General features: G+C 35.6%; 2 protein-coding genes, 3 long non-coding RNA genes and 1 pseudogene across 14 annotated transcripts; 5 read left to right on the plus strand and 1 right to left on the minus strand.

Moving 5' to 3' along the window:
* Positions 1 to 2088: 2088 nt before the first annotated feature.
* On the minus strand, positions 2089 to 29772 carry LOC129060435 (uncharacterized). Of its 4 annotated transcripts, none has more exons than XR_008527150.2 (4): positions 29291 to 29772; positions 22377 to 22465; positions 19510 to 19616; positions 9223 to 9497 (listed from the first exon to the last, which is right to left on the minus strand). It is a non-coding gene; the product is annotated as an uncharacterized LOC129060435 (long non-coding RNA). The 4 variants fall into 4 exon arrangements; XR_008527153.2 differs by having other exon boundaries at positions 29142 to 29772; XR_008527151.2 differs by lacking the exons at positions 9223 to 9497; positions 19510 to 19616 and adding an exon at positions 2089 to 3022 and having other exon boundaries at positions 29142 to 29772.
* A 38-nt stretch (positions 29773 to 29810) lies between these two features.
* On the plus strand, positions 29811 to 142030 carry LOC129060436 (uncharacterized). The gene is made up of 3 exons (XR_010140893.1): positions 29811 to 29997; positions 136349 to 139064; positions 141573 to 142030. It is a non-coding gene; the product is annotated as an uncharacterized LOC129060436 (long non-coding RNA).
* Positions 94692 to 95697, plus strand: LOC100432136 (bifunctional methylenetetrahydrofolate dehydrogenase/cyclohydrolase, mitochondrial-like; annotated as a pseudogene).
* A 114137-nt stretch (positions 142031 to 256167) lies between the features above and the next one.
* Positions 256168 to 754939, plus strand: CACNA2D1 (calcium voltage-gated channel auxiliary subunit alpha2delta 1). Of its 4 annotated transcripts, none has more exons than XM_024249257.3 (39): positions 256168 to 256836; positions 351329 to 351410; positions 365702 to 365818; positions 528918 to 528977; positions 563118 to 563159; positions 582741 to 582870; positions 616005 to 616136; positions 634493 to 634562; positions 636653 to 636703; positions 640660 to 640759; positions 662854 to 663012; positions 668219 to 668323; positions 686636 to 686714; positions 687602 to 687651; positions 688863 to 688952; positions 693380 to 693457; positions 695295 to 695369; positions 695633 to 695707; positions 703903 to 703974; positions 706231 to 706302; positions 709912 to 709973; positions 716447 to 716523; positions 717834 to 717854; positions 718543 to 718603; positions 726764 to 726861; positions 729451 to 729538; positions 730578 to 730640; positions 731324 to 731427; positions 732341 to 732427; positions 733653 to 733720; positions 734119 to 734157; positions 735666 to 735737; positions 736972 to 737124; positions 737224 to 737276; positions 738857 to 738912; positions 739325 to 739454; positions 741472 to 741581; positions 741942 to 742024; positions 750861 to 754939. In XM_024249257.3, exons 1-39 carry the CDS (start codon positions 256742 to 256744, stop codon positions 750975 to 750977), a joined length of 3276 nt encoding a protein of 1091 aa, XP_024105025.1. In that variant the 5' UTR covers positions 256168 to 256741; the 3' UTR covers positions 750978 to 754939.
* Positions 754940 to 938915: 183976 nt separating this feature from the next.
* Positions 938916 to 1010319, plus strand: HGF (hepatocyte growth factor). Of its 4 annotated transcripts, none has more exons than XM_009243076.4 (18): positions 938916 to 939172; positions 946192 to 946357; positions 950223 to 950335; positions 951724 to 951838; positions 956771 to 956898; positions 963857 to 963977; positions 965504 to 965622; positions 979174 to 979348; positions 982936 to 983063; positions 988527 to 988629; positions 991993 to 992126; positions 997828 to 997866; positions 999103 to 999199; positions 1001974 to 1002048; positions 1002913 to 1003053; positions 1003575 to 1003681; positions 1003792 to 1003937; positions 1006577 to 1010319. In XM_009243076.4, the coding sequence occupies exons 1-18, from the start codon at positions 939085 to 939087 to the stop codon at positions 1006751 to 1006753; spliced, it is 2172 nt and encodes a 723-aa protein (XP_009241351.1). In that variant the 5' UTR covers positions 938916 to 939084; the 3' UTR covers positions 1006754 to 1010319. The 4 variants fall into 4 exon arrangements, with proteins under 4 accessions (XP_009241351.1, XP_002818342.1, XP_009241352.1 ...); XM_002818296.6 differs by having other exon boundaries at positions 938918 to 939172; positions 956756 to 956898; XM_009243077.3 differs by lacking the exons at positions 979174 to 979348; positions 982936 to 983063; positions 988527 to 988629; ... (6 more) ...; positions 1003792 to 1003937; positions 1006577 to 1010319 and adding an exon at positions 966027 to 966285 and having other exon boundaries at positions 938932 to 939172; positions 956756 to 956898.
* Positions 1010320 to 1083203: 72884 nt separating this feature from the next.
* LOC129060263 (uncharacterized) lies at positions 1083204 to 1133077 on the plus strand. The gene is made up of 9 exons (XR_008526842.1): positions 1083204 to 1083306; positions 1084200 to 1084274; positions 1101811 to 1101978; positions 1111622 to 1111792; positions 1114795 to 1114929; positions 1122477 to 1122513; positions 1125031 to 1125176; positions 1127582 to 1127764; positions 1129749 to 1133077. It is a non-coding gene; the product is annotated as an uncharacterized LOC129060263 (long non-coding RNA).
* Positions 1133078 to 1153433: the final 20356 nt, after the last annotated feature.

Here is a 1153433-nt window from a genome sequence, read left to right on the forward strand (position 1 = left end):
GCCTAAATATCACCTCTATGTCAAACTTTTTTTAACCCTTCCAGGTCCATATGTATTTCTTAATATTTTGTTAAAAAAAAAAAAGAAAAAAGAAAAAAAAAACCTCCACCAAAAAAATCACATTTTTTTGAATTTTTGGCATGTATGCATTTCTGTATCCTCTACTAGTAATTCAGCACTTCCAGGATAGAAGCTCATCTTTCTCTCACTCTTGGCATAATATTTAGTATTTAAAATATTCATTCAGTAGATAAAAAATTTGGAGAACCAAGAAATAGTCTATCAGTCAATCAAGCTATACTTTTTAAGGGAGATGCTTGATAATATATAATAAGAGCTAATATTTATTCAGTGCTTACAATGTGACATTCCGTGTCCCAAGCTCTTTACTTCTCATTCCATCTTCCTAACAACCCTGTGATATGGGGAAACTGAGAGTTAAATCAAGTATTTAACTCAAGTATTCAGCTAACAAGCAGTGAAGCTGTCACTGGAAGCCAGGAAGTTGACTACATAGCCGAGTGAGTAACCTAATGTCGTTTTTTCATTTTGTTGGTAATAAATATAAAAGTTATTAATGGATATGTAACAAACATCTACATAAAATCACAAGTATATACCTATGTATCTACGGCTTTGTGAATTACTTTCTCTTTTGTGTTATCTATTTATCCCTAGCATTATTTCCCTTAGGAACAGACTTATTTTGATGTACTAATAAAACACTGCCTAGTCTAAGTGTAATGATTACATTTTACTAATTTGCAGTGATTGATTGCTTGTGACAGCAAATTTACTTTTCTGTTTAGATACTCATTTTTTTTCCAATGGCTTTGTAAGGTCCCTGACTTCAAGATCCATGCTTTAAAAGAACAATGACGAGGCTTTACCTCACATTCACCTTCTTACCTCTATAGCATTCATTCACTCAATCATTTATTCATTCATTCAATATGACTGATTAAAATACTAGTTAGGTTTTTAAATGGTGATCTAAACATTAAAAACTCAAAAATCATTGACCAAAGTCTATTTTTTTGTAAAAGTATACATATGTAGTTAAGAATAACTGTTTATTCCTGAAGAAATGTAATATGAATATATTACATGGAAGTCATATTGTGAAGAAGTGTTCTCCTCTTAATAGATTCTAACCTAGACTTGGCACCTAATCTCGTGAACTGATATTGACTCAAAATTTTAGTTACGTTTGTTTGTAAATTTTTTGTATTTGGCAATATTTACAGTTCAGAATGATCCATGCAAACTCCTTATTTCTGTTTTCTCTTTTAAAAATCAGATCTGCCACACTGCGCTTATCTGTCTGCAAGGCACCAATTTGTTCCTCCTGAGTAGTACCAGGCCCTTTAGACCATGAATATAATCTCCTTTCCCTCCATCCTCCCCAACTCATTTTGTCCAATTTAGCCCATTTCACTTGTTACATAACCTGCCCCATTCCTGCAGACATTTAATTTTGCACCCCGTATTCCAAACTGACTTTATTTTACATAGGCACTACTAAATATCACTTATAATTTATCATTTATAATTATTAACCATAACTGTCATTATTTAAAACTCTTTCTTTGCTTTTCACTTCCTAAGCTTTAAAATAAGTGGCACAGAAGAGGCCAAAAGAGCTAAGCTGTTTTGACAAGCTCTGTAATATCTTTGGATTTTCATACCCAGGTCATAGTGCTTAATGAAAGTGACTAGTCATCCTTGACATGTTAAGAACCACAGAGGAATGCAAAGAAAAAATTACATGGCCTTCAGTTTGACAGCATCAATGTATCTTAAAGTTATAACTTTATAACTTCAATTTATATTTTCAGGTGCAACAAAGAACATGAAATCATGCATGAAAACTTTTAGGACAACAACAAAACTAGTTTTCTTCATCAAAGAAAATTTGGAAATGAGATACAACTATTAAAGAAAAATGTAGTCTTGGAAGATAATTTCTATTATTAAAAGATATTTTTAGCATACTGAGTTGAAGTCACATTTTCATTAATATTTTAAGCATAATGTTAAATAGCTCATAGAGGAAAAGATAGTTATTATGAAGTTGTCTTTGTGTAGCACATACCACTTACTTGTGAATGCATTCAGTTTATAAATATTGAATATCTACTATGTGTACTACTGCAGGAATATCATGCTCAGGTAGTTAACAGTCAAGTAGAAGAAATGGACACATCAACCAAAAAAATGTGATGAAAAGTAACAAGTAGTATTAGAAGGAAATTATATTGGTCGTTTATGTTGGTAAAGATCCAGTTGCAGAGAATCTGTTATAGTAACATTAAATCTCTATTTGTTTTATATTAATAGGATAATTTGGAAAGCTGAAGATGCAGGCTTTAGCTTGAACTTTTAGAAAGAATTCCCAAAGCTACAACACAAAACCAAGCCACTAAGGGAGCAATTGTCTCCCCAGTTGAACAGGGATGCTGCCGCCGTAGCAGCCACCTCCAGCACCATGACACTACAGCCAGGATTGAGAGGGATGAAATAATATTTTAAACAGCAATACTTGAAAGAACTGGGTAGGCATCTAAATATAACAAGCAAGGAAAAGAGAGGAGAAGTAGATTTGGAGAAGAAATGTTTAATTTTAAGGAGATCTGGAGAGAGAATGTTCATTTTTGAAGCAGATCTGGAGAGTCGGATTTGTTCAGTTTTGATTGTGTGAACTTTCAGGAACCTGTGAGGCCTCTGTACTGGACTGAACATTTCTATTCCCCCAAAATTAATATGTTGAATATGTTAAAATCTCATTCCCCGATGTCATGGTATTAGGAGATGGGACCTTTGGGAGGCCATTAGGATTAGATGAGGTTATAAGAATGAAGCCTTCATGAATGGGATTACTGTCCTTATAAGAGTCCCAAGCTTCCTCTCTCTGCTCTCTGCCATGTGAGAATATAAGAAGTCAGCAGTCTGCAACCCAGAAGAGCCGTCACAAGAACTCGGCCATGCTGATATCTTGATCTCAGATTTCCAGCCTCCAAAACTGTAAGAAATAAATTTCTGTTGTTTATAAGCCACCAAATCTATAGTATTTTGTTATAGTAAAGTACTAAGATAGCATCTAATAAGAATGAACTGACCAAGAGAGGATCTAACAAGAATGTCACTGAGGTAGTTGAATATATGAGCTCCAGAAATGAGAGAAGTTAGATTTCAAGATATAGGTTGGAAAAATGTGAGGTTAAATGTGGTAGCAGAGGTTGTGAAGCTAATTAAGTATGCTTAAGGAGAAAGGAAAGAAAAGGAAAGGAGACGAGAGCTCTAGCAAGGGCTACATTTATATAGTGGGTAGTAATGGAAAAGTCTAGTAATAAATGAAACTAGGATGCAGCAAGAGACTTAGCAACACAGGAAAAATGAAAAAAAAAATTTAAGTTGGGAAATATGAGAAAGGGGCAACATTTTTACTACTACAGAGAAGTCAATTAAAATATGAAAGAAGATTGTCGGTTGTTTTTTAATGTTGGCAAGTCATGAGTGCTTTGACTTGGGTGGTCTCTTGGGTATGATATAAAGGCAGAGAACAGATTGCAGTGGACTGAAAAGAGAGTGGTAGGTAATAAGTCAGAGTCAGGAAGCAAAAATACACTCATTCAAAATGCTTACCCCGTAACATAAGGAGTAATGTACTCTGATAGCCAGAAGTAAAGGAGATCGATGCAAGAGAGTGTCCTTTTCCTAAAAGAGGAGAAAATAAATATATGCAGAAAAGAGAAGGATCAAGAAGAAAGAGAAAAGTTTGAGAAAGAGGAGAATCATGGAATGCTTGATAAAACAATTTCTTCAATACTTATGGGTCGTGAGCCTTAGAAGGAGCCTTCCCCATAAAACCAGGAGAAAGAGTAAATAAGTGTCAGATTGAGGTATATTGTTTTAGGGAAAGAAGGCTGAGGAAGCTCACATGTTGAAGCCTCAGATCTTTTAGAAGGAGGATACTGAGAATCACTGAATGGCTCTGGCTTGCAGTCATTAGGGGAAGCATAGCAAAGGCTGGACCAGCCTACAGAATCCCATCTCACCACTCTCAAGGTGTGTATCAGCAACTTGGAGCAGAGAGTGCCATTTATCACACTGCCCTGAGCATGGGAGGCCAGTTTCACAAAAAAAGCTTAACTGGTTCAAATCTCTCTTCATCTCATAAGACCTTTCACAGTGTCTTTCATTTACCTCCTCACCCATCTTTGTAAGAACCAGCATTTGAAGATAAGAGCTGTGGGCCAACATCAGGAGAATCTAAATAAGTAAGCTATTTGTTTTTAATCTCAAGAACCCATCTGGTTGTGCTAATATAATCTTTGAACTCTTTCTATGGTTAAATACCCACTAGAAAAAAAAGGTCTAAATTGGCCTTCTGCAAAATTCTTACAATATAAACTCTCATTAAAAACCATAATTGTACTTCTTTTTTTTTTATTTTATTGTACTTCTTGAAGTTTAATATCCATGGGTAAAAAATAAACCAACACTAACTTGAATAAAGCCTACTAGCAACTACTGTACATTTGAAAAAAATCCTAACTTTATTCCCTTGTAGAAAAAAAGACAATAAAACTGATAGAGATAAATGGAATATAGGATGTTAGGTGATATGGTGAAGCACATTTGAGACATTCAATGTCAGACCCTGAGGTAAATCATCATATAGATTTCATCCAGCCTCCCCCCACCCCACCCCAGCTTTAAATTCTCTTGATGGAAACTTGCTCATATTTCAAGAAAAAAAAAGGAAAGTGTTAATATACAGGTTTTGAGAAGTAGAATGGCCATTTAGGAAAGCTGATATGGGAAATAAGAATAGATAGGTGTAGTAGCCAAGGTGCAGCATTGAGGAAAGGGCTGAGGAAAGGTGTGACTCTCCTATAATTTCTCCACCATCTTACAACATCACTACAACCTGGACAATTAGCCTTTTAAAATATTTGAAGGCAAGGTTGATTACATATATTAAGTGGAATTAGATTTACAATATACTACGAAGAATTATGTTTTGAAACTCTATTCCCAAAGTATCAATCAGGTTTTGAGTTAGCCAATAATCCATTGATTGTTTTGAAAATATTGGTTATTGGGACTGTGCACATTAACAAACAGGTTATTGTTACCTTTATAATTAGTGTATTGCCCATGTATACATTCAAAAAGAGCATGTAGATCTAGTGATTCCTCAATAATATACATTTAGAGGTTCACAAATATTTTAAGAAATAGTGGATGAGAGCAGAAAAACTGACGGAAACCAAGAAACCAAGATATATTTATCCACAAGCTGTTAGAGGATCATTTCCTTCGTTTTTAGCATTTTGTTCTCTCCATAGCTACCTTATGTTTAACACAATTTGGTACAAACCACATGATCTCACTTAAAACAATTCTTGGGAATGGTTTTACCTTTAAAAACATACTTGTATTGGTGTGTGTGTAAATTTATTTATATTTAAAATATTGATTTATTTATTTCTCAAAATAAAGAATAAAACATAAAATGGCCCCAATCTTACCTATCTCTGTAAGAACCAGTCAAGTAGGTGTACTCGACTACTGTGACAAATACTAATAATAATGTAAATCATTATATAATGTTAAAAAAGCATATAACCTAAAATACTGTAAAATACTCATCACCTCTTCCTTTCCATTTGTATATTAACCACTATATTAAAGCACCTACTGTTAACAGTTTCTTGTGATTCCTTTCCATCACCAAAATGTACATTGAGCCACAAATATGTAGCCAGTTTTACATTTATTTTCTCAAAAGAGATCTTAACATATTACCCTAAATCTTTTTTTCAATTAAAATAGATTTTAGAGATCTCATCATACTAGCACATATATTTACATTTCATTATTATTGTGATAGAATATACCTTCACATTAATACACGCTAATATATTAATATATGGTAATATATTAATCTATTCTCTTGGTGAACAACATTTTGGTTGTTTTCAGCATTTTGTTCTTACAAAAATTTCTATAGTGAATACCCTTGTATATAAATTTTGACAAACTTTTTATAAGTACATTGATAAACTGAACTTTTATCAGTGGGCAAAGGATAAAAGTATTTTAAATTTTGATAGATATTGCCAAATTGTCCTACAGAAAGGATGTAGCAATTTTTGCTCTCAACAACGATGTATGAGACAGCTCATTTACCCACATCCTGGACAACACTGGGAAAATCAAACTATTCTAATTTTTTGACAGTTTAATAGGAGAAAAATCCAATTTTTTTCTTTTATTTGCATTTCTTCAGTTGTTACTGAGATTGAACATAATTTCTTACAATTTATTGTCATTCCTAGTTTTTGGAGAATGCCTTCTTGCTCTTTTAAAAAATTGGTTAGTTCATCTTTTCTTATTGATTTATATAAACTTTTTGTAAATTAAAAATTACCATTTTGTTATATACATAAAGTTTTGTTTCAAATTGTTATTAATTTTTCAAATTTGTCTTTGGAATTTATTCATTGTCATCCAGAATTTTTGTTGTTAATTTTGTAGGTCAAAATTTTCAAGCTTTTAAATTAATGGCTAATTTAAAAGTCTTTCCATGTTCTAATATTATAAATATATTAATTCGCACTTAACTTGGTTTTATTTATGGCCTCATTTTAAAATATTTTTTACCATCGAGATATTTGGAACTTTTTTAAATTGTTTCTTTCAGTCAGTAGCAGTTTCCATACCACTTATTGAATAATACATTTATACCCCCAAATTTGATATGCCACAGTTATTATCAATCTAATTCCCCTAGGTCTACATAAAAATCTTTTTTTCTGGACCTGACAGGGTGGCTTGCACCTGTAATCCCAGCTACTTAGGAGGCTGAGGAGGGAGGATAGCTTGGGCCAGGAGTTTCAGACCAGCCTAGGTAATGTAGGAAGACCACATCTCTAAAAAAAATTTTAATTAGCTGGGCATAGTGGTTTTATTAGTCAGGGTTCTCCAGAGGGACAGAACTAATAGGATATATGCATATATGAAAGGAAGTTTATTAAGGAGAATTGACTCACACCATCACAAGGTGAAGTCCCACCATAGGCCGTCTGCAAGCTGAGTAGCAAGGAAGCCAGTAGCGGCTCAGTCCAAGTCTCAGAGCCTCGAAAGTAGAGAAACCGACAGTGTAGCCTTCAGTCTGCAGAAGGCCCGAGATCCCCAGCAAAGCACTGGTGTAAGTTCAAGATCCCAAGGCTGAGGAACCTGGAATCTGATGTTCAAGGGCAGGAAACACCCAGCATAGGAGAAAGATGAAAGCCGAAAGATTCAGCGAGTCAGCTCATTCCACCTTCTTCCACCTGCTTTGTCCGAGCCAGGTCGGCAGCCGATTGGATGGTGCCCACCCACATAGAGGGTGGGTCTTCCTCTCCCAGTCCACTGACTCTAGTGTTGATCTCCTCTGGCAACACCCTCACAGATACACCCAGAAACAATACTTTACCAGCTATCTAGGCATCCTTCAATCCAATCAAGTTAACACATAGTATTAACCATCACAGTGGTGCACGCCTGTAGTCTTAGCTACTCTGGAGGCTGAGGCAGGAGGATTGCTTGAGCCCAGGAGTTTGAGGCTTCAGTGAGCTATGACTGTGCCACTGTACTCCAGCCTGGATGACAGAAGGAAACTTCATCTCAAAAAAAAAAAGAAAAAGGGAGAGAGAGAGGAATGAAGGAGGGAAGGAAAGAAGGAAGGAAGGAGGGAAGGAAGGAAGGGAGGAAGGGAGGGAGGGAGGGAAAGAAAAAAATCTCTTTTCTGTTTCATTGCCCTTACTCTTTTCTTTGTTTCTATATTTTATTGCCTTAAGTGTTCTCAATAAAAATAGAAACATTTTACTGGGTGACTTTGACTTGAAACACTTTATTTACTTTTTTATTTATTTGGTTCATTTTATGATTATAACTCCCTAAAGGTGAGAAAAGTTGGGGAATACCTAACATTCACTGAAGCCCCTGCATATGCAATCTCACCAAATTAATTTATTCCTAATTATAATACTTCTATGCAGGCGTTCATTCGCTAATATTGCATATAAAACAATAAACTTCAAAGAGGTCAAGTATCTTGTGCAAAGTCATGTAACTAACAAATGGAAGCACTGAGATTCAAACCATTATATGTCTGACCCTAAAGCATATGCTTTTCCCACAACCCTGCAGTTTCAACATCCTATGTTAGATACAGGAAGCTACTTAACCTGGGTAAAAGACAAACCATGACAATGTCATTCTCTATTATTAAGCAGCACACGACTGAGCTGAAATTTAAAGTAGAATGCTACATATTATAAGGGTGACAGGGATAACAGCCATGGAACTCCTAAATCTCGTGTAGAGGACAGAGAATGGCTTATTTAGGTTAGTGTACGAGGTACATAAAGGAATGTAGGAGGAAAAAAATGCTGAGAATGGGGTCTGGGTCAGATGGCAGGGAGTTTTTATAACCCACTAGAGTTTGTGGAGTACTTAGGTCTCATTAGAGGGAAAGTTTTTTTCTTTCTGTGCAATTTTGATTACTCTTTTTATTTAATTAGGGCAAGGGTCAGCCAAGTACATACTTCCTGCAGGGCAAGTTCGACCAGCCCTAAATTTAATGGGAACACAGCCACCCCTATTTGTTCACATATGTCTGTGGCTGTTTTTGTGCTATCATAGAGTTGAGTGGTTGCATATGATTCTCAAAACCTAAAAATATGTCCTTTACAGGAAAAGCTTGACAGCGTTTGTACTATTTTCTCAAAACCTCACTATATTTAGCCTGCACAAACCGATCAATTCTGTTTATATAAACAAAGTGTCAGGCAAGGATTTCCAACACTGATTCAACATTGATTATTTGATTGTTCAAACTACGTCACCATCTAAAGCTGCTACAGGCAGGTTTATGTTAAAATTTGTACTTAATTTTGTTGTTATAAGACAATACCACTTAAATAATTTAATATGATTCAAAAAAGAAAATAAAAGAAAGATCGGAACATAAACTGATCAGTGAAATTGGCCAAAATATGTCATAAATTTTCTCTTAAATCTTTCAGTGAAATGAGACATTTTAGAAATAATCAAAGGGATATATCAAGGAAAAAACGTGTCTAACATAATAAAGAAATAGTCCTGCCTATACTATGCAAATTAAGCTAGTTTCGTTCAAGAAGAAGAGACAGAATGGCCATTAATGGTACTGATTATTTACTTGAATTTTCATTATTAAAACACTAGAGTCATTAGCTAATTAATATAAAGTGCATTTGCAGAGATGTGGGAGAGCAAAATGTTGCTAGAGTGCATCAAAAAGTGATTTGGTTCCAAGAGCCAACCGAGCTCTCAGCAGCTTCCGCCTCTTCTGCTCCGTGACTGGCGACCACATCCTGGGGTGCTCAAAGCCTCTCCTCCAAATGTCACCTCCCTGCTGAATGACATCATCCTTCTAAATCTGAATGAAGCTTGCACTGTATCTAAATAAACAGCGGATAATTTTTAGAAATATAGAAACACATCAAAAGTTTGGGGGTGTTTTAAATTGATATGAAGTAAAAATTAATGAGGTTTTAATCAGGGTAGAAAATGTCTTCCTATAATTATTTACTTAAAGAATAAAGTCTCATATTTAAAGGTGACCTAAATATTTTATCCCATTCCCCACCTCGGGGTTTTTCAACGGTGACACTATTGACGTTTTGGGCTAGATAAGTCTTGGTTGGGGGGGCTGTCCTGTGAATCCTAGGATGTTTTGCAGCATACCTGGCCTCTACCTGCTAGATGGCAGTAACAACCAACCTCCCACCACCACCCGCAAGTAGTGACAACCAGAAATGTCTCTATACATTGCCAAATGTCTCTTGCAGGGCAAAATTGGCCCTGATTGAAAACAACAGCCTTACACAAAGATTTGTGACAGATTGTGAGAGCATGTGTACTTTATCAGCTAGTTAGTAACCAAAACCATGGCTTCAACAGGCAGCCTGCTGTTATTAGTTCTACTCTTTTCCTTGGGAATTATATTTATTTAGTAAATCTTTAATGGCAAAGCAGTATGAAAACCCAAATGTTTAATCTTCAAATTAAACTGTCTCTATCACTAAGCTCTGCCATTTACTAGCTGTATGACTTGATAAATTACTGCCCTTTAGCAGTCTCAAGTGCCTTGTAATGGCAATAATTCCTGTGAAGTACTTAGCACTAGGCCTGTTACATAATAAGTGATTAATGAGTTTTGGGTTATTATGGATAATTATATTAAGTTGCATTGTGATTTAGAATATCTGCTGTTCTTCCCTATAGAAAGATTTTATATTTCTTTTTATCTTCTATGATTCACTTTGGCCAATAAATTGTAAGTAAAATTAGACACTTTCAAAAAGAAGCTTTAAGAACCTTTCTGTGGTTTGATGACGTCTCCCCTTGCTCTCTCTTGAGACAAGCAGTGTCTCATACAGGGACTGTTTCCTCCGCCTGGAACTTGGAATGATAATGACATGGGGCAGAACCACATCTGACCTGTGATAGGCATGTACCTTGAGCTAGAAATAAGCCTTGGTTGTTCAGAAACACAGAGTGCTAAGTTTTGTTTTTGTTTCAACTGCAGCCTAACTTGGTCTAAACTAACTGTTGAAGTAATTTATCAAACATTTTTTGAGCATGTATCACATCAGACATTACATTATTGATAACAAGAACAACAAAACCCTCCATGCTGATTTGGAACATAGATTCTAGTGACAGAGAAGGAAAAAACATAACTGTACATAATACAATCCGATGGAGGCCATCACTAAGCGGGAAAAGGATGTGCCTCTTTGAGTTGTAACCTGAAGCATTATTACTAGTTTGCTAGCACAAAAGGGCAGAAGAAGAATCAGGCTAAGAGTATAGCAGGGAAGTTTGGGAGCAGGGGCCATCTTCCTTGAATGGTGAAGAGTTAGGAGAGGGAAGGGCATGCCTTGGGTGGGCACTGGAAAGGAAGATGTCATGAACAGTTTAGGGTTCATGGTAAAGTCTATTATATCCACATTCTGCGAAGTAAGATTTATCTCTTTAGCCAAAGGAAAACCATCAGATATTTCTTTTTTTGACATCTGTAATTTATTTTCTTTTCAATTGACACATAATAATTGTACATATTTATGGGGTACAATGTGATGTTTTGATATATGTATCATTGTGTAATGATTATATTAGAGCAAGTAGCAAATCTGTAACCTCAAACATTTATCATTTCTTTGTGGTGAAAATGTTCAGAATCCTTTCTTCTAGCTATTTTGAAATATATAGTACATTATTTTATGGTGCAATAGATTCTCATTGATTCTCATAAGAATAGATTATGAGAATAGATTCTCATAAGAATAGATTATGAGAATAGATTCTCATAAGAATAGATTATGAGAATAGATTCTCTTAAGATTCTCACCAGAACTTATTCCTCCTATCTAACTATAACTTCATACCAACTTTTCTTTATCTTCTCCTCCCCCTCAAGTGTATTGTGAGCTTTGTGAATCAGCTTTGGAATCCCTTGGCAGCCCTGACAGACAAGGGAAACATAACTTTATATATATACTATATAAATTTTATTTCTTCCATGCCAAACCACACATTTTTCACATTCTCGCATTTCTGAAATCAGATTATATGTGCAGCTCTTTTCTTTACCCTCCAAAAAATCTTTAATAAAGCAAAAGTCCTTCTTACAGTTTGGACTCTGCTTCTCTTGCAAGCTTCTGGATGATACTAATCCTGCTGGTCTTCAAACCCCACACTGAGTACTAGAGGTCTGGAGGAAATGTAGTGTTTCTTGGGAAAGTCAGGAAATTATAAATTGAAGACCAACTGTAATATACTTTTTTTAAAAAAGATAAGGCTCAAAAATAACATTGGGCCAGGGGCAGTGGCTGATGCCAGTAATCCCAGCACTTTGGGAGGCCGAGGAAGGTGGATTACCTGAGGTCAGGAGTTCGAGACCAGCCTAGCCAATATGGTGAAAACTCATCTCTGCTAAAAATACAAAAATTAGCTGGGCATGGTGGCACACACCTGTAATCCCAGCTGGTTGGGAGGCTGAGGCATGAGAATCACTTGAACCTAGGAGGTGGAGCTTGCAGTGGGCCGAGATCATGCCTCTGCACTACAGCCTGGGTGACAGAGCAAGACTCCATCTCAAAATAAATAAATAAATAAATAAATAAATAAATAAATAAATAAAAATAACATTGGACCACTGTGATTTTAAAAACCTTTATAAAAGCATGGGCATTTTGATTTTATAAGTACCTACTACATGGTCCATAGTAGGGACTAATAAAATATTTAGTGAATAAATTAAAAAGAAAGAAAGCTATCTTGGGGAAAGATAAGTTCAAGGGGTGGGAGAAAGAGAGGCAGAGGGAGACGAGGGGGAAAGGAAGAAATCAAACCAAAAAATAAAAAGGAAGGAACAAACCTGAAATGACTGCCATAACTGTAAGTTATGATCCAATAAAATTGTTAAATGTGAACTATTTCTTAGGGAGAGGGAAAGTCTTGCACAATTTTGTAGTTTTCCTGTATCATTAAGGAATGTCTTCTATTACATAAACAAAAAAAATCAACTATCGTGGCTTCATTTCTCTAACTTAACAACAACAGATATAGTCAATCCAAGGCTGGCACAGTAACTCAGCAATGTCACCCAGCCCTGAGGCTCTTTCCACTCCACCATCGTAGAATATCTATTGCCATCCATATGTCTGTTGTCTCCTGGTCACAAGTCCTCCTGCCATCCTATCCACATGTGAGGTAAAAAGAAGATGAATTGATAACAGCAAACTCCCTCTTAAATCTCTGTGTCAGGATGCCTCTTGTCAACTCAGGGATATTCCCTGACCCCTTGTACATTCTCTTCTGCGTCATAGTGGAGAAGCCCACAGCTGTATCTCTCTGAATCTCTCCAATAGGATTCTGGCTTAGATTCTGCCACCGAGGGACACTGCAAGCTGGCAATGTGAAGAGCCGAGGTGGAGTAGCACTTATTCTCTGATGGTAGCTCTCAGTAGCAGCTGAGATAATTGGAGATAATTTCCCTTGACTCTGGGAGTTCACTAGAATCAACCCACTGCAGGGAGTCAGTGGGATCTTTAGCAAGCACTTCCTTGGCTTTTGCAATCTGAGATGTATCCAGCATGGTGTGCAGGCAGGGGATACATAGGTGATAGCTTCCCTGCCATCCTTTATGGATTTCCTGAAAGCTGTTTCTTGCTGCAGAACACACTCCTAACTGATAAATTATGACACTCAACCCTTCCAACAAGACAAATGTGTAGCCATTATATTATTCTTATTCTTTTATTCTTATTAAGTATTACTATTCTATCTCACGTGGTTCTGCTTCTGCGACCACACTCTGACAGATACAGTCTCATCAGTCGTAACCGTGAAACACAAAACGTGATCACTATTAATTGCAAAGGGATACTGAGAAAACGAGTTTTTAATTTTATGACCTCTATAGCCACTTTGTCCATTTTTGTAGCCATCAGCTACATGTGACTATTCATATGTAAATGTAAATTAGTTAAAATTAAAGCAAATTAAAATTTAGTTTCTTGGCTTCAATAGGCACATTTCAAGTGCTCAAAGCCACATGTGCCTAGGGGCTATCATATGGGACAGTGTAGCAGAAAAGGAACATTTCCATTATCACAGAACCTTCTGCTGGAAAGTGCTGCTCTATAATAAAGACACACAGGAAGGAAGAAGTTCTCCCAAACTTCCATAATGCCTTCGCAGTGTCTAACATAGGGAAGAGCCTGAATACTTTAAAAGAATGAATTCCATGTTCAAGGGTCCTTTTGAAAGGTTACTTATCTATTTTTTGGTAGCCCAAACACTTTAACTACTCATTGATTAACATATTTTTATATTTAGAATGGAAAAGATAAAAATGAATTAATTGAAAAATAGTGACATTACTTGAAATTTGTCTGAAATTCATTGAAACCACCTACAAATTTTGATTCTCTACTGCTACAACAAAAATTCAAGTAAAAGCATGAATAAACAAGACAGCAGTCTTTCAGAGATTTAATGCCACTTTCTATGCCAGCCATTCTATAAAATATTAATGAGGACATTTGTGGTAATGAATGTTAACACAGTCTCTTGATCATGTGAACACTGGCAAAGATTCTTTATCATGACATTCAGTAGCAGAAAGAGTTTATTAAAACAATATATTAATTCTCAAAAAGTTAAAAATAGTACTTAAGTTTATAACTGCAGTTTTTAATAGTTTTGGAAGGGGACAATATTTTGCAGTAGAAAGTGTTTTAAACCAGGAATGAAAATACTCATCCATAATGTAGCTGAATCTTGCAGCTTCTGTTCATGATAACATTGCTAGGGTCAGAAAAAATAACAAGCATCTTATGGGCCTTCCAAACATAACTGGGAAATGTTCTAATTCATCCCATGTTACTGTATAGACATTATTTGAAATATAGTGTCATTCAACACGTGGAATTAAGAGACAGTTCAAGAAAGTCTCTGATATACTAAAAGTCAACTCTGGTTTGCATGTATATAAAAAAAAATCCCCATTTGATAAATAATTGAATGGATATTCTCTTTTCCCTTCCCCTCATTTAGAAACTATTGCCTATGTTACTTATGTGATACTTGTTAGACCACAAACAAATGAGGGTATGATTTTGAAATTTATTTTTAACCAACCTGTGAATCATATAACTGCTAACATGTGTATAACAGTTATTATTTTTTCCAAATATCAATTAAATTTGCAAGGTCGACAATTTTTATTTGATACTTCTCTTTATGATAATATGAAGGTAAAATTATCTTTTTGGAAATTAGGCAGTAAAAGTAGAGAGAAATGCTACCTAGTAAACCAGAGTAACATTCAAAATTCCAAACCAGTGATTCCTGTAAAGTTGCAAAAGCATGACAAGCATGTTATTGTTAAGGCCTCTGCTTTATATAGTGCAACTCATTTATTCAGCAAATGTCTATGGAACATTTTCCTCATGCAAATCTTTGTACTACATACAAAGTCAAGGGGCCAAAGAAAAGTTAAAAACAAAAGAATAATCCAAAGGTTGGCTTGTAGCTGATAAGGTTCAGAACAAGCTATCCCAAAGTATTTAAGCCAAAGGAATTTGAGAACACCACACAAGCAGGCAGGTCAATCTCACCTCACCCTCCTTCTCCCATGAAGCAAGTCATAAAACCTAGGAAGAATTTTCTGACCATCCCCTGAAGTAGCCCATAAGACCTTCATTCAAGAGGTACACTCTCAATACCCAGAGAAAGGGAACACATCCTTGTTTCTAAAGATATGGGGACACAGAGAAGAACCTTAACAAACACACCTTGTTAAGATTTCTCTGTTTATTACCATTTGATCATACTCTTGTCTAATTCTGCTTCTCCACCACTGCCCACGCTTCACCAAACCTAGCATTAAAATACACAAGTTTAGCCATTTCTTTGGGTCTTCATTTCTTCTTGAAAGATTCCATATCATGTAAAACACATATTAAATAAATTTGTATCCTTGTCTTTTGTTAATCTGCCTTCTGCTGTAGTAGCCACAACCATGAACCTACGAAAAGGCATAGGAAAGGTATTTTTCCTTCCCTTGAAGCGTGGTTTCATTCCAGTAGCATGTTGAAATCACCTGAAAGCTGTTATGGACTTAATGTTTGTGTTTTCCCAAAATGAATACGTTGAAACCCTAACCCTCAGTGTGAAGACAGGGCCTTTGGGAGGTAATTAGGGTTGAATGAGGTCAGAAAAGTGGGATCCTCGTGGTGGGATTATTGCCCTTATAAGACGAGACACCAGAGAGCAAGCTTTGTCTCCCTGAACTCTCAAAGAAGAGATCATATGAGCACAGAGGGAGATGGTAGACACCTACAAGCCAAGGGACGAGACCTCACAATTAAACCTATCTTGCTGGCACCTTGACTTTGGACTTCCTAGCCTCTGGAACTGTGAGAAAATAAATTTGTGTTGTTTAAGTTACTTAGTCTATGACACTTGTTATGGCAGCCCAAGCTGACTAATACAGAAGCTAAAGAATAAAAATAAATAGAGCAAACAAAAACTCAAGCTCAATAACATTTCCAGATACTCTTATTTTTTGAAAACTCTTTGGATGATTCTACTCTGCAACCAGGTTTGAAAACTACAGTCCTAAAAGATAAATTCTCATTTTTCCCCCAACACATCCACTCCTAAAAATTAAAATCCTCTTAACAGAGTTACTCTATGTGAGGAGAGGTATGGGGTGCAGCTTGTGAAGCTTTAACAATTCTCTCTAAGCTAATGTGTCTTCTTCCTTCCCTACTCTCATCGAGAGTCACTATGTAAGACAAAGAGTTGTTAAGGCAGAAAATGAAGATTTTCTTCATTAGAAGATTTTTTTTGCGACAAGAATTGCAGCTTTGGTGTCACATGATTTAAAAAAAAAAAAAGTCACAGTGTTTAATGAGAGGACAACCTACATATTCTGGCTTCACTTCATCCCCTCTGCTAACTTCTAGCTGGAAGAGGGCTCTCTTTTCCCCACAGTTTTGACAAACCACAGGCTCACTCAAAAGAGCCTGACTTGAGTGATGTGCCTATCTTTGAGCCAGTCACTGTCGTCAGCAAATGAATGTGTATATTAGTTAGCCTAGATCTTATGACCATCTCTCCAATTCATATGTTCTACAACAAAAATATGAGAAGAGAATAAAAACAACAAATATTTACTATAATTGCCTGAAAGTCACCCAGTATCAGTGGCAGAGTGAGACCTCACGGTGAAATCTGTTTGACTTGGAAAACCATGGTCTTAAGCACTCTAAAATTCTACTTTTTGAAATTTCACTATGTACCCAGCAATGTGCTAGGTTCTAGGAATGTAAAGCTGTATCAGACATAGTCCTGCTCTGAGGAGCTCTATTTAATGTGATAACAGGTGTAAAGAGAAGATGACATGCAGTGATTAAGGTGCTCAGATAGAAGCAAGAGGGGCTCATTAATAGCAATTAGAAGTACTTTTTCTAGGATCACTAGTTCACACTTTGTAAGTCCAAGATCTTCACCCTTCTCTTTGCCAAGGGAATATATTAACACGAAAGATTTATTGCCTAGGAGAAGAAGAAATTGTCCTTAGTTATTCTAATTTGGCTAGAGAAAAAAAATCTATGTTGATGGTCTGTGTTAGAGAAGTTACTGCAGGGCTTGGTGTGGTGGCTCATGCCTATAAGCCCAGCACTTTGGGAAGCCAAGGTGCGAAGATCACATGAGGCCAGGAGTTTGAGACCAACTTGGGCAACATAGTGAGACCCTATCTCCACACACACACCCACACCCACAGACAAAGAAAATAGAGAAATTACTGTAATACATGACAAAAATAAGGAAAAAAGCAAATAAAATATAAGGAAATTAAACATGCTACATGGATGTGTTGGAATAGATATTCTCCAAATATGGTTATCTTGATCTTGAAGCTACACATATTTAAAAACTTTTTTTAATGCTTCAAAGAGAGCTTAAGTTCATTCACAAAGGATAAAAAAAGATCCATTTTTCTTTGGCACTGCAGGGTGAAATTGTTCATTTAAAGTAAAAATGACGCATTGGGCAAAACCAGCACCATCTGGATAAACTAGAGAGCTGACAGTGAAGCTACACTGAGCTCCAATCAGAGCTCTGCACTTGGCATTCAAATGCTCTGCTTGGCTTGCAAGGCACAATGACCAGACTATAGTAGACAAGACAGAATTTTCATTCATTTCAAGCAAATTTTGTGAATTTATAATGAAAAATAAACACAATATACATGGCACACAGCATTCCCTAGTTAAATTTATGAGATGAAGGGAAGAATGTAATTGTGATGCTACTAGTCTGCTTTGGAGTTAAATGAAGATTCTGGTACAAAGACAGAGATGAAAACTATTCTGGAATTTGTATGGACCTTTAGCTATTAGTGAGAGGTATGCTATAAACTCTGAGGCTGTTAGAGTTGTTAAACTGTTCATAGTGGACTGGTCTAGCTGCTATTCCGATCTGGCAATTCTTTAGGGAGAGCAGCACTCCTCTGCTCAATAGCATCCACCTATCAATGGTCTCATTTTACAAAATCTGTCGTGGACATCTGCTAAGGAAAACTTTTTACTGAAAAAAAAAGCATTCAGAACTCAGCTGATTATGTAAAGAAGAATGCAAGAAATAAAATGTGAAAAACCAATGCCATAAACTTGATCATAAACAGTACCAAGTGTACTTTTCATTTAGTATTGAGCTACAAACAGAGAGTAAGGCTTAGCATTTGACCAAATTGGCTGATGTATCTAATTAAGTGACTGATGTGGTTGGTTGTGTTCCCACCCAAATCTCATCTTGAATTGTAGTTCCCATAATCCCCATGTGTCATGGGAAGGACCTGGTGGGACATGATTAGATCATTGGGTCAGTTTCCCCCATGCTATTCTCATGATATCATGTGAGTGAGTTCTCACAAGATCTGATGGTTTTATAAGCATCTGGCATTTCCCCTGCTGGCATTCATTCTCTCTCCTGCCACCCTGTGAAGAGGAGGCCTCCCCAGCCATGAGGAACTGTGAGTCAATTAAATCTCTCTCTATTTTTTTTTTTATAAATTACCCAGTCTTGGGTATTTCTTCATAGCAACATGAGAACAAACTAATACAGTGGCTGATAATTTTTGTGGAATACTTGGCTTCACTATACTAACACCTTGGATGTAGATAGATGTTATGGGCTGAATGTTTGTGTCTGCCTGCAGCCCCCTCCCTTCCTGACAATGCCCAGATTCATAAGTTGAAAATCTAACTGCCAGTGTGGCTGTAGTTGAAGTAAGGAATTAAGGCTAAATGAAGTTTTAAAGTTGGAGCCCTAATCCAACAGGATTAGTGTCCATTTAAGAAAAAACACCAGAGAGCTTGCTTGATCTTGAACTTGCCAGCCTTCAGAAATGTGAGAAAATAAATCTGTTTAAACCATCATCTGTGGTATTTTCTTATGACAACCCAAGCTGACTAATACAATACAGAAGGCCATTCTGTGTGTATATATATGTAGTTCTTATACCTGCCTGTTTATATATTAATTGATATGATCTTATTAAATATTAATTACAGAAATGATTTATCAACAGTGATCTTTGTTTTTTCAAATTTCCATTTTGTTAGCCATCATCATAAAAATAAATGAGATTTACCTAGCTAAATTGTTCTCACTATTTCTACTTCAAGATTCTGCCATTCTCTATCCTGTTATAATATCTAGCAATGAACTACTTACAACTCTTAGCATGCATTGATTTTATATCTTCATATGGTTAAGCATAATATTCTCCATACTTAGAATACATCCTGCCTCTTGTAGAACTAGCAGACTTCTAATCTTTCAGTATTCAATTTATGTGTTATATTTACATTCTTTGTGAAGTCTCACCTTAATAGGCAGAATAATCCTCTTTCCTCTGAGCACCAGTGTATCTTGTACATAGTTTAATTAACGCATTTAGACAATATACATAAGATATATAAAAGGAGAGAGGGCTGGAAAAACAATATATTGTTAGAGTTAACACTAATATGCAATATTTGTGAGATATAATTACAAAGATATAATTAAGGAAGAAAGTGTTTATAAGATACAGAATTTCCGGGTGATGCCCATTCATACTGGAAATGAAATTGTATTTTAATGATTAATTGACCGACCTTCCTAGGCCAACTAGACTGTGAACTTCTTAGGGAAAGGAACATGGTCTTTTAAAATCTTGATATCTTTTTGAATCTTGATGCCTTATTCAGTATCTGTCATAGAGTAGACGCTTAGTAAAATATATAGAATAAATAAATATGCCAGCCTGTAAGTTATTACTCTAGAAATCATACATCTGCTTAAAAGGGGAGATGATCCAGTTGTGACTTCTTTTATTCTATTTATTTATCGCTAGAATTCTTTTAGCCTATCCATCTGGCCAGGCAGATGTCCTCCTTTACCCCCAGTTACTTATTTCATATACATAATTTCCAGAACTTTAAATCAATAGAAAAGCTGATAAGGGCAGAATATTATGAATGTTTATATTAAAATTAAATCTCATAATCACTCATTCGGAATTACCTATATATCAATTTCTATCAAAAATAATTATTTATGGTGCATTTTTCTTAGGAGACATTTAATAATTAGTTTTTAAATGAGCAGTAAAAAAGTATTTCAATATTCACAACTTTTGACTATAGTTCAGTATTTGAGCTATATTCAGTATTTGAGGTGTGGTTAAATTAAATGACAAAAAACTCAATTCCATTAAAGCACAGGTAATAAAAATATTATATAACAAATGGGTAATTTATACCTAATCGGTTAAATGGAGACCATCTTTCTTAAATCTATGATTCTATTAATTCATTTCATTTAATGAATTACCTATAAATAAGATAACTAAAATGCAAACTTCCATTAGGATTTACTCAGCCTTTTTTTGCTATGCTTAGTTTAATAAACTTCATAAACTAAAGGGGCATGCTTTCATTTTTTTTTTTCCTGCACAGATGAAGCTTTAAAATAAACTTTCCCACCTTCTGTGAAGCTTTCAGGAGGCATCTGTGCCTCTGTAACTAAGCAGCTAAGAGGCTAAGCCACATATTTTTCAGCTGCTAAGTCCAATATGGATTCCTTCACTGTCTCATTTCCTATGTGAGATTATGGCAGCCCTGGCAACTTTGCTCTGATGATGGAGGATAGTGAAAGAGAAGTTTGTAGACAAGTCTCAAATCTCAGTTGGTCTTGGGCCAGACTATTGTTGGCTGTTCATGCATTTCCTGTAATGTATGATTTTGTGAGATGTTGGCCTACCAACAACAGGGAAAATCGTTTTTCTCAGGAGGAAGTAACTAAAGAGAGGTTAGAGAATGAACACTGACATGCAAAATCACAAACGAAGTGCTGAGGATATCTCTACGGAATAGCATAGAATTCTTATATTGTCATTATGTGTTCCTAAGAATAAACACAATGTTATAGAGAAATCACTAAAAAATTTGATGAAATTGAATAGAAAAATGACCTATGGAATGATATTGATTAATTCAAAAACTGCTTCTTGGCTCAAGTATATCTTAACACAGGCAACAAAGGTTCAATTTAAGCAATTATTTCAACAACCATTTTTCAACAATTAATATTAAATGCATCAATTGAATTTGCTCTTTAAGAAATAACTACGGGAATTGCTTGTGAAAAGTCAATTATTTTGTGAGGCATATACTTGGATCCTCATTTATCTGAATAAAAATGTAGATTTTCACATCCAGCACTAAGGCTACTTCAAGTGATATCTAGAGACTATTTTGGCCACTTGATCCATTTAAACTGATATGAAGGCAAATACAGTATTTTTATGACATGACCACTTTCTTATCCATCTAGTCTTATAGCTGCTAACACTTGGAAAATAAATGAAGTGTATTTTATTCCCAGGGCAGACCTTTCAGCAATACCACTCCAGAACACCAAATTATAGCAATAAACTGAAGACAAAATAAATTGTCTAATCTGTGTCCATTTTGTGAGACATTTTTCTTCATAGCAAGTTTTGATTAATGCACCGACTCTTTTGAGGAGCCATATATATTGAAGAAGGTAAGATCTGAAAGTAAAACAAGGCCCAAGTTTCAGCCCCAGAAATGTCTCAATTTTTAAATAAGTTATGACTGATACCATAGTGTATGCTTTTGCTTTTTAACTATTTCATAATAAATATATTCATATTTTAGATGTGGTACTTACTGAGGGACCACACTTGTGTTGCATCATATTAAGGTACTGGAATTATGGAACCATCTTCTTAAATTATTTCAAGTATCTTCATTCATAAAGCTGAATTTGATTATTTTTATTTTTATTTAACATACAGACATTTGGGAATGCAATTTTCAAATGGCAAAAAAATTTAATTTGCACAGCTATATGTTACTTATTAAGAGGGTTGAAGTCACCTCAGTGACAGCATAATTCAGTTAACTGTCATAATTGTTGTGTGGTTGGCACATACTGTGCTTATTGTACTGTAATTGTGACAGCATTGGGGGATTATCATTTTGAGCCTGTTCTTGCTAAATTGCTATGAATAAGGTAGGGCCTTAAGGTTGAAAGCCTTTTATTCCCTATATGCTAGTTTAGTGATCTTTACTGCAAGTATTATATCATCAAACATCTGAAGTTGTATATAATTCATCAGGAAGATATTTTATTATTTTCATCAAATAGTACCCCAATTTTGTAATGAAAAGTATGGTGCTTACCTCACAAGGGTTCACTCTACAGGCAGCCAGATAAAGATGCCCATGGGTTTAGTTTTGGCCTCTGGAAAAATGAGGAGTACGACAACTACCTGATACAGGACAGACAAAAAATTAACTGTTTTAAGGCTGTATTACAAACTTTTGTGAATCCTCCAAATGTATGAATATACAACACAAATAACATAAAGGCTTGAAAATATTCTTAACCAAGGCCTCATGCCCAGAAGAAAAGGAACAGGTAGTTTCGTTTCTTCACATACACTTTTTTCTTTATTTCCTTTTATGGGTTTTATAAACTTTATTCAAAGCATAAATCTGAGGAAATGTTAGAGCTGGCATTCTTCTCTGTAATTTGTGCAAAACTTTGATTTGCCCAGTTGTGGCTTCTTAGATTTATTGTTTTCTATTACTGGGAATGGCTTGCACACACACACACAATTTGTATCTCATTATAAGGCTTATTAGGTAAACCTGATAAATTAGAAACTAACACATCAAAATCAAAATTAGAAATGTGCACTTGACTAGCCTCAATGTAATAAGTTAATTGACTCTAAATCAAATTTCAGCAAGATTATAAATTACTATATGCAATGAGTTTTCCAGATAACTCATATACTTGAAACTATAATTATTCCATTTTTGAATATCAAAGATCTACTGTCGTTGAAAAATAGACTACAAGAATGACTACTCTCAACCTGTATGCCCGAAAACATGAAAATCTATTTTACTTAAGGAAAAAAAATCCTTTGTATTAGCTAATGTTGAATAGTTTTGCTAACTTAAAACTTTGTAACTTGCAAAACTAAACATTTTAAAGGTAAATTGTGATATGTGTCTTTCTTTTTGTAGGCTCCTAATTTCCCTGACCAAATGCAACTAAAGTTATCTCAGACACAGTGTATGCCAATACCAACTGATATGTGAGTACAGGTATATTACATATATACACACATGCCCTTTATAGTTGTTTCTTTTTCCCTCATCCTAAGATCTCTAATTTCTGTAGTTTTAATACGTACATCCTCTTCTGTACCTTATTTTTTTTTTTAGATTTTTAAAAAATATATTTTGGAAATAATTTTATATTCATATTTTATTCTTTTCATCAGCCTCACTGTGTTTCATTGTACTGTCACATAGTTTTTTACACCAGTCCATATGTCATTAGGTATTGCTTTCTCTAGTCTTTCATTAATATAAAAATGCAGTAATGGGTATTTTTACTCATTTATTATAATGCACCTGACAGAGTAATTTTAATATAACTTCCTAAAAATTGAGTTGCAGTGTCAAAGAATGGGTACATTGTTATTATTGATCATTATTATCAAATTTCCTTCCAAAGAGTTTCCCACATCCCTCTTTGTTGAGCAAAGCAAGAATGTCAAAGTCACACACTCCTGCTACACTGGTTTCAAATATTATCCCTTTCAATCGTACAGGGGGAAAATGTCCCCATATTATTATCATTTTGATTTATACTTCCTTAATTATGAGTGAGGTTGAGCATCTTCTCATAGGCTTTTTCAGTGAATTGACTGTTCATATACTTTATTTTACATTGTTTGCCGGTAGTTTTATTGATTTTTCAAGAGCTTTTAATAGGTTACAGAACTCCATCATGCTCTTTATTAAATCTAATGCCTTTTGTAAAACATATGATAAATATGTCCTTTGCTTACAATATACATTATATACAGACATTAAAAAACTTAAGTGGTCAAATTTATTAATAATTCTGTAATATTTTCAAGGTTTGGAATAACACTTAGAACTTTGTACTCATAATTTTTTTTAATTAATCTTTTAAAAACATGTTTAAAGTTTTATATTTTTTACAGTTAAATCTTTGATTCTTCTGGAATTTACAAATGATAACATATATCTTCCTGTAATTTTTTTATTCTTAAGATTTATTAAACTTCTTGGATCTATAGATTTAAAATTTCCTTCAAAATCAGAAAATTTTGGCAATTATTTTTCCATTCTTTTTTTCTGTGTACTGTCTCCTCCCTCTTTTCCTAGTACGCCGATTGTATGATGTTAAACTGCCTGATATTTTGTCACAGGTCATAGATGTTCATTATTTTTCAGTCTTTTTTGTCTCTGTACTCTCAGGAGCTCAGCTGAGCTGAAAAAAAGAAAGCTGAGCTACCAGGTGCTATAGTGGGTGATTAAAGCAATAAGCCAAAAATAAAATAAAAATAAGATTTTAATCACTTACGCAGTGGTATAAGCAAAGGCCCAAAACTGGAGAAAGCACTGACCCCCTTCCCTGCCTCCCCGTTTCCCCCCAGGAACATAGAGAGTCTGCTGGGTCAGCATGTAGGTGGGGGTCATCCCACCATTGAGACAGCCACAGACAAAAGGCTGGGGCAGTTCTGTGGACTCTGGGTGGCTTCAGGAAGGTGGGGGACAGGGCCAGGAGTAGAAAGTAAAGTTCTGGGTACTGATTCAGAGAGGAGGAAAAGCATCTTCAAGATTTCTCCCTTCTTTGCCTAGCTTCTTTTCCCAGTAAGAGGGAAATTCTAAATTCTACTTGAGCCTTTTGAATAAGACCTTCCATTTCTCTCACCATATTTATGTTTTCTTCAACTTTCTTAAACACAGAAAACACAGAATAGCTACATAATGTGTAATAGCTGTTTAAATATCTGCCGGTCTATGTTTGACACTTCCATCATCTCTGTCCTTTCATGGTTGGCTTATCTTTTTTTTTTTTTTTTTTTTGGTGCCAATCTTTTTATTGTTCACTGAAAAATGCAGGTCTGCAAAGAGTCAATTGCATTGTATATTGAATGCAAGGTCTGATATTGCAAGCATATGTGTCATAGTATAACATATAAAATATTACATATTTTACATAGTGACAGTACCCACCTCTTCTAAACACTAAAATGTAATAGATTAAAGTAAAAAGCCTCCTATTAAATGAGAAACAAACATTGCAATCATAAACAAAATGCACTAAGCAAAGTACTTTAAAATTGTTTTGTGTGACGTCTATCTTGTCTACGTGGAGTTAGGAATGGTGGAGCCCAGAAAAAACTTAGCTAACAAAAACAGCCAACGCCCTTAAGGAACTCTTCCCAGGAAGCAGGCTGCTGATGCCCGCCACAGGCTGCCACCCTGTCTGGTGGCCCAGCCAGGCTTCAGGACTGCCCAAGGGCCCACACTGAATGCTAATGCCTATCTGGGGCTGCTTTGAGGTGAGTGGGAGGAGTACCAGGCAGGAAGAAGCTCCTGTCACAACTGCTTATTCTGCATCCACTCTATGGATATGAACACCTAGTGTTTTTCGTGTGAATCTGCCACTCTTTACAAACTGAAATGTGATTGAGAAGACAATGTTAACACTGTGAACAAAAGTCATTTTCTATGCAGTCTGCAGATATCATCATTAATTCCTTTCAGCCATGTTTTCATTAAGATGCTCTAAAAGAGGCTGCTGCTATTACACTGCCAGTTAGGCAGGCCAGGATAAAGGAAACAAAACTTCTCCAGTTATAACTACTAATTAAAATGAATTAAAAATAAATATAGCTTATACTAGAGAGCAACACAGTCTCTACTATTCACATGGTAATATATTCAGAAATTGCAACAATATTCACAATTCTCCAAGGTCAACTTTAACTATAACCACATTTCCCTCCAAACAGAAAATCCTGAATGGAAGTGAGTGTATAACATCAATACCTCCTGTTCATCTCAATATTATCAGGGCTCAGAGAGCTCATTATAGATAACAAATGCAAAAAATAAAAATAAAAAAAGCATTCCAATATACACTCAGCAACAGAGGAAGACTAGGCCCTCCCTTTGGGCTTCCTTGGCATAAGGCAAACCATGGCTATTTGCAACAACAGTGTCTAAGCTGACTCTGGAAAAGCTCATGTTTTAGGAGAAATCAGAATTACAAAGTTCCTTCATTCACAGGTAACAAAGGATTATTAAATAATTTCTTGAACTAAGACCACAGTCTCACCATCAAAGAAGATTTTCTCTTCATCTGAGTTTTTATAAATGAGATTTTACGATACCCAGCTTTTTTAGTTAATATGAAACTATCAGCATACAGATAACATCCTCAAAACTCAAGATGAGTAAAGCTAACATTCTCAGATTTTCCATACACTACAGATCAACAAATATTTTATCAGAATATCCATTTAACAGAGTTTTAAGTCCATAATAACCAACTATGTAATTTTCTTATTCAAAAAACACCATGTTAAGAATAATCCCAGTTTGATGAGTATCTTATTCCCCTTGATGGTGCACAGTAAATGTCACTGTTCAGTCTTTATATCTTTAACTCTTCCAGTCAAAGGAAAATCTTGTATAAAGCTGGAAAACTGCAAACTTCAGCGGAAGCTCTGGTGTTAGAGATGAAGTAAACTTTAGGGGAATAACCACAATTGCCTATCAGACTATGTACAGCATTGCTGGAAGCCCTACTCTTTTTTTATCTCTATTATCTCTATTTTATCTCTAAACATTCTAATATTTTAAACAGGGGGTTCACTGATATCGATAAAGGTCATGAGTAAGGTTCATGAGTAAGGTTTTGGTCTCTGGAATGACGTCTGGCTAGCCCAAAACATTGGCCATGTTTGTTTTAAACATGTTAGTTTTTCTTCCCACCACAATCTGTCAAACCCACCTATCTGTCCTGCCACTGTCACTCCTCTAGCCCCTCAGCATAGCTGTTCCTCTCTTTTGAATGTTCTGCTGCATGTATGGTATTCACTAAGACATCACTTTAATGTATAGATCATTTGCATTTCATGCTACCAGCTCCCCAAAAGACAACAACTGGGAACAATTTCTAATAGTAAAGGCATGACTTGCTGGTATTTTCCCTTTATAAAGGAAATCAAAGAGGTTGTCTGGAAGCTGAAAGAACACTGTGGGTATTCCTGTAAAGGGAATGCCATATCTGCTACCAAAACCCAGAAACATTGACTAGATCTAAAGATCATATGGATTGTACAGTAGTGTGAGATTTGGCAGTTTAAGATCTATTTCCAATTTTACATTAAACCATTTATGTTGTGGGAAGTCAGGGACCCCAAACGGAGGGACTGGCTGAAGCCATGGCAGAAGAACGTGGATTGTGAAAATTTCATGGACATTTATTAGTTCCCCAAATTAATGCTTTTATAATTTATTATGCCTGTCTTTACTGCAATCTCTAAACATAAATTGTGAAGATTTCATGGACACTTATCATTGCCCCAATCAATACCCTTGTGATTTCCTAGGCCTGTCTTTACTTTAATCTCTTAATCCTGTCATCTCGTAAACCGAGGAGGATGTATGTTGCCTCAGGACCATGTGATAATTGCGTTAACTACACAAATTGTAGAGCATGTGTGTCTGAACAATATGAAATCTGGGCACCTTGAAAAAAGAACAGGATAAGAGCAATTGTTCAGGGAATAAGAGAGAGAACCTTAAACTCTGACCGCCGGTGAGCTGGGCGGAACAGAGCCATATTTCTCTTCTTTCAAAAGAGAATGGGAGAAATACCGCTGAATTCTTTTTCTCAGCAAGGAACATCCCTGGGAAAGAGAATACACGCCTGGGGGTAGGTCTATAGATGGCCCCCCAGGTATGGCCATCTTTTATGGTCTGTATACTGCAGGGGTGAAATAGACCCCAGTCTCCCATAGTGCTCCCAGGCTTATTAGGAAGAAAAAATTCCCGCCTAATAAATTTTGGTCAGACTGGTTGCTCTCAAAACCCTGTCTCCTGATAAGGTGTTGTCAGTGACAATGGTGCCCGAAACTTCATTAGCAATTTTAATTTTGCCCCAGTCCTGTGGTCCTGTGATTTCACCCTGCCTCCATTTGCCTTGTGATATTCTATTACCTTGTGAAGTACTTGATGTCTGTGACCCACACCCTGTTTGTACACTCCCTCCCCTTTTGAAACTCCCTAATAAAAACTTGCTGGTTTTGCAGCTTGGGGGGCATCAAGGAACCTACCGACATGTGATGTCTCCCCTGGATGCCCAGCTTTAAAATTTCTCTCTCTTGAACTCTGTCCCTTTATTTCTCAAACCAGCCGACGCTTAGGGAAAATAGAAAAGAACCTACGTGACTATCAGGGCAGGTTCCCCGATACATTTAGGTGAAAGTGTTAATATCACAGGAGCAAATGAAAGTGTCAACAACACCCTTTTGGCTCATTTCCTCGTGCTTCTGTTTATATTTCCACCAGCTCCAGTGAAGCCTGTCCCAGGACACATCACTCAGCTCCCTGCGCAGCTGCTCAGAGATAAAACAATGCACTTCCCCTCAACTAGCCCAGTAACTGGCACTCAGGTGGTGAACGCTGCAGCCAATTGCCTTGGGGCAGAGCCCATGGAAGGCTTTAAACAGGGGAAAGACTTACAGACATTGCATAAAAATTCTTGATTTTAGAATACCTTCCCCAGGAAGTCGGAAAACAATCATTTTTAGTTAATAAAATGTAATCTATACTCAAAAACAATGTAATGGCTCAGAAAGCAAAACCTGGAATGGAAGAACTTCAGAAATATACGGCTTAACCAGTATCTTACTTTGGCTAAATTATCATAGTTGGTTAGTGTAATTTATGATTGCATTTAGAAGCCCAGCCTACCGTGTTCTAAGATGGTACTAGTGAAGTACACGAAAACAGTTAACAGAGGCCATAGCCCTTTAGCCTTTAGTGACTTCACAACTACAAAGAGAAAAGTTAACCACAATTTGACGTTCAGATACTTACTTGCTCAGCACAAATTGGATTAGGAGACAGTTAAACACCAGATTGTCATTCACTTATTGTGTTCGCAGGAAACTCCTAGTTGGATAACAAACCAGTGGTTCTCTGCCTGGCTGCATATCAGAATCACCTGGGAAGCTTTTAAAACTCACCATGTGCCCAGGCCAATTAACTCTGGAGGGGGGAGCCCAGAATCAGTAGGCTTTATATTGCCCCGGGTGATTCCCGTGCAGCCAGGACGCACACCACTGAGGCATCCCTTTCGGAGAGCGGTTGTGTGAAAGCCAAGTGAAAGGAACTCGTATCTGGATAGTTTTGTTTTTTTTCTCAATTCCACCTGAAAAAAAGGGATTTTTTTAGAAAGAGGCACAGTTGTGCTTCCTCTAAAGATGTAGTCTGCAGTTTGGGAAGTGCTGGTTCCCACAGGTTATCTGGAGCGCTGGTTGTAAAGAAGAAAGTCCTTGTCTTGGCAGATTAGGCAGAGTTTGAGGCTTCGGCAGCTGCCTCCAGCAACAAAGAATACCCAGATGCCCATGAGCACCAGGATTATAAATGCTGACACCAGGTTTATTCCATAATGAGGACTTACGAAGGTGTGGGCTGACACCAGCAGATGGGTCAGGAGAACTATAAGAAGGATGTACCACTTTTTCTTCTCACAGCCATCAAAAAAATATGATGTTCCAGAACACGTGCAGCAAGATGATGACCAGCGTGCAACGGCTCAGTGGTGATGGTGAAGACGTAGAGGGCGAGCGCAGGCCGGAAGGCAGTGAAGGCGCAGCAGAAGAACATGGCCACCGTCATGGAGACCGGAGAAGCCGACCGGGAGGCCCGTTAAGAGACGCCAGAAGCTCTGGTTGGTTTCCATTACTAATTTCTGTCTTAATTATGGAATATATTTTCTTGCTTCTTTGTCTACGTGGTGATTTTTTTATTGGATGTCAGATATTGTTATTTTTACATGGTTAATTGTTGGATTTTGTTGTATTTCTTAAGATAGTTTTGGGTTTTGTTTTGGTAGGCATTTAATTAAAATAGGTAAAAACATTTTGAGGCTTGGTTTAAATCTTCAGAGGGCAGGTCCAGAGCAGCCATTATTCTAGGGGTTAATTTGGCCCCACTCCTAACGCGATGCCAGGCTGAAGATTCTACCCAATGCCCATGTATTAGAAGGTCTTTCTACCATGGAGCACAAACTATGCCTAGGTCTGTGTGGGCAGATTAGTATTTAGCCAAATATTCAGAAAGACCTCTGCAAATATCCACAGCTCTGTCGCAATAATTTCCCGTCAGTACTGTACCCTGTAAAATCCAGCTCTCTTAGCCTCCCTGGACTCTGATGTGTGTCTCCTTAATTCAGGGAGACTGCAGCCACCTGTTTAAATTTTTTCTTCCCTGCACTGCAGCCTAGATACTGACTCTAGGCAGAAAGCTGGTAAAATTACAAGGCTCATTTTATTTCTCTTATTGTAGGAATCACATTCCTGTGTATCACTTGTTGTCCAGGCAGTTAAACTATTTCATATGTTTTGTCTGGTTTTCTACTTATTTGAAGTGTGTATTAGTTTCTATTCCTGTGCAGTAAGTTACCACAAAGTTAGTAGCTTAAAACAACACATACTTGTATTATCTCACAGTTTCCATGGGCCAAGAGTCCAAGTATGGCATAATAGGGTTCTGTGGTCAAGGTCTCACAAGCTTGAAGTCAAGGTGTTGGCAGAACCGGGTTCTCTTCTGGAACTGGGTGTCTTCCAAGCTCATGTGGTTGTTGATGGAATTCAATTCCTTGCAGCTGTAGGGCTGAGATTCCCATTTTCTTCCGTCTCTCATCCAATGGCTGCTCTCAGTTCCTACAAGTAACCTGTAGTTCCTTGCTGTGAGTTCCTCTTGCAACACTACTTGTCCGGCAACTTTATAAAGTCAAGCCCAGCCATGACAATCTCCTTTTTTGATTGACTCAGACTCAAATGGTTTGGAAGCTTAACTCTATCTGTAAAATCCCTTTATCTTTCCCATGTTCTAGTCACTTGAAGCAGATCACAGGTCCAGTACGGACTCAAGGGGAGGAAAATTATATGATTTATTGGGAGTAAACCTAGGGTGTATCCATCATAAGACAACAGAGTAAATCTGGTCTTTATTACTTCCTTTTAGTCAAAAGTAGAATCTTCCTTTCTAATTTTAGTTGTTTCATCTTTTCAAATTGTACCTGCAAGTACAGCCAGAAAAATATTAAATATTACACATTCTTCTCTTGTTGCCAATTGTAAGAAAAATGTTTCCAATATTTTAATCACTAAATATTTGCCATGATGTATTAAGAAATTATCTATAGATTTACATGTTATGAAGAATGCAAATCATGTTGAATGTTAGGAAAGTCCTTGCATATTATGAATTTTCTCTATTGGTCTATTAGTAAATTGAATTGTTACTATTGAACCACATTTGCATCTCAACAATTAACCTCGCTTGATTATATTACACGTGATTTTTTTTCTGTTATTTTAATTATCTTTGTTTTCGTTAACAGATAGAAATGAAATTACCCTAGTTTTTGTTTTATTCTATTTTTGTGATGTTTATATAAAATATATATATATTTCATTAAAATAATCTGGAAGTTTTTCTTCTTTTTATGCTTTGGGATGGTTTAAACAGCCTAGGAATTTTTTTTCCTTTAATATTTTATACAATTCATCATGCCTGGCATTTTGAGGGAAGTTACAATTATTTGATTATATTCTCAATTCCTTTTATAATAACTAGTTTGATTAGAATTTCTAACTATTCTGAAGTTAGTTTTAATATTTTGCTAGAAAATCATTCTACTTGTTTTCAAATATATATATATTTTTTATTACACTTTAGTTTTAGGGTACATGTGCACAACGTGCAGGTTTGTTACATATGTATACATGTGCCATGTTGGATGGCTGCACCCATGAACTCGTCATTTAGCATTAGGTATATCTCCTAATGCTATCCCTCCCCTCTCCCCCACCCCGAAACAGGCCCCGGTGTGTGATGTCCCCCTTCCTGTGTCCATGTGTTCTCATTGTTCAATTCCCACCTATGAGTGAGAACATGCAGTGTTTGGCTTTTTGTCCTTGCGATAGTTTACTGAGAATGATGGTTTCCAGCTTCACCCATGTCCCTACAAAGGACATGAACTCATCATTTTTTATTGCTGCATAGTATTCCATAGTGTATATGTGCCACATTTTCTTAATCCAGTCTATCATTGTTGGACATTTGGCTTGGTTCCAAGTCTTTGCTGTTGTGAATAGTGCCACAATAAACATACATGTGCATGTGTCTTTATAGCAGCATGATTTATAATCCTTTGGGTATATACCCAGTAATGGGATGGCTGGATCAAATGGTATTTCTAGTTCTAGATCTAGATCTAGTTCTAGATTGCCACACTGACTTCCACAATGGTTGAACTAGTTTACAGTCCCACCAACAATATACAAGTGTTTCTATTTCTCCACATCCTCTCCAGCACCTGATGTTTCCTGACTTTTTAATGATCGCCATTCTAACTGGTGTGAGATGGTATCTCATTGTGGTTTTGATCTGCATTTCTCTGGTGACCAGTGATGATGAGCATTTTTTCATGTGTCTTTTGGCTGCATAAATGTCTTCTTTTGAGAAGTATCTGTTCATATCCTTCGCCCACTTTTTGATAGGTTTGTTTGTTTTTTTCTTGTAAATTTGTTTGAGTTCATTGTAGATTCTGGATATTAGCCCTTTGTCACATGAGTAGATTGCAAAAATTTTCTCCCATTCTGTAGGTTGCCTGTTCACTCTGATGGTAGTTTCTTTTGCTGTGCAGAAGCTCTTTAGTTTAATTAGATCCCATTTGTCAATTTTGGCTTTTGTTGCCATTGCTTTTGGTGTTTTAGACATGAAGTCCTTGCCCATGCCTATGTCCTGAATGGTATTGCCTAGGTTTTCTTCTAGGGTTTTTATGGTTTCAGGTCTAACATTTAAGTCTTTAATCCATCTTGAATTAATTTTTGTATAAGGTGTAAGGAAGGGATTCAGTTTCAGCTTTCTCCATATGGCTAGCCAGTTTTCCCAGCACCATTTATTAAATAGGGAATCCTTTCCCCATTTCTTCTTTTTGTCAGGTTTGTCAAAGATCAGATAGTTGTAGATATGTGGCATTATTTCTGAAGACTCTATTCTGTTTCACTGGTCTATATCTGTGTTTCCGTACCAGTACCATGCTGTTTTGGTTACTGTAGCCTTGTAGCATAGTTTGAAGTCAGGTAGCGTGATGCCTCCAGCTTTGTTCTTTTGGCTTAGGATTGACTTGGCAATGCGGGCTCTTTTTTGGTTCCATATGAACTTTAAAGTAGTTTTTTCCAATTCTGTAAAGAAAGTCATTGGTAGCTTGATGGGGATGGCATTGAATCTATAAATTACCTTGGGCAGTATGGTCATTGTCACGATATTGATTTTTCCTACCATGAGCATCGAATGTTCTTCCATTTATTTGTATCCTCTTTTATTTCATTGAGCAGTGGTTTGTAGTTCTCTTTGAAGAGGTCCTTCACATCCCTTGTAAGTTGGATTCCTAGGTATTTTATTCTCTTTGAAGCAATTGTGAATGGGAATTCATTCATGATTTGGCTCTCTGTCTGTTATTTGTGTATAAGAATGCTTGTGATTTTTGCACACTGATTTTGTATCCTGAGACTTTGCTAAAGTTGCCTTTCAGCTTAAGGAGATTTTGGGCTGAGACGATGGAGATTTCTAGATATACAATCATGTCATCTGCAAACAGGGACAATTAGACTTCCTCTTTTCCTAATTGAATACCCTTTATTTCCTTCTCCTGCCTGATTTCCCTGGCCAGAACTTCCAACACTGTGTTGAATAGGAGTGGTGAGAGAGGGCATCTCTGTCTTGTGCCAGTTTTCAAAGGGAATGCTTCCAGTTTTTGCCCATTCAGTATGATATTGGCTGTGGGTTTGTCATAGATAGCTCTTATTATTTTGAGATACGTCCCATCAATACCTAGTTTATTGATAGTTTTTGGCATGAAGTGTTGTTTAATTTTGTCAAAGGCCTTTTCTGCATCTATTGAGATAATCATGTGGTTTTTGTCATTGGTTCTGTTTATATGCTGGATTACATTTACTGATTTGCGTATGTTGAACCAGCCTTGCATCCCAGGGATGAAGCCCACTTGATCATGGTGGATAAGCTTTTTGATGTGCTGCTGGATTCGGTTTGCCAGTATTTTATTGAGGATTTTTGCATCGATGTTCATCAGGGATATTGGTCTAAAATTCTCTTTTTTGGTTGTGTCACTGCCAGGCTTTGGTATCAGGATGATGCTGGCCTCATAAAATGAGTTAGGGAGGGTTCCCTCTTTTTCTATTGATTGGAATAGTTTCAGAAGGAATGGTACCAGTTTCTCCTTGTACCTCTGGTAGAATTTGGCTGTGAATCTGTGTGGTCCTGGACTCTTTTTGATTGGTAAGCTATTGATTATAGCCACAATTTCAGAGCCTGTTATTGGTCTATTCAGAGATTCAATTTCTTCCTGGTTTAGTCTTGGGAGAGTGTATGTGTTGAGGAATTTATCCATTTCTTCTAGATTTTCTAATTTATTTGCATAGAGGTGTTTATAGTATTCTCTGATGGTAGTTTGTATTTCTATGGGATCGGTGGTGATATCACCTTTATCATTTTTTATTGCGTCTATTTGATTCTTCTCTCTTTTCTTCTTTATTAGTCTTGCTAGCAGTCTATCAATTTTGTTGATATTTTCAAAAAACCAGCTCCTGGGTTCATTGATTTTTTTTGAAGGGTTTTTTTTGTGTCTCTATTTCCTTCAGTTCTGCTCTGATCTTAGTTATTTCTTGCCTTCTGCTAGCTTTTGAATGTGTTTGCTCTTGCTTCTCTAGTTCATTTAATTGTGATGTTAGGGTGTCAATTTTAGATCTTTCCTGCTTTCTCTTGTGGGCATTTAGTGCTATAAATTTCCCTCTACACACTGCTTTGAATGTGTCCCAGAGATTCTGGTATGTTGTGTCTTTGTTCTCATTGGTTTCCAAGAACATCTTCATTTCTGCCTTCATTTCATTATGTACCCAGTAGTCATTCAGGAGCAGGTTGTTCAGTTTTCATGTAGTTGAGCGGTTTTGAGTGAGTTTCTTAATCCTGAGTTCTAGTTTGATTGCACTGTGCTCTGAGAGATAGTTTGTTATAATTTCTGTTCTTTTACATTTGCTGAGGAGTGCTTTACTTCCAACTATGTGGTCAATTTTGGAATAGGTGTGGTGTGGTGCTGAAAAGAATGTATATTCTGTTGATTTGGGGCGGAGAGTTCTGTAGATGTCTATTAGGTTGGCTTGGTGCAGAGCTGAGTTGAATTCCTGGATATCCTTGTTGACTTTCTGTCTCGTTGATCTGTCTAATGTTGACAGTGGGGTGTTAAAGTCTCCCATTATTATTGTGTGGGAGTCTAAGTCTCTTTGTAGGTCACTCAGGACTTGCTTTATGAATCTGGGTGCTCCTGTATTGGGTGCATATATATTTAGGATAGTTAGCTCTTCTTGTTGAATTGATCCCTTTACCATTAGGTAATGGCCTTCTTTGTCTCTTTTGATCTTTGTTGGTTTAAAGTCTGTTTTATCAGAGACGAGGATTGCAACCCCTGCCTTTTTTTGTTTTCCATTTGCTTGGTGGATCTTCCTCCATCCTTTTATTTTGAGCCTATGTGTGTCTCTGCACATGAGATGGGTTTCCTGAATACAGCACACTGATGGGTCTTGACTCTTTATCCAATTTGTCAGTCTGTGTCTTTCACTTGGAGCATTTAACCCATTTACATGTAAGGTTAATATTGTTATGTGTGAATTTGATCCTGTCATTATGATGTTAGCTGGTTATTTTGCTCGTTACTTGATGCAGTTTCTTCCTAGCCTCGATGGTCTTTACAATTTAGCATGTTTTTGCAGTGGCTGGTGCCGGTTATTCCTTTCCATGTTTAGCGCTTCCTTCAGGAGCTCTTTTAGGGCAGGCCTGGTGGTGACAAAATCTCTCAGCATTTGCTTGTCTGTAAAGTATTTTATTTCTCCTTCAATTATGAAGCTTGGTTTGGCTGGATATGAAATTCTGGGTTGAAAATTCTTTTCTTTAAGAATGTTGAATATTGGCCCCCACTCTCTTCTGGCTTGTAGAGTTTCTGCCGAGAGATCCGCTGTTAGTCTGATGGGCTTCCCTTTGTGGGTAAACTGACCTTTCTCTCTGGTTGCCCTTAACATTTTTTCCTTCATTTCAACCTTGGTGAATCTGACAATTATGTGTCTTGGAGTTGCTCTTCTCGAGGAGTATTTTTGTGGCATTCTGTGTATTTCCTGAATTTGAATGTTGGCCTGCCTTGCTAGATTGGGGAAGTTCTCCTGGATAATATCCTGCAGAGTGTTTTCCAACTTGGTTCCATTCTCCCTGTCACTCTCAGGTACACCAATAAGACGTAGATTTGGTCTTTTCACATAGTCCCATATTTCTTGGAGGCTTTGTTCATTTCTTTTTATTCTTTTTTCTCTAAACTTCTCTTCTCACTTCATTTCATTCATTTGATCTTCCATCACTGATACACTTTCTTCCAGTTGATTGTATCGGCTACTGAGGCTTCTGCATTCATCACATAGTTCTCGTGCCGTGGTTTTCAGCTCCATCAGGTCCTTTAAGGACTTCTCTGCATTGGTTATTTTAGTTAGCCATTTGTCTAATCTTTTTTCAAGGTTTTTAACTTCTTTGCCATGGGTTCGAACTTCCTCCTTTAGCTCGGAGTAGTTTGATCGTCTGAAGCCTTCTTCTCTCAACTCGTCAAAGTCATTCTCCATCAGCTTTGTTCCGTTGCTGGTGAGGAGCTGCGTTCCTTTGGAGGAGGAGAGGTGCTCTGCTTTTTAGAGTTTCCAGTTTTTCTGCTCTGTTATTTCCCCCATGTTTGTGGTTTTATCTATTTTTGGTCTTTGATGATGGTGACATACAGATGGGGTTTTGGTGTGGATGTCCTATCTGTTGTTAGTTTTCCTTCTAACAGTCAGGACCCTCAGCTGCAGGTTTGTTGGAGTTTGCCAGAGGTCCACTCCACACCTTGTTTGCCTGGGTATCAGCAGCGGAGGCTGCAGAACAGTGGATATTGGTGAACAGCAAATGTTGCTGCCTGATCATTCCTCTGGAAGTTTTGTCTCAGAGGAGTACCCCGCCATGTGAGGTGTCAGTCTGCCCCTACTGGGGGGTGCCTCCCAGTTAGGCTACTCGGGGGTCAGGGACCCACTTGAGGAGGCAGTCTGTCCGTTGTCAGATATCCATCTGTGCTGGGAGAACCACTACTCTCTTCAAAGTTGTCAGACAGGGATATTTAAGTCTGCAGAGGTTTCTGCTGCATTTTGTTTGGCTATGCCCTGCCCCCTGAGGTGGAGTCTACAGAGGCAGGCAGGCATCCTTGAGCTGCGGTGGGCTCCACCCAGTTCCAGCTTCCCAGCCGCTTTGTTTACCTACTCAAGCCTCAGCAATGGCTAGCACCCCTCCCCCAGCCTCGCTGCTGCCTTGCAGTTTGAACTCAGACTACTGTGCTAGGACTCACTGAGGCTCCGTGGGCGTAGGACCCTCCGAGCCAGGTGCGGGATATAATCTCCCGGTGTGCCGTTTGCTAAGACTGTTGGAAAAGTGCAGTATTAGGGCGGGAGTGACCCAATTTTCCGGGTGCCGTCTGTCACCCCTTTCTTTGACTAGGAAAGAGAATTCCCTGACCCCTTGCACTTCCCAGGTGAGAGGATACCTTGTCCTGCTTCGGCTCACACTTGGTGTGCTGCACCCACTGTCCTGCACCCACTGTCCAACACTCCCCAGTGACATGAACCCAGTACCTCAGTTGGAATTGCAGAAGTCACCCGTCTTCTGCCTCGCTTACGCTGGTAGCTGTAGACTAGAGCTGTTCCTATTTGGCCATCTTGGCTCCACCCCCCCTCAAATATATTTTTATAGATTTTAGAAACCAAGCTTTTGTAGTTCAATTTCCACTGTACTGTTTATCTCCCATTTTTGTATCTTATTTTGTGTATTTGTATTCCTTTATTTTTACATAGATTTTCAAATAATTTCTTTTACTATTCATTCACAAAAAGAAACTTCTTTTGGTTTGTTTAATAGTTGGTTTCATGATCTAATTTTTTATCTTTACTGATTCCATCCTTTTCTTACTTTAAGCAACGTTCACTTTATTTTCTTTCTAGAGTTGAATATTTTCTTAATTCATCTAGTATTTTTTCATTAGTTGAGTGACATTTAGCCTATATCTTTTCTTCTATGCTCTACTTTTACTGTATCCCTATATCTCATAGTTTCATATATGCAGGGATTTTTTTTTCTAAAAAATTTGTGATTTCAAATGTTATTGCCTCTGACACAATATTATGGAGATAGTTATTAATATTAATATTTTCATGTTAAAAGGGCAGAAATTTTCTGTTTTTATATTTTCTTTTTTAAATTCCTTGTTTCATATCAAATGTGATAAAAGATGTTATCTTTACAATTTGTAGGTCTTCTAATAATATATTGATGTTCATATTATGGCCAAATACATGATCTATATATATATATAAATGTTCTATCAGCTCTTGCAAACAGAGACATTTTTATGCACGCAAAGTTCTTTCACTCAAGTGTAGTTTTTGAAAACTACAAATATGTTCAATGTGATGCATAGAAGTTTTTAAATATAGATTTTGATATATATAAGTTCAGGAAGTATGGTCCACTGTTCTTTCTTTAGACCTTGATGTAGCCTATATTATACACTCAAAAACAGCACAAGTTCACATTCCCTTATCCATAACATTAATATTCAAAGGAGGTCTGAAAATTGAAACTGTTTTCTTTATTCATCTAACTGCAAACCTTGACCAGAAAAAAAGAGAGAAAGACTGTTTAGTTTTTATTTATAATACTTATTTTAAGTCTTAACATTTCACTTAAGAAATGTTAACATGCTTTATTATGGAATGCTGCTCCAGGCCCCTTTGAGGTGTTAGGTAATACTAGGTATCATCAATATTCTATCTTTTCAAAATCCAAACTATATTATGTTCTAAAATACATCTGGCCTCCAGCATATTTGCTAAGAGATTGTGGATTGTCTTCACTTTTGTCCAGACATTTCTTCCTAGAAAAAAATGCATATGATATTTTGGCTTCTTATCTTTAATAGCAGTAAGACTAAGTTGTAATCTTATTTAGTCTTTTTTTTTATTATTCTTTAAGTTCTGGGATACATGTGCAGAACCTGCAGATTTGTTACATAGGTATACCCATGCCATGGTGGTTTGCTGCACCCATCAACTCATCATCTACATTAGGTATTTCTCCTAGTGCTATCCCTCCCCTAGCCCACCACCCCCTGGTAGGCCCCAGTGTGTGATGTTCCCCTCCCTGTGTCCATGTATTCTCATTGTTCAACTCCCACTTATGAGTGAGAACATGTAATGTTTGGTTTTCTATTCTTGTGTTAGTTTGCTGAGAATGGTGGTTTCCAGCATCATCCATGTCCCTGCAAAGGACATGAACTCATCCTTTTTTATAGCTGCATAGTATTCCATGGTGTATATGTGCCACATTTTCTTTATCCAGTCTATCATTGATGGGCATTTGGGTTGGTTCCAAGTCTTTGCTATTGTGAACAGTGCTGCAATAAACATACTTGTGCATGTGTCTTTATAGCAGCATGATTTATAATCCTTTGGGTATATACCCAGTAATTGGATGGCTGAGTCAAATGGTGTTTCTAGTTCTAGATCCTTGAGGAATCACCACACTGTCTTCCACAATGGGTGAACTAATTTACACTCCAATCAACAGTGTAAAAGCATTCTTATTTCTCCACACCCTATCCAGCGTCTGTTGTTTCCTGCACATTTTAACGATTGCGATTCTAACTGGCATGAGATGGTATCTCATTATTGTTTTGATTTGCATTTCACTAATGACCAATGATGATGAGCTTCTCTCCATATCTTTGTTGGCTGTATAAATGTCTTCTTTTGAGAAGTGTCTGTTCATATCCTTCACCCACTTTTTGATGGGGTTGTTTGTTTTTTTCTTGTAAATTTAAGTTCCTTGTAGAGTCTGGATGTTAGCCTTTTGTCAGATGGATAGATTGCAATAATTTTCTCCCATTCTGTAGGTTGCTGGTTCACTTTGATGATAGTTTCTTTTGCTGTGCAGAAGCTCTTTAGTTTAATTAGATACCGTTTGTCTATTTTGGCTTTTGTTGCCATTGCTTTTGGTGTTTTAGTCATGAAGTCTTTGCCCATGTCTGTGTCCTGAATGGTATTGCCTAGGTTTTCTTCTAGGATTTTTATGGTTTTAGTTCTTACATTTAAGTCTTTAATCCATCTTGAGTTAATTTTTGTATAAGATGTAAGGAAGGGATCCAGTTTCAGCTTTCTACATATGACTAGCCATATGTACATTCCCTACATAGGGAATCCTTGCCCCATTGCTTGTTTTTGTCAGATTTATCGAAGATCAGATGGTTGTAGATGTATGGCATTATTTCTGAGGCTTCTGTTCTGTTCCATTGGTTTATATATCTTTTTTGGTACCGGTACCATGCTGTATTTGTTACTGTAGCCTTGTAGTATAGTTTGAAGTCAGGTAGCATGATGCCTCCAGCTTTGTTCTTTTTGCTTAGGATTGTCTTGGCTATATGGGCTCTTTTTTGGTTCCATATGAAATTTAAAGTAGTTTTTTCTAACTCTGTGAAGAGAGTCAACAGTAGGTTGATGGTGATAGCATTGAATCTATAAATTACTCTGGGCACTATGTCGATTTTCATGGTATTGATTCTTCCTATCCATGAGCATGGAATGTTTTACCATTTGTGTCCTCTCTTATTTCCTTGAGCAGTGGTTTGTAGTTCTTCTTGAGGAGGTTCTTCACTTTCCTTGTAAGTTGTATTCCTAGGTATTTTATTCTCTTTGTAGCAATTGTGAATGGGAGTTCATTCATAATTTGGCTCTGTTTGTCCATTATTGGTGTATAGGAATGTTTGTGATTTTTGCACGTTGATTTTGTATTCTGAGACTTTGCTGAAGTTGCTTATCAGCTTAAGGAGATTTGGGGCTGACACGATAAGGTTTTCTAAATATACAATCATGTCATTTGCAAACAGAGACAATTTGACTCCCTCTTTTTCTATTTGAATATACTTTATTGCTTTCTCTTGCCTCATTGCCCTGACACGAACTTCTAATACTATGTTGAATAGGAGTGGTGAAAGAGGGCATCCCTGTCTTGTGCCAGTTTTCAAAGGGAATGCTTCCAGCTTTTGCCCATTCAGTATGATATTGTCTGTGGGTTTGTCATAAATAGCTCTTATTATTTTGAAATATTTTCCATCAATACCTAGTTTATTGAGAGTTTTTAGCATGAAGGTCTGTTGAATTTTGTCAAAGGCCTTGTCTGCATCTATTGAGATAATCATGATTTTTGTCATTGGTTCTGTTTATGTGATGGATTACATTTATTGATTTGCATATGTTGAACCAGTCTTGCATCCCTGGGATGAAGCAAACTTGATCGTAGTGGATAAGCTTTTTGATGTGCTGCTGGATTCAGTTTGTCAGTATTCTATTTAGGATTTTTGCATCAACGTTCATCAGGGATATTGGCCTGAAATTTTCTTTTTTTGTTGTGTCTGCAAGGTTTTGGTGTTGGGATGATGCTAGCCTCATAAAATGAGTTAGAGAGGACTCCCTCTTTTTCTGTTGTTTGGAATAGTTTCAGAAGGAATGGTGTGTCCAGAATTTGTTCCTTCCAGTGGGTTCTTGGTCTCGCTGACTTCAAGAATGAAGCCGCGGACCCTCACGGTGAGTGTTACAGTTCTTAAAGATGGTGTGTCCGGAGTTTGTTCCTTCAGATGTTCAGATGTGTCCAGAGTTTATTCCTTCTGGTGGGTTCGTGGTCTCACTTGACTTCGGGAGTGAAGCCGCAGACCTTCCAATGAGTGTTACAGCTCTTAAAGGTGGTGTGTCTGGAGTTGTTCCTCCCGGTGGGTTCGTGGTCTCACTGACTTCAGGAGTGAAGCCGCAGACCTTTGCAGTGAGTGTTCAGCTCATAAAGATAGTGCAGACTCAAAGAGTGAGCAGAGGCAAGATTTATTGTGAAGAGCAAAAGAACAAAGCTTCCACAGCATGGAAGGGGACCCGAGCGGGTTGCCACTGCTGGCTCGGGTGGCCAGCTTTTATTCCCTTATTTGGCCCCACTCACATTCTGCTGATTGGTCCATTTTAGAGAGTGCTGATTGCTCCATTTAACAGAGTGCTGATTGGTCCGTTTTTACAGAGTGCTGACTGGTGCATTTACAAACCTTTAGCTAGACACAGAGTGCTGATTGGTGCATTTTTACAGAGTGCTGATTGGTGCGTTTACAAATCTTTAGCTAGACAGAAAAGTTCTCCAAGTCCCCACTTGACCCTGGAAGTCCAACTGGCTTCACCTCTCAGTCTCCCCTCTAAATAGGACACCCCAACTGCTGTTGGGAATTGGGTGATGACAGCTCTAGTTACCTTCTGCTGGATAGGAGCGAAGAAGGGGCCCTGCAGTTGTAGTGTCCTCCAGAGGGGAATTCTTCAGGCCAGTGAAAGGGCCAGCAGGTCAGTCTGGGGGTCCTCGGTAGAAGTTGTTAGTTGAGCTCATTTGGGATTCCATTTGTTAAGACCATCTGTAGCTTGATGGCCTCAATTCAGAGGAAACAAATTTGACAAGGAGGTTAAAAATACAGGGCTCAAAGGTGAGTAATAGCAAGATGGCTGTCACGGGACCTAGAAAGGGGAGAAGCCATGTTGCCCAACTCCAGAGGTTGGTATAGAGTTTGAAAGGCATTGTCTGACTTCAGAAGCCTTTTCCTGTAAACTCCGGGCAGCATCTCATACTATCCCTGACTGGTTAGTGTAAAAACACTCTTCCCCTAAGAAGATGCAGAGTCGTCCTTTCTTAGCAGTGAGGAGGTCTAGGCCTTGGCGGTTTTGGAGGGTCACTGCTGCCAAAGAGTCTATATGGGATTGTAGAGGAAGGATAGATTTCATTATTTCTTGCAAACTGTCTGAGAAATCATTTGAGAGTGTGTGGTAGTAGGATAATGAAGTAGACAAACTAGATATTCTGGTTCCTGTAGCAGTAGCCATTCCTAACCCTATAAGTAGGGGTATTAGTTGTATGGCTCTGCACTGACGGACTTGAGCTTTGAGGGATACTGATATGGTCTGATTTCCTGGGGCAATGTTACTGTTGGGACTTAGAAAGACTAAGATTCAGGTGGCTGTCTAGTTCATGGGGAGGCAGATATAGATCGACATTCCACATAAGAAGAATATACCTTGGCTGGGTGGACAGAACTGGTTGTGTATGTTAAAATAGTGTGTGAGTTTGTTGTTTTCATTTTCCCACACTCCTAGAGTACTTGCCAAGGTAGCTCCAGTGAGTGGCTGGAAAGGGGTATTGGAAGCAAACTGAGTGGCTCCCTGTGTTCTATTTTCCCATTGGAGAAAAAACCGTTTTGTATCTACTAGGAACCATTCGAGAGAGTGATTGAAAGAGGGGATGAGAAGGTGTTCACTAGTGGTGGGGGCGCTACTGCAGGGGGTCCAGGGGTGAATGGTCATGCAGGGAGTATGTTTGCTGTTACAAAACCTGGACTGTTTGTTAAGCAGGGAGGAGGTGATGATTTTTGGAGGCCCTGAGAAGCGGACAAGCCATCTGAATGGAGCTGTTTGAATGACTGGGAAGTTACTATGATCAGTTGGGGCTTGAAGTTGTAGGGTGTAATTATACTGATGCGGTAGTAGGTGCCCCAGGGGCAGGCCTGATAACAGGTTGCATTAGATGCATTAAGGGGCTTGGAAAGTTAAGATAGTATTCGTAGTTACAGGGCCATGTATGGGCTTTTCATTGCTTGTGTAATAGGTGAGATTGGAAATGTAAGAACGTAAAAGTTGGATTGCACGTCCTGTTAGGGTGTTCTTGGTCCTATCAGAGATGGGGAAGTTGGCTAATGATTGAATATTTAGAAGTCCGGAAAGGGTCTTTTCCTTCTTAACAAGGGTGGTAGGTTAAGTTAGTAAAGACCCAGTTTTTTGTGGGAATGGGAGTGGCAACGTAAGCAGAAGTTGATAGAGAGATACAAAGCCAACAGTCATTTTCCAGGGAAGGATTGGACTGGCTTAACAGAGAGTGGGTTAAGTTGAGAGTCTTGTAGAGGTAATTAGGAGGTAGTGGAAGGGGAGGGGGAGGGGCAATTGTATGAGGTATCCAAGGAAGTAGGAGGGATAGATAGGCAAAGAGTAAATAGGAAGGTAAAGAGGGTGCTCTGGAAGACGAGATCATTTTATCCAGTCTGAGTTAAAGGTAGAAGTAAATTGCTGTCAGAAGGAAGGAAGATAAAAATAATGTTGATGTGATTAGGATTTTTGTCCCAGCAGGATCTACAGTATATAGTCCTATCTCAAAGAATATGGTTAGTATGATGCTTAGTAATATGATGAAATGTAAAAGGATTCCATTAAAGAGGCAAGGAGAGGTGTTAAAGATAAAGATTATGTAGGTTTTCACTTATCTTTTTTAAGAAGGAAGGGGTTTTTCTTCAGGATCAGTGGTAGGAGCCTTTTTAGTCTGGGATGTTTCCTTCCAAAATAGGAGATCAAGTCCTCCAATGGTTCACAGGTGTATCGAGGCTGGTCTAGCTGATCTTGGGGCTCCTGAACTGATGGTCCCACAGGTTCCTCAGGGGGTGTCCAAAATTTAACTTAGGTGTGGTGAATCCAAGATTCCACTCCTGCCACCTTAGCTGCAGTGAGGATAGAGAGGATTACCAAGTATGGTCCTTCCCACAAAGAGTTCACAGACGGGGAGGTAGAGGGGAGAAATTTGACCAACACTAGATCTCCTGGTTGAAACAACTCTGTTCCCTTTTCTCTGCGACATCCTTCAGGTAGGTTTTTAAGGCTTTTTTGATATTTTGCCAAAGAAGTTATCTCTTTGACCAAGTTCGCCATTTCCTGATTAAGTGGGAGGTCATTTGTAAGAAAAGGTCGTCCATACAGCATTTCATATGGACTGAGCCCCATTTTGTGAGGAGAATTTCGGATTCTCAACAAGGCCATAGGCAAAAAAGTAGGCCATGGAAGATGAGTTTCTTGTGTTAGTTTCCTTAAGTACCTCTTGAATGTTTCATTTGCCTTCTCAACCTTCCCTGAGGACTATGGCGTCCAGGTGCAGTGATATTGTATCCCTGGCGTGCTGGAAATTCCCTGAGTTATTGTGGCTTTAAAAGCTGGACCATTGTCACTCTGTAAGCTTTGGGGAAGCCCGAATCTAGGAGTTATTTCATGAATTAGGACTTTAATCACTTCCTGAGCCTTCTCTGTCTTGCAGGGGAAAGCTTCTATCCAATTTATAAAGGTATCAATGCAGACCAACAAGTATTGAAATCCCTTTGACTTAGGCATATGGGTGAAGTCTAACTGCCAGTCCCCTCCAGGATAGTGACCTATTCTTTGTTCCCCCAAAGGAGCCTTACAATGGACCAAGGGATTATTCCCTTGGCACACCTCACAGGCTTTAACTGCCTGTCGGATGGTCCAGAGGAGATTTGGCCCTGTACATAGGGATTTGGCCATTTGATGAGTGTTTTCAATACCCATATGAAAAGTTTGGTAGAGGATTTTAAGTATTCTCCACTGGCTGGCTTCAGGTATAAGTACCTTTCCTTCTTCTGTCATTAACCACCCTGAGGGGACAAAACTATGCCCCCGTGAAAGTCCCCATTCTGTTTCAGTTGGGGAATACTGGGGCTTAATCTCTTGGAGGGGTTGTTCCATACCAAGGGTCCTTCTGTAGGTATTTCTAATGGGAGGTTCAGCCTGGCAGCAATTTTGGCCTCAGCATCTGCCCAACGGTTTCCTTCTGCCTTTTCTCCTTCACCTTTCTGATGGCTTTAGCAGTGTAAGACTGCCACTTCCTTGGGTTTTTGCGCTGCATGCAATAACTCCATAATTTCCTTGTAGTATTTAATGGGGGTTCCCTCAGAGGTTAGGAACTCCCTTTCTTTCCATATTGCAGCATGGGCATGTAGGATTACATAAGCATGCTTACTATCTGTATACACATTTATTCTTTTTCCCTTTCCCAGTTCTAAGGCTCGGGTAAGTGCCACTAGTTCTTCTAACTGGGCGCTGGTCCCTGGGGGAAGAGGCTTACTTTCAAGTATGGTTACATCACTAACTATGGCATGACCTTCCCTTCATATCCCATTCTTCAGAAATGAACTTCCATCGGTGTATAGGTTAAGGTCAGGATTAGCTAAGGGGACTTCTAAGAGATCATCTTGGGTGGCATAAGTCTGGACTATAATTTGTTGGCAGTCATGCTCAATTGGTTCCCCATCCTCTGGGAGAAAAGTGGCATGGTTGAGGGTCGCACACATGCATATTTGAAGCACTGGTCCCTCAAGGAGTAGCACCTGCTATCTAAACAGGCAGTTGTATGATAGCCATAAACTTCCTTTGGCACCTAGTATGCCATTTACATCATGAGTAGTCCAGACAGTGAGATCCTTTCCTTGTATTATTTTGATAGCCTCTGACACTAAGACAGCCATCACCACAACTACCGATAAACAGTGAGACCAGCCTTTTGCTACTATATCAATTTCCTTACTTAGGTATGCCACTGGTTATGGGGTTGTTCCACAAGTCTGAGTAAGGACCCCGAGAGCTATTCCTGCTTTCTCTGTGATGTATAAAGAAAAGCTTCATCCTCTGGAAAGGCTTAAGGCTGGAGCTTGAGTTTGTTCCTTCCAATGCCCAGACTTCAGGGTTGATTCCCTCCTCAAGCAGTGGACAACAAATGGGTAACTTGTTTTCCATATTCATGTAGATAATAGTTCCAGCTTTGGCTAATATATCTCTCTCTGATAAGGGTATGGGACTTTCAGGCATAACAAGAAAGGCATGTGAAAAAAGCAAAGTCTCCCAATTACAACTGAGGAAGTGAGAGAAATACCTGGTTACAGGCTGTCCCAGGATTCCTTGGATGGTAATGGACCTTGAGGACAGTTGTCTGGGACAGGAGATTAACACTGAGAAGGCCGCACCAGTGTCCAGGAGGAAGTCAATTTCCTGGCCCTTAATGGTTAAATGTACCCGGGGCTCAGTGAAGGTGATGACATGAGCTGGTGCTTGCCCTGGACACCCTCATTCCTGTTGTTGGATCATCTGGTTGGGGGCTTCTGGACCAGAAAACCTTTGTCCTCTGGGGTAGTGCACCTTCCAGTGATTGCCTTGGCATAGTGGACATGGGTGAGGGGGCAGCTTGTTTCTCATTGGGCAATCATTTTTAAAGTGTCCTTGTAAACCACACTGGTAACAAGCCCACCAGGTGACTGGCCTGCTCCATTTTCTGTCCTCTTTGAACCACCAAAGTTTGTTTTTCTAAGGGCCATGACTAAGGCTGTGGCCTTTCTCTGATCCTGCTTTTCCTTTTCAGCCTGTTCCTCTTGGTCCCTATTATAGAACACTGAGGTTGCCAGGTTTAATAATGCCTCCAGATTTTGTTCAGGACCCAGGGCTCACTTTTGGAGCTTTCTCCTGATATCTGTGGTTGATTGGGTAATAAACTTATCTTTTAGGATCATTTGGCCCTCAAGTGAGTTGGTTGATGGGAGTATATTTTCTTAAGTCCTCCAGTAGCTGCTTGAGGAAGGCAAAATGATTTTCTTCCTTTCCCTGAGTTATGGTGGACATCATTGAATAATTCATAGACTTTTCCCTAATTCTCCTTAGTCCTTCTAGAACACAGGTCAACAGATGTTTGTGACTCCAGTCCCCATGATCTGAGTCAAGGTCCCAGTGGGGATCCATACTGGGGATGGCTTGCTGACTGGTAGGGAATTTTCCCTTTCTTTTGCTGTCATTCTATTATTTATTTGACTAAGATACCAGGTATCTCCAAACTCTAGGGCTGCAACTAAAGCCACATTCTTTTCTTTAAAGGCCAAGGTTAGATCTAACAATAGCATGACATCTCTCCAAGTGAGATTGAAGGTTTGCCCTAGACCCTGTAGGACATCTATGTACCTATCAGGACCATCTGAAAACTTCCCCAGGTCTGCATTGATCTGCTTTAAATCAGAGAGGGAGAAGGGGACATGTACCCAGGTTGGGCCAAATTCCCCTCCCCCTACAGCTTGAAGGGGACATAACCAATAGCCCAGGGGTTTTTGTAGTCCTTTGGAGATTTCTTTGCTTGTTTCCTTCTGGGTGGGGGAGATTATAAGAGGCTTATCATTAATAGAAGGGGAGTTAGGATATGGAGGTAAGCTGAGAGATCCTCCTGTGGGATGTAAATTGCAAGCTTTGCATAGTTATGTATTCTCCTTCAGTGAAAAGAAAGCTTGGACAGAAGGTATTTCACTCCATTTGCCTTCCCTCTTACAGAAAAGATCAAGCTGCAGGATAGTATTGTAATTTATACTTCCCTCAGGTGGCCATTTTTCCCCATCAGAGAGAGAATATTGGGTCCAAGCTGCAGTGCAGAAAAAAATTGAGCCTCCTCTTTTTCGGGATTTGCGGGTCAAATTGGTCCCAATGGCTTAGGATGCATTTCAAGGGTGAGCCTGTTGATGCCTGAGTGTTCCCCATCTGAAAGACAAACCGACCATGGTTTCGGTTTGTTTGTTTCTCTGCTTGCCCAAGAACCTGCAATGGTCCCTGGACCCTGGTGACTGGAATAGTTGTGCTCACTGACACAGCAGCAGAAACAACCCCTGCCCAAGAACCCTCAATGGTCCCTGGACCCTACTGATCAGAATAGTTGCACTCACTGATGCAGCCGCAGAAACACTAGTTTTCCTCCTAAACCACAAGGAGGACTAAGGAAAGTCAGATTTAGTGGCCCTTACCAACGCATTCTCAAAAACCCTCACCCTTGCGTGTCCTCCTAGACCACAAATAGGACTGAGAAAAATCGGATTTAGTGGCTCTTACTGACACATTCTCAAAAACCTGTTAGAGTCCTGAGCATTCTCCTATTAGTATTGGGACCTTACCCCTGTCCTATAAAGATGTTATGCCCCAAAAATGAAGTGGAGGGCCATACCCTGAGGGAGAGAAGGAATCTCCAGGGCTGGAAGAGTGATGCCTTTTGTCCTCACTTATATGAATAGGAAAGATGCCATTTATGAAGTTCCCCATATCCTAGCTTCAGGAATAGCTTTTGTTAGGCCTGCTAGTCTGAGGAGGGATCCTAAAATTTCAGATAGTCCCCCACCCCAATGGGGCTTTGGGCAAAAATTACATCTTTCTGATTGGTGAGCCCAGGTGCCTAAAGAAGGTAACAGAGTCCTGAAGTTTATACTAGAAATCATTCTTACAGTAGAAACTAGAAAAGCACCAGAGACAGGGAGTGGTTTTTAGAAGCAGGACTAGCCTCAGAGAAGAGAGGCAGGAGGAAGTTTGTCTGACTGACGTTAGGAACCAGGAGGCAAGGGTCAGGATAGATAAGATAAATGGGCGAGTCTCACTTAGGTGACATGACTGTAAGAGTTCCGCTCATGGCCGCAGGGTCAACCAGCTTGTTGTCGGGACCCCAGAGCTGAATGGCTTTCCTCTCTGTTGACCCTTGGCTCAGCCCAGAAGTACAGGAAAAGCAGAAGCTGGTTCCAGGCAAACCAATGCTGCCAACTCCGAAGAGTCAGGGGTTGTTAGCCCTTTCCTAGAAAGCCTGACACCCATGTCTTTAGTCCAGTGGCCATGCTAGTCACTTTCAACTGGCCAACAGGTACCCAGTATTTAGCCCCTGAACTCTAAGGAAAAATATGACAGAGTAGCAAGTGAAAGGGGTCTGATGGTACTCACAGCTTGGTGATAGTCCCTTCGTGGTCGCCAAAATGTGTCCGGAATTTGTTCCTTCTGGTGGGTTCTTGGTCTCACTGACTTCAAGAATGAAGCCGCGGACCCTCGCGGTGAGTGTTACAGTTCTTAAAGATGGTGTGTCCAGAGTTTGTTCCTTCAGATGTTCAGATGTGTCTAGAGTTTCTTCCTTCCGGTGGGTTCATGGTCTTGCTTGACTTCAGGAGTGAAGCTGCAGACCTTCACAGTGAGTGTTACAGCTCTTAAATGTGGCACATCTAGAGTTGTTTGTTCCTCCTGGTGGGTTCGTGGTCTCGTTGACTTCAGGAGTGAAGCCGCAGACCTTCACAGTGAGTGTTAACAGCTCATAAAGGTAGTGCAGACCCAAAGAGTGAGCAGCAGCAAGATTTATTGTTAAGAGCAAAAGAACAAAGCTTCCACAGCATGGAAGGGAACACAAGCAAGTTGCTGCTGCTGGCTCAGGTGGCCAGCTTTTATTGCCTTATTTGGCCCTCCCACACCCTGCTGATTGGTCCATTTTACAGAGTGCTGATTGGTCCACTTTACAGAGGGCTGATTGGTCCATTTTACAGAGTGCTGATTGGTCCATTTTACAGAGTGCTGATTAGTCCGTTTTTACAGGTGTTGATTGGTGAGTTTACAAACCTTTAGCTAAACACAGAGCACTAATTGGTGTGTTTTTACAGAGTGCTGATTGCTGCATTTATAAACCTTTAGCTAGACACAGAGTGCTGATTAGTACGTTTTTATGGAGTGCTGATTGGTGCATTTACAAACCTTTAGCTAGACAGAAAAGTTCTCCAAGTCCCCACTCGACCCAGGAAGTCCAGCTGGCTTCACCTCTCAATGGTACCAGCTTCTCTTTGTACCTGTGGTAGAATTCAGCTGTGAATCCATCTGGTTCTGGGTTTTTTTTTTGGTTGGTAGGCTATTAATTACTGCCTCAATTTCAGAACTTGTTATTGGCCTATTCAGGGATTCGACTTCTTCCTGGTTTAGTCTTGGGAGGGTGTATGTGTCCAGGAACTTATCCATTTCTTCTAGATTTTCTAGTTTATTTGCATAGAGGTGTTTATAGTATTCTCTGATGGTCATTTGTATTTCTGTGGGATCAGTGGTGATAACCCCTTTATCATTTTTATTGCAGCTATTTGATTCTTCTCTCTTTTCTTCTTTATTAGTCTGGCTAGCAGTCTATTTATTTTGTTGATCTTTTCAAAAAGCCAGCTTCTGGATTTTTTTTTTTTTTTTTGGAAGGGTTTTCTGTGTTTCTATCTCTTTCAGTTCTGCTCTGATCTTATTTCTTGCCTTTTGCTAGCTTTTGAATGTGTTTGCTCTTGCTTCTCTAGTTCTTTTAATTGTGATGTTAGGGTGTCAATTTTAGATCTTTCCTGCTTTCTGTTGTGGGCATTTAGTGCTGTAAATTTCCCTCTACACACTGCTTTCAATGTGTCCCAGAGATTCTGGTATGTTGGTTCCTTGTTCTCATTGTCTTTGTGTCACATCTTTATTTCTGCCTTCATTTCATTATTACCCAGTAGTCATCAGGAGCAGGTTGTTCAGTTTCCATGTAGCTATGTGGTTTTGAGTCAGTTTCTTAATCCAGGGTTCTAATTTGATTGAATTGTGGTTGAGAGTCTGTTTGTTATTTTTTAGTTCTTTTGCATTTGCTAAGGAGTGTTTTACTTCTAATTATGTGGTCAATTTTAGAATAAGTGTGATGTGGTGTTGAGAAGAATGTATATTCTGTTGATTTGGGGTGGAGAGTTCTGTAGATGTCTATTAGGTTCGCTTGGTCCAGAGTTGAGTTCAATCCTGTATATCCGTGTTCATTTTCTGTCTCATTGTTCTAATATTGACAGTGGGGTGTTAAAGTCTCCCACTATTATCGTGTGGGAGTCCAAGTCTCCTTGTAGTTCTCTAAGAACTAGCTTTATGAATCTGGGTGCTCCTGTATTGCATGCATATATATTTAGGATAGTTAGCTCTTCTTGTTGCATTGATCCCTTTACCTTTATGTAATGCCCTTCTTTGTCTCTTTTGATCTTTGTTGGTTTAAAGTTGTTTTATCAGGGGCTAGGATTGCAACACCTGCTTTTTTTTTTTTTTTTTTTTTTTTTTTTGCTTTCCTTTTGCTTGGTAAATATTCCTCCACTGCTTTATTTTGAGCCTATATGAGTCTTTGCACATGAGATGGGTCTCCTGAATACAGGACACCGATAAGTCTTGACTCTTTATCCAATTTGCCAGTCTGCATCTTTTAATTGTGGCATTTAGCCTGTTTACATTTAAGGTTAATATTATTATGTGTATTTGATCCTGTCATTATGATGCTAGCTGGTTATTTTGCCCATTAGTTGATGCAGTTTCTTCATAGTGTCCATGGTCTTTACAATTTGGCATGTTTTTGCAGTGGCTGGTACCAGTTGTTCCTTTCCATGTTTAGTGCTTCCTTCAGGAGCTCTTGTAAGGCAAGCCTGGTGGTGACAAAATCTCTCAGCATTTGCTTGTCTGTAAAGGGTTTTATTTCTCCTTCATTTATGAAGCTTAATTCGGCTGGATATGAAATTCTGGGTTGAAAATTCTTTTCTTTAAGAATGTTAAATATTGGCCCCCGCTCTCTTCTGGCTTGTAGAGTTTCTGCTGAGAGTCCACTGTTAGTCTGACCCTTTGTGAGTAAACTGACCTTTCTCTCTGGCTGCCCTTAATATTTTTTCCTTCATTTCAACCTTGGTGAATCCGATGATTATGTGTCTTGGGGTTGCTCTTCTCGAGGAGTATCTTTGTGGTGGTCTCTGTATTTCCTGAATTTGAATGTTGGCCTGCCTTGCTAGGTTGAGGAAGTTCTCCTCAATAATATCCTGAAGAGTGTTTTCCACCTTGGTTTCATTCTCCCTGTCACTTTCAGGTACACTAATCAAACATAGATTTGGTCTTTTCACATAGTCCCGTATTTCTTGGAGGCTTTGTTCATTTCTTTTCACTCTTTTTTCTCTAATTTTGTCTTCTCACTTTATTTCATTAAGTTGATTTTCAATCTCTGTTACCCTTTCTTCTGCTTGACTGATTTGGCTATTGATACTTGTGTATGCTTCATGAAGTTCTCTTGCTATGTTTTTCAGCTCCATCAGGTCATTTATGTTCTTCTCTAAACTGATTATTCTAGTTAAAAATTTGTCTAACCTTTTTTCAATGTTCTTAGCTTCCTTGCATTGGGTTAGAACATGCTCCTTTAGCTCAGAGGAGTTTGTTATTACCCACCTTCTGAAGCCTACTTCTGTCAATTCGTCAAAGACACTCTCCATCCAGTTTTGTTCCCTTGCTGGTGAGGAGATGTGATCCTTTGGAGGAGAAGAGACGTTCAGGCTTTTGGAATTTTCAGCCTGTTTATGCTGATTTCTCCCCATCTTTGTGGATTTATCTACCTTTGGTCTCTGAAGTTGGTGACCTTTGGCTGGGGTCTCTGAGTGAACATCCTTTTTGTTGATGTTGATACTATTCCTTTCTGTCTGCTAGTTTTCCTTCTAACAGTCAGGCCCCTCTGCTGCAGGTCTGCTGGAGTTTGCTGGAGGTCCACTCCAGTCCCTGTTTGCCTAGGTATCACTGGCAGATCCTGCAGAACTGCAAAGATTGCTGCCTGTTCCTTCCTCTGGAAGCTTCGTCCCAGAGGGGCACCTGCCATATGCCAACTAGAGCTCTTCTGTATGAGGCATCTGTCAACCCCTACTGGGAGGTGTCTCCCAGTCAGGATACACGGGGGTCAGGGACCCACTTGAGGAGGCAGTCTGTCCCTTAGAAGAGCTCGAATGCTGTGCTGTTAGATCTGCTGCTATCTTCATAGCTGCCAGGCAGGGATATTTAAGTCTGCTGAAACTGTTTCCACAACCACCCCTTCCCCCAGGTGCTCTGTCCCAGGGAGGTGGAGGTTTTATCTATAAGTCCCTGACTGAGGCTGCTGCCTTTTTTACAGAGATGGCCCTGGGAATCTAAGAGAGGCATTCTGGCAGCAGTGGCCTTGCTGAGTTGCAGTGGGCTTCACCCAGTTCAAACTTCCAGGTGGCTTTGTTTACACTGAGAGGGTAAAACCGCCTACTCAAGCCTCAGCAATGGTGGATGTCCCTCCTCTACCAAGCTCTAGCATCCCAGGTTGAGCTCAGACTGCTGTACTAGCAGCAAGAATTTCAAGCCTGTTGATTTTAGCCTGCTGGGCTCCATGGGGGTGGGACCCAAAGAGCCAGACCACTTGGCTCCCTGGCTTCAGCCCCCTTTCCAGGGAAGTGAATAGTTCTGTCTCGCTGGTGTTCCAGGTGCCACTGGGGTATGAAAAAACCTCCTGGGGCTAGCTCAGTGCGCAAATGGCCGTCTGGTTTTGTGCTGGAAACCCCGGGCCCTGGTGGCGCAGGCACCAGTGGGAATCTCCTGGTCTGCAGGTTGCAAAGACTGTGGGAAAAGCACAGTATCTGGGCCAGAGTGCACAGTACAGTCCCTAATGGCTTCCCTGGGCTGGGAGATGGAGTTCCCTGACCCCTTGCCCTTCCCAAGTGAGGCGACGCCCCACCCTGCTTCGGCTTGCCCTCCTTGGGCTGCACCCTCTTTCCAACCAGTCCCAGTGAGATGAACTGGGTACCTCAGTTGAAAATTCAGAAATCACCCACCTTCTGTGTTGATCTCACTGGGAGCTGCAGACCAGAGCTGTTTCTATTCGTCCATCTTGCCAGCAATATCTAGTCTATTTGTCTTACTAGTGTAATGTATGATGTATTTTCCAGAGTTTTACAAATCATCTTGTTCATCCAGCGTTGAAGTGAGCTGTTGTAAAATGTAACTACAGTAGAGATACTTATTTTTTATAAAAAATTAAAGAACTAAATTTTCTCTTACAGGGAGTTAAAGTGTTTTATATTTTTATCTTTGTACACAGTTTTTAAATTATGGAAAATGGTGTCAAAATGCCCTGGAGCTCAGGTTGATACAATGGCATTTCCTTATAAAATGAAAAGGATTTTATAATAATAAGATCTTTAGTATTTTCCAACAAATAGATTTTGTGAATGGGATCTGAAATAGGCTTATTATTGGCCCTCTGTAATTTTCTTTTTCTGTCCTGCCCAGGACTTGTACACTTAGCACTACAGATATTTCCAAAGAAACTGTCACCTCTATCCTAACATTCACTACTCAAAACGTGTGTAATTAGTTCAATTATTCACATGTGCTGTTAACAGTCCACAAATATTCCCCCAGGTGCTGAATTCCTGGCAAAAGGGAGAGAGGAACAGAAAACATATTGCAATATTACCACTTGTAGATGGCATAATGAGAGTTAGAACATGCTTTGAGAACACACAAATAAGAAATTAATTTGCCCAAAATATGAAGAAAGATGGAGACAAGAAAAATTTTGGAAAGATATAGATATGGAACTTGGAAATTGGTAGAAATGTTCTAGTCTATCATAGGAAAGATGTTAATTGAACAGCAAGTAGCAATGGTGAGGCACAGAGGTATTTAGGGAGAAAAAGCTGAAGATAGGCAGAAAGGAAGTTTACAAAAAGATTTTTGGAGATTGTATGTCTCGCTAGAGACTTTTGGCTGTCTTTCCATGACCATGTTTCTGAATGAGGAGTGACTCATCATCTCTCCCTCCCATGCCTTGCTGCAGATTCCAAGACATTTTTATACTGAATGTGTTTTGTAAATAATAAACAATAATACAAATGTTAAGTATTAGCACCAATGCATTCCAAGATAGATCTATAGACTTAAATATGTTACGTAATTATCCTAGCTTTTCAAATTGCAATGTCCTAAAAGTGATCATTGAATAAAATGAATAGAATGCTGATGGTAGTTATTTTAAATAGATGTGATAGTAGTGAAGCATTTTGGAAAGAAAGAAAATTGTGCAGAAAAAAATTATTTTAATCTAATGACACAAAAGACTTGGCAGTTTATAAAAGAGAAGAGATTATTAATCATTTGCAGTTTTAAATTGTATATAGCCATTTCGCATTTCATGTTTTACTAAATGGTTCATTTGACATTATCCATTAAAATCTAATTCTTTATATCTCAGCACCTTTATGCTCATTTAATCATTTCATTTTATCTTAACAGTATGTGCTTTATTTGCTTTGCAATAAAGCCTAAAAGGAAAAAGTTCTTGGATTATATTTTGTCAGATAATGGGAACTACTTAGTAACAATTTATTTATAGCAGGAAAAAGATGAATACCAGCAAATTATTTTTTGCCTCCTTTTGCTTTCCTATACCCAACAGATTGCAAACTGTTTGAAAGTAATGACTTTCTTCTCAACTTTAAATTCTTAGTGTCAAGCAGTATCTGGCAAAGAATAGGAATTCAATAAGTATTGTTGAATAAATCAACACATAAAAGAAGTTATAAAAGAGAAAATGTTGATGATTAATAAACAAATAGTTTAAACTCACAAATATAAAGGAAAAGCCAACTAACTCAATGAGTTAATGTATTCTTCCAGCACATTAACTAATAAAGATGAAACCAGAGGCACAGAGAAATTGGTATATTCAAACACTGCTTATGAAAATTGAATTGAACCAGACTTTGATAAAAACTTTCATCACTAAAAACTATATCTTTCTAAACTAACTTATTCTTCTGGGAATCGATCTTAAGGAAATAATGTGATCTTTTCAAAAAACAGCGCTCTCTGTTTTTACTCTACACTTGGAAGTTGACTGTATTAGCAGCTTAGCATGATGGAAGACACTTGAGTTAGAATCAAAAGACTAGTCTGTGAGTCTCTGCTCTACTGCTTCTCAAAATGAGACCCTGGATAAATCTCTTCAATTCTCTGTTTCAATTCCTTATTTGTTTATCAATGATAATATATATATTTTAAGATATATATAGAGAGAGATAAATAAGGAATTGAAACAGAATGTAAGATTTATCAATGGTAATATATATTTTCAGAGATATATGTAGAGAGAGACAAATCTCTTAAATTCTGTTTCAATTCCTTATTGATCAATGATAATAAATATACATTTTAAGATTTATATAGAAAGGGAGAGACAAATCTCTTAAACTCTGTTTCAATTCCTTATTAGTGGTAATAAGTATATATTTTAAGATATATATAGAGACAAATATCTTAAATTCTGTTTCGATTCCTTGTTTATCAATGATAATAATATATATGTATAAGATATGTATATATCTTATATATCTTATATCTCTTATATATAAGATATATATCTATATATTATATATATCTTAAAATACATGTATATACACGTATACACACATATGTATGTACACGTATGTGTGTATATGTATATATATATCGAGAGAGAGAGAGAGAGAGAGACAAATATGTCATCTGCAACCCTTCTAGCCTTTCCACATTATGCGTTCTGTCATTAATCAGGCTGCAGTGAAATAATAGAGTTAGTCTTTCATCTGTGATGGTGAAGGAAAAATTAGAAGGGGATTTCATAAACAACTTTTCCAAAAAATTAGAAAAAAGCGAGAGGGGAAATTTTTAAAAATAGAGTAATTTACATTTCCATAAAATTATGAAAATATACAAATTCCAAATACTTTAACTTTGATATGGTCTCCTGGTACATGATCCAGACTTGTAATACTACACCATCTTGGAATTTTTTCTAACCTTCACCTTTCTTTTCTCAGTCATCACAAATGTCTTGGATTATCTCATATGCTTCTTTCATTTAAAAGTGGTGCAATGTTATTAAAATGAAGACCATAATGAATCATCAGCAGTGCCTAAATGCCCTTTAATAAGCCATAAAACAGATACTCTACACTTGGAAATCGACTGTATTAGCAACTTAGTATGATGTAAGACTCCAGAATGAAAATCAAAAGATTAGTTAATGATTCAGTCTCTTCTCTACTGTTTCTCAAAATAAGAACCCGGATGAATCTCTAAAATTCTATTTTGATTCCTTACTTGTTTATCAATGATAATAAATATTATCTTTACTTATCTACCCCTCTATGTCATTAGTTTATTGTAAAGATCAAATAAGAAATGTAAATGAAAACATTTCTTCGTTAAAGTGATGTAGATATATTAATCATCAGAAGTAGTACTGCTGATAACATCAAGACACCATCTTACTTATGATCAAAATGTCTTCATCTGAAATAAAAGGCCAAAGAATATTTCAGCATTCTGTCTACTAAATTTCTTCTACCACCTCTAAAATTCTTAAACACTAGTTAAAGCAACTGTTGAAGAACTTCAACAGTTAAGAAGAATGACATATAAATTCGCTGTGCTGTAAACACGTTTAACTCACATAAGGAAAAAATATTTACATGTCATTCATTTTTACAACTGTGATCCTGATTGTATGATAAATTTTATACTTTTATGTTGGCAAATTTTATACTTTTATGTTGACAGTTTGTTATAAAAGGTGGAATAATTGGATGCTGATGGAGAAGTTGTCTAAAAATTATTCTTAATTTTCAAAAGTATTTCCAAATTTCATGAATGGTCTCTTGTGTCTTGAAAGCATCTTTACTATTTATAATTTTTTTCACTTAAAATTATTTTATTTTTTATTTAAACTAAATTAGTAATCATTGCTATTAAGTAGGGTTTCTAATTAAACAACTTTTAATTTTATTATATGAAAGAAAATTGAGCTTTCAAGAACGACAACTTTTCTTTTTGTGATGTCTACTAAAAGAACATAGCTCCTACGTAGACTGAGAAAGCACTAAGTGGTACAGCAATAGTTAATGACATTTATCTCTGCAGAAAGTCTGCATTTAGCATGGTGAGGGATTTGAATTTATCAGTGAATCTCTATGGGTAAAAAGCAATTTCTGTATGGCACATCTAATATTTATAGCATATGAGTTGGCATAAAATTTCTATGAAATCATCTTGAAAAATCTATTGATTGATTCATGCATCCCTGATATAAATTTTTTACTCCAGTAAACACACATCATTCTTCCCCTTTATAACTTTTAGATGGGAAGAAGACTAGAAGTCCAGTCATGTGTTTGTCTATATGTGTGTGTGTACATACATATATATATATTCATGTAACTAATGTCGCTTCTTACTTGATTACAGAAAGGGTATTTCAGGAGAAATGAAAATATATGGAAACAACAAGATCCCACCATTCTTCTGTACTGCTTTCCCGCTATCCTTTCCCTAAGACACACACACAGACACACACACACACACATGCACACACACGCACACATTTACCTTAATTTCATTTAATAAAAGAAGTTACTGAATGATTCCTGGCCCTTACCTAGTGATGGAGTTCAGGATATGTTACCCAAAAATGGCATTTGAGAAAACAGCAGAGGCAGGAAGTTCACTCTCACCTTCCCTTTTCCTTTCTCCTCTGAAGCATGTCATAAAACCTAAGAAGGATTTTTAAATTCTTTCCTGAAGCAACTCAAAAGACCCTCATATGAGAGGTGCCACCCTATACCCAGAGGAAAGGGATGTCCTTGTGTCTGAAGACATAGGGATACAAAAAGAATCTGAACAAATTGGCCTTGTTGTGTTTCCCCCAGTTTATTATCATTAGATCATACCCTTTTGCCCTCCACTCATGTTTCTCCATGACTATTTATTCTTCATCAAACCTACTATGAAATATATACAGTTTAACTGCTTCTTCAGGTCTTCCTTTCCTTATAAAGGCTGCCATGTGAAGTACAACTTACATTAAATAAATGTGTATGCTTTTCTCTTGTTAATCTGTCTTTTGTTGTTAGGCTTTCAGCCATGAGCCTAGGAGGGGAAAGGAAAATATTTTTCCTCCCTTTCACCCAGTCATATATAACCAATTTGCATTAAATATTTGTCAGTTGCTTTAATTTGTTTAGTCCTTAGAAATAATGAAAAATAGAACTCACAGAAGGGTTTGAAAAGAGTTTAGAACTAGTAAGTTTTAAAAATTTTTCCCAGCTAATTTAAACAGGTTTTTAACTCATTCAAAAAGCTCTGTTTATACCTCATTACTGTACAATGTTTATTTTTTAATATATATAATAGATTATATATGAAAAATTAAAATTATATATAATTTATATTATAGATTTGGGGCACACAAACCCAGTTTTGTTACATGGATATATATACATATATATATATATATATATATATATTTTTTTTTTTTTTTTTTTTTTTTTTTTTTTTTTTGAGACAGAGTCTCACTCTGTCAGCCAGGCTGGAGTGGAGTGGCATGATCTTGGCTCACTGCAACCTCTGCCTCCTGGGTTCAAGCGATTCTCCTGCCTCAGCTTCCTGAGTAGCTGGGATTACAAGCACGTGTCACCACGCCTGGCTAATTTTTGTATTTTTAGTAGAGATGGGGTTTCACCATGTTGGCCAGCCTGGTCTCAAACTCCTGACCTCAGGTAATCTGCTCACCTTGGCCTCCCAAAGTGCTGGGATTACAGGCTTGAGCCACCGCGCAGGGCATGTGGATATATTATCAAATGGTGAAGTCTGTGTTTTAGTGTAAACATCACCCAAATAGTGTACATTATACCCATTAGGTAATTTTTTCATCCGTCACCTCCCCCCATTCTCCCTTCATGATAACATTTTACTAATGGAACCCTTTTTGTAAGGTGGTATTATATAAATATTGTAAATATCAATAACCATGAAATAACATCTGAATCAGTTGTTCAATAAGCACCCACTAACATTCACAAATGCTTCATGTGACCTTTAGAGAAAAAAGCAGAGGCAAGCTAATTGCAAAATGATGAACACTTTCAATATTCAACACACTTTGAATGCAGACCGAGTGTGGCATATTTGATTTACAGGCTTCATACAAAACTACCCATATTAATAAAATATTGCCCACTGTGCAATGCAGACAGTACTTTTATCTGTGTACCTACAGTAAAAAGGTAGCACTGCCAGGCAGCTAGTTGTGTTGTTTCAGTTTCCAGATTAATAACCAATCTACTTGGAAGTTAATTCTTCATTTACACTGGGGTGCATGTATTGTCTATTTCTAGTGGAATGGGTTTTGCTCTGATCAATAAGTATATCAGCCTAGTTGTTCATCTTGTTGGAGAGGTCAAAGCAATGACAGAGGTACATCTGTTTTTATGTCAAATAATGTCTGAGGTAATGAATCCTCTCCAAGGAACTAAACAACATTCTTGCAATCGTCCTTCGGTCTCCCGCTAGGGGCTTGATCATGATTAATCTGAAGCACTTGGGGAATTCAAAGTGTTGGCACTTCCTAAAACATTTTTAATCTAAAATTTATATTCATCTACGTGGTATTTTCAGCTCTTGAATAGTGACCCCATTGCATAATATACATCTAAGATGAGGCTTATATAAATGCATTTGCATATGTGGGAAAATGTAGCAGAAATATTGTTCTAAAATGCAGCCAGTAAAAATTGCTTTCAGTTACCTATATAACAATAAAATATATTTGCAAGAGTAAATGTTATACTTATTGTGCTAATGATTAATAAAAATGCATAATGAATACAAAATACATGTAAATACATATTAACCTATATATTACATTAACACTTGGTGAATAAAATCCCAATATTTCCACTTAAGTGACAAAATGAGGGCCACCACAAGTTTATAGGAAAGTAAAACATGAAGAGATGTTTAGGCAAATACAAAAAGTTTCTAAAAGAAAGTTATTTTGAACGAAAAAATATGAAGGTGACATCTTGTTTGATGGATAGGGCAGGTTGTTTCTGGGTGGATTAAGTTATTGTATTTCATCAAGCCTATTTCCTGTAACAGAATTGGATGTGATAGATAGATTCAGCCACTCTGATTTGTAGGCACTTGCTGAATTGCTACCATTCGTGTTAGCTCCCACTTTGGCATTGATTGACCATGTAGTCCTGTCACTCAAAGCAAATAACTTAAGTCTTGTAGTCATCAGTGTCTAGATTGGTAAAATATGGAAAATAACTCCTCACCAAACAGCCGTCCTTGGGGATGGTGCACTCTTCAGGCTATGGGACGAAGTGCAGTCTTGCAAATGGACTTGGGACTCAATTAGCAGAATAATTAGCAACAAGTGCAAGTGGACCAGCCATCAGTGTCTGTGAGGACTATAATGAGCTAACTGCAATTATCCAGAACTGTCCTTCCCCCTTTCCATGACTTTGGGATTTTATGCTCTAGTAAAATCACAAAACTTTAGGCAAACATTATTTTCAACTTATTTTTCAACTAAAGACTTAAATATTAAACACTTAATACCAGCATTATTTCACAAAGTAAAGGGCATTTCAACCTCAAAAATGGGAAGGACATCACAACTAATATATATATATAATGTATATAATATAATAATAATATATAATATTATATATAATATAATAATAATATATAATATATATAATATATAATCTATATAATATAATAATAATATATAATATAATATATAATATATAATATAATATATTATACTTATATAACATGCATTATATATTATACTATATACAATAATATATACTAATATATATTATATATGCAAATATATTAAATATTATATGTTATATAATATATAAATATATAAAAATAATACATATATATTATAATAATATATATACTTACATATATAGCATTGGTGTATATACATATATGTATAACAATGATTTTTCACTATAGTTTTCTGAATTGTCTTATTACAGAAAACTTGATCATTTACTAGACCCAGAGGATAGATAGGCATTTGCAGGGCATCATTTCAAAACACTAGCAAGGCGCTGCAGTAGAGATTCTGGTGTTGGCCAGACTGCGGAGGTCCAGGGAAACAGGCCAGAATGCAGTGTCCAAGGCCCAAAGTAGGCAGCAGTGCCTTGGTTTCAAGCCTGGGGCTCGTAGACAGCCTCTGATCCTGAGAGAAGCACCCTGGCCTTAGAGAAAATGGGAGCTGGCCAGGTTACTGAGGTCAGCCTCAGATTTGAAGGACAATATATTGAAGCCAGTTCTGTAGGTCAAAGGTAAAAAGTCTTAGTAATAATAGTGTATCCCAGCTAATAAACTGGCATAAGAGGAGGAATAAAAGAGAAGCTTAACCCTGAGACACCTTGGTTTCTCTTAAAGTTTAGTAATATTCTTTAAATTACTGGAAATGGAAGGAGCCTTGATTTTCATCATGTGGCCAGAGCTGAAGCTTTATGTAGTAGTCATATTATTGCTAGCTAAGCAGATAGGGAGTTTTGCGGTTAGGGCTCCTTGCAGCTCATTGCATTGATGGGTGACATGGGTGATCCACATCATGGGAAGTCTTTCTATATTCTTTTTCTTCTTTGTCTAGAAAAATGTGATGAAATATTCACAAATAATTTTCTGTGTAATGGTTTTAGAACTGTTTGTGAATCATGAAAAGGAGTCAGAGAATCAGTAGCTCAGCTCTTAATCTTGAGGGAAAACTAGGTAGCATTATTATTATAATTCATCTTCAGACCAGTCCTCTTTCATTTGCCGACAATCACTTCTGACTTACTGGAGAGGTAATCAAGCATGAAGTTTATAAACAGTACAACAGATAGACCACAATTTTTCAGACATATCTATAGCTATAGTATTGGGTTTCATTACTGTTATATTTCTAAAATTAAAATTTTTCAACATCCTCAATCATTTTTAAAATGTCCAAATTTTGCTGAAGCAGCCTTTAACTCAGGCGGTGACAAACTACAGCCCACAGACCACATCTGGCTTACTGTCTCAGTTTGTATGACTCTCAAGCTAAGAATGTTTTTTATAAATGAACATATGCAACCAGTTTAATGATAGGGAACACTAACTTTGAATATTATTTATGGAAAATATCATGCCTCCAAAAACAAATTTAAGTCTTTTCATTAGTTGACCAATGTTACAAAAAATCATACTCAAATATTGTATTTTTAATTTTGTCCATAAAAATTGTGAAAATGTTTTCTTTCATCATATGAAAAACTATATAATATCCTTAAGTTTTCCTTTTGTCCACAAAGCCTGAAACCGTTGCCATCTGGATTTACAGAGAAACTTAACCCCTGTTATAAATCATCAAAGAAAGTTCACCTTCTGCTCATTATATATTGAGATACAGGATAATTTATTTTTACTCTTTAAAATAATATTTGGTATATATGGCAAATTTGATTAATCAATATTTCTATACATAAGAACATCAATGATAAAGGCACTTGAATTTGATGGATTCTGTCCCACTAAATAAGTAGAAGCACATCTACATTGATGGAAAAAATTTTATGTCAAAATCTAAAATAAATTAACATAAGAAAACTCAGCAAAATAAATTCTGGATACTGTGCTAAATATATTTGTAGGTATTTTAAATAATATAAAATGATTAAAAATGAGATTAATGCATAAAGATTACAGAGTGAGAAGATGAAATATATCACATCAAAATGAAAATAATATTTAAAAACAAAACATTTCTAAATGCTCTCAAAAGAATAAAAATAAATAAAAGCAATAAGATCCATAGAAAAGAAAAGCTTTTTGTCAAAATATGATGCATAATCTTTTTAATTTATCCACTAACAGGCACACTAATCCATTAATAGATATAAAGTGATGTAAAATGTTACAGAACAGCCAATAGATCAAAATTATTAAAGGTACCTTGCCAAGAATTAAAGATGAAAAAAATAATGCTTCTTGTCTTTTGTTATTAAGTACTATGTACCTATGCTGCATATCTCATTTCTAAAAAGAATTTAGTGACATGAAGAAAAATATTGAGTGACATGAAGATAATCATATTGAGAACCCAACGACTAAAACTAACTCTAGTAATTAAAATATATATACAAACATATATATACAAACACTCTTCCCAAAGGCAAGACCAAATCAGGACCACAAACCTATCTTTGAGCTAGAATTACAAAATTATATATCAAATAAAAGGACTGTGCCCTGTTATTTCTTTCTTTTAAATAAGTGGCTATATGCTCATTGCACATTATAAGTAAACTATTAAGATAGGAATATATAAATAAAATTTGATGTTCTTATTAATTAAAATTTTAAAGATGCCAAGATAGACAAATGTCACCTACTTTATATTATTCTGCCTAGTTATATTGATATTTCATTCCCCTGCCTGGTCTAAGAAACTGCAGGGATAAGATGGTTAAGTGCATTAAGATGGTTAAAGCCAATGACAGGCTCACTGCCAGTAAGTGGCAAAGCCTAGATTCTAATTTAGCCCTGCTTGAAATTGTAGGGCTAGAAGGTGAGCTATTCATCACCGTTCCTTATTTTAAAGTTGAAGAACCTAATATATAAGAAGCAGTAATTTTTCCCAGATTGCCTATATTATAATTTGGTCATGCTCTGATAAATAATCCTAAAATGTAGAAGTATACATATGTTGCACCTAGAAATTTTCATATTAAACTTTTATTCTAATGTGTATCTTCACATAATTTTTCTATGCCAGTATGATTAATTAGTGAGTCAATAACATTAATCTCATTTCAATAGAGAATAATATTTTAATGTCATAAGAAATTTATTTCAATATTGCTACTGGACCATTACCTGATAAGAGTTGTCCAAAACCAGACATAGAGTTCTCCTTCCTAAGCTTTTTCCTTCATATTTAACAATCCTTGTAAGCTTTTTAATCCATATCCAAAAATTCAACTATCAACTTTATAAAAGTTTGGTAACTTTAATATTTCTCCCTCACTCATTCCTGTCAATTCTCTACAGAGGTCAAACACGTATATATGCCTTTTTAATAAAAATGTCCTTTTGAATTCTTTAAAGGTAAAACAACATATCCTAAATGAAACCCATTTTTCAACCACTAATACCTGTACCCCAAACCTGTCTATCTGCCTGTAGCTACAACCACTGATTTAGGCTGTTTTCTGCTGTTATAAAAGACTACCTGAGACTGGAGTAATTTAGAGATTTATTTGGCACATGATTCTGGAGGCTGAGAAGTCTAAAAGCATGTTACTGACATCTGTCAATGAATGGCCTTCGTGCTGATTTACTCCCTGGCAGAAGGTCAAGAAAGCTTGTGTGAAGACAGCTTGCTTTTATAACAAACCACTCTGGCAATAGCTAACCCATTCTCACAAAAATTAATCCACTCCTGCCATAAGAGCATTAATCTATTAATGAAGGCACAGCTCTCATGATCTATCACCACTTAAAGGTCCCACTTGTTAATAGCATCACAATGGAAGTTAAAATTCCAGAGTTTTGGAGGGGACATGGAAACCAAAGCATTCCGTCCCTGGCCCCCTAAAACTCATGTCCTTCTCACACGCAACATACATTCATTCTATCCCAATAGCCTCCAAAGCCTTAATTTATTCCAGCATCAACTCAATAGTTCAAAGTCCAGTGTCTCATCTGAATCAGACATGGGTGAGACTCAAGGCACAATTCATCATGATGCAAACTCACTCCGACTGTGAGCATATGAACTCAAAACAAGTTATCTACCTCCAGAATACAATGGTGAGACAGATATAGGATAGACATTCCTATTCCAAAAGGGAAAAATGGGTAACAATAAAGGGGTTACTTTTCCCAAGTAAGTCCAAAATTCAACAGGGAAAAAACAGTAAGTCTTAAAATGCTAGAATAACCTCCTTTGACTCCATGTCTCACATCCTGGGCACACTGGTGTGGGGGTTGGACTCCCAAGGCCACAGACAGCCCCATCCCTATGGCTTTGCAAGGTGCAGGTCATGTGGCTGCTGTCATCGGTGGGAGGTGGGTGCCTGTAGCTTTCCAACGCTGGTAGATCTACAGTTCTGGGGTATCGATCATGATCCCACTTCCCATGCAATACCTCAATCACAGTCCCAGTTCTCATGCACTACCCTAGTAGGGACTCACTGCAGCGCCTCCACCCCTGCAACAAGTCTCTGCCTGGGTCCCCAGGCTGTTGGATACATTCCTTGAAATCTAGGTGGAGATCACTATGCCTCCAGAGTGCTTGCGTTCTGTAAGCCTGCAGAATTAGCACCATGTGGATGCTGTCAAGCTTAAGGCTTGTGCCTTCCATAGCAGTACCCCAAGCTACTCCGGGCCTGCTTGAGCCACATGGTCAGGGTGGCTGAGGAGCACTGCACCAGAATACAGGGAACAGAGTTCAGAGGCAGCTCTAGGCAGTAAGATTTTGGAAGGTGCTCCAGGTCCTTCCCCAGAAACCATTCTGCCTTCCTAGAGCTCTGGGCTTATGATGGGAGGAGCAGCCATGAAGATCTCAAATTTTAGATTTTTCCCCGTGTTCCTGATAAAGAGCATCTGGTTCTCTTCTATTGGTACTAATCTCTCCTGAAGATGCCTTTTCACTCTTTATATGACCAGGATGCAATGTTTTTAAATATTTTTGCTCTGCTTCCCTTTTAATTATAAATTTTATCTTTAAATCATTCCTTTCTCCTCTGATCTTACTGTAAGTAGCCAAAAATAGCCACATGACTCCCTCAATATTTTGTTCTGAAAACTCTTCTGCCAGATATCCTAGTTCATCACCCTTAAATTCCACCTTATATTAAGCCCCTGAGCATGGACACAATGCAACCAAGTTCTTTGCCACAATTTAACAAGGATAATCTTTACTCCAGTTTTCAATTTCTTGTTCTTCAATTCTGTCTGAGACCTCATCAGAATAGACTTTACTGCCAGTATTTCTATCAGTATTCTGATCGCTTCCTCTTAGATAATAACTAAGAAGCTCCAGACTTTCCTTACAGCTTTTTTCTTATGAGCTTTCACTAGAATTGCCCTTAATGCTGTTTATTGCAAGCTGTCCTTTCTCTAGCCTGCTCCTCAAAGTTCTTGCAGCCTGCACCCCTTATCTAGTTTTAAAGTCATTTTCATGTTTTCAGATAAATTTTTTTTTCTTTTCTTTTTTTTTTTTTTTTTTTTTTGAGAAGGAGTCTTGCTCTGTCACCAGGCTGGAGTGCAGTAGCGCGATCTTGGCTCACTGCAACCTCTGCCTCCCGGGTTCAAGCAATTCTCCTGCCTCAGCCTCCTGAGTAGCTGGGACTACAGGTACAAGCCACCACACCCAGCTAACTTTTGTATTTTTAGTAGAGACGGAGTTTCACCATGTTGGCCAGGATGGTCTCGATCTCTTGACCTCATGATCTGCCCCCTCGGCCTCCCAAAGTTCTGGGATTACAGGCATGAGCCACCGCGCCCAGCCAGATAATTGTTATAGCCACTACCACACTTCTTGGTATCAATTTTCTTAGTCGGTTTTCTGTTGCTGTAACAGAATACCTGAGATTAGGTATTTTAATTTTTATTTTTTAAAAGCGGTTTATTTGGTTTGTGATTCTATGGGGGTGGGAAGCCCAAGAGCATAGCACCATCATCTGGCAAGGGCCTCCTTGCTGCATCATTCCATGGAAGAAGGGCAAGAGTGCTCACTTTTATAACAACCCACTCAGGCAATAACTAATCCACTCCTGAGATAACAGCACTGGCGGAGGCTTCATAATCTAATCACCTTCTCAAACTCCCCATCTCTTAATATTGTCACAATGGCAATTAAATTTCAGCATGAGTTTTAGAGGGGGACATTCAAGCCATAGCAACCACCATCCCATTAGGTACCCAAATCTGAATCCAGTAGTCAGTTTAGATATTGACTTCTCCATCTTATTTCATCTTCATTCAATCATTGTACTTCTAAACTATTTTTCTTAATCATCCCAAGTCTTTATCCTCATGAAAATCATTTTATTTTACAGCTTCAACATGTTAAAAATCTGTTGCAATAGCCTCTTATCACCCTAATTTTGGACTCTTTACACTGGAATTTCTTCTCCATACCACTTTCAGAATAAACACACACACACACACATACATGTACACAATCTGACTTAGGACACTTGACACTTGCCTATTTAAAACTCTTTAATGTAGCTCAGTATCGGCAGAATAAAGTTTAGATTTCTAAGCATGGTAACAAGCTCTCCATGATCTGCCTTCCTTCCTCCTATAATCATTACCTTTTCCTTACCACATATTCTAATCTTTAGGTAGCTCGTTCTTTATACATGAATTTAGTTATGTTACCTTTTGCTACTGTCCCTTTTTAACTTAGAATTCCTTTATATCTCCTTCTCTCTTTACTTGTTCTTTACATTTAGATGTTCTCCATGAAGCATTTCTGGATCTGTCTGTCCCGTCTCCATATAAAGTTAATTACCTCTTCTTTTACACTTTCATAACACTTGATAGAATGTGCAGAGTGTTTTATTACAAATTTTGTCTTTCTGAATCCCTACTAAATCGATCTTTTTATTTTCAACACCTAAGACAAAGCTTGTTACTTAGTAGTAGCTCAAATATATTACAAAACCAATACAAAAGCATGAATAAGAATGGATGAAAACAATCTCACTTGTTTGCCAAAAAAAAAATCATGTCCTAACTTCTAATCATAGCATCAAATTCTTTCACCATATAACCTAAACCTACTTTAGAGAATTGTGCCCCTTTGACAAAATGCCCTATTAAACTCATGCTATGAACAAACCATGTAAACAATATATCTATATTGAGTGCAATATATGTCTCTAACTTCTGTTTAGAAACTTCAACAATGAATATGATATGTGTATTATGTAAGAAAGAATATTTTGCATTTGTAAACACTTCTACAATTATAGTACTCTTACATATAAATTAGTTTGATATGTTTTAAAAGCTTTATATTTGACAAAATATATATTATCTCTATCTTGTAAAAAATGAAACTGAGCTTCATTAAATTGCCAAAATAATTATTCAAGGTCACAAAGTAAGAGATGAACCGGGATATCACATATGAATTCTGTTTCCCAATGCAATCACACACAGAAAAACAAAAAGGGGAAAATACATAACAACGTGATCTGTATTTTGCCACCTCCTATTTATAAATGTATATGAAGAAATTTGAAAATAGATTCATTTCTAGTTGTGTGTTTAGCTACTGGAAAGTTCCAGCACTGAAAAGTTGAAGGAGATGACAAAGGTAATTACATTGCTTGCACACAGTCCTTTCATTTTAAATTCTTCTTGAACTTAGCACTACTGAGATTTTTCCATTGAGCAACCTCTTGTGACTGTTTACCCCCTTAGCTGTCAAGATTATATCCTAATATAAGGGAGAAATTTTGTATCTTAAAATAAATTTTCTCTAGGAATAAGCACAGTGAAATGCAGCCATCAAGTTCACTCTGTCCCGAGCAGTCCTCGATGAATATGTATCTCCCTGACATCCTAGCAGAGCAAGGGTTGAGGTCTTTTCTGGCAAACTGACAGTTGCTCAACTGAGGACAGGAAGGGGGAAAGGAGTAGCTGAATCTCTGATTGATATCTTTTAAGCAGACAGTGTTCTTCTACTGAGTTTAACCTCTTCAAGAGAAGATACTTCCTGAAGTAGCAGGGCCTTTCTTTCATAATATCTATGTGTTAAAGAAAATACCTAAAATGACAGGCATTTTTCTATTTTATTTAAAAGCCATGGCATTTGAATTTGCAGATGATGGCTAGAACATTTGTACTTTTCAATAAAAACAGTTTTAAAATATTCTAGCCAGCATAGAGTTTAGGTAGAACAGATATACAATTTTTTACCTAAACCTCAGTAACCTAGAAATGACTCCTACTCAATGATGGAAGAATCAAACCCATTCTCTTAGAATTTATCAATATTAATTCAATCCATTTATTTATTCTTGAAAGAAAATTATTCATCTTCTGTGTGTCAATCATTATAATAGGCACAAATATCATAACCAGGCCAAAATGAGTAATGAGATGGGTATGTGAGGGAGAACTTTCTGAAAGATCCAGTGTTTTTGCACATCTCTAAAAGAGAAGATAAAAAATTGGTTCAAGCAGAAGAACTAGTATGTGATTAGAACTAAAGGCAAGAGAATAATTTGTACCTGTGTAAATAACTGTAAAAAGTTTGGTAATACCAGAACTAAGTGACAATCAGCAGAGATGGAGAAAAGGAAGCTGATTGTAAAGAGGTAGAACCAATAGGATTCAGTGATTATGTGTTGGTAGTAAATCAGAGACATATGATGTTTAGCTTTCTGACTTGGGTGACTGGCTGAATAATGGTGCTATTTCGTGCATGGAAAAACACAGTGGGTGGAGGTTCAGGAGAAGGAGGAAACATGCCTGGGGAAGAAGGAACTAAGAACTATCTATGAAATATTGAATGGAGATATCAAAAAAAAGGCAGTAAGCATATATATTCAGAGAAATGTTGGGACACTGCCTAGTAGAGCAGTGAGAAGAGGGCCACCATCCTCCACTCTGGAGGATGGTGTCTGGAAAAGCCACAGGCACTCAACAACCAGCCTTTGAAAGCAGCTATGGGGGCTTGACCCTGCGGAGTCACGGGGCGGAGCTGCCCAAGGCCTTGGGAACCCACCGCTTGCATCAGAGTGGCCTGGATGTGAGACATGGAGTCAAAGGAGATTATTTAGGAGTTTTAAAATTTAATGACTGCCCTGCTGGATTTCAGACTTGCATAGGGCCTGAAGCCCCTTTGTTTTGGTGGATTTGTTCCTTTTGGAATGGGAGTATTTGGGCAATGCTTATACTGCCATTGTATCTTGGTGTAACTAATTTGTTTTTGATTTTTACAGGTTCATAGGTGGAAGGGACTTACCTTAGCTAGTATGAGACTTTGGACTTGGAATTCTGAGTTAATGCTGCAATGAGTTAAGACTTTGGAGGATTGTTGGGAAAGCATAATTGTGTTTTGAAATGCGAGAAGGACATGAGATTTGGGAGGGGCCAGGGGCGAAATGATACCGTTTGGCTGTGTGTCCCCATCCAAATCTCATCTCAAGTTGTGACCCTTAGTGTGGGAGGAGGGGCCCGGTAGGAGGTGATTAGCTCATGGGGATGGACTTCCCCTTCTCTTGATAGTGAGTGAGTTCTCATGAGATCTGGTGGTTTACAAGTGTGTGGCACTTCCCCTTTTGCTCTCTCTTCCTCCTGCTCCAGCAGTGAAGGACCTGCTGGCTTCCACCTTGTCTTCTGCCATGATTGTCAGTTTCCTGAGGGTCCCCCCACCAGCCATGTTTCCTGTACAGGCTGTGGAACTGTGAGCCAACTAAACCTCTTTTCTTTATGAATTACCCAGTTTCCAGTAATTTTCTTTGTAAATTTCCCTGTGTATTTATAGCAATGGAAGGACGGCCTAATACAAAATTCTGCTTTTCAATATATTTTTTACTTTGCTTTTTTTCAAACATTTGCTATAACTATATGTTCTTAGCTTTAAAAGTCTAAATTTTTATGCCAAACAGTAGTGTCCTGTCTCACCTCTACCTGTTTTCTGGTTTCATTCTCAGAAACAAATTCCTCTAACTCTGAAGCTTCTTCTCTTAGTCACGTCCATATCCTTAAGAGCACACTATAACCTTTTTTTTTTTTTTTTTTTGCTTTTTCCAGGTTTAGGTATTATTTACTTCCTATTATGGAAGGTGAGATTGACCTCTTTTGCATTTTCCCAGACCTTCTTCTAAATAGAGTTACATCACAATTTTAATTGGAAAAATAACCAGGGTTTTTATTACTGTAACTATGTAAATATTATTTACAGATAAGCCATATCATAGCTATGCTTGTATTTCCTTTCTTGTACAACTCTTTGATCTCTATGGAGTAAATTACTCCCAGACTTTTAATTTACTAAGTTTCCTATATATCTATCTCTAATTCCTCCTCAACTATCTGCCAGAAGAGTAAATATTTTCTCGATATTTTCACAATTCAGATAAATCTGAAAGTTTTTGTTTTTCTTGTTGCTATCACTGTGGGAATCCTTCATCTTCCTGCTTCAGCTCAGACTGCTGGTTCTCTGGCCTGCCTGCTGCAGCTGTCATCCTGGGAATTTCACTAAAGCTTCATTTCTGGGAATTATGCTTCTTTACTACCCCCTTTTCTTATATCCCTGTCATGGACTGAATAGTGCTCCTCCAAAATTCATATTTTGAAACCCTAATTGCCAGTACCTCAGAATGTGACCAAATTTAAAGAATGGGTCTTTAAAGAGGTAATTAAATTAAAATGAAATCATTAATATATGCCCAAATCCAACCTGACTAGGGTCCCTCTAAGAAGAGATTAAGACACACAGAGACACCAGGGGCAGGATGCAAAGAAGGGCCACCTCATGAAGAGATAGCAAGTGCGCAGCCATCTGTAACCCAAGGAGCAAGGTCTCAGAGGAAACCAACTCTGCCCACACCTTGACATTGGACTTCTAGATTCTAGCATATAAAAAATATATTCCTTACAAGTCGTTCTATTAAAAAGATATATGCATGCATATGTTCATTTTAGCACTATTCACAATAGCAAAGATATGGAATCAACCCAAATGCCATCAATGTTAGACTGGATAAAGAAAACATGGTACATACGCACCATGGAATACTATCCAGCCATAAAAAGGAATGAGATCATGTCCTTTGCAGGGACGTGGATGGAGCTCAAAGCCATTATCTTCAGCAAACTAACGCAGGAACAGAAAACCAAACACCGCGTTATCTCACTTGTAAGTGGTAGCTGAACGATGAGAACACATGGACACAGGGAGGGGAACACACAGACACACCGGGGCATGTAGGGGGGAAGTGGGGGAAAGGGGAGCATCAGGATACATAGTTAATGCATCCATGACTTAATACCTAGGTGATGGGTTGATAGGTGCAGCAAACCACCATGACACACGTTTACCCATGTAACAAACATGTATGTCCTGCACAGGTATTCCAGAACTTAAAAATTTAAAACTTTTCTCTTAAAAAGATAAAGACGAATTTGTAAAATTTAACAAAAAAGAAAAGAAAATATATTCCTGTAGTTTAAGCCACCCAATCTGTTGTAGATTGTTAGGGCAGCCCCAGAAAATGAATATGACTCCATTTATTGTTCTTAATTCCCTGCCTCCCCACTTCACCATTTTTTTGGCAGAACATATTCTCCAGATGTTTTCTGAAAAAGAGGAATTAAAGAATATTTGGGAGGGGTTGAATATCTGAAAATACCTTTATGAAAAATTGTCTGGATATAGAATTCTAGGGTGATTATTTCCTATCATCCTGCCTGTCCTCTCTCCTACTATGTTTTACACTGTATAGCCATTATTTCAGTGGTCACCCACAGACATAACTTACATTTGAGGATAGTCACTACCATTTCCCTTTCCATATGGTACTTTAACCACACTCCTTTTAAACTTATGTTATTGTCATCACATAATTTTATCCTCTTTTAATTCATTAGGACATTATTTTATTACTGTATACTGTCTATGTGTTCAAATCACCAGCATATTTCCTGTACCTTCTTTTTCATTTCTTCTTCCTTCCAAAACCTTTTATGAAATGGGGCCGTTTATCTTCTGCCTGTAGACAATGCTTGAGGCTTAAGATTCATTGACTCTGCAAATTTATATATTTTATGAAATGGGAGGAAATTTTGGTCATTATTTTTTCAATTTTTTTCCTACTTCATCTTCTTTCCCTTGTCCTCTGGGACTCCAGTCCCAGGTATTGTTCTGCAGGTCCTTGAGGTTCTGTTCTTTTAAAATATTTTTTCCTTGGCTACTCCTAATTTCTATTGATCTGTCTTCAAGTTAACTGATCCTTTACTTTGGTCATCTCCAGTCTGTCATTAACTTACCTGGTGAGTTTTAAATTTCAGATACTGTGTTTTCAATGCTAGAATTTCTTTTTGTTTGTTTTACAGAAATTATATATATGTTTTTTGTGTGTGTTTTTTGTATTTTTTTTGGGAAAGAGTCCCAAAAAAATCTGTCTGTCTGTCACCCAGGCTGTAGTACAGTAGCATGATCTGGGCTCACTGTACTCACTCCACCTCCTGGCTTCAAGTGATTCTTGTGCCTAAGCCTCTTGAGTAGCTGGGACTGCAGGTGCTCACCACCATGCCAGGCTAATTTTTTTTGTATTTTTGGTAGAGATGGGATTTCACCACGTTGGCCAGGCTGGTCTTGAACTCCTGACCTCAGGTAATCTGCCTGCCTCAGCCTCTCAAACTGTTAGGATTACAGGCGTGAGCCATCTCACCCAGCCTCATTATTATAATAGTGATATAGTAAATAAAATTTCTTTAAATCAAACAAAAAGAAATTCCAGTATGTATGTATATATATATATATATGTGTGTGTGTGTATATATATGTGTGTATATATATGTGTATATATATATGTGTGTGTATATATATGTGTATATATATATGTGTGCGTATATATATAGAAAACAAAAATTTAAGAGACAATTTAAATATTAGCAAATATATTAGTGCTAGAATGTTTTGGTTTAATTTGTAGTTTCTATTTCTCTGCTGAGATGTATTCATTTTTTATTAGTGTATGTCTGTTCTTGAGCATAGTTATAATAGCTACATTAAAATCCTTTTCCTAACTTCTAACATCTGTGTCATATTATGGTTGGTTTCCATTGATTGCCTTTTCTCTTGCATATGGATCATATTTTCTGTTTTACCATTTCTTTATGTAGCTAGTAATTTTAAATCATATCCTCAACACTGTAAATAATATATGATTCTGCCATGTTTGTTGTTTTAGCATGTAGTCAATTCGATTGGATGTAAACTCGAAACTGTCTTCTATGAAGTTGGTGGCAGTTGAATTCTTATTCTAGTTCTTCTATACCTAGCTAGATTTTTATAGTTTATGCCAGACATACATTTTTCACAGGTCAGTGGAGTTTGGGTGCAGATTTTATGGGCACGATTTTCTGATTTCAGAGCTATAGAAAGACTGCAGCTTTGCATTCACATTTCAGCTCAAGGATGGACTAGGCAAGGAGCCATTAATAAATGGGAACTTACCCAGTGTCATTTTCTTTTGTTAATGTATGCCTGTGTTTGGCCATTCTCTAGTTCTTTTAAATAATTAACTTTTAAATTTTGCCAGAATTCATAGAGCACTTTGGGTGCAGGTGGAGAAAGAGGGACAGAAGGTTTTATGATAAGGTCTAATATATCTTCATGGAAAGAGGAACCTCAAATTTTCTGTTTCCGTTAGCCTGAAAAAAAAAAAAAAAAAAAAAAGAAAAAATTTCATTCTTGTACTCAAAAATGATTTCCAATGGATTCTAGGCCTACAGGTATTTTGTTACATCATTTTGAAGAGGTAATATAACTATCCTCTAACTTCTATTTTTACAGTTAAGAAAATAGCTTTTAGTTTAGTTGCCATCAGAGAAGTTGTCTTATATTTCCTGGACACACACAGCTCCCCAATACCCTCCACTCAAAGCCAACCCCTCTTCTGGTTTCTATCAACTCAGCTTAGTTTTGCCTATTCTAGAACTTCATATGAATGGAATCATGCACTATGTGCTCTTTTTCTCTCCGGCTTCTTTGTGATTGAGATTTGTTTATATGTTCCATGTGTTAGCAGAGTATACTTTTCTTTTTATTACTGAGCAGTATTCCATTCTATGACTATACCACAAATTGTTTATTCATTTAGCTGTTGATAGACATTTTGAAAGTTGGAACAATTATAAATCAAACTGCTATGAAAATTCTTGTGTATTTTGTTTGATTTTTTTTTTTACATGTATTGTCATTTCTGTTGGGTAAATAGCTAGAGTACAATTGCTAACATTTAGGATAGATATATGCTGAAATTTGTAAGAAACTGCAGACATGATGGCTCACATTTGTAATCCCAACACTTTGGGAGGCTTGAGGCCAGGAGTTTGAGACCAGCCTAGGCAAAAGAGCCAGACCTTATCTCTAAAAAAATACAAAAATTAGCCGGGCATGGTGGCACTCTCCTGTAGTCCCAGATACTTGGGAGGCTGAGGCAGGAACATTGCTTGAGCCTAGAAGCTTGAGGCTGTAGTGAGCTATTAAAGCGCCATCCAGGAGAATGGCATGAACCCAGAAGGCAGAGCTTGCAGTGAGCCGAGATCACGCTACTGCACTCCAGCCTGGGCAACAGAGTGAGACTCCGTCTCAAAAAAAAAAAAAAAAAAAAAAAAAAAAAAAAAAAAAAAGTGCCATCATACTTCAGCCTGCGCGACAGAGTGAAATCCTATCTCTAAAAGAAAAAGAAAAAAAGACAGTGACAATTTTCCAAAGTGATTGTGCTATTTGACACTTCTACCAGCAATGTATGAGAGTTTCAATTATTATACATTCTTATCAAATCTTGGTCTTACCAATTTTTGTGATTTTAGCAATTCTCATGAAGTTTATTCCATTATTACTTCACTGGAGTGGTAGTTTTAGTGATAGGTGTACACATTCCTCAAAACATATTAAACAGTAGACTCGAAATCTGTTTTATTGCATGTAAATTATATGTCAGTAAAAGTAAATCTACAATATTAAAATTATTAGAAAATTTTACCTCTTATAGAAACGGCCGTATCTAGATTTCAGAGCTATAGAATGCCATTTTTATCTTGCACCTGTTTCAAAGAAAGCTGTGGTAATAATTAAATAATCATAATACTGAACGGTATGTGGTATATGGCAAGCCTTTAGTGATTATTTTTGGAATGAATGAATTAAGTTAGTGTTTTGTTTTTGTTGTTTTTGAGACAGAGTCTCGCTCTTGTTGCCCAGGCTGGAGTGCAATGGTGTGATCTTGGCTTGCTGCAACCTCCGCCTCCTGAATTCAAGCAACTCTCCTGCCTCAGCCTCTTGAGTAGCTGGGACTACAGGCATATGCACCACACCCGGCTAATTTTTGTATTTTTAGTAGAGATGGGGTTTTGCCATATTGGCCCGGCTGGTCTTGAACGCCTGACCTTAAGTGATCCACTCACCTCGGCCTCCCAAAGTGATGGGATTACAGGCGTGAGCCACCGCCGCTAGCTGAATAAATTACTGCCCAAAAGTAATAAAAAAGGATAAAATACAAAAGGAAAATAAGATAATTATGTATCTGCAAGTGCCGAAGCCAAAAGCGACTAAATAAAAACGTCTTCCAGTTACATATTTGTCCACAAGGAAGAAAAAAAAAAAAAACGTTGATTATACAATTGTATGACAGTGGTAATATTTCTGAATATTTATGCTCTTACTCTTAACATTGCAGATTCTCCTGATACTGGATATATCAGATTTAATCCAGGGCAGTTCAAAGTTAAGACAGATTTCTTAAAAGTTAATGGTATAATGGTTGATCATATTCATATTTGTTTAGCAAGGATTATTAGAATTTTATATTTCATAAGCTTTTTATGGACATAAAATGTATACTTCTGTTTAAATGAATACTAGGGAAATAAAAAAGAAATTTGTTCTTCAGGACATTCTGGGCAAAGTCAAACTGACATTTGTCATCTTTACCTTTTAGGCCATCTCAAAATTTAGTTCATCACATTCAAGAAAATATTTTAACAACCAACTACAACCTATTGCTACTAATAGAAAAAACAACTCAGTTTGTTATATTGGTGGTGAATTATTAATCAAGTCATGATTATGAATATATGGATTATCTTTTTAAAAAAAACTTTACAAAAGCTATAAATAATTCATAGTAATGGAATTTTTTAAAAATAGGTACATCTAAGAAGAGGAATGTATCTGTTATGATAGGCTATGTTATGCTACAGTAAAGAACCACGTCAAATCTCTATGGCTTAAAATTGCAAAGGTAGCCAGGCACGGTGGCTCACGCCTGGAATCTTAGCACTTTGGGAGGCAGAGGCAGGCAGATCACAAGGTCGAGATCAAGACCAACCTGGCCAACATGGTGAAACCTCATCTCTACTAATAAATACAGACAAAAAAAAAAAAATAGCTGGGCATGGTGGCGCATGCCTGTTATCCCAGCTACTTGGGAGGCTGAGGCAGGAGAATCGCTTCAACCCAGAACGCGGAGGTTGCAGTGAGCCGAGATCATGCCACTGCACTCCAGCCTGGCAATAAAGCGAGACTCTGTCTCAAAAACCTGCAAAGGTTTAAGTTCTCATTCATGCTCTATTTCAGCTACGGGTCATTTGGGGTCTCTACACTGCATTATTTTCCTCCTGGAAAGTAGCCTCCATCTGGAATACTCTTGTAATCATGAAAGAGGGAGAGAAAGGCAAATAATTGGCTTCAAAATTTTACCCCCCATGTAAAATGTATAGTTTCACTCGCATTTCATTGGCTAAAACAAGCTGCATAGCTACCGTGTAATTCACAGGAGGACAGTACAATTCTACCATGTGCTCAGGAAGAGAACTGGAAATACTTGGTGAACAGCGTTGATAAAAACTATAAGGAACAATATGAAGATTGCAAGAAAAATCAGAATAACAAGAACTTAGCGTTGAATTTGAGATAACTGATGAAAACATTTCCTCAGCTAAATAAGTTTCTAATAAACTGTTAACTGCAAAATATAGGAGCAATGACAAATTTCTACATTTTCTCCTTAATCTAGTTTTTTCATTACCATTCACAGTGAATCAAACTTTGATTTTTTTTTTAAATAAGAAAAGCACAATAGAATATTCTCAACCTAAAGCAGGACAGTGTGTATTTTGAATAAGAAACCAATTTAAAATGATGATGGCCTTACCTAGGGCAATCTAGGCCAGATTTGGACAACAAGGGCAACCTATTTTATCATAGTTTACCCACATTGCACAACAGTAACCTGAAAATATGGCATCAAGACCTAAATTGAATCTATTGTGCTCTCTGAATAGGAGATATCTAACAATATGGAAACAGCATAAGGATTATTAAAACTATCACAAAGGAGGCAGCGATGTAGAGGTTATTCTTAACACATATATTTTGGAGATTTCTATATTAGCATATTTTCTCACAGATCTTTGGAGGTTTATTCACATTCAAAGTACCAAAGACAAAGGTGAATATCAACGTAGCTGTAATAATCTATGTGTACGCTAAGGGGCGCCAGCACCTAATGTTTAACACCACATTTTTAGGAAGAAATTCTCAAACCTCAAGTACCCTTTATTGTGACACTAAATGGGAGCCATTATTGTTTAGTAAATATTTCCCCCAAACCAAGATTCGTAGCAGTTCTTGAGGGCCCAGCTGAACCATGCAAAAAAATTAATGTCTTTTATTAATATTGTTAAAGTGCTTTACGTAAATTAACTCACATAGCAACATCTTATTAAAAGTCAATAAATTTAGACAAGTAGCATCTTATTAAATGTCAATAAATTTATTTTATTTTATTTTTTTGAGACGGAGTCTCGCTCTGTCCCCCAGGCTGGAGTGCAGTGGCGCCATCTCGGCTCACTGCAAGCTCCAACTCCCGGGTTCACGCCATTCTCCTGCCTCAGCTTCCCGAGTAGCTGGGACTACAGGCGCCCGCCACTACACCCGGCTAATTTTTGTATGTTTAGTACAGACGGGGTTTCACCGTGTTAGCCAGGATGGTCTCGATCTCCTGACCTCATGATCTGCCTGCCTCGGCCTCCCAAAGTGCTGGGATTACAGGCATGAGCCACCTCGCCTGGCCGAACGTCAATAAATTTAGACAAGAAATTATTAATCTAAATTTTGAAAAGATCAAATGAGATAATGAAAATATTTTATTATTCTTATATGTTCAAGGCTCTATCTTGAACATATAAGCCATATATATTAGCCCAAATAATCCCATGTGTCTTTTCCACTCTGTTTAATATTTCCATAAATTAAAAGTCTGGTTCAAAGTCACATAAAGAGGCCCAGCATGGTGGCTCATGCATGAAATCCCAGCACTTTGGGAGGCCGAGGCGGGCGGATCACCCAAGGTCAGGAGTTCGCGACCAGCCTGGCCAGCATGGCAAAACCCCGTCTCAACTAAAAATACAAAAATTAGCGAGGCATGGTGGCGCATGCCTGTAATCCCGACTCCTCTGGAGGCTGAGGCAGGAGAATCGCTTGAACCCTGAAGGCATAGTTTGCAGTGAGCCGAGATTGCGCCATTGCACTCCAGCCCAGGCAACAAGAATGAAACTGTCTCAAAAAAACAAAACAAAACAAAATTCATCAAGAGATTTTCTGTAAGAGAGAGAGTAGCTATCACCTGAGATCTATCTGGAGCTCTCATAACCCTCTTCCACTACTACCACTTGTAGTCCCCGTAATAAGCTTCCAAAAATGCCAGATCTTGGGGACTATCACAGTTCACTACACTCGAGGGAAAAAATTTTACCTATAATGATACTGTTACTCTAAGCAGGGAAGAAGGACTTTATAGAATCATATAATACATTCATAAATAAAAAGTATTTAATAACTTCCATAGATGGCAAGTGCTAGCCTTGTTCACTGTCATTTTAAATGTTATTTCATGTAATCCTCACAATAAGTCTAAGAGGCAGATGTTGTTATTTCTGTTTTGAAAGTAAAGTTTACAAAGATTAGGTAAACTTGCCCTGAGTCATAGAGCCAGTAGGTGCTGAGCCAGAATTTTAATTAAAGTCTGTTTGATCTCAGTTTTCTACTTCTGATATGTAATTCACACATTATTTGTTGCCAAACTGGTATACTAAGAAAGATTTTTCTACATTTATGTCTATATTTATAGTGGTAATAATCTTACCAAATCAGTTTTTCTTTAGAAATGGTACAAAAGCACATTGCTGCAGAGGAAACCTTTTAAAAGTTAGATTTACTCTGAATTTATGTGAGATTTCTTTAAACTGATAACGATTAGATGCTATCGTATAATGACATTGTCTCTTTAAAACGCCTGTTGCCCAGGCTTAAAGTCAGTGGGGTTATCATAGGTTACAGTAGCCTCAAACTCCTGGGCTCAAGCAATCCTTCTGCCTGAACTTCCCAAGTAACTGGGACTATAGGCACATGCCACCATGCCCAGGTAATTTTTATTTTATTTTATTTTATTTTATTTTATTTTATTTTATTATTTATAGAGACAGGGTCTCGCCACATTGCCCCAACCAGTTTCAAATTTGATCATTAGAGCAATAAAATAATACTAATGATAATGTTGGTCATAATGAAGATGACAACTGGTACACATTGAGTCTACAAAAGGTATGGGCATAAAATATTCAAAAGAGAAGTTACAAAGTTTGTGGAAACAGAATGGTCAAACAAAACTAAGGTAAATAGGATATGACTAGTTTTTACATTCATTATAATATGTAGTTTAGTGGACCATTCATTTTTATGGGTATAGTGCTTTTATATGTCAGTTTTAGAAATACACATATAAATATGTTTCAATCTGTTTAATGCAAGCCTAAACATAAAGAACAATGAGTAAATCAAATAGTGCACGGGAAATAGTCACTACACCAAGAACAGGAAGAACTAATACTGGTGGTCACAAAAAATCACCAACTATAAGGAGAGTCAAGAAAATGATGATGGGTAGAAAGGTATTGTGTATTAATAAATAATGATCATTAGTAGTAATAAAGTTCTTACTAATACCATAATAGTAGCAAATTAGTATGTTCTCATGCTTTTGCATGCTAATGCATTCAGTCCTTCTAATAACTGTGTGAGTTAGATTTTGTTATTTTCCTGATTTCACAGATGAAAACTGAGACACAGAGGTTGTATAATGTGCTCATGATCACACAATTAACAGGATGCACAGCTGGGATTTAACTCTAGGTAGTTTGGCTCTAGGGACAGTGCACTTAACCACTATACTACCAAACATTCTACAGCAGCGGTCCCCAGCATTTTTGGCACCAGGGACTGGTTTCTGGGAAGATAATTTTTTCATGGAGCAGGGTTGGGGTGGGGGATACTTTCAGGATGATGCAAGTGCATTACATTTATTGTGTGCTTTATTTGTATTATTATTACATTATAATATACAATGAAATAATTATACAACTCACCATAATGCAGAATCAGTGGAAGCCCTGAGCTTGTTTTCCTGCAACTTGACAGTTCCATCTGGGGGTGATAGGAGACAAGACAGATCATCAGGCATTAGATTCTCATAAGGAGTGCACAACCCTGGATCCCTTGCATGCACAATTCACAATAGGGTTTGTGCTGCTATAAGAATCTAATGCTGCTGCTGATCTGAAGGGAGGTGGAGCTCAAGCAGTAATGCCAGTGATGAGGAGTAAATACTGATGAAGCTTCACTTGCTTGCCCCCTGCTCGCCTTCTACTGTGCACCCCCATTCCTAACAGGCCACAAAACGGTATGAGTTCATGGCCTGGAGGTTGGGGACCCCTGTTCTACAGGTATCTTCCTTTGAGCCTCTCTACTCAGATTCCTTCCTGATTTCCCAGAAGGTCAAACCTTTGATGATCCTATGAATTGAAATCCTCTAAGGAATTATAACTACATGCCATACACTGGCCAAATAAGACTTTCAAAAAATCATTTTGGTGGGAAAGATACCAGGCTCAAAATTATAAAACATATGAAAGGTGTGGACTTAAAAATCCATATTAACAGAACTAGCCAACATTTGGCTAGTAAAAGGAAGTTACATGATGATTAGTGCCTAGATTTTGAATCCCCTTGGGAGGTGCAACCAAGAATTGATTGGCTATTTTTTTCATAGTTCTATTGAGATGTAATTCACCAATTTAACGTATACATTTCAATGGTTTTCCGTATGTTCACAAAATTGTGCAATCATCACCACAAACTCATTCTTGTCACTCCAAAAGAATCTATTGATCTTATACTAGGTCTCTACAACCTCAGAGGGTCTGAGAAAGTATTATTTGTGTGATGGGGCTCTGCATGCATCACTGAAATCATCAGAAGAAATCAAGATGATGTCACTGAATCCCTAAGAGGTTTTCAAAATAAGAGTGGCAATGATACCAGAAAAATACAAAAACAGTACTGGAAAAAGTAAGAAATGTAATAAGCCCATTGTGCTGATTTTTAAAGAAGGGGCATATACATATACTTAATAAGTTTTACAAATCATTTTTGTTTATCTACTTCTAAGGGGTTTGAAGACTTATCATAGCAACTTATAATTGTTTAATGAATACAATCAAGTTTAAAATAAATGTTTAGATGCTCAAGAAAAAAATATTTTTTATAATTTTATTTCAGAGCAATAAATGTAGTATTAAAACTGTACAAATAACACTGTATACTCCTTTTTACAAACTCCCCCCAATACATTAAAATTTCTATGAACATTTGCAATCTCATGAGGAACATTGTCATGAAGGCATCATTTTATAAAGTGTATGTGAAGTGCCTATTTTCGGGTTCTCCTAATTCAGGCCCCTGTCTATAACATTACGTAAAAGAAATTGCTCTTGAATGTTTAGTTATCCAAAAGGAATTTACTAAAAGTGACTGAAGGGCTCTATAAGATGAAAAACACTTAATCATTTAAGCAGTTAACATAAGCAGTGTGTGTGTGTGTTTATGTGTGTAAATACAGATGAAGCAAACCAGAAATATATCATAGTATGGTTACAGTATTAATTTATGAAAGGTTTGTACTGAGGGTTCAGTGAAAATACATAGCCCTTCACGATATTCCTACTCAGATTTCAACTTTCTTTCATCCTTTAACTCTGCACCACCTACTGGCCTCTTCTAAGTCCCAGGAGGATCATCTTCTGCTCTGTCTGCATAAGAATACTTGCTTTTTATGCCATGGCATTTACTGTCAGTTGGAGAGACAATTGCTTGCAGTCTGGACTGCGTATACAGAATTTTTGTCTGTTTTATCTCTAGCTATGCATAGGTCTCTGCACTGCCAGAATTTATGTAAGTTTGCATTCCTTCAATAAGGACCATAAGCTTTCTAGAGCTGTTTATTATCAAGGAAACTGTATATATTCTGTACGTAGTTTTTTTTTTTAGCCCTGCAAACACTTACTTCTGCTTTGTCCTCTATGGAATTAAAGAGTGTTTTATGCAATACCAGGGTTTTAGTAGAAAAACGGCAGCTCCTGGGAATACATTGATTTGTATTTATATAGTATGTAATGTGTTTCAGGCACTGTTCTAAGTGCATTGCAAACATTGATTCATTTTATCTTTCTAACAGCCCAATAAGGAAAGCATTATCATTATCTCCATTTTATAAGTTAGAGAGCTGGGGGATGTAGAGAAATTAAAGAAATGAAAGTCTGCACTGGAGCTAGATTTTCACAGAAGTTATTAAGATTTAATTGGTGAGAAAAATCTCCTGAGTGGAGATGCATAATCAGATCAATCCTAAGGAGTCACATTTACAAGGACTTTATCCACTATGACAGCATCTCTAGTGTAACAATGGATCTTTTGTGACTTGCCCAAAGTCATATAGCCAGTAAATGACAGAAATGGCATTTGAGCCCAGCAGTCTCTCTCCAAAGCCCACGCACTTAGTATAACATGGAGAGAGTGCCTCTTTTCCCAGGAATCACTGAACTTTATGATCCTTATTACCTAGAACAATTAGTCCCCTAGGCTCACTGCCCAGGTTCCCAAATGCCCATTATACTTGTAGCCTATTCCATGCCTGTGTCTGTGTATGCTTTACTATCCCCCTCATTTGCAGTTACGTGAGTTTAAACTCAATAAATACTTGATGATGGAGATAGGGATTAATATTGCACTAGAGGGGATAAACGTTGTTGTAATTAAAATCTGCAGAAAATATGTGGTGAGTCTACTTTCTACATCAATACTCTGCCCAGTTACATAGTACTAGAGTTTGTGCAAATCTAGGAAACAAAACCAGTCAGTAAAAGACACCTGTTCCGGGCCAGGCGCTCTGGCTCATGCCTGTAATCCTAGCACTTTGGGAGGCCGAGGTGGGCTGATCATGAGGTCAGGAGATTGAGACCATCCTGGCTAACATGGTGAAACCCCGTCTTTACTAAAAATACAAAAACACTAGTCGGACGCGGTGGCGGGCGCCTGTAGTCCCAGCTACTCGGGAGGCTGAGGCAGGAGAATGGCGTGAACTCGGGAGTCAGAGCTTGCAGTGAGCCGAGATCGTGCCACAGCACTCCAGTCTGGGTGACAGAGCCAGAGTCCGTCTCAAAAAATAAATAAATAAAATAAATAAAGACACCTGTTCCCTTTGTAGCAAGTTATACTTGCTGGGGTTTGGCAAAATATTTTGGATCAAAGTTTTTAAAAAGCAATTGTTGTAATAAGCATTTCTCTCTAGAATACTTAATAGATGATGACTCATTTTAAACTATTGCATTCTGACTGACCTTTGGTGGCGCTGAAACAAGATTCTCACATAGGTTATTGGGATTTAAGTGGTGAAACAATTTCCTGAGTAGAAATGTCACAATCAGAGCAAGCCTAAGGAGTCACATTTAAGAGGATATTATTCAGCAGGAACATTTCTCTAGTTTGTCAGGATTAATATTATGTAAAGAATAAATTGATGTATTTTTACTTCCTTCATTAAAAAAAGGTTCTATTTGTGGTCTCCCATCTCTAAAGTCAGGCTGAAGGACTGTCACTCAAGAGCAAAGGGGCTGGAGAAATGGGTAAAAATGTGTCTTCTGGCCAGGGCATGGTAGCTCACGCCTGTAATCCTAGCACTTTGGGAGGCTGAGGCGGGTGGATCGCTTGAGGTCAGGAGTTCAAGACCAGCCTGGCCAACATGACGAAACCTCGTCTGTACAAAATATACAAAAATTAGTGGGCGCCTGTAATCCCAGCTACTAGAGAGACTGAGGCAAGAGAATCGCTTGAACCCGGGAGGCGGAGGTTGCAGTGAGCTGACATCGCGCCTCTGCATTCCAGCCTGGGTACAGAGCGAGACTCTGTCTCAAAAAAAAAAAAAATTCTTCTTTTCCAAGACAGTAGTCTGCCTGGTTTTTTAATAAGGTGGTTTACTAAATAAATCAGAAGATCCAGCACCGAGGATTCCTCCACAGTCCTCTCCCAATACCTCAGGCACACAGCCGACTGCTCCCTGTTACAGGAGATTCTTTCAGGGAAGGGTAATAATGTCTGTCTCTTCCGCTTCTGGGCTTCTGGGGAATCGTGGGAGGAGGAAGGAAACAGCAAGGTAAAGGAGGAAGTTCAGGTATGTTTTCACCTCCCCTTACATAGATTCCAACTGTGAACAGGTGCTCCAGATAAAGTGAGGGAAACCCAAAGTGCAATGGGAGTTCCTGCGTATAACTTCTATCCAAAAAGCCTGAACAGACCGCAAAGAGTCCATGCTGCGGAGGCGAAATGACCATCCTCTCAAAGATCAAGACTTTGCTGAAGAAGCCGCAGCTCCCCATCAGGATCCCACAGATCACTGTCATTGCTTAAAAACTAACAAGTTGCATTAGTATAGCACGTACAGGTCAGAGGGCTTTTCTGACCTCCCTATTTAAAAGCTCCCCTCATCCACTGCTCATTCCACTTCCAACAATGGTGGGCATCACATGGCAACTCACTCCACGAGTGGTAGCTGGGATGCTGTGCCACTGTGTAGAACTCTTGGCTGCCCCACAGAGCTGGGGAGGAAAAATTGGAGTTCAAGACTTGAGACTTTTTTTTCCAGAACCTGAAAGCGCTCCTAGTCTTTCAGTAGTAGTGGAATGAAAACAGACTAGCCGTCACTGGATTACAATCAGAGCCTCAAATTATTTAAACAACTCCTCATATGTAATCTGGCATTCAATCCAAAATAATCCTGCATTTAAGAAGGTAGAACTTGACAGAAAACATAAGGAAAAAAATGGACACTAGAAGCAACTTCCCCCACCACATACAAAAGCTCACTTTCTATCACCTTTATCTACTTTATTTCTATTATCACCTTTCAATTACATATTTATGTATTTGCTTTATGATCTGTCTCACTCATTACAATGAAAGTTTCATTAAGAAATAAGAAATAGGTTTTCTTTTTCTTTCTTCTTCTTCTTTTTTTTTTTTTTTTTTTGAGACAGAGTCTGACTCTGTCACCCAAGCTGGAGTGCAGTGGTGCGATCTCAGTTCGCTGCAACCTCCACCTCCTGGATTCGACCAATTCTTCTCCCTCAGCCTCCCAAGCAGCTGGGACAGCAGGTGTGCACCACCATGCCTGGCTAATTTTTGCATTTTTAGTAGAGATAGAGTTTCACCATGTTTACCAGGCTGGTCTTGAACTCCTGACCTCAAGTGATACACCTGCCTCGGCCTCCCAAAGTGCTGCGATTACGGGGCGTGAGCCACTGCACCTGGCTCAAGACATGGATATGTTTCTATTTATTCACTGTTGTATTTGCAGTATTTAGAAAAGTTTCTGACACATAAGTGCTCAAGAAATCTTGTTTAATCAAAGAATGATTAAATTAACTTACCAAATAGTTGCTATGACAGTTTAGATATGGAGCTATTTCTTCAGGTTGATGACATAAAAACTTCATGGATGATATTGAGGGAAGGAAAGACTATCTTAGATGAAAACATGAGAAGAAAAAGAGCAGAAAGTCATGGAGAAGAAGGAGCATATATATATAGAATTTAGGACACAAGCACAGTAAATCCATTTGTCTTCAATGTTTCTTAGTGTTGCAAAATGAAAAATACATGTTACAGATTAGGAAAAATGGAAAAGAGAATAGGGAGTAGAGGGTTGTGAATTCCAAGTAAATATTACAACATTTTATCTAGTCGCATGACTGTTATCTATATTAATACATTTGAGAAATAAACAGAACAATATAAGAAAAACCAAACAATGTAATGATAATAAATAACACATAAGAATTTTCATATATTTTGATGAGCTAACTGAATCTAAGTCAGTAATATTACACGTACAGTTTTTCAATGACATGAAAGTGGAAAAGTTTGTGAAATAAGGATGAAATGAATTATAGAACATTTCATATTCAAACTGATTGAACCCTTAATGAAACTGATTTCAGTTTCTTACCTAAGAAAGAATTTGAAACCTTAAATGTGTTGCAAAAGTCAAAAGATAATTTGAAAAATGAGACTCAACAAAAAGACTTTTTAAAAAAGTTTTTTTGGGGGAAGGAAACTTTTTAAAAATATATAGAATATGTTAGCTGCAACTACAATTATTCTTAATGTACAAATGATAAAAATTTATTAAGATTACTGAGGAAAGTCATAGAATCATCCTTTGTATTTTAGAACAAGAATCATAAGTGGGTTTTATATCTCCATTTTCTAATTATTTGATTTCACTATTTATACAATCATTTATTTATATGCTGTTCGTATTAGTCTGTTCTCACACTGCTATAAAGAAATACCTGAGACTGGGTAATTTATAAAGGAAATAGGTTTAATTGACTCACAGCTCTGCATGACTGGGGAGGCCTCAGGAAACTCACAATCATGCTGAAGGGGAAGCAGACAACTTCTTCACAAGGCGGCAGGAAAGACAGAGAGAAGAGTGAAGGAGGAACTTGCCAAACACTTATAAAACCATCAGATCTTGTGAGAACTCACTATCACAAGAATAGCATGGGGGAAACCGCCCCCATAATCCAATCACCTCCCATCAGGTTCCTCCCTCAACTCCTGGGGATTACAATTCAAGATAAGATTTGGGTGGAGACACAAAGCCAAACTATGTCACTGTTTCCTAGTTAAAAAAAAAAAAAAAAAAAAAAATTCCTAGAATGTATCCATCAAATAAAAATTTTAAATTTTATAAAAGCCGACAGTAACTACATTTTTACAATCTAATGTATCACAGGTGCTAAGTGGTTACTGAGTCATAGTAAAATAATAAAATCCAAACTGTTTAAGCTACAATACAAGTTTCCTGAGGTACTGAACTGATGAAAAAGAGATTTGAACAAGGAAAGTATATTAGGGATTATACTTAGATAACTAACTGAGTTTTTAATGACAAATCTCACACGAATATAGACAACCTTGACATTGCAAGGAAAATAGAATATGTAACAATTCACATTTTACAAATCACAAGTTGTATTCTAGGAAGATTTTGACAGTACTCAATGACCATAGAAAATTGACAGGGACTCTAATTAATTATTCATCTGGAAAAAAACCCTGGGATAAATCAACAGGAATCAAATTTCAGACACATAGAAGAATATGGTCTAAGGCCAAAGATAATCTAGGCTTAGGCTGTCAGAACTGTCTGACTTCCTCTTAGGAGAAAAAATTAAATCTGATAGATATGAGGCTTACAACCCACTATAATATCTTGGCTTTTTTTTTTTTTTTTGGTGGGGTTGGGGGTCATTGTTTTCTAAATTTGTCCTCTTTATTTTTCTGCATACAAAACTACTCCAGAAGATTTATTCTATTTTAAAGTAAAATGCATAAAACTATATTTAAAGTAAATTAAATGTAGGAGGAGTTGTACATAATTGCCTCTATTTACTGGGCATTCAGTGGCTGAATCTGAAATCTTCCCACAGTCCTACCCTTCAGTCTGTTTTGTTGCTCACCTGGAACCCTTGCTCTTAAGACCTAAAAATAACCTGACTTGTTTAGCAAGAAGAGTGATCCTGAAGGAATTGTTATAAGTGAAGTCCCCCAAGGCTGTCCTGATATTGAAAGCTTTGTGCAAGAGGGATCCAGTGGAGTTGATGAAACAAAAACCAGGCGACTTTCTATACATTCAGTTTTCACAGAGAACAGAAAAGCACGGCAGAGATCTTCACACATTGTTGGTTCTCCTCTCTTGCTTCTGAGCAGGGATTTTTTTTCCTTTCACTTTGCTTTGAGCACTGTTGTTTCAGGCAGTCAATATATACCCTATAGCTAACTTCCTGAAGGAAAAAATACTCCGTCAGCTTTTAAATGTGGGCACTCTCTGCTAGCCATGTAAGAGCACTACAGAGATGGAAGGATTTAAATTAGTTCTGTTTCTCAAAATTCATTAGCAGCACCTCCATATTAGGTGTCACCTTCTATTGTTTAATATCTAAAATAACTCAGCCATCCAGCTCAAATCTGGAGATATTGTGTCAGATTAAATCTTCCTGTGTACTTTTCTCTATTTACCCAGCTAGCTTCATTTTGTTAAGCATTCCTTAAAAAAAAACCCTCTGTATGTTAAAAATAAACTACCACAAAAAAACTGGTTCAAATGTCCACAATGGCACAAGAGACTACTAGGGTTATTGTCTGTACATTTAAACACACACCAATGTGTGCAGACACACATACACACACACAGAGGCATATACACACAGGCTTATAATTTGGAACATGGCCATTCTATTTTTTGGAAAACATATCTTTTAAATAAATGGATCACTTGATATCTGATTTATTCAGCACTAGTTTTCCCTCTTCTGGAGCTTACAAATTAGTGAAAAACAAAAACAAAAACAAAGTAAACCAAAAAGCTCTAATGATATAGTTTTCATCGTGTACACACATACGTGAACCTAGGCATTAAGCTGGGATTTCACTCTGGTCTACGAGTAGTCATTAGTCACTGCAACACCTGAAGGTTCCATATGCTCGTGACAATCTTTCAAGATAAATGTGCTCTATTATTTAAGATTTATGGTTCTGCCCATGAATCATCACTATATATAATTCAAAAACTGGCATTTGCCCTTGTGCTATTACATTTTATTTTCCCATTCTATCAATGTCTACATCTTATTTTTAGAAGCTAAAATTAGTCTTAATAAAATAATGATATATGTTAATGGGCCCAATGTTTTTGAATTACTTAGAATTTTGTTTATTAGGAGAAATATTGATTATCTCACAGAAATAATTATTTTATAAATATTAAATATGTACTATTACAATATAATTATTAAATAATTTAATTTTTTTAATTATTTGAGTAGATGTGTGGATAAATAGAAAAGATTTGGTTTCTAGAGGCTAAAAAATTTTGAACTTGGAAGTTAAACTGGAGAAGAAAGTTTATTGGTTTGAATGACTGAATGGCCTTTAGATTAACGAAAGTTCTGTTCCACATGAATAGTCTGCTTCTAAGAATTAAGACAAAAAGTTGTGGAACAAATTATTGGTATCTGAACTGAAGCAAGTTCATGTTTAACACACAACACAAAGTAGGTGGGTGGCTCTATAAAATGATTAAAAACATGGAAGATGCATCCTTATCTTGTAAACAGATATAACAGGGCTAAGATTACCCATCAGAGAGTCACTTCACAACTTTATTTTTTCCCTATGGCTCTCTAGTGCTTAAAGGATGGAATTTCTATTTCATCCTGTCATAAATTATCTCTCAGAATCCATCTTGACCTTCTTCCCAAATTTGGTCTCTCTTCTCCCATACAGCAAATTTTTAATTGACTCCCAGGAAACATCTATGACTTGATAAAATTCTATTTTCTCAGAACTTTATTCCCATTTCTCTCTTAAGATAAAGCAAAATAAAACCAACAAAAAGTAATCTTAGATGTCCTTCAGGGCTGGAGAGAAATACACCACTCATCCTTAGGTTTCCTCTATTTTTCCAGGCAGAGCAATTGACCCCTCCTCTGTTACCCGGGGACTTTCAGTATGTGTCTGCTTGAGTTCTTATCACAGCATACAATAAGTGTATGTTTACAGGTATTTATTGCCCCCAGACTTTAGAAGAATTTAAAGTCTATGCAGACCCCACAAATTTGAATACATGCAACAGGGCAGACAGGTAATGGAATTGGGCTTTTGGAAAACCACAACACAAGTTGTGACAACAAATGGCAGCCCACCCAGAGAGGTGATGGAGAGTTGGGAGTGGTGGATATTGTGAATAACTGCAAAATGCATGCTGCATCTGAGGGAGGTTAGCTGCTTCTCTACTTTGGCCATCTGTGGTTCAGTTAGAATACCACATCAATATGGTCATAGCTTCTGGTTTTCAAGAGAAGCTAGGAACGTGCAATTTTATGTGTAATCTCCCATTATATAAATGCTACCAGCCAATTCCTCCAAGAACATTTCTTTTATGGGCCAAATAAAACATATGCATTTATGCTGAAATTTGTTCATTTAATATTGGAGTTAATCAAGGGTAGCTCCTGGGCCTCCTTCTCATTGTATTTTTTTTTCCCTTAATCAATCTCATTTAACACATGAAGATTCATTTTCTTCTGTATGCACATAACTCAGAAATTTTATTTCTAATTCAAGACAAATCTAACTGCCTACTTGCCATCTCCTCTTGGATTGCTGATAACACTTACGTACATTTATATATTCAAAACCAAACTTATGACAATCATATCCCCCCTTTTTAGTGTAACATGTTTTAACATGCGTAACTGTCCATCTAAGTAGCAGTTATCTTTGACCGTTTTTTTCCCTCACCACCCTTTCCAATTCACCAACAAAGTCAATTTTTCCCTACTAATACTAACCTCTTAATTCCAGTCATTTCTTTTTTTCTCCACCGTAATAACCCTGGTCGAAAATACGATCACCTCTCCCATGAGCTACTTCTCCCATAAACTCTTCAGTGTCTCTCCAGTATTCCCAAAAGTGCAGCTAAGTGATCTCCTCAAAATACAAGTCAAGCAATGTTTCTACATTGCCTACTGCTTCAATGTTTTTCCATTATTATATGGGATCAAGAGGAAAACAGTTGGACAAAAACCTTGAAAAACAATGTAGCTAGTAAGGCCCTGTCTGATTTGAAGTCTCCCAACCTTTTTATCCTCATTGTCTGCCGCACGTCTTGTGCTGTTTCAGCCTTGCTGTGCTCATACCTCTAACCTTTCTTTTTACATGCTTGTCTTTTATCTTTCCCTTACTAACCTCCATTCATCTCAGTCCTACTTCAGATTCCTCAACCAAACCACCAAACACCTCTTACCATTAATGACAATATAACATGGGTTATGATTAAGCGATAATCACAACATCTGTCTCCCTATATAGATTCTAAGTTCCATGAAGACAGGGATTCTCTGTTGCTCCTTATTGTATCACCAGAAATAAGCATAGTATCAGGCAGGAGAAAATAAATATTTGTTAAATAAATGAATTCATGAATAAATAATACTAAAAATATTATTAAATTAAAAATTTAAAGTAGATGGATGAATGGAGATGGGGAAGTCCTGAAAGTCCTATTTTTCAAGTTTCACTATAAAAGAACGGATCTGGGAAAAAGGAGACAAAACTATTTAAGATCTTATTACACACTTAAATTATGCATTGAATCAATATTCCAATAGCAAGGAACTATTAAATAAAGTAACTTATCTGTATATTATATGTGCCTATGTTTACTAATGTAGATATACATAATTTGATTTGAAAAACATAGCAAGTAGTTTAGAAAGTTCTTTTTCAACTTCGTTAGTGATGGAGAATAGATAGCTTAGAGTGAAAACATAACCTTTAGCTCTCAGAGAGGCACCTCTGTTTCTACTGCCAGATATTTTTCTGCTAAGGTTCGACTACATCGTTCTATTATAGACTGATCTTTCCCCTTTTGTGCTTAACTCTGGAAAAAAAAAATGAGATTTCACCAAGTAAGATTTTAACCTGAAAATGCAAAAATCCACATATAAGAATAAACATTTCCACCACAATATAGGGAATAAAAATCAGTAATGACCAAGAAAATATTTGTAACTACTAAAATACAAGAAAGAGAAAAAAATACTTTGAAGGTCTGATAGAAAATTACACAATAGTCCTCCTGGCGAGGTCACCGCCCGGGCTATGGCTGCCGCTTCCTCATGTCAGCGCTGCTCCCTCCGCCCTCACCCCTTCCACCTCCGGGCAGTTCGAAATGAAGCTGTTGTCATTTCTGGAAGGAAACTGGCCCAGCAGATCAAGTAGGAAGTGCGGCAGGAGGTGGAAGAGTGGGTGGCCTCAGGTAACAAATGGCCACAACTGAGCATGATCCTGGTCAGTGAGAATCCTGCAAGTAACTCACGTCCTAACAAAACCAGGGCAGCTGCAGATGTGGGAATCAACGGTGAGACGATTATGAAACCAGCTTCAATTTCAAAGGAAGAATTGTTGAATTTAATCAATAAACTGAATAATAATGTAGATGGCCTTATTCAGCTGCCTCTTCCAGAGCATATTGATGATAGACAGACATGTAATGCCTTTCTCCAGACAAGGATGTCGATGACTTTATGTAATTAATGTAGGGCGAATGTGTTTGGACCAGTATGCCACGTTACCGGCTACCCCATGGGGTGTGTGGGAAATAATTAAGCGAACTGGCATTCACACCCTAGAGAAGAATGTGGTTGTGACCGGAAGGTCAAAAAATGTCAAAATGCCAATTGCAATGTTACTGCACACAGATGGGGCGCATGAAGGTCCCAGAGGTGATGCTACTGTTACAATATTTCATGGATACACTCCCAAAGAGCAGCTGAAGAAATATACCATTCTTGCAGATATTGTAATATCTGCTGCAGGCATTCCAAATCTCATCACAGCAGATATGATCAAGGAAGGAGCAGCCATCATTAATGTGGGAATAAATAGAGTTCAAGATCCCATAACTGCAAACCCAAGTTAGTTGGAGATGTGGATTTTGAAGGAGTCAGACAAAAAGCTGGTTATATCACTCCAGTTCCTGGAGGTGTTGGCCCCATAACAGTGGTGATGCTAGTGAAGAATACCATTATTACTGCAAAAAAAAGTGCTGAGGCATGAAGAACGAGAAGTGTTGAAGTCTAAAGAGCTTGGAGTTGCCACTAATTAACTATTGTGTCTTCTGTGTCACAAACAGCACTCCAAGCTAGCTCAAGAAGCAAAGCAGACTAATAGAAATGCATTATTTTTAATTTATTCTACTGCAATGGTTGAAAACGATGCTTTCTATTTATTGAAAGCTTAAATGAGTAGGTGTTTGTGCACATAGCTCTGCGGTACCTCACCAGGGAGCATTACAGTATTATGCAGGGTCATGTAATCTAGCCAAGAGCAGCCATTAATCTAGTGACTAACATGGGAGACATTGTCATGTTGAGAATGGATGCTTAACTTTATGACAAGCACCTCGGTTAAACATTTGCGTTTTCTAGAATGGCATTTCCCAAGTGCCATTCCAATAAGAGTTGATACTCATTTTAGGTACTAAACCTTTTGAGTTCAACTCATCAAACCAAAGGAAAAGTGTTACTAGAGAAAATTAGGGAAAAGGTGAAAAAGAAAAAAATGGTAGTAATTGAGTAGAAAAAAAATAATTTATATATGTCTTGATTGGTAGCCAGATTTATCTAAGTAGAACTGAATTGGCTAGGAAAAAAGGAAAACTACATGTTAATTGTTTTCTAAGCTGTCTTTTGAAGCTTAGTCAGTCATTGGGAAAAATGTTTAGAATTTTTCCTTGCTATTAGGCGTTATTTTATGTATGTTACCCTTCAGTAAGTTCTTCCCATTTTAGTTTTCTAGGATTTAAAGGCTTATTTTAAACATTATTTATGTGTATTGTCATATTGTTAACTTTTTGTATTGTATAGTTTCTTTGATATATCTTACAACCTATTTTTGAAAAACAAACTTGGCTTGATAATCATTTGGGCAGCTTGGGTAAGTATGCAACTTACTTTTCCACCAAAGAATTGTCAGCAGCTGCCTGCTTTTCTGTGATGTACCCTTTTGACTTTTCCAGAAAATTTTTAAGAGTTTGAGTTAATATTGAATTTAATCAGACTTTCTTATTAAACGTTATTATTTTGTTTCTTTTTTAATAAAACACATTTGTCTGGTATGGTTAAAAAAAATTACAGAATAAAAGAGTCTCATTGCTTTCAGCACTTAAGTTTGAAAACTTTTTTTTCCTCAGCAAAATCTTTAAATGATACTAATTGAAATCCTTTTGGCAGAAATAAGTTTAGCTAAATAACACATCTTAGATTTTGTTTATTTTGAAATATGTATATTGATAACTACGTGAGGTAATGCATGTTAGCCAAATGTAGTAATTCCACAATGTATATATACTTCAGAACATCATGTTGTATATGGTAAATATATATAATTTTATCTGTAGATGTAAAAAATAAAATAAATTCCCATGATATCAAAACCAGACAAGCACATAACAAAAATAGCAAACTACAGGACAATATCCCTGATGAACATCAACAAACTACTAACAAAGTGAATTCAACAGCACATCAAAAAGATCACCCATTAGGTTAAACAGGAATTTATCCTAGGGATGCAAAGATGGCTCAACATATGCAAATCAATAAACATTGATTTGCATTACATTACATTAATAGAATGAAGTACAAAAATTATCATCTCCATAGACACAGGAAAAGCATTCAATAAAATTCAACTTGACTTCATGGTAAAAATCCTCAACAAATTATATGTAGAAGGAACGTATCTCAACACAATAAAGGCCATATGTGACAAACCCAGAGTTAACATAACACTGAACAGGGAAACGTTAAAAGCTATTTCTCTAAAATTGGGAAGAAGACAAGGTTGCCTACTTTTACCACTTCTTTTTAATATAGAACTGGAACTTGTAGACAGAGCAGTTAGGCAAGAAAAGGAAATAAAGGGCATCCAAATTGAAAAGGAGCAAGTAAAAGTGTTCCTGTTTGCAGATGACATTATCTTCTGTATAGAAAACCCTACGGACTCCACCAAGAGACTGTTAGAACTAATGAACAAATTCAGTATGGTTGCAGAATACAAAATCATACAAAAATCAGTAGTATTTCTATATACAACAGTAAAATATATGAAAAAGAAATCCCATTTACAATAGCTACAACAAAATAAAATACCCAGGAATAAATTTAACCAAAGAAATGAAGTATCTCTATAATGAAAACTATAAAACATTGATAAAGGAAATTGAAGAAGATATTAATAAATGGAAAGATATCCTGTGCTCATGGATTAGAAGAATTAATATTGTTAAAATGTCTACACTACCCAAGCAATCTGCAAATACAATACAATCCCTATCAAAATCCCAATGACATTCTTCACAGAAAAGCAATCCTAAACTTTGGGGGGAAAAAAAGACATTTTGAGTACTAGATTATTCAGATTATTCAGAAATAGAAATAAGGCAAATATATTATATCTGGTGTATTGTGTAGGTTGGTCTATTTTTCTGAAATTTCATTAATGAGTGTCATCTGTGAAGTTTGACATTAACATATCATGTATTAAAATTATTTTAAAATGTATTCCTTATCTTGTGTATATGTATATATTACTTTTACATGTTTGCTTTTGATTGTAAGACAAATTTATTTTTCGTCAGTCATACAAATTAGTAGATGACAAAATAATCTCAAAAACAAACAATATTATTATCAATGAACCTTTTAACATTACCTAAGAATAAGTACCAATTTTGTGCTATGAAGATGACTATCCATCAGATTATTCTATGTTATCTCTACTATGACTGAGACTTCAATAATTACACCTTCTGAAAATTAGATTTGCGGGGGAATGTAACAGGTTTCAGGATTTTTTATTTAACATTTAATCTTAAACTGAACATTTAACCTTAAGAAAAATTAGATCTCAGAACTTTATCTCACTTGAAATCACCTCAAATAAAAAGATACAAGAATAAAGGAAAAAAGCAAAAATGAGCTGCTGATACAGGGAAAATTTTGCTGCCAGGAAATCAGTTCCACGGGATCAATCTGCCTGAGGCTCATCTTGACTTCATTCATAACAAAGGTGTGTAAATCAATGCTTATTTTAATGCTTTATTAGTCTATACATTATTTTTTTATTTAATAGAGAATGATGAATGCTTTTCTTATAATTATGAATGAATATAGTGTCTTAGATTTGTTTAGTGTTGATAAGTATGTCGCTATGTTGCATCAGCATTTCTTAACCTTTTAGGGGAACCATTCCAGAAACTTAGAGCAATGAACTCTTTCTCCCAGTAAAACACATGTACACAAATTAACACAAATTTTGCATAGGGTTTAGAGGTGTTACTAACACCCTTATGCTCCTTTAGGGAAATCCTTTTTTAGAATTCAGTGCAGGACCTGTTTAAAACCATGCTGCTTCTACATTTTTCGCATAATGACAGGAATCTGTAAGAGTGTGGCAAGATTATTTTTCTACAACGCACATCTATAACAGAAATGCTGTTCATTATGCTGATGTTCTTGTCAGCAAAATGATGTTGGTGATATTTACTCATTCATTCTTGATTAATATATATATTTACATATATATATTCTTTTTTACTATAGTTCAGATTTTTACTATAGTTCAGTTCATTCTTACCATTCCAAATTAATGGAAGTTAGTAATTCTGTAATTATCCAAAATAATACATTATCCACAAAGCACACATTCTTAATCATATTTTAATTATTTTTAATATTCCATAATATGCATTTATCAGCATCTATTACCCTGAAAAGACAAAAACCCAGAAATGTGTTGAGTGATGGCAAAAATGTCTCATACATAATAGAATGATGAGTGCAAATTTTTTGTTACCCAGAATTAGTGATTAGAACTCAAAGCTGTGAACAAAGAGCTTCTAAGCACCCACTTTCTAAAGAGATACCCCAAAAATGGAGGTCAGAAGCCTCCCTGCGAGATTTATTAAGCAGGGTCATAATCAGTCCTAGAAAGCAACAGAGTGGTTGATAGCACAAGTACTGTATTGAATCAGCCTAGTTCAAATGCTGTTCTGGCCAGTAGCTATGTAACCATGAACAAATCACTTCATCTCCCTGTCCCTCAGTAAAATGAGAATAATAACTATAAAAAGTGTATATAACCGTTATATTAATCCATGGTGAATGTTCAATGGAGCTTATATCAGGATTTTGTAAGTCTTGGTATTTTCTGTGCTTTTTTTCTTTTTTTTTTTAAATATGCTCCATAGGGTGATTGTGTAGATTAAATGCCAACATAGATGTAAATAAATAGAAATGTGCCTGGGCCCTGGTATGTATTCAATAAATGTATTATATTTCATTGTTATTTTGCTCATAGTTAATCCAATCATCCTCTCAAATCTGTGTGTGTGTATGTGTGTGTACAGAAAACTGCGGACTAGAAGAGACACACTCAAAGGGATGGGTGTGGTGAGCCCCTCTGGAAAGGAAAGTGTGTTCTTTGATGAGGGTAATTCCCTATTCCCAAGGGTAATTCCCTATTCCCAAGGTGCTTCCTCCATCTCCTACGTAAAGTGAGGGGGAAACTCCATTAGAATCTGTCAGCTACTAATGCTCCCTGTAAGAAGGAGCAGGGGCTCCATTCCCTTACTAGTTGCCAGTTTGGCAACAGACATACTGACACACCATGTCACCAGTATTCCTCCCCATCACATTTGGTGTCAGTTCATCCTTTAGATATCACCTCAAGTGTCACTTCTACAGCTAGCTTTTCTTAACCCTCAAACCAGATACATTCTCCTGTAACAGCATAACACATGCTTCTCTTTATCAAACTGATCAGTTGAGATTTTTATAGTTATTTAGGGTTGATTTGTTTAATGATTACTTAAATCCTACTAAGATATAAGGTTCATTAAGACAAAGATTGTGTTTTTATACCTCACTCCAGTGCCTAGCACAATGATTGGCCCATGGTTCAGTACTCACTATATATTCTGAGTACTGACATATCATTGGGTTCAGTACTCAGTGATGCAAATTGAGGGAGAGAGTCATCAATGTTGAGTTGAAATTGAATAGTGTTGAAGAGGTTCACATGATACTACAGAAAGAGAAATGCTAGATTAGTTTAAGTGAGAAAGAGATCAATTCTTGTTGGATAATCATAGGAGGTTTATCATTTTAGAGGAGAATAAGAATGAGAATTTGAAGGAAGATAAATTTTAATAAACAAGTTAGGAGAGAAATGTAAGAAAACGTATGTGTGCTGCTAAATATACTGGATTAAGGGTAAATGAATTTGAGGAAACCTGAATGAGTTTATGGAAAAATAAAAGATGCGTCTATAATTGTAAGGTATTTATTGTTACATAGATCCATTAATATCATGCTAATTATTTGGATACTTTCCACAAAGAGTGGATAAGGATTGAAGTTTTTAAGTAGAGAAGGACATGAGATACACATCAGACAAGGTTTAGTACAGAAAACTAAAACTCTAGGTATTTTGGCCAGAAAGTGATTTACAACATTAGATAATTTTAAAAATGGTTGCAACAAGGAAGCTAAGAACCTTAATAAAAGTTTACAGGAACTGCTAACCAGAACAACCAGCTTAGAGAAGAACACAAGGACTATGTGAAAATACCAAAACTACAATTGATTGGTGTACCTGAAAGTGACAGGGACAATGGAACCAAACTGGAAAACACACTTCAGGATATTATCTTGGAGAACTTACCCAACCTAGCAAGACAGGCCAACATTCAAATTTAGGAAATACAGAGAACACCACTAAGATGCTTCTCAAGAAGAGCAACCCCAAGACACATAATCATCAGATTCACCAAGGTTGAAACGAAGGAAAAAAATGTTAAGGGCAGCCAGAGAGAAAAGTCAGGTTACCTATAAAGGGAAGCCCATCAGACTAACAATGGATCTCTCTGTAGAAACCCTACATTCCAGAAGAGTGGGGGCCAATATGCAGTATTCTTAAGAATTTTCAACCGAGAATTTCATATCCAGCCAAACTATGCTTCATAAGCAAAGGAGAAATAAAATCCTTTACAGACAAGCAAATGCTGAGGGATTTTTGTCGCCACCAGGCCTGCCTTACAAGAGCTCCTGAAGGAAACACTAAATATGGAAAGGAAAAACTGATACCAGCCACTGCAAAAACATACCAAAATATAAAGACCAATGACACTATGAAGAAACTGCATTCAACTAATGTGCAAAATAACCAGCTAGCATCATGATGACAGGATCAAATTCACACATAAGAATATCAACCTTAAATGTAAATGGGCTAAATGCCCCAATTAAAAGACACAGACTGGCAAATTGGATAAAGAGTCAAGACCCATCAGTGTGCTGTATTCAGGAGATCCATGTCACGTGCAAAGACACACATAGGCTCAAAATAAAGGGATGGAGGGATATTTACCAAGCAAATGGAAAGCAAAAAAAAAAAAAAAAAACCAGGGGTTGCAATCCTAGTCTCTGATAAAACAGACTTTAAACCAACAAAGATCAAAAAAGACAAAGAAGGGCATTACATAATGGTAAAGGGATCAATGCAACAAGAAGAGCTAACTATCCTAAATGTATATGCACTCAATACAGGAGCATGCAGATTCATAAAGCAAGTTCCTAGAGACCTACAAAGAGACTTAGGCTCCCACACAATAATAGTGGGAGACTTCAGCACCCAATTGTCAATATTAGATCAACAAGACAGAAAATTAACAAGGTTATTCAGGACTTGAACTCAGTGCTGAATGAAGCATACCTAACAGACATCTACAGAACTCTGCACCCCAGATCAACAGAATATACATTCTTCTCAGTACTGCATAGCACTTATTCTAAAATTGACCACATAATTAGAAGTAAAGCATTCCTCAGTAAACGTAAAAGAACAGAAATCATAAAAAGAGTCTCTCAGACCACAGTGCAATCAAATTAGAACTCAGGATTAAGAAACTCACTCAAAACCAAACTACATGGAAACTGAACAACCTGCTCCTGAATGACTACTGGGTAAATAATAAAATTAAGGCATAGATAATTTCTTCAAAACTAATGAGAAAAAAGACAACATACTAGAATCTCTGGGACAGATTTAAAGCAATGTGTAGAGGGAAACTTATAGCACTAAATGCCCACAGGAGAAACCAGGAAAGATCTAAAATCGACTCCCTAATGTCACAATTAAGAGAACTAGAGAAGCAAGTAAACTAGGTATTGATGGAATATATCTCAGTAAGAGCTATTTATGACAAACCCACAGCCAATATCATACTGAATGGGCAAAAGCTGGAAGCATTCCCTTTGAAAACCAGCATACAATGAGAACACATGGACACAGGAAGGGGAACATCACACTTCAGGGACTGTTGTGGGTTGGGGGGAGGGGGGAGGGATAACATTGGGAGATATACCTAATGCTAGATGACGAGTTGGTGGGTGCAGTGCACCAGCATGGCACATGTATACATATGTAACTTACCTGCACATTGGGCACATGTACCATAAAACCTAAAGTATAATAATAATAATAATAATAATTACAATAAAAGAAAAAAAAAAAAAAAAAAAGAAAACCAGCATAAGACAGGGATGCCCACTCTTACTACTCCTATTCTACATAGTGTTGGAAGTTCTGGCCAGGGCAATCAGGCAAGAGAAAGAAATAAAAAGTATTCAAATGGGACGACAGGAAGTCAGATTGTCTCTGGTTGCAGATGACATGATTATACATTTAGAAAACCCCATTGTCTCAATCCAAAAACTCCTTAAGCTGATAAGCAACTTCAGCAAAGTCTCAGGATACAAAATCAATGTGCAAAAATCACAAGCATTCCTATACACCAATAATAGAGATCCAAATCATGACTGAACTCCCATTCACAATTACTTCAAAGAGAATAAAATACCTAGGAATCCAACTTACAAGGGATGTGAAGGACCTCTTCAAGGAGAACTACAAACCACTGCTCAACAAAATAAAAGAGGACAAACAAATGGAAAGACATTCCATGCTCATGGATAGGAAGAATCAATATCTTGAAAATGGCCATACTGCCCAGAGTAATATATAGATTTAATGCTATTCCCATCAAGCGACCATTGACTTTCTTCACAGAATTGGAAAAAACTACTTTAAATTTCATATGGAACCAAAAAAGAGCCCACATTGCCAAGACAATCCTAAGCCAAAAGAACGAAGCTGGAGGCATCACGCTACCTGACTTCAAACTATACTACAAGGCTACAGTAACCAAAACAGCATGCTACTGGTACCAAAACAGATATATAATAGACCAGTGGAGCAGAACAGAGGCCTCAGGAATAACACCAGACATCTACACCATCTGATCTTTGACAAACCTGAAAAAAACAAGCAATGGGGAAAGGATGCCCTATTTAATAAATGGTGTTGGGAAAACTGGCTAGCCATATGCAGAAAACTGAAACTGGACACCTTCCTTACACCTTATACATAAATTAACTCAAGATGGATTAAAGACTTAAATGTAAGACCTAAAACCATAAAAACTCTAGAAGAAATCCTAGGCAATACCATTCGGGATATAGGCATGGGCAAAAACTTCCTGACTAAAACACCAAAAGCAATGGCAACAAAAGCCAAAAGGGATCTGATTAAAGAGCTTCTGCACAGTAAAAGAAACTATCATCAGAGTGAACCAGCAACCTACAGAATGGAAGAAAATGTTTGCAATCTATCCATCTGACAAAGGGCTAATATCCAGAATCTACAAAGAACTTAAACAAATTTACAAGATAAAAACCCCATCAAAAAGTGGGCAAAGTATATGAACAGACACTTCTCAAAAGAAGACATTTATGCAGCCAACAGACACATGCAAAAAAGCTCATCATCATTGGTCATTAGAGAAATGCAGATCAAAACCACAATGAGATACCATCTAACTCCAGTTAGAATGGCGATCATTAAAAAGTCAGGAAACAACAGATGCTGGAGAGGATGTGGAGAAATAGGAACACTTTTACACTGTTGGTGGGACTGTAAACTCGTTCAATCATTGTGGAAGACAGTGTGGTGATTCCTCAAGGATCTAGAACCAGAAATACCATTTGACCCAGCAATCCCGTTACTGGGTATCTACCCAAACTATTATAAATCATTCTATAAAAACACATGCACATGCATGTTTATTGCAGCACTATTCACAATAGCAAAGACTTGGAACCAACCCAAATGTCCATCAAGGATAGGCTGGATAAAGAAAATGTGGCACATATACATATGGAATACTGTGTAGCCATAAAAAAGAATGAGCTCATGTCCTTTGCAGGAACATGGATGAAGCTGGAAACCATCATGCTCAGCAAACTAACACAGGAACAGAAAACCAAACACCGCATATTCTCACTCATAAGTGAGAGTTGATCAGCGAGAACTCATGGACACAGGGAGGGGAACATCACACACTGGGGCCTGTTGACGGGTAGGGGGCAAGGCGAGGGATAGCATTAGGAGAAATACCTAATGTAGATGACGGGTTGATGGGTGCAGCAAACCACCATGGCACATGTATACCTATGTAACAAACCTGCACGTTCTACACATGTATCCCAGAACTTAAAGTAAAATAAATAAATAAATAAATAGTTGCAACAGTTGGAGAAATGAGCTCCAGGCTGGGCCTGAGTTGTAGCTATAAAATGCTTCTCAAAACCAAAGAAGCTAGAAAATAGACACTGCAACTCCGCTACAGATAAACCTCTCATCAATATGACTTTATCACAAACAACAAATTTATATCAAACATACAAAATGTCTCCATATTACTTGTGCCTTTCAAATATCACTTTGTGCATTGCATATCATTGGAAAAACCTGATTTGTATCAAGAAATTCAGCAGCAAAGAAATCTAAGAAATGTAGTCTCAGTCTCTCTCTGTTTCTCTCAACTCTGTAGCACATAAATGCACCACACTATAGGGAGGAGGATGTGGAGTTTGATAGGCTCAATTCATAGCATTCTTCACAAGGAGTTTATTGTTGTTGTTGTTTTCATTAATTCGGTAACAATGTGCTAGTTGGCTTGGAGTTAGAGATTCACTGAATAAAGTTGGCAAGAGAGAAAAATTCACCACCAATTCCCTCTGGCTCACATGTCTGAATGCATGTGGTGCGTTCCAATTTAGCAGTCCTAACAAATGACTTTTTCTTTTCAGGGTTAGTATGTAATCATTTATTTCCTTTATAATATATATTTAAATGTTTAAAAAAAATTCTTTAGCAGCCAAACTTATACTGTGGCAACATTTCAATTCTTCTTTGGTGGAGAGACCAAAAGCTCAGTATGCCTTTGAATTATTTTCCATCAAAAGAAAGGAGAAGAAGAGAAAATGGGCAAAAAAAAAAAAAAAAAGCCACAAAACCACAACTTTTGAAAGCATACAATGATAGGGCTTAGCTTTTCAAAGAAAACCAAAATATTTGATGTCATCACTAAAATTTCATAAATTTTTGAATATCATTAAGGAAATATTGCCTATGAGTATTACATTAACAAGAATAGCATACACATTTGGTTAATCATCAATAATCCATTCATCCAGTTTATGTATAGCCATAGCCAGTCTACTGCCCACATCCCAGCCTACATTTTGCTTTTTACAGTCCTTCCATTTGGAAATGAAAGTCAGGATCCTTGCCAATAACAACCACCTCCAATGTTTTCAATATCGCTACCATCACCCTGGCAACACAGAAGACAGGACATAAATAGTTGCTCTGCCAAACATATCTATTGCCTTGTTATTCTTGTGGGAGTTAGTGTTGTCAAGGGAAGTTTATACCAAAGTTAAAAGTAAATTTTGACTTATCAATGGCAAGATTTTCTAAAAATTGCATTCATGCTTTATTTATTTAGACAATTAAGTGGAAGTGTAAATAAAACATAAACTCCATGAGGGCTGAGAAAATACTTGTCTTATTCCTCAGCACTGAGCTCCAGTAGGTGCTCAGTAAATATTTATTAAATGGGTGAATTTCTTCAATGCAAGTATGGGTTTCTCAAGTTAAAGCATTAAATTTGACATTGTTTATATCAGCACATTGGTAGCACTTCAAATTTTTTTTTTAAATCATAGTCCAGAATAATTTTTAAATGGTAGAATCGCTAATGGGTGCAGAGATTACATAATCTAGTTTCAGTTGCTATCTGGTATACCTACCAGATTGAATGTATAGCCAGATGTAAGAAGAAAAAACAACTGTTTTTATTTTCCCTCAACTCTCACACAGTCACTCAATACAACACTTCTAACTCCAGATGTGGGTTTTTCCCCACAAACCAAGCAATTTTCCAGCAGACAACAGCTTAGTGTCCTCTAAGTCAATTCTGACATTATCTACCTGGAGATAGCATCAGATTCCACAGATTGAGGGCTCAATCTCACAACACTGTGCCCACTTCACATGCAAATTGCAAGTCTCAGATTGTGACCTGTACTTCTGACTGGCTATAATTTGGGGTTTCCATGATCCCGTCCTTGGTTTCAATTAGTTTGCTCAAGTGGCTCATACAACTCAGGGAAACACTTTACTAACATCTACCCATTTATCATAGAGGATATTACAAAGGACACAGATGAGCAGCCAGGTGGAAGAGATGCATAGGGTGAGGTATGACAGAAGAGACGCAGAGCTTCCAGGCCCTCTCTGAGTGCACCATCCTCAGGAACCTCCACACGTTCAGCTATCCTGAAGCTCCCCATACCTAGTCTTTTAGAGGTTTTATGGAAGCCTCATAATGTAGGCACAACTGATTAAATCATTGGCCATTGTTGACCAGTTTAATCTTCAGTCCTCCTCCCTACCTCAGTGGGCAGGGGACGGAACCTAAAGTTCCAACCTTCTAATCACATGGTTGGTTCCCCTGGCAGCCAACCCCATCCAGAGGCCATCCAGGAGCCCACTGGGAGTCACTTCATTAGAACAAAAGATGTTCCTGTCACCCAAAAATTCCAGGGGATTTAGGAACTGTGTCAGTTGTTCCTATCATTAAAGAAATTATAAAGGTCTTAGGAACTCTGTCAGCAGCTGGGGTCAAAACCCAAATATCAGAACAAAAGATTCTTCCAGAGCCCCTATCTATGAGAGTTTTGTGCAAGGAACCAGGGAGCAGACACCAAATATATTTCTTATATCACAGTATCACACCAGACATGTTATTAGATATTATCAACACTGTTGACATTGAATTTGGTGCTTTTTATACATTTATGGCATTTTAACCTCCCCCTTGCCACATGTAGTAGGTATTTTGTAAATCAGAAAACCTAGATTCTAAGAGGTCAGCAAAGTTGAGCATGTTTACTCAGCTTGTCAGAGGAGAGGGAGCAGGGTGTGAACCCAGGTTCATCTGGCTTCAAAGCCAGTGCCCATTCTGGTCACAAAACTGCCTCTTTTGGTGTCTCTCTTCAATCTCTAGAGCTCTTTGGGCTTTTCTGGAGTTAGAAAGCTAATCTGGAAGTCATATCACAGTGCCAACCCAGTCTCACTTCCTTTGAATCCCTGCCATCCCCTCTTTGTGGTGGTGATCTTGGCACCTTTTCCCTAATTTGGAAACTCCTCACTTTCGATAGAGAAGGACTGTGTTAAGTACAGCAGTAGCGATTTCCCACATGTTTATTGGAAGTCTCTTTTTGAAAGTAGAATTGGCTTTTGTTTTTGGAAATGGCTTAAGGTAAACCATGTGTAGACTGGGCATGGTTGCTCACTCCTGTAATCCTAGCACATTGGGAGGCTGAAGCAGGAGGATTACTTGAGGTCAGGACTTGGAGACCAGCCTGGGCAACATAGTGAGACCCCATATCTACTGAAAATAAAAATAAATTAGCCGGGCATGGTGGCACAAGCCTATAGTCCCAGCTACTCAAGAGGGAGACTGAGGCAGGAGGATCATTTGAGCCCAGGAGATTTGAGGCTGCAGTAAGCTATGATTGCACCCCTGCACTCCAGCCTGGGTGATAGAGGGAGACCCTGTCTCTAAAAAAACAACAATAACAATAAAGATAAACCACATATACAATACATTTTGCATCATTTTATAAAAAGAACAGTCTGGCATTTAAAAAGTCATTAAATGATAGACTAATAGGGAAAAAAATAGATATATCCCTCATCTCCCACATAAGAAAACACTGTGGCATGGTAGGAAGAACATGAAATTTAGAATCAGAGATCTTAAGTTTTAATCTTAGCTCCACCACATACCAAATTTTCTCCCTTGTACAAATTACTTAAAGCTTATTTCTCTTATTTCTAAAATGATTAATTACAATCTTTGGCTTTCAAGGATATTGAGTTTAATTGCTAACATACAGAAGTCTTTTGTAAATAGTAAAATGCTACGCAAATATAAGTTACTGGTGATAATGATATTGCTATTATTGTGTTAATTCTAGGACAGAACACAATTTAATCCAATATTCCAATTCTACAAATGAGAAAACTGAAGTATAGAAAAATGGGGTGAAATAAAGATTCCCAATAAAGGTGAAATAAAAAGAAATTTGAAAATAGACAAAAACCAGTGTCACTTAGGATCAGTATATTGCAGTATATTAAATGTGACTATACTATGTGCTGTACAAAAATGTCAGTCCTTGCTTTCTATATTCATGATAAATCTAAAGTTTCTTAAAAACTGGAGAAAAAGAAAATTAATGATTGCAAGTGCTGTTGTTCTGACTAGAAAGATAAGTCCAATTTGTAAGATAATAAATATTTGCAGAAGAGTTTGTAGTGTTTTCATAGAGTGGGGTCAAAAGAGGGTGATTACAACCATCATTTTCATTAAAGTAATGGTGGAGGTAGGAAGAGCTTTTCCAAATAGTGAAAACAGGAATTATTTGAAGAAGAAATAAAAAAGTTGGAGACATGAAGAACATACGATGTAGGCCAACACTTTAGAAATCTGAGAAAGCATAGAGTGGATATTAGTAAGCTACACCAATGCCATAGACTGGGTGGCTTGAACAGCAAACATTTGTTTCTCACGGTTCTGAAGGCTAGCAATATGGTTTGGCTGTGTCCCCACCCAAAATCTCATCTTGAATTGTAATCTCCACATGTCAAGGGTGGGACCAGGTGGAGGTAATTGGATCATAGGAGCGGTTTCCCCCATGCTGTTCTTGTGATAATGAGGGAGTCTCACGAGATCTGATGGTTTTATAAGCATCTGGCATTTCCCCCGGTTGCACTTATTCTCTCTGCCGACACCCTGTGAAGGATGTCTACCACCATGATTGTAAGTTTCCTGAGGCCTCCCCAGCCATGGGAAACTGTGAGTCAACTAAACCTCTTTTCTTTATAAGTTACCCAGTCTCGGGCAGTTCTTTATGGCAACATGAGAACAGGCTAATACAGTATATTAATACTGGGTAGTGGGTTGCTGCTGTAAAGATACGTGAAAATGTGGAAGCAACTTGGGAACTGAGTAACAGGCAGAGATTGGAATAGTTTGGAGGGCTCAAAAAAAAGACAGTAAGATGTGGGAAAGTTTGAAACTTCCTAGAGACTTGTTGAATGGCTTTGACCAAAATGCTGATAGTAATATGGACAATCAGTCCAGGCTGAGGTGGTCTCAGACAGAGATGAGGAACTTGTGGGGAACTGGAATAAAGGTGACTCTTGCTATGTTTTATCAAAGAGACTGGCAACATTTTGCCCCTGCCCTAGAGATCTGTGGAACTTGGAACTTCAGTGAGATGATTTAGGGTATCTAGTGGAAGAAATTTCTAAGCAGCGAAGCAGTCAAGATGTGACTTGGGTGCTATTAAAAGCATTCAGTTTTATGTATTCACAAAGATAAAACATGGAATTGAAACTTACATTTAAAAGGGAAGCAGAACATAAAAGTTTGGAAAATTTGAAAAATCCATTTTGAATTTAGACTTGCATGGGACCTGTAGCCCTTTTGTTTTGGCCAATTTCTCCCAAAGGGTGTATTTACCCAATGCCTGTATCCCCATTGTGACTAGGAAGTAACCAATTTGCTTTTGATTTTACAGGTTCATAGGCAGAAGGGACTTGCCTTGTCTCAGATGAGACTTCGGACTTGAACTTTGGGGTTAATGCTGGAATGAGCTAAGACTCTGAGGGACATTGGAAAGGCATTATTGTGTTTTGAAATGTGAGGACATGAGATTTGGGAGGGGTCAGGGGTGGGATGATATGGTTTGGCTGTGTCCCCACCCAAAATCTCATCTTAAGTTGAAGTCCCCATGTGTCAAGGGCAGAACTAGGTGGACATAATTGGATCATGGGGGCAGTTTCCCCCATGCTGTTCTCATGATAATGAGTGAGTCTCATGAGATCTGATGGTTTTATAAGCATCTGGCATTTCCCCTGCTTGCAAGCATTCTCTCTCCTGCCATCTTGGGAAGAAGTTGCCTGTTTCTCCTTTGCCTTTTGCCATGATTGTAAGTTTCCTGAGGCCTTCCTAGCCATGCAGAATGGTGAGTCAATTAAACTTCTTATCTTTATAAATAGCAGTGTGAGAAAGGACTAATATAGGTAGGAAGCCCAAGAGCAGGGTGCCAGCATCCACCTGGCTTCAAAGCATGCTCAGGTGCTGGTGAGGGCCCTCTTCTGGCCTGGGAGATGGCTGCCTTCTCACAGTGTCCTCACATTCGGTCCATAACTGAGAAATGCCGTTATTGGTTGTTTAAACAGAAGGAGTTGCATACATTCACCTATTAAAGAGGGAACAAACAGCTGGGGGCCGTGGCTCACCCCTGTAATCCCAGCACTTTGAAAGGCCAAGGCAGGTGGATCGCTTGAGGTCAGGAGTTCGAGACCAGCCTGACCAACATGGTGAAACCCCATCTCTACTAAAAATACAAAAATTAGCCTGGCATGGTGGTGTGCGCCTGTAGTCCCAGCTACTCAGGAGGCTGAGGCAGAAGAATCACTTAAACCCAGGAGTTGGAGGTTGCAGTGAGCCAAGATCGTGCCACTGCACTCCAGCCTGGGTGACAGAGACTCCATCTCAAATAAATAAAAAATAAATAAATAAATAAAAATAAGGGAACAAACTCCCTAACAAGGTGACTGCCTAAGCAAATATATTTACCTCTCTTCCTTCTCCAAATCTCTTTGAAAAGATCACAGAAATGTACAAATAAAACTAAATTCAATTTACCAGTAGAAAGCTATAAAATATACAAACTCTATAAATAATAAAACAAAATCCAAACCACCACTCCACCCGCAGCCAAAAGCAGTGAAGAGATTCTGGAAGTTCTGAAGCAAACACTGCTGTGTATAATGAAGAAATACTAAGCTGAGGAACTTGCAGCGATTACAGACAAAAAAGAATAAACCATAAAAAGGGCTGGGTACCCAGTAGAACCTTAAATAAAAGCCCCAGACAGAGACAATGGAAATTGGAAGACTGGTCAGCTAGGAAATTAATCAAGGGAAGAAAACATCTATCTGCCTCTGCAAGAGTAGATAACTCCAGCATTGGCCTCCAGCCTTAATTCAGGTTAAGAGTCAACCAATACTTTATGGATGGGCATACATTCAGTAAAATGCTGTGATAACACCAATTTGGATATAATGTGAATGGGAATTGGCTGCTGCACTCCTCCCATATTCCATCTGAAAAAGTGGGAGAAATAGTGGATCCCTTCAACTCCAATATTCTCCTGGGTCAGACTCTCCTGCTGGAGAGTCTGGGGAGGTGAAACAATTGTAAACTAACTAGGAAGTTTCAAAATCGCTAACGCTATCCTGGAAGTCCTTGGCATGCAGACACAGGAACCAAAATCAACTGCTTGCTTTTTAAACCAGAGCCTAACTTCCACCAGATGGCGCCAAACCACAGCAGGGACTGAAAGGAATGGGGTTAGATGCTGCAGTGAAACCGCCGGAAACGGGTCCTACTGCAGCAGGACACAGAAATCTGAATGAAAGAAACCCCTTATTTTATGCGATTGTATTTTTAGGGCGCACTTCTCGGGTTATGGAAAGGTTTTTCTATAGTTAGAATGAATGGTTCTTCCTCACTGCTTCTGTACAGATATTTTCTTGTTAGAGAATAGGCACCTGTGAAATTTAAAGGTCGGTTGAAGCTTCCTGACTTTTCCGCTGAGGCTTCCAAATATCCCTTTTCAACTTGCGCGATTCAAACACCATGATTGACCATGAGACTGTATAAAGTTTATTTCTCATTCTATTCGTTTTTCCAATTTTAAAACTACAAAAAATTAGAGAAAATTTTATTTATTCCCAGAATTGAACATGTGTCAACTCAGAGTACAACAGTGCTAATCATTATCTACATTTAACTTAATGTTGATTAGCCAAGCAGTACCCATGTTCCCAGTGTTCATTATGTTCAAAGTTCTCCAAAGAATGATAGACTTTAATTAACATTGCAAGAAGCTCTGAACGTTCAACCTTCCCTCTACAGCTATTAGGAGTCTACTTCTTAGGGCTTTGTCTGCGTAAGGCAAACACTCCCCAAAGCAAATCACTGTTCTCTTCTGGCCTCATTTCAACAGAAAAAGCAGGGGCCATGAAAGTCCTAGTGGCCTGCTCTTGTTTAAGCAATATCTGTTGAAAATAATGGCAGATCTTATCTTAGAACTTAAATACCTCTGTGATGGTCTTCACTACCACCCCACTAACATGATAGAAATCCAAAATGTATTTATAAAACCTCTTTATATTTTTAATATTTTATTGTAAAATTGATTCCTGAGACTCCAGCTGGAATAAAATATTACTGGTGTATAATTATACATTTGAAGCAAACATTTATAAAATATTTTTTAACTGCTGCACTGGAAGTTTTCTTAGAAAAAATAAATCAAAAACACTAATTCTTTTATTTTTTATTTTATTTATTTATTTTTTTCCTTGAGATAAGAGTTTTGCTCTGTTGCCCAGGCTGGAGTGCAATGGTGCAATCTCAGTTCACTGCAACCTCCATCTCCTGGGTCGAAGCAATTCTCCTGCCCCAACCTCCCGAGTAGCAGGTGCCCGCCACCACACCTGGCTAATTTTTGTATTTTTAGCAGAGACAGGGTTTCTCCACGTTGACCAGGCTAGTCTGGAACTCCTGACCTCAGGTGATCGGCCTGCTTCAGCCTCCCAAAGTACTGGGATTACAGGCGTGAGCCACAGCACCCAGCCAAAAACACTAATTTTAAAACTGAGAAATCTGTTATATAGAAAGAAGTTGTTGAAAAATTGTACCAAATTAGTGAAAGAGGAAAAATTAGAAGTTAATGTTTGTGCTTATCTCCTTATGCCTGTGTCTTATACCAGCAATTTAACAGCTTTTTTTTTTTTTTCACTTGTGGTAATTGTCTTTTATTTTTTATTTTTTTTTATTATTATTATACTTTAGGTTTTATGGTACATGTGTGCAATGTGCAGGTTAGTTACATATGTATACATGTGCCATGCTGGTGCGCTGCACCCACTAACTCATCATCTAGCATTAGGTATATCTCCCAATGCTATCCCTCCCCCCTACCCCCACCCCACAACAGTCCCCGAAGTGTGATGTTCCCCTTCCTGTGTCCATGTGTTCTCATTGTTCAATTCCTACCTATGAGTGAGAATATGCGGTGTTTGGTTTTTTGTTCTTGCGATAGTTTACTGAGAATGATGATTTCCAGTTTCATCCATGTCCCTACAAAGGACATGAACTCATCATTTTTCATGGCTGCATGGTATTCCATGGTGTATATGTGCCACATTTTCTTAATCCAGTCTATCATTGTTGGACATTTGGGTTGGTTCCAAGTCTTTGCTATTGTGAATAATGCCGCAATAAACATACGTGTACATGTGTCTTTATAGCAGCATGATTTACAGTCCTTTGGGTATATACCCAGTAATGGGATGGCTGGGTCAAATGGAATTTCTAGTTCTAGATCCTTGAGGAATCGCCACACTGACTTCCACAATGGTGGAACTAGTTTACAGTCCCACCAACAGTGTAAAAGTGTTCCTATTTCTCCACATCCTCTCCAGCACCTGTTGTTTCCTGACTTTTTAATGATTGCCATTCTAACTGGTGTGAGATGTTATCTCATTGTGGTTTTGATTTGCATTTCTCTGATGGCCAGTGATGGTGAGCATTTTTTCATGTGTTTTTCGACTGCATAAATGTCTTCTTTTGAGAAGTGTCTGTTCATGTCCTTCGCCCACTTTTTGATGGGGTTGTTTGTTTTTTTCTTGTAAATTTGTTGGAGTTCATTGTAAATTCTGGATATTAGCCCTTTGTCAGATGAGTAGGTTGTGAAAATTTTCTCCCATTTTGTAGGTTGCCTGTTCACTCTGATGGTAGTTTCTTTTGCTGTGCAGAAGCTCTTTAGTTTAATTAGATCCCATTTGTCAATTTTGGCTTTTGTTGCCATTGCTTTTGGTGTTTTAGACATGAAGTCCTTGCCCATGCCTGTGTCCTGGATGGTAATGCCTAGATTTTCTTCTAGGGTTTTTATGGTTTTAGGTCTAACGTTTAAGTCTTTAATCCATCTTGAATTGATTTTTGTATAAGGTGTAAGGAAGGGATCCAGTTTTAGCTTTCTCCATATGGCTAGCCAGTTCTCCCAGCACCATTTATTAAATAGGGAATCCTTTCCCCATTTCTTGTTTTTCTCAGGTTTGTCAAAGATCAGATAGTTGTAGATATGTGGTGTTATTTCTGATGACTCTGTTCTGTTCCATTGATCTATATCTCTGTTTTGGTACCAGTACCATGCTGTTTTGGTTACTATAGCCTTGTAGTATAGTTTGAAGTCAGGTAGCGTGATGCCTCCAGCTTTGTTCTTTTGGCTTAGGATTGACTTGGCGATGCGGGCTCTTTTTTGGTTCCATATGAACTTTAAAGTAGTTTTTACCAATTCTGTGAAGAAAGTCATTGGTAGCTTGATGGGGATGGCATTGAATCTACAAATTACCTTGGGCAGTATGGCCATTTTCACGATATTGATTCTTCCAACCCATGAGCATGGAATGTTCTTCCATTTGTTTGTATCCTCTTTTATTTCCTTGAGCAGTGGTTTGTAGTTCTCCTTGAAGAGGTCCTTCACGTCCCTTGTAAGTTGGATTCCTAGGTATTTTATTCTCTTTGAAGCAATTGTGAATGGGAGTTCACTCATGATTTGGCTCTCTGTTTGTCTGTTATTGGTGTATAAGAATGCTTGTGATTTTTGTACATTGATTTTGTATCCTGAGACTTTGCTGAAGTTGCTTATCAACTTAAGGAGATTTTGGGCTGAGACGACGGGGTTTTCTAGATATACAATCATGTTATCTGCAAACAGAGACAATTAGACTTCCTCTTTTCCTAATTGAATACCCTTTATTTCCCTCTCCTGCCTGATTGCCCTGGCCAGAACTTCCAACACTATGTTGAATAGAAGTGGTGAGAGAGGGCATCCCTGTCTTGTGCCAGTTTTCAAAGGGAATGCTTCCAGTTTTTGCCCATTCAGTATGATATTGGCTGTGGGTTTGTCATAGATAGCTCTTATTATTTTGAGATACATCCCATCAATACGTAATTTATTGAGAGTTTTTAGCATGAAGGGTTGTTGAATTTTGTCAAAGGCCTTTTCTGCATCTATTGAGATAATCATGTGGTTTTTGTCTTTGGTTCTGTTTATATGCTGGATTACATTTATTGATTTGCATATATTGAACCAGCCTTGCATCCCAGGGATGAAGCCCACTTGATCATGGTGGATAAGCTTTTTGATGTGCTGCTGGATTCGGTTTGCCAGTATTTTATTGAGGATTTTTGCATCAATGTTTATCAAGCATATTGGTCTAAAATTCTCTTTTTTGGTTGTGTCTCTGCCCGGCTTTGGTATCAGGATGATGCTGGCCTCATAAAATGAGTTAGGGAGGATTCCCTCTCTTTCTATTGATTGGAATAGTTTCAGGAGGAATGGTACCAGCTCCTCCTTGTACCTCTGGTAGAATTCGGCTGTGAACCCATCTGGTCCTGGACTTTTTTTGGTTGGTAAGCTATTGATTATTGCCACAATTTCAGCTCCTGTTATTTGTCTATTCAGAGATTCAACTTCTTCCTGGTTTAGTCTTGGGAGGTTGTATGTGTCGAGGAATTTATCCATTTCTTCTAGATTTTCTAGTTTATTTGCGTAGAGGTGTTTGTAGTATTCTCTGATGGTAGTTTGTATTTCTGTGGGATCGGTGGTGATATCCCCTTTATCATTTTTTATTGCATCTATTTGATTCTTCTCTCTTTTTTTCTTTATTAATCTTGCTAGCGGTCTATCAATTTTGTTGATCCTTTCAAAAAACCAGCTCCTGGATTCATTAATTTTTTGAAGGGTTTTTTGTGTCTCTATTTCCTTCAGTTCTGCTCTGATTTTAGTTATTTCTTGCCTTCTGCTAGCTTTTGAATGTGTTTGCTCTTGCTTTTCTAATTCTTTTAATTGTGATGTTAGGGTGTTAATTTTGGATCTTTCCTGCTTTCTCTTGTGGGCATTTAGTGCTATAAATTTCCCTCTACACACTGCTTTGAATGCATCCCAGAGATTCTGGTATGTTGTGTCTTGGTTCTCGTTGGTTTCAAAGAACATCTTTATTTCTGCCTTCATTTCGTTATGTACCCAGTAGTCATTCAGGAGCAGGTTGTTCAGTTTCCATGTAGTTGAGCGGTTTTGAGTGAGATTCTTAATCCTGAGTTCTAGCTTGATTGCACTGTGATCTGAGAGATAGTTTGTTATATTTTCTGTTCTTTTACATTTACTGAGGAGGGCTTTACTTCCAAGTATGTGGTCAATTTTGGAATAGGTGTGGTGTGGTGCTGAAAAAAAATGTATATTCTGTTGATTTGGGGTGGAGAGTTCTGTAGATGTCTATTAGGTTTGCTTGGTGCAGAGCTGAGTTCAATTCCTGGGTATCCTTGTTGACTTTCTGTCTCGTTGATCTGTCTAATGTTGACAGTGGGGTGTTAAAGTCTCCCACTGTTAATGTGTGGGAGTCTAAGTCTCTTTGTAGGTCACTCAGGACTTGCTTTATGAATCTGGGTGCTCCTGTATTGGGTGCATATATATTTAGGATAGTTGGCTCTTCTTGTTGAATTAATCCCTTTACCATTATGTAATGGCCTTCTTTGTCTCTTTTGATCTTTGTTGGTTTAAAGTCTGTTTTATCAGAGACTAGGATTGCAACCCCTGCCTTTTTTTTTTTTTTTTCCATTTGCTTGGTAGATATTCCTCTATCCTTTTATTTTGAGCCTATGTGTGTCTCTGCACGTGAGATGGGTTTCCTGAATACAGCACACTGATGGGTCTTGAGTCTTTATCCAATTTGCCAGTCTGTGTCTTTTAATTGGAGCATTTAGTCCATTTACATTTAAAGTTAATATTGTTATGTGTGAATTTGATCCTGTCATTTTGATGTTAGCTGGTTATTTTGCTCGTTAGTTGATGCAGTCTCTTCCTAGTCTCGATGGTCTTTATATTTTGGCATGATTTTGCAGTGGCTGGTACTGGTTGTGCCTTTCCATGTTTAGCGCTTCCTTCAGGAGCTCTTTTAGGGCAGGCCTGGTGGTGACAAAATCTCTCAGCATTTGCTTATCTCTAAAGGATTTTATTTCTCCTTCACTTATGAAGCTTAGTTTGGCTGGATATGAAATTCTGGGTTGAAAATTCTTTTCTTTAAGAATGTTGAATATTGGCCCCTCTCTCTTCTGGCTTGTACAGTTTCTGCCGAGAGATCCGCTGTTAGTCTGATGGGCTTCCCTTTGAGGGTAACCCGACCTTTCTCTCTGGCTGCCCTTAACATTTTTTCCTTCATTTCAACTTTGGTGAATCTGACAATTATGTGTCTTGGAGTTGCTCTTCTCGAGGAGTATCTTTGTGGCGTTCTCTGAATTTCCTGAATTTGAATGTTGGCCTGCCTTGCTAGATTGGGGAAGTTCTCCTGGATAATATCCTGCAGAGTGTTTTCCAACTTGTTTCCATTCTCCCCGTCACTTTCAGGTACACCAATCAGACGTAGATTTGGTCTTTTCACATAGTCCCACATTTCTTGGAGGCTTTGCTCATTTCTTTTTATTCTTTTTTCTCTAAACTTCCCTTCTCGCTTCATTTCATTCATTTCATCTTCCATGGCTGATACCCTTTCTTCCATTTGATCGCACCAGCTCCTGAGGCTTCTGCACTCTTCACGTAGTTCTCGAGCTTTGGTTTTCAGCTCCATCAGCTCCTTTAAGCACTTCTCTGTATTGGTTATTCTAGTTTTACATTCGTCTAAATTTTTTTCAAAGTTTTCAACTTCTTTGCCTTTGGTTTGAATATCCTCCCGTAGCTCGGAGTAATTTGATCGTCTGAAGCCTTCTTCTCTCAGCTCGTCAAAGTCATTCTCCGTCCAGCTTTCTTCCGTTGCTGGTGAGGAACTGCGTTCCTTTGGATGAGGAGAGGCACTCTGCTTTTTAGAGTTTCCAGTTTTTCTGCTCTGTTTTTTCCCCATCTTTGTGGTTTTATCTACTTTTGGTCTTTGATGATGGTGATGTACAGATGGGTTTTTAGTGTGGATGTCCTTTCTGTTAGTTTTCCTTCTAACAGACAGGACCCTCAGCTGCAGGTCTGTTGGAGTACCCGGCCGGCCATGTGGGGTGTCAGTCTGCCCCTGCTGGGGGGTGCCTCCCAGTTAGGCTGCTCGGGGGTCAGGGGTCAGGGACCCACTTGAGGAGGCAGTCTGCCTGTTCTCAGATCTCCAGCTGTGTGCTGGGAGAACCACTGCTCTCCTCAAAGCTGTCAGACAGGGACATTTAAGTCTGCAGAGGTTACTGCTGTCTTTTTGTTTGTCTGTGTCCTGCCCCCAGAGGTGGAGCCTACAGAGACAGGCAGGCCTCCTTGAGCTGTGGTGGGCTCCACCCAGTTCAAGCTTCCTGGCTGCTTTGTTTACCTAAGCGAGCCTGGACAATGGCAGGCGCCCCTCCGCCAGCCTCGCTGCCGCCTTGCTGTTTGATCTCAGACTGCTGTGCTAGCAATCAGCGAGACTCCGTGGGCGTAGGACCCTCTGAGCCAGGTGCGGGCTATAATCTCCTGGTGCACCGTTTCCTAAGCCCGTCAGAAAAGCATAGTATTCAGATGGGAGTGGCCCGATTTTCCAGGTGCCATCTGTCACCCCTGGAAAGGGAACTCCCTGACCCCTTGCGCTTCCCGAGTGAGGCAATGCCTCGCCCCTGCTTCGGCTGGCACACGGTGCGCTCACCCAGTAACCTGCGCCCACTGTCTGGCACTCCCTAGTGAGATGAACACAGTACCTCAGATGGAAATGCAGAAATCACCCGTCTTCTGCGTCACTCACGCTGGGAGCTGTAGACTGGAGCTGTTCCTATTCGGCCATCTTGGCTCCTCCTACCAACAATTTAACAGCTTAACAGGAGACCTTAGGGAGAGTGAGGAGTTATCTAGTGCCAGGTGGAAAAAATCCCTCTGATAAGTTTCATCATTGCCTGAATCTGGGTTTATATTAATCTGATTGCCATCTTGTGGAGGCTATTATCAGAGAGATGACCGTTTTGTTGGTAGAAAAGTAAAGTGGCCAATATCACAGCCACTGAAACCAGACAAATCTCACTTTGGATTCAAGCTCCCTGATTTACTTGGGTAATCTTAGACAAATTATTTAATCTCTTATCTGTTTCTCAGTTTCCTTATCTTTAAAAGGGTGAAGCAATAGTATCTCTTTCATGAGACTAGTCTGAGTATTGTATATGTTTATGGTAGAGTCTGATGCATAGGAAATCTACAATAGTGTGTGTTACTGTCACCGTCATCATTGCTATACTAATCATCCCTGTGATGTTCATTCTAGTGTAAGTAATTCCAAATGCACTTATAATTGTTTATCAGTAGAAGGTGAATACAAAATCTTCAAATGCAGTTGAAGATCTCAAGTATTAGCCTTCTAAACCCTCACTAAAGTATATCAAACAAAACTAATGGAGAAGAAAAGATGAGCGTGATGAAGATATCACATATAACATTTACTATAGACTAATCATATCAATGAGGAAGAGTGAATAGCAAGTTTATAAGTCATGGCACTATTTAACTCCATTGAAGAAAGCATTTTTTGAAGCGTGGTAGAACTTTATTATTGTTACGTTCATTAGAACTAAGAAACTAAGAAACTGTTTATGTATTAAAATGGAAACTTCAAAAAATCACCTTAAATTCCATTCTCTAAAGAGAGCCAAATTAAGTATGTATGTGTGTGTATTCTATAAACTTTAATGATAAGATATTGATATATAATCTTTCATACTATTTTCTATACATCTATAAAGACTTGAAGAGAACAAGGGAATAGGCCTTATGGCTAACACAGGAAACAGTGTTCAAAGCAGAGAAAATAGTAAGTACAAAAGTCCTAAACTGGCAACATGCCTAGTGTATTCTAGGAACTTGAGGTGGGGACTGTAGCTGAAGTCGATGGAGGAAAAGAAAGAGTAGACTGATAAAGGGTAACTAGTTAGAAGTCTAAAGGTGAAGGTAGCTTAGTTCAGAGTGGTAGCTGCAGTGGAATTGGGGGAATGTGATTTGATCTGGATATATTTTTAATTATAGCCAAAAAGATACATTGGTGAACTGGAAATGCGGTTTGCTGAAAAGGAGTCATCAAGAGTGACTCCAAGTTCTGTGTATGGATAATCAGAAGATTGGAGCTGTCATGTACTAAATTTGGTAAGAACAAAGGAGGGTCAGATCTGTAGGGAGTGGGGAGTCTCAGGGGTTCTATTTTGTACATAATTAAGTTTGAGATGTATGGTACAATTCCAAGGGGAGACATGAAGTGGGCAGTTGTGTATATTAATCTGGAATTCGTAGAGAAATCTGGGCTGGAGGTATAAATTCGAGAGCCATCAGCACATACATGATTTTTGTTGTTGTTGTTGTTTGTTTTTTGTTGAGACGGAGTCTCGCTCTGTCGCCCAGGCTGGAGTGCAGTGGCAAGATCTCGGCTCACTGCAAGCTCCGCCTCCCGGGTTCACGCCATTCTCCTGCCTCAGCCTCCCGAGTAGCTGGGACTACAGGCGCCCGCCACCACGCCCGGCTAATTTTTTGTATTTTTAGTAGAGACGGGGCTTCACCGCGTTAGCCAGGATGGTCTCAGTCTCCTGACCTCATGATCCGCCCACCTCGGCCTCCCAAAGTGCTGGGATTATAGGCGTGAGCCACCGCGCCTGGCCGCACATACATGATTTTTAAAGTCATAAATATTGGTAGGATCATCTAGGGAGTGTAGGTTGAAAGAGTTTCAGATTTCCAGCTAGGGGGCACTTCAACTTACGGAGTTTGGGGAGATGCTACAAAACCAGCAAAAGAGGCTGAGAAGGTCAAAAAATAGGAAAAAAAAAAAAAAAGTATGTGAAGAAAGTATTCTAAAAAGGAGAGCGTAAAGAACTGTCAAATGCTATGTCTATCATTTGAATTTCCAGAGAAATGGCCAGTGGATTTAGCAATGTGGAAGTCATTCGCTGCTCTCCCACTCTTATTAGAAACTTTTTTTTCTTACTTTCATATTTCTTACTTAATATTTCTTTCTTTACTTTCATATTTCATACTTTCATATTTTAAATTTCAAGCACCTCCTTATTCTCAGTAATGACCTGCTACTTATTTCAATGTGAAAACAAAAACAATCAGAGGAGGAATTACATGATCCCACCTGTGTCTCTGCCCTTAGTGTAGCCTCTTTCCTACAAGGAGAAACTCTCTGTACTCTTAACCAAGGCAATTCCGTCCATCTGTGCGAGATCCTGTTTCCTCTTGACTTCTCATGAACATCACTTCAGCAGTACTTCCTTCCATTATAATTGTTTTCTCCATATTTGAGTATTCTCATCAGCATACAAATTTCTAGAAGATTTATTGGACAGATGAGCATGCCCTTCTTAAGAATTTTCACAGAATTGTTTTTTACCTGAGTTATTCAATAACAATTATTGGTCTTCATTTCTTTCATAAAAATCTCTGGTCTCCAATTATTCTTTTATTCAGTATCACAGCCCATCTAGGTTGAGATTTAACTTTCTTTTAAATGTGGCAAAAGGTACTGTCTTAACTCTGAGTTAAGTAAAAGTTTACACCCAAGTATAAGTATAGGGCCTTGGTTTCTAAGTCTGCACCACTACCTGGTGATTAACAAAGATTCTGATTCCATATTCCTGGACTGGAAGTGCCATGGTTTTTTGTTTTGGGGAACAGCTGCTTTATAGCATTAGATCTAATTCCAGGATCTCATGGGCCTGGAATGGCCCTGGTGCTCTCTGTTATGTGTCTACTTCAGGCAAAACATCTTGGATATGCTCTATCAATCAGGAGTAGAGTTTATTTTCAGTTTTAGGCATTGGACTTCATAGTAGTTAAAACGGTGGATACTATCCAGTTTCTTTCCCCAATAATTTAAATTCTGGTCAAAATACCAACATGCAAACAACTCATTACAGTGCAGGATGATTTTTTTTTTAAGTAAGGTATTATGGGGACATATAGAAGGGACATGTAGCCCACCTAGAAGAATAAGGAAATTTGATCTAAAGAGCACTTACATGGAAGGAGTGAGGAAGACAGAGAAAGAGACAGCAGAAAGGACTTGGGGGAAAACCAGAGGATTCTCATGTCATGGAAACAAAGGCACATTAATGTAATTCTGGGCAGCAGAGTGAAGAAACAGAAGCAGAAGTTAGAAATGGGAGGATTAAATCGACAGGTCAGATTTATGGAAAAAACACAAACCAAATTTCACAACGGAAATCTGACAAATTCACCACAGAGGTCACAGAGAAGCTAATTTTTAAAAAGCACCTTATTACTCTGCATGGAGCACTGATGTATAGCGGTTGCTCAGTACACATTTGTTAAATAGAAGTAAATGAAATTGAAGGGGGGCAAGCCAAATAAAAACAGAGGCACACACAGCACCCTAAAAAAGCGTATCTGGAAAAGGAAGTAAAATCAGAGTCTTCTAGTGGTCCAGTTTCCAAGATAAAAGTGTCCAAGTCTTAAGGTCACAGTGCCATTTCTGGCAGTTGCTGGAGCTAAAACTGGCTTGTCTGCATGATGTCCCAGCAACATCTTTAAATGTGAAAGAAATTAGCCAATAACCACAATATTTAATCCTCATAATGTCAAACAATCAAGGCTTTCACTGAATCGAAGGACGGTTTTGGCACCCACAATCCATCCCATCTATAACCACCCAAAGAATTGATTTTGAATCAAAGTACTTTAGGCAGATTATGAAATTGGGAGTTACACTGAGCTGTCTAAGATGCCAGGATGTGACTTCCCGAGAAGCCGATGCTTTAGAGCTCTCACAGGGGCCCCAGCCTTGGCAGCTGTGATCAGTGGGCTGTGTGCCCAGTGCTTCACCTCTCTGTGCCCATTTATTTGTTCTTGGCTTCTTTTACCTCTTGTCCCATCAAAACTTTTTTTTTCCCCAGAGAGGATCTCATGTCAACCAATTATATCTTAATTTGAGTCTAGAGAAGTATCTTCTCTTGTCCAGAGTAATTTGCATTTTAAGTCTTAACATAAATGTTAGTCCACTCTTAAAAGAATTTCAGAAATAACAGGCAGGCAGCTTTGTGCAATGAGAGAAGATCCTTTCAGGGCCTCTGAATGTGCCATCTCACAGATTTCAAATCTAGTTGAACACAGGCTCTCACTAAAGGAGTCTCAAAGAGGCATAGAATGATTATCCTTTAACCATGGTGACATCTGTTGTTGTTAGCCTGCTCCACATCCGTTTTCCCTTTCCTGATAACAAGCACCCTGCTTTTTCTTTCAGGGATTACTAATCCCCCACTCTATCTGTGTGGTTTGTGCAAGGTTAATTCCAACTTCTCAAAATGAGCATATGAATTAGGTCTAATTAATTTGAGCCTCAAATTTCCCTGCCCTCAGTGATGACTTCTTCGGTGAGAAAACTGGAAGACTGTGATATCAGGGCAGCAAAGGCAATTAACGCCCTTCTGGACAGGGCAAGCCAGAGACAAGAAAACTCAATCTTGGGACTCTGCATGGATCTACAGAGGGAAGAATGGTTTCTCTTTCCTTGAATTACCAAACAGAATGCACATAAGATGGAACTACTTGCTGTGAAAAGGAAGAGTATATCTGAGGTTGAAGCCTAGAAAGAAAAGCAGAGTTAAGAAAGAGGAGAAAGTGGCTGGGCACAGTGGCTCATACCTGTAATCCCAGCATTTTGGGAGGCCAAGGCAGGTGGATTACTTGAGATCAGCAGTTCAAGACCAGCCTGGGCAACATGGCAAAAGCCCGTCTCTACTAAAAATACAAAAACTAGCCAAGTGTGGTGGTATGCGCCTGTAATTCCAGCTACTTGGGAGGCTGAGGCACAGGAATTGCTTGAACCCAGGAGGCAGAGGTTGCAGTAAACTGAGATCCTGCCACTTCACTCCAGCCTGGGTGACAGAGTGAGACTCTGTCTCAAAAAAAAAAAAAAAAAAAAAAAAAAGAGGAGAAAGTGTCTTCAAACCATAAGGCCTCATTTGAGCCACTGGTCTTTTCAGTTGTGTGCATCAACAATTTTTAGTCAGTTTTGTTTCGGTCATTCACAACTAAATAAATCATCAAATATTGCAACAATTTCTATTTGATTGGACTTTTTGATCAAGCCCAAGCTAAACCATTAATAATGTTCTGACTGTTGTGAGAGCTCTCAGGACTTCAGACTACTAAACCTACTCCCTTACCATCCTAAAATGGGTTTCCCCTTTACTCCAAGGCCTGATTTGTTTTTTACATTTATTTAACAGACATTTACACAGTTATTACTATTGTTTGAATTATTCTACAAATATTAACTCATGTTATTAATTTAGCAATCCCCTGAGAGAGTTACTAGTTTCATCCTCATTTAATAAAGGAGGAAAGTTGGCCAAATCACACAGCTAGTATGAGAGAGAGAGAGAAAGGAAGGGGGAAGCTGAGTTTCCACCACTGAGAGGTTTAATCCTTATTAAAACATTTACATCAATGTTTCTCAACCCTGGCTTGAAATAAGCATCTGAGGAGTTGAAAATTACTGTATCTGGGGTCCCAGTCCTAGAGGAGATGTTTAATTGATCTGGATTGGAGTCTGGACATCAGTATTTTTCAAAAGTTTTATATGTGATGCCAGTATGTAATTCATACTGAAGAAAATACCTGTTTATGTAAAAGGTCAACAATTATCTTCTCCTAGGTCTGGGCATCCCTGGAGCAACTCACTCCAAAAGTCTCATTGGCTTCTATATAAGGTTCACTAGAAAGCAATTAAGACTTTTAAAATATTTATTAAGACAATCCATTTTGATATATATTTAAGTTATAAATGATACTTGCTGAAACTAGAGTGGACACCATGGCACACAAAACTGTGAATATTCATCATGTGAGAAATGGAGGGCAGCATTAGCAAAGTTATTTAAATTTAAATAACTAAAAATGACCCCATTTTAGCTTCTTATTCTTGCTAAACTAAGAATAAAATTGGATCTTTTTCCATACATAACTTGTACCTGGCCCAGATAAACTTAATAGTAGTAGAATGCTATTCATTTACATATTGTTTGTCTCCAAGGAATAGAAACTGTTTCAAGATTGGTTCTCTCCTTTGTGTCTAGACTCTAAAATGAAGAAAGAAATTATGTCTACCTTTTCATTCTGCCTCCTGCTCTCTTATTCTCATGTCTAATCCCTGAACTTTTGTCCAGTTCTTGGGGGTCCTAGATCTGTTATGCTTTTAGAGAAATATATGGGTAAAAATGTAGGAGTTAAGTTGTGAAGACATCTTAAACATTATAAAGAAAATATTTTGTTTTTAAAAAATCTCCAGTTGCATTGTTTCTGATGAATTAAATCTCCTTTATATTTTGGACGGCTTATGTAGCATAATTAATACCCTCTAGTCCTCCTCCCATTCCTACCTCCAGAATGTCTTTAAATGTTATTATTCCAGTTAAATATAAATTCAGAGATTTGCATGCTCAAGGTTGAGAGAATAAATACTTAAGCCTGCTTGATTTCTAATTTCTCTTTTCTTAGGGGAAATAAAAAGACATTTTCCTGAAATATCAAAATTTAAGTTTTGTTAAAAAATAAGAACTAATCTATGATCAGTAATTATATTCATATTTTGATAAATATAATCCTAATGCCTAAATGTTTCCATTTATTTTATTTTTTTTCCTGTGGTTTTGTTACTGTGTTTTTTTCATTGAGTGTTTTTAAATAAGAGCTTTTTCCTAAATAAAATCAGCAAATACTTATGAAAGTTTCGCTAAGCTCACGTCAGCCTAATGACACCCTGCCATCACTACTCCTTCCTCAGGCCCTTCAAAAATTATTTTCTCTTTTACATAAATACATTGCAATCCTTAGAAGAACATTGATTTATTAATTAAAATGGAAGACATAGCAAATAAAATCTTTCCACATTCTCATTGTTTAAAGTTAGCAAGAATACTTGTTTTATTAATTATACCCTAATTTGAGAAATTGTCACTGATTTGATAATCAGAAAAGGTAAAGTGACATTCACTCCTTTAAATTAGCAATATGTAAATATAGAATTAATGCTTAAAGTTTATAACCTGTCAAGGGGAATGAACCGAGTTGTCTCCACATAGCTGAAAGCAATTCAAAGCTTTGTTGGTATTTTTGACTTGTGAAAGACAGCAGGTATATATCAATATGTGGTTTTGATTGAAAGAAAAACTTAGAAAAACTATATTCTTACTTACTGAAAGATAATGCAATGTAACAAATAGCATTTAGCAATCTTTCTGACATAGCACCAGATTCTGAATGAACTGTTTGATTGATTGTTGAGGCATTTGTTGTTTGCGTGTGATGAAAGAGAATTTGTGAACTAGTGGTATCCAATGATTTTCTGATTTACACCTCCAGGGGCATAGTCAACAATTAGATTGCCCTCTACAAAGTAGTTCTCAATTCAATAATGACTCATTGTTTATGCTTTCTCTAAAGAAGTAAAGATATTCAATTTTCTTTTCTTTTTTCAACCACAGAAATTCCTAACATTGCTATCGAACATCTCAGCAGCCCATTCATTTCTTTCTGTGACCTCTTCTCCTGAGTTGACAATCTCTTCTGGCTCTTGAATTTGTATCATATATGTGATTATAAATACCAAGGATGTTAATAGTTTCGAAAATACAACAATAAGGTGGGAAATCTGCCCAAACTTTATCTACTGAGTGGACTGGCTAGTCCCACATTGAACTGATGAAATAGGCCATTTGTCCCCATATGAAGCTGACCTCTTCACCAGACTCCTATGTAGTTCAATAAACATGTATTGACTTTTTATTATATGCAAGGCACTGTGCTAAGTGGTTAAAGCTCAAAGACGGATGAGTCACTGTTATTACAGAGTCTGTTCTTCTGTAAGCCCAGATAGTTCTTCTCTAAATAGGGTCTCTAAATTCAGTGACTATACTCCCCAGTTTTCTCTGAACAGTCCCCATTTACTTGTGTTGTACCAATATTTATAAGTCCACATTTTACTCTCAGAGAATCTGATTTGATCTATATGTATATGTTTTCCTTTTGCCCTTTGTACTTAGTGACATCAGACACCATCACAAAGAAAATGATGTTAATATTAATAAAAGCCTAGAATGTGGCTCTTAGTAGTTGTTTGCTTGTTTGTTGTTGTTGTTTTAAGAGACAAGGTATCACTCTGTTGCTCAAGCTGGAGTGCAGAAGCGTGATCATAGCTCACTGGCCTTGAACTGCTGGGCTCAAGCAGTCTTTCTGCTTAAGCCTCCCAAGTAGCTGGGACTACAGGCATAAGCCACCATGTCCAGCTAACTTTGCTTTTATTTTTTGTAGAGACAATGTCTCAATATGTTGCCCCGGCAGGTCTCGAACTTCTGGCCTCAAGCAATCCTCCTGCCTTAGCCTCCTAAAGGGCTGGGATTACAGGTGTGAGCCACTGCACCTGGCTCTTAGTAGATATCGACTTACATTCAACAATGGCTTGATGCTGAAAAATAAATTTTAATTTTTTAAGTTTTTATTTTGAAATTATTCAGACATATTAAAAAATTACAAAAATAGTTCAAAAAAGTCCTATTTCCACCTGCAACCACACTCCTCAAATGTTAACATTTTATATAACCACAGTAAAATGATAGAAACCAGAAGGCTAATATTGATACAATAATTTCTAATCTGTAGATTATACTTAAATTTTGCAAACTGTTTCACTGATGTCCTTTTCCTGGTCGAGGATCCAAAAAGGATTGAAATGTGTTTACTCATAAATTCTTCAGTCTCCGTTAGTCCAGAAAAGCTCCTCAAACTTTCTTTTCTTTCAAGATATTGACACTTGAAGAGTACTGACAAGTTATTTTGTAGAATATTTCTCAGTTTCAGATTGTCTGATATTTTTAATGATTTCATTGGATTGTGTATTTTTAGCAATAATATCATAAAAGAGATATAGTATGCTCACTGCATCGTATCAGGATATGTTAATAGAACTCCTTAAATTATACCACTAAGGCAAATTTTTACTTTCTATTTTCTAGTGACATATGTACACGTATTATTTTTTAAAGTTTGTGTAATAAAACTATGACACTGCTCTTATTTTTGTTAGTTTTATAAATCAAAGATTCATACTTCCCTTCTAGGAGGAGTTGACTTTGAGGACAGCTAATCCACTTACAAATTAAATATACCTGCATAAACTAAAGTGGTGAGCTCTGATGTTAGAAATCTCTTTGCAAGGACTGTTTTATCTAAAAATTTGCCTGAACAAATATCCAGAGAAGTACTTCCTACACTTGCTCTCAATACATACATGACACTGATGAGTTAATGAAGTAAAGCAGTTTTGGAATATTAGTCAAAAATTTATTTAGCATTTAAATCTGTGTTAAGGATAAATAAGAATGGAGGCTTTTTCCTAGAGTCCAATAATATGCCTAATCGATAAACATTGCCCTCTTAAAAAAAAAAAAAAAAAAAAGGTTTTTTTTCTTTCCTTAGGGATTTATTCTTGAAAGTCAACTTTTTGGAATATTCAATTCTTCATGTGTATAAATGACTCATTTATTAGACTAGTTTACATCCTTAAAAAGATTATGAAAGAAACACTGTCTAGAATGTCTGCAACTTTTTGTTGACCCAATAAGAATAATTTAATATACCACTCAACATTAAATTAACTCAATGCTATAGCACAAAATAAGTTATATATTCAATTGTTGGGATGGAAGTATTTTTATCTTCTCAAAGACCTGTAACACTTCATTCAAAAAAATGTGATAACTTATAAAATGTTATTTAGGTAACAAGTTTTTAAAGCTGTAAAGGGAAAATGAATAAATACTTTTCATCTATAGATTCATAGAAAATATTATGACTACTGAAAAATGTTTGTGGAGATTTTATTTAACCATGGTTTTAAAAGAAAATATACTTTTTTTACTAAAAAATAATCAAATGATAAAACTCTACTTCATGTATTTTTATAGCAAGCTGCTTTAATATTACTGAGTTTCCATTTATTGTAAATTAAGGGAAAAGCTGGGCACATAGTTAGCAAAGCATGGGCATATGTGCAGTTGTGAGAGAGGAGATGGATTAATCTGTGTGATTATATAGTCTCCCTTTGTACTTTGGTTCTCATACCCCATGTGTGCATAGGATGATGAACTGGAGAAAAAAAATCTTGTATACACACTGCCTTAAAAAAACTGTTAAAGCTTCTGTAAAATACAAATATTACAAATTTTAAAATAAACATTAAAGCAATTTTTATTTTACCAAAACACAAATAGATAATTCTAATGACTTTATTCAACTTAATTTGTACCAAAAGAAACATTAAAATTGGGGCCATATGTTCATGGCATGGGATAATCAGTTAAGAATAAAGTAGTAGGAGGTTCTGATTTGTCACAACTTAATTATACGTTCTTGTAACTACAGAGATTCAGAATTTCCAGTCCTGCTTTTTTTGATATTTTTAAATTAACAACAACAGACCAAATTACTCAAACTTTTGGTTATATTAAATTCAAGCATGATCCTATAGAAACAGCATAAGGAGCATAGTTTTATACTGACATGGCTACCAGTTGCTAGTAGTAACAGTTATTACATTACACATATTCTTTTTTGTAATATGTTAAACACTCCATCTTTGATTTCTACCTAAATTTGCATACTAAATTAATAGTGAAAACTATATTTATAATTGTAAATGATTTAAATTCTCTGAAACTCAGTGTCTCATCTTCTAAAGTAGACATAGAAATACTTAGAAATTTATTTGAAAAATTAAATAAAATAATGTAAAACTACCTCTCACTTTGTGTCATATATAATAGAAGTGTCTTTGCTTTTTTCTTTTTTTAGTTACAGTGTGTCAGTAATATTTCATCTTCATTGTCTTTTTCTGATAATTTCACTGGGTCCAAATTCATATTCATTATAACAGTCTGGAATATCTTTGACCTTTATCATTCAGGCTATTTTATTTCTGTTTATTAGAGAGCTCTACAAACTATTATTCACAAATCATTATTTCTGACACCATTCTCTGAGGTGTGAGCATCTGCTAGCTGCTAACAGAGGGTGCAGCTGTTGTTCAGAGACCGTCTGTGTTGTGTTGCCAAGCAACTGCTGCAAACCAAATCCCGGGGCAGGTTGCTTGCCCGGGCGCACCTGCCTGCCGACCCAGCTATTTATTTAATTAAAAATCTGTTCCTGCACAACAGCTTGGACGGAAAGGCAACAGCAGCAATCGATTACAACTATATTAAATGACCTACCCATATTGTTTCATTGACTATTCATTGCAAACCAAAGGTGTCTCTGACCACCCTGACTTATTCTTAATGACTTTGCCAAAAGTGTGTAAGAGCAAAGAATAGATGGATTCTATTTGCATGTCAGAGAAACTGAAAGCAATCTGTCAGGAGCATTGTTTCATGTAATAAAGTGTGCCAAAAAAAATGTTTCAGCAACAAACAAGCTTCTAACAAGAGGACACTGCATTTTTTATGTACAACAGAGAAAAGAGTTTAAAATATGTATTTACTATTAATTGGGAATTTGAAATATCAGCGTTTTATAGTATAAGTTGCTTTCTTTTCCTTCTTTTAATTAAGAAAAACAGATTACCACGTCAGGTGCATCAGAGTTCACTCATGATATTACACTGGTTTTCTATTCCCATTCTGTTCTGCCCATTTTAAAAACTGACAGAGGCTCTTTTATGTCAACCAGATGATATTAGAAATAAAACTGTCAAGAATTAATACCAGTCACTGAAATTTCTTTTAAAAGCCAGGGGGAGACTATACAATGCTTATATACATGTCAACAGTGTTCTGTCCTTTGAAACTCATTTCAGCTTCTTTTCCCTCTTACAAACAACCAGATCTAATAACAATTTCAAGGAAAAAAAAATAAAAATTCTTGGTCGTGATTACATGACAGTTTTATTTTTAATATCTTGAGGTAAAGACTTTAAAGTCGGACTCCAATAACAGAAGTATTTCCATTTTTTATAACTATTAGATTTAATAAATGTTTGTTATATCACCAAGAACAGCACAAATTATTATTTAAAAGCCTAGAATTAATTTTGTTTGCATGATGTATCAAATTGCCCATACAAAAGTGTCTTGTTCGCAGAAATGGTACTAAATAAAATACAAACATGATACTAAGGGGAGCTCACATTTTAAAAATATAATAGAATGTTTTTTAACATTATGTATGCCTGTCTATGTGTATGATTTTAAACTGAGAATGTTTTAAAGTTAAAATTGGGTTAAAAAATTCTGCCAGAATATCAGTGTTCTTCCTGCTTTAATGCATTTTTTATTTCACTCACTTACACAACTCACAGGCTTCTGTTTTCAGAAAGAAAACATGCGGCGGGGCGCGGTGGCTCACGCCTATAATCCCAGCACTTTGGGAGGCCGAGGAGGGCGGATCACGAGGTCAGGAAATCGAGATCATCCTGGCTAACATGGTGAAACCCCGTCTCTACTAAAAATACAAAAAAATTATCCGGGCGTGGTGGCAAGCGCCTGTAGTCCCAGCTACTCGGGAGGCTGAGGCAGGAGAATGGCGTGAACCCAGGAGGCGGAGCTTGCAGTGAGCCGAGATGGCGCCACTGTACTCCAGGCTGGGTGACAGAGCAAGACTCCATTTCAAAAAAAGAAAAATAAAACATGCTGCTTGCCCATGCCATATTATATTAATATTTTCATTGTTGAGATAAATATATCTATTGATTATAGACAATGCTTAATCTTAATAGGTATCTCATCACGATAAGGCATTGAAATTTCACAATATCTACTTCAAATGAAAATTTCAAAGGAAGATTTGCTACAAACCTGCATGGTTTAATCTTCATTTATTTCTACAAATTGTTGTACTAGTCAGTGATCTATTTTTGTGGATGCTAACATCAACCAGTTATAAACAGTCCTCTATATTATGCCTAATTATAGTATTTCTTTCTTTTTTCTCTGCATTCCTTTTCCTTATAATGAAACAACACGTACTGTTCTCTTGGGATCTTTTGTATTTCTGTGGGATCATTGTCATATCACCTTTGTTGTTTCTGATTGTGCTTATTTGGATCTTTTCTCTTTTTCTTTTTTTCCTATTTTTTTTTTGAATCCATCTTGTTCATCCTTCCAAAAAACCAACTTTTGGTTTGATGATTCTTTGTATGGATTTTGGGGTCTCAATTTCATTCACTTATGCTCAGATTTCATTTATATCTTGTCTTTTTTTTTTTTTTTGAGATGGAGTCTCGCTCTGTTGCCCAGGCTGGAGTGCGGTGGCACAATCTCGGCTCACTGCAAGCTCTGCCTCCCGGGTTCACGCCATTCTCCTGCCTCAGCCTCCCGAGTAGCTGGGACCACAGGTGCCCACCACCACGACCCGCTAATTTTTTGTATTTTTAGTAGACAGGGTTTCACTGTGTTAACCAGGATGGTCTCGATCTCCTGACCTCGTGATCCGCCCATCTCTTCCTCCCAAAGTGCTGGGATTACAGGCATGAGCCACCGCGCCAGCCTCATTTATGTCTTTTCTATTGCAAATGTTGGGGTTAGTTCTTGTTTTTCTCCTTCCTCTAGGTGTTACAGTAGATTGTTAATTTGAAAACTTTCTAACTTCTTGAGCTAGGTGTTCAGTGCTATAAAATTTCCTCTTAATAGTACTTTTGTTGCCTGCCAGAGATTTTGGTACGTTGTGTCTCTGTTTTCTTTTCTCTCTTTTTTTTAACATTTATTTTAGGTTCCAGGGTACATGTGCAGGTTTGTTATATAGGTAAACTTGTGTCACGGAGTTTTGTTGTACAGATGATTTCATCACCTAAGTATTAAGCCTAATACCCATTAGTTATTTTTCCTGATCATCTCCCTTCTCTCACCTTCCAATAGTCCTTAGTGTCTGTTGTTCCCCTTTATGTGTCCATGTGTTCTCATCATTTAGCTCTCACTTACAAGTGAGAACATGTAATATTTGGTTTTCTGTTCCTGTGTTAGTATGCTAAGGATAATGGTCTCCAGTTCCATCCATGTTTTTGAAAAGGACATGATCTTGTTCTTTTTTGTGGCTGCATAGTATTCCATAGTGTCTGTGTACAACATTTTCTTTATCCAGTCTACCATTGATGGGCATTTAAGCTTATTCCATGTCTTTGCTATTGTGAATAGTGCTGCAATGAACATACATGTGCATGTATCTTTATGATGGAACAATGTATATTCCTTTGAGCATATAGCCAGTAATGGGATTGCTGGGTTGAATGGTAGTTCTGTTTTTAGATATTTGGGGAATCTCCACACTGTTTTCCACAATAATTGAGCTAATTTACACTCCAGCCAACAGTGTATAAGCATTCATTTTTCTCTGCAACACCTGTTTTTTGTTGTTGTTGTTGCTGTTTCTGTTTTCATTTATTTTAAAAAACTTCTTTATTTCTGCTTTTATTTCCTTGTTTACCCAAAAGTCATTCAGGAGCAAATTGTTTAATTTCCATGTAATTGTGGATTTTGAGAGATATTTTTGGTATTAATTTCTACTGCTTTTTCACTGTGGTCTGAGACTATGGTTGGTAAGATTTCAATTTTTTTTTTTTTTAGCTTATTTAGACTTGCTTTGTGGCCAAGCCTTAGTTGATCTCAGCGTATGTTCCAATGGCAGATGAGAAGAAATTACATTCTGTGGTTGACAGGTGGAATATTGTATAGATGTCTACTAGGTCCAATTGGTCAAGTGTCAAATTTAAGTCCAGAATTTTTGTCAGTTTTCTGCTTAGATGATCTGTCTAACACTATTAGTGGGGTGTTGAACTCTCCCCATATTATTGTGTGGCTGTCTAAGTCTTTTTATAGGTCTAGAAGAACTTGTTTTATGAATCTGGGTGCTCCAATGTTGAACGCATATGTATTTATGATAGTTAAGTCTTCTTGTTGAATTGAATCCTTTATTATTGTATAATATCCTTATTTGGACTTTTTCACTGTTGTTGGTTTAAAGTCTATTTTATCTGATTTAAGAATAGTGACCCCTGCTCATTTTTTATTTCCATTTTTGTGACAGATCTTTCTCCAACCCTTTATTTTGAGTCTACGGATGTTGTTACTTGTGAAATGGGTCTCTTGAAGACAATAGAAGGATAGGTCTTGTTGTTTTATCCAACTTGCTACTCTGTGTCTTTTGTTTTTTGGTTTTCTTTTTTGTTTTTTTGAAACAGGGTGTCAATGTCACCCAGGCTAAAGTGCAGTGGTACAATCATAGCTCACTGTAGTCTCAATCTCATGGGCAAAAGCAATCCTTCTGCTTCAGTCTTCCAAGTAGCTGTGATAACAGGTATGTGCCCCCATGCCTGGCTCTTTTTTAAACTTTTGGTACAGATGATGAGGATTCATTATTTTGCTCAGGCTGGTCTTGAACTCCTGAGCTCAAGTGATCCTCCCACCTCAGCCTCCCAAAGTGTTGAGTTTGCAGGCATGAGCCAACACAGCTAGCCTCTGTGTCTTTTGGAGCGGAGGTGGGGGCATTTATACCATTTATGTTCAAGATGAATATTGATATGTGAGGTTTTGATCCTATTGTCAAGTTACTAGAGGGTTGCTTTGCAGTTCCTATTGTGGGGTTGCTTTATGGAATCTGTGGGATATGTACTTATATGTGTTTTTGTGATAGCAGGTATCATTCTGTTATTTCCATGTTTAGAACTCCCTTAAGGATCTCTTATAAGGCTGGTCTAGTGGTAACAAATTCCCTTAGCACTTGCTTGTCTGGAAAAGTTTGCATTTCTCCTTCACTCATGAAGCTTAAATTGGCAGAATGTAAAATTTGTGGTTGGACTTTCCTTTCTTTAATAATGCTGAAAACAGGTCCAACCTCTCCTGGCTTGTAAGATTTCTACTGAGAAATCCACTGTTACCCTGATAGAGTTCTCTTTGTACATGATCTAACCTTTTTCCCATAGCTGCCTTTAAGATTTTTTTTTGTTATCATTGACCTTGGACAGTCTGGTGACTATATGTCATGGTGATATTCATTTTGTATAGTATCTTGCAGGTGTTCTCTGATTTCTTGTATCTGGATGTCTACTCCTGCAGCAAAATTAGGGAAATTTTCTTGAATGATTCTCTCAAATATGTTTTCCAGGTTGTTTACTTCTCTGCACAAAAACTAGAAAATCTAGAGGGAATGGAAAACTCCTGGGAACACACAACCTACAAAGATTAAAATAGGAAGAAATTGCAACCCAAAAGAGACCAATATCCAGTTCCAAACTTGAATCAGAAAAAAACAACCAACCAAAAAAAGGCCCTGGGCCAAATGGATTCACAGCCAAATTCTACTGGGCATACAAAGAAGAGCTAGTACCAATTATAATGAAGCTATTCCAAAAATTCTAGGAAGAAGGACTTCTCCCTAATTCATCCTATGAATCCAGCATCACCGTGATACTAAAACCTGGTAATGACACAAGGGAAAAAGAAAACGACATGCCAATATCTCTGATTAAAATAAACACAAAAATCCCCAACAAAATACTAGGAAACCAAATTCAGCAGCACATCAAAGAGTTGATTCATCATGAACAAATAGGCTTTATTCTTAGGACATAAGGTTGCTTCAACATATGCAAATCAATAAATGTGATTCACCACATAAACAGAGTTAAAAACAAAAACTATATGATTATCTCAATAGATATGGAAAAGTTTTTGAAAAAATATTATGTATCCTTTCATGATAGAAACCCTGAAGAAACTAGGCATCAAAGGAACATACCTCAACAAAATAAGAGCTATCTGTAAAAAGCCCACAGCCAACATTATACTGAACAGGCAAATGCTGAAAATATTCCATTTAAGAATAGGAACAAGGCCAGGTGCAGTGGCTCATGCCTGTAATCCCAGTACTTCGGGAGGCCGAGGGAGGTGGATCACAAGATCAGGAGATAGAGACCATCCTGGCTAACATGGTGAAACCCCCTCTCTACTAAAAAAAAAAAAAAAAAAAAAAAAAAAAAAAAAAAAAATTAGCCGGGCATGGCGGCGTGTGCCTGTAATCCCAGCTACTCAGGAGGCTGAGGCAGGAGGATGGCATGAACCCAGGAGGCACAGCTTACAGTGAGCCAAGATCGTGCCACTGCACTCCAGCCTGGGCGACAGAATGAGATCCTGTCTCAAAAAAAAAAAAAAAAAAAAAAGGAACAAGACAAGAATTCCCATTCTCACCACTCTTATTTATTCAACATAGTACTAAAAGTCTTAGCCAGAGAAATCAGGCAATAGAAAGAAATAAAAGGCATCTAAATAGGAAAAGAAGAAGTCAAATCTCTCTTCATGGACAATATGATTCTATACCTAGAAAACCCTAAAGATGCCACCAAATGGCTTGTAGAACTGATAGACAACTTCAGTAAAGTTTCAGGATACCAAATCAATGTGCAAAACTCAGTAGCATTTCTATACACCAATAACGTTCAAGATGAGAGCCACATCAAGAACACAATCTCATTTACAATAGCCACAATAAAATAATACAATAATATACCTAGGAAGACATCTAACTAAGGAAGTGAAAGATCTCTACAAGAACTATAAAACACTACTGAAAGAAATAATAGATGACACACAAAAAAATGGAAAAACATCCCATGCTATGGACTGGAAGAATCAGTAATGTTAAAATGGCCATACTGCCCAAAGGAATCTACAGATTCAGCACTATTCCTATCAAACTATCAATGTCATTTCTCACAGAATTAGAAAGAGACTATTCTAAAGTTCCTATGGAACCAAAGAAGAGCCTAAATAGTCAAAGCAATCCTAAGAAAGAAGAACAACACTAGAGGCATCACTTTGTTTGACTTCAAATTATACTATAAGGCTATGGTAACCAAAACAGCATGGTACAGGTACAAAAACAGACATATAGACCAATAAAACAGAATAGAGAACCCGGAAATAAAGCCACACACCTACAGTCATCTGATCTTTGATGAAGTGAACAAAAAAATCGATGGAGAAAGGACTCCCTATTCAATAAATGGGATCGCTGGCTAGCCACATGAGAGAGAATGAAACTGGACTCCAACCTTTCGCCATATGCAAAAATTAACTCAAGAGGAATTAAAGATTTAAACGTAAGACCTCAAAGTGTGAGAATCCTAGAAGAACACCTAGGAAACACCATACTGGACATCAGCTTTGGCAAAGAATTTTTGACTAGAAATTGACAAGTGAGGCCCCATTAAACTAAAGAGCTTCTGCAAAGCAAAAGAAACTATTAACAGAATACACAGACAAACTACAGAATGGAAGAAAATATTTGCAAACTATGCATCTGACAAAGGTTTAATATACAGAATCTACAAAGAATTTAAGCAACTCAACAAGCAAAAACCAAATAACCCCGTTTAAAAATGGGCAAAAGACATGAACAGATACTTCTCTAAAGAAAACATATAAGCAGCCAACAAACATGTGAAAAAATATTCAACATCACTAATTATCGAGAAATGAAAATCAAAGCTACAATGAGATACCATCCCACATCAGTCAGACTGGCTATTATTAAAAAGTCAAAAAACAGCAGATGCTGGTGAGGCTGCAGAGAAAAGCGAATGCTTATACTCTGTTGATGGAAACGTAAATGGGTGAAGCCCCTTTGGAGATTTCTTGAAGAGCTTACATTAGAACTACCATTCAACCCAGCAATCTCTTACTGGTGACATACCCAAAGGAAAATAAATTGTTCTACCAAAAAGACACATGGACTCATATGTTCATTGTAGCACTATTCACAATAGTAAAGGCATGGAATCAACTTAGGTGTACAGCAACTGTGATTGGACAAAGAAAATGAGGTACGTATACACCATGGAATGCTATGCAGTCATAAGAAAATAAAATCACGTCCTTTGCAGCAACATCAGTGCAGCTGGAGGCCGTTATCCTAAGCAAATTACTGCAGGAACAGAAAGCCAAATACTACCTGTTCTCACTTATAAGTGGGAGCTCAATATTGGGTACACATGGACATAAAGATGGCAACAGTAGACACTGGGGACTACTAGAAGGAGGAAGCAGGGAGGGGGCCAAGGGTTGCAAAACTACCTATTGGGTACTATGATCAGTATCTAGGTGACAGGATCAATTGTTCCCCAAACCTCAGCATCATACAGTATACCCATGTAACAAACTGGCACGTGTATCCCTGAATCTAAAATACAAGTTGGAATTATTTAAAAACAAACACACACATACCATGAATCTTCTATTGAATGTAATTTGGGGCCCAGAAGTAATTTTAAATCTATAGCAGTTACATTTTCCTTTAATCCAGATTGGTGATTCTTAATCGTACAAAGAAATAATATTTGATCAGATTTTTTTTCCTTTTTAACATGAACAGACCAGTGATAGAACTGTAATATTCATGTAAAATTTTTGTTCTCATGTCATTTCCAAGCTTTAATATCTTTTTTCTGCTTCAGTATGCCTATTTCAGAACCAACTTATTGTTCAAAGCCCAACTAAATATTATCTCATTTGTCAAATCATAACTTCTCTTGTATGTTGTGATTGTCCCCCTCCATCTAGTATTTAATGTTTATATTCATATATCTTGATTCCTTGAAAGTATTGATTAATTATTGATTAAAAATTATACCACAGAGTCATACGTTCAACCAGGATAACTATAAGCCAGGATTGTGTTGAAAATAAAATGGTAGATTTCTTTGTAACATCAAATATTTTAAAACTATAACAGGAATTATTTGTTAATTTGGGATAGGGAGAGAAAAAATATTAATAGTAGAAATTACAAAAAATAAGGAGGTCACATTTTGTGTCTGGAAGTATTACTGTGCTACTAATTATATTTCTAAAATCTATATGTCTTCTGGACAAATTATCCTGGGTGATTTAGAAGTCCTTAAAACTTAACAAACCTGAATGTGAAATCTGTCTCCAAACCTACTCCTCTATGGTCAGCCTCAAGTTTAGCACCCTACACCTAGATACTTATTCCAGAATATCTGGAAATTATTTGTATCACTTTTATTTTATCCTACAGATTGTATTTATGTATATAAAAAAGTTACTGCCCCTCATTAACACCTGCTGTCCATCTTTATTATCAAATAATTATAATTGCCTCCTAGCAGTCTCCCTGTTTACAGTCTTGACCATCTCCACTGACTGTACTGTTGCTAGACAGATGTCTCTAAAACACACACCTGGTCAAGTTACTTGCCTGCCTGCACTTCAATGGCTTTTTTTTTTTTTTTTTAAGCGGAGTTTCACTCTTATTGCCCAGACTGGAGTGCAACGGCAGGATCTCAGCTCACCACAACCTCCGCCTCCTGGGTTCAAGTGATTCTCCTGCCTCAGCATCCCGATTAGCTGGGATTACAGACATGCACCACCACGCTCAGCTAGTTTTGTATTTGTAGTAGAGACTGGGTTTCTCCATGTTGGTCAGGCTGGTCTCAAACTCCCGACCTCAGGTGATCCGCCCACCTCGACCTCCCAAAGTGCTGTGATTACAGGCATGAGCCACCGTGCCCAGGCTTCCAATGGCTTCTTATTCCCTACATATGAAGTGGAAAGGGCTTATCATGTAAAGGATTAATATTTTATAAGAATGTGGAATTTACTTTCTTATCTCCTACTTCCACCTCCCACATTCTGGAGCCTGACATACACAAACACTAATATAAAAGGCAGCCTTGTGTAAGACCTTGGCTAGCTATGGGCAACCTTTTCACATAATTTACAAAACATATATTAACAGGAGATTAATCTTCCCAGTGTGAATAGTATGATTTTATTTTTTTATATGTCATCTAGGTCCTTAACAACCATAGAGGTTTCTGTTCCTTCAGACCTCATCCTGAGGAACCAAAACCCCATGGGCATCACTCCCTTGTCATTCTTCCCAGGGAACTGAATCAAGTAGTGATTTATTGCCAACCCAGGCTGAAGGCAGAGTATTAGATTTATAGGGTGAGGAAGAGGCAAGAAAGAAAGCGGTTGGAGTATGGAACTCTCTGCCTTTTGCAGATTCTCTTTCCAGCAGGGATCAGTTTGATATCATAGCAAAAGCTGCTCTCAAATCTCCAACATTTTGGATTCAATAAGGTTTGAATTACATTTTTTGCACCTAAAGTTAAAAAGGAAAATAATTTTTTTAAACCCCTGATTTTTGCATTCTTCAGTATTTTTATTATGTGCTTATTGAGTTAACAATAAGATGTTTTCTTTATAAAGTGTGCCAGCTATTTCTTACACAGTAGGGTTGTAGTGTCAGAGAGATATATAATGATGGAGTGTGCTTGTAAGTATATATCATAATCTCTTTTCTACAGCTAAATTCTGTGATAGACTGCAGGGTCAAAGACTTACAACACCTGATCGCCACTCTCAAGGAATTCACAGCCTGAGAGATGTTATTTTAGAAAACAAACAATTACAATGCCCTGTGATAATTGTTATGGTGGAGACTGGAGGTACACAGAAGGCTGATGTTTGATCTGAGACTTCAGTGAAAGGATGTGCAGGAGTTTTTCTGATGGAAGAAAATGTTAAGGCCATTTCTACCAATGGAAGTTGAGTTCAAGAAGACATGGAGGTGTTAAATAATGTGGTTTATGAGAAGCGAGTAGGAGGCATTATCTATGGCACTGAGTGTGAGAATATAGGCTTGAGATCACGTAGAGATTGGACTCCTTGCTTCTGTTACCTATGGTGACTCTGAAAACTTCACTTTTTCTTTCTACGCTTCTGTTTTCTCTGCAGCAAAATAAAGATTAAATAATAATATCTCTTTCATGGAGTTGTGTGAATTTTCTTATTATGTATGTAAAGTTCTTAGCACAGTACCTAGCAGCGTTTATCAACGTACCATTTACTAAATAATAATAGTAGTTCAGTATCATTGAATGACAGGAAATATAGAAATAAGTGATGGAATATGTCTGAATTTTACATGGCTAGATCAAAAGTGGCCCTATGCTGTGCCTAAAAGTAACTACTGGGTTCTTAAATCATACTAAAATATTTTTGTACTTTTGTCTTACAATGGAATATCATGGATTTTGAGAATTTCCCCTGATATCTAAAAGAAACAAATACCTGAAAGAAAATAAGCCTCAAAGAAAAACCTGAAAAAAGACATCTTTTATACAATGTAGTAAAGCATATTTATACAAATGACTCAGAGAAATGTATTTGTAAGGAAAGTCTGTACTATAAAGAGACCTTAGGGTAAGTAAACAAGAAAATGATAATATAACAATTCCCCTTTCACCATATGTTATTCTGTGCCTAACATAAAAATCAATAAGAAAGGAACACATGCAACTTTATAGCCTTCATGTGATATGCTATTGATGTTGATTTTAAAATTCAGAGCAACACATGAATGGAGAGTGTCACTTACTTATATGTCATTACTACTATCCATCAGGACAGAAAATACACTAGTCTCTGTCATTTCAATATGTGACCCTCTATTTCATGTGACATACAATTCACTTTCAAATTTCAAACATTGGACCTTTTGTTACATTTACATGAGGATTTTTCTGTCCTTCCACTTTCTGTTGCTTTTATTTGTATTTAATCTATTCTCCCTGGCCCCCACCTCAAGATGCATGAATATTATTAACAAACTTAAATAAATTTAGCAGATTACATCTTTTTCTTCAGAAATATATATGAGAATTGCCACTTGTTTGGAGATTCTTGAAGTGTACTACTATAGGAAATGAATGATTTTTATTTCCAGTTTGGCCATTAAATGACATTAAGCAACCATTTAGGCCATATTGGTTTCAGTTTCCACTTCAAGAAAATAGTCAGTTAAATAATCCATCCCAGAGCTAAGGGTTTTTGCATGTCATGATTTTATTCATAAGGAGGCAAATATGTTCTGGTAAAGCACAGGGTGTAACTTAACACCATTGAAAAACCAACAGAAGTATCAGTATTCTTTGAAAGAGATATATCAGTTATATCCCTTTTATATCAGAATTATTTCATTAATTCTAAGTAAACTTAGAACTTCTGTACAATTCCTAAGCAATTTTAGAATTAATGGAATACACAAAAAATTGTACAGAAACTTCTTTGAGGGATGCATCATGATATTATTTTGGTTACTCTGAATGACACTAAAAGGCAAGCTCTTGCTTAGCCAGAAGTTTGTAAATCCTAATATTTCAAGACAAGTGAAGAGCTCGAATGATTCAGAACAACTCTGGAATGAACATTTAAAGTTTTTCAGCCTCTCATTACAAGTTTCCCGTCTTTAGTAAACATATCCTAATTTTTATCTGGGAAACACCCTGTTCTCTACACTCAGTCCAAATGTTTCTCAAAGGAGTGATCTCTAATCTTCTGTCAAAACACCACCATATTCCACTGGTCCTTGGGATTAATTCAGGTTGGTATCCGACCTACACAATCAAATCAGAGTAAATTCAGGACCTTTATTAAAACAATGGAAAAAAAAGCCACTACTTGTCCATAGGAGAGGGGCATTGAATAACAAGGAGCAGAAACTGCCAAAGACACCCACCCTGTGTCTGAGAATGGCGCTCACTCAGAGGAAACAGAACCCAAGACAGAGCGCAAATGTGAGCTCTTCAACCCCACATGAAGCTTTACCTATGAACATTTCAGTCATGTAAGCCAATTTTCCTTTTTTCCTTAAGTCAGTTTGAACTGGGGCTTCTGTCACTTTCTTTTTTTTTTTTTGAGACGGAGTCTAGCTCTGTCGCCCAGACTGGAGTGCAGTGGCAGGATCTTGGCTCACTGCAAGCTCCGCCTCCCGGGTTCACGCCATTCTCCTGCCTCAGCCTCCCCAGTAGCTGGTACTACAGGCGCCCGCCACCACGCCCGGCTAATTTTTTGTATTTTTAGTAGAGATGGGGTTTCACCATGTTAGCCAGGATGGTCTAGATCTCCTGACCTAGTGATCCACCGGCTTTGGCCTCCCAAAGTGCTGGAATTACAGGTGTGAGCCACCGCGCCGGCTTCTGTCACTTTCAAGCAAAAAATACGTAATTATCACAAACTCAGAACATACGTCAACTACTTAGTGTTCAGTTTTAGTTGGAAGAGCTACCATTATGGTACATTCGGTAACTTCGGCCAATATAAGGTTTGCTAAGAGTGTACTACTGATATTTGCATTCATTCAGATGAGTAGTTTAATAAGCTTTCTTACATATTCTGAGAGAATAAAGTACCATCAAAGGAAATAACTTAGGAATTTCTTTTACCTCTTTACAAAGTGAGTATGTAATAAAGGAGTCCAGAATCACTAACTGATCTGTCAAAAAGTTCCTCAGTTCTATAAGAAAATTGAAAAACAAATACATGGTAAATGTAATTTATTTATTTCCTTATTTACACATTGTATCCATTTTACATTTTTAAATATCCACAGAATTTTATGTTGCAATCAATTCAATACAAGATGCCATTATTTACACCAGCACTGTCCAGTACAGTAGCACATATGGCTATTGAAATTTAAATTGATTTCCATCAATTTAAATAAAATCAATTTAAAAATTAAAAATTTACTTCTTCAGTCTCACTAGCCACATTTCAAAGGCTCAATGGCCACATATGGCTAGTATTTACCATATAGACAGTACATACCAAAGAAATGTTCATTGTGTGCCACTAGCCTAAACAACAGAGTTCAGTGAAAAGCTAAACAAAATTATTCTTTTTTCCCAAGAAAGGTATATGGAGTAGGCTATTCACTAATGGATTTGCAATTATAATAGAGGATAATAAATTACAGGAAGTAGACAGCATGAGAACATAATCTGAATTGTCAAAAATGGCTTTCCTAAGGAAAGGGTATGATATACAAGTTGAAAGATACAAAAGGACTATCTAGAAGAAGAATCTATTTTAATGTGTTAGATGTATTATTATATTTTAAGGAAGTTGAGAGTAAAATGGAGAGAAAAAACATCAAGAAAAATATATGGGTTGATTGCTTTTCCATTTTTTTAACTTTTGTAATGGAATATTTGAAAGATAATAAAAATGTGACAAATGGACAACATAAAATATAAGAAGAAAACAAAACACTCATGTGTAAAAACACAGACAAAATGTAATTTGAATATTATCAAGAATCACCAAATTTCAATCTCCAGCTTTCCCACAAAAGATACCACTTTTAAAAATTTTTTAAGATTCCTTTGTTTTGCATTATAGATTTACTAAGAATGTAAGTATTTCTTTAAAAATTTTTTAAATTTATAGTTTATCTCCTGCGATTTTGTATTCAAAATGTTCTAAAATTCATTTATATTGAGATATATAGTTATAGTTTATTCATTGTCACTGTTTTAGACTCCCTGTATAAACATACCCAATTTTATTAATCTTTTTTTTTTAGTAAACGTTTGTATTCTTTTCGGGTTTTTTGTTGTTACAAACAATGCTTCTGTGAACATTTTTACACCTGCACCTGCATTCCTCTATGGTGCATACTTCTGAGTGAAGTTCATAGGCTATAGACATGTTCAATTAATAAGATAATAACAAATTATTTTGCAAAGTTGTTTCACCAGTTTACTCTTCCATCAGCAGTGTATGAGATGTCCTGTTGTTTTGAATTTTTGCCAGTCTAGCATGGTATAAATAATACATCACTGTCTAATTACTGAGATTGTCCATTAATCAACCTGTCTTTGGTAGTTCTTGTTTTCTCTTCTAGAAAATGTCTGTAAACTTCTTTTGCCAATTTCCTATTGGGTTATATTTTTCTTTATAGATTTGTAGGCATTTTATTCATTCTGAATATTAACTTTTTTTTATTGTCTTATCATTATTTTTATTAGTTATAATTGTCATGTAAAATAGCTACAATTATACAAATCAGTATTTTTTTTTGAAATGTGATGATTTTAAGCAATTCTAAGGGCCACATTTTCTTTTTTTTTTTCTTTTTTTTATTATTATTATTATACTTTAGGCTCTATGGTACATGTGCGCAACATGCAGGTAAGTTGCATATGTATACATGTGCCATGCTGGTGCGCTGCACCCACCAACTCGTCATCTAGCATTAGGTATATCTCCCAATGCTATCCCTCCCCCCTCCCCCCACCCCACAACAGTCCCCGAAGTGTGATGTTCCCCTTCCTGTGTCCATGTGTTCTCATTGTTCAATTCCCACCTATGAGTGAGAATATGCGGTGTTTGGTTTTTTGTTCTTGCGATAGTTTACTGAGAATGATGATTTCCAGTTTCATCCATGTCCCTACAAAGGACATGAACTCATCATTTTTTATGGCCGCATAGTATTCCATGGTGTATATGTGCCACATTTTCTTAATCCAGTCTATCATTGTTGGACATTTGGGTTGGTTCCAAGTCTTTGCTATTGTGAGTAATGCCGCAATAAACATACGTGTACATGTGTCTTTATAGCAGCATGATTTATAGTCCTTTGGGTATATACCCAGTAATGGGATGGCTGGGTCAAATGGAATTTCTAGTTCTAGATCCCTGAGGAATCGCCACACTGACTTCCACAAGGGTTGAACTAGTTTACAGTCCCACCAACAGTGTAAAAGTGTTCCTATTTCTCCACATCCTCTCCAGCACCTGTTGTTTCCTGACTTTTTAATGATTGCCATTCTAACTGGTGTGAGATGGTATCTCATTGTGGTTTTGATTTGCATTTCTCTGATGGCCAGTGATGGTGAGCATTTTTTCATGTGTTTTTTGGCTGCATAAATGTCTTCTTTTGAGAAGTGTCTGTTCATATCCTTCGCCCACTTTTTGATGGGGTTGTTTGTTTTTTTCTTGTAAATTTGTTGGAGTTCATTGTAGATTCTGGATATTAGCCCTTTGTCAGATGAGTAGGTTGCGAAAATTCTGAATATTAACTTTTATCAGTTTTTGCATAGAAAATATATTCTATATTTTGGCTTATAATTTCATTCTTTTTACATTGTTATATACTATATGTCAACTTTATTGCATAGTTTACATACAATAACTGGCATCTATTTTTTAAGTGGTTTTGATTCTCAACACACTCTTGTTGTCAGTATCACAATCAAGATATGGGATATTACATCACCCCCAAAGTTTTCCTTGCACAGTTTTGAAGTCAATCCTTTACACCTAGCCCCAACTAACTAATGTGATGTTTTCTGTTCTATAGGTTGGTTTTGTCTTTTCCAGAATTTCATATAATGGAATCATATGGAATATAGTCTTCTGTGTCTGTCTTTTTTTCAATTATCATAATGGTATTCAGATGCATTTATGTTGTTGTGTGCAACAGTAGTTTATGCTTTTTTATCACCAAGTAGTATTTTATTGCTTGGATGTACCACAGTTTATCCATTCACATACTGAGGGATGTTTGCATTCTTTCCAGTTTGCAGCTTTTATGAATAAGGTGATATGAATAGTTCTGTAAAAGTATTTGTGTGAACATATGTTTTTGTTTCTCTAGTAGAATTGCTGGATTGTATGTTAAATTCATGCTTCATGTATACAAAAAATCCTAAATTGTTTTTCAAATTGGTCACCATTTTGCATTCCCAGCAACAGTGTTTGAAAGATGCATTCCAACCAACAATGTATGAGATTTCCAGTCTCTATATATTCTTGCCATCTCTTAGTATTTTCAGTCATTTTAACTTTAGCTGTTTTTGTGGGTGTGCACTGGTATGTCTTCATTGTTTTAATTTGTTTTCTCTGATTATTGATATTAAATATCTTTTCATGTGCCTATTTAGCGATTTTTGTGTCTTCTCTTTTGAAATGTCTTTATATCTCCTGTCTAATGATTTTTTTATTGTTTGCCTTCTTAATAATGAACTGTAAGAGTTCTTTGTATATTCTATATCTTCTAATTACCAATCTTTCACCAGATACATATACTATAAATATTTCCTTCCAATCTGTGGCTTACATTTTACCATGCTTTTTTCTTTTTCTTCCAGAGACAGCTTCCCATTATGTTGTCCAGGCTGGAAAGCACTAGCTGTTCACAGGCATGATCATCGTGCAGTACAGCCTTGAACTCCTGGACTCAAGTGATCTTCCTGCCTCAGCCTCAGAGAAATCACAAGGTATTTTTATTGAAAAGTTTTACTCAATATGAATTTTTAATTAATTAATGACTTTCTTTGGCTACAAAATGTTTTACTTACAAATGAGCAATAAGAATCAGGCTGCTCTAATGTATATAATAGAATTATGAGAATGTAGCTAATTATTTTAATATAAAAGTGGCTTGTCCAACAGGAGCTATCTAGCCCTGGTATTCATTTTTCTAATTCATTCTTAATTCATTCCATGGTGCTCAAGTATTTAGAAAACAATATTGCCTTATCAACTGCATAAACATTTCTTAGATATAGTGGTCAAAAATTCTATTTCCATACGCTATTCACTGTCTTAATTAACTGGCTTTTAAGGACAGAAAATCTAAGATCTTGTCTGCCCAGAGTAAAATAAAAGAATATAGTTCTTTTAAATACAGTGACTCTCTTCCTAAGCAGTTAACTATCTGATTAAAACCCTCTGTATGAAGAAAGTGGACATTAGGAATTAGTCTGAGTATTTATAGCAAAAGTTGAAATTATAAAAGATAGAGGCAGAACAAGTCTTGGATCTATGACCATACTACTTTCAAAAGTATTCATTTAGAGATCCTCATATAGTAATTATGGCACTCCAACAGAAGTGGCAAATGGTAAAATCATGCATTTTGGGGTAGCTCCTATATAGCTGAGAGTGCTGGGTTTTGTTTGTTTTATTGTTTTGGGGTATGCCAAGATTATCTTATCTTCTAACAAAACAGAGAAACTTTACAAGAAAAGAAGAGTCATAAGTCTGTCAAATACTTACAGCCAATAAACCGAGGTAAGAACTGAAAAGTGCTCATTTGATTTACCGATGTGGAAATTGCTGATTTCCTTGGCAACTGTAATTTCAATGGAATTGTTGGTGGGACGAAGCCAGATTGCAACGGGGTTGAGAAGTGAGTAGGAGGTAAGAAAGAATTCATGATGAGTGTAGAAAACTTCTTCAAAGTGTTTTGCTATGAATCAGAATGAAAGAGATAGCTGGAGAAGGTTGAGGAACTAAAAGGGAGTTCTTTGATCATTTTTTAAATGAGAGCATGTTAAAATGCTAATGAGGTAAAAGCAGAAAAAAAAAAATAGGTTGACCTAGAGGAGAGAAATCAATGAAGTAATTCCCCTGAGAAGGGACAGATGAGTCTTATATAGGAAAAACTACTCTTATAATTTTAACAAAAGCACAGGTGTTTATGGGGGCAGATTTATTAACTGACTGGTAGGATGTTGAGGAATTTTTGTCAATCGGTTTTCATTTTGAAGTAGCACAGAAGTTATCTGTTGAACATGAAAAAATAAATGAGGTAGAGTGTTACTGTTAGAGCCTCAAAAAATAAATTTTTAAAGTGGAAAACTGGGGGTAAAATGAAGATTTTTTTATAGAGCTTTTGGGCAATGTTACTGACAAGCCAATATTGGCATTTCAGCCCAAAAGAAAGTCAAATATTAATCTAATTAAGTCACTAGATCTAACTGTCAGCTCTCAGGAGATATGGGGGATAGAAAGACGTATTAAATGACACAAAGAAGATGCAATAATCAGCCAAATTCCATGGGAGACATGATTCAGTTGCTTCAACAAATAAGTGGCATTTTAAAAGGGTAATGGAACTGTGTACTTTTCTTGTTTATATAAATGTGAGGGGTATGGGTGTAATTTTGTTTTTTTTGAGAAAAAGTCTTGCTATGTCACCCAGGCTGGAGTGCAGTGGCATGATCTCAGCTCACTGCAACCTCTGCCTCCTAGGTTCAAGTGATTCTTCTGCCTCAGCCTCCTGAGTAGCTGGGATTACAGGCGTGCACCACCACGCCCAGCTAATTTTTGTATTTTTAGTAGAGATGGGGTTTCACCATTTTGGTCAGGCTGGTCTCAAACTCCTGACCTCATGATCTGCCCACCTTGGCCTCCCAAAGTGCTGGGATAACAGGTGTGAGCCACCACGCCCAGCCAAGTGTAATTTTTTTTACATGCGTAGATTGTGTAGTGGTGAGGACAGGTCTCTTAGGGTCTCCATCACCCAAATAACGTACATCAGAACACTATATTTTTAAGACAATTAAGAAATACTGAATTAATTGCATATTAGCTCATTCAGGATCACTGTTATTTTGGTGTGATAATAATATTGTAGTTATTTGTAAATGGCTTTACTGGGGGGATACATATGAAGTATTTATGAACAAACAGATATGATGTCTGATGTCTGTTTTGAAACATCTCTGAAGAAAAAGTGAGTCAGAATTAAGAGAAGTAAAAACAGCAAAATGCAAATAATAAATGTTGTGGAGTTAGGCACAGTGGCTCATGCCTGTAATTCTAGCACTTTAAAAGGCCCAGACGGACAGATAACTTGAGCCCACGAGTTGGAGACCAGCCTGGGCAACATGGCAAAACCCCATCTCTACAAAAAAATATAAAAATTAGCTGGGCATGGTGATGTATGCACCTGTAGTTCCAGCCACTCAGGAGGCCGACATGGGAGGATCATGTGAGCCCTGGAGGAGGAGGTTGCAGTGAGCCGTGATGATGCCGCTGCACTCCAGCCTGGGCGATGGAGCGAGACCCTGTCTCAAAATAAATGAATAAATAAATTAATTAATTAAATTACGTTAAATAATTTTTTAAAAATGATGTGGAGACAGTAACCATAGGAAGATGTTTTGTTACGAAGAGGAGTAAAGGTGAGGCAGTTGGAGAGGATGAGCCTCATAGGGGTTTACTTGTTTTAAGTGATACTAAAACACGTTTGTATGCTGAGAGAAATAGCACAATGGATAGGAAGAAACTGATGACGGCAGGAAGATAGTAATTATAGAAACAAAGTTGCTGAGGTGGTAAGAGGGGATGGGTTCCAGAACTAAAGCAGGGCAGTTAAAGTCAGCCTTTGATAAAAGCAGAGTGACAATCCATAATACTGGAGAAGGCAGGGTGCTTATGTACAGATGTAGATATGTTCTTACTTAGGAAGGGAGGAATTCAGAGTTCCTAAATGACTGTTTCCCATTGGAAAAGTCAAATATAATGCAAGATAATAAATAAGATTAAGGAAACAGTAAGGGCCTGAAAGAAGTTTGAAAAGAAAAGAGAAATAGGAAATAGTGCTTGGAACATAGAAAATGCTTTACAGTGGGATCGTCTAACAGGCTCTTTAAAGCATCTGTTGATATACAAGTGAAGCTGTCATGTGGTCGTAGGACAATGACTACATGTTTCTTAGATTATTTTTCCTATGAAATCATTTTAATTCATTCTGACTTTTAATAGAATATGAGTATTGGACAATTCTCAGTAATAGACTCTAATAAAACCACTTGCAGGTAATGAAATGAAGACACGGTGTGCTTTTGCCTCTCAATTCAGTCTTCAAAACTGCATCAGCTGTTCAAACAGTGCAATTCCACCTGGGTTTATACAGAGAACACTACTTGAGATTTAATGTCTTTCTTTACTTCCTTTGAAGATGTATGCTTTTATAATCACTGCCAAAGAAGGAGAGGAATGCAATTAAAGGGAATACATGGATGGCACAATGAACTTCGTTAGCAGATCTGAAACCAGGCTGTGTTTGCTGAGTGCCACATAGCACATATCATGTGAAATAATAATAGACTAACACACCATCCTGGTGGAAGTGGGAGTTTGAAGGCCAATTAGACAGAACCATTTTTTTCTAATGTGTCAAAATAATGAAAGTGGCTTTGCTAAATAAATTCATGCAGACGTACTGCTGTGCAAATTGAATGGTTAATACTCTACAGTGTTGCTTCTGCTTAGTTTAAAACACAGTAGACTAATGATTAAATATCCACAACAATATATTTCTATACGGATGTTACAAATTCCTTTTTAATTACCTGCTTTCTTTTGTGTCATATATATCCCCAGATTATGCTTTTGTTCATTCTGCAATTTCACATCAAACCTCGGCTGTAAATTTGAAATGAGGTAAGCTTTAAAATTATAACTTAACATACCTTTCCTGTATGGAAATGGTTACTGATAAATTCAGCATTCCTGAAATACACATGAAAGTTTGGACCAAAATAATGTAGAATCTTATATTTCTTTGTTTGTACTTGTAGTGCTTGCTCCATAATGACTGAAATAAATGGAATTCTAAGAAGAAAAAAAGAATGAAAAATACTGTATTCATGTCAAAAAGGATAGTGTTTTATCATGGCTATTTATGGCTTGAAGTTGCTGTAAAAAAAAAATAAAGGAATTGTTACTTGGGTTTTTCTGTTAATTTTATAGTGATTATAGTGATTTCTGTTAATTTTTTAGTGATTATAGTGATTTCTGTTAATTTTTTAGTGATTATATAGAGAAATATGTATGCTGAAATTTTTTACAGTGAGTTCGTTAACATATTAACTTTTTTCTCTTTGAGGGTTCAAGGAAATTATGAAGGAAAAGAAGAATAAATATTACCTCTTCAGTTACCTCACCAATTATCTGCCTCATCTAGACACATTTAGTTTTCTTTGAGCAGATTTTCTCAATATGAAATATAAGTTGATTTTTTTAAATTGTGGCTGAAGTTTTATAAAGTGTTCTATCTTATATCTTTTGAATTGAGTATGTGTATATAATTCAATGTTATTTTTATCATCCATTCATTACAAGAAAATAATGTGAAATAAGACTACAAACAAAGCTAGACAGTCGTCTTTGCTAATCTCCCTGCTATGGTTTGAATGTGTTTCCCCAAAAGCATGTAATAGAAACAATCTTCAATGCAACAATCTTCAATGCAACAAACTTCAATTAGGTGCTAGGGGGTGGCACCTAATAAGAGGTGGTGATTAGGTCATGAGGGCTCCACCCTCATGAATTGATCAATGTCATTATCTTGAGAGAGAATACTTGTTACCTCAAGAGTGGATTTTTTTCTTTTTTTTTTTTTCTTTTCTTTTGAGACGGAGTTTTGCTCTTGTTGCCCAGGCTGGAGTGCTATGGCGCAATCTCAGCTCACTGCAACCTCTGCCTCCTGGGTTCAAGTGATTCTCCTACCTCAGCCTCCCAAGTAGCTGGGATTACAGGCATGCAACACCATGCCCGACTAATTTTGTATTTTTAGTAGAGATGGGGTTTCTCCATGTTGGTCAGGCTGGTCTCGAACTCCCGACCTCAGGTGATCCACCCGCCTCAGCCTCCCAAAGTGCTGAGATTACAGGTGTGAGCCACCGCGCCGGGCCATAAGAGTGGGTTCTTTATAAAAGGACAAGTTTGCCACCCTCTACTTTCTTTTTTCCTCTCCCTCTCTCTCTCTCTCTCTCTCTCCCTCTCTCCCTCTCTCCCTCTCCCTCTCCCTCACCCTCTTCCCCTCTGTCTTCTGCCATGGAATGACCCAACAAAAAGGCCCTTGCCAGATGCCAGTGCCTTGATCATGGACTTCTCAGCCTCCAAAATCATGAGCTGATAAATTTCTATTAATTATAAATCAACCAGTCTCATGTATTCTATTATAGCAGCACGAAACAGACTATGACACTCCTGTAGGTGGGCAATCTGCAGTGAACCAGCATGTGGATTAATAGTCTCATTTTTAAATTATTATGTAAAACTAGAGTTTTTAAATGACAAATAAATATTATGCAAACTGAAGATAATGGCATTTTATTTAGCATTTTTAACAAAATTACATAATGAACTAGACATTGTAGTTACTAGAATTGTAAAGCCCCTGGAGCCAAGACAAGTTCACTCCGAACATTGCAAGATAGGAATACTGTCAATTGTATACCGACATAAGATATCTCTTATCCAAAATTGAGTATCCCTCATCCAAAATTCTGGGGACTAGAAGGGTTTCAGGTTTCACATTATTTTCAGATTTTGGATTATTTGCATTGTATTTACCGGATGAGCATCCTCAATCTGAAAATCCAAAATTCAAAATGCAAATTTCCTTTGAGCATCCTATCAGTGCTCAAAAAGTTTCATATTTTGGTGCATTTTAGATTTCAGATTTTCAGATTTGGGATGCTCAGCTTGTATCCTTCTTCCTTTCATAATTTTAAATTGCAAAATCTTTATACTATACACCAAACAGGTATGCATAAAAATCCAAACATTTCAAGATCTCCTATGGCACATTGTTTTTATTTAGAAATTCTCCCATAAGCTGGATCCTTCAATAAGAGCAATCAATTTAGAGCTCTGTTCCTATGAAAACACATAATCTACAGGGACAAATTTTGTAATTTACCAAAATTTGCGTATCAACAAGTTAACCACTTAATTTCTTCATATTTTTTAATTTTAGGTTTTCTTCCCTATAATTTGATTATATAATAGCATTTTAGAAGATGATGGCTATTATCACAGCCACAGCAAAAACAAACAAACAAAAGGCATACAAAAGACAAGTGAATAACAATATGGTGAATGTGGGACAGACCCATAGAAGCAATCCATTCAACTCAGTAATTTAGTCCTTTTAACAATTAACACAAATCTATATATTTAATTAAGTAGTATTGATTAGTATTGAGCAAAAATTCTGAAAAAAATGCATGTTTATTTCTAGTCTCTTTTGGCTGCTATATTAGTCCTTTTCACACCACTATAAAGAATACCTGAGGCCAGGTGTGGTGGCTCACACCTGTAATCCCAGCACTTTGGGAGGCCGAGGCGGGCAGATCAGGAAGTCAAGAGATTGAGACCATCCTAGCCAACATGGTGAAACCCCATCTCTACTAAAAATACAAACTTTAGCTGGGTGTGGTGGCTCATGCCTGTAATCCCAGCTACTTGGGAGGCTGAGGCAGGAGAATCGCTTAAATCCAGGAGGTGGAGGTTGCAGTGAGCCAAGATTATGCCACTGCACTCCATCCTGGCAATGGAGCGATACTCTGTCTCAAAAAAAAAAAAAAAAAAAAAACAAAAAAAAACCTGAGACTGGGTAATTTATAAAGAAAAAAATGTAATTGACTCACAGTTCTGAGTCAATTGTGGGGAGGCCTCAGAAAACTTATAATCATGGCTGAAGGCAAAGGGGAAGCAAAGCATGTTTTCTCATGGCAGCAGGAAAGAGTATACATGCAGGGGAAGTGCCAGACACTTATCAAACAACCAGATCTCATGAGAACTCACTCCCCTAAGACTGGGTAATTTATAAAGAAAAGAGGTTTAACTGACTCACAGTTCCCCATGGCTGGGGAGGCCTCATGAAACTTACAATCATGGCAGAAGGGAAAGAGGCATGTCTTACATGGTGGCAGGTGAGAGAGAGCCAACAAAAGAAGAGGGAAGAGCCCTTGTAAAACTATCAGATCTTGTGAGAACTCACTGTCATAAGAACAGCATGGGGGAAACCAAACCTATGATCCAATCACCTCCCGCCAGATCTCTCCCTCTACATGGGGAGATTACAATTCGAGATGAGATTTGGATGGGGACACAGAGCCAAACCATATCGATTGCCATATATATTTTGTGTTAGCTTAATTACTCTAGGTATATTTCAAGGAAGCTAAAAATAGGGCATTTTTCTGAGTAAAGACATTAGGAATTCTTATTCTTATTGCTATATATGATGAAACCATTTCTCAAATCAACTTGAAATGCATTCTAGCTTCATAGTTAGAATTTATAGTACTTTCCTAAATACTATTCTGAAGATTTTAGTTTCTGAAAAAATTAAAGTCTAAATATATAATTTTTTATATGATATACTCAAAATCAGGATAGTATTAAAGTAAGACTTTTGTGTTTACTAAAGTTTTTTGAAGATAGGAGACAATTTTATACTAGTAGTTGTAATAGTGGTAATGTAATGCATTCATGTTATATATTATTAGAAGCAGATTGATAATCCTACTGATCTTCCACGTAATTCTACTCTTAAGTCAAAAGGGTCAAAAACATACAGTTTTTTTACGGAATGTTTATTAAGCTCTAGTTAATATGGCAAAGAAATATTTTGGCCTGGTAAATTGGCGATAGAACTACCAGATATTAGACATTTAAAGGAGATTATGAATTAATTATTTTCCCCTCTCCATCAGAGATTAGTTAATAATGTAGATTCAACCATTTAGAGATAGCGTCAGGTCTAAGATGCTAACCATGTGACTCTCTCGGTGAAACTTATGTTACTTTTTTCTTTTTATCAATTATCTACAATTTTTATTAAAAATAATTTCTATGTAATTTTTTGTTTTTTGAGACAGAGTCTCGCTCTGTCGCCCAGGCTGGAGTGCAGTGGTGCAATCTCGGCTCACTGCAAGCTCCGTCTCCTGAGTTCACCCATTCTCCTGCCTCAGCCTCCCGAGTAGCTGGGACTACAGGTGCCCGCCACTACGCCCGGCTAATTTTTTGTATTTTTAGTAGAGATGGGGTTTCACAGTGTTAGCCAGGATGGTCTCGATCTCCTGACCTCGTGATCCGCCCACCTCGGCCTCTCAAAGTGCTGGGATTACAGGTGTGAGTCACTGTGCCAGGCTGTAAATTTTTATTATACAAAATGTGTGACATTCACAAAAATATTAATAAGACTATGAAAATCACCTGCAATGTCAGCCTCCTTAGATAAATACTTAATGGTTTGTTATATTTTTTTCCAATCTTTTTACCATACAAATATAAATATATATATACATGTATATGTATTTAATGAGATTATACTAGATAAAAAGTTGCATAACCAGTTTCATTTACTTACTGTTTGTATTCTACTAAGTATGTTAGTTCTCTATTGTTGTTTAATAAGTTAACACAAAATTAGCAGCTTAAAACAACATACATTTCATTGATTCCATGGATCAAGAGACAAGGCATGACAAAACTGGATCCTCTGCTCAGTCTCATAAGGTTGCAATGAGTCAGCCAGGCTACATTTTCATCTGGAGGCTTGACATGGAAAAAATATGATTGCCAGCTTATTCAGGCTTTTGGCAGAATTCATTTCCTTGTAGCTATAAGACTGAAGGCCACAGCTTTATCACCAGCTGTCTGTCTGTGCAGGATGCCCTCAGGTGCTATAGGCCACATGCATTTCCTAGAAGTTACTTACAGTTCCTAGAAGCTGCCCTGCAGTTCCTTGCCATGTGATCTTCTCCAGCATGGCCACTTCCTTCATCATGTCACCTCAGGGAGGGCCTTATCCTTCTTTTTTTTTTTTTTTTTTTTTTTTTTCCCGAGACAGAGTTTTGCTCTTGCCCAGGCTGGAGTGCAATGGCGTAATCTCAGCTCACTGCAACCTCTGCTTGCTGGGTTCAAGCGATTCACCTGTCTCAGCCTCCCGAGTAGCTGGGATTACAGGTGCCCACCACCCTGCCCAGCTAATTTTTGTATTTTTAGTAGAAACGGGGTTTCACCATGTTGGCCAGGCTGGTCTTGAACTCCTGACCTCAGGTGATCTGCCCACCTCAACCTGCCAAAGTGCTGGGATTACAGGTGTGAGCCACCACAGCAGCCAGGCCTTGTCCTTCTTTTAAAAGTCTTCACCTAATTAAGTCAGGCCCACTCAAATGATCTTCTTTTTGATTAACTGAAAACAAGTGATTTAGGACCTTAGCTACATCTACAACGTGTCTTCATGGTTGCCACATTCTATGGGTTAGTAGCAAGTTATAGGTCCCACCCACACTCAAGGGGAGGGGATTCTATAGGGTGAAGCACAAGCTACAAGAATCATGGGGCCACGTTAAGGTCCATCCAGCCTATGCCAAATCATTTAATTTCTTAAAAGATGTAATTCTCAAGGCAAGTATTTGTACAATTTTGCATGCTTTTAGTTGTCATGTCAAGAAACTATTATCAGATTAGTTTATAATATGAACAAATAGGTTTGCAGGGGAAGAAAAGAAAACCAACTACTAAAGATTGAAGGAATGATAGAGCTTAAAAAAACCACTGTTTTCCAACTGTATTACAATCATTGATACAAAGAGAATTCTCAATGAATTATTAAACCATTGAGCAAAAGGTTTGGGAAAATACATTATTTAGAACATTTCAAAAGTGTAACTTCAGAGATTCTTTTTTTTTTTTTTTTTTTTTGAGACAGAGTCTTGCTCTGTCACCCTGGCTGGAGTGCAGTAGTATGATCTCGACTCACTACAACCTCCAACTCCAGGGTTCAAGAAATTCTTGTGCCTCAGCCTCCGAGTAGCTAGAACTACAGGCGTGTGCCAACATGCCTGGCTGATTTTTTTTTTTTTTTTTTTTTTTTTGTATTTTTAGTAGAGACAGGGTTTCACCATGTTGGCCAGGCTGGTCTGAAACTCCTGACCTCAAGCGATCCACCCACTTCGGCCTCCCAAAGTGCTGGGATTACAGGTGTGAGTCACCATGTCCAGCCAACTTCAGAGATTATTAATTACAAAGTAAGATAGCAAATTTTCAATGGAAAACTCTAGTAGATATTAACATTAACCAATTATTAAATTTAATAAAACCACTAATAATGAAAGTGCTATTGTATGGCTGTATAACTTGCTGGTATAGTTAGGCTGTATCACCTATTTATTATGTTGAATCATAAGAATTTGTTTTTGTAGGTCAAAAGTGACCAAATAACAGCAATTTATATAGTCTGGGGAAATTCGGAGAGGAAAGTGACATTCCAAAAAACAATTGGCCTGGACTTTTTCAAAATGATAATATTATGAAAGACAAAAAGAAAGGTGAGAAATTATTATTAATTAAAGTAGACCAAAGTAACATAAATCTTTGAAATGTGAAATTCTTAATTGAGTTCCAGATTTTAAAAAATTCTAAATGGGAAATGGGAAATTTGAAGATGTATCAAGTTAAAGTTTTTGAATCAAGTAATTGTACTGTGATAATGAAAGAAAACAACCGAATTCTTGGATCACATTTGCCAAAGTACTGAAGGATGATTTTTTATGCAGTATCATTAGTATCTTGATGTCCAAAAATAAGTCTTACCATATATATATATATATATATATATATATGTCTGTGTATGTGTATGTGTATTTGTGTGTGTGTAAATATATATATACAACTGGGCATGTATGTATGTGTGGAGAGAGAGAGAGAGAAAGACTGTTGTATCAAAACATCAAACGTGGCGTTGACTTTGAAACTGAGTGGTAGGCAGAAGTTGGAAGAACCTTGAGCAGACAGTTGGTAAAGGTTTGAAAATGTGAGTATAAGATGGAGGGAAGGGGATTCTTGTGGCAGAATAAGAAAAGTTTGGCAGTACTGGTACCTGCAATAAAAAGAAAATAGAAAGGGTACCTAGTAAGCTTGCCAATCTAGCTGGGAAGATTTCCAGGAGGAATTTTAAAGGCAGAAACTGGCTTCTTCTAGTTTGCTTGTTTTAGGTTGAATTGTGTCCCCTAAGAAAATAATGTTGAAGTCTTAGCCCTCAGGTAACTGTAAATTTAACCTTATTTGGAAAAAAAAAAAAAGTGTCTGTCCAAATGTAATAAAGTTAAGATGAGATCATTAAGATGAGCCATAGTCCTATATGATTTGTGTCCTTATAAGGAAGAGAAGAGACATCAACACATGGAAAGACAGAGGAAGAATGCCATATTACAATAGAGGCAAAGATTGCAGAGATGTGTCTAATAACCAAGGAACACACCACGGATTTTTGGCAACACCAGAATCTAAGAGAATAGAAGAGGTTCTCCCCTAGAATCTCCAGAGAGGGGATGGCCCTACCAACACTTGATTTTGGACTTCCAGCCTCCGGAACTGTGAGAGAACAAATTTCTGTTGTTTTAAACCAATCAGTTTGTGGCAGCTTGTTATGGTAGCACTTGAAAACTAATATACTCTCTATGATAAAATACCACGAAGGAAAAAAACTATTTCCAGCCTTTCCCAGAAAAAACAAACAAACAAACAAATAAACAAACACAAAACAAGACATGAATTTGGGTCAGAGATCAATCTTGGGTACTTCTGTAGAACCCTTTGTTTCTATAAGACAGAAAGATCTAATTGACTATTTCAGTTAAACAAAAAACTTTCTAAGGAACTGGAGAATGTTCTTTGTAGTCCCTCTGTATTAAACAGCAGGCTTCGAGGAACCCTTAGGGCACTGTCCCACAGAAGCTTCACACTGAGCTCAAGATAGAGGAGAGTCTGTCTGAAGAGATCTGTGGGTCTGGTGTTTAGATAATGGAGAGAACCCCAATATGATTCATAGAAAACTATGGGGCAGAGGCAGCACAACATAAAAATAGGCCTGTGGTTCCCCAACCTTCTAAGGGCAGGGAGAAAGCTGAGAAATCTATTCAGTTGCACATATAGAAAATTTCTTACCCAAAAGGGAGGATGACTCAGCCAACAGAATTAAGAGTCTGGATGATAGAGTCAGGAACCTCAAAGAATTATTCCCAGTGAATAGGAATAGGCCCTAATTAACAGCGAGAGGCTCTCAGCTAGATTTCAGAATTGCTATAAACCAGTGACTATTATATGACTCCATTTCCCATTCTCTCCTCCCCATCCAAGGGAATATCTATTTTGATTATTCAATCTCAGCTTCACTATTGTGTGTTGGGTCTGTGAACAGCAAATAACATCTCTTTAGTGTCAAGGTCTTCAGATGGAAAGCAGTTATACTCAATAAACAACATCCAAGGATGTTCACTGCACCTAGACCCAAGGAATCATGTTCAAGTAACTTCATCTGCATCTGGACCTGAATTCAGTGACAAACTCCTAGACTGATGCTTTAATAGTTATGAGATATTGGGATCTTAGAAATGAGAAGAGGTTGAATAAATTTCACATATAGGAGCCATGGAAATCATTTGTGGACTTAAGATAGACTATGACAGACTAAGGATGGCCACAAATTCTTTGACATTTATTCCAATAAAAGGTGGGGTCCATGTACCCTGCCCTTTAATGGCACAGGCTCTGTGACTGCTCTGACCAATAGAAGTGGTAGATGTGTGCTGTGCCAGTTTCTGGGCCCAAGCATTAAGAGATTGGAAGCTTCTATGTCCTATAGACATTCACCATACTGTGAGAAGGCTAAGCCACATAGAAAGTTGTTTTTAAATGTGGGTTTTATTATTACTTAGGTATAGTGAGGCTGACAGATCAAGAGATGACTACCATTCAAAGTAGTTTGTCACTCACAGATCCCAAGAGGAGAGGCATGCACGCAGGGAATCACCAGGGTCATTCAGGAGAGACAAGTGGGGAGGAGGAAACATGGGCAGGAGACTTTCTTGTGGTTTTCATGAGAAAGGCAAGGCAGGATAAGCAGGCTGAGGATTGACTAGTTTGAATAACTTCAGCAGGCTCTGTGGTCTAGGGCTTATCACTGCTTGCCTGGTTACTGGCTTTAAGATGATTAGGAAATAGGAATATTGTCTACTGGGACGTAAGAGCCAGCTAGAGGAAGTAGTTCAGAGTATGGGTTCTGAATTGCTTAATTCGCATATTAAGGCACCCTGCTGGCCACGTTGTTTGCTATCTCTAATAATTGGCTAGCCTACGAGGGGCATTATCTCCCCAGGCGGCAAAACACCAGATTCCAGAGCATCAAAAATAAAGAAAACATGAAAATACAGTTAATACAGGAGGCCACTCTGGTCAACAGATGATAGCAGTGTGAGTGGAACATCTTAGGTGTTCAGTTAACTGAAACAAATAGCCAACCTTAGCGACAGCCACTACTAAATATATATTACATGAGAGACCCCAAGCAAAAACCACCTACCTAATCCCAATCAGCCCAGAAAAGCATGAAAGGCAATAATAAATTGCATTTTAAGCCACTAGGTGTGAGGGTGTACAAATTCCAGCAATAGATAACTAAAACAAAATTTGTGTCTATGTTTGTGTATGTATCCACACAGAGGAGAGTAGGAAGATAGATAGAGCAAATGTGGCAAAATATTATTAACAATGGGCTCAATCTGGGTCAAGTATTTATGGGTGTTCTTTGCAATATTCTTTCAACATTCTGTAGATCTGAATTTTTAATTAGAAGTTTGAGGAGGGAAAAAAATGCAGAAATACAGAAAAACAATCTTATGTGTAAAATGGACATGAATTCAAGCTGTACTCTGTAAGCCAGAAGACATAGCTAAGCCTTTTTGTTAGGTTGATGATTATATGGGGAGAAAACTATTCCCATTGTGGGTAAAGCCTGGATAATTAGAGGCCTTCTTCTCTAAACTATAAGAAGGGAGAGAAGAAACTCTGTAAATAAAAGAAATGTGAAAATATCGCCAAGACTAAAAATATTCTCACATTAGGCTCCTTCCAGAGATCTGGGAATTACTGTTATTTTCTCCCAGCAAAATTTTGAAAAAAAAAAAAGGTATTCTTACATTTTTATATTTGCGAAATAAAAATTCCTCTAGCTTTCAGAAAAATAATGGCTCTTTATTGGCTCATATAACTGAGAAGTCCAGAGACAGGTGAGGCTTCATATAAAGCCAACCATAGTTTCTCAATATATCAACAAGGACCAATTTTCTTTTTTTTTTTTCCACTGCCTTTCTCAATGCCAGATTTATCCTAAGCCTAATCTCAGTATGGCAGCGAATGGACCCTAAGGCTACCTTGTATTCTCATTCTTTCAGGAAAGAGCAAATGTCTTTAAAAAACCTGAGAGTTTCTGAGACCAAACTATGCTTGCAAGTTCCCCAGGCCATAGCTATGTCCTGAAGATGGAATGTGGTCACCAACTGTGCTTTGGTTATGTGGTTTCCTCCACAAGTCAGGAATGATATCAGCATCTCTGATATCACCAAAAGGAAATATAGATATGCTGGGAATTTTGAAAGATAAAACAGATACTGCATGGGCAACCAACTAAAAGCCACTTCTGTGTACATTCTCCCTCCAGTTCTCATCTATTTCTTTTTGTACATTGCTTCTTTTTTCTCTTAAGCTGCGAAGTGACCACTAGCCAATTCTGAGTTTAAAACACTTTCTTTCAAGAAAATAGCAAGACTTATATTTGAAACTCCTTGTCCCAAGGCAAATTTATACAAAAGCGAGACTGCTTGGCCTAGTCTGAGTCATGTGACCAAAAAATGTGATCATGACCTTGAGTCAGTTTCTATAAGCAGCAGGTATCTGGTGCACCCATTTGGTTTGTGGTGAGTGGATGTCACTAAAATAGGGGGTTTTGTGGGGATAGTAACGTAGTGAACCAACAGTTGTCCATTCCAAGTTTCAGCTTAGATGAGGCAGTGGCTATTGGTTTAAGATAGTGTGATAGCCAGGCTCCAAGACGACCCCCAGTGATCCATAATTCTTCTTATTCATCCCCTTGCATAATACCATTCCACACTGAAACAGGTCTGGTCTATGTGAGTACTGTGGAAGTGATGGAATGACATCCTAGGCTAATGCAACAAATGGCACTGTAGACTCTGCCTTGCTCTCTTGGATTGCTCATTCTATGGGAAGCCAGGTACCATGACATTCAAACAGCCCTTAACAAGCTCACATGGAGGGAAAACTGAGGACTTCCTCCCAACAGCTAGTTTCATCTTACTATTCATGAGGTTTAGCAGCATTGGAAATAGAACCTTGAGCCCCAGTTTAGCCTTTAGATGACTACAACCTCAACCAACACGTATTTTGTTATGTAGCAACATATGACTTATACAGATTGATATTCTCTAATTTGTTAAAGATTAAATCACTTTAGTGCTAGTTATGTGTGTATGTATATTGCGTGAATTCTGAAACCATCCCTGTAAACTTTATAAAATAATCAGAGAAGAAGCGGGGCAGGGGGTGAGAAATGAAAATAAGCCAAGCTTGCAACACAGTCAGCATTAATCATTAGGTCAGCTTGCTCTCTGACCTGCTTCCTCATAGTTTGGTGCCTACTGCCCTGGAATCATGTAGACCCTGTTACAAGATTATAGTTCCCCTTAACTGCTCTATAGATAATGACTTGAACAGAAAACATTAAGTTTTCCCTTTGAGATATTTCCTCAGATCCTGCATATCAGTGAAACTACCAGCATCAGCTGGTCTGAAGGACCCCACAAGAAGCTGACTCACCAAAGAATTCAGTTTCCATGTCCCAAGGATTTCATTCCCCTTACCCCAACCAATCAGCAACTCCAATTTTCCAGCCCCTCACTCTCCATAATCCCCTTAAAAAAACTCCAGCCCAGAACTCTTAGAGGAGATTAATTTGAGGATATCCTTCCATTTCCTTGCTCAGCATCATTTGACCATTAAATGCTTTCTCTGCTGCATCCTTGCTGTCTCGATGTATTGGTCTGTTACTGCATAGCCGGCATATAAACCTATTGGTCCTATAACCATTCTGTCCTGGATTAGGTATTATAATTTATGAAGTTCTCTTCTAGAATCAAAGGAGGCTACTCTAATTTTTGATTAGGTAAATAGATAATTACTGATGAATCTTCTACTTTTAGTAATAATTAGCACCTATATATATGTATATTTCAATTATTTCCTCCACCTATATGAAGTAGGTTAATAAGAAAGAAACTGAAGCTTAATGAGATCAGAGAGCTTATCTAAGTTCTCCCAGCTAGTGACAGCTTAAGGATTCAAGATCACATGTATTTTACCTCAGATCCCATGGTTTTAATCATTACATTTTAAATAGATTTATTTCTGGTCTTGACCCTAATTGCTCATGATTTACTAGGAAATTAAGAATGATGGTATTTTATTTAGGATATATTATAGTCACAGAAGTGATTACTTTCTATATCACATATACAAATTTTGGCATTTGGTGTCAGAATGATAATAACTTCATATACCACGTTGAAATGGTATTCCTCTTTGTCTAGATTCTAAGGCAGTTTATGAAGATAATATTTTTCTTTTTTTTTCTCTGAGACGGAGTCTCGCTCTGTCGCCCAGGTTGGAGTGCACTGCCACGATCTCAGCTCACTGCAAGCTCCGCCTCCCAGGTTCACGCCGTTCTCCTGCCTCAGCCTCCCGAGTAGCTGGGACTACAGGCGCCTGCCACCACGCCCGGCTAATTTTTTGTATTTTTAGTGGAGACGGGGTTTCACCGTGTTAGCCGGGATGGTCTCGATCTCTTGACCTCGTGATCCGCCAGCCTCGGCCTCCCAAAGTGCTGGGATTACAAGCGTGAGCCACCGTGCCAGGTCTAAAGCTAATATTTTTCTATAAAATAAGTGATAATTTATTTCAAAAGTGTAAAATCAAACTACCTGGTTTCAGAATTATTTTGAGATATTTTGTCAATATAAATTTTGGGGGTTTTTATTTTTTATCTTGAAATAACCAAAAATTTACAGAAAAGAAAGATCTTTTAAATGAATTATTTGAAAGCTGATTTGCCAAATAGATAACCCATTCCGTTCAAATACTAAAGTTTATTGTGTAGTTCCCATAAACAAGGACTTTCCTTCTATGTAACCACAATACACCTATCAAAATTAGAAAAGTAACATTGATACATTTTTCCATCTTATTCTCAGAATCCATTCATGTATTGCTACTTGTTTTAAAAATGTCTTTTCTGCAAAATGATTTCATTTATAATCACATTAACCAACATCATCAGTTTATAATTACATCAAGCAACATTATGACTAAAATATAATTTATATAGCAGTATGTGGCTCATACAGATTTATATTTTCTATTTTGTTAAAGAAAAAAAGACTGGATGAGGTGGCTCATACCTGTAATCTCAGCAGTTTTGGAGGCTGAGGTGGACGGATTGCTTGAGCCTAGGTATTCGAGACCAACTGGGCAACATGGTGAAAACATGTCTCTACAAAAAATACAAAAATTAGCTGGGTGTGGAGGCACACACCTGTAGTCCCAGCTCCTCGAGAGGCTAAGGTGGGAAAATCACCTGAGCCTGGGAGGTCGAGGCTACGGTGAACTGTGATGCACTCCAGCCTGGGTGACAGAGTGAGACTCTGTATCCAAAAAAAAAAAAAAAAAAAGGAAAAGAAAAACTTTCATATTTGTTTATTCTCCTTTAGTATGGAAGAGTTCCTTAGTCTTCCCTTGATTTTCATGAGCTTTGCATTGCTGTACTTGGTAATAATTTTGTAGAATGACTCTTAGTTTGTGCATGTCTGATGTTTCCTCATGATTAGATTCAGATTATGTAGCTTTGGTAGGAATATGACAGCAGTGACTGTATCCTCCTCTTTGCATCCTTTCAGGTGACACATGATTTCAGCTTTTTCCATCATTAATGATGGCTCACTTTGACCACTTGATTAAGATGATGTCTACTCAGATTGCCTACTGTAAAGTTACTCTTTTGTGTGTGTGTGGAAATTAGTAAATATTTTGTGTAAAAAGACTTCAAAGCCATGTAATATCCTATTCCTTATTACAGTTTCAATTTATTAATTTATTTATTTTGGTATAGATTCATGGTTCCCACTTGATTCAATAAGCTATAATCCATTACTATCATTATTATCTTGTTCATGTGTTTCTTAGTTGACCAATGGGACCCATTTTAAGCTGGCTTTTGTGTTCTTTTGATATATCCCCTTTATTCTTTAAGCATTTCTTTGTTTCTGGCACAAGATAGTCTAGGTTCATCTCATAATTTTCTTGCTCCAGACATGCTATTATCATTTCTACCAGGAGCCCTGATTACTTTTAGTGGAAATGGTTTTGAGAAGCCAAGTTTTGAACTCTAAGTTTGCTCGTGTTATTGAGATGTTACTGATCCGATCCCAGATAATGAACAGACCTAGGGAATGTGTGTGTGTACACATGCAACATAACACAATATACATCTGTATTTACTGCCTTATGTGTTGGTCTGTTGGAAACCTTTAGTTCACACTTACCCATCCAGCTCCCATTCAGCGCCACAGGATTCAGTTTAGTTTCTTCCCTTTCATATTTCTGTCTCCCTTCTATGATATCGAGGAATCTGGCTGTCATGATGATTAACATATTTACTTCTTTTGTCAATCCCCTTTATGTTACCAATCCCCAATTTTCTCTATAGATGCATTTTCCTTTTCATGTAGATGCATTCCTCTTCCTTCTTGGATCTGACTCCTCACAATGGCTGAAGTAGGAGAATCGCTTCAACCCAGGAAGTAGACATTGCAGTAAGCTGAGATCATGCCACTGCACTTCAGCCTGGGTGGCAGTGAGTGGGTCTCCGTCTCAAAAAAAAAGTATTTGATGAGGGCAGCCATCTAGGGAAGCCCATAGTCACTCAATGACTAACTGATAGAGAATATGAAAGTCCAACCCCCTCATCTCAAGGTAAAAGAAATTACAGGTGCAGTTACGTTCTTAGCATCTCCTTCCCCATCATGCAATGTGGAACTGGCTCAGCCCCTTCCTCATACCTATCCGAATGCCCTTACTCCCTACCTTCCTTAGGTTTCTTCCCTCTGAAAAGTACTCCCTCAGTAAATGACAGGCATCCAAATTTCTGTCTCATGCTCTGCTTCTAGAGATCCCAAACTAAGATAACATTTTATAATGAGTTTATACATGCTTCATGGATACTTTAACAAGAATGTATATATAATTTGTACATATGTGCCTATGTATTTATACACACATATTATATTGATCATATTTTGAAATAGTAACACATGTTCCCTTTCCCCAGTATATGCTTGTTTTCATTTCTTACCTTAGTTTAGACAGGAACAATAGCTTTCTATATTCTCTGCTACAGGGAAAAGACTAATACAGCTTAGAATTAGGAGTCAAATTATGGTTGTGCTTTTCCAAATGAGCTCCTGAAACTCATAGCAGAGGAAATAATCTTGATAGCAAAGGTGTTCACTGCTAAGAACCACCCTATTTTTTCCTCATCTCAATAAATGCCGGCACCATTTACCCAGTTGTTAAAATGAAAATCTTGAAGTTATGCTTGATCGATCCTGCTCTTTCTTTCGCATTGAACATCTGGTTCTCTAGCAAATTCTATCGGCTCTACATTCAAAATATAACCCAAATCAAATATTTTCTCAACACTTTCACTCCTATATCTCCTATATCTATTCTTTCTCTCTCTCTTTTTTTTTTTTTTTTTTTTTTACAAACCACACAAGACTATAATAAACAATCAGAAGATGCTGTGCTTGATGTCTGGAGGTTCCCTATATTAACATTTTTTAATTTTCGTGGGCATATAATAGGTGTATACATTTATGGAGTGCATGAGATATTTTGATAGAGGCATGCAATATGTAATAACTACATCATACTCTATTCTCACCTGGATGACTATCATTAAATCCTAATTTATCTTGTTTCCCCTCTTGAGTCCACCCTCACAATCTTCTTCCCACAACAGGCCAAACCTTTTAAAATGTAAATCAGATCCCCTTGTTCCTCTCCAGAACTCTCTATGAACTTCCCATCCCACTTAGAATAAAGTACAATATCTACGTAATCTGGCACCCAACTCTTCTTCCAACTTCTCTTTCACATTGCCTCTCACTCACTCTTGCTTCCTTCATACTAATGTAGAGTACTGACTCAAGAAAATTTACACTTTCTAGAACAACTTTTAAAATATGTATCTCCATATGTAACTTACCTGCACGTTGCGCACATGTACCATAGAGCCTAAAGTATAATAATAATAATTATAATAATAATAATAAAAAAAAAGAAAAAAAGAAAAAAAAAAAAATAAATAAAATAAAATAAAATAAAATATGTATCTCATATCTCAGTAACTCTCTCCCTACTTAATTCATATCTCTGCTTAAAGGTCATTTCCTCAAGGAACACTTTCTCAATCTCTTAATTTTTTTTATTTTTTTATTTCTTTATTTTATTTATTATTATTATTATTTTTTTGAGACAAGGTCTTGCTCTTTCACCCATGCTGGAGTGCTGGAGTACAGTGGTGCTATCACAGCTCACTGCTGCCTTGACCTACCAGGCTTAGGTGAGTATCCTTCCTCAACTTCCCAAGTAGCTCAGACTACAGAAGTGTACCACCATGCCTGGCTGATTTTTGTCTTTTTATTTTTATTTTTTTAATATAATTTTTTTTTTGAGGCAGAGTCTCGCTCTGTCACCCAGGCTGCGGTGCAGTGGCATAATCTCAGCTCACTGCAACCTTCGCCTCCTGGGTTCAGGAGATTCTCCTGCCTCAGCCTCCTGAACAGCTGGGATTACAGGCATGTGCCACCACGCCTGGCTAATTTTTGTATTCTTAGTAGAGATGGGGTTTCACCATGTTGGCCAGGCTGGTCTCGAACTCCTAACCTCAAGTGATACCCCCGCCTCTACCTCCAAAGTGCTGGGATTACAGTTGTGCACCACCACACATGGTCTCAAGCATCATTTTTAAAAATGTTCTTCACTACTCTCTGTTTTCTGACTGTATTGTGTTTACTGCAATGTACTTTTACCTACACTATATTTATATCTCTTGTTTACCATCCACTTTCTTCATGTAATGAAAGCTTATAAAAGACTTATCTATTTTGTCTACTATTATTTCTTCCACATATCTAATACTGTCTGATACATAATAGCAGTTCATTGTTATACAAATGGATGAATTGAGAACGGTTACATGAATGAACGACTCAAACTAATGCCAGGCGTTGGTTAGTTTTATCCAGCTAAAACTATTTACTTCGTTAGATCATGCATATTTTATACAGTTTGGTAGTTAGTTTGCTGAAGTTTATGACATCCCTTTTTTCTCTCATTTTGTGTAAAAGCTATGTTTGCTTACCTCACATTATCTTCAGTATCTTTAATATGAATCATGCCATTTAGTCCTTAATTTTAATCTTAGTTTCATTCCTTAATTTTATTCTTCTTGAACCCCACAGACTTTTGGCTCTAATTTGGACTTATGTCTGTACAAACCACACATTTTCTTGCACAGATATTTCATTGACCCTTAAATTTCTGAGGGCCTTTCTTATTCCCTTGGGTGGTTAAAATGAAAATCTTGGACTTGTACTTGACCTTGCTCTTTTGTTCACATCAACCATCCAATCTTCTAGCAAATCTGATCAGTTTTGACTTCAAAATCTAACTCAAATCCAATATTTTCTCAAGTCCTCCACTATCATGCTTATTTCTCAGCTGGCTTACTGCCATCACCTTTTTCATATCCTCAATTTATTCCAACTTGGCAACCACACTGTCTTTGTTTTGAACTTTATTTCCCCCTAGAAATACCTTCCAGGAACCTTCCATCTTTCTGCTCTGATTTGGACAGATTGCTCTCCAGGCCTGCTTTAGAACTGTCACGTTGGGACTTCTCTTTATTTCTATTTTGGTTTAAATTCAACTTTTACTGGATCCAATGTCTTAATCATTCTTAGTTAATCCATCATTTTGCCAAAGTATATCGTCAAATCAATCTGTCTCACTGACATGCTCTCACGTGTATGTACACCAATCTCAATTTCTAAAATCTTCTCTTTATCCTTAGATCTTTTTAAATTCATCTGCATCAGCCCTCCATGGGAATTCTCAATCTGAACACTTGTTTGTCCCTCTCCTATTTTTTTTTTTTTTTTTTTTTTTTTTTGAGACAGAACCTGGCTCTGTCACCCAGGCTGGAGTGCAGTGGGCCAATCTCAGCTCACTGCAACCTCCGTCTCCCAGGTTCAAGCAATTCTCCTGCCTCAGCCTCCCTAGTAGCTGGGACTACAGGCGCGTGCCACCATGCCTGGCTAATTTTTGTATTTTTAGTAGAGACACGGTTTCACCATGTTGGCCAGGCTGGTCTCTTGACCTCGGGTGATCCACCTGCCTTAGCCTCCCAAGGTGCTGGGAGTACAGGCGTGAGCCACTGCGCCCGGCCTATTTTTTCTTTGATAATTCCCCCTATATTCACCCCTTCCATTTTCTGCAATTTAGTCTCTGTTTGAACTCCACTGAGTCATATTAGGACCCTTAGATTAATCATTTATATCTAAGACTTTTTCTTTTTTTTTTTACTCTATATTATTTTGTTTTATATTCCAGGATATTTTATTTACTCTTCCGAAGTTCATATGCAATTTATGTTTGTTAATTATACATTTTCATTTTCAGTAGCTTTTTTTATTTTTTATTGCTACTTTTACATAGCATGTAATTATTTTTCATAGATGCAATATCTTAGTGAATGTCTATAAAGACAGTAAACAATTTCTTGAATGTTATCTTTGTTCTGCAAATTGCCTTGATTTCCTCTTGGTACTATCTTTTTATTTTTTATATTTGTCTTCTACTTTCAAACACTTTAATTATCAATCCATAATGATAATATGAGTAATATCTTGGGTTACTGGTTAATACATAATAGGAAAAAAAGTGCTCTTTGTACATGAACAGAGTATGTTGACTGATTCTTAAGGGTAATGCATCAGACACCTGTCTTTTATTTCAGATATGCCTTATATTCTAGAATTAAAGGATATTTAAACTGGGATGCCAACATCCAAATTCGCTTCTTTACTTCTTACCAGAGGGCTCTATTGAGTCATTTAGAGAACCGTACTCTGTTGGAGGTTTCACTGGGTACATGCCGGCAGCAGGCTGTTCTGCATGTGGAGGTTTGAGGAGGGGGTGTCAAGTGCCTGGTGCTCAGTAACATATGACATTTCCATGTTCAAATTTGGACTCCCTCCTCTTCATTTCCTCTGTGGGGATTATACAATGGATTCCCACAGCCTACTCTATCTGTTGGCATTCTTCAATCCACTTTCTGTCTTCCAGACATTTGATAAAACCTCTTGCCTGCTGATACCACACCTTTTTGTTCTCTTTGTGGATGTACTAGTTTTAAAAAATTCTATCAACATCACTGGAGAGAAAGAGAAGAGAAGCTTGAGTTTCCAGTCTACCCTCCAGACTCACAACCATTAATGGACTATTGCTGCCTTTTAAAAAAAGGCACATAACCAAATATTTGATTGAAGTGTTTTTCTCCCTCTAATAAGAAACAAAAGTCCATTGTAAGATCTGTCTTATTGTCGTTTCTGACCCTCACAGGAGATCTTGTCCACTGAATATTTGTGGCCCTCAAACTACATATCAGTAAAATTGAGAGATTTCTAAATGGCTTTCACCTCTAAAATTACAGCTCTAAATCTATGGCAAAACATTTATTAATATGTTTACAAATATTATTCTGGTTATCATAGGATGCTCACTGATGTATGTTCTAGAATGACAAAGCAAGAATTAGAAGGCTTAGAGTTATTGAACAAGAAAAAAATTATTCTCCAAAAAGAGAATTATTTTTCCATTATAAGTTATATTCTGAGGGGGAAAACCCAGCTGGCATTAAAACAGTAATGTTTTATTTATAGGAAAAAAAAGAATGACAGCTCAATTCACTTTAAAGACAAGTCACACCAAAATCTCATAAGAAAAGATTCTTTCCTTTGCAAATGTTTGTATTGCTTCCTGAATCTTTTTTCCATTATGAGAACCAGAGAGCACGTAGTATACAGTGATGTATTCGCTTTTGTTCACAGCATGTTCACAACAATCCCATGGATTTTGGGTCAAGGGTCTGCAAATGAGATCTTAGATTTCGACTTGTAAAAGATTGTGGATTTTGTGTGTGTGTGTGTGTGTGTGTTTGTGTGTGCAGGTGAGATACAGGGACACAAAAAGGCAGCTGTAATTTTTTTTTTTTTTTTTTTGAGAGAGAGAGTCTCGCTCTGTGGCCCAGGCTGGAGTGCAGTGGCAGGATCTCGGCTCACTGCAAGCTCTGCCTCTTGGGTTCACGCCATTCTCTGGCCTCAGCCTCCTGAGTAGCTGGGACTACAGGTGCCCGCCACCACGCCCGGCTAATTTTTTTGTATTTTTAGTAGAGATGGGGTTTCACCATGTTAGCCATGATGGTCTTGATCTCCTGACCTCGTGATCCACCTGCCTCGGCCTCTCAAAGTTCTGGGATTACAGGCGTGAGCCACCGCGCCCGGCCTAATTTTTTTTAAAGAATAAAATTGTATCATCAACTGAAAATATTTACCTTTATTGGTTCTTACCTTGAAGAGTCTGGCTCAATCTGAGTCAGCAGCCTGCTCCTTAACATGTCTGTAAATTTAACGTTATTTGAAAAGCTAATGAAGCACATTTTAGTTTCCACTTCCTTTTTGGGTGTACAGTTCTGTTGATGGATGAAGCAATATTTGGAATACATATTAGTAAATTCTGACACATACATGTGCAGAGTTTTATGTATGCATGTATAAGAATTGCAAGGGTCGTGAATGCATCACAAAACATAATTGGCTCTGTTATAATTGGACCCTGGAGAAAAACTGTCCTGCTGCAGCTTGAGGCTTTTCTTCTGGGAATTCAAAACAAAACAAACAAACAAAAAAAATCGCTTTTTTCTTACCAGTTTCATTTCTATACATCTTTAGCATCAATTTAAACTGCAGAAATAATAGTACTAAAATATTTATTAGAAAAAAAGTTAAACCTCATGGAAAGAGTATCTTCATAAATCAGATTCTATTTCATGAAGTTGTGTATTTTTTTTGCAAACTTGTTTTCATTTTATCGAGTCACTCAATTCATTTTTAAATTATTTTTAAATATTTCTAAAGCAATTTTAGGCCTGTGGTAAGAGAAATAAGATGATTTTCAATTATAAAATATTAATCCGAGATTATTTACAAGAGTAGGTAAATTAAGATGGAATCACCAGATTCAAGGAATCTATATCTTTCGAAAAGAAGTTGTTGCTTTATTTTGGGTGACAGGATGTCCTTAGTTTTACGTTATCCCTAACGGGAATGTTCAGAAACTTGTTTTAAGTATCAATTCTCATATTCATTATATGAATAGTAAACAAGCTTGTGTCGGAGTTTTGTTTTAATAATCTTTGTCTATAATTTAGTCTCTTTTTAATTGCTCAGTCTTCTGTAGTCCCAAATCCCTTTGCTCCTCAGCTTCACATGGGGCTCATCACATTTGCCTTTTTTCTGTTTTGTGCATGTGGCATGTTTTTTTTTTCCATCCTGTGAGATTCCTAATGACGGAGATCATATTCTATTAGTTTTTGTTGCTCCACAGCCTAGGTTGGTATTTGCTAAGGGTTAGACAGAGTGTTGTTAAATTTGTTATTGAACTATCTATGCTTTTAAAAATGCCATTTCTTTTTAGCCATTTTCTCTCTCCTCTAAATTCATAGAGGAATGTAAAAATAATAAGAGAATATTACACTTTAACCAAGCTGCTGAAAAGTAGGAAACAGAATGAAATAATGAGTAACTTTTTACAAATAAGTCAAATGAACCTAGATTTTGACAAATCTAGGCAATAACGAAGACTTTGTTTTTTTACGAGAGGGCTTATGAACAACAAATTATCATTGCAAAGCACTTTAAACACAAAGGTGTCTAAAGATTCTAGATAAATGTACTAAAGCTTACAAGCTGGATTATTAAGTGTTTCAATAATCTCCAAAAGCCTGAAGTACGGGGACCACCCTGTGTCCTAATGAACACACTCATCATTTCCTTAAATAATTCCCTTACTTTTATAATGTATAATTTCACTCCCACTTTCTTCAAATTTGTTGTGGGGCAACTTCCATAAAGGACACAGTCTCTGAGATGCAACCATTTGAAACCAATAATTATCAGGTCATGATTACAGAAAAGAAATTATTTAGTTAATGAATTATTTTAAAAACAGCTAAACACTGGTCTGCTCACACTTCCTCCTACCTTCCTCCACCTTCCTCTCTTTGTCCATAATCTGGTTTCTGTTAAAGAGCCTATTCTTATACTGTTTGAACCTCATCTTTCACCCACATACATCCTGCTGCTTTGCAGGTAACCATGACGATATTTCACACTACTGAGGTTAGGTGCCATATGAAATGCAGCCATGCTTTCTTAAATTTATTAGCAAGCACACCTTTCCCACAATACACACACACACACACACACACACACACAAAAAATATCATATTAAAACTGCATGACATTTGGGAACTCTTAAAAGACTGAGTGTGCAATCAAATGATTTAATGAGTCGGGGGAGATCATGATTCTTTTGCTGGGAACAAATAAAAGCATATGAATCCTTGCTAATACAAAAACAGTATCTTAATTTTTTCTACATTATTATCCCAAGTACTTTCACTTCTTCAGTATCTGCCTCCTTAAGATTTATATTAATTAGAAACATTTGCTAACTAATAATCACAACAAAGTTGAAGGTAGATATATTTTCTGGCTTGTAGCTTAAAAGAAAAATATTGTTAATAATTATTAGTCATTTAGTATTTCTAATCAGACAACTGTGGTATAACATGAACACACTGGTCAAGGAGTAAGAAGTCTGAGATTCAGATTCTGGGCAATGATAGCAATTGCTGGATCATCCAGAGTTTTTCCCACATGGACTATATCCTAAAGTTTTGTTTATTCATGTTTACTAATTGAATTATCATCTCTTTACTGGCAATTCAAGTATCTCGGATTCTTCCCTCTCTACAGAGCTTTAGCTCATTATGGAGTTGAAATAAAAGCATAAAACCCATCCAAAATAAATCTTTTTTTGAGCATTAGTGGAAACACTCTCCTAGACACTGAGGCTCAAAGAAAGATACTAGATATTATCCCAGAACTTGGAGACATAAGTCACATCTTATTTAGCCTTTTCTCTAAATGGTTTCTTTCCTTGTAAACTAGTATATAGTTCATAACATAATCAATACTGTCACACTGTCTCTTAGGTGTGCCCCAAAAATGAGTGATACAGAGGCCCAGCCCTCAGGAAGTTCATACTCTATCCATCCCATTATTTCTTCTTCCACTATATTTCTTTTTTTTTTTTTTTTTTTTTTTTTTTTTTTTTTTTTTGAGATGGAGTCTCGCTCTGTCGCCCAGGCTGGAGTGCAGTGGCGTGATCTCGGCTCACTGCAAGCTCCGCCTCCCAGGTTCACGCCATTCCCCTGCCTCAGCCTCCCAAGTAGCTGGGACTACAGGCAGCCGCCACCACACCCGGCTAATTTTTTGTATTTTTTAGTAGAGACGGGGTTTCACCATGTTAGCCAAGATGGTGTTGATCTCCTGACCTCGTGATTTGCCCCCCTTGGCCTCCCAAAGTGCTGGGATTACAGGCACGAGCCACCACGCCTAGCCTTCTTCCACTATATTTCTTTAATTCTTGCTCTTATCTCAGTACTAGAGTCAGGGTCTTTTTCTTGAGCTTTACCCCCTGTCAATTACCCATCAGATTAAATTCTTGAAAACGAAGCTTCTAACATATCACTAACTCTAAGGGTTTCCAATTGCATAAAGTTTGTCATTGAAGGATCTCCAAAACCCGCTTCTCAGCAAACCTTGTGTTATTCCATTACCATATTTTTGCCAACATTTTTCCTTCCACCAGGCACTTCCCATTGTTTTTAGTTTATCAATATTTCAAGACCAAATTAGACTATAACTGCTCTTTGCAGCCTTCTCAGACATTCAAAATGATATCATTAATAATAAATAAAAACAGCAACAATAATAATACCTAGTAGTTGGAGACTAGGTCTATGTTCCAGTTATGCACCATGGTAATCGCCTTACATGCATTATCTCAATCTCTGCATTAATTTTCTACTGCTGCTGTAACAAATTAATACAAACTTACTGACTTAAAACACAAATTGGTTCTGAAGGTTAAAAGTCAAATAAATTCCATTGCCTAAAATCACAGTGCTGGCAGGGCTGTGTTTCCTTCTAAAGGATAAAGGGAGAATCCATCTCCTTGCTTTTCCAGCTTCTAGAGGGCATTTGCATTCCTTGGCCTTGAACCTCTTCCTTCATCATCAAAGCCAGCAACATTGGACTGAGTTCTCGTGTTTCTCTACTTCTCTGACATCTGGCTCTTGAATCTGGCTCCCCACTTCCTTTTTTAAGGATCCTTGTGATTACAGTGGGCCACCCGGATAATTCAGAATGATCACTTCATCTCAAGGTCTTTAACTTAATCACATCTGCAAATTCTTTTTTGTCATGTAAGATATCATATTTATTATCTCCTATAATAAACACTTATTTTTTCACAGGAAAATCTTTCTGGTGAGACGAGGACTATATATCATATGGGCAACTTATGTATTTTCCTCCATGGGAAGTAACAGAGAACTGAGAGAGTGTGGAGCCATTATATCACCTCAGCTGTCATAGAGTGGGGAGGGGGTAGGATATAGGAGACTAGTGGTTAAAAACATGATCTCTGTATTCAGAAAGTCTGGATTGGAATAACCTAACACCTCTATTCACATTGTGTGACCTTGAGAAGTTGCCTTTAAAAACTTTGTGCTTTAGTTTCCTCTTCTTCAAAACAAGGACAATAATGATCCCTATCTCATGGGGCCATTTTGAGGATTAAATGAGTTAATCTATGTAAGTACTTCCAAAAGCTATTGGGATGTAAAAGTGTTCAAGAAATGTCAGCACTTACTGTTATTATTATCATTATTGGACAAAGCTGTAGAGATACCTATGCTATCACTATCAGTCAGAAAGTGGGCAGCATGACTCTGGTGAATTAAAGAGCATAGCAGCATATGGATGAGAGATTGCTATTAATAAGAAAAAGCAAAAGACATTTTTATTTTTTTTGAGATGGAATCTCGCTCTTTCGCCCAGGCCAGAGTGCAGTGGTGCTATCTCGGCTCACTGCAAGCTCCGCCTCCCGGGTTCACGCCATTCTCCTACCTCAACCTCCTGAGTAGCTGGGACTACAGGCGCCCGCCACCGCACCCGGCTAATTTTTTTTGTATTTTTAGTAGAGACGGGGTTTCACCGTGTTAGCCAGGATGGTCTTGATCTCCTGACCTCGTGATCCGCCCTCCTCGGCCTCCCAAAGTGCTGGGATTACAGGCGTGAGCCACCGCGCCTGGCCACAAAAGACATTTTTAATACCTTGCAAGACTATGGATAATTGGAGATTAGAAATAATATCCATAAAATATGTTTTTAGAATGTTTCTATGTGGTGAATGAAACAGAGCCTGTAATGATAATGATAATGACCAAATGATACATTTGGTCCAGAGCCTGTAAAAATAAACTTCTCCGATGATGTTTATTTGTCTTCAAAGCTACTAGGATTTATTTCTGTATTTCCTTTTGTCATAGGTTGGGCTTCCTGGAAATTAATCCCGAGATTAGGAATCTTGTTCAAGTGATTTCTTAGAGAAAGGGAAGCAGTAGGAGCAGAACAGGTCAGAGAGGTGGTTTCAGAGGCTAGTTTCATCCTGAGACCACGGTGGGGTACTCTGAGTGAAAATTAGACAAATAAGTTAGTTCCATGTTGGGCAAAGGACCCAGCCAGTCAGCACAGGTCTGAGTGAGAAATAGCCTTCTAGGTGAGACAGCTTCAGTTTTGCAAGTCTTGGGAGAAGGGGGTGGTTGTGAGTTGATATCAGCTGATGCACATAGCGACTGGTACATGGGTGCACTAGGCAGTAAAAGGGATCTGAGAAGGACACCAATACCATCCACTGTATGTATTTGAGTTCTTCTCTGTGTATTAGGGTCTTCTTACTCAGATTGCCCTCTTTCTCTCCAGACTGTACACATGAACCCAAAGGAGAAAAAGCCCTCTGCTGCTATACTAGGCTTCTTCTGCTATGTATTAAGGTCATACTTATACATAATACTATGTATTCTGATGTTCTCTCTGGTTCCACTAATCTGAAGGATACAAAAAGGAAACAATGGCATTAACAACAACAACAAAAAACTCCCTTGCTCAACTCCACCAGCAGAGTGTCTATAAAACTTGTTCCCAGCCCCTCCTTCCTGGGTCTAGGGTACCTCATGCTGAGGAAGCATAACTTCTCTCTTCTTCTGCCTTGATGTGCCCAACATTTCTTCCTATGCTATTTCTGTTTTCCTATTGGCAGCCTGACTCAGGTCGTTTCTACCAGTTCTTTCTGATCTTACTGTGGCTGTTACTATATTTACCTGTTTCTCTTAACAGGCATTATACCAAACTAGGTGGAAATGTCTCCTTCTGTGCATACATTCTATAAAAGATTTTATTCATACAATTGTCATGATGAAATGCTGCCCTGTGTCATCAGTCTCCCTGAAAGACTGTATGGGAATGAGCAGCTAACATTTATTGAGCTCTTACTAAGTGCAAGGCATGGAGTTACCACTTTTAAGGATAATCTCATTTATTTCTCACAAGAACCCAATAAGACAAGCACTCTCATAACATTCATTGTCTAGCTGAGGAAATGAAAAGATCATAGAGAGAGAGAGGGAGAGAGAATTAATTAAGACAAAATAGCTTGGAAGTATAAAAGCTGAGATTCAAACTTTACGATTGTCTGTCTCAGAATCCACACCTTAAAAGAATCTAAAAAATATACACTGCCTCTTTTTTTCTTTTTCTTTTCTTTTCTTTTTTTCCCTTTTATTACAGGCTTTTCCTCCTCTGTGCTCATGCGTAAATTGTAGAGGGTAGAAAGCAATCTGAATGGAATAATTGTACTCAAAACACAACATGCCAATCTAAAAGACTATCATTGGACCAACTCCCCTTATGGTTCAAAGTCAATTTCTTCCCAATTTTAAGCTTCACCTAAAAGTTTTAAAGTTGACTCTTATTATTGGATTGTTAAAGAGTCTTAAACTTGCAAGCCAGTTGTCAGCCTGAAGAAATAAGAAGCTCTCTTATAAACAGGACCTTGTCTGACCTTCCTTCCAATTCTTCAAATTTAATACTTCCCAACTCACTTGTCTTCTGTATCCCTGCTGTATTTCATATTATTATTATATATTTTTTGAGACGGAGTCTTGCTTGTTGGCCAGGCTAGAGTGCAGTGGCACAATCTCAGCTCACTGCAACCTCCTTCTCCCGGGCTCAAGCAATTCTCTTGCCTCAGCCTCCGGAGTAGCTGAGATTACAGGCGTGTGCCACCACGCCGAGCTAATTTTTGTATTTTTAGTAGAGATGGGGTTTCACCATGTTGCCCAGGCTGGTCTCAAACTCCTGACCTCAGGTAATCCGCTTGCCTCGGCCTCCCAACGTGCTGGGATTATAGGCGTGAGCCACTGTGCCCAGCCCATATTCATTTCTTAACATGTACTCTTATGTCAGTAATTGTGTCAGTAATTATTTCAAAGATATGCTATAAGGATCTGCTCATAGAAAAATGATCCAACAAGGCAGCACAGAGATATAGCAGAAGTGAAAAACAATAAAAAGACTACATAATAAACATAAATCTGCATAAACATTGACTTTATAAAACAATATAAACAATGTTTTATGGAGTTAAAAATACTTTTTAATAATAACACAAAAAGCAGGAATGGTATAAATCATGTTAATATGTTCCAATGTGTTTGCATTGTCTAAGAAATGCTGAGTATTAGTTTTTATTAGACTTTAATAAGTCAGCAATGTAACCATTAGAGTAACCACTAAAAGAATAAAAGAATAATATATAATTATCAGTCTAACAAGGCAGAGAATATAAATAATAAGAAAATAATCTGAGAGAAGGCAAGAAAAGAAAAAAGGAGCACAACAGAGGTGGATAAATAGAATGCAGAGAGTAATGTGGCAGATTTCAACTCAAATATAATGGTACTTACAGTAAATATAAATAGACCAAAAACTCTAACAAAGATTTTCAGACTGGATTTTTAAAAAAATTTAAAAACCTATGCTGCTTACAAAAGACTTTTCTTAAGTTGAAATAAAAGACCAAAAGTAAAAGGATGAAAAAAAATAGTATTCAAAAACTAAAAGAAAGCTCATATAGTTATACTGATAGTGGCAAGAAGCATTACTAACAATAAAGAGGAATATTTCATAATTAAAGCTTTGATTCACTAGAATGATATGGCAATTCTAGACTTTTATGTACCTACTAACATTGTCTTTCTCTATGTAAAACAAAAACACATAAAACACAAATTCACAGCCATAATTGGAGATTTTAACACATATCTCTTTGTAACTAATAAAACAGATTAAAAATCAATAAAGATATAGAAGATTTGAACATTACTAACAAAGTTGATCTAACTAACGGATTAATAAACTTACATCTAAATTGTAGAATTCACATTCTTTACAAGTTCACATAGAATGTTTAACACAATTGATCATATGCTGGGCCAGGCAAGTCTTCACATTCTTCAAAGTACTAAAATAATGTAACACCAGAAAATCCTGACAGATTTGGAAATTAAGTAATAATCTTCTTTAAAAAACTTATATCTCAAAGAAGAAATCACAGTAGCAATTTAGAAAATATTTTAAAGTGAGTGTAATGAAATACTTTATTTCAAAACTTTGGGGATGTAGCCAACCCCGCACTTACAAGAAAATTGATAGAGAAGGAAAAAGACTGAAAAATCAATAACCTAATTGCATCAATAACTCATTGTATCTCAAGAAGAATGAATGCATATGGTACTCAGATCTTGGTTTCTAAATTCCATTCGTCGTTAAAAGGAACCAGAACTCCCTCTTCTTTTTTTTTTGTTTTTTGTTTTTTGTTTTTGTTTTGTTTTGTTTTGAGACGGAGTCTTGCTCTGTCACCCAGGCTGGAGTGCAGTAGCACAATCTCAGCTCACTGCAAGCTCCACCTCCCGGGTTCAGCCATTCTCCTGCCTCAGCCTCCCGAGAAGCTGGGACTACAGGTGCCCACCACCTCGCCCGGCTAATTTTTAGTAGAGACAGGGTTTCACCATGTTAGCCAGGACGGTCCTGATCTCCTGACCTCTTGATCCGCCCGCCTCAGCCTCCCAAAGTGCTGGGATTACAGGCATGAGCCACCACGTCCGGCCTCAGACCTCCCTCTTCTTATAAAAGTGCTTGATTGCAGGTTTGGGGCAGGACAAGGTGAATCTGGGATATTCTATTATGTCTGAAAGCAAATAAATTCTCTAAAACTAGTGGAATTCAAAAGAGCAGTGTTGTTCTTGAAGAGGCTTATGGGTTATAAACAGTCATAAAAATGTCCTAAGTAATCTGATTGAGAGAGCGAGAGAGAGAGAGAGAGAGAGAAGCAAAAACAAGGAAATAGAAAAGCTTATACAGTTGGCCCTCCATATCTGTGGGTTCCACATTTGTAGATTCAACTAACTACAGATCAAAAATTTTCCCAAAGTTCCAAAAGGCAAAACTTGATTTTACTATGAAGTAAATTCACAAATAAAGTGATGTGATGTATTGGGAATTCTAAGTAATCTAGTGATAATTTAAAGTATGTGGGATGATGTGCATAGATTATATGCAAATACTATATCATTTTACATAAGGGACTTGAGCATCCTCTGATTGGTTCCTAGAACCAATCCCCCATGTATACCATGGGGATGATTGTGTTTACAAAATATACTGCTTCATAAATATAGAAAAAATCACAGAATGAGAAAAATAACGTATCTTTCAATTGCAATGTAATAACTAATGCAGGCAAGAATCATCAATCAATGGTAAAGCCATTAGGTGAAAAGTTGTTGGAGAACAAGATATTTGAAACTCTCAAAATATTAGTCTACAGATGACATCAATTACAAAGCCATATCTTTTACAATAAAATAATCACAGTCATCTTCTAAAACAAGTGATCAAATTTAGACTCACCAAAAGTTGGACAACCTGATAAGAGCCTCAAGCTTTGAAGCAATAAAAAGTGCACATCATTGCCTATGACGAATCCTTGCCAAGAAATTAGATCTAAATTGAATCTAATCATGTGAAAAGCACTCAGACAAATCCAAAATAAGGGACATTCTATAAGACAGCCAGCCTGAACTCTTAAATAGAACAGTCAATGTCAGGACAAACAAAGGGAAGGCTACTGTTCTAGATTAAAAGAGACTAAAGAGACCAAAAACCAAATGTAATGGGTAAACTTCACTGGATCCTAAATTTGGGGGAAAAATCTATAAAAGACTTTTTTAGAGACAATTAGAAGAGATTTTATATGGATTGTATATTGATTATATAGAATTAACAGTTAATTTTCTTACAGATAAAAATAGTTGTATTTGTTTTCTATTGGTGCTATTACAGATCGCCCCAAACTTGGTTTAAAACAACACAAATTTATTTTATAGTTCTGTGGGTTGGAAATTTGACATGGGTCACACTGAGCTAATACGAAAGTATTGACAGGGCTGTCTTACTTTCTAAGGGCTCACAGGGAGAATTAATCTCCTTGCCTCTTTGAGCTTTCAAATGCCACCAACATTACGGCTTTGGGGCTCTCTTTATCCGTCTTCTTAGTTAGCAATGTTGCATCTCTCTAATCATTCTTCCATAGTCACATCTCCCTCTGGCCACATCAGAGAGAAGTCTTCTAAGTTAAAGAAACCGTGTAATTAGATTGGGTCCACCTGGTTTCAGGATGTCAAGGGTTGCTTTTTTCTTGCCCAACCGCTTTTTTCCCCCATCTCAAGGTACTTAATTTAGTTACAAATGCAAAGTTCCTTTTACCATATAGGGTAACTATTAAGAAGCTCTGGGTATTAGATTGTAAAATCTTTGAGGGAGAAGACAAACTACAAAGGTATTGTGGTTATTTAGAAAATTGTTTTTATTTATAGAACATGCATGTTTAATGATTTAGGGGTAAATCTGCAACTTAAATTTGTATGTGTGTGCATGTATATGTGTTATATATGTTAAACACACACATATACACATACAGATAACCCAATGTAGCAAAATCCTAACAACAGTTGAATCTAGAAAGAGGGTTTATGGTTGTTTTTGTTCTGTTCTTTCAACTTTTCTGTGGGTTTAACATTTTTCTAAAGAGGAAAGGAGGTATGTTGTTGAACTTCTTTAGTTCCCAGACAATACAGGAAACATAGGCTCTCAAGTGTGCATTAATAGCAGCAGTGGCCCATCTAGAGGGGCCACTGCCAAGACACCGACTGCAACGGGGAGGCGCTGCCAGGGCACTCCATGGAGCCGGCAGAAGTCCGGCCACCCACCCCCAATTCCATGGAGCAGGCAGGAGCCCCTCCCTCCCTGGGTGCCGCTGGAGCCACTCTGCCACGGCTCTGGACTCTGGCGTCTCTGTGCTCTTGGGGGCCCAGGAAGGCCCCCTTCCCCCCTGCAGGCTCAGAAGTGCCTGCTCCCGCTGCCTGGCTTCTTCTCGCTGTTGCCGCCCACACCGATCTCAGAGGTGAGGCTGGGACTGCACACTCCACGGAACCACCTGGAGCAGGGGACAAGCAGGAGCCCCGCCCCTTCCGAGCTGGTAGGGCAGGACCTTCCCAGGTGCAGCTGCAGCCGCCCTCTTAGGCACAGGACTCGGGCATCTCTGTAGTCTGCTCCTTTGGGGGCCCAGGAAGGACCCCTGTCCCCGCAGGCTCGGGGGTATCCGTTCCCTCTGCCTGACCTCTTCCTGCTTAGGACACCTGCTCCCATCTCAGAGTGGGGCGGAGTCTGGACACTGTCACAGTCCCGCCAGGTGTGCCCACGCTTAGGGCAATGCTGACACCCCAGCCCCCTGTCACCTTCTCCCCCTCCAGACCTTGGGCACTCGCAAGCGTGAAAGGGGAAGCCTAGAGGAAGCTGAGGGTGGTTCCGGAACTGGCCTACAGGTGCCCCTTGGTGCCAGCAGCCCGGGTACCATGAATAGCCGCAGGAGGCAGTCTCCTGGGTGGAAGAGGGCGGGTCCCTGGTGATGCCCCACCTTCAGGCAAGGGAGGGCCTGAAGGCTGGGGCCATGCTGTCAGTCCTGCAGACAGGAATGAGAGCTTGTGGTACATTTTCCAGGCCCACCCATGGCACCCCATGAACCAATCAGCACGCGCTTCCTCCCCTTCTGAGGCCCATAAAAGTTCCAATCTCAGCCAGAGCAAAGAGGACACAGAGATGCTGGAATGACCAGGTGCACACAGGAGCTACCCTCCCTACTAAAAGCTGCAGACGACCTGCCTGCCGAGTGGAGCCACCCACTCTAGTGCCTGCTCTCTGCTGAGAGCTGCAGACAACAAGATGACCAGCAACAGAGAGGAGCTGCCTTCTCTGCTGGTAGCTGAACACTTGTGGGAACGACCTGCCTACAGAGAGGAGCTACCCTTTCTGGCAGGAGCTTAATATTCGTTGGTACACCCTGGCTGCGGAGACAAGCTGCCCCCAGCAGGTCTTCTCTGAGCTGTTCTATTGCTCAATAAATCTCCTGTTTGTCTTGCTCACCCTCCACTTTCTTCCTGGTCGCAAGACAATAACTCAGGACCCATTGAATGGTGAGGCTAAAAGAGCTGCTGTAACACAAACAGGGCCGAAACGTGTCCCTTGCTTACCAAGGGATGAAGAGAAGGAAAGAAGAGCTACGGCCCTCCGGTGAGCCCAGACCTGGGAGCTCCCTGAGACAGGGCTGTGACTCCTTTTGGGGCCCTGCAGTTCTTGGCCTCTCCAAATTTACAGGCGCCACCCCATTCCTGGTGCCAGCCAGGGAAGCTGCTTGCCGTGCACCTGGTTCAGCCACAGCCTCACAGAGAGCTGGCGCCCATGCCGGCACCTGGAGCTGCCCACCCCATGGCAGCAACCAGCATGTCTGCGCAATGCCCGGACCCCACACTCGCTCACACACCCCTCTCACTGCTTCACGCCTGACTCATCCCTTGGAGGCGTGGGATCCAGGCCAGTACCACGAGCTAAGCGCAGCCTGCCAGGCCGAGTGGGTGGAACGAGCCCAGCTGGCCCGAGCAAAACTCGGGCAAAGGCGCCACCAGCCACAGGTTTCCAGCCAGAAAAGTGACACCCCAAAGATCCCCATAACAGTATCTCAATAAATTTTAGAGAAATAGAGAAAGCAACTAGAATGAGAATAAAGCTGTAATTGATTTCTTAAAAAGCAGTCATTTGTATTTGCTTATATTTACTGGGAAATTGAGGTGCTTGGTAGTTTGTGGGTGACACAGTGACCTTTTTGTCTGTTTAGATAAAATTGTGAAGAGGCCTTGTTTTGCCACACTTTATCATGGTCTCAGAGTATACTTCTTTGATGTTGATAATCTGAGAATGTTTACATTCAACAGAACAGCAGCACAGCCTAGCTGTGAGCACCAGGTCAGCTTCTGACAAGAGTTCTTGTGGTGAGCGGCACGCTGGTTTCAGGACGTCAAGGGTTGCTTTTTGCTTTCCCAATTGTGTGTGTTTTTTTAAATCAAGACTCAAAATATAGTAATCAGTGAGTTATTTTTAAATTCAATAGTAAATGTTAAAGCAGAATATAGTCCTGAAAAATGGTAGCTGAGTCTGGGACAAATATTTTAAGGAAAATAAACATCATTCACACTCATGCATTCATTTGACAAATATATTGAATGTGTAGTAAATATAGAGTTCTATAAGTAGCCCTGAGGGAAATATAGAGATGAGTAAAGGATAGTGATTGTCTTTAAAAAACATACACTTTGGTCATACATATGATAGATATTTCCAACTTCCACCATTTATTATAAATAAAGAATGACTATCAGCATATTTATTAACTAATTCTTTGTTTAAAGCTGAATTCTAGGGCTAAGCACAGTGGCCCATGCCTAATCTCAGCTCTTTGGGAGGCCGAGGCAGGCAGATCACTTGAGTCCGGGAGTTCAAGACCAGCCTGGGCAACATGGTGAAACCCCATCTCTACAAAAATTTAGCTAGGTATGGTGGTGTGTGCCTGTCGTCCCAGCTATCCAGGAGGCTGAGATGGGAGGATCACCTAAGCCCAGGAGGTCAAGACTGCAGTGAGCTATGAGCCCACCTCTGTACTCCAACCTGGGCAACGGAGTGAGACCCTGTCAAAATAAAAAAATGCTGAATTATAAATAACCACATGTGGTAACCTAACCTTGAGAACATTGTCAGAGAAGATTTGAGGAATTTTTTAGCTTCGTATATACATATTGTGAAATTCAAATACTTATTTCCTATAGACTCTTAAGGCTGCTATACAGAGTTGCCAGTAGAAATAAATATATGGCTGAATCTAACCGAAGAAATCAGGGTTAAATAAAACATTACTAATAGCTACTCCCCATAAGTATTACCCAGCCATGTAGGCGTTAGCAATGGTGTGCATTTACATTGATGGATGGATGGTATAAAACAAGAATTGTGCCATGCAATCTTGGAAATTCATGTATAAAATAAATATGTCTTGGTAAATTTTTCCCCATTAAGTCATATCAAGATGTGATGGTTGGAACCACTGTTCTTTTTGCTATTGTCATCAGCCTTTTATATTCAATAAATACAATCTTCCTCTGAAAGGAAATCATTCCCAGGAAAACCACACCATTTAAATGAATTGTTAACAGAAGTAATTGTTATGCAGAAAAATAGCCATTTGCATCACAAGCACATTCTCCTTATTAGTTGCTCCATGGAGGTGCAGTTCACTCAGTAAATTTTCTATAAGCTCGAAAAATTCCAATTAACTTGAATAAGTTAAAGAGTTCTTTCTGGTTTATGGTCATTCTGTTTCCAATAGTCAAGGCATTAAACTTCCTGAAGTTTACCTTAATTTAGCCTTCATGCCTTTTGTTCATTTTCAAATTGTTTTGTTTTGTTTATACTGTTGAATCTTCAGAGTTTGATATTATTCTAGGTACCTATACTAGTTTCAGTCATCATATTGTTGAGTACTTTCACAGTCCTGCCCTCTTTGTACACTCCTTCCTGGAGAGTGATGATAGGAATGTTAGCTTTTATTATTGCCCCACAGGTCCCTGCAGTCTTGTCAATTTTTTGAAAATCTATTTTCTCTCTGTTGTTTCCATTCTGCTGTTGAATATACTCACTGAGTTTTTATTGCAGTTATTGCATGCTTGAGTTCCGGAATTTCCCTTTGGTTCGTTTTTTTCCTTGTATTTTGTTGCCGTCATATTCTATTTCTTTTCTGAGACTTTCTGTTTTCATTTGGTTCAAGCATATTTGTAATGCTTGTTAAAACATGTTTTAAATTTCTGCTTTAAAATATTGGTCAGATATTCCTAACATGTTTGTCATCTCAATGTTTGTATGTATTGATTTTTCCTTTTTATTCAAATTGTGGTTTTCCTTTTTCTTGGAATGATAACATAATATTTTTAAATAAAACCTGGATATTTTGTGGGTCACATTATGAGACTCCGAATTTTATGTAAATCTCTCATAGCTGGCTTTCTCTGACACTGCTGCAGCAGAGGAAGAGAGGGGTGCCACCTTGTTACTGCCAGGTAGGGGTGGAAGTCCAAGTTCTCTCTCAGCCGTCATTGAGATTAAAGAAGACACATTTTTTTTTGCTCTGCCAGGTATGGGTGGAATTCTGGCTCCCTTCTACTGACACCATGATGCATGATCCCTCTGCTGATACCACAGTGACTGGGAGGAGTAGGAGTGCTTTCTTACTGCTGGTCAGGGTAGGAGTTCTGCCCACCACTGACAGCAGAGCAGGAGTGGCCTCATTATCTCTGGTGTCAGGGAATGTCCTGATTCTTCATTAGTCCTCCTCTGACCTCACCCTGGTGAAGAGGGGAAAGGCCACCTAGTCACTGCATGACGTGGAAGACCGTGCACCCCATTTGGTTTCCACTGACACTGTGAGAATGGGCACTTCTTATTGCCCAGTGGGGAAGAACATCCCAGCTCCCTACTTGGCCTTCTCTGACACTGTCCAGGAAGGTGGGTAAGGAACGGCATAATTCTAGGCTTCCCACTTAGCCTTTGCTGTCAAGGAGGGCAGGATTGGGGCCACAGTTATTTCTCTGGTGTTTAGCCAGAGTAGAGCAGTTATTTATTGTGTAAAATGTTTCCTTCTTGCTAAACCTTCATTTCCTGATCAATTGGCTACAGAGGACAGGCTTTCATTGGGTTTATTTTTGTCTGCCCCTATTTATATTTCCAGTTTGTCACTTTTCCAGCATTTTGTCTGGGATACATGAGGTCAAAAGAAAACTCAGGGAATTTACTATCATGTTTTTTCTCCGGTTTCAGCACCTCTAAGTTGTCTGCCTTTTTTTCTCTACGTTTCAGAGTCTTATTATTTATTTTATATATAATGTCTAGAATTTTTAGCTGTAATTAGTGGAAGAAATATATTTTTAAAATATATTCCATTTTACTAGAAGCAGAAGTCCAAAAACAAATCTATTTTATGTGTTCTAATGTGTAACTTGTATTTACTATAAAATTGTATCCATGAGGACAGTGAGAGTCTTTGATGAGAAGATGGAAGTCTCCTTGAAACCAACTCAATAATCCCATAGACAGTTTTTTTTTTGGATAAACATAGAAATTGACCTTTCTGGTTTTAAAGCTTGAAACTTACATTTGTGTTATCTGAGTTTCTTCCTCAGGAAATGACCTTCAGAGTTCTCAAAATGTATCAAAGAACTGCAAGGCACCAGACTGCTACATCTAGACAATGAGATGCCAGACCCCTCATTAGTCGTGATTGCTTTCTTACTCTTCCCTAATTCCTGCTTTCCTAACTGACCACCCGCTTTGTGTTAACCAACTCCTCTTCCTTACCCTTCCTAGCTCCAGTTCTCCCACACATAATTATATTTTTTTCCCTGCTATAGAAACCCCCAATTTTAGTTGGTCAGGGAGATGGATTCAAGGTGATCTCATTAAAGCCTTTTACCCTGACAATACTTGTTGTGTTAGTTATTGGCTTTCTGTGCAGTGAACAGCAGGACCTGGGTCGAACCCCTGGTGTTTTGGTAACAATATAACCTTTAGCATCCAATTTGTTTTAGTAGTTTTTTCAGCATTGCATTGGGAAAATTCTGCTTGACATAAATAACAAGTTACTACCATATCCTTTTTTATTGGCCTATCACCCATAAGCCAGATTCTACCTGCTGCTTATTTTGGTAAACAAAGTTGTATTGAATTATAATCACACCTGTTTATTTACATGTTGCTTATGGCTACTTTTCCAGTGCAGTGACATAGTTGAATAGTTGTGACAGAGAATTTATGGCTCATAAAGCTGAAAGTACTGTCTACTCTTTTTCAAAAAAAAAGTTTTAAATGTTTCACCTTATCATCTCATGACACTATTGTGATAATTCAATCCAGCAGTTGAAATAAGAAATATTTTATCTCAAAGATAAATTACTGTTTTAATAATGTGTTATTTTAGTCAATAATTGGGTCCATGGCCATTTATATGTTCATTAATTGGTGAAAAAATATTTCAGACTGTTTCTTCTTAATCTGACACATTTAATACTGTCAATTAAGGAAAACAATAGATGTCTAACTCCAATTTCAGGGATGACTCATTCTTGCTGATTTAAACTATCTAGGGACCTACCATTAAACTACCATTAAACTTTTAGAGGAAGGGAGGGCTGAAGGTTGAATTCAATCATGTGGTCAACAATTCAATTATCCATGCCTATTGTGAAACCCCAGTCAAAACTCTGGACACCAAAACTCAGGTGAGTTTCCCTGGTTGACAATATTGTGTACATATTTTTACCCATTGATGTGCTAGGAAGGTGACATGTACTGACTCACAGGGAGAAGACATAGGAAGCTTTAATCTGGGATCCTCCCAGATCTTACCCTATCTGTCTTTTCTTTTGGCTGGTCCAATTTATATTATTTTTGTCATCATAACACTGCAATTGGAAGTACAGTCCTTTCCTGAATATGTTCCAGTAAATTATGAAGCCTGAAAAGGTAGTGTAGGAACCCTCAAATGTGTTGCTAGTTGGTGAGAAGTGAGGGTGAACCTAAGAACCTCTGAGCGTGTGGCTGGTGTCTGAAATAAGAAAAGTCTTGTGGAGAACTCGGCCCTGAGCCTGTAAAGTTTGGCCTAACTGCAGGTCATGTCAGGAGCCACTGCAGGTGCTAGCAGTAGAGAGCATGTTAAGGAGCAAATTCCAGAAATATTTTTTAGCTACAGATGAATAATTTACTGAGGAGTAGGCTTAGCAATGTGAAATAAATAGAGACATGAAGAATAATTCCAATGTTTTTAAACTACTTAATTTTGCTCAATAAAACATACAAAGATTTTATTCATATTTTTTACAATGAAATACAAAGTGTATATATTTCTATAGCTATATGGCTTTCTCTATATATTTTATATGTACATATGTGTCCGGAATTGGTGGGTTCTTGGTCTCACTGACTTCAAGAATGAAGCCGCGGACCCTTGCGGTGAGTCTTACAGCTCTTAAAGGCAGCGTGTCCGGAGTTTGTTCCTTCTGATGTTCGGATGTGTTCAGAGTTTCTTCCTTCTGGTGGGTTCGTGGTCTCGCTGGCTCAGGAGTGAAGCTGCAGACCTTCGTGGTGAGTGTTACAGCTCTTAAGGCGCCCCATCTGGAGTTGTTCGTTTCTCCCGGTGGGTTCGTGGTCTCGCTGGCTTCAGGAGTGAAGCTGCAAGACTTTCGTGGTGAGAGTTATAGTGCATAAAGGCAGTGTGGACCCAAAGAGTGAGCAGCAGCAAGATTTACTGCAAAGAGTGAAAAAACAAAGCTTCCAGAGTGTGGAAAGGGACCGAAGCCTGTTGCCACTGCTGGCTCAGGCAGCCTGCTTTTATTCTCTTATCTGGACCCACCCACATCCTGCTGATTGGTCCATTTTACAGAGACCCGATTGGTCTGTTTTACAGAGAGCTGATTGGTCCGTTTTGACAGGATGCTGATTGGTGCATTTACAAACCCTGAGCTAGACACAGAGTGCTGATTGGTGCATTTACAAACCTTGAGCTAGATACAGAGTGCCGATTGGTGCATTCATGATCCCTTAGCTAGACATAAAGATTCGCCAAGTCTCCACCAAATTAACTAGATACAGAGTGCCGATTGGTGCATTCACAAACCCTGAGCTAGACACAGAGTGCTGATTGGTGTGTTTACAAACCTTGACCTAGATACAGAGGGCTAATTGGTGTATTTACAAGCCATTAGCTAGACATAAAGGTTCTCCAAGTCCCCACTAGACTCAGGAGCCCAGCTGGCTTCGCCCAGTGGATCCTGCACAGGGCACACAGGGGGAGCTGCCTGCCAGTCCCGTGCGCCGTGCACACACACTCCTCAGCCCTTGGGCGGTCAATGGGACTGGGCACCGTGGAGCAGGGGGTGGTGCTCCTCAGGGAAACTCGGGCTGCGCAGGAGGGGAGAGGCTCAGGCATGGCAGGCTGCAGGTCCCGAACCCTGCCCTGCAGGGAGGCAGCTAAGGCCCTGTGAGAAATTGAGCACAGCAGCTGCTGGCCCAGGCGCTAAGCCCCTCACTGCCCGGCGCTTGCGGGCTGGCCGGCCACTCCGAATGCAGGGCCTGCCGAGCCCACACCCACCCCGAACTGACGCTGGCCTGCAAGCCCCGCACACAGCCCCAGTTCCTACCCGCGCCTCTCCCTCCACACCTGCCCACAAGCTGAGGGAGCCGACTCTGGCCTTGGCCAGCCCAGAAAGGGGTTCCCACAGTGCAGAGGTGGGCTGAAGGGCTCCTCAAGCGGGCCAGAGTGGGCGCCAAGGCTGAGGAGGCGCCAAGAGCGAGCGAGGGCTGCCAGCACGCTGTCACCACTCATATACATATATAATTATAACAATTATATAATTTACTGTATTACTTGTATAATATAAATATAATATAAATTTGTATAACATCAATATAATTAACAAATACAAATTTATATCACATATGCCTATGAAAATATTTTATAATTTGTATATATTTGTGTATATAATTATATATAATTTTTCTAACATAAAAGGAAAATGCCCATACCAAATTATAACCATTTTGATTTCTTCTTTTTGAATTACCTTACATAAATGCTTTTTTTTCTGTTAATCACAAATCATAAATTTCATATATTGCTTTCATTATGTTCAATAACTACTTGAAGGTTGAGATAACATAGTATAATATGACTTAGCTTGAGGTTAATATTTAACTGTACACATTGTTGTATTTTCTGCATTTTTCTTTCTTTTTTTTTTTTTTTTTGAGACGGACTCTCACTCTGTCTCCCAGGCTGCAGTACAGTGGTGCCATCTTGGCTCACTGCAACCTCCACCTCCTGGGTTCAAGCAATTCTGCCTCAGCCTCCTGAGTAGCTGGAACTGCAGGAGCGTGCCACCACATCCAGCTAATTTTTTGTATTTTTAGTAGAGACGGGGTTTTGCCATGTTGGTCAGACTGGTCTTGAACTCCTGGCCTCAGGTGATACACCAGCCTTGGCTTCCCGAAGTGCTGGGATTACAGGCATGAGCCACAGCGCCCAGCCTGTGTTTTTCTATTCTTAATATAGAACGTGTTTTTATAGGTAATTTTTTCAACATCACCAAAAAGCATGAATAGAAAAAAGAGAAGAACTCTCTTTATAGCAAACAATAGGCAAGTTCTTTCCGCCTTATAAAAAATATGGCATAGTTTAAATTGGGGCAATTCCTATTTCCTATTTGAGGTAAAGAACCCCTTTGGGCATTAAAGCCAAGATCCACCAAGCGTATGTTTGGGAAGGAATGAACAAAGTAAAGAGGGAACTACTCCTCTGCCAAGAAAGTAAGAGAAATTGTTTAATTATAACTCAAGGGACTGAGGGTGTCCAGCTGAGAATATTTGAAATAGAGTCAGGGGAGTACAGCTATGAGGAGAAAAGAGACAAAAGCCCCAGGCACACAGCAGAAGGCTGTGGGTACACAGAGGTCCAAGACCAATAACAAATTACATAGAAAGAACTGATTAAGTATCCAAAAATAATGAAGTCTAGCATTGCATTTGAAGTTTTGGCTTTTTTGTGTTTGTGTTCCAAGCAGGCTTCTGATTGCCAATCTATATCAGCAAGACTTTAGTAAAATTATTTACAAGAAAATTTTTTTAAGTAGTGCTTTGGAGAAATAAAGAACTGAAGTAGTATTCAGCCTGGGGCAAAGTGGGTAGAGCAAGATAAGAGACCCAAAAAATGGTGGAGCAGGTGAAGTGAAGCCCAAAGTTAAGATATAAAATAAAAGTAACCTAATTCCTATCCATTCTCCCCTGAAATACTGGGATGCTAGTCATAATATGAGAGATGGGACTCATTCTGCTATTCTATAAGTATTAAAATTAATGCTGATCCCAGAAAGCAGAAGGATTTGGGATTTGTCCAATCAGAAGAAAATATGAGTATACATGTCATATGAGATTCCCTCCAAATGACAGTTAACACTGAAAATAACCAAAGTATCAAATCATGAAGATATTCACTTATTAAATGCAGTCAAAATTGTCTGTAGTACTTTCATGAGAATAAACCTTGGGCAAATGTACCCACAACTTGCCTGGCGTGGATGGTGCCTCCTTATGTGATTTTACACAAGTAAAAATGCACAGTGTCTGAACTATTTTTAAAAAACCATGCAAAGGAGCTGGGCATGGTTGCTCATACCTGTAATCCCAGCAACCCTAGGAGGCTGAGGCAGAAGGGTAGCTTGAGGGCAGGAGATCAAGACTAGCCCAGGCAACATACCAGGACCCTGTCTCTACAAAAAAAAAAAAAAAAAAAAAAAAAAAAATAGCCATGTGTGATGATGGCACCTGCCTGTAATCCTAACTGCTTGGGAGGCTGAGGCGGCAGGATCACTTGAGCCCAGCAGCATCCTTTATATATGTGATTGGCTTCCACTGTTGTTCCAATTGGACCTGTTTTTAGTTTTATTTTATAACTGTAATGCATTTGTGTGAAAGTTTAAATATATTCAAAGTGAAATATACATCAAGAATTTGTGAATCATAGAGCATTCCACAAAACAGTTTGGAAACCCCTATGCTAGGTGATGCCTCCCTGGAGCACCCCTATGCTAAAGAATAAAAGGATCTACTGGTAAAAAGTTGATGAAGCAAGTATGGATGGGTGACAAATTCCAGTTATATGGGAAAACTTATTTTCTTTTACATGCCATAAACTTTGCATCATCTTCAGACATGGTGTAGTGGAAATTTTCACACATGGTTGTGATGATTTCAAAATGACTTGCCTTTGCTTTCTTGCCCACTGTTCTTGCTTAGTGACACAGTGTATTATGGACTGAATTGTTCCCCTACTACCCCAAATTTTTATATGTTGAAGCCCTCATTCCCAGTACCTCAAAATATGACTAGATTTGGAAATAATCCCTTTAAAGAGGTAAAGATTAAGTGAGTTCATTGAGGTGAGTCCTAATCTAACATTACTGAGGCTTCAGGTAAATCCAAACCTGCCAACACATTGATCTTGAAATTCCAGCCTCCAGTACTGTGAGAAAATAAATTTCTGGCCAGGTGTAGTGGCTCACACCTGTAATCCCAGCACTTTGGGAGGCCGAGGCGGGTGGATCAGGAGGTCAGGAGATTGAGACCATCCTGGCTAACATGGTGAAACCCCCTCTCTACTAAAAAATACAAAAAATTAGCCGGGCGTGGTGGTGGGCACCTGTAGTCCCAGCTACTCGGGAGGCTGAGGCAGGAAAATGACGTGAACCCAGGAGGCGGAGCTTGCAGTGAGCCGAGATCTTGCCACTGCACTCCAGCCTGGGTGACAGAGTGAGACTCCGTCTCAAAAAAAATAAATAAATAAATATAAATAAGTAAATAAATAAATAAATAAATTTCTTCGGTTTAAGCCACCCACTCTGTGGCACTTTGTTATTACAGTCCTACCAACTAATACAATATGTAAAGATCAAGTCCACTTAGAAGTGTGTTTGTTGGTTTGCAACTGAACAAAACTGTCTGGTACATACTTATCAAATCCATGATTTACTGTTATTACTGTAATGTCATAACCAATTATACTGTCATAGAGATGTGTGCAGAAAGATGTCATGAAAGGAGTACAAAGGCCACTTGGACAAACTTCAGGAGATTTAGCAAGGATACTGTCATGTTTAGAGAGTGCTATGGTTTAAATATCCCCTCCAAAACTCATGTTGAAATGTAGTTCCCACTGTGACAATATTTAGAAGTGGATCATTCAGAGGCAGTTAGCCTCATGAATAGATCAATTTTGTTATACCAGGAGTGGGTCCCTGATAAAAATGAGTTCTGAGGCCTCTTCTCTTGATGTCTTTTGTGCTCTCTCACCCTCTTTCCCTCCACCATAGGTTGATACAGCAAGAAGGCCCTCACCAGATGCTAGAACTTTAATAGTGGACTTCTCAGCCTTCAGAACTAAGAGAAATAACTGTATTTGCTTTATAAATTATCTAGTCTGTAGTATTCTCTTATAGCAACACAAAATGAACCAAGACAGAGAGTTATATTTATTTTTGATATTATAACGCTTTTTTCCCTTAAAACAAGACATTATATTTGAGAGGTTGTTGACCATGAAAAAAAAAAAAACACAAGATTTTTTTTAACATGTTTGTGGATATAGAAACTTTCTACAATGTATTAATATTTACACTTGATAAATACTGGGGTAGTTACAGTGTGATCCTGGCCACATCTCTGGGCATTATGGTACCTTGGACTTTTAAAGCATATTTGTTTGCTTTTATAGAAGACTAAATGAACATTATGCTTTCAATAACTACATCATCACTTAAATTCAGAGAATTGGGTGCAGTCCTGACCTGACAATGCCACAGCTTGGAACAGTTTCATGTGTATATGTCAACTTACAAAGAGCTATGCTTATATGAAGTGATTGGTTAGACTAGATGTTCAAATAAGTGCATACGGCTTCAAAAAATCTATAGATCTTAATTTAGACGGAAAAATTATAAACTTCAACTGAAAAATTCTTGAAGGGATGGGAATGGCATGTGTAAACAAACACTAGTCACTAGTGATAAAACCTTAAAGAATTTTTAATGTCATTTTAAAGTTACTACTGTAAAGATTTGGACTTACCAATTAAGAGCAAAAGAGAAGTGGTGACCTATATGTATTTTTAAAGCCAGCTTAGTTAAATCCTTTAACAGTGTGTGTTTAATAGGTTTTCCAGCACAAAACAACTCCATTACAGGTGACAGAAAGAAATCAGTAATTATAAAACTATAATACCATCTTTTAGCAAAAATCGTAGAACATGAGGCTAACATGGCAGTAATTATATGAGTAAATTTGGGAGAGCAACAGATGTTTTTAGTAAAGGAATTGTATGTTGCTGTTGAATTTTTTTCAAACTCTTTCAAAAATTTATACATAACCAGCCAAAAGCTTGACGATGTGTCAGCAAGTCTATATTGTATGAAAATCAGGACCAGTATATAGAGTTTAATATAAAGGAACTAAAGGAATGTGTTATTTTGTATTATGTTTAATGTAAACATTGAAATTAATTGAATGATATCAATGTATGAATTTTCAAGATTTGTAATTGTTTAAATTCTATCACTCTAGGCCAGGCACGGTGGCTCACGCCTGTAATCCTAGCACTTTGGGAGGCCAAGGTGGGTGGATCACGAGGTCAGGAGATCGAGACCATCCCGGCTAACACAGTCAAACCCCATCTCTACTAAAAATACAAAAAATTAGCCAGGCGTGGTGGCGGGCGCCTGTAGTCCCAGCTACTCGGGAGGCTGAGGCAGGAGAATGGCGTGAACCCGGGAGGCGGAGCTTGCAGCGAGCGAGATCGTGCCACTGCACTCCAGCCTGGGTGACAGAGCAAGACTCCATCTCAAAAAAAAAAAAAAAAATTACCATCACTCTGGTTTTCAGGTCATAAAAGGACATTTCAGGTCATAAAAGGACATTTCAGGTCATAAAAGGACATTTAATTACATTAACTAGAGTAATGCAAGAAGAGTACACTCATTTTGAATCTATAAATGGATATGAGCTAATTGGTTTAACTGGCTAAGAACCCAATGCTATTTAAAGGTGTGGAAACTTTCTTGAATAAACATATTGAAGATAGTAAGAAAGTTATTTTAACATTTTTTTAAAGCAGAGGGCATAGCAATTATTTGGGTTTATCTGTAGAAGTTGGTCATTGCTACTTAAAACTTACACTCATATTCAATTAACAAATCTCAAGGCACACTGCTATGGATATAAAAAATTATGATAAATAATTTCTGCTTCTTAAGAAGTGTATGATGTTGTTGGAAGTATAAGACATATTCACATGAAATACAATTTATGCAAAACAGTGAAATTGCCAGGAAGAGTTACAACATAAGATAGATATTTCTGACCTATGAAAGCAAGATAAATTTGTTCACTGTAAGTATAAGATGAGCTGGTCCTTGAAGGATATGTCACAATTGAATATGATAAGGAGAAGGTGGTTTTGACAAAGGCAGAGGATCAAGAAATCACTGTGGGGCCAGACGCGGTGGCTCATGCTTGTAATTCCAGCACTTTGGGAGGCTGACGCAGGTGGATCACGAAAACATTGTGGATGTTTGGAATTGATGAGTAGATATATTTCCCAGGATATCTGAGTAGGTGTGATAGAGCTGGAAAAATAGGATTGGGTTTAGTTGTGAAGAATATTAAATGCCAGACTGAGAAATATGGATCTCAAACATTGTTTTAATATTTTTTTGTGTTTCCTCAGTTACTACATCTATAAATCCAAACAGAAACAAGATGTGGAGGAGTTAAAAGTGGATGAACTTGTTTACCTGCAAAGAGCAGTTGTTCATCATATGCCTCTTTACTTTTACCTGAGGATTTTGTGAAAGTAAGTTGAGTAGAAATTTTAAACAATTGGTTAAAATGATAATATAAAAGTCTTCCTATGTCTTCAGAATGAACTCAAGTCTCTAAAAGAGGATTTCTCAACTGTACTGCATCATACACGTCAGTTGAAACCTCCCCTGAGATAAATCCTCAATATTACCTGACAGTAGGTGGTGAAACTTTGTGGTTTTCCTGCCCAGCAACCTTTCCTTCTACCTCAATTCTGTTTCACTTTTCCCATTGTATATCATTTGGCAGAATTGCCAATTAAAGTGCTTGACCTTCCCTATCGTTAAGAGGAACACTTGGCCAGGTGTGGTGGCTCAAACCTGTAATCCCAGCACTTTAGGAGGCTGAGGTGGGTGGATCACGAGGTCAGGAGTTCTAGACCAGCCTGGCCAACATGGTGAAACCCCGTCTCTACTAAAAATAAAAAAATTAGCTGGGCATAATGGCAGGTGCCTGTAATCCCGGCTACTCGGGAGGCTGAGACAGGAGGATCATTTGAACCCAGGAGGTGGAGGTTGCAGTGAGCCGAGATCACACGCCACTGCACTCCAGCCTGGGTGACAGGGTGAGACTCCATCTGAAAAAAAAAGAAAAAAAAAAAAGAATACTGGCAAGATGGCTGAACAGGAACAGCTCTAGTCTCTGTAGCTCACAGCAAGATTGACGCAGTAGATGAGTGATTTCTGCATTTCCAACTGAGGTACCTGGTTAATCTCATAGGGACTGGTTTGGACAGTGAGTGCAGCCCATGGAGGGTGAGCCGAAGCAGGGTGGCGCATTGCCTCACCTGGGAAGTGCAAGTGGTCAGGGATTTCATTCCCCCAGCCAAGGGAAGCCTTGAGAAACTGCACCAGGAGAAAGGGTGAACTCCGACCCAGATACTGTGCTTTTCCCACAGTCTTCATAACGGATAGACCAGAAGATTCCCTCTGGTGCCTACACCACCAGGGCCATGGGTTTCAAGTACAAAACTGGGTGGCCATTTGGGCTGTTTTTCCAAATCCCAGTGGCACCTGGAACGCCAGCAAAACAGAACCCTTCACTCCCCGGGAAAGGAGGCTGAAGCCAGGGAGACAAGTGGTTGGGCTTGATGGGTCGCACCCCCACAGAACCGAGCAAACTAAGATCCACTGGGTTGAAATTCTCACTGCCAGCACAGCAGCAGTCTGAGATCGACCTGGGACCCTCGACCTTGGTTGAGGGAGGGGTGTCCGCCATTGCTGAGGTTTGAGTAGGCGGTTTTATCCTCTCAGTGTAAACAAAGTCACCAGAAATTTCTAACTGGGCGGAGCCCACCGCAGCTCAGCATGGCCACTGTGGCCAGACTGCCAGATTTCTCCTCTCTGGGCAGGACATCTCTGAAAAACAGGCAGCAGCCCCAGTAAGGTACTTACAGATAAAACCCCCATCTCCCTGGGACTGAGCACTTAGGGGAAGGGGCAGCTGTGGGTGCAGCTTCAGCAGAATTAAATGACCCGCCTGATGGTTCTTAAAAGTGCAGTGGACCTCCCAGATCAGCGTTCGAGCTCTGCTAAGGGTCAGATTAGCTCCTCAAGTTGGTCCCTGACCCCTGTGCATCCTAATTGGGAGGCACCTCCCAGTAGGGGCTGACAGACACCTCATACAGGAGAGTTCTGGTTGGCATTGGGCAGGTTCCCCTCTGGGACAAAGCTTCCAGAGGAAGGAACAGGCAGCAATCTTTGCTGTTCTGCAGCCTCCGCTGGTGATACCCAGGCCAACAGGGTCTAGAGTGGGCCTCCAGCAAACTCCAGCAGACCTGCAGCAGAGGGGCCTGACCGCTAGAAGGAAAACTAACAAACAGAAAGGAATAGCACGTCCACTCAGAGACCCCATCCAAAGGTCACCAGGATCAAATACCAAAGGTAGATAAATCCACAAAGATGGGGAGAAACCAGCGCAAAAAGTCTGAAAATTCGGAAAACCACCATGCCTCTTCCCCTCCAAAGGATCATAACTCCTCGCCAGCAAGGGAACAAAACTGGATGGAGAATGAGTTTGACGAATTGACAGAAGTAGGCTTCAGAAGGTGGGTAATAACAAAGCTGAAGGAGCAAGTTCTAACCCAATGCAGGGAAGCTAACAACCTTGAAAAAAGTTTAGATGAATTGTTAACTACAATAACCAGTTTAGAGAAGAACATAAATGACCTGATGGAGCTGAAAAACAGCACAAGAACTTCATGAAACATACACAAGTATCAATAGCTGAATAGATCAAGTGGAAGAAAGGGTATCAGAGATTGAAAATCAACTTAATGAAATAAAGCAAGAAGACAAGATTAGAGAAAAAAAAATAAAAAGGAATGAAAAAAGCCACCAAGAAATATGGGACTTTGTGAAAAGACCAAATATACTTTTGATTGGTGTACCTGAAAGTGACAGGGAGAATGGAACCAAGTCGGAAAACACTCTTCAGGATATTATTCAGGAGAACTTCCCCAACCTAGCAAGACAGGCCAACATTCAAATTCAGGAAATACAGAGAACACCACAAAGATACTCCTCAAGAAGAGCAACCCCAAGACGCATAATCGTCAGATTCACCAAGGTTGAAATGAAGGAAAAAATTTTAAGGGCAGCCAGAGAGAAAGATCGGGTTACCCACAAAGGGAAGCCCATTAGACTAACAGCGGATCTCTCAGCAGAAACCCTACAAGCCAGAAGAGAATGGGGGCCAATATTCAACATTCTTGAAGAAAAGAATTTTCAACCCAGAATTTCATATCCAGCCAAACTAAGCTTCATAAGTGAAGGAGAAATAAAATACTTTAGAGACAAGGAAATGCTGAGAAATTTTGTCATGACCAGGCTTGCCTTACAAGAGCTCCTGAAGCAAACACTAAACATGGAAAGGAACAACCGGTACCAGCCACTGCAAAAACATATGAAATTGTAAAGACCATCAACACTATGAAGAAACTGCATGAAATAACGGGCAAAATAATCAGCTAGCATCATAATGAAAAGATCAAATTCACACATAACAATATTAACCTTAAATGTAAATGGGCTAAATGCCCCAATTAAAAGACACAGACTGGCAAATTGGATAAAGAGTCAAGACCCATCAGTGTGCTGTATTCAGGAGACCCATCTCACATGCAAAGACACATGTAGGCTCAAAATAAAGCAATGGAGGAATATTTACCAAGCACATGGAAAGTAAAAAAGAGCAGGAGTTACAATCCTAATTTCTGATAAAGCAGACTTTAAACTAATAAAGATCAAAAGAGACAAAGAAGGGCATTATATAATGGTAAAGGGATAAATGCATCAAGAAGAGCTAACTATCCTAAATATATAGGCACCCAATACAGGAGCACCCAGATTCATAAAGCAAGTTCTTAGAGAATTACAAAGAGACTTAGACTCCCACACAATAATAGTGAAAACTTTAACACCCCACTGTCAATATTAGACAGATCAACAAGACAAAAAATTAACAGGGATATTCAGGACTTGAACTCTGCTCTGGACCAAGTGGACCTAAAAGACATCTACAGAACTCTTCACCCTAAACCAACAAAATATACATTCTTCAAGTCACCTCATCTCACTTATTCTAAAATTGACTACATAATTGGAAGTATTGGAAGTAAAACACTCCTCAGCAAATGCAAAAGAACAGAAATTGTAACACTCTCTCAGGCTACAGTGCAATCAAATTAGAACTCAAGATTAAGAAACTTACTCAAAACTGCACAACTACATGGAAACTGAACAACCTGCTCCTGAATGACTACTGGGTAAATAAAATGAAGGCAGAAATAAAGATGTTATTTGAAACCAATGAGAACAAAGACACAATGTACCAGAATCTCTGGGACAAATTTAAAACAGTGTGTAGAGGGAAATTTATGGCACTAAATGCCCACAAGAGAAAGTAGGAAAGATCTAAAATTGACACCCTAACATCAAAATTAAAAGAACTAGAGAAGCAAGAACAAACAAATTCAAAAGCTAGCAGAAGGCAAGAAATAACTAAGATCAGAGCAGAATTGAAGGAGATAGAAACACGAAAAACCCTTCAAAAAATCAGTGAACCCAGGAGCTGGTTTTTTGAAAAGATCAACAAAATAGGTAGACTGTTAGCCAGAATAAAAAAAAAGAAAAAAGGAAAGAATCAAATAGACGCAATAAAAAAGATATAGGGGATATCACCACTGATCCCACAGAAATACAAACTACCATCAGAGAATACTATAAACACCTCTACGCAAATAAACTAGAAAATCTAGAAGAAATGGATAAATTCCCGGACACATACAGCCTCCTAAGTCTAAAGCACAAAGAGGTCAAATCCCTGAATAGACAAATAACAAGTTCTGAAATTGAGGCAGTAATTAATAACTACCAGCCAAAAAAAGTCCAGAACCAGACGGATTCACAATCAAATTCTACCAGTGGCACAAAGAGGAGCTGGTACCATTCCTTCTGAAACTATTCCAAACAATAGAAAAAGAGAGAATCCTCTCTAACTCATTTAATGAGGCCAGCATCATCCTGATACCAAAACCTGGCAGAGAGACAACAACAAAAAATTTGTAGACCAATATCTCTGATGAACGTCAATGCAAAAATCCTCAATAAAATACTGGCAAACCAAATCCAGCAGCACATCAGAAAGCTTATCCACCATGATCAAGTTGACGACATCCCTGAGATGCAAGGCTCGTTCAACATATGCAAATAAATAAACATAATCCATCACATAAACAGAACCAATGACAAAAACCACATGATTATCTCAATAGATGCAGGAAAGCCCTTTGACAAAATTCAACAGCCCTTCATGCTAAAAACTTTAAATAAACTAGGTATTGATGGACTGTATCTCAAAATAATAAGAACTATTTGACAAACCCACAGCCAATATCATACTGAATGGGCAAAAACTGGAAGCATTCCCTTTGAAAACCAGCACAATAGCCGGGCACAGTGGCTCATGCCTGTAATCCCAGCACTTTGGGAGGCCAAGGTGGGCAGATCACAAGGTCAGGAGATTGAGACCATCCTGGAAAAAAAAAAAAAAAAAAAATTGGCTAAGGGAGAATTTCTTGACATGAGGACTCTTTCCCATGGTAGCAAACTCTTGATGAGGACCTGTGAGATAGTGCTAACCTGCTGTCATGTTAGCCTTGGAAGCTTGAAAAGTGATGACCTACTTTTGTTGAAGTAGAAATGCAGAATGAACTTTTTGTTTAACTAGAAATATCCTTTTCCAACCTAACTGACAAAGTCCTACTCATCCTTTAAGATCAAGATCCAAATGTGTTCCATTACTCATTCTACCAAATAAAATTAATCACTCCATTACAATCTTACGGCACTATTATGGGAATTCCTTACATTCTTCTCTCTACCTGTATATGATAAAATAATAAAAAGTATAAAAAACGGCTTAAAAAAAACCCATCTCTACTAAAAATACAAAAAATTAGCCAGGCATGGTGGCGGGCGCCTGTAGTCCCAGCTACTTGAGGAGGCAGGAGAATGGCATGAACCTGGGAGGCAGAGCTTGCAGTGAGCTGAGATCACAGCACTGCACTCCAGCCTGGGCAACAGAGCGAGACTCCGTCTCAAAAAAAAAAAAAGAAAACTGGCAGAAGACAAGGATGCCCTCTCTCACCACTCCTATTCAACATGGTATTGGAGGTTTCTGGCCAGGGCAATCAGGCAAGAGAAAGAAATAAAGGCTATTCAAAAAGGAAAAGAGAAAGTCAAATTGTCTCTGTTTGCAGATGACATGATTGTATATTTAGAAGACCCCATAGTCTCAGCCCAAAATCTCCTTAAGCTGATAAGCAACTTCAGCAGTCTCAGGATACAAAATCAATGTGCAAAATCACAAGCATTTCTATACACCAATAACAGACAGAGAGCCAAATTATGAGGAACTCCCATTCACAACTGCTATAAAGAGAGTAAAATACCTAGGAATACAACTTACAAGGAATGTGAAGGACCTCTTCAAAGAGAACTACAAACCACTGCTCAAGGAAATAAGAGAGGACACAAACAAATGGAAAAACATTCCATGCTCGTGGATAGGAAGAATCAATATCTTGAAAATGGCCATACTGCCCAGGGTAATATATAAATTTAATGCTCTTCCCATCAATCTACCATTGACTTTCTTCCCAGAATTGGAAAAAACTACTTTAAACTTCATATGGAACCAAGAAAGAGCCTGTATAGCCAAGACAATCCTAAGCAAAAAGAACAAAGCTGGAGGCATCATGCTACCAGACCTGAAACTGTACTACAAAGCACAGTAACCAAAACAGCATGGTCCTGGTACCAAAACAGATATATAGACCAATGGAACAGAACAGAGGCCTCAGAAATAACACCACACATCTACAACCATCTGATCTTTGACAAATATGACAAAAACAAGCAATGGGCAAAGGACTCCCTATTTAATAAATGGCTCTGGGAAAACTGGCTAGCCATAAGCAGAAAACTGAAACTGGGCCCCTTCCTTACACCTTATACAAAAATTAGCTCAAGATGGATTAAAGACTTACACATAAGACCTAAAACCATAAAAAGCCTAGAAGAAAACCTAGGCAGTACCATTCAGGACACAGACATGGGCAAAGACTTCATGTCTAAAAACACCAAAAGCAACAGCAACAAAAGCCAAAATTGACAAATGGGATCTAATTAAACTAAAGAGCTTCTGCACAGCAAAAGAAACTATCATCAGAGTGAACAGACAACCTACAGAATGAGAGAAAATTTTTGCAATCTACCCATCTGACTAAGGGGTAATATCCAAAATCTAGAAAGAACTTAAACAAATTTACAAGAAAAAAATAAACAACTCCATCAAAAAGTGGACAAAGGATATGAACAGACACTTCTCAAAAGAAGACATTTATGCAGCCAACAGATACATGAAAAAAAAAGCTCATCATCACTGGTCATTAGAGAAATACAAATCAAAACCACAATGAGATACCATCTCACACCAGTTAGAATGGCGATCATTAAAAAGTCAGGAAACAACAGATGCTGGAGAGGATGTGTGGAAATAGGAATGCTTTTACACTGTTGTTGGGAGTGTAAATTAGTTCAACCATTGTGGAAGATAGTGTGGCAATTCCTCAAGGATCTAGAGGTAGAAATACCATTTGACCAAGCAATTCCATTACTGTGTATATACCCAAAGGATTATAACTCATTCTACTATAAAGACACATGCACACGTATATTTATTGTGGCACTATTCACAATAGCAAAGACTTGGAACCAGCCCAAATGTCCATCAATGATAGACTGGATTAAGAAAATGTGGCACATACACACCATGGAATACTATGCAGCCATAAAAAAGGATGAGTTCATGTCCTTTGCAGGGAGATGGATGAAGCTGGAAACTATCATTCTCAGCCAACTAACACAAGAGCAGAAAACCAAACACCGCATGTTCTCACTCATAAGTGGGAGTTGAACAATGAGAACACATGGATACAGGGAGTGGAAGAGCATACTCCAAGGCCTGTTTGGGGTGTGGGGGTAGGGGAGGGATAGCATTAAGAGAAATACCTAATGCAGGTGATGGTTTGATGGGTTCAGCGAACCACCTTGGCACATGTATAACTATGTAACAAAACTGCATGTTCTGCATATGTACCCCAGAACTTAAAGTATAATAAAATAAATAAATAAGAAAAAATAAAGGAACACTTGACCCAAGACCAATCAGATGCCCTGTCTTTAAATTTGAAACCTTAGCAGAATGTCACAAACAATGAAACTCTGAAGCAAAATGCCTCAATTCGTGGCACCCTAAAAAGGCCGTTCAACAGTTTCTCTTAGCTCGTCTCCAGGAGTTGTTCTAGTTTTGGTGCACAGGGACACTAGTTCTTCAGTTTTCTCTTCATACAGCGAGTTGTCCCATATGCCTCCAAGAAATTCATTTTTTGCTTAAATTTTCCACAAAGAGTTTCCAAGTCTTGCAACTAAGAATTCTGTCTGGTACTGGTCAAATTCTAATAGTGGTTAGGTGGTTTCAGTATGACATGCTATTGTTAATAGATTATACTGAAGATCTAATAGGCAAAATGACAATATAATTTATTGTCTTAAACTGGAACACTTTTGAAAGTCAAAGTGAAAATCATTAAAAATTAAGCTATGACAATAGGTGTAAAATAAGACCAGGACATAGGTTTTACCCTTACTCATAGTATATCTTGTATAAAGGATCAGATAAACAGGCTCTTGTTTATATTTTGATCCCTTTATTTTTAAGAGGTGAGAAGGAATGGGCTGGTCACTCAGCAATCATCTGCTTCTAAAAAATTTTGAGGATGCCACTCCTAAGATTCCAGGATGGTGGTTTGCCATCTTGGGAATTTACCTGGCTTTATAGTTCAAGTCTTACAGGGAAGTGTTAAAAAATAATAGCTGAGGTTGTTACTTTAGCCAGATGTATTAGTCAGGGTTCTCTAGAGGGACAGAACTAATAGGATAGATGTGTATATAAAGGGGAGTTTATTAAAGAGTACTATCTCACACAATCACAAGTTCTCACAATAGGCTGTCTGCAAGCTGAGGAGCAAGGAAGCCAGTCCATGTCCCAAAGCTGAAGAACTTGGAGTCCAGTGTTAGAGGGCAGGAAGCATCCAGTATGGGAGAAAGATTTAGGCTGGGAGACTAAGCCAGTCTAGTATTTTCACGTTCTTCTGCCTCCTTTTATTCTGGTTGCACCTGCAGCTGATTAGATGGTACCAACCCAGATTAAGGGTGGGTCTGCCTTTCCCAGTCCACTGACTCAAATGTTAATCTCCTTTGGCAACACCCTCACAGACACACCCAGGAACAATACTTTGCATCTTTCAATCCCATCATATTGACACTCAATATTAACCATCACACCAGGTAATAAAGATATAGGCATTTCTTTATATTTTTACTGAATCATTAATGTCCTATACTTTAATAGTGAACAGAGGGGAAAAAAATAAACAAAACCGAACAAAAAGAAAAATTCCAGATTAATGCTCTGGACAATCTAGAGCACAATCTAGGCTCAGAGGGCAACTCATCCCTATAATCCCAGTCCTTTGGAGGACAAAGCAGGAACGTCACTACTCGAAGCGAAGCGTTTGAGATCAGCCTGAGCAATGTGATGAGATTCCCGTCTCTACCAAGAATTTAAAATTTACCTGGGAGTAGTGAAACATGCCCAGAGTCCTAGCTACTGGGAAGCCTGAGGTGGGAGTATTGCTTGAGCCCAAGAGTTCAAGGTTACAGTGAACTATGATTGTGCCATTGCATTTGACCCTGAGTGACAGAGCGAGACCCTGTCAAAAAAAAAAAAACAAAACAAAATAAACAAAAAAAAAAACACCCTACTATCTACAAGATGTTGCCTTGGCCAGCATGGTGGTTCACATCTGTAATCCCAGCACTTTAGGAGGCCGAGGCAGGCAGATCCCTTGAGCCCAGAAGTTGGAGACCAGCCTGGGCAACATGGTGAAACCCCATCTCTACAAAAAATACAGAAATTAACCAGCCATGGTGTCACACACCTATAGTCCCAGCTACTTGAGAGGCTGAGGTGGGAGGATAGATTGAGCCCAGGAGTTCAAGGTGGCAGTAAGCCATGGTTTCAACAGAAGCCTACTGCTGAGATCCTTTTTAATGTTATTATTTGCAAAATAGGTCAATACCACTCATTCTTTTTCTAAGGAATAAAAAAATTGTTGAAATCATTCTTAGAGTACTTAGCCATGCCTATTCCATATATATGTATATATACATAGATGTGTGCTGATCTTAATTTTCATTTACTGAGATACCCAATTAACACAGATATTTATTATGAATACATTATTTGATAATAACAAGTTTTTCCGTAGACCAAAAAATGCCCAAAGGAAAATAACCAGAATATAAGTATAGTTTTGTAGTATACAAAATTATAGTAAATGCTACTTGGTAATTCACTTTTTAGCTGTTTTCTACCTTAGAATTTTTAAGCATACAGTTCTGCTGCCTGGGAAGCTTGTTCCCAACTTTCCATATGGCTAACTCTGAATTATCTTTCAGGTTTCAGCTTAAATATTATTTCCTCAGCAAAGTCTTCCCTGCATGCCAAAATCTAAATCACATACTCCTGTTCTGATCTTCATTATATTCTTATTTTTTCCTCACTAAAGATATTTGTAGTCATATATTTATGTGTATTATTATTTATTTTATATCTTTCTAGAAGACTAGAAGGAAGATTCCTGGGGGTTAAGGTCTTATCTGTTTTAACTCTTAAATATACATCCAGGCCAGGTACGGTGGCTCAGGCCTGTAATCCCAGCACTTTGAGAGGCCGAGGCAGGTGGATCACGAGGTCAAGAGATGGAGATCATTCTGGCCAACATGGTGAAACCCCGTCTCTACTAAAAGTACAAAAATTAGCTGGGCGTGGTCACGCTCACCTGTAGTCCCAGCTACTCAGGAGGCTGAGGCAGGAGAATTGCTTGAACCCGGAAGGCAGAGGTTGCAGTGAGCCAAGATCGCACCACTGCACTACAACCTGGCGACAGACCGAGACTCCGTCTCAAAAAATAAGCAGGCGGGAGCCAAGATGGCTGAATAGGAACAGCTCTGGTCTACAGCTCCCAGCATGAGCGATGCAGAAGAGGAGTGATTTCTGCATTTCCATCTGAGGTACCAGGTTCATCTCACTAGAGAGTGCCAGACAGTGGGCGCAGGACTGTGGGTGCAGCGCACTGTGCGCAAGCCGGAGCAAGGTGAGGCATTGCCTCACTGGGGAAGTGCAAGGGGTCAGGGAGTTCCCTTTCCTAGTCAAAGAAAGGGGTGACAGACGGCACCTGGAAAATTGGGTCACTCCCACCCTAATACTGCGCTTTTCCAACGGGCTTAAAAAATGGCACACCGGGAGATTATATCCTGCACCTGGCTGGGAGGGTCCTACGCCCATGGAGTCTCGCTGATTGCTAGCACAGCAATCTGAGATCAAACTGCAAGGCAGCAGCGAGGCTGGGGGAGGGGTGCCCGCCATTGCCCAGGCTTCCTTAGGAAAACAAAGCAGCCCGGAAGCTCGAACTGGGTGGAGCCCACCACAGCTCAAGGAGGACTGCCTGCCTCTTTAGGCTCCACCTCTGGGGGCAGGGCACAGACAAACAAAAAGACAGCAGTAACCTCTGCAGACTTAAATGTCCCTGTCTGACAGCTTTGAAGAGAGCAGTGGTTCTCCCAGAATGCAGCTGGAGATCTGAGAACGGGCAGACTGCCTCCTCAAGTGGGTCCCTGACATCTGACCCCTGAGCAGCCTAACTGGGAGGCACCCCCCAGTAGGGGCAGACTGACACCTCATACGGCCAGGTACTCCTCTGAGACAAAACTTCCAGAGGAACGATCAGACAGCAGCATTCGCAGTTCATGAAAATCCATTGTACTGCAGCCACCACTGCTGGTATCCAGGCAAACAGGGTCTGGAGTGGACCTCTAGCAAACTCCAACAGACCTGCAGCTGAGGGTCCTGTCTGTTAGAAGGAAAACTAACAAACAGAAAGGACATCCACACCAAAAACCCATCTGTACATCACCATCATCAAAGATCAAAAGTAGATAAAACCACAAAGATGGGGAAAAAAACAGCAGAAAAACTGGAAACTCTAAAAAGCAGAGCACCTCTCCTCCTCCAAAGGAACACAGCTCCTCACCAGCAACGGAACAAAGCTGGACGGAGAATGACTTTGACGAGTCAAGAGAAGAAGGCTTCAGACGATCAAACTACTCCAAGCTACAAGAGGAAATTCAAACCAAAGGCAAAGAAGTTGAAAACTTTGAAAAAAATTTAGACGAACGTATAACTAGAATAACCAATACAGAGAAGAGCTTAAAGGAGCTGATGGAGCTGAAAGCCAAGACTCAAGAACTACGTGAAGAATGCAGAAGCCTCAGGAGCCGATGCGATCAACTGGAAGAAAGGGTATCAGTGATGGAAGATGAAATGAATGAAATGAAGCGAGAAGGGAAGTTTAGAGAAAAAAGAATAAAAAGAAATGAACAAAGCCTCCAGGAAATATGGGACTATGTGAAAAGACCAAATCTACGTCTGATTGTTGTACCTGAAAGTGACGGGGAGAATGGAACCAAGTTGGAAAACACTCTGCAGGATATTATCCAGAACTTCCCCAATCTAGCAAGGCAGGCCAAATTCAGATTCAGGAAATACAGAGAATGCCACAAAGATACTCCTCGAGAAGAGCAACCACATAATTGTCAGATTCACCAAAGTTGAAATGAAGGAAAAAATGTTAAGGGCAGCCAGAGAGAAAGGTCGGGTTACCCTCAAAGGGAAGCCCATCAGACTAACAGCGGATCTCTCGGCAGAAACTGTACAAGCCAGAAGAGAGTGGGGGCCAATATTCAACAATCTTAAAGAAAAGAATTTTCAACCCAGAATTTCATATCCAGCCAAACTAAGCTTCATAAGTGAAGGAGAAATAAAATCCTTTAGAGATAAGCAAATGCTGAGATATTTTGTCACCACCAGGCCTGTCCTAAAAGAGCTCCTGAAGGAAGCACTAAACATGGAAAGGAACAACCGGTACCAGCCACTGCAAAATCATGCCAAATTGTAAAGACCATCGAGGCTAGGAAGAAACTGCATCAACTAACGAGCAAAATAACCAGCAAAATGACAGGATAAAATTCACACATAACAATATTAACTTTAAATGTAAATGGACTAAATGTTCCAATTAAAAGACACAGATTGGCAAATTGGATAAAGAGTCAAGACCCAACAGTGTGCTGTATTCAGGAAACCCATCTCACGTGCAGAGACACATATAGGCTCAAAATAAAAGGATGGAGGAAGATCTACTAAGCAAATGGAAAACAAAAAAAGGCAGGGGTTGCAATCCTAGTCTCTGATAAAACAGACTTTAAACCAACAAAGACCAAAAGAGACAAAGAAGGCCATTACATAATGGTAAAGGGATCAATTCAACAAGAAGAGCTAACTATCCTAAATATATATGCACCCAATATAGGAGAACTCAGATTCATAAAGCAAGTCCTGAGTGACCTACAAAGAGACTTAGACTCCCACACAATAATAACGGGAGACTTTAACACCCCACTGTCAACATTAGACAGATCAATGAGACAGAAAGTCAACAAGGATACCCAGGAATTGAACTCAGCTCTGCACCAAGCGGACCTAACAGACATCTACAGAACTCTCCACCCCAAATCAACAGAATTTACATTTTTTTCAGCACCACACCACACCTATTCCAAAATTGACCACATAGTTGGAAGTAAAGCTCTCCACAGCAAAAGTAAAAGATCAGAAATTATAACAAACTGTCTCTCAGATGACAGTGCAATCAAACTAGAACTCAGGATTAAGAATCTCATTCAAAACCGCTCAACTACATGGAAACTGAACAACCTGCTCCTGAATGACTACTGGGTACATAATGAAATAAAGGCAGAAATAAAGATGTTCTTTGAAACCAATGAGAACAAAGACACAACATACCAGAATCTCTTGGACACATTCAAAGCAGTGTGTAGAGGGAAATTTATAGCATTAAAGGCCCACAAGAGAAAGCAGGAAAGATCCAAAATTGACACCCTAACATCACAATTAAAAGAACTAGAAAAGCAAGAGCAAACACATTCAAAAGCTAGCAGAAGGCAAGAAATAACTAAAATCAGAGCAGAACTGAAGGAAATGGAGACACAGAAAACCCTTCAAAAAATTGATGAATCCAGGAGCTGGTTTTTTGAAAGGATCAACAAAATTGATAGACCGCTAGCAAGACTAATAAAGAAAAAAAGAGAGAAGAATCAAATGGACGCAATAAAAAATGATAAAGGGGATATCACCACTGATCCCACAGAAATACAAACTACCATCAGAGAATACTACAAACACCTCTGTGCAAATAAACTAGAAAATCTAGAAGAAATGGATAAATTCCTCGACACATACACTCTCCCAAGACTAAACCAGGAAGAAGTTGAATCCCTGAATAGACCAATAACAGGCTCTGAAATTGTGGCAATAATCAATAGCTTACCAACCAAAAAGAGTCCCGGACCAGACGGATTCACAGCCGAATTCTACCAGAGGTACAAGGAGGAGCTGGTACCATTCTTTCTGAAACTATTCCAATCAATAGAAAAAGAGGGAATCCTCCCTAACTCATTTTATGAGGCCAGCATCATCCTGATACCAAAGCTGGGCAGAGACACAACCAAAAAAGAGAATTTTAGACCAATATCCTTGATGAACATTCATGCAAAAATCCTCAATAAAATACTGGCAAACCGAATCCAGCAGCACATCAAAAAGCTTATCCACCATGATCAAGTGGGCTTCATCCCTGGGATGCAAGGCTGGTTCAACATACACAAATCAATAAATGTAATCCAGCATATAAACAGAACCAAAGACAAAAACCACATGATTATCTCAATAGATGCAGAAAAGTTCAACAACGCTTCATGCTAAAAACTCTCAATAAATTAGGTATTGATGGGACGTTATCTCAAAATAATAAGAGCTATCTATGACAAACCCACAGCCAATATCATACTGAATGGGCAAAAACTGGAAGCATTCCCTTTGAAAACTGGCACAAGACAGGGATGCCCTCTCTCACCACTCCTATTCAACATAGTTTTGGAAGTTCTGGCCAGGGCAATTAAGCAGAAGAAGGAAATAAAGGGTATTCAATTAGGAAAAGAGGAAGTCAAATTGTCTCTGTTTGCAGATAACATGATTGTATATCTAGAAAACCCCATCGTCTCAGCCCAAAATCTCCTTAAGTTGATAAGCAACTTCAGCAAAGTCTCAGGATACAAAATCAATGTACAAAAATCACAAGCATTCTTATACACCAATAATAGACAAACAGAGAGCCAAATCATGAGTGAACTCCCATTCACAATTGCTTCAAAGAGAATAAAATACCTAGGAATCCAACTTACAAGGGATGTGAAGGACCTCTTCAAGGAGAACTACACACCACTGCTCAATGAAATAAAAGAGGATACAAACAAATGGAAGAACATTCCATGCTCATGGGTAGGAAGAATCAATATCATGAAAATGGCCATACTGCCCAAGGTATTTTATAGATTCAATGCCATCCCCATCAAGCTACCAATGACTTTCTTCACAGAATTGGAAAAAACTACTTTAAAATTCATATGAACCAAAAAAGAGCCCTCATCACCAAGTCAATCCTACGCCGAAAGAACAAAGCTAGAGGCATCACGCTACCTGACTTCAAACTATACGACATTGCTACAGTAACCAAAACAGCATGGTACTGGTACCAGAACAGAGATATAGATCAATGGAACAGAACAGAGCCCTCAGAAATAACGCCACATATCTACAACTATCTGATCTTTGACAAACCTGAGAAAAACAAGCAATGGGGAAAGCATTCCCTATTTAATAAATGGTGCTGGGAAAATTGGCTAGCCATATGTAGAAAGCTGAAACTGGATCCCTTCCTTACACTTTATACAAAAATTAATTCGAGATGGATTAAAGACTTAAAGGTTAGACCTAAAACCATAAAAACCCTAGAAGAAAACCTAGGCATTACCATTCAGGACATAGACATGGGCAAGAACTTCATGTCTAAAACACCAAAAACAATGGCAACAAAAGCCAAAATTGACAAATGGGATCTAATTAAACTAAAGAGCTTCTGCACAGCAAAAGAAACTACCATCAGAATGAACAGGCAACCTACAAAATCGGAGAATATTTTCGCAACCTACTCATCTGACAAAGGGCTAATATCCAGAATCTACAATGAACTCAAACAAATTTACAAGAAAAAAACAAACAACCCCATCAAAAAGTGGGCAAAGGACACGAACAGACACTTCTCAAAAGAAGACTTTTATGCAGCCAAAAGACACATGAAAAAATGCTCACCATCACTGGCCATCAGAGAAATGCAAATCAAAACCACAATGAGACACCATCTCACACCAGTTAGAATGGCAATCATTAAAAAGTCAGGAAACAACAGGTGCTGGAGAGGATGTGGAGAAATAGGAACACTTTTACACTGTTGGTGGGACTGTAAACTAGTTCAACCCTTTTGGAAGTCAGTGTGGCGATTCCTCAAGGATCTAGAACTAGAAATACCATTTGACCCAGCCATCCCATTACTGGGTATATACCCAAAGGACTATAAATCATGCTGCTATAAAGACACATGCACACGTATATTTATTGTGGCACTATTCACAATAGCAAAGACTTGGAACCAAGCCACATGTCCAACAATGATAGACTGGATTAAGAAAATGTGGCACATATACACCACGGAATACCATGCAGCCATCAAAAATGATGAGTTCATGTCCTTTGTAGGGACATGGATGAAATTGGAAATCATCATTCTCTGTAAACTATCGCAAGAACAAAAAACCAAACACCGCATATTCTTACTCATAGGTGGGAATTGAACAATGAGACACATGGATACAGGAAGGGGAACATCACACTCTGGGGACTGTTATGGGGTGGGTGGGGGAGGGACAGCTTTAGGAGATATACCTAATGCTAAATGACAGTGACGAGTTAATGGGTGCAGCACACCAGCATGGCACATGTATACATATGTAACTAACCTGTACATTGTGCACATGTACCCTAAAACTTAAAGTATAATAATAATATGAAATAATAAAAAATAAAAAATAAAAATAAATAAAAATAAATAAACATCTAAATGAATGAAAAATCCAACTAATTTCAAAAATTGTATATTTTTTTTTGGCCATATGTTAATTCTGTGGCACATAAACAAACATGGAATAATACATATAGTTTCTATGTGATTAAATTTGCTTCGAAAATACGTGTAGTTTCCAAGTATTATCATTGTGCAGTAACTGTACAATCTGTAGGCAATATTTAATTTTCCTTCAATCAGAATAGCAAACACATCATGAGAAAACCAAGAAAACCTCAAACGTATCACTTATCATCTGATAACTGAAGACGGGGCAAACTTTAGTCTTACTGGGAAAATAACAAATATGTGTATGCACGATAGAAGATAAAGTGACCCAAAAGTGTAGTTATCAATGATGCTACCAAATAGTAAATGTGACCAGGTGCAGTGGCTCATGCCTGTAATCCGAGCACTTTGGGAGGCTGAGGCAGAGGAATCACTTAAACCCAGGTGTTCAAGGCTACAGTGAGCTATGATGGTGACACTGCACTCCAACCTGGGTGACAGAGCAAGACCCTGTCTCTAAAATAAATAAATAACAAATAGTAAATGCTTAAATTCAGACTTCCCAAAATATTGTTGGGGAAAAAAGTGTTACTTGCAAAATAAAAAATTTTCTTACAGACTGATATTCTCCTTAAAGGGTCTTAGTGAAAAGTTACTTGTGTAGTTTTTTGCAAACCTTTACAAGTATTCATTGCTGTTGTCAGTGATCCGTGTAATTCAGGTAAGACTATTTATTGTTTGCTTACCTCACATTTTGGTGAAAAATATGCAGTATCGTATTAACACATATGATTGAGCTTTAGAACAAAATTTTTTAAAAAACAAAAATAGCATGTTTTTTCTCTTTCACCATCTTGTGGAAATCTGATGTATATCTCAAGCTTCCAGATAGGATTTGTAAAATGTGTAAGTTTATCTTTCTTTTGTCAGGTCCATAATCTTTTACCACTTTATTATGATATTTAAATTGGTTTGCAGATGAGGGAAGAGTGTAAATCAATGAGATTCTGAAGACTGTCAATTACTTTTTCCCTCTATGAGGATTTTTAGATCGTATTTTGGAGATATCAAACATTTAACCAAAGTACCTTAATAGAAAAGAGTAAGTAGATGACAGGATGTGTGACTGGAGTCTATTAACATCCTGAAAACAATAAAATAAATCCATTATTCTCTGTTATTTTAAGAGCAGTATTTTAGCACAGACTCAACAACAGCAATGCATTAATATAGAGATGTGATTAAGTCATTTAGCATTGAGCTGTAAAACAAGTGTTAACCAAATAAAGTAGAACCAAGTATGAAATGACGAAAAAGGGAAAATGCAGTATTGTCATAAGACCACTAGAGGGTGAAATGAGAAACACAGCCACAATTTCATGTGAAAATATTTCTGCAAAAGACTTCATTCAATCAATATATGAAAATTTATTACATTTAAAACCATTATTTATCTTCACAGAATTTTACTATAAGAAAAATATCCATACTTATACTTGAGACAATTTATAAACAGAGATGAGTTGATGATTTGATTTCAGCCAACTAACCAGAAATCACAGCTCTTCTACATCTTTAATGTGGCAACCATTTTGCTACCTACTTTTAAAGCAAGTTATTTGAAAATAACCCAAAAGCTAAGACTATATTATGTTTCAGTTAATGTGATTATTTATTATTACTTAGATAAATCTAATAGATTTAATTTAAAAAATACTTATTTTAAATGTATGATGTCTGTTAATTTCAGCATAACCAGGACCAGGTGCGGTGTCTCATGCCTGTAATCCCAGCACTTTGGGAGGCCGAGGAGGGTGATCACCTTAGGTCAGGAGTTCGAGACCAGTCTGGCCAACATGGTGAAACCCCATCTCTACAAAAAAATAAAAAATACAAAAATTAGCCAGGTGTGGTGGCACCTACCTGTAATCCCAGCTACTCGGGAGGCTGAGGCAGGGAGAACTGCTTGAACTCAGGAGGTGGAGGTTGCAGTGAGCCAAGATTGCACCACTGCACTCTTCCTGGGTGACAGAGCAAAACTCCATCTCAAAAAAATTTTTAAGCAGAACCACACACTTGGTGACAGAATAGAAATTTTCTGGCAATTCACTTACGAAGAATGTTTAAGTTGATTATAATTCGTAATAAATCCCAAGTTCACTGTTGTAAGTGTCACAAATGCTCATTGACTTCTTTGGTGTTTCCATTTTAGCCTTATGGCTAATTTATATCAGATTTACTTAAACCGACTTAATTAAACTGATGCAGCTAGATATCCCTTGGCTCTTTTACTTTTAACCTGAAACTGCTGTTGGAAAATGTATACTCTTCCATGAATATGCTTCCTTTCTAAATTTTACAAGTATTTACTTCATAGGCTCTTTATTATTGTTTTCGATGATGAACATATTGATGATGATGATGGTGATGGCTAACATTACTGAACCAGGTACTGGTGTGTCCAGAACTATTTTGAGTGTATAACATGAATAAAATCATCCAATCCTCAAAACAATTCTATGAAGTAAGTTCTATGAAGTAAGTTCTATTATTATCTTAATTCTATAGATAAGGAAACTGAGGAATAGAAAGGTTTAGTAACTTGCTCAAGATCTCATGCCATAAGTGGTGCAGGCAGGATTTCAAGTCTTGCAGTATAGACACAATCATCCCTTGGTATCTGCAGGGGATTAGTTCCAGGACCCCCGCAGAGTTCAAAATCCACAGATACTCCAGTTTCTCATATAAAATTGCCTAGTGGACTCATTCCTCCATATCCACGGATATGGACACTCCCGCTACAGAGGGTCTGCTATACTGGAAGACTTTTTACTTCAATTATTTAGAAGTAGTTTAATTCTGCTACCTGGAAACAAGAGATAGTTTAACATTATCAAGCTCTCATCTACTAAGATGCAATCTTGGGGCCGGGCACGGTTGCTCAAGCCTGTAATCCCAGCGCTCTGGAGTTGGAGACCAGCCTGGGCGACATAGTGAGACTCCATCTCTATAAAAAAAGTATATAAAAATTAGTGGGGTGTGGTGGCATGCACCTGTATTCTCAGCTTCTTGAGAGGCCGAGGTGGGAGGATTGTTTGAGCCCAGGAGGTAGAGGCTGCAGTGAACTGTGATTATTCCATTATGCTCCAGGCTGGGTGACAAAGCAAGACCCTGTCTCAAAAAAAAAAAAAAAAAAAAAATGCAATCTTGCAATTTATACCCATTTTTGGTTACTATTATTCATTTCTAGATGCTATCTTAGATTCATACAATCTTAAAATTCTCTAATGATATGACATGTATGAATATCCTTTTTCCTAAACTATTACAACATATCACAATATTTTCAATTTTTTATCATGTCTAAATGGTATATATAATATTGTCCCAGATACCAAAAGAATTGACTCATATATTTTATCTCAGTTTTCATATTTGCTTTTTCTATTTTGTAAAAGTTATATTAATATAGTTATTGTATAATTATTATTTAATGATTTAATAATATTTAATATTTATATAATAACTAGCATTATAGTTTTATTGTTTGCTTTTCTTTTCTTTTTATGTAATAACAATATTGATGTTGCTGAATGATAACATGATATTGAAGCAGCTTGGTAATATGAAAAAAACCAAAGCCACTGGAAACCAAACCCAATGGACTAAATATCAGAAGATGGAGATTCTATTTCTGACTTTGCCACTTACGTCATATCAAGTAAGTGACAACTTTCTGAGCTCAGAAATCAAAATTTCTCAGTAATCAAAAAATATGTACCAAATTAAAAAGGACTGTGTGATACCTTATAAGTCCATAACATCGTCAAAAAATTTAAAAGTTACTATGAAATAAGATGAATTATAATTAAAATAGTTAAATATATTTTTGTCTAAAAAAAATAAATATCATACAATTTAATTCTGCTAAGTGTTACAATCCATGAACACATATAGAGAGGGATAAGTTTTGCAAAGAAGGTTGTATCCAGAATGTGAAGTGTTCTGAATACCTGTTTATCCTTGGTCTAAAGGAAAATTGGGGCCCACTGAATGTTTTGCAATAGAATAATGATATAAGACCTGCAATTTAAGAAAATTCTTTTTACAGCTCTGTTGAAGACAGACTATTAAGTGAGAATTGAAGAGAAGAAGGCCATTTGTAACAGGATAGGTAACATAAATAGAATGTCTGCATGCAAATTATAGATTGTAATGATAAATTGCTTTACATTTGAAAAGAAATTCATATTGGTGAGTAAATTCAAATAAAATAGGTAAATGTGATTTTTGTCTATAGTTTATTGCAAATAATTTAAGCTATGTTTATAAAGCAAGTTGTTGAGGACAGTTATCTATTAAAAGGTCCTGCTAAATTACAAACGGGTTTACTAAGATAACTTCACAACCCCCACTTTAGTGAATTCCTTTGATCATTTAATTTTGAAAAAGCACTTACATAAATTTCCATAAGTGAATAATGATGTTTTGATTAAGTGCTATATATTTATCTATTTATTAACATTTTAGTAATATGATTAGCCATAATTTAACAATCCAATACCCTTCTTGACTTGACTTCAATATAACAACAGCAAGTAATATCAAGAAATATAAAAATATAAATACAAATACACAACATCACTTAGTGATAATGCTGTCACAATTTTTTTATTGGTACTATAATGGCATAAAGCCAACATGAGTGAACTACAACAGTTAAGAGGGGAGTAAGGATATAAAAACTGAAGCAGTGAGTCAAAATTTCCCTAAATAAAATCAGAAGAACAATATTATGGCATTTTCACTTATATTCAGTAACAAAGAAATGACAAACAGGCAAGACTACATTGGAGAGAGGCACCAAAATACGATCATAAAAGCAGGAGACATTACAAGACCAATAATAGAATGAACAAGCCTTTGAATTAAGCTCACAGTGGTCACAAAACAGAACACTGTACTTTTTGTCACAGCTTTTAAGATATAAAGATAATGTAAAGTAACCTTACAGAGATTCATTTTAATGGACTACCTCTTCATAAGAAGTCCATTTTGGCATGTTTGTCTCCTCATAAATACGTGGGATTTAGTTTCATGGCACAGCTATATTTAGCTAAACATAGCTGTGCCATGAAACTGAATCCCACATATTAAATAATAACTGGCATCTATTGGCATATTTAGGAAAAAGCATGTTAATATGCTCAGTTTCAGTTACAGGCAACGTGGCAATTTTTTCTGCATATTTTTAAAAGATAAACTGTTTATACAAATGAGGATGAGTTTAAGTATACGTTGGTTTCAATAAAAAAGTTTTTTTTGTTTGCCAATGATTTCTTAACTACACAAATTTAAGTCCATGTAAAAGTTTTATAACCCTCCAGAACACCAGAAGTGGCTTAACCAGCACTAGGACATAATGCTGAGGCAAATTTAAGGGAAAAAAATGTCTCTGTCTTAACAGCGGTTAACTGCTGTGCTCAGACTCGCCACGCTGTTGCTTCTCATTTAACCATAGAAATGATTGATGTAGTAAAAATAATTCTCACCACTTAGATGGCAGTGAATAAACTTCCCAGTTACCAGCTAAATATCAAGAACTTGTTAGATATAAATCCTGTTGCTGATTAGACAGTGCAGCTTTATAGCCCTTAAGTAAGAGGAAAATCAGAAGCTCATTGGAGTTGATTTAAACGAAATTCTCAAGGTTGGTTGGAGATAGGAATCAATCATTCTTAAAATCAAATGGGCTCAACAAACATAGAGTTGTAAACAAGATTACACATAAAAGGAAAAAATGAAATGGAGGTTTGTTCACTTTTTAATAGGTTCAAAAGAAGAAATATAATCAATCTTAGACCATTAAATAAACAAATAAGATTGTTACTCTGTATAAGATATAAATTTTAAATTTGTACCTTCTCTGCAGGGAAAATTAAACATAGACAAACTGGATGAAATCTAAAATTGATTTATAATCTGTTAAAAAGTATTGCTGTATGTCTAGTTGCAGAAGGATTCTTGTTCTATGTATGTAATGCCCAAAAATACGTTGCAAAGGAAAAAACTATGTATATATATAAATAATCAAACTCCTGAGCTTTTGTCCTACTTAATGACAAATGACTCGTGATTTATTCTTTCAGTTGACCTGCCTGGGGAATTAATTAAAGGAACAAATGGATGTTGAAATTGTGTCTGGCATTGCTAATTTGTTGATGAGTTGCTCGTAACAATTTCTCTGAATTTCTAGTCAATGGGATTTTTTTTAAGTGATCAGATTTAGAAATTCCAGTTTGGGTTGTTCATTTGTTTTTAGTAGAATTTGCTGGTAATAGCTGGCCATTGGTGACTGAGGAGCCTCAGCTATAAACTTGACCCTTTTTGTCTCATTTATCTGCCACATTATTTCTCTTGCCACTATGCATTGTTTTTCAGAACATTCCTCCTTCTTCGCACTAAGGGATTAGCAGAGGACAGAGGTCAGAGGGAATAGGTATATAAAACACCGTGACAGGAAAAATTCACTGACAATCAGAAGTCTAAATTCAATCCTGGTAAGATAACTAACTAAGCAACTAATGCTTCAGTTTTCCTTTCTTCATATGTAAAAGTAGGCATTAGAGATCATGCTCTCTGAGATTCTTCTAGCTCTGTAATTTATTATTCTGAGTGTGTGAAGAAGGAGAAAATAAACTATCATGTATTACAGAAGCAATATTTGTTACAACACAATGGCAGTACTTATTTTTTCTTTTTTACAGAAACTAGTGTATCAATTTCAAAACATCATAATTCCATTTCTATTTCTCGTTACAAAAAAGTAGAATATGAGCTGTAAAGTTTGATAGAAACTGTGGAGATCTTTAGATATATTATTATAATATTCACTCTATGTCTGTTCAAGATACCTCTTTATACCAAATGTCCACAAGGAACAGTTCCTTTCCTAGTGGAAATAGCAGCCAAAGTCATATAGGTAAGGCTTGAAAGTGTACAGTGTTTTAAGTTGTCATAGGGCAAAAAAAAAAAAAAAAAAAGCACAAAAAAAACTATGTAATGGAATAATTATGGAGACTAAATATTATAAACTGAAAATAAATAATTGTTTTCATTAGCTTAGATCACTGAGATACATTTATGTGTCAAGTACTGCCAAGGATGGGAAATTTTATTGTACTTGCAAGCTACCATGTTGGCTTGCCACAGTTTTTGGTTGCTAACGAAGACATGAGACTCCTAGGTCCAAAAAAAAATAGCTTTATTACTCATTGTGTTAGCTGATACCAGAGTATTAGCATTTTAGACCTATACGCCAATTCCCACAGGCAGATTAGAAAAGAGACAGATGAGCTGGGCGCCAGTGGTTCACGCCTGTAATCCCAGCACTTTGGGAGGCCGAGGTGGGCAGATCATGAGCTCAAGAGATCGAGACCATCCTGGCCAACATTGTGAAACCGCGTCTCTATTAAAAATACAAAAATTAGCTGGGCGTGGTGGTGCGCACCTGTAATCTCAGCTACTCGAGAGGCTGAGGCAGGAGAATCGCTTGAACCCGGGAGGCAGAGGTTGCAGTGAGCCGAGATGGTGCCAATGCACTCCAGCCTGGGCAACAGTGCAAGACTCTGTCTCAAAAAAATAAAAAAAAAAAAGAAAAGAGATAGTAGATGCTATCCATACATGTAGTGGGTTACATTATTGGAGAGGAATTCTGAGCTTAGGAAACAGATCCTTTCTGATGGACAATAAGCATGACTGGCCTTTCCCCATACATAGAATACATCATATGTATTTATACACAACAATAAACAAACATGTTTTTGCTCCAGAAGAAGACACCATCTTCATCCTTCAGGGTTGTTCCCTATACGAACATTTTTAGGAAGCGTTCAGAACAAAGGCTGTAAATTCCTCCACTAGCAAGATGTACAGAAATCTAAGAGACCTTTGGAGAATTATGCCCAACAATATGTTAAATCAAGTCTTTTTAAGAATGGCTAATCATCAAGGCCATATTAAAGCAAAATATGTATTATGCTGTATTAAAAATGTTTATATTTTAGATATTTATCATAATTGGAATTTGGGACAGTGGTGAGATAAAAAAATAAGACAGACCAGAATAGCATTTTAACTCAACAACTATTTACACAGAGTTCACTAAGTTAAAGGCTATTATCTAAGTCTTCAACAACTTCCATTTTCCAAAGCCTATGTCTTTCTCTCACTCTATCACTCAGCAGCACTGACCAGTTGACTACCTCTCAATCGTACAACACTTCCTTCTCTTGATTTCCAAGATGCTCCAGTATCCTGGCTTTTCTCTTACCTTATTGGTAGTTCCTCTTTAGGAGCCTTTGCTAATCTTGATTCATAGGACAAAACTGTAAATTTTAGTATGTCCTCAGATGAAATTCTTCTCCATCTCCCTTTTTCTAGACGATCTCATCTAGTCCCACAAATTAAAATCTAATCCATATTATAATTACCCAAATTATCTCTGGCTGAAAACCCTGTCCAGATTGCTGGCCAATTCTGTATTCATATTTCTCCTAGGATGTAATCGGAATGTCAAACTTAACATGTCCAAAACAGAATTATTGATTTTCTTCAGCCCAACAAAATCAGTTTCTCCTCAAGAACTTTCCATTTCAGTTAATGATGCAAATATCAACTCAATTGCTCAGGCTCTAAACCCAAAAGTTATGTTTTATTTCTGTCTCTTTTCATATCCTGGACAAACAAACCATTGGTAGGTCATGTCAGCAATACCCCAAAATATAACTGGCATCTCCTTGCCATCTTTAATACAGTGTTTTTGTACTAGCTATAATGATTTTTTGCCTGTTCTGCTACATTTGTTTCTTAAATGTTTTTACTTTTGCTCACTGTGGCTCAATCCTGCATGGCAGCCAAAGTGACTGTTTTTAAATGGCTTAACATTTTTTCAGGCTTGGATGGGCATGGTGGCTCATGCCTGTAATACCAGCCATTTGAGAGGCTGAAACAGGTGGATTGCTTGAGCCCAGGAGTTCAAGGCTGCAGTGAGCTATGATTTCATTACTGCACTTCAGTCTGGGTAACAGTGAGATTGTGTTTCAAAAAAGAAGATCTCCAGCTTAAAAATTTTCCAATGACTTCTAAGTTTCAACAGAATAAATCTCAGCGTCCTACAGTGGCTCACAAGACTGTATAGGTTGAGCTAGTACTTGCTTCTGGGTCCTTTTTTTTTTTTTAATTCCACTTTCCCAAATATTCTCTGAACTTCATCCACACTGTCTCTTCTATTTCCTCAAGCACATCAAACTTTTCCCCATCTTGGATCCATTTCATTTGCTCTTCACTTTGCCTGGAATATTCTTCCCCCAGATTGCTGTATGGCTGTGTCTTTCTCATCAGTTAGATCTTGGTTCAATTTTATCTCAGAGAGATTTCTCAGATCTCCCACTCCTTCCAATTCAACCACTCACTGTAGCAAAGACTTTTTGTTGCTTATTCTACAGCCACTCTTTGATGATAGGACCTTGATATTATTCACATCCCCTAGAAGACCAAGATCTTCAAGGGAGACTGGACCCTTTCTAACACCAAAGCAAGACGCTTGATAGTTTTTGTTTGTTTTTGTTGTTGTTGTTGTTGTTTTAGACTGAGTCTTTCTCTGTCACCAAGTTGGAGTACAGTGGCGTGATTTTAGCTCACTGCAACCCCCCGCTTCCTGGGTTCAAGCGATTCTCCTGCTTCTGCCTCCTGAGTAGCTGGGACTAGAAACAAGTGCTACCATGACCAGCTAATTTTCCTATTTTTAGTAGAGATGGGGTTTCATCATGTTGGCCAGGCTGGTCTCCAACTCCCAACCTCAAGTGACTCGCCTGCTTCGGCCACCCAAAGTGCTGGGACTACAGTCATGAGCCACCCACGCCCGGCCAAGATACTTGATTATTTTAAGGCATTCATCATTGTCTCAGACTATTAACAATTGATTGGTTTAGGGATAAACACGTTATATAATACAGAGGATGTTTTGAGTGGGGGCCAGGGCATTGCACTTCTAGAAAAATTTATCTCACTGCTTAAAAAGAATGCTGCCTTTCCTATCACCAGGATATCATTGTCTGAAAATGACCCTTGAGACTCTGCTATTTTGGAGTCCTCAGGATATGCAGGCAAAAAGGATTGGCCAACATGTTGGAAATGGCAAAGCATAAAGAATTCCTGTAAATGATGAAGTAAATGAGTTCTTGAATTACTTATCCTGGAACTCTTCTAACCCCTAACTTTATGTTGTATGAGATAATCAATATCCTTATTGACTAAAATTTTTGGTTTTTTTTTTCTATAACTTGAGAAAGGAAGCATCCTTACTGCTCTATTCAATATCCCATTGTCTTATTTTTTCTTCTTAGCACTTTTCTCATTGAGGCCAGGGACCTTATCTGTCTTGTCTATCACTATATATACAGCACTTAGAATATAGCACTTGAGCCTCGTAGGCACTCAGTAGATATTTTTATTTTTATTTATTTATTTATTTTTCTTTGGGATGGAGTTTCACTCTTGTCACCCAGGCTAGAGTACAGTGGCATGATCTCAGTTCACTGAAACCTCTGCCTCCTGGGTTCAAGCAATTCTCCTGCCTCAGCCTCCTGAGTACTTGGTATTATAGGCACCCATGACCATGCCCAGCTAATTTTTTTGTTTTGTTTTGTTTTTGTTTTTTGTATTTTTTGTAGAGATGGTCTCGAACTCCTGAACTCTGGCGATCCGCCTGCCTCAGCCTCTGAAAGTGCTGGGATCACATGCATGAGCCACCGCACCTGGCCTGTAGATATTTTTTAATCAATTAATAAATGAGACAAAAATCAATGTTCAAAGAAGCCTAGAGTGTATTTAAAAGAATTTAATTTTTTCACACATCCTTGCACATGCAATAGGTAAAATAATCCTTTAAACTATGTTAATATACTTTTCTCTTTCATCTTTCTTGGCTGTATAATCTTCTCCCAATCAACTATTTTCTTTGTAGGGGCTTAGGGTTGTTAAAGAAAGAGAAAGAAGTACCTGCTCAGAAGTGTCCTACAGAACAGAAGCAGGATATTTTTTAGTGTCTTGTGAGACAATTGTCTAAACTCCAGGTAATTTTGAAAAAGAAAAGACTTTTCTAAATTCTTTAAACTGTCATTAGCATACTAAGATCCCAGCCTTCCCACCTGGAGTGCTCAGATCTGCAGCAAGGTAAAGAAAGGGTTTACCTTTAACAGGAGAACTTGAAAGTTGATCAGATCCAAGCAATAGGTTGCAAACATGATGAGACGCTATCATAGGTGTCCAGCTCCCAGGGTACTGGATTCTATTGTCAAAAGGCAGGTTTCCCTAGGAATTGAAAAAGCAAGATGACAGTGAGAAAAAGCAAGAAGACAGTGAGTAAAAACAAGATGACAGTCCTAGAAGTACCAGGGTACCACGGCAAGAATATGATAATGACTCTCCAATGCAGAGAGAAGGCTCTGCTGCACCAGCCTGATCACAGCATTGCTTTACTCTTCAACAGGAACTCGTCATCTATGACATAAAGTTCATATGATTCTGGCAAAGAAGACCCTTCGTGATTTGGCCCCAGTGTTTCTCTTTTGTTTCATTTCCTACCACTACCACAAATATTCTCATCTTCATCCTAAAGGAGCGATCTCAAATTTTCCATGTTGCCTTGCTCATTTATAACTTTAAGCTTTATTTGGGAAACCCTCTCTCCTTCCCAATCCTATTAATCCTTTTCACAAACTCCCATTCATTCTTCAAGTACTGGTTAAACTTTTTACCTTCTTTCCTAACCCCAACTTCCTTGATTCTCCATATTCCCATTGCATCTTGAACGTCAATCCATTATATATAATTCGTTGCTATATCTATTGCACATGTCTTCCTATATTGGACTTATTTCAGCGCCTTAAAGTGGCATATATTGTTTGCTTGGTCTGGAAAACTGCCTTTTTCTCTCTGGTGCTTCTTTATTGTGCAAATATAACTCCTATTTCTCAATCAATCTTTGGCCTAAAATTCTTCTGAAAAACTTTTCTGGTCTCGTAAGATTAACTAGTGTCCCTGTAAACAGCCCCTCATCACACTTTGATTGAGTACTTATTTGCATGCCATTTGCCTCGCTCCGAAAGAGTGAATGAATATCATCTATCTGCTAGACCTGTGCTGTCCAATGCAGCAGTCACTAACCACATGTGGGTAATGAGCACTTGCAAGGAACACATCCAAACTGAGATGTGCTGTAACTGTAAAATATGAAAAGGATTTCCAAAACAGTGCCAGAAAGAAAGAACATAAAGCATCACAATAATAATTTTTATATTGGTTTCATGTTGAAATGATAGAATCTTGGATATATTGAGATAAAGTACAGTCATTCTTCTATGTTCATGGGTTCTGCATCCATGGATTTAATGAACTGTGAATCTAAAATATCTGTACTGAACACATCCAAACCTTTTTTCCTTAACATTATTATTTAAACAACACAGTATAGCAACTATTTACATAGCATTTACATTGTGTTAGGTAATATAAGTAACTAGAGATAATTTAAAGTGTATAGGAGGAGGCTGGGCATAATGGCTCAGGCCTGTAATCTCAGCACTTTGAGAGGTGAAGGCGGGCAAATCACTTGAGGCCAAGAGTTCAAGACCAGCCTGACGAACATGGCGAAATCCCGTCTCTATTAAAAATACAAAAATTAGCTAGATGTGGTGGTACATGCCTGTAATCCCAGCTACTCCGGTGGCTGAGGCAGGACAATCACTTGAGCCCCGGTGGTAGAGGTTGCAGTGAGCTGAAATCGCACCACTGCACTCTAGCCTGGATGACAGAGCAAGACTCTGTCAAGCAGACAAAACAAACAAACAACCAAAAAAGCAAATAAATAAAGTATATAGGAGGATATGCATAGGTTATATGCAAATACTTCGGGACTTGAGCATCTGTGGATTTTGGTGTCTGTGGGAAGTCCTGGAATTAAACTCCCATGGATACTGAGGGACAACTAACTGTATATTAGTAAAATTAATTTTACTGTTTCCTGTTTACTCTTTTTTTTTTTTATTGTAATTATTATTATTATTATTATTATTATACTTTAGGTTTTATGGTACATGTGCCCAATGTGCAGTAAGTTACATATGTATACATGTGCCATGCTGGTGCACTGCACCCACCAACTCGTCATCTAGCATTAGGTATATCTCCCAATGTTATCCCTCCCCCCTCCCCCCAACCCACAACAGTCCCTGAAGTGTGATGTTCCCCTTCCTGTGTCCATGTGTTCTCATTGTTCAATTCCCACCTATGAGTGAGAATATGCGGTGTTTGGTTTTTTGTTCTTGCGATAGTTTACTGAGAATGATGATTTCCAATTTCATCCATGTCCCTACAAAGGACATGAACTCATCATTTCTTATGGCTGCATAGTATTCCATGGTGTAGATGTGCCACATTTTCTTAATCCAGTCTATCATTGTTGGACATTTGGGTTGGTTCCAAGTCTTTGCTATTGTGAATAATGCGGCAATAAACATACGTGTGCATGTGTCTTTATAGCAGCATGATTTATAGTCCTTTGGGTATATACCCAGTAATGGGATGGCTGGGTCGAATGGAATTTCTAGTTCTAGATCCCTGAGGAATCGCCACACTGACTTCCACAAGGGTTGAACTAGTTTACAGTCCCACCAACAGTGTAAAAGTGTTCCTATTTCTCCACATCCTCTCCAGCACCTGTTGTTTCCTGACTTTTTAATGATCGCCATTCTAACTGGTGTGAGATGGTATCTCATTGTGGTTTTGATTTGCATTTCTCTGATGGCCAGTGATGGTGAGCATTTTTTCATGTGTCTTTTGGCTGCATAAATGTCTTCTTTTGAGAAGTGTCTGTTCATGTCCTTCGCCCACTTTTTGATGGGGTTGTTTGTTTTTTTCTTGTAAATTTGTTGGAGTTCATTGTAGATTCTGGATATTAGCCCTTTGTCAGATGAGTAGGTTGCGAAAATTTTCTCCCATTTTGTAGGTTGCCTGTTCACTCTGATGGTAGTTTCCTTTGCTGTGCAGAAGCTCTTGAGTTTAATTAGATCCCATTTGTCAATTTTGGCTTTTGTTGCCATTGCTTTTGGTGTTTTAGACATGAAGTCCTTGCCCATGCCTATGTCCTGAACCAAAAACAGCATGGTACTGGTACCAAAACAGAGATATAGATCAATGGAACAGAACAGAGCCGTCAGAAATAATGCCACATATCTACAACCATCTGATCTTTGACAAACCTGAGAAAAACAAGAAATGGGGAAAGGATTCCCTATTTAATAAATGGTGCTGGGAAAACTGGCTAGCCATATGTAGAAAGCTGAAACTGGATCCCTTCCTTACACCTTATACAAAAATCAATTCAAGATGGATTAAAGACTTAAATGTTAGACCTAAAACCATAAAAACCCTAGAAGAAAACCTAGGCAATACCTGTTTACTCTTTTTAACCTGACATTAGAAAATTAAATGTTTCATATGTGCCACACATCATATTTTTATTAGACAGCTCTGCACTAGGTCATGGTCTTCAGGAGTAGTGCGAACATATTTTATTGATTTTCTAACTAACACTTTATGGTCTCAAAAATGTGTACTAGATGAATAAATTAATAAATGGCAAGTAATCAGTAGAAAAATAGCTACATCATTTAATTAGCAACAAGTGAAGAAATTTACAGAGGTTGTATGTTACTAATTTATCAAAGCGATTTTAGATCTGTCATAAAAATATCCTCTATTTGTATGCTTATAACGTAGAAGAAATCAGGAAAAAATAAACCAGACTGAAAACCTTATAATTGTAAAGCTTTGACTCTAAAAACATATATATATTCTGACTCTGCTTTAATAAATCTTTTGGATTTTCATTTGAATCTGTTTGGGGGGCAATTCTGAATGTGCCTGTCATAGGCAGATGCTTCTGTTCTCTAAGACTAGAGACATAGGATTCAGTAGGTGGTGGTGCAGATGGCAAAGAGAGGGTGGGGTGACATTTCAAACTGTGGGCGGGACTAATGCAAATTTGGCAGCCCAAATGGAATTTCTGTGGGCCCGACAATTTTTGCAAGACTTCTTGCTTCCCAAGCAATCTACATCTATCCACCCCCCACATTTATATATATATATTTATTTATATGTGTGTGTGTATATATAGGTATATACACACTTATATATGTATATATACATATATACACTTACATATGTGTATATATATACTTATACTAGCATACGTATACTTATATATAATACTTATATATAAGTATACGTATGCTAGTGTATATATAAGTATATATACACTAGTATATATATACTTGTGTGTACATATATAAATATATATAATATATATAAAATATGTATATATAGAAAGAGAGAAAAGAGAGAGAGAAAGACATTAACCCTCTCCATTGGGAATTTTGTATATTGCAATTATCAAAGACCAAAAGAGTCTCTCTCAAAATTTTGCTTATGGAATCAAACTATATTTCTAACATAGAAAACTAAAAGAATTTCTGTCAAAAGTGATCTTAAATATAGTGAAATACATTTGTTTTTCATTGTGCATTTAATTATTAGAAACATATAAGTATGTACATATAGTTTTTAAAAAAAGAAAGTGCAAATTATTTAATCTGATTTTTTTTTAGCTCTTGCCATTGGAATTGCACAGCCATAGAACACGAACTGCCTGAGACAAGTCAGCCTCCACACCAAGCTCTGCCAGCATGACTCAATACCATTCCCAAGATATCAAGGTGGAGGAATTTAATCTCGTATTCTTGGTCTCTAACCTTCTCGAAGAGAATCTCTTTCAGCTTGTCAACATCTTCACAGAGTAATCAGGTCAACAGAGATGATATGTTTTCAATCATTTAGCTATAATAGCCCACTGTGTTATAACTTTTTTTTTTTAAGGTGTTCAGCATGTAAGGGCCAATTATGTTGCTGGAACTTTTTTCAAATTATTACTTTCAATATTCTCACCTACTAAAGTTGTAATAAGATTGGAAGCTTTAAAGAAGAAACTGTTCACTGACTCTGATAAAAAAACAGAACAAACAAAACCCAAAAATAAATGTTTTCAGGACCAGCAAAATGTTATAGGCCCTTATGTCCTGAACTCCAAGTAGATTTCATTTTAAGTTTTGGCTAGGCAGAAAAAAAAAGAGAGTTACTATTTAGTGCAAATGAGTCTCTGGAGTAACCAAATTCATATACATTGCTAGTTGGGATGTAGAGCATGATAGTTACCATAGAAAATAGTCTAATGGTATTAATATTTAGTAAAGCTGAGAATGCTCAACTATCCAACAATTCATTCATAGGATTGTATCCTAAGGAAAATCTCAAACATGGAAACGAACAAATAGGCATAAGAATGTTCACAGAAATACTGTTGATGACAGCATAGAATTAGGGACTACACAAAGACCTGTTAGCAATGAAATTGATAAAAAGAATTGTGGTGAATTTATATGTTGGAATCCTAGTAAGCAATAAAAATGAATGAGCTACAGCTAAAATTGGCATGGATCTACCTTGGAATCACAAGATAGAGGTGAAAATGCGACATGGAAGACTATAAACAAGAAAAATTTTACGTACATAAAGTTTTAAGATATGTAACATTGAACAATCGATTGATTAAGAATACAGACATAGGAGATAAAAATGGTTATATATTTTAAAAATACTGATAATGAGAAAGTTCAAGATATTAGTGAATTTATGGGAAATGAAGGGAGATGATGGAACCAGGACAAGGCAAGCAGGGGCTTCCAAGTTGTGCTGGTGATGCTTTATTTCCTCATCTGTGTGGTAGATATGGGAGTGGTTGATTTATGACTATTTATTATACTTTATAATCTGTTATAAGTATTATTTTATATGTATCAAATATTACACTTAAAATAATTAAAAACAGAGTTATAAAGAACAGAAAGGAAGGAAGGGAGGGAGAAAGAAAGGAAAAACATGGAAAAATAAAAAGGGAAAATAATGACTAAGAAAGACAAAATGAAATAGTTAAGTGGTCTGAGCAAAATGGGCATCTCAAAGACAAAGTTGCAGAAAACAGAGAAGTGTTGATCATAAAGATACATTAACCATAACATTAAAATGATGATGATGATGGTGGCAGTGGTGGTGGTGGTGGTGATGTCACAGTACCTAACAATTATGGAGTGGTTGTTGTTTTCCAGATAATATTTTTAGTTTACATCTATTAACTCATTTAAACATTACATTAACTTCATGGGATAGGTTTCACCACTATTTTTATTTTTTATGTTACTAAACTGAAGCATATAAAATTCCAACAAACTTGAAAATGTTACACATTTGGTAGGTAGCAGAGCAGAAATATTAATTCCATTCCAGGCAGGCTGATTGCTTAACACCATGCTATCTGAAGTATCCAAGAATCACGGTCCCCAGATAATGAATGGTTGATTTTTCTGACCCTATCTCTCAAAGCCTCCATGAACCACCCTCAGTCTTTCCTAGAGTACAACTACATTGTGTATGGGGATTTTGCTGTTGTTTCAGGAGCTATATAATTAAAAGTCTATCTGATTCTCTACTTTTACTTTTTAAGAAATTCTGCAGTTTTCTGCTTCTTCTCAAGAGTAGTGATCCTTTATGAGATACTGAGCTTGGAACCTGTAGCAGAGGTATTGGATCACTTTTATTAAATGCGTTTTCACGCACTACTGTTCTTCAGTTCCTTCATATTCTTTCCAAAGAAACAATAAGTCTTATGTGATGCACAGGATTTTCCATGAATCATGTAATATTTCATTAAAGAATAAAATTGGGTAATACCATGTTCCATATTTTTCAGCTCAGTCTTAATTGAAAACTGATGGGGGGCAGTGCCAAAGTTAGATGTTTGTACACAGAGACAATTACATACTTACAAAGAAAAATTTTAAGAAACTACACATTTCTCCAAAATGTCATTATATATTGTAACTATCTCTTTTTTCTCATATCATTGTGATGATCTTATTCTATGGAATTGTATATGCTTATTAATATTTTATTGTTCTAGTTAATAGAAGTCATCATAAAACAAAGTTATATATGACTCACCAAGTTGGGAAAAAAAAGATCAGAATAATCATCGAAACTGAGTTGCCTTCCTTTTATTACTCTGCCCCTTGATCCCACTTCCTGGGACAGTACTGGTTACTTCCTTTCCTGCTCAACTTTTTGTAGAACTGAAATCCTTACCTGAAAGTGTGAGTGATGATGTAAAAACATCTAAAGGGTTTTGCAGAGCAAGGCTATAGTGGAAGCATCACTTCAAAGTCAGCCTTCCTAAACAAGTTTCTTAACTACTCTTTCACTCTCATCAAATTACTTAAATTTAGCTTCAATTTTCTCACTTGTATAAAGGGAATAAGACTGCTTTACAAGGTCATTGTGACAATTCAATGAGATGAAATATATAAAACACACAATACAGTGCCTGACACTAGTAAGTGCTTGGCAAATCTTAGTTTCCTTCTCTTTCATGACCGCAGTTAGAATTTTTATCCCTATTATGACTATATGCAGCATCAACATCTCTAAAAGTATCTGGATAAAAACACAACAAAGGACAAAATATTGTTTCAGTGTATATGAGCAGTATCAAATTCCCAGGTCCTCACCTTGGCAAACCTTAGGTATCCACAGATTTGATAACTGAAGGCTGGGTGTGGTGGCTCATACCTGTAATGCCAGCACTTTGGAAGGTCAAGGTGGGAGAATCACTTGAGCCGATGAGTTCCAGACCAGCCTAGGCAATATAGCAAGACCTGATCTCTACAATCAAAAAACTAGCCGGGTGAGGTGGTGCATGCCTACAGTCCCAGCTACTCAGGAGGCCGTGGCAGGAGAATCACTTTAGCCCAGGAGTTCAAGGCTGCACTGAGCTATAATTGTGCCAGTGCATTCCAGCCTGGGCAGTAGAGTGGAGACTCTAGATTTGACCACCGATCATTGGACCCTGTCCAGTAATTTCAGTCTTGTCTATATTCCAACAATCATTGGTTGGAGGTATCATATTTTACAAGGTCTCACTCAACACGTAGAGACCAAGTATCAAACCAGCCTTGCTTGTGGTTGTTCTCTAAACTTGAGTCATAGTTATGCCAAATGTTCTTCCGTTTGTTTTATTACCTTTTACTCCCAGTTATGGTGACCAGATTCCTGGTCTCCCACTCTTTTTCTTCCCCCATCCCCGTCCATTCTCCTCAGAACAGCAGAGGTAAGCTTTTAATTATGCATATATGATCATGTATTTCCCCTATTAAGTCTTCCAAAGGTTTTCACTACCTGAAGATAAAATCTAAAATCCTAAATATGGTCTCCAAGATTCTGAATAACTTTGCCTATTTCTTCCTTTTGCAGCTTGGTTTTGAATCATTCCTCTTATTATTATAATTATCATTTTTTAAATTAACTAAAGTCTAAGAACACTGATTTTTAAATATGTTTTTCTGGAATTTGACAAATTCTTACTTGTCTGGCTCTTTTTTTTTTTCATGGGACTGTTTTCAAAATTGTCTCATTGTCTCTGGTATTTAGCAGTTAATTATAATGGGCTTAATTTGATCATGTCATTATGGTTTACTTTTTATTTATACTGAATTTTACTGTACTTCCCAAATTTCTGACCTGGCCTCTTTCATCAGTTTTAGAAATTCTCAACCGTTCTCTCCACTGCTGTGCCATTCTCTCTCATCTCCTTTCAAGACACCAATTACACATATGTTAGAGCTTTTCATTCTTTCCAACAGGTTTATCACATACTTTTCTGTAATTTTCTTTTTTTCTCTCTTTAGTATAGTATGTTTTCCATAGACCTATATTCAAATTCCCTACTCTTTCGCAAGGAAAATCTGCTGTTAAATATAGCATTTCTTTAGCCCTAAAAGTTCTATTAGATTTTTAAAAATAGTTTTCAACTCTCTGGCTAAATTTTCCACCTTTTTAATTTTTTTGTCCATATTTTTATCTCTTTTCTTGAACATCTTAATTATAATTATTTTGGTGTCCTTATCTGCTATTTCCACTAATTGGATTTCTGTAAGTCCATTTTTGATTTCTTATGTTTTCTAAATGTTTGATCATATAATTCTGTTTTTTGGCATGTTTAGAATATGTGACTAACTGGTAGACATTAGGCATAAAAATCAATAGAAGTTTCAAATTATATTATCCTCCCCTTTCTTTCTCAAGGAAGATATACTGAGGCTTGTGTCCTTAATATGATCAGTGACTTCTAGGTTAAGGTTTTGATAAGGTTAGTCTACTTCTGGATTTCTTTTTTGCTGAGGGCATACAGAAGAATGAAATCTGGGAGCAGGGAACCTAAGGCCGATTCATTCTGACTTCCTAGAACTAAATCAAAAGGAAAACCCCAACTTTCCACATCCAAGGAACAAAAGAACAGAGGGTACTCCCTTTGCAGCCCTCTCCTTTCTGCATGGCAGATGAGAAATGGAAAGCACCTCTCACTGGTCCCCTCCCACAACCAATCAGTCTGGTCAGGGGCCTAGTGTTTATTTGCATAGGGGTGTAACTTTGTAACTTCACTTTAGCCTCTGATTGGATGCCTTCCACAACCAATCAGACTGGTTTTGGGGCCACTCCTTCATTTACATAGGGTGTAAACCAAGTAACCAATGGGAAACCTCTAGAGCATATTTAAGCCCCAGAAAATTCTGTAACCAGTGCTCTTGAGCCTCTTGCTCAAGCTGACTCCTACTCTGTGGAGTGTTCTTTTGTTTAAATAAATCTGTACTTTCATTGTTTTATTCTGTCATTGCTTTGTTTGTGCATTTTGTCCAATTCTTTGTTCAAAATGCCAAGAACCTGGACAACTCCTAGTAAGACCCCCACCCCACCCCCACTGGTAACACTAGGGCCTTTTTTTTTTTTTTTTCTTTTTGAGACAGAGTCTGGCTCTGTCACCCAGGCTGGAGTGCAGTGGCGTGATCTTGGCTCATGGCAAGCTCCACCTCCTGGGTTCAGTCCATTCTCCTGCCTCAGCCTCTGGAGTAGCTGGGATTGTAGGCACCCGCCACCATGCCTGGCTAATTTTTTTTGTGTTTTTAGTAAAGACCTGGTTTCACCGTGTTAGCCAGGGTGGTCTCGATTTCCTAACCTTGTGATCCTCCCACCTTGGCCTCCCAAAGTGCTGGGATTACAGGTGTGAGCCACTGCGCCAGGCCAACAGTAGGGCTTTTAAAAGTATGTCTTAGCCCTTTTCATGAAAGGTCTAGAACTTTAATCCTTGTACACCCCAGCATGGTGAAACTCTTGAAAACTTTGCTATGCTTTTCAGAAACTTTCTTCATAACCTGTTAAACTGACCATGTGTCTGGTACAATTCTCCAAGTCTCTCTTCTCTCAGGATCTTTGTCCCACAGTTTCTTTATTTTGTTTTTTTCTTTTACTTCAGCCTTGCAAGACCACTGAAATCTCTCCAGCTATCTCTTTCCTCCAGCAGTGATCTTTTTGCCTAGGCAAAGCCATATTCTCAGACCTTTGCTTAGGAATGTTGGTGCACTTCTTTATAGTTCTTTCTCCAAACCTCTGGACCCTTTACCCTGATTGATTTAACAGAACTTTGATGCCTTTTAATATTTTATGTAACTTTTCTAGTTGTTCTCAAAATAAACTTTGGTCTGCTGCAAGCTAACTCATTCGATCATAATAAAAAATCTGCTTCAGCTTCACATTTTTCTTTCATCCTTTTTTCTTTTTCTTTTTTTTTCTCTTTTTTTCTTTTTCTTTTTTTTTTTTTTTTGAGACGGAATCTCACTCTGTCACCCAGCCTGGAGTGCAGTGGCGCGATTTTGGCCACTGCAAGCTCTGCCTCCAGGTTTCACGCTATGCTCCTGCCTCAGCCTCCTGAGTAGCTGGGACTACAGGCACCCGCCACCACACCTGGATAATTTTTTTTTTGTATTTTTAGTAGAGACGGGGTTTCACCATGTTAGCCAGGATGGTCTCGATCTCCTGACCTCGTGATCCACCCACCTCAGCCTCCCAAAGTGCTGGGATTACAGGCATGAGCCACAATGCCCACCTGATTTTTCTTTTATTGGCATGTTTTTTACCGCACTCTTCACCTTGCTGTTATTCCTCTTCTGGATATCTTCATTCAAGAAACTATTTACTAATTCTTCAATCAATATGAACTTTTGCTGTTTAACTGTTTCCTAGTACCTTATACTTTTCATCTATAGCACTTCTCAATTTCTGTACTTAATTGGGTTATTTGCTTAATCCTTTTCCTCAACCAAATCTTAAAGTCCTAGAAGATAGGAAACATTGTACTAGGTGTACATGTGCGTGTGCATGTGTGTGCTTGTGTGTGTGTCTGTGTGCGTGTGCTATTTCCTAGAGTCTGTTGCAGATCTTGGTAAATGGTAGGTTTGTGATCCTGACCTTTATCTTGGTCACGTATTCAAGCACTCAGTTCTCTAACTAATCAACATTTTGTGCTTGATACTCCACCTGCCAGGATGTGGCGTCTTACCTCAAAAGCACTGGTTTCCTATCTTGGTTGAGGATATAGTTCTAGTGAGCAAATCCTTTATAAGTAAGAAAAATTTAAAAACATTCTTTCCCACATATGATAAGTATGTATTAGCAGCAAAGACAGCTAACTGTTGAACAACAGAAGTGTAGATCTCTTCCCATAGTATAGAATTGACTTTGGCAAACCCATGCAAACAGACAGCACCATGTGATTAGTTCCTCCATTGAAATGTGAGCAAAAATTCTGTGAGTTGCTTTTATACAAAGTCACTTACAAAGAAGGCATTTCTTCTCTTCTCTGCCCTCTTCCGCAGATCACTCTGAGATTCAGGGAGCTTAGGGCCACAGGATTGATGGAATCTTTTTTCCATGAGCAGTGACTTCTGGGTTAAGGTTTTGATAATATTTTGTCTATTTCTGGATTTCCCCTTTGCTGAGGGCATACACTATAGGGCTTTTATTTTATTTTATTTTTTGAGACAGTCTCATGATATTGTCTGTGTTTCAGTGCAGTAGCACGATCTCGGCTCACTGCAATCTGTGCCTCCTGGGTTCATGTGATTCTTGTGCCTCAGTCTCCCAAGTAGCTGGGACTACAGGCGCATGCCACCAAGCTTGGCTAATCTTCGTATTTTTAGAAAAGACAGTGTTCTGCCATGTTGGCCAAACTGGTCTTGAACTCCTGGTCTCAAGTGATCCACCCTCCTCAGTCTCTCAAATTGCTGGGATTACAGGCGTGAGCCACTACAGTCGGCCACTCTAGGGCTCTTAAATGTATGTCTTTCATGAAAGTTCCAGAACTCTACTCCTTGTCCCTGTAGCATGGAGAAACTATTGAAAACTTTGCTATGCTTTTAGCATAACAAACATCTGGATGAATCTCCACATCGTACTATTAATAGAGTGAGAAGTAAATGCCCATTTTGTTGAGCCATTGAAACACATTGGTTTATTTGTAACAACAGTTAACATTCTCAAACTAATACAGAAATTAATTCTTTGAACTGAGTGCTACCAGAACATAAACCTAAAGTATGTGGTACTGGTTCAATGGTTAGGAGACTGTCTGCAAATAAATTGATGTAACAGACTAGAAAGTTAGAGACGCATGTTATGGAGTGTCAAAACATTTGGTCAAATTGTCACCAGCAGAACTTAATAAGCCAACTACATCACTACCAAACCTATAACTCTGTCTAAAGAAAGAGATATTTAAAAAAATCTATAATGAAGATACTGTGAGTTGCTTCATTCTTGTTTGACTTAATGAAGTGTTACAAGAGAAGGGCTCATGTAAGAATGGGATGAAAAGTTCAGCCCTATAATAAACATTAGTTTAAGAGGGTTTCATTCCCAAATAAGCTTATACTTTCAGATGGTTCTAAAGCAGCTAATATTAAAGAGAGAGAGAGAGAGACAGAGGATCGTAAGAAAAAAAATCCTGAAGCCAAGTTGAGTATTATGTCTAGGAAAGAACTTTTGAGTATAGTTATTGTAAGTTGGTACTGACAAAAGTAATTAGAAGCCTCTAAATCAAGCTTGTTCAACCTATGGCCCGTGGGCTGCGTGTGGCTCAGGATAGCTTTGAATGCAGCCTAACACAAATGAATAAACTTTTTAAAAACATTATGAAGTTTTTTGTGATTTTTTGTTTTAGCTCATCAGCTATTGTTACTGTTAGTGTATTTTTTCTGTGGCCCAAGAAGACAATTCTTCTTCTTCCAATGTGGCCCAGGGAAGCCAAAAGATTGGACATCTCTGCTTTAAATTTTAAGATAATCCTATTGTTAAGAACTAAGCAAAACATGAGCCTGGCCTTAAAAAAAAGACTACAACTATTTTATACACACACACACACACACACACACACACACACACACGTCTCTATCCCCACAAATTTGCAATAATAGAGATTATAATCCAAAAATCTGTGTAGCTTCCAAGGAGGTTGCATTAGTTTCCTACTGCTGCTGCTATTATAAATCACTGAAAATATAGTGACTTAAAACAACTTAAATGTATTATCTTTTAGTTCCAGAGGTCAGAAATCCAAAATAGGTCTCACTGAGCTAAAATCAAAATGTCAGCAGGGCTGCATACCTTCTAGAGGCTCTAGGAGAGAATCTGTTTCCTTGCTTTTCACAGCATCTAGACAACATTGCATTTCTTAGCTTGTGACCTTTTCATCTTAGAAGCCAGAGATGGAGGTCCAGTCTTTTTCAAGATGCATCATTCTACACTGACTTTCCTGCCTCTCTTTTCCACCTTCTGATTATATCAGCCCCCCACCCTAGCCAGATAATCCAGAATAATATTCCCATCTCAAGGTCCGATAGCAACCTTAATTCCATCTACAATCCTAATTTTCCCTTGCTATATAATGATACATTCACCGGTACTAAGGATTCGGATGTAAACTTTTATGAGGGGACTACTGTTCTGCCCACTAGAGTGGGAATATTCTTCACTGTCCACTTTAGAAGCAGTCACGGAGGATAATAGACAAAGACAAACCTCCCATAAGTTGGAACCAGAGGCCATCAAAAGTAATAGATAAGAAAGTTAATCTCAGAGAGATAAGTCAAGGTTTTGTAGAACTTCTTCAAAGTTAAGTTTTTGTCATCACATCTGAACAGCAAAATTTTGTCATTGCAGAGAAACAGTAAATTTTGTATTTATATACCATTGGTTCTTTTGCAAATGAGAATTGTGGCAGCAATCCTTACACTGTCCAAATTTTATACTGCAGGTGTGTAGTAAGGGGATAGGCAGGAAACTTGTTCTTTAGATATCACAGGATCATGTGAGGCCCTATGTGGATGAAGTACAAAGAACTGTGCATTGTGTAGAGATCCTGGACGTGGAGCTGGATAAAATGATGGTGATATGGTTTGGCTCTATGTCCCTACTCAACTTGAATTATAAATCATGTCGAATTATAATTACCATTGTTGGGGGAGGGGCTTAGTGGGAGGTGATTGGATCATGGGGGTAGATTTCCCCCTTGCTGTTCTTGAGATAGTGAATGAGTTCTCACAAGATCTATTTTGTTTTGTTTTTTTGAGATGGAGTGAGTCTCACTCCGTCACCCAGGCTGGAGTGCAGTGGCGCGATCTTGGCTCACTGCAACCCCCGCCTCCTGGATTCAAGCAATTCTTCTGCCTCAAGCCTCCCAAGTAGCTGGGACTACAGGTGCACAACACCATGTCCCGCTAATTTTTTGTATGTTAGTAGAGACAGGGTTTCACCGTGCTGCCCAGGCTGGTCTTGAACTCCTAAGCTCAGACAATCCTCCTGCCTCAGCCTCCCAAAGTGCTGGGATTGTATAGCACTTTGGTAAGATGTGCTTGCTTCCCCTTCACCTTCCACCATGATTATAAGTTTCATGAGCCTTCTCAGCCATGCTTCCTGTATACCCTGTGGAACTGCAAGTCAATTAGACCTTTTTTCTTTATAAATTACCCTGTCTCGGGTAGTTCTTTATAGAAATGTGAGAATGGACTAACATAATACAGATGGGATAGGAATTTAGCTTAGAAGGAAGAAGAATGTTCTGTATGTGGGAAGAAAGAAGCATCAACATTTGGTTGTCAGAGGATAGTCTGTGGCAGAGTCATCAAATTTATGGGAAGTTACTGCCTAGGCAGGAACTTCATTTGTCAACCTCTATTTGCATCTACGTGAGGCTATATGACTGAGTAGTTCACCTCTAGAGAATGAGAGTAGAAGTGATAGGTTTCAAGCCATTAAGAAGTTAGGGATGGCACTGGGAGATGTACCTAGTGTGGATGACGAGTTGATGGGTGCAGCGCACCAGTGTGGCACACGTATACATATGTAGGAAGCCTGCACGTTGTGCACATGTACCCTAAAACTTAAGGTATAATAATAATTTTTAAAAAGTGGGTATTCCTTGTCCAGTCCCCCATTCTCCTTTTATCTGGATGCAAAGAACGCTAAGGCCCTAGAGACAGAGGAGCCAGAAGGAGGAAAGAGCCTGGGTCCTTGAATTACCACGAGGAGAAATCTGCCTGCTGTCAAGCAAGCCTGCATTGGACTACATTACAGTAAGCAAAACCTATTTTTTTTTTCTGTGTTAAACCATTCATGTTTAAGGGTTTATTTGTCAAATAAATCAATGCTAACCTAATAAAGAATTACTTATATAATCAGAAAAAAATCTCAATCTTAAAAAAAAATTTTAATCCTTTAGAATGTGTTCATTTTTCCCCTATTAAGATAACAAAATTTACAAAAGCCATAGCGTGAATGCATATAATTCATTCTGAGACTATATTAATCAGTGCTAAAATTTGTAGTTATTTAGGTACAGAAACATTATTTGCCTATTTTTCTCAGCAGTTTGTTGAATATTCCTTTAAAGGTAAGTACTAGGTAAAATACATTGTTAGATATAATTTAGCATGATCCTCAATCCATTTTTATTTTTAAGGATCTCAGTTACATTAAGGCATGTGTGAATTTAATCTTGTCAAATTACCTCCAAGAATAGAACTATTTTTGTATTAATGAGAAAAAATGTAAAAACATATGACTGTTTGCAACAGTTTTATATAAGAGTGGTATAATTAGAACCAAATTCTATGGGTGATAACACTTGAAAATATTGAGCATATGATGACAAGAATTAACCTACTTTGTTTTATAAATTATTACTAAAGTAGGTATGTCACTTCAGAGGCTTGATTTCCTTAACAGTATCAAGGTAGTTTAATAATGTTGATTATACTTTAATTTAAACCCAATAATTGGCTTGCCAGTTCACATAATCTGATTCTGAAAGTTAACACAGAATTATCTAATATTTACAGTCATGATGCAATGTTTCTTGTAAAGTAAAATATTGCATATATGTGGCTTTGGAAATTGTTTTCTTGAACTTCCTACCTCAGGTGATCCGCCCGCCTCAGCCTCCCAAAGGGCTGGGATTACAGGCGTGAGCCACCGCGCCCGGTCGGAAATTGTTTTCAAAAGTCTTTACATTTACAAGATTCTAATTGGAAATCACAAATGTTACAGTAACCCAATTCATGTATTTACCAGTGGCAGTCTTTGCACTAGTGCTCCTATCAGTTTATGCATATTAGTTGACATAACAGAAATAAAGAATTAAAGCATCTGTCTCCAGACGATACAGATTTTCTTGGGAAATTTAGAGAGTTAAAAGAAGAAGGGCTAAGCGCAGTGGCTCATGCCTGTAATCCCAGCACTCTGGGAGGCTGAGGCTGGTGGATCTCTTGAGCTAAGGAGTTTGAGACCAGCCTGAACAAAATGGTGAAATGCTGCCTCTACCAAAAAAATACCCTAAAATTAGCCAGGCATGGTGCTGTGCACTTGTAGTCCCAGCTACTTGAGGGGCTGAGGCCGGAGGATCCCTTGAGCACAGGAGGTTGAGGCTGCAATGAACTGTGTTTGTGACACTGCACTCCGATCTGGGCAACACAGGGAGACCCCATGGCAAAAAAATAAAATAAAATAAATAAATAAAGTAAAAAATAAAAAGAAGAGGAAGACTGAATTACAATTCTACACTTTCTGTATTGAATTAGTTTTCTTTCCATACCACGTTTTCTTTGGAGTACCCAGATTACTTTTCTGCCCAAAAAGCCCTAAAACCATTTCCTATTTTTAACTAAAATAGTTTTGCTTATTTTTTGCTTTTGTTCCCGGAGAGGATTCTGCAACCCATATGAAGCTCAGTCTTACTGGAAATCATCAAAATGGATGAAATTGTCTTTTAACGTCACAAAAAGTAGACTTGGAAACATCTAAGACTGTTTTTAAAGTACTCATAATATTTTCTTGCTGATTATTTTTCTCTCTAAATGATTTGCACGGTAAGTTAAATAAAATATCTTAATCATTCCATTTTAGAGTGAAATATTTGCATTAAATCGAATCTATACTGATTTTCTTACCCAAACCAAAATAACTTTTGGCTTAATAGAGCCTGGAAATCTCCTTCCCAGGTGATAAACTGATACTTGATAATGGCAAATGGATATTTGTATTTATGGGAAAGATGCTTCTGCCCAGATGGCTTGTGCATTTGAATGCACCCAATAAAATAATGTTGATAATAGAGTAACATAATATTCAATATAATAAGATTACCAACCCAAAATAATAACATTGATAATAGAGTTTTAAACCAAGTGGGGAAGAAGATGGCCTTGACGGTACATGTCTTGGGAAAAATGTGGTCTTTGACACCCTGATTCTAACACTGAAGAGTGGACTTCCAACTTGGCTTCCCATGTTGCTGGAGCTATTTTTGGCATATGGCAGCATCAGTGGCCTTTATACATGAAAGTGAGCAGCAGACCTGTCGGGATTTAACTCAGAAAGTGGTGTTAACAGGAACACCTGATGCTAAAGCTCACTTCACTGAATCCCCATTCTCACCATGTGCCAAGATGATCTGCAGTGTCAGAAGTTTTGCTCTGAGTTTGTTTATTGAATTACAAATTTGTTTTCAGTGTATTATTTCCTTTTATATATTTTTCTCCTTTTTTCTAGCTCACCTCCCATCATATCCCATTCGTAAACATTTATGTTATTAATAACATACATATATGCAAGTGGTTCTTAAAGTGTAGTCCGTTTACGAGCAGAATCAGTATCACTTTCAAATATATCAGACATGTAAATTCTTGGGCCCCACCCAGACCTACTGAAGCAGGGCTTCAGGGTTCGGGCACTAGTCATCTGTGTTTTCACAGGTCTTCCAGGTGTTTATGGTGCATGTTCAAGCTGGAGAACCACTAATATGTATGAGTGGTACTGTAGCTTCAAAGTTACAACTAAAGCCTTTTCCTGTCATCCTCTACCAGCAGCACTCAGTCCAGCCTCTGTCTCATTTTCCTGGTGCTGAATATGTCCTTTGAAACTGCGTAGAAGACAAGCCCCCATCTCTACAAATCTACCCCTCCCAGGAATCAATCTTGGCTCTTAGGAGGATAATTAGAATTCATTTCAGTTATATTGAGTTTACTTTAAACAGATCCAATACCAAATTTTGGTTAGTTTTTCTTGCGTGTAATGCTTCTGGCTTGTTTACTTATCTTTTTTCTTTCATTATATATTTATTGTGTGCCTACTGTGGCCCAGGTACTTGAATAAAGGCAACATCGTCTAGATTTGCAGTCTAGTAATTGCACTATGCATTTAAAGTGTATGATCCAATGGCTTTTAGTATATTTACAAAGTTATGCAACCATCACCACTATCAATCTTAGAACATATTATTACTCCCAAAAGAAACCTCATACCTATTAGCAGTTACTTCCCATTTCCCCTAACACCTTACTCCCATCCTACGCAAACACTCATTGACTTTCTTCTCTATGGATTTGCCTCATTTGGATACTTCATATAAATAGAATTATACAATATATGATCTTTCATGAGTGGCTTCTTTCACTTGACATGTTTCGAAGGTTTATTCATGTCGTAGCATGTATCAGTAACTTATTCATTTTTATTGACAAATAATATTCCATTGAATGAATACACCAATTTTATTTATCTGCTCATCAGTTGATGAACATTTGGCCTGTTTCTACTATTATGAATATTGCCACTATTAACATTTCATGTACATGTTTTTGTGTAAACCCGTGTTTTTCTCTTTCCTGGGTCAGTATCGAGGAGTTGAGTTGCTGAGTCAAATGATAACTCTACATTTAAGCTATTCCAAAGCAGCTATCCCATTTTATATTCTCTCAAGCAATGTAACTTAACAAGGGTTCTTGACTTGGAATTCTGGACACAAGTTTCAAGTTTAAAATATTTTTTTAAATAGCAAAGGGCATCACATCCTAAGACTGGAAAATAAGTTGTCTCATATAAACATTTATATATAACATACAAACACACACATGTAACCCGATTTGTGGGTAGCAAGTACAAACATTTATATATAACATACAAACACACACATGTAACCCGATTTGTGGGTAGCAAGTTATATATATATAACTTTATGAAGCACATGATTCCTATCATAATGTCTGGCTCTTAGTAAGTTAGCAACAAATGACTATATAATTAATCCAAAGTGAATAGGTGGCTGACTGAAAGAGTAAATGTATAAATGAATGAATAAAGATATACAACGAAGGCCCAGCATGGTGGCTCACGCCTATAATCCTAGCACTTTGGGATACCAAGATGGGTGGATCACTTGAGGCCAGGAGTTCAAGACCAGCCTGGCCAATATGGCAGAACCCTGTTTCTACTAAAAATACAAAAATTAGCTGAGTGTGGTGGCAGGTAACTGTAAAACCAGCTACTTGGGAGGCTGAGGTGGGAGAACTGCTTGAATCCGCGGGAGGCAGAGGTTGCACTGAGCCAAAATCATGCCACAGCACTCCAACCTGGGCAATAGAGCAAAATTCTGTCTCAAAAAAAAAAAAAAAAAAAAAGAAGATACACAACTAAATTTCTAGTTTGCATCAGGCAATATGATGAGTTCTTTAGGTTTCCACTATGCATTTACAAATGTGCTACATGTGTGAAACAGAGACTTTGGCTTTTTTTTCTTAGTGAAATACTGTAAATCACCCTTATGCTATTAATGAAAATAAATGACCGTCAGCCCACGTCAATCAAGTGATATTTCCAAGGTTATTAATTTACATATTATTTAAAGTCCACTAGACACCATGACTACATGTGGTGATTCTAGAACCAGTGACTGAAACTAAGTAGAAATTTAAATGCATGCTCAGGTTCCTAATTAAAATCTACATGAGAAAATACATCCTATGTTTCAAAACACAGATATAAAAATAGTCATTTGAAACAGATCTTATAAGTTGCTGATTGCCTGTGGATTACTCTCACTATTGTAGTTTTTAAAATTTATTTTACTTAAATTTTAAAGAATTCTCTTAAGAGAAAGCACAAAAATCAGGTAGTTGTTTTAATAGCTCATTGAGAAATAAAAAGACACATGCTTCACCTATCTGTACATGTGAGGATCTAATAGAAAATGCCACAATGAAATGTATTTAGTTATAGATTTTATTGATTTGATTTTCCTGGTATTTCCATATTTAGATTTTTAAAGCTTATTTACTTGATCAAGGCGACAATATTTTATTTCTATAAAATGTTTCTGTTTTTCTGATCTACATTGAAAGGGAAAAAGAGTCAGTAGATGAAGGTGTCCTACTGAGGTACTGTTGTTTATGGAAGAACAGTACACGAAGCAATAAATAGCTCTAGCCAGTGATTAAATCTAGAAACACAGTCGATGTATCTTATGAATGCAAATGCCATTTACAGCTTCACATACTTCAATGTCATAAATACTATTTTCATTGTACAAGTAAAAAGATGACAACATAAAATAAACTCCATATATATACATAAATGATACAAATGGCACAAATAAAAACATAGGTACATGTGCCAATCTAAATTATAATTTTAAGTTTATATGAATCTATCATCTGAGATCTAATGATTAGTATTTTTCCATGTAAGTTTAAATACAAGTTTTTTAATAGTGATTACATGCTCAAGATGGACAATGTGGAGAAGAGAGACTAAGGTTTTATATATGGAAAAACTCTGTCATTAGGAATTAGTAAGACTTAAGGGTCAAAGTCATTAAAGTTTGTCTAACATTAATGTTAAATTGAATTTCTATTTGGCACATGTCTACATAGCCAATACATGTAGGTCTCATCAAATCCAATCCAGTTCAAATATTTAATGGTTGATCTTTTTAAATAGGAGTGAAAATCTTTCTATAATACTAAAAGGCATTAGAATGTACACTTTAAATGGGTGAATTGACATATAATATATTAATTATATATAAAAAACAATAAAGCGGTTAAAAAGAACAAACTGAAAAAAACTGTATCACAGCATTATTCCCATTTAAAAAAAATTAAAAACTGAGGCTCAGGAAGGCTGAGTAACTCTGCCTAAATGTCTGAACCACTAAATATTCAGAGCAGAAAGACCATATGGCACAGAGGTTAACAGTCAGGCCACCCAAGGAAGTGTGCCTGGGCTCACATCCTAGGTCTGCTCTTTGATAAATACCATAGCTAGGAGATATGCCTGTGTCTAACACACCACTGTATATTAACATAGTTATCCTTAGTTATGGAGGAGTTTGTGTAATGATTTTAAGAGCCAAGAGAAAATCTGAGATCAGTAATTTAAGTATTTGACACAAGTCTAATACATGAATAAGTTCAAGTTTTCTTATTAAGAACAAACTGATATAAGACATGGGAAGGAGCCCAAGACAGATGACACAGTCCGGAGATCCTGAACATTTTTTAAATGTGAACAGTTTTTCAGGTGAGAACAAAATCATTGAAGCAGCTAAGTCACTGCTGCCCTTTCCTGTAATCCCATTTACACTTTCCTATTGTTTGTGAATTTTTCTGAAAAAGGTATAGGGAGAAAAAAGTGATTCTGAAAGTTGAAAATTTTAAAAATGTAGGTTAAAGTTCACGAGTAATTTACTAAAAAAAAATTGTTATATACAAATCAGCACTTGATATGTAATAGAGTATGATGTTTTTCCTAGTTCATATAAATATTCTACATGTCAAGTGATTAGATTTGCAACTATTTGCAACTAACATTGAATGCATAGGGAATTTGCAAACTTATGTTACAGTAGTTGGATCTATGTAATGCTTTAAATATCATTTACTTTTTTACTTAAAAAAGTGCTTAAAGGCCAGGCATAGTGGCTAACACCTGTAATCCTAGCACTTTGGGAGACCAAGGCAGGTGGATCACTTGAAGCCTGGAGTTCGAGACCAGCCTGGTCAGCATGGCAAAACCCAGTCTCTACAAAACAAACCAAAAATTAGCTGGGCATGGTGGTGTGTGCCTGTAGTCTCAGCTACTCGAGAGGTTGAGGCGAGGGGGTCGCTTGAGCACAGGAGGTCAAGGCTGCAGTGAGCCTACATCACGCCACTGCACTCCAGATGGGGGCGAAAGAGTGAGACCCTGTCTCTCTCTCTCTCTCTCTCTCTCTCTCTCACACACACACACACACACACACACACACACACACAAAGGGGGGCAGTGTTAAATATTAACATCATGTAACCTGTTTTACTTTTAAATTAGAACGAAAACCTTGAATGATTATTTATATTTCTTGTAAAATCATGAGATTTGAAGATTATGTATTTGTTTAGCAATAAAAATTTCAGTTCATTGAATATTGAAGTAAATCGAGTTGCCCTACTCTTTCGTCTCATTTATGCTTCCAGTTTCTCTCAAGCAATTTTGGCCTTGACATTTCCATCTCTGGTTTCTTTCTTCTTTGCATTGTGTTTGTCTGTGTTATATGAACAAAGTCATCTTTTGTTTCATATTGTTCCCTCCTTCATGCTCCCATTTTTCTCTCCTCTAGATATTTTCTCTTTGCTTTCCCTACTTTTCTACTTCCTTTTCTCTTTACTACTTAAAAAAAAAAAAAAAAAAAGAAGTGTCTTCTATGGTAATATGTTAAAGACAATCAACTATTGCCTGTTGAAGAAGAAAAAGATCAAAAGAAGGGGTGGAGAAGGGGCGGAGTGAGTTGGCTGGTTAACTCGGAAGAAAAGGAGGAACAGCAGAACTGGGTTCTGTTCCTGAACATTGATGTCAAGGCTTGAATTGAGGTGTGGATATGGTGTTGTATCTAGGTTTACCGTGACAGCTCATTTTTGATAAGTATTGTTGTTGCTGAAAGGGGAAAGTTTTATATATTTTGAGAAATATAAATGAAATTTAAAGGAAATGTATATTTAATCCAAAACATACAAAATCTGAAAGTACTCAAGTCATTTGGAAAGCACTAGGTCTTGAATATGAGGAATTTTCTGAAACTAACAGAGAAAAACACAAAGGTGACTGAATAAACACACAGTCTTCCCAACCAAAACATGCTTGCTATTGTTACAAATAATGACTGCTAATCATATGTGAAATGATACAATTAAAGTTAAGATCATTATTAATGACAGCTAAATGATTAAATGTTATTCAATATAATAAATATCCTCTCTTTGGAGTTAGGTGATATTTTAAAGTTATGCATTTGGTTGTTTGGTTTAAACTAACTGAATATTAATCTGCCAGTATCTTGATAGTATAAAATATATCCACAAAAATGAACATCTTGGCAAAGGACAGATTAATCTCTGTGTAACAGAAAGGCTTATAGCAACACCCACATAATAAAAACACTCCACTTGAAACTCAAGACCCAGTTTACTGTTTTTGTTTGGACCATCTTTACCCAGGTTGGCAAATTTATTAAATCAATTCTTTTTTTCTAGATAGCTATGGACATTCTCAGAGAACCATATTATTAAAGAATGGGTCACCCTAGAGTAAAATTTCAAGAATTGTGGATAAGAAAAAGAAAATCAATATATATGAATTCCAACTATACAACACAAGCTATCCTTGGGACAAAATGGTTTAAAATCCCTGTCCTTAGTTTTAAAGGCATGAAATGTTGAAATATTATTAATTTGATTATAAAAATGTGATAAAGCATTAGATAGATAACAACAATATTCTTCAGCTGATTAGGTATCACAGTATTTTTTTTTCCTAAATTACCAGGAATCCTTAGGAATTATACTCCACTACCTTCTACATCTTGAAGAAAATACTATGACTGGATAATACTTACTCTATGTTGATTGTGAAATATTCCCAAATGCAAAACTTAAAAAGTTTATATCTCCCATGTGTGATAGACAACATGATCTCTATTTTATTCATCTATCAAGAGAATATAGTATTTTAATTGTAAGTTCACTAGTGTGTCCATCCAGATAGTCACGTATTCTTTGTGATAATGGTAGGCATTTAAATTCTATCAATCCAAAATATGTGGCTACAAAAATAAAATGCTGTCTTTTTTTTTTTTTTTTTTTTTTTTTGAGACGGAGTCTTGCTTTGTTGCCCAGGCTGGAGTGCAGTGGCGTGATCTCAGGTCACTGCAAGCTCCGCCTCCCGGGTTCACGCCATTCTCCTGCCTCAGCCTCCCGAGTACTGGGACTACAGGCGCCCGCCACCACGCCCAGCTAATTTTTTGTATTTTTAGTAGAGACAGGGTTTCACCGTGGTCTCGATCTCCTGACCTCGTGATCCGCCCACCTCGGTCTCCCAAAGTGCTGGGATTACAGGGGTGAGCCACCGCACCCGGCCCACTGCTGTCTTATTTTCTCTCCCAGAGACAGAAACCCCTAGCAACATCATATTGTGGTGCTTCTATGGACACCCATCTAACAGACTATGTTATCTGTAGCCTACTATAATGAGTTATATTATTCAGGAAGTCAGTTTGATCCAAAACATATCCAAATTTTATAGAAAAATGCTAGCTTACAAAGGTGTTTTACTGTGTTTAAAGAATATAAAAAACCTAGTATTGGCTGGGTGCGGTGTCTCACGCCTGTAATCCCAGCACTTTGGGAGGCTGAGGTGGGAGGATCACTTGAAGTCAGGAGTTTGAGACCAGCCTGATCAACATGGTGAAACCCCGTCTCTACTAAAAATACAAAAAAAAAAAAAAAAATTAGCCGAGTGTTATGACAGGCACCTGTAATCCCAGCTACTTGGGAGGTTGAGGCATGAGAATCACTTGAACCCGGAAGGCAGAGGTTGCAGTGAGCAGAGATCATGCCATTGCACTCTAGCCTGGGTGACAGAGTGAGACCCTGTCTAAAAACAAAACAAAACAAACAAAACAAAATAAAAACCCTAGTATCAGAAGAATAATATAAATAGATCTTTCTCTTCCCCTCTCATGGCAGGCTGCATCCATAAAATAAAATAAAAAAAAACTGTAAAGGGTTATTAGTTTTTCCTATTTCAGTTTTTACCATCTTCTGCTTATTAATTACTTCCCATTGTATTTTCATTGTTAGTGAATATTTGGATAAATAACTGAATTCTCTACTTCCCTTAGTCTATGTAGGCCTACATAAATGGATTCCATATACTTTCGTGCTGTCACTGTCAAAAAATAACAACAAAAAAACACGACTCCAACTCTATGGAGTGAAGAAAGATCTTGCTATGAAATTCAGATTTTAGAGATGAATACAGTTTTGTTTTGTTTAAATAGGAAGTCATGTTGTAGGCCCTGATTTTTTCTGAATGTGTTTGTTTAATGGAGGAAACGGGAGAGAAAGAGTAAAATAAAACAAGAAAAAGAAATTGAATGAAAAATTCTATGATTAGAGATTCAAAATAAAATAATATTGAAGTTATTGCTTGAAGACATGATGGCATTTTAAAATATAATAGCTACTTTTTTCTAAATACTTAAACTAGCATAAGTTTGTCAATATGGGGACTCTGATGGACAAATAATAAACTTCCAATAAATACTTGTTTAATGTTACTTTGCGTCTCTTTAGAAAGGGTATTTCTTTCATCAGAAATTCAATGCCCTATCATTCAATAGCTGTATTACTTGGGTCAAGGAAAATTTTTTTCTAAATAGTTGTCTTGTTTGTAGAAAATATTTGACCTTGTTTCTTACTTTAGGATAGTTCGTTTTCTATGCTTCATTTTTTATTTTTTATGAAGGCTTCAATGTGCCACTTTACTTTAAAAATGCCCAATATAAACTCTTGACTTAAAAATCACTACACACTCTTTTAACCATTCTCCTGGGCATTGATACTTCTGAACTGCTTTCTTTCTTATTCCTGTCTCTTGAAAGTATTCCCCAAAGAGGTTAAGATTGTTGAAGCTTTCTGTCCATTTGTCTTTAATTTTCACTTTCTCTGGCACATATCTTTGTGTGCATGGAAGCATAGTACCATCTCAAATCACAAGTTTTTCTGGTTATGACTCTTAACAGTATGTCTATCTCAGATATAAGTCATATACACCTATATGCATACAAGCAAATAAGGCCCTTTGTCAAGGTTTTCACCTTAGTTTTCCTAAGATGTGGAAAATAATATGAAAGTTAATTATTTCCTTTAAAATTTTTTTGGCTAAGGATAATTATTTTCCTTTTCAGTGTTTGGGTTTGCCTGTTTGTACATGAGAACAAAAAAGAGAGAGAAAGATTAAATAAATTCAATTAGGTTACTCTGTCTCAATTTTTCGGGCAAAATGTTGAAGAAATTAGATTTGATTTACTGAAAAAAAATCACAAAAGTGTTTGTACATACATACACTCATATAAAAACTACAATAAAAACATGTTTATGCTGCCAATATTCATAGTATCACCTAAAAAAAGGAAGAATAAACATTTCATGGCAATCAAGTTTTTATTGTTGTTTATTTACTTCTAGTTACTAAAAAATGAAATGTATATGAACAAATTAAACACATGAATTAACAACAGAGATTTAGCCAAAAGGTGCCAATCGCAAGTTTGTTGTAGGTAAAGGTCAGTGATTTGCATGAATTAAATCTCTTTAAACTTGATTCTAGAAACGATTAAATGCAAAAATCTCCTGCAATACTTCACTAACTTACTTTCTAATTAAAATATTTCTTCTTAAATGAATAGTAGACACTGATTTGCGACTTCTTGCTCATTTATAACCTGTAATATATTTACTGTATTTACTGCACATTTACATCATTTACTATAACAGCTTAACAACAATCCTTATGATTTGTCAACATGTTATGTTGAATAGCAAATTTATCGTGATTAAGCAAAATTTTATTAAGATTAATGGGATATAATCTGATTTTAAGGGGATTTTCCAAAATAACAGAACTGAGCTGAAAAAATGCATTGTTATGGGTATAGTTAATCCAACAGAAACGTAATGCTATGTTATGGAAATGGTCTTCTTTTAGCTGTCATACATTTAATAAAAACACATTTTGAACATCCTCAATAAGAAGGTTTAGATTGCTAAAAAGCAATTAATAGCAAACCTCGAAACACAGTATTAAACAATGATTTAGGCTCACAGTTGATAACCAACCCTTTCAGTAAGAATTGTAGAAGCAATATCTTTCCTCAACAGCTTCACATATTGGAGAACACAGTGCTTCATCAGAGTGATCCAAAGAAATTGAGATTTGGCTCAAAGGCCAACAAAGTTAATAATAAAGGCTGACTTACCTTCTCTACAAGCTTATTACATTCTTTTATTCTTTAAGCCCTTTCTCCTAAAGACATAAAATTGGAAACTGTACCATAGTGGGAAGTCTGGAGTTGATGTTGAAATAATTGACAGAATATATAATAATGGTATTTTTAGGTAGTGAGGCTATTATGATACCAACATATCACATAGACAATAATGGGCATCTAATTCTGCTCTTCTTAATCCTCATGCTGAGGAAGAAACTCTGCTTTTGAATTATTAAAAATGGAAGAAATGATAGACTTGACTATTTACTTTTCTAATTTTGGAGTGGAATGCTATCTTCAGTTATATAATATATCCCTCCTGAGCTGTAGTTCTCAGTCCCATTACATCCCACTTCATCCCTCATTTGCGCAGCTCCTGCTGCCACAGTATCCATGCCTAGCATAAAACAAACTAAGTTAAGTCACGGTGGGGTGCCTTTTGTGAGGCCACTCAGAGTAGAAAGAAAGAAACAAAGAGCAAGACAGAGATGCAGAGAACATAAAGAAAACAAATAAAGCATAAAAAAAGGAAGGAAAAAAAAATTCACCAGGCTAAGCATCATAAAACCACACACGCTCTTATAATTTGGCCAGTAATTAATAGTATTATTATTATTATTATTAGTCTTTGTTTTGGGAGATTGCCTTCAGAGAGCTGGAAAATCCATTTCGAATTAATAAGGGTCTTTTTCTTTCAGAAGCTTCTCCTAAAAATAAGAACGGGCTAATTAAAAATCTGACAGCCACCCCGATACTTACAGAATTTTTGCATATGCAGGATACTCATCACAAATTGTATTCTCCGCACGTCATGTCAAAAGTATTCTCATACACTACTAGAGGGAGCTTAAGAATTTAAGGTGTGCAAGAATATATTTCTATCTTTGGCCCACCAGGGCCCTCTTGATAGGAGGCCTGTGTTGGGTGGGAGAGGCCTAGTCGCAGACCCTGTTTTTTCAAGGAGAAAGCCCGTCACTGCTTCTTCTGAGTCTGGAGGTAAAACCAGTCCGGTATTGCTACTCCCTAGCTCTCTCCCACTCCCTTAATTCCTCCTCTACATTTCAGGCGCATTTCGCAGAGTGCCACCTGTTCCTGCTGCTTACCCTTTTCATGCCTTCGCATTGACAAAAGCGAGCTCACCCTGCGGTAACCTTGTCAGGCAGGGCAGGCCAGTGGCCAGAGCAGGGCGTTAGGACCCTTTTGGAGGCAGTCCCAACTGGGATGCTGCAAACCGCTTCTCTTACTACTGTCCTCCCTAGATGCAGAATTCGTCCCTCCACCCCTCTGTCCAATGGAACCACAGGGCTGGGAAGATTTTACAGCGTCAGTACTTCTCTGTCCGTCCACAGCCCCGTCCCCGAGGCTCTGTCCTCGCCAGGTGAGCCGAGCAGTACCTGGGCGTGGGACCGCTGGCACAAAGGGCACCCAGCCCCGCCAGAGGCTCTAACCTATGGCACACGCGGGCATATAGTGCCACCTGGTAGAGAGTCAACAGTGGTGCTTTAAAATGCAATACAAACCCCTCCTACATTTGTTGTCAAATCACTTCACGATTCCTAGGCATGCAGTGGATTCTGCGCCTGGGAGTAGGGCTGGGGGGGAACGCTGCCTGCATGTGCAAAAATAACCCCCGAAGACGCGAGCCAAGTCCTGGGCTGGAGCCTCTGCAGCCTGTGGATGCCCGCTGGGAGGCTGGCCGTCCCCGGGGAGCCCCGCGGGGCTGGTCCGCTCCCCCTGCGCACGCCGGGCGGCGGGAGCGAGCCGGCGCCGACTTTGGGAGTTCCTGGCTGCCTTGTATGGAGGGCCGCTCCCGGCCCGTCTCCGCCCGACTGCTCTGACGCCCAGCCCTCCCGCTGCCCACCCCCAGCCGCCTCCCTCTGACTTGCCTAAGAAGCCAGACGGAGCCTCTCGCTTCCACAAGTCTCTCTGCCTGCCATTCCCTCATTCCTGCAGCCACCCCCACCCTCCAGCGCCGTCACCCCTCCTCCGCCCCCGCCCCCGCCTCCGCCTTCGCCTCGGCAATCGGGGGAATAAATCAGGGAGGAAACCGAGAGGGAGAGCGAGAGCGCGCCAGCGCCGGCGGGCTCGCCGAGGTCTGTTTCCAAAGTCGCCCTTGATGGCGGCGGAGGCGAGGCGGCCGCGGTGCGGAGCAGCCGACGCACGCTAGTGGGTCCGCCCGCCACCGCCCCTTCCCCGGCGCCCGCTCCCGCCCTCGCCGTCCCCCGCGCGGCTCCGCGCCTCGGGCCCCGGGCGCAGCCGGCCCTCCAGACGCCCGCGGTCCCGGCGGCGTGTGCTGCTCTTCCTCCGCCCGCGGTTTCCAGCGCCGCTCCTTCCCCCGCTTGGGCAGGGAGGGGGCATTGATCTTCGATCGTGAAGATGGCTGCTGGCTGCCTGCTGGCCTTGACTCTGACACTTTTCCAATCTTTGCTCATCGGCCCCTCGTCGGAGGAGCCGTTCCCTTCGGCCGTCACGTAAGTCGGCGGGCCGGGCAGGGAGCGCCGGCCGAGGGGCGCCGCGGGAGTTGGGGGTGGGGGTCGGTTCCCGAGTCGCGGGGCTTTTCTGCCCGTGGGGGTGGGGAGCGAGCGGCCGGGGAGCCAGGCTCGGATGCGGAGACGCCGGGCAGGCGGTGCGCGCCGCTCGCCGCTGGAATGCGCCCCGAACCGGCGTCTCGGGCGCCTCCGCGGGGCCGGGCACGGGGGGCCGGCTGCCCCGGGAAGCGCCCGCCGACGACTCGCGGCGTCTCATCCCGTCTCTAACGGGATTCTCTAGACTTCAGAGTGCAGCCGTACTGGGGAAAAAAGTTTCCAGCCAGCTCACCCGCTCTGATTCAACCCAGTTCAATAAAAAGTTATGTTTTGGTTGGGTAATTGACAAATAGGTAATTTCAGGCTTGCCGAGGTAGCGTGGACTTCTCCCGCACTTGGCCTCCGAGATGCTCTTTAATTGCTGTAGTGCCCAAACTCCTTTTATCCCACATTACTGGATGCACTTGACAGGCTTCCGATTAGACGCGTGCTGGCTCCCCGCGGCCGAGCGTGCTGTCCACGCAGGGGGCTCGCATGTACTGGGACCACGCGATCCAACCTCCCCAACCCATTATTTGAAACATCTAAGTGTCGACAGACACGCGGTCCCTGTTCTTCAAATGAATAGAGCCTATTCTTTGAAGGAGGGACTATTTCCAGTCTCCTACAATTTTCTTTTATTTTTACCATTTCTAAAATAACTTTTAAAAACCTCGCTGCTGTTCTGGAAATAGAGGGCATAGGTAGCTATAGTCACACACCACAGGAAGGGAATGAAAAATAATAATTCTCTCCTCTCTTAGCAAAATAGAATCAAACTCAATGGCACATATAAATATATACATATTTTTTAATGCACCGAATAGCCTATCCGGCATTCTGGGAAAGCATTTATTTTGCTTCTTGAAGCTTCTTTAAAGCTTCTAAGGGTAGGTAATCTTAAGTGGATGAGTCACTTTAATGCATTTTACATAACAAAAACAAAGCCCAAGGTAGCTTTCCCGGTATTTATGCTGCTGGGAATTATTTGCTGTCCTTTGTTGGCTGAGTGCTGAATACAGGAGTTTTTGGTGGAAAGTAACAGTGAATCTTCAGCGGTTGAAACCCTGCGGCTATTATTTAAGATTCGGTTTTAAGTATTTATTATGTTAGGTGTCAGTGCAAGAATCTGGAGGATGCACATTCTATCCCGGAGAAGGGGAGTGTCTAATTTTTGTTGTCATTGATTTACAGTAATGTTCCTCTTTAGATAATCTTCCATAAAACTGATTGCAGATCCTTTTTGTTATGAAGCAAAAGGGTAAATGCCATCTGGAGATCTTCGTTTAATTGGCAGGATGCTCCAGTCAGATATTTTTAAACATAAAAAGAGTAAGAATCACCCTAAGGATGCTTCAGAATTATTTACTCTTATTAAGGCATCACACTTCCATTTAATTTTTTAAGTCTTTTTGTTGCTTGGCCTGTAAAGTGAGAACTCAAGTGAGTCGCTTGCATTCTGTGTCAAATAAATAAGTGGCTCTTTAAAAAACAATCACTTTCTAAATGTGTTCCGATTACTCATTTTTACAGTGTTGTTTTTAACTGACAATTTATCAATATTTTTATCATGGGAGGGGATACATCATCATACCATTGGGGAAAAGTACAACAAAATACAAACTTTTATTCCTCAACATACTATGGTAAAATATTAATGTAAAAATCCTTATTGTAAGAAGACCATCTGCAATAATGCTTTCCCAAAATTATAAGCAAATCAGTTTTCATGGTCAGAAATTTACTAGACACAAGAAAGAGTATAAATAGTGGGTTAAAATGGGAAGTAGGACACCACAATTTCTTTTCTTTGAAAGGATCTGAAATTTTTTTTAACAATGAAAATTCAAGATATTTTCAAATTATATAAGACATTGATTATTTCATGAATGAAATACTTAATAAAAGGTTTTGTGGGGCGAAGTCAATCTCCTGTAGGTAATCTTAACAGTATTTTTGGAAGCCTTCTGCATCTTCAGTTTTTCATTTGAAAAGTTAGTAACACTGTCTTCTGAGGAAAGAACTGATGGTTGACATTTGTACTTCATGTTATATTTCTGAATAAACTTTATGAAATTAAAAAATGCAATATTTTTCATAAAGATGTGGTGCCATTTGCTTTTCTTTCGAGAAAAGAATTCATATGCACTGTTTAATCACAACAAATCTCAAATCTTTGCGGAAATTTCAAATTTATAAAAACTGAGTACAAAAATTGTAGTGTCACTAAAGGCAAATTATTATGCTTCTGTATATAAATTTCTCTAGGAATCATTAGTAAATATCTTTGGTTTTTTTTTGCCAATTCCATTTTTCAGAGAAAAAGTAATATAAGAAGTTTTTATCATCTGAAGAGGAAGAGCATGCCATCACACACTATAAAATTAATTATGCACTAATTGGAGTTGGACTTCAATTAGAATTAGTAATTCAAAGTTGTTTTTTTAAAATATAGGGTGTTTACATTTGTATGAAGGGCTTAAATTCTATTATGGTAAAACAAATGATGTGTCAGTTAAGTATCTTCTTTCATTTTTTGCTCTCCGGTTTAACATACATTCTAATATAAATTTTTTTTGGATTAAAGTGGTAGTTAACCTGTTCTAAGAGTTAACACTAAAATAGATGTTTTTCAGACAAGGGAATTTTGATACAATTATTTCTCCGGGTTAGGCGTTTCTTTTGGAAATGTTTGTCTCCCTAAGGTGTGAAACATAAATACGTGATACGGTAGCAGCTACATAATGTGTATTGGTTGATATATAAATGGAAAATATATCATTTTTATGCTATAGTATGCACATGTTGTATTGGTATTTTTAAAATGTAGCTTTCAAAAAGGGTAGTTGTCTCTTTTTCTAGAAATAATTTCTTGCCACATGTTAAAAGACTTCTATTTTAAAATTTAGGATTACATGTGTGATAGCCAGTATTATAATGTTAATTTAAATTTGTCCTTAATTTTAGAATCTATTTACAAATGCAATTAAAAAATATATAGTTATAACTATTAATATCAAACTTTTATTTCAGTCACATCAAAATGCCAGTCAGTCTACAATAATTGGCTGAGCCTATTGGTTGGTATATGGGGATTTTAATATAAAGTGTACAATGGTATAAATATAAAACTAAGAATTGTGGATATCCACAGGAAATAAACATAAACTCTCATAGAAGTATAGTACTTTTGGCTTTAATTACTTAGGATATAATTTTTTTCCTGTTATTAGACAAATTTGTATTTAAGGCTATAAAGGAGAAATTTTGTATGTCAGGATATTGTAATGGATATCTGTTCCATGCATTAGAAGTGACATAATTATTCTCACTCCAGGTCAGCGTTTCTGTTTACATTTTACATACACAAGGAAATGTGCCATATGATCAATTATGAGATAAAATATTAAATGTAAAATAAAACCTGAAACAGTGAATATTAATAAACTTTTCTCAGGTCTTTAATTTTGTTCTCATCGGCTTAACCACATAACATTTATTATTCCACAGATGTATGTTTTAAAATATGCAACAATAGATATATTTTTCCACGTAAGTAGTAATATTATGTTAAATTTATTAATGTTACACACAGCTATATGTGTAGCTATTTGGATTGGCATTTGAATGAAAATTAAGCAGACTGAAATGGATATAATTTTTGAAAAAATGTAAGAAAATACAAGAATCTAAGCATATTATGGTTTATTAAAGGGAAATGTGCCTTTATTATCTTTCCCCCCATGGCTTTCATTAATTTAATTTAATAAATATACATAAAATTTGAATATAAAGTAGGTGGTTTATTTTGACAATAGATAAGAGCTTCACAGTTGTTTTCTTCACAGCAACCTGACTGTGTAGACATCTTTCTGTTATTACTCCAACATTGATAAAACTAACAATAAAATACTCTTCTTTCTAGGGTTTATACATAGTAAATTTTTACAAAAACATAACATATAGAAATTATTATTGTGTTAAAATTTAGTATATATATTTAGGAGTATATATTCATAATAATGCATTGAGAAATTTTACAAATAATTTTTACAATAGTGCTCATAACAAACCATATAATTTACATATTCTCTGGAGTATCATAATATAAAGCACCTCTTAAGATTTCTCTTGATTTCCCTATTTCTCAATATAGATGCAAGTTTCCAAGAATTTCCTAGCACATGTCTTCAAGCTATTTATAACTTTAAATTGGAGATTTAAATGGGTAAAATGAAACATATCTTAGGCAAATCATGCGATTCGTTGATCTCATTTAGTGTCTTATATGTATGGACATAAGCATTTCTAACATAAGTATACATAGCATTTTGGGGAAAAAATCAGAATTTCAGTATTTCAGAAAAGTAACATTTTATTGTTATTAAAATGACAACGTTCCATTATTTCTATTAAAAGAGCTGTCTGTGTTAGTGTTTCAAAAAGCAGGTCAGCTGCTTTCCATGGGGAACAAACTTTGTTCTATTATATCGCCTCCACATTTACTTAAGGCTTACAGTGTGCATCAAGCACTGTGTCACTAAGTGTGTCAACCAGTCTTTCTTTTCATGAACTATCTGTGAGCAGTACCATGACTGTTCCCAAGGCTTTCATACAGTTGCTTTCCAGTAAACTGGGAATGGACTGTGATGGCCAACCATGTAGCTTACACATGATTCATTTTTTGTGTGTGTGCACTGAAACATGTCAACGATTGCATCGTGGTGTTTACAGAGTTGAAAGGAAAAGGCAATTGACCTCAATGTCAATTAAGTAAAAGTGGCAGCACTTTGTGAAAAAATACTATGTTACTACCTTTTCCTTGAGAGTCCAAAATATTAACATCGTATAATTAGATAACTTTCCTAGTTTGTGTCACTATATTCTATGTAATAGATAGTATTTTATGTGTATGCAAATACACATATATACGTGTGTATGTCCACACATATTTTTAAAACTTTAAGTGGATTGACAGAGTAGAAGAACCTCAGTAAGGTAAGTTTGTTACCAAGTGTGCGTGCCTTAGGTCTTCTGTCAGTCCACAGCTGTTTTCAGGGATTAAATCTACCTTAACATCAGCGTTTAAGAATAATTTGCCAAGACAATTAAATAAGATAGTGCATACACAAGCAGCCTGAAAATGCTCAAGTCCTATAGAGATGGGTTACTAACATAATTGACAAGTAATTAAAAAAGTGATTCTAAAGACAGTTTTGCTGTCTTTTAAACAAGTGTGAGAAAGAAACTATACCATTTGAAATGTTGGCACCTATTAAAAGTTCTTTACATACTAAGCAGTTTTATTTCTTTCATTTAGATAAGATATGCTTTGAAATTTAGAATTAAACATATTTGGTGGTGTGATATTTTAGGAATGAAGGCAAATGTGCACAGGTTTAAAATTTTTATTTGTAAAATATAAGCTCTTAAATATCCCTTCTTTGTAGGCTTTGCATCTTTTGTAGTAATTCAGTACATAGAATCAGCTACTCTTAGCAGTTTTTAAAAATGGGTAAAGAAAGCGGTCATTGCTCCTTTATATTTTGCCACTTGTTTGTACAGGTTATGAACGAGGAAAAGATTGACTTTGTGGCCTCAACAAACTGGCACACTTTTTATAGTTAATTTCAATAATTCAGAATTAGGCTGTTATATATAAAGCAATATTTGAAGTTCTCTTTGAATATGAATGTGGGATATTTCTGGCTAAATGTTATTTTAACATTTGCTTCTGCTGATTTTTTTTTAACCATATGCTCTGTGGATTTAAAAAATTAGGATACATTTAAAATTCTATATCATAAATGGAAGAACAACTTAAACTAGAACTGGTGGCAGTAGAAAATAATGGTGTTGGCCATTTTAAATGCTTCAGATTTGGGGATAATCCTACTGTCTATTTGAAGCTCTTTTTTTCTGAGTAATTAAAAATATGCTATTGTGGTCTCCTGGCAAATGATGAAAAGTAATTCCAATGTTATTTTATTCAAATGATAAATTCTGGTTTCTCTCTCTTTCATATACACACACATGCATATAATTACTATTAACCATAACATAATTATTTGTATATAACATCAAATCAAATGAAAAATTTTAAAATGTGTTTCTCTTAAGTTACCTGTGATCAGACCTCAATTTCAGGTCCTTTTCACTTAAATCTGTGCTCCCTGTTTCAGATTTCCTGTTATCACCAGACATTTCTCTCTAAGAGAAATTGTTGAGGGATTTTGATATACAGATAAACCTGTAATGTGTAATCAACACATACCAAAAGTGTCAAACAAGTTTAAAGAATTGTTTCTTTTGATATTTGCCCAATACTTTAGGGATAATTAGGGAAAAGAGGGGAAAGAACTAATAAAATTTTTCTAAGGTGCATACTGTCAAACTATGTGAAGGGATGGTTAAATATTAATAATGCCATATTTTGAGAGTTACAAGAGGGATGGTGCAATGAAATAAATGGGCTCAGGCAGACTGCAAAAATCTCTTGTTTTCAAAAAGTGATCAACAGGCATTGTGGTGAAAATACTCTGAGGAATGATGGATGTGTAAGTGGGGCAGAGAGAAGAGCCCTCAGATTTATGAGGTGCAAAATTACATTAAAGGTACTAAAGGTAGCCGTTGGTTATTTTTCTTAATTCTTCTGTTTTCTTCATTTCCCATATGAGCTTGGTTATATTGGAAATGCTGCTTCCTATACATAATAATCATTTTTAGAGATTTAAATATTCATGTTTGGAAATTCACCTTAGAGACCAAAGACAATAAAATTATCTAGATCTCAGAACGTAAGTACTTAAAAATTCTTAGTTTTTATGAAATTCTGGGAAATGGTTTATTGGATAAGAAACACTAGTATAACATTTAATTAAGAGCTTAAGTGCTCATCAACAAGAAAGAAATTCCGTTAGAAAATTTTTTTTCATTAGATTACAAGAAAGAAATAACTTGTAGGTAAGCAGCCTTCTAGGTAGTATACTTAAAACTAGATTTCTAAATAAATAGTACATTTTATTTTTGAAGTTGTTTTAATTTATACTGCCTTTTTAACTATTTCTTGTTTCAAATATTTTTTAATACCAAATATCATTTAATTCAACAATTAATGTGATTATTATTATTCAGTGCAAATCACGTACTGCGCTGAGCTACGTGTTGAGAATACGAACTGAGGGACGAGAGTCCCTAAGGAAGACATTAGCAACTCCAAGCTGACTAAGGAACACTGAGATACATCAGAGCATGACCAGGGAAAAAGTACATTGCATACTGAAGGGTCATGGTCTAAAGAAATGTGGTCTGTTCTTTGTTAGGCGTTGGACTTGTCAATGGGAAGTGATGTTGGTAGCTATTGGCTTAAGTCTGGTTATGAATTTCTTGCATCCTGACCCAAGGAGGGGATGAGCAGTGCTCATATTACATCGACATTTGCAATAGGCCTGTTTTGTGTACCAACACAAATTTGGTCTTCCATCCTGTGTTGCTGTTGAGATTTTTAAATTAAAAAAAAAAAGTAATAGGTTTGAATCATAATATGTAGAAGACGGATTAAGGAGGGCCAGTATATGAGGCAGAGGCAATGAGACTAGTTAGTATACCATTGCAGCTTTCACTGAACCAGAGACGATGCCCGAGGTTTCAAAAAGATTAGTGGCAGTGAGAAGGTGAAGCAGGTATGAAGTAGAAGTACAATTTCAGGACTTGGTGGTTGTGAGATTTGGGGAATCAGGAAGGGAAGAAGAATTGGAGATGACTTTTAGATCTCTAACATGTAGATCGTGTCTCATTAAATTTTGTAGGCTAGAGAACACAGGAGGAATGCAGGTTGATGTGAGAGTGGGAGTGGGTTGATTGTTGGACATTTGGAGTTTGCAGTGTCTTGTAGATGTCTGTTAGGCCCTTAGAAATATGTATCTGGGCCAGGCACAGTGGCTCACACCTGTAATCCCAGCACTTTGGGAGGCCAAGGTGGGCGGATCATGAGGTTAGGAGAGATCGAGACAATCCTGGTTAACACGGTGAAACCCCATCTCTACTAAAAATACAAAAATTTAGCCGGGTGTGATGGCATGCGCCTGTAGTCCCAGCTACTGAGGAGGCTGAGGCAGGGGAATCGCTTGAACCTGGGAGGCGGATGTTGCAGTGAGCCAAGATTGTGCCACTGCACTCCAGCCTGGGTGACAGAGTGAGACTCCGTCTCAAAAAAAAAAAAAAAAAAAAGGATCTGAAGAGAGTTTGGAGACAGATTCAGAGAGCAATATCTTTGAAGGCAGAAGAAGGATTTTTTTCATTTATTTAACTCATATTTATCTATAATCTACTAAGATAGACACTGAGTTTCAAAAGAAGGGCCTTGATTTACAGTTTCATTTTGCGGAGAGGTCAAACTAGATGACCCGTTTAAGGAAGTCATCAGGCCACTGATGAAAGAGAGAAGTCTCAGTAGTGCATCAGGGACAGAAGCATGGTTTCAGTGGCTTGAGGAGTTGGTCAAGTTGAGAATATGGAGACAAGTGCAGATTGTTCCTTCCAGGAATTTGGTGACATGAGGAAAGTGAGAGATAATAGAGTAAATTCAGAGGAAGACATTATCCTTAGCAAACTAACACAGGAACAGAAAACCAAATACTGCATGTTCTCACTTATAAAGTGGAGCAACATAATGAGAACACATGGACACATAGAGGGGATCAACACACACTGGGACCTTTCAGAGGGTGGAGAGTGGGAGGAGGGAGAAAATCAGAAAAAATAACTAATGAGTACTAGGCTTAATGCCTGGCTGATGAAATCATCTGTACAACAAACCCCTATGACACAAGTTTACCTATGTTACATACCTCCACTTGTACCCCTCAACTTAAAAATAAAAGTTAAGAAAAAATAATAAATAACAAGTTAATATTAGGCCATTTGGGATTGTAAATTGTACAAAACCGTAGGACTATCTTAAACCAAAAGGAGAAATATTTTTAAATGGTAGTGGAGCTGGATGATCCATCATGGGAGTTCAGGTCAAGGATGTTTCAACAACTGCAGAAAAAGGTGAGACTGCTATCATGATAATCTCTCAAGTCATTTTCCGCTTTTCTTTGTGTCACTTCTTTCTTCTCTTTCTCTATAAATTGGCATTATCTGCCTCCAGTGCTCATGGTGTTGAATGGTTGCGAGGGATTATGTTTTCTCCTTTGAAGCCTTGAACCAGCTTGAGTGTAGAATTCTAGTCCTAAAGATAACCTCCCAAAGAAGATGTGTTGACAGTCTGAATGTGGGCCAGATGGCCACTTACAGCCCATTTAATTGTGACCAGGAGATGGGATTTGGAAGAGACTCTGGTTGCCTGAGCTTGGGTTAGTTCACCATATCTGGTCCAGTCTTCTTAGGAGGTATTACATTGTAAAAGGCCAGTTGCTATTACTATGGACAGGGGAAGAGCCGATTCTCAGAAAAAGGCTCTGGTGGGAAGGGTGGGGAAGGTGGGGAAGGCTGTACAGACAACTAAATAGTGTTACTAGAAGGGAGATTCCAGTATCTCAGAGGGAGAAGACCAAATGTCAGAGAGATGAAAGCAATGAGATGCCATGATTGATGGATGAATGTTCTGATAGAGGCAGGTGAGGAAGGGATCAAGACTAAACACAATGTCTTACAAAGTAACTTTTGAAATATGAAACAGCCTTGAGAATTAAAGCAGATGGTTGGAATACAGGATAGATATAATTTTAATTTACTGGAGATGTTTTTAGAGGAATGATTTAAGTTACATATTCCATTCTCGAGAAGGAATGACATAATTCAGAAATGTAATACATACACATTAGTAATATTCAAATTTTGAGCGGAATGGACTAGAGTTTTTCTTTCAGTGGTAGTAACAAGACTCCAGTTTGCCACTATATTACCTTTGGACACAGCAACATTTGGTTCTCACTTGTCTTTATTTTTCATTTACTTCTTTCCTAGGAGAGATTATCATCTTAAAGATTCATGTAGTTTTATAACATGTCATTAGAATTTTATTTTATTTTATTTTATTTTTTTTGAGATGGAGTCTCACTGTGTCACTCAGGCTGGAGTGCAGTGGTGTGATCTCAGTTCACTGCAATCTCTGCCTCCTGGCTTCAAGTGATTCTCCTGTCTCAGCCTCCTGAGTAGCTGGGACTGCAGGCGCATGCCACCACGCCCAGCTAATTTTTGTATTTTTAGTAGAGATGGGATTTCACCATATTGGTCAGGCTGTTCACGAACTCCTGACCTCAAGCGATCCACCTGCCTTGGCCTCCCAAAGTGCTGGGATTACAGGCGTGAGCCACGACACCCAGTTGATGTCATTAGATTTTGAAAGTGTGTGGTGCTTGTGGTAGAAAGATCTTCCAGTAATATCATTGAAAAAGAAACAGATAAAAGAACAAATAGTTGTTTCCTTTGGCAATTGAGCATTACTTATTCATTAATTTTGAGCAGATAGTAGTGGTTTACTGCCCCACTCTATTGGTGCTTCCTACCCCCAGTAGAAAGGAGAAGTTTTGGTTGAAATAGATCCTTTTCAAGAAAAGAAAATAGTAAACTCTAGAAGATAAAAAAACCACTGGAAGTTGGGTGAGGGCTTGCTTGTAGGCTCAGCTATTGGGGAGGCTGAGGCAGGAAGATTGCTTGAGCCCAGGAGTTCACATCTTGCCTGGGCAACATAGGGAGGCTCGTCTCTAAACAAATAAATAAACAAAAAACTGACAGAATATCCCTGCAAAACATATCCTTGGTTAACCCTCACTGAGGCATCTCAGGTCTCCTGAAGGTCTGGAAATTACTGGCAGTTGCCATCACAGCAGTTCCCTGAGTTTCCAAGATGAATGAATGAATGGTTAGGATTGCAAATGCCAGTGGATCTGAGAATCAATCTTCATCTCATTGGTACCGTTGCAGTGTGGAAAAACCACGCTTGCGGTTTGTGGCAAAAGATGAGAAGAGTTAGGGTGGGCTATTTATTTCCCTTTTGTGACTTTGCTCTTTTTTCTCTCCCATAGATATTCACGGTTTGAACTAATTTTGGTGTCTCTACCTGCAGTGTCTGAACAGTAATAATTACTTACAATCATCCTTCAATTACAATAATATTGTTTTCTGACATTTTTGAGCTCCTTCTGTATGCCAGGCACTATTAATTAGTACTCTCCAATTTTTTGTTATTTGCTTTTTTTTTAGACAGAGTCTTGCTCTGTCGCCCAGGCTGGAGTGGAGTGGCGTGATCTTGGCTCACTGCAACCTCCATCTCCTGGGTTCAAGTGATTCTCCTGCCTCAGCCTCCCTAGTAGCTGGGATTACAGGTGCGTGCCACCATGGCTGGCTAATTTTTGTATTTTTAGTAGAGATAGGGTTTCACCATGTTGGCCAAGCTGGTCTCCAACACCTGACCTCAGTAATCCACCCACCTCAACCTCCCAAAGTACTGGGATTACAGGCGTGAGCCACCGCGCCTGGCCTCATGTTTTTTAATCCATCTAACCTTCAAGGCAATCCTCGGAGATAAGTATTATTATCTTTGTTTTGTAAATGTGGGAACAAGTTTAAGTTATGAAGAACTTTTTTGAATTTCCTTAGGAGTTCAGATTTGATCTCAAGCAGCTCAATTCTAGATTCCTACACTTACCTACTGAACTTTGCTGCGCTTTGCAGGAGCTTTGAGGTCTTAGCATCTATTATCTCACCTGGCTGCATATTCCAGCAATAAGATTGAGGGAGAGGAGTCATGTAAAGTAGAGCATAACTAACTCTCAGCCTTGATTTCTCCATCTGTAGAACAAAGATAGTATTTTTGCTTCCTGCGTCCAATGTTATCGTGAGGATTAAATGAAAGAACGCGTGGGGAACTTTGGAGGACTGTTTAGTAACCGGGCTTCATTATGTGTGCCTTGTGTGGTTTTTCTGCCTTTAAGAGATCATGAATTGATGACTATGGATTAGTGAGCTAGATTATTGTGCTAATATATAACCACTTGGCCCATGAGAAAAACTTAAAATGAATGGAAAGAGGGATGCTTAGCAGGTCTTAAAAATGTCTCTTCCTAAAACCTGTGGAGCCTTTCATCATAAAAGGGAAAGGGAAAGAGATGCAGTGGAGTGTAAGTGGAATAGGGTGGGTGAACTGTTCCATCCCTAGGTTAAGGACAAAACCAGTGTCCTAAAAGAGACCACGAAGAAAGCAGGACCACAAAGCATTTGATGTGCTTTGTTGTGACATTTCAGCCAGCACCTGTTGTAGAAGAACTGTGCCACAGAGAGTGATTCTATTTTTAAAAGTCATAGCTTTACCACCAATATCCTCTCATGGTCAAAGATGAGTTTGTAGCCTCAAAACAGAATATCTGAAAGTTAATAATGCAATCTATCCAGGATGTTTATAGAAATGATTCCAGACTACCCGGCAAATTGAGTGAGTGCAGGATAGTAAAATCAAGACCAGTTGCATTTTTCGCAACCAATACAGAAGTTGGCAAAAATCTGCCAAGAGCTTACTGAAAAAGGCCAGCTTTTACTTGACTCATCCAGCTGATGGTTAGTTACACTCATCTAACTCCAGCCCTTCACTTTGCAATATAAGTGGAGTTGAGCCTCTCATAAACACTGTTCTCTTGTTGGTAGAAATCAAACACTGAAATAAAATTTCTGGTGCAAATTTGGAGTTGATTTATGGATGAAAGAGATGTTTTAGATTAACCAATACATTAATACCATGACTAATGATTAATGATTACAACTTGATGATAACCATTGAAGCAGCAAGTTTTCAATGCCAGGAATCTGGTTGGTTTTTTTTTTTTTTTTTTTTTTTTTTTTGAGATGGAGTCTGTCTCTATCACCCAGGCTGGAGTGCAACTGCCTGATCTCAGCTCACTGCAACCTCCGCCTCCTGGGTTCAAGCAGTTCTCCTGCCTCAGCCTCCTGAGTAGCTGGGATTACAGGTGCCAACCACCATGCCTGGCTAATTTTTTAATATTCTTTATTTTATTTTATTTTATTATTATTATACTTTAAGTTTTAGGGTACATGTGCACAATGTGCAGGTTAGTTACATATGTATACATGTGCAATTTTTTAATATTCTGAGTAGAGATGGGGTTCACCATATTGGCCAGGCTGGTCTTGGACTCCTGACCTCAGGTGATCTGCCTGCCTCGGCTTCCCAAAGCGTTAGGATTACAGGTGTGAGCCACTGCGCCCAGCCAACATGGCCATTATAGCAGTCATTTTGACATTTGCCGTAGAAAAGAATGTGTAAAATTTTTATGAAGTTTGTCACTTTAAAAATACCACCCTGTCTTTGTCATGACATTTTATTAGAATTGACTTAAATTTACATCTGCAAAAATGTCGGGGGACTTAAACAAATGGGCCGTATGAAGCCTCAGGAAGATGGGCACAATGGAGGCTGTGCAGACTGCTCTAAATTAAACATATTAGCTGCTTGGCTGTCAGTCCAAACACCTGATTTTCCTGTTGATATAAGTGTAGAAATTGGCATTAATTTTTATGAGGCAAAATTTTATTGTGCATCGGTAGCTTAGTTCCCAGAGGATTGATACATGGCTGTCAAGGTCTACTGGTGAGTAATTGTTTAAAATTTATATTTGTCCTCGATGGTAATGAATAAACATAGGGGAATGGTAACTCATCACAGACCAAACCATGCGTGATAATTATATGAGGTCATTCATCTCCTTAAATTATCAGATGTGACACAACCTGTCTGTGTGGCATCTAAAGGCCAGCTGAGTCCTGGCTGTACATGACTATGACAGAGGAGCCATTTGAAGGTTGCAAGTCTTGGATTTGGTCCTACCCCTTTTGGGTTTTTCCACATGTGAAGTAAATTGGCTCCTGGATTCTATTCTTGTAATATGCACAGGGAGCCAAAACCTGGGGTCAGCAGGCTACTCAGAATCGATTTTTTTTCCTTCTTCCTTCTGTTGCCTCTATATATCTACCCTAATTGCAGAGAAACACACACATCAGTCACATACACAGATATGTACATATTTATATGATGTGTGTGTACATATAATAAATATTACACAATATATAAACATCAAATATATATTATAATGATTTATATCAAGTGAAAGTTATAAGATATGAAGAAAATATACATGCAGATTCAGATATGCTACATGTATGTAGAGTATATACATTTAGAAAACATTATAAAACCTGAAAATGCTTTGTAATATCCAGAAATGCCATCATCCATGGGAAAGATTGTAAATTTATTAGGAGTAACTGAAACATCAAAGTGGATGTGTTATATAACTGCTGATTATTGTTTTACTTTTTTGTCCAGTCTGAATCCTGTGATCCTACTCTTTCACATCTTCAAACCCACAGTGGTTCTGCGTTGCTCTACTAACTCCCAAAAGTTGCTAAGTTGATAGATACTTAAGTAAAGCCAGAACCATATGAGTCTATGCTATGGTAGTTCAGAGGACTCAAGGTGGGCAATCTGGTATGGTGGTAATATTCAGGATTTTGAGTCAGAGAATCCCAAGGTTGAACCCTGCTTCTGGTATAGCCTGTGTGATCTTGGAAAGTTAATTTTCTTTCAGTTTCATTTCATATTCTGTAAAAGAGTATCACATACCATACCTTTTAGGGGAAATTGTAAGGCTTAAATGAGAGGCCATCAAGTACTTGTCTATGTATATTCCACTGAATTTATTGAGCAAAGAGTGAAAAGTGTTAGTTCTTTCATCTTTTCTTATTCTAATGTGGAGCCATTAGAACTAGACATTTTTCTTGATTTTCTAATCTACTCCTGGAGGCATCTACGGAGATTAGTAAAGATTACTATTTTCTCTTATGCTTTTCACATTTATCTGATTAGAACCCTAGGGGAAAATCTCTGGAATGGGAGTGGGAAAGGGAGGTCCAAGTCAAAAAATAAATAAATAAAATTCAACAAATCGTTCCTTGCTTATCGTCCTGAGGTTATGTTTAAGATTTTTTATGCTATATGTCATGGCTTTTGTCTGAAGCTGAAGATGGCAGTTTGCTCCATATCCTTTCTGTTTACTAAATCAGTACAGATTCCTGCCAAGTTACACAGGTCTCCTATAATTTAAATGGATTTAGATGTTGGATCTATGCTGAGTATCATTAAAGCTTCATTCTTGTATGTGACTATCAAGTAATTACAATTCTAAAAAGTGATCATATGTGGTGTGGTTGCTGCCTTTCTGTTTTTTGTTTGTTTGGTTGGTTTTTTTTTTTTTTTTTTTTTTTTTTAAGACAAGATCTTGCTCTGTTGTCCATGCCTAGCTAGTTTTAAAAAAAATATTTTGGAGAGACGGAGTCTTGCTATTTCACTATGTTGCCCAGGCTCGTCTCAAACTCTTGACCTCAGGTGATCCTCCTGCTTCAGCCTCCCAAAGTGCTGGGATTACAGGCGTGAGCCATTGCATCTGGCCTTGGGTTGCTGCCTTTATGATCAGGTTTCCTCATCTAAAACAGAGGACAGATATTCATTTGAGTGACTTTTTAATTCTCTTCAAAATGATTCATAACTAGTACTATATTAATGGCATAGAAGAGAAGTCATTGCATTAAAAAATTGATGCTTTTGAACATTAGAGTTTAATTATTTCATGGAACTTGCATGGTTGGTTAAAAGTGCAGATTCAAAGCTCAGCTCTACAATTAGCTGGGTAACTTGAGCAAGTCAACCTTCCCATTGATAAAACTTCATAGGGTTCTTGTAAGGATTAAAAATATTCATGTAAAACACTGCATTTAGAAAGCACTGAACAAATATACTCTGATTAGAATCAGGATAACAGTCTAATCAGGTGACATGGGTTCCTGTTTGCTTCCACCATTAACTAGATGTAAGACCTACCTTGGTAACATCTTGTAAGGAAGAATTTCTGGCTTTAGCACTGTCTAACACATAATTGCTCACCTCCTATTTCTTAAAAACTTGGTTTTAGTTGTTACATAATTGTCATTCATGTATCTATTGACCATAAATTAGATCTTGGTACTTGAGCACTCCCATGCCTGTGGTTATGCTCCTGAAAAGTTTATTTTCCCACTGTTTTAAGTTTCTTCTTTCTGAAAGCAAAATGATGAAGTTTGATGTTTTCCTCTCTTTTAAACATTTTGCTACCATTCAAATTGTGCTAAAGCATAGTACGGTACCAAGCTTCTTTTTGTATCTGATTGAAGGACTTATCAAGTACAGATAAGTTCCCCCTTATCTGCTAGGGACACATTTCCAGACCACCAGTGGATGCCTGAAACTGCATATATTACTGATTAAAAATATATACTATGTTTTTGCCTGTGTATATATTACCCATGATAAAGTTTATAAATTAGGCACAGAAAGGAGATTAAAACAACTAATAAAATGGAACAGTTATAACAATACACTGTAATAAAAGTTGTGTGGAGGTGGTCTGTCTCCCTCTCTGTCTAATTCTGTAACACTTTTGGACTTTGGTTGACTGCGGGTAACTGAAACCCCAGAAAGAGAGAGAGCAAAACCTTGAATAAGGGTAGGGGGGTATATTGTAGTATATAATGAAGTCATTGACCTTTCAGAAAAATTGACCTCGTGTGCAGAAAAATAATTTTAGTGGCCCATTGTCCCTGATGATTTTAGTTCTGTGAAAGAGGCCCTAGGTGTTCTCCCTTGATAATATTAGTTCTAGTAATCTTTGCAAACGGAAAATTGTAATGTTAAAGATACATAAGCAATAATTACCATACTACCTGTAATATAGAATGGCACTTTTTTTTTTCTGCTAAGATGAGCAACACACATATCATCATGGTTTACCTTGAGTAATAAATATATATTATGAAATATTTTCAGAAAAGAGTAAAAATCAGTTACATTATGCTGTTTAAAGTATCAATTCTAATTTTTCAAGAATTTGTGTCCGAACTCATAAGGCATTTTAAAGTATAGAAGAGGGGTGTGTGCAGTCGTTTATGTGCGGCCCTTTATTGTGCCAGTTGATGAGTTTTCCTCCTAGTGTAGAGGCATGAATAAATGAGAAGAGTTAGAAATACATGTTAGATCCTCAACATGTATACAAAAAAGATGTGAATCAGATTATACAGAGGAAATCGAAGACTGATGACTAATTTAAGGTTCAGTGAATCTAAACAAACCAAATAGAATTTATTTATTTATTTATTTATTTATTTATTTATTTACTTATTTATTTATTTTTGAGGCAGAGTCTCGCTCTGTCACCCAGGCTGTAGTGCAGTGGTGCAATCTTGGTCATTGCAACCTCCGCCTCCCGGGTTGAGTGGATTCTTGTGCCTCAGCCTCCCTACTAGCTGGGATTACAGGCATGTGCCACCATGCCCGGCTAATTTTTGTATTTTTAGTAAGAGACGGGGTTTCGCCATCTTGGCTAGGCTGGTTTTGAACTCCCAACCTCAGGTGATCCACCTGCCTCGGCCTCCCAAATTGCGGGGATTACAGGAGTGAGCCACCACGCCCAGCCCCAAATAGAATCTTCATAAAGGCATTTTATGCAAAGATAAAATGAATCCTGGGCTGGGTGCGGTGGCTCACACTTGTAATCCCAGCAATTTGGGAGGCTGAGGCAGGAGGATCAGTTGAGCCCAGAAGTTTGAGACCAGCCTGGGAACGCAGCAAGACCTCACTTTACTGAAAATTAAATAATTGTCTGGGTGTGGTGGCATGCACCTATTAGTCCCAGCTATGCGGATGAGAGGATCACTTGAGCCTGAACGTCGGGCCTGCAGTGAGCTATGATCAAGCAGCTGCACTCCAGCCTCCGCAACACAGCAAGACTCTGTCTCTTAAAAAAAAAAAAAATTGAATCTCATGTTTAAAATTTGGTAATGTAAATGTATTTATTTTGGTTTGGTATTTTTCTATTCTGTGTAGCATACTACCACAAACTGAATGGTTTAAAACAATATACATTTGTTATCTCACAGTTTCAATGCTGAGGAGTCGTGGTGGCCCTTTGTTCAGTCTCACAAGGCTGCAGTAAGGTGTTGCCTGGACTGCATTCCCGTATGGAGCTACTTCCTGCTCCTCTTTCAAAATCGTGTGGTTGTTGAGGCCCTATTAAAGGTCCTCTCACAACATGGCAGTTTATTTCTTGTAGACTAGAGGGAAACTCTCTTCATTCAGAAAGGGGGCTCAGTCCCCCTTTGAAGGGCATTCAGCTGATTAAGTTAGATCTTCCATTATACTCCCTTTTTTGGTTCATTCAAAATCAAATGATGTGAGATCTGAATTCCATCTGCAGAATCGTGTCACCTTTACCACATAACATCACATAATTAAGGGATTGACATCCCTTCATATCACGGGCCCCACTCCCACTCAAGGAGAATGGGTTCTGCAGGAGTGGGAATTATGAGAATCATCTCAGAATCCTGCCTACCACAAGTGTTATATTAGACAGCAATCACAAATACACCAAAAACTAAAAGATGTGAATGCTCATTTCTTCCCTACTTTACGTGCTCACAGATTTGGGAAATGCTGTGAAGCATCAGATAGGCAAACTGTGTTGGGTCACATTAGTTCTGATCCATCCTGTAAGGAAAGTAAACTCCAGTAGCTCATTAACTAGTCATTAAGAGTGCTGTCATCATTAGTTAGCTGAACTTTTCACTTTCTGCAAAGAAGAATTCTCTTTGCTATGGTTTAAGCCAATTTATACCATTATTGTCAATAAATAGGTAGAACAATTATGAAACAATTCTTTTGAAATGTAAAGGATTATGATCCTTCCACATTAAGGTTTATACTTGGGTCTCTCTTGAAAAATATCCATTTATTTGCCTGCATAAACTAGCCAATACTTTACAATCCTAAACAGCATCTGATTTTTCATTTGAATCAGTATGTAATGGTAATATCCTCTAATGCCCCAGTTATAAAGTATTAATGATTTCTTCATTTCAGTGAGTAGATTTAGGTGAATAGCTATGAGTTCTGTTTTTCAAAGAAAAAAATAATGATGACATGGTTTTTAATACTGCTTATGTACTGGGTGCTCAGTAAATTTCCTTTAAAAAGTAGGTCCTTCATATACTCCATACAGGTGCTTCCCTGCTCAGCCTGTGCATGTCCTCAGTCATTTTATTTTCAGAGTGCTGCTGGTTGTCTGATTTGTTCAGGATTTTTCTTGTTATAACGCTAGCAATAATTAATTTGCTAGCACCAGGGAACACTGGTCAGAGTAATTGTCTAATTCAGTGCTTTTCACACTAACCGTGCTAAAGGGATAGGGCTGATTTATTTATTTTGTAAATTTTATATCCATTGCAAAGGTATATTTTTGTGAAATGGAATGAAAATCAATTAATAGAAAAATGAAATTTAAAAAGATATACATATTATAAACCTTCTTTTACTTAAATTCCACAGCCATGAAATTACTTTTTCCAAACTGTTTTAAAAGTGTGTAAACACTCCCAATTTGTGCACTTTTCTTGTGGACTGGTAGACACAGTTCCCAGATTAGCAGCCTCAGAGTAGCATAATCTGAATAGCTCTAGTTTACTTTATTTGAGTATTTAGGACATAACTAAATTACCGTTTTCAGTTTGAAACTGGCGTTACAAAAACTACAATAGAAGATTTTCACATTAAATGATTTTACATGAAAGTGATAGGCTCTACTTTAACACTTACTTTCTATTTTAGCTATGGATCGCAATGGGCTTTTCCTCAAAGTAATCGTAATGCTTTGGTTTGAAGGAAGCCTGCTATTTGACAGGGAACTACAAGCTGTAGTTCCTTGCCAGAATTTTGTTGCTCATAAGCAAATTTGGCTTTTGATATGTTCTCTTTAGAACATTTACTATTTGCCATGAATTCAAACACTTGCTGTCAGCAAACCAACTATTTTGATACTGCTGTGAAAAGAAGGACTGCATACTCTTTGTTCATAGTTTCAGTAAATCAGCTAATCTGAAGGTAGCTATTCCCTTTCGATGTCTTCTGAGATTATTTGTATATAGTCAAGAAGCAGATGTATGCAAAATTGTTAATCCACAAAGATTTTATTTCCAAGAATGAAGATAAAAACGTTAATGCATGCCTGGGGCAGGCTGAGTTCTCTCTACATTAAAGAAAGTGTATATATATGTATATATATATCTGTTTAAAATATATTTGGCCTATGGGGCTGAGGCTATATAAAAGTCTCCATTGATAACTCAGATCTCAGAGTGTCTGCGAAAGTATAGAAGTATAAATAATTCTCCCTGTATTGAAACACATCCAGAATTAAACCATATATTCTTGCAAAAGGCAATTAAAAGTTTTCAAGGAATGGAATGTGTCATTTAAATTTGGTTCAGATGTTCAGTTAGCAAATAGTGAGAATTGCAGAGCTTTTTCATTTTGTGGACCTCAGTTTCTTTCCAGGCATCTGTGCACACTGGAATTAAAATGCATAGACATTTTTTTTTTTTTGACAAAGCATCTTTTGCTTATTTTCTGTTCTACTGGAGATTTTTCTGACAGCCTGTTGCCAATGATGTTCTGTGTTGCACGTAGGATTTTACCTAATGAAACCAAGGCATAAATTTTATCAAAAGACTAGTACAAGGTTATCTATTTTTTTTTAAATGTCTTTCCATGCAGTCCTTACTACATTATATCTGTCACTATACACTTCTTACTGAACAGCTGTCTCAAGAACTTTTATGGAGTTTTTCCAGACTGTTGAGATAAACTAGTTTCCTAGAAAATAAGAGTTATGTGTTTTAAGACTCTCTCGAGGGGTCCTTATTCTGCTTTCCAGTAGGTCACTTAAAACGAATTGAATTAAACTAGATCTTTTTACAAACATGCTGCATCTCCCAGATAATAGTTACAATGTCAGGTCAAGAAGAATACCGATATAAATAGTGCTAGACATACTCTCGCTAAACTTCCTAGAGTAGCTTTTCCCTTTTAAGTGATTTTCTGGATAAAGCTCACAACAAATACGTTATTGATAAATTTCCTTATAAATAACATCATGGAGGTTATTCATCAAGGATGAAAATCTTCAAGAAAGAGAATTCAGAGGCCATGATTCTAAGAGATAGCTGCTGAAATCTTACCAATAGAAATTGTCCAACACCTTGGTGACCATTATAGTTAATTATTGCAGTAAAATATTAATTATTATTAAATTTTATGTGCACATCATTTAAAGTATCTTGGCAAGATGGCCCTTAAACATGAATATTTTAATTACTTTATTTGCAATTTGGCTAAAAATATGGGATGGGCATTTAAAGCCAGATGTTGCCTCATGAACCTCACATCTAAAAATTAAGTATTCTCTTCTTTGTGAACAGCTTCACTTAGGGGATGATTAGGCCTTTTCTCAAGGATCCATGGAATAAAAGACAAAGTATGTTTAAGAAATATAAATGGATGAAGCCACCAAAACATTTATTGCATCATGGGAAATTTTTGGAGACCAGAATTGTTGATTCCAAATTGTCTGTAAGATCATTCTGTAGACTTCAGATATTCCTGAAATAAGATTCTTTGTGTTTTTCTTTATCTTCCCTGACCATCCTCATTTGCAATGAGATGGTGAATTAAGGCACATATATGCATCTGTGGTCTGATGAGTTCTGAGCAAGCCCTGTATGGAGGTAAGCACCTTGAAAGGGATATAAGCATTCTTAGTATTGCAGGAGGCAATCGTCAACTGTGATGAAATTTGGCTTTGTGTTCATCTGCCTCTCTTTCCCTGCCCTTCTCCCATGATATTTATTCTTTTTTGGAGTATCAGTGCCCAAACGCTCTTCCTTGATTGATCAAATTCAAATTTTTGTTTTTATCGTTTCACCCATGATTTGAGCCCTCTCCCTTCTAAAATTCAAAGGAACCCTTCTGCCTTAAACCATTGAATAAACAGAATCTTCCTAGTGATGTCATTTTAAAGAGAGTTTATTAGCACAGATAAATCTCTGCTGTGTAGACTATTTAAATGCAGACCGTATTTTTTAAGAGGAAATTATTTCGTAGTTCTGTTCTGACTTGTGATTGCTACTGTCAAACACTGTTTCAGAAGAGGAGCTTCTGGGATATCTGCTTCTGAAAGTTTGCTTACCAATGTCTTGGCATAAAGTCATGGAGCAGGTTTTGAAAGAATGCTTCCTGAGGTTTTCCCCTTTCTAACATCAGATACTGTCTCCTTAGAACATTAGATTCTGTTCTAAAACAAAGTCATCATTTTAAATAGAGATCAGTGGTGCATAATAAAGTAGTTCTGATAAGCTGAGCATGGCCAGGAAAAAACTGCCATGTATGTTGTATTTTGTAATGATAAAGCACAAGGGCTTTTTAATAAAATTATAGATACCTGAATACCCGTGTGTTAGATTGAGGGATGGAACATTAGGATAAGAAGAATAAAGATGTTTTGAAGGATATGGACTTGAAGAAATGTAAAAGATAGTTACGTGTTATCCATGAAGGACTAAATGATAACCAACATTAGAGAAAAGTGTGGCCTTATTTTTTTTTTTCCTGCTCACTATGATTTTTCTATTTTTTGTCATTCTGAATTGAAGGTCAAAAATTTGATCCACATAAAACATAATACAAGTTTATCACAGGCAAGTACTCTGCAAAGTTGTTGTTTATAAATAATGCAGCAAGTACTTCAAAACATTTAAAGCAATTATTCCTTTTAAAGTATATCACAGAGAAGATTTCTAGCATTTTATAAGAGACAGAACTGGATTTCCACCTTATGTCTAGTTAAGTACATTTGTGAATACTTTTATCATGCTTTTATCTGACAATGAGAGTGATTCTGTTTCTGACCTTGGTAATGTGGTAGGTTAAAAGCAGTGCAAGTTTCATATTTAAGGGTGGAAAAAAAAATCATGAGTTGGTAATGCATGAAAACTGGAAATTAAGAGGTCTTTGGAATCCTCAATTAACATTACATGTAATTTAGTTTTGCATTTTGTAGATGCCAGGAAAATATCAGGAATGCTGGTCATTTATATTTCTGACCAGTCCTTCATCTCTCCTAAATTCAGACACAACATGATGAATGTTAGACTATTTTATTTTAATTTTATAGAACTTGTTTGTACTTCATTATGTAGTATTTGGTGACAATTCATAATTTTGACAAGGTAGGAGAATCGTATCAGAGAAACCTGACTGAATATAACTATTAATGTCTATTAAAATGCATCTATGGAACATAGTATTAACACACAATTAATGCAAAACCACTAATTTTTCTCACATAACCTAAGGCAGAATTTCTCAACCTCAGGACTGTTGACATTTTGGATCAGACAGTTCTTTGAAGTGGGAGGGCGGGGGGCGCTGTCCTGTTCAATGTAGGATTTTAGCAGCATCCTTGGCCTCTACATAGTAAATGCCAGTAAGCAATCCCTCCTCAAGTCATGACAATAAAAAATGTCTCCAGATATCATCAGATGTCTCCTGAGGGGCAAAATCACCCTGGGTTGAAAACCACTGATCTAAGGTTTTACTTTAATGCAGATATCTAGTTGAATCTGCATAGTAAATTGACCCATGATACATGTTTCTGTGGCCAGTGGTGTCCAATTCTGGCTGACTCTCATAATCCTGATGTGATGTTTGCATTTTGCTAAAGTTTTGTCATATCAGTGAGTTTTATTCATTAATTCCCGATAACGACTATGCTGTTAAAACAGGTAAATTGGGTAGTTCAAATTATTTTCTAAATTAAGCTGTTAAATTTAGTGCTTGGTAAAGCAGGAAGTGTAATTATGTAATGTACAGTCAAATGTCCAGGGGTAAATTTCCCTTGTTCCTGGAGATCTATGAATTTCCTGAAGGAAAATTTTGCAGTGAAACATGTCTTTAGCAGAAAGGTACTAGTGTCTGTTCTTTCCTGCTGGGTCTGGAGCGGAAATTAGGCAATCTGTCCTGCCCATGTGCATACTGCATAAAATGCTTTGTAGATATCAGGAAGGCTGGACAGTTGCCAGGGTGGCCTGTGGGCAAGCTGTAATTAACATGGACACACACTCTTGCTAAGGGTATTTGTTTCACCTGGGAAAGCTGCATAGTAAACTAATGAAGATTTTTTTTTCTTGGCTGAAAGTGCTTGGCTTTTTTCAGAGAGGTACAATTACAGAGACCCCCAAAACAATAAAAGCACTTTGGGGACAGGCTCATGACAGTGTGACGCTTTACTTGTAGGCATGTAATGTTTAGTCTTTTTTTTTTTTTTTTTTGAGACGGAGTCTTGCTCTGTCGCCCAGGCTGGAGTGCAGTGGCGCAATCTTGGCTCACTGCAAGCTCCACCTCCTGGGTTCACGCCATTCTCCTGCCTCAGCCTCCCAAGTAGCTGGGACTACAGGTGCCCGCCACCACGCCCGGCTAATTTTTTTTGTATTTTTAGTAGAGACGGGGTTTCACCGTGGTCTCGATCTCCTGACCTCGTGATCTGCCCTCCTCGGCCTCCCAAAGTACTGGGATTACAGGCGTGAGCCACTGCGCCTGGCCTAATGTTTAGTCTTATATGTGGTTCTGAAATTTTATAGGGCTGGCCTGAACTCTGATACACCAAAAATATCTTGGTGAGTATGAAAAGAATACCAGGTGTTTCTGTTCTTCTACTTTTTCTGTAAATGGATAATGCTTGTTGTCTTATAGGACAGTGTACTTACAAGAATGATACCACAACGTCGTGTATTATAGAAACAGAAATCCCAGTGATCACTGTCTACATTGGTGAGGAGGGAATGCTATTACATGAGGGAATATGGAAGCCCAGAATCTCTGTTGCTTTATTAATTTTTTTTTTTGCTTTATTCTATCAAAAAGTAATATCTTTTGCTTTATTCTATCAAACAGTAATATCTCTGCTTCTTTTTCTTCGTTCTACAAAGAAGAAATAATACAATATTTCACTTCTTTAGTTGATTGGCATTAATGGGGCTCTTAAATATTTCAGATGCGTTCTACTCTTATTGTCTAATATAGTTTGGCTGTGTCCCCACCCAAATCTCATCTTGAATTGTAGTTCCCATAATCCCCATGTGTCGTGGTAGGGGGGGACCAGGTGGAGATAACTGAATCAGGGGGCTGGTTTCTCACATCCTGTTCTCATGATACTGAGTTCGTTCTCACAAGATTTGATGGTTTTATAAGGGACTTCCTCCTTTGCTGGGCACTCATTTCTCTCTCCTGCTGCCATGTGAAGAAGGATGTGTTTGATTCCATTTCCACCATGATTGTAAGTTTTCTGAGGCCTCCCGGCCCTGTGGAACTGTGAGTTAATTAAACCTCTTTCCTTTATAAATTAGCCAGTCTCGGGCAGTTCTTTATAGCACCTTGAGAACAGTCTAATACATTGTCTTAGGAAAGACTAGAAAGACCCATGTTGATGTGGTTAGTGTCTCCTTTTAATATTGTCCTCTCCATAATACTTTTTTTGTATGTCATTTTATTTACAAAACATAAATATGTTACATTCTCACTATATGCAAAATCTAATGCATTTTTCACACATTGATCTCCCTCTTTTTTTGGTACTCAATATTTATAAATGAGCAGAAGGATCACTGCCTTTACCTTTCCTACTACAGACAAATTTGGTAAACGTGTGTTCTATACCTACTATCATTTTATTTGAATTCGGCTCTTCCCCTTTGTTTACTGTCATGTTGGATGTGAGGGGCAAAATCACCCCGGGTTGAAAACTACTGATCTAAGGTTTTACTTTAATGCAGATATCTAGTTGAATCTGCATAGTAAATTGACCCATGATACATGTTTCTGTGGCCAGTGGTGTCCAATTCTGGCTGACTCTCATAATCCTGATGTGGTGTTTGCATTTTGCTAAAGTTTTGTCACATCAGTGAGTTTTAGTCATTAATTCCTGATAACGACTATGCTATTAAAACAGGTAAATTGGGTAGTTCAAATTATTTTCTAAATTAAGCTGTTAAATTTAGTGCTTGGTAGAGCAGGAAGTGTAATTATGTAATGTACAGTCAAATGTCCAGGGGTAAATTTCCCTTGTTCCTGGAGATCTGTGACTCCTCTGGTTTTTGCCTGTAGTCTAGCCTAATTGTTAATAGTGCCCTTTCACTCTCAAAAGTGTTCAGGTCAGACAACAGATTTTATGGTGGCCCTATGCTGAGGCTATCTCACTAATACATCTGCCATATGGTGTGATCTTTAGGAAATTTGGATTATATATTACTAATGTGTATATGTAACATGTAGTGAAACTATATATTTATCAACTTCTATACATATATGTAGATTGTAGATATATTAACTTGAATAAACCACAATGACTGAGAAATACTTCTTGCCTCTTCATATGCTGGATCACTCTTTCCTTTACATGCATTAAGAAATAGGATAATTACCATGTATTATATTCCACAATAGCAGTTTAAGAGCTTTAAACGCTGTAAGTAGCCAAGTTATGCAAACCATTAATATCAAGAACAGTCATAATTTAGGCATTACATATGAGACTGCTGTCGAGTACCCACGTGGGTTGACTTGTGCTCCCCCAAAATTCCTGTGTTGAATTTCTAACCCCCGATACTTCAGAATGCGACCTTATTTTGAAATTGGGTCTTTGCAGATGTAACTAGTTAGGATCAGATCATATTAGAGTAGGGTGGGCCCTTAAGTCAATATGATGCATGTCCTTATAAAAAGGAAGAATTTGGACACAGACGTGTACACAGGATCAGTGCTATAAATGGAGAGTGCGTGTGAAGGCTGGAGTTATGCTGCCATACACCAAAGAACTACTAGTAGCAAGGGGAGAGAACTTGAGCAGATCTTCCCTGAGAGCTCTCAGAGGGAGCATGACCCTGCCGACACCTTAATTTCAGACTTCTAGTGTCCTGAACCCTGAGACAATACATTTATGTTGTTTTAAGCCACCCAGTTGACAATATTTTATTATGGTAGCCTGAGCAAACTAATCCAGACATCATTACCTTCTTTTTGCTGCTCTATTGGGATGCTGACAACATCACTATTCAGTCATTTAAGGACTGGTAGATCATACTGTCATATACCACAATTATTACAATGATTACATTTTAAATGAGATTTTTAAATTCTTTATTAATTTTTTTTTTTTTTTTTTTTTGAGATGGAGTCTCACGGTGTTATCCAGGTTGGAGTGCAGTGGCGCGATCTCAGCTAACTGCAACCTCTGCCTCCCAGGTTGAAGTGATTCTCCTACCTCACCCTCCCGAGTAGCTGGGATTACAGGCGCCTGCCATCACGCCCAGCTAATTTTTGTATTTTTAGTAGAGACGAGGTTTCACCATGTTGGTCAGGCTGGTCTTGAATTCCTGACCTCAAGCAATCCACCCATCTTGGCCTCCCAAAGAGCTGGGATTACAGGTGTGAGCCACCTCACACCTGTAATTCTAAAGGAATTCTAAAATAATTCCTTTAGAATATTTAGTATTCAATCTTTCCTGTGTTTGGATTCCAAAGTATGATCTTTTACTGGCTCTGTGTACACATACTGATCTACACACACTGATTCATCCATCTTGCTTTTCTTCTGGGCATTTCTTTCTCTTATAAGAAAATGTACATTAATTAAATTTAGATTAATCTAAATCTAAAGCAGTAAGCCTGATTAAAGAAAAAAAAGATACAGTGCATTAAGCTAAAGACAAAATTCAAAGTCTTATGTGGCACACAGCCTATGACTGGGTAAGAGTCATACATAACCTACCTGACCAGAGTGAGAATACATGCAATGTTGCGTGTTTATTAGGTCCTACAGACCAAAATTTTAGGGTTTTTTTTTTTTTTTTTGAGACGGAGTTTCACTCTTGTCGCCCAGGCTAGAGTGCAATGGCGTGATCTCAGCTCATTGCAATGCCTCCTGGGTTCAAGTGATTCTCCTGCCCCAGCCTCCCGAGTAGCAGGGATTACAGGCGCCCACCACCATGCCCAGCTAATTTTTGTGTTTTTAGTAGAGATGGGGGTTTCATCATGTTGGCCAGGTTGGTCTGGAACTCCTGACCTCAGGTGATCCGCCCATCTCGGCCTCCCAAAGTGCTGGGATAACAGATGTGAGCCACCATGCCGGGCCGATTTCAGGTATTTTTATGCAACTTGCAGACTTCATGCCTAGGGATTTTTTTCTAGCATTCTTGGACAAAGAGATTTGTATCTGATGTGTCTTCCTGTACTCTTCTATGGTGCAACCACAGGGGATCTGCTCCAGGTTTGGAAAATGTGTGATGGGTGAATAGGATGATTCTTGCCTGACAGATTTCCCAAGAAATAAAGAGAAACGTTAGGCTTTTAAAGACTTGTTTACTAAAAAAGGGAGCTAATTTAGAAAGTTGTTTTTCTTCTTCCTGTAAATAAGGTAATGTGAGAATAGTACCTTCTATTTTGGGACATTTTAAGTTAAGATAATATGAATTTGTTAATATGTGCATTGTCAGAATGACAATGACGTGATTATAAATATGAATGAGTAGCTATAACCAGTGCACTAAACAGTTAGTTTTACAGAGGTGTCCACTTCTAGGGTGTATGGACATGTAGAATCAAAGTCCAGGCTCACTTTGAGCTGTTAGTGCTGGCTGTTGAGTGTTAAGTTCAACTTCTTGAAGAAGATATTTTTACAATAAACATTCTGGACACATACACCTCCTTCGAATAGATCAGAATCACTTGTAGCCTGAATGAATATGATGTGTCTTCTCTTTCAGGACTTGACACTATGTTTACCCTGGCCTCCCTGGATGGAATGCTTTATACATGCTTTTGATACTCATTGCTGCTCTTGCTTCCCACAAATTAGTATGCAATAGATTATTGTCCATAGTTACGTTTAGTAGGTCTTCCCACTATTTATTTCTTTTGCCATGTTTGTTTCATGTTTCCTTAACCAGTTCTGTAATATGTCTGTGGGGTCAGATGTGATTGTGGCATTTCATACTAGCCAGGGGTCCTTGGGTACCGCAATAAACATCTCTGAGTCTCCATTCCTCATCAGTAAAATGCATTCAAATTCACTCTGTTCTCTAGCACCATGTGTTGTTGTGACTTTCAAATGAGGCAGTGTATATGTGAATACTTTGAAGACTGTAGAGCACAATGTTTACATATGATATCAGGCTATTCATCTTTTTCAGTAAGCCATCATGTTGGATTTTTATACCATTAATCTTGCCTTTAGGTTGGTGAATGGGCTGCTTGAGGACTGCTTTTTCTGAGCTCATCTTGTAGTTGAAATGAAGTTTGGACATCATTAGAAGTGATGAAGTGCAGACACCAGTAATTGCATGCTGTGATTTTGCTCCGTAAATAGCCTCCAGGTTTATTTGTTGACAAACTAAATAAAATTTTGACTGTATTATTATTACATCTCAGATTATTATTCTAGTACTTCATTAGTTAAACGTTTATTCAGGATAGTATATCATTAATAAAATAATTCAAGGTATATTTTCATTTTATATATATATTATATTCTGTATTAGTGAGTATATATATGTGTGTGTATATATATTAATCAAATAATTTAATAAGCATTTCCCATCATAGTTCAAGCAGTGTTTAGTCTCTGAAGAAACAAAGCCAAAAGAACAAGATTGTTTCTTAGATCACTTATAGGCTCATTTTAACAATAATTAACACATTAAGTATTTACATCTACCACCTTAAAAGCTTTATATTTTTCCTAAATTACTTTGTCTTTACAAAGGATTTGACTGCAATTAAGACTCATTGTTTATAATGGAGCCGTTTGGGAAAGAATGGTAATATCTCGACAAATGTTTTTCTGCCAAGTATGAATAATAGAACAAGTCCATTTATTTTCCTAAGGAATGATGGGGCTTGAGAGCCAAACCCAATGTCAGCCATTGTCCTGGGGCTCCCCAGGGAGATGTGGGTCATGAGGGTGAAGCTCTGCAGCCAGGCAGAGGTGGGAAGACTCTGAAGAGGCCCTTCACAGCCCTGGCCTGAAAATGCAGACACAACAATTCTTTGGCAGAGAAACCAGGGCATGAGTAGAAATAAACTTGCTGATGACCCATTTTCCTTGGGTAAATGTTAAATATTAGAGATGAAAAATTAATAAATTAATACAAAGTTTCTTTTGCACAGATATAAAAATTGTTCCTCAGACAAAATATAAAAGATTAAAAGCGATTGACCAAGAAATGTTCAATTACGAACTACTTGGAGATGTTATGTAAGAAATACTGAGGTAGTCTATCAAAATCTGTTAGACATGAAAACATAGAAATAATATATAGATATGGGACTAATTCAAATAATAGTACTTCTCTAATTTTTAAGATTAAGTTATAGTTAAGAGAAAATAGCAAACTAAATACTTTTAACACTGTTAATGCTTATTTGAATGGCTTATAAACACTTTAGAGCTTTCTCCTTTTGTCATTTGAGAAAAATAACGGGAAATGTTTCTGTTATTAATACTGAATTAATTCTGAATTTAACACAATGTTTTGATAATTTCAAGGGAGATGTATAGTGTTTACTCTAAATAGACTTTTTGAATATCAAGTACTTTTTAACATAGATTTCTGCATAATTTTCCCCACTTACACCAAGAATTGGTGATTTTCTGATCAGATCGTGATATTTTCTGATTGGAAAATAATCAATTCTTGGTATATCTTTCAGAAATAAACTGAGTAACAAATGATTTCCACGTTCTTTGAGAACCAAATCAGAGAAAATGGTTTACATTGTTACAAGCACTAGGCCAGGCACAGTGGCTCACACCTGTAATCCCAGAAATTTGGGAGGCTGAGGCGCGCAGATTACTTGAGGTCAGGAGTTCGAGACCAGCCTGGCCAACATGGTGAAACCGCATCTCTACTAAAGATACAAAAAATTAGACGGGCTAGTGGCCCTTGCCTGTAATCTCAGTTACTCGGGAGGCTGAAGGAGGAGAATCGCTTGAACCCTGGAGGTGAAGGTTGCAGTGAGCTGAGGTTGTGTCTTTGCACTCCAGCCTGGGTGACAAAGCAAGGCTGTGTCTCAAAAAAAAAAAAAAAAAAAAAAAAAAGTTACAAGCACTGATAGCTTTGAACACAGTTAGAAATATGTAAGTGAAGCCCTGAACAGTTTCTGGAAGACTGATCAAGTGAATAGATACAAATACCTGTGAGATATGGCCTGTTTTGTTTTTTGTGTTTTTAATGCACAGATAACATTGTATATATTTATTATGTACATGATGTTTTGAAGTATATATACAGGCCTGGTGTCCTGATCAAAGTTTATATTTAAAAACGACTTGTCATGTATTTGGTGACACCTATGTGGATGGCAGCTCAGCAGCACCAGCAGCACCATTTGAGATTTAGGTAAAGTGGTAATGATTAACTATGAAAGAGGGTTTTTTGGGGATTTGCAAATCCAGATAATGGGGAGTGTGTGTGTGTGTGTGTGTGTGTTTGTGTGTGTGTGTGTGTGTGATTTAGTTTTCGTTTGGCTTGAGGTAAGGAGTTTAACATCTTGAGGTACTCTGAATTGCTGTGAAATGTTTTTTACTTCTCAGCAAATTTAGATGTGTCCTGTGCATGCCTGTTGTGAGAAATGCATTAAAATGCAGAAGTGTCTCCAATGAAGACTGCTGCTCAGGAAAAAGTCCCCAAGGTACTTTCTACTTCTAGCTCTTCTGCTCCATATACCAGAAAGAATGGGAAGAGGCAAAGTGTCCGCATACCTGTATGGAGAATAGGCTTTGAGGTTTTAGATTCTTGGATGTACATATAGGTGCTTATTTTAAAATGTCAGCAACATATTTTAAATAATATTACTTCTTTATCTTTTGAACCATCAGCTGTTTATTTGGTTAAAAATTTGTTGTTAGCAATAATAATAATTGGTGGCATCTATTGAGTACTAGATACCAAGCAGTATGATAGTGTTTTGCTTATATTATTTAATTCTGGTCTCAATTCTATAAAACAGGGAAAGACATTATTTTCTTTTTTATAAATGAAGACACTGAAGTATTGAGCAGTTAAATCACTTGTTCTGGACTATATAGACAGTAATAGTGGGGCAGGGCTATAACTCAGGTCTATCTGATTTCAAACTTTCTCTCAACCACTACATTGCATTCCCTTCTCATGCAGAGCTGCTCAGGCACCAGATTATTTAAAATAATATTTATAATAAATATGGCCTTACTTGGAGGGCCATTAAAAGATGTTGCCAACAAGTTCATACTTTCACTTTCTCTAGACTAGTGATTGTTACCTGGAAGACACTCTCTAGGTAAAGGAATGGCTTTTAAAACTCTTGCTTCTCTCAAAGAATATATAAAGTATTAAAGGAGTAAACATTTTGTTTTCCAGAATAATACATGTGAAAAAATACCTTCAAAGTGAAATAGGCAAATGAATATCAAAGAAGCTTATTTTAGAATGTAATCCTATGAGAGAGAGGGCAGTCTCGAAAGATTAAAAAAGATTCTTTTTATGATTATGAATTTGAAACAGCTGGAATGAATGCAGTCATGAGGATCATTTCTGAAAGTGAGGGATATAGAAAGTTAAAAGACTCATCGCTTGGTACTGAGATCACCTGCTTCGTAACAGACAGAAATAGAAGAGTACAAGTGTTAAGAATTCATTCTGCCTTCCCCGTGCTTTTGTCGCTTTATTTTTAGAGCTCTGCTAGCAGCAGTTGGGAGCAGGGTTTGCCCTTACGCGCCTGCTCAGTCAGACTCGCCTTCTCTCTTGCAGTCTGTCTCCCTTGACAGGTGTGAGGGACTTCCTAAGTGTCGCAAGCCAGCCACCTGGCATCAGCCACCCCTGATGTAGCGTGCACCTTCAGATCACTGAGCTCATGAAAGAGGTAATTTTTCTACTGCCTGTTAACATGCGTTAGTTTTTTCTTAAGGCTAAGCCAATCAGAATGAAAGATGTTGGATAGATAGCAGTACAGAAGTGATAAACAATATTTAATAAAAATGGATTAGGTAAACCGCTATGATGGATTGATTCATAAGGAAAGGATGTAAAGGTATATTTTAGGGCCTCCCTTACACAATCTAAGCAGGTATCATAAAAGTCTCAAATCACACAAACATACCTTTTCTTGTAATAAAGTAGAGCATCTTTTATTCTACTAAAATTGTGCATGTGTGTTTATGTTTCTGAAGAAACTAGAGGAACTATTACTTAGAGATTTATCTAAAGCATGCTACTCAGGAGAAAAGTAAGTGTAATAGTTTAAGAGGTAAAGAATCACAGTTTCAAATACATGCACCATATAATGACATTTTGTTCAATGATGGACCCCATATATGGCAGTGGTCCCATGAGATTATAATACTATATTTTTCTGTAGCTTTCTATGTTGACATATGTTTAAATATACAGGCACTTATCATTGTGTTACAGTTGCCTACAGTATTCAGTACCGTAGCATGTTGTTTGTAGCCTAGGAGCAATAGGTTATACCATACAACTTAGATGTGTAGTAGGCTATACTATCTAGGTTTGTATAAGTACACTCTATGATGTTTGCACAATGACAAAATCGCCTAACAATGCATATCTCAGAATGTATCCCTATCATTAACTGTTGCATGACTGTACTTAAAACCCAGAAAACGATAGTGTGCAGAAGATACCTTAGGCAATGATTTTCTCAGGAACTCTTAGCAATCACATTGTACGTTGGAATTATGAGAGGTACAGTGGCTTTATACCACAGATACACATTTGAATCGCCTGGGGAATTTAAAAAAGTTACCAGCGCCTTGGCCCTACCCTAGAGATTAGGATAATTGGCCTGGCATTGGTACTTTTAAGAATTTACCCAGATGATTTTAGTGTGTAGCCAAAGTTGAGAACCACTGAATAGGAGAACCTAACAGTAACCAGTTTCTGCTTTTGCCAGTACTTGCATCATGTTGGGTACCACACTTTATTTCTTCATATTTCAGTTTCCTGTATTAAGAGGCTACCAGAAGAAATAGACCTTTAAAAAACTGGAGAACTCTGTAAGGTGCATTCAGAATTATTTACATCCACATATATTTGGCTTGCATGACTTGCAGAAAACAACATTTTAAAATGTACTAACATAATTGAAAAAAAGTCACAAGACTTTCAGTATCTCATAATCTACAAGTAATAGTCACTCAAATGTTTGTTGAATACCTACTATGTAGAAGGCACTGATGGAGAGACTATGAATTTTGGCTTTTTATTTGTTCTCAAGTAATTACAAGCTGGGGAACTAATAGATATAGCCAAAGAAATAATTAATATTTCAAAGCTGTGTGTGCCTCACAGCTAGGTACAATCGTTCAATAATGAATGCAAAAACAGAGTAACAACTCTGGGCTCATGAGGTCACAGAGCCTTCACAGAAGCTATGACATTTATGAAGTTAACCATGTTGTTGGTTTGCCATCCTCCCCATCACATCTTTTCTCTTAAAGCTTTAGTATCTTTGAAGCTTTGTTGGTAGCTTAAAAGTGCCTTAAATTGTCTTCTCTGTGTACATAAAATTTCTTGGGACCATCTGTAACTAGTTGACTACGCTGTGTTTACAACTGCCTGGTACTTGAATATGGTGCTTATGTAAAATGGTAGCTTTCGATTTGACTTACAGAATGGAATAGGATTTAGGTCCAAGTACAATAGGGTGGATTTTCCAGTCCGAGGTTAGAAGGAAGAAAACACTAAACAAAAGTAGAAAGTATACAGCTTGATTGAAAAAAGAGAGAAAGTTATCTCAACAGTATCAGAGTACATGCCCAGGATCTGTTCTGTGCCGTATGTGCTAAGTGCATCTTTATTATTATGTTTACAACTTCCCCCAGGTATTCATTACCTTTATTTAGTAAAAAGAGAGGTTCAAAGAGTTTCATATATTCAAATGTCATACAAAGTATCATACATTAGTAAGTCAGGTTTCGTGTACTGTCCCAGCAGCCATTCTGGTCTCAAAAGCGTTGTTCTTCTCACTCTGCTGTGCTGCCTTGTGTAAAGGGATATGAGAAGAGATAAAAAGAAAGTAAAAGGAAAGGCCAGGCGCTGAGTCACACACCTGTAATCCCAGCAGTTTGGGAGGCCGAAATGGCAGACCACTTGAGGTCAGGAGTTCGAGACCAACCTGGCGAACATGGTGAAACCCCGCCTCTACTAAAAATTAAAAAAATTAGCTGGGCATGGTGGCGGGCGCCTGTAATCCCAGCTACTCAGAAGGCTGAGGCACAAGAATCACTTGAACTTGGGAGGCGGAGGTTGCAGTGAGCCAATATCGTGCCACTGCACTCCAGCCTGGGCAACAAAGTGAGACTCAGTCAACAAGCTGGGTTGTGGAGTCCTTTTAATGTGAAGAATATATTTTATTCTGATGGAAGTTGGGAGCCATTGAAGATTATTGAAGGAGGAATATCTTCTAGGTATTTTAGAAGGCTAATCTATCAGGGATAGATGGGCTATATCCATTCAATAGAAATGATTATTTGTTCAAAAATGATTTATTGAACAAATACTGTGTTCTACAGTATCTAGTCCCCAAGAATAGAGTTGCATTAATTAACACTTATCTAGAGAACTCTTATTTAATACACTGTAATATGTAAAGTGCAGATGCTGTGTCTTATTTATCTTTCTCCCACCTAAATTGTCTTATAATAATTTTTGCAATTTTCCAACTGTATGTCAATGCTGTTGTTACTAATAAATTGTATTTGGAAATCTTCATGAATTTATAATAGCATAAATCAGTATCATTGTTAAAAGGAATCTTCATTCAAAAATTTTAGCAAGCATTGCTCTTGCTAGACATTTTTGTGACCAATGTGCAGACCATCAAGAAAAAAAATCATAAAATAAATAACAGTAGTAGTCTTTCAATATTTGAGAGATAGAGGATTACATTTTATAGAAGTAAAGAAATATTATGAGTCATTTGGTGTACTCATATCTTACTTTGCTTATTTAGTGATATGAGAAGCTCTAACCCAAGGAAAGATATTCAAATATGGTTGCCAAATTCATTTTCTACTTCCTCTTTGGATTTCAAATGCATTTTCATAGTCTAGCAAAGTGAGCTCACACACCTTATATGTGTGCTCTCTGGTAAGCAGATGTCACAGAATTCACTTGGGCAGAGTTGAAGACACCTGTCAGGCAGTTGTTAATTTCAGCCGTGCTGCAACTCTTTGTCTATATCGATCACATTCTTTGGTGGGACAGAAAACTATCATTAACAGATCTGCCAGTAAGGCCTCTTTATCATATTTATAGAGGGGTAGTAAGTAGGGTAATTAATTATTATGAGTGTTTATATATGTGGACCTATCATATGAAATTACTAAAACATACATTGATTCATTATAGTTACTGAATATTTATTTTTTGGGAGGAATTATCTGGATAAAGTTGAAAAGAAAGTGGAAAGCATAAAATTAACAAATTAATGAGACAAAAAAAATTGTAAGATTGAAACAGATAAAGACTTGCCCCCAAAACTAATATCCAGAATCTACAAAGAACTTAAACAAGAAAAAATGACAAGAAAAAATCAACCCCATCAAAAAGTGGGTGAAGAATATGAACAGACACTTCTCAGAAGAAGACATTTATGCAGCCAAAAGACACATGAAAAAATGCTCATCATCACTGGCCATTAGAGAAATGCAAATCAAAACCACAATGAGATACCATCTCACACCAGTTAGAATGGCTATCATTAAAAAGTCAGCAAACAACAGGTACTGGAGAGGATGTGGAGAAATAGGAACACTTTTACACTGTTGGTGGGACTGTAAACTAGTTCAACCATTGTGGAAGACAGTGTGGCGATTCCTCAGGGATCTAGAACTAGAAATACCATTTGACCCAGCCATCCCATTACTGGGTATATACCCAAAGGACTATAAATCATGCTGCTATAAAGACACATGCACATGTATGTTTATTGTGGCACTGTTCACAATAGCAAAGTCTTGGAACCAAGCCAAATGTCCATCAGTGATAGACTGGATTAAGAAAATGTGGCACATATACACCATGGAATACTATGCAGCCATAAAAAAGGATGAGTTCATGTCCTTTGTAGGGACATGGATGAAGCTGGAAACCATCACTCTGAGCAAACTGTTGCAAGGACAGAAAACCAAACACTGCATGTTCTGACTCATAGGTGGAAGTTGAACAGTGAGAACACTTGGACACAGGGTGGGGAACACCACACACCAGGGTCTGTTATAGGGTAGGGGGAGAGGGGAGGGATAGCATTAGGAGATATACCTAATGTTAAATGACGAGTTAATGGGTGCAGCACATCAACATGGCACATGTATACATATGTAACAAACCTGCATGTTGTGTACATGTACCCTAGAACTTAAACTATAAAAAAAAAGACTTGCCCCCCAAAAGCAGTAAAATGAGCACCAAGGCTATGATTTCTGAGACAGGGCTTCTCAAAAATACCTTCTTTTCTTTTTATATGTAGCACAGGCATCTAAACTATAAACCCAAAGGTGGAAAGAGTGAGGATGTGACACACTTTGATGATGGGTTGGAGAATGTATTCCAGCAGACACCACTCAAACTATAATCCCCACACTTGAAAAGTAGTTCCAATTGTACAGTCATGATAATTTGCATTTTGTAATATGTAAGTACATATATTACGTATACTTGTCATTCCTCGGAATCTCCTTCTAACTTTCACAGATGCATTTCTGTTAATTATTCAGCCACAGTATGATTTCCTAGACTTTGTCATTCATTTTCCTACTCAGTAGCCTCCTATAAGATCAATGTTAATTTTTCCCAGGGATGTTGCAATGTCTTTACTTAGAAGTAAAGTAATTTCTCCCAGATTTGTAAATGTGATCCCATTTGTATAAATTTAGCTCATTTTCATGCCTTAATTTAGTTAGATATCTACATTTTTAAACCTTAATTTTATGTCCTTTTATTAGTAAAAGACCATTCTAAGGCTATTAATAGATTTGATACATACATTTAAAAAGAAAGTGTGTTAACCATCTATTATTTTTATGTTACTACTATTGTCTAATTAGGCATACATCTTCACTTGTAAATTGAGAGCATTTATTGTCCTTCATCACTGACCATGTTTTATGTCCAGAAATCCCAAGAACAGTGACTTCTAAATGACTAATTAGATAATTTAAAAAATGATAAAGAGAATATCAGTATTATTTGCTAACTCATTTTACCTCAACAAAAATTATCATAGTACCAAAAAAAAGTTGTATTTAACAATTTTTGAAACATTCTAGCTCAATGAGAATAACTCCCAAAATCAGCTAAATCAGGAAAGTGTCTTATATGCCTTAGATTCTGCTATTCAAACTCTACGCACTGCCCCAAGTAAATATAAATTTAGTACTTGAATGACAGCAACAAATGCTGAAACCTAACCCTAAATTCTTAGTACTCTAACGGGCCATATTTGGCAAATCACTTCTCTCTCTCTACTCACTGATCCAGCAAATATCTTTTTTGTTGACTACAGAGTGACACTGCATGAGACACAGGGTGCAGTTTTACATTTTTCTTTTCTGCAGTTGTAAAATTAATAGTATTGACTGGGGTCTGAAATAATGAGTTAGTTTTAAAAAGTTACCAAATGGTGCCAAGTGTGGAATTAGAGTTTTGCTTTAAACAAAATTCTTTAATGCATTACAAAAACAAGTGTGCAAGAAATAGAACTAAATTTATTCCCCCACAATTGAGCTTCATTTCAACCTTGTCCCCTTCTTAACCATCTTAGAAGCAAACTTAAGCTAGTTAACAATTCACCTAAACTCATTTAAGGATTCTTCCCTAACTCATTTGAACCAGGGATGTCAATTAAGATCTGGGGAAGGCCTAAGCAGTTCTAGGCTTTGGAAAGGAAGAGTTCATCTAGCATCCTTTGAAACGAACCTAATCTGTTCTGACCTTTGTCCCTACTACAGATCCTTTGCTCTCCATGTTCCTGCCGTGCCCTCTTAGAGGCACATGTCACTCTGTGTCCTCATTGCAACCACAAGTTTCCTTCAGGTGACAGGCCTTTATCGGCTCTTTCCCTGTCTCTCTTTTGGCTCCAGAGTTTCCAGAAATTATTTAGAACTCCCATCCAAGATTTCGACTCTTTGGTCTGTGTTCCTGGGTGTCGTCCTTTGGCTACTGAGTTGCTGTAGAGATTGGGGTGCGAGGCAGATAGAGGAAGAGGAAAGTGAATTCTTAGTTAACACTGCTAGATTTTCTTAGTTCACATTTATGAAAACTATTCAGTACTTACATTTTAAATATAGTTTCTCATATAGCCTGAATATTTACTTTGTCATTACCTCTGGTAAGGAAGTGTAGTTGGATTTGGATGATATTGGAAGCTCAATCCTAAAAAGTTGGTCCATCTTAGAAAAATACTTTTTTCTTTCAGATGTGACTTCATAAAAACTTCGTCCTGCTAGGTAGTGGAACAATTAGCCACTGTCAGCCTTGGAAGGAGATTGAGGAGGACACTGGGATTGCTTCCCCAGCATTAATTCCGGTCTTCCCCAGTGATGTAGTATCCATATAGTTTGGGGTAGGGGTGCTGATTCCATGTTAATCAGTGAAATCTCTTCAACCTTGACAGTGGTGGGTGTGACACCCAAGTTCTTCTAGAAAGATGCCTAGCACTATTTTTCAGTAAGTAGCAAAGAGAATATTTCTTTTCTGGGTTTTGTGGGCTGCAGATATAAAATTGGGGATTGCTACATGATTTTGCTACCCTAAGTGAAACCATGATGACATGATACAAGGAAGAAGACAGGTTGAGAACAATTGGAGAGAAAGAGAACTGGACTCCTAACTAAACTACACTTGAAAGTCCACCTTACTTTTAGAGACTTTACAACCGGTCAAAAAGAGTTTACATTACTTGTATAAGCAATTTGAGTTTTTTGTCTTTTGCCACCAAAAAAATTCTAACTAATACAAAGATATACTTGCTAACAATTCTCAAATGTATTAACTCCAAAATCTTTCTCTAATCAGTCTGGTCATCATTTCAGGCCCACCGGGTATCTTGACTTCAGTATCACCAAGATGTATTTAAGAAGTTCAAACTTAGACCCCTTTTTGTCTCCGTCCTCTCTTCTCCCAATCTTCTCCCCTTACCTTTCTTTTCTTTGCTAATAGTGTCACCCTCTAGATGTTCTAAGTTAGAATATTTAGAATTCGCTGAATACTACCCTTTTTATGCCCTTCCATTCCCCTTCCACCCAAATTTAGTTGGCTACTGGGTTTTTCTTATCCTGCTTTTAATTTTTCCACTGTTATTGGCTAAGGTCAAGCCTTTGCCACATTTTAACTAAATTATAGCCTTTCGTTATTATAAATAATAATCTATTATCATTCTGCCTCCCAACCCCAATGATCTGTTCTCCACACTGCAGTCTACAATTTAAAAAAAAACGTAACTTCTGATCATGTCCCCTCTTTATTTTAAAACATTCAGTTGACTTGTTTAAAGGATAATATTCAAACTCTTTAACCTCAACCTATTTTTCTTCTTCTTCTTCTTTTTTTTTTTTTTTTTTGAGACAGATTCTTGCTCTGTTGCCCTGGCTGAAGTGCAGTGATCTGGGCTCACTGCAACCTCCGCCTCCTGGGTTCAAGTGATTCTCCTGCCTCAGCCTCCCGAATAGCTGGGACTACAGGTGCCCGCCATCACGTCTGGCTAATTTTTGTATTTTTAGTAGAGATGGGGTTTCACCATGTTAGCCAGGGTGGTCTCGATCTCCTGATCTTGTGATTCACCTGCCTTGGCCTCCCAAAGTGCTGGGATTACAGGCTACTGTGCCTGGCCCACTTCAACCGATTTTTTAAGTCTCTCCTATCTTCATTCTGGTCTTGCTCTTATTTTAAAAATAGGAATACTATTAATAAACCCACAGATTTATCGTGAGGGTTAATAAAGATGATGTGTGAAAGTATCTGGAACATGGTACGTTCTGAATTCAATGGTAATTGCTACTATCTGCTGATAAATAGCAATTGTTTGCCAAATGCTGCCTCTCTGACTTCGCATATGCTGTTCCTTTGCCTATTCTTTCCCAGCCTCCTTGTGAATGTCATCTTCTCTTTCAGAATTCAGATGATTTCTTCCCTCTGATTTCTCCAGCAATCAATAGCTCTTTCTATCATGTAATCTTCACATTTTGTCAATCAGTTAGTAGCATTTATCACATCGTATTGCCATAGTTTTTAGGAAAAGATTGCCTTTCTTTACTGAGTTCTGTGAAAAAAGAAACTAAATCCTGTTTACCTCTCTAAAATTACAACTCTGCTTTCGCACTTTCTATCCCATTTCCCAATTTTATTTTTCTCTTATGCATGTAAATACTTAAACACTATATGGTTTACCTATTTGTCACATTTTCTGTCTTCCCATTAAAATGGGTGTTTTACTAGGATGGAAACTTTTGCCTTTTTATTCACTGATGTAGTTCCACTCTCTAGAAGTCAGCGTTTTGAGGGAATAAATGAATGTCTTATTTATCTTTTTATTTCTAATGCCTAATGGAGTAGCTTGCCTATGGTAGGTGCTAAACAAATTTGGCTGAATAAATGAATGTGTGATGCTACCAACCTGGAAATCTGGAAGAATTTAAATTAGCAACTTAAATGTAGAAGATTTCCTGTTATAGTTTAGGCGCCTTTAATGTAGTGAAGGTAGGGGTCAGTTGCAGCGATGTCTCCCAAGTGCCTCATTTTGAACTGTTTAGTTTTTTTTCTGGGATGGAAGGTATAAAATTGAAAGAACGAAGGTGTGTGTATGGGGTGTGGGTGGGGGCCGGGGGGACGGGGAGTGGGAGGGAGATGGAATCTTCTAATTAGTTTTTATCTGTTTATAAAAAGGAAGTGATTTAAAACTGTAAATACAAGATTCACCAGTTTCCCTGTCTGCTTGTTTATAAATGGGAAATGTAAACAATGTTTTACCATTGTTTTATCATTGTTAAGAACTTTTTTTCTAAACACTATTTTACTATCTTGTGAAAATAGTTGAATTTCTACATAGCTATTTAAAACAGAGTTTGTTTTTTTTTTTTTTTTGATATGGAGTCTTGCTCTGTTGCCCAGGCTGGAGTGCAGTGGAGCGATCTCGGCTCACTGCAGCCTCCGCCTCCTGGGTTCAAGTGATTCTCCTGCCTGAGCCTCTCAAGTAGCTGGGATTACAGTCACCCCCCACCGTGCCTGGCTAATTTTTGTATTTTTTGTAGAGACAGGGTTTTGTCATGTGGACCAGGCTGGTCTTGAACTCTTGATCTCAGGTGATGTGCCCACCTTGGCCTCCCAATAAAACAGAGTTTTTGTTAAGTTACAATACAGAAATAGAATTGAGTGGAAACAAGAGTTCCTTTTAATGCTGATTCTGATTTTTATGAGACTTTAAACTTCATTTCATACTAATCACAAACCAGCCAGATTTTGGTGAGTGTGTTGATCTACTTTGAATTGGTGATTCAAATGTAGAAGGTTCTCTGTTCCATTATAAAAATCACCTCAGCTTATAATTAAAAGAAAGAATGAAAGAGTAAAAGGAATATCAAAAGGAAAGAAGGATGGAAGGAAGGAAAGAAGGGTAGAAGGAAGGAAAAAAAAAAAGGGAGAATGGGGCCAGGTGTGGTGGCTCATGCCTGTAATCCTAGCACATTAGGAGGGTGAGGCAGGAGAATCTCTTGAGGTCAGGAATTTGACACCAGCCTAGGCAACATGTTGAGACCTCCATCTCTACAAAAAATTTTAAAAAATAGCCAGCGTGGTGGTGCACGCCTGTAGTCCCAGCTACTCAGGAGGCTGAAGCGGGAGGGCCCCTTTAGCAAAGGGGTTTGAGGCTGCAGTGAGCTATGATTATGCTATTGCACTTCAGCTTGGACAACTGAGCAAGACCCTATCTGAAAAAAAAAAAAAGAAGGAGAAAGAAAAGAAACTGAAGTGGTAGTGTAGTGAGACCTCACTCAGAAATGAACAAAGCATCTGTAAAGTGATACTTATTTTTAGTTGTGTGTAACAACAGCATTTCAATTTTGTGGATATGTTAGTGTGAGTATACACATACACACATATATGTTTACTCACCACATAATTAAGAATTTCAAAGATAAAACTCATTCTTTTTTCTGACTTGAGAATTCTATTGCTACACATTCCTGAATGGAATGATGTTTGTCTTCACCGTGGCAAAGACTGTTAAATTATAGAGAGTAGTAAATTTGTTGATTTGCTGCAATAAAAATCATGAAGAAATAGAGATCTTTCTTTTCCAGCTGTGTTCTTTCTTCCTTACTTTTTTAGTCTCTCCCCTAAATGTTAGGACTGGGGCTCTAAGGCTATTGATCCCTTCCTTCTTTAATAGTTATAGTTTAATCTTAGCATCATACAGTCTAAATGTTTAAGGAATGAGTTCATCTTTAGATATTCAGGTGAAAGAGTAGTTGGACACAGCCTGCCTATGAAGCCTCATTCTTAGCCACTCTCTTCATCTATCTAATCCTATCCCACTGGTATCTCTCACCAGGTTCTTGATATACTCATGACTGTTGGCTGTTGGCCATTCTGTTCCAGCACCCGGTTTGCCCTTTTCCCCTTTAATCACTTAATAAAAGCCATTTAGTCTTTCAGAGTTTTATCTAATATGTCTTGTCTAATAAGCATTGTGAATGTTGGCTCTGGTACGGTGTTAGCTCTGTTTATTGGCCTCTTTGTGTCTCATCATTATAACAGTGCCTATCACAGAGCATGGTAATGATGATTAAATGGGTCATATGTGCTTAGCACATTCGTTAGTGTGGCAATATATGCTCAATACGTTTGGCTGTCAGAAGGAATCAGTTACTACCTTCTATACTAATATTGCTCCTTGTGCAGATACCTCATGAAAATCCTTATTGCATTATATTTTAATCACTGATTTGCCTTTGTATTTCTTCAGTCTTTTGTGTGCTCGGTCAGCATAGACTTCTGTATTTTTAAATGCTCAATTCTAGGCAAAATGAATATTGTTAAGCATAATCACTTGCAATATAAAAATACTTTCATAAACACAAATATACAAGTTAGATAAGTATATTCAAGGAAAAAAAATGAAGGACCAAAAGAATGTCAAAAGAATAAAGAGCTAAGAGAAGACTGAAATATACCAAGTATAGGTATATTAAAATCAAAATATGTTTTTAGATTCATATAAGAATATTCAATTTTTTTATTTTAAGTACAAATACAATGATACGGGTTATACATGTGAGGGCAGGGAGCTTGTTGGTTGTAGAGAGACCAAGTGCTGATGATAAACAAAAGCCAAAATCCTTTTGGGGAAAGTGAGTTATTGATGAAAGCCTCCTCTATCTGGATTTTGGTTCCAAGATCAAATGATTTTGGTTGGTACTCAGTGTGGAATGGAGGTGGGGTGGAGAGGACCATGCAACTTTTATGAAAAACCTAGAAACAGGTGAAAGACATGAAGAAATCAATGCGTAAGTTCAAAAAGAAACACATTTCAATTCACAGTGTCAGAAATTGGTTGGAAAGATATGACTGGACTTTAATCTCTAGTTTGGAATTCTGTTAGACTTTTGTTTTCAGTTAAGGAATATGAATGGAAAGGAACCTTAGTTCTTTTCAATGAGGAGGTAGCAAACTTTTGTTGTCTACATATACTTGATTTCTTCCATGCTTATTATGTTGCCAATGTGGGTCCAGACACTTTAATATTTTGAGTAGTAATTTAGGCCTTGGTTTCATTATAGTTAGATTTCCTTCATTATTTGGATATAGGAAGTAGCAGGACTACTGCCAGGAAAGCCAAGCTTCAAGATAATAATGAGCTTCATGTAAAAGGGTACAGACAGTGAATAGAAGTGAGGGGCACTATTGAGCAATAGCTATTAGATGTAAAGAAGTAGCTAGTACAAGGAGTCCCCAGGGCAGACATGTATTGTGTAGCCACAGAGTGGTGAATTAACCTTGACAAATGCTAGTATTAAGAAACCTTAGGTGATTTAAGACTATCCAAATATTCTCCTTCATTTTTAAAGAGCCAGATTATGGAACTATATGATTATACCTGGAATTCCACATTGCTTGAAATTACACAAAACCTGGATTTGGAAAGAGAAATCTTATTTATGTATTTTTTAATTTTTTATTTCTTATAGAGATGGGGTCTCGCTGTGTTGCCCAGGCTAGTCTCAAACTCCTGGGCTCAGGCGATCCTCCTGCCTCAGCTTCGCAAAGTGCTGGGATTACAGGTGTGAACTACTGCACCCAGCCTGGAAATAGAAAGCTTAGAGAATAAAAGGCCCCTATGACAGCTGAAAAGGTAATTTCAACTCAGAAAAAAGTGGCTACTAAACCTTGAGGTTGGTTTAAGGAGTTAAGGGCAAATTATTTTTATCTTCAGTTACACATAGGAACATTTTAATTGATAATTACTAAAAGTAATAAAATATATTAGAAAGTCCAAACAATTCTGTAATGCTGAAAAGGGAAAATTATAAAGGACTCTGCATTCTGTAGTCTGCGTAGGATTTTCACATGTATCATCTCCCTTAAGCCTATCAAACAAATGTTGGGAATGTGTCTTATGCCCATTTTATTTTTTTTATACCAATGATTGGGACTCAAAGTAGTTAAATGAGCTGTCTGCTTGATTCCAATTATTGTGTTCTTTGTGCTAGAAAATATTTCTAGCATATAGGCTGAGAAAATACTTACTTACTATAATAGTAAACATTGACCATGGTCTGAAATGTTGCATTATAAATGCAGATAGGCATGCCTGTTAGTCCAACTTCCTTCAGACTATTAATTGTACCCAAATAGACTATTAATTGTGCTCAGTTATTGTTCATATCCAGGAACAGCATAATATTCAATTCAGTTCCTCAGTCACTTTTAGAATACACATTTTATCAATGAATTTAAATGAAATAATTATAGTAATTGAAGTGCCTTACATGCTTATATGAGACATGCTCTTAGAGGGTTTTTAAATATGTAACTACATTACATTGAATTACTACTAATATAATATGAAGTGTTAAAATTAAAATCTGAAAAGCAGAATGCCATGGATAACTCCTGGCAAGTATGCATTAGCTTCCATAGCAGCAAACCACATGGTGTAAGGGAAGCCGTCCTGGAATCAGACTGCTTGACACTGACCTTGTCACTTACTTGGTGTGCAATACCAGGAAAATATCTTTTACTTCTCTCTAGCTCAGTTTACTCCATCGTATCATACATTCCATCAGAGTTGGAGTTTTTTTGTGTTTTTTTATTTGATGTTGTGTTTTTAGTGTCTAAAATAGTACTCAACATGTAACAGGCATTCGATACATTTTTTTGAACAGATCTGCAAAGTGGAATGACTATATTATCTACCCATAGGATGCTTCAAAAGTATACTGCTTACCAGAATTCTTAGCAAATATGGGAGATAGTAGCAACTAACGAATATGGGAAATGCTAATTTTTACTATTGAAATTGTCATTAGGTTTTATTATTATGGCTGATGGTGAAAGAAGTATAAAAAGATAATGAAGCTGGTGTTTTAGAGAAAGGCCCTCCATCTGGGGCAGCACATTTATATCCAAGAGTAGGTTCACTTTAGTCAAACCCAGAGGGGAGAGCTATGACTTTATGTACATTCTCACTAATAAAAGTTTGAAGTTGCCTTGAACCTCTGTTTCTTCTTCTGTTCTCCTTCACCTCTCTTTGTCTCACAGAAAATCAGTTGATTCTTTTACTTCTAATGGTGGAGTTCATCCTGAATTTGATAAATCTTTATGAAACAAGATTCTGGGAAAACACACAAGCAAACAAACAAAACCAAAAAAGCCCCTAAAAGCTCGCCCGAAATAAACCACCTGCTTATTGCTGCTTCAGGAATGATTCATTTTTCTGTGTCTCAAATACAAGGTACAACTCTCAAAAAATGTCTTTGAAGCAAACTGGTAATGCTCTTGGCTGTTGATAACCTGGCTATATCTATCCATCTCCATCTGTCTGTCTGTCTAGGTAGCTATCATCTATAATGATAGATTTCATTTAATACAGAGAAAATTTGTTTTTATTTTTCCTTCCTTTCTCCCTTGTTTCTTTTCTTCCTATTTTTCCTTTGTTTCCTCTTTTCTTTCTCCCACTTTCCATTCTTCCCTCCCTTTATCTAGATCTCTCTCTTTTTCTTCTTTTTCCTTTGTGTCATTTTTCTTCTAAGCTCTCTAAGATTTATAAAGAAGAATGAGAAATAAGATAAAAATCATTGGATTGTGATTTAAAATGCAGGTAGACGTATCAAGAAATGTGTCTTTTGGAGCCCTCCTTGACCCCTCCCCCTCCATTTTCAACCTAGAGTTAATAAAACCCCCCTTTGAGTCCCGTTCTACCTTTTACTTGCCTCTATTGGTGAACTTAATATGCTTTATTTATTTGCATTGCATATTCCCAGCACAGTCTCAATAAAGTTTTGTTTATTTCTCAACTTGACCTTTGGCAAATTTTTTTTTGCCTCTTCTCACTCCACCTTTCTGTTGCTCCCTAATTCTCATTTCAACAAAGGGTTGTTGCTGCTAGTTTCTCACTGATGCTACACTAGAAGTCTGTGAGGTGTCTATCTGTAAATAAAACAATGTCTGCAAATTATATATATCAGTAACTCAAATATTATTTTACACATTTATTTGATGATTTTAAATTTTAGAATATTAGGAATAATTTTTTTTACAATGTTTTACAAGTTTTATCCTGTCTTCTTTATATCATAAAGATGAAAATGAAAGCTTTAGTATAAATACAGTGCAGCATTTAGTAGCCATACCTGAGAGCTTAGTCACTGGTAGGGACAGATATTTGTATAGGTGGATTTTAATTGTTGGAAGCATATTTTCGATTCTCAATGTTTGTTATATTAAAATATAAGAATGCAGAGAAACTGCATCTTTTATATCTGCTATTACATTGAAATAAAACAGCCAAGGGCTTAAATTTTATTTTTAATCCCATTTTCTAATTTCAATATATATCTCATTAGCTCTTATTTTTGTTTATATTTTTGTTAACATGGATACAGTAGTGGTATTTGAGCTGTTGCATAACTTGCACAGACCTCTGTAGCCTCCAGCATGGATCATATATTCATTACATTCAAGAGCATGGTTACTGCTGTTCTTTGTGTAAGAGGTCAGCGTTTCCCTATTGCAAGATGAAATTCATTTCTGTTACTTCATTAAACTCCTACATGTTTGTATATAGCTACAATTTTATATGCAAGTGCTGTTTCAAAGCAATTAAAGTGTTATTGCCCCTCCCTTCCTGCCTCCCTCCCTCCCTGCCTCACTCCCTCCCTGCCTCCCTTCCTTCCTTCCTTCCTTCCTTCCTTCCTTCCTTCCTCTCTCTCTGTTCTTTATTATTGTATTTGAATTTTTTAGGACTGAGTTAGAAGACTGATTACCTATAACCTGTGTGCAAAATTAAATTTAGAATATTAGATAGGAAAGGGATAACTATCTTTCAAGGTTAGGGCTAATAAATTTATTTCTTGTCTCTGTTTTTTCCCAATGCCTTATAGAGGCACTCAAACATTTAAATCCAAAGCAACATATTTCTAATTGGAATTGTTGTATTGATATGGGAAAAGACCCAATGATTTTCTTTTCCCCAAGGTACCTACTAGGTACTAGTGTATACTAGTACGTATTCTCCAATATACTATCTATTCTCCAATCATGTTAATACATTCATTCATTCTAAACTGTTAATGATTGAACATGTTGATGCAGGATTTTTCATGGCCACTTTGCCAGTCGGGGACTTCTGTGGCCAGCAATGCCCCCGCCTAGGCCTTGCTTGGCCCCAGGCCTGCCACAGGAGGTGTTACACTCACTCAGCCCACTGGGCCATGCCTGGCTTGCGTACCAGCTCAGCCCATGGCTGGGCTGAGTGTGTCCCAGCCCCCCTGCATTATGGCTTGTACCCATGTTGTATGGTTCTCGAGTTCTTGTCCTGAATCTGAGAAAAATGAGGTTACGCTGACAACTGAAGGCTGAGTGTGGCAGAGAAGAATTTTACTGAGCAACAGAACAGCTATCAAGCAGAGAGGGGACATGAGGGTGGGCCCCCCACCTGAAGTTGGGTGGTCTATCTCTCTCAGTGTGGCTGGGTCTGGGCCTTTTATGAGCTCAGAATGGGGGAGCACATGCTGATTGGTTTGTGAGTATGCAAGAGGCTAAAACAAAGGCATCATTCAAAGGTTGGCAGGACAGCATGAAAAACCAATTAGGGAAGGGTAGGTTTATGTAAAATAGGTGAAGGGTGAGGATCAATCAGAGGAAAGAGTGCCGCATGGGAAGAGAGGGTTTTAATCCAGTCCATGGATTTAACTTGTAGCTTGGCTTTTAGGCTTTAAAGTGTCTTTGGCTTGAAGGTCTGGTTTCACCAGGGACCTGCCCCTGTCTGCCTAGGGATTAGTCTGCTTCTCGCCACTATCAGTGTCACTCTTCACAGGAATATTTTCAAATGAAGGAATATTTAATGAAATAGGAACTTTTATGTCAAACTGAGAAAGACTAAAGTTGGGAAGGATCTCTGGAACCATACCCGTCCACAGTAATGGTTCAATAAACCACTTTTCTGGAAGAAGCATTTTGCATTCTTGCTAGTAATTTTGCATTAGCTTCCTTGCTAATTGACTTTTCTGGTTGATGTTTTAGTTCTTAAGATCTCCCTTAAGGAATCCCCTTTCCAGTCCCCTTTAAATTCCATCACATGGGACTATCAATTGTACCTCTGAAAACAACTCCTGCTTTCTGCTTCCTCTGAATCTGTGCAAAGAAACAAAACATAAAATACAAAAAAAAATGTATTGTTGGAAACATTTAAGGTATTTATTAATAAAACCAGTGTAACATTTTTGGGCTATATCCTATCTAAGTGTGCCACAACATCAGTATCCTTTTATAACATGAATAATTAAAATTCACTGATTTGAATTTAAGCAGCTTAATCTGGTAATCTGAGCTTCTGATTTAGATGAGTGGGCAAAAAGTCAGGTGAATCAGAGGGAGAAGTGGAGACGGCACTGCATGGTTTGCCAGTCATAATCAATCTACTGTTAGAAATTATGAGGAATTTCCTTTGACACATAAAGCATGCAAAGTACATAACTTGTTTCCATCTAATTATATACTTGTGTGGTGAATGTGTTGTCAGATTCTAAAACCATCTTTGAATTTGCTTTTTTTTCCCACCTTGGTACTCTGTGCTTTCTGAGATTTTATATGGTCACATGAACTGTGAGTGATGCTCAATATTGACAAGTACAGTGCAAACAGCAGATGGTAAGATATTGATGGAGACATTTGTTAATGGGCCAGTTGTCTTGCTTAGATGTACAGCTTTTTGGCAGAGTTTTGGCCTTTTTTTCTGCCTTTCCACACTGTCTACCTTAGAAGGAGGAAAAAACCCAAATCTCTTTTATGTTTTTCATGGGAAAAAAAGGAGGTGAATGTCGAGATAGCATGAGCCTCAAATAAAACTACCGTTAGTAAATGGAGCTACTATATCATGAAAAAAAATTCTCTAAAAATAATATAATTTCTTTGAAAATATTAAAAAAAATTTTTTTCATTTTTATAACCCTGTTAGTCTCTTCAGTAATTCATGTTTTCTATATTGGATACACAGCTTTGTACATTTTTATGTGTGTGAGGGTGGTGCTGTTCCATAACCAATGGTAAACAGCGCAAGGAAAAAATACATCACATGAGTCGTTTGAATAGGTGGTATGGGGGCTGGGCTTCCTAGGATCTCTGGAACCATACACATCCACAGTAATGGCTCCATACTTTTCTAGAAGCAGCATTTTACATTCTTGCTACTTATTTTGCATTAGCTTCTTCGATAATCGACTTTTCTTGTTGATGTTTTAGTTTTTAAGATCTGCTTTAAGGAATCCCTAAAGAGTTTCTCAAGCTTCAACCCTATTTCAACTCCAGGTTTGCTCAATTATCTGAGAGCAGGGAGAATACCAGCTTTCCCAAGAGACTTTTCTCTCTTTTTTTAAAATTTTTAAATAGATATGTAATAATTATACATATTGTTTGGGTACATATGATATTTTGATACATGTACACAGTGTATATGATCATGTCAAAGGTTTTTCTTTTTACTCCAAAGAAATACAAAGGTTTGAACACAGATACATGTTACTGACTCCACTTTCTGCTAGAGGAAGGTTATAAGACCTTAGAAAGGAATTGCTGTCTCCAAACTTACTCCTACAGCTAGTTTCACTGACTTTGAGTAGAGTGTTCTACTGATTGTCATTCAAATGAGCCACACCTGCATTGCCCTTTCTGTAAACCTTTGCAGATTTCTGGAATATGAGCTCATCTTTATTTTGCTTCTTCTGTCCTATTCCCTGAAGACCACAGAGAAACTTCCGCAGACTCAAAGTGTGTTCTCCCCTGAGCTCCTGTTACATATGCAATTTTAAAAACTTAAGTAACAACACAAAGAACACGTGAGATGTATTTAACTTATCAATAAATTATAACATATGGAGACTTTAAACAAACACATCAGAATTTTAACTTCAAAACAATTACATCTATTTATGTGAATGTTTATTGTGTATAAGGCACTGTGCTCAGTTATTTTAAGTTTATTAAGGATATATACCTTAGTTCATATTATTCTCCCCATAACCCAGGAAATTAAATACAGTTAACTGTGTTTTAAAGATGGGGAAACAGAGACTGGGGGTTTCTAATAGAGACTGGGAATTTCTATGGTCATACATCAAGTAAGAATGAGGCATCGAATCTGTATATCAGCTAAGTGGGCCAGCTTCCTGATTAGAAAGGTCAGGGGGCAGGGAGACTAGGAGTTAAGTTCAGTAGAGATAACACCTCATACTATTTAGCATTCTGTACTTCTAAATGCTGTGTTATTAACAGAATATATATTTAAGAACGGAAGTGAAGAACTCAGGACATCTTTATGAAAAATCAGAGCATGAGTAATATATAAATGAATATTGGGATCAAAGTGTTTGTTAAATACTACCAACATGTAAGGAAGGGATCCAGTTTCAGCTTTCTACATATGGCTAGCCAGTTTTCCCAGCACCATTTATTAAATAGGGAATGCTTTCCCCATTGCTTGTTTTTCTCAGGTTTGTCAAAGATCAGATAGTTGTAGATATGTGGCGTTATTTCTGAGGGCTCTGTTTTGTTCCATTGATCTATATCTCTGTTCTGGTACCAGTACCATGCTGTTTTGGTTACTGTAGCCTTGTAGTACAGTTTGAATGTCAGGTAGCGTGATGCCTCCAGCTTTGTTCTTTCGGCGTAGGATTGACTTGGTGATGAGGGCTCTTTTTTGGTTCCATATGAACTTTAAAGTAGTTTTTTCCAATTCTGTGAAGAAAGTCATCAGTAGCTTGATGGGGATGGCATTGAATCTATAAATTACCTTGGGCAGTATGGCCATTTTCATGATATTGATTCTTCCTACCCATGAGCATGGAGTGTTCTTCCATTTGTTTGTATCCTCTTTTATTTCATTGAGCAGTGGTTTGTAGTTCTCCTTGAAGAGGTCCTTCACGTGCCTTGTAAGTTGGATTCCTAGGTATTTTATTCTCTTTGAAGCAATTGTGAATGGGAGTTCACTCATGATTTGGCTCTCTGTTTGTCTGTTATTGGTGTATAAGAATGCTTGTGATTTTTGTACATTGATTTTGTATCCTGAGACTTTGCTGAAGTTGCTTATCAGCTTAAGGAGATTTTGGGCTGAGACGATGGGGTTTTCTAGATATACAATCATGTCATCTGCAAACCGGGACAATTTGACTTCCTCTTTTCCTAATTGAATACCCTTTATTTCCTTTTCCTGCCTAATTGCCCTGGCCAGAACTTCCAAAACTATGTTGAATAGGAGTGGTGAGAGAGGACATCCCTGTCTTGTGCCAGTTTTCAAAGGGAATGCTTCCAGTTTTTGCCCATTCAGTATGATATTGGCTGTGGGTTTGTCATAGATAGCTCTTATTATTTTGAGATACGTCCCATCAATACCTAATTTATTGAGAGTTTTTAGCATGAAGGGTTGTTGAATTTTGTCAAAGGCCTTTTCTGCATCTATTGAGATAATCATGTGGTTTTTGTCTTTGGTTCTGTTTATATGCTGGATTACATTTATTGATTTGCGTATATTGAACCAGCCTTGCATCCCAGGGATGAAGCCCACTTGATCATGGTGGATAAGCTTTTTGATGTGCTGCTGGATTCTGTTTGCCAGTATTTTATTGAGGATTTTTGCATCAATGTTCATCAAGGATATTGGTCTAAAATTCTCTTTTTTGGTTGTGTCTCTGCCCGGCTTTGGTATCAGGATGATGCTGGCCTTGTAAAAGGAGTTAGGGAGGATTCCTTCTTTTTCTATTGATTGGAATAGTTTCAGAAGGAATGGTACCAGTTCCTCCTTGTACCTCTGGTAGAATTTGACTGTGAGTCCATCTGGTCCTGGACTCTTTTTGATTGGTAAGCTATTGATTATTGCCACAATTTCAGAGCCTGTTATTGGTCTATTCAGAGAGTCAGCTTCTTCCTGGTTTAGTCTTGGGAGGGTGTATGTGTTGAGGAATTTATCCCTTTCGTCTAGATTTTCTAGTTTATTTGCATAGAGGTGTTTGTAGTATTCTCTGATGGTAGTTTATGTTTCTGTGGGATCGGTGGTGATATCCCCTTTATCATTTTTTATTGCGTCTATTTGATTTTTCTCCCTTTTCTTCTTTATTAGTCTTGCTAGCAGTCTATCAGTTTTGTTGATCCTTTCAAAAAACCAGCTCCTGGATTCATTAATTTTTTGAAGGGTTTTTTTGTGTCTCTATTTCCTTCAGTTTTGCTCTGATTTTAGTTCTTTCTTGCCTTCTGCTAGCTTTTGAATGTGTTTGCTCTTGCTTTTCTAGTTCTTTTAATTGTGATGTTAGGGTGTCAATTTTGGACCTTTCCTGCTTTCTCTTGTGGGCATTTAGTGCTATAAATTTCCCTCTACACACTGCTTTGAGTGTGTCCCAGAGATTCTGGTATGTTGTGTCTTTGTTTTCGTTGGTTTCAAAGAACATCTTTATTTCTGCCTTCATTTCGTTATGTAGCCAGTAGTCATTCAGGAGCAGGTTGTTCAGTTTCCATGTAGTTGAGCGGTTTTGAGTGAGTTTCTTAATCCTGAATTCTAGTTTGATTGCAGTGTGGTCTGAGAGACAGTTTGTTATAATTTCTGATCTTTTACATTTGCTGAGGAGAGCTTTACTTCCAATGATGTGGTCAATTTTGGAATAGGTGTGGTGTGGTGCTGAAAAAAATGTATATTCTGTAAAGACTTAAACGTTAGACCTAAAACCATAAAAACCCTAGAAGAAAACCTAGGCATTACCATTCAGGACATAGACATGGGCAAGGACTTCATGTCTAAAACACCAAAAGCAATGGCAACAAAAGCCAAAATTGACAAATGGGATCTAATTAAACTAAAGAGCTTCTGCACAGCAAAAGAAACTACCATCAGAGTGAACAGGCAACCTAGAAAATGGGAGAACATTTTCTCAACCTACTCATCTGACAAAGGGCTAATATCCAGAATCTACAATGAACTCAAACAAATTTACAAGAAAAAAGCAAACAACACCATCAAAAAGTGGGAGAAGGACATGAACAGACACTTCTCAAAAGAAGACATTTATGCAGCCAAAAAACACATGAAAAAATGCTCACCATCACTGGCCATCAGAGAAATGCAAATCAAAACCACAATGAGATACCATCTCACACCGGTTAGAATGGCAATCATTAAAAAGTCAGGAAACAACAGGTGCTGGAGAGGATGTGGAGAAATAGGAACACTTTTACACTGTTGGTGGGACTGTAAACTAGTTCAACCATTGTGGAAGTCAGTGTGGCGATTCCTCAGGGATCTAGAACTAGAAATACCATTTGACCCAGCCATCCCATTACCGGGTATATACCCAAAGGACTATAAATCATGCTGCTGTAAAGACATATGCACAGGTATGTTTATTGCGGCACTATTCACAATAGCAAAGACTTGGAACCAAGCCACATGTCCAACAATGATAGACTGGATTAAGAAAATGTGGCACATATACACCATGGAATACTATGCAGCCATCAAAAATGATGAGTTCATGTCCTTTGTAGGGACATGGAAATCATCGTTCTCGGTAAACTATCGCAAGAACAAAAAACCAAACACCACATATTCTCACTCATAGGTGGGAATTGAACAATGAGAACACATGGACACAGGAAGGGGAACATCACACTTTGGGGACTGTTGTGGGGTGGGGAGAGGGGGGAGGGATAGCATTAGGAGATATACCTAATGCTAAATGACGAATTAATGGGTGCAGCACACCAGCATGACACATGTATACATATGTAACTAACCTGCACATTGTGCACATGTACCCTAAAACTTAAAGTATAAAAAAAAACCAAACAGGTAAAATGAGGATATTTACTCACATCAAAACCTGATTCTTTTCTGTACAATATAATTCAAAGCTCTCATTCATGCATGTCAAATAAAATTAGATTAAAAAAAAATACTACCAACATGAGCATTCGAAGTTTGTTAATCTTGCGCATGCATTAAGATGTTTGCAGGGTGGCAGAGATAACAGTCAAAATAATAACTTTCTATAAAAGAAAATTGTCTATTAAGAAACTTCTAAGAAACAAAAGGGAGTAAAAAATCTCCCATCCTTGTTTTCTTGTTTACCTTTACATACATACATATACCTTTACATATATACACATACGTGTGTGTGTGTGTGTGTGTGTGTGTGTATATATATGAATTATTATTATTATTTTGAGATGGAGTCTCATGCTGTTGCCCAGGCTGGAGTGCAGTGGTGGGATCCCAGCTCACTGCAACCTCCACCTCCCAGGTTAAAGGGATTCTCCTGCCTCAGCCTCTTGAATAGCTGGGATTACAGGTGTGTGCCACCATGCCCAGCTAATTTTTGTATTTTTAGTAGAAACAGGGTTTTGCCATGTTGGCTAGGCTGGTCCCAAACTCCCTGCCTCCAGTCATCCGCCAGCCTCGGCCTCCCAAAATGCTGGGATTACAGGCGTGAGCCACTGTGCCCGGCCTACCTTAATATATATGTTTTAATTGCAGGGTTTCTTTTCATTTGGTTCTGGAAATAAAAGTTTAGAGGATAAAATCTTAAGGAGAGATCTTAAACATACTGCTGTTACAGTAAACTTAAGCATTCTCTTCTCGTCTACAGAAGGTGCACACTGTACAGGACCTCATATTAACTTTAAGCAAACTTTTTTTCCTCTCACATGAAATCAAAATCCCACTCTGGGGAAGCAAGTGGAACCGCGAGTTTGTTGCTCCTTGTTGCACCTGGGTTGCACTTTGCCCCCTTGATTATATTCTCCTGCCACTTTCATGTACCCTAAAGCTGCTAACAGCAGAGATACTTATGACCTTCCTGGATCTTATCTGAAATGGAAAATAAGGTGAAAAACGAAAAGTCAACCTGAATTTATTTTCACAATTTTGTGAGTTTTGCTCTCAGAAAAGAGCATTGGTGGTGAAAACATCTGGGTTTTATTTTCTTATCCATCTGTTCTGTAGTTTGTCACATGTCCATTTAGCTGCTAGTAAAATAACCAAACCAAACAAAAATAAACCATGACCTCCTTTGATTGTGAAATATAATAAAATTTCTAGAATATTTACTAATTTGTAGCATTCAAGTGAATTTGTAAATAGAAAGTCAGTACTTCTTTCCTGTTTTTGTATAAGAAGAAGCCAACCCTGCCAGTAGGAAGATCTGGAGATGGAGAGATTAGGTCAGACATCATTTTTTTTTTTTTTTTTTTTTGAGACAGGGTCTCACTTTGTCACCCAGGCTGGAGTGCAATAGCTCGAACCTCATGGGCTTAAGTGATATTCCCTTCTCAGCTCCCCCAAATAGCTGGGACTACAGGCCCATGCCACCATGACCAGCTAATTTTTAAATTTTTTGTAGAGATGGGGTTTCACCATGTTTGCCTAGGCTGATCTCGAACTCCTAAACTCAAGAAATCTGCCTACCTCTGCCTCCCAAAGTGCTGGGATTACAGGCATGAGCTAGTGCACCCGGCCTTCAGATTTAAATTTGAACAGGCACAACTTCACTATGAATCTGAACACTTAACGCTATTCTAATGTACTTTAATTTCCTCTGCCACTTTTACTTGCATTTAGCTAAGAAAATAAGCAACTATTACTATTGTGCTCTTGGTCATTTTGAGTGTCTCAGAATTACGATTCTAAATGAATCATAAAATCGGGTGTTTTCATGGTACTGTTCATTGTTAGAACATCATATAAATATATTATAACTTCATAAATAAAATTTATTACCCTTGGCACTTCCCAGCATGATTAAACATTTGTGAATTTAAAGACACATTAAATTTGGCAGTGCAAAAGTAGCTAAGAATATTGCTAAACATATATGTTTTTGTTTTTGACTCATATGTGATCTTCTCTGATCCAGCATTAATCTTAACTTTCACGTAAAGGACAATATTCAAGAAAATGGCTTTCTTTTTTTAAAGGGGGAGGAATTGGAATAACAACTAAGAAGGCTTTAAATTTTGAAGAGTAACAGAGCCACACTTATTTATTTCCAAGAGATACATCACAACATATTTCTACGTTGTAGTACTATTTTCTATGGTTACTTATTTTTTTTAAATGCTTGGGAAAGGACTGGCAATATGTATTAATTTACCAGCCATCATAGTGAGGGCATTTAATGACTTATAAAAGACATATGACCATTTGAAATGATCTAATTGTTTTCAAAGAACTGTCTTAAGTATAATAATTAATAATTAAACAGTCAACAATTCTTTAACCATGTTATAGGTAATATATTTGATTTGCCACCACTTTATACTATATACATTAAGAATGTGTGTAGAGGGTGCTAATCTTATTGCTTAGATGTAATTATTTTTACTTGATTGTTAAAAGCTAAATTACTATAGTATATTTTTACAATAAAACAAGGAATTTGATACTTTTGCATATAGAGTCTTTAAATGGATGTGGGGCTGTATTTTATTTCACTATTTATATTTGCACTGTGTTTTTGCTAAGCGTTAGTTCATTTATTTATTTATTTATTTATTTATTTATTTATTTATTTATTTATTTTTAAGATGGAGTTTCGCTCTTATTGCCCAGGCTGGAGTGCAGTGGCGCAATCTTGGCTCACGACAACCTCCGCCTCCCAGGTTCAAGTGATTCTCCTGCCTCAGCCTCGCAAGTAGCTGGGACTACAGGCATGTGCCATCACACCTGGCTAATTTTTGTATTTTTAGTAGAGATGGGGTTTCTCCATGTTGGTCAGGCTGGTCTTGAACTCCTGACCTCTGATGATCTCCCAAAGTGCTGGGATTAAAGGCATGAGCCACAGTGCCCGGCCAGTGTTAGTTCTTAATAGGCACTTCTTTGGCTCTAGAAGGCTGTGATAAGTATGTTAAAATGTAATTTTGAAACAAAAACTGATTTTTCCCCTCAATCTTAAGTGTAAATGTATTCCAAAGTATATTTTGACCTTTGTAATGATGTTTGGTTGTATTTTATGTAAAAGTGTCCATAGGAGAATGCAGCCCAAAGTAAGAATTGAGAATCTGGCTGATTAAAAGGGAAGAATATGCAGTACTGTAGTATTTTTTTCCCGTTGCTGAATGCACTTATTGCAGTGGCTATTGTCATTTCAACAGGCAAAATTGCTGCTTACTTAATGGTAGCTGGTGGTCTCCAGGGTACTTTGCAGATTCCAAGAATGCATAGTCATTCTAAGAACCAAAACTGTTTTGAAATTACCTGAAAAAAATTCTAGTTCAGTCATTTCTAATGCGTTTACAACTCTAAACCTAAATATTAATGCTAGAATGTAGCTCATATTATATAATAAAAATAGGCTAGGCACGGTGGCTCACGCCTGTAATCCTATCAATTTGAGAGGCCGAGGCAGGTGGATCACTTGAGGTCAGGAGTTGGAGACCAGCCTGGCCAACATGGTGAAACCCCATCTCTACTAAAAATACAAAAATTAGTTGGGCATGGTGGCAGGTTCCTGTAATCCCAGTTATTCGGGAGGCTGAGGCAGGAGAATTGTTTGAACCTGGGAGATGGATGTCCCAGTGAGCCGAGATTGCACCACTATACTCCAGCCTGGGCGACAGAGAGAGATTCTGTCTCAAAAACAAAACAAAACAAAACAAAAAAAAAACAAAAACAAGAAACAACAAAACAAAACAAAACAACCAAAAGACCCCTTAAATATAATGTCTGAAAGTGTACTAGTGTAAGTGGTGTCTGGCTGTAGTGTTCCAAAAATATATTTGCAAAAAATGTTTTGGAAAACAGACAATATGTTAGCATTAAAACAACAGGTTCCCACACCAGTTTGTAGAGCTAATTTAACCCACATTGTACCACATAGGGTTACAATGGACTATTTCAACTATATTTTATCACCAGACTTTTGTGTTCATTTATCGTCATGAGCATCAGTGGAAGACATTTATAAGCATCAGGGAAAGAGGATAGAGGTGGAGATGTGGGGGAAAAAGTATGTATGAGAAAGTCTTTTTCTCTAAATAACTAATAATTCCTTCTGTAGTAAGTTATGATCCATTTCAATTTGAGATTCTGAACTTTCTTATTCCAGCAGTGGGAGTGAAGATTCTAGCCTCTTTGGATGGCCAGTAGCAGAGACAGAAAGGGACAGACGAGCAAAGCATAAGCTGAGCAACATACAATCGTGCTCCTCCAGTAGCTTGCAATCCAGTGGGAAGGCTGGAGTTTAGGTTCATTGTCTTGTGCAGTGGTGAAGTTTCATAAAAGATGTTGGAACAAGGAAGGGGAGGGAGTCGTTAATGCCTACAGAGGAGAAAGCTTTTATATTGGGCCTGTGTTTCAGTAGGGGCTAAAGCGTACAAGAGCATTGCAATACATTAATGGGATTTATGCTCCATTTATGTGCATTAATTGATTCTTACATCGTGCCCCAAAGTTTTCCCTTGTGTCTTGCGTCAACATTCAGTAAAAAAGAACTCCATCTCTGCCGCTTTTGGCAGTGAGATATATTTTTTGTTGATTTCTGTCCTAACGTCTACTGATCTCAAATTACATGAAAAGTGCCGTTTTTTCATTTATATACAAGAAAAACAAGATTTACATTTCTTTTATCCTTAGCATTTAACAAAATGTTTATTTCACATTATAAACCAAGTTCTTTCCAGACAAGTTTTTTCTTTTTTTCCTCCATCTTCTTCACTTTTCCTCCCTCTTCTTCTTCTTCACTTCTCCTCCCTCTTCTTCTTCTTCACTTCTCCTTTATCAGTGATTTTTTTTTAATTTCAAAATATTTTACAACTCTGCTGAGGCTGCTATAACAAAAACCATAGACTGGGTGGCTTAAATGAAAGACATTTATTTTTCACAGTTCTGGAGGCTGGAAGTCGAAGAATAAGGTGCCGACTCATTCAAGTTTTGGTGAGAGCTGTCTTTCTGGCTTGCAGATAACTACCTCCATGCTGTGTTCTCACATGCTGGAGAAGGTACAGTCTTTCTCTCCCTCTTCTTATAAAGCTGCTAAATGCATTATGATGGCCTCATACTCATGATCTCATCTAACCCTAATTGCCTTGCAAAGGCCCCTTGTCCAAATACGGACACACTGGAGTTTAGGGCTTCAACATACACATTTTTTGGGGGGACACAATTCAGTCTACAGCATTCAAACCAAAACCAAAATAGCCCTGGTGACCTCTTCAGTTGTCACCTTAATTCTCTTGGTTTTAGTCAAATGAAATGTGATAAATGAGAGGTTTCAGTATATACTATAACTGAAAAGCGGGTAGTTTTTCTGTATCTCTCACAATTTCTTATTTTCAACAGCCTCTTGACTATACATGGTGGAAATGTACCTCATAGAGACTCGCGTATTTTTGCAGCAGCTGCTTTGACTTGTTTATTCTAAATAATTATTTGTTTTTTTTCAAAGATGTAAAATTTTGATAATCTACATGTGTTAGTGTGAAGAGGTGCTTTATAAATGTTTGCTCTTGTCCATATTGGAAATCTTAATTTATATGGAAAGAACTTTGAACAAAATAGTCACCTAGCACGTGCATATTAGTAAATAAACATTGGTATCAAATATACTTAATTCATAATAGGAGAATGTAGGCAAAGTGATAAAAGTTTCTGTGGAGGTGGGTGCCTGATAGAATGCAGGTGATAAATCAAAAGCATTAAAAATACTGTGCTTGTTCCTACTCTGGGAGGATCAGGTAATTCAGCATTTCACTGAACTGTGTACCTTTTTGAGCGTATTTGCCACTATTTCATTTTGTATGTATGAAGACCAAGGATACTGTCCATTTTTATTGGAATTCCTGAGTCTGTTCTATCACCTATTTTAAATAACATCATGCTTCTGTGATTCCCTTTTCCCATGTAACTATTACAAATCTTCTTCCTACTTCCTATGTCTACATTTTTGCTGCTCTATTTCTCTTTAGTGCTTTCTCTCCCTTAGAAGGGCTGAATATGAATAATTGAATGGCAAGTAGTTTTTAGTTCAGAGTGGCAGTGGTACCGCTGGAAGTCTTGCCTACAAGCATCCTTGGGATGGAAAAGTTGAGCCTCAGGGCCGGTTTTTTCTCTTTTGGAACAGATTAGTGGCCCAAAAATCACAATAAAAGAAACTGAAGAACAATTTCTGTAAACTTGTCTAGTGGAGACAAATACCTAGCATGAGTTATGATCTGTTTTTCTTGTTCAAGGCTGTGTTCTAAACGGCAAATGTATAAATATACCTAGTGGGTTTATTTCAAAATTTCTGCTGACTTTTAGGTTACCAGATAAAATATAAATGTGAGTCCTTCTTTTACAACTGTGGAGCTGAAGATTTAGAAGAAATCACAATACCATTTCAACAGAAGTATTGAATGGCTGAATCTCAAAACTTAGTAAGAAACTTACTAAGTGTTCTGTAAATCCCTTGTTACCATGATATATTTCAGGCAGAAATGTCTCCAAATACATTTACATTCTTGTTTTTGGAACAAACAGTAAATGTTTTTGAACACCAGTTATATAATAGATTCTATGCCCTGTCTAGATATCTAAACATGTCACTTAATTAGTTTTAAATACCAATAATTCGTCTAATCTTTTCAGAAGCACCATTTTAGGCCATGTAACATTTACCGTTTCACAAAGCGCATTATGGAGGAGGTGGTCCCCTTACACTTACTTAGACAACTAATAACAAATAAAAGGTCATTCTCTGATTTAAGGGGTCACTTTCCTTTTTTCTCTGGAGGACTGCCATCCCGCCCACTCCCCTCCCCTAGCAGTTCTCTGAATAGTCTCTGTGAATGGGCCAGCATGCTTCTGTTTAGGCCTCAGCTACTCTTGGTGCAATACTTGAAAAGAGCAGGTGCAGGTCAGAAGTGAATGGGACAGCCCAAGATCACTGCTGGGAAACATGCTCAAGCAAGTCACAAACTAATCTGGGAATGACTTCAGACAAAGAAAACAAAAGAATGCTTTACAGTCAAAATCACCCACTTGACAGAGAACTCCAGGATGAGAAGCCTTGGGAAGGACTGGTTGCTTCTGTCTCACTTTCATTTTAGTTCTAGTAAATTTTAGAGGTAAAGGACAAAACTCTGGCCATCAGAAAATCAGGAAATTTCCTTAAATTGAAAAGAATTCATATATGCAGTTATTTATCATAATCCTTTCTCACTGGAACTCTGTACATTATGTAACCCTGCTTCAATTTGAACTTTATTTCTCTTACTTTGGGGTTCACAATATCTTTGTTGAGGATGCTTCCTTCAAGTCACGAAGATTCACGTCCTTCCTGATATGTTTTTTTTTTCTTAATAGTCTCATATGTCAGTGGGCAAAATAGGTCTATAAGGAAATATGGAGTATCTATAAATATTTTTGTATTTATTTATACACGTCTATGAATATAAAACTATGGAAAATAAAATCTGTACAAAAGTAAAGACTGGAAAAAGGCAAATGCAAATAAGAGGCCGGGGTTGTTTGAATGCAAATATGTAGACCATGGATGTTACATAGCTATTGAAAATTGACCTGAGAATTTTATTCTTGAGTTTTCTACCAGCCGAAGTAAGAAGGGAATAAATCTGATGTACAATTTATATATGGAAATAGTGTACTAATTGCATAAGGGAGCTCAAGTATTTTTTCCTGGTGCTTAAGATGAGAAAGAAAGCCTTGCCATACATTTTCGATACATGAGTTATTGAAGATTAATAACTGCAGGATTGAATTTTGTAAACTTCTTCCCATAAGAGTGAAGGGTAAAATAATAAAGCCAAACTTAGTAAAAGTAATTTTGCAGGGTTTTGAGACATTGTGGTCGAAGAACATGGCTTTGATCTGTATATAATGTATAGACAACAGAGGAATGTCTTTTAAACTGCCTTTCATAAATATCCTTTCTTTTCACCAAGCTAATGATAAAGGTAGTCACAAATAATTTGAGAATATATTCTCTATAGGACCATGGAATCTAGATAGCTTTGTTGCTGTCAAGGACCTATTTTTTTTTTTTTTTTTTTTTTTTTTTGAGACGGAGTCTCGCTCTGTCACCCAGGCTGGAGTGCAGTGGCGCGATCTCGGCTCACTGCAAACTCTGCCTCCCAGGTTCACGCCATTCTGCTGCCTCAGCCTCCCAAGTAGCTGGGACTACAGGCGCCCGCCACTACGCCCGGCTAATTTTTTTTGCATTTTTAGTAGAGACGGGATTTCACTATGTTAGCCAGGATGGTCTCAATCTCCTGACTTTGTGATCCGCCGGCCTAGGCCTCCCAAAGTGCTGGGATTACAGGCATGAGCCACCGCGCCCGGCCGTCAAGGACATGTTTATACACATTAATAATAAATGTGGCCGGGCGCGGTGGCTCATGCCTGTAATCCCAGCACTTTGGGAGGCCGAGACAGGCAGATCACTTGAGACCAAAAGTTCAAGATCAGCCTGGCCAACATGGTGTAACCTCCTCTTGACTAAAAATACAAAAATTAGCCGGGTGTGGTGGCATGCACCTGTGGTCCCAGCTACTCAGTAGGCTGAGGCATGAAAATCGCTTGAACCTCGAAGGCGGAGGTTGCAGTGAGCCGAGATCATGCCACCGCACACCAGTGTGGGCGACAGAGCAAGACTCTGTCTCAAAGCAAACACATCAGACATACATACACAATAAATGAGTAGTTGGGAGGTTATAAAGTTTTGTGAAAATTGAATTACATAATCAAAATGCTTATTGAATGGCGGCCCTTCCCTCTCACTTGTCACTTGTCTCTATAAAAATATGTTCTAGCAGAATGTCTAGAGTTAGAGCAGACTTTTTATTGTATAATAATTTGGAATCACTCACATGAAAAATTGAATGATTAATTCTCCAAACATATAAAATGTAATCATAGCATATTTTTACCTATCAATCATAGAATTTTTTTCCTCTGTGTCTAGACTCTGGTATAAAGGAAGTATTGACATAAAGTTGATATTACGAATTACATGAAAGCACAGGCTTGAGTTGTTGTACATGTTTTGGTTGTTTTCTACCTTTCCAATCGGTCACAAAACTAATTTTCCTACTTTAATTTTATCATCTTCTTTGGAGGTGAGAAAATTTGAGATTTGAAATGAATCATGCTTTAATGCCAAAACTTTCTACTTCATGGATACTGTGATAGGAGACAATTATAGTTAGAGAATAGAATGTAAATGTAATAAACTTGAAAATTTAAAAGTAATGCTATAGTGGAGAAAAGCTGGTTATGGGATGATGAAGGGATGTGGCAAGGCACTAATTTATTTTACTTTTCATACTTAGGGAGTAAAAAATATTGCCTAAAGCCTATGGATAGTCCAATAGATTCTTAAGATGTTACTTATTTTTAATGGAAAATAGTGTAAAAATTAAAAATAAATTATAACAAAGATTGGAGGAAGGGTAAGAGAAAGAAAGATGGATATATGTAGGAAGAGAAGACAGTAGTACACATGAGATAATTACCATAGATTTCATAGAAGGAATGAGTTGGCACTCTTTACAGTGAAAGAGTCAAGAAACAGAGTTGAAAACAAATTATTTCCAGTTCTTACCATAGTTAAAACAAAAAATATCAACAGAACTTTGTGTTTTTAAAAAGTTAGTGAGTGGTTCAACATATATATTAATTTTGAAATTTTAGACAGTTGTCTGAGTAGTCAGTAATCTTTGAATGCATCCCAGGACAACAAGTATAGACACACAGACCACGTTTTCCTAAATGTCCTTTTCAGAGAAGTTCAGATAAGTTTGTTAGATAAACATAGTCATTTTTTCTAAAAAAAAACGTGCATAAATTGTTACAAGTGATAATGAAGAAATATGTTTGTATTTGTTAAAGTATTTCTCAAATTTTAAATGGTAAAAAATAATTAGATGCTTCTATGATTAATCAAGATTGTCTTTGAAACATTCTTCTAGGGAGAAGTGTTTAAAAACTTTAGGTGAAAAAAAATTATGAATTATGTTTCCATGGATTCTTGTGATCTATGCTTTGCAATTCGTCAGTCAGTAGACATGGAGTTGCATCAATCCATAATTTTTAAAGCTTACAAATGAACTATAATGCTAATGGTTGGGGAAACATTTGAGAAACTGAATTAAGGAACTACTACAGGCCACACACATGAAAAGGCACCACTTCTTCTCCCAGTCCCCTCCCCAACCCCTGTTTAAAAAACACAATTTAACAGAGACAGATATAATTTTACATTAAATTTAAAATGTGTAATACAGAGTTGAGGAGAACTGGCTTAGATGCAGCTCCCGAGTGTAACACACATACACACATACATATACACACATGAGTCAACCCCTGCACACATACGTTAGCAACAGCAGCAGCAGAAAGAACGATATAACTTAAAACCTAGGAAGTGAAATTGAATATGAATATGAAATTGCCATCCTGACAAATACAGAACTTCATTCTGGCCAGAGGACATCTTCAACGGTGGCTTCAGGTCTCAGAGTCAAATTCTATTTAACAAGTTCATTGGCAAATTAGGTTATTTTTAAGGAGATAACTAGGATGCTAATGTATTAAGAAATCACAGTCTAGGAAGAGTAACTAATAATTTGGTGTTTTTAACAAGTCTGGAGAATTCATGACAAAATTAGGCATATAATAAAAGCATCAGAAATGTAGAGATAGCTGTAATGCACAAAAATTATAGGGAGACAGAGTATGGTTCAAAAGAAATTCTATCATTAAAAAACAATAACAAAATATAATTTTTAAGAAACTGAGCTCGTAATCACTCATAATGTTTAATATAGTTATAATAACTGCTATTGAGCACTTCTATAGTAAATATTTTTAAAATTTATTTGTTTATTTATTTTCAGAGATAGGGTCTTGCTCTGCCACCCAGGCTGAAGTGCAGCGGCACTAACACGGTTCACTGCAATCTGGACTTCCTGGGCTCCAGTGATCCTCCTGCCTCAGCCTTCTTAGTAGCTGGGACTACAGGCACATGCCACCACCCCCAGCTAATTAAAAAAATTTTTTTTGTAGAGACAGGTCTCACAATGTTGCCCAGGATGGTCTTGAACTCCTGGGCTCAAGCAATCCTCTTGCCTTACCCTCCCAAAGTGCTGGGATTACAAGCATACACCACCACACCCAGCCTTAATATTCTTAAACCCATTTAATCCATTATTTTATTTACTTCTCACAGCATTCCTAAGAGAAAGGTAATGCTAAGTAGCTATATTTTACAGGAAAGAAAATACAAATTTAAGGAGACAAAGCGTCCTGCCAAGGATCATACAGGCCATACATGATAGGAATCCCAATTCTCACTCTGGAGACTTGAACTCCCAAGTGAGAAGATAAAGCCAAAATGTAGTATATTTAGACTACATCCTTTGGATGAAGGTTTGAGTTAGATGACCTTTAGGAATTTGTTTTGTTTTTAACATCAACCATAGAAAGAAAAAGCTAGGTTCACAAGGGAACTTGGGCTTTCCTCTCTATGCAAATTCTTTGGACGAGGAAGAGAAAGAGATTGGGAACGTTTCAGTCGAGGCCTTATGATCATGTGGCAAGGGGCAGAAAGTGCAAGAAAAAGATCTGTCTTTTAAAGGGTTCCTAACCTCTAACCACAGTGACTCTTGATTATTAGTATTCATGGGCCAATCAATATTTCAAGTGTCAAGGAGTAAGATGATCAAATCCTTCCATTGTGCAGGGGAAGGTGAGGGAGTATACCTTGACCCAGAAAGAAGGGGGCAAATATTTCAATTTAGGGAGAAAAAGCCAAAATAATTCCTCTCATAATTTTTATTGGATTTTTCTGCCTGCATTCTTGATAGAATTACTAAGAGTTATAGTGGCTATACTAGCTCTGAAAATAAAATAGGGGACAAGACATGCCAGCATGGAGAGATGAATCCTACAGATGGTTACAATTGCATTGATCCAATATAACAATTCTGATCTAAATAGAAAAGAAAATCTAATACCTTCCAAAGCAACTCTGAAGCTTTAATCAATAACTGGAATGTTAGGTTTTTTGGCAAAAGAAGAGATGTTAGATTTTAAAAGCTGACTGTATGACCCCAATAAAAATGAATCAATTTTTATTAGGAATGGAACCTGGCAGTTTTACACAATTCATCCAGATTTTCTTGACAAAATTTGAATAATGGATTAGCTCTAGTGGAAATTAGGTAATTTTTTGGGCCTTTAACATGATGCACAAGAAGCTTCCATCAATAATCCTTGCATTAGAGAACAGTTTTGAAGTAGGCAAACAGCATGTATTATACAGTGTCATGTGTATATAATTATCTCAGCATGCTGAAGGGTGGAAAACAATCTTCAAGTGGCAGAGAATTAATAACCCTCCATTTCATTGTTCAGCATTTTATTCTAAAGTAGTGTTGGTTTTGTTTCTGTTTTCCTCCATCGCCTAAAAGATTTTCTTAAAAGTATAAAGCCGACATTGCTCAGTACAGCTCACTTTCATCAACGGTGAGCTGAAATGCTGTTCGCAGCCAAATATTTTATTTGCTAGTCTCTGAGAAGGCTAGTAGCAAGGGAAAATTTAATCAAGCTTGGTACTATATGGAAATTCTATACATACACAGATCCAGGCTTCTAACCCACATGAATTTTTGTAAGTTATATACAGAGATGTATATTCGGAAAAGAAGTGTGAAACTGTTCTTTTCAGATGAGAAGAGTTTAACCATTGCTGACCTTACTGAATTAATAAGATGCCTGCTGTTTTGGAATATCTATTGTTTACTTACTGTGAGAGAAATACACAGTTCATATTCAAAGGTTATATTTTATCTCATGGTTGTTTCCCATTAAAGAGAATATTAGCCTCCTATTTGAGAAGTAAAGCAAGGACAATATCTAAAATCATGAGTGTTAGGTTGTCATTGTCAGGTTCCCAGCCGTTTTGTAATTTTGATAACAATAGAGTGAAATGTATGATTGGTGCTATGTGCATTAAAGCTTGTTTCATTTCTAGTGTGTGAGTGACAGGTATTTGTTGATCTGCTTAGTCATGTAGCAAGATGGATAAATATCCATTAAAAGCTCCTAGTAATGTAAAAATTTGTTTTTAAAGGATTTAGCCATGTTTGGGATCTAACTACATTTCTTACCCATCTCCCAGGCTGATGAATTGGACAACACCAGGCAGATATTTTTTGTGTATGTTTTTGAGAAAAGAAGCACAGATTTCTCATATTTCACAAGAGGTAGGGGGCTTAAGGCCCTGAAGATGCCCTTTGTAACACCTATTTTCTGTCCCCCAGCTTTAGCTAACACAGAAACACAGTGACACGTGGTCTTGTTTTACTGATGGACAGCCAATGTGTTTTCAGTCATTAAGCTTCCTCCTGGAGTCAGGAGAGCCCGAGGCAATCACCAGTAACTGATTTTCACTCCAGAGACCTCAAAGACATGCTGTTTGGGGCTGTCGGCAATTAAGACAGTCTACAATGAAATCAATAATATTTGGGGGGCATTGAATATATTTACTAAGCACTGTGCTAAATACAAAGAAATACAGGTCATGCCTTGCCCTCAAAAATCTCCTTCTTTATGGAGGAGAAAATACACACAGAAAGCTCATTAACTTTGTAATAAAAAAAATACAGAATTGTAAGAAGTGTTGAAAGCAGTGCCTGATTAAGTGGTCCAATGAGTGGTGTAGATAATATATACTCCGAGAAAAGAGGAGAAAAGAGGCGCCATGGGGCTGGGGCAACCAACTGGGAACATTTTGTATGAGAAAAGGTTAGAACTGGACACACGCTCCCCATTTCTACACCCCCATACTCTTGTGATCAGGGTGGCTGGAAATTTGATCTTGGCACCTGCAGTTCTAACAGGAGGGATTTGATGATGTGGCTGGGAAATCTATGGCACTGAAAAAGCCCAGGAATAAGCCAAGACAATGTCATCTCTAAAACCTGAAATGCAAGCAGCCACCAGTGACTGCATTCTCCACTGGCCTGAGGGTGATGGAGTAAGACAGATAGAAAAGTGATAGACCTCAGTGTTTCAGTGTGTGTGCATGCGTGTGTATGTTGGTTGGGGCATGTGAGGGTGGGACATTCAGTTTGAAAGTTGTGTTTCTGTATTGTTTCTGCTCATCATTTTTTCTTCTATCTCTCTGACTCCAGGAAGGAATGCCAATTTTTCATTTGAAATTCAGATCCAATATGATATTTTTGGGAGTAAATCTCTTATATTCCTTCACAGTAGTGCCCTTAGCTTGTTGGGGATTAGAAAACTGGAGTCTGTTTTCTGAATTCTAAATCCAGCTACATACTTAATCCTTTAGAGAGATCCCTTATTTTCTACTTTCAAAATGATTTTATTGAGATAGGTTTTAATAAGGGAAAACTGAGCCACATAGTCAGCAGATACAATCTACATATCCAAGAGGGGTGTTGCCAGGGGAAAGAATTCTTTTGTAGTTTTTTTTTTTTTTTTTTTTTTGGCATTTTTGTTTGTTTAGTGTGCTCTTTTTTAAAATTTTCAAAGCAGTTATGTGCTTTGTTTTTACTAACAAAATTTAAGCAACTACATTGTGCAAAGCACTGCTGTATAAAAAGCTTTTATTATTAAGGTGTTGCTAAATCTGAATGCTGGTACCTTTCATTCAGCTTTATTTATTTTTCCATTTATTTAATTGATCTTCTAGTACTGATTGTGGCCACCATAAAATCTCATTTGCAAAGATGGATGTAACAGTGACAAAAGCATGGATCAAAGCTTAGGAGGAGCGCATGTGTTTGTCTGTGGGGTGTGTGCGTGTGGATATGTGAGATGTCTTGATCCATTTGTACATTTCTCTGGGGAATTCTCAGGCAATTAAGTCAACCTATTACAAATAGAGCCCTGTCTGTACACTCTGATTTGATAGGAGAATGGGTGATTCCTGTTAATGACTAGTACATCTGTTCAATTATATTGTTTTGTATTGATGCTTAATTAGGTGTCAAGTTGGAGGGTGGGAGATGGTGAAAGCATGACTCCCTTTTAAATGTCAGAGACTCTTCCTAAATTACCTGTCTTTTTAACATACATGAAACACTTTGACAGGCATTGTGTTCTTCTGACCTTAAAACATTTACACTGTCTTGGAGAGGAAGTGTAATGTTCCCTGGCAAGTAAGCTATATTGGAACTGGTTTGCCTTGAGTGTTGCTCATGTCTGGTTTCGTGCGGACTGACCCTTGTCAACCTTTAGCTGGCAACAGAAGGAAGCTTTCCCATGGGTGACACAACTTTTGTTAAATAGCCTTCCATTCTCAGGATGGTTTTCTTTAGAAAATACTGCCCTGATTGTATTGTTCGAAACTATAATTTACTTTTCTCGTACATGTGTTTAGATAGAAGCAAGTGAAACACCAATTGCATATTTTTGTTTTAAAATGTATGATCACACTGAACTTATTTGGAGATACACTAATGTATAGATTTATTCTGTGAATATTTATACATTCAACCCTTGAAAACACAATAGGAAAATATTTGTAACAGAATGGAGAGTGTCTAAGGAGCTCAGTGTTCTGTACATTAGCTAGGGAGTTACTGGTGCCCCCGTCTAAAAGCCCTTTTAGCCAGATTGTAGGCATAATTTTTATTTTTTATTGAAGTCAATGGGTGGGTGGAGGTCAAAGATTATTACATTTTACTTGACAACTTATACTATGTCACAAGGCAGTACGATGTGTTTTAATACAATTATGCATTATGTATGAGATCCTGTAACAATTAAAAAGGGGGAATTGACAGCACAGAAAATTAAGTTCTTAAAAACGAATTATAAAGGTTGAGTCTTGCTTGAGGAACAGACGGGAGCTAGTTTAATCAGCTAGTCTATAAGTGTGTGGAGTGTTTTTGTGGACCGTGTGGTTTTTCTTAAAGGATGAGAAACATATTACTATGTTATTAAAAAAAGAATAAAGAATTGTTGATTTTAGTAACCTCAGTTGGAAGCTTCTTTCCAACACTAAATGAGTTAAATGGATAAAGGCAGTCTAGGTAGAACCTGATAATTCTAAAATGTGTTCAATACTCATTTTTTTTTTTTTTTTTTTGAGACAGTGTCTCACTCTGTCACCCTGGCTGGAGTGCAGTGGCATGATCTTGGTTCACTGCAACCTTTGCCCCGGGTTCAAGCGATTCTTGTGCCTCAGCCTCCTGAATAGCTGGGACTACAGGCATGTGCCACTATGCCCAGGTAATTTTGTATTTTTAGTAGAGATGGGGTTTCACCATGTTGGCCAGGCTGGTCTCGAACTCCTGACGTCCAGTGATCCACCTGCCTTGGCTTCCCAAAGTGCTGGGATTACAGGCATGAACCACCACACCTGGCCTGATATTGTGTTTATTCATATTATTAATCATTTTAACCTTAAGATAGTAAAATATAAGACTATTTAGAGGAAACTATAAGCCATTCTCTTGATTCTACACATAGTAATACTTAATCATCCATTGTTGTAGATCCTTTGCGAGTCCTTCAAAAAACAGGATATCATATATTTTGAAAATTGAAGATTTTATAAGCAATTATCAAGATTTTTCTCTGCAAACCCTATTCTAAATTTGAATAAAATTATTCTGTTTTATGTGTTAGGTAAGATTAGAAAATAAAAATCTGCTTCATAACAATATATTGCAAAATTTTATACAATATTAGATTTTGCCTCATTGAATTTATTTCTGCTTTCTTTGTACTACTTAATTTTGTAAGTGACTTATTCGAGAACTAATTCATTCATATCTTAAATGCAATGAGGAATCTCATACTGATTTCCAGAGGATTAAACAGATTTTTGGAGGAATATTTATGTTAAAATTACCTGGTAATTTTGGAAATGCTACAGTAAAGCTGCACAATATTTTAAAGTTTATAGCTTATTTTTGAGCTAATATTTTTGTTTGCTATATTTTTAATTTGGGGGATGTTGCCTTGGAACAGAATTTATATGTAAGTTAAGCATGTAGTTGAGCATGCTTTTTGTATTATACAAAAATACATATCAAAGATAATATCCAAATCCAATAATCTACAGTTTTTAAGCTTCAAATTGTATTAGTTTGTTCAGTATATGAAATTGAAGTTTAGTTCATTTCATTTTCTTTTTCTAATAACAGAATGTCTATTAAATATAGAAAAAATACTGAAGGGAATTAAAAGCATGAAAATGACAAACAGTTGTACAACATACCAGGCCTATAGTCTTTTAAAGAAATTGCACGTTAAACATTTCATAGAATTTCATTAAAGTGAAAAGTTTTTTTAAAGTCTTATCTAGAACAAATGATTTTTTGGTAGAGTTTTATATCAAGAGCACAGCTGTTCTAATGGAAATAATTATTGGTTCTTGAAAGAATTAAGGCTGGCTGGGCACGGTGGCTCACGCCTGTAATCCCAGCAGTTTGCAGGCAGATCACCTGAGGTCAGAAGTTTGAGACCAGCCTCATCAACATGGTGAAACCCCATCTCTACTAAAAATACAAAAAATAGCTGGGGGTGGTGGTGTGCGCCTATAGTCCCAGCTACTTGGGAGTCTGAGGCAGGGGAATCTCTTGAGCCCGAGAGGTTACAGTGAGCCAAGATTGTGCCATTGCACTCTGGCCTGGGCAACAAGAGAGAAGCTCTGTCGCCAAAAAAAAAAAAAAAAAAAAAAAAAAAAGATTTAGGGCTGTAGATTAGCAATACTTTTATTTGTCAGCCTTAAGCTTGAACTCTTAGCATTTTAGACTTTGTAGTGCAACCACAGAAACTTAGTAAATATTTATTATGTACCATACATTGCTTTAAACATTTTCTGTATAAGATCTTTTTTAATCCTTACAAAAACCTTGTGAATTACGTGCCATTACTAGCCTAATTTTTTAAATGATGATGTAACTGTCTCACATCATCTCATAAACAGCCACACCAGAATTAAAACCGAAGTCTAGCCCAGAGCACATGAACTTTACCCATCACTTTGCTATAACCTTACTAAATGAGAAATACTCTAAATCATGTTAATTAGTACACTCTTTCTTTCTGTGACTAGGTGTGAATTACCCTTTAACATTTCTATTTTCATTACATTACTATGCATCATTTTGCAAAAGATGCAAGCAGCTAATAAGTTATATACAAAATAAACTAGAGAGGACACCCCTTATAACCCATTCCCTGCTTACACTACCTGTTTCATTATTAACAATTCGGATGTGTCTTTTCAGTAGTGTTCACTGCTTACAGTGCTCCTTGTGTGACTGCATATAGAATCAAATACTTATTTTTTTACATATACATTTGGATAAGTCTGTTATTATGACTTGCTTTTTCACTAAAGTTCTTGAGATCTTTTCATTAATTATTTTTAAATCCTTTATTTTTAATTCAGTATTTGAACTACTGCATATTTCATGCAATTGATGTACCATAAACTGTTTAAGGAGTTCCCTTAGATGGTAATATTTGGGTTTCTTCCATTTGTTTTCTATTACAAATAATGTTTCAGTGAACACTCTTGAGCTTTTTCTTGTGATAGAAACCTAGAGATGAATTGAGAATAGGTATTTTTCACTTTGAAAATATTTGAATAATATTTCCTGATTTGCTTTCAAAGAGTATGTATATCTACTTATATCTATTTCTGTATCTATATCTGTATATCTCTATTTCTATCTGTCCATCCATCCATCCATCCATCCATCCACATTCTTCCATCCATCCATCCCTCCATTTACCTCTCTCTTCCAGTTTTGTCAATATTTTAAAATTTTTGTTTATCTGATTTGTAATAAAATGTTTTTGTGTATTTTAATTGTTTAATTGGTTATTAATGAGGCTGAGTTTCTTATCACTAATTTCAGTTATTTTTTTCCAGATAATTTCTAGTTTTCTGTATACTGCTCCACTTATTTCTTTACAGTTCTCATATTGATTTTCCAAAATTTCATACTTAACCATGGGTTGATTTAGTAATTCATCAGTTTTATTTAGATTATTATATAGACAGTCATATTGCTACATAATAAAAGTTTTTTTTCTTTTCTTCCCCAAAGCTTATACCTTGTATTTCTTTTCTTGTCCTAGTACATGAACTATGAGTTCCGTAACAGCATTATTGGACTAATGAGAGTGAACATTCTTCCTTTTGTCTTTAAGTGGAATATTTTAAAGATTTTAACATTAAGTATTTTTTTCACATATCTCTATGGTAGATAATGTGTAAGTTAAAGAACTTTCTTTTTCTAACACCCTGATTTTTTAGCAAGAATAAAAATGGAATATTAATAAAAAGATTTTGGGGGACATTTATTGAAATGATTAGGCCATTTTTGCCATCATCTGTTAATTTACAGGATTACATTACAAGTTGAAAAAAATAAAATATTAATCATAGTTGTTTATTTAGTATCTTCCAGGCATTGCTCTGAATGGTTTTCTTTTTGTTTTAATTGATTTCAGTTTCTCAAACCTATAAAAGCAGACTCAGAGAAGTTATTTAAATTGTTGATGTTCACACTTAATTTATGGAGGAACTGGGCTATTCTAAGGTGAAATATCTATATCTTCCTAAAACAACTATTCCTTGGTCATGTTATACTATTTTTGAAAATGTCTGTCTGATTTGACTTATCAATATTTTATATAGGATTTTGCTTATGGTCATAGGTGAAATCAGCTTATTTTCTGTCTTTTTTCTTGGCCTGTTTTAGTAGTTGAATAACTTTTTACTATTTCTTGTGATGTAATGAATATACACATTAATTTTACATTCAGAAAAGTAATGTTGATGCTACTGCAAACTATCATCCATTAATATTTACTCTGAAAAAAGAGCTGTTGAAGTACTGGAAGCAGAGGTAGCCAGAATCAGATTGACCAGTTAGCTGGAAACTGCAGTAGTCCATATACTAGATGAAAAAGTCCCTACAAGCAGTGGCAGTGTAAAATGAAAGGAGAAAGGGGTGGCAAAGACAGTTATTCATGTAATAGAATTAACATTAATTCATTAAACACTTAATGAATTCCTACTATGTATTAAGCATTAGTCACTGTCACTGTCTGCATGAAGCTTTAAGTTTAATGGAGAGTTTGACAAATAAATAATTACTATGAAATGCAAAACTCTTTTTGATAATTTTATGTAAATTTTATAGCATCCTAAAGGGATTTACAGAGAAGAAACTATTAAATTTAACCTTAAAAGATGACTGGAAATTTTCTAGAAAGGAGATTTCAAGGAAGAGACATTCCCAGCAGAAACAAATAGGAAGTGTCTGTAAACTGGAAAAATGGAAAGTGTATGATTAGTAACATTCTCTACTTAAAATATTTCAATCTTCTTCATTTTATACGGAATGATCTAAGATGAACTTAGGTTATTCTGGAATGAGAATGATACGAGTCATTGTTAAGAGCCTTGTATCAAAAGAAAAAATATTGATAGAAGAAAACATTGGAAGTATAGGAAGATTAGTTTATGGAGGCTCCTTATGGAATAGTTGAAATGTAAATAACTATGACTGTGATGTATCTGGAAATTTCTGAAAAAGGAGGAATATGATAGGCTGTAGGTATTACAAATAACAAGTTCCTATGGCTTTAATTTATTTAAATTTACTTTTATTTTTTGTTCAATAATAGAATTCTAGTCTCTTAGCAATCTGGGAAATTGAGATTAGATTAAAACATACATAAAAGATGTGAGATAATACATTTCTTGGAACTAATAGTCTGAAAAATTTAAAGTAAAATAAAATAGTACATGGATTTGTTTAAAGTCTAAAAATGCAGATACTCTATTTTCCTTTCCATTTAGGAATCTACTTATGACTTTGAATGAGAGATCAGCTATGGTGTCATTACTTTCCTGCTTCACGGAACTTAATGAGCTTTTAAAAGTAATTTTAGCAATTGGCAAAGCCATATAATGTTAAATAGTACCCTCTGTATATTTCCACACAATTTGTTTGGCTGCTTTTCTCTGAAGAATCTAAACATTTATTCTAGTGCCAATACTTGAATTTCATAGGGAAATACTTCTACAATCCTTTGGGTTGAAGTTTCTGCTTGCTACGAGGAGCATTCCCCTAACCAAAGCAGATGCTGGCAGTTGAAGATGTAGGTAGCTGAGCAAACTGGCAGTGGTGGCAGTGCCTCTTTTAAGTATGTTGCTGGATCAAAGCCAGTGTCGGGGGACAGAGCCCAGAATCATTACTCTTGATTACATTGAGGTTGCTAATGCGATGGCTTCACCCTTCTTGAATTTTGAAATTTTATGAGGAAACAGTGATCCTTTTATTTTTTTTCCTCACTCCGTATGAAACAGTTTTGTGGACGTTTTATATACAAATTCATATGTTGCAAATAGAAAATTTTTTGCATATGATTTTAAAAGAAACTTTATAGTCTCTGTGTCAGCTAAGATTATTTTCACCCATATCCTCTCCATTCTACTAGTTAAGAAAAAAAGAGAAATTATTGTATTAAAACGTCCATTCTTTTCCAGTAGAAACCTTGTTCATCACACCTTGCTAATATACCAATTTGACTACTCTGCTTGCTTCCCTCAAAGAGTCATCTATTTTTTATTCATTTAATATTTATCTGGGCAACTATTTTATCTCAGTGCAAAGATAAGTGCTTTTGACTTCTGGTGAAAAACACTTTCTCTTGGGCTGTTTACATTCTGGAGAAAAGAGGCTGAAAACAAGTAAACAGACAAATATAATTTGTCTATTGCATGGTTGTGAGTGTCTGAAGAAACAATGGGAACCTGATGTGAAGGACAGAAAGCAGGGAAAAGTGATGAATTTATGTAGTATGGTTAAGAATTCCTCTGTGAGGTGGTGACATTTGACCTGGTGCTGAAAGGAATGAGAAAAGATACAAAGGCATGGAGAGAAAGCATGGTAGGGAGAGACAATAGCAGACACTGTTAGGAACAGCTTTTCTAGCCACCAAGCATACAAAAAAAAAGCTCTACATCACTAATCATCAGAGAAATGCAAATCAAAACCACAATGAGATACCATCTCACAGCGGTCAGAATGGATATTTAAAAAGTCAAAAATCAACCAGGCATGGTGGCTCATGCCTGTAATCCTACCGCTTTGGGAGGCTAAGGTGGAAAGATTGCTTGAGCCCAGGAGTTTCAGACGAGCCTGAGCAACATGGTGAGGCCCTGTCACTACAAAAAAAAAAAGAAAAAGTTTAAAACCAGTGGATGCTGGCAGGGCTGTGGAGGAAAGGGGCCACTTATACATTATTGGTGGGAATGGTAATTAGTTCCATAATTGCCCTTGTGGAAAGCAGTTTGGAGATTTCTCAAAGAACTTAAAACAGAACTACCATTCAACCCAGCCATCCCATTACTGGATATATATACCCAAAGGAAAATAAATCATTCTGCCAAAGAGACAAATACACTTGTATGTTCGTTGCAGTGCTATTCACAATAGCAAAGACGTGGCATCAACCTAGTTGCCCATCAACAGTGGATTGGATAGAGAAATGTGATACACACCTGCCATGAAATACTTCACAGCCATATAAAAGAACACATAATTGTCTTTTGCAGCAACATGGATGCAACTAGAGGTCAGTATCCTAGGAGAATTAATGCAGGAACAGAAGTCCAAATACCACATCCTCTCATTGATATAAGTGGGAGGTGAACATTGGGTGCACATGGTTATAAAGATTGAAATAATAGACAAAGATTACTAGAGTTGAGATAGAGAGGTGGTCAAGGACTGAAAAACCACCTATTGGGTATTATGTTCACTACCTGGGTGATGGAATGATTTGTACCCTAGACTGCAGCATTACACAATATACCCATTTAACAAACCTGCATATATACTCCCCAAATCTAGAACAAAAGTTGACGTTATATTAGAATAAAAGGAACTGCTTTTCAGCATTACACAATATACCCATTTAACAAACCTGCATATATACTCCCCAAATCTAGAACAAAAGTTGACATTATATTAGAATAAAAGGAACTGCTTTTCAATGACAGTGTCAAATACTACGGACGACACAAGTTCAAGATCAAAATTTCATTCTGCTCCCCAAAGTGAAAGTGAGTATATGGGCCTATCTATCTGTCTAGGAGGAGAGTTGGCTTTGGTATTATTTGCCATTTGGTTCCTCTTCCCTTTTGAGGCTCTCAGTGCTAACGTTTCCCCATTCACTGGCTAAGAGAGTAGGGAGTAAAGAGGCCCCCTGTCAGAATGATAGAGAACATCATGAGGGAGAATTGGTCAATCAGGAATGTGTTATTTCCGCTGGGTTTCCTAGCTTTATGCCCTCCCTGAATGTCTCTACTGAAGAGGAAAGACATTGTGATGAACACAACAGAGTCTCTTGCATTAATCCTATTGTCTGCCCATTCATTCCATAAACTTTCCCTTCTGTCCCATCAGAAAACTGAACACAGGGAACAAGACCAGCTTGGATGGCAATTAGAAACCTTTTCCCACAGTCCTGACAGAGATGTTTTCTTTAGGTGGAAAGTATATACACTATGCTTGAATTTATCCAAGGTGATTTCCATGTGCTTTTTGAAAAATCTAGCAGGAGGAATCTGATTGGGAGGGTCAAGAATAAGATTCTAATTCTAGCCCTGGCATTAACATAAAAGAAGTATATTATGCACTTCTTAGATAGCAGTTTTATTACAGAAATAAGAAAAACCAAATTAATTTCTCATTTTAGCGGCATTTAGCGTGGTGCAGTTTGGTATCCCAGAGCAAGAAACTATATACAGAGTGGAGGTCTTTAAACAAAACTTTTTGACCATTTATCTTAACCAGTCAGGGCTTTTACCTTTATATCCGCAGGTGGACAACAATGCAGGGACTCTATAAATAGGTCCTTAATCATGCTATGAACTTCTTGAGCTAGATCCATAGTTCTGAATTGATTTGCCCTATCTTTGACATTTGCTATGTTCTCGTCTCCTGCTGCAGTGCCCTAGCCAGAGCCCTGCAATCTTTCTGCCAAACTTTTTTTTCCTTTTGACACAGGTCTCTATCACGCAGGCTGGAGTGCAATGACGTGATCTCTGCTCACTGCAGCCTCTGCCTCCTGGGTTCAAGTGATTCTTGTGTCCCAGCCTCCTGAGTAGCTGGCATGAGCCACCATGCCCAGCTATTTTTTTTTTTCTTCATAGAGACAGGGTTTTGCCATGTTGGCCAGGCTGGTCTTGAACTCCTGGCCTCAAGCAATCTGTTCACCTCGGCCTCCCAAAGTGCTGGGATTACAGGCGTGAGCCTCAGGGCCCTGCCTTCCCCCAACTTTTTTGAATCATTATTCCTTTGGGCTACTTGTTTGGTTCTTGGCTTCAGCTTTGTTCTTAGACACTGGCTATTGATCCTCCTTAGATCTATAGTCTGAAGAACCCGGCTGGAGAATCAGACCCAGTCCATCCATTAACTCCAAGCCTAGGTCCTAGAATTTAGTATGTCTAGTGCTGCCTGACCACCACCTGGTCAGAAAGTATTTATCCAAAACATAGGTAAGATGTTTATTAATCATTACTACTTATTTTGCCCTTAGTTGCTGATTTGCTTTTCTTTTAATAGGGTCAAGATAAAAAATCTCACCTTGCCCTTTACAGTACATGTACTTTTGTTCACTCCTTTCATTCTAGTTAAATCTAAGGATAAAGACAGACAGCGGGGCGTGGTGGCTCACGCCTGTAATCCCAGCACTTTGGGAGGCCAAGGTGGGTGGATCACAAGGTCAGGAGATCGAGACCATCCTGGCTAACACAGTGAAACCCCATTTCTACTAAAAACTACAAAAAATTAGCCGGAAGTGGTGGCAGGTGTCTGTAGTCCCAGCTACTGGGGAGGCTGAGGCAGGAGAATAGCATGAACCTGGGAGGCGGAGCTTGCAGTGAGCAGAGATGGCGCCACTGCACTCCAGCTGGGCAACAGAGCGAGACTCCGTCTCAAAAAAAAAAAAAAATAAAATAAAAAAGACAAACAAAACTATGGTAGTCAGATGACCATATATAACTAAGTCAGCTGCATAAATTATAAAAGAGACTATTTTATGTGTTCTTTTGGTAGGCATTAGAAATTGGATGCCTGTGGACACTTAATTTCTTTTCTGAAATTTTTATAACTTAGACATTTCAAAGTGATAATAATCATTGAAAAATTAGCAATGTAGAAGTATATGTAAAGAGTAAGTCTTATTTTAGGGGGTTGCCTGACAATTCATATGACAATTATACCAGTATTTCTTTTGCACCTAGCAGAACTTTCTGACAGTTTTGTGCCTAAATAAAAAGGTTTTTAGTAGGGTAATGAATGCCTATTGCAGGAAGTATTTGAGAGAATTACCATGATAATTTTTCATGTGTAATGTATAAAGGGGGCTTCCATTTATTAAGAACTGGACTAAAAGACCATGATGTTTTCTTCTGCAGTTTCTGGAAGTATTTGAAAATATTATTTATTACTTGCATTAATTGGAGAAATAATCTCAGTTCAAGGTTCACTTACAAGATGTCCAAAGGTGATATAAATGCCTATGAGGCCACTATTTCCCTGATATGATCAAGAGACATGAGAGGATAAACCAGAGCTTTGGGAAAATACATGTAGGGTAGTTGAAAAGACAGTTCTGCAGACAGCAGGAGATGCACTGAAGGGCCTTTTTTCCTCCATTACTGCAGGTAACCTAAAACAGGTAATGTGAATTCTAATGGATTGCATGTGCTCAAGTCCTTTTGTATTTCCTGAATAGTGATAAAGGAGTCCATTCAGCCTCTCTTCTACAGAAGGAACATTTTGAGAGAGAATATAAGGGTTGTCAGGCCTGTGGGAGGCTGCTGAATCACATATGATTCACAGATCTAGCCTCAGAAATCTTTAGACTTTAACGTTACAATACAGGGTGGTCCATTTTAAAACTGCTTGTTGAAATCTACATTGGGATGTGCTCTAAATGGAGCACTAGGAACAGTGACAGAATGACTAATAATGAAAAAAAATTGGGAGACCGCAACAATTCATTTGGAATGTTGATGTTTAATTCATGTTACTGGCTGCTTCATGATTCTTTTATATTTCATAAAGATGGTGAGTTACATGGGCGTGCCGTCTTACAGCAGGGCCTTCAAGCTAAAATACCATTCTCTTTTCACCGGGGCTTGTTAAATGCTTCCTACCTGTATCTAAGATGATTGAATATGATTCAGTTTTCAAGTCTTTGCTTCTAATTATGGAATAATTATTTGAAATATGAAAGATATAAACATCAACACAAATTAGGCTTTTTATGAGATCAACTTTTGTGTTTTAAAGTGTTTATTTCACATTTTATGTTAATAATTTAAATTCCAGTAACCATCTTGACATTTGCTACCCCATAAGAGAAAATATAGCTAACACTATGATTTTTTTCTTTTGTTAGTATTAGCAAATTATATATTAAATATTTAACTAGAAAAATAATGTTTAAAAAAGCCTTCTCCAATAACTGTACATACATTAATCATGTCTTAAAGCATGTTTTTAATCTACTGAGAGTATGATATGCAAGCTTCTATTGGATTTAGTTATACAAAGTGCTTTTTCTCCCTAATATTTTAATATTTAAAAAAATTTAATTGCCTAGATTTTGACCTGCTTTTCAACATATAATACATAAAAGATCATAATTATATAATATTTTGTTAAACATTAGCAAATGTTTCATAATTTGAAACATTTAACAATTCAAATTAAAAAATAGTTGGAAGCATGACCAAGAAATTAAAAATGATTTCTTTTTCTGTATTACTTGGACATTTATATAAACTTTGCACTAATGGTTCACAGTTTTTGAAAGGGGTTATTGGATAGTGCTAAAAATTGTAACTTTTTTGCCATTTGATAAACATTATTTTTAAACACAATTCTCATTGCTATTTTTACTGCATTAATGGGGAAAAACAGTTTGATAAAAAATGTAGTTTAGGTTTTCATTTATATTGAGCAGGTTAGGAAAGGGAGCTAGCTCTAATTCCTACCTAAGAAACAATCTTGTGTTTAGAATGTTTATTGTGCTCAGACCAGCAGAGGGGAACATAAGGGCAATGTATATGCTGCTCAGGCAAAAAGAGTCAAAGAGAACCATGTTCTGTGAAGACAAAAAGGTTGAAAGCAATTAAATTGCAATATATTTTCTGAGCTAGAAAGATGTTTACCATCTCATATTTGAAGGCTTCATTCCTGTTTCTCTAGAATCATTTACTTAATGTTAAAAAAATAAAAAAGTTGAAGATGGACTAACTTGGCAATATTCTTTTCTGATGGTTTTCAGAAAGAGAGTTATTGTCTTTCTAATTTGCAAGTTAATATATTTGCTTTGACAGCTTTTTGATTGTTAAATAAACCCTGTCTTAGAAGAGCTGTCAGCAAATTACACTATGGGCTATATTTAAAAGAAGTGCCACATGAGTCAATTTGGGTCCTGGTTTTATATTCATACGTTTGTTTGTATATCTGAACCTGCATCATAAAAACAATGAAGGCCAGCTGAAATAGTCATATTTTCTATGCATATTGAAGGACTTAATGTTCCTTTTAGAATATTTTATGTTTATAAACATATCAGGGCTGTCTCTACACCTAACCTGCTATTGTATGTCAAGTCTGTTTGCATGTTATGAATAATATCAGAATCAGTTGCTGTGGACCTAATGCATAACACTGAGGATGTCTTGTTATGTTAATGAAAGTAGTACAACTTCTAGTTGTAAGTAAAATAAATGGTACTTGTTTAATTTGAAAATACTGATGAAAACTTAAAAATTTAATGTGAGGAAAAATTATAGCGTTTAAGTAATTATTAATATGCATGTATTTCCACTGAGATGTCTTAAGGAAGAACCTACTTAGGTATTCTTGTTTTTAAATCTTTATTTTCTAACTGTAACAGCCTTTTTTCTTGCCATGTAAAGAAAGACTTCTGCAAATGTTATTTTCTTTCTATCAATGAAACAGACTTTGAAGCTAGGGCTATGACAGTCTATAAACTAGAAAAAAAGAGGTATCTCCAAGTTCTGATGAGAGGAGAGTTGAGGGCTACTATCTGGTGGTTTAACAATGAAAACCAAGCCATGAATCAGATCATGGCACCAGTTAGCATTTATTAATGGAGTTATACGTTATTGGCTTCTCAGGGCAAACTGCTGTGCCAGTTACTAATTTTGTGTCCTTCAGTAAGTAACTTAACTGCTCTATGCCTCAGTCTCCTCATCTGTAAAGTAGGACTAATAACGATATCTACCTCAATAGATTTTTGTGAGAATTAAAGAGTATGTTCACATAACATGTTTAGAACAGTTCCTGACATATAGGTGCTCAATAGATATTACCTGTTGTCTTTTAAGTAGCCACTGTATGCTCAGAACTGTGCTAGATAGTTTCAGAACATGATAAGCTATGGCCCATCCATTCAAGGAAATTAAATATTGTTGGAGAAATAACACTGATATAAAACAGTATGTCTGTATGTGTAACATTTTGTAGGACAGGCTGTACATATTTTAGATATTTAGAAAAAAGAAAAAATTATGAGTGTTTGAGGACTTGAATTGGCCAGAAGAGGGACCTGAAGCCCAGACTTGGGTGATTTTCAGGAGCTGAAGATGATTAGAGAGGTGATTTCAGTTTAGTAGAAAGAAAACATATTTAAAGAGCATGACAAAACTGACATATTTGTAAAAACAGTTCAACGGGCTAGACTGGAGATACTGATCTATATGGGGAAGTGGATTCGCCATTTAGGTTAGAATCCAAAATGTAATAAGCATTGGAGGATTTTATAGTATTGGAAATATTATGAATGATCAGCTAATAATTCATAGAAATAAAATAAGGAAATTTTTACCATGACATTAAGTAATGTCATGGTAATTAAATAATAATTAAATACATGCTTGAATTAGGCTAAAGTAAATTTTGCGAACAATTTGCAATGACTGAGAAAAATCACAGATAAACAATAAAGGGAAAGATCTTCAATAAAATGAATGGAGATTTTGTAATGAGCAATTAGAATTTTAGCTCATTTGGTTCATAGAAACACCAGCAGCAGATTGTGTGGCCATGTGGGACACCTCAGCTGGCATCAGGCTACCCGGGACTATGCTAGAGGACGTAACTAATTGTGATGTGGAAGGATAAAAAACAAAGCCCTCAAGGCTTCAGGGAACAAATCTCATGTATGAGAACCCTCCCCCCAGCTAATCCATGGAACTACATTACTATCAACCCCAAAGTATAATTTTTATTTGTTGTCTTGGAAGCTGGAAGCAAATTGCTGCAGCTGAGGAAGAAAATAAAGAAAAGATGAAAAAAAATACTTGGATAAAACAAAAATCAGTCCAAGATAGTGGAAAAGAAGATCTCATGAAAATAAATTTAGATCTCATGAAAAGAAGATCTTATGAACAAAAGTAGATCTCATGGCCTTTGAGATCTATGAATATGAAATTTGTAATGTGGATTAACTACACACTCACACAGATGCGCGCACACACACACGAGCAGAAAAAAAAAAAAACAAAACAGAAAATGAAGGCAGAGAAACATGAACAGCTTAGGAATCAGAGTTTAGTGATAGTCTTTTTTCCTACTCTCAAGTACTTTACCTTTCCACTGATTAGCATGAGCACATCCTTTTCTGCATTTCTTACAGGATTACTCTAGTCAAAAATGGAATACTAAAGCATTTCACAAGTTGAAACAGCTTTCTAAAAACAGAGCAGCAGTGTTATTGAAAATGGTTGAAATTGAGAATAATTTCAGGAACTAACTAACATTCCTGGCATGACACCCATCTCACAAACAATCCTATGATTTAATGTAGATAACAAGCACTCCCTTTATACCAAAAAAATTAATTGTATATTTGTCCATGTTATAAGAAATGCATATTTAGCGAAATTTCATGTCTAGGTTATCTGAATCTTTGGCTTACTTATGTTATTTTTACCCAACTACAGGAACACTGTGGGTGGTTTATTATATAACAAAAATAGGAACAGTTTGGCATTGGTAGAGTATTTATAGCAAGTGGAACACTAGACTTTTGAAATATATGAACTTATTACTTCAGATTTATGATAAGCTATTTATGCATCAACACAATTGAAGCGGTCAGTTTGTTAGATCTTTTGATATTTAAATTTTTCCCCAGCTCCACAGGGCATAACTATGTCTCTTATTTGCGTAGGTTAAAAATAAACGATTTCTTAAAAACAGTGGCAAAAAGCAGAGAACTGCCTTAGGATAGGGCTCCGAGTGGTACAGACATCTCACTTTCCCACTACCTCTCCTATAAATCCCTTACTGTAACAAGCCTTCTTTTTTTTTTTATTATTTAAGTTTTAGGGTACCTGTGCACAATGTGCAGGTTTGTTACATATGTATACATGTGCCATGTTGGTGTGCTGCACCCATTAACTGGTCATTTAGCCTTAGGTATATCTCCTAATTATCCCTCCCCGCTCCCCCCACCCCACAACAAGCCCTCTTCCTTTCCATTTTCTCTGTGGTATAGTTCCCATTCCCTCTTTGTCTCTGTGACAATTGCTAGTGGAATAAATTGGGAAGGGCATGAAAGAAAAGGTCTGTTTCGACATTCTTTCCTTACAAATCTGTTTACACACATTATTGTTTTTTCCAGAGGACTTATCCACATCAAATATAGGAAGGAAAGACAGTTTAATCTTGGATAGGACCTGTTATAACAATTCTTGGCTATCATTTTGGCTGCATTGTTCCAACCAGGCAAATTCTCTCTTTAGCTTAGGATTTAAAACAATTAAATAGATAACTATGCACACTTGACACTTTGTACTCAACTGTTATACTTTTACAGTAGACTACACAAAGTGTAATTTGTGCTTTTCTGAATTTGTTGTTTTGCACATGCACACAAAATGAAATGGATCACCTTATTTTTTTCGTTTTGGAAATAAAGAGTTTACTGAACTATGCACTGCACTACTCTTTTGAAAGCCACATTACAGACAAATCCAACCTCAAAAGGAACAATATTAATTGAATGGCAAGTTTTTTCTCTCATGCTTAATGAAAATCTGCATATTCTATATGTTTGCTTTTAGAATTTGGGCTGTTTCTGTACAATACAGTGAAGTAGAGGATATAAAAGATTTTTTTCAATTATTCAATAAAATATTTGCCTCAATTTTAAGAGATATTTTAGTGACTGCTTCAAATTTTATTGAATTTGTAGACACCAAACATTTAGAAACCTTGTACTGCTAGTCAACTCTGTAATGAGTTATTGTAGGGACAGAGAAGGATTGTAAGACATTTTTTTCTATGACAATTAATACACATAAAATATTTGGAATTTTAAGGCATGTACTCTAGAGGTTTAATCATTTCTTTAAAGTATTAAGTCTAAATTTTGATAATCTGCTACTTGTTGAAAAGTGGATGCTATTTACAGATGCATGGGTCCAGCAGTTCATTTTTTTTTTCTGATGTGGATTACAGAGAGAAGATATGCATTCAAGCATTAAATAAAGATACCTATTTTTTTTTTAAAATGGTAGTGCAATTGCATTTCATTTCAATTTACTTTTCTATTCAATAAATACTTATGTGTCTACTATATTCAAAGCACTGTCATAAAAACTTTGGAAATGCATTGATAAACGAGAATAAATGTATGTTCATCTAATTATGAAAGTATAAGGAAATAAGCGCACAGCACAATTAAAGGACTTTTGAAGTTTAGTGGAGAGACAAGAATATTTTTAGTTTGGGAAGTTGTGAAAGGTGATATTAGAATATTAGTGTGATTTGTCCATTCACGATGGAAGTGTGAGATTAATTCCAGGTAGAGGTTATATACAGAGCAAAGGCAGAATGTGGAAAAGGACAGTCAACATGCATGGAAATATGTGAGGTTGGTTGGATTAAAAGGTCTTTGAAAGGAAAAAGCTAGCAGGGCTGTGTTGTTTACCTTTTCTAAATTTTCTTCATCTCTTAGTTTTTCTCATCAGTGAAAGATGAACACTAGTTTTTATGATGACTAAATGAGAGAATGCATATTAAATACTTTAGGATAGAGATGGTATAAAATAAGGTCTCAATGCATTTGGCTATTAGCTCTGTGTTGGAAAAATGCTGAGATACTATTATGAAACAAAGGACTGGAGGGGGAATAAGATGAAGAAATTGATGGTATCGACCCTGATGACTGGGGAGATGATTTTCCAACAACGAGAAGGGACATAGAGGGTTTATAGTATGGGCAGGGGGGAAGATACTGAGTTCAATTTTATGCATATTTGAAAGGAATGGTAGGACATCTAGATGAGATGATCAAATGGTAGTTAAGGTAGAACTGGAGCTCAGATTTAGAGATTATATATGGAGATTTTGAAGGAGTAGAAAAAAAGAGAAGTAAGGAAGGAGAATGGCAGGTAAAATCAAAGACAGATGCTGAGAAATGACTATATTTGGCTTTGGGAAAATGAAAAGGAGTCAGATAATAATAATATAAAAGAAGAGAGACCAGGGAATACGGTTATAGGAGCCATAGGAACACGGGTTTCAAGAGGGCAGTGGAGCAGTGGTGAACACTGGGTAGGAAAAGGATAAGAAATAGTCCTGTTGCATATGTACCTTGACTGCATACGGAAACTCTGGAGCTTCTCATTGTTTTCTTTCACAAGTACCATCCATTGTTCTTACTCTTCTGACTAGCTATTATGTTCAAGTCCTGTCTTTATAACACTGAAACTTCTGTTACTATCCGAGACTTGAAGCCAGGGAATATACATTTCTAACAAGCAGTGTTAAGTGTGTTCTTGCCACTGCATATTTGAAAAATTCCGTGTATTTTCTCATGGAACCAATGTACCTATTAGTCAAGGTCTATTATACCTGTACAACCAGATATACATGAGTTGCCATGCACTTTCTTGAGCTGGCCAAAGATAATATATGTATTTATTTCCAAGAGAAAGATTTTCAAACTATTAAACTTTCTTAGAGCAATTTGATTTCACAATGATTTTAGGACTTTGTTCTTTTAAAAATGCATGTGTCAGGTGATTTAAAGTGCAATGTGTATACTCAGCCCTCCTCATTTAGTCTCTGCAGCATATTCATAAGTTATCAGGCAAAAAATGCAAAAAATAAAAATTTGAAATCTGGTAATAGGGTATTTTCACAGTTTCTTATAAATATTATGATAAAATTCTTGGTTCCATAGAAAAAGGGTTAAAGAGATAAGCCTTGTTTATGAATACAGTATAATGACATTTTAACAAATATTTTAGTAGTCCTTGTTAATTTAGAATGTGTGGAGATCTTGAAATTGTCAGGACCTTCAACTTGCCTTTCCTTGTTTTTCTTTCTCACCTGCTGGTATCTGCCCTACATTCATCTGAATGTCTTTTTCCTCTGAACCTGCTCTCTTCAGACTAGTACTAGTAAGAATTTCACACAGCCATACTGACTAGTACCAATGGAAACTGATGACCTCTGGTATAGTGCCAAGTCCTTAAATACTCTCCAGCTATTCTTTTTAAGCCTCCAATTTTTCTTTTCAACTACCTGCCTTAATACCTACTTCTTGTCCCTTAACAGATAACTGGTCCTCCTTCATTACAAAGGAAATAGAGAGCAGTAAGTAAAATGGTCTCAACTTTTGTTCTAGTTATTCCAGTTATTTCTATTTACCTCAAATCTACATTCTCTTTCCATTCTCCAGAGAAGAAGTATCCTCTCTTCTAGCCATGGATTAGATTTCTGTTTGGTTCTACTTACTTCTTAATTCATCCCCCACTTCCACATTCTCATGTTGGAATAGAGGGGTAAACTAGAAAAAATATCTGGAGCCTTTTAAAGGACAGTTGTAGGGGAGAAAAGATTTCTTACCTATTGCAAGATTCACAGCTGAGATTTCCTGTAAAATGAAAGACAGATAACAAGAGAAAAGCATATTAATTAAGTTTTATGTGACACAGGAGCCTTCAGAAAATGACCCAAAGACCTATGGAAAACTATATGTTTTTATAGACAGTATTGCAGAAGTATGACTGGAAGATGAAGGGGTATGATCTACTAATAAAGTAGGGGAACTCAGCAAGACTTGTTTATTCAGTACTTCTTGGAGTCTCTGTGTGATGTTCCTTCCCTTTGTTATAGGGCAGGACACTCGCCACATGAGAGTCTTCAGTGGAGAAGGGAGAGAGAAGGTCAGACAGTGACCTTCCTAGGCTTTATTGTCTGCTTGGTGGGAGAAGGTCAGAAAGACCTTCCTGCTTTTGCTGTTTTCTTAAATGCCAAGGTGCCCTATTTGGGGGTGGCATTTCCTGTACCCCATCATTGTCAATAAATTACATGTTCTCTCCTGAATCTTTGATATTTCCTTCTCTACTTGCCTTTCTCTTTTTGCATAGAAATAGGCTCACTTCTATTGAAAACCAAAAGGAGCACTGATTACTCATTCTCCATGTTTCATTCTCCTCAAAGATAAGGTGGATAAATTTTTCACCTTATTTGATGACTGTATACTTCTTTATTCTCTTTGGAAACTTCTCCCTTCTTTGGCTCTTGTGATACCACTGTTCTTGGATTCCTTTTTGTAGTTACTACTCAGGTTCCTCTATTTGTTCTTTAAATGTACCTTTCCAGAGTTGTCACTACTGTTTATTTCCTTCCTTTCGCTGTACACTCTCCTTTGGGAGTTATACATTGATCTTTAATTTCTATGAAGATTTCTCTTTCAAGAGCTCTAAGTCCATGCCATTCAATTGCCTAGTGTATATTTATGCTTGAGTCTCCCCCAAACACCTCTAGTTGAACCGATAAAAGTGAACCTGTCAATGTCCCTTTAAACTGTTATTTCTCCTATACTTTCTATACCACAATTTCCCATCATCCTCTACCTGAGAAACTCTCTGATCATCCCATATTCTTCCTCTCATTCACTTTCTGTATCCAACAGTGAATGAAATCTTACTGTCCCTCCTTCAGAATTTCTGTTGAGCTAGTTGCTTCTACTTGGCCTCCCCTTCTTTTCCCTTTATCCCTTTCACCACCACTGAATTAGTCTGAGTCCATCTCATTTCTTAACTCTTAACTAGCCTTTCTCTTTGTGATTTCTGTTCTCCCTCTAAGCTACCATCCACTCAGTGTCAGGGAAATTATTTAATCATGTTTATATACATTTACATGATATTTTTACTCTCTGACTTCTCATTTTCTAATATCTCTCCATTATTTTGAGAATATAACCTAAATGTTTCAGAATCGTATTTAAGACCCTTGGCCTGGCCCATCACTCTTCCCTATCACTCCTGCCCTCATTCCATACCTTTTGCTGAACCAAGCTTGGACTCAGTCATTTGAATCTCTTGAAGTTACTGAGCATGTCATGTTTTACATTCTCTTTGCCTTCATTGTTACTTCCTTCCATGTTCAATTTTGTCAGGTTCCACTTGTCTTTCAAATATGACTTCAAGTAGCTACTACTCCAGAAAACCTCTTCTATCAACCTCCTCATACCACTACTTACTAAGCATTGGCTCTCTTCTGCTTTCTCAAACATTTCCTATCATATTCTTGTTGTTTTCTCTCTTCCTCCCAGACCCAGTTTTAAACCCAGCCTGCATCTCCTTCTTTTAGTATCTTTTCCAGCAGTTACTAGTACTTGTTGAATGGATTAACAAAGAACAACAATGAATTCTTCCTAATGGAGTGCTATGTTAGTTTCTTACTACGTGAAAAAGCTGTATCCTCTGTAATTTCCCCCAAATTTTATAGTGTCTTCTGGATAAATTTAATAAAACAGTGCTTAGTGATTACATATTTGTGCTTGACAATTTATCAAGAAAGAGAAAGATTGATAAAAAATTTTTGCTCATATGAGTGTTTTCCCTTGAGTAATTTTTACTTTCATAATGAAAGGGACCTTTCCATATTTTCTATTTTTTATAACCTTTTAATTCCAGGTTGAAAGGCAGAGTGCCTTAGTATTTCAGAAAACCAGGTTATCACCTCATATTTATAAAAAATAATCCTTGCTCCTATAAAGTGTTCCTAACAGCTTGTCAGTGGGATAGGGAAGACTGGATGGTTCTGAATTGCTTTTCAGCCAAAACAGGTTCACCTAAATGAACATTGGAAGTGACAGTGCACTTGTGTCAAGTTAGAATACATGTTTTGGGTCAGTTTAGTGTAAATCAGAATTCAGGGATGAGTTAAGTTCACTTCTTTACATATGTATTCTTTGCCTCTCAGTTTCGAGCTAAAGAGATGTATAACATGTCTTATTATTTGTCAGTGTTGGAAATTATATTTGAGAAGAGATGACTCATTTTCTCTAGGTTCTAGGGCTTGTTCAGCACCTGCTTAGAGAAATGAGATAGTCTCATCTAAATTAGGAAATTACTGTATCAATGGTTTTTGCTCCTACCTGTACCCTACTGTAATTTTTTGTATTTAATATAAAAATGGGGCACAACTATATTTACTAAGAATATTTACTTATAATATTTTTCAAATATAGGCACCAGCTAATAAGTAGCACTAGTTAAAATATTATTATAACAATTTTTCTCTATTTTAACCTTATTCCCTTTTATTTGTTTTTTGTTTCTTGATATTCATTTACCTCTTCCTATCCTGTTCATACAGCGTGGTTCAATAAGTATTCTTCCTTATTTTCATATGTGCTAAAGTATTCCTAGTTTTAATGTATTTCATTTAGTAACTAGTTTGTTTCATATGTAAGTCAAGCCTCTGTGTTTTCCTCTAAGGCATTTCATCCTTTTTTATAACTGGCTTTCCATTTTTTTCTTTCTGTTATCAGCTCATCATTCTTTTAAATGCTCTCTTACATGTCATTTAAATCTCTTTTCCATGTTATATTTTTATTCCTATTTATTTTGTTATATTTAAATTTATCTGAAAAAATATATATTTATACTACTTACATTTATATTTAAAAAAATTTATACTACTGGAATTCTTCCCTAAGGAAGAGAAGACATACACAGTTAAATCTCCATTACTGAAATTATATATAGATATGTAGAGAAAAGTTCAAATTCAAATATAAATCATCTAACATTCTTACTAGCTTACTAATGTTTCTTTACATTTACCTTGGCAAAAAGGAATACACACTTTAGGTCTACAACCTGAGGAAGAATAAGTGAAATATATGGAGGAATACAAGTTAAATGATTTTAATATGAATGGGGAAGTTTGTGTGGTTCTATTTGGTAATATCTCTCATACCAGGAAAAAGTGAGATAGAACATGGATTTAGGGTCTTCTAAAATATCCTGACATCCATAGCTCATATTTTAAGATGTCCATTGCATACCTGAAAAAGATTTGAACTTCAATCCTTCAATCATAATTGTAATGATCAAAACTATTGCTTTAAAATTTGGATCCAGTAATTCCAGCAATTATTTGGATCTAGTAATTCCAAATCCATTAATTCCAAATCTAATTGGATCTAGTAATTCCAAATCTAAGAGTCTAGCTAAGGAAATAATTTTTGTTGTTGTTGTTTTGTTTTTTGTTTTTTCGAGATGGAGTCTCTGTCTGTCACCCAGGCTGGAGTGCAGTGGCACCATCTCAGCTCACTGCAAGCTCCACCTGTTGGGTTCACGCCATTCTCCTGCCTCAGCCTCCTGAGTAGCTGGGACTACAGGCGCCCGCCACCACGCCTGGCTAATTTTTTGTATTTTTAGTAGAGACGGGGTTTCACCGTGTTAGCCAGGATGGTCTCAATCTCCTGACCTCATGATCCACCTGCCTCAGCCTCCCAAAGTGCTGGGATTACAGGCGTGAGCCACCGTGTCTGGCCCGGAAATAAAATATTCTTAAGCTTCATGCTCTAAGATATTTGTGGTACTGTAGTATGTAGTGGTTAAAAGCTGATGATATCTTAAATTTCTCTTTAAAAAGGAGGGTGGTCAAGTATATTATGGAATATACAGATAAAGGAATATTAAGTGGCCATTAAAAATAAAATGTTTACAAAATGTAATGTCATGGGAAAGTACGTGTCATATGATATAAAGCTAAAAGATATATACATTTTATATAACATACTTTCAACTATGTGAACGAATTTTAAAAGACTAGAAGGGAATGCATCAAATTGTTGAATGTTCCACCTGGCTGGTGGAATTATTCTTGCATTTTACAAATGGTCTGCATTTAGTATGATCTGATCTTACTGATATATTCAGAAGACTTGTAAGCTGAAAGATAAAAGTTTGTAGTTTAGAATGTTTAATAGCTATTTGATGGAATTTTAATTCAAAATAAGCAAATTGTTTACTCTCATTGGACAAGACATCAATGTCATTTTTCTCTTTTGATTTGGAGGCATTTCAGCATCCTGAAAGCCTGCACACTAAGGATTCAGTGCTTTTGCAATTTAAAGCTGGAGTGGAAGGGTGGACATAGTCGGTGCTAGGAGGGAGAGGTTTAAGGGCATTTTAATGAATTATCTGTAGCATGGATATAAAATATCAGCATGTGACTTTTATTTGCCAGAGATCTGATAGAACATAATCTTTTCTGATTTCTGCAGTATCAAATCTTGGGTGGATAAGATGCAAGAAGACCTTGTCACACTGGCAAAAACAGCAAGTGGAGTCAATCAGCTTGTTGATGTGAGTAAAATCCACCAAAGAGATTTCTTAATCTTTTCATTAATTCGAATGCAGTTCTATCTTCTAGGAAACTGTGCCTCTATATTACAAATGGGATATGATTTCTCATGTGGATCTGGTGGTGAAATTCTGATGGAAACCATTGGTACTGCTAGTTACTGTGAACAAGAAATGCCATCCTTAAAAATTAAGGAAACTTTCTCAGCACACTTTGCAGTTGATATGTAGGTCTCATTTAAGTGAGTCTGCGTGTTATGTATACTCTCCGTAAATTTAAATAGGGAAGTCATGTACTTACTATTATAATGTTTCCATTCTTCAGAATATATTTAATAATCCCTCATACAGTGGTGACTTGAACTCCTGTGATGGATTCTTTTGAATATCCTCAGTGAAAACATATATTCATTCTTTGAGGGTAAAAATTATTTGAAAAGTGTTTACAGGCATGTCTAGAGATTAGAGATAGTCATTGAGATCAGTAATAACGGTTCTGGTGCAAGATAAAGAGACTCTATACAAGATGATTTTTCTTGTGACTTACGAATTAGCTATGAAAGTCACTCTAAAATGATTTTTGAGTGACAGCAATATAAATGTTTATATGGCATCTTAACTAGATTATTTTCTGTAGGTAAGAGCATTTACATGTATAGGTTCTGTAAGATTTATTAAAAATTAAATGTCACTTTTTAAGCGCCCCACTACTGTCATTTCAATGTAAATAATACATTTGAAAATATTCTCATTTTGTGTTGTTAGTGATGCAATGAGGACTTTTATTTTCCAAAAATGTGATGAGTCAATGAGATAATGTGCTGTAAAAGCAGCTTCATGGATAGTATGACTTTTTATCATACAAATATATATGAGAAACTGGAATGTGTGGTTACTTTATGCATTAATAGAAATTCTTAAGGAAACCAAATACATATATACTTCAAAAAATTATACCAGAATCTCTTTATAAAACAACTGTAGAGTGTGTTGAACAAACCTAAGTGTCTGTGAGATAAGGAATACGTTTGGAAATGAAAGGTGTTCCCTGCGAATAACAATGATCAGATTTAATTCTAGTCAGTGTATTATGCTGAGCACGTAATATGTCCCAGACACTGTGCAGGCTGCCAAGGATAAACAAAGAAACAATATTCCTCTCCTCAGAGAACTGACACTCTGTTGATAAAAAAAAAAATCTCAATTACTGATAGTGCAAAGAAACTTGAAAGTTATTGTGTGCCGATGCTTGGGATCTGCAATGATTCACTGTGGGAAACTATATTAGAATATGAAAGTGTGTAGGTAGTAAGTGAGCCTCTATGAAAGTCATGGAGTTTATGGAAGTACCACCAAACCTTCTTTGTTAATTTTCATTTAGACACTATTTAAATTGAGAGCAAAGATTTTATTTCATCATAATGAGAAAAATGAAAAAGAAAGTACAGGTTCTGGTGAGAAGTTATATGACTGTCTTTATCAACAGATGGAGATTAAAAATAAGCTGCTCTTGAGAGCATCTCCCTTACTCTGTGAGTGCTTCCCCAGCCTTAAAAAACAACTTGCTTGGCTGGCCTCATTGTTCCTTTTGGTGTTAATATGTGAAACTTTTCTTTCTGAATCTGCTTTTTTGCAATGAATCATTAACCAAAAAGAAGTCTCACCTGGTTTCTATTATGCTTTATGAAGGATAGATTACTAAGAAGAGTATGGATATTGATGAATTAATCAATGACTCTGTCTGAATTAACATAACAAAATAGAATGGAAAAGATGAAAGAAAATCTTTAATTTTCTGTTCATGGGATACATACCTCATTACGGTGACAGAAAAATTCCAAATTAATGAATAATGTGTTAGGTAACTGGGGTGGTGGGAGGAGTATTAGAGCAGAATTCATTATTGGAAAAAGGATTTAAGTACTAGGGCACACAAAGAGTGTCATCTTACACAGACAAATGATTCCGTATTGCCTCATTCCTTTTGCTGAAGGATGTCAGAGTTTTGAGTGAACTTTGAGCTGAGATTGGGGGTGTTGGATACATGGTGAGGACCAGAAGTTGAATAAATACAGGAGCTTAGCAGGGCTTCAGTTAGAAATTTATTATTGTGGAAATGAAGGTTCTTCAAATTACAAATTACATTCATTTTTATTGGATTCAGAGGGTACAATTAGCTTTTTACATGAAGGCCAAGAACCAACACACACAGGCACCACAGCTAAAGTAATATATTTTTGGTGATCATGCCACTGCACTCCAGCCTGGGCTTCAGAGTGAGACCCTGTCTCAAAAATAAAATAAAATAGTAATATATTTTTGCAATTTTGTGAAAATTGCTTTATTATATCCTAAAATATTAGCCCATGGAAAGTTGCTAATATTATTGAATACATTCAGTGCTTCAACTTTACAAATTTGAGATTTTTCCCGGGTTACCTGCCTGTCTTCTGTTAAAGATCAAGAGTGAATAGGTTTGCTTAGGACTATTGTCCCTGATGCATTAGACTTTTAAGATGTCTCTTATTGGATTATTCCATTACTGAACCATTTGGAGAATATATGTTCATCAGTTGTATATACTCATCCACAAGGTGGGTAAAATAATTGAGAGAAGGTTAAAATTTTGTTCTAAGTTACACAACTATTAAATTGGATGCAACTCTGAAATTTGAAACACCTTCTTGTATGCTTTAGAACATATGTTAATAGCATTTTTTATCCTTATTTGTACCTTGAGAACATAAGCAAATCCCCACATACACAAGGTGAGTATATCAGATTATGCTAATGCTCTTTTTATAAAAGATATAATTTAGAAGAAGCCAAAGCTCTGCCAGCAGCAATGATCTACTCATGAATATTTCCATTTGATTCTTTTTTTTAAAAAGAAAAGAGTGGAAGGAAATTTCAACATATAATATACATGCATAATTTAAAACCTCCCATTTCTGTTGATAGCACAGAAATGGTTTGTTTGTATTTCCATTGAAATAATTGCTAACAATGGTACAGAAAGTAAATTTTCACTTTTTTTCTTCATGGTCTTCTAACTGAAGAAAACCCATAATACTTTAAATGGAGTATTATAGCATATCCCTCTGAAAAATCCCTAAGGCTATTATACCTTGGTTCTGCCAATTGCCAGCTTTAGGATCTGGCCAAGTTATTTAATCTCATGGAGTTGTTGGGATTAATGATACAATCCATATAAAATATTTATTGACATATAGTGAGAGCTCAACAAATGTCATTCATTTGTCATATTACTTGGTGACATTGTATAAGTTGGGGTACAGGCTGGGCCAGTATGACAAAGATACAAGCTAAACATGTATTTTTCTGCCACATAGCAGTTGAGAGGTAAGCCATCTAGGGCTGGCAGGGTGACTGCCATCCTTAGCATGTGGCTTCCATGCCTGGGTACAAAATGATTCTTCCAGTTGCTTTTCTTTCCCAGCTGTCATGTAAAGGGAAAGAGATTTGGAGAGAAGATATCCAGTCATTTAAGAGTAAGACATTTTGCTCACATACCAGTGGTTAGAACTTAGTCACATCTAACTCAAAAGGTGTCAAAGAAGTGGAGGCTTTTTCTGAGCAGCCATGTGCCCCACTAAAATGCTGTCACAATGGAAGGGGACAGAACCAATAGTGGAGGACAAGAGCAGTTTTCACTTGTATGTATTATTATCTGAATATATAAAAATATATTAAAGCTATATTAACAGAGATGGAAGCTGTATTTACACATTTAAAACATTATAGACAGAAAAATAGGAAAACAGTCCCCAAATTTAGAAAAATATATATGTATTTTTAATAATCTGAATTATAGAATATTTTGAAATATATTTTATTATTTCTAAACACACACACACACACACACACACACACACACACACACACTCCTTTAGCTACTGCACTGGCAAATGGCAAGGCTGATCATCACATATTTATGAATAGATAACATTTTTAAAAATTAAATAGTCTTAATATTCCTGTAAACAATGTTTTAAAGTTAATGAAATGTTTACCATTGCCATTTGAAATGGTGCATGTCAAATTGTTGTTATGAAGCTTTCTTCTTAAAGGTAAACTGTCTGAATTTCTAAAATTTTAGGATAGCATCTGCAAATATATTTAGAATAATATGTGGATTAAATTTTTCCTGGAAGCTTATTTTTGAAGATAGGCCCATTCTACAGTGGCATTGCCGTAGAACTTCCTGGCTTTTGATTCATTGTTAATGATTTATTAAGTGAAAGTTTCAAAACCAATATCTTTACATTTCAATATGCTACTCAAAGATATAAATATGAAATGTGTATAAATACTGAGCATTCAACACTCTCAATTAAAGTAATATTTACATAAGCGTTCTGAGTGAAGAATTTCTTTTCATTGGTAATTCAGACTAATGCTTACTCTTTGACATTGTGGCCATGTCATCTCATGTAAGTAGAATATTCTTTTTCTAGGTGGCGGAGAGTTTAATATATTTACAAAGGGAGATACTCAAAAACAGAGCACAATTAATAATTGGTGATCCTGACTAGGAAATCAGCAAGACATGCAGGCAACAAGAAAGATTTCTGGGAGTGCTGAAAAAAGCCATATTAGAATATCAGATATTAGAATTCTCTTTACACAATTGTTTTGAGGGTAAAAGGCAATATAAAATTTTAAAGAAGTTATGTGCTTTTTCACTTTAAATAAACAAATACAGCTATTTATTATTAATTCCATATGTTTTGCTTTTATTCAGAGTTGCCTTACTTCCCTCAACAATTAAGTGCTGTAACTAAATCAGCACCATAATGATGTAGGCAATTTAAAATTATCTTGTACTCCTGGATTTGCTCTTTTTGTCCTAAGTAGAAAGAAATCTATTTTGACTGCAGAATATAGCACTATAAAGAATGCAGAGAGTATGGATTCCCTTCACCATCATCCTCCCCCTGCCTCCCTGCGCTGGAGATTTTTAAGTAAGAAGCTATTTTTGTTTAAACAGTGGTTAATTACATTCATTTTCAAAGACACAGAATAAACTCAGGGGATTTCTAATTTTAGGGTGACTTTCAATATTTTCTCAACAGATATTAAAACGTTTTTTCTTTCACCTTACCATTCTCTTCCGGACATTAATTAACATTTTCTGAAGTTATGCTAGTACTTGAGGGATATGCTATTATTTATTGTTTCTCTAAACATATATTTAGTGCAATGGTTCTCAGCCAGGGGCTGTTTTGTGCCCTGGCATACATTTGGCAATCTTTGGAAATACTTGTGATTACCATAACTCAGGGCATGGGGTGGTATGGAAATACTTGTGATTATCATAACTCAGGGCATGGGATGGTATGGAAATACTTGTGATTATCATAACTGGGGGCATGGGGTGGTTGTTACCTGCATACTGTTGGCATAGAGGCCAATGAGGCTTTTAAACATCCTACAATGCATGAGACATCCCCTTCACAACAGAGAATTATCTGTAAAATGTCAGTTGTACTAAGGTTGAAAAACTGCTCAAGAAGAACTGAAGAATCTGAGTGTATGAAATTCTTTAAATGAATATAAATTTGTAGAATGGTATATCAGTATTGGTATGTATCAGTTTTGCTTTAGAAAAGCCATTTGTTGATAAGATATGACAGTTATGGGCAAATTAAACCAGGCTGCTTTTAAAAATTGTTTTATTGGCAGTGAAATACATTTAGGTCATTTGGGGTTAGAGACATTAAACAGGCAGCTCACTCAGCCTATGGTTAATTATTTTTAAATTTAGTTTTAATGAATTTAGTATGATCTTTTTCACTTTTAATTGCATATGAATTTTCTGGCCAAAATATATATTCAAATTTATATATAGCTTCAGATATGGAAAAAGAGAGGCTAGGTTAATAAATTATCTCTGGAATTAAACAACAACAACAAAAAACAGGTATAGCGTTTCTGTTATTTATGTATGTTAATGTTTTCCTTGTTTTGAATCTAAGTATTCTTAAACATGAACTTCAGATTTATTTTTTGTGTCAAATGCCTTTATCCTAAAAACTGAAAAATTCTTTAGTCTTTGTCATAGTTTAGTTTTTCTGTTCTAGGGACAACCTGCATTTCTGGTTAAATATAATCACCCGTTCCTATGTATAATATGGAGAAAATTAAGTGGCCTGTTTGCGATTGTCACTTGTTCTTTTCTTTCTTCCATCTTTAATATATTGCTCGGAAGCGTCACCATCATGTTCTTGTTAATAGGAGCTAGGGCAAGTAGCAGTGTGTGCTGCAGAACGCTCACCAATTGTGACTTCATTCTTCCTGAATATCCTTCTAAAGACGATGCTCCATTTGAAATGTTATAGTCCTGGCTAAGAAGCTGTATCACAGCAAAAAGAAAGAATAGAGTGGCTAGGGAGACTCCTGAGTTTGGTATTAGAATGCCAGTTTGATATAGTTATCATTGGAAAATTATGCACTATAAATTTGAGGATATGACCAAATTATGTATTTATATGTGTGTGTATATGTATGTGGTATGTATATAATTGCATGTGTGTGTATATATATGTTTGGATTGTGTTTGTAGTAAACAAATTTATAATTCAGATTCTTCCTATGCACTAATTGCTGTGATAGCCACTAGAAGTTCTGAGCTAGGTAGTTTACTAGTAGTGTAAAATATGTTGGGTAGGCTAGAGAATAAGATATAAACCAATATCCTTTTACCATCCTTCATAATTATGTCTCAATTTGCCTTTCACTCTTTATTTTCCCATAACTCCTTGTATTACACCCATTCTGATCTCTTTCATCCCTTACTGAATCACGTTTCCTCCAAAACGTGGCTGTAGTTTCATTTATGTGAATATTGCAGCCTATGTGATCTTAATTTCCTCTGAATTCTGACAGCATACATTTCTATATCTCTTCATTGGAACACACATATTCTTCCTCACACTGATCATTACCTTATTTTGTGTATTTATTCTATTGTTGGAATTTAATTATTGTATTGGTGTTGTATTTGTAGTCTATTATGTAACTGCATAACATCTTACTTAGCCATGATTTTTTTAGGTTTAAAATAAATACTGATTTTAAAATACAGGGAAGAAGTTGTTGTAAATCATTATTCACATTCCCAGCAAAGCCTGACAGAGAATCAGTATCCATTCACTAATTCATGCAATTGGTATTGATTGTGCCAGGCACTGTGCTATGCACTGGTTACGTACCAGTGAACAAAACAGACAAAAATCTTTGTCGTCTTGAAATTTACCTTGTGGTGAAGGGGAATAGAAAATACACAATAAACATCACATGTATATAAATTATATATGTTTGATGTTTGCACATGCTTAAAAGCAGCAAAATAGAAATATCAAGTCATAAAAAATTTCAAAGGTAGTGTCCCAATTCAAAAAGCTAGGTTATAGGGAAAAGAAAAAAAGGCCATAATTTACTTAGAGTGAAGATGCAGAGAATCAAATGTGATTTTTTAATTTTTTTTTTTTTGAGACGGAGTCTCGCTCTGTAGCCCAGGCTGGAGCACAGTGGCGCGATCTCGGCTCACTGCAAGCTCCGCCTCCCAGGTTCACGCCATTCTCCTGCCTCAGCCTCCCAAGTAGCTGGGACTACAGGTGCCTGCCACCATGCCTGGCTAATTTGTTTTGTATTTTTAGTAGAGATGGGGTTTCACCGTGTTAGCCAGGATGGTCTGGATCTCCTGACCTCGTGATCCGCCCGCCTCAGCCTCCCAAAGTGCTAGGATTACAGGCGTGAGCCACCGCGCTCAAATGTGATTTTTAAAAATTACATTAATACAATGTCATGCATCTTGTAAAATGGTTACCTATAGTTTCATAAATGCACACACTAAGTTGAATTAATATATTTTAGCAGTTGTTATTTGCATTAGTTCTTTACCCAGCAGCCCTAAACACAATTGACAATATGCTAAAGAGTAAGACATTTTAAAAGCTTGAGTTTTATTTAGTAGATTACATCATTTATTATTTTAATCAGAGGGAAGGAAGAGGTTGAAGAGATCAGGGACTAATTAGAAATGATTACATAATTTTTATGGCAAAATTCATTTTGTTAAAACTCAGCTAATTTTCATAGGGGAAATGGAGGTTTTGTTTGTATTGTCTTTGTTGTTGTTAAAGTATATTCTAACATCAGTTCAGATCTACGGTCACTAGTTACTCTTTACCTTAGGTGAAGGAATCTTCACATTTCTCAACATTTCTGTGTGATGACCAGCTTAGGTGATGAGGAGACTTATGATAAAGAAAAAAGAGACTTAATGATATATAAAAATACTACATTAGTATTTGTTTAGTTAAGGGAACTTTGATCCTTGAAAGTGACCAAGAAAGTACATTATATCATTCTTTTGTGTTAATACACCTTTTAGAAAGAAGACATTCTTAGTTGCTAGGGAACAAGTAGTTCAAAAGCCCAAGGAATACTTAATAAAGGAAAAAAAAATGTATAACCCAAAGACAAACCATCCCACGTTGCAAAATTCAACTAAAATTAAGTGAAATTGATTTTGTGGGTATCTGAAGCAGCAGAGGTGACATTGAATCCCTTTTCTTGCCTTCATTAGTATTGAAGATATTGAATTTACTCCTGTTACCCAATAGAGAGTGGAATTAGGATGATGGTGGGAAATATAATGTAACACTTTCTTTTAATCCCACTTCTCATTATTTTGAGGTAGGATGATATTTATTTATCTCGTTTGTCTAGTTTTATACGATGTATGTATGTATGTTCATTTTGATATTTTTAGCTTTTCTGTCATCTTTCTTCTCAGAACCTCACACAATTGTGAAGGTAATAATGGGTATCCTTAAACTAATTTCATTATTTCCTGATGCCTAATGGAAATTGTATATTGCTCACAATGGAGCTCATCTTTCATATTCGTCAGAATCTAATGATAAATGAAATGAAAATGCAAACTTAAATAAATAATGTTAATCACAACTTCAGACATGGGGTTCTGTTAGAATTATTCATTATTAGGAACAGTGAATCACTCAGGAAGTTTATTATTGATCTGCTTATTAAAAAAAAAATAGACTGGGTGCCATGGTTCATGCCTATAATCCCAGTGCTTTAGGAGGCTGAGGAAGGAGAATTGCTTGAGCCCGAGAGTTCAAGACCAGCCTGGACAACATAGTGAGATCCTATTTAAAAAAAAAACCTAGCAAAATTAAGTGAACTCAGGAGGAGCCTGGCTTTCAGCAAGAACTCAAGTTATTTAAAAAATAGTTTGGTCAGAGGAAGGGCAGTTCAGAGGGAAGGCAGCCTTAGAAGCTATTATTGTTGACTGCTGGGAGATCTTCACAGCTAACTCATTATGTTAGTCTTCTATTGCTATGGTGACAGATGACTAAAAACTTATTGGTTTAAAACAATGCAGATTCATTATCTTACAATTCTGGAGATGAGAAGTCCTTTCTGTGGCTCATTTCTCCTTCCCTTGGTCTTCAAAGCCAGCAGTGTTGGCCTGATTTCTTCTCATGCTGCCATTTCTCTGGTTTACTCTTCCTTAGTCACATCTTCCTCTTCCATTTTTAAGGACCTTTGTGATTCCATTGGCTAACTCTGACTATCTAGGGTAATCTTCTTTTAAGTCCAGCTGATTGGTAAATTTAATTCCATCTGCAAACTTAATTCCCTTTTGCTATGTAACAACATATTTACAGGTTCTGGGGATTAGGATATGGATGTTTAGGAAGCCATTATTCTGTCTATCATAACCACCACTTCTATTGCTCAGTAGATCTGAATACTGTTTTCCTCCCACTGGTCTCTTCAGTTCCACTTCTACTTAAACCTTTGATCCATGCTATTTCATCCGACTGTCATCTTGTGGTGAGAGCATCTGATTGGCTCAGTGCGTTATCTTTATTTATACAGGTCTTTTATATCTGGCTCGTTACATGCCATTGACTCAGAAGTTAACTTCTTGCAGGTCTAATATAAGTCCTGATACAATTGGTTAGAAGTCAAAGACAAGGCCATACATTAGAATATTTCTAGCCGTGTGTAAGGGAGCTCCTATTTCATCAGGGACTGTCAAAGGGAAAGTGTCCCTCAGAAAGATGGCTGTGGATATGGCAGAAATCTTGATTGCTTGTCCAAGACAATTTCCATGGAAGGAAAGTACAGGTGCAAGTATTGGGAGATGGGGTTGTCAAAATTTACATACCTAAGATTTAATACGCAGAAATTTGACTGTTTCTCTTTAGGGAACTTAACTTGCTTATGAGCTGCTATTCCCTTTCCTAGGAGAGGGAAAAATTAATCTCATCACTTGAAGGTTAGCCTTTTTCAGATCAAAACAGCCTTTTGTGGTCAACTAAGGATTTAGTAAGTTCTAACTCTTTTTCGATATTCTCTAATCTTCTTTACTTTGTTTCTCCGTGCCTGGGCGCAGGGAGAAACTTATGTGACAAGATACCTGGTGTATTTGCTTGCTTTTGTTCTCTTGGTATAGATAGTGAACTTGACTGCTACTTAGAACTTGGCCAACCTTCTCAACCTGCTTAGGGCCCCTCAGCTGTAGGTGGTTCTTTACCATTATCCTTCAGCTGGGTGTCTGCTTCCCACTTTCCATCTCTCAGCCTCTGCATTAGAATTTCTTTGATTCTGCACGGAGCCTATCTCCTAGCAGACATACTGACCCTTGTTCCTTTCTTGCTCATTTCAAAGGGCTTTCTTAAATTTCCATGTCCTGCTGAAGCCAAGGAAGATTTAGGGTATAGAATGGCATTGAAGATTCACTTTGCCTAAATATGCCACATTACCTTTCACCTTCGGCTGCTCTAGACATTGGTTTGCTCTTTTATGACGAAGTGTGATTCAGACTCCCTCCAGATATTCTAAAGCCTGAATCCCATTGTTCTCACTAATACAATGGTTAATTAAATGTATATTATAGATTTCTTAAAGTGAATAAATAATATAATGTATGTGAAACACCTAAAAGTGATATAGAGTAGCTGCCTACATTGATTGCTAATAATGATCTAGCTGGGTGCAGTGGCAGGCACCTGTAGTTCCAACTACTTGGAAGGTTGACATGGGAGGATCACCTGAGGCCAGGAGTGCTAGGATTGCCTCTGTGAATAGCCATTGCACCCCAGCCTGGGCAATAAAGTGAGACCTGTCTCTAAAAAACTTATTTTTTTTTTAAATAAAAAATTTAAAACATTTTTAGGTCATCTAAAAGCTTGGAAGCATATTTAGTTTTGAGTAAATATTTCTGGGGCATCTGTATTATGATTTCCAAGAGGTTTCTTTAGGAATTTTGTTAAGCAATTATATCATTGAGTAATATCATTTTTTAGATATTACATTTGAAGTTATTTTAAAATGTATAATTGTGATGATTATCTTGGAACTGTGGACTTAATTAGAGCAAAGTGACTTAGAACATACATTATGTTAACATAGCTGATTAGCATAATTAACATATGTTATGTTAATTAGAACAAAGATATTTAGAACATAGATTATGGTTTTTCTGGCTATCTCACAAACCATAATCTAGGTTGTCATCACAGAGAAACTTGGTCTTTGAATGTTACAATGAAAGTACATTAAAGCCAGTTGGTTAAGATTGTAGGAAAGAAAGAATGTACAGGTGACAAGTATTCTTTTTGTTAAGACTTATGTCAGGGTGGCAGCAGGAGAACTTCAACTGTAGGGAAACTAAAGCATATGAGTGTATCAGGAGGAAAAGCATCCTGTTTTGAAGTCTGTCTATATGCTACATTCTTTCTAGTAGAGAAAAAATGAAGGCCAGTATTGCATAGCATGTGAAGAGTTGGCAGGGTTGAAATGTAACTCTGTCTGGTGCCAAAAACTCATATTATTTCCACCATGCTGTTTTTCCTTAGAGAAAGAAATTGGATAAAATGGCAAAGCAGATAATTATTTACAAAACAGTAAACTGAAGAAGAGGAAAAGATACCTCAAGATATGTTTGAAATATTAATATATGAAATATTGTAGAAACATGTCTTAGTGATGGAAAGAGTCAGAAATATACACATATTATGAAAATATATTGCGTGATCATAAAAATCCATATGAAACCTTCTATTCTGAAAATTATTTACTAAACATATATCAGGAGAGCTTTGCAATAGCTGTCATGACAACAAAGACGATTGTAGTCTTTGGAACCAGAAGCAAGAGCTAGTTTTTTTGGTGGACAGTTATATAATTTTAATTTATTTTTATTACCAAAGAAAACAATTCAATTGTGGTTTTATATATAAAATAATACAGCCAGATATTTACACTAGGGGTTCTAGACTTAAACTTCTTGACTTAATTTATTTCACATTTATTTGTGAGTTACATCTTGTTTTTGTTAAGTATTTAAAAATTATCCTAAAAGGAAAATTTGAGAGAATATAAATTTATATATTTGAGAAGATACTTATATACTTGAAATAAATAGTTTCTGCTGATTTATAATCTATTGATTCCTTAAAGCACCAAGTAATTAATATGTCCGGCGCATGTATGTAGAGACTTAATAAATGATATTACCTGAAGTATAGATTGCACATCTGAACTAATCTCCACCAACTATGAAGCATATTGTATTCCCTATACCACAGGAAGGAGGTTAGACTGCATAGAGAAATGAACAAGGTATTAATGGTACAATGCACACTACATTTCACACCAATTAGCTCTATTGGTTTTACTGCAAAGAACTACATATCCTGGATCAATTAAAGTGATGTTGAGGTTTATCTGTTTGTACCTCAAATCAATTAATCAATGTTCCTAAATTGTATCTTAGTCTGAAATGAAAGAGAAAGCTTTGCATTGAATGAAGTTCTTCATGGATGATATGGGTCTTTAAAAAACAGAATTCAATAATCTGCCTCTTAGCAGAAAGCATAAGCAATCCAGTAAAATGCAGGACTCCTGGATGAATCCAAATATGGAGATTTTATCACTAAATTAATGTGCCTTGAGTACTATGAGTGAAAACCTGCAAGTTCAAAGTTCACATGAGTAAGGAAAAACCTCACAATGTGAATAAGTCACTTTTAGGAGTAAAAATTGATTTAAATCTTTACAAAACATCAATTTTAATTTCAAATACATTTTAATTTCAAATAAAAAATTATAAGTCCATGTAAAACTAATATGCTCTGTGGTCAATAAATGTTAGTATGTATCTGTGTCCATTTGAAGCCAGTATTCACCAGTGTTATCAGTGCACAGCTGGGATCATACTGTAGAACCTGTTGGTAGTAAAGCAGAATGCTGGAGTTGTGCCAGAAAAAAGCAGGGTTGAACTGATTCCTGTATGTGCCTGGATTCACTTCTCATAAGACAGTAAAAACCTGCCAGGTCCTGGCTTTCAAAGATGGTTTAGTCATGCATGTGCACCCCATCTGTTGGATGCGTGAGGGATTTCCTTCTCATCTCAGCCCTCCAGCCACAAACACTGTGACTGCTTCCCCTCCAACCCCCCTTTCTTTAATTCTTCCTCTCCTGCTGAGAATGTACAGGCTGTGTAAGACAGGTGCAGCTTATGCCACTCTGGGGAAATCCTTCCATAGACACTAAGGTGAGCCAGAAAGGTAGTCAAATTTTTCTTTTGGCACCTAGTTTAAATTCAGTATACTTTAATTCAGTGATTAAAAACTAACAGCAACATTTACTTTGATAAAAAAAAAAAGAAATACACCATTACAGTTCTAACCAAAACCTTAGTGACCTTCATCTCTTCTATATGTGAACTGTCTCTAAAGCTCCTCTTTAGATGAATATTGGCAGGGGCTATATATGTATTCTCTCTCTGTCTCCATTCTGTAGCACATAACCCTTCCTCCTACCTTTGTTTTCCACACTCCTCCAGGTTTGACCTCCCATGCTCCACTTTGCCTTCTGTTGTCTAGGATGGCTACCCTTTCTCTTACGATGATGATGACAAATAATACCCAGTTTCGAGATTGGAGAGTGCAGCATCAAGCCTCAAAATTGCATGTAGAAACCATTGTGGTACAAGATGTTTTCCAGCCTGTTAACATAACCTATATTTTGGCAAGCTGGTGGTCCTAGAGCAAATTTATATTTACATATTTTTTCCTGACATACTCAGACTCCAAAAAGATCGAGATAAAGAAAGAACGGGGTGGTGTTTCTAATCAGTTGTTTATAGTTTTAAATACATTCCAATGGGAACTTGTAAGCCAAATAAGTAACTATTGTTCTTACTAGTTTTTTTTTCTTTCACACAGATTTATGAGAAATATCAAGATTTGTATACTGTGGAACCAAATAATGCACGCCAGCTGGTAGAAATTGCAGCCAGGGATATTGAGAAACTTCTGAGCAACAGATCTAAAGCCCTGGTGGTGAGTTTAAATTGGATCTGCTCATTTTATTATTTTCCTTACTTATCTATTATTTAATTTTCATGCTCTATCGAGGGGTTTTGTTTGGTATGCGTTCTTCTTCTTAGTAACTGTGTTCATTGGATATGTTCATAAAAAATGAGATATCATGGTTTAAATGCAAACCCCAAAATATTTCTAATTATGTTTATTTTCTATTACTATTATGTTTTAATAATGTATGTTTAATTGATTATATGTATATGTATCCATATGTACATCATGATACATAATAATAAATTGAACATGTTTAAATCCATATGTACATCATGATACAGAATAATAATTGAACATGTTTACACAACATAAAACCTAGAATATTATCATCCTCTTTAGTTGTATAGTCTCTTATTCCATCACCCTTCCTCTCTGCTAGAGGTGACCAAAATGCTAGATATTCAAGTTACCATTTTTTTCTTTTTAAAAATAGTTTTCCCCCACAAAAATTCTTTGCTAAACAAGTTATTCTTTAGTTTGCTTACTTTTTAGCATTATCAAATTCATATTGCACTGTATGTAATCTTCAGCTACTTGGTTTTCTTCATCAACGTTATGTTTGTATGATTTATATGTATGTTTGCACTTAGATTTAATTCATTTTATTCAGTTAAATATTATTTTATGAGGATGTATCTCAATTTCTTCATTTAGTCTCGTAGGCGGGTAAATTATTATTTGGATTATTCCAGATGGATACTATTATGAATAGTGCTGCTGAATTTTCTTGAACAAGTCTCCTAGTACTTATGTGCAAGAATATCTGTAGGGTCAATACAGGAGCGTAGAATTGCTAGATTGTAGGGTATTCACAGAATCAGCTTTATAAAATATGACAAATGTTTTCCAAAATAATCGTATCAATTCAGACCTTCACTAGTTATATATGAGCCCACATTGATACATATTCTGGCTGACATGTGGAAGTGTTACACTTCTTAATTATAGGCAATCAAATGGGTGTAAATGGTACCTCTGCTTGTCACTAATGAGGGAGGCATCTTGCTGTATATTCATTTACCTTTCTTGTTTCCTCTTCAGTGAAATTTTTTTGTACATTTAAAAAATTGATTTGTAGGTTATGTATTCCTGATGCTAAATCATTTTAGTTATATATGATGTAAACATCTTAATTTTAACGCAAAGTCAACTTTTCTTTTAATTATTAGTATTGTAGAGTGTTTTCTTTAAGAAATCCTTGCCTAACCTGAGGTTATACACATAATTTATTTCATTCTCCATGATTCTAAGCTTTGTCTTTTGCATTTATGTGTTTAGTCCACGTGCAAGTTATATGAGTATATAATTTTAGTCTGCATTTCAAATTATTTTTACCAAGGAATTTTTCTAGGGCATTTATAAAATAGTTTGCCTTCCCCTAGTAAACTCCAGTTGTCCAGCTCAATATCTAGTAGGCTGATGTGGTTTGGCTGTGTCCCCACCCAAATCTCATCTTGAATTGTAGCTCCCATAATTCCCACGTGTTGTGGGAGGGATGTGGTGGGAGGTAATTGAATCATGGGGGCGGGTCTTTCCCATGCTGTTCCCGGGATAGTAAGTCTCATGAGATCTGATGGTTTTATAAAGGGGAATTCCCTTACACATGTTCTCTTGCCTGTTGCCATGTAAAATGTGACTTTGCTCCTCCTTTGTCTTCCGCCATGATTGTGAGGCCTTCCCAGCCATGTGGAAGTGTGAGTCAATTAAACATCCTTCCTTTATAAATTACCCAGTCTGGAGTATGTCTTCATTAGCCATGTGAGAACAGACTAAATACATAGGCTAAGTCCCTCACTATATTCTTCTTCAGAATAATCTTGAGTATTCTTAAACTTTTACCTTTTATCTAAATTTTAGATTTGGCATATAATTATCCAAGAAAATGTCTACTGGGATTTTGATTTGTATTATATTGACTCAGACCAAATTGAGAAGAATTGATATCTTTATTATATTTTGTCTTTCTATTTATAAATAGTATCTCTTATTTAGCAGTATTTTATACCATTTGATAAACTTTAAAAAATTTTTTCATAAACTTCTTATACATCTTTTGTTAGATATAATGCTGGAGCTTCAGTTTAGCTCCTCTTATTCTTTGTTTGTTTGTTTTTGAGACAGCGTCTCACTTCATTGCCTAGCTGGAGTGCAGTGGCACAATCACTGCTTACTGCAGCCTGGACCTGCTGGGCTCAAGCAGCCCTCCCACCTCAGCCTTCCAAGTAGCTGGGACTACAGGCATGTACCACCACACCCGGCTATTTTTTAATTTTTTGTAGAGATGAGGTCTCCCTATGTTGCCCAGGCAAGGCTTTAAGTACTGGGCTCAAGTGATCCCACTGCCTTGGCCTCCCAAAGTGCTGGGATTACAGGCATGAGCCACTGCACCCCGCCTGGCTCCTCTTACTGTGTAGATTTCAGCACATTTATGGATATTTATCTCAATACAACTCGGAATTTCCTGTTTGCTTAATACTCATTGTTCAGATTTTTTTGTTTACTATGTTTTATAAATATCTTGACCCTCAAAAATTTTCTGTTCTTTCTTTCTTTATATTTCTTTTTTATTTCTATGCTTTCTTTCTTTCTTTATATTATGCTTCTTCAAATATCCAAGATATTGTTGTAGTGTAGCAGGTATGTTGGTTGGAATTTTTGTTATACCATGTTGCTAGAGGTTGAAACATTTAATTAAAAATAATAACTGAGGTCAGATGCAGTGGCTCATGCCAGTAATCTCAGCACTTTGGGAGGCCGAGGTGGGAGCTGAGGTCAGGAGTTGAAGATCAGCCTGGCCAACATGGTGAAACCCCGTGTCTACTAAAAATACAAAAATTAGCTGGATGTGGTGACAGGTGCCTGTAATCCCAGCTACTCCAGAGGCTGAGGCAGGGAGAATTGCTTGAACTCGGGAGGCAGAGGTTGCAGTGAGATGAGACCATGCCACTGCACTCCAGCCTAAGTGAAAGAGCAAGACTGTGTCTCAAAAAAATAAAAATAAGTAAATAAATAAATAAAAATAATAATTGAGTAATTCATAGGAAGATAAACTTTCATTACTGGAAAATTCAAAGCATTATTATCTTCAATTTTGGAGAGAGAATACCCTTTTTTTATTTATGTAAATGTTTGTAATAAAAACTTATCTATTAAAAATAAGGTGCTATCTACTGAAGTGATTAATATTCAGGTGACAGTGGAAAATGATTCGATTTATATTGATTTTATCCATCTACATTTTTCCTCTGGATGTAGGAAGCAGGTAATTTGGACATCATAGTCCCTTAAAAAAGGTTGTGGAATGAAATAGTGTGTGTCTTACCTTAATTGGATTAAAATAGAATTCTGTTGAGACTTTCTTTCTTATTTCTCATTTGGAATGGAAGCTCAAGACACCTGGTGCATTATTTGAGTCTTGTGAGGGATCAGTAGAATATCTTAAGCACATGATGACAGAATACTGAAGACACAATGGCTAATTAAGTGTAGAACAGTTCAATTTTATTTCAGGGAGACAGATTCATGTTTGTTTTCAAACTAAATTCTTTGCTTAACTTCCTTGATTCCACAAAAATATAAAACATTATTTCAAAGAGAAATATTTTGAGGCTAATGAAAAAACATATGCTACATTGTATTGTAAACGAATGCAAGATGGCATTGTTAATTTGCTTCTATTTTAGTTGTAGGCTTATACTCAGGGAGACATCTGGATTAAAGGAGCTTTATTTCTTCTGGGTGGGACACTAATGTAATTTTATAGGTAAATATAGTGGAAAACATCATGAATATACAAATCTAAGGTAGATGATAAAATTTAATACCAGTTAGGCTTTATTGAGTAGTTACTAAGTAGCATCATCTAATTATTTCCCATAATAATACTATGGTAGAGACACCATTATTAGTCTCATTTTTCAATGAAGAAACTGGGACTTTGAGAGTTCCTGAAACTTGCCCAAGGAAATATATCTAATAAGTAATGTTTGCCAGTGCTTCTTAAACTTTAATATGCATGCAGATCACCCTTGGCTCTTGTTAAAATGCAGATTTTTATTCAGTAGATCAGAACAGAGATAGTACATTTCTTATAAGCCACCAAGCATAAGGTAATGCTTATGCTTCTGGTACAAAGACTATACTTTGAGCAGCAAGAATGTGAAATTTGAATGTGAATTTGAATGTGAAATTCAAATTCAGATGTGTCTGGCTTCGGTGTATAATCATAACAAGGAAGAAATGAGGCTAAGTAGTATTTTGTGAACTTCTATTCATCCATGTTGAATAAGCATTCGATGATCTAGATAATAGAATATTCTGGAAGGCTATTAATTTTTCAGTGAATCGTGTATCAATTAACCATTTTCGAAAGAATGATTTAGTGAAATAAAATATATGGTATTTAAACAATTTTCATTTTTATTTGAGTTTGGAAAATTTTAAAACCTTTATTAATCTTCAGTAAACATAAGATATCTTTGAAAATATAAATGTAAACACTGTGAAAGAAAAAATGTAGCTGTTTTCTTATATGCCTACTAGTAGGCATATAAGTTGTTTTCTTATATGCCTACTAAAGAAATTACTTAACAGTCTTTGATAATTCAGGTTTTTGAAAAAAGGAAGTTAAAAACTGGAGGGTTTTTTGGTGAAATTATTGCTTTTTAGTATCTGCAATAATTGTTATTGTGCATACATGAACATAGATTCTATGTATTTGAAGATTAAATTGTTAATCCTATCTTTTATAATCTTTTTGATTAAAAAGTCAATTTAACTTATTGCCTTATGTGCTAGCTTGTTTTTGTTTGTATGTTTGACTCTAAACTACTTATTGCAACTTTATTTTACACTCATTTGTGCTTTTGTCTTTTGATCAGCTCCATCTACCAGCCTTAGGAAGAGCTGAAAGATAAAATGATATCAAAACATTTTAGTTGCTATCTCTTTGATAGCAATTTTGCTTTTTTTTGTGGGGGGTGGGGGCTTGTTACTATATAAAATCATGTTATGATTCTGATGACTCATATGTATTAGGCCCTTAAAGAGACTCTGTGAAGTAGACACATTAAATATTTATACATTCTTATTTTGTAAATGAGGAAATTCAGAAGACCAGTGTTCTTATCCAAGACTGTGCAGATAGCATGAGGCAGTGGTAGAATTCAACTTTATGACTTCTGTCTAAAATCCAGCTTTTTTCCCCTCTAAACCCACATTCATAATTTGAACCATTTTATTTCCAAGATGTGTCTGCTAAATGACTTTTTTTTTCTGACATTTGCTACGTCTATATCTCAGGAACTGGCTCCCTGCAATGATTATATGACTAATATCATTGGATTATTCTTAAGCAATCTCAAATCAAACAATGTTTTGAAGCAAAAAAGATATAATCATTTAACATTATTATGAACATACATTTCAGCTTGAACTAGGCTGAAATATCTGCAAGTTTTAATGAACAATTTACAGGAGAAAGCTTTTCAACAAAGCAATCCAACCTCCAATGTGGCCTTCTGAGAGATGGAGGTAAATGAAATCAGTGGTCTCATTGTTCACCAACCAGCCCAGCCAAGGGGGATCTGCTCAGTAAATGAAGGTCTCTAGGCATTTTGCTCAAAGAAAATAGGATCAAGTTTATAATAAACAAATTTTTCTGGTGACACTTTCCAATTATGGCATATTCTGTCTCCCTCTGGTTGTCCTGGTAACTTTAATTAAAGCTGCTCCAATCTATTTTGAAGCTTTAAATACTGTAATATACTCCAACTCTTAATTCAACCTTGGTATTGAGCTTATGATTAGATAACAAAAAAAGGAACATGACAAATGTTTTCAAGTGATTTTTAAAGTAGGTTTTGTTTTTGTATTCCTGGAAGTACTAGATTATTGTTATTTAACCAAATAGTTTTTTTTTTTTCTTTAACTCTTAGGGCAGTCATTCTATATCATTTCTATTTGTCAGCAGTGCCAGTAACATTTTAGAAAAATGCAGCTTTCTGGTCTTTTCTCTAGGGATTTTAACTAAAAAATATGGAAAGAAACTCCAGAAAAATTAGATACAAAGAAGTGAGAAGGGGATCCAGGAAGGAATTCTGAAATTCTTTAGAGACTCAAAGAAGAATACAAAATTCATTGTGTTTGGCTATTAGGGGTCATTGGTTTACTTTTGTGAGAATAGATTCAACAGAATATACTGGAACAGAATAAAGACTGTAGTGTTAAGGAATGATTGGAAAGTGAGACATTGGCAAGAAATTTGTCTGGATTTTCATGAAGTTTGGTAGGACAGTGAAGGGAAATGTGGAGTACTACTGAAGAATGTATTTCTTTCATGTCTATTTTTGAGACTGGAGGACATACAAGCATGCTTATAGCTAGAAAAACAGAAATCTCTGAAATTTGAAAATAAGAAAAAATAGTCTGAATGTTGAAGGATGGTTCCAGAAAAAGCAGACAGAGAGAGAAGATCAAGGTCATACAATTTTCTTTGAAAAGATGGTGGAATCTTTCACTTGGGACAGAAGGAATATTATTAGATATAAATAAAGACAGTTAGTTTTGCAGGTAGAGAGAATTTAAAAGTCACAATGGATGACCACTTTTCTCTTGGCCAAGTAGAAGGGGATATTATATGTAAAGATTGAAGGGGCTGTGGGAGTCTTGGGGACTTGTTGAAGATTTGGGAGAGCAAAGTAAGAAAAGGTGAAAGGAGTCTATTATGGGTAAGTAAATGACTCAGGAATAAAATCTAGGGCCTTCCTAACACTGAGAAGAATCAGAAGATATAAAACACCCTCATGTTCTAAAAATGAGGCCCAAGCTACATATGCATTTCAAAGAGCTTTCTGAAAACTCTGTGTGTTTATGTGGATGTGCATATTTTGACCATTAATCCAGAATCTATCTGGAGGGTATAAATTATCCAGGTTAAAGAGAACAGGAGAAAAATTCCTTTGAAAGAGGTATAAAATATTGTGCCATTTGCTTTCTCCCAGGAGAAAAGTATGCTTACCCTTCTCTGTAATCCTAGCGTAAATGTCTTTGAGAAGATTACTTAGAGAGCTAATACGTTTCCCTTTGAGTCTAAGTGGTGAAGGAATTAGCTAATCCACTAATTGTTTTGCAAAATTGAGATTACTTTTATTTATTTGGATTTGATACATGCCTGTGGATGTGAAAAGGGAAGTGCTGAGGCTCGACATGTTTACCCAGTGACAGGGCAATGAGACACGGCATCAAGGGGCACAAACTTACATACAAAACAAGGCAGTGAGATGGAGCTGGTCTCAGATAGGACCCAACAGGGCTTCCTGCCAGGAACAAAACTAGTTTAGCAGAAAGAGGCTAGAAATATACTGTCAAATGGGAGATGAGGGGCTGGGGTTTAAATGACCCTCAGAAGCATGACATTGCAATTGAATGTCCTAGGTACCTCCAAACAACTAGGAAAGTATCTCAATAAGGGAACAAGTCAGTATTGAACATCTATCAGCCCCAGAGAGTAACAACACATAATTATAGTCAAGAAAAGCCATCCATTGCCAACTTTCTCATAGTGCCATTGCTGAAATCACCGTGTTTGTGCCTGTCAGAAGTGTCAAGATGAAATCAGGAGGAAAAACTCAGAGAGTGGACATAGACCTCTACCACATTCTCCATCTGAAGTTTCTTGGTCTGAAGCAGTACTAACCTGGTAATGGGATTTTAAATGAATTTTACATTAAGCTTAGACATTTGATTTTTATTCCAGACTAGATATTTTAATTGATTAACTGAGACTACTTTTAGCAATAACACTTTTATATACAATGGTGAATGGAAAAATTAGGGAACCTGAAAGGCATAATGTTGTGTTCAAATGTGATTAATAGACAAGCCAACAAAAGGGTGATTTAAACAGAGTGTGCATTTATTTTTCCTCCTGTAGTAAGATATATGTAGGTAGGTAACTCAAGAGATTTGCAGAAATCCCACTCTGTTACTTCTGTGTCTATCTCACTGGGCAACCTTTGGCTGCAAGGGGTATAAGAAATGTAGTTTTAGCTAGGCCATTGCTTCTCTGAACAAAATTGGGTGAACTCTCAATTACAATATATATTCCACAGTTGATGTCTATGTTAAGACTTTTTCAGGATTTAATATGAGTTTTATGGAAGATGGTCTAGAGAAAATTCATTTTAAAGAAGCAGAGGAGAGGAAAGGAAACATTGTTTTCTGTTGGCATTTTTTATATGGAGCCCCACCTTTCAATGTAACAGTTATATTCATATCAAATCAGCTTTCTCTAATACGGCTTGGCGTAATACGAAGAGTAGAAAACTGCAATTACTTTTGCACAAACTTAATAGAATGAAGACTGTTGAATCCATCTAGGATTGAGGATCAGCAAAGTAAACTTTGTAAACATCAAGGATATTTGAGAATAGTCAATGGTAGTTGAAGTATTTGAAACCAGGAATCATGTTAGATAGGATCTGATAATGGTCAAGAAATAAGACTTCAAGTAAGTAGACATTTTTATGTGGATAAAGTGTAAGTTTATAAGGAACAGTGGAGAAACAAGAAGTTGTGGTAAAGGACAGAAATTTAAGAAGTTAAGTGTTCTGGGTAAAAACAAGGTAGAGGCATGAGTGAATGAGCTGGTTACTTAGATGGAGAAGAGTGAAAGTTTTTGGAGTTTTATAGTAAGGGGCAAATTAATCACTAGCATTTATTGACTGTCTGCTGTGGTCCAGGTACTTTGCTAGGCACTTTCCATATATTTCTAACACTATATCTGTTCTGCAAAGTACATATAGTTGTTTTCACTGTACACATGGGAGAATGAAAGCCTGGAGAAGTTCAATAATTTGCCCAAGCTTACACAGCTGACAAAGAATTCAAACCCAGTTGTGTATACAGTAAGTTCTCACTTAACATCATTGATGGGTTTTTGGAAACTGCGACTTTAAATGACACGCTATATAACAAACCCAATTTTCCCACTGACTAATTGATATAAGCAAATGTGAAGTGTCTATGGCATATTCCTGGTCACAAAAATATCACTAAGCTTTTACATAAACACCAAAAACTTATGTTATTAAACACTGAAATGTGAGCCATACATACATTTAAGAAAGATTAATATGAACAAGTAAGATAATTATTTACTTAATTATCCCAGTTTAGAGTGCTGGGTGGCCGAAACCTCTCCCAGAAGCTCAGGGTGCAAGATGGGAACCTACCCTGGACAGGACATCATCACATCACTGAGTGCACTCATGCCCACACCCACACCTACTTGTCATGGGGCAATTGAGACATGCCAGTTTACTTAATGTACATATCTTTGGGATGCTGGAGGAAGCTGGAGTGCCCAGAGGAAATCTATCCAGACATGGGAAGAACATGCTAACTCCACACAGACAGTGCTCTGGCCGGGAATTGATTTTCATTTTTTCTTATCAGTATTATAACAAAACAATATCGAACAAAATGACATTATTCGAGGACCTGCTGTATCTACAAAAATACTTGGTGTTCCCTTGTGTGTCCTGTCACTTGTTTAAAAGCTTACAACATTAACTCATCTAATCTTTACAGTGCATAGCTGAAACTAAGAAAGATTAAATAACTTCACCAAATCTTACATAGAGTGAGAGATTTGGGCTGGAATTCTTGTGTTTATGTTATCTAACTTTTATGTGGCTGCATCATGTTTCTCAGCTCCATGGCATCTCAATAATCTTAGCCAAAATTTGTTTGTCTGTCATTTGTCCAGTTAAATCAAAGCAGTCTGTCCAGTTGACATGTACTTATTATTACTAAAAAAGCCATATTAATGCTCTACTGGGCTCTCATAGTACCATTATATTTAAGTCTTTTAAAGTCGGCAACGTCATTTATTTTGCTTGCCCTACAGCTTGTAACACCTACCTAGAGTGTAGTTTAGCTAGTTTAGCTACCGAATAAAATTCAGACATAACCTGCAGAATATCTTTGCAGTGAATGGTTGCCTAGTGGAATGCCTCTTGATTTTTGAAATCCAATCTGCACAGACTAGACTGAGCTCTCACTAAGATGTTTTTGTTTCTTGTTTTGCTTTTTGCTGATGCTTATAAGGCACCTACTTACATTTACATCTTCCAATCTCAATGTTTTTAACAAAACAACGTGATTTACATTATAGTTAGTAGAACATCAGAATCATGTGGAGATGCCTTGAAATGTAGTCCAGGTGCCAACTAAGGAGATGTGCATGTTTTCTGCTGACAGCGAAAGGCCAAGTAGGGCCTACGACACTGTCTGTTAACATCTTATTCATTGTATGAGCAGGAAGTGATGCTTGTAGCCCTTTACACCTTAATATATGGTTTATAACATTTGTCCACGCACCTTGGCGTTTGGTGAGTGTCTATTTTACTGTTTTCTTTAGGTGGTTAAAAGCTGGTTGTGAGGGGTTTGGGTTGATATAAAAACGCTCTATTTTTTTCCACTTAATAAATAATAGGCTATGAGAATTTTCACTCAGAACATCAGGTTTTTCTGAAGCAGATTACTGCTTAAGTGGGAGATACCTGTCTTGCTTGATATCATTTGTTAATGTGGTAAATGGAAAGCCCCAGATACACCATCACATTTCCTCTTACGTTACACACTGGAGCAGCATCTTTATAGATTTTTAAGTCTAATGGTAGGAATTTGGGGCCAAACAGAAGAGATGGTGAAACACTAAGTGCTGTGTTTACGACCTCTTGAATTACACTAAGGAGACAGATCCATATACCTGTAACTGTGCTGATACTCTCTTAACACACTCAGCATTTTAATTTTTATAACATTTTGTTCTGATTAATGTATTATTTAAAGGTTAGCCGTGAAGTTATTTTAAAACAACTCCTTCCTTCGTTCCTTCTCTCTCTCTTTTTTTTTTTTTTTTTTTGGAGTTTTGCTCTTGTTGCCCAGGCTGGAGTGTAATGGCGTGATCTTGGCTCACTGCAAACTCCACCTCCCGGGTTCAAAGAATTCCCCTGCCTCAGCCTCCCGAGTAGCTGGGATTACAGGCACCCACCACAACACCCAGCTAATTTTTGTATTTTTAGTAGAGATGCGAGTTTCACCATGTTAGCCAGGCTGGTCTCAAACTCCTGACCTCATGTGATCCGCCCACCTCAGCCTCCCAAAGTGCTGGGATTACAGGCGTGAGCCACCACGCCCAGCCAACCACACTTTCTGTTTTAAATCTCTCAGTACTAGAGAGTGCGTTTTCCTCGCACATTCCATGGAGTAGTGTCAGCACTAAATGGGTATTTGAACAAAGGTACTTTTGAAAAAAATGTAGTAGTCAAATATACCTTTAAGATAGAAAGCACAATTAATGGTGTAGGGCACCTAATTATTTAATGGAAGGTTCAGACAAGGAAAGGGTTGGGGCAACAGTGAAAGGCTCTGTCTTCTAAATGAAATCTCTTGGAAATGAGATTCTTAGAGTTGGCTTTAGGATCAGAAGGCACTATCTAATGTAAAATTTATGTTCTGGTAATGCAGCATGGGGGAAAGGGAGTGTTGGGTTTGTAATTACTTTGAGCAAAATCAGAATTAGCTCAAGTGGCAGGCAAAAACTACACAATTTGTAGAGCCTAGTACAAAATGTAAATGTGAGGCTCTTGTTAAGAAATTATTAGAATTTCAAAATGGCAGCATCAGAGAATGAAACGAAACATGGGGTCCTTCTGAGTGGAGTCCTCACCAAGTCAGTCAGCCTGGTCTGACTGCACAGGTCTCACACCTACCAAAGCTGGCTGGTCCTGCGCATAGGTCGTTAGTAGTAGAGCTGGAACCAGGACTTGGGATTCTCAGCTACTTGTACAGTGTTCTTTCTATGATGATAGTCATCAAACTTTACTTGGGGACTTGAGAGTCTGTGAAATCCTTGATGATTGTTGAAAGATAATCCCAAAGTGAGGCAAAAAAAGAAAAAAAATCCATATGTCATTTCACCTCTTTTTTTTTTTTTTTTTTTTTTTTTTTTTTTTTTTACAAAATAGCAAGCTCACCTCAACAGAAATGCTCTGATCTGAATGTGGTAGTTAATAGTGTTTTGGATGAAAGTAAATATAGAGAAACAGTGCTGATCCAAGGCCAACCGCTTTAATTCACATAATGGAATCTTTAAAGAGAACTTTATGGTATCCCATACATTCAAAGACAGTCTGATCAAGTAATGTTTGCTAACATTAAACAACATTTAGCCGTTTATAGAATTGGACTAAAAGTGGTGTTCTGATTCCGAAATGTTAACTTTATTTTTTAATCTGTTGATATTTAGTTTTCCCGTTTCCTTGTTAACCCCTTATTATCTCCCCACAGAATGAAATAAACTCTAAACCTTCCGCTGTAAATTCATTTGCTAACTTTTACTGAATAACATGAAGGTAGAAGCCCGTTGTGAGATGCCCAAACCTATCCTGGCTTTTTTATATACACAAGTGTTCTTTGGATCTGTTCTTCATAATCGTTTAAAGCTTCTAAAGTCAAAAACTGCATTTGCAAGATTAGATTTCTATGATTCTTTTAAAAATCTCCTGATACAATTTATCATTAGAATGATGAAATGCTCTGTGACTTTAATTGAAGTATCATGGATCATAAATCTTTTTAAAATTTATTTTTATTATTTTTTTGAGACAGGGTCTCACTCTGTCACCTAGGCTGGAGGGCAGTGGTGCTGTTATGGATCACTGCAACTTTGACCTCCTGGGCTCAAGCAGTCTTCCTGCCTTGGCCTCTGGAGTAGCGAGGACTACAGACGTATGCTACCATGTCTGGCTAATTTTAATTTTTTTTTTTTGTTAAAGCCAGGATCTTCCAGTTTTGCCTAGGCTGGTCTCAAACTCTTGACTTCAGGGGATCCTCCCACTTCAGACTGCCAAAGTACTGGGCTTATAGGCATGAGCCACCATGCCTGGCCCAAAGTCATAAATCTTGATGGAATTTTGGAATTTCAGTTTTCTGGTCTTCTCATCTCGCGCAGTTGAATGTCTAAGCCACCAAGGCAAGGGAGTTGGCAGTTCTTTTCTCAAATATTTTTAGTGATTAAGCTTCTACAATTGTAAAACCCCATTATTGTTGCTTAGCTTGTTTTTTAAGAAATGATTCCTAATATCTGTGTCCTTGTCTAATTGAAACCTGTTTTCTTTTCTCTCTCCTGTGTACACTAAAACTTGATTGGCATTCTTTTTAGAAGAATATCTCATTTTGTATGTATGTGCATGGGGGGTGTTGGGGATGGTAGGAGCTATCATCAGTTCCTCACAACTTAGTGTTTTTGGCGCATAATGATGGCTTCCAGTTGCTGAGCCATCATTATTGCCAGACATTGTGGGAAGTGCTTTATACACAGTATCAAATTTCATCTTCAGAATAACCTTATGAGGAAGATATGTTATTGTGTTTGAAGATAAGATACAGTCTTCTTACATTCTGTAATCTGTTACATTTTGAGGTGAAAGCCATCTCACTTTTTTTTGAGGAGGGGGGTAAGACTCTTTTATTTTATTATTTTATTTCTTTTTCGAGACAGAATCTTGCTCTATCACCCAGGCTGGAGTGAAATGGTGCCCCTTGTATTCTAGGGGAGCTGACGCTGTCAACGCCCAGTTAAGAGCAAAAACCAAGTTGTGTCTTGACAGCCGAGACATTAGTTACAAAAGACTGTCTACTACTTCTCTGGTTAATTTATTCATTTAGTCTCAGGACTCATTACTCCCCAATTACAGCTACTGCTATCAATGTTGGTCTGTTGTGAACCAGTCACCCCTGATTGTTTACACTGTCTTTTCTGAGAAATTCTAGGTCCGTCAACTTAAAGGTCTAATAATAAATAATAATGACTCATTTTCTACAAGAGGATTTAGAGAGAATTTATTGCCCTATATCTTACTGCCTGTGCCATTTTTTTTCTAGCACAACAACATAATGTGGTTCTTAAACAAAAAAATAACTAAATAAATTATCAAGTGTTATATTTATGTGCTCAGAACATTTCTTTAAAATGTGGATTTTCAAATAGCCATTTTTGCTTGTCGTTGATAGTAACAAGTTTGACTCTTGCAGAAATGTTCATTTTCATTAAATGACTGCACATATCAACTTCTACCTCTCAAATGGGTATTTTTTAGTTTAGATAAAAACAGATGAATACAACGTATAATTTTTGATGTCTTTAACAACTATTTTGATTCAAATATTGTGTCCATTGAAATGAAATTAATCCTCATGATTTCTCAGTAGAGAGTAATTGTTTTTAGTTTAAATATTAAAATGTTCTAAAAATATCAAATATCTTATATGAGACCTTAAAATAGGTCTTAATTTTTTATGTGCTTCTGATATACTAGACACTGTACTAAGGACTTTTTTGTATTTACTCATTTAATCTTTTCAACATACTTCTATAGTTGGTATTGACAGTCTCAATTTTATAGAGATATTTTGCCCATGTATTTGTATCCAGATCCATTTAATTCCCAAGCTTTCTGGCAGCATATCTCCTCACTCTGCCTTGCACTTATCATGTGTCAGGCACTCCGCCTAGTGTTTTACACAGATTTTTCCATTTAATTCTCTTTTCTCTGACTTCTCCTCTTCCTACTCTTTCTCTTCTTCCTCTCCCTCTTCCTCTGTCCCTTCCTCTTCCTCTTTCTATTGCTTTTCCTATTTGTCTTCTCATTATTATGATTATCTCATTATCATGATATGATAAGGCAAAGAAGTATAGAATGAAAAAGTTTTAAGTATATTATCTGAGGTCATGTAGTTCTAGGCTGGCATTTTTGTTTCAAAATGAGATTATGTATTACTGTTTTATTTTACAGCAGATGTGGTATAGAAAAGTGATAATGGTAGCTTATTTTAATTGTTACAATTTATGTAAAAGGAGAGAAGGATTGAAAGAGAAGAAAGAAGGCATGGAGAGAACAAAGGAGAAAGGATCTAGCCTTTTTATTCTCTAGACTTACTTGCATTAAGTATTTACATAAAATGTGTGGTAAATTTGGTAATGGAGATGGAGATTGTAACATCCATGAGTTTTTATTAATCTCACTGTAATTACTTAGTTTTTTATATGTGAAAAACAAGAATTTTAGAGTATCTACAAGCCACATAGTGTGCTGGGTCTTTTATACTCATAAGTGAATATACTTTAGGAGTGTTTTGGGGAAACTCTGGTCTAGATATTACAGCATATATAATTGCATAAAGATCAAAATTAATTAGAATAGTTTTTATTTCTGAACTTGAGCTTAGATACCATGCAGACATTCACATTTTTAATTAGCAATGAGACTAGCAACCTTTCAAAAAAATTATGCTGGCTGTTGGTATTTCAAGAAGTGATTTTTGCTAGCTTCTAAAGCATAGGTTGTAGGCAATTGAAAAGTGAAGTATATCATTTGAAGTTCTAAGCGTAAGGCATGCTTAATTAACCAACTTTTAATTACAACTAGTGAGAAATGGAGGGTAAGTATATAGTTAAAAGACAAGACTTCTTACACAATTAAAGGAGAAAGGAGAGAGGCATCATATGAGAGGGCAAAGTAAACCATGGAGGTCAGTTGAGTTTATGTAGTATAGTACAAAGAGCTTGGGAAAACTCTCTTCGGATTTTCCTTCTTCACTAAATTTACAGATGTTTAATGTATTCACCATCATTCTTTTTCCTCAAATAACTGTTTATTGGAGCTTTATAATTTTGCAAATGAAGCTATCTTTTGGAGATTGCTCTTTCTTTAATTTAAATGACGCCAAATGTCTGCTAGTCATCTGGTGAGGAAAATCAGGGCTGCTTGGTGTTGCTATGCTGCCATGATCAAATTTCTCTTCTAAATAGTAGTCTCCAGTCCTTAGCTGACATTTCACACCAATTGCCCTGTCACTGTTGGAGGCTAAATCAGCATATTAAGAAGCAGCAAGTGGTACCTAATGCCTGTCCTGAGAAAAGTTACTAGGTTTTAGTTACCGCAAAGATTCTCAGCTGCTCCTTCTTAAGTATTTTAGACATGCTCACTGATTTGAAACAACATTTTTCAGCTGCATAGAAGGCATACTGAATAAGTACTGGAAGGAGGACAGTTTAAAGACTTAAAAGCAGTCTCTGTCAAGGCAGGCCATACTTTTCCTCTCAGCCGTACACACACAGGGGAATTATCCCTATGATCTGCCTGTGTTTTAAATTGCTGCGTAAGTAGGCATCCATTACAGAGGAAGCTGGCAGTGTACATTTTTGTTGTGTTTGTGTGACAGTAGTAATTTCCTGCTTCTCAATTTAGTGACAGCATTTTAAGAAGAAAATAATGTATGCATTTTAAGAAGCAGTGAGCCCCAAAAGACTTCTAGGTACTCTTGGTAGCTTATATATAAATGCAGAATCACATGTATGGTACAGTTAATGTTTACTCATTTGGTAATATTCAACTAACATTAACCAGTGAAAGACTGGGGTCTGCCTAACATGGCTTTGATGACATTTGTACATCCTTTTCTGATTTACTTTGTAGTGTTAAGAGTGTATTACTGAATCAGATTGATATGGTTTGGCTGTGTCCCCGCCCAAATCTCACCTTGAATTGTTATAATCTCCATATGTCAAGGGTGAGGCCAGGTGGAAATAATTGAATCATGGGGGCGGTTTCCCCCAAACTGTTCTTGTGGTAGTGACTAAGTCTCACAAGATCTGATGGTTTTATAAATGGGAGTTCTCCTGCACAATCTGTCTTGCCTGCCACCATGTAAGGCATGCCTTTGCTTCTCCTGTGCCTTCCACCGTGATTGTGAGGCATCCCCAGTCAGGTGGAACTGTGAGTCCATTAAACCTCTTTTCTTTATAAATTACCCAGTCTTGGGTATGTCTTTATTAGGAGCATGAGAACAGACTAATACACAGATATTTTGATTTATATGTTAGCTACTCATTGAACAGCTTTAGTTTTCTTTTCTTTCAGATAGAACATCCTTCTATTATATTTGGTTCTCATCAGAGAGGGAAAAATCTTATAAGCATGTCTCATTTTAAGGAACTGGATTGTTCTCTTTGTGAGAATTTGGGAGTGGTGAGAGAAAGGAGAATTAGAACTGGCAAGGGTAAAAATATTTGATTTTTAAAAAAATTTCAGTCAGAGAAGAAATAATTTTATTAATGTTTATAAAGGCAATAAGTAATGAAAGGAAATAATCGAGTTATCAAGGACATACCCCCAAGTACAAACAAGCAATGCTATTCAGTGAGAGACTTTAGGAACACTTCTGTCCTGTCAGTTATTAGAACAATGTTGGATACTGTTAAAGCAGTTATTTTAAATTCTTAAGTAGTTAATATATAAAATAATTAAAACTACCTTATTTATTATCTGTGTCTTTTAGGAATTCTTAGTGATTGTATTTAAAATTTATAATTATAGGTTTTAAAACATAAGCAAACTTATCATTTGTCAAGTAAAATATATATTAGATTTTTTATTTTTGAGGGTTTTTTTGTTGAATTTTTTGGTACCTAGAATTCCCATACTTTAAAGCAAATAATATTTTTAAAAAACCACCTGGTGACATTGATCTAAGGAATTAATTTTAATTTTTACCCAGACCCAGTATTTGCAAAATGTAAGCAGTGATTAACTAAAACTTCTTAAGAAAAAAGTATCAAGTTAAATTGTGATTAATTCTACTGTTAGCGGGCATTAGTTGATCTATACTGTGTGTAGAATTAGTTGTGTGGTGAAATACAAGACTGTTTGTCTTATCTATTATTCAGGATTTATTTTTCTAGAATTCTAATTTCCTCCCCTTCTTCATGTTATCAGTGGAGGGTGACATTTTTAATTTGCATGTAGCAGGTTAATTTTTGAAAACCACCTTGTCTTTTAGTGTTATCTTACCTGATTTTTTTTCTGGCATACCTTTCTTTTTATTTGCAACATTTTCAACTTTCTTTTAATGGTGTTCCTTTCAAGCAGTATATAGCTTTTAATTTTTGATGCAATATGGTAATTTCTGTCTCAATGAGAAAATTCAATCCATTGATGTTTAGTTGAATGACTGAAAAACTTGTTTTTATTTCTTCCAACTTAGTGTTTATTGTTTTACAAAATTGCTGCTGTTGCTTTTTTTCTTATTGTATTTCTTTCCATCTTTGTACATGATCATTTGAAAGTTGTGCTTTTTGAATTCATCATGGTTTCTATTTTCCTTAGTCTTTCAATAACCCTACTGTTTAAATATGGTACCAGCTATTTTGCAAATTAAGATGCACTGTATCTCTACACTGATGCTCGTTTCTCCCTACTTCACTTGCCCTCCTCAATCCAATTGATACAACTTTAAGAGACACGACACGTTATTATTATTATTATTTTTTGATTGAGACTCTGTTGCCCAGGCTGGAGTGCAGTGGCACAATCTTGGTTCACTGCAACTTCTGCTTCCCAGGTTTCAAGCAATTCTCCTGCCTCAGCCTCCCGAGTAGCTGGGAGACAGAGTGAGACTCTGTCTCAAAAAAAAAAAAAAAAAAAAAAAAAAAAAAAGATAATATGCTTAACATTTAGAGCAGGAGAGAAAAAGTTCTTTGTCCCTGTTTCTTTAACATTGGAATATGATATGATATGGGGTGGTAAAACACAGGTTGCTGAAGCCACTGTTAACAGCAGTCATATCTGCTTTGAATTATCACATTTTCATTGGCATAGTGATGGATAGGTTTATCTCAGGCATTTCTGTATGATATTAAAATATCATTATTACTGCTGCTACAGTGACGGGGTCTTTTTTTAGTCTGGAGAGAAGAGCTGCTGTTGAAAATCACAAATTAAAATTGGTAAATATTTTTTATCCAAATATGAACAATGTAAATTAAATAAGATTTTATTTTATTATTTTTTAAACAGAAAAGGTGGCATGCAAACGTTTGAGTGAAATAATTCTCTCAAGAGCTGTAAGATTACTAATAGTTAGCACACCTCACTAATGTTATACTTTCTTGCAATTCTTCCCACATATTGTTGATATTTACCACATTTGTTTGCTGTGCTGACTATAGGAACAAATAAGAATACTGTTTTTGCCAGAAGTTTCATTATCCTGGTGTTTGGAAGAATGGAATGAAAACAGTATTCTCTGGCTCTCTCACATTCGTTAATGACCAACACATACAGCTGACTGGAAGAATAAATGCTTTCAGCATTGTGAACACAAGTGGAGTTCCTTTAGTGTCTATAAAAAATTAATGAAGACAAATATAACTTTATGTTTTCCTTCAACTTTCAACTGAGCTAAGATGGCCAGTATAGCAAATACAGAAAAAAATTAAATCAAGCAAACCAAAGTATTTACCTGTCTACCCTAGCAACCTTTGATCCTTTGAGATTCAGATATAAAAGAAACCCAAACATTATTGTGATTGAAAAAGTAAATGGCTTAAGCATTATTTATTCATGTGATTCTTTTAGAAAGGTGTATATTCTCCCATAGAAGAATATGTAAAATGTAAAAATATATGTAAAAATGTACAAAATGTACAAAAAAATGTACAAAATATGGAAAAAAGTAAAATATGTAAAAATGTACAAACGTACAAAAAGTATATATATGTAAAAATGTACAAAAAAAAGTGTACTACAGTAGTTTGCATTAAAAAAGATTGATTTAAATCATTGACATGATATGCGATATAATTTTATTTTTCAGTACTGATATTGGAGTAATATATTTTAAATTACAAAATATACATGTTCAATGCAGGAAATATGAGAATGAGAAATACTTGAAATGCTATTACCCATAAATAACCGTGTGTATTTTTGGTGTATATTGAAAGAGCCCAGGGAAAGTTTCCACTTTGTCCTCTAAAGGTATGCTGAAAATTAACCAACAAAAGGTACATTGAAAGGAGAAAAGGCATACACATTTTATTAACATGCACACATGTGCAAAGAAATCATACAGAATATGAAAACTCAAAGGGCCAGTTGGTTGGTGCTTTTATACCATGCTGAGGTTACGGAAGGAGTAGGGGCTTGGAGCATGGCAAGACTGGTTCTAGGAGAGAATGGAAGGCATGGGACAAAGGTGGTCTCGTTAGGCAGATGAAACTTCACTGATAATATCTCTGAGACAGAATGGATAGCATAGCTTGTGGTTGAGTTAATTTCTGAGATCTGCAGGTAAGTAGGGCCTCTGAGAAAGCCTGGTTGTTTACTTCACTGATATAGATTTTTCTCAACTGATACAAATCTTAACAAAAGGCAGCTTTTTAGGGCTATTGCTGTCTGCAGGCCCTCTGAATAGCCATCTCAAAATAGGTCAAAGAAATATATTTGAGGGTAAAATCTTTTTGGTTTCCTTTAGTCTCCCATTTGAAACTTTATCTTCACAAAGTTTCACATATTAATCAAAGATTGGTAGCTATGGGGAAATTTGGGTTGGAGATTGTGAGATAGATTGACAAAGAAGAAGAAAAAATTGGTAGATTGGAAAACCTAGCTCATATCCTCTTGAATCAGTCTGTTAGTCCTAAGGATAGGTCAGTTCAATTAAAAGCTATTTCTTATTCTAGGATGTTGCATTGCAGATGGACTCTTAAACCAGGACTGTACATATGATGCACTTAAATAGATCGTTAATAACAGGCATTTCTGTGGAAACAAGAAAAACAAAGGCTAATGTCTGGACTCATCTGTAAATTAGTATTTTTAGAATTTGAAGCATCTTCGGTTTAAATGGGCACAGTGGGAATCCACAGTCTTGGATTGTATTTCAAATCAAGAGTTTCAAGGCCAGGCACAGTGGCTTATGCCTGTAATCCTAGTACTTTGGGAGGCCGAAGCTGGTGGATCACTTGAGTTAAGGAGTTCGAGACCAGTCTGGCCAACATGGCGAAACCCTATCTGTACTAAAAATACAAAAAATACAAAAAAAAAAAAAAAATTAGCTGGGCATGGTAGGGCACACCTGTAATCTTAGCTACTCGAGAGGCTGAGGTAGGAGGATTGTTTGAACCTGGGAGGCAGAGGTTGCAGTTAGCTGAGATCGTGCCACTGCACACTCCAGCCTGGGTGACAGAGTAAGACTCTGTCTCAAAAAAAAAAAAAAAAAAAAGTTTCAGTTAACTTTCCGAGTCTACTTCAATAGTCATGAAGACTGTTTATATATAAGTGGCTACAGTGGTTTCTCCCAAAGTTTATGACAGATTGTCCAGCTTCAGTTTGTAGGGCTTTAAGAAAAGCACAATTTTAATTTCTAGTGATTTTTAAGTCAGAATGGTGGATGAAAAATTGGAAACAGTAGATTGGAGAATCACAGGGGACTAAAAATTTAAGATTCAGTCCAGATTGCAGGTAATAATAAAATCTCAAAAACAAACAAGAAAAACTTCAGTGAGCTGGAAACTAGTAACAGGTATGCTATAGTAAGACCAATTTATTTATAAAATATGTTTTAGTCTTGTTAACCTTGGCCTGATTATTTGTGTAAAGTGCAACAAGGATAGTGATTAGTCATATAGGCCATAAGTTGACTTTGCTGTAACTTTTTCATATGAAATTTCATATTATACTTCTGAAAATCTCTTAAGGTTTAGAGCCAAGCCAAAGACTGTGTCTATAATACCAGTCTGAATTGAGTAAATTTCTTTCTTCTCAAGATCCCTAAAATATGTTGAGGTTCTTGGGGGCCTGTCAGAAACTGACATAATTTACGTATCACAACAAAGTCAGGAATTTTTTAAGGGAACTGTGTAGGCAAGGTACCTAGGCCAGCCTTTTTCCAAGTCTGTTGGTGTTATAAAGTCAATCCCAGTGCTTCAAAGCAGAGTGGTCACATTTTAAAATATGTCTTTCTAGTCAAAGCCTGGGTAAAATAACCAGTGTCTTCAATTGTGTCCTGTTACAAAATAAAACAGATTGTTATTGAACTTACAGAAATAACCATATTGCTATAAAATAAGAATATTTATAAATGGCTTCCAAATTCTGGAGAGAGCAGTAGAGAGAAAGGTAAATGTTTAAATTGTGCTCACAAAAGTTTATTCTACCCAGTTGTTACAAGCTGTAAGTAACTTGAAAGAAAAAAGATTTTTTTTTGACTCTGGAAAAGAACTGTAAAAAGTAAACAGCATCAACAATGTTTCAGTCAAAAACAGTGATAAAAAATTAGTTTAGTCCTCCATCAGTTCAGCTAAATGTAATTCTTGTTCTGCTTGATACTAGGTTAGCAATTTTATGAGTCTAGTTTTTTTTTTTTTTTTTTTGTATTGGAGTTTTAGAAATTCTTACCTAGTGCATTTGTATGATCTAAAAAGTTGTCAGAAATGTGTATTTAAGAATACTTGTAGTCTTTTCCATGAACCTCCTTGAAGACATACCATTTTAAGATTTGCAAAAAGCTTTTATGGACAAAAAGCATCGGAATAAGCAATTTATTATGGCAACAAGACTTAAAATGACCATGGTTAAAGATGGAACTAACAAGGACTTTTGTTATTTTCTGTGGCATACAGAAATTTAACACGTCAGATGTTTAGGAATCTCATCAAATTTTGGACACATATTAATTTATACACATATAACTCAAAGAAGATTAAACATCATTTCTTATTTGACAATGTGGTCTGTACAATTTAATAAATCAAATAAGCCGTATTGTCTCTCTTTTGGATGCTTTAGGGGTCCTCTGTAACATCCCAAAGCTAATTTGTGGTCAGAACACTTAATTTACAACTTAAAATTTTATTCTGTGAAGCCTATTAAACATGTCAAAGGTTTAAAGCATTTTATCAAAAATAGGATCACAGGTCATTGTGAAATAATAGTCATTGATTTAGCCAAAGTAATAATTAAAAGATTTCAAAAACCAAAAACCTTTACTGTTTGATAGAGAGGAGACTCAAGCTTTCCAAATATTTAAAAGACCTAGTAAAGACAACAGGAGTCACACAGAATTTGTTTCTCTCTCCCTTCCCCTTTTTTTGAAGTTTTCCTAAAAGGTAAACCCAAGTCTTTTATTATTTCTTATTAATACTATATGAAAATCTTATTCAAAAGAAAAAACCAAATTATAGCTTTGCATTAATATGTGTTTTTGATATGAAGGCTCAATTTAAAAACCGTATTAATAAATTTATTTAACTTTATCCTTTTAACCGCACAAAATTTGAAATTCTCCTTTTCCCTTAACTTTCTATGCCCATTTAGTTTTGTCTGCATCATTTTTCCCTTCATTTTGAAGCAACCTTTAAATAACCTCTAAACTAGAAAAAATTATTTTCCCAACAAATACACATACATCCTCATACTTTTTATAACTTTTCTTACCAAAAAATGTATCTGCTTTTCTTGTACACATTGCATATAGAATTATTTAATAGATTTAATTATATTAATTTAAATATTAACTCTTAGTAACCTTAATTTCTAGTGAAAACCTAGGAAGTAATTTTGAACTGTTTCATATCAGTATTTGTAGATGAAAACCATTTCATAATTTGTAAGAAAGATATGTTTTCCTAGTTTTTAATTAACAGATCTAAATATATTTAGCTTTTCTATACCATATAAAAATAAGATGTTAAAGCATATAAATTTAGAGTTATATTTAATAATTAATGTTATAGTGTTTTTAACTTAGAAATGATAGAGACATTTTTATGACTATTACTTAATTTCACATAACAAGACAAAGACTTTACTGAAAAGTATTTTGAAACTATGGCACAGGTACCCTTGCGAACGTCTTCTCCAGTTGTCCTGGGTTCTGAGTACTCACATGGCATTCAGGACAGGTATGAAAAACAGGGACTATCTGTGTCCTGGATCCATATACCAGGTTTACAACCCAGGACAGAGGACAGAGTTGTGAACATGGCAGTTGGTGGGCCATGTGCCATGGACACACATATGTTTCCAGGTCTTACTATGGCCACCTCTCCAGACTCCAGCATCCAGAGGCTCAAAACCAAAGATAGAAGCTCACATAAAGATATTTACAGGGATTTGGAAGAATCAAGCAGCCAGCGTTTACAGCTTTAGATTACAGAGAAATTAAAGAAGCATAAAAAATATTACAGAAGCAGCAGTTTCATGACCTTAAAAATTGTAGCACAGACAGCATAAACCTGTCTAACCAGTAAACCCAGGCAAAAATATCTGAATTATATTTAGTATAGTTCTAAAGACTTTCTATTTTATCAACAATTTTTTTTTTTTTTTTTTTGAGATGTAGTTTCACTCTTGTCACCTAGGCTGGAGTGCAATGGCGTGATCTTGGCTCACTGCAACCACCACCTCCCAGGTTCAAGCAATTCTCCTGCCTCAGCCTCCTGAGTAGCTGGGATTACAGGCACCCACCACTATGCCCAGCTAATTTTTATATTTTTAGTAGAGACAGGATTTCGTCATGTTGGCCAGGCTGATCTCGAACTCCTGACCTCAGGTGATCCACCTGCCTCGGTCTCCCAAAATGCTGATATTACAGGCATGAGCCACTGCGCCTGGCCTTTATCAACAATTTTAAAACTAGCTTTGTTTACCAAAGATTATGTTGGTTCACTTAGAAATATCACATATACATAACAGATATAGATATATAACATAAAGAGACACAGAATCAAATCTTATAGCTTTCATTGAAATTCTCATTTGCCAACTTCCAAATAGCCCTTCCCCACCCCATTTAGACCATCAATCTTCAGATCACCTGTTTCATTGCCCTATGCAACTGTTAGCTAGGCAACCTTAAACTTGCACTTCTAAAGGGATGGCCCTAGATGAATTAAGAGAGAAAATTTCTGTCTCAAAGATAGAGAACTTGGATGTGAACTTCATTATTTGCCAAGACAAAGAAGGGCATAGGTAAAGGCCCGTTTAAGACACATAGCCAGGAAAAATACCTTAAACAAAAGTTTGTTATGGAAACTTTTAAGGGAATGCCTTTCCCATGGTATAGGTTTCCAGTGGTTTTGGTGTAGAGAGGGAGATTCCCTTACAAATGGAGAATTTTCTTATAGATGTAAATTTTTTTTACAAGAAGTTTAAAAATGGGCAGCAAAATATTGGAAAGTTGTATTTGGAAGATCCATTTAGTTGAACAGGTGGCTTTTTAAGTTTCTGTGTCTTAAATTAACTAGATTACTGAATTCTGGGTGGAGCCCATGAATGAATTAGGGCTGAACCTTCTTGTGACTGTTGGGGGTGTATGAGGAAGATAGGTTACCCAAAAAGGGGACAGTGGCACCTTCGCTGTGTTTTGAAGGTGAAGTGTTCCTAGAAGTCCCTTTCCGATCACTTTATGTGACAACCGTAACTCTCATGTTTCCTTTCAGTACATTTTTATCCATTGATCGACCAAATGGAAGAAATATGGGTTTGAAGGGGGAACAATCAGTGATGAAAGGGAACTGGGTAGAAGACTGAAGGTGGCAAAAGGAGGGGAAGAATCAAATGGAGCATTGAGTCCAAGAGGAGCCAGTGTGGATACATCTTAAGCTTCGCAAAAGGCCAATGAAGTTTTAGTTTTTTCTTTAAGCAAAAATCTTGCCAATAAGAAAGGAAGTCAACAGAGGGACTGAACATACAATTAAGATGGCGTTTCAGTTCACTGAAAAAGATTCCTGTGGGAGAAACAGGATCCAAAAGAGAACAGAGAAATTTAAAAAATACATAGTTTGAATGTCAGCTTTTAATTAAGCTGATGACCATAGAGCTCTTGTAAAATCTTTTCAAATCTCTCATCATCAGGTTTTTGCTGGGACAAACTGCCAGTATTCCAGCTTTTGAATATTTTTTTATCCCTCTTTGCATTTAAACAGAAGGTATCTACCAAGTGACTCAGAATCAAAACCAGTAAGTCTTTTATGACTAAGCAAGGAGGCAAGAGATATCTCAAAAGAGATGCAAAGAAGCAGTCCTAACAAGATCCAGAGCCACCCCCCAAAGACAGCTAGAAGAAAGAGACATAGATATGAACAGGAGAGCAATAGCCCTCCACGGAGGGGAAAATGATCTATAAGAAATGGGTACCCCAAAATGTCAAAAGTTACAAAAATTTAAACTAATTCTTATATAATTCTTTATAAGAATTATAAATTTATAAATTATATAATTATTTATAAGAATTACATAATTCTTGTCAGGCATGGTGGCTTACTCCTGTAATCCCACCACTTTGGGAGGCGGAGGTGGGAGGATCACTTGAGGTCAGGAGTTCAAGACCAGCCTGGCCAACATGGTAAAACTCTGTGTCTACTAAAAATACGAAAAAATTAGCCGGGTGTGGTGGCGCATGCCTGTACATTCCAGCTCTTGGGAGGCCAAGGCAGGAGAAGTCCTTGAACTCAGGAGGCAGTGGTTGTAGTGAGCGAGATGGTGCCATTGCACTCCAGCCTGGGCGACAGAGCAAGGCTCCATTCCCCCACCTAAAAAAAGAATTATATAATTCTTATAAATGTTTATTTTTTCTCCTAAGTTAAGGAATTTACATCCACATCTCTCTGAGTGTCTAATGAGATTCAAACCTTGGCTGCATCTGTGGGAGCTTAGAAACCTAGCCACTAGACCACAGGCTGGAGTGCTTTTTTTGCAGATCACGTGGAGAAACCAAAGCAGGCTGTTGAGAACACAAAGGATATTAATTTTATTTTAAATCAGATGTCTGCCTTTTTGTTGTTTTTGCCAAGAGAGGTTTTAAGGCAATTTTTTTTTTTTGTATTTTTTCGTAGATACCAGTAAGAGAGCTGGTGAAGAGAAACGCTCACTAAAAGGTTTTCTTTTAAATGTAGCCAATTTTATTTATTCTATTAACGACTCAAGCTAATAAGCCTTTTACTTGGAAAGTCCCAGAGATAACTTTCCAGGTTTAGCACACCGTGGATATAAGTGGCATTTTAAAAACGAAGATGCAGACCCCATGATCCCCCAGAAAATTCACTCCCAGAAATAGATTAGGATAGCAGAAGACTCTTTTTGCCACAGGTTAAGGATGGTATTTCTGCATACAATGTCTCCAGTCTCTCAGAAATTTCTGGGAAGCTGCCATTCACTAATCCATTAATCTGTGACAATGGATAGTCCATGTGCGATTGGACTTTCCCAGATCTAACCATGTAGTAAAAGTTGAAACTGCAAAATCTCCTTCTTTTTCTTTAGAGGATGGAACTTCTTCTTAAGGCACAATTTCTTCTTGAGACAGCAAAATCCCCTTCTTCTTCTTAAGGGGATGGAACTTCTTCTTAAGACATATTCACCTGAGAGGTTGACAAATTCAGAACAAAGAGTGGGCTGCTTAAAATCTTACTTTTCTTAGGGTTCTCACTTCTTTCACACTGGCTACCAGACATGACCCCAAAATCATGCCATCTGGATGGCTGAGACCAAAAAATAGTGATTCCATTTGATGACAAGGTAGGCTCTCAGGGACATAAAACAAGACCAAAGGGACTTTATGACAACACAAAAAACAAAGATGAAGGAAAACACATGACTATTTCTGGGAGGAAAAGGATCAGACAATATGAATATTCCAAAATATATACCAGAGTCGCTGAACCTAAGACTAGTGTGTATAAATGCTTTTCTCTTATTAATCTTAAATTTGGAAAAGGAGAAACAGTGGCTTTCACTATCTGCTCAATTGGATTCCACAGATAGACACCTGGGTATCTGACTAGTAAGAAATTTTTATCCTTCTGCCAGCCTGACAGATTCTGAGTTCCCTGGACTGCAGCTTCAAAAGAACTTCAGAAGAGCTTTTGGTTACGTTGCTCATAGTGCCAAAAGTGTAGGGAAACCTTCCCTTTGCCCTCTATAGATTTGATGAAAATCAACTGACGAAAAGCAAATTAATAGGAGAAAATCAAATGAATTTATTATTTGTGCATACATGTGCATGAGCATCATAGAAAATATGAAAACTCAAGGAATAGGCCAGATGGCCAGATGGTTGTTGTTTTTATACCATCTTGTGTCATAAAAAGTATAGGGACTTGGAGCATGGCAAGACAGGTTATAGGAGAGAAAGGGGCAAAGGTAGTCTTGTTATGTAGATGAAACCTCACAGGTAGCAGTTCTGAGAAAGAATGGATGGTAGGCTGTGGTTGAGTTAATTTCCTAGATCTGCAGGTAAGGTGTAGTTGTTTATTTCAGTAATAAGATTCTGATTACTTGATTGTTTATTTTGATTGTTTTGAGAACACAATCTTGTTTGTTTATTTCAGTAATAAGATTCTTTTTAAACAGATGCAAATCTCCTTGAGAAAAGACAGCTTTCAGGACTATTGTTAATTTGTAGACCCTCTGAATAGCCATATCAAAATATGTCAAAGAAGTATATTTTGGAGTGAAATATTTTTGATTCCCTTTATTATCATCCTATTATTTCTATATATTTACTTTAAAAATCATAGTTATGCCAAAATGCTTTGTATGCATGTAAATGTGTACATGAGACTCTTACAAAATACAGTGTCTTAATTCAAATGAATTTCATAAGTTATTCTTCACAATTATCATTTTAGAGAGAAGTTATCTGAAATTCAGATAAATAAATTACCCAAGACTGCAACATTAATTAGTGGTAGAGTTAGGACTATTTGAGACTAATAGCAATTCTTTTTTAAAAAATTAACATTAAAATTTTTTGAATCATTACATAATATGTGTACATACTTATGGTGTATGCATGATATTTTGTTACATGCATAGAATGTGTAACAATCAAGTCAGGGTATTTAGGGTGTCTGTCACCTCGATATTTTCCATTTCTGTGTTGAGAACTGATCAAGTCCTCTCTTCTAGCTATTTTGAGATATACAATACATTGTTATTAACTATTGTCCCCTACTGTGTTATCAATCATTAGAACTCATTCCTTCTCTTTCATTGTATGTTTGTGCCCATTAACCAACCTGTCTTTATGTCCCTCTCTATACAGCCCTCCCCTAAAATATTCCCAGCCTCTGGTTATCTATCATTATACTTTTTACCTCCATAAAATAAACTTTTTTAGCTTCCACATGTGAATGAGAACATGTGATATTTGTCTTTCTGCTTCTGGCTTATTTCACCTAATGTAATGATCTCCGGTTCCATTCATGTTGCTGCTAATGACAGAATTTCATTCTTTTTTTGTGGCCCATTAGTATTCCATCAAGTCTATATGCTACCACATTTTCTTTATCTATTCATCTGCTGATGGACACTTAACTGATAACATATCTTTGCTATTGTGGTATAGTGCTGCAACGTACTTGGGAGTGCAGGTATCCTTTTAATATGCTGATTTTCTTTTTTTTTTTGGATTAATAACCACTAGTGGGATTGTTGGATAATATGGTAGTTCAATTTTTAGTTTTGTGAGAAAACTCCATACTGTTTTCTGTAGTGGCTATAGTAATTTACATTACTACCAAAAGTATATAAGAGTTCTCTTCTCTACATTCTCACCAGCATCTATTACATTTTGTCCTTTTATTAATAGTCCTTCTAACTGGAATAAGATGATAACACATTGTGGTTTTGATTTGCATTTCCTTGATGATTAGTGATTTTGAACTTTTTTTAAATATACCTGTTGGCCGTTTGTATGTCTCCTTTTGAGAAATGTCTATTCATGTCCTCTGCCAATTTTTTAACTGTTGAATTGTTTTGAGTTCCGTATATATCCTTGATATTAGTCCCTTGTCAGATGAATAGTTTGCAAATATTTTCTCCCCTTCAATCAGTTATCTTTTTACTCTGTTGTTTTCTTTGCTGTGCAGAAGCTTTTGTTTAATATAGTCCCATTTGTCTAATTTTGTTATTGTTGCCTGTGTTTTTAAGGTCCTAGCCTTAAGATTTTTGCCTAGACAAATGTACTGAAGTGTCTCCCCTATCTTCTCTTGTAGTAATTTTATAGTAGTAATTTTATAGTTTCGGGTCTTACATTTACGTCTTTAATCCCTCTTTAGTTGATTTTTGTATATGGTGAAAGATAGGGGCCCAGTTTCAACTTAGCGCTTTTGTAAAAAATCAATTGGCTATAAATAGGTGGATTTATTCCTGAGTTCCCTGTTCTGTTCCATTGGTCTATGTGTCTATTTTTATACCAATGCCATACTATTTTGGTTACTATTGCCTTGTAATATATTTTGAAGTCAGGTACTGATGCCTCCGGTTTTGTTCTTTTAGCTCAGGATTGCTTTGGCTACTTGAGTTTTTTTTTTTTTTTTTTTTTAGTTACATACACAGTTTAGAATTTTTTTTTCTATTTCTGTGAAAAATAACATTGGAATTTTGATAGATATTGCAATGGATCTGTACATTGCTTTGAGTAATATAGTTGTCTTGATAATAATTATTTTGGTCTTAAAGACCAAATGTTGGCCGGGCACGGTGGCTCATGCCTGTAATCCCAGCACTTTGTATTTTTAGTAGAGGCCGAGGTGGGCAGATCACAAGGTCAGGAGATAGAGACCATCCTGGCTAACACAGTGGAACCCCGTCTCTACTAAAAATACAAAAACAAAATTAGCTGGCCATGGTGGCGGGCGCCTGTAGTCCCAGCTACTCAGGAGGCTGAGGCGGGAGAATGGCATGAACCCAGGAGGTGGAGCTTGCAGTGAGCCGAGATCGCACCACTGCACTCCAGCCTGGGTGACAGAGGGAGACTCTGTCTCAAAAACCAAAAAAAACCAAAAAAAAAAAACCACCAAATGTTGTATCATTTCTCCAACATATAATCATGCCTCCTATGTTAACTCTTCTTTTGTGACATGGTTTTTAATGGTTGTATAAACTATCTTTTAGACATTCTAGGATTTACTTAACTATTCCCCTTTAGTACACAATTATATTTAGCTTATATTTGTCTACATATATAATTATTGTTGGGATGCATGACTTGTACATAGTCATTTCTGAAATTCGGGATTATTGCTTGAATAAATTTTAAGAATTAGAAATCCTGTAGGCTGGGCACAGTGGCTCACGCCTGTAATTCCAGCACTTAGGGAAGCTGAGGCAGATGGTTCACATGAGGTCGGTCGGGAGTTCAAGACCAGCCTGACAAACATGGAGAAACCCTGTCTCTACTAAAAATACAAAATTAGCCAGGTGTGGTGGTGCATGCCTGTTTCCCAGCTACTTGGGAGGCTGAGGCAGAAGAATCCCTTGAGCCCGGGAGGCAGAGTTTGCCGTGAACCGAGATCGCACCATTGCACTCCAGCCTGGGCAACAAGAGCAAAACTCTGTCTCAAAAAAAAAAAAAAAGAATTAGAAATCATGGAGATGAGGATTTGTGTATTTCAAGGCGTTTTATTACACATCATCAAATTGGGCCGTGAAAGTATGGTCTAATGTTTGGATGTACTCGTTCTCTCACACTTTGCCTACATTAGGGGTTACCATTTAGAAATTTATGTGTCAATTACATAAATGGAAATTTTATTAATACATGAAACATTCTTTATATGAAAAATCAACAAAAACCCCCGAAATCTAGGGCTCTAATAAGGGGTACAGTTATATGCAGATTTTGTTATTTCAATAGAGTTTATAGGTTCATGGAACATTATTTAGGAAAGAAAATTTAAATATATTCTGTCTATAAAATATAAAAGCGTAGGCCAGGCGGTGGCTCATGCCTGTAATTCCAGCACTTTGGGAGGCTGAGGTGGGTGGATTACCTGAGGTCAGGAGTTTGAGACCAGCCTGGCCAACATGGCGAAACCCCATCTCTACTAAAAAATACAAAAAATTAGCCAGGCATGGTGGCAGGCAGCCGTAATTCCAGCTACTCGGGAGGCTGAGGCAGGAGAATTGCTTGAACCCAGAAGGTAGAGGTTGCAGTCAGCTGAGATTGCACAACTGCACTCCGGCCTGGGTTACAGAGCCAGACTCTGTCTCTCTCTCTCTCTATATATGTGTGTGTGTGTGTGTGTGTGTGTGTGTGTATTATTTACCAAAATTAATACACAATTTAATGCAAACATCCCTTATTTATGTAAGAAAATTTATTTAAAAAAGAATTCATATTTGAAATACTTGAAAATTAGATAGCAGATTTTCTACCATCTATGTTGGTGGGAATAAAAAGGATCATTATCAAGCTACTCTTAACAACTCTTTTTTCATTATGTATGGTTAGGGCAACATTTACATTTTGCACTATGTATATATTTATATTTTGATTCATCAAATTTATAAGAGAAAAATGATCACCTAAGACATTGGGTTACTCTCTTAAGATAGCAAACCTGGCTGGGCACGGTGGCTCACACCTATAATCCCAGCACTTTGGGAGGCTGAGGTGGGTGGATCACCTGAGGCTGGAGTTCAAGACCAGCCTGACCAACATGGAGAAACCCTGTCTCTACTAAAAATACAAAATTAACCGGGTGTGGTGGCGCATGCCTGTAATCCCAGCTACTTGGGAGGCTGAGGTTGGAGAATTGCTTGAACCCAGGAGGCAGAGTTTGCGGTGAGCTGAGGTCGTTCCTTTGCACTCCAGCCTGGGCAACAAGAGCGAAACTCCATCCCCCAACCCGCCACCAAAAAGAAAAATAAATTAAAAAAAGATAGCAAACCTTTCTTTAGTCATTCACATTCTTACCATCTCAACTTTTATGCAAATTCAATGAAACTGTAATATGTAAATTAAATTGCAATGTCTACATTTGGATGTTATTTATCAACCTAACAAATCTTCCTTTGTGAAATTTAAATTTGGAAGTTATCAACTGCTTCATTATAATCACTAACACCAGTAATACAGGTCCTAGTTTTTCCTTATATTAAAGTATTCAGACTGTTTTGAAAAATGAGACTATATCAGTTTCATGCATATTTTAATTTTAGAAAGTAAATACTAAATGTAGATTATTATATTTATAATATTTTAGTTTTACATTATTTATTTTTATTATAGACAGATTTGTGGATTAGATTTGAATTCTCAGTATTCTGAATTGCTGTAACCTCACTATTCTAAGTATTGTAATTTAAGAAGCCTTCTTCCTTTGGTTGACTATCATTTAATAATGTCCTTAAGTTGGGAAACATTGTTGAAGTGTTTAAACTTCAGGAGTTAGAAATAATTACTATGAAAACATGGTCTTTCCTGCATACTTACAGTAGCAAATATAGCAAATTACTGAGGCTTTTCATATATATTCTGATAACCTTTAGTTTTATATGAATGACTCATGGCTTTTAATTTTGTTTTATGTGGACAACATGGTTTGTATATTACATGATGAAAGAGCTTTTCAAATTTTCATTCTTTTATGTATAAAATATTATTCATTTAAAATGGTATCTGTAATCCTATTAAGGGCTATGAGTCCTTCTATGATCTAGTTTGTCCTTTCCTTTCTGATTTAATTCCTCTTTACCCATTACAATGCTTCAGTCCACAGGCCTTCTTTATCTTTATTCCTGCCTAAGAGTATTTGCACATTCTGTTCCCTTTACTTAAAAATATATTCCCTAACTTCGTGCTTTATTTACTTTTTCTTTCTTCACCTTAGGTCTCAGTGTGAAGATCAAAATAGCCTGCTTGACGATGTTGTTTAAATCAGACACCCACCCCTATTGTTATTCTGAATGAGAGACACCTACCTGTATTATCTTCAGAGCAATGATCACAGATTGGTCATGATTCAAGTTTTTGTTTGTTTCACTGTCTCCTAATTGGTAAAATCCATACGCGCCCATTTCAGTTCATATTTATCTTCATACCTGTTGGGCCTAACATCGTTCCTGATATATAGTGGGTGTTCTATAAATATTTACTGAATGAATAAGTTGGTTAATGAGTAAAATATAGGTTTTTTCCCTTTATGAGCTCTCTAATGTTTTCTGATTTTCTATAATCCTATTAATTTAGGCTGTAGAGATCAATTATGTTTATCTGATTGCTACTCATATAATAAAACTGAAGTTTGAAAGATGTGATAGTGAAGTGAAGACATTTTGAAATTATGCATTCATACTCTTATCTAACTTTTTTTTTTTTTTTTTTTTGAGGTAGAGTCTTGCTCTGTTGCCCAGGCTGCAGTGCAGTGACATGATCTCAGCTCACTGTAACCTCCACCTCCCAGGTTCAAGTGATTCTTGTGCCTCAGCCTCCCCAGTAGCTGGGACTACAGGTGCCTACCACCATGCCTGGCTAATTTTTGTATTTTTAGTAGAGACGGGGTTTCATCATGTTGGCCAGGCTGGTCTCGAACTCCTGACCTCAAGTGATCTGCCCACTCCTGCCTCCCAAAGTGCTGGGATTACAGGCGTGAGCCACCGCAGCCAGCCATTCTCATCTAACTTTTTAAGTAAAACTATCTTCACTGTTCTTTCTGAGAAAATGCTGATTGCAAAATACCCGAAACAATAATGAGAAAGTAAAAGTTTCCACTTTAACCTACTTTCTCCCTAAAACCCCCCAAAACAAACAAAAAAACCTACTGACAATAATTTGGTATATGATCAACTTTCATTTTATACATAGTATGTCTTTAATGTTAACAACATGTTTGTATGATAAGTAGAGAAAATTTTTTTTCCAATTAACCAGGTGAGTAAAAAATGACTTGGTATTTACTATTATTTTTACTTTTTCTTTTTTTGACAGAGTCTGGCTCTTTTCGCCCAGGCTGGGTGCAGTGGCGCGATCTCGGCTCACTGCAGCCTCCGCCTCCTGGGTTCAAAGGATTCTCCTGCCTCAGTCTCCTGAGTAGCTGGGATTACATGCACCCGCCACCACGTCCGGCCAATTTGTGTACTTTTAGTAGAGACAGCATTTCACCATGTTGGCCAGGCTGGTCTTGAACTCCTGACCTCAGGTGATCTGCCCACCTCGGCCTCCCAAAGTGCTGGGATTACAGGCGTGAGCCACTGTGCCTGGCCTATTTTTACTTATTAATTGAATTATATGTACTTAAATTTGCCTCATTAGACATTTGGAGCTGGGTGTGGTAGCATGCGCCTGTTGCCCCAGCTACTCAGAACACTCAAGCCTAGGAGTTAGAGGCTGAAGTGTGCCCGTGAAAAACCATTGCTTTCCAGCATGGGCAACATAGTGAGACCCTTGTCTCTTAAAAAAAAAAAAAGACATCTGGACTCTTTTTAAAAATAAATTTCATAGTATGATTGAACTATAAATATGAAATTTAAAGTAAAGAAAGGAAACTTATTCATAAGTTTTGGTCACCAATTTTAAGTAAAGGGAGTATAAATACTGTCATTCAGATGTTAACAATATTATAGAAAAGAATGGAAAACCTGGATTACGTTTCTGAAATATATAAGCTTAGAAGAAGAAAGAAGACAGTGGAATCTCAGATGACTTCATAATGCCACTCTGTAATGTTATCTTTTAGTGGCAATTACAGTTACAGTAGTACACTCAGAAATCAAATAACTGGGTAGTAGATGGGAATGTCTGCATTGCCCTGGGATTCCCTGTTGGTGGAAAACATTTACATGATACTAGTTTTTAGAGTCATTATTTGCTACTGGAGCATTTTTAAAATTCATACTAAATATTACTCAATAATTACCAATTGGTATGTATAATTCTACAATAGCTGCAAACATTTTTGTATTGAAGAGTTTTTGAATAACATTTTCTAGTTAGTGATGTATTTCATAATAATTTTGTTTTAATATATTTAATGAGGAAAGGTTTTTTAAAAATTATTAAAATTTCAATTTTACTCTACTTGATTCTAATTAAAACCACCCCTTGGCAATAAATTCTGCTTCTTATATATCCCTATTATAAGAGAATAATTGAGGAAACTTAAGGTTGTTTCTTGTTTATGAAGGTAGATGAATACATAATTATTTATTAAGATTGCTTATTAGTCATTTTGTTTTATAGTAAAATCTTTTTTACCGGCTTCCAGCATCTGAAATATAATACATTCCCAAGAAAATGTGCTATATAGAATAAGCTGGCCAATGTTATAAGGCACAGATATTGGTAAAGACTACAACTACATTAAAAAGGTTAAAGGTGATCTCAGGAATAAAAACGTAGCCACTGTATTCTAGAATTATGTTTGTTCATTTAATATAAACCCTTTTTATTCTATAATTACAATGACATTTTTTACAAAATTATTTGTTTTGAAAAGGAATGTTGACTCTGCTAGTCTGCAAATTGTATACATTCTTTCTATTGTGCAACAGCATTGGTAATATTAGAAGAAACACACTTCTAATTATGTGAAGTTACCAATTGAAAACAAGTGATAGCTTGCCATTCAACATCTCCCCCCACAAAGGAAATATTAACAGGTGTGGTATCTTAGTATTAGCTGCCAGGAGACATTTATGTTACAGATCAATCATCAAGATTGTTGTTATACTATTAAATAGGGTAATTCATTTTAATGTGAGTTTTTTCTATTTGTTTATTTATTTATTTTTTGAGACAGGGTGTCTCTTTGTTGCTCAGGCTGGAGTGCAGTGGCACGACCTTGCTCACTGCAGCCTCAGCCTCCTGGGCTCAAGGGATTCACCTGCCTCAGCCACCTGATTAGCTAGGACTATAGATGTGTGCCACCACTCGTGGCTAATTTTTTTTTTTTTTTTTGGTAGAGACAGAGCCTCACTATTTTTCCCTGGCTGGTCTTGAACTCCTGGACTTAAGCGATCTTCCCACCTCCGCCTCCCATAATGCTGAGATTACAGGCATAAGCCACCACTCCCCGCCAATATGAGTTTTTACTAATGAGAAATAATAGTATCCTAAACCCTGACATTTAAAATGATTTTTACAGATACATAGGCAGTCACCAACTACATGCATAAATCCTTTTAATTTTAAATCTCATAGATTCTTATTTATTGAATGCTAACTATTTGCTCGGCTCCTACAGGTTGGAGTGGCAAAAATTCATATTCACCTACATATGCAATTTATCAGAATACTATATAACAAACGAAATCATAAAGAATGTCCAGATACAGTGGTAATACATAGGAGAGAATGATTAACTCCATTTTGTTGTGGGATGGCATGGGGTCAGGGAATGCTATAGCTGCATTTTAAATCAGTCCATATTGAAGTGAATAGGAGTTTAACAGATAGCTTTAAAAGGAGGCATACAACTTGTTTAAATAAAATGTGCAATTAAGCATCTTGGGTCTAAATTTCTCTAAAATCCTTCCTGCTATTCTAAGAGGTTTCTAGTGAGGTGTCTTTCTGCTAATTAATTGCAGTAGCATAAAGCTTCACTTACTTGTAACAACTATAGTACCCAAGGCTGCAAAATTTTAGCTTGACACATTGAGCTAACTGATTCGGATGTCAGAAATGCTCTGAGATGTTAACCCCATTTTAAAGGGGTCACTTACAGAAATAGTTTTTCCTCTTCAGAATCTACATGTTAACCCAGTATCCTCACACTTTTTTTTTTTTTTTGTCACAAACTGGCCCTGTGTTATAGCAATAGTGACTCGTTTATGTTTATACTCTATAAATCACTAAACTGTCTGTCCTGCTGAAATTTGAAACTATCTCCCCAAGAACAATGTCTAAGTCAGAGCAGTTGAGAAATAATTTGTTTTTTTTTTCTGGATACGTTTGGGAATAGGTGGCTCAGGTATTTTTTTAGTTTTTGTTTTTTCTGCTTATAATGTTATTTTTTAGATTTTTAAGTTGACAAATAAAAATGTGTATATTTATGGTGTGCATGATGTTTTGAAATATGTGTATGTTGTAGAATGGCTAAACTAAGCTGTTGTGTATTACTTCATATACTTACATGTGTTTATGGTGAGAATACTTAAAATCTACTTTTGGCCAGGAGTGGTGGCTCATACCTGTAATCTCAACACTTTGTGAGGCTGAGATGGGAGGATCGCTTGAGTTCAGGAGTTCGAGACTAGCCTAAGCAACATGGTGAAACCCCATTTCTTAAAAAAAAAAAGAAAGAAAGAAAGAAAGAAAGAAATTAGCGAGGTATAGTGTATAGTGGTGTACAGCTGTAATCCCAGCCACTGGGGAGGCTGAGGCAGGAGGATCGCTGGAGCCTGGGGGGTCAAGGCTGCAGTGAGCAGTGATTGTGCCACTGTACTCCAGCTTGGGCGACAGAGTGAGACCCTGTCTCAAAAAAAAAAAAAAAAAAATACAACCTACTTTCTTAGACATTTTCAAGTATACAATAAATTGTTATTAATTATACTCACCTTGTGTCTCTTGAACTTATTCCACCTGTCTAACTGAAATTTTATACCTTTTGATCAGTATCTCCCCACTTTATTTTTTATTTTACTGTAACAAGAAACCTTTTACATTAACATTTATGTTTAAGGTTCTTTTTCCTCTATAGAATATTTGAGGAAATGGGCAAAATGAAGTATTGGAAATATAGGTTTCTCCAAAAATGATGTCTCAAATTTCACTTCCTTTCCTGAAAGATTTTTGTGTAATTAATAATTAGATGGCAAGTCTTTTGTCTCTTTCCTTTTTAACTTAGCAAGTAAAATATTGACAAATTATAACTATGAGCCCTGTATTAGTTATCTGCAGTTGATGTGTCTTGGACTGATTTAACTTTCTATTTTTGTCATTTAGATGTTTATAAATTGGATATATCATGTAAAAGTAAAACATTTTAACAACATAAAACGTAGCTAGAAAAATATAAATTAAAAAATTAACTCAAATTTATTAGTGTAATTCCTTTACAAAGTTTCAGAATGATAAGATTGATACTTACTTTGTAGGCTGTTGGTTTAAATTTTCTTCTACATGGTTGGGCTTCAGATATATAACTGCTTTAAGTCTGGTTTATCATCTGTTTTGTTGCAGGGATTCCTCTGTAATTATTTTAGCATACTAGATTTCATGACTCATGACATGTTTTTAACATTAGGAGATAATTAATGGCATGACTTATCATTAACCATTAGTCAATCTGCTTTTTATTGTGAAATTTATTTTTCCTTCCAGAATAAAATAGCTCATCTCAGAGTACAAAAAGTCATATTTCTATTGCAGCAGAAAACTTAATTATAGTAAAAATAAATGATGAGTCATGTCACCATATAGAAATTGCAAGTGTGAATAACCGAATTCCTAGATTCAAGAGAAGACCTGTGATAAAGGAGCCTAATATCAAGTTAAAATTTCCATCCTGCTTCTATGTTACAGCTGACTTCTACATCAAACCAAAAATATTTGAATTTTATCTAATAAAGGCCAAGTTATTTTTTACTGTCAATTTTAAGTACTTTCTAGTAGTAAGAAATAAGAATATCTTGACTAGATATTTAGCCATATTAAAATATGGCTCATACAATTTATGTTACGTTAAAGTAGTTAAGTTTACTAGAGTTTTGATTAAGCATGGTGGCTTGAACAAGCATATCTATCTTTATTTTCTTTCAAATCCCCCATTGAAATAAAATAAAGGAAAAATAAAGACTTAAATCTGTGAGGATAAAGATGATAAAAGAGAAGATAGTGTCAGATAATAAATGCTGACAAAATTGTAGAGCCAGAAGAGAGATCATTATCTTCTAAGAGCAGAAAGAGCAAAAAGCTAAGGGCCTCTGCTGGGATAATATATAATAAATATTTCTGTTGGGAAATAATCACATTTGCACCTCGTATCTCTGGAAGATTTTAGAAACGGGAGCCACATGCTGCCTTTAAAAAGCTGGGTGCAAATTACGGCTGAAAACATAAAGATTGATTGAAAGTGTTTAAAAGAAATTATATTCCCAGATCCTTCCCATACTGAACTCAGCCCTGGGTTGAACCCAAGAAGCTCTGGACTCAAACACAGCTGGAGCTAAGAGGTGTATGAGGCATCATTCTAAAACAGGAAACTGTTTTAGAATTAAATGAAGCCTCTTCTTTGAGCTGTGAGATACTCAGGCTCCTCCCTTCTTGAATCCTAGAATTAGAAAGGAGTTTGTAAACGTAATTTCTGGAGCTATTGGCCCAAGAGAGGAGATCTTCAGAGACTGACATTTTGGGATTTGCAAACAAAATGGCCGGGTCACCAACTGAACACCCTACTTACCTGTTAGCAAACCTGCCCATGCAGAATGGGCTTTCAACTAGCTTTTCAAAGTCTTACTCTTAAATATTGATAAACAAAGATTATGTATGATTGAAGAAAGCTTTGAACTTAATGAGAAAGACAAAATGACAAACAGGATAAAAAGAAAAAAAAAGACAAAAGCAAAAAACAGAGGCAACCAAGACAATGCAGGAAACTGAGGAAAACTTCAAAAAATGATATACATCCTTAGATAAGAGATCTTTCATGTGTAAAACAAGATTAGAGTGCTATATAAAAGGACCATTGAGATAATTTATAAAAATTCATAACTGCAACATTAAGTAGAAGTGAAGAAAGGTAAAGTTAAGGAGACTCTCCTAGAAAAAAGGCAAAGAAATAAAAAATAGAAGGCAAAGTCATAGGAAGTTAGATCAGTCTGTGAAGTATAAAATAAGGTTTCTGAAAAGAAAGAAAAAAAATCAACAGGAAGAAATTATTTTTTAATGTGTATTTGTGTGTGTGTGTGTATGTGTGTATATACACACATATACGTATATGCATACATATGTATTTGTGATTCTCATATATTTGTATATAGTAAGAATGCTTACTCATATATTCATATAAAATTTGTTTATTTAAATTATATATACCCATGTGTAATTTCCCATAACTAATGGACTCGGAAGCCAGATTGAAAGACATCATAAGTAGGAAGTGAAATAATGAACAGGACGTTGACAAGAGGTTTGGGAACATTGAAGAAATTATATTACAGCTCCAGAGAGAAAGATAAATGACAGTACATTGGAATAATAGTCAAAAAGGCAGTAGGCTTTTTAATAACACTGGAAGCTAAAAACAATGTGAAATACCTTAAAAATTCTGAGAAATGATAATTTCCAAACTAGAATTGTATATCCAAATTATCAGTCAAGTGTAAGGTAGAGCACGTAAATTTTCAAAAAATTGTTTTCCCGATGCACCTTTTCTCAGGAAGCTACTGGAGGAAGTACTCCAACAAAACGAGGAAACAAACAGTAAAAGGAATACATGAGTTGTTTTGAAGAAACAGGAAACTGGAAACGAAGAAGCAAGGCAATTACTGGATGTCAGCAGAGCAGCAAGCAAGGAGTTTAATCCCATCAAATAGGTGCCGGGTGATGGAGGTATCCAGGACTTATGTCTCCAAGGAAAACATGAAGCAGATGGATTGCTGAATATATCTCATCCTGTTGAAATGACTGAGTTTTCCTTTAGAGAACCTGAGAATGTATGACTCCAGGGAAATCAATAAGTTGTAAAATGAAGGAAATGTCACAGCACACTACATTGCTTAGCTATGAGTAATATTTTCATTATCATAATTATGTCAGCACTGAATATAGAACTACCTAAAAGTTACCACTAGCTAAATTGGAAAAATTGAGGAAGAAAAAAATGTGTGTGTGTGTGTGTGTGTGTGTGTGTGTATGTGTTTGTTTGTAGTGGGGAAGGGAAAGTAACAAAAGAAAAATAAATACGTATTTTGATAAAACAATTTTGTGGATATTATCTAAATTTTAAAAATGTATAGCAGCTTTAGCATGTTATATTTAAAAATGGAAGTATATAACAAAAATAGCTAACATAACTGAAAACATTTAGCTCTGGGCTGGGTGCAGTGGCTCACGCCTGTAATCTCAGCACTTTGGGAGGTTGAGGAGGAAGGATTACCAGAGCCCAGGAATTTGAGATCAGCCTGGGCAACATAGTGAGACCACGTCTCTACAAACACACACACACACACACACACACACACACATATATATGCACACACACACATAGATAGATATAAAGATATAGATTTTATATATATTATATTTTTATATGTAATATATATATCTAGTGTAGATGTAGATATAGATATATATTTATATATTATATATACTATATATAAACGAATTATATATACTATATTCTATATAGTATATATATTATATATAGAATATATTAAATATATATTTTATAGAATTTTATAGATATAGAATTATATGTACAAGTGGCCTGCACTTGTAGTCCCAGATAGTAGGGGATGGGGTTTGGAGGATGAGGTGGGAGGATCCATTAAGCCCAGGAGTTTGAGGCTGCAGTGAGGTGTGATTGCACCACTGTACTCCATCCTGGGCAACAGAGCCAGACCCTGTCTCAAAGGAAAAAAAAAAAGAAAAGAAAGTAGAAAATGACTGGCTTAGAAGTGAATTAAGAGTGGGAAAGGTGGCAGGATTTTTAAAAATAATGCTTTCACTGGGCGTGGTGGCTCAAGTCTGAAATCCCAGCACTTTGGGAGGCCGAGGTGAGTGGATCACCTGATGTCGGGAGTTTGAGACCAGCCTGACCAACATGGAGAAACCCCATCTCTACTAAAAATACAAAATTAGCCCGGCCTGGTGGTGCATGCCTGTAATCCCAGCTGCTCGGGAGGCTGAGGCGTGAGAATCGCTTAAACCTAGGAGGCAGAGGTTGTGGTGAGCCAAGATCGTGCCATTGCACCCCAGCCGGGGCAACAAGAGCAAAACTCCCTCTCAAAAAAAAAAAATCATGGCTTTTTTTTTTTATATACGACCTGTAGTACTCATTGACTTTTAAATTGAACACCTATATTATATGGGGAAAATATGATTTAATAAAAAATAAAATGAAACTGTTTGCAATTAGAAATGAATTTATATTGCTTTCTTATATAAAACAATGTGTTACCCTCAAAGTTTAGCTTGGACTCTTACTTGTCTAGGTTTGTGCTTATTTCAACTTAGTATATTACTGCTGAAAGATGTACCTGTTTCCTTGTTGAATTGTCTATTTTTGCCATAACCTAAAATTAAATAACAACAATTAATGCCTCCTCCTCCTATACCTCTTCATGAAAATATTTGAGGCATCCTTTTGATTTTTCCTGTATTATGCTTGTCTCTGTCCTTTAGTCTTCCTTTCGCTTAGTTCAGAACTTCATTAACTCTTACCTGGAATATATTAGGTTGGTGCAAACATAACTGTGGTTTTTGCTATTAAAAGTAATGGCAAAAACCGCAGTTACTTTTGCACCAACCTAATAGGAACAACTTCTGAAATGATATTTCAACTTCTAGCCTCTCTCTGCTTTAATTTGTTCTAAAGAGCCTTCAACTTGAACTTCAGAAATCATAACAGTAATGTAGGTTCTACTTTAAGTGAACAACAGCAACAAAAAAGTTAAGGGTAAGATGAGGCAGTCTTTTCAGTGGAAAATACTTGTCCTGGGGACAGTATGTCATGTCCCTATACCTGGTGCCATTGATAAGGTTATTCATTCAACAATATTTACTGATCACTGACATATGCCAAGCACTCTGCTAACTACTAGGGATATAAACATTAGAAAGACAAGTTCCTCCCTTTTAAGTCACGTTTAAAAAGGCCGTAAGTATTAGAGTTTTCTCAAAGATGAGTGAGGTTTCAGAGCCAAGTATTTGTTGATAGAGATTCAAGATAAATGAACTGTGTTTGAGCTCTGTTAGGTTAAATGGTGTTTTTTCCCTCTATGCCTTAAGTCAGTGAGAGTCATATTTAATTTTTTAATCAAAGACCTTTATCATACCTTGAAGTTAGAAATTAATTATGTAGTTGGTTAAATTATTTGGAATGGTTAGCGCCTTTTTACTGTGTTCAATTCTAGTCCCATTTTTACCTACCTTTTTATTCTAGGCCTCTGCAAACTTACGCCCACAAACAATTCCAATTTGCAAATGAATAATTCATCTTGTTCATTGTATTGTGAATTGGCATGTCTGAGAGCAGATACAATAGTGTGTGTTTGTACAAGAAGCCTTTTGTTCTTTTGCAAAAGAAAAAAATGTGAGGTGTCAAAAGATGTTTGTACTAAATTATGTATATGTTGGACACTTGATTCTTAAAGTCATGCTGGGGGGTATACTTAAATGTGGAGGTATATGACTAGGTTTTATTGTACTTTTTTGCATTTGATAAATTCAAATAATATTTTGACTTTCAATTCACCATAAACAAATAGCATTCATTTTCTGTCTTATAAAGGACAAATAGATAACTATTTTATTTGGATCCCATCGAGATATATAACTGTGTGGAACTAAATATTTGCACTGTGTGGTCATGGTGACTTTCTGATAGGTAGTGGCTGTTGCAGACTAGATACATGACTGTGATTTATTATTTAACTATGCGCTGTGTTCATTACAGCAGGGAGCCTCGCTCCCTGTAGCTCCTTTGAGATCTATGACTGTCACAACACTTTTGCACAGTGGCATGGACATCATTCTCAGTTGCAGGTTTCCTCTGAACTCCTCCAAAAGGCTTGATTTTCACAACCTCGATGGAACACACAGAGAATTCATGCCTAAACTTATTGACTCTGATATCCAGCATGCTCATAGGAGCATAAAACCATAGGCAGCTGTTCTTTTGGGTCCCAGTTGTCAGGTGGGAAATTACGAAGAGCTTCATGCTGTTCTAAATAATTAAAATTAATACTAGAAGAAACCCTGCTCAATAGCATCAGATTCCTTACAGATATGGAATATTAAATCAGTGTCTTCAGAGACAAGTATGCATTGTGAGATACAAATATTTTAGCAGGAATAATTTTTAGTCTGCCTAGATGACTCAACAGAATGTATCAATTCAATAACTCTTTGTTAAAAGAAGCTGAGCATTCAAATATGTGTGTGTGTGTGTGTGTGTGTGTGTGTGTGTGTAGAGGCAAAATAATACATCTTTTAATGTGAGTGCTCCTTCTATAGTCCCTTCAGTTACCTTAACTGCCCCAAACAATCTTCTCTTCCCGTAATTTTATTAAAATTATTCATAATATAACTTTTAGAGGACAAGGTTAGGATAAAAGGGAGTCACAAATAATAACATCTTTTAAGAAATATTGAAAAACAAAACAAGTTTTAATACTGGAATGGATGCTAAGAAGAGAATTGCAGGAAAGTTTACTCTATGGCACTTGAAGACCTTTATATAAAAAACTTGGGGCCGGGCGCGGTGGCTCAAGCCTCTAATCCCAGCACTTTGGGAGGCCGAGGAGGGCAGATCACGAGGTCAGGAGATTGAGACCATCCCGGCTAACACGGTGAAACCCCATCTCTACTAAAAATACAAAAAAAAAAAAAAAAAAAAAAAATTAGCCGGGCGTGGTGGTGGGCTCCTGTAGTGCCAGCTACTCGGGAGGCTGAGGCAGGAGAATGGCGTGAACCCGGGAGGCGGAGCTTGCAGTGAGCCGAGATCACGCCACTGCACTCCAGCCTGGGCGACAGAGCGAGACTCTGTCTCAAAAAAAAAAAAAAAAAAAAAAAAAAGTAAGGAGATAAACAAGCTCTATTCTTAGCCCTTGTAACTCTCAGAGCTTTATACTTTTATGTTTGTTGTTAGATGGTTGATAATTTGTTCTCTCATTATTTTAATTGTCTGCACCATTTTTAAAAGGGTTGTCAGAGAGAGCTTGCCAAAATACATGACATTTAAATCATTAAGGAATCATGCTATGATATCCCAGATCTGAAAGTAGAAAGTGCATCATAATGCTATCATTTGAGAATTTGGGTCACCTCTCCTGGGAGCTCTGAATTTGATATTCATTTCCTTTCTCAGCTGCATTTTCTTCACTAAAAAACAGTGCAGTGAAGCATATAGGACAGATGTTGTGTATGAGAAAGAAAATGGAAAACAAACACAACTGTGCATTGGGGTGCATGTGGGAGGAGATATAATAGAATTCAATTTGGTTATTTCTCCAGAACATCCCAGCCAAGGATAACATCCATCCTTGAGGCCAGTGACCTTATTGCTAAAACTGCCTGCCTAAATATAATTTAAGTTACTAAGAAATTTGTTTTTGGAAATAAACAAGGGACTCTAGTGTACTAAAAAAAAAAAAAAAAAAAGAAAGAAAGAAAAGAAGAAGCCAAAAGTCTAGGCTAGATTTACCACATGCTAATATATTTGTATGTCAGGGACTGTGCAATTATACTTGAAGTTACTTTCTGGAATTCTACAGAAAAAGAAAAAATAATACATTGGCGCTAATCGTCATTACCCTTGGTTGGAGACATACATGATTAAAAAGAATGTGAGGACACTGATAATAAATAATAAATGAACTATAAATTAGATCAGCTGATTGAGAAGAGAAGAAATTACTCTTTAAATCTGTGTGTGCTTGTTAAATGGTGCAGGATGCAAAGAGCACCTGCCTGCCTTTTTCATGCCCTGGACCTGCTGTGCTTTTGAAACCTATAGATAAGTTAAATGTGTTCCAAGCAGCCCGTGGAGTCTATTTCATCTTTGTAAATGGGGGGAAAAATCTCCACACACTTAAATAGGCGTGGGGACAGAGTAACTTGGCTAAAGAAGCAAAAACCAATTGGTGATTAAAAAAAATAAAATAAACCTTTTTCTTTTTGCTTTCTTTCTTTTTCTGTGTGAGGATAAACTAAAGCTTTTTAAGACCAGATGAGGTATCGAGACATGATCTAATCTGCCTTCTCCCACCAGACTTTGCTACGTCAATAATCAGTGTCTGGCTCAGAATATGAAAGTAGGGAAACTTAGGACAATGAACAAAGCTAGAAACAGGACTTCAGAAAATCACTTTGGAAAGATTGTACAACTTTGTATTTTGCTTAGATTATAAAAAGCTATAAGATACTTGTATATCTGTTTTTGCCTGGATAAAACCTTGTGTCCGTTTCAATGAGTTTTAAAATTCTTTGAGTAGGTAGTTTTGGGGTGTGTGTGTGTTTTAGTAAATATGTGAGAATCAAAGTTTCCTGCGAGTGATTATAAATCTGTTTCTTCTTCAGCAAGAAAAAGAGCGAGTATGAGGTTAAGAGAACAGAGGACCAGCATGAACAGGGGCAGTGATAAAGACAGGAAAAACAGAGACTTCCCAGAGAAGGGATGTTTCTCAATCGCTTGGGACCCTTTCTTCCAAAACAACTTTATGTTGCTGTCTAGGTGATTAAAGCCCCTAGATAGCAAGTAATATCTATAAAAGCTACTGGCAGACACACAAATGATAAATAAGTAGATATGGGAGAGAAGGAAAAAAAGGAGAAAAAGTACGAAACAGTGGTGTATTCCAAGGGGGCATGGCAGAGCAGAGACAGAGAGGAAGAAGAGACAAGGGAAAAGGAGAACAACAAATATTGCCATTGGATAGCCCAAGAAAATGCTTTCAGTTCCTCAGGAGTAATTCACTGGAATCCATCTGTGGCTTTCTAATAATTGATCTACAAATAATAGAATGATTCATTTATGTGCATACCCCCAACTGTATTTTATCAGCTATGCCAGTGTTGTGTACTTTAACCTAGGACATCACCAAGTAGGAAAGAGTCTTCATAACCTGTATTTTTCATAGAGGGTCCCATGGCCTCTAGTATCAAGTTTTTAAATATGTCATTGTCAAAATAATTAGGGTAACCATATGTTCCAGTTTACCAGGAAAAGTCCTGTCCCATGCTTTCATATATGCTACTCACGTTTACTCTTCAAAGGGTTCAAGTTTAAAATGTTACATATAGTCCACTAATCATAGTGGATCCAGCCAATGTGCTGCAACCCAAAGCTACCATAATATATGGATAGTACTGCCTTGACACCTTCTTATCACCCCCTGCTCAGCATTTGATTTTTCTTATAACAGTTATGTACTTCATTTAAGAGCTGAAGAATTTTAAAGTTACTTATATGTTATAAGTAAATAAGGGAATAACTATTTCAAGAGTACCTACTGCATATCATGATACTTTTCAGTCTGGGAAAGGTACCTTGGCTAGGACTGCAGGATTGCACAGGGTTGGGCTGTGTAGGGGGTTCAAAGGATTTGGGGCCTGATTGAGGAAAAAGATATGACCATGAGAGGCATTACCACGAAACAGGTTTTATTGGGCAGCCCTTGAACAGGAATGCAAGAGCGAGGAAGTCTCTCGCAGCATGAAGCCATCTGGAAGCTTATGGCCATGACCACCATTGAGAAGAGGAGGAAGGCAAGGGGAGCTCCTGGGAAGAGGGGAATCAGAGAGGAGGCTTACATGTCTGTGTGCAGTCATTAAGCAGCACTGGGTAAGGGGTGGTTGTGGATCAAAGAGCTCTGCATGGCAGCAGGGCCTTGGGATTTTCATCGCCCAGTGCTTATTTGATCTATTGCTAGTAGATGTGGGTGGAGTTTTAAGGAATACACAAAGGAGGCAGTCTCCTGTGTGGCTAAAAATCTGTTTGTTGGGGCTATTAAAAAAAAAATGGATTCGTAAAAATTTGAGTTTTGTTAACTTCTGAAGGGCTGGACCTCTCAGGGTCTTATGTACATTACAAAGACAACCCAAGCCACATATATACTGTTGCTATGGCCTGAATGTTGATGTTTCTCCACAACTGCTATGTTGGAACTTAACCCTCAAGGTGATGGTATTATGAGGTGAGGCCTCTCACAGGTAACAAGGTCATGAGGGCTCTGCTCTCCTGGATGCCATTAGTGCTGTATAGAAGGGCTTGAAGGAGAGAGTTTACCTTCCTTGCTCTTCAGCTCCTCCTGCCATGTGAGGACTCAGTAACTAGGTGCCATCTTTGAAGCAGAGATCAAGCCCTCATCAGACACTGAGTGTACTGGTGCCTTGGTCTTGAACCTCCCAGCCTTCAGAACTGAGAAATAAATTTCTTTGTTTATAATGACTCAGTCTAGGGTCTTTTATTACAGCAGCCTGAATGGATTAAGACAACTGTATTAACCCTCACAACAAGAGGGAAAATAGTAAATACCTCGGCAAACTCCAGTGGCTTTTTAATGTATCAGTTAAACCTCTAAGCCAGTTTCTATGTTAACGTGCATGGTCTCGCCCTTGGAGATACAAGATACGTGATGCTCATATTTCAGTTTGCTTTTGTCTTTTATTTTTAAATTTGTGTAGATTTACCTTTTTCTTTACAGTTTTTTTTTCCTTTTTCTTTTTTTTCTTTTTTTTTTGGAGAGGGCTCTTATGTTGCCCAGGCTGGCATACAGTGTTTATCATAGCACAGTAGAGCCTCCACCTCCTGCCTCAAGTGATCTTCCTGCCTCAGCCTCTCTAGTGTCTGGGACTACAGGTGCACGCCACCACACCCAGTTCTTTGTAGTTTCTATATTTGAAGTTTTGCTTAAACAGACCATCTCTAGCTTGAACTGTTTCCTTTTCTTTTAATTTGTGCTTTCATTGTTTTCTAATTTATTTCCCCTCGTGTTTAACCTCTTAATCTATATGAATGGGCTTACATGCTGCAAGGTGGGCATCTTTTAATTTTTCTTTCCAAATAATTAAGTGATCATTCTAGAATCATGTTCTCATTTATTTAAAAAATTATATATCTGCTAATTTGTTTTTAGATGTTCAGCTCTGTTTCATTAGTTTTTACATTATTGTACTAGTTACATGCATTAATGCTATTTTTCCCTTATTATGCAATTTAACGTCCCAAAGTCCATATGTGACCGTATGTTATTAAAAAAATAGAGATTCTTTATGGTGATTGTTAGTATATAAGAATCTTCTTCCTATCATCTTCCTCCAGGACCATATCATTTTTACTCCTAATTCCTTAAAAGCTTGCTCTCCATTTTCACAGATACTGTTCACTTAAAAGTCTCCATTAATATTTTAATCTCCATATGAAATTGCTTGTTAGGAACTCTATCAACATTTATGCTATTTGATTGTATATTTTAATACTTGAATAAATATCCTTTTTTGTAAATTTTAAAGTTCTATAAAATCATAAGCTATTTAGATGCTGGATCCTTCCTGGCTTATCTTTTTGTTGTTCACCTGCCCAGCCTTGCATATAGTAAGCATTGAGTTGTCTTCTAATATTAGAAGGAAACTTTGTGGAAGACAGCTTTGTTAAGTGTCTCATAAAACAACAATCTGAGAAAGCTCAGGTTGAATTCTGGAACACAGAATGGAAAAGATAGGTACACTGTTTTCTGAAATGAAATTTTTTTAACTTCAATTTTTTTTTTAATAGCCGCAATTAGATTGGTATTCTTCAGGGAAGGTCTAATATGGTCAAAATACAATTGTAATAGCAGGTGCTTATAATACATTGTAAGGAGTGTGGGAAACAAAATCTGTCTCTCGATTCAGATGTTTAAATGAAGGTTCTATTATAAAGTTAAAAATATCTGAAAAATTCTGAATGCATAGTCACCATTGCCATGGCATTACCAGTTTTATTTAATTTGATTCTTATATTAGGGGAATTGCAGCGTTTAAATTTGTAATGTATTGTAGGAATGTGCATGGTGTACCTGAGATGCCCCTTCCCACACCCTCCCTGCCACATGCACATAAAATAAATTTGAACTAAAGGAAAAAAAATCAGAAATATCCTCAAAGATGTCTTCTTACTTAGGAACCAATTTTATTGTTTTGGATATTTTTATAGACAACCCTCTGTGATTTCCCCTCCATTTTACAATTTTATTTACACAACACTTTGTTTAATAAAATGGAATTATGAAAACATCATTTTATTTGTTGGCAGTATATGAACTAGTTATAAATATAAGAAAATAGGATAATTACTTAGGTTAAGTATACTGGGAAATCAGACACGCCCTCCTTCTGCTAAGAGTTTTTCTCACAAATCCTGCTAACCTTCCTGCCCACAGCTCTTACCTGTCTCACAGGGGTCAACCCATGGATCAGGATGCATCAGTTACAACTTTCACACAGATTTTTCTCCCTGGAACTTGTTGGGAGCATACTGGGTATTTTCAATTCAGATATTCCCCAACTTCCCTAGATCGCTCGGTGGATCCGAACATAACTGCAACAACAGATTAGATTTATTTTTATTTTATTTTATATTTTAGAGACAGAGTCTGGCTGTGTCCCCCAGGCTGGAGTGCAGTGGTGCAATCTCTGCTTACTGCAGCCTCCACCTCCTGGATTCAAGGGATTCTCCTACCTCAGCCTCCGAAGTAGCTGGGACTACAGGCGGGGGTCACCACACCCAGCTAACTTTTTGTATTTTTAGTAGAGAAGGGGTTTCACCATGTTGACAAGGTTGGTCTTGAACTTCTGACCTCAAGTGTTCCACCCACCTCGGCCTCCCAAAGTGCTGGGATTACAGGCATGAGCCACTGTGCCTGGCCAACAGATTAGATTTAGCTTTGGCACATGGAGTTTTCTTTCTTTTTTCTTTTTTCTTTTTTTCGCTTTGTTTTCTTGATATTTACAATATTATGAAAGATTTTCGAAATTGCTATGATGAAAAACATCTTAAGTTATTGCAGGATGTATGACATTACATTTATAAGGGGAATTGCCAATTTTAGAATGGAATCGGAGAGTTTTAAATAAACATAATATTTTAAATTTATAAATTATTTTAACTATTAAATGAAAGTTCATAATGACATGTACATTTGATATTTATATTCATTCTTACATTTAACATTGATAAAAATTCTATAAAAATAGCATCTTTATCATATCCCGCTATATGCTTACAGTGTTTTGAACTATTTTTTAAATAGAAATATTTGTGCAGATAAAATAAAAGGCAAGGCATAGCTCTGAATTATAAATATTATAGAGGACAGAAATTTTTTTGGTATAATGTTGCTTTTTAATCTATGTGAAACTCCATGTAATTGAGAATATTCACTTTCTAAGGAATGGCAGTTAGTTGGTAAGAATTTAGGTGAAAAAATTATATCTCCACAGTCTCGTGTAGTGGACATGGTGGCTCTCTCTTGAACAGTGAGTCCACCCCTCTCCTTTGTGTAGCATCCATCTGGTTTGGATGACACTGACCAGTTACTGACATGGGACTGTGTCTCTCGACACAATGACTGGTTCTTATAAAAACCCACGATTCAGTTGGTTAACACATGGTCTTCTGTTGTCTAGAAAAACTGGTTCAAGGGCAGTCTTATCAGTGCAAACTCAAGTCTCTTCAGTAGTGGTGTGAGGAAGAAAAATCTCTCTTTTCCACTGGCCCCAAACCAGAGTCTCCTGAGAACAAGAGGAGCCTTTAAATTATAGAGGACTCGATTAGTTGATGCTGATGTGGAGGTGGTCAGTCAACTAACACTGAATCATACTTTACATCTGGACTTCCTTGGTTCTCCAGTTTAGTAAATTCCTTAATAATCAGACCAATTTGAGTTGGATTTTCAGTTACTTGCAGCTAAAGGAAACCCAAATGATATACCTGCTGCTGTGGAAATACACTAAAATGGATTCCAAATCAGGAGCCTAAATTTGTGTCTTGGCTCTTCATTTACTTGCAGTTTGACCTCAGACAAATAAATAATTTCCAGGAGGGCATTGGTGCACGTGCCTGTAGTCCCAGCTACACAGGAGGCTGAGGTGGGAGGATCACTGGAGCCCAAGAGTTCAAGGCTGCAGTGAGCTATGATCATACCACTGCATTCCAGCCTGGGCAACAAAGCAAAACTCTGTCTCTAAAAAATAAAATTAAATTAAAATAATTAATAAGTAAGTTTTCTATGTAAAAGGGGTAGATGAGATTACATAAAAAGCTTCTAACGCTAAAATTCTAGAATCTGTGATCCTAAATTGGTTTCTAAATTTAAAAAATGTAAATTTCATGTAATGGTGAAGATCATTAGCTTCTTCCAGAGCTGGACTAGAGCTTGGGAGTGGGAAGACAGGCCTGTGTTCTCTTCAGGATATATTAAGATGGCACACATCAAAGTTTCATTTGGGAAGATATAAGCATAAACAAAAAATGCCACAGAACACTTTTATTAATTACTTGAGCCTCGTGTTGTGTCCTTATGAGCTCTTTTGTCCTGGAATTCTGAAAATTATAATTTGTCAGTACTTTTGTCACTCAGATTTTCCTTTGTCATATGTAATATATATGTACATGTACATGAGCATGCACACATACTATTTTTATATGTTAAATGTCTTGAAATGGAAACTAGCCAAATCTAACAATAACAAATATCATACAAGTAACATGTATTTTCACTTATGATTCAAAATAGAATACATTGTTCATTTGAAAATTAATATATTTTTAGTGCTTCTTCTTTTTGATTCACAACATTTACTTTAAATAAATCAATACCAAGTTTTTAAAAAGTGTTTTGTTTGTGTAATCACTATGCCTTTTTTTCATGTCACTTAGGAGACATAGAAAATAGCATGCAATTATATCATTTTTGTATTGTTACAGATATTTAGGTCCAATTACTTTTGATCAATTAAGCTGTGAACAGAGAGACCAGATTGTGTGAAAATTACCTGGACCAAGTTTAGTCTGGTCATAAGACACAATCTAATTTCATTTTAGGTTAAAAAAATAACTCTAAAGCTACAGAGTACAAATAATAAGCGGTATATATACTGATTATGATTTTATTCAGGGAGACCTAATTTTTTCAAATCTTAACAACAGATCAGTTATTAAAAGGAACTATTAAAGGAGCAGTAGGTTATGGGAACCCTGCAGTCTAAGGAGAGAGCAATTATGAAAAGTTAGGTTAGAAGAGGAGACTGGATATTATTTAAGGAATCTGTTTAGTTTATTTAAGGAATCTGTTTAGTTTATTTAAGGAATCTGTTTAGATTTATCTGCATTGAGATGAATATAAACTTGGGGAAGAGGTCTTTGTCACTGAGATTTAGAAGTATTAATAGTCGATGATGAAGAGATGCCCTAGAGAAAATATTATTAGCCAGTCATTTTGGATTAGAACAACTACAGACTGGTTGATAATCAGATTCTATAGATGGCCTCTGAATTTGCAAAATGTGTCTTTCCCTAAAATTTGAATTGCCAACTTTTCAGAAGTGGGCTATACCACTTGTAAAACTTCAGAAAAATAAATAAATAAATAAATAAATTCCAGTTATTAATGGAAATGGATGCACTGCAGCCTGAAATAGAGGAGGGGCAGAAAGAACCCTCTATCCACATACTTCTGCAGAACATATTCATTTCAGTTTATTGCCCCTCTGAACCTATTAGTCATAATGGAATTACCTTAACAAGAAAATTCTATTCTTTCTCCAAATACTGACCATGTAGTTGGCCTGCAAAATACAGTGAAATTTTCATGGAAGAGAAAACCTTGGCACTGACTTTTCTGCACAGCTTCCCTGGATGACATGCTGAGATGGGTGGCTGAGGGAAGGTTGGAAGCTTTAAGGGAGCCAGAAGCTAAAAGAGAAGTCACATGGTTTTGCTTAGGTTCCTAGAAGCCTTTGAAACTACTGAGAACCAATTCATGTGTTCTGTTGACATTTCAACAGGAGTGTCTGTGCTGAACAAGTAGACCCTTACATATGCTTGCATTTTAAGTCTTACCCCTCTGTATCTGCTTTGATGCCATTAAGGTTTAATTTACATTTTGGATCCTCTATTCTAATAAAACTAATAGAACTAAAAATGTGGGGATTCAATTACAATCTTGTAGGTTATTATTAATTTCTGTTTGAATTGTTGTATTTCTTACTCCAAAGAAATAAAAGGGTTCATGAGTTTTATAACAAACTTGGTAACCATTTTTGGAACTTATCATCTCCACTCAAGATTGGAAGTTTCTTTTTGTCAGGAAGATGTGTAATTTTGTTTGTTGCTATAAGTATATTAGGTAATCAATGATGTTTCAAATAAATAAATTGCCTTCCATCTTTTGAATAAATTGTATTGACATAAGAAGTTGATAGATATAGACAATCTCCTATTTTTGTATGGGAGTCATACCAAAAATTGAATAAATGAAGGTTAACATACATGTTAAAGGAGAGAGGAGCGTTGCTGTCAGAGAACTAAAAAATATTTGTTAAAAATTCAGTTATAGGCTGGGTGTGGTGACTCACACCTGTACTCCTAGCACTTTGGGAGGCTAAGGTGGGCAGATCACTTGAGGTCAGGAGTTAGAGGACCAACCTGGCCAGCATGGTGAAACCCTGTCTGTACTAAAAATACAAAAATTAGCCTGGTGTGGTGGCGTGTGCCTGTGGTCCCAGCTACTTGGGAGGCTAAGGCAGGAGAATTGCTTGAACCCGGGAGGTGGAGGTTGCTGTGAGCGGAGATCGCACCACTGCACTCCATCCTGAGTGACAGGGCGAGACTCCATCTCAAAAAAATAAAAATAAAAGTAAAAAATAAAAAAATCAAATATGCATTTTTTAATGACAATCTTCAATTATATGTTCTCAACATATTTTTGTGTATGTGTGTATGTATCCTCACACAACCAGTTGAGGTTGAAGATAGACTGTTTTTTTTTAGGTCAAATTTCTATCATTGTCACAACTCTACTAAGGCAATCACATTTATGGTTTTATCCCAAGTACCAGCAATTTTACTTTTCCAATCTATAGCCATTGTTGTATAAGATAAAAAAGGGGGCCGGGCGCAGTGGCTCATGCCCGTAATCCCAATACTTTGGGAGGCTGAGGTGGGCAGATCACAGGGTCAGGAGTTCGAGACCAGTCTGGTCAATATGGTGAAACCCCATCTCTACTGAAAATTCAAAAATTATCTGGGCGTGGTGGTGGGCACCTGTAGTCACAGCTACTTGGGGGCTGAGGCAGGAGAATCACTTGAATTTGGGAGGCGGAGGTTGCAATGAGCCGAGATTGTGCCACTGCACTACAGCCTGGGTGACACAGCGAGACTCCATCCCCCCCAAAAAAAAGGCAAAATGCAATTAAATATTCAAATACAGAGTTAGACTGACACTACTACACAGATAAATGTGAAAAGCCTGTCCAACAAAACCATTGTGTTTTAGCTGCTAGCATTTTGAACGATCTCTAAATGGCCAAACATAAACTGATGTTAAAAAAGGAGAAATGGAGGCTGGGCAGGGTGGCTCCCACCTGTAATCCAGCACTTTGGGAGGCTGAGGCGGGCGGATCATGAGGTCAAGAGATCCAGACCATCTTGGCCAACATGGTGAACCCTGTCTCTACTAAAAATACAAAAATTAGCTGGTTGTGGTGGTGGTTACCTGTAGCCCCAGCTACTTGGGAGGCTGAGGCAGGAGAATCGCTTGAACCCAGGAGGCAGAGGTTGCAGTGAGCTGAGATTGCACCACTGCACTAAAGCCTGGCGACAGAATGAGACTCTGTCTCAAAAAAAAAAAAAAAAAAAAAAAGGGAGAGATGGATGTCAATGTATGCATCAAAGTACCCACTACTGGAAAGCTGTCCCAGTAAGTGTTTATGGTTTCAAATAATAGAGTGACAAGCTGACTTAAACGGCAGACATATTTATTGAAAGAATATATTGGCTAATTCACAGAATTAAGAACTAAACTTAAAATCACATTAAGAGCCAGGCTGGGGAGGACACTCTTGCCACCATCCCTGAACAGAAACATCATAGTTTACATTGCTACCTGGAGCTACTATTTCTGCCCCTAAAACAAACTGGCTATTGCTGCCCTGATGTTGCTGCCGTGGCCAAGGTGGGTCTGTCACTATCCTTCCTTCTCTACATCATTAGTTTAGGATTAAAAATCCAAGGCAGGTCCATCTGATTGGCTGAATGAAACTGTTTGGCCAAGTCCCAGGTGCGAAGGAGGCAGGGAAAACAAGCTTTTGATTTCTCTACTTGGATGTGAACATTGAATTTCAGCATAGTTTATATCTTGGGAAATTCCCCAAACATAGAAAGATGTTTTAATGTACAACAACAAATAAATAAAACTGTGACACATGTCCACTATGAAGTTTATCTAACTGCAATTAAGTACTTCTTGATGCCGTCTCCACTCTTCTGCAGAAACCTGATTGCTCTAATCAGCCAAAGTAAGTAGATTCAACTCAGTTAAAGAATATGATAAAGGAAAAGTACCTGCCTATCGGTTTGCCTGTCAAGAAATGATAATAGTTAAGTAATTAACTTATTTGGTGTAGATGTATATTAGATGGTGAGAGTGAAGACTCTGGAATGATATGTCCATTATGGTGGAGTATTTTAAATAAACGGCAGTTCAGAAGTCCATTTTGATCTTCCCTATTCACTCTTCAAGAGACTATTATGTTTCATGAGAAAATCATTAACTATATTATCTGTCAAAGAGCAAATGTAATATCTAAAAACAATTATTTAGTGCTTACTGTATGCATGCCATTGCAGTGTTGCTTATAAGATAAACGTTTTGATATCTGAGCACTGCTACTCTTTGCCTTCCTGTGCGTATTGCCTTTAATCAGCTTGGCAGGATGAAGTGTTGCTTGTGGAAAGTAATTACAGGTTTTCAGTAGAAATGACAGTGTAAAGCGAGATAGATGGTGTTTGTCATGCTGGAGAGTATACTAAAAGCATACACAAACTCTGGGCTCTCTGCAGAAAGACTCCTTCCAGAGATAATGATAGATCTGCTTTTGGGACTGATAGAATCAGAGAGCAATCTGATAGGGGGTTTCACATTCACCTTGGGTGAACAGCTGTGGTATCTATTCAAGAAGATCAGAGAAGTTAAAAAGAAAGTGTTAAATAATGGGCAAACACTGCTGGGCACATGCTCTGAGATGGATCTGAATTTTAAAAAGGAGTTATAAACAGGGGAGTGGTATTGAAATTCTGATTACTTGGGAGAACAGTTCAAATGTGGTATTGTTTCCAGTTCTTTTTTAGGGAACTACATGATAGAGGCAAGGATCTTGCTGTAGGTTCTAAGTAAATTTTGATCTTTAATTGAAGTGATAAATTTATGCTGTGATTTAATTGGCGTCACCAGATAGCTGGCTGCTTGATGGAAAAAACTGTGCATTGTAAAGCAGTCTATATATTTCATATCAAATTTGCTTAGCGCTTGCATATGAGATTGGTTCATGAGCAAATGATTTTCACTCAGTATACTTTTGGTGCTACAGGCTTTAGGTCATACTGTGTGACCTTGCAGATAATAAAATTTGACTTGTTTTATTTTATTCCTTTAAGTTATGTCATTTTTATGAATACATAGAACAAAATATATTGACCATTATTTATTCATTCATTCATAAATACCTGTATTGAACACATATTTATCTATTGGGTGCTTAATGTATGTCAGGCACTGATTTAGGAGCTAGAACCAACAAAAAAGAACTGCCTCCCCTCATAGAGTTTGTAATCTAGTGTTCTTTTGAGTGTGGAAGTGTATTGTATTCATATGAGCCTCTGTACGTTATTCAATATAGATATGGTGCTCCCCACATTGCTTTCCCCTTTTTGCACTTAAATAAGGATAACCTAACAGTGATTGACTCAGTGAATGAGAAAGCAGTACTGATTAGAAATGTTGGAAGAAAAATTAGAGTGTGCGGTGTCTATAACCCAAGAGTGAAGGCAGTAAAGAATATGTGATGGTCAACAACTTAAATGAAGCATTCACTCTAGGACTCTCTTATTAAGAAAATGTTTCATGAATTTTTGCCATTTCTAGGAACTAGGAATACAGTAGTAACCAAGACAGGCAAGTTTCCAGATGGTAATTTTATGTTTACAAATTAAAGTAAATATGCAATAAAGAAAATAATAGACTTTTTATAGTATAAAAGTACTGTGAAGATTGGAAATCTGGGGAACATAGTTTTTAATGTATTGCCAAGGCAGGCTGCTTTGAATTTGGTGGTCAAAAGATACTCAGTGGAGAGGAAGATACAGTGGTGAGAGGAGCCATGAGCAGATGTGACAATGGCATTCTAGGAAGAAGGAGGGGTTAGTGCGCAGGCTCTGTGACAGATGAAGCTGTTTGAGTTCCAAGATCAGGAGGGTCACTGTGGTTGGAGCTTAACGAGCAAGTGCAAGAGTATATCAGGAGAGTTCAGAGGGGAAGCCAGGGGCCAAATGACATATGGTCTTCTAGAAGAGCAGTCACAGTGTATTACAATGACTGGGGATTATTTTCTTCAGTAGAAAAATTACATTCTCATTGTTAAGAAACTGATAATATGGGTAAATACAAAGTAGAAAATAAAGCATATTCTTAATTCTACACCCAGGTATAAATATTATTAACATCGAGAAGCTTTTATTTTCATTCCTCTTTCTATTCTTACATAATCATGTGCACCTGTATGCAGGCGCAAATACATCTGCACACTTAGGCATGCATACGCACACAACTTTTATTAAATTGGAATTACACCCTTCATTTGCAATTAATATATTCAGAATGTTTTCCTATTTCATCAAATATAAAAATGAAATAAAATAATCCAGGCATGGTAGGGCGCTCCTGTGGTCAAAGCTACTTGGGTGGCTGAAGAAGGAGGATCACTTGAGGCCAGGAGTTCAAGGCCTCAGCATGCTATGATCACGTCTGCGAATAGCTAAAGCCCAGGCAACATAGCAAGATCCTGTTTCTAAAAATAATAATAAAATAGAAAATATTATATTATAGATAAGATATACAATAATACATAATAAATAATATATAAAATAGAATCATAATGGCAACATCATATGTATATGCCAGTACCTATGACTAATTTAGAAGAACTCGTTTTTAATACCACAAATATCAATCCTGTAAACATTTTTATATAGAAATAGATGTATAAATTTCTTATTTCCTTAGCATAAATTGTCAAAGTTGAACTATATCAAAAGATATGTTATCATTATTTAAAAACTGTGAATAGAGCTTGCCAGATTATCCATCTGGAATTGTTTAGCAGTTTATGATAGTGTGTTTCTATCTCCTCTTCAACACTGGATATTGTTTTTTAGACAACGAAGTTGGTAGATAACAAATGGCATCTCACTTTTATTTTATTTATTTAACTTTATTTTGTGACTTTATTTAGAACATAATATCAAAGTTGTTTATTAGTTAGTAGTATTACTTCTTTATTGGTACATTTCCTTATTGCTACATATAATGAATTACCTCAAAACAAAGTGGCTTAAAATAACAAATATTTCTCATCTTATAGTTTGCATGGGTCAGGAAATCAGGAGTGGCTTACCTGGGTGAGTCTTTCTCTGGCTTTCTTAGGTGATGCTTCTCTGATGGCTTGCCTGGTGCTGCAAGATCTACTTTTTAAATTTGCATTGTGCACATTATTTTTGAAATGAAGAAAACAATGTTATTTATAATAGCAACAAACAGAAACATTCAGAAATAAGTTTACCAAAAGAAGCACTAGGATATTATGCTGATTTTTTTTTCTTAGTAGTACCTTTATTCTTTTGTTTTCAGAAGATCCACTTCTAAGGTGGTTTGTATACATGGCTATTGGCAGGAGACCTCAGTTCCTTGCCACTTGGGCTTCTTTCCACACCACCTAACCATGGTAGCTAACTTCCCCAGCAGTGAGCAATTCAAGAAAGCACAAGGAGGGATTCACATTACCTTTTACAACCTAGTTTCTTACGTTGCGTGCTATCCTTTCTACTTTATGCTATTTGTGAGAAGTGAGTTGCTATATCCAGCCGACCACTTGAAGGAAGATGTACCAAATTTGTAGACATATTTTTAAGCCACTACAGTAATTTTTTCCAACTTCTCACTGGCATATTAGAGGGTGTTGAACACATGACTACAACTATTATTACTATTGGATGGCTGATGCCACCACTGGACTACCTATAGTACAAAAGTTCCTCAATAAGGGCTATTTTATATTTTTGTCATATATTCCAATATCTTGCTGTCAAAATTCTTTCTTTCTAAAAGCTGGAATGCTATAATTTAGATTCTATTTATGTTTTATAGAATATCTGTCTTTTAGAGATTATGTTGAGAGAAAAAAATCTGTCAGAAATTTTCTCTCATAAATTACTCATTTTGGGTTTCTGCTTCATTGAGCTTTGACTTCTGTAAATTTATTTTTCCTTTTTTTAGTAATATTTGGATTGCTAGTCCATTATCTACTGTCTAGGATTATAAATATTGTTTATTTTGAAAAAGTTGAAATAGATTCAGGAAAGAAGAAAGTGATTATTAGAGTTTTCCATTGTAATTAGCTGCTTTCCTGGTCTAGCTATTTATCCATCATCTACTGTCTATGATTATAAATATTATCTATTTTGAAAAAGTTGAAATCGATTCAGGAAAGAGGAAAATGATTATTGGAGTTTTCCATTGTAATTAGCTGCTTTGCTGGTCTAGCCATTTACCTTACTCTTGATGCCTGTTTATCTCCTTGGCTCTAATTAATAACTGTGCATCTAAAGCTTATTTTTTCTCAACTTCCAAATAGAAATAATAAAATAACGTACTATTTTTCACGCATAAAAGGGAGAATATATTTATTCAAAAATATGGCATGATGATGTGCTTTGTTAATGGTGGTGGTATTGATGATGGTCTGAGAACCACAATCAATAAATTAGAAATTAGCAAGCGTGTGTGAAATTTGACCAGTGATAATGGGTTAATTTGTGGAAGGTAGAAAATGAATACAATTATAATTAAAAATGTTCTATTTTAATGAAATAACTATATATTTAGATGATAAAGGAAATAAAATTTGATAAAGAATCAAGAGAATTTATTCATTTACTGCATGTAGGGGAGAAATAAGAGTAAAAATGAATGACTCAGGTCTTCAGATTGAATGACTGTATACATCATGGTATTTGGATTAGAGGGGATCTAGTTGCTAGAGAAAGTGGTACTTTTCTTTTCTACATGATGAATTTGAGGTGATGGTAGACTCTATTGCAGTAGCTGTTGAACAGCAAATGGAATTAGAAGATTGACACTTCTGAGAGAGAGGATGGTAGTGGATATGTACTTTCATTTAGGTGACAGTTGACATGAAAAAAGCAAGAGCAGAGGCCTGAATCTGGGGTTAAAACACTGTATTTATAGAGTGGAACAATGAAATAGAGCCAGAGTCTCACGGGAATTATGACATTCATTTGTCATCTGATGCAGCACAGGAATGAGTTTGGATAAAGAAGTAGTTTGTAGTTAAATAAGGAATACAGTTCAAGAAAGATGGTTATGGAGAAAATACAGTTAGTTTGAAATGGGACATAAGAGTAGTTAGACAAAGGACATAATGAAATAAGTTAAACAATGAGTGAAATCCAAAGAAGTGATTAATAGGAGTTTAGTAATGAGGACTTTGAAAGAGTCTGTGTAGAAATTCACTAGAATGACCACAACTTAAAAAACAAGATTTAAAATTTGGATAGAAGAGAGGAGCTAGCATATGGAGAAACTGGAACTTAAATACATTAGATGTGTGGATATCCATTTCACAGAAACCACTTTGGAAAATTCTTTGGCAGTACCTACCCTACAATCCAGCAATTTCTAGGATATTTCCAACAGAAATGAGTACATGTCTCCCAACAGATACACATTTTTATTCACAATAGTCCTTAACTGGAAACAACCCAAATGTCCTTTAACGAAAGATTGGATAAATAAACCGAGGGATATACATACACAGAAAACTGCACAGCAATAAAAAGAACAAAATACTTCTGGACGTAGCAACAATTATATATCTCACAACTATAGTGATGAGCCAAAGAGCCCAGATGGAGAAGACTACGTGTTATATGATTCAATATATATGAAGTAAAGGAGTAAGTAAATTAGCCAAAACTAATTTATAGTAATAGAGGTCACAACAATAGCTACCTTTTGGGTTTGGGGAATAGCCAATGACTCAAGAGCATGAAGATGTGTGGATAAATACTAAAAAAGCAAAAAACAAAAACAAAGATTAACAGTGCATGTCAGAGATAGCTGAGGAGATAACAGCTGCAGAATTTAGTTAGACAGAAAGCCAAGTTATGGGCCTATAAAGCTGGAATTCAAGATATGGAAACCAGAAGGGCAGAACAATGATGCAGAACTGTATAACAAAATAAGGCATTGGAGTCTTTCTTGTTTTCTCTTTGTGTCTTAGATGCCTCAGCCTCCAATGCTGCTTGCTGTTACAACATAGAAAAACATTGGAGTGATTTTAGAGATGATTTTTTTGTGAATATGTCAGTAAAGTTTGTGCTGACTGTTGGTAACATTGTTCATCTACTGAAGCACTCTAATAATAAGAAAAGTGAATTGGAGCTTGAAAAAATTGCTGTGACATTGGAAGAGGAGAGAATGTAAATGAAGGGATTAATTCTTGTCTGCCACTTTCTTCCTGGTGTTGCTGATGCCTCAATCATTCGCTCAGAAAATGTTTACTGAGTACCTCTTATGTTTTGGACATTAAGCTAGGTACAAAGGATGTAGAGCTGAAAGACAGTGTCTGCCTTAAGGACCTCACAGTCCAGTGGGGAAAATTGTCAAATAAACAAGTAATTCTTGTAGATGCACAAGTACCATGGAAGCATATAGATGAGTTCTCTGACTCTTTAGGTAAAGAGAATATTCTAGAGAATTTCGGGTGGTACACAATGCAAAGTTATGAAGCATGAAGAAAATGGTGAGACGTGAGGCTGGAAAAGTAGGAAGAGGTCAGTAATGAAGGGTCTTGTATACCGTCTGCCCTTGGAGTCCTTTACACTTAAGAGTGGGCACATCTGGATTTGAATTCTATGGCTTGTCTGTAAAATGTATGAAAAAAGGAGAATAATATTGGTATTTTTGTAAATTTACATTGGCAGCTGTAAGGGGTGTATGAGTCAGAGGGGTTCAAAATCAGATGCAGGAAGCTACCAAGGAGACTATTAAAGAAATTCAGGATGGTGAAGACAGCTTAAAGGGAAACAGTTCTGCAAATAGAGGCGATGGGAGATATAGGAAAGAGGGAGTATGTGTAGGTCTTGTTGCGTCGCTGAAGGTGAGCATTGATAGAAAAGAAGACATCTAGGTTTCAGGTTTGCATAACCAAGAAAGAGTATACAAGAGAGGCATCAACTTTCTTTTTAAAACTGTTTGCACTTCCTATCAATTTTTCTATGCCATTTCATCATCTGCTCCTGCTCTGGCCAGAACCACTGTCTTTTCAATTTCCTGTTGCCAGCCTCTCTTGTACATCGGGAGCTCTGGATTAAAGCTTCCCAGTCACCCTTTGCTTCCTTATCTTTTTCCTGTCTTATGCTATTTAGCAGGCTTTTTGGATTTACTGTCTTGGAAAGGCTTCTTGTCATTGTATTCTATTCAACATTCTTAATCGTGTCTTTTTTTTTTTTTTTTTTTTTTTTGGTCTCAGGTGTCTCTGAAATTCTTTCCATTCCCACTTTCTCTAGAGCCCAATATAGCTTTTCATGAAAGACAGCTTGCTCCACATAGCCCAAATAATTTCTCAACATTTTTCCCAACCATGGCCCACACATCCCCAATAATTAACTCTTCTGTTTGGGTATTTCTGGTTTTGGTTGAATAAGAAGAAGCGAAGAGAAGAAAAAAAAGGACTGTGTGTAGTTAGAGGGAGAGTGAATGACTTGGTTGACCCCAATAAATTTTTGTAATTAAATAAACATTAAACAGTATGTTTCAGGTTCTCTCCATAATACCTTTGCTGGCTGTTTTATTTATTTTTGTAAAAGAACCTTTAAAGGTTAATATCATCTCTGTGATATATTATGCTCAGTTAAGTATTTACTGAGTATTTAATATTGAAACATTATCTTAGACATTTACCATGGAACTTCCTTTAAAAAAGACAAATTTTAACTTTGATGCAATTATTGCACTGTGTTCTTTGAACAATTTTAATCTTTCTAAACTCCACTTATATTTCACAAATACTTTTGTGTAAAAGGATAAAAACAACTTTATGCCAAACATAGATTTTTCTTCTACCTATGTAAAATATTTAAGTAACTTAATTTACCAAAAGTAGCAAAATAATTGTTAATTCTTTATTTATTACCTATGTAAAATATTTAAGTAACTTAACTTACCAAAAGTTGCAAAATAATTGTTAATTCTTTATTTATTTTTTGTTGCCTAAATAGGCAGCTTGTAGAGTCTGTAGGTTTTTTTGTTTTGTTTTGTTTTGTTTTTGAGATGGAGTCTCAAAAACAGGCTGGAGTGCAGTGGCGCGATCTTGGCTCACTGCAAGCTCTGCCTCCTGTGTTCACACCATTCTCCTACCTCAGCCTCCCGAGTAGCTGAGACTACAGGCACCCGCCACCATGCCCGGCTAATTTTTTTTGTATTTTTAGTAGAGACAGGGTTTCAGCATGGTAGCCAGGATGGTCTCGATCTCCTGACCTCGTGATCTGCCTGCCTCGGCCTCCCAAAGTGCTGGAATTACAGGCGTGAGCCACCGCACCCAGCCGAGTCTGTAGGTTTAAGGGCTTTCAAAAGCTTTCGTTTCTTCAATTCAGTAAGATAATCATGTTTGCTGTTGTAAATGAGGAAAAGTATGAGGTGATAGTTATAAAAAGAAGGATTCTATTTAGAACCCTGTTAGAACTTCCAGGCTAATGGGAGAAATAGATGAGTACTCAATAATGCTATACAGTAATACCATATTATACAATTAGGTACTATAATTGAAAGTCTTCAGATGAATCGTTAGCAAACAAATTATTCTGAGCTGTTTTCCTGATTTGAATTTCTTTTCATTTGGTTCTGGGGCATAAATAATTGTGACACTTATGAACTGTAAGGTTGTATTTACATCAGAAAGGCAGACCTACAGATCAATAAGCAAAAGATTAGCAATCTGAAGAAAAATGGGCAAAGTGTAAGTAAAGGGATTTTATACATGCACACTCACACAAATGCACATATAAAAAGTGTTTATCCTTTAAATCAAAACATTAGTATAGCCTTTTTCACAAATGTATTTTTCACTGAAAAATAAATGCTATTTTTATAAAGAGTCATTTTAGGATTGCGATATTTGTCTTGAATCTATTTGAATCTAAATTGATTTGCCAGTTTTAAGAAGGCTATATTCTGTTGAATTCATTGAAAACTTCTAGGCAAGTGTTTGAAGAATGATATAATTTTAAGATAGATTAATCTTTGAGACTTTTGCATAGAGTCCAATAGATTTTTTGATGGATAAAAATTTTTCAGAAGTAGTTTGTCCTGTGATTGAAATGGATATGACAAGCAAATCAAATACTTTTTAGATTCGGCTTTCTTTAAGATAATACAGTTCTTCTTACAATTTAGCTGAGCATAGGAAAAGGTCAAACACATTTTTGTTAAGGATTAGTTGAGGCTGGGCGTGGTGGCTCACCCCTGTAATCCCAGCACTTTGGGAGGCAGAGGCGGGCGGATCACCTGAGGTCAGGAGTTCAAGACCAGCCTGGCCAAAATTGTGAAACCTCATCTCTACTAAAAATACGAACACTAGCCAGGCGTGCTGATAGGTGCCTGTAATCCCGCCTACTCGGGAGGCTGAGGCAGGAGAATAGCTTGAAACCAGGAGGCGGAGGTTGCAGTGAGCCGAGATCACACCATTGCACTCCAGGCTGAGAGACAAGAGCAAAAATCCATCTCAAAAAAAAAAAAAAAAATGTTGAAAACCTTTCTTGCCAGTAGACTTCTGATAGGAAGCACTGACCTACTGCATTTAGCATTTCATAAAATACTTCTTATGAGTTGATTTCTACACTGTTATATTTCTACATGTAAATTTACAACCATTTTCATGAAATTTTCTGCGAAACTAACTCACTAGTACTTAGAGAAGCATATTCTTATCTAAATTGGTTGAAACATAAGTATATTAGAACAGCAGTGACCTACAAAGTAGCCTGTCCACTGATAACAAATAGCATCCTGCACTTGTCAATCTTAAATCAAAACCTAGATTTCACATAGGCAAAGAAGATACACCTAATTATTATCTAAAAGCCAGACAGTTTCTCTTTCATCTTCCAAATTGGTTTATTGAATAAAAATGCTTTTGTGGCTTTTTTCAAGGTAATTGAATGGCTCCTGTAAGACTGTCTCAATATAATTTTATAAGAAATGGTGCATTATAAAGATGCATATACACAAATAAATTTGCCATCTTGTAGATCAAATAGACAGTTTAATGAGCTAGAATGTATTTCCATCTAACTGTTTTATCATCATATAGACAGAGTTGGAGCAATAAGTTGCCAAAAATGTAGGTTCTTTATTGAGATTAGGCCAATAAAATAAGTTACCAAAAATATAGATTCTAACAGATTCTTTATTGCCTCTCAGTTCTCCAAATTAAACCCTCGATAAGGGGGAAGGAAAATAAAGAGGGAAATGATTGAAAAGTCAAAATTTTAGGGTATAAGCAAACAGAAAATGGGCTGCAAATAATGGCAAGTGGTTGAAGAATGATATAATTTTATGATAAATTCATCTTTGAGACAGCTAAATAATACTTTTGTATAAAATCCAATAGATTTTCCAAATCTTTCAGAAGGGCTTGCTGTAAAAGGTAGTTATTCAGAAATAAAAAGGAACTCAGAGCAGATTAAATCAACTTCTGGATATATATATCTGTGAGTCCTCCAAATAAACCAAAAGGACCTATTGTAAATGGGATGTGGGGATTTCTTGAATGAAATCCAAATGTGTTCTTTGTTAAATAAATAGAAGGACAAAAATTATACTGACACCCAAAAAAAAAAGAAAGGAAAAATTGTTAATATGCATAGATTAGATTTGGCCACAGAGATCTTACATCAAATATGACTGGGTTTGCTTGCTTTAGGAAAATTGTAAGGTAATATTTAGAAGAAAATTATACAGTGAGATTCAGCATTTCAATTTGAGAAATAGTGCTTTGGTTCTAATGAGCAGATGCTCAACTGTGGATTGAGAGACCTGATGCAATTAAAAGATGTTTTTAGGTGGGAAGAGATCATTCAGCCATGTATCGCCTGTCAGATCTACCTTGGCCAGCTTTCTGTGTGACAGATGCAGTTAGATTTTCCTAAATCTATTCAGCCAGCCATTCATTTGGCAGCAGTTCCTCCAACAATAACTTATAAGACCTGGGTTTGGACGAAGACTTATGTGTTCTTTTTTAATATAACAGAAACCTGATGTGTCGTTGCAGTGATATGAACATGCATGATATTATGATGAACCTCAGTGACTTTTTAGGAGACAGAACAGAGCCTGAAATGGGAAACAATGGGGAGATATCTGATTAGGGGACTCTATTATAATCTAGGTATATATTTTCATCTATAAGTGTGTATTTGTAAATATGATAGATATAGAGAAAGTAAATAATCATAAATGGTGTATCCTAGATGACATTAATATTATTTTTAAAAATCACAAATGAGGAAGCAGGTGCATCTTGAGTAGGAAAGTGCAGCTGTGAGACACAAAGTCATTTACTGTAGGCACAATTTGATTCAACTGATATGCTTTCCCTGGCCCATTCCTTTTCTTTCTTCATTTCTCTTCAGGTCAGAGGCTGGCAGCATAATTAAAATTTGAATTATTTATGAAGAGCCATTAAAGTGGGTGGCTTGCAGATTAGTCGGAGACAGCAGAGCTGACACTAAGCTGCATTTCTTTTACTCTGTCACAATAAACGATACCTTGACTATATGCCTTGAAAATAAGCATATGAAGTTTAAGCTTTTAAAAGAAAAATATATAAAACATTGTGACCATTTACATTTATAAGCAAACATAAATGAGTATCTATAGTCATCGTAATGTAAAAAAACAGGACTTTTGTGTGTAGATATATACATAAAAAGTGACTTTCTGGAATAATTCGTTAATATTGAATAGGACTATAATTACCAAGGGGAACGGTCTTTTGTAGATATATAAAGATAAGACTAGAAATATAAATATACACACATGGGTATCATTAAGTGTGCATTTTCTATTTAGACAGGGACATTGAAGCAGTTCAGAAACATCTGTCACCAGCATGATGTGTTGAGAAGCAAAGGAAATGGAAATGGGTGTCTGTTTTCTCAAAAGCATTAGGATCTGTAAACATAAACATCCTTTTTAAAGATCTGCCAATTTAGAATGAGTTTATGGGCTTAATGCAATTTTTAAAAACGATGGCAGCCTACATAATCATGTTAAACTAGAATATTTTCCAAATTTTCAGAGGAAAAAAAAACTTATATGTGTTTATTTATAGGCTTAACTCAGTCTTGGAGGAAAAAACATATTGTAGCATGTTTCATTTTGCAGAGATTGGGGTAATCTTCTCTCTAATTTGTTTGCCATACCCATGTAGATTTTGTTCATATCATTTAGAGGAAAATCAAACATACCTTTGCTTTTGCTGCCTTTTTCTTCCTCACCATGAAAAATGGCCAATAATGATGGATAATAATTCAGATGGTACCAAAACAAAACAAAACAAAAGTATATCTATACCTTTATTTTCATTTTAGTGTCTCTTATAAGTTATTTCTAAGTGGAATATGTTACTAGTCTGTTGGAATAATCACTTTTATTTCATTTTTTAAAAGTCGTTCATTTGTAATTTCAGAGTTAGTTCTGTGGATAGGGTTATAGGGGCAGAGGGATGTGATACCTTTCCTCACTCATCACCAGGGTTATAGCCCACACTTCTATAGCAAGACAGGTTAATAAGAGAAAAGTATAACAAATTTATTCAGTAAAGGTTTTAGCCGGGTGTGGTGGCTCATGCCTGTAATCCCAGCTCTTTGGGATGCTGAGGCAGGCAGATCACTTCAGGTCAGGAGTTTGAGACCAGCCGGGCCAACATGGTGAAACCCCATCTCTACTAAAAATCCAAAAAAATCAGCCAGGCCTGGTGGTGTGCACCTGTAATCCCAGCTACTTGGGAGGCTGAGGCTGGAGAACTGCTTGAACCTGGGAGGCAGAGGTTGCAGTGAGCTGAGATTGCACCACTGTACCCCATCCAGCCTGGGTGACAGAGCCAAACTCTGTCTCAAAAAAAAAAAAAAAAAAAAAAAAAAGTGGTTTTATGTGACATTAGGAGCCTTCATAAATGAAGCCTCAAAGACCCAGGAAACTTGTCTATTTTTATGCTTAGGTTCAGTGAAGAATGGACAGCCATGAAGAAATACGATTGGACAAAAAGGCATGATCTAATGGTGAGAGCCCAAGGAGGGAACCCAGCACGCCCGTTTGCTCAGATTCTTCTTGGCCTGTTTGTGTAGCATTCCTTCCTCCTGGGTGTGGAGCAGGACCCCTTTTGAATGAAGGTGTTCAAAGGGAGAAGGGAGGAAGGAGAGAGTGTGACTCTTACAGGTTTCATGATTGCTTTGGGCGAGAAAAATTTTAGTTTCAATAACTGCCTTGGGGAAGAGGAATTCTGGTTTTTATGGCTTGTTTCATGAGAGAAATATGAGTAGGAGACAGGAGGATGGGTGAAGGTCAGAAAAACATGGTACTGAGACCTTCCCAATTTCCATTAGTTCAAAATACTCAGCATGCCAAGGCATCATACTTTGGGGTATCATTTTCTGAGTCCTGACAGGGTCAATCTCATGTATTTTTTTTAAAAGGAAAAATACAAAGGTGAATTTTTTTTAGTTGGCGGCAATGCTCTAGAAATAACACCATTCACGTTTAATTTTTCAAGTGTAGGCTAAAGTTTTCTCTATTTATCTGGAGCCAGTGACCAAAGCACTTTTCTCAGCATGGTGCTATACATATGTAAAAGGATAACATATATCTTTTTCTTTTTGTGTTTGATCGATGGATGGATTGATTGATTTTTGAGACAGAGTCTCGCTCTGTCGCCCAGGCTGGAGTGCAGTGGCACCATCTCGGCTCACTGCAAGTTCCACCTCCTGGGTTCACGCCATTCTCCTGCCTCAGCCTCCCGAGTAGTTGGGACTACAGGTGCCCACCACCACGCCTGGCTAATTTTTTGTATTTTTAGTAGAGATGGGGTTTCACCATGTTAGCCAGGATGGTCTTGATCTCCTGACCTCGTGATCCGCCCGCCTCGGCCTCCCAAACTGCTGGGATTACAGGCATGAGCCACCACACCCGGCCTTGTGTTTTATTTTTTATATGAAACTTCCAGAGGTTACATATAAGTCAGTGAGTCTTACATGATAAAATAATAATAAAAAATAATAGCAACAACAACAATAATTAACATTCACTAATTCCTGGTATTTGTCAGTATGGAAACATCACATGCTTTATAGTCTTCAGAAGAAAGGACAGGCTTGTCAGCTCCCACATTAACATTTGAAATTGGTGTTACATCCAAAGAAGTCAGTCAGGAAAGAAAGATGAACCCATTTTAACACTTGGAATGCCAAAGTCATTGAAAGTAAAGTAGCAGTAGGATACCAGACTTTACCAACACTGAAAAAAAAAAAAAATTCCAAATTTTTTCACTTAGAATGAAAATTTTTTATCTATTTCAGATTTCCATTTCACCCTATATGTTGGTTATAATCTTTGCGATATGATTGCTTATCCTAGATTAGAAATGCATAAGTAGAATACTATCCTTATATCTAGGTGAAGTGACTGCCTTTATGATGTGGTATTAGGAATCCTTAAAAAGACAATGTGTCTTCTCATTAATACTTATCTCATTGAATAGTACCTGAAAACAGACTTTACTAAGGAAAGCTTATTAAAATGCAAATACCATGGCAAAGGGCTACATGTTAGATTCACCTCAGTCACACCTGGCTCTGAGAAAAAAAGAGAGTAGGATGGGAAGTTTGGAGATAAGATCTTACAGTCATGTGAACGTGCTACTTAGGAGAGGAAAGGCTATAACAAAATGCAGGGTTTGCCAAAGTGTCTTCTATAGCATCCAGGTTCTGGGAGACACTATAAAAGGTGATCCAGGCCGGGTGCGGTGGCTCATGCCTATAATCCCAGCACTGTGGGAGGCCGAGGCGGGCAGATCACTTGAGGTCGGGAGTTCAAGACCAGCTTGGCCAACATGGTAAAACCCTGTCTCTACTAAAAATACAAAATTTAGCCGGGCGTGCTGGTGGGCACCTGTAATCCCAGCTACTTGGGAGGCAGAGGCACGAGAATCACTTGAACCCGGGCGGCGGAGGTTGCAGTAAGCCGAGATTGCGCTACTGCACTCCACCCTGGGCAATAGAGTGAGACTCAGTCTCAAGAAGAAAAAAAAAAGGTGGTCCAATGTATTTTGGACATATTTTATTTTATATATATATATATATATATCTCCTCATAGAGTCATTAAACCATTGGATATATAAAAGATATGGCAAAATCCTACATTTAGAAACCCATTTAAGTTTGTTGAGTCTAGTTCATTATAATACCTTTTGGAACTAATATTCCCCTTAAGATATTTTTGATGTCACTGTTAAAAACAGGCTTTGCTATTGAAGCCCTTAAGACAAAATCTGTTTCTATTAAACTGAGCAACCTTGGGCAAGTTATGTAACCTTTCTAAGGCCATTTTTTTCAGCTGTAGACTAGTGGAAATAACTTCTACTCACATGATTTGTATAAAGGGTGGGATGCCATATGTAAAACTCTTACTGAAATTTTACCATATAGTCATTTGATACTAGAGAGGCTGATGTCTTTAAAGTCACATTTCAAAAGTTTGCTTAGGGTTAACCATGTGTAATTGAGTCTTGCTTGAATTACATGCTCATTATGACCTGGTTATAGCATTACTTACTCCTCAAGGAAATCTTTAGTTCCCTATAGTAAACAACTTGTTTTTGCCTTCTTGGTATTTCTTTTCACCTCTTATGGCAAAAGTACTTGTATTCCATATGATCCTGGTGAGATTATCAATAATGATGTTGATGATCATATTGTTAATAATAACTATACATGACACTTGCCAATTGCCAGGCATTGTTCTAAGTGTTTTATTTATTTATTTATTTGAGATGGAGTTTCACTCATGTTACCCAGGCTGGAGTGCAATGGCATGATCTTGGCTCACTGAAACCTCCGCCTCCTGGGTTCAAACGATTCTCCTGCCTCAGCCTCCCAAGAAGCTGGGATTACAGGCACCCACCACCGTGCAAAGCTAATTTTTGTATTTTTAGTAGAGATGGGCCTCACCATGTTGGCCAGGCTGGTCTTGAACTCCTGACCTCAGGTGGTCCACTCGCCTCAGCCTCCCAAAGTGTTGGGATTATAGGCGTGAGCCACCGTGTCCAGCCCTAAGTGTTTTAATTCACATAATTCTTATGTCAACCCTACAACATACCTGCTATAATTATATCAATTTTAGAGACAAAGATCCTCAAAAACAAAACAGAGAGGTTAAGTAACTTGTCCAAGGTTATAAAACAACTGATAAGTGTTAGTCAGTAGTCAAACCAAACCTAACCAATAGGGCTCTAGTCTGAGCTCTTAACCACTGCAGTTTATGCAGTGAAGGGCCCCTGTTCCTGTCTCCCCACCTATGTCAGTGTGAGCATGTGACCCAAGCCAAGCCTAATTTTTCAGAGCTTTATCATTCCAATATTTGTGTTCCTGGATGTTTATAATTATGTCTTTCTGCTTTCTTTCATCACTCTGTAGTATTTAGGACTGAAAGTAGTATATAGTTAATATCACATTCAAATTCAGGCTTATAGCCCTAATAACTCAAATGTGTTACCATAGAAATATTTCAGAGAGATTCACATGAAAGCTTTAGACTGCTCATTAGTATTCCAAATAACAAATGTGACACGAATGTTGTATACTTATATACAGAAGGACACTAAAATATTTATAATTTAAAATAAAATTTAAAAACTAAATTTTACATTTTAACCCTATCACAAGCTAAACAATTTGGGTTGAGACCATACATAATGGTTCTTCCTTGGATACAAGCTGACAATCCATAAAAGGCCTGCCTATATATCTGTCTGTCTGTCTGTCTGTCTATTTATCTCTCATCTGTCTATTATCATCTATCTATCTATCTCATTGTTTATTCAGGAATCAGATATAGGACTTTATTTTTTAAGAAATTACAACTTTCTGTCCATGTGTGGTGGCTCACGCCTGTAATTCCAGCACTTTGGGAGGCCAAGGTGGGTGGATCACTTGAGGTCAGGATTTCAAGACCAGCCTGGCCAACATGGCGAAACTTTGTCTTTACTAAAAATACAAAAATTAGTCAGGTGTGGGTGGCATGTACCTGTAACCCCAGCTACTGTAGAGGCTGAGGCAGGAGAATCACTTGAACCTGGGAGGCGGAGGTTGCAGTGAGCCGAGACTGGGCCATTGTGCCACTTCATTCCAGCCTGTGCAACAGAGCGAAACTGTCTCAAAAAAAAAAAAAAAGAAGAAAAAAAAGAAAGAAAGAAAGAAAAAGAAATTTTAACCTTCTTCTAATAAGCAGAAAACACATTTTCAAAAGTATTGGCTTATGTATTCTTTTGGTTGGTCAGATAAGTGATTATTGACCAGAAAGGGAGAACATCATCTTTTGAAGACAGAGGCATGATTAATATTTAAATACTTTGAAAAGAGCTTTCTTGGTGATGTATTTCATCTTGCCATGCACCTGTTTAGAGTGATGCTCCAGGTTTTAAACTAGGAAGTTCTTGGTTTGTCAGAGTACTAGTGGTTATGAACTGGGAGCTTTAGTTCTATATACTGTCTGACTCAATAAAGTTTATGTAAGGCTGGAGGGCTCAGATGATGGACCTGCCAGGAATACTCAAGAATTGAAGCTCTCTTTAAGGACAACAATGTGTACAGTTCTTTTCCATTGAACTGGACAGCCTTACATGTTTTCAGACTGGCCAAGGAACTATTTATTTGGCTGAGGTCACTAAAACTCTTTTTTTTTTTTTTTTCTGCCTTCTGTCTGAGGAGAAAGGAGTAAGTGAAAAAGAGAACTGTAATCTATAAAGGAAATGGGAAGGAATAAAAGGCATTGTGAGCACATACTGTTTAGAATGGATAGTATTTGATTTACTTTAGGCATAAGAGTGGAGTGCTGGATTCCTTCCTCTTTGAACTCCTGTATCTTCAAATTTTATCTGTATCCACCTGTAGCTGTTTTCCCTCCAGTCCCAGAAAAAGCATCCTTTCTTCTGTAGAAGCAAATGGCTTCACCTGCTTTCAGAAGCATTTGCCTCCCATCTCTTCCGACATTGGGGTCTCCCTCCACCAGCAATCACTGCTTCTATTTTATTTCTATTCTCTTCCACGTTACTGACTCCTGCCTCAAAGTTTATGCATTTATTAATTCTCTAATCTCCCCCATCTTTATAAGATAAATCTACAAACAAAATAAATATGATTAAAGCCTGTAGTCTTTTTTAGCTAATATGTTTCTTCTCTCTTTTACTTTACAGCCAAGCTTTAATCAGAGCTCCTAGATTTTCAGATTTCATACACCAGTATTTTTTTAAATGTGAGAACCAGTCCAGATTTCTAACAATTGTTATATCTCACCAACTTAATGTCATAAAAGAGAGGATATTATAACACCACAAAAGGAGGAGAGACATTTATGTTGATTCCATTTTGACAATGTTTTATGGTTTACATAGTGTTGGAGTATAGAATTCTTACTCTCATTAACTCCTGTATCTCTTTATTGTGATCTCATTGTTGCAACCCAGTGCCTGTAATTCACACTTTAGGCATTACCACATTGGCTTTGAATCAAAACGAGTACAATTTGATTCAGTGGATTGAATTGCCAGTTGTAAATGGAAATTATCCCAAGATGCGTATGCATTTTTCCCTGAAAATAGATGATTGGCACAGAATGTGTGTTTTCAGTGTCAAGACAGGGGTAATGTATATGATTAGTGGTAAAAATATAGACTGCCGTGGGCTTGGGGCCAAAATCCTGTCTTGTATTCTGTGCCAGTCCCTTTGAGGAGAAGAGCCGACTAGAGCTGGTTTGCTTAGCTGAAATGCCTTATGTAAGCTATCACACTGAGTCTCATAAAAGGAGAGGAATATGAACTATTTTCTTGACTGAAACTCACAGAAACTTTATTTTTCTCTATGATGAAAAGTGTTAAAACTTGACACAAATACAAAAAATGAAGCCAGTGTAGTAAAACCTGGATAGTACTGGGAGCAAAACAAACCACTTCCAAATTGTAATAATTCAGGTTAGTTTTGTTCCTGCCATCCTCACCATTGATACCGTCTCTAATGAAATCTCAGCACATAGCTTAGGTGAAGTAGTTACATTTTTGAAACTCACAATAGTATGTATTATTTCCAATGACAATAGTATATTCACAGAAAGTACCAAGTATTAATAAGTCAAACATTCTTTTGTGAAATGTATCTTACCTAAAATTTTTTTGCTTCATATTTTAAATGCCTTAGAGATTCATATTATTTTAGTTATTCATGCTTTCCTTTTGTCAGAATATGATAGCATCTTCTAATGGATGGTTCCATTAAGGGTCTTCATCCTTAAGCTTTAATTTGTAAGTCAAATATTTTCTAAATAAGACAATAAAGTCATTAGTAAAGATTCAAGTATACTTTAAAAACAATTTTCATAATTCTATATTACCATTCTTTATTCTCTCTTTGCTATATACACTATACATGTAAAATATCAGTGTGTGCCTGTATTTTCCTACACCCATGTAGGCATGCATTGATTACATGCTCTTCATAACCAGTATTTCTCTATGGCCAACCTTAGTGTGATTTTTAGAAAAAAAATTAGATAATACTCACAATGAATTGTACAATGTAAGAATAAATGTAAACATTTATATATTCTTAGTACCTGGCAGCTTGAATTGAATCATTCCACAAGAACTTGGAGAGAAGATCAAACTCTGATAGTCAAACTTTATTTATTTACTTTTATTTGATTTTTTTGAGATGGAGTTTTACTCTGTCACCCAGGCTGGAATACAGTAGTACAATCTCGGCTCACTGCAACCTCCGCCTCCAAGGTTCAAGCAGTTCTCCCACCTCAGCCTCCCGCCACGCCCCACCGCCATGCCCGGCTATTATATAGGCACCCACCACCACACCTGGCTATTTGTTTTTTTTTTTTTTTAAGAGATGGGATTTCACCATGTTGGCCAGGCTAGTCTCGAACTCCTGACCTCAAGTGATCCGTCTGCCTTGGCCTCTCAAAGTGCTGGGATTACAGGTGTGAGCCACTGCACCCAGCCTGATAGTCAAACTTTAGTTCATGGCTTCCATCACCCAGTGTGTGTACTTGCACAGGCACAGGCACATACACACACTGGAAGGTGGAAGCATGATCCTAATTAACCCAGAATGACTATTTCAGTAACTTGACTGAATGTATTAACTTACTTAGGGCATGAAAGTACTAAGCTGTAGGGCAGTTGGTCAGTAATTCAAACAAGGAAAGAAGGGACATCATAGAAGATTGCCAGTGAGCAATCAAGCATTACCTCTAGAGAAAGTATTTAGTTATCAGTCTTTGACTTTTAGGTTCCCGGATGTATCAGTATATTCTGATTGTTCCCATTAATTCTTATATCAATCTAAGGCCTCTTGTTCCAATTCCAGTCTCAAAAACAATTTTCTTTTTATCTTAGGGCTTTTAAAGAAGTTCTGCCTGCAGGCAGATAATGTATAGAGTATGCCATCTATGAAAATTAAGGGAATGAATTTTCTTGTAAATAATTGACAGTTTCCGTTATACCAAAATCTTGTGAACTGATTTAATTCTTTCTCACATGAAATATTTATAAAGTGCTCACCTTTGGAGCTAGTTTTATTATGTACTCTGGGGATCCATACGTCAAAGAACAGACAGACAAGTTGCTTGTCCTCAAAAAGCCTGTATTCTAGAGTAATGAGATAGACAAGATGCACTCACATTGGGAAAAACACAGTGGAGGAAATGAACATAGTGATAAGATGCAGAGAACTAGTGGAAGAAGGAAGGAGCAGTTTAGTGTGGGTGGCCGGGAGGTGACATTTGAGCTAGATATGAAAGGCTTGGAACTTTTGTTTAGCAAGTGAGGGGAATACAGTTTTTCAAGCATAGAAATCCAAATGGTCAGAACAGGTTAGGATTTGAATACTTAAAGGACACCAGCATAAGATGAAGCCGAATAGCTGGGGAAAGATCAGACTGACTAGAACCTTGCAGATCTGTGAGTTTGGATTTTTTTCTAAAGGCAATAAATGAATACATTTTATATCTACATCTGGGAGATGTCCACTCCAAGAGTACTGATGAAACCAGAATCTAAGTTTGTAAAGGTGAAAGACTGACTCTGGAATGTGGGTAATTAAACAAGATAATGAACTGTACCCTATGAGGTCTTTTGAAGCCAGTTTCTCTCACAACCTGTGCCTTTAGACTTTCCCTACCTATGTTAGAGCAAAAAGATGAATGATAGCAGAAGATTATATGTATCAACAATGCTGCATAAAATGTCATACTTTTGATGATTATTGCTTCAAAACATATAACTGATACCATATTGCTAACTCAGAAAATGATATGCTTATTTAGGCAAAGAAAGGCCAGACAACCTGAAGGGATATAAATGCTTTTATTCCTTCCTCCTACCACTAGGAGTTTCCACCAAAACGGCGCTTAAGAATTAGGAACAGAAATAATAGGGTGACCCTTAAAAGCTGCTAATAGTAACCATAGGTGATGATGGATGTATTAATTAAAGTGTCATAATCATTACATAATATATATGTATATTAAATCATAATATACACCTTGAATATGTACAGTTTTTACTTACCAGTTATACATCAGTAAAGCTGGAAGAAAAAATAATAGAGCAAAACAAAGAAAGCTTTAAAGCAAAGTGAACCAATAAAAGGTATATGAAAACAAGTAACTTTTTTTTATGGTTCCTTCTCCCCACAATTACAAAAGTATGGTAGTATACTTTTTTTTTCCTACTAAGCACATTCGGGAAAACACAGGATTTATGCTGAATGTTAAGTTGTTTTGTTTGTTTGTTTTATATTTATTTTTGAAAGGACAGAAAAAGAATTAACCAAATTGCGGAGATGGAATGGGGTAAGAGATGATGTGATCTTTTAAAACTTTTAATGATGCATAATTCGATGGCACCCTATTTAGTATGTAGTGAAGCAAAAATATGTTTACTATTTATTTTCGGTAAATTAGAATAGAGATTAGATGAACAATCTATTGGTAGCATCAACTTTTAATGCTTTGTTTTTAAGTTGAAATAGAAACACTCCTGAAGCACAGAATCTAGGGGAGGGTAAGGCTGTTCATCAAATAGTGTTGTCAAGAAAACAAAAGAGTTTATTTCTTTCCAAAAAAAATCTGCCACATAAAAAATATTTTGACCTCATGTTTCTTAGCCATGTGGGAACATACTAAATTCAAAGTTCAGTAGCTTCAGGTAATCTGCTCTGAAACCTTGCAAGTTTCTGGAGAATAAAGACAATATATACATTATTTCTAGTGTAAAAATCATGTAATATCATAAAAACACATTATATAGGACCATGACATTTATTAAACAAAAAGTTATAGAAGAATTTAACATGAAAGATCATTAACATTAATATTCATTTATTTTGTATGCCAATATCTTAAGACGTCTCAGATTCTTTTAGTTTATCTTACTTTTGTGTATTAAAATATTTATCAATATCTTTTAGATTTCCTTGTAACTTGAAACCATGTTCCAGAGCCAGTTTTTCTCATCATGCCCTTGATGAAAGTTCTTGAACATTGTGTGATACATTCAGTATGACAATACCTTAATTACAAAGTTCCTTTCTCTCTTCATGGATCTCCTTTTCAGTAAAATGTTGAAGTCTGGCCATGGCCCTATGCCTGCCTCACATGATGCGCTTATCATTTCTAGTCTGTGTTTCTGTCTTCTTGCTTTAGATTCTCACAGCCCTGTGATTTGATTCATTTTCCATACTACTGCCAATCATCTTTTTCAGATTCAAAACTTATCTTTTTTTCTATCCCAAATTCTGTAATGGTTTCTCATTCTCTTTGTTATGAAATCCAAATTATTTTGAAAGTATCCAGTATAAGCCCTTCTTCTCCAGCCATTCCTCTCTGTAATCCACTCACACTTCCATTTCCCTGAATGTTCACTTTGTGCCCTGACCTTTGAACACCCTTAATTTTATTCCTCAGCTGGTTAACTTCTCATTCTTTGAAATTGGGCTTTCTCCACAGAACCTTCATACTTTTTAGCCTCTCTTATGTCTCCCTCAGTCCACTCTGCCAGCTACCACAATTTGTGTCTGGGTTAAGTGTGTTTTTTTTTTTTTTTTTCCTGATGAATTCTCACGCTGTCACCCAGGCTGGAGTGCACTGGTTTGATCTTGGCTCACTGCAACCTCCACCTCCCAGGTTCAAGCAATTCTCCTGCCTCAGCCTCCTGAGTAGCTGGGACTACAGACACACACCACCACGCCCAGCTAATTTTTGTATTTTTAGTAGAGACAGGGTTTCACCATGTTGGCCGAGATGGTCTCGATCTCTTGAACTCATGATCTGCCCGCCTCGGCCTCCCAAAGTGCTGGGATTACAGGCGTGAGCCACCACGCCCGGCCAAATGTTTCTTCCTTTTGCTTAAATAGCATAGTTCTTATCAAATGGCAGTGACATTTTCTAGTGGTGTAACACCTACTATTTTTGTAACTCTTTGAGGTCAGGAACTCTAAGTCTCCATTGATGAGTGCAGTGGACATTCAATAAATGTATGCTTAATAAATGAACCAATGCATGTTTAATTAAGAGAGAGTATGGATGGTATAGTTGTGATAAGGCCAGACAGGCCTGCCAGTTTTCAAATATTGGCTCCACTACTCATTAGCTGTTACTGAAAGGCAAGTAACTTCACCTCTCTTTACTTTGGAAAAATGAGTGCTATAAGCATAACTACCTCAGAGCATAGTTGTAAGGATTACATCAAGCAGTTTGCAAAATGCTTGGCCTATCATCAACACTCAAATAAATGTTTATTATTATTATTGTTGCAAAGGGAAGAAGCTTACTGAAATTTAGTTTCTATTTTGCCCCTTGCAAAGCATACTTGCATTCCCATTTTAAAACAAGAAGAATAGGATAGGATGTTTTTGGAAAACAGTCATTGTTATATTGTCTAATAAATACAATATAGTAAATGGCATAAAAATTGAAATCTCTTATATTTTGAAAGACACAGATTTGGGTATTGCAAAGTACCTATATCATAGAGAAATAAAGTGATAATCACTATGCTTTTTATCTTGCATGTCCCTTGTAGTTCTGCGACTGATAACTGTTTATGGACAAAAAATGTTAAAGTTTGCCCATGGGAAGCTTAAGGATGTGTCATCAGATAGGTCCAGGTTCGCATCCTTTATGGACAAAAAATGTTAAAGTTTGCCCATGGGAAGCTTAAAGATGTGTCATCAGATAGGTCCAGATTCGCATCCTATCTCCCGCTCCTTCCAAGCTATGTAACCACTAATGGACTACTTGATATTTTCTAATTGGGAGTTATTCTAATGAATCTAACGTATGGCATACACAAAGCTGGAAAAATATTTTCAATGTATGGCTCTGAAAATGAAAAGAACAGAGGGCATAATAACATCAAATCACTTACATACCTAGAAAAGCAATGGAAAAAAGCATTACAGCTTAATCCTTTCACAGCCATATTGTCCTTGGGCAGATAACCAATGAAGTAATTGCTTTACAAGGATCTAGTTGTCACAGCACAATGATAATACATTGTACTCTTAAATTATTTTATATATGTGTGTTTGTAAATATTTCCTTTGAGGTACCATGAATGTACAATGAAATGCACAAATCTTAAGTGTGAAATTCAATGAGTTTCGACAGATGCCTACAGCAACGTATAACAAATTCCTATCAAGATATAGATAATTTCCAGTACCCAAAACATAGTTTTGTGTCTCTTTTTGTGATTGTTCTTAGTACAGGATTTAAAATCTCTGTTTTCAGATGTCACAGCAGCAACCTATTTTAGGTGCTAGTGAATTGATCATTATACAGGCTTTTTAAAAATGTGGAAATTATACAAGTGGCAGAAGCAGGTGATTTCTGGCTTTAATACTGTTCAGTAACTTCTTATTACATCATGGCATTGAGAGATGGGAGATACAGGAGAGTATGAGAACAGCATTCATTATTATGTCCCCTTGCTTAAAGAAGATTTTTGAATACAGATACAGATATCTGATTTGTTATGTGTCATATGACTGCTTCTTATAGTTTTTGGCTTTATTTATTCAAATAAATAGATAAATATGTATAACAGACTCTCTTAATTTTTGAAAATATATGGGAAAAGGTTATTAAAAATGATACAAATCAAGTCCTGAGATATTCTTGTGGTAAACCGTAAGTGATTTTTGATTGCTGATAGTCTGGGAAAAATGCTAGTGATAGAAAGCAATTATTTCATGTGACAGGTATTTGAAATTACCGGTAAACCAGAACTCTTGTGAAATCTTTTCAAGAAAAGAAGAACAGACAAAAGGGCTATTATTTAATTTCTTGGAAGAATGCTATGTACTAAAAGCAAAATGCTAAGTAAGAAATTAAATTAAATTAAAAGTTACTATATTATGATGTTAGAAGTTGGTATTTGTTAAAATTTGAGATCTAACACATAAAATTATTGCTTAAGCAATAACAATAGAAGCTTAGACTCCTACTAGAATAGTGAATCTCCTCAGAGAAAAGATAATTAAAGCCACTAGGTGCAGATCCCTAAGAATTGCCTGTATGTACCTAGTTATGTGATGAAGTTAAAAGGATATTTCAGGATATATCCACAGGAAATTATATAAGATTTTATATGTTATTTAAGAAACAAAAATGCTTTCCTACAATGGGAATTTATTTTTATAGGATCCCCTCTGCCTTTTGCTTTTCTCTCTCCACGTAGTATTATAAAGCTTCCTTAAAATGCAGGAGAATTGCAGAAGAGCAGTAGAGACAGTTTTGCCCATTACTTACCACTGTGGTTTGAATGTATTCCCCAAAAGTTCTTATGTTTGAAACTTAATTCCCAATGTAGCACTGTTGGGAGGTGGAGCCTAATAAGAGGTGATTGGGCAATGAGGGTGGAGACCTTATGAATGGATTAATGTCAATGTCTCAGGAATGGGTTAGTTATCATGGGAGTGGGTTATTACAAATCCTGCCACTGGTGCCTCTCTCTGTTTACTTGCTTGCTTCTGCCTTCACCACGGGAAGACCCTCGCTGGTGCTAGCACCATGCTCTGGGACTTCACAGTCTCCAAAACTGTGTGCCAGATAAACTTCTGTTCTTTATAAATTACCCAGTCCATGGTTTTCTAATATAGCAGCAGAAAATGGACTAAGACACCTACTCACCAATCATTTTCCTATTTTCCCCCTTCTCAAAACTCTCATATTGTAACTGTCATAAAATGTAGATAGGATTATGTAGGATTGATCCTAGGCCCAGCTTCAGGGATAGGTTCTGATTGGTTCAGGATTGAGATAAAATCTGTCTAAGCCAATCAGCACAATATGTGTGCATGATTATAGAGATCACATCAAGGGTATTTTAATAGGTGGGTTCAGTATTATTGTTTGATGGTTGTGAGAATATGACCCTTATTCTCCCACTGGATGGATGAAAAGGATGATTTCAGGTCTATTTCCAACCATTTTGTAACTATGAGGTTAGCAATGCTGAATATGATGTGTTAAAGATAATGCTAACATATGAAGAAGTTAAGAACCAAGGAAATGCCTTTCTTTAGCCAGTCAAAATGATCTTTCATGATTTGTTTCTTGCACACCTTTTCAGCCTCATTTTGTTTGTTCCCTACATTTGCTTTTTAACCAAGCCAAATGATCCTGCAAAGAATTCCATTCCCAGATTATTGTATGCTTTTTATTTTATCCTAATTCTTTTCTTCTACAAGTCCATGTACCTGGAATCCTTTGAATAATTATATTCCTTGAATGCCTAGCCAACATTTATTCTTTAAGACTCAACTCTAGAGTAACTGTCTCTTTGAAGTATTTCCTAGTGTCTTTTACCCCGGTTACATCTACTGAGTACGGTGCTCCTCCTTTGTGCTCCCATGACACCTTGGGAAAACATCTATGTTGAATTTTAAGAGGGCATTTTTAAATTTTTATTTATTTATTTTTTGAGACAGAGTGTAGCTCTGTCACCCAGGCTGGAGTGCAGTGGTGCAATCTTGGCTCACTGCAAGCTCCGCTTTCTGGGTTCACACCATTCTCCTGCCTCAGCCTCCTGAGTAGCTGGGACTACAGATGCCTGCCACCACACTCGGCTAATTTTTTGTATTTTTAGTAGAGACGGGGTTTCACCGTATTAGCCAGGATAGTCTCGATCTCCTGACCTCATGATCCGCCCGCCTCGGCCTCCCAAAGTGCTGGGATTACATGCGTGAGTCACTGCGCCCAGCCACAAGAGGGCATTTTTTTTTTTTTTTTTTTTTTTGGCCTTTCTCTCATTAGAGCATGTTTAGGTTAGGTGTTTGTTCATCACTGTGTCCAAAGAACCATCTGTTCTTCCCCAGTGGTACTATAGCAGGATTTTGGTCTACTGCATCAATGCTCTGTTTTATAATTTGAGATGCAGCTGCATTCTGTATTGTGCTCAAAGTATGGAAAAATTATTCTTCAATTGGCAATAGGTGCAAGAAAAATATTACTCGGGTTTGCAAGGTTACCTTCAGTTGTCTGAAAATAAATCACCTTGTTATTCAAAGTATTAGCCTATGAATAAGAAAACTCTTGGATTTTAATATTCTCTTTCATATTTTCATGATTATTAAAATCCTCTTTTAAATGACTATGAAACAATGTGCTTGGGAAAATCAACAGCACAATTCAAATGGGGTCACCCCTGGGTGTAGTTTCTGTGTGGGTTAAAGAGCTGTCCTATCTTCTCAGGTCAGCAGAAGGGCCTTCATCTCCAATGATCAGTCTTCCAAAAAGAGGGCCTAGGGAAAAGAACTGTCACAGAGACACGAATGGATCTATGGAAATCTTCCAACAATTTAGAAAAAACAGTCAAAGTGAATGCCTGATTGCTGAATGGGCATCATTAACCTTATGCATGAAGTACTTTATTATTATCATTTTATTATGGTTATTATTGTTATTATTTATACACATAGTTGTGACCTATGGCAACTTAAAATCTCTACAGTAGAGTTACCACTGGAGCCTGTGTAATATATGCAGATGTTCTGTGCTTGGCATGCCCAGTGTTTTAAAGGTGGTAGATTGGTGGCAGTATAACTGGCTGTTTAATGCCTATTGCTTAGTCCTGGCATTTGTGTTATTTCCTGGTTTCATTTCCCTAAAATAGGGATAACTTGGCTTGTTCTAATCAGATATTAAAGTTTATGTAAGGAAGGCTAAGGGACTTCCCCTGTCCCCCGCCCGGATTTCAGTATTTCGTGGAATTCATATTGTTTGTGGTACAGTATTTTTTTTTCCAAATTTTGGGTTTACTGAATAGTGAATTTATAATGTTAAAACATTGCCAGTTTAATTTGTTTTAAGGAAAATTTAAAAACTGGATAAAAATTATTATGGCGGCTCTTTCCTTATAGTTAAAATATTTAAAAAATGACTTTGTCAACCTGGTGTTATCAAATCAAAACAAGCCTGTGTTTTCAGGATAAAGCACTAACTGATTCAGCAATGCATGCTTGGATTTACTTTGGACAGACCTCAGTGGGTCTTGTGAGAAGGATTGGGCCTTTTGATTTTCTTTCGTTTTTTTTTTTTTCTTTATTGAGACAGGGTCTGGCTCTGTTGCTGGAGTCCAGGGGTACGATGTCGGCTCACTGCAGCCCCCATCTCCTGGGTTTAAGCCATCATCCTACCTCGGCCTCCCAAGTAGCTGGGGCTACAGATGCACATCACCACCCCTGGCTAATTTTTGTATTTCTTGTAGAGACAGGGTTTTGCCATGTTGCCCAGGCTGGTTTTAAGCTTCTGGCCTCAAGTGATCTGCCCGCCTCAGCCTCCCAAAGTGCTGGGATTATGGGTGTGAGCCACTGTGCCTAGCCTGGGTCTTTCTATTTTCACTTCCAGAGCCATACATCCAAATATGGCTAGAAAGAATATTGGTAAAGCTTACTGTCAAATAAATTACTTACTATAATTGTATTTCCCCACTTCATAATCAAAATTTCTATTTTAAAATCCCCAAAAGACCTAGAAAAGTAGAAAGCTAGCTAATATGGCTGACAGTCCGAAGACTTCTACTTGGACTCTGTCCAGCACATTTTGACCTCCCTTCTTCTCAAAGCTGGAGATTGGTGGATAAGCAATGGACCTGGAGAAGTAGAAGAAGACCCTAGATATGGGATGTCTTCTTTAAGTGTGTATTTGTGGGGTGATGGTGGGGAGAGAGCTAAGAATGAGTAATATGTTGATATACAATACTGACAGAATTTAACCAAAAGGACTCCTAAATTCCATCTCACTCACACCCGTGCCTATGTCTATATCATCAGCCAAATATGGTTTTTTATTTTCATAAAGTTCAAAATGATCTGAATATTCCTGCTTTTAAGTGTAAAACACTTTTACAGAACAACTAGCTAATGGATGAACTCGTATAGGTATCTCAACCATTTGTGAGCTGATCAAAGAATAAAGTTTCTTCTTAGCCCCCTACCCTTCAACATTCTCCCCACTCTGCAGACAAACACATACACCTATACTCATACACTCACAGATCAGACAGGGCTTAAAGAACAAGCTTTGTCCCATTTATACTCATAAAGTATTTATTAAAATTAAATGCTTCTCATGCACTTCCAAAAATATTCTTTGATGTTTCTTAGATGTTCAGTTCTCAAATAATAGTAGATTGGTTAATGAAATATGATCTATGTTTATGGTACCAGATATTTATTGAGATGAACTACGTTCACTTTCTGCTATCATATGAGCAAGAACAGGTGCACAAGTATATTTTTAATGTGATATGTATAAATTAAATGTATATATTAATAGCTCTACATATGCATAAATATAGAAAGATATATATACATATATAGATATATACATATCTATATATGCAAAGACAGTACTTAAGATATTAACTGAGCGGGCTGTAGAGTATTTGCTTATTTTGCTTATCAGTATTTTCTAGTTTTTTTTCCTACAATAAACATGAGGCATTTATAAAATAAATGAATATTCTTTGGTGTCTTTTAAAAAACCTAGCAATTTATTAGGCTACTTGGACACAGAGGTTTAGGTCTGTGAAGGGATTATTATGACAGAATACAAATGATCCCTATACTATACATAGACAATAGAATGTCAGACCTTTAATGAGGTGAGGTCACTGATAACTACGAAGTCATATAGAAAAAATTTAAGTTAAATGCTTACAATAAACTACAAACTATCATCGAAAGAATGTTTAAATATAAATCAATAGTTTATGTTACGCCAGAAGGTGAAGATACCAGGACTTTTATAAGAAACCATAACATACATGTGTCTTATACTTTAATGTTACCAGTTTCTCCTAGATCAAAATGGAGACTTGACAATCTTCCCTTTAAAGTGAATTTTACAAAACTAACCAGTTTTCTAAATTCTGTGTGTGTGTGAGTGTGTGTGTGTGTGTGTGTGTGTGTGTGTGAGAGAGAGAGAGAGAAAGAGAGACATTTTGTGTGTATCTGGACAATCAATTTACAACATTTTAAATTACTGAATATTTACGAAAGTCTTCTAGGAAAATTTGGGGTTGTATTTTTTTATTCATAAAACAGATAATCTCACCAATTTTATCATATGCTGTGTTTAGTTACTCCATTATTAGAGTTTTCTTGCATCTTTGGAAACACCAAACCGAGGAGTTCTGTCCTCTTGGAAACCATTAAAGGCGAATTTCAATTGTGTAGGGGAGACTTCTGCAAGAATAAAGAATTATCCAGGGATGTATTCAAGACCAAAGCAAATTATGCATCAGTGCAGGGCAGAGTAAGCTGTAAGCCCAAGGAGATTCAGAGACTTTTGTCTCACCTGTAATGACAGTGATGTGAGGAAGACAGTAGACACTGACATTATGAAACCTTAATATTCCATGGCTGGCATAGTGTTTGCCACAGAACTGCTGTGCAGGCAAGACATTGTATTTCTTGTTTGGTGTCAGTGCTGCTCCATACATGGTGGAGGAAGCTTTATGCTTTGTTAGAAAATCGGCTCTGAGCTGTTGCTACATCTATTTTATTCTACTTTTCCCAAGTGTGAGAGGCAGTAATGATCAAAGATTTTTTCCTATGTATAATTCATGTGATTTTGATGGAAAGCACATTGCAATTGTCTGCAGCAGTGGAATATGGTTAAAATTATGCATTTTAAAATAATACTAGTAGTTGTGTTTATATAAGTATGTTAAAGTTGGAAAGTTGGGACTGTTAGGGAAAGATTGTGGAAACAGATTTTTAAATGGCCTTAGTGACATCACATGAAGGATGTGATGATACTTAAAAAAAGTTAAGCACTACTGTCCATGGAGAAAATTTTAAAGAGGACACTGTATCAAGGATTCCTAAGTAATGAGGCTTATTCTTATTGAGAATAATTTTCCTTCATGTGACCTGTTTTTGTGTGGTGATTATTTTTGTAATCATAACCATTCTGTGCTTTTTTTGGTTTTTTGCTTGCTTTTTTTTCCCTTGCTTAATTTTATTTTCCTTTTATTTTAACTGATGTTAAGACATCAGATCATGATATTATTTCAGTTCCACTTGTTTTCCAGCATACCTCTTAGAAGTTATTAGTTGATTCAGTTTAACACAGGTTAGCACTGTTTGGTCTACTGTAGAAAACCAAAACTAAGCCTAAACATCCAATTTATACCTAAAAAAGAGACTGCAAAGAACATTTTAAAATGCAATATGATTAATAGTTTAGATTTCTTGCTTCTTCGTGGTCACTTTCTTCCTTTTGTTTTATGGGATTATAGAAACGCCCTTGATAAATAAAATGATTTCTGGGTAGGTTTGGAAAGCTCATCCTTTAGTGTCGTAAAGGATTTGAACTTAAAAGCTGATTAAAATCCTAATAAATGAATCTACATAGGAAGTATTATTTATCGAGATTAAAATGAAAATTTTAATAACAAGAATGCATGTTGTTTCCATGAAATGTTTTCCCTTGAGAAGTTTAATGTCTTTGAAGAAATAATAAAACCCACAAATTATCTCATTAATGTGCACATTAACTAATGAATGAAAACTCCCCTCTCACTTAAAGATACAAATCAAGGTGAAGTTTGAAAGAGTTTCTACATCTAAATTAATCTGTTAAAGAAAGAGTGAGCTCAGCCCAGAAAATCTTTAAGTCTTTGGTCCCTGTTTTCTTTATGAAGGCAGTATGAGATTTCTGGTCACCTTGGAAAATGGAAATTTTGACCTTTAAGTAAAAGAACCACTAACCATTTTTAAAAATTCAAACTTAGAGCTAAATGTAAATAGTTCTGTAATTTCACTATTTTAGGATATATAGAATAAAGAAGAAGAGTTTGGGATTCGCTACATGGAGTAAGAAAACTACACGTGTTTTCTTTTGTCTGCACCCATGTAGCATGGGGGGAGTATAGGTAAGCCACATGGCTTCCCTATACTTCAGCCTGTTCACCTCTGAAGGGGGATCGCGACAATACCTTGTTCATGGGTTTGTTGTGGGGAATAAAAGAGATAATATATGTAAAAACCAAAACAAGAACACGTTTGCTTGTCAAATAACAAGGATTTAGTCATTGTTGGTTACTTTTATAACAAATTGATAATATTAACTACTCACAATAGCAAGTAAATATTTGGATAGTTACTCGGGTATAATTGAGAATTTTGTTTCTTTATTGTAGAAAAATATAAGAGCCAATCATATGTCAACCATCTTTAAAAAATATTTATCAGGCATAAACCCTACTGCAGAATTGAATTTTAAAGGATCTATAGCTAAAATCAGCCAGGATTCTTTTCTTGTTTAGAAATTTGTATGAAAATAAAAATTGTTTCTTAATGGTGCCTCTGAAGGGTGGGATAGTGGAGCATGCAGTAGCAGGATGGGGAGAACTTGAAACAAAACAGAGGTAAAAGTTAAAGAAGAGTTTAGCTTTATACACCATCTTTAAAGGCTTGGTTTCGTTATAAAACAAAATATCAGAACAATTCAGTTTAAAATGTTTTTTATACAGAATTTAAACAGATATTTGGAATACAAATATCTGTTTAACATATGCTAAAATATTTTGATATCATAAACTGTCCAGAGTTGAAAGTACAGTTTTTGAATACTTTAAAAAGTTTCTGGACAGCCAGATTTATGGTTTTAAAACAAGATAAACTTTCATGGTACAATGATTATTTCCTAACCATTACACTAAATATGATGCTAAGGCATACCCTTCATTTTAATAAAATGTAAACAAAATACATTTTTTCTTGCTCTTACAAAGTATTTAATTTTTCTGCAATAAATTCAGTATGAGTCTGACTCATAAAATTGATTTGGAATGTGTAGGTGTGTGTAACAGACAACAAACAAATCAAGAAAAAAATCAATGTGGTGACTCTATTTGGAGAAGGAAAATTTTCTATATCATATAATGAAAATTTCTTCTGTGTTATTCGATTTCCTGAATAAGATCTCTTGCATTTGACCGAAGTATGTTCTTTCAGTGATTACTGCTATAAAGGACTGAATGCCGGTTAGCATATGAGCAAGAAAAAGTTGACTGTATTTGAAAATATGCAGCCAGAAAATCTTACTGGTCGAAATGAGTATAGATTACTTAAGATTCACAGATGGAATTCTTTGTTAGACTGAAAGGTAAAATAGCTGTAGTGAAGTTGAATATGAGACTTTAACATGTTTATTCTCACATTTTGAGAATTGCTGTGGCTGCTCCGTATAGTTAGCTTTGTGTTAATTTCTTTTTCAGTTTTACATCTTAGATTACTATCTTCTGAATATGTCTTAGGCTAGAGAATTGATTAAAATATATTGTATTAAAAATTATTTTAGTATGATGTATTATACACTCCCTTATACTGTTCTCATACGCTCCCTTATACTGTTCTTACTCTTGGCGATAAAATGCATTCACTGTTACTTTAATGATATTCAGATTTACATAATGTCAACTAATGCCTAACCTAAGTCATGTACGCCATTAGGCATTTTCACTTTTTTCCCCCTCTTATCAAGCCTCATAGCATTCTTTTGAGGATGGATTTTATCCTTCTTATGCGAGTGAAACAATTTAGGAAGTTTGTTGGAGAAAGATTTTAGAAGCTTAGTATTTAAATGGCTAAATAGACTTCAAGAGGTGCCATCATCAGTCGGCTCTTATAGCCCAGAAAGTAATATTTTCTCTGTGTTAAGGTTTTCAATAGGACCATACTGTGAAAAATGACACAAATGTACCCCATAGGAATTAAAAATAGTAGCATATATTTCTGCTCTTATCTTGCCATTATATTAAATTAATACTGTTGATACAGTCGTATTTGTACTAAACATAGAAATTAATTACACATATGTGACTGGGCCCAGAATTAACCCTTCTGACCTAATTCCCCCCTCCCTGCCTCCCGTGCATCCGTAAACATATACATGCTGTCTTTCTCTTCCTCCCCCCTCGCCTCTTTCTCCGTCAAGTACTCTAGAATAATTAGGAGATTGGGATCTGAAATGTGAGATGGTGATGGTATAAGTAGATCTCTTGGGACTCCTTTTGTCATTAATCCCCAAATTGATCCCACAGATTTGAAGTGAGTATTCCCAGGATGTTTGAGATTTCATTGTGGGGTATTGGCTTTTCCTCAGCTGTCTGACCTTACGCAGGTCTGAAAAAGCAATTCAGTGTGGCTCCAAAAGTCCCTGAATTAATGCAAAATATAGTCCAGATTAGCACTATTCTCTCTGCAGTTACCTTGTGGTGTAGAGAATAAAATATAGAAAAGTAAAAAGTATTCAGGTCAAATATTGAAATATGAGGACATGGCTTTATTTTTAATAAGTGATAATCTGTTAATGTAAACTATTAGTAAACCTTACAAAGGTATCTGATTCATAATCAGGGTCATAACTACTGAGGAAATCTTGAAAATTATTTTTAATACACATGAGTTATATCAGTCCTACATACAACTGGTAGAATTTTAACACTGAGAATTCGATCCAACTTCAAAGATGATTTAAGGACTGAGTTAGATCCCTAGGTTTGTGTACTCTCCATTCAGTTAAAATTGTAAAATATTTCCATAACTATACTTTATGACACCTTTAAAGTAAGACCTTAAAGTTGCTTTTTTTTTTTTTTTTTTTTTTTGAGATAGAGTCTTGCTCTGTCGCCCAGGCTGGAGTGCAGTGGCACGATCTCGGCTCACTGCAACCTCCACCTCCCGGGTTCAAGTGATTCTCCTGCCTCAGCCTCACGAGTAGCTGGAGCTACAGGCGTGCACTACCACACCCAGCTAATTTTTGTATTTTTAGTAGAGACGGAGTTTCACCATGTTGGTCAGGATAGTCTCGATCTCTTGACCTCGTGATCCGCCCGCCTCATCCTCCCAAAGTGCTGAGATTGGGATTACAGGCATGAGCCACCGTGCCTGGCCTAAAGTTACCTTTTAAGTAAAACATAAGTGGTGTGTTTTAAGAATTTAGTAAAACAAATTAATTGATGAATTATTGGTACATAAAGCAATATAAAAGATACGGTTTGTGAGAATTCTTTGATGTATTTTTACTGCCAAGTCAGTAATACACTTGTATTTGCCTCTAAACTTTGAGATTTTAGAACTCAATGTATGATTCATGTCCTTATGAAAGGAGGCTAATAGTTTTTTAAACTCACATAATAGATTTAGATCCAAAATATAAAATGAGATTATTAGATCAGGGTTGAAATTCAATTCCTGCTGGAGCTTATCTATGATGGCAGAATGGAGAAGACGAAGGGATGTAACATAGATTGAGATCCTTTTCCTTTGTTTGAGAGATATTATTTTACTTAATAACCAAAATAAACTTATGAGGTCAGTGGTGTTATTTTTACTGAGGAGGAAACCAAGGCTCATAGACATTAATTTGGCACAGTGATGCAACTGGTATGCCTGAGTGCCAGGGATGGGGTTTAAACGTGGGTGTGTATGACTCCAAAGTCAAGGATCCTTTTCTTATTCCATAGATGCCCTAAAGTGAGTCTAAAATTGTAGTTCATAACTGTTCTTTGGCACAATAATCTTACTGCTATATTCATTTCTAATATGTCAATTCTTAGCTAAGCAAATAACATTTACATTATTTGTTGCTTCTTTATACTTAATGTCCTAATCTTTTTACCACAGACCATCGAAAGAGCACTCTTATAAGCTGAGATCTCATAAATGTGTAGAAAACCTGAAAACGAGTCCCATTGTTGGGGTGGTAATGTGTGTATATACACATCAGAAGCACAGCGTCAAATTCCAGTAGACCCTGCAGATAGGCTAATGACCTCCAATGGGGCCTTCCAGTCTTTTACAAAGTAATTTACTAGTCAGGAAAATGCAGTTGACTCCTAATCTAATGAAAAAAAGAGACATTTAGGCTATATGACAATTTAGGCTTCAGTATTATTTCTGTGGAAAACTCTTCCACTACCTTTAATGATAGGGGCTTTGATATTTTTACGATGGATATTGATAATATTATTCCTTGTCTCTTTCTAGTGAAAACCTTTGAAGCGCAAAGTGCTTCTTAAAGAGAACAATAAATTTACTGCAATAAATGCATTTAAATAGCACAATTATTTTTACCTACTATTGTTATCATTACTAATGAGAAACTTTAAGGAAACGTGGGAGCATTACTATAGCGGTGGGATTTTTTCAGGGACGTGGGGTCTACTGAGTATTTAAAAAGTATTGTCAAATCATGATTTTGTGGAGCTAAAATTCTGATTTCCTTATGGTGCCTTCATAGAGGCTTGATTTTTTTTTTTTTTTGGAAGAGTACACCAGCAAATTTATCGTATTGGTTCCATACATAGCTTTATTTGAATAAGTTTTTGCCATTTGGGGGCAATAAGATCTAGCCATTTACCAATGAGCATACTGAGTCATATTCTTATTTTCTTGGCATAGTAGTATTTCTAAAATAATATTCTGTTTTTCTTAAAGATAGTAGAGAAAAGGGGAGAAATTAATTTCACTAAAATTCATTGTAAAGATAAGCACAGTCGTTACTAGAGTTTCTATTGGTTGCTATTTTCTTTTCATCAGTTGACTATATTACTTACCTCAAAATGTCCATATCCCGATATACCATTCATCTACTCAGTGATTATATTTTCATTAAATAAAGATTGTTGCATATCTATCTTGGGTCAGATATTGTGGTTAGTTTTGAGAATAATAAAATGAAGGAATCCAATTGCCTTGTTTATTCCCAAGCAACATCTAGTCTATTTGCAAGGACAGATCCATCAGAGCCAACTCTAGGTGTAGCGTTATATGATGACAGTTTTCATTTCAATAAACATTTAAGAGTGACTTCTGTGTAACAGATACACAGATAACACTGAAGATGTAAAGGTGTCTAAGTCAAGATCCAAGATTCCTCTTCTCAAAAAAACTCATAGATTCTTCTTGCAAATAGATCAGTTACTACTGAATGTGGCTGAACCAATTTACACTTCCACCAACAGTGCATAAGCCTTTCTTTTTTTTCTGCAACCTTGCCAGCATCTGTTATTGTTTGACTTTTAATAATAGCCATTCTGATGGTATCTCATTGTAGTTTTGGTTTGCATTTCCCTAATGATTAGTGATTTTGGGCTTTTTTTCATATGATTGTTGGCCGTATATATGTCTTCTTTTGAAAAGTGTCTGTTCATGTCCTTTGTTCACTTTTTAATAGGACCATTTTTAATGTGACTTATTAGTAGCTTCATTATGTGTTTGCGAATGTCTACTTGTGTGATATAATTTTGCCTCTCCCCTATGTTGTAGATGATTGGTTCACAAATTGAGGCATCAAAAATAAGAACACATTCAAAACGTTAGCATAAATCCCCTCGCTAGTGATAGCATGAGTAAGTGTGGGTATGTTACATGTGAGGTAGTGGTGGGACACTACTAGAAGACGGATAACTTAAATCTTATTCCCCTCTTATATGAATTTATTGTGTGATTTTCTGTGTGGCAAAGTTTCAGGACCTCTATCTTTTCATTTCCTCATTCACAATAGAAGATAGTATCTATTTTATTTAACATATAAGATGTTGAGGGGATGAAATTGGATTGTAATATATATGAGATAGTGTGTGGAAAAAGTATTGTGTAACTATAAGCAACTATGAGTAACAGTAATGAGTAGTAATGTTTATATCATTTAACTGTACTTTATATTTATTTTTTAATTGACATCTTTAGATTTTAGGTAAGCTACTAATTGCACACATATAACTTGTGCTAATGTGTTTTATGGTTTGATGCCTTTGTATCTGGTTCTTTTTAATGTATAACAAAGCAACCTACATAGTGACCAACACATAGTGAAGTACTGAATATATATGTGAATACACTGTGTAAGTTACTTATAGGTTATAGCATATTGAAATTAAGCTCTTTCAAGACTCTCTGTCCTATCTTTGCAAATGCTTATATTTAATGTGTGTTTCAGCTTGCAATCTGTACTTTGCTTTCAGAAAATAATCCAATTAGATCAAAATGTTAATGTGAGATTATAAATTGCCCATAATTTGATTATAAAATAAGAAGTACTTAAATGAATAAGGTTTGAGACAACCTAGTCACACCTGATGTATAGCCCAATAGAATAAAATCACAGAAGATTGGAGGTAGGAAAAAAAGACAATCTAGAAGACATGATATAAGTATATATCTGTGTGTATGTCTGTATGTTTTGCCAATAACACATCACTCTGATGTCTTATGTTCAGTAAAAATTTGCTGATCTAGCTTTAGAAGTTTTAGTTATTAGATTGTCTTTTTATTTCCTGACTTTATTCAAATTGAAAATGTCAGAGGGAATATGATTATCATTAGTTTAGTATTTTAAAATGTATTAAGAGTGGGAGACTTGTAAAATTTGTTTTTAGGATTTAGAACATATTTTTTTCTGGTCTTTACTTTTTACATAATTTATATAAGGGTTGGGTAAATACCCAGCTATTTAAAAAAGACACTTTAAATAAGTACCAGGCTATAGAATTACTGTGGTAATTTTTAATTTTACAAGTGCTGGTTTATGATTTAAGTGGATCCATTAAAGGACATTTTTATTTACAATTGGATTAAAATACTGAGTTAGAAATGTAAATAGATTTAACCATGGTTGAAGAAGGAGAGTCTCTTTAGTAAGTTCTTAGTAATTGGATTATTTATTATTTTATTTCACTCTTCATACAATTTTACAATTTAGAGTTAACATCACCTAAAGTAGGTGGTAAATTAGTTTTATGGCATGAAAATCTGCCGTTAAGTGAGGAAATATTAAGAACATGGTGAAATAGAGCTTAAAAATACTGTTTTTTCTTCTACTTTTGTTATATCAAGTTATAGCCTTTTATAAAAAGCTCAATGTAAGAAACACTACTGATAAGAAAGGGACAAAAGCTTTTAAAAGCTTTGGTTGAATTCCCCATTCTAATATTAATCAGTGAAGAAAATGCTTACTCTAAGTCAATTTTTCTGATATACAATTGGTTAGTGAAGAGATTAAATTATGAATGTCACATTTAATTTAAAACTAAAGAGAGAAATAGCACTATCAGGGAATGTGCTCTTTTGTGAATGTCAAGTGCAACGTGTTGAAGGTCTTTTGAAAAATGTGTAGGAAAGATGTTGTTGTGCATTAGTTATGCATGTCTAGAGTACCTATAAGTTTGGAATACAGATGCCATATTATACTATTGACTACCACTGTTTTTAATATAGGTTGGACCCTGGAATCCCCCTCTGTTTTCCATTGGAATGGACTGAGCCTATGCCACACTAAAACAGAGTGGATCCAAAGGCTCTTAAAATTTGTGCAGAAAATAGCATTTGGCCTAGGAAGTTGGGTTTCACATTCTGTAATTCGCTATTTATTGGTAACTTGTTAGGAGTTTCTAGAGAGGATTTTTGTCTTCTCCGTGGTTGCTTTTTCTTTTCAAATATTGGTTTCCCTCGACACAGAAGTGCTGTATAACTGAGAATTTTGCCAAATGTTAGCCTACTCATTTCTGTTCACTCCTTGGCTTTTCACATAAGAATATGGGGAGGGTTAATAGGCTTAATTTATGTATACCTCTTCCACAGTTCATGGGCACATAGTCATCCGCATATAGAGCAGGTGATGAGTACATTTCCATTAGATGGATGAGGGGAATGAGTCATGGAAATATCCATTTCCTTAGTACAGAGACATTATTGGGGCTCATACACTGTAACATTTTAGGACTACATCCAGGCCATTCTTGTCCTCTTCTCTATTGTCCAGTTGGCTTGTCATAATGTTATCTCAAAGCCTAAATATCCTCCAACCACCGGAGTAGTTAGACAGTGGTGCTTGGCATTTGAGGAAAAATCTTTAAAAAATGAAGGAAATCCAGATATTATAAAAACATGAGAAAGAATATGAAAGATGTGGCATGAAATTTTAAAATTAGAAGAGTCTAAGAACTTGTATCAATATTGTTAAAAGGATGAATATTTCTGTTATTCCAGCATTTATTATTACTGTTATCAACATTTTGCTTCCTTTGTATAACACAACTTAAAGTGATAATGTGAAGATGGCATGAGTGACTGGAAATTTAAAAGGATCATTGGATATAGTGTGAATTCATAATGTGGCCAGTGCTTTAGAAGCAGCCTGCCCCTCCCATTGGGGAAAGTTCATTTGCCTTTGGTGAGGTTTCTGGATAACATCTTTGAAGGCACTAAAGTATTAACATAAGGCCACAGGTGGAATACCTGGTTTAGTTCTACTTTATACTAGCACTTGTGTGGAATATTTCTTTCAGAAGACAAATGTTATATTTTTATCTGCAGAGAGGAGTTTATTTTGCCAAATGTACCAGAGAGAATACTTGAACAAAACGTTTATTGCTTTGTATAGTTTACCATTCCATCTGTTTGGTAATTTTAATTTAAAAAAAAAAGAACATAACTTAAGCATACCATTGTTAGATGTTATTTTCATTTTTTAGTGTGCTCGCTTAGCCAGGGGAGCATATTTTGGTAGTTTTACTCATTCTCAAATTTCACCTCAGGTCATCAGGTTAGCACAGACTGGAGGTGCATTTATTATTTCCCAAGTGATAAATCACAGCACTTGAACAATAGTGGCTTTATTAATAATTCTCACAAACGATCATACTTAATACTAATTCTCTTTAAGGTAAAAGTCTGTTGTGAGTTCAGAAGGTACAGAGATATGCCTGTTTTGGAGACAGAAGTAGGCAAAAGTAGCTTACTTCAAATGTGTAACATGTATGGGAAAAACCCATGTGTTTCATATTCATTTTACTTTCGAAAATCAGGTTTGTATGTTCCTAATTGTTTTCTTATGTTTACTTAATTTTTGAGAATGGATTGATTTTATTTTCAATGTTGTCTGCTTCCTGGCATGCTTAAACAATTCAAAGAAGATAGCTACGGCCCCCTTGTGGTTAAATCATATAAAGTTGTCAAGATGGAAGAATAGCTATTTTGTTTCTAAAGTGATATTCTTGAAAATTCTAAGGCTGTGGCTTAAAAATCCTAAAATTGTCACAGAGGCAGTAAAGACATCAGTTGATTATTTAATCAACATAAAGTCAAACATCCAATTTTTTATGTAAATAGGTAACTGTTCAGGCTTATTTGAATAACATCTGAATAATTACTTTCGTTGCCCTACCCTCTGTGACATTTTAGTTTAGATGTATGGGTAAAGTAGTAAAAAATATATTTTTTATGTTGTTGAATCTTAATTATAAATAATCTAATACTTAAAACCTGTTAATATAGGAAGATGTGACACAGCATATATTATGTATGTGCTTTTGATAGTTAAATCCTAACATTTTCATTACAATAATTATCTAGTTCCACACATAATTCATTTTATTCTCCATTAGGGGAAGCATCTTGAACCATTTCAGAGAAATGTAAATTTCAGAGAAAAGTAAATTATTGAAGATTTTTCTCCTTTGTTTAGTGTTTTATGTTCTACATAAGGATTAAAGAAGTTGCTATCAGGAAGTATATATTTGAATGCATACTTCAATTAATAATTTATCATAAATGGGATAAGTAATTGCTCTTTTCACAGTTGTGATAAGACTTTAAATTATTTAATCAAAAAAATGTTGAGTTTGAGGGTTTGTATCCTACCTATGGAAACAACTTTATATACTTAGAAAAAATAATCAGGATTTGGGCCAATTGCCTTCTAAAATAGCATGTGAAAAGCTATATAAGATTGTTTAATGTATAAATCTTTTGACTTAAAATATGAAAACAGATGGTAGTGAACTAAGCAGGAATAAATCCTGTTATGCAAATATAACTACTCTCTGTGAGTTGTTTTAGTGAAACATAATCTTTTTAGTTTTGATGTGGTTGTAAGAGTGGGGAAAAAAAAGGTCCTGTATAGTATGCGCCAACTGATAGGTATTCAAAGGTTGTCCCTACTAGTGCCAATTTGATATTACTATTTTCATCTGGTCTACTTTACTTGATCTCATGGGATAAACTTCTATCTTCAGGGAAGGAATGGAAGAGGTAGCAGAAATTAAATGAATACTTCAATAAAGGTCACAGAATTTATCAGAGCTTTGCTAGATTAAAAAAAATCTGTGAAGGCAAAACTAATCTCTGGTGTTAGAAGCATGATTTCTCGGATAATGGTAATTTCTGTTTTTTGATGTGAATGCATCATGTGAATATTTTTAGCTTGTTAAAATTTATACACTTTTCTGTATGTATACTGTTTTTCAGCAATAAACTGACAAAAAAGAAAAAAATAATATTTGTGAACACTGGTGGAACATTGTAGAAATGTTCATGTTGTGAAAATAGTAATATGTCAAGAATAAAATGTTTGAAATATAGTTTTATGTAGCCATCACTATATAATGCTTTATAATTAATTCTTTCACCTGAAATAAGCTTTATGAAGTGATTCTTCTTTATAATTAACCCAAAGTCAGAAAAAGTACAATATCTCCCAAATAATCAGTTAATTACTTCCCCGTTATAAGAAATTTGCTAGCTGATTTTCAACGTTTGGACACGTCTGCTTGAAAGCAATCCTGAAATATCTGTGTAATTAGTTTATTAATTTTTTATGTATTTAGAATGCTGTAGTAGAAACAACCTGATCTGTGTTTTACCCTGAATCTATGTGACCTTAAGCAAGTCTTTTTTTTTTTTTTTTGGAGACATCTCGCTCTGTTGCCCAGGCTGGAGTGCAATGGTGCGATCTCAGCTCACTGCAACCTCTGCCTCCTGGATTCAAGCGATTCTCCTGCCTCAGCCTCCTGAGTAGCTGGGACTACAGGCACCTGCCACCATTCCCGGCTAATTTTTGTATTTTAAGTAGAGACGGGGTTTCACAGTGTTAGCCAGGATGGTCTCGATCTCCTGACCTCGTGATCTGCCCGCCTCGGCCTCCCAAAGTGCTTGGATTACAGGCGTGAGCCACTGCACCCAGCCAACCAAGTCTTAATATTAGAATCTCAATTTGTAAAAATGGAGGCAATTATTATTTGCTTTGCAGCATCAAATTAGATGACACTGAGAAAGCCCATAGTACAAACTATGGCATATGATCTATTTTCAACTAAGATTAGCTTTTTACTCTTTTTCTCTATGGAAATCTTACCTCAATCTACTGTTGAAAATGGATGATTTTTCTGACTTGCCAGCAGTACAAAAGGCGAACATTTGTTACTTTAAAATCTGCATCGTTTAACGAAAGCATTATCCAGACAAATCTTTATAGACGGTGGTTAGCAATGTGATGGGTATAAGCCAAATTAGAATGGTTTCCTAATTTGGGGTGCTATTTTTTCACATTTTAGTATTCTGACTATTAAAATTTGTAAACGGGCAAAACTTATTTTGTAAAGTAAATTTATTTTAAAAACAATAAATATACACATACTATTTGGCTCGTATTCATATTGCTGAGTATTTATTCTCAGAAAATAATTTTAAAAGTAGGAAAAATACTAAAAAGCCACAAAGATAGAATAGTAAAAAACTTTCTGTGGTCAAAATGTCACACAGTAATAAAATAGAATGACAGTTTATTGTGGGTAGGGTATTACATAATTTAAAAACTAATATTATGAAGACTTGGTTATAATATGGTCAGAGTTCCTTGGGGAAGAGTAAAATGTAAAATGTCTATGACATAACATGACTTCAAATCAATGGTAATATCATGATTACCATTATTTTTCTAATTGTGCATCTGAACAGACTTTACAAGAATTAGGAAAAAATGTAAACATTTCTTGGGCTACAGTGGTGGAATTTGGGGTGATACTGTTTCTTTAATGTTTTTATGATTTTGTTCTTTCCATATGGGATGGGTGAGGTGAAGAGGGAAAGTGCATAATAAATGTAAGGGCAGTTTTTTAAAAAATCTGATCTAGTACATTTTTCCTCTGAGGCTGATTTCTACTTACTATACAATGTGATTTTTTTTAATGGCAATTTATGAAAAATCTACAAAATTGAGGTAGCTTACCATGGTGCTATGTGTTTGGTCCCCTCAAAACATACCTTTGAAATTCGATCTAAATAGCTCTTTGAAAATGTGAATGTGAATGTCAGCTACTAAACAAGCACAGTTAATGCAGCTGCAAATGTGAATGTTCTGAGGCCTCTGGAAGCTGCCAGATTCGGTGACTCAACTGTGTTTCCTATTGCTTCTTCTTACGCCTTATTGTAGCAACATTCATAATACAACAGGATCTCGCTCCATCCCACCTTGGGGTTGGAGGGCACTTATTTGAATGCTGAGGTGAGCAGTCTGTGTTCCCAGAGCAGGTAAAATGTAAACATTTGCTTTCTTTTCTCTTTTGGTTCAAGCCCTTTCCAGCCTGCCCTGGAAGGGGAGGACGTGAGGGCAGGTTCCCAGTGCTGAGCTCTGAAGCACAAACAACAAAAGGAAGGGCTAGAAAGGCTGATTTAATGAATTTTATCAAGTGTCATACCAGCTCGTTAAAAGAACATTTCAAGAGGAACATTTGCTGACATGGCTTTTTGAGGATTCATTTATTCCACAAACATTGAGCCAAATCCTTCATGTATCAGAGGTGCAGATGTGAGACTATAAAGATGAATATGACTTGGCCCCTGCCTCAAGCAGCTTATATAAGGGAGAAGTTTGTCCTGCTTAGTTCAAGCCTTCCTAAAATCCAAGCTTCTTTCTCTTTTTATACTACACAAAAAGAAAGCCAAGGATGCTTTTCTTATACTGGTATTCTCAGAGATATATATATTTCCAGTAGATGTAAATTACCTTTTACATAAGATAGTCCGTGTATTTCTAGAAGAAATGAAAATGGCATAATATCTGCAATGTTGGTTTTTTGTAGGATAAACATTTTTAATGCAATCTTTTAAAATAGCATTACCATGAAAGAAAATACAGGATTGAGGTTGCACCCATTTGGCTACCAAATTCCTTCTTCAGTTTTAGTTGAGGACCAATACATGATTCTTGCGCTTTTTTAAAAATTAAAGAATAATTTTCATATTTATCAAAGTGAAACATATGCAGTCTTAGATACATTTCCAGCAGAAATGTGCAGATTGGCAAAAGACATGTACTAGAATGTTCACTGCATCACAATTTTTCATAGCTCCAAACTAGAAACAACCCAATATAAATTGTGAAGCATTCATTACACTGGAGTGTCACATTGCAAGGAAAACATGCAAAAGTAAGGACAAAACTGAAACATAACATTGAATGAAAGAAACTAGACGCCAAATGTGGATACTATTCTCTGATTCCATTTCAATAAAATATAAAGCAGGCCAATCTACTCTGTGATGTTAGAAGTCAGCATAGTGGTCACCTGTTTTGGGGAGGCTGTGGTGCTTGGAAGGGAGCACAAAGGAGGGCCTCTAGTTACAACCTGTTCCTTCACCTGGTGCTAATTACACAGGTGTTTCAGTTTGTGAAAATTCACCAAGTTTTATACTTAATATGCACTTTTCTGGATATTATACTCCAACACAAAGTTTAAACATTCACAGTTAAATTACATGAATAGATAAAAATTGTAACAGGAATTGGAGTTGTGCTTATAAGAACATGCTCTTCCTTCACCTACATTTTTGTGGCAATTATAAATAAAACCACACAAATTAGAGCAGTTTATTCAGAGCTTTCCATAGTAGCCGTCATCACATGCATTTGGTAGAGACTCAAAGTAAAGCAGGAGGCTGGGCATGGTGGCTCATGCCTGTAATCCCAGCACTTTGGGAGGGCAGGAGGGGAGAAATACTTGAGCCCAGGAATTTGAAAGCAGCCTGGGCAACAAAGTGAGACCCTGTCAATATTAAAATAAAATAAAAATAAAAAAGTAAAACAGAAGTGTGGGAAAGGCAGAGAAAGAAGGCTCTAGGTGTACTCTGATTGGGATTGTTGGGATGAGAATATGAACTAGTTCACCTAGGAGTTCAACCAGGTATGTGATTAGTTTGAGCAGCATATTAGATTTTCTGGTTGGTTCTGAGTTGGAAGCAGAGACCAAAAAAATAAATAATAAAATTGGGAGTTGGCAGTCTCTGATCAAGCTCTGACTATTCTGTGTAAATTGTCTTTCTAGGTTGGTTGCTTCATAGATTGTGGGTCAGAGTTCTACTGCTATTTATAGTTTGACCAGTGTGCATTCAATATTCAGTCTCATTATAGTAGAAATCAAGTGGAGTCATTGGAAAGTGATGTGCTCTGAAAAGCCCTTGCGTTTGGTGCATTTGGGATACAAGGTTTGGTGTCTTTTGTTTTGGGAGTCAGGCCTGTGATTTGTCAGTTCTCCAAAAGGAGTTACACTATAAGAAGCTACCTAGTAAACCCATATCTACTAAACTAATCTAATAGGGATATATAATGGAAAGAATTCATTATGTAAAGTGGAGGGCAAAGCTTGTTTAAAAATTGAATATTCCCTTTCTTGATGGTGAGTTATTCAGAAATACCCATTAAATGCTACCAAATTTTTTAAAAAGCCAAGATTTTCTGTGACATAGTTGGAATAGTCATTCTCAAGCTAACATTAGAGTCATCTTAGAGTCTTAGAGAACATTAGAGTCATCTTAGGAGCTTTTAAAACTGCAGTGGTACTGGTCTCACAACCAGAGATCCCAGTATGATTGATACGGAGTAGGGCCCAGGCACTGCTATTTCTTAAAGCTGTCCTGGTGATTTTAACATGTAGCTATAATGTTGAGATCACTGGTTTAGAGCAAAGGGTAGAAAATAATAATAATAATAATAAAACGTTTGCAGTGGGATGGTGGTTTCATGTTTTATATCAAGTATCTTATATACACTATTTTATTCAGTTCTCACCACCACCCTATGAGGTAGGTGTTGTTACTGCCTCTCTTTCAAAGATAAGAAAACTAAAGCTCATAGCAATTAAATACTTTATCAAGTCATACAACCACAGGCATACAATTCCTTATTCACAGTTTCAAAATTCAGAAATCTCTAAGAACTAAAATGTTTTTGTAACTAATTGTTAACAAAAGGTGATCTAACCGTGGATTGGATTTCCATGCATTTCCATGATGTATAACCAAGTACCACAAGCTTGTCAGCTTAAAGCAATGGCCATTTATTACCTCACAGTTTCCATAGGTCAGGAATTGGGTATGACCTGACAGGATCTTCGGCTCAAGGTCTCACCAGGCAGCCTCTTATCACCTTATTTGAGGTTTGGGATCCTCTTCCAAGTTTATGGGTTGTTGGCAAAACTTACTTTTTGGCAGCTGTAAAACTCATGGTGGCTTGCTTCTGTAAAGTCAGTAGGAGAAAGCCTATTTTCCTTATAGTCTCTGACGACTAGATCCTCATTTAAAGCATTCATAAGATTAGGACAGGTCCACCCGAGATAATCTCCTTTTTTATTAACTCAAGATCAACTGATTAGAGACCTTAATTACATCTGCAAAAATCCTTTCGCCTTTGCCATATAATGTAACGTGAATGATATCCATCATATTCACTGGCCCTATGCACACTCTAGGGTAGGGGATTGTTATAAAGGACATGCACAGCCGGGGGTACATGTACACTTGGGGTTCATTTTAGAATTCTACCCTCCACAGACTTGAGCTATTTTAGAGGCAAACAATCTGACCTAAATTGAGGTGAGGATATATAAAACCTTTATTTATTATACTTAGTATGAATAGTCACTGTGGAAATAATGTGTTTGAGTATTGGATACTGAGAATGTTAATAAAATATACAGACTATTCACCGTAGTTTCTTTCTAAAGTTAAAAAACATCCAAATTGCAAAATCTCTGGCTTTAAGCTTTCAAACAATGGTTTACGAACCTGGAATAAGTAGCAGAGCAGAAGTCAGTTTAATCAAGTCTAGAGTAACTCTCTTAACTACTCGGCTGTACTGCTATCAAGCAATTATTAAGCTATGTTAGTGTAAGGAATTTCCCTTCTACATTCTAGGGACATGTTTATCCAGAGAATCCAAACTAGTCACTATTATTCATAAGTCCATATTTTCAGAGTTGGAAGAAATTTTAATAGCTCGCTAAACTAATCACTATTCTGATACATGACTCTGTTTTATCTTCTCAGGGCCCAAAGTGTAGAGCCGGGCCCAAAGTGTAGAGCCTTGCCCAAAATCATTACCAAGTTGTCAACTTTGTCATTTATACAATTTATTTTCTATTTCTTTCAGATCAGTTGCACTTGTGTGTCTCGGCTCTTAAAGCCTCTTTCCTGCTCTCTGTGAATCATTTGAGACCATAGTAATAGTTTCAGCAGATTTGTTTTCAAGTTTTCCCAGCCTGTGTCATGTCCTTTCAGGCTGAAATTCCTGAACTCATTGAGAATGGATTAATTTGATCTCACTCACATAGTGGGGAATGGATACCGTTTTATTGTTTTATTGTTTTTTTTTTTCAACTTTGTATATTCTAGGCTCTATATTGATCTCTATAATGACACCTTTCAGTTGTACTAATCTGTATCCAAGATTTTAAAACATATTTTAAATTACCAACATGACTTCGGATAAGTAATAAGTGGCAAGGTAATATAAAATCGTTGTTTGTCCTTGTGCAAATAGGAATTCTAATATTTTTCTGTATTTTATATAAGGCAAAGGGAAGGCCTTCTACCCCAGCTTTTATAGTACAAGTTAAACTGGGCACAGTGCCTGATTCACCTGATTCTTCTTTTAGAAGGAAATGTTGAAAATATCTAGTGATAATAAAGTATAGAAATATAAAATATAGCCTTTAATTGAAGGATGCAAGAAAAACAGTCGCTAAGATACTTTCTAGGTCTAATATTATAGGATCAAGCTCTTCTAATCTCATAGTATTTATTTCTTCTTCCTTTAGGATATTAATTGCTTTTTCATCTATGGATCAGTTCTATTTTCTAATATAATGCATGATTGAATGAGCTCCCTCCTCTTCTGTACTCAGGAGGCCTACACCAATGGTTCTGTGGCTCAATTGCTTTTTAATCGATCCCTCTGAAGAGCCAGTCTGTTAGCAGAATGACAAAATATCTCAGAGGCTGCACACCTGTCTAAAAAGTTAAATCAGTTCTCCCCTTTCTCTGGAAGGGATGGGTAATAGGAAAAGTGCTCATCCCAGGAAGGAAGTCTAGGTCATAATTGCTTACCTCATCTAAAATGCAGCTCCAGTTCAATATTTTTCTTGAAGGGTTGCTGTGAGGACAAATGAGAAAACAGATGTGAAATGCCCAGCAGAGTTGAGTCAGCCCTCAATAAACGGTGGCTATAGAGCAGCAGAGGTGGCCGTGGTGATGTTGGGGGTACATTCTAAGCTGTTAGTACTTTTATGAATCAATGAAAGTCAATGAGTCTTTGGTTTACGACAGTTACTTTGCCATAAATAAGATGGTTATTCACCTGTGCTTTCCAAAAGAGGTCAAAGAAGGGCTGACAACTTAATAAGCAAACTTGACAACTACCTAGGACATTTGTTTTAAATGATTTCCTATTTGATACATTTCAAAAAAAATAATTAAACTACAATTATGTTAGGTTTCCTAACATGGACTTTACATTTTGGAATTGGTTTTATTTTGAGTAATGAATAGATGACTATTATCCTTTTAGCTTTTAGTTTCTCTACAGGCCTTAATTCTAATAAAGTTTTTCATTTCCATTGAAAAACATGATTAATATGCATTGATATTCAATTAAATGGGTTATTGACATCCATTTTAGAAATTCTGTTATTTTAAAAGAGAATAGGGATCAGAAGCAATACCTCTCTTCCTTCAAAAAATTACTGAAACCAGCAACTTTAAGACTGCCATCTAATAGAGGATGGATAGACAGTCCTCTAGGTAGTAGGATGGCTTCGTCCCAAAAAGAAAAATCTTGGTCTTATGTCTTACAAAATTTGTCTTCCATATAAACTTGTATGTGTAAAATATATAAATATCAATGATTCATGCCAATTATATTGAATAGGCTTTTTCTAAATTTGTATTGGGTCATAGAGTGCCTTGAAAAATTCATATAAGATGTGCAACTTTTCCCAGTAAAATGAATATTAAATGTCTGCACAAAATTTTGGATATTTTTTTCTAGAGATTGTTGGAATTCTTGAATCCTATTCTGGTAGGTAGTAGGTAGAATTTCAGATTTAACACCACAATTCAATGAACTTGAGTTGGAAGGATAATCTACATGGTGAGATTAATTTTATAATAAGTCTTTTGAAGTACAGAGAATTAAAGTTATTCAGCTACCTTTGTCAGGGCAGTCAACCTAGTTCTTTATTTCTGCTCTTATCAATTTCTCTCTTTATTTCCTTGCTGCATCCAGAGTGATTTAATTTCATAATTGGCAAAGCCTGTACCATGTTATCTTTGTTAAACACTTCTGTTCATAATTCTTATTGTTTCTTAATTTTCCCAATATTTCTGTCATTTTAGTTTATTTTCTGCATTTGACCCTTTTTCTCAACAAAGTAGTAAGATCACTTGGACAAAAAATAATGTTTAAATGGGAAAACCCTTATAAAAAGTTGGGAGAGAAAGTGAATGATTGTTTATATAATTCCAGGTGTTACCTTTATGTCATGATCATTAAATAGTTGATGTATTTTTTTTTTTGGTCAATTGGATAAACTAGACATAAAATTTATGCCTCATTAATGATTTAAGTTTGTTTTCCAACAATGGGGCATTCCAACTTAGGTTTGAATTTCACATCCAAATAAAAGCAGAAATTTCATCTGTCATTGAACATTTTGTCTTTGCTGAGGGGAAGACCCAAATGCTATGTGGAGAGACAAGTGGCCTGGGGACGAGTAAACAGCCACTACATGATTGATGAACAGGAGCAGTTCACACAGTTTCTGTTAAGACAAACAGCTACATCTCCTCAGACCATTATGACCTATCAAGTGTGGGCAGACTGAGAAATAGATTCCGTCTTATTTATTTTTTCTTCTTTTTTTTTTTTTTTCCAAGTCAGAGTCTCGCTTTGTTGCCAGGCTAGATTGCAGTGGTGCGATCTTGGCTCACTGCAAACCCTGCCTCCTGGGTTCAAGCAATTCTCCTGCCTCAGCCTCCTGAGTAGCTGGGATTACAGGCGTGTGCCACCACGCCCAGCTAATTTTTGTATTTTTAGTAGAGACGAAGTTTCACCATGTTGGCCAGGATGGTCTCGATCCCTTGACCTCGTGATCTGCCCGCCTCGGCCTCCCAAAGTGCTGGGATTACAGGCGTGAGCCACTGCGCCCCGCCAGTTCTGTCTTATTTCTTACCCTTCCTTCCCAACATGACAGGAAAAAAATGCTCTTTGAATCGTAACAAATAATTTGATGTATTGTAACAGTAGATCAAAATGATTTTATGAACCCTATGAGAAAATGAATGTTGTGAGGATACTAGAGTATTTTAGTTGTGAAGTTACTTTTAGAAATTATTGTATTGACTCAGATAGAATCTGGAACCAGAATGTCTGAGTTCAATACCAGACTCTATCATTTCCTAACTGTGTTGGGGTTAATTACCTAACTTCGCTGAATCTCAGCTTTTTTAAACTGCCAGGTGGGCACAATGATTATCATGTAAGTTTTGTATGAGGTCCAAATTAGTTACTTCCTGTTTGTACAGCAAGTAAGCATTTGATAAATATTAGCTATTCTTAAGTTTGTGATAAAGAAAAATGTTTTCCCATGATTTTACAGTTCTCCTGCATGCTAACTAGGATTTTAAGGAATTATTATCAATAATATATTTATTCAGCAAATACTTTTGAAGGCTCACAGTGTATCAGGCACTGCTGTCGATCTTGGGCAAATAGTAGTGAATAAAACATAGTGACTGGAATGAGTCTGAGAGGATAGAGAAGTATGTGAGCAGAGGCCTAAAGTAATGGAAGTGAAGAGAAGCACGTTCCAGGCAAGGGATCTTTAGATGTAGCAAGGGCCCAAGCTGGATCGTGCCTGGCATGTTTAAAGCACCACAAGGAGGCTGGTAATGTAGTAGTAGGAATGTCACATCAGGAGATGAAATTGGAGTGGGGTGGAGTCTTCATGTCAGCCCTAACAGGCAGGACCAAGGGAAGCCATTGGATGGGGTTAAGCAGGAGCGTGGCATATCTGATTTACATTTTCAGAGGCATCATTATAGCTACTGTGTGGAGACTGGGGTGACAAGTGTGAAATCACGAAGGCCAATTAGAAGCTATTGCAGCGGTTTAAGTGAGACATGATGCTGTCTTGGACTAGCCAGGAAATGTAAAAAACAACACAAAAGGCCTGATAGTATTCTGAACATGAGCCGGATGCCTGACATGAATTTACTGTAATCCATACAACAGCCTGAAACAGGATGTATTATTACCATTTTGAAGTATGATTTACCGAATGTCATTGCATCAAAAGTGCAAGGATGCCCTGATACTCTCTGTCTTTCCTGCTTTCTACAGCCAAAAGTAAAAGAGAAAAGAAAATTACCTGTATGCCAATCGCTTTGCCAGGATAAGTAAACTTATGACTTTTAAAATAATATATAGTATGATTAATTTCAACCCTAGTGGATACCTTGGGGAAACAAATTTTAAGACTGGCAGATTGAGAAGAATGGAAAATTGTATAGCACGTTTTGGAGGTTTTATGTTTTGGAATCCAATGCATTGAAAGTACAAAACTTCCTTTAGAACAAGATTAAAGTAATTTAGCATTTTAAGATAAAACATTAGAAGCAAAGTACTGGCTGAGTGTGGTGGCTCATGCCTGTAATCCCAGCACTTTGGGAGGCTAAGGTGGGTGAATCACTTGAGATCAGGAGTTCGAGACCAGCCTGGCCAACATGTTGAAACCCTGTCTCTACTAAAAATGCAAAAAAATTAGCTGGGTGTGGTGACAGGTGCCTGTAATCCCAGTTACTTGAGAGGCTGAGGGAGGAGAATCCCTTGAACCCAGGAGGCAGAGGTTACAGTGAGCCAAGATCATGCCACTGCACTCCAGCCTGGGCAACAGAGTGAAACTACATCTCAAACAAACAAACAAACAAACAAAAAAAAGGAAAACTAACAACATAATATTCTGAAAAAAACACTAATTTTGATTTTATTTGGATATTCATTCATTCAAGAAACAATTATTATAATTATTTAGTACCTAGTATGTGGTAGGTACTATATTAGATGCTTGGGATAAAAAAATGAATAAGAAAAGAAAAGATTCCTGCCCTCAGGAGCTCAGCTTTATAATAAACGATAATAGCCTATGTTAAAGGGGAAAAAAAAGTGTTCTATTAGAAAGTCAAAAGCAGTAGGCAGTTATGTGTCTTGAGGATGGCAGGGAAGTCTTCGGAGAGGAGAAAGCATTCGTGATAGGTCACCTCTTCTCTTACAATTAGGAAGTTCATTTGATCCATGGAGTAAAACAACCTTCATTCATTTGCTCCCAATACTCCTGGTCTTAAGAAGGCTTTCCTGTGGCTCAAGCTAGAAACAGGACAAGCTAGTTTTGTCCTGAGTCTCCTTGTATTCTAATAGCATAGAGTATAGAAAACCATGTGACTACAGTTACAGGTAAGTATGCAATATAGCTATAGTCTTGTATAGTTCTCTCTGGCCGCCCCGGTCTCCACTGACTGTGGATCAGATCAGCTTCTGGGCATTTTATCCTAGAAATTACTTCTCAGAAGTCTCATTTCTGGCTGAACATCATCTAAATCCCTGCCATACAGTAGTAACTCTCCTTGGGGCTTCCACTTTCTACTGTCTTCACTTTGAACAGCATGTTTGGGCTGTTTATTTGGATTCTGTGAGCAACAGATGTATTCCCTTTGCCTCCTACAGAAACCCCATTTTGCTTATTTTTTTCTTTTAACAATATTCTGCTGTCACCTAAAAGAATGTGACCTACTTTTAATTAGGGCTAGTGTTTCTTACAAACTGGTAAAAACCTTTGGTATTATATAGATTAAAAGGAAGCTCTTTTTTTTTCATTTTTATTTAAGCGGATGGACTACTCACCGAAGCTGCTCGGTTTTCAGACTGAGTTTTTTTCTTCATGTCAAAATCATCATTATTTACCCAAAAAGAAATATTATAAAAAATATTTTATCACTTATCTTGAAATCATTTTAATATGCCATCTGAATTTGTAGTGATTTTTTTTTTGTAACAGTGAACTGATTTAACAACAGGTTAACAACAGGGTGAAGTTGCTTCACCCTGAGGGTGGAAATTTTTTTTTTTTCTTCTTTAAGATGGAGTCTCACTCTGTTGCCCAGGCTGGAGTGCAGTAGTGGGATCTTGGCTCACTGCAACCTCCATCTCCCTGGTTCAAGCGATTATCCTGCCTCAGCCTCCGAGTAGCTGGGATTATAGGCACCTGCTACCACGCCAGCTATTTTTTTGTATTTTTAATAGAGATGGGATTTCACCATGTTGGTCAGGCTGGTCTCAAATTCCTAACCTTAAGTGATCCACCCACCTCGGTCTCCCTAAGTGCCAGAATTACCGGCCTGAGCCGCCGCCCCCGGCTGAGGTTGGAAATCTAAAGCCAGGTCATAGCTCAATATGAATTAGAGAATCTATTGTAGAAAATGTGTTTGGAGTGAGTCTTATGTGTAATATCCAGTCCCGAGTCATCATATTTATTTGATATGTGTATAATGCAAGAGCGTTTAAAATTTTTTCTCTATTAAAACATTGTAACACAGTTCTCAAAAGTGTGGTCCAAGGACATTGCGGAGTCCCCAAAACCCTTTCAGTGGATCGGCAGAGTACAAATCATGCATGTGTGTAGAATATACACTCCATGTGTAAGATAGACCACTGTGCTTTAATGTAACAAAGAATGAAAAAGTTTATTGATCGGATTTAAGATTCCACGTTGCACAAAACCTTAAAAACTTTAAGAAACTTTTCTGGGCTGGGCGCAGTGCCTCATGCCTGTAATCTCAGCAGTTTGGGAACCAAGGTGGGCAGATCATGCGAGGTCGGGAGTTTGAGGTCAGTCTGCCCAACATGGTGAAACCCTGTCTCTACTAAAAATACTCTACTAAAAATACAAATATTAGCTGGGCATGGTGGTATGCGCCTATAGTCCCAGCTACTCGGGAGGCTGAGGCACGAGAATCACTTTAACCTGTGAGGTGGAGGTTGCAGTGAGCCGAGATCTTGCCACTGCGCTGCAGCCTGGGTGACAGAGTGAGATTCCATCTCAAAAAAAAAAAAAAAAAAAAAAGAAAGAAAGAAAGAAAGAAACTTTTCTGTTTCTCGATTTTATTGTAGTATCACAAAAGATTTTCCAGCATTATCTACAATGGCTATTAAAATATTTATTTGTTTTCAAACTATAGCTCTCTGCCACTCATCTCATTTTAAAACTCTAGTTATTTTTCATTAAAATATATTATTACTCATGAGTGGGTTATTTTTATTAAATTAATTATAAATAGTAAATTCAAAATTTCTCAGTTTAATTTCTAATATAGTAAATAATAGTAGCTATAAGTCACATACACAAAAGCTTTTTGGGTCCTCAGTAATTTTTGAGAATGTAAAAGAGTCATGAGACCAAAACATTTGAGAAATGCTGGTGGAACAAAATTGTCATCTATAACATGAAGATGTGCTTTGACTTCAACCAAACACAATAAAGATCCACCTAAACCCAAGCAGCGAATTTCTTAAAGTAGATTTACATTGATATTTGAATATAACCCCTGCATCTTGTGGATTTAAAAAAAATAATTACCATCAATCTATTGATTTCTATCAGACCTACATAATTAAGTTCTCAAAAGTATCTTATTTTCAGATTATTTTTTGTATTGATTGACAACAATGCCTGAACATTTTCCTAGATGTTAACAGATATTGACATGTTTGAAGATTTGCTGTGTGCCCTCTGTTTTGAAGTGGAAACCAAGTATCACTATTTCTAATTTTATGCGGGTTTTTATTAATGCCTGTGACTTCTGCTGTTGTCAAAAGCCATACTTTCTCTTTTTAATGAAAAAAACAGCATATCTACAATAATCTTTATATCATGAAAAAGGGAAATAATAATTTTATAATGCTTCTAAGTATAAAATCCGTTGAAAACCTGTAGGTGTTTTTCTAACTCTCAAATATTTTTCATGAATGTGCTGTTCTTTGGTAGGTACCTATAACTATTGATATTTAAATGTTGTTCTCATCAGAATAAGATAAAACTAAATCATAAGGCATAGATGAGAAATGTGCATAGATATTTCATAATTAAATGTAATTGAAATTTAAGAGTCAAGCTTGTAATTTTTATTTAAGCATGTATAAATTTAAAGTTATTTTAACTATTATGACAGTTTTCTAGTTTTATTAAAGTTTTCAGAAAGCTGAGACTAGGTCTTTGCTATTCAAAGAAAATGACATTCCTTTGAAAATCTTTCTAAAATGGTTAAAACACACCTTAATGTCACCTAGAATTAGGCTACAATTCTTTGTTTATAAATAAATACAATAGATAATGGATAGCCTTTTAATTCTTATATAGTAAATGTCACATAAACAGCAAAAATTCTTAAGTTAATGATTTTTTTGTTAATATTGGAAACAGAAATGTAGATATGGAATGGATAATGATGTCTTCATTTAAGTGATACAGAAATTGAAAAAAAATTATATGTAGGACCAATTATGCTTATTTCCAAGTTTAGAAAATATGTAAAATAATTTTATGAAGTATGCTATATTGTTATGTGATTGTCAATAATACAGACTATCAAATTATTTCCTACTAAATAACAGAGATTTGACCTGTGCCACTTTTTTCGGCATGAATTCAGACTGTATAGGTCTCAAGGCATTGCGATCCCAAAGACTTTTAATGCATTTTAGACAAGTATTTATTAGGTAGCTACCTCAGACCATTGTAAATTCCTTAGGCTGTACCATTGTACAAGTGAGTTAATTTTAATAACATCTTTTTGATAAATTTTTATAATTTACAATTAATATTTGCATCACAGAATAGAGAAAAGAAGCTGCCTTTTAAATGGGGGATCCCATGAAGACCATTTAGGCAAAAGTTAGCCACATACGCTCATTTCTCTTAAATATAGGCTAATATTTTTATTTTTATAATATAGAAATATTTAAAAATCAATCCAAATACATAACTATTTGAGATTTTAATTAATGCATGAGTAGATAGATCAGTGTGTTTTAATGTAATAAAGGAATAAAGTTTATTGATAGAGTTTAAGATTCCACATTGCACTAAACTTTAAAAGCTTTAAGAAACTTCTATTTCTTGAGTTTTAGTATAGTATCACAACACACAACATATGTTGTGGCTATTCCTCAGCTGCCACAGAGAAAATAAATGTTTAGTCAATATTAGAAGTTAGATCACTCATCTTGGTTGTTCTCTACTTCCTTCCTGGTAATTAATCAATTTATAACTTAAAAAATCTATAAATATGTGGTGTAGACAAGTTCTACACTCCTATTTTATAGTAAGGTGCCATTATTTTTACCAGGACATACTATCAAATAGAAAACAATCTGGAATAAAGTCTGCAAATTACTTTGCTGTTTCCTAAGAGAAGCCGTGTTTTCAGGCTTACTACTTCTTGGTCTGGAGGGAAACTGTCTTCATTGATTCTAGGCTCACTGTTTACCAGTTGTCTGAACTTGAATAAGAGAGCGAGCATCTTTATGGACCTGTTTTCCTACATCTTAAGTGAGAATAAAAATAGTGTCTGCCTGAAAGGTTTTTCCTGAGAGTTAAATAATAAATAATGTAGTCGGCCGGACATGGTGGCTCACGCCTGTAATCCCAGCACTTTGGGAGGCCGAGGCGGGCGGATCACGAGGTCAGGAGATCGAGACCATCCTGGCTATCACGGTGAAACCCCCTCTCTACTAAAAACACAAAAAAGTAGCCAGGCGTGGTGGCGGGCGCCTGTAGTCCCAGCTACTCAGGAGGCTGAGGCAGGAAAATGGCGTGAACCCGGGAGGCGGAGCTTGCAGTGAGCGGAGATCGCACCACCGCACTCCAGCCTGAGCGACAGGGCGAGACTCCGTCTCAAAAAAATAAAAATAAAAATAAAAATATAAATAAATAAATAAATAAATGAATGAATAATGTAGTCTGGGTGAAGCCCTACATAGTGCCTTCCACATTAAAAAAAAATTTCAGTACATGTAGGTAGGTCAGTGATGATGATGGTGACAAATAAAATGATGAAAAACTAGCTGAAAAGTAGTTTTCAAAATGGAGTATTAGTGGTATATTTTACCCCTGAAACTATTCTGAATTTTAATAACTTTAAATTCATTTTTGTTTTTATTTTAAATTAAGTTAGATCTATACCAATTATGATGATAAAGATTTTTGTGTATGTGTGTGTGTGTGAAACCGTACCATGAATGTTGATAGATCTTCAGTTTTTGGCAACAGTATAACGACTGCTGTATAACTGCTGAAATTATAGTTCTACTTGACATTTTCTATCTCTGTTTCATTAAAAAAAAAACTTTTTAGTTGACTTTGGAAATGGATTGAATTTATTTGGACATAGCCATGAAATTTCTTTATATCCTAAAGACATACTCAGTCGTTTTCCTGATATGTGTGTGTGTGTGTGTGTGTGTGTGTGTCTGTGTATATATATATAATTTTTTTTTAAAAGGCAGGATGTAACAGACATCAATGTAACATGAAGTAAAACATCTTATTTTCTGTTTATCTTTATTAGTTGATTGTCCTGTTTTAAATCTTACAGCTTCAGGATACTGTCACCTTGTGTGTATGACTTCTTGCAATTAATTCAAAGTATATTGTTTTAAGGGTCCAGGAAAAAGGTGCTTGAGAGAAACAAATTAAAAATTTACTCACAAGCTTGGTCAGTCAGAAAGATGATACTAATAAAAAGATTCTGAGCTTCTGTCATTAATGGAGTTGGTCAAAGACATTATGAAAATAAAGGAAATAGCACCTTATAAATTTGGCAACTATACATTAATTCTCCACTGGTTTGACATAAAAAGAATGTCATATAATGTAATTAAAAACATCTTCAACACTGTATCTGTAGAAAATATAATTATTGGAGGATTAACCAGCTTTATTTTTCTTTCTTTTTTTTTTGGACTTAGGCTTACAGCAATTTGAAGATCAAGAAGTTTAGAACGTATAGCTATTTTTTTTGACAGATATATTTACTTTTTTTAAAAAAATTATTTATGGATGTTTCTTTGCTATCTAGGACATTTTGTTCTTTCCTCTTGGATTCATTGTGCTTTAGCTACTTGATTTTGCTGGGAGTCTGGTCTTTGGCTAGCTGAAATGCTTGACAAAATGGAACCCTTCTTAGGAGCAAACTGTCTCATTATGGTGATGCTTTAAGCTTCAGAATGCTTCAGAAAAAAAAATAAATCAGCAGTTTGATTTTTGAAAAAAGGAAAGTTTGGAGTAGTTACAAGAAAATATCTCATGAATATGTAGCAAACCAAATTGATTTTGATAAACTGCTTCATATTCTATTGTTATTACTCTGTCCAGAAAGATTTGCTTTGTGTGGTGAGAAAGTTAAACAATATAATGAATATTTGAAAACAAAAAGAGAAGTGAATGTCAGGTGAATAAAAAAAATTTCCAGAACAGAATTTTAATGCAACAGTGCTTTGCAAAGTCATGCCTTTGTTCTATACAAGAAAATAGTTTGCTAATCTTTGTTTTGGTGGGCTGTAATTTCTAGTTTCTTATGACCTCTCCATTGGATTGTTTTAGGCTTGGGAACTTCTCAAAATGATCCTGAACTGACATACCACTTGTGAAAAATTATTTCTACCACAGGCTTCATTTAAGATGCATTTTTTCCATTGATTTGACTATTTAAAAGTCTCTGTATAAAGAAACAAGAGCCATGGTTTTGTAATTAGACAATATGGCCAAGAAATCTGTGATAAAGTGACAAAGTAAACTGAGCAGAAAGATCTCAGTTAGAGGCAAAATGATTTTTGACTAGTTAAGATTATTTTCTGAGGCACAATTAAGATTTATTTTGTGTCTTTTTTTCATGTCAAATTGAATTGGATTCTGGGAAATATTTTTCTTGCATAGAGTTTTCTATGGCATATCGGAAGAAATGCATCTCAGTATAAAAACAAGATGCAAAAATACTGGTAGAACTAATTTGAAAAACATTCTTTTGGGTAAAGCAAATTCTGAATTTTAGTGCTTTAAGAAAATAATTCCTGTCAAGGAGATTTTGGCATAAAAGAAGAAATCATGGTCAATAAGAAATATGAAACAATTAAAAGACTATGGCATTGAATTTTAAAGAATATTAAAATTATTTTAAATGCTTAATATATTAGAACATTATAAATAAAGTGTAATAGGAAAAATTTAAAAAATAGTTATAAAAGAACTCATACATGAACTACATCAGAGCTTAATTATATTATATATTAGGTAATATTTATTGCTAAATCATATTTCAAGTTTCTAAGAAATCATATTTATTTTCATGGAATGTGAAATGCAAATGTAGAGACTCCAATTCTTGATTTATTTGGAGTGAAATGACAAGATTTCTTGCTTGCTATTATGGTTCTGATACTGTTACTGAAACACCCTGTGGTTCGGTCTACGTCCTGCTGTTCACTGCACAGAAAGCCAATGACTGAGACAACAAGTATTGCCAAGGAAGAAGGCTTTAATCTGATGCTGCAGCCAAGGGGATGGGAGCTCAGCTTCAAATCCATCTCCCTGACTAATAAAACTAGGGTTTTGTATAGCAGGGAAGAAATGAACCAGTATGTAAGAAAACAGGAATAATGGAGGGCCAAGGAAGAAATTATGATGAATGAGCGGTCTGGCTTGTCTGGGTGTGGTGTCTGGTGAGTTTCATTTCTTTCATCCTTTTTTTGGAGAGGCCTGAAGTTCCTTTCCTGAGGAAGAAACTCATGAAAGACAAATGTAAATTTCAAGCTTTAAGACCAGGAGGGTCAATTTCTGTGTTTAGCCAAAAACTCTCTATGGGACTATTGGGTTGGTTTCAACATATGGCTAAATGCTTTCATTAAACTTTATTTGAATTAATTGTTCTTTGAGATGCTGACTTAAATGATATTTCTTTTTGTTAATGTCTCACCAAAAGGAAGAGACTGTTAATAAAGCTGAAATGATAAATTATATTATTTAGATTACTTCATAATAGTTTAACTTTTTGGAGGTTTTAAAATTATTTTTGGTCACAAGACTGTTATCAGGAAATGAAGAGTTAATTGGTTTTCTTGACATTTAACTTGCTACAAGTAATAATTTTGATATATTGTAAACAGAATCCATTGTATGTATGGATTGGCTGCAGTCATTTACAATGCTTTTTATTTTAAATGGATGTGTTAACTATGCCCATTATTATAAGTTATAGAGTATTTTTTCTGATTTCTGATGATATAGTTTTATTCCAGACTTCCATAACTTCCAAGTTGGATATTATGTGCTATGTTGCTCACTCAGAACCTTCTTTAAGGATTGAGGTCCTTACTTTCCCAGCTGCTGGGATTTTTGACAGTTGATGGTCTTAAGCCAAAAAGGGAAAAAAAAAAAAAAAAAAAAGCCACCTTGCACAAGGGCTTGCTCCTTCCCCGAGGGAAACTTGCACCAAATGACTGGTTAATGAGAGGGTACAATACAGCATGAAATAGGCATCTTAACTACTGAATTGTATCATACATAGAAGAGCACTATTTCACCAATTGAGGAAGGGTTGTAATAGATTAAGAAAGGCTTTCTCAGAAGAGGTAGGTAAGTTTACTTTTCAAATGTGAGTAGGAATTTTTCCAGTGTTGCAATGGACTGAATTCTTACGCACCTGAAAAATTCACATGTTGAAATCCTAATCCCCAAGGTGATGGTATTAAAGAGTGGGGCCTTTGGGAGTAGATTAGGTCATGAGGGTAGAGTCCTGGCTACTGGAATTAGTAACCTTATAAAAGAAACCCCAGAAAGCTGTCTAGTTTGTCTAGTCCCTTCAACCATGTGGGGACACAGCAGGAAGTCACCATCTATGAACCAGAAAGCATGCCCTCTCCAGACACTGAATCTCTTGGTGCATTGATCTTGGACTTCCCAGCCTCCAGAACTGTGAGAAATAAATTTCTGTTGCTTAAAAGCTACCCAGTTTGTGATATTTTGTTATAGTAGCCTGAGTAGATGAAGACAGGTGGAAAAGGGGTAAGCAGGGAATTCCAGGTACACAGAACAGTGTAGGATATTTTGAGGCTAAAGAAAAGCCTGAGTCTGTACACAGCTGCCAGAATTTCAGCGTGACAAGTCAACCAAGTGCCAGCAGAGATTGACAAAAGATGAGGACAGAAGAGTAAACAATGGTCAGAAAGTTAAAATTCTTACATTCAACGTAGAGAAAGTGTACTTTGCCTGTAAGCAGGAGAGTGGCATGATCAAATTTGTATTTTAGGTGTGTATTATTCTATTATTTAACTGAAAGCAGGTTTTGTTTTAGTTTTTGGTTTTTAGTGAGCTTGCATTTCAAATCTAGTGGGTGTTTTGTAGCAAGAAAAAGTACAGCCTTATAGAAGTACAAACAGGTGAGGAAGGAGAGCTGAGTTTCTTCTGTTTTACTTGGAAGTGTTATGACCTTGTCTGACCTTAGATACATCAGCCTTAAGAATATACCCAAGGGATCCTGTACTCTGCCAGCCTCAACAAGACTAACTCCTCAAGGGGATCTCTCCTTTTGTTTGTGTGTTTAAATATTTTTTAAAGACTTACTTGCAGTTTATCATGTTATATAGTTGTCTTTTTGAAAAACAGTCTGGAATATTACTTAAGAACTAAGATATTGGGCCGGATGCAGTGGCTCATGCCTGTAATCCCAGCACTTTGGGAGGCCAAGGTGGGTGGATCACTGGAGATCAGGAATTGGAGACCAGCCTGGTCAACATAGTGAAACCCCATCTCTACTAAAAATATAAAAAATTAGCAGGGCATGGTGGTGGGCACCAGTAATTCCAGCTACCGAGGAGGCTGAGACAGGAGAATTGCGTGAACGTGGGAGGCAGAGATTGCAGTGAGCTGAGATCGCACCATTGCACTCCAGCCTAGGTGACAGAGTGAGACTCCATCTCAGAAAAAAAAAAAAAAGAACTAGGATATTGTACCTAGACTTCTTGTCTTCCCAAATCCACCACATACTTGCTCTGAAACCTTAAATCTATCAAGGCAATACTTGTTTCATCATTTATGAGGATAATAATGGCATATTATACCAGCATATTTCAGTCCCATGTGACATAAATAAAAATTATGTTTCAATAAAAAATGTATTGTAACATAAACTTTGAATTGTGCCAGTTCAGACAAAGTCTAAAGGGCAAATGGCTTCAGCCATGACTGCATCCATATCTGCTCAAATGACATAAAATACATCCATATCTGCTCACATGAACCTTGACTCTGCTATTCTCCGTGAAAGTTTTATTCCCAGGCTGAATTTCCCCAGGTTGAATAAAAGATAGCATGTAGTAACTATAGGCTTATGTTCTACAGACTTATCTACTGCAAGGAAAAAATGAAATACTTCTTGTCAATGAATGAGTATAAGTCTTGGATTGAGTCTTAACATTGCCCCTTGTAGGATTGCCAGGTAAAATTCAATGCATCAATTATATTTGAATTTCAGATAAACAATGATTCATTTTTTTAAAAAAGTGTGACCTAAACATTGCATGGAATACACTTAACCTAAAAAATGATTCATTGTGTGTCTGAAATTCAAATTGAATTAGGTATCCCATATTTTTAATTGCTAGATCTGGCAACCTTTATTGGGCCCCTTGATTATTCTTATATCCATCATTTGGATCAAGATGATGGAGTGTTGATTAGTCCTGGTAATATGCCTTCTGGCTAAATTCTCCTGCCCTGATCTAATATTCAGAATCTATAAGGGACTTAGTAAGCAAAAAGCAAATAAGCCTATTAAAAAATGGGCAAAGGGCATGAACAGACACTTCCCAAAAGAAGATGTACACGTGGTCAACAAGCATATAGCAATGCTCAGCATCACTAATAATCAGAAATGCAAACCAAAACCACGATGAGGTACCCTCTCATACCAGTCAGAATGGATAATATTAAAAATTAAACAAAACAAAACAAAACAAAAAACAGGTATTTGGTGAGGTTGCAGAGAAAGGGAACATTTATGTACTGCCAGTGGGAATGTAAATTAGTTCAGCCATTGTGGAAAGTAGTTTGGAGATTTCTCAAGGAAATTAAAACAAAACTACCATTCGACCAAGCAGTCTCATTACTGGGTATACAACCAAAGGAAAATCATTCTGGCCAAAAAACACGCGCACTTGTATGTTTATTGTGGTGCTATTCACAATTGCAAAGACATGGAATCAACCTAGGTGCACATCAACAGTAGATTAGATAGAGAAAATGTGGTAAATCTACACCATGAAATACTTCACAGCCATAAAAAAGAACAACGTCATGTCCTTGGCAGCAACACGGATGCAGCTGGCAGCCATTATCCTAAGCGAATTAATGCAGGAACAGAAAACCAAATGCTGCATGTTCTCATTTATAAGTGGGAGCTGAACATTGTGTACACATGGACACAAAGCGGGGATAATAGACATGGGACTACTTAAGGGTGGAGGGTGGGGGAAGGGTGAGGGTCAAAAAGCTACCAATTGGGTAGTGTGCTCACTACCTGGTAGACAAAATCATTTGTACACCAAACCCCCGCAACATGTAATTTACCCATGTAACAAACCTGCACATGTGCCCCTGGACCTAAAATAATATTTGAAAAAGAAAAAAAGAACTTTTATTAAAAAGAATCCCCCTGTCCCAAGGCAAATGGATTGAGAGTGTTCTAGAAGGAGCCTCACCATAAAAATTGAGGTGCTATTATCAAAGAAGAGATACTGTGCAGATAGAAAATGAAAACATATAAACAATAATGTTTTATATAAATAGGGTCTACCTTATAGCACGTCTGTGAAGATTACATCGTATGGGAAAATCCTTTTAAAGCTCTTAACACAGTGCCTAGCACATAAAAAACCTCAGGTATTTTTTTCTACTGCATATATTATTACTGTTCTAATCCTAACATGTTAAGCACTTAACCCATTCATTAAACAAACATGAGTTGAACATTTCTGTATTATTTCATAAGTTTCTTGTTTTCAAATTTAATAGAAAAAAAGGAAACAACAGGAGAATGGTGAGGTAATTCTTTGTTGAACATCTTTGTGCATTAGACATTTCCCCTTACCTAACTGGAGTCGTTCCTAGGAACAGAGAGAAATTACTAGCTCAGAAGGCATGAATGTTTTGAAATCCCTTGATACTTACGCTGAACTAACAGACACTTCTGCAAAAATCCATGTTCCAAGTGAAGGAATCTGGTTGTCTCCCTTTTACCCCAGACACAGTGCAATTTCCAGTAACCTCTGAAGAGCCTGCACACACCCATCCAATAATCTAAAAGTATATCTCTAAGTCCCAGCTCATATGACCCCTAACTGCTGAAGTCACAGATCAAGGTTAACGATTACTGGTTATAGTTCTCTGGCATGGGAGACTGTCTCAACTCCCACCCCCTATCTGAGATCCAATCCAACAGACCTGAAGAGTCAATATTGTTACTGTTTTTCCAGAGATGTTTATTCCTTCTAAAGTGACATTTTCCAATACATTCATAACATATCAGACCAATAAATAGAGTAAATGAGGCATACTTCAAATAAGATTAGAATTAAAGTTTCAAACTATTACAAATTCAGCATAATTTTAAAAAGAACTGTTTTGAACTAATCTTAATAAAACAATGAACCTATTATTAATTACCCTCTTAATTCATTTATTCAACAAATACTTCTACAGTGCAAGCCATTTGCCAGGCACTAATGTTGGGGACCATAATTTTATCAATAATAGCCTCTGTGAAAAATATTGCTTTTATATTTAAGTTGAGAAAATTTGACTAACTTGACTACTGACCTCCACAAAGAATTCTGTTACATAGTGATATTTGCTTTATTGTTAGCAGTTCTTTTGAATTTTTTAAATCTAAGTTTAACATGATGATTTAAGTTTCACACTTAGATTGGGGATGGTTTTAGGTTGTGTTATAAATGTGGGTCTGAAAGTACCAAAAATATACTTCAGTTTGTTAATTTTTAGAAACAAAGAGGCAAGATTTATTTGATTCACACAGCGCAAAAATGTGGCACTGGCTATGTAAGGGAACGATCTGGCAAAAATAAAATATTTCACAACCTCCATTATTTCAGAAAAATGTGTGTTTTTGTTTCTTTGGTTATAAGAAAAAATTAGAGATAGAACTTTCCTGGCATATATACAAAAACAAGCTCATTAGTGTTGGAATCTATCTTCTTATAACTGTTGGGAACAAGGAAAGAAAAACCAATCTGTTTGTTCCCTATTTTATATTCATGGGGCTGCTTATGAGGCGGTTTGATTGACACCGTTGGTATATGTTGTCTGCTTTCTTTAGATCAAGCTGGGAGCTTCGGTTCACCTATCACTCACTTCCACTTTGCTACCAAGGTCTATTGTGGCTCTCTTTTCACTCTCTAAATTGTGTTGTGATGAATTGCACACTTGGGAATTTTTAGGACATCTTAATCCCAGTCTGACAGAAATCCCTTCAATAAATAATCTACCAACCCCTATGCCAAATGCAAGTGGATCAGTGGACATAGATGTATGACGGCTTTCACAGAATGAATAAGTAGAAGCGAAGAGTTTGCTACTGCACTGAGACTCCATGAATGGTCTCCATTTCCCAGTTTAATTTCACCCAGACATACTTGGTTGAAATGTACTCTGCAGGTTTTCTTTTAAAAAGCTCTCTGTGTGTGTGTGTTTGCGTGAGATGCTGTGAGTGTACATGTGTATGAATTGGAATGTGTATGAATCTGGAATTGCTTCATTGATGTAAAATATGGGAAATTATATTTGTAAGGCAATCACTGGAAATCATTTTTATATATAAGCTGAGCTTTTCTTTTTAAAATCAATTAACTTCAATTGACAAATAAAAATTGTATATATCTGTTATGTACCTATTATTTAGAAATATGTAAACATTGTAGAATGGCTAAATCAAGCTAGTTAACATATGTATTACCTCATATATCATTCATTTATGGTGAGAACACAAAATGTACTCTCTTAGCAGTTTTCAAAAATACAGTACATTGTTAACTATAGTCACCATGTTGTACAATGCAACTCTTGAACTTATTCCTCCATACTAAAATGTTGTGTACTGGGGCTTTTCTTGGATAAATATAAACTGATAAAATTTGATAATGATAATGAATGGTTATAAATCTGATAAAGTAAAGATATTTTAAAAACCATTTTCAGTACTTTTTAACAAGAGTTACAGAAGCAAATTTAAGGGGAATTATATGAATAGTAGATTTAGAATATGAATAATGTCACTCATCTTAAGTGATTTATTTTTGTTTAAAAACATTGGGAAGTTACCTGTGTAGTTGTTAATCTAATTATAATTTTATATTTGATTTCAGGCTATTTGAATATAGCCTCTGTGATGCAGAAATAGCAAAAAACAAATTTGGTAAATTGAACAATCAGCCTGGATATTTTTTGATGTAAATTCTATAGCTTTCTGACAAACTGTTAATGATATCAAGTCGTTAATGCTATGAAGTAAGAGTTTGTCAAAAATAGAACCTAAGTAGTATCGTTAATGTATATTATTTACATACATATATTTATACATACACTTATATAATGCATATTTATTAAACATTTAAAAGGTAAAAACCAATTTTAAGGATCAAATCTAAATTTGAGGCATTTTCAGTAATTCTTGCAATATCATGCATTACACTGTGAATTCTGTCACTATATTATAGAAGCACCATTCTTTATATAAAGTGACAGCCACCTTTTCTCACCCTTAAGGTATATGGCACAAGTTCACAGCACGTCAGAATGTGATATGTTGCTATTTGCCATTAAAAGTTAGACAGCTTTATAAGCCTCTTAGGAGAGCAAGCAATGATCTTTCAACTTCAGTAATGAAGAAATGGGAGGGTTTTGTATACCCTCTACAGCAATATACTGTGCATGTTTTTGAATATATATGTGTTTAGAAATATTGAAAACAAATCTATGGAATGGGAAAATCTGTAATTTCCTAAATCCATAGAATTAAATTAAAATGGGCATACTGTTGTTGCTTCCACTTAAACAAGACTGAATTTTTTGGAACAAAACCTAAAGAGGTTATTAAATTCCTACTAAGTATCAGCTTCTTTTTCTTCACCTCTGGAGCTACCAGCAGGTGACTGTGTGGCCTCATTAAGGCTGTAGCACAGGGTCAAAGATTAAAATTGCCTCTGTCTCGATAACTGAAAAAACTGCAGCCTCCAAATTAGTATACTTGTGTCCAAATTAAACAGTAATGCATACTTTTTTTTTTAACCTCAAATCTTCTCTAATCAAACATGAAAAGTACAGCATAGGATAATTGTTAAATGAAACAAAATGTTATAATTTTTGGATGGCATTTGGTACTTTACAAAGCTATTTTATTGTCAATGTCTCATTTGTCCCATACAATGATTCTGGGGAGGTTTGCAAACAATTGCTAAGAAAAAGACATATTACAGAAGCATGAACTGAGGCACAGAGAGGGAATTTTTCTAAGAGCACAGAGCTACTATGGTAGGACTATGTTTACTGAATTCAGCCTGCTGCATTCTGAGAGCTTGGATCGATCATGTGCTCAGCCAGGGGCTGATATAACACCCTCTCACACCTCCCAGCTCCCCACCCCAAGTTTTTGAAAATGTGTGAGGGTGTTTTGATTGTCACAGTGAAACCTGGTGGCATTTAGTGGGTGGGGCCAGGGATACTCCCATAGAAGAGGACTTGTTCTGCCTAAAAATCTTGTAATGCTCCTGTTGAGAACATTTACAATCACCTGGCCTACCAGGAAAGGGATTTTTTGCAATTTTATAAGTATGTTTAAATTCCATTCAATAAATGTATTCCTTGTTTTTGTTTGTCTTTATAAATGAGTCTAATGTTATATGGTTAAAAAAAGATGTTTATTCTCTAAAGAATATTATATATAGGATGGTTAAAATAATACATAATTTTTCATTATTGTTTTGGTTTTTAGTTGTAACACATACACATATAAACATATCTATATCTCTCACTGTATATCCTGTTAGTTGTTATTCTTCCAAGTTAGTAATGTCACTGTTGGAAAAATAGTATTTATCCTGTTTTAAATTTGGGATCCTGCTATTATATTTTACTACCAAAAGCATTGGTTACCTCTTGCCATTTTGAGACCTAGAAAAAAGATAATAAGCCTCAGGCATTGCCCGAAGAAATGGAACAGAAACTGTTCTTGCAATTAAATTTGCATCTTTTATGGCATATTTTTAATATTTTATTTGAGTGCAGCTAATTATTTTATTTCCTAAGTATCTAGTTTGGTTTACTGAATGTTTTAGCAGTGGTAGTATTGGTACCATTTGATGAATTAGGAAGTAAAATATACATGGTTGTTACTTGTTAAGAGTTATTACAATTAGTGTATAATAAATGTTTGATTTCATGATTATTATGTACTTAGCTCTTTTACCTTTCTCATTCATGAAAGATAATTTTAAAAACTGGTAGATTTTTAAACAGTCATTCTATGCAAAAATATAGCCTTTAAACAACAACGACAAATGTGTATATATATATTTATTTGCCAACAACTAAGAAGTATGATCTAAGTGCAGTTAATTGATTCACACTGAGCTTGTAAATTTGATTTCAGAAATAATAGTTCAGGATTTAATTCAAAAAATTGAAAAAAGAAACTTGAAACATTTACATTCAAGTCATATTTTGTTAAGTACATATTTTAAAGTCATGATTAATAGAAGTATCATATACTTCAGAAACAAATTGTCCTTTAGACATTAATGGGAAACCTCCAGATAAAAGCACATTCTTGTGTTTTTTTCTTTAACTTTTAATTAACTAGTTAACAAAACGTTTTTAACAAAAATTTTTTAAGTTATATACCTATCAAAATGAAAAGGATTAGAAAAGGTGTATATAATAAAAATTATTGGAGCAAATCAGTTGAACTTAGTTCAGTCTTTTTAATGGGAATCATTTCAGAGTGTATCATTGCTCTGTGGTTAAGCTTTTTAATACTTCAAATGGTCAGCAATTATGCATTTCATGAGTTGAATTTATATTTGTGTAATCTTGGAAAATGTAAATAGCAAAATCTACTCTTCAAAATGACTTTACTATAGAAATAATTGGGGCTACAGTATCTGCATTCTTCTAGGATATTCTAATAACTTAGACTATTTGGATTGTAACCATTTTTGACAGGAAAATATAGCAAATATGTGTGTGTGTATGTATTCTAATTTTTTTTAAAAAAAGGTGATTTCTTTATTTTATCTGTGTCCTCTGTCAACAATAGAAAGATAACATATGTTGTCCTACTTGTTGAAACTTAAAAGACAGGGAAAGAGTTATCAGTTGGGAATAATACTTGGCTGGAAGGGAGTAACATTCAGTAGGTACTGCCCCCATTACTACTCTAATAGGAGCAGACTTAATGAGCAAAAGATTCTCCCAAGCCTTCAAAATATTCATTACATATGCATATATTAAAAAAACACATTGCAAATATATAATTTTTAATAATTATATGTTACATATATAAATCTATATTCTTTAAATCATTATATAAATTTTGGGGCATGTCACACCAAATATCAGATTCCAGCCCAAGCTAAGGACCGAGGGGAGTGGGTGGACAAGTGGCAGGTAGCTGAAAGAACACTCAGGGAATCATAGAGAGTTTTGACATGGCTTTACTCTTTCTCTGGATGCAAGTGAGCCTGGGCATGAACTTGGGTGCAAGCCAACCTGGGCATAAGCTGCATGTACAGTGTCAGCAGGGTAGTTATGCCTTTTACAGACAACAGTGACTCCGATCCAAGCATGAGCTCACTTGGGTGATTACCTAATGCACCTCACGTGGCATGGTTACATAATGAGTGGAGTTGTGCACCAGCGCTCTAAACTCGCTGAGTCATGCTGGACTGGATGTCTGTCTTGGCCTATTCTTGACCGCAGCATATCCATTTTCCTTACACTCCAGCCCCTATGCCAAGGCAGACATAGGCCTTGGACACACAGGTCTGACACAGAGGCCTTATACATAGGTTCTGGGCACACAGGCCCTGGACACACAGGTCCAACACGTAAGGCTTATGCATAGGCTCTGGGCACATAGGTCCCAGAAACACAGGTTTAACACATAGGCCTTACATTCCACTCCCTAGGCTGAGGGAGTTTTCCTAGTGAGGAGATGTGCCCACAGAGTGGAACCCTGGACCCAGAGTTCACAGCAGTAATACAGGGAACAACAACTGCAGGTTATGGCAGGCAACCACCCCATGGTGACATTACCCTAATGTTGCTTTATACATTAAGCCAGGTTTTTATTTCCTTACCTTTAAGGGTGTTGGGGCAGGCAACAACAGGTTACCGTTCGTCTGCATACCTGGTTGGAGAAGGTCATCCTTCCTCCCCTAGGTCTTGCCACATGGCCTGGCCGCATATGGGCTGGTGACCAACTAGTCACTTTTGTAACTTCTGGGTAGTTAACCACAAGGCTAAGACTCGATAAGCTCCCCAGCTGTCAGTGCAGATTATCATAGTTGTCACCTCCTTGGTGATCACCATTCACATTGCTCTAGGTTCAGCCCATTGACTACTTTGTCCACACCTGGTATCAAACCATATGGTGTCAATACTAGGTTGGAGTGCAACAGCAGTCCAGGCAGCAGTAGCACCTTGGCTAGACCCATCTGTGTACTATGCCCCATAGGGAATGGAGGATGCCCTTCCTTAAACGGTGAAGGCTTGGGGTCTAGGGGTGCCTCAGGCCCCATGGCCTTATCTTGCATTAGGACTACAGGTCCCAAGATCTCTTGCAACTCTGCTGCTAAGGGACTTGTACTCAGCATACTTGGCTGCTCCAAGTAGGTGCCCCACTTTGCTAAAGTGGATATCCGTGCATCCCAGTTTGGGGGGTCATTATCCATGAATGCATCCATCTGCTATTAGGTAAGTTGTCCGCACGATGACTGCAGCCCATCCTGCCATGCTGTCATGAGCCTGAAGGGCAGCATATGCAGTTACTAACTGCTTTTCTGTCAATGAATAATGGAGCTCAGCTCCTTTCCATAGCTGAGACCAAAAGCCTACTGGTGTTCTCAAGCACTCTATGCGCTGCTATAGACTCCAGCCAAAACCATCTGTGGTCACATGCATGTGCAGCTCAAATGGGTGCCCTGGATCAACTACCCGTAGGGCTTGTGCCTGCTGAATAGCCTGTTTGGCTGCCTGGAAGGTGGTCTCAGCCGCACCATCATAATTCTAGGCAAGGGGAGCCTTGCCACTTCTAAATCTGCAAGAGAATCAGAGGTTAGCATAGTATCATTAACAAGACCATGACGTATGGTGGGGCTATGCTATAACCCTGCGGCAACACTGTGAAAGTTCATTGTCGCCCTCCCATGAAGGCAAGCTGTTCCTGGCTCTCTGGAAGAGAAGGCATTGGCCAAGTCCACTACACAGTGGTACTGTCCTAGTACTGTCAAGTGGTCCATCAAGTCCACGATAGACGGCACAGCTACCAAGCTGTGTAAAATATTTACTTCCAGAATGTATCTGTGCTGGTGTTTACCAGCACCAGCACTCTCTGTATGTTGGTGGGGTACAAGTGGATTGTCAGCTCCACATGTGGCCTCTGGTTGTCACATATCCCTGCAAGCCGGGCACTTCAGCCAGGTCCCTCATCAAACAGCAAAGGCTTTATACTCCCTGCATGGCTGCAGCACGTAGTCTTTGAGTTGAAGCACCTGGGCGGGACCAGGTTGCACAGCAATGTCCTTCTCCTGCTTGGGCATTTTCTGGAATTGCTGCTCTGGGGACAACTGTCTCCACAAAGTTAAGAGTACTTCACTGGGCTGCTTATTTATGTTCTCTCTGTCAACCTGGCCAAAATCAAATCTATCCACATCTGTCAGCGTGTCACTCATTGGGGTCACTTTTCTCCTGTGGGGGCACCCCTGAGAGTGGTGCATTTTCCCCTTCTTTACAGCACAGACCCCTTGGTTCTGCTGACAGCCTCCTCTCTATCAGACCTAATGGGGTCTCTGGCTGAGACAGTGGACCCAGGCCTGCATTCACAGCAACCTCTAATACCTTTTTCAAGTTCTGTAGCCAGGCCTCCAGGTGCCCCACCAGCACCTGGAGTTCCCTTACCTCTGCTGCATCCCTCAGGGGCTGAGTGTATACTTCTTGTAACGTGGTCAAAAATGCACATCCAACTCTGCCAGCAAAGGCTCATTCCTTCTTGGTGCTCTGTACTTCAGCTGTTTCAGCGCCTTCTCCATCATCACAAGGGACCCATCTACTGCCGCCCAGGTTTCCACTGGATCCCATCCGAGCAGTAAGCTGCCACCGGGCACCACAACCAATGTTTCAGCTGCATGGCCGACCCGGAGTCAGCGGGGACCAAAGGCTCACTCTCCTCAGTATCCTGCTGGCTATACCAAGTGTCAGGTTCCAGCCCAAGCTGAGGACCGAGGGGAGTGGGTGGACGAGTGGTGGGCAGCTGAAAGAACACTTGAGGAATCATAGGGAATTTCAACATGGCTTTACTCTTTCTCTGGGCGCCAGCAAGTCATGGGCACATGCCTGGGTGCAAGCCATATGTACAGTGTCAGCAGGGTAGTTATACCTTGTACATACAATAGTGGCTCTAAGCCAAGCACGAACTCACATGGGTGATCACCTAATGCACCTCACCTGGCTTGGTTATATAATGAGTGGAATTGTGTGCCTGCACTCCAAACTTGCTGTGTCTTGCTGGATCAGATGTCTGCCTCAGCCTGTTCTTGACCATGGCACATCCATTTTCCTTACAGGACAGTATCATTGTCTTAGTCCAGGCCTCCTAGAAGCAGAGCCTGAAATTGAATTTCTTGTTTGTTCAGAGGGTATTCAGGAAGAACAGGTAAGGGAATGTGGGAAGCCAGAGAAAGAGCTAAGCAAGGACAAGCTTTCAGCCAGAACACTCCTTTCAGCCTGATCCCATGAGGAATGGTTAGCATGAACTGCACTACAAGATCAGTCTCACATCAGTGATGGTTAGGGGTTAGCCTTTTGTATTCCTGCTTGAATCCGTCATTGGCTGTAGGCCCCAGGGAGAAGAAGTGGGGACTAGCGAAGGGTAGCAAGACTTCTGAGGAGCCTCTGTTTAGCTGAGGGTCATTCTTTAGAGAAGGGGCAGCTGTAAACTGTTTGCAGCTAACATTGCACCTGGGGGAAGAGTGCACCTGGGCATGTAAAGGGGACCTGAATAATCAACATTGTGCAGTCACCAACATTGTCCAACACTCAGTGTCATTTTTGATAATCCAGTATATTTGCTAAGTGGTCTTTGTGAGCCCATGATGCTGGCCAAATTATCCAGACACCTAATGTATTGTTTGAAGTATTTTTGTAAGTGTTACTAGGTACACATTCTAAAGTGATTAAAAAAAATGTGACTAGATGCATGAGAACCAAAAGCAGATTATATGTGATACATCCTTACTGAAATTCTGAGATTTCAGCGTCACTAGTGAGCACTTCTCTTTCCTCAAATCATTAACCTTCCTTTTCTAACACCCTCAACTTCTCCTTGGTTGTGCTTAGCACACAGGTTTGCTTGCTATGTCTTTTCCTTAGTGCAAATAAGATCTGTCGAGCTACTGCTGTCACAAACACCTCTTCCAATACCCTACCTGGTATCTAGTGGTCTCACATCTATTATTTGTTGAGTAAATGAACAAGAGGTACTAGAAATGAATAGAGTCACCTAGTAGTAGATATACTTGAATAATCAGTAAACATATACACTTTGAGATTCTTTTAAAACTCTGTTTTATTAGGAACCCTTTATAAAGTGCACAGTTCTGTTACCCATGCATAACATGTATGCACACGCATGCCTTATCATTCTCCAGTCATAAGATTGCTTGTCTCAAAAGCTGCATATCTCATTGCCTTTCTTGTGTAATTGGCTTCAGTTAGATACGTTAAACAGCTTCACATTTCTAAATCACTCTGGTTTCTCACATATCATTTCTCCTGGAATGTGCTTTTTGCATATTTGGTGTTTAGAATCTTTTTTAGGCCTGAGTTCTGTCCAGAATCATAGAAGAGCTTGTAAATAGGGTGTGTTCACAAAATAGCAACTTGACAAAAAGAGTAAAATATTGAAGGATCAAAGTAAAGGATTATAAAAAATTTCAAGAAATAAATGAACAGAAAACAAAAAAAATAGAATACCATGGTATAAATTCAAAAACATACAACTAATTTACAGAATTCATGTTCCTTCTTCATTAGAGAGAAGAAAGTAGTTAATAAGGCTAAATTCAATTGCTGTATTTATTCTTTTTCAAGATAGAAATATCCTTTTTCAGAAAAAATATATGCTTATTACTGAAAAGACAATGGAGAATGCTTTAAAACCCAAAATGAAAAGATCTCATTATTTTATTCACAGGTATATTTCAATTAATATTATGATGCATGAGTAGACATTTTATAAATATGTATGTGAATGTTATATATTTATATATGTGATATATTTACACTAAAAATTCTGTTGGATAACCTTGCTTTTTTGCTAAACAATATATTCTACTTGAGTCACTAGGATATTAAACAGATATCAATAATTTCTATACCATATTTTGCTGCAGGCTTTGTTATACAGATGTATATGTGTGTTTGCACACATATTTAGAGATTTTTGTGTATCAAGGGAAAAATTATAGTTTATCTCCAACCCAGGAAAATGCTATTCCAATTTCTGTCCTATAGGCGTGTTTTTCCTATTCTTGTCCTTCATAAAATGGAACCATGCAGTATGTATTCTTTTTGTGTCTGTCTTCTTTCACAAAGCATCATACTTTTGAGATTCATTTGTGTGTTTTGTGTGTGGCAATAATTTCTTCTTTTTTTATTGATGAGTAGTAGTCCATTATATGAATATACTACAATTTATCCATTCTCGTAGTGATGTACATTCATGTTTCTCATTTTTTTGGTATTATAAATAGCAGTGAAACTTCTCCTGTATGTCTCTTTTTATGGACATATGCTTTTACTTTGCTGGAATGAAGGGGTTATATATCTATGAGTAGAATTGTTAGATTATAAAATGAGAATATGTATAACTTCATAAGAAACTGCCAAAGAAGAAAACTCAATTTGAAGATATTTTTTGGCTGAAAAAAGTTAATCAATTTCTAATTTCTCTCTACTAATGTAAATAGGGTTAAAGATGAAGTGTTCAGAAGCAATTAGAATCTTTGTTTCTGTATACTGAAATAACTCATATAAAGTTCTCCCACAAAGCCAGCATAGTTTATTACAGAATAAAAGCTTTTAAGATGAATTACTTCAAAATATTTTTTACATGTTTTGGAGCCCCCAAATCTATGTTTATTTATGATGAAACAAATTGAATTACTATAATAGTTAACATTAGTTGTAATAAAATCCACCAAGGCATTTTCTTTTCATTAATATTTCTAAAATATATCTTTTTCTGCTCTTATTGTGAGCCTTTGTAACACGACAAATATTAAGATTATGCTCACAAACTGAACACACATAGAATCATCAATATGTAATTAACCCAGTAATGCAAATAAATTAATATGTAAATACAGGCCAGTGAAAGCAAAGTAAATATGTGAAAATAAAAGTATGTAAATAAAACTTTACTCTTTGAAGAAGTTGATATTACAAGACACACAATGCCTGTGATTATTACAGCTATAAACTAGAATCATAAGTGTCTGGGAGGAAAGGTATCAGCATCTTGGCTATTCCATAAAGACAGAGGCAGGGGAAATCCAAATTCTTCCTTGTAAATGTGAGAAAATGAGAATACACAATTATAACCCCAATATGGAGCATTAAGTGAAACTCTTCACAAAGCCAAAATGTCTTAACGATGGGGTGTATATACTTATGGGTAATTCAAACCTGCAAAGACTCTGTCGCATTAGTTTTTAATAAAAAGGAAGGTCACAAACTCTCGCTTTAACTGGAGCAGCATCGTATTAATGGAGTAGAGGATTAAGGTGTTATTAGGTTTCCTCTCCATAAGCCCTTTGCTTTCTTTGATGGGAATTCCAGAAAGCAAGGGTATCCACTTAAAAAAAAAAAAAAAAAGTTCCAGATATCTCTTTGTGTTTGAATGTAAAATAGTAGGGGCCCACTTGTTTTCCTATTCTTAAACCAAGTTAAATAGCAACCTAGGTCCATTAAAAGTGCTGCATAAAAACTGGTGCCTGACTTCTACCCTCAGACATTCTAATTTAAGTGATGTGGGATCCCTGCGTGGTGTCACGATGTTAATATTTGGAAGCTCAATTAGTCTTTTTAACGTGCAGCAAAGAAATCCTGCCTTTGAGCCCTGTAGCTCACAAGGCTCCATGAGTCCATTTTGCAGGTGGTAAATAATGAGACTCAGAGAAAGAGGAAAGAATTTGCCCAGACTCAGCACAGATTAATTCTAGCCGAGCCAAAATAGGAGCATAGTACTTCGTGCTCCAGTAACTTATTCCTCCCATCCTGCTGCTTCTCTAGGTTTTTAACTTAACTAAGTTTCCTCATTTGTAAAATGTGGGCCTTAATGGCACCTACTGATAGGATTGTTGTGCTGATCAAATATTATGTCTGTAGAGTGCTCAGCACAGTGCCTGGTTTACAGCAAATAACATCTATTTATCGTTGTTTTTGTTTTATACTGGGGGTATAGAAATGAATGGCATTCTCATGGGACCATGAGCTCATTCAAGTCAGGGACTGGGATTCCTCTCTCTGTCCCTGGAATTCAGGAAAGATACTGACATTTAATACAAGTATTTTTCAATGTGGAAAATGTGTTGCATATATTTTGCCTTTATTCCAGGTAGACGTGTGTGTGTGTGTATAATGTCATATATATGCAAATTCCTATAAATATAACTGATGGGATAGCAAGATAAGATATAATTAAAACACATGGTAGTGTGTGTGTGTGTATATGTGTGTGTGTATATATATATATAGTTTAAAAAAGATATTAGAAGGAGAAAATATATGCTTAATTTTCTTATTGGAAATGTTATTTTCATGCATATTATGTTAAAAGTAATTGTAGCTGAATGTTTAATTCTTCCGAAAACTGGTAACTTGTCTGTGTCATCCCTGAGGCACATGCCACATAACAACCAAATTTATGAAGAATGACCAGGATTATCGAAGCCTTGTTATTTCTTTAGTGCTTGTGACACATCACTCTGCATTAAAAGTGATTTCAACCATACAATAAAAAGACCATTTGTAATTCATTTCTCAGCCCCATACACTAGAAAATTATATGCCTGTCAATTCTAGTCTTTGTTGTATAATGCCTTACATTTATGTTGTGATTTATAGTTACAAAGTTGTAGCACATACTTGATTTTAAACATTTCTAATAATCTTGAATTAGAAAAATCAGTTTATTTTGGAAATGTATTCTGGAGTGCTTAAAACATCAGATATATTATTCAGAGAGCCGCGCATAGGGTGAAATTTAAAATTTCCTGTTCCTATTCATCTCATAAATTTTCCTTAAACCTTAGGTTTTGTTTTTGAATACTCTTATTTAGTATATTCTGTCACAATAACAATGTTCCTAATTGAGTAATCTTTAGTAAAGATTAATTTTTCTATAAATTTTCATATCCAATGATGTAACCTTGGAGACAGATTTTCTTCTCTGTGTTAAAATAATTAAGGCATTTATTTGATAGCAACATGCTTAAACTAGCCATAATTTTTCACTGATTCTTATTATTCAGTACTTTGACTTTAAAAAAATTACATGAGAAAAGGATACATTTCCTCAGAAAATTCAAGAGTGTAAAATCTATTTATTCTTAGATAATTCCCTCACTCAATTCCCCAAAGAAGTGTATTATTTCAAATTTGTATTACTTTTCTCCCATTCTACCATATCCTCTTTCATTTTAAGGCAACCATTCTCTATTCACATATTAAAAAAAAAAATGTACCAGATGAGAACTACCTGTTTCTTTGCCCAGACTATTCTCATCCTGAATTGTCTTTATCTGTCTCTCTTATTTCTGACAAATGTAAATCGGAGTCTATTTTGTTCAAGTCTAACAATCTTCTCTTGTTATTTCAGTCTTTTTCCTAACTCTTTAATGACTTTGCTCCCCTCCATCAACTGTTCCTGTTTTCTCTTGTGCTTCCTCTAAGGCAAACAAATCTAGAAACAGACCAAGTAATGAACCATAAAACAACAAGTTCCAAGCCTAAATCATCTCAATTCTCCTTCCTTAGTATTTCTTGACTCTTTTCCCACAACACCATTCCTAATGGCACTAGTTAGATCTGTGATCCTGTCGTTTTCTCCCTACTGTAGCAATGCAGTAGCTATCCAACAGGAATCCCCACCTCAGGTGTGTCCAGCTAGTCTGCCTTTTCAAGCATCCCCCATAGAATTCTTCTAGCATTGTCTTTATGATAAAATCCAAACCTCATAGTGTAGTAAACTGGTTGTTAACATGGCACTCTTCCTGTCTGGAAATTTTGGCTAGGCCCCAAAGCTAGTGGTTATGAATGCCAAACATCCTTACTTTAAAGAGAGTTATTAGACCATGTATATGGACTTGCAGAATGGTTCCAAAATCTAGTTCTAGCCTTAGCTAATCTTCTACTTTGAAGCTATGTAATAAAAAGCAAAAAGGATAGTTGGTTGGCTGTGAGCAGGGGGATCAAGATGTCTCCAACCAAAAGAGGCTGGTTGTAAATTAGCAGAATCCAGATTTTATGTACAGGCTCACTGAGTAGCTGGGGAAGGAATCACAATTGCTCAGTGACTACATTTAGATAACCCCAAAGTGGGAATTTCTGCAGAACTGCAAAAGCTTTCCAGGAGACAGTCAGCACTAGAATTTCTCTACACCCACCCGCTGCAAAGTGTAACTCTCTGCAGCTGAGTTAAGACCCTTTCTGCCATTATCTATCCTCCCTCCTCTGATCCAGTCATTAAGAGTTGCAAAAGTGTGGGATGTTAGTCACAGAGCTATGACTCTGTGGTGCAAATTATTCTGTGAACTTCTCAGGGTGAGCCAGGCCAAGCTGTGAAAGGGTTGAAAGGTTTCAATTTGGTAGAGATTTTGTTAGGCCAGAGGGGTTTTTTTTTTAATACATGAAACTGATTAGGAAATTATAGACTCTGGGAGAGATAACATGTTGGGTTAGAGACAGGAGATTTCACCTGGCAAAGAAGAAAGGCAGTTTATTTGTCCCTACAATATTCTACAGACCTAAAAGCAAAAATCCAGTTCTAATAGTAAGCACGATCTTTAAATAGAATATTTGTTTCCTATTTAACTACCCTTATCTTTCACCACTATCCCTCCAATCTCCAATCTGTGCTGTATCAATATACTTTGGACCTCCTTCCTTCATCACCAAAGGTGATTCCTGAATCTTTATTTGGAATCGCCTTTTCAGTGGAACCTTCCCTAATACCATATCCCACCCCATTTTACATGAAGTGTTACTTTATGTGGTCTACGGCACACCACTCACTTCCATCCCATCGCTCATCAACCCAGATAGTGATGGTCTCATCTATTTCCCTTACGAGATTGTTCTATAATCTAGGGACTGTCTTTTAAATCTGTATCCCTGGTACTAATTGCAGTGTCTTTAACAGAGTATAGGTTAAATAATTTTGTAAACAAAAATTAATTGGTAATGGAATCATTGAATTGAGATAAAATATAAATCTGAAAAGATAATTTAAGTATATGTCACTAAAAATAGAAACAATTGCACATGAAACATTTTCTGTAAAAGATAAAAGAGTGCAATTTAAAGTGCTGTCTGTGCCTATTACAATTATCTTCATATGACTACTTGGAATCTCAGTCTCTGTCTCTATGTCCCCCACCCCCCATTCTTGTGCTGGATAGATGTGAAAGTACAATACTGCTTACCTTTCATTATCAAGTATTTTCACAGACTCTTACTTCATTCTAGAATACACTTGAGAGTTATTTCTTGTCGTAGGTTTTCCAGTTCTTCCTCACAGATAATTTTACTGTTATCTCTTCTCCCTGATCTGACCTTTGCCAGACGTTGTTGTTACTGCTGCCCTTTCCCCAAATCTGAAGATGTTTTCAGAACAAATTTTTCATTAAAATATATCATAATATATATAAATATCAAATGAAAACATGATAGAGTATTGTCTGCCCTCTCTTCTCATTAAAACTTAGAATGTTTCAGCTTGGACTTTAGCTTAATAGCTATTATTCATTAAAAAAAGTGAAGATATAAAGAAAAGTGGATGTGAGATCCTCTATGTAACTACTTCAACTCTTGCTTGGTATTTACATATGCATACTTCAGCATACACACAAATCATTAAGAGAAGAAATTTTTTTGTTTTGTTTTTTGCCATTCCAGCATAAGAGATAAGGACATATTTTGCTATCCCTGCATGAACATGCAGGAGTTTGTCATTTTTGGCACAAAGCAAAATGAGGTTTGTTATCTTCAAGGGCGGGGTTGAGACAGTCACCGGAGCTCTTGAGCCATAGCTTGACTACCAACTGGAGGTTGCTTATGATAATTGATAACCCAGCCCTACGGAGCAGCTGATGGAAGAATGATTCACACTCTGTCACTGGCTCATGCCAACTCATGTAGAAATACACACAGCTTTTAGCAGCTACTTTGAAATCTTACTCTAATAAAGTCAGTCAGCTTTAGAAATTTAATTCAACACAAACTACTTCCTTTAAGAAGATTCGTTACCAGAACAACAATGTAGCCTTATAATTTTGATGCCAAAATTATTATAGTGGGATTCCAGTGCACCATGAAAGCAATTATACAGATATGATGCTTTTAAAAATATGACATAAAGTTGATAAAATATGCATAAGAGATAAAGGGAATATTTTGAAAGTCATTATTTGTAAGTAAATATGTTCTTTGATTTTATTCAGCACCACAAAATGAATTTTCAGGCTGTAAAGCAGCTAATCAAGATAAAGACAAAACATATCAAGTATATAACTGGCTAGTATGTTAAACAAATTTGTTTTCAATAATGCCTACTCTTCAAATACTGAATTTCGCTTGTTGGGGGGAAGATAAATTTCAACAAACCTGCGAAAACATTGTAAAAGTGATTCAGAAAATCTAACCATAAAATGCAATGCATTAACTTTTTTGTACTCACTTCAATATAGTATGCATCCATAGACTATGGTGTGCTCAAATGTAATAAATGTTTCATTTAGTTATTTTTAAATCTACTTAAAAAATGAGACATTTCATTTTGGTTCACGCTAAATCTTTTTAGACTTAAATATATTTCCACAAACCCACGCATCTCAAAAGATTTGGCAAACTACAATGATACCAATTATGCTTAATTCCAAAAACTGCTAAAATATCCCAGATATTTGTCAGTTTGCCCGGGACTATTTTGGACACACATGATAGAAGCTATTAATTTTTTATTGTGATGTCGCCATTAGTAATTTAAAAAAGTAGATAATCTATAAATGTGCATTTTTCAAAGTAACTTCAGAAAAATTTCAAACTGTGTCTAACATTAATAGTATTTAATTGTTTATTGTACCTGTTTGGCCTTATTTACTTGAATTATGAGGGGTTGAAGCCCGGGTAAAGTGCAATTCTCATTCCAAAGCTAACTATAAAGCTTCGGCTAAATCCTTGTATGACCCCTTGAGAACAGCACATCACTTACCAATGTATTTTAGCAGAAGAAGCATCAGACAAAGGGGACTGGGAATTAGAACAAATGGGATCTAGTTCCAGTTTAACTGATGCTTTCAAGATGACCTTCATAAAATAACTGTTTTTGTTTTAAAGAAATTATGACGAAAATATCATTAACCATCTAATATTTTCTGTACAAGTCAAGGTAGATGCTACTATGCAAGAGAATAATATATTCTGGAGCAATCTCAAAGTACGGAGATCAAATGTATGGTGTTTGTGTGTGTGTGTGTGTGTTTAGTTAGAGTTACAGAAAAAGAGTTAGATGTTTCAGGAAAAAAAAAAAAAAAAAGGAACAGCTGCTCAAGTTAATAGCATTTGCAAATCTACATAGAATCAACAGAGAGTATTGTATAGAAGACATAGGATTATATGCCAGGCAGTTGGCTCAGTCAGAGAGTTCATTTAATACTTACACATCTTGAATTCTTAATTTCTGTTTTCTTCACTGATTCTGTTGATCTTTCTACTTTACACACAGATATTTCTCAAGGATTGACCCTTGATTCTTTTTACCTGTCTCTATATTCACACACACACACACACACACACACAAACACACACATACACACACAGACATATATATATTTATTTATTTCTCCTGTTTTTTGTTAACTAGATAACTTGGGGCCTGTTCTGAATGAGTTTCTAAGCATTTACTGTGGTGATAGTAATACCTATTAATAGAGTTATTGTGAAATTACCTAATACAATGCTTGGCACTCAGCACTAAATGATTTTATGTCATATCCACCTTGTTTTCTTGTTTGGAATCTTACTGAATATGAAATGACTTTTGGACACAAAGTCATTCTATTTAGGTTTTTTTTTTTCATTTTCTGTTTCTTTACATTAAATTTGAAAGTTCTTGAGGTCAGGAACTGTATCTTCGTGCCTAAAGTTATGTATCTGATAGTACAGAGTAAAGTAAAGAGGGATAGAGAAGAGTCAAACTTTTTTTAGATGCATGAATTTGTGAAAATACAACTTTAAGAAGTTTTCCACAGTATGTGGTGAGATTTCTTTGCATGATAGAGTGCTTACACTCACAATAAATGATAATAATCATTCTTTGTATTTCTAAGATGACTATGAATCCTCATTGAGAGAAAAGCGTATCTCATTAAGCTTGTATGTTACAGCCTATTTCTTTGAAATATATTCATTAATAAAATAATTCAGTTTTTCTCTTTTTTTGATTTACTTTATTCATTTTTTTGATTTGCTGCTTTCAAACGTCTGTTTGTACTTGCAGTTGATTATATGAACACATACACACGTATGCCTCTAACAAGAGAGGAAGGAAATTATTTATTCATGTTATAACTTTGATTTTTTTCTTTAACTTTTCCTTTGATTTAAAAATATATAAAACATTTGTAAAGTCAAAGTTCTTCCTGATAGAAGGTAGGAATGAGTAGAAGGAAAAACCAAAGGTTTTACGCAGGATAATTGTCAAAGCAACTTGCCTGTGTTCTTTGAGTTATAAGGTGGTGATTAGGTTTTCAGGTTTAGAGAAGTGTGAGACAACCTAATTAAACACCTTTGTGCTGAAAAGCAGCTCGATAAATTTAGATTGCTTTGGAAGTTCTCAAAGCTTTTATCAGAAAGCTAATACTACAAAAATCTTTTAAACTAATCGCTTTTGAAAAATTATTTCCCAGACTGGAAATAAATTATATTTAAATAAATATGCCAGCTAGAATTATTATATTGAATACATGCAAAGATGTAACTTAAGGTTAAAAAAGTACAATCAATAAATCTATAGTAAGCACATGTTTTCCAATAATGAATAAGGCAAATTACTAATTTTGTGATCCCTTACCTCTTAGATTTCTCTTTATAAATCCTTTATAAATAATTATGTAATAAGGGGATTGTGAGTTTGGGATGAGAGAAAAGCCTGTCTTTACAGATTATAGATGTTCTTGAGTTGTACATAAGACCTTCATCTTCTTTATCAGCGTAGTGTTTATTATTGCTCCCATTAACAGTATACCTATTAAATGTTAATTGTTTACCTATACATATACAATGGAACATATTTTGTAATTTTGTAGTGTCATTCAATGGCATTCTCTCCCTTATAAGAAAAATGTTTTTTGATGGCTCTTGTTGACTTTTCAAGGCTCAAAGAGAAAGTTTCTTTAAGTAATCTAGTTTGTCATTCTGTAAAATGATAGGGATAGATCCAATGACTCCTAAGATCCCTTCCAGTCTCTAACAATATATGATTCTATGAATTTATTTTTTTCATAATATCAAGAGGAAATGGTGATGGATTTAAGGATATTGGGAGGATTTCATTATTTTATTGAAAATGGCCCAAAGCTCTATAAAAAAAATTTGGTATGAAAGTATTACAGTTTGAAAAGGACTTGGAATTGCAGTTGGATGATGAGTAAGGGCGGTATAAACAAATCCACACACTACTGGGTTGATTAAATTTATCTTTCTGGGAATTGAATATATGGTGATGTTTCATATTATTACAAATGAGATTTGAGGAAAGTTAATGAAGCTGAATCCTCATTAGGTAGCCATGCTATTCTGCATCTTTGATTGATAGCAAAGAATTGCTATTGTCTTTTAGTAATTAATCTCCTTTGTGCCACGAGCAGTTTTTTTTCTTAAAACAATTTATTCATAGTTAATACAATTATGGATATGAAGCAATTAAACATTGGCTCACATTCAGGATAAAGAAAAACTAATTGATAAACTAAATTCCTCATGCATAGAACAAGAGTAATGCAGTCTTGCTGTTGAGATGATTCTTTCTGTGGAGGTGAATAACAATATCATTTTAGTGTCTAAGATTGTTTACTTTCAATTATAAAACTTTGCTTCTCTGACTCTTAACACCCCTTCACTAAAGAGGCCAAAAATGACAGTTTCTCATCATTGAATACTACACAGTTCTGTTGCAAACTTCATAACAGAATTGTTTCAAGGCAAAGTAGGGTTACCTAATTATTTGAAATGAAAAACTAATTCTAAATCACTTATCTTTGAAATATATGCATAATAAAATTTGTGGCTCCTATCATTTCCTTTATCTAATGTAAACCTTTTATTAATAACTTTTAAATTAGTTTAATTTTTTTCTAAAGCAAAATCATGAGTAATCTTAATGCAGCTGCTGTGCATTTTTTATCTATTTCCAGTGCTAGCCTTGTAAAAAAGTCAGTAACCACGAATGAAAGTGAAATTTTTCTTACAGAAATTTTTTTGTCCATATTCTTCTCCTTTACGTATTCTTTTCTGTGTCAAGCTCTTTTATACTCTTCCATTATTCCACAGTATTCACCCCTCTGAGTCTTTACTCAGACTTGCCGTATTCAGTTCGTATCTCTTATTTTAAAATAATTATTCTCCTTTGCTTTTAACCTTTGCCAAAATTTTTCATTTTCTAGTATCTTGTTTATCTTCAATCTATGAAAGATATAATAAATCAATTCATGGTAAATTTAGTGCCAAGAAAATTCTCATCGTGATTATTTCCATAGATACTTGTATTTAAGAACAATTTTGGAATAGGTAACGCATATTTGGGCCAAATGAGTGAATCTTAGATAGAGAAACTTAGAGCACTATCAGCTAAACAGGGAAAAATTTAGGCACAACTGCAGCCTGCTGAGTCTTTCTAGATTCCCACACATGAGTCTCTATTACTGCTTACCCACTAAGTAATCTCATTTATACTGTGCTTATACATTGAAGAAGAATGGAATACTACAGCCCAAATACCATTTTCATCATAGTGTTGACATTGGTTGCTTCTTTAAAGCCTAATTATTTTTAACTTTTGTTTTAGGTTCAAGGGTACATGTGCAGGTTTGTTATATAGATAAATTGCGTATCATGGGAGTTTGGTGTACAGATTATTTTGCCACCCAAGTAATAAGCATAGCACCCAATAGGTACTTTTTCTATCCTCACCCTCCTCCCGCCCTCTACTCTCAAGTAGGTCCCGGTGTCTACTGTTTTCTTCTTCATGTCCATGTGTACTCAGTGTTTAGCTCTCACTTGTAAGTGAGAACATGTGGTATTTGGTTTTCTGTTCTTGTGTTAATTCATTTAGGATAGTGGCCTCCAGCTCCATCCAAGTCACTGCAAAGGACATGATCTCATTCTTTTTTGTAGCTGCGTAGTATTCTGTGATATATATGTACCACATTTTCTTTATTCAGTCTCCTGTTGATGGACATCTAAGTTGATTCCATGTCTTTGCTATTATGAATAGTGCTGTGAAGAACAGATGCATGCATGTGTCTATGGTAGGATGATTTCTATTCCTTTGGGTATATACCCAAAAATCAGATTACTGGGTGTAATGGTAGTTCTTTGTTCTGTTTTAGGTTCTTTGTGAAAACTCCAAACTGCTTTCCATAGTGGCTGATATAATTTACATTCCCATCAGCAGTGTATAAGCATAAAACTTAACTTTCTTCACTGGCTATTTAGTAGATAGACATTGTACCAAGTTCCCATGATGATACTTTTTAATATTACATTACCAATTTATTTAGACAGATTCTTGCTACATCAATTTAGTCAACATTCAATCAGCCAAAAAAGTAAAATATGCCTTAAATATGACTACTATATTATTTTGCTTAAATTGTCTCACCTACCAGATATTACTTTCTCCCTGACTGCTAAATTCCTTTTTTGCTTCCTACCTTCTTTACAAATCTTTAGTATACCATAGTCTATTTTATATTTCTCTTTGTGATATTTTTCTCTGATTAAATCATGCTAGAGGTTGAATGTTTATGTCCCCCGAAATTCCTATGATGAAACCTGATCCCCAAGGCAATGATACTAGAAAGTGGGGAATTTGGAAGGTGATTAGTTTATGAGGGCAGAGCCTTCACAAATGTGATTAGTGCTCTTGTAAAGAGACCCCAGAGAGCTCCCTCACCAATTCTGTCATCTGAGGATTCTATTTTATAGAAGGAGAAAATATGGTATAGAGATTAGGTATAATAAGTGGAAGAGCCACAGTTAGAATTCAGATCTGTCTCTAAGTCCACAACATCTCTTTCTTGGATATATCTTACTATCATATATATGTATGCCTATGAACCAGAAAGCAGACCCTCACCAGACACTACCTCTGCCAATGCCTTGATCTTGGACTTCCCAGTCTCCAGAGCTGTGAGAAATAAATGCTTGTTGTTTAAGTTGCCCAGTCTATGGCATTTCTGTTACAGTAGCCCAAATTTAGCTCTCAATTATCAAAGCAATCTACACAGCTCCTAAAATCAAGCTCTACATATAGAAAGTAGGTGATCAATAAACCTTCATTGACTGATTTAATTGATTAAACCAAATTGACTGATTTAATTAATTAAATCAATTCTAATTCATTAATGGCTATCAGCTGTTTCCTCAGAAATCTTGACTATTAATATCTTTTTTTGGCAATGTTTATCCATGTATGTGATTATTTTTGACCTTCTGTGATCTTGTAATTGAAAATGCTAACAAATCTCATCTACAGATGTTGCTGGAGTAATAAATACTATCGTACATTGTCCTTATTTCTGTTGTTAACTTTTTGGTGAATTTAAATCAGCCTACATTTTTTCCATGCCTACTCTATAGGTTAGATTGTTTTTAGGCTTGTGATTCTGTGTTGCTTGAAAGGATTCCAATTTAAAATTTTTCTGTACAGTTTTAAATTACAAATGAGTAATAAATGTATTTATTATATGGATTATTGTGGTACTTACCTTCAACCTTTGGGATTGACTGAAGGTAGAGACACAGATTTCATAAATATTCAGCTGAAAATAGCGTTTGTTTGTTTCTTTTAGTATTTGCCAATTCAAATGCCAGATTTTATATGACTGATATTTGTTAAAAAGCCAGATATTTGTGAGGTTTAGATACATGGATCTTAAAAAATCATTTATTATCATTTGCAGCCTTAAAAATGGATCAAGTGTTGTGGAAGGAAAAAAGAAGTTTAGAGATCTAGAGTCACTGAATACTAATGAGTCTTATGGTTCATCAGATGGTTTATGTTTGTTGTGACATTAAAGCTTCACCATAAACTTGTGACAATATTTTACATTGTTATCATTATCTTTTAGAAGAAGGTATGGCTTAGAGATTATATGTAATGAGTGGAAAGCCACATTCAGGATTCAAATCTGTGTGTAAATCCACAGTGCCTCTTTCTTGGACATATCATACTATCATATATTATAGATCTATACATATTTGCTATTATAATTGCTACTAGATTGCTTTTGCAGAAATCCTCCATTCTATATCTTTTGTCCTAACATGTTCCATCTATGTTACCTAGCTACGTGATAAAATAGTGTATAATAAACTTTTAAAAGCTGTTTACCTAAAAATATTTCTTTGAGACTATCTCTATACATGGTAATGCCCTCGTACCTCAGTCAGGTCTGGGGTGTTTCTGAGCCTTCTATGGATGGTTTGTGCCCCCATAATGCCAATGGCAGGAAGTAAATACCCTGCAACCTTCACTTTGCTCTGTAACATACATCAGAGTATCATTTCCTTGTGATTTTAGTCCTTTACAAAGATTTTGGTGAAATAACTTCTACTGTTTTCTTTCAAGAGTCCTTGAGGACTGGGATAAAGACATTCAGGGGGCATATTTAAGAGGTTTCACTCAGAATTAACCTTGTTCACCTTCCCCAAATCTGGCCTACCTTTCTCTTTCTCTTCTTTTCTCCTTTTCTTTTCCTTTTCCTTTCCCTTCCCTTCCCTTCCCTTCCCTTCCCTTCCCTTCCCTTCCCTTCCCTTCCCTTCCCTTCCCTTCCCTTCCCTTCCCTTCCCTTCCCTCCCCTCCCCTCCCCTCCCCTCCCCTCCCCTCTCTTTCTTTCCCTTCCTCCCTTCCTTCCTTCCTTGTCTCTCTCTCTCTCTTTTTTTTTTTTTGACAGAGTTTCGCTCTTGTCACCTAGGCTGGAGTGCAATGGTGCGAACTCGGCCCACTGCAAACTCCACCTCCCGGGTTCAAGCAATTCTCCTGCCTCAGCCTCCCAAGTAGCTGGGATTACAGGTGTGTACCACCACACCCAGCAAATTTTTGTATTATTAGTAGAGATGGCGTTTCACCATGTTGGTCAGGCTGGTCTTGAACTCCTGACCTCAGGTGATCCACCTGCCTCGACCTCCCAAAGTGCTGGGACTACAGTTGTGAGCCACCATGCCCTCTGTGGCCCATTTCTTTAAATCAAATGTGTTTGCCTGTATTTTCCCTTTCTTTAGTATAAATTAGTTTCTTGAATGCATGGAGATACCCTGGATAAATATTAATAAATCTCTTAAAAGAACATCTCATCTGCTCTTCCAAACTTTCCCATGGTGAATACAGTCTATATGTTCAAAGACTGTAACATTTAGACTGGGTAAGCACCGTCCTTGCCCTTCACTTGCCTTTTTAATAATAGATATCATGAAATTCTGCAGAAGAACTAACAGTTAGTTGAGTTTCTGAGGAGGAATTCCTACCCTTACACTGCAATTTTGGTTTCCTCCTCCTCCTCCTCCTCCTCCTCTGCCTCCGCCTCCGCCTCCGCCTCCTCCTCCTCTCTTCTTCTTCTCCCTTCTTCTCCCTTCTTCCCTTCATTCCATTGTTGATATTTATTATTTTTATTGATAGTAACATTGCTCCTTTTGATTTGTCAGGGTGGGTAATGTTTATATAGCTTTCTGCTACACAGCCCTACCTCCATTTGGCCTAATGTCCCAACCTGTGAATGCTGCAGCCAAGTGGTGGAATGCAGTGGGGTAGGGAGGAAAAAAATACCAGATGTAAAAGGATGCTACTTATTTAGAAAATGAATACAAATTAAAAAAAGGCTGAGGGAGACTTTTTTCAAATGCTTAATTGGTTATTTGACACATATCCATAGGTATGCTCTACTGTATGTAGAATGAGAAGAAATTACTCCTATTCATAGTTTGTCTCCTACTTACGTGATGTTGAGAGCAAGTTGTATAACTTCTTTCATTAGGTAGGGTAGAGACAAGGACTCTGGAATAGGTAGCCTCTATTTAAATTCCAGCTGGTCCACCATTTAGCTGGTGACTTAAGGGAGCTCAAGCTCGATAACATCTGTTTACTCCTCTGTAAAATGGAACTAATGGGAGTATGTACTAAGTTTGTAGGAAATATAGATAATTTCTGTAAAGTGCTTGGTAAAGAGTAAGTAGTGAAAAGATATCAGCCCTTCTTTATTTCTCATTATGATGTTCAACTGAGATACCATATGTAAAAGAAATTTCATAAACTTGTAAAACATACACATTTTAACCATCATTTTCTTAGTAACATGATGTATACTGTATAATGAATATAATTTTAATTTTTCTTAAAAAGGAAAAGAAGAAGCCTTCTTGAACTTTTTTACTTGAGACCCGAGAACTTAAAATTTGTCACTGCTTAGAAGTTTTATATCTGAAAACTGTGAGTGTAAAATTACAGGATAATAGTATAAGAATTATTAAAAGAACCTTTGATAATGTCAGTTACTGGAGCTTATACCAAAATCGTTAAAACTCACTTAAGAACAAGAGAAATAATAATAGTATTACTCAAATTAAAATAAAAACTAAAGAGCTACTGAATATTTTACAGCATTAAAAAAATCATGTTCTCTGGAAAAAGGGGAAAACAGAGGTGGCATTTTTTTTTTCAGATTATTAGTGGATGATGTTTCTGCCATTTAAGAAACCTAGTAAATTTATATTTTACGAATTTGATTGATTGATTTACACATCATAGTAATTTTTCAAGTCCTAGGAGAAAAGATTATAAAGTGAGAGGGGCATATAGTACACACTTTGCCACAGAATGTGATACATCCACCCCCCTCCATGTATTAACAAAAAAAAAAAAAAAAAGAGGAAAGCGATGTTGCCATAGCAACGTTAGCAAAACAGAAAATTTGCCTACCGTCTAAGATCACACTTTTCTTTCTTTCTTTTTTTTTTTTAAACCATCCTACTCACTGAATTGGCAGCCTGTACAAGTTAATTAAACTCAAAGGTAAATTATTTAAAGGTAAATTATTTAAAGGTAAAAGGAAATTAATATAACAAGTCAGGAATGATAAATAGTTTACCACCAGTCAAAGAATAGCCTGAGATAACTGGAAATGAATCCCCCTTGATATAAGAAGAGTCAGAGTGTGGGTGGTGGGAGGAGCAGAGCTGGAGATGACAAATCATTATTGTAAAATTAAAAGGACTGGAGGTGGTTCAGCAGATAGAATCTGACACAATCTTGGGAGCGGAATGTACGTTGACCACAGTCATGCATACATATTTGATTAGACCTTCCATAAAATAAAAGAACCCTGTCCTCCTTTTCCTCCTTCTTCATTCATAATAGCTAATCATGAATAAGATGTCACTACTCTGTTTTGCAAAAATCTTTTTTTTGCAATGTTTTTCTCAATTTTTTATAAAAATTCCTAAAAAATTCTGTGAAATGAGTATTTGTCTCCATTTTATGGAAGAAGAACCAGAAGTTCAGAGAAATTTTAAAAACTCTTCTCTGCCCATATTTTCAAAGTCAGTATGTGTTTTATGGTTTCTTGTATTCTTAATTGTACAAAATTTTAACTAAAAATAAAAACCAACTTGAGAATTATATTCAGAATAACTGAAGTGAACACTTGATATTTTTAGTTACCATGTATTATTGGGACATTACTGCATTTTCTAGTTCTTTAAATTTATGTGTGGCGTCTGCCCATCTTAAATACCTATTTAAGAGCAGTTTGGGGGCAATGTAAGATAATGGATATCTCTCTGTCAGCTGATTTGGAAAGTTAATCATTCAGGCTGTTTTAAAACTCTTGGATTATGACAAGGTCAATATAATGATAAACACTTTAGGGATTATAAAATGTTGAAAAATATATGAGAAAAGTGATGGTCCTTACTGATAAAATAAACCTTTTAAGTTAGTTTTCACTATGGAGATCAAAATAAGTTTTGTTGATTTTATCTACCCTTCCTGTGCATCACTTTTTTTTTTTTTTTTTTTTTTTTTTTTTTTTTTTTTTTTTTTTTTTAAGATGGAGTCTCACACTGTTGCCCGGGCTGGAGTGCAATGGTGCAATCTCCGCTCACTGCATCCTCCGCCTCCCAGGTTCACGTGATTCTCCTGCCTCAGCCTTCTGAGTAGCTGGGATTACAGGAGCACACCACCACACCCGGCTAATTTTTTGTATTTTTAGTAGAGACGGGGTTTCATTATGTTGGCCAGACGGGTCTCGAACTCCTGAATTTGTGATCCGCCCTCCTCATCCTCCCAAAGTGCTGGGATTACAGGTGGGACCCACTGTGCCTGGGCAATCAATTTTTATTCATCTCATTTCATATATGCATATGCAAGCTTATGCATGTATATATGAATGAAAAGATTTGTAAAATGTGTTCTTTTGTCAGATGTATATTAAATTTTTGTATTCTTATCTCCAATTAAATTATTTGAAGAGAGTTGATTTTTAGATTTACCTTTTATTCCTTCTTAAAATTAAAAAAAAACGCAGAAAAAAGTACCAAAAATAATTTTCAAAGGTACTTCTTACCCTATTATACTACATTTTACAGTTTTTTGTTCATTATGTCAATTTAGATCATGTCCAGTTACATTTTGTTTTTGTTATTTTGGTAGAATAATGAGACCCACATGAACTTTGATATGTTTCTAGACTTTTGTAAAGACAGAACCTTATATGCAACAATCTAATAGTGAGATGGGGCCTTTCCATATCTTTTTCCTTTTTAAAGTAGTTGTGTAGTTTAATTCTTTTACTTAATTCCTACAGAGATTTGATCATTTTCTTATGAGTATAGCAGTTTTCTTCCTTCTACCTTTTATAAACTTTAATGCATTTGGCAACCAGAATGCTAAAATAAAATGAAATCCTGAAGCCTACACAGATTCCTGCAAATTGTGAGTAATGGGCTCACAAGGACAAGCAAGTTTGAGCATCCTACATCCAAGAAAGAAAGGAAAGAAGGAAGGGAAAGGAGAATTATAAAGACTATACACAGTACATTTCAAAGAAAAAAATTAGAAAAGATAATTTTAGACAATTACAAAATGAAATTTTGTTAATGCAAATTAATAAATTTTAGGACATTTTATTGAGGATTTAATAACATTTCCAATATACATTTGATTGTAATAATATATTACGCTGTCACTTTACATATTTTGTCTAAAAAGCAAATATCATTTTTCCTTTTTATTTTACTGTTTTCACATTAAAGTTAATTGGCTCAGAGACAAAGTTCATCAAATTACAATAATCACTAAAAGAGTAAGTTACAATTAAATTTCTGAATTGGTATCATTCCAGTGACGTCTGTTTCATTTACAAGGTTTATTTTTTCAAAAGAGCTTTAGAACACGTAAGTTGTAGTTGTTGTTTTATTTCCCTCAGATATGAGAGCTTGCTTTTTTAAGATAATTTAAAACTTATCCTTGAACGATGCTGTGAAGTTTTCTTTTAGAGCAGTGCTTCTCAAACTTCAGTGCACATTCGAATAACCTGGATGTTTGTTAACCCATAGATTCACAGGGCCCACTCCAGTAGTTTCTCATTTAGTAGACCTAGGGAGAGATTTGAGAATTTGCATGTCTAATAAGATGCAGGTGATGCTGCCCCAGCAGGTCTGGGCACACTTTGAGAAGTACTGTTCTAAAGACATCGTGACTCTTAAGGTCCAAAATGCAGAGTCACTAAAGAACTGCTGAAGACAAAATAAAGATGACACTAGTTAAATGATAGTGAGAGTCTGAAGCCAGAGAGATAGATCAGTGAACATTTTGACAAGCTGGCTCAGCCAGACATGGTGTGTCATAAATTTGTTTAACATAGTGACTGCCTTGACATCCATTTCTAGTCCTCACATAAGTTCTTTCAAACCCAGTAATACCCCATTACTTTCGGCCTGGTTAAAACTTCTCCCCTCGTAGCTGTTTTTGATATGACCTTCTTGTTTCTCATCTCACTAATGCAAAAATCCGACATGCCCCACAGCTGCTGACCATGATAAACCTAATGGTCAACACCAGAGTTACATAAATAAGTTCCCCCTTCTGGCATGTTTTCTTCAAACTAGCCAATCTGCAACACCTGCGAGAAAGGCTGAGCACCTTAAGAAAGGCATAGTCCCAGAGATCCTCCCCACTTTCTCTGCCTGTCTCTGTTTTTATTTCTCTCTGTCTCTCTTCCCCCCACCTGCCACCTGCTGGCTGAGCTCCTTGTAACCTCTAGATTTCCCATTGGCCTCCTGTTGACACCCGCAACCTCTCTGGGATCTGTAAGTAATGCATTTCTTCTGTTTTATGCATTTTAGTTTCACCTCCACATTGTGTCTTACCGTCCCATAGGACTAATTCCTCCTCACAACGCAGCCCCTCATCAGGGCTCTCCTAGAGCGTGGCTTTCTTGCTTTCTGGCCACTTTCAAGAGAGTTCTCAAGACCAAGTTAGAAAGAAACTGTAACAACAAAAATCACAATATGGGTGTCAAGAAATGTAAAGGGTCTGAGATTTTGCCCTAATTGCAAGCTAACAAGCTAACCAACCACAATTTCATAGATGCAGGAGACTCCCTGATTCAGACACAGTGGACCTTATGCCTCATGGCACAGTAGGCAGCATGAGCTTTGTGTTCCCATCAGTATGTCTGGACTCTCAAACCCATTGAGGTTGCTGCTGAGTGGACCAAGGGTCTATGGTGTATGCAATGGTATGTGTTACAGCTGATGAACCCTGAGCTTGGGAAACCCCAGTCATTTAAACGGGTCTTCCAGGACACTGCACTTGCCCCAGAGGATCACCTTTATTTTTCTGGGCAACAAACAAATCTGCCCCCTCGCTCTCGAGGGAGACACTGTCTCTATATTCCAAGGCTGTTTGCTATGGATTCTTGAAAAACTAGTCTCCCTTTGCCTCTGTTCATGTGACATGCAGAAATGTGAGGGACCCAAGGAGAAATTTCTCTCAACATGGTGATTGAAATTGGGACTAATTCAGAGGACTAATATAGTCAAAACAATTCTGAAGTTTCTAGTCTCAGCGAAGGTATGCCCTTTGCAATAACTTTATTATGGAAAGAATTTAAGATGGGTTTTTTTCCTCTCAGGTGTATGTAATATTTTTTGGTGATAATAATTTTAAGAATTCAGTTTATTGACTTTATGATGAGTCTAACTTCTCTACCTTAGTTTTTAATATATAATAGCTTCTATTTATTGAATACTAAGCACATATTATATTTACCCCTTATAATACAAAATGATATATGCAGTACTAAAATTCTCATTTTATAATTGAGAAATTGTGGTAAAAGTTATTAATTTAATATGCTGCTGGTCATAAGTGGCAGAGCTGTTTTTTTACTATATTATGCTTCCTTAGTTATTCATGGTAGTAAAAAATAATTGCTAGATACGTAAAGGAGCGGTCACATGGGACATAAAACAACCAATTTAGGGAAACTTAGGTTGGTGTTTATTTGTAGGCAATTTGGTTGTTATGCAAAGTGATTGAAGGCCTTTGGAATTAGTGTGACATACCAGAATGCAGTTCTTAAGCTGAAGAGATATTTGCATTCTCTGAGTGGATGATCTCCTAATGTAAATAGTTTGATGTTGCGACTTAATTTTGTGGGATTTTCGACTAGATTATCAGCAGGACTATAGTATTAGGAATGGTCCTCTTTTTTGTTTGTTTTTTTCCTCTCCACAGTCCATTTTCTCTCCCTTCTCCACACTGATTCCTTCCTGGGTTTTTGAATCTGCAGCAGTCAACATGTAGAGAATAAGGTAACTGACAGAATCTAAAATTCTAAGACCCCAGAGTGGAATTACATGGATTAGTGTGCATCCTTGCCACTTCCCTAGCCATATTCTACTACTTCTTAAATGACAGGTGGTGTCGAGTTAATCTAGCAATTTTTAAGAATTCGGTGGTGATGTATGCTTGTCATGTAGGAGGACAGCTTTTGTGGCCAGAAATTCACAGAATGTCTAAGTATTATAATACTGAATGATGACTTGGTGAACCTAGTTATAAATGTTGTTACAACCTTGAAAATGCTTGGAAATGATTGTTTCCACATTTCCATACACACTTACTGAGTGCCTACACTCTGCTGCACATTGTGTAAGATACTGGAGGTGCACAGATGTGAAAGAACTGCTTCCTGCACTGAATGAACGCACATTTAGTGATTTAGAGGGAGAGCGAATTGAGTATGGCCTGATGGGCCATGATAGCATAAGGTTATGGAACTAGTGAAGGGCATGGACTATTTTGTTGTCCTAGGATAATTATATTGCTATTTAGAACAGTGCTTCTTAGAAAGTAACTCAATGCATATGTCTAATAGCTCTAAAACATTACCCTCTAGAAGAGTGTTTTCAAGGTTTAGCTGCGGAAAAGGTGTAATATATTAAACATGTAGATTTTCAGGAATGACACCAGCTATAGAATCAGAATCTTTGGATGATGGTGGGATTGGAGGGGTTTTCATGAGGTCCAGGTTTGTTCAACAAGTTCAACACGTAATTCATTGCAGGTGGCAAAACATAGCGCTGCAAATTATATTCACTTGGACAACCTTTTATTTTGCTCTGTAGACCCAAAAGAGGGTATGATAATCGTTGTGTATTATTTATTTTCATACTGCTAAAAGGAGTTTTGTTCTCACCAGATGATATCTCCCTTACCCTGCCTTCTGTATTTCAAGGGTCTGCCAATTTATTTGGAACTAATTACATCTCTGAAGATTAGATTTGAAGCTTTGTGGTTAATTTTGAAGTATTTCATGAATATGGCAGATCAGGTTGAAATCTGTAGGACACACTCCAGAAGCTATGAGGTGAAAGTTTTATTTTTCACTTGGCCACAGATCGAAAAATAAATGATGACTGACTTGATTTCAGCAAGTTTTATTTATATATTTTGCATATATTACACTCCCTTAAAGCTTAGGCTAGAAAGAGAAATCGTATTATGAGATTTTTATTTCCCATAATCTGGCATGAAATCAATTGTAAGAAAATGATAGCTATCAAAAAGTTAATCTGTATCCTTACATTATACCTTGTACATTATAAGATTTATCTGTAATGTGGCTGCAAAAATTTTTTAGGCAAGCATAGGTAAAACATAAAAACAGTGTTTAGTCATCTTTATAAGGGTGGGCTTGCTAACCTATAGCACAGTAGTGAGAGGGGATCAACATGTCTTCGGTTAAGTTGCCTTGCTTAAATGATGATTTAGAATCTTTCAAATTGCATCATGAGTGCCTGTGAAGAAAGATTGATGGTCTCTTGATGGAGTGAAGGAATAGTTAGGTTTGTATTAAGAAATAATACCTATTCTATATTCTGTTAGTAAATATGCAATTGATGTATAAAATTTTGATGCTGAAAAAAATCGTAGAAATGGCTCCAGCTTAGTTTCCCTGAGGGGTTTTGTCCTCCTCCAGATATTATCTTAACTTTCCAAAACCTTCAGCAAATAATTTCTCATACACCATTGATTGTAATTTGTTTGTTCAATCCAAACCTTGAAAGGGTGATGGGTTTCTTCTTAGATAAATCATTCCTCATGAAACTTGTGGAATTTCTCTTTGCATGTAGCCTATTAGCAAGGAGAATCAACAATATCAATATCAGATGATATTTACATAGTTTTTAAAAATACACTTCCAACCAACGCCTAAGGTTATAGATCAGTTTATTATGGTGATTGCTCTGTGCAGGGAAATTGGTCAGAAGAGGTGAATAAGGTGAACTTCAAGGTGATTTGTAATACTTTTTTTTCTTACATAAACAGTTATAAAGCAAATATAAAGATCAAGGTGAATTCTGGGGTGGTAGGTTCAATACTGTTTGTTTCTGTGCTTTTCAGTATTTTTAGCCTCTCCGATACCCTCCACCACCGCCCCCCGCCAGGCCAAAAAAAAAAAAAAAAAAAAAAAAAGAGACCTGTAGCTACATCTTGTCATTGGCTAATGATACTATTTTTAGAATCCTTCCTGTTCTTTGAGATATTTGCATCATGATAGAAGCAGTACTTTAAAATTGTATTCTCCATGTGGCAGAGGCCACTGAAATAAAGTAAAACGAATAAAGCATGTATAGTTTAACTATTGAGAAAGCATCTGTAAAACGCTGACCACATGATATTATGTGTGAGTGCATATGATGTGTATGGTATATGAATATAAGGTCCCTTTAGAAGCATAGTTGATAAAACTTTGTCTTATATTTTTTATTCTGTAAACTTGCATATAATGAGCCTTAGTAAATGTTTATTGAATAGAAGTAAACACACTAGGCTTCTTGTCCTAGAAATAACTTTTCCTCGTAGTCAGGGTATTTATCTAGTTGCTACAATTATCAAGTGTTGAAATGTGCCAAAGTTAACTCATCTTGGTTAGTCTGTTTACATTTTATAACTTTTAATCCTCAAATCCCAGTTTCCAGCCTGGCTTCTTTAGCTAACAGAACCTTTTCAAAGCACTAATAATATTTCTTTATAGAAACATTTTTTACAATCTGTAAGTATGGCACATGTGGTTTAAACATACAGAGCAATTTCTCTACACATTAAGATTTTCATAGTAAAATCCTTGTTCACTAGGATATAATAAATTGTTTAGAAGCCTTTGGTAGAATTCTGCTGAACATACATGTTTATATGAATTTAAACTGCATTGTTTCCCATTATCTGGTTAAGGTTATTGGAAAAAGAACATTTTACCTTTGTGATGGACTATTATACTAAATATTCATGGAAGTATTATGCTCTTATGTCTGTTGAGGTCTTCAAGACTTCCTATCAGCATAAGAAATGCTGAAGAAATGTCACACCTTGCCTATACTATACCCTTCCCCGCCCTTCAGAAAAAATAAGGTGTCATAGGCAGAACACAATGATCTTCTCTGCTTTCTTATTCTATTTGTGGTAAAAATAAAATAAAATTGAACTTATTTTACTGAACTGAACTGTTGTATTCCCTGAATTGCATATGCTTTTGGTTACCCTATGGTTTTATAGACCAGAGCTTTCCTGCAGGGTAAAATGCAGTGAAAACTTAAGGACTACTAAGATTTTTTTCATTTATTTCGCTCATATTTACGTGTTGAAGAGGTCATTGGTGATTATAGTTCTGACATAGCCTATTCTGTGGGTTCATGTTTGTCAGGTTCTGAGTTTGTATTATGCTAGATATATAGAATGCCAAGTAGAAAATGTAAGGTTAAAAAAATCCTAGATGCAAAATTGTTAGCTTTATTACCTAAAATTTTCTTGTTAGTGAAAAGCAGCACCAGAATTGGAAACCAGATCTGTCTGATTTACAAGTGCATGTTCATTATACCATAGATCCAAAGTAATTGATTGTATCTGTAGGCTTTTCTTTCAAACACTGAAGTCTGTTCATTCACCTAAAGTCTGCTGTTTTCAGTAGGTATTGTTAGAAAATTCAAATGATTATCCTGATCCTTTTGATATGCTAAGAACCTTTTGATGAAAATAGTAGGTGAAGCTCCTAGAATGCTAATTGAATTGTCAACATAGGTATAATACAAGAATTTGCTAATCTTTATTGGGTGTTAACTGTTTGAAGAGTAATCATATAATACATGCATATTTTATTTGGATTAGCTGTTGTAGGTCTCTATTACCTTTTATTAAAAAGGAAAATCTTGACTTACATTAGCTGAAGAAATTGTTTTGAAATTTAGTGATATTTGTTTAAATGGTGTCTGTAAGTCAAATCTTTGTATATAAACAAGAGTACCAACATTATGGGAGTGTAACTGAACTGTTATATGATCCCTGATGGTTTCTTTTTAAAGCTATCAAAAGAAAATTTCTCATAATTTCAGAAAGCAAGTTTTATCTTTAACTTGCAATAAATTTGCAATCTAGGAAGCAAGTTACTTACATGTTTGGAAAATAGTCTATTTTTTTGGAAAAATATATGTGGATATTGATTAGGATAGTAGAATTATATCTTTATATACTGTATAATACTGCTTTTATAGAAGTTTATATCCCCTGACAGAATTCAACACTAATGGAAAAGATGAAGATATGACAGAAAGTAAAGGTTGAGAATGAATAGACCTTCAAGGGAGCTGATCTTTCTCTGATCTGATAAAACCTCTTCATTCTCTATCCTTCTCCCTGCAGACCACTGCATAGCAAAAGCGTTCTTACTGATTAGCAATAATCTCCCAGGATTTGAGGACAAGACCTGTAAAGATGGTTCCCAACTAAAATGTGATTTTTGTTGTTGCTGCTGGCTTTGTTTTTCATTTTTTAGTAATTTCTAAAACTTTGCTGGGGATTTTTTTATTAACCTGAAATTGAATTCTACTAGTGTTTTGATTTTGATACTACTCTGTCTTCATATATACTGTGATGAGTTTTATGGGAATCTAAAGAATGGTCTTGTGGAAGGAGCATAAGCTTTGGAGTCAGAAAGTCTGGGGTCAAGTCTATTTTGTTATAGTTGTAAGTCCTTAAAATCTTTACAGTGATTTTCTATTTTAAATGTTCAAACCAATAGGTAGGTAGGGATGTATACATTCTTAACACATCTATTACTTTGCATAAATACTTATTTGATATCCAAAGGATTTTCATATATACATGTGGTATCTCATTTACAATAAAGCCATTTAATAAACCTTGCTGAATATCTTAATATTAGCAGAATTAATCTTCAAATTTTTCTCATAGGTATTCATTGTAATCCAGGATTTTTATTTCTGTGTGGTGCTTAGTCTGGTTTTAAGGTCTTATACTATATTATGCTGTGCCATAAATCAGAAAAATGTTCTTTTTTTTTTCTGAAGTAAGTTATTGTTACAGGATATACTTATATAGCCAACTATGGAAACAGGGATGTTCTACTGAGCAGAGATACTCACATTTTTTATTGGGTATTTTGTGTCTCTTTTTAATTTTTTTTTTTTTTTTTTTTGAGACAGGGTCTTGCACTATAGCTCAGGCTGCAGTGGAGTGGTACCATCATAGATCACTGTAACTTTGAACTCCTGGATCCAAGTGACCCTCCTGCCTCAGCCCCCTGAGTAGCTGGGATGATAGGCACATGCCACCATGCCTGGCTAATTGTGTTATTTTTTTAGAGACAGGATCTCACTATGCTGCCCAGGCTGGTCTTGAACTCCTGGCCTCAAGAGATTTACCCGCCTCCCCTTCCCAAAGTATTGGGATTACAGGCATGAACCATGCGCCTGGCCTTTGACAGCCTTAACACAATTCACCGGTGCCATTTAATGGTAGCTCATTAGCTTTAAAAATAAAATGTCACTTGACCAAAACAGAAGTGAATTAAAGGCTTAAAGTGTCTAGAAGACATGTCAGTTTTCTATAAGTAATGACTGGCTGGTTTTTTGCTGCAAGAAATAGCACCACCCAGTGACTGTTGACTCTAGTCCCAGATAGACTAAGTATCTAAAGTTTAGTATGATATGCTTTGTCATGAAATTTGCTAGGTAAAAATATTTATTAATTTCTTCATGAACAAAGAAATTAACAGGAGTAGAGTTTTCATGATTATGTATTTCTAAAATTCCAACCTGGGGATATGAAATTTAGCAACTTTCAAGCTTCACAGCAGCCTTTTAAAATATATAACTTCTTTGCTATACATAACTTCATGCCTTTATTTTTCTAAAAACTTTTTCAGAGTCTTGCAATACGGGGCATTTACTTTATAAAATAAAATTAGTGTTCAAAATACATATAAATAAAGCTGATTTGGACTCTCTTCCTCCTAGGGAATTGTGTTATAGTTTGTTGCCACTGTTATTCTGTTTCTCTGGAAATAGTTAACTGTGATGATTACTGTCACTATAACTTACTAAATATGGATTATGTTCATGTCATAAGCCACGTGATTCTGGGTCAGATCAGTTGAATTGCACTTTCTTATGCACTCCGAAGGAGGAAAGATCTGGTAGAGTTATAGCTGGTACCTTGGAAACTCCATAGCCCTGTGGGTGAATGCTCACTGGTGTGTTTTGTTTGCTGAAACAGCATCCTCCTGTGTATTCTGAAGAAAAATCTTAATATTCTTCTTTAAGACACAAAGACATTTTAGAGTTCTAATGTTTCTTAATCTAAAAAAGTTTAGTATTTTATGCAGAATTTTAAGTTCCAGAATTTTTTTTTTTTGCCCATACATGTAAAAGTTTGGTTATTATTATTACACTACTTTTTTTTTAAATGGGGGAAGATTTACATTGCAAATTTTGTCAAGGGCATGTCTTTGGCCAGGCAGGATGGCTTATGCCTGTAATACCAGCACTTTGGGAGGCTGAGATAGGAGGATAATTTGAGGCTAGGAGTTTGAGACCCCATCTTTACCAAAAAAAAAAAAAAAAAAAAAAAAAAAAAGCCGGGTTTCTTGATGCACACCTGTAGTCCCAGCTTCTTAGGAGGCTGAAGTGGGAGGATCACTTGAGCCCAGGAGGTCAAGGCTGCAGGGCTGCAGTGAGCTATGATTGCACCACTGTACTCCAGCCTGGGAGACAGAGTGAAACCCTATATCAAAACAAAGAAAAAAAGAAAAAGCCTTCATGCTTATTTTGTCATTCTGTCTTCTCTTTCCTTATCTTCCCATACTGAAGTGTTTCTATAAAAGAGTTGCTTCCATTTCCATTCCTTTTGCCATTTTATTCATGTTTTGCTTCATTTTTCATTTGAAGTTGAGTTTCTAAAAGTATTATGATGCAGTGTTCCTGAAATGTATATGCTTGTCTTTTGGCTTTGCTGTTTAGTTTTTTGTTTTCGTAGGGAGAGGGAGCCGCCTTTTGGTTACTCTATGTGGTACAATTTCTAACATTTCCTAGCTTCTTATATACTCCATTTCTGCCTAGTAGTGAAAAACAAAACCATTGTCCTTTTGGCACAGTATGATAGATTTTCACGTAAATTTAGCTTTGAGACTCTTAAATTGAGATCTCCCGCTAGGCAATATTACAGAGTCACTGATAAAACCTATGCAACAGCTTAGAAAAATGAATAGATTATAATAAATCACAGGGATAGAAGCCAATACATTAATATAAAAACTGGTCTAGAAGGATGTTTATCCAGTGTAGACTGGACCTCCACAGGAAGAACTTATGCTGAGGAATAGTTCATAGATCACAAACAGCATGAATCAATAAATGACTCTGAGATTTGTAATTTTTTAAACCTAACCTGATAATTTCTATACCTTAGTAAGTGAGTTTAGTATATTTATTATATTTACTTTTCTGTTTGCTCAGTTTTATCACTATCTTCTAGCTGCATAAGGCAAACCACAAATAAACTCAACACTGCACTATTTTCTCAAGGGGATCCAGGGAGAAAACAGAACGATTACTCTTTGAAGTTGATAGCTGAAATATATATTGTTTACTCTGTGCCAGGCACTGTTCTAAGCACTTTGTAATTCATTTAGTCCTTCCAATAAGCCATGAGGCAGGCTTTCACATTATTCACATGAGAGAATGGGAGAAGAGTCTTAACCTTTCCCAAGGTTGCACAGCTAGTAGTTTGCAAGGGCTGGTATTCAAATCTGGGCAGTCGGGTCCCCAACTCTGTGTTCCTAACCATTAAATGTCACTGTCTTATGAAAGCCTATCACATGGAGAACATCCTAGTGAAGTTGAAAAATACAAAGAGAAAAGTCTAAAAGCTACTGGAGTAGGGGAAAAAAAGTTTATAAAAAGTGATTGGCAGGCTGACACTAGCAGTGTCATCTCCCACTGAACTTAATGGAATAGCATTTCGAAAGTGCTATAGGAAAAAAATTGGCTTATAATTCTTAACTACTTTAGCATACACGATTGAAGGTGAAATAAAGCAATTTTCAGATGCACAAATCCTCTATCAAAGATTATCACTGAAAGAACTACTAAAGATGTACTTCATCAAAGGCGAAGTTATTTCAGCTTTTGTGGCTTTTGGTAAAAACTCAATATGCATTTAAGAAGGTGCCTAGTAGAATGTTTAGTGCATATTAATCTCTCAATGTCATTTTTTAAGAGAAATGTATGCTCCAAAGGTATTTACTAAAAATAAGATTCTATGAAAATTAATATACTCAGGTTTTTTTTCTAAAAACTGAAGTATTAGTCATTGAAAGAGAGCACTCATAGAGGACACTATAGCTGATGATGGCAGAGGTAACAAACTTAATGGTATTCAAGAATAGTATATTTATATTGCTGAAGAGTAAGTATACATACATCAACTTTAGTAGGTTAGATTACTAAATGATTTAGAATTTATGAATCATAAATAAGGATCATCTTCTGCTTTTTATGTCCTCAGAATTGATTAGAAAGCCCATGCATTTTATATAACAATTCCATATTATGTGGTCATTAGAATTCTAAGATTTATTGTTTGTTTTTCAGCGCCTGGCATTGGAAGCGGAGAAAGTTCAAGCAGCTCACCAGTGGAGGGAAGATTTTGCAGTAAGAACCCCTTTTAACTACTTGATTTAAGTAGCTTGACATATTGTGTATGGATAATTATGTTCATATTAAAATATATTTTAATGATGGAATCTTATGATGTTGTGGGATTAGAAATAACCATACTTGTTGCTTTTTAAAGAAATTGCTTTTGGATAATCAGGGCCAATTAAGTTAGCCAAAATGTACTTTCTTATGTTCCATATTACCAAAAACAACAACAACAACAAAAACCTTTAAAACCCTTGAAATGTTCTCCCATAATTAAAGGTACATTATTTATAAAATACATTAAAAATAGCATTAAATTTTAATATCTGAATATTTTTTGTTGATATTATGAATATACAAGTTGGAAAAAGTTGCTTTTAACTACTTTGAGTTTGTAAGAAGCAGTATACATATTATAATCACCTTGATGGTGGGCAATATGATGAAAGTGAGAATGAGTATATTCAACTTCTTAAAATTTAATTTGCTTCACTTTAGCTAGAAGTAATCTCTCTTCTACTCTGGCTTACTTTGAGAAATGTCAGCTGACATTAGCAGTTGCTTGTTTTTTTTTTTTTTCTTAATAAACTTGTTTTATGAACTAAGAGTTACTAGTTTATAGAAATAGCAGAAATTCTCCTTGTGATAAGGTCTGCATATCCTCTTATAGCCAAGGGGCACAGTAAAAAAAAAAAAAATATTTCCTTAATAATCAGAAAGTACTTCTGTTACATACTTGAGTGATTATAGTTGTAGTGAAAGAAAATCTTTATAGTTTCTGATCACAGAAAACTTACAGACAACTCATTTTGGGGATATAACGAACTGCCCTCTACCTTCCCAAATTTAAAATAGATTTAGAATGTGAGCAACAGCTTAATTGTACTCTTTGCAAAGCAGAAGTCTCAAATTTGAAGGTATGTAGTTGTGCTTCAGTAGACACTAAACTGAGGTTTAGGAATTAGCACTTCTTTGTGTCTGTATGTTGAATATCAAAGGAAAATGCACTAAATGATATTTAGTTCACTTATTAGTGAATTTTTAATTCACTTATATAATAGTCTTCCATTCTTGATACTTGTGATATTATCTTTACTGTTTATCACTAATTTATATATTTTAAACAGTCTACTAATGAGAGACTCTATTTGACAACTGCCAGTTTGTTTGATTCTCTACTAAACTGATCATATCACTTAACTTGATTGGTATTCATATTATGTAGGTATTGGCTTTGTCTACAACCTTTATCATACACAGGTTAATAAAGATCAATTTGCCATCCATGATATATTAAGGAAAAAAATCAATGATTAAGCTAAAAACATAAGCTCCTAGAGCATCGAGCAAACTGTAAGCTCATCTAGTGAATGAAGAGGCTTACAATATACTTAGTTGCTTTTAGATAAAAACGATTTTTTTTTGTTTTTGCAAATAGGCAAAAAGCAGCAAAACAAATCTAGCTAAATATATGTTTGATTAACAACATTAAGTATAAATTACTCTTCCCTTATCTCCCACAACATAAAGCGTGCATGGTAAAAGCAGCGTAAAGTCATAATAGATGTATGGCTAGATCATGTATTCTGCCTAGCATAGATATAATACCCTTGGTGCTGTTTAATTTGAATCTTCAGTAATTCGGAGAACTCAAAACGGACACACAAAATCAGCCTCTGAAATATATAGATTATACATTCCCTGTTCAAAACACCCTTTTTCTTTGCATTAAAGTCATTTGGTAGTATTTTAAGTAGTCATTTATTAGTTGTATGTTGTTTTCACTTTTCTAAGGAGCAATAATGTGGAAAAAAAAAACTTGGCAAGTAGGGTTGTAGTAATGCCTATATCATTGTTGTTTGATTTAACTGTTATTTATTAATTTCTAGACATAAGGTTTCATTTCCTAGATATATTGTGAACTCTTTAATATTGGGCTCATTAACGCTAACGTTTGGCAATGATTTTGTTTTCCATATTGAGGTAATGGGTGACCACAACACAAACATAACACAAAAACCCTCAGTTCAAGTTCGCTATTACCATATTTTATTGAATGTAAATCATCAATTGTAAGGCACTCAGTCATTCTATTTATTTTACTTATTTCTAAGAAAAAGCCACTTGGCCAGGCATGGTGGCTGACACCTGTAATCCCAGCACTTTGGGAGGCTAAGGTGGGTGGATTACTTGAGGCCAGAAGTTCGAAACTAGCCTTGTCAACATGGAGAAACCCTATCTTCACTAAAAGTACAAAAATTAGCTGTGCGTGGTGGTGCGTGCCTGTAATCCCAGCTACTTGGTAGGCTGAGGCAGGAGAATCACTTGAACCTGGGGGGTGGAGGGTGCAGTGAGCCAAGATCATGCCACTGCACCACTCCAGCCCGGGCAACAGAGAGAGACCCCATCGCCCCCCAGCCCCCACCAAAAAAGCCACTTAAATTATGATGCATCCGCAATTGTATGCTATATTCTTAGAGATGTCAAAAAGTGAAAAAAATTATCTTGAAATGTAACCCCTATTTTCTACTTTTTCAGTGCCTATATCCGAGTAGCAGTACTGCTAAAGAACATTGTGTGAGAGGACAAATCAGTCCCACAATAATATAAAAGCCATGACTAAATCTTCTGTGGTGAAATAGAAAATGAATTGTTTGCCCAGTAAGTATTAGGAATTCTTAGCAAATAGTGGTCACCATGTGGGAGAACTCTTGAACAAATTCTGTTCCTAATTTCCCCCTTGGTTACCTCACAATTTATTTAGGGCCTATCAATATACTGATTGACATCAAAAGAGATTGTTAAAGGGAAAACAAGCTAGACCACTTAGAGTCCTGTCAACTCATTTCCTGAGCATCCTTCCTGAAGGACCGTGAATGATGTTGACAGGACACACGTCTGTCACAGTTTGCACATTGAGAATTGCTATTTCCCATATCTTACCTTGGCAGCCATACATAGGTTTTATGATAGCCCTTCCCTTTGAAATGCCACAGAGTGATAGAAGGTTTAGATAGTGGTCATTTTTGTGCTTGGAGAATAGAACCTCGATGAAGACTATCTAATCTTAAGACTCAAATAAGTAAAAAGTACAAAAATAATACATTCCTCTCAGCTTTTTTTTTGTTCCTAATAAACTAGATGGTGCTTTAGTGCACAGATACAGCAAGGTTAAATAAATCCTTCAAGACCAGAGCAGAATACAGTTCAAATTCATGGTTGGAACTTAGAAATCATTAACATTAAATCTCTTGTTTTGTGAAAGCACACAAAACAATTGTAAATTTTCTCAATATTTTAACCAAACATTTAAAAATGGTTAATTTGAAGATAAATTTTATCATCTTTCAAAAGGTCCTTCTTTTAAACTTTATAATTCTTTTATCTTTTAAGGTATTTAACAATGTGCATCGGTGCAATATTTCTTTAATGCCATCCTTTAATAATTTAACACTAAGATGATTTAGAAGGCAGACATAATTTCCTAAAAGGTACATTAACATTTCAAAGAGCAATGTAATATTCTGATTCTTCCCTCAAGTGTAAGTAGGCAAGTTTCATTAATATTACTTAGGCAAAATGTTGATTAACATTCCCTGCTGTGTAATGTAGAGACATCTCATGAACAACAAGAACAAAAGGCAAAGCACTAATATGCTGGCAACAACAAAGGGCTCATGCAACTCACACTCTCTCTCAGCTCCATTCAATTCCCAACTGGATATGCAATTGAGGGAACAAAGGGCGTACACTCTAAATGGATTAAGATTTATGTGGTCATGCATTTACAAGTTCAAACTAATATTTGTAAATAAGCTATGTATACCAGCTGCCTTCTAGGTCTCCATACAACTTACGGGTGTTAAAGGTGACATTTCATGTCACTTATGATGGACAAATTATTCTATTAAGAGCAGGTGGGAGAAGCAAAAAAGAGCTTGGAAAGCTAATTGTTCCGCATGAAATAATTGCTATTTCTACCAAACAGATCTTTTCCAATTGCATTTCAAATCTCATTTGATTGCATTGCAATGGTTGGTTAACTAAAGCAATTTTGTTTCCAAGGAAGCTTGCAATATTAATTGTACTTACACATGTATAAACATAAGGGGTGTCTAATTTGTATTTTAATAAGTAGGATCTTTATGTATGGCTTATTAGCACCAGCTTGTTACTGTGCAGGCAGAGTACAGACGTCTAGAAATTGGCCGGTAAATAAAACATTTGAAGAGTCCCTTTTAGCTTCAGCTTCACAAAGTAAATTAGAAGGTGAAAATGTTTCTAGTGAAGTTGTATGTTAGTGAGTGTCCGTCAGGCTAATTTAGTTCTCCAGTTATAGCTTTAATTTTATAATATTAAAATTACTTTGCCAAATCATATTTTGAAATGTTGATATTTTAAATTTTGTGTTTATGCGAGTTAAACTAATAGGCACCGGCATTATGTATTTAATCATTTCATCTATCCTTATTCATTTCATGAAACTGCATCGTTTTTATTGATTGTAGCAGAAACACTTTTGAATATGTGGAATGGGAAAACACACTGTATTTGTTTTACTTAGAATCGAAGACACACAGTCACTTGGTATGAGGTCTTGGATATTGAAAGAACTGACTTTTAGGGATAAAAAGTGAGGGCGTAGCATTGTCTTAATGAATAAATAAGTGAATTTTAATAGATCACCAAAATGATTTTAGACTCTGGCTTTATTTAGTCTTTCTTAGTTTCCACCTTTGGTTGAAACACTCTTGAAATCAAGAGCCTGCATATTTTAATGTTTTTGCAACATTTCTGCTATGTAGGGAAACAATTTTTTGTTACGGCTTTTTAAGTCTTGAGACTTTATCTTCATCATAAAGATAGATTAAAAGCCATAATGCAAAACTCATTTACCCCCAAATTCTGGAAAACCAATGTAATGTAAAGGAGTCAGGCGTATTTGTGTGCCTTACTGTTTTTGTTCATGCATACATATAAATGCCATGGTAAGAGTATTACAACACCAGCGTAAAAAATATTAACCATGGGCTTTAAATTGTTAGGTTATCACCCAGCATAACTATCTCTTTTTTTTTATATTGAAAAGAAGCAAAATATTTAATCATTAATTACCTAGGCAAAAACACTGGTTTCACAGTTAACAATTTTTAATATTTTCTAATGATTTTACTGACCTCACTTTCCATTTCTATTAAAGCCAAAATGACAATAGTACGTGGTAGTACAGTGGAAGCCCCTGCAGTCAAGCATCATGATGATATGTCCTGTGATAATGCACATGTACATGTAAATGAGGCTGGGTAAATTTCCTTCTTTCTCTTCCTTCCCTCTCCTCTCAGGGAAGGAGGGAAAAATTAAAAGAGGACAAACACCCTTGGCTTAGGAAATGGGGAGGTAGAAGGTGGTTCTCTATATTTTCAGGACCAATCCGCTGCTTCAGTATCCTGGGATTGAGATGATGAAAATAGTGCTAAATTATTGGGAGATTCCTGGGATTGCTGCCAATGTTCTAAAAATTTCAGCCATGCAGAGCTGAATCATCCTCATTGATTGATGTTTAGACTGGAGTAGATTACTGCCACCAGCTGGTACCAAATTGCAGCTGTCAAAAGAGGGTTTTTGAACTTCGATTTCATTAGCCTCTCTGTAACTTGAGCTACATTTTATTAAAATTGTTGTATACTGCTTATTTGCACTAAAATGGGAGTGTACTGTATTTCTGAACTGCAAAATAAAAAAATAAGAAAAAAAAGCATTACAAATTACTGCAATTTTCATTTAATGCATAATCTAAGAAGATTTACTCCATATACGTATTTCCATCCATTTCGTATCCTTGTTCAAAAATCTTCAGTGACTCTCCATTTATTAATAGTGTATATTTAGGGTATACTAAGCCCTTTATGACCTGGCCCCATCTAGCCTTTCCTAAATTTTGTATTGCATAATCTCTCCAGCAGCTATTACTCCTGTCCTGAAATTCTAAGCTCAAAGCAGAGTAAATTACTGGACATTTCCCTAGAACAATATTCTTTTCTTCACTTTCAGACCTTTTGATAATCTCTGCCTAGAAATCTCTTCTTTCTCCAATTTCTTCATATTTTTGATCAACCAATGTTAGATTTCTTGTCTAACAATGTTCTTTCTGTTTTATATGCTCCCCAATGCCCAATATATGTTTAATTCAAGTATAGCTCACTGTATAGTTTTCCTTTCTTCACTTTTAACTGCTAAAATATAAACTTCTTGGGGATAAAACTGTGGCTAATGTATTACTAAGAAAACCATGGTCTAGTCCAATATATGCCAGAGTAGCCTATATACGATTTTTTTATTCAAAAATAATTACTTGTAGTATTAGGATATCTGTTTTTGCTTGTAAGCATTATTGTCAATATTACTGTGGAGATAATGAAAATTTGAACTGCACTTTTACATGTCTGAATATATTTGTACGCAGCTTTGGTATAGTCATGGCGCCTCAGTCTTGGAGTTGTGCAAATCTACTTCAGATTTTAGCTCTGCCAACAACTTGCTGTGCACTTTTATCAAAATAGCCTATTTGAATATTAATTTTTTTAATCTAAAAACACTTGGCTCTGTGATCTCCAGCAGCATAATTATTACTGCAAGATGCTTGATAATTGTCTTTCTCTGCTTCTGTGAGTACTATCTCTCTTCCAAGGAAGATATTTCTAGAAACCCCAGGGTTTGTCTCAGGTTTTCACAAGCAAGTTGGCACAGTCTCTTGATGGATATTTGCCTAGTCTAGTGAGCATCTGCCAGCTCCTATTACTGTTGTGCTATGTTTGCCATTGCAACATCCAAAACTGTGAAGTCTTTGAGCTGGATTCAATGTGCTGTATGCAAAAATGGGGTGAATGCCCCTATTTCCAACCCAAAAGCTTTTTAATAAGAGACCTGAAGCTCTTTCTCATACTACCTGTGTCACAAAGTTCTGAAGAAAACGGCTCATTCAGCATTTATTTAATCATTCTCTCTCTAAAGGCAGAAACACCTTTCTTTGTGTGTCTTTATTTCTTACTTTACCCTCATCTTCTCAATGTCCCTATGCATTCTTGTCCATATATTTCTCCTTCTTTAGGAAACAATAATCAGATGACCTCCAGGAACTGAATGCATGAAAAGAGATTCCTGATAACTTGCCATCTCCAAACATATATTGTTATCATTCAGGTTTATCCTAGAGGGGACCTATTGCTATATACTTTCATGTCTCCAAAAAGTTGTGTTTAAATTAAATGAGATAATTTATATAAATATGCCTAAAATTTTGGCAAGTCTTTAAAAATGATAATTTTAATATATAGGACTATCTCCTTTCAGCTGTATTTCTTCAAAGAAGTTGGAAAATGTGGAGACTAATATATATTTCCATTTATTGTCAATCCTTCAGAACAGAACCCTAGGGAAATCACTGTATTCCCAGAGATAATTTTTGTATGAAGAATAACATCAGATGCTGGAATAATTTCAATTTAGTGGCGTTATAGATATATTAATGGCTTTGTTAATATTACTGTGGGAAAGAGAAAATGTTCCTTCAGGACTTGAAGGCCTGGCCTGAGAGTTTTCTTTCTAAAGGATTGACACTACAGTGAAAATTGAAGCTTTAAAATAAGGAAGCAAAGTATAAGGCACAGATGATTAACATAGGCATGGGGTGCAGTCACTAGTGGAATACGTTTTGACATTGGGAGCTACCCAGGAAAGCTGACCCCGGGGACTGAGGGCTTAGTAGACTGGTTTCAATGGAGAGATAATATTTGTCCAGAGTACTGAAAAGCGTCTGGATTGGGGTTGAGAGAGTGGATATTGCAACCAGAAGCTTAGTCAGAAAAGATGTCTCTAAGTAGAAAGAAGATGCTTTTGAGAGGTCTGTTATTTAAATTTAAAGTCTCTCAAAAAAGAAAAAATCCTAAAGAATATTCATCTACATTTTTCTTCAAGTTCTTAAGAAGTTTGTAGCTGGATGTTAGTACTGGATTTGTTTACATATTAAAGAAATGCTATAGGAATTGAAAGGAATGACCAGCTTTCCCCTGCTGTGCAAAATGACCTCCTCCTTTAAAGCTCATGCCTTCTGTGGATAGTCTCATCAACTTCCAACCTTCCAAACCAGCCTAGCCGTGGATTTCTTTCTTATGCTATCTTCTCTTTCTTTAATCAAAAAGTTTTTTCACTTCATCTTTTCATCCACATACATACTAGCTCTAGTATCTTCCAGCGTTAAAAAGAAAAAAAAAATCTATTACCCCTTCTAGCTCTGCCACATTTCTTTGTTGTTTTATACTGCAAACCTCCAAAAGTTATATGGACCTCTGCAGTTTTCACATTTTCACCTTTACTCACTGGCCAGCCCACTCCAATCTGACTTTAAATTTCATCTATGGTGAAGCTCTTCTTTGTAGTTAACAACTACCTCTGTGTCATCAAATTGAATGAGCATGTTCTATTTATCTTCACACTTCAAGTTTTTTCATCATTTTAGTGCACCACTTACTATATTTCCTTTCTTCAAACACTTCTCGTAGTTATCAGGAAACCCCACTTTCCCTGATTTCCTACTTTTCACTACCCATTCCTTTTCAGTCTTTATTGGTACCTTTTCCTTTGCAGTACCTCTGTGTCTTTAATATTGTCTAAATTTAGGGCACAATCTTTGCCCTCTCATCTTTAATGCCCATATTCCTCCAAGGACACTTGATCCATATTGGTGGATTTACGTACAATTACACCCAAACCTCTTTTCTGAGCTCTAGGCTCATTTATCCAATGACATGCTTGCTGTTTTCATTTACCTGTCTCACTGGCATGTCAAGACTAACATTCGCAAGTGAACTATAATTTCTATTACTTTTCTCCATCAGTATCCTGATCTTCTGTTAAGTTTTGCATCTCAAAGGATCACTTTCTCCTCCAGTTAATATCACTCAAATTCAGGAGTAATCTTAATTCCTCTCTCTGCCATAACTCCACATGTAGTTCATCTGCAAATTTTGTCAATTCCAGCTCTAAAATTTATCAAGCAAGAATTCATTTCTCTTCATCTCCACTAACACCATTTTTTCCCCAAAAACATTCATATCCTGCAGGCAGAATGATCTTGAGATTATTAATCGAATTATGAATCAGAATCCACTCCACTATTCTTTGGTATCCATAAAATTGTTTTATAGAATTCTAATAATGAGGTTCAGTACATGCTACCCCAAAATATTTTAAGCAGAAGGAATCGAAGAAAACCATGGGGGCAGAGAGGTCTCTTTGACCTTCCCTCACATCTTTCTTTCCTGAAGCAGCTGCTATAAAGAGACATGCACACGTATGTTTATTGAGGCACTATTCACAATAGCAAAGACTTGTAAGCAACCCAAATGTCCAACAATGATAGTCTAGATTAAGAAAATGTGGCACATATACACCATGGAATACTATGCAGCCATAAAAAATGATGAGTTCATGTCCTTTGTAGGGACATGGATGAAGCTGGAAACCATCATTCTCAGCAAACTATTGCAAGGACAAAAAACCAAACACCGAATGTTCTCACTCATAGGTGGGAATTGAACAACGAGAACACATGGACACAGGAAGGGGAACATCACACACCAGGGCCTGTTGTGGGGCGGGGGGAGGGGGAGGGGGGAGGGATAGCATTAGGAGATATACCTAATGCTAAATGACGAGTTAAATGGTGCAGCACACCAACATGGCACATGTATACATATGTAACAAACCTGTATGTTGTGCACACGTACCCTAAAACTTAAAGTATAATAATAATTTTTTTAAAAACCCCAGAGAAAGGAAGGAAAGGAACATCCTCATCTCTGAAGATACAGGGATACAAAGAAAAATCTCAACAAACAGGTCTTGCTGAGTTTCCCCCAGCTCATCTCCATTAGATCAAGCTTTTTGAATCCAATCAGACTTTTCCACAACTATCCACTTACCCATCAAACCTAGCATAAAAAATACATAAGGTGCCCTGTTTCTTTGGGTCTTCATTTCCTTATGAAGGCTCTCCTGTCACATAAAACCTATATTAAGTAAATGTATAGCTTTTCTGTTGTTAAACTCTTATTATAGGAGTCTCAGCTATGGAACCTAAAATGGGATGAAAATATATTTTTTCCCTACAATAGTGACCCAGCATACACATAGGCAAATAAGATTTTTAGTCAGTTAAATAGAAGAGAATGATGAGATTTTTTTCTTGGAATTAAGAAACAATTTTATAAAATAGTAGAAAAGGCCAGGTATGGTGGCTCCTGCCCATAATCCCAGCACTCGGGAGGCCAAGGCATGAGGATCACTTGAGCCCAGGAATTCAAGATTAGCCTGGGCCACATAAGGAGACCTTGTCTCTACAACAAATTAACAAATTAGCTGGACACGGTGGCACACACCTGTAGTCCCAGCTACTTGGGAGGCATGAGCAGTGATTGTGCTACAGCACTCCACCCTGGGTAATGGAGCATTTCTTCTCACCTTCCAAGTATCTCCCAAATCTTATTAAATTATTACTTTTCCATTAAGGTTTGTCTTATGTTCTATAATAATAAAAATTCTGATAGTATTTGATACTGATCCTATATTTTGATGGATTAAATTTTGTCAGCAACACTTTTATGGTAGCTCCTCCATTACTTTATTTCTTTGTTGATGTTTTTCTTTTTAATTTCATAATTTGATTGGATTTCGTTAAGTATGTTGACCATGGAGGGCGGTAGAATGCTCTAACCGGAGTTGTTGTATGATTGAGAATATCTGGCCTTTTCCTTTTGGACTTGAAGGTTGCCCTGGCTAATTATGTATTATTTTCCTCAACATTTTGCAACATTGCTTCACTGTCTTTTGTCATTCATAGTGTAGTAGGAAGTCTGAAATCAGTCTGTTTCCGGTTCGTAGACTCCTCCTAAATTGAACTGATTTTTTTCTCACTGGTTTCCGAATGATACGTTCTTCATTCTTGAGATTGAAGTAGGAATAATACATCTTATACATCTTATTTTTGATTGATTGGTGTCGTTATATTAAAGTTTTAATTTTATTTCAGAGATATAATCTTTCTGCATATTTTGAGTGTGTGTGTGTGTGTTCTCTCTTCATCAGGAGCATCACGTTAATTGAGCTACATTTTCTGTTTTCCATAACTGGTATTTTCTCTTTATTACAGTCTTTTTTTTTAACATTTCATTTTGCATGATTTCCTAAAGCCTGTCACTAATAAAGTCCTTTTCATATGCATCTGTGCTTTGGCTGTGTACATGTCTTTCTTCTTCATTCTTATTTTCACCTGATTTTTTTCTCTGTATTCTGGCAACTTCCTTGTCAACTTATATCGGTTCGTAACATGAGATTCTGAACCCCTTTATCTTTTATTTTCTTTCACTTTTTGGGGCCATCTCTCATCAGCATTTTGAAGAACAGATCTGTAATTTATCTGAGACTGAAGAATAATGGGTATTATTCCTTTTATTTTAGGATCTCATGTGTTTGGTTAGTTTTTCTTTCTTCTTTCACCTTTTGAAAAATATGGATATGGATGGATTCCTGAATCTGTGAATAAGCTAGTGATTTGGTGGAATATAGGGAAGATTAAAAGGAGAAGATGCTGAGGTAGCTTGGAAACTTGGTGAATAGTCTCAAATATCTTACAAAGCGTGCTTCCTTTCAAACATTCCAGTCAGTTTTTTAGCATTCAAGCAGTTGATAAGACTTAGGGTAAAAAGGATTAAATCATGGTTTTTCTTGCAATTTGATGATTACCATTTTTGCTTTCTTACTGGGATTTATTGTTTTATATTTTTCAGCTAGAATTTATTAGGAAAAAGTAGAAAGCTGCAGGTAGTACAATTAGCTTGTACTTCAAAGCCAAAATAGTCAATGTCAACATAAGTGTTCCTGAAAATATATGCAGCATCTAATTATCCCCTAGATACCTGCTAGCTATTCTAAATTCTGGTTTTAAATTATTAGAAAACATGAAGAAAAGAAAATATGTAAACCAGTACAGCAATACAGAGAGCAGAAAATACTCTGATATTTAAACAGATACCCTAAAGTTACCATTTGCACATGAGATACGTTGATTACACAACATAGAATTTACTGTGCATCTGACTCTATTAAATAGGATATTTGCTGTTTAACATAAAGTCTTATTTTTTGAGCCATGAAGTATCAAAACTATTATGTTTAGAAGTAACATATTCTAATAAGTAGGACCTCCAGCCAAGATGACAGAAATTTAGTCATTTTTCCATCGTGTAACTTTCAGCCAATTATTTAACCTCTAAGCCACAGTTTCCTCATCAATAAAATAGGACTAATATTGTTACCAATAGCACAAGTTATTTTGATACTTAATTGAAATTATTCACCTAAGACTTGGTGAGTAGACTCAGGCTTAAATAAAGGAAAATGAATAATGTCACATTGTTTACAAACTGATATTCCCATGTGGGCTAAACAAACATAACTGAACTTTTATTGGCAATCAAATTTACTTTGTTTTTTAAACTTGGTTTCCATTTCTCCTGTTTGCTTTGTAGTGGAATCTGCAAGGTATATAGCAACCTGTCATTATCAAACACATTTCACATACACATTACCAATACATTTCATTGAGACTGATTATGTTAGCAAAAGTGCTAATTCCCTATTGGAACACATTTTTAAAGCTTTGCAAAGTGAATACATGTGAACTATTAAGTAAGGAGGGCAGTACAGAATAAAAATATCCATTTTGATAAATTGTATTCTTGCTTTATACAAATATATGGAAACATATATTATAAACAAATTATATATATAGTTTACATGTTTGTACAAAGCAAGAATATAATTTCTCAAATGAATATCCAATTTATTCATTTTGATAAATATCCAGTTTATCAAAATAGATGTTTACATATATATTCAGCATGCTGAAAACATGTTTTCATATGTAAACATTTGTATGTGTATATATATTCAGCTATGCTGAATATATATGTATGTAAACATATATGGTTTATTCAGCATGACTTTTAAGCTCTAGAAATGTCCTGAGATCATTACTGCAATCTTAGTGTTTCTATAAATGTTGGAGTTTGTTACCTTAGAACTCAACAATTGGTGAAATCTAATACATTTTATCTTTTCATACTTTTATTTGAGAATCTGAGGTATTTATGTTCTGAGCATTTTGGGTTTTGAAACAAAGAGCATTAGTTACACTCAGGAGAGAGTAGATTACAGAATGAAAGTTGTAATAACTTTAAACTATCTGTTTGGCCCTATTGCTAAATTCTTTTTTCAAAATCCTATGCTGAAAATGACTAGATCATATATTCAAGATAACTTAAGCCTACTTCTTTGGCTAGGAGGGAAATGAAATGATCTGACAAAGAGTATTGGTGTTTGTTATTTATTGATCCTGAGGCTTCCCAGAATTGTCTCTATTTTTACAAGGTTTTCTCTGAAGTTCTGATTCATAAATTTAATAACCTGGATTTTAATCCTCGAAGTTTCTTCTTTCTCACAAGTCTTTGTTTGTGGTGCCAATGGGAAATGGTGAAATACATGGATATGGTAGAAAAAGACATGAATAATTTTGATCCACAAATCAATAAAATCACATTATAAGCCATTTTCATCAAACTGCCCACAGGATAAGCATGAAGAGAATGTTGTAGAAATTTAGATCATGGGATTCTCTGGTGTGGGGGCTTTATATGGCCTTCTTGATTTTGTTTCTTTTCACAGTATTCTGAAAATGTCAAGGATATCTCATTGATGATTATAAATTGTCTTGAGCCATGCTCTGTGATTCACAGTAAAAACAGCAATGACAAGAAAAGCCAAGGTCTAGCTACAAAAGCATTACTTGGCCATGTTGCAAGCTTTGTGAATTTAGAAAGATAGGCAATTGTACCATAGTTCGTAGCTATGGCTGGGGGAGCCATGGAGCCGTATCCTCCAACAGCTTTACATTCCTTTAGAAGATGTAAGATTCAAGGCTACTTGTTGAGCAAATTAAATTTATGAAAATATTTTTATTTCAAAGAATATAAAACATTTATTGTGTGGTTTGATAGGAAATTTACTTAATTATGTTGATGCTAGTCAGTTTGGTAATGTGGAAACTAAAACATTTAAGCAACTTTCATGACGGATTAATAATGCATTTATAAACAGGGGCCTTTGAGAAAAAGTTCAACCACATTTAACTCAAGAAAAAGATAAATCTACTCAGCTTGTCATTTCAATTTACCTGTTCACAAAGAAAAAGATTTAAAAAAAGTGTTTAACAGCTTGATTATACTTGATATTATGCACATTGATCTCTCCTTTAGTAAAAGAAAATAAATTTATTTACTATTATACTAAAATTGTAGTTCTTATTTATATACTTTTAAAGATATACAGTCAAAATGGGGAAGATATATAATTTCCTTTTTTAAAAATAAGTGGACTAACAATATATTACTTGAGAATGTAGAGCAAAAGTTGATTACACAGAGAGAACTATTTGAGTTGCTTCAAGATTGATTTATCAGTTTCTCCCTTGGAAAAGACCGATCTATAGCAGTAGTTTAACTGTAACTGCTTTCAGGCTCCCTTGGAGCCGTATTTGTGGCCCACAGTTGGGTTATAAAGGGCTTCCTGCTGGGATAACTGATACCAAAAGTAAATAGAAACCTAGAGTAAAGAGAAGTCAACAAAACAAGTAAATAGCCATGATGACACTGATTGTTACTAAATTTAAAAGCAAGATTTTCTGAATTAAAGTAAAAGCATGGAAAATTAAGTTAATTACATGGTATACCAACATATTTCATTTAAAATTATTTTTTAAAATTATGCCATTAAGTATTATGTAATTATATTTCATGTACAAATATTTTAGACCTTATATGCTAACACCAAATCTTATGATGATATAAAAATTCATTTGTAATTCTAAACCCACTTTTTAATTTTTAGTAAATCGAGTGTTACAAGAATTAGATGAGAGGGTAAGTAAAAATATCAATGTATGACTATTAAAAGTATCAAAGTGAATACATTGACTACTATGCAGGATGTGTTTCTTAGTATTATTTTACTGATTGCTTGACTGTGTTTTTCCTCAGCTTGTAGTTGTCTGTTTCAGCTGCTCTTTGCGAAATACACAGTAATTAAGACAGTAATTTTTATACTCTTTCTTCATGCTGATGACATCTTATATTCTGCACCTTTTCACTCTTTGTCATTTTTTTAAAATGTCACCAGCATTATGCTTTGGCTGGCTAGTAGTAGGGAGATTTGTGGAAGCAGAGACCACTTTAGAGTCAAATCTAGCTTTGATGAACCAATTTTCTGTTTGCTAATAGCAAAAAATACCACCTGGGAAGCTCCAGGAGGGAACCTTTTTATATGGAAGTTGAGAGACTTAGGATTTATTATTCTTATAGTTAGATGTGCTTGTTTATAAATATATTTATTTACACAAAAAATGTATGGTATGTTTGTAGTGTTATATTAGTAAATGAAAATGTAAATTTGCTCTAGAGGAAGTAACCTGAGCATTTGTGGTTGATAGACCTGGATTCAGATTTCTTTTTTGGTACATACTTACTTTGAGACATTGGCTTACCTCCCTGAACATCAGTTTCCTCATCTGCAAATTGTGATAGTGTATATCTTTTTAATATTTGTGGTGAGTACTGTATGAAATGGTGTATTAGTTGGTTCTTGCATTGCTATAAAGAAATACCTGATGCTGGATAATTTAAAAAGAAAATAGGTTTAACTGGCTTATGGTTCCATAGGCTGTACAGCAAGCATAATGCTGACATCGGCTTGGTTTCTAGGGAGACCTCTGGAAACTTACTATCACGGCAGAAGGCAAGGGGAAGCAAGGCAACTCCTGTGGTGGGAGCAGGAGCAAGACAGAAAGGGGAGGAGGGAGGTACCACACACTTTACACTACCAGTTCTTCTGAGAACTCACTCCCATGGGTACAGCACCAAGGAGATGGTGCTGAACCATTCATAAGAAACTGCCCCATGATCCAGTCACCTTTCACCAGGCGCCATCTCCAACGCTGAGGATTACAATTTGACATGAGACTTGGATGGGGACATAGATCCAAACCATATCAGATAGTTTTCATACTAAATCAATAAATGGATAGATACCACATTATCATTATTGCTTATACCTTGTTTTGCTAGAAATGACTCTACAAAGACCAACTAGTGTTCATTTTTTTATAAAAGGCATAGATTTATACAATCTGAAGAGAAAACAGAATATGGTATTCAGTTTCTGAATCAAATTTTATACCTCTTTAATTTCAACGCAATACTCTTTTTCAATATTTATGTGAGCATGTATTTATTTTTTATGTGCATACCATATCTTTTTTTTTAAATTTAAGCTCAGGGATACATGTATAGAATATGTAGGTTTTTTACATAGGTATACATGTGTCATAGTGGTTTGCTGCCCCTGTTGACCAGTCCTCTAAGTTCCTTCCCCTTGTCCCCCACCACACAACAGGCCCTGGTGTGTGTTGTTCCCCTCCCTGTGTCCATGTGTTCAACTCTCACTTAGGAGTGAGAACAGTGCATACCATACCTTTCTACTAATGGAAGGAAAATTGAGTGCCAGTTATCTCAGGTTCTTTGTTCTCTGTACATGTACAAAACTCACATACTTCTTGAAGCATTTGAGTGTTCTGACAAATATTTAAAAAATTAAAGGTGATATTAGACTATTGTCTGCTTTTTATACAAATATATATAATCATTACATATGCAGACATATGGGGCAGAGTGAGACACACAGATGTTATGTGAAGAATCTTTTTCTGTTTGTTGAGAACTACACCCATTATGTTTTTCATGGTCCTACAGGCTTTGGTTATAAGAAGAAGCTTATTGCTCACGGCAAAAATCTCATTTATCCTTTTCATCACATACAGAGAATCATGCTAGTGATCATGATTTCCTTTTCTCCCAGTCTGTCAAGAAGCTTAACACAAGATTTAATGCTTAATTACAGGATTACAAGCTCTGCAACAGTTATGTTTTTTCTTCCTCCTAAGTGTTTTTCTTTAAAACTATTATCATTGAAATATTTATTTTTAACTGTGCTGTTCAATGGGTGTTTTTTTTTTATAGTTTGCTCTAAGAGTAGAATTATATATCTTAGAACAATGATGCTTGGTAAGGTTTGGTTGATGGAGGGAGGAATTTGACAACTTTTCATCACAGCTTTTCAAAACAATTTTCTTTATCCCTATACATAATCCAGTTATAAATCAATGACTGGTCAATTAAACATCAAGAAGTAGTTATAGGAAGCTATAGTTAAAAGCTTGAAGGCATTAGAATTTGTAGTCATGATGATTGTCACAAATAAATTTATATTATATAGTTAGAGATTCTATCACATAATTCGTCAATTTTAGGTACCACTTAAGATCCAAGAGTCTTAAATGAAGACTCCAGAAAAATGGTTCCATGAGCAACTTTAGATTGTGCAATTGAGCATTTGCCTTCTATTTAATGGAAATTTGAATTTGAGTTTGTAATGATTAAACTTATTAGAAATAAAATCTAAAAAATATTTTATTAATCATATATAATCTGCCACCTAGCTCTTTCAAATTTCCTGTTTTGTTTATATATAACTAGTTTGCTTTTAGTGTCCAGATTTTTTATCTCAGTTTTAATTCTTCATTAATTCCTGAGAGAGCTAGGCTCCTGGTCATCTCAACAGAGTAACTGGTGGCAAGAAAACTTCAAAAAGGAACACAATTATTTAAGGATCACTTAAAATGCTGAGTTTGCAGGTTTTGCCAAGGTCTCAGCCTTTCATATACCTTTGACATTAAGAATAGTGCCTGTCTGAAAGTAAATTCATTTGATCTAGTGTGCAAGTTTAGAAGGATTGCACAGTATACTTTGAGTGTAACTGCCTGGCTGATCAGGTTACAGAAATCAGCCTAGGTGATCAGTGGGATGGCAGATATTATAGCCATGTTTCCCTCTTATGAATGTTCCCGAAAGTTAATAAATTACTAAATTACCAATGCAACCATTTTGATATTGCCTTAGTATGTTTCAAAATGAGAAATTAAATGAACAGTGCCCGATAATTCTTCTATATGTAAAATTGGAGGTACCATCGAAGCATATAATGCATTTAACTAAAGAGTTAACTCCAGTTTTGAAAAACAGAAATACACCTTGACCTTTCTGGGTAATTACGTTTTCTAAGGACTGAGGCTGTTTGCAATTTTGATGTCATTCCTTTCAGATCATGTTCCTGACTTAATTTCAAAGCTAGTGTTTAGTGATGTAGCATTCTCCCCCTCCCCAATTTCTGCAACAATATTGAATTTTAAAATTTATCAGAAATAATGTAAAATCCGTATAAATGGTATAATACTATCTCATAAATGAAGGTTGCCAGACTTAGTACAGAAAAACACAGGATTCCCAGTTACATTTGAATTTCAAGTAACTATACCTTTTGTAGAAGTTTGGAACATACTTTTACTAGAAAGAATTCATCATCTAATCAAATTTAATGGGATGTCCTGTGTTTTTCCTGATAAACCTATTAGTATTAATATTTTCTCAAGGTTTTACCTTTTCTCAAGTATTAACCTTTTCTCAAGGTTTTAAGAAAATTCTTAGCCTGAGCTCAACTTCGTATATTAAGATCTAATTTTTTTGGGGGGGTGGGGGGGCAATCTGTAAACAATTTCTAGATAATAGGAGAATTATATTAATATAAATGTGGTTTTCGTATCATTTACATGATGGTAAATGGAAGGCATATTATTATATTAATACTTATAAGCATTGATTAACCATTTTTAGGTTTAGCTTGTCCTCTGTAAATATATAGCTTGATACATTTAACTTTGGAATATAAAGCTTAGATATAATCTCACTTGTTCTGCTTTCAGTTCACTTGTTCTTCTTATGTGTTTCTAGATCTGCTATGTTTTTACTAAACAGTCCATGAAAGTGGACAAAAATATACAACATGTTGGAGGAAAAAATACCTCCTTCTAGTTTTGTAGAGAGGGAATTTTGTCTGTAAAGGTTAATTAGGTGCTAATACATTCTCTTTATTCTTCTCACCTGGATATTAACTTTGAAATTGCTTGATTCTTTAAATGTAAAATATTTTTCATACTGAGTTTCTTACATGCTAGAAAGAAGTTAATATGATCAAAAGATGAGTATGTTGATGTGTTCCTTTGTTCAATAACACATCTGGAATCACAGTTTAAAATGTAGACAACTCTGTAATTGGCTCAGCTTCTCTGCAGTATTTTTGCTCTCCGCCGAAGTGACACCAGCCTCTTATGACTCAAGTAATTTTATTTAGTTCTTTAGCTATTCAGTTTATCTTCCTTTTACCTCAATTTCTTATTTAAAAACCATCCAAATTTCTTCATTTATACTGCTCTGAATTTGGAATTCTTTGCCTAATTGATAAATGAGAAGCCAAAACAACTTAGGATAGATTGATTTGTTAGCAACCACGGACTAAGAATTGCACCAAGGAAAAGAATGTAGATTTTTGAATTTGTCACTCAGTGTATCTGTATTGCCATGATTCAGCCTTTCCTTGGTACAACTTTGTCTGTAATTTTTTGGAAAAGTATACAGATCTTCATTTACTACTCAAAAGGAAAGATGGCATTTACTAAACAATTATGCATTTTGAAATTAACTCCTATGAAAATATGCCTGAGGAATGAAGCATGGTCCACAGAATTCCCTTTCCTTGCCTCTCCTTTACTTTTTTCTTTTAAATTTGGACAAGAGATGAAATAAAGAATACAATTTAACTAGGGCTATGTTGAGAGTCTTTTGAATTTGTTGAGAATCTTTTGGATTGTTGCTTTCAGAAATTAACATTTTAACAATTATGCATGTTTTAACTAAAGACAGGTTATCTCTGAATCAGTAAATAGTTTGAATTTATAAAGCTATTTGAAATATAACTTAAATACAGTTACTAAAACTAGGGTAATGAAATATAAGCTATTAGAAATTTTTGTTTCCAAGCAATTATATATTATTCAAATGTGCTTCTTTAATGTGTGAAGCCATTTCATTTTTTTTTCCTTCTGCAACAGCGTTCCTCTCTTTGTACTGTTAACAAAATTTTTTTTACAAAGAAGCAATACAGATTTAAACTGTAATCTATGCCCTATAACAACACTGATTTCTACTTTAGTTAAATACAAATGAATGTCATTTAATTATATTAATGAAAGAGAGCAGCAATTGATCTATAGCAGGTAATTTATATCATAATGGGGAAATTGCCAGCTTGTATTTGGTAGGTGAAAAGGGGTTGATTTAGGTTAGTTTGTGGATGTTTCTATTGCAAACATCTATCCTTGGAACATAGTCATTACTTTTCAGGAATAAATGAATATACCTTAACTTGACCTTTCAAGATTGAAAAAAAAAATAATGCAAAGGTTTTTCTTTTTTACGGTTTTACATGCTTCTACAAAAATATGTACTGGAGGTTTCATTTTTTTTTTAAGGGAAAGCTTTGCTTTGTTTTCAGAATAAGAGAGATGCCTCTTTAAGTTCTGTTGGGTGCTCACATGAGAAACAAAATAATCAATGGCTTACTGGGGGAAAAAAAGTAGATGAACCCAGCTACTAGGGTTTTTTGTTTGTTTGTTTGTTTGTTTGTTTTTATGTGATCCAAAGCAAAGCAGTTAGTGGAAACACCAAACCTTAAAGGTGGAAGGATTCCAGAGACCGTCAACTGAATCTTTATGTCACAGGGGAGGAACCAAAGCCTCGGGAAGCCACATTACTAACTAGTCAATGCTTAAAGTCATTTAAGCATTTAGCCATGTGCTCAGTAAGCATTTTAAAACACTCACTGTGTGCCTATAGTAGATGCTGTTGGTTCCCTGCCCACATTTCCTCAGCGCATGCACACACACGCACACACACACACGCACATGTACACATGCAGAGACATGCACATACTCTTGCGCTGTAGCCCAGGCTGGAGTGCAGTGGTGCGATCTTGGCTGACTGCAAGCTTCGCCTCCTGGGTTCACGCCATTCTCCTGCCTCAGCCTCCAGAGTAGCTGGGACTACAGGCGCCCGCCACCACACCCAGCTATTTTTTTTTTTTTTGTATTTTTAGTAGAGACAGGGTTTCACCGTATTAGCCAGGGTGGTCTCGATCTCCTGACCTTGTGATCTGCCCGCCTTGGCCTCCCAAAGTGCTGGGATTACAGGCGTGAGCACCCGGCCAAGCACATACTCTTACAGCTTCCTACTCTAAGCATCTGCACATCTTGGCCTTGAGGGCTTTCTCAGGTGGCCAGAATGAGCAGGAGTGAACACTCCCAGTGGCAGTTGGTATGGGTGGATACTACCTGAGCCTCCTCATTCTTTGGATGTGACCGTTTTGAGTGAAATTCTATATAGCCTCCCCAAGGTTCCTAGGGAAACAGCCCCAGTTGTCTACCTGCTCTTGACCACAGCTTGTGTGCCTTGGTGTCTCACTTCTCTACTCTCCTATTGGTGTCTCCTGGGATCACCTCCCAAATATGCTCAAATCCTAGTCTTAGTGTCTATTTCTAGGTAACCAAACCTAGGACAGTGTTAAAAACCAGTCAGTGAACATCTTGTGTGTGGAATATTAAGATAATTCATCAGATGATTCAACACCTTTATGAGGGAAGCTGGCTTGTTTAGTAGTTAATGACATCTAAGCTGTGATGGGCCAGGCATTGAGCTCAAACATGGCTGAGCTGTACTCTCTCACAGGGCTCAGGCAGGTGATCACACTATGTTGTGCTGAGTACACAGACTGAGGCAGGGAATGCAGCCGATCCTTGACTCAGATACTTGCCCATTTCATCAATACAACAAACCAGTGATGTGTAGTGACTCTTCTCTCTGATTTTTAGAGTGGGGAAATACAAGAAGGTTCTATGAGAGGCACTAAGAAGGGTGTCCAGCCGGGTGTAGTGGCTCATGCCTGTAATCCCAACATTTTGGGAGGCTGAGGTGAGTGGATCCCCTGAGGTCAGGAGTTTGAGACCAGCTTGGCCAACATGGTGAAACCCTGTCTCTTTTAAAAATAAAAAATTCGCTGGGCATGGTGGCAGGCGCCTGCAATCCCAGCTACTCGGGAGGCTGAGGCAGGAGAATCACTTGAACCTGGGAGGCAGAGGTTGCAGTGAGCCGAGATTGTGCCACTGCACTCCAGCTGGTCGACAATAGCAAAACTCCATCTCCAAAAAAAACAAAAAAACAAGGTTGTCCAATTTTGACATGAAGCAGGGAAGCTGGGGAGTTTTCTCCAGCAAAGAAAGCTTCCTGGATGCACCTTTATTTTACTTAATAATGAAAAGTCTTTATTCCAGACTCCCAGTAGAAAATGTGGCAAATTTCTCCCAAACACACCTCCTTCGCTCTCCCACTGTTTCCTACCTATAACTGGAGCCAGTCCATATACATGTCACTTGTAGCTCTCTCCTTCAGCTTTTCTTTTGCTCTTTCAACTCAGGAAATTCCCAATATTCCTTTTTCTAATAGGGAGGAACATCCCTTGACTTTTTTTTTTTTTTTTGTAACATGCCTCATCATTTAGACTCCTTAGTTTTGTCTTATATGTAAAATCATCTATTTTTGAAACTTATAAATCTCCTTTCTACTTTAACAAGCCTTGCTTTTAAGACTATTGCCTTATAGGAACATAATGCACTATCCAAGCTGAACAGTGATATATTTGTTTTAGCTATTACCACTTTCACAGAATAGTGATGCCAGCATAAAGTTAATTATTCTATTTGATTATTGTTGTTAATCTCTTACTGTGCCTAATATATAAATTAAACCTTATAAGTTTGTATACATAGGAATATTATCTATGTCTGCAGTGTCAGGCCTTTACTGGGGCATCTTGGAAGTTTCTCCTGGAGATGAGCAAGGATTACTGTATATATGTGAATGTTTATTTCATAATAGACACATAATAAATGTCCCTGTACTACCTTTCTTTCCTATCCTACATATCCCTATAAGCCCGATGATAGATAAATGAAATTGATATAGTGATAACCAACCTAATGTTCTTTGAGGCTCTAATTTTGAACAGATTATTTTAAACTAAGTTATTCACTGACCATAATGTTAATCCTCATATTTTGTTTTAGTGGGATAATAATCTGGAGTTGATAATGATTAATCTAGAAAGGAAGGGCTAATATTACCATTGGACAAATTAATAGCTCTCTTGCTAAGACATCATATATTATGATCAAGTGCTGTTGACCTTGATCATGAGTCAAGAAGATCCGTGGCGTGTCTGAGTCAATAGGAAGAAACATAAGAAATGAAATACTTTGGAGGATTAAATTTTAATGCTTTAGATGATTATATCTAAAGCTTCATTGGAGTTACAGATTAAAGGAGATTAAAGCAAGTTCCACAGCATTATGAATGTGTTTGTTCAGTTCTGTAATGAGGTTTCTGGGAGATTTGGTGCCTGAGGAAAATAACATATTTATCTTCTCATATTCTACCTTTGCTCTTCTCATAGAGTTTAAATCATATATTTATTGATATCATTTGGAACACCAAAATAGCTCACAGGCGGATTCCTATTAAAGTTTATCAGATGAAGAAATAAATTGATATAGCTCTTAATGTTTAATAGGAATTGATCTCCTTTGAAGTTCAAGAACCAACGAACTCTGAAATCAGTCTACTTGGAATTTCTACTTGATTTCCTATGAGAGTGAAAGTAGCCTACCTTTTAACTTATTTGAGCTTTTGTAAAGCTCTCTATTTTTTTTTTTTGACTGTTATGTATTATGTGTATGTGTGCAGGGGTGTGTGTGTGTGTGTACTTGTTATTTTATTAGAATTTCTAATAGCTTTTTTTTTTTTTTTTTTTTTTTTGAGATGGGAGTCTTGCTGTCATGCAGGCTGGAGAGCAGTGGCGCTGTCTTGGCTCACTGCAACCTCTGCCCCTGGGATCAAGTGATTCTCCTGCCTCAGCCTCCCAAGTAGTTGGGATTACAGGTGTGTGCCACCACGGCCAACTAATTTTTGTATTTTTAGTAGAGGCAGGGTTTCACCATGATGGCTAGGCTGGTCTTGAACTCCTGACCTCAGGTGATCTGCCCCCCCTCGGCCTCCCAGAGTGCTGGGATTACAGGCCTGAGTCACGGCACCTGGCCGAATTTCTAATAGTTGCTCATAGGCCTATCGTATTCATGTAATCATTTATCAGCCCTTTCAATAGCACTTCATACAGCATTCCAGACACCACTAGCATTGAGTATATGCACAATAGAACATTGTCTGCTCAAATTGTAGTAGCTTAATCTTCTTACCTTTAAAATATATATGTGTGTATATATATTATATATATATATATATATATATATATATAATATATATATACACACACACACACACACGTAGAAGAAATTCCTTTTAGTGAATGTCCTGAATGTTTCTTTCCTCTAGGGAGATATTTCCATTTGTGTCACCAGCATGATAGTACAGCTCTGGGCTGTAGTACATGACTATCTTTGCAGTTAGGTTATTAAACATAGTAAAGACACATGGATCTATTATCCTTCAATGTGACCAGTCCTCTTAGATGGCTTTGGCTTGTAGATTGGTTAATATGCTGGACAACTTATGAAGTGATACTTTAATTTATAGGCACCATAATGACAACTTAAAAAATAAGCAGACTAAAATATTACAATTATGCAATGGAAAATACCTGATGAAGAAATGTAACGTGATATGTGGCAAAAGTAACAGAAGCAAGCTTACAAAAGGCCAAAATTATTTTCTAGTTTTGTTGTTCTTCCAGTAAGCGAAATAAATTAATAATAATTTTAAATTTATATTTTAATGTAGATTATAAGACAAAGTTAAAGGAATGGATGAAGTGAATGAATGTGTCTCAAAGATTAACTATTTTATTATGTAAACTATTTAGAGAGTGTACATATAGGTATATATATGTATGTATATATATAAAATTGTGTGTATAATATGTATACAGAATGTGTGCATATGTATGTATGTGTGTATGTATAAAATTTTTACATATAAAATTTATATAATATGTAATTTTATAATATATATAAATTAAATTACATATTATATAAATTTTATATGTAAAAATTTTATATATACACGCACATACATATATACACACACATTCTGTATATATACAGAATATATATACATACATACACACACATTCTGTATCTATACAGTGAATTTTATATATATAAAAAATATAAATCATATATATAAATTATAATATGTAACTTTTATATAATTTACATAATATATAATATGTAATATATAATATATAATATGTAATATGTAATATATAATATGTAATATGTAATATATATTACATATATACAATTTATATATAATTTATATTTTATATAATTTATATATTTTTATTTTATTTTATTTTATATAATTTATATATTTATATAATTTATATTTTATATGTATTTAAAATTCACTTTCTCTAAGATGTAGGTCATGTCTGCATTCATAATAGCAGTACACAGGAGGTATAAGTATGTGATTGAGGATAAGAAGACTCAGTTTAACTGTTGCTAGTCTTAGCTTTTCAATACATAAAATGACATTGAGAATATTTAACTCACTGGGTCATCTTTAGTAATCAAGGTGTCAGAAAACACATGTGTTTAGGTTTCTAACCTAAATCAGGCTGAGCTTGTGTACAAAGCTCAATGCTTATTTATTCTTATGAAAGAATGCTGAGAATTCAAAGAAGGAACAGATTATGTGATTTCATTATAATCCATACATTATTGAACCATGCTAGCAAAATCATTTTACTTTAATCTTTTTAAATAAAACTCTGATATTCAAGCATACAATCAAAATGTAGAGTTATTTGATTTTTTATTATGCAACTAAATTTAAAGGCTAGTGAACAGTTGATGTAAAAAAATTGATCCATCATTTTAAAAATGGTAATGATTACTGATATACCACTTATAAAATATTAAGTTGGCAGTAGGTGATTTTTGACCTTTAGTTCATTAGATAAATGTTAGAAAAATATTAAAATGCTTTGTCTTTATATAGGAGCTAAGGAAACATTGAACTTGGCTTCTTTGATATATTTTTTTAAACTTCTGCTAGAATTTTAAATTTTAGATGAAAAAATATTTCTTGTCAGAACACATCTGAGTTTTTATTCTACAAATTATTAGTTGCATTTTGCAAATTACCTGAATGTGATTAAATAAAAGATGGATACACAGGGGAGTAAAAGGGGATGATGAAGAAATGGAATTCTTAATGAATCAGCAGGAGCTAGCATCTACGACACAGATTTAGGAGTTAGTTCTAGAACACTGAAATTCTTGTAAAGCTACAAATAAAAATTAAACTTCAAGCAAATAATACTATTAGTAATAGAAAATTAGATTAGAAGAAAACATTGTAGAACGTATGGTATTAGTACCAGTACTATTGATTGTGTTAGAAACCAAATTCTTACTAGCTTAAGAAAAAAAATGATTTTTCCTATCACCAAGAAGCCAACAGATGAAGGAAGCCTCAAGGATTCAGGCTGTAACCAGCTCAGCTTTTATGACCCTAACTACTCCTAGACCTATTACACCCAAAGAAATAGAGAGATGGAATACAATTTTTGAATATGTTTAGGTACTTGTTAATTTCTGTCATCAGTTAAGTGGGGTGATGTGATTTACTAGCCAGACAGAATCACATTATTAGATTGGGTGAATAAACAGTTTCTGAAAAGCTGTAGGATTTCTGAATAGAAAAACATTTTACCAAACAACCCTACATGTTTGTTACAGTTTTTAAAACATAGAAACTCCTGATTTACTGGTGTGTAATTTTCTCCAGCAAGATTGGGCAGTTTGGATGTTGGGTTGGACAAGCAAACTTTTAGGTTAATACAAGGTGAAAGTTTTTGTAGGCAGTAATGTATGATGATTGATATTTGGAGGTGTACATGTAGAGACGGGAGAATATGGAATCACACAGGTCAGGAGCAAGCAACACATTTGGTGGACAGGATGCATATAAGCCCCTTCCACTCCAATTAATTACCATTTGCATTAGGCTTTCTTATAAATCATCTCATTTGGTTTATCAGATTAAAAGCATAACAACAACTAGTAATTTTATTTCTTCTCCACTCTGCTATGTGGAATCTTTGAAGATAGTACTTTAAATAGACACATTGCATCCTAACTGATCTAAGAAAATAAAATTATAATTTACATTACTTCATGTATAATTAGGTATTAACTAAAGTTAATAGATAAATTCTATGGATGTATATTCCTTATATTTTTCATATATAAAAAGTAGTTAACAATTATGGGGCGTATATTGTGTGCCATGCACTGTACTTAACACTTTATATCAATTATCTTATTGTTTCTTGTCACATAATATGAATGCAGGTTTATCACGTCTTCAGTTCAGTTATATGGTAACACTTACCTCTAGATGGACCTGTGCCCATCTTTATTTTTTCTTTTCACCTTCTAAATTACATACTTTCTCAATATGTTCATGTTTTCCAAACTTCAAACAAATATAATGACAGGAAAAAAATACTTTTTTTCTTGGACACTGTCTTGAAAATGATTCACTCACATTCATATCCCCCCGCACCACTGGCACGCACACACAGCCACACATATATACATGTTCCTAAGTTCTTTTATTCACACAGTGTTACAGTGCTGTTGGTTGAACTCATCCCAGGTACAACAGTTGATATGGACAAAATAGCAGCGGTTGCTAAGTCAAATTGCTACAAATGTATTTCCAGAAAATTTGAGTTATAAATGATTTTAGCTAATTTTTAATGAAGAGTATCTACAATGTTTAACCAATTGACTTTGTATTTGGAACTCAGGAGTCATAAAAATGACAATAAGATTGCAATTTTTTGTAAAAGTGACTTTATCAGACAGTACAGTTGCCCAAAATTTGTCAGGCTGTGAATCATGTGCAGAGCTGAGTATAGCCAAGAAAGAAAATTAGTAAATTGGGCAGGAAGTTAGTCTCTATTTGAATTTCGAATGTGTCATATATTTTAATTGTTGACTATAAAATCTTAATTTTCAGTTGCAATATTTAAGCCTTATTCCTGGTAACATCTTAGTTCCATGGGGAAGCTTTGCATGTCTGCCTCAGATTTTTAGCATCAACTATTCATCAGAGGCCCACATTTGTGGGCAAGTGGCATGCAAGGGGCTGTCACTCACAATATACATTTTTAAGATGGAAAGGTCTATTTTGCTCAGATTTAATTTTTGACTCCCAAGAGACAATGTGGGACTAAAGTAATTTATCTCTCAACTTGCTAGGGGATGTTTGAAATTTCAGTAAGCAGCAGTATTATATTAGCATGGACCACTTGGGCAAATTTGTTTCAAGGAGATAATAAATAACTAAACTGCATGGTTAAAAATCAGAAACAAAACAATTTGTTCTTGTCATCTGGTGGTGCTTAAATTATGAAAAATAGCTCTCCAAAGGTTTAATCCCTGAATCTAGTTTGAGGCTGTTGCTGACTTCATTCTATCATACTGCACATAATGCCTTGAAATCCACTGAAAACCTGTGTGTTTGAGTGTGAAACCTTCCAAGATGTTGTTGTTTAATAATTTGCATAAAGACATTTAGGCTGAAGGATAATAGAGAAACAAGATTACTCTATTCTATCATTTGTTCCTATGGTAATTAGTTTATATGCCATAGTTTTAATTAAAGTATTAAATGATACTGGTATAACTGTACTTTCTAGAGAAGGGACTGAGGGAATTTTTAGTGATAAGACAGGGAAATGATTAAGAAAGAAACTCACACACATGCTCAAACTGATCAAGAGAGGGGCAATGTCTTGACTATCTTAAATTCTTAATTCTCAACTGTTTTGAAAACTGAGAAAGCTTTAGTTTATGTGGTCATGTCATCCAACTATAATGAGATATTTTTCATATATAGGAGGTCAGCTCCTTGCCACAGATGAGTTGGAGGGTGAACACTTGCTCCCTGTGGCCAGGGTGTAGATATTATTCATCTTCGTTTCTCCAATACGTAGCACAGAGAAGGTGGCCACAATAATTGTTGAATGAGTGGTGTGGCTCCCCCGATTGTTGCTGAAACCCCAAAATCTCCCTGTACAAAGTCTAAGTGGGATGGGAACAGGAGACTGGGTTAAGGGAGAACGAATTCAGCTGAGACATTTTCCTCTTCTCCTTTGATTTTACCCACTTAAGGCATTTAACTTCATTTTTTTTTTTTGAATTTCCTCCCCTAATTTTCTGTTAGCACAGAATTCATTTTAAGTAAAACTCATATCTATAAAAGCAGCAGAACAGAATTTAGTTGATTGGATGTGAATCTTCTTTTATTCCTAAGAATTGTCCTTTATCCCAATCCTGTTAAGATTGGTTCTGGATATATTGTGGTGACTCAGTGATTTGAATAACTCCTAGTGAAAGACTGATTTAGTTAACATAGCTGCACATATCTTGATATATATTTCTAAATAGCAAAAAGATAGCTTTAAATGAATTGATATGAAAAAGAATGACTGCTTCCCCAAAATATGATTTTTCTCAAAATTATAGTTGAAATTGTTTCTGAGCCAAATAATTCTGAAAGCGTTCAAACAAAAATCACAAACGAATAATTGCAATTTTTTTTTTTTTTTTTTGAGACGAGTCTCGCTCTGTCACCTTGGCTGGAGTGCAGTGGCATGATCTCAGCTCATGCAAGCTCTACCTCCCAGGTTCACGCCATTCTCCTGTCTCAGCCTCCTGAGTAGCTGGGACCACGGGTGCCTGCCACCACACCCTGCCAAATTTTTGTATTTTTAGTAGAGACGGGATTTCACTGTGTTAGCCAGGATGGTCTCGATCTCCAGACCTTGTAATCCACCCGCCTAGGCCTCCCAAAGTGCTGGGACTACAGGTGTGAGCCACTGCGCCCAGCCAATTGCAATTTTTTTTAAATAAGAAAATACGATGAACTGAGACTTGGAAAATATTTTTATGTGGTGATATAAATTAAGTGCTCTTTGAATATTTTGTGTTTATTTTAAGGTCATATTCCATAGAGGTGGATTTGGTTGACAGAGCAGATTCAGAGTTAGTTTCTCCAACTCCTGATGCCCTATATAAATTTATTCTTATTAAAATTGATCAAGTGAGCTTTTCTGTTTCATGAAATAAAGGAATAATGAAATGTATATGCTATGAATGAAAATTTGGGGTTTGAGAAAGAAAAGCATATTTATCATATGAGGTTTGTAAAAATGTTCCTCAGCCAAAAGTAATATCCCATTTGTTGGTGAAGAAGAAATTTAGTTTTATGGTGTGGGACATAATTGGTTGCAAATTCCACTAAGGTCTATGTTCTCTTCTTAAAATGTGACAGCCTGTCTAAGCATGCATATTTGAGTAAGTGCTTTCTCATTTTGTTGTTTTTTATGAAAAGTCAGTTTTGTTTTTTTTCCATTGATATTTTGACCATATAAATGAATGATATATTGAGAAAGAACTCCTTTAGAATGGAAATATCAAGGCCAGGCACGTTGGCTCACACCTGTAATCCCAACACTTTGGGATGCTGAGACAGGCAGATCACTTGAGGTCAGGAGTTCGAAACCAGCCTGACCAACATGATGAAACACCGTCAATACTACTACTACTACTACTACTACTACTACTACTAATAATAATAATAATAGCCAGGTGTGTTGGCAAATGCCTGTAATTCCTAATTCCAGCTATTTGGAAGGCTGAGGCAGGAAAATTGCTTGAGCCCAGGAGGCAGAATTTGCAGTGAGCTGAGATCATGCCATTACACTCCAGCCTGGGCGATAGAGCGAGACTCCATCTCAATAAAGAAAAAAAAAAAAAGGAAATGTCAAATACTTAGTTACAAGATATAAAGAAAGGAGTATGGATGAGTATGGATGTTTGACCTGCAATATAATTTTATAACTAGTATAGATTTGTTTCTTCAGTTTACTTAAAAACTCAGCGTTTGGAATTATATGCAATCCAGAATCCAGAAAGCCTTGGACAAATTCGTAACACTTAAGTAAACTTTGAAATGCACCTTTTCAATGACAGTTTTAAAAGCAACATAGAGTTTCAGAGTTTAGAGTGCTCATCATTGTACTATGGACCCTCATTCTGAAAGAAGAGATAAGTAACAGGTTTTGTAGAATGTAGTACACAAAAAAGGGAAAAAAATCTTTGGGAAATTCTCAAATAAATTTAGATCTTTTTAATTCTTAATTTTACTTAATTTTAGTTTCATGCATAGCTCTTAACAGGATCAAAATACTTAGTTTATAGCAATACTGGCACTTAAAAAATCATACTTGTAACCCTTCTGACACTAGGTGAAATACTCTTAATCTTAGCCTTAATAAATAATGATTATTTATTTGTATTTTATTACTAGGAAATACATTGACTAATCATTAATTCTAGTACCATGGACCAAGTGTAATCCTACATACGTATGTTGTTTTATGCAACTGATTTGTATCCATTATTTTACCAAAAGAGTAGGAGTTGATAGGTTTGACTTATTTTTTGCCTTTCTTGGCACAACAGTGTGTGCATATAGATATTAGTGAGTATCTGTTGAAAATGACGGTGTTGAACTGCTTGAAATTCAATGCAGCCTCACCTTGTTTTCTACGTGTTCCCATTCTGTTAATATAAGCAAGCAGATGGCAGAAAATAAAGTCTAAAATGAAGATGAACTTATTCAGTGCTTTAACTTTTCATAGAATCCACATTTTAAATTGAAAATTGTCTCATAAGTATAAACTGCAGAGGTACAAGCAGGATCAATAAACTAGTAATTAGGTTTGGGTCTCAGGTGGATTCAGAAGGTTGTCTTGCTTTGCACATGTGATGAGCTCTGCTTTTTTATTTTAACTGTTATAAAAATAATGCTATAAGGCGGGGCGTGGTGGCTCATGCCTGTAATCCCAGCACTTTGGGAGGCCGAGGCGGGCGGATCACAAGGTCAGGAGATCGAGACCATCCTGGCTAACACAGTGAAACCTCGTCTCTACTAAAAATACAAAAAATTAGCGGGGCATGGTGGCGGGCACCTGTAGTCCCACCTGCTTGGGAGGCTGAGGCAGGAGAATGGCATGAACCCGGGAGGCGGAGTTTGCAGTGAGCAGAGATCGCGCCACTGCACTCCAGCCTGGGTGACAGAGCGAGACTCCATCTCAAAAAGAAAAAAAAAACAAAAAAAAACTAATGCTATAAGAAATGATTCAGGAATTAGAATTTTTATGCATGTTAAAATTTTTTAAGCTACTGAATAATTCTTTTGAAAATCAATTAAATAATGTAAAACTTTAGTGATTCTAAATGAAATTCAAATTCATGGGTTTCAGTCTCTATTATTAATCATATGTTGTGATATTTATATCATTTTTGGTTTGTTTGGTCTTCATGGAGACCTATATGTTATAGAATTTCAGTCTCGTGGTATGTTTCTTAAAAACAGGCAGATTTCTGTGGTAAATAAACTGAGAAAACACAATTTATTTTCCTCTTGGAGATTTATAATATACAGTCATACATTGTCTCTGTGAAGTTCTGTTGAAAAGAGACAATTTTAACTTTATTATTTTCTAAAGTCATATGATCATGGAATGCTTTTGCCCACATGGCATCCATTAATATCTTGAAGAAGTAGTGATTTTGGGGGGGAGGGGGAAAGGGAATACACTTTGAGAAGCACTAATTTAGTGAACTTTTCCCAAGTAAGTTCTGTTTTAAAAATTGTGTATTATATGTTTGCTTTTAATAAATTTTTTTTTTTGAGGTGGAGTCTCTCTCTGTCGCGCGATCTCGGTTCACTGCAAGCTCCGCCTCCCGGGTTCACGCCATTCTCCTGCCTCAGCCTCCGAGTAGCTGGGACTACAGGCAGCCGCCACCAGGCCTGGCTAATTTTTTTTTTTTTTTTTCTTTTTAAGTGGAGATGGGGTTTCACTGTGTTAGCCAGGATGGTCTCGATCTCCTGACCTCATGATCCACCCACCTCGGCCTCCCGAAGTGCTGGGATTACAGGCGTGAGCCACCGCGTCGGCCTAAAATTTTACAGCATCTATGTTTTTGGATGTTTAAGAGGCAGAGAAAAATATGTGTTCACATCGTAGTGAGTTTACTACTTGAAGACATATGGAAGATGAACTATATCTTCAATCAGTTTGGAATAAGACAGAGAAGCCAGTCTAAGTGGATTATTTTTACACTACATAGAACTAGCCTCAGAGACACAAAGAATAGGAGTTTTAAATTCCTGACAGTCATTTTATTAATCCATTTCCATTTTTCCTCTGTGACATAGTTTATAGCCCTAATTTATAATTATGGTATTTTTCAGGAACACTGATGGCTAGCAGAGTCATCCATATATATTTACTCTTGCTAGAAAACCAATGCTAATTCACCACTTTGCTAGAATATGAGAGTATTAGTGTGAGATGATCTGATATTTTTTACTATCTGAATTCCCTGGTGCTCATCATTTCTTTTCTGACTCCATTAATAAATTTCTGCCAATATTGTATAGATGCACATTTCCTCCAGAATCATTTCAACTCTCTGCGTGTGTATGTATATAAAAATCATGACTTCAATAAAGTATTAAGACACGTATCTTACATGCTTCTTGAATTATCCTGTTCATTGTGTATTAATATATCAGTGTATATATGTGTTTGTGTATAATTTATTTTACTTATCAATTTTTCACTATTTTTTCTTGACAAATGGGTCTCAGACTTACACTGGGATCTTTTTCCCAATGCAAGATGTAATATCACTGATAAACGGTTTTAATATGTTCCTGGAAGAATAGTGGCTAATCCTTATGGATCATTGTGGAATATATTGTGAAAGAAAGATTACGAGGAGTTTATTTTATACCATGCATAAAATGTATTCAGTATTTGATACAGTATTGTTCTTATTAAAATCAATAAAGCATTCTTTTTTTTTTTTTGTAGAGCAATGAAGTTGTCTACTACAATGCAAAGGATGATCTCGATGTGAGTATTAAATGTTTTCCATTAAATTCCAAGAAAATTATAGTAAAATGATTGGCCTTATATAGAATAAATTGAGCTAGGAGTTTTAGTTTTTAAGACAATGTTAGATTGCATGAGCAAAATACTAGTTAGATACGAGATAATGAAGAACTTTTGTGATTTTTAACAACTTATTCTTGGCATCTTCCTAAGTAAAAATTTCGTGTGTTTCTCTGGATCTGAACCCTCACTGCACTTTTTCCAGACCACAGTCCTGTGTACCAACTGTGATTCTCTGGACTCCATTAGCAATATTGAAAATAGCTATCAACTCCCATCTACCTCTGTATCCTGGCTCCTGTCACCAGGGTCACCATGCCTATCTGCTTTGACTTGAACTTTGCACACCAGGGAGAACCATTTACTTCAACTACAATATGAATGACACCCCAGAAGCTGTGCAACAACCTGCCCTGCTTGTACAGTCTTTGAAACAAAGTAGTTGCTCCATATGACTTTTTAAATAAATGACTCTAATGTACACATTTAAATGACTTGAAAACATGGATTATTTTAGTGCTAATCAGTTACTTCTAATATTGCTACATTTGGATAGACATTGAGGACACATTTTATTACTTAGTTATGGTGAATACAGTTGCGAAGTTATCTAATAAAGGTTACACTTAATTTTTTAAAATTCTTGTATTTGACTCTTAGATCAAAAAATGCCTACATATACTTATTTCTTAAGACAAAAGTATTTGTTAAGGTCATCCTATATTTTAGTTATTTTAAGAGCTTGGGGTATTTCAGTAAACATAGCGAACAAATATAATAAAAGTATTACATGTCTTTCACACATTTCTCATCTGAATCAAAATAATTGTATTTATATACTATTATATGGAATTTTCTTCCAGCTATTTAAAAGAAGAAAATGAAAAAATACATAAAACAAGTCTATCTGGTCTTCAAAAAATGAGAAAACACATAATGGCTTGATAATGTCACAGTTTCCCAAATTATAACAAATTATACCACCACCATCCCAAACCATATTACTAACCACTTTACACAACTTATTTTACTTAGTTCCTACAATACTGTGAATGAAGAAGGTTTTATTTTCTCCAATTTATAGTTGAAGAGCTAAGGGTGTTTTGAAAAGTATTTTTTTTCCTCTAGACATAGGTGGTGTTCCCGTGACATCTTTCCTCTTATCATGATTGTATATATTATTTTAATGATGTAAGAGGCTTATTAAGTACAAACTGTCAACTAAAACAAAATGTTTTAATGGCTTATTGATATCAAAGTAAGTACCATTTTTGAAGAGATGTTTAGTTTCACCATTATAATTAGCACTTGATATTTTTAAACTTATTTAAAAATATATACAAAATCTTCATCAACCTTCCCGGTACATAAATTGTAACATTTATTTAATATTTAATTTGTAAAGCAATGACAAAGACTTATAATAAAGTCAATGGCATTGACATGCAATCCTCCAATTAAGGATTGCATAAAGATAATGAAACCAATACTGCAAATAAGTATTTTTTCTCTGAACTAATTAAAGAAGTTACATTTATATGTGAAACAGTTTTATTTCGGTTTGCTCATTATTTAGAAAGCAATTTTTATTTTACATTGAAATTGGTGATTTTCCTTTGTTCAAGATTTTAACAATTATATGTAAAATGTCAATATGACCTTTTAGTAACTATCACCCCAGTTTCAATCAATGCTTCAAAGTTGCCCATTTGAGCATATATGTCCACTATAAGTGGAAAAGTGCATGTGTTACTATTTGTAATACTTGAGTTGTTCTAATATTGTTACATAGTTTGTCTTCACTGATGTTCATTCAGATGTTTAAATCAAACTCTTGAGAGAGAAAAAAATGTGTAAGTGAACTTTTTTTTTATTATTATACTTTAAGTTTTAGGGTACATGTGCGCAACATGCAGGTTAGTTACATATGTATACATGTGCCATGCTAAAACTTGCCTTGTTTTTCCCATTTTCTCATCTAAAAAAATAGTATCTAATACTACTGTGGGTTATATATTTATGCTTATGAAAAGGATTCCTTCTGTGTTTTCTGCCATGAGGTGAAATTTAGCAAATTAAATCAAAGCCTTATAAATAGTAAAATCTCCACATTTAAATTTAAAATTTAAAAAAATGATGGTCAGCATTTGGAGAAAACTCAATTGCTTTATATACAAACAATAACGTTATCAGAATAATTCGCAAAGAGTGTTGTTTCGTGCAAACTGAACTAGAATAGGAATCAGAATAATTCATGCCCTAATCCAGCCCTAAAATTATAGTCATCCTAGGGCTTTAACACCTATTAAAATTTGAACCATTATTCTCTCATCTAAGACATGATACAGATGAATAGGTGATCCATAACGTTCATTTCAGTTCTGGATATTCTTAGATTCTAATGAAACTATATACTTATACATAAAGAATATACTTAAATGGATAAAGAATATGACCACACTATAGAATTTAATAGTCAAAAGGAAGGAAGAAGATGGCATTAATTACTCTTACCCTACTATAAGCATGTTGGTTTTTTGTTACATTTTTAAGATTTTCTCATGAACATATATGTTTACTTATTTGCATGATTCTTTTTTTTTTTTTTTTTTCCAAGACAGAGTCTCGCTCTGTCGCCCAGGCTGGAGTGCGGTGGTGCGATCTCGGCTCACTGCAAGCTCCACCTCCTGGGTTCACGACATTCTCCTGCCTCAGCCTCCTGAGTAGCTGGGACTACAGGCGCCCGCCACCATGCCTGGCTAATTTTTTGTATTTTTTAGTAGAGAAGAGGTTTCACCGTGTTAGCCAGGATGTGCTCGATCTCCTGACCTCGTGATCCACCCGCTTCGGCCTCCCAGAGTGCTGGGATTACAGGCGTGAGCCACCGCGCCCGGCGCTGCATGGTTCTTTAAGTACACAAGTTATTAAGTGGCATAATCATTTTTTATCTTGTGAAATAGTTGTTGGATCATTCTTTTGAGTTGATATAACACGATTCAATTAACTCCACTTCTACCTTGGAGTTTAATTTTCCTTTGTGAGTATTCACATAAATACCAATACATCTTTACACATAAATATTCTTCTTCAAAGTTTTAAACTTATTTTTAGGATAGATTCCCAAAAGTGGGAATTTTTGACATTTTAATGAATTTTGATACATAGTGCGATATCACTTACAAAAAGGACCAGGCCAAGTTCTACCATCATTAATGTACAGAGACATTATTTCCTCATAGGCTGCTCAGCATTATATTAAAAGATAATCTAACACATTCGAATAGTTTTTCACTGTTTTGATTACTTGTCTTCCAGTATTCGGATTTTGCCTTCAACATGGGAAGCCCATGTTTTTTCAGGCTCATTGACTTGTGAAAGTTTCTGAGCTAAAGTGAGGTTGTTTACATATCTGTGAAATCTGTATATTAATATGCATTTCTTAATACTGGGTAAAATATTATTTTGTACACACAAATCCGAATATTGCTGATATATGTAAGCAGCATGTAAATATTTATTGCATTTGGCCATATTTAAGGCTGTAATTGCTCAAGTAAAGCAAGAATGTAATTTGTTAAGAGAAAAAATGGGAGGAATTACATGAGGAAATATAATTCTACTTCTAGTATGCTTTATAAAATAAAAAAACAATAAATTATCATGTCAAATCAACCTGAGTGTAAAATACAAAGTTAATCTTTGTGACATCATTCAGTTTTCTGTATTTGGAATATTTCATGTGAATTTTTCTGAGCATTTGTAAAGAACTATATGATAATTTATTGTATACTAAAAATTTTTCGTTGGGCAAGCTCAAAGTGCTTTAGAATATAATGCTAATGCTCTTATAAGATCTTAAACCTTGAATCAAAACAAATTATGTTGTATTTATTAGTATATCAGTTTGTCTGTTAGAGAGATACCGAAAGTAAAAGTGGCCAAAATTTGACAGAAGTTGATTCCTCTCTATAGAGGAACATTCTGGATACACTGGCTAATACGGCGACTCCCTGTCTTTCCAGGCCTCAAGGTTCTTCTCCCCATTCTCTGCTTTCCTCAGTGTAGCTCTTCCATGTTGTGCTCCAAGATCCGTGTTCCAATATCCACGATTCTTTTTGCGTTCTAGATTAGAGGAGAGAGGCAAGTGACAATGGGAGACATGCCCTTTGCCTTTAGGGGCATGTCTCAGAGTTTGCATACATCACTTCTGTCTGTGCCCATTGTCCACAACTTAGTGACCAGCCTTGCCTTGTTGCAAGAGGATATGGAGTACTTTTCCCCCCAACTCTTGACCCATGTGTACATACCCAACTAACATGTAGAGTTATATTACTAAAGAGAGAAGGGAAAGGATAATAATTGAGAGATCATTAATTAGCAGTTTCTGCACATATGTTCAGTTTGTTCTTCTTGACATATTAAAGTTAGTGCAAACACTCCACTCATTCATCTGAGTGACTGTTATCTTTTAAATATAATCAAACCCTTTGGGGGAGATAATTTTTCTATAGTAAAATGAATATAAAATTAGGTGCTGTACTGAGTTTTTTCTAATATCTCCTAATGCATTTTGATAACTAATGATCAAATTGCTTTCTGCAATAGAAATATTTACTGTCTTACAGTGAAAGTTAAGAACTGTAAATACATGTTGTACTTTGATATTCTAGTTAACAATTTTCAGTACTTACATTTTTTTAAAAAAAAGATTGTTACTTATCTCATGAAGTTAGACTCCTGTGGATGATGAAATTTACTCCCCCTCACCAAAAGTTTTGCAATACAGGGTAGATTTAATTGGATCTTTTGCTTACAACTTTATATATGCGTTGGCTGGTATTTTATATACCAGGTGTTCACAAATCATAATATCATCACATTGTTTTTGTTTGAATTTGGCTACTATCACTGTTCTTTGCTCTCACTTTTCCACATGCTAGGTTAGCTACGTATTTTTATTGTTCACATTCTACAATGTCATATTCCTCATTAAAAATTTGTCATTTGAGATTATAAAATGTAACTTTACAATCTCATACGTCTACATCAACTATCTAATAAAGCAGTGGGGCTAATTGGCGTACTAACTGCTGAGATAACATTATTAATAAATTTAGTCCTCAGTGTGTTTCAATGGGGATTAATATCCAAGGGCTGTTGAAAAAAATTATGGATAAATTAAATTTACCTGAGTTTATTTGTATAAAGAATGATTCATGAATCAGGCAATACTCAAAACTAGGACAGAGCCCCACCCAGCAACATGGCCAGGCAGTATTTGTAGACAGACGAAGGAAGTGATGTATAGAAACAGCTTGATTGGTTATAGCTGGACATTTACCTTACTTGGGCATGGTGATAGCTGGGCATTTACCTTACTTGGGCATGATGTAGCATTTGCCTTCTGTGGACATAATCTGATCAGTGGGCAGCCTGTGATTGGCTGAAACTCAGCTGCTGTGATTAGCTGAGACTCAGTTATTAGTTACTAGAATATACTTTTAAAGTAGGTTGCAGTTTGTTAACATACTAAGTTAGGTTGCAGTTTACTGTAAAGAAATTCAAAATACAAAGGTAACCTTAGGACAAATTTAATTTAAAAGAGCTGGCCAGGTGCGGTGGCTCACGCCTGTAATCCCAGCACTTTGGGAGGCCGAGGCAGGCAGATCACGATGCCTGGATGGTCAAGAGATTGAGACCATCCTAGCTAACATGGTGAAACCCTGTCTCTACTAAAAAAATATTTTTTTAAAATTTAGCCAGGCATGGTGGCCGGCACCTGTAGTCTCAGCTACTTGGGAGGCTGAGGCAGGAGAATAGCGTGAACCCAGGAGGCAGAGCTTGCAGTGAGCGGAGATCCTGCCACTGTACTCCAGCCTGGGCAACAGAGCGAGACTCTGTCTCAAAAAAAAAAAAAAAAGACAAAAATGAAAAAAAAAACAAGCACTAAATAAAGTTTCTATTTTAAATATTATACCTCCTGGGTATAACTGAAAGATTATAAATCCTGAGGTGCTGATTATTTTAACTTTTTCACCAGTTCTGCTGGAGATGATTTGTTTTCCAACTCCTAAGACTAGTAGATTAGTGATCATTTCCAGGATTTCCTGGTACTCATATCAGTCATTTCCTTTCACTGCTCTAATACAATAATCTAAGTTTAGACATTGGTCTCAAATATGTTCTTAAGAGCTATTGAAATTATCTCATTTTATGATTATAAATTTTAAATACATGTAATTATGATACATTATTATATGAATTTATAAACATATTCATATATCAGTTTCCATTGTCAAGATCTTTGTCACTTATTACTGACTCTTTTTTTTTTGATATTTAATACCCTGCAGAAACTTTACCAGTAACTTTCCTAAGCGGAACATATAATGTTTGGCAGTGAAATGAAAGTTTCTCCTTCTTGAAGGCACAGCCAGTCTTTATGAATTATTATCTTAGGATCCCTCCTTAAGAGTATAAGTTCCCAGAGAGCAGCTCTTATGCGCTTATAGCAGCTGACATAACTCTTGCAATATCGAATACACATTGTAATCACTCAAACTTTCTTTCCCAATAAATCTAAGTTCATATTAAAGCTTCATTTCACACAACTGTAAAAGGAATGTTCTGAAGTATAGTTTAAGAACACGTCATGATTATATTCCAGACTTACTTCCCCATTTTTGTTCCCCATACTTTCATTTTTAGAGAGACCCTTTCCCTACTATCCCAACCTTAGTCCAGACTTGTGTAGGTCTCTATAACCTAGAGGATTGGCAATGAAATACATACCTTGAAGAAAACACTTGCCCTATTGTTGACCAGTGGCAGGACCAAATGTTTTATATCATTATCACTTCTGTAGTTACAAATATGACAGCACCAAGGACAAATACTTGGGGAAAAAAATCTATACCATCAGACTACTTCCCAGTCTTGAGACTAGATAGGTCTTCATTTAAGACTAATAAATCTAGTCAATGGAGAAATCCATGGGATATTCAGTAACAGTAAAGTAAGTATTAAAGACACAGAGGAAAATTTTTCTCTAAGATAGTATTACTTCAGATACGTCAGGCAGAAAAACAACGTTGAATGTATGCTTACTGTCCCCAAAGAAAGAGCCAGTCAATCGTCTATAAAAAGTAGGCTAAAACCATCAAAACAAAAACCACTGAAACAAAATTCTCATTGGAGAAACTAACAAATTTGACAAATACTAACAAATTTGACAAATGTGAACTGTTTATCAATAATCCTCAGAATAAGTTTGAGAAATACCCTTCAAATGCCAGAAAAGTAAAAAATGTGGGAACAAAGTTAATAAATATGAAGGTCAGAATTCATAGGTGTATTCATAAGTCCTGTCTTCCCAGAGATCAAGTCAAAGCACATGTATCAGATATAATCATCAAGGATTTAATGGAAGAAAACATTCAGGTCCGCCAAGAAATCTGTATATAATTGTAGATTTGGAAGACCTGCAGTGTTTCAGACAAAGATTTTTAAAAGTCAAGGACATTTATACCAAAAACTTGCTCAAGGATATTCAAGAGGAGATTTCTAGTAGGCAGCTAAGTATTTAGTTTGGTTGCTTAGGAGAGTGGCCTAGAATAGAGTTTTATGTTTAGCTTATGAGGGGAATTTGAAAACAAGTGGCTGAAATTTCCCGAGCAAGTGTGAAGTTACATATATAGCAAGGCCAGATTCATCTACAGATAAATTTTGGCATGCTTACACAAAGCTAAAAACAAAATGAATTTGAATACCTTTGGATATAACATATTCTCCAGCCTGCTGTAATACCACTACTCCTTATTGTCTACTTTCAGCCTGCTTCACACATCTACACAACATTAAAAAAAAAATACCTTAAGACAGTACAAGATAGACTCCTCAGAACACCAGCATTTAGGGGAACGAGGGGGCAGGGGACAGGAGTATGCGATATGAGGAGAGATGAAGTAGTAGCCGCCTCATAATAGAAGTAAATCATACAAAGAAGGTCATGAGATTAGTACATGTTGGCATCAGGACAAAATTTGGAATTTCCTGATTTCTACTGTTCTTTCGTGTTTATTAGGCTGGTGTAGCACCAGGGTCATGTTTGTATAGAAAGAAGGATACATTTGAGTGTAATCTATTGATTTTGTTCATTATAATGATGCATGGCCTCCAAGGTAAAACAAGTATATAAAGTTGATCAATGCTTCCTTTAGAGTGAAAGCTTTCTATTAGCTGCATCCGAATTAGTCAGTTTGTGGGGAAGTTTATGCTCTTCAAGGACTCTAGTATAAGACAATTCCTCAAGGGCATTTTATAGTTATCTACGTTCCTCTACTTATATCAATGCTATTTATATTCACCTTGTGGCTATGAAATAAATACAGACAGATTTAGGTAAAGCAGTGGCTGAAATTAAGTATAGAATTAATGTCTCCTCATGATTGTATAATATAAAAATTATGGCTTTAGTCATTTAAACAGATTTTCCTCTTGAAACTTAACACAGGTAGCGGCCAGGTGTTGTGGTGCACACCTGTAATCCCAGCACTTTAGGAGGCTGAGGCAGGCAGAACACTTGAGCCCAGGAGTTTAAGACCAGCCTGGGCAATATGGTGAAACCCTGTCTATAAAAAAATACTAAAATTAGCCAGGCATGGTGGGGTGCACCTGTAGTCCCAGCTACTTGGGAGGCTGAGGTGGGAGGATTGCTTGAGCCCAGGAGGTCGGGGCTGCAGTGAGCTGATATTGTGCCACTGCACTCCAGCCAGGGTGATAGTGAGACCCTGTCTCAAAAACAAACAAAAAAAACCTCAGAAAACAAAGCAAACTATGCAGGTATAACTGGGATAAATTATTGGATGAGCCGTGATTCTCATGGAAGGATATAAGGCACATATGGCCTTACTGGATATGTAAGAAAATCTTTGCTGTGTCCAGTTAACTTATCCTAGATAATGTTAACATGACTAATCATGCTAATGACCTGATCATGATACCATACAATTCCTCCAATCGAATGATTTACTTAAAAACCCAATTTAAATAATAACTCTCTCTTTAAGCATTCCTTGTTTTTTTGTAGGTAGCAAATGGTAGTCCTTCCTATGAGCATTCTAAGCAACTTGTAATGCGTTTTTGGCTTTAATGGTATAATACCTTATACAATAGAATATGTGTACAGGGTTTGATCTTCTCTACTAAATTTTTAGCAATTTGAGGTAGAAATAATAGTTTATTTTATAGTACACAGTAATTGCTGAGATAATGCTTGTTAAATTTCTATACCCATATTATTTTCATAGTGTTTGTGAAGATGCGTTCACCTTTTAAAATGGTGCTGTATTGTAAGCATGGTGGAAATGAAAATGTTAATTTTGCTTCAAGGTTAGTGGAAGCAAAATGAAGACAGGAAATAATAAAGCTAGCTTTTACTATGGATGATATTTGAATTAATGTTTAAGATAGACATTTGCTTCCTTAATTTCATCTAATGGGATTGGATGCAGATGAGAGTGGCAGTGGACAGTGTTGTCTCATCTTCTCTGTTTTGTCCCTGGGGACAGCCATCAGGACTAAGAGGAGAGTTAAAACAGACAATGTAGTTTCCCTAGGTCCAAAATTAATTGAAATTGGAGAATAAGCAGTGGAGTTAGAATATTTGTCTGTAATTACTACAAGTGATGTGTAAGTATCAAGATATTTGGTTCCAAGTGTGAATATTTGTGAAACATGAACTCAGGCTTATTATATTCTTCCATCAGAACTAAGTTCTGTTAACAAAACACCAGGGGTTCAGTCTATGTCCCATTGCTTGATGCACAGAAAGCCAGTCCCTGAGACAAAGAATATTGCCAGGGAAGAAAGCTTTATTTGGGTGTTGCAGCTGAGGAGATGGGAGTAAGTCTCAAATCTGTCTACTCAACTGACTAAAATTGGAGGTTTATATAGCATGAAAGAAATGTAGCTATATGTAGGAAAAACAGGAATTAGTAGGGGGTCTGGTGTCTCATTGGCTGGATGTGGTGATTTGGTGAGTTTCAGTTCCTTGGGAGGCCTGATGGTTGGTTTCCTGAGAAAGGAATTCAGAGAAGATAAATACAAGTTTCAAGCTTTAAGACCAGCTGGGTCAATTTTTGTGTTTATTCAAAAACACTGCAGACATTAATTCTTTGAGGAAATTGGGCGGATTTCACTTTCTTATTCTATGTATAGTATTAATTAAAAAAAAGTTGAGTTTTATTTCCAAAGAGCCTACATCATTCAAATGAGCACAATGTTTCAATGTAAGATTATTTTTATTAGGAAAAAGATTTTAAATATACAGAAGAGAGACATAGTATAATGAGTCATGTCATCTGTTGCTTAAGTCTTTTAAGATAGAGACAACGTTTTATTTCCAAATACTTCCACATGAAACTCTATTTTTGTTTCTTCTAAATAACAAGGCATACATGTACAATTGCTGTATACCTTGTTATACAGTAGAGGCAATAGAGTGTGATAATTGAGATATACTGGAGTGCTAGCTAGATTCAAATCTTAGCTCTGCCATTTCTGGGTGATATTGGCAAGATCACATAATCTCTCAGCTTTTTACTTATTTGGTCTATAAAATGGAGGTGATAGTAATAGTAACCTCAGTTATTATAAAGATTAAATTAACACATACAAAACATACAGACCATTTCCTGGATCATATAGAGCAGTCTAGAAATGTTAATGAATGTAATTCTGAAAAACATTAATTATTAATATCATTACAATTTAAGTGGAAGTGATCTTAGTGTCAAATGGAGCGTGTTTGTGTAACTGAATGTGTTAATAATGAAAGGGCATTATATTGAGATATTTTTCATTTTATTATGATGAATTTAATCTTTGTATGAAAACCTTAAGATAATGCATGCACAAAATACAAAGCAAAGTTAAATGCCCAAAACACATTTTAAAAATGCAAACACAAACGGGGAAGATTGTTTTGATATCGTTGTAGGTTTTATATGTTCAATTTTATTTTTTAATTTTAGAGACAGGGTCTCACTATGTTGTTCAGACTGGCCTCAAACTCCTGCCTCAAGGTATCCTCCCACCTCGGCCTCCTGAGTAACTGGCACTACGGGCACTTGCCATCATTTCTGGCTCTGTTTATTCAGATTTTAAAGAAAAATTAGATGTTAAAATAAACTGAGGGGGAAAAAAAAGCTAGCAATGTAACAATTATCTATGAAAACCCAAATTCAAGTTCTCATTAGTTTTGAAATTTATTTGGATTCCTAGTTTAGGTTTCAAAAGACATCTGACCCAATAAGTCATTAAATTCCCTGAAGATTAGTGAAGCAAATTCCTCAGAAGACTTGAGTTGTGCCAGCAAACTGTGCTATTTTCTTAATTCCCAGAGTAAGCAAAAAGAAAGCAGATCATTACAAAGCCTTATTAACCTAATTCCAAGATCTGTCTAAAATTCAAATGAAGTAAGTTCAACCTAGAATTCCCATGTCATTAAATTGAGTTGATTTATTTGCTACTTTTTATTTTATTGATCATGTTCAAAATTTCTCCTGTCTGGGACATTTGGCTAGTCTGCTGAATTCCCTTGCATATTTATGTTGCTATTTATTTTCCTGTTAGCAGAGTCTTGTCTACATTAAAATTAATTCCAACATAATCTCTTATCTAAATGTCTTTTTCAATGCCCAATCTTTAATGATTATATTTTACTTTATAGCAATAAATAAACCTGGTTCTAGAATAAGCTAGTAGGGATATGCATCAAACGGCAATGAAATCTAATTATTAAAGGAAAAGGAAAAATCTGGGTTTCTTTTCTAGCATTTTTTTTAAAAAAGCTGTCTTATAGTATGTAACCTTTATTTTACACTTTTAGGTATCAAACAGTGATGAAATCTAATTATTGAAGAAAGAATCAGAGTCTAGGTGTTACCGGTGGAGGGTGTCCAGGTCCTTGGCATTTTGAAGAAAGAACTGGATAAAATGCAGAAAGCAATGAAAGAAAAAACACAGATTTATTGAAACGAAAGTACACTCCACAGAGTAGGAGTGGGCTTGAGCAAGTGGATCAAGAGCTCCAGTTATAGAATTTTCTGGAGATTAAATACACTCTAGAGGTTTCATGTTGCTTACTTGGTTTACACTCTGTGTAAATGAAGTAGTGGCCCACAACCATTCTGATTGGTTGCAGAAAGTGACCAATCAGAGGCTGAAGATGAAGTTACACAAGAAGAATTGGCCTGCAGTCAGTCTGATTGGCTGCTGGAGGGGACCAATTAGATGCTGAAGTGAAGTTACAAAGTTATACCCCTATGCAAATAAAGACTGTGACCAGTCTGATTGGTTGTGGGAGGGGACCAATCAGAGGTACTTTCCATTTTGCCTCTGCCCTGGGAAGAGGGTGGAGGGTTTTGCAAAGGAAGTAGTCTCTAATCCTTTTGTTACTTGGGTGTGGAAAGTTGAGTTTTCCTTTTGATTTAGTTCTAGAAAGTCAGTATGAATTGGCCTTAGGTTCCCTGCCTCTAAACCCTATTCTCCTGCCTCATAGGTTTCTTTTCTAACATTTAAAAAATTATCTTACAGTTTGCAATCTTTGTTTCAATTTTTGATGTTGGCCAATATTGAATCCTTGAATAGGATGGCATACAGGTAGAATATTAATTGCTTTGTATCCATAATTGCTTTGGTTCTTTTTGCTTCTAAAATAAATGGTTTAAATATTTTTGATGTGATACATTTGAATTGGGTAATAATAGCTAGCATATTTTATATATATATATATATATACTGATTGTGTGATATATGCTTATATACATATGCTTATTCTATACTAAGTGGTAGCATTTAAATCATACTACCTAGTATATTTACTACCTAGTATAGAATAAATATGTATAATATATACTAGCTATTACTATAACTTTATGTATCATTTACAATTCATGAGAACCCTTTGTGGCACATATATTATTTTATTTTTCAGGTAAAACAAGTAAAATTTAATGAGCTTAAGCTACTTGTCCAGTGCCACACATTTTGTATTAGAGTAGGGAAGTGAATGCAGTGCAGTCTGTATGATCCAGAGCTGGAACACTGTGTCACTGTGCTGTACTGCCTGGGCAGTGGGCACCTATGAGGAAGAAGAGGGCCTGTGAAGGAGCTGCTGTAAATTGAGACTTAAGGGTAAAATTTTGGAGACAGTTTTGATTTAAAATTTGAATGTATTACATCTATCCATTATTCTCTTCGTATTTAATTTTGATGCATTTGGCTTATATTTCATCCAACTAGTTTTATCATTGACAGTTGTGAGGTTACAGTGTTCTTGCAGTAGGTAAAATAAAACGTGGGTGATGTATAAGCTTGTTAAACTTTGAGTCCCAAGTTTCTGCTGATCTGATCCACTATTCCCAGTGATGTTTACCATGAATATCTTAAAATTAATGTGTGCATCTGTGTATGGAATGTAGCCATCTCAGGAATCACTTGGGGGAGAAACTATAAAACCAATAAAAAGGTAGACTAGACTCAGTGTCTTCTAAGAATTCTGCCTTATGTTTTTGGGGCTGCTTTCCAAAATTTTTCAAGCCTGTCCTGATATATTTTTAATGCTTTACACACTTGGGCACATGCTCCTTTTGCAAAGATGGTTTAAACATGGGTTCCCAGTCGTCCTGGATTAGTGGCATTTATCGTGGGATCCTGGAGTCCTACTGTCTGATCTCTTAAATTAGATCTTAGTTGTATGACTTTAGCCAGTCTTTGCCTCAGGTATCAAGACAATATCATTGATCTTCGTACCTTTCAAGGTGGTAGGGGTTGTTTTAAACCTCATTTGCCTTGGCAATATTTTGAAAAGTGTATTTATGTATCATAATATAAAAAGATTCTTTTAATTTTTTAGAAGTAGAATGGCTTCATTTAAAACATTTCCTTTTATAATATAATGCATGCTACTACATGGTTTCCATGGGGAGTGCTATGTTGAACTTTCAGACTCTGTAAAAATCACATAGTGCATTTTACAATCCTTGAGCAGAAGATAAATATCACTCTCTTCCCAAAAGATAGGTTACATATTTAGACATAATGTGTAGATATGGGTATACTTTTGTAGCACTATATTACATCCCTTTCTGATGCTGGATATTTGAAAACTTCATACTACATATGGAATGTAAATCAGCCCCCAACTCTTTTCCATCATACTCAACTCTATTGTATTGCTAATGGCTCTCCTTACTCCCTGCTAGGTCCTGTGATAGGCAATTCATGGGCATTCATGCGAACTAAATTTATTCATCATGCAAACTAAAATTACATCAATTTTATTTCAAGGATGTCCTCAGGTTCTGTATTTCAAATCTTTTGAATGCATCATTATAATCCTCATCAGTGACTTTAATACATCTTATTTGAAGAATGTCAATTTTGTCTTTTAAATTTAATAAACAAGTTATTGCAGGGATCAGTATTGCCTTTTAACTTAATTTAGTTCCAATTTATCTTTCACTGTCATTTGGAAAATTTATATATTCTTTGTTTTAATATTCCCTACAGTGTTTTCTAACTTTCTTTTTGTTACTGCTCAATTTCAGCTGCTTCGTGGTTTCACTTTTCCCCAAAATCTACATATCTCAGACTGTTTTTTCTCTTTTATACTTCATAATTATTAGTAGAATAATACATGAAGACTTTACACTGAATCTAATCTTTAAAAACTAGAATGGTTTCTTCACCTTTCTTTTCGCCACTGATGTTATAAATTTACTTTTCCTGTTAATTTTAAAACTTTCTTTTCTTAGTATGTTAAATAAATTGCTTCTGAAGAATCAATGCTATGGTTTTTCTGGAGTAAACCTAAGGAGTTACAATATTTTTATTACCTGAAGAACTGGCATAATCTTCTGAATTCATAAAATAATTTGTTCTTCATCAAATATATTAGCTAAGCTCATATGTTTTTGCAAGAACAATATTTCTATTCATTAAATACATAATTTCAAAACTTTATTTTTTGTTATGATTCAGTAAAACAAAAGTACAAATATTATACATAAGTCCTTAAGTGCATATTCAGTGTCATCCAACTCATACTCTTTCTAAATCTATTCATCTACCAAATACTTCTCTAAGTCATAGGACAAAATAGCAGCTTAAATCAATGAAATCAGAAGGCTCAGTTATGTTCTTATTGTTATTGTACTAGATTCATCATTTAATATTCAACCTGGCCTTCCAACTTGACTTAGAACAACTCTGACTGGATGAAAGTTCCACACCTCTTTCTATTCATTCTTTATTTGGGCATCATCACCTGCAATTCCATTGAGTCTTCATTCTCATTGATCCAAGAGATTTACCAGAAATGAAGCTTTTCAAGCTGGGTGTGGTGGCTCACACCTGTAATCTCAGCAACTCAGGAGGCTGAGGCAGGAGGATTATTTGAGGCCGGGAGTTTGAGACCAGCCTGGACAGCATAGCAAGACACTGGCTCTAAACAATAGAAATTAAAAAACCTAGCTGGGTATGATGGAATGCACCTGTAGTCCCAGCAGCTCTGGAGGCTGAGGTAGGAGGTTGGCAACTCAAGGGTATAGTGAGCCATGATTGTGCCACTGTACTCCAGGCTGGGGAAGAGAGCAAGACCCTGATTCAAAACAAAACAAACAAAAAATCACAAGGCTTTTCCTCTGTGTGAGTCAGACCTGGTAACAATCTTTAATTAGCAGAGCAGCACAGTATGCTTAAATTCCAATGCTGAACTAGCCATAACAGAGTAATGTAATACTGTATATTAAAAAGTAATGTTTAAACATTCTTTTTTTTTTTTTTTTTTTTTTTGAGACGGAGTCTCGCTCTGTCACCCAGACTGAAGTGCAGTGGTGCAATCTTGGTTCACTGCAACCTCTGCCTCCCAGGTTCAAGTGATTCTCCTGCCTCAGCCTCCCAAGTAGCTGGGACTACAGGCATGTGCCACCACACCCGGCTAATTTTTGTATTATTAGTAGAGACAGGGTTTTACCATGTTGGCCAGGCTGGTCTCAAACTCCTGACCTCGTGATCCACCTGCCTTGGCCTCCCAAAGTGCCGGAATTACAGGTGTGAGCCACCACGCCTGGCCTAAACTTTACTTTTTAATCCATAGTATTGATCCAGTACCCAGTATACCAGAATATTCAGACTTGATGCCTGTATGAAAGTCCATTTTGAATATAACACATCCTATCTTTGATAATGCTTTATATTGGACTATGATGCCATGCCTTAAGGCATATTACATATCCAAAATTGATATTGAGAATAATAATTGAGACTTTAAAAAATTCTAAAATCAGTAATATCTATGTTTTAAAAGTTGCAGGCCCTAATGTAAATAACAACTGTAAAAAAACTACAAAAAAGCAGGATGTATTTAGAGATTGAAATTTGAAAATATACATACATGCATATTGGAGAATTGCATGCAAGGCTTGTTTCATCACAGAGGAACCTACACACTCACACAGACACACGTGTGTGCGCACACGGTCTCATTCTGTCACCCAGGCTAGAGTGGAGTAGTGTAATCATAGCTCATTGCAGCCTCAAACTCCTGGTGGGCAAGGCCCTCATGCCTCAGCCTCCTGAATAGCTGGAAATATAGGAGCATACCATCATACCAGGCTCATTTTTTAATTTTTTGTAGAGATGAGGCCATCACTATGTTGTCCAGGATGTTCTTGAACTCCTGGCCTCAAGTGATTGTCCAGCCTAGGCCTCCCAAAGTGCTGGGATTACAGGCATGAGCCACTGGGCCTAGCGAAGACTGTTGATCTAACACCTTTACTAGTGAGATAGAAATACAAATTGTGATACTTCCATAGAGAGTTTTAGTGAGCCATTTTATTCTATATCAACTAATTATTTTACAACTTCGTGGCACACGAAAATAATACAGAACTGGGGACATAAATATAGCCATAGTATGATTGCAAGCAAAGTTTATCAGTTTGCAAATCTGAATTGTGCAAAATAGTTAAGTAAATTTCCGTTGCAATTTAGGTAAAATATATAGACTTTAATTTTTGAATATTGTGCTATAAGTAGGAATATTTTTTAAGTTAATAACATGAAAAAACAAAATATTAAAAATCAATGCTTTTTATAAATATCAGTTCTAAGGGTGAGATAAATATGTTAAATTTGCAAGAGCTTTTTGTACCTGTCAAAGAATTATCATTGTGACTTTCCAAATTAAATTTGCTAATATGCACTGGTTGTAAAATTGAATGACCTCCTCATCCAACATTAGCTTGTATCTCTGTCTCTGAGTGATCTCATCTATTATTTAATAGCTGAAATTATATTGAGAAGAATAGTCTGAGAATTATGCATTTCATGTGTCAGTTATGTTTTACCAAATGCATTTGAATATATTTCAGAATCCACTTGCTCATTTTCTCTGTACACATTTGTATATGGTGGTCTGTAGACTTCAGAAGATATATTTTGAAAAAAAAAAAACACTGAAAAGAGACATAGATGTTCTTTCTTGTATGTGATCTGAAGAACTGGAATTCTTTGTTTCAGAGGGAGAATTTATTTGAAATAGTTAATTACTACATGAGACATTCTGTGTTAAGTAGCTTTTTTCATAAAAGTCAGCTCCTTTGTGTGTAATATTTACTGTATTTCAATTAAATATATACTGCCATAATATATAAAGATAAGTAAAGACATGGAGTATGATGGTATAAAGAACAGTAGTTTCCAGTAGCTTAAAGATAATAAATGAGTTCAATTTAGAAATTCTCATCTTTTTATGAAGTTATTTTAATTTATATAAACTACAAAAGGAGAACCATGGAAATAGCACTATTATTCTTTTTTAAAATATGTTTAGCAATTGTACCTTAAGGAGTCTTGATACATGATTTTACAAGTTGAGAAGTACGTTATTATTTTAAAGTTATTTCTAAAAGCCATTTATATGGTTATTTAAAAGAGCAAGAGCCTCCATAAGATGTATTTAAAACTGCTAATTGTTAAGTGTGAGAGGATTCAGAGGAAACAGAAGTAATTTTTATGTAAGACAAGCTTTATAATATTAATAGAAAAGACTTAAACCTTAATAGTTTTATTCTTATCAAAAATATAATACATTCTCATTGTATTATTGGAAAAACCAGAAAGCACAAGTTATTTCTTAAAATTGCAAAGCCAGGAGTAATACTGGTAACACTTGCTAGGTATACATCCATTCATTTCTCCCTCTGCCTGTTTCCACCCAAAACAAATAGGGTTTTTTATCTTTTCACTTTTGCTTAGCTCATAATTTTTAAACTTCATATCATTTAAAAACAAATACAGTTATGGTAGAGTTAAAACCTATTTTGATTGAACAAAAAAGTTTAACACAAATATCAAAAAATGTTATAGATGCATTTTGGATAAATGAATGAAATTCTTAGTTTGTTACCAGGGGAAGGCAACAAGGTAATTCAGTATGAAAAGTATAGTTCCAATAGATAGAAAATTAATATTTGACTTGAGACTCCTGAGGGGTTTTCTTGAATCATTATTGATTGGATCTTCATTCCTGCCTCAAGAGTCGAATTGGTTGAAATTAGGATTTAATTGTATTTAAAGTTAGAATAGATCACTTCTTTCCTAGTATACTTTCTTTTTTAAAACAAAAATTGATATACCTGAAAAACACGCAAAAAGCAAGGGGATGAGATTTAAAATAATCCTTCATTGCCATATTATTTCTGTCACGTGTACCATTATTTGTCAAAGAATCATTTTCAACTGCACAATATAAATTTAGTTAAATAAATTGTGAAATTTATTTCAAGTGGATAATATAAGGTTGTATTTAAAGGCACCTCTCCAGTTTCTTATTATTTTATTTATTTGTCTGTCTGTTTATTTATTTGAGACAGAGTCTTACTTTGTTGCCCAGGCTAGAGTGTGGTGATGTGATCATGGCTCACTGCAGCCTTAACCTCCCATGCACAAGCGATCGTTCCACCTAAAGCCTCCTGTGACTACAGGCCTGTGCTGCCATGTCCAGCTAATTTTCTGTTATTTTTCATAGAGACAAGGGTTTGCCATGTTGCCTGGGCTGGTCTAGACCTCCTGGGCTCAAGTGATCTGCCCACCTCTTCCTCCTAAAGTGCTGAGATTACAGGCATGAGCCACTGGGCCTGGCCTATCCAATTCTTTAAGTTTACATCTTAATAAGTATTAAATGTGTGGAAGTCTGGTCTCCCTTGTCCCCCAAAGATGATCCTGAATGACTCCAACATTGAGAAAATCAGGAGAGCGGTTAGTTATAATGTGAATAATACAATAAAGATACACTGTGAATGCTAATACCTGAATGGAAATTTGTGTATCCGATGCTATCAAGGTACTATATTTTAACAATTCTTGTAGATTTATTTTTTGAAAAATATGCATTTGGCAAGTAAAGAAGTGCATGTGAAAATATTTATGTTAGCAAAAATTGTAATATTCTGTTTATTCTATTTTTCTATATAGCCTGAGAAAAATGACAGTGAGCCAGGCAGCCAGAGGATAAAACCTGTTTTCATTGAAGATGCTAATTTTGGACGACAAATATCTTATCAGCATGCAGCAGTCCATATTCCTACTGACATCTATGAGGGCTGTAAGTAAAAGAATGTTAACATCTGTTGGAATACCATGCTCTCGCGTGTCTTATGTTTCCCATGTTTGAGGTGGAAAAAAAGAGCAAATGTACATTGTTTTGTTTGTCATATGAGAGTCTGTGGTAAACCCTGATTTATCTGAAAGAATCAATCTGATTTTCTTTTTTTTTTTCTTTTTATTATTATTATTATTATTATTATTATTATTATTATACTTTAGGCTCTATGGTACATGTGCGCAACGTGCAGGTGAGTTACATATGTATACATGTGCCATGCTGGTGCACTGCACCCACCAACTCGTCATCTAGCATTAGGTATATCTCCCAATGCTATCCCTCCCCCCTCCCCGCACCCCACAACAGTCCCCGAAGTGTGATGTTCCCCTTCCTGTGTCCATGTGTTCTCATTGTTCAATTCCCACCTATGAGTGAGAATATGCGGTGTTTGGTTTTTTGTTCTTGCGATAGTTTACTGAGAATGATGATTTCCAATTTCATCCATGTCCCTACAAAGGACGTGAACTCATCATTTTTTATGATTTTCATGAACAGTTTATGTCAATATAGCCTCACTAAACGAATATTTATAGGACAGCCTGCATCCATGGAGTGGTCCTTCCAACTTAATGTTTGGTAAATAATTCTGCTTTCCCAGTTGCCACTCATAACTTACAAAGTATATAGATATATTTGTCAAAAGCCAAAACTGTGCAGCTATATTATACACACATGCAAAAATATTCTTGCATAAACGGGTAAAGGGAGAAAATTGTATGTTTTAGATTCTTTCCAGTTCTTATGACTTCTCATGTCTGTCAGTCTCTCTCTTTTTCCCTCCCCCTCTGTGTATGTTTCTCTGCCTTACCCTAGGATATAGGTAAAGAGAACCTTCCTCTCAATGTATTGTGGGCTTCCAGCCAAAAGAAGTGCCTGGGTTAAAGGAAGAGACCTTAAAAACCAGAAAAGCAGTGACTGGAAATATTGGTTGGAGAAGGCTTCCCTGTGAAAAGGGGATGGGGGAAAAAAAGTGTTTGGGAAAACAGTGGCGGAAGCTTGCGCAGGTGTTGTTTTTTAGAGACACGCTTTGCATTAATCAGAGCAGAGCCTGAGAATTCTAACTAGGAATTTTCCAAAGGACAGCTCTATCATGTCTGAGAATGAACTGTGACCAGAAACAGGGTATTTGTTCAGTCATATCCCTGGTCTTCCATATTATTTATTCTTTAACCCATCCCTCTACCCCATCCTGCACCTCGTTCCCTGCCTTCTCACATAGTAAAGGGTAAGGGGAAAGAACTGCTTGCGATTGTAAAGAACGTGTTTCTTGTATTCCTCTTAATTGAGACGTGGTAGAGCGTATTTGGAATCCAGATTATCCAGATGGCCTGGGTTCTGGAACCAGACTACCTGTGTTCAAATTTAAATTTTAGCAGTATTATTTCCTCTGGCAAATCCTTCAAATTTCTGAGTAGGCATTTTCTCATCTGTAAAATGGAGATAAGATTAGTATCCTGAAATATCCTTTGAGGATAAAGCAAGTTTAATGTATTTAAATTCTCATAATAGTTCCAGGCTCATAGTAAGTGCTATATAAGTGTTTGTTGTTGTTGTTATTTACAGTTAAAGTTTATTTAGACTCACAAGATTAAGTAAAGGGACTCACATTGTAAATGAGCTTTTTTTTTATTCACTTTGAGATTATTGGTTTTAAAAACAAATTTTAATGCATGTATGATTCTTTTTATTACAAATTTTATCTTTGATCAAATTATTTTATTTTGTTTCTCCTTTTAAGTGTTTTAAAAGTACCACTGTTTTCATCCTATCAATTCTTTGATGATTTTAAACCTATAATTACATATAATAGAAACGTTGTATGTGTATATGTGTGTGTGTGTGTGTGTGTGTGTGTGTGTAGTTTCTTTTTACATGAGCCTTAAACATAATTTAACTTCTTTACAATACAACTGAGACTATTAATTCCAAGCCCTTATTAAAATCACTTGGGATTTGGATTCACATATTAATATTTTTTCTTTGACCATTGTATTATTTTTCTATAGTTACTTTTGATATTTGTAATTGTTTTTGTCATTATTCTAACTGTTCAGACAATGCTAAGCTATATGGTTATGTTTCTCAATTTTTGAATAATATATTTTCCACTTTAGTTTCAGATCTATCACCTGTTGTTTGTTGGATATGTCAACAAAATAATAATCTTTCTGTATCTTTCCATTGAATTCCAATTGGAAGAAAAACTGGCTGGGTATAGAAGCTTTGAGTCAAAATATTTTTTGTCAGTACTCTGTACATTATGGCACTGCTTTTCAACCTGCGTTACTGTGTTGAAGAAAACTGAAGCCAACTGGAATGTTGTTCATTTATTAGAGATCTTTTATGATTGGGTTTTGTGTTGTCGATATCTGGGAGGCTTTTCTTTTTCTAAATTTAGTAATTTATAAATGTCCACAAGATATTTTAAGTGAGTGATTTTCTAATAGCTTTACTCTATGAACATTTTGTTTACAATATGTATTTACATAGAAGACTGATGTGTAAAAGAAGTTAAAGCCAAAACCACTGTGCTTGAAATAAATGTGGTGTGGCCAGAACACTAGCTGCTTTCTCTTTACTTCGTTTTTTTCTTTTTCTTTTTTTTTTTTCCTGGGACGGAGTCTCACTGCCTCGCCCAGGCTGGAGTGCAGTGGTGCGATCTCAGCTCACTGCAACCTCTGCCTCCCGGGTTCAAGCAATTATCCTGCTTCAGCCTCCTGAGTAGCTAGGATTACAGGCATGCACCACCATGCCCGGCTAATTTTTTTTGTTTGTTCTTTTGTATTTAGTAGAGACAGGGTTTCACCATGTTGGCCAGGCTGATCTCAAACTCCTGACCTCGTGATCCACCCGCCTCGGTCTCCCAAAGTGCTGGGATTAAAGGCGTGAGCCCCCACGCCGGCCCTCTTTACTTTAATGTCCTCTGTCTAGTATTGGTAGTCAAGACAGATTGTCTGGACAAGTTTATAGATTATTGTTTGAATATTTGTAAGCCAGAATTGTCCACAGGGGGCAGTAAGATACTTTGCATTAGAATCTGCATTCTCTTACTCTTTTGCTTCCTTTACTTAGTTGAAATCACTTTATAACTTAAGCATCCATCTGTTGTATGCTAGAACAAATATGAAATCTGACTCACAAATTTGAACGTAAATTTTTTTAAGAATTTTTAAAAATGTTTACATAGGCATACATATATCTTAGTATGCTACAATTTACATATACAAATTAATTGGTATAAACAATGTTTTTCTTTCCAATTTAAAATAAACTATTTGTAAATAGCTACAGATAATTTTAATAGTCTCAGAGAATACAACTTAACATTTTGAGAATCAGTAAAATATTTAATATGTTTTCAGAAGTCATAGGCATTCTTTGGGATATGTCATAACTAAAAGAAAAAGAAGCTCTGTCTTTGGATTATTTATTTAGTCCCATTCATCTTAATATTGGCATCTTCCTCTTTGCTGAAATCTCATCAGTAAGACTCTAACCTTTCCTGGCCTGTACTCCTTTAAAATTCATATCCAATGTTATAAGCTGCATGAATAAATGACAGGAATAAAATCAGAAATGTCCACAAGATCTGGAAAATTTAATAATTACCAGTATTCTTCATGTGGTATGTGGGAACATATCCGATTTAGAGGATTGTTCTAGGCTTCTGAGTTTAATGAATATGAAAGTGCACTTTAATTGAAGGCTTAACTGAAGGAAACAGCCTTTTTCATTTTAAGACAGTTGTGTAGCTACACTCTCATAAGAAACCTCGTGTTCTAATTTCACAAAGGTGATTACTTTTTAAAGTCCCTTGAATTGAAATGTGATTATTTCTGCTCAATGATATATTTAAAGTTTTAAAATACTGTATTTAATTAGAGCCCCATCTCAAAATCTCCATTTTTGAGAATTTCACTGGTTGCTCCTTTTCTTTTAGAGGACACCCAAACCATACTTAATTTTCAGATCTAATTTATCTGCTTAGAAATATAGAAGACAAGCATATAACTTAGTAAAAACAAGGGCTGAATATTCTGACTTAATTTGTTTTTAATCACAGAACTTTATTAATTTTTGAATCACTTTAGACTCAATGTAGGGCTGTCTTCATAGAATATTCTATAATTATTTTAAGTGGAAATTTGTATTGATAGTTCTTTATATATTTCTATAAGAATAACATTAATAAGGGAAAATAATAGGAAGGAACTCCAACTTGCATAAAGCTTTCAGGGACCAGATACTTTTTTCCTTATACTTACCCTATAATTTAAGTAAGGCAATTATTATTTACATTTTAGAAGTAAAAATACCTAACATACTTTTATCATGAAGATATCTTCATTTTGATAAAAGAAGACAATTTTCATGAGTTGTATTCTCTTTTGATGTCTCATATGCTTTACTAAAAGTACTTGATTTTTGTAATTTAAGCTAATAATCACTGACATTATCCTTGTAACTTATCTTGATATTCAATTGTGTTATCTTAAAAGATATAGCCGCTGTATCTTAGATGACGTCAGTGTCAAAATTGCAGAGGAAAAAGGTGCTTGCAGTCTTTGCCGACAATTGCATAATCTCCTGTAAATTTTAGTAACTAATCTGCTCCAACATAGGTCCACCACTTGCTAATAGTTTACATTTAGCTGTTGTAAACAGTCCATTTTGTTGTTACTCCAACAAATACCAGTGTGGGTAGTATACCTTTAACAGAGTAAAAAAGTTAGTATTCAAGTTGACTGTCATGCTCTACATAAATCAGGCTAAATCCATAGATCTGATAGTTGTATAAAAGGCAGAAGAAAACAATGCTTCCTTAACGTGTTTGGTGTTCTCGGGCAAAAGGCTTGATTCAGATGGAATAGTTGTGCTCTAAAGTCTGTATCTGCATATTTTTGAGAAAATTATAGTCTCAGTGAAAATATTTCAGTGGAGTGATACTAGCTTATCATACTGCTTCATCAAATATATTTTGTAAGAGGGGAAACTTGTTCATGGTTTTGGTAGACTATTCAGTTCTGGTGTATAATGTTATTCTTTGTAATTAGCTTTGAAATAATGAGAAGATGTGAGAGCAACTTTAAAATACTGAAATTAAAGAGTGAAATTATTCTTTGGATAACAGATGATTTAAAGGAAATGCAATCCACGAGAGATACATGATTATTTGATGTTACTTACAATGATTAATATGTGTAGGGTAGATTACTTAGGATGTAATTTGTTTATAACCAAAGTGGATTTTTAAAAAGTTAATGAAAAATGATATTAGGCAGAAACCATAGAGTTAATATTTATTTTTTCTTATAATGTTTTTGTTTCTGAAATATTATCTTCTTTCAAACTATATTGATTATAGTAGTTGATATACATTAGTTAACTTGGAAGTGTACAATATTTTGACCTGTATTTGGCATATTTTATTTAACAAATATTTTGATTTATTGATGGATTAGTTTAAAAAACAATATGTTAGAAAGTAAATCACATTTGTTCTGTGATTTCAATAACAAAATAATATGGATTATATTTATATGTGTTAAAAAATATGTATTTTGTAATTATAGCTTAATAAAAAATGTTACTGACTATCTTTTATTGGAATAGAAAGCTCCTCCTGATGTGGTGACTCATGCCGTAATCCCAGCACTTTGGGAGACCAAAGTGGGTGGATTGATTGAGCCCAGGAGTTAGGGACTGGCCTGGGCAACACAGTGAAACTCTGTCTCTCTAAACAAATTTTAAAAATAGTCTTGGGTAGTGGCATGCGCCTATAGTCCCAGCTCCTTGGAAGGCAGAGGTTGGAGGCTCACTTGAGCCCAGGAGGCAGAGGTTTCAGTGAGTTATGGTCGTGCCACTGTACTCCAGTCTGGGTGACAGAGTGAGACCCTGTCTCCAAAAAAAAAATATATATCTATATATATATATCTGTCAAGGAAAAGTTCATCATAACTAGGAAAATAGCTTTTTTAGACATGGTATTATCATTTAATTACCTCAGAAGCAGTCAATCATCAAGTGAAATTTTACTAATTAAAACAAACTAACTTCAAATATATATGTATGTTAAAATATATATCATAGGAATGAAAAATATTAAATGTTCTCTTTATTTTGCCTTTAACACATTTCTTCATTTAGCAAATACTTATTAAGGACCTAGCATGTCATGTACTTTTCCAGATAATGGGAATATAGCACTGACTAAATGGTCAAAAATCTCTGTACTCATGGAGCCTGCATTCTATTGGAGGGGAGTGGAGTGTAAAACAAACAATTAAAATAATAGTGTATATCATAATGAGTGCTCTCAATAAAAATAGAGAATAGGTTAAAGATAGTGCCTGGGTTAAGAGAGAAGAGTGAAATTTTATAATGGGTAGATAGAGACGGCCTTGTGCCTAAGGCAATATTGTAATTGAAGTCTGTGGTTTGTGAGCACGTGAGCCATAAAAATCACCTGTGTAAGAAGGCTGTGGCCATGGAAACAGAAAACTCAAAGATCTTCAGGCAGGAGCATGGTGGGCTCATAATCAGCAGGGAGACCAGTGTGGCCAGAGCAGAGTTAGCAAGGGAATGGGGAGCAGGGGTAGCAGCAGACACCATGTCAGCCATAGCCCTATGGATGATTGCAAAGACTCTGATATTTACTTTGAGATTGTCTTAATTATCTCAGACAGATAGGCTAAAATAACAGACGTGTATTTCTTACAGTTTTGGAGGCTAGGAAGTCCAAGATCAAGGTGCAGGTTGGTGCCCAGTAAGAATTTTCTTCCTGGGTCTTCTCAGTGTGTCCTCACATGACCTCTTCTGCACTAGCAGAGAGAGAGAGCAAGCTCTGTTTTCTCATGAGGCCACTAATCCTATTGTAGGTGCTCCACCCTCATGACCTCATGGAAATTACCTCCCAAAGGCCCCATCTCCTGATGGTATCACATTGGTGGTTAGGGCTTCAACATATGAATTTTGGGTGTATACAAACATCCCATCCATAACATAAACGGAAAGCTGTGGAATGTTTTCTGGAGGAAGAATTATGTAATCTTTTCCATCTTTATCAAAAAGTTGTGGACATTGGATACTATGTTGATGAGAATAGGCATAAAAGGTGTAAGAACCGGAGGTATGATGGACAGGTAGGCTGAAATAACACATTTATATTAAAAAATCTGAGCCTCCAAACGCTAGAATTTTAAACATGTACAATCCTGGGGTAAAAAACAACGTCATTCACTTCATCAAGTTTCAGCTATGGATCATGGACAAGAATACAGGACCTAACAGAAGTGGATGCAAATCCTGGCTTTATCGCTGAATTACATATTCAACTTCTTTACAATCAAAGGAGGTGAATATACCTTGTTAGGGTGCAGTGAGGATTGCATGCAGTAACTAATGTAAGGAATCTATCTAATAGGAAATGCTTCCGTCTTCCTATTTTTAAATCCCCAAATAGCAAAGTTAAGATGAATAAAACGGAAAAATTTTTCTCACTAATTCAAAATATTACCATGTTCCTCAAATCTAAACCATACCAAACTTGTTTCATGAACAACAATCAAATAATTCCAAAAAATATTTTTTATTTGATAGTTTCATTATTACCATGGTAGAAATCAAAACAGGCTTTCAAACAATTGTTCTAAGTTTTACAGGATGGTGACTCATTCTTGTTAAAATTGCTGGTTAGTCTAACAGGACATGATTTACATGAGCTGCCGTATATGAATATTCTCACCGTGACAAATTTCCTAACATATCTAGTGCTCAGATGAAGAGCTGAAAAATCCACTACACTTCCAACCCACTGGTATTTTTCAGGGTAATTGTTTTCTATGCTTGGTATTTGTCACAAGTGTGAATCTGGATCACAATAGAATCATAAAAGAGTTTTCATCAGTAGGGCATTCTTAAGTTTTGTGTTTATTGATTTTTTAAAACCAGATAATTTACGGAAAAAAGGGTTCTTTAATTCTGGAAAGTACATCATTATATATAGTATATAGAGTTGTATGTTAAATGATTAAAAAAGTGAATGTTTTTAAAGAACTTTCAGTAAAATGTCATGGTTCTGGTATTAGCAGAGTAGCTTTTCCTTTTTTCTTTTAAAGTGCTACTTAAATTATAAAGTCTTGATTCTGACTCATGCAACCAGAAATCTGATTAAGTGCTAAGAAAGGGCACTTTTTAAAAAGTACAATTGATTCTGTAACAAAGTGATCGTCTATTGTAATAAAGTGATTAGCTTACATAATTAACATTGTTTCTCATTAGGAGAGAGCAGGGAAATGGTAAGAACATCATAAGACATTGAGGACAAGCCTGAGTTAGAGAATATAAATTTTAAGCTAGAGTAATTTGACCATAATTAATACGTTTGGCACAAAGAGAAACAATTCTACTTCTGAGGTAAAGTTGGCCTTTACTTTCACTATCTTTTTTAAACTAAGATTTATGTAATACATGCATATTTATAAAGAACAATATACTATTGACTTTCTGATAAGAGAATATTGACTACTTATCAACCCAAATGCCAAAGATACAGTATTCTTATGATCATATAGATAGTGGTTTTTTAATTCATTTCAGATTACAGAACAACAGACCAATTAGTAATAGCTTTATAGATACTGTAAATTGCTTTAGACTGAATTGTGTTCCCTCCATCCCCAATTTATACGTTGAAGCTCTAACCTCCAATGTGATGTGATACTTGGAGGTAGGGACTTTAAGAAGTAATTAGGATTAAATGAGGTCACAAAAGCGGGCCTCAATCTGAAAGGGTTGGTGGCCTTCTGCGACGAAGAGGAATCCTCTTTCGTTGAGTACATGCAGATATGAGGATATCTGTAAGTAGCTATATATATAGCTACTTTTTTGGGGGTTCATAGTACACATTAACCCTTAAAAGGTCAAAGAAATTCTGCTAGGAATAAACAAAATTTGTTTTACCCAATATTTTTCATATATGTATGTGACTATGTAACATTTACCTCTCACAAGTATGTTTCAGTTAATTCACATAATCACTTTTTCAGATAGCTGTATATTAAGAAATGGGCATATTCTAAATTTGATACCATTTATAACTCACTTTGCTTTCTGCATGAATCACTTTGTACAAATGTGACATGTGGTTTGTTGTGAAAATCCAACTTTATTTTGATAGCCTATTAAAGCTTTTCAATGAGTGACCCTGGATAAGGATGACTTCCCTGGAGATTCAAAATAACAAAATGATCTAGATTACCTTTAGACATAAAAACAATCTCAATAAAAATGTCTCAATTAAGAAATTCCGGCTGGGTGCGGACGCTAATGCCTATAATCCCAGTACTTTGGGAGGCAGAGGCAGGCGGATCATCTGAGGTCAGGAGTTCGAAACCAGCCTGGCCAACATGGTGAAACCCTGCCTCTACTAAAAATACAAAACTTAGCCAGGTGTGGTGATGTGTGTTTATAATCCCAGCTACTCGGGAGGCTGAGGCAGGAGAATGGCTTGAACCTGGGAGGTGGAGGTTGCGGTGAGCTGAGATCGTGCCACTGCATTCCAGCCTGGGTGACAGAGTGAGACTTTGTCTCAAAAAAAAAAAAAAAAAAAAAAAAAAAAAATTAAAAGTTTATTTTCATTGTAATAGTGAAATTTCCAAATTCGAGTTAGTGTTAACTCCTCTTCCCTACCTTAGTGAAGAACTAATGGAAGCCTTCAGTGGAGCCTGAGCTTTCATAGCTGCTGTTTGAATTTTACCTAAACTAGGGAGAAGCGGAGAGAGGAAGGGAAGAACAAGGATGGTTGGTTGTTACCTGTCTGGATAACTCAGGGCAGGGCTGGGTAGATGGCGGGCCTTGTAGCTAGTTTATGCTGACTCTTTGTTTTGGATTCCTGTTTTTCTCTGGTTCCCTTGACCCAGGCAACACACATCTCTGTTGTATGTGAAAACTTCCTGCCCGTTCCTTCCATGACCCTGGGAGCATTTTGGATTTGCTCCCCAGAACTACCTGGGATACTACAGGAGAATGATTGAATCTTACATGCTTCGTGCCAGCCTTAGCAGACGCTACTAAGTCTGCCAAAATCAGGGCATAAAATGTTGGATAGTTTTTAATGTTTTACTCTGTATGTCTTGTACTATATTTCATTACAAATTTATCTCATGTTATATATTTGGCTAAATATATAAGAAACAGCCAAAGGAAATTCTGCTGTTCTTAGGAAAGCCTTATGGAAGACATTCAGTGAGTTAAGAGTACTTGAAGTTTTCAAGAATCTGTGTCAGCATATATGGTTAATCTTGGTATTGAACCCATGTTTTCTATCTAATTAGGAGAACAATGCCCACATGTAGAACACATAAATCCTAGCACACTGTCTAGTGTGTGCGTATAAGTCAGAAAGGAATATCATATCATAAATTTTTCCACAAGTACTTCTCGGAGCTGATATTTCTCAGTGCCTTTTCTTAAGAAGGAGCTCAAGTATTTTACAATACTAGATTTTCTTCATTTCCATTTGGTTTTCACACTTACCTAGGCACAATGTATAAAGAAAATATTGTGACTTTTTTTAGTCTATTATGGAATAAGAATATTCAGGGATTTGTAAAAAATCCAGTTATTGCTTTTTCTTACTGTTTAGTAAGGAATACAAATAAAAATTTACTGTTTAAAAAAAAATTAAAAGGAAACCCAGAGGGAAGACATGAAAAAGAATGTGTGCAAAATTCAGTGCCTCTATAAATTGACAGCTGGAAATCAGAAGTGCACTTGGCTAGCTTTTATGATGGGTATGACAAATGACAGGCCATTCAAAGGTTGAAGAAGAGAGATAATCTTAAATTAAAATAGCTTCCAAAACAGGCTGACAGTATTGTTCACAGCAAATTAAAAAGGGATTGACAACTGGAAAAAAAAATGGGGGTCTGGAATTAGAGATGAGGATTTTTTAATCATTTGGCATTTGACTTCATGGATAAAATCTTACTCGATTTCTCCCTAGAGGTAGAAAGGCATTTAAAAGATATTTCTCAGTAAACTATCGCAAGGACAAAAAACTAAACACTGCATGTTCTCACTCATAGATGGGAATTGAACAATGAGAACACATGGACGCAGGAAGGGGAACATCACACTCTGGGGATTGTTGTGGGGTGGGGGGAGGGGGGAGGGATAGCATTAGGAGATATACCTAATGCTAAATGGCGAGTTAATGGGTGCAGCACACCAGCATGGCACATGTATACATATGGAACTAACCTGCACATTGTGCACATGTACCCTACAACTTAAAGTATAATAATAATAATAAAAACTTAAAAAAAAGATATTTCTAAAATTTTATTAAAACAAAGATTTTTAAATGGACTATAAAGATTTCTTGTTTATTTTGTCTCAAAATTCAAAGATCAGACTTTAAAAACACTGGGTTATGAGATACGCAAACATTCAGGTTGGATTTAGTCAACATTTGCCATTAGATCAAATAAAGTTATATGTAAATTTTAGTTTAATGAATAATGTTATTTTAAAAAAATACTACCTGAGTTATAGAGTATCATAAAATAGTACTAAAAGCCTTGCTAATATTGTTTTCAGTCTTCCAAAAAGGTGGTTCTGTTTTTGCTTGCTTCTTTCAAATGACAGTCACTGGAACATGTGTGGATGTTCATGTAGGCGTCATGGACACTGGGGCCAGTTATTATCTTGTATTCATCTAGATTGCCATGTGATTGAAGAAGTGTGCCATTACTACACTTCCAAGTCTGTGAAGATCAGTTGTTGTTTCTATATTTTCTTAGTAATCACCATCCCTCATATGGAAATACATTGGCAGTGACTAAGCCACTTTGAGTATAGAGCAGAAGTCCCCAGATGAGTCATACAGGCAGTTGGTGGAAGGCTTCATATTTGAAAGAAACAAATTTTGTATGGAGATAGTATTATTTATACTCAAAATGGCTCCTCTATTTAATCTACACCTTTTATAAGTCAGAGGAATTTTTTGACCTGGAGGAGAAAATCTTAATTCCAGAAAAATTTAATTTGTGACTGTCATGAATTTTCAGCTCCACCTCAAAGCTAAAAAAAAAAACAAAAAACAAACAAACAAAAAAACTGGTTTGATTAATTTTCTAGGATATATAACCAACATTTTCTCATTTGTAATAGAAGGGTAAATGGATGAAATTGATTATCCTCTGTATTTGTCATTCATTATTAACAGTTTGTGTATTCTCAAATTAACCAAGTTTTAAATTATATAAAATCATTTTCTCTTAGTATTTTAAATGAGAATAAGATTGACACAATAATTTTGCATATATGCTATTTCTGGTATTTTAACCTTACAATTCTCCTTTGAAATTACCTTCAGTATCAGTTTTTTAGTCTAGGGAAAATAATAATTACCATATTTTAAAAAGAATAAGACAGTGTTTTTCATCGGACTTAATTCTAGAGGAGTTATAGCTGTTTGAAAGATAAGATAATTCCTGAAGGGTCCAAAATATTTGTCATCAATTTCAAGTATAATTCAAAATAAGGATTTCCAAGAATATTTTGAGAAATAGAATCTTCCCTCTAATGTCCAGATGGTATAATTGAAAGGCAGTCATCTATAATTTTAAAAGACCATGCAAGTGTTATATGTAATCATTTTAATGAAGAATACTAGTGATATATTGTAGTCGTATCACTTCAATGACAACATGTGTTCTTAAATCATATCATACTGTTAAAATTTTCCCATAGGAGTTCACATTTACTCTATTAGTTGATTGTCTCATACTTATTTTTTAAAGGATGTTGTGGGTTGCTTTTGAAGATTCCTCAAAGGCTTTTAAGAGTGGAAAAGTTAGGGAAGAAGTAATATAGTGCGAATTGGATAGCCTTTTTAAACATAAGTGAAATAGTTCCAAAAATAAGGGGTAAGAAATGAAATTTTTAAACTATAAAAGGAAAACGGTGATATTCAGTGAACATTCAAATAAACAGTCCTTAAGCAAAAATAGTATGACAAAGTTGTCTTTCATAAGAATATAATATTTATAATAATACCTCAAAGGACTGTAATGAGGATTAAAAGAAAACATGTATGAGGTGACTAGATCACTCTTAGATGATGGTTAAACCAAAATCAATCTAATTTTATTTATCAGTATGCTGCATTTTCATAAGAAAACAAGTATAAATTATTTTGTTTCATCTGTCTAATGAGAATGTTGTCATCTACTATTAATACAAGTTCTTGAACATGGAATTGTGTACATATAAACATCCTCATTTCATTCATTTGTTCATTAAATTAAAAAAGTCAGTATTAAAATAACTGAAAACGTGATGAATTATACAATTAATTAAATTTGCTCAAATGCAAATTAATTTAATTATATTAATTAGATTCTTTTCATGGTTCTTTTAGCACAAATATTACAGTATTCTAAGTAGCTTGTGAATATAAATTTTAGTAGCTGATTTTGAGATGGTTTATATTTTAATGAATAGACTGAATCTGAAAATTTGAATATGAAATTATCCACTTTGATGGCCTTTACGTTATTAATATGCAGCCTCCCTCTGTGTGTAATAAAATATATTTTTTGTTTATAATATTTTAAATATTTAAAGTTCAGTTAAGTTTATGAAAATACAATAATAAAAACTATCATTTTGCCACAATAAAGCCAGTTCTTATGGATCAGTGGAATTAACTATACATATTCGGGTTGGGGAGTTAAATATATTTTACTCATAGGGCATTAAATATACTGTTTTTAGTTTTCTCAGAAAGGATGTGCTAAGATTAAAATTGACTTCTATTTTTATGCATTCTATCAAAATCTGAATATATATGTATGTATATACACACACACAAACATTTATTTGGCAAGCATCTAATTTGATAACTGGCATTAACTTATATGAATAATAAAAAAATTAACATAAAATGTAAATTTGAGTAACTGGTATTCATGTGTCTTATCGAGTATTATAGTACTTCGGTAAAACTCGACATTAAGAATTATGTACAAAAGTAGCCATTAGGACTCTATGTAAAAAAATGCCATAACCACAGTGTTATAATATTCCTTTCTCTGCCTTTCAAGACTTTCAACACATAATCTTTTCTCCTCTCTTAATTAAAATAGACCTTTTGCTTCATTTAGAACAACATGGGTAATTCTAAACACATTCCAGACTTTCTGTTTTTTGTTAGATTATTCCTTATTTTTTGAAACGGAGTCTGGTTCTGTCACCCAGGCTGGAGTGCAGTAGCTCACTGCAACCTCCACCTCCTGGTTCACGCGATTCTCTTCCCTCGGCCTCCTGAGTAGCTGGGATTACAGGCACCTGCCACCACGCCCAGCTAATTTTTGCATTTTTAGTAGAGATGGGGTTTCACCATGTTGGCCAGGCTTGTCTCGAACTGGTGCCCTCAAGTGATCCGCCCGCCTTAGCCTCCCAAAGTGCTGGGATTACAAGCATGAGCCCAAGCGCCTGGCCAAGTTGTTCCTCTTTTGTTCATCCACATAAATAATTATTAAAAGTCATGGATTTTCTAGTATATAAGTTATGTCTGTAATGAAGTTAAAAATAATCATTTCATGAATACATCTTAGTGTTTTGTGCTGTGACAAGGCTTAGTAGACACTTCATTGCTCAAAAGAATCTGAATCTCTCCTTTAGACACATAGGATTATGCGCCTTTCTAACCTGCCGCAGGGTGGTAATGTGTGGTTGGCGTTTTTCCATTGGTTATAGTTGGAAGTGACGTGTATGACTTGCCAGCACAGGGCCCTCTGGAACTCTCTTTCTGCCCCACGACCATGTAGATGCAATCTCCATCAGTCTAAGTTCCTTTGTTGAATGAAAACATACTGCAGAGACTGCCCCATTTTCCACACCTGAATTCCACCAGCAACAAACAGTTGGGTTGTAGGATGAGTGAAAAACAGCAACAAACCAACTACTTTGATGTTTTTACCTACATAAATTATATATGTGTGTGTGCGTGTGTGTGTGTGTGTATATATGTATATATGCATATGTATATATGTATCTCAAATACACACAACAAATATATTATGGTATTTCAACTTAAATCTTCCTGAAATATTACTCATTTACTTATCTTTGTATCATCCTTCTATTTATAAGATTACTAATGAATTGATTTAAATCTGGCTTCCTCTGCTTCTCAGGATTTTTTTCCCCAAGATGTTTAAAAATCAAAATTTTTATCTAAAAGTTTTATCTCTAAAATAAATTTTAAAGCTTAATTTTTTCAAGTCTTAAAACCTTTCTCAATCAGATTTTCAGGAGCTGCACAATATAACTGTTACTTCCCTTCTCTTATTTTCAGTCTTCGATCCTTTTTCTCTTTAATCCGGATTTTAAAACAGTGACAGGTTAGGGAAAACAAAAACCCACAGCTTACTCTCTTAGGAGGTTGGAGGAGAAATTGATTTTAGGCTCTTGATAGTTTAAATCTACATTTTTGTTCCTTTCCATGTCCACAGATCAACATATTACATGAATACATAAATCTTATACGCTGAAATAATATCTCTGATTTATTTTATAAAACTCAAAATCTATGACCCACAGTATGTGATGTTAACCTTTCCTACTGGAACAATTACACCACTTAATTTACGACAAAAATAATTGAACTAACATATACTCTATAATCATAGGTTAGAGGCCAAAATCAAATTAAGAGATTGAATTTAACCTGAATTGGTAGGTTGTGGTGAAAAAAGGCAAGAAGCATCTTTAAACTATCAATAAAATAAGACATAAGACATTTTTGCATTATGGGCAACTATGTATCATATTCTAATACCATTACTGCAACTATAGCATTGCTATACTCACCTTAATTGAAATATTTTTCATTAAGATCACAAAAGATAAACTTAAATGGAAACTGAAAATAAATTAGAGGTTATCAATGGACTACGTATGGCTATTTTGTGCCTTGCTGATTTTCAATTTATCAATAAAGTATACTTTAAAATATATTGGAAATTTTACTTTGGAACTTTTAGATTTTCATTTGTCTTATTACTTCCATCTGTCGTGTAACATTTTACTGGCATTCATTTTTTGAAATTTTAGGTAAATAATGTAGAAGGCATTTGTCACCCATCATCACCTGTGTGCTCTCCTAAGACTTTGGCCATGCCAAATGTAGACCCGCTATATTGTAATATTAATGATAATATTGGAGACTTTGGCACAGGAATGTTGAGAAGTCTGTTCTAACCAATACCCACTTGGTTCCAAACTTCACATTCTGTTGGTAATATACAGTTGGTACACGTGCAGAGTTGTTTTCTTCTTTAGATTTTCATTTTATGTTAGTGTATGGTGACTACAAATTTAATCTACTTATATAATATCTTATTTATATAAGAATCCTCCAGGATAAAAGTCTATAAAGGAATATGACATTTACACATTTGGCAGATCTGTATCTATATTTGTGTTTGGTATAAATAGTAAGTTCTAGATTTCAGCATGAAATATTGCCAAATATTCTAATTCCATTATATTTCAAAGAGTTTATCCACAAAATTATGGTCTTACTATGATTTGTACATTTCAAAAGTTTGTACAATTAAACATTTCTAAGTTCTACTTAGAAAATAGCATTAAAGTATTTGCCAGAAAAAAGAAAAAGTTAAAAAGTTCAGGAAATCAATCTTGGTCTAAAAGAAAATATACCTTTGTGGGTAACATTCTCAAAATTGAAATATTTAGAATACCATTTCAAATCTTCTACTAAATCTCTGTTTTACTTGGCATAAATACACATGTGTATACACTTCATATATGTATATCTTTCATGCATAGAAATCTTTCCAGCAAGCTGGGCATTGATTCAAATTCCAGATAAAAGTTTCTTAAGCTAGAAAATAAGTGCACTTTGATAGTCTATATTTTGATGTCGATAGCATTTATTTCAACTTATTCTGAACAAATTGAAAGAAGGAAGTTGTTTAGAAATGGACATAACAAATAACATCCAGGGGTTTCAGGAAAGTTTTCATTTTAATGAACACATCTTTATGCTCTAAAAACACTAATAATACCTGTGAATGATTTATTATATTTTAATAAAGGATGTGAATTTTAGATAACAAAGTTGATTTTTGATTTAAAATAAACTTTATATGAAATAATAAGACATTTCAAGAAGTAGAAAAGATCACAGGGCATACCCTTGGAATCAAGAAAATAAATCTGCATTAAGGAAAAGCCCCTTTGAGACTAACACAAACAGTAAATTCAGTCTCATTGCATTTGGAATCTCTAAAAGCCTGAAAAACTCACTTTTTTCTGTCCTCACACACACAAAAAATTATATAAGGTTTTTGCAGTGTGTAGATGTATCAGAACTAAATTTTTTTTTCCTTTGAAATATATTTTTCTTATTTTTAAATTCCAGGGTACATGTGCAGATTTGTTACATAGGTAAACATGCAACCCATCACCTTGGTATTAAGCCCACCATGCATTACCTATTATTCCCAATGCTCTCCCTCCCCCTACCCCTAACCCCCAACAGGCCTCAGTGTGTGTTGTTCCCCTCCCTGTGTCCATGTAGAACTACTTTTTAAATGACGTAAATGTCATTAATTATACATGTAGTAAGTATGTATCAGTTTACATAGAGAACAGAATAATATGATCTGGTTCCTACAGTGATTCACACACACTCCTACCTTCCTGTTTAAGAAGATATTGCTACCTGTTTTAGAGTATGTAATTTTAAAAATAGAAAAATTTACAAAAGAATATATTAAACAGTAATAAAATGTACAGGCTTTTGATTTTAACTACAAATTGTTAGAAGTGTCACGACTAGGAATAGTGAATGGAACGGAAAAATTGAAGACTGATGCCTCAGTAGAATGAATATAAAAGATTTTTAACTGGATCAGACAAATGAAAAGGCTTTGCTACAGATATATTTGGAAAGGTCAGTGAAACTGACAAATAATGTGAAAGATCTTGGCTTCCGTCAGTTTGATACAGAATGCAAACTGACAAGAAGGTAAAGGATTCTTTTAAAAACATGAGTAAGATCAATATGAAGGCAAATGCGTTTTGGGAAGAATGGTAAAATTCGCTTCAGTATAACATCAATGTTTACATCAGAATAACTACTGGTTTAAAATTAAATTGAGTTTATTCTTAACATGTCTAATTTTGTTTTGAGAAATATGCCTTTTGGTATTAGATCTTACTGAAAAGTCATTTATAGTTTTATTGTTGAGGATTAAAAATCTGATATGTTTCTAAGTAATTAAATCTTGTCAGACCTGCCTTCTGATGATGATGGTTGGCATGCATGCATTGAGTTCTGATGCAGTTTTAAATCATTTCAGAAAGCCAGAGGTGCAAGTGAATTGCAGAAGAGTCACGCATTGATGGTGAGGAGACTATGTTCAGCAATTTGAAGTGTCTTTATAATACATATACGACTCCTGTGGTAGAACTTTATGGCCTTATAAGACCATGTAATCATCAAGCCTCAGTCTCTTGAGGCTTGTTGTAAGTGTAAAGGCACAGTAGATTACCTCATCATTCTAACGGAGGCAGCAGGGAAATTGCTTATTCTCTAAGTGCACAGCAAGCATTAGTCAAAGTGCTGTACATACAAGATATGCAGGCATTCTATCCCTGGGTACATGATTTACATCAATAACGATTTTGAAAAAGGCAAATAAAAAAATGCATTAGAAAATAATGGGTTTTTATTGGTTTCAACATCCTTCATATTATCTCTTCTTGATAGAGTGAGTTTTATATAGATACATGGAATTTATAATCAGTACATTTATTTTAATGCAAAAGGCACATTTTGCCATTATAGTTAAATGAAAACAATGTTAAAGTGTACCAGTCACTGATCACTTTTTAATGGGAAATTATGTTTTTGCTTGTGAGAGTTGGGTCTACATTGCTTCCTCTTAGCAACTTCTATCTGATACCTATTTCTTGCTTCTTTATTTTTTTATTTTTTTATTTTTTAGACAAAGTCTTGCTCTGTCACCCAGGCTGGAGAGCAGTTGCGCAATCTCGGCTCATTGCAACCTCGGCTCACTGCAACCTCAGCTCACTGCAACCACTGCCTCGTGGGTTCAAGTCATTCTCCTGCCTCAGCCTCCCAAGTAGCTGGGACTATAGGCGCATGCCACCATGCCCGAGTCATTTTTGTATTTTTAGTAGAGACAGGGTTTCACCATGTTGGCCAGGCTGGTCTTGAACTCCTGACCTCAAGTGATCTGTCTGCCTCGGCCTCCCAAAGTGTTGGGATTACCTGCATGAGCCACTGGACCCGGCCTTGCTTGCCTCTTTAACCTGAGGATTCATAGACATTATTGGTGTCATTTTAGTGATAATTTTAGTCAAGCAATATTCTGAGTTGTCACTGAAACACGATTCCAAAATCTGATTCTTCCATATACATTTCATGGCTAAGATGCAGATTGACTACTCTAATTGCCTTTTTTAAACAACGCGGTTTAATGGATATCTCAGAAGCACCTCACGTTATGTTCAAAATTGAATGTATCACTGTTGTCCCCAAGTGTACCTCTCTTCCAATGTTCATATCTTTGTTAATAACACTAAGAACCCAAGCCAGAAAACCATGCTTCCTGTTTTCTCCTTTCCCACGTTTGTTACCGTGGCCTGTAGATTTTTTCTCAACATCTTTTTAATCTCTTTCCACTCTCTATATCCACCACCGCTGTTTTAGTTCAGAATGGTATTACTCCTCACCAGTCTGACTGTACCTGCTTTCTCTCTTCTCTATTCACATCTGGCTGGCTTTTGCAGATATGGTGATTTCATACTTCAGCTTACTATGGCCTTCTGTAAATCTCAGAATAATTATTTTAACTTTAGTATTCCTAGATTATTATAATCATGTCTATCTAATAACATCCCTGCAATTGCCCCACATTCCTCATCCGTTCAGCCATTTTGAATAATGTTCAACTCCCAGAATGCCCTATGTCTATTTCTGCCTTTGTGCCTGTACAGCAGGTTCACTGGATCAGGCATGCGGTCCTTCTGCTACCTCTCTGCCCTTTCTTTAAAACTGCTTATCACCTCTTTCAGAAAATCTTTTGTGACCACTCCTTCTCCCCTGCCCGTCAAAACATTTGCTTCGTTTCTGATAGGCAGGTGTCACTCATAGGGTCTGTTATGCAAAGCAAAATTTGATTTAGATGCTTTATCTATGTGTCTTCTCAGACTCAAAGTATCTTCAAAAATAGTGATCACTGTTGTTGTTACTCACAGACTAGAACTTAACAGAACAATTCTAGGACAGAAGTTAAGATCTGATTATTTACTTTGTTTATTGTCTATATGCCTTTTTTAAAAAATGAACTTGTTATGCAAAATAAAAAAAAATCACACCTTACTTGAAATTGAATTTTAAGAGCCTAATGAAGAATTATTAAATAATGATTTTTAAAAAACGATTAAATATGCTGGAGTTAGACCTTTTTCTTTCTAGGATATATCAATTACAGTAAAAAATTGAAACTGTGATCTGTCACAATACTCTTTTGTGCCATCTGTATCTGTTTGGATGTTTTGTTATTGCAGGATATTTTGATATGGAGAGTTTGTCCTTGCAGTATCATACTAGATCGTAATACCATCATGTTGATATCTAGGTATTTCCTATTGGTCAATATCATTGTGTCTACTGGTTTATTAAAATGCTTTATATTAATATTTCCATGGCTAGTTGTCTTTAAAATCCCAGTTTAAAATACAGTTCTTCAGAGAGGATATTCCTGACAACTTGATCTATGGTAGCCACCTAGTCAATCTCTATGGCATCTCCAGATTTAATTCTTTAAAGAGCGCTCATGATGTTCTTACTTATGTGTTTATTGTGTTTCTCTTCCAGTAGAGTGTTAGAAGTCCTGTCTGTCTTGATAGGCCCTGGAGCTCGGGTATAGGAGTCTGCAAACTATGGCCCACTGTCTGTTTTTATAAATACAGTTTTACGGGAACACAGCCACACCCATTTGTTTATGTGTTGTCTAAGGAAGTTTTTGTGCTACTGCTGTAAAGGGAGTTGTGACAGACACCATGTGGACCATAGACCTAAAATATTTACCATCTGGTTCTTTAAGAAAAAGTGTGCCTATTCTCGCGCTCAAGAACTTAGGAAGGTGCCAGACACATAATAGGTATTTAGTAAATATTTGTTGGATGAATGTATGATAGAAATGAGATGATTAGAAAATGAAGTGCATACATTGGGAAATACTTAACAAGAAGCTTCATAGTCATATTCACTGACTTAAAGGCCTTATCTAAAAATTGGGCCAGTATTTACACCAGGCTTGTCAGAACATCTCCATTAAAAGGGGTGATTTTATCACAGAACTTGAAGTGAAACTAAAAACAGGATTAAATGGACATATGAATGGATGAAATCTCTCCGATTCAGATGATACCCATCCACCACCTATCATTGTTGGTTGAAGAAAAGAAAGGAAATGTTCTACCATTTGTGCTTGGTCAGATATGATGAAAATTATTTCCAACTTAAAATATCCAACAGAGAGGTACAGTTCATATATTCATGTACTCTTTCATTCATTAACAAATAGATATTGTTAGTATGTACCAAAACATACTGGTTATTACTGTTTATGGCATGCCTGTTATACATTAAGTATAGCATATTTTAATTTTCACAACCCTAGCTATTGTACATAATGTTTTCTCCACCTCATTCCTGAAAAACTAAAAGCCTGTACAATTGTATAGTTTACTCAAGGTTGTACAACTGTGCATTAAACACAGGTTTGTCACATCCCATTGCCTCTTTCACTATATTCTAGGCATCAGGGAAAATAACGTGGTGCCTACCCTACCCAGTATAATAGAAGGCACACACATAAAGATAGTGAAACATAGGAAGTCTTTTAATAGAAGAATATAGAAAAAAATAAGGAGTGGGGAGGGAGTTGATACTCTGCTGGGTGAGGGGAGATGGTGTGGGGAAAATCGAGGAACACCCTGTAGAGAAGGTGATGCTGAACTGTAATAAAAAAGAAGGGAGAAGTTTAACAAGTAGGCATAGGAAAGGCTCAGTTCAGTCAGAGAAGACAGCATACAGAATGACATTTGAGGCAGGAGTAAATTTTGCATCCTCTGAGAATGGCAAAAGTCTTGTTATGGCTTGGGCTTGTTGTGTTTGAAAGAGCAGTAGGAGAGGATGCCAGAAGGATGGATGGAAGCCAGTCATAAAAGACGAGCTTTTATGGAGAACCAACAAATACTTTTAATTAGGGAAGACATTTGCCAAGTAGAATATTGTGGCAGCAGTAGGAGGAATGGATGGAAGTGAGCTGGAATTAGAGGCAGGGAGGATATTTAAAGGTTACCCAAAAGACCCAAGAGTATGGCTAGGAGCAGAAACGAGGATAGCTACACTGGCATTAGAACTGACATGACTTGGTTTTTTACCATCCTCTATTATCTTTTGTCAGATTGGAAAACTTTTAAGTCATTTAAAAAGTTGCAGGGTACAACTTTTTAAATGTACCCAGTCTTATGGGTACATGTTTTGATCAGATGTTGAATTATTTTTAATATTTAAAATCGTGTCAGAATAATTTGAGCTTTTAAAATCTATTTGAAAAATCTAAGGTTTTGTGGGATATTGAGCTATGAATGAAAGTTAAAAATACGTGATTTATTAGAAGAGAAAAAGATTCCTGTCTGTATTAAGATCTGCTGAGTAATACACGAGCAAGGACTTGTAAATTTAATGTGTCAACTCTAATGAGTACATTAAAATCTAAACAAGTCATGCTCACTATGTTGTAGGCATCCTGAATACTGACAATATTGATTTTTTTGTATACAGATGTCCATATCTCTGTGTACATAAAATATGTAATGTTCTGCATGTATGTATGCATACATGCATATGTGGACAATCTATACATATGCAACTAGAGATACAAGGATATTAACCTCATGTTGTCTTAGAAATAGTGCTTGGGCTCATTCATACCTTTATATATTATGATTCGGTAAGTATTAATCTGTAGTTCAATTCCTGAGATGTGTATAGTTGTTTTTTTTTTTTTTTTTCTTTTCACTCTGAAGCAGTACATGTTTAAACCAATGGGTCACTGTTCTTGATTATAGCTGACTTCTATGTACTGTGTTTCAATGGATCTGATCTTTCCATCTTAAAATCACCAGGCAACTCTTTGTTCTAAAACTGGTTGACACAAACCCTTGAGTACCAAGCTGTGTGTGCCTCATTGACAATATCACCCTTGTCCCCAGGAGCCTTGTTATCCTTCTTCAACCGTATCTTATTAGTCAGTTCTAATACTTTTGATCCTTCTTTGTGAATTCAGCAGTCCAGATTTATATGGAGACACTAAATTTCTTATGCAGTTGGGCAGTCTCACAGCAAAGCCAAGAGATTTCCCTTATCTAATTTGGTCTGTATTTCTTAGCCAGAGTTTCTTCTCAGCATTAGCAGGAGCTTGTATGTGCATAATTTTGTGTGTGTGTGCCTGTGTATGTGTGGGTGGTGTCTGTTATGCCTATTAGATCTTATATAATTTCATTTCTTTTACTAGAATTTTAGTGTGACTATTCTGTATTCAATGCAGCATTCATCATTGTGGTTTGCTTTCTGAAACACTTGGAATATGACACTGTAAAAATTATTTTCTCACCAAATTATATAATATATTAAAAATCTTTCTTCAGTTTGCTATTGTCTTATAGCAATTGAAATGGAAAGGTTAATAGACTATTTTCTTCATGAGATTCATAGCAAGAAAATTAAGTAGTATTGTTGGACATTGCTGGGGTTGGGGTAAGAAGGACAAAAGTTCCTTGAGGAAAAAGAAAATACTAGGTTTTAGTCACTCATACTTGCATTTTAGGAGTCAGATCAGAATTTATCAAGATAAATTAAAAATATATTTTAAATGCTGAGTATTAGGAGACAGAGAAAATAATGATGATTAATGATGAGAGCAGGTAACATTTATTGTGCAGTTACTAAATGACAAGTAGTATTCTAAGTATGTATAATCTTCAAAAATAGCCCTGTGATGCAGGTGCTATTATTATCCCCACTGTGCGGGTGAGGAAACTGAGGTTTAGAGAGGGTAAAACACTTTCCCAAGGTCAAGTGGTTATTTCTGACAGAAAGACGTGCAGTCTGTGAGAGGGTGGATAATGGGTGAGAATAGTCTTTGCACACATTACATACATTCACATGCTCATTTTAAAAATACCACTTAGAAAAAGGCCTCACCAGCAAGAAAATCTATAGTATGCATGAAAAAAAAAACACACACACACACACACTTTAATTTGGAGTCCTTTAAATTTGGTCTTAATTGCATATTCATTCTTCTGTGGCTTCTAGCTTCATTTCTCTGCTCTCAGAGTTTCGGATGTTTTTTTAAACACACACATTTTATTTCCATTTTTAAGGTCTAAATGAAAGACCTTTAGGGTATTTCTTGTTGTTTTCATTTACCCAGAATTTAGCAGGCTATGTATTTACTGAAATATTACTCTAAAATATAGAATAGAAATTTAACAATTTATTTATGCATTTAATTACAAATACTAAAATTTCTCATAAAAATGACTGTGAAGTGGCCCGGCGCCGTGGCTCACACCTATAATCCCAGCACTTTGGGAGGCCAAGGCGGGCGGATCGCGAGGTGAGGAGATCGAGACCATCCCAGCTAACATGGTGAAAACCCTGTCTCTACTAAAAATACAAAAAAAAAAAAAAAAAAAAAAAAAAAAAGCTGGGCGTGGTGGTGGGTGCCCGTAGTCCCAATTACTCGGGAGGCTGAGGCAGGAGAATGGCATGAACCCGGGAGGCAGAGCTTGGCAATGAGCCTAGATCGTGCCACCGCACTCCGGCCTGGGCGACAGAGTGAGACTCTGTCTCCAGAAAAAAAAAAAAAAATGACTGTGAAGTACTATCAATAGAAGATATTGTATTTTCTTCAGATAATTATGCTAAAGTTTCTAGTTTATTTTACAAATTACATAATGTTCCTAAATTTGAAATGAAAATTTTCAACTAGCTGATTCTAATGAAGAATATCTTATGATGTGAGAGCGTTTAAATAAATTAGGAGATTAAGCAGAAGGAATATTGCTTTACACAACATAAACAGATTTACATTCTAATTGCTGTATGTAAAAGAAATGTGTTTTTGTTCAAGGAAGAGGAAATTACTGACCAGACTAAAACAATATGCCGACATGTCAAAAGTTGTTGTCTGTGTAAGACACTTAAGGAGATGTGCAACTTACAGTATTTTAATCTAGCTGAGGAAAGAACTGGAATAAAAATATGCTTGCTAATTCAGTTCTCATTCATAAATTTATTTGACCTTCACACCAACCCTATAGGCTGTCTAGGATCTTTAGTATAGCTATATTCATTTTTTTAGACGAATAGAACAGAAGCACAAGAAGTTAAATGATTTGTTTTAAGTAGCATGTTGTGCCAGTGATTGTGGTTCTAGGCTATCAAAGTCATTAATAATTTATTTGGTTTTGATAATACTAAGAAGAGAAAAACTTAGAATACTTAAAGGATAAAACAATATTTTGACCTTGGGGCTCCTGTATTTCTGAGGTTTCTTATACAAAATACAGCCCTTCTGCCTCCTCAAATCTTACAATTATCATTTTATTTCAAGTGACATTAAATCCTTCAATTAGTAGACATGATATTAGATCCTAGTGTCTTCTATTCCCCTTGCATTACCCTTATTTTCTTTAATAATTAAGTGGATTTCTTCTGAGCTCCTCCTCTGTGCTCCACAGTGTGCAGATTTCATTAAAGCAGAACAGCTGTGTTCTGGGCATTGGCCAGGTGCTCAATCTGCAGGAAACTAAAGCGATAGGCGGCAAGGCCAGAAATCTCAGTAATACAGGGGCTAGACAACTGACAAGGACAAGGGCCTTTTCATATTTGTACCAAATTAACTGTAGGAATAAGGCTTGTCTCCTCATCAAGGTCCTTGTGTGCCTTGGAGCCTTCTGCTCTCCCATCCTCAGTGGGAGGTGGATTCTGGTGCCCCAGACATGATTAGAAAGATTAGATTTGGTCTTCCCATCTCCCTGTACCTTATTAATCTTTCATTTACACTGGGATTAGATGAGATTCCATTAGCCAAATCCACTGAAAAGATTCATTCATTTTAATATTTATGCACACTGTCTACTCCTTAAAGTGGATTCTTTTTTTCCCTGTGCACTTAATTAGATCAGTAGGTTTCTTCTTATTAACATCTTTCTTTTCAGAGATTAGGGTTGGTGAATAAAATTAGTGACGTCTGGCTCAGCTTATCTCATAATGCAGCTCTTTTCATGACTACCTTATTTATATGTTGTGAAATGAACATTTGTCACAAAAGATATCTTTTGCTTAGAATCATACTTAAAGTAAGTGTTGAATCTAAAACTAAACAAACTTTCCGATATTCTATGATTGTCCAAAAATGAAAGATGTAGAGGAGGTAACATTTAAGGGCATTAAAAACTAGATTTGAAACCCTTGCTTGCTTGTTTAAGGAATAGTATGTTTCCAAAACTAAAATGAAAATTTGCCCAACCCAAAGAGTGCCAAAATGTAGAATGAAATATAGACAAATTTTACTGTCACAAAGAAATATTTTTAAATATATAGACTTTTATTTTACAGAAGTTTACGGTATTTTGTTATTGACACTATTCATTGGTTACACTGCTTTTTTCCTCCCAAAGTTGATCCAAGTGTATTTGTAATTATACTTGAACAGGGTTTCTCAACTTAGGCACTACTGACTTTTTAGGATTGATATTTCTGTGGGGTTTATCTTGTGCATTGTAAGATGTTTAAAGCATCTCTGGCCTCTACTCACTGGATGCCAATAGCATCCAACTAGTCATGACCATGAAAAATGTCCTAGACATCACCAAGTGTTTTCTAGGGTGAAACATAGGTCTTAATTAGGAACCGTTGTGCTGCAAAGGTATAGGCAATCTTGTTTTTTTGGATTTAAAATTCTAGATAATCAGAGCTACACAAAAAGTTTTGAAAGCCTAGAAATAAATAGCTCATAGGGAGGAATTTTGGAATCTAGTATACTTGTTTGAGTGCCATCTCTACAGCTTGCACTGTGTGATTTTTGTATAACCTTTTGAGATTTCATTTTTGTTATCTAAAAGGGAAGATAATACTAATATTCCACTTAAAGTGTCATTTTAAAAGTTAAGTGAAATGATGCATAGGAAATCATTAATACTTGGCATGAAGTAAGTGCTTAATAAATATTACTAAGTTAATATTAGTAACAATAGTTTAAATAATATGCTAATTTTTATCTCAATGCAAGGCTGTAATAGAATAGTATTATAAATTACATGAAATGGTAAACATTTTTGCCTGTTCTCTTTACTTATTTAACTGTATGATATTTGGTATTGTTTTAGTATCTAGTCCCTTACATATCTTTAATAGCTACTTCTCTTAAAGACTTATTAAAGTTATTTTATATTTTCAGTAAGTCCTAACAAATGTTTTTCTCTTTTTTTCTTGCATAAATCTGCTTTATTAGAAAGCTGTAGGTAAGGGTACAAAGATTCAGTTTTAAAAGATGAGTAATTTCTGGAGATCTAATATACAGCATGGTGAGGATAGTTAACACTATTGTATTGTAATTTTCTAGGAGGATAGATCTTAAATTAATTCCCGCAACTTCCACCCTAATGGTAGTTATGTAAAGGTGATGGATAAGTTAATTAACTTGATTTTGATGATTACTTGACAACATACAGGTGTATCAAAACGTCACATTTCATACTTTATACTATTTTATATGTCAGTGACATCTCAAAGCTGTTACAAAAGCTGTAGTTGACATTATAAATAACAGTAAGATTTTTCAAATAGTCATATGGTGCCATCAGTGTATGGTGAGGTCTTGGACCCTGAATAAATACAGAAAATGTATTCAAACTTAATACAAACTTAATTCATACTTAAGAGGGAGCAATAGTGCAACATTTTTTTGGTTGAAGTTTGCGGAAGAATGTTAGATTCAGAGCTCATCAAATATTCTGTATTCCTTGTCATAAACAAGATATAGATAGAAGAGTCGTGTCTTTTAGAAGAATTAGCAGCAAATGTAAGGGGTTTCTTTTGTGCTGTTACAAATTAGATTTTTCTTTCTTCCCTTGAGAATCCAGACTGAACAATAGAATACTCTAAAAGGGAGAATTGCTGACACCAAGGCCATGTTTTTGAAAACTAAGTAAACAAAGAATAGAGATGTATGCTTGGCATTCTGAATCGATTATCGGTGAAATCCTATTATGCCATTCAGAATAAAGGCCTCAAAGTCAAGGTTTGATTTCCAAGCATTCACTCCTTTTAGTAGGCTTGGCCTTGGACATCTAAAAAAGACTTAAGTTTTACAAAATCGAATTTTCTAACAGGGATAAAGATCTTCATTTCTTAAAAGTTGACAGAAAATGATAACTAATTTAACCCCTAATCTAAGACAATTAGCTAAATTTGTCAGCAACTGGTACTAGGTTCAAGGCTAGATTGTCATTGAGCAGTCTTCTATAGTGAAAAAATATTGACCACTCATGTACTTCTAATCTCATCTGAAGCAAGAAACTGGAAGTGTATGTGAATGTAAAACATTACTATTTGTCAGGGATAGGGAAGAAAAAGAGGGCAACTGTCAAAATAATATATAATAAATAATATAATATCATATAGAACAAAGGTCCCCAACCCCTGGGCCATGGACACGGTCTGGGTCCCTGACCTGTTAGGAACTGGGCCACGCAGCAGGAGAGCATTACTTCCTGAGCTCTGCCTTCTGTCAGGTGAGCAGCAGCATTAGATTCTCATAGGAGCATGAAGCCTGTTGTGAACGGCACATGTGCGTAATCTAGGTTCCACACTCCTTATGAGATATGTAATAATGCCTGATGATCTGAGGTGGAACAGAGTTATCCCGAAACCATGTCCCATCTCCATCTGTGGAAAAATTGTCTTTAACGAAACCAGTCCCTGTGCCAAAAAGATCATAGAATATGTAATTGAGAATATAAAATACAATATAATTTTAAATAATACCAATTTATAGAATACCATTCACCTGTTATACATATTATTAAATATATCTTGCCAAATAAAAGGATTTTTATGGTCAAAAATATTTTAAGTTTTTTCGTAAAGAAAATTTATTCTGGAATTTTTATATTAAACATTATTTGGCTACTAATTTACATTGATATTTCCACAATTAAGTAAAATCTTTGAATTTTTTTTGCTCTGGACATTCAAATAAAGATTATGACATAGAATAATAATTGCATTTTAAAGTCTTTGTGATATGCAATGACAAATGAAACTTTTTGTTGAATTTTGTTGAAATTTATTGAACTTTAGTGAATCAGAGTTCCACAATTATTTTTTGATATTATGTTTTTATATGAATGAAAAATAGTTTCATAATCTAGAGTAATATTTGCTGAAAATAATTTTCCAAGGAATTTGGCCTTGTTTTATTTTTCCTGTTATGAAAAAATCACATTTTATACCTTTTATTTTTTAAGAACTACAGTGTCAGGAAAACAGGAGAGACTAAAGATACTTTCGAAGAATAGAGAAAGTCACCAGCATAACCACATAAACTCTTTATAATATAAAACAAAAGATCTGCTGAAAAACAACTTTTAACTTTAAAAAGCACTTGACTTACCCGGTTGTAACCAGAATAGTTAAAAAACAAAAAACCAAAAAAAAAAAAAAAAAAAAAAAAAAACTTCCTAAATAAACTCTACCTGCATATTTAGAGAGACAGACAGAAACAGAAATGGGGGTTAAGGGGCGTCCTGGGGAGAGATAGAGAAAGAGAGATAATGTGTGTGTAAATACAATGGAAATGACAGAGCACAATTCATATCCAGGAAATGACATAAACTTGTTTTAGCATGGCCGGTATTGTGCATTTAGTGTTATATTATCCATCATCTACAGATTACCCTCTTATTTCAGCATTATTTATCCTGAGTGTGCTAATAGCATAAAGATGGAGAAATGTTGGGCACTTTAGTAATCCTGGATGAGCTATTTAATTTTATAAGGTTAAGAAGAAAAAAAGTCTGGTCTTTTCAAGGTACCAGAGTAATATAGGTTTATTAGTCAAATATAATTCATAATGTGGATCAGAAAAATATAGTCAGATAACCCAAGGTCTAAAATAGTATTCATTCTTCCTTGTTTGCTTTGATGCTTTATATATTTTCTTTTCCATTTTTTTTAGCTGCTTTCAATATTATTTGAGAAAAAACTTTCCTAGGGAAGCAATTTAATCCTACTTTCTAGTTTTGGTATTTTAAGGAATTTGAATGGTATAATTGAATGAATGATTCCTGCTCCATAATACTCTGATGAAGAACTGGAGACACACATTGTCTCGTAGTATAAATCTCTTGAAGAACATTGTTCAGTGAACACCATGTGCGTGTTGCTAGGTAGATCCAGTCAAACTGCTCTCTACAAAGGCTGTAGTCATTTTGCATTCCTATGGCAGATCCTCTTTGAATTTTGATTTCTAGACATCCATTAAAAGACTGTGACTAATAGGATAATGGTTGCATTAAAAAGTCCCTACAACTATATACTAACACATGGAAGTGTCTGTATTCTTACATCTTACTACACATTGAGTATTATCAAATTTATAAACCATACTGATGTGATAGGTGTGCAATACCAATACTTTCATTCTGAGTCAAATTTAAAATCAGTTCTAGTGCCTAGTCTGGGAATTCTTTATATGATTTGCTCATTTGTAGATGAACACATTTTGAGAAAAATATTTTGAAATCTACCTTAGTAATGGCTTGTCTGAAAAAGAAAAATTTCAAAGCATCAACTGGAAATTTTAAAACATATTGCCAGGATAATAGGAATACTTTAGAGCTTGATTTTTCCCTCAGTATATGAAAGTATAATTCATAATCAGTGTGTCAGTGCCCAATACTTAGTAGCTGTTGAGTTATCAAACAAAACTAAGAAAAAGTTAGCAGCCTTAAAACAAATAAAACTTTATTAAAAATAACTAGATGTTATTGCCTCATATGAATGAAAGAATCAAGGAAATTAAAGAGATAGAATAGATTGGGGATTAATGAAGTCTATCTGGATCATAAATAAACATTTGTTTAGTAGAATGTTACTATAAAAGTCATGAATGTTTAAGAGAAAACACAATGTTCCTCTTTCTATGCTATTTTGTATATTGATATAAATATTCATGAATAGTGGGTATCAGTTCAGGTTATCTGTGTGAATATAAATTCTCATATAACTGGCCGCTTAGTGTTCATTGGATCATGCTTTTGAATATGAATTCTCTAGTATCTCAGATGCTCGATGGATCTGACACAGCTCATGAATATTCACACACACACAACTGATCTTTTTGAAAGTAATTGCATCCATAAAGATGAAAATCTTGTTAGTTTTCAATAATGAGGACTGCTTTAGCATGCTGGTCCCAGAAGAGTTTCACAATCACCTTGTTTTTGTTGATTTCTTTTTTGGTAAATGATACAAACTTTAAAATATAAACACACAGGCTGTGCATCTTGTTTCACAGGCGCTCTTTTTAATTTTACCTTTAAAAAGGCTTGTGCATGATTTAACCATGATGGCATTCATTTCTTTTATTTGCTGTCATCACAGAAAAAAGTAGAAGAATGTTAAGCTGTGTCTCCAGTCTTTATCCTAAGCATATTTCCACTGTTCAGGCTTGGTCAGAGATTGTCAAATGCAAAGTGACCCAGTCTGCTAATCTCTGGGGGCATGGCGTATATTTTACATAGAAAATTATCTATGTCATGTTTTTGTGTAAAGGGAAAATTATATTAGGCCAGTTAAATTTTTAGTATGCTAGACTTGAGAAGTTATGATCATGAAGGCTCGTAGTTATAAATTATGCACTATTTTAACCCATATTATATCCTACATTTAACCCATATTATATCCTACATTGTAATTGCTTCTGTTTCATTGTAATGAATGGTATATGTTTGTAACACCTATCCAAGATCAGTTTCTAGTTATAAATACGTATCAAAATCAACCACCTGGCCCTTATTGGCACCATGCTCTAATTATTAATAGAAATAACCAGGAGAAAAAAACAACTATTGTTTATGTTTATGAAGGTAGTGATGAAGTGTCAGCTAGTTTGTTTCTAACACTGATATTGTCAAGCCTCAGAGTAAATTTTCCCATTACTAAAATATGTACATTTTTGTTTTATAAACATAGTTAATAAGCTATGCTCAATGACATCTTTTTTTTTTTTTTTTTTTTTAGGTGGCAGGCTAATTTATGTTGCTCTGCCGCAGAGAGTCATCAATAGTTGATTACTGTGGTCTTAAAACTCTGTCCTAAGGTGTCCCATAGGTTTCCTCAGAACTACCTCTGAGGATAAAAAGGAATACCACTCATCTCTCCTCATATTCTATGTGTCACAGTAGTTCTCAAGCAGGAGTGATTTTGCCCTCAGTGGCCATCTGACAGTCTGGAGACATTTTCGTTTGTCACAACTTGGGGGTGGGGAGGTACTAGTATCTAGTGGGTAGAGGCCAGAGATGCTGCTAAACATATTCACAGGATTAGACCTCACAACAAAGAATAACCCAGGCCAAAATGTCAGTAGGGACACTGTCATATAAAGTTTTGTTTTCAGAAATTCTCTCCAGAGTATAAACCTCTTGAAAAACATCTTTCAATGAATGCTATGTACATGTTGGTAGTAGATCCAGTCAGACTGTCCTCTAAAATGTCAAAAACTTGTTGATAATCACTGGATTAGTTATTTTATAGGTAGAACAATGAACATATTTAATATTATTTTGTAAATAAATGAAGACATTCAGTTTTTAATTACAAATTTGAATTAAGTAATTGTTTCTCTCTTTTTCATTAGCAACAATTGTGTTAAATGAACTCAACTGGACAAGTGCCTTAGATGAAGTTTTCAAAAAAAATCGCGAGGAAGACCCTTCATTGTTGTGGCAGGTTTTTGGCAGTGCCACTGGCCTGGCTCGATATTATCCAGGTAGGTGCTTAGTGATTCAATCATTGTCAAGTTCCAGCCTCAATGTTTCTGGAGAATACTCTGTTATCTTCCCTGATATTGTAAGAAAAAGATGACTATATCACACTACTTTTTTTTTTTTAATTTTTTTTTCTTTTATTATTATTATTATTATTATTATTATTATTATACTTTAGGTTTTATGGTACATATCACACTACTTTTATAAGGAAAGAATATTCCTCTTTACATGGCTTTAGATTGGCCACAGTCACTTTAAACTGAAATACCTAAGGAGCAATTGGAGCTATTGGTACCTGGAATCAGGCCATGCTGCTGTGAGACCATGAGCAGGTATCCTTAGGTATATACCTGGAACAGGAAATTACCATCAATCTTAAAACAGCTCTGAGATAAAGGCCCAGCTGCTCAGCATGCACCAAGCTGTGAGTCACATTAGAGAATTGAATTGAATTTTTATAAATTAATTGAAATATTTATCTTCAGTTTTAGGTCTGTGATTGAAATTTGTAACAAAAGTTTAATGTGTTTCTTTAATCAGTAGATGTGGATCTGTTAAAATGAGGAGGACAAGAAATAAAATGAAATCACAAAGAAAATAGAGTTTTTTCTTATGTGTCAGGTTATATTACTTCTGAGTGCATCTCAGTCAGTGATCATACATACTCAATGAAGATGAATATATTTTATGTTAAAGTGAAAAAATCTTCTTATAAATATGTATTATACAAAAGAGTAAGGAGAAATAGTAATTTCTATAACAAAATGAAAAATTAATTCCTAGGACAACCTGAAAACCTATTGAAAACGCTTTAAGTGAAATGTCTATTGGTGTTTTTACCTTCTCCACTTTTTAGAGCAAGCTGAAAAACATAAAATGCATTTTCTTTATCAAACATGATCTGAGTTATGGGATACGTGCTAGGTAATTTGACTTTAAATGGCTACAGTATGACCTTAAACAGCATAATTCTTCTTGAGACTTGGGTGTCCTAAACATGTTTAACAAATTGAGTTATTCATATAAAAAATCACAGCAGTAAATAACGGTGAAATAAAAATTAGAAAATACGTAAGTTTGGATTGTAATATTCTAGCAATGAATGAAAGTATCTGGATATCAATGCACCAAATGGTACTCAAATTAGGTAAAAACCATATAACTTCTGCAGGGTTGCAGATGCCAGATGGTAAAATCAGTAATAATTTTTTTCCGCATAAGTCCAACACACTAGGAAAAGCCAAGTTTGATTTAAATATTGAAAAAATGAGTTATAATTAAATATTTGTATTATTATCTGATGGGAATATATTACATAGTTTATCATTATAATAGTGGAATTTTCCCTTTATGGAATATTGTTCACTTTAGTAGAACCCTTCTAAACATAATCTTGTTAGTTTATTAACATGTTAAATACTATTATCAGAAGACTTAAAATTTGAGTATTAAATAATACTTATATAAGACAACATAAAGGAAAAAGACAACACTGTTCATGCGCATAATAAACCTGATGTAATAAACCTTAAAATTATATCAGGTCTTATACAACATTTATAAATTATAAGACCTGATATAATTTAAAATATAGGAAATAGACATCTGATGTCCTATCCTATAATATACAAATATAAGAATATATTTGTCAGTAACTTACAGCATTATGTAGCTTTCAAGTCTTTTCATATATCCTTTATCATAACAATATTCCATATATAAGTAAGGGAAAGAAGGAAATGATAATTAAAAGAAAATTAGGATGATAATGAGCAATCAAGAGCCCAGTATCAGAGAGAAAATGATGTAGAGGAAGAGAGAAAAGGGTTACAAGAGAAAAACAAGAAGAGGAGAGGAAGGAAAGAATGCACGCAAAATGGGAGAGAAAACATGGGGATCAAGAGGTGGATGGAAAGATAAGTTGTATTATGAACCCTTTTCAAAAATGACTCTTTTAACAAATAGCAGTTAACTTTAAAAATTACTAATAAAACATATTCTGTAATTCTTTAATTTCAAATGCTAATTGAGGGATGATGGCTTTAATTTTTTAACGCTAATCATGTATTTTCAAATGTGTTGACATTTGTTCACTTCATTTTGGAAAACATATTTAGATATTTAGCAGAATTCATGTGGTCTTGATAGAGGCAGGAGACAGACAAAAATCTATGAAGATTGGATGGGTTTCCAGTGAAACACTACCTTCAAGCTGATGACAGTTTAAAGCCTAGCTATAAGTCCCGGGTAAATTCTTGGACCAGATTGAGAACCTCCCTTCTTGTTTGATGTGCTTTCCTCTGATTGATCCCACCCTTCACCTATTTTACATATACGTACCCTTTCCTAATTGGTTTTTTACACTGTCATGCCCACCTTTGAGATGTGCCTTTGTTTTAGCCTTTTTGCATGCTTACAAACCAATCAACATGAACTCCCCATTCTGAGTCCATAAAAGCCCCAGACTCAACCACACTGAGCAAGATACCACCTGACATTAAGTAGAGGGATGACCCATACATTCTTTCTCCTCTAAGAGCTTTCTCATTGCTCAATAAGATTCTTCTCTGCCCTCCCCACCCTTCAGTTGTCCTCATAACCTCATTCTTCTTGGATGTGTGACAAGAACCCACGAAATGCGGGTACAAAGAAAGTTGTAACACTATGGTCCTCTGCCCTCTGCTGGTGGAGGACAGCTGCCCCACAAATCAGGAAGCAGTGTCAGGGCTGAGCCAGCCCCAGAGCCATGGGCCAGAGAGGAGCAAGGGACTGACAGAGTTGTTAACCTGCCACCGTCCATTAGGCTGCAGATGGTGGGACTTAAAGAACTAATTAGCATGCTGTAACACATGCTTCGGGGTCAGGGCACCCCTGCCTGGGCGCCACCACGTTTCCTCATTCGAGGTGCCAGAGCCCACCATGAGAGTCACTTATGACATGCCTGGTCTAGCCGCAAGCCCCGCACAGAGCCCACTTCTGTGCCAGCACTTGGAATGGTGGACCAGAGCCTGCACTCACTTGCTCACACACCCCCTCCCACCAGAGGCTGGGTGCACAGTTGCAGTGGCTGTGGGATCCACGCTGGAGTGCAGGCCATGTGCTGACCAGCAGGCACAGTAGATGGGGTGTCTCCTGCGGTGAACCCGGACCCAAGCAAGGCCTGGGCAGGGGCATCACTGGCTGGAGGTCTCTGGCTGGCAAAGTGACTGAGAAAAGTCCTGCATTAATCTTTCCAAAACATTAGCTGTGGAAGCAACCATGTGCCCACTCACAATACCTAGGTTTTAAGTAAGAGTTTGGCAAGCAAAATGACTCACCAAATAACAGGCTGAATTCATTTACCTGTTACAGGAAGGTCATTAAAATAGCCCACTTGACTGCTAGGGAATACACTTGAATGGATTTTAGTTTAGTGAATCTGTTACTGAGTTGCTCTTTATGACAATAATGATATAATAGAACCAAGTATTTAGTAAAGACATTGAGACAGTGTCATAATTTTAAAAGTGGGTGATTGTGTTTCTGTTTTTGTAAGACTGTTTTTAACACAAAAACACAGCTTTGTTGAAATGACATGATTAAAAAATTTTTTGGGAGACTATATATACTTCTCTGATCATATCATTTTGATAGAAGCAAAATAATGTAGAAGGACTCACCTCTGTTTACTGTATGTTAAACCAGAGGTCAAAAATACTCTTTCAGTATTTTAATTATCTTAACAATAAATGGCAACAGCACATACGTTACTTCTACTTAATTGAACTTTTACATGAAAAGACTTGACCCTCAGGCTAGGCTCTCCCTACTAGCTGTGAGAACCTAGGTAGGTCTCCTAAACTTTCTGAGAGACCTAATCATTAAATTTGAAAAAGTGGAACATTAATAACTCCTCATTTTATCCCCGGGGGTTATTGTGATCAATGAGATAATATGATGAAAAGTACTTTGAAAATAGGAAACAGTAGGCATTTCTACAATAGTGCATGTCAACTAGAATAATTTTGCCTAAATGCAGCTTTCTCTTTATCTCGGACATTAAAGAACATAATTGAAGCTTACAGTGAGTTGACAAGGAAACTGAAATAGAACTCTGGAAGGAATCTAAACATGACTGAGCCATAAAGTCAGGCAATAACACCACATAGTGAAACTGGTCAGAAGAGATGGATTATAGCTGATGGCCTTAGGTCACTTTTCTGTAGGGCTGCCAGATATGATAAAAAGATGTCCAATTAAATGTAAATTTCAAATAAGCAATGAATAACTTGTTAGTGTAAGTATGCTTCATGCAATATTTGTGATATACTTTTACTAAGAAGGTATTTATTTTTTATTGAAATTCAAAGTTAACTGATTGTCTAGTATTTCTTTTTGCTAAATTCATCAGCCTTCTCTTTCAGGCTTTCAGTTTCTATATTTGTAATATGGGAAAGTCAGCTTCTCCATTACTTCACAGTATTGTAAAGATCAAGCAAAGCCTATTCATCCAGATATATAGAATTTTATAATTTTCATTTTTAAATTCTGTAAGCTACCTATTTTTATTTTTGTAAGCGAATACTTGCCACAGAGCTATTGAAAATAAAATGTTTTGCAGGAACTAGAACCTTCTGATTTACAATAGAAGCTAAAAAATATTCTTGTTGATTATTAATATGCTACTTAAAGCAGAGTCACATACCATGAGGCAGGTGAGCAATTTATTATGTGTATATATACACACACATATATACATATATACACATATATACGTGTATATATACACGTGTATATATACACATATATATATTTTAACCCCATCAGTACTTGTACCCATAATAATTAAAAATAAAACAATTAAAAATTTAATTGAAAGATAATACGTATAAGTTTTGACACACACACACACACACACACACGCACGCACGCACGCATTGTAGAATGGTTAAATCTAGCTAATTAACAAAGCCTCACCTAACATAGTTATTATTATGGTCTATAGATAATCATTAACTAAAGTCACCATTTATATAATCTCTTGAATTTATTCCTCCTCTCTAACTGTAATTATGCATCCTTTGACCAACATCTCCCCATCTCTTCCTCCCTTGTAACCACCCCAGTCTTTGGTAACCACCGTTATAGACTCTGTATTCTATGACGTCAACTTTTTTTTTTTTTTTTTTTTTTTTTAAAGACAGAGTCTCACTTTGTCGCCTAGGCTGGAGTGCAGTGGTGTAATCTCGGCTCACTGCAACCTCTGCCCCCTGGGTTCAAGCGATTCTCCTGCCTCAGCCTCCGGAGTAGCAGGGATTACAGATGCACGCCACCATGCGTGGCTAATTTTTGTATTATTAGTAGAGACGGGGTTTCGCCATGTTGGCCAGGCTGGTCTCGAACTCCTGACCTCAGATGATCCACCTGCCTCAGCCTCCCAAAGTGCTGGGATTACAGGTGTGAGCCACCACACCCAGCCAAGATCGACTTTTTTAGATTCCACAGTAATTATATTCTTGAACCAGATAGCCGGAATGTAAACCCCACTTCCACCAGTATACTTTGTATGATGATGACCTTTGGAAAATCCTCATTGACCTCAGCTGTGAAACAAGGAGGATAACAATGCTTAGATGGTAGAATTGTTAAGAGAATAAGAAGCATTAAATCTGTTTGGAGCATATTGCCCAGATGTAGGGGAAAGTTAGAGTACTCTCATGATTTTTATTTATCAGATTATTTAAAATACATAGAAACACTGACTTCCAGTGAGATCTCTAGGGCTAGCATAATATAAAGGTACCTATGCAGTGCTGACTCAAAACAGTAGTTTCGTAATTAATGGAGATTTAAACTCTTAATGTCTGTCCTTGGACTGAACATGAACCTGCTTTATAATTTCATTGATGTATATGGAAATAAGCTATGAAAATCATTGGTGTCTGTCCTTTTTCTTCTCACTTCTTTTTTCTTTTTTTCCTCTTTCTCCACCCTCTTTCTTCTTCCTCTTTCTCCTCTCCTTGGAAGATAGGTAGACTATGAGGAGTTCTAGGTTCATATAAAAACTGTCATCACCGTCACTTTGTACTTTAAGTCATGTTATATTTCTGTATGTATTTCTTCATCAGTAACTTGGGATGATTGAACAAAATGATTTCTAAAGCAAGCACTAATTTTATCTGCTTATAGCCTGCTGTAGCATTTGCTACATCCACAGTCTTTGTTTTGCAAGATAGGTAGAGTGACTAGCCCTAGTCAGACAGCTAGCTCATGACATAGATATGATTAGGAACTCATATTTAATGATGTCTTCCTTGAATATGTGCTCACCGGAAAATCAGTTTATCTTGCAAGTTCTTTCCTTTAGAAGCTCTTAACTTATTTATATAAATTAACTTTAAAGCTATTAAAAACTGCTTTCAATAGCTATCAACTTTGTGAATTCTTTTGCATCATAAAAACCATAGGTACAAACTGGTCGTTTCACCTGTTAATATCTCCTGAAATTGTACCAATTGTTGCAGTAATTGGAATTGTTATTAGGAATCAGTGGCTCATTGAAATGCCAATGTAGCCAGCACTTACTCTTTGTTTTAGACAATTAGTCGTATTTATTAAAAAAGAGAGAAAACTAAAAATCTACTTCATCTCTGTATGATGTTTACTTAATGTCTTATTTGTTCTTTCTCTGCCCTACCTCATTTGTTAATTTCAAAACTATGAGTTTATAATAAAGGAACCTAGTGTGTATTAAGTTAATGTAAACTAGACCTCTGAGAGACATCTTCTTGTTGCTATTTCTGCTAGGATTTTGCTGGAATAAAATGCAAAATAATCTCTTACAAAGTATATGGAGTGACTTTTTTTTCCATACAGGTAGCCAATAGCTCTTAAATTGTGTACCACTTTTTGAACAATAATTTAGGAATATTTTAAGCATCAAATAGCAGATGACAAGGTAGTCCAAAGAATACTTTTTAAAGTTTAGTCATAAACGAAGCGTTCCATCTATTTTTAGCCAACTAGAAGAAAATGGGATAGCAGTGGAGCCTTAATATTTATAGTATTTATAGAAATACTGCTTTTAGTTTTCTCTAAAAATGCCTGATTTTTTTTTTTTTACTTTAACGTTTGTTTATGGACACATAGTTCAACTATAAATGTATATATTTGTTGATCATTATATAAACTTTAAATTGAAGTGTTTATTACATTTTATGCTAATAATTATTAAAGTCCAGTGTATTAGTTAGGACTTTTACTGGCTACCAGTTGAAGAAAATCCAAAATAATAGTGATTTTTAACACTATGGAAGTTTGGTTTTTACTCATGTCAATGAGAGTTAACATAGACTGGGGCAGGTAGGGAAACTACACAAATAAGGGGTCTGCACCCAGATCTCATTACTCTGTCATTCTCTGAGCATGGGCTCTGCCTTAGAGTCTATCTTTGTTACTTGTGCTCTTTATTAGGAGCAAAGAATGGTATTCTTGTGTGCCCCCATTTTAAGGGAACTTCCCAGAAATCACATAAAGCATTTTCTTTCATTTGTTTCTGGCCAGAATTTAGTGGTCTCTTGGTCATAGTTACCTTCAAAACAGCCATATATCCAGCTAAATGGCAGGGGGGCTGTACTAAGTAAGAAAAGGAAAACAGATATTGGGGAACAAAAAGCATCTCTGCTATGGTTACTATGTGGACATTTGTGTTTTAAAACAACAAGTTGTTTCTGCCTTTTAGAAAATTTAAATCTAATTAGGTAGTCAAAACTTATACATCTAAATTAAATACATCTTAAATTTAGATTGCAATACAAATTATTAAATGATTAAATGCCAAGTCACTTAAATAGACTAGCAATAGATTTGCTATAGAAATTTTGAAAAAGAAGAGGTAATTGTGGATTAGAGTCGTATAGAGGTTTATGAACTTTGGATTGAAAACCAAGTCAATGAGGAAGAAAAGGCAAAATGTTTCTGGAGGGAAGAATGGTATAAAATAAAAATATAAGGAGATGAACAACCACTGTTGGAGACTAGTGAGGTCAGTTAATCCAATAGTTTGTTACAGAAAAAGTAGTATTGAATCAAAAGGTTTATTAATGGTAGACTATGTGGCCTTGAATGCCAGAATGGTTTGGGATTTAATGTGTAGGCAAAGTACCAGAAACATTTTGGGCACTGTAATGCAATGATTAAAGCACTTAATATTATGATTAGAAGGAGAAAGACTTGGGGAAGCTTGACCAGAAGATAGGCTATTTTAATGGTCAGATGTGGAATTTTAAAGATCTGAACAAGGGATCAAAGAGGAATTAAGAATTCTTAAATAGAAATGATGATATCAGACTTTATTTTTTAAAAACATAAATTTAATGACTGATGTAGAGTGTCAGTTGAGTATCATTTTTTAGTTGAATGGATAAGAATATCAAAGCTGTTTACTAAAATTAAAAATCAAAAGTTTTTATTTTGGGAGTAAAGTGATGAGTTTAACTTAGAACAGTAAAGTTTGAGGTGTTGACAAGAGGGTACAAATAGCTCTGTTTACGCTCAAGCACTGGTTTCGTATTACGTGGTTTTCTTTGCTATATACTACCCACCAGTTGTGTTGTGTGGGGATGCATGTTACACATACACAAAAGGATGACATACTGTTTTAAAATTCTGATTTCATCCTGATTATGAAGGCAATTCTGTAGCATTTTTGTTGCATTTTGTATAACCTTATCTCTTACCTGATTCTGTCTTATTTTTCACAGATAAGGGTTGTAATAATTGTTCACCTTATGGTCAACCAAGGATTCAGTCATACCTAAACTGATTAAATGATTGATTTTATTTCTCACAGATTAGAGTAGGTAAATAGGATGGTAATATGAAAATGAGAGCCACTTGTAATTTGAATGGGGATAACACTATATGCAAAATATGTAAATAAGTTGCTAAAAAACTTTAGCTGTTTTCAACTTCTAAGATATATCTCTCAATCTGTTTCTTTTTTCTTTATGTGTTATTTCTGTACTTACGCCATTCATTTTTAGATGCATAGAACATCTTTGCTGTGTAATTCATTTATGTTCAGTGTACTTGATTATGAAAAATTAAAGATTTTTTCTCAAAAAATCACATTTCAAGCACTTTCTCAGATATGCTAAATATAAACTTTTAAAGAAATCTATCACTATCACCATCATCTAAGACTTTCACTTACCGAACTAGGAAACTTGTTCCCATAGAATCAGTTTGTTTTATGTTTTTAGCGATGTCATTATTGTCATCTAATTGAATTTATTTGCTTACAAAAATAAGAAGCATGTTTCTCTGTCAGACTTCATGTTTTTGTCTATGTAGCACATATCTAACATTATTTCTCAGTAAATCCTCCCCAACATTTGCCTCATAGAACTTACTGTGCTCACGCTTATTTCCAAGTCACTTAATGACTGCATTATGGGACATCTAAAGGATTAAATGTTTGTGTACCATTTACTTTATTGAGTATTTCATTTAACTCCCTGACTTTTCCTTGTTGACTGCTACTCCTGCTGACAGACAGATATCCCTTTAAGTAAAAATGTTTTAAGTGTGTTATCTGGCATCTTCAGTATTACCAGTAATCCACTTTGTAATTAGGGCTTTTTTTTTTTTTTTAAATTATGGTGATTTATCCTCGGCTGTAATACCATGTATCTGTGTATGGGTTTCTGTCCATTGTTTATAAGAAGTTCGAGAAAACTTCTGGAAATAGAGAAAACCAAACACCGCATGTTCTCACTCATAAGTGGGAGTTGAACAATGAGAACACATGGACACAGGGAGGGGAACATCACACACTGGGGTCTGTCAGGGAATGGAGGACTAGGGGAGGGATAGCATGAGGAAAAATACCTAATGTAGATGACGGGTTGATGGGTGTAGCAAACCAACATGGCACATGTGTACCTATGTAACAAACCTGCACATTGTGCATAAGTACCCCAGAACTTAAAGTATAATTAAAAAAAAAAAAAACTTCTGGAAATATTACAGTGGAAATATCAAAGTCACTCTCCAACCAATATAGTGATATCATCTGAATATCCTAAATACTGAGACTCACTGCCCAGAAACAAAATTAAAATTCAAAATTATTTGATTAAATCAGTGTAATTAAGTCTGGACAAAGGAAGAAAGACTGATAACAACAAGGCAGAACTCCTGTTTCTGAAGAAACTGAGATATCCTGAGGATTCTAATATCAGTAAGAGAAGATTTTTCTCTGGAGTTCACAGGTGGATGAAAAGGAAAACTTGTAAACACATTAAAATATAATGCAAACAAAGTGCTAGTAAAATTATTTCAAAATGATGTGGAGGGCCAGGCACAGTGGCTCATGCCTGTAATCCCAGCAGTTTGGGAGGCCGAGGAGGGAGGATCATCTGAGGTCAGGAGTTCAAGACCAGCCTGGCCAACATAGTGAAACCTCATCTCTACTAAAAATACAAAAATTAGCCAGGCATGGTGGCGGGCACCTGTAATCCCAGCAACTCAGGAGGCTGAGGCAGAAGAATTGCTTGAACCTGGGAAGAAAAGGTTGCAGTGAGCCTAGATCGCACCACTGCACTCAAGCCTGGGCAACAGACTGAGACTCCATCTCAAAAAATAAAAAAGTAATAAAAATGATGTGGGGTAGAGTTAGATTATCAGCTCTCTGGTGAATTATACAAGCTGGCATTGTCTAGTTAATGGCATCTGGCTCTCTTACCACGACATTCAGACCATCTAAAGATTCTAACTCAGTCTACGTCTCCAGTTTTATCTCTTAATGTTCAGTTCAAACTTCATTGTTTACCCCTATATTACATTTTCTCCGCTTTTAATTTTTTTGTTTTATTTTCTATTCTACAAATCTGCCTTTTTGTTTTTGTGTCTCTATGTGCCTAGTTCCTAGAGCCCATCTCTGGTCGTATGCATCTTATCATTCATTCAAAATAAAATGCAGGCTGAGAGTGAGGGCTCACTCCTGTAATCAAAGCATTTTGGGAGGCCAAGGCAGGCGGATCACCTGAGGTCAGGAGTTTGAGATCCGCCTGGTCAACATGATGAAACCCGTATCTAATAAAAATACAAAAATTAGCCGGGTGTGGTTGTGGGCATCTGCAATCCCAGCTATTCGGTAGGCTGAGGCAGGAGAATCACTTGAACCCAGGAGGCAGAGGTTAAAATGAGCCGAGGTTGCACCATTGCACTCACACCTGGGCAACAACAGTGAAACTCCATCTCAAAAAAATTAAAATAAATAAAATACCAACATATGAAGACTTGCCCCAAAGCAATCTTTCTTTATTTTGTTCTCTCAGATAATTTTGTTTTTGTGTATATTACAATAGATAGCGAATTTTACCTTCTTCCAGAATTTATTTTGCATATGCCATTTTAAAAACCATTTCAATCTATGCAGTGAGAGATAGTTAATTACATATATGTATGCCTCGTGTCACCTAACACAGTTCCCTGCATATAGTGTATAATAGGTATTTTTTAAGCTGGATAAACAAGTCAAGATCATAAGTACTAGAACTGAAAGAGAGTTTTAGAGTAGAATTGTAGAGGATCAGTTTCTAAATAAAAATGAAACAAGGAGAACAAGCAGTTGGAGAATGTTAAGGAACATAGAGTTACTGTGTTCTAGGTCCCTGTCTGTACATCTTGCCCATCCTGTCCTCTCATCTATGTCAGTATTCTCCATGAGGTTTCTGAGGGTAATATCATGAAGTCAGTTTTTAGATTCCTAGAAAGTTTTATGGACTGTGTAACACCAGCCTGCATCAGGGAGATGGAATGGGATGGGGAAATAGTATCATGTTCAAGCCCCAGTCACAGGAACATGTTTTTAAGTGGTTAACATCTAAGCATATCTTATAAAAATCTATTTTTAAATATCTATAATCTATAAGTAGTTCCAGTGACTCAGTGATACTGTTTCAGGTATCTGTAAATGGAGTGCTTATTTTGTGCCAACTGTGCTTCTAAGTGTTTATGTGTAAAATTCATTAAGTCTTAGCTATAATCCTAGTAAGTGGCATTATTAGTCCCATTTTACTGAAAAAAGGTCAATTTATCCAAATTCATGCACCCAGTGAAAAATCCAGGTAGGCTGGTTCCCAAATTCATGGTTTTAATTTCTACACTAGGCTAGGTCCAACCAGGGTAGACAATTTCAAAATGACAAGAGAATGGACTCTTCATATTACCATTTACTCACCTGGAATGCTTGCTTTCCTGTCTTATCTTCTGCTTGTGAATCTCCTTGATGGTTCTAAGCCATAAAGCTTTAGACATTCAGCATTTGAAAATTTCATCTGGGAATGATTGTTATTTTTCAAAAGTGACTGATTACTTGGGACCGCTTATTTGGGACTCACTAGAAGTCTTATATAGCAATAAGCAGTTTCCTGGGGACAAAATAATACTCTCCTGAAAATACATGGGAGTGAGAGCAATACAGTGAAGCAGATTTTTTTTCAAAGTTTTTTATTTTTATTTTTAATTTTTATGGGCACATAGCAGGTATATAATTTTGATACAAGCATATAATGCGTAATAATCACATCAGGTTTAGTGGGGTATTCATCACCTCAAGGATTCATCATCTCTTTGTGTTACGAACATTCCAATTGTATTCCATCAGTTATTCAAAACACCACATGAAGATTTTGCCTCCTGTGCATTCTCATAGCTGTAATACTTGACCCATGTTGGCATGATTGAGAAAAGTCCTGACCTGTATCAAGGTGCTGATTCAATTACTTAATAATATATAACAAAAGAAACACTTAAAAAATACTCTCAGGAAAAATTCCTACCGAATAGGTAAACCAGTGCTTAGGGTAACCCTGGTCCATGATGTTGTCCAGCAACTGAGGTTTCAGCTATCTGCCATTCCTTAGGTTGTTGTCCTCATCTGTCTGATTAAAATGGGCTCAATACCACCATAAAACTTTTGAGGCCAAAAGAAGATGGGAAAATTAGTAGAAGGCAACAAGAGTGATTGAAGAGTCATGCCTATATCACTTTTGCTCACATCCTGTCTACTAGAATTTGATCACATGGCTACATCATGACAGGAGGAACTGAAAAGTATAGTTTCTGGCAGGGCAGTCCTGAGGACTGTTACTAGAAGGAAGGAGGAGGAAATGCATATTGAAGCCCTGTTACAGTCCATTCTTCTGGCATTTCAATTATCTGTGCATACCATTTTTTCCCACGTGTAGAACATATTCAGCTCCTCCCCATAGATGATTCAAAGTCTCAACAAATGAATAAAATCCAGGATCTCTGGGTCACGTGCAGTTCTCTCCATCAGGTAGGATGTTTCCTCATTTGACTACCTATAATACAGCATTATGCCAGTTATTTTCTCTACCCTATTCCCATTGCTGCCCAAATATATAATATTCATTGGTCATGTCTGCTGGGTACCTGATGAAAACTCCCATCTGTAAAATGAGCGTGAGAAATACAGAACAATCCCTGACCCATTCACCCTATCTCATTCTATCAGGCAAGAAATACAAAGATATCCTACTTTTACATAAAGCTACATTTCTTGGTAAGCTCATCTCACTGTTTCTGGTAGCGTTCTCTAGGAGTAACTATCTTGTCTAAAACACTTTGTGACACATCTGAAGGGGTGTGCTTGAGGCTAAACAGCTTTTATCGCTTGCTGTTACTGGTGCAGGTTTAGAGCCCAAAAGTTGCTTTAGGGTTCAACTACAACATTTCTGCAGATCAGGTTGGTGGTTTCGTTAGTAACATAATATCAACAACAGTGCCCAGATGACTTCTAGTTGTTGTTCTTTTCACCAACAAATTTCTTGTGCAAGCCACCTCAGTCCTAAAATTTAGTCTAGAAATAATTCTTAATACTGGTATGTTTTATTTATTAGATTCTAAATTTAGCTTATCCTCATCTCCATCATCTCCATCATCTCCATGGTGGATTACTTGAAGACATTGCTGAGTACAGAAAATTTGATGTTCTAATAGGTTCTGGATATTACTCATTTTTAAATTGTCCATTTGTACCTGTGACAAAGGTTGCTAGCTGTCCACCAAAGTTCTGTCTTCCCATTCCATTGCGAAATTTTCTTTTAAAAAAGACTCCGTAGCCAGGAACTACATTTCTCCCACCTTTTTGTCTCTGTAGGACCATATGACAAGTTCATACCAATAGAAAATGAGTGAAAGTAATATGTGTTACTTCCAGCCTAAGACTGTTAGGACTTGAGTGTGCTTTTTCCACACTTCCTCCCTCCATCTAGCAGCTGCAAGCCCAATGTCCTGGATTTCCTTGGAATCCAAGTGCTGAAGGAGGCAAAAGCTCTGCCAGCTTTAAGACTGCATAACTGCCTGGAGCAGAATCTATCCATGCACTATCACTCTCCACACCCTGCACAACTTAGCCTGTTATTTGAGTTAGAAGTACTTTACTATACTAAGATACCAAAGATTTCAGATTTTTCGTTGAGGCATTTGTGCCACCATGGCTCACATAGAATCTTGTTCCTGTATGTCAAGTATTTCCCAGGTTAAAAGTTTTATTCAGGAGCAGATAACTCAAAATCTGAAAAGGCCAGCTATTTGCTTTCCTAGATTTTTTGGCACTTTGGTGTGGGTATAATCCACATTCTTCTAATGACAGTCATCTACCCTGAACTTGGTTATTGGAGCCATGGTGCAAATTAGGGACTGTGGAGGATCCATTCTGGGATGATAGTAATTGAGCAACGCTGAAATTTATGGAAATTTTGTGAGCTATGCAGTACACATTTAGTGAAATAATTTGGACTTGAAAATAGTCCCAATTGATTATCTTGGCTTGCAGTTCAGAGCCATGACTAATACTCTATAGGAGATGATTGAGACAAACCGAAAATAATGGTCCACCAATTAGATCTAGGCAAAGGACCAGGAGTGACTTTTAAAGGCATTGTTGAGTATATAAAATTTACTTTTTAAAATTATCACGAGACTAAGACTGTGAAGTTTTTAGAATTAGAAAAAATACATTTGAACTTTTTAATTGGGAAATGCAATTAGCTGTCATTTGATGTTTCTACCAAGAGAATCAGTCCTCAATGCATCATTATTTGCTTTATTCTTTCCTAGCAGCTGAAATAATAAAAAAAGGATACTTTGTTATTATTTTTAGACCATGTTAACCAGAAAATGTTAACGCAATAAAATCTGCGTACTTTCTCAAGAATATTTTCCTGTTACATATATCAGTATTCTGAGTTAATGTACAAGTAAATACCTGCTTAAATCAACAATTTGATAACACCCGTAACACATCCTATGTATCAGGTGAAGTAAATGGTAGACCAGTAGATTTAGTAAAGGACACACTAACAGTTCATTTTTGATGGGGGGAAAACATTCCTGTAAATCAGTTATCACCTTTAATGATGACATTCAAAAAGGAGACGTCTACATTGTGAACTGTCATTTTCAGTTCTCTCTTCTACCATCCCCAAATCTTCCTGGAACACTAAGAAGTCATCTAAACTGAGCAACATTTCACTTTTTACAGGAATTTTGGAAGTTCACTTTCCCTCTCTAAACATGCAGCTTTCACTGTGCATGGTTATGAAACTGATTATTTCAGGGAATTAACTTGTATGGTTATTAGCCTTTTTACTCTTTGATCTTTCATCATTCTGAGCCTATATAAGGAATGAACTATTTAAATGACATGATGGGATTTTACAACAAGGGAGTTAGTAATATCACAGAAGAAATTATGTTGTTCAATTTTACCATAACATTAATATCTTAATTTGGTTTAATCAAGGGATATTACCTAAGAGTAAATATCTCAGAAAACCTGTAAGAGAAGATTATTAGTATTTTAAAATATAAACCACCTAAGGTTATAAACAATATTAAAATGTAATAGTCTGGCTCATACTGTAAATTATAGCCTTTTAACTTTTTTCTTTCCTTAAAGAAAGATAAACATTTTATTGAACATAGTAATATATATCACAGTTAATTTCAATTAGCAATGGTAGTGACAACAGAAATCCTAGATGAATGTGATTGGTAAACAATTCGAAAATCTAACTGAAACGTAACTTTCAAATTCCAATTTCTTTAAGTTGTTTATCAGATTCGTTGCAGACCACTTTTAACTCAGGATTGCTGCTGTCATATTGGCAGTGGTAACTAATCACTTCTCTCATCTACCCCATATGTTTGTGTCAGTCTGGGTTCAATCAGAAGAGAGAAAAAATACAGCATTTTGAACAGGGAAAGTTTATTTTTCAATAAAAAATTATCTACAATAGGGATTGGAGTAATGAGGGATTGGCTAGAAGCACAGAGAACTCTAAAGGTTTTATGAATATTAGATATGATAGTATATAATCTAATATGTAATAACAACTGCCTCTAGGGTTGAGATAGAGTGCCCAAGGCAGAGCTCCTAATCCTCGTTTCCCTGGGCTGAGGTTCACATCTTGTAGAGGCCATGGTCATGGCCCACCAAGGAGGAGAAGTCACTGTGATGCCACACTGATAGGATTTGCTGGAAATTTACCCTCTGAGGTTCCAGGTCTTTCCTTGTAAGCTCTCCTCTACAAAAATACCTGGGGCAGGGGGCAGGGCTGGAGGGGTACAGGTGACAGAATTAGAGCCTAAGCCTGGTGAAGCTGGACATGTTGCTGGAGTGGGCAATCTGGGGAAACTGCAACACTGTGGGAGCTGAGCTCTGGAGAACCTACAGACAGTGCAGGAGACAGACACCAGACAGCAGCACATGCCGCAAGAGCCTGTGAGCAAACAAACCAGAACAAGGATGCAAAATCCTTTTTCTCATTCAGTGTCTGTCTTGCATCATTTGCAGGCAAACCTTGAAACTGTGCCATCTGATAAAGGAAAAGTATTGAAAGGGCCCAGACCCATTTTCACAGGGCAAGGTAGAAGGGTGCATTTGGAGTTGAGCAGCAGGAAATGTATTATCAGCATAGCATGGTACTGAAAGTAGGATACAATTTCTATAAAATTTTAGGTATTACTCCCTATCTTGGAGAGTCAGATATAGAGGGATAATGAAAGTGAACTGATGTGTGTATCAGCATGCTTGTTACTTAATTCTAGTGCTACCACACACATACACACAAAAAGGATTATTTTACATCGCAGACTCTCACTTTCTGCAAGTGCAAATTGAACAAATTGGAGTAAACTCACCATTTCAGTTACATTGATTGTGTCAATAATGGTTGGAAGAGTGCTATATTTAAACTTACTATTCTTTGTAAATATGATTAGTCATTTAGAACAAATAAATCATTTTTTAATATAGCTCCTAATAAGAAAAAAATTTCACAGTCAAGGAAGAGTTTCATTGTATATAGTTTTTGACATATCCTAATTGGCCAAATTATCTTAGTTGGCTAATAAACCTGACTCTCAGTAAAGTTCTTCATAATTTCCACAGTTTCTCAGAAAAGCAAAATTGATTGGGGAACATAAGTCATATGAATTAGGCATTTACTCAGGAATCATATGTTTAAACATGTTCAAGTACGGGGACTTCTTCAGCATGAAATTACCGTCCAATTCATCAGCATTTATTTTTTTCGTTAGGTCTAAGGTGTGCATGCATGTAAAGCTTTGTAAAGCATTTTAATTAAAGTAAGTATCGATTTAATTAGAATTTAAATTAATTGCATTTAAAAACCAATACAATTAGATGAAGTTATTTCTGATTATTGCAAAATGATAAAGGCTGTGAAAATCATACAAGACTGTTGAATCTGCGCTTGAATTACTTCACATCATTACAATAAATTTAAAGAAAACAGCTTTCTATGGAGTTATTTTAATTATAGCTGCCCTTTTAATTATTTTAACATGGACTGAGTAAAATTATGCTATTACTTAAAAACCCAAGAAAAACAGCTGTCTTATATAGACCAAGAGAATATGGCATTGAACGAAAATATAAGGAGGAAATAATTGAAAGCACAATTTTCATTAGTGGCACATAAATTTTCTGTTAGGAAAAAAATTATAACCTCTGGACACCTACTAAAACATATTAAGTTAGCACCCAGAAAAACTGTATGTGTAAATTTATTTCTGAAATAACACGTAAAAAGAGATTTGACCATCATTGATTTCCTTTCTGTACTGCTGTGTTGTTTTCCATGTTAAAGCAATATATTATGAGGGCTTAAAAATGATATCTCTCATTTGAACATTGAAGTACGTAAGTGAAATTGTGTATCTATTGCTTTTTGTGATTTTTTAAAGGTCTCATTATTTTTAGAGCATATCTAATATTTTGATTTAATATCTCTTTTCTTTTTTTTTTTTTTTTTAGCTTCACCATGGGTTGATAATAGTAGAACTCCAAATAAGATTGACCTTTATGATGTGCGCAGAAGACCATGGTAAGAATTTTTAGCTAGCCCTGAAAAGATAAAATATGCAAGAAGATATATATTTGCTAAAAAGTCAGAATTTTTTATTATTAGGATGAGTATTAACTACTTATTGAAAGTGATCTGATTTTTAAAAATAAGTAAATATAGGTAAAGGTAAATGAAAATGATGAGTTCAAGTGGGTAATGCTAATAAATATAGGTGAACCCATTAATCACATTCATTTCGAATGGACTACTTTAAGTTTTATATTTAATCTCAGTCCTCCACCTCTTAGCTGGTACGGATTTCTATGGCAGGGATCCAGTTTGCTTGGAGTAGAGCTCCAACAGAGAGATGAGATAGAGTAGGAGATAATTTGCCTCTGGCAGTGAACTAATGAGAACTGGCCCCAAGGTAAAAGCTGCCCCTAGTTATATTCATGTAGCTTAGGTTTTATTTTTTTTCCAAAATGAAGATTTATTTGTTCCTCACTACTGAAGCAACTTGTTCTCCTAACATAAAACTGGACAAATACCAATAATTTGTAATTGGACTTACTGGAAAACTATTTTTGGGTTTTCTAAAACTATTAATTGTATTTATTTGCTTTTTAAAAATGTATTTAATGTATGAATTTTAAGAAATGAGTTCACATATACAGTATAAGTGCTTTGTATCCCACACTTTTCATATCAATAACTTTTGAGTACACATTCATGAGAAAAGACACATACCATCATTTGAATGAAGACTATATGGCAACTTCTTTACGAAATCCCCTATTATTGGATGTTTAGGTTATTTCTAACTTTTTTCTAGGGTTCAGACAAATTGCAAGACCATAATGTTTGATTCCAAAGACTTGTATTTAGAGGCTTTTAGATGCCTTTTTAAATATCCCAGTAGCAATTTATGTCAACACCAACCACGTTTAATAGTGACAATTATTACTAATTTACATATTCTTCCTGTGGAGCCATGGGGCTGTTGAGTGGAGCTAAAAACTAATATATCGTCTTGTTTTAATTCAGGAATTGGTTGTTTTGGAGGAGACATAGAAGCTGGGTGCCAATCAGTAGAGGCAGACATGTCCTGTCTTATCTTCCCATTGAGTGGCATACCTGGACCAGCATTAAGATACTAGGCATCAGCCAGGTTTGCTGTCCATGAAAATTCACCTGCAACTCTGCCACTTTACCTTCTTATCAAGCAAGGGTGCAGGTTACAAACTCCAACTGCTTCCTCAACACATAGAACTAATTGTGCTGTATGTTGTCTGAAAACTAACTGGAAAGTTAACTGGCAGCCTCCTGAGAAGTTACATTTACAGTGATGGCTTCAGAAATAAGTAAAAAATTGAGGTCAGGTGCAGCCCTTCCTGTCGGAGAAGTCAGGCCCCATTCCAGTCGGTGGCCAGGCAACGTGAGTGAGCTTTTGGGTCAGTCATACACAATCAAGATGATCTCTCTCCACAACCACTGAACCATCTGCATAAATCTCTTCTAGAGTCTCTTTAAAATGCAGAGATTCTGATTCCACGGGATTGAATTTGGAAATTAATATTCTGAACTGATTTCCCCAGGTGATTCTTAAACACTGTAAAGTTTGAGAGCCATTGAAATTCTTGGTAATAACATCACACGTTGCTTAATTTTAATCTCTTTATTGGCCAGTTATATTTCTTTTTTGTTGATATTGCTTTTTGATGTTCCTAAGCAACTTACCTATTTTTTGTGCTTATTTTTTACATTTAAAAATATGACAATCTATTTTTCATTAAAGTGACTTTTAAACCTGTGGTAAACAATTGGAGTTTAGATAATTGTTTTTCCAGGAAAAATGTTCTCAAAGTTAAAATATGTTTCTTCATCTTCTGTTATAAATATCAAAAAATGTTAAATATTATGCTTCTGACATCTCTATTGTTATGCTGGATATTGCTTTTATCAAACTGACATTGAAGAATATGAATAGAAAACCATCGTCTACTTAGATAGAAGTGGGTCTTTGCTTGGGGAAAAAAACCTTGTCTCAGAGATCAGTAAATATCAATTCAACAAATATCAGTGTTCGATATTTTGGAAGAGAAAAGCATTTATTACAATATTTGTTTCAGGTACATCCAAGGAGCTGCATCTCCTAAAGACATGCTTATTCTGGTGGATGTGTGAGTAGTTAAATACTACATATTTATATATTGAGAATATGGGAGGATTTGTAGATAACAGTAGTATGTTGGGACTAAGAAAGGTTTGATAGGTTAAAAAGGAAACGAAAAATTATGATGACTTTTATATTCAGGCAATGAAGCCATATCAAGACAATAACAAAACAAATTATTTAATTAAAAATGAAGATAATCTATATGGGTATTCATATATTAATATTACATATCATATAATGTTGAATATGAAATATATTAAATAAGTTAATATTGGAACTTGTTCGGGCATGGTAGCTTCACACCTGTAGTTCCAGCTACTTGGGAGGCTAAGGTGGGAGGATTGCTTGAGCCCAGGAGATCAAGGTTGCAGTGAACCATGTTCCTGCCACTGTATTCCAGCCTGGGTGAAGAGACGATGTCTCAGAAAAGGAAAAAAAAAAAAAAAAAAAAAATCTGGGACTTTCAAAAGTGAAATGGTGATATACAAAAAATAATTCCTTGAGTTTTTATATTGGTCTGTTTATTTGTTATAGTGCTTCAATTCAAGATATATGTGTATGTTTGCATGTGTACACGTTTTCTAATAAGGTTGAAGCTGTAGAAATTGAAAAGATTATATCCTGCTATGGAGATTTACTTTTTTAAAGAGCAATAATCAAGGAATTAAAATAAACATGAAGTGTAAAATGCTTAGGTTACCCATGTTTTTCCCCAAGAGAAGAAATGCTCATGTTTTTCCCTGAGGAAAAAAAAAAAAAAAAAAAAATCTTTGTCTCATTGGAAGAAACAAAATCTAGTAATTTGGGGACAGCTGAATCCCACAGGGAAGTATTAACATTTGAATTTTCCCCATTTTAAGCTCAAGTAAACCAATTTAATTTAGTTGTCCAAACCCTTATAACCCAGTCTGAGAAAGAGAAGATAACTGAATTCAACAAATGTAATTTAAATGTTAATTCTTACTTTATTTCTTAAGATGCATTTAAGCCTCATGTTACTTTAATTAGATTATGGATCTTATATGCTAATCCTTGATCTTCTTCTTAAGTATAAATCAATATATTAATGCAATATATTATAATCCTGTTGGATGTATAATAATATCCAGAAATAATGTCATTTCAAAATCTATAGAAGCCAAATTTATATCCCAAACTTGAAAATGTATATGAAATTGAAATACTATTTTCAAAAATTCTTTCAACAGAAATGTATTGAGGTCTTCCTACACACAGTGTAGTAACATAGAAACAAAGATGATTAAGACATAGTTCCTGAGACCAGATGTGGTTACTCACGCCTGTGATCCCATCACTTGGGTGGCTAAGGCAGGTGGATGGCTTAAGCCCAGGAGTTTGAGACCAGCCTGAGCAACAAAGCAATATCTCATTTCTACAACAAATACAAAAGAAAAACCAGCTGGGCATGGTGGCACACACCTGTAATTCCAGCTACATTTTGGAGGCTGAGGTGGGAGGATGCCTGAGGCCAGGAGATGGGGGCTACAGTGAGTTGTGTTCATACCCTGCACTCCAGCCTGGGCAACAGAGCAAGAGCTTGTCTTAAAAAAAAAAAAAAAAAAAAAAAGGAGATATGCCTAATGTAAATGACAAGTTACTGGGTGCAACAAACCAACATGGTACATGTATACGTATGTAACAAACCTGCACGTTGTGCACATGTACCCTAAAACTTAAAGTATATTAAAAAAAAGACATAGTACCTGATCTCAAAGATAATTCAAATGTATTAGGTAAACTAGACCTTAACAAATAACAAAAATAATTGTAGAAATTAATAGATATAAAGTATGACATAGCACTAAAGGAATACATAAGAGATAGCAACTTGATTTAATGTATCAGGAAAGCATTAAGGAGATAAAATTGGGATTGAATCCTCATGGCTCATATTTTCAAAGGCAAGCATGGGAGGGGTGAGGAAAGAGAGTGGAATTTCAGGTGGAAGAATTGCCAGAAGTGAAGCTGCACAGGTAAGTCTGGGGACATTTATGGAGGAGGTAGAGGATTGAAAATGCCTTTGCAAAATTATGACAGTGAGACAAATCTGACATGGTTGACTCTATCTTGTTTCTAGCTTCACAGGCTGATTGGCTGCTCATTCCTGGGTGTGGGCCAAGATAACTTTGGGAGAAATTTAGTTTATAGTTTAAATGATAATAGCCCTTCCCTGAAACGAAACTGCGCTTATAAAACTAATGAAAGGCTACCAAATTAGAGGATAAGAGAAACTTGAATTCTACTGAGATGTAGATGTAGTTAAATGATTACTAGCCATTATTCTGGAGGTCACAAGATTTGCAACTTCCCCTATCATTCCTGTAAATAATATCACTATTCTAGAACGTCAGATGGGGCTTTTGAGATATCTTTTCAGGCTTTTGCATTTCTAGCAGATGGTCCCACGGGGACCTGTGCCTCGACCAATCCTGTGCCCCCACCCAAAAGTGGGCTCAGCATAAGAGGGCCATTTTCCACACCCCTGTGATTTCATCTTCCACCAATGAGCAGCACTCATATCCTAGCCCCCTGCCCACCAAACTGTCTTTGAAAAATCCCTAATCTCCCTCCGAGCCTTTGATGAGATTGATTTGAGTAATAACACCATCTCCTGTGTGGCATGGCTGGCCCGGCATCAGTTAAACTCTTTCTTTCCTGCAATGCCATGGTCTTTGTTAGTGCAGCAGGCAGGAAGAAACTGTTGGGTGGTTACAGGAAGGAGAGAGAGAAAATGCCAAAATGAAAGGATTGGAATACAGGGCTGTTGAGATTTCTGGCTATTTAGTCGGTATCTATGAGCTGTTAAAAATATTAGGTCAGGATGTGTTTCTAGAACTTTCACTTGTTAGCATGTGAAGGAGACTAATTGCTGGGTTGACTGGCTATTACTGTAGCTCAGCATCTTTGTAAAATGAAGACTGAGCCAGAGAGGAGTGAGGATGGAGAGGAGACCATAGCCTTGGAACACTGTGAAGTGGAATGAATAAGGGAGTTTGCCTGAATGCACAGGAAGGTTGAGAGGGAATAACAAATTGGATGACTGAGACATAGACTCTTTGGTACCAAGAACATAAATAGGAACGAAAAATATGTTTGGAAGTAGTTTGTCATTTTGGACATTCAGTCGTAGTGATTCAGCAGGCAGCTTGAAGGATAAAACCAGGAAAGTGTTGGGAGCTAGAGATGTGGAAGTGGGGGTTAGTCGCCTAGAATTGAGCCAGCCCTGCACATAGGTGAAGTCACCAAGTATTGTAGAATTTGTAGAGGAAAGAAAAATGAAGAATAAATTCTAGAGGATATTTACTTTAGGACGCAGAACAAGGCATTTTCTTGCAAATCTGTTATCATAATTGTTATGTGGATTTATAATTATTGTTTTAATCAAGTCAAACAATGGGCTCCCTGGAGCAATGACTATGTCTATTAATCTCTCTACTCCTCTCTTCTAACTAGGCTAACAGAACTGAATGAGTGACTATACCATCAGTATCCATATTTTTTTTAAATTGTCACTTAACATGTAATTTTGATAATTTCAGTTAGAAATGTACACATACTGATATTGGGAGGAAAGGCATGATTTCTTATAAGTCCCACTTCTCTCAAAAAAATGTGACTTTTTAAACCGATTTTCTTTTTTTTTTTTTTTTTTTTTTTTTTTTTTTTTTTTTTTTGAACACCATGATGAACATCTTTATGATCAAATGATGTCTGCATTCCCAATTATTGCATATTCCAATTTTGCAAATTTCTGTCCAATCCCAGAGGATTTAAATAATATATAATAATTTTGCCTTTTAAACCGATTTTCAAGGGCAAAATTATTATTTAAATAATATATAAAAGATCTAGGGTCAGTGCATACATTATCTTTCCTTATGATGTTCTTGATTAAATAAATGATGAGTAACATGTATGGACCCATTTGTCTATTTCTAGGAGTGGAAGTGTTAGTGGATTGACACTTAAACTGATCCGAACATCTGTCTCCGAAATGTTAGAAACCCTCTCAGATGATGATTTCGTGAATGTAGCTTCAGTAAGTATAAGATGACTGCATTTTCCTGAATTAAATTTGCAGTTTCTATCTTCTCCTGACTTTAGGTACTTTATACTTTTATCTTATAGAGGCTGAGACATTTTTGATATATTGCAAGACTATCTTACTGACCTGTCCTATCTTAGTGACTGATCTTCTTATAATTCTTTTTTTAAGGTTTATATATATATATATATATATATATATATATATATATATATTTTATTATTATACTTTAAGTTTTAGGGTACATGTGCACAACGTGCAGGTTTGTTACATATGTATACATGTGCCATGTTGATGTGCTGCACCCATTAACTCGTCATTTAGCATTAGGTATATCTCCTAATGCTATCCCTCTCCCCTCCCTCCACCCCACAACAGTCCCCGGTGTGTGATGTTCCCCTTCCTGTGTCCATGTGTTCTCATTGTTCAGTTCCCACCTATGAGTGAGAACATGCGGTGTTTGGTTTTTTGTCCTTGCGATAGTTTGCTGAGAATGATGGTTTCCAGCTTCATTCCATGTCCCTACAAAGGACATGAACTCATCATTTTTTATGGCTGCATAGTATTCCATGGTGTATATGTGCCACATTTTCTTAATCCAGTCTATCATTGTTGGACATCTGGGTTGGTTCCAAGTCTTTGCTATTGTGAATAGTGTCGTGTGGATCTTATAATTCTATGCTGGGATCCTTTTTGAGTTTCTAAGAATTTACCCCTGGTTAAAGTAATTGAAGTAATGACTATAAACAAAAAGCATTCCACATATCCTTCTTCACTCAGAGGAGCTTAAAAAAGTAATATGAGCCCTTTTACTCACGGATACCATTGAAACTCCTAGAAAATATCAACTTGGCAGTGTGATTATATGGCAGTTTTCTGTTCCTTATCATCCTCATTTCATCTTGGACACATATCTATAATGTATTATGTTTTTATAGTATGTTTTTCTTGTTAACATAAAAACCAATAGATATTTGAATGTGCTCTTATTAAAGTCTTCTCAGAACCATCATAGACCCTCCTACTCATAGCTAGAAAGTACTGAACTATGAAGCAAATGAAATAAGACAAACAAATGTTACCATGTCTCATTTTAATTCATAGAATTTAGGCAAAATGTTTCATGGCCATTTTCTGGAAGATATATTTACACTTGAGGTAGATATATTCATAGAGATGTGAAGAGGAGGAATTTGTGGTAAGGTTATTTTGTATTGAAAAATGTATCTGTCTCTGAAATGACTTGGGAGGAAGAAGTTAAAGCAGCTGGTCTGAAATTGATTTACTCACCAAGGGAGACGAGAGAGAAGAAGGCAGGAGACTTTGTTTAATCCCTTCTCACCTGAAGCTCCAGGTAACTAGATTATTGATATTTACTAGGAGGAAGAGAATTTATCCCTGAAATGTTTTTAGTGGTATATCGCGGCCTAAGAGAAGGTATAGTAAAACACGATACCTATAAGGCAAGGTTCCTGGCAAAACTCTCTCACAGGTGATATAATTCTCTGGGGAATAAACTGGAAGTATTTTATAGTTTACAAGGAGCCCTGTGAAACTTTTTGTGATTTCCCTTCATGTGGGCAAGAAGAATGTGTTCAGCACAGGAAGGAGGAGCTGGGAAGCCCTCCTCCGTGTGAGGCCTCTATCTACTTCATCTGAACCTTCAGAAGTCCTTTAGCTTGTCTGTATTCGCAACATTATTTATTAAAACTTGATACTGCATAAGATCTCTGATTCATGTAAGTCTGATTTTACAATCTATCTGAACCTGTATGTCAGCTCACTACATATTTCAACAGAATGCAAACAAGTAGAATGTAATACTTGAGCTCCCAAATAAGATCATCAGGAAAGATACTTATTTGGCTTTATTTGTATATAAACATATAGTTCATAACAAACCATTGAGATAGTTCTTTAAAAATACCATCTATGGCATAGCAAAAGAGAAAGTCTTAAATCCAGTGCAGATTTGACATATCTAGGTGAAATTTATATAAAACTAGCAGATATTCAGTGTGGTGAATGTCTTATTCTGATTTCTTCGAGAAGCTGAACCTCACTTGTAGATTCAGATATAAATAGTGTATTTGGGAGGTGATCACAGGAAACACTACTACTTAAAGAAGTCAGGCAGTGGATGGAAGGAAACAATGATAGAATCTTACTTTAATTTAAAGGAACTTAATTTTCTGAGGAATTCTGGAAGCCATACGTAATATTCACTTCAGAGTTAACCTGCCCCAAATCCAAAGGAGCTGAGGTTTTAGGTAGCAGCCTTCGCTATGTGTGGGAAAAACAGACTGGCCACAAGAGGGAGTACTGAAACAAAAAGTTGTAGGTGCTGGTAGTTAGAAGCCTGGCCCAGGATCCAGTCTATCCAGTCAATGATTCTTAAAGCTGGAGACTGGTCACAATATTTAAACAAAGAAACGTGGAACATCAGGATGGTGGGCTTCTAGAGTTAGAACCAAGGACGTAATTCATATTCATCTTTTCTTTCCTCTAATACCTTTCCTAATTTCCCTGCAGCCTTGGCCAACTCCTGTGCTGGTGGCTTGCCTGATAGGACGAACCAGACTCTTACCCCGGGGGCCTATGAATCCATGGTTTCTGTGCCCATTCAAATGGTGGTTTCTGCAGTTGTCCATTCCCAGTTATCTCCAACCACAGACATGCTTGAACGAATCACAGGTTCCCTCTTACTATTATGTAGCAGCAACACCCATGATATTCCTTTTGTCAACTGGAACCCTGCCAGTAGCATCACTTATGTTTTTTTTTCTTGTGGGTCTACTGGCATGAGAATTGAAGTATATTCAGATAGTAGCTATAGACTTAGGTTTAGTTAAATTCTTCCCGGGACCCTGATAGGAGCACTGCATTACCTGCCCCTTTCCCCTAACACATACACACTTGGAAAGCAGAACATTTATTTCAGTGGAGCCTGAAGTTTCAATGACAAGAAGTACACCTTTCCCAAGTGGATCACTTTTAATTATAGTAAGAAGGGACTTTCCTACTTTACCCCCTTGGTTTTCATATTCATACATTCTGCCTTTCAGGGGCAAAGCCAGGGGGTGGAGGAGAAAATTGATACGTAGCATTTGCCAATTTTCATGATGCAAATATTCCTACTATGACAAATTTTAAGCTACCAATGTGAGGTTAACTGGCTTTTAAGTTTCATGAAAATTTCAACCATTTTTAGAAAATTATTATTAGCAGTTACAAGCTGGCCTCAGCACATAGCACCATTGTTCAAAATACATATCGCATCTTGAAGACAACATCCCAGATCAGATTGTCATCTGTAAGCTGGAGCCTTAGTTGTACCTTTAGAGGAGACTGTCCCAATGTTATCAGGCTGGCAGCCTCTAGTGATGCAACATATGGTAGACCCTGTGAGCCCTGTGGTCATGTGCTTATTATTGGACTCCCTTTACTATAACATGTGTTGCTTAGTTTGAGATGTTATTCAGTATCCCATGATAAATCAGGCAGTATTTGTGAACCTGAAGATTGGTGATACTTGATGACACCTCATCTGTGAACAAGAAAGGAGAACCCATAACTGGAATTTGTATCCATAACAGGAAAAACAAATTTGACCCCTTCTCCAAGGGGGTAAAATGCAATATAATAATTTTTTACATCGAGTTGCTGGTTGCTTTCTTTGAGAAGTGGTACTATAATGAGGACTCAGCATCACACTATTCCCATGGGTTGGTTAGTTACCAGTGGCAGTAGTTGCCTCAAACTGGATGAGCTTTTAGGCCCATGTATACCCTCTCTCTCTACTATCCAGCTCCTCCATTCACGGGCCTATTTTGCAAGCAATATAGTTGTCACATACAGAGCTGGATGATCTCCAGTGGACAGATCATCTTATCTACCCAATTGTTTAGTGCTTTTTCTGTGACGAATGTTCTCTAGCAAACATTGATGCAAAACAAAGACATCTTTATGCTTCATGCCTACTTCCATAAGTCCATCCTCATGTTGCTTCTCCAAAACTACGTATGAGGAACATCTTCTAATCTTGATCCTTTTAGGACTTTGGACAACCAGCCATGCCATTTATAACTGTATAGGTGTCCATGAGTTTTCTAATTGTAGGTGACTTATTTTCCACAACATATTGATGGCCAGTTGTGTTTTGCCTCAATATCCCTAAACATCCATTCCCTGGCATATTATCTCAGCATCTTCTGGTTTATATTAGGCAGATCCTGCAACTGTTTTGTTAAATATCCTTTTTTTTTGTTTTGTTTTCCTGGAGTAGAGACTGTACTTTTCAAGGTGGGCCGTGTTGATATTTGGCCTTTTTTTTTTTTTTTTTTTTTTTTTAAACTTTTGAGTAGGTTTATTGTCATGTAACCTTTTGGGATTCTTTCCTTTTCTTTTTTTTTATTATATATATATTTATCATACTTTAAGTTCTAGGGTACATGGGCACAACGTGCAGGTTTGTTACATATGTATACATGTGCCATGTTGGTGTGCTGCACCCATTAACTTGTCATTTAGCATTAGGTATATCTCCTAATGCTATCCCTCCCCTCTCCCCCCACCCCACAACCGGCCCCGGTGTGTGATGTTTCCCTTCCTGTGTCCATGTGTTCTCATTGTTCATCTCCCACCTATGAGTGAGAACATGCAGTGGTTGGTTTTTTGTCCTTGCAATAGTTTGCTGAGAATGATGGTTTCCAGCTTCATTGATGTCCCTACAGAGGACATGAACTCATCATTTTTTATGGCTGCATAGTATTCCATGGTGTATATGTGCCACATTTTCTTAATCCAGTCTATCATTGTTTGACATTTTGGTTGGTTCCAAGTCTTTGCTGTTGTGAGTAGTGCCGCAGTAAACATACATGTGCATGTGTCTTTATAGCAGCATGATTTATATTCCTTTGGGTATTTACCCAGTAATGGGATGGCTGGGTCAAATGGCAATTGGCCTTTTTGTTGTCTAAAGCCATTATATGAGATAGGATCAGATCATGAGGAAAGTATGCATCATCTTTTGTGGTCTCTAGGAAGTTAGAGAGCTACTGCCCTCTAACTAAGGGTCACAGGTTACTTTTGCCTGTCCAGAGGGCATAGGGGAATCCAGAATTTTATATTCTGAAGTCCACTTAGATGTCCTCATCATAGTACAAAGGGTGCCTCTCCTTGCCTATTGATGTTCTGACTTTTGCATAGAAAGCTGCCAAGGTTGTGAATGGAGCATACTTTATAATTCTGAGATTCTCAAAAGAAAATTCTGAGCCAAATTTCTAGCACATGCTGACCTTCCCAAAATGGGAAATGAGAATCTTTTAATTAGTTGCCACACAGGTTTTCTGGCTTTCTTACTTTGTCCTTAGTTGATAGTTGGCTGACATAAGGCTATAATTTTCTTCAGTGAAATTCAACAACCAGCCAACTCATAGTTTTATGATTACTGTTGTCCCCATATCTCTCAAAGGCTAGGTGTATCCCCATTAAACAGTATTTTATTCTGATCACTGCAGATGAAAATCTTAGCAATTGTGTTACCACAGCATCTGAGGAGTTTTTTGACTCCAGTGATGACTATACACCCAGGTACCAAATAGGGTCTTTGTTGCCATATGTAATTTAGGAAATGATTCAATTCTGGAATCCCATTCTGAAGGTCTGCTTACTAAGAACACTGGTGGTATCTGCTTAGATTGAGTTTCCCCGGAAGAGTCACTGAGACAAGGATTCAAGCTTAAATGGTTTATTTGGAAAGTAACTCTAGGAAAGACTGTTAGAGAAATGTGGGAATTAAAACAAGGCAGAGAATTAATAAATGATTCATCTTCAAACAAGTTTCCACTGTGAGTGAGTGCAGCTTATTTCTCTGGGAATAAGTATAGATTTCATGAATTAGAGTTATCCCTTCCAAGGGGAAAAATGTGCTGGAGTGTATAAAGTTGATGACTACTCCCAAGTAATGTTAATTCTCTGGCATTCCCAGACAACCAGGTGCAACAGCAGAGGGTTCCCTGCAATCTCAGCAGTTAAAAGTCGGGTTGATATGAATGGAAAAATGGATGGGGCATCAATATCATCTAGCTCAATTAGAAACTGAATAATGCTGTCAATAAAATGCTTTAAAATAATTTCTGATTAAGCAAGCTTTGAATGAATTTTATACTGTCAACGTTTAGTCAGCAACTAACATTTGTTTCCTAAAGAACTTAGAATGGGCATTGGGATTCTTAATGCCTGCCAATTTTAAAGGCCATTGATTTTCCTAAAAAATTATGTTGTTAAATGTGTATTTATTTGAAGAAAATTGTTAACTGATTTCTTAAGAAACACAATTGCAGGATATCTCCTTGTGGTTTCTGTGAACCAGGTTAATACAGAGTTTACTGATGCACTGACCACTCTTTGTGAATACTAAGCTGGGTGTACTCATTTGGTGTGGCTTGAATGTGTGAGCTAAAATCATATGGGAAAACAGAATATATTACTCATAGGAAAAACTGGGAATACATTTCACCTGGAAGTATGCACCTCAGTACCTCAAGTTAAAAGTTATTAAAATACCTCCATTAATATGTCATAAATAGGGCAGAAAAGTAATATTGAAACATGCACAACTCATGGAACTTAAAAGATAAATAATTACGAAGACATTTGAAAGATGAGGTCATAGTGACTTTCCACTCTGCTTCTGGAGATACTTATTACTGGTTTCGGCTCCTGATATTACTGGTCCCAGCTCCTAGTTCCTCCTTAGGCTTAATTAGTTTTGGTTACTTATTTACTCGTTTATGGCTCTTATTTACTATAAAAATATCATTTTTTTGTCAACTACACTCTGAAGTTTTGTTAACTGTACACTTTTGTTTAATTTTATTATTTCAAAATAATGATTAATATATTTTTATGATTGAAAACTCACTAAATAATTTTAAGTGATTGTATTGAGACATAGATTTGCTCCTCAGAAAATCGGTACCAATAAGATCCAAAGTAAACATGTGTTCATTATTTTTCTTATTTGTGCATTAACCTTCTATTTAATCATAATTGATAGGTAATTATTAAATTTTTTTTTTTTTTTGAGACGGAGTCTTGCTGTGTCGCCCACGCTGGAGTGCAGTGGCGCCATCTCGGCTCACTGCAAGCTCCGCCTCCCAGGTTCACGCCATTCTCCTGCCTCAGCCTCCTGAGTAGCTGGGACTACAGGTGCCCGCCACCACGCCCGGCTACCTTTTTGTATTTTTAGTAGAGACGGAGTTTCACCCTTTTAGCCAGGATGGTCTCAATCTCCTGATATTGTGATCCGCCCACCTCTGCCTCCCAAAGTGCTGGGATTACAGGCCATTTAATTTTTTTGAAGCAATGTTCATGTGGCAGAAACTGTTCTAAGTGTTTTTCATGGTAATTTGTTTAGTCTTTACAGCAACCCTGTGAGGTTGATAATACTACTATTCTTAATATTGCGGATAAGAAAACAGGTAGAAAAAGTCTTAGCAATTTTTCTAAGAAAAGAGAAAGAACTGGAGCGTAGCCATCTTCATTCATGATTCTAGATTTAACCAAAAAGTTATGAGGCTAAATCTTCAGGAATATTTATTTACTTTCTTTACTGTGTATCTCTTGCTCTTATCAAACTTCATATATTCTTATTTTTATTTGTAATCTTTAGTGTCAACCACATTATATATAATCTTTAGTGTCAACCACGTTAAATTCATAATTTTAAAGAAATTTTTCAGTCTTAATGAGTTACCGTGCTTTGTTTTGAGTATATACTGTCTGAAATTGAAACATGTAAAGAGAATTGATTCTTATGCAACATTCTGGTAAGAAAAAAGTAAAATTACATTTTTGTCTTTAACATATAGGCCCTTCTCATTAAATACAGATTTAACAATTTAATGATATGGAAATTCTCAGGAAAAAACCTTCAAAATGTATTTGTAATGTTAAATTGTATGTGTGCGTGCACGTGTGCATGTGTATTTTATTTTCTCTCTAAAGCTGTTTGAAAGTCCAGGAAAGCAACAATATACCTTTAGCTTTTGTAACTTCAGGAATCCATAGTAATAAGGCACTGAGGAAGGAGGGAGTGGTTCTATAGTTAACTTTGACAGTAATTTTTCCTTAGAGACCTCATGCATTTCTCTTTATCTTCATACCCAAAAGAATGTGGGTCATCCAAAGACTTAGGATGCAATCTATATTAACACTTTCCCAAAGTTGCCCAGAAGCCACCAGACAGAAAAATCAAGTAGCCTCTCATTTTTAGGGTTATTTGTCTAAGTTTCTTTCATTCTTTTTAAAAATAACAGTAATTTTTCATGCTTACATCATGTATAAGATGTCAGAACTAATGCTGCCTCATTTCTGAGTGTTTCTGCTATCTCCAGGGTTGTTCTTTGTTGCAGAAAGGAAGCCTGCTGTTAGCAAAGCTGAAATGCAAGCATAATGTAGCTGTTTTCCCACTAATCCAGTTATATGCTTTGATAGGAGTCAGTGGTAGATGATAGGAGCAGCAATTCAATCACAGCGTGTTCTGATTTGCAGGCAAAATTTCAAATGTTGACACAGGGATTTGAATTTGTTTATGAATGTAAGGGAGTTTGACATTTTAGGAGTAAAATACTGCAAGCCAGTGGAGGATGATGGGAAAATGTATATGGATTGCAGACAATATGCTAAAAGTTAACAACCAAAGAAGATCTTCATGTCTTTTAATAAAACCGCACATTTCTTACTAAAGAATTAGATGCACATGTTATGATTATGTTAAGGATCTTTGAGTCAGTTTTCTTCGTGGAAATTCACAGTCATTATAAAATACAGTCTTTGATTTTTTACCAGAAAAAAAAATAATCAAAATATAATTCCTTATATCTTTGCTCTTGCTTGTAGGAGATAACTTTTTAAAAAATTAGTTGTACCTTTTGTCCAGATTGTAGTCGCTAAGCAACAGTCCTAGAAGTGACAGTTTATAAATGTAAGTACAAAGTCAAAAGTGAAGAACCATAGCTAAACAGGAGGCTGGAAAGGAAGGTGAGCCCTATTCCAGCTGGAAGCTTTTCCCTAAATGCAACTGCTAAAAAAGCCGCAGATTTCCTGGGTCCAGACCTCTGTGTGAGACAGGTCTGTGCTTATTATTTGTCTATATAAACAAACAATAATTCTGAATATGGTATTCTAAAGATTGTAAAAGTCTTTGCTTTCCACAGTATGTGGTTCAAGGAGCCAATATATGTTGGTTTATATCAAGTAAAGAGCAACACGATGGAATGATCCTGCCAACACTTTATACCTGCATGGACAGTGTTAGTAAGGTCACATCTGGTTTGACTCATTCTTCACAGGCAACCCTGTCTCTTAGATGGACTGGTAGAATTGCATAGGGATAATGTGCAGCTTTGGAAACTACTAGTTTTATGACCTTACACAAGTAACCTAGGGCTTCTGTCAGTTTCCTTATCTTAAAAATGGACAGGATAATTTAACTTGCTAAAATGTTGTTGAGTACCAAGTGAAATGTCACATGTAAAGTGCTTATATATTGTAATCATGTATTATGATGATGATTATTGTTATTTAGTGTCATCTTCCAACATTTTTCCACCAACTGTTGGGAGACATTTCTTTATGAATCTTTCACATTTAAGTCTAAGCATTAACAGCCAATTTACTCAGATTTATTTGCATTCCAGGATAGTAAAGAGATTTCTTCTTCTCCCGAAGAGATTTTCATTGCAGAGTAATTAAACTATTGTGTCTCTCTGGAGGGGAGGATGAGTGTGGGCTGTCAGAAGCCCCACTATAAGATCAGGGACTTCCTCATCTTGGGACTCCTGGCTGGAAACCCATCTCACTACCTATGCAGATGACCCCTGGCTGTCCTCCTGTCATCTTGTGGGAATTGAGGTTTGGGCAGCTTGTGCAAACAAAGATGTTACTCTGCTCCTCTGTTGCTATGATTAATAAACTCTTTGTCTCTGACTCAGAGGGCTTGTATTTTTTCTGCCTTTTACCTATGACACCGTAGGAGGCTAACTTGTTAGCTTACAACTGCTGTAAAATCTCAGACATTTCAGTTCCTGACTTGATTGTTTAACACCAACTAATATCAGAGCAGGGGGTTGTTTAAATATGGAGTTGCACTGTGTAGGCAAGTAAGAGATGATTTCAGTTGTTCCATTTCCTATGTGCTTTAAATGTCAGATTTCCTTCTAAAATATGCCTAATGTATTCCTAGACAAGGACATGTTTTGTTGGTTTTTTAGATAAGGAACTTCGCTACTCAGCGTATGAAAATGAGTACAATTGTAAATTGCTGCACAATTTGAACTTAAAAGCAATTTCTATCCCCCAATGCTAAAAGTTTCTTACAAAACAGACCCTCTTTTTGCCAGAGCTCAAATAAGATAAAAGATATTTGCCGTGCCAATACAGTTTTGTGACAAATTTAACAGAGTAATTTCTTGTCTTATCAAAAGCCATCCATCTAGAGTTCAGGAAAACTTTATGTTGATCTGTTGCTCATTTATGTCAACAAGAAGACTGCAGTTTATTCTCTTGCCATCGAAGTGGGGCCTATAGCCAAGCAGCCTGAGCCTTGCCTGGGAGCTCTGTTAAGCAATGGGTAGAAATGCAGCATCTCAAACTGCACTCCAGAGCTAAGGAGAACATCTGCGTTTGGAAAGTCCCCCGAGTGATTCCTGTGCAGGGGTTTTTATCACATTACTGTTAACTGTGTGTACAACTGGCGGGCTTCGCGTCATTATAGAAGAGGAAATCAGTATACTAAAGAGGTACGTTTAGCAAATTCAGCAGATGATTAACTGGGGCTTGTTGTAAATAATCATGTTTTTCACTGACTCAGATTTTAAGAGCTTGGTAATTTATAGAATTCTTAATGCTATGGATGTTTGGATATTTTTATTTTGTAGACATTTGTTTCTTTGGGGATGGAGGGAGGTCTTAAAACAGGAAGAAATGGAATTAAGAGAATTTGTTAAAAGAATAATTCTATCTTATGCACTTTTTTTTTTAGGTAAAGATGGGAGCTTTATAAAAGTATTTTCATTTAAAAGACACATAAAGAAATTATGGACAGTAAGAAAAGATTTAAAAAAAGACAAATTTAGTTGTTATAATAGCAGGGCAAAGCCATCAAGGTTATTTAGGTTTTTTCTTTTTTTTTTATGAGATGCCAGAAGATAACTTAATTGCTTTGGAAATATAAAGAGAGTTTATAAGAAGGTGTTGACAAGTAAGATAAGTATTTTTTTCCCATTAATTACATGGTACACTAAGTTTTTGGCACTTAGAAATTCGTCGTATATGTAAAAAGGAAATAGCAAAGTAATATTCAGGGTGAGGCAAAGGGAATACTTTTATTCTAAACTGAACTATTGTTTTTAAAATTATAAAAGTTATTAACTTATTTGATGGGGCTTGAAGGACGAGGAAAAGATGTCATGTGTGTCAGTACTTATTAGATGAAAATTTTTAAATTATAGTTTCATTTAATTTTGAGTGTAGGTAAAGAGAGTGACTTGGGCTGGCCTGAGCAATATATGTAGGAGAATTGTTCAGAGTTCTTTAAATTAAGTTAAACTATCATATTTGTTCTTAATTATTTAGTAGGCTTAAAATTCAAAAGAAATTCAAATGTGAATTGACACTATGAGAACTTGTTAGTAAAATGCATACACTGCAATCTTAATTGTTGAATAAAAATCTATTTCATCAAATTCCTAGAGGAATAAAAAAAGCATTTTGAGAATTTTGATGTATATATTATAGCTTGAAAACTAATGTGCTAAGACATGAAAATATTTTTACCTTATGTTAATGTATAAGAGATTTTTCATAAAGTGACAATTTGTATAAGTTATCTTATAAACTTCAAATAAAAATATTGGCAATTACTTTTTTCTACAACTAATTCACCTTTGTAATGTTTTGTTCAGTAATCCATGTTTATTGCACACTTTAAAATACATTTTAAAATATGTTATGAAATCTCTCCTGCTATGTGGTTTGATTGGTATCTTCTTTACGTATCTTTTTGTCATTAATTTATATCATAATCATGTTCTAAGTTTTCCAGATGTATATAATTTGTCTCAGTGGAACTGAGTTAAATTGAATATAATTCCTTCAACCCTAGTTGATAACTGTCATCAGCTGTTTCTGCATCCCAGATACAATTTAATGTTTAAAAGAATTCATTGGTGATGTGAATAAACTTTCTTAAAAGGCAGATGTATCCTTTCTATCTCGTGAATGTCTTATAGATATGTACAGATGAGAAATTACTTCTGCTTACCATTACATGAATCTGGATGCTTCCAGTTCTAGATAGCTGCCTGATCATCCCCCAGATCTTCCCCCAGCTCAGGTCTTTGCTCAAATACTGCCTGAGAGAGAGGCCTTCCCTGACTACTGTCTCTCAGACAGCATTCCAATTTTAGTTATTCAACCACTTTGTTTATTTAATATTTCACATTACTTCATTTTTTCTATCATTTCTCTTCACCTGATATTTTACATATGTTTGTTATTTTCTGTATCTCTGTATTCCCTCCTCTCCAAGAATGTACGCTTCTTTGAGTATAGAGAGAGTCTTTTTTGTACTAATGTTACTGTACATAGAATAGTTCAAGGCACATAGTGGTGGTTCTTGAATTGACTCTACCTTTTTGTCAATCAGAACAGTGCCGAACAAAAAATGTACTAGATGGATGTCAGAATTTTATAAACAGTTTCAGTCAGTGATAAGTTAACTTTGTATTCTTATGTGGCCAGTCATCCTCACTCATATGATCAGTATTGTGGTATCTCTGCTCTACAAACACATCAGTTACGTATGCCATTCTTTTTTTTCTTCAAGCAAACTGAGCCATCTGTTTTATTTTATTTTTTCAACTAGGGAATTTTCCAAGTACTCAGCTTCAGGTATCATGAAAATACTGTACGTATTGGTCATGTCTGCATCACAGTGTTGGTAAAGGGGACCAGATCAGAGAGTATGTGATTGTTTCATCATTTCATTAAGGTTTTGTCTTCAGGAGCTGGCATTCAAATTTCTAGAGGGCTATGCAAAAAACACTTGTAATGGAAATAATACTGGTAAGATTATTGTACCTGGAGAATGATGGGGTGGGAAAGAAAGCTGCCCATTCTTCCAGTTGGAAAAGTGCTGTGGACTCAGGAGTGCACAGTGGTTGGTTAAAAGATGGTTGAGAAGACAGAAATGTCAGGTGGAGATGCAGGGGGATGCTAAATTCAGTTTACATTTCAAGTAAAAGAATGGCATACTTTCAATGGCTTCAAATTTTTTAAATGAATATGATTAGAGAATTATAAAACTTTCTCTATCAAAATATAAACAGAATATATTAAAAATGATAATTGGGACTTATTCAGAAATCCATCCAAGATTTCAACAAGGTAAACAGACTAAATATAGGTTACATCATGATTCAAGTTGTTTGGAATATTTGTTTAAAAATGAAAATATTTATTGAAATGTTTGATGAATGATGATTTACATTTATAGGCAAACACAATTCGTGTCTTTATAATAGGGAATTGTATTCCATTTTCTCTACTGGTGCCATTTTTTAGACATATACAGAATTTATTCCATATTTATATTTTTGTCTTGATTATTAAATTATCTGATGTAAATTATATAATTTTAGAATTTGAGGGGCTTTCCACTTAACCTAGAAAAACCCTTTATTTCAGAAAGGAGCAATCTGCAGCTTAGGGGAGATAATTGAATCAGTTTTGGCTGCAATGCTTATTAGAGGCAAGGCCTGGACTAGACTTGGTTTTCCTAAATTGATTAAAGAAGAGATAATTCATTCTCAATATGTTTCAGTTTTTACACAATGGAACAAGGAAACCGCAAACCAGCAGCCACTGTTGGGGACAGCACCGTCAACTTGAAGAGTGGAGTGGAGTGGCCAACTCCACGAGTGTCATTAGTGAAGATATTTATGTCTCTGACTGTGAGAGGGTGACCACACCTTCTAGTTTTCCCTGGACAGGGATTAATGACAGAAATTAAAATCACATTCACAACATTAGCAAAAATCATGAATTAACTAGCAGTACTTTTAGTAATATATTTAGGACCTATATTAAAGATAGAGAAAAGAATGTGAGAGATAAATTTAAAAGATTTGAAATTTGGAATTAATGAATAATTTTTCCTGGAATGAAAAGGATACCCATGTGAAGATGGCAGTTTTCCTAATTTACTCGTAAAAGCAATTTTAATTTGACAAAAATTTCTAAAGTTACTGCAATAGGAAGACACTTGTGAAAAATATCACATGACGGGATGTGGTAGCTTTCTCCTCTGTTATTAAACTGTAATTGAAAATGATCAAAGACCTTAGAGAAAAGTGCGTCAGGGAGTTTGCACTTGGGGTTGAGTTCTGAATCTTGGTTGCTGTTTGACTCTGAACACTTTGTTTAATGTTATACACCTCATTTCCTCAACTATATAATGGGAAGCCTATTAAAACTAAAACTGTAGCTTGTTGAAAGTTAAACAACTTAATGGATATCAAGTGTTTAGCCTGGCACGCAGGTGATTCTCAATACATGTTAGCTAATAGTTTTTAAAATTATTCATATTAAAAAGTAAGCTCATGAAATAATGTAGGGACAAAGGACTAAAAATTACAGAAATGTATTCAAAATCTTAATTTGTTATAAGGAATGTATCATGAATGGATTTGTTCATAAAAGGGAAAGTTCGCTATTTGTAAAAACAAATTGCCTAATTTTGTTATCACCTCATAGTGTTGGGGAAAGTAAATTCCACCATGACTATATACCAAAACCCATGAAACATAAGTAAGGTTACAGATGAATAATTACCTGACTGATAGATGATTGATTTTCTAAGTACAAAACTCTTAAGAAATAATAAAGGAATAGGCTCATAGGTTCAGATTAAATAGTAAGCAACAATCTGGAAAAACAGAACTATACAAAAATTAATATATGAGAAAAAGGGTCATTTTGCTAGCAATCAAATTCAAATAGTTAAAATATTGAAATAGTTTTATTCACAATTTAGCAAATAAAAAATGGGAAGTGTTTATGAGGCTACAGTGAAACTAACACACATATACTTTAAATTGGCACGAAGTTTTTGGAAAGTAATTTGGTAACAGATAACCTAGAAAGCATTTTTTTCTATACATCTGGACTTTTCTATTCATTTATTGACTTCTGAAATTCAGACACACTAAACATACAAAAATGCAGCTAAGTCACAGTAGCAAATGAACCAAAGTCCTGACTGCAGTTATAACATTTCACCCAGACATTGAATTCTAAACAGCCACTTTATAAATCTCATTTCTCATCAGTTTTCCAGAAATAACTCCTAAGTGGGAATGTATCCACATCTGTAACGATAAATGTTATCAGCTATTTTATCCGGATTTTAGAATAATCATTTTCATATAATCTCTTATAGTCCAAATCTACTATGAAAAATATGAAAATCAAAATAAATTTTGAAAGTTTTTTAAAAATAGGAATAAGTACATAAAATAAGCATAGCCAAAATTTTGGAGCGCACAGCCTCTGGTCATTTTCCTTTTATTTTCCTGCATCGCCATCTGGTGGCCAAAATGTGCATAGTGTCTGATACCATAATTTGTGTTTGTACTTACTGATATGCAAAATTTTATTAAGTTTCTTATTTAAATTATTTAGTCTTATAAAATATAAATTTGTTGTATATGTTATCCATCATAGTTAACTTGTGTAAATAAATGTACTAATATTATTTTAATTTAAAAAATCCTTTCCCAAAGCAGTCAGGTCTGGATTTGAATTATTATTTTTGCTGATCATTACATGGCTTGAGCCAACAATTTTGCACCATTGTTTATTTTACATGCCAAAAATATAGAAAATAAAACATTAAGACATGTTAAGTAATAAATATTGAACAATTTTTTCAAAAACTATAGTTATGTCCTATTTTTGCTTATTAAAAATGCTGTAGGACTAAACAATGTACAAAGTACTCTAAAGAAAGCCTATCTTTAAACATTTAGAATCCATGCATAGGAGAACGGTCTTTCTGAGGGGAAGGGATGCAAATTAATAGACATGTTGAGAGCTGGGTACAGTGGCTCATGCCTGTTAATTCCAGCTGCTTGGGAGGCCAAGGTGGGAGGATCACTTGAGGCCAGGAATTCGAAACCAGTCTGGGCAACATAGTAAGACCCTGTCTCATATTTTAAAACTAAAAATAATTTTTAAAAGGTTGAGTGGGCAAAGAATAAATGAGCTACTTGTCTTTCACTGAAGTTTCAAGTAGAAGATATGGCCTTAAGAATGTCTTTTGTCGTTAATTCTTAATGTTTCCAGTGCAGAACTACATGACTGCACTAAACCATTCAAAGGAAAACTTGGTACTCCAAGAAGATGTGTTCCAGTTGCCATTTCCAGACAAAGGGCAGTTCCCGTAACTTTCTGCTTCTTTGACTTGTAGTGTGTATTAAGGCAACAGGAATATTTCATTGTTTGTATCCTGACATAATGTGATGACGAGCAGAGTCCCTCTTCTCAGAAATATTTCATGGAGTGATTTCATATTCAGCAGAGGAAATTAGAGCAAAAATAGAGACTGCCTTTACAAAACCAAAAGCTTGGCTTATTTCATTTGAGATACTGATACTTTGTTTTGACTGGAAAGCATCTTTCAATTTGTGTACTTGACTGTGATATTTAATAAGAAGTTTCTTGGGAAGTATTGAAATGCATTGATCATAGTTTTATCAGAAACTGTTTCAAACACTAAACTAATATTTGCGGGACACTTGTATCATCCTGTTAGTGAACTTTATTTCAAGCTCACTATAGCTGAGGCAGTTCATCTGAATCTTACGAATTAGGAATGTGTTCTAATTTTAGTACTGAGTATCCTACTGCTTTTTACTAAAATAATTTTTAAAACAATAGAGTTGCCATTTAACATCTACTGTGTGTCAGACTCTATGTATGTCTTTATTTGACTATTTTAATGTCTATTTGGACAGAGTATTTGTACTTTTGAATGTACAAGTTTAACAACATATTGCAGAGCTAAGATGCAATTCATCTACTTATAAATCTATAGCTTGATTATTGATTAACATTTTACACCAACTTCTAATTTCCATAGCTTGATTATTGATCAACATTTTACGCTGGCTTCTAATTTTCTTAAAGTCCACATCCAAGGAGTTTAAACATTTATCCATTATCCATTTATTCAGTAAATATTTATAGCATGTCTATTACATGCCAAGTACAGAAAATGCAGTGGTGGTGTGGACATATTCTCTGGCCATGTGGGCTAATAATCCAATAGAGGGGTCTATTTATTAAGCTAGGATACAGAGAAATATGAGATTATAACTGGTGCTCTGTAAAAAAGAGATAGGTTTAAGAGAGCTTAGTATTGGGTGATTTAATCTAGCCAGGGAAGATCATGAAAACTTTCATGAGGACTGAGTGAAGAAGGGAGAAAAAGTATTGTAGGCAGAGGAACAGTATATATAGTGGGAAAAAGTGTTTTTGGCAGAAGGAACAAGAGATGTGGAAGGGCGAAGGAAAGAATGCCCCAATGCTGGAGTAGAAATACAAACCCTCCATGATTTTTACCCCAGATGCCCACATTAACACACGTGCCTTCCTATCTAAACAGGCTAACAGAAATTGTTCTCAGCAGTTCTAATGAGTGATCTACTTAGTTGAATTTTCTGGGATTGGAAAAGGAATCAATGTGATGTTAGTTTGGATTTCTGACTCTGTCATGTGAAATACACAATTCTACAAGAAGTATTTTCTTAATTGATGACAAAATCAGAGCTCCTTCAATCTGTTTTCACTCGCCATATACCATTTCAAAGTTTTGTTATATATTTACTATTACACTTTTGCTCTAAGGTTTTTAATATGTGGTTTTAAATTAGTATGTAGGCACATGTTATCAAAGACTGCCACTTCAGCCCGTGAAAATTAACCTATTTTTAAAATATACATAATATGATATAAGCTGATGAGTCTAAGATATCTGTGAAATATAGTCTTATCTGATTGTAAACTTTCAAATTTCTCATCACTTTCCTAGGAGAGTAAGATTTGCTATAGGGAGTTATACTTTGTAAGTTATTCCTTTCTATACATTATTTATGAGTTTTATTATGAGTGCAATTGTAGTAATTGTTATACACTACTGAATATGTATTTAATGAATTGAATTTACATTTAGTCAGTTTGTGTTAAAGTGACTTAATGAGATGCTTCACTTTTCTGTGTTAAAAGCAGGTCAAGGCCAACTGAAAGACTCTGAGCAATACATTATTCAGTGCTCAATTTCTGCATAACTTGTACCTTTATGGTGATTCATGGTTTAAATAAGTCAGTTAATAACATTTCCTGTAACCATTTCTAATAATTCTCAAAGGTCACTTTACTATTAATATATTGGCAAAGTGTATTTTCACTTACCAATACAGGGGAATTCTAACATTTATTTGTTTTGAAAATGGAACACGTAGAATAAGCTTGCATCCAATAACCAAAGAATAGAAGAGTAATAAAAGAGGCAGTGGGACTGGTCATTTGGACCTGAAGATACTTAGTTTTCAATATTTGAATTTATAGAAAACAGTAAATAAATATACTGAAACTTTATTCTCACACTGGTGATATTCATGAAAGTCGTATTCAAAATAAACATGAAAAAGGACTCACTATCTGTGCAGGACATTTTACCTCTTGTTTTCTGTTTCTTCTCTCTAAGCCTTCCTTCTCCTGTCATTATCCTGATCATCTTGCCTCATTGTTAAAGGAGACAAATGCCACAGACAGTAACTATCATCATCCAAATCCACATACCACCTGCCTCGGTCAGCTTCCACTCTTCTTTCCTAGAATAATGAAGTTGATGTGCATTTTCCTAAAGGGCCATTCCTCTGTGTGTCACGTGGATCCGTCTGTCCCTACCTTTCCATGAACTTTATTTTTTACCTCTCTTCTATTTCCTGCATCTTTTTCTTCCTTCTCTCTTTAATACCAGTCTTCTTATGCTCGAGTGACCCCTAGCTTTAAAGCAGACTTTTCTTGACCCCCAGTCTACCCGACAGACGCCACCCTGTTTTCCTGCTCTGCATCCAGCCAAGGCACTTTGAAGATTTGCCTGCATTCGGATGCTCCTGCTGTCCATTCGTTCTGCCGTCCCCACCCCCCAACCCAAGGCTGCCTACATAATATGGATTAGTTCACTGGGCATTTTTTGTTTGTTTTGTTTTGGTTTGTTTTTCTGAGATGGAGTTTCGCTCTTGTTGCCCAGGCTGGAGTGCAATGGCATGATCTTGGCTCACCATAACCTCCGCCTCCCGGGTTCAAGTGATTCTCCTGCCTCAGCCTCACGAGTAGCTGGCATTACAGGCATGCATCACCACGCCCAGCTAATTTTGTATTTTTTAGTAGAGACGGGGTTTCTCCATGTTGGTCAGGCTGGTCTCAAACTCCCGACCTCAGGTGACCCACCCGCCTTGGCCTCCCAAAATGCTGGGATTACTGGTGTGAGCCACTGTGCCCGGCCCTACTGGGCAGTTTTAAGTCTGCATCTTCTCTGTCTCCACACAGTATCTTCCTTTTGCCACATTTTTCTCTTATTCAGAGCAGTCCAATCTCCTGATTTCTCTCCTGTCTCCATGGAAACTTGCTCTTACTTCGTTTTCTCAGGTACACCTATTCTACTCTACTTTTTTTTTGTTTTGTTTTCATATGGCTTTAAACCAATTTTTTTTTTTCCTGAAGCCTTCTGTTTTTTTTTTTTTAATAAATTATTTAGCCAAGACTTGTTTTGACCCTCATGCTTTGTATGTTATCATTTCTTGACATGTACACTTGCATATCTCACATCTATTGAAACCTCACCCTAAATTGAACTCTGTGCTTCTCTTCTCTATTCCTCAATTATCCCTGAACAAGTCATCCCTCCAGTCCTCTATCCTTCCAGATGCCCGTGTCAGAAACCTGGCAGTTATTCAAGATACCGCTCTGTTATGCATCCTCCTGCTAAATCCACCACCAAGTCCTATTTGATTCTTTCTCAGAAATACCTCCTGAATTCTTCCCTTTCTAACCATCTCCACAAATAACAAAACCACTATGTATTTTCAGCTAGGTTACTGCAAAGCCTTCTAATTACTCTCCGTCCTTTATATTGTGCTCATCTCAAGTCCATTTTCCACACAGCAGCTAGGATGCACTCTTAAAATTCTAGATTCAATTATTTTACATTTGGCTTAAGATCTTCCAGTGACTTTCCATTTCACAGAAAATAAAATCATCTTCAGAATTTCCATTAGACTCCACATGATCTAGCCCTTGCCTCCCTCTCTGAACTCATTTTATGTCTTTTGTCCTCCTATGAGACCGAGCTAAACTCACTCTCTTTATGTTTTCTTAAAAAGGCTTCTTTTGTCTCCATGTGAGGGCCTTTGCACATGTTGTTCTGTTTGCTTGGAATGTTCTTCCTTTGTGCTCTTCACTGGGACATTTCTCTGGAATCACAGGAAATGCCGTTTCTTAGGAGAATTTTCTTTCAAATGTTTGCAGTCCAAATTAGAAATGCCTCTCCTGATATTGTCTTCTAGAGCATAATATTATATTGCTTTATAGAATGAATCATAATTTATTATACTATATTGAGAGGCAATGCAGGATGAGTTTTTTTCACAGATAAAATGGGGATAATGATAATGTTTATCTTGCAGAGCATTTGCAAAGATGAAATGATTTACATTTGTAGAATCTGTAGTAAATGCAGCACATAGTAGACACTATATAACTTTATATATTTATGGTATTTTTGTGTGTGCAAATAATTATGTCTGAAGGCATAAAACTACTACCTGTCATGATTCTTGGCATATAATAGGCTGCTAGTAAATATTTGCTTAATAAACTGATGAATTGTGCAATGTACCTTATAATTACATTCAGTGATCTTCAGAGAAAAAAATGATGAATTATATTTGCAAGAATATGTAATAACTTGTGACCCGCTCATTAAAATAAGTATATGTTTTTGATATGAAAATATCTTTAACATTTTATCTGGCCAGTCCCTTTTTTCTGGCAAATATGCTTTTTTTTATTATTCCCATTTTGCAGGTGTGACAGTTTAGGTGCCAAGGGCCTGAATAACTTTCACAAATTACAGAGTTAATAAATGACTGGATGACTCCACTCATCCTATTATCCTGGATTTTGTTGCAGCACTCCTATTGTTCTTTCTTTTTGGAAATATCCAGGGAACGATGTGAATATATTTTATGGGGTTGACGAAGTTACTTTGATGATCGTTCTTAGATTTTCCATTTTGGGCAGTTATCGTTGGAGTTGATGTTTTCTCTCCCACAGCCTCTCTGCTGTTCAGGTCTCCATCACCTTGCCTCCATGGTTCCCCTTGCACTCTTTAGTAACCTCTAAAGTGATATTTCTAAAAGGCTACCAGTTGTTCTTGATTCAGATTGCTTTCCTCTGTTAGCCTGCATAGTAAGACAGTACCATCAAATTTCGAAATGACTAAACATTGATTCATGTTATTCAGTGTGTTACTTTTCCAACCAGTCTTTCCTAATAAGAGGCAATGAAAATATTTAACATGTCCCCACAACCGGGGTAGGCATCCCATATCACTTCTGGATTCTGCATATATTTCATTGCTTTGGATTATTTTTTCTACGTGTTCATTAAATTTGAGAACTAGAAGGGATGTCATATAATTTAATTCTCAAATTTATAAGCAGGGAAACCAGGCTTCAGGAATGTAAGTAGCGGACTCAGCGTTCCAGTATGGGTTGGTAGCTCAGATGAAAATTGCCATTTGTTTCTTAATGCAGCTTTGTTACCAGCCTACTCACTTTTCCATTTGAAAGAGTAAGCAATGCAATACCGTTTAGGAGTATCAAACACAAATTCTATGAAAACTATATGGTTGATTTTAATGTTCATTTATATATTTACTTTTTAATCTTTTGCAGTTTAACAGCAATGCTCAGGACGTAAGCTGTTTTCAGCACCTTGTACAAGCAAATGTAAGAAATAAGAAAGTGTTGAAAGATGCGGTGAATAATATCACAGCCAAAGGAATTACAGATTATAAGAAGGGCTTTAGTTTTGCTTTTGAACAGCTGCTTAATGTAAGTATCATGCTATGTCTTTCTTTGTTGTTGTTCAATTGTAGTATCTGAATTTCAATATTCTGATAGTTACTACTCTCTGGGGTTAGATAGTGCTGTTTTTCATTTATTTAAAATACAGATATGTGCAGGCAGAAGAAACCTTTGAACTATTTTTATCTTTGAATTTAAAATTCAAAATGTATCTAAAATGTAGATTTTTAAGTTTTTGATCTTTTATTTTTTTCAATCTATGTTTTAAAAGAACTGTATAAGGAAATAGTTTAATTTTGAATAAGCACTTGAAACTTAATTGGCCTGTATAGAATATCATTACTTTTTCTTATCTCAATCACTACAATATTTATCTGTAACCTTGCACTTTCAATCTTCAGATGGTTACTGAGAACATTTTAGTTTTAAACATCTAGTTTGGGTCTTTAAGTTGTTCCTGAAATGTACAGAAAGTTCCAAATGGTAGACATTAAGATGAACAGAAATGCAATTCCTGGAGCAGGAATTCTTTCTGAATGAGGACTCCCCACAATCACTCATCAGTGTCTAGACTGTCAGATACTGGCGTGCTTATTGCCCCATGTTATAGCATGTGTCTTTTTTTTTTTGAAATGGAGTTTCACTCTTGTTACCCAGGCTGGAGTGCAGTGGCACCATCTCGGCTCACTGCAACTTCCGCCTCCTGGGTGCAAGCGATTTTCCTGCCTCAGCCTCCCAAGTAGCTGGGATTACAGGCACCCGCCACCATGCCCAGCTAATTTTTGTATTTTTAGTAGAGATGGGGTTTCACCATGTTGGCCAAGCTGGTGTTGAACTTCTGACCCCAGGTGATCCACCTGCCTTGGCCTCCCAAAGTGCTGGGATTACAGGCATGAGCTACCGCTTCCGGCCTTATAGTGTGTGTCTTATACTGTGGACTAGTGTTTTTAAATTGCCTTGCCCTCTATTTCACTTTGAGTTACTTAAAAGCAGGGACCATTGTTCAATTATTTTATTTCTTGCTAGGCAATATTATTATATTTGAGAGTAGGAACCTTACTTCCCTGCACCTTGGTTTCCACTTGTATGCATTAGAGGTCACTGTAACATGTACCTCAGAGAATTGTGCATAAGATTGTCCATGGAACCTGGCATGTAGCAAACCACACACAGGTGTAGGTTGCTGGGTGGTATTGGAGTCATGGTCATTATTGCTGTAATTACTAGCCCACATCTGGTAAAAAGTTAGATCATAATGTCTGTTAATATTTGCTGAATCACTGCATGAACTCTTATATTTGGTCTTTATGCAAATATGAGTTTGTTGTTCCTGAGTGAATATTCTAAATAGTTTTTGAGATATCCAATTGGGTGATTCATTTATTCATTCAGCCAATATTTATTGAATGCATCACCATTTCCTGTCATAGTGCTGGTGCTGGAATTATAGAAGTAAACGGGACCAGCTGCTCTCAGAAGGCCTGGCATAATGTGCTAAATCATCATCCACAGAACAGTGTGCAAGTGCCATTACAGGGTGTTTAGCGTGTTCCCTGGGACAGCACAGAGGATGGGCCCAGCTCCTCAAAGGAGGTCAGGAAAGTGTGGCATTTCCGTGAAAATGAGATTTTGAAGAATGATTAGAACTTAGGTAGGCAGAGGAAGGGAAAATTATTTCAGAAAAAGGAGCACATTGTAGACAAACACAGAAGTGTGACAAACACAACATAGCACAGTAAAAAATTGCAGATGGCTGGCATAGTTAGGACATAAGCAATATAGGAACTTGATGGAAATGGAAAGGCCATGAGGTATCAGTTAAGGAAGTGTTTAGGGGCAAAGGAGAACCTTATAGTATGGCCTTGGAGTGTTCTAAGTTAAGGAAGGTATTGTAGAGATGCTGGTGTGGGAATAGAAGTGAGGAGCTATTAAGGAGCATGGCATGGGAACTGATTAAGTGGTGTGGGCTGGGTTGCAGAGTGAGAGGGGCTTAGGTGACTCTACATTCTCTGAACTGAACTAGTAGGTAGATGATTGCACAGGAAAACACATAGAGGAAATGTGGGGGGTAGAAATAGCTCAGTTTCAGATATGTTGAATTTGAGGTCATGTTATTTAATAGACACCGTTAGATTAAGAAGACAGAAAATCAGAGATGTGCAGCCCTGCTATTTTCAAGGGAAATAATGTGTGGTGAAATGCATATGTTTGTTAAATGTTGTATGTTCATTAATAAAAATTAAAAGCTCAAAACTATGAAATTGTAATGTAATTAACCATTAGATTAAGATGTATTCTTCCTCTAGTAAAGGAATATGGTTGTTTTTGATAAAAACTATTTTTTGCTTAAGTCAATAATTGAGTTTCCTTGATCTTGGCATTTTAATTATTCTTCTTAGTATTTTTTTCCCTCACTTCATTGCCTCCTGTTTAGGTTTCAGTTGTGAAATGATCGGGAGTTTCAAGTGTAAAGTACAATTTCAGAGGCAGCCTCACTAGAGAGGCCACATTAACTTCCAGATTTATTACTAGTTGCTGATAAAATATGATTTAACTCCTATTGGCCTCTCCTGCTGCCTTTATAACTGCTACAATTGTAATGATTTTTAAAATATGGTCCCAGTTGTTCCCTAAGTAAGTCTAATATGTTTTGCTTTCCATACATCCCATATATATATTGAAATTCTTTATGTTAAAATAATTTGAAGCATATTCCGTTTTCTTTCAAACACTTCCAGTCATCTTATTGCTCAAATGCCATTCTGGTGTTTTTTTGTCCTTGCAACATTTACCTTTAAGATCACTGAAGCAAGTATTAAATAGAATTAGACATATCAGTCCCAAAGTAAAACTTACATTTAGATTTGAATTAATCTTCAGGTACCATTTCATAAAATATTACCATATATATGCATTTTTCAAAACAATTTATATAGAGTGTATATATGATAGATGCTGTGCTATATATACTGGCACACAGAAATACAGCAAAGTACCATATTAAAGTAAGTTACCAACTCTACTAATTGTAATTTTATTGAAATAATCTTGTTTTTTGGCTTAATTTGTTCAAAGCCAGTTAATTGTTGTCGCTGTGTGATTCTTTAGATAATTGCAAATGCATGGAAAATTTGCTGTTATGTACTTGGCTCCACCACAAGTCCTGAGAGGCTACTCCTAGGAAAAATCATGTTGAAGGCAAAACAGTTTCTTTATTTTCCCCATATTCCTTCTTTTGTATATGTCCTAACATCTGTCTCTCTTGGGACATGTTGTTATAATTTTATTTACATAAATATACAAATGATCAGCAAGACCTAATGTGTTGATTTACATTGATATTTGCATCCAATAATAGTACTTTCAGTACTTCAAAAACAAAACTATGTCCTATGGTTTTGTTTAACATTTTTACAGGATAATTCTTTAGGTACATATTATTTTGACTATTTTACACATGCAGATAAAAAAGACAAATCACCAGAGAAACTAATTTTAGTTAAGGGATTTGAGGCACGTTTCACAAAAGTATTTTGATGATAAAATATGCAACTTTTTGTGTAGTCAGATTTTCAGATAGGTTACCTTCAAAGATAAGAGCCATGCTTGAAAGTGACAAATTATATTAGTTAATACTTGTGCTTTCACAGTGCTTGATTAAAAGCTTTTACTGCCAGTGTTCTAATGGCTGAGTCAATGGAATGAGATGACCTAAAACAGGATCTTTTCATTAATAAAGAAAAACGTTGTATTTATTAATTTTCACAACAGAAAATGGGTTTTATGTTCTTCGAAAAAATAAGGTAGAGCATGGACCTTCAATGACTTAGAACACTAAAGAAAAATTAATTTTAAAGAAATATTAGTTATTTAAAAGCCAGGGCTGTGCCATGCTGTACAATATGGTAACAACAATCACCAGTGGTTAGTGAGCACTTGAAAGGTGGCTGATCTGAAATGATATGTTGTGTAAGTATAAAATGCATACTGAAGTTTGAAGACTTATGGAAGAAAAAGCTGTATAACATCTCAATATTGATTGATATCCAATATTCATATTGATTAATATTTTGGATGACTAGGTTAAAGAAAATATATTATTAGGATTAATGTCAGATATTTCTTATTACTCCCCTTAAAGTAGTTATTAGAAAATTTAAAGTTCCATATTAGGCTCATGTTACATTTCTTTTGGACAGCACTGAACCTAGGGTTGACATTTTCAAAGAAGCTGAGCATTCATAAATTAGTGTGATCTTTTATTGTTAGCATTTAAAGCAAACACATTTCACAACAGTAGAAAAGTTAAGATAATAATTTCAGACCTCGGAGAAGTCCAGCTTTCTAAATTAATTGTTCATTTTAATGGCCCTTTGGTGCTAATCCATCATTCTCCCATATCTAACTCTTTTGGAGACCTTAAAGTATAAGAAGATTTACCATGGACTTGAGTCTTTCAGGATTAGAATATGTGTGGTTGGTTGAGAGAGGAGAAGAGGACATCCTGGGAATAGGTATCAGCATTTACAAAGGAACAAAAGAGCATTGCATTTTAGGTGATCAGTGTTAGGATCTGTGATTTCAAACATGTAAAGTGAATAAAGTAGAATGAATAAAGAGGGAAGAAAACACTTATTTGGAAGTGGATTGAAGATACACATTTTAAATTAATGTTATTTTTTGTTTATACTATAAAATCATATGCGCATAAAATTGACGTAAGCATTTATTAAAAGCTCATTTTTTAATAAACTACTGAGATTTTATTATGTGCCAGGCAGTCTTCTAGGGAGGGACAAAGAAGTCTTTTAGCAAAAAAGAGAAAACTTCCTTCCCTTATGCAGCTTACATTCTGTTGGGGGATACCAACCATAAACAAACAAGAAAATAAAATATGTATATAAAAGAAAGTAAAATGCTATGAAGAAACATGCTATCTGGGAGGGAGACTGCAATTTAAAACATAGTTGTGAGGAATCGCCTCATGATAAAGTGGCGTATGATCAAAGACTGAAGGAAGTGAAATAGACCTGTGGTTATCTGGGTGGTGAGGGGAAGGCCTGGTGAAGGGGGTGGGCCTGAACTGATCCAGGAACCAGTTCTTAGAATACATTTTGTGAGCAGATATTTCATTAATTACTTGCAACCTGCTCATGCTCTTTCCATATGGCTTTATTTTCTCTTTTATTGTGAATGATATGCATGTTGTTTTGTTTGGTTTTGTTTTTAACAGTATAATGTTTCCAGAGCAAACTGCAATAAGATTATTATGCTATTCACGGATGGAGGAGAAGAGAGAGCCCAGGAGATATTTACCAAATACAATAAAGATAAAAAAGTGAGTGTAATTTTGTAATATTTAAATTTTAATAATGATCTAGGTGGTTTTTAAAGAGATAGTGTGTAGTGGTAGTGAGGGGAGAATTTTTTATTTAAAACCTGAGTGTGCCAATTATAAAGCCATATGAATCATAGATTATAAACTAATAGGTGAATTAGAAAGCTGTTAAATATAATATTTATATCATATTCACAAGCAACTCATGCCTAATATGTTAATAAAATATATGTATGGGTCCTATTTTATTCTTATGCATAGATTGTAAATAAAATGTTATTAAAATAGAGAAATCAAAGCAATGGTAAAACAGGAAAAATTTTAAACTTTAAGGTTTATTGGATAAAATTTATTATATTATTTAATTATTAAAGATTGCGGTAATACTCAAATTTCCTAAATACTCAAAAGATGTCTAAGTTATTGTTTTGTAAATTTACAAAAAGGCAGTTTACAACAGCAAAAACTACATCCTCATTTGAAAACATTCAAGAAAAGATGAAGACAAATCCTTTTATAGGTATAATGTATTAAAAGAAGGCATTTCATAAGCAAATGAAGACTGTGAAGATTAGTGTTTGTAGTTGGAATATATTTGAATGTATGTTTTACTATAAAGGAAGAGTATTACAGAGAGGGACCTCGTTGAACCTGATACTGTGGAGGAATATCAGCTTCAGTCAAAACTCTACCTTCTCTAGCAGTCCTATTATCAGCTTATTTCAATTTTCTGACCAACACTCCACATTTTGTAAGAGTACTGTGATTCTCAACCTGGTTTCCTAAAATGCTGATGATTCATTTAAAAAGTAAAGAGAAATTATAAACTCTTTCTGGTGTTTCAAAAATTTCTACAAAAATTATACATTTATATATAAGACGACTCTGCAGGGTAAAATGCCCATTCACTTTGTTTCTGATTGGAGTTTTCACCATTTTGAAAGGTGTGGTTATTACTAGCTCTAATGGATTGTTTTATATGTGCTTGAGGAACACACATGGATTGGGTGTTGAAAAGCGAGACACGAATATGTTCAGATGGTTTGGTGACAAAATATTGTGAATAATGGGGAACAGTTTGATGAAAATTTTTGGAACACTTTAAGATACTCTAGGTGCTAAAATTTTCGGCCTATGAGTATTTGGAAATGATCAAAAGACTGAAATAATACACATATAATTTCAAATTAATTAAACTCTTTGCTTACTGCATGTACTACTGTGTCACACAGTTTAATGTAAGGTTTAAGGGTACATCTTTTGGTTTTTGTTTAGCATCTGGTGATTTTAATAGTATAGAGGAACCAACCACTTTTGAAAAATTGATAAATGAACTGAGCTGTTAATAGATTGTGAATATTTTCAAGTGATAACTAGATTCTACGAATATTTGTTTCAAAGAAATCATCAGAAATGAAATGAATGGGAATATGCAGATGCATTAACTAATATATTATATGCATATCTTTATTTAATAACTCTTACTCCTTAATCAAAATTCAGGGTAATCCTTACCACCTGGAAGATGTCCCTGAACCTCCTTGCCACTGTAGGCTCCTTTAGATGCTTGGCCTCTGATCCCATAGCACACTGTGCAAAGCCATATACATATCCCTCATTTTATACTCTACCCATGGCATCTCTCCTCTGTTCGTCTCTCGATTTAAAAAAAAAAAAAAAAAAAAAAAAAAACTACAATATTGGAGCTGTGTACTGTTTAACTGTGAAATTTAAGCATGCAGCCCAGAGCACAGATCCAATGATAGTTCCTAATACATCACAACAAATAAATTGAGAATACGTAACAGAGGTCGGAAGCATGAGTGCTGTTACAGGATAGATTTATAATTATAAAATATAACTGGGGGCAAAGAATATGCTGCTTTCACATATTTTAAATAATCTAGCATTTCCTTATTTTGAAGAACTCAAATATAACAAAAGTTTAACACAAAATTCAACTCTGTTAATATAAAATATACTGTCTCAAAAATTTACAAATTAATCTTACTCTGATAATTGGAAGAGACTTTTTAGCATCTTATAATTTGTCATAATTTTAAGTATATTATTTTGTGATAGAGGTATATAAGTGCAAGCCACTACTTATATCATTTTAATAGGTATTAAGTGTGAATAAATCATTTTTTTCCTTTCATTATGAAATCATCCAAAGCAACCACTAGGAATCGTGTTCACCTCTACATACCTTATTTCAAAAAGGAAAAGTTTTTGACTCAAAGATGGCAATGAATTTTACATTCTGTATTCAAATTTGTGCATAAGATGTATCTGATTGTAAAAGAGTATAAAGGTTTTTTCAGGTAGATTTAAGTAAAAGAATATAAATAAAAACAAGTTGCTTTCATGTAAACTCTAGAAATGTGGGTTGTTTTTTTTTTCCTGTTTCAGAATTCTCTATACATCCAGGATTAACACATAGTGTCTTGGAGGCATATCATTAATTTGATCTTTTTCTTTTTTTAAAACACACAAGGTTTTATGTTATAAGGAAAGCAAATGTATTCCATCCACTATTTTCACAAATTGTTCAGTTGGTTGAATTAGTGAAGAATTTACGGGTTTAAAGCTTCTTTTCTATGTATGGATCCTAAAAATGTCCAGTCTAAATAGCATTATCTTGAAATACGGCTTCTCATTCCAGTCACCTTTTACAGGAGCTCAACTTTTTAAACAAAGGTTGCGTTTCATGACAGGATAAACCACGTGATAAAAGATTCATATCACATGTACTTTTATAAAACTAATAAATCAAGTTATATCCAACTTCAACAGTCCTGCTCTTTGCTAACATATTGATGCTGTGTTTTAAGGACACACACATTTTTCCTAAGAACATATAACCTTTATTAATGCCAAGGCAATTTTGAAAATTAAGTAGTTAACATTCAGTTGTGGTGATGTTTCATTTAATTTTGTCTCTATCTAACATAAAAATTAAAATGTTCTTGGAACTGCATATTATATTGTTTGTTTTTCTAACTTCAGAAGCTATAACAAAGTTCTGTGATACACAGTAATACATATATAAAAGCCTGCATACATACATACATATATATGTATGTGTGTGTGTGTGTGTGTATATATATATCTCCACACTTATTTATATCTATTTCAAATGGATATCCCCTCCAGGAACAAGGAACCATGTATATAACTTTGGCATGACCTCTCTTCCATAAAGTGATATGAGTAAAAGCCAACAGATGGTTGAGAAGTAAATGAGGAATGAGGAAGTAGGAATATAAATATAAGCTGTTTTTCTTTTTTAAATCATGGCAAATTTGCTAAGAAATAAAAGAGAAGAATAAGACAGTTAACTCAGGGTCAAGTTGTGCACACACACACAAGCATACCTCAAAGATGCTGAGGGTTTGGTTCCAGATCACCACAACCACAATAGAGTGAAAATTGCAATTAAGTGAGTCACACAAATTTTTTGTTTTCCCATTGTGTATAAAAGTTATGTTTGCTATATACTGTAGTCTCTTAATTGTGTGATAGCACTTTGTCTAAAAAAAATACATACCTTAATTAAAGAATACTCTATTCTTTAATTCACAAAATGTATAACAAACACTAATGCTCATCTAAGCCTTCAGCAAGTCTTTGTATTTTTGCTGGTGGAGGGTCTTGCCTTAATGTTGATGGCTGCTGACTGATCAAAGTGGTGGTTGCTGAGGGTTGGATGGCTGTGGCAATTTCTTAAAATAGGACAACAATGAAGTTGGCTGCACTGACTGACTCTTCCATTCACAAAAGATTTCTCTGTAGTATGCAGTGCTATTTGATAGCATTTTACCCACACAGAACTTTTAAAACTTGAGATCAGTTCTCTCAAACCCTGGCACTGCTTTATCAAATAAGTTCATCTAATGTTCTATATCCTTTGGGTCACTTGAACAATGTTCACAACATCTTCACCAGGAGTAGATTCCATCTCAAGAAACCACTTTCTTTGCTCATCCATAAGAAGCAACTCCTCATTTGTTCAAGTTTTATCATGAGATTGTAGGAATTCAGTCCCATCTTCAGTGTCCACTTCTAGTTCTCTTGCTGTTTCCACCACATCCACATCTGCTGTTACATCCTCCACCGAATGCTAGAACCCCTCAAAGCCATCCACAAGGGTTGAAATCAACTTCTTCCAAATTCCTGGTAATGTTGATATTTTTGTCTTTTCCCATGAATCACGAATGTTTGTTATGGTATATAGAATTGTGGCTCTTTCTAGAAGGTTTTCAGTTCAGTTTTCCCAGATCAGTAAGAGGAATCACAATTTATAGCAGCTATTGTCTTACCAAATGTGTTTCTTAAATAATTAATAAGACTCGAAAGTCACAGTTAGTTCTTGATCCGTGTGCCACAAAATGCAAGTTGTGTTAACAGGCATGACAACACATTAATCTCCTTGTAAATCTCCATCAGCGCTCTTGGGCGACTGCATACATTGTCAGTGAGCAATAATATTTTTTTCTAACATAAGTTTCAATAGTGGGCTCAAAATATTCAGTAAACCATGCTGTAAGCAGATGTGCTGTCATCCAGGCTTTGTTCATTTACAGAGCATAAGCAGAGTAGATTTAGCATAATTCTTATGGACCCTAAGATTTCTGGAATGGTAAAAGAGCACTGGCTTCCACTTAAAGTCACCAAGTGCATTAGCTACTAACAAGAAAGTCAGCCTGTCTTTGAAGCTTTGAAGCAGGCAGTAACTTCTCCTCTTTAGCTGTGAAAGTCTTAGATAACATCGTCTTCAAATACAAGGCTGTTTTCTCTATATTGAAAATCTGTTGTTTATTATAGCTGCCTTCACTAGTGATCTTAGCTACATCTTCTGGATAACTTGCTGCGCTTCTACATCAGCACTTGCTGCTTCACCTTGCACTTTTATGTTATAGAGATGCCTTTTTTCCTTACACCTCATGAGCCAACCTCTGCCAGCTTCAGGGACCACTGATTATAACAGTATAATATCACTATATTCACTGTATCAGATATAATGATTACTATAACAGATGTAATAATAATGAAAAAGATTAAACTATTCTAAGAATTACTAAACTGTGACAGAGACATGAAGTTAGCATGTGCTGTTGGAAAAATGGCACCAGTGGACTTACTTGATACAGGGTTGCCACAAACTTCAAATCTGTAAAAAATGCAACAAAGAACTATGATAAAATGAGGTATACCTGTACACACATGTGATTATATGCATATTATTTTACAATAGAAGACCTTATACATTATTATAGGCTAAAGATGGATGAAAGGATATTCAGACAAGGAAAGCTTATAGATACAAAACTGAGAAAGGCTAATTGATAGAGATCTTGAAAAGAGGAGGGATTGAGAGAGAGAGATGGAACACGTTTCTGAATTTGACAAGTAGGTATTAATTTCTGGAAACATTGCTGTCCCACATTTCATATGCACTCTGAAGTTAAATGGCATCACACATTTTCTAATGTGAGAAGACCATGTTAAATGAATAAAACGTTCATCTTGGAATTTGAGATATTTGGGTACAGGCATGCAATCACATTACATCATGGAAAATTGAGTATCCATCCCCTTAAGCATTTATCCTTTGCATTACAAAGAACCCAATTATACATTTTCATTATTTTTAAATGATGTACCATTATTATTTACTATATTCTTCTTGTGTTATCAAGAACTAGGTCTTTTTCATTCTATTTTTTTGTACCCATTAATCATCTCCACCTCCCTACAAACCCCCAGCATACCCTTCCCAGCCTCTCATAACCACTACTCTCCTCTCTGTCTCCTGGAGTTCAATTATTTTTATCTTTACATCCCACAAATAAATGAGAACAAGTATTTGCATGTTCTGTATCCACTAATAATGAATATAAATGATAACAGAGAACCAGCTTTAATTCAGTTATACTTTTGAGTATATCTGTATTTTATTAAAACAAGAGCATTCGTGTAGTAATTGTTTATGCCAAGGACATATGTGTATGTGTAGAGTGCTTATATACATAAAATAGTGTACATATGTACATTATATATTTTTCACCATCTTCAATTATGGCTTCAAATGTGTGTGGATGAATTGAGGAACACGTTCTAACTTTATTGCCTGCTGTACGCACACCCACCCTGTGTGAGTGATCTGCAGCCCACAGATATTAATAACAAAGATAATTGTTTATTGTTATCTAAAGTTATGCATGCAGTACTAATTCCAGAGCCACAAAATTAATGTTACATAGTAAGTTTATCAACTCAGCATTTCACTTTCCACAAAAATACTATCTTTCAAATGGCCAATGTGTAAAAATGAAATTTGATAGATTTAGTAAAATATAAATGCTCAGTACTCTTAAAAATTCTATGTTTGAATGCAACTTTTTAAAAAAGCTTTTTTTAAATAAGTTCATGTGTAACTTTAAAATATCAAAATGACAAACATAAAGGAAGAGAGAAAATACAAAAGAAAAATAAGACTAACAGAACATAACAAAATGACAATAATAAGTTTTGTCTTATCAATAATAATTTTAAATGTAAATGAATTAAACTCCCCAATCAAAAGACACAGAGTGGCTGAATGGATAAAAAACAAAACCCCACTATATGCTGCCTATCAGAAATTCACTTTAGACTTAAGGACACACATAGGCTGAAAGTGAAGGGATGAAAAAAGTTATTCCATGCAAATGATAACCAAAAGAGAATATGGATAGCTACACTTATATCAGACAAAACAGGCTTTAAGTAAAAAAAACTGACACGAGACAAAGAAGGATGTTATGTAATAAAAGCACCAATCCAGCAAGAATATATAACACAGATGTATGCACCCAACATCAGAGCATCTAACTATATAAAGCAAACATGGACAGCACTGAAGGGGCAAATAGGCAGCAATACAATAATACTAGAAAGCTTGAATACCTCACTTTCAGTGATGGATAGAACATCCAGACAGATGATCAATCTGGAAACAGAGGACTTGAACAACACTATAACCAAATAGACTTAAACAGATAAAGAACATTTGACCCAATAGAAATAATACACATTTTTCTGAAGTTCACATGGAACGTTGTTCAGGATAGATCATATGTTAGGTCACAACAAATTCTTAACAAATTAAGATTGAAATCATACCCAGTCTCCTTACTGACCACAGTGGAGTGAAACTAGAAATTAGCAGCAGAAATAAATAGTCTCCTTTTGCAGATGACATGATCTAAATATAGAAGACACTAAAGGACTTCAAAAAGCTCATTAGAATAAATAAACAAAATTCAGTAACATTGCAGGATACAACATCAACATTTGAAAAATCAGTTGTGTTTCTATACACTAACAACTAACCACCTGAAAGGAAAATGAGGAAAACAATCTCTTTTACAATAGACCCAAAAAGAATACTATAGTTAGGAATAAACTTAACAAAGGAGGCGAACTTAACAAAGGAGTTTTATATACTGAAGACTGTAACATGTTAATAGATTGGAAGACCTGATATTGTTAAAATTTCCGTAGTACCCAAAGTGATCTACAGTTTCACTGCAACCTCCATCAAAATCCCAATGGCATTTTTAATAAAAATAGAAAAAAATTCTAAAATACATATAAAACTACAAAAGACCATGAAATAGCCAAAGAAATCTTGAACAAAACAAGACCAAAGCTGGAGGCATCACACTTCCTAATATCAAAATGTATTACAGAGCTTCCGGTAATCAAAACAGTAGGGCACTAGCATAAAGACAGACATTTAGACCTTTGGAACAGAATAGAGATTCCAGAAATAATTCCATGGATATATGGCCAACTGATCCTCTATAAGGGTGCAAAGAATACACAATGGTTTCCCCATTGTGCAACAAATGGTGTTGGAAAACTGAATATTGACCTGCAAATAAAGATGAAATTGGATCCTTACCTGACACCATACACAAAGAACAACTCAAAATGGATTAAAATCTAAAATTTAAGACCTAAAATGTTAAAACTCCTGAAAGAAAACAGGGAGAAAGCTTCATGGCGTTCATTTATTTTGGTAATGATTTCATGGATACAACACTAAAAACATAGGTTATAAATCCAAAAATAAGTGAGACTACATCAAGCTAAAACTCTTGTCCACAGAAAAGGAAACAATCAACAGAGTTATAAAGACAACTTTTGGAACTGGGGAAATATTTACAAGCCATATATTTGATAATGGGTTAGTATACAAAACATGAAAACTCCTGCAACTCAGTAGCAAAACGCCCCTAATAACCCAATTGAAAAATGAGCTAAGTACTTGATGTTTTTGGATAAAAGACATAGAGGTAGCCAATAGCTACATGAAAAAAATGTACATTACTGGTCATCAGGGAAATATAAATCAAAACCAAAATGAGATATCATCTCTTACCTGTCAGGATTGCTGTTATCAAGAAACAAAAGACAAATGTTGGGGAGGATGTGGAGAAGGTGGAATCCTTGCACAACGTTGATGGGAAGGCAAAATTGTGCAGCACCCACGGAAAATAATATGGAGGTCCCTCAAATAATTAAAAATATAACTACTATAGCATCCAGAAATCCTACTTCTGGATATTTATCCAAAAAAAAAAAAAACTGAAGTTAGAATCTTGAAGAGCACTTCTATATTCATTACAGCACTGTTCAGAATAGCCCAGATGTGGAGACAACCTTAATGTTCCTTGACAGATGAATGGATAAAGAAAATGTGGTATATACATACAATGCAATACTACTCAGCATAAAAAAGAAGGAAATTCTCAATATGTGCAAACCTGGATGAACCTTGAAGACATTGTACCAAGTGAAATAAACCAATCAAAAAATATTGCATGATTCCACTTACATGAGATATCAAAAATGGTCAATATCATAGATTCGAAGAGTAAAATAGTGGTTGCTGGAAGTGGGGAGAAGGGAGAAATGGGGAGTTACTAATCAGTGGACATAAAGTTTCAGTTAAGCAAGATGAATAAGCTCCAGAAATCTGCTGTAAACATTGTACTGAGAGTTAGCAGTAATACATTGTACTTTTAAATGTGCGTTAGGATGGTAGATCTCATGTTGTGTTCTTACCATAATATAATAAAATTTAGAAATACAGAAAAATTACAACATCTTGAAAGAAAGTTTGGTGAGCTTAAAAAAAAAAAACCTAACTTTTTGTTTTCCCCCAAGCCTCTTGTTTAATACTAGTATGGCTGCAGAATGCTTCATTTACATTCATATTTCATCTAAATGAATCAGAAATATTTCGGAGCAATCCAGGTAGGCCTGATGAGGTACAATTGGAGAGCTGATGAATGAGGCTACAGGAGATACATAGCACAATTTAATGAGGCCAAAAGGTTTGAGAATTAGAACAAAATGTTTGAGTTCTTCTGTGAAATGTACTACTCTTGGGAATTAATCTACCTGATTATAGATAGGTATAGCTTTAAAACAGAATCCATGTTAATCTCACACAGCTGTTCCAAATTAAAATACATTTGCTTTATAATCTTTACCTGCAGCATTGCCATTCCTTAGGGCTCACCCATGTACATGAGACCTCCTTAAAATTAGTGCCAAAACTAAAATGAACTCTATCACATAGTCCAAACAAATGAATAAAGGAAAGTAAAACCAGACACAGAGTTGAAAGATAATTCCCAGGGCTAGCAAAATTAAAAATATTTTATTTGCCATAGAATAGCCAAGGGACTGCTTAGCAATACATACTTAAGATTGCCTAGCTAGTTAGGAAATAGTTCTCTGATTCTTACCTTAATTCTCAGAATTAATTTAAAAAATGAAAAAACATTCAAATTAATAAAATAAAAATTTCAAAATAACTAGTAAATTGAATGAGAACAAATGAGAAAAAAGCATATGATTTGAAAAAACTTTCAAAATAAAGAATGCACAGCTAAAGTTATAATCACTTGACAATAAATCCATTTTTGACAATGCATTATTCTTAACACACTTATTTTAAAGAATTTACTTTAAAAATGATTGAGAAAGTCTTTTCTATTTTGCTCTCAGATCCAAACTAGAAATAGTTAATAGTTTATAAAATCTAAACCAAGTTACAAATAGCTGAATATGCAGATGTGTTTTATGTAGTTAGAGTGAACACTGTCAGTTTTTCAACAGATAGTAAGGAAAATAATCCATGGGAAATAATTTATTGCATATCTAATGTCTCTGCTTGGCTTCTTCACGCAAAAATAAAGCCTTTGGAGGAAATGTTCAAATATGTGATAATGAAGGACATTTAACTTGTAGCATTTAATTCTGTTTAACACGTGGATTGCTTCTAAAAACTTTTATTTCAGATATTTTGATGCTTTCAATAGCTTCTTAAATTTTTAGCTTTAGAATAGGGCTTTACCTTTGTTCATAAAAACCAATTATTTATTCTGGAGTTACTGTGAAGCTGAAAACAATAACTACAATGTAATATGCCCAGCCAGTAGAGCGATCATCAATTTAAAAGATAAGTTTTATGCACATGTGTGTGCGTGTGTGTGTGTGTGTATGTGTTCTTGTCTCTGATAACATTTATTTATACTTGTTTCTCTTAGAGTAAAATTAATGTTGTCAATCCCTCAAACTAAGGAATATTTTACCAGGCACATCTTCAGCTTTGAATAATATGACTTTAATGCATTTTACAAAGTCCTTTTAATATCTAAAACAAACTGAATGCAAAATGAGGTTAAGTATTACTTTATGCACAGAGTATATGATATGATGTAAACTTTATAGCACAGAAATGGCACTTGAAATTCCAAGTAAAATTTACTACCTAGAATTGAGATTGCCCATTGTTTGTGTTAAAATGTTATGCCAGAAAGGCACTTTTTGCTGGTTTTTCTGCTGCTCTCTTCTCTGATTAAGAACTCTGCTCACAGTATATCTTCTCAGAGGGATTTTCCCCCACTCAACCTTTCTACAGTGGTCTCTTTCCCCAGACATCCCCTTTATCATTCTCTATTTCAGCACCCTCTTTCTTCCTGGTCTTCTTTCCCTCAGATTACCATTTTTTAATTATTTTAATGCTTTCTTTGCTTTTTATCTGGAGCCTTCCTAATATAAACTCCACGAAGTAGTTGTATACATTTGTAAACATACTAATGAATTCTTAAAGGATGGCACAGTACTTGATGCATGGTAGGTGCTCATTACTAGCAGATATGTTGGTCATATCAGTACATAAGAAATAAATATGCTCCTAATCTACACAAAATTCATAAATGTTAGAAAAATTAAATAGCTTTGTTCTTTTAGAAGGAAATCATTAAAAACATTTTTTCCTAAATATTGGAATGTGGAATAAAACTGATATAGCTGTTCTTATATATGTCATCTTATAAGTAGGGAACACTTCAGCTTATATAACAAATGATTGTAGTGATGGCACCTTTCTCTTCGCTCTAATCAGTCTAACACGTAGTTTTTCATGAGCATTCTCATTATCAGTGTCAGTGAAGTATTTGACATTTCCCAAGAGAAACATCTGAAATAAATCACCATACAGCTTATATTCTGACCTCTCAGCTGATAATATTCTTTGCAGAACTGCAAGTTGCTTGGAAATTCAGTGGGCCCATAGCTTATTCTTCCTTTATCTAGTACTAAATGCATATAGAGAAAAAGGAAACCTCAGATTACTTCCTTATAATCTGATGTTATGAGGATGATTCATTATAGTTGCTAGTGAATTAAAAATATCATAGTATGCAAATATGTCATACACCCACAGGTAAGACACATAAGAGAAATACTAGCTTGGTTCTTTGTGAATGTGTGTGCAAAACTTACATGACTACTGCACTTTGTTGCTGTTTATAAAACAGTTTTTCTGTTTTACTTACTTGAGCAAATTCAACAGACATCGATTAAATTCTTCTCTCCGTCAGACCCTCTAGCAGATATGTTGGCCATATTTGTAAATTTGCAATAAATATGGGAAATTTCATATAGATATATCTTATGTGGACATAATGGCATTTAGAAAATACTGACCCTTTTTCATTAGAGTTTGTTGCTAAGTGTGATAAAGCTCACCAAATTTGCTCATCTAGGAAGGTGTTATTTTGAGTTATTTTAGGTTTCTCTTGAGGCATAAAAGGCTAAAGACCCACTAACGGAAAATATTACATCATTTAATACTAATAGTTTGACTATAAAGGACATTGTTGTCTTCATCATCTTCATTACCATAGCTAATACTTAGAGCTTATAATTTCCATATATTAATGCCTTATATTTACTGTTTCATTTACAACTGGAATAATCATATGATATAATAATAATATCATCATCACCATCACCCCCATTTTGGAAATAAGAAAAACAAAATCAGAAAAGTAAAGTAACTTGCTGAAAGTCATATGGCTACTAAGTGGCAGAGTCAAGATGGTAACCTACAGTCTGAATTCCGTAACCTCATGCAGAATGCGCCTGACTGGCCATTTGTCTGTGTCTTTCTCTGAGCAGCTCTGTGGCTATGCTAATCATAATTTGCCCACCCAGGAGCCTGCCTTCAAGTCAGACAGCAAGACTTCACCACAGGGATCTGCTCCTCACAGCTTTCACAGACTAAGGTGGATCGCCAAAACTTTGCAGGCTGCAAGTAACTTTCAGATCCTTGGGCTTTATAAAATAAAGTGTGAAAGGTGAATTTGGACACTTTTATTTATTACATAATGCTATAAAACTGGAGATATAGGCTAGTCAAATGCTCTGGATTCTGATGTATTTGTGAATTATGGAAACCACATTAGAATTTTACCCTAAAATATTCCATCCAATCTGGTATTTTCATAGGCTTAATGCCAAAAATTTTAGTACAGAGAGTAGATTAATAAAGCCTATTTCTGATTTCATTTTTCTAACATGATTCGAAGGCTGAAGTTTTTATTTTAGTTTTATTGGCTTTCTTCATAGACTAATTTCCATTATTCTTTGGAGATTTGCCTATTGTAAATTAAAGTTGAACTCCGGGTAACTGATAATTGTTGAGGTGACAGTTTCCAGTAACTGGGTTCTGCTGGGAAACAAATTCCTATGGCTTTTTAAAATAGGTTGACCCTGTGGCTTTGGAAAACTCTTAACTGAAGACAAGTATTTTAGTTTTCAAACAAAACAAAACAAAAACAGATTAGCAGAAGTCAGAACTGTAGGATAAAGTTACAAATCAGTGGGATATAAGGAGCAAATCAGTAATACATTGTAAATAGCCAAAACTGCTCTTACTTAAAAGTCTTCTCAAATCAAGTAGGCCAGAGCTGTAATACCAAATTTGAATTATTGGAATTATAATGTTCCTTTCAGAGGAAAAATAGTTTTTGAAACAACTAAAAGTAAAATTATGTAAGTTTATAACTATGAAAAAGTCATAGGAATTTAATTTTTTTTGTTTTTTGTTTTGAGACGGAGTCTCACTCCGTCACCAGGCTGAAGTGCAGTGGTGTGATCTCAGTTCACTGCAATCTCCGCCTCCCAGGTTCAAGTAATTCTCCTGACTCAGCTTCCCAAGTAGCTGGGATTACAGGTGTGTGCCACCATGCCCAGCTAATTTTTGTATTTTTAGTACAGACGGGGTTTCACCATGTTGGCCAGGATGGTCTTGATCTCCTAACCTCGTGATCCACCTGCCTCAGCCTCCCAAAGTGCTGGGATTACAGACATGAGCCACCGCACCTGTCCAGGAATTTAATTTTTAAGTTAATTACCCCCCCACCCCACCCCCACCCCACCAAGACAGAATCTCACTCACTCTGTTGCCCGGACAGAGTGCAGTGGTATGATCTAGGCTCACTGCAACCTCCACCTCCTGGGTTCAAGCGATTCTCCTGCCTCAGCACCCTAGGGTAGCTGGGATTACAGGCGTGAGCCACCATGCTCAGCTAATTTTTGTATTTTTAGTAGAGATGGGGGTCTCACTATGTTGCCCAGGCTTGTCTTGAACTCCTGAGCTCAAGTGATCCACCCACCTCAGCCTCTCAAAGTGCTGGGATTACAAGCATGAGCCACCACACCTGGACTTAAGTTTAATTTTATTAAGTCTGCTCCCCAAATTACTATTGCTTTTACAATTATATAACTATGTGTGAATCCAGAATTATAAGAAATTTTTTTATTTTCTAGGAATAATATAGTACATAAATAAGTGTACTAAGGACATTTTGCCTAAAAAGTTGTTTACCTCCAGTAAGGATGTCTGCTTATTTAATATTAAACAAAAAGATTAAGAATGTATGATGATGTAAGTATAGTGAAACAGCCCAAATTGCAAAATGCAAGACAACTAATAGCCCAGTTTTGGTCCTGCTCTTACCACATACTGTAATTAACTTATTGATACGTTGGATAACACCAAAGTCTGTCTTAGATCCCTCTGGTAAGAAGTAGAAACCACTCAAGTATCTATTCACTTGTTTTTAACAAACGTTTGTTTTCATTTATGAGTAAGGCACTACAATAGAAGCTAAATTGTATAATCTTGGAACTTTTAAAGCCCAATCCAATGTTTATTCAATACAAGCTTCCCACAGTATTTCTGTTGAAGACCTGTACTCCAGCATTATGAAAAATATTTGTCAAAGCCATCTGTTACTGTATATGTCTTGTGTGACTCTATGATGAAAATTTCATAGAAGCAAACATTTTGAAAGATGAGCCTACATAAAATCATACATGTTGAGAAACATTTAGCTAATTTTCTAGGAACATTTTACTCAGAACAGAAAAATTTCATGTGCATTTGTTATATGAACCTAGTGTTGTGATTATAAATATACTACTAGGCATGAGTAAAGGAATTTTTTCTCCACAAAAGTCGCCTTAGCCTGGATGTAGACCTGCTCTAATGTAAGTGATTTGCTTAAGTGAGAGTTAAGCTGAAATATTTAGCTTGTGTGACTACCAGTTAAGCATTTTGAGTTATTTTTGTATGTCATTTTGTTTTTATGTAAGATCATGCAAGTGTGCTTAAAAGAACTGTACAAATACACATCTTTGAGAAGGTAATTTACCTTAAGTTTTAAATTGCACATATTTCGAGGAATCACTATTTTTCTTTAACTCCAAAATTAAGGCTAAACAAGAACTGTAAGTTTAAAGAAGTAAAAAAAAATACATCTGAAGAAGCGGGGTATCAATCATCTCTATGGACTTCAGCATCTGGAATTCAGTTCATTGACTATTCCACATGGTGGCAGTAGTATAGTATGGAATAGGAGGAATGAAACCATTTACAATTCCAAGTGGAAAGTTGTGTACACAAAAGTTCTTTTAAATTTAACCAATACATTATATATATGCACTATACAATATGTAATGCGAATGTTTATGAAATCAGTGAAGTTAAAATTCTTATGTAATTAGCTAAAATGTACAAAGAAAAAACAAGTTCAACAATGGTATGGCACTAGGGAATGAAATTTTTTTATATTGATTTTTTACTGTCATACAAAGAATGTGTGTAAGGCACTGCAATAGATCCTAAGTTTTGAATGACTTATATTAAACTTTTTCTCAACTGAATATATATTTATAAGATCATTATAGAAAGCTCTAAGATAATCTATATAATCCATAAAATCATTAAATACCTATGTGCATATGTGTTTGTATGTGTGTGTGTGTATATACATACATATACATAAACCCAAGATAAAATAATCTTGGGCATATTAGATTGCATAAATATTGTAATGGTAAAGCAGTTGTATAAATTATAAAGAAGGTTGCATTTGCAGTTAGGATTTTAATAAACACTTGGAATAAAATTTCAGGAAAATAATGTCTTTAAAAATCTCTACAACAAGGCAAATGAAAATTGAGAAAAGGGGTACAAATTATACATTGATGATATGGGAATGATTCAGTTAGTTAATGCAGCTTACATTTAAGTAGCCAAGAACCTATGCAAGAAAAAGAACAAAGAGGTTTAAAAAAGAGTTTGGCATGTTTCAAAAATTATAATTAAAGCTGACAGAATGTGCACTACCCCAGCCCTGATCCCAAATACGTTAATTTTGACAACCTCTGAGGGGTCCATGTAAGCAAACACATAGAAGTTAAGTGAAACTTTTATAGCAAAATAAATAAAGCAACAAGCATTTTTTTTGGGGGGGTGGGTCTAGTGTTTATTTGGACTATTTGAATGATAACATCAGTCAGATAATCATATGTGTGGATCTGAGTGTAGCCTCGATGTTATTAGAAGTGCTTGCCTTTCTGAGACATAGATATAAGATTCATATAGTCTTACTTGTTTATTTTTTTACTGAAAAGTGTTTTATGAAAAATGTTTCACTAGATGATTGTTGTGGTAACAGGAACTTCTAGGCAAAGCCATGCTTCCGTTGAAAATTTGAGGTATGGGTTCAAATGTTAGGTATGAGGGAGATCCCCCAGTGCTTTCTGGAGCATCTGGACATTTTCCCTGACTTGAATTCATTTGATGATTGTTTAGGGTATGGCATTTAAATTGAATTATCAGTTAGGGTGGTCAACCTGCTTATAAAAATATTTCCATTTAGAAGTAAGCTCAACTATGTAAGCAGTAACCCTACATTGAAATTTATAGACAGACCCAAAAATGACCTAACTGATGAATTAGAGAAAATGAAACCATTGCATTTTGATTGGGAATTCCTGGAGAGAAAGATAGATTGAGAGAGAGAAAAAAACCACCTTCTGTCATTCACTTAGAAACAGTCATTTATTCTTACAATTTGAAGTATTTAAAACTCGGATTATGTTCACCATGTGGCCTCTTACATAACCAGCTAAGGCAAACCTGGATGATGTAAGAGTGGTTCACCTAAAACCTTACAAATGAAATGGCAACATCCCTGATGTACATTTTGGGGGCAGGGATTGTTATAATATGATCTGTGTGGCCAAGACCAGTGAAGGAACAGAGAACAGATGTGAAATCTCTTTTGAGATTTGTGCTCTGAAATCATGTGCAACAGTTAAAAGATATAAAACAATTAGAAAATGTCCATTCAAATAGTCAATCAACATGAATTAGGGAAAAGCTCTTAACATAGTTCAAACTGGAATTTGAACTCATGGAAAAGTGATTTTCTGCATGTCTATTTTTAGAAATAGCTAAAATGTTGAGCTGAGAGTGTTGGTTTACTTAGATTACTAAATTAGTAAAAATCAATATATGTAAAAATGATTTTATTAAGTATAGGTTGACCTCATGGAATTTACCTTTTATACTTTCACACTATTATTTAAATTCAATGTCTTTCAATAAATACTTAAATTATAAAAACTCTCAATTGATTTTAAAATATTTGCATACTTTATAGCATGTTAGGAACAGTCAATATTTTGATTATATTTAAAAATCCTAGGAGCTTAGAATATCTATTTATATGTGTCAGCCAACTTTTATAGAAAATAAGTAATATACTAACAACATAATCATATGTGTGCATCCTATATATTTCCATGGTGAAAACCATCACAAAGTTTAATTGCGTTAAGCAACTTTGAAGTACAATGACCTTTCTGAATACTTTTTCATTACTACATACCTATGAAATAGGGAAATAAACTTTTTTTGCAGTGACTAGCTATGTAGATAACATATATAACCAGGTGAGACAGGAGAAGTGAGGTTGGACCTCAAAGATGTATTTTCTTTTTTCTTTCTTTCTTTTTTTTTTTTTTTTTTTTTTTGAAACGGAGTTTCGCTCTTGTTGCCCAAGCTGGAGTGCAATGGCACAATTTCAGCTCACTGTAACCTCTGCCTCCCTGGTTCAAGCAATTCTGCCTCAGCCTCCCGAGTAGCTGGGATTACAGGCACGCACCATAAGGCCCGGCTAATTTTTTGTATTTTTAGTACAAATGGGGTTTCACCATGTTAGCCAGGATGGTCTCGAACTCCTGACCTCAGGTGATCTGCCCGCTTCGGCCTCCTGAAGTGCTGGGATTACAAGCGTGAGCCACTGCGCCTGGCCATGAAAGATGTACTTTCTATGAATGAAACATTAGTCATGCTCCTGCCTGAGGATTGGAATATGCAACAGGACACTCAGGTACAAATTTAAATGTAGCAACTGGAGTCTATGTTTACAGTAGGTTATGTGATTTTCCTCTGATCCCTTTCTGAAGGCTTTACTGGCCTCAGTTTTTCTTATCATATCATTCAACTGGAAAGCACTCTTTTCAATAGAAATTTTAGCTGTTTTATTTTGCCATTCAATTAAATTTTATTCAGCCTAATGAATACCTGTTTTTCAATTCATCCAGGTACGTGTATTCACGTTTTCAGTTGGTCAACACAATTATGACAGAGGACCTATTCAGTGGATGGCCTGTGAAAACAAAGGTAACAAATCTGTTTTCTTCTAATAAATTAGAAGAAAAAATATTTTGGTAGTTGTTATTAGGTGTACTTATTTAAAATAAGCTAAAATTGTAGCTAACTTTTATAAGAATCAGACAAGAGTAAGATTCTGAACATGCTTTTATAGAGAAAACACATACAAATTTTGACATTAGCATTACATTATATGAAAATTCTGACATCTGATTATATTTCCACATTCATAAAATAATGTATTATACTGAATTATACTGAATGATATATATCAGATATAATCTTACATGAAAAATTAGGAATGAAACTATCTGAATTTCATAAAGCTTAAATATGAGAGTATGACATATATATTTTTTTCTCTGAGTGGTTTAATTGCTGTTTTTGAAAAATATTATCTTATACATTCCAGGATAATTCAAATGTTGTGCAGTGAGCTCATATTTTCACTCAGAAAGAATGATGTTACTGAGAAAAAAATATGTTAATTTGAAAAATGAACTGTGATACCATGGCAACAAAAAGAACCTAAATTTTTTCTAAAAGTTATATTTAGGCAAAGATTTTATATAAATATAATAATTATCCATCACGCATCTTTAATAATTTATCCAATGAAAAAATATTTTTAATGGTACCATGTTTCCTATTCCTTCATAGAAGAGGAATACCTATTTTATAGTAACTAAGAAATGTGAAATTTTTCACAAAGCCTGTGTGTTTGTTGTGAAGATTCATTAACCATTCTTAATTTTGATATTTCAGTATTAGCTCAATTTTGAAGTGAAATATATTATTTTCAAAATACTCTTTATAAAATATTTATAAAATAAAATAATTTTGTGGCCCTTTATTATAAAGTAACATTTATGTATAAAAATATATGTATATTTCAGGTTATTATTATGAAATTCCTTCCATTGGTGCAATAAGAATCAATACTCAGGTATGATTATTTAAAACTTGTTTAAATTATTTTTTCAAGTAAAAGATATTTTTCTGGTTTAAATATGCTCAATATGGAGAAAATTAGCAAGAATGAAAAGATCTCTAATATTACACCTATATTAAAATACTGAGTATCTTGGTGATATATTGGTTTTATTTCATTAACATTGCAAGTGTTTTCAAATACCCAAAACTCAGGTTAATAAAATGAGTATATTGTTATTTTCAGATGTTACAAACATCATAGAAAATAAATAAAATCAAATTTTCTAAAAATACATTTCATGTAATTTGAACTTGGGTCTACTGCAAATAATTTTTTAAAGTTTCTTCAAATTGTAGGTACTATGTATAAAATTAAACACTAATTATGCTGGACAAATTGTACAGGGACCTAGTTGGAACTTAAATACCTCCCAAATAACCCCTGTGGATCTATTTACCTATCTAAAATAAAGTTACAACAAGGAGATGATTTTTCTGACATTATGCAGTTGAAAACATGCCTGTTAAATAACTTTTTGTAGAATGTAGTAATTAAGTTAATTTAAATATTTATTCTTTTTAAATAATCATAAATTACTATGAAAATTGCTACTTCTTTTTAAACATAGCTGAAGATCTACAAAATAAACTAAGTCAAAATTTAGCATAAATAACATGGCATTTGTGGACGTGAATACTGAATACATTGAATGTTGAAATGAAACAGCAGCTGCATTTGAGTCTAATGTCTAGATTTGGCACAGTATTTCCTTTATTTTTTGATGTGTTTAAATGTAGTTTTGAATTTCAGCCAAACAATCTGTGATATGAAAGAAAGTATGTGGCTGCTTTATGATTTTAAATTTGTACAATTCCACGCAGTAAATCACAGAGCCTTAAATAGTTTAGATTAACATGAAACAATTTACAAGGAACCTATTTCACTTACTGGCTGTAACACAGAAAAACAATGCTCTGATTGTTACTAGAAAAAAACTGGGGTAGATATATTGTATAAATAATATAAGTCGAATATTGTTGATTCAAAATAACGTAGCCATACCACTTATGGAGTACCCAAAATAGAAATTAACTGATTATGTATTCAGTCTCAATAATTTTGATTCTATATTCATTTTTAACTCTAGAATATTTTTTCTCTGTAATTTTTATTTCAACACAGCATTCCTAGTTTTAACCACAACTTTTGTTTTTCATAAACAGGAATATTTGGATGTTTTGGGAAGACCAATGGTTTTAGCAGGAGACAAAGCTAAGCAAGTCCAATGGACAAATGTGTACCTGGATGCATTGGTAAGAGGTTGAGCTGTTCAGTCAAAGACTGTCATAACAGAAGCACACGGATGATTTCTACTTCTTTCTAGATGATGTCTCTGTTTTCCTTTTCATTAAACCCTCCCCAAAATTTCTTCTATCAAAGACTTCTTTCCTAGATTTTATATAATTTACATAAAAACATAGACTTGTGTGTAGCAGAGAACTACAAATGCAAAGTGTTAGCTTATTGTCTACTTGATCCCTTCACTGAGAATGTAGAATTTCCAACCTGGAATGTTGAATACATGGGCATTTCAATAAGTTTTTAAATTGTTAATGTTAAAAAAAAAGATGAAAGTCTTTGTGAATTAGAATCTATTTTTGCAGATTTTGAACAATAATTTTGAAGAAAGTATTTTTAAAGTAGAGGAGCTAGTCTAGTAGAAGCATGTCTAGCCTCCACGGCTATAGCTGGATCTGCTAAAACTCAGGAGTACATGCGATTAGATAGGCAAAAACTTTACCCTATACTGAAATCATCACAAACTTCTTCATGTATTAATATAATCTTTTGTGCTAGATTCAACCTCAGACTTTTTATGGAAATACATCATTGAGGTGATCAAATCTGGTGTGAAATAACAAACACATGTTAAATTGTCCATTGCACAATTGACATTTTAGTAAAGATATGTCATTATATTTAAAAGCAGTGGTTCTCAACAGGGGGGTCTTTTTGCCCCTCACAGTTCATTTGGAAAAAATATGTAGACATTTTTGATTGTCATGGCTTGAGGGGAGGGGTTCCTACTGGCATCTAGAACAAGCTTGTCCAACCTGTGGCCCAGGACGGCTTTGAATGCAGCCCAACACAAACTTGTACACTTTCTTAAAACATTATGAAATTTTTTTGCTTTTTTAAAAATCTCATCAACTATTGTTAGTATTAGTGTATTTTAGGTGTGGCCCAAGACAATTCATCTTCTCCCAGTGTGGCCCAGGGAAGCCAAAAGATTGGACACCCTTGAGTGGACAGAGGCCAGGCACACTGTTAAACATCCTATAATGCAGAGGAAAACGCCTACCACACACAACAAAGTATTTTCCCTCCAAAAATGTCAATAGGGCCAAAGTTGAAAATCTTTGACATGTAATTTTTACTTTCCTGACATAAAAGTTGTAAATAATAATCATCGCACTTAAGCTTTATTCTTATGTTTAGTCTTAATGAGAAGAATTTATTAATGATTTACTAAAATAATATATTTGGAGAGAATCAAAATAATAAGACCTGAAAAATAAATGCTGATTCAGTAACCCTTTTCCCTACTTGGAGTTCAGTGATATGTTGTTACTACTTTTCCAAATGTAATGATGAACCCATGGGGCAAAATTACTTATCATTTGGTTTTTTAGAAAATAAACATATACAGGAAGTTAGAAGAAAAATAGGCACTATTAACAGCAGCCTTGCACGCTAAGAAAGATAAAATGAAGCTTGCTTACCTCAAGCCCTAGCTTAAAATTACTGTCCAGTGTTCCTTTTAGACATCACATATTTACTTAAGGTCACATAGTGATCCAAAGCTGTGGTCAAAATGTTGCACTTTTCAAATCCATCACAGGACAGTGTATGATAGGAGGAGTCAATAATTATGCCCTGTTGTGTTTCCTTTGACTGGAAGTTCATTAGCCAGCATGTCTGTATTGCTGGTAAGGTTCTTACTGATAGCACAAATGACATTAGGAGGAAATGTTGGTTCTAAATGTGCTGTGCTATAAGCTGAAACTGAATGTAAAAAAAAAAAAAAACAACAACAGGAACACGTGAATTTGCTATTCATTGGACACATACAGCATTATTTTTACTGGTTTGAAGATGATAAAGTGATCCTCATATATTCCTAGTTATTTGTTTATAATCTCTCCACACAGCAGATTAAAAATATATGTTGGTCAAAAATAAACAGTTATATTACAAAGGAAAAGGTAAATATATTTCAAAACCAAATATAATGGATATAATGAGAAAAAGAATTCTGACTTCAAAATAAAGAAGCCAATATTGGGAGCAAAGTGGGTTGTGGTTAAGAAAATGGAGACATTTTAGCTGATCATATTAGTGTAAGATTTTTGCAATTGGTGGTGAGAAGTGAAACCATAGAAATGGGGTATAGCATAAAAGTTGGGGAAGCACTGAGTATATCAAAAAAATGATACCTTGGTCATTTTTGGTGATAAGGGGAGATTAGGACAATATTGTGGAGAGCTCATTTTAATTAGGAGACAAAGCGAAGCTCTTTATAAAAAGAGATATGACAAGAGTTTGGCTCTAGAAAATATTTTTTAAAATTCCAGGGTAGAGAAATCTTGTTTTATTTCTCTCTTATTTTCTAGAGACATGTGCAGTGCTCAGGAGTAGAGTACAAGTGTTTGGTCTGCTTAATAAATGAGAAAAAATTCAAGTTGGGCCCCAATGACTTCATTCATAATTATCTTAAATCTAATGTTAGTAATCTAGTAACTCACTTTAGGCTACATTTTACCATTTTTAGAAGCAAATTATGGTATGCAGTATAAGTGCAAAAGTAATGCAAAGGAAATGATTACATCCATATCTACCTTGTCTTAAACCATGGTAGCATTTTTAAAACTATGCATATAGATTATAGCACTAATAGACACTTCACCAAATCTTTACTAAATTATCTTTTGGATCCAGTTTTATAAATTAATCTATAGCCTGACTTTATTGAGGTGGGAGGTTTTCATTGGAAGCATTAATTTATATAATTAAGGATGTTTCATTGTCTAATGTTCTTCGTTAGGACTTTATAAGCACCAACATGTATCTATCACTGTATTAGTCTGTTCTCACACTGCTGTGAAGAAATCCCCGAGACTGAGTAATTTATAAAGAAGAAAGGTTTAATTGACTCACAGTTCCATGTGGCTGGGGAGGCCTCAGGAAACTTAAAATCATGGTGGAAAGCATCTCTTCACGGGGCGGCAGGAGAGAGAATAAGTGCTGAGCGAAGGGGGAAGCCACATATAAAACCATCAGATCTCGTGAGAAATTACTCACTATCACGAGAATAACATGGGGGAAACCGTCCCATGATTCAGTTACCTCTGGATCCCTCCCACAACACGTGGGGGATTATGGGAACTACAATTGAAGATGAGATTTGTGTGGGAACACAGCCAAACCATATCAATCATCGTGCACCCAAATACGTATGGTTGTTTCCTTAGTTTTATTTGTTGCAAATAATTTGGTATCTTGGTCTGCTGGAAGCTTCTCTATTATTGCCTCTCCTCCCTAATGCATTCATATTCCCATTGAATTTGGGCCTCGTATGTGCACAATTATGAACCACAACCTGATACCACAACATTTGCTCCCTGATATTAATAAATATTTTTAATGTTCTAATGAATAATGATTCCAAATCCAACTTTATGAACTCCGTTCTGATTCCAGAACTCTGTTCTGAGTTCTTGAGATTTGGATTTGGAATCACTATTTGTGAGAAGATTAAGAATATTTTCTCATTTTAGCAAACTCAAAATGTCAAACAATAATTTAAAAATTATTTGAAAGAGTGATTTTGTTAAATGTAGTTTTGACATGAAATAGTGGTTAAAAATTATAATGGATATAGATGTCAGTAACAAAAGCAAACTCTGACTTGAAAATCAGTTTATTTTGAATAATCTGTATGGATTCATTTAATATATTCAATTGTGTGCTGATTAATAGGATGGCATTAGTTCTACTATGTTAAACTCTTCAGACTAGACTTTTATATTTGATGCTTGCAGTTGTCTTTTCTTCATAATTTTACTTTGTCAAAAAGTACTACTTATTTTGGGGTCTATTTAGAAGTAGTATTGCTTCTTCTGAAGAGCATAACATTTACTTAAAATATCCCAGATATGCAGTATCAATAGAATGTTCCTTTTATTTATCATGTTATTCAACTGCACATTTGTCATTTAGCATGAAGTCTTTGGCTTAGGGCATAAAAAAATTAAGAATAAGGCTACAAAAAGGGAAGCTAAATAAATCACTTAAAATAATATTTTATTATCACTCTGCTTATGGAGGCCCTGATATTAGGTGAACTATCACTATGAAAAAGGGGGAGGACACAGGGTTACTGAAATGCATACAGGCTGTTGACCATTTGTGTAAGCTGATTATTTTTAAAGTTATATTAGAGTATTATTTTAAATGTTGCATGCTTCAGTAGCTGCCTAGTAGGTCCTAATTATTTCCAAGATATTTTCATTGATATTTTAAAAATAAATTTTAATAGATATTCAAAATGAGTTACTAGTTTTTGTGGCTCTTTATAAAGTAACTATAAAATGCAGTCTCAGATATCAAAGGTTAATGCACTCTGACAAAGCTTAAATTGTAATTTTAATTTGCCCTTTCTCTCTGAATCTATTTTTAGGAACTGGGACTTGTCATTACTGGAACTCTTCCGGTCTTCAACATAACCGGCCAATTTGAAAATAAGACAAACTTAAAGGTTAAAAGTTAATTGATAAAATTAATAATAATAAATGACAAACTGTGACGTTGAAGCTCAACATGGATAAGATATTTCCATAAGAAAATACATGCAGTGTAATTGTCTTGTGAGGCCAGAGGTCAAAGGCAACAGCTGCCTATGCGATAACCACCTGGGAAAAAGGAAATGCAGGTCAAACTCTCTGTTGCCCTAGAGCCAAGATTCAACTTAACTCCACTTAACTATGACCTGATGAGAACACAGAGTCAGACTCTGGGAGTAATTATATGATAAATGGACAGTAATATTGTGTGCACATTTTAAGAATCCATCTGAGATATTAATGGAGTTTAGAAAGAAAAATCCAAAGACCAAAAGCATGGTGATGTTTGTATCAGGTGTACATTGGTATATTAAATCATTCCTCCCCAACTCCCAAACAATAGCTTTTTAAAAATTATCATATAACTTAAGGATCTGATTTAAATTAATATTTCTCTTTTTTTTCTATTTTTAGGATACAGGAAGAATAATTTCATAGACTGCTTAATTTCTATAGCACTGGTTTTTTGTCAATGCAGTAAAATGCCTATTTAACAGTTCTAAAAAATATGTATCTTGTACTTATTGTTTGTTAAATGCTTTTGATTTTAAATAGGATTGCATTCCAATTTTTTAGCTTGATTCAGAAGGAATTTGAGATTTTGAAGTTAAGACTTCTTTAATACTAGGAACTGATTTTATAATGTAGGTGATATACTTGATTTGAGTGGATATTTATTTCCAGTTTATGGTTTCATGAAGTCTGTTGCACTTAAGCATTGTTTGATCAGTTATTATATATCTCAATTGAACTCCTTATTTTAATAAGGTGGCCATAGAAAACAGTTATTTCTCTTTGGGGGCCCATTACCATTCTTAACTATCTGCAGGTTCTAAATATTGTAACTCATAAAAGAGTAACTCTCACTTTCTCATACGTGTTCACAGATCTCACTGTGAACTAAGAGATTGCTTCAGTTGGGAAGTTTTTGCTCAGACTAGGATTGGTTCATGGAAAAGAGCATAGTTGTTGATACAACTTTCTTACTCTATCTGTACCTACACAAAGTTTAAATGTTTTTGTAATTACTAGAGTTTATAATTTTTTGCTTATTATTTTATAATTTATATAATTCCATTTGAAACAACAATTTTGGACTCAAAATTTTAACACAATTTCCATCTTTATGTCCCATAGAAGATTATGATAGCAGTTTGCCACAAGCCTCCTCTACTTGCACCTAAAACTAGGATGCCTGTTGCTTGGTATATAGAAGTTATTAGCAGCGACTAGAAATAGTATTTTGAGGATTTTATCACCAATATGGTCACATACTTTTAGGATAGTTACATACACAGGAACTATCTGCAGCAAAAATCCAATGTGTTCTTATTCTATATTGTATAATCTTTAAGCTGGACATTCTTGTGGTTTCTTAATTATAGTAAACCATAAAGTCAATCTAAACTCACATACATAGACACACAGCTATAAGGGCTGACTGTACAATAGCAGTGAAAATAAATATTAGAAGAAAAGGGTACAAGAAGTGTCAAACACTTTTATTTATCTTTTATATATTTTAGCCTCAATTATCTAGATTTTCTTTGCTAAGTTAAATGATGATGATAAAGTTGTGGGAAACAAAGCTGAGAATCCTTGTAAATTGACACCAAGAGTGCTTCACCCTATATATACATTTAAACTAATATGGAATATAACCATAATGCAAGTAAAAGATGAGCATGTGATAATTGTGTAAAAATATGTAAATTTTTGACATAAAATGCCATTTTTGCTCTCTTATTATAGAACCAGCTGATTCTTGGTGTGATGGGAGTAGATGTGTCTTTGGAAGATATTAAAAGACTGACACCACGTTTTACAGTAAGATGAAATTTGCTCTTTTGATACCCTTTCTAGTTAGAACTCTGTACTAATTTAGTTTGGCACTTAGGTAATTCTCAAAAATTATGGGCAGTTATCTTAGCAAAGGAACCAAATGGTTAAAAGCATCTCTAAAATAAAATGATTCCATGTTATCTTTCAACATGCTATAAAATGTGTATTTAATACATTATGTATTTAAAAGAATATAGATTTCTAATTGTGACTCAGGCATATCCAAGCTTATTTTTTTTCTTTTCCAGCTGTGCCCCAATGGGTATTACTTTGCAATCGATCCTAATGGTTATGTTTTATTACATCCAAATCTTCAGCCAAAGGTCGGTATATAATTTGTTTATGGTGATTAGTGTTTTGTAGAATTAATGATTAATGTTCTTAATAGGATTGTTGTTTTAAAATTTACCGTATAACACTAAATATCAAAGTACAGTCTCTAATGTGGCTCTCTTCTTAGATGACAAGGACCACACATTATACTATATGAAAGTGTGAAAGCAGTTTTCATTTTCTGTTACCAGTTTAGCTGCACTAATATTTTTATCTCAAGGACAGCCATTATCACCCACTGAGCCTCAATTTCATGCATCCCACTTCTGACTTTAATTTTAAGGCTGTAAGATAATAAAGGATATTGCTCCAGACATGAGTGTGAACCTGATAAATATTAGTAATATTTATCTATGTCGAGGCCACATTTTCTATTGCCCTTCTCTTCTAGTAATTAACTCTGCTTTCCATCTCCCAGAATGGTTTTCCTTTTACTTTAGGACAGGCCTGTAAAGAGATGTAAGAGATTGAATAAGTAAAATTCATGTGATGGGCTTCAGAAATGGGAAGTATTTATTAATCAGCAAGTTAATCTGAAAGAGATAAAATGCCATCGATGAACCATATTATCCTAATTTTTGTGCCTATTTTCTCAAGATACAAGATATTTTCATAAATTATCTTGTACAGCTCATTTCACTCTTCATGAACTGCTTCACAGGGCATTAATAGCAAAATTTATTTAGATGTAAAATTAATCAAAGTCTTATAATTGTAACTTTAGAAGCATCCGTTTAGTTATTGTTAAACTTTGAAGATAATATTGAAGATCCTTTAAACCATGCAGACTTATGCATACTACTTATTTCTCCCAAGTCTTGGATATTTAATGTTAGTCATATATTAGAATATACCACAAGTGTGTGAACATACATACATAAAAAGTTGTGTCATTTAAATATTGTTCAAATCCATAAGAAAACTATTGATATTGAATGCAAAATACATTAAATGTAATACATTAATTATATATTTTAATACATTAAATAATATTACATTTTATAACTAATGTCTATTTTAGTTTATCTGACTTTGGAACTTATTTCCATATCAAATTCATCACATAATTACTTGTAGCACATGTAGCTGTTGATCACCCTAGTTATGCTTAAATGTATTGTTTTAACATAAATGTTGCATAAGTACTTTTTCATATTATTATTAAACTACCACAGCTCTTTAAAAGCATATCCTGTTAAATTCCTCTTAAAAGAGTAATTTATGTTTGGCTAATCATCCTATGATTTTGCTACAGCTTGAAAACTTATCTTTTTATATCTTAAAATCTTTTATAATTTTGGAGTATTATTGTTTGGGCTTTGTATATCCAGTGTATTTCCAATTAAATCCCCCTAACTAAAGTAATTCAAAAGGAATAAAAGTGTAATGTGGGGTGGGCATGGCGGCTCATGCCTGTAATCCCAGCACTTTGGGAGGCCCAGGTGGGCAGATCACCTGAGGGCAGGAGTTGGAGACCAGCCTGGCCAACATGGTGAAACCCTGTCTCTACTAAAAATACAAAATTAGCCGGGTGTGGTGGCACATGCCTGTAATCCCAGCTATTTGGGAGGCTGAGTCAGGAGAATCCCTTGAACCCGGGAGGTGGAGGTTGCAGTGAGCCGAGACCACACCATTGCACTCCAGCCTGGGCAACAAGAGCGAAACTCCATCTCAAAAAAAAAAAAAAAAAAAAGTAATGTGATGAAGGGTGTGAAGGATCTCTACTTTTATGATTATAAACCTTAACCCTCACCCAAAGGAACTAACATATATCATAGACAGAAGAATAAGTACAATAATGCATATATGATGGATATATATATAAAATCTACCATCTAATGGCTGTAACAATTTAGGTGGTTTTCGTAGTGAAAGAGAAGTAATAATTTGAAGTTTTTTTTGTTTTCTACATTCTTCTACTAATAACCAATATTTATGTAGAAAACATTACTATTTGAATGACAACCTATATTTGGCTCGTATTTGAAATAATTCACTAAAATTTATAATATTACAGAGAAAAATTCTTTAGCAACTTCATTAAAGCCCAATTGATATTTTTCTTCCATATTATAAATTAGCTTTGCATATCTTTATATTTGAATTTTATTAAAGCAAATATTAAATGTAACAGAAAGACATTTCCAAAAATACTATTTCAGAACACCATGAAAAAGAAATTATTCTGAACATCAATTTATTCTGTATTTCTGAAATTCATGCTTGTGAATTCTCATCATTAACTCAGTAAATATTTTGATTTCCATTTTGTGGCTAAAGGAGCACGCTATACAGATTGATACAAGACCTCATAAAAGGATGATATAGTATAAGATAATTGCTTTAGAAATCGACAAATACAAAGGAACATATGGTAACAGTATATTAACAAAATTAATCTTAATTATTTTATCAGAAATTCATTAATACAAGTGAAGAAAAATAATGCTATATCTATAGCAGCCATTATTATTTAACAAGGTGAAAGTCTAATGTTATGCAAGCATTCCGTGATCAGTGCTTTGTGTTTTCTTCCTGATATTGTAACCCTAATTAAAAATATTTCAGTGAAGGTTTTTTCGTAGAAGATGGGTGTTCTTTAAAAGCCCCAGAATATCATAAAATAGCTATGGACTTTTCACATATTTAATTTTTTAAGGATTCATAACATATTTTCTCAATGTGTACTTTTACCAGCATGACCACATTTTGACATATGTTGAATTATGTATTCTGCTTTATTCCAAAATGGATTTTAACTTTCTTCCATTTTGTGTCATTGAAGTAGCCAGGTTAGGTCTACTTAATTAGATATCTCATTTTGTTCAATTCTAAGAAATATGTATTGTATAGGAAACTGTGCATAATCTATGTTTGAGAAGTTAATATTTAAAATAAATCTACACTGTTGTGGTTACATTCTCTATTAGTTCCATAGATATAACATTTGGTATCACTTCAGAAAACAAAGGCACAAATACGAAACGTTGAAACTTTTTAATATCGTATAATTTCCTTAGTTCATTCAGGCTGCTATAACAAAATACCATAGACTGGGTGGCTTATAAACAGAATTTAGTAACTCATAGTTCTGAAGACTGGGAAGTGCAAGATGAAGGCTTGGACAGATTGGTGTTCTGTGAGGGCTTGCCTCCCTCTAGACAGTCATCTTCTCATTCTAACCTCACATGGAGGAGAAGGGGTGAGACGTGTCTCTCTCTAGGACCTCTTTTATAAGGGCACCAATCCCATTCATGAGGGACCCACCAACCAGGACCTAATCACCTCCCAAAAGCCTTTGGATACCATCATCTCTGGAGATGAGGATTTCAACATATGAATTGAGGGATGGACATTAAAAATATTTATATTTGGGTCAATTTTTTGAGAAAATTGTTATTTCTCTCTCTCTCTCTTTTTTTTTTTTTTTTTTTTTTTTTGGTCAAATCGATGGAAAAGTAATCTGGGACAAACAACCATTTTTCCCACTTCCCAAATACGTACTTTTCTAGAAAAAGAAAAATAATAGTCATTTTTCTTAAAAAGTAACAGTTTTTATTCATTGAAGATATTTTTACATTCTTATTTTATTGACTCATGAACTCCATACCTACCAAATATTTTGAATTCTATCATTTAGACCTTTTTCCAATCAAGGAAATATCTGACGAAAATTGATTATAGGATAGAACCCATACCTATGTTGATACGTAGTATGATGAATTACCATTTTTCTGTTGCTTCAGCCTATTGGTGTAGGTATACCAACAATTAATTTAAGAAAAAGGAGACCCAACATCCAGGTAACTGTGAATGAAGGTAGCCTTAACAGTGCTTTCAAATTTGCTAAATCCGAGTTGAGATTAAGCTTCTGTTCTTAAAGCTTATAATTAAAGCTGCCTTTCCTGACGTCAGGCTTCCAGAGCATGAAATGAGATGAGCATCATTTCTTAATAAGCTGGAGCAAAAATGTTATTAATGATGGTAGAGGGTGTGTATTGGCTAACTAAAGATTGCAAAGTCAATTATGGAATCAGGTTAATCAGAGAAATCATAATGAGATGACTTCTAAAAATAAATTTGTTATTAAAATTGTAAAATTAACGTCAAATTCATGTGATCCTAACAATTTGCTTGTAAATTGACTTCTAAGTGGAAATAAAATGCAATTCCTATGTGACAGTTTCCATAAGCCACAGATTTTAAGCCAAAGTTTCTAAAAAGTGTAATTTTGGATTAGAAGTTAAAGAAATTTCCCTTAGCTAATTAAAAATGTACCAAAGTGCAAATAGGCAGTGAATTTTTATTACCTGGTAAACTCATTGCAAAAGCTTTTCCTTTTGGCAACAAAACTTCAACTATCATATGTATGCAATATCTCTATATGCACAGTAAAACTATTAATAATCAACATAAAAGGATACTTCCTATAGCTTAGCAAGAGAATTTCAGAATTTCAAAGGATGTTCAACATTATTTGAGATTGTATAGGTAAGCCTACCATTTCTTTGAAAAAGTTGGTGACATTAAGGCCGGCCGCGGTGGCTCACGCCTGTAATCCCAACACTTTGGGAAGCCGAGGAGGGCCGATCACAAGGTCAGGAGTTTGAGACCAGCCAGGCCAACATAGTGAAACCCTGCCTCTACTAAAAAAAAAGAAAGAAGAATTAGCTAGGCATGGTGGCACATGCCTGTAGTCCCAGCTACTCAAGAAGCTGAGGCAGGAGAATCGCTTGGACCCAGTAGGCAGAGGTTGCAGTGAGCCAAGATTGTGCCACTGCCTCAGGCTGGGTGACAGAGCGAGACCCCGTCTCAAAAAAAAAAATGAGTAAATAAATAAATAATTGGTGACATTAAAATGAAGAGGTAATATGTTATTAAGAGATGGATAAGCTGTGAATTAGTAGAACTGAGTGCTAGTTTGGTTCTAAAAGCCAACACTGTATTCTTGAGCACTCCACTAAATCCTGTAGTGTTTCATTTTCTTCATCTGAAAAGCAGGAGAATTGAACTAGTCACTAGTTTCCATCCTACACAGTATATTCACCTAGGAAATTAAATATATATATGTCAGTCCCCTGCCTCATCCTCTGAAAATTCTGATTTAATTTGGCAGTGATGGGTTTAGGACTCTAAATAGTTTTTGTTTTGTTTTGTTTATTTATTTATTTTTTTTCTGAGATGGGTCTCACTCTGTCACTAGGCTGGAGTGCAGTGGTACGATCTCGGCTTACTGCAACCTCTGCCTCCCGGATTCATATGATTCTCCTGCTGCAGCCTACCAAGTAGCTGGGATTACAGGTGCTGGCCACCATGCCCATCTAATTTTTGTATTTTTAGTAGAGACGGGGTTTCATTATGTTGCCCAGGATGGTCTTGATCTCTTGACCTTGTGATCCACCTGCCTTGGCCTCCCAAAGTGCTGGGATTACAGGTGTGAGCCACTGTGCCAGGCCTCTAAATAGTTTTTAAAGCTCCACATGGAGTTCTAAAGTGCAGAGCCACTGCACTAGTTGAGAAACTTTAGCTCCCTTCCAGTGCTAGGATTTTAGAACAAACTGAATTTCATATTGTTGCATATGAAAGTCTTCATATCTTTTATAATTCCTATAAAGTTTAAAATTATGTTTATGCCTTTCTTGATATAGTAAATTGTGTTTTGTTACTGTCCTTGCATGTTTCTTTTTATGTATTATACTTTTGCAGTCATGTGCATTTTAGTGAATTTTTGTTTTTGCAGCAACCTCAAATATTGCATGTAACTCTTAACAATATAATTAAAAAATAAACAACCTGAAAATGGTTTGTTTTATTTTTGTTTTCATTCTAAGAAAACTCTAAATGGCAAACTAGCAACCACACAAGACTCCTTGATTTGAAGGATATTTTTGAACTAAGCAGCATTGTAATACTATCTAGTAATTTTTTTCAATTTAAAATTTGTTAACATTGCATTCTTTCGTTTCCACAAATGGTATGGTAGTTATTTCCATTGATAACCAAATTTTGCAAATGAGAAATACTAGGTATTTTAAATATCAGACAAAAACAATGGGTGTGCAGAGACTGTATTCCATTTCTTCAGCCTGTCTTGGTGCTTTCTTATTGAAAGATTATGCTTTTGAATTTTGTAGTCACTATGCCCATGGTGGATCTTTTAAAAAATGGTCAGCTAGATTGCTATTTTAAAAGTACCAGTTATGCATTGAGATTTTTCTTTTATGATTTCATTTTCTTCTCTGTGTCTTTGTATGCTGGATTGGGACATGATCTTCATATTGCCAATTCTTCCTGATAATGCCTCCTCCATGCATGCTGTTTGGGTCTGGTCATGCTATGCATTATCCATTGCATGTAAGATAAATACTCTTATTTCTGTTTACTTTTTATTATTTTCATTATTTTGACTTTGTTTTGCAGTGAGTTTGTTAAAATTTTAATGTTGATATGATGGTGTTTGTGTGAAGACAATTTATTTTATGGGACATTAAATGAGCAATTCTGAATAATATTGTAAACTTTAGAGTATCCTTTTGTTAGGGATTTTCTAGGTTTCATTTTTTAAACAAAGAAATTAGAAGGATTTTCAACATTGGCTTTTATTTTATTCTTTTAAAATACGCTACATTTCAAATGAGTATTTCCTTTTCAGGCAGTAGGATGTCATCAGTATCTTACCAATACTGGTCAGCATTTTCACCTTTGAAAAATTTAATACATATTTTCAGTATTCTAGAATCTTCTGATTGTAGTGATAGAGTACTTAAGCAGTGAACATTTTTTTCAATTAAAGTGCCAGACATGGCTATTTTTTAAAATTTGCCTTTAAGAATGTTCATTTATCAAAAACCATAGGAATCAAAAATTTTCATCTTTAGATGGAATTACTCTTTGAAGGAAGGCATTTTTGTCAGTAAATATATGCCATGTATACTATGTCATTCAGCATCTTGATAAGATATGCTTAATTTTAGTACATTTTTACTTATTGCAACTGCCTTGGGAAGTTTCTTCCTAAAACAGTGCTTCAAATGGTGATGATCCGAACATCTTTTGAAAGAGCCTGTGAGGCTTATATTATTAAAGTTTGAGTGACCTTTGCACTAATCCAGCATAGTTTGCGTTTGTTACTGGTATCTAGTTATCGGATTTAGGTAATATTTTAATAAAAATTAAAAATTCAATTTCTAAAATTTTACAATTGTGAAATTACATATACCTATTATGATTTTATTGGTCTAGTAAGCTTTGAAATTTTAGTATGACATGTTACATTACTGAGGAAGTTATAGAGGAATTGACTGTATTTTGTTTATCAAATAGTTCAATGAATCTTCATTTTGCGATTGAGAAATTAAAATAATATGAGGTAAATTTGCCAGACTAACAGTATCATTTTATATAATGATATGAATAAATAAGAATCTATCTTATTCCCCAGTGTTCTTTATTTATTATTATACACCAGCAAGAAGAAGCAATAGGAAATAGTATTCATTGAACCCAGGGGTTATTATCCTAGTAAGACTTTAATGATAATAGCTAATCTTAAAATCTTTATGACAACCACAAATTTTATCTTATACATTCTGATGTCATTTGAATTAATAAAATATAAAATTTCTTAGATTGAAATATATGAAGCAAACTTGCACCTTTTCTTTATATACTTTCAGAAGGAAGAACAGGTCCAATAGAATGTTTTACTTGGCAAGTGTAGACATAATTTTAAAACATTTTCTCATACACATTTTTTTTTCTACAAATTTTAAAAGTATGCTTACATGTTGCCATTGTTTTATTACCAAATAAGTTATCCAAATGGCTATATTTTGCCCCTTTCCCATGCTAATTAATGAAAAGAAAGTTATGAATGGTTCTTCAAAAGTAATGTACCTAAAGAGCTTGTGATTATAAATGCAGTATCAAATACAGCACTCAAAATGACACTGTCTTCACTTGGTTATTAATTAAGATTTCCTGCACTTAAAGCTCAATCTCTAGCTTTTATATATAAGCTATATATATATAAAATATATATGTATGAAAGAAGATACCTTTATACAATTATTGTATCCTAGGTAAGTAATTTTTGCACAATTTTGTAAATACCTATTAAATTGTTTTATACACAGCATAATTGTATAATGTTACATGTACCTAATTATTATTGTTTTCTGTGTAGAACCCCAAATCTCAGGAGCCAGTAACATTGGATTTCCTTGATGCAGAGTTAGAGAATGATATTAAAGTGGAGGTGAGTGGAATCAGTAAGACTAAACAATTCCTCAGGTCAGATGCTGGTATGCACTCATTCTACAAGTATCTGTTGAACAGCTACAATGTGTTAGCTTGTCTGTTAGATACTGTATACACAAAGATGAATGTTCTTTGTCATTAAAATTTTCTGGATCCTGGGTTTTCCTATCCAAAAGATCATATGAAAAGGAATAAATGTTTAAGTTGGGTTTGACCTTAGTCTTCTTTCTCTTCCTAAAGGTAGACATATTTTCACTATTCTAATACAAATGTATCTTGTAAACTTCAGTAAAAATCATAGAGATGGAGGATGTTGTTATAGTGTTGAAAAAAAAGTTGGAAGGAATCCAACCACCCAAACACATAAGGAACAGCATGAGAGAAGCTGCCATGTTTGCCTTAATACATTTTACTTGGCAGTCTATTTTATTTCAAAAGCAAAATTGCATATTTCCTCCTCTGAGAGAGTCTTCCATAATAATGAGTATTATATTAATAATAAAAATATTAGAAATATATAATAAATAACATTAAGTATATGATATATGTTAGTCATGGATTCTCAAGAGGCTTGGAAATAGGTATTTTTATTTCAAATTATAATATCTGTTGTACTGATGATACATTTGAGGTACAGAGAAGTCAAATAGTTTCTCTACAGTTCTTCAGCTAATAAGTAGCAGAACTTGGCTCTTGCATTCTAGATTACAGATTTTTAGGATTTTTCCAGATGGATTAACTCCTTTGCAAATGCCGTCATGTTTCTTTTATAAATTGTCACAGTGCATTTTAATTGTAGAACAATAGAATTTAATGATTTATTATAATTACCCTAGACAGTGGCCTTGTGTTAGGGTGTTTAGGTGATTAATAATGTTTGTTGTAAAGTACTTGACATAATAAAGTGGGATAAAGTAATGAAGACAAGCTTGGTGTCTGGACTCTTACTCCACTGAGTGACCAAAATGATCTTAGATTCTGCAAGCCTCAGTTTCTTCTAAATCAATCAGTAATAGTGATTGAATGAAATAATATATAGAAAGGACTTAGCAAAAGTCCTGGTTCATGGTAAAGTCTTTATTATTTTTGAGCTCCTCATAAGTGCACACTCAGCTTACATTACAAGCTGTTATCTACTCCTTCTTTTAAGACCCAAATATTTGAACTAAATTAGATACATCAAACATTCATATTCTTCAAATTCAAATTATTCCTTTAATCACACCAAGTTTGTTTACTTATCATTTGCAGCTTCCTGAAGCCAAATGTGAATCACTGGTTGAGTTATAAAAAATAAGTTGAGGAAGCTTCTGAGAATTGCCAGTCAACTGGAATATTTAGTGGATAATATAACCTTTTTTTTTTTTTTTTTTTTTTTTTTTTTTTTTTTTTTTTTGCGGTGGATTCTCGCTCTGTCATCCAGGCTGGAGTGCAGTGGCGCAATCTCAGCTCACTGCAACCTCCCCCTCCTGGGTTCATGCCATTCTCCTGCCTCAGCTTCCCGAGTAGCTGGGATTACAGGTGCCTGCCACTATACCTGTCTAATTTTGGCATTTTTAGTAGAAATGGGGTTTCATCATGCTGGCCGGGGTGATCTCGAACTCTCACCTCAGGCGATTTGCCCGCCTCGGCCTCCCAAAGTGCTGGGAATACAGGCATGAGCCACCGCACCTGGCCGACCTTGCACATTTTTAAGGATTTGGAATATTCTACTGAAGGAGACTCAACTCTATTATTCTAAATCCGAATAGGTGTTTATAGTTTTCTCTGTCCTTTATGTAGATATTTTTTGTACCCAGATATAAGAATTACAACCTAAAAAGTGTAAAGAGTCCTCTTAAAAATTTTTTTGTCACATGAAACTCATTGTGTAAGGCAGAAATTTGAAGCATTCCGTGTTATATGTAATTCTGTACATATACATTTCTATGTCTCAATGACTACTTTCCACTCCAATGTGGCCAGCCATAACATAATTGACCATTTTATTAATTACGTTTCAAAAACTACCAGCGGGTTGAAAATATTTCATTAAGGGTGTTTTATTATTTTAAAATAATTTAAGATGACTATAATATGGTAACTTAAAAAAATTCCCTGAGAACAACTGCAGATACTGGTAAAACTAACTCCCTATTTTTATTTTATTTGTTCTAAGTAAGGTAAAGAACTTGAAAAACTACCATGTTAATAGTCATATTTTGGCAGGTCAGCTTTGTTTCTGGAATAAAGTAGTTGTTTCATTTACTCTTAGATTCGAAATAAGATGATTGATGGGGAAAGTGGAGAAAAAACATTCAGAACTCTGGTTAAATCTCAAGATGAGGTAAGAATTGATTCTAGCTTATTCTTAAATAAAAATTATATCAAGAATAATTGATATTAGTAATTTGTCCTTTTTTTCTATTAATCCACTACTTATAAAACAGGGATATCTCTAGGAAACAGTTTTTCTTTTTAAAGCACTTCTTAGCTGAAGGGATATTTTCTCTAAGATATATTTTTAACTCTCTTTTTCTTTTTATAAAATACTATTGCTTTAGGTTTCTTGATGTTTTCTTATACATTAACAGTATATTCTTGAAATTTTATTTTACATACATATTTTATGAGAAATAGAATACACAATATAATTTTGCCATATTGTTTTACACTATGCCAATGTTGCAAAATTGAAGTTAATATTTAATAGCTATGTTTTATATGATTTGTCTTTTTATTCTAATTATTGAGTTCCATATATTATTTTTATTTTTAGCTTTTTGTTTACTTGTTTCTGGCTTGATTTATCTTCTTTTACTAGTTACACACTTTAAAATTTCCCAGCACTTACATCTGAAATTAAATCCTGTGACAACACAACTACCCCCACGAATAATTGGTTTATGTCTATTATCATATTGGAGTATATCTATTATCAGTCAGAGGAGTATGTCTATTAGTCAGATGTGGTGTACATACAGACATTTATACATTTGAGTATTTGAAAAATGTAAGTCTCAGAAGCGTTTGAGCCTGGAAATTTAACTTAAGATTTTATGTATAACCTATATCCTTTTCCTCACAATCTCATCCTTTTTAGATGGATTACATTTCTCCAAAATTCCTCATCAGATCCTTCCCTAGGTGGAAGGTGAGCTAGGATCTGAATATGATCCTTCATTAGCACATGGCCGTTCTCATTTTAATATCATTATGAGTCCCTATTACAGAATGCAAAGGGAGGTATATTTACCTTTCAGTCTTTGTTGAAACTTCAACTCTATTTGCTTAGACTTTTTGCACATTCTTTTCTCAGATTACAAAGTAATTTTCTGTTAACTCCCATTGATATTTTTCGTCCTTCAATTTATTGCAAATTACTTTTTTTGACAAATATTCACCTAAAGACTATGTTTTCCTGTCTTAGAATTTTAAAATGTCTCTGATGAACACACTATTGTAAATAGATATAACTGTTAATTTTCAATTACTACGTTGCCTTGTACTCCTGATTTCTATGTATATTGGTATTTCAAGAAAAGTTATTATTTATTCTATGAATGACTATAATTTTTATCACTATTCACTATTTTATAGATAATTACACCACTGTGCATACATATTATTCTAATTTTAAGGTGATATCTTTCAAAAGCTCTATCTATATGGTCTATGTAAGGGGTTTGGCAGAGATATTTAGGATGTGATAGTAACCTTCACATTATAGTGTTATTCGGGTTAGCCAAAGTAACTGAATTCCACAGGCTTAGGTTAGCTATTAACTTTGAAGTTCATTTTTGTGATTGTTGTAGGAATTATATAACCTTTCTTGTACCATTTTCCGTATTGATGAGCTAGGAATCTCCAGTGTTGTCACATTTCACAATGTTTGGCATAATGAGTTGCAAGTAATTTGAAATTCCTCACCTAGGAAATTTTTCCCACAGAACCTCTATTTACACCTGATTTATTGAATATTTTTCACTACAATCTGTCTGAAATTAATTTGTAAACATTTTTTTCATGGTCATGTCTTTCATGAGTCTTACTATTCTATAAAAATTGTAAGTGTATAGAATAAATGAGAAGTTACATGAATCATGTTTAATGCACATATGCTAACCCTTATGATATTGTATTTTTATGGATTTTAGTATTACTACTGAAATAAGTTTAAAATAGAATTAGAACTTTTCAACTTAATTTATGCCCAAGTGAATCTGGTTTGTTGGAATCTGAAAATAGTTTGTATTTATTATGCATACTCCATCAACAGTCCTTTGTTTATAACTATATGCTTGGGCTAAAACTAGAATTCATTTGTACTATTTCATGCAGAAGATTTACTGAAAGATGGTAGAGTTTAGTAAGGATAAACTTACTGAATAATGACTTTTTTAAGAAGCTAATCTGAGAATATTTCCAAACTTCAAAAACAGTTGAAAAATAGATTTCTTGACTAAAAAATTAGATAGTAGTAATGTTTAAAATTGTCCATTTATTTTATTACAAATTGAAGACTGAACAAGATTATAATTTCTGCTACTGATATTGAAAAAACTTACATTTTTATTTCTCTGCTCTGATACTGTTTTCTGATACTGTATTTTATTTATAACTTGCAGACCAACACTTGCTTGCCCTGTTTTTTTATGAGTATATGAGTAGTAACAAATATATAAGCATTGTTTCTTCTAATTCTTTTAAGAATATTGCTAGTCCAAAGCCCTCTTCACAACCCTGTTCCCCCCTCCATCTGCCACACATACACCCCACACATGCTCACACACAAACACGTACACATACATTGTGTAGTTGTCACAAACATGAATTTGGCATTATATATTTTGCCAACTTAAGCACCTTACCTCCTCTTTAACACTTATTTCTTCATCAATAAATTGCAGGATATGAAAGTATATACTCCAGGGGTTGGACTAAGTGACAGAACGACAGGTGCTTAGCATAGTGCTTGATACCAAGAAATACTTCAATACATGTTACTGTTTTGGTGAGAATGATGAAACTCAAAAATAACTAAGCAAATTAAAAATTATACATGTGCCAGCGGCCGAGAGCGGTGGCTCACTCCTGTAATCCTAGCACTTTGGGAGGCCGAGGCGGGTGGATCACGAGGTCAGGAGATCGAGACCATCCTGGCTAACACAGTGAAACCCCGTCTCTACTAAAAATACAAAAAAGAAAAAAAAAAAAAATTAGCCGGGCATGGCGGCAGGTGCCTGTAGTCCCAGCTACTGGGGAGGCTGAGGCAGGAGAATAGCATGAACCCGGGAGGCAGAGCTTGCAGTGAGCCAAGATCACACCGCTGCACTCCAGCCTGGGTGACAGAGCGAGACTCCGTCTGAAAAAAAAAAAATTATACATGTGCCATCGCAATACCCAATGGAAGACATAATGTATAAAAGATATAGCCATGCATGAACTTCCATAGCTCTGTATTTCCCTGGTGGATTTAGGTGTTGTCCTAACCTTCAGTGATACTGAGTAGCCTCTTATGATACCACAATAATGCTATAATAGTGGCTTCATAAAAACAGTCATATGCTGATCATACACTTGGATCTAGACACACTGCATTAATGTCCTGATATTGCCTATTACTCTTAACATACTTTAGTATGGACATATCCGAGCCTTGTCTAAATACTTCATAGTCCTGTTTCATTATTAAAATTTGTTTTTCAGGAAATACTGTTTTCAATGTTTTAAAGATAATAATTTGGCATAAGATTTTCCGCTTATATTTATTTCTGTCAAAAATTTTGCTAGACACACACAGAAAATAAATAAATGTAGAATAAAATAGATCATACCTTTGTAAAGATGAGTATTAAATGACTACAAAATTTATGAGTAAATTCTACGGCTTTACTTTTCGTATATATTCATACAAAATGTAAGGTGATAATAACCACGTCAAACTTCTTTCTAGAGATATATTGACAAAGGAAACAGGACATACACATGGACACCTGTCAATGGCACAGATTACAGGTAATTAACTATATTTTATGTGTATTTTGTATTCCAATGGATTAAGTCTGCATTTTCACAAGTGAATTTTCATGTGATTTTCACTAGAAAAGTTCCCAACATGAAGACACACTAAACTTATAGACTAATTTTTAAAATGGAAAAGATGGAAAAACTCTAGTAATATAAAATTTAGAAATGAAAATGTATGTGATATAAATATATATATTTTGTATTTTTACATGAGGAATGTTGACAAATACCCATAGTAATATGTAGGGTTCACTTTCACTGACTTCCTCTTTTAGTTGTTGTTTAGTTTACGTTATGTACATTTGAGTTGAAAACTAACTAAAATATAAAGCTTGTCTCATCATTGTAGTATCTGATACAAAATGTTTACCTCCATGAGTATCAGTAATTTACCTCCATGAGTATCAGTTCTATAATATTCTGATTCCTCCCATTGGCTGGGCTTCAGAAAGTTGGACAGCTTAAAACCTAGTCATCTTTTGGTAATTCCCCATTCTTCAACACTTGCTCAACACTTCCTTCACTTTCTTGCTCTAACTCTCCTCTGAGCTCACTGCTTCCTCTGAGGTCTTCAGAATACTGAGGGTGATATGAGTGTGTCCTCATTACTCATTCTGGTTTTTTTTTTCTTTCTAAAATTCCCATCTTTGAATCTCGTGCCACCAAACCACACCACCTGCTATTCCTCCTCCTTAACAGTCGTGTCCCTCTGATTCCTGTAAAGATTTCAGCTCCTGGCTCATTGTCACTCTCTCCTACCTTCACATAGTTCACTGTTTTTCAAATGATGCCATACCCACACTGGTGTAAAGAAAAATAAAAATTATTTAATAAAATGAACTTCAAAAGAAGAAAACATAAGCTCAAAATTTTTACTATTATATTTCACAGACATAAAATTAGTCTGTTACATTGCTATAAAATTTTCTAAATACTTCCTCCCAATTTCAGTATTTTGCTATCATGGGCTGGTAATAGTCCATGTGCAAATTGGCTAGGTCCATGGAAAACACTTTAAGTAGCATTGACATGGATGATGTTTCTAATACTTGGGCTCTCTAACTTTTGGCCTCCTCTCCCTTAATGATCTTGTCACCCCACTACCTTAGCCACTGACTCCAAAATCATATTCTGCAGCTCTTACAGTGTCAAGTCTGCAATGCCTTCATAGTCTTTACATGAGAATTTTTCATCCAACTCAGGTTACCACATTTTAGCTTTCCATCCTCTCCTGCTAGTAGCCCAACTGCAGTAATCCTTGACTCAAGACATGAAGTCCATCAATCCCTTCTCCCTTTTTTCTGTCTTGCCTTCTTTGTGTCCTTGTGCCCTTCTTTATTTAGCAGAAATTTCTTGGGTCTTTCACTGTCTTGTGCACACCACCAACTCCTTTCATCATAGTTGAGTTTGGCATACAGCAATTTGGCAAAATACCAGTCCTGGTTAAATTCAAATTATTAGCCACACCACACTGCACCCATACAGCTAAAAGTGACTGAAGTAAAATACTAACTAGCGGATATATCACCTAAAATTCATGACCTCTAACCTCAAGTGGGCCTTAGTGGTGGCTGGCAGTCTCCATAATCCTGTAATTTTAGGACACTCGTAGATGACTCTTGATCACTTCAGTCTCCAAACCTGTAATACTGTCGCATCATTTTCACTCAGGTGATGAATTTGCTTTCCATTTCACAGAGAAAAATAGAAGTGGTCAGAAAGAACTCCCACTATTAGAGTACATAACTACTTGCATCTGTATCTCCATCTTCTATCGTTATTTCTGTTCTCAACACAATCACAAGAAGAATCTTAATCCTTGAGTAGACTGTTTCATTTCTCTACTCAACTCCCACCAGTAAATTTGCTATCTCATTCAGTCTGACACCCGAAGTCTGGCATGTCCATCAGTGGCATAAACCATTTGACCTCACTCACCATCAGCCTTGTGAATTTATCTTCCAGATTCTCCACTGAAAAGTCCCTGGTTAAGCCATGCTGTCCTTTTTGCCACACAACATAAACACTGGCACCCATCTGCCTCAGAACTTTTGTATATGAAATTACTTCTGCCTGGAATTACTTTCCCGAACAGTCACATGCTCATTCTCTCATCTTCCCATCTTTACTTACTTTTCATCTCTTCAGAAAGGCCTTATCCAACGATCCTATTTAAAATGTATAATGCTTCACCAAACTCTATCTCCCTCTTCCACTTCATATTCTCCATAACCCTTATTGACATTTAACATCATGCACACACACATACGAAGCATATATAGAGAAACTTATTTCTACTGATTATCATCTGTTCTCTCACTAGTAAGTTCCAAGAGGGCAGGGATTGTTCCCTGCTTTATTTACTTCTGAATCATCAACTTGTATGACAGTGGCACATAGTTGGCACTCTACAAATATTTATAGAATTGAAGAATTTCAATTTGGAGAAATGGAAGAATTTTCCAACTGAAGAAATTTTCAATCTGTCTCATCCTTTCAAATTCATATAGTGGCGTACAGAACTTCCATTGCAATATTTAAGTACGGAAGTCTCTTTAACTACATATTAATATACAATTAATATGTAGGCTGTGGTGGACTCAACTATTTCTCTCCTAATAAAAATCAAACCAACTCCCTGGAACATACACATAAGCTTTTACGGGAGCCTATGTTATTATCATAGGAACCTGTCTCCTTTAGTATTCCTAGGATTGCATGTAGAATAGACAGAAGAGGAGAGCATATTGCAAAACACCAGAATGACTGTTTTAATTATTTTACTTTTTCTATCAAATGATTCCTATCTCTAATTTCTAGGCATTTCTTTATACATGCACAATCCTTATGTGTATACACAAGTTATTATTTTTCCTCCCTCTTCCTTATTGCCACCTTTCAATTTTTGGATTAACTTGTCAAAAGGTGCAAAAAGAGAGGAAATCTTGAAGATCTGTCTCTTGAGAGATGATTTTATGATAAAACAAAGTATCAGGGCATCGTATGAGAATGCATTCTGTGCCTTTGTTGCTTAGATGAACAAATTCTGAGGAAAACTGGGTTCTTTTGACCCTTACAATGTGATAGTTGGCTCTCCTACAGTTATAAGAACACATTTGGGGTGTTTTATGTGTCTCACGAATGGCCTCTATGCTCAGCCTCTTTTCCTCATGCACCCAGTGGTAATACACAGTGTGGGCAGGTGAATGTTCTTTTCTCAAGTTCATGTCACTCTTTGTTGACAAAAATTTCGTCTCCTTCCATTTTCATCATCAAGTTTAATTTGAACTTCCAAGTCTGATAGTCCCTTCACACATTTCTAGCCCAATGTATCTGTCCTGTCATTTCTGCCACTTCCATCACCATACATATCACTGTTCTCTGACAAGGCCCCAACTTTCCCACCTTTGCATGTTCCCTCACACATTCGCTTTCCAAGTCTCCAGCTTTGGGCCAGATTAAATCTATTTCCATTGGAAATACTTTTCTGAATCACTGTACAAATTCACAAACAGCAATTTAGAACAAAATATGACGTCTAAGTTGAAGGAAAAAAGCATGATATGTTTTTATTTCATGAATGAGATACAAAATTTTCATCTGGTGATTTCTCTCTCCTTAAGTCTTGATCCAAGTACCATATTTTGAAATGTAATAAATTATTTAATAGGATGCTTTCTCTTTTTTTAGAGAATAATTTACTTTTATGGAGATAAATGAGTTGAAAAGTGTGTTACAGTCCACCTAACTCAGTTAACCATGTTTCTGTCAGTCAAAAAACACTGCCTGGGCTATACTATTCATCTGGTGGCCACTTGCTTTATTAAACTTTAATCTCTAGAAGGAAATAAAGCAGTCTTGGTCTATCAGTTTTATATGGACAGAGACAGCAAACATTGTATATGACAGCACCATTGACTAGGAATGTTGATAAAGATCTTATCTGACTATATGTTGAAAAATTAACTTGGCTTGAGATGAACATAATTAAATTAAGTATAGCTATGTTTTTCTATAGAATGGACTGTATCTATTAATAACAACCAAAGACTTACAGGCCAACAAAATGCATAGTAGATATGCCAATTTTAAAACTTCTATTTTCTTCCTCATGGGTTTCCACACTATATTTATGGTATATTAGATGTATCCCAAGCTTATACAGTGACACTTTAGCAGTTGCATGATATGATGTTATCGGTTTTAATTAGAAGTTTCTCTTAGCAATAAATGCTGATGGGGCAATAAAAATGTCCTAATTTCCCTTGAGAAGAATTTGTGGGAGGCAATCTTCAGTGCTCAGTAATTCTGCTGTACATTTTGTAAATGGCAAGTGAATCATGAAAGGTCATCTTGCTGTCAGAGTGATTGCACTGCTTATTTTAATTTTAATCTCTGCCTCCACTTAAAGGAGGTTACCTATAAAATGAATATAGAAATTTTCATTAAATCTACATAACATTTTATTTCCCTGACCTTTTCCCATAAGGAAAGTCTATGAATTACTTAATGAAAGAGAAAGATTTGGGAATTGGAGGTAACAAGCATCCATTCATTTTGCTATCTTTATCGTGTAATTAAATTTTAGCAAATAAACCCTTGCTTTTTTTTCCTTTTCATAGAGTGAAATTTTTAATATTTATAGTCATAAGAATGAAATTTTGAAATTTTATGTTTTTGCCTATTCTATATTGTCCATAAAAATATATAATGACGTTAGGATATCCACTCCCAAAACTGGGGCTACATGAGGCTTAAGTGATTCAGAAGATCTACAAATCCCTAAATCTATAAGTTGAAATTATTAAAAATTAATTAATTAAAGATCTGCACATGCCTGGAAATACTCAAAAGCATAGATATGCACACCTTTTCCTCCACATTACTAAAATTTCAGCTAGCTATTAAAAGTGGATGCTGAAGGTGACCAAGTGGGTTACATTAAACAAGTATTGCTTTTGGAAAGTACTTAGATTGGGCATTTTAGAGGTAAACCACCGTTCACAAGTTTTCTTCTATATTCAAAGCATAGCAAAGATCATGTGGCTCCATAGCACATGTGGATATGGAAAAGTTATGCCCTACATTTGAGTATTAGCGTGAGAGTAGGAGAATTACACATATGCAGTTGTGTTACTGGAAAGTGCATATAATTCTGAAATCCTTTAACAATTCTAATGTGTTTTATTATTTTATTTTATTAATTGGCAATTTCAAAATAAGTAAGATTACCTGCCTAACAGCTTTTTATTTTGGGCAGTCATTAAGGCAAGTTTTGATGGCCGGCTTGTCTGACATTCTTCGTGTCTGAAACATTCTGAATTTGGCCTAAGATTTTCACTGGAACTCTCCTCTGATTTGGACATCTACTGTAAGACTAGAGTAGCGCCATGGCTCTTGTTAACTACCAAACTCAAGATACGTTTCCTGTTACACCTAATAACAATCTTCCAAATAATGTGGAATAGTCACAGTAAATAAACTTGAAATAAATACTATGACTTAGTTTTACTATTGGGTATAAACTAATGAGCTGAGCAGACAATTTCTATTAGTGCAGTAAAGGAATCTGAATTTGCCTAAGAGTAGACTAGTACTAGAGAACTTGCCCAAGGATTAGAGTTTTAAAATAGTGGGTATTTAATCCCTCAAAAGAATATATTTTAGATGACTTTAATGCGTTGTTCAATAGTAATGATAATGGCCAGGTGTGGTGGCTCATGCCTGTAACCCCAGCACTTTGGGAGTCTGAGGCAGGCAGATTGCCCGGGCAACATAGTGTAAACCCCATTTCTACTAAAATACAAACATTACCTGGGCGTGGTGGCATGTGCCTATGGTCCCAGCTACTTCAGGGGCTGAGGTGGGAGGATCGATTGAGCCCAGGGGATTTAGGCTGCGATGAGCCATGATCAAAACCACTGCACTCCAGCCTGGGGGATAGAGTGAGACCTTGTCTCCAAAAAAAAAAAAAGGTAGTGATAATAGTAACTCTTCCATTTGTATTTTAATAGTGTCCATTTTATACAAAGCACTTTAACATTATATATAATACGTTAAGGAAGTGTGTCCAAATGGTATTATATATTTACTTTGTTTAATCATACCCCTAATGTTCTTCAATTTTTTGTTGAAATTCAAAGTACTTTAATATAATCTTCTGGAAACATAGTAGGGGGCCATGACACTCCTTCCTTGGCTAATTTATGGGTTCATTCAGGAGCTTATTTTCCACTTGTCTCTTCTGATTCCCTGCAATGTAGAGAGCTAGATGACTCTGGATGGCAAGACTGAAATTAAGTACTGTATTTGCTGAATGCATTTTCTTGTCAAAGTAATATGTCTTTTCCTTCCCATGAGGAAGATCTTTCGATTTTCCCATGAACTTGATGTGTCTTTTTTTTTAAGTTATGTTTCATTTTTGTTTGTTTGTGTTTATGCTTCTCTTGTTTCTATTGCAGTTTGGCCTTGGTATTACCAACCTACAGTTTTTACTATATAAAAGCCAAACTAGAAGAGACAATAACTCAGGCCAGATGTAAGTACTGTGAAAGTGACTTCAGGGTCCATTTGTTATCTCCTAGTATCAGATGTTTAAATACGTCTAGATTTTGGAATACCCAAGGCTTATGAAATATTTTAGTAGGTGTTACTACCAAATCTACAGCAATGATTCTAACCCATTCCAAACATGCAAGGAACAAGAAATATTCTACATGGATAGAATATGAGCAGGTACTCCAGTCTCACTGGCAGTCCCCACCGCCCTTCCCTGCCTTGCTATGTGCTCATAGAATCATTGCAATGCTGTGTCCTGTTGCTGTCGTATTAAGGGTCTGCTAGCTGGAGCAAAATGTTTCACATGCTATTTATCAACATAGTCTCTAATCTCATGGCACTGTGCTAGTAAAGCTTTTCCTTTTCTTTCCTTTTATTTGTTTCTGGTTATTCATTTATTTATTTATTTATTTATTTTGCATTTGGCCAGAATAATATTGTGCTTCACTTCTACTTCTACTTTGAATAAATTAAATTGCACTGGCCTTTGGCTTGGTTTGGCAATTAACTTTCTTTTCATAATCCAAATTAATGTCTCAGTAATGCAAATGGATTAATTTTTTTAAGCCTCATTTGGAATGTAGAGTAATTAATACTAGTGCATACTTCAAGTTATTGTTTATTTTGTTTTGGGTGACTAGATTTTGTAAAGTAAAATGACCATCATATCCTTTGCACACTGCCGATTATTGCTAACAACCTTAAATTTTTCTGTGAGGATGAAGTAAAAAACAAAACAATACCAAAAATATACATATATATTTTACATCTGATCTTAAAGTAAGCTACAGTTTCTTTCATTTCTGTCAGTTCTTTTTTGCCCTCAGCAGGCCTGGTGTTCATAGTGCATTATACGTAGTACATTTATATTTCCACTTTCACTTGATAGATAGATATGATGGTCTTTTCACAGCCAGCAATTCTGCATGAGCTAGTTCTTCAATTGATAAATGAGGGGATAACTCGTGAGTCTTTGATTAGTAAATGCTTATGTTTATAGCCTGACGTCATTGGTATTACACCTGCATTAATCACTTTGCAAAACAGACCCTTGAAATAACCACAGTACAGAGAGGGTAATCTAGTTATAATTGACAGGACATACTATCCAGTCTTCAAAATATGTCTTTTTTTTCCCCAGACTACAGCTATACATAAATGAACCTTTGATCTATGCACAATATTTTTATTCAAGAAAGTCATTGAATAAAATATTGTTTGTGACCCCCTTTGCTTTACCCTCTTTTTTTTTTTGTTTCCCTGCTTTCTCTTTCTGATGGATTTTCACAGCAAAAAAGGGCAAAATGAAGGGCAAGTATTTTCTTGTTGCTCAATTTCTTTCTGTTTAGTACACTTGACATTTCCACTGATATTTTCCTTTCTATTGGATATTATCCTCTGTGCTTCTCATTTGCTAAATTTTCCTTCATGATCACTCAAAACTTAGCAGCAAAAAAATGGTAGAAAGAATATGCTGTGTTTTCATATGCAAGCTGGTTCACATTCAAGTTTTTTTCTTGGACTTAAGAAGTTTTGTTTTGTATCCTTCCACTTACTAATTCATACCTAATATGAGGAATGTTATTAACTCACTAAAGGCATTAATGAGTTTTTTTAACATCGTTTTCTGTATCATAATATTGGTAAACTGTTTATATAAATAATTGGTCTTTAAAATACCTCTGGTATAACATTCATATCAATCACTTTTTAAAGGATATTCGGTTATAGTAGGGTTATATCAGAAAATTATAGACATAGCATTTTCTTTGAAATAACTGTGGGGATCCATGTTATGAAGTTAATCCGTGTTATAATTTTATTATATTGGGAAGCATTGAGGACATTTATATTCATTGACATGTTTCAATTTAGGATGTAAGTACTCTACTTTCAGTTTTTCTTATTAGGTAATCTTTCTCATGCCTTCTTATTGTTATAGAATCTCTGGATATATACTCTGAATTACCTATCTAATCCTGTAACATTATCTTTGCAGATTCAGAAACCCTGAAGCCAGATAATTTTGAAGAATCTGGCTATACATTCATAGCACCAAGGTTGGTTTTGTTGTGTTGTTGATATATCTTCTATCAGTAGCTAGGCCTTCAACAATAGTTCAGAATTGAGTCAAGATTGCTCTGGGTTAGTTCCATATCACATTATGAAATCAAAGGAAATAATTACTTTAAAACTGAAACAAAATCTTATTTATTCATTTCTTTACTCATTCAAATATGAGAGGCCGAGGCTGGTGGATCACAAGGTCAAAAGATCAAGACCATCTGGCCAACATAGTGAAACCCCGTCTCCATTGAAAATACAAAAATTAGCTGGGCATGGTGGCACACACCTGTAGTCCCAGCTACTTGGGAGGCTGAGGCAGGAGAATCACTTGAACCCAGGAGGCGGAGGTTGCAGTGAGCCGAGATCGTGCCACTGCACTCTTGCCTCGTGACAGAGTGAGACTCCATCTCAAAAACAAAAGAAAGCAATTACTATGTGCTAAGCAATGTAGACTCTGGGACACAATGGGAGTAAGGTGGACATAGGCTTTGCTCTTGTAAAACAAACAGTGCATCCAACAATAATAGAAAATTGTGTATTTGTACCTGTGAATATATATATATATATACACACACATATGTACACATATATACACATATATGTACCAATATTTATGTGTATCTATACACGTAGGGGTAGAATGAACATAATAATGGATTTTTTTAATGGTCTAATTCAACTTTCTGGGAGAACATATTTACAGTAGCATTGCTTTGCATAGTTTTTTAGATGCACCTCATTTCCTCCTACCCAATTTTATTTATCTCTCATATAATCTCCCTTCTTTATCACACATGTACATCTTTTTCCCCATCTCAGTTTTCTTGTAATTATTCGAAACTATTCAATAATCCAAGGGTGTTCTTTATTCTTCTTTCTTTCCTCAGTTTCTGACTCCTACTCCATGACAGACACATATAATATTCAAATAGAATTCCTACCAATCTGGGCCAAATTATTGGGAACAATTTACATAGAAGCTTGGATTGTTAATTTTTCACTTTTCTCAAATTATTCCAAAAACCCAAAGATGCATATAAATTGTTCTGAGTTACCCTTTAATTCCTGCAAAGGATATTTCTGAATTGTTTCTACTTTAATATAAGGAATATGGGTTTTTTGAGAAATCTCTGTTAACAAAGGATATTCTTGGCTTTTTGAATGCCCATATCCTTGAGAAGTTTCTCTTGCTTGAATTTCCTTTAGTGTGTGACACTGTTGATCACGCTGTCCTTTGACAGTGTGCTTTTTCTTGCTTGATGACACACTATTCTGATTTTCTTATTCCCTCTCTGGCTGCATATTCACTGTCTCTTTCATGAGTTTCATTTCTTCTGCTGATCACTCATGAGAAGGCTGCAAAGGATGCTAGTCTAGGCTGCTTTTTTACCTGAGACTGCATTCAGACCACAAGCCACCCATGTGTTCCCTGCCTACAGGTGAGGTTCATAACTCCCAAATCTATATGATGGCCATAAATATCTGGAGACAAAGACATATGTGTTTCATTGATATTATATTATATTATTTAATCCTATATTGTATCTATTTCCAGACTTTACATATTTCAGTATGAGACACATCTCATGGAAACCAGACAAGAATATCTCTTCAACGTGCTTCAGATTTAGCATCTTATAAATAATTGTTTCCTTTGGAAAGTTCTACCTGTGTTGCCTCAGAGGAGAAAATGCCATCCTCCCAAATGAGCAATCTTGAAACCTGTTAGTTGTCCTTCTCTGCTTCCTTTCTCTTGTATCTCACTTCTAATCAATCACCAGTCTTGCCAGTTCTGTCTTATGAGTATCAAGTGTATCTGTCAATCTCAGCTGCCTCTGCCCTAATCCAGGCCACTGCCTTTTCTCACCTAAACTACTACATTTGCCTCTTACTTGATCTCCCTACTTTCATATTTACCCCGTATTTCTTAATGCTGTCTCTGTTCTGTAACCAGAGAGAGTTTCTAAAATGTGAAAAAAATCATATTTCTCATCTGCTAAATACAAGCCAGTGATTCTATATTGTCTTTATGATTATCTGTGCTTTATATTATAGCTTCCAAATGCTCTTCCACCATGTCCTGGTGTACCAATGTGGTCCCCCACACTCTAAACTAGGGACCATCAAACTACATTCTGTAGATCAGCTATCAATTTTAAACATAAACTTTCGTTGGAGCACAGTGATGCTTATTTGTTTCTGGAATGTCTTTGGCTGCTTCCTCTACAAAGACAGGGTTGAGTAGTCGTGTCATAGACTTTATGGGCCACAAAAGCCTAAATCACTTGCTACGTGGCCCTGTCAGGGAAAGTTTCCCTACCCCTACTCTAAATTTCAGTCATACTAACTTCTTTCAGTTCCTAAACGCACTGTTTCTTTTTTCTTTTTTTTCTTTCTTTTTTTTGCTTGTTTTTGGTTTTACCTTCTTTCTTCCACTAATTCTCTTTTCCCTTTTGGACTACACACACATACATATGCATCCCGCGCCCTCTGAAATCCCAACTTAAAAGTTCCTCGATGTGGGGATTTCTTTCCTTTCTTCACTGGTATATGCATGCTTCCTGACTGCTTCATAGTATTCTCTATTTCTCTTGGGGAGCACCGGCCACATTTTATTTACTTTCCTCAACAGACCATGACTGTGTCTATTTGACTTAACATTCAATACCCAATATTGAATCCATTGCTGGCACACAGTAGGTGCTGAATAAATGCTTGGTGACTGGAGAATCTGTAAATATATAAAGAATATTCTTAAAAATTGTATCACTAATAATACCTGCAATCTTATTAGTAGTTTTTGGACACAAGTCACTTTAATTAATTTCAAGTTACTTTGAATTACTGAGAGCAACTTTAACCCACTTTAACTAGAAAGAGTCACTTTAATTAATTTCAAGTTACTTTGAAATACTGAGAGCAACTTTAACCCACTTTAACTAGAAAGAATTTTCTCAGTATTAGGGAGAACATTAGCTAGGAAAACAACAACAACAACAACAACAACAAAAAACAGGGTCCCACAGAATATTAACATAGCAAAAAATTTAGGAAGAGATTGAAATTAGGCCTGCTATGTTGGCAAGACTCTCCATCTCAGGTCTGTGTTGTTCTCTACAGTTTCTTCCCTTGTCTCTCCCAGTTATTAAGTAGCAGATTACGCATGTTGGCTTTCTCAGCTTCACTATAAGACAAGGTGGAAACTAGGGTAAAATCCAGATACATAGAGAAAGGATAGATATATCTCTCAATTCTAATTCCTAATTCATTGGCAATGGATTTTGCTTAATCCAGCAGGTATTAGTGTATGAACCATTTCTGTAGTCAATGTCACATTTCACATTTTTTTTTTTTTACAATTCAAAGTTTTAAAATATATGTACATGTATGTACAACTATCACTAGAGTTTATTTTAGAACATTTTCATCATCATAAAGAGAAACTCTGTAACCTTAAATGTTACCTACCCATCCTTCCCCCAACCCTCCCCAGACCCAAACAACCACTAATCTATTTTCTGTCTCTTATGGCTATGTGCTTGTTCTAGACACGTCGTATAAATGGAACAATACAATACATGACCATTTGCATCTGCCTTATGTCACGTAGTGTGATGTTTTCAAGGTTCATCCATGTTGTTGCACGTATCAGTACTTTTTTATAGCTGAATGATATCAATACAGCTGACTAGAAGACTGAAATTTCCTTATGTGTTTAGGGGAGGAGAAAGTACTTGAGAAGGGAGAGTATTTGGCTTGTGGGACAGGCCAATGAATGTCCACTTCAGTTAACCTATGTTAAGCCCTTTATGTGCTTGATTATAAATAAATAAATAAATAAATAAATATATATATATATATATATATGCACTGTTTTGAACAGTGTGTGTGTATATATATATGTATATATATACACTTTTTTTTAAAATTTTACTCTAAGTTCTGGGATACATGTGCACGACATGCAGGTTTGTTACATAGGTATACATGTACTGTAGTGGTTTCTGCACCTATCAACACATCATCTAGGTTTTAAGCCCCACATACATTAGAAATTTGTCCTGATGCTCTCCCTCCCCTTGCCCCCCAACAGGCCCCAGTGTGTGATGTTCCCCTCCCTGGTGTCCATGTGTTCTTATTGTTGGACTCCCACTTATGAGTGAGAACATGCGGTGTTCGTTTTTCTGTTCCTGTGTTAGTTTGCTGAGAATGATGGCTTCCAGCTTCATCCATGTCCCTGCAAAGGACATGAACTTATTATGGCTGCATAGTATTCCATGGTGAATTTGTGTTATATTTTCTTTACCCAGTCTATATCATTGATCGGCATTTGGGTTGGTTCCAAGTCTTTGCTGTTCTGAACCATGCTGCAATAAACATACATGTGCATGTGTCTTTATAGAATGATTTATAATCCTTTGGGTATATACCCAGTAATGGGATTGCTGGGCCAAATGGCATTTCTGGTTCTAGATCCTTGAGGAATCGCCACACTGTCTTCCACAATGGTTGAACCAATTTACACTCCCACCAACAGCGTAAAAGCATTCCTATTCCACCACATCCTCTCCAGCATCTGTTGTTTCCTGACTTTTCAATGATCGCCATTCTAACTGGCATGAGATGGTATCTCATTGTGGTTTTGATTTGCATTTCTCTAATGACCAGTGGTGATGAGCTTTTTTTCATATGTTTGTTGGCCGCATAAATATCTTATTTTGAGAACTGTCTGTTCATATCCTTTGCCCACTTTTTGATGGAGTTGTTTGTTTTTTTCTTGCATATTTAAGTTCTTTGTAGATTCTGGATATTAGCCTTTTGTCAGATGGATACATTGCAAAAATTGTCTCCCATTCTCTAGGTTGCCTGTTCACTCTGATGATAGTTTCTTTTGCTGTGCAGAAGCTCTTTAGTTTAATTACATACCATTTGTCAATTTTGGCTTTTGTTGCCATTGCTTTTGGTGTGTTAGTTATGAAGGCTTTGCCCATGCCTATGCCCTGAATGGTATTGTCTGGGTTTTCTTCTAGGGTTTTTATGGTTTTAGGTATTACATTTAAGTCTTTAATCCATTTGAGTTAATTTTTGTATAAGGTGTAGGGAAGGGGGTCCAGCTTCTGTTTTCTGCATGTGGCTAGCCAGTTTTCCCAACACCATTTATTAAATAGGGAATCTTTTCCCTATTGCTTGTTTCTATCAGGTTTGTCAAAGACCAAATGATTGTAGATGTGTGGCGTTATTTCTGAGACCTCTGTTCTGTTCCAGTGGTTTATATGTTTTTGTACCAGTACCATGCTGTTTTCGTTACTGTAGCCTTGTAATCCATCAGATAAACAGAACCAATGATAAAAACCACATGATTACCTCAATTGATGCAGAAAAGGCCTTCGACGAAATTCAGCACCCCTTCATGCTAAAAACTCATAATAAACTAGGTATTGATGGAACATATCTCAAAATAATAAGAGCTATTTGTGACAAACCCACAGCCAATATCATTCTGAATGGGCAAAAGCTGGAAGCATTCCCTTTGAAAAAGGCACAAGACAAGGATGCACTCTCTCACCACTCCTATTCAACATAGTATTAGAAGTTCTGGCCAGGGCAATCAGGCAAGAGAAAGAAATAAAGGGTATTCAAACAGGAAGAGACGAAGTCAAATTGTCTCTGTTTGCAGATGACATGATTGTATATTTAGAAAACCCCATTGTCTCTTCCCAAAATCTTCTTAAGCTGATAAGCAACTTCAGCAAAGTCTCAGAATAAAAAATCAATGTGCAAAAATCACAAGCATTCCTTTTTTTTTTTTTTTTTTTTTTTTTTTGAGATGGAGTCTCGCTTTTGTTTCTCAGGCTAGAGGGCAATGGCATGATCTCTGCTCACTGTAACCTCCACCTTCTAGGTTCAAGCGATTCACCTGCCTCAGCCTCCCAAGTAGCTGGGATTACAGATGCCCACCACCATGCCTGGCTAATTTTTTGTATTTTTAGTAGACGAGGTTTCGCTATCATGGCCAGGCTGGCCTCAAACTCTTGACCTTGTGATCTGCCTGCCTCAGCCTCCCAAAGTGCTGGGATTATGGGCGCGAGCCACTGCGCCCAGCCACAGGCATTCCTATACCCCTATAATAGACAAACAGAGAGCCAAATCATGAGTGAACTCCCATTCACAATTACTACAAAGAGAATAAAATACCTAGGAATACAACTTAAAAGGGATGTGTGTGAAGGAGCTCTTCAGGGAGAACTACAAACCACTGCTCAAAGAAATAAGAGAAGACAAAAACAAACGGAAAAACATTCCATGCTCATGGAGAGGAAGATCAATATCATGAAAATGGCCATACTGCCCAAAGTAATTTATAGATTCAATGCTATCCCCATCAAGCTACCATTGACTTTCTTCACAGAATTAGAAAAAACTAAATTTCATATGGAACCAAAAAAGAGCCCATATAGCCGAGACAATCCTAAGCAAAAAGAACAAAGCTAGAGGCATCACGCCACCTGATTTCAGAATTATAAATTTTATTGAAGTTTTCCCCTTGAGTGCATGTCTTTTAATATTATATGGGATAAAACTAGAAGTGCTGCTGCATCCCGGAGTAACTTGGATGTCTCAAAAAAATAAAGGACTTGCATGATTGTGTTAGGAAGTGAACAAGGTGCTTTCTGCATTTTTTTAATGTAACGTTACTTGAAAGAACAAATTACAGAACTATGGTTATTCAGATTTGGATGGCCAGCAGATATTTTCTCAAAAATAAATCAGATGACCTTTTGACTTCGAAGAAAACAACTAAGAGTATTTGCTGCCAATGACAGAAAGTGAGCTTTCCAACAAAAATTAGAATTTTGGGAAAGTTGTATACGCTACTATGTACATGATTCCTTCCCAATACTTATATACTTAGTTGAAGATAATAATGAGTGTAAATTTTCAATATTGTATAATGTGTCATTACTTGGAAGTTGTACACAACTCATTTTCTAAATAACCAGTTTATGATTTTACAAAATCACGGATGCTTAAAAGATTCATTTAAAGTGTAAGAAAGAATATGGAATTTTAATGTAACAGAAGACAAAAAAACTATTAATATTGTTTCAGATTCCATGTTACAACTACCCATCAATAAATTACAAATAAACAAGTTTGAGTATGTTATCAAAAACAGAACAGCTGCAATATCTGAAGAAAAACAAGCCTCTCATCTCTGTGAGGACAAATTTTCTCTATAGACCAAAACAAAATCTTGCAATTGATTGCAGAGACATACTTGTCTTCTCTTGTCAGGAATTAAAGATAATTTGCAAATATGTAAAACATTGCCACTTTTTAAAATCTTTTTTTAAATAATGGTAATATTTTATTAAAATATGTTAACATGTAATGAACTTTAAGATTTCTGGGTTTTTTTTACTGTCTAAATTTTTATTTTCAGACAATCATAGATTCACATGCAGTTGCAAGAAATAATACAGAGAACCTATATACCTTTTACTCAGTTTCCTCCAATGGCAACATCTTGTATAAGTTTAACACAGTATCACAACCAGGAAACTGACATAAACACAATCCACTGATGTTATCCAAATTTCACTAGCTTTATATCCACTCAGTTGTGTTTGTGTATGTATGTAACTCCAGGCAATTTTTTTTTTTTATTATTTTAAGTTCAGGGATACATGTGCAGAACATGCAGGTTTGCTACATTGGTATACATGTGCCATGGTGGTTTGCTGCACCTGTCAACTTGTCATCCAGGTTTTAAGCTCCGCATGCATTAGGTTTTTGTCCTAATGCTCTCCCTCCCCTTGCCCCCCATGCCCCAAGATTTCTGTTTTAATTGCTATATGAGACTCCTAAATCTAGGATATACAATGATAATAGTATAACTACACCAAAACCTAATGCTTATTGAGCACCTACTGTCCAAAGGCCAAATGTTTAATTCACATTGCCTATAATCACCACTTACGGGCAAAGTATTGGTCCGTTATAGAAATGAGGAAATGGAAGTTACAGGAAGCTCAACAGTTTGCAAAGTCTTATGGCTAATAAAAAAAAAAAATAGTGTTTTCACTACCTTTAATTACCCTGTAAGGTTTTGATTTCAATACCTAATATCTCAAAATGGTTTTTTTTTTCAGAGATTACTGCAATGACCTGAAAATATCAGATAATAACACTGAATTTCTTTTAAATTTCAATGAGTTTATTGATAGAAAAACTCCAAACAACCCATCATGTAAGTATGCATTAATTCAAAATGATTGCTTGAGTGTGGTTCTATTGGTTTATAGTATAGGATATGATAATCACATTACTTTATGTTGTGCTGGTTGTTTATTTACTTTATAACTTTTTAATAGTAAAATGTAACAATTTGATCCTTAACTTTGCAAACTAAAGAAATGTTATTTCATTATTTAGTTAAATCAAATTTTCAAAACAAGGTAATATATTCTTTCAAATGGTTAAACATAAATATGGCACGCTCATGTTAGCTCCTCTCAAATTTAGGAAATTTAATTTTGAATGATCTTTTGAAGATTTTTTTATAGCATTTTGCCTGGTAGAGGCAAACATACATTTTTATAAATTTATTTATATGCTTCAAATAATATAATGAGTTTTAATATGGGTAGAATAAAAACCGAAGTATAAAGATATATCACTTAATGATTTTCTTCCTTCCTGATATTGTTTTGATCACAAGTTAACTTTATGTCTTAAAAAATTATGCTTCTGTAATTTTTCATTTATGAGGTTAAATCAAATTAAAACAGACAGCAGAAAATTAGTAATTAGTTTTTAATCATTATATTTGTCTTTCAGGTAAATTTGCATCATTCATACTCTAAGCTTAATAGAAAATTATGGATTCTTGGCTTTTAAATCATTAAAAAATCTAAATCTTTTTTTCTCCTAAAAATATTTATTATAAAAGCACTACCAAAACAAATACCGTACAAATGGGAAATAAGAGGAAAACCAAATTCATGGCAAAATTTATCTTCATAAATAAAATTTGAAAAAAGAATAAGTACACATAATTGACTTTTTTGGTTCTCTCTCAAAGAGGAGTCTCTTTGTTCTCTCTCTCTCCCTCCCTCCTTTTCCTTCTCCTCTTCCCTTCTTTTTGTTTTGTTTTTCAATTATTTATCTTTCTATCGGAAAGGGTCAAAGCACTTTATCCGTTATCAAAAAGGCAAAGCCTTTCTTAAAGCTGCCTCTTAACTTCGATTTATTGCATATGAGAAGAAATAACTTCCTAGCTCCTTCACTTTAGCACAAGTTAGTTAGCGGCTTCAGTGAGCCACTCTGAAAACCTGTCATGGGAGCCAGAGTTTACATTGATCATGTCTTAACATGATGACTCCAAACCTTTCTACTCAGTGCGAGCTCACAGAGACTGAGCCAGTGCCTTCGAAATGTTATTTTATGTCATTGTTTATTTCCTGTTAATGAGTACTAGGCATTTCCAAGAGAGAACTGTAATAAGATTGTTGAATGTCCCTTTAATTGGATACCACAATTATGAAACACTTTCATATTCCTTGCAAAAAATGAGTTTATCAGAAATGTTTTTCCTAACATATAATTTTTCAGAACACCATGAAAATTGGAATCATTCTTTTTTATATCTGTATCTATTTATTTTGTTTTACCTAAAGGGATTGGAGGCAATTAGAACATTTGCTTCGCAAATGAACTGTTTTTTAAATGATTTAGTTTCTAAAATAATATAGTAAAAAAGAGTGTCTAGAATGAATTAAAATGTACTCCAAAATAGGGATTAAATTGATCCTTTAATCCCAGGTGTAAGATATATTAACTTAAAAAAATTAAAAGCAACAAAAATGTTTCCAGCCTATCTCACCACCACCTTGTATAGTACTGGGATGTTAAGAACATATATTCTTTATCTGAAAAAGTCAAATTTTATTGTAAATGTGCAATTTCAGAGGGTACCTGTTAGGGTGTTTCAGAGCTTAATGGGTTTAGAGGAACAAAGAGAATGGGAAGAAGGCAGAGGTTTTTGTTTAAGAATATGTAATAATTGGCCTTTGATCCTCATCATCTGTTTCCTCAATTATCTTTAAACTTGGGCTAATATGTACTTCAGTTATTCTAGAAATGACAACCTATTATCTACTTTGGTATCGGTTCTTTGACCAATACCAGTAGATTTCAAAATCATTCTTGGGATTGTACTACTCTGTGATACTCATTCCATTCCTTGCTCCTCGATATGCAGCACTGAATTTTTCATAGTCTTATTTACTCCAGGATTATCCTAGTTTTGATATTTGTGATAGAAAAGAATGAAAATAGCTTTTCTTATAACAAATGAAAGTGAAAGTAGACAGTAACTTTTTGTTGAATGTTTTTACTTGATAATTTCAGAGGTAGTTCTGTTTCTGTATATATAAATTTTATATACATATATAAAATTTTAGGTGTGTGTATACATTAAATTGTCATAAAATTATGATGGTTGGGAATCACCATGCTACCATACAGAAATAAACAAGAACACAAAAGAAAGACTATTTCCTGTTTCTTAGCATAGCTTATTTCATATTTTGATAAAGTTTAAAAAATAATTTGGCTCATTTAGAATTGGTTTTTCTACTACTAAATCCGTTCATTTCCTGAAAAATGTGAGGCAAGATGAACAATATAAAAATTGCAAAGAAAATGAATGTGGAATATATTTTAAAATTCATAGAAATATCTACTCTAAATTGCTTTTGGAAATAGAAAATATATTTTTCATTATCATAATTTTAGAACTGTGAGTGTAACTGACGATCTCCTTTTTCTGTGTTAGGTAATGCGGATTTGATTAATAGAGTCTTGCTTGATGCAGGCTTTACAAATGAACTTGTCCAAAATTACTGGAGTAAGCAGAAAAATATGTAAGTATTTGTTCTTATTAATAAAAATATGTATTCTGCATTTCAATTTAGTTTCTCCTGTGGAAATTGGGTATGAATCTCATAAATTTACAGTTCATTAATAATGTTTAATATTTCTCAAGAAAATCACTGTACAGTTGTTGACAACTTGCATTTTCAGTTGTGGGTGTTTTTCAGTACTGATGTCTGCTATTACTCAACTTTCCATGCACATACACTTCAGGGTGAATAAACCAAATTAAATGGGCATGATTGTGTGTTTCTGTTTGTGCTAAAGTAGGATTTCTAGTCAGTGTTTATTTGGATTTCTAATAGCACTACCATACATCCAGTCGAGAAAATCTGAGTATGATTCTTATTTATAATCTCTTATCCACCCCATTTTCAATCACTAAATGCTAAATATTTCTCCTAGCAATGTTTTATTCTCTACCTCATAATCAAGGCCCTAAGATCCCATTTCTAAGAAATCACAGCAACTGATTTTTCTGCCTTTAGTGTTCTCCATTCCTCCACATGCAGCTTCTAGTCAATTCTCCATACAATTCATATTGGCCAGAATCTAACTCCTAAAATGCAGTTCTAAGTTCAAGATACAGTTGAAGCTCTCTAACATGGAATTCAAAATCATTCATTAGCTGACCATTGAGAAATTTGCACTTGAAACTTTGCTTCTTACTGTTTCTCTCCTTTTGTCTTACGTTTTTTTTCTATACCAAACACCAGCCATCTCTGGTAGCTTTCCCTTATGTATACATTCCTCTCTGCAAGTGACACCTTCCTGCTTTCTGTGTCATTGCTGTCAATTCATACTCCATGTTCAAAATGCACCTCAGTCATTATTTCCTATGAGATGTGTTCCTTAAACATCCTTCAAGTACAAATTTCATAGATATTTAAATTATTAAAACATAGTTGTGCCTCTATTGATATATCTCCTTTACTTCCTAAACTTACTTCTCTTTGTATCACCAACACCTAACTTTGTATTTTAGAATACGTTCAATAGAACATTTCCTTCTTTTGTCTTCTGTTTCAGCAAGGGAGTGAAAGCACGATTTGTTGTGACTGATGGTGGGATTACCAGAGTTTATCCCAAAGAGTAAGTTCAAATAACATCTGTAAAAACAAGTACATTACAAAAGACTGCGCCAAGGATTTGTACATTACTGCGTAAGGAAGCCATTCTTCAAATAAACTGATTGCCATTAGATTACATTGGAGCCATTGTTTACAGTATTACATTATTAAAAGATTTTATTTCTCTGAAAAATGACATTATAAAATTCTTCAATGATGTTTTTGCTTGCCAAGTATATTTATTACAAAATTTAAGAGACGTTTAAAGAGATTTTTCTCTTTGTAGATACAAGCTAAACCGGTGAAATGACCACAATGATTAAAACCAATCAGCAATATTTATGTAGCACTTAATTATCTTTCACTCTTCTTTGATGCATCTTATCTCTATTATCTTCATAACAGTCCAAGAAGTAGGCTGAGTAGGCACCAATACTTACTAACATTAATTGACCTATTAACTTACTTGTCCTGTTACCTGACTAGTAAACAACGGAGTAAAACTAGGAGTTAGCTTTTTTGATTCATAATGCTATGCTGATGCCTTGCTCAGTAATGAGTATCAGTTATGCTATCAATTACCACTAACTTCTTTAGACATACCTGAGATGTAGGCGTATCTGTAAAGCTCAGCAAGTCCACATAGGATAAAGTAGGTTATCAGGTAGATTAAAGAATACAAATGATGAGCCATTTCCTCCTTAGGGCTGGAGAAAATTGGCAAGAAAACCCAGAGACATATGAGGACAGCTTCTATAAAAGGAGCCTAGATAATGATAACTATGTTTTCACTGCTCCCTACTTTAACAGTAAGTATTGCTTTGGAATTCAGCTTTTCTCAATTTTTTAAATAATAAATTACTGCTACTATCTGCTTTCCCCCCAAATCACTACATTTTATGTTAACTACTCAGAATAGTCATCATTAAAAATAGAGTACTTGCAAGGCATTAGGAAAATAGAAAAGAAACATCATTTAGTTGAAGAGGCAAAATGCATACACAGCAAACAGTCTTCCAGTAATTTAGAGATAGCATATCTATTAGGCAGGCATAAGAAATAGAAACACATGTAGATAATCCCTCATATTACAACTGAAAATGTATTGAAAAACATTTAAGGAATTAAATAAAGTAGAGTAATTCCATTGACTGATTACATTTTATCAGTATTATAAAATATAATTATACAATTAATAATAGCTTATCTTTTAAAATATTTTATTGAGTTATTTCCCAAAAACCTTGTAATTTAATCCCTGAACATCTTTGCACATAGGTAGTATTTACTTTCATTTTCATAAATGGAGAAACAAGTTCAGAGAATTTCAAAGTTTTGCCCAGTGACATATATCTTATAAAAGACAAAGTCAGTTTTATGCATCCAGGATCAATCTTTCCACTTCACTTCAGCAGAACTCCTTAATATTTTAACAAATGTTGTGAAGTCGAGATTTGGCATGTATTCATTATGTTGTGAAAGCAGATGCAACCAAGCTAATTAATGTCCCCGAATCAATTAATACAAACCAATTCATGGATATACCAGTTAGCCTAGTGTATACAAAGGAAGAAGAGAGGAAGGACAGCACAAACATTTGTATAGTTTATAGATGCTAGAATTTTTAAGCAAAATACTATCCATCTGTATCTAATGACAGAAAATAAATATTATTATTCAATATATCTTGATAGGTGTTTTATTTATTTATTTTTTTTTTAGAAAGTGGACCTGGTGCCTATGAATCGGGCATTATGGTAAGCAAAGCTGTAGAAATATATATTCAAGGGAAACTTCTTAAACCTGCAGGTAAGGATGAATATTAAATACAAAAACACAACCAAAATTAAATGTTACTTGGCATTTATATTATAAACTGGCAATGTTTATCAAGAAGGTCATCAGAAGGTCTCAGACAAAATAAAGGCAATGCACACTTAAAAAAATTAAATAAAATATAACTAGTTACCTCTGAAGTTGGGATAAAATCAAATTGATACTACATAGATTTGAGGAATTTTCAAAACAGTGTGTATGTTTATACTCTGACAAAATTTATGGAATCAATTTAGTATAATAATCAAAATTTTTAATGTTGGATTAGCAACCCCACTCCAGCAGTCTCTCTTAATACTTTAAAATACCTACAAAGTTATATGGCCAAGGAGTTACATATTTGTACAAAAAAGTTAAGTTTCCAGCCCTGAGGGAAAAGATAAATATGGCATATTTATACTATATTCTACTAGGTGTCTGTCAAAGTGAATTAGGTAGGGATCAGTTAAAAATTTGCTATAAAATATATAGAAAAAATGACTTTTTGGAAAAACAGGCAAGTAAACATAGTAAAAGTGAGAATCAATGAGGATCGGAAGTGGGCTAGAGTGAGTGAATACAATAAAGTAAAAGCTATTAGTTTTTTTGATTGTATGATTCAGTGTTTGAAGTTTTAAAGGAGAGTATTTTGAGCCTTCCTGCTCCTGAGGACAGCTTTACCCCATCAGCGGATCTATTACATGAATTCACTCCATCACTTACTCACTAACTCATTCACCTATTTCTTCATTCACTCAATTGCTCATTTACTTACTAAATCAGTTATTCTCTCAGCCATTCATTTATTCACCCACTCTCCTACTAACCCACCTACTCATCCATTCATCTGTTCACTCTTTCAGCAAAGATTTATTAAGCACCTACTGCAAGCACTGGTGGGGTTAGGGAAACCTCTTAAAATATACCGTTTGAATGACCTCAAGTTTATGAGGCTTTCCTGACACTACTGTTTTTTATTTAGCTTATTGTATTAGTTAATTGGTCAGGTTGTGACTAATGAATATACTCTTTTGTGAATATAAATTACAATTTATGTAATAGTTTAAGAGCTATTAGCATTATTTCTTAATGAAGAACACAAAACTAAAACTTCTGTAATAAACTATAGTCTGATACTTGCTATCAAAATAATTAACTGTCATATTGCAAAGGTTGTATTACATCTAATTATACCTTTGAATTCAAATTAATTTTTCAGTTGTTGGAATTAAAATTGATGTAAATTCCTGGATAGAGAATTTCACCAAAACCTCAATCAGAGATCCGGTAAGATATTTTTAAAAAATTCTTATGCTATGTTTAATGTTTTCAAAATTCAATAGAAAAAAATATAAGGTCCTTATACAGTGGCAAATACATTCTCAGTACCACTACACTGAAGTAGTATTCTGAATTCTGAAAAATCCTATTTTTTCAAAGCTTTTTCTTGTTTAAATTAGTCAATATGTAATACAAGTATTTCAAAGTTATAACATGCAATGCTAGTTTATATATTGATTGACATTTTCTAATAAGATAAAACTTTTGTTTCTTATAGACTATACTGTTTAATCTTATTTTTCTACTGGATAAATTATTCCAGAATTTCTAATTATAACATGGTAATAATATAATCAAAATCCAGCTTTTAAAAGTGAGGTGATAATCGCATTTTTGTCTTTCAGTGTGCTGGTCCAGTTTGTGACTGCAAAAGAAACAGTGATGTAAGAAAACTATTTAAAATCACTTTTGAGTACAACATTTCCTTGTGTTACTCTTGCTAAGACTATAATGATGAAAAAATATGCAGGAATTTTTAATCAAAGGCTAAAAAATTCTATGGAAATGTGAAATAATATATTCATTTGAATTTATATGCTTTTGATTTTGAACGTGAAATGCTTGAATTTTTAAAAATATGTATATATCCTTGGAAGGTAAAAAAATAGTCATGTCAATATGATGGTTCTCTTCGGTCTCAACTGTGTTACATTCTTCTGTACATATTTATCTTTAGCTCTATTTCCGGATAGGAAGTTTCTAACCAAAGCAACCCTATTGGTTATCAATGCAGTTTTCTCTCACCTATCACACTTTCTCTAATTTGTTCACACTGTATTATATAGTTATAGGAAAAATGTTTTAACTAAACCCGGAAGTATTACAGTTTATTATAAAGTTCTAGTTACATGGATTGAGTTTTAAGGTGTCTTGTATTACTTTCACTTCTGTTTGAGAAATTGAAAAAGGAAATGTGAACTTTGTTCAAAGGTTGAAGATGCTCTAAGAATGATACTAGATAAATAATTCTAAAAATTGAATAACAATGATGAAACAATATTTTCTTCCAGTCCTCTTTTGTGTGTCTGTATATCTCCAAGGGAAGCAGGGGCTTCATATCATCTTTATCACTCCTACTCCTGTGAAATTATGAGCCAATAATTTTAATGATTTTTGTAACTTATCTATTTCACATAGACTATGCAGTAGCTGTTTTAAGAGCAAATATTTTAGTAATAAACTGCTTTCACATTAGGAAAATGCAATGCATTACATCCTCAACTTTGAAAACAATGTTTTTATTTGTGATTTTTATTCAATACGAATTATTATATTGATTTTCACACATTAAAACATGATTTAAACTAGGTGGGAATTTATCCTGTGTTTCAGGGTGAAGTAAGTATTTTCTTAACCATGGACATTTTTTGTTTTGCATTTTGCTTTTAAATCTCCAATTATCCAACTACATATTTTTAATCTAAAGATATGAAATAATTATAAATAGTCTTATAGTACTGATGTGTTTTAAGTCTGTGAAACAGGATAACTAAAATGATATTTTTTAAAATATCTTTTTGTCAAAATCCTAAGTATGTGTTTAAATCAGTTATTCATTATTAAATAATTTTCTCTATCCAGTTTTCTGGATCATTTAGATGACCCGGAAATGGTAAAAAGATTATTTCTAATTTGCTCTTATGATTTGTTCAGACTGAACTGACAGTCTCAAGTGGATGGTTGGTGTTGGATTATCAAGCCTGATGGTTTGATATAAATCTATGCATGCCTTTATTTCACCAGAATTTAATGAACATATACGTTCAAGAGAAGATAGGCATTTAAAATTTTCTATTTTTATTACTCTAATCATGTACGTATAATGGGGTAAAGACAATGCAGCCTCCTAACCTTTCTAAAAATGTGTTAACTGTTCACTTTATTTTGATAGGTAATGGATTGTGTGATTCTGGATGACGGTGGGTTTCTTCTGATGGCAAATCATGATGATTATACTAATCAGGTATGTACCTGAAATAAGAGGGAATTAGGCTTTCCAAAGTGTGTTTCCGGATCAACATTACAAAACCTCTTTCAGTGTTTTAGAAATCGATGAGTTGTTTTATTTCTGTCATAAAATAATTTGTAAAATGCTTAATATTATGTAAACCATTAAGAAATGCATGCTAAGTCTAGTTTTTATGTTATTTGATTTTACATTTTAGTACTGGTATCATTAAAACATAAAGTTAAGGATTTTAGCATGATATGAACTTTTAATCTTTCAGATATTTAGAAAACTTTCACTTCAAAATTTGTCAGTTGATGATATCTAATTTAATATATAGCTGGTTAAAACTGATGTGATTTCTAGTCTCAAATCTGCAAATTAGCAGCACATAGCCTATTTTTAACAAATTTGAATTAGATGCCAACTAATTTCACTTCTGAATCTGCATTCCTGGCTTCTCTTTTTTAAAAAAACAAAGCAAAAGATATCTCAACCCTGGGCTTTTTTTGTTTTTTTTCTGGATGACAGTATTTATGGGGTGGAGCTGATTAACTCATGATTGTCCGTTTAGATGGGACTTGTTCCAGTTCATCACAGTCCCTCCAAGTTATTTTTCTAGGCCAGCCTTCTCTCTCATTTATGCTACTTTTCCATTCCCCAGGGGGGCATTTGATCTTTTTTTTATTGTATATGTTTAAGGTGTACAACAAGATGTTTTGATTTGCATAGTTAAGTGATTACTACGTCAAGCCAATTAACATATCCATCATCTCAGGTTGTTAACCTTTTTTGCGGTATGGTAAGAAGACTTAAAATCTACTCTCATCAAATTTCTGGTAGACAACACAATATTATTAACTACAGTCATCTGTTGTATGTTGAATCTCTAGGCTTATGCATTCTACATAACTGCTTCTATGTACCCTTTGACTTACACCTCTCCATTTCCCACCCGTGTTTTATTCATCTGGGAAGCATTTGATTGTGATTTAATGCTTAGTAATGTGTGTCCATTCTTTCCACAAATAAAATATCACACAGCCCCACTGAGTAATGAGAACACTTACTCTCATTTTAGTTTGTTCACAGTATCGTATACACGTTTCTCATTTGCTTTTGTTTTTAAGCTCCTCAGTTGTAGTTCAGTTTCTTTGTATTATTTCTTTTCACTGTAATGGTGATTCCTGTGTTCATTTTTCACTTACATTTTAAGTACACATTGCTTTATGATTTTTTTCTTCACCAGATTGGAAGATTTTTTGGAGAGATTGATCCCAGCTTGATGAGACACCTGGTTAATATATCAGTTTATGCTTTTAACAAATCTTATGATTATCAGTCAGTATGTGAGCCCGGTGCTGCACCAAAACAAGGAGCAGGACATCGCTCAGCATATGTGGTCAGTAATATCCACAGTCTAATCAATTCTTCTCAAGGGGATACTCAAGTGTCCTCAGTATCAAGTAGACTACTGAAATGACATTATTTTATTTTGTAGCCATCAATAGCAGACATATTACAAATTGGCTGGTGGGCCACTGCTGCTGCCTGGTAAGTCAAAATTTTAGTTTTATTGGTAATGAAAGAAAGAAGTTGTAAAATAGAAAAGCATCTGATGAAAATATGGATTTAGGGGACATTCAAATTTTTATTAAGGGAGTTAAGTTTTTTTCATTCTCTACATCACCTATTGGTAATATTTATAGTTTTTCCTAAGTGAACACTATAAAGTTACCATTCTTCAGTTTCTCATATGAAAACAATGTTATGCGGATGTAAACTTCAGCCTCTTTAGAGTCTTCTTTCCTCATCTATTGAAACTCTTTTCATTTGTATTAAATATTTATAAAAACATTACACTAATTTCTTTTAGGTGTATTGATCTGTAAGAAGTTACAATTTGTCTTTAATTTCCCAGTTGGATGTCTACATGCATCAAACTCATGGCATGATGGCAACCTTCTACCTCTTTACTATTGATACAAGGACTAGTATCGTTTTAGGGGCATCAGGTTGCTGAAATGGATCTAATTATTTCTTTTCACTGATGCTACCTTCGAAACCTCCCCCAACCCTCACCTGTAGACCCTACAACCTATGAAAATAAGACATTCAAATGGTCAATTGTGGCACTGTGGAAAGTCTGGAAGATCACATTTCTCATTGTTTAGTTGTAACTAAACCTCCTGTTACGTCTGGGATCCATGATCTCCCTCTTCCCTCTCTCCCTTCTAATCTTTTCTTTTTTTTTTTTTTTTTTGTATCATCACACTGTATTGTTAGCCCTATTCCATGTAGATTAATGTACAATATTCATTTGATGTTGAGGTTTGCCCAGCTAAAATTAAGTGATTATATCATTAAAGCAGCAAAGAAGATTTTAGGATTTTAAAATTTTGAGAGTTTTTAAAAGATTTAGAAAATTGTTTTATTCTGAAAAATGGTATTTTCTGATGTGATTTTATATATTAATTTCAGTAGGCTTTTAAAATTTCATCATGACCCTGAAATACTTGTCTTTATCCTATATCCCCTCCCACCCCCACTTTTTTTAAACTAAATTCAGTTCTAGAAATTTGGCTCAGTTGTCAGTTGCTGTAAAACTGAAATGTGCTGTATCTCTCTATATAATATGTATATTTTGTTTCATGAAAGTTACATTACATATTTACAAATATATTCTATATTACAAAGTAAATAGTTAACAAATTCAAACCCATGGTATAAACAGCATCGTTTCTTTGTTGGGGGCGGGGGAAACCCAGAAAACAAATGATTTTAAAAGCTAAAATAAGGAGACGTAATGAATGTGAAAACCAATGTGCTGAAACAGACATTCTCCCTCTTAGAGGGAACACTTCTGCTTGATAACATTGCCTGTTAGGTTTCTTCACACATTGTGTCCCACTTGATCCTGAACAAGATCTGAACACTTCTGATTTCGTGACTTCTTTTACACATTACAAAAAGGTTACAATGTGTTATATAATTTTAAAAATGCTTAAATAAAAACACTCCAAGACTTTCTTTCCCAAAAAGATAAAGGGAAACAGTATTTATGTGTATGTGTACATGTAAAAACACATTTTTTCCCTAGATTTTTATTTTTTTTTTTAATTTCAAAAATTCAGGTCTATTCTACAGCAGTTTCTCTTGAGTTTGACCTTTCCACGACTCCTTGAGGCAGGTATGTAAATGCTCAGACCTTGTCATTGCCATAACAAAAATTTTCTTTTGGGATATGCTTGAAGTTCAACAAATTCAGAGAATATTTGTGTGAGAAAGAGAAAACAGGTCACCCATCTCATAATTTTAGAGCTAGAAACTTTTTGTCCAGCCTTTCCTAATGTTTTAGAAATTACCTAGGTCACACTGGCTTGATCTCATAGCCATCTTGTACTAGAATTCATTTATTCTATTGATATTTATCAGGCATCTATTATGGGCTGCCACGATATTGCACAACAGTAAACAAGCCAGTCGAGGCGTCCTGGTTTTATATGTTTATTTTGCTCTGTGAGAAGTGAAGACTCCAGGGGAGTGACACAGAGGCCCCTCCTAATGGTGTTCTTTGTTTTTACTCCCCCTCCCCACCCAAGTTGAGATGGAGGATGATGACTTCACGGCCTCCCTGTCCAAGCAGAGCTGCATTACTGAACAAACCCAGTATTTCTTCGATAACGACAGTAAATCATTCAGCGGTGTATTAGACTGTGGAAACTGTTCCAGGTAATTTATTTATTTCGGGAGTAGTCCTATTTCATTAAGAAATCGTATATACTGTTATAATCATTACAGAAAAAAACTGAAAATTGTGTTGGAGTCAGAGATGTGAGTAATTGTTTTAAGCTGAAAATGTCAGCGATCTTTAGTTTCTCTGTAGGCTTTTAAAATTTGTAATTTTTAAAATTCTAACTTTGATAAGCTGTTATTTCTTCAACTATAATAATAATTACATGATCAAGATAATTCCTTTCTCTTTAGGCAGAACATAGAGAAATTTGGTTATATTTTAACTTTTTTTCTTAAAATAACCCATATTAAAAATTTCTAATATGAAGTTATTAAATGTATTAGTAATTCTAAGCCAAATATTATTTATTTTTCTATATGGTAACTAAACAGATTTACAAAAAAAAAAAGTCTTGTTTTGTTTTTGCTTCTAGTCTTCTCTGACTTGAAGAACTGAATGTTATCTTTATTTGAATTTGAAGGAACTGGGAAAAATACCGTTTTTTTAGGTCATGGTTAATGTTAGTCAGTATCCATAAAATATCTTTTAAAAAGAGATGGAGAATTTAATTTTGTTGTAATGAGGGTAGAGGAGAAAGGCAAGATGGGGATTTTGAGGGGAAAGTAATAATTAACACCACAGGATTCCTGAGAAGACAGCAGCAAGTCACAGCTTACAAAGCACAGAGTAGAGACACTTTGTTTTTAGAGGTGGAGGGAAGATTATTCTAGAAGAAATGTTACCATAGCGGAAGAAGAAATAGGAGGAGGTGAGGTAATCTGAAATTATGAAAGTGCCAGAATAGTTAAAAAAAAATTTTGCAAGAGGGGATAAGCAACCTATCATGAATTTTTAGGAGACGTGGTCAGTATGTTTTATGACTTTCTTTAGCAAACCTCTATGTCCAAGGAGGAGGTAGAGTATATAAAGAGGAGAGGAAAGGGAAGGAGGAGTCAAACATGAACTCACAAAAAAGCAGACTATCTTGTTTAGAGGAGATTAGCATATCAGGCTATGGACTTCAGGAAATGGGATTGTGGCATGTTTATTGGATACATCAGAGTTTCACAGTCATTGGCCTTTTATTAATTGACATCCAGCAAGAGCAATGTGTGCTAAAAGAAGTAAGTTAAATTGTAAAGTGAAGGTCAGTATAACCAAGACGTTAAATTGAATCATACTTTCCTTTTGATTTGCTTTATGGAAATCAAAGCTTAACAGGGCAAAAAGAAAACCCCTCTTTTCTGCAAAATGTATAATGATAAAGAAATTACTTTTTTAGTGATATATTTACATTTTTTATGTTGGTTACTAAAGTAAGAGCAGCTTAAGGTGTGGACAAAACAGGGGATGGAATTCAAAACCCTTGATTCTGTCCATGTCTGTGTTGTGCAGTGCAGTAGTTACCACCCATAGGTGGCTATTGAAATTTCAATTACAGTTAAATTAATTAGAATTAAAATTTTGTGCCTCAGTCACACTTGTCACATTTTAAGTGCCCAATACCCTCGAGTGGCTAGTATTTACCATATTGGACAGTGCAAACACCTTTTCCATCTTCACAGAAAGTTTGCTTGATAGCACTGTTCCGGACTTTTCTCTGCCCTTAGTTTGGGCAAGATGCCTAGACATTTTTGTATTCCCTGTTGTGTTATCTGTAAAATAAGGCAACTTTGGCATAAGCATCATAATTCTTTGTATGTGCAAAGAAAAACTTTTTTCTATGTGCATCAACAACTAAATTGTGCTTATTTTGCAATGAGGACTAATACTTTAAAATGGTCACACATAAAACATGTTACAATTTTTTTATTCATTTGACATAGGTAATACAGTCACACTAATAAATGAAACATTTTTTTCTTCTAAAATCATACTCCTATTGTGCTGGGAATGGTTTATGTTTCAAATGTCGTATTTTGTCTTTCATTTTAATATGTAAAAATCTTTGAAAGATTTCCATTTATTTTGGAAAAGATTCTCATTTTCTATGATACCGTATTTATTTTGCAGAATCTTTCATGGAGAAAAGCTTATGAACACCAATTTAATATTCATAATGGTTGAGAGCAAAGGGACATGTCCATGTGACACACGACTGCTCATACAAGCGGAGCAGACTTGTATCCTTTGACATCAGAGCTATCTGGAAAGGAAAACCATCTTAATGCATTTTGAATCTTGTCACATTGTTTATGCTCATAAAGAGAAAACTATTAGACTGCTCTGATCACCTCGCAAAGGCAGAATTGATTCCTCACTCAAAATTTAGTTGGAATGTCAAGAATAATTATGCTACACATGCCCCAGAGAAGGATAATTCACAATTTAGTTATTTAAATTCCTATGTACTTGAATTGTGTTGGATGAGAGTAATGATGTATAAGTTATCTCTTACATGTTTTGGGAAATACATTGCATTGTATTTATTTTTAATCATGTGAAAAAAACTAACATGAGATTCCTTAACAAGTCTCTTTTAGCTGATGGTCCAAATCCTTGTGACATGGTTAAGCAACCCAGATACCGAAAAGGGCCTGATGTCTGCTTTGATAACAATGTCTTGGTAAGATCACACTTCTACTGGATTAAAATACTATAAATTAATGGTCACTGTCCACAAGAATTCAAGGAGACAAATTGCAATTTTAACTCAAACATAATGTCTTAACCATAGTTTTTCTCATGAACATGACATACTTGCTGGTAGATTTTTTTCATTTCAGTAGTTTTCATGGTTAGCATAAATTTAACAGTTGCTTCTTTTATATGTCCTTCCCACAGAAATTGTGCTTTCAAACACAATTCCAATCAGTTTAACTCATAGTAAATGTTAATTATGGTATATTTGTTGCCTCCATTTATATTCCAATCCTGAAGATATAAAAGTTTATTTTTGTTAATTTGTCTTCAGTGAATTGAAAAACCTGTTATACAGCCATTGTTTTGTTATTATAGAGTTCTAGTTTCTTTTGGGTGGTTTCTGATTCTATCACATATTAGATTTGTATTATTTCCTTTAATTGTACTAATTTCTTTTTCTAGTGTTTGAAATTAGACCAGGTCAATTACATAGGGTTTGATAAAATATTACAAATCATATTTAATATATGTCACTTAAAGATGGCTTACTACTTTACTATTCTGACTTACTGTGTATTGATTACATACAAGGTAGGTAATACGTCATCAGTATGTACTACATTAGCTTTATCCTTTTAAAATTTTTAAGAAATATTAATCTATTCTCAAAGACGAAGTCCACATAAAAATCTCTGTCTACCTCTTTTTAACTAATTTTAAAAACAATACTTCCCAATTCTGATTCTTCAGTGTGTGCCACTGCATGAAATTGTTTGAGTTATTTAGGTTTACCTACTCAAATACATAGCTGCATTTGTCCCAGAAAGGACAAAACATTTTCACAGATAATATTATGCAATTAGATAATATAAATTAAAAATAGAGCAAAGAAGTAATCAAATCAGTGATGGGGACTAAAAATGCAAGATGTATTAGCCAGTCAATCCCAGTTATCTCTGTGAGGCATTATTGATCCTTTCTAGGGAGAGTAATTCAATATTGCAACTAAGGTTTTTTTTTTTTTAAGATAAGATATATAAAGTCCGGATAGGCGGACTCCTGTTATTCTGTCTACTACACCTTCAGCAGGTTGCCCATTTAAAATTATTTCCCAAAGAATGTTTTATGAAGGGCCAAGGGTCATGTCACTCATTAGAGAAACTTCGCTCATCAACCATTTGTCACCAGTTTTTTGACAGTAGGAATATTAAATTCAGATGAACTTGAAAAATGGCATAAAAACCCTTTGCCCAAAATATTATTCTAGGAGGCTATATCTTATGATCAAGGCATTAAAAAGATTTGACCAAGACAAAAATGTTCAGCAATTGAAGCTCCTATAAATAAATGGGTTGTGTGTGAAAGTACAACTGTTGCTCAGTAGCTTGGTGTGCTAATAATATCTTGTGTTTCTTTAGCAGTGGAGTTATTTTGGTAATACTTATTTGCAATGGTCACTGTGAATCTGCTCTGGATGGAGACTCACATTAACTGCCAGCAAATTGCATGAAATCTCATCTTGTGTGTCTTCTTTTCTGTGTTCTCTTTCCTTTTCCTGTACTTGCTACTTTGCCCGTTATTAATAGGATCAACTTAAATGCACAACGAGTCGTGCCTGTACCATGATGTCAGCTCCTATCTTCATTTTACTGCAAGTTTTCATGTGGTGTGGATGGTCAGTCACTTTCTCTAATTTTTCTTTGTTTTTGTTTTTGGCTTGAAATTTTAGAAAATCATCCATATTCCTAAATCTACAATATTAATGTTCCTGAAACCAGGTTATTAAATCTCAGGACCAATGTTGTTGTTTTTTGAATAGCTGATTTCAAATGGCATGTAAATTTCTAATCCTAAATGAAACATATTTCATAAAGTTTTTGTGTAAAAATTGTCATTGCAGAGACAGATATACATGCTTCATGGTATTTTATGAGAACTACCTAATGACAATTTTTAGAGGTGGTTATCTCAATTTATTTACAAAAGATGCTAACACAAATTAAAGCAGTCTTTCAAGTCCTTTCAGATTTTTCTACTTTTTAAAATAAATCTTGACTTAAATAACTTTTTAGATTTTTACTCTCAAAATATTCTTATTGAAATATTTTAGAATAAGTGCTTCCAGTTTCTAAGTTCATTTTATTTAATATTACATTATCTAGCCCAAAATTATTAATTAACCTTTTAAGAAATTTCTGAGTTCTATATTCAATACTACTAATGAGATGTTTTGGGGCTTGCATTTGCATTTAGTTCTTCATTTCCTGTTTTGCAATTTCTTTTTCCTGTTTTGCAATTTCTTTTCTAATGCTCTGGAATCATCATGATTGTGTTACTAGAGCACACACTTTTGTTGTGTTTGTCATTGGTTTCCAGGTAGTCATTGAATTGGTTTCCAGGTAGTCGTTGATTAGGAAGCCACTAGATGGAGATGTGGCCATTACTATGAATGGAGTGAATTCACAGGCAGGGGTGATAGAGGTTGGGGAGTGGAATAGCAGAGAGGGAGTCTCAGAAAATAACCACAAGTCTTCTGGGATAATAAAAGAATGGTTTTCATGGCAAAAAACTCCAAGTAAGGAAACATTGCTTTACTATCTTCATATACACATTTTAAAAATTGATATACAGGCAACTATTTGAAATATTATTGATGCCTTAAAGAAGTTCAATATAGGTAGTCAACCATTATACAAGAAAAGTGTAATCAAATTATGTTTCTATAATTGTCCCTATTTTCCCTTTTGATTCAAAAGCTTACTTCTGTCAATCATAGAATTTTTAGATAAGATTTATAGGTTATCAATTACACTACAAAATATATAAGTATTGCTCTTGAGTAGGCCAGCTCTCTTTTTACCTTTCTCTTAAAAACCTATAGCAATGGCTGGGCGCAGTGGTTCAAGCCTATAATCCCAGCACTTTGGGAGGCTGAGGTGGGTGCATCACCTGAGGTCAGGAGTTCGAGACCAGCCTGGGCAACCTGGTGAAACCCCATCTCTACTAAAATACAAAAATTAGCCGGGCTGGAGGCTGAGGCAAGAGAATTGCTTGAGCCTGGGAGGTGGAAGTTGCAGTGAGCTGAGATCGTGCCACTGCACTCCAGCCTAGATCACAGAGCTAGACTCCATTTCCAAAAAAATATATATATATATCTACAGCAACAGTGAATTTAAAATTTTTTTAACCTAAGACCCCCCCGCCAACCAAAATAACATTTTCCTATTGTGATACTTTCTTTGAACCGTAATTATAAATCTATCATGGCAATAATTATATATCACCATGGACTCAACTAAGATATTTATGTACCAGATAATATGCTTTATAAATTGTGTTTGCATAAAATAGTAAATTTCTCAATGGACAATTATTGACTTGCTTTACTTCTTTGATTAATAAATGTTAGCTTTTTCATTTGCTTATCTTTTGTACTTGTGTGTGACTTAAGTCTTCCTAAAGCTTGTATCAAAATCTCTTGAACACTTGAGTTTTGATGAAGTCCTCATGGTATGGAGCTTCATAATTGTAGAAGTATAATCTATATCCTTCTGATCTCTAAAAAGAAAACATTTGAGATTCCTTTATATTATTATATCAAAGGAATACATGATATCAATGTTATATTATTATATCAAAGGAATACATGATATCAATGATGTATATTTTACATTAACAAGATATGCTTTCAGTATTTAAAAACACAGTTATCAGTGTAGAACAGTGAATCCACTTAGTGCTATTTGAATGTTGATATAATAATATCAAAGGAAGTATTATTTTCTCTGAAAAATTAAGTTGAAAAAAATCATTACAAAAAATACTGAAATGTTAGTTGGCAGTTGTTTCCCACATTAAGGACCACAAAGGTTATGGTCTGTGCTCCAATATAGTCTGGCTAAAACTAGCAATTTCTGTTGGATTAGGTTCTGCTCACAAGCAAGGCAGAATGGTAGTGTAATCTCCAAAGCCTACCAAGGGGCCCTTGTACCCTGTAGAGTCCAGAAGGATATAGATTATACATAAACAAACAGTTATGAAGCTCCATACCATGAGGACTTCATCAGAACTGAAGTGTTCAAACAAGACTTTTTGATAACAAGCTTTATGAAGACTCAAGTCACACACAAGTACAAAAGCAAATGAAAAAGCTAACATTTATTAATCAAAAAGAAATAAAGCAAGCCAGTTCTGTCCATTGAGAAATTTATTATTTTATGCAAACCCAATTTATAAAGCATATTATTGGGTACATAATCTGTCTACATTTAAAGAGTTGAATAAATATACTACCTATCTCACGAGTTAATGTGTAAGAGTGTTAGTTAAGGTGACATGTAGGAGAACAAATTATTTGCTAGGGGCATTATTCCTATTATTATGCAGTATCTACATGCCTAAAAATTTTTAAATATTGATTTTCTTCGAAGTTTCTGGTGGTAACTTTAGTACAGACTTACCTGAATTCAAAAGTTAGTCCACGATTTGATGGCTGTCTTCACCAGCAATTTGCATTTTGAAGGAAATTAAAATTAAATGATGGCTATAATTCAGAAAAAAAGATCAAAAACTTTTCAGCCAAATGACCAGAACATTTTCTTTTGAAAAATGTATTTCTGAATTTAATAAATTAAAAATTATTAAGCTTGTACTGTATGCAATTAGTTGTCCCAGGTTCTGAATGGGGAAAGAAAGGCAGAGTAAGAGTTTAGCAACAGTAACTTCAAAAGAAAGATTTTAGCCACTGGTAACGCATGCTGTATAAAGAAAACTTTGGGGCAAAAACTATATGAATTTTACTATGGTTTAGATTTTTTAAAGAGTAATGAGAAAGAAAGGAATAAAGAATTATCAGTTGATATCTTTAATAACACAATCTTTTAAGAGAGGTTCCCCTATAAGGAAGTCTAATACAATTAGTTTTATCATATTTTAAAAATTAATATATATATAATATTGGCACTGCATTCTTTTTCCATTTTAGTGTTCTAAACAAAGTACCAATCTGTTATTTTCTACTTAAATAATCGTTTAAAAATCAGACCGATTTATTATATCTGGTCATGGTGTCAGTGGGATTTCAGTCTCTATAGGACAGAGATAATGCTGAGTTGCTCCCACATCAGTGCATTTGTGATTTAGAATGTATCCCATAATAAGACTTGAAATGATTCTGTGAAATACATTACACGGAGTTACACCATGCAAAATGCATGGGAAGACATGATCAGGAAACTTAAAAGGCACATTTTCCAGTGTGAATTGACATGCAGACCACAGGGATCCCAAATAACTTATCTAAACTACCACCTCCCAAATAGAAACAGACATATCTCATCATCACACAGAGGAAATGAAACAAAAAATATCTATAAAAATAAAAACAGTGAAATAAGGGCCAAAGAGAATATTTTTCTTTCCATAACACATTTGTAGAGTATAAAGATGACAAAATATGTTCTGAATACACAAATGGGTCTTGTGTGGTAATTTTTATTCAAATTAACACTTAATCATAACTGGGGAGTACTCCTGGTTAAGTGACAATGACTTCTTTAAGTTAATACCTCATAGTGTTTCTAACCAGTCAATGTGTGCTGCTTTGAGTACCTACTCTTCATTTATCAAATCGTTGCTATGTATCTAGCCACTCTTCTGTATATGAAATACATTTATATAAAGTATTTGTTTTTTTTTAAATCTGATATTCCATTATTACTGGTACCCTGTTTTTTATCTGTTTACCCTACCTGGAGAGAAAAGCATCTGAACAAAAAGAACAAATGCAAAGGCAGTAAACAGCTCGGCCTGTTGCAGAGAAAGCCAGTGTTATTGAAGCAGAGTGAGCAGGCGGGAGAGGAGAAGGTGGGAAGATGAGACAGCCAGGCTCCAGACCTCATAAGGCTTTGTAGACCTTAATAAAGAATGTAGATTTTGCTCTGAGAATGATGAGAAATGTCGAGCAGGGAGTGAAAGAATGTGTGGTGTTAAGAAGACTGCTTTTTGGAGAAGCGTTTGTAAAAGGGCAGAGTAGAAGCCATGGGACAAGTGAGGCAGCTTTTGCAAAAGTGGAAGCAAGACGTATTGGTGACTTGGACCCACAGTAGTGACAAGCAGTAAGTTTGGGGATGTATTTTGAAGCTAGAGTTAGAGGATGGATTCCCAGCTGAAACCCCCACTCTGCAAAAAAATATAAAAAATTAGACAGGTGTGGTGGTGCACACCTATAGTCCTAGCTACTCGGGAGGCTGAGGTGGGAAGATCACCTGAGCCCAGGGAGGTCAAGATCATGCCATTGCACTCCAGCCTGAGTAACAGAGTGAGACTTGTAGTGTTTGGCCTTATCTACTACTCTAAAAGTGCTATTTACTGATACCAGAAGAATTATATTAGGGGCAAGTCAAGTTTGAAATCCCTATGAGACATACAGACATACAAGAGGAGAAAGTAGAGATCAATGAATACACAGACCAGAGGAGAATACAGGATTGAACATATAAAAGAGTGAGTTATTAGGAAACGGATGAAATTAAAGCCATAGGACTTGGGATTAGATCATCTAGGAACAAAGTGTAAAGGAAGAAGAAGAAAGGAGAGAGAGGTAACACCTGGAAAAGTCTAACATTTTAGAGAGCATGAAAGAAAGGAGGTCAAGCCAAGGAGAGATACACAAACAAGTTTCAAGAAAAACCAGAAGAGTGCATTAGCCAAAGATACATGAGAACGTATTTCAAGGAGACAATGTCATATATTTGTCAAATGCTTCTGAAAGGTCAAATAGGATAAAGACTAAGAATTGATTATTTTATGATTCTATTTAGATTTGGGATGTAAATTGATTGAAACCAACATTTTTTTCATAGATTCTTTTCTCCCAGCTTTCTTTCTTACCAAAATAGTTCTGCTGCCTTAAAATACAATTATAGTTCTGCTGCCTTAAAATACAATTAAAGAAGTAATTTTATTTACTATGTGGCAGCACTGTATTAAATCCTGGTGAACAAAAAGAGCCAAAGTTCTTATTCTTTGGGAGCTTAGAATCTTTGTAAAATTATTCTGAAAGAAAATTATTCAACCTATTATTTTGATTCTTAGAACATCTACCTTGGATTAGCAGATTCTTTAAAGATGTTTAAATATATGGTCTTTCAAATAATCCCATCAGAAAGTGAGCAAAAAACATGAATAGACAATTCTCAAAAAATGATATGCAAATGGCCAAAACATATGAAAAATTGCTCAACATCACTAATTATCAGGGAAATGCATGTTAAAACCACAATGTGATACCACCTTACTCCTGCACGAATGGCCATAATCAAAAAATAATGGATGTTGTTAAAAAAAAAAAAAAACACTTTGTACACTGCTGGTGGGAATGTAAGCTAATACAACCACTATGGAAAACAGTATGGTGATTCCTTAAAGAATGAAAAGTAGAACTACCATTTGATCCAGCAGTCCCACTGCTGTGTATCTACCCTGAGGAAAAGAAGTCATTTTATGAAAAAGACACTTGCACATGCATGTTTATAGCAGCACAATTCAAAATTGCAAAAATGTGGAACCAACCTAAATGTCCATCAACCAATGAGTAAAGAAAATGTGGTATATATACAACATGGAATACACCTCACCCATAACAAGGAATGAAATAATGGCGTTTGCAGCAACCTAGATGGAGTTGGAGGCCATTTTTCTAAGTGAAGTAACTCATGAATGGAAAATCAAATATTGTATGTTCTCACTTCTAAGTGGGAGCTAAGTTATGAGGATGCAGAGGCATAAGAATGATATAATGGACTTTGGGGACTCGGGAGGAATGGGGGTAAGGGATAAAATACTACATACATTGGGTGCATTGTACACTGCTTGGGTGACAGGTGCACCAAAATCTCAGAAATCACCACTAAGGAATTATCCACGTAACCAAACCACCTGTTCCCCAAAACCTATTGAAATAAAATTTAAAAATAATAAATATGAGGTTTTTAAAAATGAAATTCACTATGTTAAAAGGAATTAAAGGATATGGAAAATTTTATCAAATACAGAACCTAGGAATAAAAGATGAATAATACTTTTGCATTAAGAGGGAACTAAATGAGCTACCACTAGACTGGGGAGTTAATGTGAGTATATTCATTCTAATATTTCTTGGTTGTCTCAAGACAAATGTCTTCCTAGCTTAGCTCTTTATTTTGGATATATATTTTCAAAGCAAAATCCTGTATGTGTCCAAATAATGTATTTGAACCAACATAAACAATGGTTCAAATACATTATTCATTTTACTTTAATTCTTGATGAAGGTCCAGATGCTATGATTGCACTCTACGTTGAACCTTATAAATTGTATAAGAAATATGGGAAATGGAAATGTATTTATTTTACCAGTCCCCAACTTTACCATATGGAGCATAGTTGCTAAAATCATAATTCTTGGGAATTATAAAAACTACTATTAAATTTTACATTTATTTCTTGCATTTATAAATATATAGGATTTTTGATACTGTGAAAGTTTTTTATTTAAAATTAGTATATTATTCAAACAGCATTTATTATTTTCTTTCATAATCATCAAAATCTACAACTAAACATTTAAAGCATTTGTGAAATGATGCTAGGGAAATTGCTTTATCCAGAATTCCTCAATGATAAAATCTAGGAGAAAGTAATTTATTTGGATTTCAATTAAAGCAGTTTTATAAGGTAAGTTCAGAAAGTGAACTAAATATGGATTACTCTAAAAGATGTGTTACTAAATATTTTTCAAGATTTTTAGATTTTTCTCTTTTTTTTTTTTTAAACAACAGGAGGATTATACTGACTGTGGTGGTGTTTCTGGATTAAATCCCTCCCTGTGGTATATCATTGGAATCCAGTTTCTACTACTTTGGCTGGTATCTGGCAGCACACACCGCCTGTTATGACCTTCTAAAAACCAAATCTGCATAATTAAACTCCAGACCCTGCCAAAACATGAGCCCTGCCCTCAATTACATTAACGTAGGGTCAGCTATAAAATCAGACAAACATTAGCTGGGCCTGTACCATGGCATAACACTAAGGCACAGACTCCTAAGGCACCCACTGGCTGCATGTCAGGGTGTCAGATCCTTAAACGTGTGTGAATGCTGCATCATCTATGTGTAACATCAAAGCAAAATCCTATACATGTCCTCTATTGGAAAATCTGGGAGTTTGTTGTTGCATTGTTGGTGATTACATGTGAAAGGGTTCCCCATACAATTGTATATGAATCATAAGAAATGTCTTGATATTGACCTGCAATTTTGACTTGCTGCAATTTTACTAAGAAAATCTCTAAGGGGAAAGAAATTATTTTTGCCTTCACTTATTCTTCTGTTAAAAGTTAATTCCTGCTTTGAGTAGCAATTATTGAAATATATAGAGAAAGAGAGAATTAACATTGGTCTAAATTGTTGAAATATAAATAATGGCTAATTTTCTATGAAAAATTTGCCAAGAATAAAATGCCTTATGAAGAATGGCTTCTTTGCCAAAAATAAAACACAATTGATGACCAATTAAATTTTGATGGGGTAATGAATTGATGGTTCGAAAATAGTAACTAAGAAATTATTAAACTAAAGGTGCTTGAGGGAGAAATTGGAATATGTGACGTATTTCCTCATAAATGTAAGCAAGCCCTTAATAAATGCTTTGATGTAATGTTCCTTTTGTTCACAGTACAGTTATGTAGTGCTAGCCAGATATTTTAAAATGCTATAAGAAAAGCTTGTCGGGGGGAGGGGGAAATGTTTTTCTTGTGATAAATGAACTTTGGTTTACCAAGGGTATTTTGCATGATGCTGCTGCTATTTTAACTTTTCAGTTCTTTTTTCTCTTACTGTAGAGTGTAGTCATTGAAAAGTTAACTGAGTGATATTATTGTTATGTAAGAATCTGAACCTTGCAGTGTAAATGCACTTAAGTCATCTTTTAAAATGTTGTTAAACTACTCTGAATATACTGTGCAATGTAAATGCTGAATGATTGGGGTTAGATAAATGGTGAAATGAGAATTAATGAATTTTATACAGATTCGTGCTTTCGCCTGATAACCTATGTACAGATATTTTAAGTACATAAATCAGATTTGACACATTTATTTTTTGAAAAGTACATATATGTTCTCAATGAAGATTCATCCTAGGTTTCCTCTTTGTTCGTTTCAATAGTAGCACATACAATCCAAAAGTTCCTGCTACTGCTGCTTTTGCCCTTCCATTTTAAATGGTATGATCGTTTGACCAAAATTTCCATGCAAGTTGATAAGGGTTTTACAATAATCTGAACAAATAGGAAACCTTGAATCTCTATGTATGCACATGAATACTTGATTGTGAATAATAAAAGTTGTTTTTTATACAGCCTCATTGGTGAAAATGGTTAGTGTAGTAAATCAGATATTTCATTATAGACTAATATGGTAGCAGATTATTTATGCTTTTAAAAATTATTTTCTGGAGCAAACAGTATTTGAAGAAAGGGTAAAAACTGAATGTGTAATTCTAAGAATAGTTAATAATTTTACTGAAGGCTGAACGTATGTAGATATTTTTTATGATAAAATGCAGTTTTTCTTTTTTTGGAACATGCCAATTACTGGTATGTGTATATGCTGGAAATTTTCTTACATATCCTTTTTAAGTCAAAGTTATTAACATTATCCAGCATGCTTTAATATGCTCCACATATCAAAGATATAACCAATAATTTAACGTAGCTTAAAAGATAATATTTGTTTTTAGCTTTGCATACATTTGTAATTCCCTCCCACCACCAATATACCTTAGGTACCATTTGTGTACATTTCTTTATTTAAGATTTTTTTTTTCAATAAAAAGGGGGGGGAAATGGAATCACTTTGCCAACTATTGTTCTAAGAGTTGACATCAGTTACCATTTCTAATGCATTGTTGTGATTTTGTAGTGTCATTCATAACTGGTATTGACATTTTAGAAAACACCAAAGTGATTTAAAATATATGTGGGGAAAAAAACTTCTCACTCTAGTAACAATGTTTAAATCATGTTGTTTGTTAAATATTTAAAAGTTGTTCAATTTTTGCTAGACTATCTTAAATCATGATAGTGTTGGGAAGGGGGTATCAAAATACAAAATTGTTAGTTTGTGTATATAAACAATGCACATTAAAACAATTGAATTGCTTCCAGCATACAACAAACTACCTTAAAATTATGTTCAAAATCTATTAAATATATTTTCATGGCTAATGTCGATTATATGTTTTCATCAATTACATTGTTACTGTATTAATCACGGTTAAACTTGGCATCTCTTGGCAGGATCCTATTTAATTTCTATTGCCATCAAAATATATTTACATGCATGAGTTTTGCTACAAACCTTTATTTTCTGCTGTAAAGTTATATATTGTGACAACCACAAATACAATTACAAATTGGGTAAGAACAAGCTGAATAAAAGTTGTTCCCATGACTAATATTAGTCTTCATGCTTTTAGCATATTTTTTAAGACAGTAACACTCATCCCATCAAATTATTATATTACATTTAGTATTTTTCTGTGAGTTATGTTGACAAGAACTTAAATTATAGCCTGTTATTAATATTGATTTCCAACAACTGAACAGTACAACAGATCAATAAAAAAGTGTATACACTGCTTTAACTAATTTTTGTTATACTCATGTGGCTTAATGTAGTTAGTCACTACAACAGAGTTCAAGTAAGCTTGGCAATGGTGTTGAGTAACAAGAAAGAATTCTGCATTAATGATTTCTTTATATTTTCCTCATTTAAACAACCAGCATTACTGCCAAACACCAACCGTGGTCCATATTTGTAACAGGTTTTTAACATGACATAGTTAGCAAGTTTGATTGAAGAGATTTTTAGGTCCTGGGCCTATAAGATTTTAGTATGATCTTTTTTCATGTTTCTAATGCTTGAGGTGTTACTGCTTAACTTGGAAAAATAAAAAAATAAAAAAAAAAAACAGTGTTGCTGCCATTTGTAAGTTTTCCTATAATATTCCTTTTATTAACTTTAAAACTGGCCTTATGGGGTTCAAATAGGCAGTATCCCTTTTAAGTGACCTTTGCAACCCAAGTGTTACTTGCTTATTTGATGCTCTCTTGTATTTTAAATCTCATTTAAATCTTTGTCTGTGACCAACAAAGCTTAAATTTTGTCTTAATTTAAAACTCTGAATCTCTTCCATTGATCATGTTAGACGTTAAAATGTTTAATGGTATAGTCTGACCTAGTGAAACAAAATGGATGTTGTTACTTTTTTTCAAGAATAGAATGGAATGACTTTCACTTGCCCAAAATTTTAAATTTTTTTCATCTAAACTTGTATTGTTTCCCATAGCAGAATGTTAATATTCACAGTACATTTCTGTAAAGAGCAAACCAATGTAATGTTTCAAGTGTTGAAAAAATTCCAGATTTTTGAAGAATTAGACAACTCTTACCAATAGTTTCATCTACCTTATTTCTAGTTTACACAGTTATCTCAAATTCCACTGAAACTAATGGGATACTGTCTTGTGTAGATGCCAATTGAGTTTATAATGTGACCTAGTAAAGCTGTGTTTTTTGTTGTGTTGTATGAATGTCGGATCATGCTTTTAGGAATACTTTTATTAAAATGGTGTGCATTCATGCAAAAGGCCAACTGGCTTTTGTGAACAATAGATCTTTTCTCCCCTTTATTTTGTTCTCTTGACACTTTTGTGAAAATTATCTAGCCTGATAAAAACATTTTGTAAAAATTTGTATAATACTGTTATAAAATATTTATAATCCCAGAAAATGTTGTGTTAAATCTTGTGCAAAAACAGTATATTCAGAATAAAAGTTTATCATTTAAAGTCACCACACGGTTTGGGTTTTCTGTTTTTTAAAAGATCCAGTTGGAAGAGACAGATGGCTCTGTCATAAATACATTTTAAGAGAGAATTCTGGATTGTGGAAATAAAAGTTGGGATTAAATAGTGCTTTTAGAATTACAAACCTCAACTCACACAAATACAGTCAATCCTTGAACAACATATGTTTGAACTGCATGGATATACTTATATGTGGATTTTTTTCAACCAAATGCAGATTGAAAATACAGTATTTGCAAGATGGAAAACCCACATATACCAGGGGCCTACTTTATAGTCAGATTCTACGGGGCCAGTTTCCAGACTTGAGTATGCATTGATTTTGATACACGTGGGCATCCTGAAACGAATCCCCCCTACACACACAGGGACGACTGTCAATTCACTCGCAATGCCTTTACTTAAGTCTAACCTTCTAACACATGCCTTCTCCATCAAGGCATTTAGGAATGTACTTAATCAGACTTTGGACTTCTTTTATAAAAAAAAAAGTTCCCTAGGCAAAAGTAATATTTCCCTGTTTCTGTAAAGACCTCAGGAAAGTAGGTTAAAAGAAACAAGTTAGAGTATCTGAAATGTGCTTATCTTCTGTGCTTCTAACATTTGAACAGCAGCTGAGGCAATGAAGTATAAAGAATTTTCCCTAAAAGTCCTATTAGGTTCCTTTTACACTTATACCAGCTTACAACCTGCCTTCCTATGCTCACGTGATAAACTGATGAGCCTGATGTTGTATGGAATCTAGTATAACATAGGCCTACTCATCTTTTTTCTCCCTGGAGAATTTGAAAAATACCTACGTATGGGTGGAATGTAGTATGTGGGTACCCGTGATGGTGATTACTGGAAAATCTGACCTCTATGTCTGATAAAGACATTTTAACAGGAAAGAAAGAAAAAAATAAAACCTACACAAAAGTGTAAGGTAGATTACATTTGTTTTTTTGAACATCTGGATTCATTCTGTACCAATTTATCTCTTCAATTTTCTCTTTCCCCAGAGACCTTCATTTCCTCTATCAATCATTTTGATCCCACTCCTGCCTCTTCTCTTGGGACCTTGCTTCATCAGTTCTTCTTTCTCAAGCATATTCCGTCCCCCTTCTCAGCAGGCTTCTTTCCCTCTGGTCTAAAGTCATTTGGAACACCTCTATCTAAAACAAACTGAACAATCAAACATCCAGCCCTGCCCATTAACCCTATTACTTCCTAGATTTATAAACCTAGAATTATTCATTTGTACATCCACAGACATATATTGGTAGTCTTTTCTCTTTGCGTTATATGCAAGTAGGTCTTAGAATTTTAGATCTGTAAGACATATTACCTCTGACCACCAGATTTCACTACTGCTGAAAATTTTTAATTATTGGTATGAGGTCCTAATAAATTCAAGTTCTTGGATATTTCTCAATTCCTAAATGTTTTTGTATCTCAAAGTGGAGTTATCCACAAGAGCACCTATATACTTTCCTATAAATTGCTATACAACTCAAAAATGCTGTTTTATATTTAATAAGTGGACTGTTTAAAAATGTATTTGAGAAGAAAATTTAATATCACTACCATAATTGGAAAATGAATATAACTTGCCCAATTTAGTAAGTATATCACATTAAAGTAGGTTCATAGCTATTGCAATAAGAAGAAATGAACAAACTCACTCAGCATATGCCAGTTGTCAAATGTGCCACATTTAATAAAATGCTTCATCAATACATTATGAAAGTTTAGGAAGTTTTTGCATAAAACATAAACCTGGACCCAAATATCAGACTGTATACTTTAGTTATTAATATGTTGAAAATGTATACTCATGAAATTTTGTCAAAGTTTGGCTTTTCTTAGATGTGTAGAATTTCCCCCCAAATGATTTATTATGTATTAGTTTTGGGTCATTTGAAACATTTTGGGTCATTTGAAACATTATCTAAAAAATAAGTTCATCATGAACTTTATATGGTAAGGTTGAATGATTTAAAACATTTCTTATATTGTAGTATGAAGTTTCCATGAAAAAAAATGCTCAAGATTTTAAAAAAATAGTTAATGGATTATAAGACAGCTTATGCAGTTCTAAGTGCTTTCTTTTCACATGAAGCAGCCCAGAGGAGTTAAATCCTGTCCAAGGCCACCAGCCCTTTTCTCAAAACTGGACTAGGAACTCGAGTTGGCTGACTGTTAGTAACTTCCCAAGAGACAGTGATTCCAGCTCTCCAACATATTGATATAAGGACAATGTGTGTATAGGTTGGAGTAAAATGCAGGCAAGATTGCCAATTTTCTGTATTAGGAGGAATTCACTTTTCCAGATATTCTTATTTCCTCTGTTTAAAGAAAAATGACGTTTTGTGAAAGTATGGCATCACTGATTATAATTATTGTAAACAGCAAATTAAAGAGTTAGCAAACTTATGTTACTTGTCATTACTTCAGTTAGCAAACTTATGTTAGTTGTCATTACTCCAGTTAGCAAACTTATGTTAGTTGTCATTACTTCTGTTACCCTCCCTTCTTTTTTTTATAATTATAGTGACCTGTAAAATTTCTCAATCATACTACTACCTTAGTCCACATTGTGAGTGCAGCATAGCCACGTGGTCACTGGAATTCCTTGCTTCAATTTAAAACCTGACTTCACCACTTAGTAGTTATGGAATCACGGACAAGTTACATAATATCTGAAAGCCTCAGTTTCCTCATCTCTAAAATAAAAATAACAGTAACTACATTGAAGGATTGCCATGATGATTAAGTGATAAAATTAATGTAAATAATCTAGCATAGAGCCCAGCACTGTGTTAACCCTCATCAATGCCATACATTATTATGAATTGTTATCATGACAATCATCTTCCTAATACAATCTTCATTTTGGGCTGAAGCGCTAAAGATCCTAATTATCTACATGTATCCGTCTGTTTTGTGTTGTATAAGGGAATACCTGGGTCTGGATCATTTATAAAGAAAAGATGTTTATTTTGGCTCATGGTTCTGCATAGTGTACAACAAGCATAGCACCAGCATCTGCATCTGCTCAATCATGGCAGAAGGCAAAGGGGGAGCAGGCATGTCACATGGCAAGAGAAAGAGCAAGAGAGATTCTAGGCTGTTTTAAACAACCAGCTCTTGCATGAACTAATAGGGCAAAAATTCACTTATTACCGTGAGGAGGGTACCAAACCATTCATGAAGGATCAGCCCCCATGACTCAAACAACTCCCAGCAGGCCTGGCCTCCAACACCAGGGACTACAACATGACATTTGGAGGGGACAAATCTCCAAACTATATCACTGTACCATTAGTGTGTAATTTAATTTTTTTTTATTTTTAAAAGTTTTAGGTTCGGGGATATATGCACAGGTTTGTTATATAGGTAAGTTGCATGTCCCAGGGGTTTGTTTTACAGATTATTTCATTACCCAGGTAATAAGCATAGGACCCGATAGGTAGTTTTTCAGTCCTTTTCCTCCTCTTACCCTCTAGCATCAAGTAGAGCCCACTGTCTGTTGTTCTCTTCTTTGTATCCATGTGTACTCCATGAAACATGCATTTATTCTTTATTCAACTGAAGTGTTAGATGTGGACCCTTTATGCAAGATAAAAATAGTTCCTTTCCTTGAGGGACTACTGGCTGAGAATATTGAAAATATAATAAATATTTACAATAGTGAGATGAGTGCTATTCTGTAGGAAATAAATGTTATTATAGAAGCTTACAGAAAAGTAACCTAGCAAGACTAGGCTGGCCAGAGAAGGCTGTCATGGTCTTAAGCTGAAGGAAGGAGGGGGCAATACTGTAAGAAATAGAGAAGAGTGTGTGAAAAGAGATGCACCCAGGGAACTAGAAGTGGCTAAATGTGACAATTCAGTGTGGCTGAAGGGATGGGTGACTGAAGATGAAGTGGAAGATGCCGCTGGAGAGATGAAGAACCAGGGCCTGAAACTCTCTCTGAATCACATTGGGTATTTAGGTAACTGAAAGCCACTGAAGAGTTTTAGGCAGAGAACAGTATGATCATATTTGCATTTTAGGACAACCACTCTGGGTGAAATACGTGTTATTGATAGAAGAAAACCACAGATAAGGAGACCACTTAGGAGCCTACCATCAAGGTGTGAAACTTTTGTTAACTGGTAAGAAGGTAGATAGAGAAAAGTGGACTGATCTTTGAAATATTTAGAAGAAAAAAAGAAGACTTTATGATTCACCGGTTATATTGAAAAAAAAGGGGGGAAACAGAATTACTCTCAGGATTCTGAAGTTTAACATCCTGACTAGCAGTGCAGTTCCCCAAGTTTGGGGGAGAAAGGAGGGTGCCCAAGGCATCGGTGAGGTAGACGGGGCAAATCCAGAAGAGAAAATTAAAAATTGCACTTCAGAAATATTGTGAATGAGCTTTGTACAGTGTTGAGGATATGAAGACGAGAAGATGCAAAGATGGGTGGGTCGCTGCTGCCCAAGAATATATACACTCAGTGTGATTCTTAACACTGATTGCATGTTAGAAATGCTTATTGGAAGTTTTGATGGTTTGTTTTGTTTTATATATTGATACTTAGGTCCCACTCTAATTAATTCAGAATCTCGAGTGTTTCCTGCAGCCAGGGTTACACTAGCCATTGGGATGTTAAGTGACAGGAGTGACGATTCAGATGCAGGATGGTTCTGAATTATACTTTATAAGTATCTACATAAATTTTTTTGTTTCAATTTTAAATGAACACATTTTTATGAGTATATTTTAAAACATATTCTATAATCCCATTTTGATTGCATTATTTTTGAAGGCTTTTCTATTCATTTTTCTCTTTGGATCTGGATTCTATAGTTGGACATACCTGATAATCAATAAAGTTCTCATTGATTGTGGTTGATATTTAGGACCACTATTAGGATAATTCTTTTTACTAGACATTCTATTCCTATTTAAGTCACATTAATAATATCAAATGTCTTATATAGTTGCACCACAGATTTCTATAAATATTATCAAACAAAAAGAACTTTGTCAATCAGGTTCTTTCTTATGGTAAATGAAATACAGATATTTATGTATCCAAACAACAGAATAAAATTAGAAAATTACATGACTTGACAATATGTTTTTTTTACATATAGCTTTTAATTAAATAATGGCTATTTCTTGACACAATAAAAAGCTAATCAAAACTTAAAATCCCACTTAAAAGATGACTATTTCAGATTGATTGCAGGCTGCCTGCTCATCTTAACTTACAGGCCCTCAAAAAATTCTGACTCAGGCAAAAGAGACTGTGGTGCATGATAGAAGTTCCTGTCTCTACAGATTGCCTGGGGACACATCCCAGCTCCCAAACTTGGGCATGTTGTATGACACCTCAAAGTTTCTGTTCCTTGTCTGATTTATTTTATTCACTCAATAAATATATGTGTATAATAACAATGATTATAGTCACTACTTAATAGTCTCTCAGGCCTCTTTCTTACCTCAGAAACTTAATCATTCTGACGCTGATGATTTTAGGAATGCCTAGAGAAACACGACATCAAGAAGATTTCTAAGGTATAACAAATATTACCAAGATCTCAAAATTTACTCTCTGCTGGGCACTGGAAATATAATGATGAGAAACACGAACACAGCGCGAGTTGCAGGAGACCATTGGGAGAGTATTCGTCCAAAAATTGCACGAAGAGGCATATATTACTAACTCTAAAAAAGCACTATGCAATAAAAAGATCTTGGTAACAAGGAGTTGATGGCAGATGGAAGGAAAGAACCTGATGGGAAGTGACCTGGGTTTAGTGACTGAGCTGGGAAGAAGGTGGATGGAAGATTCACGCTGCCCTGGGTGTCTTCATCCAAATCTCAGCAACAATTAGACATCTGGAGCACAGTATATACAGATTAAGTAATGGAGAAGCAGATGGCAATGTTAGCTCTGGGAGAATGTTTGACTTCAGCTAACAGCTTAGGGTATGAATGAAGAAATTTCTTGTCACTTATGGGCCAATACTTAAGTTTCCCTCAACAAAAATGCATTATCTCAACCATTTTCTTATTTCCTTTCATCAAAAACCTTTCATTTTCTCTGTTAAATTTCTACTTGTCCTCCTTTTCATTAGTCCTCAGTCTCCTGAAATTTCATCTCAACCTCTCCTCCAAAACTGCTTTGGATGATTTCTTAATTGCTCATTCCAATCTCAATATATTCTATCAGTTTCCCTCTGAAAACTCAGACTTCTCTAAGTCCCAGGGCTTCACTGCCTTCTCACTCACTCTCTTCTCAAGATAGTCCGACTCATCTGCCCCTTAAATATTGGTGTTTATAAATTCTTTACCTATATGATTTTATTAAATGTTATGGTTTCCTATCTTCATTCTGGTCCAAATTCCCAATCGTCATTGGATACTCATACCTAGGAGTCTTAAATATATGACTAATCTAACATACCTAGAAAATAACTAACATCTTTCTCAATATCTCTTCCTCCTTTTGCCCTCTGTATCTCAGGACCTAGTCAAAGAGGCAAAGTCAGCTAAACTAGAAACTTTAGTGTCATTAAATGACCAAATTCTGACAAGCCTACACCTTAAATACCTTTTGATTTCCCACTACTTTCTACACCCACTGCTACTTTCTTTCTTCAGAATTTTGTCAATTCCTGCCCAACCATTTAAATGAGTCCCAACTGGTTTCCCTACTTCGGGTTTCTTTCCACTTCAACCCACCCCCATGGTACTTATTTTCTAAAATTTACCTCTGATCACATCTTCCCCCTTTAAAAACATTCAGTGACTCCCCATTGCCTATAAAATAAAACATAAGTGCCTTATTAGGACATATGACACCAATTAGAAGCAGGCCTCTCGCTACTTATGACTTCATATTCCCCTCATTCCTATCCCAACACCAAAAAAAAAAAAAAAAAAAAATGCCATTTTAACTTAAACCTTACCAAATTACCTAAAGTTTTTCAAATATAACACACTAATTCATGTTTTCGCGGCTGAACACAACTCCCACAATGCCTTCTCCTAACCTCCCTTCTACTGTTACCAATATTTTAATACCCACTGTAAATGCTACCACTCCTCTAGAGCATTCTCTGGTGTTCTGAGTGGTTGGGCCATTTTCTCCTCTGTTTTTTAACACAGATTTGAGTTTGAATGTTTGCCAGAATCATCTTATATAACATTTATATTAAATTACTTCCTTTTAGGAAACAAACAGGGAGAGCTTGGAAATAAAGAAAACCCAAGTATTTACTAGACACTCCGCTCTGGGCCGAGTGAGATATTTGGAACATATCTCTGTTACAATCTATGCAAATGTGGCATACTTAAAAAAAAGGTGTGGACTTTAGAATGTTAAAAAACCTAGTGTCAACTGTAGCTTTAATTTTTACTAGTGTGACCTTAGGGGATCAGAATCTGCAATTGTAAATTGTCACAGCATTTTCTTTGCAATATGGTGGGAACATATTAATGATATAGGACAGGCATAAAATAGGAGCGTAATAAATAATACCAACTTGTAGTAAAATAAGGACCTAATCTCCTAATAACCATACTGTCTCTGGAATTGCCAGAATAACAAGAATGCTTCAAGTAGTCAAACATCTGGTTAATTTTTCAATTAAATTTCCATCTCAATTTAAATAATGGTTAAGCTGTGACATCTTCCGGAGGACTTCTTCTACTTTTCCTTCCAATATAACATCATTCCACTTAGTACAACCCCATGTCAGGTTAGGAAAACCTAATAAGACATGTCAACCTGCATCTCAGACTGTCTCATCTGTAACTCAAGAATCTATCCCTAAATTGTTTTTTTGAATCAGAATTCTGGGATTAGTAAAAGTGGGACAGGACAAAGAGAAAATGGCAGATCAGGTAGATCATTTTTAAATAAGAAAGGTATAATGATTTAAAAAATAAACCTGGGATGAGAAATCAGAATTCAAGAGAAAGTTTGAATTAAAACTGAGCCGTTTAGTTTACTGATGGACTTCCTATAGTCTCCTAAATTCTAGAGTCAGCAGAGCCTCAAGAAAGTCATTATCTCACAACTGAGGGTAAGCAAGTAAATGTAGTCACTAGATAAAGAGAGGAAAGTAAGTGGAAAGGATCAACACATTTCAATTTTTAAAAAATTAGGATGAGCAATACAGACAGGGCAAGAAAGTCTCAAGTCCAGTTGTTTCTATTTCTTTTTATTTATTTTTTTTGGAGACGGAGTCTCGCTCCGTCGCCTGGGCTGGAGTGCAGTGGCGCCATCTCGGCTCACTGCAAGCTCCGCCTCCCAGGTTCACGCCATTCTCCTGCCTCAGCCCCGAGTAGCTGGGACTACAGGCGCCCGCCACCACGCCCGGCTAATTTTTTTTGTATTTTTAGTAGAGTCGGGGTTTCACCGTGTTAACCAGGATGGTCTCGATCTCCTGACCTCGTGATTCGCCAGCCTCAGCCTCCCAAAGTGCTGGGATTACAGGCCTGAGCCACCGCTCCTGGCCCAGTTGTTTCTATTTCAACTGTGACTAATACAACATGGACTGTAACTAGGCAAAATTATGGTGGAAAATGTTTCTTTAAAGCTTGAATCTTTTACTGCCTTGATACCTCAACCTTTTTTTCTGTGGTGAAAAATCATTGCACCCAAATGGCATTCAATTGAAGAAAAGAGCAAAATTGTAAAGCAATCTCAGCCAATTTATATTATAAATTACATATTAGATACCATATGTAAGGAAGTATAATACAAAAAGACCTAAACTATAGCCCTAAATTAACTATATAATTCAGTAAAAGATTTCTGCATACACTATTATTCTGTTTCATAAATAGAAGTAAGAAATGCTGTGAAACAAGAATGGAAAATCAAGAAATTCATGAATAAAAAAGCCTGAGAGAATAGTTAAGCTAAATCTGAAAACATAGCTTCAAGCTGATCCCAAAAAACCTAAAATTGTTTTTTCAAACCACAGTGTGTGTTCCTGAACACCCAAGTACATGTCTTATTAATCCCTATATAATAGTGATGTCGCAGGGCTACTTACTTCATCCCAAGGGATACCATTTAGGGTGTGATGCGGCCTCATAAGCTAGACTGCTGCAGATTTGAGCCAGTCTGAGTCACTCCCTCTAATCCAAAGGAAAGACTATAATCCTAACATGTCTCAAACCCTTCTGTATTTGTCTCTTGGGATAGTGAGAGCTTGAAGTCTTACTGAACCACTCATTATGAATCAGGAGCATTTTGATGAATGTTATTGTCTTGCTGATAATAAGATAGTAGATGTCTGAGTTTTTTAACACTAAAGTATTTATACCCCTGTGCTTACACAAGTGAATACTCAGGGGCAACCTCCTCCTTAATCTCTCCTTGTATTATTATTGATTGCAAAGGAGGAGTAGGGTGTGCCTGTAGAAAATTCCATCAACCCTCTGAACCCTATTCTATTCTCACCTACCAAGGGTTATTCCTAGGGTTTCGAAGTTCTCAGTGACTCAAGTTGTCATTTATTTTGGTATTTCTCTTTCAGGCTATTCCTACATATGCATTATGAAAGTTTAGTAGTTTGCCCTTCATGTAGTAGGATTGATATGTATATAAAAATAAAATATTAAGTAGTCTTCACTAATGCTTTGAACTTCCTATTTTCGTAAAGAGAAATACAAAATATTACTGAGATTAACTTAAGTATCTCACAAATAACAACATAATTTCTTCCAGAGATTTCCTTAGTAGTATATAAATCTTTCTTATTATCCTTATAGGGAATTAGCTTCTCAATATCATTTTATCCCTTAGGCCTAGGGAGTTTGTTACATATGATCATGGTTGCCTAGGGTTGCCATAAATCACCACCAAGTGGTAGTTTACAAACAACAGAAATATATTATCTCACATTTTTGGAGGTCAGAAATTCAAAATCAAGGTGTTAGCAGGATCACACTCCCTCTGAGTCTCTAAGAGAGAATTTATTTTTTTCTTGTCTATTCCAGTGTCTGTTACTCCAGGCATTCCTCAGTTTATAGCAGTTAATTCTAATTTTGTCCTCTGCCTTCACATGGCCTTTTCCATTTGTCTGTGTTTTTTCCTCCTGTGTCTTTTATAAGGGCATGTATCATTGGTTTTAGGTTCTAACCTAAATCTAGGCTAATCTCATCTCTAGATCCTTAACTTAATTACATTTGAAGAGTCCCTTTATCCAAATAAGGTCACATTCACAAATTTCAAGGATTAGTACTTGGACATTTCTTTTTTGGGGACACAATTCAACCCACCATACATATTCCCTTGGCATTACGGTAGATGAGTGGAAAATGCTTATTATGAGTTCCCTAATTTATATCTCCAACCTTGGTTTTTCCCTTATGCCCAGATTCTTACATCCAAGTTGATATAGTAGATGGCCAATTTGATTTCTCCACCTGAGTGTGCCTCAAAACTGAGGTACTCATTCTCCCTTCTTCCAGGGGAGTTGACTAGTTGTGGTTCATAGCAAAGATTCTCCCCAGAAATTACTTTGAGGTGGAGGAAGCTGCTTTTCTCCAAGAAATACCCACTTCAAAGGGACAGAAGGACAGGTTTGGTAACATTTCTCAATTCAGCCTATCTCTGAAGGGCCATCCCAGCTCCAGTTTCCCATGAGATTGACTGACACCTCTGTTTCAACTGTGCATCACCAATTTCTTTTTCAATCCTGTTTTCTTCCTTCACAGGTATTGTTCCTGAGAGTTCTTTGCAAAAAACCACCTATATGCAAGTGTCCATTTCAGTTTGTTCCCCCTAGAATGCAGCCTAGAAAAAAAAGACATCCCTAATTTAACATGTCCCTACATAACTCTTATTGCAATGTATCCTCCACCACTTCACATTCTGTCCCTTCCATTAAAAGAGTTCCTTCCCCATTCCCCAACTTTGTAAATGACATCAACATCCACAGAATTTTCAAGCCAAAAGCATAGGAATTATTGTACTTCGTACCCTTTTCTTTTACCAAGATCCTATTTTGAGCCAAGTAATTTTACTTCTAAATTATATTGGATATCTGTCTAGTTTTCTACATTTCCATTAACACTCTCCTAGTGTGATGATCATCTCCTCCCATACTACTCTCAGTTATTAGAACTGTGATCCTGGGCAATTTACTTACTCTTTCCAAGCCTCCATGAAGTCGAAAGAATAATAGTACTAATATAATAACAGTACTCAACATTATAGAGTTGCTTTAAGTGGTTAATAAACGTAGAAGGGCTAAAATAATACTTGGCATATAGTAAGTGCTATCGTGTCGTGTCGGTTATTATAAATATTCTGAAACTTAATTAGGTCGCCTCTTGTAGTGGGAAAGGAAAAGGAATACGACTGAGTGAGGAGAATTATCTGTGGACTTCTCCAGAGGTTGGCTTTGTACCTAGTGTTAAATCATGTACATCTCATGGCATGTAATTACACCATATTATTCCATATGGTGGAATTGCAGAACCCAAGTTAGTTTAAAGTAAATATTCAATGTGCACATGTAATAATGAAGTAAATGTTATACAAAATATTTTCTAAACACTACAGTATTTAAATTTTATCTAAATGGCTCTAATTCAAGAACAAGCAGTTCAGATGCTCCCAGAAGTACAGGCTATCAGTGCATTCCAGGAGCACATTGTGGGTTGATTGTTTCCAGTACAACATCGTCCTACTGCCATGAATTTGCTTGCTGGTTAATGTCTATAAAAATTCCCACAGATGTGTAAAAATATGTATTTGACTCTGTTTCTTCTTATCCATCCCTTCCCACACTTTGTGGTAACTAAATAGGAAAATCATTTCTTGAATATCTCTGTACTATAGTTAAAATGTAGTGATCCAAAGATATAAGCTTATATATGTGATCCAGTGCCAAACATGTCCCTAGATAAAATAGGTATTCAAAGCATGAATTAGGTTACTGTATAGTATTTTACTTGACAGTGAAGTTTAACAAGGATCATAAGATATGAATACATAAATTTTAAATCCATTATCATGGATAAGGAGATCATTTTATTAAGTCAGTCTATTACTTGTAACAACAATAGTATAATGAGACATAAGAATTTAAGATTATAGTTATTTTTAAATATAGCCATTGGAAAGCACATGTTGAAGTTTAATAAAACTGAGCCATGGCTGATTTATTAAAAACTTATACTTAAATTGTTCCCATTTCTTTCTTTTAATGTTTTACTTTATTTATTTATTTATTTTTTTTTTGAGATGGGGGTCTTTTTCTGTTGCCCAGGCTGGAAAGCAGTGATGTAAACACAGCCTTGACTTCCTGGGGCTGAAGTGATCCCCCTGCCTCAGCCTCCCGATTAGCTGAGACCACAGACATTCACCACTACACTCAGTTAATTTTTTTTTCTTATAAAGACAGGGTCTCACTATGTTGCCCAGACTAGTCTCAAACTCCTGGGCTCAAGCTGTCCTCTTCCTCGGCCTCCCAGAATCCTGGGACTCCAGGCATGAAACACCACTCCTGGCTGAAATTCTTTCTATTTTTTATTCTTATTGTTTATTATTATTTATATATCCATTCAGCAAGCTTTTAATATTTACATTATATATACACACACACACAAATAGAAATTGTTGAGTGCTAAAAAGATTAACAAATTTGGTCCCCTCTCTAATCTAGTTGAAAGAACTAGATTAATGTTGGAACATTTATTTGTCTGAGCAAGAAGAAGGCTCCCAATTCCCCTCATGCCCCTTTTTGCCATTGGGTTGCAAAAAAGTATAAACACCATGGAAATGACAATGTTCACAAAATATTTCACAAAAATGCACAGAACTTCCACATCAGGAAGTTTCTATTAGTATTTAGCTCTCGTATAAGTTATGGTAGAACCTCTAACATTAAAAAAAAAAAAAAGTACCCTCTAAAAATTAAAAACACAAAATGCTTGAATAGCCTCTTTGGAGACTAAAGTTTTATACATGCTGTTCCAAAATATTTATATTAATAACTGTCAGATTTGAATGGTACCCTCAACATGACAAAGTTCCATGTAGTCCAGGATACAATTGAAACTGTGTTTGCAAAATTATGACAGTTAAGAGAAATTTGACTCCATGTTGCCTCTAACCACCAAGCTGTCTTTGGTCATTCCTGGGCATAGGCCAAGCTAACTTTGGGAGAAATTTAGTTTATAGTTTAACCTTAAAGCAAGATGGTAATAGCCCTTCCCTAAACTAAACTGCCTTTATAAAACTGGTGAAAGCCACAAGGTCAGGGTTATGAGAGGAGCCTAAAGTCTGCTAAGATGTAGGCATAGTTTCTGTAATCCCTTACTGCTCATGAGTCAAATGGCCAGAGATCACAGGATTTGTGACTTCCCTAATTGCTCCTATACATCACGTAACTATCGTAGAACCTAAGATTGGTCTTTTGAGATTTTTTTTTTCAGATTTTTGCATTTCTGACAACAGGCTGACTTCACTCAGACCTATGACCCAACCAGTCCTGTGGCCCCTGCCGAGTGGCTGACTCAGTGCACGAGGACCATTTTCTATACCCTATGATTTCATTTCCAACCAATCAACATTCTCCATTCTCTAGCCCCCTGCCCATCAAACTACCCTTGAAAAACCCTAACCTCTGATCTTTCAGAGAGACTGATTTGGGTAATAACTTGTCTCTTGTGTGGTCAGCCTTGCATCAATTAAAGCCTTTCTTTACTGAAATACCATTGTCTCAGTGAGCTAATTTTGTCTGTGCAGTGGGCAGAAAGAACCTGTTGGGCAATTACACAGTCAGTGCAAGTACCTCCGCTACTCAACCTTACAAACCTACGTATTCATTGGAGCTCAAAATGTTTGCATCTAATCTAGACTCTTTGTAGAGATTATTTTCCCAAGTAGGAGAATAATAGGGTATTTAAGTGAGGCACTTAACTTTCAACTAAAAAATTATTTCTTATTGAAGGGGGTTGGGAAACAACTAAGAAACAAACAGACAACATAGATTTCAAAACAATGTCTATGGAGGAAATGAAATGTATAATCTTGCAAGTCAAATGTGTGTCTGGGACACGAATTGATTATGTGTCCAAAATTATCCATCTGTCGTAGCTTACTAAGGGGTCAACTGTGCCTGATAGCATTCCACAGTTAAGGTGGAATTGTGGTATGTGGACTAGACCTGAGAACACTCTGAAGGCACAAATCAGTTGCATGAGCTGGGTGTTCCGACTTTAGCATTCCTACTCATGGTCCTCTCTAGTTATCCTAATTAGGGCTTCATGGATTGCTTTTATGACCAGTTCAAAGAGGACAAATAACAACAACCACTATAGATAGCTCTGTGTAATTCATTAGCATTACTTACAGAAGATTTCTACAGTATTAAGTCCCACTGAAGATTGGCTGTGAAATAAAATGAATAAAATAAATACCCTTTGTAAGTGGGACAATTAGCACTATGCTTTATCTTCCTTGTTACCTGAAAGTCATGGCCTGAGATCAGGTTGTACATTGGTTAGTAGTTATTGGTTTGTTTGGCCAGGTGATCAGGGCCTAAGGCTAATACTGAAAGACTGATAACATGAAGAATTGGGAAACACTCATGTGGTTGGAGCTCTCAGAATTGGCTAAAGTCTCTAACATTTGTTCCTTAGGAGAGACCACCAGAAATCCCCTCCAGAAAACAACTCTTAATAACTGTAGTGTAAGGCTTAAAATTAATTCCAAATATTATATGCCACATTGACATCTGAAACTGGGACAGCCATGCATGGCCTGAACACAGGTTCTTCTTTCTACTCTGCTCTTGGAATCTGGTCACCTTCATACCCAATGAACCAGGCACCATTCCTGCTTATCTCAGAGTAATGGGTTTCAGTTCCTTGCCAGCCCAGTAGAATTGTTCAGAAAAGCCAAATACATCCTCCCTCCAAAACTAGAAGGAACTGCACACTCTTGATACTGTACTACAAAGCTTCCCACAAACCCTATTTGTTCACTTTGTCATTGAATGCAACCCCATGTGGACCTGAATGATGTCCAGAGTCCTTCTTCCCCAAGCTGTGAGTATAATTTGCTGTAAATCTCATCTCTCCACTGTTAGGTATTGTATGTTCAGCAATTTCCATATTCCTAGGGCAGAAATCCTAGGAATGAATAGGAGTCATCCCTCACCAATGGGATGAGTAGAGACAATTGAAAGTATAACCTATTAGATAGCATAATGAATTATTCAGATTTTAGTCAGACTTGCCATTCCTTGAAGCCAAAGAATCCTAACTGAAACAACTTGATCTAGAAATTAACCACGATTCCAGATATGTGATGGAGCCATTGCTGAGTAAGGGAAGTTAAGAGAGGGACTACATTCAGGGGGAGAAATAATGAGTTTATTTGGGCAAGATTGGGTTTTAGAAGTCTATAAGGATAAAAAGGTATAGAGCAGCTGTAGGATATAAAAGTCTATATCTCAGCAACAGAATTCAGAGGAAACAATATAGATTTTGGAATCGATATATAAACACCACTTGAAGTCATAGCCTTAGATGTAGTAGGTCAGGAAAGTGAAAAGTAGGCAACAAATTTATTTTTAGTCTAATGAATCTTTGGACCCTTCAACCTTCTTTTATGCCAATCTTATTTATTCAAATTTCATATAAATACAGCTTTTCAAAGGACATAACAGATGTCCTTTAAAAAGGTATTAATTTGCATGTGTATGCATAAATAATTACTTGCTTCTTAGGTAAGTTCTATAACTAAACTGTGTCTAAGGTCTTAGATCACTGACTTAGTTCAGGTTGCAATAATAAATTATCAGACTGGGTGGCTTATAAACAGCAGAAATATATTTGTTGTAGTTCTGAAAGTTGGAAAACTGAGATGAAGTTACCAACACAGTTGGCTTCTGGTGAGGAGCCTCTTCTGGGATGGAGACTACTACTGACTTGTATCTCCACATGGTGGAGGGCAGAAGGAGGAAGTAGGTTCTCTCTAGTCACTGATATGGGCACTAATCTCATTCATGAGGGCTCCACTATTATAAGCTCATCTAAGCCTAATTACTTCCCAAAGGCCCTACCTCCTAATACCATCACACCGTAGGGGGTTGGTGGAGGCTGGGGTTTTAACATATGAATTTTGGGGGGACCCAAACATTCAGCCTATAATAGCCATGCTTAAAATGAATCCTAAGCACTAAGTAAGAATTTTCTCAAATTTCTTATGAAAGAATTAAACGTATCATACATTTAGTTTAGATGGATGAATTGGCAAAGCAAGAAAAGTAGAATATGGAAAGGTAGTGAGGTGGGCAAGGAACAGAGGGAATATTCATTTTAAATATTCTCCTATATGAACTTTTTGCATTTATGAGGTGAAAAGAATTTCTCCATCTTTTGTAATACCGTACTACTTATATACTCTGTTTTTAAATTAGTACTATATATTTATATTTGTGTATCTTACCTCTCTGATAAATCCTGAACTTCCTCAAGACAAGAACTAGTTATTTTTTAAATCCCACTGTAATATCAAAGCTTAAAATTTTGATATTATACTTGTTCCTTAAATCTAATAAGAACAGATTTATACTTTTGATTCATGAGGAAAGATTATCTCAAACATCTAAAGTATTTTTCCCCATATATTTAGATGTGTCCCAATATATGAATAAACTATAAGACTGAAAAACCAGTTTTCTCACCTGGCTTCATATTAATGATGGCAGATAATACATATAGTTTGCCCCATTATTTGTAAGATTCCACTAGAATTACAATGAAGAATGAAAGATGTAAGATAAGGAGAACAGAAAGTAAAAAGTGACTGTTATGACCAGGGAGAAAGATCAACACTTTGGTTGAACACAGAAGGTAATTGAGAATGAATCATTGGATGAAATCAGCAGAAAAGCTACAAGCTAGCATATGCTAGAAGATATATGCTATAAGGAAGAAAGTAGGAACTAATACACAAAAGAAGACCTCAGAGAAGCTCTAATCTCAGAATCAGTCAGTATGATAAAACATAGAAATGGAAAATAGGGCTGAAATTCAGTGACTGTGTATATGTTGAGTAACTGTTGTTAGATAACAATAACAACTTGCTAACACTGGTACTGGATGTGCAAATCATAAGCAATCCATATTTGTTCCCAAACTAATTCATTGATATAATTGTGTAGGACCATGTGACTAGTTATGGCCAACGAATTGCTAGAGAAAGTGATGTGAAGTTCTTTTCAGGCAAGATCATGTAATTGATGCCCTTCAAGAACCTTCCTTCCATCAACCACAGACAGTGACATTGAGATAGTGGCTGCTTTATCAGCCTGCATTCCAGAGTGAAGAGACATGGAACAAAGAAGTTTCTACAGTTTTGAAAGTCACTAAGGTTTGTAATTTGTTCAAGGCTTCATCTAGTCAATTCTCACTTCAACTATTCTCTTGCTCAAAAAAATTAGGGAAAAAAATGGGATAACGAAGCCTTCTAGTGTAGAGATTTGCACCCCAGAATTAAGCTCCCATTATTTCGCTACTTGAGGGTTTCCACAAAGGAAAGAAAAAAGACAAATTAATGTGAGAAAACAGATTGATATGAGAAATAAATTGCAGAATAAGAGAGCCCACAACTGTCCTATCACTTTGAATTTAAAAAGAGTCATAATTAGACATACATGCATTTAACTTCAGAACAGTAGAGATAAGAAGATATTCAAAGTTTCTGAAGACATTTCTTAAGTTATACAAAAAGCAACAAGAAAATGACTGCCCTGGGAAGCTGTGTAATGTAGTATTAAAGAACTTTAGACTCAGATGCTGCAATTTACTAAACATGTGATTCAGGAAATTTATTTAACTTATACTTCAATGACTTCTACCAGAAAATAAGGATAATAATAGTTTCTATCTTTTATGGTTCAGACCTTTAAGTGCTGACTATACCTTAGCCCTAATAAGCTGTTAATACATGTTGACTATAATAATTTTCAGACTTATCAAGGGTGACCTTGAATGTGAGAAGGCAGTAGGGCAATACACTCAGAATTTATAATATGCTTTAAATAGTTGTGATTACAAAATGCACCCAATTTCAGTGTGCTCTTTTGCAATTATATTTCTACCTAATTGAAATTTAACTCACAAATCCCAATTTGTGTCTGGTAGTACAAATGAGTATCTGGCTAATACAAGGTAACTCAGGTTCTTAAGGGTTTAAAGCTTGAGCTCTTAGGACTCTTCTCTTGCTTCTCTTATTGATTAAAAAAAATGGGTGGTAACGGGAGGTATCTAGCAGTGTAATGCCTGCTCCAAGTACTGACATCTGCTTTCATAGTTTCCCATGTCTGGCCCAAGACACTGGGCCATTGCCGCCATTGCAATAAGTATGCTCCCTGATGGAATAATTTATGCCATCTATTAACCATAGGAAATGTACAGTGTTTTTTCTCAAGTGGAGCTTGGTGATTCTCCCTCTGTCAATTTCGGTCCCACTTTAACACTTTTGTACTTGTTGAAGGAATCTGATACCATGAAACTTAGCTTTCTCCCAATACAGCCTGTCTATCTGTAGTCTCAGCTACAGGGTCCCTTTGCCCCATTCCTCCAGGAACTCTCAGCAGGCATGCTGGTGCCGTAATCTCAACCACATTTTGCATTCCATTCAGAAATTTTCTGATCCTCTCCATGTTGGTGATAGCCAATATTCTCTGTTTGGACTAAGTTGCAACTATGCTGTCACCTATATGACACATATTAAGGGTGTATAAATAAATAGTATAATTGTAGTGTGAAGATACTAAATAAATTTATAGGTAAAAGAAATTTGAGTATGCTATCACACAGTGACTGGAGTAAATGGGAGAAAAAGAGTAAATTTTATTTATAAAAGAAAATAATACTAAATTAAAATTAGAGTAACCTATACTTAAAATATTCTCTTGAGAATAAACTTCTATTTTAGGCTCACTCTTTCCTAATGATCTCTATCCCATTTCTCAATTATATGTGGTGGGTAAAATTTTACTCTCCACTATTTAAACTGCCATATATGAATAAGAGTGGAGTCCTTATTAAGTAGTTTAATGTAATATTATGCATGGAAACTGTGATCTGAGGCTCTATTTGCAGCTTGAATGTCTAAGAATGTCTTAACCAGGGATGGTGGTGTGAGACTGTAATCCCAGCTATTTGGGAGACAGGGGCCTGACAATCTCTTGAACCCGGGAGGCAGAGGCTCCAGTGAGCTGAGATAGCATCACTGCACTCCAGCCTGGGCGACAAAGCGAGACTCAAAAAATAAAATAAAATAAAAGTCTAAGAATGTCTCTGAAATTCATATATAATGCAATTAGAAAGTGATTTTGTAAGAGTAAATCATAGGTTAATATGTTATAATTTTTTTCATTTTAGTCCAACTGTATTTGATAATACAATATTGATTGATAGCACATTTGCTATTATTTGTTATAAGCCAAATATATGACACTACTTTAAGTTTTTTAGTGAGCAAAGTGTCAAACTGTAAAATTTCATGTGCATATTTAGTATGATGCTTAATTTAGAGTAACATGATTTTTAGGAATGTTTTTTTGCCCATGTAATTAAATTGATTCATTTTCTTTCCTAGCTAAGTATAATAGATTATTCCTAAAATAGAAATACTGATTATCAGCCACAATATATATGTAATAAATGGCCTCTTGCTTGTTCCTTGGTGGTTTAAAGAGAAAGAAAACAATAAGAGAACTATGATTCTTATGAGAAACATCAGTATGCAACACTGTCACACTTTTGCTTTTATTTCAATATCCTTTCAGTCTTGGAGTATGAAAAACAATTTTCATCTTGTAATTCATTTTAAAGCACAATTTTGGGGACCTAGATGAAAGCAACACAGTTATTTCTTTGAAAAAATTAAAGACATCATAATTTTTCATCATCTGGTCATGCCTTCTTATAGCACCTAAGTCCAAAGACATGAGGAATGAAATGTGATAGAGTCTATATATATTACATATTACATTACCAATGTCTAGCTTCAATAAAAAACTTCATCCAGCTTCTGTACCATGTGGCATATGAGTTAGACTCATTTTAATTGACTCCAGATGTTAGTTACTATGTAAAATAATGAATCATGATCTTTTAAGCATTGTCTAAAATGAGATATGAGTACAAAGGAAAAACTACGTAAAAAAAAATCAGTAATCTATATTTAGTTAGTATACTAGGCCCAAATGTGAGGAAAGAGGAAGACTCCAGAACACAGTAAAGTAAATAATGAAATGAGTGAAAAGCATTCAGACAAAATGCAAAGAACAGATGTCTAGAAGTTAGTGCACCTGGTTTCTGGGATGGCTTTGTTACTAACTACCTATGTAAGTGACTTAAGTGTGAATTATGCTGACTCCTTATAGCTCAGTAAACAATTTGCCAGACTTGGATAGACTATTAGGTGAGCCAGGGCAACAGTGGAGCATCTACCAAGTAGGTAATACAAAGAACAATGGCGAAAGGGAATTGATAGACCCAGGCTATTCTGGACCATAAGTACCCAGGAGTGTCTATGGAGTGGCAGAATGCCAGCCAGAAAAGTAAAGAAGAAATATGATATTTTACAGCCAAGTAATATCAGTGATTTTCAGACTGACTACACACTTGTGGAACCTACTAATGAAATCAGCAATTTATAGTTGAAACCTAAAACCTAGACATGCGTTTGTTTGTTTTCTTTTGAGTCAGAGTCTCGCTCTGTCACCCAGGCTGGAGTGCAGTGACACAACCACACAGCCTTGACCTGCTGGGCTCAAGCAATTTTCCCATCTCAGCCTTCCAAGTAGCTGGGACTATAGGCAAACCTCACTATACTCACCTTTTTTTTTTTTTTTTCAAGTAGAGGCAGGGTCTCACTATGTTGCTCAGGCTGCTCTCTAACTCCTAAACTCAAGTGATCCTCCCTGCTTGACCTCCAAAAATGCTGAAATTATAGGTGTGAGCCTCTATGCCTGGCCATGTGTAATTGTTTTAATATCTTCCCAGAGAATTTGAATATGTAGCGAAGGTTTGGAACTAGTAGGTTATGTGGACATTAGAAAGTTTTGCCTTTGAGGTGGCTGCTCATAAGATATTGGACTGGGATTCAGTCCCACCAGAAAAGCTGAACTTTAGCACGGGGACTGAGGCACATAGCTGTTTCCCAATACAGCATGTCTTTCTATAGCCTCAGCTACAGGGTCTCTTTACTTCATTCCACTGTGAACCCTCAGGAGGCATGCTGGTGCTATAATCTCAACCACATTTTGCATCCCATTCAGAAATTTTCTGATCTCCGTGTTGGCAACAGCCAAGGCTCTCAGTTTGCACCAAGTTGTAACTGTGCTGTCCCATATGTGACACATATCAAAGGGGAGGTCAATAGTGTACCTGCTGTGCCAAGAGACTAACTAGATTTAGAGGTTAGTATCACTTCAGGATTAACATGAGTGATCACTAGAACCAAGTGGACAGAAGACCCCCAAGTCTAACTGATCACATATTTGAGAAGATGAGCACACTTAGCCCTTAGTACTAAAGGAAGACCATCGAAAAGGGAAACTTGATGCCAGAGCAGCTTAAGTACCTCAAGCAGCATCAGAAACTGGTTAAGAGAAAGACAGCAAACCAAACAATGTTAGATAAAACAAAGGAAAGAACAAAAGGCTGATGCTGCTTCTGCCTTGATTACTTCATCAGGAAAATGAGGTTAACACATCATTTCTCGGAACACTCGGGGCCACATAAGTCAACTGCTCTGTTTCAGAACCCTCTCACAGGCATTCCCCTCCTAGGCATGCTTTCATTCATTCTGTTCATTAGTACTTCAAAGCATTCTAAAGTATACTGCTTTCACAAAAAAAATTCCAAAATGACCTAATGAATTTATCAAGACACCTTAGCTCAAGAGTGACTTTGAGTGTTGCTATTTAAATAGCAACTTCAATGAGAAAAGAAAGAAGTGAATTACAGAAATTGGAAAGAAGGTAAGTTTATTACTTGTTTTTGATACTATATCAGGTAAACGAAAAGAATATTATAAACACTAAGTTATACAGTAAAGTCGTGGGTAGAAAATTAATATGCAATATTAGGAGTCTTTTAATATCCGACAAAAAGTCACAAAGAATAAAAAGATTAAACAGCTAACAAACAGCTAAAGAAAATGTGAAAAAAATAATTCTAAAAATGCTACTAAAAAAACAAAGTAAACGAATGCATAAAAAGTATTTGGATTGGTGAGAAAATCTATGATAAAGATGTCAGTTATTACTAATTTTAAAAGTTAACACAAAAGAAATACAATAGAAACTTATTTTTGAAACTAAACATGATAATTACCCATGTAACAATATCGCTTTTTCCATAGGGCAAGAAATGAAAATAACTTCAACAATAGTATTTTGGCTGTATAGAACACTAAAGAAAAAGAAGAGACTATTAAATAATATGGGATTTTCATCCAGAAAGGAACTATTTTTTGGTTGATGTCATTGACTCATAGCGATCCAGTCATAGATCAATCACAAACAGAAGTCTGTGCTATGTTGTTTGGTTCTTGGCTTCTTTACCTCCTTTTCTAAGAATCCACATATCAAAAACTAGGCTTGTAAATTTAATTTGAATTGGGAGTACTCATGTTGTTCACCAACTTTGTTCCCCCTAGTCACCCTGATATAGCATTACACTTTCTTAGAATACAACATAACACTTGCATTGTTCTTCTGATCTGGCCCACACTTTCCTTTTTCAACTCTTTTCAGAGGCCTCCCTTTCACTGCCCAAAGCCTTGACCTCATTTCTTCTATTCATCAGTTTTTCAAATAATGCATTTCCTTTCTGTAGATTCCAAGGCAAATAATGCCATTAGAATCCATTCCACTTAACTGCAACTGAAACTGCCAAGCATTTTTGTATTTGCTGCTATAAAGATATAATCACTGTCTCCTGGTCTTACATAGTAATTCCCAATAAATCTTGATGACTATTTTTTACTAGATCTTAATTTCCCTATCCAATTATAAAATAAATAATCAAGTTTTATAGGAAAACAATCCAGTTTCATAGTTTCAAAAACTATGAGCCTATGAAGAGTTAATTGTGTGCTATATAGTATATGGATTTATTCCATACTTTGAGATTCATTATTAATTTATTCAAACACTGAATAGTTTACAGTTTCATAATTCACTGGTATTATTTTAGATATATGGTATATTCATGAGTTTTGAGGGAAAAATATTTAGAACAGCAATATTTTAAGCCAGAAAACAAAAACACACTTTTGTCTTTTGCTGAAATAATATATCTAGTTGACATTATTTTTCTGATGTTCAACCATATGGCTGAGACATAAGTAAGCCTTTTAAAACTGATGTGACATGGTATTACGTTTTAGTTTAAATTTTTGTTTTTCTGTGAGTACAAATTGCATTTATCTTAACAGGGGGGTGAAGCAAAGCTTATTCTCAACAAAGGGTTCTTTTTATATTTTATAGTTTATCTATATCATTATTGATAGTTATAGCAAAGAAAATACATTAAACATTTCTTTCCTCTAAGTGAACTGCCAGTCCATAGTGTTCATTTGGAAAGGATAGACTTTTGTTCACCTGAAGCATAAAATTTGGCTCCTGGCCACTGAAACAGTTTGAAAAATTACCTTTAAAATGTTTAAATTAACAAAGCAACTCTATTGTATGTATTCATTTTCTTTTAGAAGAAGCCATTCATTTTATATCCTTTAAGCAACATAGTTAATTTATCACTAAAGTTCATTTTATAATATATTTTAGGAGAGACATATTGTTTCAACTAAAATACAGAAATGGCATTTGAGTCATATGAAAAGTTTGTTTTGTTTTTTACACACTTTGGGATTTTTTATTTTTTGCCATAGTGTATAAATTGCTTAAAGACTGGATAATTATTATTGTAACTTTTCATTGCAAATTCATTTCATGCCCAGCAGCAGCAATGTACAAGAAAAGAAGGATATCTCACTCAAGGTTGGTGGGGTGGGGGAAAGAGCAGGAGGAGAAGAGAAGGAAGAGGAATCATAAGAAAGAGGGAGAGGAGAAAGGAGGAGTGGGAGAAAAAGAAGAAAAATCAAACAGTGACTTATTAGGTGAATGGTGTTGATGAGATTAAGCAAAGTAGATACAAAACAGCAAAAAACTGACCTTAATTAATGACGATTACAATTAAGCCTTAGAGACAGAAGTCACCTTGATGAATTAACCAGGAATTGAGATGAGACATTAAAAACAAGTTATGTTGCTAGTTAAGCCAATGTGTTTTGCAATGAATAGTAAAACGATAAAATTATAGAGAAAAATAAGTTCAATTTTTTTAATGAAGCAAATATGTGTTTTTATACTCAGCAAATTTGCATAAGAAATGGAACTGACAAATTTGCAGGATTAAAATGGCTGCAAAGAAGCATAAGGAAAATTATAAGGAAAAGTATAAGGCAATCATTGTGAGTAATTTATATATTAAATGGACATGAATCTCTTAATACTCTATTTTGTGGAGTGTTACCTTTTTACTCAATTTTAACACTTATAGTGATAATAGTAAATATCTGAATTATTTGTTATAACTACACCTTATTCAATTACCTCTGCTTCAAACAGATTTTTTTTGTAGAGATATAGACTATCATAGGCACTTTTTGTAACCTTTCAAAATAAACCAGTAACTCACTGAAAAACACTGCAGTTAATTAGAATGAAAATTCATTCTGAAGTGTATGAAACATGAAATTAATCTATTATTATCAACTGTGTTCAGGCATACAAAGGTCTGGCAAGCTTGAGAAGATATTTTCTTCAGTAGCATCTTCCATGCAATAAAAAGTCAACATATGGGAAATGGCTTATCTGATTACAGGTGTTATAGAAGAGTTTGATAGCATTAAAATTTTTCACTCTCCAGTGTATGGAATTAAATGTACTTAGAGAAATAGTATGACCTCAAGTTAGTAATGGTTCTTCATTAATTATTAATGTTATTAAAAAGGAAAAAAATTGTAAATTGCCAATTCTCCCAGTCTAATATTAATATGAATATAAAAACATTAGATAAGCTGTGGAATATAGAATGTTTAATTACTTCTCCCCAATATTTCCATAATAATCTCAGAGCATCATAAAAATTAGATAACAAACCAGAAGCATTCTCTGATATATGTGCATATTGATAGAAATTTCTATAAAAAGTATACAGAAAACATATATTTGTGTTACAAACCAAAGGAACTGCACTAATTTTCTACTTTAAAAAACTGTAAGTAGAAACAAAAATGTTTATTTATGCTATTCATTATTGATGGCAGCAGTGGCCTGTATGGAGCAGCCATTGTGAAGATGCCTGCTGTGGCACAGGAGGCATGGCCGAGGTTCCACGCTCCACAGGCCAGCAGGAGCCAGGAACAGGTGGGACCCCTACCCCCTATTGAGTTGGCGTGGCAGAAGCCCTGCACTCCTGGGTGCAGCTGCAGCTGCCCAGCCTCAGCTCCAGACCCAGGTATCCCTGTGCTCTCAGGGGCCCAAGAAGACCCCCCGTCCCCACAGGCTTGGAAATTCCTGCTCCCGCTCCTCCGCAGCTCCCAGTAACCCCTCTGATTTTGGAGCAAAGTTGTGGTCAAACCTGGGGCTGTCATGACCCAGCTAGGAGTTTGCACACTCAGGGCGGTGCTGAAATACCAGCCTTCTGCTGCCTTGGCCCCCTCCAGACTTCGGGCACCAACAAGAACAGGAAGGATGGTGAGGGCAGCTTAGTGTGGGCCTGCAGGCACCCCTCAGCATGAGCAGCCGGGCACCATAGACAAAATGTTGATGGCAGCAGGAGGCAGACAGGTTCCTGGACAGAAAGGGGTGGGTACCTGGTGAAGCACCACCTTCAAGCCAGAGATGGCCTAAAGCCTGGGGGCAGGGCTGCTATTTCTGGGTGGAATCCACTTCCCAGAGAGAAAACTTATGGTGCTTTCTCCAGGCCTTCCCATGGCTGCCCATGGACCAGTCAGCACACACCACCTCCCTTCTGAGCCCATAAAAACCCTGGACCCAGCCAGACTAACACAGACATCAGGACTACCAGCTGTGGGAAGGATCTATCCACTATGGGTCTCCTCAACTTTTTGAGCTGACCTGTCTGTGGAAAGGAGCTACCTGCTATGGATCTCCTCCCTGCTGAGAGCTGGACACTTATCAGGGCAACCTGCCTATGGAAAGGAGCTACCCACTTTGGGCCCCCTGAAAGCTATTCTGTAGCTCAATGAAGCTTCTCTCCACCTTGCTCACCCTCCAGTTGTCCACATACCTCATTCTCCATGGACACAGGACAAGAACTCAGGACATGCTGAATGGCAGGACAGAAAGAGCTGTAACACAAACAGGGTGGAAACACATCCTCCACTCCCCACCTTGCGGGTGATGAGAAGGAGAGAAGAGCTTCAGCCCTTTTGGAAGCCCAGACATCAGGGCTCCCCAAGCCAGGGTTGTGACAGCTGTAACATCCTTTTTGGGGATCTGCAGGTCCTGGCATCTCTAAGCTTTTTTCCCCTTGTCCAGACACTGGTGCCCACAGCAGAAGCCACTTGTGGTACCTCTGGTCTAGCTGCAGCCTTGCAGGAGCTGGCCCCTGTGCTAGTGCCTGGAGCTGCCTGCTCCACCACAGCCCTGCTTGGCTATGCACAGTGGCCAGACCCCACACTTGTTCACCCACACATCCCCTACTGCTCCACACCTGGCTTATCCTTGGCAGGTGTGGGACCTGGGCCAGTAGCACAAGCCAAGCACAGCCTGCTGGGCCAAGTGGGCAGAACGAGATCAGGAGGCACGAACAAAACTCAAGCAGAGGCACTGCCAGCCACAGAGGTTTCTGGTTTGTCAAGCAATACCCCAAGGATCCCGTGACATTATTAACGCATAGCAATTTTTACCTAGTTCCATGCAGTGGAGTCATCTTTTAAAATTGATGATGTTTCAAAGAGAAATTAATATATCTTAGAAGAATTGATTATATCTGATTTTGCCTTGTTTTACATAGCAGAAGGTTCCAGTTTCTTTTGCAAATTGCTTAATATCTAATAAGATCACAATTACTAGGATTTACCACTGTTATGATATTTGTCATTAATTAATGTTTAGTTTTTATGCAATGCAGTAAGAGAATGTTATATGTAGTAGTATTACTAGCTTGGATTTTTAGGAAGTCATCTCAATGAAGCGATATAGGGTAAATTTTTGTGTCTATTTCAGGAAACCCCAAAAAGGAGATAATTAATTTATTTATTTAAAGTGCAGAATTTTATGTATATCAGTTTTTTCTACCTTCTTAAAGATATTATGTTGGTCTTCTATGTTTGTCTTTAGTTTTCCTCTTGCTTAATGTGCAAAGGAAAAGACATAAATCAAAATTTCCTATTCTTAATGTTCACTTTCTATTTCTCATTGTACCTCTCATAAATTGCATTGCTTTATTAGCTGAAGTTTACACTCTAGCAAAGCTAACTAAGTCAAAAGAGAGGAGACATAATTTACCAGTATCAAGTGGAGATATCAGTACTGATATTTTAAATAGATAGTAAGAAAATACTACTAAAAATCTATGCTTATAAATTCCATAACTTAGATGAAATGGCCCGATTCCACAAAATACAAACTCCCAAGCTTATCAAAAAAGTAGTAAACTAAATAGTTGTATGTCTTTTGAATTGTAGTAAAAACTTTATAAATCAAGCTCTAGGACCAAATGATTTCAATAAGTTCTATCAGACATCAAAAAATAAATACCACCAGTACTATATAAGTACTCCCAGGAAACAGAATCAGACGGAACACTTTACAGCCTTTTATGAGTCCAACATATTACCAAAATCAGGCTAATATCTTTCATGAAAATTGACACAAAAATTTCTAACAAATTATTAGCAAATTTAGTCTAATAATATATAAATAGGATAGCACATCATGACCTAGTACTTTATCTACAGAATGCAAGACTGGTTCAATATTGAAAGTCAATAAGTGAATTTGATCATAGTAATAGGCTAAATAAGAGAAGCCATACTATCATCTAAACAGATGCAAAAAAAAATTTGAAAAAAAGCAATATCCGTTTATGATGGAAAGTCTCAGCAAACTGTGGTAGAAAGTAAACTCTTTAACCTGGTAGAGAGTATCTGTGAAAAGTGTACAGCAAACTTTATACTTAATAATGAGAGATTGATTGCTTCCTCCTTAAGATCTGGAACAAGAAGAGGATATGCTCTCTCACCACTCCTACTCAATAGCATATTGAAAGTCCTAGCTAGTGCAATAAAGCAAGAAAAATAAATAAAAGGCATACAGATTAGAAGGAAAGAAATAAAAGTCTTCTTTTTTTATCTGATACCATGATTTTCTATGTAGAAATTCCCAATGAATCTACTTTTTTCTTTTTTTCTGGGAGTAGTCCACGAGCCTAATTAAAGTTGCCAGGTACAAGTTCAATTTACAAAAGTCAACTGTATTCTGACGTACCAGAAATTCACATTTGGAATATAAAATATTTAAATCCACCATAACCGTCCTCAAGTGAATCACTTTTATATGAATCTAATAAATGTTTTTATGTGAAAAGCTATAAAACATGGATGAGAATAATTAAAGAAATTACATATATTGAGAGAGATGTCAAGTTTATGGATTAGAAACCACACTACTGTTAAGATCTTAATTCTTTCTAATATGGTGTATATAATCAACACAATCCCAATAAAAAAACCATGAAGTTTTTAGTAGATACCAACTAGATTATTAGCTAAACATTTCTGTAAAAAGAAGGAAATTGGAGAACTCACTCTAATCTTCAGCAATCAACACCATGTGAGACTAGAGAAAGGACAGACACATACATAAAAATCTATAGAAAGCCCAGAAATTGATCCACACAACTATACTTATTTTTACAAAGTTTCAAAGGTAATTCCATGAAGAAAGTGTAGACTTCTCAACAAATTGTGTTGGAAAAAAGTGAATAGTCATGTGCAAAAAGACAAAAATAGAAATAAGCCCCAGCACCTAACTCACACATCATACAAAACTTGAATCATAGACCAAAATGTACAACATAAAACTATAAAATATGTAAGAATTAATAGGAGAAAATCTTCATGACTTTTGCAATCAGTTTTTAGAGACAGCACCAACAGCAAAATCCATGAAAGAAAATAAAGTAGATATCAATAGAAATTTAAAAATCAATCTACAAAAGATATTGCTAAGAGAATTAAAAAACAAACCACATACATATACACCATTGAATACTATGCAGCCACAAAAATAAATGAGATCATGTCCATTGCAGAGACATGGATGAAGCTGGAAGCCATCATCTTCAACAAACTAACAGAGGAACAGAAAACCAAATACCACATGTTCTCACTCATAAGTGGGAGTTGAACAATGAGAACATATGGACACAGAGAGGGGAACAACACACACTGGGGCCTGTTGGTGTGGGGGTGAGGGGAGGGAGAGCATCAGGACAAAATAGCTTATGCATGCAGGGCTTAAAACCTGGGTGGTGGGTTGATAGGTGCAGCAAACCACCACGGCACACGTATACTTATGTAACAAACCTGTATGTTCTGCACATGTATCCCAGAACTTACATAAAAATAATAAAAAAAAAAGACAAACCACAGACTGGGAGAAAATATTTTCAAATCATGTATCTGATAAAGAACTTGATCTAGAATATGTAAAAATTCTTAAAATTCAATCAGAAGAAAACAACCCAATAAAACATTGACAAAAAATCTAAACAGAACTTCAAAAACATAGATGGAAAACACATGGAGTGATATTCAATGCCATTTGTAATTGGGGAAATGCAAATTAAAATAATAATTCCAGGTCAGGCACAGTGGCTCACGCCTGTAATCCTAGCTCTTTGGGAGGCCGAGGCAAGCAGATCACCTGAGGTCAGGACTTTGAGACCAGCCTGGCCAACACGATGAAACCCTGTCTCTGCTAAAAATACAAAAATTAGCATGGCATGGTGGTGCATGCCTGTAATCCCAGCTACTTGGGAGGCTGAGACAGGGGAATTGCTTGAAGCTGGGAGGTAGAGGTTGCAGTAAGCAGAGATTGCGCCACTGCCCTTCAGCCTGGGCAACAGAGGGAGACTCTGTCTCAAAAACAAAAACACAAACACAATAATGAGATGCCACTAAACTCCATTAAAATAACTAAAATCTAGATAACAGACAATACCAAATGCAGACAAGGATATAGAACATTTATCACTTATAGGAATTCAAAGTGATTCATGCACTTTGGGTGGCAGTTTGGCCATTTTTGTGTTTTTTTGTTGTTGTTGTTGTTAAATATGGACTTGCCATATGGCCCAGCAATTATACTTGTAAGTATTCCTCCAGGTGATTTGAAAACTTATGTTCACATATAAAAACTTTTATAGCAGTTTTATTCATAATCACTAAAACTAGAAGTGACCAACATGTCCTCTGATAAAAGAATGGAGAAAAAACTAATGCAATAATACTCAACAATAAGAAGGAATGAGCTATTGTTTCATACAACATGGATAAATGTTAAATGCATTTTGCTAAATAAAAGAAGCCAGACAGAAAAAAGCTACCTACTATATGATTACATTAATATGATCTTCTGAAAAAGGCAATGCAATCAAGATAGAAAACAAATCAGTAGTTGCTAGTGGTTGGTTGAATGGGGTAGGGGGATTGAATGTGAAAAAGACACACAGGCAAACTGTTCTATATAGCACTGAGTTGTGGATTCAGGGCTCTGCAGATTTGTCAAAACCCATAGAACTTGCCAGATATAATGGTGTATGCCTGTACTCCAAGTTACTCAGGAGGCTGAGGCAGGTGTTATTGCTTGAACCCAGGAAATCAAGTCTAGCTTCGGCAACATAGAAAGAAAGACCCTCTCTCTGAAAAGTTAATAGAAATAAAAATTTAAAAAATTTAAATGCCATAGAATTATACCCCTCAAATGGTTAAATTTAATGTATGTAAATGTAGAAACATAAATTTTAAAAAAATTAACCAAAATATTGATATTCCAGAACCGAATGAAGATAATTCTATCACAAGTATTTAAAAATACTTGTGAATTATTAACATAGAATTCTATTATTAAAATAGAATTATTAACATAGCCACACTAAACGGGAGGTGGGGAGAGACTGACTTAATTACCCTTGGAAAATTATGTTTGACTCTAAACTGTAACATTACAGACAAAAATGAACTTTTAAAGAAATACATAAGAAAAGTGGTGGGTGGTTTCTTACTGATGAAGAGGGAAGTTACAGATAATCAAGAACAAAAAGCTATAATAAATCTTTTGGCACTTGATTGAAGTCAGAGATATTAATACAAATTCATGTTTACCAGGATTATAACACACACATACATGTAAAAACTATAGAGAGTAATATAGACCAATATGTTTATGAACACAAACACAAATTCCTTAACAAAAATCTGGCACAACATACCTCGCAGTATAAAAAAGGGATAATACGTCATGATTAAGTAGAGTTTATTGCAGGAATTCAAGGGTGGTTTTATATTCAGGAATCAACAAATGTAAATAACTATATTAACAAATTAGAAAAGGGTGTTATCAACCAGATGACAGAATAAGAGGTCCCCTGTTTATGTATCTCCACAGCACCAATAATCCACAGCCATGAGAAGGGATACCCACTCCCTCTCAAGTGGCATGCTCACCAACCATAGTTTCAGAGACCCAGTCACACCTACTGTGATTCCCACCTAAAGGCCCTGTAACTCAGGCCCAACTGAAATGGCCCTAAAACTCAGCTATATTCCCTCTTAGCTGTGGTCTGAGAGCAGTCCTGCCCACTTAAAGGCCCAGAAGGAGACGTGCCCATCTATGCCCCAAGAGACAGCCCTGCAGACCTGGGTGAGAGTCTAGTCCACCAAGGAACCACACAGGACCCATATCTACTTCAACCCCTGGTGACAAGCACCAACCACAGACCCCACTGCAGACCCAGCAGCAGCCACTTGGCCTGGATCCCACCCCCACTCAACTGTGATCCCAGAGGCAATCCTATCAGCCTGGGGACCCACCAGGAGAAGGCTTTTACCTGCCAAAATCAGTCATAAATACCAGAAAGAAATGTTTTACTCCACATAAACATACACAAATGCAAGACTGCATGAGTAGCAAAGAATCAGGCAAACAGGTCACCACCAAAGGAATTAATAAGATTCTAGCATCAGAACTCCAAATAAAGGGAGATTCATAAATTGCTTGAAAAAGAATTAAAAATGATCATCCTTAGAGAAGCTCAATGAGATTTAAGACTACACAACTAAATTACATTAGTAAAGGAATGTATAAACAAAATGAGAAGCTTAAGAAATATAAACTGTAAACCATAAAAAAGAACCAAATAGAAATTCTAGAGCTAAAGAATGCAATGACAAATCTAAATACTCAATAGAAGGCTTTAATAGAAGATTTGATCACGAAGAAGAAAAAAATAGCAAACTTAAAGACAGGCCACCATTTGAAATTAGCCAGTTAGAGAAATAAAAAGAAATTAAAAAGAGAGAAGAAAGCATAAAAAACCTATGGAATACCATCAAGACTTCATATATATGAATTATGAAAGCACCAGAAGAGGAAAAGAAAAAGAAGTGGCAGAAAGTTTAAAGAAATACTGACTGAAAATTTCTCAAGTCTTGAGAAGGAATAAACATGCAGATTCATGAATAAAACATAATAACTGTAAGATGTTTTGTATAAGCCCTATGGTAACACAAAGAAAAAAACCTCTGGCAGATCTACAAAAAATAAAGAAAAAGAAATTAAAGCATACCACTATAAAAATCAACAAATCACAAAGGAAGATGAGAGGAAGGACCAAAGATATTACAAAACAATCAAAAAGCAATGAAAAAATTGCAATAGTTAAGTCCTTAACTATTAATAATTACTTCACATGTAAATGGATTAAATTCTCCAATCAAAAGAGAGAGTGGATAACTAAATTGAAAAAGAAGTCCAACAATATGTTGCCTACAAGAGACTCACTTTAGCCCTAGGGTCACATAGGCTGAAAGGGAAAGGATGAAAAATATATTCCATAAAAACAGTAAACAAAACAAGGGCTGGCTATACTTTTATTAGAAAAAATAGACTTTCAGACAAAATCTGTCATAAGAAACAAATAAGGTCACTATATAATAAAGGATCAATTCATCAAGATAACGTAAAAGTTTAAGTATATATATATATATATTTCCATCTGGCCTTGGTCCTGCTACCAGAACCATCTACCAAGAGGCCCAGGAGTCACACCTACTGTGATTCCCATCTAAAGTCCTTGTAACTCAGGGCCTAAATACTTTAAATATGTATTTCATCCAACAGTGAAATACTTAATGTTTTAAGGCAAATGTTAACAGAAATGAAGGGACAAATAGGCAGCAATGTAATAATAGCAGGAAACTTCAATATCCCCCTTTCAACAGTGGGTAGTTTGCCTAAACCGAAAATCAATTAGAAGACAGCAACTTGAATAACACTGTAGACCAAACAGATCTAACTGACATATGTAAAACATTTCACTCAACATCAACAAAATACACATTCTTCTCAAGCACATATGGAACATTATCCAGGATAGATTATATATTGGGCCATAAAACAAGTCTTAACAAATTTTAAAAGATTCAAATCATATCAAGTGACTTTTCTAAGCACAATGGAATAAAATTAGAAATAATACAAGGAATCTTGAAAAATTCACAAATATGTAGAAATTAAATAACACTTCTGAATAATCAATAGGTCAAAGAAATCAAAAGGCAAATCAAAAGTATCTTTAGACAAAATTGGAAAGACAACATACCAAAACTTATGATATGTGGCAAAGCAGTTCTAAGAAGGAAGTTTATAGTGATAAGACCTACATTAAGAAAAAATGGTCTAAAATTCTCTTTTTTGTTGTTGTGTCTCTGCTAGGCTTTGGTAACAGGATGATGCTGGCCTAATAAAATGAGTTAGTGAGGATTCCGTCTTTTTCTATTGATTGGAATAGTTTCAGAAGGAATGGTACCAGCTCCTCCTTGTACCTCTGGTAGAATTCGGCTGTGAATCCATCTAGTCCTGGACTTTTTTTTGGTTGGTAAGCTATTAATTATTGCCTCAATTTCAGAGCCTGTTATTGGTCTATTCAGAGATTCAACTTCTTCCTGGTTTAGTCTTGAGAGGGTGTATGTGTCCAGGAATTTATCCATTTCTTCTAGATTTTCTAGTTTATTAGCATAGAGGTGTTTATAGTATTCTCTGATGGTAATTTGTATTTCTATGGGATTGGTGGTGATATCCCCTTTATCATTTTTATTGCGTCTATTTGATTCTTCTCTCTTTTCTTCTTTATTGGTCTTGCTAGTGGTCTATCAATTTTGTTGATCATTTCAAAAAACCAGCTCCTGGATTCGTTGATTTTTTGAAGGGTTTTTTGTGTCTCTAATTCCTTCAGTTCTGCTCTGATCTTAGTTATTTCTTGCCTTCTGGTAGCTTTTGAATGTGTTTGCTCTTGCTTCTCTAGTGCTTTTACTTGTGATGTTAGGGTGTCAATTTTAGATCTTTCCTGCTTTCTCTTGTGGGCATTTAGTGCTATAAATTTCCCTCTACACACTACTTTAAATGTGTCCCAGAGATTCTGGTATGCTTTGTCTTTTTCTCATTGGTTTCAAAGAACATCTTTATTTCTGCCTTCATTTTATGTACCCAGTAGTCATTCAGGAGCAGGTTGTTCAGTTTCCATGTAGTTGAGCGGTTTTGAGTGAGTTTCTTAATCCTGAGTTCTAGGTTGATTGCACTGTGGTCTGAGAGACAGTTTGTTACAATTTCTGTTCTTCTACATTTGCTGAGGAGTACTTTACTTCCAACTATGTGGTCAATTTTGGAATAAGTATGATGTGGTGCTGAGAATAATGTATATTCTGTTGATTTGGGGTGGAGAGTTCTGTAGATGTCTATTAGGTCCGCTTGGTGCAGAGCTGAATTCAATTCCTGGATATTCTTGTTAACTTTCTTTCTCATTGATCTGTCTAATGTTGACAGTGGGGTGTAAAAGTCTCCTATGGCCTTTTGTGGGGTGGGGAGAGGGGGAAGGGATAGCATTAGGAGATATACCTAATGTAAATATAGAGTTAATGGGTGCAGCACACCAACATGGCACATGTATGCATATGTAACAAACCTGCATATTGTGCACATGTACCCAGAATTTAAAGTATAATAATAAAAAAAAATTGAAAAAAAGGTATGGTACTAACTTAAATGCCCTTCAACAGATCAGTAAAGAAAATATGGCATAGAAATACAATAGAATGTTGTTAAGCCATAAAATAAAGAAACTCCTGTCCTTTGTGACAACATGGATAAACCTTGGGAATATTATTCTAAGTGAAATAAGCCAGACACAGAATAACAAATACTGTATGATCTCACTTATATGTGGAATTTTAAAAAGTAGAAGTCTTAGAAGCAGAGGGCAGAATATTGTTTGCCATGAATTGGGGTTTGGGGGAAGGAAATACATTTCTCAAATGGTACAAACTGTCAGTTATAAGATGACAAAGTTCTAGAAATCTAGTATACATTCTGGTGACTATAGTTAATAATACTGTATTTCTAAGAGAGTAGATCTTAAGTGTTAACACACACACACACACACAGACATGTAACTATTTGATATGATGGATGTGTTAACATGATATAGTAATTATTTCACAGTGTATACATATATCAAATCATATTGTACTCATGTAGAATCTTATACAGTTTTTACTTGTCAATTAAATATTTTTAAAATTTAAAATGTTAAAAACAAATTAAAGTAATAAATGAAAAACCTCAAATTATTATCTTAATACAGTATATGTCAACAAAATTTTTGACAATATACAATGGCTATTCATAATAGCAACTCTCAGAAAACTAGAAACACAAGGAAACTTCCTCAATATGATAGAAGGCATCTTTGAAAAACCTACAGCTATCATACTTAATGGTGAAAGTCTAAATTCTTTCGAAGTTTAGAAACAAGACAAAAATATCTTCTCTTATTACTTTTATTCAATATTATGTTGCAGGTTATACTTAGCGCAATACAGGAATTAAGAGAAGGAAAAGTATTTATATTGATAAAGTAGCTATAAAGCAATCATTATTCACTGATGACATTTTAAAATAATTTTAACAAAATTAAAATTTTAGTAGCAGAATAAAAATATATATCCTATACTGTAAATAGCAGAATAGACACTTTAGAAATCAAATCAATCAAGTAGAAAACAAATCTAAGAAATTATTTTAGTGTAGTGTGTAATGACATGTAAATAGACGAGTAGATCATAATTAAGAAAACAAAGAAGATAACATGTGGAGGACAGTCTTAACTTCTCAAGACCTGTGCCACCCTGGCTTTGTGGGAGGCCATGGGCCTGCTCAAACTCCCAGTATACTGCTACCACTATTGGCATTTGAAAAAGCCAGCACACTAACACTATCTATAACCAAGGAATTCATACACAGACTTTGCCACTGAAAACACCCAGAAGCAAAGCCAAATGGCCCTACTAAATATACATCACAGTCATATCAACAAGAGAAAAATGTCCTTTCAAACAAAAATAAATTCAAAGTAAAAAGAAGAGACAGTTTCTTCAGGTGTGAAGGAACAAGCATAATAATTCTGGAAGTATAAAAAAGCAGGGGGTTGTGACATTACTAAAGGATTATATTAACTTCCCAGCAATAGATCCTACCACAGTGAAATATTTAATATACCAGAGAAAGAATTATGCTTGTCGGTCAGGTGCAGTGGCTCACACCTGTAATCCTAGAACTTTGGGAGGCCTAGGTGAGCAGATTGCCTGGGTTCAGGAGTTCGAGACCAGCCTGGGCAACATGGTGAAACCCTGTCTCTACTAAAATACAAAAAAATAGCTGGATGTGGTGGAATGCACCTGTAGTCCCAGCTACTTGGGAGGCTGAGGCAGGAGAATTACTTGAACCTGGGAGGCAGAGGTTGCAGTGAGCCAAGATCATGCCACTGCACTCCCACCTGGGCAACAGAGCAAGACTCCATCTTAAAAAAAAAGAATTATGCTTTTCTATTGGTGTCGTTGCTCATGACATGGGTCTCTTGAAGACTGCATCCCGTTGAGTCTTGCTTCTTTATCCAACTTGCCACTCTGTGCCTTTTAATGGGGACATTTAGTTTGTTTATATTCAAGGTTAATATTGATATGTGCAAATTTGATTCTGCCATTATATTGTTAGCTTGTTATTATGCAGACTTGTTTGTGTGGTTGCTTTATAATGTCAATAGTCTATGTAGTTATGTGTGTTTTGTAGTGGTCAGTAATGATCTTTCTTTTCCATATTTAGCACTCCCTTCAGGACCTCTTGTAAGGCATGTCTGGTAGGCAGCAAATTCCCTCAGCATTTGCTTGTCTGAAAAGATTATTTCTCCTTGCTTATGAAGCTTAGTTTGGCTAGGTATGAAATTCTTGGTTGGAATTTCTTTTCTTTAAGCATGCTGAACATAGGCCCCCAATCTCTTCTGGCTTGTAGGGTTTCTGCTAAAAAAAAAGTCTGCTGTTAGCATGAAGGGTTTCCTTTTGTAGAGGACTTGTCATTCTCTCTAGCTGTCTTTAACATTTTTTCTTTTATTGAGACCATGGAGAATCTAATGACTATGTGTCTTGGGATTTTGTGTGTGTGTGTGTACTATCTCACAAGGTTTCTCTTCATTTCCTAAATTTGAATGTTTGCCTTTCTAGCAAGATTGGAAAAATTTTCATCTACAATATCCTAAGATATGTTTTGAAAATTGCTTACTTTCTCTTTCAGGGATGCCAATGAGTCATAGATTTGATCTCTTTATGTAATCCTGTATTTCTCAGAGGTGTTGTTTATTCTTCTTTAATATTTCTTCTTTGTTTTTGTCTGACTGAGTTATTTCAGAGAATTGATCTTTGAACTTGGAGAGTCTCCTCAGCTTGGTCAATTTTGCTGTTAATACTTGAGACTGCATTCTTAAAGTGACTTTTTCAGTTTTTCACCTCTTTCACATCAGCTTGGTTCTTTCTTAAAATGATATTGGGCTTATGGGTGCACAGAAGTCAAGAATTGAGGTTTGGGAACCTCCACCTAAATTTTAGAGGAAGTACAGAAATGCCTAGATGGCCAGGAAGAAGTTTGCTGCAAGGGTGGAGCCCTCATGGAGAACCTCTGCGAGGGCAGTGCAGAAGGGAAATGTGGGGTCAGAGCCTCACACAGAGTCCCCATGGGGGCACTGCCTAGTGGAGCTGCGAAACCCTAGAATGGTGGATCCACTAACAGCTTGTACCCAGCTTGCACTGTACACCTAGAAAAGCTGCAGACTCAATGCCAGCCCATGAAAGCAGCTGGGAGAGGGGGCTATACCCTGTAGAGCCACAGGGGTGGAGCTGCTCAAGGCTGTGGGAGCCCACCTCTTGCATCAGTGTGACCAGGATGTGAGGCACAGAATCAAAGCAGTTTATTTTGGAGCTTTAACATTTGATTGCCCCACTGGATTTAGGACTTGCATGGGGCCTGTAGCCCTTCATTTTGGCCAATATCTCCCATTTGCAATGGCTGTATTTACCCAATGCCTGTACCCCCATTGTATCTAGGAAGTAACTAACTTGCTTTTGATTTTACGGGCTCGTATGCAGAAGGGAGTTGGCTTGTCTCAGATGAGACTTTGGACTTGGACGCTGAAATGAATTAAGACTTTGGGGGACTGTTGGGAAGGCATGACTGCTTTTTAAATGTGAAAAAGACATGAGATTTTGGAGGGGTCAGGGGCAGAATGATATGGTTAGGCTTTGTGTCCCCACTCAAATCTCCTCTTGAATTGTAATTCTCCTAATTCCCACATGTCAAAGGAGAAACCAGGTGGAGGTCACTGAATCATGGAGGCAGTTTCTCCCATGCTGTTCTTATGATAGTGAGTTCTCACAAAATTTGATGGTTTTCTAAGGCACTCTTCCCCCTTCACTTGGCACTTCTCTTTCTTGCTGCCTTGAGAAGAGAGTACCTTGCTTCCCCTTCTCCTTCTGCCATGATTATAAGTTTCCTGAGGCCTCCCCATCCCTGAACTGTGAGTCCATTAAACCTTTTATCTTTAGAAATTATCCACTTTCCGGCAATTATTTTTAGTATTATGAAATGGACTAATGCATCCCTAACACCTCTCTAAGCAGCTGTCCCTGTCAACTCAAGTGTCCATGGGGGTTGTGAGATGTCCTACTGCTAGGATTCCAGAGATCCATTGTGTATTAGTCTGTTTTCACACTGCTGATAAAGACATACCTGAGACTAGGTAATTCATAAGCAGAAAGAGGTTAAGTGGACTCACAGTTCCACGTGGTTGGGGAGGCCTTACAATCATGGTGGAAAAAGAAAGGTACATCTTACCTGGTGGCAGACAAGAGAGAAAAGAGAGTCAAATGAAAGCGGTTTCCCCTTATAAAACCATCATTTCTCATGAGACTTATTCACTACCATGAGAATAATATGGGGGAAACTGCCCCCACAATTAAATTATCTCCCCTGGGGTCCCTCCCACAACATGTGGGAATTATGGTAGCTACAATTTAAGATGAGATTTGGGTGGGGACACAGCCAAACCATATCACAGAGATAGAGTGAGTTGCACCTCATGTGCTCAACTCATCCCTCTTCAGGAATCATTAGGGGCCGGGAACAAATCCCAGTGCATGGTAGCCCCGTGCAGTGTCCCCAGCTTTCTTCCCTTTCAGCTCAGCACCTGTGTCCTCTCTCCATTTACTCTCAATGTCTTCCCTCCAAAGATCTCCTCAGAGTGTGCCAGTCCTTCCAATGTCCTGGTCCCTATGTGGTACATATTCCTCCTGGCTGCATCTAGACGGCCATCTTTCTGCAAACTCCAGAGATTTAAAAGAAGAGAAAAACATAAAAAGATAAACTTAAAATCTTATGATTCCCAATTGTTTTATTTTGGTTTTATATAAAAATGTAAAGAAATAAAATATTAGGTTAGAACTATACTACAGTGTATACATAATACCATTTAAGTCTGTGATGGTGTAATGGATCACAGGGCCATTTAACTGTGCTGCTTAGTAGTGCAATCTGCTGGTGAGATAAAAATGAGATATCAAAATTTATCATCCATAACTAATGATCATCAAAGGAAAGGGTCAACATAATTATTTTCCTGAGATCCCTGGTATAAACAAATCAGTGCCAAGGAAACTGAGACATGGGGCAGACATGATCATCTGAGTTACAACTTACATGCCAGGTAAGTTGTGGTTTTCAGTGACTGGAATATATAGGTGAGAATCTGTGATAATGAGTAAGAAATAGTAGTGATAGGAAAATAAACTTGTGTGTGTGTGTGTGTGTGTGTGTGTGTGTGTATGTATATATATATATAACAAAAATATCCTTCAAACATGAAGGAGAAATAAAAATTTTCCCATACAAACAAAAGCTAAGGGATTTCATCAATACCAGACTGTCCTATAAGAAATACTAAAGGGAGTTCTTCAATGTTAAAGAGGTGGACATTCACAAGCAGTAAGAAATCATCCAAAGGTACAAAATTCACTGGTAATAATAAGTACACAAACACAGAATATTATAATGCTGAATTGTGGTGTGTAAGCTACTTATATCTTGAACAGAAATACTAAAAGATGAACCTATCAAAAATAACTACAACAACTTTTCAAGACATAGACAGTATAATGAGATACAAATAGAAACAACAGAAGTTAAAAGGTGGAGGAAGAGAATGAAGTTAGAGCTTAGAGTTTTCATTAGTTTTCTTTTACTTTTATGTTATTTACTTTCTCTTTACAATTGGTGTTATGTCATAATCAGTTTTAAATAATGGGTTATAGGATGTTATTTGTAAACCTCATGGTACCATCAAATCAAAAATTCTACAATGGATAGGCAAAAAACATAAAGCAAGAAATTAAAACATACCACCAGAGAAAACCACCTTCACATAAAGGGAGAAAGGTAGGAAGAAAGGAAGGTAGTTAGCAAAAAAGGAAGGAAGGAGGGAGGGAAGGAGGGAGGGAAGGAGGGAGGGAGGGAAGGAAGGTGTGAGGGAGGAAGGTAAGGAGGAAAGGAAGGAAGGAAGGAAAGAAGGAAGGAAAGAAAGAAGGAAGGGAGGGAGGGGTCAGTCAGGCAGGAAGGGAAGAATACAAAACAATCAGATAACAAATAAATCTAAGGCAGGAGCAAATCCTTACTTATCAACAATAGCATTGAATGTAAATGGACTAACCTCTTTAATCTAAAGACATAGTGTGGCTGAATGAACCACACTATGTTCATTCATAGTGAACAAAACAAAACAAGCAAACAAAATGGCCAATCTGTTGCCTACAAGAAACACATTTCACCTTTCGAAGCACAAAGACTACAAATAAAGAGATGAAAAACAACATTCCATGCAAATAGAAACCAAAAAAAGAGCAGAAGTAGCTATACTGATATCAGACAAAATAGAAGTCAAGATTATAAGAAGCAACCAAGAACATCACTATATAATGATAAAGGGTTCAATTCAGCAAGAAGATATAATGATTTTAAATACATGTTGATGTGATTTGGCTGTGCCTTCACCCATGTGTTATGGGAGGGACCTGGTGGGAGATAATTGAATCATGAGGGTGATTTCCCCCATACTGTTCTCATGGTAGTAAGTTTCATGAGATATGATGGTTTCATAAGGTGAAACTCCTTTCATTTGGCTGTCTTTTATCTCTTGTCTGATGCCATGTAGCATGTGCCTTTCTTTTTCTGCCATGATTGTGAGGTCTCCCCAGCCATGTGGAACTCTGAGTCCATTTAACCTCTTTCTGTTTATAAATTACCCAGTCTTGGGTATGTCTTTATCGGCAACATGAAAACAGACTAATACATATATGCACCAAAGTTTTGCTCCAAGATCCACCACAGGAACATACCAGGAAAACAGAACAAATTCACAGACTCTCTGAAAGAAGCAGCTTGCTGCTGCAAACTCTGTGAGACAGCTGAAAAACTGAGTTTCCAAAGTGTGATAGGGAGAAAAGTTGGCCTCCAAACACACATTCCCACTGGGGAACCTGAAAATATAGATCACAGGAGAAGGACTTGTGAAAAAAAAAAAATCTTGGGACCCCAAAATCACTAAGCTAAAGGGAAAAGTCAAGCTGGGAACTGCTTAGGGCAAACATGCCTCCAATTCTATTCAAAGTCATCCCTCTGCTCACTGAGATAAATGCATATCTGATTGCCTCCTTGGAAAGACTCAACAGAACTCAAAAGAATGCAATCATTTGTTTTATCTACCTATGACCTGGAAGCCCCCTCCTTTCTTCAAGTTGTCCCACCTTTGCTTTGAGCTGCCCTGCCTTTCCAGACTGAACCAATGTTCATCTTATATATTTTGATTGATATCTCACATCTCTTTAAAATGTATAAAGCTAAGCTGTGCCCCTACCACACAGGACACATTTCGTCAGGACCCCCTGAGTCTGTGCCATAGGCACATACCCTTAACCTTCGCAAAATAAACTTTCTAAATTGACTGGGACCTGTCTCAGATATTTGTGGTTCACAGATTTAAGCTTACCTAGAGTTGAAACAGATTTAGGGAGTCAAGAAAAACATAAAAGTAGAAGCCACAGCAGGAAAAGCCCTATAGAAACTCCTGGTCCCCAGCTCAGACTCAGGGAAGTCATTCCTGGCCTTTTCTCACAGAGGTCCTTGGGGAAAGGAAGGCAGACCGTGGAACTTGGGAGGAGCTGGAGGGTGAAGGAATCTCATTGCTGAACTTTATAATTATTTCAATTGAGCACAAATTTTCCTGAACAGAATCCTGTGGGGATGAATAGGAAGTGCAGATATAATCACAGAAGCCACAGCCAACAGTGAAGGCAGGCAGGAAGGGGTGAGATCTGAGAGCCCTTTTTGCTTTCTCACTGGGGAGGCTTGTAGACTGTGGCAAGATCTCAACATTGCTGGCCAGCTGTCTGGGTATACACTCAGTGTGGTTAGCGGGGCATGGTGGGAGGGAGACTTGCCTTGCTGGCTGCATGGGAGCTGGGTGAGGCCTGTCATAGCTGGCTTTCCCCAACTTCCCGGGTGACCTGTATGATGCAGCAAATGCAGCCATAATCCCCAAAGGGAACATAACTCCACTGGCCTAAGAACCACCCTCCTATTCCCTCAGTGGCTGCAGCAAGCCCCGCTCAAGGACAGTCTGAGCTTAGACTCATCTAACCCTGTTTCCACTTCATGGTTTTTCTCTACCTACCCTGGTAGCTGAATACAAAAGACCAACTCTTGGGAGCTCTATGGTCTCACCCATCATGTGAGGAACCCAAGTACTCATCCCAGCCAAAGTAGGGCAAGATTATATCCACATTCTACTAACACAGCTGGTGCTGTCTTGAAATTACCACCTCCTGGCTGGAGGCCAACCAACCCAAGCCATTACAGCAACTCAGAACAACGTTGCTCCAAAGAAGGAGAAAACAATAGCTAATTCCACAGCCTGCAGCACCTTGAATAACCAAAAGTCCTGAGTCTGTCTGTGTGACAACTTCACTGCTACCATAATTAGCATTCAAGAAAACCAGCACACTAAACGAAACTATAACCAACAACTCCCACAGAGGCCACTCCACTCCCCTCCCACTTCCACCAGAGCAGGTGCTGATATCCATGGCTGGGAGACCTGAAGATGGATCATATCACAGGACTCTTTGCAGACATTCCCCAGCACTAGCCTGGAGCACAGTAGCTCACTGGATGGCTAGACCCAAAAGTGCAATAACAATCACTACAGTCTGGCCCTCAGGAAGCTCCATTCCTAGGGGAAGAGGGAGAGCACCACATCAAGGGATCGCCTTGTGGGACAACATAATATGAACAGCAGCCCTTGAATTCCAGATCTTTCCACTGAAACAGTCTACCCAAATGAGAAGGAACCAGAAAAGTAATTCTGGTAATATGACAAAACAAGGTTCTACAACACCCCAAAAGATCATAGTAGCTCTCCACCAATGGATCTAAAACAAGAAGAACTCTCTGAATTGCCAGATAAATAATCCAGAAGGTTGATTAGTAAGCTACTCAAAGAGACACCAGAGAAAGGTGAAAACTAACTTAGAGAAATTTTAAAAAATACAGAATATTGTTGAAAAAGTGTCCAGAGAAATGGATATCATAGAGAAAAGACAATCACAACTTCTGGAAATAAAAGACACACCTAGAAAAATGCAAATTATGCTGTAAAGTTTCAACAATAGAATTAAAGTAGAAGAAAGAACTCGAGAGCTTGAAGATAAGGCTTTCCAATTAACACAATCTGACAAATACAAAGAGAAAAGAATTTGAAGAAATGAACAAAGCCTCCAAGAAATCTGGGATTATGTTAAACTGCCAAACCAAATAATAATTGTTGTTGCTGAGGAAGAAGAGTATCTAAAAATTTGGAAAAATAACTTGAGGGAATAATTGAAAATTTCCCTGACCTTGCTAGAGATCTAGACATCCAAACATAAGAAGCTCAAAGAACACCTGGGAAATTTATCACAAAAAGATCATCACCTAGGCACTTAGTCGTTGGGTTATCTAAAGTCAAGATAAAGGAAAGAATCTTAAGAACTGTGAGGCAAAAGCATCAGGTAACCTTGTAGCAGGACAAGCCGCTGACAAAACCCCTCAGGCACTGAGTTAAAGAAGGAAGGGCTTTATTCAGCTGGGAGCTTCGGCAAGACTCATGTCTCCAAAAACAGAGCTCCCCAAGTGAGCAATTCCTGTCCCTTTTAAGGGCTTACAACTCTAAGGGGGTCTGTGTGAGAGGGTCATGATCAATTGAGCAAGCAGAGGGTACATGACTGGGGGTTGCATGCACCAGTAATCAGAATGGAACAGAACAGGACAGGGATTTTCACAACGCTTTTCTATACAATGTCTGAAATCTATAGGTAACATAACCGGTTAGGTTAGGGGTCAATCTTTAACTAGGCTTAGGGTGCGGCACAGGGCTGCCTGCCTGTGGATTTCATTTCTGCCTTTTAGTTTTACCTCTTCTTTCTTTGGAGGCAGAAATTGGGCATAAGAAAATATGAAGGGTGGTCTCCTCCCTTAACCTTAAAGGACAACCTATCAGATTAATGGCAGATTTCTCAGCAGAAATCCTACAATCCAGCAGGAATTGGGGTCTTATCTTTAAACTCCTGAAACAAAATTATCAGCCAAGTATTTTGTGTCCAGCCAAGCTGAGATTCATAAATGAAGGAGGGGTAAAATCTTTTTTAGACAAACAATTGCTGAGAGAATTCACCACTACCAAGCTAGCACTGCAGGAAATGTTAAAAGGAGTTCTAAATCTTGAAACGAAACCTTAAAATACACCAAAATAGAACCTCCCTAAAGCATGTTTTACAGGGCCTGTAAAACAATAAAACAATGAAAAAAAAAGTTATTCATGCAACAACTAGCATGAAGAATAGAATACTACCTCATATCTCAATACTAATGCTGAGTGTAAATGGCCTAAATTCTGCACTTAAAAGAATGGCAGAATGAAGAAAAATTCACCAACAAGTATTTGCTGTCTTTAAGAGATTCACCTAATACATAAGGACTCACATAAGGTGAAGGGGTGGAAAAAGATACTCCATGCCAATGGCAAACAAAAGTGAGCAAGAGTATCTATACTTTTATCAGATAAAACACACTTTAAAGCAACAACAATTAAAAAGGACAAATAGGGACATTATATAATGATGAAAGGATTAGTCCAACAGGAAAATATCACTATCTTAAATACATATGCATTTAACACTGGAGCTCCCAAACTTATAAAACAATTACTACTAGACCTAAAAATGAGCTATATGGCAACACAATAATAGTGGAAGTATTCAATACTCCACTGAGAGCACTAGACAGGTCATCAAGTCAGAAAGTCAATAAAGAAACAATTGACTTAAACTATACCCTGGAACAAATGGACTTAACAGACACAGAACATTCTACCCAACCCACTGCAGAAAATACATTCTTTCATCAGCACATAAAACAGTCTCAGAGATAGACTGCATGATAGGCCACAAAACAAGTCTCAATAAATTTAAGAAAATCAAAATTATATCAAGTACTCTCATAGACCACAATGGAATAAAATTGGAAATTAACTCCAAAAGGAACCTACTAAACTATACAAATACATGGAAATTAAATAAGCTGCTCCTACACAATCTTTGGATCAATAATGAAATCAAGATGGAAATTAAAAAATTATTTGTACTGAACAATAATAGTGACATAACCTATCAAAATCTCTGGGATACAGTAAAAGCAGTGCTAAGAGGAAAGTTCATAACATTAAATGCCTACATCAAAAAGTGAAAAAGCACGAGTAGACAATCAAAGCTCACACCTCAAGGAACTAGAGAAACAAGAACAAACCGAACCCCAACCCAGCAGAAGAAAAGAAATTACAAAAATCAGAGCAGAACTAAATGAAATTGAAACAAAAAGATACAAAAGATGAACAAAAATCTGTTGTTTTGGGAAGAAAAAATGATAGACCGTTAGTGAGATTAACCAATAAAAGCAGAGAGAAGATCCACATAAGATTCAATTAGAAATGAAACAGGAGGTATTACAACTGATACCACAGAATACAGAGGATTATTCAAGGCTACTGTGAACACTTTTACAAGGGAGCATAAACCATAAAATCTAGAGATGGATGAATTCTTGGAAATATACCACCCTTCTAGCTGAAAGCAGGAAGATACAGAATCTCTGAACAGATCAATAACAGTGAGATTGAAATGGTAATAAAAAAAATTGCCAACAAAAAAAGTCCAGGACCAGACGGATTCACAGCTGAATTATATCAGACATTCAAAGAAGAATTGGTACCAATTCCAACTGACACTATTCCAAATGATATTCCAAATGATAGAGAAATAGGAAATCCTCCCTAAATAATTCTATGAAGCCAGTATTCCCTAATACCAAAACCAGGGAAGGACATAACAAAAAAGAAAACTACAGACCAATATTCCTGATGAACATAGATGCAAAAATCCTCAACAAAATACTAGCAAACTGAATCCAACAGCATATTAAAAAGATAATTCACCATGATCAAGTGGGTCTTATACCAGGGATGCAGGGATGGTTTAACATCATGTGTGTAATACACAACATAAACAGAATTTAAAACAAAAATCACATGATCATCTCAATAGACACAGAAAAAGCACATGACAAAATCCATCATCCTTTTGTGATGAAAACCCTCAGCAAAATCAGCATTTTAGAAAGGATATAACTTAAGGTAATAAAAGCCATCTACATGAAACCCACAGCCAACATTATACTGAATGGGGAAATGTTGAAAGCATTCCCCCTGAGAACTGGAACAAGACAAGGATGCCCACTTTTACCACTGCTATTCAACATAGTGCTGGAAATTCCAGCCAGAGCAATTAGACTAAAGAAATAAATTGGTAAAGAGGTAGTCAAACTGTTGCTGTTTGCTGATGATATGTGTATACTTAGAAAACCCTAAAGACTCATCCAAAAGGCTCCTAGAACTGGTAAATAAATACAGCAATATTTCAGGATACAAAATTAATGTACACAAATCAGTGGCTCTGCTATACACCAACAGCAACCAAGCTGAGAATCAAATCAAGAACTCAACTGCTTTCACAATAGCTGAAAGAAAAAAAACTTGGAGAAATATATTGAACCAAGGAGGTGAAAAACCTCTACAGGGAAAACTACAAAACCCTGCTGAAAGAAATAATAGACAACACAAACAAATGGAAACACATCCCATGCTCATGGTGGGTAGAATCAATATTGTGAAAATGACCATACTGCCCAAAGCAATATACAGATTCAACGCATTTCTCATTAAAATACCATCATCATTCTTCACAGAACTAGAAAAACAACCCTAAAAGTCATATTGTGTCCGGAATTGGTGGGTTCTTGGTCTCACTGACTTCAAGAATGAAGCCGCGGACCCTCGCAGTGAGTGTTACAGCTCTTAAGGTGGCGCGTCTGGAGTTTGTTCCTTCTGATGTTCAGATGTGTTCGGAGTTTCTTCCTTCTGGTGGGTTCGTGGTCTCGCTGGCTCAGGAGTAAAGCTGCAGACCTTCACGGTGAGTGTTACAGCTCTTAAGGCAGCATGTCTGGAGTTGTTCGTTCCTCCCGGTGGGCTTGTGGTCTCGCTGGCTTCAGGAGAAAAGCTGTAGATCTTCGCGGTGAGTGTTACAGCTCATAAAAGCAGTGTGGACCCAAAGAGTGAGCAGTAGCAAGATTTATTGCAAAGAGTGAAAGAACAAAGCTTCCACAGTGTGGAAGGGGACCCGAGCAGGTTGCCACTGCTGGCTCGGGCAGCCTGCTTTTATTCTCTTATCTGGCCCCACCCACATCCTGCTGATTGGTAGAGCCAAGTGGTCTATTTTGACAGGGTGCTGATTGGTGTGTTTACAATCCCTGAGCTAGATATAAAGGTTCTCCACGTCCCCATCAGATTAGTTAGATACAAAGTGTGGACGCAAAGGTTCTCCAAGGCCCCACCAGAGCAGCTAGATACAGAGTGTCGATTGGTGCACTCACAAACCCTGAGCTAGACACAGGGTGCTGATTGGTGTGTTTACAAACCGTGAGCTAGATACGGAGTGCCGATTGGTGTATTTACAATCCCTGAGCTAGACATAAACGTTCTCCAAGGCCCCACCAGAGCAGCTAGATACAGAGTGCTGATTGGTGTGTTTACAATCCCTGAGCTAGACATAAAGACTCTCCACATCCCCACCAGACTCAGGAGCCCAGCTGGCTTCACCCAGTGGATCCCACACTGGGGCTGCAGGTGGAGCTGCCTGCCAGTCCTGTGCCATGCGCTGGCACTCCTCAGGCCTTAGGCAGTGGATGGGACTGGCCGCCGTGGGGCAGGGGGAGGCGCTCGTTGGAGAGGCTCAGGCTGCACAGGAACCCACGAAGGCAGGGGAAGGCTCAGGCATGGTGGGCTGCAGTCCCGAGGTCTGCCCCACGGGAAGGCAGCTAAGGCCCGGCAAGAAATCGAGAGCAGCGCTGGTGGGCTGGCACTGCTGGGAACCCCGTACACCCTCCACAGCCGCTGGCCCGGGTGCTAAGTCCCTCATTGCCCAGAGCCAGCAGGGCCAGCCAGCTGCTCCGAGACTGCGGGCCCGCCAAGCCCACGCCCACCCGGAACTCCAGCTGGTCCGGAAGCGCCGCACACAACCCTGGTTCCCGCTTGCGCCTCTCCCTCCACACCTCCCTGCGAGCTGAGGGAGTGGGCTCTGGCCTTGGCCAGCCCAGAAAGGGGCTCCCACAGTGCAGCGGTGGGCTGAAGGGCTCCTCAAGTGCCACCAAAGTGGTAGCCCAGGCAGAGGAGGCGCCGAGAGCGAGCGAGGGCTGTGAGGACTGCCAGCAGGCTGTCACCTCTCAATATCAAACTAAAAAACAGCCCACATAGCCAAAGCAATACTAAGCAAAAAGAACAAATTTGGAGGTATCACATTACTTGACTTCAAATTATACTACAAGAGTACAGTTAACAAAGCAGCATGGTACTAGTATAAAAATAGGCACATCAACCAATGGAACAGAATAGAGAACCCGGAAATAAAGCCAAATACTTACAGCCAATGGATCTTGACAAAGCATACAAAAACAAAGTAGGGAAAATGGTGTTGGGAAAACTGGCAAGCCACATGTAGAAGAATGAAACTGGATTTTCATGTCTCACCTTATACAAAAACCAACTCAAGATGGATCAACAACTTAAATCTAAGTTATGAAATCATAAAAATTCTAGAGGATGACATTTGAAAAACTCTTCTACACATTGGTTTAGGCAAAAAATTCATGATTAAGAACCCAAAAGCGGCTGGGCTCAGTGGCTCAAGCCTGTAATCCCAGCACTTTGGGAGTCCGAGGCGGGCGGATCACAAGGTCAGGAGATGGAGACCATCCTGGCTAACACGATGAAACCCCGTCTCTACTAAAAATGCAAAAAATTAGCCGGGGTGGTGGCGGGTGCCTGTAGTCCCGGCTACTTGGGAGGCTGAGGCAGGAGAATGGCATGAACCCGGGAGGCGGAGCTTGCAGTGAGCAGAGATTGCACCACTGCGCTCCAGCCTGGGTGACAGAGCAAGACTCCGTCTCAAAAAAAAATAGAAATAAAAATAAATAAATAAAGAAACCAAAAGCAATAGATGGAACCTAATTAAAACTAAAAAGCTTCCACACAGCAAAAGAAATAATCAGCAGAGTAAACAGCCCACAGGGTGGGAGAAAAGGTTTATAAACTATGCATCTGACAAAGGACTAACATCCAGAATCTACAAGGCCCTCAAACAAATCAGCAAGAAAAAAAATCCCATTAAAAAGTGGGCAAAAGACATGAATAGACAACTTTCAAAAAAAAAGATATACAAACAGCTAACATAGATGAAAAAAATTCTCAACATCACTAATTATCAGGGAAATGCAAATTAAAACCACAGTGACATACCTCCTTCCTCCTGCAAGAATGGCCATAATTAAAAAATAAAATAATAATAGATGCTGGTGTGGATGTGGCGTAAAAGGAACACCTTTACACTGCTGGTGGGAATGTAAACTACTAAAATCTGTATGGAAAACAGGATTGAGATTCCTTAAAGAATTAAAAGTAGAACTACCATTCAATCCAGCAATCCCACTACTGAGTTTCTACCCAAAGGAAAAGAAATAATTATATGATAAAGACACATGCACTTGCATATTTATAGCAGCACAATTTGCAGTTTGCAAAAATATGGAACCAACCTAAAGGCCCATCAACCAACAAGTGGATAAGGAAATTGTGGTATATATACATCATGGAATACTACTCAGTTAAAAAAAAAAATACAAAGGCGAACAAAGTAATGGCCTTTGCGGCAACTTGAATGGAGCTGCAGGCCATCATTCTAAGTGAAGTAACTCAGGAATGGAAAACCAAATACTGTATGTTTTCACTTTTAAGTGGGAGCTAAACTATGAGGATGCAAAGGCATAAGAATAATATAATGGACTTTGGTGACTTGGGGGAAGGGTGGGAGGGGATGAGAAATAAAAGACTACAAATCAGATACAGTGTATACCGCTCAGGTGATGGGCGCACCAAGACCTCAGAAATCACCACTAAAGAACTTAAAAACTACCCCCAAAACTGTTGAAATTTTTTAGAAAGCCCTCAACAAACTAAGTATATAAGAAACATTCCTGAAATAATAAAAGTTATATACAACAAGCCCACATCCAACTTTATACTGATTGTGGAAAAGCTGAAAGCATTCCCTGTAATACCTGTAATAAGACAAGGATACCCTCTTTTACCACTCATATTCAACATAGTACTAGCCTAGCGAGAGGAATCAGACAAGGGAAAGAAAAAAATAAGGCATCCAAATTGCAAAAGAGGACTTCAAATTATCTCTGTCTAGTGATGATATGATCTTATACCTAGGACGCCTTAACGACTTCTCAAAAAGACTCTTAGATTTGATAAATGACTTCACTAAAGTCTCAGGATACAAAATCAACATTCAAAAATCAGTAGCATTTCTATATCCCAATAACAATCAAGCTAAGAACCAAATCAAGAAGTCAATCTTCTTTTTAATAGCTACAAAAAAGAAAATAAAATACATATGAATATATTTAACCAAGGAGGTAAAAAATAAGATCTCTAGAAGGAAACTACAAAACACCGATAAAATAAATTATATTAATAGATGACACAAGTGAAAAAACATCCCATGTTCATGAATCTGAAGAATCAATATTGTTAAAATGATTATACTTCCCAAGGCAATCTATGTATTTAATACAATTCCTATAAATATGCCAACATCATTTTTCACAAAATTATTAAAACACTCCAAATATACATATGGAACCTAAAATAAACCCCAATAGCTATAACAATGCTAAGCAAAAAAGAACAAAGCCAGAAGTATCCCTACATTAACTTTGAATTACAGTATAAGGCTATGATTACTAAAATAGTGTAGTACTGATATAAAAATAGACATATAGATCAAGGGAATGGATTGGAGAACCCAGAAATAAAGCCACACACCTACACTCAACTTATGTTTGACAAAGTCAATGAAAACATGCACTGGGTAAATGATACCCTAATTCAATAAATGATGCTGGGAAATTTTGATTGCTATATGCAAAAGAATGAAACTGCATTCCTGTTTCTCACCATATACAAATATAAACTCAAAATGAATTAAAGGTTTAAATGTAAGACCTAAAACTATAAAAATTCTATAAGCAAAGCGAGGAAAAACCCTTTGGATATTGGCCTAGGCAAATAATTTATGACAAAAATCTTGGAAGACAAAAATAACAAAAATAGACAAGCAGAATTTATTTAAACTAAAAGGCTTCTACACAGGAAATAAGATGATTGACAGAGTGAACAGAAAACCTTCAGAATGGGAGAAAATATTTGCAAGCTATGTATACAACAAAGGACTAACACCCAGAGTCTACAAGAAATTTAACAAGAACAACAACATAACCCCATGAAAAAATTGACAAATGACATGAACATAAATTTTTCAAAAGAAAACATACAAATGTCTAACAAGCATATGAAAAAATGCTCAATGTCACTAATCAGAGAAATGCAAATTAAAGCCACATCAGGATACCATCAGTCAGAATAGCTATTATTAAAACATCAGAAAATAACAGATGTTGGTGACTACGTGGAGAAAAGGGAATTCCTACACACTGTTAGTGGGAATGTAAATTAGTATAACCTCTAAGGAAAACAGTATAAAAATTTATCAAAAAACTAAAAGTAGATCTAACATTTGATCCAGCAATCCCACTATTGGGTATATACCCAAAGGAAAATAAGTCATTATATCAAAAAGATACCTGCACCCGCATGTTTATAGCAGCGCTATTCACAATAGCAAAGATATGGAATCAACTTAAGTGTCCATCAACAGATTACTGAATAATGAAAATGAGGATACACACACACACACACCATGGAATACTACTCAGCCATAAAAAAACAATAAAATAATAAAAGAAGAATGAAATCATGTCTTTTACAGCAACAAGGATAGAACTGGAGGCCATTATCTTAACTGAAATAACTCAGAAAGTCAAATACCGTATGTTCTCACTTGTAAGTGGAAACTATATAATGTGTACATATAGACACAGAAAATGGAATAATAGACATTGGAGACTTGGAAGGATTGGAGGGTGGGAGAGGGGTAAGGAATGAGAAGTTACTCAAGTGGTACAATGTACACTAAGTAATTTCTATGGTTATGCAAAAAAGCACAGACTTCACCACTACACAATATATCCATGTAACAAAGTGGCATTTTTACCCCATAAAGCTATAAAAAGTGTTTGTAAATAGTAGTTATTGATAAAGTGTTAAAATTACACAAAAGTCACAAAGAATGCTCTAACAAGACCAAACCCAAAAACCTCCAGCCTATTAGCAAAACATACCCAACTATGCAAAGAAAAGAATTTTGACTATGAAATATTAGTAAAACTTGGCATATATTTCTGCATTAAATAAAACAATATAAATGTTATTTATATTATTCTACAATGTAAGTTTTTAAAGGGGCAAAAGTTATTTGAAATTAAACACAAATCAGACTGAAACTGAAGACAGTGATAGAACATGAAATCATAGAATTCACTGCATTTTAAGAGAGAAACGCTATAAAATGAGAATTTCATTAGCAGACAGAATGTCATTTATGTTTGAGAACTACTGTAAGGTCTTCTTGGATACAAAAATGACTAAAATACTTGACATATTCTCAGTATATACAAATAAAAATATTTAAGAACCTGATAAAAGAAATAGCAGATGAATCCTGAGACATAATTTTAACAATTTTAATAAACATGGTGAATAAGTGGGAGCTAAATACAAAAATAATTCTTCAAAGACAATATAGATTTTTAAAATGTACTTATCCATAAATGAAAAGCAAAGAATATATTCAATTAAGAGGAAATAGGTCAGACTCCAATCTCAAAGGGACATAAAAATGTCAAATTCTTCTTTTTACATGATTTAATTCAGAAGACTTGATCATCAAAAAAATTAACTTATAATACCTGCATGTAGCATGTATATATTGCTAGTTATTGAAAAATATGAACAAAACAAAACAAATAACCATATGAAAGTGACTCAAACTTTTAGAGCCATAGATTTCTTTAAGACTAAAGAAATCAACCTCTTCTATCGCTGCTTCATTCAATACATATCAACACATTTAAGTTTACCTGAAATTCATCTTATTGCATTAGAAATTTCTTTCACAAAATGAAAACCCTAAAATCATACTTCAAAAATTGTCTTTAATTAGTTTACTGCAAACATATCTATTCCATTTTAAAACAGAGCTATATTTAACTTTTATATAATTAACTTATATAAATTAAAATTTAACTTTGTTTCTAGTATCTTTTATTATGAAGACTACTGTAGTGAATATAAATAGTGTTTTGAATTGGTTAGTGGTCTTTCACATGGCAATACACTTGAAATTATTGACAATTAATTTTGACCATTTTTCTCTTCGACAGCAGGCTGCAGAAAATCCAGACTCACAAAAGTATGCATTAACAAACACAAACAGTGAATTTTCATGGCCACTTCTCAAGATAAGCATGGCTTGTGTCGAGGAAACCCAGAATTCTCTAAGACATTTCTTTGAAATCATGTCAAATCTTTGTCTTCAAGGCTGACATCATCTTTGGCAAGGTATATCTTTATTGATGTTGTCTGTGTTAGACAAGAAATGAATATAAAATCCACATTTCAGTTTTGAGGTTATCTGAGCTAAAGTAATCATCTCAAGAGGGCTTCAGAGTTCCCAGAGGTCCTCTGATTCCTGCCTGTAGTGAATCTGATGTATAAACTCCTGATACACTCTGCAGACTATTTCCAGCTTTGGGAAGTTCACGTGTTGTCTATTTCCCATCTCCCCTTCTAGAGTGTCAGTTTACATAAACAAACTTCTAAATGTTTCAGGAGACTCTGTACTATTGGCCTTACAGCCAATGGAAAAAGCAAAATATTCTCCAAGAAGTTATGTCAAGTGAACTCTAAAGTTTATCTTTTCAACAAATGGACTTTCCTTATAATTGCATGACACGTAATCCCTTAATAGAAAAAGAAACTGACTTCAAATAATTTAACTGGGGATAAAAGCTCTGCCTCATTTTTCTGGGAAGTATACTGAGACAGCTGACTGAATGGATAGAGAATTAAGAAAACCATTGATTCAGAATCTCATTGTACTAGGAGACTCTTTAAGAAACAATGTGCCTATGTTTACCAATCCTAGTGTATTCTGCCAATGTTAATTCCATAATTTATCAGGCATTGATGATAACTCCTGTGATAAAAGCCTTACTCCTAGATTAATGTTATAGTCGCAACTTTTACTTCACCTACTCAAATATAAGGCAGATCTAATATGCCCACTACCCCCCAGGTTGCATTTAGGAAATTTCGTTTTATGTTGGCACTTGGGAGAGAATCTTACTGATCTGGGGTAAATGGGCTACAGCCTGAGTTATTTTGAATGTGCTTAAAGGTTCAGGCTTTCCTCATTTCTCTTTTCTTTGCAGTGCAAACCAATTTTATCTCAAGTCTTGGGCTTCTGCCCATGCAAACATTATTTATTTGACAAAAATTGTATATATTGTGTGCAACATGTTTTAAAATATGCATACATTGTGCAATAGTGAAATTGAGCTAATTAATATACACATTACCTCACATACTTATGATTTTGTGGTAAAAATTCCTTAAAATCTACTTTCTTAGCAATTTTTAAGAATATAGTACATTACACTAACTATAGCCATCCTGTCACACACTAGATCTCATGGACTTACTCTTCCTAACTGAAATTTTGTATCTTTTGACCAACATCTCTCCATCTCTCCCCCACCAGACCCTGGTAACCACCGTTCTACTCTCTACTTCTATGAACTTAAATTTTGTAGATTTCACATGTAAGTGAAATCATGCCATATTTATCTTTCTGTACCTGACTATTCACTTAACATAACATCCTGCAGTTTCCTTCATGTTATCAACAATGACAGGATATCTTTTTTTTTTTTTTTTTAACAACTCACAGTATTCCACTGTGGACATATATCACATTTTCTTTATCCATTAATCCATTCATGGACACTTATGTGGATTTGATAGCTTGTCTGTTGGGAATAATCCTACAATGAATATGGTAGTGCAGAAATCTTTCACATACTGATTTCATTTCCTTTGGATATATATCCAGTATTGGGATTACTGAAAGATATGGTAGTTCTGTTTTTACTTTTTTGAGGAAGCTCCATACTGTTTAACATATGGCTGTACTAATTTACAGTCCCATCAACAGTGTATGAGTTCCTTTTATTCTACTCTCTTGCCAACGCTTGTTATCTTTCATCTTCTTTCTAATAGCCTAACATGTGTTAGGTGATATCTCATTGTGGATTTAACTTGTATTTCTGTAATGATTAGTGATATTGAACAGTTTTTCATATGCCCATTGGCCATTTGTATGCCTTCTTTTGAGAAATGTCTGTTTAGATCCTTTGCTCATTTTTTAATTCAGTTGTTTTCTTACTATTTGATTTTCTCATATATTTTAAATATTAACCCCTTATGAGACATAACAGTTTGGAAATATAATTTCCCATTCTATAAATTGTCTCTTCACTGTGTTGATTGTTTCCTTGGCTGTACAGAGCTACTTAGTGTAATATAATACCATTTATCTGGTTTTGCTTTTGTTTTTTGCTTTTGGTGTTATATCTAAAAAAAAAAAAAAAAAAAAATCGTCTCCCAGACCAATGCAATGGATATTTTGTCTTGAGAAATTTTGCAGTTACAGGTCTTTACGTCTTTCATCCATTTGGGGTTGATGTTTGTATAAGAAGTGAGAGGAGGCGCCAATTTCATTCTTCTGCATGTGGATATTCTGTTGTCCCAACACCATTTATTGAAGAGACTGTCATTTCCTTGCTGTGTATTTTTGGCATCTGTGTTGAAAATCAATTGACTATAAATGTGTAGATTTATTTCTGGGCTCTTCTTTCTGTTTCTTTGGTCTGTTTTTATGCCAGATCATGTTGTTTTGGCTACTAGAGCTTAGTAGTGTACTGTGAAGTCAGGTAGTGTGATGCCTCCAGCTTTGTTCTTGCTTTGGCTATTCAGTGTCTTTGGGGTTCCATAGGAATTTTAGGATTGTTTTTTCTAATTCTGTGAAAATGTCATTTGAATTTTTATAAAGACTAAGTTGAATATGTAGAGATCGCTTTGGGTAGTAGGAACATTTTTATATTAAGTCTTCCAATCCATGAACATAAGATTTCTCTACATTTATTTGTGTCTTCCCTGATTTCCTTCATCAGTGCTTACAGATCTTTTACCTTCTTAAACTTCTACTTTATTTTTTGTAGCTATTGTAAATGGGACTGTTTTCTTAATTTCTTTTTCAGATAGTTTTTTATTGTATAGAAATGCTACTGGATATGTTGATTTTGTATCCTGCAACTTTACTGAATTCATTTATTGGTTCTAAGAGGTTTCTGACAGAGTCTTTAGGGCTTTCTATGTATAAGACTATGTCATCTGTAAACAAAAAATTTAACTTCATTCTTTCCAAATTGGATACTTTGTTTTTTTTTTCTCTTGCCTAAGTGCTCTGGCTAGAACACCCAGTACTATGTTGAATAGAAATGGTAAGGGTGAGCATCCTTGTATTATTCCTGATCTTAGAGGAAAAGCTTTCAACTCTTTCTCATTGAGAATGATTTTAGCTGTGGGTTTGTCATACACGACCTTTATTCAGCATAGGGCAGATAACTGACCTATTAGAGCTTCACAGGACATGGTATTTTTGGATTCAGTAATTTTAGAACCTTGCCTATGAGAGGACATTTATTTTCCTTTTTTTTTTTTTTTTTTTTAAATGATGTTCTGTCTCTCCTTCCATATGACTGATGTCCGTTCCTTTCTTACCTCACTTAAGGTCTTACTAAAATATTCCACTATATTTTACATAGCCCCCAACCCAGTTTCCTGCCATGGTAGATTTCATTCTGGATTTGAAATCACAACATGAAGTATTTTAGCCAATTTCTTCAGTAATATATAATTAGGATTTTAACTTGCCAGCTTTGCTTAAATTACTGAGAAAATGTTTTGCCTTTTTTTAATCTCAAAAGTGATCAGATTATTTTAAAAAGTAAGCAGATTCTTAAAACTTAAGAACCATCTACTTAGTAAAGTAAAAATCAATATGGAGATTCCCATACTCAAAGGAGTTCAAAAGAGTTTCTACCTCCTGTGAACTCAGCTTGAGAAATGGTAGAGAAAAAGAGAAAAGATTAGGGGTGTGGCTATGGGGCAAATTTTAATCAGATCTTTGTTATCCAATTTTTGACTTCCTTACCTAGTGAATTAACCCATACCAATATATTCCTAAAAACATCTCTCTAAAACCTCTTGGACTATATATTACAAGTTAGCTATGTCTGTGCCTTTGTTTATCCAGTGATTGGTGAATGCTTATAGCAGAAGAATGTTACTAAATCTCTAGCCGGGGAAGATGGCCCAAGTTTTTCAAAAGTCAATGGCTTGAGAAAAATGCGTCAAAATGTGTTCGATAATCTAAGAAGTTTTATCTCATCTCAATTGCCTTATGAATTGTATTGTTTCCCTTTCTTTTTTCTTTCCTTCCTTTTCTAAAATTAAAATTGTGTGTGTAAGGGGGTTATTTTCCTCCAGCTTCCTTTTGTATCTCCACATTGGAGTAATGAGGTATGGGATAGATCAAGAATTCATTTCAATTATGAGAAATTTCTATGTAGGAATTGATTCGTTTTTGATATAAGGAAAAAGCCTTGCTCTTGTTCTCCTAAACTTTCTGTGGTCTAAATTATTGTTCTCCTGGTAGTGACATGACCCTCAAAGTGTAATGTATTTCTTAAAACTATAGCATACATTTAGAGCTGGAAGAATTCCCTGTATCTTAAGAGGCATCTCCATTGAGAGAGACTGAGATTTCTAGAAAATTTGACATATGGCTGCCTATTTCTATAAGTACAACTTATGCCCAGAGAACTCATGTCTGGCAGTTGTTATTGACACAGTGCAACTGCTATCCTCCAACTGTCTTTTCACTGTGCACCAACCCCATTATTAGAGCATTAATTGTCCAAAAACTTCTGTAGGTCTGAAAGATGGAGGTGGGGGCATATCTGCCAGCATTTCTAATTTTACCTACATAATCATATGTTAGTCTTGTCTTTTGCCTTATTGTCTGCTTGGTCAACCTATATTTAATCAATCAGTTCTATTCCTGTATAAAAAAGCAAAGGCAAGTTGATAGACCAAAACACATTTATAGGTAAACTGCCAAATTTTCATCTATGTTAAAAATTTTCACTTTCATAACATGCTGTTATGTTTCCTGTCTGTCAAATTGACTTTTTAACTGAGGAGGATGTAAAACATGACATGTAGCAGATTATAATTTAAGAGGGAAGTTATAGTAATTTTAAGCCAGTGCTACATTGTATTTATTGCAGATATAAAATAATTTTGTCTGGTGCACAGGTAGAAAATTTTCAGGGGTGGGGTGAAAAGAGCTCTCTCAAACAGCCATGTAGTTCTACAAGAGTGACTAAATGGTATAATAATTGTGGAATATTTCTTATAATAGGCATTCTGCAATTTGCTATTGTTAAGTCAATAGTTGTTTCTTAACTCCTTCAAGTTGGGGGTGGGGAGGAGTCTATTTATTCATCCCCTTATTTTAGAAATGAGTACAATCACAAGCAGAGGGAGGTAAAGGAATTTCCCAACCTCATTTTTACCATGGTTAACCTAGGCATATTGTCAATTATGAAACTATGGTAATGTTAAAAAAAAAGTCACTCCCAAAGCATAAATTGTTAGCATTATCTGAAGCATCTGTATTGGTGATAGCTGTCAAACTTTGTATTACAAAATTCAAAGCCAGAATTTGAATGGGGTATTAAATATGAGGTTTCTATTTTGAAGCACTGTAAAGAGCAAAAAACTGAAAGCCCTAAGGCAAATATACTGTGCTGACATTTGAAACTCTTACAATAGATTTTACGTTTTATGCTTTTTAAAAACAAAGAACTAGAAATACACATTCCATTTTGCAAGGTGAGATATATTCTCTCTATGACAATAAAAACGTAAAAATAAGGTATTTTATGTATTGAAATCCCAATGAATTTGAAATTTGCAAATGATCTCTTTCAGAGGACCTCAGGACAATAAGTTTAAAACCTCTTGTGACTATATAATGATTCATATCCAGAAAGTGCTTGAAAATTGTTAAGCACTGATGGTTTGTAATGCAAGTTGAAATAGTCCATATTGAAATGACCTCTGGTGAATTGGAGTGGGGCTGAAAAAACTGCTTTGCCAGGGATCATGTTAAGTGAGTGCTAGCAAGCAGGGAGACAGGTGTTTCCTGTTTCTAACCACATGGCATAACCATATAGATTAGCTGCAGGGAATCTAGCCAGAAGAATTTTTTTAAAAACCTAATTCAATTTACCACTGCTCATATGGAAATTGCCTTAGGTTTAAATTATATTCTAAATAATGTAAAATTCATAATTAAGATTTATATTCTTCTTTTTCATTTTTAATATACCGATACTACCCAATATCTCAGAAATATAAAAGTTTATAATAAGATAGACTCTCAAGATGTCTCATTCAAATTCTATGGTAATAAAGGTATTCTCTCTACTACTGCCCTGGAAGATGGGCCACAATCCTCTGCTAGAACACTTCCATATTGGATAGGGAGGGGGTAGAACTCAAAGATTACTGAGACAAATCCATTTTTACATCCTTTGAGGCTACTGTTTCCTGATGATTATTCAGGTATTTTAAATGGAATTAAAATGTTAAGTGCCACATTTGAAAAATAGGAAAACATCATATTTGTACATCCTGCCTCTTTAGTTGGTCATGTATGAATGCTAGTTTGGATCACCAAACAATGTTGCCTTTTTATTCCTCAGCATATTTTTGTTATGTCTAACAGAATCCTGACTAGGAAGGAATGTTTTCTGGGAATAATAATGCTAATAAAGACATGTGGTTATCAAGTGGCATGTGTATGTCTGTGGTTCTCAGCCCCTTGGAACACAGTCATCCAACACACTCTGGAAAGTCAGGCACTACAGGGCACATAAGAAAGAGAAGGTCCAGATTCTTTGTCCCTGCTGTGGCACATAATCATCTGATTATGTGCAAGAGAGTAACAGAATGCAAGAGGCAAACTCAGTGATGTGTCACCCAACTTGATTATAAAGGGGAGAGTCTTGAGTTATCACAGAGCAGAGAATGATATAGGAGATTACTAAAGTATCATTTGCTTAGGGCTAAAGACTATACGGAAATGATGTACACTCAGAAGTAGGCTTTTCCTCCATACTTTCTACCTATAAAGAACTGAAAAATAATTACAGCACCTTAATCTCTGTTGGGCTGTGAGGATTTTGAACGTATGCATAAGTCTATATTTGCAATTGGGACAGCACACTCCAGGGGCTGAGTTTGTGAGCCAGAGGGAGAGACCCGTGAGCCAGATCCCAGCACCTCTACTTCATCCCTGTAACCCTGGACAATGTATTCAACTTTTTTCTGCCTAAATTTCTTAATCTAAGAAGTGGAGATAAAAATCTATACCAAATAGGGTTGAGGTAACGATTAAATGAGTAAGTGGGCACAGAGCTTTCACTTAGCATTTTATTTTTATTATTGTGGAGAAATAGGAACGCTTTTACACTGTTGGTGGGAGCGTAAATTAGTTCAACCATTGTGGAAGACAGGGTGGTGATTCTTCAAGGTACTAGAACTAGAAATACCATTTGACCCAGCAATCCCATTACTGGTTATATATCCAAAGGAGTATAAATCATTCTACTATAAAGACACATGCACACCTATGTTTACTGCAGCACTGTTCATAATATCAAAGTCTTGGAACCAACCCAAATGCCCATCAATGATAGACTGGATAAAGAAAATGTGGCACATATACACCATGGAGTACTATGCATTCATATAAAAGGATGAGTTCATGTCCTTTGCAGGGACATAGATAAAGCTGGAAACCATCATTCTCAGCAAAGTAACACAGGAACAGAAAACCAAAAACCGTATGTTCTCACTCATAAGTGGAAGTTGAACAATGAGATCACACGGACACAGGGAAGGAAACATCACACACCAGGACCTGTCAGGGAGTGGGGAACAAGGGGAGGGATAGCATTAGGAGAAATACCTAATGTAGATGACGGGTTGTTTGGTGCAGCAAATCACCATGGCACATGTATACCTATGTAACAAACCTGCACGTTCTGCACATGTATCTCAGAGCTTAAAGTATAATAAAAAAAAAAGTCTTAAGTGTCATTAAGAATATTCTATGGTGTTTTATTTTTCTCATTTGTAAGGGAATATACCTTGCAAACTCTACACTTTTTTGTTTGTAACCTGGGCTATGAAACTTCAAAGAAACAGGGTTTCTTGGTAGAAGAAACAATGTTTTTAGTTTTTTTTCTTTTCTTTTTTTTCTGGCTGAATCCTCAGTTTTGTGGAACTTAGCAGTTATGCACTGAGGATCTGCCCACACAGGTAGTAATTTCCTGGGCCGCAGGCTGAAAGCAAAAGACTGCACATGGTGGCTGGGACTTCCTCAGCTCTGGACAGATGTGAGCACATTTTGGCCAAAAAACAAGGAAGTGGGAAAGGGAGAGATTTCTCAGAGCAGAGCTTTGCTATTGTCTTTTGAAAGGGAAAAAGGATTATACCTCTAGGTTAAAAAGCAAAACTAAACTGCAGTTATGTAATTTTGAAAGATTCCTAAATCAGTATTGGCATTATTTGTAAAACATCAGACTTCAAAGAAATAACATAAGAATTTCATGTGACCTCATACTTCATATACTCCATTAAAAATGCAATTTGTAAAACATATATCAAATGGTTAGTCTCAGGAGAATATGCCTCAGTAAAGACCAGACGCATGGTCTATTTCAACTGTGTGTGGCTCTTCATTTTTTCCCCCTATTTCTTCACATGCGGGACAGAACTTCTAGATGAATAAAGATATGGTGTGTTTTCCAGGACATAATTATGTTTGGGCTGTGATCAAGCATGAGAAATTTCTATCCTGAGGAATAATATTTGAAGGTTATAAAATGAATGCAAGTTCATGGGTAATTCTACTTTCATATCGTAAACATACTGTAATTCAAATATATTTTCTATGGAAAATACTTAGGAATTTCTAAATTATATATTTTCTGGTAATATACAGATTTGGGATCTTCACAAAATTGTAGTGTGGCAAAAATGTTAGAGATTTTCTAGTCCAGTACTCCCATTTTGCAAACAGGTAAATAAAGACATAAATCATTTCAACGAGGGAATGCATTCTAATGTTGTGATTAAAAACTAGCTTTCTGTTTCGGTGCTAACTCTAGCCAATTGCTAGTGCCTCTGTACTTATTTCTTCTGAGAAAGATTGAGAGGTTAAGTTCAGATTCAGCTGGAAAGGGTGCTACGATCAATTAGCATCTACCAGAGACATAGGATCAGATATGAGAAAGCAAAAAAGTCTTGAAATAGTTGATGGGAGTTGTTAACTAGAAAAAGCTTACAAAGTCGGTAAGACCTGGCAGTAGGTCATGGTGCTACACTTTCTTTGTGAATAAGTTTAGACTCATTTCTTAACATTTCTATACCTTGGCCAGGCGCAGTGGCTCACGCCTGTAATCACATCACTTTGGGAGGCCGGGGCGGGAGGATCACAAGGTCAGGAGTTTGAGACCAGTCTGGCCAATATGGTGAAACCCTGTCTCTACTAAAAATACAGAAATTAGCCAGGCATGGTGGTGGGTGCCTGTGGTCCCAGCTACTTGAGAGGCTGAGGCAGGAGAATCGCTTGAACCTGGGAGGTGCAGGTTGCAGTGAGCTGAGATTGCGCCACTGCACTCCAGCCTGTCTCAAAAACAAACAAACAAAAAACACAATAAAAAGCATTTCTATACCTCAATTTTCTCATTGGTGAAGCAGGAATAAATTATTTGTTGGGAAAATATTTGCTAATTTGACCAGAGCTTTCTTTACAGCACTATATTTACTTTTTAGAAGCAATGATGCTGTTTCATATCGGCTCACCTACTCTCCAGACTGGCTTTGGTAGCCCATGTTATGACAGTGAAAAGACACTCAAAAGAATCTGTGGAAAATTTAGTATAAACTACCACATAAAGAAAAAAAAATTTGAAAAAAGTCACACGAAAGGAAAACCTGAGAAATATCACAATATAGGATGTTAAATACTACATGGGCAAGCATATTTAAACTCTGCTATGAACTACCCATGAGCAAGAAAAAGTTCATAACCAAGTGTGGTGGCTCACGCCTGTAATCCCAGCACTTTGGGAGTCCGATGGGGGTGGATCACCTGACCTCAGGAGTTCGAGACTAGCCTGGCTGACATGGTGAAACCCCATCTCTACTGAAAAAAAATACAAAAATATTGGTAGGGTGTGGTGGTGGGCACCTGTAATCTCAGCTACTCAGGAGTCTGAGGCAGGAGAATTGCTTGGACCTGTGAGGCAGAGGTTGCAGTGAGCTGAGATCATGCCGTTGCACTCCAGCCTAGGCAACATCAGCAAAAATCCATCTCAAAAAAAAAAAAAAAAAGACAGGAAAAAGTTTATTTAAAAAATCAAAAATTATACAAGAAATCTAAAGGGCCATATCATAAAAAGCCAACTCTCTAGAGATTTTCCTAAGCGCAGATAAAGAAAGCATGGTCAGGTCAACCTTCTCAGAGACAGAGGTGACTATATTTTGTGCCGGAAAAACTATCTCTGCAAGACTAGCAAGTTGGTGTTCTGAGTGAAAAAAACTGTAGGTAAACTGGTACCAGGACAATGAACTTACAATGGGAACTTTCGTGTTGACAACTCTGACCACATGAAATTGAATAGTGGCAACAAAATGGGAATTCCTATCTTTATAAAGCTATAGAAAAAATAGGAAAATACAAACTGGAGTTTTCTGCTTCTGTTGACCATGCATATGAGAAAATCTGCAGAACTAAAGGAAAAAAAACCTTTCCAAATGCTTAGACTAAAATTAGTACCATCTTTGTGGCCATCTTCAGTAACATTGATGTCTTTCTTCCATTTTAATAAATTTAGGTTTGTCAATAATGTAAATTGTTTTAGTGATAAGTTTGTACTTGATTTTTTTTTTGTTTTTAGGCTGTGGTATTAGACTTAGATTGTTAAAAACAGCTGTTGTGAGAGTTGTGAAAATAGAGAATTCCTAAAATGACCAAAGGCCAGGAAATATCTGTGGCTAAGATAAAGGAGTAATAATTTCCTCTCAACCCGGGGTGAAAGTAAAATGAGGACAGCACATCGTAATATTCTAGAACTGTTCGAGGCCTAAAAATTCCACAAGAAAGAATTTTTTAGAGCTGAAGAGAACATTTAAAACATAACCGCATATTTTATACACACTTGAAAACACATTTGTTCATCTTTGACTTGGCTGGTGAAATTGATATCATCATGTGTAAAGTGGGACTTTCTAACTTATATAACTTAGAATAAGAATAATACTTATTAAGTGTGTACTATATACCAGGCACTGATAATTCAACTGTACCTTGAGACTTTGCTGAAGTTTCTTATCAGTTCAAGAAGTTTTTAGGCTGAGATGATGGGGTTTTCTAAATAGAAAATCATGTCATCTGCAAACATAGACAACTTGACTTCCTCTCTTCCTATTTGAATACCCTCTATTTCTTTCTCTTGCCTGATTGCCCTGGCCTGAACTTCCAATACTATGTTTAATAGGAGTGGTGAGAGAAGGCATCCTTTTTTTGTGCCAGTTTTCAAAGGGAATGCTGTCAGCCCTTGCCCATTCAGTATGATATTGGCTATGGGTTTGTCATAGTTATTATTTGGAGATATGCTCCATCAATACCTAGTTTATTAAGTTTTTAACATGAAGCGCTGTTGAATTTTATCAAAGGCCTTTTCTGCATCTATTGAGATAATCATGTGGTTTTTGTCATTGGTTCTGTTTATGTGATGGATTATGTTTATTGATCTGTGTATGTTGAACCATCCTTGCATCCCAGGGATGAAGCCAACTTGATCGTGGTGGGTAAGGTTTTTGATGTGCTGCTGGATTTGTTTTCCTAGTATTTTATTGAGGATTTTCACATCGATATGCATCAGTGATATTGGCCTTAAGTTTTATTTTTTTGTTGTGTCCCTGCCAGGTTTTGCTATCAGAATGATGCTGGCTTCATAAAATGAGTTAGGGAGGAGTCCCTCCTTTTCAATTGTTTGGAATAGTTTCAGAGTGAATGGTACCAGCTCCGCTTTGTACCTCTGGTAGAATTTGGTTGAGAATCTGTTTGGTCCTGAGCTTTTTTTGGTTGGTAGGCTATTAATTACTGCCTCAATTTCAGAGCTTATTATTGGTCAATTCAGAAATTCAACTTCTTCCTGGTTTAGTCTTGGGAGGGTACATGTGCCCAGGAATTTATCCATTTCTTTTAGATTTTCTAGTTTATTTGCATAGAGGTGTTCTCTGATGGTAGTTATATTTCTGTGGGATCAGTAGTTATATCCCCTTTATCATTTTTTATTGTGTCTATTTGATTTTTCTCTCTTTTCTGTTAGTCTAGCCAGTGGTCTATTTTGTTAATCTTTTCAAAAAACCAGCTCCTGCATTCATTGATTTTTTTGAAGGGTTTTTTGTGTCTCTATCTCCTTTAGTTTTGCTCTGATCTTAGTTATTTCTTGTCTATTGCTCACTTTTGGATTTGTTTGCTCTTGCTTCTCTATTTCTTTTAATTGTGATGTTAGGGTGTTGATTTTAGATCTTTCCAGCTTTCCGATGTGGGTATCTAGTGCTATAAATTTCCCTCCTAACACTGCTTTAACTGTGTCCCAGAGATTCTGGTATGTCGTCTCTTTGTTTTCACTGGTTTCAAAGAACTTCTTGATTTCTGCCTTAATTTTGTTATTTACCCCGGAGTCACTCAGGAGCAGGTTATTCCATTTCCATGTAGTTGTGTGGTTTTGAGTGAGTTTCTTAATTCTGAGTTCTAATTTGATTGCACTGTTGTCTGAGAGACTGTTACGATTTCTGTTCTTTTCCATTTGCTGAGGAGTGCTTTACTTCCAATTATGTGGTTGATTTTAGAATAAGTACCATGTGGCACTGAGAAGAATGTATATTCTGTTGATTTGGGGTAGAGAGTTCTGTAGATGTCTGTTAGGTCTGCTTGATCCAGAGCTGAGTTCAAGTCCTGAATAGTCTTGTGAATTTTCTGTCTCATTGATCTAATATTGACAGTGGGGTGTTAAAGTCTCCCACTATTATTGTGTGGGAGTATAAGTCTCTTTGTAAGTCTCTAAGAGCTTGTTTTATGAATCTGGGTGCTCCCGTATTGGGTGCATATATATTTAGGATAGTTAGCTCTTCTTGTTGAATTGATCCATTTACCATTATGTCATTATATCCTTCGTTGTCTTTTTTGATCTTTGTTGGTTTAAAGTCTGTTTTATCAGAGGCTAGGATTGCAACCCTTTTTTTTTTTTATGCTTTCCATTTGCTTGGTAAGTTTTCCTCTATCTCTTTATTTTAAGCCTATGTGTGTCTTTGCACATGAGATGAGTCTCCTAAATACAGCATACTGATGGGTCTTAACTCATTATCCAATTTGCCAGGCTGTGTCTTTTAACTGGGGCATTTAGCACCAAATTAAGATTCCAAAAGGCATTCTGGCTGTTGAAATTTTCAGCATTTTTGCCCTGGTTTTTCCTCATCTTTGTGGGTTTATCTACCTTTGATCTTTGAGGCTGATTACCTTTGGATGGGTTTTTGTAGAGGGTCTTTTTTGTTGATGATGTTGTTGCTTTCTGTTTGTTAGTTGTTTGGATTTTTTATAGATAAAAGATAATATAAACTAAAAGAAAAAGACATAAAATATAGTCTTCCTCACATATATGGAAGTTAAACAGTCATAGTCTTCCATTGTGTATGCCATGTATTTATTATTTAGTTCAATGTTTATTTTGATTTTAATTATAAATTAACGTGACCTTTTAAAAATTGAAGATATAGAAAAATATATAGAAGAGAAAAATAATCATAATTTCACCACCCCAAAATATTCATTAACATTCTATTTTCTTTTGTTATTTTTTATTAACACAAATGCACTGGGTATCATATTTTTATATTGTATCATTAGCATTTTCATCTCCCAAAAGATCTTTAAAATCATGTTATTCATTTTGTGTCTGTAACAAATGAAATTTAGATGTTTCTCTATTCTTGGAATTAAGTTCTAGGTTTTGTTTTCAATTTTTGCTAATATTAATTCATTTATAAACATCTTTGTACATAAAATTATATATATATATATATATATATAGCTAATAACTCATTTAGAATAAAATCCTAGAAGTAAAATTTCAAGATCATTCCTAAGCCTCTTGAAACATATCATTTTTGTGTGATCAACTGCTATCATCTGAATTTGCTTTAACTGTACTTGTTTCCAGTTTTTCGTAATTTTTAAAATAATTTTTTATATTTAAATTCTAAACAAATCTGGATTTTATTGTTGTTTTATTATTGCTATTTTTGTATGAGATTTTGTAAGATATGAGACCTTATATTTTTCCATATTACATAGTATGATTCAGTTAAAAATACATTTTAAGATATTAATACATTTTAACATTAAAATTTGGAATTTTTAATAATCATTCTGTTCTATGTCTATTTTTCCTGATGTAGTATTCAAAAAAACTCTTGTACAAATTTTTCTTAATTTAAATAAAAGGGGCAAATTTATTTTGAGAAATCTGTCCTGCAATGCCAAGACACAGAGCACAATGGAATAAATAATTGAAGTTTAATTAATAGAAATATTGAATGCTAGGTAAAATTTCTGGATCTAAAGATCTCCTAGGATGTATTACAGATCACAACTTTCTCACTAAAGCTTGTTTCAAAAACTAGAAGACAACATATACTAAAATATTTGAATTTAAAGGATCAAATACTGAGTGTGATCTTGATCCAATGGAGGCTAGAACCTCTTCTTGCCCCTTTTATTTGCCCATTGTTGGCCTGTCATCTGTTTTCCCATCTTCTAGTAGCAACTGTCACTCACAGAGCTGATACTACACCTTCACCTGGACCTTCAAGAAAAATCATACTTGAGGTATTGCTGTTTATATAAATGCAGAAACTGTTGAAAAATCACATACTCCATGTAATTAGGATTACATTATGGCAAATACATGAGGAGTTCTTGGTATAATTTCCCATGTCTCCAAGAAACCTTTGTTTGTTGTCTTACTATTCGTCCAATTAACCTTACTTTTAAAACTATATTATCAAAATAACACTTAAGTCCCATAAAATCTTGAAGGTTAATTACAGCTGTAGGGAAAATTATGCACTGGAAGAAAACTTTAAATAAATTCTTATACGCAACATAAACAGTTCATTTTATATTTATTCCAAAAGCATGAATATTGTTAGCTTTGAAGTTCCAGGTAATTTCCCTATAGAAATCATCTCTGAAAATTTATAATTTATGTTAATTTTTACTGTACTCAAAATGAATTAATCGTATTGCTACAGGGCACTTTAATAGTCTGAGTAAACAACATTCTTAAAATAAGTAATAACGATGATACTTTTCTCTACTTGGTGAAAGCTAAATTAACGACTTATAGAAAAATACTAAATTTAACAAAAGCTCTGAATGTTCCGTATTAGTAACCCATTTCTCATATTAGGAAAACAAGTATAAGACAAATAGTTACCCCTAAATCCCAAAGCTTATATTTAGCAGAATCAGCATTTAAAGCCCAGATTTGAATGACTCAAAAGTCCTGCCCTTTTCCACTGACATATCATATTTACTTGGCAAAAAAGGATCCAGGCAATGTGGAATCAGAAGCTGGTTCAAGAAATACCTACATGCCATCAGTGCTTGATATGAAGAGTAGCACCTATTTTCTATGTGAAGTTAATTCATTGCCAACAGCCAGAAAGTCACATCCTAGTTCTATGAGACTCAAAACCCAAAGTACTGACCAATCCTTGCATACGTATCAGTTGTTATGAATCCACAGAGCAGTTGAACCACAAAGCTAGCAGCCTCACTCTCCGCATATCAAAATATAGTTTAAAGGATATTGGACCGAAATTTGTCTCTATACAAAATAAGCCATGTGTAACCCTAGCTCTGTGTTTCTTTCAACTGTTTATTGGAAGACTTTTATTTCCTTTCCTTTGACAACATATATCCCATTTTACATTGTTAAATTCCGACAGTCAAGTAATATGTAAAACAACTTGACTAAAGATTGTGATTTGCTCTTAGAAGCGTATCTTACCCCTCTGAGATTGCCTTATTATGAATGGAGGCTTGTAGCATTCTAAAAAGGGTCAAAGTGAGATTGCCATTATAATAAGAGTTTAAAGACAATATTTTACCTAATAGATAGACATACATGGTTTGCCTATCTAGATACAGCCTTATTATTCTCTAAGCTAAATTGCTTTAAATTAGTAAACAGATTCTTTATTGTCTACTTTTGTTACTTTTAAATAGCTGTATTTTTCTTTAATTAAAAATGGATAATAAATGCTTATTGTAAACAAAAAATACAATATATAAACTTTCCCTCTTCCCCCATTTCTCCCAGCCCTAATGGTATCTCATGATCTACACCATTTTTTAATTTGTTCACTTAATGTAGCAAGGTAAATGTTATACACTATTTCCATTTCCTTTAACAGCATCATAAAATTTCATAGGGTTCAAGTACACTAATATTTTCAAAAGACATTTTGTCATAAACACTCTTAGTCAGAACTCTTAGTTGTAAAGATAGAAATTCAATTTGTAATAGCTTAATCAATAACAAGCTATATATTAGATATACATTGTGGTAGTGTAGAAAACTGAAGGAAGGGCTAAACATCGAAGCTGCAGAAAGGGTAACTTCAAAGTCAGAGCAGTTCAAACCACACAACAAATGCCTGTAGGATTTGGTCTATCACAAATTTCTATTTCTCTTCATGAGTCGTATTTATTATTTTTGACCACAGATGGGCTTCTCTGCATAATGAGCAAAATAGCCATCTGCAGCTCTGTACTCAAAACCTCCTACCTCCGAAGCTACAGAGAACTGAGACCACCTCTCCAGTTTAAAAATTCATCCAAAATATCCTGCCTGGGCCAGATTGGGATACTTGCCAACACTTGAACCACCAAGGTTGGGAGAATGAAATATCATTATTGACCCAGCTGGAGTCCCTACTCTGTCACCAGTGTCTGCAATGGTCAACTCTCAAATATTTATGAAGTAAATACCCCAGAGACAACTTTGTTAAAATATAAACATTGGGAAAAAATGTCCAAGGACTTAATAAACATCCTTTGTCTATAATACACAAGTATTATAATTATAATTTTAAAACATAATATAAATAACCGTATTCACAATATATTGTAATACTAACAAGATTATTTATAATCACCAAATCTACTATTCAACCTGTTATTTGAGACTAATTAAAGGACTGATGACTGCATGCCCGATTTTATGATTAAGTCAGTTATTCAATTGGTTTAAAGCATTGAACAAACTTTTAAAAAGTATTAACAGTTTAAAATCTTTCATTGTTTATTTTTTCCTTCCTTCCAGAAATATTTATTGAACATCTATTAAGTGTGAAGCCCTGGTCTAGGTGCTAGAAATACAGCTGTTTATATGACAAGTTCAAATCATGCCACCAATAAGCTAATTAGGGAAGTCAATAAACACATAAATATGTAAAGTAGTATCAGGTATTGAAAAGTACTATTAGGAAAACACAGACATCAGAGGTAAGAGAGTGATGGTATGTATAAAGACTTGATATTTTAGATAAGGTGTCTAGGGCAGCTGGCTTTCTTTGAGTGTTGTTATTTGAGAGAGAATTATGCAAAAAATTGAGGTCCAAGAAAATTACATCTACAAGGTCCCTAAGGTAGGATACAACAATCAGAAAACTGCAAAATATCTAGGGAAGTTTGAGTAGGGATGAGAGTGGTAGAAGATGGGGTGGGAGAAGGTTATGGGGGTTGGATTATGCAAGAAGAATCTGATTTTGTTTTAAATCATTTCCATAGCTTCTGTTATGGGATTATTGTGCTGCAAGAGCAGATCTGCAGATTGAAGCAGAAGAACTTCAACCATTATAATTTTAATAATAAGTTTTGTCCATCCTGTATTGTGCTAGCAACTTTTTTTGGTAACTACAAATAAACACTTTATAAGAAACTTAATTTAGTTGCATTGAATCAATTTTATTTTTTCGTGGAAAAAACACTAAGAATTGGGAATAAAATTATGAGGATGGCACTTGAGAAACTTAGTCAGGGGAAATCAACAAATAAAAAAAGTGATTAATCCATTGGAAGGACATCGCCTGACAGAAGGAACACCTAAGCCAGTTTTTAAGAAGATAGGAGGATGGTGAAAAATGTGCAGACTGGAAGCAAGGGAGTGTGAGTTAAGTGCAAGATGTTCAAGGAAGTCAGTATGACTGAGGCAAAAAATAGAGGGGCTTGTTTTGTTTTTTGGTTGGGGTTTAGAGTCTAGGAGTTAGAAAGCTGGGGACAGATGAGGAGCAAAGATAAACAGAGGCCAGAAGATAAAGGGCATTAAAACTCTACTAAGGATATTGGATATTATATTTGGAATAATAGGAATCCCCAAGGGGTTAAAACAAATTAATGCATCAGATTTGTATTTCAGAGACATCTTTGCAGTATGGAGAAGCACTTAGAGCAATTCAAGACTGGATGTAAAAAGACTAATGTGTGTTGTAATATATATGATAAATATGAAAATAAATCTATAGATTGAAGAGAGATATAAAGTTATTATGAATAAGACTGACAGTTAGGAGTGGAATGAGGACACTTGAGAACAAGTTTCTGGTAATAATTTAGATTCCATCAATGTAGACTGAAAATTTGATAAGCAGATTTAAATTAACTTCTGATAAACTTAAAAATAAAACTCAATGCAAATTAATAGTGCCAACAAAATGGGGCAGAAAAGTTTGAAAAACAGAGTGTTACCTATATGTAAATAATAATTATAAATACATATTTTAATAATATACCTGATTATAGAACCCATGAATGTAGTTTTAAAAATGCTGCTTATTGAGACCAACTGTATTAAAATGGTAATTTAAATTGTTTATTCATTTACATCTGCTTTCTATATCTTCTTAGGTTAGCAAGATTTCATTGTATGTTAAATTATATTATCATTCATAAAGTGTATGTGCAGATACCATTATAAGAAGTATTGATGACTGCATTTTTAAATAAGTATTGGTTAATAAGCAACAAGAAGTTACCATTTGATACTCAGTTCTTAGGTGAGATAGCATAGTTCAGAGGATCTATCCAAAGCTGGTCTATCAGCTTTATATCTAGAGAGATATGAATATATAGTAAAAATGAAGATATTTGTTTTAATAGATTGTATTATATTTAATAGATCATAATCTGAGGCATGATGTTCCATACACACATATTAATTAGATAGGCCCATATAGGATCATCGTAAGAATGACATAAATTAATACATTTCCAACAAAAATGCATTACATTCTAAAGCCCTAATAAAACATTATGTTTTTGTGATGGTTGGAATGGTGATTTTTACTCTGGCACTCAGATTTACTCTGGCACTTATTTCTGGCACTTAGATGTCCTCTTCCTGTGTCACTTTTACATTTGAAATTTTAAAGACATATGAAAAAGTTAGTTTTTCAGTTGCCTGTCATTAAGTATTTCTCTAAAACAAAACTATACAGGTGGAAATAGCCAAAACAAAGCATGCATTAAGAGTTAGTAAATGCAACATTCATCTTTTACTTTGATGAGTCCATGTGTGGAGAGTGAGAGTGCTTGTTTATCATGTTTAACTTAATTACCTCTACATAAATATTTAATAAAGTTCTGTTTTTAAGTTCAATTAACTTTTTAAAAAGAAAATAAAGAACCTTAAACTCATCAATTCATTGATATTTTATGCAAATTGTAGGGCCATTTATAGCAATAGTTTCAGATTCTTTAACATACACATCAGATTCTGATTACTGTAAACTGAAACACTGAGAAAACAATGCATTTCAATTATGAAATATTTGAAAGCTTACATCTGTTCTTGTGAGACACATCACTGCTTTGACGTCAGTGACCTAACCACATGGACTAAAAATTTTTAAAAAGAACTCTTGATGGTATGTTTTATGATCTTCAGGGTCCCAGCCATTCCTCGGAAATGTGTGTTTTTTCGTTTTTTTTGTTTTTTTGTTTTTTTTTTTTGACGAATGAGACTAAAGGCTGAGTGGCTATCAAACAATTCTTTTTGGTTTACATTGTATTATGAAAATAATATAAAAACTGTGTACTTTTCTTGTTTTTCATTTCTATAGTTTTTGGGGAACAGGTGGGTTTTTGTTACCTGGATAAGTTCTTTAGTGGTAATTTCTGAGATTTTGGTGCACCCATCACCCCCCTGTGTACTTTTAAAATGAGTAAGTTGTGAAAATGTCAACTAGTTTGCTATTTAGAGGATCCTCATAAAGTAACAAAACGATATATAACACATTTGCACAGCAAGCCCTCATTTAGAGTTGTAGATATGTTCTTGAAAACTGTGACTTCAAGTGAAACAACGTATAACAAAACTAATTTTACCATAGGCTGGTTGACACAAACAAGAGCTTAGTTCCTACCACATATTACTGGTCGTAAAAACATGACCAAATCTCTAACTAAAGACCAAAAGCCTTCTAATAATAAACATCGAGATAAATGTGAGCTATACCTATCTTTAAGAAAGGTTAGTGAAAACAAGTAAGGTAATTTACTCAATTATTCTAGTTCAGGACTGTGTGTGGCCAGAGCCTGTCCTGGCAGCTCAGGGTGCAAAGTGGGAACCAGCCTTAGACAGGACACCATCCCTCAAGGGAGCACTCATGCCCACACCCACACTCACCATACTGAGATAATTGAGACACCCCAATTAACCTAACATGTACCTCTTGGGAATACCAGAGGAAACTGGAGTACCTGGAGAAAACCCACACAGACACGAGGTGACTGCAAACCACGCAAGACAGTGGCTCCCACCTGAAATTGATTTTAACTTTCTCATCAATGCTACAACAAAACAACATTGAATGAAATGACATTATTGGAGGACCTGCTGGATATTTTGCAAGAGATTAACAATAAATACCATGTTTCTTGAGAAGAATTAAGTTGTATATGGATTGCAAAAAGAGTATTCTATATTCCTTTGAAATAATTCAAAGGTCATCTCAATGAATGGTGAATCCATTCTTTCCACTGATCAAAGCAAAATAGCTGTAGTCATTCTTGACTCTTATTTCACTCACACTCTCTATCCAATTCATAAGCGACTATTGTTGGCTTTACTTTCAAAACATATTGAGACTTTGCCTACTTTGATCCTAGCTACCATCATCTCTAGCCTATTTACTGAAAGATTATTGCAGCTATATCTTCCACACTTGTCTCTAGGGTCTGTTCAGCTCTAGCAGCTGGAGTGATCCTGCTAAATAATTTCACTTTTGCATTTAAACCTCCCAATGGCTTCCTATTGTTCAGAGTAAATTCCAAAATTTCTACAACATTCTTTAGTTTACTACATCATCTCACCAAACCTATACTCTTTGCAACCTTATTTCTTACAACTCGTATACTTGCTTGTTTCACTTCAGCCAAATTTGCCTCTTTACTGCTTCTTAAGCAAGCCGGTTGATTAAACTCTTGCCTCAGGCTTTAGCATTTGCTCTTGCCTCTATGTAGAACACTGTTTCCCAATATATTCATATGGTTTGCTTCATTTTCTCATTAAAAGTATTTTTGCCAAGCTTACCTTCTCACATCTCCATGAGACCTTCTGTACTTGCTGGCCTTCTGATAGAAAATGGTAGCCTCAAACAGGTAACTTAAGAAATGATTAGGCATTATTTAAAAAGTGCGGGAAGAATTAAAGAAGTACAAAAACATGGGGAAGCACGCAGAGATTAGCAACAGCTGGAATCTATTATTATCTGTAGAGTGAAAGCACAAAGGGAAAACAGCTGTTACTGAATGTACAGGGAGATGTAGTTTTGAGAGAGAAGTTACCAGATAGGAGCTTATGGCTGTAGATAAAGAAACAGAGGCAGTAACTAACTATAATTCATCAGGGGAGAGAGTAAGGGGAATAGATATCTTGATATCTCTCTCCTTTCATCATATGATTGCCTTCTGGGCCTCACATTGGCTGGACTCAAACAAAGGCTAAGAGTGAAGGAGTTCCACATACGCCATCGAGGAGAGCCTCTAAGAGTGGGAAAGAGAAAGTCAAAGAGTAATAGAAAGAAAGTCTCTCTTTACCATCCAGATGCTGGATGGAAAAATGGAGAATATTCTCATTGTCCATCCCTTTTCTACTTCAGAATCTATTATTTTAAAAAAATAGCTGTACTGAGATATAATTTACATGCCATAAAATTGACCATTTTAAAGCTCAATTCCTATCAATAAAGATAAGAAAAAATGATCAATCTGTACCTAGAAAAGTCAGCAGCCTATGTTTGCTGCCTTACCTTAGGGCCATGTCAACTCTTCTCTCTGTCATATTATAGTCCAGGACAGCCATGATTATCTTGCTGGTACATTACAAGGACATCATGCCATGTTATTACAATGTATCCAATAAGTTTGCTTATTTCCATATGTCACATCCAGCAAGCAAAACTCTTCTACCCTTTCCAGGTACAGGTCAACCACTTCTACTTATCTTTGTTGATGAGAATTTAAAAGAAAGTAATTTATTTTTCAAAAGCTGTATATCAGTTACCAAGGACCGATTTGCTCCAATCATATCAAGAAGAGCAACTGAATTTAGCTTCAGCTTCTGATCATCTTTAAGAAAATCCACAGTTATTATTCATGATCCATCTCATTTTGCAATGCCTAAAGAGACCAGTTAAATAGGGACAAGGGAGGAATTGCAAATCCTGTATTTTTCAACATGTTAATGATAATGCTAATTTCTGTGATTCTCCAAGAGGCATAGTGTTGCCTTGAATGTACTATTTTGGATAGAGAGCCACATTTATATGGCCTTCCATTAGAAATTTTCTATCATAGTATCTCTTTATCCATGGTGAGGTAATTGCTGTGGCCAGTTTTGTCAGTTACTGTTATAATTTTTACTGTGAATGCTTGTGCTAAGTAAATAACGACAGGCTGGATCACTGGTTCCACTGTGAGACAGACTCGGCCCAAGACACCACCTATCATTTTACTTTAATAAGCATCTGCTCTAAATGATGGATATTAGTGGTATTTTGGATTTCTAAGAATTAAACTCAGTGAAAAGCCAGTATCTATTTAATCGTACAAACATCTGTCCATTCTCTCCAGTCTAGAGTTCTAACACTGGGGCATGTTGAAATACAGAGGCAAGGAGAATTGGTGTAAAAGACAATTAAGAGAATCTGTAACTCCTTGTTATTGGTGAAGTTATTCACAGGTTTTTTATACAAGGAGAGGCTTGTTTTCTCCGGGGGTAAGGTGGGGGAAGAGACAGTTTTCTCTTCTAGGGACTATTGAGAATGATTTAAGTTTTCTGTGGCTTCTATCTTGTCTTTCTGTGTCTGCCCAAATGTCCCCATACCATATTTTAGGGTGCCATTCCTAGTAAGCCTGTGTCCGCTCTTGGCAGAAGAGACTGAAGATGTTACATGTTTAACTGGAATTGCAAATTTTTAACCCTAGTCATTAGGCCTTGGGCTGGGTATTCAGTCATATCTTCTCTGTGGCCAAATAAGTTAATATTTTTTAGAACTCCCTGAAAATCAGTTGACTCTCCACTCATGATTTGAGTTTTGAATTCAAGGCTTTCAGTGTGTTTCTCGTTTTTCATGTTTATAGACTAATCAGAAAAAGCCAGCTCATCATGTGGTTTTTATAATCATCATCACCATAGTGATGAAAGACTTCACTACCACAAGTTTTGCAAATGCCTTACCCTCCACTCATGCCACCACTAGTGATAATTTGAGTAAGCCTAATACCAATGCAAGCCACAAATTTGCAATGTCTCATTTAATTTCAACAAAGAGAATCTTTGCATCCATTGACTAGAAGAACAATAGTTCCAAATCCAGTTTAGAAGGTCTGCTTCTTGAAGGCAAATTTGGTAAAAATTAAGGTGTCAGAAGTTTTCCAGGTAGGAGATAGTTCACTAAAAGGAGGATTTAAACAGTTTAAGGTAAGTATGTACATAGGAATAAGCAAAGTAAAGGGAAGAAGTAGGTGATAGAAAACCACCTGAGGAGAATCCTTGATGGGAAGCCCTTAAACCTCCTAGGCTTGATAGGCAAGAATGGGGAACAATTAAGAGATTACATTCAAGAGGTGTGTTGATAGTATCAAAGTTGCACAACAGTATCTGTGTCTTGGATAGTGGACCATTGCCACTGCCAAACCATGACCCATCGTGGGTGGTTAGGAGAAATAAATAACCAGACCTCTCTCCCTTCTGATCTCCTGCTGGTAACTTGCATTGTCCAAATTCAACTAGGATCCGTAGGACAAGAGAACCTGGTTGATAAAATATATAAAGAGATAACTTTCCTGGGGCACAGAACAGGATAAAGACATGTCCCACATTGTTCTAAATGTCAGGGCGTTGGTTTTCATGAGATTATAAATTCCTACATTGCAGGCCAATAGAGTAGATTTCCTGGATACCTATCAATAGTGCTCAACATACATTGGACATTAAATATTTAAAATTTTAACAACATGTATTCATATAATAAGTGCTACAGAGAGTCTATTTGTTAGGCTATAACTTTTATTGAAAAAGGGATAACAAAACATTTTAAAAATTGTATTAAAATAATATAATAATTCTGGGTGTATTTTAGCTGTTCAGATCCTTAGTTTCTGATTTGTGGCTTATGTTCTTCCTTGCTCCTTATACTTTTTGCTTTGGCTGCATTGCTCCCATTTCTGGGCGGTTCTTTGAAGTATCTGTGAAAGCGCATAACTTCTCAGCATGTTTTATGGAGTGTGTTGTGTTTTTGTAGCATTGCAATTTTTTTAAGCAGCTGTTTTGCAGAATCCTTTTCTATGTACTTCAGCAGATCTGTAATCACACACAATACATTATTATTTCAGTAGTACATGAAAAACAATAACAATGTTGATCAAAAGAGCCAGAGGAAAGACACGATTACAATTCAGGAAAGCAAAAGACAAAAAAGCAGATGAACAGATACTATTTATTATAACTGAAGGCTAAGAAATCACTGCAGCTGGAATGACCACTAGAACAGGTGGGTTTTTGAACAACACTGTTTTATTTATTTTTTTCCCGATTTATAAAAGTAACACATGTGTACGTCCATTGGAAAAACTTTGAAAAATATACATACAAGAAAACATAAAAACAAAGTCACCTAGAAAAACCTCTTTAAACGTGTGACTATCATACTTCAAAAAAACTATGGTATATTAATTTTTACTTTAAAGTATTTCTTTAGCATTTTACTATGTATTAAAATTACTTGATCTATAATTTAAAGGCTTTAATACCATATAAATAATATGTATTTAAAGATTTTCTTTTATTATACATGATGCTCTATTCTATAGATTTGTGGTTAATTTTTACTTATTTCTAATTATTTCTTGAGGATGTAGTTTTTAAAATGAAGTCATGCCAAAGAATATGAAATTGTGCATCTCTTCATAGTCATTGTTAGTTTTCCTCCAGAAAAGTTGAGAAATCTTTAACAGAAAATTAGGAGAATGTCTATTTTTTGAATCATCATAAGCATTTACATGTCTGTTGTAGGTGGACTTGTGTCCCCCAAACAGATATGTTGAGGTCCCAACCCCAGGTATTTGTGAATGTGACCTTGTTTGGAAATTAGTCATTGCAGATATAATCGAGTTACTGTGAGGTCATACCGGATTAGGGCAGCCCTTCAATCCAATGCTGGACTCTTTAAAGCTGAGGGAGCTTTGGAAACATACAGAGACACAGAGGAGACTTAGAGAATAAGGCCCTGCAAAGATGAAGGCAGAGACTGGAGTTATGCTGCTATAAATCAAGGAATGCTAATGATTGCTGGAAACCAACAGAAGCCAAAAGAGGCAAGGAAGGATTCTTCTGCAGGAGAATGACTCTACCATCATCTTAATTTTGGACTAGACTCCAGAACTCTGAGAGAGTGAATTTCTGCTGTTTGAAGCCACCCAGTTTATGATAATTTGTTACAACGGGCTTGAGAAACTTATACAATACATTATTTAGGAATTTTAAGATGAATATCTTTCAATACCAGTGAAGAGAAGCCTTTTTTCTTATGCTTGTGGCAGAAAGGAAATTACCATGCATGTCTGTTCTGACGGATTGCCTTGAAGGGTCTAATAAGGCCATTTAGACAGACCCTTGTTTACTGGTTTTTTCATTGTGACGAATGTTTTTCTTGTTGTGGTTTCTAAGTTTTATTTGTGAGGCTGCCTAAGCCTCATCTCCCAGCCCCCTGCCACCCTCCTCACTTACCTAAACAGTGCCATGTGCATGGAGCTGTATAGAAGATTGGAGGACTTACTTCTCATGTAAGACCTTCTTTGGTGGTGAGTTTTTTTTTTTTTTTTTTTTTTTTTTTTTTTTTCTATCAAAGCCCTGGTATAGGGAAGAGTTCCCTATCATTCCACTGGGACACAGCTATTTTTTTTTTTAGACTCTCGTCTTTATTTGTCTTGAATGGACAAAACTTGCAAGTCCCAGCTTGATTTAGAAGTCTCATTTCCAACTCTATACCGAATTAAGACACAGTGCCATGTTTTCTCTTGCCTTTGGCCATTAAAACTCTAGTCTCCTAGATGTAGGGTCTATATTTGGGCCGATTCCTCCTCTCAAAGCATGACATAATGAATTTTCCATTTTGTTTTTACATTCCTTCTTCATCCTGGAATGAATGAAGTTTTAAATTTCTTTCTGGAAGCTTCAAGTCTCATTTTCTTTTTTTCACACTTCAGCTATGATGGAAATATATATATATAATATATATATATGCTCACTAATAGTAATATATATGTATAGTATATATATTATATGACAAATAGTAGTATATATTATATACATAATGTTCACTATCAGTGTATATATCATTTGTTCACTAGTAGTGTGTGTGTGTGTGTATATGTTCACTATTTTGTTAGTGCTTTTAGCTAGTATAGCTAGTGTTTGTAGCTCAGGAAAAGATACAATTGTTCTGTATTTTTCCAAGTGTTACTAAGTTAAATGGTGACATATTATTCTACTTTTTTGGCTGTGGTACACCATTACATTTTTTCAACTCACTACCTCCTCATAGAATTCACTTTCATTATTAATGGACTAATTTCTGTAGTAGTATTTTGGGAGTGTTTTGGTTGTAAACTGAGTTCCTGTATGTTAGAAAAATGTCTTCATCCCATATATCAATGGGTTTAGCTGAGTACAGACTTCTGCAGTCAAAGGTATCTTCCACAGTTTGATGGCCAAACTTACTCTGAGTTGCTCCAACTCTCTTAATGTTTCTGGCCTCTATTTTCTTTAGGTCTGGAGAAACTTAATGTGCTGCCACTGTGTACTATTCTCTCTCAGGCTCTAACTTACATTCTAGGTTATCAAGTCATTGTTTAATTTTATCATCTCTCTTTAGTTTCTTAGTAATCCTAATAATTTCTGGCATTTAAGACTTTCTTTTCTTGTTTTTGAGCACAGTGTTTAAATGATTACTCACATACATAAGTACTTGCATGAACAGATGCATGTACTGTACACATATATATGGTTACAATTTTTGCTATTATGACTAAGAGTGATTGGGGAGAGAGGGTACTATTGAGTGTGCTCATTTCCAATGTGAAACAAAGTTCATTTTTTGTAATATGATACAAAACAAGTTTTTCCTCCAAAATCTTTAAAAGAATATTGGCAGCTACAGTAGAAGTTTTATTTTTATTTTTGCCTTATAAAAATCTGTACCTAGAAGAAATTCAATGAATTATGTGGCACAAAGTTGATGACTTTGGTAATGCCTAACTTATTTCTATCAACTCAGGATATGACTTCTGTAGTAGTGTTAAAGGAACATAATAATTTTTTAAAAATTTGCTTTTTAATTTCATACTTTCTCTACCTGGCTTAGGACTATATCATGTAAACTATTATTTGACTAATAGAATCTCAAAAACTCAGCATTAATACTTTTAATATGACTATTTTAAAATCTAGTGTATCTAAATATTCATTCACTAATCATGTTTTGTGCATCTACATTTTCCCATATATGCATTGTCTTGCAAAGTCCTTGTCCTTAAGGAACTTATGAAAGACAGAGAGAAAGAGGAGGTAAACAACAAAAAGACGAAAAAGGTGCTGAAATAAAAATCATAATAGATATATAAACATGTTGTTACTATAGCAAAGTGGAAAACATTTAACTAAGGCTGGAAGTATAAGTCAAATGAACTAATGCAAGTATTTATAATGTATAATCACCCAAATTCAATGACATAATACAATGAAAATTTATTTCTTGTTCATATCAATACGCTGACATGAGTTGGGCAAGTAGGGACCCAGGGGCGGAGGCTCTTCCATCCTGCTATTCTGCCATCTTGAACATAAGATCTCCAAGATCACAGTTGAAATGGAACACAGTGAGGAAAAACACACATTGTGGAAGTCAGTGTGGCGATTCCTCAGGGATATAGAACTAGAAATACCATTTGACCCAGCCATCCCATTACTGGGTATATACCGAAAGGATTATAAATCATGCTACTGTAAAGACACATATACACATATGTTTATTGCGGCACTATTCACAATAGCAAAGACTTGGAACCAACCCAAATGTCCATCAATGATAGACTGGATTAAGAAAATGTGGCACATATACATCATGGAATACTATGCAGCCATATAAAAGGATGAGTTCTTGTCGTTTGTAGGGACATGGATGAAGCTGCAAACCATCATTCTCAGCAAACTATCACAAGGATAAAAAACCAAACACTGCACGTTCTCACTCATAGGTGGGAATTGAACAATGAGAACACTTGGACACAGGAAGGGGAACATCACACACACTGGGGCCTGTTGCGGGTGGGGGGAGTGGGGAGGGATAGCATTAGGAGATATATCTAATGTAAATGACGAGTTAATGGATGCAGGACACCAACGTGGCACATGTATACATATGTAACAAATCTGCACGTTGTGCACTTGTACCCTAAAACTTAAAGCATAATAAAAAAAAAAAAAGAAAGAAAAGGCCAGCATTAGTTTCTGCCACATTTCAATAGTCAGAAGCCAATCATATGGTTCCAACGTAATTTCAAGAGAGGCTACAAATGTAGTGTTGTTGGATTTCTAGGAAGAGAAGTATATGCCAGTGATGAGGCTGTTCCACACAGATGAAGTTAGGAAGCCCCCCAGGAGACGCTAGTAATAAAATGACTTTATCATTGTGTTTACAATTTCGTTATGGTTGGGATAGTAAAATCTAGTAAAGTTCCTTAAGTCCACACACTGAGAAGAAAGTAAGAAATCATGATGTCACAAAAGGTGTATATTTAGGAAAATAAAAACATCAAATATATCACATTTTGAATCCCGCCTTGTTGGAAGAGACACCAAAATTATGGAAGAAACAATATTTTCTGTCAGTAATATGGTTTATAACAATGAATACTGAGTATAATTTTATATAGACATTTCTTAAGGGAGCTAACAGTTACATTGCTGGAAACTATTGATGTTGTTTGTTCTTCTAAAGTTTTATCATTTAGTTCTCATCCTTTATAGTTTATTTCAAGTTTATTCACGTCTACTTTTAATCCGAAAGCAAAGCCACTTGGCTTGCTTCATATCAAGATGTTTACATATACTTGATGTTGAAACTTTTGTGTACAGAGGTTTCTGGGGTTGAATTCTTAACACCAGAAATCCCACTAAGCCAGTGTTTTCTCCTATCTTCCTAGTAATTCTTTAATAACTTATACTAGTTACTAATAGGCACTGCAATTCTCTTGTTGATTTAAAACTACACTCAGAACCTACATCTGAATTGACAGTCTAACTCCTTGGCTTGTAGGGATGAACCCTGTGCTCCGTACTCTGTACTTTCACAGGCTGACTGGGGTACTATTTTTAAATGAACAGATAGCCTGATCAATACCATTGTTCCTCAGCCAATGTAATGTAATTCCATGATGATTCTAGTTGCTGAATTTGCCTCCACCAAATTGGGCTACCTTTAATACAGAAACTAGTCAAAATCAAACTTATGATGGTCCTATCTTTCTGGATCATAGACTGGTCTGTGGGCCATCAATCTTGATCAATGAGCTACTCTAGGCCAATCCCCCAAATTGGTTTGATACACACTTCTGTGAAAACTGGTAATGTTTTTCTTAATCACTCTAGCTAAGATTTTTCTTCTTTAAGTTCACTTGTAAAGTTCATTAGCTGATAAAAAACTTCATTTCTGAAACTGAGTGTCTATAAAGCTAGCAGTAATACTGAGTACTGTAAATATAAACATGAATAAGAGTGATCCCCAGTTTGAAATGATCATAATCTAATCAGCATGAGTATATAAATATACATGTAACACATTATAATTGCTACAGTGACTATTTGAACAAAGTACCAAAAATCTACCAAGCAATAAAGGCAACAAAATAGTAAGTAATTTGTCAAATTAATGACTTTTTGAATAACTTCATTACAAGGACTTTTGAAAGTATTTCTTTATTGGTGGCCATTATTTATTTATTTTTCTACATTTCAATGTTGCGTTTAATCTCCAGCCATACTCTGAGGGCCTAAATGATCTCGCTAAAGAGTTCTGCAATCTCCTAAGATCTAACGCAACTCCTACTGGTAACAGAGACATCTAAATGCCCACTTTCACTGATCAAAGCTAACAGATCTCCAGAGTTAATACTCAATTAACATTGCTCAAAAGAGGGCACAGGCATGGAATTATAAATTCTGCAGTTACTAGTATGAACCATATTAGGATAATTAAACCTGGGGTCACCATGAAGGTAAGTTATAGAGCAAGACTGAAATAGAGTAAAAGATGAACTACTTTAAAAATGTAAAATGTGAAGTGGTTTCTAAAGAACGTTCAGAGAAAAGGTAACTGTAAAAGAGCATTGTCCCACAAAAGTCAGTGACAGAGAGATTTTGAGATATAGGGAGTGATAAACAATGTTAGATTCCAAGAGTTAAATAAAAGTAGCTAAAATTTCTTGACCACTTGCTTTTGCTTGCTCTGTTCTGATTTGAAAGCTGTACTTTTTTATAACATTATTTTGTGATGGAAATAAATAGGGATATATGTTATTGACTAATTAGCCTCTAAGAATTTTAATGTATTTTATTCCAATATACTAAAATTTCTAGGAGAATACTATTCCAAATATTTACTATTTTCCCAGGCTTCTAATAAATTCTAAACTAGAATTCAGCATATCATTAGCAAATTAAAATAATTAACAAGGATAAAGATACTATTTATTTTCCATTAGTATCTTGGAAGCAAGCTAATTCACTCTGTGAAGTCAAAATAGATATTCAAGTATAGTATTCATTCACTTAAAAAGAACCTTCAATTTCCTGGCAGTGCTTCTCATTGCTGAACCCAATGGGCAGCCATGTTGCAAAGCAGACTGGGAAATAATCATTGTGAGGATCAGTCCCCTTTGATACAGTCAAAAAAAGGAAGATAGAGAAAAGATCTGACAGCAAACCGTCAAACTCCCAGCACTATGTGAAATCATGTTTGGGATTATTTTTGGGTAGCTACAAGTGCTAACCACCCTGTCACAGAAGTGTGTAATAGTAAAAAAGAATCATACTCCTGTAGTTGGCTTTTAAAGATAAGGATAATCTTGTATTCAGAAACTCAGGCATTCCTTAATATTCTTCAAGTTGCATTCACTGTTCTCCTTTGTCTTTAGTTCAATTAAGTTAATTTTAGTAATGTTTCTATCATTGATGCTGAGTATGCCAGAAGAAAAAAGATTAATATAAGATGGTGGTAAATGTGTTCACTACACCACTTTTTCAAAATTCTGTTTGATAAATTTTTCCTTTATTTTTATTGATATATAGTATTTTACATATATAGAGTACATGTGATATTTTGTTGCATGCATAGACTGTATAAATGATTAATTCAGGGTATTTGGGGATATTCATCACCTTGAGTATTTATCATTTTTCTGTGTTGAAAACATTTCAAGTTCTCTCTTCTAGCTGCTTTAAAATATGTAATACATTGTTGCTAACTATAGTCACCCTACTCTGCTATCAAATATTAGAACTGGTACCTTCTATTTAACTGTATGGTTATACCCATGCACCAGCCTCATACCCCTCTCCTAACTTCATACCCCTCTCCCAACCACAAACCTTCCCAGCCTCTGATACCTATCATTCTACTCTCTGCCTCCATGAGTGAATGTTTTTAGCTCTCACCGATGAACCTGTGAAATTTTCTTTCTGTGTCTGGCTTATTTCACTTAACATAGTGAACTTCAGGCCCATCCATGTTTGCTGCATATGACAAGATTTTTTTCTTTTTTACGGCCAAATAGCATTCCGTTGTGTATACATATCACATTTTCTTCATCTCTTCATCCATTGATGGACACTTAGGTTGATTCCGTATCTTTGCTATCGTGAATAGTGCAGCAATAAACATGTGCGTGCAGGCTGGCGCAGTGGCTCACCCCTCTAATCCCAACACTTTCGGAGGCCGAGGCGGGCAGATCACGAGGTCAGGAGATCGAGACCATCCTGGCTAACACGGTGAAACCCCATCTATACTAAAAATACAAAAAATTAGCCAGGCGTGGTGGCAGGCGACTGTAGTTCCAGCTACTCGGGAGGCTGAGGCAGGAGAATGGCGTCTGGGAGGCGGAGCTTGCAGTGAGCCGAGATTGCGCCGCTGCACTCCAGCCTGGGAGACAGAGCGAGACTCTGTCTCAAAAATAAATTAAAAAAATAAATAAATAAATAAATAAATAAATAAATAAACATGTGCGTGCAGGCATCCCTTGGATATACTGATTTCTTTTCTTTTGGATAAATACCCAGTTGTGGGATTGCTAGATCACATGGTTCTTAGTTTTTTGAGAAGTCTCCATACTGTTTTCCATAGTGGCTGTACTAATTTCCAGTCCCACCAACAGTGCATAAATATTCCCTATTCACCACATCCTCACCAAAAATAATCTGTTATTTGTTGTCTTTTTAATAATAGCCATTCTAACTAGGGTAAGACGATATCTCATTGTGATTTTGATTTGCATTTTCTTGATGATTAGTGATGTTTTCAGGGGAAGATTACATCATACTTTTATAATATATTTTTTATAAATTATATAAAGTATATATGTTATAAATTGATATGTAAATTCTCATTCAATGAAAAATAAAATCAGCCGGGCATAGTAGCTCATGCCTGTAATCCCAGCACTTTGGGAGGCCGAGGCAGGTGGGTCACGTGAGGTCAGGAGTTCCCAACCAGCCTGGCCAACATAGTGAAACCCCGTCTCTACTAAAAATACAAAAATTAGCCAGGCGTGATGGCAGGCGCCGGTAGTTTCAGCTTCTCAGGAGGCTGAGGCAAGAGAATTGCTTGAACCTGGGATGTAGAGGTTGCAGTGAGCCGAGATTGCACCACTGCACTCTAGCCTGGGCAACAGAGAGAGACTCTGTCTCATAAACAACAACAACAACAAACACACACACACACACAAGTTAAAATCAGTAACAGACTTCAAAGGAATTCTACAGTTTTTATAGGCATCTGCAGATTTTTGCATATCGGAAAATAGCTAATGCTGTACCTCTTACAAGTCCAGCTAGCTAACGTATTTTGGCATCAAGATGTTCTTCCTGGTGCCTCTGTCTTATCACTTTTATTATGAAGATTAGTCTCACATTATTCAAGTTTTAGCAGCATATATAATGTTTTAGGCTGCCGTTATTCACAGGTCAAAAATATCTTCTAATTAAGCTATTCCAATTAAATTATTCTGACAAAAATAATACTTATTGTTATTCTGCCAACGAAAGTAACTTTATTACCTGTGGTTTCATCAAAGACTTGAAAATGTATCATCTGAAAAGCTAGCAAATGTCTGTAATCAGATTAGACCATTCCTTGCTAGATCCTGCCCACTGTTTAGCAGAGTTAATAAAACGCTGTGCTCCTGCAGGAAGCAATAAATTGCCTTTCACACAGTATGTGCTTTCCACTCTGCTTTCTCTTCTCCATGGTCAACTTACCATGGTAAGTTTACCATGTTCATTATTTGTTCCTCTGCTTGGGAAGGTAAATTTAATTTCAGAAGAAGGAAGAATATGATGCAGTTTGTTCTGGCAGTCAAGCTTTTTTTTCCAATCTAGCTGTACTGGAGAGAATGAAAATCTAGAGTCCCATCTGATCCTTGTGTCTGCTTCTCAGTTGGTTCAGAATACACTGGGCATGCTGGCCAGAAACCTGGAGAAATAGACTCAGGAACTAGCTTTTGGTGCAAATTATGTAGGGAAATGGAATTGTTAGATATGAGTTCTATGTTTCTCTTCAAAGAATCAATATGTCAGTATGTTCAATTATTTGCCTTCTACTTTTAAACTTAACTTCCTCATAAAGCAACCTTTTTCGATTACCTGCTCCACCCTGACTCATTCCGATTACCTGCTCCACCCTAACTCATTCCAATTACCTGTTCTGCCCTGACTCATTCTCCACCCTGACTCATTCCACCCTGACTCATTCCGATTACCTGCTCTGTCATAACCATTTTTCCCACCAAACCATTCACCCTGTCATGCTCTTTAAACTAGCCAATTGGAATTAGTTTAGCCTGTGCTGTCTAACCCTAGCCAATAGGGGAACGACACAACAGCAGGGGCCATGTGCGTCAGGGATAAGAACTCCTTCCCCTCCCTGGTCCAAGTGTGCGCTCACCATTGATCCATCTGTAAGGCCGCACCCTTCTATGGAAGTACGTTGCCTTGCTGAGAATTAAAAAGACAATTTTATATTCTAGCGCTATTTCTTTTGCGGCACCGAAACTTTATTTTTAACAGAATCTTTTGATTAATACAATGGCACGTTAAATAAGCACAGCCTCCATGATCCTTTCATTTTGTCATGAGGTAGAGCACTCACAAACTCTGAGATAAATAATCAAATGTTATTTTAAACAGTTAGAGTTTATGTATTTTTTTGTTTGTTTTTTTCTGGCAGCAATAAAAAACTAATACAGGTGGGTGGGTGGAAGAGGAAGGGGCAGGAAACCAAGGAAGAAGCACGTAAGTAAAATCACCTTATTTCTAATGTTCTAATTCTTAAGGAAATGTGGGAATAAGGCTCACGTTTGCTCTTTTTCTGTGCTTCATAACATATACCCAATATTTTATATTTTTTGGTATCTATCTCACCTTATGGGAAAACAGTTAAAAGCTCTTGCACTATTTCACTCATGGATTTGTGGCAAAAGAGAGTTATAGTAGACTGTCAATCTTTTCAAATGAAACTTTTTCCTTTCATGAAAATGACATATATTGCACAGTGTATTTTCACAATGGACAGGTGTAAAGTTCTCTTTCAGTTTTGTTGATTCCAAGAAACTTACATTAGAAACCCTGAAAATGTGCTTCCTCATCATATTTAAGAAAAAAATTTTTAAAAGCTACAAGATGTAAAATATTTGCTTTACTTTCTGTCCTTAACATTTTTTCACTTTACATTAATTATGATATTAACAGAAAATAGATGCCGTTTAGCAACATGTTTATTAATCACCTAGTATGTGCCCAGATTTCTGCATTTGGTGATGACCAAAACAAGAAAGACTCCTGTTTGTGCCTGTGTAATGGCCTGTAATTACACTGTTCTGGTGAATGTACTTTAATTTATGCAATTAATTACTGTATTAGTTTTCTAGGGCTGCCATGATAAATTACCACTGAGTGGGAGGCTTGCATAACAGAATTTATTTTCTTAAAATTTTAGAGGCAAGAAATTCAAAATTAACGTGCCAGCCAGGCCGAATTCCCTCTAAAGGCTCTAGGGTCAATCTTTCCTTGCCTCTCTGGCTTCTGGAGGCTCTAGGCATTCCTTAGCTTGTGACTGCATAACTTTAATCTCTGACTCAGATTTGGCCTCTCCTGTTTTTCCCCACATGCTATCCTCTGTGTGTCTCTTATAAGGACACTTGTCACTGGACTGCAGACCCACCCACCTTAATAATACAGGATGTTCTCATCTTGCGATCCTTAGCTTAGTTACACTGGCAAAGATTGTATTTCATATAAGATTGTATTCACTGCTTTCAGGGTTAGAATGCAGACATATCTATTAGGGGCCACCACAGATACTAATCCAGAATCTACAAGCCTAAGTATTTAACAAGTGTGGATTTTTCTCCCAATATAATTTTAAATTTTTAAAGGAAATAAATGGTTCTTTGCTTTATTTTCAATTCAGTTCATAGATGTTTATGTTCTTTTGAACACTAATAAAAAATTTATCATCTATAGTCATTCTCCACCAGGGGTTGAACTATGAAACATATTCCCTAGGGAAGGGACTTACCAAATACCCATTTTGTAGATTGGAGAGGAATTCTTAATTTTATGAAAAAGACTGTTTGGTATGCCTATTGCCTTTATAACTCACGTGGATATCAAAAGTAAAAAATTATTCATACCTTGGAGAAATAATGAGAATTACAGTCTTAAAACTATTTTTAAAGTAACAAATCTCTGATCAATAATAATATAAAAGCCCATTTGTAATTTCATATTGGACGATCTGTTGAATATTCTCCTCCGCCACAGAGGTTTATTTATTTATTTATTTTTGAGACCGAGTCTTTCTCTGTCACCCAGGCTGGAGTGAAGTGGCATAATCTTGGCTCACTGCAACCTCTGCCCTTCAGGTTCAAGCAATTCTCTTGCCTCAGCCTCCCCAGTAGCTGGGACTACAGGTGTGCACCACCATGTCCAGCTAATTTCTCACTGGTTTACAAGTCAAAACTAAATACTTACGCTAACTGTTATACGAAACTGTGCAGCAATCCTTTGGGCTACAGTGGATGCCATTTGGTTAACTCAACACACACTTTAAAACCTTTCTGTCTGCTCATATAAGCTAGGGATCATTGGCTTATGCAGTCTTTGTGATGCTTCTGTTCAATTTCTTTACAAAATTTCCTTGAAGTATTATTCTAAAATCTGAGTTTAAAAACATTAAGAATATATTCCATTTGTCTTTCCCCTGTATTGGGAGCTGCATAAAATTAAAAAACTTACTTCATCTATTCTGAAAGTAAAACAGAGTAATAACATTTTATCTCACATCAGTGATAAAAATGTTTTCTTTGAAATCCACACAAGCTTAAATGTGTTTGTGGCATAAAAAAATTTGGAAAAGCCAACATCCTAGGAACGTCTGTCAGTGTGTGTGTGTGTGTGTGTGTGTGTAAGATTTGAGGAACACACAGAACTATGGATGGGAAAATGTGTTCTGTGTATTAAATCTTTCTTTTTTGCATTCATAAATAGAATACATGGTTTTTAGATTGGTAGACATATGCTAACATTGTCTTCTTCCAAATGGGATGCCAACATTTCTTGGACTAGTCCTCCAAACTTTGATACTTTATATCTAATGAAGACATTTGGATTCCAATTTCTTTAAAATTCACATATGACAAATACAGGTTACATGTCTTTGTCAGTTCCTCCTTCTGCCATAAGGTTATGCTTTGACTTTGTCGGCTACCCCAAAGGGGCAATCCTTATCAGGAGACTTGAGCACAAACAGCAAAATTGAAAGACTATAATGGGTTTTAATAAATATGAAATTTTGAATTGTATTTTGAAACATCTGATGGACTTACTGTATATTTAGGATTGCTTAAATCAGCTTGTCAGCTAAATTGAAAGAGTTGTTCTGTAATTCAGAGTGCAAATCAAGAAGCATCCATGTGGAGGAGAATGACTGAGTTCAGAAGTGTGGGTCCTATACTGCATCCTTCACATCATGTCATCATGATGAATGGATGTAACTTCATATTTATACTGCCTATATCTAGCTGAAAAGAATATGTGATCATGTCACAACCTAAGTCTACTTGTTTTTTCAGCCCACCACTTGAGAGTATGACAAAAGTCAAAGGTTATCGTTAATGGTGAGTAACATCCTATAATGATTACATGTAGGTTGAGAAGGGACTTTTGTATGTTTGAAAAAAGAAAATGCATCCCCAAATTATAAAACTCCAAGCACTATTTTTTCTTGTGATCTAATATGGACATATTTTATTTTCTTTTATAAATCATTAGCATTCACTTAACACTGGAAGAAAATACTTATGAATGTTAAACTCTGCCATAAGCTAAGAATATCAAGTTAAAAAGAATAGTAACCCTCTGTGACTTCTTGGTCCATTCTTTTCAGTAAATTAAGCTGCATGCAAATAATCCTTTAAGTAGAAAAATATCATGAATTATGTCCATAAGTATCAATAAATTTAGCCTAAAAAACATGCTGTATAATATATTTATAAGAAAAATAATTGTCCGTTTAAACTTTTTAAAAATGGAGATGACTGTTTTTCTGTAGTCTGATCCTTAGGATTACATGATAGGTCAGGATGTTTTTCTGAGGTAAAATAGGATATGTTTTCAAAAAAATGTTCAGCTTTCATAAATTAGAAGCTTATCTCTATTGCTTTTGTTAATCACTAGGTTGAACAGCCATCGCACTAATAACACTAATAATAAGATATCTCAAGTCCAATGAAGGTGGTTTTGTTTTCTTCATTTTGGGAAAGCTTAACATGCTCCAGGTTTTCTGAAATGCGTACACAGTACACTATGCTAGTTTAAAAATGATTCTGATTTATGACTTCTCATGTTTATACTGGATCTATATTTAATTACCAGTATCTGTTTGTCAGAAAGTCATATATTTGTAAAAGATAAAGCCAAAAATTTTAGAATAGTTTAGGACACTTGCAAGAGTAGGTCTAATTACACGTCACTTACCAAAGTCACTTAAAAAGTGACTTTGAAGTACAATACCCCTTTATCATAAAAATTCTTTGGGAGTTCAACATTCCCCACCACAACAATTACTTAGCAATGAATTTCATGGAAAGTTTGCCTACATAAAGAATATTCTTATTCTGATAAAATAATGGAAACATAATAAGGAAAATTGAAAAAATTAGGCTAAAATGGGATAAATTTATATGTAAATGTATCTCATAAATGTATTTCAAGATCATATATATGGTACATTTATTTATGAGATGCATTTATTTATTCTGGGATGATTTTTAAACTTCCTTATATCAATTATGTGAGATTTGGTTAGGTTAAATAAAGTTCAATGTTATTCATACGTTTCCCTTTTGATTTCCCAAAATCCCATCTGTTACTAAGAAAGCTTTTCCACAAGGGTAGATTTGCAAAAGTTTGGAATTGTATTTGCTTTTATAATAGTCACGGTAAATTCATCATATGGTCACCGCTAGAATATTTTTGTTACTCTGATATCACTTTATACTGAAATTGCCTTATTCCTTGCTATCTTACCAATATATCAATATGCTTCACCCAACTATACAGAGTGTCCTAAATCTGCTAGGCCGTCATATCTTTTAGCTACAAAAAAGTATTGTTGTCACTCATGTTTACAAAAAATTTACTTCATTCATATAAAACATACTCAATTTCCATAAAAATCCCCTTTAATTGTGTGTGGGTGGGTGGGTGGGGGGGGGGTAATCACCTATTTGCCACTAGGTGGTAGCTACAGAAGCAACCATTTATTTTCCTTCCTGTGAACTTTGTGTATTTTGGCAGTCAGTGAAGCCATGGGCATACAGGTTAGGCGGCTGAGAATCAGATTTTCAAAGACTAGCAAAAATAATTAAGGCAGAGAAAAAATGTATTTTATTTGTTTACACTTATTAGTTATTTCAATTATGAATTTGATATAGTTTGGCTCTGTCTCCTCACCCAAATCTCATCTTGAATTGTAATCCCCATGTGTCAAGGGAGGGACCTGGTAGGAGGTGATTGGATCATGGGGGTGGTCTTCTCCCTTGCTGTTCTCGTATGGAGTTCTCAGGAGATCTGGTTGTTTGATAAGTGTGGGGTTCTTCTCCCTTCGTGTGCACTCTCCTCTCTCTTTATCTCTCTCTCCGTCTCTTTCCTGCCACCATGATGTAAGAGGTGCCTTGCTTCTCCTTCACCTTTCACCATGACTGTAGTTTCCTGAGGCTTCTGCAGCCATCTGGAGGTGTGAGTCCATTCAACCTCCTTTCTTTTGCAAATTACCCAGTCTTGGGTAGTATCTTTATAGCAGTGTGAAATGAACTAATACAGAATTTTTTCAAATATATGCAAAAGTGGAGAGAATAGAAATATGAAACATGTATACATACTCTAATTTCAACAGTTTGTCTAATTTGTTCATCTATTGCTTCCTCTCCAGAGTATATTTGTGGAAATCCAAGACATTAAAGTATTTCATCTGTACATACTTTGATCTATCTCTAAAAGACAAATACTCTTTAAGCAAAAACATAACTATAATATGATTATGACAACTAAAATGAGTGCAGTAACTTCTTCATGTGATTAATTTTCAAATAATTAAATTTTTACTTCTTAGAATGTTCTTACCTAAGTTTAGATGAATGGGCTGCTATAGCTGCTGAAGAAAAGTTGCATTAACAATAATAATAGCAGTTAATAATAAACTAATACATGTTGAGACAGGCACTCTGACTCAGGTCCTGTGCTAATTGCTGTACTTGGGTCAATATTTTAGTCTTTTGAAAAACACTTCATAATAGGCATTATTATTAGCTCTGTATTTTTTTATATTGAGAGCTACATGAAACAAATTTCTGAAGTCATGGATCTAATGGCAAAACTAAATCAATTACAAGCATCTCATTATATTATCTGCACTCCTTCTTACCCACCTCTGTATAATTTAGTATATTTTAGGGTAGAAGAATTTACAGAGTGGAATACTACCCAAATAAATATACCACCTTTTCTGTAATTTCATATGTATCTGAATATAGAAAATTCTTTTCTTTTTTTTTGACAGTAAATGTACATAGTTTTACCTACAAATGTAGGAACGCCTATTCACTTACTAAATTTGTAGAAGCTTCTATTTCATTCTCTGCGAAATAGTCTATGCACACTGTAACACATAAATGTGAAGATAAATATATTTTTTCTATCTAGCTAAAATATTTGAAAGAGTGAGAAATAGTAGAGAATAAATTTCAAAAATACATTTCAATATATAATTCTACATATTAAATATGAAAATGGTTCCATATTTGAGGTTGACTTCTAAATGAATACAAAATAAAAAGCTTATCAGTTTTAGGACAACAAAACTATAGGAACTATAAACAAAGCAGGGGATGCACTAAAATTAGTGGCTGGCATACATGGAACGTGTGTTGGCCGAAACAAAGGAAGCTCATTTTACCTGCACATTGGGCACATGTACCATAAAACCTAAAGTATAATAATAATAATAATAATAATAATAAAAGAAAAATAAATAAATAAATAAAAAATAAAAAGAAAGAAAAAAATAAAATAAAATAAAATAAATTTCAAAAAAAAAAAAAAAAGAATGTATCAGATTGAACTAAGCTGTGACAGAAACTTGTTTGAAGGTTTGTATGCGGCTGTGAGTATTCCAGGTATGTTAACTCCATCTGTTTTTTAATATTTTCATTGGGTGCCTCCCATTTTTCTGAGGCATCAAAGTAAATATTAACTTAATCACCTTTCTGAAATGATTCCTATGTAAGGATTTCTTATTTCAGTTATTATAGTTATTGACTATGTGAAAGACATTCTGCCAGTTTTTGCAGAGGATATAAGGATGAGTAAAGGTCTGTATCCTCAAATGGGGAGCTTGAAAAAAATACTATTAGGGAGAATATGTGCGATATGTGATACACTTCTAAAGTTCTGAGTGTGTGAAAAAGATGGGAAACCATAGCAACAAGTTGAGGACAAAGCAGGATAGATTTGTGGACAGGATTTTTTTAATTAAATTTTTTGAAGCCCTAAACCTTGAAGGCACTTTAAGTTTCTTTCTGTATGTTATCCTTCATTTAAAATGTCATTGCTACAGGTTCTACATTGGGACCATTTCTTTCTTTATTCACAGTCAGCATAATAAATTAGAACCACAACTCATTTCTAAATTTTCAATTTATCTTTGTTAAATCTAACAAAGCTGCCAGATTGCTCTTCCTAAAGACCAGTTTTATTGTGTTGCTAGGATTAGCATTTATGAGAAGCACAGCTGACAGGATGATAATTCTTTAAAAAGCATCAAGTGACTTAAGATATCACTATTGTCCATGCCTGTGGTTCTTTAACTTTAGTATTCATCAGAATCACCCGGAGGGCTTGCTAAAAGATACACTGCTGGGTAATACCCCCAGATTTTTTAAATTCAGGAATTCTGAGGAGGAGTCTGTGAATTTGCATTTCTAATAATTTCACAAATGCTGCTGAGACTGCTGGTCTCAGGACTTTGAGAACCACTGTCCTATATTACTTTTATTAGCATGGTAGCATGGTGATTAGATAGAGCACAGGACTCGCGAAAGATCTGGATCCTTTTCCAGATGTTTCCTTTGCTAGAACTATGAGCTTATGGAAGTTGGGTGGTCTCCCAGGATTTAATTTTATTATCTGTTATATATTAGATCCAGTTGTGGGCTAAAGCGGGCTTGAAATGTCTTTTGAAAACCAGGTCTGCGAATCTCTTCTGAACACCGGGTTCAAGGATATCACTGAAGCTGATGTTGGTCGTGGTGGGAGTATTTAGCCCCACGAAAATGGAAAATCATTAAAAATCAGTTTTTATTTCTCTTTTTCCCCCAGAATAATTTTATTTTTCAATATCCCCCATTATCTATAATTACATACCCTTCCTCAGGTATATTGTCTCATGTATGCACTTTAAACTGTATTTATGACTCCCAGTTAATAATAAACTTACATATGTACAAAACAAATACATAGATATTTTGTTTGCACATCAATGAAATCATGTTTTATTTCTGTTTCTGAACCAAAGGTGATTTTGTCCCCAGGGAACATTTAGTGATATACAGAGATATTTTTGGTTGTAACCAAAAATGGGGATGGTGGATAGTTTTACCGGCATTTAGTGGGTAGAGGTTAGGGATGATTCTAATCACCCTGCAATGCATAGGACAACCCCCACAGCAAAGACGTATACTGTCCTAAATGTCAAGAAAGCCAGTGTTGAGAGACTGCTCTACATAGTATTCTGTAACTATTTTTATTTTTTACTGTATACATCTATACACACAGATAGATCTATTTCATTTTTAAGCAACTTCATAGTGTTTGCTTTTACCATACGAATTTTGCATTATGTATTTTTATTTTATATTACGAATTTTTTTATCTGATGAATGACTGTAAATCTGATGTTGATTCATTGGTTTCTTTTTAAAATTTATTTATATTTTAAGGAAATGAAGTCAATATTTCGAAGAGACATCTACACTCCCATGTTTATTACAACACAATTCACAACAGGCAAGTTATGGAATCAGTGTGTGTCCATCAGTGGATGAATGGAAAAAGAAAATGTGGTACACATACACAATGGAATACTATTCATCCATAACAAATAATGAAATTCTATCATTTGTGGCAACATGGATAAACCTGAAGGACAGTATGTTAAGTGAAATAAACCAGGCACAAAAACACAAATATGGCACGATTTACACATATGTGGTATCTAAAAAAGTTGATCTCATAGAAGCAGAGAGTACAATAATGGTTGCCAGAGTTGGGGGAGGTTAGGGGTGCAGGCAAGATAGGGAGATATTAGTCAATGGGTACAAAGTTATAGTTAGATAGAAGGAATAAGTTCTGGTGTTCTATTGCACAGTAGGTGACTAGGATTAATAATACTGTACATTGCATTACATACTTCAAAAGAGCTAGAAGAGAGGATTTTGAAAGTTCTCAGCACAAAAAAAAGATAAATATATGAGGTGATGGATATGCTAAACATCCTGATTTGATTTTTACACAATGTATGCATGTATCAAAACATTGCATTCTACCCCATAAATATGTATAATTATGGATCAAAAACAACATTTAAAATTATTTATTTTTAAATTAACAAATAAAATATTTTTATGGTGTGCAAAATGATGAGATATTCATATATTTGTAAAATGACTACATTGAACTAATTAATTGATATTGATAGGCTTTGTGTCCCCACCCAAATCTCATTTTGAATTATAATCCCCATAATTCCCAATCTCCACATGTTAAGGGAGAGACCAGTTGGAAGTATTTAGATCATGGAGGGGTTCCCCCGTGCTGTTCTTGTGATAGTGAATGAGTTCTCACAAAATCTGATGGTTTTTTAAGGGGCTCTTCCCCCTTAAGTTGGCACTTCTTCTTCCTGCTGCCTTGTGAAGAAGGTACCTTGCTTCTCCTTCACCTTCTGCCATGATTGTAAGTTTCCTGAGGCCACACCAGCCATGCTGAACTGTGTGTCAATTAAACTTTTTTCCTTTATAAATTACCCAGTCTTGGGCAGTTCTTGATAGCCTTATGAAACAGACTAATACATTAACATAAGTGTTACCTCACATACTTATTTTTTTTTTTTTGTGGTGAGAATACCTAAAATTTACTTGCAGTGATTTTCAAATATATAATATTTTGTCATTAACTATAGTCGGTTCTCTTGAATAGGTTCCATTTTCCTTTTGTTACATTTTGGAGAACCAATTATTACATAATTACCAGAACACCATTGACTTCATCCATATTAATTTTCACATAATCTTGGATATCATCACAATTTGAAACCTCTCACACCCTTTTGAATAATCTATTTTTCTCAGTAGCAGATTGGTCTTTCTTAGTTTATCTTTATTGTAAAAACTCATACACATCTAGAATTTGAGAAGTCAGTTGATTGTGAGCAAAGACATTATTGATAAAATTTTGGTTCCAACTGATTCCAATTGCATGGAAACTTCTATAACATAATGCACAAATGTGAGGAAATAAAAGGAGGAGAGTATGAAGTAAAGGTAGACCATGCTTTCCTGGTTTTCTTCTGGTCAAAATGCTGGATATTTTTTAAAGATCAGGACCTAGGCTCTCTTCTCTTCAAACTCTGTACTTTCTTGAAAGAAAACTTCATCCAATGGCATTCATTAACCTGCTTTGTTTGAAAATGACTCCGAAAATAGTATTTCCTAATTAAAAATTCTGTATTGAGCCCCAAGCCCATAAAACTTACAACTTGCTTGATGTTTCCATTTGGATAATAAAAAGTAAGTCTAACTTACTGTGTACAAAAATATTTCTTATCTTCTCCTTAAATGTGGTCCTCTTCTTGAACAGTTTTGTGTCTCCATTACATTGCATATTTAAAACACCCTTTAAAATTCTTCCACCTCTCTCCATTTGATCTGCTAGCTCCATAAGCCAAGCTTCTCTCTTCTCTTACTTGGATAGTTTGCAAATTAGCCTCCCTTATCCATTCTCGTCTCCTCCCAATACAATCTCTTCAATAGATTATTATTATAAATTCAAGTTTGATAATACCTCACCTCTTCTTAAAATCTGTTATTGACTTCTTCCACTTTTAGGATAATAATTAAGAGCCTTAATGTGTTCCACCAACTAACGTCACATGGCCAACAAGCATGAAACGTCTCTTATCCATGTATTCAGGCATGTATCAAACTAACCCTCCCCTTGATCTCTATGTGACAACCTTACTGACTTTCTTACGATGAATAATCCCTGAAGGCTCAGGGCCCTTGCACATGCAGTGTCCTCTGTCTTACAGCACTTTACTCTCTCATCTTTGCTAGTAATTAGATTCTCAGTTCAAATATCACTTCACTGGGAAACCCATGCCTCTCAAGGAATATAGAAAAACTCCTTTCCTATGATGTATTTTTGTTTAATGGCTTTGTCGGAATTACAATTTTATAGGCATTTCTCTTTTATTTAATTAATGTCTGTTTCTTCTCAATAGACTATAAGCTCCATAATATCTGCTTATGTTCAATATTTATAGCATCAATACTTAGAGTGTGTGACACTCAATAAGAACTCAATACATATTACCAATTATTGAATAAATGTGTCAAAATGTGGAATAATTGGAATATATGTATTTCTTCTCTCTCTTAGTTTCCTCCCCGTAATAGATCAGCAAAAGATTTTCATTTCCCGTAATGTGCAAGTCATTCTAAGAATCTACCTATGGGATGGTACCATAATGATGCTTAATGCTGGCTGCATATTAGAATTATTTGGGGAGCTTTTAATAAACACCCAAAGCTAAGCCCATCACAGAACAGTTAAATCAGCATTTCTCAAGGTGAGGCTCAGGCAACATTTTTTTAAAAGCTCCCTAGGTGATGCTAATGTGCAGCTAGAGTTGTGAAACATGCTCTCTAATGGATGAAATCTGAATACCCATCTGTTCATGAACCATACAAACCATTACTCTTGGCCTAGGAAATTTCTAATTCTAATTAAATAATTCTTAATTCATTCATTCATATATTCATTCAAAACATATAATAGTTTTACATTATATATTATTACATCTTATATTTGTTACATAAATATTACATATTATGTATTGTTACTAGAAGCAAAAGTTTGTACTAGGAATTGTGAAGGATATAAAATGTAGCCAGATACTTCCAAGATTCTACTATGAACTTTCTTCCTCACTTAGCTGATATGAGGATTTAATAAGAATGTAATCCCTAGCAGATCTCTTTTAATCTCTTTGCAGATCCTCTCACTGTACCTACTACTTGAACATGCAGTAGTCTTTCCCTCTGATTGTACAAATGTAATAATGCAGGCATGGCTTATGCAAGAAAATTCATGAACCTTGTCTATAAAATGAGTTCATCTACTCACAAATATTTTCCCCTTACTCTTAAAACTGAAAGGGAGACTTTCTGATTGCTATAACATCTAGAGGACAGTGGTTAGAGATACTGTTGCAAAAAGAGAAGCTGCAGAACTGTTGGGGTGGGCAGGAAGAGTAGAAGTATTTTAAAAGAGACATGGTGAAATCAGGAAGCTTTTTCCTCAAAGGGCAGTTGCTGCAGGAGCAACTGAGTCATCCTCCCAGTATCGTCTGTCCTAGATGCAGTGAACAGGAAGTGAAAGTTCAGTGTTGCTTACTGTCAATTACCATCCACATAAACAGACACAGGAAGATCAAGTCATGTTACTTTAGCCTTAGTGCCCTTGACTGTTTTGATAAATATGTTAGCTATTTACTCAATATAAATATTCAACTTACGTACCCCATGGCCAAAATTTATAATTTTCCTTTTGAATTCTTTTTATAAAACATTCTGTGTTCCCACACATTTATTTATTTTATTTATCTTTTTGTATTCACCAACATCCAAGCCCCTTGCCTCGCCTCACTTTCTGCTGATGGGAGGGGAAAGTCTCATCATCCAGACCCCTCATAAAGGTATACTTGGTGCCAGGGAGTAATCCCCTTGGGTCACTAATGGATATTCACACATCTGAGAATGCAGTTAAGAAGCTTCTGAAGTGGAATGCGATTCCAGCTGTAGCAATTACATACTGCTCATATTTCCTAGTTTAGACTCTGGGGAGTTCAACAACTGCCTATTAGCAAGCTGACGATGGAAAGAAGCGCTGTAAATCTCACAAGCAATGATAAAGCCGATGCTCCTGGAAGAAGGAGGAAAGACTGAATTGCAATTAAAAAACAGAACCATGAACCTTGGCCTTTTAAAAGAACAACACCCACAGTACGTTAATGAAGGACATGAGAGGATAAACTAAACTGTAAACATTTTTTATATCTCTCTTCAGTTATCATCTCTTGGTTGCAAGTGGAGTGAAAGAGGAAGCGAAACATCATGAATCCAAATTAGTCTGTGAGATACATCTAAGTCTCCAATACCATATCATTTTGAACTTTTTCAAAGTTTTGTTTTACATATAATTTGGTCACTTAAGACAGAAAATTTATGACTCTTATCATATAGGTATCATTAAAGAAGATAATTTAGGACTTAAACAAATAGCTGTCCAAAGAGGAGTTGAGTTTAATTGTTATAGAAAAAAACACACTAAATATCTCACTTGGAAAGTTTACTAAACATCTCACAGAGACAGCAGTATATTGAGCCTCATAACAATTTAAGAGCTTTTCTTGCTGTGTCAATTTGACAGATAAGGAAACTGATGTTTAAGAAAGGTTAGGTAGTTAATAGTAATCCCATGAACACAAAATGGCAAAAAAAGAATTGGAACTCCATTCTTTCTGATTCCAAAAGGTGTTTTTATATTACCTTATATTTCTTACTGTGAATCTAACTGGTTCTATTTGGGGAATGAGACATAAATTTAAAGACTTCCCTCCAAAAAAAGTATCAAATCACAAATAGTTTAAAGTAACTAGATATGTTGTGTTTTAAGATGAGAATATCACGTTGTGAATTGGTAGCATATCTTCTCCCATTGTTTAAACATAAGCTAATTAAAATTTTGATTGCAAAAATTTGCTTCCATTCTATAGGTTGCCTGTTCACTCTGATAATAGTTTCTTTTGCCCTACAGAAACTCTTTAGTTTAATTAGATCCAATTTGTCAATTTTGGCTTTTGTCACCATTGCTTTTGATGTTTTAGTCATGAAGACTTTGCCCATGCCTATGTCCTGAATGGTATTGCCTAGGTTTTCTTCCAGGGTTTTTATCATTTTAGGTCTTACAATTTAAGTCTTTAATCCATCTGAGTTAATTTTTGTATAAGGTGTAAGGAAAGGGTCCAGTTTCAGTTTTCTGCTTATGGCTAGCCAGTTTTCCCAACACTATTTATTAAATAGGGAATCCTTTCCCTATTGCTTGCTTTTGTCAGGTTTGTCAAAGATCAGATGGTTGTAGATGTGTGGCATTATTCTGAGGCCTCTGTTCTGTTCCATTGGTCTATATATCTGTTTTGGTACCAGTACCATGCTGTTTTGGTTACTGTAGCCTTGTAGTATAGTTTGAAGTCAGGTACTGTGAGGCCTCCAGCTTTGTGTTTTGTTTGTTTGTTTGTTTTTGCTTAGAATTGTCTTGGCTATATGGGCTCATTTTTGGTTTCATATGAAATTTCAAGTAGTTTTTTCTAATTCTGTGAAGAAAGTCAGTGGTAGCTTGATGGGGATAGCATTGAATCTATAAATTACTTTGGACAGTATGGCCATTTTCACGATATTGATTCTTCCTATCCATCTGACAAAAGGCTAATATTCAGAATCTACAAAGAACTTAAACAAATTTACAAGAAAAGAAAACCAACCCCATCAAAAAGTGGGCAAAGAATATGAACAGACACTTCTCAAAAGAAGACATATATGTGGCCAAGAAACAAACAAAAAACTCATCATCACTGGTCATTGGAGAAATGCAAATCAAAACCACAACGAGATACCATCTCATGCTAGTTAGAATGGCAATCATTAAAAAGTCAAGAAAGGGGAGGAGCCAAGATGGCCGAATAGGAACAGCTCCGGTCTACAGCTCCCAGCGCGAGCGACGCAGAAGACGGGTGATTTCTGCATTTCCATCTGAGGTACGGTGTTCATCTCACTAGGGAGTGCCAGACAGTGGGCGCAGGTCAGTGGGTGAGTGCACCGTGCGCCAGCCGAAGCAGGGGCGAGGCATTGCCTCACTCGGGAAGCGCAAGGGGTCAGGGAGTTCCCTTTCCAGGGGTGACAGACGGCACCTGGAAAATCGGGCCACTCCCACCCGAATACTGTGCTTTTCCGACGGGCTTAGGAAACGATGCCCCAGGAGAGTATAGCCTGCACCTGGCTCAGAGGGTCCTACGCCCATGGATTCTCGCTGATTGCTAGCACAGCAGTCTGAGATCAAACAGCAAGTCGGCAGCGAGGCTGGGGGAGGGGCGCCCACCATTGCCCAGGCTCGCTTAGGTAAACAAAGCAGCCTGGAAGCTTGAACTGGGTGGAGCCCACCACAGCTCAAGGAGGCCTGCCTGCCTCTGTAGGCTCCACCTCTGGGGGCAGGGCACAGACAAACAAAAAGACAGCAGTAACCTCTGCAGACTTAAATGTCCCTGTCTGACAGCTTTGAGGAGAGCAGTGGTTCTCCCAGCACGCAGCTGGAGATCTGAGAACGGGCTGACTGCCTCCTCAAGTGGGTCCCTGACCCCTGACCCCTGAGCAGCCTAACCGGGAGGCACCCCCCAACAGGGGCAGACTGACACCTCACACAGCCAGCCAGGTACTCCAACAGTCCTGCAGCTGAGGGTCCTGTCTGTTAGAAGGAAAACTAACAGAAAGGACATCCACACCAAAAACCCATCTGTACATCACCATCATCAAAGACCAAAAGTAGATAAAACCACAAAGATGGGGAAAAAACAGAGCAGAAAAACTGGAAACTCTAAAAAGCAAAGTACCTCTCCTCCTCCAAAGGAACGCAGTTCCTCACCAGCAACGGAAGAAAGCTGGACGGAGAATGACTTTGACGAGCTGAGAGAAGAAGGCTTCAGATGATCAAATTACTCCGAGCTACAGGAGGATATTCAAACCAAAGGCAAAGAAGTTGAAAACTTTGAAAAAAATTTAGAAGAATGTATAACTAGAATAACCAATACAGAGAAGTGCTTAAAGGAGCTGATGGAGCTGAAAACCAAGGCTCGAGAACTACGTGAAGAATGCAGAAGCCTCAGGAGCTGATGCGATCAAATGGAAGAAAGGGTATCAGCCCTGGAAGATGAAATGAATGAAATGAAGCGAGAAGGGAAGTTTAGAGAAAAAAGAATAAAAAGAAACGAGCAAAGCCTCCAAGGAATGTGGGACTATGTGAAAAGACCAAATCTACGTCTGATTGGTGTACCTGAAAGTGACAGGGCGAATGGAACCAAGTTGGAAAACACTCTGCAGGATATTATCCAGGAGAACTTCCCCAATCTAGCAAGGCAGGCCAACATTCAGATTCAGGAAATACAGAGAACGCCACAAAGATACTCCTCGAGAAGAGCAACTCCAAGACACATAATTGTCAGATTCACCAAAGTTGAAATGAAGGAAAAAATGTTAAGGGCAGCCAGAGAGAAAGGTCGGGTTACCATCAAAGGGAAGCCCATCAGACTAACAGTGGATCTCTCGGCAGAAACCCTACAAGCCAGAAGAGAGTGGGGGCCAATATTCAACATTCTTAAAGAAAAGAATTTTCAACCCAGAATTTCATATCCTGCCAAACTAAGCTTCATAAGTGAAGGAGAAATAAAATACTTTACAGACAAGCAAATGCTGACAGATTTTGTCACCACCAGGCCTGCCCTAAAAGAGCTCCTGAAGGAAGCGCTAAACATAGAAAGGCACAACCGGTACCAGCCACTGCAAAATCATACCGAAATGTAAAGACCATCGAGACTAGGAAGAGACTGAATCAACTAACGAGCAAAATAACCAGCTAACATCATAACGACAGGATCAAATTCACACATAACAATATTAACTTTAAATGTAAATGGACTAAATGCTCCAATTAAAAGACACAGACTGGCAAATTGGATAAAGACTCAAGACCCATCAGTGTGCTGTATTCAGGAAACCCATCTCACATGCAGAGACACACATAGGCTCAAAATAAAAGGATGGAGGAAGATCTACCAAGCAAACGGAAAACAAAAAAAGGCAGGGGTTGCAATCCTAGTCTCTGATAAAACAGACTTTAAACCAACAAAGATCAAAAGAGACAAGGAAGGCCATTACATAATGGTAAAGGGATTAATACAACAAGAAGAGCTAACTATCCTAAATATATATGCACCCAATACAGGAGCACCCAGATTCATAAAGCAAGTCCTGAGTGACCTACAAAGAGACTTAGACTCCCACACATTAATAATGGGAGACTTTAACACCCCACTGTCAACATTAGACAGATCAACGAGACAGAAAGTCAACAAGGATACCCAGGAATTGAACTCAGCTCTGCACCAAGCAGACCTAATAGACATCTACAGAACTCTCCACCCCAAATCAACAGAATGTACATTTTTTTCAGCACCACACCACACCTATTCCAAAATTGACCATATACTTGGAAGTAAAGCTCTCCTCAATAAATGTAAAAGAACAGAAATTATATCAAACTATCTCTCAGATCACAGTGCAATCAAGCTAGAACTCAGGATTAAGAATCTCACTCAAAACCACTCAACTACGTGGAAACTGAACAACCTGCTCCTGAATGACTACTGGGTACATAATGAAATGAAGGCAGAAATAAAGATGTTCTTTGAAACCAACGAGAACCAAGACACAACATACCAGAATCTCTGGGATGCATTCAAAGCAGTGTGTAGAGGGAAATTTATAGCACTAAATGCCCACAAGAGAAAGCAGGAAAGATCCAAAATTGACACCCTAACATCACAATTAAAAGAACTAGAAAAGCAAGAGCAAACACATTCAAAAGCTAGCAGAAGGCAAGAAATAACTAAAATCAGAGCAGAACTGAAGGAAATAGAGACACAAAAAACCCTTCAAAAAATAAATGAATCCAGGAGCTGGTTTTTTGAAAGGGTCAACAAAATTGATAGACCGCTAGCAAGATTAGTAAAGAAAAAAAGAGAGAAGAATCAAATAGATGCAATAAAAAATGATAAAGGGGATATCACCACCGATCCCACAGAAATACAAACTACCATCAGAGAATATTACAAACACCTCTACGCAAATAAACTAGAAAATCTAGAAGAAATGGATAAATTCCTCAACACATACACCCTCCCAAGACTAAACCAGGAAGAAGTTGAATCTCTGAATAGACCAATAACAGGAGCTGAAATTATGGCAATAATCAATAGCTTACCAACCAAAAACAGTCCAGGACCAGATGGGTTCACAGCCGAATTCTACCAGAGGTACAAGGAGGAGCTGGTACCATTCCTTCTGAAACTATTCCAATCAATAGAAAAAGAAGGAATCCTCCCTAACTCATTTTATGAGGCCAGCATCATCCTTATACCAAAGCCTGGCAGAGACATAACAAAAAAAGAGAATTTTAGACCAATATCCTTGATGAACATTGATGCAAAAATCCTCAATAAAATACTGGCAAACAGAATCCAGCAGCACATCAAAAAGCTTATCCACCATGATCAAGTGGGCTTCATCCCTGGGATGCAAGGCTGGTTCAATATACGCAAATCAATAAATGTAATCCAGCATATAAACAGAACCAAAGACAAAAACCACATGATTATCTCAATAGATGCAGAAAAGGCCTTTGACAAAATTCAACAACCCTTCATGCTAAAAACTCTCAATAAATTAGGTATTGATGGGACATATCTCAAAATAATAAGAGCTATTTATGACAAACCCACAGCTAATATCATACTGAATGGGCAAAAACTGGAAGCATTCCCTTTGAAAACTGGCACAAGACAGGGATGCCCTCTCTCACCACTTCTATTCAACATAGTGTTGGAAGTTCTGGCCAAGGCAATTAGGCAGGAGAAGGAAATCAAGGGTATTCAATTAGGAAAAGAGGAAGTCAAATTGTCCCTGTTTGCAGATGACATGATAGTATATCTAGAAAACCCCATTGTCTCAGCCCAAAATCTCCTTAAGCTGATAAGCAACTTCAGCAAAGTCTCAGGATACAAAATCAATGTACAAAAATCACAAGCATTCTTATACATCAATAACAGACAAACAGAGAGCCAAATCATGAGTGAACTCCCATTCACAATTGCTTCAAAGAAAATAAAATACCTAGGAATCCAACTTACAAGGGATGTGAAGGACCTCTTCAAGGAGAACTACAAACCACTGCTCAAGGAAATAAAAGAGGATACAAACAAATGGAAGAACATTCCATGCTCATGGGTAGGAAGAATCAATATCATGAAAATGGCCATCCTTCTCAAGGTAATTTACAGATTCAATGCCATCCCCATCAAGTTACCAATGACTTTCTTCACAGAATTGGAAAAAACTAAAGTTCCTATGGAACCAAAAAAGAGCCCGCATCATCAAGTCAATCCTAAGCCAAAAGAACAAAGCTGGAGGCATCACACTACCTGACTTCAAACTATACTACAAGGCTACAGTAACCAAAACAGCATGGTACTGGTACCAAAACAGAGATATAGATCAATGGAACAGAACAGAGCCCTCAGAAATAATGCCACATATCTACAACTATCTGATCTTTGACAAACCTGAGAAAAACAAGCAATGGGGAAAGCATTCCCTATTTAATAAATGGTGCTGGGAAAACTGGGTAGCCATATGTAGAAAGCTGAAACTGGATCCCTTCCTTACACCTTATACAAAAATCAATTCAAGATGGATTAAAGACTTAAATGTTAGACCTAAAACCATAAAAACCCTGGAAGAAAACCTAGGCATTACCATTCAGGACATAGGCATGGGCAAGGACTTCATGTCTAAAACACCAAAAGCAATGGCAACAAAAGCCAAAATTGACAAATGGGATCTAATTAAACTAAAGAGCTTCTGCACAACAAAGGAAACTACCATCAGAGTGAACAGGCAACCTACAAAATGGGAGAAAATTTTCACAACCTACTCGTCTGACAAAGGGCTAATATCCAGAATCTACAATGAACTCCAACAAATTTACAAGAAAAAAACAAACAACCCCATCAAAAAGTGGGCGAAGGATATGAACAGACACTTCTCAAAAGAAGACATTTATGCAGCCAAAAAACACATGAAAAAATGCTCACCATCACTGGCCATCAGAGAAATGCAAATCAAAACCACAATGAGATACCATCTCACACCAGTTAGAATGGCAATCATTAAAAAGTCAGGAAACAACAGGTGCTGGAGAGGATGTGGAGAAATAGGAACACTTTTACACTGTTGGTGGAACTGTAAACTAGTTCAACCCTTGTGGAAGTCAGTGTGGCGATTCCTCAGGGCTCTAGAACTAGAAATTCCATTTGACCCAGCCATCCCATTACTGGGTATATACCCAAAGGACTATAAATCATGCTGCTATAAAGACACATGCACACGTATGTTTATTGCAGCATTATTCACAATAGCAAAGACTTGGAACCAACCCAAATGTCCAACAATGATAGACTGGATTAAGAAAATGTGGCACATATACACCATGGAATACTATGCAGCCATAAAAAATGATGAGTTCATGTCCTTTGTAGGGACATGGATGAAATTGGAAATCATCATTCTCAGTAAACTATCGCAAGAACAAAAAACCAAACACCGCATATTCTCACTCATAGGTGGGAATTGAACAATGAGAACACATGGACACAGGAAGGGGAACATCACACTTCGGGGACTGTTGTGGGGTGAGGGGAGGGGGGAGGGATAGCATTGGGAGATATACCTAATGCTAGATGACGAGTTGGTGGGTGCAGCGCACCAGCATGGTACATGTATACATATGTAACTTACCTGCACGTTGCGCACATGTACCATAGAGCCTAAAGTATAATAATAATAATAATAATAATAAAGAAAAAAAAAGTCAAGAAACAACAGATGCTGGAGAGGATGTGGAGAAATAGGAAAGCTTTTACACTGTTGGCGGGAGTGTAAATTAGCTCAATCATTGTGGAAGACAGTGTGGCGATACCTCCAGGATCTAGAACCAGAAATACCATTTGACCCAGCAATCCCATTACTGAGTATATATCCAAAGAATTGTAAATCATTCTACTATAAAGACACATGCACATGTATGTTTACTGCAGCACTTTTCACAATAGCAAAGACTTGGAACCAATCCAAATGCCCATCAATGATAGACTGGAAAAAGAAAATGTGGCACATATACACCATGGAATACTATGCAGCCACAAAAAGGATGAGTACACCATGGAATACTATGCAGTCATAAAAAAGGATGAGTTCATGTCTTTGCAGGGACATGGATGAAGCTAGAAAGCATCATTCTCAGCAAACTAACACAGTGACAGAAAACCAAACATTTCATGTTGTCACTCATAAGTGGGAACTGAACAATGAGAACACACGGACAGAGGGAGGGGAACACCACTCACTGGGGCCTGTTGCGGGGTGAGGGGCTGGGGAGGATAGCATTAGGGGAAATACCTAACACAGATGACGAGTTGACGGGTGCAGAAAACCACCATGGCATGTGTATACCTATGTAACAAACCTGCAGGTTTTGTACATGTATCACAGAACTTTAAGTATAATTTTTTAAAAATGTGAATACGATGGAAGTTCCCTCACCATATCCCAAGTAGACTGACTGAATGGCTACACCGATTAATGACTGATGGAAAATATACCTTATGTGGGATGAAGGGAAGGAAGCTTGATATTTAGGCAGAAGAAAAGGCATAGGGATATGTTATACAATTGAAAAAAAGAAGAAGAATTAAGCCAAAAGAAAGATGAAGAAGAATATCTTGCTTATGTTATACTTTCCGTGGCTCTCCTTATGTATATTATCTTCTCTTATACTTAGAGTATTCCTGAGCAGTGAGTCCCTCTTTATAGAAGGCACAGAGCTCTTCAAATAAGAAAAAACAAACAAACCTTCAATTGCCATACATAACAAAACAATCAAACATTATTTTCTTTTTGATTGACCTAAAAGAGGTATTAAAATATGAGTATTTTTCAGATTGCTAATGTCTCATACTACCGATGCCCAGTTTGTTGAAAATATTATTATATTCTTTATTGTTAAATGTACCAAAACAATACAATAATGTCAAATTAGATGGAAATTATTCTAGCTTTAGCTACACAATAGCCTCAAACCATTTTAAAGTGGGAAAAAAGAACTTATGAATTTATGACTAAGTTTGTAGAGCATTATCTCTAAGCTGTATATGGTTTAATCATTTTTACAGCTTTTACAGTTTATAGCTTAATAGCTTGACTTTGTACTGCATTGACAGTAGGCAAAAAGCTTAATTAGTAAAGTTCCCAAATTACCAATAGCGTAGGAAGTACAAGTGAAAAACACATTTTCAAGCTGTGGAAGAACCTACCTGCTAAAACGATCATTTTGTCTCTCTGAAAATACTTTTGGTGCTGCATTGCAAGCAACTTTACAACATGTTTCTTTTGACCAAACTCTTTCAGTTGGTTACTTTAAGTAGAATTAGTGACTGCTGCCCTCTATATAATGGAAATTCCTGTTCCACTGCCAGGAATCCATTAAGATGGTTCAGGAAAAACAAGGACCAATCGTATTTTACAATTCCTAGTTTTATTTACTTGGTCTGTCTCAAATTAAAAAAAAAAAAAGACAATGAAGACAGATGAAATATCCAAATAGTCTAAATTCTGTGTAAGTTAGATATGTGAAATTTTGCTTCTCAATTTTAAAGGGCACTTTGGAATCAGATTAAAAAAATACTATCTAATAGTTTTTCACAGAAAATTATTAATTAGACCTTAAACTACAGTTTCAATAGATCACAATGGATTCTGAGATAAACTCCTGCGAGTGTTTCATGAAAGCCTAGAGAAATTATAAATAGTACAGTTTTAACACTATGTGTGATATATATGCATATATGCAAGAGTTTTTTTAAGATGGCATATTCAATGTAACATATTACATAATGGTAATTGAAATATGGTTTAATAACAATAACAAAGGGCTATATTACATAACACCCTTGGTAAATGATGCAGATTTGGGAGCAAGAAGGCCCCAGACTGCCTGGGTTTATGTCTAGATTTCCTAACTCTATGATTCCTAACCCTGTGACTCATTTTGTTTTGTTTTGTATTTTCTATCTGTAAATTACAGTTGACCAACAGTATGTACTTCACAAGGCTGTTACGATTATTAAAGGAGTTAATGGATGTAAAGTGCCTACAACAGTGCCTGGTACCTGTTAACTGTGTTGCTGTTGTTGCTTTAAGGTTTTTTTTTTTTCTTTTGCTGTGCTCCTTTCTCCTTTTTATAAATATATTTATCTTGTTAATTATTTTGTCTAAGAGATTAATCTTGTTTAGGTGTTGTATTAGTCAATTTTCATAGGCTAGAAAGAATGGCCTGAGACTGGGTAATTTATAAAGGAAAAGAGTTTAATTGACTCACAATTCAGCGTGGCTGGGAGGCCTCAAGAAACTTACAACCATGGCGGAAGGCAAAGAGAAAGCAAGGCACATTCTTCACAAGGCAGTAGGAAGAAGTGCCAAGCTAAGGGGGAAGAACCCCTTGTGAAACCACCATCAGATCTCCTGAGAACTCACTTATCGTGAGAACAGCATGGGGGAAACCACTCCCTGTGATTCAATTACCTCCATCTGATCTCTCCCTTGTCATGTGGGAATTATCAGGATTATGGGGATTGCAATTCAAGATAAGATTTGGGTGGGAACATAGAGCCTAACCATATTAGGTGTACATGTGGAAATATTATAAGAAATTTATTAGAAAATAGTGTAAATCCATGTGCCTGTTTTGTACAAGTACCATGCCTCTGGCTTTGTTCTTTTTGCTCAGGATTGCTTTGACTATTCAGACTCTTGATTTCATATGAATTTTAGAATAGTTTTTTCTAATTCGGTGTACATTGATAGTTTGATAGGAATAGCATTGAATCTGTAAATTACTTTGGGCAGTATGGCCCTTTCAATAATACTTGTTCTTCCTATCCATGAGCATGGAATGTTTTTTCTTTTGTTTTTGTTGTCTCTGATTTCTTTCAGCAGTGGAACAGGATCGAGGACCCAGAAGAAAAGCCAAACACCTGCAAACATCTGATCTTCGACAAAGTCAACAACAACAACCAAAGGGAAAAGAACTCCCTGTTCAATAAGTGGTGCTGGGATAACTGGCTAGCCATATGCAGAAGATTGAAACTGGACTCCTTCCTTTCACCATATAAAAAAATCAACTTAAAATGGATTAAGGACTTCAATGTAAGCCCTAAAACTATAAAACCCTAGGATAAAACCTAGGAAATACCATTTCAGACATTGGCATTGGCAAAGAATTTACGACTAAGTCCTCAAAAGCAATTGCAACAAAAACAAAAATTGACAAGTGGAATTTAATTAACTAAAATGAGCTTCTGCACAGCAAAAGAGACTATCACCAGAGTAAACAGAGATCTACAGCATAGGAGAAAATATTCACAAACTATGCAACTAACAAAGTTCTGATATCCAGAATCTATAAGGAACTTAAACAACTCAACAAGCAAAAACCAAACAAGTTCATTAAAAAATAGGTAAAAGCATGAATAGACACACTTCTCAATAGAAGACACACATGTGGCCAACAAATATATTTAAAAATGCTCATGATCACTAATCATTAGAGAAATCAAATCAAAACCACTATAAGATGCCATCTCACGCCAGTAAGAATGGCTGCTATTAAAAAGTAAAAATAAATAAATAAAATAACAGATGTTGGTGAGGTTTCCAAAAAAAGGGAACACTTATACACTACTGGTGGAAATGTAAATTAGTTCAGCCACAGTAGAAAGCAGTGTGGAGATTTCTCAAAGAACTTAAGACAGAACTACCATTTGACTCACCAGTTTCGTTACTGGGTATATACCCAAACAAAAATAAATCTTTTACCAAAAATATACATGCACTCATATGTTCATTGCAGCATTATTCACAATAGCAAATACATCGTATCAACCTAGTTGCCCATCAGCAATGGATTAGATAAAGAAAATGTGGTACATATACACTGTATTAGTCCATTTTCACATTGCTGAAACATACCTGATAAACATACCTGAGACTGGGTAATTTAAGAAGAAAAAAAGGTTTAATAGACTCACAGTTCCACATGGCTGGGGAGACCTCACAATCATGGCAGAAGGCGAAAGGCATATCTTATGTGGTGGCAGGCAAGAGAAAATGAGAACCAAGTGAAAGGGGTTTCCCCTTAGAAAACCATCAGATCTGTGAGACTTATTTACCACCATGAGAACAGTATGGGGGAAACCGCCCCCGTGATTCAATTATGTCCCACTGGGTCCCTCCCACAGCACATGCGAATTATGGGAGCTACAACTCAAAATGAGATTGGGGTGGGGACACAGCCAAACTGTATCATACATCGTGGAATACTACACAGCCATACAAAATAATGAAATCACGTCCTTTGCAGCAACATGAATGCAGTTGGAGGCTGTTATTCTCAGAGAATTAATGCAGGAACAGAAAACCAAATACTGCATGTTCTCACTTATAAGTGAGAGCTAAATATTGAATACCCATAGACACAAAGATGGGAACAATAGACACTGGGGACCACTTTAGGTGGGACAGCGATAGCGCGGCATGGAGTGAAAAGCTACTTATCAGGTACTATGCTCACTCCCTGGGTGAGGGAATTATTTGTATACCAGACCTCAGCAACATACAATTTACCCATTTAACAAACTTGCACCTGTGCCCACTGAACCAAAAACAAAAGTTGAAAAACAAAAAAAAAAAAGAAAAAAAGTGTGTAAGTAGATTTATAGTAGCTGTCCTCACATTACATAGAATCTAGTGAGTGAAATGAGAAAAAAATAGAACTTATGAATATGTAATTAAGTTTGTAAGGATTGTAAGCCAATAACATACAAGTGAATGCATAATCACTAACTGTGAGATGTGATGTGAAATGGCAATATAGAATCAATGGTAAACTGATTGTCTTCAGAGTTCACTGATCAGCCAAAGAGGCTTAATGAAAAGAAACAAAGCATGTCTCATTCTAAAAAATTTTTTCATGAAATAAAGTAAATGATATTATGAAGAGTTTAACTATGAAACACATATACACAGTAACAAAAATCCTATTCAACTTTAATATGCCTGTTTAAATCTACCATGTATATGCAAATATTTCTAATGTTTATAAACATATACTTTGTATCCTGCTTTTGTACCGATTATTTGTCAAATATGTTGGGTCAGGTTTCTGCAAATCTTCCTAATTGCATTTTAATGGCTTCATAATATTTTATGAAATGGCATAATCTCTTATTGTTGGACATATAAGCTGGTTTTAATATTTTACAATTATAAATTACGATCCAATAAGATCGTTCTGTAGACTTTTCTTATTTTGAATTCTTTTCTTTGGATCAACTATTAAAAGTGAAATTATTAGGCCCAAATGTACGATTTATTTTTTTCTGACCCAATTTTTTTTCAAAATTGAACTGATATTAAAGTATGTTACAATGATGAAGATAATGTTTGATCTGTGTGAAAAATTCAAGCAGTATAAAAATGTATGAAATAAAACTAAATTAAATATTCTAATTTCTTATCCCTCAGTGATTAATCATTTGATGTATATTCTTCCAGACTTTGTTTTAATAATTAGAAATTATGCTCCATAATGTAGTCTATACACTTGATATAACAACATGCTTTATTTTGCTTACTGTCTTATAAACATCTGTTCATTAACTGTAGTCATTATTTAAACTTTTTAATGACTGTATAATATTTTCCTGTATGGTTGTGTTACACTTTGTTCATGAAAAATCCATCACTGATGGTCATTCAGGTTGTTTCCAAATTATTGCTATCATGTTTCAAGAAACAAGCATATATGTGTTTTTTCAGACTTGTCAAATTATTTCCTTTTAAAAAATTCCTAGAAATAAATTCACTGAATAGAAATTGCTGTGCACTCAGAATTTAAAATCTTTTTACCAAATCGTGCTTCAGAAATGTTCTAATTTATATCAACAGTATTTGGAATGTCTTTATCACTAGGCCTCTGCAATCGTCCTCAGTTTGACTGGTTGGTTAAAACTGTAATTCTTGGATTATTAATGAGGTAAAACATAGTAGCATTTGTCAAGTATGTTTTTTAACCTTCTTAGTGGTGATTTTGTCATACAGTGTAGGATTTTTATTTCTATATTTTTATGTTAACAGATCTATCAGTCCTTCCCTTTCTAATGTCTGACCTAGATTTCTTTTTACAAATACAGACTCTCCCTGCATTAAGTTGGGATGTTGCCATAGGAAGGAGAGGAAGAGAGAGTGGGTAATCAAAAGCAAAAGATAACCTCTATTTTAAGCTTATTATCATAAGCTTAAAATAGATAAAAATAGTCTCCTGAATTTTCTTAAGATTTTATGGTTTTGTACGTAAATCTAAACCTTTAATCAAACTGGAATACATTTGTGTATGTGTGTGCATGTGTGTGTGTGTATGTATGTGTGTGCAATACGGGAGGGGGTTAACTTCATTTGTTTGAATGTTTTTTACAGGTTTTCAATTATAATTTTATTACATGTGAAGTTATTGCTATAATTTCTTTTTATGTCTGTTCATCTCTGTGTTTATTTTGGCTTCTTCCTGCAATAAAAAGGGCTTATTTGATTTGTTTTATTATCTGACAGGCAGATCCTTTGCATTATACCTCTAAAAATTGCCCGATTTTCTGGAATTTATTTAAAAAATAAAATACCATATTAAATAGTTAAGGGTCACATCCTAATAGTGGAATTGTGATAACATGGAATTGTAACCATTATTTGTAAAAAAAAACGTACACCTTTACTGATTAGGTCTCTCCATCCGGGCACAATATAAACCCAATAGTTCACGTTTGAGTTTGTTTTTGTCATTGAACTTTTCTCTCCTTTGGTCCTTCATATCTCACTTGTTTAGCTCTTTGGTTATGATCACTAAAATTACCCTAACGAACAACTTCAAATCAATTGAACCTTTATAAGGTATCTCTATAAACAAAGAAAAATAATGAGTTTAGAAAAAATAGATGGCCAGAGTAACTCTGAAGATCTAGATAGCAGCACGTGAGGGGCATCTTTAGTTCTGCATCATAAAATTGGGATGTTGCCATAGGAAGGAGAGGAAGAGAGAGTGGGTAATCAAAAGCAAAAGATAACCTCTATTTTAAGCTTATTATCATGATTATTAATGTGAATCAAATGAGGCATTTTAACTTGTGATAAGTTGGTTATTTCTTGTATTAAGTAAATTTATAATTTTTAAAATATTGCTTTAATAATGCTTTTGTATTCTTTCAATCATTGGAATATATTGCTATCTTCTTGAATTTTCTAGGCATTCAATAACATTATCTGTAGGTACTGCTTATTTTGTCTCTTCCATATAAAATTCATGTTAATACATATTTTCTTGTCTTATTCCATTATGGAATATAATCTAATATACTGGTAATTGTCACACTTTTAAATTTCTAATTTTAACAGAAATGCCTCTAGTAGTTCATTATTCAACATGATTTTGTGCATGTTTTTATATCAAGTATATAGACAACGTTATGGAGTATAATCCCTAATTATAAACACACACACACACACAAATGCTTTTTACCATATTAATAAATATTATTTCAATCACTAGGCTAGGATTGCTTGTTTCCTTGTTTATTTATTTGTTTATTTATTTTTTGAGATAGTGTTGCTCTGTCGCCAGTCTGGAGTGCAGTGGCGCGATCTCGGCTCACTGCAACCTCCACTTCCTGGGTTGAAGCGATTGTCCTGCCTCAGCCTCCTGAGTAGCTGGGACTACAGGCATGCACCACCATGCCCAGCTAATTTTGTATTTTAGTAGAGACAGGGTTTCACCATGTTGGCCAGGATGGTCTCAATCTCTTGACCTTGTGATCCACCCACCTCAGCCCCCCAAAGTGCTGGGATTATAGATATGAGAATTGTATTTTTAAATTAGAATTGTATATTAATTTTTTTGAAATGCTGTTTGGGATGTATTGAGATCTGGTTGTTTTTATTTTTTAATAAAATAAGATATTATCATCAGATTGCTTTTGTTGAATTATCTACCTGCTCATGAAATAAAACCTTTGTCGTGATTATTATTTCAGTAAGAGCATTGGAATTGTTCATATTTTATTGTTGCATTTGCATAGACAATTATAAGTAAGCTTTATACATAATTTTATTATAGCCATTTTGGTAGTTTTTAGTTTTGGAATTTCATTTCTCTTTGAATATAAACTAAGAATGTGCTTTCTATTCATTATTTTTCTCTATGCCAGGGTTTCTCAATGTTGGCACTTTTGATTATGGGGTTGATAATTTTTTGCTGTAGGGGCTGTCCTATATGTGACAAAATGTTGAGCAGCATATCTAGCCTGTACCTACTACAAGCCATTAGGAACACCTAACCCCACTTCCTGCCCCTTGCCCAGTTGTAACAATCAAAAATGTTTTTCAGACATTGACAGATGTCCTTTGGCAAACAATCACCTCCAGTTGAAATCCACTGGTGTATGTTTTGGAAAAGTTTAATGTTTTTCAAAATTTATCTACAGGAATATTTGAACTTGGTACCTTCTATGGAGTGGCATGGAGTTGTTAGCAAGTTCTATGAATTCTACAACACAAATATTTAGTTAGACCACTTATACCAGATTCTTATTATTTCTGCCTGAACTATTTGATTTTATTGATTAATAAATTGTAACTAAGGGTTTTAAAATGCCACAATTCAAATTTACCTTTGAATATTAAAATATTAACCCAGAGAATTATTTATAGAGGAGAGCCACAAGTTGCTCTCCAAGTTTGCTTTACTTTGTAGATAATCAGGGGATAATCATCAATATTTCAGAAGCTTTAAAACTAGAATTCATAAGTAAAATGCTGAGTGACTAAATCAAGGTTGAAAGGGGTTTATAAAGTGAAAGGAAGAATTTCGGTAAATGTGGTAGGAACATTTGTAAAGTTCATGGTTCAAAAATTCCAAGCATCAGCTGTAGTTTAGTGCTAAAATGAGCAGCACAGAGGTTGATGGTAATTGAAAGGAAAGAACATTTGGAAAACGTGAACCGTGTAAAGGTCTTTTGTGAATATTTTGGGGATGTAACACTATGCTAATATAAAACTAGTTATATAGTATACTTATATTATTGAGTATACCACTGATATATATTATTATTTATAATTAAAACAAATTTTAACTGTTACAGTACAAAGAATCACTTAACTATTTGCATAAAAAAGTAAGTGTGATATATTTAACAGAAGCACCATGCAGATAAGTAGTAATACCTAGGAACTTCATCTGGCCCTGTCTGCTAGACACAGGGTTGACTTTGGGGGATAAGAGTCCTTTGCAGGGGCTGGCACAATGCACCCAAGAGATAGAACAGAAAGAATGGTAAAAGGCAATGTCAGACTAATAGGCAAATCTAGCCATAAGATTCGTTTTGCAATAGACACAAGCTTGCTGTCTAAAGCCAGTAACAGTATCAGTTACTCTGCTAGAGTTTAGGGACCAGGCACATGTACTGATATGGCAAAATATAAAGCAGGAGCTTCTGCATAGGTATTAATAAATAGGCAAAGATCAAATCATCAGAATAAAGATTCAAGTGAGAATAAGGTAAAAGCTGTTATTGGAACATAGCTATGGGTCATTGCAGGGGTGACTTATGTTTAGTCTCACAGTTAGCTAGAGCTCCAAGTATCCCACTAGGATGTAAGGAAATGTTGAGTCTGCAGGTGGTTTTCAAGGAATTCCAGCTGTGTGGCATGCAGGGCTTCAGCCTTGAGAATTTTACTTGACGGTGAATTCACTGTAAGCTTACTTGGGATGTCAAAAAATGTAATGCAATTTTTATTTTTATATAGCAATATAACATCAGAATCAAAGAGGGTGGTCTAAAAGTGGTGTATTGTGCTTAGTTCTGGATATGGAATTTTATGAGACATAGTGACATACAGTTTCAGGACAAATTTAATAGCCTGAGGTGCCAGGTTTGTAATGTAAAGGAGTGAAGTGGACCCAGAATTAAAAAGAGAAAAAGACAGAGAAAGAAAAACAAAGAAAGAACTGCAAGATACTAAATGACAACTGCTGCTTGGCCTTCCTTAGTGTGGAAAAGGCAGTAAGAACTGGTGAAGTGTGTGGTGGACTGGGTACTGCCCTAGTTATGGGGCAACTGCTCCAACAAATATGGGGACTTCGTCCTTGGGACCCTTAAATACTTAACAAAATGTGGTAAACATGTATTCTTGTTTAGTATCTTGTGACTTTTAATCTTGCCAAGTGATTTTTTTTTTTAACTCTTGTGGGCCAAGAGAAATATTTTGCAAGCATGGACCACCAATCTGGAACTATTTCTCAGAGTAGCAGGTAGAAAATGCAAGTCATGACTTTCCCCTCAAGAAGAAATACCACAGGAATGTTTAGCTCAGAGACAGAATGAATGAAGACATGCCTCTCTAGGACATTGAATTCAGTTTTCCAAACTTTAAAGTTTTATAGCTTTAAGTTGATTGATAACAGTACTATTCCTGGAATGTAAATAATTGGACTATTTTGGATATGTACTCCTGATCACTATCTTTTATTTAATTCCAATGTACAAGGACATTTGCTACTTCCAAACATATTTCTTATATTGGTATCATTTAAAAAAAATGTATTATCATTTTTGCTTCGATTTTCTTTGACCATTTAATCATGAGTTTGCAATTTGGTTCGTATTTCAACGACAGCTCACAAATGGGAAGCATCATGAGCCTGTGGTAGAAATTACAGAATTTGAAAGCTGATAGAGAGAGGTTAAAATTATGAGTCCTCCACTTAGTACTTGAGTAAATTGAAAATTTGTGTGTCCCTTAGTTTTCTTGTCTAGAAAAAATATTTTCTGAAATGTTTCTTCAAATCTATGCTTAATTTTGCATCTAGAATACAATGCGCATGTCTACTATGAAGGGTTAAAATATGTAAGTTAATTGATGTAAAATGGCTAGCCCATTTTTGCCTTAGAGTTTGCAGTATATATTTACTAGTAATCCAAATTCAGCTTCAAATAAAACTATATTGCTTCATGGGTAATGCAAGTACCTTATAACAGGATCTTCCCAATTCTTTCATCCCATCCCTTATAATCTTGCTGTCATTAATTTTACTTATCCATAAGCTATAATGGTCAAGTACATTGTTATTATTTTGGACAATATGTCATCTGTTAAATCAATTAAGAATGAGAAAAATAAAAGATTTTGTACTACCTTCACTTACTCCTTCTCTAATTCTCTTCCTTTATATAGCTTTGAGTTTCTCTAATACTTCCTTTATATAGCTTATAAAGCTTTCTCTAATGCTTCCTTTATACAGCTTTGAGTTTCTTGAATGCTCTTCTTTTATATAGCTTTGTGTTTCTATATAATTTCTTTCTCTCTGAAGTAGTTCTCTTAACATTTCTTGCAAAGCAGATCTACCACTGATAAATGCCACCCATTTTTGTTTGTCTGAGAGACTCTTTATTTCTCTTTTACTTTTGAAGTGTAATTTTTCTGGATACAATATTTTATGTTGATGGTGTTTTTAAAAAATACTTTAAATATTTCTCTCCATGTTCTTTTTCTTTGGATGCTTTCTGAGGTTTCTGAATATAATTGTAATTCTAATCCCTATTCCAAAGTAGGTAAGATAGTATTTTTCCCCTCTGGCTTCTTTAAGATTTTCTCTTTGTCTTTGATTTTCTATAGTTGGAATATGATGCACCTAGGTATAGAATTTTTGATATTTGTTCTGCTTGGTGTTTTCTTAGCTTTCTTGATCTATGGCTTGGTGTCATTAATTTTGGAAAATTCTCAGCCATGATTACATGAAAATTATTTTAACTCTTTTCTCTGGCATTTCCATTATACATATGTTATACCTTTTGTATTTATCTCAGTAATTGGAAATTCTATTCTATCTTTTTCATTTTTTTTTCTCTTTGCATTTCGGTTTTAGAGGTTTCTATTGACATATATTCAAGGTTACTGATTTGCTCTACAGCTGTGTCCAGTCTATTGATGAACCAATCAAAGGGACTCTTCATTTCTAGCATTTTCTTTTGATCCTTTCTTAGAATTGTTATCTCTTTGTTTATGGTACCCGTTATTTTGTATATTGCTTATTTTTCCATTAGAGCTATTAGCATATTAATCATAGGTATTTTAAATTCCCAATGTGATCATTCTAAAACCTTTGCTGTATCTGGTTGTCATTCTGATGCTTGCTTTGCCTAATCAAAGTGTAATTTTTGCCTTTTAGCATGCCTTGTAATTTTTCATTGAAAGCACGACATGATTACATGCCAAAAGGAACTGATATAGAAAGGTTTTACATGTGAAGTTTTATGTTTTTCTGTCTGAGGGTTAGGCCGTGTTCAGCTTTGCTATAGCTTTGGTGTCAGAAAATAACATTTTCTTTAACGTCCATGATTTTGCCTCCCCTGTGATTCTTAGGTTTTCCTAGAGACTACTTAAATAGGGTCTGGAGCTTGTAGTTCTTTTAGCTACATTCCTGTTATATAGTCATGTTATTTATGTGTTGGTAAGGTAGGTGGGGAGGTGTTCTACAAGCCTGTGATAAGGTCTCAGTCTTTTAGTCAGCCTGAGTTGGGCATTTCCCTTCTCTCTGGTTGATTAGGGTCTGGCAAAGCCCCAGTTATTCTCTGATGAAATGGTTTCCTTGGGGCCAGACCTTTTTAAAAATTGACACATAATAGCTATAATAGTTGTATATATTTATGAGGTACATGTGATATTTTGATACATGCATACAATGTGCAACTATCAAATAAGGGTAACTGGGATATCCATCATCTCAAATGTTTATCATTTCTTTGTGTTGGGAACATTCTAAATCTTCTCTTCTAGCTATTTTGACATATACAATACATTATTGTTAACTATAGTTGTCCTACTGTGCTATCGAAGATTAGAACATATTTCTTCTAGCTAATTGTATTTTTGTACCCATTAACCTTCATACTCCTTTACCCCCTACACTAGTGTCTGATAACCACCATTCTACTCTTTACTTTCATGAGATCAATTTTTTTAGTTCCTACATATGAATGAGAAAACATGATATGTATCTTTCTGTGCCTGGCTTATTTCACTTAACATAATGTCCTCCAGTTCAGTCCATGTGGCAATAAATGACATGATTTTATTTTTATAGCTTTTTGATGAGAACAGAGAGCTTGGAGTATGTTCCAAAATAGTTGCTTTTCCCTTCACCCTGCTGGAAACAAGAGGTAATTTTTCTTAAATCTCTAAAGTTAGAACCTGATTGGAGATCTGGAGGTAAAACTCATAAAAATGTAAAGGTCTTTCTAAGACTTTGACACCTCAGAGTTTTTAATTCTCAAGTTAGTTTACATTGTACCTCCAGCAATTCATCATTTCTAGTTTAAAATGTTACTCCTGATATTGATGCCAGTTGCAGGGTTCTGTTCCTGGGCTTCCACTTCAGGTAAGCTGTTATTCTCTGAATCTACTTCTCCATCTTTCCAGTTTTCAAGGGATAGTTTGACTTGTGACCTCAATTGTCTGATTGAGCTAAGAATTGTTGATTTTCAGTTTGTTCAACCTCTTTCATATCTGGATGATAATGATGACTTCCAAGTTCTTTATATGTTGGACTAGAAATCAGAAGTCAAATGACCCATATTAACAATAACTATTGTGTCTTTCTATACATATACATATACATATACATATGCATATACATGTATAAGATTATTATTGCTATTTGTTATTTTAGCCTGTTGTTACTTTAAAGAAAATTCTTGGGATCCATTCCAAGATGGATGAATAGGAACAGCTCCAGTTTGTAGCTCCCAGCATGATCAATGCAGAACATGGGTGATTTCTGCATTTCCAACTGAGGTACCTGGTTCATCTAATTGGGACTGTGGGACAGTGGATACAGCCCACAGAGGGTGAGTCAAAACAGGGCAGGGCGTCCCCTCACCTGTTTCGACCAGGGAGTCGAAACAGTGCAAGGGGTCAGGGGATTTCCCTTTCCTAGCCATGGAAATCTGTCATAGACTGTACCTGGAAAAACAGGACACTTCTGCCCAAATACTGCACTTTTCCCAAGGTATTAGCAACCGGCAGACAAGGAGATCCTCTCCCGTGCCTGCCTCAGCAGGTCCCAGGCCCACAGAGCCTTGCTCACTGCTAGTGTAGCAGTCTGAGATCAAACTGCAAGGTGGCAGTTTGGCTGGGGGAGGGGCAACTGCCATTGCTGAGGCTTAAGTAGGTAAACAAAGCAGCCAGGAAGCTCGAACTGGGCAGAGCCCACCACAGCTCAGCAAGGCCTACTACTTCTGTAGACTCCACCTCTGTGGGCAGGGCATAGCTGAACAAAAGGCAGCAGACAACTTCTGCAGACATAAACGTCCCTGTCTAACAGCTCTGAAGAGAGGAGTGGCGAGCTCTGAGAATGAACAGACCGCCTCTTCAAGTGGGTCCCTGACCCCCATGTAGCCTAACTGGCAGACATCTCCCAGTAGGGGCCTACAAACACCTCATATAGGCAAGTGCCCCTCTGGGACAAAGCTTCAAGAGGAAGGATCAGGCAGCAATATTTGCTGTTCTGCAGCCTCTGCTGGTGATACCCAGGCAAACAGGGTCTGGAGTGAACCTCCAGCAAACTCCAACAGACCTGCAGCTGAGGGACGTGACTGTTAGAAGGAAAACTAACAAACAGAAAGGATTAACTTCAATGTCAACATAAACAAAAAGGACATCTATACCAAAATCCCATCTGTAGGTCACCAACATCAAAGACAAAAGGCAGATAAAACCACAAAGATGGGGAGAAACCAGAGCAAAAATTCTGAAAATTCTAAAAACCAGAGTGCCTCTTCTCCTAGAAAGGATCACAGCTCCTCGCCAGCAATGGAACAAAGCTGCACAGAGAATGACGAGGTGACTGAAGTAGGCTTCAGAAGGTTGGTAATAACAAACTTCTCTGAGCTAAAGGAGCATGTTCTAACCCATCACAAGGAAGCTAAAAACCTTGAAAAAATGTTAAGACGAATGGCTAACTAGAATAAACAGTATAGAGAAGACCTTAAATGACTTGATGGAGCTGAAAACCATGGCACGAGAACTTCGTGACGCAAGCACAAGCTTCAATAGCTAATTCGATCAAGTGGAAGAAAGTGTATCAGTGATTGAAGATCAAGTTAATTAAATAAAGCGAGGAGACAAGTTTAGAGTAAAAAGAAATGAAAAAAGCCTCCAAGAAATATGAACCTATGTGAAAAGACCAAATCGACGTCTGATTGGTGTACCTGAAAGTGATGGGGAGAATGGAACCAAGTTGGAAAACACTCTTCAGGGTATTATCCAGGAGAACTTCCCCAACCTAGCAAGGCAGGCCAGCATTCAAATTCAGGAAATACAGAGAACATCACAAAGATACTCCTCAAGTAGAGCAACCCAAAGACACATAATTGTCAGATTCACCAAAGTTGAAATGAAGGAAAAAATGTTACGGGCAGCCAGAGAGAAAGGTCGGGTTACCCACAAAGGGAAGCCCATCAGACTAACAGCGGATCTCTCTGCAGAAACGCTACAAGCCAAAGAGAGTGGGGGCCAATATTCAACATTCTTAAAGAAAAGAATTTTCAACCCAGAATTTCATATCCAGCCAAACTAAGCTTCATAAGTGAAGGAGAAATAAAATCATTTACAGACAAGGAAATGCTAAGAGATTTTGTCACCACCAGGCCTACCTTACAAGAGCTCCTGAAGGAAGCACTAAACATGGAAAGGAACGACCAGTACCAGACACTGCAAAAACATGCCAAATTGTAAAGATCATCAATGGTAAGAAAAAACTGCATCAATTAATGGGCAAAATAACCAGCTAGCATCATAATGACAGGATTAAATTCACACATAACAATATTAATCTTAAATGTAAATGGGCTAAATGCCCCAATTAAAAGACACAGACTGGCAAATTGGATAAAGAGTCAAGACCCATCAGTGTGCTGTATTCAGAAGACCCATCTCATGTGTAGAGACACACATAGGCTCAAAATAAAAGGATGGAGGAAGATCTACCAAGCAAATGGAAAACAAACAAACAAACAAAAAACCAGGGGTTGCAATCCTAGCCTCTGCTAAAACAGACTTTAAACCAACAAAAATCAAAAGAGACAAAGAAGGCCATTACATAATGGTAAAGGGATCAATTCGACAAGAAGAGCTAACTATCCTAAATATATATGCACCCAATACAGGAGCACCCAGATTCATAAAGCAAGTCATTAGACACCTAAAAAGAGACTTAGACTCCCACACAATAATACTTGGAGATTTTAACACCCCACCGTCAATATTAGACAGATCAATGAGACAGAAATTTAACAAGGATATCCAGCACTTCAACTCACCTCTGCACCAAGCAGACCTAATAGACATCTACAGAACTCTCCATCCCAAATCAACAGAATATACATTCTTTTCAGTATCACATCATACTTACTCTAAAATTGACCGCATAATTGGAAGTAAAGCACTCCTCAGCAAATGTAAAAGAACAGAAATCACAACAGTCTCTCAGATGACAGTGCAATCAAATTAGAACTCAGGACTAAGAAACTCACTCAAAACTTCATAACTACATGGAAATTGAACAACCTGCTCCTGAATGACTACTAGGTAAATAATGAAATGAAGGCAGAAATAAAGATGTTCTTTGAAATCAGTGAGAACAAAGACACGATGTACCAGAATCTCTGGGACACATTTAAAGCAGCGTGTAGAGCAAAATGTATATCACTAAATTCCCACAAGAGAAAGCAGGAAAGATCTAAAATTGACACTCTAACATCACAATTAAAAGAGCTAGAGAAGCAAGAGCAAAGAAACTCAAAAGCTAGCAGAAGGCAAGAAATAACTAAGATCAGAGCAGAAGTGAAGGAGATACAGACACAAAAAAACCCTTCAAAAAATCAATGAATCCAGGAGCTGACAGCAAAATTGATAGACCACTAGCAAGACGAATAAAGAAGAAAAGAGAGAAGAATCAAATAGATGCAACAAAAAATGATAAAGGGAATATCACCACCAATCCCACAGAAATACAAACTACCATCAGAGAATACTATAAACATTTCTATGCAAATAAACTAGAAAATACAGAAGAAATGGATAAACTCCTGGACACATACACCCTCCCAAGACTAAACCAGGAAGAAGTTGAATCTGTGAATAGACCAATAACAAGCCCTGAAATTGAGGCAATAATTAATAGCCTACTAACCAAAAAAAGTCCAGGACCAGACATATTCACAGCCAAATTCTACCATAGGTACAAAGAGGAGCTGGTACCATTCTTTCTGAAACTATTCCAAGCAATAGAAAAATAGGGAATCCTCTGTAACTCATTTTATGAGGCCAGCATCATCCTGATACCAGAGCCTGGCAGAGACACAACAAAAAAAGAGAATTTTAGACCAGTATCCCTGATGAACACTGATGCGAAAATCCTCAATAAAATACTGGCAAACTGAATCCAGCAGCACATCAAAAAGCTTATCCACCACAATCAAGTCGGCTTCATCCCTGGGATGCAAGGCTGGTTCAACATATGCAAATCAATAAACGTAATCCATCACATATACAGAACCAATGACAAAAACCACCTGATTATCTCAATAGATGCAGAAAAGGCCTTCGACAAAATTCAACAGCCCTTCATGCTAAAAACGCTCAATAAACTAGGTATTGATGGAACATAGCTCAAAATAATAAAAGCTATTTATGACAAACCCACAGCCTACATCATACTGAATGGGCAAAAACTGGAAGCATTCCCTTTGAAAACCAGCACAAGACAAGGATGCCCTCTCTCGCCACTTCTGTTCAATCTAGTGTTGGAAATTGTGGCCAGGGCAATCAGGCAAGAGAAAGAAATAAAGGGTATTCAATTAGAAAAAGAGGAAGTCTAATTGTCCCTGTTTGCAGATGACATGATTGTATATTTAGAAAACCCTGTCATCTCGGCCCAATCAATATCTCCTTAAGCTGATAAGCAACTTCAGCAAAGTCTCAGGATACAAAATCAATGTGCAAAAGTCACAGGCATTCCTGTATATTAATAACAGACAAACAGAGAGCCAAACCATGAGTGAACTCCCATTCATAACTGCTACAAAGAGAATAAAATACCTAGGAATCCAACTTACAGGGGTTGTGAAGGACCTCTTCAAAGGAGAACTACAAACCACTGCTCAGCGAAACAAAAGAGGACACAAACAAATGGAAGAACATTCCATGCTCATGGATAGTAAGAATCAATATCGTGAAAATGCCATCCCCATCAAGCTACCAATGACTTTCTTCACAGAAGTGGGAAAAACTACTTTAAAGTTCATATGGAACCAAAAAAAGAACCTGCATTGTCAAGACAATCCTAAGCAAAAAGAAGAAAGCTGGAGGCATCATGCTACCTGACTTCAAACTATACTACAAGGCTACAGTAACCAAAACAGCATGGTACTGGTACCAAAACAGAGATATAGACCAATGGAACAGAACAGAGGCCTCAGAAATAACACCACACATCTACAACCATCTGATCTTTGACAAACCTGACAAAAACAAGAAATAGGGAAAGGATACCCTATTTCATAAATGTTGCTGAGAAAACTGGGTAGCCATATGTAGAAAGCTGAATCTGGATCCCTTCCTTACACCTTATACAAAAATTAATTCAAGATAAATTAAAGACTTAAATGTTAGACCTAAAACCATCAAAAACCTAGAAGAAAACCTAGGCAATACTATTCAGGACACAGGCACGGGCAAGGACATCATGACTAAAACACCAAAAGCAATGGCAACAAAAGCCAAAATTGACAAATGGGATCTAATTAAACTAAAGAGCTTCTGCATGGCAAAAGAAACTACCATCAGAGTGAAGAGGGAACAGGCAACCTACAGAATGGGAGAAAATTTTTGCAATCTACTCATCTGACAAAGGGCTAATATCCAGTATCCACAAAGAACTTAAACCAATTTACAAGGAAAAAAAACCCATCAAAAAGTGGGCAAAGGATATGAACAGACACTTCTCAAAAGAAGACATGTATGCAGCCAACAGACACATGAAAAAATGCTCACTATCACTGGTCATTAGAGAAATGCAAATCAAAACCACAATGAGATACCATCTCATGCCAGTTAGAATGGTGATCATTAAAAAGTCAGGAAACAACAGATGCTGGAGAAGATGTGGAGAAATAGGAGCACTTTTACACTGTTGGTGGGAGTGTAAATTAGTTCAACCATGGTGGAAGACAGTGTGGTGATTCCTCAAGGATCTAGAACCAGAACTACCATTTGACCCAGTGATCCCATTACTGGGTATATACCTAAAGGATTATAAATCATGCTACTATAAAGACACATAGACACATATGTTTATTGTGGCACTATTCACAATAGCAAAGACTTGGAACCAACCCAAATGTCCATCAATGATAGACTGGATTAAGAAAATGTGGCACACATACACCATGGAACACTATGCACCCATAAAAAATGATGAGTTCATGTCCTTTGTAGGGACATGGATGAAGCTGGAAATCATCATTCTGAGAAAACTATCATAAGGACAAAAAACCAAATACCGTATGTTCTCACTCATAGGTGGGAACTGAATGATGAGAACACTTGGACACAGGGAGGGGAACATCACACACTGGGGCCTGTCATGGGGTGGGGGGCTGGGGGAGGAATAGCATTAGGAGAAATGCCTAATGTAAATGACAAGTTAATGGGAGCAGCAAACCAACATGGCACATGTATACATATGTAACAAATCTGCACGTTGTGCATATGTGCCCCAGAACTTAAAAAGTATAATAATAATAAAAAAAAATTCTTGAATTTTGTTTAGCTTTGTAAACGGAAATTTTAGATATGCTTTACAAGTCAAAATTAGATACGCATTTTTTTGCCTTCCAGGTATTAAAGTGTACATTTTGCTATTAAAATAATGAAATGAAAATGCCTGTGCAGGTTGCATGGGATTTCTTGATTTTCACTCTGTAGGAAAATATCTCATTGTTTGAACAATATCATTAGCTCAACTAGTGCGTGCATAAACAATGTATAGTCAGAGGCAGAAACACAGACTAAAAAAGCTACAGTCCTATGATGAAAAACTCCTTTGCCAAATATGAAGATTTTTGTAGTCCAAACACAAGTTTACATTCAGACACATGTCCCCTGTCATACAATTAGAGAAGTACAATAAAATAATTTATACTTTGCTTACATTTTCCATTTATTTTTCATGAGTTAATCTTAGCTCTCTATAAATTGTGACATATTTCTACCTGTCATCTTAGAATTGTGTCTTCCAATTCTTAGGTATAATCCAGTCTACATACTCAGTTCAGAGTAAAAGAAAAAATAAATCCTTAAATCTCACTTGGTGAAAAGTAGCAGGTGCAGCATTCCTCACTAAATCCATTCTTCTGCTAAGGAATTGAAGATTGTCTCAGATCTTATGATACTTCACTGCTGCTTAATCAATAAACATTGACATATGTGTTCTGGCAAAACCAGATCACAGTGTGTTCATTCAATATTGCTATCATATGCCAAAGAATTATGCCTGGATTGATACGTCTACTGAGCTGATACACTAATTTCCGTCTCCATTAAAACACTCTTCTGATTTTGTAAGCATCTATTAAATTTGATAGAAGCCTGACACATTTATGCATTTCATTTGACCTCCTTTCATTCATTGGAATGGTATGAAATTGTTTTCTAGATAATCTATTTTGGTATCCTTCATACTGGTAAGGAGAAACTATGTCCTCTCTTTAAATTCCACACACATCCTAACAAAAATTGTTCTTATTTTGAGGCTGTCAGTTCTGCTTAAAGAATATGGTAGAGAAACAGGCTGTGCTAATCCAATGTACCTTTCTGGTGGAAAGTCTCCTGAGGCATCTGTTCTAAGACCGAGGAAACATTTGAAGGCCTTAAATCTGATCTCTCAGACAGCTGTACTAATAATTTAAGTAACAGGGTTACAGAAAGAGATGGAGGAAATAAAAATCTATAAAGTGTTCATTGACATTTGAAAATAAATTTTATATATTCCATATACAGCCTCATAGCAGCATAATACATAAATTGTGACAAGGTTCCCAGACTCAACAGGAATAGATATAAGCATTGGTAAGCTAATTTCCAAATTTATAAGGGAGCATAAATTATAAATGAAGATTAATTTGTATATTGATGTACATGTATGTATATACTGGTGTGGAAAATAGGTAATTACCCATGTGCATGTTATACACACATACTAAATGTAAACAATTTTATGTATCTGGATTAATAAATGGCCTTGAAAAATAAATATTATATATTCAAAACAAAACAAAACAAAAAAACAGGCCAGATATGGTGGCTCACACCCGTAACCCCACCACTTTGGGAGGTTAAGGTGGGGGAATCAATTGAAGCCAGGAGTTCAAGACCTGGGAAAATAGTCTGGGAAACATAGTAAGACCCTGTCTGTACAAAAAAAAAAAAAAAAAAAAAATAGATGGGTGTCGTGGAATATGCCTGTAGTCTCAGCTACTTGGGAGGTTGAGATGGGACGATGCATGAGCCCAGGAAGTTGAGGCTGCAGTGAGCTCTGATTGCATCGTTGCACTACAGCCTGGGCGATAGAGCAAGACCTTGTTTCTATAAAAACAAACAAACAAACAAAAAAACAAATAATTCAGTACAGTGCATAAATAAGACTGAAAGCTGATTGAGTTTGCAAAATGTAAAAACATCTTAATAGAAAATAAATAATGCAGTTAATTATATAGGAGCCTATACAAATTTGCCTTTTTAGGATCATATAATTGATATAGCAATCAATTACTTCTTTTTTATCTATCCATATAAATGCATTGTGCCATCACAATAGACCATATGGAATGAGATAGTTATTATTTTTGGAGCAAAGAAAATAATAAATTACAGAAAGGATATAGGAACTAGTAGTAGATAGAGAAGAAAACAAAACAAAAAAAACCTTACAATTCATGATGAGAGGAAGGATTCTGAGGTTCCTTTGGAATTTAGTCACTGGACCTCTCCACTTTTTGTTGAAATGGATGATCCATTATTTTTCTACTGGTTTCTTTCAGTTGAGTAATTATTTACACCCGATCATTGCCAGTCAGCTCCCGTGACATGTCAAGAAAGGACTTAAAGACCTGGAAGAGACAATATGTGATTTTCAGATGGCCAAGCTTAGGGTTCTGGAGCATTTGCATAGAGCAGAAGGAATTGCTACCCAGGAGGCCACAACTGACACGATTGTATTTTCATCAAAATTACACCCTGAATGGTGGTTTCCAGGGTTCGGGCATGGGGAAAGTGGTGGATGTTGGTTAAAGAGTACACAACTTTCAATTACGAGATGAATAACTTATGGGCATCTAATGTATGGTGGGCATGGTGACTCTAGTTAACAAGACTGTATTATTTACTTGAAATTTGCTGAGAGTAGATGTTAAGTGTCCTTACTACACATGCATACACACAAAGAAAGTAATTGTGTGGTGATAAACATGTTGAGTAATTTGATTGTGGTGATCATTATACAATATCAAATCATCATATTGAACACCTTGAATATACACCATTTTTATCTGTAAATTATAGATCAGTAAATCTAAAATAAAAAAGATGTTTCTAAGAACGCTTATATATAAACAATTAGCATTGTGAACTACTTCAACTAGCCAAAGATATATATTTTCCTTTTTTTCGATTTGGAATTCTTATTTTAAGATAAAGCTATAATTCCAGTGAGTTATTAATAATTCAGGATGAGGCCTGTTTTAACAGAAAAAAAGTTCTCCAAGTACCAGAATCAAGATGATATTTAATTTAATAACAAAAACGAGTTTCCACAAAAGAGTTACATTTAAAATAGCAGATATTATAGGTATTCCATAATGCCAAAATACCAGCAAAACGATCCTTTGCAGCTTGTAGCCAACAATCTTATCCTCTTTTTGAAGTAGATATTTTATTTGCAAACATATCTGTCAGAATATTGCCAAACATCAATGCAAATAAGAAAAATAAAATTAGTATTAATTGAATGCCTACATTACCTCGTTAATCCAAATAACAACTCTACATGGTTAGTATTATTACTATTTCATTTACGGCAGTGGTACCTACAGAAGTGACAGAAATGGCATCTATTGTAGGTAGATTCTAAAGCCTGCACCATACAGTTGCAAGTTTTATTTTCATTGCCGCAGTTGAGAAATACTACACAAGAGATAGAAGATTTTAGGACATGTACTTTTTTTTTCCATACAAATACCAAAAAAGAAAAAAAAATAAAAAAATAAAATAAAAAGAAGAGGGAACACACAAAGAAGGTTTTAAAATAATCTTTTTATTGTTTTAGGGAGTACAGATCAACCCAATATGTCCAATAAATTCTTTTAAATAGGCTGTTCTATAGCCACAGACATAGGTCACTTTATCAGACAATTACCTGACTGTCCAACAAAACCACCTTCTTAAACATTCCAATATGTTGTTAAGAAAAAGATATGAAGTGTGATGTAAAGTATTAAAATACTTAAAAGCATGCCTGCACTTCTTTGGTGAATGGATGTGCCATTAATGAAGGTATATAAACTTCAGAAAATAAGAGCAGAGTGTGTGAGGAGAGAGATTTACTTCAAGTGAAATTCTCTGCCCTCAAAGGGTTAAATGTTAACAAAGTTAAAAAGCAGAAATCAGGCTCCTATTAGTCTTGAACACTAATCTTGTTGACGGCTGAAGTGTTTCCTTATTTTATCCATATTTATTATATTGAAGGTGGGTTATATGGTGGTGACTAATGACCAAACATCTGGACCTAGTGACCCTTAAAATCCTCCAGCCATTGCTGTTCACAATTAAGTACCACATGAACTAAAATGATATTTTGGCTTGACCAGGACAAATTAGTGTGGCAAAAGCTAAAGAAAGAGCCTTGTCTTTAGTTTTACGGAAATCATAGCCTCTAAACATTTTAAAATTAAAAGCTCTTTCTTTTTATGACTGGAAGGTATCATTGTCATCATGGAGCTAAGAAAAGTAAAATGAATATTTTCAGAAGAAAGTGAGTATTCTGGTGGATTGATCATTGAGGATACTGAGAACATTTGTTACAGAAGTTTTACCTCCCAGAATTTTGATTGAGCTGTGGAAAATGAGATTATTTCAGGTTAAATAATTGGCAAACCTCATTTCCAGAGTAATTAATTCTATCTGCAGACAGATAACTAAAGGAAAGAGAAGGCAAATGTCATCATCACCATGAGAATCATTCGTTAAAGATGAATGATTTTGTCTTCTTGAAGGTAGAAAGGCAGCAGAGGCAACATAAAATAATAATAATGGTCAACAAAAATAAATATAGAATTTTCCATCAGAATCACAAAAGAGAAAATAAATTACACAAGAATCTCTGTAGCTGTACAAGTACCTAAGGGAAAGCCCACAAAGAAAGCTATGTTTGAGCTCTACATAATCTGTCTATTTTTCTCTCCTTTGGCTAGAGAGCAGGTGGAATGATGCTGGAAAGATTGGGAATGGTGTGGAACTCAGCTTCTCTGCATGAATCCATGGGAAATGAAACCTTAATGATTTAACTTTGATATTAAATTCAAATGTTATCTCCTATTGGATTATGAAAGACTTCTAATTTGATGGAGTAAAGCCTTTAATTTTAAAAGATCAGAGACCAATCCACCAATCATGTTAATATGCAGCATCTACTGACGAACCCATGGCTCTGATCTAACATGAGATTACAAAGTTACACATAGAACACAAGCCAGCAATAATCACCCTTAAACTTCATAATGTTCTGATGTGAACACAAGCAGGTCTCAGATAAGGAAGTAAGATAATTATAGGAAATTTATATGAACTATATTCAGGGGATAATATCCAGATATAACTGCCCACATTAATTATCAGAAAGATGAAAATAATAACCCCCTGAGCCCCATAAAAAATGCTACTCCAATTTTAAGAACATATAATATAGTATTGGAAAAAAAGTCTTATAGGATTTATACAAAATATTTTTTAAAATTATATCAAAAATACTTGCACATCTCGAAGAAGTACAAAAAACATGAAAACATGAAGTCAATGAAACAAACAAAAAGTAAGACAGGTAAACAAACAAAAAATAAGTCTAATTTATACTTTTTTTTGTTTCATTATCTCATGAAACAAAAGAGTGATATAAATTATAGACTGTGGAAAAAAATAAACAAATGAGCACCAAAACTATATCATTATAGAATAAACAAATAAGTGGCTGGCTATTAGGAAAAAAATAAAATATCTTAAAAACTAAAAACTACAGAAAAGACAATTTCTTTAAAGTAGTCATGGAAAAAATGGTATATATTAGGTATAGAACTCAACATGGAAACATTCAACTCGTGGAAAACTAATGTTCTTGAATTAGAGAAATGAATTAATTATTATGCAGCAAATAATAATGTATATTGAACAAGAATTACAGATTCTCATGAGTGTAACTAAAAAAAATCTGTAGAAGCAGGAGGCTAACTTTATTGCGGCACTATTCACAATAGCAAAGACTTGGAACAAACCCAAATGTCCAACAATGATAGACTGGATTAAGAAAATGTGGCATATATACACCATGGAATACTATGCAGCCATGAAAAATGATGAGTTCATGTCCTTTGTAGGGACATGGATGAAATTGGAAATCATCATTCTCAGTAAAGTATCGCAAGGAAAAAAAAACAAACACCGCATGTTCTCACTCATAGATGGGAATTGAACAATGAGAACACATGGACACAGGAAGGGGAACATCGCACTCTGGGGACTGTTGTTGGGTGTGGGGAGGGGGGAGGGATAGCATTAGGAGATATACCTAATGCTAAATGACGAGTTAATGGGTGCAGCACACCAGCATGGCACATGTATACATATGTAACTAACCTGCACGTTGTGCACATGTACCCTAAAACTTAAAGTATAATAATAATTAAAAAAAGAAAGAAAAAAAAAAAGAAGCAGGAGGCTAACTGAAGAAATCTAATATCTTGAGAATAAGCAAGTAGATAAAAGGATGTAGATGTATATAGTTATTAGTAAGATTAATCCAAATATATAAAATGAATAAATATATCACTATAGTAACACTTCCTCTCAAGGTATTTTGAGCATGTTTTACAAATAGTATTTTTAGATAACATAGTCCAAAATATAGTATAGAACAAATAACACCAATGAAATAAAAAAATTATCCAGTTACTATATATATGTATATACACATACACATGCACAATGCACATATATATATGCTTGTATATGCTTATGTATGGAAATATATTTAATACTCAAAATAGAAAATATTTTAGAGGAAGCCCCTACGTATCTCATATATATATATAAATATATATATATGAGATATGATATGATATATATGATATATGGGATAGAGCCAAACTTGAGCTTATATACAACTTCATAGCATTATACTTTCATGCAACTTAAGCTGATACAGAATAAATGTGAAAAATTAAACATCTAATAAAAGAAGATAGAAATAGACCAAGAAAAAATCTAAAGAAAGAAGATTGATAGGCACAAATAGAGTTAAAGGCATAAATAGGTGAACCAAATATAAAAACATAACATTGATAAATAATGCAGAGCCAAATTTTAGATAAAATATTTTACAATACATAAATTACATGAGAAAACAGAATTACACAATTATAAAGACAAAAAGCTAAAGGGTACAGACACAAAAGTAATCAAATAATTTTTAGTGTGTATTTACAGAAGTACAGGAAAATAATTACAAAGCCCTAGAAGAAATGGAAGTTAACAATGAAAACCAAAATAACTAAATAACCAACAAACTCAAATAACAAAAAATTTGACCCAACAAGAGAGACTAACATGGAACAAAACATTGATTTAATATCCTTCTCAAAGTGCCAGGCTGAGATGATTTCCTGGTAACTTTTCTTTTTCAGTCTTTGAAGAAACAGACAGTGCTGATATTATTTCATGTGTTCTATAACATGGAACTAAGTAGGTCAGCATAACTCTAACCACAAATCCATACACCAAGTACATTTAAAAATAATTTAAAGAAAATTTATGGATGATAGTGTCATATGATTTCTTATGTTATCTAATATTAGTTTTCAAATAATAAAATGACTTCTAAAGTATCCCTCAGAGTCATCTATCCTAGCTCTTGACTTTAAGGTACAGCAATAATTCAGAAACTCGGTTTTTCACGACCCTGCCATTTCTTTCCAACACAAGCTAACTCGAATTTGTATACCATCAAAAGAAAAATGAGTTCCAAATGTATATATACTCCCTTCTTCTAGCAGTTTGCATTTGGAAATGATACACACATATATATCACCTTATATGAATATGTGAACTGATGATTACTGTATCAAATTCAAATGTCATTAAGTCAAATCAACAAATGTATGTTCAATATTCCTTCATCCCTATCTGAGTAGTTTACAATCCATAGGAAACTACTTAGAGAATGTTCAAAAACAGTGGATCTTCAGAGCGATTATTTTTACAGCTATAAGTAACATAAATCGAGATAAGAAGAATATCAAATTGTAAACACAGGTCAATATCTTCATTAAGAGGAAATGTTGAACTTTCAAAATTTTAAAAAACATGTCTTAATGTAACTATTTGATCAGGTAGTGTATTACACATGCAGAACTACACTGTGGTAAGAGAAACAAAAATTGTCCATGGGAAATAATTTTAAATTTCTGAAATGCAGTTACATTTTCTCAGTAAATGAGTTAAGCAGACACCATTTGTTGATAAGCATCATGTGGGAGAGTGGAGGGTTTGCCACAGTCTGAAAGTAAATCAATCATAGGTTTGAAAATAAAATCCACATGTGCAGACTTGCAGAGCTGCTTGAGCCACCGGCCAACACTCTCTCATCACACTATATTAACTCTGTTCCTGTCCAGGGGAAGATTGTTAATGGTGAGTCTGATTAGACTATGAAACCTGATCTCAAGAGAACAGACAGAGACGCCATCTCATGTGCCATTTAAAATAACTTTAGGACCTGGAGGATATCATTTGGTGTTAAGAAGTAAATAAAGGGCTTGGTTATCCTGAGATATTTCCTAAATCCATTCAACCTGAGTAAGCCATCTAAAGGATTTTTCAAGGGATTGTGATCCACTGTGACCAGCACAGTGCAGTACAATAACTTGGAAATAATTAATCAGTTTTCTCATTGGGCATTTCTGTTTGATTGTTTGTTTGTTTGTTTTGGAACAAGGGCACCAAATTGCTGGTATACTGGGACTACAACAAGAAATTTACCTTTTTTCTATATTCCTCCATGTATTTATTTTATTCATTCATATTCATTCTTTAATCAGTAACCCAAAAGAGTACCCAATTTGTTCCAAGTTCTGTCATAGACTAGAAGAGGCAATTTAGACCAAATAGTATAGTTACAGCAACAGACATGAGGTATTACTGCAGGCTTTTCTGCTTGCAAATGATGAAAATTCAATCTAAACTAGTTCAATCAGAATAATGTTCATTAGCAAGAACATCTAAATATCTGGGGGTACAAATGGCTTCAGCCACAGCCAGATCCAGGAACTCAAATAGTTTTAGGACACACTCTCTACCTCTTTACTTCTTGGTTGCTTTTTACTCTAATGACTTCACTCTCAGGCTTGCCACCAACAAATGGCGGCATATACGACCGTCGATTTTACACGATGCTTAGCAATTAAGATTTCAGAAAAGAGACCTTTTATTTTCAAGCATTCATATCAATTTCAAAATGAAATCTGGTTTTTACCACTTAGATCATTTTTATGTGAGTTTTATGATTGGCTTTGGTCTGGGTCATGTGTCTATCCTGCAAACAGCGAGGTGAAGTCAGTTCCACCTGAACTACAGAGATGAAAATGGGAAGAAGTAATTTTCCAAAAAGTAGCTAGGAAAATAAAATATAATGTCTGTTATGGATATTTAAAGGTATATTTATATAACATAGGTATTACAGAAATATAGATGAGCTTATTCAGAGCACAAAGGAAGTGGTGTCCAATATTCTAAAGGGGTGGGAAGGGAAAGAAGGCTTAAGACAGTAAGTAAATCCTGGCCTACATTTTAAAATATAAAGTAGATGTTTAATTGTTTGTTTGTTTGTTTTCCTTGAGATGGAGTTTTGCACTTGTTTCCCAGGCTGGAGTGCAGTTCTTGTCACCCAGGCTGGAGTGCAGTGGCATGATCTTGGCTCAGTGAAACCTCCACCTCCTGGGTTCTAGCAATTCTCCTGCCTCAGCCTCCCGAGTAGCTAGGACTACAGGCACACACCACCATGCCCAGCTAATTTTTGTATTTTCAGTGGAGATGGGGGTTTAACCATGTTGGTCAACTGGTCTCAAATTCCTGATCTCAGGTAATCTGCCTGCCTTGGCCTCCCAAAGTGCTGGGATTACACCTGTGAGACACTGCACCCAGCTAATTTTTGGACCAAAGAAGTAAGACATGAGAGCAAGTAAAGAGACCTTTAGTAAAATTATAGAGACATCAAACAGCCTGGGAGTTAAAATTTTTTTATGAACTCATCAAGTGGCAAAGCTTTAATTAACAGGCAGATAAACCATTACCTAACTGTGTCTGAATTATGGTAGTTATTCAATAAAAGTTTGTTGTGTGAATAAAAGTGGAGCAATTTTCAAATCAAATTGGGAAGAAAAATCAAGTGTGAAATTAGGGAGGAGATAGAATAAACATTTTTCCCCCCTTTGGGCATTTAACAGGTACCACTGATAATTTTTGCAAAATTAAGGTGAGGATTGGACAGAATTTGAAGTTTATGATACTACTTTCATTATTGGACTAGTTGTTAGAAAAAAAATGTAGATAATGTAAGCTAAACTCTTAGCTTTATCTTTAATATTTGGCAAGATATTTAAGTATAGTTTGCTACTTGAAAGAAGACAATCATTTTAGATGACAAAGTATACATGCATGCATATGTTCGTTGCAGTACTAGTCACAATAGCAAAGACATGGAATCAACCTAAATGTCCATCAGTGACAGACTAGATAAAGAGAATGAACACCTGGGTGGCGAAATCATCTGTACAACAAACTCCCATGACCCAAGTTTACCTATATAACAAACCTGCACATGTACCCCTGAACTTAAAAGTTAAAAAAAAATGATACTAGTGAAATCTAGATATTGTTGAATGATACCAAACATTTATTTCCTTTTCCTACTGATGTTTAGCTCAATTCGAATTGTTAATGTTGATAATTGTTAATGTTTGGCTCGATTAGAATCCCTTTCCAGTGTTCTGAAATCTTCTGACCCTGGTCTCTTATTGTCTTCTTTCTTCTTCTCATGATGTTCTTAGCTTTTCCAATTATCTGCCAAGTCTCCTAGTTGTGGCTTGGTCCTTAGGGGAGCTTGTCATGCAGTAATGAAAACTCTAGGCAATGTTCCTTGCAGACAGGTAGGCCTGCCCTACTTTTCATTGCTGGAAGAAATTTTAAATATTTTTCCAGTTGGAACATCACAACATCTCAATAGAGTTTGCCAGTATCGTCGTCCTCATAACAAACACATTTTACCCTAATTATACGTTCCACCATGAATGAGGAAGGGAAGAAAAATGAGGAAGGGGAGATCCTGACCTTCTGCATTTCAAGATTAAGAAATTTACTTTTTTTGTTGTTGCTGTTGTTTTTGTTTTGAGACGGAGTCTCGTGATCCACCTGGCTCAGCCTCCCAAAGTGCTGGGATTACAGGCGTGAGACACCGAGTCCGGCCAGAAATTTACATTTTTAAAAAACTCTCTATTGTCTGTGGTGAGTTACGAGCACAGTTTCTTCAATATTTATTAGTCATTTTCTCTTTATCATACGTGTGTATTTTCCTAATAAAAATTAACATGTGGCTAGGTGTGATGGCTCATGCTTGTGATCCCAGCACTTTGGGAGGCTGAGGCGGATGGATCACTTGAGCCCAGAGACTTTGAGACCAGCCTGGGCAGCATGGCGAAACCCCATCTCTATAAAAAAAACAAAAATTAGCCATGCTTGGTGGCATGTGCCTGTAGTTCCACCTACTTGGGAGGCAGAGGCATGAGGATCGCTTGAACTTGGGAAGTCAAGGCTGCCTTGAGCTGAGATCACACCTTTGCAATCTGGTCTGGGTGACAGATAGAGTGAAATCCTGTCTCAAAACAAAACAAAACAAAAAAACGTATTCGTCTCCATTTTTAAAATAACAGCTCTCTCTTGATATTTAGGCACTTTCAATATTCTATTAAAATTAATCTTTGCTTTTTAACATAACTGAAATATGTTCTTATTGTGCCTATGAGTAGAATGAGGGAATGGATATAAAGAAATTAACAAAATTTCTGAAACATCTGGACCAGGCAAACCCACCGTTAGACAACCAAGTATCTCAATTCTCTAGGCAGGTGATACATGAAGAAGAAGAGGAACAGTGAGAGGCTATGCAAGTGTTTGGAATTAACAGTGTCCTTTGACATTGAAGTGTAAAAACCAATGTACAAGGCAATATGCCTAGTGATTATGACATTGAAGCTTAAATTAACCCAAAATACGTCTGATTTCCAGTTTTACTGTTTGTTTTTTTTAGTACTATTGTCTGAAAAATCTGCCGATCAGGAAGCAGAATAGATCACAGGATGCAGCAAAATTAAGTGAAGGTAACAATGTGTGTAACAAAAGAAGGTGTTGGTTAGAAAGAAGTTATTCAGCCATAGATATTTCCAGAAAGAGCTTCACTGGCAGTGCTCATTCACATAGGTCCAGGCGGCAGGAGATAAGAATATGAACTGTTTAGTCAGAGGGCTGGCGTATCTCTAAAGTGCAGATGGCATATTTGATTGTCCTAGAGTGATGTTGGCACAATGGATAAGCTTTCAGTCAGTCCCCAATTCAAAACTGATGTCAATGGTTTGTTTGAGGTGCTTTTAAAATACAATTCCTAGGCCCCACTCAGAATCTACAGGGTGTGGCTAGATAATCTATTTTTAGTACACTCCTTGGTGATCCAGATGTGTATACTTGTTCAGATGATATATGGAATTCTTCCCATGCTGATTTTGTGCTTATCACTTCGAGTTATGATTTGCAACCCCATGCCAGCCCACAACAGAAAGAAAATGAGCTGGTCCCATGGGGCAATGTTTTCAGTCTCAAATGCAACTGCATTTTTGTTGTAAATTGATCATTGCCATTATGGCTAACTTAGTGTTTACTTTGAGCTAGATGCATCTATTTCTATAGACCACTTATGGTGTGTTGACCAAATACATTTCTGTACTTCTCAATTATGAACTCCCCAAAAGACCTGTCAAATTGTGATGCCTCTTAGAAGTCACATAGCTAACCGAACCCAGTCTCACCTTAGCTGTTTTCATTTCACAATGGCTTCATGTCCTATATGTGTGTGTGGGTGTGTATGTGTAGTACATTTATTAATTTATTTATCTATTTATTTATTTAGATGGAGTCTGGCTCTGTCTCCCAGGCTGCAGTGCAATGGCATGATTTCGAATCACTGCAACCTCCACCTCCCAGGTTCAAGCGATTCTCCCGCCTCGGCCTCCGGAGTAGCTGCGACTATAGGCATGCACCATGCCCGGCTAATTTTTGTATTTTTAGTAGAGGTGGGGTTTCACCACGTTGGCCAGGCTGGTCTTGAACTCCTGACCCCAGGTGATCCACCTGCCTCTGCCTCCCTAAGTGCTAGGATTACAGGTGTCAGCCACCATGCCTGGCCTCTGTAGTACTTTCAGTTGGTGTTAGTATTTACTGGATTTTAGAGACACAGGGTAAACCCAATCATTCAGTGACTGATTTCTTTTATAAAATATTGTGAGGAAATTTCAGAAATGCAGGCTCTTGGATGAATATTACAGAATTTGCTGCTACTTTGTGCCTAAAATAGTCTTTGTTAAGTGGCTTGCAGATGGCTAAGTGGAACTTTATTCCAGATGGTTAGCTTCACTGCCTCGGGTCTTGGTGATCTGGTCAGAGCTTCCAGAAATGCATACCCTTACTTATGATAAAAGAGGAATTCTCCATCTCACTCTTTTATTTTTTTCCCAACAAAAGACTCAAGACCATTAAATAATACTTAAAAATAATCCTGCTGTATCAGCAAGCAGTCCACATGTGAGCACAAGACTCTGGGTGGATCACATGATCTGTATAGACTGGTGGGGTAAGGTCAGCATCTTAAACCACTGCGGGCATGCCTCCTAGCATATCTCCCCTTCTGAATCTCTGAGAAACAGGATTAATCTAAGGACAGTATCACTTGCTTCTCTTTTCATCTGCAAAGTGTCATTGCTCTGGTCTTAGTTAAAACCGGACTCTTTTCAGCATGGCAAAACTAACTTTAGAAAGTATGAAAATGTAAAGATTATGCCATTGTAAATATATTTTTGTCATAAACCCTTTCTAAGTTCCCTAAACGAACTTCAGTATTTCTGGTATGATGACATATGAAGCTACACTTCCCCCACCCAATGCTCATTTCTGAGGGAGTCAAGTCTCAGTCTTTTATTATCTCATTCTGGGTCTAGATGAAGCCGTTTTTAAACAGTCTAAGAAGGTCTTTCTCATGAGCACATAAGGTACCTTCCGGCAGGCTGCCAGTAACCCCAAAGCAGCGTAGCAAAGAGGCATTCAAGCTGGGTCTCTATAATTTTTCTCTTTACAACTTTCTCTAATGTTCAGTTTAATATGTTTTGGAAAATGTCCCAAACAGAATGACTTTCCCTCGGATCTGTGTTCTCTTCTAAGTGAGACCTGAGTGGAGGTTGTTATAAACCAGCTGATAGGAAGCTGAAATGATGCCTCTGGTCCACTTGGCAATCAAGTGCAGAGAGTAAACCTTGTCTCTGTCTCACTGTCCTGAGGGTCTGCAGTTTGATGAAGTAAGGTACAGGAGGACCAAAGAGAAAAATAATTTAACTCTATTGCTTTTTATGTTAATGTGCACCTTGTTGTATTTATAAACTATGATTTCATTAGAAGAAAATACAAAGAGGATTTTTCTGAGCAGTGCTATAGCATCTCTCAGCACTTAGAAGGAAAGGGTCAGGGCAGGCGGTGGGGGTGCGGGTGGCTGTGTACCTGTGTGTTTTCATGCACGCATGCTCGTGCCCTCAACCACCAGTTTCCAGGGCAGTGCCAAGCCTCATCTGGGTGCTTAACACTATCTCACTAGGTCATGTGTTGTCTTCCCATGAGCTGCCTCCTTGCTCCTAACAATCCTATTTCACAGAAAGAAGCAAAGGGAAACTAAGTGATGCTCTACAAATTCGGATGACATTTGACTAACTCTTCCTTAGTCTGGTGTTTATATACTTTTAATTTTACCTCTGAACATGGCTAAGACTAAGCCTCTGAAATTAATCAATATTTTAGAAAGAGAGTTCTATATGCAAAATTCTGGAACAGAAGAAATTGAATCTTTTCCCTTCAAGCTCATTGGTAGCCAGAGAATATAGTAGGATGCTTGTGAACAATTGGTACAATATATTTTATGATAGAAATCATAACACAAACATGACTTTGTTTCTCTAAAGATGTGAATGAATAGACAAAAATGATATTACTAACTTCCAGAGGAATAAACATGTAACTATATATCTTGTTTATTGAATATAGAAATGTCTGTATAAAGATTATAGATATAAAAAAATTGAGCCGGGCGCTGTGGCTCACACCTATAATCCCAGCACTTTGGGAGGCCGAAGCGGGCAGATCATGAGGTCAGGAGTGTGAGACCGGCCTGGCCAGCATGGTGAAACCCCGTCTCTACTAAAAATACAAAAAAGATTAGCCAGGCATGGTGGTGTGCACCTGTAATCCCAGCTACTTGGGAGGCTGAGGCAGGAGAATTGCTTGAACATGGGAGGCGGAGGTTGCAGTGAGCTGAGATCATGCCACTGCACTCTAGTCTGGGTGACAGAGTGAGACTCCATCTCAAAAAAAAATAATAAAATTTTTATTATTTTATAATAATATAAAATATAATAAGGTAAAATTTCTTAAAATGGAAAATACACATATATTAATATTATGTTGCTTCATTACTAAAATGTTTATTTAAATTTTAATTGAATAAAAATGCAATTTATAATTCACCTGTGCATAAAATGAATATAGTACCCAAATCTATTAAGATATAGTGAGAGAACCGAAAATATGTAACATGTAAAATGCAAATTTTTAAAGTGACTGGTATTGAACTACTTTATGTTATAAATTTAAAAATGTAAATGTCAGTTTTTCCTTAATCTTTCAATTTTACATTTTTATTTTAAAAGGCTTTTTTTAACTTTTATTTTAAGTTCAGGTATACAAGTACAGGTTTGTTACATAAGTAAATATGTATCATGGGGGTTTGTTGTACAGATTACTTCATCATCCAGGTATTAAGCCTTCTCCCTCCTCCTACCTTCCACCCTCTGAAAGGCCCCACTGTGTGTGGGTCCCCTCTATGTGTCCGTGTGTTCTCATCATTTAGCTCCCACTTATAAGTAAGAACATGCGGTATTTGGGTTTCTGTTTCTGTGTTAGTTTGCTAAGGATAATTGTCTCTAGCTTCCTGCAAATGACATGATCTTGTTCTTTTTTATGGCTGCATAGTATTCCATGTTGTATATGTACCACATTTTCTTTATCCAGTCTAGCATTGATGAACTAAATATCTATTTTTAATCTTCATTTTTATTTTATTTTTTAGAGACAGGGTCTTGCTATGGTCTTAAATGTCTAGGCTAAAGCAATCCTTTACCATGCATCCCAAATAGCTGGTACTATAGGCATATACCACTGTATCCAGCTCATGATTTTAATAATCAACAAAATGCTAAATTTATTTAAAATATGTACAATATATAAATTTATTTAAAATATGTACAATTTATATAAAATATGTATTTGCGACAGTATTACATCAATCTAGTTGTTTTTTCTTATACCCACAGAAGCAGGCACCTGGGTATTTCCCTATGCATCTGTTTCTCTGATGCTGTCCTAGCAATGGAACTAAAATGCTACTTAAATACACAGCAGGTGGCAAAAACAAAAGGTCTACCTTTAGCAAGTGGACAGTGGATCAGGGACAGTAGTGACTTTACTGCCTTATTGTGCAAGAACATGGCAACATCTGTCCACTCATTTGAAGACATAAACATCTATTTAATCTATTTTTATCCAGCTGTATTATGGCTTAAAGTCCCTTTTTCTCTTCTCGAAAACATTTTTAGGCCCGGTGTGGTGGCTCATACCTGTAATCCCGGCACTTTGGGAGGTCAAGGCGAGTGGATCATTTGAGGTCAGGAGTTTGAGGTCAGCCTGAACAATATGGTGAAACCCCATCTCTACTGAAAATACACATATTAGCTGGGTGGTAGTGGTGCACACCTGTAATCTCAGCTACTCAGGAGGCTGAGGCAGGAGAATTGCTTGAGCTTGGGGGGCAGAGGTTGCAGTGAGCCAAGATTGTACCACTGCACTCATCTGGGTGACCAAGTGAGACTCTGTCTCCAAAATAAATAAATATATAAATAAATAAACATTTTATAAAATCTTTATAAAATCAGGAGTTTCTGAATTAAATAACATTTAATTCATAAAGTGGTTTAATTTCCCAATTTCATCCCATCTATAATAGATTTTATCCCACCTATTATCCCATATTCCCAAGTCACCTCACATCCCAAAACATTTGTGATTCTTATTATAATTTTTTTTTCAGATGGAGTCTTGCTCTGTCACCTAGGCTGGAGTGAGGCACAATCTCGACTCAGTGCAACCTCTGCCTCTCAGGTTCAAGCGATTCTCCTGCCTCAGCCTCCCAAGTAGCTGGGATTAAAGGCACCCGGCCAATTTTTGTATTTTTTTTAGTAGAGATAGGGTTTCATCATGTTGGCCAGGCTGGTCTCAAACTCCTGACCTCAAGTAATCCACCCACCTCTGCCTCCCAAAGTGCTGGGTTTATAGGCATGAGCCACTGTGCCTGACCTAATTCTCTCATTAAAAAGGAAAAGAAGGTAGAATTTAAAAGCTATCATCTAATAATAATAGTTATCAAATATATTACCTAATTTAAAGATCAGAAGAGCCCAGTAAGATAAATATTATCCCCAGTTTACACTGAGGCAACTGAATTTCAGAGATGGCATACACTTTAAAAAGAACAAAATAAATCTGATTTGCCCAAGGCCATTGTGGTAGAGTTGGAACAAGAATATATATATCAACATATATATATATATATATTATCTTCACATGAGCTGTGAATATATATATTTCCTTTTCATTCAATGCTTTCTTCCACACAGAATTATAGAGCAGATTTTTAATATTTAATTTTAAAAATTAAGGAAACAGAAAATATCAATGACTGGGTCTAGTCTAAAGATTTAAAAAATTATAAGCACATTGTGACTAGAACAATGTAAAATATAATTCCCAAGGTTTAAGTGCTGAAAATTTTTGAAAATGCATCATATGTAGTGAAAGAAGAAGAAATGAACAACAAAATCTCTACATTTTCAGTGAGATCAATTTCTTTCAGAGCCGTGGCCTGTGAAGTCCAGGAAGATCACACAACAGTGTGAGGGGCAGAAAACCATCTCTCTTGCTCCTGTTTCTCTTTGTTCCACTGATTGATTGATTGTTTGATTGATACAGGGTCTCCCTGTGTTCCACTTCTTTGTGTCCTGCTAGACCATAATAGATGATGATAAAAAAGAACCGTCCCCATCTCTGGACTGGCAGCACTGCCTTCAATACCCTGGACCTGAAGTTTGTGCAAAGCAAGAACTTTAGGTAGAGGTTAGAGGAGACACAGCAGAACTCTATTATCAGCTGTTAGGGACTCAGAAATAGGAGTGAAGTGCTAAAGTGATGAAGAATGACTCTAGGACACTCCTTGAGGATTGAAAAGGACTTGTTCTCTTTTTCTCCCATGATTTATTAACTCCTTTTTCTTTTTTGAGACAGAATCTTGCTCTGTCACCCATTCTGGCGTGCAGTGGTACAATCATAGCTCACTGCAACTTCAGACTCCTGAACTCAAGGTATCCTCCTGCCTCAGCCTTCTGAGTAGCTGGGACTAGAGGTGTGTGCCACTCCACTTGGCTAATTTGTTTTGTTTTGTTCTTCATCTTTTGTAGAGATGGGGGCCTCCTTTTGCTGCCCAGGTTGTTATTAACTTCTTAACTTTCCTCTCTGCTTCTTCCTTCTCTTCCTTTCATTCTACGTCCTCTCTATTGCAGCGGGAGACTTGGTGGGTACTTGGTTGCTAATAGCCTAATGGGATCTGGGTAGCAGTGTACCCTCTTCTCAGTCATTTCCCTTCCTCACATGTCCCTGTCTCTGTGTTCCACTGCTCCCCATGGGCTTCCAGGGTGACAGAATTGGGAGGAAATGGTGGTGAGTTGCAGTAGACATGTTAGATTTCAGTAGGATAAAATAGAGGGTAAGATAAGTAAAAACTCTACGGAGGCCTCATAGCTGGCTAGTCGAGGTAGTTAGCAATAAGTAACAAATGTAAATGTGCATACTAGTTAGAAACTGCAATGTTTTATATTAAATATATTTTTCTATATATTGCATGTATATCTTTATATCATAAGAGATAATACAAAATGCAAACATAGAAACATTTTTTACTTACTGATTGATTCACTAACCAAGCATTTTTAAAAATATAAGTATAATGCACATTTAGGATAAAAAGTTTAGATACTTTTTTTGAGTTGGGAAATGCCATGGTTATTATTTCCAGCTTACGGATGAGGAGACTGAAGGGCACTCATCTGGGATTACTTAGATGTTAAGTTTAAATAAATGACATTTCTGAATATAGCATTTTATTTTACTTATATCAAAATTGAAATTATCTTAGGTCTCCCAGTTTCCTGTTTATTTATTCCTATGACATTCATCCATGAATTATATATATGTGTATATATACACACATACATGTATATAATTATATTATATTTACACATAATATAGTTACACATACATAATATATGGCTTGGATCTTTGAGCATTTCTCCTGAGTCCAGTTGCTTGTAGGGTGCTACCACTGAACTTTCTTTCCACCACATTCAATTTATCAAGTTTTAAGTGCATCGTGTCTCTCACAGGTGCTATTATTCTTCTAGTCATCTGGATGAGACTAGAAAATTTGGAGCCATCTTTTATTCTTTCTATTCCTTCATCATCTAATTATGATCAGTCCCCAAGCGTTATCATTCCTTCATCTTCTCCTCCCCTGCTTCCTTCCCGCAGCTACCTCACTACTCCGTGCTTTCATCGCCTTAGACATAAATTACTAAAAAAGCCTTTAGGATGACTCCCTTGCCTACACTCCATCATCCATGACTCTGGCCTCAGATCAGTGGCCTGTCAATATTCACAGCCTCTAGCTAGTCCAAACACTTCTTCTGGGATGTCTGGGTCTTTCTATCTACGTCTACTTTCTAAGATAGTCCAACATTTAATCTTGAGAGAGGCTATTTTCCATCCACTCTCCTACACAAGTCACGTTATTTCTACTTCAAAACTTTGTCTTATTCTCTCTTCCTGCCTTCCTTCTTCCTTCTTTTCCTTTCTTTCAAACTTTAACTGTAATCGGAGGCTCAGCTCAAAATACTTGTCCCGCATATTCTATGATCAAGCAAGTTAATAATAATTTCTCCATTTTATGAATCATATGATTTTCATCAATATCATAGGCTCTAATCCTTTACTGTGCTCTAATAAACGTGATATGTTTTTCTTACCAAAAAGACCATACATACTTACTGTGTAAGACTAATATTACTTGTACCATTCATAGCATTAAAATAGCAGAAGGCACATAAAAGCAATATTTTTCCTAATTGACTAATTCACACTGAACAGGTGTTATCATTTTTTATAAGCACAGGAAAAGCTGGCAAGGTCTCCCTCAATATCAAATACCTCAAGGAGGTAAGTGACTTCTTTAGACTTTACATGTCTAATGATGGTAGCTTTATTTGTGTACATGCTAAGTGAAATATTCCGAATATTCTGCAGACAAGGAAAGTGTTCAGAAAGAATCCTTTACTTCAAGGCCCAGAGATTCATATGCAGAATTGTATTATGTATTGAAATTCTCTACTACTTTGAAATGTAACTCTGAGGCCTGTGTTTTCTCCTTTTTTCTAATCATTTTACCTCATTGGGATATTAAAATAGATGATCATCTGAATACATACAAACACCCAAATGTCTACATTTCCAAGTCAGCAGTATAATTTCACAAACCAAGAAGCTAGAAGATACACAGGTCTCAGTTAGGTAACATTGGGTTTAAACATGAAAACTTCTATTTCAAGTTTCTGCCTTTTCAGCTACTTATTCAAAATCTTTGCAAGGAAAGGCAGAAAAGAAACAAGTTGTTTCTAGTAAAATGAAACTGTGCATAAAATCCCCAGCAGTTCAAAACTTGGCATTCTGGACTTTTTCACGAATTACAACTGCAAGTTTAACAGCCAACCTTTGGGACTTCAATGCACCAGGTAGGGGATATTGTTCCATAGAATAATTGCTCTCTAGGGAAAAGGCATTGCGGTGACTTTCATGTTATAAGGCAGCACGAGTCAGTGGGTCATTAATCATTAGTGAGTGTCACTGAAGAGTTTAAAGAAAAGCGTTCAATGACATTAAATATCAGAAGGAAAAGAAGAGTCGTGTACATTTTCATGATAATCTGCCTTACTAACACTAAAGCCTCATGCCTATAATATATGCAAATATCAGATTTAAAAGAAATCTGATAAAAGAAACTTAAATATGAATTTGTCACATTGAATAAAAATATATACTTCATAGGTAATTCATTTTTGTATATGTGTAGGTGACTAGTAGAATGGATGGACACTTTAATAGTCTGAAATTTTTAAATGTGCCATCTTTATCTTTAATTGGTTTTTATTAAGTTTTGGATTCTTTTATTCATCCATTTAAGCATAAAATAAGGAACTTGTGATAAAAGATAAATACATAATCAAAAATTAAAATAAAGTTAAAGAAGTATTAAAAGGAGAAAAACTACGGTGTTTTTTTTTCAAAATACATGCTTAAAGATAGCTACTGTAGTTGTGAACTCATTCTATCCCTAAACTTCCAAGAAGAAAAAGCACAAAATGAGAAATAGAGTAAATGATCTCATGCAAAACATAACAGAATGCCAGGAAAACAAATCTTCTAGCACTAATTTTTAGGAGGAATTTATCTTATACATCTCACTGTAAAGCAGTGATTTGGTAAGTCTTCAGTTTTAAACAACAGAATTCAACCTGGAAAACTTAAGTGATGAAAGATATGAGAGAACTTACAGAGTCAAAGGATAGGTTGAAGAACCAGCTTGGACCCAAGAGGAACCAGGCTGTTTTAGAGTCTCAGTAGCTGAAACAGTCTGACAGCCTCTCCCAGGCGATAGCTATTCAATAAGTCCCACTTTGCTGTGTTTTTATCTGTGACTATAATAAGGTGACTTGTTTCTCAATAGCAGAAAGAGTTTAACAGTTTCTACCAGGCACTAGCACTCTGATGAATAAGTCTGACTTTCCCATTGTCCTTGCTTTTACAACTATTTACTTGTGGTAGGCACTTGAGATATCCAACTGCTTTCCTTCTCTTGCCATCAACTCCTCCCACCCCTTACTCACCTGTCAATGGCCAGGTCCATGTAGACTTATTTGGTCAAGACAAATATAATTAAGCAAATTGACTATGCTTAAGGGATAGGAAATATTGAACTGAAATAAGAGTAAAATGTAATAATCTGATAAGAGTAGATATCATTGCACCAGACAGAATTTTTCAGAAAACATTGAAACACTTTAATTGGGAGTCTTACCTTCTCTCCTCCTTAACCCTAACCCCAGGCCAGAGTAGAGGAGGAAGGAGAAAGTGGAGAGGGTGAACCTATCACCTTCAGTGAGAGAGAGATACAAAGAGCCACTCCTGATAGAACAAAAGAACAACTGTTTTTAAAAATGGTTCCCTATTTGTGTGATGCTCAGAATTAAAACTCCTGTGAGAGGGTAGCTGGGTGAGCTTAGGGGACATTCATACCTCTGACCTGTATGGGACAGTGAGAGGAAGCTTCTGATGTAGGACTTTTCTAGGGACCCCACGGGCTTCCTTAGTGGGAAACCAGGCACCTGAATTCACAATCCCAGCAATGTTACACAGAGTGGGGAATGGCAATTCCCCCAAAAGGAAGCCAGCGTGCTATTGAAAGTGAGCAAATGAATTGCTGGGCAACCAATCTAAACAGGATCAATGCCCAGTAGAGGTGGCAACAGCAACAACAGTTAGAAGTATCTTATCTGACACTTAACTCAGTCTTACCATGTGCCAGGCACCATTTTAGGTACTTTACATTTGTTAATCCTCACAACCTCCCAAAGAAGAGAGTACACTAACTCATAATTATAATTGTAATATGTAAATTGCCAAGGTCACCTAGATAGTCTGTGATGGAACATGGCAGGATTCAAATCTGACTTCAGGGATTGTGTTCTTAATTTCTACAAACACCGTTAAGAGCTGTCTCAAAACAGATGCAGAACATATCCTCATACAGCTGCTTCTTAGAAATATAAATGTAAAATTACAGCTCACTGAATACTCTGCATATACAATCAAACATATTCTGAAAATACATCTTCAGTATATTATCAGAAAAGGCCTCTAGTATTATTTTTGTGTTTAAAAAGAGCCAAATAAATGAGGCTGTAGATGAAGGTCAGTATGATGTTAGGAAAAAATAAAAAAGGTTTTAAAAAAGAGTTTGAAGTTGCTTTCTCTAGAAGTTTTGATAAATAGATCTGTCTTGTCTACATATGTAATTTAAGTTATTATTGTATACTATGTGTGTATCTTAAAATACAAAAAATTAAAATTGCCAATAATTTCATTAAAATTTAAATATTGAGGCATTCAAAGCAAAAATCTCTTTTTTGCTTTTAATGCCTGCCAGTAGCATTCTCTAGATGTAAATGTGATGTGTAATCTTAAAAATAGCCTTATTTTAAAAGAACACACAGATTCCTTGACATCTGTGGGATATTTCTAGCTGAGAATCATAGCCAGATAATAGCAAAAGCTATCAATTGATTGAACTTATATATCTCCAAATCTTAAATGTCTTTTATATTTTTCTTGAAGATGAAAATGAAATTATATGAGTAGTGACAGTAATAAATTGAAAAATTTATTTCTGCTATATTATGCTCTGCTATATCCCAATTTCTGTTGGTGCTTTGTATTCTTAATTTCCTAAAAAGGACCAATATTTTTAACTTTACTGAGTTTCAGATCCATGAGAGAATTAGAATTCGATAATAACCCTGAGTCTTCTTTCCCTCTTCTCAGGAAAAAAAAGCTATGTATATATAGTTACATTTATATATATATATATATATATATATATATATATATACACACACACACACACACACACTCAATGTATACATTATATATACATTATATATATATTATACTCAATGGAAATGTGTATTGAAAGACTAAAATAGGAAATATGGTCTTTCTTTGTATGCAGTGATATCCATAATAGCTCATATATTATTTTGCTACAATTTTAAATTGTATCTCTGTCATGTGCATTGTGGGTGTATCCTGAACTTTTAATATTTTGAGCCCTTTCAAGCAAGAAATTACTGAGTGCTGGAAAACTTGCATTTATCAGATATTTTCCAAATTTTAAAATACTAACAAACACTTTGAATATGAAATGGGTAAAAGTAAGACAGGTAAAAGTGAGACTTGATTTTACTTTTCTCAGCATCTCTAGCCTTCTCTGTATATCCACTACTCTTCTCAATGCACCTGTTATTTCTGTCATTAAAAATATGCAGAGGGGGCTGGGCATGGTGGCTCATGCCTGTAATCCCAGAACTTTGGGAGGTCGAGGCGGGAGGATCACGAGGTCAGGAGTTTGAGACCAGCCTGACCAACATGGTGAAACTGCATCTTCACTAAAAACACAAAAATTAGCCAGGCATGGTGGTGCATGCCTGTAATCCCAGCTACTCCGGAGGCTGAGACAGGAGAATCGCTTGAATCCGGGAGGTGGAGGTTGCAGTGAGCCAAGATCATGCCACTGCAATCCAGCCTGGGCAACAGAGTGAGACTCGGTCTCAAAAAGAAAAAAGAAAAAAATATGCAGAGGGAGGTACCCATATATGCTAGTGTGGATACACACAGAAGCTAATATTTTATCGTGTCCACAATAAAGACTAAAATATCTTATCTGGAAGTTCCCTCATAATTTTTTGCCTGAACCACCTTATTTATAAAGTGGCTTTCCTTTAGCTACTCAAAATAGCATTTCTTTCAATAACTCAATCTTAACACTTTATATTGCTTAATTCTTGAAATAAATCATTTTTAGATGCATGATGATAAAATAGCAGGTGGGTTATTGTAGAAAATGGATTTTCTGGAAAAAAATTTATATAGATATATTCTGTTACATGCAGGGAAGATAAAGTAAGGTCTGTTTTCATCTGTACCTTGGAGTGACCCTAACTTGAAAGGTGATCGTATCAATATGACCCTTAATTAGAAATTTGTTCTGTGGAGAAATTGAATGTTGCAGGAACAAGCTTCAAGTCCCTGGAGGGAGGGCAAGGTTCTCTACCTGAGCATTTTAAGGCAAAACTCTCCCTGTAAACACAGATATTCCAAGAGTCTTTTTTTTATTGTGTCACTCTTAGAAAATTAGTGGGCAACCAAAGATGACTAAAGAGTTGCAGGGAAGAATCAACATAAAAATGAGAGAACAAGGTAAACAATGAGAAGAAGAAAACAAAATTGGCCCAAGAAGGAGGAGTGCACTTAGAACAGGAATAGCCACATAATTTGTGGGGCCCAGTGAAAAATAATAACATGAGACCATTCTAAAATTAGCAAAATTTTCAAGATGGCCACAGTAGAGCGTTAAACCAAGAACTACTCCTTCCCATCATGGGGCCCTGTGAGAACCCACAGGTTGCACACACATTAAGCAGTTCCTGCCTGCAACACAGAATCAAACTTTAATAAGTCTTTACTGAATACTCTTGAAGATATTTGAAAAGACAATCATGTCCACAAAACACGAATAAGACAAAATAAAGAGAAGAGCAAACAGAAAACAAGAAAGAACTCATGGGGATTAAATATATTTAAGAATGCACCAAAGTTCACCTTCAGTCCTTGGATTTGTCCAAAATCTGCTTATTGGCTTTGGCTTCAGCCCTGGCCTTTGGAAAGCCAGAAAGGTGAATGTCTATTTCCATATCATTTTTAGTGTTCCTGAGCATGTGTATGAAAAGTTATTGGGTTCCCAAGAAGTCTAATTGCCATACTGATGCCACTAAAAGGAACAAGCCGTGTCATTTAGATGTGTTATTCATTTCTGAATATTTTCTTCCCTTGGACTGAAAGAACGTATGTCTGTCATTGTTGAAATTTTATCAGTAGTCCAAGTGTAAGTATATAATTATTATTGCAAATGTAAAATTCTGCAATAGTTAATGATGACTCTATAGGTTGGTATTCTATGAAAAAAATAGTTACTTCTTAAAAAGTTAAAGTGAGAAATAAATCTGTAATTAAGTTGGATATTAAACAAAAATTTATAACCTGAACCTGCAAGAATGAGGGCTGTGGTAAAGAATGTGAATGAGGTAAATATTACAAACACTTTGATATGTTTATCTTACTGAAAGTTCACAACAAGTTTTTGAAGTAGGTAGAGATCATTGTATTCATTAGATACTTGAAAAAGCTGAGGCTCAGAGAAGTTAAATGGTTTGATCAAGGTCACCTATGTTGTAAATGGAGGCAAGCAGAACCAAACCAGATTTTGTGGCTTAAAACTCATTGTTATTTACTTTTAACTATGCTGTCTTTTCAGAAGAACTGTAAATGACTCATATCAAATTGTTATTTTATAAATAAATTGGAGGGAGTAATTATCCTGTTTTTAATAACCAAAAGGCGAGATAACTTCTTGAGGAAAGTGGAACACTCTAAATAAACCATTTGACCAGAATATTTCTTACTATCAAAAGACTCTTGAAAGATTTTTTAAATTAGGTTCCATGATGCACTTAACATCATTGGAAAGAGAGAGTATAGAGCAAAGTGGAACTGGAAGACTGGATTTCCAGGCCATTATTTCTGCTTCAATCAGAGAAGATAGAGTTTTGCCGGTCTTAAGTGGTAGGCTTGTGAATAAGCTATCTTTTGGAGGAAGGATTTCTTGGCTTTACTATCTACCTACATAAATAAATAAATAAAAATAAAAAGTAAAATAAAATAAAGGGAGATTAGAGACACACTGACCTAGATAACTGTTAATAAAACTAAGGTCTAGTGTTTTATCTCTGGCCCCACACATAGCAAGTGAATAACTGAACCACTACCCAATGATTACTGATCTCTTCAGTATAGATTTTTTTTTCTTTTTTTTTTTTTGAGACTGAGTTTCACTCTCTTGCCCAGGCTGGAGTGCAATGATGCGATCTCAGCTCCCTGCAACCTCTGCCTCCTGGGCTCAAGAGATTCTCCTGCCTCATCTTCCCGATTAGCAAGGATTACAGGCATGTGCCACCACACCCAGCTAATTTTATCTTTTTAGTAGAGACGGGGTTTCTCCAAGTTGGTCAGGCTGGTCTGACCTCAGGTGATCTGCCCGCCTCAGCCTCCCAAAGTACTGGGATTACAGGCGTGAGCCACTGCACCCGACCCTAGTATAGATATTTAATGATAGCACACTGCCTATAGTTTCAAACTCCTTTTCATTTATATAATTGCTTGAAGAACATTATTTTCTACATATTTATGTTGATTGTAGCAACATAAATACTTCTTAAACATACTTCTTAAAAAGTAAAGTATGACCATGGGCTTAGGCATGTTTTTTTAAAATTTACTTTCAAATATTTCAAGCTTTTCCTGACGTCATCATTTCCACAATTTCTATTGTTACTGGCTCTCAACAGTCCCGCTTTCTTCTCTGTATGTACACCATGATCATATATCCCCTGGGGAAAAAAGCCTCATTTTACATAGTTAACCATGTGTAAAGTCAGATTTATTTATAAATGCATAAATCATGCATTTGCACCTGCATGGAAAAAATGCTGCATTGTAGAAAATATTTGTTCCTGCCAAGTTGATGTTTAATAGAGCCAAACTCAGCAACACAGTGGTGTCTTCTATTCCTCCTTCATTTCAGAGGTGTCTCCCGTGCTATGTTGAGCCTATGTTCTCCAGTCACATTAATAACACTAGCTAGCATGTATTAAATTCCTCTTCTGCACCAGGCAGTTTACATAGATTATTTGTGAAACTCAACACAACTTTGCAAGATATTTATTAGTTTCCATAGTTTTGAGATGAGAAAAGTGTGCTTTAAGAAATGAAAGCAATGAATCACACCAATAATCTCAATGGTTTCATTGCTACTTTATCACTTCACCCTCTTGGAGACTTTCTCTCCAGAACTTGAAGAGAAAATTTGGCATAAACTTGGATATACTCTCTTTAGGATGACTTTGTGTCAAAAAATAAAGGTAGCCTAGACCTATTTTGGAAATCAATTTTATCATGCTTACAGGATTTGCAAAATGTTGTTTTTATTCATATTTATTATCTTTCCGGAATTTTGGTGCTTATCAAGATCAATTCTTCAGCAGTATTAGTATGTCAAAAGTATGTTTAAGTTTTGGTTATAAAGTAACACTTTGTAATATTTTTACTTTGTATAAATATCAATTATAGATATGCAATTAGCTGAGTATATTTATGAGGGTTATTAACTTTACTGTTAGTGACGTTTTAAGTTCTTCAAATACTTATTTTTTCCCCATCGAAGATCTGCACTTCAGTCAAGCTGTCACATTTTTAATGTCAAATTTGTTGCTTAGGTTTTTTAAATTTTGAATTCATATTACTTAAAAATTAGGAATGATCTTAATGCAACAGTATTTACTGTTTTAAGATTTAACGAGTTATTTCAACATTTAATATTTACATGGAGGAAGTAAATGAGTGACCCACTTTTTCATAGATAAATGATTTTACTACCTTCAAGAGCCAAGATAAACAAGAACTGGAATGCATTTGAGGAAGGCCCATCATTGGGGAGCAGGGTAGTGCGCTGCAGAGCAAATTTATTTATTTGTTTGTTTGTTTGTTTGTTTGAGACAGAATTTCGCTCTTGTCGCCCAGGCTGGTGTACAATGGTATGATCTTGATTCACTGCAACCTCCGCCTCCCAGATTCAAGTGATTCTTCTGTCTCAGCCTCCTAAGAAGCTGAGATTACAGGCTTGTGCCACCAGGCCTGGCTAATTTTTTAAATTTTCAGTAGAGGTGAGGTTTTGCCACGTAGGCCAAGCTGGTCTTGAAATCCTGACCTCAAGTGATCCGTGCAGGTTAAATTTAAATGACTAGAACCAGCAATAAATTTCTTATTTTCAGTATATATATCTATATAAATAATTCTTTTTTGTCATATAATTTGATATTTTAGGTGAGGTTCAATTTTTATTTTATTGTGCTTTTTAAGCTTGGCATGTGCTTCTGTAACGTTCTTTCGAGTAACAGAGGTAAAAAAGAAAATATCGCAATGATTTCTATTAATCCTATCTTCCCTGGATAGGCAGCACCATAATTCATAGCATACTATAGTAGCATGTTCCTCCTTACTTTATGCACTTCATTCTAAATAGTCAACATGAAACTAAAGTAATTCTTTAAACCATATGTAAGTGTTAAATGCTTGGTGATCAGATTCTGTGTTTTTTTAATGCAAATAAATGTTACTTTTTCCCATTAGAAAATTAACTCTCTTTGCCTCTCCCATCCATTTGTAAAATATTGTAAGAGAAACTATTACACAAGAATTTTTAAAAGTTTGTCATCAAGTTTTATATGCTACTATTTTAATCTTCTAGTTAAGTATGCCCACATTTTATCAATTATGGAGATATATGCAGAATATTTTATGAGAGACACTATGGTATTGTAAAAAACCGTTCTGGACGTTGAATCAGAAAAACAGATTTCTAGTTTGCATTACCCAGTGACTGGCTGTGCGCACTGCAGCAAGTCGCTTCAATGATATGCATTTTTGTTTTCTAATCTGTGAAGTGCAGTGGTTAAATTACATAATTTTGAACTCTTCATCCTCTCATACTTTAATAAGTCTGATTTTCCTGTCTACTAAGAAATCACAATGATGGAGAATGATGGAGGAAGACCTTAAAATATACTGTTTTATTTTTGTAAACATTTAAATAAAAATAAAAGACATATCATGGTTTTTAGAAAGAATCTTTCTCTTTCTCTCTCTCATCTACCTATCTATAATAAAGTTCAGACATTAAATAAATTCAGTGTGTGTGTGTCTGTGTGTGTGTGTTTGTGTGTGTGGATTTGTGTTTGGTAGACTGGTAACTATTAACTAAATGTGACATTTTCTTTTTATTTTTCCTTCCAGAGGAAAAAAAATCACATTTAAAATTAAACAATATAACCCTTATTATTTTCATTCTCTGTAACTGCATAAAATGGTTTACAAATGAGATTAGTACGTATTTGAGAGAGAAATTTACAGGTTAACCTTCTCGATATTACTTAATTGCAACCTTCTGTTAGTCTATAGTAACCTTATTTCCAGGGTTAGAGCCAGTTTTTTGCATTAGTTCTTCCAAAGGGACCACATGTCAAATATCCTTGGAACAGGGTACAATTTAAATTACTGGTGGTCTACTAGTTAGTTTCAGTCTAGGAGAACAAACACCAGATGTATTGTAGACAGACTTTAAAGGGCATTATAAACAGAAGAGGGGTAACAGGCTACTTCTAAAATCGTAGGATCCACCCATTGTTGCTCTGTATTATAATCTCATTCTGGAAGAATTCAATTAATATTTATCATCATGTTCTTTGAAACTATTCCATGAATGAAGACTCCTGCATTAAGCAATTTCATCTAAGCAAGACATAATTCACTTTTACACCCTAGCAAATGACTTGGAATTTGCATGCCTGATTTAAAGAGAAAAATTGATGACGCACAGTGTGTTACATCTTATTTAAGGTTACTTTGTAATGTTCTGTGGTTTTATTTGAAAAATCAAAACGTGCTAATTTAAGAAACAATTTAAGACCATTGTCTGCAAAACAAATCTGCTACTTAAAGGTGAAATAAGTTTTACAGACAAAATCATTTTTCTTTTCTGTTTGCTGATGGTTTCAGCTTCTCCTTTTTATAACCCCTTCTTCATTTTCCCTCCCTGATCTCCAAACCTACACTGCTTTCAGGGTGACACTGACACTCAGCATAGCTATTAAACATGATTTTGCTAACTGCTTAGTGAGGCCTGGTGTGAACTGAGGGACCACCATGGCCAGCTGTGCAAAGCCTTTGATCTTTTATTTACATTTTGATTTCATGTTTTGGTGCTGGAGGAGATTTCTTAACCAACACCGGTTAAACAAGGATTTAAAATTCTGTGCAAATATTCTTTTAAACCACTGTCTAATTAGTGAAAATCTGTTATTAACCTTTTCAATCTAGGGCTATCATATTGAAGTAAATAACTACCATTTATTTTTCCCAGCCGTAAAGAAATATGGACACTACTTTTCTATTCAGTTTTCTATTTTGTATTGCATCTTCACTATTTTCTAAGCTACATCTACATTTTCATTGAGAACAATTTAAATAAAAATTTTTTATCATTTGTAGCATCTCATGAACTTCACTGGACGATCTGCATTATACTTGAAAATTCACCTGAAAGTTTCTGCATTTTTACACAACAAAGAAGTGAAATTTATTAAGGCGCTACTTAGGGAGATTAAGATTTATCAGGGAATTCGGTTTTTTAAAAAAACTTTCTGTTGGCCCGGTGCGGTGACTCATGCCTGTAATCCCAGCACTAGGGAAACCGATATGGGTGGATTGCTTGAGTTTAGGAATTCGAGACCAGCCTGGGCAACATGGTGAAACATCATCTCTACAAAAAAAAAAAAAAAAAGAAAAGAAAAAATACCAAAAAAAACCATAGCCAGTTGTGGTGGTCTTTTCCTGTAATCCTAGCTACTTGAGGAGCTGAGGCAGGAAGATCACTTCAACCCGGGAGGTCGAGGCTGCAATAAGCCGAGACTGTGCCACTGTACTCTGGTCTAGGTGACAAAGGGAGACCATGTCTCAAAATAAAATAAAATCTGTCAACATGTATATTTTAAAGTTCTTTTAAATTAGTACAGATTACAGAAAGGATCTTACAGGCATGGCTAAATATGTTGGCATATAAATCTGAAAATTTTAAATGATTTTGTGCATTTTGATGTAGAAAGCATATATATGTATATATAAGTATATCTGCAATCAATACAGAGAAATTTATATATCTATCTCTATTTTATATAGGATCAAGTAATTATATTAAACCGAAGAATATTTAGAAACAAATGATATTATTCTCTTGGAAATAAATGGATTTCAAAACACAGAATCTACAATATTCAGTCTACTTCTTAGAGAGGATATTGTTTAGAAGAGGAGATGTTTAATCCAGAATTAATTACACTAAATGGAGAAACAGCCAAATCTAGAGTAAACTGTTGATCACCTAATGTAGTATCTTGAATGATGTAAGCCTGATGTAATTATTAGCTATTGAAAATTTTTGGATATATAAATATCTATTTTAGTCCTTTGCAAGATTACTATATGGCATCTTCATTAACATATTCAGTGGATAGTTTACTGAAAGGTAGGTTTAGAGCTTTCCACAAAAAAAAGAATGAGTTTTTTCAAATATGGTCAACAAATCTTCCCTCCTGGGAGTGGTCTTTCAGTGAGCACTCTCTCAAAGATGATTGCTTGTCTTGCTGTTAGTCCTTGGTGCCAAAAATAACTTCTGCATTTGTAAAAGCTAATTACTGCCCTGAGTTTTTGGTCTTTCCTTTTTTGGTTCATGTTTGTTTGTTTTAATATATTATCTGAGAAATAGATATAATTATTCGTATTTGCATACAAGGGAATACAACTCAGAATATTGTATGCAAGCAGATTATGGGTGAACCATATTAGGGACATTGTTAATGGGCTTTCTGGAAATGGGATAGATGTCCGATAAACCTCTGAATTTAAGAAAGTAACTTGGAAGAGTTCTAAAGCCTAGGCCTGAGAATTAGTAGGAATACTAAAAAAAAAAAAATCCCAAAACTTTATTAACAAAATATTTAGCATTCGTATATTCAACATTAATATTTTGTTCATCTAGTATGTGCCTTGAACTAAAATTACATGGCTGATTAATAAAGTCCTTGCCCTCAATGTGCTAGGAGCCTAAAGTGACAGAGACAGACACTTACTAGATAAAACCATGTGATGGCTCATTGTAAAAACCCCAATTACCATAGAGGAGTGTCGGGAAATCAGAGAAGATGATGTCAGACCAATGGTCAACAATTTGTAGTTAACGAGAGTGCTGAGAGAATGTCAAGTAAATTAGAAAAATCGACAAGAATAAAATATTAAACATGATTAAAAGGAGGAATCCTTTTAAGAGGCTTCATTGCGCATACTATCTATGAAATTTTTCATTTTGTAAATCACGACGTTCTCTGTTTGGTAGTAATCTGAAGTTTTGCTCAGTGTTTCACAGTTCACTGCTTTGTTGCCAAAATAAAGCACACAACAGAACCAATGGTCTAGTCTCTGTACTGAGAGTAGCCCTGCATCTGCGTCTCTAAAAACACCCAGATTCTGCACTTGTTTCTAGACCAGTTAAATTCTGCCACCGATAATTCACTTACAAAGCCCACTAAAGATTTTAGGAAATGATTTAGTCATAAAATGGAACAGAATACCTAAAGGTAAGACTAAATGCTGCTGATATGAAGCCTCTCCTAAGAGAGTGCTTGCAACATGGGAGGCGCAGTGGTGAGGGAGGCAGCTGGGCTGCATCACTTTCTGCTCATCCAACTTGACCATGGGTAACCAGGAATTTCCAAGCCAATGCTTTCATATTAATGCCTTATTCCCCTACATCACCCAGCTTGTTGTTTAGTCTAATATATTAATACTTTCTGCTTAGCCAGTTCCATTCAGGATTTTCTAGTTCCCTCCCATTTGGCTTTGGCAACACATTCTTGTGAAAGGGTGACATTCTGAAAAGTTTCCATTTTTCTCCTTGGGAAAGAATGTGGAACAGACTTACTCTAATTTTCATTTAACAGAATTCCATTCAGTAAGTCTTTCCTGAGAAAATAATTATAATACTGATAATAATAATAATAGTTCAAATGTGTTGAGTGCCAGGCACTGTATCGAGCATGCATTATTTTATTTAACTTTTAAAACAACCATATAAGGTATATATGAGTATTATCAATCAACATTTTATAGATGCAGAAAATGACTTGTGGAGACAGTAAATAGCTTGCTAATAGGTCTTGACAATTAAGTGGTCGAACCGGAATTTAAACCCTCAAAAGCTGACTGCAAAGGCTGGGGACACTTGTAGTAAGCAATCCAAAAGAGGTGAATAAGTATATCATGAGCTTCTTAGGACTTATGAGAAATTCATACATTGAGTGATAGAAAAATGGTATGCAAGCAAATACTGTGTTTTTAGCACTTGCTATAGGCATTTGGGAGAAATCAAAAGATAAATGTGAACCTGGGAATCTTCAGGGAAGAGGGCAGGCAGACTTTTGTTAAAAAAAATGAGAGGAAGAGACCAAGAATTCAAGGTAGAAGCATTCAACAAGACAGAGGAAGAAAGGAGGAAGCATTTCAAAGATAGCAAAACAGCCTGGCTCCTTTTGAAGGGCCAGAACACCAACAGCAGACAAGGATGCATGAATACTTTCTCATAGGCCAGTGGCTTTCAAAGGCTTTCCTAGAGCTCTGGAATCCTTCGAGTCTAGTGACTCCATGTCTGGTTCAACTGAAATTGCTCTACCCTATCTATTGCACATATGTGTACATAGATATACATTCCAGCAAACAGAGCAAGTTTGATCTGGAATCTTAGCTTGTCATTTTACCTTCTTTTTCTTGAAAAGTTTACATCCACAATGACAGCTTTATATCTGTTTGTAGGTTTACAATTCACATGTTTTTATGCCAAAATATCCTTTCATCTTTTCTACAACCTGGAGCATAGTAGGTGCTCAGTAAATGAATAAAAGGGAAATAAAACAGAAAATAAGCTATTGTGGCTGGTATAGCAGGGACTTTTTGCTTTCTTCTTCTCCAAGAACAAGATTTCTAAACTTTCTAAACTTTATTTTCTTCTATAATCTTTCTTCTCTCAGATTAAATCTAAAAATAAAAGAGATGTAGAGCACTGAGTCTCTTTCTCCCTGCTTGTAATTATTTTCTCCAATCAGGATGTAGTTTCAAGGGTGGCCAACACTGTCAATCACCCTCTGCCCTTCTTTGAAACTCGCTGATTATGGGAAAGTGCTTTGCATGTAATCATTTCAATTACTCAGTAAAGCTTCCTGTGTTCCTTCTGCTGGTTCTGAATTTGGATTTTTAAAGAGGCTTTGCTACTTTTTCCTTATGTTCTTTTTAAAATACATTTAGAAGAAGTAGAACAAAATAGTTTTATAGTATGACTGCACATTTAGTTGTCCAAATTAGCTTACCCTTCCTAGAGGGTTCATAGGATTGGAGCAGACAATAGATATGGTAAAGACACCAGAATGAAGGGCTTTTTTGCTGAGGGTTAATCCAAGACTGTGGATTCCAGGGAGGTTGCAAGCTGGGAACTTAGTCAGCAGGCTGCTGTATTTGAAACCATTCATTTTGTCAGAAATTCCTCTGGCATGGAGTGCTGGGGTTACTTTATGGGTGATACACTTTTCTGGCCTTGAACTTGGTTAAAAACAAAACAAAACAAAACAAGAAAAGCAAGAGCAAAAACAACCCAAAACAAATAAAACAACCACAGCAGAACCTCCTCTTTGCTGGAACTTCTAGTGAAGGGAATGGTAGCTTCAAAAAGAGATTTTCTCTTGATCTTTGAGGGCTATGACCTGCTTTATGATAGTATAGTCATTCTGTTGGCAAAATCTTCTGGAGAAGCTGCCAGGCTCCTGATCATGGGTGGTGTGGTGTGTATAGGACTAAGCTGAGGACTGCTCTCCCAATTGGCTCAGTGATTGCAGTCTTTTCAGAATAACCAGTCACTCAAACAGCATGGTGCCAGGGGTCACAGATTTCTCCATGTGAACCTCTGCACTCTTAGAAACTCATTCATGGGAAGTGTAATGAAGTTTTGATGGTTTCATATTCAGTGATATCCCCTGCATAATCTATCCTAGGCAAAATCTCTGGTGTCCAAGCTCTGATGCCCCTGTTTCAATGAACTCAATATGAGAGATCTTAAGGAAAAGAATGGTCAATTCCTTATTTAGCATCCGTCTTTGTCTATTCAGGCTGGTTTAATAAAATAAAAGCAACAGTTAGGTTGCTTATATACAACAGAAATTTTTTTCTCACAGCTCTGGAGGCTGAGAAGTCCAAGAACAAAGTGCTGGCCCATTCGGTGTCTAGTGAGGGCCAGACATCTGGTTCAGAGGGTGCCTTCTAGCTGTGTGCTGACATGGTGGATGGGTAGAGGGATCTCTCTGGGACCTCTTTTGGAAGGGCACTAATCCTATTTATAAGAGCTCTGCCCTCATGACCTAATCACCTCCCAAAGGCCCCACCTCATAATTCTATCACCTTGGGGGTTAGGATTTCAACATATAAATTTTCAGGAGACATAAATATTCAAACCACAGCTGCCTCCAAAAATTAAAGAAAAATTCAAGTGGGAAGAGCTGAGGGTTTAGATCAGGTAGGGACACTGGGAATATAAGAAAAAGAGAAAAATGTTTTACAAAATATTTTATATCATCAATAAAGTGCTTCCTGTATATTAATTCCTTTGTGCTATAATAAAAAAGGACAAGGGAGGTTATTTAACACTCACTAAATATGTATGCTAGGTTATTTCTGTGCGATATCTTCCTTATTCTTTACAAAAGTATTGTGAAGCAAGCACATCATTTTATTTAATGAATTCTTTTTTTACAAAGCAAGAAAGCAAAAATTAAAATAGTTTGGCACTGTCCTGATGAGATAGTTAATAAGCAGTGGGCCAGATTTTAATCTGTGTGCCTCTTTGCAAAACTCATGTTATTTCCCCTGGTCTTTCTTTGTAACGGGCAGGAAGAACACTTCCGGCAGTTACGTTACCACTAGAAGTATCACCTCTGTTTCACAGATGAAGTACTATGTTTTCAGGAAATCATGTAATTGGACCAGGTGACACATCTAGGGAAGTAGAAAGAAAAAGATAGAAGGGGCCAGACGCAGTGGCGCAGCCCTGTAATCCCAGCACTTTGGGAGGCTGAGGCAGGCAGATTGATTGAGCCCGGGAGTTAGAGACCAGCCTGAGCAACATAGAGAGGCCTGTTCGCTACAAATAATAACAATAATAATAATAATAATTAGACAGGTGTGGTGGCACATGCCTGTAGTCCCAGCTAGTCAGGAGTCTGAGATGGGAGAATCACCTGAGTCTTGGCAGTCAAGGCTGCAGTGAACCAATATTGCACCACTGCACTCTGGCATGGGCAATGGGAGTGAGATCCTGTCTCAAAAAACAAACAAACAAAACAAACAAATAAAAAAACAGAGACGGGGGGAGAGAGAAAACATATCTGAAAAGAATCTTGGCTGATTCATCATGAAAAAGAAAGATGAGGGTCTCAGCTAACTCAAGATTCCGAACTTGGTGATTTGAAAAATGGTAATGTCACCAAAAAATATTTTAATGTTAAAGGAGTTAGCAAGTCTTGAGGAAGTTAGTATGGTGGTCTGTTAAACTAACTCTGGGTTGACATTCAAATATTTATCGAAACCACCAGAAGGGACTGAGAAGGTGCAGTCAGAGGACAGGCTCATTCTGGACATACACGTTTCAAATCATACTTTCTCTGGAAGCTCTTATCCCAGATTTCCCAAAACCATTTGCTTTTGACATTGTATCTTAATTCTCTTGTCACCTCTCCTACTCAGTCTTTCTTAGTCCAATCTAAATTTTCCATCCCTATTTGTTTCAGCACTCCTAACACATCACCGTGTTTTATATTCTTCAGAGCACTATTTATCTAAAATAATCTCAGTCATTGTGTATTTACTTGCTTGCTGTCTCTTTTCACTAAAATATCATCTACAGGTGACCAGGGACCTTTGCCTATTTCATTCACCAGTGCTTCACAGCCTACAATTATTATTAGCAGAAAATAGGCACTCATTAAACTTTCACAGAAAAAAAAACTAAAAGAAAGAATGAATGAATATAGATAATTTGACTGAAACATATGTGGGTCTCTGAGTTAAATACTGAGGAATCATAATTTAATGAAACATGCTATTTGTCATTAAGGAGCTATGCCATGACAATAAAGCAGCCCTCTGAGGAAGAATGTTTAGGCAAAGGAACACAATGAAGTACTCTGCCTCTGGCAAGTAGCCAAAGATAGGGTGTATGGAGACCAGCTGATCCAATAAATGAGAAAAATAAAAGCACATAGTAAAAAAGTATGACAGTATAATATTATGGAAACCAAGTGATAAAGATGCTTTATGGTGAATATTAGTGGGATAGGATAAAAAATTAAATTGCCATTTACCAATGAATGCCAGAGATAATAAAAAAAAATGGGTCCTACTTAAATGCTAACTTATTAATTCTACTTTTAGCCTTTCAGTTTTATCCAAAATAAGTAACAAGTTAAAAAGATTACAGTAAAGCATTCTTGCTTTTGGCCCCAAACATCCTTGAAATGTTTTTTTAAGTGATATTTTAAATATAAATTTGCATGTGTTTTCATATCAAGTATATATAGTATAATAAATATATAATAATAATAATAGGAAAAAGTATAGCAACATGAACTACATATGAGCAGTTAAGTGGAATTATCTTTCTTTACATTACAGCACAATATTTGGACTATTATATATGATCTTTTTCCTCTGAAATCAGTGGCCCTATTTAGAAACAAATGTAATATTAATGGTAGTTCAATACCTGGAAAAGATTAGCAAGAAGGAAAACAATATTTCTCTTGGAAGAAAATTATAATTACATTTTAATTAATTTCATTTAAATTTTACTTTAGTGAAACTTAATCTATAACTTTTGGGGTAATTATGTCCTTAATAGTTTAGTCTCCAAAATCATTTGGGTCTCACCTGTTGTGTCTTGAACGTCTTGGCTGTTATATTGAATGTGAGGCAAAAAATGTTGAGTTTCTTTTGTTTTTGTTGCCAGAATGAAAGCAAAATAAGGAATTTATAAAGAAACTCTATTGTTTTCTGAAGTCATTTTCCTTTGTAATTAGCAACAATCAGTTTAAATTACAGTAACTTATGCAAATTTACATCTCGTGTTTTCAGGACTAGATCCTATAAACATTTTTAACCACAGTAGCAGAAAATTAGGTTAATTATGAACACATTTAATGGACCACATTAGTGAACCTTTGGCATAATTTATATGATATTGAAAAAATTATTTTATTCTTAAAAATATTGAATCATTAAATTTTAAGAAATTTGTCTTTGAAAAGTGTTACCCCACCAGAAATTCTTAATGAATTATTTAATATTTAAACATTAAAATATTTGGAAATAAAAGGAAATACAATTTTGGGGAGGTGACCCTTTAAAAATAATGACACTAAAACGATCAATTATTTTAAGGAATATTTGTGAATTTACTATTTTTCTCTGCACATAGCTTGAATATATAAATGTATATTTATATGTGTGTATTTATTTTTCATTAAATTTTCTTAATTTCTTAAGGGCAAATAAAATGCTAATCAGCATACAAAATAAGGAAATAAATGGTGATTCAAATGCATTTTATTTCTATGAATATTTTGAAAGACTTCTTATCTATTGTTTTATTACTTATTTTGAAGTAACCATGGTTCCCTGTCTTATGCCTAATGTTGGCCAAGCCAGCATAATACAGAGGTGATTAACCAAGGACTATATAAATTCAAGACACAGGTGAAAACAAATTTAAAGTATCAGTGTAGATGACAGCATCACCTATTTAATGTTTTTCATCTTTATCTCTCATTTTCATGACACAGATTTATCTCAGTGAAATTTTTATTACTGCCAAAGTGAACAGAACTCAGGGTGCAGCAAATCTGTTTTAGAAGTTTGTTTAAAAAATGAAATGGTTAGTATATGATAGATAAATACTAAAGGAACTCATTTTTTCACTAGTTAGCTGCAACCTGCTTTGCTCTGCTGGTTGACTTCAAGAGGTTATTTTTCTTACTCATTTTAAACTTCCTTCTGAAACATATTTTTTTGCATAGGCATTCTGCCAGATCTTAATAAATTTAGTGAGGTCTGACAAGTATGTTTTTATTTTTGTGAACTATAAAGTTCAGGGTTTCCTGGAGTAGATATAAAAAGAGGGTAAGGTGTCATTTAGTTAATTTAAAACACATTATTGGACAGTGACTCTTGATCCTATGGTATTATAATTAAATTTTATTCCAGTTGAGAAACAATGATCTTTGTTTTTAAATCTGGATAAATTTCTCAAAGGCTTTTTTTTTGTGATTTATGGATACTTTTGTTATGGTTGCTTGAATTTTCATGTTCCAAACAGCTTTCTCTTAATGATTTTTTCCTAATTATTGTGGATTTCAGTTTTGACAAACAGCTAAACATTCTATGACCAAATGTTTACCTGTTAATATTACATAATCAAATCATATGTAACTATTTGAGCTGACATAACCTTATAAGCATGAGTTAAAGAACGGATTACATGAGAAAATAACACTTTTAAATAACTGCATTTATGAGGATTTATTATGTGAGAATGGTTTTACTACATCATTTTAATACTGCTATAAAATATATTTATGTACATTTTATAGTTTATTGTTCCTAAATATCCACAAAGCATGCAAGAGAAGTTTCACAAGCCTGCCTGAAGAAATGATACTGAGTGGGCACTGAGAGACCACAGTGAACAAAATGTGGAGAAAGAAAAATTGCATCTGGATAGACATAGTATGCCTTGCTCCCCAAAGTACCCACCTTAGGGAGTTGTTATGAGGATTAAATGATACGGTGTTATACGAAGTTCTTTCCCAGTTTTGGACATATAATAGCCTGTCAATAGATGGCAGGTTCTGTGTTATAATAATTGAACCTAATTGACATTTCTTTGGTTTTTAGCTCATGAATAGAGGTAATCAGAGCTCCATTCTGCATGGAGTGGATCATGTTTATCATGTTCTATTCTCTTCTGGACCTGGTGGTTTAAAAGGGCATTTGAACATAACAGCTGAGAAAGAATATTGACAGGACTGGAGTAGGGTGCCTTCTATGAAGCACTACACATCTTTATGTATTCTAAAGAGAGTAGTCTTATTTTCTTTGGCTCTGGAAAGCAGTATCACAACCAAATACATGAACATCATAAGGTAGTAGATTTCAGATCAACACGAAGGAGCATTCTCTAAATGTACAACGGCTTAGTAATAGAACTGCCAAGAATGATGGTATATTTCCTGTCTTTGAAGAAGTAAGAGAGGGTAAATGACTAGTAGTTGAAGTGTTGTTAGCAGCAATGGGTAAAGCTAGAATGTTAGCATCAATAATTTATTTCAATATCAGAAAAACTTGTAACAACTAATAGTGTTCGAAAAAAAATGGAAAGGGATTATAGATCAATGCATGTGGGGAATAGGACAGTCCTGAGTGATGATTGCAACAATTGACTTATGCATAGTGTCACCTACCGATGGAGAGAAATCAGTTTTATTACTAATGGATAGATTTCTCCCCATTTTCTACATTACATTCAAGTTCAATTGAGAGGAAAATCCCTATCTTATTTCCCTAGACTGCTGTGCCTTATTTTTGTCCTTTTTTCTAAAGGATAATAGAATAGGCTCCAGAAGCAGAATATTTGGGTTCCAATCTCAGATTTGCCATATACTAGTGTTTTGGTCACCAAAGATTATAATAACTGAGCAAAAAGGAACAAAAAAATAAACTGAGTTCTAGTTACTGAGTGAAAAAAATTACAAGAGATACAATGCAAAGAATGGAAATACAAAATTAAGTATAAAAATACATGAAATAACTTTAAATATATATTATATAAAATCTCTAGTGGCTCTACTCAGGTTATTATTGTTAGGCCTATTGGTAGAAGATAATTCCCCCTTCCGGTGGGGAAGCTGTCTCCTATTTCTCTGAATTATTTCATATCTATTAGTACATGGGGCACTCAATGGTTATTAATGTCATTTCCCAGCAGGTGCAAGAATTAGAGTGGGTTTTAACACATGATTTATGTATGTAATAAGATATGTAAATATGAGAGTCATCCAAGGTATAGTAAACGAGCTAAAAAGGTAAGAGGGGTGGGAATAAAAATATTTTCAATTACCTACTTTACACCCATAAGTTCTAGAGGGTGTGGCCAGGATTTTTAGCAAAAATCATCTGTTTGACAAACTTTGTGTAATTTCTGTAACTATTTTTCTGCTTCTTCTTAATAAATTATTTGGCAAGTTTCTGCACTGCTACATCAAATTTTTTCAGTTACATTTTGCACAAAAACTTTGGATCTACATCCCAGAGGAGGCTCCAGGAAGCTTTAGGGTATCAGATAAACCTGGACTGGAGGAGTGCCAGCCATATAAAAGAGTCTCCAACAAGGATAATATTAGTTGTAAAATCCTCCTTCCTAAGGAATCTGAATAGATAAAGGAAAAGACAGTTTTGCCACTTCCCTTTTCAAAGATACAGATCTCTGTCTTTCAAAACAGCACTATTGTTTGCTAATCTTCCTGCAAAGTCAAGTGTAATATTTGTGCTTTCTCCCGATTACTTGAATAAACAGCACATTGCAAAATGTTTCTCTTAAAGATCAGTTAATGCATCATTGCACAGCATAAGGCAAAAACCACTGTGAGGTTAAGATTATCATTGTAACCTAATCAATACAAATAGTTTCTTAAAAAACAAACCTTCCTTATTATATCAATCATTCAGAGATTTCCTTTAATACTAAGTGCAAAGCATAGAAATAGGTAATTTGGAAAGATACAATGAAATATAAGACTTAATTACTATCTTTAAAGAGTTTACAAAACATCCAGAGAAGTAAAACATACCTAGAAGATACTAGGTATTAATTGCTGATATAACAAATTACAAAAACAAAACAAAACAAAACAAAACTTGGTTTTACAGCAGCACAACTGTATTCCTTGTTAGTGTACCTCCGAAGTCTGATATGCATCTCACTGGGATAAAATCAAAGTGACAGCAGGGCAGTGTTCATTTCTGGTGGCTCTAGGGGAGAATCTGTTTCCTTAACTTTTTCAGCTTCTAGAGGCTGCCCATATTTCTTATCTTCTGGCCCCGTTTCTCCATCTTCAAAATCAGCAACGTTGCATTCCTCTGACCTTTACTCAGACAGCACAGCTCTCTCTAAGCACAGCTGGGAAAGGTTCTCTGACTTAAAGTATTCATATGATGGACTTACCTGGATAAACCAAGATAATCTCCCATCTCAAAGTTCTTAACCTCAACCACATATACAAATTCCCTTTTGCTATGTAAGGTTATCACTATTTCTAGGGATTAGGACATGGACATCTTTGGGAAACATTATTCTGCGTACCACAACATATAAAATCACTATGGTGTCTTTAGCACTTAGAAAATACTTCATAAATGTTTTTAATCAATGAATAAATAGAAAGATGTATAAAGCAATAAAGATGATATAAGAAAAGGGCTTTTAGGTTTATGGAAATAGACATCTCTTGTACATAAATCCACATGACTTGTTTTTGAAACAGTAATATCTAATTAATATCTAATTATTTCAAATCAAAAATTGGAAGATTCCATTTAGAACTTATAAACTGCTGGGTGAGGTGGCAGGCGCATGTAGTTCCAGCTCTCTGGAGGCAAAGGCAGGAGGATTGCTTGAGCCCAGGAGTTTGAGGCTGTAGTGTGCCATGATGGTGGCTGTGAATAGCTACTGTACTCCAGCCTGGGTAACATAGCAAGACTCTGTCTCTAAAAATAGATGTTTCAAAAAGAACTTAAAAGTATGTACTTATAAATGCATTAATTAATGGTGTTACAATTATAAAAAATAAATTCTAGTGTCAATACATGTTAATATATTGCTCATAAGTTTTGCTATTACAAATCATACACTATTTAGAATGCCATTTATTAGAGCTTAACACAATCTCAATACAATGCCAATAGGCGTAGATCTTAGGTTTTGGCTTTAAATTATATATAAAGATATGTATCAGAGAATGGGAATCTTTGACAGCTGGAAAAGTAGAACTCTGCTCTCAGTTTCAATTTCTATTATTGTAAATTGACAGACCTTGAGTCACTTATAAATCTAGCAGTCTACTAAACGGTAAACTGACTTAGAGTAATTCACAGTGGTTTTGATGAACAGATTTTACTTATGCATTCTTGTGAGTATGTGTATGTATGCATGTATATACAGATGTGTGTTGGTGTGTATGTGTCTGTGTGAAAGGAATTAAATAGTGAATTTACTATTCTCTTTTTTTTTTTTTTTTTTGAGACAGGGTCTCACTCTGTCGCCCAGGTTGGAGTGCAGTGGTGTGATTCATGGCTCACTGCAGCCTCAACCTCCTGGGCTCAGACACTCCCACCTCAGCCTTCTGAGTAGTTGGGATCACAGATGCGTACCACCACGCCTGTCTAATTTCTGTATTTTTCTGCAGAAACGAGGTTTTATCAAGTTTCCCAGGCTGGTCTCAAACTCCTGAACTCAAATAATCCACCCACCTTGGCCTCCCAAAGTGCCAGGATTACAGGTATGAGCCACTGCGTCAGCCTTGCAATGTGGTTTGAATGAAAATATCAAATACTTTGAATATATTAGGTGAAAACAATTAAAGCCTACTTAGTGACAGCTAAATATCTTTTGGTAGTCACTAAGATATGCCAGACACTGCTATAGGCTCTAACTCAGAAGGTGGACAATATATAGTCAATCATGTACTCTCTTAATAGAATGAGTGGCTAGCTTGAGTTCTTTGGAAATAGGAAAATTCAGTTAACATTTTATTAATAAAATTGAGAAGCTGAGTCAATAAGAATTTTTTGGACAGAGCATGATGGTATTTATTCTCTTTTTACTGATTTAATGGTACAAAACACAAATGCTGTTAGTTCCTGGGTGCTGTATACCCCTTACGGAACTTCAAGAAAATTATTTTAATGACATTTATCAAGAAATGATGCCAATGCAAAGTTAAGTATGCTCAAAACTTCTTACATTTTAAAATACCAAATTATTTTACTCAAATATAATTTTTTACTAGCAATATTTTATAACATGGAATTGTGTGGCTTCTTCTGCTTCCCTGCATTAGTTAATGCATGGATGCATGCAGCAAACTTAAATTCATGTTTAGTTTCACTTAAAACTTATTGTAAAATATTAACAGATACTTTGGATTAAATAATTGTTAAACACTAAGGCATTTCCTAATATCATTATGCCAAGATCATGCTTTCACTCTGCATTTTAATTTAGGTATTTTCTGTTTGAGATATTAAATGACTCAAAGACTATCTTAAATGTTTCAGTATTAATAAGACTAGTAATAAAATTGTATTGTGTTCCTAAATATGTCATCTATGTTTTGCATGTTTATTCCTAATCATCACTATAATTCACATGTAATACGTTTAAGTGTAAATAACTGCTACAACTCTTATTATAATCATTTTGCAAATGTATACAGTAAAATAATTTGTCCAGGTTTTCTCAGTTAGTAAGTGGTATCATTAAGACTTCAACCAGCTGGTCTACACTGTGCTATCTCATTGTGTACATTAGGAATAAAATAAATAAGTCCCTAACAAGAAATGTTAATTGGTAGGGTATTCAAGCTATATATTGTACAGAAATCCTGAATTAAAAATTCAACAAGACATGAAGTTTTTTTCTGATAAGTAATATTCGGGACAATGGCTAAATAACCATAAGATGTAATAGCACTTTGGAGAGGTAAAAGATTGTCTGTTAGGAAAATGACAGAAAAAAAACTATAGAAAAATATTAGTGCAACTTTAAATGTGGGAAATGCTAGGATAAATACATCATTTTGGGGCTGGACAGAGATAGCTGAAAAAGAGAATTCTCTTACTTAACTCTTAAAAGAGAAGGCCATATGTAATCTTTCTTATTCACATAAAACAAGCAAATAAACTAACCACACAAAAGAGACTTAGAAAACTATGAACATTTTTCCTTTTATCAGGGCAAAGCAAACAAGCAGTTTAAGGATAGCTATAATCTAGTGCTCTCTATAGTGGGTGTTCTGCTAAATGTCATCACTTACTCAGTATACAAGGCATAATTCTGTTTTGGAGTTGCAGCATGAGGAGACTAGGCTCATTCTAGAGATGTTTCTCCCTTCTAGTCCCTTCATTCAGGACTAGATTAAAGCATTGGGCAACATACTTCATCTGTCCTTTACACTTGCCATTTTCCATAATTTTGCTATATTCATTATTGTGAGTTGTAAAAACATATAAATAAAACAAGATTAAATAAAGAATATAGAAAATTTTAGGAACTATGAATTTGCCTCCTCACATCCTTTGTTCCTTGGCTAGAAAAAGCAATGTTTCTGGTGGATTTGATAGTCCCTTAGCTCTATCAAGTCTCCGGGAGTCCAGTAACTGCAAATCCTCACAAACTTGAAAATGGTAAGAAGTCTGCCAAGAACCCTCCCATTTAGAATGAGGATTCCCAGGCTCATAGTTTAGGAATTTAAGTAGAAGCTTCTTAAAAAACTTAAAGCATACTATCTTATTAAGGATAAACTAGATATAAATTCAGTCATTTAAAAAATGTTGCAAGATTAATGTATCGTATGGGGCCATGCTATCATAGCGTTAGCTAAATAACTCTTTAAGTAATTCCTAAGAAGGGCCAATGCACCAGATGACTGGTGTACAGAATAGTGTATTATAAAGAAACAAACACCACCCCCCAACCCTCGGCCTCGTACAGAAAAAAAAGCAATGCTCCACCAGGTGGAGTCTTTTCCTCTCAGGTTTGAAATGTAATTCCTGGTATCGAGTGCCATCTGGTAAGTGGAATCGCCCTCAGATATCCCCAGGACCGCAATAAACATGCAACATATACATATAGTAAAAGGGAAACCTCAATTTTATTACATGGCTTTCAAGATGCAAAATAAATGGATTAAACAGTTACTTTGAAATGTACCTTATTGTGAATATTCCCATGTTCTTACACTAATGATTTTATCATGGTTGGATTCTAAACTGGGAAAAAAGAAATAGATTCCTCCAATTCATGCATTTTACTAATATGCCAGTATCCAACATACCAGGTGTGGAGTGCTTGGGCTTTATAAGTTTGGGGGCACTCCAGATTTAACAAAGCAGCCAACACCTGGAAATACATAAAAGCTGGCCTCTAAGCACAAGGTGATGAGTGTTAGTTAACTAGGCCCCCTGGATTCAGAAAATGGCCCCTCGTGGCTCAGAAAAGAAAACCGAAAATGCAGCATCAGAGTTTAGTTTTAGCTCAGATTTCCTGGTGTTCTCAACGCCTGTCCTCTCTTTACTCCCAAAATGCAAAACACAGCTCAAGTCATGACGGTCTTTTCTGTTTGAGAAGAATTTCTCTTAATATGTACTCTGCTATTATTTTATAGTCATAGTGAACAATATAAAAATGCTGTTTAAGTATATATGGCATATTTCTAAAGGAAAAAAATAACCCTGCTATTTTTACACACATGACAATTCCTATCCTGTGATGCTGTACTTTAACTGTTACTGTCATTTTCCTGGATGTTGCTTTGTGGTCTCACCACAAATTCTGCAACAGATTTCCTGGGAGTGTGGCAAAGTCCTGGGTGAGTGGTTGAGACTATGATTTGACTGAGTAACCATTAGAGTCCTTTTAGTGGTTAATCGATGAATTAATAAAAATAAAACCTTTACATTAAGTCTATAATGTGTACTGAAGTCCTGTCAGTTGCTTTCAATTAGGTCATTTTTATTATGTAATGGACAAAGACTCACCAAATTCCCAAAGACTCTATACTTGACTCTATAGATTGCATCACATTCCTTTGTAGACAGGTGTTTTGTTAGACACAACTATTTTAAAACACTTTTCTTTAACCATTTTCTCTGGGCTTGTGTCTGTGGTATGTGCTTGGCATACTCTCTGAACAAGGAGCTATCTTCAGTCATTGTTACCTTATGTTCAAAAGACAAAGTAATCAAGGTCCTGTTATCCTTGTTCGCAATATACTACTGCAAAATACTAGTAGAAAGAAAGGGGGGTTCAAACTAAAGTGCCACCAACATACAGATAACTTTTTAGTATCTTTTACAATTATGCCTTTAATAGTCATTATCTTGATTTGCCCATAATCACATTTAGACTACATTTACACCAATCATCTTAGACTAGATCAACATTACCTAATATAGCTTTCTGCAATGATGGACATATTCTGTATCTGCATTATCTACTGTGGGAGCCACCAACCACTCATATGTGATTACTAAACACAACAGAGGAAGTTTAGTTTTAATTAATTTAATTTTGAATATATATAGGAACATGTGGCTTATAGCTACTATATTCAACATCACAGGTCTAGGTGTCTGCATGGATGTTGTACCCACTCTTCAATAATTTTGCAAATAAATATGTCATCATACTTGCTTGTGTCATATAGATTTTAGTTTCTGCTTCATGTGTTTAAAGTGGTTTTTGTCTGATTCAAATTGTAATGTATTTTGTAATATTTCCTACATTAAAGGTAGTCAACATATTCAGTGGCAAGATCTAAAGATAAAAAATGACCAGTTAGAGGGTAGAATCAACAAACAAGAAAACAATGAGAATATCTGGTTGTGTAGGAAAAGTAAGCAATACCAAAGATTACACAAGTGCTTCCTTCATAGTTTTGGAAGGTAAAAATTGTATAGAAGTATAGCGGCTACTAAAGAATTCAGAAAAGTAGAATAATCTAATTTTAAAGAGAAAAGGAATGCTGGAAATTTCTTAATCTGGATCTCTTTCAATGTGGCATAGTGTTTCATAGCAGTGATTTGATACCTGGATAGCTGGTGTCTTGAAATCACATTTCATTAATAGTTTAACCTAAACCAAGTTACCATCTCTAAATGTTGATTTCATTACCTGTAAGTCAATGACAATAATAAGATATACCTCTTAGATACACATACCCTTTTCTTTCTGAGGCAAGGTGTAAGGGCAAGTGAGATAATACATATGAAGTGTTTAGTACAGCAGCTGACACATACAGCCCCATTTTGGTGATAGGGAAACTGAGGTATTAGGGCGCTAAATTAGCTTCCTCAATTTGTAATTGTTTTAGTAAGTGACTCAGCTGGGATTTGAAAGCAGGCCTATGACTAAGCTGAGCCTATCCAAGTGGTAGCAGAAACAGAACGGCACCTGGCATGTGACAGGCATTTAATAAACAAAATGACAGTTCAAGAACACAAAACGCATTAGTAATCACAGGCGTTTAGTAAACAAAATGACCAGTTCAATAACACAAAACTCATTAGTAATCTACAGATCATAAGGTCATGTCAGCTTATTCCCCACGTATGTTCTTACAAGCATCACTTGTGGAGAAACATGGGCTTAAGACAAAGAAAGATACTGTGTTAAAGCAGCAGCCTTTTAAAGAGCACAGTAATAGAGGCTTTTCCATTAAATCCATCTAGTATCCATGAGATACTAGAACCCTCAATCATAGGACAGATTTAAAATGGTATTATAGGGTAATGAGTATCCATCTAGTATTTAAGTATTTACATAAATTGCAGTATTTAAAGTAATCTCTTTACAAGTTATTTTATCAAAAACTTTTCAGACACAATTGTTTGGGGATTTGTTCAAACTGTTTAACACTTAAGAAGTACTGGCTTACCTTGGAGATACTGCTTGTTTGGTTTCAGACCACTGTGATCAAGCAAAAATTGCAATAAAGCAAGTTACATGAATTTTTTTTTCCCAGTGCATAGAAAAGTTACACAGCAGACTATTAAGTCTGCAATAGCATTATGTTTAAAAATGTCCATACCTTAACTTAAAAATACTTTATTTTTAAAAAATGCTAACGATCATATAAACCTTCAGTGAGTGATAATCTTTTTGCTGATGGAGGGTCTTGCTTGATGTTCAGAGCCTTGCTGTGGCTTTGGCTTAAGGCTTAAGGGAATATTGCAGCTGGTTTGATCCTCTATCTAGACTGCTCAAATTTTCTGCATATCAGCAATAAGGCTGCTCTGCTCTCTTATCATTTGTGTGTTCACTGGAGTAGCACTTCTAACTTGCTTCAAGAACTTTTCTTTTGCATTTGCAACCCGGATAACTGGTGCAAGAGGACTGGCTTTTGACCTAACTCATCTTTGGGCCTGCCTTTCCCCAAAAGCTTAATTTATTTCTAGCTTTTGATTTCAAGGAAGAGACACGCAACTCTTCCTTTCACTTGAACACTTAGAGGTCATTGCAGGGCTATCAATTGGCCTAATTTCAATAATGTTGTGTTTTAGGAAATAGAGAAGCCTGAGGGGAGGGGGAGAGATGGGTGAACAGCTCGTCAGTGGAGTAGTCAGAATACATACATGAATGGATTAAGTTTGAGTTGTGGTTTGTGGTGCCCAAAACAATTATAGCAGTAACATCAAAGATCACTGATCACAGATCATCATGTAAAATAATAAGGAAATATTTGAAATATTGCAAGAATTACCAAAATGTGACATGGAGACACAAAGTGAGCACATGCTGTGGGAAAAACGGCACCAACAGACTTGCTCAATTCGAGGACACCACAAAACTGAATTTGTAAAAACACATTATCTGTGAAGTACAATAAAGTGAAGGTCAATAAAATGATGTATGCCTATGTAAGGCAATCAGTAGATGATGGGAATAAAACATTGCATAATTTAGAAAAAACAAAGAGAATATGTTATCAAAATAGACTAAACCAATAGCATAATTAGAATTTGAGTATTCCTTTATAGTTTTGAAAGATTTAAAATTATGTATTATTTTATAAATTATTATGGAGGATCTCCTATATATCCAGTCTCAGACTTATTTTGGTGATTATACTCTGGAACATGTGATTCTTCTCCTCGTGGGGTTAAAAAAAATTTATACCATCCTATGGGGTATGACTAATCTGAATCTCACACTTGAATATTACTTTGGGATCTTAGGCAAGTTATTTAAGAATAAAAACAACTTAATATGTTTCCTCAACCATAAAATGAGAATTTTAATAATCTTAAACTTACTGTAAGGATCAAATAATTTTCAATGGTACGTAATATGATGCTTAGCATACATTAAGAGCTCAGTGTATCTTAGCAACAATTTCAGTAAAGAAAGACCAAATAATTTTTGTCAACAAGAAACATGAATATATAAATTATATAGGTTTTAAGTTGTATTTACCATATTTAATGCGACAGTAAAAATCATGAAAATGTGTGACCTAATAAATAAGTTTATTCAGTTTTCTAATGTCCTGAACCCCTTATCTCAGATGGATTTTGCTCCAAACTTATAACAATAATTTACAACCCTGACTCTAGTTTTTTTTCTGAGAGAAAAAAAATAAATAGAAACACTGTTCTTTTTCTTTCCTTACCTACAGGAATTTACTTACAGAAAAATCTAACTTCTTGTAAAAACAGCCTTAATCCCTTGTTGGGCCAAGGGAAAACTTTTCCATTGTTCTCTGAAGGTTTGCTAAAAAAAATTACTGACAAGAGGCAGATCGATAGGAGAAAAGGCATACACATTTATTTGATCATAATTTACACAACTGGAGAGCCTTTAGAACAAAGACCCAAAGTTACAAAAGAAATTGTCCGTTTTTATGCTTAGGTTCAACAAAGTGTGGGCAGGTGTGGAGAAATACAACTGTACAAAAGGAATATGATCTCATGCTAACAGACTGAGTGGGGACGCCTGGCAAGGTGAGATTCTTCCTGGCATCTCTGTGCAGTACTCATTCCTTCTGGGTATGGGGCAGGACCTTCTCTGGAATGGGGTCTTACGAGCTATGATCAAACAAGGTAGGTCAGATAATGTCTTTATGGCCAAATTTCACACAGAAAGTTGAGGTGTTAGAGTGATATGCTTAGGTTTTATGGCTGGTTTGGGAAAAAGGGTTCTGATTTCTAGGAACCACCTTGGGAAAGAGGGATTCTAGTTTCTATGCCTCGCCTTGCGGGAGAATGAAGGGCCGGAGACTGGAGGGCGGGAGAAGGTCAGAGAGAGCTGCTTCTGAGGTCTTCATTTGGGGTATCATTTTTCTGAGCCCCTACACCCTAATAAAGCACAAGAGATGCAGTGGAGCAATTCAGGGTCATGGTCAGGCTATGCATTGAACTGAGATTTCCCAAAAAGTCTACTGAACAGTAAAATGGATCCTGGGGACACCAGAGAGAGGCTGACAAATGATTTTTAAGTAAGGAGAAAATGATAAACGAGAAGGATTAGCAATAGAAATGGGTCATATAAAATAGATCCCTCAAAAGGAATTCTCTTAATCCCTAGCTTCTCTAGATATCCCACAACTTCACGGACTTATCAGGCAGGTTGTTTTTCCCTGAAAGTGGGAGTAGAGGAGCTGGAGGACAAATGAAGGTGGTATGTGGAGGGAAGGCTGTTCTGTGGATGAGTTTAATTCAGCCCCACAATCACTTCTGTACAGATACACACCGCTCTAGTCATTCCCACATTTGGCCTGCTTTCTCTTCCTCTGTGGACGGGGGCACTGTTCTCTACTAATATCCATCTCAGAGAGACACAGGGCCAAGTATCCCTCGGCATCCATTAGAAATAAAGCAGGCTCTTGCTTAAAGTTACCAGAGCATCCACCTTTGGGTGCAAAGACAAATTCTCTGAATCAAGTGAGGGGTCTGGGCAATGATCTCACAAAGATTTGATACCTAGGAGTCCCCCCATGCCCATACAAGCTCCTCCTCTTTCCACTTACACTTTGGGAAGCTGGCTGTCGTGTACAGGCAGATGAAGCTGGAAAAGAGAGGCATATTCAGTACTCACAAATTCAAACAGCTTGAGGGATTTCCGGTGAAAGTCAGTCCTAACCAGTGTATATGTACGTATACACCAACATATGTGAACGTGTTGTGTGCACATGTGTGCCTGTACAAGGACACACGGCATATTTACCTGTCAGGGACAGGCTATGGACAATGACTATTTCTTGGACTTTCTCTTAAAAAGTCAGATCAGACAAGTTTATTTTGTATACTTTGGGTAAATGTGTGGTATTTCGTGAGTTTAGCAGTTTGTGAAAAAAGAAAAAAAAAGGCTGCCTGCTCTGAGCCCATGGGGCAGGGGCAATTTTTTCATCTGACAATCTGCGTGCTTTTGTTTTGCTTGCTTATTTTGGCCCCACAATACCACACCCTTTTCTTAACTAACCTCTTTCTACCTGGGCTGCACATGCCTGGGCTCTCCTCCCTGGCCTCCCTCCCGCCTCTCCCAGGTCTCTAAACCCCTAGAGAACCTGTGTCAGTGTTTTGAATCTCTCAATTGCTCTAGCAGGAAAACTAGACAGATTAGGAGCTGGGGCATATTTGGCTGAAAGACAGCTCTTCGTTTTCTTCTTATGCTGCTTCCCCTTCCTCTTTTCCCAAATAGATATATAAACACATGTATTTTCCTGTTTAAATTGAGCGAATTGGTCCTCTGCCTGTGCCTTGATTTAGCCATTGGGCTCAGCCTTGCTCCTCCTTTCCTTACTCGGATAGGAGCCACTGGGATCTGGAGCTCCAGCTTCCAAATTGAAGCTGGCCTCAGGCCAGGTGACCTTTTCTTTGTAAGTTTCTTTCCTAAGCGTGGAGTTGGGGGGAGGCGGGGAATGGGGGGGTTGCAGGGATCTGTTTGGTGGTGTTGAAGGGGGGGGGCGAGTGAGGAAAGGAGGGGGCTGGAAGAGAGTAAAGGGCTCTTGTTAAACAGTTTCTTACCGTAAGAGGGAGTTCAGACCTAGATCTTTCCAGTTAATCACACAACAAACTTAGCTCATCGCAATAAAAAGCAGCTCAGAGCCGACTGGCTCTTTTAGACACTGACTCCGAACAGGATTCTTTCACCCAGGCATCTCCTCCAGAGGGATCCGCCAGCCCGTCCAGCAGCACCATGTGGGTGACCAAACTTCTGCCAGCCCTGCTGCTGCAGCATGTCCTCCTGCATCTCCTCCTGCTCCCCATCGCCATCCCCTATGCAGGTTAGTTCCCTTCTTCTTCTTCATTATTAGTGTTAGTATTTAACTCTCCTGCTAACCTTCCCTATTCCTTTTAACACCCTCTTTTTACCCTATTCCCAGCATCCTTTCTGAACTCAGTATGTAGTATAGGTTTCTAAAAGCTCTCATTATGCTTTCTTTTGACATTCATTTTTTTGTTGTTTGAATAGCATTTAAAATGATAATTAACTTTCCCTCAACTCCCCTCCACCTCCAACACAAGCCCCGTCCCATTTAGCCTAATAGTTGTGGATTATGAGATAGGGAGGAAGTGCTAATACTGGCTGAACTTGGCTGCTTTGGACAAGTTTAAAGCTAAAGAGAGGGGCTGGTCTGAAGAGGCAAGAGTGATGGTCAGTCCAGAAGGAAGTCATCCTTTTCCAGAGATCAATTTTTCATGAGAATCCACTACTCCACATCACCTAGTCAACATTTGGAGCCAAATTACGACTTTGTACAGGTTTTCATTTTGAGGAGGCAGAATAAACTCTGAGTATTTGCATATCATAAAAATGAAAGAGAAAGCCTCTTTTTAAAGATCTTATTCTTTCTGGGTATGGATGCCTGCCCTTTGAAACTGCAGTGCACGGAGACTTCGATTAAAGCTGCAGAACTGCCCATCTCTGTCTCCCACTTTCTCCCTTGGATTTACCGTTTGGGGAGGAGTTGCTTGAAAGTTCATATTGCCTGGGGGTTTAGAGATCTCGTTTGCTGCTTTGGGAAGTTTCTCTTGTTATCAGGGCGAGAGGAAACATCTGTATTTTGTTGTATCATTGTAGAGGCTGAGGTGCCAACGGGAGAAGGCAGTGAATATCAAGGGTAGGCACAGGGGAATAAAAGAGTGGAACAAATGCCCAGATGGAGACATGGCCTTTTTACAATATAAAAAAGAGAACTGGCTGTATCTTTTGAGATGGTAAATATGAAATTTATCAGACCTCTGATCTAGTTTTTGATATGGTACAAGGGTTAAAAAACTCAAGAATTTGCTAAATGAAAAGGAAAATCATTCAACCCACCTGGTTTTCTTTTATTTTGTGAAGTGGCCCTTTTGGAAAATGACACTGTTTGGAAAGGGTCACTTTGAAAGCATTTAGGTAAGATTTCTGAAGAAGTGAAAAAGCAGTGAGTTCAAATCAAGCAGGTTTTCATACCTGAGATGTGTCATGTTAAAATCGCTTCACAGGGTCGGGTGCGGTGGCTCATGCCTGTAATCCCAGCACTTTGGGAGGCCGAGGAAGGCAGATCACAAGGTCAGGAGATCGAGACCATCCTAGCTAACACGGTGAAACCCTGTCTCTACTAAAAATACAAAAAATTAGCCAGGCATGGTGGCAGGCACCTGTAGTCCCAGCTACTTGAGAGGCTGAGGCAGGAGAATCTCTTGAACCCGGGAGGTGGAGGTTGCAGTAAGCCGAGATTGTATCACCGCACTTCAGCCTGGGCAACGGAGCGAGACTCCATCTCAAGAAGAAAAAAAAAAAAATGCCTCACAGATGACTGCTGGTTTAGGGGATTTTGAGCTTAAATTGAAATAATTGCTAATATTTTGAGGGTTTTCATTTTTAAAGATGAAAATGTCACTGTTCTTAAGTAGAATCTGGTTACCTGAATTCATCTGTGCTAATGCAAGGGGAACACAGTGTGGAAAACCCAAACAGTAGATCAACCATAGGCAGTGTCTATTTGTTTTTGGCATGCATTATGAACTTTTGGCAGGAGACATACATTTGTAATTATATTTCACTTTGCCTAATGTAGAAATGACTGTGTTTCCTGAGTACAGGCAGAATGCAGCCCAAGAGTGCTGGCAGGCAAGGAGAGTCCAGTTGGGAATTACAAATATGCTGTGAATAATTCCTGAAGTGGATAATTCTAAAATTGTCATCAAAGGAGGGTGCGCCTTTGTTTAGATGGCCAGTTTATTTTGATAGTTTTTTTTTAATAACCTTTAAAATAAAAAACATGGGTAGCCTCTTAGAACATACAAAGTTTGTTCTTTTTTAAATGACATTTAATATTGACTATTTAGAGGTTTCTTTTGTTGTTACTAGCTTTGATTATAATTATTCTATGAATTTATATTTGTACATATTGTAAAATAACACATTGTTAGGAAAGAAGTATATACGGTAAGTTGACAACCAGTTATCAACAGAATACATTACGGAGATACTTTTTTAAAAGCTTAAGAAATATTCAATATAATGGGCCCACGCCATCTTTGTAGGAGTTAGCCTATATAGAATTACCCTCTATTCATTCCCACCTACATGGGAAACAAATATCCAATCCTCTGTAATAAAAGAAGCATTAAATGAGCACCTAATGTTCAAGAGTATGTGGGGGATGTAAAGATGAACAAATGAGAAAGGAACTTAAATTTGTTGAGCAACTGATATGAACCAAGTAGTAAAGTACACCTTACTTAATTCTAATAGGGTTGGCACTATTGGACTCATTTTGCCTGAGGAAACTGAGGTTCAAAGACCTCAGTTATCTTATTTCTTTGTGAGTTAAGTGACAGAGCTGAGATTCCTACCCAAATGTATGTGAATGAACTATGTGGTGGTTTTTTTTTTTTTTCCTTTTTTCATTTATATTGAAGCCAGCAGCAGTGAAATCAACCAAAACTTACTTTAAAAAAATCATTTGGCTAAGTGATATATTTATAAAAAACCCTGTTAGAAATACTTTGTACTATGGTTGAGAGTTCATTTTTAGCAGAGAGAATCAAACCAGGTTAAGGGGTCATGTCGTACTGAAGTCCATATGAAAAGACGGATGGTAGAATAGTCAGTACCTTAGCACAGGAACACAAGTGGCCCAAGGTACGAGGTTCATAAGTATAAGGAATGTCCCAGGAAGGACCCCACACAGCAACTGAAGGCAAGCATTTGAGGCAGAAGTACTGGGCATGTGATGGAGAATATTGTCTGTGAGTGGAAAAGTAAGATGAGGTAGGATGGATAGGATTGAAGGTCATGCTCAACCATGTGGTCTTTAAAATGAATGTCATGGGAGCAGCTGAAAGTTTTTTTGTTGAAAAGGTACTTGATTGAAGTTGTTCTTCAGTGTGGTTGCTTCAGTTCCTGTGTGGAAGGAAAGTTGTAGGCAGAAACAGACAGTGAAGGTGGAGGCCAGGATGAGGCTTCTAGAAGAATGAAACCTTAAATAAGAACTGGAAATGAGAAGGAAGAAAATACCTAGGGAGGCCCCTCAAATCACACTGAACATCACTTCATTTTGTAAATCCCCTTGGAAGAGATGATGCTGCAGCTTCTCAAATACCAGCATTTGATTTACATCTGACACAGTCTCTGTCTTCTTGGTATCTTTATTTGTGATATTGTTGCCTTCTCTAAAGAAAGGGAGATGACTGCCGATTTGCAAAAATCCATGTCTTAGATAATAACAACAAAAATTTAGACTTCTATTTGAAATTCTTGGCTTTGGAGAGTTTACAATCTCCAGTCCCAACCATTCCCTTCCATTAATTATTTGTGTACTTTCATCTTAACATCTTGCCACTTCAATCTGTTAATCACTAATCATGTGGATAGGTTTCTCAGAATATGTGGAGCCAGATTCCTGCTTCTTTCCACACCCTGCAAATCCTTTCCTTGCATGATTTTCCTTTGAAGTCAATGGTTAGTCCACACAGAGAAGAAAATATATGAGGTACTGAGAGAAATGAGTGTGAGGTGCGGGGACCAGAGGGAGAAATGTGTCTTTCTTCAAGCACCTTGATACATTTGACCCTACTTTCTGTGTGTAGGTTTTCACTAGGATCCTAATGATTTCAGCTCTAAAACAGGGACTTCAGGTTCTTCAGGAAATATAGCTTCCAGAATGTTTTCCCATGCTGGGAGAAGAGGAAAAAGGAGTTGTAATTTAAAGCACAGGAAAGCATGACAAATTTGTAGTGATCTCTCACCCTTTGATTTCATTTCAATATTTTGTTTATAAACTTCAGCTAACAGTCATGCACAAAAAATAGTAGGGAAAAATCTGATCCAAAGATATTTTTGAGTTTCTTCCCAAATTAAGCTTGGCTTTTAACTGTTTTCAGTAAAACAAGCATCAGTTGTTAATACATATGGAAGAGAAAGTTGAAACTATTTTCAGCAAAGGAATTTTATTTTCAGATGCTGTTTTTGAATGACTTCTGTTTTGAATTTTTCTTTTATTGAATAAGGAATTAATTTTATAGATGTGCGGATTACATGACGTACAATTAGCTCCAACTTCATATTTTTGACTAATTAGTTACTGGCTTAGTATAAATGACTTAATTAAAAGGGAAAGTTTCTACGTCATGAGAACAAAATAGTGAGAAGAGAATTCTGGTGTCTGGTTCTGATTGCCCCTGATAGCTTTGTAGCCCCAGACAAGCTTTCCACTTCTATTTATTATCTAGTAAAGGGAAATAATAGATTTATTTGTTTTTCAAAATGCTTTTTGATCTTTAGATGAAAGGTAGTGATTGGAAAATTTGTCAGCAAGCAAGGGTAGACTGCTTTTATGAGGGACAACAAAACATTAACACATTTCAGTAGGACAACTGAGGAGATTTAGAATTAAATACAATCAACAATTCCACGGAGACCTCTGCTCTCCAGAATCTTCTTCATGGCTTGCCTTCATTTTGCGTGGCATTGAGAAAAGAAACCAGAACATTGACCAGAGATTTTTTTTCATTTGATACATTAAAATACATTACACATTTAATATTTGTCTTAGACTTTTTGATTTTTAGGCTTTTCCCTCACACTTAGACATGTATACTAAATACATTATACATCAGGCCAACTTCAATTTTATATTTTTAGTTAATATAATTATACACATATTTAAGAAATATGTGTATAACACTCTTCTATTTTGGTGAATAGTTGTTTCATAGATTTTTTTCATCAATTAACTATCATTTATTTCTAAGAAACATTCAAATTTATACAGGAAATTATATAACTATTATGCTATGAAGCATTTCAAAGCACCTTAGAAATAGTGTAATAAGGTCAAAGGAAAGAGAAACTCTTAATGGAAAAACTTATCTCCTATTAACGTGGTTCTGTGACAGAAACCAAAATTTCAAATGAATTATGCCTTCTTTGCTTGGAAGAATCAGTTTTTTCTTCGTGCCAGAGATTAAAGGATAAAATTTCAAAAACAAAACTAAAACTTTGCATATTTATAACATTTTAAAAAATCCAAATTGATTTTCAAATATTTACTTAATGGTTATAGTTTAAGTTTAACATAACTTTTATATTTTAGATTGAGAAATTGGGATGTTAACATATCAGGTAATTAAAAAGTCATTTGACAAGTCAATAAGATTGCCAGTGTTGTACAAGGCATTTGGTCCATGCTCAATAAATAGCATGTTGACAGATTTTTGGTTGATTTCATTTTCATGTTAAAATGTCTTTTAAACTGTATCTGTTGTACCATAGCCATTCTATCCTGTAAGGCAAAGCAAAATTAAAAATGAAATCATCATTGAAGGAATTAGTATTGTCTTTTGGAGATTGTGCTTTGGAGTTTTACAGAGTTTCAGAAATTTAGAGGACCTCGTGTTTTCTCTAATTTATTGCAGCCTTCAAATTAGGATGGACACTAATTAGTAGCATCTGCTCATCTCATAAACCAACTGGAGCCAGTGGTTGCTGACAAACTTAGAGTATGATGGCATTTTTGGTAGCTCACTCTGCTAGTTGTATTTCCAAATTTTGTGCACACAAATTTTTACTCTCCTTTTTTGACACATTTCAACACAGATTCAGATCAGGAATGTATTTCCTGCTCTACTATCCACATTTTTTCTCTACTGCTGCTCTAAACCAAATATTCAGGAAAATGTTACATGCCATATTTCCGCTACAATCTTAGCAATTCTTAGCTACAGATGGCATGGTCAGTGGTTCAGAGTGGTGGTTTTTAAGTCAGCCTGCTGGGTTTCCAATCTGAGATCTTCTAAGTGGTCAATTAATGTTTTTCTGTCTTGGTTTCTTTGACTGAAAAACGAATGTATCCTTACTGCCTTTGGTATAAGCATGTTTGAAAAGAATTGACAGGCAGAGGAGCACAAGCACATCTATCCTTATTACACAATAGCTGCATTCTATTAAACATTTTGATCTGCATTGTGAAAATGCTGATCACTAACAGATTGGGGCTATTTTGGGCAAATTGAGAATACAGAGAACAAGTTTTTGAAACACTAAAGTTATCCATAAGATTAAGTCTTTTAGAATCTTTTAGTTCTGTTTTTCAGATTTTCAGTAGAAGGCTTCATGCTATCTAGGCGTCTTGTATTTTCATGAAGAAAAATGATATTGCTGCATTAAAGGATGAAGTTTTACATACATTTGATTTACAGCATTTGGCTTGATCTCAAGACAAATAGTTCAGTGATACCAGGAAATAGTGTCCAAAAGCACAGAAAACATTTATGCACTAAATGAGAGAGGGGCTAAAATATGAATAATATGAAAGACTTTAAAGAGTAGGTCAGAATAATTTGCCCACTGTACAGTTTTTAGTGAGAAGTTTCTCGCCTGTCTTTGTGTTGGCTTATCTCATTAAATACTATAACGTACATGAGGACCAACTGTACAAGGAAATGAAAAGTTTAATTATAAAGCATGATACGATATGCTTCTAGCACTGATATTTGCTTTCATGATGTTTGGAAAATATCATGTTATTTATTTCTTTAGTGTGAACTCTGTCCTGATTTTTAAAAGCTCCTTAATTTGAAAGAACGTAAATGAGTGACTCTGCATGACAAGTTGTTTGTTTTTCCTTGATTACAATATTCCTCTCTTTCTCTTAACTATTCCCTACCTCACTCTGCTCCTAACCCCTGGAAATCTAGTATATTGTCAAGTAAAGTCACTTTCTTGTAGATGATCCTTAGGATTTTTTTAATATATGAGCCTTAAAAACATTTCTCCAATGTTTATTTTTTTAAAACATTTTGTATTTAATAGAGGGACAAAGGAAAAGAAGAAATACAATTCATGAATTCAAAAAGTCAGCAAAGACTACCCTAATTAAAATAGATCCAGCACTGAAGATAAAAACCAAAAAAGTGAATACTGCAGACCAATGTGCTAATAGATGTACTAGGAATAAAGGACTTCCATTCACTTGCAAGTAAGTTACTTCATTTTGTTCTTAGAATAATTTTCCAAATACAGCATGCATGTATTATAATCATGTGTCTTTTGTGTTGTAGTCAATGTGATTTGATCATAAAATTGTAAGTTTGACTCTAGATTTAACTCACTACAAACGAAGACTTAACTCTCAGTTTATGGAAACGTAGCTTGAGTAAGGGAGAGCGCAAAAACTGCTACCTTCTAAAATCCACAGTGGCTTTGGTTATGGAATTTGTTTTCTCATCTGATGAGCAATTGAATTTGAGTAACTAAAATGAAGTTCAATTGGCTTTGGGTTTTAAAATATCTATTCAGAGTAACTTTTTTTTTTCCTTGCAAGAGGAATGGAGAAATTTTTAGAACAGAATTTGGGCAGCAGCCAAAATTTACTTCAACTTTATTATATCATCGCTTTTAGGGATTTAAATAAAAGGTGTTGAGAGAATTAGTTTAAAAATTAGAGAGACTGGTGTCAGCAGAGACTGTTTAAAAGAAGAGGATAGCAATGGTAAAGTTTCAGGTGAAAATTGATGGGGCAATTTAAAGAGGCATGCGGGGACTTCAATGGAGAGTTTCATGTCTTTTGACAGTCCCTGTGTGACCTCATAGGGAAGAATTCCTTACTACAGGGGTCCTTAACCCCCTACCCCTGCCACTAGTATGTGGCCTGTTAAGAACCAGGTCTCACAGAGGGAGTGAGCTGCAGGCCAGTGAGCATTACTGCCTGAGCTCCACCTCCTGTTGGATCTGCCACATTAGATTCTCATAGGAGCTGAACCCCATTGTTAACTGCACATGAATGGGATCTAGGGTGTGCGCTCCTTATGAGAATCTAGTGCCTGATGATCTGAAGTGGAACAGTTTCATCCCAAAACCATTCCCCACTCCCCGGCCCACCCCCACCCCCACTCCACCCCCTTGGAAAAATAAACCAGTCCCTGGTGCCAAAAAGATTGGGAACTGATGCCTTACTACTTTGTCAGTGATCTCAGAGGATAAAACTTTTTGTTTTGGGCTAAGAGGGTGACAATTTCATTCGACAGTTTAGTCTCCTAAACTGTCAGAAGAAGATACATTTTTTTAGTTCTTCATTATCTTCCCTCACTTATTTCCCACTCTTTCACTCCCTATTTTATCTTTTTTTTTTTTTTTAACAGGGTCATGCATAAAATCCTGTACATATTAAATTCTACTTAATTACATTTCGGTAGTGACCACAGGGTTTAGTAATGTCATGGCAAGTGGTCCTAATTTCATCTTGCCTTTTTCAGAGAAATAAATGTCATGGGCCTGAGAGGAAAGAGCATGGTCAGGAAAGATCTTTATCAGGTTTAGGTTGAGGAAAGACTATCTGCTTTCCATTTCTAGAGTGAAACTGCCAATTTCAGGGAGATAGTTCCTGGCAAGGGGAGTGGGAATTGACTTTGCAAGTATATTCCTATGATAATTCTGTTTTATTCTCTGACTTTCATATAAAAGTCTTGCTATTGTTAAAAATAGAGACAACTACTCTCAATCAACATTTCAGCTGTGTAGATTCATGAAGATGTTACAGCAGCTGAGGAGGATAGAGTTGTATTTTCCCCTCTCAGGGCTGGAAGGGCAGGGAAAAGGGAAGGAGAGGACACCTCATTGCTGATTTTTAACTTTGAAAATGAACTCTCTTGGACCCACAAGTAAGGAAAGTATTGCTACCATTCAGTTTTCACATTAGTCAACCGTATACTTAGGAAAGAAAAACTTTCCTTTTGTTTTATTTACTAGGAACTAAAATGATTTTACTGGAGAAGACATTAATAAATTAGTAAGTGCTCACATATTCCATATATATGAGATTTCATACTTTCCTACCATATTTTGGTTGAGTTATATTTATTCTCCAAATTTATGGCAACCTGTGCAGAAAACCACAGGTAATATTATGTGTTAGAGCCAAGATTTCTTGGCCCAGAAATGGTAAAATCCTCCTCATTCATACACACATACACACACACACATGCACATAGACACACATATGTATTTGGGATTACTAAATATCTTAGCTACATAGAATTGAATGAACATACTATGATACTATGAACTTAGGGTCTTAATGAATCAAAGGATGTTGTTTCTAGACATGTTATATAAAACAGAATTATTTAAAAACAATGAAAAATACCATAAACCACTTATAAAATACCAAAGAAGTGTGCGAAACCATCTGTGACGTGAATGGGTGTGAGGTGGAACATTCTTAAATATTGTTTTTTCTTGAGAAGATATCAACAATATTGATTTTCTAGAGATTCAAGTTATTCTTTGCTGGGTAGGAAAGATGACCAAGAATGCCTGATTCTAAGCTCTTCAGGAAATAGCTCATTCATAAATTCACTTAATAAGATAGGAAGCTTTCCTCTTTTAGCCATGGCTGGCAACTGGTACTAGAATTGCCTTCCTGCCATAAACAAATAGGAAATAGACAAAATAAGCTGTTGAAAAGATTACAACTAGAACGATTTTAAGATAAAGACTCTAAAAGTCAAACCTAAAAGAAGATGCAACTTACGGAATTTGATGGCTTCCACCCACTTTATATGGAGGTGTAAAATAATATTAAAAACAATTTTCTTAAAGAATTTGTCATTGTATTGGAACGACAGAAAAGAGTGAATGAGATCAGCAAATTGGAAATCCTGTTACCCACTTTACAGATGGAATCACTTAAAAACAAATTTATCACTTTTTTGCATATTTATCATTTTGTTATATAAATAGATTCTTTTAGTGAACGGTAACAAAAAACCAATATAATTCTTAGCTATAGGAATAGTAGGGGTGGCATGTCTTCATAACTTTCTTTAAGATGTTATATCAAAAAGATATTCTCTAATATTACTAGTTTTCTTTAAATTAAAAATGCTTAGCACTTTGGGAGGCCGAGGCGGGTAGATCACGAGGTCAGGAGATCGAGACCATCCTGGCTAACATGGTGAAACCCCATCTCTACTAAAAATACAAAAAATTAGCCAGGCATGGTGGTGGGCGCCTGTAGTCCCAGCTACTCGGGAGGCTGAGGCAGTAGAATGGCATGAACCCAGGAAGCGGAACTTGCAGTGAGCTGAGATCACACCACTGCACTCCAGCCTGGGCGACAGTGTGAGACTCTGTCTCAAAAACAAAAAAACAAAAAATGCTTATATAAGCAAACCTATTTAGGAAATATTAGCTTAAATAGTTATCCTCAACAAGATTTGCATAGCTTTTAATAAACTGCAATGTTTTATAATTCACCAAAAAATTACATTATATGCAAAAATTTCCAAACACTTGGTTTCAGATCCCACTTTTTAGGAGAATCTCCTAGGGCATTGATATATCTAATGCACCTTAGAAAATCTCATTTTAGAATATATTTTTTACAGTTATACACTTTGTAAATTACTCCTGATATCTCAGATATGATTAAGATAGCTTAAATATCTCAAATATAATACCATTTTGTACAAGTGTGGATAAAAATATTCCAACTTTCTGTGAAGTTACAGAAAAATAAAGCCTTCAGAAATAATTCAAATAGTTGTGTTACTTACTGATTTTGCATGTTAAAACTGTTATTTTTCTACAAGCCTTTTGGAATAACATGAGAATATTCCAAAGAGTATTCAATCTGATATTTAAATCTACTCCTACAAAAACTTAATTTTGTTCTTTCTTGTTTGGCTATCAAAATGGTAGGTTCAAATTTTATTCATATTGTTATTATGTATATGTAATTATGCATTTGTTTCTATATTGTCCTCCTTGATGAACCATATGCCCATTCTTTAAATACTGTATAAATAGTAGTATTTCTTCTTTTCATTCTGATTTTTTTTCAGGGCTTTTGTTTTTGATAAAGCAAGAAAACAATGCCTCTGGTTCCCCTTCAATAGTATGTCAAGTGGAGTGAAAAAAGAGTTTGGCCATGAATTTGACCTCTATGAAAACAAAGGTAACTGACTTCTCCCTAAATATTGCATAATGAAATAAAGTATAATGAAATGTATGTTTGTAATTTCCTGCCAGAGTGGTCTTTCTCACTGATTTTTCTACTATATATGAGATATTTTATGTAGTCAATTCATCCATTAAGACACTTGAAACTAGTATCTTGACTATTTTTAGTATGGTACTTTAAGGAGAACATTTTCAAAACTTTTCATAATCTTGATTCCCTTCCTCCCTCTGTTTACTTTTATTTTTACTTTTTTGGAGCATCTCCTAGAACTGGCATTCTCCATGTTCATTTTAGAAAGTGCTACTTTAATTCATTATAAAGTTTAAAACACTTTATATTACAGCAAATTTTGAGTTTGCTATAGTATTTTGCATTTAACAATGTTGGATAACTAAATTATAGTGATGATTACTGATGATAACAAAATATGGAGATTTTGGAGAAATGAGTTGGGACTATGTTTCATCATATACTTGAAAAAAATATTTAAAGGAGGAATTGAGACCATATTATTTGCTGATTGCCTATTCTGGTGGTCTGATATTATGTTCACTAGGTATTTTATTTGTTCAAAAGCAGAATCAAGTGAATGAAATAATTGAAGAATGTTAAACAACTGTGTCCTATTAAATTCGGATACATAACATGGTACAATATATAGATGTTTTCAAGTTAATAGGGTAAATGTTTAAATAAAATTAAAAACAAATTCATGGTAGAAGTAAGTTAATCTTTATACACCTCAATAATACTACAAATCCTGAACATAATTCATGATCTAGTATAACACCATTCTTACTTCAAACTGTCTTCTAGCTTGCTAACAACTGCATGTACTATTATTTGGTAGGAATATATAGGTTATTACAATTTGGTTGTCCTATCAGTTAGCAGTGGAAATGTTTGCAAAAATATGGAAAATAATAAGCTACCTCATGCATATACATATATAAACAAAAATCCACACAATTTTACTAAGAAGGACAAATTAATTATTTTAGGTAACTTTTTGTATTCAATATAGGTTTTAAAAATCATTTAATTTTTGTTTTTAATATTTTCTTAAAATGGTCTATATATTTGAGAAGATCATAATTGCTTGGCTAGTTGAGTACACCGACTATGTTAAGTACAGAGACTGTTCTCTGGAGTTATCTATGCATATATACACAAAACTAAAACTTCTCAATCATCTGTTTGTTTTGGATTATTCGGAAATGTGTTATTTTGAAAATACTAGTAGAAGCTTTAAGCAAGAAATTTCAATGTTATTTGAAATAGTTTACGAGAGTTAATTACTTACAGGTTTGAACAGAATTTTTTTCTTAAATACTGCATATGTTTTGCATAGTTGCAATAATTTTATCTACTTTCTCCAATAGACTACATTAGAAACTGCATCATTGGTAAAGGACGCAGCTATAAGGGAACAGTATCTATCACTAAGAGTGGCATCAAATGTCAGCCCTGGAGTTCCATGATACCACACGAACACAGGTAAGAACAGTATGAAGAAAAGAGATGAAGCCTCTGTCTTTTATACATGTTAACAGTCTCATATTAGTCCTTCAGAATAATTCTACAATCCTAAAATAACTTAGCCAACTTGCTGAATTGTATGACGGCAAGTGTTATATGAATTCGTGACTGATATTTAGCAAATGATTAATTAATATGTTAATAAAATGTAGCCAAAACAATATCTTACCTTAATGCCTCAATTTGTAGATCTCGGTATTTGTGAAATAATAACGTAAACTTGGTTTAAAAGGATTCTTCTTCCTCTTTCTGTCTTTGAGAAAGTACGGCACTGTGCAGGGGGAGAGGTTGATTGTGAAAAATCAGAGGTAGATGAGATTCTTACTGAGGGCTGAGGGTTCTTGAACCTTGGTGCATCCCAACATTGGTTGCACATTAAAATCACCTGCTGCAAGCCCTTGACGAATCTTACTTAGAAGATGACAATACAGAACAATTAAATCAGAATCTCTGGGGAGAATAAGGCACCAGTATTTTTTAAGCTCCCACCGTGATTCCAAAGTGCAGCCAAATTTGAGAACCACTGCTAAAAGCTCAAGCTTCAGATTGACCAGATTTTCCATCTCACCTATTGCCTAAAGACCAAATTGGATAAATGTGTTCATTATGACAGATGGGTACTATTAAAAGATGAGTAAACACAATATACTTAGGCTTGTCAGACTGAGAGTTTTAATCATCACTGAGGAAAAACATAGATATCTAATACTGACTGGAGTATTAGTCAAGGCTTATTTCACACACAATTTTATCAGAAACCAAAGTAGTTTAAAACAGCTCTCCCCTTGTTAGTAATGCATTGGAGGGTTTACTTTACCATGTACCTTGCTGAGCAATGTAACCTTGTTAATCTCATTTACTTGTCATGAGAACCACACAGCGGGTAGTTTTATTGGTTCTATTTTACCTACATGACAAAACTGAAGCATAAAAACACTTAGTAAGTTTTCAGTGTCATGCACAACTAGGAAGTGACATGGCCAGAATATAAGCCCAGTCACCATCACTCTATAACCTGTGCTTTTAACAACTTCAGGGCATGAAACATTTGGCCGGTCAGTAGAAGCCATGCTGTGATTTGTTTTTGCAGTGGTGGTGATGACTGCCTTGTTGAATCCACTTTTTATTCTATTCCATTTTGGGGACACAATTCTGCAAGATGATTCTTCATTAGGAAACAGAGATGAGTTATTGACCAACACAGAAAGAAAAAGAGTTTGTTGCTCCACACTGGGATTAAACCTATGATCTTGGCCTAATTAACACTAGCTAGTAAGTGTCCAAGCTGATCATCTCTACAACATTTCAATAACAGAAAACAACAATTTTCAAAATTAGTTACTTACAATTATGTAGAAATGCCTCTAAAACACAGTATTTTCCTTATATTACAAAAACAAAAATTAAGATTGGTTTTGTCCTCTCTTGAGAGTTTGCATGGTGTTACTCCCTGCATAGTGAAGAAAACATTTTATTTAAGTAGATGGATCTAAGTTTTTCATGAACAAAGGAATGACATTTGAAATCAATCCTACCCTAGTCCAGGAGAATGCATTAGACTGACCTAGTAGAGGTCTTATTTCACCCTGAGTTTTCTATGATTGTGATTCTCTGCTGGAGGAGTAAATGTGAAATAGATCTCTCTGGGAACTGGCTTCCCAGTCCAATCAGTTCTTTTACCAATGAACACTTCCTTGTGATATAGATGTTTATGGCTGAGAGGATCCAGTATATTAATAAAATCACTTTTTGTATTCAATGAGGGAAACACATAATTTTCATCAATTAGCAGCTTATTGGAATATCTGCATGATGGTTTAACACTTTTAGGTGTTGACTAAAGATTAATTTTACAGAAAATAGAAAAAGAAATATGTTTCTGTCTGGAGGAATGATTTATTGTTGACCCCTAAATTGAAATATTTTACAAGTGGCTTAATGGAAAGATGATGATAGATGATGAAATTAGTGTAGAAGCTTAACTAGAAAATCAGGTGACCTGATATCTACATCTGTATCCTTCGTTGGCCACCCAGCATTCATTAATGAATCAGATGATGGAATAGATCAAGTTTCGTAGGAACACAGTGAATATTAAAAGAAAACAAAGGGAGTCTAGCACCTAGAAGACCTAGTTTATATTTCAAAGTATATTTGGATGTAACCCAATTTTAAACATTTCCTCACTTGTCTCCCTTAAAACCTTGCCAACAGCAAGGACAGAGAACCAAAAATAGTGTATATATGAATAAATGCTTATTACAGAATCTGCTGACTGGCACATGCTTTGTGTGTAATGGGTTTTCATAAACACTTGTTGAATGAACACACATAAGTGAAAGAGCACGGCTAGGCTTCATCCCTTGGTCAAATATGGGGTGCTAAAGAAAAGCAGGCGAAATACATTGGGACACTAACAAAAAAAAACAGTTAATTTAGGTAAAAGGTAAAATACACCATAGAATGAAGAAAAGAGATGACCCAGACTGCCTTTAACCTTCATGTCCTAGAGAGGTTTTTGATATGGATTGATTCAGAATTGTGGAAAGGAGCCCATCTTTTCTCTTCATTTTGATTTTATTAACTCCAATGGGGGAACTTTATTTGTCTTTTGGCCATATCTACTTTTGATTTCTACATTATTCTCTCTTCCTTTCTATCTGTATTTTTCCTAATAAATTGTTGACTTATTAATTCATTACTTCCTCGCAGCTTTTTTTTGGCTTTACAAATCCACTGGAAAGGTATATGTGTGTATCACTTTGTGTATTTCGGTGTGCATGTGTAGAGGGGACAAAAATCCTCTCTCAAACTATAAATATTGAGTATTTGTGTACTGAACATTTGCTATAACTACTAGGTTTCTTAAATAATATATAAAATGATATAGAAAAAGGGAAATTATAGTTCATATTATTCATCTAAGTGAAGAGATTAAAACCCAGGGAGTAAATAAATTGTCTAAGGACTAAGGTTGTATACTATTTAGGTGATAGATGTGGGGCAACCGTATGGGTTTTATCATTAACAAATAAACTTCTCACCACTCTACCATATCAACTTTTCCATAAAAGAGAGCTATAGTATACTTTGCTTAAATAAATTTGGTTAGTGCATGACTTCTTGAAAACATATAAAGCAAAAGTCACATTTGATTCTGTCAGAAAAGTGAGTAAGCCATGGCCCAAACAAAAGATGCATTAAAATATTCTGGAATGATGGAGCTAAAAGTAAGAAAAATGACTTTTTAAAAAAGTTTACTGTTAGGAATTGTGAAATTATGCTGAATTTTAGTTGCATTATAATTTTTGTCAGTCATACGGTCTGACAACCTGTCTTTTTTCTATTTCCCCATATGAAGAATGCTAGTGAAATATGGATATTAACTATTTAGATGCATTGAAGTTGCATAATATGGATAATGTTTCATTGGTTCCTTGAAAATGTTTAGTTAGTAATAAGTCTCTTACACTTTTTGTTTTGTCCAATAATTTATATTTTCTGAAGACTTAACTCTAGAATACACTCATGTCAAAATGAAAGAATTTCATTGCAAAATATTGCTTGGTACATGACACATACCTGTATTTGTTTTGTGTCACAGCATGAAAAACGATGGTTTATTGGAAGTTTCATTGGGTAGGAAACACATTTGAATGGTATTTACTAAGAGACTAAAATCCTTGGACTTCACTCTAATTTTAGTGCCATTTAGAACTCAAGGTCTCAGTAAAAGTAGAAATAAATCCTGTTAACAAAACGCAAACTGAATATTAAAAATGTAACTGGATTTTCAAAGAAATGTTTACTGGTATTACCTGTAGATGTATATTCTTTATTATGATCTTTTGTGTAAAGTCTGGCAGACAAATGCAATATCTAATTGTTGAGTCCAATATCACAAGCAGTACAAAAGTATAAAAAAGACTTGGCCTTTTCTAATGTGTTAAAATACTTTATGCTGGTAATAATACTAAGAGTAGGGCACTAGAAATTTTAAGTGAAGATAACATGTTGCAGTTACTGCACTCAATGGCTTACTATTATAAACCAAAACTGGGATCACTAAGCTCCAGTCAGTCAAAATGATCAAAATTATTGAAGAGAATAAGCAATTCTGTTCTTTATTAGGACACAGTAGATACAGACTACAAAGTGGAGTGTGCTTAATAAGAGGTAGCATTTGTTAAGTGTCAACTACTCTATGATCCCTTGGAGCTTCTCAAAATAACCATATAAGGTGTAAGATGTTAAAGGTTATGGTTACACTCAGTGCACAGGTAAGCTAATAGGCTGAGAGAAGCTAAATTACTTGCTGGGGTCTCACAGTAAGAAAGTGAGCTGAAGTTTCAGCCCAGATTTAATTGGATTCTGGGCTCTTTTTTCATGTTACTTCATGAATCTATTTCTCAATTGTGCAGAAAAAATGGGGCTATTTATAAGAAAAGCAATAAACAAACAAGTAATGATCTCAAATAAGTAATGCAAGAAATAGTGAGATTCCAAAATCAGTGGCAGCGATTTCTCAGTTCTCTCCTAAGTGGCTTTGCTCAATCACCTGCTATCTTTTAGTGGAGCTTTGAAATTACGTTTTAAACAACATCAATTAAGTTCTAGAATGTTTGACTCAGCAAATTAACAGGCTCATCTTTCTAACTTGATGGTGAATATGGAAATTCAGCTAAATGGATGTTAATAAAATTCAAACGTTTTAAGGACAGATGGAAACGACAGAATTTTAAGTTAAAATATCTGAAGGAATATAAGATAAAGGATTTTTCTACTTTCAGCAAAAACATACCCACTAATTAGTAAAATTAATAGGCAAAAAAGTTGCATGCTCTTATACTGTAATGATTATCATTTTAAAACTAGCTTTTTGCCTTCGAGCTATCGGGGTAAAGACCTACAGGAAAACTACTGTCGAAATCCTCGAGGGGAAGAAGGGGGACCCTGGTGTTTCACAAGCAATCCAGAGGTACGCTACGAAGTCTGTGACATTCCTCAGTGTTCAGAAGGTAAATAAACCTGAATGCCATGTGGGCCATTCTATTCCCCCATGTGTAGAACTGTAACTCACATTAAGGGTTAACAGCAACAAATCAATCATAATAAACATGTTGTTCATGCAAATGCAACTACAAATAATTATTTAAACATTTTTATACAATGTTTTTAAAACTGTTGGATTATCACCAGATTAATGCAAAATAACAGAGCGAGTTATCAGTTTGAATTTCAACACTGCCTGAGACATCCCCCTGGGGAAAGTGAAAGAGAGGGTTTACTTACCTACTGCCTTGAGCTCACATACCTCAAAATCTACTTACTGTGTGGCACCTGAAAGGAGTTGAATGAAGCTTAGCCTTTCATTAGCAATGTTAATTCTATTCAACCAGCACCTGCTTCCACAGAAATTTTGTCCAAACTATCATGAAGTGGTGTTACAAGGGTATATGGACCCAGAAGATAATACAATATAAGAAGGGATCACTGGAAGCTTGACCCCATGCACGTTTTGGTGAAAATGTGCCTAGAATCAAATGTGACACATAGACTGGAACTGAGTACCATTCAGAATAGGAACTGAAGAGATCAAAGCAATGGAACCCAAACTGTTTTGAAGGCAGGCACCTTAAATCCATGTCTATGTTTTCAGCTCTTCTCACAGCATAAAAGGGCATTGTCCTTACTTTTGCAGTGGAAAACTGAATGGCTGACAAGATGGAAGAGTAACCATTTCAGCATTGTATGTGGTTTCATTTTTCTTAGTTATCTGGCTACTGAATAGCTGGATTTTTCAGTTCTGTCAGAAACTCTAAATTTCCAAAAATCTAAGTGAAACATGGATGAAACTCTGTTAGAAAATTATTAGGATTTTGGAGTATTTGGGGAGGGGGGACTACTGGAATGCTATCCAAGTTTTATACTAAGATATCTTACCTGTTTGTTATTAACCAAATAGTTTTAAAAATATTTCCTCCATAAATATTCATTTAATATTAGGTTGATATTTATCACATAAAAAGTAAAGGCTACTGTTAGCTAATTGTCACAGAGAAGGATTTGTTTTCTGTTGTTAGTGAATTTGAAATCCTTGACTTTATGTGCTAGAGCCAGTTCCATCTCCGTTTGTAAATTCTTACTTTCCATTCCATATCATATTCTGTTCCCTATAACCTCTTCATTGTTTTCTTTTCTTTTAAAAATAATAAACTTTTCTGTGATCACGTTATGAACAAGTCTGTTTTGTATGAATAAGTCTGAATGAATTAATATTTGTCTTAAACTTGCACATGGAAGAAAAAAAAACCCTACTTTTAGGGGAATCTCTCCTATTACAGTTTTCTGAGGTTGGAAATCATTGGGAAGGGGTTTTGTTTGACCTGAAAACGTGTTTTCAAAGGCTGGTACCTTGGCCAAACTTTAAACAGCTTACTATTTTCGTTACCTGCGTGGTTCTTGTGAAAATATGATTTTTCAACTACTGGTTTATAAGAAAAACATTCATCAAAATATGCTTACTTACATAGGACTGGACTGCTAGGCGACATAGATTGAAAGTGCTAGAAAAGAAGTCCTTGAATAAATCCTATTTTCAGTTATTCTTATATCATTAGCATGTAACTATAATTTGAGGTCATCACACCTCCCTTAGAAAAGGGCATTGCTCGTTGGTATTAATGGCACATGATGCTATTGGTCACCACGGCACCAAAGGTTGCAGACATGTTCTTTCTGGAAATAATTAGTGTCCTGGCAATAGTGGAATAACTCTCCTGTGGGAGAAGGGAACCAACATCTGCCCTGTAGGTTAAACATATTTCAGAGAGTATGAGTTAAACTGTGATATTTTAAATTCAAGCTAACACAAGCAATGTGTTAGCAGGATTTTAATGAAAAAGATCCAAAGTAAGAAGCATTGTCAAAACATTGGCAGAGAAAAAGAGTGACTTATAAAATCAATAATATAAAATATACAAAATAATGTAACATGATATAAATTTCTTCTAAAATACATATAAGGGGGAAACCTCAAAATCCAGAATGCTTAAGTTGTATAATAGATGGGCCATTTCTATCCATGGATACAAATTAAATGGTAAGTTATAAAGGTTATTTTATTATGGCTAAGGTAGCAACTATAAAATCATTTTGCATATTGAAAATTACACAAGAAAAACACCCGTAATCAAACTTTAGACTGTTCAAATGAAAAAGACATATAGAACAGTATATATTTTTTGAAATTTTTGTAATTATGCTTAAAACTTGGCTATATAATCACCTGAAATTTGTTTAAAATTAAAAGAATTGTATCTGATAGTCAATGATTAGCATTATTTTCTTATAATTTAAAACTTTAAAATATAGTAAATATTCCAAAAGAAAACAAATATTCTTTTATCACATTTATCACCTTCCAATTAGATAAGAGGAATAAGTTCAATAGATCTAGTGTGTGAATGGTGACTATAGATAATAATATTATATTGTATATTTAAAAAATACTAAGAGACTAGATGTTAAATGTTCTTACCACAAAATTGCTATGTGAAGTAATGCATATGTTAACTAGTTTGATTTAGTCCACTGACAATGTATATATGCTTCAAAACATCATGTCGTACATGATAAATATGTAGACTTTTATTGGACAATTTTAAAAAAGAACCTTGTATAGAGTTATACAGAGAAAATAATTAGCGCTTGATTCAAAAGTTTTAGAAAGTTGAGGTATGTAAAATCCAATTTCTTCCTTTAGCGTTTGCTTGAAATTTAAAATAAAACAAACATTAGTCATTGGAACAGATGTCATTTCTAATGATTGTCAAATGATCAAGTAAATATATTTTAATTAAGCCATAATCATTATTTTAAAAAATACAATACATTTAAAATCCCAAATAATACTGACATAAGTTTATGTGTATAATTCGATACTCTATGTGAAGAAAGACTTTTAAAAGCAAAGATTAAATGGCAAGTTACAAAGATTAAATGGCAACTTAAAATTTATTTGTAAAACTTTTATTTATATATGTAAATTTGTGAGACTATTTATATTTTAAACATTCAGTTTTGATGAAGTAATCACCTGTATGGATTTTTCTGAGATTGTCTTTAATGGAATAAAACAAACACTAATTAAAAATAGATTCAGATACTTTCAAAGTAACTGTTTTAGTCTGTATACTCATATCACTCCTGTTTTATGACTGAGAAAAATGAAACACATTTTTAAAGTTTGGTTGGTTAGTATGATGAGAAAGCTGTTAAATTAATCCTCTGTATTTTCTAATTCATATACAGTTTTTGTAGTATTCTACTATTATTCAGTCCAGAACTGTACTTAGAACAAATATTGAACCGATGAACAGAAACCATTACTCTGTGAGTTTTTGTGATCTATCTAGAGCAGTAGTTAGCTTTTTTTGTATTGTTTTGTTTTGTTTTGTTTTGTTTTAGAGGAGAACTTGCTGGAGCAGGTAAATAATGTACTGACAGCAATAGACAGAGCCAAAGGGCATTACTACATATAAACTGTGACATCGTTGATATGTACACCTGTTTCCTTGAGTACATGGACTTGGTTTCACCTGAACTGCTTGACTTAAAAGAAAATTTAGAAGAATCTGAGAATTCCCAAAGTTTGAAAAGTGAATATGAGTTAAAAATTTGGCTTTCTTGAGGTAATTCTTATGACTAACTCGATGGTTTGATTCCGTGGTAAAACAGCCAACTTTTCAGCCATTGACTTTGGATAAGGTGTCCAATCTAGTTACATTCTCATGTACTTTCCCTGCAATGCTCCAATAGATGAGACTGCAACAGGAGAGCAAGTTAACTGTTGTAAACAAAAAAGCAGAGGGCAATGAGGACAATGTTGAAAAGGGTAGGGATACCAACTTTCTAAAGTTATTGCTATCAGTATATCATAAAGTATAACCGGTTAGAATATGTAGGAAATAAGTTAAAATATGTAAAACAAAAAGGCAGTTTGGGATAATGCAAAAAAATACTAAGACTATGGGTCAGAAGATTTGTGTTCCAGGCTCAGGTTTAACATTTTGTGTTTTAGGTAAGTCTCTTAAAACTTTTGTGAGACTTGTTTTCCTCACTGTAAGAATCAGATGATACCTTTCATGTTTTCATATTTGTTTGTTTGTTTTTGTCTTTTAGACAGAGCCGTGCTCTGTCGCCCAGGCTGGAGTGGTGCAGTGGCGCCATCTCGGCTCAGTGCAGCCTCCACCTCCTGGTTTCAAGCAATTCTCCTGCCTCAGCCTCCCAAGTAGCTGGGACTACAGGCACGCACCACCATACCCAAGCTGGTCTCAAACTCCTGACCTCAGGCAATCTGCCTGCCTTGGCCTCCCAAAGTGCTAGGATTACAGGCTTGAGCCACCGCACCTGCCCTATACCTTTTATGTTAAAAGTATGGTATAAACAATCAAATAATATGTAACTATAATATATTCAAGTATCTCAATTCAATCATGGCATGTTTAATTCCCACCCCAACAATAACTTTCATTGCTTTCTAAAATGTAACATTATTCTTGCTAACTTTTATTTATTTATTTTTAGGCCCACAACTGCAATCATAACTCTCTCTTCACTTTACTATCAACATAGCATACTTAAGCTTCTGATTTTATGTTATTTTGTCCCTTTATAATTTATCCAACTCTCATCTATTCAAGGTCCTAGTAAAATCTAGTCTCTCCTATAAAACTATTACTGCCAAATACTTAGAACTTTTTTTTTTTTTTGAGACAGAGTCTCACTCTGTCGCCCAGGCTGGAGTGCAGTGGCACCATCTCGGCTCACTGCAAGCTCCATCTCCCAGGTTCACGCCATTCTCCTGCCTCAGCCTCCTGAGTAGCTGGGACTACAGGCGCCCGCCACCACACCCGATTAGTTTTTTTATATTTTTAGTAGAGACGGGGTTTCACCGTGTTAGCCAGGATGGTCTCGATCTCCTGACCTTGTGATCCTCCCATCTTGGCCTCCCAAAGTGCTGGGATTACAGGCGTGAGCCACCATGCCTGGTCAGAACTTTTATAATAGACCCTGTTATCTAGAAAGTTGCAGAGCAAAGTGAGGTCCAAGTACCAGCAACAGCAGCAACCCCTGGGAGCTTGTTATTAGTGCCCCAGCCCAGACCCACTGACTCAGAACTTGCCTCTTAACAGGATCTCAAGGGGTTTTTACGCACATTCATATTTGAACAAGGATTGATCTGCCACACTCATAATGGAAAGTGGTCATCTTATGGAACCATCTGTTTCATTCATGTAGCTATTTTTTCTTAAAACCATTAAAATGTGTAAGTCAAGGAAAAATTCTTATAATACTGCTCAATGTAGTGATTACCAGAAAATAACTCTATTCACTCTCATTAGAAAGGAATATACTATCACAAGCTGTATTTGCTGAAGGAGGCATAATAGATGTAATCTCCTGAGTACAAGAGTAGAAATTGTATATATGAATACTTATCTTTTATATGTGACCCTAGTACTCTATTGTACATTTCATCCAACACGAAGGAACAAATAATGATAAATGCTGCATCATTTTCTTTGACAGTATCAAAATTTGTGTTCTTTAAAAAAAAACAGAGAACTAAATGAACCTGTTAAGCATTCAAATGGAAAGCTGAAATGTAACATTGCATCACCTATGTTGAGCACTGCTATGACCCTGGCCAACCTGAGCACCTTTATTGATACGCTCATGGACTCCACTCATTTACAGTTCAGGTGCTTATTGAGTGTAGTCTGGAAAATCTCAGTATCAAATGAAGGGAAGCTGAGTTGGCCTCTTAGCTAACGTTAATATAAATGAAGGAAAGTAGATGGATCAAGCCAAGTTGTTGCATGTTTCAGGAAGTTAATAGTTAATGTCCCTATTAGATTATAAGAATCAAGGATTCAAAAGTGATGATTCTAATACTATAATCCCAAATTACTACAAATACGCATTAGGCTAGATTCCGTTGGATAAAACTAAACATTGATGCCTCTTCCCACTTCAGCTAAAGTTAGATGATCAGTAATTGCAAGATACAAATGATGTGTTTAAGGAAGTTTGCCTGATTCGTAGGAAAGCCAAGCAATGATTTATTCCACAGGATGCTTTCTGTGCTACAAATCAACCTGTCTGTTTGAGAAGTCTCACTTTCAGCAATTGATGTGATTCAGTTTTCAGTGTGACATAAGAGGCCAGCCAGAAGAGAACAAGGAATTAACCTCACAAAATCATCAGTAAGATCCTACCTAATTACATTAGCTTATACATTTTAAAAAGAATGGGAACATGGAGTTCAATAGCAGGTCATCTTCTATCCTAAGCCAGATAGGAATGTAAACCTGCCCAGCCTATTCAACATGGATGTTTGCTAACAGAAAGGAGCTGTGATTTACTTTTTAAAAATATCTGTATTCTTTGAATTGCACCAGATTTCTATATGAAGCCAATCTCTTAAATCTATGTGGTCTTGATTATGTCATTAACCGTGAAATATGACACAAACTCAATTAAACTTTGTATTTCCTGTGTATGTGTTTGGAGGGCAAATTGAGAGAGAAACACTATTGTGCTGACAAATAGATACTGAGACCTTTGCATTTTAGACCAACACAGGAAAAATTTCCAAGGATCTGTCTTTTATTTCCATTTTCTAGATGCCTTTGAGCCAGTTGTTGAAAAAATAGATAGACAGCATCATGGCCCTATAGTAAATCTGTGTGACACTAAGTACAAAAATCCCACTTAAACTGTATGATGTGTTCTATAGGGAGTAGTTTATGTCACTATTTGTGGACATTAGGCCCTAATAAAAAGTTAGAATGATGTGTAGGATTTTTAAAAAATCTGTTTACTAAACAGGTGCTGTTCTTTAAATGGAACAGTGATGTTTTTGATTTTGCTGTCAGAAACAATTAACATGCTATACTTTAATTTTATTAGTTGAATGCATGACCTGCAATGGGGAGAGTTATCGAGGTCTCATGGATCATACAGAATCAGGCAAGATTTGTCAGCGCTGGGATCATCAGACACCACACCGGCACAAATACTTGCCTGAAAGGTAAAATATTAATGAGTCATGCTTTCAGTGATTCTTTTACAAACTATTATTCACTCTATGACGCACCGCTGTGGAAATTCTCTTTATATTATACTTTCCCAATAGGGCATGAACATAACATTTAGAACTCCCAGAATGTTCAGGAGTTATTCTGACAGAATTTCTGGCCATTATATTTGGAGGAAATAGTCTAAGGGCAAAAAAGATTTATGATGAGGTATATGAGAACACTGACTACATAGTCAACTGGTCAGAGTTTCTAAAATCAGCATGGTACTGAACACAAAATCATCAGCAGGGTATAGAGTGGAAGCACTAAAAGAAGCTTCTTTCTCTTTTAGAGCAGAAACAAAACAAAACCAAAGCAAACCACAGGGCCAATTCAGTAATGACCACTTTGAAAAGTCTTAGCTGTGGTTAGAGGTATTGTTACTAATTGCAGGCAAATCTCCTTCTGGAGCAGCATCTTCAGAGACTCAGGTACTCCAGGCCACACGCATAAAAGCATGACATAAGTAGTGCTCATAGGGAGTAAAAAGTAGAGCAAACCATTCAGGTTGCTTTGTCCTGGTGTGTTTTGAAATTGCCCATATAAAAAGCCAATTTGGAGAAGTCGGGCAACTAAATCTATCTTTTATCCCCAGAAGTAGGTTTTGAGCTTAAATCATTACCCATCCCCACCAAAAAAAAAAAAAAAAAAAAAAAAAAAAAAAATCATGTCTACTTTTGCCCATGTATTTTACATGAAACTTTTAAGGTGAAGAAAAAAAGGAAGAAGTTCATTTATTTTGATTATAAAGAATAAAAATACAAATAATTACACAGGAAATTCCGTCCCCCACCTTTCTTTGGAAATTGCTGTTAGGTGTTTTTTCTTTGTTCTTTTTCTCTATTCTTTTTTGTTTGTTGTTATTTTTAATGAAATTAAAACTCCAGCTTATTTTCCAAATAAATGCTTGTCTTGTCGTTTAAGTGAGAGCAGAAGGGATATGGTAGCAATTAAAATCAAGTCACCAATTCAGGACTCTGTTCATTTGAAGGGAGGTGGGGTGTGGAGAAAGTAGTGTGATGAAGTTTGTCTCATGATCTGGTGAAGGTGAGGGCATGACCTCGAAGGGCTCTATTTCCAAAACTGAGCTGTCACTGAACTTTCAGTTTGAACTTTAAGCCTTCCCTAGAAGAGGACCTGTTTTCTTAATGAGTGTTCTACATGAAGTCATGTTTTTGTAATCTGCCCTTAACTGGGTTCTAAGAGAAAGAGACTCGATTTGGAACCTCAGCTAGTGGAAAGGTACCACATGGACCTAACTTATTAGCCAGGGGATGATACTCCGTCCTTAGTGGGATATATAAATTAGTAGATTCAATAGTCAGTGATCAGCAGTGCTCGTAAGGCAAAACATAGAAAATGTCCTCTTTCCCCAGCTAGGTGTAGGCAACCTAAGTGGAAAGTTATTTTGTGAGCTGAGGGGTGGGTGGTGTTTCCAGGCAGATTTACGTGACACTTTTCTTGGTGTGGTTTGCAGATATCCCGACAAGGGCTTTGATGATAATTATTGCCGCAATCCCGATGGCCAGCCGAGGCCATGGTGCTATACTCTTGACCCTCACACCCGCTGGGAGTACTGTGCAATTAAAACATGCGGTAAGTGAAGGTCAAATTTATTGCTTCCTTTTCCTCTCACAGACTGGATCTAAGCAGGCGATTATTCGTGAGACAGGTTAACAACTATTTAACTTGATGCTTTAATGTGTGCAGGTTTTAATATTTTAAGAATGTGTTACATAATCCTACCCAATCTTTTGCATTTTCAGAGACTGATTATTTTGACTGTGATAAATATGCAAATACACACATCCACAGAAAACATTTTTACTTATGGCAAGAGCCTAAACATTCTAATGTTATCAAGAAAATTTAAAAAAACCACAGAGAGAGAAAAAGATCGGAAATGTGTGCGGCATCACAAAGTCATTAGGGGAGTAAAAGCTAGGACCTTAGATCCTTACCTTCCAATCCTGTATCCTTTACCTACCTTTCCTCCCCAGAGACATAACATGAGCTCTCAACTGATGGTAAACCTGTTCTGGTGAGTGACAGAGGCTTCAATGAAGAATAATGAGTCTAATAGAAGTTTATCACAGATGTCTCTAATCTCTATAGCTGATCCCTACCTCTCTGGCTGTCTTTGTACCCAGCCTGCATTCTGTTTCGATCTGTCTTTTAGCAGTCCATACAATCATTTTTCTACATGCTGGCCCTTACCCAGCTTTTCTGAATTTACAATAAAAACTATTTTTTAACCTGTTTTATATTGTTCCTTTCAATCTGTGAACTTGGTCGTCTCCTCTATGGTTAAGTCACACATTTTCACTGTTCTCTTAAACAATATTACATAATGTTTTCATTTCTTTGAATACAGGTCTTATTTTTTTCAACTGGATCCTAAAATTCTTTAAAATCAATAGAATTGCATAAATTTAGTAAGGTATAATAATGTTATAAATTGGCCTGATAATATAAAGTTATGTATATATGGACAGATTTGTAAAGCTAAATAACCTACATAAGATCAGGTACCAGCACCTAGAGTAAAATATACCATTAAGAGGGCATGGATTGACTTTCATATATTTCACTACAGCAGAATGATGGGGAAGTTCCTCTGAACAAACCTAACTGAATATTATCCATGCTATGGTACTGCCAAGGTAAATCTCTCTCAATCTAGACCTGCTAATAAAAGGAAATGTTTTGGACTATTCTTAATATTTTGGACAACAATAAATAACTGAAGAATCTGGAAGCCTTTTGAGTAAAACACTATGTTCCAAGGAAATTGAATCATCTGTTTTGTCCTTTAAAATAAAAGATGACTCCTGTGATAGTGTTTCTCTGCGTAGATTGGGTTGGTTCCACTCATTGACTTTTTAAATTGTATTAGTCTTTCCATTGTTCTACACCAGTTAGGTATAATAAACCAACTGTTTCCCTTCTGATTTTGTGTGTGTGTATGTATATGTGGTTTAGGTACTCTTTTTTTTTTTTTTGAGATGGAGTTTCACTCTTCTTGTCCAAGCTGGAGTGCAATGGCACAATCTCAGCTCGCCACAACTTCCGCCTCCTGGGTTCAAGTGATTCTCCTGCCTCAGCCTCCTGAGAAGCTGGGATGACAGGCATGCACCACCAAGCCCAGCTAATTTTGTATTTTTAATAGAGACAGAGTTTCTCCATGTTGGTCAGGCTGGTCTCAAACTCCCGACCTCAGGTGATCTGCCCGCCTCAGCCTCCCAAAGTGCTGGTATTACAGGCATGAGCCACCATGCCTGGCTGGTTTAGGTACTCTTATAAATTTTCTCTGGAATAAAACCTATACACACACACACACACACACACACACACACTCACCTGCACATTCACCCTTCAACTGGCATGCACACACCAAGAAATCCAAATGTTGCCCTCCTCTTCAGTTCCAAACCAATCTTTAGGGTATTTTTAAAAAGAGATTGAGAGAGGCAAGAAATAGAATGACTATGACACTTGCTAGCTATTAAGTAGGTTTCTTTTTTTCTTTTCTGTCCAAAAAGGAGCTGGCTAATTATGCAAGTAACATGCTATATAATTCCAATGTCTTTGTTAAGCAGAGGATAGAGTTTATAGGGTATTAATTCTAAAAAAATGATACCACAATTTGTGAGCCAAACCTATATCACTCAAATTTAAAAAGTTTTCTGAGCTTTGGGAATATTTTGGAAATATTTTATTAAAGGATAGCTTTTAGTTTAAAAAATACGTATATGAAAGAGATATAGATATGACTATAAAGAGACGATACTTCTATTAAAGTGGATGAAATAAAGTTGACATTCTGGAAACCGTAAGAGATAATGTTTTATGAATATTCTTTCAAATGTTTTGGTTCACATATATAGTAAAGCCTATAATGCAAAACCAACAATTTGGTGGTGGATTCAACTGTGCGTTTATTTTCTATTGTGGCATAACAAATTACCAAAACCTTAGAGGCTAACAACAACACACATTTATTATCTCATATTTTCTGTAGGTCAGCAGTCCAGCCATAACTCAAGCAGGCTCCTTGCTAGGGTCTCAAAAGGTCCTGATCAAGGTGCCTACCACACCTCAGGTCTCATCTAAAACTCCATGTTGCATTTAAAGTTCACTAGTTTTGACAGAATTCAGTTTCTTGTGGTTTTAAGGCTGCAGTATAATTCTTCTAGAGACTGCCTAACTTTCTCTGACACATAACCCTCTCTACAATAGGGCAGTTTACTCCTGCCAACAGGATAGCATCTCTCCTGCTTTGAGCTTTTGACCTCCAGACTCTCTTTTAAAGAGCTCACCTAATTAGGTCAGTCCTGCGTAGGTTAATTTCCGTTTTAATTCACTTATAGTCAACTGATTAGGGACTTTAATTACATATGCAAAATCTCTTCATCTTTGTTGTATAATATAACCTAATCACAAGAGTAGTTATCATTGTATTCAAAAGTTTCATCCACACCCAAGGGGAGAAGATTATGCAGTGTGTACACAAGTGGGTGGGGATCTGGGGGACCACACATGTATTTACTTGTACTGGTTGTAACAGATAATTAATTATTATTTTTTATTCGTATCATTAACTGGGACAGTTTTCTGGTTTTCTCTTAGTCCAGTCCAGCTGAACCTATTCTGGGTTTTCAGTGTTTCCAAAACAAAGAATAAAGACAATGATTATGTCACTTACTCTCTAGAAAGTTGGAGGGGAATTTCTAAACTCGTGTTTTATCATATACTAACTGTATTAGAAAATCATAATTACCATCATTTATTTAACACCTACAAAGAGGTGCTTTCCACTGTAGAGTTAACAATCTTTATTTCATTCTTAGTAAATGGTTGCAATTAGGCCAGTGAGGAAGGGGGTAAAGACATGGATGCTGGAGCAGTATGGTAATTCAAGACAAGGTACATGATTGATATGGGTAGGGTATGGGGTAAAAACAGAAAAATGAAAGAAGTTGAGAAAAATTAAGTTGATATGAGGCAGATCAAGTAAGATCCAAGAGTAGCCCATTCAGTTGCCATGAGAAACACTGAAAAATTAAGCAAAGGGAGGGATCTTACCTCATTTGTGATCTAGAATAGTGATCTCTAAACTGGTGTCCATGAGACCCGGGAAAACACAAACACTCTTTTAGGGGCTTTGGGCATAGATTGCTTAAGGGGCTCAAGTTCCATCTCTTCTTCTCTCAGGTGAATTGTTTCCCAAAGGTCCCTTCTTGAGATGCATGTGTTTCTCAGAAGCCAGGCATGTCAACACCCCTGCCCTCCCACACTGCCGCTCTTTCCTACTTTACCTGAATTTTACTGTAGCTCATTGCCCTGGGTTTAAAAACCCTGGGGACACTAAACAAAAAGATCTTTGAAAATATATTAAACATATATTCATGCTGTTTATCATTTGTGGACTACTAATAATTGTATCTCTATACACTATATATGTGTATACATACGTGCATGTGTCCACTGTATGTGTGTATTTTTCTCTTAAAACCTTGGGTCACAAGACATTTTAAAATGTAATTTCAATGAATAAAAAGCTTTCAGAGAAGTATGATGAGGTGAGGAATAAAAGACTATTCAACACAAAATACAACACAGGCCAGTAAGAAATAAAGAGTGTGATTAAGGCAGTAAGCAGTGAGAAAAACAAGGTGGGGAAGGATGTGAACAATATCAAAAGGGGGAATGTACAGTATATAATGACAAATTGGTTATACTAGGAAATGGGATATGGAGAGAGAAAAGTCTAAAATATTTTAAAATTATTGGGTAGATGACGTATATGTAAGAGAGGCATTAATTTGAGGAGAAAGATCACAGGTTTACTTCTGCTTATATTGAGATGCAGGTGCTTGGCATCCTTGTTCATAGCACATCTAAGTTCATTCTTCTCCAGAAAGTCAAGGAAAGTCACAAGTAAACAGGGATAGCAAAAGCCTTGGGCATCGGCAATTCCATCCAGCATGTTGAGAACACAAAGAGGGTTGTTTGCTCCTTTCTCCATAGCATTCATTGAATAAATATTTTCTGAGCAGCTATTATATGTCAGACAAACACTTTTCTAGTAGCTGGGGATACAGAAGTGAATAAAACAGACCAAGGCCTATAACAAGATAGAAAATTCAGAACTTTAACACAAACCAGTAAAGCAAAAGATGACACTGCCTTAATATTAGGATATTCACACCTGCCAGCCAACGTTTGAATACTGCTCTCCTTTTATTTGTTCCTTTTACTTGTTCAAAAGCTGAACTACAAATTTGTTCTAGTCACTTTGCTTCCAACCTTCTATGTTACAATCAATGTATCACTCAAAGTAAAGAATGAATGTTGCTCATTGTCTGACAAATGGGTGCCAGGGTGCTCTGGGATGGGCCTTTTCAGACTTCCTTCACACTGTATTTCTCAGGAGGGGATATATACCTAAATGTCATCAGCCCACAAATATTCTGTGTATATAATTTTAACAGCGTTTTGGCATATGGAATTTTAAGACATCACAAATATATAATAAGATTGGAAGTCCTGCACAGTGCTTGAATGAAGTACTGATTTTCTTATGTTTTTCCCTGATTATAACTTCATATTCTGAATAACAGTTGGTTCTATATATTAGTTTCCTGCTTTTCAGAGACAAATAATAGTGTTTGTTAAATTTATTGTATTTTCTTTAAGTTTTAAATTCAGGCATGAATGTGCAGGTTTGTCGTGTAGGTAAACCTGTGTCATGGGGTTTTGTTGTAAAGATTATTTTGTCACCCAGGCATTAAACTTAGTACCCATTAGTTATTTTTCCTGATCCTCTCCCTTCTCCTATCCACCACCCTCTGATGGGCCCCAGTGTCTATTGTTCCCCTCTATGTGTTCATGTGTTCTCATCATTTCGCTGCCACTTTAAGTAAGAACATGCAGTATTAGTATTTTTATGAAGTAAACTCCAACAGGTCCCTGGCAATTTAAAAGCTCTCTTGTGATTGATACCCCTTAGAAATCACATTGAGTATTTAGATCAGTTCACAAACTTCTTGGACTGAAGATACCTTTATACTCTTCGACATTATTGGGAAGCCCAAATTATCTGTGTGGATTATATGAATCCATGTTTTTCTATATTAGAAATTAAAACAGAAAATTCAAAACATTTATTAATTCATTTAAAATAGCAATAAAGCCATTGGCTATTAATAAATATATTTTAATGAAAAATAGTAAAACCAGTGGCATCGTCAACTTTTTACAAATTTGGCATTTAAAAAAATTTTCTTTAATGGCACCTTAAATGAAGACAGCTGGGTGTCTTGTATTTGTTTTTGCCATCAGTCTTTCAGGATATCACATATCATGTGCCATCTGAAAGTTTCATGGTGTAAAGAACAAATGATGTCTTAACATTACTGTGAAAATAGTTTTGATCTCCTGGACCCCTGAAAGGATCTCAGGAACCTCAGGTGTCCTAGGACTCTCTAAGAACAACTTTTTGCTATATATCAGAACATGCAAGACTGATATGATCCCCTTAAGAGTACACTAATTAGTATTTACCTGTGGGCTACTCCAATTTCCCTCAGCCCCTCGGCACCAGAAACTCATCTCTTCCCTTATTGATTATCTTTTACCCTGATTTTCTTCATGAATCCTGTAAAGGGGGGATGGGAGGGTATGTTTCACCTTTTAAGCTCTCTTTTGCATGATTGGTACTATTATTTGCCCAGTTTAAAATCCAAAAGCCTGGCATAATCCTAGATATAGCCTTCTTCTTCACTCTTCACATTTCATTTATCACCAAGTCCTGTCAATTTTATCTTCTACATACCTTTCACATAGGACCATTTCACTCCATCATTGTCTCCTTTGTCCAAGAGAGTATCATTTTTTAACATGAATGGCCTTCAGAGTGAAATATCTGTATCCACTATTTTTCCCTGCAAAAGAGAATGTTTTCAAAAATATGATTATATCATTCCTCATCTATAGAACACCACACACACACACACACCCCTCTCTACACATAAATTAAAAACCTTCAATGATTTCCTTTGATCTTAGGACAATGACAAAACATAACCATCTGTTACCCCCTACCTATATTTCTAACCTTATATGTGACTTCATATACCTCCACATTTCTCTCCAGGCTCTCATGCTCTCTGTTCCAGCCACAATGATTTTCTTCCTTTGCCTCATATTTTCTATGTTCTCATTATAGTCTCTTTACCACAGCCATGCCTTCTGCCTTCAAAAAATTTTACTTTCTTCCTTACCTAGTTGGCAGCTACTCATTCACATTTCAACTAAGTTATGATTTCCTCACATCAGCTCCTTCATTTGAGCTCCCTTACTGTATCATCTCCATACATTCTGATGATAAAGTTTAATTTATACATTAGGCACAATAAGAGATTAACAACAACAATAAAATAGAATAATGATAACAATATGCCAGCATCACTATTTTTGTGCCTTGGGGCCATTGTTAAGTAAAATAAAGGATACTTGAGTATCAGCACTGCAAAACTATGACCGTTGACCTGATCACCTAGAAGGCTACTAAGTGACTAAATGGGCGGGTTGCATATACAATGCTGGACAAAGGAATGAGTCACATTTGAGGCAAAATAGAACGGAGTGTACAGTTTGAAACTTATGAATTGTTTACTTCTGGAATTTTTTATTTAATATTTTTGGATGACGGTTGACCACAGGTAACTGAAATGGCAGAAAGCAAAACAGCAATTAAGGAGGAACTACTATACTTAAGTGCCCAGAAACACTTTAGAAGTGAGATCTGGGTAGATCTTTGATAACTAAGGTTTCTATTCGAGGTATTGCTCTGGAGTGAATTGTGTCTCCCACCAAATCCATATGTTGAAGCCCCAACTCCCATTGTGACTATATTTAGATATAGGGATTGTAAGTGGTAATTAATGTTAAATGAGGTCATGAGAGTGGGCCTTAATCTGATAGGATCGGTGGCCTTATAACGAGAGGAAGAAAGAGAGAATTCTGTTTTTCTACCATGTAAGGACATAGCAAGAAAGTGGCCATTTGCAAGTGAGGAAGAGAGCCCTCACCAAGGACCCAATTGGCTAGCACCTTGGTCTTGAACTTCCTAGCCTCCAGAAATGTGAGAAGATAAATTATTTTTGTTTAAATCAGCAAATCTGCAGTCTTGTTCTGGCAGCATGAGCAGACTAATATAGGTATGTTGCCATTGGAAACAAATATACAAAAAAATCCTTTCCCTTAGTAACCAATGAACATGGACATCACTTTAAAAGAACATAGTCATCTTTTAAGATTCAGTGTGTTTATATGATGAGAGAATATTTTTTACAAATTGTATACAATTACAAAATAATTTTTACAAATTATTTTCTTTCTCAGACAAAGCTGATTGTTTCTTTGAGTTTTCCTAATTTATCCAAGGCCAGAATAGAGATTCATAGAAATAAAATCTTGTGTCCTGTGTCAGAAAAAAACAATGCTGTCAATACCCTTTCTCAAGGGAAAAATCTTTGACTTGGAGGTCTCTTCCAAGTCATCTTCTAAAGAATAAGGCTATAGAATTGAAGACCTTTCATGAAAGTCTTATCTCCTGAGCATTTTGTACCAGAAAAAGCTTGGATAAAGTCCAGGGAAAAGTTTGAGGTATGAATCCTGGCTTCACATGGAAAGCAAACGTGCAAGCAATTTGAGGTTCGTATTTTAGAGGTCTTTACTACTTTCCCATGTCAATTTTAAAACAAGACGCTCTTTAAATTTATAATGAGCTCGATCCTCGTCTTCATAGCCCACAGAGCACAAGTATTGTTGATGGGAGAGTGGCTTTATTACACACTGTTCTCAATCCTGAGGGACCTTCATAAAGTAAATTCTATTTCAGTTGCTCTTCAGTAGCTGGGAAGAAGCAGTGGGTTAGGCTGAACTGCTCCAGGGGATTATCAGGTATTTGTCTACCAGCCTATGAATTGACTTATTCTTAGCTATAGGGAAAAGAGAAGCAATAACTTGTCTCTACTGGGAAATCTGGGTTTTCTTTCGGTGGGGATGTTGAGGGCAGGGTGGGGGTGGTGGAAACTGTAGATGTAAGAATTTACTCATCATTCATATGAAGCTTACAGAGCCCTGGGTGTCGCTGTTTGTAATATACTATGCACTCCTCCTCTCCAGCTACCATTCAGACCTCTATCATGGCCCTGTGGCATCTCTCCAAGGCTTTGGCTAGCACTTTATAGAAAAAAGTAATCAGATTTTTTTTCTAATTAGTGATCTTGTTCTCTTGGTCTCTGTTGGGAGGCAAGATGGTTGTCCCAAGAATTAGGCAACAGTGAATACTCTTTGTCTCAAAAAAAATCTATTCAAATCTTAAAATTCACTTCCAAATTCTGTAGCAATCTGATCACAGCACAACCACACCAGCAAAGTGAAATTAATGTTCCAACAGGCACTCACTGTATTTGTTCATATTCAAACAGGACAGTGAAAAATTTCGATAGCAAATGTTGTTTTACTTAAAGCATTTCCAAACAGAAAATTTTGTGACAATCATCAAAGGAAAGCACTCCTTTACTCATAGACCACTGATGATTACATAAATACCTTTGCTTCTGCTTCCAATGGGTAGCCACTACTGATACCCCTGGCAAAATGTTTTCTTTGTAGGAACTCTCAGAAGAGTTCCAGATATTTTCAATGTTAACTGGGTAGACATGATTGCAAAAATATTTGTGTATGTGGGGATGCTGTATTTTAAAATACTTGTTGCTTTGTCTAAACAATCAACTTCACCTGATATTTGGGAATGTTTCTGTGTTTTCTGACATTTTAGTTTGGCCAGTGGGGACCTTTCAAAACCCTCCCTTACTCAGGTCCCATGTTAAGTGTTAAGTACAAAGGAATGCCTTTCCCAACATTTAGTAGCCCTTTCCAAATCAATTGTCATTGAAACATTTGTTTTATTTTTACACCCGGTTTTGATATTTATACAGCAGGGCTGCAGGAGGAGTTTGTTTTACTGCCATTGAGGAATAATTAATTTTGTTTGAATAGTAAGTATGTGAGCAGCAAAGATCAAACATTTATATCACAGTTAAATGGTCTATGGACAAATCATTCATCATGGTCCTCATCAGATATTTATTAAACAGCTTCATGGAGACTCATAATAACTCTTATTTATTGATGAAAACTACTTAGTTACCTTGTCGTACTAATATATCTTTATTCGCCTGTATTATTTATTCTATACATTGCCACCAGAATTATGTAGTTTTTATTTACGGGGTGACTTCTAGCAGTTGAATGTCAAAGGGAATAAATACAATGCACTGATTTCAGAGGGTAATTTGGAGTTGAAGAAAAATACTAACTAAATACTCTAGTTTGTGTTTAAAATAATGACAAATATTTCCAATGAATTAAAACACAAGAAAAATAAAACTATTAAGTTATTAGAGTTATACACATTTTAAGTTATGGGTATTTATTTTTAAAAAGATGAAAAAATGTTATTATTTAGATTCTTTACATCTTAATAAAGCCTAATGAAAAAGTTATATTTATTTGGTAAAATATTCTATTTATATTAATTACAGTAATTCTTTGTATTCTATAATTTAAAAAATTCTAAAAGGTTGTGTTTTCCATCTCCAAATTAAAATATATTAAATAGTTTAAATTGTTTAATCCAAAGCCAGCATTTGGGTTTTTATTTAACGATATAACATACTTTTTAAAAAATGAATGTTCAATGAATTTTCACATTTATAGTAAATGCTTTAAAATATGCTAATGAAAGTTTAGAAAAAAACCTATTCAACATAATAGTTCAAATGATGAGATTTATATCATTGCTATTTTTAAAAGTGAAAGAGTCTTCAATTAAATCTTGTTGGAAACCTCCAGTTGAAGTAGACAATTAGCACTAACAATGCATGTCTGAATTGACATTGAAGTTTTAGTGGATAAATCAGCAGTGAACTATTTTCCTGAATATTTTTAAGCAAGTAGCCTTTTCTTTGACTTGGGGTTTTGGTAATATAGATCTTTCATTTCACAGAGGTTCTTAAAATTTCAAAATTTGCTCTCAAATTAGGAATATGTTTAGCCTTTATCAGTATTTACCTTTTATCATTCCTCTTAATATTTCCTGATTATCATGTGATTGCTTATAGTTGCTCATTGCACCTGCCAGATATTGATTTTTTAATGAGTTGTGATAACCTATGTCTACCTTACTATCTCCATTTTTATAAGGTATATTTCCGCTTGTGTCTGAGTTTAAGGCTCTAAGTATTTCCTCAGATTGTAACTATCATGGGTCATTTCTGTAAGAGTGTAACTTTAAAACATTATTTTTGGAAAAAATACTTTGAAATTTGAATCACCCTTGACTAATAACATGCTCTAGAAATGATAGTTGATATTTAATCTTACATTGACAATGTAGGCAGACAATTTTACTCTCTCACCCCTACCCAGGCATATCCTTACAGTAGGAAGTTACTGTCACATAGTAGAGGAAACAGCCTTTTGAAGCTGCTTCCATATTCAGAAATTTCAACAAATAATGTTAAAATCCTTAATCATGTCTAAATATTATATTCCTTTTATTTATTGTCTTGATTGGTATCTGGCAAATCATACTTGTGTCCAAGGAGTGGTGTGTCAATTTTTCATGGACTGAGCCTTGAACTAGTTTCTTAGTGAGATGCAATGGATGGGCCCATATCCAGCCAAAGATGGCACTGATTGACACCTGGACTCATCAAGACTGGATCTGTGAGTTATGTGCACAGAGTAAGAGTAGTGCTTAAGAAGAATGGCTCAGTAGTAAACAAGCAAAACAAATCACATACAATTGAGTAGGAAAGTAAAAGAGTTGAGGTACTTGAGGCAGACAATGAAGTCTATGAGATTAGTGGAAGTGTGTTTACACTGGCTCTTCTAACTTTGAACTCCCTTCCATTGCCAGGACTTTCCATCGCCAGGACTTAGTACTGACTGAGGTCACAAGTTTGCTCCTGAAGAGCTTGTGCCCCAAAATTTTCTTTTAGCATGTTAAGCTAATGAATTGATAGATGCCCAAGGACATTTATTTTTGTCTCCTTTCCCATCAATTTTATAACTAGATATGAAATATAGCAGTACAAACTTGACCTTTTACCTGTTTTAGAGTTATCACCTTTTAAAACTTTCGCCACACATTCAGTCTCCTCATATAATTTAACAGTTAATTCAAATAGTCAGAAATAGAGTAAATTAATGGCATTTATATTGATGAAATATAGTTCCTTAGGACCTATGAAATCCATCTTATTTTGTATTTCACCAAAGACCTTTGGATAGTGTTGAAATTATAAAAGACTTGCATAATCAGCATCAACTTTTTCTATACAAGCCATTTCCCCAACTCCAATAATTTTTGTTCTTCCTAAAATCAATATATATCATCAATATCAATATAGATGAATTCTCTAGGCTATCAGCTCTCAGTTACCACTTTATGGGTCAATTACTGAACAATTTTCATCTTCATTTGAATTTCTTTTTAAGTTTGGATATTTCTGAGTCATATTTCTATTCTCTGAAGCAGATATACAAAACATTGAAACACTTTTTAAATGGGCTGCAATAAAGTTATTTAAAAGGAATTTACTGAAAATTTGCATAGTATAACTTATTTCAGTAATTAGGGTAGTCATTAAGGTAATGTTTTCCCTTTTTTCACAAAGCTTCATAGAATAACTCTAAACATAGGCTATTGTTTAGTTTGCCTAGGTTAGCTCATAGAATGCAATGAAATAAAGCATTCAACTAACTACACAAGGTAGCAATGGTTTGTATGAGAGAAATGTTTAGATGAAATTTCAAAGCTATTAAAATATTCACACTATTAACTATAGAAAACTTTCATAGGCATCCCTAGTCACTGAAAGCATGTCTAATTCTGGCCTGTCCTTTGTACAGTGGTACATCCAATTCCAAAATGGATAAATCAATGAAATTTACTCAAATCTTAAACTGTCCTAGAGGCTGTCAACTTGAGTTTCATCCAGAGGCATCTTGAATAGCCATTTAGATTGTAAAGGTAGCTGGGAAGTTTACACTTTTATCAAACCATAAACATTTTCATGTATGTTTTAAAAAGATATATGAATTTTAGTTGCTCTGGAATGTTTTCAGTTACATTTTGATTGACTAAACATTACACACAGAGAGAGAGACCAAATAGTGGTAAAAATTTAATTTTATACTTTTTTTCTTAGTGACTGAGGGTTTCATAATCTTCATGAAGTATAGTAAGCATTGAAGTTGGACTAGGAAAAAATGTAGGAGATAGATCTTCCTAGGAATAACTGATTTTTTTCTTTATTGTCAACAAGATGACTAAAAATATATTTAACATGTCAGCTTAGAATTTATTTATTTATTTAATTTATTTTTTGAGACAGACTTCCGCTCTTCTTGCCCAGGCTGTAGTGCAATGGCATGATCTTGGCTCACTGCAACCTCTGCTTCCCGAGTTCAAGCCATTTTCCTGGCTCAGCCTCCCAAGTAGCTGGGATTACAGGCACCTGCCACCACTCCTGGCTAATTTTTTTTTTTTTTGTATTTTTAGTAGAGACGGGGTTTCACCATGTTGGCCAGGCTGGTCTTAAACTCCTGACCTCAGGTGATCCACCCACCTCAGCTTCCCAAAGTGCTGGGATTACAGGCATAAGCCACCATACCTGGCCAGAATATATGTATTATATTGGAGGAAAATTATGGTTAATTTCATTACTACTTTGTATGTACTTATAAGCAAGCTGATTTTAGAAATAATTGTATAGTCATTTCAGAAACACTATATATTCAGCATATATAAATTATACATGTGGAGGTAAAATGCATTTAAGTGACTTTTCAAGAAAAAACTAATTTAGGATTTGAATGAAAGGAAAATTGGAATGAAGGTAGTAATAATGTTAAGTTAAATTTCTTATTCCACTCAATTATTATAAAAGCTTATAAGTAACAGAAAAAATATCTGCTAATACAAATGCCAATGAACTCTAAGAGGCAAATGACATCTTCAAAGATTTTATGTAAGTTTTTTTTGTTGTTGTTTTTTGCCAATAGCTGACAATACTATGAATGACACTGATGTTCCTTTGGAAACAACTGAATGCATCCAAGGTCAAGGAGAAGGCTACAGGGGCACTGTCAATACCATTTGGAATGGAATTCCATGTCAGCGTTGGGATTCTCAGTATCCTCACGAGCATCACATGACTCCTGAAAATTTCAAGTGCAAGTGAGTAGACAAATGTTATACATTTCAGTAGGCCCTGGGGAAAATGAAGTAGAGTGGTTACTTTTTACTAATTTTGTGTTAGTGATCAAACTTTAGCATGTTCAGTGATAATCAGGAGTTAAAAGGCAGATTACACCTCCACTCAGAGATTTTGATTCTCTCAATCTGGGATTTGGTCCTCAAATATGCATTTCATTAAGCACTCTAGGTGGTTCAGATCCAGAGGGTAGATTCACTATTCTTTGGGAAACACATCCCTAGGTGGATTTCTGATCACAGTTTTGGTCTTGTGGGTCTGTTTAATAAATCAATCAATAGTCATGATAGCCAGACGTGTTTCAAAATACTGCCTTCTTAAATTTTCCTGTTAGCTTTGGGAGGATTACACATTTTTCCTTTTGAAAGAATGGAAAGAAAAGGCCTGCCACTGAAGTTATTAGCCTTAAAGATCTGTGAATAAAATAATTTTTCAAAACTTAAATGAATGTGTTCAGTTGTTTCTGGATTTGCTTTGAAAAGTGAGGAAGCAAATCAATTTTGTAGATGACTCAAGCCAAAGAAACTGCCCTTGAGTATCAATTACATAGTTGTTTTGTGCATTCTCTATGGGTACTTTTCACACCACTTGACTTTTGCAGACAGGCGCAGACACAATGCCATGTGGTTTTAAACTGTCCACCTTGTTATGAGGAACATAAAGTGATTGCTTATGAAATTAAGGACACACATCATTCATAGTGGCTTTTCTGAAACAGCACCTATAAATAACATATATTGGCTTTATGTAATTGGCTTTTAATAAGACAGCCTAACAATTTTGAATGAAGAGCTATGAGCACTAGTTGGCCCATCCACCATAGGAGAGGGGAGATTTGTGTTGTGTGTGTGTGTGTGTGTGTGTGTGTGCATGCACAAGCTTTAGCTAGTTCCGTAATTTATTTGTTTAAATAGTAAATATTACTCTAAGATTTTTTCCCATTAGTTTACAAGAACAAAATTGATAGCTGTCATGCTGGGTTTATTTCCCTCATTTCCATCACAGCAATTCACTCTCTATTCATGACCCATGTGTTTCACACCTGAGAAATACATATAAAAGTAGAAAAAACAAAGAAACAGAGAAAATATTCATTATAAGGAACAAAGGAGATAGTGTCACTGCCATTCACATTTTTGTTAACTTCTAATGACTAGTAATACCCAATAAGAAATTGTGTATGTGAAGATACCTAGTAAAATTCATCTGTAAGAAAAACAGAATGGTTATAAACATTTAATTCACAGATTTCACAAGTGAAACTTAAGTATCAAAAGTTACCTGTTATATCTTGGTAGAATTTAAGTCATCTTTTCTTAATTTTGTTATTTGGTTTAAATAACCAAACATAAGTATTAAGAAACAAAGCTTGTGCGGTGTTATAAAACTGATAAAATCTGATTCAACGTTTTTCTCAGGACATTGATTTACCATTTACTATTTGTGATCTAGTAGTGAGGGGTGTACTGGTCACGTGTCTCTATTAAACATTAAATATGAAATATTACTTGCTCCAGTACTGAGACCTTACAAATGGCAATCTTTGGAACACTGTAACTGAACAATACTGCCTGTGATGAATCCACATGAATCATAAAATCATCAATTTACTTTAGTAATTGTAAACCATCCTTTCTTCAAATGAAAAGTAAGGACCTAGTAAAAATATTTGGGCAAATCTTGACTTTCATTCTTGCTTAATCTAGATTATTGATTGAGATGCTTCTAATACAGATGTTAAAGTCAGTCCAAACTAAGACTTTGATAACCCTCGATCTTCATTTAGTTAGCTTGTCTAAATGAACAATCCAGAACTTTAGGGGGATGAAACGGGAGGATGGCTTAAGGTCAGGAGTTCAAGACCAGCCTGGGCAACAAAGGGTGACTCCATCTCTACCAAATAATAGAAAATAAAGCCAAAGTGTATGCAAAGTTCATGTAAAATTTAACACACATATTTTATACTGACATAGATTTTTTTTAAATGTAAGTGTAAATTGCTTATCTCATCTATTCCAGTTAATAATTTTATAAGAAGGCTAAAGGTTTGGATATGGGTTATTAACACTTAACTATACAGTGGCTTTAACCATTGGCGGCTGATGTTCTCATATCCTTAAATAACAGTTTGTGTCAGGACTTAACTTTGATTAGATATGACTAATACTTGTTGACTTTCTAACCCAACACAAGCTTCTTCCTTAAAAATTTCTCATTTCGGCCGGGTGCAGTGGCTCATGCCTGTAATTCCAGCACTTTGGGAGGCCGAGGTGGGCAGATCACGAGGTCAGGAGATCGAGAACATCCTGGCTAACACGGTGAAACCCTGTCTCTACTAAAAAAAAAAAAATTAGCTGGGCGTGGTGGCGGGCACCTGTAATCCCAGCTACTCGGGAGGCTGAGGCAGGAGAATGGCGTGAACCCGGGAGGTGGAGCTTGCAGTGAGTGGAGATCGCGCCACTGCACTCCAGCTTGGGCGACAGAACGAGACTCCGTTTCAAAAAAAATAAAAAATAAAATAAAATATCCTCAGTTTCGAATGGTCCATTTGGATATTAATATAATTGTATAACAGTACTTCTAATTGGACGTAAGTGATACAAATACTGTGGTTTCCAAAAGATTGAATATTAATTTAGTTATTAACAAGGAATCTATGAAATAAAAGCACCTACTTGTTTAAGATTAGCATATTTAATACATTCTATTTATCATGAAATCCACATTTTATTTAATGTGAACCTTATTTATATTGATAGAAAACCATTAAAAGTCTTCTACATACAGAGAATATTAGCATAGATTTTTTTTCTTATTAGGAACTCTAAATTTCTAATTAAAATACTGGTAAAATGAAGAAGATACATGTACTACATTGAAAATTTGTTCTATAGTTCGTTTTTCTATAGTATAACTGGGCCTTAATTTTACAGAAATATATATAAAGATTTTAGGTAGCCTCTCTAAATCAATAAATAATTGCTTTGTAATTAAAATAAATCAATGCATCAAATTAAATAAATCAAAGAAATGCAGAACTCAAGTAAAACTAGCTATCATATTTTTTGTGGCACATATTTGAATAGATTGAACTTCCATTTTACATGAGAGTAGTTAATGACTATTGATAATAACCTTTCTTCCACAAAGAGAGATATATGTTGTTTCTACACAATATGTGGGCCATGAACATGTAATAAATAACAGGCCAATGTTTTGAAATGGTACCAATTGAGAGTCTCATTCTTGAGACTGAGTGAGAAGAATGCAGTGTTACCGTTTCTCTCTTTTATGAAGCAGTAATGTTTGGGTGAAACTCTAGGCCTGTGGAAGGAAAAAAATATTAACATATGACAGCATTTATTTCAGTAATTTGGGTAGTGTCAGTTATGTATACTGAGTATTAAATTGTTATAGCTATTCTAAGTCCAAAAACTTAGAACTCTATTTATAAACATGCATACATTCTAGAATTCTAGAAATGTAATAGCGCTGACTTCACCAACGTAAGAACTCCGGCAATTTACATTAACATGCTTATTCTCAATAGGGACCTACGAGAAAATTACTGCCGAAATCCAGATGGGTCTGAATCACCCTGGTGTTTTACCACTGATCCAAACATCCGAGTTGGCTACTGCTCCCAAATTCCAAACTGTGATATGTCACATGGACAAGGTAATAACTGACATTCTGCAGGGTGGGCATGATTAAATTCAGGGGAAATGGCTAAAGGGAGGACACATTTTACAGCATAAGATCTACTTCTTGCTGCACTTGTTTCGCTGGCTTGCAAACAAAATCACCAAGTTTGAAGTTGGATTTTTCTTATATGTTTATTCACTCAACGTTTATTTATTTAGCTGAGTGTATGCTACTGACAGCCACAGTTCTAAGCCTTGGAGATATACCAGTAAACAAAACTAAGCTATCTGACCCCCTGGAGCTAATATCCAACTGATAGAAAATAAGCAAAATAAAAATGAGAATGGGAATATTACAGTAGTTTGTCATAAGTAGTAGAGAGAAAAATGTCACAGAGTTAGAAAAGAGGGGTGCTGCTCTTTTATATTTTAATGTTCAGGGAAGATCTTACTTGCTGTGTTAACATATAAGAAGGACCCAAGGGCAGTGAGGGAGCAGCATGTGCCATGCACATATATGTGTAAGAGTATTCTAGATAAAGAAAACTGCAAATGCAAATGGTGTGAGATGAGGGAGTTCTGGGAAAGTTAAATAAATAAGCACATCACTATAGCTAGTACAAAATAAGTAAGATGAAGAGTAGTAGGAGATGAGATTAGAGAGGGAATTGGGCTAAAATTGCATCAGCCTTTCAGGAATTGTTTGCCCTTTTGCTCTGAAAGAGAAAGGACTCTTAGGACTCTTCTCTGAAAGGAGAAATTACACAATCTGACTTAAGTTTTAACTGGATCACTCTGGCTGTATTTCGGAAAATAGCTAGAATTCTTGACAAGGGTTAAAACAGGAGAACCAATGAAGTGATTGTTTCAGTAATTCAGACTACAGATGGGAGTGACTTGACCCTGGTTGTTAGCAGTGTAGCTGCTGGATAATGGTGGGGTTTAAGGGAAATCACTATTGCATTTGGAAACATAGATGCCACTGAAGATAACTGCCTCAGGGAGTGGTAGTAAAATCAGATTGAAATAGATTTTTAAGTCAAAAAGTAATAGATGAAGGTGAGGTTGCTGAGAAAAGAAAATGCTTATATCCTGCTAGTGGGAATGTAAATTGATTCAGCCACATGGAGATTTCTCAAAAAACTTAAAACACAACTACCATTCAACACAGCAATCCCATTACTGGGTGTATACCCAAAGGAATATACATCATTCTACCATAAAGACACACGCATGCATATGCATGCAAAATAATCTATGCACCCAACCCCGGTGACACACAATTTACATATAACAAACCTACCTATGTACCCATGAACGTAAAATAATTTTTTTAAAAGGTAGATTTTTCAAACAAATAATTTGTTAAATATTAATAATAAAGTTGAGTCCTGGGAATTACTGATGTATAGTAAATTGAGAGTTATCCTTTTTAAATGATCTATTTCACATAGACTTAATTGTGATGGTGATGATCATGGTTAGCCCTAAATCATCCTTGAAATCCCAAGCCAAATTTAAAGCTCCATCTCATAGACTTACTGCCATAGGCATACTTGTTCTATCCTTTAACTTTTTCCACAGTGTCATTCTTCACAAGCAACTCTGAAAATAGAGTTGTAGAGGGAAGAGAGGATGAGTCCCTTTTCAGTCAATTTCACTGTTCTTTTAAGGATCAGTTGGAAATAAAGTTGAAGACAATGATTAAGGGAAGTTTGGTACTAGCTGAGTCTTCTGTGTTCCTGTCTCATTTACTTGAACATTTGTTAATAATTTGTGAGTGATAAAGGAAAACAATTATTTGATAAACCTTTGGTGTGTATTAAGATATTTTATATACATATACATCACTTAAAAAGGATCAGGTAATAGAATATGAAAATTTTGGATTCTGGAGGGTAAACATGGTATTACTTATCAGATAATTCATTCATAGGTGAAAATATTACTTTTATGGAATTTAAGTAACTTGCCTAAATTCTCAAATTGGCACATTGGGATTCAATCTGACTCTCTTTACATTGACCTTTTCATTCTTTCATCCGTTTTTCCTTTCATTCATTCTTTAACAACACATTATATTACTATTCTTTAACAATATATTGCACCATTGCACCTGATATATGCAACAATCTGCTAGACTCTGTGGGACAATTTAAAAATGAAGAAGCTGTACACCTTCTACTCAAGAAAAACACTGTTAGCCAAATCAACATTCAGCCGTGGAATTTTAACTGTCAGTTAAGTTGTTGTTTGACACTGCTGAGCTAATAGTAAGTGTTGTTTTATATATCTATAGAAAAATGTTTATGTTTATATCTATAGAAAAATACCTAGATCTAAGTAGATAGATCTATCTAATGTTTTAAGTAGATAGATTTATCTTAGATCTAGATATTTTTCTATAGATATAAATCTATACACACACATATATATGTGTATATATATATGTGTGTGTATATGTATGTGTGTGTATATATATATATATGAAAGATGTTGCTCTTATCCTTCTCCATAAAACAGAAAATATAAGTTCTACATATAGTTAGATGAGTAGAAACATTTTTCAAATCTTGCAACATCTGAATTAACGTATATATAAATATTCTTCCAACTGGATATTAAAAAACACTATTAAAGACAAATGAAAACTGAAATTACAGAATTTCTTTAAAATGTTGATAAAACACTACATATTATATATACTATATATTATATACTTAAGGCAGTAAACAATATAATTTAAATGTTTATATCAATATCATAAAATGTATTTACAGTTATTTCAGTCTTAAAATCTATTCTAATGAGAGTATATACAGTCAGAAAATTGTATCCAAAAATCATCTGGATTTTTTTCCTTCTCTGTATTACTGGTATACATTTGATATATACATAGGCATATTTCTGTCTTTATTTTCATCTTTCTGGATATTAGTTTTTGAATATTTAAAACCTTAACATTGGATAATAGTCAATACTATATGAAAGGGTAAATTCAGAGAAGTGTCCTTTTCTCTTGCTTCCATTGCACTCCATTTCTATTTTCTACTCACCGTTGCAAGTAGACAATTTCATTAGTTTCTTGTTTATGGCTCTTATGTATTTTCCATTCTTTACTTTTTTGGAATATGTGTGTAGGTTTGTTACATAGGTAAACTTGTGTTATGGGGGTTTGTTGTACAGACAATTTCATCACCCGGGTACTAAGGCTAGTACCCATTAGTTATTTTTCCCAACATAAAATGTTACTGTTGATGTAAATTTGTAGATGACCTTTCATATTCAAATGTACATTTTTCATTCATGTAAAAATTAAGAATGTTAAATATAAAAAGTCACTTTAAAAATGTTTGGTATTATTTAAAAGTATATAATATTTTATTTTATTTTATTTTTTTATGCCATGTAAAATTTTATGAAATTCAAATTTAGTGTCCATAAATAAAATTTTGTTGGAACACAGTCAAGTAGAATAATCCTTTATAAATTTGGAATGTAACATATATATATATATACTTTTTAAATTTTCATTTTTTTTTTTTTTTGAGACAGAATCTCACTCTGTCGCCCAGGCTGGATTGCAGTGGCATGATCTCGGCTCATTGCAACCTCCGCCTCTGGGGTTCAAGCAATTCTCCTGCCTCAGCCTCCTGAGTAGCTGGGATTATAGGCACATGCCACCACACCCAGCTAATATTTTATATTTTTGGTAGAAATGGGGTTTCACCATGTTGACCAGGCTGGTCTTGAACTCCTGACCTCAAGTGATCTACCTGCCTCATTCTCCCAAAGTGCTGGGATTACAGGTGTGAGCCACTGCGCCTGACCAACTTACATTTTTTGAAGAACTTGATTTCTGACTACATTTCTTTTGATTAAAAATATGATCAATATGGCCGGGCGTGGTGGCTTATGCCTGTAATCCCAGCACTTTGGAAGTCCAAGGCGGGTGGATCACTTGAGGTCAGGAGTTTGAGACCAGTCTGGCCAACATGGTGAAACCCCATCTCTACTAAAATAAAAAATTAGCCAGGTGTGGTGACGCATGCCTGTAATCCCAGCTACTCAGGAGGCTGAGGCAGGAGAACACAAATTGCTCAATTAAAAAAAGAGAAACAGAAAACCTCATAGAGCATAGTAAGAGACACAGGAGTCAGTTTAAAGTGACTTCCATTGGCCAAATTTGGAACAATTTGAGCATCAAAATGAATAACAGGAATAGATTATATATCATATTAAATAAAAAGAAAATCCACTGGTCCACATTTAATTTACTACTTCTACAGCTTTTGCTAGCACTTCTACTACTAATACCTAAATGAATGGGGTAAGGGAAAAGGAAAAATATTTATCTACAGAAGAATGCTAACTAACAAATCAAAGAAATGTTAGAAATAGCAAAATAACTATTTTACCATCAGCATGACAATAAGTGGTTCATGCAAAATTTATTAACGTATGCCTAAGCTATTTTGTGAAAATTTGTTTGGCATTAGGATATGTACTCAGACTCAAAGGCCCCAACCGATTTTTTTGTTAAATACAAAGAGGAGTTTTTCCTTTGCACCACTTAACCAAGTGATCAAACACATCACCAGTGATGGAACGAAGTGACATCTTGTGTCACAAGATGTTATGCTCTAAAAAGGACAAAGCATCACTGATGCAATATTCCTGTCAAATATCTTTAACTTGGTTTTATTTATGAGAAAATAAATCAAACAAAATGAACTTAAAGAGCATTTGTAAAACAGCTGACTTGGGTGACTCAGAATTTCAATGTCATAAAAGACAAAAATCAAAACATAAGGAATGTGGCTAAGAGATGAATGTTCGTTATATTACTTTTCTATGGAATGAAATTTTTCAGAAGAAAATGTTGGGAAATACATGTGTTATTCTAAAAATTCTTATTTCTTTGTTGTTCCAAAGGGCCACTCATTTAAATTATTTTGTTTTTAAATTATTATTTGTTATATTTGAATTTGCATAAGCCCTTATTTTGATGAAGATATTGGGCTTAAAATAAAGATATTTTAATCTGAGATATTTGCGTATTTTTGATTTGTACAGATTTCAAGTACTTTAATTCTTTTTCTTTTTGTTTTGAGACGGAGTCTCGCACTGTCGCCCAGGCTGGAGTGCAGTGGCGCCATCTCGGCTCACTGCAAGCTCCGCTTCCTGGGTTCACGCTATTCTGCTTCAGCCTCCCGAGTAGCTGGGACTACAGGCGCCCGCCATCCATGCCCTGGCTAATTTTTTGTATTTTTAAAGTAGAGACAAGGTTTCACCGTGTTAGCCAGAATGCTCTTGATCTCCTGACCTCGTGATCTGCCCGCCTTGGCCTCCCAAAGTGCTGGGATTACAGGCGTGAGCCAGCGCGCCCAGCCCTTTCAAGTACTTTAATTTTTATGTTGATTTCATGATTCCATAATCTTTTTGTTTTATCTGCCTTAATATTCATTGGACTTATTTCTGTATATTTTATGTCTAGACTGTTATCGTGGGAATGGCAAAAATTATATGGGCAACTTATCCCAAACAAGATCTGGACTAACATGTTCAATGTGGGACAAGAACATGGAAGACTTACATCGGTGTGTAAATTTCTTCCTTTCAATATATAGAATGTAGTGATACCAACGGACTGTGTATTTAGATATGTACATTGTTATTTCTTTCTATTCTTTTATATATCATGGTAAGCTAAAAAAGCATTAGATTGGTTTTTCTTTACAACTCATCATAACATTGTTTACGTAGCAAACTTTTAAATATGCAATTCAAGTTAGTGGATATTTATTGAGCATTTACTATGTGTTCTGTACTGTAACTAGTACCATGGGGAACATCAACAAAAAGTGGATAATGTTTTGGTTCCAACCTCCAAGGAGGATATGGTCACATTGACACAATAGTTACATAACTTAATAAGACAGTGTATAAGTAAGTGGCAAATCTGGTGTTTGAAATAGTGCATTTTATGGGATTATTGTTTTCATATTTAATAATTGATAGTTTATGAAAAAATCAATGAATAATCACTCATATAATTTAAATTTCTAAAATACTAAATCTTAACTATTAAAAATGTGTAATGACAGGTTTCCTTATGTAGCTTTGATACATAAAATTTTCCAATAATTACAGGAATGTATATGTAGTTGAAAAAATCTACAAATTTTAGAGAATTACAGATTTTTACCATAGATATACTCATAGACAGAGAAGGTAGCACCCATTCAGCCCTAGCAATAGTGCTAGTGTTTACAAAATTGCAAAAGAAGTATGACACATAATTGTGACCTAAAGTAGGTTTTTTCATAAACATCCCAGAGTATATGCACTAGAATAAAAGAAAAAACAAGTTACAGTCATTTGATCAAGTGCCTATAACATGGCTGCTTTACATGAGTTATGCCATTTAACTACCATAATCCTATAGGGATTCATATGTGAATAGGTATTTAAGGGCTCATAGAGATGGAGTGACTTTGCTTCAGTCTTAACTTTAAGTTCCTTATTCTCTTCCAGTGGATTATATTGTTTCAATTCATTTACTTCACGCAAAAGGATAGTTCTAAAATAATGCTCTCCAATATAAAGACAATGCAGCTCACAAATGTAAGCGACATATGTTCTGTTAAATTCCTAGTAGCCACTTTTAAAGAGGTAAAAATAAACAGGCAAAATTAATTTTAATATATTTTATTTAATCCAATATATCTATAGTTTTTCATTTCAATATGTATTTAATACAAAATGATTAAAAATATCTTTTACATTATATTCTTATGCTCCATATTCAAAATCTGGTGTCTGTTTACACTTACAGCACCTGTCAATTTGGACTGGATCAATTTCTCAGTAGCCGTATGTGGCCAGTGGCTACTGTATCGACACTGGAGTTCTAGGACTTCAAAGAGCAGCAGAGTTCTGTCCTTATAGATCTCCCACTCTAGTGTGGGATGAAAGCAAACAGGGAATGCCATATGAAAACTATGAAAGATAGCATATTTTATGCTATAGGAATGCAAAGAAGTGCCTACTAGACATAAGTGGTCAGGAAGGGTTCTTAAAGGAAGAGAAATTAGCTGGGATGTACATGATGAGTAGGAATTGGGCAAGGGAAGTAGAGGAGGAAGAGGACAGTAGACACAAGAAATTGCATGTGCAAAGGCCAAAGCATTAGATTATTTGAATATAGGAAATAATTTTGGTAAGACAGAAAGAATGTAACTTGGTCAATGTCCACAGAGAAGGAATTCATAAAGTGGCAACACCATATAGAGAGTCTTGTAAGCTCAGTTGAGAAATCTAAATTTTATCCTGAGGATTAAAAGGATTTATTAAATAATTTTAAGTAAGAATTGGCATGATTAAAATAAATGCTACTTTCAGCACTGCTATTTTTTAAAGCATTTTTAGAAACATGCAGTGGTGGGTGGGGTGGATTGCTCTTATGGACTTGTGAGAGATAATTGTTCTCATCGTCTTTCAAAAGCGTTGTCTTCAGTGATTTTACATTAGAAGTTTGGAATTTTCATGGTAGAAGTATTTACACTACAGAAATCAGCAACAGCTACAGACGAGGATTCCTCATCTTCATCCTTAGCACACACACAACTCAAAGTACCAGTTGGTAAACTTTTACCAGCATGCCACTGAAAATATGTGATATATTTATTTAGAAACTATCAATGGGTCTCTAATAATACTTAATTCATCAAGTTTAGGTTTGACTTTTGGAAACAATTTGTAAGAAATTGATCAAAGATTAAGTCACATGGTACCATTTTGGCTTAAGGACAAACTTTGTAAGTAGGAGATAGAGCATGGCGGTTTTGAGCACTGACTCTTGAAACAGCCATGGGTTCAAACCCCAGGTCTAGTGTTTGCAAGTCATGTGACATTACACCAATTAGTTTTCCTCTCTGGATTTCAATTTCCACAAATGTAATATGGCATAACCTTAAAGACTATCTCATAAGATTGGTCTAAGGTTATATCTATAAAGAACCTATAACACGATGTGGCATGTAATGAGTACTATATGTGTTTACTGTTATTCTTGGTCCAGAAAAATGAACCTTGGTCTGGAAATATAGTCCAAGTTTCCATGTCCAAGCTTTTTAAAATTTTATTTTAAATGACACATTAATTATATTCAAGCATGGTAGCAATTAATAACTAGAAACAAGTTCAGTAAGATGCATAGTTTTAATTACTTTTATGATCAGTCAAGGTGGCCATGTAGAATTGACTTCATTCATGTTATTGAGGTAAATGTAAATATTGATGTTACGTGAATGAAAATGGCCTTATAAAATAATTTACAGCAAATTTACAATCTTTGCTTTTCTTTTGTAATAAATTTAGTTAAGATGTAAATTAGAAATAAAGCATTGCTTGGTTATCTGTCAGAAAATAATATTTTGTAACTATGACCAGTAAAATTTAGAATTTTAATTATTTAATTAACACATTATTAATTTCAGTATATCCTCTTGTACTCTGTCCTAGTGATATTGCTAGTGATGCTTCATTTGTATCTAAAATGTAAAAAAATACTTGTATAATAGCTTGTATTTTTTATGTATTTTATAGTTTTAATCTTTGCCATCTGCTTGCTTTAGACAATGTTTCTCTTATTTCTATGCACAGAAGTATCGTTACCATGCCACTGGGATTATCAAATACAGGCAAAATCACAAAATCTAATATCCCAATTATGGAGCCCTCTTCCATATTTTCAAGTTAGAGAATCTGCTTCTAAAGTGTAGGAACAACAGTAGCAACCAAACAGACCTCAAACAAAATAGCTAAAATTCATCCCAAGTAAAAGGTTATGCTATATCTACAGTGAAAGTAATGTGCTGAGATTATATCTTTTTGTAATATTTTGTGTCTCTTGGATGGAATGAGCATCTTGTGATGTGCAAACCCTGTTGTTTCCGCAGTCATATCTTCTGGGAACCAGATGCAAGTAAGCTGAATGAGAATTACTGCCGAAATCCAGATGATGATGCTCATGGACCCTGGTGCTACACGGGAAATCCACTCATTCCTTGGGATTATTGCCCTATTTCTCGTTGTAAGTACAGTTAGGGATTGGTGTCTTGTGAAATATTTTAAATGTACTACATTTCATCTAAAAGTTGTAAATAATATAGGTGGTCTGGCATTTATTCCCAAATGAGGAAGCTCTCCAGAGAGCAACACACACAAATGTACACAACACACACACAGACATACCACATGGTCTCTCTTTCTCTCTCTCCATCTCTCGTATAGATAAGAAGAAATTTTAACATTTTAAAGGAGATTCTCTTCCCTCAGAAGATTTCCATTGGGATTCCGAAAGCATTAATTGGCCACAGTTCTAATATGACTGGGCTAGAAAGATCTCCCCCTCCCCAACACCAATGCTACCTGTTCGGCTTCTGAATATAGCAGAGCTCTCAGCAAAGTTCCCAGCCCACTAAAAGAGCCGTGAGCAGATCTGAACTAGTGGTACTTCTATTTCCTTCTCAGTTCTTTAACTTAAGACTAAAGAAGAGCCTGGAGTTTTCCACCCAGTTATCTGATTCCCAGATGGCTTTGTTAAAAAGATATTAGTGTATAAAGTAGAAGTTATATAAAAAAATATAATACATGTTTGACATAGTTCATATAAAATACATGTCTGGTATAATTCATATTAAAAAGTCCCTAGATATCAATAAGAAAAAGATGTGAGAACTCAGGAAAAAAAAGTAGAAAATAAATCTTCAAAAATATAGCTAATAAATAAATGAAAAGGCATTAAAACATATTAGTAGGAAAAAAATATTTAAGACATGAGAAATCACTTCTACCTGTCAGGTTGGCAAATAAAATGATTGTAAATATCCAGTATTAGTGAGGACCTGGGTAATCAGACTGTCTCAATTCTATGCTACTTACAGTGTGAATTCAAAATCCTGCTTGGAAGTTAGTTTGATAAAATGTATCAAAAGCAGTAATAATGTTGACATAGATCAAGATTTTTGAGCCTCCGCACACCCACATTTTGGGGTAGATGCTGTTCTGTGCATTGTAGCATGTTTAGTAGTATTCCTGGACTCTATCCACTAGATGCCAGTAGCATGACACCTGCTCCAAGTCGTGACAATCAAAACTATCTCTAGACATTGCCAATGTCCCCTGGAGGGCAAAGTCGTTTCCACTGGTAACCACTGACGTAGAGTAATATGTATTGAGATGTAAGTATGTCTTAAATATGTTATTGAGTGAAAAAGCCTTTTTATAAAACTGTGTCAGTAGAAAGAGACCATTTTACTATACTATGTATCTGTAACTCTATGTTTACAACAAACATCCTTTACCACAATGTTAAACCACCTTCTCTTTAGAAAGGAAATACTTCTATAAGTTCAATAAGAACTTTGTTTTAAGAATGTTTTTCTAGTGAGACAAGCCAGTAGTAGCAAGTACCTTGAGAACAGCAGCAAAAATATCTACTCTCAAAAGAGATTAAATTGAAGAAATAATAATGTTGCTTTTAAAAAATGAAATACAAACACAAGTCTATGTTTTTCTAGAATTTATGTCAAATTAAAGAGGTAAATTTCACCTTAAATGGAAACAGCAGTCATGTTTTATGAAATTCTAGCATTAAAGGCAAACTTTTAAAATATGATGTTAATGAAGTCTACCTGTAATTAAGACTTGGAGCTGCTCCATCTATTTTTAATAGGTTGGGAAATTCTCTATAAGAATAAATAACTAAATATATTATATGTTTGCAAATAAATGGCATTTCTAATAAGTTTATTTTCATTTTATCAGCCATGATCATAGCCTTTCAAATTAATTTGTTTTCCTAATGTTCTTCACTTTCCCTTATTAAGGTTGGCATAGGCCCAATGTTAAAAGAAACACACCTACCTTTTCAGAGAATGCCATACAAAAATATTTAAAAATTATTAAAAGATTATTATTTTTCTAAGTACTAGTTTTATAGCACTATGTTTTTGTTAAGTCTCTATGTTTAAGACTAATGGAGGCTCATAGAATATACAATCGTGTAGGAAGAAGGAAAAAGGCAATTATCTGCCTTCTAAAACAGGTTATTTTGCTTCCTCTACAGAGTTCCAGATTTTTAAAAATCACAGCAGCTCTATCTAGCACATATGCATGGTTAAGAGTGTAATGCCCTATAGTATCTCAAGGCACTGTGATTTCATTTATAATCACAAACCAAGAGAGCCAGGACTCTAATAATTTACAAGTTTTCAAAAAAATTTTTTTAACTAATATTTTTAAACTAAAAGTAATGTGCTGTTGAAAGACTTGATGGGGTTACTAGTATTTGATTAAATGCTTTTGCAGATAAATCATTTTATTTCAATGTATACCACACATTAATTTCAATAAAGATTTTTACACTGTCATTTTTCTAACTAATATTTATAGCCAGAATTTATTTACATTTTCTCCCTGGTGAAAGGGTGATAATATTTATCTTTAGAAGATTTGAGTTCTTATTATTTATATAACTGCAAAGACTGTATAAATCATTTTCACACTGTAAAATTCTCTTACAAAACATGTAAAGGTTTTTATTCTTTTTTTCTAACATGCTTACAAAATAATATTTTACATATTTTTAAGTTTATCAAATATGCAAACATAAAAATGTAAAGGTGCCTATATGATTGGGTATACACAGACACAGTTAGTATACTATTTTAGAAAAATCTTAATTAGCTACCAAGAGCATGGTGGTTAAGAACTTCAATCCAGACTTCCTAAGAATGCCGGACCCATCACTTTTAAGTACCTTGGGCAAGTAACCAAACCCACCTAGGACTCATATTTGTATTTGCAATATTTTATAATAAAAGTACCTATTATATGGGACTGTTGTGAACAGTGTCTGTTGCACAGTAAACAGACAAAACCTTAACTTCCATCTCTGTTTTTATTTATTCATTCATTATTGTTAATTGAGCTGCTATTGTGTGCAAAGCCATATATAACATACTACGTTTATAAAAATACAAACACTGCTTCTTAATTTTAAGTAGTTCATAGTATAGAAGGGAGACATTTATGGAAACAATTACAAAGCAATATAATCATGTAATACGTATAAACAATATATAAAATGAGAATGTGAACATAGATTTCTTCATGGAGAAATACATGATATTCGTAAACTTTTGAAATTGAGTTAAAACTTTAAGAAGAGTGGGAGAAAGTTTTCTTTATGTTTTCAGAAAAAGTCCATGTTTGGTTCTGAGGCCATACACACACACACACACACACACACACACACACACACACACACACACACACACACACACCCCTACTCTTCAGTAGGTAAAACTTTTATCATCGACATGTTTTCTTTCTTCAAATTTAAGTTGAACCAATAAAAAATAAGTATTGTATCACATATATTTTTTAGACATGAGTCGGAAAGTAGTGTGGTATAGATAGTGTTGTATAGACAGTGGTGAAAGGAAAGGAAGAAAAGTGAGAATAGTATTTGGCAGTGAAATGGAAAAGGCCTAGAAAGTAGTTTTTCAAGTTTTACTCCAGGCTTGCAACAGAAGAACCTAGGATGCTTGTTAAATGGATGCATCCAGCCATCAACCCAGAATCCCCAGAAATTTAATTTTAAAATGTATTTCAGTTTATGCTAAAGTGTGAGAAATATTGAATTAGAGAAAACAAAACATATACATTACTATTAATTATTAAAACCTAAAATGTATAGTATCTACAATTTTTTTTTTTTGAGACAGAGTATCACACTGTTGCCCAGGCTGCAGTGCAGTGGAGCAGTCTTGGCTCACTGCAACCTCCACCTCCAAGATTTAAGCGATTCTCCTGCCTCAGCCTCCCAAGGAGCTGGGATTACAGGTGCCTGCCACCACACCTGGCTGATTTTTTGTATTTTTAGTAGATTCAGGGTTTCACTGTGTTGGCCAGACTGGTCTTGAACTCCTGACCTTGTGATCCATCCGCCTCGGCCTCCCAAAGTGCTGGGATTACAGGCAGGCGCGAGCCACCACGCAAGGCCATATCTACAAATTTTTAAAACTAAATATATTGTAAGATACAAGAGTTAACTAAGCATTTTGTTGACCTATTAGCTTAATGCTTAGAAATAAGAGACTTAATATACAAGTAAAGATAGAACAAATAACCAGTCTTTCTCCTCACAAAATAAGAAATAAATATCTTCTTATTTAACATTTTCAAGTATTTGACTTACGTGGAAAACCAATATCCTTGATGTTATGTTACCATAGTCCGCCTCAATCTTAACTCATACTTATGAACTAAAACACTGACCTCAGCTGACTGTCAAACTCTCCTCTAGGATAAGCTACAGGGAAAGAGAAATGATGAATTTTATATGTTTACCATTAACCTATTCATTTAAAATATCTAGATCTGAAAAATGAACTTAAATAAGTATATATTAATTCTCACAACTATCCTCATAAATAACAATCACATTGGCATCTATTACAAAGGAATCCATATACATTATTGGTTTGTTGCTGGCTTATTTGAGCTCAGCGCATTTCCAGGGATTAACAACCATCTGGGTCTAAACAGTGCCTGACTGAACTCTATGCCATCAATTCTGAATAGTCACACATTAAGCTCCAGGAAATGTCTTGTGTCTCATTCATTACAGCATAAGTATTTCAAAATCCTCGCATCTTCCAAGATTTTCTCCTATTTGTGGCAATTAAGCCCCAGTAGAGATGAAAAAGTAGTAAGCTACAGGTTTTAATTAGAATTAATTTGTAGTTTTCAGTGTTCTCTTTTTTTCATATTTTTTACTAGCATCTGGAAAAATCAACCCTTGAAATATTCAAACAACAAAGCATGATTATATTGTATTATTCCTCTTTTTCCGTTAGTGACATTGATACCTATCTTCTAGAATCCTTGCAGAGATTTATGAAGTTTGTGTAGTTGCAATTATCCTTAACCATATAAAACTAAAAGTTTTCAGAAAAAAAATTAAATGATTCAAATTACAGAAGCAAATGGCCTATCAATATGAAGAGTCCAAGCAGACAATAATGAACATGAGTATTCAATGGAATGTTCATGGTGTAGGATGTTGGACATCTTGGTGGATCGAGGCAGCTCCTTGATGATGGCAATGTAATTCAAATGGCCAATGATAATCAAAACACACACCTGAGAGCCTCCACAGTCATAAAATAGGGCTCTGCTCATATCACCTAGTACCAGAGGGCATATACTTACAATATTATCCAGTAAACGTGATGTATAATTACTCAAAAGAGTTTACATTTTATCTCTGAATAAAATGTCAAGAATTTTAGTAAATCGGCCAGGTGTGGTGGCTCATGCCTATAATCCTAGCACTCTGGGAGGCTGAGGCAGGTGGATCATTTGAGGTCAGGAGTTTGAGACCAGCCCGGCCAACATGGCGAAATCCCGTCTCTACTAAATATACAAAAAGTAGCTGGGTGTGATGGTATGTGCCTGTGGTCCCAGCTACTTGGGAGGCTGAGTCAGGAGAATCGCTTGAACCTGAGAGGGGGAGGTTGCAGTGAGCTGAGATAGCACCACTGGACTCCAGCCTGGGTGATAGAATGAGACTCTGTCTCAAAACAAAACAAAACAACAACAAAAAAAGAATTTTAGTAAATTACTGAATTCATTGATACTTGGATTTTAATATATATTTGGTTTTATAGAACAGATATATGCATATATGAATTATGTATTTATCTATACATTTATTTTTACAGGTGAAGGTGATACCACACCTACAATAGTCAATTTAGACCGTAAGTAATATTTCACAATATAAAGTATATTCTGAGTCTCTCTCTGTGTGTCAGAAGTGTCATTATTTCTTTCAAAGAAAATTATCTATATTAGCTTCCATTATAAAAATAAATTAATCTATTTATTTTTACTTTTTAAAATACATTTTTCTATGCATAGGTGTAAAGGAGTTTCAAAGGCAACTGCATAGTGAATATAAAAATTCAATTCTCTTGCAAAAAACCTATAAGATGGTATATGTGATTTTGAAAAGAGTGTTTATATTTACTTTTAATTTGGGGCACAATGCGTATAATGGACCACCTTTATATATACCATGATTTAATAAAATTAGGATGCTGAAGTCAGGAAGAATGAAACCCGAAAGTTGGAAAGTTATTCAGTGCCTCTATTCTACTCTATTTGTAAACTTCTCTGCATGCCCTACAGTCAAGTGGGCACAAGATGACACAGTCTGAGATATTCAGTTAATCCTCAGTTTAAGAATCTGTTGGGGGCCACTTGTATTTTATTTTCACATATCTCTTGAGCTGAAGGAAGTTACTCAAGTGTTTTTGATTTAAAATACCACCTGCTGTGCTCCAGGCTCAGGAAGCAAATGGAAATCTATTCTAGACCATGGGCAGAAGTAGAGGGGATAAGGCGAGGAGCACAGAGGAGGGTCAGAAAAACATTTACTCCAATGAATTTTGTATTATGTCTTTGGACATAATGATTTGAATATAATAATTATATCATTTGGATATGATTTCAATAAATCAAATGTTGGTAAGACATAGTGAATAAATCTACAATCTAACTGTGCAAATTCAGAAGTAATATCCAAGTAAAGCTTGGTTTTGTTTTTTTCACTGAATCTATTGATTTCTACTGACCTTTAGAAATAACCATTATAAATAACTTTGGCTTATATTATCTTAAGGGTGGTGAGGGATTAGACCTGAGGAGCTTGGTCTTAGTGTATTGTGAGCAAAACCATTGTCACTCTCATGGCAATCCTGTCTGCTTTGAGTTGATTTGTTTTTCTGAGTTACTCAACTTCTTAGATGAAGATGGCAAGTGTTAAGTGCTTAATATAATGCTGCGGTCATATAAAACTACTCTTTCTCCAAACTGTTCTTTGGACACAATAAGAATAGTTACATTTGTCTAATTATCATTGCATTTAAGAAAACTAAGAGGCACTGATTATTTCAAATTCTTATTTTAAAATGGTATCTTTGGTCCTGTTTCAGATCCTGTAATATCTTGTGCCAAAACGAAACAATTGCGAGTTGTAAATGGGATTCCAACACGAACAAACGTAGGATGGATGGTTAGTTTGAGATACAGGTAATTATTAATAGATGCAAGTCACGCATATCCAGAATATGTACAAGAGTCCTATTCCCAGAAATATGGACACATATGGTCCTGAAGTCTGTACCCTCCACAGGGCACCTGGGTGAGGCAGTAAAAGAGGAGCCTGATCACATTCTGCTTGCCAGACTGTAAGCTCTGGACTATAATTTGTGCCTCCAGAGGTAGTGCCTTTTTAAATCTTCACAAAGGTCCCATTTGTGTTGGCATTGTCCCTGATTCTAAGAGACACTTTGGTTCTGATTAAGCAAAATACGGAGGACCTATTGAAGCCTTAATATTACCATAGTAGTTATGATACTTGTTATTAAATTTCCAATCTAGGATATTATGGGTTTATTTTCTAATATGTTTATGCATGATCATGTCAAAACATTTATATTTGTTTTTAATTTCTGACTTTTTCCTTGTCAATCAAATGAAAAATGGCAATTTTAAATTCTAGAGCATTTTATCATTACAAAAAGGCCAATAGTTAAATAGTCTTGATATTATAATAATCAGTGGGGATACAAAATTCTTGACATGTCTATTTCTCAATGCTCTTAAGAATCAATGACATGTTCTACATAAAATCACTTTGCAAATCATATTGTTAGAGAAAATTATGCTTAATAATTATGTCATAAGAATTAAATACTGAAAATATGTTAAAATCTGATTTTACAACTTTCATATACTCCATATATTATTCTGTATGTTAATTGGAATGCTAAAATATTTATGTCTTTGGCTATCTCTATCAGAACTTCACGCAACACACCCCAAGATACATCTGAATTTGAACCACATTGTCTCTTGTTTTCTAGATACCTCACGTTTCTTCCTTTAAGCCTTTATGCTGTTGTTCCCACAACACATTGTGGCTTTCTTCCTCCATGTTTTATGCCTGAAAGTTCTTTCTCCTTCAAATTTCAGCCTAAATATCCCCTCTTTTAGAATACCCTCCTGTTCCCTCACCGCTAGCCTCCTAGAGTAGAGAAAAAGAAGGTATATCTGTTACTATTATTAAATCACAGTGACATTAGAATAGAGACAACTTGAAACAGAAGTCCTTTTATGAATAAACCAATTATTGGAAAGCAAGAGTTTATATAATTTGATATATGTGACTTTAGATGACCACAATGTTGTCGGAGATGGCCTAAAGTTCTTTTTTAGTATACCCTTTTCTCAAGGAATGGCTCATCAGATTTTATAAATATTTATGCCAATAATTGTAGTATAGCTGTCCTAGGTGTGTAGTACTAAAATAGAATTGTGAAACTAACCAGAATATTAAAGCTGAGTGTGCAGTATGAGGATTTAGTAAAGACTTTAGAATTCTGTTGGAGTGTTTAATTTTCTTAATTATAGAAAATCTTTCAAGAGGCTGGGTTTGGTGGCTCACACCTGTAATCCCAGCAGTTTGGGAGGCTGAGGCAGGTGTCTCACTTGAGGTCAGGAGTTCAAGAGCAGCCTGGCCAACATGGTATAACCCCATCTCTACTAAAAATACAAAAATTAGCCGGGCATGGTGGCACATGCCTGTAATCCCAGCTACTGAGCGACACTCTGTCTCAAAAAAAAAAAAAGAAGAAGAAGAAGAAAGGAAGGAAGGAGAAATCTTTCAATAATCCACATTTGAGTTAATTGGTGATTCTTTGCTTCTCTTATAACCCCAGAGGATAAAAGAAGACATATATTAATAATTCTAAGTTATTTTTTCCAGTAAGAGAATTCACAAGGATACTGCTTTGGTCATCTCCGTTGTTGGAGAAGCAGGTGAAGCTATTTTTCCATCAGATTAGAGTACTGTAAATTTTTAGTTTTCTTCCTTTTTAAATCCAAGTTCTTAGCAACAACAGCTGCTTAGTTATTCTTCCAAAACTCATACTGAGAAGGATAGAAATTAAAAGTCAATATATATTCTTATCCTCCTGTGTGGTAAAGGCCATAAATAACTGTAGTCTCAGTCTGGGAAACTTCTAGTATTACCCTCTGAAGCACTGAACATCTGTACTCTTTGGAAATGTAAATTATGAAAAGTTGTGCTTTTTCCATGTCTCTGCCAAAAAAAATGGATTTACAGATTTTGGATATCATCAAAAAAATGTACTAGTACTCATCATACTCTACAAATATTTTACAATTTCCTAAACGATTTGCCTTGCAAAATTGTTTTACTTTAGAGATGAAATATTATATTCCTGATCTTATACTGGAAAAAGTAATTTATTCAGATTCAGTTACATTTTAAGTGAATATATCAAAACTACATAATGGTAGTAGAAGAAGGAAGTAGTGCACAAATAAAATTACTACCACTAGATGGTTTTCAGGGTTCAAATAAGAACTCAACTTTGCATTTTTAATAAGCAAACACTGAATTTAAAATAGATTCACATTTTAAAAAAATTATAATTATCCTATATTTGTAGCACATACGTTCCTCACAAGGTTAGATGCACCTACACACGAATATGTGTGTTCGGGATGGCTATTGATGTGTAATAACTTTAGACTATACAAAAGTAAAATTGATTTCATAAATTTGTAGTCACATTATGAAAAAAAAGCTAATGCTACAATCACCAAATATCACCCTTCAGATAAAAGAACTTCTCATTTTATTCCAGTTGGGTTAATTTCTATATTTTCCTCTGCAGTGCATTTATTTTTAACAAATGGAGCCACGGGCTTTGCATTAATTGGCAGTCACTCTTTCTACACAGATGTTACTTGTTTCTCTTTCCTCTTTTTCACAGAAATAAACATATCTGCGGAGGATCATTGATAAAGGAAAGTTGGGTTCTTACTGCACGACAGTGTTTCCCTTCTCGGTAAAGTGTTTTTAAAACTAGTATTATTTTGAGCCTTTAAAATGTATATGTCTTCCACTTTGCTCTTAAGGTTATAATATGTATTCATTTTATAGAGATTCACAAATGGGGTGAACAAATTATTTTGTTTTTAGAATTTGGCTTACAAAACTTACTTTGACTTCACTGATATTTACAAGACACTACTTCAGTTCACCTCTTTTCACAGTTAGTGTTACCCTCAGTTGGGGAAAATTTTGCTAGAATTATGTAAATGTTTTATATCCCAGCTTTCTACTTGTACCCTGTATTTCTAGATATAATTCTTTTTTTTTTTTCCTAAATTATCAATCGGCTTTTCTCAATCCTCACTACTTCTTTCACCTGTAGAGTCAGCCTTAGGATCATCCTGGGCATAATTTTCAATGAAAATTAGCCTAAGGAAAAGATAAAGAGGCAGCATTTGTAAACTTCCTTCCTGCTTCTCAGCAAAGTCACTTTGATTTTGTTTGTAGAAAACTTCAACCCGTTACCAAACCAAATATATACACAGCTGACATAAACAAAGCAAAATTCGCAGAAAAAAATTATAATTCATGTAACGTGCTTTACCTGAGCATTTTTCACAAGTGACTTACTCTAGCAAGCATAAGCAAGTTTCTAAAATAGTCATTTAGAATCTCAGCAATTTAAAGCCTCTTTCTGCTTATGTATGTTTGTAGTATTCAGAATCTCCCATAACAAATGTGTTCTTTATTATACTATGAATCAAATTTTAAATTTAGGTTATGTGCCTTAATAGTCAAAAATAACAATAGATAGGAATAATACTACAGAATTTGGAATTACTATCTTTTACATTTAAATTTTTTTCCTTCAAAACAGAGACTTGAAAGATTATGAAGCTTGGCTTGGAATTCATGATGTCCATGGAAGAGGAGATGAGAAATGCAAACAGGTTCTCAATGTTTCCCAGCTGGTATACGGCCCTGAAGGATCAGATCTGGTTTTAATGAAGCTTGCCAGGTTAGTTACTTTAGAAGATTTTGTATTTTTCACCTGGACAAGAATTGTTGGAGCACTTTCTTCAGCTGTGTGGCAGTTCTTTCTCTGTCATACAGATGCATTATAAACATGTTACATGCTATATATATACGTATGTACATGTGCGTATGGGTCTCTCTGTGTGTATATATAGAGAGGTATTTGCAAAACTGTAAAAAACGAATAACTAATATTGGGCCAACAGTCTGATCAGTCTGTTTTAAAACGGAAACTTAGCAGTTATTTGATAACTTTCAAATGTAAAATAATTCTTTTAAAAAATAGCATTGACCATTTATTCTTAAATATTGGCAAATACATGACTCATTTTTTACTACCTATTCCAAATGTCATCATTACATTTGGACATTCCCACTTTTTTTTTTTAAGAAACAGGACTTCATTCTCTGTGAATGCCATATTAAACATGAACACTACATTTAATATGTTAATTTTGTGTTGAATCCAGTTGAGACTACTTACCATTGTATTTTGTGTTTCAGGCCTGCTGTCCTGGATGATTTTGTTAGTACGATTGATTTACCTAATTATGGATGCACAATTCCTGAAAAGACCAGTTGCAGTGTTTATGGCTGGGGCTACACTGGATGTAAGCTAGTTTTCAAAAGATGAGGCCATATTTATTTTATTTTAAAAAGAACACATTTGTCTTTTTTCTTACTTTTTTCACCTTATTGTATGTTTTTTGCATCAATCTAGTGATCAACTATGATGGTCTGTTACGAGTGGCACATCTCTATATAATGGGAAATGAGAAATGCAGCCAGCATCATCGAGGGAAGGTGACTCTGAATGAGTCTGAAATATGTGCTGGGGCTGAAAAGATTGGATCAGGACCATGTGAGGTAAAAAGGAAGTTCTTTAATAAGGAGTATGTGATTAATAGCTTAGTGTTTCATGTTTATTTTTTTCTGTTTATTTTTCTCAAATCAAAAATATTGTATACCAACCTATTTTAGGAAAGAGGAATTGGGAAAATTAACTCTGTAATATTCTGCATTTCTTTTAACTAAGCAGTGAGATAATCAATGTTTTATTAGCAGCAAACTATGATGACATTTGTCACTCAAAAAATAGTAAGTGTGCAGAGCCGAAACTCCAAGGGAAAGCTATTCAAATGAGAAGTATCCAAATCAGTTAGATCAATAGTTTGCATTTTTCTAATGTTTTTCTAAATTTATCTCGTCTTCCCAAATTATCTTGAAGTGAACTCCACTAATTATATCATTCAGAGATGCCTGGCTTTAAACTTTTAAGTCTCTTTTTGGGTAAGCTGGTCTCTCTTTTGCTCTCTCGCTCCGTGTATGTGTTTAAACAGATTCTATTTTAAAAAGCCTAAAGGTCAAAGTTTGTGACTTTACGAGCTTGGACATTTCATTTGTTAGGCAACTGTTATTTTGGCTTGGCAATGTTCCTACCCCTATTTTACATAGACAAGCTGTTAAACTGTTAGTTTAGTTATATTTTGAATGTGAGAGACATGTTCTCCAAGCTTCAGGGCTGTGGGATTGTGGAATGCTGTGTGTGGCAAAGGATGAAATGAGTTCAATGATAGTGAAATGTCCTTTGATATGTAGGAAAATGCATGCTGTAAGTATGGAACATAAATATGTATTGAAATGCAAGTGTTATACACCTTGCTGTGAGATTTTATTTCTGAAAAGAAGAGAAAATGTTTACTGTTTACTAAGTGAGTTTTTAGAACTGCTTAAAAATGATATGGTTAGAAACAGGTTATATGTTTATAACCAGTTTCAAATTTGTTGCCTTTCTAGTAAATCATGAACAATGAAACCATTGTTCATTATAACAAGGGAACATTTACTAGGAGAAAGAAATGACTATACTTTAAAAAGAAAAAGCAATAAGCATCTGGGAAACACAGAAGTTTCTAACTAGACCCAACCTTACAGATCATCTAATTATTGTCATTAGTAAAACCAATTTGACAACTGCTTTTGAAGAATAGCCTTTAATTTGGATTATCACCTATATATTTTTCACTTCTCTCTTCAGCTTGAATTATTCATATCTGTATACTATATGTTTTTAACTTTATTGATAAGACTTGACCTCAAGTAGATTCCGCCACTTCTCAAAAATGTATTTATCCTCCAGAATGTTTTTAAAAATATATATGTCACTGACATTTAAATCAAGGTAATTTAGCCACTGAAATAAATTTGAAGGAGATATCTCCCAAATGTTTGTATAATAGCAGTAACATCATATTTAGTGAAAGTCTCCAGAGTGAATTACTTTGAGGAGTTTGTGTCAGTGATCACTAGTACATTTGTTTAAAAATCAGTTTTCTTTCCTCAACTGACACAGTTTATGTAGTCTCTTGGAATAAACTATATTTCTTTACTGTTTGATATTCTACTTTACCCCTAACTTGGTTTTCCCCATCATAGAATGCCAATGGCTCTCTTCTTTCCATTTGAATCACATAAGTTAATTTTGCAGTGGTTTCCCCCATCGCTGTTGAGGGAAAATTAAGGTAGTTCCAAACTCTCTTCTGCATATAAGGATACCAAAAGCCAGCCACTGCTTTCTTAGGAGGCTACATGGTTCATGAAAGTGGTGCAGCACAGTGGTAGTTGTTATATATAACACTATGTGCATTGTTTATTTATATTTACTTATATATTTTTTATATAATTATATTTATATGAATAAATAAAACCATAAATGAATATATGTATGTATATATACACAACACAAATAAAGCTATCTGTTCATCTTTCATCTATTGCTATCTGATGATGCAACAGACTTACCATATAAGAAATGCCATGAAATCACAGGACACGCTACAGAAAGGAGGGTATAAAATATAACTATAACTATATTAACTGCTAATACCAGCAGTAAGTGGAGGAATATTCCTTGCCTAGAAAAGCAATTTCAACTAACAGAATTATTTTGTTGACAACAAGTTTTTTATTTAACTTGTTAAGATCATCTAGGTCAGGATTGGGAGAGGCAAAAAAAAAAAAAAGCTTTAGAAATAAGAGAAAATGTAATGCAGTTTAATTGTTAAAACTATATGATTACAAGTTATTTTGTTTTTTACTTGTATTTTTCTACATGTTCCAAATTTTCTGTATTGAACATAAGAAGATCAAAATAAATATCAAATCTACCTTATTAAATAGGTACAAATGGTTATATGTTAGTCTGCATCCAACAAAGGCAAAGCACACTTAAAAGGATGGTTGACTATTTTGGAAAAGGCAAGTCATTTTTAGGAGAATATTACACATAATAGAACACTTTAAACTTTGTACTTATCTCAGTCTTGGCTAATTCAGTAGAAAGTCAACAAATGGTCTAGTACACTAATTTTTATATCTTCGTATTTCAGTTGCAGTTATTCTCTTTTTCTGTATATATCTCTGAGATGCAAATCTATGTATGATTATGTTAATGAACTTTTTTTTAATTCCTAATAATACTTTGTTTTTGTATGTCTTACTCCTAGGGGGATTATGGTGGCCCACTTGTTTGTGAGCAGCATAAAATGAGAATGGTTCTTGGTGTCATTGTTCCTGGTCGTGGATGTGCCATTCCAAATCGTCCTGGTATTTTTGTCCGAGTAGCGTATTATGCAAAATGGATTCACAAAATTATTTTAACATATAAGGTACCACAGTCATAGCTGAAATAAGAGTGTCTGAAGCACCCACCAATACAACTGTCTTTTACATGAAGATTTCAGAGAATGTGGAATTTAAAATGTCACTTACAACAATCCTAAGACAACTACTGGAGAGTCATGTTTGTTGAAATTCTCATTAATGTTTATGGGTGTTTTCTGTTGTTTTGTTTGTCAGTGTTATTTTGTCAATGTTGAAGTGAATTAAGGTACATGCAAGTGTAATAACATATCTCCTGAAGATACTTGAATGGATTAAAAAAACACACAGGTATAATTGCTGGATGATAAAGATTTCATGGGAAAAAAATCAATTAATCTATCTAAGCTGCTTTCTGATGTTGGTTTCTTAATAATGAGTAAACCACAAATTAAATGTTATTTTAACCTCACCAAAACAATTTACACCTTGTGTCCCTAAATTGTAGCCCTATATTAAATTATATTACATTTCCTATGCTATATGTTATAGTTCATTCATTTCTCTTCACCATGTATCCTGCAATACTGGTACACAAACACACTTTTTACAAAACCACATACCCATGTACACATGCCTAGGTACACATGTGCATGCACTACAGTTTAAATTATGGTGTACCTAATGTAACCCCTAAATATTTTAGAAGTATGTACCTATAGTTTTACCTCAAAAAAACAGAAATCTCTAAAGACAAGTAGAAATATTAAAAAATGATGCAAGATCAAAATGACTAGCTAATTCTCCATACATAATCTGCAGATGATCTTCTTTGGTTGGCATTTCAGGTGTGGCCATCACCCAGGGTTAAATAACACCTAATCTAGGTGTTTATATGTATTCATTATCCTAGTTATTTCATGTAGTTTCTAATTCTTAAAGGAAAGAGGGCAATAGTTCTATTTGTGTAATTTGTTTCCTCCAAACTTAAGGCCACTTATTTACACAAGATATTTGTAGATCTATTTTCCTAAAGCATTTCTTAAGTGCTCAGGTTAGTATCTAATTGAAGAAGTTTAAAAGTGTTTTTGTCATTAAAAATGTATTTAAATAGGTTAAATCTAAGACTTGCTGCTGTGATTGGCTTATAGCTCACTGCCTTTAAATTTTAAAAAATTTAAGAGGAAAATTTCCATGTCTCCAAAGTTTTATAAATACCGTTCATCAAGTCATGCATTAAAGTATATATTGGAGAAAAAAATAAAAATACTTTTGTCAACCTGGAAGATTTTAGCCTAATAAAGCTTTTTTGAAGTAAAAGACAACTTGTAAAAGGAAAGAAACTAGTTTGTCTCAACTCTGTATTCGTTTATTTTTTTTGAAGTAGAGTGGAATCTGTTGAATCAGATATTTTATCAAGATATGTTTATTTTTTCTTATTTCATTTTACAAAGTTCACTCCTAATGCCATATGTAACAGACATTTAAATTTTATGTTCTGTATAACAGCCAAATTATCATATTTATCATTGTATTTGTCATGCTTAGCTAAAGATCATGTATTTGTTGAGAAATAGAATAACAAAAAGTAATAGGATAGGCTTTGAATTTTTGCAGAAATCTTCCTGTACAAAACATCTTTAAAAATAATTTTTTGAATGGTGTGAATCCAGTATTCCCATTTCTCTGACTTAGTTTTCTTGAGTGATTTTTATTAAGGCCAAATCCCCAAATGATTCCTTACCAGCTCTTTAGAATACTGTTCAATCTGGACTAAAATGGTTTTAAGTTTATGGAGAGCTTAGTCCACAGAATATAGGGCGGCAAGTCCAGAAATGCTTATACAATTTTTTTTCATAATAAGATATGTGCTGGCATCAAAAAACTTAAAGTGGAAGCAAAAAGACATCCAACTAGTTGCTAGTCTCTATCATATTATCTGATTGTGTTTCTCTTTTCCTTATATAATACACCATTTTAATAAGAACTCCTAGAAATTTCAAGAGCATATTGCCAAAATATAAAGTATATTTCATAGTTTCTTCTGGCTGAACCAGTGAAATTTTATTGTTGCATATTAATGATATTTGTAAAACTTTTATAAAAATTGTCATAATTTTAAATACTCACATTTTGAAAATACTTCTTTTATGACTCTTCCTCTATATTTCCTGGAAATACAGATAAAGATTAGCTAGATACAAGATACAGCTAAGTATTTAGACATTTTGAGCCTAGTATTTTTCATTTTATTAAAGGCTAAAAACAATACCACCAATAAATCATCAAACAAACTGTACAAAGTAATTCTCTCTTTGGGAGGCTCCTTTCGTGATAGAGGGACATGGGTGGAATTGACAATGAAAGTTAGATGAATGAGGTCCATGTTATTTTAGGTGGTAGAACAGGGTAGAGTCATGTCATTATTTGCTGGTGGAAGACACTATTTACCAGGTGTTCTTTGCTGAATAAATTATTAAACGTCTTTAAAAATCCAACAATCCACTTTATTTTGTGTCATTGACAAAAGGATCTTTTAAATCAGAAGGTTTCAATGCGATTTTTGGTTTGGCTGTTTGAATAATGGTTATGTACTGTTATAATTGTAGACATTTTCTCATGTCTACCAGAAATTGAAGTGTAAAACTAAAGTATTTTTCATAATGCCTCTGCCGTGCAGAAGGAATGATAATCCTTTTGTATACTTCTTTAATTGTATTGTAAAATGTGTAATGACTTTTACCTATATGCTGTGGGCAGGTCCTCAGTAAAATCTATTGAGTCAATTTCTAGTATTAACAGGCTTTTGCTTGCTATCTAAGTGTTTCAAATTATGGGAAGTGTGAGACACTGGAAGGCAAGTAAATTAACAATAATGGCATGTGATAGCAAAATTGTATTTCACTTATTCCTGTGAATATTTCTTGTTGGTACCAATGGTACTGTACAAAGTGAATGTTATAGCCACAACATTCTCTTGAAAAGAACACTGTCAAGAAGTGGGAAATTGCTGTCAGGCATTTCATTGTTGTTTTTAAACTTTTTTTAAAGAAATACTGGTTTTGTAATATAGAGATCAAGAGGTAAAGAATTTTAATAAGCTCTTATACTAAAAAGCCTTAAATTGATTTATTGAGATTCAAAAAATACTATTATAATTAATTACATCCCATATATATAGGCAAATTCATTTAAAAATAAAACTAATTTTGGTAAAAGTACATGGCCTTTGTTTTTAAAATACATAATTTTAAAATAAATCACTTGTCATGATAAAGTCCAAAAAGAAGTTATCTCGACATTCAACTAAGGTTGGAGCTAAGAATTTACTAATACAAAAAAAGTTAAAATTTTTTGGACCATATATATCTTGACAGTGTAATTTTTAAGTAGGTTCATTTCCATTTGCACAGAAAGTTTCTGTCTTTAGGAAACTGAAAATGAAATACTGTGGATGCTATGACTGTTTGTCTTGTATGTAAATAGGAAATTAATAAGCTGCCTATTGAGTGGTATAGCTGTATGCTTACCCAAAAAAGAGAACACTGTGGTTATGACTTGTATTATAAACTTTCTGTAGTTAATAAAGTTGTTATTTTTATAACCATGATTATATTATTATTATTAATAAAATATTTTATCAAAACGCTTATTTTCTCTGTTATAATTATTTACATGTACATATTTATACCTGTCTTAGGGCTTAAATGCAGAAAATAGCAACAACGTTGACTTCACTGACAAAAATTACATACACGTTCTTGCAAAAACTGTAATAAAACTTGTTTATAGAACTAAGACAAAATTATTATTTTATTCCAACTAATATCCACAGCAATATAGATGGTCTTCAGTAAACCGTTAATCTCTATGCACTTTAGTTTCTCCCACTGTAAAATGTAACTATTTGTTTATTCTTCATATTTGCTAGAATGGTGCTGTGTTGTTATTTGCCAATATATACAAAATATTCCCATGAATTGTCACCTAATTTCCTTTCTCATGCCACTGTATAATACAAAAGTGATTTTAAATTATTTAATGAATCAGTTTGCGTATCTCTTTAAAGTGTGCATTCAGTTAAGAATAAATAAGAATCCAATGGATTAATTTAATTCAAATTGGAAGAACTAATTTCTCTAAATTTTGACCTTTTTTTCTCTCTTTTCTAGAATTCCATTCCATTCTAAACTTATATTCTGCTATTTAAATAGAATAGACCAGCAAAGCCTCTTTAAGAGATATTTGAACAGAGTCCTCAGTAAAAGTTAGGGAGTGAACTGTTTAAATACCTGGGGTCTGATAAATACTTAGAAAATATTTTTGTTGGTTTCTTATTTATTTACTCTTATAAATTGTGATGCTCTAAATAGTTACCGTTTGTCAGTGTCCTGAATAGAATCATCTTGGTCTGCATTTCCTCTGTGTTTTAATCCCAGAGTTCAATTGCCATTCTATTTTATTATTCTCCTACACAGGCGCCATCCTTAACCTATACAATCCTTAAAAAGTTTTCTATATCACCTTCACCAAATTACAAGCCTCTCATGTATAATTCACATTAAAAGTTTTATTCTTGGCACTCTATAGTTCTCTTTTGTCCCTTATATTTACAAATATCGCGATTGCATGCGTTATTTTTAAAAGCCGAGAATTAAAAGTACGATGAAAGGAATACTTCTAGTAATTGGCAAAGAGTTTATAGTATTATGAAGAATGTATTATTGCCTAAAGCACAGCTAAGCAAGACAGAAAATACCTGGCAAAGGAAAGAAGCTTAATTGATTTTACATAATTTAAAAGAAGTATGGGATTATAGGTTATATGTTTATTTATGGATTTTAAAAGTAAATAATAACAACATCAAAAAAGCACCAATGAAAACAAAAAACTTATCAATCTGACATACAATTTAACTCCAAGCCAACTTCAGACCCTCATCCCACTCAAATACTACTTAACATGATTTTATTTTCATCATTTTTGAACATGTCTTCATATTTAAACTTCATGTCTGTGTTCAAACAGTCCCTATGAACATCATACTTTTCTTCAACATTTAAAAACCTTCATATGTCACTGAGTTTCCTATGTGATTCCATCCTCAACATCCCTATCCAAAAAATCATCATTTCCTCAGCCTGCCGCAGTGGCTGCTTACGCTTTCTTTTATATATATATATATATTTGAATGTTTTATTATTTTATTATTTATTATTTTTTCCCACAAGTTATTGGGGTACAGGTGGTATTTGGTTAAATGAGTAAGTTCTTTAGTAGTGATTTGCAAAATTTTGGTGCACTCATCACCCGAGCAGTATACACTGCACCATATTTGCAGTCTTTTACCCCTCGCCACCCTCCCACTCTTCCCCCCAAGTCCCCAAAGTCCATTGCATCATTCTTATGCCTTTGCGTCCTCATAGCTTAGCATCCACATGTTGGTGAGAACATACGATGTTTGGTTTTCTGTTCCTGAGCTACTTCACATATACACCATGGAATACTATGCAGCCATAAAAAATGATGAGTTCACGTCCTTTGTAGGGACATGGATGAAATTGGAAATCATCATTCTCAGTAAACTATCGCAAGAACAAAAAACCAAACACCGCATATTCTCACTCATAGGTGAGAATTGAACAATGAGAACACATGGACACAGGAAGGGGAACATCACACTTCGGGGACTGTTGTGGGGTGGGGGGAGGGGGGAGGGATAGCATTGGGAGATATACCTAATGCTAGATGACGAGTTGGTGGGTGCAGCGCACCAGCATGGCACATGTATACATATGTAACTTACCTGCACGTTGCGCACATATACCATAGAGCCTAAAGTATAATAATAATAATAATAATAATAAAAAAAATAAAATAAAATAAAATAAAAAAAAAAAAGAGAAGTACAATTTTAATCAAATATTTAAAAAAAAAAAAAAAAAAAAAAAAAAAGAATAATAGTCTCCAATTTCATCCAGGTCACTGCAAATGCTGTTCATTCATTCCTTTTTATGGCTGTGTAGTATTCCATCATTCATATATATATCTATATATGTGTATATATACACACACACACACATATATATCTCACCATATATATGTATACATGATACATATGTATACCATATGTATAGATACAGTATTCCATCTATATACATACACACACCACAGTTTCTTCATCTTCTCATTGATGGGCATTTGGGTTGTTTCCATGATTTGACAATTGTGAATTGTTGATGCTTTCTTCTCATTTGTTACAATAGTGTGTGTATGACTGAATTAGATTAGTTTCGTTTTATTCTGCTTTGTTTTTTTAATTTTTTTTTTTTTTTGAGATGGAGTCTCGCTCTGTTGCCCAGGCTGGAGTGCAGTGGCATGATCTCGGCTCACTGCAACCTCCACCTCCCGGGTTTAGGCAATTCCTTGTCTCAACCACCCGAGTAGCTGGGATTACAGATGCATGCCGCCATGCCCGGCTAATTTTTGCATTTTTAGTAGAGACGGTGTTTCACCATCTTGGCCAGGCTGGTCTTGAACTCCTGACCTTGTGATCTACCCACCTTGTCCTCCCAAAGTGCTGAGATTACAGGCATGAGCCACCACGCCCAGCTATTCTGCTTTGTTTCAATGTGCAATCACCTCCAGTGAGTTTGAGCTCCTTGAAGACATTTAGCATTGTCATATTAGTAATATTTGCACACTATTTTGTACAGTGCTTCACACATTATGGTATCCAATATATATTTATAATTATTAATATTCTATAATTCACCCTCTTCTTGAAGCCTTATCAATGTTAACAAGACATTTGGGATTTTTGTAAAAATTATGCAACTCTCAATGAAGATTAAGAATTTTAAGATTTTATATTTAGTTGCATTATTTAGATTTGAATTGGTAAGTGGGGCTATTTTAAAAGATTTTATTGTATTTATACAATAGACAATGCAGCTGGAAAAGAGAAATTATTAACTTTAGAGAGCTTATACATTTATATTTTCAATGTGGTTATTAAAAATAGAAATAAAAAATTAAATTTTAGTTTGCTTATGGATAAATATATTATTTTATCAAACTAATAGAGTTTAGATTATGCTAGTGAATACTTTTTCCCATCTGGAAAAAGATTCTTCTATGAAAGGTTGATGTCATAACATTGGAGAATAAAGTTAGAGGATAAATTATTGCAAAAGTATCCTGAGTCCACAATAGTCCACTCATTACATACGTGCAAATATCCAATCCGTTGTGCATTGAGAAGTTTCACTGTATCATTACTTAAGGAACAAAAGGTTTTCATTTGATGAGTTTTCTTAACTGAGAGAAATGAACATGGGTAGCTTGTTGCAAGGAAATGAGGTAAACCAAAGGCAGCTGGATTTTCATATTAATTATTTTTCATGTATTTTTGAAGATTTACAAAAGCGTGTGGTTTTCAAGTTTCTGACTTTTTAGATGAATTAAAACCTAAATGTACTAATAGCTCAAAATTTGTTGTTGTGCCATAAAACAAAGAATTTATATCCTATTAAAAATAATGAATAATGTAATACGTGGAAAATTGACTTTATGAAATAAGTGATTAAAGATATCTAGATTAGAGAAGAGAAGGTGCAAATATGATTAAATATGTTTCTTCAGTTGTCCAAAAAGTCTTTCTGAGAGGAAATGCTCAGGTCCTTTTGGTTAAAAAAGTAAGAATTTGTGAAAAATAAGATTGACATTTCAATCAGATAGTTTAGGTACCAGGCAGTACTTCCTAATAGTGAAGGTTGCAGAATATGTGAATGAACAAGAAGAATAAAATCTCTAACTACAAACATTTTCTAAAGAAGGAAATATTTCTTTAATGACTTTCATAAGCTTTAACCAGACTGGTCTTTTGCAGGATCCTTAAAAGCTATACTGAAAAGAATAAAATGTTCAAGGCTTAAGTAAGCTATGGAGATGCTGGGATGCTTTATACAGGCCACTTTGCTGTGGGATAGTTAAGAGCCTTTAGATGCTCATGTGTGTCTTGAAGCTCCATGAAGGAGTATGGTAGAGGACATTCTTCAGATTTACTGTATTACAGAACCCCCTTACAATTACAGAGCCAATATTTCATTTCATCTTAAGACACTAGAGTTCTGATAAATGCAGTCCAGAAAAACTTGATTTTCCAATTTACTTTCTAAATGAGAGGCAGTTATTGCTACATGGTTTGAGATTTCTATGTCTTTATAATGTACAATATTTTTTCTCTACAAAAGCATCTCACAGAAAATTTTCCCAGATCAAACTTCTTTTTTACATGATTTACTCTTTTCTACTTAATTTGAGTAAAATTCAGACAGGAGGAGTTGATGCATATTTTTCTTGACATATACGTACCATCTATAGGAACTTTCCTATCAATAATACAGAACCAAAATTGATTACACAAAACTATGAAGGTAGTCCTATTTTAACAGTACTAAAGCTAAAAAAATTGCCTGTTTTTAAAAATCTTTCTAGTGTTTACAACAACCCCTTATCTGCCTAAATTTCCAGCTCTAGAAACAGGGCACCAAGGAAAAGACGGACATGTAAAGATTATGAAAGAAAATAAAAATGAAATAAGAAAAAGGAAAAAAAATGATTAAAAAAGAAGTTGAGGGGAGCTAGGAGAAGTTTTCTGAAGGCATTTACATGTCCTTAGAGGTGAGGTCAACAAAAAGATCCAAAGCATTATTCTTCTTATTAGCCTCTTTCCTCTTAATTACAATCACTTGTATTTCCAAAATCCACTTACAAACCAAATACAATGAGTCATCCCAAAATTAACAAGCACAGAGAATGCAGTTCTTTCACATTCACAATGTCCCATTTTTATTCTTGTTCTTCTTTTTACTTCTAAACTTCTTCAGTAATGTCTTTTTTATCAGCCTTATTGAGGTATGATTGACAAATAAAAATTGTATATATTTAAGGTGTAAAACATGATGTTAGATATATGTACACATTGCAAAATGATCACCACAGTCAAATTAATTAATATATTTATCACCTCACAGTTACCGTGTATGTGTGAGATGAGAACACTTCATTTTTACTCTCAACAAATTTCAAGTCTACAACATCTTCTTAACTATAGTCACCAAGCTGTACATTAGGGCTCTAGTACTTATTAAAATTGCTCTCTAAAATATTACAACCCACTTCTCAGCTTCAAATGCTTTAGCATCTTTCCACCACCATGACTTTACAGGGGAGGTTGGCTGGATCTCAGCAAAGCAGCTCAATGGGAAAGCACTGAAGCAGGTGGAGATAAAAGCGAAGGCTCATCTGTGCACTTAACGTCACTGCTTGGATGTGCTCTCAGCATCTAAAGTGAACATTTCTAAAACTGAATCCTAACCTCTCCTTGCCCTTCAATCTTCTCAATAAAAGGAACATCCATCACGCTTGCTCAAGCTAGGATCCAGAAAGTCATTTTTAACCTATTTGTGTCCTTCTTTCTCCATTCAGCCCATCATCCAGACATCAGTTTTACCTTCTAAATACATCTTAAATCACTCACATATCTCTATCTCCAATGGCTCCACTTCAGCCCAAGGCACAATTTTCTTCCACTTTCATTACTATAGTAATATCAAAACTGTGTTCATTACTATAGTAATCTCAAAAATGTGTTTCTCCACATTTACTCTCCACCTTCTATCCTTTTTTTTTTTTTTTTTTTTTTTTTTTGAGACAGGGTCTCTTCTGTGGCCCAGGCTGGAGTGCAGTGGTGCCACCATGGCTCAATACCATCTTGAACTCCTGGGTTCAAGCAATCCTCTCACCTCAGCTTCCCAAGCAGATGGGACTCTAGGCATGCACCACCACATCCAGCTAGAATACACATTTTAAAATGTAACTCTGTATTATTCTCCTGTTTGAATTTTCTCAATGATTTCCTATCAGTGGACCAACAGATGAACTATCCCTGATGGTTCAACTCCTCACTCACCTCTTTTCCTTTTGTCCACTATATTCTAGCTACACTGGTATCTTTCGGTTCTGGGAGTAGGCCAGGAAGCTCTTTCCTGCCTCAAAACCTTTGCATCTGCTGTTCTTTCTGCCTGGAATTATCCCCCCACCCACCAGCTTTTGCCTGACTAATGCCTACTTCATCATTCAGCTTAAATATCACCAATCGTCCCCCCACCCACCTTCCTGATCCAGTTACACATTGCACAGGATGACACACTTCTATTTCGGGACACTTACTTCAATTAATTAAATTGTCATTTGCATACACAGATATGAATATTGTCTCTGCTACTAGATTCTAAGCTCCAGGAGAACATAGGCTAGGCTAGGTACTACATGATAAATATTTTTAAAATGAATGTGTCAGAAATTATGTTCACAGTTTTTGTCTTCTTTTCTTTCAATTCAAAAATATGATTGCATTATAATCTCTTTTGTTTACTCTTTTAGTAATAGCATCTCCAAATTCCTTTGGCAGTAGTGTTGGGGAGGTGGTTTCCACTGGCTTCTGTCATACACTTCTGTTTTAAATCAGCACATGTTTATTGAGCATTTACTATGGTAGTACTGGGTGCTGGGGATACCATGGTGAATAAATAAACCTTGACCCCTACCCTTCTTATAAATACAAGCAATTTTGGGAAACAGGCATAAACCAAGAATCTGAAAGTGTTAACTGAGAAGTGCAAATAGCTTCTGGAGTATATAGCAAGATTTTACTGTGCTTTTCAGTTCATCCTTCCTTAATCTTTCAATATTGTGGTACTCTTAAATCCTGCCTATTGGAATATTATTTTTTTCTATTTTATGAACACTTCCATTATGACATAATTATTGAATTATATTTAGTGTTTCTTTTATCTTTCCTCTTTCTTTGTTGAATTTTTCCAGATTCCTAATCTTTTAAGTCTTGCCCCTTCTTCCTTACTTTCCCAGGAATCTTATCACACTTAATAGATTCAAGAGGTCTGTGCATATATTATCAAGGGAATAACATAGTTTCTCAAATGGTGAAAACACTAGCAAATTTTACACATGAAATTACAAAGATTTCTCTAGTTAGCATGAAATTGACAAATGTTTCATTGTAAGTTTTTAATTACATTTGAAGATGATTAAATAACAATAGATAATGCTTATTCAGTGCTTACTGTTTTCCAGGCTCTGTTTTATCTCATTTAATCACCATTACAACTTTATATAGGCAGGTTCTAAAACTACATCTGTTTTAGAGAAAAGGAAGTGTTCAAATAATTCATAATTAGAATACATTAAGGGGTGGATTTTCAATATTAATTCCACCTGGGCCTTTGTTTTATACTGTGTTGTGGACATTTGATTTAATTATTTTCCAGGAAAGTAGGAGGGAGGGAAAACACTTATTTAAACAAGAAAACACTGCTATCATCTGGGTAGGATATGAGCAAGAAGTTATTCAGAGGTCAAACTGCTTTTCAGACAGGCCTTGCCCAAAGCTCTTTGAGATGTCAACTAAAGGAACATGGCCTCCTCATCTCTAAATACACCTGGCTAACATGCAAGTTGCTTCTTACCATGAAGTTGAAAGTTAGCAGGGAAAAGCCAGTTTAGCAGAGGAGATGTATTTATCTTTAATGGGGGAAGGGAATGTAGCCATTGAAAAAGAAAAGCAACAGGCTTGTGAGACAGAAATAGAACTGCAGAGAAATGTGTATTGCTAAGAATTCTAAGGGACTTCGTTGGGAAAAAGTTCAAAACTTATTCTGAAACAAAGAAAAGCAGTAATGGTCCCTGACCTTTATTGCTGATACCAGAAGGTGTTTTATGAAAGAGAGAAACACCTCCAAAGAAAATCTACCATCTTTTTCATAGGGTCATTTTGCATTACATTACAAGTCTATATTACATAGACTTTGACAACTGCCAAGGCCTGTTAAAAATCAGCTCTTCATTTTACACACACACACACACACACACATACACACCCCAACAGAAAAGTATAATGACTTGCCCAGGGTCACATAGCTGGAGGCAGAGCCAGTCCTGGGAACAAGATCTACTCTGTTTTACATTCAAAACCTTAGTTTTATTATTTACGTATTTTTAATCATATTCATGTATATTAAAATTTAATCAAAATCCTAAAGGATCTGCAATACTTTTAAAAGAGTTTAAAAGCATGAATAGTTAAAAAACGTAAAACACTGTCAGAGAAAAGGAGAGACTCAACCTACCTTACAGCTGAAAGAGATAATAGAAAAGGCCTGGCAGAGAAAGCCAATCCCAGGTGCAGCCCTAGTAAACTCCTACATAAGGAGCAAGCCAAGGTGGATCTCCACTTGGTCTCCTCCCCCAATTCAGTTTGTAATTTGACTCCGTGCCTGGCTGGGAAGAAGTTCTTCCTAGGAGAACCTGGGGCTACATTTGTTGGCAGAAATGGAGCTGAAATGCAAATCAAACAAGAGCACAAGCGAGCAAGCAGTAGCATAAAATGGAGTGAGTGCAGGTCCGTTCTTTTCAACCTCTGGGGAAATGACCCTGCCAATTCAGAAACCCGCAAGAGTTCCTGGCCTAGAGAGGTGATTTTATTTTTATTTTTTAAGCAGCTTTAGACAACTGTCTTTGTTTGCTGATTTAAAATTGCTTTCACTTACTTCTATAGAACTAGGGGTGTTCTGTGGCTGTGCAACCTGTGAGATGAGTTCTTAAATAGACCAATTTGAGACTCTAACTTGATGTTTCCCAAATACAGATTGTACACTTTGATTACAGCCTTAGTAAATAGTTCTTATCGTTCTCAATATCATGCTCGTGATTTGTATATTTCACAGCCACCTTAATTCATTAATTTGAATCTTCAAACTCTGTGTACCTTGTAATATTATGAGTATTCTCAAGATGTTCACATATCTAAAAATATAACAAAAGCCCTCTTTAGTCTAATGATCCCTGTGGAAACTCCACAGTCTCCTATATGAAACAGTACTGTTTGGGGGAAGAGAGAGGGCTGGCAAATGAGATATCCTGATCACTTCTGCATGTCGTCGATGATGTACAGTTGTATTATCTTGACTTTCATGTTTTGAGTAACATCATAGCAATGTGGCCCAAATTTTAGCTAAATTTTTTGGAACCCTCTTATAGCGTCATGCCTGGAGTTTAGTGTATCTGGATGCTCTTCTGAGGTATTCTCAAAAAGACAAACTCTTGTGCATCTATCCACCTGGATGTATCCAATAGGTACTTCAAATGACATCTTACAAACACAGATCATGTCGTTTCCTCCTAAAACTGGGTTTTCTCCAAAATTTTCAAGTTTCTATCCCAGTTCTGGCAGTACCATCTGCAAAACCACCAAAGCCAGAGCCCTGGCTCATCCCATTGTTCTGCCACTGCCCCACAGCTCAGCTCTCTAAGTGCTTCTGAACTTGCCCTCATTAAGTGCTTCTAATTATGCCCTCAAAGTTACCATTCCTCTTCCTGTTGGCCTCATTCACTCTGGTAGAGACTGTCATTATTTCCCTCCACTGTCTCAGTGTTCTAAAAAGCTGAATCCAAACTAGTTTTTCCTCAAGCCCTCTCCCCTGTTCTGTCAGAGTGATCTCTTTAAACGGCACATGTGGAAAAGGCAGCCAACACTACAGTCCTTCTGTGGCTTTCCACCTGCCATGATGCAGACCGCAGGTTTTTAGTGACCTCAGAACTCACCCTCACCTCTTCCCTTTGTTAGTTCTGCTTTAAGCAAAGAGATTGCATGGTCCTTCTTTGAAAGAATACTCAAATGTTTTGTTTTGCTGTTTGTTTTTATTTGTCCCTTTGTTTTACTGGCCTCAATGGTGTTTGTCATAGTGTTCTGTTTTGGTGTTTTGTCAATATTTTGTCTTGGTGTTCTTTCTTATATAGTTCTACCTATCATCTCTATTCTTTGCTAAATCCTACTTAGGTTTTGAGTTTGACTTCAGTTTTATCTTCCTCTTGGCCTTTATCCCAACCAAGTGGCTGGCTGGGTCCTGCCTTTCTAGTTTAGTTCCTACCAGCCCCATTGTCTGGGCATGAAACACTGCTCTAGATCTGTTCCATCTGTTTTTAAGTGGATAACCTTAGAGAACCTACTTTCCCTGAAGCAATAGGATTCCAGCTCTGTAACTGAGCTTAGCCCACTTAGAGCTTGACATTGTTGCACATAAAACCCCTTAGACATTGTTCTCAAGTTGTTCTCTCTTCCTGGGAGCTTCAGCTTCTACATCAAGTGTTACTAGTGTGCACACCACTGAACCATGAATTGATATTTTTGCTTTCTCTCCCATGAAATGAAATTTAGAATAAGGAACACATAAATAGCTCTTAAAATAGTTATGACCTTGGGTTTGTTTGATCTTAATTTTAGATTTTTAGTTAATCAGCAGTAGTTTGAATCACTGTAATTTCCCTCCACTTAAATATTTAACATCATTTGTGTGATATTAAGGGATTCTATCTATGCCTTTATGAGTTGTTGTTTGCAATATATGTTAAGTATGCTATTAATATGAAAGAAAGTCTCATGAATGTGGTTTTAGCAGTTAGAATTAGGTTTTGCTAAATTGACAAAAATACAAGATAATAATTTTATTTTTCCTTCATATAAAAGCAAACTAGAGGAAGAAGTCCTGAGTTGACACAGTAGTTTCAGGAATCACTGGGGACTCAGATTCTGTCTGTTACTGAATTATTCCCAATACTCAGCTCCATTTCATGTACAAAATGGGTGCTTACGGACCCATTATCAAGTCTGTGTTCCAAGCAACCAGAGAGAGAAAAGAAGGAAGTGCAGCCTTTCCTTAAGAACATATCCCAAGAGCCCAGGCATGGCTCTCCTGCTTATGTTCCCTTGGCCATGAACTTAGTTACATGTCCAAACCTAGCTGAAAGGGTGACTTAGGCTTCACGTGCCCAGCTAAATATTTGGAATTCTATTACTAACATTAGTAGAGAATGGATTTGGGGGAGTACCAGCTAACTCTATGCTAAAGGATATTTACTTTTATAAAGAAAAACTTTAAACTTTCTTTTCCATTCTTTCCAAAGATTCAGAATTCTTCATAATTTTAAGGAGGAAAACGTGACATATAGTTTTCTTTTCCTTGTGTAGCAGAACATAAATGGTGAGGGTAGAAAGGTAAAGTAGTAGTATTATACCTCCTTAGATGGAGTATTGATACAATTATTTAACCCACTTAATGACAATAGAACTTTATTTGAATTACAGGATCAGGCTACATAAAGGGACAATTAGAGATATCATTTCTAGTGATTCAGAGTGAGTATAAGAATGTTTACTGAAAAAAATTTTTATCTCCAAATTTCTCCTCTTACCTTCATTTTCTACTGTTTTCATCAGATCGCAGTCCTAAAATTTCATTTTTAATATATTTTACTTTTTTATTTTGTATACTTTTGTTGGAACAAACGTTATATACTTTGTGGAGAGAGAATGTATTGTGTAATCAGTGAGCTTTAAAAGACAAGAAAAAAACTAAACAGTATCTTGTTAAAATTATGAAGACAAAACTGTACTTAACATCTGGTCATGACTATTTCAAGCAACACTCATGTGATTTGATGATCTGCTAGATAATTATGAGAGTTGGGTTTTATATGGGAAAGGAAGTAGAGTGATTTTTTATACATTTTCTAGCAACCATTTCAACTTAAATTAAACATACTTATATTCCTATAATAAAGTAAGCGATACATTTTTTAAATCTCACTAAAGCCTAATAATCTATAGGAATTTATATGAATTTCATATATTCATGAGAAAAGATAATTTTAATTTACAATGGTTAAATTTTTAAGTTAAAGTGTATAATGTAATGCTTTTTCATCATTAGACTTTCTATTTGGAAAATATTTATAATTAGGTAATCTACTTTTAAGTAATGACGTGTTATATGTTCAAAATTTAAAATATATTAAAATTAATGATAATATAAATAAGCCAAGATAAAGAAATGAACGAATACTTACTGAATATGTTCTATGTGCAGACACTATATAAAAAGTGAATATATATATATATATATATATGTATATATATATATATATTTTTTGAGATGGAGTCTCACATTGTCATCCAGGCTGGAGTGCAGTGGCATAATCTTGGCTCACTGCAACCTCCGCCTCCCAAGTTCAAGGGATTCTCCTGCCTCAGCCTCCCGAGTAGCTGGGATTACAGGTGCCCACCACTATACCCCCCTGATTTTTGTATTGTTAGTAGAGACGAAGTTTCACCATGTTAGCCAGGCTGTTCTTGAACTCCTGACCTTAGGTGATCTGCCCGCTTCGGCCTCCCAAAGTGCTGGGATTACTGGTGTGAGCCACCTTGCCTGGCCATGAATATAGATTTTTAATCTCATAATAATCTGTTGATATGGTTTGGCTCTGTGTCCCCACCTAAATCTCATCTTGAGTTGTAATAATCCCCACATGTCAAGGGTGGGACCAGGTGGAGATAATTGAATCATGGGGGCAGTTTCCCCCATGCTAGACTCGTGATAGTGAGTTCTCACAAGATCTTAAGGTTTGGTAAGGGGCTTCCTTCCCCCTTTGCTTGGCTCTCATTCTTCTCTTTCCTGAAATCATGTGAAGAAGGATGTGTTTGCTTTCTCTTCTGCCATGATTGTAATTTTCCTGAGGCCTCCCAGCCATGCAGAACTGTGAGTCAATTAAACCTCTTTCTTTTATAAATTATCCAGACTTGGGCAGTTCTTTATAGCAGTGTGAGAACAGACTAATATATTCATCTATCTTCATTTTACCAACAAGTTAATTGAAAGTTAGGAACTAGGCATGGTGATCATTATTAAGTGATGTGCATCCAATTTATACTCTTCACCACAGATTTTTCCATCTTGCTCCACCATGATATGTTTTATTTTCATTGTTTCATAATCTTAGGATGAAATAGCTAACATATCTATTTTGAAAGATATGCTAATATTATTGTATCTGTGTTCTGCCTCCTTTATTTTTAAGTATATATTTCAAGGAGTTAAATTACTTCTGCTTGTTGCTATTTATGAAAATTCCTTGTAGCAATAGAACAAACCGTTTATTCAAGAATGTGAAATTCGGCCCTGCTCTAAACTACATTTGTTAATTTAACTTGACATATTTATTAAACAGATGTTACGTGTCAGGTACTTGCCTAAGCATTGAGAACACAGTAGTGGGTGACTTAGGCAATAAATAAACAACTTAAAAATAATAAAAACAACAGTTTTAAAAAATAGAAAAAAAAGTAGGGAGATAAAGCAATCCAAGGAAGAGTCTGAGGTATAAGATCTATGATCAAAGAAGACCTTTCTCTTCATGAGATCATATTTGAGTGGAGACAGAAAACACAAGAAGGAGAAAACAAAACACCATACTCCATGGGGAGGAAGGGCAAGCATAAGGGGCATGAAGTGGTGCATGCTTGGAGAACTCTAGGGCAACAAGAAGGTCTGCATGTTTGGATGAGTTTGGAGAGTGATGGAAGAGGAGGCTTAGAAGTAGGTTTGGAGATAGACAGGGTCCAGATCATAAATGGAGAGCTTTGTAGGCTATGGTTAGGAGTTTAGTAGGAAGCTCTGCTTACTCAGATTGAGGGAACAGCCTCAATCTGGACCACTGCCAGTCAACATTGCAGAAGGGACTTACAGCTGCTCCCCAGAGGCAACACGCGTCACTTCTGTGTAGAGTTCATTGATGAGAGTGAGTCACAGGGCCAGTCCTGAGTCAGTGAGCCAGAATGTAATTCTCCCTGAGAGAAGAGCAAGGAACATGTGTGAATCATAACACAACCTATCACAAGTAACTGTCTGTTAATTGGAGGGTCCTCTGGGCCCCCAAATGAATTTCATATATTCCATATGACAGCATTTAAATCATACAATTTAAAATACTTTTTCCCTACTTTGCAAGAAAAAAAATATTCAGCTATGTCATTGAAACAGATCAGCCAGAGAGATAGGTCTGGCTTTATTTATTGAAAGCTCCAGAAAAAGAATGACTGGATTAAAGTAAGGGAGATAATTATTTCCGAAGCTCTTTAACATATAACCAGATTGCCTTCAAAATGGTGGTGCATGAATTTATGCTCTCATCAACAACATGTGAGAATTTTCATGAATTTAAGCTCTTAACAACGTATGAGAATTTTAAGTGTCATTGAAGCATCATTAGCAGTTTGTTTTCTGACTTCCTGTATTTTGGTTTTTTGATATAGGATAATAGGGGTACTTTCTCCTGCTCTGACTTGTAAGAAGAGCTACAATTTTCATGTGTTTAGCTCTGAAGATGGCTTTTTGTTTTTTCATGTCCTCTCCACCTGCAATGGAAAATGGTGTGAAAGAAATAAGCCTTTGTCTTGAAAAACACTAGGATATTCGTGTTGTTTATCACCATGGCATAACCTAGAACTACCTTGACTGAAACAATTACACTTCAGAAGATTGAAATGAAGGCACACTAAGACTGCTACATGATGGTCAATCAGTAACAGCACACAATAAGCATTCAGATTCTATGGAATGTGAAAACAAATAGTAGTTTCATGTATGAGGTCAAAATTAAAATTCAGACAGGCAGAAACTCCAAATGAAGAGGTGTTGATTTAGAGTTAACCTGTCACTCACAGATGACTGTGGTTTGGTTTATGATGAGTGGCATCAGATACTTATTTATTGTCATAAGTACTATTATTGATACTTGAGAGCAAGGCTGAGGAGGCTAACTCATCTAGTCTAAGGATAGAATTACATATACAGAGAAAAAAGTGTGCTAATATGTTTATCATTGCATTTCTATAATACTCAAACCCTGAAACAACCTAAATATCTGACTTTAGGATGGCTTAATATATAGTATAAACTCATATATATTTTGCTGCTATTAAAATACGTCACATTGTTGAGGGTTACTTGTGAAAATGCTTGTGATGATGTATATGTGTGATGTGTGTATATGTCTGTGTGTAAATATAAAACATAGTAAAAATAAAAGTGAAAATTAGTATTTCTGGATAGCAAGGAACAAAAAAGGTGACATCTGTAGCCATAAGATGGAGAAAAGAGTGATTTTAAATTATTCTTGCCACATTTAACAAAATTTCATCACCCTATAGTATATGCACACACACTTAATACAGAACAAAATAGGGCCTGCAGGATTTGGCAGGTAGGGTTTTGTGGTTGATCTTGGAAAAACAAGATTTAATTGAGGGAGAAAAACTAAACATGATGTATTGGATTAGCAGGTAATTTTAGTTTGTATTTTTCCAAATGTTCTCTCTCAGCCTTGAAATTAAGCAGAAAACATAATATATACAAATACAAAATGCTCATAAAGTGTTTAAAAGAGAAAATCTGAGTTTTCATGGACATGAAAAATAGCATTTTTCCCCTTAACATTGCCAAATTTTCTTGTGCAATTTAGAACGAGTCTTTTTGTGACTCCATATTAATCAGTTTCATAATCTTATACCTTCAATTTGTCATTTAAAAATGGTTCAGACTTTTGTTTCTAACTGTAGTTGGAGTCTCTTAAAAACATATCCTGTGTGGCTGTAGGTGCCATATGCTAAGGTTTAGCTTTACACTATTTATCACCACGGTCCCTCATCCTTTTTGCTTCTAATTCCATGTGTAATAAAAGGGGAAATTTATCTTTATTTACTTAATTTCAAGCCTCACAGATTGCCTCTGCCATCCACGCACAGCAGCAGCGTTGGTAGTCAGTAACCATAAGTGAGTGGAGGCATATGTCTGCACATCTCTTCAATTACCCTCCCCTGGACTTTCTCACTGTCAGCTTTATCTTCATTAAGGCAAAGCTACCACTTTCCCTTTGCATTTTTGTGTGCTGGGTCCCTTGGTCAAAGGAGCTGGTGTTTTGTTCTTTAGTGCTATCTTTTGTGTATTAGCTTAGCAAAAAATAAAGAGCTTGGTGAGAGGTGTATATGTACGTGTGTGTTAACCATTTTGTATTTATAGTATAAATGTAATAAATGCCTATGAATATAAAAAATGTAAGAAATGCAGAACAGTACAGGGTAAAATTGAAAACAGCACATCATCACAGAGATGATGTTAACAGTTTGGCATATATCATTTAAATGCTATTCTATGCATATAATAATTTATGCTTTCTTTCCAAAAATGTAATCAGCCTACAGATATTGTTCTGTAATTTTTTTAATACTCTCAACACTGTATCATATATGTCTTTCCATGATCACATTCACAGACCATTTCCGTCCTCTATAACTGAAATTATTCTATACTTTAGGTGTATATATTTATATAGATCAGCATTCCACTGGAAAGCTATTGCTTTTTATGTGAATGGATATCACATAACCTTATTATTGTCATTTTTTTAGTTCAATCACACTGCTTAATCCCCTGGATTTCCTTATGGCATTTTCAAACTGAGTAATTTTTCTTTGCCTTTACTTATTTTTATGAGAATCAAAATCCAATTATTTCAGTCAAAAATTTAAAAAGAAAGGGAAATGAAACATCATGCTTAATATGTGCCAGGATTTATACTAGGACTTTTAAATGTATATGTTTTTTATCTTTATAAAAATTGTGTGAATAAAACCCATTGGTAATGCAATATTTATTGAACACCTCCTTTGTGCCCAATGTTGTGTGAACTAGCTGTCATGCAAGTTAGATATATTGTGATCATTTCATAAAGGGAAGAGAAAACTGACTTCAAGAGGCTAAAAACTAAAGGTGATAAATGGATGTGATAGTATTTGACCATGTCTGTATAAAAACATAGCCTTTATTTTTCTATTAAACCATTTAGTGTTATTCATTTAGGTGTTCATAATAAATAATATTTGTTTTATATTGTTTCACAATTCATCTTCCTAAAAATTTAATAATTTAGTTAAAAACCTCCAATGGCTTGCAATTCTCTAGAGGATCTGGTCTGAAATACTCAACAGTGTTTCAAAGCCATTTAAACTCCTTTGTCTCCAACCCCTCTATCTATAATCATGCAGAACTAATTTTCATTCACCGAACATTAGATGTCACAACTTTGCATATCTCTTTCTCAAATGGTACTATATCTTCCTTCTATACATGGTAAACTTATATTCGTATTTTCCATACAACTAAACTGTCAACGCCTCTGGGAAGCCCTCCTAAACTTCCTCAGAGAGAATAGTCACTTCCTTCTACGAGCTGCTATATCAATTTAGACATGCCTTTACCATATTATATATCATATCATAATATAGTGCAATTATGGTTTTAGCACAGACTTTCAGAAAGTAAAATTTGTATTTTTAGCTTCTATTTATCTTCTACCCAGTCTAGCTCCTTGGGTAGCAAATAGTCGGTGCTCAAGAAATTAGAGCTAAATAAATACCACAGAAGACTTAACTTGAGGTTAGATTCCTACCTTGACCACTGAATAAGAAATTACCAAGTCTACCACGAGAATATAGATCAGCTTTAATAATCTAAATCTGCATCTTTGAGGGATGAGTATTTTTGTATGGATGGATGATACCAATTATGTCCCAAACCTTCTCTATTACTGTAGCCAGTTTTACTCTAGGATTGTCATGAAAAGGTGAAAATACAGGACAGATTTCTTTCCACTCTAGGACCATTTAAATAATCCAACAGATATTGCCAGAGTTTACTATGAACTTAGGTCCAATGCATAGTGTTTCATTGGGCACAAGAAAAAGACCTAGGGACATGTCCCCTGGCCTCTTTTTAAGGCATCAGCGTCTTGTGTAACTTCATGACATCTATGTCTTCTCTGTTTATAATTTTCTAGCTCTGGTAAATCCAATACTGAAAAGTCATTCAAATGTCTCTTTTATTGGATTTTGCTGATGTTTGAGCTACTTTTGATTTATTTTTTTATAAGCACCTTCTTCTTATGTTAGAAATAATCTTTCAAGTGAAAGAAGTAAGTTCATTTCAACAGTATGCTATATTTGGAAGTTGTTCTCATCTTATGAGCAACTTTACTGGCTATATGCATATTTATGCTGTTATAAAATTCTTTTCAAATAAGGTATGAATTTCTATAAACTGAAACTCAATTACTATATTAAAATAAGATTACATTTAAGTGAGAGAACTCTGGAAACGTGATTGTTAGTTGCATTATTATGGTGTTTAAACTTCCTATCTTCAGTTATTCCATAATATACTATAAAACAGCTGTTGAATTTAAGCACAGAATTGGCTTTATTTCAGCAATAAATGAAATGATGTGGATGCATACATGATGATAACACAGGGAAGCCAGTTTGGAAAAGCAATCTTTTAAATGCAATCTGGCATGAACTGGAGTTATCTGAAGGAAGATCCCCGATTCACCTATCTTTCATCTAAGACTGCCACTGGAGAGAACAATTTTTGCCCTTTTTTCATGCTACACCTGCTCCTGTTAAACTCATTTCCAGCTTTTCCTCAAGGAGGAACTAGTTGCTATTCCACTTGATCAGAGTTCGAATTTACTATAAACCACAATAACTAGGCAATGGAGTCACTATGGCTTAAAAAGTAGTTGCTATTATTGGGTTCTTTCTCTCCTACTTCCTCTTTGTAGCTGAGAGGTTAAGACCCTGCAGAGCCTTCTAGCTCTCTTTACCTTACTCAGGTGACAGTATCTTCCCCATACCTGTTTAAACATATGGGATTTTTTTTCTGTTGCTGTTTCCTCTGTATAGAATACTTCTACCTGGGTTATCTTGTGGCTTACTTCCTTCAGATCTTTGCCAAAATTGCAAAGCTCTCATTGAGACCTTTCCTTGTCCATCCCATTATAAACTGCATTCGGAGCCTTTTGGCTTTCCCTATCATTTGTCACTGCTTTATGTATTTGCCCAAGCCACTTATGGCCATCTAACATATGGAATATCTAATTAACTTGTGAATTATCTCTTTCGTCAATAGGATATAAATTCCATGAAGGTCAACAGGTGTTTCTTTGATCTTGTAACCAGAGTACTTGTCACAGAGTCAGTCTTTAATATATATTTACCAAATAATTGGAAAAAGAAAACAAAGCAATACGGATCAATGAGCAGAAGGTAGAATGTCCACACTGTACATTCCAACTCAATTTCACCAGAGTTCTTTAGGATATGGAATAATACAACCTCAGCTCTTAATCAATTGGCACTTTACCTAAGTTTGCTACCATTCTTTAATAATAATTCCACAGGGATATTAATGTGGTAGTGGGAGACAAAAGGTTAGTTTTGTTTGTTTGTTTTTGAGACTGAGTCTCTCTCTGTCACCCAGGCTGGAGTGCAATGGCGTGATATCTGCTTACTGCCACCTCTGCCTCCTGGGTTCAAGCGATTCTCCTGCCTCAGCCTCCTGAGTAGCTGGGACTACAGGTGCCTGCCACCATGCCTGGCTAATTTTTGTATTTTCAGTAGAGACAGGGTTTCACCGTGTTAGCCAGGATGGTCTCGATCTCTTGACCTTGTGATCCACCTACCTTAGCCTCCCAAAGTGCTGGGATTATAGGTGTGAGCCACCGCGCCAGGCCAAGGTTAGTTTTTATTAGCAGGGGAGACTATGGTTCTTTTTTTGTTCCTGGACTTAGTATCACCAAACACCATCAAAATCCCGTTATAATATCTAATAAGATATAGCACCCAATAAATGCTAGCTTATTCACAATGATATGGAATCTTGATTTTATCCAGATAAGTCTTTAGAGAAAACCAGTGGGATGAGAAACCTGAGAACCATTCTGCTAGACTCTACACTGCATTTCCCATTCGTAAATTGTAGATAATTCCATAAAAAAATGAGACAACTCACTCTGTTCTCATTGTAAGCATATTGAAGTGCTTACAATTGTGTTCAGCACATATGAAGTGTCTAAATGTAAAGTTAGTATTACCACCATCACCCAATCAATTATCAGGCCTTGGTGACTCTCTCTTTGTGTCTCTCAACTCTATCTTCTCCTTTTTCTTACCATCGATGACAGAGGGCACTGTTTTCCAAGTCATTTACTTGGCAGTAGTAGTACAGAAGATTATTTTAGATGTCATGTAAGAATAAATCATAAAAATAGTTATTCTGTTTTAAGATAGTGAAATTAGCTTTGTTCTGAATAAGTTTGAATTTTAAAGCACGTTGATATAAAATAAAGCATTAAGTAAAGACATACATAGTTAATACATTGATATGCAAAAAATCTTGATGGCATTTTGTAGGAATAGTCACTGATATTTAGAAAGACTTTTATCTTGACCATCTTTTTCTCATTCCCTACTTCTTTTCAATTCTCTACTATCCTCTGAATTACCTTTCCAAACAAAAATCTGACTCTGCAGCCCCCTTGCATTAGGTGTCTTCAACTCTCGGCCTTCCCTATAGTACAGATCTCAACCTTAGGAATGCACAAATCTCTCTGTGGTCATTGAGACTGAGACAAAGGCAGATTTGGCCTCTGCCTTCATCACCAATCTCAATGATCACAGCTTTCCCAGCACACTTTGTGCTTCATCAGAATCAAGTTGTTGAAATGTCATTATCATACCCAGTACAATTTTACAATCTATGACCATTTATGCAATAGTTTCCTTTGACTAGATGGTCACATATTTGCTTATCCAAATGGAGAGTTTAGATTCATGCTTCAAAACCCAATTCATATGTTGTCTTTTAGGAAGCCTTAGAGTCGATGATTTCTCTCTCTGTGATATTTTATGTTATTAAATGTTTTCTTCTATCATCTTATTTTTACATATATTTCATATATATGTCTACATAATATCTCCTTCACAGGAATATGAGCAGAGACACTATCCATATCCCTGGCAATCAACATGACAAAAAGCAGGCAATACGTAAATGTTGAGTGCATCAATGAGTAAATACACATGTATGCCTTCCTTTCAAAGTAAATATAGACATATATACTTAAAAACAGATATATACAATATAAATAATAGTGGTTAATAATTGGTGCAATTTGTATTTTCTCATACATTCCACTTTATGTTTTCACTGAAGTTGCAATGGAAAATTCAACCACTCTTTTCTAATTATCAAAACCAATGCCTTCATTCTAGACTCGATCATACTTGATCTTACCATAACCATGGAAATCATTAAATGCTAACACAGTTGAATTCCACTCTTTCCCTAACTTCTGTGTTTGTCACTTAAGTCATGTTTTCTCAGTCCCCTGCTCTGCTTCTTTATTCCCCATTTTAGTTATCAAACTCCTAATTTTTCTAAATTGAAATCTTAGCATCATTTTTAACAATGTCCCCTTACTCCCAGACTACATCCAACCGTATAACAAGTTTTGTGCATCACCATCACATTTGTTTTTTAAATACTCTTTTAGAGCAACTTTAGGTTCTCTAATTTGTTTATAATGCTAAATAATTGTGCATTCCATGGTATTTCAGGCTATGAACTCTCATCTAGATGATTGAAATGCCTCGTTAACTGGTTATGTTTGGATTCATTTAGTTGTTTCATAATCTCAAATCCAGCTTATTTGTTCTAAAAAGGGTAAATTTATTGGCTTATTGCATCAATTATATATTGTCACAGTCATATACTGTCAATTATATAATGTCACAATAAACAATGTCAGAAATAGCCATTACATCTCAGTGGAATATAAACACTAAACATTGATTTTGCCCTATAAGCCTATGGGTTAGGTGAGCACAACTGCTAAGCTGGATTGGGTGTGAATACTTTTGGTTGGGCTAGCGTAATTGAGGTAGGCTGGCAAGTCGGCTGCCATCTGACCAGGATGACTCAGCTCTCCTTCACAAGGTCTTCCAACCTCCAGTGAGCCAGTGTAGGTTTGTTCTTACAGCAATGGCAGGGTTTCAAAAGGACAGATTGCCATAGGCCTCTTGAAACTCAGGCTCAGAGCTGGTACATGATCACTTCCTCCTCATTCTATTGGCCAAAGCAAGTTACAAGGTTATCTTGGCTTTGAGAAGTGGAGAATAGAATCAATTTTTTTGATGGGAGGAGCTGAAAATTCACATTGCAAAGGGCGCAGATAAAGGGAGGTGAAGAACTGGGGCCACTTTCAAACCACTATAATCACATAAATACACAATTTGGAAATGAGATAGAGCTAGTTCCAGAGAAGACTGACTATGGGGATAGAGTCTATCAGGAGTCTCCTTTCTCCTTTCCTCTGTTCAGTTCTAATCTGTAATTTTCAGGCCAGCTATTCCCACGAGGCTGGTTCTAAAGTTGCAAGTGGCTCTGCACTTAAAATGAAACTACATTCTTCCTCAGCAGAAACATCTGAAAAAAATATCCCAGGGTAAACCCCACTAGGGATACATACCTATCTCTGATTCTTTCACTGTAGCCGGGGATAAAGAATACTATAATTAGCCCAGATAATTAACCTAGCCAAGGCATAATAAGATGCCTTTTGTTCCCAGAACCAGCCAAAAAAAGAAAGGAAAAGATCCTTTCACTAGAAGGGGAAGGAAGAATGATGGGAAGGCAAAATTAACATGACCCGGTCTTATGCAATTCACTTCCTTCACATTCTCATGCTATGCAGCATCACCACAGTCATCCCAAATGACAGAACTCATCATGCCATTCCCCAGCTTAAATGCTTCAGTGGACCCCCGTTGACTGCAGCTAAAATACAACATTTTAGCACACTCTGCAAGACCCTTCTCAATTTTTTACATATGTATCTCTCCAGTCATTTCATCTGACTCTTGCTTTCTTTTGTTAGTCAAAGATATCACATATTTTAGCCATAGTGACCTATTTGCCATGACAGAAATGTATTATACAATTTTGCCAAAGCTTCAGTTAAATTTCCTTCATTGTCCTGGCTCAAATCTGTATCTCCTCCATTGTTTCCTACAACACCATTTCAACAACTGATGATGTATGACCAATTTAAACAATATTTCTGTTCCCAAACTCCTGATATCCTTTTATGATTCAGTGCCTTTACTTATGCCCCTTATGCAGAATGTCTTCTCCCTTTCTCATTCTCTACTTGAAATCATCTTGATTATTCTTCCTCAAGTCCTAGATCCAGTCTTTTTCCCTCCATGAATCGTGCCTTGTCCATAAATTGCTCACCCATTTTTCACCCATAATGCCTATCATACTACATTTGGATTACTTGTATCTTTGTATATCATCCCCCTGTGCATTCTTTTTTATCTTTTATCTTGCTGTGTTTAGCATGCCTAGACTATACTATCTGTCCTATAATTCCTAATAGTTATTTTGTACAATATTTAAGTGCATGTAAATGTTAATTGCTGAATTAGAAATGATACTATGTAGGTATAAAAAGTATTTGCAAATCTTCTTGAATAGAAAAAGCACTGTGTTTCAACCCTATGCATTAGAATAATGATAAGTGACTATTTTAAGACATTGTCTTCCCCCACAAACCCTTAAAAATATCTGAGTCTAGTGAACTTCAAACCAATAACTTTATACTTAAAATTCCATTATTGTATTATTTATGAATTATTCTCTCCTCTTCTACAAAACCTGTACCACTATCTTTTGAAATTAAATACCTGATGTTTCCTTTTGGTCTAAATCAAATGTATCTTCTTTCTAAGCAGAGCTAGATGCATTTTTACTTTGTTCTGTGAAACCATACATACTAATGATAAATGAGCAGAATCTATAGCTACATTTGTTCTTATCGCTTTTGAAGCAGAAAATCTGGCAGTCTCTTATCTAAACTTTAACAAGTGGAGATAAACCTTGACAAGAAAAGTGTTTCTAGACTGCCATTGCATTCAGCAAGAGTAAACTATTTAAACTAAAAGCAGCTGTTTTATTTTTTTTCCAAAAAATAAATCTAAAAGTAAAATTCTCTCTAAAGAATGACATAAAATCAAATGTAGCTTTCAATAATGTGTGAATGCAACAGTACTGCACTTTTATCTGTTATAAAATAGGACTTTTAAAATTAAGTTATTTTGGCTTTAAGACTACGATGGTTATTGAAATAATGTTCAATCTATTCCATTACTGTGATCTAGGAAGTGGTGCTAATGTTGTAGTATAGCCATATAAACACCTATATAATATTTTTGTAACAACTGATAACTCTATTTGCTATATTTTAACTTATGTTTCAGCAACTGGGAGTTCCTCCAGAAAGTTCGTAGGGTAGATTCTTGGCTCCTAGTGTAGGAAGTCAGTTCCAGAATGGAGTTCCTGTTCCCTTTTTAGAAGGGACTAAAGAAGAAAAAAAAAAATCCATGGGAAAAAAAATGATAAATACTAGTAGTGAGGAAGTTAGCAAACAAATAAGTATTCCTTAAGAGGGGAAAGGTATATATTTTAAATTTGAAAACTGTTACCTCAATGCAACTTGCCTCCTTACTCCAATTAGCTTGCTGCTCTGACTGTCCTAGTTGAATTGCAGAAACAAATTAACTTTTTTTTTTCTTTAATGTTTACCTTTGGAATATTTTAGCCACAATTTTCCCCTGCACAAATATAATGCTGTTGTATGATAAAATATATTGTATTTTCAAGTTGTTTCATTAGCATAACTTCAAATTTCCTTCCTTCCTTCCTTTTCAGAGCAGAAGAGAACATTACCACAGTTGGACAAAAATTTCGTTTACGAATAAGTTAATTTAAAATACACAAATATATTTTAAACCAAATCATAAAGTAAGATCAAATGTTAATTTAAATTAATTTGCCTTAAACTAGAGAATATACTTCTGTGAATCTAAGTACAAAGAAATCATTTTTCAGTCCTTTCAGAGAAAGGAAGTCATCGAGTTTGCCTTTAAGTTCCTATAGCACTTTCTGACACTTTCAACTTTGGCTTAAAGACACACATTTTAGCTTTAACTAATTTTAACATTTACTTTAGGAGTATAGTTACGTTTTGTTAGGCATTCGAAATGTGAACTACTAACATACATACATGTGAACTACTAACATACATGTGAACTACTAACAGCTATTTTGTACTTCTGTGGGTAAATTCAGCTATCTTATATTTCTTTGTCAATCTCTTCATAGATAATGTTGTGATTAAAGTTACTGATTTACCTTACCTTTGTCTTTTGGGAGAGTACAATCTTTGAATAAGAGTTTGTGGCTGGTATTGCATTTTAGCTGTGGTCCTACTTTACATAGACTAGAAATACAAAACAGATGAATTAAAGTAATACTACTAATTCAAAATAGTAAAATATTTTCCTTGTTCCAACCATGCATTTCATAGTTATTATTTTTCCAACTAAAATCATTAGTGACGACAGATATTGGTGAAGTGGTAGGGCACTTTGTAATCGCTAGGATCGGGTGGGCATAATTGGAAGCTGACTGCAAGGCAATTAAGTTTAAGTGGGAAAAAAGCCAGAAGTCTCAAAAAGAAGTCTTTAAAATTTACTGTCACCACTACTGTCTCAGTCCATTCAGTGTTGCTATAACAAAATACTTGAGGCTGGGTAACTTATTAAGAAAAGAGGTTTATTTGGCTCATGATTCTGGTGGCTGGAAAGTTTATAATTGGGTAGCTGCATCTGGTGAGGCCTCATATTGCCCCCATCTACTGTGAGTGCAAAAGGGGAGCAGATATGTGCAAACAGATCACATGGCAAGAAAGAGGGCCAGAGAGAGAAACCAAGGAAGCTAGAGTCTTTGACAACACCTTCTCACAGGAACTAATCCTTTCCCATGAGAGTGAGAACTCACCCCCACTGAAGGATATTCATCTATTCATGAGGGATCTGCTCCCATGACCCAAACACTACCGGCTAGGCCCTACTTCTCAACACTGCCACATTTGGGATCAAATTTCAACTTGAGTTTTAGTGGAGACAAACCACATCCAAACAATAGCAACCCCTGAAGCTGTTAAAGGAATTCTCCTATTTAAATTGTGGCATCAAACAAACACAAAGGACTTAGCTTTTCTTAATAGTCTGCCTACATACTTTGAATTATTTCATTCTTGGTAGGTATTACTTCACAAAATAGAGTCTTGTGAGAGAAAAACTACAAATAAATAAATGCAGTTTCAGAAGGAGTTTAATACAGTTTAATGAATTGTTCTGCATTTTCTTAGTCCTTCAAACCACTTAGAAGCAGGGCTTAATAAACAACGTACTTTTTGGTGGCTATCATGTAAAGCCTTGAGTATAAACCAAAATTAATTTTGGAAACATCACAAGCCAGTTATCATCTTCTGTCTTTCTATGATATCCCAAATCCCTAGAACAAGTCTCCCAGGATAGCCAATAAAAGACAATTTATCAAGATGATTCTTCAAACATTATTTCTAATTTTCTTATTCTTTTTCTATCTTCACAAATTTTAATACTTTCTTTTAATCTTTGCTAGTTATCTTTCATGCTGTGTATTCCCATATCAGTTACATTTATATATAACTTCAACTTTTAAATATTGTGAAATAGCCATTTTCTCATATCTTCATACTACTTATTGTATAACCACTTGTTAGCTTCCAAGTGAATTGGAAAAATATTTCTTATCTATGAAAAGACAAAAACAAAGCATCACTATTATTTTGGTAGTCGATTTATATTGAGATTGGGCTTGATGACTGACAGATGCCTAGAAAGGCATCTCAATATGAATTCTGATTAATCAAAAATGATTGCATTCCATATATGTTCTTCAACATTTAAACCAGTAGATTTAAATAATAGCATCAAATCTTTCTTTCAGTTTTACAGCTTACTTCACCATTTCCAGGTATAATTCTTTATATAAGAAATATATATTAGACATTCTATTAGTTATACAGAACTAGTACTTTCCTTATTTTTTGTTTTCACACTGTCCTATCTTCTGTGCTTTAAAGTCCACACTTTTGACATTTTCTGAAAGTACTTAAGAAGATTCAGAGCTTTTTTTCTGTGTATGAACCTAGATCTAACTGCTAGTGCCTGATGCCTATATCAATTCTGAATTGTCTTTGAGACAAATATCGAATTCTTAAAAATTTAAAGTAGAATGAGGACTTGTCTTCCTTGCTTCTGCTAAATAGAGCATATGACTTTCAATTAAGCGACATAACTGAGTGAAATATACTTAGGGGATCCAATCATGTCTTGACGGCCATGCAGCTCCTGCCAAAGGCTCTTTCAAGACAAAAGTTTCAGGAAAGCCTAATGGGCATGTCTACTATCTACTTGAATACATTTGCCATGTTCTAGTCCAATATTAATAGCATTAAAAAAAAAGTAGCAGTGTCCAGACCTTATGTCTTAGTCTTATACATTGATTTAATATCATATCTTCTGCATAGAAGGATGTTTTAAGAATTAACCATGTAAACAGTAACTCTGCATCTTCTGGAAGTTTTTAGCTAAAACAGGTGTAACTGAACTAATTAAAATAAATTTTTAGATAACTTTGTAGTTAAAAATATTTGTCTTCTCAATTGTCAAATGCCATGGAGAGTAAATCTGTAATTGAATTCTGGGGAAAAAAGGATCTTTACACATGAATTGTCATATTTTTGTCTGTGAATGACAATATTTGTTTGGATTCTTTGATCTTGTCAGGAGATATATAACCATATTTATCACTTAATGTTGATAATTAGTTGATCTAGAGGTAGGCAACTCATATATATGTGGTCTTAAATTCATTCCTTAACTTCATAATATAATGTTTTTCCCCATTTTTTTCACACTTAATTTTATTCTACCAAAAATCTTACTGGAAGAGAGTGGAGTATATGTCATAAGTAAATTAGGATCAGAAAAATTAATGAATTTTGAAAAAATAATAAATGTTGTAATAAAGACCATCATTATTAACAGAAATACTAATTACCAAGTGTGAAATTTTATCCCTGCTTTTGATGGAGGAGAAAGTTTTTGTTCAAGAATTTAAATTTTAATTAGTAATAATTACTGATTTTATGTGGATAATTAATATTGGGCATAGTGGTGAGTGGCTGCCTTTGCCAATATATTCATTAAATAAAGATTTGTGTGGAGGAAAAAAATCAGGGCTGCTTGTTGAGAGCTTAGCTTGTGGTGTAAATGTCACAGAAATGTTTAACAAAAGGAAACCCAAGGTCTCCCATGAACATATGACTGCTACTGAAGAGCTATAGCTCACATATTACAAGTCTTTTTCTTGACATATGGTATATCAAGGAGGAATGTTCCAAAAAATGAAAAGTAAAAAAAAAAAAAAAAAACCTCGTAACAAACATATTAAAATTGTGTGTATACATAATAATACAAGTATGTCCCATTAAAAGATCCTAGAAAAATATCTGGAGCACATATGGAATAAGACAGCTGTTAGGTTGTTGTAAGGTTAACCAGATTTATAATATCGCTATTATACTTCCCACATGTTAATATCAGGGCCTTCTAGGAGTAATTAATATTAATGACATTAAAAGGAAAACAAGTGTGTCTTTCTCAAAAAAAATCAGATTTTGCACATAATTTTCAACGTGACTTAAAGTGTAAGAGTATGTAAGTAAGAAATGTTATTTTAGGCAAGACTGAAGAATGCTTAAAATAAATCCAAATGAAAAATGGAAAGTTTTAAAAGATTACTGCTACTTTCACAGTCATGAAAAAATAGCTAATCATTTATTTTCATAAATTAGATTCCTTAACATTCTATCACAAAAATCTTATAAAAAACATTAAGAAAGCAAAAATGAATTTAAAAATCTGAATGGAGTGCAAAGAGAGTCTGTGAAATGCAAGTTTGAAAGCAATTATGCCCTAGAAATCTATTTACAAACATTATGAACTTAGAATATTTACATAGTGTCTCACACTTTCCTTCATCTTTATCTCTGTCTCCTTTTTCTATCTTCCTCTGCCCCCTCTCCCTATCTATCCAGACTTCTGGCTGTCTTCCAAAAGGATTTAAGATACCTTATATGGAAATATATGACATTTCGCAATATAACCGTCAGGGTCTAACCAGGAAAACAGAAACTGGTCTAAACATGTTTAATAAAGTAAATTTAATAGAAAACAGTGTTTACACAGGCAATAAACTGAGGAAGAGGGCAAATGGGGGATGATGAGGTACACAGAAATTAGCAACAGCAGGAGACAGCTGCCATCCTGCAGCTGAAAGAAGGTGATAAGGCTGTGTTAATGGAACCTAAGGACTGAATCCTCCCATAGGAGCTAGAACCACTGCAGGGCTCTTTGTCAGGAACCAGGGCGTCAGCAGATATGTAGTTGCTGACTGCATCTCTGGAAAGAGAAAGAAAGAGGGAAAGGTACCCTGGCCTCTCCCAGCCTCTGGACTCCAGCCTTCCCAAAGTGCCTCTCATTGGCTGAACACAGTGGAAACCAACTGAGAGGAGCTGGGAAGACAATCATAGATAAGCGTGAGCCCCAGGACTGGCACAATAACATAAATGGGAAGTGGATAACACGATTCCAAAAGAAAACAATGATAGGAGCACACCAGTGAGCAAAGATGAAGGTACTACACAAAACTCTGCCCCAAACCATACTAGCTTGATAAACAGAGGCAGCTATTTTTTAAGCTTTTTAACAAATCAAAGAGGGAAATGTAGGTAGCCACAAAGTTCGTGTCAAAAATTATTCAGAACAGGCAAAGCTCTTTTTGATGCCAAGACCAGAAATGAATTTGTTCTAAGTGTTCCAATAAAGGCAGTTTAAAGTAATAAGCAATGTACTTCTCAAAATCCTTGCAGTGATGTTTCATGGACCTATTTCTGACAATATTTTAAAACCTAAACTAATACCGTTGCATAAGAAACACTTCAGGAAACTTGTGCACCTAATGATGTCCAATAAGCTGTTCTCTGATCATGCAGACTCTAGATTAACTCAGGGAAAAATTTAGAAAAGAGGATGGGATACAGATTCATCAACTACTGTTTAATAATGATGAATTTTGATAGACATTAAAAGGAACTCAAGATGAAACTTCTAGGTACCTATATAGAGCTATTTAGTTTTTTTGTTTTGGTTTTTTTTTTTAAATTTTAGAGATAGTCTTTCTCTGTTGCCTAGGCTGGAGTGCAATGGCACAATCATAGCTCACTGTAACCTTGAACTCCTGATTTCAAATGATCCTCCCACCTCAGCCTCCTGAGTAGCTGGGAAACAGGTGTGCACCACTATGTTTGGCTATTTATTTTTTTATTAAAATTTTTTTATTTTTAGAGATGAGGTCTTGCTTTGTTGCCCAGGCTGGCCTTTCACTCCTGGCCTCAAGCAATCCTTCTGCCTCTGCCTCCCAACATACTGAGGATATGGGTGTGAACCACCATACTTAGAGCCATCTAATTTTATTGGTCAAGTCTGAAGACTTTGTGTTTTGACAAGCAGCTGATCTGGGTTAAGGGTCAATCACCGTTGTGGCCAACCTGTATCGATGCCAATGGGGATGGCACCAGGTTCAAGAAGCCAAAGAGACCCAGAGCCAGCAAATGAGGGGTTTTAGAGGGGCTTACATCTCAGAGTCCATTGGTGGCAGACTGGACAGGAGAATCGCATGGCTTGATGGTGGCAGGCAGGGGCAGAAGAATTGCAACTGCTTGCAAAAAGCATGCAGTTTATATAGCATTTTCACTTAGCACCCTCTCCCTAACAACTTCCACCTGGCACCATTCAGTCAACCCAAAACTTGTGACCTTGATTCTCCATGTGGCCTAGCCCGTGCTCCATGGTACAGGACAGAGGCTCAGATGCTCCTCATAGAGCAAATCTCTGGGTTGGTCATTCCTGGATTCCCTAGCTCAGAACTGGGAACACACATCCAGGTGTGTCTGCCATACAGGGTCATTCTAAGGGTATGCTTAAGTTATCGCTGTCAGGTGCATTTGCCATACAATCACATGTGATGATGATACAGGAGAACATGATGGTCCAATGGGGGCAAATAGCGGCATATGATTAATGGTTTATCTAGATTACTATGCTCAGAATGCAAAGGGATTAACAGTTAATAGCAATTTCATTCCTGTTTCAAATGGCAAAATTATCCAGAGTTAGTGTGAAATGTAATTTATTCAATAATACTTTTTTCTTTATTAGTTACCTGATATATGCCTTTCTTTTCCATAACATTTTTGTTTCCTTTTATTCAAAGATTTTAGTTAGTATGTGAGTCAGGGTTACAAAACTCTCTAGCGTCGTTTTCGTAATGTTATTGCTGATAGTTACACATCATCGATAAAGTCTACTAGGAAACTACCATGAGCCACACAATTTTTTTAGAAAGGCCTGAACCTTAAAGGTCAATATCCAAGTATATATAATCTTCTTTTCGAAAGTTCTTTGCAAACTAAGTGAATATTATTTGTATACTATTTAATATTATTTGCCAAGTCTCACAAAATGTATTTTGTTTTTAGTGTTACATATCAAACTTTTATATTTTACCTTTTGCTAAGAATGTAAAAACACCTGATGAAACATATATGGACATTTTACTTAGTGTGGCTACATCTTTACTTCCTAGAGAATTACAATTCATTTTCTTTTGCACTCAGTAACTAAGAACTAAGTTCAGTAACTAAGAGTTCAGTAACTAAGTAGACCAAATTATAGTTATTGAAAAATACAAGAATTATCTTAGAATAGTATTACTTATTATTGAAAACAGTAATATTTTTAGTGAGGGAAAGCAAAAGTTCAGGAATTTATAATATTAAACCAAAGCAGCTTTGAAGTCTCTTTTACTACCCATAAGTTACTTTGCCCACACGCTTTTCAAATAAGAGGCAGCAGAGGGCTATGGTTGAGAACTTGGATTCGGAAGCCCATGTGCTAGTGCTGAATCCAACTTGCAGCCACTTACTAGCTCTACAATCTTGAGAAATTTACTTTTTTTTTCTGGCTTCTGTTTCCTTATCTGTAAAATACGGTCTATATTAGAACCATCCTCATTAGATTTTTGCAATGTATTAAATGAATTAATATTTGTAAATTGCTTAAAACGGGCTGACACATGCTAAGTGTCATAAAAGAGCTGTTAAATTAATAAAGAAAACCTTTAGTATGTCTGTTTTTAAAAATGTACAGTAAATTGTCTACTATGTATAATATATAAGCTTATAGTACTTTGTAGAATTCTGACCAGGATAAAGTACCTCAAGGCATATCTTACAATTGACTATGTTTTCATATTTATAGTAAACCGACCATTGACCTACAGGTAGTTCCCCGTGAGCAATGCCATTTTTCATAGCAGATTAAAACAAAATTTAATTGAGTTTTTTTTTTACCATGTTTTAATTATGTACACTCCTACTACTGAATTCTGTTTGAGCCCAGAGAGAGAGAGAGTCAGAGGAGATGTCTGAATCTCTGTATTCATGGAGTTAAAAAATGTGTCTTAAGGCAAAAACACAGCTGAAGTATGGTTAAGGCTAAATGCTTCAAATATAAACTCGCTGTTAAGTACTTAAATAAGTCCTACATCTGGCTGGCCATTTATTATTCATTCTACTCCCTAATGGGAATATTACAAATGACAAAGCATATGTTGATTTGGGATCATTTCAATAAAAACTCTTTCTTATGCAAATATTTATCTTAAATTCCTTAAAGCTACTAATAAAAGCAAAAATTTAAACAGAGAATAGATTATTGCTAACACTGGGAACGCAGGGAGGCCTAGATGTTCGAGGATAAACTGAGGTCCTATTGTTTAACCTGAGAAAGTTGCTTATATTTGTTTAAATGAAAAGTATGCATGTGTTATTTTAGAAGAAAAAAAAGATACACAAAGAAAGATTCAAACAAAAGTTAAATATTTCTATAGTAGCCAGAGTAGAGCTGCAATTTTTACTGTATTAAATGCTTTCCACATATTATTTTATTAGATCTCAGCAACAGCCCTGAAGTCAGGAGTGTATTTCTTAATTCATAGAAAAGAAAATTGAGGCTAAGGAATATTAAGCACCTAAAATGCTATTACTTTGTATTATATGTTTGTTTGATTATTATAGATCTCCCTCACTAGAATGCAATCCCTGGAAAAGATATCTTGCTCTGTCTTTTCACAACCATACCCTCAGTGCCGGGAATACCTTCTTGCACTTAAGTTTTTATTGAAGGAATGAATATCAAATTCATAAGCTTGCTAAGATCCCAGAACTAGTAATTTGTTAGATCAGGTGCAAATTGAAATCACTCTAGATGATTTTCCTTTTTTTTTTTTTTTTTTGGTGACAATATACTAAAAAGTGAAGAAACATAGAAAAACATTTCAGAAATGCCCAGCCAGGTTCTGAAAATTGAAACGTCTTTGATCAAGTTCTGTGCAAAGCAACGATAATGTCCCGACCCTAATAATCATTTTCTCAGAAACAGCTGCGTGGCCTTGGGCAAGGCACTTAATCTCATATAATAGAGTAAAACTTCATATTGGTATGATGAGGATTAAATAGTTAGGATTTGTAAAGCCTGTAGAACAGCATCTGGCATTTAGTAAGTTAATGTTATTAAAATCTTACCCATTATTGTCAGTATTGTTTTATTACGTTCATTTTCAATCAGCTATTTTTCTTTTTCCAAATTTGTGTTAGGGAAACACTGAAAAATCAATATGTATGGTAGGTAATCTTTTAGAAGATAATACATATATAGTTTATTGAAATATATCAAAAGGAGGCAGGTAAGAAAAGAAATAAAAAAATTAATTCTGGAGCTCTTTTATTTCAGAGCAGGAAAAAAATCCGGTCCTCCCAAAACAGTACTTACCTCTGCCTCAATTCTTGATCATATTTTCATATAACTCAAATCATCAGAAAGCAAAAACAATCACAATACCTATCACTAATATTTCTCACCTTGAGGCAACCTTTATTGATAAATTATGATGTAATCACTAAGAGTCATCGATTCTATGTATGTGTGTATGTATGCGTGCATGTATCTGTGTATTGTAGGGGCAGAGAGAAAGCTCCCCTCTGTCCTCTCTGAACATTCACTAGACTGAACTTGCAATAGAGTAATAGGAGAAAAATCCATACACATTTATTTAAATGCACGTAGATGTGGGAGTCCTACAAATATGAGACTCAAAGAAGGGCCAGATGTTTGAAGGTTAGATACTCTCTTACAGGGAAGGGGGGAAATGGGGGATGTAGGTAATTATGAGTAGCAACAAACAACTTTCAGGGAAAATGCAAGAGCCCAAGGAACAGACAGTTGACTTGGAAAAGAGTTTCTCTGAGCTCTGGGTGAGGTGGAGGCAAATTTAGAGAAGTCGAGGGGTGGAATTTCACCATGAACAAAGGTTCTTATGACGCAGACGGCCACCTAGGTAATCTCTCAGTGCTGCCCTCAGGAGAACAGATGAAAAGTCTGTCTGAGCAGGGCGACTTTTAATCTTTTCTCTTAGTCTTTTCTCCAGTGGTTAATCTTTCCTGGTTATTTAATGAGATCACTGGGGGAAGGGGGTGTGTTAAAGACAGTTTCATTTCTTTTGGAGAGAAGTTTCTTTAGTTGAATAAGGGAATTAGGAGAGTTCCTCCCGGCGCTAATGGTGGGGAGAATAGGGGGGAGGAACAAAAGAAGTTTAGAAAGTTATGGGTTCTGAAGCATCTTTTAAGTCATTCCAGTTTTTTAAAATTCAAGGTGCCTAGCATGCCGGAGTACCATAATTTGGGGTATCATTCTCTATGCCCCAACTCTATCTTCTTTATAAAAACATTATGTGTACAGTTATGTAAACCTACAAATACATATGTATGCATTCACCAATTCTTGGATATTATTCTTCCATCTGATGTCCTATTTTTGGTTATGAATGTTTTACCAAACTTTCTCTATCACAAACATGTAAGAGTAATAATTATTTTTGGCCAGTTTTTCTGGAGCTCTATGTGGCTGATTTTGGCCAAGTTTCCAGTTGCTAGTTCAAAGGGTAGAAATGACTAAAGAACAAAATTAAATTCTTTTTACCATGTAAACTTCAAATAAATTAAAATCTAAAACTTATCTCCCTAATTTTTTATTCTGCTCAGCCTCAGCCAAAGACATTCTCAATGGCTGGTTAGATGTGAGCACCTTTAAGCATCTGCATCCTGGGCTTTTCTCCATGAAAATCACTGTAATTTTTCTAGTACTTCAGAGTCCTAATTAGTCTCATGTGTTGCTGCCTTTTAAAGGAGCTCAAAAGTTAGTGGGATAAATAAGATGATCACAGCACCAGCTCCTCATCCATCAAATTAATAAATAAAATTAAAAAGTCCAACCTTTTAAATAAAAAGCCCCTGAAGCAATTACTCCTGGCAAATCTGGGACTCCAGAGTGATTCCAAAACATAAAATAGAGACTTAGTAGTGTCTCAATAAGAAGAGCAGAAGGGAAAGTTCTTTTTTTTTTTTTTTTTTTTTTTGCCTCAATAGCTACCATTTTGTCTGCACTAGTTGTCCAGAGTTCATTACTTGAGACTCAAGATGTAATTAGAATACCCTCCTTTCAAATGATAAATTTGACATTGTGCATTTCTCTGTTGCAGGAAACATCATTGATTCATCGTTTCTCTTTTCTCAGAGAATGGCATTTTGGCCCAGCCTACACAAGGTGTACCCATCCAGCACATGTGAACTCTCCTACTTAATATGCCCCTTAATGTGCTGAGTACAGCCTCTAGGGATGACATGTCTTCCACAGGCATTCAGCTGATATCTACCTCTTAGGCAAGGTTTTTCTTTCATTTCCACATTTGTTTCAGATATGTATTTGTCCTCAGGAGATTTCTGAACAGAGGCTGCCACTGATGCTTGGAACTTGGGCCCCATGGCTCAAGTCAGAACGAGGAGTAAGCTCTGAATGTCAGAAGATGTCAAGTCAGTATGTCAGATCAGAATGTGTCCTTCCCGAGTCACTGTATTTCTTCAGGATTTTTTCTTCTACACTGACATTTTATTTATTTATTTATTTTTGCATTTCTTAATTTTATTTATTTTAATTGACAGATACAATTGTATTTGTCATGTACAAAAAATTCTAAGACAGTGGATGTTAAGTTTTCGTACTACAAAAATGATAACTTTGTGAGTTAATACATGTTAATTAGCTAGATTTAGTCATTCCACAGTGTCTGTATATTTCTTCAGCTTTTGAAAGGCTTATGTGGCTTTATAGCCTTGAGCAACATTCTATCTGCTCCATCATTTTTCGCAGTAGTGGCTAATGCCTCTCACACCTCTAGTATTTCATTCCTCCATATTCTTTAACTCTTTTAGGGAGGCCCAGCTGAATCAATGTGTCCATCGTTTTCTTTACACTTTTTTTTTTTTTTTTAAATACAGGGTCTCACTATGTTGCCCAGGATAGTCACAAACTCCTGGGCCCAAGTGATTCTTTTGCCTCAGCCTCCCAAAGTGCCAGGATTACATGCATGAGCCACTGTGCCTGGCCTGTTTCCTTTACATCTTTAGTACATTTGGGCTCAAATTGATTTCTGGGACAGAATGGTTTCTTTCATTAATTTTCTTTTTCTCTCCTAATAGCTGACCCGCACCCACCTTCATAATCTTCTTTATGTTGTCTCGTGTTGTGTTCCATAGGGTAAATAGTGAAAATTGGTTCAGGGACTTCCCAGATGAACCCCTGTTCAGGTAATCTTCTCCATCTTCAAGTTTCTAATTTGGAAGAATCACATTCAGGATGTATCCCTCATAAGAACGTCACCAAGGCCTGGAATCAAACTGTCCCTGTCTTTCCCTCTCTAACCTCTGTACTTCAACATGTTTCTCTTTTCTAGACCTTCCCTTGGAAAACTAATTTCACACATATTTTAGGCACAGGCAATGTCTGTAGCTGCGTGTATATTTATCATATCAACTTGAAAATCATCTTGTAATATTTTGAATTTTTTACTCCAATATTTTTGGTCTTCCCATTTCAAGTCAGTGAATTATTTTATCTAATCAAGTGGCCTAGATGTGTCTATAAAGAGATAGTTTCCTAATTGCTCTAACTATGCAGATTTTTTTTTCAACTTTTATTTTAGATTGAGGGTGTACATGTACAGGTTTGTTAGAAGGATATATCGTGCAGTGTTGTCATTTTGGATATGATTGAATCTGTCAGTCAGGTAGTGAGCATAGTACCCAGTAGGTAATTTTTCAGCAGTGCCCCCCACTATTCCCATCTTCATGTCCATATGTATCCAATGTTCAGTTTCCACTTATAAGTGAGAACATGGGTTATTTACAGTAAATTTCATGCACAGATGAGAAAAATGTATATTCTATGGTTGTTGGGTGGAGTATTCTATTAGGTCCAATTGGTCAAGTGTCAAATTTAAGTTCGAAATTTCTTTGTCAGTTTTCCTTTTCAGTGATCTGCCTAACACTGTCAGTGGGCTATTAAAGTCCCCAACTACTACTCTGTGGCTTTTCCTAGGTCTAGAATTACTTGTTTTTGAATGTGAGTACTCCAATATTGGTTACATACATAGTTAAATCTTCTTGTTGAATTGAACCATTTATCATTATGTAATGCCCTTCGTCCTTTTTTAACTGTTGTTGGTTTAAAGTCTGTTTTATTTGATATAAGAATAGCGACTCCTGCTCTTTTTTTGTTTTCTGTTTGTGTGATAGATCTTTCTCCAATCCTTTACTTTGGCTGGGTCTTGTTTTTTTAATCCAACTTGCCACTTTGTGTCTTTTAAGTGAGTCATTTAGATCATTTACATTCAAACTTAATATTGGCATGTGGGGTTTTGATCCTGTTGTGATGTTGTTAGTTGCTTAGTAGTGCCAATTGTATAGTTGCTTTATAGGGTCTGTGGGCTATGTATTTAAGTGTGTTTTTGTGGTAGCAACTATTGTTCTTTTGTTAATAACTCCCTTAAGCGTCTCTTATAAAACTGGTCTGGTGATAACAAGTTCCCTTAGCAATTTCTTATCTGGAAAATATTTTATTTCTCCTTTAGCTTAGTTTGGCAGGATATGAAATTCTTGGGTGTAATTTCTTTTCTTTAAGAATGCTGAAAATAGGCTCCCTAATCTCTTCTGGTTTATATGGTTTCTGCTAAGAAACCTGCTGTTAGCCTGATGGGGTTCCCTTTTCTCTGGCTGCCTTTAAGGTTTTTTTCTTTCACATTGACTTTGGATAGTCTGGTGACTACAGATATTGGTGATATTCATCTTATATAATATCTCACAAATGTCCTCTGGATGTCTACCTCTCTAGCAAGATTAGAAAAATTTTCTTGAATTATTCCCTGAAATACGTTTTCCAGGTTTTAAACTTTTTCTCCTTCTCAGGAATGCCAATAATTCATAGTTTTGGTTGCTTCATATAATTCCATATTTCTCAAATAATTTGTTTTTTAAAATTCGGATTTGTTTTTCTCTAATTGGGTTAGTTTGGAGGACTTCAAGCTCTGAAATTCTTTCTTCTGAAACATCTAGTCTTTTGATAAAGCTTTCAATTTTATTTTAAAATTCCTTAAGTAAGTTTTTCAATTTCAGATGTTCTGACTGATTTTTTAAAAGATATCTATCTCTTCATTTCCTGAATTGCTTTATTAGTTTCTTTGTGTTGATTTAAAACCTTGTCTTGGCTTTCATTGAGCTTCCTTGCAATCCATGCTTTGAATTCTTTACCTGTCACTTCTGAGTTTTCATTGTGGTTAAGGTCCACTGCTGGAATGCTGGTGTGATTCTTTGGTAGTTTCACAACATTCAGATTTTTCATAATGCCAGAGTGTTTTTGCTGGTTCCTTCTTCTCTGGAGTGGCTGGCACTTCTAATTTTTGTAATTATTTTAGTAGAGATAGGAGTTTTTTTCTTTCCTTACATATTTCTCCTTATATTTCCTTATATTTATTTCTCCTTCCCATCTTTTCCTCGCTAGAGAGTGTGACTATAGAGTATGTTGCCACTTCTGTTGGCAGGTTTTATATTGGGCTGTGTGGTTTAACCTACAGGCCAGTAGAAGGCACTTTTGGGCAAGAGCCAGCTATGGATTTTTGTTTACTGTGAGGTGCTCTCTGTTGTTTCAGGTGATGGGTTAGACAGTGGAGTACCCAGTGCCCTGAGCTTCCTATTCTGTATGGGTGGGAAGACACAGCTGGGTAGAGCTGGGTAGTCCCTGAATTGCCCTCGAATACCCCAATGGTGAGCACAAGCACCAACCCTGACGAGGGTGGCTGCAGGGAGCTCCTGTTGAAAGACACTGAGGTGTCTGTGGGAGGGTGAGGGGCTTGTACTGGCTCCCCATCCTAGAGAAGCAGGAATGTGATCTGTTTCCCTATCTCACCCCTGTTCCAGGGATGGTGACTTCTAGTTCAGGCATACACTGTAGGCTATCTCCAGACCATGATGTGCTTGAGAGCCATGGGAAATACCTGGTTTTGTGACTCTCTGTGATATTGCTTTCAGGGCAGAACCTTGTCACTGAGCCCAATACAGATAGTTTTATTGCTCACCTAGGGAGTGTGACTGTAGAGTATGTTCAGAAGGGTATTTTGGCTTTGCTTCTCACCTGTTCTCCAACATTATAGCATTGCCACTTTGTTTAAAAGTGGGAGCTCCACTGTTAGGTCTGTGTGGGTGGGTGTTGGTTGTGATGGTGTCAATTGGTTGGGTCAGCCCCACCTCAGGCTCTGCCCTTAAGGAAGTGTTCAGCTAATAGCTGAGTTGGAATGGGGTAGGTAGTTCCTCAGTTCATTGGCCCCTAGATGGCCCACTCGATAGTGTGTATGAGTCATGAAGGCACTGGAACAGGGTTGGGCTAGCCCAGTGTTCAGGTGCTGGCTGTGATGAGTGAAATGGGTTGGTCCCTGGATCACCATCCAAACTCTCAGGCAGGGGCAGGCAGAACACTTAGGTGGTAAGAGCCTGAGGGAATATCACAGGCCTGTGGGGACGGGAGTTTCAGAAGTGTTATGGGCTGCAGCTGGAATATTCATGTAGGGGGAGGTTAGCTGTTCTGTGGACAGGGCAGGACCCCTCAGCTGGGGCAATGGAGACTGGTGGCTGTGGGGAAGGTGGCCCATTGGCATTTCCCTCCTGCACAAGTGATGCTGGATTTTGCTATTGAGAGCACACAAAGCTGCCAAGCCTCCTCACTTCCATGCTAATCTAACATGGCTTGCACTAGCTGTTTCTAGTCAGCCATCTTGAACCAGATCCTCTTCCTCTTTCAATAAGGGCATGAATCCATCATGGGAACTCTACCCTCATGACTTAATCACCTCCCAGAACCTTACCTCTTAATACCATCTCAGGGGGTGGGGGGTTGGGGGGGGAGAGTTAGGGTTTCAAGGTACAAATTGACTATGAAGACTTAAGAGACACTTCCCCATCATTTCCTGTGTCTTAGTTTTGGGGGGAAAATATTCCAATCTATTCTTTCAGAAAAATAAAATCTGGTAACAGCTAATACATGTTTCTCCTTTATTTATCTCTTTAAGAGAGTAATTAGCTCTAGAAACATTGACTATTCTCTTCAGCATATCATTTTCTAGTTTATATTTCTAGTGTAAACTTTGGATGTCAATCTTTTTTTCAAATTGCATTTCTCTTTTCTTCCACTTGAATCAGCCTGTCTTCTTTTAATTATTTTTCTTTTCCTTTTATTAGCTACTCCTTTCATATCAAAGCAAGTTTTATAAGCCACCATATTTTCTATTTGAAGAAACCTGATTGTTAGGTGCAGATACAGATTTGTATCAAAGCCCTGTTTATTTACCTTCTTATACATGGGTTTGGATAATTTCTCTCAGTCTTATTTTAATCCAAGAAGATGTATATTTCTTTTGTAAATATACATAGTTTTTATTAATGAGTAAACGAAAGTCCTATACATTAGGCCTATATTCCTTTCAGTTGCTCATTAATAAAAACTACTATGTTTCTCTCGGTGAAGCTGACATTTAGGTGAAGCAGAATATTATCAGTATTTATGTAATTAACCAAGTTAGGGCCAACTTGAGACCACAGAGTAGAGGGTGAGTTTTAAAATCCCAGGGACAATTCACATGAATCTTGCGGTTTATTTCCTGAACTTCTTTTTAGATTAAAACACAGAATGGAATTTAGAGCAGCTAGCCTTGCACTCCCTGCCAAATCTGGCACTAGTAATTGAAACTAGAACTCCCTCCTCACAATGCCCTATAGCTCATGTGGGAATTGGGTACATTCTAAAATCCTGGCCTGCACAATCCAGAGATTTGTCATTGCTTTTTATTTTAGACACAATGTTGGCTGCAGTAGGGGTAGAGTGGTTCCAGGGGATGCCACATTTTGTTCCCTCTCATAATAGTCCTTACTTCATTGGCCAGGAAACAAATATGGATGTTCTACTGATTATTAAGCATATCTATTACTGGTATACATACTGGGTAATTAATTTTTCTCAGCAATGTATATATCTGTATGGCTATATACATATATAGCTGAGTATATAACATATACTCAGTTATATGAGTAGATATATTGGATTCAGTTAGTGAATATTTGTTTTGAACTTCTGTGACAATTGTTATGAGAAAGTTTAACCTATAATTTTCCTTTCCTGTGATGTTTTTGTCAGTCTTCTGTATCACTCTTATGCTGATTTTATAAAGCATGTTGGAAAGTTTTTCCATTTTTTTTTACATTTCTTGAAAAAGTTTATGCGATATTTATGTTATTTATTTTTTTAATATTTGCAAAAGTTCAAAAAAGGCATCTAGGTCTGGAATTTTCTTTGTGAAAAAGTTTTTATTTAAGGTATACAATTTGGAATTCATATTTCTTCTTGTATAATTTGGGTAAATTTTGTTTTTTTTGGTCTCAGGAATTTATTCATTGAATTTATATTTTTAAAATTTGTTAGCATGATATTGTTTATGAAATATTTATTATATTCTAAATATCAAAAGGAGCTTAGAGATGTCCACATTCCTATTCCTGATACTAACTTGTGCCTTCTCTCTTTTTTAAATTTAGCCTCCCTAGAAATGACCAATTTTTTCATCTTTTGGAAAGGTAAATCTGGCTAGTTGCTTTTGCTATTACATATTTATTTGTTATTTAAATAAATACTTTTTATAGTTTGTTATATCTTTCTTTCCACGTTCTTTAAGTTAATTGGTTGATCTATTGCTGATTGATTAGTGGAATCTGACAATTTTGCCTTTTCATTGAACTACTTACTATTTACTTACAATTCAATTTCAAGTTACTCTTATAACTACTATTTCACTTTTTTGTCTCCTGGCATCACTTTTTTCTTGTATTTGTTTTCTTTCTTTCATTCTTCATCTTGGGTTAAGAATTGGTTTTCTTTTAATTATCCTGTGTCTTTCCCCTGTGATAGCTATTCTTAATACATTCTTTCAATTTTTGTTTTGATGGTTACCTTGGAGATAGCAATATATATCCCTGACTTACTACAGTGTGATGTCTATTGGTATTTTCATCATTTCCAAGACAATGCAAGGGCTTTAGATCACTTAGTTTTCCTTTTACTTCTCTCTTGTCTTTTTTGTTTTTTGTCAGATATATTGACACTCAGATTATTATTGTTTTACATAATTAATATTCAGATTTGCCTATTTTCCCCTTTTTTTAATGTTTGTCATTCGTCCCTGAATTTGTATGCGTCCATCACAGGTGATTTTTCCTCTACCTGAAGAGCTTAAAATAAGTTTCCTTGTTTTATTATTTTTATTTTTTGTAGAGATGTGGTCTCACTATGTTGCTCAGGCTGGTCTTGAACTCTGGACTTCTAGCAATCCTCCTGCTTTGGCCTCCTAAATTACTGGGATTATCGAAATTAGCCACTGCACCTAGCCTGTATTTTTTTTTCTTTCTTTCGTTGTTTTTTTGTTTTCTTTTTGCCTGAAAACATTTTTACTTTGCCTTCATTTTTTTCTTTAATCACAAAGGTATTTTTTAAAATAACACAGGGTATGAGATGGTTAACTGTTTTTGAACATATAAAAACATCTGCAATAAATTTTTACATGCATTTAAAAAAAAGTTACAAATGGCCTATTTTAAAGCTGATCTGCCCACACTGCAGGAACATTTTCTGGAACATTTCCATGAAACCCCAAATACTTTACTGCTAAATATAAAAGATAAATCCTATTGCTAAAATACTTGCTATTCCCCCACTGGAAGTAAACGATCATTCCATTCCCCTACTGAAGTCAAAAGAGAAGATTTATATGCAGGTATGAACAACAAAGTTGTTCTTCATATTATATATGGATATTTCATCATATTCCTTTGAAATAGCATTGTATAATATTAGAGATTCTAAAAAAATAGTTTTTACATAGTGTAATGATATTTGCTCAAAAAAGCTCAAATGAAAACTGCAACCTATTTCGTGACAGAGTTAATCAAAAATAAACTTAGCCTTCTTTTACTCTCTTCATACATACACAAAAAACATACTCACTGCTGAAGCTGAAGGTTTCTGACTCACTTTATATAGTTGAACTCCTGACTTAAATTCATCCTAATAGACTCTATCAACATGTGTTTCAGGCTGAGGACTTCCATCAAGGAAAACCTCGATTAAGAAGGCATTTCGCATTTTCCAAGTCTTATCTCAAAACAAAATAACCCAGAAGCATCTTCCTCTGGTGGGTTTTCCTGAATCTTCTATAACATCTTAAAATAGCACTTGTTATACCAGCAATTAAACATATACTTTAGGTTAAAAATGTTCCCCAGTCTAGTTTCTAGTGAAAAAATTTAACACAAAATTTTGTATATTCTGTTTAGTAATTGGTCCAAATAGCAGTGGGTGTAATGCCATATTTTTCTTTTAAAATTATACTTTAGGTAGGATCTTGTGATCAAACCATGGTGGATGGCATAGAATTTCCATCTTGATAACAGAGGCATGTAGAGTTTCATTTTGAAGATTCAAAGCTAGGCCCAGCACGGTGGCTCATGCCTGTAATCCTAGTACTTTGGGAGGCCGAGGCAGGCAGATCACTTGAGGTCAGGAGTTTGAGGCCAACGTGGCAAAACGCTGTCTCTACTAAAAATACAAAAAAAAAAAAGAGAAAAGCTGGGCGTGGTGATGGGCGCTTGTAGTCCCAGTTACTCTGTGGCTGAGGCAGGAGAATCAGTTGAACCCGGGGGGGACAGAGGTTGCAGTGAGCTGAGATCACACCACTGCTCTTCAGACTGGGCAACAGAACAAGACTCCATCTCAAAAACAAACAAACAAAAACCAAAGCTGACCATTACCTTAAGAATCCTCTGCTGCTTCAGCTGCCTGAGTGGTCCCAAGATACCACTTTGGTGATAGCAGGAGCTTCTATTCCTTTGAGAGTCCTGAGAAAATATTGAAGGAGCTCTGGCTTCCTGGTGGCAGCTGGCATGGCTTTATAAGCATAGGGGCATAAGAGTACCACATTTCTGAAACCCCCCCAAGTGTTCTTATCATCTCCCTGTTATGTTCCTTGAAAAACAAGGAGCTTTAGTCTGATAAAAATTTTTAATTAAGTGCTGATATGTAAGCTAAGAATAGCTCACTAGGACTGACCATTCTGTGCTGATCAGAAGAGTGTCAGTATCATTTAAGGAGGTCATATTTGAACAAAATTCATTTCCCATTGCAAATGCTGTATGTGGATCATTTTTTTCCGGTAATATACTACTAATATTCATATTAGATACAGCAACATTACAGAGATTTCTACCTGATTTCCTTAGGATGATGAGAGAAGCTGCTGGATGTAGATTGTTAAGTGTAACTATGTGATAAATCACCATTATACACAGCTGTTATGTACCTTTTACTACAAGAATTATAAACTGGATCAAAATGCTTATCAAATCTACAGATTTCAACATTTGTCAGCTTTACTTGGCAGTCTATGTATTCAAACTAGATGAATTCTCACAGAACACCACCATTCCTGCTGATAAAGCATCTATTAATATTTCAGTGCTACCTCAACATTGACTATAGCATAACTCCACAGACAGGTTGGCCAATTAAGATGTGTCTCCATCCTTGAAGCACTTGAGTTTTAGCCAAATTTTCAGCCCTGAATGCTTGTTACACATCAAAGAGCTGATCCCCAACAACATAAACAGTAGCTGTTTTTATCCATTAAAATCTGAAACACTTTGCTACCATATCCTACACGAAAGGCAGATAGGCCAAGGCTGCTGGATCCCTAATTCCTGTAACCAATAAACCATTCCCCGCCACCTCTCTCACCACACTGTGGGATACTTCTGACATAAGCTTTTAGTTGGTGTTCCTTGAGGGGACTGATGGGCTTCTCATTTGGAAAGTAGGTAATACTGAAAGCAGAGGTAGATGACATTTAGTCTTTTTCAATGGTCATGACACTGATGCACAGGGGTGGGCAATAAAGAGAGATTTCCAGCTAGAATCAGTAGAGGACGCAATGTTAAACTTGTCCTGGTGCTGGTACTAGTGATACTGGGATTGCCTGACCAATGTAGGCAGATGAAATAAAGATGAATGGTTGAATTGTACAGGGAGGCTTATTGTAGCAATACATGAACCTGACAAGATAATAATAGGTATTCAAGGACCATTCTGTTTGAATCTGAAATTCCTATCATTCCTGCTTGAAGAGGCAGTCTGTAGGTATTGATCCTCTAGACTTCTCCAGCCAGAGTAATTCCTCTATAGAAACTTAGCCAATAAGGACAGTATCTCCCTTCCTGTGGAAGCTGGTGGACAAGAGAGAATCTTCCAGGAAGTGATTTAAGGGATGTTTATGCAAAAGAGGACAGGGTGAGAATGTCTGCTTTCAATAAGCAACTGGATGGGGACTGCCTGTGCCTTCTTGTCTCAGGCCAGAACCCAACCCCAGGTGATCCCTTTGTGGGCAGTGCATTAGGGCAGAAGCACTGGGGAATAAACAGTGCTGTGAGGGCAAAGACAATCTCTCCCCACCAAGTCCAGCCTCTGCTGCCACCCACTTCACATAAGAAGAACCTCAGTGCTGGTGCCAAGAGCTCATAGCCACCCATAGCTCCCCTTCACACTTTGTATGATATCATCTAGATAATATCCAAGTCACTAGTTATTTTCTTTTAACATTTTAAAATGTCAATTTTGTTTTGTCTTTTATTGTTTCTATTGAAATGTCAGTAGTCAGCCTAATTATTGACCCATTGGAGATGGTGGCTACTTTTGAGACTTTTTACTTTGTCTTTGATTTTCAGGGTTTTATTAAGATGTAGCTGGGTATGGCTTTCTTACACTTACCCTGTTGGATATTTGCAGAATTTCTTGACTCTGTGGTTTGATAACCTAATTAAGTTTTTGAAATATTTTTTTGGCCAGAATCTTCAAATATTTCCTCTGCCCAACTATATCTCTCTTGTTTTTCTGGAATTCCAGTTAACTATATGTCAGAACTTTTTACCATGATCCAAATATCTTTTACACACCTGTATTTGTTTTCTATCTTTTTTCTCGCCTTTCTTCAGTTTTAACTATTTCTACCAACCTGTTTTCCAATTTAGTAACCCTCTTTTTGCAGTATCTATTTGACTGTAAGCCTCATCCACTGAGTGCTTTTTTGAAATTATTATGTTTTACCATTCTAGTATTTCTACTTGTTTCTTTTTTAAAACCTCAAGTTTTCAGATGAAATTCTCTAGTTTTTCTAAGAGTATATTTTCTTGAACAGATTTGTTCATCTAAAATTTATATTTGAAAACTGTAATACATAGTCAGTCTTCCAATGACTTTTATTTTCAGTTCTTTTTATTGTTTTTTGGTTAATTGATCCTCCAGATATGTCTGTATTTATATTGACTTAATGACTATTGTTTATAACATTATTTATTCTATGGGTGCTGCTATCTTATTTCAGGAAAGATTTGATTGGTCTCTGCATTCTGTTAAGAGTAGGAGCAGATTACCAACAAATGAGTTGAAGTTGTATTTCAGCACTTGGGATGACTGATCCTGTCTGCTTTTGCTCCTATGATGAGGTCCTTCAGAAGTCTTGGCTGAAGGTCTGGGTTGTGTTCTAGGTATCTTCTGTCTTACAATGCCCTAAGCTCCAGTTTTTGTCTCACTAGCACTATGTTGCTGCTAAAGTTCGCATTTTTTCTTTTCCTTTTCCTTTTCTTTCTTACCTTTGCTGCTTCAGTCTTGGCTTTCTAATCACTGACCATATGCAGCATAGGGATCAGGAAGTACATTCGGAAAAGTTGTAGAGAGTGTCATGCTCACGTCTTTACAGTTCTGGTTTCTCTGTGATGTCAGACCTTCATTTTCTGGCTACCTTGTACTGCTCATCTCTATTTTCTGCCTATCTTCAGCCTTCCAAAAGTATGAAGCCATTGATAAGCCTGTACTAGCACTTGTTACATATGTGTAATCCTTTGAGTTGAAAATTAATGAAAAATGTTGTGCTTACCTTAATTGTGGTTTTCTGTCTCTACAGCATAACTCCTCAAGTCCTATCTGCCATTGTAGCTTTTCTAATGTTTCCTAAGAGCTGATATATTTCTATTTCATTTAGTTTTTATAATTATTCTCAGAAGGAGGATTTGTCTCCTATAATTTAGTCCATCACAGCTGGAAGGGTAAGACAAAAACGTATTTATTCATATTGTATATTTTGGACACTTTCAGGATGTATAGTTAAGGTGAGATTGAGCAGGATGCTATTTTATTTGCTTATACACAAGACAAAGAAGGTGGGAAACTTACTAATTTTTAAACAAATAGTTATTGAGGCACTACTGTGATGTGAGCTCTCTTCTAAATGCTGACAACGTGGAGGTGAACAAACTAGGCAAATATCCCTGCTAACGTGGGACTTATAGTCTAGTGAAATAGGACAGTTACAGTAGAAATAGAAAAGAGAGTCAGATTTTTAGTAACTGTTTAAAGGAATTTTGTAAACTGATCATAAATTTATGGCACTAGGCTAAATACGTTACCTAGAAGAATAGTCAAGAAAAACTTTGGAACACCCAGCTATGCCCTTTCTTGAGTATCTACCACAGCAGTCACACAAACTCTGGAATCATGGTATTTGATTTCTAAGTTTTGCTTGCTGGTTTAAATATGGAATATACTGTTTGGATTTTGGTTCTGTAGTTTACTTGGCAGACTAGGTGTTTTCTGCTATTGAATTGGATCCATACTTAACTTCCCTTCAACTCTGCTTTCACTATTTGGACAAATTTTTGGTGATCTAGCTGTGTTCTCTAAGCATTGAAATTTAACTCTGCTGTCATCTCAAGAAATTTGTAACCACCCTGTGATGCTTTTGTGATACAGGTAATCTACAGTGTGGAGGATATATAGGGCAGCACTTCTTAAGTTGAGATCCATGAACCCTGTGTGTCTATTGCTTGTGCTTTATGTTGTTCTTAGTCTCATGAAGTATGAAAACAATAGCCATGTATATATGCATGTGTTAGTATATTTACTTTTTTGGGCAAAGGGGCTGTATTTTCTATAATGTAGGAATGAAAGTTGTTTCTGAGGGTAACCTAAAAGATTTTCATGATATCACCCTGCCCCAAATCTAAGCAATCACCAATCATTTTTAATTCTAAATCCTTAATAGCTCTCAGATCTGCCCACTTTTCTACATCTCTGGTGCCATCATCCGAGTCTAAACCACCATTATTGCACACCTAGTAACTGATAGACACATTCAGCTCCTTGATTCTTCTCATGAATAAACCATCAGGGTGATTTTTTAAGTAAAAAAAAAAATCATATTACTTGCTTCTCTTTTTGAAAGTTTTCGGTAGCTTTTCATGCCATTTCTAAAAATAGCTTTAGAACAATGTATATGTAAAATAAACTAAGTCTAAGTCCTTAGCATTGCCCAGCTGTCTAGCTAGTGAGACTGTAGAACTCTGGCTAAGAAAACATCCTCTGGAGCCCCTTCAAATCCTAGTTCTCCTGCTTACCAACTGTGCAATTTTAGGCAAGTTTTTAACTCTCTGTGCCAAGTTTCTTCTTCTATACAATGGAGAAAAAAATATATACACATTATGAGGTTATTGTGAAGATTAAATGAGTTTAAATGATAGTAAATTTGGAGCAGTGCCCAAAAAGCACAATAATTATCTTGATAGGTATTAAGTTTTGCATGATATAATCCTTACCTTTATCTCTGTATTTACTTGAACATATCATCCCACTTCCTCCACCTGTCAACCATTCTTTAACTCCAGCCTTACTGACTTTGGTATAGCTTCAGAATGACTTGAGGTCATTATTCCTTGTGGTCTTTGCACCTACTGTTTTAAAAGGTCTTCTCACCTACAGTTTCCCTTTTTACTTCCAGAATTTAGCTTTGCTTTCTCATTTTAGACGAGGTAGGTCTGCTTATGAATCACTCTCACCATGCCTCATTACAAGAATTTAATTATAATTATATTTCCAAAAAAATTTTTTTTTATTTGACTCTTTCCTAGATTGAATGTCCCATAGTGGAATCTTTGAATGAATTTTCTTCATGTCTGTCACCAATACCTACAGAAAATGTACAATATGTATCAGCTGCCCCACCATTTTTGTTGAATTATTATAGTGAAACAATAAAAAAAGATTCCAAACTCCCATAATGATAAAAAATATACTTATGTAGGAGGATGTGGAATGGTAGGAGAAAGCTGATAATTATGTATTTGGGAAAATTGAGCTTAAAGTTTGGTGGGACAACTGTGGATTACTTAGGAGAGAGGAGACATTTTTTAATGTAAAGACAATTCTAACAGTAAGTTCCAAAAATAGAAAACGGAATAGCTTGGATTAATACCAAGGCAAATCTAGCTAAAATAAACATTAAGCACAATTTTGTCAAGTATGAACTGTACCTAATATGGGTATTTTAACATGGTTAAAATAATTATTTTTTTTTCCTCCTGGGATGGGACATCTTTGGAGAATCCTTTGTTTAGTCAGTTTCTTCTGTGTTTCCCCTTGTACCTGCCAGCACCCCACATAGATAGTTTTAACCATATTAAGCCAATCTCTTTCCCCCAAAGAGTCTCAAAACCATAAGAAACCACAAATAAGCATGTATGTTTTTGAAGTTGAAGGTTTGCCAAAGGAAAACATTCAGGCCAAATCAAACTTGAAACTCTAATGCTTTCACACTTAAAACATTGCAGTTTCACGGTAATGTAGCATCCAGAAAAACCACACCATTAAAAAAAAAATTTCAACACTTCATGATGTTAAAGGATAAATAAATGAAACCTAACATTTTTATTAAAGTAGGAATCAAATAAAGGTACAATCTATCCTACTATTTTTTTTAAAATTTGGAACTTTTGAAAACATTTTAAGCCTAAGTAAAACTAAGATGTGAAACATCAGAATGTATGGTATAGAATGCCTCTTAAAATGGTAATGCTAAAGTTGAATGTATACAAGAAATATTATAAAGGCTCTTTGAAGACAACATGATTTCAAAGTTAAAAATAAACATTGGTTTTGTGAAAATGAAGTATATAACCCAATTAAACTTTCTGCTGTCTGTTTTTGCTTAATGGTAAACAAGGACTACACTTTTTTAAAAAAATTTATTTTATTGCAACCTTTTTAAGAACAGTTTTAGGTTCTAGTTAAATTGAGAGAAAAGTAGAGATTCCCCATATACTTTTTTCTGTCACACATGCACGTCCTGCCACAGAGTGGTACATTTGTTATAATTCATAAAGCCATATTGACACATCCTAATTCCCCAAAGTCCATAGTTTACAGTTTACACCAGAGTTCATAGTTGGTGTTATATATTCTGTGGGTTTAGACAAATGTAAAATGACATATATCCACCATTATATTATTATATAGAGTATTTTAACTACCCTCAAAATCCTTTGTGTTCTGCCTATTCATCCCTCTTTGTCCACTCAACCCCTGCAACCACTGCTCTTTTCACTGTCTGTAGAGTTTCTTTTTTTCCATGTCATATGTTGAAATAATACAGTATGTAATTTTCTTAGGTTGGCTTCTTTCACTTAGTAATAGGCATTTAAGTTCCCCTGCCTTTTCATGTCTTGGTAACTCATTTCTTTTTAGCACTAATTAATATTCCATTGTCTAGATGTACCACAGTTTATTTATCCATTCACTTACTAAAGGACATCTTGTTTGTTTCCAAGTTTTGCCTACTATTAACAAAACTGCTATAAATATCTATGTGCAGATTTTTGGGCAGATGTAAGTTTTCAACACCTTTGAGTAAATATCAAGGAGTATGATTGCTGAATCATATATGGTAAGAGGATGTTTAATTTTCTAAGAAACCACCAAACTGTCTTTCAAAGTGGTTGTACCATTTGGCATTCCCACCACCAATTAATTAGAGTTCCTCTTGTTCCACATACTAACCAGCATTTGGTGTTGCCAGTGCTCCAAGTTTTGGCTATTTTAATATATATGTAGTGAGACTACTGCAAAAAGATATTTATAGAGATTATATGCCTTCCTTCTTCTCCAGAAAATAAAGTGTGTGTGTGTGTGTGTGTATGCCAACATACTCTTTGGATTGTTGTATTTCTTTTGACAGTGTGTTTATCAGAAAAATATGTTATCACAGTCTATCTTTTTATGTTATTAAGTGCTTGTTTTGCCTCAGGTCATCAATTCTAGAAATTTATCTTACTAATTTTTATGTTAATTTATGTTTAATTACGTTATATAATTCAGTTTCACAAACCAATGTTTATTTTTACCTTTGAAATACGCCTTCAAAGAGCCTTTATAATATTCCTTGTACATATTCAACTTTAGTATCTTCATTTTAAAATAAATTTTATACCATACATTATGATGTTTCACATCTTAGTTCTACTTGGGCTAAAAACTTTTTAAAATTTTCTAATTACTTCACATGCATTCACTCATTTCTTTCTCAAAACAGTACTCAAATATATTAAGTACTATTATTGGATGGGTTTTGCAGATGACAAAACAAAAACAGACACTGAACAAATTATCAAAGGCTACCACAGCTTTCAAGTGGCAGAATTGAAATTTGAATGACGTACTTGAATCTAAGTGCTTGATCACCAATAGGTTGTCTAGATTTTCTTACCACGTTTCTCTCTCAACCTAAAAGAAATCTGGCTTGTATTATAGTGAAACCCTCCTTGCTAGAGTCACCAAGTCTTTAATTGCCAAATTTCTTTTATGTCTTACCAAGCCTATCTTGTTTTACTTGTTTGCCGTAATTAACATTATTATCCACTTCTTCCTTGTTGAAACTTTCTCTTGCTTAGTTTTCATGAAAATGTTTTACTTTTGCTTGCCTTCTTAGCATTCTGGCTGCTTGAATTTTTTTTTTTTTTCGTATATTCTACCTTCTTTAACCTCTTAATTTTATTTTTGTTTTGTTTTGTTTAAATTCAGTTCTCAGCCCTCAACTTATTACTTAAATGTTATCTAAAAACTGATTTCTATATGTAAATATTTTCTGGAAATTTGCACCTAGATAACCTCTAGGCAACTAAAGCTCAACGTGGCTAAACTTAATTTTGCATTTTTCCCTGTTGAAACTGGTTCTGACTCTTTAAAATTTTGTCCCACCACACAGCACCTTGATTACCCAGAAGATCATCTTTGATTTCTCTTCTCTTGTCCTTCACACTGAAGCACTCGCCATGGCCACCCCCTTCACATCATGCCCATTGCCACTTCCTTAGTAGAGGCCTCATGACTTCTTACTGGGATCATCGCTGGGGTCTGATAGTCTCCAACTTTTGCCTCACCACTCTCCTTCCCACAATACATAGAGTGATTATTATAAAACAGAAATACCATTTTATCACCCCTCAGCCTAAAAATCCTTGAATGCTCCTGTCTCATGGCAAAATTCCTACAGGCTAAAGCTTCTAATTTTGAGAAGTCAGTCTGATATTACCTTTCTTCACTCTTCCAGCATCATATTTTTTCTCTGTATATGTTACCTATGAATCTTTCACACAGAGACAATCCTCATTATTCACAGATTCCATATTTGAGAATTCACCTACACATTAAAATGTATTTGTAACCTCCAAATCAACATTTACAAAACTTTCACAGTCCTTTGCAGACATTCAGGCAGTTAATTGCAGACATTAAGAGTAGCAGAAAAATTGAATTGCCCAAGGTGCTTATTCCCAGTAGACACTGACTAAGGAGACACTCTACTTTCTTGTTTCAGTTGTTATACTATAAACAGTGTCATTTTTGTGGTCTATTTAATGCCACATTTTCACATTCTTGTGCTTGTTGTTGGTGATTTTGCTTTTAAAATGGTCCCCAAGCGTAGTGCTGCAATGCTGTCTACGTTCCTGACTGCAAGATGTTCTGTGATGTGCCATACACAGATGGCCATACACAGATGTTCCTGACTGCAAGATGGCTGTGATGTGCCATACACAGAAAATAGATGTGTCACATCGACTTCCTTCAGGCATGAGTTACATTGCGGTTGGCTAGAAGTTCAGTGTTAATGAATCAACACTGTATTTTGCATGAGGTGTCTTTAAACAGAATCACCTATAAAACAAGGCTATGTAATTTGAACTGAGTATATTAATAATGTTGCTGTTATTGTAATATAGAATAAATCAAATAAGAAATTATGTTTCTATTGTTAGGAATTAAGCTTTCAGCGTAAGAGAAAGGAAATATAAAATAAAGTGGCTTAAATGTAATTTGGAAATATCAGAGACATTTAATATTTTATATCTCTAAAATAAATATGCATTATCTAACTGGTTGAAAAGGCATAGAAACAATAACAGTGTAGGCTATAAGCAAAAGCAACTCATTAGCAATTAGTGCCTCTATCACCCAGATTTTGTTTTCTTTTCAACTTAATTTTAAGTTCCAGGATACATGTTCAGGATGTGTAGGCTTGTTACATAGGTAAATGTGTGCCGTGGTGGTTTGCTGCACCTATCAACCCATCACCTAGGTATCACACCCCGCAGGCATTAGCTATTTATCCTGATGCTCTCCCTCCCCAACTCCCCCAAGCCCCAACAGGCTCCAGTGTGTGTTGTTCCCTCCCTGTTTTCTCATTGTTCAGCTCCCACTTATAAATGAGAACATACAGTGTTTGGTTTTCTGTTCCTGCATTAGTTTGCTGAGGATAATGGCTTCCAGCTCCATCCACATCCCCTCAAAGGAGATGATCTCATTCCTTTGTATGGCTGCATAGTATTCCATTATCACCCAGATTTTCATCTCTAAATATAATTTCTCACTAAAGGAAAGAAGGACTCTTTGATGAAATGCTGGTTCCAGCTCTGGAGCAGGAAAAGGGTCAGATGTTTCTGGAACTTTTTCTGCCAGAAACAAAGGAAGCTATCAAATATTGCTGGAGTCTAGTTAACATCACAAGACTAAACTAACTAAACAAAATTAAAAATTATGTGAAAGTGTTCCTACTGGACTAAAATATAAGAGCTATAGCATGAAAAAATAATAGCTGCAATGTTAAAAATTATGAGTTTATTATGAAACACTCATACTGGTTATTTTTGCCATTGAGAATTTATAAGGACACAAAGTCTTTATTCTAAACCAGGCACTGGCAAATGTTTTCTGTGAAAGACCACATAATAAGAATTTAAGGCTTTGGGATTCACATCAGTCTCTTCTTCTACTTCTTCCTTCTGCCTTCTTCTTTCTTCTCTTTTTTCTTCCCTTTCCTCTTCCTCCACTTCTTTTGTAGGTCTACATACTGTTATCTGTTGCATAGTCTTTTCTTGTTTTTATTAATACCCTTTGAAAATTTTTTTTTAAATAAAAAGCAATTTCAGCTTGTAGGCAATACAAAAAGAGGCCTTGGGTCACTTATGGAGTACAGCTATCCAGTATATTTCTAGAATAAAAAGATAGTCATGAATATAACAAGTTTATCTGGATTTCTTGTAAAAACTGTATTTTAGGGTAACCAAATAGTTGATGACAAAAGTTTCTTTATAGAAGTCCAGCTAATGAGTTCAGAAATAGATAGAACTTTGATAAGTCATCATTTATAAACCCTAATGAATAATGAATCTAAGCATTAATCATTACACTGAAACCATGAATTAAACGTTAATGGCGATTTATATAAATGAATAGATTAGGCTGGGATCACTTTGACCTTTTGTTTTCCAAACTTTGCTGCACACATATTGGCATCACCTGAGTATCTTTAAAAAATTACTATGCCTGACCACCAACTCTGGACATTCAGATTTAATTGGTATATCTTGCACCTGGGTCTCAGGAATTTTCCCAGGCCCCATGATCAATCTTAACATCATTAAAAATGGAACAACCTTATGTTATGTGCCTCCTGATGAGATGTAACAAAAAATAGCATTGCCAAAACATGTAGCATTGGTTGCCCGCTCTGGGTTGCAAAAAAAAATAATAATAATAAAATAAAATAAAAAAAGCACCCAGGACAGTGTGGCATCTTTATATTCCAGCCTGCTTCATATTTTACTACTCCAAGTGAGCTTAAGTATCATAGAACTAAAACTACTGTTAAAAAACACAAGTTAAAAACATTTTCTTTTCTTTTAAGTGGGCACAAAATCTATACTTAAATAAAATTAAGTTTTTCTAATCTCATTAGTTGTTACTCACTTCTAAAATTTTCTTGTAATAAAAGTCTCATATTTAAATGGACACATCTGAATGACTTTTTTATATTGATAAAAGTTCTTATTTTCTTTTAAAATAAATGATCTTTCTTTTTATTTATTTATTTATTTTTTTTAGACAGAGTTTTGCTCTCATTGCCCAGGCTGGAGTGCAGTGGTGCAATCGTGGCTCACTGCAAACTCCGCCTCCTGGGTTCAAGCAATTCTCCTGCCTCAGCCTCCTGAGTAGCTGGGATTATAGGTGCCTACCACCACGCTTGGCTAATTTTTGTATTTTTTATTAGAGATGGGGTTTCATCATGTTGGCCAGGCTGGGCTTGAACTCCTGACCTCAGGTGATCCACCCACCTCAGCCTCCCAAAGTGCTGAGATTACAGGTGTGAGCCACTGCGCCCAGCCTAGAATAAATGATCTTTCTCTGCCTACATCTAATCTCTCCTAAGCCAGGTATTAATATTTTGGCTTCAACTATACTTAAATACCATTTGCATTAGAAAAAATTCACTTTGAACTTGTAGCAAAATTTATATATCTACCAAATGGTATGTATAAAAGGATCCCTATGAAAACTACATTTTATTATTATTTATAAAATTAGATATTAATTACATATTAAGAATTTATAGCACACCTTTAATTAATATTAATATGTTAATATTATTTTAATTATCTATTGTTACACTAATCACAAATTTGAAACAAGTTTCTTTTTTCTTTGTTGAATTATTTTTGTTTTCCAGTTCAGTTTATCTTGCTTCCTTTCATTTAGGTTTGTCCTTTTCTTTATCTGATGATCCTTGTGTACTTATTAATTTATATTTGAAAATGAAGGGCTGGGTTAATTATCTAGGTAGCTGCTATAATTTTCCTCTGCTTTGGTTTAGGTAAATTTCTCCAATAGGCATGTTGTGTAGAGGAGCACATTTGAGGGCTCTACATCAGTGCTTACTGTTGGTTAGGATTCAGTGTGTGTACATGTGCAGCAAGTTGGAAGGCTGTGGTCCCCACCATTAGCAATCCAAGAAGAGTTTTGTACTCATTGTATTTCACTCTTGGGTAAAGCTATCTTTGCTTTTATTTAGCTCTGAGTATGTTGGTCAAGACTCTGGAGCTACTTCAAGGTGAGTTTGCAAATGATTCCTAGTCTGCAACACCCATATTTGCATAACTCCCAGGGCAGAGGTTTCATTTTGCTTTCATAGCAGTTCTTGGTTTCTAGGCTGAGTGTAAAACCCACTGGACCTATCTGGTTGAGCTGTTCAAAATGAAGTTCCATTTAATGACTATGATTAGTAGTCAAAACCTTACTCAAGGATCTTAAGTTTATTGACTCTCAGCATGAAACTTCTAACAGGCCCTGTTGCTCTTAATTTCAGGACTGTAGTATTCTTTCTCCTATTTCTCTCATAATTCCATTTGTTTTAGATATTTCAAGAGTTCTCATAATCTCTGGACTGCCTTGTGTTTTCTTTTTCTACCAACATCTTTATAGTTCTTGTCTTTTATTTACATTTTTGAGTTATTTAAATTATCCTTTGACTGGGGAGGTGTGCTGAAATTATGCTGAATTTGACATTGGGATTGAAAGTTCTAATTAAAAATGTAGAATTGAAAAGTTCACTTCCACTATAGCCTCTATGTTTCTTTACCTTTTTTATTTTTAGCTCTGAAGGGAATCAGAATATGTTACCCCAAAATATGCCATTTTGGTATATTTATTATTTTGAGCTGAAGGCAATTGAGAAAAGATAGATGCAGGAAAGGGTTTCTTACTTCTCCCTTTTTACCAAAAAGTAGGGCATGAATTTCTGAAAAAGAATTCCTTGTACCAAGGAGAGAATATTTGTTTTATTACTGGAGTTGGGGAGTTGGTGCCAAGATGAATCTGTACAAACAGAGCTACTAAAATAACCTTTATCTTCAATTAGTTTTCCTTATATATTTCCCAGTCACTTTTCCCCCAATTTACTGCTCCTAGCCTAAATCTCTCTCTCTTTTAATTTGTTTTCTCATGTCTCCACAACTTATCACTCTTTGTTAAAATGGTATATAAGCTGTCTCAGGCATCTCTACTTTTGGGATCTTCATTTTTTATATATACAGCCCTTCATATGCAAGTAAAGACATTACATAAATGTGTACACTTCTTTCCTGTTATTTTGTTTTTTGTCAGTTTATTTCTCTTGCCCAGCCATAGAGCCTAAGAGGGTAAAGGAAAACTCTTTCCTACAGTCATACTTTGTCATACTTTTCACTGGTTTCTTTAAGCTCCCAAATCAAATCTATTCTCTTTAATCTCCTCTCCTGTTTTCCTTTAAAAAATTGAGATGCACAGTCACATATGACTCAGATTCAATCCCATCCCACAGCCCAAGTTATCTATGTTACTCTACTGTAATATTTTCTTTTCTTCTCAGAATTTGAGGGGCCTTCCCCATGGAGGCCAGTTTCTGTGTTCAATTCTTAAATCCTATTCTAAATAACTTCTTTTCATTCTTAAATTCTAAGTAATTCTAATTCTCTCTCTTCCCCTCCTCTACAGGGAAGGTGTAGGGGATTCCTCTTTCTCTCTGCCTGCCTCCCTGTTTAGAAGAGTTCTTTTGAGAGAGGCCCAGTAGTCATTCTTCAAGGTTCTTCACCTCTTACCAATTTTTTAACCAACTGTTAACTGTTTTCAAGCCCAGTCACTCTATCCTGGTAAAGGAACATGAGCCAATAACTTTCATGATGTAAAATCAATGGCTGAACTCTATATTTTAGTTTTCTGGAACCCTTTCTCTTGGTTGCTTTATATATATATATATATATATATATATATATATATATATGTATATGTATATGTATATTTTTTCCCATTCTCCATTGCAGTGTTGTCATTCTAGAACTCCCTTTCAAAAACTAGCTTTTTAAGAAAAAGTTTTCTTTTTTCTTAGACCATCTTAATTCTAATCTAAATTTTAATTAACAATCCTGTGCTTATTTTTATGCCAGATATTTATTTATTGACCTTATCTCTATTTTGACCTTTCGAAAAAATATATAAAATTACCCAGTGCATATCATTTGGATGTCTCACATGTAACCCACGCTCAAATCATTATTCACTGTTCTCTCCTTTAAATCACAAGTCTTAGTATTCTTCCTGTATTTTCCATCTCATTTAGTCATACCTCCATCTATATAACACCTAAGAGAGGGATTGGGGAACTAACCAGGCTACCCCTCGCTCTTACTAGTTACATCTAATTAAGTATCAAGTCTTACACTTTTCATCACTTGCATATGATGAAAAAAAAAAGGTCCCATTTTGTTCCATTTGTACATATATTGCTTTATCTTGGATTCTTATTACCTATCCCTGAGTAACTGCAGAGTCCCATGTGATTCATGCATCAGTTTGTACCTCTCAAAATTTTGCAATACACACAAATGAGTGAGTCTAAAACATAAGTCTGATTGTATCATCCATTAACAAAAATCACTTAAGATCATCACGATCTGCTATTTCAGCTGCATCATCTGTTATTCCCTTCCTCTTCCTTCATAATTGGACTGTCTCTCTCTCTCTCCCTCTCTCTCTCTCTCTCTCACACACACACACACGCACACACACACATATTAGCGCACGCACTATGCTATTTCATACTTCTCTGCTTTTGTTCATGCTGTTTTCTTTCCCTGGAAGGGACTTCATTTCTAATTCAATGAGTCAGTATAATACATTTAGACTCAGCTGTTGTATTACTTCCTCAAGGAAGAGTTTTCTAATTTTTTAAAAACTTAATGAACTACATTTCTTCAATGCAAATCTCTCTCACCTAAATTACCATAGTAAATTTAAATTACTTTTGCTTCCTCATTTTCCTATGACACTGTAAGTTTTCTTCTGGCAGGCGTGGTAACCTATTTAGCTTTCTTTCCTAGTACCGAGGAATGCCTGGTTCAGAAGTGAAGTCAGTAAGAGTTCCCTGATGTGGGTTTACATTTTGAACTGAAAAACCGTATATATAATATATTGCCTCAGGAAAGATGCATAATTAAAAAGTTTTCAGGCTTAGATTTTCTTCTTAAAAAAGTCTGATAAATGTAATAAACTTTATACTTATTAAGTTTTTTGATTACAGATATTTTAATGGTAGCATATAATTTGTCTTGTGGGTAATGATATGGTAATCAAATAAAATTAGAGCCTGCCAAACATTATTTATCAATCTATATATTTAATTCATCTACTTACCAAAGATAAGATTAATGAATGTTTTCACATTTAAGCATTTGCAATAGAGAGAAAATTTAACATATCCACTATTAATCCTTTTGCTAGAAATCAATTGGTTTGAGGCTTAACATTTCACACAGATATTATCTCAGAAGGTGTAGTTAATTTTTCTCTTACTTTATGTTCTGAAAAATACAGTACAAAATCTGGGGTTTTCTTTCCTTTCTTCTTTCTGTTTTTCTATTTTTTGTTTTTAAATCAAAGATTTGGGTATTTCATAAATGGCTGTTTCAACAAAGGTAGTTTTTAAATCTGGAAACTGTGACATTCCCCACAAAGCCCAAATACTATAATTTTCCAATTGAAACATTATCTCTTGAAACACATGAAGACATAAATCTCTCTCTTTATTTGCACTGTTCTATTTGCAGATTTCTACATAATCTGCACTATGTTTTCCCAGGATGACCCCGTGACCTGATAGACATCAGAGAGCTTTAGACCATCGCCTCGCTAGATTGACATGTATATTAGGAGAAGAGACACTCGTTAGTCTATAACTCTACAGTATATCCATTTCCATTTATCTTGTGCGTCACTATATTTTATTGATGCTTCCTGATCTGTTCAAATAAGTTATGCTCTCGTGCCAAAAATGATTATGCTGTCTCTGTTTTTATTGGTTTACCATTTTCCCTAGGGAACTGACTAAGAGGCATACTTTTGAGATTGCTGTTAAGTGAAAGTTAATACTGGATCATGAGAGAAAATGTTCAAAGTATAAAAAATTTTTTAAAAAGTGAAAAAGAAAAGCCTTTCTATTTTTATTTTCTACCTCTAGATATTTAATCTGACCAAGTTGCTACAAACTAAAAAGGAAATATGTTATATGACCCTTATAAGTTTGTCCAAATCAGCAGACCCAAGTGAAAAGTCACATATATCCAGAGAGAATTAGATCATCTGAAGGATAAATTTACTGAAATGTGATTATATGAAAGAGGACAAGAATTTGGCTAAGGAAATATCTTCTAGAATACTAGTTCTCATATATTTTAGTCTATGGATCATTTTGGGGGCACCAAGGATCCTCAGTGTTGACTGACATTGAATTTTTTTTCAGGTGGCGTGTCAGCCTGGTTACTACTTTTCTAAGTTTATAATTCCAGTGATGGCAGAATAATAACTGTGTCATGATTAGGGATTTGCCATCTTTAAAACACTTCTTGTGACCATGATGCGTTTATGATAAACTAGAAGGCCACCAGCCTTAGCAATAGGCAGACTTTTATTTGCTCTCTGGCTGGATCATTAATAGTTATGTGACAGACTCTCTGCTATTTAACTGCAGCAGGAAAAATTCCCACCTATTTCATAATGTTATTGACAATATTAATATAAATATGGACAGTTCCTAGTTTATGGTAGGAAATAAATATGTGTTCTTCATGCACAATCCATCTTTTCTTTTTCTTCAAGACTTTGGCTCATTTTGCTTGACATCTTTGGACTAGGACCTAAAAGAATTGCAGGGTATATTTCCATATGTTCCAATGGTAGTCTTTGATTGTATTGAAATAATATCTCCCCTGCTGGTAATCATCTCAAGTGAGATCCATTTGTCCAACCACTCTGAAATTGGATTTAAAAAAAATTGGTTTATTACTCTATTATTAAGATAACAGAATGTTTAAAGGGTAGCCAAATAATTACCTCATTAAAAATCATGAGAACTTTAGCAATACTTTTAAATCTCTACCTCTGATTAAATATAGAAAAGAGGAATAATGAAGAAGAAATCCAGTTTCTAGTCTTAGAGGTAAAGGCCCTATTCATTTTCGAAAATGGTAATCAAAAATTTTTAAGTATAATCTAAAAGTAAGTGATATTTTAATGGGAAAAAGCTAGAAAATTCTATTCTGTGACATAAAATCATAATTTCCACATTAAATCTTTTTATATTTTACCACACTTTATTGAAATAAAATATACAGATATAAATATATACACATTGTAAGTGTATAAAGCAACAAATTATTACTAAATGAACATATATGTTCATTTATATTTAATGTATTAGAAATTAAATAGAAACTATTTAAAAATGTTTATTTAATATAATAATGAAATCATATGTTAACATAAATATTTCATAAATATTTTATGGAAAATAACAATATTTTCCAAAACAAAAATAGCCGAATGGCATTGTTTACATTTTTGCAAATCTCTTTAATATCTATAGTAACAGAAGAAATTTGAAATTTTTACATCAGCTCCTTAATTCAATCTGTTGCTACATTTGTTTGGTTGAATACTTTAAGAAAGTTCAATCTTATGTAGTTGGAAGGAAAGATTGTTTTAATGTCATTTTCAGATAATTGTGGATATTTTTCTGTGATACTGCAGAAAAGCTTTGACTCTATAGAGAAACAACGGTCACTTGACCACCGCTCTTTTTTTTAACTGACTAGGAAAAGTCTCTAGTAATGTTCAAATAAGAAGCAATGATATCAGATAGCACTGTCTCCTTCCTAAATTTAAAGAATAAGTTTCCACTATTTCACCATTAATCTTACATTTTCTACAGATCATTTGTAGGAAGTTCCTTTATATTTCTAGTTTACAAAGACTTTTATGTCATGAAAAAGATATTACCAGATTATTTTTGAATACCTAAAATATGAGTTTTCTGTTGTGTTCTTTTAATACAGTGAATTATATTGAAGGATCTTTAAATATTAAATAAACCTTATATTCCTGGGATAAACTCAGCTTAGTTGTAGTTTTATACCTCCTCTCAGCCCCCACACACAATCAGTGAATTGCTAATATTTCACTTATAATTTTAAAAAGTTATATTCACGAGAGGAATGGCTTGGAACTTGTGTTGTCCTTGTCAGGTTTTGGTATTAAAGCTACATTTTTAAACTGAGTTGGAAAACATTACTTTCACTTCTGTGTCAGTATGTGTAAATTGCAGTTTTCTTTGCCGAGGAGTGAGGGGAGGATTAATTGCCTATTCAATTTCTGTAATGATTAAAGACTATACATTTATCTATATTTTTATTCGTTAAAATATATTTATATAACAAAAAAATTTTTAAGTTCAAACTACTTTACATACCCAACTTTACATCACTTCAAGCTGTTTCCTAGTGTGAGATCAGTTTGTCCAATCACTCTGAAATTGGATCTGAAAAAAAATTGGTTTATTGCTCTACTTTATTATTAGATAACAGAATGGTGAAAGGACAGCCGACTTTAGCAATACTTTAAAATCTCTAACTTGATTAAAAATGGAAAAGAGGAGTGATGAAGAAGAAATAAAGTTTCTAATCTTTATTTAGATTAGAATAATCTAATCCTCCTTCAGGTCTGAATACTGAAATTTTCTTATTTCTATCCATTTAGGCTAATTTCACCTGTTTATGAACTTCATATAAGTGAAATCATATAGTACATATTCTTTTGTATTTACCTTCTCTGTCTCAATATAATGTTTTTGAGATGCATCCTCAGTGTTGCTTAAATGAATAGTTTGTTCCTTGTTAATCACTTAATATTATTCCATTAAATGAATATATCACAATTTATCTATTTTCTATTAATTGACATTTGAGTTGTTTCCATTTTATATATAATATAAATAAGACGGCTATGGCTGTCTTGCACAAGTCTTTGTGTGAACATATATTTTTATTGGGTGAATACCCAGAAATGAATTATTTAGTCATGTGTCTATTTAATGTATAGGAAACTGCCAGTTTTCCAAAGGTGGTGTAGCATTTACACTTCAACTCTAGCTGCTCCACATCCTCTCCACATTTGGCAATATCAGTCTTTTTGTTTAGCCTTTTATTGTGTGTAAAATGAAATCTCATTGTAATTTTAATAGAAATTACATTGAAATTAATAGAAATTGCATTGACCTGATGCTTATAATGTTAGCACATTTTCATGAGCTTTTGGCCAACCAAAAATATTTTTTTATGAAGTGTCTATTCAAGTCTTTTAACCATTTTTAGTTGTGTTGCTTGTTTTTTCTATCACTGACTATTAGGAGTATTTTTAGGGTATTCATAAAAGTCTTTTTTAAGGTATAAGTATTACAAACATTTTCTATTGATCTATATAGCTTGTCTGTTGATCTAATGATAGCTTTTGATTAACAGAAATTCATAATTTTTGTTAAGGTCATCTTTTATATATTTTTCTATTTTATGGTTGAGGTTTTTGTTTTCTGCAAAAAGATTGCCCACATAAAAATTATAAAATTATTAACAATTTTTTAGCATGAGCTTCATGGATATAGATTTTGAGTTTAAAAATATTTTTCAGCATTTTGAAAATATAGCAATTCCCCTTTCCTGTGATGTCCTTTGTTATTGAGAAGTCACTGATTTGACTTTTTTGCTGTTGACTTTTTTCCTTTGGTGCTAATATGTATTTTTTTCTGATTGTCATAAAAGTTTCTCTTTATGTTTAGTTTTAAGCTAATGCAAATTTTGCCACTAGATGTGGTTTCCTTCGTATTTATCTTAGGTATATGTAGTGCTTCTGGAATTTGTAATTTGTTATCTTTTGTTAGTTTTGGAAAATTCTTGGCCGTCATCTCTTCACATATTGTTTTTTCTCAATTTTATACTTTCCATCTCTAAACTCAATTACATGTATGCTAGACTTTTAAAAACTCTTCTATATGTTTGCTTAATACCTTTTTGTGTAACTTCCACACTTTGCATCCTTTGTAGCTTTATTTAGTAGGATATATTCTCATCTCTCAGTTTACTAAGTCTCTCTTCAACTTTGTTGACATATTAATTTCTTAGTTTCAATTATAGTATTATATTTGTTTGTTTGTTTTTAAGAGACCATGTCTTGCTCTGTCATCCAGGCTGGACTGCAGTGGTGCCATTATAGCTCATTGCAGCTTCAAACTCCTGAGCTCAAGCTGTCCTTCCAGTTTTTGTATTTTTAATTTTCAGTTTTGTAATCTTTTTATGTTTTCTATTCTGCAATAACATTTTCTTATTTGGCAAAATTTATCAAATATGGCCTTTGGTCCTTCCAAAACCTGGTAAATTTCTATAATGCAGTGCTGTGACTCCTGTGATTTAGTACATCTGAGTCTCATCTGAAAATCTGTTGGATTTATTAGTATCCTCTTCTTTAACAAAATCCTTTGATTCTACTAAAACATTTGCCTACTTAGTTTCTCACCTCCAGCTTTCAGAATAAAAAATGGCTTTATGTATTTATTTACTTTTCAGGATAGAGTCTTGCTCTGCTGCCTAGGCTAGAATGTGGTGGCATGATCATAGCTAACTGCAAGCTTGAACTCCTGTGCTCAAGCCATCCTCTCCTTTAAGCCTCCCAAGTAGCTGGGACTACAAATGTGTGCCACCACACCTATATATAAGTTATAATATAATATATATATGTTATATTATTATAATATATATGTTATAATACATATATATATTATTTATATATATTTTGTAGATAAGTGGTCTTGCTATGTTGCCCAGGCTAGTCTTGAACTCCTGACCCCAAATGATCTTCCTGCCTGTGCCTCCCAAAGTGCTGGGATTACAGGTGTGAGGTACCAGAGCTGGTCTAGATATAATCTTAAGGGCAGAGAAAAATACTGGTCCGTTTGTGTTTCTTTTCTCTTCTTCTGTATTCGGCCCTGAAAATTCTAGCTGTCTGATGCTTTCAGAAAGCTGTCTTAATTAAAAGATTAATATGAAACAGCTTACATACTTTTGTCCAAAATTTCTTGTATAAATTTCTAATTTTTAAAAAGTGGATATAATATAAAAAACTGGAATAGTTAAATAAGTCAGAAAGAGAAGACTATACTTTTATTAATTGGAAAGACTAATAAAAAGAAAGGGCAATATATTTGGTATTGTTTTGGATTTTTAAAGTTAATTTGCTTTCAGATAAATTTGCAAATGTGTATAACATTATTCCAGATATTCACATTTTGATCAGCTCACTCCTGTAGACTGTTGCATATTCAAACCAAATATAAACTAAAGAAATATTTATGTTAAGTTGGATATTTGTATAAAAATCTAGATCAGTTTTCCAACAATAAATATGTGAAGCATGTATTTTAAGAATATGTACATGGAGTTATTTCTATACTAAAAACAAGAAGTCACTATTATTTGCTTATTGTTTATATGTATTATTTATATATTATGGTTGTTTTAGAACATAGTGCCATAATTTTTGACACTTATCCCATTGAGAAGTGGATTCTAGTCTTTTCTTTTGAATCTGCTCAAGCTTGTGACTATTTCATATGCAAGAATGTGGCAAGTTACCTTATGTGGCTTTCCAAATTAGGTAATGAAATGCTATGTGGGTTTTACCTTTTGTTGGAACTCTTGCTTTTTAAAGAACTGAGTCATCATATACGTCTGAATACCCCAAAATTCCCATGCTGTGAGAAAGCCAGGCCAAATGGAGAAACCTTGTATAGCAGTTCCGCTCAACAATTCCGGATGAGTCTAGGCTTTGAGTCTTCCCAGCCCAGGTAGAAGATACATGAACAAAAAAGGGTCCAGATCATTTCAATCCAGCCATTTAAATTACTCCCAGATAGTCCGGTTTTTCCTGCTGAGATTGCAAATATTATGAAGCAGAGGCAAGCTCTCTCTACCATGCTCTCTTTAAAATCTTTTTTATTTTATTATTTTTATAATTATACTTTAAGTTTTAGGGTACATGTGCACAATGTGCAGGTTTGTTACATATGTATACCTGTGCCATGTTGGTGTGCTGCACTCATTAACCCATCATTTAGCATTAGGTGTATCTCCAAATGCTATCCCTCGCCCCTCCCCCCACCCCACAAATGTCCCCAGAGTGTGATGTTCCGCTTCCTGTGTCCATGTGTTCTCATTGTTCAATTCCCACCTATGAGTGAGAACATGCGGTGTTTGGTTTTTTGTCCTTGTGATAGTTTGCTGAGAATGATGGTTTCCAGTTTCATCCATGTCCCTACAAAGGACATGAACTCATCATTTTTTATGGCTGCATAGTATTCCATGGCATATGTGTGCCACATTTTCTTAATCCAGTCTATCATTGTTGGACATTTGGGTTGGTTCCAAGTCTTTGCTATGGTGAATAGTGCCACAATAAACATATGTGTGCATGTGTCTTTATAGCAGCATGATTTATAGTCCTTTGGGTATATACCCAGTAATGGGATGGCTGGGTCAAATGGTATTTCTAGTTCTAGATCCCTGAGGAATCGCCACACTGACTTCCACAATGGTTGAACTAGTTTACAGTCCCACCAACAGTGTAAAAGTGTTCCTGTTTCTCCACATCCTCTCCAGCACCTGTTTTGACACAGAACCATGAGCAAGAGAAGATTGCTTGTTTTTTTGTTTGTTTGTTTTGTTTGTTTTTGTCATTAAGGTTTGGGGGTTTGCTATACAAAAACAGAAAACAGGAAGATAATTGGGAATAGGACAAAAATCTTAGGAGAGTTTCATTAAAAAACCTATATCATGCTAGTTTGGGGACCAATTACTTAGAAGTCTGCTGGTCCTTGAGGAGCCTATCCATAAAGGCTTAAATGGAAGTGAGGAAAATGTTGCTGGAAGCTTGAGGAAAGGGGACTTTGGTCATGCAGTAGAAGAAAATTTCACATCACTGCATCTGTAGTAACATTAAAAAAAATGAAATGTACCTAATGGAGTCACTATTATGGGCAAGAATTCCAGACATGATGTTAAAAGGTAGCACCTGACTTCTAGCTTCTTATAATAAAATTTTAGATTAGAGAGATAAACTAAAGAACAAACCATTCGTTTTCAAGTAGAATTTAGAGAAAACACACAGGGAAACCAGAACTGTCTTTCCAGCCAGCAGAGGAATCTCAAAGAAAGACATCAAGACCAAGATCAGATCCGGAATGTTGTCAAGACAACATGGCTTTGGGATAAAAATGAAGCCAATGTTTGGGAGAAAAACTCTGTGTTAAGATCCCAAAATGAGTTAAAATATTTTTCTTATGTATGCTTCAGGAAGACATAAGACCTCCCAAGGATTTTAAGGATAATAAGTCTTAGAGATACTATTAAATAGGATTTCTAGGAACCTTAAGGGTTTCGTCATACAGCAGTCCCACACAGTAATGGGACTTAAGACAGATAGCAAAAGGCATAAGTGAAAGATATTTATAGATATGGCTTTTGCCTAATGAATTGAATTATACTGATGCATAAAACACTGACAGAGTTTTTAGTAGAATCCAGCCTAGATTGAAAGGGATGTGAACAATATTAAATAAAAAGAGGGCTTTATAGCCTCAAATGTCTATGGGCAGTAAACTAAAATGTGAACATGATACAAATGGCAAGGTGGAGCCACATGCTGCAGATAATCATTTTCAGGGAGCAGGCCTCGGTCCTAATCAAATAATGGCAGGTAGGGCTGGCTGGTTTACAGAATTGTTATGAACTAGAAGCAACTTTTATGTACCTTCTTTTTCACTCTAGGAAAAAAAAAAAAAATGTCTGTTGAAGTAATCCCACCATTGAATGTCAGATGTGGTAGTGGTAGGAGACAGATTGATCTAGATGAACTGTAATAATAAAAAAATTGCATCTGAGGAGCCTCAACTGTATCTGGTTCTATTTAAATAATGAAATTATGTATCATGCACTTGATCTTACAAGTCATTTGAGGGTCTTGGAAGAGAGTAAGTTCATTTTGCCTGTGTGTTATGTGCATAAACAATTTATAGTCAGAAGGCATACAAGTGTAGTTTTCAAAAACGGTGGCAAATTCTTTGACATTTCTCCCATCAAGAAATCAGGTCTAGGTCTCTTTCACTTGAATCTGAGTGCTCTATGACAATGTAACTGATAGAGTATACCAGAAGTAATATTGCGTGACTTGTGTGTCCATTATAAAAGATCAGGCACCTTGTTTCCTAGATAACTTGGTCTTGGATTTCTAAGTCATAATGTAAGAAGTCTGAAGACTCATGTCTGAAAAGCCCAAGCCACATTGAGAGGTCACCTGTAGGCACTTTGGTTGATAATCCCAGCTAAACCATTCTTAGTTTCATCTCAGTGCTAGAACCTGGGTAAAGAAACCTCCAGATAGTTTTAGCTATAAGCCAATACTTTTGCAGAACCAAGTAATTTCCACTGTGGCCTGTATGAATTTCTGATTTGCAAAATCCATGAGCAAAATAAAATGATAGTTCTTTTTCACCACTAAGTTTGGAATGGCTCAGAACATACCACTAGGTTGGAAATGGTTTATAGTCAGAATAGAATAAACTCTTAATGTTTATAGCTATATAGAACTATAAATCCCAAGCATATTTACAAGTAGAACAAAATTAAATTCAAATGAAAACTAGTTTAATATATCATTTTTCTGCAAAATAAGTTAATTAATTAATGGCCAAAACATGAGTTCCACATACTAGATGATAAATTATACCAACAATATTATTTTTCTTTAATTACTATGCAATTGTTATTCCTGAAACACAATGTCAAGTTATTTTACTTCAATTCATTTAGACATATTGGTTACATTTTATGTCTTCCTCTCCTTTTCTCATTAAAAAACATATCAACATATTTTCATTTTCATGATACCAAATTAAAGCTTTTTAAACTGTAAATTATGACTGAAAAAAGTTTTTTATTTTACACTTAGAGAAACAATTAAACATGACTTTAATAACATACATGGGATGGTGGTTTTCCAGCATATTAACAAATTCAATATTGTAATTTTCATTGCTAACAGAGTACTAACAAGATTGTAAACATGCAAGCATAAGCATTGAAATTGTATTTTTGTTGCTTATAATTGCTCTTTCAAAAGACCCAGCATATGCATGAACATGGTGACAGATTCAGTTGATAAACAATAGTCTGCATATGTACTTTAGTATCTAATTACACCACATGAATCTAAAAACAAATATAGTAATCTATATTTTTGACATGTCTAGATAGTACAAAACATAAAATAACTAAAATTGTTGTACAATGTATTACTTTTATTAAGATTAGCCAGCCTTTTATTAAATGTTTACTATCTGCCTAACTCTGTAGTAAGAACTTTGCATAAATTCATATTTGGTTCACCCGATACTTTGGGGTAGACAGTTTTATTATATCCATTTTACAGAAAAAGAAACTAAAGCTTAGGGAAATCACGTAACTTGCCAAATACAAAGAATTGGTATGCAAATACTAGAGCAGATTTGGAAGCAGTAGGGTCATCTAGGCTTTCTGATTTTTAAATCAAATCTCCTTAGCAATTTGCAGATTAAATTTTCATTTCTAACCATTTGCTTTCATGTTCAGTATAAATTATTTGCATATACAGAGAATACTACCTACATTACTTCTAATTAATCTGTAGGTGTAATGTCAAGATTTTATGGTTTTCATCATAAAGCATTTTAATTGTGTATCATTGTCTGGTACTCTATTTGTCTTAAAATTCTAGTAATTTTCACATCAACAGCTGATACAGATTTATGAGTGAATAATTCTCATTAATGTAGAAACAAAACAAGACTAGAGTGTCATGTACATTAACTTGAGAATGTATTTTTGAAATGTTTGTCATTTTTGTTTCTTGAAGTAAGTGATAGGATAGTTAGGAGTGGAGAATAAAATATAGTTAAATGAAGGCTCAAAAAGACTAGGCAAAATCTGTATTTCAAGAATATAAGCTCCCGTGGCTTCCCTTTCAAGACAAGGGATACAAAGGAGCATAATTACAATGAACATCCCAAGGTCACTGCTAGAAGCCTTACTGCCTTATTAATTTATCCTGTTTTCACCAAAGTTCAATTTACACAAATATAGATATAAATCAGTGACTAAGATTAGCCATAAAGAGTCTGCTGTTACCAAGTTTCTACTCTTCGATTATCCTCTTGAGTCTTTGTTCAGACCTCATTTATTTTAGGGACTACTTTATATTTTTTAGTTCATGGCTCCTCATACATTAAATTTTAAGTAATTATTTGTGATAAGAATAATGGGAACTTTAGTTTTCCACAGATTTCAATAAATTGTGCTAAACATGTATTAATAAATTTCAAAGACAAGTATTCTGATTTTACAGAACCATGTTTTTCATAGGCTAGATTGAGTTGTTATAGGAAGTCTTAACATCCTTATGATTACTCAGTTTTACTGAATTAAGATCTTCTGATTTGATTGCTCAGTATTAGTCACTAAGTACCAGATGTAGAGCCTAGTAATTCCCATAAGTCAATGACATCATTTATGAAAGGAAATTATTGTTTACTAGATTCATCGTCTTATACTTTTTGTACCATATATTTTAAAAATAGCTTTCTAAATTTAGGAAAATTATGTCACAAATCTACTCTTATTTGAAATTCCTAAGTTCTTTTCACTTTCACAGAGCACAAAACATTGATTTTCATTGTCTATGCAGCAGATAATCATTAAAGTAGCATTTATCTATACTCTGCATTCTGTAACTATAAAGTAATAGAAAGTATTGATTGGATTCTCTTGAATTTCTGATTTTTAAAATGGCACACATAAATTTATGAAAGTAACTGAAAGCTATATACATAGGTTCAAAAAGTTTAACATTCATCCCTTCTTAAGTGCATGTGAAATAGTAAAAGCAAACATTTTAAGAAAAATGTAATTCACAAGACAGTAACTTGATATTTATGAATCTCACTGGCCTGGCAATTTTTCAAGATATTTTCAAATACATTAGCTACATTTAAAGACTTTAAACCAGTGGACAAAAAAATAAATTTTCACATTAAGACAAGAATGGCAATAAGAGTGATTACTTGGGAAAATTCATGTTATTCATCTGAAAACTGATTTATAAGCCATACCAAATAAGTTAATTCTGTGGGCTAATTCTTGAACATTAATTCTTCTGATACTTGGAAAAATAATTGTAAATATTTAATTTTTAATATAATTTTAGAAATTTGATTTTATTTCGAAATAATAGTTAAAAACAATAAAAATTTTATGGTGATTATTTCCATATTCTGTTTACACTTTTCTCATATTAAGTTGACAAACTAAATGTCAAGCTGTGTATGCAGGAGAAAGTGTCTTTCTTTACATGTTAGAAAACATTCAATAGTATTTTAAAAGAGGCAAGAGTATATTGAGACATTTAATTTAAATAAAATACAAAAACTATGCTTTTAAGCATAATGTAAAAATGCATACAAAAGCATAATATAATATCAACAAATTTAAAAAGAAAGAATTATGTTTTTTGATAGTATAAAATGTTCCTACTGAAAATGCTTTATAATTTTAAAATGGTAAACTACTTAGAAAAAAATATAGAGCTGTAGAATTTTTAAAAATTAAATGTAGCATGAATTATGTAGCCAAAGTAGAATACAGAGATAGTCTTCTCTTTTATTCTCTCATTAGAAACTCACATCATATATAGTATTTCAGATCGAGATAGTAGTAAAGTGAAAATATTTGCTATTTATCATTATAATTTACAAATTAAACAACATAGTACTATTAGGGGAAAATTGGACAACCATGGCTTTTTCCTTGTCCAGATAACTTTGATAACTTCTGCCAGCCAACAGTCAATTCCAATGGATCATTTAAACAGTCTATGACTACTTTACATTCTTAGAACCCTGTCCAGCTCTGCAGTCTGGCAAAATAAGTTATTTCCCCAGTGATAACAAACTGGGAGAATGACTGGAGAGGTTTTGCAGCAGGGCCAAGATCTCACAGTGTTCCTCTCTTTAACTGGGATCTAGGAGAAACCCAGATTTCCCTCAACAGATAATCATTGGTAAGAACAATATCCTGTATAATGAGGCCAAAGTGACTATGTAGTAGGAGGTGAATACTTAACTTGTTAACGTAGTTTGAAGAGTGGGTGAAGTGGTTTTTTAAAAGATGAACTTTAATTTAATGAAAATTCATTGGAATATCTATGACAGATAAAGTAATCAAAAGATATCTAACAAAAGTTAATATTATCTAGAAGGAAAAACTGAGAAAACATATATGTAAATACTTTCCACAAGATGTCAGTTAAGAATGACATCTTAACTGAAATACTTGCAAGTGGGAAGACATAGGAGAAAGACAGACAATTGTTCTTGCATCAGTCTAATTACTACTGCAAAAATTAATATTCATTTTAGCATTTCTAGCTCCATCTTACAGGGTCTATATATTTAAAATAGCATATGTGTATCACAGTGCTCCATCTGTGTAAGTATTATAGTCTGGCTGACAGGGATTTTACTCTTCCAGGGGAAAAATAAAACTTTTACTGCTCAAAACAGTATTTGGACCTTTTTTACTCATTTAAGTGTCTAAAACAAGAAATAAAATTTTAAAATATCTTGTTTTCAAAAGCTTCTCAGAAATCATAGAGTTAAACTAAAACAACAAATGTTAAGGATAATTTGGTTAAAGAAAACATTACATTTCATGAGTTAAAATATAACTCCCAGCTTCTTAAAACAGAAATCCATACTCTTGCCAAGATCATTTTATACTCTGTCACGTACACATTAGTTTGTTTTTGAAAAAATAAGAAAAGCTTTTCTGTTATTTTTATAAAGACATTTACAATTCTTGTAATTTTTCAACCTGCCAATTGCAAGAAAATTTAGTAAAGCACACCTACATAATTCACATTTTGATAAGAAAATCTGAAATATCTGTTTGCAGTAACTATCAATGGCACGCCCGGAAGCTATGCTGTCATTCTGAATAGATCTGTTTGACTTATCACTTAAAAGTAAGGTAAGTTCCCTAGGATCAAACACATACAGATGTTTAAGACTTATGGTACAAATTAGAGGGGGAAAATGGTCTTAAAAGAGCCAATCTGTTTAAAATGCAAACTTGTCTTTTAAAAATTTTCTCCTGGAGATTCAGCTCTCACCGAAGTTTTGTCTACATTGGTAATCATTCTCTATGAGATTTGCCAACGTTCACTGTCTATCCCCAATGGAAAGAAAGAAAATGGATGTTTTCCATCTGCAGCAAAATAGAGTCAAAACAAATGCATTTAAATTGGAAACATTTGTGGCTAAAAGAGCTGTTCTCTATGAAAACATCTGGTTGCACTTTTAAGTCATTGCCAAATAAACGCATGCTGGAAAATCTATTTTATGCCACACATGGTCACCCATGTAGATGTAGCCTAAACCTGTTTTTGTTTGAGGTCAACACCCTATTTTAGGAAGAAAAGTACAGGTTTGTGAGTGTGCACTGATTTTTTAACAATACTGCAGAAATGGCCATGGAAGTTTGAACATGTCTACTTTCTTCCAGATGGGGAACAGAGTAGGACAGACGTGCTTTTGATAGTTCTCAGGTAGACAATGCAAAGATGGAAATAATGATGGTTGTGGGACAGATCAAATAACTACTTACTTGTGAACAAAGACTGTTTGTGGTTTCTGATTTCAGCTAGCTCTGGCTGTTATTTTTTTCTTATTTACATAGACTCAGATAACTAAAATGACCTGAAGAGATGGTATTTCAGAATATTTGGGTGACCACATTTATTTGTTATGGTAAGTAACCCCCAAATACCAGTGGCTTAACACAACAGATGTTTCTTTTTCACTCAAGCCTATTGCAGATGTTACTGTTTGATGGATAGTTTTCAGCATTGTCATTTAGGGACCCAAGTTCTTTAAATTGTGTGGCTCTCCCAGTAAGTAGGGCTCAAAGATCACTGAAGATGGTTCTGTGTCTTATCATCACAGAGAGTTAATAGGCTCATTCTGGAGGTTTTTAGGTGACAGGCCTGGAATTGTATACAGCACTTCCACATTCACTAACCACACATAAAGGACTCAGATGTAGCTGTGAAACAGGAAGAATAGGATATGGGTGTTGGTGAATGCAAAGTTACCTCTGCTACACAGAGGATTCTGAATACATAGAAAATTCTTCAAATATTAAAATACCACACTTTGTATTTTGTTACCTATATAATGCAATTGTCAGATAAAGTCATAGTAGCTATTTTACAAATGTTACTGGCTTTTGCCTCTTCTTATCACAAAGGACATTAGCTGCCTAGTAAAGTAACCCTCAGATATGTTTCTGAAAGTGTCTCACTGGCACTCATGAAGACACTTGCTATTGCTGCACTACCTTTTGTCTGCTAGGCAGCTTCTGGGTATCACTATCTCTCCTCTTTATTGTACCACTTCCAATGAAAACTACCATCTCCCAATGAATCATCTGCAAGATACCGCTGTGTCTAAACAGAATATGCACATTTGAAGGGAAGACAGCATAGGCCCTTGGGATGTCCAGTTTACACTAAGTACTGTTGCAAAATGTGGATGAAGTTGTTAAATGTGGCTCCAGGCATTGATGCTTGTCTCTCAGAAATTTTCCCCCTTCTCCTTCACCTTCTTCCTATAGCCCTTCTCTATATATGTCTTTGACTTGTTTTAGGATAAGACTTGTCTTAGGCTATCATAAATGTCTGAGCATGTCTAGGCATGTCTAAAACCTTTACGCTCAACCAAGCCTACATATATATGGTTATATTTAATCCTTGCAACAAATCTAAGGGGTAGATCTAAACTATTGTAATTATTATTGCTTCTATTTCTCTAATGAGGGAACTTAACCTCTATGAAATTAAGCAGTTTATCCAATCTAGCAAAATTCTAGATCAGTTCTCCAAATCTAAAATTCAGGCTCTTAAACATTGCACTATTTTTCTTCCTTTAAGTTTCAGACAAGGACTTTTACATTATTTTCATTAAATATGCCTCAGTTTTACATATTTCTCCATTCCTTTTCTCCTCCCTAAAATGTCTGTCACTCATTTTTACTGAAATTGGTGATGTTTAACTTAAAACAATCCCACGTTAGTGCTTTAATAGAACTCACTGAATCCTGGGTGGCAAATTGATACACGAATAATAAATGAGACATCCTATATAGAATATAGGGATGGGGACTGTGTGCTCAAAGAAGTAGCTACTGCTTAACTCAAGCCAATGATTGTCATTTAGGAATGCATACTATGTATTGCCAAATCTTATGATTTTCCAAGGGAAGCTAGGAATTTGGATTTTTATGTGAAAACTTCTGATTTTAATTATTATCATTTTGCTCACATTTTTCTTGGGAGGAAAATGGATTTCTAATCTGTAATACCCAAATATGGTCCCATTTGACACCCAATTATTATTATTACTATTATTATTATTATTATTGTCGAGATGGAGTTTCGCTCTTGTTGCCCAGGCTGGAGTGCAATGGCATGATCTTGGCTCAGTGCAACTTCTGACCCCTGGGTTCAAGTGATTCTCCTGGCTCAGCCTCCTGAGTAGCTGGGATTACAGGCATGTGCCACCATGCCCAGCTAATTTTCTGTTTTTCATAGAGACAGGGTTTCTCCATGTTGGTCAGGCTGGTCTCGAACTCCTGACCTCAGGTGATCTGCCCGCCTCGGCCTCCCAAAGTGCTGGGATTACAGGTGTGAGCCACCGCGCCTGGCTGACACTCAATTATTTTTATAAGTAGGAAATAAAAAGGCTGCATTCTTCACGTTTGGTTGTACTCTAAATTTCATAACCATTACACATTTAGTAAGTCACTCACACTTTGGTTTATTCACTCATTCATTCATGTAATTCTTACATTCACATATTATTCCATTATTAACTGAATTCCATATTGTATGCAAGACATACAGTATGATGATGAAAATGAATGTTCTCTGCTTTCAAGGTGCTCATAATTTGAGATAGGAAAGAAATACATCAACAGGCAATTAAAATGCTTTTGAAGGGAGTGGAGTGATAATGGAAGGAATAATTAACTCCATCTGGGGATGGTATTTAATGATAAGTGGGAGTTGCCACAGGAAAAAGACACAGAAAGTGCAGTATACATAAGCTAGGTGTTTTAGAACAACAGGAAGAAGTTAAAAAAAAAATCTAAACGTTCTATACTGCTTGAGCAGAAGATGTTATTGGGAGTAGTGGAAAACCAAAATATACAGATTTATGAGAATAAATATCTTATAGAACACATTGTGTTGCTAAATATGAACATTGATCATATGATCACATCTATATTTATTAGCATAATATTCATATGTATATGTTTGGCTATTTTCCTCAAATACATCTTGAAATGCATAGACACCATAATAATCATCCTCGTATACTGTGAGAATTGTCATTGTGCAACCAATATACATGTATGCACTTCCACATTAACATATTAGCAAATGGGTCTGATGGCTGCTTGCCTTAGAATGTTTGTACTAAAATTAATATGTAGTTGAACTCTTTTTAAAATCAGAATATAAATACAATGTCGACAATTAGCCTTGAAATCTTACATATATGATTGAAAACATCTTCAGTTTATATTGAGTTTTTAATAGTTTTATCAATATGATGTAACATTTCTAAGCAGACTTATATTTCCAATAAGAGAAACTGTATAATTTACCCTTCAAAATGGTCATTTTGAGAGTGAAAGAACACTTGGTAATTATGCCAGGATAGAGTAGATGGTCATCTTACCAATAATCACAGCAGTAATTGACAAAAAGTATGTTTCAGACATCTACAAATTTCTATAAATACTCATTGGAAAAATACGAAATTATAAAATAATTAACACTAGTCATACTGAGCTCATGCCTGTAATATTTAAAAGAAAGGGCAGATTTTTCTCACAAAAAAAACAAATATAACTATATTTGGTATCAAGAAAATATCCACATATATAAAAAGCTATAGGATGGTGGGGAAAATTTTGGTGACGTTTTAAGGAGAAGGAAAATAGAAATATACGGTAGGCTGTATGGTATTAATGTAAATATGTCAGCCATTTAAAAGGACGAGTTGAAAGGTGAGCTATAGGATATGACGAAGATTTGATCACAAAACTATGTCAGAGACAAGAAGTACTTGTGATGTGGAAATGTGATAATTCAGATAGCAATAAATATAGATAGGTATAAATTATATTTTACTAAAATAAGAGCCTTTATTATATATTTACTTTGTCTTAGAGGATTCTTAAGAAGGTAAAGGGAGTAAGTAGGGTGAGCTGCTATCTTGGATTTGAATCTGCAGGAACAAGGATTACGTAAAGTTAATGCCATTTGGAGAAAAGTGAGCATGCCATCTTAATATATATGATGGCCAAGGCAGAAAATATTGAGTTTGATCACAGGTATCTCCTGTGTATTATGGATTTCCCCATCTTCAAGGAAAAGGCTTCACTGGTTAAAATTCCCTTGACTAAAAAGAAAGGGAGTATTTTAAAACTATGCTTATCAAGATGAGTTCCTTTTCAAGAAGGAAAAAGGCAAGTTAGCTGTAAGACGTGGCTTCTTAGAATATTTTATAATGATAATGTTGAAAATGAAATTAAGAAATGATAATTTCCTGCTAATATCACACATAATGTGTGTGCTATGTGCCAGACACCATACTTAGCACAACCTATATACCTATTTTACAAAAGAGAACAATGAGACTTAAAGTCAACATTTATTCAAATAATATAATAGACATTATGAGATACATTTTAGGTTTTGTGACTATGTAGCTAGGACTCAAACCTAAGTATCTCTGAATATGATTATTAGTAGCCATTTTGTCTTTCTTATAGAAGTATCCAAACAAAAGTTAGTAGAAAATAAAACATCAATGCAATCTTACCCTGTTATCATGTAAGTATAATGTATACCTCAAGAGGATTATATACTACTCTGAACCAATCAACTTCCATTTGCAAAATAACCAAGTATAGTTTGGGACATTGCATTTAAGAAATTTGCAGATATGCCTTTGAAAAACATGCATATATTTTGGAGGGCATCTGGGATTATATCAGCTAAAAAAGAATTACAGGCTTAGTAATATTTAACCTAGAGAATAGAACAAATGAACAATTAAGTAAAACTGTGATATTCCTTTTCAAATTCATGAAGCAATGAAAATAATTGCAATGAAGCTTTTTAAAGGTAGCTCCAAAGAGCAAGATTAAGATGATAAAAAGGAAGATAAAGAGGCAGTTTTCACTCACAATGCAGAGAAAGACAATGGGGTTTAAAATTTTGAATAGCTCTGAGCCAAGGGTGTCATATGCCTGTTGTCTATGTCATGTATATATACAAATATGAATAATTTTAAAATATAAACATATAGTATAAAATATGTAAATAGGTTTATATTTATATATAAGTAAATTATTTAAAAACCTGTGAGGAAATTGATATTATCCTCATTTTAAAAATAAGACAAGTGAGGGGTTCGGAGAAGCTATAAATAATAGAGCTGCTAAGAGGCTAGCCGTCTTCCTGTTCTGTTCCCCATCAAACCATATATATAAATTGAGTTCTCCAAGAATGGAGTGAAATGTCCAACACACCTTCCTTGTAGTCTTGATTTTTTAATGTGCAAATAAGAATGCTAGAAGTGACTGTTATAATTCTTTTTTCCATCTCCAAACAATGCCACCTTGCCTCATGTTCTACTAGATTCATCACTCATTACAGAGACACCAAATTGACAAAGATTGTGTTCATATGTTCAGGCCTAATTTGTAAGAGTATTGATGAGTTATTTTGTTATCATAACCTTGGGAATTTGAGGGACTAATATAATTAACTTTGATCCTTTAAAACTGTCTACTTCAATTTCAGCAAAACTTTGTTCAATTTTCATTTTGCGACAGATTGATTGGGTACGATCCATATACTGCTTGATAACTAAGAATTCAAGGCCTGACTACTTTTCCAAACTGCATACATTATTAAACCTTGAAAAGAACATTTTAAGAAAGCAAAAAGAGAAAAAAAATCATTTACCCTCAATTTTCCCCTTCATTCCTCATCTGTCAACATAAACACTCTATTAGGGAAAAACAAAACCAAAAACAGTGCTTTTTAAACTGGATACCTTTTTTTATTAGAGATAAATTAGCAGCAATTTTTTAAAGTTTCGGTTCTTTGAAGTGTTTGGGGGGCATTTTAGAATAAAAAGTTATTGAAACCCACTGAGCAACCAAATAACAAGCAAATACCTGAATGGTCTTCTAGCACTGCTAAAATACTGTGGTCCTAAATAAACATATCAACTGGGAGAAATACAATGTTTCTTATTAAACTTTCTATATCTGTTAGTTTGACATCTTATACGAAATAATTCATATAATGAATGGGAATTTGTCCCAGTAATAAGATTATATAATAATTCAGAAAGCATAAACTACCATTTTCTCCAAGGGTTACTTAAGCCTTTGGTTCAAAAGAGCTTGAGTTCCCCATGAAAGGTCTGTACTTTTTCAGGCACGCAATCAGTGACTCAGGATGAGTAATAGGGCCAGGCATCTCCTTTCCCTCCCCTTCTCTCCTCTGTTCTTTCCTGCTTCACCAGAAAATACAAATTAATTGACTGTTTTTAGCATGCCCTTCTGTTGTTTATCTTAGCTCTTGACATTCAAAGATGCTTTAAAAATCTATGGCTATTTTATAACTAGGCTATATTTTAGAAGGAGCTAACAAATAATCAATGAAAGGGAAAAATACTGTTTTATGACTTAATGTTTGACTGGATATATTATTTACTTATATTTCATTTTTATAATGTCAAATAGAGATGTTAATACTTGCAATACTTGGTATAAGCGTACAAATTTACATATATATGTGCACATATACAGTTCTGATTTGGCTGCCCTGGCTTCTGTTTCCTAATCTTAAAAATCTGTAAAGGGCACTCATTTTTTCCTCAGTTAATAATGCGAAAAAGACTGCACTGACATGGTTAGATTCCTAGGACTCTCAGTTCTTTAGAGATGGACTAAATGGCTGGTTTCATCGCTTACAAAAGTGTCTGACGGTTCTGACACACACACACACACACACACACACACACACACACAGGAGGGGTCTTCAATAAGTTCACGGAAAGTGTATATTATGACAAATCAATGCATGGATTTCAAAATATTTTTGCTTCAAAATAATTGCATGCTAATTTGCTATAATATGTCTGAAGAGGACCTAGTTTAAGGCACAAAAAAGATAATACATCAGTTTGAAAAGAGCCCCTATAAGAGCAGTGTGAATTCTACCAAAATTAAAGCAAAAACATCAAATATGTGGTGAAGTTTTAGTGTAAGAATTGTGAAATCATTGATGCTTTCCAAAAATTTATAGGGACAATGCCCCAAAGAAATCAGCAGTTTGCAAATGGGTAACTGATTTTAAGAAGTGATGAGATGATGTTGAAAATGAAGCCCAAAGTGGCAGACTATCCACACCAATTTGTAAGAAAAAAAGTAATCTTGTCCATGACCTAACTGAAGAGGACTGATGATTAATAGAACAAACAATAGCCAATACCATAGATATCTCAATTTGTTTACCACACATTTTGTGGAAAAATTAAAACTGAGCAAACCTTTCACTCAATAGGTGCTAAAACTGTTGTGCCTGAATCTGCTGCAGACAAGAACAGAGCTTTTAATGAAAATTTTTTAAAAATTGGAATCAAGAAGCATTTCTTCAAAGAGTAGTAATAGGAGATAAAATATAGCTTTACCAGTGAACTGAAGACAAAGAACAACAAAAAACAATGGCTACCAAGAGGTGGCAGTGGTCCAGTCAAAGCAAAAGCAGATCAGTCAACAGCAAAGGTCATGCAAGAATTTTTGGGGGATGCTCAAGGCATTCTGCTTATTGACTTCCTGGAGGGCCACAGAACGGTAACATCTGCTTGTTATGAGAGTGTTTTGAGAAAGTTAGCTGAAGCTTTAGCAGAAGAGTTCCCCGGGAAACTTCACCAGGGAGTCCTTCTTCACCACTACAATGCTCCTTCTCATACCTCTCTTCAAACAAGAGCAATTTTGTGAGAATTTCGATAACAAATCATTAGTCATCCACCTTACAGTTCTGACTTGGCTCCTCTAACTTCTTTCTGTTTCCTATCCTTAAAAATCTGTAAAGGGCACTCATTTTTTTCCTCAGTTAATAATGTAAAAAAGATTGCATTGACATGGTTAAATTCTCAGTTCTTTACAGATGGACTAAATGGCTGGTATTATTGCTCCCAAAAGTATCTGGAACTTGATGAAGCTTATGTTGACAAGTAAAGTTTATATTTTTATTTTTAGTATTTTAATTCCAGTTTTCCATAAACTTTTTTAAGTTCCCTTATATATATCTCACATACATAACAAACACACCTATTATATGAACATACAAATCTCTAAATCTGTCTGTCTGGTCCTAGGTAGAACTATGAAATCTGTGTTAGAGGCATTCCAAAATTTACTTCAATATCATAAATCAAATCCTTACACTTTTCTCTGAGCCAGGCTTTATAGGAGACTGAATTCAGAAAGAATGTGATGTAAAATCTTTGCCATAGTTTGTCCCTTACAGTTATTCTTCCCAATAATGATTGAAACTGACATTCTTTCAGTTACTGAAAATGCGTCCTTGAAGAAAAAAAAAAACTACTACAACTCTTCCCTGAAACCTTCCCTAAAACTGTTGACATAGTAGTGAGTGTACATAGACAATAGATATTATAATTAAAACAATTGCGTAGTATGTTAAAGGATGATAAATTCTATGGAAGAAAATAAGATAGGGAAAAAGGAATGGGAAAAAAGAGGAGTTCCTACTTAAATCAGATGATGCGAGTAAATTTCAATGAGAAAATGATAATTGAGCAAAAATTAGAAGGAGGTGATGACCCAAGACATATGAACATCTAAGGGAAGAATTTTCCAGGCAGAGAGAATGGTCATTTCCAAGAACTTGGGACAGCAGTGTGTCTGGTAGAACATACTTGACAAAGAGCTTGGGATTTTAGTATTAGATTCTAAGAGAATATACATGCTTAAGACTCAAAGGGAGTAAAACTCATGATAGAACTTAATCCAGAATATGATAGACAAAATCTTGTTTATTCATTCATTCAAAGGCCAATTAGATATATAACAAGCCTTTCCTTGTCCTCAGCACTGGAAACACAAACACAAGCTAGACAAATATGAAAAAATTCATGTAAACAGAGTGTTACACTCCATAGAATAAATGCCACAGGAGAGTACACAGAACACTTTTGGGTAATAGTAGAGGGAGGGAATGTCCAAGTATCCCGGGGAAGTCATGAATGCCCTCACTAAGGAAGTGACATTTGATCTGGCTCCTAAAGAATTTGTAAAGTTTCACAAGAAAGTAATGAGAGAGATGCATTTCTGGGCATAGAATCGTGTTTGTAATGGAAATATGGAAGAGAATATGAAAAAGTATTGAATTCGCTGAATGTATGGTACATCAGAGGGGAAAAGAAGAAATGAGTAAAATGTCAAATACTGCATGCTAAGTGGTTTGGACTCTCTCTTCTGTAGGAAGAAAGTTTTAGTATAAAAATGACATAATCAGGTTTGTAAATTACAACTATTTGATGGTGGATATAGAGGATGGATTGCACCATGCCAGCAACCATCTCCAGTTACCAGCCATTCATAAGAGGTCCCTGTATATACACATGTAAAGATACTTTAATTCTTCAGGGAAAGCTTTATAACATTACGTAGGAATCTTACTGTTAGTGTTGATGGAGAACAGAACTCAGAATAGGATAGGTTACTTCCGAAAATATTCAAATCACAATCCCATGGGGGTGTTCAATATGAGGGTCTACAAAATTCCATTCTAGACTTTGAGTTATTTAATGAGGTACCCTAAGTAACTCTAAAGCAATATAAAATATTTGTTGAGTGTTTCTCATATATCCTCTATTGTGCTAGTTCCTTTTATGCATTACCTCATATATTCATAACAGCTCTGAGGTAGTTATTATAACTTTCCACATATTACAAATGAAAAAAAAGATTTCTAAGGGAAGTTAAACTATGTGCATAGATAAAATAACTTTTTTTAAAAAAAATCTGCTACCTTTGATTGCAAGGGTGATGCTTTACCACTTCCCTGAAAATGTGTAAGACTGGAGTTTGTAGCATTCTGCCATTAAGGAATAGCACACATCTGAAATGATTTCACTTCTACAGGTTTTGACCTGGAGCTGGTTTATGCATTCACAAAATATGTTTTGGTGACTAGAAAAATAATAAGTTTCTTGTGGCAAGAAATGTGAAGGGTCTGAGATTTTGCCTTACTTGCAAGCTGAGAGGTTGACTTCCCACTGGTTCATGTATACTGGTACAAGACATAAGACTTTGGGGTCAGATACACAGGACATTATTATTATTATTCACAGAAATTGCAGAAGCCAGAGTGCCAGCATTCACACTGGTTCCTTCAGTCCCAAATCCTAAAAAGTAAGGCAAAGACGGCCAAGTGATGCTTGCACATGCCATGGGTTGGGTTAGAGAAGAGGAATTTTGAGCTTAGGGAATGCCAATGTTTTATAAGAGACATTAAGTCTACCTGATCTTTGTCCAGGAAGGAGAGCTTATCCCACCATTTCTACTTTACACACTGGAAATCCCATGGAATTCTTGAAATGCAAACATTTCTGAGAACTTGCCCTGGGTAATCTAAGCTAAGTTCTATTCCACTGCCATATGGAAGATTATTTTATTTTATTATATGTTTAATAAGACTGTGTGGAATTTATTTTTATCAAAGTATAAAAGCTATCACTCTTTGGTAGTTTGTGATGCCACAGTTGAAGGATGAGTACGCTTCAGTATATTTTTCTAGCACTGTGACTCCTTGAATCATATACACCCTTCTTTTTCTAGGCAGTAGACAGATACTATTGCCAAAATAATTTAACTTTTAATGAACTATTATGGCTGGATAATACTCCAGGTCACCCTGAATTTCTTAAGGTTATGATGCAAAAATTTGTATTTTATCACCAAATGCAACTTTATTAAGTCAGTTAGTGGACAGACCAAGGAATTATTTCAACTTTTAGAGCCTATAACTTTAGATGAATTTTCAGACAAGCCATTGACACTACAACTGAAGATCAAGCAATTAACCTTAGCTCATCTTTGGATAAATATGACTTAAAGCAAGCATTAGAAATCATGAGGACATTCAGAAAGTAAACTGAGTAATATTCATGAAGTATTGCAGAAACATTTGCCACACTGTGAAAATAACTTTTCAGGATTCTAAGTTAACATAAATGGAGTTAACAGGTAAAAAAAAATCCCTGATCGTGGGAATACTGGCACTGCCACTATTTGAGAAACAACAGGTATGCAGCCAGGAGAACTTAGTGAAGGTGACATTAACCAAAATTAAGTAAATGGTTGTGCTTAAAAGGATGATGATGTCCTGGAGGAAATGACATTGTCAAAAAACTTCACATTAAAGGAAATCTCAAAGATATTTTACAACACTGAAAGTGCAAATAATAAAATGTGGGATGCTGATCCAAACCTAGAAAGGAATAGGATAATTTGCTAAGGCCCAGAAAAGATCCTTGCTCCATAGCGTACAGCAAGCACTGTTTAAACTATTCTTGAAATGTCCTTCTTAACAAAGAAATAAAACATTTTAATTCTCATTTACAGTGTATCAACTAAATATTTGTTATACTATTTTTTCACCTCTATCAATTTCTAAGCTATAATAAAAATTTTTATGTTTTGAGAAATTTTTTTAAAATACCGTAACTATGATTTTTCCTATGGATTATTAATATTGATTTGCACAATTTCAGCTTACACAGGCATTTTTATAGTCCTGCATATGATTATTTATGATATAAATATATATTTCACATGCCAGAGATTGTTTTACAAGTATAAAGTGTTTTAGTATCTTTATACGTTCCTGACAACATCTTGTTTTTGGTACTCATTACCTCTCACATAGAAAGTTATAAATCTACTATTCGCTCCTCCATTTTCTCATCTTGCTAATCAACCCTCAGTGTCCTTCCACGCGAATCTTTCTGAAATGCACTTGTGGTCACGTTGCAGCCTTTCTCAAAAACGAATAATGAAAACCGTCTGTGAATTTTATTAAACAACAAATATTTTCCTGCTATCCTACTTTTGGTCATGCTACCTTCTCCACCAATGCCTCATTTCCCACTTTTCATCTTCCATTTATTATATGAATATATACATTGATAAGTGAATAAATTAGCAAATATTTACTGGTGTAATAGTTCATAAACATTAAATCAGTTAGCATTTTCCAAAATGTGATTCTTATACAGAAGGCAATATGTTAAATGATCTATTTTGGTGCTAGAAAGAAATATTAGAACTTCTATTTACATTTATTCTTTTTAAAATCTCAAATACAAGAAAAAAACTAAGCTTTAATATTTAAGTAGGTATTGGCATTCTTATGGCGTTCTCATGTCAAACATTCACAAGTAGAAGGCAGGGTGGGAGTTCTGCACAGACAAGAAAATTCTCCCACACTTGTTCATATTCAGCATATTGCAATCATTTAGACTTCATATAAATGCAGTTGAACTGGATTTATGTATTATATAATCTTGTTTAAACTAAATCTCTCCTCCTAAATAAAAAAGAAATTTAAATTCAATGAGGCCAGAATGAGGATAAAAAGGTTTGCGCGGAGGCAGTTGGGGCAAATAAATGACACTGGGCATGCTTATCTCTAGGGTTAGGAGCTAAAAATTGATCTATCCAGAAATCAGCCAAACAACATTCAGAATTATTCAGAAGAAATCGTTGCAGTAAATATTTACATGCACTATTGTTAATAATGAATTTTAACTTTAGTGTACATTTTCCCTGGAGATTTTTTGCTCGTGGTAGCATGAACATATCCCAGGTGGCAAAATGTTAAAATTTAGCACCCAGAACATGAAGTCAAAATTATACAATATTTTAGCAATGTTATAAATTATGTGTACATTTTGAATCTGACAAAATTTTACCAATTCAACAATAAATAAATAGCAAAAGACAGAAGTTCACATTTGACTGAGGTAATAAATTTTCTTCCTACAGTGGAAATTGGCTAAAAGAGACGATGTGAAATAAAAGACAAAGTAAAATGTATTGCTTGTTACCACATTTTTGTAAGATGTAGACAAATGTTAGGCATATAAAGAAACTGATTAGAATTAATCATTTAGAGTGAAAAATTTGCTCTAGTTGAATGAAAGTTCAGGTTTTTAAACATGTCTTAGCTTATGGTATCCGCAATATTCTATTTTAATAATGAAAAACTTAAAGAATCACTTTCTTTGAACTACTAAAGGAAACATTTGCTAAGCAAAACGTGGTCTCATAAAAAAGTGACTACTGGAAAGAAAATATAATTTATAATTCATGGGGGAAAATTGAAGGGTAATTTTTATATAATGGTTGTTTGCCCAGAATTAAAGCAAGCAAACAAAGAGTTTAAGAATTACTTATAGAAATAGCATCATATATGAAATACATTCATTTGCAATATTCATAAGAAAGTTTATTACAGAAAAGATGTGAAAATTTAAGCCAGAAGTGGAAAGCAGTCATCAAACACAGATCGCACTCTAGTCTTACAACGGCACCATCAGATGGTGCAGAGCCGGACGGGAACGAAGTCGGACGCGCCTATTCTTGGAACAATGTCTCTCCAAGGAGAAGCCTCCCAGGCCTCTACATGGGTCGTTGCTAGCTGGTGAGGCTCGACAGTGTCCCGGGCACCGGAGAGGAGGCCGGCGGAGGAGGTGAATCGAAGAGGTCCTGAGGGACATAGGGACGGCCGAGGTGGCGGCTGGAGAGGCCCCTATAGGCTCCAGGAAGCGGTGGCTGCTGGTCACCGGGAACCGCCGCAGTGTTTTGCTTTGAGGAACCACTTTGTCAGCGTGGTGATGGGTCGCGCGCGCTGGGTCAAAAATAAAGAATATACAAAGTACAACAAACACCGCAATCTAAACAATACAAGAACGATTAGAATCATTACTCAGAAATTTTAGCGGCAGGGCAATGCAAACAAAAGCAAAAACAGCGACAGCTAATTTTATTAAAAAGCCAGAAGAAAATTACAATTCAGAATGCAGACTTGATTTACCACCAATGAAGAAAAACTTAGTCGGGGAAGTATTGGACATGCCGGCACTATGAAGAGACCAGACTGATTCGACTGATTCTTAAAATAATAGTGTTTAAAGATGTAGAATTCAATGTTCTATACTTTCTTTAATAAAATCAGAAGTATTTGTACTTGGGAAACAAAAGAAAACCCAGATCCCTAAGAATCATACAGTTTTATAAAGAGATAAAGCATAATAATTAAAATATTTTGTACCCGACGTATTTATTTGTGATCCCTGGGCATCGTGTTCATAGACTTGTCAAATTTAAGGATGAGCTACATATTTTTCCGTTAGAAAAGGTCAAGTTTTCCAACTTTGTTAATTTATTATTAAGCAAATACAATTTAATAATACAATAAAGACTATGAAATTTATTTAAAATATTTTATAATATACAATTGCTTCCTGAAAGACAATCATAAGTACTTTATCAGTCCCATAAAGATAATTCTGGCATTTACTGTTGAATAAGAAAGCAATTGTCATCTGAAAGAAACTCATAGTATGGAGAGGCTTAAAAATGTTTCCATCATTCTAGACTTCAAACCACTGCAGTTGTGTCACCTACGCAAACACTTATCTGCCTACTTGTACTGGAAAACAGAATTTTCTAATCGGTGTAAAAATCTTCCACATAAAAAATGTCAGTAGGTTTTAAACTAGTAAAAATGTAAGAGGAAATACTATCCAATTGATTTGAAACAAAATCGGATTGACATCAAGGATGAAGAATATTTTACAGCTGGCTATATTCAATACTTTTCAGTGTTGGTAGATAAAACCAAAAAATGAATTTATGATTTATTAAGTATAAAAGGATGCACTTCTATTTAGTTATACATATATTTGTGAGGGATGTTTGGGATCCTTTGTATCTTTAAGAGCCACTGAGTATGAACATAAACTGAACTTTGATCTTTGCTATGAACATGTAATATCATATAATGTAAAATCATGTTTTCAACAAGAATAAAGCATATTTTTTCCACTCCAAGTATTATGAAATAAATATTAAGTACTTTATTATACAAATATATGTATGTTTAATATTTAACATTTATTGTATAATTAATGAATGAGTTTTAAAACTATTTGATTTATCTTTGTCATCTCATTATGAAAATTATTTAATAATATAGTAATTACTATCTAAAATGTTTGTAACATTTTAGAAATAGAAAAACATTTACTGTAGTATATTTATATCATTTGCAATATAATATGATGTGATAGGTATAACATAATGTAGTACAATATTTTCCACATTTATATCATTCTTTTGCATTTATTCTAGTTTTTATGTGTATTTCATGAGCATATAAAATATACCATGCTGTGGTGCATTTAAATAATTTATGAATATAGAAATGCATATATATTGAGAGAAACACGCTGAAAAGTATTTTTCTTTTTTTAATTAATTAATTTATTTATTTATTATTATTATACTTTAGGTTTTTCCAATAGGCTTGTTATCAAGACTTTGGTGCTTCAAAGCCTCAAAGCCTCATTTTTGAAAAGCCACCACTTCTTTGAAGGTTTCTCCCTTTCGTCCTCTTTTGGAAGTGTTTCCTTCCTCTTCTGAATTTTCATGTTATTTTACCGAAACATTTACCTACTCCGTTGTGGTATAGCCATTTTTATCCAGCCATTGTCTTTGCTAGGTTACAAATTACCTAAGAGTGGGTCTTGCTTAACTTTGGAGTTACTCAGCCAACAGTAGAGCGGTGAGTATACAACTAGTCGCACTCAGAAATAATACTGAATCATCTCAGGGTTTGCAAATATTTATGCAGTCATATTAAAAATAATTCTTTATTCTACTTGCAGAACAGCTTCTATTACGTAAACAGGGATTAAAAATTAAATCACCTGAACTTCTTGCCAAAAATTATCCATAGGTTACTCCACGTCAGCTCTAAAGACTTATGTTTTAAATTGTTGATATATAATGATCCTAGCCTTGCTGATAATCTTCTTACCAGGTACAAACGGGAAACAGACACAGAAGCTGAAATATGACCTATGTGCATAATCACTCAATTAAATACAATAAAATTATTGGCTTCAATATTGAGTAACAATGTAGTGACTTATTGGCTTAATTTGTGTAAAGACTGAATTTGTATAAATAGCCAAAGGCGTGCACTTGTTTGTAGACGTTGCTAAGGGCAAATGGGGAGCTGGTCTAAATATGAACATCTTCAAGACTTTTTTAATATGCACAGGTTTATATAAATTTGATATTTCATTTGTTTTTAAGGAAACTAAGTTTGTTAGTTATGGAATTTGAATCCCTGCTGAGATCCTTTAAATTCATTGAATATTTCTTTCTCATTTTCATTCTTATTGTTTGTGTGTGTGTGTATGTGTGTGTGTGTGAGAGAGAGAGAGAAAAATTGATATTAAATAATGAACAAAAAACTCAACTCTTAATCTTGGATTATTTTAGACAGGATTCTACTTTTGGTATTTTTTTTTTGTAAGGGTCCTCTTTTTGTAGAGTAATTTGCTATGTAAAAATATTTATTATATAACAAAAAGTCATATAAAAATAATATTACCAGTTTATTAATATTTTTAACATTTAAGTTATTGTTTTAGATATTTCTTATATATATTATTTTCTTTTAGTCATATTACATATTCTGGGAATGAGTTTCAGAATATGCCTATTTCTGTTTTCCACTACAGAGGTACAGCATAATGTAATTTACAATGACTCACAACTAAACCAAAAACAGATCTTTTCTTTCTAATAAAAAGAAAAGCAATGAAAATATTACGCAAATTAAAGAAGAAAGGTCTTTTCCTTGATTTTTTTCAATTAGCATTTTAAATTGTAATACAACAAACTTCATATTTAAAAATATAGCTTATGTGAGCATGCGAAATGATTTCACTGAAATGGTCAATAAACTGAAGGAAGAAATTAGTAAAATTTGCTTGTGAAATAACCATTCTGCATGATAATTGTTAAATTCATGTTGAGCAAAGGAATAAACTAAAGATATATTAAAGCTGGGATCTAAACTTATACTTTCCTGCGAGTTTGTTCTACACAGTTCATCACTGAAAAACAATATTGATATGTTAAAGAAAAAAAACTTACTCAGTTTTAGATGAAACTTTTTACTCCAGTTTCAGCTTGAAATGTATCAAGACAAATAAATGGAAATATTGATAAAATATTGATATTGATAAAATTGTTCATTTTTATATTTTTCTTGATATTAAGAAGTCTTTGTGTGTTATCTCTTCAGTGTTTTCACACATTAAAACAGAAATTCAGATTTTAATTAACCCAGTGAATTTGCCTGAAAATATGCTCCCTGGAACGCAACTAAGTCGTGCTTATGATAAAGATGTGGCTGGAAAGGGAGATGTCTACTGTTTTCTGAATAAAACATAAGATTTTGCCATCGATGCAAGTAAGTAATTGTGACATTTATATCTTTTTATAGTTATTACTTTTTAATTTTACTTTTAAAATTGACAGATAATAATTGTACATATTTATGGGGTACATAATGTTGTTTCCACACATATAATGTGCAGTGATCAGATCAGAATAATTAGCAAATCTATCATCTCACACCTTTATCACTTCTTTGTGTCTGGAATATCAATATCCTACTTCTAGCTATTTGAAACTATATATTATTGTTAACTATAGTCACACTACAGTGCTTAGTACCAGTGCTTAACACCAGAACTTATCCCTTCCACCTAGCTGCAATTTTGTAGCTTTTACCAAGCCTCTCCCTATCCTTCCTTCCCTTCCTCCTATCCCTCCCAGTCTCTAGTATCCTCTGCTCTACTTATTACTTCCATGATATCACTATTTTTTAGCTTCCACATATGAGTGAGAACATATTTAAAGTTTAGACTTTAAAGAAAATTATTTTGTTGAACCCAAGTGGTACATTAGATTTCTTGGTCAAAATTTGCTGCAGATAGTCACGTAAATTCAACACAATTTCTCAGGGGGCTTCCCATTCCCGCCTTGCCCCATATTTGTGATATCACAACATTGGCACAAGTGTTGTTTACTGAAAACATAAAATTTTTATTCATAAAAATGACAGGAGAGTTATCTCATTCTTTTTAGGAAAAAAGATATTCTTTGAAAAATAGGAAAGAGGACATATCCATTATCTATCTATCATCTATCTATGTATATAATGCATGTAAACACACTTTATTAAATTGGCATTCTAAGATATATGCAAGGCCAGCATTTTATAAAACTTCCCATTATTCCATAAGCAGTTATTATGAAACACAGTCATTATGTAAATCAATCAAGCAAATGCATTATCTATAGGATTTTCTTATATCCTCTCTTATACTTGTTTTCCAACACATGCTTGAAATATATGATAATAATATTAGAATAGGAAGAGATAATTTTGCTTTATAACAATGATAACATTTCAAACATTAGACTTTATATGAAAATAAAGGGATACTATCAACAAAGCTCATCTGTGGGTTAGCATAGCTCTTTTATTTATTTTAAAACAATCCCTGTGCAAACTTAACTTTCTAGTGCATTTAAACAATAACAACTAAAAATTAACCTTGGCTTAAATAAATAAAGCGAGCTAAAAACTAAAAATTAACCTTGGTTTAAATAATAAAGTGAATCACCGTGTCTCCTAGGTCTCATACCATTGGAAAAATTTCAATTTCCTGACCTAGTTCTACCCCATCACTAAATTTCAAAAATTAATTTAAGCATCATCACATTTCAAAGTTATTTCTTAATAGTCCTAAATTCAAGCTCTGAAAAGGTTGGCCAAAAATTGTTCCTTTAAGGCAAAAAAGATAATAGAGTGAAGACAGATATGTTTGTACTAATTTGAAGAAAAATAATTAATATTTTTTGTTTTAAAATGTTTTAGTTTTGGTACAGTGAAGATAAACATCATAAATAATATCATTTATTAAGTTTTACATCCATGTGGCTTAAAAACTAGATCAGTATCACTAAATAAAATCACGATATGGTAGCTCTGTTTACCTTGCATTGTTTACCATCCTTGGCTCATAAACTAATTGTTTGAAATTACATTAAAAATTAACTAATTAAATGCTAAGATTGTGCCCCTTTTTTAAAGAACCCCTAGCCAAAATTCTAGAGCCAATTTTAGGTTGACTTTGCCTGTTTTCTTCCAAAGTGCTTGTGGGGAATTGCTGTGCCCACGGTAGTGACAGATGACACTTTAGGATGGATAGTTGCATCAACCGAGTTTGATCTGTGAACACAGCGAAAGATGGTGAAGTTCTCCATTAGTTTTCTCCAAAACAAATCCTGGTTTGCTGACTACCAACCGTGATATTGTCAGTGCTCGAGAACTGACTGTGGACTGGAATTTTTCCCAAGAATTATTAATACATTAGTCCGTGAAGGCAGAAAATACATTGTACTCCTCACATCACCCTGTGCCTAATCAGGTGGCTGGATGGTAGACTGTCAGTAGGTTCAATGAAAAAGTGGAACAGTGTCTCGCATTTAAAACAAAAAACAAAAAACAAAAAAATATTTGTTTTCACAATTAAGAATCCAACCAATGCTAAATTGCAAAGGCAAATGATGTTTCTGATGTCCTCTGACATAGATCAACCTATTTCCTTACTACGATGTTTTTTACTCAGTGTATGATTTCTACAGTTAAATACAATTTTAATTAGGTGTTAATTCTGAAATGAGATATAAGGTAGCATAGCTGTTTTATTTACATTTCAGATATTTGTAAAAATGTGTGTGTGTTTATTTGTGTGGCATTCTCAGAAAATGTCAAAATATTGCTGGACGTGATTTTTATAAATTTAAGAAAATGGTTTTTAAAACAAAAAGAATTTGATGTCTTACTCACCACCCAGTGTCACCTCACTTGAATGATTTACCAGTGGCTGAACACAACTCCACACACATAGAACAAGCTCACTCTTTTCCACAGAAGTCAATTCCAACTTCTGTTGATTCACCTGCTCCCTTTTCTCTCAGTCTACAGGACTGTGCTCGAAACCTCAAATTTTGAGTAAAATCTGAACAACTGTTTCCTTCTGACTAGGGTCAGATACTGGAAACCTTCCTTTAGTAGGAGAGTTGCTGATTTCTGATAGTTAGACTGCAATAAGGCCCATCGTCTCAGACGGCTGATTGCCTGCCATTCTGACCCAGCGCTTTTTTTTTTTTTCCCCCTATTTGTCCTCTGCTAGAAGTGATACTACAAACCTTGGCCTGACTCCCAGATGAACCTCCCATCCTCTTTACATAACACTTACCTAATAGTATAGAAATATCTGAATCTGATTACATAGAAAATATGTGCCCCCTAAACTAACCTCTCAAGCTTCTTACGTTCTCATGCCTTTCAGTGGTGTCCTGTGAAATGGTCATGACTTTTATATGGTAAATAAATAGACAAATAAAATCCCTTACTTTCTCAACCTATTTTGTGACATTTCCCTACCTCTTGGCTTTAACTGAAATTTGCTGTCCTATGGGATGACCGCAGCGTGCCTCAAACTCATGTTACTCATTCTCCCACACATCTCATATCTCTGGGTCAGGAAGTGGGAAGTCGGCATTCTTTTCACTCCGCAGAGCTGATTCCTGACCATTGCCCTGATCCTCTTTGGAAACTCCCTTGCTCAGTTGAAGCTCAAGATATTTGGCTCCTTACCAAACCGTACTAATCAGTCTCCGTTGAGTCCTGGGGACTTGAAAGTATCACTCACAGTGTTTCTCCCTGTCTCAGATCCGGCCGCCATCTTTTAGGCTTCTTTGATATTCACATTTTGGCCTATCCAACCCTCCAAACTCTGAAGTCCTTTACTTTATTTGGTGTAAATCTCTGTACTTAAAGCTCTGTGACTTGAAAATTTACTTCCATCCATACACTCCCATGGCTGCAGTCAGAACTTCATCAGCACCCAGAACAATATTACTTCGTGTTCTTAATTTTAGAATCCCACTCCTAATGCTTTTTCAATTCTTTTATTCAGTTATCCTTACTATACATTTTATCATCTCTACATTTTAATTGTAGTCAAGGGATAGATGCTTCATCTCTGAAGTCAACAATCCATTGATTTATTCTTTTGCTCTCTGTCATTACCACTTCTCTTTACTTCTGAATCTGGCAGTATAATCCATCTTTCAACCCTTCCTGGACAATATCTTCAGATAATTTGTCCTATACTTCTTCTGTAATCTTTACCCATGAAAACTCCAATTTGAGACCCAATTATTGATGTGCCTAAGCTTATGAATATTGTTGGAAAAAAAATGACATGAGCCAGCTTATGCGCTCTAGATTTTGCTTGGCCCTAAATGCTTTTTGGTAGTTCTTCAATATTTCTCTAGTTAGATCTCTCTTTAATTTGCCAAGTTGGTTACGATAGAATTTCTCCAGTCTCATCTCAAATCTCTTATTCACCTGAAACCTTTTTCTCTTAGCAGATAAAATCAGCTTACAAATTTGAGGAAAATTATAAGCAATCAAGAGGGAAATTCGTTAGGCTATTTCCTATAGTTAGTTCTTTGCAATGAATTTCTTCTTTTTACACTTCTGTTGCAAAAGAAGATTCATGCCTTCCTTTGTCTACTTTCATTCCTTTCAGTTTGGTTGAGTTCCATATCCCCACTCTTCATATTTCTTTCTACACTGATTATCCCCTTTTCCTGTATTTTCTATTCTTCTCTCCCGATTATTTTCAATAACTTTCAACTAATCTTATAAGCCTTCCCTATCTTAACAAAATTCACTCTTGCCCTATGTCTTCTTTTCTTTTACTGTCTTTTTTTGACATTTTATAGAACATCTGGCATTTCATCTAACTGGTTAAATATTTTTAGAGTTCTCTATATTTTTCTTACTCCTACACTTTCCATTTATTTTTGAACAGAGTTGTGACAGGTCACTTCAACAAGACATGCCATCATACATAGCAATATTTTTATTGTTAAAAACAATGCCATATTTAAGTCTTCATCTTATATATAACCTCTCTTTAAAATTTAGAGGTGAAAACCACTCTTTAGTTTTTGAAACATGCTCATTTTTTTTTAATACTTATGGCAGTAAATACTCTGCTAGTTTTCCCCATATATCTCTTCTTCCTTCCCTCCTCTTCTTCCTCCTAAATTTTTCCTCTGTTTATTCTGTATATGTTTGTGTTATTCAGGTCTACTTAGGTTTTCTTCTCTCCATATTCTACACAGTTTACCTTGCATTTATCCCTTGACTACAAACCCATCTATGTATCCATTAACTACAATTAAAATATATATTCTGATGATCTCAATTACATATATATATACACAAACACACAGAGCTCAAACAAATATGACTTAACTTCAGACCAATGTACCTACTTTATAGACATATTCTCAAATATTTTAAATTGAATTATCCAAATCTGCCCAGATTATTTTCTCCAGAAACCTGCTTCTAATATAACCTCTGTGTAAATTAAGTAAAACAGCTCTCTCCGGAGCAGATGCAGTCAAGCACTAAGGTATGTAGTCCTCAGATACTCTCGCCCCCAGTCGTCATCTACTATTTTGCAGGACATCATAAACACCATCATGTATGGTAGACTTGCTGCCATCTACCCTTCAGAAAACTCTGTGACAGGCATGCCTTACTGACTCCTTCTATCACAGCTTCTGCTTCCAGTCATTCACCAAATTCTATAGATTTTAAATCCTTGGTATGTTTATCGCATGTCCATGATTACTATCTCATGTCACATCCTTATAAGCTCTTGTCTTCGTGTATTTTGTGTTGCTGTGAAGGAATACCTGAGCTTAGGCTAGTCATAAAGAAAAGAGGTTAGTATGGCTCATGCTTATGGAGGCTGTGCAAGAGGTATGACACCATCATCTGCTTGGCGTCTGCTGAGGGCTTTTATGCTGCATCAAATCATGACAGAGAAAGTCAAAGGGGAAGCAGCCATGTGTGAAGAGGAACAAAATCTGAGTGGCATCCTGGCTTTATAACAACCCACCCTCTGGAAACTAATCCATTCCCTCAAAACCAATCCAGTCTCATGAGAGGGACAGCTCACACACAGAAGGCACCAAGCCATGCATGAGAGATCTACCCCAATGACCCCAGTACCTCCCACTAGGCCCCACCTCCCAACACCAACACACTGGGGATCAATTTCAACATGAGATTTGGTGGGAACAAACAAACAACATCCAAACCATAGCACCCCTCTTCTAGATTTTTGCACCAACATTCTCACTTGATCCCTTCCTTTCAGAATTCCTTCACAATTTTCTCTTCACTGAAAGTAATTTTACTAATGTAAAAACAGGATCATATTCCCACAGTTTTTTGCTGTCTACATATAGGTGATATCACCTATAATTCTTTGCTAACTTTCTATTTTCCCCCAAAGTAAAATCCAAGTTCTTTAAACTGACACACAATTCTTTTTAAAATGTGGCTCTTGTTTATCTTTGTAGACTGAAAAGATACTATTCCCCATTGTATGTTCTATATTTTAGTCCAAATATACATCTCCCAGTGCAAAACTTTCTTCTCTCCTGAGCCTTTGCACATAGCATGTCTTCTGCCTCCTCTATTCTCCTTCTCCTGACCAACTCATTCACATCTTTCCTGTATTAGTTCAGAAATAGTTTCCTTAGTTCAGCATCTACCCTGTTCTCAACATCAGGGAATATGCTCCTCTTATGTATTTTTAAACCATTTTTCTTTAAAAATTTTATTTCCCTGATTGAATCCCTTGAGCACAAGGACTATGCCTGATTCAGTTGTTTGTCCTCTTGATGTAATATACACATGGATGTCCCTATGCTAATAAATAAATTCTTAGTTGTATTTCTAATTCTTCACCCAACTCCAGATCTGCATGCCTCCTGTATCTGTTTTCTGGTGCTGCGTAACAAACCACCTCAAAACATAGTGGCTTCAAACAACGCTGTTTTATCTCTTAAAATTCTGTGGGTTGGCTGAATAATTATTCTACTGTTATTACTTGAGTTCATTCCAAAGGCTTGTTCATGTCTATTCCAATGGAAAGTCTATGTTAACCTCTGAAACCTAGTCTAGCAATGTCCTCTGAATTAACCAAAGTCTATCTTTGGCTTCTTTAAGATGCCAAAGCCTTCCGATGCTATTCCTGATGACTCATCTACAAAGTCGTAGTGCTATATAGCACTGGAGAGACAGGTTCCAGTTAGTATCACTGCATTAGTCCATTCTCACATTTCCATGAATAAAGACCTGAGACTGGGTAATTTACAGATCAAAGAGGTTTAATTGGCTCATGGTTCCACAGGTTGTACAGGAAGCATAGCAGCATCTGCTTTGCTTCAGGGGAGGCCTCAGGAAACTTAAAATCCCTGCGGAAGGTGAAGGAGAAGCAGGCACATCTTACCTGGCCAGAGCAGGAAGAAGAGGAAGAGAGAGGGGGAGGTGCCACACACTTTTAAACAACCAGATCTCCTGAGAACTCTATTATGACAACAGCACCAAAAGGAAAAATCAGCCCCCATGATCCAATCACCTCCCACCAGGCCCCACCATCAACATTGGCGATTATAATTCGACATGAGATTTGGGAGGGAACACAAATCCTATCAATCACATTGTAGAAAATTCTTCCTTTGTTAGCCTATTCCTCTATCCCCTAGATGAATCCGGCTGTTTATGCTGTGCCGCAAGTTGTTTGATACATTGTCAGTAAATTAGTATTCTTGACACCAAATATAAGGGGTGAAAAATCTTTCTTGGGAGTGAAGGGAGGCCCACAGGATTATTCAGTCAAGTTTTAGTTCTTTTAATCTGGCTGGAGGAGATTTAATAGAAGACGTCATAATCAATAACCATTCAGTGGTTGAACCTATTGTTTCCTCCAGCTTTGATCCAACATTGCATTTTGAGATTGTTTCTTGTGCTATTAAGAAGGGATATATAAGCTGCACTTCAGTTTGGAAGAAATTCAGCATTGAGTTATTCATTTTGTTATGATTTTATTTTGCTTGATTCTTATTTTGTAAGATTGAAAATAAACTCTACAAAAATGTGTAAGAAATGTATTTGTTCCAGTGAGACTCACATTTTGTCTCTATTAAATCCATTAGCTAAGACAAGTTAGTATATATAGTTTTATAAAGTATTGCCTATGCATATTACTGGCTTTCTCAAAATTAAGAAAATTTTTATTCTTCCTCTAATCAGTAGCTTTTGTGACTCAGGACTTTCTAAAAGAATCTCGCCAGGCTCAGTGGCTCACGTCTGTAATCCCAGCACTTTGGGAGGCTGAGGCGGGTGGATCACCTGAGGTCGGGAGTTCAAGACCAGCCTGACCAACATGGAGAAATCCCGTCTCTACTAAAAATACAAAATTAGCCGGGCATGGTGGGCATGGTGGTGCATGCCTGTGTAATCCCAGCTACTGGGGAGACTGAGGCAGGAGAATCACTTGAACTCAGGACGGAGAGGTTGTGGTGAGCTGAGATCGCACCATTGTACTCCAGCCTGGGCAACAAGAGCTAAATGTCGTCTCAAAAAAAAAAAAGAATCTCAATGATTACATATGTTTCTTTGCTAAAACTTGATATAAATTCTTTAAAGAATGCCCAGATTAAGTGGACCTATTATTGCTAATAATAACAAAAATTTTAAAAAGTGTATTAGTGTCTGTATTTTTCTTTTCTTCATCTATACAGTACTGCCCTCTTACCATGGTTTCACTTTCCTAGTTTCAGTTACTCACAGACAATCACGTTGGTTATTTATTTTTTTTAGACAGAATCTCACTCTGTCGCCCAGGCTGGAGTACAGTGGTGCAATTGTAGCTCACTGCAGCCTCAAACTCCTGGTGTCAAGCAATCCTCTTTCCTCAGCCTCCCAAGTAGCTGGAACTACAGGCACATGCCACCATGCCCAGCTAATTTTTTATTTGTTTGTGTGTGTGTGTGTGTGTGTGTGTGTGTGTGTATAGATGGAGTCCTACTATGTTGCTCAGGCTGGTCTTGAACTCCTGGTCTCAAGCAATCCTTCCACCTCAGCCTTTCAAAGTTTTGGTATTACAGGCATGAGCCACTGTGACTGGCCTATTTTCATTAATATAAGATATTTTCAGAGAGACAGAGTACATTCTCATGATGTTTATTAGAGTATATGGTTATAATTGTTGTATTTTATTATTATTGTTGTTAATCTCTTACCATGCCTAATTTATAAATTTAACTTTATAATAGGTATGTATGTATAGGAAAAAACATAGTATATACAGGGTTCTGTACCCCTTGTGGTTTTACAAATCCACTGGGGGTCTTGAAGTATATTCTGTATGGATAATGGGGCACAACCTTACTTTCTTTTCTTGTCTTCACTTAAATCAGCTAATTGTTTTACACCCAAGTCTTAGTCTAGCCTAGTAGGGAATTGATTATTGTTACAATAAGTACCATATAAAAGTATCCCTTTTAAGGCAATATGCCACTTTTGACAACAGAATTCTCAGTAATACAGTTTATCTAGGTGCCAGCAAAAAATGATGTCAAATCTATTTTATGACTTTGGAATAAACTCATAATAATTAATGAGACTGAACAGAAACAAATGACAATGTTTTTCCTCTGTTAATAAAAAGTAGGCATGTACTGTGATGATAATATGATCTCTGTCACTGATGGTCCTGTGATCTTTGGAAATGATTTTCGATGAAAACTTTCAAGAGACATATATGGTTTACTAATAATAGAAGTCTGAATCATGAAACATTTTGAAAAGAAAATAAGTCAATATTTAATATTTTCTATCATTTGTATATTTTGAATATTTTCCTTGTGAGGCAACTAAAATATATTTAGAACTACTTCCTTTTTTTTTTTGCTTTCCTTCAACTAAAGATTCAGATGATGCTTGTTAATTGTGTGACTTTGGGTTGCCAACATAATCTCCAATTTAAGTTCTTTTTTAAGGGGTTAAAACCCATAATGCCAAAATCTTTTAAGATACAAAAGTTATGTTTCTAAGTACCAATGGTAATTATAATTGTGGCTTATCTCTTTCATAGGTTCTGGTGTAATCACTGCTACCAAAATTTTTAATTGTGAAACAGATCCAATAAGGTTTCTTCTGATAGTTGATACTGGGAGGCTCTATAGACATGTTTTGACCATTAATATTATTGATGTTCCCGAATCTCCAAACTGTACTGCTGATCCCAAATTTTCTTCAGGCACAGGTATGATGCGTTATCTTCCTATAGTTTACTTCTAAAAGCTATGTATAATGAAAGAGGCCAGGCATATTCCCTCAGTGAGAGATGATTCAGTGATTCTTTAAATTATGCATATAATGTGTGTTTATATAAATATACAAAAATATGTGCAGACCTTCATGTTTATAAGAAAACATAACCTCTCCAAGGAATAATTTGAAAAACATGTTTACCCTATAAAAATTTTCATGCCACAATTATGACGTAGGAGAGCAAATACATTAAAAACAGCAATAGAGATTCTACAAAAGACTTGCCGTAAGAGAAGCAAGGCAGGAGAGAAAAAAATGAATAAAAGGTTTTCATAACTTAATACACAGAGTTAAACCTTCACTTGTAAAAATGCTACAAAGAATAATTTAGTTTTAATACGCTTAAGGTTCAAATGGCATTTTAGTTTTCCAAAAAAGTAAGGAAGATAGCCATCAATCAAAAATGCACAAAAATAAATGTGAATTTTAATTATAATATGATCATAGAAATAAGAGACATTTGTATTACAAAATCAAATACTGTGTAGGATTGTGGGGCGGTTGACCAAGTCAGAGATATCAGAAAAGTTTTCTCTAAAGTTTTGGCAGTTTACTTTAGTTCTAAACTCTGATAATAGTAAATAAGCAAGAGAAGGGAGAATAGCATTTCATGCAGAAGGAACTATAGGTTCCCTGAGGCAGCATAGAACATGTTGACTAAGAATAATTGGAAGTCTAGTATAATTGAAATAGGGCACTAAGTAATATGGTACAAAATGATAATTGAAAAGTAATGAAGAGTATTTTAAGAATGTCAGTCTTGGTTCTAAGGGTAGTGGGAATCCTATGAAGTATTTTAAGCTGATAGATGTTTCAAACGTATCCATCTTGTTGAGTATAGAGAAAGCTGAGAAGGGGACAAAGTTAGTTTAGGTGTCAGCAGGCATTGTAAAAGCCGGAAAATAAATATTTTAGGCCTTGCAAGCCAAAAGATAAATTGAGTCTATTATTTAGGTAGTACTTATAAGCGAGGAAATAAATAGCTACAATTTTTATTGATAAATTTTTAAAAGATAGTAACAGTAACAATTGGGTATAATTTTGTACTACAGCTCTGCTAATGAGAGGAGTGAATTTTCATTTGGGAGGGGTTAGAGTTTCTCTTTATTGCATGGGACATTAAATACCATCAGCAAATCTCTTTCCTTACTTAGCTAACTAATGAACTGCTTAGAATCTTTTTTTACTGCAGTTTCATCATTAATTATTTTTGTGAATAAAGTCTGTCTTCATGAAATATTTTATTTTAAATTTTCTACTTTTTCTGATCATTGTTTTTCTGTCAAGTGGGAATACTGGGATGAGTACTTAGTCTTGTTTTTCAGACATGTATTGTACTCTTTTATTAATATCAAAGTTATAGTGTCATTATATAATAAAAACAGTTTTTGGACATATAACTTAAAAACAAAATAATCTACACTGCATCATGCCTTAAAAGTGTGTCATTCAGTTTACTTTTCTCTTCTTTTCTTGTTTTGCCATGATGGGTAGCTATGATAATTAAAAAGAATATGGTACTCAGAATGCTGTTATAACTGGTTTACTGGAATTCATGGTATTTGAGGTGATGAGAGCACCATATATTTCCATCACTCAACTCAGTAGCAAGAATGCAACAATATATGATCTATAAATAAATGAGTATATATGTCTTGTTAAAACTTTATAAATACTGAAATTTGAACTCTATATAAATTTCATGTGTCACAAAATATTAGACTTCTTTTGATTGTTTAAACTATTTTTAACCTATTTTTATTTAAAGTACAAAAACTATTCTTAGCTTACAGAGCATACAAAACCAGGCAATAGTCTAGATTTGGCTCAAGGGTGTTTGTTTGAAGACCCATAGAGTAGGAAAAAGAAGACGTTCATTTCAGTAATCTAGGCAAGGAATGGTATAGTTTGGCCTAGGAAGATGATAGAGATGAGAAAAGGATAATCTTAGGACATTTAAATAATATACCTGGTGATGAATTTAGTAGAATGAAAGAGAGAAGGGACTGGATTTTCTAATTTCTGTAACTGGTGTGGAAATCCTCAAGAAATATAGGAAAACTTAGAAATATACCAAATTTGGCCAGGCGCGGTGGCTCACACCTGTAATCCCAACACTTTGGGAGGCCAAGGCGGGTGGATCACGAGGGCAGGAGTTCAAGACCAACCTGGCCAAGATGGTGAAACCTCATCTCTACTAAAAATACAAAACTTAGCTGGGCGTGGTGGCGGGCGCCTGTAATCCCAGCTACTTGGGAGGCTGACGCAGAGAATTGCTTGAACCTGGGAGGTGGAGGTTGCAGTGAACTGAGATTGTGCCACTGTGCTCCAGCCTGGGTGACAGAGTGAGACTCCATCTCAAAAAAAAAAAAAAAAAAAAAGAAAAAGAAAGAAATATACCAAATTTGGAGAGAAAAATCAAGAGTTCACTTTTGCAAAGGTCCTTTTTGATATGCCTTTGTTATATCAAAGGATAGATTTGTGTAAGCAGTTGGGCTTGGAGGTCTTACCCAGGGCTGTTAATGTTTTGTAATCGAAACCATGGATTTGGATGAGATTACTTAACCCGAGAGTAGAGAATTAGAAGAAAGGAGGGCAGAGGGCCAACCCTGAGGAACTCCTACACTTAATGACGTGGGGAAGAAACTCAGCCTGCCAAGGAGATGAAGAAGGAGCTGCTAAAGTGGTGGTAGAAAAAGGGGAATTATGTCATGAATGACAAAGGAGAATAGTGTTTCAAGAGTGCCAGTGGTTAGTAGTCTTATATTCCACAACAAGTAAAATGCATTGAGTTAACAATATCAGGAAAGTGACAACTAATGAGTTTGAGAACTATTTTATGGGTGTTATAGGGAAGGGAGCCAGAATGGAGCAGATTGATTAGTGAGATTGTAAAAACAGAAAACATCTTTTTTTTTTTATTTGCACATAAAGTTGGAGAGAATGCAGAAGCAAAATCATATGGGATTGCAAGAGTTGGGTCTGCTATATTTCTTTTTAAAGGGAGACATGAGTAATTTTACAACATGGAGAATCCATTTGATGAGGAGGCTGAAGACAAATAAGAAAGTAGGTGAGAAATGGGAACAAAGCACAGGTGGAATCAGTCAATCAATCATCTGTCAATCTTGTCTACCCATCTATGTATCTCCTAAACACTTACATGTCTCTATTTACAATTTCGATTTTTTATGTTTAATAAATCTGAAATGCCTTGAAGCTTTAAGATTTTTCTATTCAGATTTTACTTGCAGCTGAATCTCTGGAAAAGTACTAGTGAGTTGGGAGTCCCAATTTGAGTGTATGCTTGAAAGAAATTTTCTTTATCATTGCAGTTAAAATATATAATACTCTGAAAACATGCTCTGAAAGATCATGAATGTAAACTATCAATTTCTTTTGAAAATATAAATGAATAAAAACTTACCATTTTTAAATTTGGACCATACTAACAAAAACCGATTATTTCATTAAATGAGCCATATTAAGAACATTTTAAGTTGATTATAAAATAAACTAGGATTTTTGTGAATACATCTCTATTACATTGTGCTCAAATATTACATTTATCTCCTTAAAAGCTACAGCAGGAACATTGATTACATTCAGAAATCTAATGTTTACTCCATTTTGTTGATATAAAGTCATTATTTATTAAATTTTCACTCCTAAAGGCAGTGTTGTCTCATAACCATGTGCAGTTATTTTTCAAAACTAACATGGACGCATACACAGCCACTTTCAATAATGATATTGCCTATGAATATGAATAAGCAGCTGAAGTCTCTTCATGTTTTTTCTTACCCTCTTGGTCAAGGGGTTAGACTCCAGGTCATCTCTTCTGAGCTCTCCTGAGTTCCTAGCCCCTTTCTTTTGTCAAACCTCAAGGGTCACTGAGGGCCCTTGAGTCTTACAACCACCTGCTTCTGCTTCCTGTTTTCCATTCCCACTGCTGACTCTGTCCAGTCAATGAAAAGGTAAAAAATACACTCGAGGATGAGAGAATAGGGCAGTAGCTAGAGAGGACTGCAGATTATTAAGAAATTGTTAGTTAAGATTTGGAAAGTTGTAATAAGGACTTTGCCTGATCAGGGAACTTAATGGCTGTTTGAGAAACTTGCCAACTTTGATTTTCACAGGCAGTTTTTCCAAAGGTACTCAGAAGTTTAGGAGTGATTCCTATAGATGTGCAATGCTCCCTTTCTGCCAAGAGTAGAAGGAAGAGTCAACTGTGTAAATGTTGAAGAGAGGTTAAGTAAGGTGGACACTGAGTGTCCAGTGGGTCCGGCAGCATGGAGGCCTTTGATGACTTACTGGAAATAGCCTCTGTTTGTAGAGGAAGAACCTCTAATAGTGTGAACTAAGGACTGAACAGGGGGTAAAGAAATGTACAAACTCTGGCCCTGAAGGGTAAGAGAGAGATAGGGACATTGTAAGGGTAAGCTTAGGGTCAAGGGTGTTTCTTTTAAAATGAAAGAGACTTGAGCGTGTTTAAGTGCTAATGGAGAGTACCCAGAAGTGAGGGAGTGACTGAAGATGGGAGGTAAAGAGACAAGTCCTTGAGAAAGTATACGGTGTGTTACCACCCAATGAACAGGGATTATCTTTAGTAACAAGTTCTTGCCTTTTATAGTAAAGAAGGTACTACCGTAAGTGAGTTTGTAGATCTATGAGAAAAAGTGAGCTACCACTGATCTAATGGTTTCTATTTTCTGTGCAGTAAGATGAGAGATCCTCTATGAAGAGTGAGATAGAGGGGAAGGGTAGGTGTAAGAGGTTTTGGTCAAAAAGGCAAGGTTTGAAACAATTATTGTAGAAAGTTGAAGAGTAACAGAACAGACACTTGCTTAAGGGCACTGAGTTATTCTAATTATTCCTCTAATAATTCTCTTTGCAACCAATAGTTCAGGCCTATGTTTATGAAGTATCACAAAATCTGACATTTATCTAATTATTGGAAATTTTTTAAATTTAAGTTCACTGTTCTGATTATTTGAGTCAAAATCTTTTTAGATGTTTTTATACCTCCAACATATGTTTTAGCTAATTCATTATTTTGTTTAAAATGCTTATTATCTTAAAATCAATTTTGTTGTTATTATTTATTTGTCCTTAAGAAAAATATAAATTGGTGTATGATAAAATTGCTTTTATTCATTTATGTATCTGCCACATTACTAAGCATGGATAATACTTTTAACATAATAGACTTTTCTGTTTTTGTGTTTTTTTTTTGTTGTTGTTGTTGTTTTAAGACGGAATTTCACTCTTGGCGCAATCTCGGCTCACTGCAACCTCCACCTCCTGGGTTCAAGCAATTCTCCTGCCTCAGCCTCCCAAGTAGCTGAGATTATGGGTGTGTGCCACCACGCCCAGCTAATTTTTGTATTTTTAGTAGAGACAGGGTTTTGCCGTGTTGGTCAGGCTGGTCTTCAACTCCTGACCTCAGGTGATCTGCCTGCCTTGGCTTCCCAAAGTTCTGGGATTACAGGTATGAGCCACTGTGCCCAGCTTGTATTTTTACACTTTGAGTAGACTTACTCTTTCTGGAAATAATTTTACATCACATCAATCTTAGGCTTGTTGTTAGCTTTCTCTTCTTCTCATACCTGTAGTTTTCTGGGCCATTCTTGGCTTGCCATGAGGGCTCATGGTGGGATGGAAACATGACATGTTAAAATTTACTTAAAGTTATGATGAAGTTTGGTCATATTCTGTCTTCAATTTATGCTGAGGGCATGGCTTTTGTGTAATATTATTTCTTCTTTTTTTCTGTATTGTTTTTGGAGAAAATACTGGGAGACATGGTTCTAGGTAACCACCATTATCTTTAGCTACTCAAAAATCACCTAGTCATTAACTTTAAATATAACTACATTTGAAAAAATTAAATTTAGTTGAGCAAGTTGTTAAAATTTATGTTTATAATAACATATAAATTTGGTCTACACATTTCTGTGTGTAAGAAATAAGAAATTTTAAAATGTCTTATTACTCCATATGGAACAATTTTACCCACTTCTTTCCTGAAGTCACTGCATCCATGTTACATTGTAGATTGAGCTTTTCACCTGTGGTCAAGGCTGTGGGAAGATGTTAGGAGGTGTGTGAGAGCTGGATGTTAATCAGCTGTTCACACATGTGCTTTTGTAAGAAACAGAGTTCCTCCCCCTTATGACCCAATCAGGTCTAGAAATTGTAGTACAGAAATATTTTATGAAGCTACCATTCTGGCTTCCCACAGGACAGTTTGTCAGCACATATATCATGTTCTTTTTCATTAAGCTATAGTTGCCTCAAACAGTGCCAAGAAGTAAGGAATAGGCACTGGGTAAGGGCAGGAAGGATGATCCAAAGCCAGGGGGAAAAACACAAAAGTGAGAAAAAATAAATTACTATCTTAAAATATTAAAATATTATCCCAGACTCAGAATCCAATCCAAAATTAATATTGTTCTGTTTTTATTATATAAAGAGATAGTGAATGCCTAGTATACTTTAATTTTCTGATACAACTTGTTGATTTCTGCTTCACAGCTACCTTAGAAATTGATGAGGACTATCCATTATTTCAGTCCATTTATAGAGTGACGGCCACAGATGAGGACTTCGCAAATGGTGATAGGCTGAATGTAGGTGGGGATCATTGTGCCAGATGCATTTATCACTTCAACGTAAAGTGCCATCTTTTCAAAAAATTTTCGAGGACAGTTAATATAATTTGATAATTAAAGATTGTATGAAGTTTATAACCACCATGATGCAATATTCCTGTTAATGTTGGAAATGGCATTTTTAGAAGAAGCTATTTTCTTGAGGCATACAGGAAAATTACATGACTTCTAATTGAGGTGGGGGCAGGGAGGAAGATGTCAATGCTGAGGCAAAACTGACGCTTTGCCTTTTGGAAGCTAATCAGAACTATTTCTCTTTCCTAGCTATTTCAATGACACATATGAATGTGATTATATATTTTTTGATGTTTCAGTATCCTAATTACTAAGTATTTAACCCTAAGAGTCTCGCTTTTTCTCTTAATTGATTCACGGTTGTAAAGTCTCTTAGAGATTTGGCAAAATGAAAAGAACCTATAAAGTTTGTTTCGGAGACTTCAGCGATGCAATGGACTACAAAAGTCAGCATGCTTGCTCTGCAGCTGTTCTTTCTGAACATGTATTGAACTGGTTTACTACTTCTAATGTAGTAACTCACAGTATAAAGTAATGGAGCACCAAATGGCAGTGGGGTTGTCAGATGACTTGGGCTACGTATGGCTTTACCACCAACTGATGCTGTAATACTGGGGAAGTCACTTAATACCCCTGGTGTTTGATTTTCGCAATTATAAGAGATAATTTTTCCTTCCATTAACCTTCAGTGATAGATGTGCCATTGTCAAAGTATTCAAAATCCCTGTGGGATACTCCAAAAATATTTTGTTTTGGATGAGCCAATATGAAATTGTTTAGAAACACAAGACCTTTCCTATTACATGATGTCTTTTCAATAAATTTTTTAAAACGCTGTGGTCCAGCTGAAAGTAATTATTACCACTTCTGTCATTTTCAGAAACATAATAGGAACCAAACAGGTGATTGTTTTAAAATTCAGTGTTTTGAGAAATAGTTCTATTTTTAGAGGCTAGAAATCATATCAGATTACAAAGAAGCACACAGAAGTAATTAAACTTTTCCTCAATGAAATTTTACCTCCTTCCAAACTAAATAGTTTTCAGATACTTTTGAGGCTATATTTACCTACTTTTACCTATTCTAAGAAGTGGCAGCAAATAAATAAAAAGGAAGATTAAGAGCATAAGTTAAATTATAAACTGCATTAATATTTGAAATGGTAACACTTGAAATGGGTTCATACCATTATAATTCTTTTGTTTCTTAAAACTGATAATGAGTTTATTTTGTATACTTTTAATGATAGTGATAGTGATAGTTTATTCTGTACACTCTTTCAGTGTTATATTAATTTGCAGAATTAAATTAATATTAAACAAATACTTAATAAAAATTAAGCTTTTGGCTGGGCACAGTGGCTCATGCCTGTAATCCCAGCACTTTGGGAGGCCGAGGAGGGCGGATCACAAGGTCAGGAGATCAAGACCATCCTGGCTAACACGGTGAAACCCCATCTCTACTAAAAATACAAAAACTTAGCTGGGTGTCATGGTGGGCGCCTGGAGTCCCAGCTACTTGGGAGGCTGAGGCAGGAGAATGGCGGGAACCCGGGAGGTGGAGCTTGCAGTGAGCTGAGATCACACCACTGCACTCCAGCCTGGGTGACAAAGTGAGACTCCGTTTAAAAAAAAAAAAAAAATTAAGCTTTTAAAAACTTATGTTAGAAAACTGTAAAGCGTTGTGCAGTTCTATTTAAAAAAGAGCAAATATTTTGGTTATGTTCATAGGCTAAACAACCATATGGTTTTTCCTTTATTCTGAAAAAGACGATGTCAGTGGTTCTAATACTAGTAGATCATAAAGAAAAACTGAAATTAGTCAGTGTGAAAGTAGGGAACTTTCTATATATTTGCCCCAGTATCATGTCTTAATGATCTTCCATGCTTTCTCATTTATTCAGTTTTGAGTAATGCATATTTTATTTTTCTAGTACACCATTGAGACACAGATATCTGGACCAAAGAAAGGAGCAAACTCTTTTGGAATGAATCCTATAAGTGGTGTTGTTAGATTAAGAGGTGAAGATCCCCTGGATTTGGATACTGGATATCATATAATTAAAATGTTTATTTATTTTTCCATGCAGAATAAAACAGAATTTTTATCACTTTGAGCTCTTCATGAAAAATTAGACACCTTGTTATTTTGAAGGAAGATTAATATTTTGTGTCATTCATTTCTGAGGATTTGTGCGGTTAACCAAAAGCCTACATCCAATCTTTATGGTTACTCCAAATATAGAGATTATGTCTTAACATTTTAGTTCTACCAAAAAAAGTTTATGAAAAAAAATTAAGTGTCATTTTAATCTGGGAAAACCAAATCAGTAAATTATTAAAATTTAAATCTTTCTGAACATCAAAGAAATGAAAGAAACTTAAATCAGTCAAGTTTTCATATTGAAACTATTATGATTCATACACCCTACCCCACTTAGAGTGTTAACTCACTTAGCCAGCCAATGTAAGATTGGGCATAAACCTTACAGGTGAATTTGAAACTAACATGGTAAGAAAGAAGAACAGTGTATGGTATTTACATGAGAAATTTAATTTAAGGAAAGCATTCAGCGATGATTTTTCTGAGTGGAAAATGAAGGATATGTAAGTATGAACAACTGACTAGAAAGAAACCAGCTATTGGAGATAGTCTGTCCACATAGAAATGAAGTGTGTAGTTCGAGAAATAAAGGTTGGTATTATTATGATTGTAAAATAATGTTTTACAATATTGTAAAAAAATTTCTATCTTCAGAAGCGTCTTCAAATTTATTATTTCAATAAGGTAATTGAGAAAATAGTAAGAAGCGGAAAATGCAAGAGATTGGAGTAAAAATAGAGAATTTGCTGCTGATAAGATAATTCGAGGGAAGAGTTAATAGTTGAAGATCTTAACTTTCTTGCCTGAAAGAACATAAATGGTGGAAGAAAGTCAATGAATTCTATTTAAATTTCAATTTGATGTGTTGTATGTTAGAGGATGGTGGAGAGGCCAATGATACATATCTTTTAAGCAGCTTGAGTATTAGGACTACAATATGAGATAGGTTAGCTGGAAGATAAATGGACATCATGCATGTAAACAGTTCAGCTCCATATCTCTGACTCTTCCTGGGCCTCTTCACCTCCTGCCTTGACCGACATTCAACCTATCTTCTACTAAGTCCTTTAAGATCACTTTCACCTTTCCACTGAATAACTGATCAATTCATTATATGACATCTGACACGTAATTACCTATCCAAGGGACTGAGGTTTGGTACAATCATTGTCAGCCCTTTCCTCAGCATGGAGTCATATGCTGCAGAGTTTTAATGAATATCTGCTCAAAAAGTGTTTTTAGTGGATACTTACTGCCTCCGTGGTGTTTGGTTTTTGTTTCTGTTTTCAAAAGGACATTTCCTGATATGAGTAAATAGTTTCTAAGGGGTGAGATGAATGACAGGCTGAGGAGAAGAATATTCAATGTTTGATGATATTCTCAATTCTTCGGAAATTCCTTGTGTCATGGATCCCAAAGAGTAGCCCATCTTCCTGTTTCTAGGGTTTAGCATCAAACAGCTTGCTTTGTCAATACTTTCAGTGCATCATATTTTGGTTTAAGATTAAATCTAGAATTTGTTCATTTGGGAGGGGTTTTGATTTTTTCTGGATTGAGGCATATAGCCAAGCTACACAGACTTTTGAGTGAAATTGAATGGCATATGAAATTAAGCAACTTATAATGAATCTAACTAAGTAGGAAAGGTAAGTAAATACAAGTAAGAAAGCACTTGTATGTCTTTTAACTAATGAGAAGAAAAATAAGAAGCTATATTTAGTTGGAGAAAACAAAACAAAACAAAAACCTAACAGGATGCATATTGTGAAAGTATATATGTATTATAAAATAGTATTTTTAAAGTTTTAAAAAACTCTTTTCCAGGTTTTCCACCTTGTACTGAAAGCAACAGATACAACAGGTCTGTTCTGTCAAGGGACACTAATTATCTTGATTAGAAACATAAATGATGAGAAGCCTCAATTTGAGTAAGCATATTTATTTCAAAGTATATACATAGGAGAATGGTTAAAATAAACTTTTCACAGATACAGTCGGCCCTTGGTATCTGTGGGGCATGCATTCCAGGACTCCCCTGAATACCAAAAGCTATGGATGCTCAAGAATCTTTTATAATGGTGTTTTATTTTCTTTTTCTTTTCTTTTATTTATTTATTTATTTATTTATTTTTAATTTTTTTTTTTGAGACAGAGTCTCACTCTGTCGCCCAGGCTGGGATGCAGTGACGTGATCTCGGCTCACTGCAACCTCCACCTCTTGCGTTCAAGCGATTGCTTCAGCCTCCCGAGTGGAGTAGCTGGGACTACAGGTGGGCGCCACCACACCAAGCTAATTTTTGTAATTTTAGTAGAGATGGGGTTTCACCATGTTGGCCAGGCTGGTCTCGAACTCCTGACCTCAAATGTTCCAATCCGCCCACCTCGGCCTCCCAAAGTGCTGGGATTAGAGGTGTGAGCCACTCTGCTGGTAGTTTTATTTTCATATAACCTATGCACATCCTCTTGTATACTTTAAATCATCTCTATATTACTTATAATACCTAATATAGTATAAATGCTATGTAAGTAGTTGTTATACCGTATTTAGGGAATATTTTTGTCCCCATGGTTGGTTAAGTCTATGAATATAAAACCCATGGATACCAAGGACGACTGTGTTATAAATAATGATAATAAAGATTATGTAGCTACTCAGAAATTTTTTTGGATGTTGTTAAAATATATGACTATATATCAATGATTAAGGTATATGCTGATAAAAAGTAAACTATGTGTTAGAAAATACTGGAAAGCAAATTTAGAAGTTACCAACATTGTAATATGGTAAAAGATCTTGGTGTATCTTTTTTTTCCTTTCCTGAAGATTATTCATAGTTGCTACCTTGCTTTTTAATAATTACATTAATTTTAAATAAAGAGAAAGGTAGACCTTAAGCTTAAAGTATTTAATTTAAAATATTTTACTTCCATACTCTGGAGGTACAGTTGTAGCATTCAAAACTGTTTGCAGATAATGAACGCAATGAATGTTAGATGTTTTTCTATACTTCAAAATGTAGTAATGAAATGTATTGCTACAATCTAAGAGGAATCAAATACTTCTTAGATTATGAAAGAGAAAAAGAAAAATAATTTTCAAGTTACTTTCCGTATATCACTAAGTTATATCTCTACAGATGACTAAGGAGAGTAATTCATTGTTTGATTCCCCAAATTCATTTTAAGTTATATTATGTGAACAACTTAAGGTAATTTGGAGCTTAGTTTATCCTTCATTTGTAGGAATCACTTTCCTGTGTTTGTAGTAGAGTTGCCATCAATTTTTTGAAAAATTTTCTGCTGCCTTCATGTCTTCAATAAGCATGAACTTATTGATTTTACTTTTTAGTAGAATTTAATGCTAGATATTATAAACAATGCAAAAATTATCGAAATATTGCCCTCAACTACCTTTTTCATCTCTCAAGCGATACTGCATGTTAAGTAACAATTAAGAGAAAGATTTAATGTGGTCCAGAATATAAATATTATAATTTACATTATGTTATGGCACAAAGGAGAAAACACTGTAGAGGAGAAACCACATTAGATTACTGTGATCAAGAAGGTTGCTCAAGGGATGGTATCACTCACTTTTCCTTTGAATTTACATTCCTTTGAGGACTTCCTTGAACCTCTCTTCTATCCCCAGAATTAGTCTTCTCTCTTTTTTAAATTTGCAGCAAACTGACAGCATCTATTACCTAGTATTATAGCTGTTTATCCTTGTGTTTCCCAGTAGCAGTGAGATCTGAACAAGTACTAAGACTTAGTCATGTACATTAACTGGAGTGACACATGGTAGGTTATCAATAAATGTCTGATGCCTGAATGAAAGGCTGAATAAGAACTAAATGTAACCCTCAGAAATGTTTTGGAAATTGATCAAGGACTTTTCTGTACGACTTGGAAGAGATTAAGCAATATATTTACGAGAACTGTCTGGAAACTTGCCCTAATAAGTGATGACTTTGGACAGAGTTTCAACATATCAGATAATAAGATGAAAACGAATATATTTAGTCATTTATGTTCAGTTGCCAATTATTCCATGCATTGAATATCTGGAATAATGGAGGTGCACTGTTCCATTTTGTTTTTCATTTTCCATCTCTCTTAGGTCATGTCTTTGACGTGCATGGTGCTAGAGACTATGTGAGTAAAAGTTAGTGCTTTTGCAAAAAGTTAAATAACTTTGTGCCACAAATGGATTTGTTCAATATTTGAATAGCTTTGGGACTTGTTAAATTCTTGACAAGAGGAAGGTGATATTATAAATCCAAAAGATTATTTACAAGTTATCATAACTTGGCAATTATGTGTGTAAGAATTCTTAAATTTGTATCCTCAAAATTTTTTATCGCCATTTTTTCTTAAGGCCATTTCCTTTGGATTCTATTAATGTGACTGAGAAGAAATCTGTTGGAGAAATTATAGCAGGAGTAAAAGCAACAGATCGAGATGAAGATAGCAGTATCATTTATTCCTTTAAGACTCAGCAGAAAATGTTTGGTTTGGACCCCTGTACGTTTTAAATAAATACTTTTAGCCTACTTTGGCTAAACATTCACTATCTAATCTCTGCACTTCCATTAGATCTTAGGCTGGTAAAACTGCCCTTTCAAAATTAAATTAAATCTGAAGAATAAAACATTCCCCAAACATGTGGTGTTTGACAGTTGCTGTTTTCCTATTTCTGAAAATGACATTCTTGTGAAATAATGGGTGATGTAATACCTTGCTTTTATAACTGGCTATCATTTTTCAGAGGCACTCAATAGAAATGCTTCTGTGCATCCTTATAAATTATAGGATGAAATGTCATATCTCTCTCTTCAATTTGACTTGAGAAAATTGGGACTTTTCCAGAATGACTAGGTTTTGGATATTTGTTATGAACAGATTTCTGCCTGTGTGAACAGGATTGCTGTTCTGAAATATTTCTCTCTTATGGGTTGTCTCTTATGGATTGATAAAACTAGCTGGTTTTATCAGTCAGGGTACAACCAGAGAAAAATAACCACTGAGAGTACACAGTAGGCTGGGCGCAGTGGCTCATGCCTGTAATCCCAGCACCTTAGGAGGCCGAGTGAGTGGATCACGAGGTCAAGAGATCAAGACCATCCTGGCCAACATGATGAAACCCCGTCTGTACTAAAAATACAAAAATTAGCTGGGCGTGGTGGTGGGTGCCTGTAGTCCCAGCTACTAGGGAGGCTGAGACAGGAGCATCACATGAACCCGGGAGGTGGAGGTTGCAGTGAGCCGAGATTGCACCACTGCACTCCAGCCTGGGTGACAGAACGAGGCTTCATCTCATAGAAAAAAGAAAAAAGAAAGAAAAGAGTACACTGTAGCAGTGAGTTAAGTAGTCTCTGTAAGGCTTTGTGTCTGATGCTGAAGATTTCACCCCTAAGGCAGGAAGGCAGGAAGAGAAGATGCATACAAAGTAGGGGAGGTTAAGGGTAGTCTGCAACACACAAGCATATGCTGGGCCCCAGAAGAATGAATTGAAACCCATGTTAGTTCTTTGTGCTTCTGACCTTGCTTGTGTGGGTGTTCTGCAGAAGCTGAGCCTTTCGTCACAGGGCTGAGTATATAGACTTGTTCTAGGGGTCAGAGAAGCTGAAAGAATATCCAGCAGTGGGTCAAGCAGTTTCAGATTTAGCTGAAGCTGGTTGACACCAACAGTAACACAGCAGATCAACAAAAACATGCGTAAGAAACAAAATGGATGCTGCTACCCTTCTACCCTCCAAGTTGGTCAAGAATTTCCCTGTGTCTCACCAAACTGAAACACACACAAAATAGAATTCTGAGAAATACAGTTTGGCTTAGCAAATGTGGCATATTACAAAGCCATCATACTAATCATTCAATATTTGAGATAATTTATTTGAATCCTGAAAGTTGTTGGCAACTTAATACATTTAACTTCAAGATGCAAATATCAGTAGGAGAAGAAGTCCATTAATAAACAATGATGTACTAGCTAGAGACGATTTAGAAGAGATTCCACAAGGCCTTGTGGAAATTATGAAGACATTCAGGGTAGGGTCAAGGTGGAAGATTTTTGAACAAGAAAGGAGAAATTCCGGGAGGGAAGATAGGTGATGGTACCAGAAATAAAGAGCCACTTTTGTTATTGACATTTTTTATAAGTTTGACGTCTGAGCTCATTTTTCATTTTTGTACACAATAAGATTGAGTTAAGATAGACGGTAGAAGCAATGAATGATTAAGATTTTAATATGGTTTGACTAATTTTTCAGGCTCAAAAACAGCATTTATTGTTGTAATTAAAGTAAAATATTCTGGTTTGTGTTTGATATTTTTTAAGCAGGGATGCTATCTATGCTTAGTAAATGAATAATGTAGAAACTTGAAAATATGATGCAACCGTTTTTAATATTTAATTATATTTACAATGTAACCATAAAGCAAACAGAAGCTTTATTTTATTTTATTTTATTTTTTGAGATAGGGTCTTGCTCTGTCACTCAGGCTGGAGTGCAGTGGTGCGATCTCGGCTCACTGCAACCTCCACCTCCCAGGTTCAAGCAATTCTCCTGCCTCAGCCTCCCAAGTAGCTGGGACTACAGGCAGGCGCCACCAAGCCCAGCTAATTTTTGTATTTTTAATAGAGATAGGGTTTCACCATGCTGGCCAGGCTGGTCTCGAACTCCTGACCTCATGATCTGCCTGCCTCAGCCTCCCAAAGTGCTGGGATTACAGGCGTGAGCCACCGCGCCCAGCAAACAGAAGCTTTTAAGAAAATATTTCCAATGGACATAGAATTGCTAAATATTGCTTTTCTCATATATGAAAAAGTATATTGTTAAGTGAATTAAAACATCAATATAAATAAGTTAGCATAGGCTGATTATCTTAGTTTGGTCATTTTTCTTCATTTTATTTCTTTTTATTAGTCACAGGAACAATCACTCTTCTTCAGCCTTTGAATCTTGTCAACCCAAGTAACTCCAAAATCTACTCTTTGGAAATTGAGGCAACAGATAATGGGAATAATACCAGCAGCTATACGTTTACAGTTTTTGTGGAGAATGTAGACGATCCTATTTCCTGTGATCCAAGTTTTTCAACAGGAGCAGGTATAATACAAGTCAATTTTATTGATAAAATTCATGAGACAATAATAAAATTTAAAAATAAAACTTGGAATTATAGTTTAAGCTTTCTAGTTTTATAAATGGGAAGTAAATAAAAGCAAATAAATTGAGAGACATAGCATGTTCCTAAAAAGAAAAAAAAATAGTTACTGTAATTCAAATTTGAATTCAAATTATAATTATTTCTGTGTGTGGTAGATAGGGGATTAGGAGTAATGACAAAATTATTCTGAGTGTATCTGTAACATATGGATTGATATGTAGCCTCACAAGTTATCAAACACATAAAAATCTAAACAATAAAATACAATTTTCACCTACTAAATTGGCCAAAATATTAAAATAATAGGAAAAAATTCAGCATTGGCTAGGGTATACAGAAATTATCACCTTCATAAAGTGGGATTTTAGAATAACCACCTAGAATACTATTTCATGAACAGTTATTTTAAAAATGATTATAATCTCTACCTATTTCTCCCTGAATTCATCTTTACAGAAATATTGGAGATATAATCAAGATTTATGTTCGAAGTTTGTAATAGTATAAGGTTTGAAATAACCAAAATGTCTAAGAACAGGAAATTGATTAAAAGATACTATGTCCATTTGATGAATTGCTATCTAACCATTAAAGATTATCTTCAAAAAATAATAAGCATGAAAAGATACATGATACAAACTATAAACACATTTCCTTTAATTTGGTGTATACAATAATATATACACCACATATAAATAGATAATTATAAACACATATACCATTTGTATATAATCATTATTTATTTTTGTATGATTATAATTATTCTTTTCTAACATTTTAGTAAACATGCTCCAGTATTCATTTTTAATGTTTCTTAAATTAAAAATTCTAGCTGTATTTATAAAATTTCAGCCTCTTAAGTGTCATTATTCCTAGTAGTATGTAGTTATTTCATCTGCTCTTCTTGCCTCCAAAAATACATGCTTAAAATAAATTTTCAGTTGTACAAACTATAATAGATTTAAAGTAATATATGGAGGTAGCTTTCAGTATGATTACAATAGACATAGTCCTGAAAAGTTTGATAAATGAAGTTTTGTAAATCAAATTTTATTCTTTTACTTACCTCATGAAAGAAAGCATGCATTGTCTATTGGAATCAGTAAGTCTTTGTGTATAAAATGATAAAATATGCTATTCTACTTTGTGTCAAACCAATCACAACCTCATATACTGTTCCCTAACCTCACTCTTATGTGTATTTGTGTTTTTCATGAGGACCTAAAAACACAATCTTTAAAACATTTGAATATACTGGAGATCTTGCACATGATTGGATCTCAGAAAACATAGATTGGCTTGATTTAATTTTGGCTGGGTTCACTGGATCTCAACAATTATATCTGCTCTTTTAGTTAGTCTTTTCATTTTTTTCTCTCCATTTATTTCTGACTTTACTTGCTCATCTACCATAAAGACTTTACTCCTTCTACTTTCTTTGTTTTACTGATTTTCTTTCTGTATTTCTGTTAAGAGAAACTACCAAACTAACTGGGAGGCAATGAGATAAAAAAGAAGTTGAGGGCAAGTGGAACAAGGCAAACTTCATTAAAATAATCTCTTTTTTGTTTTGTTTTTCCTGGATGCCTGTTCATTGCTGCTCTATTTCTTACCACAAGAATTATCTCTTCTCAATCTTCAGAAACATCACCTTTTTGGAAACCCAAAAGTTCCAAAACGCAAAACACACAGATTTCTTACTTTGAATCAGAACATATCTTCTGATATACATAATAATAAACTTATCTAAAAATAGAAGTTTATATTAAAGAAATTTGTTCACAGAAACTAAATCTAACCAAGAAAAGTCTCCTAGGTGAGCCTTGGCAATGTACCAAGGAATGGGTTTGGTGTTTGTGAAGATATGATCTTTTGGACCACTTTGAAACAATTTAGTTGATGTTCTTTGTAATTTCCTTTCAGTCTTCCAAAATTATAGTAAACTTTAAAAAGATACACGTGATCTCAAGAAGTCATTTTGACCCAATTTCTACCACAAGCTTGGCTGAACCAGCATAAACTGCTAGAGCAGTATCAAGATCGGGATGTCTTTCTCTTTCATCATCTGGGCCGTGGGCCTTGGGACATAAGAGAAGCGAGAAGAAGTCGCTTTCTATTTAAAGTAGGGCAACTCTGTGGGTCTCTGTGACCAAGAATTACCAAAGACATTGACATGATTTTCAAGCTGCTGATTTGACACACACATATTCAATTCATTTACTGGGTTTAATTATCCAGTTGCTATAATTAACCAGAACAAATCACTAAATTAGAGAATCTGCCTACACATGTTCAGTTTGAAACAAAGGTTCAAAATAAGCAAGTCCTAGTCACACCAAAGTTGTTCTATAACATCCTTAGAAAGTCCTGTAAAGGTCTAGTCCTGTACAGTCTAGATTGTGATACAATATTCACTGGATTTGATATCCAAGATTCAGCTGCACAGTAAACATTAAGCCTTTTCTCTTTTAAAAGAAAGTATTTGTAGAATCACGTAACAGGTAAAGAAACTGTCAGTAGTCTAAATGTGCATTTATGTTATTTGATTTTGGAATTACACAATCATAGTTGGTAGCATTGGAAGGAGGATGAGGGGCTATAGTTGGAAAAAGGCAAGTAGCATTTGTTGAGCATTTGAGAGATGTGTTATGTATAGTATTTTATTTAATCTCCAAAACTACTCTAAGATTGGAGAAGTACTTTATCCCCATTGTACAGGTGAGAATAGTGATGGAGCAGGAATTCAAGTGCATTTCTTCCTGTCTTCACAGGTTGTGCTCTAGTTTTTTTGTACATGATTGTGAAAGGAGACAAAAAGCTTCAATATCCTAATATAAAAGAATAAAAGTAGAGATCATATCTTAGTGGCCATTGACTTTAAGCAATTATATCCCATTCTATACAGTAGCCCCAAGTTTAAATGTAGGAATATCAGCCTGAATTATGATGGCTCTTTTAAATGTTGATGTTAATGGGAGTAAGTATTTGTAGGGGTTTTTTGTTTCTCTGAAAGAAATATGAAGAAGACCGTTTTAAGGAAAATACAGCATGGTAATTTATGGTACCAGCATGAAGCAAGAAGTGAAAGAAAGACATTTGAATTTAAATTATTGTTCATGATTGTGTAATTGTATAGGTGTTTCAGTGTCTGTTCCTGAAAACATTCCTGCATCTACTTTTATATATATATGATTCTTTCAAGAGATCCAGATCTAGGACAGGAAGTTGAAGTAAGTTTTTTTTTTATTTTCATCTACTTATTTTTGCCCAACTTGGATGAGAAAAAAAACCCAAAAGAGTGCTCAATTTTTAGTGCACAAAATATTATTTTGCCAGGCTGTTAAAGTGTTCTTTATGTGTATGGTAGTCACTGAAGTGAGAGAGGAGACTTGAACCTTTGGAAGTAGTAACATAGAATTAAAATGCTCTGGCTTCAAAATGAAAGCAACAGATTTCAAATGGTCTGAAAGCATTGTGAAAAACTAGAGCTTACGTCTATTGGCATTTATCTGATGACATTTACGAGCATGAATAGAATGTTTTCATTGTTCATTGCCTTTTATTCATCCCAATCAGGCATATTTTCTTTATTATACATACAATGTGAGTAAAGGATATTTTAGGTCTTCATATTAATTCTGGTTTTAGCAATAATTCATAAAGAGAAGAGAATAAATTTTAGATGACAAAATGGTTACAGCTTAAGTGGGGGTAAAGAAGAAATTTAAGATAATTCATCACTATATATTTTCTCAGAAATTTTTCTGGTATACATATGACCTATAATCTAATTATATTTGTAAGAAAAAAATTGTTTTCTTGATGATGCAATATATCATAAATCTGATTAATGCACTGGAATACTCTGCCCTAAATTTAGTGAGTCAAATTCTCCATAGAAGAGACTAAGTTTTTTTCTGTTTGTTCATGCTTGCTATAACGATATACATAAATATCACTTGGGAATATGGTTGAAACTAAAGTTTGGGAGAGAGCTCTGTGGAGAACTTAGTCTGTATATAATTTTTCTGGTTACCTGATTATAATGAGGTATTGATTAATACACTTGATTACATTTTTTGCTCATGTGAATTTCAGACTGAGGACAGACTGCAACACAGGAACAATTTAATTCCTGGTATACCAGGCTCAGCTCATCTATTTGTGTGAATGTGTTAGTGTGCGTGTTGGGAGGATAGACTTGGGATATTGGGGTACGTGGATGTGTGCATTTAAACTAGAATATGTCCATATGTGTGGAGGATGGGTGTCTACAAAAGTATCAATTATAATTATGTGTTTATGTGCATAGTTTCCATTACCAAAAATTAATGTAATATCTGGATTTTATTGTAAAAGTCATTAGGAAAGAGAAAACAAACATTTGGAAAATGATGATTTTTAACAAATCTAAAACCATAATGGGGAAAACAAAGAGATTATTTTCATAAGGATATTTAAGAGGATTTTAGTCTAATATAAGCCAACTTTGGTTGTTCACTTACAGGCAAATGAAAGATGGTTAATATGAACATCAAAATGGCTATTATGCATTTTTTGGAAATGGCATTGGGTATCAGATCTCCCAGGTTTTATTGGGGGTTTTTTTTGAGCCGGAATCTGGATGTAAATGTCTATAATATAATTTCTTTATGAAATCCTTTTCAAAATCTTTAATACTTGTCTTGATAACAATGGAGAGAAACATACTGATGCCCATAAAAATAATAGCTTTGTCCAAGGCAATATTTTATTTTTGCCATACAGAAAATCAATTTAGAGATGAAATCAAACAGCTTCTTCCAAATAATTCAGTGCATGTGCCTCCTTTAGATGTACTTCCTGAGTATTCAAGAGGGAACAGCTTTTTTTTATATTGAAAAAATCTGTAAATGCAACACTAGAAAGTAAACTAATTATGAAATTATTCAAAGCTATTCACCAAAAATGCTCTAATATTTTAGTATAAAATGCATTGAAAAAATACAACTAAAATGTGAAAGAATATAGAGATTATTTTTGAAGTCTGGAACTGAAAGTAAGTTCAGATTTTAGTTTATAGGCACTGTCTTCACAAAATTTATTTTGGTTTACATCTTGCCAAATCGTTGCATCAAAGCTGTCAGTTCAGAATTCATGCTTACTCAATAATGTATTAACCATGTTTGTGTGTGTATGTGTGTGTTGCAGTTTTTAATATTAAATTCTTCAATTAATGCCACTGCCTACTTTGCTTTGGATTCGCATAACGGTGTTATTTCTAAAACCACTGAACCTCTTTTGGACTATGAAACAAATCCTAAGATGAGACTAAATATAAAACTGAATATAAAACAATGAATACCTTTAAATACCCTTCAATAAAAGAATTTTTAAAAACGTATCTAAATTGAAATAAAAAGTTATCAAATTTATGTAATTGCATTTTCATATTCACCCAGATCAAGCAGAAATTCATTTTAAAAGAAAATAAATTTCGACGCTTATGTGATTCATTATGTGTACTTTTTCATTAGACCTTAGTTAAATATTATTTCAATCATTGTGTGTGTTTCTGTGGGTGTACATAAAAGTTGGAGAAGGGATTGTCTACATATTCAACAGCATGGAACAGAGGCAATGTTCTGGGTAATTAAATAAAAGTACACTTCTTTAGTCTTGAATTATCTAAAAAAGTGCCTCTCTCTTTGGCTTTATGTGATTGTGGAGACCTGGTGTGGCCTTTTTTCCCTGCAATGTCCTGATCAAATTTGAAATTTGGGAATAGTTGGAAAGAAGAGTGAGGTATAAGGAGATGAAAACACACAACAAATCATTTTTTCCTACCAAATCATCCTGGAAAATGAGACTATTTAAATTTCAAATGTTGTCCAGTTTCTTTAAGCAATTCTCAACATTTCTAGTAGTAGACTTATCAGGCTGTTTGTTGTTGTTGTTGTGTTTTGTTGTTTGTTTGTTTTAACATCATCTTAACTAAAACTTGACTTTCTAAACCGCAAATGTTTTGGCCAGAACTTATCTCACTATGTGAGAGTTAAAGAAAAAAAAAGCAACAACTATTTTTCCAGGACATTTGGCTAGTTGCTTATAATAATACTTTTCACCCTGGTATTATAGGATCATTTCTCATATAGTCAACTTTGCTGTTTTCCATTCACTCCTAAACAAATTGCCTTTGTTCGTTTTGTTTCTTTGTTCTCTCATACAAAGTTCAGGATTAACTTTATTTAGAAAGTGCATATTGACATTTTGATTTTATTTACTTTTTAAATTTATTTATTTATTTCGAGATGGAATTTCACTCTTGTTGCCCAGGCTGGAGTGCAATGGGGCGATCTCTGCTTACTGCAACCTCCGCCTTCCAGGTTCAAGTGATTCTCCTGCCTCAGCCTCCTGAGTTACTGGGATTACAGGCACCTGCCACCAGGCTTGGCTAATTCTGTAGAGACAGGGTTTCGCTATGTTGGTCAGGCTGGTCTCGAACTCCTGACCACAGGTGATCCACCCACCTTGGCCTCCCAAAGTGCTGGGATTACAGGCATGAGCCACCACGCCTGGCCAAAATTAAATATTTTAAGCACTTAAAAAAAAACCCACATTATATCTTCTCTTATTTATTTTAGCATTTCCATTTAGTGATTGCTGTGAGAAATAGGCAAAACCTGTCTTTGGAGTTATGCATTGGCACCATCAGTATCAACATCCAGAATGTCAATGATGAGAGTCCTCTTCTTACGTAAGCAATGAGTAATCTAAATATTTAAATGATAAGATTAAGCCACAGAAATTTTTCTCATAGCAGGGTAAAGACCAGTGTTTGGCTATTGTTTCCACTGTTAATTTTTTAAAAATATTTTAAATGATCTAGAAAATAAACCTTGATTAGTCGTATTTTATTGCTCTTTTTACCTACACTGGAAGCCAATTCATTTTATTTCAGCCTTGAAACTACAGAAGAGAACCAATATTTTTTTGATGGAATAATCCAAAGCTTCATATTTTTCTGGTATTTATTTTTAATAATGAAAATATTGTAGAAAATGTACATTGATATGTTCATATTGCAAAGTCAATGTAGGTATTTAAGGGAATTTGGGCAAAAAACACTTGCTGATATGGACATATGCCCAAACACAAAGATAATGAAAATCATTGCAAAAACGTTTGTAGTATTTCGTAATGTGGAATAAAGTACAATTTACCAATCAGTAGAAGGACTTGAAAAAGGATACAGGTAAAAGAAACATTTAAGTTCATTTTATAAAATGTAAACATTCTCTAATAGATTTAATAATGTACAACGAGGAAACATTAAGAAGGCCAGACTTGAAACTGTTACACAATACATATTATATGAAATGTAAAATATTTGCTGTGTGACATAGATGAAAAAATACATTTGTTTATACTGATTGATTAAAAAAAATCCTTTTGTCCCACAGATATATACCAGATGCACCTATAAATATTTATGAAAATCTGTCTGTTGGAAGAAAGCTGGTCAAGTTGACAGCAACTGATAGAGACATAGGGGACTCAGTACATTATGAACTTATAGGGACACAAAAAGAATTTTCTATAAATGAAGGTACAATAATATTTTTATTGTGAATGATTTTATAAAATATATTAAACAGTGTTTTTTACTAGTGAAAAATAAACCTGATTATCATTCTATTAAGATGAAACCATCTTTAAAATATTTAGCAGCATATTTAGCATATTTTCATGAGGTAGAAATGATTATTTCTTCCTTCTCGGAAGTATGGAAATGGTCTGTATAATCTGGTTGCTCCAGGAGGCTCCCAAACAATTCAAACTCACAATAGCATTCCCTGGGATTTTAACGTATGATTTTTTTTTCTCTGAGAAGTAAATTTTCCTGTGGAAACCAGAGCAGTAATAAACATAAATTGAATATTTATTATATATCACATATATAATAACTTTGCATACATAATATCCCCTTTGGGTTTTTACTATCCTAATTCTCACATAACATATGATGCCTGGAAAATGTTTTAATTTATCCAAGCTCATGCAGCTGATTTCTGTGGCAGAACCTGCACTTGAATTCAATCTGCTGGATTTTGACATTTGTAACTCTAACTACCTTCCACATGGCCAAAAGTTTGGAGTTTCTAGCCCTAACGACATAAATATAAAACAAGAAGAAGAAGAAAAGAAAGATGTCTTCTCTTTTTAAGAGGTGATGTACATTTTCACACATGAAAAGAGCTGGGTTAAACCCAAACCATCTATCATATCAGCCAAAAGATCTGGTAGAAAGCCAGAATCTGAGAGAGATAGGGAAGATCACTTGTGGAGAGAAGGTTCAGTATGGCAAGTCAGAAGTTAAGGGGGGAGAGAGAGAGAGATACAAAGACAGAGAGAAGGGTGCCAGAACTGGCAGTGAGAAGGGGATGGTAGGAGAGATGGGGGAGATTCATTACATACTGGGGGACTGATAAAAAGCTAAAGATAAATGAAGGATGGTTTCTCCTGTCAGAGATGTGAGTAACAATTGTGGAAAATGAGAAAACTGTAATGAACCATGTGGGGATAAATTAAAATTGAAGGTATCAGAATGAACTTATATTTTTCCATATATATATATGTATATGTTCATGTGTGTGTAGTTAACAAATAAACATTGATGTAATTGTATGTGTACATATATGCAGAGACACACAAATATAAATACATACATTTTGTGTCCCTACTTAAAGAGTGAAAGAACTTAGGAGCATATTATCAGAATAGCCATAAGTACCGCTATTACTCAGATAATGAGTTCTAAATACCATTTTTCCCTATAGAAGCTTTTCAGAGGAATGGCTCTTTTTGAGGCCACAGTAGTTAAAATATAAAATGAGCAAGAATACAAGAACATGCTCGAAGAATGATGAAGGTATGTCAAAAACAAAAATTCCAGAAATCAGCTTCAATTCTTCCCCCTTCCAATTCTAGAGCAATCTGAACATCAAAATAAATAATACAGATTATAAATCATAAAATGAGACTCCATGAGTCCATTAGATATAAATACAAAGATAAATGGACAGTTTGATGAAAAACAAGATGCTTACAAGGTTTTTGGTGGTCTACCCTTGAATTACTTTCTCCCACTGAAAACAATATTTTATGAATACAAATGCAGGGATATATTTGATCACTTTATAATAAAAAATGTCCAAAATCCACAAACAAAAATGGTGCCATTGCTCCATTATACTCAAAAATCAACTTTTAGTTTGTTTGTAAACTTTTTGTCAGAGATGTTCTGCTAAAAACCAAAAGGCCAAAGAACAAAGAATTCTGTAGCCACTCCAATAGTTGTTTGCTTTTACTTTCTATTCCAGCTTATAGTGTACAGATTCATATTGGAAGATATTAGAATTTTTTGTTTCTAAAACATTTTTCATGTTAACAAATTAGACAACTTACCTTTTATTCCTTTATTATTTTAATTGTCAGTTATTTTAAATGCTTAACATTAGATGTATTCTTTTAAAAAAGAGAAAAATACCATTATAATTTTGTATACTAGTCAAGATACCACTGATTGCTGTTTTAAAAAATAACATTTGTATATATCATTGGCTAAACCCAATAAGCATTTCTTTGCCCCTTATGCAAAGAGTACTGCAGGTTGGTGGGCTCTATTGCGCAGCACTCTATGCTGTGACTCAGGGATCCTAGACTACTCAATTGTTTGGCTTTGCAGTATGTTGCCTTGTGCTCCCAATCATATGAAGAGAAGTGAGAAAGACAGCATGTGGAAGGTACCCCCAAATTTTAATCATCATACCTAGAACTGATATAATGCATTTCCACTTGCATTTCATTTGCCAGCATATCTCACATAGCCTACTTCAGTAGCTGTAGGGAAACTGTGATATATAGAGGGACATAGGAATATTGGTAAGAATAAACAGTCCCTGCTAACTATCAAATTTAATAGTCAATAGTTCTCAGTTTTCTTATTTTTAAGTGGGAGACAAGTATATATTATCTGAGTAAAGAAAAAGCATGGAACATTTAATTTCAAGAGATCACATAGAGGTCTAGGATTTACAAATATAAAATTATTAATCTGAGATACTAGTTTCCATTTTGTTCAATGATAATATGTGTGCATAGTACTAAAGTTGCTGCTTATTCATCCAGCATAATAGCAATTCAATTCCCTTAGCCTCAGCAAGGATGCCAAATAATTTCTTATCTTACACAATTTTTCCTCAACACTGTACTTTTCTTATTGGCAGGAAGTGATTATTTAAAATATGAGCACATTTTTAAACATCTATTAAATATTATCATCTGCATAAATCTAGATTAACATGTTATACCACATTTTTCTCATACTCTACTCATTTCAGAATTGAACATCCTGAAAACATCCCAGTTGAAACTCTTCTGGTCTCTCTAACTTGTACAGATAAGGATGGAACTGCTCCCAATAACAGTATAACGTATCATTTGATTATGGATGCCTTTTCAAATGGAACATTTACCCTCACAAACAATGAACTGAGAGTAAGTATTTCTAAGTTGCTCTCTGATTATGCTCCTGTGATTAACCTTAGATAGAAAAATATTTTATTTTCATGATTATAAAATTCGTAATGAACTACAGTAATTCAAATAGCTGATGGCAGAATTTGTTCCTGGATTTTTAATTGAACCTTAAATTACCAACAACATATCTTAGTTTGAGATGAATGCTGGAATGCAATTTTGATCTTTGGAACTGAACTAGGAAGGTTATAAATTTCCTAAAACAAATGGCTCTATAATAAAATATTGTCTATTTCTTTGGAATGTGCCAAAACTACCGAAACGGGATCATTCCCTTGACCCCTATGCAGGACTTGCGAAGGGGGTGGATCATTTGCTCAGCCCTCAGCTCTCAACCCCTCACAGGATGGGAAGCATGCAGGTGAGTGGGTGCAGGCGTGGGGACTCATGCCTCTGGGCACTGGCAGGAGTACAGCTCTGTGCTTCCCCATGTCGTCTAAGGGGGTACCTGTGACCCCAGAGCCCCAGAGGGCATGTGTTACATTGTGCTCTTTTAGCTTTGCTGTCCATGTACAGCTTTAGTGCTTAACAGCTCAGTGGAGGGTCAGGGTGACAGCCTTTCACACCCATCCTCTTGGTAACCAAGTTCTTGTCCAGCACTCAGGAAGAATCAGGCTACACAAATGAACTGAAGAGTGGTGAATGTAGAAGAGTTTACTGAGTGGTGGAAGTGACTCTCAGTGAGATGGGGAGCGGGAAAGGGGATGGAGTGGGAAGGTGGTCTTCCCCTGGAATTTGGCCCCAGCTGAACTCTGAAGTCCCGCTGTCAAGCTGCTCTCTCTGATGTCCAGCTGCTGCTTTTCTTCTCTCCTTCTCTGCTGCTCAGCCACTTTGCTGCTCTGTTGCCCCTCTGTCAGTGGAGCCTGGGGTTATGGGTACAGGATGGGGGGCAGGGCAGGCCAGGATGGTTTTGGAAAAGGCAACATTTGGATGGGAAAACAAGAATACATGTTCTCACTTTGGGCCATAGTCCCAGGCTTGGGGGTGTAGCCTTAGCCGGGGACCATCCTCTTCTACCCAGTATTTCCCTGCCTCCGGTCCATATCACTACCATAGTTATTTTTAATAAATATATTCAATAACTATCAAATATGGTATATGAAGATAATTAATATGCATACTTAATTACTGTATTCTGGGATGTACCATAGTTCAAATATTTTACCAATTAAAGAAATCTAGAACTTTATTTCCAATAAATTTTGAGACCTAAGTCAGGCTATATGTTGTTATACTCACATATTTTTAGAAGAATAGGTGGGGTTAGATTAGACATTGTGTTCAACAAAGATTCCTGGGTAATGGCTGAACATTGCTGTGAAAAAAGTTGTTCAAACCCATGTTGAGTTTGTTTTGATTAACTGATAAGAAACCAAACGTGATCTGGATGAGCAGACACGGGTAACAAGCACTTCTTTTTTACCTTATTTTGATACTGAATTCATGGCAAATGGACCTCTATCCAAGTTGAATTTCACACAAACCCCTAACATTATCATTCTCTGTCTTATACTTTGTGGCTGAGATGCACAGAACCACTTTCACAATCTTAAAACAATGGATGTCCTTCACCTCTGCCTTTTAGTCCTGCTGTTCATGCTATTCATACTGCTGGAAATTCCTCCTCAGTTATGTTGTATCCCCAGTACTCACACACTTTTGCATAACCCTCATGGCTTTGTTTAGAGATTGTTTCTTTTAAGAGCCATTCCTGATACTTCTTCTCCCTCTTGTCTGGATTAGGCACGTCTCATTGGGTTCTTGCAGAATTTTGTATCTCTCCAACCATAGCACTAATCACACATTCCATCTGTTTCTCCCATTAGATGGTAAAAGAAAAAAATCTGTCATTAAACTAGTTTCTGACATATATTCAGTGTTTTTAGATATATATATATTTATTAATGAGCAATTAATGGGTATAAATCTACCATTTCATAGAAGAAATAAGACTTAGTGTTTGATCAGTAGGGTGACAGTAGTTTACAATAATCTATTGTATAATTCAAAATAGAAGAAAATAATTATAGATATTTCTAGTGTAAAGAAAAGACAAATATTTAAGGTGATGGATATCCCAATTATACTGATTTGATCTTTACAAATCATACAAATATATTGTTGCATGTACCCCAAAATATGTACATTATGTATCAATAAAAAATAAAATAATGAATGAGTAAATAAAATGAACAAAATTATACTGTAAAAGTCATTTTTGTAAGACATTGACAGGATTTAGTAACATTATTGCCAGATGCATCAATGCCACATTTTCATAATTCCTTGCAATTAGAATATATTGTTGATATGACTAGAATATCAAAACAGATACTTGTAAACTACATATATTACATTTGTATCCTGATAAAGATGGAAAATAATAAAATATTAAAAATATCCTCAATTAGGAATATGAAGATCATGGCACTGAATAACATTTTTTTGAATCTCCCTTATTCATGCAACTCTAACAAGAAGAAAACAAATAAAACAAGCACACAAAATACATGAGTAAACAACAACAAAATTTTTGTAGTGGACCTGTTCTAATTTGACTAAAATCATAAAACCAGCCACATAAATTTCCTAGGAGCAAAACCATTGACCCAGAGTATTTTATGATGGCTTTCTACCTTTGCCTGAAAATTATGAAATATTAATCTTTATTAAATTCCCTGGCATATGGTATAACCTCTTTTTCTTTTTTCCAGCTATTATATTATTGGAATGAGAACAATAGTATTTTTCTCAAAGGGTGATTAAGTTCAAAAAGAGTCATAAAGTGGCAACATCCTTATCTTAAAGCAGCTAGAGGAAAGAAGCTAGTGTGTAAAAAAACTGACACAATTTTAATGCTTAGGGAATAAAACATTTACTAGAAGAACACAAAAAGAACATGTGTTTGGCTTTCCAATGATGTTTGAGTTTTAAACTCATAAAAGGGCATAATTAAAATACAAATTTTTAAAAATTAAAAATAAAACATTTGTTCTTAGATGCCATACATTGGCATGTGTATTACATTAATGAGATAAAAAGAGGTTAGCAGTCACTCAAAACTATGATTTATAATAAGCACCAAGAGTTTTATGTTAAAATAATGATTACAGTTCTAGTAGACTAGCAGATATTAACTTTAACTTTACCATTACTCATTGAGGAATGATATTCACCAGGGTACCAGTGATAGCCATGTAATTGTAATGTTTAACAATGAATTACTATTTAATGAATCCAAATGATTTCATATGCAATATATTGAACTTATTAATAAAATAATAAAAAATGAATATTTCTTTAAGTCAGTATTACTAATCATGTATTTTATGAGGTTATTTCTCTTTAATGAGCATTGACCTGAAAAATCACCCCAATATATTTTTACTAGTCAATTCATTTTTTAATTATTTTATGATGTAATATTTGATATTAGATAACGTAAGTAACATATCTGCAAGTAATAAAGCATAGCAATAAAATGAACCCCTGAGCCCATCATCTCACTTCAGAATTAGAATATTACTAACAGCTGTGCTGCTACCCTTTGCCATCCCTCTGCTTGTCTTCCAGACGCAACCAATATCCTGAATTTTCTGTTTGTCATTGACTTGGGGATTTTAGAGTTTTGTCATCAATGTACATATTACTAGATAACATGGTTATGTTTGCTTAGTTCTTGAGCTTTAAAAACGTAGTATATCTATGCAGTCTTCTGTGATTGATATTTGATTCATTACGTGTTTGAGTCAAACGTTTATCATATCTATCATCTATCTGTCTATTTATCATCTGTCTGTCTAGCTATCAGTCACTTAGTTGCTGTAATGTCCCATTATATATCTTAAGATTCCATTGTGTGACTATAACCATTCTCCCATTGGTAGAAATTTGAATTTCCTCCTGGTTTTTGTGTGTTATGTGTATCATTGTAATGAACATTCTTGTGTGTTTCTCTTAGTGCCCCCAGAACAGAACTGCCATGTTATAATGTATTTAAATGTTCAACTATATGAGTTAGTGCCAAGTTGCTTTCCAAAGAGGTTGTACCAGCTTATACTTTCACCTGAAATGGATATGCATTGCTCTTGAGCAATATTCTTATAACTGCTACTGTCACATCATTTAACATGTTTTTGCCTGATTGATAATGAGATTGCACATCATTCCATATATTCACCAATTCTGTGAATAAACATTAAATATTTGTGTTTCCTTTGTGTGAAAAGCATAATCATGTCTTTATCCATTCTTGTTTTGTTATTGTTGGTGTGATATACTCTGATATTTTGGAAAATATCCTATATTTTCTTGTAAATATTTTTACAAGTGTCCTTTCATATTTAAGCTTTTCTAAATGTAAAAGAACTTATTTTGTGATCTGCAGTAAAGTAGGAATGCAATTAATTATTTTTCACTATTTGGAGCACCTACTCTCACAGTGATATTTCTACAGAGCCTTCTAATGCTATCTCTGACACATATAGAATTTCCATAGATGCTGTGTCTGCCTCTGGCTATTTCCTTATTGTAGTTGTAGTTCTTTTCATTGCTAAATTTATTTCTGTATTTTCATATTCTCTCAATATCAATAGATAGAAAAGGCATACAATAAATTTACAAAATAATTACTGGTGTAAATTATTAACTTCCTGACTGATATATGATTCAGTGCCATTGTTGTCTTTACTTTTCTTTATCTATTTAGAATATAGACTACAAAATTCTAATATTGAAAAGCACCTTAGAGATCACTTAATATGCTGCTTCATTGATGAAAAACTGTTTTCCCCCATTTGACTAATTCGTTCACAGACTCTGATTTCTATAATTCTGGGAACATTGTAGAATTTTAAGAAAACAGTTTTATTCACCTATCCTTTTTTGCACGAACTCAGCATCAGTTGCTATAAATAACTTCTCTCCCTAATAGGTACTGGCTGTTTGTTGAGAAAAATAGTTAATGTGAATGTGGCTGAGGCACAAAAAAGACCTCAGAAGAACTGAAGACACAGCACGCAATCATATTCTTTCCACTCCTCCCCCTGGATGACCCCAGACGTACTCTAGGCTACAACCACCCTGAGGATTGTGAAGGGGAAGACTCTTGCCACTTCCCTTTGTATTTAACGTTATTAAAGATCCTGAAAGCATCATGCCTGCCCTGCACATTCTTCCCAGGAGAGTAAAGTGAATCAGAGCAAAAATATGAGATGCTTTGACCTCTCCCAGCAGAATGGATCTCAAGTTCTGTTTTCGCATAATTTTAAAGCTTGCAATTCAAAGCTTGCTGCCTACAGATTATTTCCACTAATACTAACCCGATCTAACTCATTTCAAAAGAACACAAATTCACGACGACTACTTTTTACACATCATAGTAACTGTTTATGAAGAGAATGTATAAGAAAATGTCAATCTATGAAAAATGAATCAGGGTGAACAAACGCACATAAATATGACACCCTACTTTTGCTCTTAGTGTATTTTTACAATGTATGGTAATTACAAAGTGCCAGAATATACAGTAATATCATCTTAGTTTTGCAATAAATTTATAGTTGTATATTATATAAAACTTTGCTCTCCAGTACGGAATCCACTAGCTACATATGCCTTTGAGCTCAGGAAATATGTTTTGTCCAAATTAAGATATGCTACAGTTTTCAATTAAGCAATGAATTTCATAGAATTACAATGAACAAACATGTAAACATATCAATATTTTTGATATTGATTGTAATTTAAAATAGTATTTGGGATATGTTTGATTAAATAAAATACTTTATTAAAATTAATTTTACCATTTATTTGTATTATTTTAAAATATGGCTACTAGAAAGGTTTAAATTTCATATGTGGCACACATTTATGGCTCACGTTATATTCCCATTGGACAGTGCTGTTCTAGAATATCACTTTCACTAATTTGTTACCAATATAAGTTTCATATGTCTTCATTTTGGATTCATGTAAATGACAAAAGAGATGTTTAACCAAAGAAAACAAAGTGAACCATTGATATACTGTTTTTCATCTACAGATTGGACCTAGACATCTAGATTTTGATAATGCTATTTTTGCAGGAATGCATTTCAAACATTGTTTGTGAATGTGTCTAATGAAGGAAGTCCTGTACTATCAAGTAAGAAATTACTAATTTGAAATATTAAAATAGTTTGACATAGAAAACACCCAGTGCATTTAAAAATTGGGTCTGAGAAGTTTGTCATATTTATAAGTATTCCAATAATCTGTTATAATAAGGTATGCAATATATTCTTATATTAACTTATTTAGTGCTCATGCACAGCTATTTAAAAACTGAGAGTCTACATAAAAACAAACTAGAGAGAATGAAACCCAAATGTTTAATACAGCACATTACAGTTATTAAAAGACAATGTCAAAAATCAACATTTTTAGAATACTTGTGTATTTAAAATATTTCTCAAGGAATTATTTGTTTATTCTACTTTAGAGAAAATACTAATATTCAGATTCTCATAGTAAATAGCATTTCTTTCATTATTATGCTGAAGTATTTTAATTATATTTCAATTGGTGAATAGTATGTCAGATTTTGGAAACTATGGTCTTTAATTCAGAATAGTAGCATTTATATATAAACACACTATAAAAGACAATTGCTTTGACAAGTGTTCAGAAAGAATCAATGGAATGTTTTACTCCTAAACTTATTTTCAAATGCTTTATAAGTGAAAAGGCAATAATTTAATATTAAAACTTGTCAATATAAATGTATAATTTATGCCCTGAGATTTTAGTATAAAATATAATAAATGTAATATATAATATGAGGTGTTAATTAAAAAAGAAAATAAAAAAAGGATTATTGAAGAAGACACATTATTGCCTAAGCTGCATTTTTATGTGCTTTCTTTTCCATAGCAATTATTACAGTCATTGTAAGGGTGAGTCGCATAAATGAACTGAATCCAATTGGAACTGTGTTGGCATTTACCTTCAGTGTATCTGAAAATAGTCCAGTTGATACACTAGTTGGAAAAGTTACATTTACCAATGCAGACTGGCCATTTAATAATATGGAATATACGGTTGTTGGAGGCAATTTGGGAACACCTCCCAAATTCTACATTGAACCAGATACAGGTATTGTAAAAATGCTGATATCAATTAATCATAAAAGTAAAGAGCTCATATACACTCATTGGAAATTTATTTTATTTAGAAACTATGATCATGAGAACATCTTAAAAACTTTCTCTTGAACTATTTAATGTTCACCTGGATTTGTTAGCTGTATCCATAAATTCTTACTTAGCTAAGGTAAAGCACTAAAGCTTTGATCTTTGCTATATTGATCTTCAGAAAGGCTATGCACATGTGCTTTTCCATGTATCCAAGAACGTGACTTAACAGGTGAGTAAAATAGTGTATAATCTAATAACTGTTATAATTACACTTTAGGGGTATGAATATATAATGAATTGATTTGTATTAGTTAATTTCTATTCATTATTGTAATGATTTCATTTATAGAATTAACATTTTAGAATAAATTGAAAATATTTACTAATCCTGGGATAACAGGTCTCCCTTTATTTTTGCATCAGGAGTGATAAAGCTATTAGATTCACTAGACAGAGAATTTGAATCACAGTACAAGATAGCTGTAAAAGTAACAGACTTGGACAACGATGCCATCCCTGACCCCCTCAGACAGAGAAGTGGTACTGCTCAGGTGACCATCAATGTTCTGGTAAGAATGAGTCACTGCTTGTGACATTGTTATCCCTTTGAAAACACACTCTAGAGAAATAAAAATAAGGGAAAGTTGTAAATGGTTACATTTCAGAGTCCTTGGTATGGATCTAAATTGAGAGAGCAGCATGTTGGTCCAAAAATATTCTAATTGTAACATACATTGATACAATTGTCCTTATATGCAAATTAACCTGTGTGACTTCTAAACTAATTTGATTGTCTTACAAATCTGAACTTAGATGAAGAGTGCTGATACCTCTGGTTGTATTTCAGAAGTTGTTGGAACGGTTTTTTTGTGGTTAAACATATTTCCACAAGCAAGCAAACATACATCCTAGAGTTTTAAGAAGTTAGTTTGATACATTTTAATCTGTTTTGGTGGTTTGTCTGCCTCTTCTCACCCTCTCTGGTTTTCAAGGAAGAAATATCTTAATATTCTTTACTAATAAAGATTCTGAGAGATCAGCCTCAGAGTCTCACAAACATGAAGTATAGAGGCAAAAAATCCCAAGTTTTTTTAAAAAAAATTAATGCAAGATTATATTTTACTTGGCTTGTTCAAGACTTACATCAATAAAATTCTGTACATTACTTTTATTGGCAGAAGCATATAGAAAGAAAATTTGCCTTTATAGATAGTGCCAATTTTTTAATCTTATGATTTTGTTTACACTCTTTTTGCTACTTGAGAACAGTAAGAATTCTAACACTGGATCCTATGGAAAAGACAATAACTTCTCATAAAAAATATTTAAAACCACAGACATTGTTTAGAGCCTGTGCATACTCTTGCATGGTGAACACTTTCATATGTGTTCTTAGTGAGCTAAAATAGTTAGCGGTGGTCATGACTCAGTGTTACAATCTCCACTTTAGGCTTATTATGTCTGGAAAACACAATAAACCAGGCCAAAAATCTTTGTAGGGAGAAATTTAATAAAGTGACTTGAATGGCTTCAACCATGACTCAGAAGATGTGATAAGCTAATGAACCTACTCTCCTTATGCCAGCTTTCAATAATACATCCCAATATACTTTAAGATACAGTTTCTCAGTAGATGTCCTTCATAGTTGCACTTCTGCAAACTTATTAGTGTCACTTTCATTTTGTGTGTGAATTCCTACATTCCAATAGGTATAAGAATAAATGATCTCTGTTCTTCATCTATAAAATCATTCAAATTTTTTCTCTTATGGGACTAGAAGGATTGGTTCAGGAAAGAATACTTGATTTCTTGAGAGTAGGCAAAAGGCTATACATTTCCTACCATCAGATGGGTGAGCTTAACTTTGCTGAAGACACTGTTACTAAATTTAAATACCTTTTCTCTAAAAATACTTCCAACCAAACTTTAGGTGAAAGTTATCAAAATGCATCATTTAGAAAAAATAAGTTGAAGCCAAAATTCTCTAGCACAATAAAATGTTTTATACTACACTTTGTTCAAAAAGATTGAAGCTGACGTATGAAAGTAAACACAATAGAGTATTATTACATAAAGCCAGGGCAGATGGATGAATTTTATCTGTAAGAATAAACAAATAACAAAAATTTATGTTATTTATAAATGGAAGTTCAATACTGTTATGGACTGAATGATTATACCCCCTCTCTCAGTTCACACATTGAAGCCATAACTCCCAGTGTGACTGCATTTGGAAATTACTCATATTTGTATTTGGAGGTAATTAGGATTAGATGAAGAAATGAAGGTGAGAACATGGTCTGATGGTATTCGTGTCCTTCTAAGAAAAGACACCAGAGAGCTTGCTCTCCCTCTCTGCCATATGAGGACACAATGAGAAGGTGGCTACCTGCAAACCAGGAAGAGAGCCCTCACCAGAAATTGAACACTGCCAGATCTTTATCTTGGACTTTCTAACCTCTAGAACTGTGAGAAAATAATTTCTTTTGTTTAAGCCATGCTATGTATGGTATTTTGTAATGGCTGTTCAAAGTATCCTAAGAGAAATACCAGTTTTGGCTTAGCAAACATAAAGATGTTAGAAAGTTATAGTATTAAAATATATATTTCTAGTAAATGATAGATACATATATATATATCAATGGAAAATAATAGTAAGTCTAGGATCCAAGATATAAAATAGTAGCTTAATGATAAATTATTACATAAATGAAGTTAGAATAAGAATCCATTTTGGAAAACAATGAACACCGTTTCCTACTTTAAAAAGATAAAAAATTAATATGTAACATAATCTTTAATATGAAGAAACATATGAAAATAATTATGAAATGTTAATTTAGGAAGGGTCATCACAAGGCAAGCATCAATTCTCATTATATGCAAATTAACCTGTGTGACATCTAAGTGAGTTGGGACCTCATGTAGGACAAGATTGCTAGGTCTAACTACAAAGACAGTTAACCTGTCTTCCGTCCAAAAATAGCATAAAGCAAATTAAAAAGGAAACAAAACATTAGGACAAATATATTTGAAGCATTTATAAAGTAATTTCAAATATTAATATTTTTAGTCAATAAAGTTCTTTTTATAATCAGAAAGAAAAAATCTCAACAGGAATTGAAAGTTAATATATGAAAAATATTACCAACTTTACTAGCAAGTAAAGAAAGGAAAATGAAACAATCTAATTTCTTTTTTTGTATTGAATTATAAAATAAAGCAGATGATATTTTTTGTTGGAAATGGTATGGGGAATTGACAGCTCATTTCTCTGGGAATTCAAATTGAATTGGCACAAGGTTTTTCTGAAGGTTTTTGGCAACACATACAAATTAACATTCACATTTTATGTGTGAAGAAGCTCTTGTTCACAGAGTTAAATAATCAACCTAGCATAGTTATTGAAAGTAGAGCCAATCCTTAGTCCCAGCTCTTTAGTTACAATACTCTTCTATCATTTGACAAAAACATAACCACAAAGACTACTCTCACAATTCCTGTGGTGGAAAAGTATCTCAAATCATAGCAATCATTATTTTATAAACATCTGGAAATCTTTCATAGATGATTTCCCGTGTGATTAAATATTTTTCTCCACATGATCTCTATGTCTTGAAAATTTTAATTGAAGCAATTCAGGTATAGAGTGTCTACCTTTTATTTCTAAAATAACAACAACAAAAGACTCCCAATATAGCACCCAAAAAACAAGTACACAAGATTCTGCTGTATCCTCCCAGATAAACTAATTTCCAAATGTATGTTAGCATGTCTTAATGAGATAAAGTTTACAGATGCCATTAGCTATTGCCAACTTCAAATTTGTTATTGCCAATTGATTTATTGATCTGAAGCTCATGTTTCTGAGAAAACTCTTAGGTCGTGATAATAAACTGCATCATGATGATAAACTGGTTGCTAGAAAATGCATATTTCACAGAAGCAAGAATTGGGTGGCACACGTCTTTGTTTTGACAAAATCAGGCACTAGATTTTCAAGGAACATTTTAAAAGGAAGGGAAGTTCAGCACACATCACACTTTCACCCTACAAATAATTATCACCTGTTTTTTTTTTGTTGTTTGTTTGTTTGTTTTTGAGATGGAGTCTTGCTCTGTCACCCAGGCTGGAATGCAGTGGCGCAATCTCGGCTCACTGCAACCTCCACCTCCCGGGTTCAAGCGATTTTCCTGCCTCAGCCTCCCGAGTAGCTGGGATTAAAAGCATGCGCCACCACGCCCAGTTAATTTTTGTATTTTTAATAGAGACGGGGTTTCACCATGTTGGACAGAATGGTCTCGATCTCCTGACATCGTGATCCGCCTGCCTTGGCCTCCCAAAGTGCTGGGATAACAGGCGTGAGCCACCACGCCTGGCCATATCACGTGTTTTATAATAAAGGCAATTCCTAACCACTATGACTTCCAAGGATATCTGAAATCTCTCTTGGCTACTGTCGTTACCTAATGACGTCTACTCATTTGCTTTCATCCTTGGATCACAGCATCAGCTTTAAGAACTCTGGATTTTGAATTCAATTTAATGCATCCTTTACTTTCTTCTGTACCTCTTAGTATTCTTCTTATCCTTCAAGGCCCAATGCATTCCTTTTACATGAAGCCTCACTTTTAAAATACAGTGCAAACGTTGGGACAAACTGTATGGTAGTGCCTCTGGTCATTCTGAGAACTAACTTATCTGCTTTCAAAAAGCTTGCAGCCTGGTATAGTTATTCTTATCTAGGTTGCATGTCACCCACTAAGATGCTCCATTTGGGGCTGTAAGATCTACAAATTTGTTTCAAATGTAAATTATAGATAAATTAAGTTACAAAAGAACAAATTGCTGCTGCCTCCTGCTGTTCCTGATCCCAGTGTTAACAGTGGAGGGTGTCTAGGTTCTTGGCCTCTTGAAAAAAGCATTGGACAAAACACACAAAGCAAGGAAGAAATGATGGGTTTTACTGAAAATGAAAGTACACTCCACCGTGTGTGGGCAGGCCTGAGCATAGGGGCTCAAAGGCCTGTTACAGAATTTTGGGGCATTTAAATACCCAGTACTTGGGGTATACCCTATGTAAATGAAGAGGATGAAGTAAAGTTACAAAGTCATTTACTTGGCCTACGGACCTATGGAGGGGATATTTCCTGTCATATCTGAAGTGTGAATCAGCTTATGCTCCCTGCCTCCAGACTCTATTTTCCTGCCTCATCTCCCCACTGAGAGATGTGATCCCCATAAATCTTTGTGGGAGGCAGAGGGACCAATGATCTTTTTTCTGTAACTGCTTCATGCTGGCTTGAGGCATAGAGGCCCTATCTGTTGAGGATCACACAACTCATCCTGCTCTATCTAGTGGAGGCAGGGTAGCTTCTTGATGGCCAGGGGTGGTGTCTTCACCTGGAACTGGCTGGAACCTTTGTTGCATGATCATCTGAAGGAGGATAGTCTCTAGGCAAGAGGAAATGAATTTGGGTAAAATATTTAATGGGAACTTCCGGGGGTGGATACCTATGCTGTCAGAAATGTTTCTTATAAAGATTTGCAGAAGAAAAAACAAAACTTGGTCTGTTCTCGAATCCATGTGTTTCCTTAAAGTCTTAGCACAAAGACTCCATTTTGGTTTGGTCTGGTCTGTTGGGGCCTGGTGCATGAGCTAAGTCCAAAACAATGGCCTCCCAGACTTTTGTTTTAAAAATTCCCCCTTTTTGGTCAGGTTCTTACTTAGGTGAGAGTGTGACCAAAACTTAGGGCCTCAGCACCACTCTCAGTTACCATCATTTTGGGTTTCTGGTCTCAGCATGTCATTTATAGATTAGTGTCCTTACTGTTGCACATTTCTTTCAGCTCTGGTCATTCCCACTGAAGAGAGACCATAAGACATTCTAGAGATGGCTGCATGCAAGCATTTAAAACCTTTGAGAGAATACAGCTCACCAGGGAGACTATTATTATGACTATTGGGAGGATAATACCAATATTTCAGAGTATGCTCCTTACCCAGGGTCCCCATAAACCAAACCACCTAAAATTAAATAGATTAAAGAATGAGCTAAATGAAGAGTCTACTCGCTTGACTACGTGGTCTTTTCGTTAATCCTCTACAACTGAATTTTTATAATTTGCACTTGATGTATTTCTCCATAGGCCACAAGTGTCAGCAGCTGCACAGGTACTTTTCTGTTTACTAAATTCCATTATTTAGCATAATTTTCACAAGAGAATTCAAAGTCTGTTGTGTAACAATAACCTTTAAAGTAGAATTAGTTATAGAGCCTATCATGAGGAATACATTTCTAATCATTGCTTCTTTTACTTTAAACCATGGAAAAAGGACCTAACAAATGATGCCCTTCTAAAAGAGTGAAGGCCTCCTGGCAGTGTACTCTTTAACCCATGATGTGGGTTTAGAGGCGTGAACCAATGTTTTGTTTTTGACTGATTATGAGGCAATGTATGTACCATTAAAGTTTCATATCTACATTGGGCCTTTGTCTTTATCTATCAAAGATAAGGTTATCCATGTATAAGGCTGGCTGCAAACTCCTTCAGAAATAAAAGTATAACCCCGTAAGTGCACATAACAGACCGCTTTTTTGTTTGTTTGTTTGTAGAGGCATAAGCAAGAAAAAAAAATATTCAAAGAAAAGAGTTTCACGAGAGTAAAAGTCTTAACCTATGAACTTGGGAAAGGCTGTTCACATCAAGGATGCCATGTTCTTCTTGGGAGAAATTTCCCTGGTTAACTTTACCCTTGTTAAGGTTTTACAGAATATTGGTAAAATACATTCCAATGGGTACACAGTTCCAAAAGTGTGGTGGTATCTCAATTGTGAGACTATGAACCCAAAGCCCAAGGTCCTGAAGTTTTGTTGTAGTGTGGATAGCAAGGACAGTCTTTCTCCGATGTTCTCAGAGGATCCAAAACATAAAAAGCTTTTTTACCTGGTGAAAATACAGTGTAGCATAATAATCTGTTATAGTATCAGCCCTCTTGCATGGGAAAACTTTTATACAACCAGAAAACATGCATTGACAATGACAATTGAATGAAATCCCTTTATAAACTATTTAAATGGCCCACCAAGTGACCAAATGTACGTGAAGCTTTAATTATCTGTCCAGGAATATAGGATCAAGCAATGGTTATAAACTATTTAAACAATTTCAGTATCAGCTGGTTTAACACGAAAATCCGACAAAGTATTTTCTTGGTGTTTAATTAATTTTTGTTCTACTTGGGTTAGTAGCTTTATACAAGGAAATTTGGTTATTTCTGTGGTTTATAATAACTTAGCATAATAACCGTAATTATAATTCATAGCATATACTATTTTAGACATACCATACTATTTTGGAACATATATTAGTATTATTCACAAAAATATAACCTAAAGAATGTTGAACATCATTTTGGCAATTCCATTTACCTAAACATGACAAATACCCCTGTTTACCTCATTTCTGGGTGTTTTCAGGGGCCCTCTGATCCATCCAGAAAACTAGGCATTAAGAAAGACAAATTTGAAACTGAAGTTTGATTTTGGAATTCCAGATTACCATAAATTACTTATTTTGTCAAAATGATGATGCAAAAATTTTAAAGAAGCAAAAACCTTTTATAAGCTTTTGCAAAAAAAAAAAAAAATACATTCTACTGTTTTTACACACCTTGCATGTAAAACTGTTTCTAGTAGTCTTAACTGCAAGTTACAGTGGTGGCTCTTAGCAATTTTAACTTTAATGTAAAACCTGGTAAGTTGTGTTCCAAGGTTTGACTATTTCCAGCATAGTTAGGAGCGTGGCCAACTCCACGTTTCTCCTGGCCTTATCTAGCTGGAAAGCAGG

The sequence above is a fragment of the Pongo abelii genome, chromosome 6 (assembly GCF_028885655.2).
Source record: "Pongo abelii isolate AG06213 chromosome 6, NHGRI_mPonAbe1-v2.0_pri, whole genome shotgun sequence".
NCBI classification, from domain to species: Eukaryota; Metazoa; Chordata; class Mammalia; order Primates; family Hominidae; genus Pongo; species Pongo abelii.

What these genes read in the sequence shown, in the direction of transcription:
- HGF (XM_002818296.6), top strand. Translation starts at nt 939,085, where the DNA reads ATGTGGGTGACCAAACTTCTGCCAGCCCTGCTGCTGCAGCATGTCCTC. An exon ending in TACAATAGTCAATTTAGACC is followed by an intron (nt 997,867 to 999,102) that starts GTAAGTAATATT and finishes GTCCTGTTTCAG; the next exon opens with ATCCTGTAATATCTTGTGCC. An exon ending in ATGGTTAGTTTGAGATACAG is followed by an intron (nt 999,200 to 1,001,973) that starts GTAATTATTAAT and finishes TCTTTTTCACAG; the next exon opens with AAATAAACATATCTGCGGAG.
- CACNA2D1 (XM_024249257.3), top strand. Translation starts at nt 256,742, where the DNA reads ATGGCTGCTGGCTGCCTGCTGGCCTTGACTCTGACACTTTTCCAATCT. An exon ending in AGTGGAGGGAAGATTTTGCA is followed by an intron (nt 528,978 to 563,117) that starts GTAAGAACCCCT and finishes TTTTTTTTGTAG; the next exon opens with AGCAATGAAGTTGTCTACTA. An exon ending in ATGTGTACCTGGATGCATTG is followed by an intron (nt 688,953 to 693,379) that starts GTAAGAGGTTGA and finishes ATCTATTTTTAG; the next exon opens with GAACTGGGACTTGTCATTAC.